This window comes from Carcharhinus amblyrhynchos, chromosome 30, assembly GCF_965287045.1.
Source record: "Carcharhinus amblyrhynchos chromosome 30, sCarAmb.v2.hapA, whole genome shotgun sequence".
Taxonomy (NCBI): Eukaryota; Metazoa; Chordata; class Chondrichthyes; order Carcharhiniformes; family Carcharhinidae; genus Carcharhinus; species Carcharhinus amblyrhynchos.
The window spans coordinates 23,218,989-24,343,410 of NC_137353.1; the positions used below are offsets into that span (position 1 = coordinate 23,218,989).

Here is a 1,124,422-nt window from a genome sequence, read left to right on the forward strand (position 1 = left end):
TCCGTCACTGGGAAACGTGTTCTCAAAGAACAATAATGGGAGTCCTAAAGCAACAGGACGCGATCTTCACTCGATGCAATTAAAAGACACATCAGTCGGCATTGTCTCATGCGCCTCTCCCGGAACAAGTTGATGCAAAAAAGTCTGCTGGTAAAATGCGCGTCTGAGGTGGTAACAGGAAGTGGCTCCAGCTCCGCCCACCCGAGTTGGTCATTATGGTCATCTCGAGTGTACTCTGGCTGCTCAGTAACCCTCGCCGTTAAACCACTTCATTAAGAATAAAAGGCAGTCAACCTTATCGGTCTTTGCTAAGATTTTGGAAGCCGGATCCTCCAGTGTCACCAACCCATCCCCCCCACCCCCCTCCCTCCCCCCCCCCCCACCCCACCAGCCCTGCATCCCCAATGGGACAGTGGCTTTACTTGAATGCCGACTGCAGCTCTTTGAAGGCCGCTTGCTTCTTCCGTTTCTGCTCAGCCTGTTTCTTCTTCTCCTCCTGCTCCTCCTTGATCTCCTGCTCGAATCGATTCGACTCATTAATGGCCATGAGCTGCGGAGGAAGCACACCTTTCGTCATCAGCTCGGAGTGCCATACCCGCGGCTGTCCGGCGTCACACCACAGCCGGCTGGTAGCGGAAGAAGCCCCCACGCTGATGGAAAACCTGGGCCCGGGCCCTTCAAACGATCCAACCGCATAAATAAACCAGCTATTTATAATAACCTGAAATCGACAGCATGGAATCAGGCCATTGGACCCACACAGCGGCAGGGGGGGGGAACTGGCTACAAAAGGAGGGGGATCACGTTGCAGTTAAACAGGGCACTGGCGAGACCACATCTGGAGTGGTGTGTACCGTACTGGTTACCTTATTTAAACAAAGATGTAAACGCATTGGAAGCAGCTCAGAGAAGGGTTCCAGCAGAGCGGTGAAGCCGATTGGTTGGTTGTTGGCGTGAAAATTTGTGTCTTTGGGCAAATCACCTTTTCCAGAAAGAGGATCTGACCAGGATTTTCACAGCTGATTTCAAGAAGAAATTGGATATATCTTTGACCAAGGGTCATCTGTCACACGTAGGCTTTGACCGAGGGTCATCTGTCACACGTAGGCTTTGACCAAGGGTCATCTGGACTCAGAAACGTCAGCTCTTTTCTCTCAGATGCTGCCAGACCTGCTGAGATTTTCCAGCATTTTTACTTTGGAATTAGCTCTTAGGGATCAAGGGATGTGGAAGGAACAGACGGGAATCAGGATATTGAATTCGATGATAAGCCATGATCAAAATGAATGATGGAGCAGGCTGGAAGGGCCTACTCCTACTTCCAGCTTCTATGTTTTAACATTTACCAGACCAATACCTGGAATGGACGGGTTGTCTTTGAGGGGAGGTTGGACAGGTGAGGGTTCTATCTGCTGGAGTTTCAAACAGTAAGAGGCCACTTGCTTGAAAATGCACAGTCCTGAGCGTTCTCGAGAGGGTGGACGTGGAGAAGAGGTTTCCCCTTGTGGGAGAATCTAGAACTGGGAGGGTGGAGGGTGGTCACTGTTTAAAAATAAGGGATCATTCATTTAGGACAGAGACGAGGAGAAATTCTTCCTCTCAGGGGGTTGAGTATCTTTGGAATGCTTTTCCTCAAAAGGCAGTGGGAACAAAGAGTGCTGGAGTATTTTTAAACCACAGATGGATAGCCTTTTGGTAAGCATTTGGGGGGTGGGGGTGAAAGGTTATTAGGAACAAACAGGAATGTTTGGAGTTGAGGTTACCATCAGATCAGCCCTGGTTGCACTGAATGGCAGAGCCAGGCTCGAGGGGCCGAATGGCCTACTCGTACCCTCCTAGTCTTTTGTAAAGATGAGGGAAAAAGGATAGAAGGATGTACAGATAGGATGAGATGACGTTGGTGGAGGGAAGGATTGTGTGGAGCAGATAAAGACAAGCATTGGCCAGCTGGGCCGAATGGCCTGTTTCCTGTGCTGTAAATGCAATTCCATACCAGCGCTGAAATTGACACAAGCGATTAAAGTTGCTGCAGTGCTTACTTTGGCTTCGAAGAAGGTTTTGGCTCCTTTTACTCCCTCCGTGGAGACATCGATCTCAGATAACTGGGCCAGAACGTGCAAACCACTGTCTTCGGCCAACTCCCCCGCGGCTGCTTTCCGGAAAATCAGCAGGAACTGGAGGAGAGGAAGGGGGAAAACGGGGATTCAGTGTCTGGGAGCAGTGGGCAGAGAGTTGCAGTTAGGGCTGAATGGACACCGGGACAACATCCAGCCTAGTGTTTACTGGGAGGTCACAGTGAGTGAGAGACAGTGGCTCAGTGGGATTGTCACTAGACCGGCAATCCAGAGACTCAGGGTAAAGACCCGGGTTCAAACCTAACCCACCGTGGCAGAAATTAGAATTCAGTTTCAAAAAAAAAATACTGTAAGTAATTGTCGATTATCAGAACAACTCATCTGGGTCACATGTGACTCCAGTTCCACAGAAATGCGGTTGGCTCTAAAAATAGCCCAGCAAGTCATGTGGGTGGTATGGTGACACAGTGGTTAACACTGCTGTCTCATAGCACCAAGGACCCGAGTTCAATTCCGACCTTGAGTGACTGTCTGTGTGGAGTTTGCACATTCTCCTTGTGTCTGTGTGGGTTTCCTCCGGGTGCTCCTGTTACCCCCCCACAGTCCAAAAGATGTGCGGGTTAGGTGCATTGGCCATGTTAAATTGTCCCTTAGTGTCCCAAAATATACGGGTTCAGGGATTAGCCTGCTAAATACATGAGGTTATGTGGTATGTCTGGGTAAGAGATAGTACAGTCCTGATGGGCCAATTAGCCGCCTCCTGCACTGTTCTAAGATTCTAAGTCAAGAGATAATCAGTTTATACGTTAGTTTTCAGTGAATAAGCCAATGCCATTTAAAGTTAAAGTTTATGCATTAGTGTCACAAGTAGGCTTACAGTAACACTGCAATGAAGTTACTGTGAAAATCCCCCAGTCGCCACACTCCTGTTTGGGTACACTGAGGGAGAATTTAGCATGGTCAATGCACCCCTAACCAGCACGTCTTTCGGACTGTGGGAGGAAACTGGAGCACCCGGAGGAAACCCAAGCAGACACGAGGAGAATGTGCGGACCATGTGCAGACAGAGACCCAAGCTGGGAATTGAACCTGGGTCCCTGGCGCTGTGAGGCAGCAATGCTAACCACTGTGCCACCATGCCTCCCTTTTAATAATGAGGAGAGCTTCACTCGAATTCTCTCCTGTGTTGTTGTACTCCGACCTCCCCTTCTGGATGAAGTTACTGGATTACGACTGGAATATTTCTTGATGCAGCAACACCCGGAACAGGTCACTGACCCCTCCGTGAAGAGCTTCAACTCAACTCGTCAGGTAATTCCCGATCAGATATTATTTACGACGCTAAATTCGAATCACTGGGTCATTTTTCAATTTGTGCTTTTTTTAAAAAATAAAGCACGAACTGTGTTAAACTAAGATGTTAAACTTTGGAGCAAGGCTAGTGCAGTATGCAAAGTGACCAGGAGAGGGTGACAGCAGCACAGTAACTATCCGGGGTCTTTCCCTCTCCTTCTCCAGGAACTCCTTCCTGCCTTTGCAGGAATCCCTGTTGGGTTTGGTTTTAGGGATACAGCTCAACTGCTGCACCCATGGTCAGGATCTGCCCACGGGAATAGACAGTGACCATTTATTTCCACCTGTAACACAGCTGAACGGAAGCTCGGGTTGCGGGGGGGGGTGGGGGGGAGCGCAGAGCTGGGGAGAAGGGACATGGTTACGATGATAATGTCGCACACACCTTCTGTCACCAACATTTAAAACGATTCTGTTTCAGGCCAGAATGTGCTGCCAGGAATCAAAGATGAGTTTACTGAACAGATTGTTCCGGTAACGTTGCCATCGCAAAACAGGTCACCATCCCAGAGCACCCTGCCGAACAGCACGGTGGGTGTACCTACACCACGTGGACTGTGGGAACACAGCCTGGGGGCCTTCTCGTGGGCAATTTGGGAAGAGCCATAAGTGCCGACCTATAGCCGGGGGGAACAAGGAAAAGCACCCAGCGCAGCGCTCGGAACCCACGACCAAATCCCCGATCTTTACAACTCACTCGCATTCTTACTCACCGGGGTCTGTGCATCAGACTGACCGACCCAGTAACCGGGGTCTGTGCATCACACTGACCGACCCAGTAACCGGGGTCTGTACATCACACTGACCAACCCAGTCACCGGGGTCAGTACATCACACTGACCAACCCAGTAACCGGGGTCTGTACATCACACTGACCAACCCAGTAACCGGGGTCTGTACATCACACTGACCAACCCAGTAACCGGGGTCGGTGCATCACACTGACCAACCCAGTAACCGGGGTCTGTGCATCACACTGACCGACCCAGTAACCGGGGTCTGTGCATCAGACTGACCAACCTAGTAACCGGGGTCAGTGCATCACACTGACCAACCTAGTAACCGGGGTCTGTACATCACACTGACCGACCCAGTAACCGGGGTCTGTGCATCACACTGACCAACCCAGTAACCGGGGTCTGTGCATCACACTGACCAACCCAGTAACCGGGGTCTGTGCATCACACTGACCGACCCAGTATCCGGGGTCGGTGCATCACACTGACCAACCCAGTAACCGGGGTCTGTGCATCAGACTGACCAACCCAGTAACCGGGGTCTGTGCATCACACTGACCAACCCAGTAACCGGGGTCTGTGCATCACACTGACCAACCCAGTAACCGGGGTCGGTGCATCACACTGACCAACCCAGTAACCGGGGTCTGTGCATCAGACTGACCAACCCAGTAACCGGGGTCTGTGCATCACACTGACCAACCCAGTAACCGGGGTCTGTGCATCACACTGACCAACCCAGTAACCGGGGTCTGTGCATCACACTGACCAACCCAGTAACCGGGGTCTGTGCATCACACTGACCAACCCAGTAACCGGGGTCTGTGCATCAGACTGACCAACCCAGTAACCGGGGTCTGTACATCACACTGACCAACCCAGTAACCGGGGTCTGTACACCACACTGACCAACCCAGTAACCGGGGTCTGTGCATCACACTGACCAACCCAGTAACCGGGGTCTGTACATCACACTGACCAACCCAGTAACCAGGGTCTGTGCATCACACTGACCAACCCAGTAACCGGGGTCTGTGCATCACACTGACCAACCCAGTAACCGGGGTCTGTACATCACACTGACCAACCCAGTAACCGGGGTCTGTGCATCACACTGACCAACCCAGTAACCGGGGTCTGTGCATCACACTGACCAACCCAGTAACCGGGGTCTGTGCATCACACTGACCAACCCAGTAACCGGGGTCTGTGCATCACACTGACCAACCCAGTAACCGGGGTCTGTGCATCAGACTGACCAACCCAGTAACCGGGGTCTGTGCATCACACTGACCAACCCAGTAACCGGGGTCTGTGCATCACACTGACCAACCCAGTAACCGGGGTCTGTGCATCACACTGACCAACCCAGTAACCGGGGTCTGTACATCAGACTGACCAACACAGTAACCGGGGTCTGTGCATCACACTGACCAACACAGTAACCGGGGTCTGTACATCAGACTGACCAACACAGTAACCGGGGTCTGTACATCAGACTGACCAACCCAGTAACCGGGATCTGTACATCAGACTGACCAACCCAGTAACCGGGGTCTGTGCATCACACTGACCAACACAGTAACCGGGGTCTGTACATCAGACTGACCAACACAGTAACCGGGGTCTGTACATCAGACTGACCAACCCAGTAACCGGGGTCTGTGCATCACACTGACCAACCCAGTAACCGGGGTCTGTGCATCACACTGACCAACCCAGTAACCGGGGTCAGTACATCACACTGACCAACCCAGTAACCGGGGTCTGTACATCACACTGACCAACCCAGTAACCGGGGTCTGTGCATCACACTGACCAACCCAGTAACCGGGGTCTGTACATCACACTGACCAACCCAGTAACCGGGGTCGGTGCATCAGACTGACCAACCCAGTAACCGGGGTCTGTACATCACACTGACCAACCCAGTAACCGGGGTCTGTGCATCACACTGACCAACCCAGTAACCGGGGTCAGTACATCACACTGACCAACCCAGTAACCGGGGTCTGTACATCACACTGACCAACCCAGTAACCGGGGTCTGTGCATCACACTGACCAACCCAGTAACCGGGGTCAGTACATCACACTGACCAACCCAGTAACCGGGGTCTGTACATCACACTGACCAACCCAGTAACCGGGGTCTGTGCATCACACTGACCAACCCAGTAACCGGGGTCTGTACATCACACTGACCAACCCAGTAACCGGGGTCGGTGCATCAGACTGACCAACCTAGTAACCGGGGTCGGTACATCACACTGACCGACCCAGTAACCGGGGTCTGTACATCACACTGACCAACCCAGTAACCGGGGTCTGTGCATCAGACTGACCAACCCAGTAACCGGGGTCTGTACATCACACTGACCAACACAGTAACCGGGGTCTGTACATCAGACTGACCAACCCAGTAACCGGGGTCGGTGCATCACACTGACCAACACAGTAACCGGGGTCTGTGCATCACACTGACCAACCCAGTAACCGGGGTCTGTGCATCACACTGACCAACCCAGTAACCGGGGTCTGTGCATCACACTGACCAACCCAGTAACCGGGGTCTGTGCATCACACTGACCAACCCAGTAACCGGGGTCTGTGCATCACACTGACCAACCCAGTAACCGGGGTCAGTACATCACACTGACCAACCCAGTAACCGGGGTCTGTGCATCACACTGACCAACCCAGTAACCGGGGTCTGTGCATCACACTGACCAACCCAGTAACCGGGGTCTGTGCATCACACTGACCAACCCAGTAACCGGGGTCTGTACATCACACTGACCAACCCAGTAACCGGGGTCGGTGCATCAGACTGACCAACCTAGTAACCGGGGTCGGTACATCACACTGACCGACCCAGTAACCGGGGTCTGTACATCACACTGACCAACCCAGTAACCGGGGTCTGTGCATCAGACTGACCAACCCAGTAACCGGGGTCTGTGCATCACACTGACCAACCCAGTAACCGGGGTCTGTACATCACACTGACCAACCCAGTAACCGGGGTCGGTGCATCACACTGACCAACCCAGTAACCGGGGTCTGTGCATCACACTGACCAACCCAGTAACCGGGGTCTCTGCATCAGACTGACCAACCCAGTAACCGGGGTCTGTGCATCAGACTGACCAACCCAGTAACCGGGGTCTGTACATCACACTGACCAACCCAGTAACCGGGGTCTGTGCATCACACTGACCAACCCAGTAACCGGGGTCTGTACATCACACTGACCAACCCAGTAACCGGGGTCTGTACATCACACTGACCAACCCAGTAACCGGGGTCTGTGCATCACACTGACCGACCCAGTAACCGGGGTCTGTACATCACACTGACCAACCCAGTAACCGGGGTCTGTACATCAGACTGACCAACCCAGTAACCGGGGTCTGTGCATCACACTGACCAACCCAGTAACCGGGGTCTGTACATCAGACTGACCAACCCAGTAACCGGGGTCGGTGCAGCACACTAACTAACCCAGGACTACTGCTGGTTGCTGGTTAGTCCTGGTTAGTTGAAGCTGGTTGGGTGGGCTGTAAAGCTGGAAGTCAGTCAGCCGAGGCAGTGTTCTTGTTGAATGTCTGATATTTGCTGTGAGCCTGTCCCTGAGTGAACCCTCACCAACCCCAAACCCCCACCAATCCCCAAACCCACCTCTCGGAAACTCAGCTTTCCATCAAAGTCCTCGTCCACCTCCTTGATCATGTTCTTCAGTCCCAGGTGAGTCTGTGGAGCTTCCAGCTTCTCCATCATTAGTTTCAGTTCCATCAGGTCGATGAATCCGTCTTTCCCAGCATCGTACCTGCCAGGGATACAGACAAAGCTCGTCACAAAGACCGGAGGCAGAGCGGGAAGAGGGGGACGGGGAAGGGGCAGGTGGAGCTGGGAGGGACGGGGGAGGGGCAGGGTCAGGGAAGGGGGATCTGGAGGGACGGGGGAGGGAGAGGTGGAGCTGGGGAGATGAACAAAGAACAAAATCAGCCTGGGAAACAGGCCCTTCGGCCCAACGAGCCCATGCTGCCATCTCAACACCACCTCTCTACCCATGACCCCTATCTAATGTTTTATGGCCATCCAGATGGGGGAGGGGGAGGTGGCGGGGATGGGAAAGGGGGAGCTGGGGGGACTGGGAAGGGGGAGGTGGAGCTGGGGGGAAGGGGAAGGGGCAGGGGCAGGTGCGGGGGGAGGTGTTGTTGTGGTGGGAGAGGGGGTGGGGGGAGGGGGAAATGGGGGAAGGGAGGGAGGTGTGGTGGGGGGAGGGGTAACAGAGCGATGAGGGTGGGGCTGTCTCTCTCATTCAGTATAATTTTCTGGGAGTTTCACATGGAATCTTACAGCACAGGAAGAGGCCATTCGGCCCCTCTGATTTATCTGGATGTTTATGCTGTACGTGAGCCTCTCCCCGCCCTCCTTCACCTCGGCTGGTTAACCAAGCTTTGATATCTTTCTCTGTCACGTCTGCCCACATTCCCCTGAAATGTATCTGTGGCATTCCCCTCGGACATTCCCTGGGGGAACCAGCTCCACGCTCTCATCACTCCATTGGGAGGGAAGTTTCTCCTGAATCCCCTGTGGATTTATTAACCATTATCATCTATCGATGGCCCCAGTATGGGCTCGAAGTTAATCCCTTCAGTAACGATGGGCTGCAGACGTCAGCAGGAACACAGAGGGGATTTATTAACAAGGACTGTACAGAGACTGGCAAAGCGGCCGGATATCCCTCCAAGAGTCGCCTTCAGACTGTCTTCTGCCTGGGGGAGGACTCCACCCCCCCAGGGGAGATCACCCACTCTCAGCCCCAACTGGTCCCCAGAGCCAGGTGACCCTCTTCTGCTGTGCTGCCCTTAAAGGGGCAGTCACCGCCCCTTCACCATAGTAAACACCCCGATTAGCTCCAGTTTGTGTGTGCGGAACCCCGGCCTGTTCACTGTACACTTATTGCATCTGCCTGCACCCCGCCTTGGAGTTGGAAAGCGGCTGCAAAGTGAATGCAGTCAACTCTGAATGGCTGATATCTCTAAGCAGCTTCATGTTTCTCCCCCTCCCAGCTGGGGCAGTTACAAGGGGTCAGCCGCCTTCTGGTACACAGACACATATACACACATGCTCATGTGTACATACGCCACGGCTAGGCGCGCACGCTCCACGGGTATGTGCATGATGGGTACACGTGCGGACATACCATGGATGCACGCGCACACAGACTTTGATACCTTCCCAAGTCAGGGAGAAGTGTCTAGCCCTCGTCTCTGGGTAGCTCCCTCTATCACATTCCAGGACACAGTCTGCTTACCAGTCCAGGCACGTCTCTGCTAATTCCCTCACTCTGCGTCACCACAGTTTCCTGAGCTAATCTCAGCCAAATGCATTGAAACTGACCGGCACCCTGCTTTGCAGCGTCTGCACAAGGAACAGCTCAGAACAAAACCTCACACACTCAACCAACAAACACATCCGCATTCTGCAGGAGGCAGTTCAGGGGCTTGTTAGAGGATCAGAAACTATTCCGCTGGAATTCCATCAACTCAGGAGTAAAATGAGGAAAAGGGACAATTCCAGACTCTTCCTTGTGAGGGAGGGAAGGGGCGAGGGGTTTGATTTGATTTATTATTGTCACGTATTAACACACAGTGAAAAGTATTGTTTCTTGCGCGCTATACAGATAAAACATACTGTTCATAGAGAGGGAAAGGAGAGATTGCAGAATGTAGTGTTACAGTCACAGCTAGGGTGTAGAGAAAGATCAACTTACTGCAAGGTAGATCCGTTCAAAAGTCTGACAGCAGCAGGGAAGAAGCTGTTCTTGAGTCGGTCGGTACGTGACCTCAGAATTTGTATCCCTTTCCCAACGGAAGAAGGTGGAAGAGAGAACGTCCGGGGTGCGTGGGGTCCTTAATTATTCTGGCTGCTTTGCCGAGGCAGCGGGAAGTGTAGACAGAGTCAATGGATGGGGGGCTGGTTTGTGCGATGGACTGGGCTACATTCACAACCTTTTGTAATTCTTGGACAGAGAACTGGGATTCATACCAAGCTGTGATACAACCGGAAAGAATGCTTTCTATGATGCATCTGTAAAAATCAGAGACCCATAGCTGAAATGTCAAATTTCCTTAGTCTTCTGAGAAAGTGCTGGGCTTTCTTAACTATAGTGTCGGCATGGGTGGACCAGGACGGGGGAGGGACGGGGGCCAGGGAGGGAAGAAGGGGAGGGAAGGGCCAAGGGAGGGAGTGAGGGAGGGAAAGAGGAGAAAAGGCAGAGTGAGGTATTGATACAAACATCTGTGATGTAATCTGATTCTCGCTGACAGTCTCTGGGACACTTTTACAAATATTCCATCATGGGTTTAATAACGCATACCACTGGTGTCCCAGGAGACAGAGGCTGGAGGAATCGTCAGCTTCAGAGCAGCAGGGAGCATGTTGAGTAATAAGAATTAATGAGTAACCAATGGTAATTGGGACTCACTCAATGTCAACAGGCAGAGTCTCCAACATGACTCCAAAGCACCGACTCATACCATCAGCTGCTCCAATGAACCACGGACTTGGGGGGGGTGGGGGGAAGCGGCCACAGGTTATCGAACAGGTGCCCCATCCTGGGGGTGTCAAAGGATAGGTGACCAGAGGGTGGGGTGTGAAGGGGGTCAGTTATACACATGTGGTACAGACCATCTCCACCACAGAACGATAGGAGAACCGATGGGGGGCAGGAAAGGAGGGGGGGGTGGCGGCAGGGATTATCCATGAGACAGAGAGACAAAGGAAGGGGGGCTATCAGTGACGCAGAGGCATAACCAGCTTCCTTGGCAGGTTAAAGTTCCCTGTCCTATCCCTCCCTCTCTCAGTTATTTTTCTTGGTAGTCATGGTCTATACGTCAATTTTCCTCGCTGTTCTAGCAAGCTCACACTAGGACGAATGCCAGTACCTTGCCCAATCACATATTAACCCAAAGAGTAAATGGTGAGCAGTCTACTCACTCATGAGAGGAACCACTTCCCATCTCAATCCAATCCAGTGACATTGCCTGCCACGCTCATTCCCAATTTTCCAATTGCCCCTCTGACCTGTGGCCCAGACTTTTCACCTCTGACCCACCATGATGGCAACAGCGTCAACCCCCTCAAGTCATCTCTCCACTGGGCTGTGTGCTGGCTCTGCACGTTCGGGCCTAGACGGGGCTGATTCTCCCTGATCTACTCCGAGGGGAAGCCTATCTGGGGCCTCAGTAAGGATCACAGTTAGGGGTCCTGGGATCAGACAGTGTGTCAGCACTGTTGCTTTGGACACGGGGCCCACTGATTCAGGCTTTTCACACAGAATTCCTGCCAGGGAAGTTAAAATTAAACATTTTTAAAAAAATGTTGGTGTGGGGAGCTAAAGTTGAAGTGGAAGTGTTGCAAGATGAAAAGAGGAAGGAGGGTGAAATCATCTTTTGCAAGGTTCCTCTTGCTCAGATGGACATTGGGTGATGTTAGTTCCTCATGGGGCGTGCTGGGCTTTGTCCTTTGTGAGGACTGGGTGTGGGGAGGCAGTGACAGTCAGTGAATGATGGTCAGTGTTGGGATAGTCACAGTTATTGTGGTGCCTTTTCTGGTAAACGAGCTTTCCCTCTCCTTGGATAACCAAACCAGCGAGAGGCAGTGGACTTTTGCACTAAGGGAAGCATCACTTTGTGTGAGCTTTCTCCCTCCAATCCAGACAGTGTTGACACTCACGGGGGGCGGGAGGGGGGAGGGTGGAAGGACTTCTCAGAGACCTCCAAGACCTCGCCCATTCTTCGTCTGGAGAAGGGACGGGGTGTCCATTTCCACGGACGCCCGATTGGTGATGGGAAACAATCTCTGGTCTGCTCACTGCACCGTGACCCCGGCTGTAACCAGCCCTGGTTTATGGAGTGGATGGAGCTAGGCTGTGATTCTCCCCACGGTTGAACAGACTTTACTCTGTAAATTACTCTGCAGGCTCATGTGCGTTGATAACTGGCCATACAGGACAACAGCGAGCTGCAGGGCCGCCCGCCCCACAGACAGAGGTTTGCCCCTCCTCTGCACTGGGAATGCTGGGTTTCTCAGCCATGTGTAAGTGGGGAGTGGGAATGAGAAACCCAGGATCTCAAACAATGACGAGACAGAGTACAGGAATGAGATAGAGAATCTGGTGAACTGCTGCGGCAACAGTAATCTCTCCTTCAATGTCAACAAAACAAAGGAGATTGTCATCGACTTAAGGTGGCGTAAAGGAGAATATGCCTCTGTCCACATCAATAGGGACGAAGTAGGAATGGCCGAGAGGTTCAAGTTTTTAGGTGTCCAGGTCACCAACCCGTCCTGGTCCCCCCCATGCTGACATTATAGTTAAGCAAGTCCACCAATGTCTCGGCTTTCTCAGAAGAAATTTGGCACATCGGCTATGACTCTCATCATCTTTTACACGTACACCATAGAAAGCATTCTTTCCGGTTGTATCGCAGCTTGGTATGGCACCTACTCTGCCCAAGACTGCAAGGAACTACACAAGGGTTATGAAGTAGCCCAGCCCATCACACAAACCAGCCTCACATCCATTGACTCTGTCTACACTTCCCGCTGCCTTGGAAAAGCAGCCAGCATAATTAAGGACCCACGTACCCCGGACATTCTCTCTTCCACCTTCCCCTGTTGGGAAAAAGATGCAAAAGTCTGAGGTCACGTACCAACCGACTCAATAATAGCTTCTTCCCTGCTGCTGTCAGGTTTTTGAATGGACCTACCTTGCAGTAAGTTGATCTTTCTCTACACCCTGGCTATGACTGTAACACTACATTCTGCACCTTCTCCTTTCCTTCTCTATGAACTGTATGCTTTGTCTGTATAGCGCGCAAGAAACAATACTTCTCACTGTGTGTTAATACATGTGACAATAATAAATCAAATCAAAAGGAATGATGGCTGATGGAGTGTGAGATCAGGCAGGATGGCTGGGAGAGGAGGGGCCAGAACCTCGCCTCAAACTCTGGACTTTCAATATCTGGCTGCGGAACTGCTGACTAACTCTCTTCAGTTACAGCTGCAGCTTTTAATACTTCACCACATCCTCGTGTGCACACACACTCTCCTTCTCACTAAGCCGCTTCCCCCTCTGCAGTGAGGGAGTGGATGGACAGATGGACTGAGACGTGCCATTTGTTGCGTCTTTCCTTTAGCTCTGTGGGAGGAGGGATTCGGGTTGAGGAGGATGGAGGGGTATTTCTCTGGGGGCTATCCATATGGGGAAGGAGGGAGGTGTCACACTGAAGGGCGTCACCCTGTGTTAAAACAAGTGAGATAGGCCCCTCTCTCTCTCTTACATCTCAGCCACGAACCACCAGCGGTCTTAGACGCTGACCTACTCTCGAAGCCCCAGGAGTTGTTATAAATAACAGGGCGAGTCGAGGGGAGTTTATTTTAAAATGCCTGTCGCTTTCTGCCTGTACTCAATGATCTTTTTCTTCTCTGCTCTCACTCCTTAACTGGATCTCCAGCCGGGAGGCAAACTCGGACCGTCCCAACTCACTGCAAACCCGACCTGCCAAAGAGAGCAGGGAAGCGGTCAGTCTCTCCAACCCCAATTCCCGAAATTCCAGCGTCCTCGTGGCCAGGTGCACAGGTCACCCTCTGACACTGAATCAGATCGAGCAGGATGCACCCAGCCCTGTTTCTGCTTTCTGCAGGACTCCCCAGCTCGCATGGCCCCCCAGAACCCCAGGTAGAGAATCAGACATAGAATCTCTACAGGGCAGAAGCAGGCCATTCGGCCCACCGACTCTGTACTGACTACAATACCGACCACAGGCTCTATTCCCACACATTCACCCTGCTAACCCCCCTGACACTAAGGGGCAATTTAGTATGGCCAATCCACCTAACCAGCACGTCTTGCAGACAGTGGGAGGAAACCGGAGCACCCAGGGGAAACCCACACAGACACTGGGAGAACATGCAAACTCCACACAGATAGTGACCTGAGGCCAGAATTGAACCTGGTTCCCTGGCACAGTGAGGCAGCAGTGCTAACCACTGTGCCACCATGCTGCCTTTACATTACATTCTCAGAAGTTACATTCTCAGCTGCCTTTGGCTTGTCAATCCTTTTTTTTTTATAAACACGTACCTTACTTAAAAGTTCAAAGTGAGATTCATTCTCGTGTCATTGCAAAAGGAGTGAAACATAAATAAATATAAAATAAATACGCATTAATTTTCCCAGTCTTGGGTCAATATTATCTTCTCAGTTCTAACTGGATCTCCTCAAGTTCTGGGCAGGGCATCCGCAATTATATCCGATTTTCCGGCAACGTGGGGGATCTTTAGGTGGTGTAGTTCAAGAAACAAACTCCCATTGAGTAACCCGGCATTCCACGTCTTAATCCTTTCCGCAAAAGTTATTGTGTTGTGGTCAGTGTAGATTGAACATAATAAGAACATAAGAAATAGGAGCAGGAGTAGGCCATCTAGCCCTTCGAGCCTGCCCCGCCATTCAATAAGATCATGGCTGATCTGTTGTGGCTCAGTTCCACTTTCCCGCCCTCTCCCCATAACCCTTAATCCCCTCTCTTATCAAGAACCCATCAACCCGCTTCTTAAAAATATTTAGCGAGGCAGCCTCCACCACTTCAACGGGCAGAGAATTCCAGAGATTCACCACCCTTTGAGTGAAGAAGTTCCTCCTCAACTCTGTTCTAAACCGCCTCCCCTTTATCTTGAGGCTGTGCCCCCTAGTCCTACTGTCTTTTTTGAGCGGGAAGAGTCTCTCCACCTCTATCCTATCCATCCCATTCATCATCTTATACGTCTCAATGAGATCTCCCCTCATTCTTCTAAACTCTAACGAGTACAAGCCTAGTTTATTCAGCCTCTCCTCATAGCTCAATCCCCTCAACTCCGGTATCAGCCTAGTAAACCTCCTCTGCACTCCCTCCAGGGCCAAAATATCCTGGCGCAGGTGCGGCGCCCAAAACTGCACACAGTACTCCAGCTGCGGCCTCACCAATGCCCTATACAGCTGCAGCAAGACCTCCCTACTTTTATATTCAATCCCCCTCGCTATGAAGGCCAGCATCCCATTCGCCTTCCTGACCACCTGCTGCACCTGCAAGCTGGGTTTTTGCGACTCATGCACAAGGACCCCGAGGTCCCTCTGCACCGTCGCCTGCTGCAGTTTTTCGCCACGTAAGTAATAGTCCTTCCTACCATTCTTCCTACCAAAGTGGACCACCTCACACTTGCCAACATTAAATTCCATTTGCCATTTCCTGGCCCATTCGCCCAGCCTATCTAGATCCTTCTGCAGACTCTCCACACCCTCCGCACAATTTGCCTTTCCCCCAATCTTGGTGTCATCAGCAAATTTCGACACCCTGCACTCGGTTCCCTCCTCCAGATCATCTATATAAATGGTAAATAGCTGAGGCCCCAGCACCGACCCCTGGGGCACCCCACTAGTCACCAACCGCCAATCCGAATAGCACCCATTGACCCCCACTCTCTGCCTCCTATTTGACAACCATTGAGGTTAATGAATGATCCGAATGAATGTCAAGAAACCAGCCCTCGCCCCACTCCACATAAGCCTAGATGGGAGAATGAGCGGACTGTTCAATGACATGAGGCATCACAGATCCTGTCTTGTTTGGTGCACACAGGCAGGTTCCATCATGAGGGGGCAGTCACAGGATGACAGTCAATGTCAAGGGATTAGCAGGGTAAATGGATGGCGTTATGGGGATAGGATCTGGGTGGGATTGTGGTTGGTGCAGATTCAATGGGCCAAATGGCCTCCTCTGCACTGTAGATTCTATGTTTCTTATAATTCAGTGACTGTCTGGAAAGTTTGTGTGTGGGTGCTCTCAGTCCCAAGAAAGACTATAGAAAGTTGCATCTGAAGAGAAACCTCTGACAGAGATTCTTCATAGGAAGAGATCAATAGAAAAGCTAAACTGTAATCTCCTGTGGAGACAATGGAGGTGGATTACCATCTCAACAGAACCCATCTCCTGAGAGTTATATGCCAGACTGTGGCCAGGACATGAGTTGAAAGAAAGACATGTTTGTGTTTTTACCTTTCCAGGAATACCAATTGCAGTCATGATCTGTATGTACTAGTCTGGTATTCTAGTTCTATTGTGCTAATGTGCGTTGCGAAGATCAAAGCTGAAGAACATTCACTAGGCATCCCTGCATTTTCAGGTAAAAACTTCCTCTCTGATTCCTAGAAGCAAGTCACGAGTCAGCAAAACCATAGTCAAAAAGGAAACAGTCAACTCCTTTCAGCTAAAATGCAAAACTGAGAATCTCCAAAGCTGCTTGAGTCAGCGCTACTGGAATCACCCAACTTAACAGCTGCAACGTTTCACCATCTTCCGCTCACAGACAAATCAAAGACTGATTCATACATTCCTTTAAACTTTTATTTTAGGACTCCTCAAATTTTATTGTGTGTGTGCACGTGTGTGCATGTTTTATTATTCTTCTCCTGTTTTAGTAACTAATAAACTCACTCATTCTTTAACTTAAGAAAGTCTGGTCAAATAGTCACTTTTAAAAACACAAATACACTTGGACTGGGAAAAGGCATCCACAAGGGAAGGGGTCCTTTCCAAATTAACCTCATTGTGACTAACCGAGGGAGTTGAGTGAAGAAGGGAAGCCAGTTCATTTCTCCTCATAACCAGACCCCCAGTACTGCTGAACCCCCAACCCGCTCCTCCCTTGCTCCTCTAATCAGTGAGCGGCCACTGGTTGGATGTGCTGAGACAGCCAGGGTTGGTGGAGAACGAGTGGATGAAACAGCCCAGGCTGTGGACACCGGCCTGTTAGCTGGGCTTTCAGAGCAGCTTCTTGACCTCCAGGGTTAAAATTAGCACCGTCAACAAAACAGAGACTGACTGATGTGAACAGCCCCGGCTCACGCCCAACCAAACACTGAGGTTCTGACTGTGTCTTGCTCTCACCAGGTGTTCTGGTTGGTTTCCAATTTCATTTTTAATCTGGATTGTACCTCCCACCACCACCACCACCACACACGGTGATAGCAAGTCACAGGCAGGACTGAGATTTATTTAACAACTGACCCTGGGACGGCGGGGGGTGGCGGGTAAGCACTGCTGAAAAGAGTCAAAGTTCTACTCCGAAACACTACTTGTAATCCCCATGGTTACAAGGAGATCGAAACTGGGGAGTAAATATTCAGGGGCATATGACTGTTAGTAAGGACAGGCAGGAAGGAAAGGGCGGTGGGATAGCTTTGTTAGTGCGAGATGGAATAAGGACAATAGCAAGAAAAGATCTTGGTTCAGAAGACGTAGATGGGTGGAGTAAGAAACAACAAGGGGAAAATGATGGTGGGATTAATCAATAAGCTCTTACAGCAGGTACAGTGCAGGACGGAGAGTAAATCAGGCAATAATGAGGGCATGTGAAAAGGGCAGCACATGAACCATGGGTGACTTTAATCTTCATGTGGATTGGGAAGCCATGAGGAAGAATTCAAAGTGTATTCAGGACAGTTTCCTAGAGCAACCTGGGGCGGCACAGTGGTTAGCACTGCTGCCTCATAGCGCCAGGGACCCGGGTTCAATTCCAGCCTCGGGTCACTGTCTGTGTGGAGTTTGCACATTCTCCCCGTGTCTGCGTGGGTTTCCTCCGGGTGCTCTGGTTTCCTTTCTCAGTCCAAAGATGTGCAGGTTAGATTGATTGGCCGTGCTAAATTGACCCTAGTGTCAGGGGGATTAGTGGGTAAATACGTGGGGTTACGGGAATAGGGTCTGGGTGGGATGTGGTCAGTGCAGACTCGATGGGCCAAACAGCCTCCTTCTGCACTGTAGGGTTTCAATGATTCTGTGAATATGTTGTGGATCCAACCAGGAGTCAGGCTATTTTGGATCTGGTAATGTGTAATGAGGCAGGTTTAATAAACAATCTCAGAGTAAAAGACCCCCTAGGAAATAGTGACCATAACATGGTAAAATTTAATATTCAGTTTGAAAGTCTGAAACAAGAGTGAGCAACAAGTGTGCTAAATTTAAATTAGGGTAATTACAAAGGAATGAGGGCAAAGTCGGCTGGTATGGACTGGGAAGGAGATTAGCAGAAAAGATTGTTAGTCAGCAATCAGAGATGTTTATGAAAATAGCCTCACAACAAAGGCACATCAAAGTGAGAAAGCAGGATTCTATGAAGGGGTAAATCAACCAAGGTTAACCAAGGGAGTTAAGAATATTAAACTGGAAGAAAAATCATACAACGTGACAAAGATTAGTGGTAAACCAGGATTGGGAACGTCTTAAAAACCAACAAAAGCTGACCAAAAAAGTAACAAAGAGGAAGAGGATAAGCTCAGAGGGTAACTATCAAGTAATATAAAAACAGACAGTAAGAGCTTCTTTAAAAATATAAAAAGGAAGAGAGAGACCAAAGTGAACATAGGCCCTTCGAGAATGAGACTGGGGAAATAATAATGCGGAACCAGAGTTAAATAAATATTTATGGTCGATCTTTAAGGTGGAAGACACTAATAACATTCCAAATACTAAATAATCAAGGGGCAAAAGGTGGGGGAGGGGAGAATAAATACAGTAACTATCACTAGAGAAAAAAGTACGAGGGAAACTAACAGGCTCAAGGCTGGTAAGTCCCTTCAACCTGATGGGTTGCATTCCAAGATATTAAAGGAAACAGCTAGAGATAGTGGATGCACTGGTAGTAATCTTCCAAGAATCCTTAAACATTGGCAGTTTTCCAATCCTCTGGGACCTTGCCAATGTAAATAAATAACACCCAGAAAGCTGCAGCACAGAGGGAAATGGGGATCCTTGTGCATAAATCACAAAAAGCTAACATGCAAATTCAGCAGGTTATAGGGCAGGCAAAAGTAGTGTTGACCTTTATTTCAAAGGGATAAAAATCAAAATAGTGACGCCTTGCTAAAATTTTACAAAGAACTAGTTAGACCATACTTGGAATATTGTGAACAGTTTTGGTCCCCTTATCTAAGGAAAGATGTATTGGTATTGGAAGCAGTTCAGAGAAGTTTCACTTGGTTGATTCCGGGTATGGAAGGATTTTCTAATGGGGCGAGGCGGAGCAGTTTGGATCTCATTGGAGTTTGGAAGAATGGGAGGCGATCTTATCGAGATGTATTGGATTCTCAGGGCCTTGGCAGGGAAGATGCTGAGAGGCCGTTTGTCCTTATGGGAGGGTCTAGGACCAGAGGGCATCATTTCAGAGTAAGGGAGCGTCTGTTTCATTGAGTCATACAGCACAGAAGAGACCATTCGGCCCATCAAGTCTGAACTGACATGCAAGGAACACCTAATCCCATTTACCAGCACTTGGCCCATAGCTCTGAATCTCATGATGCACCAAGTGCTCATCCAGGTACTTTTTAAAGGATGTGACGCAACCCGTCCCCCTCCCAGCCAGCGCATTCCGGACCGTCACCACCCACTGGATAAAGACGTTTTTCCTACATTCTCGTTTCCCCCCCCCCCCGCCCCACAAACCTAAGCAGGTTTAAGACAGAGGTGAGAAGGAACTTCTTCTCTCAGAAGGTAATAGATCTGTGGAATTCTTTACCACAGAGGCTGAGTCGTTAAATATGTTCAAGGCTGAGAATGGATAGATTTTCAATCGGTAAGGGAATCAAAAGTTATGGGGATAAGGCAGGAAAGTGGAGTTCAGGATTACATCAGATGAGTCATGATCTCACTGAACGGCGGAGTAAACTCGATGGGCCAAATGGCCTCCTTCTTCTCTCATCTTATGGATTTGAGACGGAGAGAGAAAAACAGGTGAACAGAGAAAGAAAAAGAGTGAGAGAAGAGGGGCAAGAACAGGAGAGTGAACGGGACAGTAAAGTTTTCGTTGAGGCCAGGATTAGGCTCCACTGTGATGCCCTTGTGGTGGAACAGCTGGCAGACTCTCACTGTGTGGGCTGACGTGGTAAGAATGGCCATGCGACTGAGGTAGCAGACTGTACTCTCAGTGTGATCCCCGTTAGAGCTGGCACGGTAGCGGGGGAGGGAGGGGGGATTGGAATCTGCTATCTTTGCTGGGCAAAGAGGTCACAAAAAAGTAACTCAGCAACTTCTCAACAACTTAACAAGTTCCTGACAAAACACCTCGACTTGCAGCAATCGCCTGGAGACCATTTTTAAGGATTCTGTTCCTCAATGGTCCCATGAACCTCCCCAGTGCCTGACGCCTAGACTGTTAATTGTTACAGAGTGGTGGAAGCACTGGCACTCCATGGATAACTAATTACTCATGTCACAGAACACTACCCTGCAGAAGAGGCCTTTCGGCCCATTGAGTCCATACTGACCATTGAAAGGCCCTGACTTGCCTACCTAATCCCACTTGCCAGCACTTGGCCCATAGCCCTGAATGTTATGGTGTGCCGAGTGCTCATCCAGGTACTTTTTAAAGGGTGTGAGGCATCCTGTCTGCACCACCCTCCCTGGCAGCGCATTCCAGACCATCACCACCCTCTGGGTAAAACTTTTTTCCTCAATTCCCCCTCCCCCCTCCTCCAAACCACCCAGCGCATGTAAAAATCTTGAAATTGCCTCCCTAACAGCACTGTGGGTGTACGTACACAGGGTCTGCAGTGGTTCAAAAGACAGCTCACGTTCTCAAAGGCAATAAGGAATGGGATATAAATGCTAGCCTAAAAAGAATTTAAAAAACCTAGAGACTGGCTAATAGCAGTGGTGGGTTTTTGGGTTGAGGGTTTTACATCTATAATGTTGTCTGATATGTTCCTTCAGCAGCTGGCTGTTCAGAGGTGAGCTGGCACGGTGGCACAATGGTTAGCACTGCTGTCTCACAGTGCCAGGGACCTAGGTTCGATTCCCGGTTTGGGACACCATCTGTGCGGAATCTGCACATTCTCCCTGTGTCTGCATGGGTTTCCTGTGGGTGCACTGGTTTCCTCCCACACTCTAAAGATGTGCAGATTAGGTGGATTGGCCATGCTAAATTGACCCTTAGTAACAAGAGGGGGACTAGCTAAGGTAAACGCTTGAGGGTATGCCCTGGGTGGGATTGTGGTTGGTGCAGACTTGATGGGCCAAATGGCCTCCTTCTGCACTGTAGGATTCTATGTTCACCGGGAGCCCCGTGCATCTCTGCTGACTGCAGCTCACACAAAGAGGTACATACGAGCCATGGATGATCCACCTCACTCTCAGAGGAGGGAACAAAACCAAAATGCCATCCCAATTTATCCTGTTTGATTTCATTACGGGGTTAAATCCTAGCCCAGGGGTAGTGAAGCTGGCCCCATATCCAGCCTCATCTCTCAGCCAATTCAAATTTAATTTGCATCAATCAAAATGCAAATGAGGTGAACGAGAATCTCAGAGTCAGCGCATTAGCGCTGGAGCGGAAACTCAAATACACATGAGGTAATACTCTCTGATACATTTCAACATCGTCACTCCCAAATCCAGCTGGGAATGGAGTCTGAGAAACTGCTATTCACCAATCCCCACTGCTTGCGACATTGCAATTAGAAGCAGCAGCAGTCCTTCAAGCCTGCTCCGCCATTCAATCAGATCTTGGCTGATCTCTCCCTGATCTCAAATCCACCTTCCCGCCTGTTCCCCATATCACTTTAACCTGTTTTTATTAGAAATATATCTATTTTCTTTTTGAAACCATTCAATGATTTAGACTCCACTGCGCTACGGGGCACTGAGTTCCATAAATTCACCACCCTCTACAAGCAGAAGTTTCCCCTCATCTTAAATCCATCGCCTCCCAACCTATACCTGTGACCTCTTGTTCTAGAAGAGGACTCTGTAGACAACTTCCCGAGCGCCAAGGTACTGCCCCTTTACTCCAATGGGTTTGATTTTGCCAAGTCTATTCTGGGGTACGTTAGCTGAAGGCCCATAAACACACCCACAACGGTAGAATTCTCGAAACCCTCTCTCTTCAGCAGAGAACTCAGTCATCTTTTCAAATACAATTTACGCAGAATCAAGGAATCCCTACAGTGCAGGAGGAGGCCATTCGGCCCATTGAGTCTGCACTGACCACAATGCCACCTAGGCCCTATCCCCATAAACACATGCATTTACCTTGCTAATCCCCCTGACACTAAGGGGTAATTTAGCATGGCCAATCCACCTAACCCGCACCTGGAAGAAACCCATGCAGACACGGGGAGAAAGTGCAAATCCCACACAGACAGTCACCCAAGCCTGGAATTGAATCTGGCTCCCCGGCGCTGAGAGGCAGCAGTGCTAACTACTGCGTCACCCCAAGTCTGTGCTGGCTTTGATTTATTACCCCCATTCCCTCCTAATGCCAATCCACCTCTACAAGCTTTCCCTACCAGGATGGACATCAGGCTGACACCTGTTTGCTGCCTCCGTTCACCAATGCCCCCACCTCACCCACCCCTCTTTAAACAACGAGGATGTAATATTTATAATCATCCCCAGATCTAGAATAAGTTCTGAGGATTACAGTCACCGCAATTTCAACCCTTTTGTCTATTGGTTACCCTGCGATGCATTCCATCGAAAGCAGGGACTTCCCGACACCAAGGACAAACAGGTTTCTAAGTACGTTGCTTTATAAAAGTCTATTTTGGTTAAGTCACAGTTAGAGTACAGGCCTGTCCACCAGATTGCAACACCCAACGCCAAAACAGGTTCACAAGCAGAACGGAAATTTCTTCGCTTCTCAAGAAAAGTGAAGAAATCTGAGGCTCCTTTGGCTAAGAAAGAGAAGACTAGGAGACGACCTGACAGAACTATGAAGTAGTTTGATAGGGTAAATGTAGAGGAGATATTGTCATTTGACGCTGGGGGAGGGGGTTAATGTACAAAAACAGGGCCATGAGAATCAGCTAGTCACCAATAAATCCAATCGGCATTTCAGGAGAAACTTCTTCTGAGGATGGCGAGAAAGTGGAATTCGCTACCACAACGAATCACAGAATCCCTACAGTGCAGAAAGAGGCCATTCAGCCCATCAAGTCTGCACCGAGGCCCTATTCCTGTAACCCCATATACTTACCCTACCAGTCTCCCTGACATTAAAGGGGCAATTTAAATTGCCCTGAGTGCCATGGGGTTACTAGGGTAAACAAGTAGGATTATGGGGCCAGGGCCTGAGTGGGATTGTAGTTGGTGCAGACATGATGGGCCAAATGGCCTCCTTCTGCACTGCAGAGATTTTGTGATTCTGTGAATTTAGCATGACCAATCCACCGAACCCGCACACCTCTGCAGTGAGGGACGAAATCCACGCAGACACGGGGAGAATATGCAATCTCCAGAAAAACAGTGACCAAAGCTGGAATTGAACCTGGGTCCCTGGCATTGTGAGGCAGCAGTGCTAACCACCGTGCTGCCCAAGGTTGAGATTAATAGCATTGATACATTTAAGGGAAAGCTGGTAACTATAAGGGGCAAAGGAGTAGAAGGAAATGCGATACGGTTCGCTAGTTGGATGGGAGGAGGCTCATGGGCAGCATGAAGACCAGATGGGCTGAATGGCCCATGCTGTGGATTTGCACACAATGCTGGAAAGCAACACTCTAAGAAGACCAAAGGTTACTTGAAACTATGGCTACACCCAGTAATCAAACAACTCATTTGCAAATATTTAACTCAGTCCTGACACACGCTCCTTTCATATCGCAGGCTTAGGGAGCTTTCTGGAGACAGGAATTCAAGGTCTGGGAATCTGATACATGTGTCAACGTGCAAAGGGATGGTGGACTGGCACTGATTGCAAAATGCAGCAAGACTGAACTGAGATCCAAAGCGCAACTCTGCTTGCTGTGGAAGAAGCTCCCACACTGGCTCAGTTGACCGGTGCTCTCTCCAGCAGACCCGGCTTTAATCCCTGCTGTGTGCGCTCCACTTTCGACCTGGTGTATTCCATCGTGGCAGCGATACTCCTGCAATCTCCATGCTGCACTTAATCGGAAAGTTACTGGCTCTTTCCCCTAGTCCACTGACATCAGAATGGAATTAAAACTCACACCTCCCAGCGCAGCCTCTTAAAATATTTATGGGATCAAGAGAAATCAGAATGCATAGCCTCTTAAAGAAAGGGGTTGATACATTCTCAAACAGCACTCACAGTTCTAGATTGGACTCCTATCTTTGTAGAGGGATGGGGCGTTCTAGTTAGTGCCCTTGTTCTAAGTCAGCCACCTCTGCTGGAAAAGCAGAAGACTGCAACAAGACAGCAGCAAACTCGGCGATGCCCTCTGTAGTCAAATATCTCACTGTTTAGAATTGCAAATGTGGATGAGAAACTGCAGAAAAGTTCCTGGAACCTGTAACCCAAGCAACAGTTGAAAAAAAAAGGGCAGAGCACAAAAAAAAGAGGAATTTTTTTTTTCAAAAGCACACAATGTTGAAAGAGAGTGTTAAATGTGAAAAAGAAACCTTCCCCAAGATCACACACACAGGGGGCTGGGTAAGAGTGGTGCGTAATGTTTCTGCCTGGCACTGAGACACACATGTAGCAAGGTGGTGGCAGGATCGAAATGTTGGCTCATTATGTGTTGACGAGGGGGGTGGGGGGAGGGTTAATCAGACTGCAAAAATACTCACTCGACACAAGTCCATTTCCCTCAGACTCGGCCTGGCCCAAGAGCAGGAAGTGGGAGTTTGAGTTCAAACTCCACAATAATCTCACACAGGCTGCCGATGTATTTAACTCTTAGTAGCTGCGCACCTGGGCGTGAGAGGGGGCCCTCACACACACTCTTGCGCGCTATTCAGCCAAAGCATACTATTCATAGAGAGGAAAAGGAGAGAGTGCAGAATCTAGTGTTACAGTCTATAGCTAGGGTGTAGAGAAAGATCAACTTAATGCAAGGTAGATCCATTCAAAAATATGACAGCAGCCGGGAAGAAGCTGTTTGAGTCGATTGGTACGTGACCTCAGACTTTTGTACCTTTTCCCCGAAGGAAGAGGAGAGGATGTCCAGGGTATGTGGGGCCCTTAATTATGCTGGCTGCTTTGCCAAGGCAGCGGGAAGTGTAGACAGAGTCGATGGGTGGGAGGCTGGTTTGCGTGATGAATTGAGCTACATTCACTTTGTAGAGTGAGAAAGAATGCACGTGTGCACGCGTACAAACCAGGCAGCGTTACAGCGCTGGGGATGGAATCCTGCAATGGTGACAGCACGGTGATGGCCATTCAGCCCGCCCCACCCATACTGGCTCTTTGGAAGAGCGACTCAGCCTATCCTCTTACACCACGCTTTCCTCATAATCCAGCGCACTCCCTCTCTTCAGATAACAATCCCATTCTCATTCAATAGCCGGGATTGAATCCACCTCAATCATTAAACATTCCCCAGTGTGTCTGTGCAGGCAGCAATGTGGAGCTGCACAAAGACAGGTTGAGGCAGCGTCTCTATCTGAGTCACAACTCGTTCTGCTCCCTGTTCCAGTGCTGTGTGAGATCTGGAGGCAGCCACTCAGTACACTGTCCAAAACTGCTCTCTCTGTATGAAACACTGAGCGATGGTGTAGCAATCAGGGAAAATAGATTAGTGAGAGAGAGAGGAATCAAAGGATACATCGATGGGGTAAATGAAGAGGAGGTAGGGGCCACAGGGCTGAATGACTCAATCTGTGTAATTATGTAACAGACTGGATAATGTGTCACGAAGAGGAAACTCTCATCCTCCCCTGAACGTGTGGAATCTGAATAATCTACAGGATCCATCTAATGCTTACACGTAGAAATACACAAACACACATACACATATGCTTGTATGTGCACAAATACACAGACATACACGTGCCGGTTCAAATATACCCATAAACACCCCTACATACACACACATAGCCCCAAACACATGTGCCTCCCTCCCATGTACCACAACATACACATATGCACACATGCATATGTGTATACCAGTTGAAACAAAACATATCCATGCGCACACACAGCCAAAACACATTGCTCACATACACATGGAGCACCCCATGTACCCCAACACACATACAAATGTGCCCTGCACACATGTACCCACCCTGCACACCTGTGCATACCCCCCACAACTCCACACCACCCCCACACACAAATACCCTCTTGTACACAGACACACTCACACTCTCCTACACATGCACACCCTCCTACACACGTGACCTCCTACACAAACAAGCACGCATGCATGTGTGCACACCCTTTTCACTGAAATCACTGGACTGCAACCAAGAGTGGAAAACAACTAATTTCCTTCCCCCCAGCCTGACGTTGAGTGTAAAATTCCCTAAAATTCACAGACGTGTTTAATGGTGAACACAACCATGAAATGCTGGTGAATCTGTCAAACATTCACTGTTGTGACTTTTACACCACTTTATTCATGACCTCCCACCACACACAGAAGACAGTCGACGCTTCATCCGTGCGGACTGGAATTCAACCGTGAAAGTCGGAATAATTCACAAATTCAACTCAGACCCAGCAATTGTGTGAAAGTAGCAGGCATCACTGGGTTAAAATGGAGAGCTTTGCGCTTGTTTCCAAGTGCCGTGTCTGTCTTACACCCATCACCCTGTGCCCACAGCTGTAGTGCAGTTGCCACGCTGTTCTCTCAGGCGCCCACCTCTCTCCTTATCCTGCAGCAACCGGCTCCAGACTCAAGAAACATCCCTTCCCCTTTGGACCACATCTCCTCTCCAATCCTAGACTTGTTCTGAAATGGTTGCCAGGATTAAAGTTTAAGTGAAATGTGAACCTCCCAACAAGTTCAGACTGCAAACTGTTCAAACCATCCAACCCTTAATACCAAGCAACAGTGGGGGAGGGGGTGTTTTGTTTATCACACAGCGCATTCAGCACATGTTTAAAGCTGTATCGGGTATGATAGATGGGAAGGGTTCCAAAGGAACAGGTTGACACATGTGTCCCTACAGGAACAGGCCTGAAGCTATTAAGCTGCCTTCTGTGCAGATACACCAGAAATAAAGCAAAACCCTCCCACCCAGCTACACAAACCTGGAACCAACTTCCCTGAGTAATTGGGGGCCGAGGAGGACAACTTTGAAGAAGATTTATTTAACAGACCAGCTGCTTTAACTCAAGCTGCAAAATAATTATGTTCTTACAACTGGGAGGAGGGGAATCTCCCGTCCTTTAAAGCTGCGCAATATTTGTGCAAAATATACATTTTAATCAGCACTTTAAACAATCTGCAGCAGTCTTAAAGCCGCTTCCTCCCTCCCAAGTTGAATCTGACATACTAAACTGTTCCCTTTATATTGTGGTTCATACTTCAGGCCCTACACAGTAAGGGAGGCATCACTATCCACTGCTAGTGATCCACATCCTGTCCCTCCACTGACTGACTATTGGGGGCAACACAGTGGCACAGTGGTTAGCACCACTGCCTCACAGCGCCAGGGACCTGGGTTCGATTCCCGGCATGGGTCACTCTCTGTGTGGAGTTTGCACATTCTCCCTGTGTCTGTGTGAGTTTCCTCCCACAGTCCAAAGATGCGCGGGTTAGGTGGATTAGCCGTGCTAAATTGTCCCTTAGTGTTGGGGAATTAGCTAGGGTAAATGCATGGGGTTATGGGAATCGGGCCTGGGTGGGCTTGCGGTCAGTGCAGACTCGATGGGCCGAATGGTCTCCTTCTGCACTGTAGGATTCTAAATACTGTCCAGACAAGGTAACACCCACACCTCTCTAAACAGAGTTTCATTATGACATGGAAAGGAGGCTGTTCAGCTCTTTGAACCCATCCACTCAGTCCCATTTCTCCTGCTTTATTCCGCACTCCGATGACCTTATCTCCCTCAAGTGCCTATCCGATTTCCTTTCATCCTCAACATTCGGATAAGATGACCGGTGTCGCAGTTTATCATCTCATTTTGAAATGACAGCAACACGGCACTCACACAGTGCTGCCCTGAACTGCCAGCCTGGGGATCACACACTCAACTCTGACCCACAACCTTCCAGATCAGAAACAGGAGCTGAGGCTGCTCCGTGTCGGAAACTCTTTCATGACCTCTGTTACTTGCAAGTTCCAGTAACAAATCTGACTTGCTTCACCCAAGAGTGACACAACTCAAGACACTCCCTCTGGGCACAGCCCGCTTACGAAAGGGCAGAATCCAGAACCACACTCTCAGTCCAAGTGATCATGGTGGGGATAAATTGGGTCAGTGATTAAAATTAAAGCTATCTACAAACACAAACTGGAATGTGGGCAGTGTGTTTCTGTGCGGCAGGACTGGAGCAGCCCCCAGAAGCAAACTGTTCTTTTCTGAAGAATGTGACGGAGCAGTAAATGAACGGCAATGTGCTGTTAATTACACGATGGAGACCTGTTCAGCACTAGGGCCCAGCAGAAGTCAGGGCTGCGCAGGTTAAAGAAGAGTTTTTCACCGATCCGCAAGCCTCCCGGTGCCCAGGAGAGGATCCTGGAGGTCCTGTGATCTGTGCCAGCTCTTTGTACAGCACCGGCTGGTTTACTAACCGGTTTCTGTGAATGAACACTAATAAACAGATTTGTGAATGATAGTGTCAGGTACAACACACTGCTCCATTCATAAATACTGCAGGTCCCAGAAGGGGGTAATATATATGAGAGCATTCCTGGGAGTGTTTACAGTGACAGGAGCTACAGATTACAGGGGAGGATACCCCACAAAATCCACATCACCTGGGGGGGGGTATAAAACCCCACCTTATAATTAATGGGAGCCAATATTTGCAGGAGGGGATCCCAGGATTCTCTATTATAGGCTGATTGTCCAAATGTAATCATGTTTAAGGATGGAGGATTCCCTGGCTCAGTGATGGGGGCAAGGGGGGAAATTCCCTGGATCAGTGGGGAGGCAGGAAGAATTGCTGGATTCCCTGGATCAGTGGCGGGGGGGGGAGATTCCATGGGTCACTGATAGAATGGGGGGAATCCCTGGGTCAGTGGAGAGGGGATTCCATGGGTCAGTGATGGGAAGGGGGAATCCCTGAGTCAGTGATGGAGGGATTGGGGGGGAATCCCTGGGTCAGTGATGGAGGGATAGGAGGTGGGGAATCCCTGGATCAGAGGGATAGGAGGGAGGGAATCCCTGGGTCAGTGATGGAGGGATGGGAGGGGGGAGTCCCTGGATCAGAGGGATAGGAGGGAGGGAATCCCTGGGTGAGTGATAGAGTGATGGGAGCGGGGAATCCCTGGATCAGAGGGATAGGAGGGGGGGAATCCCTGGATCAGTGATGGAGGGATGGGGGGGGAATCCCTGGTGTTGCCCCGCCGGCTCTCTGCCCCCCGCCCCGGGCTGACTCACCGGCGGAACATGCCCTCCATGTCTCGGATCTGCTTGCGGGAGAACTCCTTGAACTCGGTGTAGGGGTTGAAGACCCGCAGGCTGGGCTGCTGCGGCTCGCTGGAACCGTCATTGAGCTCCCCGCGGCGGAGCAGCTTGGCCGAGAGCTCACTGTCCGCCGCTGCGGTCACCGGCTTCTCCTCAGCCCCATGCTCACTGCCGGTGCCCGACACGGCCTCCACGCCCGCCGGACCATCCTCGATGTTCAGCCGCCGCTGCAGCTTCACGGCTAATTCATCCGAAGCCATCCCTGAGACAGGAGCCGCTCCGCTCGCCAACCGCCAGGAGACTGACTAAACCTGGCACCGGCAGCCCGCCCCGGACACTAGCCCCGCCCCAAACTCTATCCCCGCCCACAGCCACACCCCCAAACCCCGCCCACATCCCCGCCCTAAACCCTAACCCCGCCCCAAACTCTGCCCACAGCCCTGCCCCAAACTCTAACCTCCCTCATAGACCCGCCCCTAAACCCTGCTCATAGACCCGCCCAGAGACTGACTGAGCCCGGCACGGGGACCCGCCCCAGACACTAGCCGCGCCCCAAACCCCGCCCATAGCCCCGCCCCAAACCCGGCTTATAGCCCCACCCCAGACACTATCCCCGCCCACCGATCCTAACACCGCCCATCGGCCTGAGCCCTGCCCGGCGATCGACTGAGCCCGGCATCGGGTTGCCCCGCCCCTTATACTAGCCCCGCCCCAAACCCCAACCCCGCCCATAGTCCCGCTCCCAAAACGCAACCCCATCAAGAGCCCAGAGGCTGACTGAGCCCGGCACCGGGAGCCAATCATTTCCCAGATTATAGCCACGCCCATAACCCCACCCACTTGCCCTAAGCTCCGCCCACTGACTCTAACCCCACCCTGCCACTGGAGACTGACGGAGGCCCAGCCCCCATCGTAACTCCGCCCACATCGAAACCCCGCCCCGGGAGTAAGCCCGGGAGCAGGTCCGCCTGGGAGCGAGACCTGTGGGGTGGCGCTGTAAGTTGGCACTGCTGCCTCACAGCACCAGGGACCCGGGTTCGATTCTGGGCTCAGGTCGCTGTCTGTGTGTAATTTGTACAGTAAAAAGTCTGACTTCTTACTGTGTTTACCCCAGTCCAACGCTGGCACATCCACATCATGACTACTATCGACAGTGTATAATTTGCACATCCTTCCCGTGTCTGCGTGGGTTTTCTCCAGGTGCTGCGGTTTCCTCTCACAGATGTGCGGTTTAGGTTGATTGGCCATGCTGGATTGCCCCTTAGTGTCAGGGGGATTAGCTAGGGTAAACATCTGAGGTTACAGAGCTTGTCTACCACATAATGCCAGACCAGGATATAAACCCCCAGCACTGCCCCTGTCTCAGGCACTGCAAGCAAACACTGGGATAAAGGGCTGTTTCGAATTGTACCCCACACCCAGAAATGATTGACTATCTAACATGGTGGCAGCATAATACACATGAATAAAAACTACTCCCCTGCTACTGAGGATGAGTGGGACCATCCACTGGGGGAAGGGTGTGGGAGTGCCCCACCCTGAGGGGCAGAGCAAGCTGCCCCAGCCCCTCTCATATACTCAGTGTTGCCAATAGCCTGGTGCAATTATTGAGGGGGCAGTTTGTAGTGTTACAGTTATAGCAAGACCCAGCTTAATGCAAGGTAGGTCCATTCAGAAGTCTGATGGCAGCAGGCAAGAGCTGTTTTTGATTCAGCTGATATGTAACCTCAGACTTTTGTACCTTTTTCTCCAATGGAAGAGAGAATGTCCGGGGTGTGTGGGGTGCTTAATTATGCTGGCTGCTTTTCCGAGGCAGTGGAAAGTGTAGACAGAGTCAATGGATGTGAGGCTGGTTTGCATGATGGATTGGGCTATGTTCACGACTTTTTGTCGTTCCTTGTGGTCTTGGGCAGAACAGGAGCGAAGCTGTGATACAAACAAAAAGAATGCTTTCTATGGTGCATCTGTTAAAAGTGTTAAAAGTCATAGCAGACGTGCTAAAATTAGTCTTCTAAGAAAGTAGAGGCGTTGGTGGACTTCTTTAGCTATAGTGTCAGCATGGGGAGGCTAGGACAGGTCATGGATTATCTGGACACCTAAAAATCTAAAGCTTTTGACTCTTTCTACTCTGTCCCCATTGATGTAGACAGGGGCATGTTCTCCTTTATGCTTACTGAAAGCAATGACAGGCTCTTTTGTTTGGTTGACATTGAGGGAGAGATTATTGTTGCTGTACCAGTTCACCAGATTCTCTATCTCATTCCTGTACTCTGTCCTGTCATTGTTTGAGATCTGACTCACTACGGTGTTGTTGTCAGCAAACTTGAAAATTGAATTGGAGGGGAATTTGGCCACATAGTTATTGGTGTATAAGGATATAGTAAGGGGCTGAGGACACAGCCTTGTGGGGCACTGGTGTTGAGGATGATCATGGAGGAGGTATTATTGCCTGTTCTTACTGATTGTGGTCTGTGAGATGGGAAGTTCAGGATCCAGTCGCGGAGTTTGGAGATGTGTTTCGTGGGAATAATAATATTGAAGGCTGAGCAGTAGTCAATAAATAGGAGTCTGATAAATAGGTATCCTTGTTATCTATACTGTTACTAAGGTATCCTTGTTATTGGTGTTGTGAGACTTCTTACTGTGGAGAGAGAAACAGAGTTAACTGGTGAGGGTGAGGGCCCAACAACAGAAATCTCTGTTAACCTCGAGCATGAATTTCAAGTGTTGTCGAGCGAGGGTGTAAAATCCCACCCCACATTTCACATCCAGTGTGATTCAATAGCAGATGTTCAACTTCTGTGATCATCGATGGGGTTAAATGTGGAAGCACCCACCCTTGAGCATCACCTAGCCCAGCGTCAGTCCCTGTACAAACATTGGGAGGAGATAGACGCTGGGGAGGACTGGGGTTTGCTTTTGGGATTCTCCGGGACAAAGGTAGAAGGGACGGAGAGAAATGAGCCAGGAAGTTGGGAGTCTTGGATTTTCAGATTGGGAACAGCAGCGATCAGGATGATGATCTTAAATGCTGACCTTTCCTTTACTTGTGGGTTGGATTTGCCCAAGGCAGCCAATGCTGGGAGTCTAAAGCCATGATGTGGAGATGCCGGCATTGGACTGGGGTAAACACAGTAAGAAGTCTCACAACACCAGGTTAAAGTCCAACAGGTTTATCTGGTGCGTTTGCTACCAAAAGAACCTATTGGACTTTAACCTGGTGTTGTGAGACTTCTTACTGAGTCTAAAGCCACCCAAAACTGCAGTCAGGGACCTGAGGCTGGTCTCTTTATTTGTGTGTGCAAATGGCGATGCCTGCTTCAGAAGTGGCTAAAGGGACACTTGTTTGTCCTTAAACGGTTTGGCGGACAGTGTATCTCATTGCCTCCTAGTCTGTCATTATAGCACCTGATAAACATTGTTTAATGGTCAGACTGAACAAGAAGCTGCAGGAATTGTGATGTCCCTTGAAGAACAGCACATCCTGTCCCTCGAGACCAACAAGTAAGCCATGAATGGTCAACATGCTGCCACTGTTGGTATTGGGTGGCACAGTGGTTAGCACTGCTGCCTCACAGCGCCAGAGACCCGGGTTTGATTCCCAGCTTGGGTCACTGTCCATGCGGTGTCTGAACATTCTCCCTGTACCTGTGTAGGTTTCCTCCGGGTGCTCCAGTTTCCTCTCACAGTCCGAAGGTTAGGTGCTTTGGCCATGCTACATTCTCCCTCCGTGTATCCAAACAGGTGCTGGAGCGTGGCGACTAGGAGATTTTCACAGCAACTTCATTGCAGTGTTAACGTTAGCTTACTTGTGACACTAATAAATAAAAAAAATTATTACTTGAACAGCAGGTGGGGCATTCACTGTGCGGTAAAGCTGAAACCCTGATATGTTAGCTCTCGGTATTCCAGGGGGAGAAGGCCTGGGTAAGACACTCTGTTAGAGAGTTGGTGCAGACGCGATGGGCCAAATGGTTTCTTCTGCACGGTAGGGACTCTATGAGTCCTGCTGCTTTGTGGAGTTTGCACATTCTCCCTGTTTCTGCATGGGTTTCCTCTGGGTGCACCACTTTCCTCCCACTGTCCAAAGACGTGCAGGTTAGGTGGATTAACCATGCTAAATTGCCCCTTAGTGTCAGGGGGATTAGCAGGATAAATATGTGGGGATACGGGAATAGGGTCTGGGTGGGATTGTGGTTGGTGCAGACTCAATGGGGTGGGAATTCTATGATTCCTTAAAACTGAAAACTGCACCAAATGATCCATAAATGAAAAATCCCCTTTAAACTTAAACACACTCTTTTCAAAATCACTCCAAATCATTTAGTTGTAAAGATTAAAAAATTATTCCCACCATTCTTTTAAAGTTTATTTATTAAAGCTTATTTACCTAACCAGCTGGTCTTTCAGAATGTGGGAGGAAACCGGAGCACCCGGAGGAAACCCACGCAGACACGGGGAGGACGTGTAAACTCCACACAGACAGTGACCCAAGCCGGGGATTGAAACCGGGTCCCTGGCGCTGTGAGGCAGCAGAGCTAACCACTGTGCCACCCCTGGGCACACATCAGCATGGCTGATTTACCATCATGGAATATATTGCCCCACTCCCATCATACGCAGTAGGCTGCAACTCAAAAGTGTGCCCTCCACCTGTGGTGCTGGTACAGTAAGAAGTCTCACAACACCAGGTTTAAGTCCAACCAGTTTATTTGATAGTAATCCCACAAGCTTTCGGAAACGATGCTCCTTCAACAGGTGTGTGGAAGATTCTGATCGGGAAAGGCATATAAAGACACACACAGTTTACAGATTACTGATTAGAATGCAAGTCTTTGCAGCTAACCTGCATTCTAATCAGTATTCTGTAAACTGCATGTGTCTTTATTGCCTTTCTCTGATCAGAATCTTCCACACACCTGACGAAGGAACACCGTTTCCAAAAGCTTGTGCGTTTACTATCAAATAAACCAGTTGGACTTTAACCTGGTGTTGTGAGACCTCTTACTGCGTTTACCCCAGTCCAACGCCAGCATCTCCACATCAGGCCGGCACAACCCAGATTCTGATCCAAAGTAGCAGATCTTTTGATACTGAATATAGCACCTCTCTTAAACTGGGCAGCTCTGGGGAAATAGCTCCACTTCAAAGAGCAACCCTGAAACCACCAAATCAATCAGAAGTGCACTATGGGGAACAGTATCCTGTTATTAATGCATGTGCTGGAATTGGGACAGTGCGTGCTTTCAGATGGAGAAGAGTTCTCCATGGCTATCGCAAATATTGTGTTATTAAGAACATACTTTCACCATTAAAGGTCTGTAAGAATAGACAGACACCAACTGCAGAGGGCAAAGTGTCAATCATTACCAGCAGATAATGGGACCAAACAGGAAAGAAAGAGTGCTGAACTTTAACACATTTACTGATAAAGGCCACCCAGCACTTAATCAGGACACCGATCCATTAAATGGTGCACTCTGCTAATACAGGAAACACTGAGGAACACAACAGGAATAAAGAAGATTTCTGGAAAGTGTGGGAACTGGGGCTGAATGCGAAGGAAACAAAGCACCCAGCAAACTGAACGAGGATAGAATTCACATCACTGAAAGACAAAGCCCCTAATATGGAAGACAAACCCTGCCTAACATCGAAAAATACTGTGGAAGCCATCAGGATTGGTGTCCGTGCACCATCAATAGCACCATTCCAATTTAAACAAAGAACTTCCTGCTACTTAGCAAAGGGATAGGCTTCCACATAATGAATGTTGTCCAGTTGAGACGTTGGAATCCTCTCTGAATATGAGTCTGGGTTGAGGGCCAAGATCTGTTGTGTGGGACAATGAGCTTGAGAAGAGGAAGGATAAATAAGAGTGGAGCGGTTAACAGCAACCCCGGGACACAGGGCCAAGTCATACAATCACAGAATCCCTGCAGCACAGAAGGAGGCCATTCGGCTCATCAAGTCTGCACCGGCCACAATCTCACCTAGCTCCTACTCCCATAACCTCTAGCTAGTCTCCCTAACACACAGGGGCAATTAATCAAGGCCAATCCACCTAACCTGAACATCTTTGTACTATGGGAGGAAACCAGAGCACCCGGAGGAAATCCACGCAGACACGGGGAGAATGTGCAGACTCCACACAGAGAGTGACCCAAGCAGGGAATCAAACCCGGGTCCTTGGCACTGTGAGACCACAATGCTAACCACTGTGCCACTGTGCCCCCTAGTCTGATTGTACTGAGCAGTTCCACACCAGTTCCAAACAGGGTGATCCCTTACACTGGCCCGTCATAGAGATCTTGGCTTCCTCCTTTCCCCCATACAATGGTGCTCTTTCAATGGTTGGGAATGTTCTCTGTTGGTTTCAGTGCCACTATACAGGATTCACTTATCTAATCATTGATTTAATCGATTAATCAGTGCCTCCTTACTCCTTATGACTACCCTTACTGACCTTGCCACCTAGGTAAGCTTAGCCACTGACTCTCTATCCTGCTCACCGTCCCCCACCGCCCCTCCTCCCCACCTATTCCCCCCCACCTCCACCATCCCCGCCCCCCCCCCCCCCCCCCCCCGCCACAACCCTTTGAACAAGTCAGTAATCAACAAATCCTGGTGGAGGACGTGGAGTAGTGGTATTGTCACTGGTCTAGTAATCCAGAGACCCAGGGCAATGCTCTGGGGATCTGGGTTCAAATCCCTCTTATACAGTCTCCTTGTGTCTGTCAGGACAGTCTCTCACTGTCTGACTGTAGAGTCTCCTGTTGTCTGACGGTATAGTGTCCTCGGCACAGTAGTTAGCACAGCTGCCTCACAGCGCCACGGACGCTGGTTTGATTCACGGCTCGGGTTGCTGCCTGTGTGCAGTCTGTATGTTCTCCCCATGTCTGCATGGGTTTCCTCTGAGTGCTCGGGTTTCCTCCCACAGTCTGAAAGACGTGCTGTTAGATGCATTGGCCATGTTAAATTCTCCCTCAGTGTACCCGAACAGGTGCTGGAGTGTGGCGACTAAGGGATTTTCACAGTAAATGTAAAATCTACTTGTGACTAATAAATAAACTTTAACTTTTCTACTGCCACAGAAAATCTGACCCATTTGTATGTGACCACAATCTAAATATAATTGCAGTGATAAAGACCAAACGACTATGCAAAGACATTTTCTGCCTGGGTCTCAATTCTCTGATAAAAATAAACTAATTTGCAAATGACTGCACTGCAGAACAGTGAATCATTTGTTCAGCAATGTGCTGAATCGGTAAGTTTAATTGTTGCTTTCCCTGGCTGTAAAGTCGCTGTGCTGTTTAAATGATTCCTGAAATAAACAGCATCATCCTAAGCTGTGTATTCCAGGAGCTGCCTGATTTGCTGATGTCAGGTGGACTGTTGCTGGGACGCTGAAGTTGGTGTCCAGGATAGAACAAAGGGAATCTCTCTCTCCCGCTGAGAAAGGCATGAGTGGATGTGGGATTAGGCTGGGGTCAGATGTGATGCTTCTTGGAGCCCGTCAACATTGACTGTTGTACCAGCCAGAAATGGCACTTGGGTCAAGTGCCAAAGCTCATACTGGTGGAATTGTAACCCAACATCAACACGGTAGAAGAAGGTGGATAAACTGAGACAAAATAAATTTAGGAGGCATCAGTTACATCAAAACAGCAGGTAAGTATCCACATGATGTACTGGGTTGTTGGTATGTGTAAGGACTTTTGTTTTATTCATTCGTGGGTCATGGGTGTCGCTGGCTGGCCAGCATTTATTACCCATCCCTAGTTGCCCTTAGAGGGCAGTTGAGAGTCTACCACATTGCTGTGGCTCTGGAGTCACATATAAAACCAGACCAGGTAAGGACGGCAGATTTCCTTCTCTAAAGGGCCTTGGTGACCCAGGTGAGTTTTTTGACAATCGACAATGGTTTCTCGGTCATCAGCAGATTCTTAATTCCAGATATTTTTATTAAATTCAAATTCCACCATCTGCTGTGGCGAGATTCGAACCTAGGTCCTCAAATGCTGTCAGACCTGCTGAGATTTTCCAGCATTTTCTGTTTTTGTTCCCCAGATGGGTTTCAGGATTAATAGTCTAACGATAATACCACTGAGCCATAATTTCATAAGATATAGGAGCAGATTTAGGCTATTCGGCCCATCGAGTCCACTCCGCCATTCGATTATGGCTGATATGCTCCCCATCCCTATTTTCCTGCCTTCTCCTCATAACCCTTCAACCCATTACCAATTAAAAATCTAACTCCTCCTTAAACTTACTCAATGTCCCAGCATCCACCGCACTTTGGGGTAGCGAATTCCACAGATTCACAACCCTTTGGGGAAGTAGTTTCTCTTCAACTCTGCTTTAAATTTGTTGCCCCCTTATTCTAAGACCATGACCTCTAAAATGTCCACCAGTGGAAACATACTCTCAGCGTCTATTTTATCCAGACCTTTTTATCATCTCATATATCTCAATTTGATCTCCCCTCATTCTTCTAAATTCCAGAACGGCCTAAATCGTTCACTCTTCAAATAACAAACCCCTCATCTCTGGAATCAATCGAGTGAACCTCCTCTAAACCGCCTCCAATGCTGCTTCATCTTTCCTCAAATAAAGGGACCAAAACTGTGCACAATACTCCAGGACAATTTAGTCCAATGGTAGTGACACCTGTATAAAAATGCCCACTGTTTGCCAATCAAGGGCCTGGTGTCTTGAAGCAGAGCCCATGTGCCCAGTGTGCTGGTCACTGACACCACCAGGGGGTCATTTTAACCTAACCAGTCCCAATGGGGCACAGATAGAATCAGGTAGGGTGTTCATTTTACACTCCACCCAACATTATCCTGCACTGACTTCAAATCAGAGTCTTATTGTACAGGATGATAACTGGGATATGGATGTTTTCTGGTACCTGTTCCACACCACTTCAGATTTAGATTACCCTGTCACTTTGAAGATACCACACACACATTTTTATTTTTAAACATGGCACACATCTCAATCTCATTGTTATGCAATGTGTAGCACAGAACCAGACCATATTCTTCTATTCCTTTCTCACTTATTCACTTTCCCTATAAAATGTAACTGTGCTCTATACCTCAGCCACTTCCTGTGATAGCAAATGCAACATTCTCACTGCCCCCTCAGTGAGGAAGTTTCTCCTGAAATGAGAATTGGATTTATTGATGACCAGCTGATTTTTATGGTCTTACTTTTGTACATTCACTCCGTCCCCAGACCACAACACCAAGTGTGAGTATCTTCTCTGTTCCTATCAAATTGTGCATGGTAACACAGTGGTTAGCGCTGCTGCCTCACAGTGCCAGGGACCTGGGTTCGATTCCAGCCTTGGGTGACTGTCTGTACAGAGTCTGCACATTCTCCCCATGTCTGCGTGGGTTTCCTCTGGGTGCTTTGGTTTCCTCCCACTGTCCAAAGATGTGCAGGGAGGTGGGCTGTCCATGCTAAATTTCCCCTTACTGCCTAAAGATGTGTGGGTTAGGGTGACTAGTGGGGTAATCCCATGGGGTTATGGGGTAAGTCTGGCTAAGATTTGGTGCAGACTCGATGGGCTAAACGGCCTCCTTCTACACTATAGGGATTCTATGATTCTAATCAAAGTTTAAAGTTTATTTATAAGTCTCACAAGTAGGCTTACGGTAACACTGCAATGAAGTTACTGTGAAAATTGCCACACTCTGGCACCTGTTCGGATACACTGAGGAAGAACTTAGCACGATCAATCCATCTAACCAGCACATCTTTCGGATTGTGGGAGGAAGCCGGCGCACCCAGAGGAAACCCACATAGACATGGGGAGAATGTGCAAACTCCACACGGACAGTCATCCTAGTCTGGAACTGAACCCGGGTCCCTGGCGCTGTGAGACAGCAGTGCTAACCAGCAGTTAATCGCTGGGTTAATCTTGTGGGCTTTTCTAAGAAAGCATCTTCAGATACTGACCCTGATAACCTCTCAGCTTTCCTCTCAGGCTTGTGAATATGTTTCCTTCTCCTGTCTCCTCTTTATGAGGCCACACCTGCTCACGATGCTCACTAAGTGTGGACAGAGTGTTAGCTAAGCAGGTTGTAATGATGTCCAGTACACAGAGACCGAGGCAATGTTACCGGGAAATAAAAATTCCCTCTGGGGCAGATTTTTGTTTGAAGAGGTTTACTGATGCTGCGGGTGATTGAGTTCTTGATAACTGTTGAAGTAATGCTCACAGGCTTGGTGACTCAGAGCTTGACGGGAAGAGACCAGTTGATCCTCCTCCCTCTTGCTCTGTTGCCCATATAAGGCCAGTCAGGAGAGCTTTCCTCTGGATTCTTGTGCTGGCTCACGTTCAAAAGAAAAAAAAGCACTGGAGGAGAAAATTGTATCACTTCCTGGGCAGTTGAGTTCAGCCTAGTCCAGGAACTCGATGCTGCTGTGGACAGCCGCACAGCAATAAGCAGGGAATCTTTAGTCTGCTCAGTAAAAGTAGCTTTAGAATATTGCTCAGAGGTGCCCTGTTGAACACAAACACTGTAAACCCTGCTGTGTGTGCCAGCTGCATGGTCCCAGAGGCAGGTTTTGGCAGATATATCAAATTCTGGCACTGATACGCACTCCAAAAAGTGGGAAGCAGCCACGTATCTGGGGTTGTCGGGGGGTGGGGAAGCAGCCATGTATCCAGGATTGTCGGGGGGGGGGTGGGGGGGTGGTTAAAGTGACTTTCCACAGTGCTGACCATCCGAAAGACATGCTAGTTGCATTAGCTGTGCTAAATTCTCCAAACAGGCGCTGGAGTGTGGCGACTAGGGATTCTCAGAGTAACTTCACTGCAGCGTTAATGTAAACCTACCTGTGACTAATAAATACACTTTAACTTTTAATTGTTTATACCAAAATTTCCGTGATTCCACGGGCCTTCCGCCAAAGTTATAGCAAATGAGTTGGTGAGGGAGTACGAACCCTGGTTGCACCTGACCAAGTCAGTAGGGCCGGCACGATGGCACAGTGGTCAGCACTGCTACCTCACAGCTTCAGGGAGCCAGGTTCGATTCTCGACTTGGGTCACTGTGAGGAGTCTGCACCTTGTCCCCCGTGTCTGCGTGGGTTTCCTCTGGTGCAAAAGGTTCCTCCCACAGTCCGAAAGACATGCTGGTTAGGTGCATTGGCCATGCTAAATTCTCCCTCAGTGTACCCAAACAGGTCCTGTAGTGTGGGAACTAGGGGATTTTCATCGTAACTTCATTGCAGTGTTAATGTAAGCTTACCTGTGATACTAATAAAGTTATGGCAAATGAGATAGCGAAGGAATACAAACCATAGCTGTAGCTGACCAAGTCAGTTTGACAGGGGCCCTTCCTGGTTTGATCACTCACCCGATGGTGTTTTTCGAGTTAGGAAGGTGGCAGGGTAACATTTCACTGGACCATTGACTGAGGCTTCAATGAAAATATATACTTCAGCAACAAACATCACATCAAGCTTTACAATATTCCTTTGTAACCCTTTTTGCCCTCAGTACCCATGGAAGATTAAGCTTTCTCCAAAGACTGCAGAAGAATTCTCCAGTTGGCACCCGTCAGACAGAGCAATGCTTTAAATAATTGTCTCCTGAATTTTAAAACTTACTGAAACAAAAATGTATTCCTTTCTCAGAGTTGCAAAGCCAATGTGCAGAGTGGGCAGGGCTAGCCCTTAATTCAAAAGAGAAAATGCTGGAAAATCTCAGCAGGTCTGGCAGCGTCTGTAAGGAGAGAAAGGAGCTGATGTTTCAAGTCCAGACGACCCTTTGTCAAAGCTCAAAGGCACAGAAAGTGGGAGATATTTATACTGCAGGGTGAGGGAATGAAAGATGAGTTATGGCCACAAAACCAAGGGGAAAGGCTTAGGGGTGCTAATGGCAGCAATAACTTCTCCTTTAACTCATCCCACTTTCTCCAAATCAAAGGTATAGCAATGGGCACCCGGCTGTGAGAAATCCAAGTACATAAAACATAACAGGAACACTCAGCAAGTGACAGCTTTATTTAATGAAAACAAATCATAGGAATATATAAGAAAAATCAACATAATCAACAGTGGCTCAGCCTATAAGTAGGTCTTGCATAAGGATACAGTGGCTGGTATTATCATCTCCACAGGGCAAGGTACAGGTAGTGGGGAGGTTACAGGATTACAGGGTTCAAGGAAAGACTGTGCAAACTGTGCATTTCTAAAATCCATACTGGACAATTTTCATATCCCTCAATCTTTTGGTGTGTAGATAGCAGCTCATTGGTATTTCTGATTGATCTCATGATCAGCGTAGCAGACATTGTCACTCCAGCAGCACTGTTCACCTCCCATCTCTCCCTGAGGAATATTAAAGACCCCGGTCTTTTCCACATTTGTCAGGCCTGAGGAAATCGGACATCAATCTCGCAGGGCGCAATGTGTGTTACCATGGTGATGTTGCACAAAATGGAGGACAGGCGAGGGTGGAATCGGGAAACATCACTCGTGGTTGCCAGGATCAGCACGTTGATGTAAGGGATAAGGGAAGACCAAGAAGGGGGAGGATAATTGATTGTAAGAAATTTAAGATGAACTATTTAAAGCCAACCAGTGACCCAAACCCTTTGTCCTGTTGTAAAAACCTGGGTAAAAATACATGAGGGAGAATATTCCAAGGGCTCCTCCAGTTCAAAGTATTAGGAAAACAGTCCATTTAACCGCCTTAGCAATTTCAGAAGAACATAAGAACCAGGAGTAGGAGTAGGCCATCTGGTCCCTCGAGTCTGCTCCACCATTCAATAAGATCATGGCTGATCTTTTTGTGGACTCAGCTCCACTTACCCGCCCGCTCACCATAACCCTTAATTCCTTTACTGTTCAAAAATGTATCTATCCTTGCCTTAAAAATAATCAGTGAGGTAGCCTCAACTGCTTCACTGGGCAGGGAACTCCACAGATTCACAACCCTTTGGGTGAAGAGGTTCCTCCTCAACTCAGTCTCATTTCACCAATGTTTTAGCTATAAATCGGGGGACCCCTTGCATCTTTACTTCAGAGTACAGCAGCTACAAGTATTGCTCACTGTCCCGTCATCCACTGGATGTCTCAGTATTGTCACAGTCACCTTGGTCTTGGGAAGTGGGGGGCAAAATCCCCTCTCCCGATCGCTCTCCACTGACTCCTGTTGGGAGATGCACGTGTGTAGGCATCAGGATGGAGGCAGCTTGGGGCAGGATAGCCCACCTGGCAATCGTCTATCTTGGTTCATGCACTGGGATTGGCACAGAAAGGCTCCTGATGCCTGTGTGTGTGTGTGTGTGTGTGTGTGTTTGTTGTGGGGGGCTGGGGGGGTGATGGGTAGTATCATACACTCTCGTCCCACATGGAGCTGGGGATGGGGGTGAATGAAATGGAAAAGCTTTGAGCCAAATGCAGCTAAACTGCTTTGCAAACCGCAATGGTTGGCAGGAGGCACCCTATACCGGAAAAGACTATCACTCCAGGCTAACCTCCTAGAAACTGCAAAACGTTCCTTGACAAGCAGTGTTGACATTCAATTTACGCCGCTTGTAAAAATAGTCAGAACCAAATCACTTTGACGAGAGACAGGGTGTCATAAACCCACTGTTCAGCTTTCATACTTTCAGAGTCTGGTGTTTATGGCTAATTATGTGAATGATTCAATAACTCAGTCTGTCTGTAATGAGGTACTTGTTAATAATATCTGATGATTATTTAATGGTGCGATTGCAGCATGCTGTTGTAATTAAGAGGCAGTGCTTTGACAATCCGAACAGGCAGATAACGGAACACAAGAGTAACAAAGATCCCAGCTAGGGGAGGCACAGTGACACAGTGGTTAGCACTGTTGCCTCCTGGTGCCAGGGGTTCGATTCCTGGCTCAGGTCACTGTTTGTATGGAGTTTGCAACGTTCTCACCGTGTCTGTGTGGGTTTCCTCCGGGTGCTCCGGTTTCCTCCCACACTCCAAAGATGTGCTTGTTAGGTTGATTGGCCATGATGTGGGGATGCCGGCGTTGGACTGGGGTAGGCACAGGAACCAGTCTCACAACACCAGGTTAAAGTCCAATAGGTATTTATTTGGTAGCAGGAACTTTCGGAGCGCTGCTCCTTCATCAGGTGACTGCCTTAGTGTCAGAGGGATTAGCAGAGGGAATATGTGGGGCTATGGGGATAGGGGCTGGATGGGATTGTAGTCAATGCAGACTCGATGGGCTGAATGGCCTCCTTCTGCACTGCAGATATTCTATGATTCTAGTTAAAGACACAAATCTAGTTTGTAAGAGTCACCCTGTCATTATGGCGGAAATCAATTCAAATTTTGTTGACGTGCAGATTTCCAAGAATCCCCTTAGGCAGGGGATTGAAATTGATCGAGTCTGCACTGACACACTAAACACCTGAACTCCCACCTAATCCCATCTACCAGCCCATCGCTCTGAATGATACGAAGTGCCAAATGCTCATCCAAGTACTTTTCAAAGGATGTGAGGCATCCCGCCTCCACAACCCTCCCAGGCAGCACATCCCACCCACTGGGTAAAAAACATTTTCCTCACACCCTCCCTAAACCTCCCTGTCCCTCACTTTGAACCTATGTCCCCTCGTGACTGACCCTTCAACTAAGGGGGACAGGTGCTCCTTATCCACTCTGCCCATGTCTCTCATAGTCTTGTACACCTCAATTTACATGGCTAGTCTAGGGTGGTGTTTTGTGTGGCAGAGTGGTAAAGGTTTAGTCAAAGGTGCAGCAGCCCATAAGAGAATTAATGGGGACTTTGAAAAGGGAGGCAAGAGCACAGTGATTGGCCTGACCATGAGGGAACGCAGAGAGAAGTTGACTCTGCCTCATTGCATTCGAGCAAGCTGTTTGAGGTTTTTCTTTACAAAAGTGCGGAGGTGCGTAAGTTCTTGTTATTTCACTTTCCCCTTTTTTCTGCAACATCTTTGAAAACAAGTCAGCAGGCTCAGAAATGGAACAAAACTGGGAGTGAGGAACACGCAGGAACAGGCTCAGAAATGGAACAAAACTGGGAGTGAGGAACACACAGGAACAGGGTCAGCAATGGAACAAAACTGGGAGTGAGGAACACACAGGAACAGGGTCAGCAATGGAACAAAACTGGGAGTGAGGAACATTCAGGAACAGGCTCAGAAATGGAACAAAACTGGGAGTGAGGAACATTCAGGAACAGGGTCAGTAATGGAACAAAACTGGGAGTGAGGAACATTCAGGAACAGGGTCAGTAATGGAACAAAACTGGGAGTGAGGAACACACAAAAACAGGGTCAGTAATGGAACAAAACTGGGAGTGAGAAACACACAGGAACAGGGTCAGCAATGGAACAAAACTGGGAGTGAGAAACACACAAAAACAGGGTCAGTAATGGAACAAAACTGGGAGTGAGGAACACACAGGAACAGGGTCAGCAATGGAACAAAACTGGGAGTGAGGAACACACAGGAACAGGGTCAGCAGTGGAACAAAACTGGGAGTGAGGAACATGCTGAGTTCATAAATATTTCAGCGGACTGGGGTCCTGGAAGCAGGAGCAGAGATAAAAATACAACTCTGATGGCTGGAAATCTGAAATAAAAACAGAAAGCCCACAGCAGGCCTGCCAGCATCGGGGAAGAGAAAAAACACACTCGCATTTTGAGTTTTTAGAACCCTCATCATTTCTCCTCTGCCCAATACAACAACATGGGTGGAATTCTCCCAAAAAAATTCCAAGTGTCAAATTCGCATAAAAACTGGAATAAATCCCACTGCTTTTTTCAGTGGGAGTTTAGAGAAGAATCGCCCACACGCTGCACTGCAGAGTGCAGTAGCACGATTCTCATTAAAAATCAGGGAGTGAGGCCTATTCCCGCTGGAGGCCAGCAGCATAGCGCTGAGTGGGCCACTGCGCATGCGCTGATCTGTCAGCGCCGAGATTAATGCATGTGCTGCTGGGCCTCCTGATCGCTGGCCAGCCTGACCACTGGCTGTGCAACACCCCTACCCCCAGCCCAATCGTTGGCCTCCCAGATGTGTCCGAGCCAGCCTCGATACTCCCCCTCCGGGCTGCCTCGATCTCTGTGCCCGCCCCCACCCACCTCTGGCAGTCCTGATCTCCCCGCCTCGCCCCACTGCCAGCACTGACCCTCCCCCTCAACCCGACTCCAGCTGTCAGTCAGACCCACCCCTCCACCCGATTACTGGCCTCCCTCCCTTTGTCACCGCTGAGTGCAGAGTGGGACCATGCTCACTGCAGCTGATCTCACTCCAGAGGCCCTGCCCCTCTTAGGTTTTGCCCATGTTGGGCCATGCCCCCTTGGCACTATCTGATGCCTGGTAGGCAGTGCCAAGTTGCCTTCTTGGGCATTGACACTTTGACCCTTGGGCAGTGCCAGGGTGCCAGGCTGGCACTGCTCAGGGAGCACATCTCCTTATCCCGACCTCCTGGGGAGGCTCCATGCTCACCCATTACTCCAGCAGGATCGGGCCGCCAGTTCCCCGCTACTGGGGAGTTATTGTAAACCCTGGTGGAGTGAAACACTCAGGAAGGAGACTCCAGCAGATCTAGAGACTTCAGTCGCTCATGATATTGAAATTAGATTAAAATCAGCATCTCCATAATTTATTCAGCTTTGTGCCAGTTTCTGGTGCGGAACTGACGGTGCTGTAAATCTATGGGCCGGAGATGCACAGAGGCCGTGGGGCCCAGTGGGAAGCTCACTACACGGCCTCCACTTGTATCTCCAGCCCATTGTGCTACTAATGCAGTGCAGTGCCTGGGAGCACCACCCCTATAACTTTCCTTTACTTTGCATCTTTAATTGTTTTTATTCTTATACGGGAAGTGGGCGTCGCTGGCTGGGCCAGCAGTCATTGCCCATCCCTAATTGCCCCACGAAAGAATAGCTTGCCTGGCCATTTCAGAGGGAACTTAAGATTCAACCACATTGTTGTGGCTCTGGAGTCACATGTAGGCCAGACCGGGTAAGGATGGCAGATTTCCTTTCCTAAAGGACACTAGTGAACCAGATGGGTTTTTCCGACAATTGACAATGGTTTCCTGGTTATTTTAGTTCCTGACTTTTATTGGAGTCAAACTTCACCATCTGCCATGATGGGATTTGAACCTGGGTCCCCAGGGCATGATCCTGGGTTATCATGGCAACACCACTATGCCACTGCCTCACAATTGAGTGTCACAGAAGCCTAATCGAGCAAAAACCAACTCTGAATCAAAGGGAGACTGAGGATGAGGACAGAGTTTTCGAATAGTCAGATTGGAGGTGATTAATGAGGGTCACAGCAGAAGATGGGTTGAGGTGCAGTGGGGGCAGGGGATGGTTCAGAGTTGGATGTGCGGAGTCTTTGTGATGGAGGAAAAAAACTGGGAATAAAGAAAAAATACCAGGAGTCAGAAGGAGACTTAATGCATCGCGTCTCCTCCACCTAACAACAATGCTGTGGAGATGCCAGCGTTGGACTGGGGTGGGCACAATAGGAAATCTCTCAATACCTGGTTAAAGTCCAATAGGTTTATTTGGAATCACAAGCTTTCAGAGTGCTACTCCTTCATCAGGTGAGCCACTCGACGAAGGAGCAGCACTCCGAAAGCTCGTGATTCCAAATAAACCTGTTGGCATCTAACAACAAGTTGCATTGATATAGCACCTTTGACATAGTAACACATTGCGAGACACTTCACATTGGCACGAGCGTCAGACAAATATTTGACACTTAAGGTGATGTCTGGACAGGTGACCAGGAGTTTGGACAAAGGGAGTAGATTTTAAGGAGCGGCTGAGAGAGAGAGAGGTTGACAGGTCACTGGGTGAGAATTGCATGGCCGCCAGTGTTGCAGACATTACAATCAGCCCGTTTTAGTTGGTTTTTTTACCCCTGTCTGTCGATCCCATTCTTTAAAGAGCAGCTTGTTGACTTCCCTGAAAAATATAATAGAGAATTGAAGTTTGCTAACCTGTCTCTCCTTTACAGTCATGCATTTGTGAACATTTTACCCCTTCTCAAAAAGAAACTCTTCCCAGAGGATTAGACCCAACATTTTTACTGTTCTTAAATGTTACACAAGAAAATACCAGCAGGTTCCCAGGGTGTTGCTCAGGCCACATCAGCAGGGTATGCAGTTTTGTAAAGGAGTGAATGTGACACTGATGAGCATTGATAACGTCATATACACTATTGCTTAAAACCTTGGCCTCGCGCACGGCTGGGACTCCCTGGTGTCACTGCAATGAATGGAGTTTTGCCTGAACATCAAGTTTTCCATTCATAGAATCATGGAATCCCAACAGGGCAGAAACAGGCATTGAGTCTGCACTGACTCTCCGACAGAGCATCTCACCCCAGGTCCCATCCCTGTAACCCCAGGTATCTAACTGGCTAATCCCCCTAACATGGAACACCAAGGAGCAATTTAGCATGACCAATCAACCCAACCCGCCCATCTTTCAGACTGTGGGAGGAAACCAGAGCACCCGGAGGAAACCAATGCAGACACGGGGAGAACATGCAAACTCCACACAGACAGTGACCCAAGGCTGGAATTGAATCTGGGTCTCTGGCGCTGTGAGGCATCAGTGCCAACCACTGTGCCAGCGTGCTGCCCCTGGGGCTAGACAGCGGAGGGAGTGAGTATAGACAAGATCAAAGAATCCCGCCCTAGTCCTCCAGGTGTTCCGGTTTCCTCCCACAGTCCAAAGATGTATGGATTAGCTTGATTGGCCTCGATAAATTGACCCTAATGTCAAGGGGTTAGCACGTACGTAGGTTATAGGAATAGGGCCTGGGTGGGATTGTGGTCGGTGCAGACTCAATGGGCTGAATGGCCTCTTTCAACACTGGAGGGGTTAGATGGTGATCAAGCCCAATCCATCACGCAACCCAGCCTCCCATCCATTGACTCTGTTTACACTTCCCACTGCCTTGGCAAAGCAGCCAGAATAATTAAGGACCCCGCGCACCCCGGACATTCTCTCTTCCACCTTCTTCCATCGGGAAAAAGATACATGATTCTGTATTATCCTTTCATTAAAGGGAAGCGGTATGCAATGTGGCCCAATCCCTGAAGACAATAAAATCTTATTTCTTTAAATCAATATGACCTTTGGTCGATGAGGAGGTAATTTCTCTGATCTCCGTACTGAGCTCAGTTAGATATCTTTTATTGCTGTTCTATTTCCAGCAATGATTTATTAACCTTCCTTTTAATCATACTTTATTCATTCCTTTAAGTAAGTGGTGCAATCCCTGAATCTTACCTCAATTTTTCATCCACTTCCCCCTTCTCCCTCCTCCCTCTTCCAGCTCCTTTTGCTTGCGTTTCCCTCAGAGGCTTTGCTTCTTTTCAAAGTTAATCATAACTTCTGTTTTTTATCTTGTAAGCGGAAGGACATTCTTGCCTCAGTTTTAACCCCTCCCTCCCTGGACAGGCATGACATGGGATTATCGATGAGAATCATGTGAGAAAAAGGCCGGAGCAACGTCATATGAAAATCAAATCCCCTGGGGAGTCTTTGGACCTCCCCAGCAACCCCCACCCCCCCCTCGATCATGAGAGACAATTGCCAACGTGAGATTAGATGTATTCCGAGAGGTCGCTCCACCCTCCAGCCATTAGTCCTTGTGCCGCATGGCCTTCCTATGCCAAGGGGAAAGCAAAAAGGATCCAATTCCCAGAGTCACGGGCTGGAATATTACCATCAGGATTTTCCCTTCCCGCTGCAGCGAACGGGGATTTGGCTGGGCGCCAAATTTTCCAACCTCGCCACAGCGGGAACCTGGCGTGAACGGCCAGTAAGATCGCACCCACAGAATCCTACAGTGCAGAAGGAGGCCATTCGGCCCATCAACTCTGCACCAAAACCCTCACAGAGTATCTTACCCAGGCCTTCTCCTCTGCCCTATCCTTGTAACCCCCACACATTTATCACTGCTAATCCATATAACTTACAGATCTTGGGAGATTATTGGCCCATTTTACCAAGGCCAGTCCACCTACACTACACACCCTTGGACAACTGGATGACGTTTGCCTGTCAATTGAACATACTTTCTCCCGCCATTTTTTCAATATTTTTATATCTGGTAAAAGGCAATGTGAAAGGAAATGATAGAAACACCACCGTTTTTAAATTTCCCATTGCTATTTCTCCAGCATTGCCCAGGGCAATGTCCTGAAGATTCCTCTTCAACACTCCAGGCCAATCCTAAAGGATTGGCAAACCTATCGTGAGAAAATTTGTAGCCCAACACACCCCCACCCCAATTGGCAACTGCAAATGCACTGGAACGTCCTCCTCTCACTGACTGCTGTGGATCATTACCACAGATCCTGCCCGTCACTTATTCTATATCTCCTCTCTGGTGCAGCTTGTGGATCAGCTGACTGGCTGTTGGACAAGTCCCCAGGGAGTTTAATTTAAACAAAGACCTGCTCCGAGTGCCAGTACCAACTAGATTACCCCCAACATCCTTCCCACACCTCCAGTAAAAATCCAGGCCTTTGTCATTCGTCCATTTAGTAGGCCCGAAAACTGCGTAGATATCTTGCTTTTGTAAGTGAACCAAACAGTAAGAAAGGCCAAACATGCTCTCTCACACAAACACCCACTCACCCCAGTCTCTTCCTCTGATCTCAGTCTTTTCCTATCCATCATACTTTGGAAGTTTACAGAGTGGGCAGCACAGTGGCACAGTGGTTAGCACTGCTGCCTCACAGCCCAGGGACCCGGGTTCGATTCCTGGCTTTCTGATTCACTGTCTGTGCAGAGTCTGCACGTTCTCCCCGTGTCTGTGTGGGTTTCCTCTGGGTGCTCTGGTTTCATCCCACAGTCCAAAGATGTGCGGGTTAGGTTGATTGGCCATGTAAATGATTGTGGGGATGGGGTCTGGGTGGGATTGTTGAGGGTCGAATGGCCTCTTTCTGCACTGCAGGGATTCTACTCTATGATTCAACCAGGCATCAATGTTGACAATATGAGTGACTGATTCTTAAGGAAGAGCTCATTCAAAGATCCTCAAGTGTCCAAGTTTTGTGATCAATCCGGTTTCCTCCCACAGTTTGAAAGATGCGCTGATTAGGTGCTTTGGCCGTGCTAAATTCTCCCTCAGTGTATCCAAACGGGTGCCAGAGTGTGGCGACTAAGAATTTTCACAGTAACTTCACTGCAGTGTTAATGTAAGCCTACTTGTGACACTAATAAATAAACATTAAACTTAGAATGGAAGAGCTGTAAGAACTAACACTCACTCACATGATCCCACAAAGTGAGCTCTCCATCAGGCTGTTGAATGTTTACAAAGGCAGCTTCCATTATTAATGTGGATATTACAATTAATGGTGAAAAATGTTGTAAAGAAGGTGTGCGAGATTAACTGTGGCTATTACCATATTCTTGATAACAGGATAGAAAGGGATGTACTTAAAGCAATGAGTAATCCTGAATTTATTGTGCTTTCTATTGTGGAGTCACTCGAGTTGACAGTGTTATGAAATTGCATTAAGATGCAGTCAGTAATCCAGAGGCATTTCAGCACTAACTAACCTCACTGAGGTTGCTCCTACAGGCCTCCCCCCCTCCAGAACATCGCTGGTGCTCTGATGCTGCTGAACTTTTCCCCTCTCACACAGGATACCCAGCTGTGGGCTGTCCTCGAACTAAATCCTCAGCCCCTGTCATTCCTCTCAATTTGATGTGTCTGAGGCCCTGATGTGGGCAGGTTCTTGTGGTGCTTTCTGATATTAAGACAATAAATGACATTACAAAGCACGTTTAATTGACTGTGAAGTGGTTCAGGATAACTGTGATTAAACCACTCACCCACTTCATGACAAGAATCAACTTCACCCTTCTACCAAAATATGTCTGGCCCCCGTTGTGTATCAAAACGTAAAGACATCAGGGGAAGGGAGGAGATGGTGAACTCAGTATGAATCATAGAATCCCTACAGTGCAGAAGGCGGCCATTGGCTCATCGAGTCTGTACCGACCACAATCTGACCCAAGCCCTATTCCTGTAACCCACATATTTATCCTAGCAAATCCCCCTGACTCAAAGAGGCAATTTTGCATGGCCAATCCACTCAACCTGCACATCTTTGGAGCGTGGGAGGGAACTTGAGCACCCAGAGGAAACCCACGCAGACACGGGGAGAACATGCAAACTCCATACAGACAGTGACTGAAGCTAGAATTGAGCTCAGGTCCCTGGTGCTGTTAGGCAGCAGTGCTAACCATTGCGCCATCGTGCTGTCCATGGGAGAAAGATGGCAAAATCACTAATGGGAGGAGATGGTGAGCTCCACCACTCCACATTGTCCAGGGTTTTAAAGTAAATTTATTAGTCACAAATAAGGGTTACATTAACACTGCAACGAGGTTACTGTGAAATTCCCCTTACTGCTGGGAACTGGGCTGCTCATTGTTCAATGGACGCATTGTCCTGGTCACTGTGTTTTGGGAGTTGTAAATACACTCAGAGGAATTTCCCCTTTCTTTCATAAAACATTCACAATTTCCCAAGAAATTCTGACCAGCAGAAAACCCCATGACCATGCCCATGATATTATTATGACTGGCAATCAACAAATCTTACCCCACACGCCTGGGATGGTTAGGGGGTTTTAGAATTAATATTCTAATTTGAAAATTGAGATCCCTGGGTTTTAATTACAGGCCAAGAAACATAATCTGCTATTGATTCATTTGAAATACTGTCAGAAATATTTGTCGGCAGTATTTTTTCCTCTCTCTTTTTGAGGGAGGGGCCTTCATTTCAGGCCTGAGTTTTTGCTGAATTTGCCCCTGAGGTATTCCAGCAACTGTGCTGCTCCTCTCTCATCACCCTCAAAGATGGAAAGGCATCAGACAGGATGCAGAAAAGTTTTATTGAGGTGGCACAGTGGTACAGTGATGAGCACTGTGGAACACCCCTACAAAACTTCTCTTAATCTTCATCCACCTGAATGGGAACAACTCGAGCTCCTGCAATAACTTGAGGTTCCTTATCTCCGGAATGGTTAAAATCATAGAATCCCTACAGTGCAGAAGGAGGTCATTCGGCCCATCGAGTCTGCACCGACCACAGTTCATTGAGGCGGCATGGTGGCGCAGTGGTTAGCACTGCTGCCTCACAGCGCCAGGGAGCTGGGTCCGGTTCCCAGCTTGGGTGACTGTGTGGAGTCTGCACATTGTCCCCCTGTCTGCATGGGTTTCCTCTGGTTTTCTTCCACATTCCAAAGAGGTGTGGCTTCGGTGGATTGGCCGTGCTAAATTGTCCCTTAGTGTTAGGAGGGACTAGCTAGGGTAAATACTTGCGGTTGTGGGGATAGGGCCTGGGTGGAATTGTGTTCGGTGCAGACTCAATGGACCAAATGGGCCTCCTTCTGCACTATAGGATTCTGTGATTCTAACCATTCCGGAAATAAGGAGCCTCAAGTTCTTGTAGAAGATAGAGTCGTTCTCTTTCAGGTGGATGAAGATTAAGAGGAATTTTTGTAGGGGTGTTCAAAATCATGAGTGGATGAGGAAGGAGTGTTTCTATTGGTAGAAGGATGGAGAACCAGAGGATGGACTAAATTACTGACTGATAAAAATAACAAAATTACTTATGATGATTAGCAAAAGAAAAATGGTGACATGAGGGAACTCTTTTTAATTCTGGAAGTCTTCAAGAGTTGGACCTCGCTGCCTGAGAGTGTGGTGCAGGCAGATTCAATCACGGCTTTCTAAATAGGATGATACCATTAGCTAAAAATTTGTAAAAGTTTGCAAGGCTGCAGGCCAGGATGGGAGAGTGAGACGAGGTGAGTTGCTCTTGCAGGGAGCTGACATGGACCGGATGGGCAGTATGGCCTCCTTCTGTACTGTAACTGTTCTATGATTAAGTGTCTGCCTTCCACATTTCCCTCCTCACGGAAATGTGATGAGGTCAGGAATTCAGGAAGAAATCCAAAGTCCTTCCCCATATTTCGAGGTTTATAAAATCACGAGGGGGCATAGGTAAGGTGAATAGCCAAGGTCTTTTCCCCAGGGTAGGGGAGTCTGAAACTAGAGGGCATAGGGTTAAGGTGAGAGGGAGAAGATTTAAAAGGGACCTGAGGGACTACTTTTTCACACAGAGGGTGGTGCGTATATGGAATGAGTTGCCAGAGGAGGTGGTAGAGGCAGAGACAATTACAACATTTGCAAGATATTTAGACAGGTACATATTTAAAGTTTATTTATTATTGTCAGATGTAAGCTTACATTAACACTGCAGTGAAAATCTCCTAGTCGCCACATATCGGTGCCTGTTGGGTACTCTGAGGGAGGATTTAGCCCAGCCAATAGCACATCTTTCAGACTGTGGAAGGAAACCGGTGCATCCGGAGGAAACCCACGCAGACATGGGGAGAACATGCAGACTCTACGCAGACAGGGACCCAAGCCGGGAACTGAACCTGGGTCCCCTACAGAGTGAGGCAGCAGTGCTAACCACTGGGCCACCCTGTATGGGAAAGATTTAGAGGGAAACGGGCCAAACACAGGCAAGCGGAACTAATTCAGTTTAAGAAACCTGGTTGGCATGAACGAGTTGGGCTGAAGGGCCTGTTTCTGTGCTGTATATCTCCATTTCTATCAAACAGCATAGTGTACATATCAGAGGAACTCGCCCTACCAACCAACATTTCATCATTTATTCTCCACAAACCAATGAATAAAAGCTATTGGATGTCAGTAATGAGTCTGTGCCAGAATAATTCGATTGTGTTCTGTGCGTTGTGAGCTCTGTCAGTCCAGATCCCTGATCCTAATCAGTGTTCTGTGAAGTCTACAAACAAAAGTTTGCTTTATTTATTCGAGACTTGCTCTAATGACACATCCGGAACCTTCTGTCTCCAACTTGAAATGTCACTTGATGCAAGCTGGTAGTGACTTATCCTGCAAGCAGGGACGTGATAAATCAACTTGGTCAATGGACCATTCTAACTCTCCCCCAATGTCCCCCTCAGCCTACATCCCTGCTCCCCTCCCCTGACAGCCCACCCTCAACCTCTGATCCCAGTTTGAACAGAGATACACATAACTAATTCTGGTTTTTGGGCTGTCTGTCTGGAGAGCAACGTGTGTTTGCACTGACTGGTGACTAAATTACTGACTGAAAAAAAATGATGTGGAGATGCTGGCGTTGGACTGGGGTAAACACAGTAAGAAGTCTCACAACACCAGGTTAAAGTCCAACAGGTTTATTTGGTAGTAAACACCACTAGCTTTCGGGATTTGCCCCTTCGTCAGGTGAGTGGGGAGTTCAGATCACAAACAGAGCATATAAAGGCACACACAGAATACTGATTAGAACATGAGTCCTTACAGCTAATCAAGTCTTAAAGGTGCAGACATTGTGGTATCTTGTCTGCTTTCTTGCATCTTTGTAAATTACACAATGTCTGCATCTTTAAGACTTGATTAGCTGTAAAGACTCACATTCTAATCAGTATTCTGTGTGTGCCTTTATATGCTCTGTTTGTGATCAGAACTCCCCACCCACCTGACGAAGGGGCAGAGCCCCGAAAGCTAGTGGTGTTTACTACCAAATAAACCTGTTGGACTTTAACCTAACCTGGTGTTGTGACACTTCTTACTTTGAAAAAAATGAGGCAGGGCTGCAATGGGCAATCCACCTGGCAACATAAATACAGGCACTTTTATACTAGTGTTTATGTTATTGGAGGGCAGCATTGACTGCAGATCTGTGGAGACCCTTTCCCCCCTTTTTAACATCCATTCGAGTGCTGCTGGCCCCTGTTGGAGAGCTAGCAGGTGTCAGGCCCCTGCTACAACAGACACAGGGAAATATCAGGTTATTCTGAATCCCATCTCCTTTCTACAATAGTGAGACATTGAGGATGGAAAAGCAGCAGTCGTTTCAAAATAGTTAAAATATCCTATCATTTGAATGAGGAAACTCTGTGTAAAAGCGCTTGACGTTACAACAGTGATTGACTTGAAAAAGTGCTTCATTGGCTGTAAAGTATGTTCTGATATCATGAAAGGCACGACTTTCCTCTTAAAAATAATTAATATGCAACGAGAAACTCTGGGGATATGGGGTTTCGCAAAACGGGAATGGATTCCCCAGGGTGTGGTGCACGTGTATGTGTGTGTGTGTATGTGTGTGTGTGTGTGGTGGTGGAGGGGAGGGTGGCATGTGTGGCAGGTGGTATCTGTATGAGGTATGTGTGGTATGTAGTTATGTGTGGCATGTATGACATGTGATGTGTGTGGCATGTGGTGTGTTTGTGTGTGTGTGTGCATGTGGTATGTGCGTGCGTGCTGTGTGTGGCATGTAGTATGTGCGGTGTATTTGTGTGTGGTGTATGTGCATGTGGGGTATGTGTGGTGTGTTTGCGTGGGGCATGTGTGGTGTGTCTGGAGCTTCAGCATATCCTGGGCTGATTGGTCCTTCACTTCCTGGGCAGTTGCCTCTGCTTCATCTCCTGGCAAAGAATGAGGCTCTGTGTTATAAAGTATTGACAGCGAGCTGTAGGATCACCAAACTGGACCCTCATTTTAAACGGCTTACTCTTACAGGTAAACAAGCCAAATACTAAAAAACAGAGTGTAGGAAGAATTGTACCTGAGCTATATTAAGACTTTTAAAAAAATATACTTCAGATGATGATCCAGTCCCATCTCCTCTCCTGAAGATGTTCCCTCTTACTGATATACAGTTTGGGAGTGCAGCAACCCACTCAACAGTTCATCCAGACGGTCATTATTTGAATAGAGATGATGGGTGTTGCTGAGCTATTTGACCGTGAGGGGACAGCTCAATACTGTTCTTCCCTAATGTCCATGGGATAGCAACTGGGAGTGGGAAATTGGAATGGCTTTCCTTCCACAGACAATTCCATCATTCTTATCTTTTCAGGAAGATAAATTTGAGTTTGGAAGGTGGAAATTTTTAAATGTAAGATAAAGGGAAAAGTATCTCCTTACGTCTGTGCGGGTTTCCTCCGGGTGTTCCGGTTTCCAACGACGTATGTATTAGGCTGACTAGTCATGCCCTTAGTGTCCTAAGATACATAGGTCAGGGGAATGAGTGAGGTAAATATGTGGGGTCACAGAGATAGGGCCTGGGTGGGATTGTTGTTAGTGCAGGCTCAATGGGCTGAATGGCCTTCTTCTGCACAACGGAAAGAAATCTCACAACATCAGCTTAAAGTCCAACAAGTTTATTTGTAGCAAAAGCCCCAAGCTTTCGGAACACGCTGTTCCTTCATCAGGTGGCTGGGAGTTCAGAATTAATATTTTCGAAATATGGTGCTGTTAGTAGTACTTTTTAAAATTCATTCATGGGATGTGGGTGTTGCTGGCTGGGCCAGCATTTATTGCCCATTCCTAGTTGCCCTTGAACTGACTGGCTTGCTAGGCCATTTCTAAGGGCAGGTGAGAGTCAACCACATTGCTGTGGCTCTGGAGTCACATATAGGCCAGACCAGGTAAGGACAGCAGACTTCCTTCCTTACAGGATATTAGTGAACCAGATGGGTTTTTCTGACAATCGACAATGGTTCCAGAGTCATCTGGAGATGATTAATTAAGAATTTTTTTATTGAATTCAAATTCCACCACCTGCCGTGCTGGGATTCGAACCTGGGTCCCCAGAATATTAGCTGAGTTTCCGAATTAGTAGTCTAGCACTGGCCTAGTGGTATTATTGCTAGGTTAGTAATCCAGTTAAATTTCTGTTTAAAATGTGAAATCTTATCATTCTTTCAGTTGATAATTAGGAGCTTGAATTTCTGTGTAGTGGTGGTGGTGAGGTGTGGGTGTGGGGCAGGCAGGTGCCTGTGAGAGGAAATACAGTAAAACAAAGGGGAAAAAGGTACAAGTAATAGAGCAAGGCAGCAACTTGGGTAATGAGAACCTGAGTGTGACAGGAAGGTATGGAACATACAATCATAAGTGTACATATAAGGCTTGAGGTTGCAAAAATGGTTCAAAAAAAGCGATTAAGGCCATGTATCCAAATGCACACAGCATTTGTAACAAAAGGAATGAATTGTAAACCCAGGTAATGATAAATATATATGACCTGATAGGCATTACAGTAATGTAGTTGAAAAGTGACCAGGCTGGGTTCAAGGTGTTGAAGAGTATTTGGTATATCGGAATGACAGGAGGCCAGGAAAAGCTGGCAGGATCGCTCTGTTGCTTAATGATGAGACATGACCTTAGCTTGAAAGAATACTGTGGCGAGTAACTCACCTCCTGACTCCCAAAGCCTGTCCACCATCGGCAAGGCATGAGTCAGGAGTGTGGTGGAATACTCCCCACTTGCCTGGATGGGGTTCAGCTCCAACAACACTGAAGAAGCTCGTCACCATCCAGGACGAAGCACCCACTTGATTGGCACCACATCTACAAACATCCATTCCCTCCACAACCGATGCTCAGTAGCAGCCATGTGTACTAACGACAAGATGCACTGCAGTAATTCACCAAAGATCCTTAGACAGCACCTCCCAAACCCACCACCACTTCCATCTAGAAGGCCATGGGCAGCAAATACAAGGGAACACCACCACTGCAAGTTCCCCTCCAAGCCACTCATCATCCTGACTTGGAAATATATCACCGTTCCTTCGCAGGCGCTGGGTTATAATCACTAGCTGAGGCCCCAGCACCGATCCCTATGGCACTCCACTTGTCACAGCTTGCCAACTTAAAAATGACCCATTTATCCCGACTCTCTGCATTTTGTCAGCTAACACATTCTCATTGCTAATATGTTACCCCTACCCATCAGCTCTTACTTTGTCTAATAACCTTTGATGTAACACCTTGTTAAATGCCTTTGGAAAATCCAAGTACAACTCATCTACAGATTCTCCTTTAACCAGCTACATGTCATTCCTTTACGAATTCTAATAAATTAGGAAAACATGAATTCCCTTTCACAAAACCATGTTGACTCAGCCTGATCCCATTAAGATTTTCTACGTATCATACTATAACCTCCTTAACATTGGATTTTAGCAATGTCCCTATTACAGATTTTGAACTAACTGGCATACAGTTCCCTGCTTTCTATCTGCCTCTTCTCTGGAATAAAGGCATAAAATTTGCTATTTTCCAATCTGCTGGAGCCTCCCAGAAGCTAAGAGATTCTGGAAGATTATAACCCACCTTTACAGATACACCATGGAAAGCATTCTTTCTGGTTGTATCACAGCTTGGTATGGCTCCTGCTCTGCCCAAGACTGCAACAAAATACAAAAGGGTCGTGAATGTAGCTCAGTCCATCACACAAACCAGCCTCCCATCCGTTGGCTTTGTCTACACTTCCCGCTGCCTCGTCAAAGCAGCCAGCATAATTAAGGACCCCACGTACCCTGAGCAGTCTCTCTTCCATCTTCTTCTGTCAAAAAAAAATACAAAAGTCATGTACGAACTGACTCAAGAACAGCTTCTTCCCTGCTGCCATCAAACTTTTGAATGGACCTACCTCGCATTAACTTGATCTTTCTCTATACCCTAGGTATGACTGTAACACTACTGTCTGCATTGTCTCATTTCCTTCTCTATGAACAGTATGCTTTGTCTGTATGGCATGCAAGAAACAATACTTTTCACTGTGTACTAACACATGTGACAATAATAAATCAAATCAAAATCAGACTGAATACTATCTCGGCACTCACTTCCTTTATAAGACCCTAGGATACATGTCCTTTACCTCAGTGACGATGATTGTCTTAAGTTCCTCCCTCCTATTCATCTCTTGATCCTCAACTATCTATGAGACGCTTTCTAAGTCTTCTACCATGAAGACAGACACAAGATATATGTCCAACACTTCCACTACTTCTTTATTTTCCATTATCAATTCCCCAGTCACACTCACTTTAGCTACTGTTTTCCTATTCAAATACTTGTAGGATCTGTTTTTATATTTCTAATCAGCTTTCACTCATTCTTATTTCTTCCCCTTTATTATTTTTTAATCATTTTTTACTGCTTCTTAAAATCTGTCCAATCTTCTGACCTATCTCTCATCTTTGCAGATGTGTACAGTGTTTCAACTTGATAACCATCTTAACTTCCTTATTTAGCTACAGATGACACATCCTTCTTGCTGATAGATAGTAAACACTTCCATAAAGGTCTGCGTCTGCATCTTTACTGTCCTACATTTTAACCTAGTTTCCCAGTTCACTTTAGCCAACCCCTCCCTCAGACACAGATAATTCCTTTTATTTAGGTTTAAAACAATAGTCTTGGGGGAAATTTTCCCGTCCCATCCACACGGAATCAGAGCCCGGTCGGAAAATCCCACCCTTAGACTCAAAATTCTTCATGGTGAACATGAAATTCTATTATATTTTGAATATTATTGTGAAGACTTTAAGCCTCAGAGGGTCCCTTACTCTGAGGTTATTGATTAATCTTGTCTCATTGCACATTAACAGGTCTAGAATAATTTGCTCCCTGGTTGGCACTAGTACGTACTGTTCTAAGAAATTGTCCTAGATACGCTCATTTTCCAGGCTATTTGCTATTTGCAGGTTATTTGCTAACCTGATTCACTCAGTCAATACCTTTCATACATGTCCCGATTATTGCTGCTTGTATATTCTGTCTAGCAGTGTAACTATTGTTAGGGGTCTATAAACTATTTCTGTAAGTGACTTCTTATCTGTCCTATTTGGGAGGTGTTGGACTGAATCATAGAATCGCAGAACCCTACAGTGCAGAAAGAGGCCCTTTGGCCCATCGAGTCTGGACTGAACACAATCCCACCCAGGCCCTACCCCCATATCCCTACATATTATACTCACTAATCCCTCTAACCTCCGCTAGCCTGGACACTAAAGGGCAATTTCTTTAGCTTGGCCAATCAACCTAACGCGCACATCTTTGGACCGTGGGAGGAAACCGGAGTACCCAGAGGAAACCCACGCAGACACAGGGAGAATGTGCAAACTCCACACAGACAGTGACCCCAGCCGAGAATTGAACCCAGGACACTGGAGCTGTGAAGCAGCAGCGCTACCCACTCTGCTACTGTGCCGCCCATAGTGGCATTACCACTAGGTTATTGATTTAGAAACTCAGCTAATGTTTTGGGGAGCCGGGTTTAAATCCCACCATGGCAGATGATGGAATTTGAATTCAATAAGAAATATCTGGAATTAAGAATCTACTGATGACCATGAAACCATTGTCAACTTTGTAAAAACCCATTGGGTTCATTAATGTCCTTTAGGGAAAGAAATCTGCTGTCCTTACCTGGCCTGGCCGACATGTGACTCAGAGCCACAGCAATGTGGTTGACTCTCAGCTGCCCTCTGAAAAGGGTAACTAGGGATGGGCAATAAATGCTCGCCAACCAGCGATGCCCATGTCTCACAAATGAATTAAAAAATTAATTTGGAGGAGGGGGACAGGATTTTGATCCAGCAACAGTGAAGGGACAGCTGATATATTTCTAAGTCAGGACAGTAAGTGCCTTGGAGGAGAACATGCAGAAGATGGTGTTCCCATGTATCTGCTCCTCTTTCCTTCTGGGTGGGAGAGGTTGTAGGTTTGAAAGATGTTGTTCAAGGAGTTTTGGTGAGTTCCTGCAGAACATTTTGTAGATGGTACACATTGTGGATGGGGTGCTAATCAAGTGGATTGCATTGTCCTTGATGGCTTTGAGCTTCTTAAGTGCTGTTGGGTCTGTAGTCATCCAGTCAGGTGGGGAGTGTTCCATCACACCTTTGATTTGTGCCATGTAGATATTTTGGGGAGTCAGGAAGTGAGTTACTCGCTGTAGAATTCCCCATCTCTGACCTTCACGTGGAGCCACAGTATTTACGTGGCTGGTTCCAGTTCAGTTTCTGGTCAATGTTAACCTACACTATGTTGATTCAGGGATGTTAGTAACATTGAATGTCATGGGGAAATGGTTACAATGTCTCTTGTTGGAGATGTTTATTGCCAGGCACTTGTGAGGTATGAATGTTAATTGCCATACATCTGCCCAAAGCTGAATATTAACCAGGTCTTGCTGCATATGGACCGAGACTGCTTCAGATCTGAGGAATAATGAATGGTGCTGAACATTGTGCACTCTACCCTGAGGAATTCCTGCAGGAATGTCCTGGGACTGAGATTATCTACTTTAAACAACCACCTTCCTTTGTTCTAATTCTGACCCTAACCAGCGGAGTGACTCCCCCAACCCAACCGATTTCCACTAGCTTCAGTTTTGCCAGGGCTCCTTGATGCCACACTTGGTCGAATGCTGCCTTGATGTCACTCTCACCTCATCTTGTGACCACAGTTCTTTTGCCCATGTTTGGGCTAAGGCTGGAATGAGGTTAGGAGCTGAGTGGCCCTGGTGGAACCCAAATTGAACATAACTGAGAAGGTTATTGCTGAGCAAGTGCCATTTCTATAGCACTGTCAACAACAGATCAGCCATGGTCTTATTGAATGGCGGGGCAGGCTCGAAGGGCTAGTTGGCCTACTCCTGCTCCTATTTCTTATGTTCTTAACACATTCCATTAACTTGCTGCTGAGTAGACTGATGAATCATCCTGTCAGTGGTTATGGCTGAAGGCTGACAATGCTTCAGCCCTGCCTGTCACACTGATGGTGCTGGGCTCCCCTGTTACCAAGGAAGGGGATATTTATGGTGTCTCCTCCTCCAGTGAATTGTTTAATTATCAACAACCATTTACAACAGGATGTGGCAGGACTGCAGAGCTTAGAGCTGATCTGTTGGTTATGGAAGCGCTTCACTCTATCTACTGCACACTGCTTCCTCTGTTTGGCGTGGAAGTGATCCGTGTTGCAGCTTCACCAGGTTGATGCCTCATTTTTAGGCATGGCCTCCTGTATTCTTTATTGAACTAGGGATGACGTAATGCATCTGAGACAGGTGAGGATGAGGTCAACCATGTTTTGCCCTCTTGTTGGTTCCCTCACGACCTGCCAAAAACCCGGTCTAGCAGCTATGTCCTTGGATTATTAATCCAATGGTATTACCCATATGCTACTGCCTCCCCTAAAGCTATCACACCATCTTTTCCCAGCTTTCTGACTGTTGAAATGTTAACCACTCTTGAATATTCAGGTCCAACCCTTGGTCACTTTGGGAAGCATGTCACTGCAATGGCCAACAAATCAGACGTCTATATTTCTAGCTATTCATCCATTTTGTTACAGATGTAGCACACATTTAGAGACAACCTTTAACTAGTTGTTACCGTTTGCAATTTCTGCCTTTATCTGCTGGTGCACTTTTAGGTTTGTACGTTCTACGCCTTCCTTGCCACGCTCCGATTCTCACAATGCAAATCGCTATTGTGCCCTCTTACCTTATCACATCTCCTCTAACATGATCCACAAACAGCTCCCCCCCTCCCCCCCGTTTCCCACCTCCTGCCACTCTCAATAATGACTTTTCTGTCCCCCCCTCTGCATTTTGTTTTAAAACCAGCTAGCTATTCATTCTGCTACTTGTCCTTGACTACATTCTCTGACCTTAATCACTGGTCTCTTATGTGTTTTGAAAACCTAGATAAATTATATCTGTTGCATTACCCTTGTCTACTCTCCTTTCCTCATCAAAAATTTCAATACGAACAATTAAGCAAGGTTGTTCCTTTTAAAATCCGTGCTGAGTATTCACCAATAGAATTTTTGGTTTCTAGACTTTCTTCTATTCTCTCCTTTAGTGGAGATTCCATTATTTCTCCTGTCACCAACGTGAAGTCTACAATTCCATGGACATATTCTATGTCCTTTCTTAAATATAGGAATGACATTCGCTGTTGGCCAACCAGCTGGCACTACACCATTCTCTGATGAGATATTTGATTTGATTTATTATTGTCACATATATTGTGATACAGTGAAAAGTATTGTTTCCTGCGCACTATTCAGACAAAACATACCGTTCATAGAGTACACTGGGTAGAAGGAAAGGAGAAGGTACAGAATGTAATGTTACAGTCATAGAATCATCCAAATAGAAGGCCATTCAGCCCATCGAACCTGCACCAACAACAATCCCACCCAGGGCCCTGTACCTGTACCTCTACCTCATATTTACCCTGCTAATCCTCCTGACTCTAAGGGGCAATTTAGCGTGGCCAATCAGCCTAACCTGCACATCTTTGGACTGTGGGAGGAAACGGGAGCACCCGAAGGAAACCCATGCAGACACTAGGGTGTAGAGAAAGATCATCTGAATATAAGGTAGGTCCATTCAAAAGTCTAATGGCAGCCAGGAAGAAGCTGTTCTTGACTCGGTTGGTACGTGATATTAAATATGTATAGCAATTACTCTGCCCCTTTTTCCCTTCATACTTTTAAAATAGATGGATGTAATGTGTCTCGATCAGGTGCTTTATCTTCTCTAAGCTCATTTAGTTTATTTAATATTTTACCTTCTTTAAATTTTAAATGCAGTTATCTCATTGCTAATGTTATCATCTGATGTCATGTCTGCAAGTCCTGTTTCCACGCTAATGAAATAATGAAAGGGCCAGATAGTGTGCACACAGACCAATTATTTCAGCTAAATAAATTAGGGAGGGCCCGAGGTCATATTTTCAAATGTGTGTGGGTGGAACTAGCTGAGATATTAGGGCTGGTTTTACTTCACACAGAGAAGGCTTAACCTGTTGAACTGAAGGTGAGATTCTCTGAACCTCTCCAAGTTAAGAGATCACAGAATCCCCAAAGTGCAGAAGGAGGCCATTCGGCCCATTGAGTCTGTACTGACTACAACCCCACACAGGCCCTATTCCCACATATTTATCCTGCTGGTCCCCCTGACACTAAGGATCAACTTAGCATGGCCAATCAACCTAAGCCACACATCTTTGGACTGTGGGAGGAAACCGGAGCCTCCAGAGTAAACCCACGCAGACACGGGAAGAATGTGCAAACTCCACACAGTGACCCGAGGCCAGAACTGAACCTGGGTCTCTGGCACTGTGAGGAAGCAGTGCTAACCACTGTGCCACCCTGACTTTATGTATAAGATTTGAGTATAGGAATAGGGATATTTTACTGTAATTGTACAGGGGATTGGCGAAGCCACACTCGGAGTATTGTGTGAAGGTTTGGCGTCTTATCTGAGGGAGAATGTCCTTGCTATAGAGGGAGTGCAGTGAAGGTTTACCAGGCTGATTCCTGGGATGGCAGGTCTGTCACATGACGAGAGACTAAGTCAGTTAGGATTATATTCACTGGACTTTAGAAGAGTGAGGGGGTTCGCATAGAAACTTATAAAATTCTAACAGGATTAAACAGGGTAGATTCAGACAGATCATTCCCAATGGTGGGGGAGTCCAGAACTAGGGGTCATTGTTTGAGGATAAACCTTTTAGAACTGAGGTGAGGAGAAATTTCTTCACCCAGAGGGTGCTGAATGCATGGAATTCACTACCATAGAAAGTAGTTGAGGCCAAAAACACTGTGATTTTAAGAAGAAATTAGATATAGTTCTTGGGATTAAAGGGATCAAGGAGGAAGGGGGGGATCAGAATATTGAATTTGATGATTAGTCACGATCAAAATGAATGGTGGAGCAGGTTCGAAGGGCTGAACAGCCTGCTCCTTCTTCTAGGTTCTATGTTTGTGTGTGTCTGGATGGGGTGGAGATCACCTCGTACAAGAGATAGGTTGTCTTACCAGGGTTAATATATTCTCCTGTTCGAGTTTTGATTGCCTAAGGGGATCAAGGAGCAATGTTCAATTTTCTTGTCCTACTAATTGGCGTGAGATTTTAATCTGTTCTTTGTATCTCCTAGGAGATGACGTGGTTCCGGGTGGAAGGAGAGTGGCTGGATTGCGATGCAGAAGCTGTCACGATTGTGTAGAGCAGACTGGGTGGACCAGTCAGTCATTTCCTGGTCATTTCAGTCCCTCTCCCTGGCAATGGCACGTCGGTGCCATGTTACAAACCAAGGAGCTAACTAACTGGTTACTAACCGAGGCTGGTATCTGGGATAGAACCCAGTGTTCACCAGGCGTGCTGCCAGCTCAGTCTGTCACCTCCCTCATTCCACAGGCAGACATTTGTGTGTGTGGCAATGTCTCCATCGAGCTCAGTGACCCAGCTACATTCATCCCACTCAGTTTGCATCCTACATTGCAATTGTTTCTTGATCTAATCTTGCCATTTCCTGTCAGGCTGCCACACTTTACAAGACACAGAAATTTCCAGAACAAAGCTCTTACTCCGCAATGAGTAATTAAACACCAGAGCTAGCACGGGGTGAGGAGGGGACATTCAACCCATTATTACTCTCAGATTTACACTCCGCTAACTGACATGCAACTGTATTTTGTCAATGTCACCGTGACTCTGCTTAGCACATTATTACAGACATTTGCCTTCCTTTGTGTTAAGAAGAGCGGTTTGGAGTTGTAACTAGCTCATATTTCATTTCATACAACGCAGGAATCATAGAATCCTACAGAGCAGGAGGAGGCCATTCTGCCCATCGAGTCTGCACTGACCACAATCTCACCCAAGCCCTATCCCCATAACCCCCGTGCATTTACCCTCGCTAGTCTCCCTGACACTAAGGGGCAATTTAGCATGGCCAATCCATTTAAATTGCACATCTTTGGACAGATGGAGGCCATTTGTGCCATCTTGCCTTTGCCAGTTCTTTGTAACAGCTGCTCAGTTAATCCCAATCACCTTTCCTTCCCCACGGTCCTGACAGGTTTTGCATATCAGATGTGAAAATTACGATTGAATCTGCTCCCACCACCTGACAGGGAAACACCCCACCCAGCCAGGGTTCCTCCTCAATCCAATGACCCCTGAATTCCCTTTTTATATTTAAAGAGCTCCCAGTGCTAATAGCACATATAGGATCGCTTTTGTAGGATATGGTCAGCACTACTGCCTCACAGCGCCAGCGACCCGGGTTCGATTCCCAGCCCCAGGTCACTGTCTGTATGGAGTTTGCACATCCCCCCGTGTCTGCGTGGGTTTCCTCCGGGTGCTCCGGTTTCTTCCCACAGTCTGAAAGACGTGCTGGTTTGGATGCATTGGCAGTGCTAAATTCTCCCTCAGTGTACCTGAACAGGTGCTGGAGTGTGGCGACTAGGGGATTTTCACAGTAATTTCATTGCAGTGTTAATGTAAGCCTACTTGTGACACTGATAAATAAACGTAAAACTTAAGATGGCTTCTTGGGGTACCAGAGGGTGAGTAGTGACCATAGAACCTGAACCCCAGTGTGAATCAGCACTTTGACAGAGGGGGAGGTGGTGGGGGTGGGATGGGTGGAATTGTCCCAGTTAATGTCCCCAGGCTAATTGGGGGTGCCGTTCAGATCAGTTGTGAGTCCGGGTCAACACTCCCCATCCTGATCTCAGCTTCTCTCAACACTCCCCATCCAATGAGACTAATGGAACACTCTTCAAACACTGGGTGGGAGATGCTCATTCACGTTTACTGGCAAAAAACTTGTTGGATACAAAGAATTGGATTTCATTTTGTGTTTGCTTTATGGAGATGGAACATCCCATCAATAGATGGCCAGAGGTCATTTCTCCTACTCTCCAGTAGGGGGCCCTTTGGCTTCCTGTTTAGGCTGTGGCCATGTTCCTTTGCGTGTACACACGCAGAAGACTCTCGGCGTTGTTGGTGGGGAACTGTTAATGCCATTCCTCATCATTGATGTTCCTCATTGTATCTGTCACAAGATGGCTGACATTATCCTCCCATTGCTAATGATCCTGAAGGCTGACCTCTGACCTCAGGATTCACAATAGAAATCAGATGGTGACCAAATAATCGGGATCAATTTGGGAATTCACTGAGGGTGCAGACACTGAGATCGAGAGCGAATACCTGGGGATAGAGTCAGTAACACAGGTTGCTGCCACTGAGCCTGATGCAGCTGGATTAACGCGAGCTGTGATAACAAAGAAAATGCTCAAATCATCCCATCAATTCAAGCGTACTTGTTCATTCAGCTCCTTGACATTATTGGGCTCATTAATTCCTCTCAGCCAAGGCCTTGTGTTACTGCTTATAGCTCAGTCAGTGATTAATGGACACAGTAACTCCTCCAGTTTACCTCAAGGAGATTATGATTGCTAAACATGTTGTTAGGAACGTAGAAAAACTACAGCACAACACAGGCCCTTCGGCCCACAAAGTTGTGCCGATCATGTCCCTAACCTTAGACATTACTAGGCTTACCTACAACCCTCTACCTTACTAAGTTCCATGTACTTATTGAAAAGTCTCTTAACAGACCCTATTGAATCTGCCTCCTCCACCGTTGCCAGCAGCCCATTCCACACACCCCCCACTCTCTGAGTGAAAAACTTACCCCTGACATCTCCTCTGTACCTACTTGCCAAACCTGTGTCCTCTTGTGGCAACCATTTCAGCCCTGGGAAAAAGCCTCTGGTTGTCCACTCGATCAACACCTCTCAACATCTTACACACCTCCATCAGATCACCCCTTATCCCTCATCTTCACTGTTCTCTTTTAAACACATCCTGCTGGATTTTCCCCACGCTCCCCTGGTGGCGGGGATGGGGGTGGCCCACAATTGGTCAGTGGCGGGATCTTCTGGTCCCACTGCTGTCAACAAGGGAGTCCCGGTGTACGTATCCGCCCCTAACCCGGGGAGCCTGCGGCAGAGGCTCACCGTCAGCGACACAGGAAGATCCCACAGGCTGACATTATTGAAATGTTGATTACGGTAAGGTGAGGGGAGGGGGGGGATTGAACTTTACACCTCAGGCACACAGGGCCGGATTTTCCGGCCACGCTCACCCCAAGGTAGGAAAATCCCACTGGAAGTCAATGGACCTTTGCATGGTCCGTGTCCCACCCATTACGATTCCCGTGGCGGGAGTGACGGGAAAATTACGCCCCTAGTGGCCGCATCAAGGCCTCCAAGGGAATGTATAGCACAGTTAAATGGAGAGAATAACTCCCTCTACTGTGCTCCCAAAAATGTCCCCAAACTTTTGATCTCAGTTACTGGATAAAGGAAGAACCTTTAAACTCATTTTATGTGGGATTCCCAACAAACTGAAGCGAGAAGAGAAACGAAAACAGAAAGTGCCGGAAATACTCAGCAGGTCAGTGGAGAGAGAAACAGAGTTAATGTCTTGTGTACAACTCTTCTTCAGGGCTGAGGAAAAGGAGAACAATTCTTCCAGTCTAAACTTCCTTTCCATCTGGATTCTGGGGAAGACTTTAAAAAGAACCTTAAACCTCATACAGGTTCTCATTTTGTTGTTAGATGCAGAAGATTACACATAGACATTAAAGCCCGCTGTGGGCTCCAGTTCAAGGAGCCTGCTTACCAGGGAGTTCTGGAGGTTGACGAGTTGGGTGGTGGTGTCACACAGCTCCTGGCCCTGCTTCCTCAACTCTCGCTTCAGACTTTCAATCTCATAATCCTTCTTCTTCAGCTTCTCCAGAATCACCTTCTTCCGAGCCTCAGTCTGCAGCCAGAACGGAAACAAAGTCTGAAGCAGGCTCCCCGGGTTAGGTGCGTGCCCTGCTCCCCTGCAAGCCAGAGTGGCGTGCAGCTGGGCGATTCCGGTTAGGAATGGCCTCAGTCACCTGCGACAGGGAAGCAGTCCCGAACTGGCCCCCAAGCCCTTCAGGTGATGCTGCCACAGAGCTGTTCCTGGTCTAGGCCACAATCCAGGGAGCTCTGCTTGGATAGTGCAGACACTCCTAGAATCATAGGATCCCTACAGTGCAGGAGCAGGCCATTCAGCCCATTGAGTCTGCACCGACCCTCCAACAGAGTATCCCACCCAGGCCTATCCCTGGAACCCCACATATTTACCCCGCTAATCCCCCTGACCTACACACGTTTGGATACTAAGGACAATTCAGCATGGCCATTCCACCTAACTTGCACATCTTTGGACTCCTCTATGTGTTTGGATGGCACAGAGGTTAGCACTGCGGCCTCACAGTGCCAGGAATCCATTTTTTCCACTGCCTACAAGGCATTAGTAATTGTGTGGGATTGGGGGCAGTTTAGTCCTACGGCTCAATACCGACTGAGAATTTGATTGAGACAATCCAACCTCATTTCACACAGAGCCCGTTCCAACCACGAAGCAGATACGTTCAACCTGTCAGGCTGACCTGGATTTGAAGCCACATTTCAACAGGATTGAATTAACTGCATCTCCCAGTCGCATTTTGACAAACGTATGAACCAGTTTCTCCCTGCCCAGCAAATTATGCGCGGCACGGTAGCACAGTGGCTAGCACTGCTGCCCAAATGTCTATGTGGAGTTTGCACGTTCTCCCCGTGTCTGCGTGGGTTTCCTCTGGGTGCTCCGGTTTCCTCTCACAGCCCAAAGATGTGCAGGTTAGGCTGACTGACCATGCTAAATTATCCCAGGGGGACTAACAGGGTGGATAAGTGGGGATGTGGGGATAGGGCCTGGGTGGGATTGTGGTCCATGCAGATTTGATGGGCTGAATGGCCTCCTTCTGTATTTCTGCAGAGGTTCTATGAATTCAGTAAGCAGACGCTCCAATTTGTCACTCAACCCCCACAAACATCACCACCCATCCCCCACTCTCCCAGATATCGCCCCCTCTCCCCAGCCTTTCCGGGCACGAGGCTGATTTCGCTGGTGAAACTGGGACTGGCAGGAGGACAGAAACCGGGCGCGAACCCAGTTTCTCGCCTCTCGCACTATTGTTAGGGGTGTGGCGAGCCGGTAAGATCACACTGACTGTTTTACCCGGGGGTGGTGGGGGGGGGGGGGGGGGGGCCATCCCACTGTTTCTCTTGCTGGGGTGGTGGTGGAGGGCTGGAATCCTCAGCCAGACATACAGACATGCACACAGCCTGGTGGACGTACCTTGCCGTGAACGTCCTCTTTCACACAGCTATGAGACGGGGATTTGGCGGATCTTCTATCAAACGGTTCCAGGTGAAAGGTCTGTATCAAAGCAGGAGAAATATGGTCAGTCGGATAGAGTCTCCCAGCCAGGGCACAATCTGCAATCTGGTTTATACACTGCGCTGATTTTCCCAAAATGAATATTTGCTTGAACTCCTGCTCAAATTCATTAGCATATTGCCGAAAGGTAAAATCTTTCATTCAGCGCTGCGGTTTGCTGTGTTGTTTATTTACTTTGCATGAAGAAATATTCCTTCATTTATTTAACCAGGCAAAACCTCATTGGTACAGATTCAGATGGGTTTAATCACAAACAGATAAGCACTTACATTGTGTGTCTCACAGCAGTTACTGTGAGTAATCTGATGTTAAATAATTCAAAATCACTGTAAAAAAGCTGTCCAAAAGCGAGTTATATTGGTGTACAGTCACGGGTTTCCTTTAGATTTAATATTTACGAGTCTTTCAGGAGCCTCCCTGGAGGCTCTGTAAATGGATATAATTGGTAACATCGAAGCATAGAAGATAGGAGCAGGCGGAGGCCATTCAGCCCTTTGAGTCTGTTCCACCATCATGATCATGGCTGATCATCCAACACAATAGGCTAATCCTGCTCTCTCCCCATTTGATCCCATTTTCCCCAAGTGCTATGTCCAGCCACCTCTTGAATATATTTAATGTTTTGGCATCAACTACTTCCTGTGGTAATGAAATCCACAGGCTCACCACTTTCTGGGTGAAGAAATGTCTCCTCATCTCCGTCCTCAGACTGTGACCCCTGGTTCAGGACTCCCCCACCATCGGGAACATCCTCCCTGCACCGACCCTGTCCAGTCCTGTTAGAATTTTATAAGTCTCTCTGAAATCCCCCCCCCGCCCCCCAATGAACTCCAGCGAAAACAATCCTAATCTAGTCAACCTCTCCTCATATATCAGTCCTGCCAACCCTGGAATCAGCCTGGTAAACCTTCACTGCACTCCCTCGAGAGCAAGAACGTCCTTTCTCAGAAAGAGAGACCAAAACTGCTCACAACATTCTTACAATAAAACTCATTATGGTTAAAAGTCAGTGGGTGGGATTCTCCGACTTCCCAGCTATGTGTTTCCTGGCGGGCAGTGGGATTCTCCAGTCCTGCTGCTGTCAGTGGAAATTCCCGTTGATGTCACCCCACGCCGGTGGGTAACCCGTGGACAGGGGGGCGCACTGCTGGCGGGACTGGAGAATCCTGCCGGCGGGAACAGCTGGAGAATTCCAGCCTACATCTATAGTTTTGGGACTAGCTTCCACTGCAATGTTTCTGACAGTGGTACAAAACCTTGAGGATATTTTATTTGCATTGAATACAATTTGCATTTAAAATTCCACAATCTTTTGATCTGTTTTGGATGACTTCAGGTGAACTGCACTGAAAACACAACAAATACCTGGTCAGAGCTCTCCCGCACCGTGTGCCCGATAGAGTGTTTGTGTGTTTTTATGTGTATTTGCTATCTGTATGTGTTCAGTATGTGTGTTTTGTGTGCCTGTACATACATGGCACATTATTTTGTACGTCTAATAATGTGTTCAGTGTGTATGTTTTGTGGCCTGTGCATGTTTAGTATGCATGCGGGTGTTTTGGATATCTGTACAATCATTATAGTTGTTGCAAACAGGCTTACATTAACGCTGCAATAAAGTTACTGTGAAAATCCCCTAGTCGCCACACTCCTGTTCGGGTACACTGAGGGAGAATTTAGCACGGCCAATGCACCTAACCTGCACGTCTTTCAGACTGTGGGAGGAAACCGGAGCACCTGGAGGAAACCCATGCAGACATGGGGAGAATGTGCAGACTCCGCTCAAGACAGTGACCCAAGCCGGGAATCGAACCTGGGTCCCTGGCGCCGTGAGGCAGCAGCACTAACCACCGTGCCATCCAATGTGTGTATTGTGTGTGTGTGCTCTTGCGTGTTTAGGGTGCACGTTCAGTGTACGGATGTCGGTATGTAGTCAGTGTGTTATTTACAGGATCAGAACTCAGTGGAATTCTGCCCTCACTCATTTACCTGCACCAGTCCCTTCCAGTAAATGTCTCGGGGAGGAATCGGGAGGTACCCCGGCTTTCAGCCACTGAGGTTAGTGCTAGGCAGGCGGGCTGTCTGACTCTCTGGCCAGAATCTCGACAGATACTGGCGATTGAACCTGGACTGGTCACTTTTCCGCTCTGTATAGTTTAAGACTAATCCATCTGCTGCACTGGACGGCTGAATAACTTAAGGAACAAGTTTGGCATGATGTGCCTGTGAGCTACATTTCTCGGAGATATGATATTCTGAAATTTCTTCATAATTTCAATACATTTCAGAGATAAATGCACTCCCAAGGTCACCGCCTGCAGTTACAAAGCTCAGCTAGGAGCAAACAGCTGCTCCTTTTGTACAGCGAGGTCTCAGCTCCAGCCCCCACACTCAACAAAACAGCCAAACACAAGGTGCCATCCTCCACACAGGGAGCTAGTTCAGGGAGTACAATGACCAGAGTTGATGAAGGGATTAAAAAAAAGTCACCCACGGACCCAAGCGCCATATCCACCAATCAGGAACTCCTGCCAGAAAGAGGCAACCAACTGCGACGCCTCGCGTGGTTGAATAGCTTGCCAACACCCCCACCTCGTGTGAAGAAAGACCGCTTGGCCTTGAACCCACACCACAGTGAGAGACAGCACCCTCAAGACCCTGTCCAAAACAATAATGGATGCTCCTGGCTCAGCAATGTACGGCAGGACAGTGAGAGTTAGTCTCTGTTACTAGGTAATGAGTGGCTGTACAATATTATCCGTCAATGGCAACTTAATGACTTCAGTTTTAGTCATTATTCATGACCATGATTTTTAATGCCGGGAAACTCCAAATAAAGGGGTGAAGTGTGTTAATGAGGGGTCTGACAATAACCAAGGCTCCCTCGAAATGTTGAGATTTACCAGAAGGATTCCAGGGATGAAGGGTTACTGTTACATGGATAGACTGGAGAACCTGGGACTATCCTTCTTCAAGGAAAAAAAACCAAGAGGTGATTTGACTGAGATGTTAAAAATCATGACAGGATTGAATAAACTATTTTCAGGGTTGATAACCTGGTGCCACAGGTTTGAAATACTTGGCAAGAGAGGACAGGAGGGAAAACCAGTGGTTAAGATTGGGAATATGTAGATTGATGGCAAGATCAAGTGTGGGATCAAACCCGAGATCAGATGCAATGCCTGTTCCTGTCGGATTGGGTCTGGTTTGTCTCTCTTGTGGGGACAGTGAATTGGACTCAATTTGAATTGGTTTTTTTGTAGCAAGCAGGGAGATGGATTCGAGACTCAGCCTGTCCACTCTGCGCTCTGCCTTTGTAACTCTGAGAAAGGAACACAATCTACAAAAAAAGATTCAAATGCAACCTTCAAAAAGATAACTGAATAAATGATGAAAAGGGACAAGAATGCAAGTAGGGATATTAACTGCTTTGCTCTGCGAAGGAGCTGGTGCAAACCTGACGGGCAGAATGGCCTCCTTATTTGCTGCACTATTCTATGCTTCGAAGAATTGTAATCTCGATGCGTTCTTCTTCTGGGTGCAGGTGACAGTGTTGATCTGGGACAGGACCTGAGGATCCCCTGGCCCAGCTGGTGCAGATCTCATTAGCTGTTGCCCACGGCTCCTCAGGGCGTTCGGGGGTCGCTGCTTACAGCAGATGGAGTAATGTTCTGTACAAGGGGTTACAACAAGGCTCAGTCTCCTCACACTGCCTCTCAAGAGGGAACTCTGCTAACCACCCTCACTAATCAGGCAGTTAAAAGAACTTTCCCCGATCCTTCATGCCCAATCTGCTATTTATAAAGAAGAATATCGCGGCCCCATTTCCTGGTTTATACGCCTGAGCTAAATTCTGGCCTGTGTGACTGTCTGCTTCAACTTACCGAGACTAAAAGATCGAGTATTTTGTTAAAGTACTTCGGATGGGAACCTAATACAAACCTGACAACTAATGCACTGGAAAACAGCACAGAGAGCATGTAACACTCACAGGTCTGAGGCGAGAACACTTACAGTTCCATCCAGCAGCGCAGGGTGAATGACAGACATCACTTTAAATTTTCAAAAATCTCCGGCAAAAACCCCAGGAGAAACAGATCAAATATTTCATCAAATTCCCCCATGTGGAGACCTCTGAATATTTAATGGAAAAATGAGGTGTAGATTTATGCAACAGGCCTATAACTGCTGGGATGAGGATTGAGACAGTTTCCCCTCATTTTACAATGCACCCCTTTAGATAGCAGATGGAGGATCGATTGGAAAGTAACCGCAGATTGGAAACTCTTGAAATAAAAGCAGGACACGTCGGAACGCGTACAGTTCATAGGGTCGGTTCCTATTGGGGAGGTGTGGAGACGTTCTGGGGATGTGACCCCTTTCTACAGAACTGACAGTGATGGCAGAGTTCTGTTCCGACAATATATTCACTTGTCTTCTCCTGAGCTCACCCGAGACCTCTCGTTGAGGTGGGATATCAGCCTGTATGGTGGAAGGCTTTCGAGAGGAGGGATGGTGGGATTGTCACTGGCCAAGCAACCGAGATACCTGAGTTCGAATCCCACCACAGAAGGTGGTGAAATTTGAATTCAATAAAAATCTGGAATGAAAAAGTTGAAGGATGACAATAAACCACTGCCAGGGTTGTCGTAAAAATCCATCTGGTTTACTAACATTCTCAGGAAATCTGCTGTCCTTACTTGCCATCGTTATGACTCCCGACCATAGCAACGTGGCTGACTGCTAACAGCCCTCTGAAATGGTCAAGATAGCCACTCTGTCCAAGGGCAGTTAGCGATGGGTAATAAATACTGACCCAGCCAATGACACTACATCACATGGCTGAATTTAGAAAATGTCAATGTGTTTGACTCTTAAATGCCTCCTGAAATGGCCAAGCAAACCACTCAGTTCAAGAGCAGGTAGAGATGGGCAAGAAATGTTGGCTTTGCCAGCGATGCCCACATCCCATGAATGAATTTAAAAAATCTGCCCCATTCCTCATTTTTTATGAACTCAGTTGCCCATTTCCTAGCTTGCAGGTCAACCTATTTATCAATCCAAAGGTTGGCTTATCAGCCCAAAGATATATGGATGAGGCTGATTGACCATGCTAAGTTGACCCTAGTGTCAGGGGATTAGTAGGGTAAATATGTGGGGTGACGGGGATAAAGCCTGGGAAGGATTGTGGTTGGTGCAGACTCGATGGGCTGAATGGCCTCCTTCTGCACTGTAGGGATTCTATGAATCACCCCTGTGCTCACTGTCCCTCATTGGCTTCCTGACCAGCAATGCTTTAGTCCAAATGTTCTCATCGTGATTTCAGATCCCTCAGTGGCCTTCGTTTCTCCCCATCTCTGTAATCTCCTCCGGCTAAATTCTCCCTCAGTCTACCCCAACAGATGCCAGAGTGTGGCGACTAGGGGATTTTCACAATAACTTCATTGTAGTGTAAATGTAAGCCTACTTGTGACACTAATAAATAAACATTAAAACAGTCCAAGATATCCACACTCTTCCAATTTTCACCTTTGGGATATCCCTGACTTTTTACCGTTCTGCCATTAGCAGCTATGTCTTCAGATATCAAGGCTTTGAATCTCTGGAATTCTTTTCCCAAACATCTCTACTTTACACACCTCCTTTAGGATGTTTTTTTAAAAGTTTTCTCTTTGACCAAGATTTTCATTATCTCTCCTAATAGCTGATCAATGCAGTCATTTTGTCTGATAATCTCAGGGTGACTAAAATTGCTCCAGGGATGTTAGCTGTTGTGATAGACACCGGGGCCAAGTTCTTCTGGATGTGATGTTGAGAATCCTGTGGTAACTCCAGTGGAAAGACTTGGATAGAATCCCTACAGGGCAGAAGGAGGCCATTCAGCCCATCAAGCTTGCACCAACAACAACCCCACTCAGACCCTATCCCATAACCTCACACATTTACCCTGCTAATCTCCCTGACATTAAGGGGCAATTCAACATGGCCAATCAACCTAATCTGCACATCTTTGGACTGGGACTGAAGGTGGGACTTGGCCAGGTACCATTCATTAGATAAGACCATAAGGTATAGGAGCAGAATTAGGCCATTCGGCCCATCGAGTATGTTCTGCCATTCAGTCATGGCTGATATGATTTTCATCCCCATTCTCCTGCCTTCTCCCAGTAAGCCTTGATCCCCCTATTGATCAAGAACCTATCTATCTCTATCTTAAATACACTCAGTGACCTGGTCTCCACAGCCCTCTGTGGCAATGAGTTCCACAGATTCACCCCCTCTGGCTGAAGAAATCCCTCCTCACCTCAGTTCTAAAAGAGTGTCCCTTCACTCTGAGGCTGTGCCCTTGGATCCTACTCTCTCCCACCAGTGGAAACATCTCTCCATGTCCACTCTATCCAGGCCTCTCAGTATTCTGTAAGTTTCATTAGATCCCCCTTCATGCTTCTGAAGTCTATCGAGCATAAACTCCTCAGCCGCTCCTCATATGACCAACCCATCACTCCAGGGATCATTCTTGTGAACCTCCTCTGGACCCTTTCCAAGGCCAGCACATCCTTCCTTAGAAATGGGGCCCAAAACTGCTCACAATACTCCAAATGGGGTTTGACCAGAGCCTTAAACAGCCTCAGAAGTACATCCCTGCTCTTGTATTCTAGCCCTCTGTGGCTAACATTGCCTTTGCCTTCCTGACTGCCGACTGAACCCGCACGTTAACATTAAGAGAATTCTGAACCAGGACTCCCAAGTCCCTTTGTATTTCAGGTTTCCGAAGGGAAGATTGAGCAGGGAAATCCATCAGCCTTAGCAGAGGAATCAGGGCCATATGGATATTGCTATAAGTTCATAAGTTCATATAGGTGCAGAAGTAGACCATTCAGCCCATCAAGTCCATTTGGTCATGGCTGATATGTTCCTCATCTCCATTTCCTTGCCTTCTCCCCATAACCCTTCAACCCATTACCAATTAAAAATTGGTCTAACTCCTCCTTAAATTTACTCACTGTCCCCGCATCCACCGCACTTTGGGAGAGCGGATTCCACAGATTCACAACCCTTTGGGGGAAGTAGTTTCTCCTCAACTCTGTTTTAAATTTGCTACCCCTTATCCTAAGGCTATGACCTCCCACCCTGGAGTGCCCCACAAGAGGAAACATCCGCTCCATGTCTAGTTTCTCTATACCTTTTACCATCTTGGGGCGGCACAGTAGCACAGTGGTTAGCACTGCTGCTTCACAGCTCCAGGGTCCTGGGTTCGATTCCCGGCTCGGGTCACTGTCTGTGTGGAGTTTGCACATTCCTCCTCGTGTCTGTGTGGGTTTCCTCCAGGTGCTCTGGTTTCCTCCCACAGTCCAAAGATGTGCGGGTTAGGTTGATTGGCCATGCTAAGAAATTGCCCCTTAGTATCTAGGGATGCGTAGGTTAGAGAGATTAGTGGGTATAGTATATGGGGTAGGGCCTGGGTGGGATTGTGTTTGGTGCTGACTCAATGGGCCGAAGAGCCTCTTTCTGCACTGTAGGCTTCTATGATCTTGTACACCTCAATCTGATCTCCCCTCATTCTTCTAAATTCCACAGGGTGTAGGCCTAATCTGTTCAATCCCTCATCATACGACAAACCTCTTATCAGTCTAGTGAGCTGCTGTTTATTAGTGTCCAACAGCCTGGGACTCCTGGCGTATTGTGTGAGAGACGGGGGCCTAAAGGCAGCAGTGCTGAGCCGTTTGTGGGCAGGTTGCGTGGGTGCCATTGGCTCAGTCATGGTGAGTCCTCAAGAAGGTTGCTGGTGAATCAGGGACTCACATCCTGAAGGGTTGTGAATCACTGCGTGGGCCGCATTTGTTCTAACTCTGCTTGGTTTCCTTCACTATTGATTTGGAAACCTCCCAGGTTTATTACTAAGCCGAGAGTACATAAACTCAAGCTAAAGTAAACAGGTCTTCAGTCCCCAGGGTCAACGGGGATTTTATTTTAGCTGCAGTTACTTTAATGAGAGAGCTTTGCGATGGGCCTCCAGGGGCTAGTATTGTTGGTCTAATTTAATCTTTCTTGTTGATAAAATAAAATACAACACTTGGAAGAAGCAAAAGAAATGATCCCGTGAGCAGCCCTCAGCTGGCTGTGGGAGGGGGAGGGGATGTTAGGCATTGCCACAGTGTGATAAATCAGATTGGTCACAAAACTGGGACACTTGTGGATCTTTGATTGGACTCTTCCTTCAGCTCAGTCACTCTGATTGTCAACATTGATGTCTGGCTGAATTATAGAACAGAATCCCTACAGCGCAGAAAGAAGCCATTCCACCCATTGGGCCTACGCCAGCCACAATCCCACCCAGGCCCCATCCCCACAACCTTATGGATTTACACCACTAACCTACACATCTTAGGATGCTTATCATGACCAATCCACCTAACCTGCACGTCTTTGGACTGTGGGAGGAAACTGGAGCACCCGGAGGAAACCCACACAGATATGGGGTGAACGTGCAAACTCCAAACAGTGACCCAAGCCAGGAATCGAACCTGAGACCCTGGCACTGGTAGGCAACAGTACTAATCACTGTGCCACCATGCCACCCCACTGTTAACTGTTGTGCCACCATGATGTCTATGCTACAGCATAGACTGCCTTGCCACGGTTTGCCTGGACTTGCAAAATCTCACTAACTGTCCTGTTTGGAGATAATACACATCTCTTTAACCTGTGCTTAACCCTCTCTCCACTCACATTGTCTGTACCTTTAAGACTTGATTATCAGTAATGACTCACATTCCAATCATTATTTTGTAAATTAAGTTTGTGTCTTTACATACCCTAATTGTGAACAGAACTCCCCACTCACCTGACGAAGGGGCAGCGCTCTGAAAGCTCGTGGCATTTGTTACCAAATAAACCTGTTGGGCTTTAACCTGGTGTTGGGAGACTTCTTACTGTGTTTACCCCAGTCCAACACCGGCATCTCCACACCATGCACAGGCTGGAGCAGAGTTCCAGGTTTTAATTCCATGGTGTGTGTTGTGTGAGCTGGTGTCACGAGGAGCTTCAGTTTGAACTGGCACCCGTTGGACTAGGGAGAAACTGTGCGGACAGGGCGGCTCTTTGCCGTTCTGCTTCTCATGTTTGAAAAGTGCAACAAAACTGAGGGTCCAGCCTCATAGACAAGGCTGGGCTTCCCTCTGGTGGGAGAGGGGGGCAGAAAACAGAAGCCGGACTGTTTCCAGGTCTCAAAACTGCCCCCGCTCCCTGGGCTGGGGGAGGAGTGGGGTGGTGGGGGAACGGTCACTGGGATTTTCACCGAGGCACCTCTTTAAATGGCATGGAGACAGATTCCCCGCCGAATGAAGGGCGCTGGATTCTCTTTCACGAGCAGGATGCAGGGACGGTCTGTAGAGCTACAGGGAGTACTGTCCCCCCACCCCCTTCCGCCCCTGACCTGCTGCTGGTTGCCCCCCGCCTGGTTAAATTTCCCCTGCTCTTTCAGAGGACTCAAGACAACAAAGCTCTGATCGGGACTAATCTGCTACCTGCCGCCTTGGAGCAGGGAACCTTGCCCGCCCTGCACCCGCCTTGGCACCCACCTTGGCACTGGCAATGAGGTTAGGAAATTTGCACCAATATTTTGTCAAACCTCATCCGATTCCTGCCCCGGCTCCCAGTTGCCATTTAAAACGTGAATTTATGTTGTATCTTTCACAATCTCGGGATGTCCCAGTGCACTTTACAGCTTACAAAGTCCTCCTGACGTTTCACTCCTGCTGTGGGAGTGTCTGTGGGGTTCGTATCCCAAGAAGTGGCAGCACCTTCAGGATAGACGGGAGAAAATTGGAACTAAATTTCTCTGTGCTCTGGGGGTGGGGGGGCGGGGGGTGTTGAGGTGGGGGGGGGGGGGGGGGGGGGCTGTTGGGGTGGGTGGGGGAGGGGTGGGGGGAGGTTGGAGTCACGGTTTAGGCCGAAAGTGGGTATTCACCTTATCCTTAGAGACTGGGAGGTTGAAGGTGAGAGTGAAAGGGTGTGATCTTACCGTCCGTTCACACCACGCTCTCGCTGCGGTGAGGCTGGAGAATTTTGCAGCCGCCAAATCTCCGTTCACTGCAGCAGGATGGGAAAATCCTGCCGGCGTCAACGGTGGTAAGATTCAAAGAGAAAGTGCGTGCAGCATGATGGTGAGAATGGAGAGGAGAGAAATCAGAATTCTGATGGGGTTCTAACCTTAGAGGCCAAACCTCCTTTTCTAGTTCAAATGCTTGACTATCCTGCTGCCCATCTGCTGCTTTTAGCACAGAGGAAATTCTCTCCCTGAAAAGCGGGCAGTGCGTTGACAGCCCAGTCACACATTGCCATGGTTGCTGGGTGGCTGGGGCCTACTCTGAGATCTCTTACCTTGTGCTGCTTAATGGCTTTGTTCAGTCTCTTCTCCTGGTCAAGGCACGACTGCATTCGCTCCATGGACTCACGGATCAGGTTGTTCTCCTCACTCTGCCTCAACAGCTGCTCCTGTAAGCTCTCCATGTCGACTTGCTGTTTGTGTAGCGTGATCTGTGATTGTCTGCACACAGCAATTTGACAGGAGAGATTTGATTTATTATTGTCACATGTATTGGTATACAGTGAAAAATATTATTTCTTGCGCACTATACAGACAAAGCATACTGTTCATAGAGAAGGAAAGGAGAGGGTGCAGAATGCAGTGTTACAGTCACAGCTAGGGTGTAGAGAAAGATCAACTTAGTGCGAGGTAGATCCATTCAAAAGTCTGACAGCAGCAGGGAAGAAGCTGTTCTTGAGTCGGTCGGTACGTGACCTCAGACTTTTGTATCTTTTCCCCAAAGGGAAAAGGTGGAAGAGAGAATGTCCGGGGTGCGAGGGGTCCTTAATTATTCTGGCTGTTTTGCCGAGGCAGCAGGAAGTGTAGACAGAGTCAGTGGATGGGAGGCTGGTTTGTGTGATGGACTGGGTTTCATTCATGATCCTTTGTAGTTCTGTAGTTTTTGGAAACTAAAGGCACCTGAAATGGTGAGCGTTCAAAGCAGTTTCTGCTGCTGTTTGGGGACAGTTTTCCTTCATTTCCAATTGAGTAACACAGGTGTAGGATGAAGACATTCTCCTTCACCCAATACATCCACAGGTTGAGAAAGGGAGAGGATTTTTAAGAAGTTATTCTGGGATGAGGACGTTGCTGTCTGGGATAGCATTTATTGTAAGAAGTCTCACAACACCAGGTTAAAGTCTAACAGGTTTATTTGGTAGCAAAACCCACTAGCTTTCAGAGCTCTCCTGACCCACCTGATGAAGGAGCGGTGCTCTGAAAGCTAGTGGCTTTTGCTACCAAATAAACCTGTTGGACTTTAACCTGGTGTTGTGAGACTTCTTACTGTGTTTACCCCAGTCCAGCGCTGGCATCTCCACATCATGGAAAACATTTATTGCCCATCCCTGAGTGCCCTTGAACTGAGTGGTTTCCGCGGCCATTTTAGAGGGTTTATTTATTTTATTTATCTATTACTATCGCAAGTAGACTTGTACTCACACTGCAATGAAGTTACTGTGAAAATCCCCTAGTTGCCACACTCCGATGCCTGTTTGGGTTACACTGAGGGAGAATTTAGCACGGCCAATGCACCTAACCAGCACGTCTTTCAGTCTGAGGGAGGAAACCGGAGCAGCCAGAGGAAACCCACACAGACACGGGGAGAATGTGCAGACTCCGCACAGACAGTGACCCAAGGCTGGGAATTGAACCGGGGTCCCTGGCGCTGTGAGGCAGCAGTGCTAACCCACTGTGCCGCTGCGCCACCCAGTTTGGTTGTCTAAAGCCACAGGATGGCGTGCAGTACAGAAGAGAAGGTATTCTCCTGGATTCTCCCACCTACCTGAGCTGTTGCAAGTCCTTCTTGTATCCCGCCAGCAACTCATCTTTCCTCTCCAGCTGGCTCTTCAGCTGAGTGACCCGGCTGTTCAGCAGTTCCGTGTTCCTCTGCCGCGCTTTCCCCAGCCTCTCCCTCTCGTCCCGCGGAACGTGTTTCAGTGAGAGCGACCCCGAAAGCTCCTTCACTTCCAGCAGGCTGGAAAGAGCCTTCACCAGGTCCAGATACTGCACAGGCAGGTAACAGGACAGTCAGGAATGGTGAAGCTGGAGATCTGGCTGCCTAGGTACACAAATCGCTAAAACCAGCACATTGGTTCAGGAAGTGGTCGATACGGATAACTGGGCTTTGCTCTTGACCTGAAGGGTCTGGAATACAAAGGGGAGGAAGTGAGGCTTTTTTGTATAGGGCTTGGCCACAAGGATAAAATGGCCTTGGTGGATGGACACCAAAGGGTTCAGTTATGGGGAGGTTCGATAAACACCGCTCAGGGCAGCATGATGGCACAGTGGTTAGCACTTACAGTGCCCGGACCTGGGTTCAGTTCCCAGCTGGTGTCAATATCTATGCAGAATTTGCATGTTCTCCCTGTGTCTGCGTGGGTTTCCCCCAGGTCCTCCCTCAGACTGAAAGACGTGCTGGTTAGGTGCATTGGCCATGCTAAATTCTCCCTCAGTGTATCTGAGCAGGCGCCGGAGTGTGGCAACTAGGGGATTTTCACAGTAACTTCAATGCAGTGTGAATGCAAGCCCACCTGTGACAGTAATAGATAAATAAAATAAATCGACCCTCTGAAATGGCCAATCAGTTCAAGGGCATTCAGGATGGGCAGTAAATGTCAATCCAAACAGGCACTAGGGTGTGGCGACTAGGGGACCTTTACAGTAACTTCACTGCAGTGTTAATGTAAGCCTACTTATGACACTAAATAGACTTTAGACTTTGTATTCCCATTGGATTTTAATGATTGACGGGTGAGAAATGGAGAGGGGATTTGACAGGCTAAATCGAGAGAAGCTATTTCCTCAGGTGGAGAATCTAGGACAGGGTAGCACAAACTTAACATTAGAACTAGGTCATTCAGGAGACCAATCAGGAAGCATTTTGTCACACAAAAATCTCCTTCATTGAAATGACCCCAATTGAACTTGAGATTTTTGTTCGAAGGATATTATCAAAGTTGAATAAATGGGGTTGAGCTTCAGATCAGCCAGGTTCGAATAGAATGGCACACCAAGCTCAAAAGGGGCTGAATGGCCTCCTGCTGTTCCTAGTCACCATCTGAACACTACCTTCCCAGTATAGAGCTATGACCAACCTGAGAGAGACAAATACAACTAACTGGGGCAAAGATTCCAGGGAATCCATCAATCAATTCATGTGGGGCTGGGATCAAAGGAAAAGCTTCCAATGGGAAACAACTGAGCAATAAAAGTAAATTAAAGTTTATTATTGTCACAAGTAAGCTTACATTAACACTGCAATGAAGTTACTGTGAAAATCCCCTAGTCACCACACCCCAGAGCCTGCTTGGATACACTGAGGGAGAATTTAGCACAGCCAATGCACCTAACCTACACGTCCTTCAGACTGTGGGAGGAAACCGGAGCACCCTGAGGAAACCCACGCAGACACAGGGAGAACGTGCAGACTCCGCACAGACAGTGACCCCAAGCTGGGAATTGAACCCGGATCCCTGGCGCTGTGAGGCAGGGTTGAATAGTGGGAATTGTATAGACATTTTGGGGTTTTGTTTGACTATCTGTGTAGATCACAAAGAAATCACAGGAAATTTTTCCTCGAATATTGTCAGGAAAAGGCCTATTGTGGGATAGAAAGGGGCCGGGGGAATTAGTGAAAAGCCTTTTCCAATTCAAGTGGGAATTGTTTTGAAGTTCAAAAAGAATTCTAATGGTGTTTTCTTAGCCATTGTAATGTCGTATAAATTCTAGGAGATTAGCGATGATATTTTGTGGAGAATTGTTGTGTGAATGTGGGAGCTTTGTAGTTACTTGCTGGGCGTTGGCTCTGATGAGGGGTATGGACTTTTTGTGTAGTATCCTTTTTGGCCAAGTGTTGACAATCTTGGCTAATACCATGACACCACAAGGGGGTGAGGCAAAGAGTCAGGGCCTAGGAACGACCTCAGTCTATTGGAGGGTTGGACCCATGCTGCTGCTGCGATTCTACACCACAATCTAGCCAACTATCGCCCCACCCCTCCCACAAACCCCCCACACACCACCACTGTATTAATCCGAGCAGTAATAAATCATGATCACTGCCAAGTTCTGAAGAGTAAATATTAAAACTTTCTTGGGGCCTACGTACCGTCCTCTCGCTGAGGTCCAGGGCCTCGGACATTTCCAACTGTGCCGTCCTATCAATCGAGGCTTCGGAAATGGCCATAGAGTCATCCATTGGCCTCTACAATGGAAAAAATAGGTTAACACAACAGAGCAGTTATACAGAACTTAAAGCACAGAAACAGGCCATTCAGCCCATTGGTCTACAGAGACGTTTATTATTTCATAGAATCCCTACAGTGCAGAAAGAGGCCATTCAGCCCTCCGAGCATACATTAACCACAATTCTACCCAGGCCCTATCCCCGAATATTTACCCTAGCTAGCGCCCCTGACACTAAGGGGCAACTTAGCATGGCCAATCCACCTAACCTGCACATCTTTGGGCTGTGGGAGGAAACCCACGCAGACACGGGGAGAATGTACAGACTCCACACAGTCAGTGACCCAAGCCGGGAATCGAACCTGGGCCCCTGGCATTGTGAGGCAGCCGTGCCAACCACTGTGCCACAATGCTGCCCTTATCATTCAGACACGCTTCCTCCTATCTTACTTCCCTCAACTCGATCAGCATATCCTTCTATTCCCTTCTCCCTCGTGTGCTGACCTGGCTTCCCCTCATTTGCATATCTTATTTGCCTCAGTTGCTCAGTGTGGTCGCGAGTTCCACACTCTCGGGATAAAGAGAGCTTCTTGTTGGAGTTATTACCGACGGCCTTGCGTTTGTGGCCTGTAATGTCTGCAAGGACAGCATGGGGAATCTCACTGATGTCAAGTGCCTCCATTTTGGAAATGACCATCATCACTGACTGACCGTCTAAACTTGGGTGAAAAGTGGCCACTTGGGGATACTGGGGGTGGGGAGTGGTGGTGCAGATGCCTGTGGAACTTTCCAGAAGGGCAGGACGGCGGATGGAGGAAGAGATCGGAATAAAAATATATTGTGACGCTGTGGTGAGGGAGATTCACAAAAGCCAACTTAACGTAGACTCGGCCTTCTGAGCTCAGATTAGTAACAGATTAGTAAAGGTGTCAGGGGTACCCTTATCCTGAAATTACTGGAAAGCCTTCTGAGGGCCCGAGTAATCCGAGGGCTGAGCCAGGTCTCCCAGCGACACAACCGTCGCTGTCGGAACGTACACAAATTATTCAACACGAAGAAAGTGGAGGCTCTTAGAAAAACTAAAAACGGTTGGAAATACTCGGCAGAGCGAACCCAGCCTGAATTTCTCTTTCCCCAGACAGAAATGTGGGACAGACAGACTATGTGGGGTTACGGGGATAGGTGCTGCGTGGGATTCTGGCCGGTGCAGACCCGATGGGCTGAATGGTCTCTGTTCTGTAGGGATTCAATGATTCAGTCGCTGACCAGCCAGTTGAGCATTTCCGGCATTTTCTTTTTGCTTTTATTTCTGATTTCCGGCATCCGCAGCGTTTGGCTTTTTGTGCTGGAGGCTGTAATGTGGGTGTGTGAGTGACACTCAATCAAGCATTTACAACGTAAGCTAAAGGGTACAATTTGAAGAGGGTTGGAGTAACAGAGAGACCTGGGGGCAAACATTTTTTTTTGACAAGTCGGTAAGGCAGTCAACATCGCACAGAGGCAATGTGTAAAATTCTTCAAAGAAATCTGCTGGAGTGTCCCCTGCCTCCCCGAGTGTGCAGTGACTGCTGTTAGAGCGTTTGATACAACGGACATCTCCTCCCTCTTTACCTCTGTCCATGATGAGGGTCTGTTTATTGACTGAGAGGCCTTACGACCCTTTCCTCTCACCACCACCCCCCCCCCCCCCCCCCCCCCCACCCCCCCCCCCACCCACCCCACACCCCCCACCCCCCCCACCCCACCACCCCCCCACCCCCCCCCCACCCCCCACCCGCCCCCCCCACCCGCCCCCCCCCCCCCACCCCCCCCACCCCACCCCCCCCCCACCCCCCACCCCCCACCCGCCCCCCCCCCCCCCCACCCCCCTTTCCGTTCAGCAGCCTGGAAGCCGCAGCGACGCAGCGTAGGCCTCGGATTTGAAGCATAAAGTCAACTCCGCACTCCTGACAAAGCTGCACTTTGTTCTGTTCTCGGCCCAGGTCAGTAAGCACAGCCGTCACTGGAGTTCATACACTGAAGGAATCATAGGGATGGCAAAGATCATCAGTTTGCGCTTGGGTTGCAAACTCTGAATGGATGCTTTTCTGCAGGTTTAATTACGAACTCTCAACGTTCACTGGCTAGGATCATAGGAGGCCATTCGGCCCATTGAGTCTGCACTGATGACAATCCCACCCAAGCCCTATCCCCATAATCCCTCGGATTCACTTTGCTAATCCCTCCGAACTAAGCATCTTGGGACACTCAGGGTCGATTTAGCATGGCCAATCAACCTAACCCGCACATCTTTGGACTGTGGGAAGAAATTGGAGAACCCAGAGGAAACCCACGCGGACACGAGGAGAATGCGCAAGCTCCACACAAACAGTGACTGCCAAGTTGGGAATTGAACCCAGGCCCCTGGTGCTGAGAGGCAGCAGTGCTAATTATTATGCCACCATGCTTCTCTTAGCACTGCTGCCTCACAGTGCCAGGGGCCTGGGTTCAATTCCAGACTTGGGTCACTGTCTGTATGAATTTTGCATGTTCTCCCCATGTCTGCATGGGTTTCCTTCGGGTGCTCCAATTTCTTCCCACGGTCCAAAGATGTACGGGTTAGGTGGATTGGTTATACTAAATCAACCCTGAGTGTTCCAGGATGCTTAGTTTAGAGGAATAGTGTTGGGGGGTTAGCAGGGTGAATATGCAGAGTTATGGGGATAAATCCTGGGTGGGGATAGTTGCTGGTGCAGACTCGATGGGCCAAAAGGCCTCCTTCTGCACTGCAGGAATTCTCAGTGTGCTGCCCTGATTGGTTGCTCAATCCGTCTGTCTGCACGGAGCCCACCTTCCCACACACTTGCTTGTGCCTGCATACCATTATAATGTAAAGGTGTTTGGCAGAGCAAGTGTTAATGTAGAATTGGAGAATGGCACTGCCCACGGTATGCTGTATAGAGTCACATGGTAATAGACTGAAGAGAACAGTCTAGAAGGAAGCTGCGTAGGAGCATGCATACATGCATGGCAGTAACTGGGATCTGTACATAGTTAAGGAATGCGTCCAAACAGTCTCAAGATTTTATCAGTGAAACACCAAGCAAACCGATAACACAGCACATGCCAATTGTAAAGTGAGACTGGTCTCCTTTACCGATTGGGTAATTCTTGATTGTCAGCCAGGCAGCCTTTGTTGCCACCCCGCCCGTTTCCAAGCAATAAACACAAATGTTTAAAGAAAATTTTAAGAAACACAATATTTAAAAAATGTCCCTGTGAATTGTGTGCTGGCTTGCTTTTAGTAGAGTCACAGAATGGTTACAGCACAGAAAGAGGCCATTCAGCCTATCGTGTCTGTACTGGCTCTCTCTATGAGTTACTCACCTTGTCCTGTGTTCCCCCCACCCTGTGTCCGCCGTAGCGCAAATATCGTTTCTTCAAATAATGATCCCATTCTCTTTTGAAAGCAATGATGAGGACATTGACCAGAAACTGAACTGGATTAGCCAGGTAGATACAGCAGCTTCAAGGATAGGTCAGGGGCCAGGAATACTGTGGTGAGTAACTCATCTCCTGACTCCCCAAACCCTGTCCACCATCTACAAGGCCCAAGTCAGGAAGTGATGGAAAACTCCCCACTTGCCTGGATGGGAGCAGCTCCAACAACACTCAAGGAACTTGACACCATCCAGGGCAAAGCAGCCCACTTGATAGGCACCATATCCACTCCCTTCACCACTGATGCTCGGTGGTGTACGATCACCACTGTTAGTACAGTGGTTCTATCTACACGATACACTGCAGGAATTCACCAAACATCCTTAGACAGCACCTTCCAAACTCATGATTACTACCATCGAGAAAGACAAGGGTAGCAGATACATGGGAACGCCACCACCTGCAAGTTCCCCTCTAAGTTTTGCATGTTTATTGATGCCTTTTCTTTTAGTTCACAGGTGATTCGGTCCGCCTTGTTGACCAACAAGGGGCATACACGCGGTGGGTCGTGCGATGGCTGCTCTTGGATGTTGCTTCAAGAGTTGCCTAGTGCTTCACGTCGTTAGTGTACGCTTAAACTGGACCATCTGACGGGCAACAAGACAGCTCAGTGACTATCACTGTCTGCTGTGCAGGTACATGGATTTGGGCCGGTGTCTGTGGGAGTTCGCACATTCTCCCCGTGATTGCATGGGTTCTCTCCAGGTTCTCCGGTTTGCTCCCACATCCCAAAAACGTGCTCTTAGGCTGATTGGTGTAACAAATTGTCCCTAAATTAGTCTTCCCTCAGTCTTCCCCAGTAGGTGTAGACAAAGGTCATGGGTAGAGGAGGGCACTCATAACTTTAAAATGGCGGCGCGGGCTTGTTGGGCCGAAGGGCCTGTTTCCCGTGCTGTTTTGTTCTTTGTAAGCCACTCACTATCCTGACTTGGAAACATATCGGACGTTCCTTTACTGTCACTGGGTCAAAATCCTGGAATTCTCTCCCTAACAGCACTGTGCGTGTACCTATACCTCAGGGACCGCAGCGTTTCAAGAAGGCAGCCCACCACCACCTACACAAGGGCAGTTAGAGATGGGTAATAAATGCTGGTCTAGCCAGGGACACCCACATCCTGTAAGCAAACTTTTAGAAAGTGAAAATCCCCGGGGCCTGAGTAATATACACTGTGATGGCTTGCTCAACAGAGCATCAGGAAGATAGCTAATTAACTAGGATTTGACCCTGCTAATGTGAAAATAAATCTCTGTAAATTTATTAACTTTGACACTTTGTGTAATCCCCTTAATCTTTTAATCCTATTCTTCGTCCGATACAGATGAATCCCCCCCAGTTCTGATTCCAGATTTAAAATTAATATTTAGCTGAGTTTTTAATTACATGTAACCTAATATTTTCCTAAATGTAAAACATAGGATTATAACATCAGCCCTGTGGATTTGGGTATATTGTTATGTATCAGTGTGACTGCAAATGTATAACCATCATCAGAGTTCTCAATCTCCTGACATCTGCCCTATCACCACTTTGTAAATCCTGCCCCCTGGTGGTCATGTGGTGATCAGCAACATGGTGAAACCAGGCCACCAAATCAAGCAGGGTTACATTAACACTGCAATGAAGTTACTGTGAAAATCCCCTAGTCGCCACACTCCGGCACCTGTTCGGGTACACTGAGGGAGAATTTGGCATGGTCAATGCGCCTAACGGACTGTGGGAGGAAACCAGAGCACCCAGAGGAAACCCACGCAAACACGGGAAGAATGTGCAGACTCCGCATGGACAGCCACCCAAGCCGGGAATCGAACCCGGATCCTTGGTGCTGTGAGGCAGCAGTACTAACCCACTGTGCCACCATGCCGTCCATGTCACTGTGCCAACCCAAGGGAGTGATGGAAACAATTCAGCACCAGCGAGGTACAAGAAGATTGCAATAGGCAAAGTCAAAAAGGGGGACTGCTGCCAGTTGTAACGAGGCTCAGGAATGCTGGGTAACAGCAACCAAAATCCTGAGCTCTATTTTGACCCAAAGATGGTTAGGAGAGGTGATGGCCTAGTGGTATTATCATCATACTATTAATCCAAAAACTCAGCGAACGTTCTGGGGACCCAGGTTCAAATCCCGCCGCGGCAGATAGTGGAATTTGAACTCAATAAAAAATATCTGGAATTGAGAATCTACTGATGACCATGAAATCATTGTCGGAAAAACCCATCTGGTTTACTAATGTCCTTATGGGAAGGAAATCTGCCGTCCTTACCCGGTCTGGCCTACATGTGACTCCAGAGCCACAGCAATGTGGTTGACCCTCAACTGCCCTCCAAAGGCAACTAGGGATGGGCAATAAATGCTGGCCAGCCAGTGATGAATGAAAAAGAAATTACATCATGCCTCTCATTAAATATCTGAATCCACCAGTAGGCAGTCACTTCAGCCTGCGTGTTGAGCGAATGGCTGTCGAATCCATTCGGATAGTGTCGGGTGGGGGAACTCTGTGTAGTGAGCAGAGAGTTTCACAGTGAGCGCTGTATCTCCCTTAGATCACTGCATAAATGTCAACCTTTGAAAGCTTAAAAAAGCAGGGGTCAACCCTGCGCAGACTGTAGAATGGGCGACACTGGTTTTAGTACGTATGGTCATCCATCTTGAAATGTGACAATGAATGCCCATGATTCGAATATGATACTTTTTAATCGAATGAATTTATACCACAAAGATACCTTTAACCACAATCGGAGCCTTTTAGAAACCATCAAATTTACTTGCTGGAATCCTCCCACCACGGAATCAGAGCGGGCGAGAGGCGGACAACAGAAACGTCTGCTGATCTTGGGCACGAATTTCCAGTCTCGCCCAAGCGAGGCTGTAAAATCCCATCCACAGTCTTCAGCATCTGAAGCAACATCAAATTCATTGCGAGTTCCTCTGGCTATGGTATCATCGTAAGGATCCCAAGCTGGAGCAGGTTTGGGGATTCTGGTTACAGAATCATCCCTTCACAACAATCATCGTCCTCTCCATCCACCTCACCGGATATTCCACATTTTCTGAATGATCTGATGACAGTTTGTGCTGCGTTAATAACAGCTGGAGAGAAGCTGTGGAAAGTACAGTTGTCCTCAGTGCCCTTGGACGAGCAAAGTAAATTTGCTCGGATCCTCTCCCTTGAGAGTGACCAGAATGGGAACAGACAGCGGGTGAGGGCCAAGTCTAACTGTGACCAAATATCCTGTCAGCATTCACTGTCAAGTACAGGAAAAATGATGACTTTTTGAAAAAAATCCTTTCATGGGATGTGAGCGTCACGGAAAAGACCAGCATTTGTTGCCCATCTCTAATTACCCTTGTACTGAGTGGCTCGCTCCACCATTTCAGAGGGCAATTAAGAGCCAACTACATTGCCTTGGATCTGGAGTCACAGGTCCGCCAGACCAGGTCAGATTTCCTCCCCTAAAAGATGTTTTTTTTCAAACAATTGATGACAGTTTTTATAGTCACTATTACTGAGACGGGCTTTATAATTCCAGATTTGTGATTTCACCAGTTGCTCTGGTGGGATTTGAATCCGTCTCCCCAAGGTATTAACCTGGGCCTCTCGGTGACTGGTCCAGTGCCATAATCGCAACTCCCCCCTGTCCTCCACTTGGAGAGGACATACTGGGGGTGGAGTGGGGGGGCAGTGAAAGAGACACATTCCCAAACCCAATCCCTGTGACAGCACTTCCGGAGTCTCCACAAGCGGTAGCAGAGGGTGAGGAAAGGAAGTATCCAAGGTCAGAAAAATAACTTTCCAATCATTCCCAATTTTCAACCAATTTTTAAGAAATAAAACGTTTGCTTGAAGATTGAAATAAATAGGGAAAATGAGGTCCATTAATATCAGAAAAGGTCATACAAGGGCAGCACACTGGCACAGCAATTGGCAATGCTGCCTCACAGTGCCAGGGACCCAGGTTCGATTCCCAGCTTGGGTCATTGTCTGTGCGGAGTCTGCACATTCTCCCCGTGTCTGAGTGGGTTTCCTCCCATACTCCAAAGATCTGCAGGTTATGTGGATTGGCCATGCTAAATTGTCCCTTTGTGTCCAAAGATGTGTAGATTAGTGGGGTAAATATGTGGGGTTTTTTTCATCATTCGTGGGACATGGGTGTCGCTGGCTGGCCAGCATTTATTGCCCATCCCTGGTTGCCCTTGAGAAGAAGGTGGTGGTGAGCTGCTTTCTTGAATCGCTGCAGGCCATGTTTTGTGAGTTGACTCACAATGCCGTTAGAGAGGGAATTCCAGGATTTTGACCCAGCGACAGTGAAGGGACAGTGATATATTTCCAAGTCAGGATGGTGAATGGCTTGGAGGGTAACTGACAAGTGGTGGTGTTCCCATGTATCTGCTGCCCTTGTCCTCCTAGATGGAAGTGGTGGTGGGTTTGGAAGGTGCTGTCCAAGGATCTTTTGGTGAATTGCTGCAGAGCATCTTGTAGATAGTACACACTGCTGCTACTGAGCGTCGGTGCTGGAGGGATTGAATGTTTGTAGATGTGGTGTCAGTCAAGCGGGCTGCTTTATCTTGGATGGTGTCAAGCTTCTTGAGCCTTATTGGAGCGGCACCGATCCCCAGGCAAGTGGGGAGTATTCCATCACATTCCTGACCTGTGCCTTATAGATGGTGGATAGGCTTTGGGTACTCAGGAGGTGAGTTACTCCCTTCACGATTCTAGCCTCTGATCTGCTCTTGCAGCCACTGTGTTTATGTGGCGAATCCAGTTGAGTTTCCAGTCAATGGTAACCCCAGGGATGTTGTCAATAGGGATTCAGTGATAGTTACACCATTGAATGTGAAGGGGCAGTGGTTAGAGTGTCTCTTATTGCTGATGGTCAGTGCCTGACATTTGTGTGGTGCCAATGTTACTTACCACTTGTCAGCCCAAGCCTGGATATTGTCCCGATCTTGTTGCATTTGAACATGGGCCGTTATGGGGATAGCGCCTGGTAAGACACCCTCTCAGACAGTCAGTGCAGACTTGATGAGTTGAATGGCCTCTGCCTGCACTGTCGGGATTTTATGATTAACATTTCAGCTGTAGATCAGGTTCTGGTGAAGATCCATGGCTAAAATGTTATTCAAAGCATTTGCTTTTCAAAGGCTTTATGGTTTACAGCACTGGCATCCTGTCAGCACTGATTTAAGTTCCCTTCTGCTACCTTTGCAGTTCCCTTTGCTGCGGCTAAGCATCTCTGTAAGAAAAATCAATGAGTTAAATAAATGACTGGTATTTCTAATGCAAAGTTAATGAGGGCTTTTGAATGAACAGCCTGGGACACAGGTGAGGTCCATGGCATTCATTCAGTGTGGCAAACTGCAAATGTTTACAGGCATTACCAGTTTAACTGTGTCACTGTGCTGGGAGGAGCTGGGGAAGGTTCCATCACCTCTGAGGACTCGCTGGGTCTTCAGGTCCATGAATTCCTTCTTCAGGACGGTCAGGTGCTGTGAGGCACTCTCCTGACTGACTCCTGCCAAGACCATAAAACATCAATAGAAATCCAAAGCTGCAACAAAAAGCTTTTCACACCTGCCCTTCCCAGTCCGCAATGAAACCGCAGGTTAAGAATCCAAACAGGCCAGAGGTGCTGGTAGAGGCAGGGACAATTACAACATTTAAAATCGGACATGTACGTGGATAGGAAAGGTCGAGAGGAGATCTGGGCCAAACACAGGCAAACGAGTCCAGTTCAGTTCAGGAAACCTGGACGAGTTGGACCAAAGGGACGGCACAGTGGTTAGCGCTGCTGCCTCACAGCGCCAGGGACCTGGGTTCGATTCCCAGCCTTGGGTCACTGTCTGTGTGGAGTATGCACATTCTCCTCGTGTCTGCGTGGGTTTCCTCTGGGCACTCCGGTTCCTTCCCACACTCTAAAGACGTGCTGGTCAGGTTGACTGGCCATGATAAATTGCCCCTTAGTGCTCCAAAAGTCGTGCAGTTTGGGTGGATTAACGGGATAAAATACGCGAGGTTAGCGGGTAGGGCCTGAGTGAGAAACTGAGGAAGAGAAAGAAAAGACGGTGAGAAATTCCCATTCCGTCATAAATTCTGCAAATTGATACACATCGAGCTGCAGCTTCTTCATGTTTTGTGCCTCTGAGGTTTGGGATTTAAAAACTCATCATTTTCCAAATAAATTACTGGATCAGAATTTCAATTCAAGACTTATGACGCCATCTGTTGAAAATAAACAGATTCACTCTTGGTGATGCTAAAGATTTATCCAGTGACTGACTGTGTGTGTGTGTGTGTGTGTGTGTGTGTGTGTGTGTGTGTGTGTGGGCGGAGGGGGGGTGGTGGTGGCAGCATGGGGTGTTGTTGGGGATGGAGAGGAGAGAGGGGTAGTGGGGGGCTCAGGCCTGGTCACTGAACTCTCCCAAGTTTAGCTGACATCAGCCTAGGAGCAGTCAGTAAACAGGGCCTATACTTGGCACCTCTGGGCTAGAGAGGGGTTCTGAATGAGAGAGAGGGGCGCGGGAACGCGGGGTGGGGGGGGGCACGGGAACGCGGGGCGGGGCGCGGGAACGCAGGGAGGGGCGCGGGAATGTGGGAAGAGGTGTGGGAATGTGGGATAATGTGCAGGAATGTGGGATAAGGTGAGGGAATGGGGGAAGGGATGCAGGAATGTGGAGAAGGCTGTGGGAATGTGGGGAGGGGTGGAATAGTGGGTGAGGAATGAGGGAGGAGCTTTGTGAATGTGGGAGGTGTTATGGGAAAGGGGGAGCTGGTGCGGGAATGGGAGTTGGGATGAGGAATGTGGGGTGGGGGGAATGGGGAGGGGGAGAGGGAGGAATGGGGAGTGGGAATGAGGAATGGGTCGTGGGAATGTGGGAGGGTTGCAGGAATGGGAGACCACGTTTGCGGGAATCTGGGAGGGGGTTCAGGAATGATGGAGTGGGTGCGGGAAAGGAGGAGCGGGGATAGAAAAGGGCGGGGGGATTCTGGAAAAGGGGAGTGGGGGTGGGAAAGGGGGAGCGGGGTGGGAAAGGGGGAGGGGATTTGGGAAAGGGGGAGCGAGGGTGGGAAAGGGATAGGGGGTTTGGGAATGTGGGAGGGGTGTGGGACTGTGAGATGGGCACAAATCAATCAGGATTTCCCCTCTTGGTTTTGGAAACAGCTGCGTGGTGAGTGAATGAGCTCAACTGTGAAGCTCCCCAAGGTTGAATAGAGTCACAATCTAAACTCATATAAAAATACAGGGCAGCTGAGTGAGGTGAGAGAGGGCAGTCAGAATTCTAGTCCAGGGTGCAGCAAGTGCAGAGGAGCGCAAAATAAAACCGGTGTCTGGGAAAAACACATCCTCTCAGAGAGGGGGACATCAGTCCAGCAGACAGCCTCAGGAAAAGAGGGAGCAGTTTAGCAATGACTCGGGGGGTTTCACTCCAACAGCAGCAAGCGGGTTAGAGTTGGCACTGATTGGGTTGTGTGGCAGTGCGGCTCAGCAGGCAGTGTGAACTCTGCTAACTCACCGCCAGGGTAATAACACAAGGCCCAGCCATACTGACAGACCCAGGGGGCCTGGGTGAACAGTGAGCCGGCTGAAGGAATCCCACAGAGACAGGTGTCGGGACTTGTTTGAAAGGATTGGGAGTCATAGATTGTGGAAAGTTGGGAATCGTCTTATTAATAAACATTTGTAAGAGGGCTTCCCTCGCTCAGGATGATTCACAGGCTCCTGAAGGTGTGATTCTAAAGCAAATTATTGCCTGTTCTTCCAAAGTGATTAATGCAGGACAGGTACAGCACGGGGTTAGATACAGAGTAAAGCTCCCTCTATACTGTCCCCCATCAAACACTCCCAGGACAGGTACAGCACGGGGTTAGATACAGAGTAAAGCTCCCTCTATACTGTCCCCCATCAAACACTCCCAGGACAGGTACAGCACGGGGTTAGATACAGAGTAAAGCTCCCTCTACACTGTCCCCATCAAACACTCCCAGGACAGGTACAGCACGGGGTTAGATACAGAGTGAATCTCCCTCTACACTGTCCCCCCATCAAACACTCCCAGGACAGGTACAGCATGGGGTTAAACACAGAATGAAGCTCCCTCTACACTATCCCCCATCAAACACTCCCAGGACAAGGACAGCACGGGGTTAGATACAGAGTATAACTCCCTCTATACTGTCCCCATCAAACACTCCCAGGATAGGGACAGCACGGGGTTAGATACAGAGTAAAGCTCCCTTTATACTATCCCCATCAAACACTCCCAGGACAGGTACAGTACAGGGTTAGATACAGAGTAAAACTCCCTCTACACTGTCCCCATCAAACACTCCCAGGACAGGTACAGCACAGGGTTAGATACAGAGTAAAACTCCCTCTACACTGTCCCCATCAAACACTCCCAGGACAGGTACAGCACAGGGTTAGATACAGAGTAAAACTCCCTCTACACTGTCCCCATCAAACACTCCCAGGACAGGTACAGCACAGGGTTAGATACAGAGTAAAACTCCCTCTACACTGTCCCCATCAAACACTCCCAGGACAGGTACAGCATGGGGTTAGATACAGAGTAAAGCTCCCTCTACACTGTCCCCATCAAACACTCCCAGGACAGGTACAGCACGGGGTTAGATACAGAGTAAAGCTCCCTCTACACTAACCCCCATCAAACACTCCCAGGACAGGTACAGCACGGGGTTAGATACAGAGTAAAGCTCCCTCTACACTGTCCCCATCAAACACTCCCAGGACAGGTACAGCACGGGGTTAGATACAGAGTAAAACTCCCTCTACACTGTCCCCATCAAAATACTGTAAGAGGTCTCACGACAAGGTAGGTGGGAGTCCTGACAAAGGAACAGCCAGTTCCGAAAGCTAGTTTCCTACAAATAAACCTGTTGGACTTTAACCTGGTGTTGTGAGACTTCTTATTGTGTTTACCCCAGTCCAACGCTGGCATCTCCACATCATGTCCATCAAACACTCCCAGGACAGGTACAGCACGGGGTTAGATACGGAATAAAGCTCCCTCTACACTGTCCTATCAAACACTCCCAGCACAGATACAGCACAGCTTAGAAACAGAGTAAAGCTCCCTCTACACTGTCCCCATCAAACACTCCCAGGACAGGTACAGCACGGGGTTAGATACAGAGTAAAGCTCCCTGTACACTGTCCCCCATCATACTCTCCCAGGACAGGTATAACACGGGGTTAGATACAGAGTAAAGCTCCCTTTACACTGCCTCTATCACACACTCCTAGGACAGGTACAACATGGGGTTAGATACACAATAAAGCTCCCTCTACACTGTCCCCATCAACACTCCCAGGACAGGTACAGCACGGGGTTAGATACAGAGTAAAGCTCCCTCTACACTGTCCCCATCAAACACTCCCAGCACTGGGACAGCATGGGGTTAGATACAGAGTAAAGCTCCCTCTACACTGTCCCCATCAAACACTCCCAGGTCAGGTACAGCACGCGGTTAGATACAGAGTAAAGCTCCCTCTACACTGTCCCCATCAAACACTCCCAGGACAGGGACAGCACGGGGTTAGATACAGAGTAAAGCTCCCTCTATACTGTCCCCATCAAACACTCCCAGGACAGGTACAGCACGGGGTTAGATACAGAATAAATCTCCCTCTACACTGTCCCCCATCAAACACTCCCAGGACAGGTACAGCACGGGGTTAGATACAGAGTAAAGCTCCCTCTACACTGTCCCCATCAAACACTCCCAGGACAGGGACAGCACGGGGTTAGATACAGAATAAATCTCCCTCTACACTGTCCCCCATCAAACACTCCCAGGACAGGTACAGCACGGGGTTAGATACAGAGTAAAGCTCCCTCTACACTGTCCCCATCAAACACTCCCAGGACAGGTACAGCACGGGGTTAGATACAGAGTAAAGCTCCCTCTACACTGTCCCCATCAAACACTCCCAGGACAGGTACAGCACGGGGTTAGATACAGAATAAATCTCCCTCTACACTGTCCCCCATCAAACACTCCCAGGACAGGTACAGCACGGGGTTAGATACAGAGTAAAGCTCCCTCTACACTAACCCCCATCAAACACTCCCAGGACAGGTACAGCACGGGGTTAGATACAGAATAAATCTCCCTCTACACTGTCCCCATCAAACACTCCCAGGACAGGGACAGCACGGGGTTAGATACAGAATAAATCTCCCTCTACACTGTCCCCCATCAAACACTCCCAGGACAGGTACAGCACGGGGTTAGATACAGAGTAAAGCTCCCTCTACACTGTCCCCATCAAACACTCCCAGGACAGGGACAGCACGGGGTTAGATACAGAATAAATCTCCCTCTACACTGTCCCCCCATCAAACACTCCCAGGACAGGTACAGCACGGGGTTAGATACAGAGTAAAGCTCCCTCTACACTGTCCCCATCAAACACTCCCAGGACAGGTACAGCATTTCAACAAGCTGATTGACTGTGAAACACTTTGGTGTGTGCTGAAGCTGTGAAAGGTGGTGTATAAATACAAATCCTTCTTTCCTTCGCTGGGCTGGGCTGAATTCGGGTAAGCAGTGAAAGGGAGAGACAGGCAAATTCAGTTTCCCAAATCTCTGGGAGGCTGGTTCTGGTGGTGCTAAAGGATGGGATACTCGAGGAATCAGCTGCACAGGAGGAAAGGACGGTCTGTCTTCTGACTCAAGAGGAGATTGTGTGGTATGGGGAGACCTGGGGGAATATGAGGTGGGATGCGGAGGAGCAGTAACTGCAGGGGCGTTGGAGGTGATAGTTACTGTACTGCTGGGTGATATTTGCTGACAAGTGCCGAGGAAGGGACAAGACGCTTTCGAGAAACTGACGGGGCCTTACTAGGAGTGCAAGTCCTTTCCAATGCCTTGATCCTGTCTCGTAACTCAGCCAGTGCTTCACGCTGTCGCTGGATAATCTCCTCGTGTCGGTGACCTTTGCACTGTGTCGCGAGCATCACCACCTCAGGGCTGACCTTATCCTGCAATGATATATTTGGACAAGAAACATTAACACTTGAGCCTGTGCAGTGAATCGTGAGAGTTAGTGATGTAGCAGTAATACCCTAAAGGCCAAAGGATGAGGATGTACCACATGGGAAGAGGATTTCACTCTTCCTCAGCATCCTGACTTCATTCCATTTACTCTGGAGGATTAGGGAAGTGTTGGGCAGGATGATTGAACCAACAGAGGAGACCAGTGTAGATAACGGAAACTCAAATCGCTGAAATTGCAATTTGTCTTTGCAAAATGGTGTAAAACTCACATTTTCACAAGCAGCACCTTTTCTTTTAAGTTTATTTATTAAGTAATAATAACAAATAATTATTACAATTAATTAATTAATTAATTATTATTAATAAGCAAGTAGGCTTACATTAACACTGCAATGAAGTTACTGTGAAAATCCTCTAGTCGCCACACTCCTGTTTGGGTACACTGAGGGAGAATTTAGCACGGCCAATGCACCTAACCAGCACATCTTTCGGACTGTGGGAGGAACTCAGAGCACCCGGAGGAAACCCACGCAGACTCTGGGGGGGAACCTGCAAACTCTGCATAGTGAGCCGAGCTGGGAATTGAACCCAGTCCCTGGCGCTGTGCCAATGTGCTTGAAGGCAGGGTTGGGTGGGCTGTGGTGGAATTGAACCAGGATTCCCACTCTTGATTTGCAATCCCAACGGGAATGGATCATGCGGAGCAGAAACACCAGCACAGGAAGGGTGGGCCAAATGGCCTGAGTCTGTGCTGGAGGGCCCTACCAAATATCCACATGGGGACATGAGGTGAAGGTCAGGTGCGCACCCCCCCTCCCCACACCCACCACCAAACCTGGTCAAAAAGCTGGCCAACACTCACTAGATGTGAGTTCGCTAATTGAGTCATAAAACCTCACACCAGGAAACACGGTGTCACAGTGGGTTGGCACTGCTGCCTCACAGCTCCCGGAACCCGGGTTCAATTCCCAGCTTGGATCACCATCTGTGTGGAGTTTGCACGTTCTCCCCGTTTTTGTGTGGGTTTCCTCCGGGTGCTCCAGTTTCCTCCCACAGTCCAAGGATTAGCTGGTTTGGCCGTGGTAAATTGCCCCTTAGTGTCGGGGGGGCTAGCAGGGTAACTGTGTAGGGTTACAGGGATAGGGCCTGAGTGGGATCGTTGTCGGGGCAGAATCGATGGGCCAAATGGCCTCCTTCTGTAATTCTACGATTTAGGAAAAAGCAGAAACATTGCAAAATTAATTTACAAATATTGTCGAGTTGAGAGAAAGCAAGAGAGAAAGATTCCCAACTCTTAAGCTGATGGTGTTACAGGAACAGTGAGGTTTAATGGGATCACAAATCTTTCCTGGGTGACAGAACTCTGCGTTTTTACACAGCTTTCAACACTGTCCCCAGCCAGACAATAAAACACTCTCAACACCTTCCTCTCCCGGGGGGGGTGGGGGGGTGTGTGTGTGTGACGGGTGACGCTATCGCTCCAAGCAGCACTGCTCACAGGTCTTTCAGGAGCTTAATTCACCAAATCCTTTACACGTTCAATCACACATTGGAAGCGGGGAGGGTGGGGGGGGAGGTGTTAAAAAAAAGGCTACCGCGATTAACAAGGATGGGAAAGCAACTTAAATAGACGAAGGCAGGGTTAAGGCAAGGAGTGAGGCATGCCATTAATAACAGTGGCAGCACCACAGATCCAGCAGGGCCCCGCAGCACCAATCTCAAAGCAACCAGTCAGCCACTTCACAGAGTCAAAAGGCTGTAATCTAATAGAGCAGGAAGGAGTCTTTCTTCCCTGTCTGCTAATCTCGGTCTTTATACAGGCTCTTCAATACAATTAGTGCTTCCGCAGCACCCACTCCCCCACCCCCCAACCCCTTGCTGTCACACCACCCCAACCGAACTGGTGAATCGGTTCAATTCTTTGGGTAAGGGAGGACTAGGTGAAGGGCACTGGGGGAGTGGGCCTCCCCGTTTCGCTGTTCACCGTGGTACATAGACTCTCCGTCACTAATCCGCGGAGGCTCTCTGACCCTCCCCGGCAGTGCGGGATGCATTACTGCGCCGCGGAGTTGGAAAGCCTGTTCCTCGGTTCTCTCAGGGCCTGACTGAACTTGTATGAGCCTCACGCTCAGGCCCTGACACCGCTGAGTGATTACTCAGCACCACTTGCAGAAGGTGATTAATTCTCTTGGCACCGCAAGGCTTTTTTTTTTCCCTTTTCCACCTCGTGCGCTGTCACATATCATCAGGTTGGCACTTTAATTTCAGTGATGGAGTACCTGCCAGCGGCACAGAGAGGGAGAGTTCAGAAAGGAAATAAACTCCAACGGGTAACATTCACTCTCTCCAATCCTGAAACCTTTCCCTTCTCTCTCCACCCTCCCCCCCCACCTTGCCCTTGTTGGGTCAGGCAGCAAACCTGAACAAAAACATGCATTTATTTCAAGGTTTTAATGTAGGTTCAAAGAATCCCTACAGTGCAGAAGGAGGCCATTTGGCCCATCGAGTCTGCATCAACCACAATCCCACCCAGGTCCCACTCCCGCAACCCCACATATTTACCCTGCTAATCCCCCTGACACTAGGATCAATTCAACATGGCCAATCCACCTAACCTGCACATCTTTGGATTGTGGGAGGAAACCCACACAGACATGGGGAGAATGAGCAAACCCCACACAGACAGTGGCCCAAGGGACCCTGGAGCTGTGAGGATGCAGTGCTAAGCACTGTGCTACCCAAATATTTAGGTGTTCAACAAAAACTCGATCAAAGAAGTAAGTTGTTGAAGAGGGTTTTAAAGGGCTTAGGAAAGAGAATCATTCATGTTTCTACAGTTCCCACAGGCCACGGTAACCATTAACCTCATACTCCAAAGGTTTTGCCTAATTGTCATTGACTCATCCAGAAGGAACACAGCCCCTGTCACAGGGGTCTTCTCCAACCCCCTCCCAAAGTCCCTCCATTGGCGCAGCTACCCCTGACTCAACTCCCTCTTTTAAGCTCAAATGTTGTCCATCCCTTCACTCTCTATAAAGCCCAACTCTGTCCAATGTGATGAGGGAGACGGAAATAGGAGGCAGTAGTGCGGAGCAGGCTGACAGAAGCCTGGCAATAGAGAGGCAGCTTGGGAGAAACTGGGCTAATGAGGCAGGAAGAGGTGGGACATTATTGTGGCTCAGGGCACGTCAAGATGCTGCACACACAAAGACCTGTTTCATAGCAAAGAGCTGAGTGTTATGTGGGTAAATATGGTGGGCAGGAAGACCATGAGATGGTGAGTCTGTGAAAGGCCGTGGGATATTGTGATGACATGAGAGAAATCCAGCCTCTGTTTGGATTGTGGTGTTGAATGGATCCAAAGGAAATTCTTTGTGGTTGAGTGGCTTGTGGCCACTGCCTCAGAGCAGAAGCTCTGGGTTCAAGTCTCAATCTGTGACTTGTCAGTCGCGGAAGGATTGCTCAAACTGCAGTTCATACAGAGTGAGGATTAGTTCCCTGAATCCTTCACACTATTCCCCAAATGGGAACAAGGTGAGTGCAGATACACAATCAAACATTGGACCCAAGCAAGATCCTTCTGGTGTGAGTTAACAAGTGATACTGGTATTAGTTACATTGATATAAACAGGACGGCACGGTGGCACAGTGGTTAGCACTGCTGCCTCACAGTGCTAGAGACCTGGATTCGATTCCCAGCTTGGGTCACTGTCTGTGTGGACTCTGCACGCTCCCCCCATGTCTGCGTGGGCTTTCTCCAAGTGCTCTGGTTTCCTTGCACAGTCCAAAGACATGCGGGTTAGGTGGATTGGCCGTGCTAAATTGCCCCTTAGTGTCAGGGGGATTAGCTAGGGTAAATGCATGGGGCTATGGGGATAGGACCTGGGTGGGATTGTGGTTGGTGCAGACGCGATGGGCCAAATGGCCTCATTCTGCACTGTAGGGATTCTATGAAACTGGGTGCTGTGGTGATAAAAACAGCTGTTAGGCATTAATAGAATCAGGATATTTTCAGGAAATGAAGTGTAGATTCTACGAATTAAGTTGCTGGGAATTAAATGTAGACTCCAGGGGTTAAGGGCTTTTACCAATAGTGGAGAACTTTGGGAACAAGGTGAAAGGTCAAAGTTCAGTGAATGTCAGCAGTTAAACCACTGCAGTAGGGCAAGGAAGAACTATCAGTCATATTTAAGACCAGTCTCATGCCCATTTCAGGCTGCATTTTTGGCTTTTTCTAACATGGTGGATGGAGTAGTTTTGGCAGGAACTTCCTGCTGGCTCTGTTGGAGATTTAGGAGGAGGTACACAACAGAAACAACACCTTCTATTTATAAAAGCACCAAGAACTTCATAAAAAGGCTCAAGGCGCTTCGCAGGAATATTCTGAAAAACATATCATCGAGTCACAGATGGTCGAAAGCTTGGTATTTAATGAGGATTGTCTAAAAGGAGGAAAGTGGGTGAGACAGAGAGATAAAGGGAAGATCATTCCAGGATTCAGGTCCAGACAACTGAAGATGTGGCCATTAATGGACAAGTGATTAAACCTGGGATGCTCAGGAGGCCAGAATTAGTGGGAGGGACAGATATCTCAGAGGGTTTATGGGGCTGGAGGAGTTCACAGAGATCGAATCCCTACAGTGCAGAAGGAAGCTCTTCGACCCACCAAATCTGCACCGTCAGCAATCCCACCCAAGCCCTATTCTTGTAACCCCACGTAATCCACCTGACACTAAGGGGCAATCCCACCCAGACCTGTTACCCATAACCCCAAGTATTTACCCCGCTAACCCCCGAACCTACACATCCTGGCACACTAAGGGGCAGTTTAGCCAATCAACCTAACCCGCACATCTTTGGAGCGTGGGAGGAAACCGGAGTACCCGGAGGAAATCCATGCAGACACGGGGAGCAAGTGTAAACTCCAAACAGACGGGGTGGCACGGTGCCACAGTCGGGGCTGCACAGTGGCAGTGGTGAGCACTGCTGCTTCACAGCGCCAAGGTCCCAAGTTCGATTCCCAGCTTGGGAATGTTCTCCCCGTGTCTACGTGTGTTTCCTCCGGGTGTTCCTGTTTCCCCGCACAGTCCGAAAGACGTGCGGGTTAGGTGCATTGACCTGAACAGGTGCTGGAGTGTGACGACTAGGGGAATTTCACAGTAACTTCATTGCAGTGATCATTTAAGCCTTACTTGTGACCCTAATAAATAAACTTTAAGACAGTGACCCGAGGCTGGAATTGAACCCAGGTCCCTGGCGCTGTGAGGCAGCCATGCTAACCGCTGTGCCACTACGCCAGCCCAATTGGGAGTGGGCGAGGCCAAAGAGGGATTTGAAAAAAGGGTGAGAATTTTAAAGCTGTCTAACTGGGAGCCAGTGTAGGTCGGCGAGTGGGGTGGAAAGGGGAACGTGAGTTAGTGTGAGTGGATACAAGGAGAACATCTCCTCCTGTTGGGGAAGAGCTTAACCAAACACCACCAATATAAGACAGTCACCAAGAAAAGTAATAAGGAATTCAGGAGAAACTTCTCCATCTAAAGAGCGTAAGAATATAGAACCTGTTCACAGGCAGCGGTTGAAGCAAACAGAGTAGATTCATTGAAGGGTGAACAAGTACAAGGTAGATTATAATGGTAGATTTAGATGAGAAACAATGGGAGGATGGAGTGGAACATAGACACTGGTACGGACTGGTTGGATTGATTGCCCCATGTCTATATGTCCAATGTAATGTCATTTGACCCTTAGTTAGCTTATTTCAGCCACTTGTGGCTGCTAACACTGGCTTCAGTGCTCCCCGATATTGGATGGCAAACCAGCCAGAGCTGCTGTCTTAGAATGACAGAATCCTACACTGCACAAGAAGGCCATCTGGCCCATCGAGTCTGCACCGAAAACAATCCCACCCAGGTCCCATCCCCATAATCCCGCCTATTTACCCTCCAAGTCCCTCTGACACTAAGGGGCAATTTAGCTTGGCCAATCCATCTAACCCATACATCGTTGGGACTCTGGGAGGAAACTGGAACACTCCGGAGGAAACCCACGCAGACACGGGGAGAAAGTGCAGACTCTGCACAGTCAGTCACCTGAGGATGGAATCAAACCTGGGTCCCTGGTCCTGTGAGGCAGCAGTGCTAATCACTGTGATGCCCTGTCCGTGATCACAAACTCATAATTCCCACCAGAAATCCCACCTGGGCAGATGACGGATGGGGATAGGATCAGGATGAGCTGCCGTACGAGCTCCTGTTCAGCAGTCCATGAAACCGGACTGCCCAGGCTCGCGTTCAAAGAACAAATAGTTGGATGAAGAGGATGTTTTGGTGACTGTACGTCTGAGCTGCAGCAGGGAGCCAATGGCTTCAGCACGTAAAGGGATTAAACTGGGGCCAGAGCTGCGATGATGTTGAGGGGATGGAGGATTGGCTTTGGTTACCCAGTGCTAATGTCAAACTCTCCGCGATCTGCCACAGTGCAGTTTGAATAAACCCTCCTTCTGTTGTGGACTGATTCCTGGGATGGTAGGATTGTTGTACCAGGAGAGATTGGGGTCTGGTATTCACTGGAGTTTAGAAGAACAAGAGGGGGTCTCACTGAAACATATAAAATTCGGACAGGGCTGGACAGACTGGATACAGGGATGAGGTTTCCCTTGGAATGGAGTGGTCTAGACAAGAGGTCTCAGGATCTGGGCTTTAGGACTGAGATAAAGAGAAATTTCTTCACTGAGTTGTGAACTTGTGGAATTCTCTACCACAGAAAGGCCAAATCACTGAGTGTATTTAAGAAAGAAACAGGTAGCTTTGGAGACACTAAGAACGTTAAGGAGTATGCTCCTGCTCTCTCCCCATAGTGTTCAGATAGAGGATCAGTCACGATCTCATTGAATGGTGGAGCCGGCTCGTTTTAAAGTTTATTTATTATTATTGGGTGTGTTATGTATCAGTGGGACTCAAAATGTGTAACATCAGAGTTCTCAACCACTTGACATCTGCCCTGTCGCCACTTTGTAAATCCTGCCCCCGGTGGTCATGTGGTGATCAGCGACATGGCGAGACCAGGCCACCAAATCAGGTTTATTTATCAGTGTCACAAGTAGGCTTACATTAACACTGCAATGAAGTCACTGTGAAAATTCCCTAGTCGCCACACTCCGGCGCCTGTTCAGGTACACTGAGGGAGAATTTAACATGGCCAATCACCAAACCAGCACAACTTTGGACTGTGGGAGGAAACTGGAGCACCTGGAGGAAACCCACACAGACACGAAGAGAATGTGCAGACTCCAGACAGACAGTGACCCAAGACTGGAATTGAACTGGGTCCCTGGTGCTGTGGGGCAGCAGTGCTAACCACTGTGCCAACTGGTGGTGGGCCAAATGTCCTACCCCTGCTCCTATTTTCTAAGTGCCCGTCAAGCATTCCTTGGCCCAGTGTGACACATGTTTGAAGCAGGTGGACATGCTTTTAGACAGACTGTCAAGCAGTCCATGGTCTGATACAGCATGGGGTCTGAGAGAGTGCAATGCTCCCTCTACTCTGTCCATCAAGGTGTCCAAGGTCTGGTACAGCACAGCTTCGATGTAGAGATATGCTCCCTTTCCGGGGTTCCTGGGTCAGGTAATGGAACAAGTTAGAAAGATCTCTTTACTGTGATCCAAGTATATGCCTCTGCTCCATCATGCACCAGGGTGACAGTTACCCTTTTCCATTCCTCTTGTGATCCTGTGACGGGAGTGATATTCTAATCGAAGGCCACTGGAGCCAGAGACTCTGTGATAAATCAGACAGAGCCAACTCAAACCTGCTTTACGCAAGACATGTAAAAGCAGCAGAAAAGGGCAACAAGGTATTTTAATTCAGAACCAGGAATCAAATCGGCGCCTCAGAAGACTGAGGAGATTAATCTGAGCATATTTCTCCCCTCAGGCAGATCATGATGGGCGAGTCAATTTTGCAAAAGACGTAATAAAGACCTCAGCGAGAGCGCGTGAGCCTCGCTTGGATGATTTCCTGCTGTTACATTAATGATAGTGTCTAGACTGATACATCGATGGAAGCAAGCCGGAATACGAAAGCATGAAGCCCATACTGGGACGCTGAGCTTAGGCCAACAATAACAGTCAAATCCTCCCCCCTCTGGTTTAACAACAGCAGAGGGTTCAAGCAGATTGTAAACTGCAAGCAAAACCTTGCAGACGGGAAATCTGAAATAGAAACACTCGACCTGTCCAGATATCTCCATATGTGACTGGAGAAGGTCAGGATGTTCTGTGGTATCATGGAGAGGTCAAAGGGCGGTCTTCGCCAGACCCGACACTGCGGTGGGCATCATCTCAGGCGCGCCTGGAAAATTTGAACAGCGGTTCTATCCTGCCTGTGACAATGATCCCTGTCAGCGTTGGGGTTGGAAAATAATTGTCCAATATTTCACGTTAACTCTTGCCCTCTTCGCAGATGCCACCTGCCTGACTGGCCAACTTTTTCCAGAGTTCTCCATCTTTATTTCTGCCCAGGTGTGCGGCCTGTCTGCCTCCATCCTGCAATAAGGCCCCAAGGAGCGGGATTTTCAGACCCGCCATGATCGGGAATGGAGGCGGACGGGGCCTGGAAAATCTGGCACTGGCCAGCGTGCCAGTTTCTTGGCCTTATTCCCAACAACGGGCACCTTTATTGAGGCGGAGTGGAGTGCAGGCTGTCAGGCCCTTCTTGTCGGCCTGGGTGCCAGGCCAGTGAGGCTGGCTGCTGAATCTGCTTCCTGCACTTAAAGGCTAAGAAAGGTCGGTGAGCAGACGCCTCCATGTTGAAACACCCTCTGAGTTCCTTGCCATTTACTGCAGTCTCCTGCTCCTCTCACACAGGAAGGCCTCAGCCACAGGGAACCTGTCTCTACGGCAACTTGTGCCCATCTGAAAATCCTATCGGGCTAAAGAGATCTGCGGCGGGGGGGAAGGGGGATCAGGATATTGAACTTGATGATCAGCCATGATCAAAATGGATGGCAGAGAAGACTCGAAGGGCTGAATGGCCCATTCCAGCTTCTAGTTTCTAAGTTTTTGAGGTAGAGGAGTATCGCCAGGCGATCCCTCCATCACGGATAAGCTTGGTAACCATTTTCCAGTTGAGCCCTTGGGATCTACAATCAGACGGCACATGGCACAAGTGGTTAGCACTGCTGCCTCACAGCGCCAGGGGCCCCGGTTCGATTCCCAGCTTGGGTCACTGTCTGTGTGGATTCTCCCTGTGTCTGCGTGGGTTTCCTCCGGGTACTCCAGTTTCCTCCCACAGTCCAAAGATGTGCAGGTTAGGTAGATTAGCCATGATAAATTGCCGTTTAATGTTAGGGGGAATTAGCTAGGGTTGTGGGGATAGGGGCTGGGTGGGATTGTGGTCGGCACAGACTGGATGGGCCAAATGGTCTCCTTCTGCACTGTAGGGATTCTGTGATAAAAGAAGCTCCCCCCCACCCCCCGAAGGCCTTTTCCCTAACTGAGGGACGCTGAGGACAATTGTTCCCCAAGGCAGAATAGCACAGGAATGTGCACTGACAGCATGGGGCTCCAATCACATCAAAATTACTATTGACATGTCGACATTGTGTGGAACGGAATATCCGTCTCTCCGCTGTGGTTAACTCGGCACAGATTGGGAATCAAAGCAGAAGGTTAATAGATTTGGAGTTGAAACATCAAGCATTCTGTCCGGAGCAATCAGCAAGAGTGTATGTATGAAGTATAGGTTAACACAAGACAAATGGAGCCAATTATAATGAGGTTGGATAATATGTTAATAATTCTTTGTTCATGACCTATATCCGCATTGCGATGCACCTTGCGTTAGTCTCAAAGCAGAACAAATGACACCTATAGCCAAGAGGACTGAACAGTTTGGGCACATGTAGACAAATCTGGGGAGTGTGCCAACCAATATGAAAATATTGCAGCAGTGGGTAATGTTTCATGTGGTTAGAAATGCAATCCCATTAACTTTGAGCTGCATCAATGTACCACAGTTTCGGTTTGTCATGAAAAGGTCACGCAGTCTCATTTCAAAATTAATATGTCCCACTGCTCCTGTTTAAATCAGGCAAATTTAAGATCAATGTTTACGCAAGTGTTACCACTGCCTCACAGAAAAAATATCCATTCCTGAAAGGGGGAATGGAATGTTTGTGATCCCCGTAAGAGAGAGGCGGGTATCCTTGGGGAGACCCGCTTGCAAGATGTCAGGTGATTGGTTCAGGTACTAGAAGTTCATAGGTCAAAGGCTAAGTGTCAGTGCATTGATGATGGAAGAAAGATGGCAGCTGTTCCTGGCCATTCCTTTGACTGTTGTCTCTTTCCCTCCTTAAATAGAAAGATAGGTCCCATCATGGGCGACACAGTGGCACAGTGCCTAGCACTGCTGTCTCACAGTGCCAAGGACCCCAGTTCAATTCCCAGCTGGGGCCAGTGTGTGTGTGGAGTTTGCACATTCTCCCCGTGTCTGAGTGGGTTTCCTCCGGGTGCTCCAGTTTCCTCCCACAATCCAAAGATGTGCGGTTTAGGTGGATTGGTCATGCTAAATTGCCCCTTAGTGTCAGGGGAACTAGCTAGGGTAAATACGTGGAGTTATGGGGATAGGGCCTGGGTGGGATTGTGGTTGGTGCAGACTTGATGGGCCAAATGGCCTTCTTCTGCACTGTAGAGATTCTATAGATAAAAGATGCCATGCTGTGCTTGATTGGAAAACCTAGGCCAAGGAAAGACACCATGGCGCAGAAATGTGGGTGTGCCCATTTTAGAGCAAGCAACTGCATTCCCTATGCCAGGCCTGAGGACCCCCAGATATTGGGAACAGGGGCTCACTATAATGGAACCCACCCCTAATGAGTTGGACAATATCGAGCTGGTGCTGTGGTCAGGAGCTGGGTGAGAACGCTGAGGGGATTGAGGATTAAATATGGGATCTGGGGGAGCAGAAGTGCTTGGGTTGCAATGAATTGCTCACCGCTATGTTGCAGCTGATCACAGATTGCCTGGGGGACAAATCCCTCCTGAACCTCAAATCATGACAACCCCTACTATTTGAACATGCAAAGAGTTGAGTTCAGGTGTGGGTGAAGGACAACTCATTTGTCCTTACCCAAAATGGGCATTCCCAGCCGGAAATAGTGACAAACCTTCTGTCCGCCATATTGGATCCCTAGTAGCCTGAGCGTCACCTCATAAACGGACGCTATACGGGCCAAATTCTAGGTCTAGATTTGAAAACAAAATAGAGAATGGGAAGTTAGGTGACGCACATCTTGGATATTAAAAGCCGAGTGGGTCCCAAAGGAAGGAAAGATTGAAGGAGGTCGGGAATTCTGGAATTCCATGGCTTTGAAGCCCTGGTCAAGAATCCATCTTAAGAAATAACACCCAGAAAGAATATACAGATTGTAATCTAAATTCAGAGAATATTGTCCATTGAAGGCATCACTTGTTTCATATTCTCTAAGGGGGAAATGGTGGGGTAACAGTAAGACCGCAATCCAGAGACCCCGGCTAATGTGTGGGTTCAAATCCCAACACGGCAGCTGGTGGAATTGAAAAGATATTCTCTGTAATCATGACTCAGAAACCACTGTTGATTGTCGGAGATACCCATCTGGTTTGCTAATGTCCCTTTAGGGAAGGAAATCTGCCGTCCTTACCCGGTCTGGCCTACATGTGACTCCAGAGCCACAGCAACACGGTTGGCCCTTAACTGCCCTCTGAAATGTTGTGACAAGCCACTCAGTTCAAGGGCAATTAAGGATGAGCAACAGATATTGACCTTGCCAGCGACACCCACGTCTCAAGAAAGAATTTTTTAAAAGTTACTATAACTGTTGGCTCACAAGATGCAGGTGAATGAATTGGTCTTCCTGCTCTCTGGTAACCATCAACTTTGCACCCCTGAATATAGTTAGAGGTATAGGTAAAAAAAAACAAGGGCAGCACAGTGGCACAGTGGTTAGCACTGCTGCCTCACAGCACTAGGGACCTGGGTTCGATTCCCAGTTTGGGGAATCTGTCTGTGTGGAGTTTGCACGTTCTCCCCATGTCTGCGTGGGTTTCCTCTGGGTACTTCAGTTTCCTCCCTCAGTCCAAAGATGTGCAAGTTTGGTGGCTTGACCATGCTAAGTTGCCCCTTATGTCCCAAGGTTGCACGTTAGAAGGATTAACCACGATAAATGTGTGGGGTTACAGGGAAAGGGCATGGGTAAAGATGCCCTGTCGGACAGTCTGTGCAGACTCGATGGGCCAAATGGCCTCCTCCTACGCTGCAGGGATCCTACGACATGCCAATCTCAGTTTTAGATCTTAGATTTATTTTTGACCTACACCGCCTAGACCCTCATCCCCTAAACAAAAGGATACTGACAAACTGGGACCACAGTCCCTCTACTGCTGTGAGGACTCTGTGGCTGGAATTGTACCGTCCCATCCGCCACGGGAAGCCGGGTGGACCATGGGTTGACCCGGGGCGGGATTTTCTGGTTTGGGGGCGAGCAAGGCTGAGAGATACAGCCCTCTAGCTCAGTTCAGCCAACCTTTACTCGCAGAGACAGTGAGCGTCAGGGGATTGTCCGATTATAATCCTGTCCTGACCAAACACGATTCTGTAACACCCACCGTGGCCACTAAATAGCGATCAGGAGCAGGAACCCTGGTCGCATTTTTCCTTTTCTTCCTCCTTAGCCCAGGGCACTGAGGCCAATCATGTTGACAGCCTGAGCTCAGCTAATGCAGCACAGGTTTGACACTCTCCCGGGCTAATGGAGCGGTTACGAACCGCACAGTTATCGCCCACAGTTCTGTTGGTGGCGCACCCCAGGAGGGAAAATAATCAGTAAAACGGGGAAACAAGAATACTGGCGTGAACTGTTTTTTTTTAACCATGTGGGGAGCCAGAAAGTTTCAGGTTCAAGTTCCACTCCAGAACTTGAACACAAACCCAGGCGGACGTGTCGGCGCTCCACTGAGGGAGTGCTGCACTGTCAGAGGTGGCGCCTCTCTTTGCCAGTTGGAAGAGCTTGATTCTAAAGGGCAGGGAAGTTCAGCGCAATGTCCCGGAAAATATTAATCCCTCAAACAACATCACTATTTATCTGAATGTTTATTCCGCTGCTGTTTGTGGGAGTTTGCTGTGTGGAAACTTCCTATCATGTTTCTGGAATTATTCTTCAAAAATACTGCATTGGTTATCAAGCGAGGGGGTGGTGGGGGTGGGGGTGCGGTTGTTGACCATTGGCCATTCACAGGGTTGTCTAATTCCACTGATATCCGTCCACTTGGTTTATTTCCTGCTGGTGTGACTAAAGTGACTTGTACGTAAAAGCAAGAGCAACTGAAGTGAGGTGCGTGCTGATGGCGGACAACATTGACCGTGAGAGCCGTCACTCCCTCTGTCTCCAATCAAAGTATAAATCATTTCGTTTTTACAATTTGATGTTGATGGCAGTTCTATTAATATAGAAATGATTCCGTATTTTCTATAACTTGCCATGAAATATTCGATGTGTATTAGAATCATCGAATCCCTACAGCGCAGGAGGAGGCCATTCCGCCCATCAAGTCTGCGCCGACCACAATCCCACCCAAGCCCTATCCCCATGCATTTACCCTAGCTAGTCCCCCTGACACAAAGGGGTAGTATAGCACGGCCAATCCACCTACCCTGCATATCTTTGGAGTGTAAGAGGAAACCGGAGCATCCACAGGAAACCCACGCAGATACGGGGAGAACATGCAGACTCCCCACAGATAGTGAATTAGATGGGAATCGAACCCGTGTCCCTGGCGCTGTGAGGCAGCAGTGCTAACCACTGTGCCACCGTGCCACCCTATTAAATGTAGTTAATCTTATTCATTAATATACAAGTGATTAAGCATTTTGTATAACTTGTTATGAAATATTTGGCAGGTATTAAATGTATTTAATCTTATTCATGGGGTCACGGTTAGTGAACAAGCCCAGTTTCAATCTTGTGGTTCACTAAGATGAAGGAGGACCACTCATGCAACCCACTCACTAGCCTAGGTTGTTCATCACTGCTGTAAAGTTGACCATCACTGCTGTAAGCTAGTGAAAGGTGCTATATAAATGCAGGTCACACTTTTCATTAACCTTGTTATCCCTGATCTGCTCCAGGTCAGAATTGCTCTACAAATATTTACAGACCCTCCCACCTTCAAGCTCAGTCAGTGCACAGGGTGAAGGAGCGAGGGTGGGAGCAGACACCCAGATCCTCGTGTCAATTTGAAGAACAAAACGTTCTCAGGGAAAGCACATGTTTTAAATTACCACAAGTATTCCAAGGATATTTTCCCCAGCGACTTTTCACCAAATTAAATTTTAATAGGGTCCTTAAAAGACAAGAGGCAGGTTGATAGAGAGAGAGACTGACTGCTGGAAAGCCTCAGATACTGAAATGTCAACATCTGAAAAGTGAAGAGAGGCCCGAGACCAGGCTTGTCCAGTCTTATTCCCATTTTTCCCCCACCCAAAGGGCCGATGAGGAAATTTTGGAAAGATAAGGTTTGGCACAATAATTAAACCAGAATTTCAACAAAAAAGAGCAACGCAAACAAAAGAAACAGCTTGCTGAGTGCAAATAAAGCAATAAATTGACAATTAACAAGAGTAGTTCATAAAGAAGACAATGGGTGGCCTGTGTGTGTGTATGTGTCTGTGTGGCTATGTGTGTCCATGTGTGTGTGTCCGTATCTGTGTGTGTGTATCCGTGTGTGCCCATCCGTGTGTGCCCGTGTCCGTCCGTGTGTTTGTATGTGTGTCCGTGTGTGCCCGTGTCCATGCGTGTGTGTGTATGTGTGTGTGTATCCGTGTGTGCCTGTGTCCATGTCCGTCCGTGTGTGTGTGTGTGTGTGTGTGTGTGTGTGTGTGTCCGTGTCCGTGTGTCCATGTCCATGTGTGTCTGTGTGCCCATGTGTGTGTCATTCGCAGGGTCAGGTTGCTCACTCACTTGCTGTGACTGAGAGTACGTGTCAGTGCTTTGGGGATTAGCACGGAGAGGTGGGAGGGACATGGACACACATTCTATCTCTCTCCCTCCCTCCCTCCCACACACTCACTCCCACACTTTCCCATGCACACACTCCCACTCTCTCTCCCACACAATCACTCTCACTCCCTCCCATGGTAACCAACCCTGTTGATAATGGTTAGCTTGGATTACTGGTGAGAAGGTGAGTGATTTCCCAATGGCCACACAAACAATACCTCAGTGTGCACAGAGTGCCGCTGTTTCTGGCTGTCCTGTTCACTGAGTTCATGCCGTAGTTTCTCACACTCGATCGCCTTCTCCTTCCTCGCCACTTTCTGCTGTTCCAGCTTCTCCTTACAGGCCCTGAAAATGATTGTGGAACACTGAGAAATTAGGAATCTGAGCAGGAAGATTGGGGAAATGTCTCAAGCCAGAGTGACGAGTCTCATAGGGACAGAGGAACTAGGAGCAGGAGTTGGTGAATCCAGCCCTTTGAGCCTGCTCCGCCCTTCAATCAGATTGTGGCTGATCTCTCCCTGGTCTCAAATCCACCTCCCTCCCTGTCCCCCTTTAACCCATTTTTAATATTAGAAATACGTCTATCTCCTTATTGAAACCATTCAATGATTCAGAATCCACCGCACTATGGGGAGGCGAGTTCCACAAATTCACCCCCCGAGAGAAGTAGTTCCTCTTCATCTCAGTTTAAAATCTAGCGCCTCTCAACCTATACCTGTGACCTCTTATTTTAAGATTGCCCCACAAGGGGAAACATTTGGTCCACATTTACTCTAACAATCCCTTTTAATATTTTATATACCTCAATCAGATCCCCCTCATCCTTCTAAACTCCAGCAAAGTACAAACCCAAACTGTTTAATCTCTCCTCTATAAATCTAAATTTATCTACCCACACTGGAATCTAATCCCACCAAACTTCCAAACACAGATCGATTCCAGGGATGAAAGGGTTGATGTTTGAGGAGAGATTAAACAGTTTGGGTTTGTACTCGCTGGAGTTTAGAAGGATGAGGGGGATCTGACTGAGGTATATAAAATACTAAAATAAGCAGCTCCTGAAATACTATTTGGCATCAGTGCGAGGGAGCTTCAGAAACACAGATAGTGTGATGTTCACTCTCCAATGGGTGACAGGAGATGGGTGAGTTGGTGGCCTAGTGGTATTGCCGCCGGACTGCTAACCCAGAGCTAAAACTCTGGGGACCCGGGTTTGAATCCCACCACAGCAGGTGGTGAAATTTGGACCCAATAAAAATCTGGATTTGGTCATTGTCACTTGTCCCTTTAGGGAAAGAAACCTGCCTCGGAAAGTAGTTGAGATCAAAACGTGGTGTGACTTCAAGAAGAAATTAGATATAGCTCTTGGGGCTCAAGGGATATGGAGGGGAAGGCGGGATCAAGATATTGAATTTGATGATCAGCCATGGTCAAAATGATTGGTGGAGCAGGCTGGAAGGGCCGAATGGCCTCCTTCGGCCTCTATTTTCGACGTTTCTATCCTAACCTAAGTCTGGCCTACAAGAGACTCCAAATCCACAGCAATGTGGTTGACTCTTAAATGCCCTCTGAAATGGCCAACCACTGGGTTCAAGGGCAATTAGGGACGGGCAATGTGCCCAGCCATCCCATGAATGGGTCACTCTCTGGTGGAGGGAGAATGGGAGATGATGTAACATTCACGTTCCAATGAATTTTGGGAACGTCACAGGATAACTCCAGGAAAATGATTAAATTGAGACCAATGAGGAGTCAGAGGCTCCTGTCTGCCTCCTGATTGGATATCAAAGAATATCAGACTCCGGTCCGTCATTGGCTGATCTGTAAAATTTGGAGATAATGCCAGGCACCAGCCAATCACCCGTAAAGGTGCTCACAGTAAGTTGGACAATAAGCTGGTTTCTATACCGGAGTGTTACGATGATGGAATGGACAATGTGTTATTCTGTTGCTAGGCAGGGCTGTGTAGAACCTGGTCTGTCCTCTCGAGGCCTGAGCCCCATTGACTTGGCAACCGCATCCTAAATCATTTAGGGAATAATTACTCATCTTTGAAGCTCCTTCTTAAGGTCAGCAAACTAACCTTGTATCCTTGAGTAAAACTGCTCTGTAATCAAGTGTTACAGCCGTTTATATAAATATATCTGTTAAACTCAACCTCACACTCTTCTAATTGTCAGCGAAGACTCTTAACTCTTGGCAACTTTTTTGCAGTTTGTGTAGTTCCCACACTCTGTTACTAACACCTCCATCTCTGCTTTCCACACATTCAGTCCAGCCAAAAGAGTAGCTGAATCATCCCAGTCACACTTGTAACACAGGCCGAGAAATCCCAGTGAATGAACCTATCATTGTAGAAGGCAGCTCCCAGATTGCCTGGAGGCTAAAACTCTACATAAGAAATAGGAGCAGGAGTAGGCCATCTAGCCCTTTGAGCCTGCCCCACCATTCAGTAAGATCATGGCTGATCTGATAGTGGTTTAGTTCCACTTATCTACCTGCTCCCCATAACCCTTAATTCCCTTATTGGTCAAAAAGTGGTCACAGTGTCTCCGTGTGTCCTGGGTATGACTGAACTAAACGTGCCTGGGTTAAGCCTCGCTGCTGTGTGCAGGCTGATTCCTCTTCCTCCATCCACTTGCCCAAGGCTGCAGGAGCCTGGTCTGATCCAATCAAGAACCATTTTCAGAAGAGTTCTCTAGACTCACCCGGGCTGTGTTATTCCCTAACCATTGAAGCCACACCAGATACCCTCTAATGCTGTCTCACATTAACCAAAATTAACTCATTACATGAGGCTGAATCTGAGACCTCCCTTGGCCTCAGTACCACACTGAGCAGTGTATTTACCAACTGCGCGGTGGCACAGTGGGTAACACTGCTGTCTCACAGTGCCAGAGACTTGGGATCGATTCCCTGTGTGGAGACTGCACGTTCTCTCCATATCTGCATGGGTTTCCTCCCACAGTCTGAAAGACGTGCTGGTTAGATACACTGGCTGTGCTAAATTCTCCCTCAGTGTACCCGAACAGGTGCCGGAGTGTGGCGACTAGGGGATTTTCACAGTAACTTCATTGCAGTGTTAATCCTACGTGTGACACTAAACTAAACTGAACGAAGAATATTAACCGAGATAAACCCATTACACTGAATCTGGGACCTCCCTTGGCCTCAGTACCATTCTGAACATACAGAAATCGCACAATGTTCAGTGCCCTGCCACCTCCCAAATGGATGGTGGCCAGTCCTGGAGCTGCCCACTCAACCGAGGGCATGCAGTCTCTCTCTGCCACCAGCTACAGAGCCAAGCTCTCTGCGGAACTCCCCCTGTGTTGGAGGCTCACGCACCTCAGCTCTGCCTTTCTGTCTTGGAGTTCCGCGCTCTTCATATCCACCAGCTGAGACATCTTGGCCAGCCGTTGGTGCAGAGTGTTCAGCTCCAGCGCCTGACTCTTCACCAAGGCTCGGTTCTGCTCCAGCGCTGCTTTCTGTTTCTCACTCAGCTCACCTGTGTACAGACACAAGTTATTGAGCTGATATTTAGTGAATCAAATTGTTGGGGGGGGGGGGGGGGTGGAGGAGTGGGGGGGAGAAGACGTTAATGTAAAAGTTTCTGTGAGATTAGACTGTTACTGTGTACCCAGTGTTAGTCTTGGCTCAGTGAGTAGCAATCTCGTTCCTGGATCAGCAAGTTTTTGCTTCATAGAATCAGAGAGTGCCCATCCAGTCTGCACCAACAATGTCTACCACTAAAGCCACATTTTCCGACACTTGCCCCATATCCTTGAATGTTGTGATGTTGCAACTGCTCATCCAAATATTTTTTAAAGACTATAAGGCTTCCAGACTCCACTGTCTTCCCAGGCATTCCAGATTCCCAGCACTCTCTGAGTGAAAAACTTCTTTCCCAAATCCCCTCCTGCCTCTTACCCTTAAACTCTGCCCCCTCGTGATTGATCCCCCCCAACCAAGGGGAACAGCTACTCGGACAGGGTGAATAGGGAGTAGCTGGTCCCCTATACCCCTCATAATCTTACACACCTCACTCATGTCCCCTCTCAGCCTTCTCTGCTCTAGAGAAAACAATCCCCGCTATCCAGCCTCTCCTCATAGCTCAAATGTTCCATCCCAGGTAACATCCTGGTGAATTTCCTCTGTACTCCCTCTCGTGCTAGCTCATCCTTCCTACAGTGAGGTGACCGGGACATTACCTTCATGCTCTTATATGTCTCATATGCTTATTCACCTGCTCTGCTGCCATCAGGGATCTGTGAATAGTTAGAGACATTGATATGATGCAAAGCTGGGCCAAAAAGTGGCAGATGGAGTTTAACCCTGATAAGCGTGAGGTGATTCATTTTGGTAGGGCAAACTTGAATGCAGATTACAGGGTCAGTGCCAGGGTTCTGAGGAGTGTGGAGGAACAGAGAGGTCTTGGGGTTCATATCCATAGATCTCTGAAGGTTGCCACTCAAGTGGATAGAGCTGTGAAGAAGGCTTATAGTGTGTTAGCGTTTACTAAGAGGGGGTTTGAGTTTTGGAGCCGTGGGGTTATGCTGCAACTGTACAGGACCTTGGTGAGACCACATTTGGAATATTGTGTGCAGTTCTGGTCACCTCACTAAGAAGGATGTGGAAGCATTGGAGAGAGTGCAGAGGAGATTTACCAGGACGCTGCCTGGTTTGGAGGGTAGGTCTTATGAGGAAAGGTTAAGGAATCTGGGGCTTTTCTCTTTAGAGCAGAGGAGGATGAGAGGCGACTTAATAGAAGTTTATAAGATGGTGAGGGGAATAGATAGAGTGGACGTTCAGAGACTATTTCCTGAGGTGGACGTAGCTGTTACTAGGGGGCATGACTATAAGGTTCATGATGGGAGATATAGGAGAGATGTCCCATGTAGGTTCTTTACTCAGAGAGTGGTTGGGGTGTGGAATACACTGCTGGCTGTGATAGTGGAGTTGGACACTTCAGGAACTTTCAAGTGGTTATTGGACAGGCACATGGAGCTCACCAGAATGATAGGGAGTGGGATAGCTTGATCTTGGGTTCGGACATAGCTCGGCACAACATTGAGGGCTGAAGGGCCTGTACTGTGCTGTACTGTTCTATGTTCTGATTACTCCTCTGAGCTTCCCAGTGTCCTGTATTCATTAAATATTCCCTCTTCTTGTTTCTTTTTCCAAAGTGCATCATCTTGCAGGTCCCACTTCGGAGGGCGGAGCCCATAATCCAGGCTGACACTCCCTTGCACTACCGAGGGAGTGCTGCACCATCAGAGGTGCTGAGGTTTGATGAGGCGTTAAACCCATGAGTGGTTAGGGAGGTGCTGTGTTGTCATCTGTGCTGACTTTCCAAGGCCCCACCTTCCCTGTCAGGATGGCGTAAAACATCCCATGGCATAATTATAAGGAGCAGGTGAGTTGTCTCCAGTCTCGAGGGGAGGCAACAGCCTAATGGTATTATTATTAATCCAGAAACTCAGTTAATGTTCTGGGGACCCAGGTTCGAATCCCGCCACAGCAGAAAGTGGAATCTGAATTCAATAAAAAATATCTGGAATTAAGAATCTACTGATGACTCTGAAACCATTGTCGATTGTCGGAAAAACCCACCTGGTTTACTAATGTCCTTTAGTGAAGGAACTCTGCCACCCTTACCCGGTCTGGCCTACATGTGACTCCAGAGCCACAGCAATGTGGGTGTCTCTCAACTGCCCTCCAAGGGAAACTGGGGATGGGCAATAAATGTTGGCCAGCCAGCGACGCCCATGTCCCATGAATGAATAAAGAAGTAGTCTCCGAGCCAAATCCTTAACCAACACGCCCAAGACAGATTACCCAGCCTTCATTACATCTGTATTTCTGGGACCTTGCTGTGGGCAAATTGGTTCAATCTTTCATGGGAGCCGTACTCACGGGAGCGTTTGAGGCCTGGAGGGAGGACAGATGAAGAAAAAGAGATTGGCAGAAAAGAAGCTCTTGTATGTAAGTAGTCTGCGTACCCCACAGTTATACACAACATTGTAGGTGTTGGATCCTGTGCTCATCTGTCTGCAGGCTATATTCACAGTGACTCACACACTGCCATCAGATTGATTTGTGCCACAGTATTCATGGATGTCTCAGATATTTGCTCTGCATCTTCTCAAAACATAAAGCACGTCACCAAATAGCCACGGCAAATATGAATTTAAACAGAGCAAAGGCTTGGAGCTAAACCTCAACGTTAAAATTGGGACTAAAGAGAGGGAGCCACTGGAACTCAATAGTCAAAGACTTGAAGCATTTTAAACACATTTCATTATGTCAAAGATAAGGTTTGGGTTATAAATAATCTATTTTTTTCTGAAATAGAAACAGAAATTTCAAGAAATTTGCAGATATGTCGGCAGCTGGGAGAGAGAGAAATAAAACACAGAATGGAAAAAGTGCAGAAAAGGGTCAAAAAAGGACGGGGAGAGAGACTATTGGAGAGGGAGACATGCCGAGAGAGAGAGAGACACACAGACAGAAAGAGACAGAGACAGAAAGAGAAAAGAAAGAGAGAGAAATAGAGATTCAGAGGAAGGAAGGAAGAGACAGAGCAACTGAAAGAGAAAGACAGAGAGAGAGAGAGTGATAGAGAGAGAAAGAGATGAAGAAATGCACAGAGAGACTGAGCAAAAGAGAGAGAGTGACAGTGACAGGGAGAAAGAGAGGGTGAGACAGAGAGAGACACACAAATTGAGAGACTGGAAAACAGAGAAAGAGAGAGACACACATAGAAAGAGAGAGTGAAAGAGGTGGGGAAGATAACGAGAAAAAAAGAAAGAGAAAGGCAGAGAGAAAGACAGGCAGAGAGAAAGGCAGGCAGAGAGAAAGGCAGGCAGAGAGAAAGGCAGGCAGAGAGAAAGACAGGCAGAGAGAAAGACAGGCAGAGAGAAAGACAGGCAGAGAGAAAGACAGGCAGAGAGAAAGACAGGCAGAGAGAAAGGCAGAGAGAAAGACAGGCAGGGAGAAAGACAGGCAGGGAGAAAGACAGGCAGAGAGAAAGACAGGCAGAGAGAAAGACAGGCAGAGAGAAAGACAGGCAGAGAGAAAGACAGGCAGAGAGAAAGGCAGGCAGAGAGAAAGGCAGGCAGAGAGAAAGGCAGGCAGAGAGAAAGGCAGGCAGAGAGAAAGGCAGGCAGAGAGAAAGGCAGAGAGAAAGACAGGCAGAGAGAAAGGCAGAGAGAAAGACAGGCAGAGAGAAAGACAGAGAGAAAGACAGAGAGAAAGACAGAGAGAAAGACAGAGAGAAAGACAGGCAGAGAGAAAGACAGGCAGAGAGAAAGACAGGCAGAGAGAAAGACAGGCAGAGGAGGTGAAACAGAAAGTGAGAGACAGAGAGCGAGAGAATGAGAGGGAGAGAGACGGAGAGAGTGAGATTACCAAGGAGAGTTCTTTTTTGATTCTTCCTCTATGAGGTTTTAAAACCCATTCTCAGGACAGGGGTGTTGCTGGTAAGATTGGCCCACCCTCGTTGTGCAGGGGAAGGTGAGTCTCCTCGCGCTGCTGCAGTCCACACGGTGACGCTGGTCTCACAGTGATGTTCAGTCGGATCTCCCCGGATCGTGACTCAGAGCAATGAAGGAAGTACAGTCTCTATGTCTCCAAGGAGAGATGGTGTGTCAGCAGGACAGCGAGTATATGAAACATTGTCAATACCACTGCTTTGCCCTGAATGGCATTGAACTCCCCGAGTGTTGTAGGAGCAGCACTCCTACAGACAAGTACTGTATCCCACTCCTGACTTGTGCGTTGTAGTTAGTGGAAAGGCTGGGGGTGTTGGTAGTGAACCTCTCACCACAGGATGCCCAGTCTCTGACCTGTAACCATGGCATTTATGTGACTGGACCAGTTAGGTTTCTGGTGACCCCCAGGATATTAATGCTGGAGGGTTTACTAAAGATAATGTCACAAAGGGATGGTTAGGCTCTCTCTTATTGAAGAGGGTGATTGTCTGGTGCCTACATGTGTGGTACAAACATTACTTACAAAAGGAAAACGTTGCAGATGTTGGAAATCTGTAAGAACTCTGCCAGTCAGGCTTGGTGAGTTCCAGTAGCTGACTCAAGGGGCTGAATGGCCTTCTCCTATCCCTATGACTCTGTTCCTATGAGTGTGGCCAGAGTGAAGCAACATCAAGCAGCCTCTCGTCATACAGTCAGTGCAGCATAGGAAGAGGCAATACACAAACGGACAGTGGAAACCATTCTTCCCAGTGGGAACCTACCTGCCAGGTCTGACATCCTGGCGTTTGCTCCAGCCAGATCCCTTCTCAATCCCAGGATAACATCTTGCTGCGACAGAACTTGTATCCGAGTCTCCGCTAATTCCTTCCTGTGGGATAGAAACCAGAAAGCTTGTGATCCAAGTGGAAGATTGAAACTGAGCTGACTCCAAATAGAAACTAATCTGAGCTCTCGTCAACGCCGGCTTCACTTTGAAATGAAACTTCCAAATGCTGTAAACATGGTGTGTTTACCGCCAATCACCACAAAGCCTGAAGCAGCAGCAGCGCCGTGTGTGGCAATACCTGTGGGGATGATTCTTATTCCAGCTAATGTTGCTGGATAGCAGAGACTGTACAGATACAGGGGTCAGCTCACCCACACACCAGCTCACCCACACACCAGCTCACCCACACACCAGCTCGCCCAGACACCCACACACCAGCTCACCCACACACCAGCTCGCCCACACACCAGCTCGCCCACACACCAGCTCGCCCACACACCAGCTCGCCCACACACCAGCTCGCCCACACACCAGCTTGCCCACACACCAGCTCGCCCACACACCAGCTCACACATTGAGTTCACTTGTACAGACCGAGAGTCTGAGTAGAACTGAAATGATGTCGTGGGGGATGCAGGTTACAGTTATAATCGATCTCTGGCCAGAACCTCTTCTTATAGGTAAAGATGACCTTCCGTTTACCATCAGCTGTTTAAATTTAAACCCAGTGCTGCTTTTTCCCTCAGGAAAACTGAGTGAAGGAATTGAAAACAAACACACATCCAGAACTCACAGAGCTCTGGGGTAATGAAGAGGTAAACATCATCACTAATCTGGGGAAAAACCGAACAAAAATATCTTCATTCAGAACTAGTCATCCTGAACACCTCAATCTGGACCCAGTCCCTGGACACTTTATTATCTTATCCCCATAACCCCACATATTTCCACTGCTATGGGGGCAGCACAGTGCTTATCACTGCTGCCTCACCACACCAGGGATCTGGGTTCAATTCCAGCCTTGGGACTCTGTGTGGAGTTTGCACATTTTCCCCGTGTCTGCGTGGGTTTCCTCTGGGTCCTCCGGTTTCCTCCCACACTCCAAAGATGTGCGGGTTAGATGGATTGGCCATGCTAAACTACCCTAGTTTTATGGGGATCAGCAGGGTAAATATGTGGGGTTACGGGAATAGGGCCTGGGTGGGATTGTGGTCGGTGCTGATTCGATGGGCCGAGTGGCTTCCTTCAGCACTGTAGGGATTCAGTGATTCTTCTATTATAATCCCCTGACAGTAAGGGGTAATTTAGCATAGCCAGTCAACCTAACCCACACAGGCTGTGGGAGGAAACCGGAGCACCCGGAGGAAACCCACGCAGACATGGGGAGAACGTGCAGACTCTGCAGAGACAGTAACCCAAGTCGGGAATTGAACTCGGGTCACTGGCGCAGTGAGGCAGCCCTTCAACTGTTCCACCGCTGTTCCACTGGGGAATATCTAGAGAGGATTCCTTGAAATGTGACCAGTACGGTAAACACAGCGAACGTTCCTATTCTTCACTGAGGAAAGAGCTTCTGCCGAAGATGTTCCAATATTTCAACTTAGCTTCAGGAAGTCAGGGTTAAGCATACATCCAGGGAGCACCAACACGGATTGGTGCCAATCCCAATTACTGAGCAATAAACAGTCACGTTGGATAGAGAAGTGGTGTCCATGCCAAGCCTTACAGTGCTGTCCCCTTCACCTTCCCCCACCCAAACTAATATACTCTGGGAACTAGCTGAAGGAACAAGCTGTGTCTGTGTTTCCTCCCTTTGTTCTGCTCTCATGTTCTATCTGAAGGAAATAATCAAACCGGTTTGTTGAGGTTTTGTTGTGTACTGAGTTATACAGGGTTGAGATTGAAACCTCACCTCGCAAATCGTGTGTAATTATTAAATGGTTTCCTTCTGCACGTACTGGAGGATATCATATGATCCAGTCGCGGCCCATGCCAGCAGCCGGCCTCCCTCTTCCGCTGGTTGTAAGCAGATTGGTGACAGCGATACAGCAAGCGGGTTTGTTCCCACTGACACCTGGAACCCTCTGTGTACCAAGGCCCTGGTGTCACAGTGAGGTACAGCACAGCTGAGATGTAAAGCAAAGCTCACTGTCTCTCTCTCTCTCTCACTCAAACAAAAACAAAATTCTGGTAATCTGAAACAAAAACAGGAAATGCTGGAAATACTCAGCGAGTCAGGCAGCATTATTGGGGAAAAACACTTCTGGACTCAATATTGAGTTCAACATCTTTAGATCATAATCTCTGCCTCCAGCTGGTTGTAGTGTTGTGTTATGTTTTAACCGGCTTGTTTCTTTCTCTCTGTCCCTTCACGTTGCATCCAGTTGGCTGCTAACGCCTCACCTGGGCACGACCATTGTCTCTTTACCACAGGGAGGTTCCCTCCCTATGGGCGGCACAGTGGGTTAGCACTGCTGCCTCACAGCACCAGGATCGGAGTTCAATTCTGGCCTTGGATCATTAACTGTATGGAGTTTGCACATTTTCCCCATGTCTGTGTGGGTTTCCTGTGGGTGCTCCGGTTTCCTCCCACACCCCGAAAATGTGCCTGTTAGGATTGCCCCTAGGCTCAGTGGAATTGGCAGGGTAAATGTGTGGGGTTATGGAAATAGGGCCTGGGTGGGATTGTGGTCGGTACAGACTCAATGGGCTGAATGGCCTCCTTTCGCACTGTAGGGATTCTACAATTCTGTAATTCACAGCATTTATTCACCTCAACTGTTTCACCCTGAAATCTTTTGCTGTTTAATCTCTCCTTCCCTCCACACAATCACAAGCCCCCGTTCCGTTCTCCTGCCCCGGTTCCCTTGCACTGGCTTAAAAATTCCACCATTTCCACCTCAGCTATTTCTGTCCGTGGTGTCTCTAACTACCTGCCACGCTGCTGTAAGGTCAAGGAATCGGAAACACGGGGCGCAAGTTTACCAAAAACATTCTGAGTGCCGAATGAGTGAGAAAACAGCTCCCTCCCTCCCTGGTTACCACACCTGCAGAGCTCCTATTCCCTCCCCCGTCATAGCTCCCCCACCCCACCACAATAAGCTCCCCACCCACCCCCCCCATCCACACCCTTGACACTATCCCAGCACAGTTATGATGCCCAGTGGGCAGTGCCAGGGTGCCCAGTGGGCACTGCTTGAATGAAACTGCCCAGCCCTGCCTCCGACCACCTTTTGGCTTCAATGGCCTTCAATTCCTCCCTGCGAGGCCACCACGCCTGGTCTCCCACTGGATGTTAGTGTCCGGGAGTCGCTAATGACCTTCCGAGAACAAAGCCAAGTTCACCAGCAAAACAGGGCCCGGCACGATGGGGGAAAGGTGAGAGACCGGGTATGTTTCTCATTTTTCGCCTCTCACCCCACCTCACCTCTCCGAAAGCTGGGCAGGACGAGGTTATAAGAAAGTGCCTATTAACTTTGTTTCTTTCCACATGTCACTGCCTGACTTTCTTTTAACCCCACTCCCACCAAGAAAGACTTTGCATTTATATAGCACCCTTCACAACCAGAGGATGTCCCAATCCATATGGTCAATGAGGTACTTGTGGTCTGGTCACTGTTACAGTGAAGCAAGTGCAGGAGTCACTTTGTGCAGAGTTAGGTCCCACAAACAGCAATGAGCTAATGGCCTTAAATCCGGTTTAATGGTGTCGACTGAAGGATATGTATTGTCCAGGACAACAGGGCAGAATTCCCCTACTTATCCTCAAAATATGGCCATGGGATCTTTGATGCTGAGCCAAGAGGTTAGACAGGGCCCAGGGTTATACCTCTCACCCAAAGGACTCAGACGTTAATATAGTCACAGAGATTTACAGCACAGAAAGAGGCCATTCGGCCCACTGTGTCAGAGTCTATTCTAATCCCAATTTCCAGCTATGGCATTTCAAGTGCTCATTTAAATGCTCCTTGAATGTTGTGAGTGTTCCCTGCTAGGTCAAGCACATCGTGTTTTGATTCGGAATAAAGCTCTCGCTCCATTGCCCAGTCTAAAGTTCTCTCTCTGACTCCCTGCCCTCCTCTCTTTGTTCCCAAGGGCAAGTCCTGGCTTGTTTCAGGAACAGATTTGTCAGGCCTGAGCCCCGCAGCTTGGTCAACACCTGCCAGTGCTAACCCCACTTTTCCTTCTTGGGTACCGATTCCTGAACTGCGTGGGCTGTTTCCGGTGCTTTCTGTTTTGTCCACATCTTAGGAGAAGGTTGTGCCTCTGATTTTACAGTGGTCACCATGGCGAGACCATCAGCACTCGCCATCATTACAGTCAACTGCGGCACAGTGGTTAGCACTGCTGCCAGGGAGCCGGGTTCGATCCCCAGCTCGGGTCACTGTCTGTGTGGAGTTTGCACATTCTCCCCATGTCTGCGTGGGTTTCCTCCGGGTGCTCCAGTTTCCTCCCACAGTTCAAAGGTGAGAGAGTTAGGTTGATTAGCTGTGCTAAATTGCCCCTTACTGTCAGGGGGATTAACAGGGTAAATATGTGGGGTAGGGCCTGTGTGGGATCGTGGTTAGTGCAAACTCAATGGGCCGAATGGCCTCCTTCTGCACTATAGGATTCTATGAACCCAAACTGACCGCAACATCTGGAGTCTGCAAATGCACAGGGAAATCCAGACGTTGCTATCAGTGATTCCCTGCTCCCTCACAGGGTCTGTGGGTTGGTGTTCCTGCAGAAGTAATTAATTGGATATCACTGAATTGACAAGAATCTTTCCTCTTACATTGTAATCTTATAGTGAAAAATTCCCCAGAAATGTTAAATCCTGGTTAATGAGATGGAACTATTCTTAAAATACCTGCTCTGGAAACCAATTTTAAATCAGTGCAATGTTAAAATTTTCCATTCTGATAAAAGTGACAAGTTTTATTCGTACAATACATTTTCTTTCTAAAAGTGTCGTTTATGTTTCAGTTTTTAATGTGCATGTCCCAATCAATTATTTTGATCACTAGAAATTTTCATTCGGCGACACGGTGACACGGTGGTTAGCATTGCTATCTCACAGCTCCAGGGATCCAGATTTGATTCCTGGCTTGGGTCACTGTGTGTGTGGAGTCTGCACCGTTCTCCCTGTGCCTGTGTGGGTTTCCTCCGGGTCCTCCGGTTTCCTCCCACAGTCCGAAAGACGTCCTGGTCAGGTGCATTGGCCAGACTAAATTCTCCTTTAGTATCGGGGGGATTAGCAGTGTAAATAGATAGGGTCACGGGAATAAGGCCTGGGTGGGATTGATGTCAATGCAGATCTGATGGGCTGAATGGCCTCTTTCTGCACTTTCTAAAAGTGAAGAATAATCAGTGCGTTTTACTTCCTGCTTGGCTGTCTATGAGAATGTTTCAAGGTGATTGGTTGCTTGCTCTGCTTGATGACATCATTGTTGCTGGAGTTCCCCTGGACTTGGCAGAAGAGTCAAACTGATGACTGGTAAGGGGGAGACCCATAGCACAGAGATGGCTGGAGGTTTGTGAACAGCTACCCCTGCCAGGCCAGCCGCAAGTGCCATTGCTTTACCACTGACCTCAGAGGCTATCAGGATAGAGAAAGATTGGGAGGAACGTGGCCACTTGTTCAAACCCTAAGAGATTACAATTCAAATTTAACCATTTACCATGGTGGGATTCGAACCTGGAACCCCAAAGTAGTGCTTTACGCTTGTGGTTTGCCAGTTCAGTGACCTATACCACCAGGCCACAGAGGAATCATACCCGTCCCCCCACCCCCCGCCTCCCCCCACCCCACCCCCACAATATTGTCCTGCTCTCTCTCCCCTCTATCATTCCCCAGCTGCTGTGAGTTGTATCACGCTGCAGCACTGCCCCCCAGTGGCACACTGTCAGCTTGCGCTCCCAACAAGGTGAAAGCACTTCAAAACAGTAAAGATTATTTATTAGTGTCACAAGTAAGCTTACATTAACGCTGCAATGAAGTTACTGTGAAAATCCCCTAGTCGCCACGCTCCAGCACCAGTTTGGATACACTGAGGGAGAATTTAGCACGGCCAATGCACCCTAACCAGCACGTCTTTCAGTCTGTGGGAGGAAACCGGAGCACGCGGAGGAAACCCACACAGACACGGGGAGAACATGCAGACCCTGCACAGACAGTGACCCAAGCTGGGAATCGAACCTGACTGCCTGGTGCTGTGAGGCAGCAGTGCTAGGCGCATCTCACCCTTCAACAGCACTTGAGGAGCTGACACCAATTGTCAGCGTTGGTCAGGTGAACGGGTCAGTTGTAATGTGTAACCATTTAGTTTTATTATTTTAAATACCCGTCCGCCATTTGATTTTGGTGATCAACAAGAAACCTCTAACCGTTTTGCAAGGCACACAACGTCATTTAATGGGGGGGCAGTGCCCCACCCCTGAACCCCCGGGGGCCAACTCTGACTGGATTTAACCTGGTAAGGTACTCACTGGAGCAAGGCACAGGCCTCTTCCTGGGCGCCTGTGTCAGGCACGATGGGCACTGCCACCGGTGCTGGGGCTGGAACAGGCGGCCTGGCATCACGATTCCTTTCCTGCTCTTCCAGCTTCTTCTTGGCCTCTGCAAACAGGAAGACCAGAGAACGGCACCGTCAGCAGAGACTGCTTCCCGTGCCACCCACCCCGACCTCTTACCCCGGCCCCTCACCGCCCCCCCCCCAATTCCACAGCACCGCTGCTCTAGTCCAGTGTTCTCTGGGTCCGGGGCAATGGGCTCTGTGTGCTCGAGAGGCTGGAGTTTTATTCAGGAGAAATTAGCTGTGATTGCAGCGTAGACCCTTACGTCCATTGCCAAGAGGCAGCTGGACCTGTTCCTGGCTCTGACAAAGATCACACCACATCAAAAGGTAAAGGGATGAACAGTTAATCATGTTCCATTAGACATAGGAGCAGAATTAGACCATTCGGCCCATCGAGTCTGCTCTTCCATTCAACCAATGGCTGATATTTTTCTCATCCCCATTCTCCTGCCTTTTCCCCATAACCCCTGATTCCTTTATTAATCAAGAACCTATCTATCTCTGTCTTAAAGACACTCAATGACCCGGCCTCCACAGCTTTCTGCGGCAAAGAGTTCCACAGATTCACCACTGTCTGGCTGAAGAAATTCCTCCTCATCTCTGTTTTAAAGGATCGTCCCTTTATCCTGAAGTTGTGCCCTCTGGTTCCAGTTTTTCCCACTGCTTGACTGGTCACCTGATTGTCAGAGAGATTTCCGGCGTATCGTTTCCTCATCAATCCTGCACTTTTAGCTTCTCAGAGGAGATTACACTGGCTGTTGGACGTTGGAGGGGAGGGGGGCCATGGGGGCAAAGTGTCTGGTCAGGCATTGGTGTGGAGAAGGCCCAATGGATCAGCAAGTCTTTTCTTGCCCATTATGGTCATCCGGTCACTGTGCTACCTCTGCTGCTGGAACCCTCGTTCTTGCCTCAGTGACTTGGCCATTCCAATTCACTCCCGGCTGGACTCTGGCCCGAGGTCATCCTCCTTTACTGCCCATCTCCTAACCGGCAGAGCCTCATTCACCCATCATCCCTGCCCTCACCACCTCACCCTGCTGCTTCAGCTTCCTTACTTTTAAAATACTCCTCCTTATTTTCAAATCCCGCAAACGGCCTTCCCCCCTGCCCCTCCAGCTCTGTAACCCTCTCTGTGTCCCTCCATGTCTGGCCCCTTAAACATCCCTGATTTTACCCCTGAAGGGTGGCACACTGGTTAGCATTGCTGCCTCACAGCGCCGGGTACCCAGGTTCAATTCCCAGCCTCAGGTCACTGTCCATCTGTGCGGAGTCTGCACATTCTCCCCATGTCTGCATGGGTTTCCTCCCACAGTCCAAAAGATGTGCGGGTTAGGTGGATTGGCCATGCTAAATACGTGAGGTTCCGGGGATAGGGCGGGGGACGGGGCCTGGATAAGATACGCTGTTAGAGCGTCAGTGTGGACTCAATGGGCCGAATGGCCTCTTCTGCACTGTAGGGATTCTAAGATGGGGTGGCAATGCCTCACCTTGTCAGGTGGGATCTTGTTTGTCTGCCTTGTAGGGACCATGAATTGGATTCTATTGGGTTTTGGGAGCAAGTAAGGAATGGATTTGGGTTTGACTTAAAGCTGTACCTGACTATCCAATCCAGCAACTTTCCCGGTGACCTAGGGTCCACTTTCTGTCTACTTGGAAGATTTTTGCTATTTTGTTCCCTAAACTCAAACCCACTTTGGGCTGCTGATGTTTCCATCCCTTCATCCTGAAATAATATCCGTTAATCACTCTTCCCTTGCCGGAATCTTGCTGCCGTTTACACCGGTGGGAGTTTATGTTGTAATAATGCAATCCCACCACGGGATTCCCAGAGGCGACGGGTGCGTCCAGCAGGGAAGCTCGTTAATGATGATGGGTCAGTAAGATCCCATCGTCAACAAGTGGCTGACCCCCGCACACCCGCCCCCCGCCCCCCCCACTGCTGCCAAACACACCCCGGAGAGGGAAAAATATCCCACCCTGTCCATCTGCCCTGTAGGAACTCCCTACAGCGCCTTCCCACAACGTATATTTATAATACCACCACCACATTTCCATCACTATTTATTGTATCTCATCAATGTGATGCTTTCTCACTCTGATTCTGAGGATCAAAGTAGAATCATAGATTCCTACAGTGCAGAATGAGGCCATTTGGCCCATCGAGACTGTACCGACCACAATCTTACCCAGGCCCTATCCCCACAACCCCATGCATTGACCTTAGCCAACCCCCTGACACCAAGGGGCAACTTAGCCTGGCCAATCCATCTAACCCGCACACGTTTCAGACAGTGGGAGGAAACCGGAGCACCCGGAGAAAACCCACGCAGACACAGAGAGAACGTGTAAACTCCTCACAGACAGTGACCCAAGCCCGGAATCGAACCCGGGTCCCTGGCGCTGTGAGCCAGCAGTGCTAACCACTATGCTGTAGTCAACGGGGTAAATTTTGCCCCACTCGCTGTGGGGATTGTTGTGGATGGGGCAGAAACATTGATAGACAATTTAAAGGTCCATCAACCTCGGCTGGGAATTTCCAGAATCAGGGCTGGAAAACCCTCCCAGTATCAGCTGTGTAAATACCCCTCCCCCGACAGTCCCGTGTAAATACCCCTCCCCCAACAGTCCCGTGTAAATACCCCTCCCCCGACAGTCCCGTGTAAATACCCCTCCCCAGACAGTCCCGTGTAAATACCCCTCCCCCGACAGTCCCGTGTAAATACCCCTCCCCCGACAGTCCTGTGTAAATACCCCTCCCCCGACAGTCCTGTGTAAATACCCCTCCCCCGACAGTCCTGTGTAAATACCCCTCCCCCGACAGTCCTGTGTAAATACCCCTCCCCCGATAGTCCTGTGTAAATACCCCTCCCCCGACAGTCCTGTGTAAATACCCCTCCCCCGACAGTCCTGTGTAAATACCCCTCCCCCGACAGTCCTGTGTAAATACCCCTCCCCCAATAGTCCTGTGTAAATACCCCTCCCCAGACAGTCCTGTGTAAATACCCCTCCCCAGACAGTCCTGTGTAAATACCCCTCCCCAGACAGTCCCGTGTAAATACCCCTCCCCAGACAGTCCCGTGTAAATACCCCTCCCCAGACAGTCCTGTGTAAATACCCCTCCCCAGACAGTCCTGTGTAAATACCCCTCCCCCGACAGTCCCGTGTAAATACCCCTCCCCGGACAGTCCTGTGTAAATACCCCTCCCCAGACAGTCCTGTGTAAATACCCCTCCCCAGACAGTCCTGTGTAAATACCCCTCCCCAGACAGTCCCGTGTAAATACCCCTCCCCAGACAGTCCTGTGTAAATACCCCTCCCCAGACAGTCCTGTGTAAATACCCCTCCCCAGACAGTCCTGTGTAAATACCCCTCCCCAGACAGTCCTGTGTAAATACCCCTCCCCAGACAGTCCTGTGTAAATACCCCTCCCCCGACAGTCCTGTGTAAATACCCCTCCCCAGACAGTCCTGTGTGAGATACAGTACAATTACCCCTCAGTTTGTGGGACAGGACGCCTCTGTCCTCCTCGGCCTTCTGCTGTTGCTTGGTAACGGTGAGCAGCCTCTCCTCCAGCGCCACGATGGTCCGTGAGTGCTGCCGGATCTGTTCCTTGAACTCGGCCAGCTCGTCCTGGTGACCGCGCCGCTCGCGGTCAATCTGCTGGCCGAGGTCCGCAGCCTCGGCTTCCTGCCGTTTCTGCTGGGCTGCCAGCTCCTCCTGCAGGTCACCCTGGGAAACAGCAAGGAGACAGAGATATTCCAGACGGCTGGAGGAAGGGTAGAGAGAGGCCCACCCGTCTGTAGTACCAGAGAATCGTCAGTTCACTGGAGACCTTCCAGGACAGTCTCTCCCCCCCCACCGGCTTCAAGAACTGCAGCCCTGTCAGAATCACAGAATCCCTACAGTGTAGGAGGAGGCCATTTGGCCCATCGAATCCACACCGACCACAATCCCACCCTATTCCCGTAACCCCACACATTTACCCTGCTAATCCCCCGACACTAGGGTCAATTCATCATGGCCAATCCACCTAACCCGGAACATCTTTGGAGGGAACCGGAACACCCGGAGGAAACCCACACAGACACGGGGAGAATGTGCAGACTCCAAACAGACAGTGACCCAAGCCGGGAATCGAACCCGGGTCCCTGGTGCTGTGAGGCAGCAGTGCTAACCCACTGTGCCGCCCTGCTGAGTGGAACTATCCCTCTGTTTCAGTGAGTCCAGCACTCAGTAAGCTGAAGATTGGGAAGCATGTTTCCTCTTTCTCTACCATTCCTCAGAGAGCAAAGACGAGTCTCACCCCCCCCACCCTGTCATGGATTGGGAATGCCAAACTGCAGTGTTCAATGGTTTGATTGTTCTGTGTTCGATTATGAGAGTCTGGTTACTATTGATGCTCACAGTGCTTGATTGGTTAGGCCTGGGTGTGGACTCAGAATAAAAAGCGAATGATAAGAAGAGCTGTAGCACGGGACAGACATTTAAAACACTGTAAATAAAACCAGTTACACACATCAATACTACTGTCATCCCAGCGTAGCCCCAAGATAGAAAATATACAAAATAAACAACCCAGCACTTCAAAAAGGAGAATGTGGTGAATGAAGGGAAATCTCCGTCACAAAAATAAATGCCGATGAGGACAATGATTTGGTTCCAGAAAAACTGGACCCTCCTCCCAATTCCAGCATCAAACCATTTCTTAAATCATTCCAGGATTTCGCCCTCTACTCCAAGGCCCAAGGACACAGGGATTGCTTTCTGTTGGAAGACACATTTCCCCAATCAAATTCTGAGCCTTCCTTCTGGTAGTTTGAACCTGTGGCCCCCATGTCTATCTTACTGGTGTGGTTAGCTTCAGAGTGTCTTCCTGATTTAACCTGTTATTTATTACTCAGTGACAGCACCATGGACAATAACATACCTCAACTTTCCTCACTTCATCCAGTGCTTGTGACATCTTGCCCAGCTGCAGTTTCAGAGTCTCCACCTCCTGACATTTCACCTTTGCACTCTGTGATCAAAGATAGAGTGGACAGGTCGCATCACCGAGGGTAACCATAGAATTCATACAATCTCTACAGTACAGAAAGAGGCCATTCGGCCCATCGAGTCTGCACCGACCACAATCCCACCCAGGCCCCATCCCCGTAACGCCCTGTATTTGCCCTGCTAATCCCCCGACACTAAGGGACAATTCATCATGGCCAATCAACCTAACCCACGCATCTTTGAACTGAGAGAGGAAACCGGAGCACCCGAAGGAAACCCACGCAAACATGGGGAGAATGGTTGTGGGGAGTCTGCACAGTCACCCGAGGCCGGAATCGAACCTGAGTCCCTGGCATCATGAGGCAGCAGTGCTAACCACTGTGCCACCTCATAATCACAGGCTCTCTGGAGTTTGGTGGTTTTGGGCATGGGAGGGCGAGACCCCACAGGCTCCTCTCCGAAGGACTCCAAGATTTAGGGTACAACCCCATACGCTGTTGCCAGGCTGTAACCTCGGCTCCCATTGCACTGGTGCTGGCCAGGTTCCCATGCAGTTCACCCCCACGCGTTGCTGTCACTCACCTCACTCAGCTCCGTGAGACGGAGCTCGGATTCCTCACGCCTCCTCTTCTCCTCCTCCACCATTTTCATTCCCCTCTCTTTCTCCGTGGCGACCGCCTCAGCCAGCTGCTGTGGGGACACAGTACCGCACGTTAACCTCCCACACTTGTTACCCCTGCGCACTTTCCCAACACCTCTCACACCAACAGCTTCCGCCCGAGGCTCGATTCAGGCCTGAACTTTGGATTTGCCATCCCGGCCTACAGGGATCCCTGGGCCGTGAGCCTGGCCTGGGCACAACCCCCAGTGCCCCCCCACTCCCAGCCGCTGTTCACTCAGAGCTGCGGCGGGTGTGATTCCCATTGAACGATCTGGTGTCCGTTTAATTTTAATTTAGGTTTAATATCGCCACATAAACACAGTGGCTACAGGAGTAGGTCAGAGATTGGAAAGCCTGTGGCGAGTAACTCACCTCCTGACTCCCCAAACCCTGTCCACCGTCCCTAAGGCACAAGCCAGGAGTGTGATGGAATATTCCCCACTTGCCTGGATGGGAGCAGCTCCAATAACACTCAAGGAACTTGACACCATCCAGGACAATGCAGCCCCACTTGATTGGCACCACATCTACAAACATTCATCCCTCCACCACTGCCACTCAGCAGGAGCAGTGTGTACTATCTACAAGATGCACTGCAGCAACTCACCAAAGATCCTTAGACAGCACCTTCCAATCCCACGACCACTTCCATCTTGAAGGACAAGGGCAGCAGATACCTGGGTACACCACTACCTGCAAGTTCCCCTCTAAGCCACTCACCATCCTGATTTGAAAATAAATCGCTGTTCCGTCGCTGTCACTGGGTCAAAATCCTGGAACTCTCTCCCTAACAGCACCCCCACAACAAATCGACTGCAACGGTTCAAGAACCTGACTGACATGGAGCTAAGACTTCACTATATTTCTATATAATGTATATTTCAAAATGGCTACATGCAGAAAATTTAACAACTGGATAATAACCTCGGAAAGTTAGCATTCTGTCTGCCTGTAAACCCGAACAAATGGAACGTTTTGGCAATATCAGAGAAGCTGAAGCTTTGTTATCTCTGAAGCGACACTAACACAGAGCAAGTTCAAGGGAAATTCTACATCCACCCAGTGACACTTTGGAATTCTCATACCATCACCTACAAGACTGATCCATCCCTATGTGCCTTTCCTCATTGTGGCAGTTACCTCGATTGGTAAAGTCAATTATCCAGCATCAGTCTTCAACCTACCGCCCTTTATGAATGAGTGTACAACAGAAATTGGACTACCCCAAAACTGGGGGGGGCTGCTGGCTGGCTGGGAAATAAACCGCTGCATATAAAGGGGGAAATCAAAGCATCTTTCTGCAACTTATGGATGGGGATGAGATGAGAAAGCAGGACTGCTTAAACTAGATCCCCTCCTGTCCCTAACAGCCATCCTCCGAAGCATAGTTACGGACAGGCAATGAATGCTAGACTAGCCAGCCAAATCTAAAATCCCAAATTAAAACCAAAACAATGTAAAAACAGGACTGAACAGGAACCATCAGAATCTAATCTTGGAAGTATGTGGACCCACTCCAGTGAGAAGTCTCACAACACCAGGTTAAAGTCCAACCAGTTTATTTGATAGTGAACTCACAAGCTTTCGGAAACAAGCTTGTGGGTTTACTATCAGATAAACTGGTTGGATTTTAACCTGGTGTTGAGAGACTTCTTACTGTGTTTACCCCAGTCCAACACCAGCATCTCCACATCATGACCCACTCCAGGACAGTGAATTCAAGTCAGGCTGGGGACTGCTTACCCGCTCGTGCTGTTCCTGAATCTCCGCCTGTGACCGTCTCATCTCCTCTGCCATCTGTCGCTCACACTCCGCCTTTAGCTGCTTCAGCTGCTCCTGTCTCTCGCTATCCCGGGAGCTCTGCACTCCATCCATCTGTTCCTGGGGGGGATACATTAACCTGTTAGGTTGCAAAGGGGGTTAGAATCGGGGCTGCAGGTTGCCAAACCCTGGGCTGTGCTAGAGATTCCAGGGTGTTAACAATGATTCTCCAGGATACAACTGCAAACAGCCCTGGAGAAAAATATTCCCAGGGGAATGTTGAGAAAGAAACGCCTGTTTCATCAGAAACATTCTCTATAAAGATTGGGGGGGGTCGAGGCACGGGCTTTTTGACTGGGTGGGGCAGCAGGAGGTCATGTGACTGAAACCCCAGGAATATGTCTGAGCTGAGGTGTGACGTCCAGTCAAGGCCGAACTTTACCTCATGTTCCTGAGGAGACAGGACCTGGGAAGGTCACTGGTCCGTGTCCCTGAGCGATATCCCAAAGCAATTGTGTGGGTGTGTGTATTGAGTTGGGGCATGTGTGTATTGGTGTGGGGTGTACATATTGGGTTGGGGGGTGTGTATTGGGTTGGGGGGGTGTGTATCGGTTTGGGGTGCGTGTATCGGTTTGGGACGCATGTGTCGGGTTGGGGTGTCTATATCGTTTTGGGGTGTGTATTGGTTTGGGGCATGTGTATCGTTTTGGGGTGTGTATAGGTTCCTGGTAGTGAATATGGGTGCGTTACCAGTTGCTGCCCAGGAGTTCACCAATTCTAGAATGTTCTCATTGTACCTGCAATGTCTTCATCTGTTCCTCTGCCGTGTGAAGCTTTCTCTGCAGCAGCTGAAAAACTCCAATGACTCCTGCACAGAAACAGAATGGGACCGGCTGACATTGCCTGCAAATGCTTTTCATCTTCCAGCATATCAGATCCCAGATTAGCCACAGGGCAGACGCTCCCTTTGGATCGTCCCAACAACATACCTCAGCCCTAGTCTCCGCGAAGAACATCCTCTCCCACTCTTTGCAATGACCATCTCCAACACAAGAGAATCTAACCATCTCCCCTCGACATTCAATGGCATTACCATGGCTGAATCCCCATGAAGACAATAAGTTCCCAATATTCTCAGTGGTTTTCAGAAAGGGTTGAATGGGAAGGGGGGGGTGTGTGTGTGCAACTCCGCTGGGGTTAGCACAGTTCATTTACTAATGTGTCCAAACAAGCTTTTAATCTAATAAATGAGCCCAATGAATTCCCACAAGCCTTGCTGAGTCCCGCAGGAGAATGTATTTCCTCCAGAGGTTCTGCCCTTCCAGAGGTTGTCCTGTGCTGAGGGAGCCGGTACCCAGGCGGAGAGTGGGGGGGGGGGGGGAAACGGGAGCCTGTGTTTCAATATAAAGCCCCAGAGTTGAAAAGCCAGTGTCAGACACCCTGTGATACCCAAAGGTACCCCCCTCTGCCCCACCCCACCCCTGAAGGTTCCAGTGTTAGTCACCTCCTTCACAGCTTGACGTATCTATCCCAGCATCCAACAGGCTCTGCTCCGACTGCTGTTGCCACGACAACGAGCTGCTCAAAATGCCAGTGATGACTTTCTGCACCCAAAGGAGGGTCTGATCGACGGAGAGCTCTCGTAACGTCGCCAGCTCTTCCTTCACGCGGTTCCCAAAGTCAGTCTGTAGTCGGGCCTGGTGATAAACACAGTTAACAGCCTGCGTTAGATACTGCAGTTCTCATCACCCTGTCAGCACAACTCCCATCTCCACGGCTCCTAGAAACAGCTCAGGTGGAAACATGAAGGGAATGTGTCCCGGACAGACAGTCCGACACTCCATGGGTTTCAGGCTGTTCAGCTGAAGGATGCTGCTGTGACATTACTGACCAGACAAACCATACAGGTGAGAACATACTGACCCTCCCTCACCGAGCTGCAGTCACTACTCCCTCACCAGCTCCAGCTCCAGATAATCTCCCACCCCAATCCTCCTGTTCCACCACCCCTACCACCGAGAAAGACAAGGACAGCAGGTACACAGAGACAGGACCACTTTCCAAATGTTCCCTCCAAATCACACAGCAACTATGTCACCGTTCCTTCCTTGTCGCTGGGTCACGGTGGCACAGTGGGTTAGCACTGCTGCCTCACAGCGCTAGGGACCCGGGTTCGATTCTCGGCTTGAGTTACTGTCTGTGTGGGGTCTGCACATTCTCCCCGTGTCTGCGTGGGTTTCCTCCGGGTGCTCCGGTTTCCTCCCTCAGTCTGAAATGTGTGCTGGTTAAGTGCATTGGCCGTACTAAATTGCTTCTTAGTGTCGGGGGATTAGTGGAGTAAATATGTGGGGTTTCAGGGATAGGGTGGGATTGTTGTTGGTGTAGACTCAATGGGCCGAATAGCCTCCTTCCGCACTGTAGGGATTCTACGATTCTGTGAACTGTACAGATCAGAAAAAGCAGGTTCAACTCTGGGCAGTGCTGATACAGCTGGGGGTAGCAGTGAAGGAGCTAAAGCTGGCTGAGTGATAAACCAGCCTGAGGGCTATTGGCAGGGTGGACATGGAGAGGATGTCTCCTCATGTGGGAGAAGATAGAATGTGGGGCCACGGTTTGGAAATATTTAAAATGGAGACGAGGCAATATTCTTTCTCTCGGAGGGTTGGGAGTCTCTGGAAGCAGAGAATTTGAATATTTCTAAGGCAGAGAGGGATAGATTCTTGATAAGCCCAGGGGGCGATAGGTGATGGGGTGGGCGGGATACAGATTTGAGTTTACCATCAGATCAGCCATGATCTTATTAAATAGCGGAGCAGGATTGAGGGGCCAGGCGGTCCATTCCTGCACCTTGTTCACGTGTCAGGGTCTTTCTCAGTCTCCAGGGGCAACAGAGAGAAACGGTTATCTTTAGTGGGGGAGCCCAGAACACGGGGATACCACTTTAATACTGGAACTAGGCTGTTCAGAGGAGATGTTTCTTTGTACGAAGCATTGTGGAAATCTCCCCGGTTAGGGAAGGAGTGGGGCAGGAGGAGCAGAGCGAAAATCTCACAACTGAGTTGGTGTTGGGGAAGAGTAATGAGAGCGGAATCACGGAGGGTGAGTCGAGATACAGCCGCAACCATACCCCTGGAGAGTCACTATTGTATCTGCTCCTATTGTATTCCTTGGAACGTAGGAGGGGTGATCTTACTGAGGTGTATAAAATGATGAGGGGCAGAGATAGCATGAACACACACTGCCTCTTTCCCAGGGAAGGGGAACTGAAAACCGGAGGGTGTAGGTTTAAGGTGAGAGGAGAAAGGTTTAAGAGGGACCTGAGGGGCAGCCTCGTCACACACAGGGTGGTGGGTATATGGAATGACAATGTGGTTGAGACACACACAACAGCAACATTTAAAAAGCATTTGAATAAGTTCACGGATGGGAAGATGATTAGAGGGGGATGGGCAAAACGTGAGCAATTAGGACTAGCTGGGAGGACACCATGGCCAGCATAGGCTGGTTGGGCCGAAGGGCCTGTTTCTGTGCTATGTTGCTCTGCGACTCTACTTTGAGCTGCTGTTACCTCAGTCTCTTCCAGCGCCCTCCTCAGCCTCTCCGTGTTGGTGAATCGTTCCTCCTCTTCCGAGACTTTCAAATCCAGCGCCTCCTGCAGTTTCTCCTTTAACTCTGCCCGCTCGTCGATAATAAGCTTCATCTGTTCAATCACCTGTCAATGTGTAACCCAGACAAGGAGATTCAGTGAGAGCTGTCACTGTCAAAGGCCAGACATAGTACAGGCTGGAGAGAGACATGGAAAGGTGTGTCCATACCTCGCTGGCCCACACTGTGGAGTTGCTTTAGTAACTGTGCTTCAGAAGCTTACAGACCAGACAGCCCAAGCTCTGAGACTTAGCCAAACTCAGCTGCGATAACAGGCCTCAGCACCCAGGAATCAAACAATCTCTCCAGTAACTCACTGCTGGAAATGTGTGTTTGGCAGAGAACGTGTGTCTGTGTGCGTACACGTGTGTGTGCGTATACGTGTGTGCGTACACATTTGTGTATGTGTGTGCATGTGTATGTGTGTGTGTACACGTGTGTGTATACATGTGTGTGTGTGTGTGTGCGCATGCGCAGTGAGTGGCACGATAGTACAGTGGTTAGCACTGCTGCCTCACAGCGCCAGGGCCCTGGGTTCAATTCCCGGGTTGGATCACTGTCTGTGTGGAGTTTGCATGTTCTCCCCATGTCTGCGTGGGCTCCTCCGGGTGCTCCAGTTTCCTCCCACAGTCTGAAAGACGTGCTGGTTGCATTGACCATGCTAAATTCTCCCTCAGTGTACCCGAACAGGCGCCGGAGTGTGGCAACTAGGGGATTTTCACAGTAACTTCATTGCAGTGTTAATGTAAGCCTACTTGTGACACTAATGAATAAACTTTAAAAGAAACAGGAAGGGGGGAAAACATAGCAAAGGAACAGAGAGATGGAAACAAGGGTTGCCAAGAGAACATGACACAGCAACGCTGTCACACCAGCCACCGGAACAGGCATCCGGGAAACTGGAACTATACATACACAAATCAATGAAGGCACTGGACAGGTCGAGAAAGAGCAGTTCGAAAAAGCTTAAGGGATCCATAGCCTTATGAGACAAGGCAGAAGGGCAAGGTAGTTATGATGAACCTGTATATAAAACATTGTTTTGGCCTCAGCTGGAGCATTGGGCCCAGTTCTGGGCACTTTAGGAAGGAACAGGAAAGATCCATGAGAATGTTTCCAGGGATGAGGAACTTCAGTTCCACCGATAGATCAGAGTAGCTGCGGTTATTCTCCTTGAAGGTGAGAAAGTCAAGAGAGGTGTTCAGAACCACAAGGAGTCTGGGTAGACAGAGAGAAACCCTCCCCATTGGTGGAAGGGTTAAGAACCAGAGGACGATGACTTAGGATGGTTGGCACAAGAAGCAACAGTGACACGAGGTTCTTTTTACTGCAGCGAGTGGTTAGGATCTGGAATGTACTGTCTGAGAGTGCGGTGGAGACAGATTCACACAGCGAGTGGTTAGGATCTGGAATGTACTGTCAGAGTGTGGTGGAGACAGATTCACACAGCGAGTGGTTAGGATCTGGAATGTACTGTCTGAGAGTGCGGTGGAGACAGATTCACACAGCGAGTGGTTATGATCTGGAGTGTACTGTCTGAGAGTGTGGTGGAGACAGATTCACACAGCGAGTGGTTAGGATCTGGAATGTACTGTCTGAGAGTGCGGTGGAGACAGATTCACACAGCGAGTGGTTAGGATCTGGAATGTACTGTCTGAGAGTGTGGTGGAGACAGATTCACACAGCGAGTGGTTAGGATCTGGAATGTACTGTCTGAGAGTGCGGTGGAGACAAATTCACACAGCGAGTGGTTAGGATCTGGAATGTACTGTCTGAGAGTGTGGTGGAGACAGATTCACACAACGAGTGGTTAGGATCTGGAATGCACTGTCTGAGAGTGTGGTGGAGTAGATTTAATTGTGGCTTTCAATGGGGGATTGGATCATTAGCTGAAGAGCAAACATTTGGAGGATTATGGGGAAAAGGCTGGGGAGTGACACTCAGAGAATTGCTCTTGCAGAGAGTCAGCATGGACAGAATGGGATGAATGGCCTCCTGTGCTGTAACCATTCTATGTTCAAAACTGTTTACATATTTTCTGCTTCTTAAATCAACAGGAGCTAAAGCACGGTAGCACAGTAGTTAGCGCTACTGCCTCACAGTGCCAGGGATCTGGGTTCAATTCCCAGCTTGGTCACTGTCTGGTGGAGTTGGCAATGTTTTCCCCGTGTCTGCATGGGTTTCTTCCTACAGTCCAAAGATGTGCAGGTTAGGTGGATTGGCTGTGCTAAGTTGCCCCTTAGTGTCAGGGGAATTAGCAGGGCAAATGCAAGGGGGTTATGGGGATAGGACCTGAGTGGGATTGTGGTTTGTGCAGACACAATGGGCCGAATGGCCTCCTTCTGCACTGTAGGGATTCTATGATTCTATAAATATATACCTAATTATTTTTCTCAAACATTTCAAAAGACTTCACATACGATGAGTTACTTTAAAGTGCAGTGACTTTTATTGTGCAGTCTCCTTGCAATCTCAGATATCCATGACACTTGGTATGTTCCCAGATTTACGGGTCTTTAAATTGTAGAATGTAAAAAGTACAATTTCCTTATCATTAACCAATTACTGGCAACATATATCAGCAGCTCAGTACAGTAAATGAAGTGTGCCTCACATTCCTTACACTGACTTAGTGAAGCAACCTGGGGATTATTCAGTTTGTGAGAAAGTTTTATTTATTTAATGTCACAAGTAGGCTTACATTAACACAGCAATGAAGTTACTGTGAAAATCCCCTAGTTGCCACACTCCAGCGCCTGTTAGTGTACATTGAGGGTGAGTTTAGTATGGCCAATGCACCTAACCCACACATCTTTTGGACTGTGCGTGGAAACCGGAGCACCCGGAGGAAACCCACGCAGACATGGGGAGAATGTGCAAACTCCGCACAGACAGTGACCCAAGCCGGGAATTGAACCCAGGTCCCTGGCACTGTGAGGCAGCAGTGCTAACCACTGTGCTACCCTGCTCCAGGTAGTATTTTTATTTCAATTTCTTTGCGAATTTTTCATTTTGCGCCTTCTTTAAAAATGTCCACATTCACCCCCTCTTCTCCTGAAGGTGCTGATTCTGGTTGGGACAACTCCTCACCCTAGTCACTGCATCACTGAGAGCACTGACAAGCTCGGAAACTCCGGAGAACATCACAGCAAAGCCCTGATAACATTCCGGATTTCCAAATAGGATTCATAGTGTACAACGGAATAGAATCCCTACAGTGCAAAAGGAGGCCATTGGACCCATCAAGCCTGCACCAACACCAATCCCACCCAGGCTCTATTCCCATAAACCCATCCATCTGCCCCTCTAGCCCCCTGACACTAAGGGGCAATTTAATGTGACTAATCCAACTAGTTCGTGCATCTTTGGAATGTGGGAGGAAAGTGCAGCATCCAGAGGGAGTTCTTTCACAGTAACTTCATTGCAGTGTTAATGTAAGCCTACCTGTGGCGCTAATAAATAGACTTTAAAATGCAGACACGGGGAGAACATGCAGACAGCACACAGACAGCAACCCGAGGCTGGAATTGACCTAAGGACCCTGGCGCTATGAGGTACCAATGCTAACCACTGTGCTGCCCATGGGCAAAGCTCAGAAAGGAAGGCTTTTATTGCCAGAACACCCTTCCTGATGTCAGGAGAATCCAAAGCATCCAAAGATTGAGGACAATCCAAAGATTGTGGACCAAGTTGAGGAGGAACTTCTTCACACAAAGGGTTGTGAATCTGTGGAATTCCCTACCCAGTGAAGCAGTTGAAGCTACCTCATTGAATGTTTCTAAGGCAAGGATAGATACATTTTTGAACAGTAAAGGAATTGAGGGTTATGGTAAGCGGGTGGGTAAGTGGAGCTGAGTCCACGAAACGATCAGCCATGATCTTATTGAATGGCAGAGCAGGCTCGAGGGGCCAGATGGCCTACTCCTGCTCCTATTTCTTATGATCTGGCCCTTTGTACAGCACTCAGCTGTTGCTAGAATAACAGGAACCCACCTGCTCATCTGAAAGGGCCTCCTTGGGACAATGTACTCCTGGGGCAGAGTACGTCGTCTGTGTTATCCGACTTCGGAACCGTTCGAGCTGTACAAGTGTAACAGGATGTTTTAGGATGAAGTTGGAAGACATTGATCATGACATCATCACAGCTGAATTTCCAAACAGATCTCTCTCTGACACGAGCACATTCTTCAATAAAACACAACCGAAAGCTCTCCTTCAAATCTTCTTATTTCCGGTGGTAGCTTTGAGTTAGAAGATCACAGACCAGACCACACTATCTGTGCTCACACTGCTGTGACCCACTGGGAGTGCTGCATTGTTGGAGGTGCCATCCTACAACTGAAGCATCAAACTGAGCTCCCTGTCTCCTGTAAAATGGTGTCTCACGTGCACATTAACGATACACAGCAATCATAGAACACTACAGTGCAGAAAGAGGCACTTCGGCCCATCGAGTCTGCACCAACCACACCCAGGCCCTATCCCTATAACCCCATGCATTTACCCTAATTAGCCCCCTTGACAAAAAGGGGCAATTTAGCATGGCCAATCCGCCTAACCCACACATCTTGGGAGGAAACCAGAGCACTTGAAGGAAACCCATGTAGACACGGGGAGAATGTACAAATTCCACACAGACAGTGACCCAAGCCTGGAACTGATGTCCAAAGATGTGTGGGTTGGGTTGATTGGCCATGCTAAGAAATTGCCCCTTAGTGTCCAGGGATGTGTAGGTTAGGGGGATTAGTGGGTGTAATATGAAGGGATATGGGGGTAGGGCCTGGGTGGGATTGTGTTCAGTGCAGACACGATGGGCCGAAGGGCCTCTTTCTGCACTGTAGGGTTCTAAGATATCTCTGAACCAGGGTCCCTGGTGTGGTGAGGCAGCAGTGCTAACCACTGTGCTCACCACGGGATACTGCTATGTAGACCCACTCCCTCGGCTAAAGGAATTACATGCAACATAGGATATATGGCACAGATACAGGCCTTTCGGCCCATCCAGTCTGTACTGGTGTTTACGCTCCACACGAACCTCCTCCCCTCATTCCTGATTTAAATCTCCCATCCTAACTCTCTATTCCCCTTCACCCTCGTTCACCAGTCTAGCTTCCCTGAAATGGGTCGACATGATTCACTTCACACTCGCTGTGGGGGGGGAGAGCGAGTCCCACACTCTCAGCATTGTTTGGGAGAAGAAGTTTCTCCTGAACTCCCCATTGGAATTCTGGGTGACCACCTCGTACAGGGGGCCTCTAGGTATTCTCTTCCCCACAAGAGGCTGCAAAACACTCAGCAATCTCAGGAGGCGTCATGTAAATGCAGACCTGCTTTCCCAATGGCGTGGCTGATTGGGTGATATCGGCCAGTCACACGCCAGGTTTGATCACATGACTTCATTCATAAAGGTAACAGGAAGTCGATGGAGACTGACCTGGGTTGATAACTGTCTGGTAGCCAAGGTCCCACTACACTCCCATGAGTCTTGCTGATGTATATTGGCCAATAAGGGAACAGATGGCCCTTTCTACGAGGGTGACACTGGTAGGAGCTCATGGAGACAACGCAACAACACCCTGGGGGTTAGTATCTCATTTGAAGTTGGCACCACCAACAATGCAACACTACCTCAGTACCGCGCGGCACATTTGACTATGTGCTCAAGCTCTAAGGCGTACAAAAAGTGATAACAGCACCTTGCATTTGTATAGCACCTGAAATGTGGTAAAGCACACCTCAAACCTCTTCACAGGAACATTCTCAAACCAAACTGGGTATCGTGTGGAACAAAAGGGCGCTGAAAGAAGCAGGTGATAAGGAGCATCTGAAAGGAAACAGAATCGAGCAGAGGAGAGTAGGGGAAACGATTCCAGGGTTAGGACTTGGAGGCCTGGTCACCAACGGTGCAGCAACGAAAATCAGGAATACTGAGAAAATCAGCTCAGAACCAGGGGAGTCCAGATATCTGGGAGGATGGTTGGGATGTTTCACTATGTCGAGAGTGCTATATAAATGCAAGCTGCTGTCTATAGGGCTGGGGTGGGTTACAGAAACCGGGCGCACTGAGGCCGTGAGAGGGTCTGAACACAAAGGGTGAGAATTTTAAGGTCAAGGAATTGCTGGAGCAGGAGCCCAGGCAGGTCAGGGGGCACAGGGGGCACAGCTAAGCCAGTGCAGGTTCAGCAGGCACGGGGGGCACAGGGGGTGCAGCAGGCACGGGGGCACAGGTTTCTGTGCTGGGTTAGGGTACAGGCAGAAGTTTGACTGTCAAAGTTTATGAAAGGCGTGAAGGTTGACCACACGAGCAGAAAATGACAGTGATTCAGTCAAGGGAGCTGATCATTCAACACATTTGGGACACAGTGCTTCTTCTGAGCCAGAACCACCAGCTGAGGTAAGTTGGCGCAATGGTGGCACGCAGCACCCCGTCAGCCATTGGCTAATTGTACAGCGTGACTCTCGAAGCCTCTCTCGCTCGGGCCTTTCCCAGTTGCTGGTCCAGTTCCGTGTAAGCTAGCTGTGAATCTGAGCTTGCAAGTCTCGGTCTAAACCCGGCAGTTTTCTCTCTAACCTTGGCTTGGGCCTGCTCCAGATCTACCCTCACCAGCCGCTCCCTTCGGCCCATCTCCTGGAGCAGCAGCCTGGTCCTCTCCAACTCATCCTGGAGCTGCTCTTGGGCCTGGAAACAAAACCAACAGCAACTGAGTAATAAGAACAGAGACGGCTGGATCAACTCAACAGGTCAGGGAGCATCTGTGGTGAAAGAAAAGGAGTTAATGTTTTGAGTGGAATTGTGGAACACAGAACAGCACGGGAACAGGCCCTTCGGCCCACAATGTTGTGCCGAACATGACACCAAATTAAACTAATCCCTTCCGCCTGCCCGTGGTTAAATAACCATAGAATCTACAGTACAAAAATAGGCCATTTGGCCCATCGAGCCTCCACCGACAACAATCCCACCCAGACCTATCCCCGTAACCCCATATATTTACCCTCCTAATACCCCTGACACGAAGGGTAATTTAGCATGGCCAATCAACCTAACCTGTGCATCTTTGGAGCGTAGGAGGAAACTGGAGAACCCGGAGGAAACCCACGCAGACACAGGAAGAACGCGCGCAAACACACGGACAGTGATCTGAGGCTGGAGTCGAACCTGGGTCCCTGTCGCTGTGAGACAGCAGTGCCAACCACTGTGCTGCCCTTTCCCTCTATTCCTTGCAAACTCATGTGCTAATCTAAAAGCCCTTTAATGCCCCTATTGTATCACCCTTGGCAGCGTGTTCAGACACCTGACCATGAACCGCAATGAGGTGGCTGCTTCCGGTCTTGTCAGTTAAGGAATGTTGGCCAGGACACTGGGAGGACTTGCTGTTCTTCTTCAAATGCTGTCACGGGCTCATTAATACCCATCTGGGCCACCAGAACAGGTAGCCAGGAACCTGGTGCAACCTCACACCCAGCAGACAGCACAGGCCGTACGATAAAGGAGCAGAATTAGGCCATTCAGCCCATCGAGTCTGCTCCCCTATTCAATTATAGGTGGTAAGTTTCCCAATCCCATTCTCCCACATTTCCCTGTAATCTTTGACCCCCTTACCAATCAAGATCCCATCTATCTCTGTCTTAAATACACTCAATGACCTGGCCGCCACAGTCTTTTGTGGCAACGAATTCCACACATTCACCACCCTCTGGCTGAAGAAATTCCTCTCCTCTCAATTCTAAAGGGTCGTCCCTTTACTCTGACGCTGTGCCCTCAGATCCTAGTCTCTCCGACTAATGGAAACCCCTTTCCCACTTCCACTCTATCCAGGCCTTTCAGTATTCTGTAAGTTTCAATGAGATTCGCCCCTCCTCCTTCTAAACTCCATTGAGTACACAGCCAGAATCCTCAGAAACTCCTCATAAATCAAGCCTTTCATTCCCGGGGATCATTCTGGAAGTGTCAGCCTGGACCGTGTGATCAAATCCTGGAACAGAGCTGGAAGCTGTCAACTAGATTTAGATGAGGACAATGGAATTTGCAAAGAGAACCTGTGGGAATAGGATGAGGGAATTGGAGTGGGGAGAAGGGTGGGCTTCAGAGGGAGGGGTAACATACCAGTTTCAATGGCAGCATTGGGATTTAGGGAGACTGAGCTTTAGAGACAGGTTTGAATGCCGTAGGGAGAGGATTAACAGGACGGTTGGGTTATTGGATGGAGAATATCTGTAAGTGGAAAGGCCTTCTACACATCTTCACCTCTTTCATTCTTCTGATGTACAGACTCATAGAGGCTGAGATTTTGGATACAATGACTGCACTGAGGGATAGCTGCCGTTAACTCTTCCCATTTATTATTAACTCATTATCTCAGCCTTCATCCGATTCCAATTGTATTTAATCTGTTTATTCCCCAGTGGAAAGCCAACGTTCTGATCATTAGAAACAACATGTACAGTTCCCACTCTACCGCCAGCTTATCTGTGACTTATTTCACCAGTTATTGTGAGGTATCTTGTGGGGAAGTGCACTGGGCCACATTCACACATTTCTTCAAGATCCAAGTTCCTCCAATCACTTTATATTCTCTGAAAATATTGCCCGAGGAAGTCCGACGTTCCACTGCTGGGCTGTGCTGAGTTGAGTGATTGAGGCCACGCCAACATCTACAAGTGCCTTCAGAGCAATGCAGAGGGAAGGAAATTGGTGAAGATGTCCGCTACAGACTGCTGTCCCATAGCTCTGGAAAGTACAGGTGTGTGTGTGTGCGTGTGCGTGCGTGCATGCATGCGTGTTTCTGCGTGTGTGTGTGTGTGTGTGTGTGTGTGTCTACGTTGTGATGTTAGTGTACCTTTAAGAGTTTGTTTTAATTCATGCTCACAGCCTTAGGTGATGCCATTGTTCCGAGGGGAGAGGATGGAATCTATCTCAAAGTCATTCACTGTTCTGGCTCACACTTGGAGAATGGCCATTTGGGTGTTAGGTTTTGGAGAGAAACCAATACCTCTGGACCCGGCTTCCAGCAAGAGGCAGCATCTTTAGGGGAAGATACGGAATAAACCCAAGTCAGTGCTGCTTACCCGCTTCTCCTCACAGACGCTGCTCTTCAGGACATGCTGCTGACTGCGGAGTTGCTTGACCTCTGACTCCAGCTCCTTCAGCCGTCCCTCCAGTTGTTTTGCCTTCTGACACAAACATAGACGTGATGTTAATTTTCCCTCCTCCACCAATATTCTCCCATCCTTAATTAATTCTGTAGAATATCAGAAAACAGAGGCTGAGTGAAGGCCGTGTATCTCTTCAAAGAACTAAGAACTGTACAGCACAGGAACAGGCCCTTCGGCCCTGCAAGTCTCTACCTCCCACGTTGCCCTATCTAGACCAACTGCCTGTCCATTTCTCTATTCCCTATCCGTCCATGTGTCTGTCCAGTAAGTCTTAAATGTTGCTAAAGTACCTGCCTCAACCACCTCACTTGGCAGTGCACTCCAGGCCCCCCAGTGTGTAAAAACTTCCCCCTCCCCCCCACAGATGTCCACCGAACCTTTGCCCCCTGTAATTGTCATTTCTGCCCTGGGAAAACGCTTCCAACTGTTCACCCCTCATAATTTTATACATTTCTATCAGGTCGCCCCTCAGCCCCCATCTTTCCAGTGAGAACAATCCCAGTTTATTTAATCTTTCCTCACAGCTAATAGCCTCTATACCAGGCAACATCCTGCTATCTTCTGCACTCCCTCCACGTCCTCCATGGTAGGGTGGTGACCAGAATTGGACACGGTGTTCCTGGTGTTTTATATAACTGTAATAATATAATTTGCCAACTCGATGCTCCATCCGATGAAAACAACATTGCCATTTGCTTTCTTCACCACCGGTGTTGCCATTTTTAAGGATCTGTGGACCTGAACTCCCAGATCTCTCTGTGTGTCTATGCTCCTGATGGTTCATACCATTTATTTTTTAAGCTCCCACCTGAATTGGATCTACCAAAATACATCACCTCATATTTGTCTGGATTAAATTCTATCTACCATTTCTTCACCCAATTTTCCAGCCTATCTACATCCTGCTGTATTCTCCGACCATCTTCATCACTATCCACAGCTCCAGCAACCTTAGTATCACCCGCAAACTTGCTAATCAGACCAGTTACGTTTTCTTCCAAGTTATTTATATATATATTACAGACAGCAGAGGTGCCAGCACTGATCCCCACCGAACACCACTAGTTACAGACCTCCATTCAGAAAAAGCACTCTTCCACTGCTACCCTCTGTCTTCTATGGCCAAGGTAAGAAGTCTCACAACACCAGGTTTAAGTCCAACAGGTTTATTTGGAATTATGTGCTTTTGGAGCACTGCTCCTTCATCAGGTGAGTGCCATGGTCATGATTTCTATGGCCAAGTCAGTTCTGAATCCATCTAGCGAGTTCACCCCTGATCCCATGTGATTTAACCTTATGCACCAGCCTGCCAGGAGGGACCTTGTCAAAGGCTTTACTAAAGTCCAGGTAGACAACATCCACAGCCCTTCCCTCGTCAATCATTTTTGTCACCTCCTCACGAAACTCAGTTAAATTAGTGAGACATGACAGCAGTGAGACCAGAAGATCCCAAGGCTCACGAACAGTGTGCCACCTCTCACCACTGAGAGAAATACTGAGGGGAGGCCAGAGAATCTCAGCCAGGATCAACTGTAGGCCATTCGGCCCACTGGGCCTGCTTTGCCATTCAAACAGTTCCTGACTGATCACCTACCCCACTATCTCCATCCATATGATGTCATTCATATCCAGAAATTTCAATGATTGAGATGTCATTCACGGGAGATTCACTAGTCGCTGAGTGAAGAAATTCCTCCTCATCTCCGTCTTAAAGGGACAGCCCCTTAATCTGAGATTCTTTCCCCTGAGGCTCTGGACCCACCTGTTAGGGGGGGAAGCATCTTCTCCACATCTACCCTGTCATGTCCTGTAAGGAGTTTTAATGAGATCACCTCTCAATCTATGAAACTCTAGAGAACACAGTCTCAGCTTCCTCAGCCTCTCCAGGAATGAGCAAATGAAGGTTAAAAAACTCCCATGAGTTGGTGGTACACGTTCCATGCTTCACTCACATGTCTGTGGGTCACCAGTTCCTTCTCTTTGACAATGAGCTCCTGCTGCTGATCCCGGGTTTCTCTCATTCTAGAAAACTGAACCAGGAAGGATTTGAATTAGATACTCAATGCAAAAGGATTTATTTAAAATTTATTTTATGGGACATAGGCATCATTGGCTAGACCAACATTTATTACCCATCCCCAATTGCCCTTGAGAAGGCAGTGGTGAGCTGCCTTCTCAAACTTGTACAATCCCTGAGTTGTAGGTATACCCATAGTGCTGTTAGGGAAGGAGTTCCAGGATTTTGACCCAGTGACAGTGAAGGAATGGCCGATATATTTCCAATTCAGGGTGGGCAAGCGGCTTGGATGGAAACCTCCGGGTGGTGGTGTTCCCAGGTATGTGCTGCCCTTGTTCTTCTGGATGGTAATGGTTGTGGGTTCGGAAGTGTCATGGTGACGTCCTGCAGTGCATCTTGTAGACGGTACACACGGCTGCCACTGTTTGTCAGTGGTGGAGAGAATGAATGGTTGTAGGAGGGGTCCCAATCAAGTGGGCTGCTTTATCCTGGATGGCGTTGAGTTTCTTGAGTGTTGTTGGAGCTGCACCCATCCAGGCAAGTATTCCATCACACTCCTGACTTGTGCTTTGTAGATGGTGGACAGACTTTGGGATTTGGGAGGTGAGTTACTAATCACAGCATTCCTCACCTCTGACCTGCTCTGGTAGCCACAGTGTTAATATAGCTCGTCCAGAAGATCCCAGTTCAGTTTCTGGTCAATAATAACCCCCAAGATGTTGATAGTGGGGGATTCAATGGTAATGGCAAGAGGCTCTTGTGGGAGATGGTCATTGATTGGTGCTTGTGTGGCGTAAATGGTACTTTTAATAATTCAGGGTCACATTCTCGAGGGAAAACAGATTCAAACATTCAGGCTTGTGCTGAGAATGCCAGTGATCTCCCAATGGCCAAACTCGTTTATCCAGTGACTCAGCCACAGAGGACAAGATGGATCACATTCAATGGTGGGTCTGAGCTGAATTCACTGATCACAGTGGGGGAAGCAACAGAGGAGCGAGAATTGGCCTCAGTGCCTCTGCTTTGAGGAGCGAGAATTGGCCTTGGCGCCTCTGCTTTGAGGAGCGAGAATTGGCCTCGGCGCCTCTGCTTTGATGAGCGAGAATCGGCCTCAGTGCCTCTGCTTTGATGAGCAAGAATCGGCCTCAGTGCCTCTGCTTTGAGGAGCGAGAGTTGGCCTCGGTGCCTCTGCTTTGAGGAGCGAGAATTGGCCTCAGTGCCTCTGGTTTGAGGAGCGAGAATTGGCCTCAGCGCCTCTGGTTTGAAGAGCGAGAATTGGCCTCAGTGCCTCTGGTTTGAGGAGCGAGAATTGGCCTCAGCGCCTCTGGTTTGAGGAGCGAGAATTGGCCTCAGCGCCTCTGGTTTGAAGAGCGAGAATTGGCCTCAGTGCCTCTGGTTTGAGGAGCGAGAATTGGCCTCAGCGCCTCTGGTTTGAGGAGCGAGAATTGGCCTCGGTGCCTCTGCTTTGATGAGCGAGAATCGGCCTCAGTGCCTCTGCTTTGATGAGCGAGAATCGGCCTCGGTGCCTCTGGTTTGATGAGCAAGAATCGGCCTCGGTGCCTCTGCTTTGAGGAGTGAGAGTTGGCCTCGGTGCCTCTGCTTTGATGAGCGAGAATCGGCCTCGGTGCCTCTGGTTTGATGAGCAAGAATCGGCCTCGGTGCCTCTGGTTTGCTTTACAGAAGATCATTAGGAATAGGAGGAGGAGTGTGGGCTCTCAAGCCTGCTCTGCCACTCAGTAAAGTTATGGCCATTCTTCTGCTTCAAGCGACTTCACCATTTAAATTCAGATCCCCTTTCCTTCCCTGGGCTGAAAGATGGCAGATGGAGTTTAATGCAGACAAATGTGAGGTGATGCAATTTGGAAGGTCTACTGCAGAGGGAAAGTATACAGTAAATGGTAGAGCCCTTAGAAACGTGAGCATACAGAGGGATCTAGGCATGCAGATCCATAATTCTCTCAAGGTGGCAACTCCAGTGGACAAGATGGTCAGGAAGGCGTAAAGCATGTTGGCCTTCATCGGTCGGGGCATTGGGTATAGGAATTGGAAAATCATGTTGCAGCTGTATAGGACTTTGGTTAGGCCACATTTGGACTATTGTGTCTGATTCTGATCACCACACTACTGGAAGGATGTTGATGCATTGGAAAGGGTGCAGAAGAGATTTACCAGGATGTTGCCTGGTCTGAAGGATGTGAACTATGAAGAAAAGTTGAACTAAGTTGGATTGTTTTCATTGGAGGATGAGGGGGACCTGATAGAGGTTTACAAGGTTATGACAGACTTGGATAGAATAGGTAGTCAGGGTCTTTTTCCCAGGGCAAAGGGTCAGTTACTGGGGGCATAGGTTGAAGGTGAGAAGAGGAAAGTTTAAGAGATGTAAGGGACAAGTTTTTCACACAGAGGGTGGTGAATGCCTGAAACGCGCTGCCAGAGGAGGTGGTGGAAGCAGATTCTATAACAATGTTCAAGAGGCTTCTGGATAGATACATGGATAGGCAGGGAATAGAGGGATATGTAGAGACAAGAAAATAATAGATTAGAGAGGCATCTGTGTCGGCACAGCCTTGGTGGGCCGAAGGGCCTGTTCTTTATCCATTATTTCTTCTCCAGGGCCTACCTTGGCTGACATGGCTGCCAACTGAACATCCTTGTCTCGGATTTCTTTCCTCAGTCTCTCTTCCTCAGCTTTTACCCGCAGTATTTGCTGGTCTTTGGCAGTGATCTCACGCTGTAAGCTGGCCACCAGCCCTGTCCAAGGATCAGCAGAACAAGGGTCAGGACAGAATTTTCTCCCCAGTGTGCCTGTGACTAATGCCTCTCTGTCCCAGGCCGAGTGAGGCCTCCTTGGCCTCCAGTGGAAACCATGGCAATGGGTTATTAAAAGGAGCTGCTCAGATCTTCCTCCCCTCAGTCAGTCCAAAGCTGTGGGTCCTCTTTAGGATGTTAATGTTGGGTTCAGATGGTATGGGTGGGGCCTGTCTGCAGCCTGGGAGGGAACCGGCAGTGAGCTCCCCGTCAGGGTCAGCCCCATGTGAAAGCTTAGCCCTTCCTCGCTGTGATCTCAACCTCCCCCTCCTCCCCTACCCCCACGCCCCCTCACCCAACAATCCCAATCACTGGAACCCCCCCCGCGGCCAATCCAGCTGCTGTCAGTGATTGGATGGGTTACAGGCCCCACATTTCCTGTGCTTGCTACCCAACCCACAGCTGGAGTGGACGGGAAGCAGCCCTGTGGCACTAAACTGCCCCCCTGGCACTGACCCACCGTCTCCCCTCCTCGGCACTGGCCCACCACCTACCCACACTCCAGTCCCGGCACTGACCATCTCCTCCAACACCCATCCACCCCTGCAATGACCCATCCCATTACTCCACCCCTGCAATGACCCACCACCTCAGCGCTGACTCCCCTCCCACCCCAGCATTGACCCACTCCCCATTCCCTTCCCTTCCCAGCACTGATCCACCCCAATACTCCTCTACCCTCTCCCCTCCCCGCCAGCACTGACCCACCCCAATAACTGCCCCAGGACTGGCCCACCCCTTTAACCCCCCACTTCCCCCTGCCACACCCCCCCAGCAGCTACCCACCCCACTAACCCCCGCTCCCCAGCACTGGGCTGGCGTATGTCCCTCTCTGTCCTGATCTGAGTGTTGGTGTACAGTATTGCCCTCTTACCTGTGATAATATTATTGTCCTTCTTCAGCTTTTCAATTTCACTTTTCAGTTTAGTGATCTCCAGATCTCTCTCGGTCAGCGAATGCCGCATCACCTCACTGGAGCCCTTCTGAAGCTTGGCAATCTTTAACCACAGAGGAAACGGGATTATTCAGCACGTTATAACAGCACCCAGCCTCACACGGCACGGTTTCAAATTCAGCTCACAACCAAATCATCAAGACCGAGCGGAGCTGGACTTACACACTGTGCCTGGGGACAGGCCCTGATCAACGCTGGAGGGAGGCAGTGGGGGTGCCCTGTGTGAGTGGGGCCTTTTCCTGTGAGACAGGCACCTGTATAGAGTCTGAGAGTGGGGTCAGCACCTCACAGTCTGATCCCCTGCTCCAGGTGTACTCAGTAAGAAGTCTGACAACACCAGGTTTATTTGACCAATTTATTGATAGTAAACTCACAAGCTTTCGGGGTTTGCCCCTTTGTCAGGTGAATGGAGAGTTCTGGCCTCAGACAGCGCGTATAACAGCACACACAGTTTACAGATTACTGATTAGAATGCGAGTCTTTACACCTAACCTGCTATTCAAGTCTTAAAGGTGCCTGGGGTTGTCAGACTCCTTACTGTGTTTACCCCAGTCCAACGCCGGCATCTCCACATCACGGCCAGTTATACCCTCCAGACCATATCACCAAATAAAATAAAGCTGGTTATTTTCCAAGGGCCGTTTGGGGGAACTTGTGTAGATTGCCTGCAGCATTTCAGATACAGCTTATAAAAAGCGCTCAGAAATAAGGCTATTCCTGGGCACGGCGATATGCGAGTTGTTTAAACGAGACCCACATTTTCCATGTTAGTGTGAAATTCAGAGTTGGGTTTCCTGGCTATAGCTCTCTCTCTCTCTCTCTCTCTGATTGTTCCTCCATCCCTCTTTCTCGCTCTCTCCTCCTCTGTGTCTCTCATTATGATTGCGGGCGGCACGGTGGTTAGCACGGCTGCCTCACAGCGCCGGGGACCTGGGTTCGATTCCCGGCTTGGGTCTGTGTGAAGATTGCACGTTCTCTGCGCGGGTTTCCTCCGGTTTTCCCCCACACTCCAAAGATGTGCAGGATTTTTTCAGTCTCGGGGCGAGCGCAGCTAGAAAATCTCCAGCGTATCCACGTTGTCATGGGCTGTGGGAGGAGTTGGCCGTTTTGGGGCCTGTTCTATGAGGGTGTGTGTCGAGCCTGCAAATGTTTTCTGCTTCGAGATATCAATACTGCAGTAATGCTGGTATTCTTGATTAATGAATATCCCGTAGATAATATATTACTGAAACAGTTTGATCTGAAAATATAATCACGGCTGGGTGTAGAAGCTGTGGGCAATTTGCCTGCGATAATATTTTAAGTATAACATATGCGTAGTTATGCTCCAGTTGGACAGTGGGTATAAAACTGCGGCTGAAAGCAGATTCAGTTTCAGTTCTGTTTTAGTATTACTTGGTCCCTGGGGGTGTGACTGGGAGTAGGTGGGTGGCGGTGGCCCTTTCGTCATACCCCGACTGCCGCCAGCTGCTCAAATGTTACCAACTCGGCGCCAGAATTATTCGCAGGCCGGAAAGATGTTATTTAATTTCGAAGCAAACTCCAGAAAATGCCCGTGGTGCTGTGACTAGGGGTAAAAAGTACTCTATACTATCATTCACTTTCAGAGAAGGTTCACTGGGCCAACTCCGAGGGTGAGGGATTTGCCTTGTGAGGAAAGGTTGGGCCTAAACTCAATGGCAATGAGTGAGAGCGCAGGACCCCACACAGTGCAAACTCGCCCCCTTCTGCACGCCAGATACAATTGCTGGTCTGAGCAGAGCTCACCTTGAGCTGCTCAAACAATGGACCAAACTATTGCCAAGCACCTGATTTCCATCCAGTGACCACAGTGAGGTATGATTTTGAAGTATAATGCGGAAAAACCTGAGTTTGTCCACTTAGGCAGGAAGAATTGAAGAGTAGACTCATTTATACAGAACATGTCTGCAGGACTCTGCGATACAGAGGGATATGAGTATCATAGAATCTCTGCAGTGCAGAAGGAGGCCATTCAGCCCATCGAGTCTGCACAGACCACAATCCCACCCTTTCCCTGTAACCCCACATATTTATCCTGCCAAACCCCGACGCTAAGGGTCAATTTAACATGGCTAATCCATCCAACCCGCATATCTTTGGACTGTGGGAGGAAACGGAGCACCTGGAGGAAACCCACACTGACATGGGGAGAATGTGCAAACTCTGCACAGACCTGGTACACAAATCACACAAAGTTACAATGCAGGTACAACAAGCGATTAGGAAGGCAAATGGAATGTTGGTCTTTATTGCAAGTGGGGTCAAGTATAAAAGTGAGGAAGCCTTGCTACAGCTGCAAAGGACATTAATGAGTCCATGTACAGTTTTGGTCACCTTATTTACTTCCAATGGAAGGGCTTGCAATGCTGTTCGAATTACCAATTGCATTGGAAGCCATTCAGAGAAGGTTCACTGAGCTGATTCCGAGGATGAGGGGTTTGCCTTGTGAGGAAAGGTTGGGCCTAAACTCAATGGACTTTAGTGGAACGAGTCATCAAAGATTCTGTAGGAGCTTGTTAGGGTAGAGGCTCACAGGATGTTTACCTTCGTGGTGGAACCTGGAACTAGGGGACAGTGTTTCAAAATAACAGGTCTTCCAATTAAGTTGGAGATGAGGAGGAAATTTCTCCCTCAGAGGAAGTGTTTGGAATTCTCTTCCCGAGGGAGCAGGGAAAGGCAAGTCATATTTTGAAGGCTGCGTTAGACTGATTTTCGAGAGGCAAAGAGGTCAAGTGTTAAGGGGGAGGGGAAGTGGAGTTAAGGCCCCAGTCAGATCAGCCACGATCTTATTGAATACAGGCTCGAGGGGCAGAATGGCCTGCCCTGCTTATTGAATACAGGCTCGAGGGGCAGAATGGCCTGCCCTGCTACGGAAAGGGCATTTGTGGCAGAATTGGAGGCGGCATTGCAAATTACTAATATTTCAAAAACTGGAAACAGACTGGAAACTGTCAATCTCAACGTGAGCACCGAATCTGAATATTTTGCTCTGAGTTGTTCCCAGATGCTGCTCCTGATCCCCAGAGGGTGAACTGAGGTCACCGCAGGAATTTAAACATCTCCATGTGAACAAGTCAAATGAATTTGGTGTCAAAACCAATCTCTGGATAATGTTAAGTACACCCACTGTTCCAAAGCACCAGCGATGGCAATTTTAGCACGCACAGCAGCAAGCTCACATTTCACTCGGGTTCACTCGCAATGCAGCACACAAAAGGGCAGGGAGATGGTCAGAACACAGCAAGTGTTGTACCTCATCTTTCAGCTTTTCAATCTGCTCCTGTTTGGCCTCAATATCGCCGCCTAATGTGACCAACTGCTGTGTGATTTCCTCATCGGTCTGACTGGGGTTCACCTGGTCTAGCTGTTGTCTCAAGGCAGTAACCTCAGTGCGCAGGTTGGCAACGATGGTGTCCTTACGCTTGGACTCGCTTTCAAAGGCAACGAGGCGGCTGATTTCGTCTCCCATCCTGAGGATTTGATGTTCCTGCAATGGACAACACAGTTTGCACAAACGTAACCCACTGAAAGTAATCCATTGCTTCACTTTGGCTGCACTTCAACCCAAGGCTGGTCTGCCCCTAGTCTGTGCCATGCTCGCTGCCAGGTATCTCCAACACAATCGAGGCCTTTCGTACCTGGTGGGCACCGCAGTGGCACAACGATTAGCACTGTTGACTCACAGCGTCAGGGACCTGGGTTCCATTCCCGGCTTGGGTCACTGTCTGTGTGGAGCCTGCACGTTCTCCCCGTGTCTGTGTGGGTTTCCTCCAGATGCTCTGGTTTCCCCCTACACTCCAAAGAAGTACAGATTAGGTGGATTGGCCATGCTAAGTTGCCCCTTCGTGTTAAGGTGTATAAATTAGGAGGATTAGTGGGGTAAGTACGTGGGGGTTATAGGGGTAGGGCTTGAGTAAGATGCTCTTTCAGAGAGTCATGATAGGATGTGCCAATCATGATGCCCTAACTAAACTAAAACTATACACACTTATGGAGTCCAAATCCTTCCATTCCCTTCCTATTCATGTATTCATCTAGTTGCCCCTTAAATACCACTATCATACCTGCTCCCACCATCTCCCCAGGCAACGCGTTCCAACCATTCACCACCCTCCGTGTAGAACACTTGCCTCGCACATCTCCTCTAAACTTTTCCCCTGACACATCTCACCTTCTCATGCAAGAGCATTTCCAGAGTCGGAGGCACAGTGGTCGGAAAGGCGTTCCCCACAGACCGCCCCGGGGTATTAATCCAGCCTCCTGTTAACGAGAGAGTCAGAACATCACTGGCGTCCCCACAATGACCAGCAGTGTTTTACCCTGCTCCTTACTCACACAGCTGTCACACATTGCTGCATAGCACAGAGGAAAGCGAGGATGCCAGGCACAGCGGGAGAACAGAGAGGTTGTGGTGGGAAAACAAGGGAAAAGCTGTTGTAGAAGGATTAAGAACACAGAGGAAGGTGGAAAGGAGGGAAGGCGTTCAGCTGTCATGCCTCTTACGTTGAATACAAGATTTGGCAAAACAGTTACAGCTATATAAAACCTTGATTAGGCTGCATTTGGAGTATTGCATGCAATTCCGGTCACCACACTATCGGAAGAATGTGGAAGCTTTGGAGAGAGTGCAAGGAAGGTTCACCAGGATAATGACTGGTCTCGAGAGTGTTGACTATGAGGAGGTTGAATAAACTTGGATTGTTTTCACTGGAAAGACGGAGGCCGAGGGGAGACCTGACTGAGGCCTACAAAATGATGAGAGGCATAGACGAGGGTGGATAGTCAGAGGCCTTTTCCCCAGGGTGAAAGTGTCAATTACAAAGGGAGCACAGGTTCAAGGTGAGGGGGAAAAGTTTAAGGGAGATGTGTGGGAAAAGTTTCTCATGCAGAGAGTGGTGGAACGTGCTACCAGAGGAGGAACAGGCACATTTAAGAGGCATCTGGATGGCTACATGAACAGGGAAGGAATAGAGGGATACAGAGAGTTAGGGCAGAAGGTTTTTATTTTAGTTTAGTTAGGGCATCATGATAAGCACAGGCTTGGAGGGCCGAAGGGCCTGTTCCTGTGCTCTACTTTTCTTCTTTGCCTGATGAGTGGTTGTCAATGGAGGTGTGAGAGGCACGGGTAGGTCGGGTGTCACATTATCAATGGGGTTCAGTGTACAGGATGTGCAAAGTGCGAGGGATGTGTAGAATGCCAGTGTCTGAGGGGAGGGGGGGGTTCCGTTCAATAGGGAGAATGAGGTATCTATTGGCCCAATGGAAGCAACTCAAGCTCACTCCAGGACTTGATACACAGTCAAGGTGGACACTGTAGGGAAGTGCTGAGGGACTGATGCATGTTCTGAGCTGCCCTCACTCCTACATGCTGAGATCCTGGGCTTGCTCTGGTCGCATTAAAGGAGACAGAGTTCTCCCACCTCAGCTAACGTGCCGCCATCAGTGAACATTACCAAAACAAATGCTTATTCATCTCTGGGGAATGTGGAATTAAGAATTCCAGATTTGTACACTGCAGTGTATAAAACAGATGTTATGCTCTTCCATACAGTTCACAATAACTGGAGTAATTCCAGTGGAGGGGCTAGTACCAGCATGATGGCTGAATGCCTCTTTCCGTGCCATGGTGTTTGTGTTGAGGATATTTTGAATTTTAATGTAACCTACTTGCATTTGTACACCCCCTGATAATAACACCTGCTGAAAGCTCTCAAAACTTTTAGCAATTGTGCTGCTGTGCGGGGAAATCCAGCGCTCGGTTTTGAAAATTCTTTCATGGGACACAACCGTCTCTGGTAAAGATGGCATTTTCTGCCCACCCTGAATTTCCCTTGAATGGAATGGCTTCTTTGGTGACCGTAGAGGGAACTTGCTGTGGTTCTGGAGTCACACGTAGGCCAGGCCAGTTACAGGTGGCGGTGGTATGTTGGTATTGTCACTGGACTGGTTTCCTCCCACAGTCGGAAAGACGTCCTGGTTAGGTGCATTGGCAATGCTAAATTCTCCCTCAGTGTACCCACAGGAGTGTGGCAACTAGGGGATTTTCACAGTAACTTCATTGCAGTGTTAATGTAAGCCTACTTGTGACACTAATAAATAAACTTTAAAGAAGCTTTACTTTTAAAGAGTTTCTCTCTCCACAGACGTTGCTAGGCCTTTCTTTCACACATTCGTGGGACATGGGCATTGCTGATTGGCCAGCATTTATTGCCCATCCCTAGTTGCCCTTGAACTGAGTGGCTTGCTAGGCCATTTCACAGGGCAGTTGAGAGTCAACCACATTGCTGTAGGTCTGGAGTCTCCTGTAGGCCAGACTTGGTAAGGATGGCAGATTTCCTTCCCTAAAGGAACCAGATGCGTTTCTCTGACAATTGACAATGGTTCCATGGTCATCAGTAGATTCTTAATTCCAGATTTTTTTTTACTGAATTCAAATTCCACCCTCTGCCACGGTGGGATTCGAACCGGGGTCCCCAGAACATTAGCTGCGTTTCTGTATTAATACTCAGACAACAACACCACTGGGCCATTGCCTCCACCTGGATTTCATAGAATCCCTACAAAGCTGAAGGAGGCCATTCAGTCCATCAAGTCTGCATCGAACACAATCCCAGCCAGACCCTATCCCCATAACCCTACTTATTTACCCTGACACTAAGGATCAATTTAGTCTGGCCAATCAATTTATCTTTGGACTGTGGGAGGAAACCGGAGCACCTGGAGGAAACCCACATCGACACGGGGAGAACATGCAAACTCCACACAGATAGTGATCCGAGGCTGGAATTGAACCCGGGTCCCTGGCGCTGTGAGGCAGCAGTGCTAACCACTGTGCCACCCATTCAGCAGTTTCAGTTTTTATTTCAGATTTCCTGCATCTGCAGTATTTTGGCGCCTGTACCTCGTCTGACAGCAGGGGGGCTGGTGCTGGTGTCAGCAGAGCAGCCGCCCGTCACCCGTCTGCTGCCCGCGCTCGCTGCCCGCTTTCTCAGAGGTGGGTGAGGAACCGTGGCGCTGCCTCCTTGGATCCATCCGTTTGGCGCACTGGCGGAGCTCTGCGCGGACAGCGCAGGAAGCTGGGAGGCTGCCACGGGGCAAGAGTAGGGCCTGGAGTCCTCGATGAGCTGGAGGTGCCCAGGCCACGCTGATCGCTGGGTGACTGGAGGGCAGAACACCTGGGGTGGGGTGGGGAAAGGAGGAAGAAATCAATGTTCAGACTGGCAAATCCTTATCAGAATATACAAACAGCGTTGGTAACACGTCCCTCAATATGTCTAAGCAAGCTTGAGCAGCTATTAACAAAGCCATTAGGTTAGCTCAGTTGGCTGGTGAGTTGGTTCGTGATGCAGGGCAAGGCCAACAGCGCAGGTTCGATTCCTGCACTGGTTGAGGTTATTCATGACCTTCTTAACCTTGCCCCTAGCCTGGCATGAGGGATCCTCGGGTTCTATCACCACCAGTCAGCTCTGCCGCTTAAAGGGCAGGGCGGCCTATGGTCATCTGGAACTATGGCCACTTCACCTTCAAAACCAATGAGATGTGTGCACTCAACACTAGGGTATAAATCAGAGCGGAGTGCCCTTGTCAGGAGAACCTGGAATCGTGTGCCCGAGTGCGGTTACTGAGTCACAAAGGAATATTCCCGTGTTGTAGGAAGGGTGGAGAAGAGGGTTCAATTAGAACAACCCCACCCTGCCCCCGATCCCCATAACCCCAGAGTTAACGTTTCAGGTCTTTGAGTCATTACTGGAGAAGACAGCCAAGTTTATGATATCACCTCAGAACCTGGAAGTGTTAGAAATGAAAGAGGTGCAGTGCAGGTGAAACGGGAGAGAGTGGGGTGAAGAACCAAGGGGAGGTCTGTGTTCAGTTCGTAGGCAGGAGGGAGTCAGTGACAAAAGGTCAAAATAATGCTCATTTTGAGTTTTGCAACAAACCAAGTTGATCTTTCTCGACACCCCAGCTATGAATTGAACTCTACATTCTGCACTCTCTCCTTTCCTTCTTTATGAACATTATGCTTTGTCTGTATAGCACGCAAAGGAACAATACTTTTCACTGTATGCTAATACATGTGACCAATAATAAATCAAATCTCAAAGTCCTGTCCGTTAAGGTGAGCTTGCCTGCAAAAACTACCAGAAACATAGCTGGGGTGGCACTGTGGCACATTGGTTAGCATTGCTGCCTCGCAACGCCAGGGACCCGGGTTCAATTCCAGCCTCGGGTCGCTGTCTGTGTGGACCTTGCACATTCTCCCCGTGTCTGCGTGGGTTTCCTCCGGTTTCCTCCCACAGTCCAAAGATGTGTGGGTTTGGTGCATTGGCCATGCTAAATTGCCACTTAGTGTCCCAGGATGTGGAGATTAGGGGGATTAGCAGGTGGAGTTAAATGTGTGGAGATATGGGAATAGGGCCCGGGTTGGGTTATTGTCAGTGCAGACTCGATGGGCTGAACGGCCTCTTTCTGCACTGTAGGGATTCTATGCTTCGGAGACAGGAGCGTTACCCATGGCACCATGGCTGGCACCCCGTGTGAGCCACTCCCTCAGAGGAACAGCCAAGCTGCTGTCCCATAAACCCTATGCCTGCTTCCTGGCGTCCCACTCACCGAAGGAACGGTCTCCACCACCAGCTCGTAAGTGTCACCCCCGACCCCAAACCGCAACACGTCTCCAGGCGCCAGCCGCACCGCGGCGTTCTGGATTCGGCAATCGTTGACAAAAGTTCCCTCGGAGGAGTTCAGGTCCTGGAGGACAAAACAGTTCTCCGAGTCGCTGAGCTCGATTAGGGCGTGGTGACCCCCGATGCCTCCATTCTGAAAGAGAAACATTCAAGGATAAGGTGCATTGAGGGTAAATGTCTTTCACATCAGAAGCAACACAGGAAATAGGAGCCAGAGAGGCCATTTGGCCCTTCAAGCCTGCTCACCAAGTTTGGGACCTTGCCACAGAGTTTGGGAGGGTTGGGGGGTGGGTGGGGGAGGGTTGGGGGGTGGGTGGGGGAGGGTTGGGGGGTGGGTGGGGGAGGGTTGGGGGGGCGGGGGGGGTGACAGTGAAAGTGGCGATGGCTGGAACCAAAGCCATTGTTGGAGGAGGAGGGAGAAGACCAGAGTCATTGTGGCCACAACTCTCCAGGTACAAAAGACAGCTTTTGGGTGGCACAGTGGTTAGCTCTGCTGTTTCACAGCGCCAGGGACCCGGGTTCAACTCCAGCCTCGGGTGGAGTCTGTATATTCTCCCCGTGTCGGTGTGGGTTTCCTCCGGGTGCTCCGATTTCCTCCCACATTCTAAAGATGTGTGGGTTAGGTGGATTGATCTTACTCAATTGCCCCTTAGTGTCGGGGGATTATTGGGGTAAATATGTGGGATAAAGCCTGGTTGGGATTGTTGTCAGTGGAGATTTGATGGGCTGAATGGCCTCCTTCTGTACTGTGGAATTCTATGACAGCCTCATTCACTGCTGTGATAGAAAGAAGCTGCAGAATGGATGGAAAACAATGACTGTCCTGCCTCGTGAAGTGAATCAGCGGGAACAACGGCATTATTCTCAACCCCAACACTCCTACCGCTCCCTCCAAACTGTATCCACCCTAATCGGCTAAAGATCAAATAGTGGGAGGCTTAAAAGTTCCTTTGTGTTTGGCCAATTTGTTAAAGAGTGTGCAGTTCTGGTCATCCCATTACAGGGAGGCTGGGGCTGCAGGCGAGGGGCTGCAGGGGAGGGGCTGCAGGCGAGGGTCACCAGCCTGATGCTTGGGCTGGAGTCTCTGAGCCAGGAGGAGAGTTTGGGTGGACTGGGGCTGTCTTCCCTGGAGCAGTGAAGATGGAGAGGGGATCTGATAGAGGTGTGTAAGATCATGAGGGGCATGGATAGGAAGGCACATTTTCCATTAATAGAGGGGTCAATAACCAGGGGGCATGGATCTAAGGTAGAAGGGGAGTTGAGGAGAAACTTTTTCACCCAGAGGGTGGTGGGAGTGTGGAACTCACTGCCTGTAAGTGTGGTTGAGTCAGAAACTCTCATAATATTTAAAATGTATTTAGATACTCGCTTGTGCTGCCGTAACTTCCAAGGCTATGGGCCAAGCATTGAAAAATGGGATTAGATCTTTGTTGGCCAGCATGGACATGGTGGACCGAATGGCCTCCTTCTGTGAATCTAGGTCAACAGCATGAAGCCCCATCACCTCAATTCCCATCCCAGGTGCTACCTGGGTCACTGGTTACCAGCTCAGCATCAATTGCCCCACCCAGCTATTCGCCCCTCAGAGCCATCACACAGTGTGTCGGTGCCCACCGCTCCTCACCTGCAGACACAGGTCAGACTCCTCAAGACGTCCGATGGTCGTTGTCTTGCTTTTAAGTATGTAGATCCCATTGGGGCTTCTTAGATAACCCTTCATGCTGCTTCCCAGCCACTGGGAATGAATTGGGAGACTTTCAACTGTCCAGTTCCAAAGCAAACAGCAGGGTGAGGTAGTGGAGAGTTACATGGGGCAGCCAGAGAAACCCTCTGAAAAGACCAGGCCCCTGCTATTCTATTTAAAATAAACCGGAAGGCACATCATCTTCTCAGGGTGCTGAAAGATGGCGATAAATGCCACCTCATCAAAACCACCAACAACCTACAAACACAAACAGAATCGGTACGAGTTACATTTTTCTTTTGGACAAATTAAACATCACCAGCTTCCTCTCAGCATTTCACCTTCCCCGTGCTGGTGGGGGGGGAGGCGGCAGGAGGTAAGGGGTGATTTGCCCCTGTGAGGCTGTCTGATTCTTCATGTCTGAGTCCAGACAGTGAGGCTCAGGATATCCAACTGTGGAAGGCATCGCGGCTAGTCCCAACCTGTCCACCAGGCTGACTGGAAAATCAGAACAGCCCTGGTTGATTCAATATGATGTGGATGTGCCGGCGTTGGACTGGCGTAAACACAGTAAAAAGTCTGACACCAGGTTTCAGGTTGGACTAAAACCTGGTGTTGTCAGACTTTTTACTGATTCAATATGCCCACTCCCCTGCCACCCCCCCCACCCCACACTCCACTCACACTCAGTCTACCCCCCCCCACACTCACTCCACCCACCCCGTCCCACACTCACTCCACCCCCCCCACGCTCACTCCACCCCCCCCCCCCACGCTCACTCCACCTCCCCCCCCCCACGCTCACTCCACCTCCCCCCCCCCCACGCTCACTCCACCTCCCCCCCCCCCACGCTCACTCCACCTCCCCCCCCCCCACGCTCACTCCACCTCCCCCCCCCCCACGCTCACTCCACCTCCCCCCCCCCCCACGCTCACTCCACCTCCCCCCCCCCCACGCTCACTCCACCTGCCCCCCCCCCCCGCTCACTCCACCTGCCCCCCCCCCCCCGCTCACTCCACCTGCCCCCCCCCCCCGCTCACTCCACCTGCCCCCCCCACGCTCACTCCACCTCCCCCCCCCCCCCCGCTCACTCCACCTCCCCCCCCCCCCGCTCACTCCACCTCCTCCCCCCCCCCCACGCTCACTCCACCTCCCCCCCCCCCACGCTCACTCCACCTCCCCCCCCCCCCCACGCTCACTCCACCTCCCCCCCCCCCCCACGCTCACTCCACCTCCCCCCCCCACGCTCACTCCAGTCTCAAACTCACTCCACCTACTCACCCCGTCCCACACCCCACTCCCTCTCACTCACTCACTCCGCCGCACCCTCTCTCTGTCCCCCGGGTGTACGGGGATTCTCTCCCGGGGATCCCGCACTCTCTGGCCGGCTCCCAGTCCCCGGGCGGCCGCTTCTCCCCGGCTCTGCCGGGCTGTGTGTGTGTATCAGCTCCATGGAAACAACAACTCCACCCCCAGACACAGAGAGAGAGAGAGAGAAACAGAGAGGGGTGCAGGGGGAGAGTGGGGGAGAGGAAGGGAATTGAATGGTAAAATAGATAGAGAGCAAGAGGACCAGGAAAGGAGAGAGAGAGATGGAGAGAACATGAAATGGAGAGAGAAATGGAATAAAAAGGGAAAGGAATGAAAGGAAAGAAACAGAAAGGGAAGAATTGAAGAAAGTACAGAGTAATGAAGACCTCTCAATTTACCACAGAGTCCATACTGTTAGTAACCTCACCATTTAATACCCTGTTAGCACACATACCCAACATACTAATCACACTCGACTCCAGCCATTCCCTACTGGAAGCTGATGTATTCGAGTAGAATAGACCCATAGATCACACTGTCCATCAGGAAATTATTAATTGCCCCCATGCTCCAAGACTGGGTGATGTAGGAAAGAAGGATGTCGCATTTATCCAGGACTGGAATACTAGTTCTTATAAAGTGGATTTGAGGCTGAGGTGGGATGGGTTATTGTATTGAATAGCGGAGCAGGTTCAAGGAGCTGAATGGCCTAGTCCTGCTCCCAGTTCTGATGGTCTCTCCTTTTTTACCTGCCAGATGGAAGGAGATGACAGGGGGCAGCCAAGGGAGGCCTGGCAAAGAGATTGAAGGAGGAGCCTTTAAATTAGATCTAGAGTTTAGAACCACAAGCTCACTGATTGGAAAGGGGCTTGACTGGGCAGATATGGTCAACATGTTCTCCCTGACTCGAGAACATGTGGACACAGTCTAAGGATAAGGGGCTGATTCTATAGGATTGAGAAGAAGGGATATTCCCTCCCTGGATGGGTTGCGAACCTTTGGAATTCTCTAACCCAGAAACTTGTGAATCCGCCATCATTGGATATGTTTCAGGCTGAAAGAGGCAGTTTTGCGGCCATGGTGGGGTGGGGTGGGGTGGGGTGGGGTGGGGTGGGGTGGGGTGGGGTGGGGTGGGGTGGGGTGGGGTGGGGTGGGGTGGGGTGGGGTGGGGTGGGGTGGGGTGGGGTGGGGTGGGGTGGGGTGGGGTGGGGTGGGGCGGGGTGGGGCGGGGCGGGGCGGGGGCCGATGGCCAAGTGGTATTATTGCTAGGCGATTAATCCAGAAACTCTGCTCATGTTCTGGGGACCTGGGTTCAAATCCCACCATAGCAGAGGGTGGAATTTGAATTCAATGAAAAAAAATCTGGAATTAAGAATCTACCGATGACCATGAAACCATTGTCAATTGTCAGAAAAACCCATCCGGTTCATTGATGTCCTTTAGGGAAGGAAATCTGCCATCCTTACCTGGTCTGGCCAACATGTGACTCCAGAGCCACATGTGCTTGACTCTCAACTGCCCTCCAAGGTCAATTAGGGATGTGCAATAAATGCTGGCCCAGCCAGCGATACCCATGTCCCATGAATGAATTTTGAAAAATTTCAGGGAATCGGGAGATTATGGGGATTGGGAAGGAAAATGGGACAGATCCGCCATGATCAAATTGAATGGTGGAGCAGGCTTGAGGGGCCGAATGGCCTCTTCCCATTCCGAGTGCTGCTTCCTGGAGGAGAGCAGAATCTAACCTCCAGACATAGCAAACAGCAGAGATTTTCAGCAGTGGAAAAGCTGGCAGCACAGTGGTTAGCACTGCTGCCTCACAGCTCCAGGGACCTGGGTTTGATTCCTGGCTTCAGTCACTATCTGATCTGAGTCTGCACGTTCTCTCTGGGTTTCCTCCGGGTGCTCCGGTTTCCTGCCACAGCCCAAAGATGTGCGGGTTAGGTGGATTGGCCGTGCTAATTTGACATTGAGTCTCATGGAGATTAGCAGGGTAAATGTGTGGTGTTACAGGGACGGAGTCTGGGTGAGGTTCATAGAATCCCTACAATGCAATTTGGCCCATTGAGTCTTCATTGACCACAATTCTCCCCAGGCCCTGAATTGTTGTCAGTACAGGCTCGATGGGCCAAAGGGCCTCCTTTTGCACTGCAGAGATTCTCTGATTCTGTAAAGTGGGGGTAGAGGGAGAAGATGAATTGAAATGGTTTTTGTCATGGAGATTGTGTGTGGTTAGAAGCTTATCTCTCGTCTGAATGATGGTAAATATTGCAACACCAGATGTGCAATCCAGCCATTTGTTTTTACTGTCTGCAGTTAACCAACACACATTCAGTATGTGCCTTCTCTTTGGCTGCTTTCCTGGCTCCTCTCAGCATAATCCCCTCCAATCTGTCCTCCACTTAGACACAATCCTCTTGGGTCTGCTTTCTCAATAATCCAGATCCACACACGGTAATCCCTTCAGTCACAATATATTCCCCTCATTCAGACACTTAATGAGAATCCTTTAGGCCCAATCACTCACAGCTACTTTTGGATCTGCTTTCTCAATGAGAGTGATTTGATTTATTACTGTCACGTGTATTGGAATACAGTGAGAAGTAGTGTTTCTTGTGCTATACAGATAATACACAACACTCACAGGGGAGGAGAGGGTGCAGAATATAGATTGCCGTTACAGAGAGGGTGAAGAGAAAGATCAATTTAATATGTGACAGGTCCATTTAAAAATCTGAAGGCAGCAGGGAAGAAGGTATTCCTGAGTTGGTTGGTACGTGATCTCAGACTTTTGTATCTTTTTCCCAACGGATGAAAGTGGAAGAGAGAACGGTCCGGGGTGTGTGGGGTCCTTGATTATAACGGCTCCTTTTCCAAGGCAGCGGGAAGTGTGGACAGAGTTAATGAATGGGAGGCTAGTTTGTGAGACGGACTGGGCTACATTCACAACCCTTTATGATTTCTTGTGATCTTTGGCAGATTCCTGAGACTGATTCAATAAATGGAAACCCCGGTCAGACCACCTTCAAGACGAGACCTCCCTTTCCCACATCACCCACAGGAGAACCCTCAGCAATTCTGAATATGATCCCCCTCCAAACTGTTCCGTCCTGAGACCCCCCCCCCCCCCTCAGGTTCACTCAAAGAACTTCTCAGACCCAAAAACCACAGTTTCGGATTGTTTGTTTTTAAAGAAAACATTGACAGAGATAGCTTTCTAATAACACGATTTGAGCAGAAACTTGTCTCCGGAGGATTTGTTTCCTGAGGCAGTTACATGGTAAATGAACCCTCTGTAGCTAGACAAGATATATTTAAAATAGAATCATTAGAGGAGATCTACTGATTATCATCCTCTGTAGTTGACGGCTAACTCAACCATTTCCTTGCTTGCACTTAAAGTGAGAGGGGAAGAGTTCAAAGGGGATGTGAGGGGCAAGGTTTTTTTAAACAGAGTGTGGGAGGATCTGGAACACACTGCCAGAGTTGGTTCTGCAGGCAGATACAATAGGGGTGTTTAAGGGACATGTGAATATACAAGGGATAGAGGAATGTGGACCTAGGACAGGCAGAAGGGATTAGTTTAATTTGGCTTTGACAAAGGGTCATCTGGACTCGAAACGTCAGCTCCTTTCTCTCCTTACAGATGCTGCCCGACCTGTTGAGATTTTCCAGCTTTTTCCCCCTTTTGAGTTCAGATTCCAGCAGTATTATCCATAGTTTAATTTGCCATCATGATCAGCACAACAGTGTGGGCCGAAGGGCCTGTTCTGAGTTCTATTTTTAACCACCTTTTCCACAATTCCACCACCAAACCAATCTTTCCCCTTGCCTTCTGTTCAACATTCCAAAGTGACCATTCCCACCACACCTCCACCCGGTCCACTGCTCCATCATCTCGCACGCTCTGGCATAGTGGCACAATGGTCAGCACTGCTGCCTCACAGCGACAGGGGACATGGGGACAATTCCCGGGTCCCTGAAGGGAGGGAGGTTATAAATGTTGGCATCTCCTGTGCTTGCACAGACAGGTGCTGTATGAAGAGGAGGGGTGTTGAAGAAGGGAGTGAGGGTATCGTGAAGGGAACTATCCCTTAGGCCTGGTAAGGTGCTCTTGGAGAGTCAGTGCAGACTCGATGGGCTGAACGGCCTCCTTCTGCATTTCATGGAACAGAGTGGCAATGGGAAGATTAGACCAGTTAATGAAAACATTGGCGTAGCTTTCAGTTAACGTACAGGGACTATAAGCACTGGAATTCTGAAATAAATTTACATCATGCTTGACAATAGTAAAGAGAAAGCATTTTTAATATGAGGCTCCGCTACATTTAGAAGCGCAACTTGTCACTCCTCCAATTTTTATCCGATGAGTGTATAGGAAGTAAATCATCCTTTGCAGTAGCTAGCTTTTGCCATTAGATGCCAGTGTCCCAGCTGTAAAAGATACTGCAGTCTAACCTCCAGAGAAAGGAGAGAACGAGGGCATAACATCATCCTATAGATCACTTACCCTGTGTCTCGGGAACCTGGCTTCAAATCTTGACCAGGTAGCAGTTTTTGAAAGTCATTTGTTGTGCGCAAACTGTTTTGATACATTGACCTCTCAGTGGGGTGTGAGAGACTGACCCCCACCCCGACACAGAACAACGAGCAATGCTTGTTCTGTGTCAATGCTTAGAACGCAGTAAGAAGTCTCACAACACTAAGTTAAAGCCCAGCAGGTTTATTTGGTAGTAAACGCCACTAGCTTTCGGAAAGCTGTTTGGAACAGTGTTCCGAAAGCTAATGGTGTTTACTACCAAATAAACCTGTTGGACTTTAACCTGGTGTTGTGAGACTTCTCACTGTGTTTACCCCAATCCAACGCTTGCATCTCCACACCAATGCTTAGAATCATGGAACGCTCACAAACAGCATTTTCTATTTGTTTTTATTAAATGAATAAATATAACAAGGACTAAAAGAAACTGAATATTCCCCCTCCCCCCTATGCAGTTATTTTAGAACATTCAATTCACCCCTGCTTGGTCAAAGAGTTTGATACAGAACATAAACCCTACTTCACACTGAAAACCGCGTGGTTAACCGCTTTACCATCCTCTAGTTGCCGTGTGGTCCGATCGAATTGGATCGCTAAGAGTCAAGACGCCACACTGTGTAACTGGTGAGAAACAAGGAGTCTTCCATTCAAAGAATCAACTCCCCATTGGTGCAGAACGGAGACTTCTTCCTAAGAAAGGGTGGTGGTGGGGGTGGAAGAGGGGGGGGCCACGCTGCTGGCAACCTGCGACAACTTTGGACTTGAGAGGCCAGAGAGGTAGGGGATATGTGTGGGTGTGGGGGTGTCCCTCTCTGACTTGTGGCAATGGACATCTTGCAGTGACCTCTAGAGTGGGTGTGCCAGAATTTTACCACCCTACCCGCCATGGCAATCAGAGCAGGCGAGGGGCGGACCAAGGGGAGGTCCTTTGACCTGGGGTGGGATTTTACAGTTTCGGGACGAGCGAGGCTGTAAAATCCCACCCGGACGGACAGTGACTGGTGCCACTTGCCAGCTGACTATACCCTGGTGAGTAGCAGCCAGCCTGGGTTCTGATCTGGGAGGATGCCAAGAGGCAGCTTGTCTCAAAGATGAAGCCCCTCGGCCCAACACTTCCCGAATTCCCAATCCACTTCCAAACCAACAGATTCCTGAAGTTACCAATTCCCAGAGAGACAGAATATTTTAAAAACATACGAATAAATATGAAATCTTTATATCGTAGTCCAGTTAAGTCCATGATTCAGCACAAAAGGTAAATTAAAAATGTAAGGATTCTCAAAGACTGACAAATCTGAGAACATGAAAGGTGAGGGGAGTGTCTTCAGTATTAAACCATCGGTGGGTTTTAACATCTGTGACATAGATCATTGAAACATAGCATCTCCACAGTGCAGGAGGCCATTCAGCCCATTGAGTCTGCACCCACTACAATCCCCCCCATGCCCTATCTCCACAACCCCATGTATTTACCCTAGCTAGTCCCCCCCCGACACTAAGGGGCAATTTAGCATGGCCAATTAACCTAACCTGCACATCTTTGGACTGTGGGAGGAAACTGGAGCACCCAGAAGAAGCCCACGCAGACATGGGGAGAACATGCAGTCTCCACACAGACAGTGACCCAGGCTGGGAATCGAACCCCAGTCCCTGGCACTGTGAGGCAGCGATGCTAACCACTGTGCCACCATGAAGCCAACAGATGGAGGTGGGAAACGGGTGAGTAAAATGCAACCATGGGAACTGTGAATCTACCATACTTGGAGAAAAAAAACTAGCACAATTCTGGAATCTGTCCTTCCAGAGATGAACTGGACTCTGTCGTGAGCAAACATTTAGGGACAGTATGGTCCAACCAGATGTGTCAACTGATGGGATTTTCCCCCAAGTGCATCAATATTAATGTGTTAAAACTTTAAGTGGGTGTTCAGAGTCCCTGTGTGTAGTACAAAGCCATTGTGTCCACAAGGTGAAGGACTACACTGGCCTGTGCTGTAGTGATTGGGTGGGTGGTTGGCTTCATTGGAATTTGATAGGATGGGAATAGGGCAAAAACTATTAACTGCTGGTGAATAAATCAAAATTGCAACACAGTCACTTCCACGATTCCTCAGTCTCCGGAAACACAAGGGCAAACAGAAATAAAAAATATTCATAAAAACAACCAAACCAAATTTGCCTCGTCCTTTCTCCACAGCGTGTAAACTATCAGAAAATTATTAGTGCTCGGAAGGGGAGCATAGACAGACAACAATCCTATGTTAGTGCTGTGCAGGTCACCCACACATTATCACCTTTTTCACCCAGATTTCATTTTGTCATATGGAATGTGCAAAGTTCACGAGATTAACAGGCTCTTTATTGCAATTTTTAAACATTTTGCAGTGGTAGAATTGTTCTGTTATCCACCTTCCCCATTCTGCTGCCCACTGGCAATAGAAACCTTACACTGCAGGAGGCATTTGGCCCACTGAGTCTGCACTGACAATAATCCCACCCAGGCCCTAACCCTGTAACCCCACATATTTACCCTGCTAATCCCTCTAACCCACGCACCTGAAGACACTAAGGGGGCAAGTTAGCATGGCCAATCCACTTAACCCGCACATCTTCGGAGTGTGGGAGGAAACCCATGCAGACATGGGGAGAACGTGCAAACTCCACACAGTCACCCGGGGCCAGGTCTCTGTAGCTGAGAGACAGCAGTGCTAACCGTTGTGTCGTTGTGGTTAGGAAAATGAGACGCAGTGGAAAATGGTACATGACGCGCAGACAATCCCCGTTCCCCAACAATGTCAAGATATCACTTCTGTCTGTCCTCTTCCGCAAAATTTTGTTAAAAACTCTACTCGCTATGGCAGTGCCAGCTTGGCGTTTTGCTATGGCAGAAAAGGGGCAACGCCCTCTGGGGGAAAACATTGATCTGTTAAATAAATTCACAATCTGGCCTCAGTAACGAGACCACTAATTTGGAGAATGAAGAGGGAAAACAAGACAAGACATTTGTCTGTTTCTCACCTGGAGGACTCTCACCCAGTGCTGGGTCACTCACTAATGAAGTGATTCCGTGGTTCTACTCAAGTGGAAACATTGGTCGAGTTTTTATATTGGTGGTGACAGGAAGTTCAAGATAAGCGATGGGCTCATTTACAGGTTTACAGGACAGAGATTATTGCTGCCAAGGTTTTATTGATTATATATTCAAGTGCACCAATCCCTTTCTGAAATGGTTTTAACACGTAACCACCTTTGGACCAAACCTATCCCTTTGTAATGTGTGTGTGTATAAAAAAAACAACTCATTTCACAAGAGGTAGAAATTTTTAAATAAAGATTTCCCTCCTCACTGGATTCCGGTTGGATTGGAAACTGGTACAGAAGCCAAAAAAAAAATCACCCTTAACATCCCTGTGGAGTGCGTTAGAAACCAACACAGCCAAAAGGTACCACTGGCACAAACCATTATCCTCCTCTCCAGTGGGCACCAAATCTTCATGGGGTACTGTTCCCATGGAGCCAGGGTGTGTGGGGTGGGGGTGAGGATGAGGATGAGGATGAGGATGAGGATGATGAGGATGAGGTTCTGCAGTACCTCAGCCAAGTGACTGCCTTCAAGTTCTTATTTGGAAACGTGGTGGCACCATTGCCTCCTCCAAAATGTCCCACACCCAGGTTATGCTGTCCACGAGGGCAGTGGGACATAAACAGGGGCAGTAATGAAGAGTGATTCATCCACCCATTGGACCCATTAGTTTCAGATGCCAGTGACCAACACACTGACCGCAGCAGAGAAATGGGTGGATTATCCCAGAGGAATTGTAAACTGCAGCAGTAACTCCAGGAGCCAGTACGTAGGGCAAGTGTTCACATAACTGTAAAAAAAGAAACCATGCACACAGGTCAGAGCCATCAGATCCTCGGAGAGGCAGAGAGGAGGAGACTGTCGATAACTTCTTCCCCTCTGGCGGCCATTTTGACACGGACGCCAACTCAGGATGGCTTCAGGTTCTCAAAGCTTTTCTCCACTTTGTCCTCGTACTGTGGGGGAGGGGTCAGCGGCTCCAGGTTCACCACGGTACTGTTCAGGTTATTCAGACGCAGTCTAAAGTTTTTGAGGTGCGACTTGTCCGACAGGATCCGCCGAATCCTTTTCGAACTGAACCGCCGGCCCGGGCGGGGAGAGGGCTGTTCGTTGACCGTCTGCGCGCCCGTGTCTGGCGCCACGCCAACCTCGACCAGTGACTCGTAGGACGGGAGAGAGGCCATGTTCTGGTCCCCCTGATTGGGCCCCGGATCTTCTGCTGGTTGGATGAAATCTCCTTGCATGACCTCATCATAGCTCGGCACGGCCAAACGCTCGCTGTTGTCGGCACCGCTGCAAAAAAAGATAAATAAAAAGGAGAAATGAACATTGCAAAGTGATTGTCTGGAACAGGGGCGGCCCAGCGGTTAGCACTGCTGCCTCACAGTGCCAGGGACCTGGGTTCGATTCCCAGCTCGGGTCACTGTCTGTCTGCGTGGAGTCTGCACGTTCTCCCCATGTCTGCGTGGGTTTCCTCTGGGTCCTCCTGTTTCCTCCCACAATCCAAAAAGGGCATTGGATAGGCATATGGATAACACTGGAATAGTTTAGGTTAGAGGGTCATTAGATTGGTTCCACTGGTCGGCACAACATCGAGGGCTGAAGGGCCTGTACTGCGCTGTGATGACCTATAAAAGGTGTGTGGGTTAGGTTGATTGGCCATGCTGAATTGCCCCTTGGTGTCAGGGAGATTAGAAGGGTAAACGTGTGGAGTTTTGGGGATAAGGCCTGGATGGGATTGTTGTTGGTGCAGACTTGATGGGCCAAATGGCCTCCTTCTTCTCTATAGGGATTCTATGAAGTGTGCGCAAACTACAGGAAGTGGTTATGTACCAGCGTAAGCCCATTATATCTTGATGTTTTTTAATCTACTGGTTTGTGCCAGAGAATTTGAATGTTAATTGCTGTACAATCAGTGGATATCTTCAGTTGCCCAAACTCATGAATAACCTCCCTACGCATTCCTCCACTTCTACCATTTTTGACCAAACCTTTGGTCATCACACCCAATATCTCGTTATAAAACTCAGAACCACGCTGAGCCGCATCCCGTCCCTATGGCGCTCCAAGATGTTTCCTTGTGTTAAAAGACGCGAAAGAAATGTAAACACAAGTTGTTGTTGTGCACATCCTAAGCCACAGGCCCCAAGATGGATGAACTAACGAACTGCAATTTGCGATGGAGGCAGATTGAAGGGAAGAGAAGATTTTAAGCCGTGAACGACCCCAACTCGTACAACAAGGAGATCCGACACACCTGTGCTGTGGCTACACAACTCCTTCTGCTTAGCTAACAAAATGGACCAACACAGCTGTCGTTCCCACGACAACACCGTATTTAATTCCTGCCCAGTTTGTCTCTCCTGAAGGTGCGATCACAAATGCAATATTCCTCCAGTACCTTCCTGTGTGTTAACCCAGACTGCAGGGCTCCAGCTGACTATTCGACCATAGAGCTCGCACCATAGAATTCCTACATTGCAGGAGGCGGCCACTCGGCCCATCAAGTCTGTACCAACTCTCCGACAGAGCATCCTAACCCTAAGCCAATCCGAGCCCTATCCCTGTAGCCCCATGTATGTCTCCTGCTAATCCCCCTAACCCACTAACAGGCGGCACGGTGGTTGGCACTGCTGCCTCTCAAGGCCAGAGATCTAGGTTCGATTCCTGGGTTGGGTCACCGTGTGGAGTCTCCCCACGTCTGTGTGGGTTTCCTTCGGGTGCTCCGATTTCCTCCCACAGACTGAAAGACGTGCTGGTTAGGGTGCATTGGCCGTGCTAAATTCTTCCTCAGCGTACCCAAGCGGGCACCACAGTGTGGCGACTTGGAGATTTTCACAGCAACTTCATTGCAGTGTTAATGCAAACCTAATCGTGACACGGAAATAAACTTTACTTTTAAAGAGTTCTGTAGAAGGATCATTTAGATCCAAAACACTGTGACACGAATAAATAATTAAAAATTAAAATTTGCAACACTAAGGGGCATGATCAATGCACCTAACCTTCACATCCTTGGAGTGCAGGAGGAAACTGGAGCACCCGGAGACAACCCACGCAGACATGGGGAGAATGTGCAAACTCCACACAGACAGTGACCCAAGCCGAGAATTGAACCTGGGTCCCTGGCACTGAGAGGCAGCAGTGTGAACCACTGTGCCACCCACATCATGATGCTGCAGTTTCCAGATAGAGGCCTTTCCTTTGGATTTGTGGAACATTTCATGAAAATATAGTTAATAATTCAATAAATCTCCTTAGAGTGCTTTTGAAAAACAGATTCAATATGGAGCCTTCAGATCGTTGTGGAAGGAAAGTAGGTCCAGAAACAAGCCAGAGTTTCCTACTCTTCAAATCGTGCCATAGCAGAGCACATTCGATGGGCTGAATGGCCTGCTTCCGCTCCTATTCTTACAGATCTTTTGCTGTCGAGGGGTCTTGGCTGAATGTTTGAAAGTGGGCGAGAGCGAGGAAAAAAAATCTGCAACTGGCTCAACAAAACATGTCTGTGAGGCATGGTGGCACAGTGGTTAGCATTGCTGCCTCAGTGCCAGGGATCTGGGTTCAATTCCAGCCTCGGGTCACTGTCTGTGCATGTTCTCCCCATGTCTGCATGGGTTTCCTCCCACAATCCAAAGACGTGTTGACTAGGTTGATAAATTGCCCCTTAGTAGCAGGGGACTAACAGGGTAAATATTGTGGGGTTGCAGGAATAGGGCCTGGGTGGGGATTGTGGGTGTAGCTCAATGGGCTGAATGGCCTTTTTCTGCACTGTCGGTTAGGTGGCTTGGCCATGCTAAAACTTGCCCCTTTTTTGAAAAGGTGTGTAGGTTAGGAGATTAGCCTTGGTTTTACAGGGTTAGGGTTGAGGGGTGGGTCTGGGCAATGTACGCTTTGGAGAGTCCGTGCAGACTTGATGGGCTGAATGGCCTCCTTCTGTACTGTGGGGATTCTCTGATGCTATTTGTACCCTGGGCACTGGGTGTGAAGAACAAAAAAAGGTAAAATTTCAAGGCCTCAACTCAAGCGTAGAGAATTGGACCTCAAGATGTAAATGATTCCCACCAAGGCCTAAAAGGGTGCTCGTAAACCTGGGGCCAACTTCAGGAAGTTGGTGCTTGTAGGCAGGAACATGAATGAGGATAGATCCAGGATCAAAACTAGTGAAATATTTAAATGAGGGAGGTGATAAAAATCAGTGCAAGAGGAAGGCAGCAATGCCCAATGACTCAGTAACAGCACCTGCACTAGAGGCAGCCAGACTGAGGTAATCCCAGATCCCATCCTTCATCTCTGGTCAGATTAATCCGGGTTTCACCTAGTCCAGGGGTCTGTAATCACAGAGACCCTGTCACAGTAGGAAACATCAGAGCCACACTCCACTGTAAACCCTTCCTCAGTTACTGGTCAAAGTGCAGCCACAACTGACAGGACTTGATTAGTCAGATCTCACTCACAGGCACAGTGCTGCCGTCAGCGTGCGGACAATCCAGCATGGGCCTGTGGAAACACAGTAAGAAGTCTCACAACACCGAGTTAAAGTCCAACAGGTTTATTTGATAGTAAACCCACAAGCTTTCAGGGTCTCCGTCAGGTTGAGTGGAGAGTTCTGGCCTCTGACAGAGCATATATAGCACACACGTGTGCGGAACTTGGCTATCAGTCTCTGCTCAGTGACTCTGCGCTGTTGTGTGTCGTGAAGGCACACGAGGACGGTCTCAACCGGGATCTAGGGATCATGTCACACTGTCTGTAACCCCCATGACTTGCCTGGGCTCGCAAAATCTCACTGTCCTGTCTGGAGACAATACACATCTCTTTAACCTAATACTATCTCCACTCACACTGTCTGCATCTTTAAGACTTGAATAGCAGGTTAAGTGTAAAGACTCGCATTCTAATCAGTAATCTGTAAACTGTGTGTGCTTTATATGCTCTGTCAGAGGCCAGAACTCTCCATTCACCTGATGAAGGGACAAACCCTGAAAGCTTGTGGGTTTACTATCAAATAAACCTGTTGGACTTTAACCTGGTGTTGAGAGACTTCTTACTGTGTTTACCCCAGTCCAACACCGGCATCTCCACATCGTGACTACCAGAAACGCAGAGCAGACAAGACCCAGAGGAACAGGTGTGCCAACATGCCCTTACTTAGGATGGGCATGAGAGCATCTTTACCCTGGAAGTTCCCTCATGGTGGCACAGTGGTTAGCATTGCCGCCTCAGTGCCAGGACCCTGGTTCAATTCCAGCCTAGGGCGACAGTGTGGGATCATCACGTTCTCCCTGTGTCTGCGTGAATTTCCTCTGGGTGCTCCAGTTTCCTCCCACAGCCTAAAGATACGTAGGTTAGGCGGATTGGCCATGCTAAATTGCCCTTAGGTGTCCAAAAGATGTGGTTAGGTGGATTGGCCGCCCTAACTGGGGTTACAGGGATGGGGCAGTTTGGTGGGCCTGGGTAAGATGCTCTATCGGAGAATCAGTGCTGACTTGATGGGCCAAATGGCCTCCTCCTGAATCCTGTAGGAATTCTACAGTACTATCCCATCCTTTACACGCAAACTCAGATGATTAGCAAGTGGCTATTAGACAAAGGTGGGGGGGGGGCATCAAGGCCAACCAGGTGCCACCCCCACCCAGCTTCTTTAAGCAAAGACTTTCAGCAGGGGGCACAAGGTGCCAACCATGAACGGTGGCCTTTTGGACAGGAGACGAGATCCACCTGATGACAGATCACGGGTTGAGTCTGGGAGTTGCTAATCTGTGGGTTCTTTAAACATATAATCCAACCACACCAGCCTCACAATCAAAACATCTGGCATGGAGCGGGCTCGGAATCACACGTACGGACACGTCACGGGACACACAGACTGCTCTTTCCAGCCACAGATTTTGAACTGACCATCTCCCTGCCTTACGGAGGTGGTGGGGAGGAAGGGAGCCCGGAGCAGATGGGAACAGCACAGCGCAGCTCGATGCTGCAAACTCCACAGAGAGAAGAAGCCTTTCTGCAGAGGCCCGCCTGCTGATGGGGTGGGGGGGGGGATTTAAATTTGATTCATAAATCCAGATTAAAACACAGTCTCATTCATAAATCACAGAACTACAGGATCGCTGTAACAATCAATCTGGTGCAGTGATGTCCTTCCCAGGAGGGAATCTGCCATCTTTAAATCAGGTCCAACCTACACGTGACCCCCAAACTCGCAGCAATGTGACTCTCCGAAATGGCAAACCACTCAGTCATGTCAAACTGCCTCAGGGAGAAACTAAATTTATCACCAGGTTTGTACCCGCGCCCCACACACGGACTGCAGCCGTTCACCACCATCTTCCCAAGGGCAATAAACACTGACCTAGCCAGCCACACTCATATTCCGAGGAGGAACTGAAAACAAGATGGCTCCCTCGTGAAATGTCTCCGGCTATTTTCGCACATTAACAGGCACTACATAAATGCAGGTCATGGGTTTTAGGTGCAATGTCCAGGAGCAGGACCCCTGCCTTCCCCAGCCCAGTGGAACGGAATCGGGACAGACCAGGAAGCAAGGTGGGAGGTTCCCAGTGTGTGTGTGATGGAGCTTCAGGATCAGGTAGTGAAAGGTGGAAAACTGACTTATCCCCACAAGTGGTTTCTCACACAAATGACTGCAGTGACCGGGGGGTTCGAGAAACAAAACGGTCACCGGCATCGTCAACATTTTGCTTCACGTCGGCCAAGCATTGGTTGTAACCGTGGTAACACTTAATTGGCCTCCTTCGCTGGTCTAATTTATTGGGCCCGGCCATTTCCAAGCCTCCGTTCTAGTTCTTCCCCAACCCCACCACACGAGGAGGTCCAACGGGAAGGTACAGAGTCACACAGGTCGATATCGAATTAACCAAATTCACTTACAGCATTACAGCTAGGCCAAAGGCCCTGAGGCAGGCCGAGGAGGAGAGTCAGGGAAAGAGACTGCACTTGCTCCTGATCATTACAGAGCAGTTACTGCCAGAACGGTGTGTACACGGACACTAGGCTGGAGGAGCACAGGCTGAGACAGCAAGGCCCCAACTGGAGGGTTAACTGGGTCGCAGTCTAACTAATAACCTGTTAGTCACAACACGAGTGTAAGTAGAACGTGACTCCAGCAAGAGGCAGAACATTGAGGATATTGGTGACACAGTGGTTAGCGCTGCAGCCTCACAGCACCAGGGACCTGGGTTCGATTCCCAGCCTGGGTCACTGTCTGTGCTGAGTCTGCACATTCTCCCCGTGTCTGCGTGGGTTTCCTCCCACAGTCCTAAACACATGCTGGTTAGGTGCACTGGCCATGCTAAATTCTCCCTCAGTGTACCTGAACAAGCGTCCTTTGTGAGGACTAGGGAATTTTCACAGTAACTTCATTGCAGTGTTAATCTGCATCATCATAACATTAGTGTCACAAGTGGGCTTACATTAATGCTGCAATGAAGTTACTGTGAAAATCCCCTAGTTGCCACACTCTGGCGCCTGTTCAGGTACACTGGGGGCGAATTTAGCATGGCCAATCCACCTAACCAGCACATCTTACAGACTGTGGGAAGAAACCCACGTAGACACGGGGAGAATGTGCAGACTCTGCATAGACAGGCCGGGAATTGAACCCGGGTCCCTGGTGCTGAGAGGCAGCAGTGCTAACCCACTGTGCCAGCGTGCTGTCTGTAAGCCTACTTGTGACACTTATGAGTAAACGTTCGATGGGATTCCTGGAGGTGTTACTGGGGCGGGTAGTTGGAGGGGCAGGAGGGCCCCCGGCAAGAGAGCAGGACATTGAGGTGGGGAGGGGTGGATAAAGAGAGTGCACGACGGACCTGCTGGGTAACATTGTCGGCTCGTACTGAATGTTCGGCACTTCCTCCTGAGCTCTGCGCCTCCTCTTTTCACGGACGCTCAGACAGATGGACAGCAGCAGCAGGGTGACTCCGCCAGCGCACAGTATGTAGGACACCTGGGATACTTTGGTCTTCGATTCTTCGGCAGCCGGGGAGCTGCTGTTCCCGCCCTGAGTGGCACTGTCCTTCCCGAATCCGGGCACCACGCTCCAAACCATCATGATGATGCCCAGGGCGAGCATGCCAACCCCCAACGCAGTGAGGGCATATTGAGAACCGCTGGAATTTTCAGAGGCCATGGACGCACATCCACCGTTAGACCTTGGGCTCCGAAATCTCCTCGGATCATGCGTCCACCATCCCTGAACTGAAGAACTGCAGCCCTCACAACTTGAACCTGCAAAAAGACACCAAAGATTAGAAAACAGACACAAAGGGTTATGAATAATGAATAACACTTTTCAGAGGACACCCCGAACAGCTCCACTGTCTATACTGTGAATGGCAGAACCCTTGGGAAGATTAGCATAGGGATAGGGGTGTGCAGGTCCACAGTTCCCAAAGAAAGTGGCAATAATAGTGGTCAAGGTCGGCTGGGGCACTGAAAAGAAGAGTTGGCAAATCATGAACAGAAAAATCTCAGCAGGTCTGACATCTGTGGAGAGATCAGAGCCAATATTTCAAATCTAGATAACCGAGTCAGAGCAGCTCCGATGGAGGGTCATCAAGACTCAAAACATTGGCTCTGTTCTCTCTCCACAGATGTCAGACTTGCTGAGATTTTCCAGCATTTTTCTCTTTCTTTTGTTTCAGATTCCAGCATCTACAATATTTTGTGTTTATCTAGTTGGCAAATCTTGCTGCAGCTAAACAAAGCCTTGGTTAGGTCACATTTGGAGTATTGCGTACAGTTCTGGTCACCACACTACCAGAAGGATGTAGAAGCTCTGGAGAGTGTGCTGGGAAGGTTCACTGGGATGCTGACTGAGGAGAGGTTGAATAAACCAGGGATTTTTTTCCCCCACTGGAAAGATGGAGGCTGAGGGAAGGTATAGACAGGATGGATAGTCAGAGGCTTTTTCCCACGGTGTAAGTGTCAATTAAAGGGGACACAGGTTCAAGGGTGAGAGGGGGAGAAGTTTGAAGGGAGATGTGCAGGGGAAGTTGCTCCGCAGAGTGTGGTGGGACATGCTGCCAGAGGAGGTGGTGGAAGCAGACACATTAGCAACATTTAAGGGGCACCTGGATGGGTGCACGAACAGGGAGGGAAGAGAGGGATAGGGACTGAGTAAGGACAGAAGGTTTTTTTTTTAAAAGTTTAATTAGGGCATCATGATCGGCACGGGCTTGGAGGGCCTGTTCCTGAGCTGTACTGTTTAGTTCTACCTCTCTGCGCTGGAATCCCTCCGAGAGAATTTCAGCACTGAACTGTCAGAATGATTAAAGATGAACAAGGGCGAGAGAGGAATGCAAATCAAAACATGAAGAATTCCCTGCATTTTTTCCCAATCAGTGATGTGGGATTATTTAGCTGTCAGGTAAGTGGGTTGTGCAGGCTTTCCTGTGAGGGAGAGCACTGCCACTGTGCTGCATGATGTGGGTATGCCGGCGTTGGACTGGCGTAAACACAGTAAAAAGTCTGACAACACCAGGTTTTAGTCCAACCTATTTATTTGATAATATACTCACAAGCTTTCGAGGGACACCCTCTTCATCAGGTGAACCCTCTTCGTTCACCTGACGAAGAGGGTGTCCCTCGAAAGCTTGTGAGTATATTATCAAATAAATAGGTTGGACTAAAACCTGGTGTTGTCAGACTTTGTACTGTGCTGCATTACAGGAGTGGGACTTGGACGAGTGTGACACACAGCCAACCCAGCGACAAATACTGAAGGCTCAGCTAAAATAGTCTCAACTTTATCGATAAGAATTGGACTGGCTGCAAGTCCGGAAAATGTTACCCTAACTGATCACAACAAATCCAAAAACATACTGCAATCAGCCCAACGATCCTTTAATTTATCTTCATTTAATCCAGGAGTATTTTGGATACCAATATTAGCAAGGAATTAAAGAGCGGCACGGTGGTTAGCACTGCTGCCTCATGGCAATTCCCAGCTTGGGTTACCATGTGTGGAGTCTGCACATTCTCCCTGTGTCTGCGTGGGTTTCCTCCCACACTCCAAAGATGTGCAGGTTAGGTGGATTGGCCATGATAAATTGAACCCTGTGCCGGGGGATTAGCAGGGTAAATAAGGGTTACAGGAATGGGGACTGGGTGGGATTGTGGTTAGTGCAGACTCAATGGGCTGAATGGCCTCGTTCTGTACTGTAGGGATTCTATGATATATTGTGTACTTGTAATCAAGTCCTTTCTGGTCATCTTATTCAATTGAGATGGAAAGTTTTATCATCTTTGCATCCCATCAGTTTTCATAGCCTCCCCTCGACACCTTCAGTACCATTTCTCAGCTGAGGCAACAGCTTGCATTTATATAGCGCCTTTCGCGCATCAACACGTTCCAAGGTGCTTCCCATGGAAGGTCATCAGACAAAAATCGACAGAGCTGGAAGCTGACAACATTGGGACAGGTGGTTAGAGGCAACTGGTTGTTAATGGAGGAGTGGGAGAGGCAGAGGGGGGGTTTGGGTGGGGGGGTATAAATCAGAGTTGATGAACTGTTAGAATCATTGGAAGGAGGCCACTCGTGAATAAATACTGTTGCACGAGCAACCTTGCTGATCCCAATCCTCCCCGCACCGTTTTTATCTAATTCCTTTATTAAAGAGAATTAACAGTCAACCTAGATTCCGCTGGGAATTCTGTATCCCAATCACCTTCTTAACAAAAGAGAAAGGTTTCCTTTAATCTGCCCTTTGTTACTGTCTTGCGAACCAGCAGAAATCAGTCCACCATTTTTTAAACTTTAAAAGCCCTTAATCGGGTGAGCCACCTTTAATTCTATAGATCACATCAATAACGTCTCTGCTTCGAGCTGTGATTCCCCCCATACTTGGGTACCTGCCTCTCAATCACAGACAGGAGGGCTTGAATTTTACCATCCCGCCTGCCACAGGGTTCGGAGTGGGCGACCATGGGAGGGTCTGTTGACCTCGGACAGGATTTTACGGTTTCGCGACGATCGAGGCTGGAAAATCCCGGCCCACGGGGAGTCTTTTTACTTAAATCTCGGAGGCTGGAGTAACCGTCATGAGTTTGTTTCTGCACAAGTGTTTTGTCTGTTGGGGGATGTTTGAATAACCTTTCCTCAAAGCACGGTTAACGTGAAAACTGAAACTCGACCCACAGAATCACCTGCTGCTAACAGGCCAGCTGACTCCAAACATTAATGTTTAGTGACATTTTTCAACGATTGGAGTACACATTACAAAGCACCTCGTCCTGAGAGTCAGAGATTTACAGCATGGAAATAGGCCCTTTACCCCAACTTGTCCAATTCTTAACCGATAGTCCCAAATGCCCACTGTACCAATCTTACCCATGTAACTTTTAAAAAGACAAAATTGTACCTGCCTCTACTAATGCCTCTGGCAGCTCATTCCAGACACTCATCATCCTCTGAACCTTTTTGTATCTCTCCCCTCTCACCTTAAATCTATGCCCTCTAGTTTTAGACTCCCCTACCTTTGGGAAAAGATGTTGACTATCTACCTTATCTGCACCCCTCATTATTTTATAACCTTCATAAGGTCACTCCTCAGCCTTCTACGCTCCAAAGAAAAAAGTCCCAGTCGATCCAGCTTTTTCTTATAACTCAAACCATCAAGTCCCATTAGTATCCTAGTAAATCTCTTCTGAACTCTTTCCAGTTTAATAATATCCTTTCTATAATAGGGTGACCAGAACTGTACACAGTATTCCCAGTATATCCTTGATCTTGAATCACTTCCGGTTTGGCTGATCTGGCATTCGAATCCCAATGGTTTAGAAAAGTGGCAGTGGTATCTATTCAGCGTTGGAACATGGGAACTGGCTGCCCACTCGATCTACCCCCAAACCTGAGCAGACAACTCCTCCAGAATAGTCTTCCAGGGAATCAGCAGAGTGGTTAGCACTGGTTCAATTCCAGCCTTGGGTCAGTGTGCAGTCTGCACATTCTCCTCGTATCTGCGTGGGATTCCTCCAGTTGCCTCCCACACCCAAGTTGTGCAGGGTTAGGTGAATTGGCCATGCTAGATTGATCCTTGTGTGAGGGGATTATGGGAATAGATCCTGGGTGGGATTGCGGTTGGTGTAGATAGACTCGATGGGCCGAATGGCTTCCTTTTGCACTGAGGATTCTATGATTTTATGAAATCACAAGTTTGGGGCAGATCTATATTCTGGAAGCCTGACACAAGGATAAAAACGTCTAGAAGGATACAGTACAGGTGGTAGCCATTCAGCCCTTTATCCTGTGTTGGGTTATTGATCAACCTATCCAGTTAATCCAATTCCCCTTTTAAGTTTATTTATTAATGTCGCAAGGAGGCTTACATTAACACTGCAATGAAGTTATACTCCAGCAGCTGCTTGGGTACACTGAGGGAGAACTTAGCATGGCCAATGCACCTAACCAGCACATCTTTCTGTGGGAGGAAACCGGAGCACCCGGAGGAAACCCACGCAGACATGGGGAGAACGTGCAGACTCCGCACAGATAGTGACCTAAGCCAGGAATCGAACCCAGGTCCCTGGCGCTGTGGAGGCAGCAGTGCTAACCATGGCTGCCAGAAAGACTGTTCCCAAAACACGGGATTTTCTTCCCCCGTAAGTGTTGGGGAGATGGTGGCAAAGTGATATTTTCACTGGACTAGTAATCCAGAGGCCTCAGGTAATGCTTAAAGGACCTGGATTCAAATCCCAGCACAGGAGATGGCGAAATATGAATTCAACAATAACCTGGAATTAAAAGTCTAATGATGTCCATTCTCGTAAAACCCATCTGGTTCACTAATGTCCTTTAGGGAAGGAAATTAGCCACCCTTACCTGGTCTGGCCTACATGTGACTTCAGAGCCTCAGCAATGTGGTTGACTCAACTGCCCCCTTAGTTTGAGGACAATTAGGGATGAGAAATAGGATGTTGGCCCAGCCAGCAATGCCCACGTTCCAGAAATCTTTTGAACGTTACTATAAGTGTGTTCTCTGGACTGTTAGGCAGAGTATTTCTGTTTACAACTCACTAAACTAACATGGGAAAGGATTTTTTAAATATCGTGTTGTGTTTCCCCTGGTTTTTAAAATATAAATCTTTTGCTACAAGTACTGATGTCAGCGTGCTGGGGCAGAGCAGGGGGGGATCCTACTAAACCAAAGTAATAAAGACATGTTAAAAAAAAAGAAAATAAGTTTCAATAAAAGACTAAAAGCTATCTTTACCTCACAGGGTGGTCTCCAATAGTGAGAAGGGGGTGCGGGGACTATACACTGTTCTTGACCAGAAGGAGTGAGTTCCAGTGGGCAGGGAGGGTACACAGGGAAAGCTGGCACCGTGCCTCCTCTCCACACTGGAGTGGTGCCAGCAATGCTACATTTGTCTGTGGGACTGGAGCCGTCACTGGTCACCCCCAGGGATGCGGAGCTTAAAGAGGCGCTACTGCACTGGAGAGAGACATGGGCACGTGACTTCCTCAGAATGGCCACCTCCGGCCCACGGATAGACCTTCCTCACTCAGGCTGGGTGAGGCAGGAGCAGCAAAGTGTGGCATTGGCAAGGAGTAACGGGGGCACAGAGGAAAGGAATGCACAAAGAGGCAGCACAGTGGTTAGCACTGCTGCCTCACAGCACCAGAAAACCAGGTTCGATTCTCGGCTTGGCTCACTGTCTGTGCAAAGTCAGCTTGTTCTCCCCGTGGGTTTCCTCCGGGTGCTCCGGTTTCCTCCCACAGTCTGAAAGATGTGCTGGTTAGGTGTATTGGCCATGCTAAATTCTCCCTCAGTCTATCTCAACAGGCACCGGAGTGTAATGACTAGGGGATTTCCACAGTTACTTTATTGCAGTGTTAATGTAAATCTACTTGTGACACTAATAAATAAACTATAAAACCTTTATTTTAAAATGGCTGTAATGGAAGCAGGAGAGTGGGAGTTCAGTCTGGATGTTTACATAGTTACTCTGGAGTTGGCAGTGAACGTCTTTTCCTTTAACTCTTTCAGGAGTAACTGTCAGGGTAAAATTGGCAGACCCATCTGAAGATCACCATTTAAGTAGTTTCTGTTGGATGCTTCCCAGCCCAGTGCAACTGCCTAGGGAAAGTTAGCACTTCCCGGGTAAATCCTTATTGGGGAACTTCCCAAGGGATTCCCCAGTGCATCACTGGGGTAACCCTCCCAAATCTGATGCTAGGAAGTTGAGGCAAGGACTCGCACCCACCCCTTTCCTCAATCACATGTGCCAACATCTCCCCCTCCATCCCACCCAGTCTGTACAAGAGACTTCCCCACACCATTCCTTCCCCCTCAACCCAATTTCAACCAATGAGATGGTTGGTGGACTGGAACAGCCCACACAAACCAGCGTCCCATCCATTGGCTCCGTCTACACTTCCCACAGCCTCAGCGAAGCAGTCAGCACAACGAAGGGCCCCGGACATTCTCTCTCCCACCGGGAAAAGGGTACAAAAGTCTGAGGTCACATACCAACCGACTCAAGAACAGCTTCTTCCCTGTTGCTGTCAGACTTTAAAATGGATCTACCTGGCATTAAGTTGATCTTTCTCTACATCCTAGCTATGACTGTAACACTACATTCTGCACTGTCTCATTTCCTTCTCTATGAGCAGTATGCTTTGTCTGTATAGTGCACAAGAAGCAATACTTTTCACTACATTAAAACATGTGGCAACAATAAGTCAAATCAGTCCGTCTCAAAATCATATTTGTGGTTTCCATTCAATTGTAGAAATATTTTCTCTAATTGTACCATATTTAAGCTGCAGCTTAAAGCTAAAAGGACAGATCCAGCACTGGGGGAGCTTTCATACAAAGCATTGCAGATGTATCGACCACTGGCCTCTATTCAGCTGCTTCACTCTGCCAACAAAGTTCACTTTTCCTAACCCAGAGCTCATTCACTCACAAGAGGGCCAGGGAATTTCATCAGGATTCCATCAGAAACGCTCAAGGATTCCAAACAGCAAGTTACTTTTCTATTCTCTTCCTGCTGAATGTATAACTGCGTTCTGAAGCATACAGTGTTAGCTAACAGAAACCAGTTTACATCTCACACACACAAACCCACTAACTCTCCAGGATACTGAAAGCGATGGCAGGAGAAATAGCAAAAGCACTGATGGTAATTTGTCAAAATTTGCCGGACTCTGGGGTGGTTCCTGCAGATTGGAAAACAGCGAATGTGAAGCCACTGTTTAAAAAAAAAAAGGAGGTAGACAAAAGGCAGATAACGGTAGTACATTTTCTGTAGTAAGGGAAGTGCTTAAATCTATCAAGGAAGAAATAGGTGAGACATCCGGATGTAAATTGACCCATTGGGAAGACGCAGCATGGGTTCTTGGTTGACTAATTTGGTGGAATTCTTTGAGAACATTACACGTGCAGTGGAGAATGGGGAACCTGTGGGTGTGGTGTATCTGGATTTCCAGAAGGCATTTGACAAGATACCGCACCAAAAACTGCTACATAAAGATAAAAGGTGCACGGTGTTACAGGTAATGGATTAGCATGGATAAAGGATTGGTTAATTAACAAAAAGTAAAGAGTGGGGGTAAATGGGCGTTTTTCTGGTTGGCAAGTCAGTGACTATTGGTGTGCCTCAGGGATCAGTGTTGGGATTACAATTGTTTACAATTTACATAGATAATTTGGAGTTGGGGACCAAGAGTAGGTGTCAGAATTCGCAGATGACACTAAGATGGGTGGCAGAGCAAAAAAATATGCAGAGAATGCTGAAAGTCTGCAAAGAGATATAGGCCGTCTTAGTGAGTAGACAAGGGTCTGGCAGATGGAGTACAATGTTGGTAAATGTGAGGTCATCCATTTTGGTAGGAACAACAACGGACTGTTATTTCAATGGTAAAAAATTGCAGCATGCTGCTGTGCAGAGGGACCTGGTTGTCCTTGTGTAGGAATCTCAAGGAATTGATTTGTAGGTACAGCAGGTAATTAAAAAGGCAAATGGAATTCTGTCCTTCATTGCTAGAGGGATGGAGTTTAAAAACAGCGAGGTTACGCTGCAGCTGGATAAGGTGGTGAGGCCACACCTAGAGCTCTGTGTACAGTTTTAGTCTCCTTGAGAAAGAATCTACTGGCACTGAAGGGGGTGCAGAGGAGATTCACTAGGTTGATTCCGGAGTTGAGAGGGTTGGCTTATGAGGAGAGGCTGAGTAGACTGGAGCTATACTCATTGGAATTCAGAAGAATGAGTGGAGATCTTAAAGAAAGATATAAGATTACGAAGAGAATAGATAAGATAGAAGCAGGGAAGTTGAATTAGGGGGCAAAGCCTCAAAATAAGGGGAAGCAGATTTAGGACTGAGTTAAGGAGGAACTTCTTCACACAAAGGGTTGTGAATCTGTGGAATTCCCTGCCCAGAGAATGTTTTTAAGACAAGGATAGATAAATTTCTGAACAGTAAAGGAATTAAGGGTTATGGTGAGTGGGTGGGTAAGTGGAGCTGAGTCCACGAAAAGATCAGCCATAATCTTATTGAATGGTGGAGCAGGCCCAAGGGGCCAGATGGCCTACTCCTTGTTCTTATATTCTTATGAGCGTGTAACTGCTTTCTGAAGCACAGTGTTAGCTAACAGAAACCAGTTTACATCTCACACGCACAAACCCACTAACTCTCTTTCTTCAATTGTTACTGTACCCAAAAAACACACCTCGAACTTTCACAACAGCGCTACACAAAGTAGTGACCAATGTCTTCAGCACACGAATAATCACAATACCAGAAGCAGAAAGTCAAACACTAACACAAAATCAGACAAACAACAGAGAAAAAGACTCAGCAGGTCAGGCAGCATCTGTGGAGAGATGCTCTCGAACATCCTCGTCCATTTCGCACGACAGCTGTTGTGAGCAGCATTTGTAAATAGCTTTATTGTTAGAAACAGGAGATTGCTCATTGACCAGGGAGTCTTCATGGTGGGAACCAGGTGACAATCTTTCACCAACGTAACCGATGTCCGACAAGGTGAAACTAACTGTTGGCTGCAAATGTTATACACCCAGTGCCCGCAACATAGAGGTGTTTGGCAGGACAATGGCTAACACAGGATTAGAGAATACCACCCACGGTATGATGTACAGAGTCACATGGTAATAGACTGAGAACAGTCTTGAAGGCACACTATGCATGGCAGTATAAAGATTACCAATAAATACTTTAAACATCTCAATGAGACACCAAACAAGCCCAAACCGTGTGGCCAAAGGTGCCTTAGGCTCACTCTCAAGAGACTGCATTATGTTACAGTGCCCAGTGAGGTTGTAGTTGCACTGTCACTATAGTGTCTGGTATTATGTCAGGAAATTATATGTGGTTTCTCCATGTTTTATTCAGATTATGGATGAGGCACATAGCTGCGGTATTGTAGAAGGAGTTTTACGTAACTAATGCTGTACCTATGGGACAGACTAGAGGAACTTTAATTTGTATTATAGACCCACCTAGATGCTTTCCCTCTACCTAAACTCATCAGTTCTCTTCAATCACATACCCACCTCGCTTTCTTTGCTCTGTCAGATCTACATTCCTCTAAAGATGACCACGTACCATAAACAAGGAGGTCATTCCGAGTTACTTTTATTTACATTTTCTTTAGCTCATAAGCCACGAGCTCTAACTGTGTCTTCAGTACACGGAGATCTACAATCCAACAACATTACTGGTCGCATAAAGGACATTAAAGCCCCAGCACCAAGCTTCCATTCCCCCCACCCCCCTCAGCACCGATTTCACCCCTCGGTTGTTTTCTCAGCCGGTGTGAGACATGCCATCCATTTTAAGTGTCCTGCGTTTACAGTGCAAACTTTCAGCAATTCTAATGTTCACCATATAACTTCAAAGTTCCCAGTTTCACAGCCCCCTGGTGACTGCAGGTCCAGTCAGTGGGGTGAGGGACAGGGAGGAGATTTACGAGGAGGACTGAACAAAATCAGGCCTATCAGTTGGGTCAAACGACGCTTCGAGTTCAGAAGCGGCTGCAGCCTTTGGAACTAGGCCGATCAGCTCCATCATGCGGTCAGGCCACACGTGCTAAAGGGCCGGAGGCTCCAACAGCTAAAGAGGAAGAAAAGTTGAAGAGACACAGACTTCAGAGCAACACTTACAAAGTCGAGATTAAATCCATAACAATCCAAAATAACTTGAACGCAATTCTCTCCACATCCCAGCATGGGCTAAACAGCAAACACACAAGACATCAAACTTGATGAGGCATGAATAATATCGCTGCCTGTGGGGAAGGAGAAACCGTGAGAGAGAAACCAGCCCATTTTAAACTGCACATATTAGCTTCTGTGACAAGTCTGAGATTCCGCTCTCGATCTCCTTTCTCCTCCACCCCCGTCTCAACTGCCCTCAGGGGTTCCCAGGGAACGAGAATGATCGAGCTAATATAATCCTGCTGTTTAAGCTCAAACAAGTTTGAGAAGGCGAACCGTTCAAGATGTTGCCTGATGGGAGGCGGGGTGCGCACTCAGCCCCTCCGGCAAAGATTTCAAGCCCAGACTAACACCGCAAGCCAGCTGAAAGATAAAACAGCGTCTGACAGGAATACCTTTCCTAATCCTGCCAGCACTCAGGACGATTTTAATTATAGATCGAGAGTGTGCTCACTCTCTCTCTCTCCGACTTAATTGCCACAATTATGATCTTCAGAAAGAAAAGGCAAGATCAGAGCAGCTGATAGAAGGTGAAACAGAATCCGCAGACACCCAATTCTGAAACACTCTTTAATGGGGTGTGGGTATCGCTGGCAAGGCCAACATTTATTGCCCATCCCCAAGTGGGTCTGAACACACACGTAGGCCAGACCAGGTGAGAACAACAGATTGCCTTCCCTAAAAAGGGCATTAGTGATCCAGATGAATTTTTACACCAATCATTAGACTTTTAATGCCAAACTTCTATCGAAATTCAAATTCCAGCATCTGCCGTGATGGGATTCGAACCCAGGTTCCCAGAGTTCCCTGGGCCTCTGGATTACTAGCCCTACCACTCCACCACTGCCTCCCCTTGGGGAGAGAAGGCAAATCAACAGCTTTAATAAAAAGGGAAAGCAAAACACTGCAGACACGGACCTCTCGAGGGGCCACTGACTTGGAAAGTTAAACATTCCTTTATCCACGGGTGCTGCCAGACCCACAGTTCCCAGCATTCTCAGCTTTTAATTTGGCTTCAACATGGTGGCATTGGTGACCACTGGATTCAGGTACACAGGTCACTAAGTGGCCACTACGTAAGCTCGCCAGACTGGCTATGGCAGATAGGCATCTTCAAGCAACTTCCCCGAGTGAATTCAGTAAGTTTACTGTGGTTACTGCTGATCAGAAAGGCCCAAGGCCTAACACACCCTAAATCAGATATAAAATCCACAAACTGCTTCTGCCCACCACACCATGAAAAATCTCTCCCACACAATCAAAATAGAAACCATCACTGGACTGCTTGGTGTCTAATGCATCACGGACATTTACAGAGTGAATTTACAGGTTTGTTCCAGTTACGCCATTTCTTGTTGACAAGAGTGCAGACAAAGAATTTATAGCTATTGGCTCCGTAGCTTAAGCGGTTAGAGCACTGGCTTTGTTCAATTCTCGCTACAGCCTGTAGTTAACATTTTGGGCAGCAGGGTGGCACAGTGGGACCAGGGTTCGATTCCCGGCTTGGGTCACTGTCTGTGCAGAGTCTGCACATTCTCGTAGTGTCTGCGTAGGTTTCCTCCAGGTGCTCCGGTTTCCTCCCACAGTCTAAAGATGTACGGGTTAGGTGGATTGGCCATGTTAAATTCTCCCTTAGCGTCAGGGAGATTAGCAGTGTAAATATGTGGCGTTACAGAAATAGGAAATTGTTGGTGCAGCTCGATGGGCCGAATGGCCTCCTTCTGCACCGTAGGGATTCTATGGCATCGGCCATCGTCTCTTGACTGAATCAAACTATTCACAAAGTTGAGCATCTTGATCATCTCGTTTCCAGCCTCCTACCCTCTTTGTAAAACCTCAGTTTTCACCTTCACGTCACCCATCTCCATCATACTGCAGCCCATTCACTGCCAAAACCAGCTCTTATGTCTTTGCCACACGGAGATTAGATTTATTGTCACGTGTATTAACAGTGAAAAATATTGTTTCTTGCGCGCTATATAAAGCATACATACCATAGAGAAGGAAAGGAGAGCGTAATGTTACAGTCATAGCCAGGACGTAGAGAAAGATCAACTTAATGCAAGGTAAGTCCATTCAAGAGTCTGATGGCAGCAGGGAAGAAACTGTTCTCGAGTCGGTTGATATGTGAGCTCGGACTTTTGTATCTCCTTCCCGATGGAAGGTGGTGGAAGGGAGAATGTCCGGGGTGCGTGGGGTCCTTAATCATGCTGGCTGCTTTATCACTTCCGAGGCAGCAGCAAGTGTAGACAGAGTCAATGGATGGGAGGTTGGTTTGAGTGATGGATGGAGCAGTGTTCATGACCTGTTGTAGTTCCTTGCAGTCTTGAGTAGAGCAGGAGCTGTGATGCACCATACAACCAGAAAGAATGCTTTGTATCTGTAAGTTGGTGACAGTTGTAGCCGACATGCAAAATTTCCTTAGTCTTCTGATAAAGTAAACGCGTTGGTGGGCTTTCTTAACTATTGTGTTGGCATGGTGGGGTGGGGGGGTGGTGGCCTAGTGATATTATCACCACACTATTAATCCAGCAACTCAGCTGACGTTTTGGGGGCTCCTGTTTCCTGCCATGGTAGAAGGTGGAATTTGAATTGTATAAAAATATTTGGAATTAAGAATCTACTGGTGACCATGAAATCATTGTCAGAAAAACCTATCTGGGTCACTGATGTCCTTTAGGGAAGGAAATCTGCCGTCCTTACCTGGTCTGGCCTACATGTGAGTCCATCAATGTCGCTGACTCTCAACTGCCCTCTGAAATGGCCTAGCAAGCTGCTCAATTAAGGATGGGCAATAAATGCCGGCCCAGCCAGCGACACTCATATCCCACAAATGAATTAAAATTTAACCCACCATCATCAGCACCAGCCGTGTCACCTCATTTCTCTCAATTTCACACACACAACCTCTTGTGTACAGTAGAGGCCTGGTACAGATACACATTGTTATTGCTATTGACAATTGGCGAGATTTCACTGAGTTGATCGCAGTCATTATTTACCATTGGCAGGAGTCAGAAGGTAATTCAGGGATAAGGGCACATTCTCTCCCTCTCTCATTAGCTCCTGTACCGAGTGCACACATTCTAACTCTTTCCACAAGCTGGGAGAAGGAAAGCTTCACCCCAAGCCCCACGATGAAGCAGAGGACTTTGTTCACAGTGTCCCAGGAGTTATACGTCCTTTATATTTAACAGGAAAAGGTGGAGATATAAAATCTGGATAAGGTCTTACTGGTGTATTCCGGAATACAGTTGGCCTCTATAGATCACTGTTCTCAATAATTATCCTGACCTAACACACGCTGGCCCAATTTCACATCATTCAATTCGAACCAGCTCCCCCAGAAAAAAGGTCCAAGTCTGGTTGAGCCATTGTTCAGAATCTCATTCAGTGGGTCATTGATCCGGTCCCAGGCTAATTATTTCTTTGCCACTTTTGCGAAGACAGCATTGTTGTCAAATTCAATGTTTTTTAGGCTCGTGTCTAATTGCCCTCGAAAGGGTGATGGTGAGCTGCCTTTTTGAACCCTGACAGTGCTTTGCCACAAAGGGTACACCCACTGTTTCTCTCTCCTTCCTTTCTCCCTCCCTCCGTAGCACTTCAAAACATACAAGTGGCTTTTCTGGGCCATTAAAGAGTCATCCTCATTGCTGTGCGTCTGGAGTTACAGGTAAAGTGGACCAGGCAAGGGCAGCGGATTTCCAGCGAGGTGGCACAGTAGCTAGCATCGCCACCTCTCAGTGCCAGGGACCCGGGTTCAATTCCAGCCTCGGGTAACTATCTGCACGGTGTCTGCATTGGTTTCCTCCCACACACCAAAGACGTGGAGGTTAGGCTTATTGACCATGCTAAAAATTGTCCTTCAGTGTCGGGCAGATTAGTAGGCTAAATGTGTGGAGCTAGGGGAGGTTGTGTGGGTGGGATTGTTGTCAGTGCCGACTCGAAGGGTTTTTCTAACAATCGACAATGGTCTCGTGGTCATTAGTAGATTCTGCTGCCTCACAGCGCCAGGGATTCGGATGTAATCCTGGCTTGGGTCACTGTCTGCGTGGAGTTTGCACATTCTCCCCGTGTCGGCACGGGTTTCCTCCCACAGTGAGAAAGACGCGCTGGTTAGGTGGATTGGCTATGCTAAATTCTCCCTCGGTGTACCCGAACAGGCACCGGAGTGTGATGTCTAGGGGAGCTTCACAGTAACTCCACTGCAGTGTTAACGTTAGCCTACTTGTGACTAATTTTAAATTCCAGATATTTTCATTGAATTCAAATTCCACCATCTGCTGGGGCGGGATTCGAACCCAGGTCCCCAGAACATGAGCTGAGTTTTTGGATGAATGGTCCAGTGATAACACCACTAGGCTGTTGCCTCTCTTCCTCCAGAGGCAGTGAAAGCAGAATATTTTGAAGGCAGAACTGGATAAGTTCTAGATAAAACAGAGGGGTGTAAGATTATCTGGGAGGGGGAGTCGGGAATGTAGAGTGAAGATTACAATCAGATCAGCAAAAGATCTTATTGAATAGTGGAGCAGGCTCAAGGGGCTGGATGGCTTACTCTGGCTCCTAATTTGTACGTCGTCTAGCTGCTATTTGAACGTGAGGGACAAGGTTTTATTTTCTTACAAAGAATGGAATGTATTGCCACGAGGTGGTGCAGATCGATCTGATAGGGATGTTTAAGAGGCTTTTAGATTAGCACATGAGTATGCAAGGAATAAAGGGATATGGACCAAGGGTAGGCAGAAGGGATTAGTTTAATTTGGTGTTATGTTCAGTACAACATTGTGGGCCGAAGGGCCTGTTCCTGTGCTGTTCTGTGAGCAAGCGGGCAGTAAAACACAGCATGGATCTCGGTGAAGATACTCTAAGATTTTGCAAACAACATTTTACCTATTCCCTCCTTGGGAAGTATTCCAATTTTGCTGGTCCAAGAATCAAAAGAAAAATATGTGTCACTGATCGAGCGAGAAGATAATTGCTTTTATTCCAAAACTGGATGCCTGACAATTAAATATCACGGAGCAATCTGTGTGGCGGGGAACAGCCTCTTTTCATCAGGAGAAGCATGTGAACATTGTAAAACAGTGAGGAGCTTTAAAACAGGAGCCAGTGATCTGCCACCTCAGCTCTTCTCCAAGCAAGAGCTGACAGAATATTAAATCTTCCATTAATTTAGTGTTTGGGATCGTGCTGCTTTCTGTGGCTCCCATTTCATGGCAGCTGTTACATGTACGCTCTGCCAGGGCAGCGTCTGCCAGCTTTTTCTAGATGCTGAGAAGTCGGGTCTTTGCTTCAAACCACGCAGGCTCCTGCTCTGCGATCTCCAGGGTTAGCTTCCAGGAAGGGTGCAAACGTGGCCCGTGTGAGAGGACTCCCACCTCTGAAGATATCAACTTCTGCTCAGCAAACCGCTCTTGGGCAGCAAGAGGGTGGGTATAAGGTACAAACCAACATCTCATCCCCGGCAGCAGCAGGCTTGAGACATGACCTTGACGTGTACAATGATGTGGAGATGCCGGCGTTGGATTGGCCTGGGCACAGTAAGAAGTCTCAACACTAGGCTGAAGTCCAACAGGTTTATTTGGAATCACGAGTTTTCCAAGTGCTGCTCCTTCATCAGGTCCGCCACTCATGAATGAAAAGAGCAAATAGTGGTGCCCATTAAGTTCCAGGCTGGTGGAGCAACAACCAGGCGATGCCCAGTGCCAACCAACTGGCCCCAAAGAGGGAAGAACTAATAAAAGCACGTCCAAATTCGGAAAGTGCAAGGTAAATGCAAATTTAAGTGGTAAATGCGGGGTCACTTTTAACATTGAAGAAAATCTTGGACGGGTACATGGACGAGAGGGGTGTGGAGGGATATGGTCCAAGTGCAGGTCGGTGGGACTAGGCAAAAAAATGGATCGGCACAGACAAGGAGGGCCAAAAGGCCTGTTTCTGAGCTGTAATTTTCTATGGTTCTATGGTAAACAGGAAGATACTAAAGGGGGAAGTTGAGGGGTCAATGACCAGGGTAAGGGGTAGGAGATTTGAGGAACCATTTCCCACCCAGAGGGTGGTGGGGATCTGGAACACTGCCTGAAAGGGTGGTGGTGGTGGTGGGTTGGTAATGTGGCCCCTGTAAGGGGGTCTCACTGGGGGGAGGGGGCACATGATCGGGCTGGACCCAATGGAGTGGCAGCATGGGAAGCCAGGCCGATCGGGCGTAAGGGTGTATGTATATCCTGCGACTGGGATTGGAGTAGAGGGTAGTTGGTGTATTCAATTCTGTCAGATCCTTGCGTCTATATATCCCTCTATCATTGGTGATAAACCTTTTAAACAACCATCAGCCACCTCCAGTTATTATAGGTGGGAACCCTCAACAACACTTGATGGACACTTCCAATGATATCGCATACAAGGCTGGAGACCGTGCTGGGAAATGGGATTAGAATAGTTAGATGTTGATGGCTGGTACAGGCATGATGGGCCAAAGGGTCACTTGTGGCTGTAAAACAATCATTCCAAAAAAAATTATCCAGCCAAAACACTGCAGTGCCCACTGAGTGTGTAGGTCAATTTTTCATACCAGTGGGAAATGTGTAATTTAGAGACAATCTCGAGGTGAACATGTTAATGAGCAGCACAGAGCATGTTGGGTATATTCAGCAGATCAGAGGCACAGGAAGAGGCCATTCAGCCCCTCGAGTCTGCTCAGGATTCAATTCAGTCAGGCGCAGGTGTTTATTTGCCAGCCCCACAGATGCTGCCTAACCCGAACATTTCCAACCTCCAGCTTTTCGCTTGTACAATTTCAATTAGCCACGAGCAGACAGCGGGCCAGGGTGGGCTGACCTACTGAATGTAATGCTGACTTTAAACATTTAAAAATTATTTATTTAGGTTTGCATTACAAATAAAACCCCCAGACTCTCGAAGATTTGACCTTGGCTATCACATTATGAAGAGATCTCAGCAACGTCACAAATTAAAACCTCAGCCAGCTAGTGCCGTCACCAGCTCAGTGATCCACAGGGAGAGGGGGTGGGAGCTGGTCACTGCTAACCAGTCCCATGGTATTCCATTCTTCCGGAACAGTCTCCAAGCAGAATCCACATTAATTACGCACGGCAAATATCAGGGAGCAGCGAAGAAAAAAGTCAACATCTTGCTTCAGGCAGGCGCAATGAATAATTAATCACACTAAAATCAACAAACGTGTGCAATTCAAACCTCCAAACTGTTAAATCTGGAATCAATTACTCACTGGGTGAAACCTGCCCTCACGCACGGATGTCTTTAGCTTCTGAGAAACACCCAGTTCTCCTCTTCCCTCTGGTCCTCTTGCAAATCATAGAATCTCTACAGTGCAGAAGGAGGCCACTCAGCCCATCGAGTCTGTACCGACCACAATCTCAGCCAGGCCCCATTCCCGTAATTCCACATACTTACCCTGCTAATCCCCCCGACACGAGGGTCAATTCAGCATGGCCAATCCACCTAACCTGCACGTCTTTCAGACTGTGAGATCAGGACTCCCCACTCACCTGATGAAGGAGCGGTGCTCCGAAAGCTAGTGGCGTTTACTACCAAATAAACCTGTTGGACTTTAACCTGGTGTTAGATCATAGAACCGTACAGTGCAGAAAGAGGCCCTTCAGCCCATTGAATCTGCACCGAACACAATCCCACCCAGGCCCTACCCCCATATCCCTACATATTACACCCACTAATCCCTCTAACTACACATCCCTGGACACTAAGGGGCAATTTCTTAGCATGGCCAATCAACCTAACCCACACATCTTTGGACTGTGGGAGGAAACCAGAGTACCCGGAGGAAACCCACACAGACACGAGAAGAATGTGCAAACTCCACACAGTGTTCCAAGGCTTCTTACTGTGTTTATCCCAGTCCAATGCTGGCATCTCCAAATCATGGTTACGATTATTCCCCAGACTTCAAATTTTTAAATTACTAAAGACTTTTAGAAGAATGGTGCTAGGTAGCTGGCAGAGGGAAGTTAAGCACCATGGACTAGGAGAAGCTCCAGATGAAGGCAAGGTACTTAGCAACAGGGTCAAAATGGCTCCACATTTCTGTAGATCATTGACCACTGAAACCCTACAGCGCGGGAGGTGGCCATTTGGCCCATGGAGTCTGCACTGACTCTCCGACAGAGCATCTTATACCTCCCCCACCCTATCCCTGCAACCCACACATTTAGAATGGCTAATCCACTGAATCTACACATCTTTGGAAACTAAGGGGCAATTTCAGCATGGCCAATCTACCTAACCTGCACATCTTTAGACTCTGGGAGAAAACCCACGCAGACACGAGGTGAATGTGTAGACTCTGCACAGCCATTCAAGTTTAGAATCAAACCTGAGTCCCTGGCGCTGAGAGGCAGCAGTGCTAAACACTGTCACTTTGTTGAAAACATTTCTTGGCTTGAGCACATTCCAGAATTTTCTAGCCTCCACCCAGTTTTTTCTGCTTTACAATTTAGGTTTCTATTGAAACAGGAGCACGGGTGACTTTTAAATGAAACTTGCAGTCTCAGAATGCTGTTCTCCTCCCCGATTACAATTCCTGGATTGTACACATCTGGTGATGGTGGGGTCCAACAGACAGATGGTTAATGGGGGTAAGGCTGGCATTCTCCGCTGCCCACATCGGCTACTCAGGGGACCCCAGAAAAGGCAAAGCCTTGGACGTGTACACAATTCGTATCCCCGACTGTGAAACACACCCTACAATGTGACCGAGCAGAACACAAGGGCTGTGATATCTTGGGGTGAGGGGGCAGCTTAAGCACAAACACCAGGACGGATCCGCTGGGCCACGTGGCTGGTTTCTGCGCTAAATACTTTGTGATGAACTTTCCAACAGGTGCTCTGGAAATCCAGATTTGTCTTTCTCAAATCGTACAAAACCTGCATTTGAGTAGCTGCTCGTTACACCTCAGCACGTGGACAGAATTACAAAGTCACTGACGAGTAAATAAAGCAGCCAGTTTGCACACAGAACTCGCCGAGATCAACAGGCAGACGTCCTGATTTTGGTGGCATTGGTTTGAGAGAGGATGTTTTCCAGAACACAAGACTTGCTCCCCCACGTGCCTCACTGGCACAGCGGTTAACACTGCTGCTTCTCAGTACCAGGGCCTTGGGTTCAATTCCCGGCCTTGGGTCACTGTCTGTGCAGAGTCTGCACGTTCTCCCAGTGTCTGCGTGGGTTTCCTCCGGGTGCTCCTGTTTCTTCCCACAGTCTGAAAGACATGCTGGTTAGGTGAATTGGCCGTGCTGAATTCTCCCTCATGATATCCGAGCAGGCAGAGTGTGTGGCGACTGGGGGATTTTCACAGCAACTTCATTGCAGCGTTAATTAAGCCTACATGTGACACTCATAAAATAAACTTTAAAACATCCATCTGAACCAATGGAAAGTGACAGAGGAGGGCTTGAGCTGAACTAAAAGCCGCTGCCTCAACACTGAGCCCCTTCAATGCAGACTGGCAGGTCCAGATACTGGGAGTGGGGCTGAACTCAGAGTGGAGGTGATGGTGTGGCCTCTGACCAAAGCTGCCATCTCCTCCCTCCGGGGGGGGGAATGAACTCTCGTTCCTCCTCCTACATTAGTTCCAGTATCTGGCCCACCTTTAGCAATAATTAAAACACGTTTTCAAAAAATATATCACTCAGTCTTTAAAGTAACACCTTTGGATACAAAGCAATCCTGTCAGCACTTCAAGAGGGTGCTCGCCACTTTAAAATAAATGGGTTTATATTTCCATTAATAACAAGTGCACTGAGTCACTCACTCTGATATCACATCGTGATAAAGGCCAGGGAGACTTCAGTCACCATTTTATCTTCTCTGATACTGTTGATGGAAACTGCCCATTCCTACATCCCGTGCGTCATCAGCTGCCTTTGTCAGTTTACATTTCAGGATGAAATATACAAACCCATTAATAAAAATGGGAAAGCACGATAGGAGAGAGGAATCGGCCCAGTTCCTGCGACCATTCAACATTGTCTGCTGAAAGGTACTAACTCCCACGTGGGGGAGGCAAACACAGATGCCCAGTATCAGAGAGCTCAAAACCCAGCACTTAACACTCAGGTTCGACTGAACGCGTGAACAACTGACGGGATAGCAATTCAGGAATGGGCACAGTACTTAGAACTGCTGCCTCAAAACGCCAGGGACTGGGTTCGATTCCTAGCTTGGGTCACTAAAAAAAAATGCTTAGTCACAATTATACTTACATCAACACTGCCATAAAGTTACTGTGAAAATCCCCTAGTTGCCACACTCTGGCATCTGTTCGGGTTCACCGAGGGAGAATTTAGCATGGCCAATGCACCCTAACCAGCACGTCTTTCAAACTGTGGGAGGAAACCCACGCAGACATGGGGAGAATGTGGCAGATGCCACACAGAGATAGGGCAGCAGTGGCTAGCTCTGCTGCCTCACAGCACCAGGGACCTGGGCTCGATTCCTGGCTTGAATCACTGTCTATATGGAGTCTGCACATTCTCCCCATGTTTGGGTGGGTTTCCTCCAAATGCTCCGGTTTCCTCCCAGAAGACACGCTGGTTAGGGTGCATTGGCCATGCTAAATTCTCCCTTAGTGTACCCGAACAGGCGCTGGAGTGTGGTGACCAGGGAATTTTCACAGTAACTTCACTGCAGTGTTAATGTAAAACTACATGTGACACTAATAAACTTTAGGGTGGTGCTCAGTGCTCCCAAGCTGTGATTCTTAGTCCTGAACCAGTAACTCACACTGACAACGCGTGCTGGATTCAGGTGGCAGTCATGATGTAGAGATGCCGGCGTTGGACTGGGGTAAACACAGTAAGAAGCCTCACAACACCAGGTGGCCTTCACGACACACAGCAGCACAGACTGATAGCCAAGTTCTGCACACATGAGGACAGCCTCAACCGGGATCTGGGGTTCATGTTGCTCTATCTGTAACCCCCATGACTTGCCTGGGCTTGTAAAATCTCACTGTCCTGTCTGGAGAAATACACATCTCTTTAACCTATACTAACGCTATCTCCACTCACATCGTCTGCATCTTTAAGACTTGAGTAGCAGGTTAGCTGCAGAGACTTGCATTCTAATCAGTATTCTGTAAACTGTGTGTGTCTTTCTCGGATCAGAACCTTCCACCGTTTGACGAAGGAACACCGTTTCCGAAAGCTTGTGGGTTACTATCAAATAAACTGGTTGGATTTAAACCTGGTGTTGTGAGACTTCAAATGGCTACAGAGATTGAGTCTGGCCTGACTTGTGTTCAAGCAATAAACCAAGACCAACGAATAGGGGAAATTACAATCCCAATGATTTACAGGGATATGGAAACATCAAATCTCTCAGTCAGCAGAGATTAGGCGCTGATTGCACTGGACAACTGCAGTGACGCACATAGAATCTTATACCTCCCACTGAAGATTCTAGTTAAGGCAGGAAATTTAGTTTGCAGGAATACACTAGTTATGCTGCAAACACCCCTCCTGTACATTTCACTGTACACAGATTAAACTGTGCAGTGTAACTGGTTAGTGTTAAATATGCAAACATTTAGCCTACATCAGCGATGTTAAATCGCACAATAACAGGGCGTGGGGAGAGATAGTTCTATGTAAAGACTCCATAAGACCATTTTATAAGTAGTTGGCATAAAGTTCAGTGATAGAGTTTGCTAACAGCAATATCTGCACGTCCCCCGTCCATGGCTTAAGACCAAAGGCAACAAACTGATGGTGGCCATGAGGGGATTCGAACCCACACCTCCCACTGAACAAGAGAACCTGCAAGGACAGCAGAGGGAAATCTTTAACTGAACTCCAGAAAAAAAGAAGAGGAGACAGGAGAAGAAAGTCCTCTCTTTACCAGAGTGCTTCAACCATGTGAAAGGCCAGGTTTCAGCCAGGAAGCAACAGAAGGAACAGCTTCAGGATTAGCAGAGAAATCCAACAAGGTGCAGGTTAGGACCCTGCTCTATGTGATGGGCAGTAGAGCAGATGACAATATGCAGGCAGGGCATGAATGAAGAGATGGCCACGTAAAGATATCAAAGCCTTTGATACTTGTTTCAAAGTTTGGAAAAACATTACACACAGTAAATTTTGCACCATGTTCTCTGAATTAAATATGGAACCCTGAAAGATAAATTAATTAATAAAATAATTGTATTACTATCAGAGAGACTGCAGCGAATTAAAAATGATACTTCCTCATTTGGTAGAACTGCAAAGGGGAATTCTTCGGATGCCGATTTCCCTAACCTTTCGCAAGCACTGGGACTTTCTAAACGAGAAGGAAGGAAGTTCACATTGAGACCTCCCCCCCCCGCCCCCCCCCCCCGCCCCCGCCCCCCCGCCCCCCCCCCACCAATCCCCCCAAAAACAGGGTCACACCCTGGCTCCAAATATCAACAATGTAGATTTCACCTCCTCAACTTGTCTGTGCCACAGCCGTACCTCTGCTTCCACACACTACTGGCCCTGATACACCCTTGAAGTTATAATTACGCAGAGAAACCACTTCAATGGCTGTCTTTGGTTGCCAAGAATCCCCAGGTGATTATGCAGCAAGAGGTTTCTGCTTGTGCGGTCACCAGTGAATAGTCTTGAAATCATCTGGTGCAGTTTTGCAAGACCCACAGAGGGTTTTGAGCACTCATTCAGTCTCCCAACTCTTCAACCTCTTCCCATAACTGTCATCAGTGTGGGAATGCCTCCACCGCATCCACTGCAGCAGTTCGCCACCCCAGTCCCACCTTGCCAATACTTAAGAACTTTCCTTCTGTTAAACTGCAATGTATGGCAATAAGTCAGATAGAGAACAAAATCTTCACAACACAGTCAGAAAAACTCCAAATACTTGGAGGGAGGGGAACAAGATATAGAATTCGGAATGGGGTGGGGGTGAATAGTGACGACACTAGGTTTACCACAGAACTCCTGTGAATCTGAGCAGGAACTAGGACCCCGTGGGAATATTGTTCCTAAAGAATGAAAGACATAGGACCACCAGTAGTGGCAGGGAGTCAGAGAGAAGCCACACTGCAAGGGGGGGAGAGAACCCAACCAAGACGTTAGGGGACAATTTGTGCCAAATTCTTGATCACCTTGGCTGTTTAGTATTTCAAGATGGGGTCAAGTGTCAATGCCGACCCAGCCTGCATTTGGTGCTGGACACCATCTTGGTAAAGGAGTTGAAGCCGATGTGATCACCCACTCAGCAGATTGAAATGTCCAGCTGTTGGAGAGAGGGACACGATGCCCCCACTCCCCAAACAGGGCACCCATCCTCCTCTGGACTCCCTCCAGCAGGGCCTCCCAGTGCCACATTCAAGCAGCTGTACAGCCTTCAGTCCCCGAGCAAACTGCAGGCCAGTTATAGCACTTCACACCATCAGTGGAAGTGATCGGTGAGGCAACACGGTGGCACAGTGGGTTAGCACTGCTGCCTCACAGCGCCAGGGACCTGGGTTCAATTCCCAGCTTGGGTCACTGTCTGTGTGGAGTTTGCACATTCTCCCCATGTCTGTGTGGGTTTCCTCTGATATCCAAAGAAATGTATATTAGATGGATTGGCCATGCTAAATTGCCCCTTAGTGTCGGGGGACTAGCTAGGGTAAATGTATGGTTGTGGGGAAAGAGCCTGGTTGGGATGGTGGTCGGTACCGATTCAATGGGCCGAATGGCCTCCTTCTGCACTGTAGGGATTTTATGATTACGAGAAGTTTGCATATATTACTCCACAAAATTAAAAATGGTGTCTAACCAGTAGTTTGCGTGCCAGAGTCCCAGGTTTCCGGATTAAATGATAACAATCAGCACAGAGGATTTTGCATCAAGTTTGGACTTTTAAAAAGGCACACAGTGTCAGACCAACATACAATAAACCCCTGTTCTCCACCTTAGTCTTAAAAAGACACACACAGGAGGAACACAAGGGACAGGTAATGATGACGCAGATTTGTGAGGCTCCTTTAAATGTACCAAAAGCAAAAAGGTGTTTCAAGGAGCTGAAATAAATAAAATGATCAGCACAGGTATTGTGGGAAGTGACCAGAAGCATTAAGGAACAAGGGTATGTCAGAGCCACCAATGGTGCCACATTTACAATTTGAGATGCTCAGCAGGGCAGGTTTAGAGATGTGTAGATAGTCAAAGAATGCTACAGCGCAGAAGGCCATTCGGCCCATCAAGTCTGCACCAACAATAATCCCACCCAAGCCCCATTCCCGCAATGCCTCATATTTACTTTGCTAATCTCCCTGACACTCTGGGTAATTTAGCATGGCCAATCAACCTAACCCACACATCTTTGGAGTGGCGGGGGCGGGGGGAACTGGAGCACCCGGAGACAACCCATGCAGACAGGGGGAGAATGTGCAAACTCTACACAGACAGTGGCCCAAGGCCAGAATTGAACACAGACCCCTGGCGCCAAGAGGCAGCAGTGCTAACCACTGTGCTCGGGAGGAAATTGTGGAGATGGGAGGGGTGAGGCCATGGGACGACTTTGAAAACAAGGTTGAGATTTTAAAAACAAGAGGCAGTGCTTAACCAGCAACCAGCACAGGCCATCAAGCACAGAGAGAGAATTGGAACTTGGTGACTGGCTTGACACCAAAGGTTACAAATAGTCTGCTTTAGGGTTAGAGAGAGTGATGGGGTTTGCAGCAGGGGAGGCAATGGCCTAGTGGTATTAATTGCTAGACTATCAATCCAGAAACTCAGCTGACGTTCTGGGGACCTAGGTTCGAATCCCGCCACAGCAGATGGTGGAATTTGAATTCAATGAAAACAAATCTGGAATTAAGAATCTACTGATGATCATGAAACCATTGTTAATTGTCAGAGAGGCAGAGGCATCTGCCTGTATAAAAGAAGAGGAAATATCAAAGTCAACGGACTCGGTGAAGTGTAAAGTTTGAAGAAGGAGATATATTATTTTAAAGGGGGAAAAAAATCAGGAAAGTAAAAAAGTTTAAAAACAGATTGCGAGCCAACTGACTGAGAAAGAAACATTCAGCGAGTGATAAACATCGAGGCAGAGGAAGTGAGGCAACAGCCTCAGGCCGTTTGCAGTTAAATTCTGCGATGAACCTTACTGACTGTAATTTCCCCCAGAAATAACAATTCATGTTGTTGCATAAGAACCAGAAGCAGGAGTGGGCCCTTCAGCCCCTCGATCCTGCTCCGCCATTCAATAAGTTCATGGCTGATCTCTTCGTGGACTCAGCTCCACTTACCCACCCGCTCACCATAACCCTTAATTCCTTCACTGTTCAAAAATGTATCTATCCTTGCCTTAAAAACATTTAATGAGGGAGCCTCAACTGCTTCACCAGGCAGGCAATTCCACAGATTCACAACCCTTTGGGTGAAGAAGTTCTTCCTAAAAGTTAAAGTTTATTTATTTGTCACAAGTAGGCTTGCATTAACACTGCAGTGAAGTTAGCGTGAAAATCCCCTAGTCACCACATTCCGGCACCCATCCGGGTACATGGAGGGAGAATTTAGCATGGCCAATCCACCTAACCAGCACATCTTTGGACAGTGGGAGGAAACCAGAGCACCCGGAGAAAATCCAAGCAGACACAGGGAAAACGTACAAACTCCACACAGACAGTGACCCAAGCCGGGAAGCGAACCTAGGTCCCTGGTGCTGCGAGGCAGCAGTGCTAACCACTGTGCCAACCCATCCTTACATGGTCTGGCCTGCATATGACTCCAGACACACACTGAAGTTACAAATTCCATTGCTAGGATAAACTATTCCTCCTTCACCTTTAGGCAGGACACAAACTACAAAAATACTTGGATGCACCTAAATCTACACACTAGTATCAGAGCGACTTTAATCGCCAGCCAGTGGAGAACATAAGAGATGTAATAATTGTCAGGGTGATGAGAGGGGTGGTGAGCTGCATTGATCACAGAATATAACCGGGTGTGTGTGACAGAGTTGCTTAGCTCAGCACACAAGAAACCCGTTGACAATGGTGCAGATGGATTGTGCTCAGCCAGCCTTGCTTTTACATCTGTTCCTGGCCGCTTGATAAATCAAGGCAACTGGAGACGTGGTCACCGTAGTGACCAACATGCAGCACCATCGATGTACTACACAGCCGTGCTGCAATGCTGTCCACAAGGGGGATGCCATTTCCTCAAGGGAAGCTTTCCATTTCACATTTGAAGATGGATGGTTGGAGTTGGACATTCTCCCTCAACCTCATGTGGACGCCAACCCACACGCTCCGCTCGCCTGTGCGCTGATGCATTGACCGGGATGTGGCCTCTGCTGTGCAGCCACAGGCAAGATTCAATATGTGGACGGCCCGACTAGAGAGAGGGCAAAACTTGACCTCCTCTTGGGAAATAAGGAGGTGACAGAAGTGTTAGTGAGGGATCACTTTGGGACCAGTGACCATAATTCTATTAGTTTTAAGATAGCTATGGAGAATGATGGGTCTGTCCCAAAAGTTAAAATTCTCAATTGGGGCAAGGCTAATTTTGGTGGTATCAGGCAGGAACTTCCAACAGTTAATTGAGGGAGTTTGTGGGAAGGCAAAGGGACATCTGGTAAGAGGCAGTTTTCAGAAGTGTGGTAACCAGGGTGCAGGGTAAACACATTCCTCAGAGTGAAGGGCAAGGCTGGCAGAAGTCAGGAACCCTGGATGACTCGGGATAGAGGCCCTGGTCAAAAAGAAGAGAGGCACATGACGTGCATAGGCAGCTGGGATCAAGTGAATCTCTTGGAGTATAGGGGATGTAGGAGTAGAGCTAAGAGAGAAATCAGGAGGGCAAAAAGGGGACATGAAATTGTTTTGGCAGATAAGGCAAAAGGAGAATCCAAAGGGTGTCTACAAATACATAAAGGTCAAAAGCATAACAAGGGAGAGAGTAGGGCCTCTTAAGGATCAATGAGGTCATTTATGTGCGGATCCACAAGAGATGCAAGATCCTAAATAAATACTGTTGAGAAAAGCATAGATGTTAGGGAATTTGGGGAAATAATTATTGATGTCTTGAGGAGTGTACATATTATAGAGAAAGAGGTGCTGGAAGTCATAAAGTGCATCAAGGTAGATAAATCCCTGGGACCCGATGAGGTATATCCCAGGACATTGTGGGAGGCTAGGGAGGAAATGGCAGGTCCCATAGCCAAGATATTTGAATCATCGATAGTCACGGGTGAGTTACCTGAAGATTGGAGAATGGCAAATGTTGTGCCTTTGTTTAAAAAGGGCTGCAGGGAAAAGCCTGGGAACTACAGGCCAGTGAGGCTCATATCTGTGGTGGGTAAATTGTCGGAAGGTATTTTGAGAGACAGGATCTACAGGCATTTAGAGATGCAAGGACTGATTAGGGACAGTCAGCATGGGTTTGAGAGTGGAAAATCATGTCTCAAATTTGATTGAGTTATTTGAAGGGGTAACTAAGAAGGTAGATGAGGGCAGTGCAGTTGATGTTGTCTACATGGACTTTAGCAAGGCCTTTGACAAGGTACCGCATGGTAGATTGTTGCATAAAGTTAAATCTCACAGATCCAGAGTGAGGTATCTAAATGGAAACAAATTGGCTTCTTGACAGAGGGTGGTTGTAGAGAGTTGTTTTTCAAACTAGAGGCCTGTGATCAGCAGTATGCCTCAGGGATCAGTGCTGGGTCCACTGTTACTTGTCATTTATATTAATAATTTGGATGAGAATATAGGGGGCATGGTTAGTAAGTTTGCAGATGACACCAAGATTGATGGCATAGCAGACAGTGAAGAAAGTTATCTCCAATTGCAACAGGATCTTGATCAATTAGGCCAGTGGGCTGACAAATGGCAGATGGAGTTTAATTTAGACAAATGCGAGGTAATCTATTTTGGTAGATTGAACCAGGGCAGGATTTACTCAGTTAATGGCAGGGCATTGGGCAGAGTTACAGAAGAGATCCAGGGGCACATGTTCATAGCTCCTTGAAAGTGGAGTCACAGATGGACGGAGTGGTGAAGAAGGCATTTGGCATGCTTGGTTTCATCAGTCAGAACACTGAATACAGGAGTTGGGACGTCTTGTTAAAGTTGTACAAGATATTGGTAAGGCCACAGTTGGAATACTGTGCGCAATTCAGGTCACCCTATTATAGAAAGGTATATAAACTAGAAAGAGTGCTGAAAAGATTTGCTAGGATGCTACTGGGACTTGATGGATTGAGTTATAAGGAGAGGCTGAATAGACTGGGACTTCTTTCTCTGGAGCGTAGGAAGCTGAGGGGTGACCTTATAGAGGTCTATAAAATAATGAGGGGCATAGACAATGTAGATAGTCAATATCTCTTCCCAAAGGTAGGGGAGTCTAAAACTAGAGGGCATAGGTTTAAGTGAGAGGGGAGAGATACAGAGGGGCAATTTTTTCACAGAGGATGGTGAGTGTCTGGAACAAGCTGCCAGATACAGAGGCTGGTACAATGTTATCTTTTAAAAAGCATTTAGATAGTTACATGGGTAAGATGGGTATAGACGGATATGGACCAAATTTGGGCAATTGGGATTAGTTTAGGGGTTTAAAACAAGGGCCACATGGACAAGTTGGGCCAAAGGGCCTGTTTCCATGCTGGAAATCTCTATGACTCTAAGAGCTGCACAGATGTAAAGAACCAAACGCAGTCATAATCTAACTCCTACAGAATGAATTGCCCCGAAACAACTCTCACCTGTCCATTAACCAATCTTCCAGCAGAGCTAATACACAACACCCCCTATCACATTACTAAATTTTAATTAAACAAGATGGCGGTAATGATGCCTTACCCAACATTTTGAAAATCCAGGTATCCTATATTTACTGGCTCCTCCACCTTCACCCTCAGAAACGTCTAGTAAATTTGTCAAACCAGGCCTCTCCTTTCATCAACTCACGTTGACTTTGTCAGATCTGCTACGATTTCCTAAGTGCGCTAAGACTTCCTTAGTCATAGATTTCAACAGCTCTGTGATGGCGGACGTCAGGCAGACTGACCTGTCATTCACATTTCCTCTCTCCCTCCCTTCTCATTGGTGTTCAAGGAAATTTTGGAAAATGAGTCTATCCATCACCTAAGCAACTACCTTTAAGAATCCAAGGGTGTAGAGGGTCAGGTCCTGGGAATTCCAATAGTTATTAGCCCCCTAATCACCTGCTAATCCTAGTATGTAATTTATGCCCAAAACTGTAAAAAAACAGACAAAATATTTGTCTAGTGTCTTTATTTCCTCGTTTCCTGTGATAATTTCTTTTGTCTCTGCCTTCAATGTTTAACTTAGCTACTCCCCTCATTTTTATATTCTTGGAAAGTGGCTGGAAAAATGGTAACCGTGGCTCACACACCCAGCAGGGAGGAAGGTTCAGTAAAACACAATCTGCACTAGTGGCCTGTATAGCTGATCTGAAAAGCTTGCATGCAGATGTCCAACGATGTGCGGGTTAGGTTGATTGGCTGTGCTAAATTACCACCTAGTGTCAGGGGATTAGCAGGGTAAATATGCAGGGTTACGGAGCTAGGGCTTGGGTGGGATTGTTGTTGGTGCAGACTTAATGGGCCGAATGGCCTCCTTCAGGGGTTCTGAGATGAGGAAGAGGCAGTGTGAGTGTGCGATTCAGGCCCAAGGGAGAATGACATACTCCGCAGTTGGACAGCCTTGCGTGTAAATAAGTATTGGTCCTATGGGTAAGGAATGAAAGAAAGCATCTAGACCATAGAACCCTGACTGTGGGGGTTAGCCCATCGAGCCTGTACTGACAACAATCCCACCCAGGTCTTAACCCCATAACCTCACATATTTACCCTAGCTAGTCTCCCAACACCAACAGGCAATTTAGCATGGGAATCAACCTAATCTACACATCTTTTGGAGTGTGGGAGAAAACGCAGACACGGGGAGAACGTGCAAACTCCACACAGGCCACAGGCCGGAACTGAACCCCAGGTCCTCGGCGCTGAGGCAGCAATGCCACCCCTAACTCAGTCCTGAAATCAATCCCTTCCGGAGAGGGAGGGAGATGAAAATTAAACGTTAGAAACAAGCAGCTGACATGGAGATTGGCTCCATGCCATCTTAAACTTTACTCCAAGTCTAAGACAAGCTCAAAGTCCTGGCAGTGCTTTCAGGTTTCGAACAAAAGGAAAATAAGGGGAAAAAAAAACACAGCAGGTGTCCCATCGCCAGAGCGCAGCAAGCTCCGGCCTGCCTCACATTATACCCAACAACTGGGAACAAACATTTGCATTTTAATGGAAGCACATCTCCGCTGCCTCACGCACTTCACATACAGATGAAGCACTTTTCAATGTGGCAAATGCTGCAGCCAATTCACACACATTAAACCGGCAATAAAGTGAATTAAAGTGCTGCCTCGTACCATCAATGCTGATCAGAGCAACATTTGTGGGTAAATCACTGGATTGTGTCGCTCTCTCCCAAATCAGTGTCCACCTCCACTGCAGCTCAATGTACAAAACCGCTCTCAAACACTGAACCAGCTCTTCTTAAAGTCACAGATTACATCCTGTGTGATGGAGATAAACCATCCCTCTTCACCGGTCTGTAGTCTTGGGTACGACTGATCCTCACTCCTCCTCATTCAAAGTTAAAGTTAATTTATGAGTCACGAGTAGGTTTATATTAACACTGCAATGAAGTTACTGTGAAAATCCCCTAGTTGCCACATTCCAGCACAGGGAGAATTTAGCACAGCCATTGCATCTAACCAGCATGTCTTTGGACTGTGGGAAGAAACCAGAGCGCCTGGAGGGAACCCATGCAGACATGGGGCGAATGTGCAGACTCCACAGAGAGTGACCCAAGCCAGGAATCGAACCCGGGTCCCTGGTGCTGTGAGGCAGCAGTGCTAACCACTGTGCCACCCTATCAATGGAACTAGCCTTGCCTGTTCTATCCAGTCATAGCAAATAAAACCAGCCATGGTTTCTCATCACACACTGGCCCTGGGGCCAGCCCCTCCGCCCGGGGGTCCACCCGGGGGCCAGCCCCAATTACTCACTGACTTTCAGCAACATTATCTGAAAATACCATCATCAGATTTTGCATGTATCCATGGCTTTGCCTCTCCCCGCAATCCTTATCAGCCTGCGTCTGATTTTTTCACACCACTTGTCTGATCTCCAGTACAGAAGCAACAATAGTTTTCTAACTAACGTTGGGAAGACTCTCTAAAATCCTAAGATCCCCGGTCACTGACTTCATCCCTCTTGTTATGTATGGCATCTATGGAGCAATGGCACCTCGAGAAGCACAAGGTAGGCTTGGGAACAGGAACACAGAGCTCTTTATTGTAGGTGTGCTCTGTTCCACAGTCAGATCCCAGACTGCACAACCAGGTCCCACACTAGGAGGAGTTAATCGCCCAGGGGTCGTCTGACCCACACTCCCCGACATACATCACACCTTTCATTGGCTGAACCGGACCATTCAGTCTGGACATCCTATATAAGGAGCAATTTAACACGGCCAATCACCTGACCAACACGTCTTAGGCATGGGAGGAAATTGGAGCATCCGGAGGAAATGCACGCAGTCCCGGGGAGAGTACACAAACTCCACACCGACAAGCTGGAAATCAAACCTGGGTCCCTGGCGCTGTGAGGCAGCAGCGTTAACCACTGCACCAGGAGAAGTTCATGCAAAGACCAATTAGCGTGCAGAATTTGCTTCCTCAGACAGCAGTGGAAGCTGGTTCATAGACAGACTCAAATATATTCAGAGTGAAGGGTTTGTGCTGGGGGTGTGGGTTGCTGCTTAAAGTCCCAAGTTTCTATTTTCCTGCTCCTATTGCAGGTAGTGAGAGACTCCTGCTCTATGTGATGGAAAGAAACTGGAGCCCATCACCACCCATAGCTCCAAGCAACACGCACGTAAGCATGTCCTGCCTGGGCAGAGCAGGCTCCAGGCTATAACATGTAAGCAAGTATGTATCACCTGGGTGGGGCAGGGGTTGGCCAGCTGGCTAGATGACCAGTGTGAATCAGATTAGTGCCAATAGCATGGGGTTCGATCCTGTCTGGATTTGGGGTCTGTCCCCTTGCCCTGTCTGTGATGGCGATCGGGGCACAGTGGGCCTGAGCTGTCTTTGAACAGAGGGCTGGAGAAGGAGAAAGCACCCCCCACAATGGGTACACTGCCACAGAGTCCAGTTTCCCGACTCAATAACCTCAGGCTTGGATCCCTCGTCCATCCCTGGGCTGCGAAGGATTGCTTACAAGTCACACCCGCTGACAAGATTAGCTTTGGCACTGACAGGGTCAAAGATGTTAAAAATAAAACACTGTTCGAGACTGAATCCCGTCACTATATTTGGGTCATCGCCAAAAAGCAGGTACATCACATCCGCAGCAGCGAGGAACCTGCTGGTGTCACTTCAATAACCGGGTCACCCTGCAGTTATTCAGGTAGCACCATGGGATCTTTCCTATCCGTTGAACCAACAGGCGACACCAGCATTTAATAGCTCATCTGGAGATACTCCCCTGGGTACGGCACCAGTGAGACAACCTTAATAACAAGAGTGGAGTTTAACCCCACAAATCCAGCACATTAACCAGTTCCTTATTCCTTCAGCCAGTCCTGGAAACACATATAACGGGTTACATAGAATATACAGCACAGAAACAGGCCAATTGGTTTCACTGGTCTGTAGCTGGTGTTTTACGTTCCATGTGTGTGTGGGAGAACATCTGTTAGGAGAGATTAAACAGTTTGGGTTATATTCGCTGGAGTTTAGAAGGATGAGGGGAATCTGATCGAGGTATATAACATTTTAAAAAAGGGGTTGTTAGAGTAAATGTAGACCAAATGTTTTCCCTGTGGGGCAGTCTAGAACAAGAGGTCACAGGTATGGGTTGAGAGGCAGTAGATTTAACACTGAGACAAGGAAGAACTACTTCTCAGAGGGGGGGTGAATTTGTGGAACTCGCTGCCCCATAGTGCTGTGGAGTCTGAATGGTTTCAATAAGGAGATAGATATATTTCTAAGAAGAAAAAATGGATAAAAGGATGGGGAGATGGATCTGAGGCCAGGGAGAGGTCACCATGATCTGACTGAATTGCGGAGCAGGCTCGAAGGGCTGAATTTGCCAACTTCTGCTCCTAACTCCTACGTTCAGGGAGAGCAGGAATCCGTGCATCTGCCCGGCCACCGCACAGCCCATCACTTCACACAGAGGGTACCCACCATTGTGTTATGTTGCACTCTCGCTGGGCTAAAGAGGATAGACTCAGGACTGATCTGACAGCTCAATAATCAGGCCATTTGTCAGTCATAAGCAGCAGAATTGCATTCAACTGTAATCCGTAACCTCGAGGTCATTCTAATACCATCAAACCCAGGGAGCCAATTCTGGTGGAGTGGGGGAGTGGAGAAAACGTGCCCGGAGAGATTTGTTGACCCAGACAGTAGTGAATCTGTGAAATTCACTACCACAGAAAGTAGGCAAGGCCAAAAAAAAGGAGAGATTTCAAGAATTAGATATAGCACTTGGGGCTAAAGGGATCAAAAATGAATAATGGAGCAGACTCAAAGGGCCAAATGGCCTAATCCTGCTTCTAGTTTCGACGTTGCTTCCACCATTCAGTTAGAAGTGGGATGTTCGCTGGTGTTGAACACTGTGCAATCATTTAACAGTGACTCAGTCCATGTCCACATGCAGCAAGGCTTTAGACTGGTGTGTGCAGCAGATGTTATTTACCATGAAAGTGCCAAACAATGGTCACCTCATGGGAGGAAATCTGACCCCCTCACCTCAGCATTCAACAATGCCATTACTGAAACTTCCTGACTTCAATATCCTGGGGGTGCCATTGACCAGTAACCTAACTGGACTGCTGTCATAAATACTAATGATTAGAAGGGAACTCAGAACTAATTTATCTCCAGACTCCCCAAAGCCTGTCCACTGTCTATGAGGCACAAGCCAGGAGTGTGAGGGAACACTTTCCTCTTGTCTGTAGCTCCAACGACACCATCCAGGACAAAGCAGCAAGACGCCACGCAGCAACTTGCCAAAGCGCCTTCTAAACCCTGTGACCATTTGTAAGGGCAGCAGAGTGGACTAATTCTCCTCCTGTGTCTTATGGGTGCAGCAAAACTGCACCACCTGAAAGTTCCTCTCCTATTCACTCACCATTCTGACTTGGAAATATAATTGCTGTTCCTTCCGTGTTGCTGGGGCCAAAATGCTAGAGCTCCCTCCCTAACAGCACTGTGGGTGTACCTACACCATGTGGGCTGCAGCGGCTCAAGTCAGCACACTGCCCCCTTCTCAAGGGCAACTGGGGATAGACAATAAACAGTGGCTTTGGCAGCAAGGTCCACATTCAATGAATTATTTAACAAGTGGAGTCTCACAATAAGAGCATGAGTAATCACCCAGCCATTTCCTCTTCCATATCTACTTCTGCACAGCAGCAGCCGATGGATAAAGACATCTAAGAATTAACATACAAACTGGAGACTCGGATATCTCGTGCCCCCAAACGGAATCAGTTAAAACCTTTGACAAAAATAAAACTGGATTACTTCAGCAACATAAGCAGGGGACAGCCAAGCAGAAATTAAACCAACATTAGCAAGGCGCCTGCATTGCATCCCTTACTGCAGAGCCTGAAACACAGTGAAACAGAACACCAGCTTAGCAATTGGGACGGGGGAGTGACTCTGCCATTGTTACATTGTTCAGACTCTAAAGGCAAATATCACCCAAATTACCCACTGGGTTTTTTTCCCGACATTCCTGCTCAACAAACTGGAGGCGGGGGGGGGGGGGTGCGGACAGAGAGAGCGAGAGAGAGAGAAGGTGCAAAAAAATATAAGCACCCCCCCCCACCACCAAAATAAACCACCCAACACAATAAAAGGTCAAACAGATCCAAAACCGACACTTGATGCACTCAGTTCCAATTCCAGGCTTTCATTTTAACTTCTTCCCCCTCCCACCCCATTCAGAGAAAGAAAACTATCCAGCCCTTCTGTGGTAGCTCTCCAAAACAGCTAATCAAAGAGCTGAGTTCAAAGGCGTCACCCGAGAGGTAACTGACAAATCAAAGTTTAACAAGAAAGCAAATCAACAATGGGTTTTAGATTTATGCAAGGACAGAGAAGAACTCCAGAGATTTGAGTCTTCAGAGAACAGAGGCAAGAGGAGACAACATTATCATAAAATCTCTACAGCGCAGAAGAAGCCATTCAGCCCATTGAGTGCGTACTGACTCAGTAATTCTCTCCCCCATCCTATCCCCATAATCCCACACACATTTCCCATGGCGAGTCCATCTAACCTACACATCGTGGGAGGAAACCCACACAGGCACAGTGAGAACGTACAAACTCCACACAGACAATGACCCAAGGCTGGAATTGAACCCAGGTCTCTGGTGCTGCGAGGCAGCAGTGTTAACCACTGTGCCACCCTGCTGCCCATATCCAACACCGGGGGAGAGGGGAGGGGGTGTAAAATAGCACATTGAGCTCCACCCTGCACAGTGTGGGTGCGGAGGGTACAAGGAACCTCCCCCCCCCCCCGGGGACACAGCTCAGCACAGGGGAGGCCAGTGTGGCATAGGGTACAAGGGGCTCCTAGTGACACAGCTCAGTGCAGAGGGTGTGTGGGGGTGTGGAGGGTACAAGGAGCTCTTAGGGACACAGCTCAGTGCAGAGGAGTGAGTGTAAATGTGGAGGGTACAAGGAGCTCAATGAACTCAGGTGAGAGTGAGACACTCCTAGTATCGCCAGCCGCCCAGCCCCTATTGCGACAACCCCAAGTAACCGCACAGAAAATAAGTTGAGACATCCGGATGGGTGATGTAACCCTTTCCTACCTCACCGAAACTCCAGTGAAACAAAAACCTTTTGTTTTTAAGAGAAGTGTAAACTTACACTAAGGGCTGAAACTAACCCGTCCTTGAAACTTACAACAGGATTGGAGAGCTGTTTCTAAATCCTCCCCCATTAACCTTCCCCATTAACCTTCCAAGTTGGAAGAAGTTTGAAAAGTTGGGGAAACTTTTTTTTTGTCCCAAGTTTTGCACTTTGTCCTGGGCTCTGGCTCCAATCCTCACTCACCTTTCAGTCCCACGGTACTGAAACAGGTTCCATATTCACCCTCTCCCCTCCGTCTCTTCCCCTTCCCGATTCCAGCACAAAAATTCCCTTCTCTATCTGCTCTTGATCAGGAGAGTCTGATAGCTCCACCTTCCCGCAGGGTCCTAACACCCGCCCCCGCCTCGCACACACCTCCCCCCGGAGGCGGGACTCCCTCCCTCCCTCCTGCTGGAACGCGCACCAGGATCTGAAACCAGGACAGAGGCAATTCGAAACTCAGCGCAGTCCACACTTTCCCTTTTACACAGCATGTGGGCATCACTTGTTTTGATTTATTAGTGTCACATAGAAGATAGGAGCAGGAACAGGCCATTCGGCCCTTCGAGCTTGCTCTGCCATTCATGGCTGATCATCCAACAATAGCCTAATCCTGCTTTCTCCCCATAAACTTTAATCCCATTCACTCCAAGTGCTATATCCAGCCACCTCTTGAATATATTCAATGTTTTGGCATCAACTATTTCCTGTGATAATGAATTCCACAGGCTCACTGGGTGAAGAAATGTCTCCTCACTTCCATCCTAAATGGTCTACCCTGAATCCTCAGACTGGGACCCCTGGTTCTGGACTCCCCCACCATCGGGAACATCCTCCCTGCATCTTCCCTGTCTAGTCCTGTTAGAATTTTATAAGTCTCTACGAGATTCCACCCCCCCCCCATTCACCTGAACTCCAGCGAAAACAATCCTTAGTCTATCCCTCCTCATACATCAGTCCCACCATCCCTGGAATCAGCCTGGTAAACATTCACTGCATCCCTCGAGAGCAAGAAAACCCTTCCTCAGAAAAGGAAACCAAAACTGCACACAATACTCTAGGTGTGGCCTCACCAAGACCATGTATAATTACAACACACCCTTGCTCCTAAACTCGAAACCTCTCGCAACAAAGGCCAACATACCATTTGCCTTCTTTACCGCCTGCTGTACCTGCATGCATATCTTCGGTAACTGGTGCACAAGGACACCCAGGTCCCACTGCACACTCCCCTCTCCCAATTTACAGCTATTCAGATAGTAATCTGCCCTCTTGTTTTGCTTCCAAATTGAATAACTTCACACTTAACCAAATTATATACTGCATCTGCCATTGATTTGCCCATTCACCCAACCTGTCCAGATCATTCTGAAGGCTCGCTGCATCCTCATCACAGTTCACCCTCCCACCCAACTTGGTATCATCTGCAAACTTTGAGATGTTACATTTTGTTCCCTCAATCCAAGTCATTAATATATATTGTGAATAGCCAGGGTTCCAGCACCGATCCCTCTGGCACCCCACTAGTTACTGCCTGCCAATTTGAAAAGGACCCAATAATTCCTACTCTTTGTTTCCTCTCTGCCAACCAGTTTTCTACCCATCTCAGAACACTTCCCTCAATCCCATGTGCTTTAATCTTGCACAATAATCTCTTGTGCGGGACTTACAATTACACGGGTAAAATGGGTATAGAGGGATATGGGCCAAATGCGGGCAATTGGGACTAGCTTAGGAGGTTAATAAAAAAGGCGGCATGGACAAGTTGGGCCGAAGGGCCTGTTTCCGTGCTGTAAATCTCTATGACTCTATAACTCACCAAGGCTCCTTAGGCAGCACCTTCCAAACCGACAGCCTCTACCGTCAAGCAGGACAAGGGCAGCAAACACATAGGAACAGCACCTCCTGGAGATTCCCCCACTCAAGTCACACAGCACCCTTCACTGTCGCTGAATCAATATCCTGGAACTCCTTCCCTAACAGCACTGTGGGTGTACCTACACCACATGGACTGCAGGAGTTTAAGAAGGCAGCTCACCACCACTGCCTTTTCAAGGGCAATTAGGAATGGATAATAAATGCGACACCCACACAGAATCCCTACAGTGCAGAAGGAGGCCATTTGGCCCATCAATACTACACAGACTCTCTGAAAGGGCATCTTAACCAGGCCTTCCTCCCTGCCTTATCCCCATAACCCCATACATTGACCACGGTCAGTCCCCTAACCTATGCATCTTGGGACTCTAAGGAGCAATTTAGCACAGCCAATTCACCTAAGCTGCACATCTTTGGACTGTGGGAGGAAACCAGAGCACCCAGAGGGCACAGGGAGAGCACCCCTGCAGACACGGGGAGAATGTGCAAACTCTGCAGAGACAGTGACCCGAGGCTGGGATTGAACCTGGGTCCCTGGCACTGTGAGGCAGCAGTGCTAACCCACTGTGCCACCATACCGTCCATCCCATAAATTAAATACTTTTTAAAAGACAAAATTGTACCCCCCTCTACCACTACCTCTGTCAGTTTGTTCCAGACACTCACCACCCTCTGTGTGAAAGAATTGCCCCTCTGGACCCTTTTGTATCTCTCCCCTCTCACCTTAAACCTATGCCCTCTCGTTTTAGACTCCCCTACCTTTGGGAAAAGATATTGACTATCTACTTTGTCTATGCCCCTCATTATTTTATAAACTCTATAAGATCACCCCTCAGCCCTCTACGCTCCAAAGAAAAAAGTCCCAGTCTATCCAGCCTCTCCTTATAACTCAAACTATCAAGTCCCAGTAGCATCCTAGTAAATCTCTTCTGCGCTCAAGTTTAATAGGGTGACCAGAATTGCACACAGTATTCCAAGTGTGGCCTTACCAATGTCTTGTACAACTTCAACAAGACGTCCCAACTCCTGTATTCAGTGTTCTGACCAATGAAACCAAGCATGCTGAACACCTTCTTCACCACTCTGTCCACCTGTGATTCCACTTTCAAGGAGCTCTGAACATGTACCTCTAGATCTGTTGTGTATCTTGTAGATGGCACAGTTGAGTTTGTAACCAAGAAGAAAGAGTGTAGAGAACATCATATAACTTCCACTGTTCTAAGAGACACGTACTGTCACTTCCCCTTACCATGTGCTAGATTTGATGATGGGTTTGACTTGGTGGAAATCAGTGCCTTGAGTGGTACTGAGGCTTACAACCCAGGAAAGGAAAAAGAAAAACATGAATTTGTGTAATGCTTTTCACTCTAATTGGATATCCCAAAACAATCTTCAATGGTTGTATCACAGCTTGATTTGGCTCCTACTCTGCCCAAGACTGCAGGAAACTACAAAAGATTGTGAATATAGCCCAGTCCATCACACAAACCAGCCTTCCATCCATTGACTCTGTCTATACTTCCTGCTGCCTTGGAAAAGCAGCCAGCATAATCAAGAACCCCACAAACGCCTGACATTCTCTTCCATCTTCTTCCATCGGGAAAAAGATACAAAAGTCTGAAGTCACATATCAACCGACTCAAGAACAGCTTCTTCCCTGCTGCTGTCAGACTTTTGAATGGACCTACCTTGCATTAAGTTGATCTTTCTCTACACCCTAACTATGACTGCAGCACTACATTCTGCACCCTCTCCTTTCCTTCTCTATGAACAATAAATTTTGAATGTATAACACGCAGAAAACAATGCTTTTTCACTGTATGCTAATACATGAGAATAATCAAATCAAAACTCTGCACAGACAGTGACCCGAGGCTGGAATTGAACCTGGGTCCCTGGTGCTGTGAGGTAGCAGTGCTAACCCACTGTGCCACCGATCCCATAAATTAACTTTTAGAAAGACTGCACAATTGCCGGAATTCTTCTACTTGCCTGTCACAGGAATGGGAGAAGGCGAAGGGCGGAAAATGAAAGGTCCATAGACCTCGAGCGGGATTTTCAAGTTTCGGTTCGGGTGAGGCTGGAAAATCCTAGTATGTTGAAATAAATTGTTTTCAAACCTGCGATGACATCTCCCATTGTGAAAGAGAACTCTTGATAAATAATCACTAAACAATAATCAATGTCCCTTCCCTATTTGGCTGATAACTTGATCTAATCTCGTAACAAACGTTAAAAACTTCTAGTGCAAGCTGTCCAATGCCACAAGAGCATTTGTCCGGAACATTTTGTGTTGCAGTAACCATCAGGGACATTCTTAAACAAAAAATTAAAACAATAACCTTTTATAGCGGTGTTTTCAATGGAGAAAACAAGGTCCCAGGATGGACACAAAAATAGATGCTGAGCTAAAGGAAGAGGTGTGTTTCCTCCGGGTGTTCTGGTTTCCTCCCACAGTCCAAAGATGTGTGGGTTAGGGGAATTGGCCATGCTCACCTGCCCCTTAATGTCAGGGGGATTAGCAGGTAAATACATGGGGTTATGGGGATAGGCCCAAGGTGGGATTGTTGTCAGTGCAGACTCAATGGGCCGAATGGCCTCCATCTGCACTGTAGGGATTGTATGATTTTAAGAGGGCTGAGCTTAGTTAAAGGTTGGTGTTTGGAGGTGTGAATAGAGGAGGCAAGAGGAGGTAAATGGGATTTAGGGAGGAGGAATTGAAAAGTATGGGGTCCCGATAGCTGAAGGCTTTTGAATGGACCTACTTTATATTACACACCCTAGCTGTGACTGTAACACTATATTCTGCGCCCTCTCCGTCCATTTTCCCCTATGTTCTCTATGAATGGTATGTTTCTGTCTGTATACTTTTCATTGTATTCCAATACATGTGAGAATAATAAATCAAATCAAATCAAAAATCCTTGATGGTGGAGCATGAGGAAGGGGCAGAGCTACAAGTGGCCAGAGTCAAAGATGAGTTTTGGGCAGTTGAAGTGCTGGTGGAAAATCAGAGTGAGAGATGAAATCATCCAAGGATTTAAACACACAGATAAGGAACTTAATACTGAGGCATTTGGGAGACCAGGAGCTCATGTAGATCCCTGAGTGTTAGGTGAGTGGTACTTGGAGCAGGGAGGTTAGACACGGCAGAACGGGGATGAGCTAAGTTTACAGAGTCTGGAGGCTGGGTGATTGCGCCGGGGGAGAGTTGGAACAGTCAAGTCTGACGGTGACAAAAATAAGGTACGGATGTGCTTTTCCAATGAGGCTGAGATGTGCCAGGGCTGGAACAGGCAGTCTTTGTGCTGGGAGCAGTTCTAGGGTTGGAAGCTCAGCTTCACATTGACTAGGTTGTCGCTCGCTGTTGTGAAGTCTGGTTCAACCCAGGCTTGGTGGAGAAGTAGAGACGGTGAGTACAGTGTTTTAAAGTTTATTTATTAGTGTCACAAGTAGGCTTACATTAACACTGCAATGAAGTTACTGTGAAAACTCCCCAGTCGTCACACTCCAGTGCCTGTTCAGGTACACAAAGGGAGAATTTAACACAGCCAATGTACCTAACCAGCACGTTCTTTCAGACTGTGGGAGCACCCAGAGGAAACTCACGCAGACACGGGGAGAACATGCAGACTCCACACAGACAGTGACCCAAGGCCAGTATTGAACCTGGGTCCCCGGTGCTGTAGGGCAGCAGTGCTAACTATTGTGCCACCGTGTGGATTTGCTAGCGAAGGACTGCAGATGGATGAATTTCCAACATTTAACTGGAGGACATTGCGACCCACTCAAGGTTAAATGCCTGGACAACGCAAATGTAGTGGATAAGTTGAGAGAGGTAGTGGAGGTGGGTGTTGTCAATGAATGGCCTTCAAGGGGATGCAGAGGAGATTTATCAGAATGATTCCAGGGATGAGGGGATTTAGCCACAAGATTAGGCTGGAGAAGTAGAATAAGAAAATGCTGGATAAACTCAGTATGTCCGGAACTTCTGTGGAGAAAAAGTCTGTGGAGTCTAGACATTTCAATTAAACTTGAAGCATTAACTCTGTTCCTTGGTACAGATATTCCAGACCCGCTGAGCTTTTCCAGCTTTCTCCATTTTTATTTCAGATTTCCAGCATCTGCAGTATTTTGCTTTTTATTAGGTTGGAGAAGTTGGTGTTATTCTCCTCGGTGCAAAGGAAGTTGATGGAAGCTTACAAGATAAATATTATGCCATTAGCCAATGATCTAAGGGCTAGAGACACAAATGGAAGGATTGGGCAAGAGATACAGGCGGATGTGGAAGACTGAATCACTGTACAGGGAGCTGGTATGGATTGGATGGGCTGAATGGTCGCCTCCTCTGGCACAATAATTCTGTACGTGGAAGTCGGTCCCATAACTTCAGATGATGTTGTCACAATAGTAGTATGTCGATGAGGGGGGGACCCCAAGGATAGGTCTTGAGGGGCCCCATAGGTAGCATGGTGGCACAGTGGTTAGCACTGCCACCTCAGGGACCTGGCTTCAAATCTGGCTTCAAGCCACTGTTTATGTGGAGTTCACACATTCTCCCCGTGTCTGCGTGGGTTTCCTCTGGGTGCCCCGGTTTCCTCCCACACTCCAAAGCTGTGCGGGTTAGGTGGATTGGCCATGCTAAATTGCCCCTTAGTGTCAGGGGGACTAGCAAGGTAAATATGTGGGGTTACGGGGAGAATTTGCAAACTCCACACAGACAATGACCCGAGGCCGGAATTGAATCTGGGTCCCTGGTGCTGTGAGGCAGCAGTGCTAACCACTGCGCCACGTGCCACCCTCGCTCTCCTCCATTTCCCTCAATCACCTCCCCCCCTACACCATCATCCCCCAACACTTACCTAACAGCTGGGGATCAGACCCTCAGGGTCAACCCAATGGTAATCCACCTGCTTTGGACAGTAAATCCAGCTCCAGGCTGTAGATGAGGTCCCAGTTACCTCGGCCTCACTTGGTGAATTTGCTGCAGGCTCCCCCCCACCCCCAAATGAAAATTGAGAGTAATGAGACTAACACAATTCAGGATTGTTGTATTTATATATCTTTTATTTACATGAAGTCCTGCACATGTATCAAAGTATTGAATGCACATTAGAATAGTTAGGTCAGAACATTTCATCAATAGACCAGCACCACTGAATTCCTTCATTTGCTCCACCAGTGCCATAAACCTCAGCAAATACCAGCTAACCAATGTTCTCTTTAACCCTTTTCTCCCTACTCCTGACGTGTTTCGGTTTCCCAGGGCAGCGGATGCCCTCCAACACCTCGCCCGCCTACCCAGCCACTCGAGTGAAGGTGGGTAGGTTACTCAGTTGCACTGTGCTAATACAGCTGGGCCCAGCACTTTCTCTGCCCCATATCTCCATGCAAGCACGTTGCAGCGGAGGCTAATGGATAGTGACTTTCCTCCCGCTCTATCCAAGAGTACTGAGGCCAACTGGAACTGCTTTAGCCGAGACCCACGGAGCGCTGACTGGGAACGAGTGCCAGGGTGTACCAGTCTGCACTGCCGAATGTTAACAGAACCATTTGGGGGGGTGGGGAGCGACACCTTTCATTTATTTGGAATGTGAATTGTGTGTGTTCTTCAACCAGGGAAACGAAAACCTTTTCTTCACAATTGTACCGAGCCTGCCCACCTCCCTGATGAAGTAAAGTGTGCATTAGAATAGATACTGGATTGTTTGCAGCCTACTCCTGCTTCTACTTTCTATGTTTGCTCTTCCCCCGTTAGCTTTCCAGGTTAGGATGATCCAGGGTTCAGGGAAAGCCCATCCACAGGGTCAAGGGTGGGAGTGATGTGGCAAAGAGCTAATATCCAATGGAGTGGCTTTGAGGGGCTGAACGGTCTCCTCCTGTTGCAACAACTGCTCTGGCAGCCGAGTGTAGCAATTCTGTGCGTCAGATCATGAAGAGTTTTGGCAAATTCAATGAGTTGGCAACTTCTGTAGCCAGATCTCCAGAGGAGGAAATGTTCAGGATCGTTCGCAAGGGCTGAATAAAGTCACCTTGTGGGGGGCAACTGGATTTCTACTTTCATTTAACCCTTTGCAATCCCAACCGTTTATAATCACAGCAGCTGTTAAAGTACAATCTAATTCTCATTGCTTTGAGTTATGTGGTGTTTTTTAGCCAGTGTTTTGTTTTGGTATTTTTTGATACTTTAATTCTAATCAAAAAAGCCAATTCAAATTCACTCCAATCGAGGTCCCTGCGTGAGGGAAAACAAGATCCCAGCTGACAGGTCGAGGATTGCACCCCATCCTGGACTCGATCAGACAAGATCCCAGCTGACAGGACGAGGATTGCACCCCATCCTGGACTCGATCAGACAAGATCCCAGCTGACAGGACGAGGATTGCACCCCATCCTGGACTCGATCAGACAAGATCCCAGCTGACAGGACGAGGATTGCACCCCATCCTGGACTCGATCAAACAAGATCCCAGCTGACAGGTCGAGGATTGCACCCCATCCTGGACTCAATCTGAGCTTTACCTTAGCCAAGATGGCTTTAAAAAGCAGGATCAGCTCAAACCTCGATTTAACCTCCCTGATACCCTAACTTGGGCAAACCACCATTGCAGGTGTCAGCAAGTCCCTCCTGCCCTCTTTCCCACTCCTTACAGTGCAATGGGCTATCCTCGTCCCCTGCCTGGTTTCACCCCCTGCCAGGTTAGTTTGAGGAGTTTGTGCTTTCGTTTAGTTTTTATTTCAGTAAGACCGCAGTGACCTCGAAAGTCGGTCTGAATGTAAACCCACTCCAGCCCACTGCGACCAGAGCAGACCTGTTTCCTCCAGCAACTTGAAAAGGGAAAACCCTCTGCTGGACCAGTGCCTCTCGCCAGCCAGCGCTCCACCTCCGCAGCTTAGCACCAACCACACAGGAAGTTTGGGCATCACAAGTTTATGTTGATTTATTAGTGCCTTTAACACTGCAATGAAGTTACTGTGAAAATCCCCAAGTTGCCACGCTCCAGCATCTGTGTGGGTACTGAGGTGGAATTTAGCATGGTCACGTCTTTTGGACTGTGGAAGGAAGCCGGAGCACCCGGAGGAAACCCACACAGACATGGGGAGAATGTGTAGGTTCTGCACAGACAGTGACCCAAGCCAGGAATTTAACCTGGGTCTCAGGCATCGTGAGGCAGCCGTGCTGACCACTGTGCCACCCACATGACATGGCTGTTGCTGTGAGTTATGTGTGGGGCTGCTGACACTCTCCTGGAATCTCCAGGAATGAAAGATTGTTGTTAAGGCGTGGAACAAGACCATTCGGCCCATCGTGCCAGTGCTGGTTCTCTGGATGAGCAGTGCGTTCATTCCTCCGCTAATCTCTGCACCAATCAAAAATCAGACAGGCTCTTATTAAAAAATATCTTTGAACTCGTTCGTTTACTAATTATAAACTGTTTGATACGGGGAGAGAATTTCTGCTTTGATTGGCTGACAGGTCATCCAAGTGCGGCAACAAAAAGAACTCCCTGCTTTCTAATTGGCGGAGAGGCAGTGAGGATGGGCAGGTTGGGTGAGGGTAGTTGTGTGGTGACACACCTGCAGAAATATGTCCGGGGGGCACGGTGACACAGTGGTTAGCACTGCTGCCTCACAGCTTATGGACCCGGGTTTGATTCCCTGTCACTGTCTGTGCAGAGCCTGCACATTCTCCCCGTGTCTGCCTGGGTTTCCTCCAGGTGCTCTGGTTTCTTCCCATAGTCCGAAAGACGTGCTGGTTAGGTGCATTGGCCGTACTAAATTCTCCCTCGGTGTACCCGAACAGGCGCCGGAGCGTGGCGACTCGGGGATTTTCACTGTAACTTCATTGCAGTGTTAATGTAAACCGACTTGTGACAATAACAAATAAACCTTAAGCTGGCAGCCAGAGTGACACTGAGGAGACCCAAGAGCAGTGTGAATGTTTAAAAAGGGAAGGATTCTATCTCTGTTGGCCATCTCTGTGAGACAGTGAGATTCCGACCCCCCACCCCCCACCATCACAAAGTTCCTTCCATGATAATTAGCAGCAAAGGATTAGAGGGGAAAAAAAACAGCAAAGGCAAAAACACTGGAAAGCAAGATCTCTGTCAAACATTCAAAATAATACAAGTAAAAATAATACAAAAAACTTTGTGAGTACGTTTAAAATTAAAAAAAAAGCATTGCCTTTTTCTATTCAACAAATATTCACAGAATACAAAATAAAATCAGTACAGTTAGTTTAACATTCTCCGGAAGGTTAGAAACAGCTCGCATCATGTCCTGGTGATAGAAGGGAAGAGTGTTGGACTTGGCTGCCGCACTTCACCAAAGAGTCCAAACACTGTCAGATTCGACAGTCTAGTCGTGCCCCCATGAGTTGTTCTGATTTGGAATGTCTGATCTAGAACAGCAACTTAACCATATACCTGATAGGGAGGGGAGGCAAGCTGCAGAGCTCCTGGAGAAAGACCAGGACAATGGGACATGGCTCACTCAGTCACCCTAGACATAATGGGCCGAATGGCCTCCTTGTCTGTTGAACCACTCTATGGAATATGAGCTGCCATCAATGCATTAGGAGAACTTAGATCTTTCCCTGATTAGCGTGTACAACGGTGTATCACTGGTCAGAAAACGCAACCTGTTCCAGAAGATAGAACTCGCTTTGATGCCCTAATCCTTTTCGGAACCTACTGCTCTCTGTAACCAGAAAAATGCAAGCAACAAAGCAAACTGAATACATTCAAAAATTCAAACATTCAAAGTGGGTGACACGGTGGCACAGTGGTTAGCACCGCTGCCTCACAGAGCCAGGGATCCGGATTCGATTCCGGTCACTGTCTGTGTGGAGTCTGCAAGTTCTCCCTGTGTCTGCGTGGGTTTCCTCCGGGTGCTCCGGTTGCCTCCCAAAGGTATGTGGGTTAGGTTGATTGGCTATGCTCGATGGATTGACCATGCTAAATTGCCCCTTAGTGTCCCAAGATGTGCCGGTTAGGCGCATTGGTTATGCTAAATTGTCCCTCAGTGTCCAAAGAATTGTAGGTTTGGGGGATTAGCCATGGTAAATGCGTGGGGTGATGGGGACAGGGCAGTGGGGTAGGCCTGGGTGGGGTGATCTGCTGGAGAGTTGGTGCAGATTTGATGGGCCGAATGGCCTCCATCTGCAGTGCTGGGGTTCTATGAAACAGCTCAAATATAGTGTGGCTATTATTCTTCACACAAACCTCTTTACCCATATTGCTCTGAGCACCTACTGGGAGTAATTCTCACTGTGTTCCATTACGTCAAATGGATGATGGCAAATTGCCATGGGTATCGAGGGCAATGTAACATCCCAACTGACGCTGGGTTGGTTGAGTTCAACAAAAACAGCACACAGCGTTTGATCCTAGGGCTGCTCTGTATCGCTCAGTTTACCCCTTAGCAAAGTGGAGGTTAGTTACTGTGTCCAATACAGTTCAAGGCTCCATCTTTAAGCTGTCCAAGCCAATAGCCCAAGTGGGCACATGTCTCACTTTGTGGCAGACTGGGTTCCAATCATGTCTGTGTGTTAACACTTGGCATACGGTGGTCCCATTAATGCTTAAGTTCAACTTGTTGAACTTGAGTGGTTTAAGTCAGTCACTACTGTGTTTCCCTGGATGCACTGCTCATACCTCCCCACCCCACAACATGGATGTGCCAGGTTCTCTATTCTCTGCTCTGGTTCTGGAGTGGCTCATTGCTCCAAGCAAGGGGAGCAAGTTGCAAGTGGCCTTTCTCAGCCCCAGCCCTGGGAGGCCACATTACAGCAATGAAAGCCATGACCCCAGCCTTAGTGTGGCCTCCCAGGTCAGCCAGCTGGGCAACCCTCAGAGCTGGTGTGCAGACACACCCTCTGTTAGCCATGGAGTGGCATTGGGGCAACTCTTGAATAACCTGCATCAATCCAAAGGCAGGAATCCTGCCCCTTGGCAGCGATAATATTGACATTTGAAAACATATCGGGAGGCTTAACTGGAATATCTGGCAAGAATAAAACTCTCTCATGAAAAAAGGAGGAAATGCAGTGAAGTAAATTGAAGTTCCTCAGGATTTCCTTTCCTGTTTAACTTTCCTATTGAATTTTGTGGATGGTGAGTAGTAAACAGTGGCACAGTGGTTCGCACTGCTGCCTCACAGCACCAGGGACCTGGATTCGATTCCTGGCTTGGGTCACTGTCTGTGTGGAGTTTGCGCATTCTCCCCATGTCTGCGTGGGTTTCCTCCAGCTTCCTCCCACAGTCCCAATCATGGGCAGGGTAGGTGGATTGGCCATGTTAAATTGCCCCTTATTGTCCCAAGATGTGTAGGTTAGGGGGATTAGTTTAGTAAATATGTGGGATTACAGGAATAGGGGCTGGGTGGGATGCTCTATTGAAGAGTTGGTGTAGGCTTGATGGGCCAAATGGCCTCCTTCTGTACTGTATGGATTGTATGAAATCAGAGTCTTTGTTGGTTGTGTGGTACAGTACTCCGGAGATAGCAGAATGTTATGCCTGACTCTGGGATAAAGCTATTGCAAGATCCCAACAACGACCCCAGATCCCCTGCGGATAGCAGATTTAACTCTGATTTTTAAAATTCATTTGTGGGACATGGGCGTCGCTAGCTGGACAGCATTTATTGCCCATCCCTAGTTGCCCTTGAGCTGAGTGGTTTTCAGAGAGCAGTTGAGAGTCAACCACATTGCGGTGGCTCTGAGTCACATGTAGGCCAAACCAGGTAAGAGCGGCAGATTTCTTCCCTAAAGGACATTCGTAAATGAGGTGGGTTTTTCTGACGATTGACAACGGTTTTATGGTCATCAGTAGATTCTTAATTCCAGATATTTTTTATTGAATTCAAATTCCACCCTCTGCCATGGTGGGATTTGAACCTGGGTTCCCAGAATATTAGCTGAGTTTTGGGATTAATAATCTGGTGATAATACCACTAGACCATCTTAAGGGAACACAATTAGGAGGACAGTTAGCTCACCTCCATCTAAATGAAAAAGGTTAAAGTTTGATGGACGATTGTTAGAGTGAGGTCAATGTGCACTTCCTGCTTCTGCTACATTCAGTTGGACCCATTCGCGATAAAGATCTCCTACATTAGCCGGTTTCTGAATGGGGTCAATCCTGAGGCACAGTGAACCAATGGTGACCCAGGTCATCCTATAATAAGGGGCAGCCAAGATGTCAACTATCACCAGCCTTCCCAAAATGGCTGCCTTTCCCAATTGGAGACAACAGTGATCGATGTTAAAAAAAAGAGTTAACCTCCTTCCACTCGGTTGAAAAGTCCTCTGTTTTCCTTCCGCTGCTCTGAAAGTTCGTCCGTTCAGTCTCTCCTGCTACCCCCCCCCGTGCCCAGCTCTGTCCTATACGCTGGTAACTGCTATCCCGGTAAAGGTGTGGAGAGAACTGCATGCTGGTCCGGACAGTGCCTCCTGGGAGTCTCCCCGTGGGCACGGGGAGTGGGTCTCCTGGAAAGCGAGATCTTTTCCGCCAAATGCCTTCACTGATTCCATTGGTCCCTGGGTGTAAGATGTAAAGAAAAAGAATTTGTGTTTATACAGCGTCATTGCACACGGCTCAGAAATCTCCATCAGTTCCTCATCTAACATTGGTTTGAGGCACAGTACTGATGCTGGGGGCGGGGAAATGTGGCAGCCATCTTGTATGCAACAATGTCCCACAAACAGGATTGAGTCAATAGCAGGGTCGTTTTTTGAGGGAGGAATATGAAGACCAGCAGAAATCTTGGCTAACATTAATGGAAAGTTGGGAAGGTTGGGAGGATGCCTGTTCATCTGTAAAACCTGTCTACTCCTCGCATTGAAAATGAAAATAATGCTCCAAGATTGATGGCAAGGCCTAACATTTATCCCTTCCACCTATCACCAAAACACACAAACTATTGTTATCTTGCGTGTCACATGCTGAATCGTCACTGATGTCTCTTCGAGCTCTGTGCTTCTCTGGCTTTCTACCTCTATTTACCCGTCATCTCCAGTCTCGCAGTGTATCTATCAGCCTGTTTATCTGTCTACCCACAGATCAGGCAGTCTGTAAGGATGCATTATTGTTGAAGTTCTTTCAGTGTTGGGTCTCAGTTCCTGCCGACCATGTGGTTTTATCGGCCATTTGGTTGGCCCAAACCTTCCAACCAGACTAAAACACTCAACTGTGTATTAGACAGGTCCTCCTCCACCACCGACTGTGTCGTTCTCCCCCCACCAACTGTGTATCACTCCCCCTGCGCATTCATTACCCCCTCCCCCAGGCTGTGCATTACATCCCCTCCTCCTGACTGCATTACACCCCCTCCCCCGACTGCATTAACCCCCTCCCCCGACCGCATTACCCCCTCTCCCTGACTGCATTACCCCCCTCCCCTTGACTGCATTACCCTGCCTCCCCCTGACTGTATTACCCTCTCCCCCTGACCGCATTACCCCCTGACTGTATTACACCTCTTCCCCCACTCCCACCCCCACCGCACAGGTTGGATTTTTTTTGCCTGTGTTACTGGAATCCCTCTCTACACAACACTAAATGCGCATTCCTTCAGTCTCCTTCCCTAACCAACAACAGCACTGCTTAAAGTTTATTTACTGGTGTCACAAGTATGTACACATTAACACTGCAAAGAAGTCACTGTGAAAATCTCCTCATTGTACATTCATATAGCACCTTTATTATAGAAACATAGAATCCCTACAGTGCAGGACGAGGCCACTTGGCCCATCAAGTCTGCATTGACAACAATCCTGCCCAGGCCCTATTTCCATAACTCCACATAGTTATCCCGCTAATCTTTCTAACCGACGCATCCTGGGACACTAAAGGGCAATTTAGCGTAGCCAATTAACCTAACCTTCACATCTTTCAGACTGTGGGAGGAAACCCACGCAGACACGGGGAGAGTGTGCAGGCTCTGCACGGACAGAGACCCAAGCCAGGAATTGAATCCGCGTCCCTGGCGCTGTGAGGCAGCACTGTTAACCACTGTGTTACTGTGCCACCCTATGTTATTTAATATAGTAAAATGTCCCAGTGGCACTTTCAGACCAAATTCGACACTGAGCTGTGTTTTTAGATAAGGGCGACCAGGAACCTGGTCACGGGGTAATGACAAAGACATCTATGTCAGGCTCCTATTTATTGACGACAGCTTAGCCTTCAACACCATTCCTATGAAACTCATCTCCAAACTTGGTGGCCTGGGCCTCGGCACCTCCCTCTGCAACTGGACCCTGAACTTCCTAACTCACAGACCACAGTCAGTAAGGGTAGGCAACAACACCTCCTCCACAATCATCCTCAACACCGGTGCCCCACAAGGCTGTGTCCTCAGCCACCTATTCCTACACTCCTTATACACCTATGACTGCGTGGCCAAATTCCCCTCCAACTCCATTTTCAAGTTTGCTGATGACACCACTGTAATGGGTCGGATCTCAAACAATGATGAGACAGAGTACAGGAATGACAGAGAGAATCTGATGAACTGGTGCAGTGAAAATAATCTCTCCCTCAAAATCAACAAAACAAAGGAGATTGTCATCAACTTCAGGAAGCATGGAGGAGAACATGCCCCTGTCTACATCAGTGCTGATGAAGTCGAAAGGGTTGAGAGCTTCAAGCTTTTAGGTGTCCAGATCACCAACAACCTGTCCTGGTCCCCCCATGCTGACACTATAGGTAAGAAAGCTCGCCTACGCCTTTACTTTCCCAGAGGTCTAAGGAAATTTGGCATGTCAGCTATGACTCTCACCAACTTTTACAGATGCACCATAGAAAGCATTCTTTCTGGTTGTATCATAGCTTGGTATGTCTCCTGCTCTGCCCAAGACCACAAGGAACTACAAAAGGTTACGAATGTAATCCAATCCATCACGCAAACCAGTCTCCCATCCATTCTGTCCATTCTTCCCGCTGCATTGGAAAAGCAGCCAGCATAATTAAGGACCCCACGCTCCCCAGACATTCTCTCTTCCACCTTCTTCCATTGGGAAAAAGATACAAAAGTTTGAGGTCACATACCAACTGACTCAAGAACAGCTTCTTCCCTGCTGCTGTCAGACTTTTGAATGGACTTAACTTGCATTAAGTTGATCTTTCTCTACACCCTAGCTATGACTGTAACACTACATGCTGCACGCTTTCCTTCCCTATGAACGGTATGCTTTGTCTGTATAGCACGCAAGAAACAATACTTTTCACTGTATACTAATACATGTGACAATAATAAATCAAATCAAAATTAAGGAACATTTTAAAGGAGAAGGGAGAGGTTTGGGTGGATATTCCTGAAGGTAGGGCCTAGGCAGCTGAAGGCCTGGTGGGCACAAGCAATGAACGTGGGGGATGGACAAGAGGCTAGAACAAAGGACAGAGAAAATGACAGCACAGGAACTGGCCCTTCGGCCCTCCAAGCCTGCACCGACCATTCTGCCCGTCTGAATTAAAACTCCCTATCCTTCTGGAGACCATATTCCAAAGAAAATGACAGCAGAGGAACAGGCCAATTGGCGGAGCGGAGACTGGGATTTGAGTGAGTGGGTGGTGTTCCGTGGTGGGCACAGGCCAGCCTAACTGGCAGGGTCGCACCCCGCACAGATTTTGTGGACAGGATCAGCTGGGCCCCAATAGTCAAATACCCTGGCACTACTCACTGTTTAGGCTCACAAATGAAGAATGGCCACCTCGGTGAGGTACCAGAGAGTGCCCGACACCAATGGAATTCTACACCAGTACCAATCAGTGCCTTCAGGAGAAGGGGGGGGGAGAAGGGGTGCCAAAAGTTAATGCATCAGAAATGAACTTATTTACATCTATTGTCCTCAATGAGTAACAAAAATAAGTTGCAAAAACAATCCATGAGGCTGTGCCATTCTGCTGTGTATTTGGTGATTTTTAGGTTGAAGAAGGGGGCTGCTCAGCCCTAGCCTCACTATACTCACCCTTCCTGTTCTGTATTTTCTGCTGGTTTCATCCTCTGTGTTTCCCAGAATATTCTCCCCAGTGTGATTATGTCCCAGTGAGCCCTGTGGTATATAACATAGCTGCCCCAATCTCTCACCTTCCTGCATCAAGCAACGCCTGCAAATGAGAAATAGGTCATTTTAATGGGGCTCATACTGTGATCGAGCTAGTTTGTTACCACGTGGGTCTCACACAGGCCCCACTGCCCAGCCATGCTGGCCTCCCACCACGGAACAGGCCCATCACCAACACTGGGATCACCTGATCTCAGGAACACCTCCCCTAAACTCGCAATTCATGGAATCCCTACAGTGCAGAAGGGGGCCACTCGGCCCAGGAAATCCGCACAGCACTGCACCACAATCCCATCCAGACCCCATGGCTGCAACCCCACATATTCAGCTTGTTAATCTTCCTGACACTAAGGGGCAATTTAGCATGGCCAATCAACCTAATTCACAGATCTTTGGACTGTGGGAGGAAATGGGAGCACCCAGAGGAAACCCATGCAGACACAGGGGGAATGTGCAAATTCCATGCAGACAGTGACCCGAGGCTGGAATTGAACCCAGGTTCCTGGCGTTGTGAGGCAGCAGTGCTAACCACCGTGCCACCATGCCACCCTCAAATCATGAGTCATGCACAAGGGCAACTGACACATGGGAATATTCCCTCACTTCCAAGGTTCTTCTCCAAGCTACACGCCATCCTGACTTAGAACTCTGTTGCTATTGTTGCCTGACGTGGAGATGCTGGCGTTGGACTGGGATGAACACAATAAGAAGTCTCACAACACCAGGCTGAAGTCCAAAGGTTTATTTGGTAGCAAAATCCACAAGCTTTCGGAGCACTGCCCCTTCGTCAGGTGAGTGGGAGTTCTGTTCACAAACAGGGCATATAAAGACACAAACTCAATTTACAAAATAATGGTTGGAATGCGAGTCTTTACAGGTAATCAAGTCTTAAAGGTAAAGACAATATGAGTGGAGAGAGCATTAAGCACAGGTTAAAGAGATGGGTATTGTCTCCAGACAAAAAGTGAGATTTTGCAAGCCCAGGCAAGTTGTGGGGATTACAGATAGTGTGCCATGAACCCAAGATCCCGGTTGAGGCTGTCCCCATGTGTGCCAAACTTGGCTATCAGACTCTGCACAGTGACTCTGCGCTGTTGTGTGTTGTGAAGGCGGCCTTGGAGAACGCTTACCTGAAGATCAGAGGCCCAATGCCCATCACCGCTGAAGTGTTCGCCAACAGAAAGGGAACACTCCTGCCTGGTAATTGTCGAGTGGTGTTCATTCATCCGTTGTCATAGCATCTGCATGGTCTCCCCAATGTACCAAGCCTCCGGACATCCTTTCCTGCAGTGTATCAGATAGACAACGTTGGCTGAGTTTCAAGAGTATGTACCGTGTACCTGGTGGATGGTGTTCTCACGTGAGATGATGGCATCTGTGTTGATGATCTGGCACGTCTTGCAGAGGCTACTGTGGAAGGGTTGTGTGGTGTCATAGTCACTCTTCTCCTGAAGGTTGGGTAGTTTGTTGCGAACAATGATCTGTTTGAGGTTGTGCGGTTATTTGAAGGCAAGAAGTAGGGGTGTGGGGATGGCCTTGGCGAGATGTTCGTCTTCATCAATGATATGTTGAAGGCTCCTGAGAAGATGTCGTAGCTTCTCCGCTCTGGGGACGTACTGGACAACAAAGGGTACTCTGTCCGCCGTGTCCTGTGTTTGTCTTCTGAGGAGGTCAGTGCAGGTTTTCGCTGTGACGCGTCGGAACTGTCGATCAATGAATTGAGCGCCATATCCTGATCTTATGAGGGCATCTTTCAGCGTCTGGAGGTGTCTGTTACAATCCTCCTCATCTGAGCAGATCCTGTGTGTACGGAGGGCTTGTCCATAGGGGAAGGCTTCTTTAACATGTTTAGGATGGAAGCTGGAGAAGTGGAGCATCGTGAGGTTATCCGTGGATTTCAACTGATGCTATACACTAGATACATCGATGACATTTTCTTCCTTTGGACTCATGGTGAACAATCACTGAAACAACTATATGGTGACATCAACAAGTTCCATCCCACCATCAGACTCACTGCGGACTACTCTCTGGGATCGGTTGCATTCTTGGACACTTGCATCTCCATCAAGGACAGTCACCTCAGCACATCACTGTATCGCAAGCCCATGGACAGCCTCAACTGGGATCTTGGGTTCATGTCACACTATCTGTAACCCCCATGTCTTGCCTGGGCTCGCAAAATCTCACTATGTCCTGGTTAGAGACAATACACATCTCTTTAACCTGTGCTTAACCCTCTCTCTGCTCACATTGTCTGTACCTTTAAGACTTGATTACCTGTAAAGACTTGCATTCCAATCATTATTTTGTAAATTGAGTTTGTGTCTTTATATGCCCTGCTTGTGAACAGAACTCCCACTCACCTGACGAAAGAGCAGCGCTCTGAAAGCTTGTGGCTTTTGCTACCAAATAAACCTGTTGGACTTTAACCTGGTGTTGTTAGACTTCTTGCTATTGTTGCAACCAGGGATCAACATAAATACTGACCTTTCTAGTAATGCCTATATCTAATGAATTCTAAACATTCTTCAAGTGCTTCACATAACTGCTGTGTTGTAGGCTAACATGACAGCTGCGCCCACACAAACAGGATTTTTTTTTCATTGGATGTGGGCATCACGGGCTGGATCAGAATTTAACTGCTCTTGAGCTGAGTGGCTTGCTAGACCACTTAAGAGTCAACAGTGGCTCTGGAGTCACATGTAGAGGCCAGACCAGGAAAAGACGGCAGATTTCCTTCTCTGAAGGACATTAGTGAACCGGATTTTTTTTTAAATACAAAAAAATCGACAATATTTTCATGGTCATCAGTAGACTTTTAATTTCATGATTTTTACTGAATTCAGATTACTCTATCTGCCATGGTGGGATTCGAATCTGAACCCTCAGAATATTACCACCACTAAGCCATCATTTACTAACAATGGAATGAGATGAGTGACCAGTTAATCTGCTTTTGCTGGTATTAAAGTAATGTAATAAAAGTCTTAAAATCTGATTGAAATCTTCTCAGGATCTCCTGTGGCATCATTCAAGGTGTTTTATAAGGAAGCCGGGTCACTGAGTGTCTTTAAGACAGAGATAGGTTCTTGATCAAGAAGGGAATCAAGGATTATGGGGAGAAGGCAGGAGAATGGGGATGAGAATCATATCAGCCATGATCAAATGGCGGAGCAGATTTGATGGGCCGAATGACCTAATTCTGCACCTATATCTTATGGTCTTATAATTGGACACAGGGGTATTGAAGAGTACAGTTTTGTACTGTTGGAATATGCCCTGGATTGACATTGCTTAGCTCATTTCACACAGGACTCTAACAAACAACTTGCAATTTATATGGTGCATTTTAACAGAGCAAAACATCCCAAAGCCTAACCAGGCAAACATATTTCCAGCCCTGCTTGCCCCAGGGGTTACTGGCCACTGAAGTTACCACCACACCATCATCTCTCCAAAGTATGAAGCATTATGCTTCTGCTCAGAGGCATAGCCTGCAGTGAATTGGAGGAAATTTGCTTATAGGTCCATCCTGAGGTCAGTTAGAAGAGACCATTTTCTTAGTGGGCTGAAACCAACAGGAAATGACCAGGTGTGTTGCCTGTTTTGATTGGGCTGTGCTGTCAGGATGCTGAAATCGGAGACACTCATGACTCTGAGTGGGGTACATCACTCCTAAATGGCCTTTTTAATGTTAGCCTAGTGCACCCCAAAAGAATGCCCCCCCCAGCCCTGGTACAGCACCCTCCACTGCATCAGTGTGCCAACTTTACCACTTCTCATGCCAACCTTAAATCAATCTGAAATAGAATCTTAGAATCCCTACAGTGCAGAAGGAGGCCTTTCGAATCTGCCCCGACAACAATCCCACCCACGCCCTATTCCCGTAACCACACGTTTTAACCTAGTTCCCCTGTCACTAATGGGCAATTTAGCCTGAAACCAAATTAAAAGCAAATTTAGTGAGGTTAACCCAGAGTTGAGGGCCCAGGCAGCTGAAGGCATGAAGGTAGGAATTTAGGAATGTGTCAGAGGCCATAATTGGTGCAGCTGGAGTGTGGGCAGAGGTTACAGATGGGTCCAAAAAAAGGGTGAGAATTTTAAAATTGAGGTGGTGTCTGACTGGGAGCCAAAGTGGGTTAGCCAATGCAGGATGGGATGCAGGGGGGATGTGAGGGGGAATTAGGAGATGGAGTCTTGACGTATCAAAGGCCTGGATGAGGCTGAGAGGCTGAGGCCAGGGATAAGGCTACAGAGCTGGAGGTGGTGAGTCCTGGTGGTGTGGGAAGCTCAGTTCAGGATCTAAGAGAGCGGCAAGGTCCAGGGAGGGGGAGAGAAGAGGAGACGAGGGAGCAGAGGGAGTGGCAAAAGTTCAAAGAGCACGTTGCAAAGCCTTTATATATAAATATTAACTTTTAGGAGGCTCTTGGCCCTGGTAACCCCGCGCTGTTAATGATTTTTACTCACACTGAGGCCTGATATCTGTGACAATGATTAACTTGGCAATAACCAAGGCGGGAGATCAGGCCATCAGCAGCAGTAGACACTCCACCTATCAGTGACTTTGAACATTGAAGCCTTATTCCCGGTTAATTATAAGCTTCCTAAGAGACAGAATGCACACAACACCCAAAAAGAAAAGTCTGAATGGTGCACTGTGTGATAGAATAGTACCGACTTGAGACGAGAGTGGGATGCAGTGAGTGCTGCAGGTACCTGGGCCCCGTGGTAACCAGGGGCCCTCTGAGGAAATGGCTGTGCTCCCATTGAGTAATGAGTAACCTGTTTGAAAATCAATAAGCCCTGCTCACTGCCCCTGCCTCTCAGGGTTGTCCCGGAATGCAACAGATCCAGTTCCATTTGAAGATTAATCTCCCAGACGCACCCCGGGAGAAAAATCACTGAGGCATTAAAACAATAAAGGCAAATGGGCAACACAGTGGTTTGCACTGCTGCCTCACTGCGCCAGGGACCTGGTTCGATTCCCGGCTTGGTTCACTGTCTGTATGGAGTCTGTATGTTCTCCCCATGTCTGTGTGGGTTTCCACAGTCTGAAAGACATGCTGGTTAGGTGTATCGGCCGTGCTAAATTCTCCCTCAGTGTGCCTGAACAGGCGCCGGAGTGTGGCGACTAGAGGATTTTCATTGCAGTGTTAATGTGAGCCTTGTGACACTGATAAATAAAGAAAGCATCGCTTTCAACTCCATTGAACATTTTTCATTGAATCTCTACATTCGGCCCATTGAGGCTGTACCGACAACAAACCCACCCACACTCTATCCCCATCACCACATACATTTACCCTGCTCATCCCCCTGACACTAAGGGGCAATTTAGCACGGCCAATACACCTAACCTTGGTTGCTGAAATATTGGAAATGGGTTTAGAAGGTTTTTCGACTGTGCCAGGCCCATGCAGACATGCAAATCCTTGCAAATACATCCCAATTTCCGAGTAAACTTAAGGTTCTGGCGACAGATCTCTCAAGTCTCAGGATTTGTTTCCTCAGATTTGCATGATTTACATGAAGCGTCTGATCCCACACATCTCTCAGTCCATCCATAATGAAAGGGAGTGGGTGAGTGGGGTCTGTCCCCTCACCGTGCCTACCCCACTCCCCCAGGGAAGTAGACCAAATAATATTCAGGGTGTTCAGCCAACCAAATGAGGAGCTCCACAATCAAACATGGCGGCTGTTTTCCTGCTGGCTTTGCCCCCTCACTGGAAGTCAGGTTGGTGCGTTACCAATGGCCAATTTGCCTCACCCAAACAGCGATGGCTGTCCAAAAGGGAAGATCGGCTCCCACGGGCTGTTTTCGATTCCTCCCTCTCTGTCCACACATTGCAATTCTTAAAGGGGCAGTGCACCACCCTGTGGTCAAGAGGAATTACGAGGCAGTAATGCGAAGCCACTGAAATGACTTCTAAGATTTTGCCTCTTGACCGATTGTTGTTGTTAGCACTGCTGCCTCACAGTGCCAGGGACCCGAGTTCGATTCCCGGCTTGGGTTACCGTCTGTGTGGAGTTTGTACATCCTCCCCGTGTCTGTGTGGGTTTCCTCTGGGTGCTCTGGTTTCCTCCCACAGTCCGAAAGACATGCTGGTTAGGGTGCATTGGCCATGTTAAATTCTCCCTCAGTGTACCCGAACAGGTGCCAGAGTGTGGCGACTAGAGGATTTTCACAGTAGTTTCATTGTAGTGTTATGTAAGTCTACTTGTGACACTAATAAATAAATATTAAACTTTAGGTGGTGGGATTGGCATTACTGCCAATAAGCATGGCATCTCCAGGAATATATCCAATTGGCATTAGCAACCCACCTGCCTTTGGACCAAGTTTGTTGGCTCACTCTGGGAGGTTAATCAGTATTAAGGAGCTGACTCCAAAATGTCAGGAAGATGTGGAAAAAGAGACTAATGGACGGGCTACTGGAATAATTTATATAATCCTATAGTGCCGGTCTATCAAGTCTGCACCGACCACAATCCCACTCTGCTCCTATCCCCATAACTCCATGGATTTACCCCAGCTGGTCCCCTGACACTAAGGGGCAATTTAGCATGGCCACTCACCCTAACCTGCACGTCTTTGGAGTGTGGGAGGAAACCGGAGCACCCGGAGGAAACCCACCGCAGACACGGGGAGAACGTGCAAACTCTACCCAAGCCGGGAATTGACCTTGGGTCCCTGGTGCTGTGAGGCAGCACTACTCAAAGTTAGTATTTATCATGAAAATCGTGTCAAAGTATGACCACCCACCCTGCTCCGAAACAGGCCCAGGGCCGCGTACACCAGTAACTGTTACACGTGTAGTTAGCCAAACAAAAGATGCACCAATCTCTTGAGCTGCGTGTGGTGCAATCTGCATCAACATGGAGAAAAACACACATAAAGCAGGATTTGACAGCCAGCAATGTGATAACCATCAAGTCATCCACTTGGGTGTTTCTGAGGGATGAATGCTGGCCAGGGAGACAGCACGCCTCAGATTCTGGGATTCTTCTGTTTGATTTTCAAAGGCTCCCCCGTTTCTTGTTGATGTCTTGCAATTTCTTTTTCATTCATTCATGGGACATGAGTGCCGCTGACTGAGCCAGCACTTACTGCCCATCCCTAGGTGCCCTTGAACTGAGTGGCTTGCTAGGCCATTTCACAGGGCAGTTGAGAGTCAACCACCATGATGGTGAAGGAATGACAGGATGACCAGGGCTGCTGTTTCTCCAACATGAGTGTTTGCTTGGCAGGATTCCTACTGCTGAGTAATAAGATTGTCGGACCCTGAATCCCACATAACACCTCAGGCACACAGCCTGAGGCCTACCACACTCCAGCACCATGTTAAGGTTGTACCACACTGGAAAGGGAAACTGTCTTTGGGAACAGACTTTAATCCCAGGGCCCCCTCCTCCCAGGAGCTCCCCCATTGGCACTATTTAAAGAGAAGGAACTTCTCCTGCTGTCTTAGTAACATTCCTTCCTCAGCCAATCACTGGTGATTTATTCTTACTGGCCATTTCAGGGGCACAGCTGCTTCAAGATGGCTGACAATTAGGACCACCACACTTCCAAAGTAATTCATTGCTTTTTAATAAAGAAAGTCTTAGAATGTGCATGTTGCTGGCTAGATCAGCATTTATTTCCCCTTACTAATTGCCCTGGAGAAGGTGAGCTAGTTTCTTGAACTGCAGCAGTCCATGTCGTGTTGGTATATCCACTGTACTGTTGGGGTGGGATTTGCAGGATTTTGACCTGGTGACAGTGAAGGAACGGCGACCTATTTCCAGGTAGGGATGGTGTGAGACTTGGAGGGGAACTTCCAAGTGGTGGTGTTTCACTGTGGAATTCTCTACTGCAGAGAGCAGCTGAGGCTAAAACATTATATATATGTTCTCAAGAAGGAGTTAGATACAGTTCTTGGGGTGGAGGGGATCAAAGGATATGGAGGGAGTTCTTCCAGCAGTAAGGATACTTCAGTTGAAGGCAATAAAATAACTAATTTCTTAAAGATAATCAAAGAAAAAGATTTAATAAAGAAACTTAATTGCACCAACACTTGGGACCATGCCCTAGGCCACACAAGCTTCCCACAATTCCCAGCTGTTTTCTATTCATATCGGGTGAGCTGACCCTCAGAGCATGTTGACATTGGTTATATTATAACAGGAGGAAGGTGGGAACAGGTTACTGAGTTGAATGATCAGCCATGATCATAATGAATGGTGGAGCAGGCTCAGAATGCCTGTCCCCATACGTCTATGTGTCTGCTGCCCCTGTTCTTCTAGATGGTCGTAAAGTTTAAGATTTATTTGTTACTGTCACAAGTAGGCTTACATTAACACTGTAATGAAGTTACGGTGAAAATCCCCTAGTCGCCACACTCTGGCGCCTGTTTGGGTAACACTGAGGGAGAATTTAGCACAGCCAGTGCACCCTAACCAGAAAATCGCTCGGACTGTGGGAGGAAACTGGAGCACCCGGAGGAAAGCCAACACAGACACGAGGAGAACGTGCAGACTCTGCACAGACAGCGACCCGAGTCGGGAACCAAACCTGGCTTTGACAAAGGGCCACCTGGACTCTAAAGGTCAGGTCTTCTCTCTCTTTACAGATGCTGACAGAGCTGCTGAGATTTTCCAGCCTTTTCTCTTGTGGTTTTAGATTCCAGCATCCGCAGTAATTTCTGTTGAAGCTGGGTCCCTGTGGCAGTGAGGCAGCTGTGCTAAGCACCATGCCGAGGATACCAGCTGGGAAGGTGCTGTGGAAGGCTCAGGCTCTGGTGAGTTGCTGCTGTGCACCTCGCAGACGGCACTTGTAGACATTGACTCTGTGAGGGGTTTTTGAAACGTTTTACTGCAAGAAGCTGTTCCATGAATACAAATATTATTCATCGATTCACTTCAAATTTTGCCTTGCAGTGTTTCCAAATCCTGTCTCTGTGGGCACAAAGACAAAAACGCTCTTAATTCCCTCACATCAGCATCAAAATATTCGGTAAACTTTCAGATTGGAATCTGTTTTCTGCTGCGCTGGACTTAGCAGCGAGTTTACGCAGCAGCAGGTACTCTGGCTATTTTGAACACCACTAACCAATAGCTTTAAGGGATGAGTAAGTGGTAGCACCAAGGATCTCATTAGGCTGGGGCAGGAACCTAATTAGAAAGAAGATAACGAGCCAACGAGAAACAACACAACAGGCCACCATCGGAGCAGGGGAAGCTGCCGAGAGGTGGATGAAGGAGGCACAGCAGCATGAAAACATAACACTTCATTAAAAACACGGCTCGGTCAGCTCTGTCCCAGGCAGCTCCGAGGGAAGGACAAGATAATGACGAGGCAGAGTGTGGCGTGCATTAAGTAGCCGGCTGATATTGTGAAAGGAATCACAGGCCCAGGCGATTACAGTGCCATGGGTGTACGCTGCGTCAATAAAATCAAACCCCGTGTTTGAATGGGAAACAACAGACTGAAGAATTTCCACCAATGAAATAAGATGAAAGGCTCGGGGAGGAACATCACGTTGAAGTCTTCATGTCATGTCAACTTCATTGCTCAGGTTTAGAGCAAACGGCAATGGGTACTAATCTGTGAGCTTGGAGACTCAGCAAATCAATAAAGTCTTGTCAATTAACAACATCTCCGTGCCTTGGTTTCGGTTTCAACAAGAGGCAGGGATCCTGTTCACGATAAGATGCTTAGACTCATCCGGCACGGAGGAGGCCGTTCGGCCCATCGTGCCTGTGCACACTTACTGTAAAGACTGGCAGATAGCCAGCTCCCTCTCTCTCTTGTGGAGCTCCCTTGTGAGGGTGATCTGCCAATAATTTACTGACACCATGGTGGAGATTTTCAATAGCAAGAAGCCTCACCATACCAGGTTAGCGTCCAACCGGTTTATTTGATAGTAATCCCACAAGCTTTCGGAAACAGTGTTCCTTCGTCAGGTGTGTGAATCTGATTCCGAAAGCTTTGTGGGATTACTATCAAATAAACCGGTTGGCCTTTAACCTGGTGGTGTGAGACTTCTTACGGTGTTTATCCCAGCCCAACACCGGCATCCCCACATCGGAGGTTTTCAAAGCAGCTCCAATGATAAGTGAAGGCTGTCTATTTTCTAAAGTAAATGCAGGGTCAGAAGGAATAGGAGCAGGGGGAGGCCATACAAGTCCCCCGAGCTGCTCTAGCAAAGAAAATGACAGCACAGGAACAGGACCTTTGGCCCTCCAAGCCTGCACTGACCATGCTGCCCGACTGAATTAAAACCCCCTACCCTTCCAGGGACCATATCCCTCTATCCCCATCCTCTTCATGCATTTGTCCAGATGCCACTTAAAACTTACCATTTAACTTTGACCTTCCTCTGCCTGATCCCTATGTCCCTCGATTCTCCTACACTCCAAACATTTAGCGATTTACCTACTGAATATGAGCGAGCCTCTTTGGAATAGAGACTGCAGAAGATTCATGACCCTCTGATTGAAGAAATATCTTCTCATCTCAGTCCTGAAACGATTTCTCTGAATTTGAGACTGTCCAACCACAGGATAGCCTTGCAGTATTTACCCCGGCAAACCTCATTAGGATTCAGCTCTGACAAAGGGCCATCCAGACTCGCAACGTTGGCTCCCTTCTCTCTCCACAGATGCCGTCAGACCTGCTTGAGTTTTTGCAGCATTCTTCTGTTGCTGTGTTGTTCGGATTTTACATGTTTTAGGAGATCAACTCTCATTCCTCTACCCTCCAACCAGAGAGATGACCCATTCTATCAATCATTCCACCAACCGCACCATCTCGGTCATTGAAGGGACACTGAGTATTAAAGAGAAACACAAGGCAGACAATCATACAGATTGGGCCCCTCAACTCTGCTCCATCACTCAATAAGATCATGGCTGATCTGATTGTAACTTCAAACCTCACATTCCTGCTGATACCTGATAACCTTTCACCCCCTCATTAATCAAGAATCTATCTAGTCTGCCTCAGAAATATTCAATGACTCTGCTTCCCCTGTCCTTTGAGGAAGAATCTCAGAGACCAGTGCATAACTCACCAGGAAGCACTCTGCAGCTAAATGCCTGCTCCGGAGTTCAGGAATTTGTGTAGAAATCCATAAATGTGTTTCAATCCTGTTTTCATACCGACTGGGATTTGAGTAAGTGCATCGCGCCTCTTGAAACACTTCTTTGACTCACTTTCTGATAGTGAGGGGAATCAGAGTGTGGCGGTGAGGAGACAATCCTTCCCCACACTCACACTCCAATATCTTTATAATAGAGGCTGCCCCTCGCCGTACTGTCCCTCGCCGTACTGTCCCTCGCCGTACTGTCCCTCGCCGTGCTGCCCCTCGCCGTGCTGTCCCTCGCCGTGCTGTCCCTCGCCGTGCTGTCCCTCATCGTACTGTCCCTCACCGTGCTGTCCCTCACCATGCTTTCCCTCATCGTACTGTCCCTCGCCGTACTGTCCCTCGCCGTGCTGTCCCTCGCCGTGCTGCCCCTCGCCGTGCTGTCCCTCGCCGTGCTGTCCCTCGCCGTGCTGTCCCTCGCCGTGCTGTCCCTCGCCGTACTGTCCCTCGCCGTACTGCCCCTCGCCGTACTGCCCCTCGCCGTACTGTCCCTCGCCGTGCTGTCCCTCACCGTACTGCCCCTCGCCGTACTGTCCCTCGCCGTGCTGTCCCTCGCCGTACTGTCCCTCGCCGTACTGTCCCTCGCCGTACTGCCCCTCGCCGTACTGCCCCTCGCCGTACTGTCCCTCGCCGTGCTGTCCCTCGCCGTACTGCCCCTCGCCGTACTGCCCCTCGCCGTGCTGTCCCTCGCCGTGCTGTCCCTCGCCGTGCTGTCCCTCGCCGTGCTGCCCCTCGCCGTGCTGCCCCTCGCCGTACTGCCCCTCGCCGTACTGTCCCTCGCCGTGCTGCCCCTCGCCGTACTGCCCCTCGCCGTACTGTCCCTCGCCGTGCTGTCCCTCGCCGTGCTATCCCTCGCCGTACTGCCCCTCGCCGTGCTGCCCCTCGCCGTACTGTCCCTCGCCGTGCTGTCCCTCGCCGTACTGTCCCTCGCCGTACTGTCCCTCGCCGTGCTGTCCCTCGCCGTGCTGTCCCTCACCATGCTTTCCCTCGCCGTACTGTCCCTCACCGTACTGCCCCTCGCCGTACTGTCCCTCACCGTACTGTCCCTCGCCGTACTGTCCCTCGCCGTGCTGCCCCTCGCCGTGCTGTCCCTCGCCGTACTGCCCCTCGCCGTACTGTCCCTCGCCGTGCTGCCCCTCGCCGTGCTGTCCCTCGCCGTACTGTCCCTCATCGTACTGCCCCTCGCCGTACTGTCCCTCGCCGTGCTGCCCCTCGCCGTGCTGTCCCTCATCGTACTGCCCCTCGCCGTACTGTCCCTCGCCGTGCTGCCCCTCGCCGTGCTGTCCCTCATCGTACTGCCCCTCGCCGTACTGCCCCTCGCCGTACTGTCCCTCGCCGTGCTGCCCCTCGCCGTGCTGCCCCTCATCGTGCTGTCCCTCGCCGTGCTGCCCCTCGCCGTGCTGTCCCTCGCCGTGCTGTCCCTCGCCGTGCTGTCCCTCGCCGTGCTGTCCCTCGCCGTGCTGTCCCTCGCCGTACTGTCCCTCGCCGTGCTGTCCCTCGCCGTACTGTCCCTCGCCGTACTGTCCCTCGCCGTACTGCCCCTCGCCGTACTGTCCCTCGCCGTACTGCCCCTCGCCGTACTGTCCCTCGCCGTACTGCCCCTCGCCGTACTGTCCCTCACTGTGCTGTCCCTCATTGTACCATCAATGTGGGCAGTCCCTCAGCACCAGACAGTGACGGTAACAGACACTCCTAAAGCACAGGGATGCTGAAACCAACCTGGTTATTAACTCTCCGAGAATGGCCAGGAGTCTCCTAGAATTAAAGATTAACCTCCTGCAGTGATCCGCCAAGGAAAAACACAGCATTAAAAGCAATGTTTTTAAAGGTTTCTTTGAATGCTTTTTTCATTAATTAGAAAGATATTGGAAAATGGGAAAGGTTGTTTGACTCACTCGGTGGTGATGGCAAGAGCTCATGTGACAGAACCTCCAGGAATCTATCTGTCCAATACCAAACCCAACAGCAGTGTTTGCCCCAACACCCACCCCCCACACCCCTATCCCCCCAGCCTCCCCCACACACCCCCACCCCATGCCCCACCCTCCCACCCCCCACCATCCCCACCCACCCCCATTCCCCAGCCCTCCCCACACACCCCCACCCCATGCCTCACACTCCCACCAAATCTCCATCCCCACACACACCCCCACTTCCTACACCCCCACACACTCTACCCCCACCCCCAATACAAACCTCACCCACACACACCTCCACACACACACGCCCACCCCATGCCCCACACTCCCACCCATCCCGCCATTCCCCCCCCATCCCTATTCCCCCAGCCTCCCTCACACACGCCCACCCCATGCCCCACAGTCCCACCCATTCCCCCATCCCCAGCCACCCCTATCCCCAGCCCTCCACACACACCCCCACCCCATGCCCCACACTCCCACCAAACCCCCACCCTCACACACATCCCCACTCCCACCCCCTACACACACCACCCCCACACCACACTCCCACTCATTCCCCCCACCCCACCCACCCCTATCCCCCCAGCCCTCCCCAAACATCCCCATGCCATGTCCCACTCCCACACCAGACCCCCATTCCCACAGACACCCCAATCCCCTACACAAACCCTAGCCACACACACCCACACACACATCCCCACTCCTTGCCCCACATTCCTACCAAACCCCCTTCCCCACACACACCCTATCCCCACCCCCTACACACACCCCACTCCTGTCCCCTACACACATCCCACCCACACACCCCCCCACATACACCCCCACCTCATGCCCCATACTTCCACCAACACCTCCCCACTCCCACACACACCACAACCCCACACTCCCCACCTCCCACACACACTCATCCCCTTCACCCCATCCCACACAAACTCGATCCCCACCCTCCATACACACCCCAAACCCCCACTCCCTACACCCCCCCACACACACACCCCGACACACATCCCCACTCTCGACACACACACACCCAACCCCCGCACACTCACACCCATCCCATCACCCTCTCCCCCCACACTTCTCCCACCCCCCAATTTGCCCTGCCACCATCCCCCAACAGCTCCCCACCATCCCTCACTATATCCCACTAAATCCCCTCCACACCCCCCCCGACCCCCTATACCCCCACAACATGTCACTCACTCAATTCACATCATTGTAAAGTCTTGCCAACACGCATGGTGGTTAGTTCTGCTGCCTCACTGCGCCAGGGACCTGGGTTTGATTCTCTCTGGGATCACTGTGTGGGGTCTGCATGTTCTCCCTGTGTCTGCGTTGGTTTTCTCTGGGTGATCTGGATTCCTCCCACAGTCCGAAAAGACATGCTGGTTAGGGTGCATTGGCCATGCTACATTCTTGCTCGGTGTACCCGAACAGGTGCCGGAGTGCGGCGACTAGAGGAATTTCACAGTAACTTCATTGCAGTGTTAATGTAAGCCTTACTTGTGACACTAATAAATAAAAATAAAACTATTCCCCACTCTCACTGCCCAAAAAAATCCTTCTTTTTCTTTTGGCTTTCCAAAAATAAAAGCCTCGGCATGCCACCAATTCCTGCCATGTGCCAAGGACTGGATTTAGAAAGTCTGAGCTCACTCTGCTGCTGGAACAAATCTCCAAAAACTCTGCCAATAAATAAACTCAGTAAACAATTATGATGTCAGCCAGAGCCATTGACAACTTGAAGCTGGTAAAAATCCTGCGGTGATTTTCTCGCCTTTTGTGGTCACACAATGCCCTTCGGAGTGTCTAAGGACTCTGGGTCCGTACTCGATGGAGCTTAGAAGGATGAGGGGTGGGGGAACCCATTGAAACTTACAGAATAATGAAGGGCCTGGATAGAGTGGATGTGGGGAAGATGTTCCCATTAGTCGGAGAGGCTAGGATCCGAGGACACAGCCTCAGAGTAAAGGGACAACCCTTTAGAACAGAAATGAGATTAATTTCTTCAACCAGAGGGTGGTGAATGTGTGGAATTCATTGCCACAGAAGGCTGTGAAAGCCAGGTCACTGAGTGTATTTAAGACAGAGATAGCTGGGTTCTTGATTGGTAAGGAGATCAAAGGTTATGGGGAAAGGCGAGAGAGTGGGGTTGAGAAACTTATCAATCATGATCGAATGGCAGAACTGACTCAATGGGTCAAATAGCCTAATTCTGCTCCTTTGTCTTATAAGTTTAAGTTTATTTATTAGTGTCACAAGTTGGCTTACATTAACATTGCAATGAAGTTACTGTGAAAATCCTCTAGTGACCACACTCCGGCACCTGTTTCCCTCCGGGTACACTTAGGGTACACTGCATGGCCAATGCACCTAACTAGCTTGTCTTTTGGACTGTGGGAGGAACCCGGAGCACTCGGAGGAAACCCACACAGACACGGAGAGAGAGCGCAGATTCTGCACAGACAGTGACCCAAGCCGGGAATCGAACCCGGGTCCCTGGCGCTGTGAGGCAGTAGTGCTAACCCACTGTGCCACCATTATGGCTGGACCAGTCGGCCTCATTATTGCTGAGTGAAATCATGCTGGTTGTCAGCAATGAAGAGGTGTGAATCTTTTTCTGGTTGTGGCGGAGTGATTGCGGGAAACAATTTATGTTGCCTCCCTTTCAACTCCTCAGCTGCTGCGTGCTGTTCTGCTCCGATATCTTAGGGTCTTATTCAGAAAGGACCAGCATGGAACTGAGGGAAAAGACAAAGCGATTGAGACAGGCAGCCCTGGGACTCTGACTCACAAACTCCCAACGGGGAACAAAGAAAATAACTTTGACGTGGGAATAATTCTTTTTATATCAGCCATTAGCTGAATAGGTTCAGGGTTGAGTTAGATATGATTTTTCACCAGCAAGGGAAGCAGACAGGAAAGCAGAGTTGAGATCACAATCAAATCAGCTATGATCCTATAGGAGCCAGCTTGAGGGGCCGAAAAGCCTCCTCCTCCTTGAATTCTTTTGTGTTCTTGTGTAGCTCAGTGAGGAGTAAACCAGTGAGGGGCAATGCAGGCTAGTGGGAAGGGCGGCACAGTGGGTTAGCACTGCTGCCTCACAGCACCAGGGACCCGGGTTCAATTCCCAGCTTGGGTCACTGCCTGTATGGAGTATGCACATTCTCTCTCTGTCTGTGTGGGTTTCCTCCGGGTGTTCCAGTTTCCTCCCACAGTCCAAAAGACATGCTGGTTAGGGTGCATTATCTGTGCAAAATTCTCCCTCAGTGTACCTGAACAGGCAGCGGAGTGTGGCAACTAGGGGATTTTCACAGTAACTTCATTGCAGTGTTAATGTAAGCCTACTTGTATCACTGATAAATAAAAAACTGGTCTGTGTCTCCCCCCATTCCCTGTTGTTTCGCAGTCCGCTGTAGATCAAGGCAGCAGGAAATGTTTAATGAAGTGATGGTGCCACTGTGTGGCAGCATTGTTCCAGAAGTTCCTCGGGAGCTGTAAAGTAGAACAACCCGATCTCTCTCTGACGCTGACTCTGGCTCTCATTGGAACTTTTACCTGCAGTGCAGTGGTAATTAAGCACCTTATGTTTCCAGTGAGATTGTAGAACACTCAGGACGATAAAGCCATCTTACTGAACGAGTTGAGAACCTGAACAGCAATTAAAACACCACAAATGCCCCGTGCCTTTACAGGAACGGCACTCCCTGCTACACAGAACCAACACGTCTGGGCAATAATTGAAGATTTTACTGGCTTTACTGTTAAATTCTTTTCCTGGAAATCTATTTCCCCACCTGGTGTACATACAGAAAATGGATCAGGAGGAGCTGGATTCTTGCCGTTGTTCAAACTGAAAACTGCAATTGTTCAACTTAGAAAGTACAGCATCCAGGCGCATCCTCCTATTCCACCGCTGCTTCTCGTTTCTGCCAACAATGTCCAAATTGTTACTCCACCTTTCCCACCTCCAGCCCCCAACCCACTGATGTGGTGGCACAGTGGTTAGCACTGCTGCCTCACAGCGCCAGGGATCTGGGTTCAATTCCCCGCTTGGGTCATTGTCTGTGCGGAGTCTGCACATTCTCCCTGTGTCTGCATGGGTTTCTTTCAGATGTTCCAGTTTCCTCCCACAGTTCAAAGATGTGCGGGTTAGGTTGATTGGCCATGCTAAATTGCGTCTTGGTGTCAGGGGGATTAGCAGAGTAAATACTTGGGGTTATGGGGATAGGGCCTGGGTGGGATTGCAGACGCGATGGGCTGAATGGCTGCCTCCTTCACATTAGGGATTCTAATAATTCTACAAATTCACCTGACAAAGGAGTAGCGCTCCGAAAGCTTGAGATTTCAAATAAACCTGTTGCACTATAACCTGATGACCTGTGAGCTCTCTTGTCCACCTCAGTCCAACACCGGCATCTCCACATCCTGATTCTATGATTTCACTCCCTCTGATGAATTCATTTAAACTCAGATCCCCCTCCATCCAATATCAAACAATCTCTGTGCCCCAATCTTTCCTTTGACCTTTCCCCTTTCAGCCTGGCCTTCTTCCCCCTCACCCTTATCCTGCCCGGACACATAACCTCGTGTTCTGTTTGCCATTCTCCTGATCCCTTTCTCCTGGTTAATGCCAAGTTTTGTTTCCTACCTCACCCCCGAGGTAGAATTCCAACACCTTTTCTTCTCAGCCTTGTTCTCCTTTTCCCGATCCGTTACCCATTTTTCCCGACCCCTTTCGCCTCCCCTATCCCCCTATCACTGCCATCCATTTCCCTCAAGCCCACTCCCTCCTCCCTGATGCCGTGAAAGGACGGGATCCCACTGTTCAATGTTGTGGGTGATAATTCCTGCTCTTGTGAGAGATCCTGCCTGTGGTATAGGATCCCCGGATTCACGGAGTGAGGGGCCAAGCCCAGGCTGATTTCAGTCACCATCATCCAACAGTGACTGATCTTCCAAAATACTGCCACATGGTCTATATGGATATCATCATATGATGTGGCACAGTGGCACAGTGGGTTAACACTGCTGCCTCACAGTGCCAGGGATCCAGGTTCGATTCCTGGCTTGGGTCACTGTCTGTGTGGTGTTTGCACATTCTCCCCGTGTCTGCATGGGTTTTCTCTGAGTGCTCCGGTTTCCTCCCACAGTTCAAAAGACGTGCTGATTAGGTGCATTGGCCGGGCTAAATTCTCCCTCAGTGTACCCGAACAGGCATCAGAGTATGGTAACTTCATTGCAGGGTAAATGTAAACCTACTTGTGACACTAATAAATAAACTTTAAAACACTGTACTCACCGTCTCTACTTCTCAACCAAGCCTGGGTTGAACCAGACTTCACAACAGCGAGCAACAACCTAGTCAATGTGAAGCTGAGCTCCCAACACAAAGACTGCCTGTTCCAGCCCTGGCACATCTCAGCCTCATTGGAAAAGCACATTCGTGCCTTATTTTTGTCACCGTCAAACTTGACTGTTCCAATTCTCCCCCACCCCAATCTCCCAGCCTCCAGACTCTATAAACTTAGCTCTGTAATCTCCGTTCTGCTGTCTAACTATCCTGCACCAAGTACAAGCGTGGCAACTAGGGGATTTTCGCAGTAAATTCATTGCAGTGTTAATGTAAGTCTACTTGTGACACTGATAAATAAACATAGACTTAAAATTTAAACGTGAAATCTGGCCAATGGTGAGGAGTAGTAGGCAGTGCACCCATTCAGAGAAACAAAGAGGATAGGAGCAGGAGGAGGGCAAATGGCCCTTCGAACCTGCTCTACCATTCACTACGACCATGGCTGATCATCCAACTCAATAGCCTAATCCTGCTTCTTCCCCATAACCTTTGATCCTATTTGCCCCAAGTGCGATATCCAGCCACCTCTTGAATACATTCCCATAAAGCTCACACGCATTGCCAACCAAATAGCTATTGGTTCCCTCTTGATCAGGCCCCACTCCTCCTGCCCCTCCCTCTATCTGTGCCAGATATCCCCAACTAGTTTCTGCTGAGCTGAAAGTTTGATTGATAACTAATTTGTAAAATCCTGGTGACTGCACAGTACAAAAGTAGATTTAATTTGTTCTTTGTTTTTGATCACTGGCACAATGTCAAACTTTATAGACCCAAAAAAAATCATCAAATCAATTTTGAGGCTGCAGTCACAGAGGGTTTATATACTCGTAAATGGACCAATTTATCTCTGTCTGTCTCCATTCCCCTTCACTGGATATACTCCGAGTGAACAACAGACTGCTTTAAAGTCCAATTCCATTCCTTGATATATTCTGAGATGTTTCGCTATCTTGTCTCCGTTCACACTCTGCAGTTCTGCTGTGTTACATAGACTGCTACTGGTCAGGCTGTATTAATGGATATTAGGTATGTAATGTCCTAACTATGCTCGGGGCTGTGGGTTTTACCCAGAGAGAAAAGACTTTGTTTGCACACCTAAATTCAAGCAACGCACAATAGGTTTTATTGAAAGAGATGTCCTCTGTGCTGCACAGTGTACACAAGATCAAAGAACAGAACAGCACAGGAGAGGCCCTTCAGCCCATCAAGTCTGTGCCAACACAGATGCCTCTCTAATCTATTATTTTCTTGTCTCTACATATCCCTCTATTCCCTGCCTATCCATGTATCTATCTAGAAGCCTCTTGAACGTTGTTATAGAATCTGCTTCCACCACCTCCTCCGGCACCGCGTTTCAGGCATTAACCACCCTCTGGGTGAAAAACTTGCCCCTTACATCTCTTTTAAACTTTCCCCCTCTCACTTTCAACCTATGCCCCCAATAATTGACTCTTCGACCCTGGGAAAAAGACTCTGACATATCCAAGCCTGTCATAATCTTGTAAACCTCTATCAGGTAACCCCTCATCCTCCCATGCTCCAATGAAAATAATGCAAGTTTGTTCAACCTTTTTTCATAGTTCAACTGAAAGTAAAGCAAACACCCTAATGACATCACCATCAAATCATGTGATCAGCTCTTAAAGTAATCTGCAACCCTTTTAAATATATAACAAGGTACATAAGAACATAAGAACATAAGAAATAAGAGCAGGAGTAGGCCATCTGGCCCTTCGAGCCTGCCCCGCCATTCAATAAGATCATGGCTGATCTGCCGTGGCTCAGTTCCACATTCCCGCCCTCTCTCCATAACCCTTAATCCCCTCTCTTATCAAAAACCCATCAACCCGCGTCTTAAAAATATTTAGCGAGGCAGCCTCCACCACTTCAACGGGCAGAGAATTCCAGAGATTCACCACCCTTTGAGTGAAGAAATTCTTCCTCAACTCCGTTCTAAACCGCCTCCCCTTTATCTTGAGGCTGTGCCCCCTAGCCCTACTGTCCTTTCTGAGCAGGAAGAGTCTCCCCACCTCTATCCTATCCATCCCATTCATCATCTTATACATCTCAATGAGATCTCCCCTCATTCTTCTAAACTCTAACGAGTACAAGCCTAGTTTATTCAGCCTCTCCTCATAGCTCAACCCCCTCAACTCCGGTATCAGCCTAGTAAACCTCCTCTGCACTCCCTCCAAGGCCAAAATATCCTTGCGTAAGTACGGCCCCAAAACTGCACACAGTACTCCAGCTGCGGCCTCACCAATGCCCTATACAGCTGCAGCAAGACCTCCCTACTTTTATATTCAATCCCCTTCGCTATGAAGGCCAGCATCCCATTTGCCTTCCTGACCACCTGCTGCACCTGCAAGCTGGGTTTTTGCGACTCATGCACAAGGACCCCGAGGTCCCTCTGCACCGTCGCCTGCTGCAGTTTTTCGCCATGTAAGTAATAATCCTTCCTACCATTATTCCTACCAAAGTGGACCACCTCGCACTTGCCAACATTAAATTCCATTTGCCATTTCCTGGCCCATTCGCCCAGCCTATCTAGATCCTTCTGTAGACTCTCCACACCCTCCGCACAATTTGCCGTTCCACCAATCTTGGTGTCATCAGCAAATTTCGACACCATACACTCGGTTCCCTCCTCCAGATCATCTATATAAATGGTAAATAGCTGAGGCCCCAGCACTGACCCCTGGGGCACTCCACTAGTCACCAACCGCCAATCCGAATAGCACCCATTGACCCCCACTCTCTGCCTCCTATTTGACAACCAATCCTCTATCCACGCTAACACCCTACCCCCAACTCCATGTCACTGGTCTATAGTTCCCTGTTTTCTCTCTACCTCCCTTTTTGAATAGCGGGTTTACATTAGCTACTCTCCAAACTGTAGGAACTATTCCAGAGTCTAAAAAATTTTGGAAAATAACAACCAATGGATAAACGAAGAACGATCTACTATTTCCAGAACCATTTCCTTAAGTTACTCTTAAGGATGAAGATTATCAGGCACGGGAGATTTATCCACCTTCAATCCCATCAATTTTCCCAAAACCATTTCTCTACTAATGCTGATTTCCTTCAGCTCCTCACTAAAACATGCTAGGCAAAATATAATTATTTTTAAATTTAAATTTAGTTATAAGTCATGCATCAGTGGTGACAGTACACCATGGGCTTTTCTCTGGTTATGGATATAAAATGTTCATGATGTGGATGTGCCGGCGTTGGACTGGGGTAAACACAGTCAAAAGTCTGACAACACCAGGTTTTAGTCCAACCGATTTATTTGATAGTAAACTCACAAGCTTTCGAGGGGACTCCCTCTTCGTCAGGTGAATGGAGAGTTCTGGCCTCGGACAGAGCATATAAAGCACAGACAGTTTAGAGATTACTGATTAGAATGCAAATCTTTACACCTAACCTGCTGTTCAAGTCCTAAAGTGGCCGACAATGTGTGGAAGGAGCACTGATCACAGGTTAAAGAGATGTGTATTGTCTCCAGACAGTACAGTAAGTGAGGTTTTGCAAACCCAGGCAAGTCACGGGGGTTACAGATAGTGCGACATGAACCCAAGATCAGCTGTGAAATTTGAGAGGGTCTTCAACCAATAATCCTGGCACAATTTCGTTTTTCTTTAGTAAATTAGAGTTAAATTTGCATTGCTTATCAGATCCTCAGGGAAGAGAACCATATTGCTTGTTCTCCACATCTTTAAAGTCTGAGAAACCATGAGCAACCAGTGATAACATAATCATGGTTTCAGTTTTACTCTTTGCAGATTGCAAACATTCTAAAAGGAGTCTTGTTATGATTCTGATATGTGGAAGGACTGGTCTGAGAATTTCTTTCTGTCTTTTGTGGTTATCCAGTAAAACAAAATAGCAGTATATTTTTTAAGACTTCCTCCTAGTCATATTGTAATTCAGGCATAAATATTTGGAAAAGTAAGGAAATTGCGAGGCATCTTGAAGGGAATTGCTTGATAGAGCAGACGCAGCACGGTTTCATCAAAGGGAAGTCGTGTCTGACAAATTTACTGGAGTTCTATGAGAATGTGTCTAGGGCGGTGGATAGAGGAGAGCCAGTGGATGTGGTCTTTCTAGATTTTCAGAAGGCGTTTGACAAAGTACCTCACAAGAGGTTATTGCAGAAGGTCGAGGGACATGGAGTTGGGGGTAGGGTGTTAGCGTGGATAGAGGATTGGTTGTCAAATAGGAGGCAGAGAGTGGGGGTCAACGGGTGGTATTCGGATTGGCGGATGGTGACTAGTGGAGTGCCCCAGGGGTCGGTGCCGGGGCCTCAGCTTTTTACCATTTATATAGATGATCTGGAGGAGGGAACCGAGTGTAGGGTGTCGAAATTTGCTGATGACACCAAGATTGGGGAACGGCAAATTGTGCAGAGGGTGTGGAGAGTCTGCAGAAGGATCTAGATAGGCTGGGCGAATGGGCCAGGAAATGGCAAATGGAATTTAATGTTGGCAAGTGTGAGGTGGTCCATTTTGGTAGGAATAATGGTAGGAAGGACTATTACTTACGGGGCGAAAAACTGCAGCAGGCGACGGTGCAGAGGGACCTCGGGGTCCTTGTGCATGAGTCGCAAAAACCCAGCTTGCAGGTGCAGCAGGTGGTCAGGAAGGCGAATGGGATGCTGGCCTTCATAGCGAGGGGGATTGAATATAAAAGTAGGGAGGTCTTGCTGCGGCTGTATAGGGCATTGGTGAGGCCGCAGCTGGAGTACTGTGTGCAGTTTTGGGCGCCGCACCTGCGCAAAGATATTTTGGCCTTGGAGGGAGTGCAGAGGTTTACTAGGCTGATACCGGAGTTGAGGGGGTTGAGCTATGAGGAGAGGCTGAATAAACTGGGCTTGTACTCGTTAGAGTTTAGAAGAATGAGGGGAGATCTCATTGAGACGTATAAGATGATGAATGGGATGGATAGGATAGAGGTGGAAAGACTCTTCCCGCTCAAAAAAGACAGTAGGACTAGGGGGCACAGCCTCAAGATAAAAGGGGGGTGGTTTAGAACGGAGTTGAGGAGGAACTTCTTCACTCAAAGGGTGGTGAATCTCTGGAATTCTCTGCCCGTTGAAGTGGTGGAGGCTGCCTCGCTAAGTATTTTTAAGACGCGAGTTGATGGGTTTTTGATAAGAGAGGGGATTAAGGGTTATGGGGAGAGGGCGGGAAAGTGGAACTGAGCAGCGACAGATCAGCCATGATCTTATTGAATGGCGGGGCAGGCTCGAAGGGCTAGATGGCCTACTCCTGCTCCTATTTCTTATGTTCTTATGTTCCCTCAGCACGTCAGGTACATTATTCATGTCTTCCTTCGTGAAGACTGAATCAAAGTACAAGTTTAATTTCTCAGCCGTTTCTTTATTCCCCATTATGAATTCTCCCATTTCTGACTGGGGCCTACATTTATTTTTTGTCAATCTTTTTCTCTTTACATATCTCTAGAAACTTTCGTAGTCAGTTTTTATGTTCCCCACCATCTTTTTTTCATACTGTATTTTTCCCTTCTTAATCAATCCCTTGGTCTTCCTTTGCTGAATCTTAAACTGCTCACAATCCTCAGGCCTATTGCTTTTTCTTGCCAATTTGTATGCTTCTTTCTTGAATCAGATATTATCTCTAATTTCCCTTGTAAGCCATGGGTCTGACCACAATTCCCTTACCACTCTAGCACCAAACAGGAATAAACAACTTCACTTATTTGTTCTTTAAATGCCTGCCAGTGCCTGTCCACTGCCTTTCCTTTCAGTAACGTTTGCTAGTCCATCATGGTCAATTCATGCCTCATACCATCATAGTTCCTTTATTGATATTCAGGACCCTGGTCTCAGAATCAACTACATCATTATCCATCTTGACAAAGAATTCTATCATGTTATGGTCACTCATCCCCAAGGGTTCTCTCGCAACTAGATTGCCAACTAACCCTTTCTCATTGCACAACACCCAGTGCAAGCTGGCCTGTTCCCTTGTTGGTTCCTCAATGTATTGCTCCAGAAAACCATTCCGTATACACTCCAGAAATTCCTCCTCCATCGCACTGTGACTAATTTGATTCTCCCAATCTATATGCAGATTAAAAGTCACCCATAGTCACAGATGTTCCTTTAACACATACCTCTCTGATTTCCTGTCTAATGCTTTTCCCAACATTACCATTACAGTTTGGTGGTCTGTACACCACCCCCACCCATGTTTTTTGGCCCATGTTGTTTTTTAACTTGATCCATACTAATTCCACATCAATGATGCTAATATCTTTCCTCAATATCGTATCAACATCATCTTTAATCAACAATGCAACTCCAATATCTTTTCCTTTCTGTCTGTCCCTCCTAAACACTGAATAGCCTCAATGTTTAGTTCGCATCCTTGTTTACCATGGAGCCACGTCTCCGTAATGCCAACATTATCATATCCCTTTATACCTATCTGTGCAACTAATTCATCCGTTTTGTTTCGAATGCTCCAAGCATTCAGGCACAAAAACATAAGGTGGGCACTTTCAACATTTCTTTTCCCTTTCCTACTATTTTTTACTCAGTCCTTATCTGACGCTGACCCTTGATTTCTCAGCCTATCACTTCCCTTATTCTCCTTCCTGTCTTTTCTACTTGTTCTCAATTCCCCCTGCTCTGAATTCTTGCAAAGGTTCCCATCCCCCTGCCATATTAGTTTAAACCCTCCTCAACCACTCGAACAAGTAACCCCCCCCCCCACCAAGGATATCAGTCCTGATCCTGCCCAAGTGTAATCCATCCAGTTTGTACAGGTCCCACCTTCCTCAGAACCGATCCCAATGTCCTAAGAATGTGAAACCCTTCCCCTGACACCATCCTTTCAGCCACGTATTCATTCTATGTATCCTGCTGTTTCTAGTCTGACTAGCACATGGGTGGGTGAATCCCACTCGACAGCGGCCAACGGGAAACATTCCCGATGTCCACTGGTGTGGGTACTCAGTCCCATTTCAGAAGATTCATGACCTTTATATTTATTGCCCCAGGTTCTGCCCTCACCTACAAGCGGAAACATCGTCTCTATGCCTGTCCCTAACAAACTCTTTCATATTCCTAAAAAAAAATCTATCAATTCATCTCTCAGTCTTCCCTTTCTCAAAAGAAATCACAGCATGTTCAATCTTTCCTGACTGATATAACCTCACTGTTCTGGTAAATCTATTTTGTACTTTTTCTCCAATGCCTCTGTACCGTCTCGTCATCGGGAAATCAGAATTGCTCATGTGTGGACTAAACAAGTCCCTGTAATAACTCCTAAAGAACTAAGAACAGTACAGCACAGGAACAGGCCCTTCGGTCCTCCAAGCCCGTGCCAATCATGATGCCTTAATTAAACCAAAAAAAAAACCTTCTGTCCTTACTCCGTCCCTATCCCTCTATTCCCTCCCTATTCATGCACCTATCCAGGTGCCTCTTAAATGTTGCTAATGTGCCTGCTTCCACCAGCTCCTCTGACAGCGCGTTCCAGGCACCCACCACTTCCTGCATGAAAAACTTCCCCCGCACATCTCCCCTAAACTTTCCCCCTCTCACCTTGAGCCTTTGTAATTGACGCTTCCACCCTAGAAAAAAACCTCTGACTATCCATCCTGTTTATGCCTTTCATCATTTTGTAGATGTCTATCAGGTCTCCCCTCAGCTCCATTTTTCCAGTGAAAACAATCCTGGTTTATTCAATTTCTTCATAATCCAACACCCTCAAAACCAGGCAACATCCTGCTGAACCTTCTTTATATTCATGCCAAAGCTTCCAGGTCCTTCTGGTAGTGTGGTGACCAGAACTGTACGTAATGCGGCCTCACCAAGGTTTTATACAGCTGCAACATGACTTCCCAACTCTTGTGCTCAGTGTCCCGGCTGACGAAGGCAAGCATGCCATGTGCATTCTTAAACACCTTGGCAACCTGTGCTGCCACTTTTAGGAAACTGTGGACTTGCACGCCCAGATCCCTCTGTATGTTAATTTTCCTAAGGGTTCTGCTACTTACAGTATGATTCACACCTAAATTTGATCCTCCAAAATGCATCACCCCGCAGATAGCAGATTAAACTCCATCTGCCACTTCTGTGCCCATGTCTCCAATCTGTCTATATCCTTTTGTATGTTCTGACAATCCCCGGTACTATCAGTAACTTCACCAAATCTTTGCATCATCCGCAAACTTACTAATCAGATCCCTTACGCTTTCCTCCAGATCGCTTATGTATACTACAAACAACAGAGGTCCCAGCTCTGATCCTTGTGGAACACTGCGAGCTACAGATCTCCATTCCGAACAAGCCAGTTCTATATCCATCTCTGTTTTTCAATTCTATCTTTCTAGGTGCAAACTGGTATTTTTGCTTCTTTTATCATCTCGCTAACCTTCATCATTGTGAAGATTTTGGGGCAGAAACAGTTTTAGCCAGAGACGTTTAACATTAAGATTGCATAAGCTGCTCAACTTCATTATCTCCTCCTAGCAGACTCCCTCTGCTGGTACATGTGTGTACAGTAGTCTCATGTGGACAAAATGCACAAAATAATTTTCAATACATCATGGTCAGTTTAAAGTGGCCTGTGAATCTATATCTCCAGATGTCTTTGTCCTTCTGCCCTTTTTAGACAGTTATTTTCCAAGGTGTGTTTGACCTCTTTATTCTTCCTACCAAAATATACCCACCTCACACTCATCTACAATGAAGTTCAGTTATCAAATATACCCTCATTCACCCTCAAATAACTTGAATATTTATCATCCTCTGGGTTATAGTGGATTGTTGAGCTGAATATATGCAATTGTCTGGACCACACACACAAACATCATCCAAAGCAGCACCATTACTTGGGTCAGGCAGGTCAAGGTGTGGCTTCAGGATCACAAACACCCATGTTTTCACAAAGGGTGCTAAAATGTGGTTCCCCCTCTGGCCATTAATCAGGATTTGAAATCATACAATATATATATAGCTCAATGATAAATTTTCAGCAGGGAATGTGCACTGGAATGTTGTAAGGATGTGTAGGGCGCTAGATTAATGCAAATGTTAGCCCCCGGTAAAGGCGGATCTGAAACCCCAAACCACATGAACAACTGACACACTCGGCTCCACACCGGATCTGGGTAGAGTGGGTGATGGAGCCAAAAACTATGGAATTCTTTCTGTGCCTGATGTTGGGGAGATTGTGGTACCATCACTCCGGACGATTGAACTGGGGCTACACTCTCTTCCACACTGGCTGACTGTAAAATAAATCGTCACTGGGCCTATTGCACAGCTCCAGGCAAGAGTTCAATGAACAATCCTCTCAGGCAGTTGAGGCTCGAGGGTTGAAGTTATTAAACATTGACCCTGAGCTTCTGCAGTGCCTGGAAGTCAGCAGTCTTTCCAGTGCAGTGTGAGGCCTATGTTGTAGCCAATGTGCCATTAATACCCAGGCTCTCTACCGTTCGACAGAATCAGGACACACATAGCCCAGCCCCAAGTCTACTTCACAACAGGCTCCTGGCACTAAACTGTCCACAACTCAGCACTGATTAGCACTAAACCGCCAGCCACACTGGAAGACACAGAGGGAGCAGGGCAGGGCGTGCTTTAGTTTACAACGAACCTGTTCTTCGCTTAACCCGAGATGCAGGGCACTGGGTCCCACTCGAGCAAGGCCATAAAATCCCACCCTAAGGGCCAATTTAGCACGGCTAATTAAACCTAACCCGCACATTTTTGGAGCGTGGGAGATAACTGGAACACCCGGAGGAAACCCATGCAGACACGGGGAGAACTTGCAGACTCCACACTGACAGTGACACAGGGCCGGAATTGAACCTGGACCCTTGGGAGCTGTGAGGCAACAGTGCTAACCACTGTGCCACCGTGCTGCACATTTACCCACCCCACCTGTCACTGTGTGCTCTCCCTGAATAGGGTTGACAGTTTTATACAAATGGGAGGACATCCTTTTTGTGCAGTTGTTCTCTGTCTGTTTGGCTGTTCAATCTCAGAGTTAGTAGGCAGGGAGTATTGTCTGCCAAGGCTGGATTGAAACTGGAGTTGGAAGGGTGAAATCCATTGCCATATCTAACCCTCAATGTCCTTTTATCCCCATGTGATATGTGGTGAGCTTATATTAGTGTTAGAATTAGTCTAGCCTTGGCACTGGTCGAACGGAAATGGGAGGGGGACATCCATGAGTTCCAAAGTTTTCCTCAATGTTGGAATTTTCAAATGTTTGAGGCCTGATTTTGAGAACAGGGTGGGTGAGGAGCAGACATACCGCTCTCTCTCGGAGAATGTTTCTATGTAGGGAAACGGGAAAGGAAAGGTTCTACTCTGCAGTGCAGTACTGAGGGGAGAGAATTTACACCGAGACCTGGCCTGGGAAAGACCCTACAGCACTATTTCGAAGAAATGGAAGGGGGAAGATATCCCCGTTGTCCTGCCCAACCTTTCTCACTCAATCAGCGTGACAAAAAAAGGTTGAATGGATCATTACCACACTGCTGTTTGTGGGATCTTGCTGTGCACAAATTGGCTGTTGTGTTTGCTATATAACAACAGTGACTGTACTTCTGAAGCATTTCACTCTCTGTAAAGCTCCGAGACAAGTCCAGTATTAGTGAACGGCGTTATGCAAATGCATATCCTCCTTATTTTAAAATTAGTAGATGAAGGAAATGGAAAATAATCGGTTAGGAAGGCGGAATGATGTGGAAATGCTGGCGTTGATTCGCAAACACGGCATATATAGACAAAGACACAATTGAAAGATAATGGTGCAATTATTAATGCGAGTCTTTTCAGATAGTCAAGTCTTTACAGATACAGACAGCGCGAGTGGAGAGAGGGAAAGACTCACATTCCAAATATTATATTGCAATTGTGTTTTTGTCTATATATTTGTGAAACTTACCTCTCCACCCACCTGATGAAGGGGCAGTGCTCCGAAAGCTCGTGTTTCCAATTAAACCTGTTGGACTTTAACCTAGTGTTGTGAGACTTCTTACTGTGCCCAGGAAGGAGGAAGGCGTTGAGACCTAATACGTTTTAAACAAGGGGGGAACGAATGTACAGATACTAATTGTAAAGACGAGGTTGTGTTGTGCCTCACTCTGTATACTTAACCAGTAAGTGGGACAGTCTGCCAGAGAGCACAGATGCATGAAATACTCAGTGAGACATCCCACCGACATCTGCTGCTTCACCTGCTCTCCCCACTGGACACCCCGGTTAGCAGCCCGACACTAACCAATCCTACCTGGCCGGATTGACGATCAGGTTTAGCTCCTCAAAGAGATGCCGCCTGATAATGTGCTTGTTGCTGGGGATTCCGAGGGCCGTTGCCATGGCTTCCGAGTTAAAGGTGGGCTCAAGGACTAGCACTGCTCCGTGGATGCCGCTGTTCAGGAGGTTGTCTGCGTATTCCTGAATAGGAGAGAAACAAGGCCCAGGCTTTGATCAGCAAACACCGTGACAACTGCCCCCTCCCCCTGCCATCCCTACCCCGTCACACTGAACACCATGATTACTGTCCCCGCCCCCCGGACACAGCGTGCACCGTGACAACTGCCCCCCGGACACAACGTGCACTGTGACAACTGCCCCCCGGACACAACGTGCACCGTGACAACTGCCCCCCCGGACACAGTGTGCACCGTGACAACTGCCCCCCCGGACACAGTGTGCACTGTGACAACTGCCCCCCGGACACAGCGTGCACCGTGACAACTGCCCCCCGGACACAATGTGCACCGTGACAACTGCCCCCCGGACACAACGTGCACTGTGACAACTGCCCCCCCCCGGACACAGCGTGCACTGTGACAACTGCCCCCCGGACACAGCATGCACCGTGACAACTGCCCCCCGGACACAACGTGCACTGTGACAACTGCCCCCCCCCCGGACACAGCGTGCACCGTGACAACTGCCCCCCGGACACAGCGTGCACTGTGACAACTGCCCCCCGGACACAACGTGCACTGTGACAACTGCCCCCCCCCGGACACAGCGTGCACTGTGACAACTGCCCCCCGGACACAGCGTGCACCGTGACAACTGCCCCCCGGACACAGCGTGCACCGTGACAACTGCCCCCCGGACACAACGTGCACCGTGACAACTGCCCCCCGGACACAGTGTGCACTGTGACAACTGCCCCCCGGACACAGCGTGCACTGTGACAACTGCCCCCCGGACACAGCGTGCACCGTGACAACTGCCCCCCGGACACAGCGTGCACTGTGACAACTGCCCCCCGGACACAGTGTGCACCGTGACAACTGCCCCCCGGACACAGCGTGCACTGTGACAACTGCCCCCCGGACACAGCGTGCACCGTGACAACTGCCCCCCCCCCGGACACAGCGTGCACTGTGACAACTGCCCCCCGGACACAGTGTGCACTGTGACAACTGTCCCCTCTGCGCCCCCCCCACCCCCCCCAACCGACACAGCGTGCGCTGCCCCAATCACAACGAGCACTGTGAAAACAGAAAGCCTGAGGCCTACATGTCAGCTCCTGCCACCCTGACGATAGTCAATACTCAGAGAGGCTGTTCAGGGGAGGGGGGTGGAGGGGGTGATATGTGGGGGGGGGGGGGGGGGTGGGGGCCATCCATTTCCTGAGGAGAGGCAGGCTGGAGGAAAGGGTTTAGGCCTCAGAGATAGCTTGCCAATTTGCAGCCGCCCATGCTCTCAGGCTGTGGGAGGGCAGCGCCAGTCGCAGAGCCAGCAGAGATTTAGGATGTGGCATCTGTTTGCTTCCTCAATGTCTGTCGACTTAGTTTCAGCGTGTCTGAATTCACACCAGAGCGGGGAGCACATTAGCCGGACTTGTTAAGGAGCACTGCGCTGTCACAAACGTCATCCTTCTAACGTGACAAAGACCATTTGAAGGCTTTGCGAGCAGTCGGTGTTGGGGAGATCGCCCCGGCGCTCTGTGGAGGGGAGCAGGGATTCTCCGCACGCCCCTGTCCAAACGTTGCTCCCTCAACCAAGGCCATCCCAATCTTTTAGCGAACAATAAAATGCTGCATCTTGAAAACAGGGACCGGAAATGCGAGTCTGATCTGTCACCACCCATCGAGGGAAAAGCTAGGTTAGCATCGGAGGCCGGTCAGCGGTTCTCAGGAGGGATCACACCCTGAGGCGTGAACCCTCCTCACTCGCTCCCGCACACGTTTCTGACACAGACTCACCAATCCCTGTCCTGAGCTAATGCTCACCCTCGGGTGCTGGCATTGACCCACTGGCACTGCCCAGGATTGGTGTCCAGTCGGATGGCCAGAGTCAAAAATGGCACCAGGGTCAAAGTGATGTCACCTGACCACAACCCCATGCCCCCCCCCAGATTGGTACAGAGGTCTGTGGCTCGGGCCTGTTTGTGGTGGTCTGTGGCCAACAGGGCTCCCAAGTCTGCCTGAGAATTGGAAGGGGGCCAAAGTCATTGGAAATCGCAACTATCCCCTGGCGTTCCCCTCCCCTTACCCTCGGAGAGATGTTAACACAAAATAGCAGGAACTAGATGTGGTGCAGGCTGATTCAGCAATACCCCCCCCCCACCCCCACCCCCACCACTCCCCTCCCCCACTACCCCTTACACCAGCCACTCGGGCTCTGAATCCTGGAGGGTGGGGGCGGGCTGGGGGTCACCTACCTTCAGATCGATCTCCCTCACCCACTTGATGACCCTCTGATTGGTCCAAACCAATGGATCAACGTTGTGATTTTCGCACCATGCTCTTCTTTCGTGTAAAATCTGTAAAAAAAAACACACGAGATAAATTTTAAAAAGTGTCTTCCGTTTCCCAAGGCAACATTCGAGCGAAGGTGGGGCCAGGCCCAGTGGGGAGGGTCGCCAACTCTCCAGGGTGATCCTGGGGCCTCCCAGAATTGAAGGTTAATGGCGTGGAAACGGCTGGAGTTAACCATCAGGCAAAGCACGGGGCATGATGTGTACGCGTTTTAAAATAAATTTATAGAATCATAAAAACTCTACAGCGCAGAAGGAGGCCATTCGGCCCATCAAGTCTGCTCCAATAACAATCCCACCCAGGTCCTATCTCCATAACCCCACATATTTACCCTCAAACCTACACATCTTGGGAACCTAAGGAATAATTTAGCACGGCCAATCCACCTAACCCGCACTTCTTTGGAATATGGGAGGAAGCACCAAGAGGAAACCCACGCAGACACGGGGAGAATGTGCAGGCTCTGCACAGACAGTGACACAAGCCGGGAATTGAACCCAGATCTCCTGAGACATTTTCACCTTTTAGTCATGGGCAATAATGGAGACAGTGAAACTACTGTTTGACCAACAGTCAGGAACCGTCCAATCAGATAATGAAGGACCTTCAAGCTATTGAAGAGTGGCGTCATGGAGATGGACTGTGGGGTAACCAATGGCAGAAGAGTACGGGGGTGGGGCACTTTCAGGCTCCGAGTAACTATTATAGACCCTGATTAATCATTACAGGCCCTGATTAACTATTAAAGGTCCTGACTAACTATTACAGGTCCCGGTTAACAATTACAGCCCCTAATTAACCATTACATAAGAACATAAGAAATAGGAGCAGGTGACCAACCCCATCCCTCCCGAACAGGTCCCACCTACCCCAATACTGGTGCCAATGCCCCATAAATTCAAACCCATTCCTCCCACACCAATCCCTGAGCCACCCATTCACTTCCTTAATCCTGTCAACCCTACGCCCATCTGCACACGGTTCAGGCAGTAGCCCAGAGATAACCACCTTGTCGGTTCTACTTTTTAATTCCATTCCAAGCTTTTCATACTCCCTCCCCAGATCCTCAGTCTGCATTTTGCTTACGTCACCGGCACCCACATTACAGGTTCTGATTAACCATTACAGGTCTTGATTAATCATTGCAAACACCGGTTAACTATTACAGACTCTGATGAACTATTATGGGTCCTGATTAATAATTACAGGCCCTGATTAACCATTACAGTCCCTAATTAACTATTAGCGGCCCATTCCCCCACCCATCAATTCTTTGGCAATCTATTGAGGTGTTTAAAATGATTGAAGAAGTGGGCCCATCGAGAGGGTGGGGGGGGTCTTAACCTTCCAAAAGATATTGAAGTGATATTGAACCAGGCGGATTCGAAGCAAAACCTGATCTAATTAAATGCTGGAATCAGGTCGAGTGGCCTGTTCCAAACCCTGTATTCCAATCGTTGTCATTGGAAACGGAGACAGAGAGTAAGAAACACGGGCCCAGCATCCTCAAGCACGACTAACATTTCAGGTAGAGAGATTATGGTGACAAATTGAGAATCAAGTTGTTAAATTGCCCCTTAGTGTCCAAAGATGTGCGGGGTAGGTGGATTGGCCAAGCTACATTCATAGAATTCACAGAATCCCGACAGTGCAGAAGGAGGCCATTCAGCCCATCGAGTCTGCACTGACAACAATCCCAGCCCAGACCCTATTGCCACAGCTCCACACACACATTTACCCCACTAATCCCTCTCATCTACACATCCCAGGACACTAAGGGTCAACTTAACATGACCAATCTACCTAAACCATGCCCCTTTGGACTGTGGGAGGAAACCGGAGTATCCAGAGGAAACCCACGCAGACACTGGGAGAACGTGCAGACCCCAAGCCGTGAATCGAACCCAGGTCCCTGGCGCTGTGAAGCAGCAGTGCTAACCACTGTGCCACCGTGCTGCCCAAACTGTCAGGGATATTAGCAGGGGTAAATGCATGGGGTTGCGGGGATAAGGCCTGGGTGGAATTGTGGTCGGTGCAAACGGCCTCCTTCTGCACTGTGGGGCTTCTATGATTCTCTAAATAAAAGCTGCTGAGGAAGTCTCCTCTGAATTCGAAATGTATTACCTCCTGCACACCAGTCGTCAGTTTATGTATCAAACAAGAACACAGAAAGAGCAGGAAGTCACCCATAACAAGAGCAGTACATTGAGAAATGAGTTCACTTGTGAGACAATGGAGCTATTTCTCTTCATTACAGCTCGACAAACTATTCTAATATTCAGAGCACGGGGTGCAAAGAGCTCGGGCTAGTTTAATCCAAGGTAGAATTACTGAGCTTTATCTTTTCCAGGGATTGCTTAAGTGCTCCCTTGTTCAAAGCGAAACACTCTCACTTCGACAGCGCTTTCATTCAGTGCTGCTCATAGATAATCATTCATTTGTATTGGCCACTGTGCACCCACTGCTCAGAGCAGCCTGTCTATCTCCCGCCCCCACCCTCACTCCCCCTCCCAGCTTTCTTCATCTCGCCAGGATCATCCGTCTCTCGAGCAACTCAAAAAGACTCAACTCCCTCTCTTAAATCAAACAGGATCATTGTCAGACAGACACAAAGGCTTCGGCTCACTCTGACAGGGGAGGGAGTGCAGTTTCCAACGGGCGAACAAAAAAATAGCAGAGTGTTGCTTCCGGCTCCATAAACAGAGGCTGGAATATTTCGGCCGTTCGTGCCGGCGGGATTTCCCCATCCCGCCGCAATGGACGGAGATTTGGATTGTCACCGAATTCTGCATCTTTGCTGCAGCAGGAGCGAACGGGTAGTAAGATCATACCCAGACGGTGGAATTTTATCGGCAAGCCCGCCCTAGGCCACCGGTAACTCACCCTCTCTACCTCACGGTACAGCCGCACCGCTCCCTGGCGCCAGCTGCTGTGCAGTGTAACTCCAAACAATAACACTAACGATATTGCACAGAACACAGCCACCATCGATCAGGGTTTTATCCAAGTTGATCTAGGCTGGCACTGTGGGACGTGACGGAGCAGCTGAAGGATTCAAAACAGCCACAAGGTTTGTAAATCACCGTGGCACAGTGGGTTAGCACTGCTGCCTCACAGCGCCAGGGACCCGGGTTCGATGGGTCACTGTCTGTGTGGAGTCTGCACGTTATCCCCGTGTCTGCGTGGGTTTCCTCCAGGTGCTCCAGTTTCCTCCCACAGTCTGAAAGACGTGCTGGTTAGGGTGCATTGGCCGTGCTAAATTCTCCCTCAGTGAACCCGAACAGGCACCGGAGTGGGGTTACTAGGGGATTTTCACAGTAACTTCATTGCAGTGTTGATGTAAGCCTACTTGTGACATTAATAAATAAACTTTAACACACACACACACACACACACACACACACACACACACACACACACACACACACACACCCATATGCACACACACCCACACACCCACACACACCCCATATGCACACACACACACACACACACACACACACACACACACACACACACACACACACACACACACACACACCCATATGTGCATACATACACACACATATACACACATTCATACACACACACCTCCATATGCGCATACATACACACATACACACACATATACACACACATTCATACACACACACCTCCATATGCGCATACATACACACATACACACACATATACACACACATTCATACACACACACCTCCATATGCGCATACATACACACATACACACACATATACACACACATTCATACACACACACACCCATACGCACACACACACCCATATGCACACACACACACACACACACACACACACACACACACACACACACACACACACACCCGTATACACACACACACACATACATACACACACGTGTCACCTCTCTGTCGAAGTCCCATTGCCGGAACAGCTCGATGGCGAGTAGCAGGCTGATTTGGTGAAATTTCTTGGAGACGTTCAGGTACTTCTCCAGATCCCGCTTGGTCAGTGAGTTCAGCACTCGGCCGTCGACCAGGTGGTTGTGGAAGGCCTGTGAGTACTGCAGGAGGCCCACGTCATTCAGCCACGCCTTGGCGACCCAATGATGGTCCAGTTCTGAGGCCTTGGACAAGCTGGAGAGATAATAACTGGTTCAGACAGAAATACTATCAGCTTTGCTGCAATCACCCGGTGTGGAGTTAGATTGACATTGACTCAGCAACGTGAACAGGTTAGGGCAAAAAATAAAGCTCAGTGAGGTGTAACCAGCCTTCTGATTGGTTGCCTCCAATAGAGAATATAGGTCAAAGGTCATCAGTGTTTCCCACAATGCATTTCATGTGCTGTACAGGCAATGAAACATAGAAAATAGGAGCAGGAGTAGGCCATTCAGCCCTTTGAGCCTGCTCTGCCATTCAACATGTCCACTACGACTCTCACCAACTTTTACAGATGCGCCACAGAAAGCATCCCTTCCAGATGTATCACAGCTCGGTATGTCTCCTGCTTTGCTCAAGACCGCAAAGAACTACAAAAGGTTGTGAATGTAGCCCAATCCATCACACAAACCAGCCTCCCATCCATTGACTCTGTCTATACTTCCCGCTGCCTCGGCAAAGCAGTCAGCATAATTAAGGACCTCACGCACCCCGGACATTCTCTCTTCCGCTTTCTTCCATTGGAAAAAGGATACAAAAGTCTGAGGTCACGTACCAACCCACTCAAGAACAGCTTCTTCCCAGCTGCTGTCAGACTTTTGAATGGACTTACCTTGCAGTAAGTTGATCTTTCTCTACACCCTGGCTATGACTGTAACACTACATTCTGCACCTTCTCCTTTCCTTCTCTGTGAACAGTATGCTCTGTCTGTATAGTGCGCAAGAAACAATACTTTTCACTGTATATAATAATACATGTGACAATAATAAATCAAATCAAAAATGACTGGCACAGAGACATGGGATTAAAGTAGAAGCTGGGGATATCAGAAACAGATTTTAAAAATTACCTTAGAAAGATGTGACATTTGTGATTATGGAGAAATTTGACATTCTACAAGCATGAAGTTAGCTGGCTGGGGCCAGAGAGGTTTTTGCAGCAATATTTATGAACTGAATATACTATTAAAATCTGAATTACACAGTTTTCAACAAGGTGTACCTTTCACAAGGATTCTGGTGGTGAGACAGATCGTGGAAACGAACAAGTTATTGTCAGTATGGCGATAACTATTTGATTGGACTCTGAGAGGAACACCACAAATACATCATACAAATAAACATTGAATCACTGATGGAATTTGCACGTTTTACTGCCTGTTTTTGGACCTGGGAAGGTGCTGTCAGTGATGGAGGGATAATGACGCTGACAGTCGCACTGCCATTATCACAAACTCTCAGTCTTTAATTCAAAATGTAGGAATTAAATTTGTGATTGTCCACATTGAGCCAGTTTGGGCTGTTCTTCCCAGAGCCCTGCCATATCTGAATTCCCAGCCTGTGTGTGAGAGGCTGCTGGTCTCTGCTCACCCTTTCCCATTCTCAGCTTCTCGGTAATCCTCGATGGCCAGCCGTAGTTTTCGCCGGTGCATCGAGCTATTTACTCCCAAGCCCAACTCCAAATCGTCATCGTTCAGGCTTAACAAGACCTGGGACAGAAACAGGAACAGTCAGAACTGATACATGCACCAGGGATTTCACTGGAATACAGTGATCTCTGCACTGGAATACACATTGATCTCTGCACCGGAATACACACTGATCCCTGCACTGAAATACAGTGATCTCTGCACTGGAACATACACTGATCTCTGCACTGGAATACACATTGATCTCTGCACCGGAATACACACTGATCCCAGCACTGGAATACAGTGATCTCTGCACTGGAACATACACTGATCTCTGCACTGGAATACAGTGATCTCTGCACTGGAATATACACTGATCTCTGCACTGGAACATACACTGATCCCTGCACTGGAATACAGTGATCTCTGCACTGGAACATACACTGATCTCTGCACTGGAATGCAGTGATCTCTGCACTGGAACATACACTGATCTCTGCACCGGAACACACACTGATCTCTGCACTGGAACATACACTGATCTCTGCATTGGAATACAGTGATCTCTGCACTGGAACATACACTGATCTCTGCACTGGAATACAGTGATCTCCGCACTGGAACACACACACTGATCTCTGCACTGGAACACACACTGATCTCTGCTCTGATCTCTGCACTGGAACATACACTGATCTCTGCACTGGAACATACACTGATCTCTGCACTGGAACACACACTGATCTCTGCACTGGAACATACACTGATCCCTGCACTGGAATACAGTGATCTCTGCACTGGAACATACACTGATCTCTGCACTGGAATACAGTGATCTCTGCACTAGAACATACATTGATCCCTGCACTGGAACACACACTGATCTCTGCACTGGAACATACAGTGATTCCTGCACTGGAACACACACTGATCCCTGCACTGGAACATACACTGGTCTCTGCACTGGAATATACACTGATCCCTGCACTGGAATACACACTGTTCCCTGCAATGGAATACACACTGATCCCTGCACTGGAACATACACAGATCTCTGCACTGGAATACAGTGATCTCTGCTATGGAACACACACTGATCTCTGCACTGGAACACACGCTGATCCCTGCACTGGAACACATGTTCATCTCCGCACTGAAACACACACTAATATCCGCACTGGAGCCAAGGGGGACATCTCAGGTTAAGATGGGGCAAAGTTATTATCTAATGAAGTAATGAATTTAAATGGACCGATAGAAACTAAAACTCACCACACCGCCATGGGGGATTTGAAATTCCTGATTATCCATTAATTTATATTACCCAGAATTTATATTACCTCAGCAAGGAACTGTTATTGCAGCAGGAATGAGAGCCATGAAGCATCAGACTCTGTGAGAGAGAGGCAGGAGTGCAGTGATTGGGCTGTGGGAGTGCAGTGACCGGGCTGTGGGAGTGCAGTGACCAGTGCAGTGACCGGGCTGTAGGAGTGCAGTGACCGGGCTGTAGGAGTGCAGTGACCGGGCTGTAGGAGTGCAGTGACCGGGCTGTGGGGGTGCAGTGACCGGGCTGTGGGGGTGCAGTGACCGGGCTGTGGGGGTGCAGTGACCGGGCTGTGGGGGTGCAGTGACCGGGTTGTGGGGGTGCAGTGACCGGGCTGTGGGAGTGCAGTGACCGGGCTGTGGGAGTGCAGTGACCGGGCTGTAGGAGTGCAGTGACCGGGCTGTAGGAGTGCAGTGACCGGGCTGTGGGAGTGCAGTGACCGGGTTGTGGGAGTGCAGTGACCGGGTTGTGGGAGTGCAGTGACCGGGCTGTGGGAGTGCAGTGACCGGGCTGTGGGAGTGCAGTGACCGGGCTGTAGGAGTGCAGTGACCGGGCTGTAGGAGTGCAGTGACCGGGCTGTGGGAGTGCAGTGACCGGGCTGTGGGGGTGCAGTGACCGGGCTGTGGGAGTGCAGTGACCGGGCTGTGGGAGTGCAGTGACCAGGCTGTAGGAGTGCAGTGACCGGGCTGTGGGAGTGCAGTGACCGGGCTGTGGGGGTGCAGTGACCGGGCTGTGGGAGTGCAGTGACCGGGCTGTGGGAGTGCAGTGACCGGGCTGTGGGAGTGCAGTGACCGGGTTGTGGGAGTGCAGTGACCGGGCTGTGGGAGTGCAGTGACCGGGTTGTGGGAGTGCAGTGACCGGGCTGTGGGAGTGCAGTGACCGGGCTGTGGGGGTGCAGTGACCGGGCTGTGGGGGTGCAGTGACCGGGCTGTGGGGGTGCAGTGACCGGGTTGTGGGGGTGCAGTGACCGGGCTGTGGGGGTGCAGTGACCGGGCTGTGGGGGTGCAGTGACCGGGCTGTGGGGGTGCAGTGACCGGGCTGTGGGAGTGCAGTGACCGGGTTGTGGGGGTGCAGTGACCGGGCTGTGGGGGTGCAGTGACCGGGCTGTGGGAGTGCAGTGACCGGGCTGTGGGAGTGCAGTGACCGGGCTGTGGGAGTGCAGTGACCGGGCTGTGGGAGTGCAGTGACCGGGCTGTGGGGGTGCAGTGACCGGGCTGTGGGAGTGCAGTGACCGGGCTGTGGGAGTGCAGTGACTGGGTTGTGGGAGTGCAGTGACCGGGCTGTGGGAGTGCAGTGACCGGGCTGTGGGAGTGCAGTGACCGGGCTGTGGGGGTGCAGTGACCGGGCTGTGGGGGTGCAGTGACCGGGCTGTGGGAGTGCAGTGACCAGTGCAGTGACCGGGCTGTGGGGGTGCAGTGACCGGGCTGTGGGGGTGCAGTGACCGGGCTGTGGGGGTGCAGTGACCGGGCTGTGGGAGTGCAGTGACTGGGTTGTGGGGGTGCAGTGACCGGGCTGTGGGGGTGCAGTGACCAGGCTGTGGGGGTGCAGTGACCGGGCTGTGGGGGTGCTGTGTCTGGTTGTGGGGGTGCAGTGACCGGGATGTGGGGGTGCAGTGTCTGGTTGTGGGGGTGCAGTGACCGGCAGTTGAAGTGCTGCTCCTCTCCACCAGGTGTCTCAATAGCTCCAGATGTTGTGGTCAGTAACAGGGACTGGATAACCTCTGGATTTTAGATTCAATACACAACAACCTGAACCAATCGATTTGATCCTCAGGATAATGTTATCCAGCTGCCCCTTTTACAGAGTCCGATCCCACTCCCCGGTTCCCTCCCGCTCTCCACAGGTCAGTATTCCCCGCGGTGGGGACAGCTTGCCATTGGCCTCCGGTGGGATTTTCCAGCTGCGCCTTTAACACAGCTCGTCTGTCCCGCTGTCGGGGAGTTGGCTTTGGTGGGACTGGAATATTGAACCACTGGGAAGGGCTGGAGAATCCTGACCGCAGATTGTGCCAGGGCTATGGTTCCACACGATTGCCATTAATCTCCCAAGTGGATGGATGTGAACACAATGGAATGGTGACGGTACCGGAGGAGGCTGTTCGGCCCATCGAATCTAAGCTGACTCTTTGTTGAGCAAGCCCGTCAGTCACATCCCCATAGCCCTCTGAATGGTTAGTTCCCTCCATCCAATTTCCCCTTTCTCTAACATCTTCAATCTGTTTCACACCAGCCCCTGGCACCCTCCCACCCCCGGCACCCCCCTTGTCATGCCCCCCTGCTTATGGACCCCCTCTCACCGCACCCCTCCCACCTTCCCGCATCCCTACTCCCCTCCACACACACACACACACACACACACACACACAGACGCACATGCGCGCACACACACAGACACACACACACAGACACACGCACACACACACACACACACAGACGCACATGCGCGCACACACACAGACACACACACACAGACACACGCACACACACACACACACACAGACGCACATGCGCGCACACACACAGACACACACACACACACATACATACACACACACAGACACATACACACACACAGACAGACACCTACACACACATATACACACACACACACACACACACAGACGCACATGCGCACACACACACAGACACACACACACATACAGACACACACACACATACATACACACACACACACACACACACAGACACACACACAGACGCACATGCGCGCACACACACAGACACACACACACACACATACATACACACACACACACACAGACGCACATGCGCACACACACACAGACACACACACACATACAGACACACACACACATACACACACGCAGACAGACGCCCACACACACATATACACACACACAGACACACACCCACACATACAGACACACACATACAGACACACACACACATACAGACACACACACACAGACAGACACCTACACACACATACAGACACACACATACATACACACACACAGACAGACACCTACACACACATACAGACACACACATACATACACACACACAGACAGACACCTACACACACATACAGACACACACATACATACACACACACATAGACACACACACACACACACACACACAGACACACACACACACACGCACAGACACACGCACAGACACACGCGCACACACACACACATACACATACAGACACACACACACACCCTACACCATCAGTTGATGGGAGCAGCTGCTGCACTTTGCCAGCTCACACCCTGGGTTCGATGGTTTGAACAGGTTAAGGAGGTTGTGGTTTAAATGGTCGTCCACAGCCTGGTCTGGAACTGGGCCAACCATTCCCTGGGTTTTAAACATTAAACCTTTGCAACTGAGAGGCAAGAGACAGCAGTGACAAGAGAGGGAGCACTCACCCACTCACCCACTCACCCACTCACCCACTCACCCACTCACCCACTCACCCACTCACCCACCCTGACTACCCCACAGCACAGTGTAGGACGGAGAGAGGAAGTAATCACTGACCCTCAAACTCTCCCCCCCACCTTTCGTTCAGACTGCAGCCTTTATCTCTGGTAACTCAGGGTGAATCACAGCCCTGAGAATCAAAGAGGATAAAATATATCAGCTTCACACAAAGCCTGTTAATTGTACTAATGTTCACATTCCTGACTGTGTTTACATTTTATGTTAATTTATCAGTGTCACAGGCAGGCTAACATTAACACTGCAATGAAGTTACTGTGAAAATCCCCTAGTTGCCACATTCCAGTGCCTGTTCGGGTACACCGAGGGAGAATTTAGCATGGCCAATGCACCCTAACCAGCACGTCTTTCGGACTGTGGGAGGGAACCGGAACACCCGGACAAAACCCACGCAGACACGGAGAGAACATGCAGACTCCACACAGAGAGTGACCTGAGGCAGGAATCGAACCCGGGTCCCTGGCGCTGTGAGGCAGCAGTGCTAACCCACTGTGCCACCATGTGCCACTGCGCTATAGTCCACGTCTCCCCGAAATGCTTGACTCCTCCCTCTGTGGGCCAGGCCTGTCCCCATTCTCTGCAGCAGGGTAACCAGCAATTTATTCCAAGATTTGTGACAGATCCTGCTGACCGGAATATCCGAGCGATTCTCCCTCAGCGTTGGCCAGAGTGGAAAAGCCAGATAAATCAAAATAGAAGCAAGTGTGGGCAATCAGAGGCTGAGGAATACACTGCGATTGGAACAGATTCCTGAAGCATATACACTGGGGAGGATCATAATCCCAGTTATATGGTAAATATTCCGGCACTGATTCCGATTTTGTGCCCAGTGTCAATAGGCGAGTGATTAATGAGGCAGGCAATAGGATCATGGGTATTCAAATTGCCACGGCAACGGGACAATACAGCTTCAAACATAGCGCGGCCTAAGCTGACGGCCCAGCCCTTTTCAGGTAAGGTAGGCCCATCCCCAACGCCTCTGAGTCCTCAGGCGATGGCCACAGGCAACATCAGAAAACCCAGGCCTCGTTCCTGCCGACCCTTTACCAGGCCCTTCACCCATCCGCTAGAGACTGGGAAATGGAAGAAAGGGAAGTGGGAAGCAGAGGTCACAGAAATAATGGAGGATCTGAACTAGGTTTGGCTTTCAGCTAACCCGCTCCCCCCCTCCCCCCAACATCTGGAATGACAAATAATCCCTGGGAGGCAATGGGCCCCTTTATTAAAACACGGCCAAGTTTCAAAGACACACATGATCCTGATTTAACTACAGGTGGGGTAGGCCGTCTGGATAATGCAGGACTGTCAATCCTGGCAGAACACACACAGCCCTGCCCCCAGCTGTCAACCGTTCCAGATGTTGGGCCTCCACTGGTCTACGTTCCACACACCTATTGGAACGCTCTGGTCACGATGAACCCAAACATACGCGGGGTAATGGCGATGGGGCCTGGGTGAGATGTTCTGACAGAAGGTCGCAACAGACTTATGGGCTGAATGGCCTCCTTCTGCACTGCAGGAATTCTATGATTCTTCATTAGGACACACTGGGTTTGGATGTGGGGGGGCGGGGGTGTGGTGGTGGTGGTGGTGGTGGCGTTGGTGGTGGGGATTTCTGCCCGATTGACAGATACTCATATTCTTACCCTTCCACTTTTCACATTCTCCGTACAGGACTTGATATACATTGGCATTGCCATGACGACCTCCAGCCAGGCCTGCACGGTACCAGCTTTCCACTGGGACATGGGCATCGTCCTTGCAATCTCCACCTGCTGTAACCTGTCGAGCTGTTCGTCCCCCTCCGACAAGCTGAGGCTCAGGTGTGTGGGGCTGGACAGACTGTCAGAATCTGTAGGGAATCAAGAGCATTCATGTCAGAAACATCACATTTTCCTGTGTGTGATCCTTCTTGCTGCAAAACACAGTTCGTTTCTTTTCCTTTCCGGTTGTCAGGTGACAAACCAAGCAGAGGTTCACTGGTACAGGAGTAGGCCATTCGGCCCCGCGGGCCTGTTGACTCTTTCATTTAGATTAATTCTCACCAATACCTCAGCTCGCTACACTCACCGTGCTCCGAATCCCTTGATAACTTTACCTGATAAAGACATCTGCTGATCGGATCCATGGAGGTTTCAGTTCAGCTGCAGGATTCGCAGCCTCTCCGCAGACAGAGTTCTGGATTCCCGAATGATGTCGGTGTGACTCTCCGTATCCTCGCACAGATATATTCAAATTGGAATATTAACACTGATACTGAGGGGAGTGGGATATTAACACTGATACTGAGGGGAGTGGGATATTAACACTGATACTGAGGGGAGTGGGATATTAACACTGACACTGAGGGGAGTGGGATATTAACACTGATACTGAGGGGAGTGGGATATTAACACTGATACTGAGGGGAGTGGGATATTAACACTGACACTGAGGGGAGTGGGATATTAACACTGATACTGAGGGGAGTGGGATATTAACACTGATACTGAGGGGGGTGGGATATTAACACTGACACTGAGGGGAGTGGGATATTAACACTGATACTGAGGGGAGTGGGATATTAACACTGATACTGAGGGGAGTGGGATATTAACACTGATACTGAGGGGAGTGGGATATTAACACTGATACTGAGGGGAGTGGGATATTAACACTGATACTGAGGGGAGTGGGATATTAACACTGACACTGAGGGGAGTGGGATATTAACACTGATACTGAGGGGAGTGGGATATTAACAATGACACTGAGGGGAGTGGGATATTAACACTGATACTGAGGGGAGTGGGATATTAACACTGATACTGAGGGGAGTGGGATATTAACACTGATACTGAGGGGAGTGGGATATTAACACTGATACTGAGGGGAGTGGGATATTAACACTGATACTGAGGGGAGTGGGATATTAACACTGACACTGAGGGGAGTGGGATATTAACACTGATACTGAGGGGAGTGGGATATTAACACTGATACTGAGGGGGGTGGGATATTAACACTGATACTGAGGGGAGTGGGATATTAACACTGATACTGAGGGGAGTGGGATATTAACACTGATACTGAGGGGAGTGGGATATTAACACTGATACTGAGGGGAGTGGGATATTAACACTGATACTGAGGGGAGTGGGATATTAACACTGACACTGAGGGGAGTGGGATATTAACACTGATACTGAGGGGAGTGGGATATTAACACTGACACTGAGGGGAGTGGGATATTAACACTGATACTGAGGGGAGTGGGATATTAACACTGATACTGAGGGGGGTGGGATATTAACACTGACACTGAGGGGAGTGGGATATTAACACTGATACTGAGGGGAGTGGGATATTAACACTGATACTGAGGGGAGTGGGATATTAACACTGATACTGAGGGGAGTGGGATATTAACACTGATACTGAGGGGAGTGGGATATTAACACTGATACTGAGGGGAGTGGGATATTAACACTGACACTGAGGGGAGTGGGATATTAACACTGATACTGAGGGGAGTGGGATATTAACAATGACACTGAGGGGAGTGGGATATTAACACTGATACTGAGGGGAGTGGGATATTAACACTGATACTGAGGGGAGTGGGATATTAACACTGATACTGAGGGGAGTGGGATATTAACACTGATACTGAGGGGAGTGGGATATTAACACTGACACTGAGGGGAGTGGGATATTAACACTGATACTGAGGGGAGTGGGATATTAACAATGACACTGAGGGGAGTGGGATATTAACACTGATACTGAGGGGAGTGGGATATTAACACTGATACTGAGGGGAGTGGGATATTAACACTGATACTGAGGGGAGTGGGATATTAACACTGATACTGAAGGGGGTGGGATATTAACACTGACACTGAGGGGAGTGGGATATTAACACTGATACTGAGGGGAGTGGGATATTAACACTGATACTGAGGGGGGTGGGATATTAACACTGACACTGAGGGGAGTGGGATATTAACACTGATACTGAGGGGGGTGGGATATTAACACTGACACTGAGGGGGGTGGGATATTAACACTGACACTGAGGGGAGTGGGATATTAACACTGATACTGAGGGGAGTGGGATATTAACACTGACACTGAGGGGAGTGGGATATTAACACTGATACTGAGGGGAGTGGGATATTAACACTGACACTGAGAGGAGTGGGATATTAACACTGACACTGAGGGGAGTGGGATATTAACACGGATACTGAGGGGAGTGGGATATTAACACTGATACTGAGGGGAGTGGGATATTAACACTGATACTGAGGGGAGTGGGATATTAACACTGATACTGAGGGGAGTGGGATATTAACACTGACACTGAGGGGAGTGGGATATTAACACTGATACTGAGGGGAGTGGGATATTAACACTGATACTGAGGGGGGTGGGATATTAACACTGACACTGAGGGGAGTGGGATATTAACACTGATACTGAGGGGAGTGGGATATTAACACTGATACTGAGGGGAGTGGGATATTAACACTGATACTGAGGGGAGTGGGATATTAACACTGATACTGAGGGGAGTGGGATATTAACACTGATACTGAGGGGAGTGGGATATTAACACTGACACTGAGGGGAGTGGGATATTAACACTGATACTGAGGGGAGTGGGATATTAACAATGACACTGAGGGGAGTGGGATATTAACACTGATACTGAGGGGAGTGGGATATTAACACTGATACTGAGGGGAGTGGGATATTAACACTGATACTGAGGGGAGTGGGATATTAACACTGATACTGAGGGGAGTGGGATATTAACACTGACACTGAGGGGAGTGGGATATTAACACTGATACTGAGGGGAGTGGGATATTAACAATGACACTGAGGGGAGTGGGATATTAACACTGATACTGAGGGGAGTGGGATATTAACACTGATACTGAGGGGAGTGGGATATTAACACTGATACTGAGGGGAGTGGGATATTAACACTGATACTGAAGGGGGTGGGATATTAACACTGACACTGAGGGGAGTGGGATATTAACACTGATACTGAGGGGAGTGGGATATTAACACTGATACTGAGGGGGGTGGGATATTAACACTGACACTGAGGGGAGTGGGATATTAACACTGATACTGAGGGGGGTGGGATATTAACACTGACACTGAGGGGGGTGGGATATTAACACTGACACTGAGGGGAGTGGGATATTAACACTGATACTGAGGGGAGTGGGATATTAACACTGACACTGAGGGGAGTGGGATATTAACACTGATACTGAGGGGAGTGGGATATTAACACTGACACTGAGAGGAGTGGGATATTAACACTGACACTGAGGGGAGTGGGATATTAACACGGATACTGAGGGGAGTGGGATATTAACACTGATACTGAGGGGAGTGGGATATTAACACTGACACTGAGGGGAGTGGGATATTAACACTGATACTGAGGGGGGTGGGATATTAACACTGATACTGAGGGGAGTGGGATATTAACACTGACACTGAGGGGAGTGGGATATTAACACTGATACTGAGGGGAGTGGGATATTAACACTGATACTGAGGGGAGTGGGCTATTAACACTGATACTGAGGGGGGTGGGATATTAACACTGATACTGAGGGGAGTGGGATATTAACACTGACACTGAGGGGGGTGGGATATTAACACTGATACTGAGGGGAGTGGGATATTAACACTGATACTGAGGGGAGTGGGATATTAACACTGATACTGAGGGGAGTGGGATATTAACACTGATACTGAGGGGAGTGGGATATTAACACTGATACTGAGGGGGGTGGGATATTAACAGGGATATTGAGGGGAGTGGGATATTAACACTGATACTGAGGGGAGTGGGATATTAACACTGATACTGAGGGGAGTGGGATATTAACACTGATACTGAGGGGAGTGGGATATTAACACTGATACTGAGGGGAGTGGGATATTAACACTGATACTGAGGGGAGTGGGATATTAACACTGATACTGAGGGGAGTGGGATATTAACACTGATACTGAGGGGAGTGGGATATTAACACTGATACTGAGGGGAGTGGGATATTAACACTGATACTGAGCGGAGTGGGATATTAACACTGACATTGAGGGGAGTGGGATATTAACACTGACACTGAGGGGAGTGGGATATTAACACTGATACTGAGGGGAGTGGGATATTAACACTGATACTGAGGGGAGTGGGATATTAACACTGACACTGAGGGGAGTGGGATATTAACACTGATACTGAGGGGAGTGGGATATTAACACTGATACTGAGGGGAGTGGGATATTAACACTGACACTGAGGGGAGTGGGATATTAACACTGATACTGAGGGGAGTGGGATATTAACACTGATACTGAGGGGAGTGGGATATTAACACTGACACTGAGGGGAGTGGGATATTAACACTGATACTGAGGGGAGTGGGATATTAACACTGACACTGAGGGGAGTGGGATATTAACACTGACACTGAGGGGAGTGGGATATTAACACTGACACTGAGGGGAGTGGGATATTAACACTGATACTGAGGGGAGTGGGATATTAACACTGATACTGAGGGGAGTGGGATATTAACACTGATACTGCGGGGAGTGGGATATTAACAGGGATATTGAGGAGAGTGGGATATTAACAATATTATAAAGTGGGTATGGCTTCAATGAATAGACGTGATTGGGCACTATTTTGTGGTGTCACGTTGTCCCAATATGCTTTATAGCCAGTGATGAATTCTTTTAGGCTTGGCATCCTTGTAATGCAGGAATTACATCAGCAATGTGTACACAGCAAGCTGCCACTGCCAGCAATGTGTACACAGCAAGCTGCCACTGCCAGTAATGTGTACACAGCAAGCTGCCGCTGCCAGCAATGTGTACACAGCAAGCTGCCGCTGCCAGCAATGTGTACACAGCAAGCTGCCACTGCCAGTAATGTGTACACAGCAAGCTGCCGCTGCCAGCAATGTGTACACAGCAAGCTGCCGCTGCCAGCAATGTGTACACAGCAAGCTGCCACTGCCAGTAATGTGTACACAGCAAGCTGCCGCTGCCAGCAATGTGTACACAGCAAGCTGCCGCTGCCAGCAATGTGTACACAGCAAGCTGCCGCTGCCAGCAATGTGTACACAGCAAGATGTCACTGCCAGTAATGTGTACACAGCAAGCTGCCACTGCCAGCAATGTGTACACAGCAAGCTGCCGCTGCCAGCAATGTGTATACAGCAAGCTGCCGCTACCAGCAATGTGTACACAGCAAGCTGCCGCTGCCAGCAATGTGTATACAGCAAGCTGCCGCTGCCAGCAATGTGTATACAGCAAGCTGCCGCTGCCAGCAATGTGTACACAGCAAGCTGCCGCTGCCAGCAATGTGTACACAGCAAGCTGCCGCTGCCAGCAATGTGTACACAGCAAGATGTCACTGCCAGTAATGTGTACACAGCAAGCTGCCACTGCCAGCAATGTGTACACAGCAAGCTGCCGCTGCCAGCAATGTGTACACAGCAAGCTGCCGCTACCAGTAATGTGTACACAGCAAACTGCCGCTGCCAGCAATGTGTACACAGCAAGCTGCCACTGCCATTAATGTGTACACAGCAACTGCTGCTGCCAGTAATGTGTACACACAAGTTGGTAGTCATGATGTGAAGATGCTGGCATTGTACTGGGGTAAATGCAGTAAGAATTCTCACAACACCAGGTTAAAGTCCAGGGGCAGCGCTCCAAAAGCTAGTGGCGTTTGCTACCAGGTAAACCTGTTGGACTTTAACCTGGTGTTATGAGACTTCTGTGTACTCACAAGCTGCCAGCAATATGTACACAGCAACTGCCGCTGTCAGAATGTGTACACATCAACTGCCGCTGCCACAATGTGTACACAGCAACTGCCGCTGCCAGAATGTGTACACATCAACTGCCGCTGCCAGAATGTGTACACAGTAACTGCCGCTGCCAGCCAATATTCTAACCATCTGACGAGAGGTTGTGTGATGATGTGGATTGAAGGCTAGATATTGGTTAGGACATTAGGTGAGCACTCTTCAACCTGATCCTGTGGCATCTCTCCGCAGATTCAGCCTGTCCTTCTCAAGCTATCCTCAGCATTTAGTTCCCAGCTGTCGTGTTTTGGGATGGAGTATTTCAGATATGAAGAGAGGTTGGATAAGCTTGGGTTGTTTTCATTGGAGCAGAGAAGACTGAGGGGCGACCGGATCGAGGTGAACAAGATTATGAGAGACAAGGACGGAGTGGATAGGCAGGAGCTGTTCCCCTCAGCTGAAGGGTCAGTATGAGGGGACATCGCTTCAAGGTGAGGGGCTGGAGGTTTCGAGGGGATGTAAGGGAAAACCTTTTTACCCAGAGGGTGGTGACTGGGAGGGTGGTGGGGGTGGGTTGCCTCACATCCTTTGAAAAGTACCTGGATGAGCACTCGGCACGTCATAACATTCAGGGCTATGGGACCAAGTGCTGGATGAGGTGGGAGGTCAGGTTTTTTGTGTGTTGGTGCTGACTCAATGGGCCGAAGGGCCTCTTCCATGCTGTGTGATTCTATGATGTCCTCAATGATGTTGGGTGCCAAGGTCTCCATGAGGCAGGAAGCCATCACCTCCTGAGGGGATGCAGGGAGCCGTGACCCTTGCAGCTTCTGCTCTGCCCCTTACCACCTGGTCTTGCAAGAGGGAGCGCAGAATATCAGTGATTGCGATGCCCACTGTCTGGGTGGCGTGTCTGCCCACTGCTGAAGGTGTGTGGAAATAGTGTGAGGCTGGCAGCATGGGTAGGTGTGTGTGAGGGTGAGATGGAGTCTTTGGACGTTAGAGCTCAATCCTGAGGGATTGTTGGTGAGTGAGTGATGAGGGTTGTGCAGTGTGTTTAGCAGCAAGGAATGGTGGGCAGAGGATGGCATCGGGAAGATGTATTCACTAACCTTGGCCAGCAGCACGAGGTCATTGGACTTCTTGCTGCCAGAACCTCAGATCCAGATGCCAGGAATTGAACCTCTTGGAACCTTCTCCCCATCCCTCTGTCATACAGTCATACTCATTGAGGTTTACATCATGGCCCAACTTGTCCATGCAGCTCTTTTTTTTTAATCCCCTAAACTAATCCCAATTGCCCACATTTGTCCCATATCCCTCCATACCCATGTCACTATCTAAATGCTATTTAAAAGATAAAATTGTAGCTGCCTCTATTACTACCTCTGGCAGCTTGTTCCAGACACTCACCACCCTCTGTGTGAAAAAATTGCCCCTCTGGACACTTTTGTATCTCTCCCCTCTTACTTACACCTATGCCCTCTAGTTTTAGACTCCCTTACCTTTGGGAAAAGATACTGATTATCCACCTTGTCTATGCCCCTCATTATTTTCTAGACCTCTATAAGGTCACCCCTCAGCTTCCTACGCCCCAGAGAAAAATGTCCCAGTCTATTCAACCTCTCCTTATAACTCAATCCATCAAGTCCTGGTAGCATCCTAATAAATCTTTTCTGCAGTCTTCCTAGTTTAATAATATCCTTTCTATAATAGGGTGACCAGAACTGTACACAGTATTCCAAGTGTGGCCTTACCAATGTCTTGTACAACTTCAACAAGACGTCCCAACTCCTGTATTCAATGTTCAGGCTGATGAAACCAAGCACGCTGACTACCTTCTTCACCACTCTGTCCACCTGTGACTCCACTTTCAAGGAGCTATGAACATGTGCCCCTAGATCTCTTTGTTCTGTAACCCTCCCCAACGCCCTACCATTAACTGAGTAAATCCTGCCCTGGTTCAATCTACCAAAATGCATCACCTCACATTTGTCTAAATTAAACTCCATCTGGCATTCGTCAGCTCACTGGCCCAATTGATCAAGATCCCGCTGTAATTGGAGATAACTTTCTTCACTGTTTGCTATGCCATCAATCTTGGTGTCATCTGCAAACTTACTAACCATGACCCCTATATTCTCATCCAAATCATTAATATAAATGACAAATAACAGTGGACCCAGCACTGATCCCTGAGGCACACCGTTGGTCACAGTTTGAGAAACAACTCTCTACAACCACACTCTGGCTTTTGTCAAGAAGCCAATTTTGTATCCATTTAGATACTTCACCCTGGATCCCATGAGAATTAACTTTATGCAACAACCCACCATGCGGTACCTTGTCAAAGGCAAGGGTGACCTTGGGATCAGGGTGCCTCTGCTCCTCTCCATCTGCACCATGAAGATTGCGGTACAATCTTCCCTGTTTGATATTGCAGCAATAGTATTCAGCATCTTATAACTCAGTACAGCGCCCTTTCCAGAGGGACAGACTGTCTTTAAAAAGGGGAAGCTGCCCGCAGAACTTTCTATTCACACGACACAGTCAACCAGATAAGAAGGTATCTTTCACTTGGCGTTCTACCCCTACCTTGAAGTTCACAGGCAAGTCACAAATCATCACATCTGCGCGCTTGGATAACACTGCTGGCATATTTTTTCCTTCAGGGTTGCATTTTTGTGGAGTCAGGGTGACTCCAAAAAGCATTAAACATGCTGGATTTGGATAATATTTTCGCCAGCAGGGTAAGGGGGATGGAAAACAAATGCACTGGCTTGTTTAATAATGAGTGCTGGTTTAAAAACAGGTTCCATTTCGGTTGTTCCAAGGAACTTAAACTGCAGGCCAGGAGTCGAAAATCATCGAAGAGATGCAACCAATCTTACAGGGTGGATAAGGTCTATTTAAGTGTCATAATTCAAAGTTATTTAAATTCCCTGCCCTTTATTAACTAAAAGAACAGGCAGCATTTGTCAATTCGACTAAAAGAAATGCACATTGTTGGGGTAGTTTGATTAACAGGCCATCTGGTTCAACTTAGAAAAAGACATTTCAGTTGCAAAAGACTTCATTGTTGATATTTCCCTAGTGATTTTATTAGAGCTGAGCCCATTTTATGAATGCTTGCCTGGCTTCCAAATTGTCCAAAACTTCTTATCCCAGCAAAGAGGCTGAGGTTGCATTTCGATTGACAGTTTTAGGGGGCTATTGAAGGATTAGCTGCCTTTGATGTGATTACTGAATAGAAGCTGGTTTATTTTTGTAATGCATTAACCATTTGAGTGGATTTCTCATACAGGTTTGCCTGTATGAGAATTTCATTTCTGCGTGTATGAGTGAGAACTATATTAGCTAGTTAGAAGTTAATTATTTTAAATCTCCACATAGCTCCTGAGATGTGCCCATAGTGGACACTGAGTGAGTGGCTAAGGAGCTGGTGGGGGGGGTGGTTATGAGGTGGCGTGAGGAGCATTGGAGTGTTGTGAGATGGTGAGGAGGTATTTGAATGGGTGGGGTGTGAAGGGTCAGGGTCTTTGATAAAACTAAGGCTGTTTGCATTCAGATTATAGCCCCTGTTCAGGGAGACGCTGAGCAATGAGATCTTATTAGTGTGTGCCGTTATCACACAGCAACACTGCTCATGTCACATGTTAATTAAGAACTGAAAATACCACTTAACAGCATTCTAAAAATATATTATTCATATTTTAATTAAGTTCTTGATTTAAATCCACATCCCAGCCAAGAAAGCCTCAGCAGATCACCCTGAGTCTGTGCTGCAGAAACAGACATCAGATGCTATCCATCAAGCTAATCTTTCTCCTTCTGTACCAAAACGCCAATCAGAAAATTCTTACAGGAAAAGGCCATTCAGCCCATTGAGTGACTTTCCAGCACAGCATCCCACTCAGACCATAACCCAACATATTCACCCTACTCATACCTGCCCCCCACAAAGTGGGATACTGAGGGGCAATTTGGCATGGCCAATTCACCTAACCTGGACATAGAATCCTTACAGCACAGAAGGAGCCTAAACCAACAACTATCCCACTCAGGCCCTACCCTCTTAACCCCATGTATTTACGCTGCTAACACCGCCCCCCCCCGCCCCCCCCACCCCCCAACACCAAGGGGCAATTTAGCCAATCCACCTGTTTAGAGTCTGGGAGGAAACTGGAGCACCCGGAGGAAACCCATGCGGATACAGGGAGAACATGCAAACTCCGCACAGACAGTGACTCAAGGCCGGAATCGAACCCGGGACCCTGGCGCTGTGAGACAGCAGTGCTAACCACTCCATCACCGAGCAGTCCACGGCTTTTCCCAAAAGCAGCTCAGGTCCATTTTATATCTGCCGAATATTTAATTTAATTTCTGGGTTCCATTCAATACATTTCTATTCTAAACATTGAACACCAGTATCTGGCCCTGAGCTCTGGTTTATTAGATTCACTCTGAATGTCATGCTAATTATTGGGAGTGTGTTTGGATGGATTGGATTACAAAGCAGCCAATTGGAAAGCCCAGCTTGGAGGGAGCATGTGTGTGGGTGTGTTTCCACATGCATGTCTGCCTACGTATGTGTGTGTGTGCATTTACACGTGTATGTATGCCTATGTTTGCATCTGTCTGTGTATGTATGTTGAAGCGTGTATGTGTGTGTGTCTGTGCATGTATTCCACCTGTCAATATGTGTAGGTGGGTTTATGTCAATGCGTGTGTATCTGTGCATGTATTCATGTGTCTGTGTGTGCGTGTCTCTATGTATCTGTCTGTGTCTGTCTGTCTGTCTGTGTCTGTCCATGTGTGTCTGTCTGTAAGTGTCCATTTATAGCTATCTGTCTACGTCTGTCTGTCTGTGTGTGTCTGTCTGTGAGTGTCTGTCTATGTGTGTGTCTGTCTGTGTGTGCCTGTCTGTGAGTGGCTGTCTATGTGTGTCTGTCTGTATGTGTCAGTGTGTGTGTCTGTCTGTGTGTATCTGTCTGTTTGTGTGTGTGCCTGTGTGTGTATGTGCATGTGTACGTGTATGTGTGTATATCTGTCTGTGTGCATCTGTCTATGTGTGTGACTGTGTGTGTCTGTAGGTGTGTCAGTGTCTGTCTGTCTGTTTGTGTCTGTCTGTCTGTGTGTGTGTCTGTGTGTGTCCTGTTTGTGTGTGTGTGTGTGTTTGTGTCTGTGTATGTCTGTCTGTGTGCATCTGTCTGTGTGTGTGACTGTGTGTGTCTGTGGGTGTGTCAGTGTGTGTCTGTCTGTTTGTCTGTGTCTGTGTGTGCGTGTGTGTGTGCGTGCGTGTGAGTGTGTGTCAGTGTGTGTGTGTGAGTGAGTGTGTGTGTGTGTGTGTGTGAGTGTGTGTGTGTGTGAGTGAGTGAGTGTGTGTGTGTGTGAGTGAGTGTGTGTGTGAGTGTGTGTGTGTGAGTGTGTGTGTGTGTGAGTGAGTGAGTGTGTGTGTGAGTGAGTGTGTGTGTGTGTGAGTGAGTGTGTGTGTGTGTGAGTGAGTGTGTGTTTGTGTGTGTGTGTGTTGATCAGGTCGCTGTGACTGTGATGTCTTCCAGCAACAAACGGCTTGCCGATGGTTTTGAAATAAAATGGAGTTTGGGACAGGTTACAGAAGCCAATCAGCAGCAGTCGATCTGTACACTGGGCGATAGAGGCTTACACCATCAGAGGACGAGGGACATAAAGCACAGAGACTTCTCAAATCCTGCTTTAATGCTGAGGTTACAATGTCAGTGAGAATACCAGCACTTATTGATGGTATGTGAGAATCACACGAGTGGGATCTGACTACAAATTCTATTCACTGCCAGTGAGTACAAGTTGGGTTTTATATCCACGCTGCTTGTGAAACAGATATAAGTCATCAGGATCAGAGTGGGCCAGGGGAGAGAGAGCAGCAGCAATAGCAGTCAGGAAGCAGGGAGGATTAATATCTTTCACAATTACAGAGCGATGAATTCAGAGGACAGATTTGGCATGAGGCTGGGGGGTTTTCTGTCACAGAACAGTGCCCTTCCGAAGCGTCTGCTGACAATCCACACTCACAATCAGACACATCCCCGACACACAGTCACACTGCTCATAATCAGACACATCCCCGACACACAGTCACACTGCTCACAATCAGACACATCCCCGACACACAGTCACACTGCTCACAATCAGACACATCCCCAACACACAGTCACACTGCTCACAATCAGACACATCTCTGACACACAGTCACACTGCTCACAATCAGACACAACTCTGACACACAGTCACACTGCTCACAATCAGATACATCCCCGACACACAGTCACACTGCTCACAATCAGACACATCTCTGACACAGAGTCACACTGCTCACAATCAGACACATCTCTGACACAGAGTCACACTGCTCACAATCAGACACATCTCTAACACACAGTCACACTGCTCACAATCAGATACATCCCCGACACACAGTCACACTGCTCACAATCAGACACATCTCTGACACACAGTCACACTGCTCACAATCAGATACATCCCCGACACACAGTCACACTGCTCACAATCAGACACAACTCTGACACACAGTCACACTGCTCACAATCAGATACATCCCCGACACACAGTCACACTGCTCACAATCAGACACATCTCTGACACAGAGTCACACTGCTCACAATCGGACACATCTCTGACACAGAGTCACACTGCTCACAATCAGACACATCTCTGATACACAGTCACACTGCTCACAATCAGATACATCCCCGACACACAGTCACACTGCTCACAATCAGACACATCTCTGACACACGTCACACTGCTCACAATCAGGCACATCCCTGACACAGAGTCACACTGCTCACAATCAGACACATCTCTGACACACAGTCACACTGCTCACAATCAGACACATCTCTAACACACAGTCACACTGCTCACAATCAGACACATCTCTGACACACAGTCACACTGCTCACAATCAGGCACATCCCTGACACAGAGTCACACTGCTCACAATCAGACACATCCCCGACACAGTCACACTGCTCACAATCAGACACATCTCTGACACACAGTCACACTGCTCACAATCAGACACATCTCTGACACACAGTCACACTGCTCACAATCAGGCACATCCCTGACACACAGTCACACTGCTCAGACAGAGTTTCAGGAATATAATTAAGAGCCTCAGGGTTGTCAACAATACATCACTGTACAAGTTTTTAAAATAGGTTTATCCAAGACTGAATTAATTTGTATTTCTCAGCTGTGACAGTCATTTTATCTAATGCTTAGGGGAAAATATATTATTAAAGAATATTATTTTTTGCTGCTTGTATCAGGATGTTCCAGACTGTCAGAAACACAACTACTATGTGGGAGCACAGTTTGTTGAGGTTAGTCAGCACATGTTCTACCCAGATACAAAATAGCTTGGACGACTGTGTGTTTAGAACTCATCTCTGTGGCGAAAGCTTCTCATCTCCAAGGACACATCCAAGAGCTTTGTCCTCGTCTGAGAGCTTTCTTGAGCAAGATGCAGCACAACCCCAGCGAGGGAAGGAAGCAGTGCTGGATCTGCTTTTAAGGAACTGAGTGGAGAAAGTGAGGTGTGGTTGAGTGGTGGGGGGAGCATTTGGGAAACAGTGATCACAATATAATTAATTGTGGGGAAAAGGACAAGCAGCATTCAAATGTGAAAATACCCAACCAGTGAAGGGATAATTCCTGAGAGTTGGAAAGGGGTTTTGGCCTGGGGAAAATTTAAAAGACAAAGCATGTTTGACTAAACTGACTGGTTGTTTGATGAAGTGACAAGAGAGGGTTGATGAGGATAATACAGTTGATTTTGAATGTACAAACTTACAAAAGTTTTAGAAAAGGTACCATGTATTATTCTTGTCAACAAAATTGAAGCCATTATGAGTTAAGAGGTAGTGTTGCAGGAATAAGAAATTAATTAAATAAGGAGCACAAGAGCAGGAGATCACAAGAAATAGGAGAAGGGTTGGTTACTCCATATTGCCCATCGAGCCTGCTCTGCCGTTCAATATGATCATGGCTGATCTTCTTCCTTGCTGTCCCCATATCCCTTCATTCCTGAGAGACCCAAAGCAGACAGAAAGCAGGTTATTCATGAACTGCCTTTGTTTGCACAAGAGGGAAATATGCAAGGTGTTTCTTATGCAAGGTGTTTCTCAGTTGTCAGTGTTGGGACCACACTCATTTAGATGGATATTCTGCATTGGGCGACACGGTGGCACAGTGGTTAGCACTGCTGCCTCACAGCGCCAGGATCCCGGGTTCAGTTCCGGCCTCGGATCACTGTCTGTGTGGAGTCTGCACATTCTCCCTGTGTCTGCGTGGGTTTCCTTTGGGTGCTCCGGTTTCCTCTCATAGTCCTAAGATGTGAGGGTTAGTTAGGTTGATTGGCCATGATAAATTGCCCTTAGTGTCAGGGGGATTGGTGTGGTAAGTATGTGGGGTTATGGGGTAGGGCCTGGGTGGGATTGTGGTTGGTGCAGACTCGATGGGTCAAATGGCCTCCTTCTGCACTGTAGGGATTCTATGATTCTATTAAATCCATCGAATCCCAACAATACAGAAGGAGGCCATTTGGCCCATCGAGTCTGCACCGACTCTCTCACAGAGCATCTGCCCCAGACCTTTTCTTCAACCCTATCCCTGTAACCCCATACACGGGTAATCCATCTAACGTACACATCCTAGGACACTAAGGGGCAATTTAACATGGCCAATCCACCTAACCTGCACATCTTTGGATTGTGGGAGGAAACCGGAGCACCCGGAGGAAACTCACGCAGACACAAAGTGAACTCCACACAGACAGTGAATTGAATCTGGGTCCCTGGTGCTGCGAGGCAGTCGTGCTAATCACTGTGCCACTGTGTCACCTTTATATGCTTTCATTTCCCTGTTTGCAGTTAGCACAGAACTCAGAGAAGCAGCAAACAGGGAGGGCAACAATAACAGACCTCAGGAGGATACAGCCAGGCTGGTGAATTAGGCAAAGAGATGGTAGACGAAATTTAGTGGACAATAAGGTGGAGGGGTTAAATTTTGGTGGGCGGAATTAGCAGAGACAATGTAAACCAAATGGTACGATCTAAGAGCGGGTGCAAGCACTGAACGATCTAAGGGTGTATTTGATTAGGTTGTTCGAAGATGGTGAGACAAGTCAAGACGGATGTGAAGAACATCCATGGAAAGTCTGGCTCGATAACAGAGTAAGAAGTCTCACAACACCAGATTTTGCCTGGGCTTGCAAAATCTTACTAACTGTGGGGGGAGACAATGCACATCTCTTTAACCTGTGCTTGGCCCTCTCTCCACTCACATTATTACAGATAATGTGATTACCTGTAAAGACTCGCATTCCAATCTTGTAAATTGAGTTTGTGTCTATATATGCCCCGTTTGTGAACACAACTCTCACTCACCTGATGAAGGGGCAGTGCTCCGAAAGCTTGTGCTGCCAATTAAACCCGTTGGACTTTAACCCGGTGTTGTGAGACTGGTTACTGTGCTTACCCCCAGTCCAACACTGGCATCTCCACATTCTTAATAATAGAGGCACAGGGAACTACAGCAGGGAAGTTACGCCGAACCTAATTAAAGCACTGGTTAGGCCCAGGCTGGGGCAAGAGGGGCAATTCTGGGCATCATATTTCAGGAAGGGTCTTAGAGAGGGTGCAAATTTACTAGAATGGTACCAGGGATGGGGAGGGGGCTTGAGTTTTGTGCAGAGGCCGGAGGAGCTGGTATTGACTCCTCTAAGCAGAGAGGGTCAAAGGGAGATTTGACAGAGGTCAAAATTATGAAGAGCTTTGCTAGAATAAATCAGATCAAATTGGCAGAAAGGCACAGATTTTAACTGACAAGAGAATCAGAGGCCATATAAATATAAATGTTTTTGTACACAGCAATCGTTACGATCTGGAATACACTGCCAGGACGGATGGTGCAATCTGAGTTAAGAACCACTATCAGAAGGGAGCTGGATAAAGGTTTGAAGGGGGATAATGGTCAAGGACGTGGTGACGGAACGGTGGGAGGGGATGCAAATAATTGGATGGATCTTTCAGCCAGCACAGGCACAATGGGCCGAATGGTCTGCTCTCTGATTCGAGTGCTGAGCCCAATGACGCGCTCTGAACACGAACCTTGCCCGAGGTGAGAAACTCAGCGCTGAAGCTCGGGCCTTCTGGTCCATGTTGTTCAGAGTTACCACCAAACGATGCATTCACTCAACTGAGCCATTACCACGGAGCTGTCTCAGTTTTGGATAAAAGCAGGAGAGTGGGACTAATTTGATAGCTTCAACAACACTCAAGAAGCTCGACGCCATCCAGGACAAAGCAGTTCACTTCACCTATACCCCTCCGAGCACCTTAAACATTCAATCCCTTCACCACTGACACACAGTGGCAGCAGTGTGCCCCATTTACACTGCAGAAACTCAACAAGACTCCTTTGACCATACCTTCCAAGCTCAAGACCTCTTCTGCCTGGAAGGCCAAGGGCAGCAGGCACATGGGGACACCACCAACTCTGTGTGTGTGTGTGTGTGTGTGTGTGTGTGTGTGTGTGGGGGGGGGGGGGGGGGGGGTGCTCCCCCTCGAAGCCACACACCATCCTGATTTGGAAATATATCGCCATTCCTTCAGTGTCACAGGGTCAAAATCCTGGAACTCCCTCCCTAACAGCACTATGGGTGTACCTACACCACAGGGACAGCAGTGGTTTAAGAAGGCAGCTCATCATCGGGTTAGTGCTGCTGCCTCGCAGCACTGGGAACTTGGGTTCAATTCCCAGCTTGCGTCACTGTCTCTGGACATTCTCCCCATGTCTGCGTGGGTTTCCTCCGGGTGCTCCGGTTTCCCCCCCACAGTCCGGGGGCCGTGCTGGTTAGGTGCATTGGCCATGCTAAATTCTTCCTCCGCGTACCCGAACAGACGCCAGAGTGTGGCGGCCGGGGGATTTTCACATTAACTTCATTGCAGTGTTAATATAAGCCTGTTTGTGACACTGATAAATAAACTTAAATAAACACCTTCTCAAGGACAATTCAGGATGGGCAACACATGAGCCCACACGAAAGGATAACAAAGTACAGGTGACGCAGGCACAATGGGCTGAGTGGCCTCCTTCAATACTGCATCATCCTATTCTGTGATATATTCTATCTCCTGCTGCTGTTTTGTGGAGCCCAGACCTGGGAAAGTTTTGAGATAAATCACCGGTTGTGAAGCTGCTGGAATGAAGTCCACAGTAATTCACTGGGACAGTGTAACAGCAGCCCAGGCTGAGCTGGGAGATATAGAGTCACAGACGTTTACAGCATGGAAACTGGCCCTTCGGCCCTACTTGTCCATGCTGCCCTCTTTTTTTAAAACCCCTAAGCTAATCCCAATTGCCTGCATTTGGCCCATATCCCTCTGTACCCATCGTATCAGGCTACGCAGTGCCTCATTTACACAACAGCTCAGTATGTTGCAGGGCAATCCACACTTACAGATACAACATGCAGCCCCCGGCTACACCTTCTATTCTTGAACATCCCGAGTGATTTACTCCCCGTGTAATGACAGCAGTCTTTAAAGGGTTCTGTCACTAATTGCAGGCAGAAAGTGTGACGAACATGCCGCAGCCAGGGGAACATTGTCATCCTCTCCCGGTGCAATCCGGGAGCTATAATGATACAAGCAGCAAGGTCCGTCTCATTCTGAGGAATGTCAGATGCTGGGTAGAGCCAGGCCTATGATAGGGAGCTTTCTCCCTCGGTAACCTCGCCTTGCAGGGTTAATCCTGACCCTGCCAGGCTCTCTCTTTAGCACACAGCCCCAGCCTGTGTTTCGAGCTCCTCTGACACTGTGCTCACGCTGAGTTACAGCAGAGCCCTGGACCGCGCTGCCACCCTGAGCAACACTCCCAACAGTGAGACATCCTCACCTTGCTCTGAAAGGCTGTGAACACAGGAAATGTTACCCCGTCACCATGGGAACAACCGGCCTTCCTCTGGGGACCAAACTGATCATAAGTGGGAAGACTTTTAAAAAAAAAACTTGCTCTTTAAATGATTCATAGACTCCCTATAATGCAGAAGGAAGCCATTCGGCCCATCGAGTTTGAACCAACCACAATTCCACCCCCACCCCCCAGGCTCTATCTCTGCATATATTTACCCTAGCTAATCCCCCTGACACTAAGGGACAATTTAGATGGCCAGTCCACCTAACCCACACATTTTTGGAGTTGTGGGAGGAAAATGGATTCCCAACTGGAGCATCAGCGGGGTGCGGTGGCACAGTGGTTAGCACTGCTGCCTCACAGTGCCAGGGACCTGGGTTCAATTCCAGTCTTGGGTCACTGTCTATGTGGAGTTTTTATGTTCTCCCAATGTCTGCGTGGGTTTCCTCCGGGTGCTTCAGTTTCCTCCCACACTCCAAAGATGTGCAGGTTAGGTGGATTGGCTGTGCTAAATTGGCCCTTAGTGTCATGGGATATGTAGGTTAGAGGGATTAACAAGGTAAATACATGCAGTTACACGGATAGGGCCTGGATGGGATTGTTGTCAATGCAGAGTTGATGGGCCAAATGGCCTCCTTCTATACTGTAGGGATTCTACGATTCACCCGGAGAAAACCCACGCAGACACAGGAAGAATGTGCAAACTCCGCACAGTCAGTGACCCAAGTCGGGAAATGAACCCGGGTCCCTGGTGCTGTGAGGTAACAGTGCTAACTCACTGTGCCACTATGCCACACCATAATTCTGGGTGGAGATGATTACCATTCCTATTAGTGTTCCCACTGTCAGTTTTTAACCCTGCTTCATTTTTCTGCTGGAGGTGCGGATCCTGGGCTCAAACACACACAGCTTCACAGTAACTGCTCATCACCTCTCCCACCCCCTCCACTCACTCATGAAGGAGGAGTTTTCATGTGAGTCTGGTCACATTGCCTCCATCTAATCTTGTCATAGAATCCCTATAGCACAGAAGGAGGCCATTCAGCCCTTCGCGTCTGCACCGACTCTTCAAGAGAACATCCCATCCAGGCCCTATCCCTGTATCACCACATATTTACCCTGCTAATCCCCCCCTAATCTACACATCTTTGGACACTAAGGGCATGGCTAATCAACCTAACCCTCATATCTTTGGACTGTGGAGGAAACTGGAGCACCTGGAGGAAACCCATGCAGACATGGGGAGAATGTGCAAACCCCCCCCCCCGGACAGTGACCCAAGGCCAGAATTGAACCCGGGTCCCTGGCGCTCAGAGGCAGCAGTGCTAACCATTGTGCCAACCGTGCCACCCCATTCACACAGACCCACAACGTGCACTGGCACCAACTGGAGTGTCTGATTTTCTCAGGGGCAGGAGGAGGCTCTGTGGCGCAGTGGGTAGTGCCTGGGGTTTGAGTCCCACCTCAGGACTTGAAGACCAAGGAAGGTGAGTGTCAACCTGTAAAATTTTTCCAAATGTGCCAATAGGTGGGGGGAGACTCCAGGTGGCCGTGTTTGATGCAGGATGGCGCCCCTCAAGCCTCTGGCAACAGACTGGTGACCTGTTCCAGGATAAAAGAACCTCACTATGGGAACAGATGAAAGTCTGCCTTGTGCATCACAGGGTGGGGAAAGGAAGCATCAACCTCAGGGGCAGAGTCTGAGGCCAGTATTCTCTGGCCTTTCACATCCTACCCCCCACTGTCAGCAAAGACGGAGAAAATTGGCACCCAATAAAATCTCCGTTTACTGCAGCGGGACTGGAGAATCCTGCTGGCCGGAGATTCCTGACCCAAATGTGCCACTCCGATTGCTACCAAGGTGGGATTAGCCAGCTCGGAACAGACCCACACCGTCGCACCTCTTCATCTTCGTAACAACACTGGCTGCTAAAAAACCTCCTCGACCCATTGAGGCAGCACTCAGCTTGCCTGAGAATGCCATGGACTCAAGCCCATCCGTGGAGTTGAGTGTACAATTCAGGTTGGTGCTCCAGTGCCACACTGGGGCAGCACTGCACTGCCAGAGGTGCCATCTTTCAGATGAGACCTTTCTGTTGGTTGCAATGGATATTAAAGGTACAATCCCAAGAGTGGGGAGCAACCCCAATTTCCTGGGAAAAATTCCTCCCTCCACCTACATGTTGGAAAAACAATCAATCATCCATCATCTTTGGTTTTGAGGAACGTTGGTTTTCCCCCAATGGCTCCATGTTGGTTCCCTCAATCATGGCGGCCGTGTTGAAGTCGATCATTTGATGAGACACACAGAGGATGCTAGGAAGACAATCAGTAAAAGTAAGTTCTTTTCCACTCTCTCTCTCTCTCTCTCTGGGAAAGCTTTAATTCTCTGGATAATGTTTTGAAGTAGAGCATTCTTTCGTTGAAAAAAATTCCTAATTGGACCCATCTTTGTGAAGAAAACACTCCAACACGAGGAGACAAGTTCTTTCACAGCACACAACTTCCTCGGATGATTGGGCCATGTGTGGGAGGAAGCTGTTGAAAGGTGCAAGCTATTAATACTTCTCAATCCTGCTCTCACAGGTTAGATTCCTCTCCCTTGTCATCTTCCAGAGATTTCTAAAACACATTGAGGGGACGCTGAATCTATCGCTTGGTCAGGGCACCTTTTGAGAACCAGATTCGATTCCGACCAAGTCCAACAGGAGAAAAGTGCTTCTGTCCCTCCTGACTAACCAACCGGTTGCCCAGGGGTCTGAATTGCTCTGTGTTTGCTGATCCTTCCTCACTCTGGGAGCCCTGTGTGTGAGGGAGGAGCGTAAAGGGGGTTAGCTCAATATCGAGAGTGAAGGCACTGTGGCGCAGTGGTTAGCACTGCTGCCTCGCAGCGCCAGGAACACAGGTTCAATTCCGGCTTCAGATCAGTGTCTGTGTGGAGTTTGCACATTCTCCCTGTGTCTGCGTGGGTTTTCTCTGGGTGCTCTGGTTTCCTCCCACAGTCCAAAGATGTGCAGATTAGGTTGATAGGCTGCGCTAAATTGCCTCTTAGTGACAGGGGGACTAGCTAGTGTAAATACATGGGGTTACGGGGATAGGGCCTGGGTGGGATTGTGGTCAGTGCAGACTTGATGGGCTGAATGGCCTCCTTCTGTACCTTAGTGATTCTATGATTGAAAGGTTGAGGCGAGGGCTTTGAACCTGTGGCTCCCTCATTGTTTTACACTAATGTATTGTGTTCGTTGTTGACTTAACACATTATTCAAGTTGCAAAAACCAATTAAAAAGAACACTTTCTGTAAGGGCAAATTCAAATGTTGACACAAAAGATGGCAGCTGAACAATGGCCAAATCTTCAAAGAAAAAGTACTGCAGAAAATGTCAGGGTCTATTCCCTCGAAGGGAAAAGGTAGGACAAATAAGCCTGGAGAACCCTGGCTGATGAGAGAGAGGTGAAGGTGAAAAGGAAGAAGTGTTCGTATGACAAATGTCAGGGAGAATTGGCTGAATATAGAAGGAGCAATGGGGAGACAGTGAAAAGCTAACAAGGAAAGCAAAAAGGGAGCATGAAAAGAGACCGGCAGCTAACATAAAAGGGAATCCCAAGATCTTCTATAAACATGTAAATAATACAACGATGGTAAAAGAAAGAGTGAGGCCAATTAGGGATAAAATATGAGACTTCCATATGGATGTGGGAGAAATGGCAGAGCTATTAAATGAGTATTTTGCAGCTGTCTTTACAAAGGAAGAGGATGCCACCCAGGCCCAGGTGTCAGAGGATGGAACCTGGTACACTTCAAACCAAGAGAAAATCTCAGCAGGTCTGGCAGCATCTGTAAGGGGAGAAAGGAGTTGCATTTCGAGTTCAGGTGACCCTCTGTCACAAGATCAGAAGTGGGGATGTTCGCCGATGATTACACAATGTTCAGCACCATTCGCGACTCCTCAGATATTGAAGCAGTCCATGTTCAAATGCAAAAAGATCTGGACAATATCCAGGCTTGGGCTGACAAGTGGTAAGTAACATTGGCACCACACAAATGCCAGGCACTGACCATCACCAATAAGAGACATTCTAACCACCGCCCCTTGACATTCAATGGTGTAACCATCACTGAATCCCGCCACACAGTGGCAGCACAGTGGTTAGCACTGCTGCCTCAAAGCGCCAGGGACTTGGGTTCAATTCCCAGCTTGGGTCACTGTCTGTGCAGAGTTTACATGTTCTCCCTGTGTCTGCGTGGGTTTCCTCTTGGTGCTCTGGTTTCCTCCCACAGTCCGAAAGATGTGCTGGTTAGGTGCATTGGCTGTGTAAATTCTCCCCCAGTGTACCCAACCAGGCGCTGGAGTGTGGCAACTCAGGGATTTTCACAGTAGCTTCATTGTTTACACTGTTAATATACGTCTACTTATGACACTAATAAATAAACTTATACTGTCAACATCCTTGGGGTTACCATTGACCAGGAACTCAACTGGACTCACCACATAAACACAGTGGCTACGAGAGCAGGTCAGAGATGAGGAATACTGCAGCGAGTAACTCACCTCCCGACTCCCCGGGGCCACACACTGGCCACCAGTCATTACTTACAATGAATCAGATGATTCATTTTATAATAACAGGGGCAAAGCATTTGAAGCACTCTGCTATTAATATGTGCATTTCACACACTGTCATACTACAAGATATCTAGTTTTGTCCTCCCTGACACTCGGTTGGCACGAAGCCAACTGCAATCTGAAGACAAACAAAGTGGATTGACTGAGACTGTCTGTTAGAGAAGATCTGATTAAAAAGAAATTAACTTAAAGAACAAAAGTGTATGCCGTTAATCCTAACTGTAATTTCTAAGCCTTCCTGGGTCAGACCGAGATTACTTCTTCTTAAACACATCCCCAGATCAATTAAAGGGTCGGCTGGTATTTTTTTTCTGGTAACTCTACCATAGCAGAATCTGCATGTGTGATAGTGTGATATCACAGAATCCCTACAGTGCAGAAAGAGGCCATTCGGCCCATCACATCTACATCAACAACACTCCCACCCAGGATCTATCCCCATAACCCCATATATTTCCCCCACTGATCCCTCTAACTTACGCATCCCGGGTTACTAAGGGACAATTTAGAAATCATAGCATCCTATGGTGCAGAAAGAGGCCATTCAGCCCATCAAGTCTGCCCCAACCACAATCCCACCCAGGCCCTATCCCCATATTCTGACATATTTACCGACTAATCCCTCTAACTTATACATCCTGGGACACTAAGGGCAATTTAGAATGGCCAATCAACCTAGCCCGCACATCTTTGGACTGTGGGAGGAAACCAGAGCACCCAGAGGAAATCTATGCAGACATGGGGAGAACATGCAAACCCCACACAGACAGTGACCCAAGCCAGGAATCAAAACCGGGTCCCTGGGCACTGTGAAGCAGCAATGCGAACCACTGTGCTACCATGCTGCCCGATTTAACCTGGCCAATGCACCTAACCTGCACATCTTTGGATTGTGGGAGGAAACCAGAGCACCCGGAAGAAACCCACGCAGACACGAGGAGAACATGCAAACTCTACGCAGACAGTGACCCAAGCCAGGAATTGAACCCGGGTCCCTGGGCGCTATGAGGCAGCAGTGCTACCAACGACACCACTCCGTAAATTCAAATTCCGCCATCTGCCGTGGCAGGATTCAAACCTGGGTCGCCAGAACATTAGCTGAGTTTTTGGATTAATAGTCTAGCGATAACGCCACTAGGCCATCCCCTCCCTAGGGTGAATCTCAGAGTTTTTGTTGGAGTTTACCATGTTGGTAGATGTGAGTGTACAGGGATGAAGGGTGTGTCATGTCCAGGTAGTGTGTGCTCCCTGTATAATCCCTAATGCATTACTGGACATTGTCTCTTTGGGTCTTCTCAATTCAGCTGTCCCAGGGATGTGGCAGATGTGATGATTCAAACCACATTCCAAACAAGCCTGGCTGACACATTTCTGAGAAAAATATTCTGCAGCTGTACTGACAAGTGCGATTGACTTCACAGCATGGGATTAAACAATGTGACAGTGCATTAAGGACAGCAATAACAGACATCTTTTCATCGAAAAGATGGTCAACATCGGGAAAGAAACTGGCTGAGCTTGTTGTATTGGGTCACCTAGTGGACAGAGCCTGAAACTACAGCGTGACTGTTGACATGGCAAACTTGAATGGCATGTCATAATTTACAATTGTATCTCTGGGCAGAATTTTCCCTTCAGGGAGTGAAGTCTGAAGGCGGGTGGGTTCTGCAGGTGCGCTTCCCGCTGGGTGGCTTGGCAGGAAATCACCTGATATCCCACTTAAGAGTTGATTATTCCTGCACTGGTGAGTTTCGCTCTGAATCATGTGGTGGGTTGGGAGTTGATTCATCCACCGCACCGTCACCTAAGCACAATATTTAAACACGACCCTCACTAACTCCCTCCAGCCCAGCTTTCAGGAGACCTGTGGAACTGGCTGCTGCAAAGCCACTCTTGGGTTCAACAATGACTGCTGGCAGGCTCTCACGATGGTGTGCAGTAGCTCATGGACACTCCTTACCCCAGGGAGAGTCTGGCCCTCAGCCCAGCCCAGGGAGGGCTCGGCACACACAGTAAGCTTGCGTACTTCCCAACCTCTCCTCCATCTCAGCGCACTCCATTCACTCATCTTCACCCAGGCCCAGCTCGCACACAATAAGAGGGCAAGATCCGAGAGGAGGGGAGTGAGGGAAGAAATTGCAGAGGGAAGAAATTGGGGGAGGATGCCGTTAGAGTGACACAGGGAAGGGCAGGAACTGTCTGTGGGGACAGAGCCTGTGGGAAAGGGATCAGACTTGTCCAGCAAACTGGGTAAGCCCTCCACCCTGCCATTCTGAGTGAGAGCCTTGCAAAGTTGTACTCAGTCTGTTCCCATACTGAATCTAACCGCCCTGCCTTCCAGGCACCGCAGATTCACACTCTGGAACATCCAGTAAAAGCCTCAGCCCTCAGGCCGCCTCATTGAGGAAAACCTCCACGCATGCATTCACCTGCATCCTCCACCAGCTCAGAGGCACTCACTCCGGTGGGCCCTCGTCGTAGAGGGGACTGGGGGCCACTTTCCGGCGGACCACCTCACAGGCACGGCTCCAGAGCAGCCAGAGGCAGTGACAGCCCAGGTCTGTCCAGAGGCCTGCCAGAAATCAGGAACATGCTGATCCGAATCTGATTCTGAGCCTCTGGAAACGACCATGTCAACTAAGCTGGAGACGCAGTGACGGGCGGGGGAAAGTCAGAGTGGTGACAGACGGAGGAGGTTGATGTCGTGGCTCCAACATGTGAGCACCTCGCGGTCTCCGTGGGAAGGCCATGGCGACTGCATCCAGCAGATCTTTCTGGAATTACGCTTGGATCTGAGCTCCATCGCTATCGGCATTGGTGGGAATCAACACTGACTGCCCTACAGAGCCCTCCTCTCCTCGAGGGCTCAGGCAGGGCCCCTCAGACACCCACAGGGAGGAGATGGACACTCCAGGGACCATCCATCCAGGGGATTATGACAGTGTCCAGCTGATCCCAATCTCTTCCAACTGTCACCCCATCACCTCCAGGAAAGGGCAATTCTCTACCACAGAAAGCTGTTGGGGCCAGTTTGTTAAACATGTTCAAGAGGGAACTGGACATGGCCCTTGTGGCTAAAGGGATCAAGGAGTATGGAGAGAAAGTAGGGCTAGGACACTGAAAGTGTATGATCAGGCATGATCATATTGAATGGTGGTGCAGGCTCAAGGGGCTGAATGACCTACTCCTGCAACACCACACCCAACATACCATCAACGTTAAAAACCTCACCCACCATCAGCCTGCCATGAAAGTGGGGATGGGGAAATTCCTCAGGATTTCCGATTTCTGGCCTCTCTTGGAATTTTCTGGCACCACCTGGAATCATAGACTTCCTACAGTGCATAAGGAGGCCACTCAGCCCATTGAGTCTGCACTGACCACAATCCCACCCAGGCCATGTCCCCTTAAGCCCATGTATTTAGCCTCTGATGCTAAGGTGCAGTTTAATCTAACCAGCACATCTTTGGACTGTGGGAGGAAACCAGAGCACCTGGGAGAAACCCCCACAGACACGGGGAGAACATGCAAACTCCACACAGTGACCAGAGGCTGGAGTTGAACCTGGGTCCTAGGCGCTGTCAGACAGCAGTGCTAACCACGGTGCCACCGCACCGACCACCTAACCCGTAGCAAAACCCACCATGAGCTGGAAGGGAAACTTCCACCCTATCACTCAGATTAAAACATGACCTACGGACATGGGAACAGGGCCTAGGGTTTGTGGTCCGGACCTGTTATCCGTAATGCAAGACTGTTTAACAGAGGTGAGCAGGCAGACGGAAAGTGTATCGTCTCCCTCTGCTTGTCCTCAGTCCTGTTTCAGAATTTTTGGTCACTACCTTCTGCTGGCCGATCCAGGTCATTCCAGATTGTATCCAAGGTAAACAAATGAATGGCTGCTGAAGCTTGTAGCCATGGTGATTGGAGGGAGATCGTAACTGAAGGCAGGGTTTTGGCGAGTGGGAGTGATTGACTTAGTTTCGACTTCCTCAGAAACTTTTAGCACAAGTGGCTGTGTGGCACCTCCCTACACCTAAAACCCAGCATCAGCTGAAACGGTGCCATTGTCTCCTCAATCTGCCTCCTTCTGCACCCAGGGAGCAGGAACTGCGCTGATCCTCAGACTGATCCCATCCTGTGGGACACCACATCTGTTTGACCATAAAATGCTCAGCACTGAGGCTTTATGTGAAGGCTGGGTGTCCAGTCAGGGCCCTGGGGATATCCATCACTGCCAGACATCTGCTAACCAAATGCTCTGGAGCTGTGGTGTGTGGGAGTGCGGCAATAGGATTGGCTGTTAGTGGGCAATAATCCCCATTGAAGTCTCATGCTCATTAAACACTCTTCACATTTCTGAAGGAATGTGGCAAAACATTCTTAGGAGGGCGAGTGCCAAAACTGGCTCCACTTATCCCACTTCATTGCAGAATGGAGACCTGCAGATAATTAGAAAGGATAAGGACAGAACACACACTCAGGATGTTCTGAAGCCTTTCCTAGCCAACAGGTTACTGTTCTTAGGTAGGGGCAGCCCAGGTGCGCACAGCAAGATCCCACAAGCAGCAATGAAATGGGTGACCAATTAATCTGCCTTGGTGCTCCTGGCGAAGGCAGGGATGTTGGCCTACTCAATCTTGTTTCCAGCTGCATTATAAAATCATTTCCAATCACCTGGTAAGTAGGCGGGACCTTCGTTTAATATCCCATACGGAAAATGGGACCTCCAGGAAGGCGGGACTCGCTCATCTCATGGACCATGAAGCCTCACTAGGAGGACAAGGAACAAGGAGGACCTCTCTAGCTCAAGGCAAATTCTCCTCCAGCTCCTTCCAGTCTCACGCCAATCTTTCGTAAACACACTCCTGACTGGGCCTCGGTACAGTTGAACTTGCTCCAGTTTGCAGGAGTTGTTTGGATGGAGGAAATGTCCGCAGTGAGTTCCCTGATCGCAGGCAAGCTCCTTTAGATGGAAATCAAACACTAAGGGCTAGTTCCTGCTCTACTGGTATTAACCCCACGGTGGCTTGGGAGGGGTAATTTTATAATCCCGTTCAAGCAAGGCCATCAAATCCCACCCACTCTCTTCCATGTTCTTCTGTCGGGAAAAGGGTACAAAAGACTTGAGATTAGATGGCATCAGACTCAAGAACAGCTTCTTCCTTGCTGCAGACTTTTGATTAGATTTACCATATATTAAGCTGATCTTTCTTTAACTGTAACACTATATTCTGCAAACTCTCCTTTCCTTCTCCTCTATATACTCTATGAATGGTATGCTCTGTATAGTGCACAAGAAACAATACTTTTCATTATATCCAAACACATGTGACAATAATAAGTCAAATTAAATCAAGCCCTTGTGACGCCCCCCCACTCCCCATCACTCACCTGTGCCCAAGCTCCCCCTCGATCTGGGGACTCGGGTGGTTGCAGTACCAGCGACTGTCACCCCTTCCCTGCTGGCGCTGATGGGCACATAAGAGCCGCCAGTCAATAGGAGGCTGGCAGCTCTCCGTAGGCGGGACCTTTGCCCACCAGAGTCCTTGATGCCTGGGAAAGGCCAGCTGTTGCCCAGTTAGGTGCCTGATTGGCACAAAGGGCCATTCAGCCCATCAAGCCAGTCAATCAGATCAGGGCTGACCATGTACCTCAATGCCACTTTATTCGCCTTCTTGAAATGAGGCGAGTCTCGGCAGCTCTCTACCTGGTGGCCGAGACTCTCACCCACTCCACAAGATTCTGCCCATTGCTCTGGGTGTGTAGCCATTCGTAAGAATGGTCATCAACATGCAACTGAAATATTAACTCTGTTTCTCCCTCCACATACGCTGCCAGACCTGCTGAGTATTGTCTCTTTTTATCTCAGATTTCCAGCATCTGCAGTAATCACCCTGGGTATTGTCTTCTTAGCTGCTGGAAGTTATGGACTCCTTCATGGGATACGGTTCACAGGGCCCACCAGCCTTTCAGTAACTCACTCAAATAATCATCCTTGAGAAATGAATCTGGACAGCGAGTGGTAGCAGAATATTTTACCACGAGCAAATCACAATTGCATCTCAACTTTGGGCAGAATCAGGGTTAATTGAGAGGTTGGCCTGAAGTTGGGAAGGTGAGCTTGTTTTAGGAAGGGAAGGGGGCATATCCTTACTGCAAGTGGGTGGGCAAGCCTTCAGAATAATGTCAGATCCCTATAAGGGCGGGACGGTGGCACAGTGGTTAGCACTGCTGCCTCAAAGCACCATGGACATGGGTTCAATTCCAGCTTTGGGTGTCAGTCTGTTTGGAGTTTGCATGTTCTCCCCGTCTCTGTGTAGGTTTCCTCCGGTTTCCTCTCACAGTCCAAGTTAGCTGGATTGGCCATGCTAATTTGCCCCTTACTGTCAGGGGGATTAGTGGGGTTAAGGGGATAGGGCCTGGTGGAAATGTTGTCGATGGGTCGAATGGCTGCCTTCTGTATTGTATGGATCCTAAAATTCTATAAACAGGTGTGCAGCCATTTAGACAACTCGGTAATCAGTTAGCAAGAATATTGGAAATTTCCTGTTCAAATGATTGCTGACACAAACATGAGGATTTTGCGGGATGTTGGTTAATACATTTCAGGAATGTACACCACCTCCAGTTCAAGAGGAAAGCCAATGGTCTTTCTGACAATGGCACCAGCCACTGATTAGTCTGTTGAGATTAATTTCATATCCTCCCTCTCTCTCCACGGTGCCTGTTTCCACCCAGTATCTTACCAAAGGCAGAACTGGGAGTCGGAGCTCAAGCCTTGGAGAAATTGTGGGCATATACCTGTACCCAACCGCGCCATGCCAAGGTATCTTGATACCGTGACAGAGTCTGTGCCAATGCCAGACTGCAAACACTTACCCCAAGATATAAACAGTGAAGCATTTGGGATTTAGTTTCTATCCACTGATAAACGTTCACTGACTTACCTCCTCTGGTGAATAGCTGGAGAGAAAGTTCCCCTTCCACAAGGTTTTAGTCCAGGCAATGAGCAAAAGCCATTGAAATTGGAGGGGGTCTGTAACAGAGGTTTGGCTGTAAACCAATAGGGAGGATGGGGGAACCTCCAGTTGCTCACTAACCTTCCAGTTGGTGCAGAGATGACCACATCTTCAGCGGGTTGCAGCCACTGGAATTTAGACCAACTCCGTTCAAAGATGTGCCACATACCGAATATTCAAACATTTACATAATAGTGGTGTCAGTTGTCTGCACTGATTCAGTGGGAGGGAGGAGCAGTCCCACATGGAAATATGTGCCTCTTCCCAATCTTCATTTATTAGTGTCACAAGTTGGCTTACATTAACAGTGCAATGAAGTTATTGTGAAAATCTCCGAGTCGCCACACTCTGGCACCTGTTCAGTACACTGAGGGAGAATTTAGCATGGCCAATTCACCTAGACAACACGTCTTTCAGACTGTGGGAGGAAACACATGCAGACACAGGGAGAACGTGCAGACTCCACACAGACAGTAACCCATGCCGGGAATTGAACCCGGGTCCCTGGCGCAGAGAGGCAGCAGTGCTAACCACTGGGCCACCGTCCTGCGTTTCAGCAACCTTCTGGTAAGGTAACTGAAAAGCAGAATGCCGGGTTTTGTGGAGCGACACTGTCAGGTAAGAATGTGGCACACGGAGTTTGTGATAGCTGCTAACTTTGAAGAAGGTGAAAGTGAACAAAAAATTAAATTTTTGCCATTTTTCCCCCCTTTCCCTGAAGTTACTGACACGCTTGCTGCCTACAGTCACTTGGGTGCTGGTTACATTCAGTACTTTACCCAGGCAATCACATTTGAGGTGTGAACCACATGAGTTCAATATCGCTAAAAAAATGTAGAAGCTGCAAAAAAAAATTTTTTTGGTAAGACCAGAACTAAGAGGGTACAACTAGGAGAAAGAACTAGAACAAAGAAAGTAGACAGGCTGAGCACGTTTTCACTAGAAAAATGGACAGAGTTGACCTGATACAGGATATCATTCATGTATGTAAGAAGCTAGCTCAATGTACGAAGGAGAAAGCAATTGGGGGATATGTTGAGATGAAGATTGGATGAAGCTTGTACAGAGCACAAAGACTGGCACTGTCCTGTCGGACTGTATACTCTGTATAATGTGATGCAGTAGAATGAGTGCCAGGCAGCAAGGGGTCCACAGACAATATAACCTTATCCTTGGTCAACCTATTGAAGACTCACAATAGCAATCAGGAATAAAAACCCTGGTTGGTTTTGCCAGGATAGCCACACTGATGGCAACAGCATTGCCAGCTTCAGCTCACACCTGTTAACCCAATACAAACTGGGAGGGGGAGTGTCGGGCATGACTCTGCAATGCGATGGATAAACAGATGGAACCAACTTAGCAGCCTTTTCATGAAGAAACAAGATTCCTGTTCCCTATAAGTGGCTAAAATGCTCTACCTTAAGGATCCCAGAGAGAAGAATCTGATCCTCGTCTGGGCAGTCAGCATGGACCTCTCGACAACCAGTTCCATGGTTGTGGGGTGACGGTTAGTTCAGTTGGCTGGATGGCTGGTGTTGTGATGCAGAGCAACACCAATAGCGTGGGTTCAACTCCCACACCGGCTGAGGTTATTCATGAGGGTCTCGCCTTCTCAACCTTGCTCCTTGCCTGATATGTGGTGATCCTCGGATTAAATCACTGCCAGTCAGCCAACCCTCAGTGGGGAGACCTCTGGTCATCTGGGACTATGACAACTTTAACATTCCTTGAAGGGATAAGAGGTCTGACAATGCAAACTGTCTTTCTTCCTGCTGTTGATTGGAGAATGACGCACAGGATGTGCACAAATGGGGCAGCATGGTGGCACAGTGGTTAGCACTGCTGCCTCACACGCCAGGGACCCAGGTTCGATTCCAGCCTTGGCTCACTGTCTGTGTGGAGTTTACACATTCTTCCTGTGTCTGCATGGGTTTCTTCCAGGCGCTCCGGTTTCCTCCCACAGTCCAAAGATGCGCGGATTAGGTGGATTGGCCATGCAAAATTGCCCCTTGCTGTCAGGGGGACTAGCTGGGGTAAATGCATGGGGTTGTGGGGATAGGGCTTGGGTGCGATTGTGGTCAGTGCAGACTAGATGGGCCGAATGGCCTCCTTCTGCACTGTAGGATTCTATGAAAAGGTTGAACCGATGCGGTGGGGACAGAAAGAGGAGGCAACTTAAGATCATTTAACCAAGGATTATCGAAACGAGTGTCAGCCATAGATTATGGAACACTATTACATTCGTCACCTTTGTCACTGTGCTTGTAAATTGTACAGGTGCATTTCCGACTCAGCAGAGAGGCAGACTCACCCAACCATCCACTCGGAATAGCCTTTCCCTCGGGGAGAGCTAACATGACAGTTCTCCCAGTGCATGCAGACCTCAGGAAGGGTTAATGTCAATGAGTTATGACACATTGGGAGGGGGGAGTGGAAAGGTTTTTATAGACACACGCACAATTCAGTCAGAGCTGGACACATAGTGAACACAACACAACACAATGGAATTAAGAAGACGGACATTATGAAATGGTTAGGAATGTATTTTTCCTTTTGCAAAAAAAGCTGATCATTTCGACAAGAATGAATTGTCAGAATTTTCCATCAATCAATTCCTCCTTTATTGATTTTTTTTTAATAATAAGTCACAATTTTCAGATGGAAGTTTTTAAAATGTTTTAAGAAATCTGCAAACATAACAGCTGCATTATTGAGCGTTCAGGCTCGACTGTATGAGAAACGTTTGACCGTTGACTTGCATCTCAACTATCTGCTCATGTCTGCAGCTACAAGATCCCCACAACAATGTGTAACTATCCCTATACATCATTTGTTTATAATTAGCCTTAGGCCGGGTGGAACCAGGACTTTACCAGGGGCTGAAACTATGTTTTGTGGTTGGTTGGGTCAGATACATACATTTGGAGGTGTGCCAAAGTTATTGGGGGTTAATCTTCAGAAACTATGCTTGGTCATACTGGCCTTTGTGGATGGGGGCGGCGAGGCTGGCAGTGGAAGTTTTTGCTGCATGCAAGTTAAGACAGTTCTCGTTAGAAAGGTCAAACTGTCCTTTGGTAACACAATGGTTAGCACTGCTGCCTCACAGCGCCAGGGACCTGGGTTCAAATCCCGGCTTGGATCACTGTGGAGTTTGCACACTCTCCCCGTGTCTGCGTGGGTTTCCTCTGGATGCTCCGGTTTGCTCCCATGCTCCAAAAGGCGTGCAGATTAGGTGCATTGGCTGTGCCAAATTCTCCCTCAGTGTGCCCGAACAGGCGCTAGAGTGTGGAGTAGGGGATTTCCACAGTAACTTCATTGCAGTGTTAATTTAAGTCTAACTGTGACACTAATAAATCAACTTAAAACTTAAACAATGATTTAACATGGTGAAAGTTTGGGAAGTCCATGTTTGCGAAGTACGTTTTATTTCTGTGGCAGCAACTAGAAACTACAGAGTTAGATTCTTACTGACTTCAAACCAACCCAAAACAAAGTCGCACCCAAATCCTGAATGGATCCTCAACTCACAGTGGAGTTTCTGATGTTGAGTGTAGACTGAATCGCTGAAACAGGGTCTGAGGAACACTGAATGGTGAAGAAATGCTCGCTGATTAAGGATTAGTTTGTCTCCCCCTCTCGATACTTCTCTCTCCCACTTCTTGCCAGATCTCTCCCATCTCTTTCACATGGGATTTAGGCTACAAACCTCTTTGACTATTGGTCTAATTAAGCTGTTGCCCAACCAGTTAGGAGGGGATTCTGAACTTTTCAACAGGGGCAAAAGTCATCTGTGTAAGCTCTTTGCTTTGCTCAGAGGCTCTGTGGCCTGGTTCACCTGCTCTATTTGCACTCACCTATTGTTGTAGCTGATGTGCCGGGGGAGAGGGAGAGGGATGGGGGAAGGGTGTCTCTGTGATTAACTTCATAGCTGCACAGGGTTATAGTGTATAACTTCCACACAGGATTCTAGGACCAGAAAAGGTTTGGCAGGACACCTGGATCTGGCAGGAAAACAAATAATGTCTCTCTCAAACATCTATTTGATTCTCCCATTAATGTTTCCACCCCATTTGTCTCCACAATCACCCTGGGAAACCTGCGTACCCAGCAGGCGCCTAAGCTGCAAAAACGTGTCGGCTTGAGTCTTCTGCTCAGGACGCAATCCAGGACCTGTCTCAAACAGTCAGGGAGACTTGTCCAATTATTTCCACACCTCCGCTCTTGCCACCACCCCACCCCTGAAAAGGATACATTAAACTCGCTTTGAAAGTTACTGTAGAATCTGCCACCATCGCCATTTCAGGCAGCTCCTTCCATGTGAATTAGACAGACTGATGTGTCAGTGTAGTGCTGTACTGTTCAGAGATATAATCCTTTGGGTGGGATGGAGTTGCATCTTCTTGTTTCACGAGATCAGCCATGATCTTATTGAATGGCGGGGCAGGCTCGAAGGGCTAGATGGCCTACTCCTGCTCCTATTTCTTATGTTCTTATGTTCTTATGAGATCCCGGGGCATTTTTCCAAGTAGGAACAGTGAGTATCCCTGGCCGACTTCTGATCATTCATTCCACTTGCTGTTTGTGGGATCTTGCTGTACATGGCAGCCTGCTGCATTGATCTACAGACGCGACTGCCCTTCATAGCGATCCATTTGATGTGAAGTAATTTGGGACGTCCTGAGGAGATACTCGGTGCACGATCTTTCTTTACATTTCACAGGGAAGGTGTCTCCGCAGGGGAAGGACGTGTACATCACGGCAGCAAAACAGGGTGGGCTGTTTGCTCTGGAGGTGCAAACACAGAGGGTGGGGGTGACCCCACTGTGACAGTGCTGTCAAAGACACTGACCCACAAACTTGGGGTTCCCGTCCACAGGTCAGCAGCGCCATTGGGAAGCTGGTGGCTGCTGCTGGGATTGCACCCACCTGAGGCCCAGGATCGCAGAGGGACGTGGGCCACACCTGAGGATGGCAAGAAGGGGATTGGCAACAAGGGCAGAGGGGGTAAGTTAAAGTTAATTTATTAGTGTCACAAGTAGGCTGACATTAACACTGCAATGAAGTTACTGTGAAAATCTCCTGGTCGCCACACTCTGGCGGCTGTTCGGGTACACCGAGGGAGAATTTAGCACAGCCAATGCACCTAACCAGCACATCTTTTGGACTGTAGGAGGAAACTGGAGCATCCGGAGGAAACCCAGGCAGACGCGGGGAGAATGTGCAAACTCCACACAGGCAGTGATCCAAGCCGGGAATCGAACCCAGCTCCTTGGCGCTGTGAAGCAGCAGTGCTAACCACTGCGTGGGTAACTCGCAATGGGTACTGCTCCTGGGAGCCCACAGAAAGGATGTCCTACCTGTAGATAAACACCTCAAACAAAATAAATTGGGTCTACCTGGACTACCCTGGTGCCTGAACAACCTCTCCATTAAAACCTATCACCCCGTTATAATTCAGAACTGATCCCATTGTGACCCCATCTAATTTACTTGCTTTCCTCGGTTCTGAATCTGCCCCGCTGTGAGGTGGATTCATAAAGACTTGGGAACCTGGGCAGCCTCCCCCCTCCACTGGCCTTGAAAGACAGTGGCCTGGAGAGAAAACGAGAAGACATGAGCCAGCATGAGCAGCGCACTCATGGGAAAGGAACTGATCTGCTTCTCTGCAAAATCACAGACCTTTCAAATAGTATAGCCCCAGTGGCAATATCTCTGGACGTGCTATTCTGGGCTGTTTGCATGCAATATTCATATCGGATTATGATGCTGGGAGAATCATCAAGAAACAGAAATCTTATGTTTTCAAAAAAGTTGGAATGGGGTGATGTTAAAGAACATACAGGCACTGCCGCAGAGGTGACATGATAAGCCTTGCTATCCAATGATACGGACATTGAATATCTGCAATTGGAACGGCTGCATTCACAAGAACAAGCATCAGTTTCGCTCTGATGAGTAGAAAATCCTTTGAAAACTCCCCAGCTCCACCTCCCCCGGCCCTCTGGGGCTCCACAAACAATCATCTTCACCAATGTTTAAAGGGTCAAATACTTTCATAGATTGAAGGGTTCAGGATTTAACAGAGTTTTTATATGTGGCGCGCACTGGTGGGAGATCTAACATGTTATCTCCCACTCAATATCTCAAAGGCCTGTGCTACATTTTTAATGAAAGTGGAAATCGCTCCCATGAATAAGCTTAGCAGAGCTCGGGAACATTGCTCCGGAGGCTTGGAATGGAGACAGCGTGCTATCGGAACACACTGTTAATTAGTACAAATGTTCAAATCAGACATAACAGCTAGCGATTATAATGCTGGGCCTCAGCGGCCAGCTTTAAGCAAACATACAGATGAAAGAACTCGAAACAAGCCACTGCCTTAGACATCGGGCAGTACGGCAACACTTGTCTGCAATTTGTGCTGACAGTCTACAAGAGCTTTCCTGCTTTAAACCTTCACCACTCTCAATTGTCAAAAGGAGAGGTTTCTAAAGCTTTAAACACAGGGGCATGTCTAATAAATGAGCCATTCCAGACATATCAAGAGCATCAAAAAGAAGGGACTTGTGTTGACATAGCACCTCATCACCTCTCACCAATATCTCCAAGCCTTTCATAACCAATGAATCACTTTTGAGGTGGAGACATTGTTGTTGTGTGAATGCAGCAGACATTTTACGCATAAAATGCATAAAAGGGCGGCGCAGTGGCACAGTGGTTAGCACTGCTGCCTCGCAGCGCCAGGGACCCGGGTTCAATTCCAGCCTCGGGTCACTGTCTGTGTGGAGTTTGCACTCCCCCTCCTCCCGTCTGCATGGGTTTCCTCTGGGTGCTCCAGTTTCCTCCCACACTTCAAAGATGTGCGGGTTAGGTGGATTGGCCATGCTAAATGGCCCCTTAATGTCAGGGGGATAAGCAGGGTAAATATGTGGGGTTACGAGGTTAGAGCCTGGGTGGGGTTGTTGTCGGTGCAGGCTCGATGGGCCGAATGGCCTCTTTTTGCATTGTAGGCATTCTGTAATCTCTATGATAAAATTTCACAAACAGCAAGGGTAATAAGAAGACCGGTAGATTTGCTTTTGGCAATGTTGGTCAAAAGAGTAAATGTTGAAGAGGGAAATCTTTTTCAGGAAACCAAGAGAGCTTCCTGCTCTTCTTTAGCGAGTACCACACTGACCTTTAACCTCCACCTGACCAGCAGGTCATTGAGGTGGTGCCTCGCTTTAACCCATCGCCCTTCAGAAGTCAGCAGTGCAGTTCAACGTCAGCTTAGATTTTATGCCTATGTCCTGTAGCAAGATTCTAACCCTTGCGGTTCAGTAGCCAGTGTCAGCCACTGAATCACGTCGAGGCCTAAACATTGGCCCAGGCTTTTGGGCTCTTGATGATTCAGATGTGAGTGTCTTCAAAAACAGTGCCAATAAAAGTAAAAGTAAACCGCACTGTTGTGATATTCGAGTGGCAGAATGTGCTGCAAGAGCGATTGCTAATTCTGTTTGAGGTGGTGGTAGTGGGGGGGGGCCGTTTGCCAGACGGTCAAATGGACCCCACTCCACTCGAAGGTCTAATCCTCCAACTGAAAGGGAACTCTCGGATAAGTGGTTTCTGGGAGACAAATTAGGAACTGGGAAACTAATGGGTACTTCAACCAGCAGCAATTATCGGAATAGCTACACAGTTATATCCGAGAGTGCATTGTAGAGGTCTCTAATGCAGATTGGGGCAGCACAGTTCAATGTGAGAGATTGCCTATGTTGACTGCTGTGAGTGTGGGTGTTAGGGAGCAGCAGACTGAAGCAACAGAGAGAATGGAATACCAGATCACAGCCAAAGGAAATCAGAATGGAAGAGACTGATAAAGGAGCGCAATCATAGAATTAGAGGCTGGACATTGAGAAGCAAATGCAGAACGCACCTTCTCACAGAAATCTGGAACACCCGTCCTCAGAAAGCTGAGGTTGCAAGGACAGTTGAAGCTTCAAGACGATATTGGTCTGTGAGGGAAGGGAAGTTGGCACCAAGCTGGGCAGCACGTTGGCACAGTGGTTAGCACCGCTGCCTCACAGCACCAGGGAACTGAGTTCAATTCCCAGCTTGGGTCTATGCGGAGTCTGCGCGTTGCCACCTCCCCCCGACCCCATGTCTGAGTGTGTTCCCCACAGTCTGAAAGATGTGCTGGTTAGATGCATTGGCCATGCTAAATTCTTCCTCTGCGTACCTGAACAGGAGTGTGGCGCCTAGGGGATTTTCACAGTAAATTCATTGCAGTGTTAATGTAAGCCTACTTGTGACACTCATAAATAAACTTTAAACTGTAGTCAGAGTGCTGATCAGCCGTGATCTAACCGAATGGTGGAAAAGGCTCAACAAACTGTATGGGCCACTCCTGGTTTAATATTCCCATTATAATTCACAGTTCTTGTTAACTTACAATGCATGTTAAACAGCTGCACTGTCTCCCCTCCCTCATCTTAATCCTGCTCAGTTTCTGGCTTCATAACCCTAATTTACAAAGAATGATGTTATTGAGATTCTTCTCAGTGAATGTCTCTGAAACCTCGCCCGTGCAAACCTTCATCCAGGTTAAGGGTTGAAGGAAACATACACCCACCCAAATCCCCAGAATCAAGGGCCACAAATGAGTCAGCACCTATTTGAATGTACACCTCATTCCATTCAACAAGGTCTTAGCAGTGAGAACTTAGAGCACAAGTAAAAGGTGAGTCCCTGCGACTGCAGACCGGCCTTATAAGGTCCCTTTAGAAGGATGGGGCAAACCTGTCCTTGCCGCTATCCACTCATGGGTATTTGCTCAGGATCTAGCAAGTTCCACTTACGATCTGCCGGAAATCATGAGGAATCTATCTCCGTGGTTTTCTTACAATGGGAAAAGTTACGGTTCATTGTTGCTGCGGTAAGTGAGATTGGAGAATAAACTCCCTGTCTGCCTCACAAAGCCTGGTTTCAAAAAGAAATCTGGAATTAGATGACCCTGAAACCACCGTCAATTGTCATGAAAACCCATCTGGTTCACTAATGTCCCCTTTAGGGAAGGAAATCTGCCGTCCATATCTGGCCTGGCCTAAATGTGACTCCAGGCCCACTGCAATGTGGTTTACTCTTAACTGAAATGGCCAAGCAAGCCACTCAGTTCAAGGGAAATTAGGGAAGGGTAACAAATGCTGGTCCAGCCAGCCATACCCACATAACATGAAAGAATATAAAAAAAATTGGTGGAATTTTCTGTTGCAGCATTTGGACACACTTATTGTACGAATGTGTAACTTACTTGCACAAAACTCCTCTCTCACAGTAAGTTAACACAGCCACTAACCAACTTGGAAGCTCTGAATGATTTCAATAGACTCTGAACAGGGAGTTTGGGGGGGAAGGGGAGGAGGAGGAGGGGAGAGAGAAAGAGAGGAAATAATATTAGGCAAGATTTCTGCTCCTGATCACTATCCAGCAATCTGTGATTGTGTGGACAATGGGTGAGGACAAGACCAGAATCAGCAGTGACGCTCCGCCTTAAGGTACACAATGTCAATTTAGGCAAGATGCCAGAGGGTGCTGGTGCTTTGGGAACTGGGCCCAAGATTCATCAGCCCCTTTGTAGCATTATAGAATGTTCTGGCAGAGAAACAAACCACAGGGCTCAGAAAATCTATCCTAGTGTCTTCCTCCACATGGTTTCTCAGACTAATCCTCATTCCCGCTTGCTCTGCATACCCTGTTTCTCTTTTTCAACATGTATATCTTTTAAATGGACTTTGGTTGGACAGCAGTTCACGGTGGAGAATGCCATTTTCCAACTACCACCCTGTGGGGGTAAGTGAGGGGGTGGGGATGCTGTTCTAATCTCTTCTTAGATTATTTTCACTACGTAGTCTCACCACACCAGGTTAAAGCCCAACAGGTTTATTTGGTAGCACGAGCTTTTGCAGCGTTGCCCCTTCATCAGGTGACCAAGTGGTTTACCAAACAAACCTGTTGGACTTTAACCTGTGGTGTTGTGAGGCTACTTACTGTGCCCAACCCCAGCCCAATGCCGACATCTCACAGATTATTTTCAGGATTATTTTAAACGTGAGCCTTCTGGTTTCTAGTTTGCCAATTTTATCGCTGGTTACTTCATCACGACTCTTTCATTTCTCCTGAGGCCCTTTATAGGGCCGCCCCATAACCAGCTTGGCCTCAGCGGGAGGGAGAATCCCTAAATTTCTCCAGAAGACAAAGTTGCACAAAGTAAATAACACCTGAAGCCAGACACTTTCCTGTTTCAGCCTGTGAGCCGCTCTGTCACAGTGACTTACACCTCAATAGAGGAAACCACAGAGAGAAGGTGCCATTTATTTTAAAATAGGTTTTATTTTAATTTGCTTGCAATTGAAGCCCACCGCTGAGTTTTTGGTAGCATTCACAGTGTGGGGATAAAACAATTTGACTCTAAACTTGCCCAGCATAAATCTTCTATTTAGTTTCTTAAATAAATCCATTTTCTTTCCGTATCGGTAGCATTATTTTACCTAATTTACAAAAGAAAAACCAAAAGAGGCCCCGAGAGAATGGGAATGCTTTTAAAAAGATGTCAAGCTTGCAAGTCATTTCAGACCCCAGTTCGCTGCCTCACATCACACCCAGGCACTGGGCTCAGAGAAATCTGCACAGTGCTTCCGATGGGTTTTGGGTTAATGTGTGATCACTTTACTCCCAAGCGATTTTTCCTTTTGAGTTGCTTGACCAGAGAACGGGGGGGAGGGTCAAACTTTTGGTGGCCGAGAGGGAACCATCTCAATATATTAATGCACTTCACCTTATGAGAGTGGAGATGGGTAACTCCATATCCCCTTCAGTCTCTGTCCAGTCTCTCTCAGAACTGGGGCAGGAGACCACTCCCCTTTACATGGAGCATGTGAACTGACCCTTCTTCCCACAACCCATGAGGCCGGAAACCTTTCTTTCCCACCTGACAATCCATGGGGGGGATGGGGTGGGGGCGGAGGGGGTGAGGGTCTCGTCCCTCCCCAGATTTTCTCAACTTCCCATGGTTGAGGGAATGACCGCCTTGAGCTGAACCCAGGCCTCTCGAGGCAGAGCAGAGTTGAAAGTAACTTGCAAGTTTGGCAACATCTCAACAGGAATAAAAACCGTCTCCTTAGAAAATAAAACACAAGACTTACAAAAAAAAATGTCCAACATCCCATACGGGTTCAGCCTGCAGCTGCTCTTCCAACATGAAGAGATGTCACCAGCTCTCCAATTCTGACAGCTCCCTTTGCAAAGCAAGATGGGGGGCTGTGTTTCAACAGCTCCCCATATGATGGTGGTGTGTTAGTTTGACATTACTCGCAGTTTGACAATCTTTCAAAGAGACCGTATCCCTTGGCTTGGCCTATAGACGTGGAATATTTGGAACAGGTTTTCCACAGCAATATGGACCTGTATTTCAACATCTAGATGCTCACAGATTTTTTAAAAAAGATCTCGAATGTATTCATTTTTACCCTTGAACGATTTGGATTATGGAAGGGTTTAAGTGGTCGATGGTTGCTCTGCAGTGCATTGAGAACAGACAGCAGTGACAGGTGCAGACGTCTGTCTCACTGTTACCAGTGCCTTGGCCCATTCCTTCCAGCTTGGCAGATTGGAAAGCTCCCTTTTCACAGATTATCCACAAACAACAAAACACCCAGGGCTACACTGTTCATAGAAACCCTACAGTGCAGAAGGAGGCCATTTGGCCCATCGAGCTTGCACCAACAATCCCACTCAGGCCCTGTTACCCCACGTATTTACCCTGCTGGTTCCCCTGACATTAAAGGGCAATTTAGCATGGCCAATCAACCTAACCTGTTAGACGGTACATGTACGTAGCAAGAAATTTGGAAGCAAATTTTCGAATGTGTCCAATCTCCCAATGAGTTATGAACAGATCTGAGTGACTGTTGATTCACTGCAAGCTGCTGTGATAACTAGGCGATTATCGATCTCTTTATAAATGTAGAGGGGACAGTGTGATGGTGGCTCCAGTATTTAACCCTGATCAGGACTATATAGCTCTTACGATAACATTAGATTTCAAAGGGAGACAGATTAAGCAAATGCACATTCAATCATATAATTCTCCTCACAATGAGTTCCTCACCTTGGTCCTGTCACTGTGTGGGGACATACTAAGTGGAGTTTAGTGACTTGCCCACAGTGAGGGCATCACTTTGGGTCTCAAATATGTACCTTGCAGAAGCACTAGGTGACAGCTGTGAGGATCAGTGCTCAGTGTCTGAGGAAGTCTTGTTTAACATGATTGGGGGCGGAGGATTTGTTATAAAAAGAACTTTCCTGCGCCCCAAATGGACCGTGTTGCATTTCATCATAAAACACAAAGGGTGGAATTTTACAGACCCGTCACAGCCGGGGCAGGGTCCAGGAAAAGCGGCAACCATTCAGAGAGCCGTTGACTTTGGTGGGCAGGACTGAAAAATCCCACTAGCTGGAGGGGCTGTAAAAGCCCAGAGTATCTTTCAATGCCAGCTCAAGAAATCAAGACAAATGTAGGATTCCCAGGAGTGTTGTGTCTCAATATCGAGTGGGCTACAACGCAAATTCCAACATTGAACTGGAACGGAAACTGAAGTGGCAAACTATTTGTGGGAAGAAGGTTTTAGGCGGGATGTCCAATACTTGGGGCAAACGGGATCAAAGTTTGTGGGGCAAATGCAGGATTAGGCTATTGAGTTGGATGATCAGCCATGATCGTAATGAATAGCGGAGCAGGCTCGAAGGGCCGAATGGCCTCCTCCCGCTCCTACCATCTATGTTTCTATCTTAACACTGCCAACCAGTAGAAATGGCAATTGGTACACACCAGTCATCCCACATAAATCCTGGGATCCCATCATAACTGTTAGTGCCTTAACCCTGGAATTCCTCAGCCCCTGACCCCCTCCAAGAAACACCGATAAAGGACATTCTGCTGATGGTTTAGGGAACAGAAGTGTGTTAGATGCTAAGCTGACTGGAGTTTCTTTGCAGTGAGGTCTCTGAAATCTGTGTGCAACAGTCTCGCACTGTGACAAGGGCTCACGGTCACCACTCCCCTGAGTCTAAATCCTGAGGAGAGTCTACACCACTCCTGATTCCCCGTAAGTTTACAGTTGCTTTCTTCGAATCAATTGGTAGCCACTAAAGATCTGACGTGGCTGTAGACCACAAAGCTAGGACAAGGTCTCTTTAAGGGAACCATCTCATTAATCTACACAGTGTATGCTCAGCCAATGAATGGGATGGGTCAAAGGTACATTCAACACACAAGTGGCTCATTGTATGATTTGAAAGCTGAGCTTGGGGCGTACGGAGGTGGAGGGGGGTGGTTAAGGAGGTGGAGATCTTGAGCATGCCCAGTTGAAATGAGGAGGTTCTGTCAAATTGTCAAACTCATGGAACACAACACACACACACACACACACACACACACACACTGGGACATGGGACTAACAAACAGGAGAAAATACCTTACAAAGAAGCACAAAGTGCATGATTGCAGTTATTTACAATTACAGTACACAGCTGTCCTTCAGGGTTCCAGTCTCAGTAAGATTAAAACACAGCCGTGACCCTTCACAGGTGACATTATCCACACAGATTTATATATATATCTATGTATATATATATATGTATATATATACACATTAATTACAGAGTGCACTGGACCAGCCCCAGGGCTCACATATTTCTTAAGTTTAAAAACAGAAAGATCTACACATACACACACACAAACACGCACACGCACACACACAAACACGGTCCTGCACACACACACACACACGCCCCCAACAAGCACGCACAGGCATACAAACACGTGAGTATGCATACGCGCACACGCACACACACGCAAAGGTTGTGAATGGATGGCTGTTTATCACCAATCTGCATCTTCCTCTACGTAATAATCTGTAGATGTACCATCAAACAGGCCGGGATCCAGAGATTTCCGTTGCTTGCCCCTGGCAAATACCCGCGAAATGGAGCCAAACACCAGCTTCTCTTTCTTCTTCTTCCTCTTTTGTTCTTCTAGGTCTTCGAGAGACTGGATAATTAAAACAGAAACGTTCACTTGTTGCTTTTTATTTTCCGGCTTTTGGGTATGGGGAGACAAAAAAAGGGCAAAACTTCCTCTCCTCCACCCTCCCCCTGCAGGTGGGGTTTTAATTGCCCGTGGGACTGCAGTCAAGTTAGCATGTGTCAGGGGGCTCTTAAACCAAGGCAACCAAACCCATTTCTGTCCATGCCCAATGTCCATAAGGGCTCACTGGTGATCAGGAAGGGGAAGCTGATAATGTTCCTGAGATAAGGGATAAGGCCCAACATTACACCCTCTACAACGCTACCCTGGCTGCAAGTGTAGGAATATACTGCAATTGTACAGGGCATTGGTGAGGCCACACCTGGAGTACTGTGGGCAGTTTTGGTGTCCTGAGGAAGGATGTCCTTGCTATAGAGGGAGTGCAGCAAAGGTTTACCTGGCCGATTCCTGGGATGGCAAGTCTGTCATATGAAGACAGACTATGCCAGAATTGTATTCGCTGGAACTTAGAAGAGTGAGAGGGGATCTCATAGAAACTTATAAAGTTCTAACAGGATCTGGCAGGGTAGACTCAGAAAGAATGTTCCCAATGGTGAGGGGAGTCCAGAACTAAGGAGGTCATAGCTCGAGGATAAACAGTAAACCTTTTAGGACTGAGATGAGGAAAACTTTTTTTCACCCAGAGGGTGATGAATGTGTGGAATTCACTACCACAGAACGCAGTTCAGGGCAAAACATCGTCTGATTTCAAGAAGAATTAGATACAACTCATGGGGCTGAAGGAGCCAAGGGATATGGGGAGGGTGGGGGAGGATCAGGATATTGAATCCGATGATCAGCCACAAGCAAAATTATTGGCCGAACAGCCTCAAAGGGCCGACTGGCCTACTCCTGCTTCTAGTTTCTGTGGGTAGCTGATCTGGCACAGGCCAGGGATTGAATCTGATAGTTTCCTGGTCTGGGCAGCTTGAGCTCCTTTTCACAGCTAGCAACAAAAGAGCTGTGGGTAGGGTGCACTACTGCTCAAGAGTGGGTAGACTTGTTGGGGGTGGGGGATACTCTGATGACTGACTAGTCCCACTCTACAATCCTACAAAAACCCACACTAGCAGCAAAGAATTAAAGAGCATTAAAAACCTGCCAGGGAGTGAGAGAGACAACTTTTGCAAGAACATGTTCGAATTTGCCCAAACTGACGGTACGAACGTGAGGAAGAGGTTAACTTAAGCAGCAGAAATTTCTCCCTTCATCACTCCTCAATAAACAGAAAGGTGGTTTTTAATTTCTTTTCCCTCTTTATAAGCGGTGGTGTATTTTCCAACCCCTCAGTTTTGGCGTGATCCAATTTTCTATTAGTAACCCCGCAGCAAACTTGAGATAGGATAAACTCAGAGGGTTAGTTTATTTACACACACTCAAAGTGTCGCAGGAGGGTTGTAACATCACCTCCTTTGCATTCATTCAGTAAAAAAGGGATAGAGGGAAACGTTTACAGTGCAGAGATCACAGGACAACATAATTATTATTTCATGAGGATTCAAACTATAAAATCAAATTCCATTGAGGCATTCCTTCACAGAGAACAGTGGGCTGAAAATCAATGCTGTATAATTCACTTTTCCGGTAGGGTTGACTTCATACGATACATACAAATGAATCAATTTTGTAGGCAGGTTCCAGCCTAAGCAATGCAAATGGGGTCAGGGGATGAATCTGGACAAAGCCCCTTTTCTGTGAGGTTGCTTGTAAAAGTTAAAGTTTATTTATTAGTCAAAAGTAGGCTTGCATTAACACTGCAATGAAGTTACTGTGAAAATCCCCCTAGTCGCCACATTCCGCCACCCATTCGGGAACACTGAGGGAGAATTTAGCACGACCAATGCATCTAACCAGCACGTCTTTCGGACTGTGAGAGGAAACCCACATTGACATGGGGAGAATGTGCAGACTCTGCACAGACAGTGATTCAAGCCAGGAATTGAACCCAGGCCTCTGGAGCTGTAAGGCAGCAGTGCTAACCACTGTGCCACCTGTAGGATGGTAAACAGCAGATTGAGATGTTGCAGTACAGAATCACACAGTGTAGAAGAGGCCCTTCGGCCCATCGAGTCTGCACTGACACATGAGAAACACCTGACCTACCTACTTTAATCCAACTTAACAGCACTTGGCCTATATCCTTGAATGTTATGATGTGCCAAGTGCTCATCCAGGTACTTTTTAAAGGATGTGAGGTAATCTGCCTCTACCACCCTCCCAGGCAGCACATTCCAGACTGTCAGCATCCTCTGGGTAAAAAAGCTTTTCCTCATATCCCCCCTAAACCTCCTGCCCCTCACCTTGAATTTGTATCCCCTTGTGACTGATGGGGAACAGCTGCTCCCTATGTCCCCTGTCCATGCCCTGCATAATCCTGTACACCTCAATCAGGTCACCCCTCGGTCTTCTCTGCTCCAAAGAAACCAACCCAAGCCTATCCAACTTTCCTTCATAACTTAAACGTTCCACCCCAGGCAATATCCTGGTGAATCTCCTCTGCACGCCCCCCCGCCAGTCCAATCACATCATTCCTATAATGAGGCGACCAGAACAGCACACAGCGCTCCAGACGTGACCTCACCAAACTTCTATAACATTCTGTAAGATTTCTGCCAGCAATACTTCAGGCAATTCCTTAAACTTTCACATTCCTGGTCTAAGAACTTGCTTAGCTTTAGGCTCTTTGACCATGTGGGGCATCTCTCTCATGATCTCCTTTCCTGCTCTGGGACTTCTCAGGTCCCTGTTTAATTCTGGGGTGGTCCAAATGTCTATTTTAAATTCTATTGGCCATTTCTAACTTCACTGGCCTGGCTTCACTGTATTTGAGCAGCTCTTACTCAATGTTATTTCATCCTGTAGGGCCCCTGTGTGCGCCCCAGCTTCCTCCTCTCCTGTGGATTTCTGTTGATTGACATTAGCCTCTTTTCCCCCTTGGCTAACACCTTGCTGCCACGGGTGCAGACACAGAGGGCCCGAAGGTTGATTTCCACTTTGTGGAAGAACATACTAGGAGTAGCAGCAGACCATTCGGCCCATTGGATCTGTTCTGCTTCCAGTCTGATTGTGGTCTTAGCTCCACTTTCCCTCCTGCCTGCTCCACCAAAATCCTCAACTCCCTTGTCGATTTTTTAAAAATCTAATTCAACCATCCAAACCTCGAATATTCATATTCAATGGCCCAGCCTTTAGTGCCCTCTGGAGAAGAGAAGTCCAATCACTAACTGTCCTGTGACTGTATAAGAAGAGTCAGACACCCTATTTTACACCATTCCCCCATTTTTATCTCCATGACATCACCTAGAAAGGCAGCAACAGGTCCATTATCGCCCATTTTACTCTTTTGTCCAATGCCAAAAGCGACCTCCTTTGTGTCAGGAAGCCGGAACTAATAACCATGGTGCTTAAACCAGAAACCTGTTGGCGCTGGTGAGGTCACACCTGGAGTACTGTGTACAGTTTTGTTCTCCTTACTTGAGAAAGGATATACTGGCAATGGAGGGGGTGCAGAGGAGATTCACTAGGTTGATTCTGGAGTTGAGGTGGTTAGCTTATGTGGGGAGACTGAGTAGACTGGGGCTACACTCATTGGAATTCAGAAGAATGAGGGGAGATCTCACAGAAACATATAAGATTAAGAAGGGAATAGATAAGATAGAATCAGGGAAGTTGTTTCCACTGGTAGGTGAAACTAAAACTAGAGGGCACGGCCTCCAAGTAAAGGGGGAGCAGGTTTAGGACTAAGTTGAGGAGAAACTTCTTCACCCAAAGGGTTGTGAATCTGTGGAATTCCTGCCTAGTGAAGCAGTTAAGGCTACCTCATTGAATGTTTTTACGGCAAGGATAGATACATTTTTGAACAATAAAAGAATTAAGGGCTGTGAGATCAGCCATGATCTTATTGAATAGCGGAGCAGTCTCAAGGGGCCAGATGGCCTACTGCTGCTCCTAGTTCTAATGTTCTTTAACCTAGTGCTGTGAGATTTCTTACTGTGCCCACCCCTGTCCAATGCCATCTCCACATCATGGCTACAATCAGATTGAATGGCAGAACAGGCCCGACGGGCCGAATGGTCTGCTACTACTCCTATTATGTTCTTCCGCAATGTGGGAATCTATCTTGGGATCCCTCCATAGCACCTATCTAGATTGTGCCCAGCCTCGTTTCAGGGGCCTGTTGAAATTGCCACTGAAATACCAGCAACAGGAATCAACTTCCTCCTTGGAAACGATTAGGCTGGCAGCAAGATGTTAGCCAGCGGAGGTAAAAAGGTCAACGTCAGCCAGCAGAAGTCCAGAGGCGAGCAGGGAGCTGGGGCACGCACATAAACGCACAGGGACCCATAAACATTGAGCAAGAGCTGCTGCCTTCCCTAAGTTTCAGAGTGTGAACCTTCAGGACCTCGGGGGCGAGCAGAGTGAGCTGACACTGCCAGTGAGGTATCTATCGAAACACACACAGCTCCCAACTTTCCTTCACTTATTATACAACTGGGAGTGTGGTGAATTGGGTGCCCTGATACCTTTGCCGCGGGTTACCGTACACGTGGTCAGAGAGTTACCCAATTACTGAATGTAGAACAGGTCATGACCCCATAAAATGTTTCTTACATTACAGAGTGAGTGTGTCCGGTGACGCGGTGAGTTGATGTCGCTTGGTGTGGACGACCTTTCACCCTCAAGCACCGAGGCGTCTGAGATGATGGACGGTTGCCTTGAGTGACAAGGACTGACTCGCACTCCTGTGTAAAGATCAAGCATAACGGTTGACCATTGTGTAACTTCTCACCTCCAAACTCAATTGAACTGAAGTCATATTGGCCTGCTTTTCCTCAGCTGAAGACAGCTGGACATCAATACGGTTTGACAATGGGAGGGAAGCTTCAGGTCAAAGGGTGGAGAAATTTTTTAAAGAAACCAGAACAAAAAGGAACTGCCCCGACCCTGGACCACTCCGTTGGTTGAGGAGATAAACGTACCCAAGTGCTGCAGCACCAAGAGAAAGTCCCCATGTTCAAACCCCATCTAGTGTTTAATTAACTGATCACTCTTGGGGAGGCAATGAAACTCTACAGCTGTACCTGAACTTCTCTAGTTTTAGTTTACCTCTGATCATTGTCATTGCACCGAGGAGGACAGGATCAGACTTGGTTCTAACCTGGCAACACGCACTACTCCAGTAACCACTCCCAGCAGTGGCTAAAGCTCCTTCTGTACCGGCTTTCCATGCACTGCCCGTTTAGCTCTGGAGTGGAAGTTACAGAGTAAAGCAGCCTGACACTGTTGAACAATAACTCTAGACTCAATGGCACCTTGGTGCAGAATGTGGCAATTCCCTTTATTAGACCAACTACTCACTGCCCGTAAGAATGAGTCTCCAGTCAGTGATGAATTTGAACAATATTGTGTTGTGGGCTCACACGCAGCAGGTAGGTCTGTCTCAGTATATTGCACACAAGACCTTTAACATCATAATGCAAAGCCTGCTTAGTAAATTTAAAGGAACAATCTTCTCAGACATCAAATTTACTCATTAATTGTTCGACATTCATTGCATTTGTCATCGAGTCATTTACTGCATGGAAGGAGGTCATTTTGGCCAGTTGTGTATGTTCATATATTCAGAATGATTTCACACCAGGTTCATCATCATTCACGGTATTCCTCCATCTGTTTCAACCCTTTGAGATCACGGCAGACTGCGAGCCTCCAATATCTTACAACACAATACAAAAGGAATGAGGTGTATCCCGGTAAGAGTTACTGGAATCTAATTGTGGGGTTTCAACAAGTAACAATTAAGTGCGGGGCTGACTTGCAGCTTGTTTTTGGGATCCCAGTTCATGTGTCTTCACTTGCTGAGGAAAATCAGTGTCCTCTCGGAGCTGCGACCCCCACGTCCACTCCCACATGTCTGTCTGAAGACTGGGTTTCAGCCTTAGTATCAGCCATAGTCAAAATGACTGGCGGAGCAGGCTCAAAGGGCTGAATGGCCTACTCCTGCTTCTAGTTTCTATGTTCTTCTCTCTCTCTCTCTATATATATATAACAATCTAAATGCTTCAGAATGGCTTCTGGAAATCAAATAAACCAACAGGTATCGTCAGACATGTTTTGGGTGCAGATTCAGGGTTATCACTCGAAAAACGAGGACTGGTTCCATACAGAAGGTTCTTAGTACATGGAACGTGTCACCACAGGTGAGGTAAGCTTTGATGTCAATCAAAAGGAAAGTGGGCAAGTATCTGAAAAGGAAGGATATGGCGAATGACAGGAATATGGTATTGGAATAGACTACTTTAACCTAATAGACTACTATGGGCAGCACCGTGGCACAGTGGTTAACACTGCTGCTCTCATAGTGCCAGGGCCTGGGTTTGATTCCCAGCTTGGGTCATTGTCTATGTGGAGTCTACACATTCTCCCCGTATCTGTGCGGGTTTCCTCCGGGCGTTCCAGTTTCCTCCCGCAGTCTAAAAATGTGCAGGTTAGGTGGACTGGCCATGCAAATTTGCCCCTTAGTGTTAGCTAGGATAAATGCATGGCTTATGGGAAAAGGGCCTGGATGGGATTATGGTCAGTATGGACTTGATGGGCCAAATGGCCTCCTTCTGCACTGTAAGATTCTATGATTTAGTTGAAGAGCTAGTCCTAGCAAGGAACAATACACCAAATAGTTTTATTCTGTGCTGTAAATGCTATAGTTAGTTAGATGAAAGGTAGATCTGGAAAGGTCCAAAATATGTTGGAAGGGAATCACTGATTTTCTGGGTGAAGCAATCACTGTTATTCCATCAAATTTAAACACCACAAGAGAACATAACTGACAAACATGAAGATTCCTCAACCTCTGACTTCTTACCTTGCCTATCTACCGAGTGGTGATGCGCATGATACAACGTCTGCTGGCTCTGCCGGATCGCGGCAGTGAGCGGGAGGTCCGTCTGCGTCACCCACTCCTGGTTCCCGTTCAACATACTCTCGCTCGGCATCGCCAGTGAGTGTCTCTTGGGGACGTCCTTGGTCAGCGTGGCTAAGGACTGCTTGGCCTGCAAGAAAAACAGGAGCTGGATGAAACCCTGGGAACGGCCAGGCAAGCCTGCGTGGTCTGAAACGGGACCTCTGTACGGGACGGACAACTACAACGAGGGAAAGCGTGCAGGACTCCCAACTCCATCTACAGCACAATCACCAATAAAGGTTAAATGTGTTTCAAACCAAGTCATTCAGCAAGGTCCTTACACCTCCTATAGTTACCGAGAAACTCATGCAAGACTGCATGCATTCACAAAAAACACACAATACCACCTCTGATCAGGAGTCGATCGCTCTGAAATGTCAGTACTGTAGCTGGAGGGCCTAATGGAGAGCATTGGCATCACACTTATGTGGCTTCCCATTTGAGGTCTGAAGTTGACAATCCAATTTGATGGTTACCATTGCAAGCTGAGGCAGCTTCCCCAGGAGGGTTAAGCAAAGTGTAAGGTTTCCCTATTGCCCAGGGAATTCAGGGTGGAGAAAGATGGACATTTCATGGGGTTGTAAACTCTAACCAGAATACTCATGGATGAGTTTCTGGAGCAAGCTGCCAGAGGTAGTAGTAGAGGCAGATACAATTTTGTCTTTTAAAAATCATTTAGATAGTTACATGCGTAAGATGAATATGGAGGCATTTGGTTCAAATGCTGGCAATTGGGACTATCTGAAGGGTTTAAAAATATGGGTGGCATGGATAAGTTGGGCCGAAGGGCCTGTTACTATGCTGTAAACCTCTATGACTCTACGATGGGAGAGCAAGAGAGAACTCTGCTGGACAGGTCATCTTAGTCAGCTAAGCCTTGTTGGCAAGAAAAAACAATCGTCGGGAGGGTGGAAGTTGAATAGAAATTATTTCAACACCCCAATGGGTCCCCTGTCCAATCTGACTGGCCTCAGTGGGAGAGGTGTGGAAAAGAGTCCCCTGTTTCCGATCATTATCCAATGGTTTCCAGCTGGAAAGCCAACGTGTGCGTGGCTGTTTGGTGAAGGCAAGTTTGATCATAGAATCCCTACAGTACAGAAGGAGGCCATTTGGCCCATTGAGTCTGTACCAATCACTATCCCACCCAGGCCCTATTCCCGCAACCCCACACATTTACCCTGCCAATCCCCCTGATACTAGGGTCAATTTAGCATGGCCAATCCACCTAATCTGCACATCTTTGGACTATGGGAGGAAACCTGAGCACCCGGAGGAAACCCATGTAGACGCAGGGAGAAAGTGCAAACTCCACACAGAGAATGACCCGAGGCTGGTATTGAACTCGGGTCCCTGGCGCTATGAGGCAGCAATGCTAACCACTGTGCCACCATGTCACCCCTAAGTTTGGTCTTGGTGCTGATATCACTCAATAACTGCAGGACCTGGGCTATGAGGTTGGCACATCAGGCATGGATATTTGACTAAGGATTTAGATGGTGACTGGTACTTTTGGAATTGCATCCCGGCATCTTTAAGAAGGAGAGCTGGGAACAGTGGGAGGGGAAAGAAAATGACAACTTTCAGCTCGAAGAGTAATTTCTCTGGTTGGCTGGTCCTGTGACGAGTTCTGCTACGGATAAAAAAAAAGTCTGCTTGACTTACAATTCATAAAACTGTCTGAAAATTGTAAAGTCAATCGGACCAGACTCAGCACAAGGCAGTGGGTAAAGAAAGCAGTCAGGTCAGAGTTGTCCCTTTAAGCGGCCAACAGTTGGACACTGCTTTGTTTTATAACCATTAGAGGCAAGCGTTTTTGAATCTTCCCACTCAAAGTGATTAAATGCCACTTGAAAAAGAAATCCAAAGCATTATCTGCAATGGAGCAGGCAGCACCTTGGGAACATCACCAATGGGCCAGAGAAAGAAAGAGAATGAAAATATAAATGTACATAAAGAAAGCATTTTGTCATATTTGAAGCAGGGATTTCACATTTGAAGGGGCTGAAGATTGATGCATAAAAGCTCTTGGCTTCTTTCCCAACCAGTGGGACACACACCTTGCCTATCATTGTACTGGACCTCTTGAGCACCAGCCATTGAGCACTCTAGCTGGCAGAATGGGGACTGAAGGGAGATGGTCACTGGCCGCAGGCATTAATCTGCAGGAGATGGAGTGTACCCCTGCCCCCACCCCCACCCCCCCGTTTTCTCAACACTCCAAATCCGCACAGCCTGCTGCATAGCGCCGACCAGTCCACATTACTGACCATTTCACAGACTCCAAAAGCCAGAGGTGAAGGCAAACTAGACTACCACCACATTTAAACGTCACTACAGCATCTGGGAGGTTGGCAGCCATTTTGTGTATGTGCGTGGTTGACTTTGCATTTCCTGTTTTGTAGGCAGAACCGTTGGTTTGTACTGATCAGTTTGTACCGATCCTCGCCCTGCCTAGTTACTGTCAGCCCAACACCGCAGCACACTTTGAAGTATTGGTATGCAGGACGTTGAGGGTGCTTAAAGAAACGGTACCTCCTCCACAGGGTGCCGATACCCAACACACACACACTCTCACGTTCACCTTGGACGTCATCAGCTTTACTTTAAAACTTTGCAAACTGGCCTGAAACTCAAATCTAGCACTGGGCCGCCCGCGTGGGTTAAGCACCAGATCGCTGTAAAACTAGAAAAATAGCAGGTAAGCAGTTATTTACACATGGCTGCATCTGAAAAGGTTGGGTGGCGTGGCTAGCTCTGTTGGGATCCCCAGTCAGTGGGTAGGCAGGTCTACTACCTCTGTCTTTTACTGGTCGTGGTGGGAGGGGAATTACCCAAATCTATAACATTCAATCCCCCCAAACAATCCAGCAAGTGTATCAAGCAGTGCAGCATCACGACAGATAATCAGAGTGCCTCGGCGCGGAGTCTCATTGGAGTCTTGCCTTTCCAGTTTGTGCTTTCTCTCTCTCTCGGAGTTGCATCTTGTTCCTCGTTGCTCCACTACAAGATGCAGCCCGATGGATATCCAGTGACAGACTGTATATACCGGAGCCTCCATTATCTACACTACAATCACCCATCAAAGATCGTGTGGGACAGATCGATGCTGGAAATGTTGCCTCACAGCCCAGCTTAGTCAGTTCGCCGTTCACCACCTCTCAGCAAATAGCTTCTTTTGTTATTCAAAATGCAGAGACAGCGGTTACTTCTGTGTGCAGAGCTTTGTTATATCATACATGTAACCACTCGGGGATTTGTAATTATCTAATTACCCATTGGGGAGGCGGGGGTGGGGGGGGGGGGGGGGGGGGGCAATCCATTATAGGTGATAATGGAAGTTCCAGCAGATTTTTCTCATCCAAAGTGACCTGTGGAGTCCACACCACATGCAGAGAATATCATAAGTGATTCATTATATTTTAGAAATCCTTGTGAAAAGGCTTGACAATATAATTATTGAAATGGGAACTGGTGTCAACATTCTGAGTGATGCCAGGCACCATCTGATTCCTTCTTTACAATATATTCCTGTTATTGCAGAAGAAAGATACATGTTGTTGGAGGTTTTTTTGTTTTGCACCCATCAGGACAGACGCAAGAATTCCAAATTTCAAAGGGAGGAGCAATTTATGCTGCAGGAGGAAAAGGTGCCGATTGGTTGGCAAGTTGACTCTGATAGGTCAAGGTGTTGTCATGGAGAATGCACCAGAGAACTACTGTCCTCCATGTTTCGGTTTAATTCAAAAAAAAGTGAAATGCCTGGACATGTTCCTCTTGCTTGCTACATATATAGCATAAGTCGACTTGCCAATCGAGCAACACTCTTTTCTCGTGCAGTATAAATTGTTATTCCCTTTGAACTTTGGTATTCTTGGCTGGAATTCTCCCCAAAAAATTTGAAGTGTCGAATTTGTGTGAAAATTGGAATAATTGTCGCTGGTATTTTCAGTGGGAATTCAGAGAAGAATCTCCCACATTCTGCACTGCAGAGGTCACTAGCATGAATATCATTAAAAACCAGGGGGTTTTTCTGCTGGACAGGCTGAAATCAGTGCTCAGCAGCCACTGCGCATGTGTTGATCTGTCAGCACTGAGATTGGCATATGCGCAGTGGTTTCGCCAGCCAGCCTCCCGATTGCTGGCCAGCTCTTTGACCCCTAAAGCACTGACCCTCGGCGCCCCCCCCCCCCCAACACCATGGCCCGATCGCTGCCCCCCTCCCCAGTCATTCCCTGCCTGCCCCAATCTCCAGCCTCCCCCCCCCAATTCACCCCCACCCACAGTCTCGACCCCACCCCACTCTACAGTGCTGATTACCCCAGCAGGTTGACCCCCCCCTCTTCTCCCCCCCAGCTCCCACCTTCCCCTACTGATCTTGCCTGCAGAGGGGCAGCAGATCCTCCCAACTGATCACCCCCATCAGGCCCCACCCCATAGGCCCTGCCCAAGGGGCAAAGTACCAATGCCCATGCCAAAGTGCCCCCTGAGCATGGACACTTTGCTCCTTGCCAGGGGCACAGGCTGTCACTGCCAGGGTGCCAATGCCTAGGGGCACCTCACCCGCTGCCTGACCCTCTGCGGAGCCCCGATTGCTCCCCACTACACTGCAGCGGGGTCGGGCTGCTAATTCCCCATTAGCGGGGAGCGATTGTAAACCCCGCTGCAGTGAACCACTCCTGGCCAAGGGGGTGGGTGGGGGGATTGGTGGTGGGGTGGACAGGTAGTGGGCCTGGAGGCTTCAGTCCCAGGCCGCTAATTGCATTTTAAATATATGAAAATAACAATGTTAATGATGGATCTTCTTCGGTCGTATCTGGAAAGTTACTGGCTCGTCAGGATTTGAACCCGGGACCTCTCACATTTTAATGCTAGCGCCCTAAGCAAGAATCATACCCCTGGACCAACGAGCCACCCACGGTTTGAGTCTGATGCCTCCCCGCCAATTTCTGGCATGGAGCAGATGCTGTGGGAAGACACTATTGGAGCGGGAACGCATGCCCGAATCCCACACATTGGCCGCTGCGAGATTCTCCCAGCCCACTGCACTAAAAAGTTAGTGCAGTGGGATAGGAGGATCATTCCCCTTGTGCTTGTTCTGATGAGTAGAAGGTGGAAAGATTCAACAGCATATCTCTTTTCCTGCATGACTCAAGGAATGTCCTACCAAGTAATTAGATATTCCTGTTAGACGATTGGACGTTATACTGCATAAAATGGTCTAATGATTCTCATGTCTCAAATCCTCATGAGGATTCAGGGTATATTGCTAGGTGGCAGACAGAAGCCCTTGCTGGCGTGGTGGAAGTAGCATTGGAAATTTGAGCTGGGTAATGGAGGCGTCATTTACAAAACCTTCTGATGAGGGATGAAACGAAGATACCGTTTGTGACAGGACAGAAATATACATGTATCAACCAACCTTCCTAGGAAGATGGGATAGCAAAGAACAGAAAAGGAGCTTCAAGCTGCAGTCTTTTTTATTAAAAGTGCTTTGTGTTTTGGTGAATGCTGGTAGTACCAAGGTGATGTATGGATTTTGGGTTGCATTGGCTACCTCAGGCTCCATAAAGTTGAGGGACTCAATGGGCAGGATTTTCCAGCCATGCTTGACCCAAAGCCAGAAAACCCCACCCAACATCAAAGGACATTTGCATGGTCCACGTCCCACCCACTACGATTCCCGTGGCAGATGGGACAGGAAAATTCTGTCCAATGTATCAAAAGCAGTCTGTGAAAAATGCACAAATCTAGATTTAGATTTTGAGTCCTTTATTCCCTATTCAGTGAGTTCCCAACTTGATGTCCTATTAAGAGCAGGTGAAAAGGTGGCCCTCAAAGGCAATAATCTCCGAATTACTACCTGAGCTACAAGCAAGTTAGTATAGGGTGAACATGATTAGAGTTAAATGCGTGGCTTAATCAGATGGGTGTGGGAGAAACGGGCTACGATTCATAGGTCATTGGCATCAGTACTGGGGAAGTGGAAGCTGTACTGTTGGGATGGTCTTCACTTGAACAGTGCTGGGACTCCTGTTCTGGTGAGTCACATAATGCGAATGGTAGAGAGAGCTTTAAACTAAATAGTGGAGGCAGGGGATCAAATCTGGGAAGATGTGATACATTAAGTAGAGAGGACAAAGCAGGAGAGCAGGGTAGCAGTAAGAGAGATGGTGATTAGAGTGTGGCAGAAAAGGACAGAGTGTAGAAACCTATGAGTGCATCAGCAGAAAAGACAAAATAGCAAAAAGACAGAACTAAAGGCTCTGTACCTGAATGCACATAGCACTTGTATCAACACAGATGAATTGACAGCACAGATGCCAATAAATATATATGATCTGATAGCCATTACAGAGACATAGCCACAGGAGGACAAAAACTGGGACCAGAATGTTCAGCAATACATGATATGTAAGAAGGCCGGGAAGCTAGGAAAGGTGAAGGATTAGTGCTGTTATTAAGGACGACATTGGCCAAAAGAGAGAGATGACCTTAGTCCTGGAGATTAAAATGCCGGATCAGTTTGTGCAGAGGTGAGAAATAGTAAAGTAAGAAGTAACTTGTGGCGGTGGTTTATATGGTGGCACAGTAGATAACACTGCTGCCTCACAGTGCCAAGGACTCGGGTTCAATTCTGGCCTCAGGTGACTGTCTGTGTGGAGTTTGCACCTTTTCCCCGTATCTGTATGAGTTTCATCCAGGTGGTCCGGTTTCTACTCACAGTCCGAAAGATGTGCTGGTTAGGCGCATCAATCATGCAAAATTTTCCCTGTGTACCCGAACAGGCTATGGAGTGTGACGACTAGGGAATTTTCACAGTAACTTCACTGCAGTGTTAATGTACACCTACTTGTGACATTAATAAATAAACTTTAAAACTTTAGATTGATTGGCCATGCTAAATTGCCTTTTAGCGTTAGGGGATTAGTAGGGTAAATATGTGAGGTTATGGGGATGGGGCCTGGGTGGGCTTGTTGTCAATGCAGGCATGATGGGTCAAATGGCCTCTTTCTGCACCACTGGGATTAGAGACCCCATGCTGTAAGGTGGGATATACAGGAAGGAATAATGGGAGCTGTGATAAAGGAAAGGCAATAATTATGGGTGATTTTAACTTACATGTACATTGGACAAATCAGACTGCCAAAGATAGACTGGGAAATGAGTACATAGAGTGCTTTTGGAACAGTTTCTTGGAACAGTATGTCTTTGCACCAACGGGCAGGCTATACCTGATCTCGGAATGTGCACTATAACAGGATTAATTAATGACTCCGCTGTCCCCTCCCTATAGATAACAGTGGTCATAATATGACTGAATGAGGAAGAGAGGAATAGATCTATGACTAGTATTTCAAACTTAAATAAGGGCGATTATAAGGCATGAAAACAGACCTGGCTAAAGTGAATTGGGAAATTAGGTTAAGGGATAGGTCAGTAGAGATGCAGTGACAGACATTAAAGGAATAATTTCAGAATATTCAGAAAAAGATACATTCTCGTGAGAAAGAAAGACTCGAAGGAAAGGACACACCATCTGTGGCTCACTAAAAAAGTTAATGATGATATCAAATTAAAAGCAAAAAATGCATAATTCCACAGAGATGAGTGGCAGATCAGAAGTTTGAACAGAATATAAATAACACCAAAGAATGACTACAAGACTAATAAGGAGGGAGAAAAATAGAGTATGAGAGAAGGCTAGCTAGAAGTATTAAAACAGACAGTAGAAGTCTCCAATAGTATTAAAGAGTAAGTAAAGTGAACTAGTTCTCTACAGAATGAAAATGGAGAATTAATAATTGAAAATAAGGAAACGGCAGACAAACTGAATAGATACTTTACTGATCATTCTGCAGAGAATCCAAATAACATCCCAGGAAAAACTGTGAATTTGGGGATGAAAGGAAGGGAGGAATTAAAAAACAATTATCATCATCAGGAAAAGGTATTGAGAAAATTATTAGAAATAAAAGCCGAGAAGTCCCCAGATCCTGATGGGCTTCATCCTCGGATCTTAAAAGAAGTGGTTGCTGAGAAAGTGGATGCACTGGTTTTAATTTTCCAAAATTCCGCAGATTCTGAAAAAGTTCCATCAGATTGGGGAATAAGAAATGTGACTCGTCTATCCAAGAAATGAGGGAGACAGAAAGCAGGAAACCACTGGCCATTTAAGTTTCACGTTGAAAGTCTGCAAAGGGATACAGACAGTCTAAGTGAGTGGGCAAGGGTCTGGCAGATGGAGTTCAATGTTGGTGAATGTGAGGTCATCCATTTTGGTAGGAACAAAATGGACTATTATTTAAATGGTAAAAAAATTGCAGCATATGCTGTGCAGAGGGACCTGAGTATCCTTGTGCAGGAATCTCAAAGAGGTGTTTTGCAGGAGCAGTAGGTAATTAAGAAGGCAAATGGAATTTTGTCCTTTATTGCTACAGGGATGGAGTTTAAAAATAGCGAGGTTATGTTGCAGCTGTATAAAGGTGCTAGTGAGGCCACACCTGAAGTATTGCGTACAGTTTTGGTCTCCTTGCTTGAGAAAGGATATACTGGCTTTGGAGGGGGTGCAGAGGAGATTCACTAGGTTGATTCCAGAGTTGAGAGGGTTGGCTTATGAGGACAGATTGAGTAGACTGGGGCTATACTCATTGGAATTCAGAAGAATGAGGGAAGATCTTATGGAAACATATAAGATTATGAAGGGAATAGATAAGATAGAAACAGGGAAGCTGTTTTCACTGGCAGGTGGCATAGCCTCAAAATAAGGAGAAGCAGATTTAGGACCAAGTTGAGGAGGAATTTCTTCACACAAAGGGTTGTGAATCTGTGGAATTCCCTGCCCAGTGAAGCAGTTGAGGCTACCTCATTAAATGTTTTTAAGACAAGGATAGATAAATTTTTTAACAGTAAAGAAATTAAGGGTTATGGTGAGCGGGTGGGTAAGTGGAGCTGAGTCCACGAAAAGATCAACCATGATCTTATTAAATGGCGGATTAGGCTCGAGGGGCCAGATGGCCTACTCCTACTCCTAATTCTTATGTTTTTATCTGTCACAGGCAAAATGCTGGAACGTATTATCAAAGGTTACTATGCAAAGTAGGAGCTCATGGTACAGGGGGGTTGAAATAGGAGCTTGTGATGTAAATTGGATCGAAAATTGATTAGCTAACAGGAAACAGAGTAGGCATAAATGGGTCATTTTCAGGTTGGCAAGATGTGATGAGGGGAGTGCCACTGGGGCCTCAACTACTTACAGTTTATATCAATGACTTGGATGAAGGATGGAATCTGCTGATGATACATAGAAACATAGAAAATAGGAGCAGAAATAGGCCATTTGGCCCTTTGAGCTTGCTCCACCATTCAATATGTTCATGGCTGACCATCTATCTCAACACCACATTCCCGCACTCTCCCCATATCCCATATTTAGAAACTTATCTATTCCCTTCTTAAATATATTCAGTGACTTGGCCTTCTGTGGGAGAGAATTCTATGGAATTCTCTCTAAGTTTCTCCTTATCTCAGTCCTAAATGACTTAACCTTATATCCTGGGACTATGATCCCTCGTTCCAGAGCCCCAGCCAGAAGAAACATCCAGTCTGTCCAGCCCTGTCAGAATTTTATACGTTTCAATTAGATCCCCTGAATACAGGACCAGTCGCCCCAAACTCTCCTGCAATGTCAATCCTGCCATCCCAGGTGTCAGTCTGGTGAAACTTTGCTGCATCCTCTCTACAGCAAATATATCTTTTATTAGTAGAGGAGACCAAAAATGCACACAATACTCTCGATGTGGTGGCACCAAGGCCCTGTGCAGCTGCAGTAAGCATCCTCCTGTATTCAAATCCTCTTGCAATGAAAGCCAACTATCATTTACCTTCCTAACTGCTTGTTGCACTGCGTGTTTCCTTTCAGTGGCTGGTGTACCAAAGAGAACCGTGCCCTTTGTATGTTGACATTTCCCAAATCTATCACTGCTGAAACAATTCTCTGCCACCCGTTGTTCTGTCCGAGGTGGATAACCTCCCCATTGTACTGCATCGGCCATACTCGCTTAACTTGTCTAAAACACCTTGAAGTCTCTTAACGTCCTCCTCACCACTCACATTCCCACCAAGTTTCGCGTTGTCAGCACACTTGGAAATATTATTTTTGGTTTTCCCCCCTTACCAAATACGAAGATAGATGGGAGAGTAAGTTGTGAAGGAGTCTACAAAGGGACATCCATGGGGTGAGTGAGTGGACAAATAATTGGCAGTTGGAGTGTAACATGGGAAAGCGTGAACTTGTCCACTTTGACAGGGTGAATAGAAAGGCAGCAAATTATTTAAATAGGGAGAGATTGCAGGACCCTGTGGGGCAGAGGGGTCCGGGCGGCCTGGTACAGGAATCACAGAAGGTTAATACGCAAGTGCAGCAAGATGATTAGGGAGACAGATGGAATGTTGGGTTTTTTTGCAAAGGAAAATGGAATATAAAAGTAGGGATGAAAACAAAATGCGCTGGAAATCTGAAACAAAAAACAGAAAATGTTGGAATAACTCAGCAGGTCTGGCAGCATCTATGCAGAGAGCTCTGAAGAATAATCACATTGACTCGAAAGATGTGCGGTTTAGGTGGATTGGCCATGCTAAATTGCCCCTTAGTGTCACAGCGACTAGCTAGAGTAAATGCATGGGGTTATGGGGATAGGGCATGGGTGGGATTGTGGTCAGTGCAGGCTCGATGGGCCAAATGGCCTCCTTCTGCACTTTATTATTCTATGATTCTATTAGTTTTATTTCTGAACACAGATGCTGCCAGACCTGCTGAGATTTTCCAACATTTTCTGTCTTTATTGTAAAAGCTGGGATGTTTTGCTCGAGTTGATGGGACAACATCAAGGGTACCGTGGACACTTTTGTTCTCCTTATTTAAGAAAGGACATGAATGTTTTGGAAGTAGCTCAGAGAAAATTAATTTGTTTGATTCCTGAGATGGTGGGGTTGAGGGGTTATCTAGCAAGGAAAGATCGGACAGGTTGGGCCTTGTCTACTGGAGTTCAGAAGAACGAGAGGATGGTGACCTTATTGATATGTGCAAAAGATCCCGAGGGGACCTCATGGAGTGAATGCTGAGGGGATGTTTCCCTTCTGTGTGAGAAACTAGAACTAGGGGGACAAAAATTTGGAAACACAAGAAGGAATTTCTTTCTCTTGGGGTTGCGAATCTTTGGAACTCTCTTCCCCAGAGAGCGGTGGAGGCAGGCAGGGTCACTGAATATTTTTAACGCAGAGATAGATGGATTCTTGGCCAAAGGAGTGAAGGGATAGCAGGGGGTGGGTGGAAAGGGGCTTCAGGCCACAACCAACTCAGCCATGATTGTACTGAATGGTGGAGCAGGCTCCAGGGGCCAAATGGCCTACTGCCACTCCTCGTTCATGTGTTTGTATGTAATTGTTGATGAAAGCCAGAAGGACTCGAGACACAAGCAAGCAGATTTACCTAGTGGCACTGCCATCCATCTCCAGATAGCCAAAGGAGAAAGGTATTGTGTACAATGTGGGAGGACAAAGGGGAGAGAAACATGGGGCAGGGGGTAGAATGAAAGATGAAATGGTGAGGAAAGAAGGAACCTTAGACAGAATGCAGTGAGTTGTGATGATGTGGGATGTATCTGGTCGTTGTAGTTGGGCACATCTGAGTGTCAGAGTGACAGGTAAGAGGTACGTCAGAGCGTCGCTTCAGGCTGATGCTCAGCTGTCTGCTGTGTGGATGTTTTACGTCGATGTTAACAAGAGGTTCACTTTGTGTGTGGGTTAATGAGTGACTTGCTATCTGACACCAGGCGTGGCCAAGGGATCCTCCCTTCAGGGCAATGAACATTTCAGGACACTTGCACAGTGTTTTTAACTCCTTTCCGATCGTGTATCAAAACCATTTTACAGATGTCACTGCGATTTTCACTTAACAGTGGCTGAGTAACGTTTTCAGCTTATGTGTACTGTGAAAATCACCCAGTGCTTAAAGGGGGTGTTTCGTGGCATTTATAACTGCGCCCCTCCCCTGCCCCAACCCCATGATGAAGTACTGATTGGGGGTGGGGGAAGAAATGTGTCACTGGGCTAGGATCTGTGGGAGCTCAATATTGGTTGGTTAAACTGCGTCCTTTTTCTCTGAGAGTTCGAGTATTAGCAAGGACAGGTGTCTAAACTAACACATTTATACAATCCACAACTCTCCCTGGAACAAAACAGAATTAAGTTAAGCATCTCGGTTGGGTGTTGTTGAGTGAGCGACTGAAAACTAATCAATCAACCCAGGCATGCTTTAATCGATAGATTCACCTACATGAAGGGTGAATGAAGAACATCTAAAAACGCTCAGCCTGTTTGTTAACCTCAAACACCATTCTCGCCACCTGATAACTCTTGGGAGAGGGAGACAAAACAGAAAGGGTGGGGGGGCAAAGCACTGAGGAGTCTGGAAAATTCTCCCCCTTGGCCCCCGTTAGGGAATGGAGGTAACTCCAGGAGGCCATGCTCGGTCCTAATGTATCACAAGGCAAAGGGTTGTCAAAACATGGTTGTTCTGGAGGTTCAACCACCAAAGAGGTGTTTGATGGCATGGTGGGGTGGAGGCGAAGGTGAGAGGGTAAATGTGAGAGATAATGACAGTATTTGAAAAAGGGAATAAAGGGGAAGATGAGGCAGGCGTAACAAATATGAGGCAAGGTCCCCGTCGCCACTGGGTTGGGAATTTCACTGACAAACTGAGTGCAAGGTTCTGAGAGAGTGAGCGACATGAAACAGATGATATGAAAAAGGGGCAGACGGGAGCAATGAGAGTGGCAGCTAATCCACCAGCACCTGATTCTGACGGGTCGCATCCCTCAAACATTCAGCAGCCGGCAATACTTGCAGGTGAGCTCCCTTCTCTAATGGGTTTTGATATTCCCCCCACCCTCCGTTTCGTTCTCCCTCACGTGGTCTGCCATTTGCAACCACGAAAGGCAGGACCCTGATCCACTCCCAAAGTCGGAAGGCTGTGAGTTCAATCACTGTTCCTGGACTTCAGTGCAGCAGTGAGGGGTTATATAGAGACCATGGCTGCATCCTGTGGCGACTTTGGAGGATTCTAAAAATCTTTGCAGGACAGGTGGGCCCATGGCGTGTTGGGTGCTGGGGCCAGCAAGGTGCAGGCATGTGTGGGCAGCTTGCAGCAGGCACGTGCAGGAGTGTGACATGAACATGTGTGTAGGGGTGTGTGCTGTGCCAGTCCACAGGGTGGGCATGCGTGCATGCAGGATGTACACATGCACAGGGTGTGCCACTTGCAAGCGTGCGCAGGTTGGTGTGTCGCTTGCGCAGGTTGGTGTGTCGCGTGCGCATGTTGGTGTGTCGCGTGCGCAGGTTGGTGTGTCGCGTGCGCAGGTTGGTGTGCTGCTTGCGCAGGTTGGTGTGTCACGAGCGCAGGTTGGTGTGCTGCTTGCGCAGGTTGGCGTGTCGCAAGCGCAGGTTGGTGTGTCGCAAACGGGGGGGGGGGTGGTATATCTTGTGTGCACTGGGGTATGATGCGCATGTGCACAGGGTCAGTCTTGTGCATCAGTGCAAAGGGTGTGTCATGTGCGCAGGTGTGGGTTGTGTTGTGTTCACGTGTAAATGCACGGTGTTTCATGTGTGCGGGGTGCCTATGTGTGCAGTATTTGTGTGTGCAACCGTGTGTGTCAGGACAGGAGAGGGAAGAATGCCTGAATCCAGAATTAGGATTAATTGTGACACCCATCATAGATAAATACTCTGCTGACAATTGATTATCCCGGCTGAGTGGTATTGTAGGGTATAGCACTTGTTCTTTTACAGATACAATCATTGTGTAATTCTTACAGAGGTAATTAAAGGCCATCTGCAGAGAAGCAGAGGTGCTCTGTACAAATTCACGCACACCACAATCCCCAGAACAGCCAGCACTGAAATATCCCACAGATGGTACACAAGATTACGCAAAGCTCTGAGGACAGATACTGAGACGTCTTTTTATAGACAGCTTTTAAGGTGACTTTAAAAATTAATTTTACTGGATGTGATGTGGACATTCATTGCTGGCAAGGCCAGAATTCATTGCCCATCTCTGGCTGTGCTTGAGAAGGTGCTGGTGATCCACTGCAGTCAAAGAGGTGTAGATACATCCACAGTGCAGTTAGGGACAGTGTGCCAGGATTCTGGAAGTAGAGTGAGGAGTGTGTGAAGGGAGCTCTGACAGTGCGGAGAATGATTGCTGTAGGACTGCAGCACTGCCTTTAGCGGAGTGAGGGGGCAAGAGGAAATGCACAGCTGCCCAGAGTTGGGAGAGGAGAGCAGGGAAACAAGGGTGGGGAAGGTTCAACTGATGAGGCATTAGCCCTACCACACACTCCCGCTACGCAAAACCCACCCCAGAGCAGCGTGCGCTGTGCAGGAAATCTTGATGTCAGCCAGGGGGTTAGTAACAGGATACAAACGTGCGCACCAGCTCAAGAGCTATGCCAGAGTTAAAGTGGCCTTAGGTGATCGATTGGTGCCAACTGTACAACAGAACACCATTTAAATACACATAGTGCGTGATATATTTTCTCAGTGCACGTCTTACCGCCAGCACCCGAGGAAAGGGCTCCTTCTCAGCTGAACGATCGAAAATGCGATATTCCATTTTCTGGCCCATACGGTTCATTATCTGGGGAGATAGCATGTCAAATAGAATGACCTACTGTGTTCTGCCCTACACGACTTTTGACCTGACCTGCCCTCAGTTTCTTGCAGGCTAATTCCTGCCTTACCAGTAGGTGGCGGAGTTGGACCAGGAGGGCAACATATATTCCAGGAGGTGGGTACAAGCTGAGGACCAAAATGAAGCAAAGGAAGAAAAGAATAAAAGGGAAGATGGAAGTCAGCGTGTCACGAAAACCATTTTAGACACAAGAGAAGGAGGTGAAAATAATCAAGAGCATGCACTGGAAAGGGATGTAACAGAGGACATGGGTGCGGCCTGCAAATATTAGCAAGTCTTAGCAGCAGAATGGAGTGGTGAAATTCCTGAACTTCCTGCAGCCCAGGTGAAGGGACCTCTAATCTCCAGAAGGAGCTTTTGCCTCTGTCCGTTAGCCAGGTCTTACTGAAGTGCCGATCTGAACCACCGATGCAGCTGTGTGGAAGGAACAAATCTGGAACTGAAGTCAAAGCCTATCTATCCGAGCAGCAGTGTGGCTCAGGCTGCAGTCTAGGCATTGGGGCTGCCTAGACCTGGAAACCAGTTTTAACAGGTGAATACTCAGCATACCTGCGCTGCTTTACTGTTAATGTCAACATAAACCTGCTGAAAACGCTCAGTAAGGGATGTCTGGACACTGACACCCAATTGTACAAAATGCTGGCCCCGTCTCCACGGGGAGACAAGGCACCTGCTGCACCACCGGGGTCACAAACTGCGCTGCACAGTAAACTCCCCTCGTGCTAAACCTGGAATTGAAAGCTAGGCCTCAGCAATAGTGAGAATTGTCAACAATTGTCGTAAAAGCCCCCCTGGGAAGAAGGACTCAGCCCTCACCTCCTGGCAACGTGTTATTTCCATATAACCTTAGTACAGCATTCGGGAGTTGCGTTAGTACGTGCCGAGCAACTGATCACAATTCATATCGCACCTTCACAGCTGGCCCTCTTTAAAGTGAGCCGCTTGCCTGGGATCTCAGGACTTCTTGCAAGGGAGCAATGCTTCACAGATCAAGACATTAGAACTTCCCGAGGGACCATAGGCCTTCCACACTGACACAGATCCAATAGGAAGAGGTTGCAGAGAACCAATGCACAGCTCGATCCAGTGGGTTATCTGTTTACAGAGCTTTGGGCCTACCTCCTCACATGACACCTTCACACTTCATAGCAGTGTGTATCCCAGAGCCAGCGCAGTACCGACCCACTGCCTTAACCACTCACCCCCTCTACCTATCAGTGCACAGTGGCAGTATCCACCATCTACCAGGTACCGTGCAGCTGACCATGAAACTTCCTTCAACTGCATTTTCCAAACCCACCACCTCTGCTACCTACAAGGACAACAGACGGATGGAAAAACCACGAGCCACAAAATGCATTTTCTCCTCCAAGTCACACAATGTTCCGACTTGGAACAGTGTCATCGTTCACTGTCTCTGGGTCAAAATCCTACAACGTCTTATCCTAATAACACTGTGGATGGGCCTACACAGATTCCAGTGCTTCAAGAAAAGGTAGTTCAAAGGTAATTAGGGATGGGGAATAAATGCTGGCCTTGCCAGCCAAAAATACACAAAACAAACTCTTGATGCACAATGCACAGTGATGACACACTTTCCAACACATTCTACCTGCTATACATTGAAACCTGTTTTGTATATATCAGTGCGAACAGCACCATCGTGCTCCAGGTTACTGTCTGCTCTACAGTTTACGCCTCTCCCCTTTCTCTCCTTTTCTAGCTCGTGAACTGCATAGGCAGCCGGTCTCTGCAGAAAGCTCATCCAATGGTAACTCTCAAATATGGGAACTGGATCAAGGGAAAGCTTGAGAGTATTTGAGGAAAGAGTAGGAGAGTGGGACCAGTGGGCTAGCTCCATACCAAGGAGTTGACACAGGGGCAGCGGGCTGAATGGCCTCCTTCTGTGCAGCATCATTCGCAATGTCCTTTTTTTTTAAATGAGAAAATTATTATTGTGAAAAACTGAACAGTGAGGTCAGTCCTATGATCATCCAATAGGCAATCAGGAGGTGAAAGGTTGGGGGGGGGCGGGGGGCGGTAGTTGCTGGATTGTGAAGGAGAATTGTAAACCTGTTCTCAATTTCTTTATCAGGGTCGTTTTGCAAAGGGGTTCCCTCTCCAGCCCCTTCTATAAAGAGGTGAAGACGAGAACCAATGTGTGGCGGCACAATTCTCTACCCATTGAAGTGGTGGAGGCTACCTTGTTGAATATATTTAAGTCACGGGTAGATAGATTTCTGATAGACAGGGGAATTAAGGGTTATGGGGAGAAAGCGGGAAAGTGGAACTGATCCACTTTAGATCAACTATGATCTTATTGAATGGCGGGGCAGGCTCGAAGGGCTAGATGGCCTACTCCTGCTCCTATTTCTTATGTTCTTATGTTCACAATGGCACAGGAGTTAGCACTGCTGCTTCACAGCGCCAGGGACCCAGATTCAATTCTCGGCTTGGGTGACTGTCTGTGTCGAGTTTGGATGTTCTCCCTGTGTCTGTATGGGTTTTCTCCCAGTGCTCCCGTTTCCTCCCACAGTCTGAAGGATGTGCTGGTTAGTAGGTGCATTGGCCATGCTAAATTCTCCCTTAGTGTACCCGAACAGGCGCTGGACTGTGGCGACTAGGGGCTTTTCACAGTAACTTCATTGCAGTGTTAATGTAAGCCTTACTTGTGACACTAATGAATAAAGTTTAAACAAGGAGTCCTCTCCTCCCCTTTCCAATTTTATATCCATCTCCTTAAAGAGCTCAGCATCGCCATCTATTTGGTGATCATCGCTGTCTGATTCTGCGGGGAACTCTATGTTTATTTCCTGTAACTAAACCTTTGCCAGCTTGAGGTTAACAGGAAGGAATTGGGACAGCACCATTCGCAGCAGATATATCCGATAAATCCAGGATTCCCTTTGGTTGCTTCTGAATGTGAGTGAGTCCTCTTCTCCAAGCTCCTCCTGCAGGAAAGTCAGCAGCCCAGACTGAAGAGGGACGGGGAATCTCAAAGTTAGTCGACTTGTGTGTGTGTATGGGGGGGTGTGTGTGTGGGGGGTGTGCGTGTGTGTGGGGGTGTGTGCGTGTGTGGGGGTGTGTGCGTGTGTGTGTGGGGGGTGTGTGTGTGTGGGGGGTGTGTGTGTGTCTGGGGCGTGTGTGTGTCTATGTGTGTGCGGTGTGTGTGTGTGCGCGTGTGTGGGGTGTATGTCTGTGTCTATGTGTGTGTGTGTGGGGTGTGTGTGTGGGGTGTGTGTGTGGGGTGTGTGTGTGTCTGTGTCTATGTGTGTGTGTGGGGTGTGTGCGCGTGTGGGGTGTGTCTGTGTGTGCGTGTGGGGTGTGTCTGTGTATGCGTTCTCTACGTCACCAACAACAATATGACACACACAGAGGGTTAAAGAAAAACACACGAGTAACAATGTAGACAAATGCAGAAGGGGAGAAGAGGTGCCTTGAGGGCAACCTATCGCCATATTGTCTCCCTAACTGACTGTCAATTGCTGGACTGTAACTGGCTGCTCGCAGGTCCATTACAATGACTTAACAGAATAAAATGATAACAAGAGTCCATGCAGTGCAGCTTGTGCATGTACTAACTGAGATGAGGGCCAATGCAGTCCCTGGCTGTTAGTCACAAAGTGCTCCATTCCCCAGTGAGGCCACGTCGAGATCATTGGGAAATGGAAGGCACTCACACAATGACAATGGGTAACCTGCTGTTTATCTCCCTATTGGTCCATCTGGCCACAGGGCTCCCTGTGAGTTCAAGGACAAAGTCAGTGAGATGCTGCGTCCGATATAGAACTGGGTGTTCCTGTCACTTACCATGGCCAACTCTGCCTCCAGCTCCTTAATCCTGTTCTCTTTCAGGTCCAGCTGTGAGCGGAGGGCAGTCACATGATCGGTAGCCTCTTTGGCTTGTCTGCGCAGATCCCATTTCTCTCGCTCCAGCGACTCTTTCTCCTTTGCCAAGACCTTCACTGCATCTTCGCTCTCCTGTAAAGGATGGGAATGGAGTCTGCATTTTTAGCCAGGCAACTGAAAAGCACAGTGGGAGGTCTGAACCACGCATAAACTTTACACCATTATTAAAACCCACAGGGCCTCACCTTCCACTTACACATATTGGAAAATGACTCCGAAAGTTTTTGAGGCCTTGCAAAGGAACATTTAGCCTCAATAGTTCTTTCATCATAGAATCTTAGAATCCTGCAGTGCAGAAGGAGGCCATTCGGTCCATTAAGTCTGCACCGACCATAATCCTACCCAGGCCCTATCCCCATGATCCCACATATTCACTCTTGCTAATCTGCCAGAAGCTAAGGGGCAATTTCCCATGGCCAATCCACCTAACCCGCACATCTCTGGACTGTGGGAGGAAACTGGAGCACCTGGAGACAACCCACGCAGACACAGGGAGAATGTGCAAACTCCACACAGACAGTGACCCGAGGCCAGAATTGAACGCGGATCCCTGCACTGTGAGGCAGCAGTGCTAACCACTGTGCTACCGTGCCACCTTCTTCCATTAGAAGGAGAGAGGGGGGTGGCCGCAAAGCAGGGACAGGCGGGCAGGGGACAGGGGTGTGCAAGGCAAGGGGAGGATGGGGGCGAAGAGCGAGACAGATGCAGGATGAACAGAGAGGATTAAAAAGTAATAAAGAGAGAAGGGAAGGGAACGCTGGGTTTGTGCAGTTCAGCTGCAAGGTCACACAATCAATTTTAAAAACAGCAACTCCAAAATTTGGAACGCAGGCCTTGAGGTCGAATTACCCGATGACCCATTAAAAACAGAGCTTAGTTTAGATAAACTGACTTTGTGACCAAAAGAGCGGCTGCCAATCACTTCTCTCCACCTTGGGCAAGATGAGGCACCAATTTGTCTCAAAACTCCAGCCATCTTTGGTTGTAGAGAACAAGACAGAGAGGGAGAGTGAGAGAGGGAGAGAGTGTGGGGGATGGACAGAGAGAGAGAGAGGTGGGCACAGAAAGAGAGATAGGCAGAGACAGAGAGAGATGGGCAGAGAGAGAGATGGGCAGAGAGAGAGAGAGATGGGCAGAGAGAGAGAAAAGTGGGCAGAGGGAGAAAGCGAGGGAGAAAAAGAGAGCACTTGCAAGCAACTCTAACGTATTTTCAGCAAGGGAAGAGAGAGCAGATGGGTAGGGCGAGGTGTACAGAAGCGAGGCAGACAGAGAGGAGAAAAGAGAAAGTGGAGGACTGTCGATACACAAGCTGCATTGACATCAGTTCTAGAATGCAACATTTAAGCTTGGGCTTCTTGACAGTGATGTCCCAGTGTCTGCTTTTTGGTGTAAAACTATTATTGATGTCAGAGGAGATTTAATGATTGCCACAGTCAACTCTGGTTTTCAGCGATTCCAGCCATCACTTAACAAGGCAACTTCTAAAGACTGCTTTCTTTTTAATGTCCTGAAACAGAATGAAATCTCTCTCTTATCAAAGTGAGGGACGTTAATATCAGGAACAGCACATTTTTCAATACATGTAACCAATCAGTGTTAAGTACTTCCAGGTGAGAGGCAACATGGATTAGAACTCTCTCATTAATATGGAATCACAGAATCTCTACACAGTAGGAGGTGGCCTTTCGGCCCATCAAGTCTGCACCAACTCTCCGAAAGAGCATCTTACTGAGACCCACAACCCTCCACCCTATCCCCGTAACCCCGCGTGCATCCACCATGGCTAATCCACCTAACCTACACATCTCTGGACACCAAGGGGCAACTTAGCATGGCCAATCCATTCAACCTGCACATACTTGTGGGAGGAAACCGGAGCACCTGGAGGAAACCCCTACACACAAGGAGAACATGCAAACTCCACACAGACAGTTACCCAAGGCTGGAATTGAACCCAGGTCCCTGGCGCTGTGAGGCAGCAGTGCTCACCAATGTGCCACTATGCCATGCCATCATCTCCAACCTCAGAAGAGTGCTTTCTGAGCCATTAGGACCACAACATTCTCCAGCCACCTCTCTTCAATCGGCACCAATTGCTGCTAAACCATGGAAGGGTTCTGAGCTGCAGATCCCACACTCACTAGAAACATTACAGAAGCTGTCTCAAAACTGTATTACCAGTGAGAGGGGATTTTTACTCTGGGCTGCATTTGAGGTGAGGTGACTGCCAATGTGGCATTAACCCAATGTGGCAGCAGCTTCCCCTCCCCACACCTCTCTGATGAACAATACGCCCTTAAACCTGCAGAGCAACAAACCACACAGTGAAACAAACAGGGCATCCATAACTAGCATTTACCCAAGAACAGCCATGCAGGAATCATAAAGGAATCACACTGTACAACTAACATCTATGCTCAATGAATAAAAATTTGAGAAGACATTGTTGAGAACCTTCATTTGCCCTGATGAAATGTTAACCAGTCTTTGCCCCGAATCGACTATGTACTTCCAGCATCCTCCGTTCTTACTTACCTTTCTGTGTTGTTCATAATTCCTTATGAAATCACGTAGCTGCTCCTCCCTGCTCTCGAGTGTCGCGTACAGCTGCTGCATTTGGTTTACCAGGTCGGCCTTCTCTGCTTTTAACCGTTTGCGATCTGTCTTCATGGCTATTTTGGAGAGAAAAAGGAGACAGTGTGACCGGTGTGTGACCAACATACAAGCGCAATGACTGGCCTAGTCTGCTGGGAACACTGAGGGCCCACTCGCTGACAGAGGCCTAGAAGAGCAGGCTGCTTGTTCAGTCAGGCCTCAGTGTGCAAGTGAGGAGAAAGAATATGAACAAGGAGAACAGAAAGGGTAGTGAAAAGCGTCAAGGCAGTGCAAGGGCTGGCAGGTTCTGATGGGGAATGCTTGATTTACAACCTGCCCAATTTCACACTGCATTGACTTCAATGGGGCCTACATTTGGGGTGAGCTGCATATCTGGTGTGTAGCCCAAACCGCTGCAACCTCACCGAGCCGATAGATTTCGAGCTGGACTAGATTCATGCAAACATATAAGTGTGTGTACATACACAAGCAGAAATGTGTTCACCGGCACTGTAACACTTGAACTGCAGCATATGTACAGCCACTGAGATGTACATCACAGGAAGCCAACATTCAGCCCCTCCTGATTGTGCCAGCACTCTGCCAGAGCAATTCAGAACACAATCTGTTTCTCTGCTCTCTTCCCACAGCTCTGAATGTTTTCTCTGCCTCATAATTAATTATCTTTTTCCTTTAAATATTGTAAGTACCTCCACAGGCAACCCTCAGTGTGGGAGTACTTTCAAACTATTGTTTGGATTGGATTGGACGATTGGAAAGGGTGTTTTGGGAACTCATCCCCCAAATTTAAGCAGCTTGAGAAGAATAAAAATTGATGGGAATGGGCATTTAATTTGACATTTGGCCTTGCGGCTTGATGGTATGTACCAGTGCGGCCGTCAAAGAAGAACAGCTTAGATAGTCTTTCTTTTGAAGTTTATTTATTAGTATCACAAGTACATCTGGAGTGTGTTAGGTCCTTGATTGTACTGGCTGCTTTTCTGAGACAGCAGGACATGTAGACGGAGTCAATGGATGGGAGGCTGGTTTGTGTGATGGCCTGGGCTACATTCACGACCTTTTGTAGTTTCTTGTGCTATTGGGCAGAGCAGGAGCCATACCAAGCTGTGATACAACCAGAAAGGATGCTTTCTATGGTGCATCTGTAAAAACTGGTGAGAGTTATGGTGGACATGCCAAATTTCCTTAGCCTCCTTAACCATCCCCATTGATGTAGACAGGGGCATGTCCTCCACTACACTTCCTGAAATCGATGACTGTTTCCTTTGTTTCATTGACATTGAGGGAGAGATTATCGTCACTGCACCAGTTCATCAGATTCTCCATCTCTTTCTTGTACTGCATCTCAACAAGTGATACTGTCCAGACAGATAAAACAAGACAACCAGCAAGAACTCCTCTGATCAACTTTGAATAGTACCATAGGATGTTTTACATCAACTTCGTAGAATCCCTACAGTGCAGAGGAGGCCATCTGGCCCACTGAGTCTGCACCGCCAACAATCCCAATTCCCGTAACCCCACATATTTACCCTGACACTAAGGGACAATTTAGCATGGCCAATCAACCTAACCTGAACATCTTATTTTTTATTTTATTTATTTATCTGCGTCACAAGTAGACTTACATTAACACTGCAATGGAGTTACTATGAAAATCCCTTGGTCACCACACTCCACCGCCTGTTCAGGTACACTGAGGGAAAAGTTTGCATGATTGATGAACCTAACCAGCAAATCTTTTGGACAGTGGGAGTAAACTGGAGCACCCGGAGGAAACCCAAGCAGACATGGGGAGAACGTGCAGATTCCGCACAGACAGTGACCCAAGCCGGGAATCAAACCCGGGTTCCTGGTGCTGTGAGGCAGCAGTGCTTGATCCCTTATTTACCCTCAACTACTTCTTCCATCAAAAAAAAACCCTCCCCAGCCCCCGAATCACTATCAGCCATGTTGCGCCAAGTTAGGATCTACCCCTTCTCATGAAATAGTTGAATCAAGATTGTGTGCGCAGCCTCCCTTTTCACTGCTCGAGTTGGTGGCCCCTGGTTACAGACTGCGTGCTTATGTCAAACACATCACTCGAGCGTTCAGTCCATCCTGAGTCTCGGGCTCCTCCGGCCTATTAAAACTAATCACACGTTCAAGGCATATGGTTTCCTGTATACAAGGTGATTCAAAACAGATGAGGGTGTAAGTGAGACTGGCTGTAGGTTGGGGATGCAGGAAGGGGAGGAAATGCAAGAGAGATGGTGCTTTGCACACTTCAAAGGCAAGCAGAGACTCGGGCAAAGTCTAGCTGCGGAATCCCTGCACGTGTGATCCGACACTGAGCATGAAAAGTTAACACATCACCACCAACCCCCCCCCCCCCCCCCCCCCCGACCCCCCCCCCCCCCCCCCCCCCCAACCCCATTCCTCCCGCCAGCCCCCAGGACACTGGTAATTGCTGGGTAGAGGGAGCAAAGCTGACAGATTGGCAGGTTGGGTCGACTCACTCAGGCAACGGCTTCCCACTTAGAATTCAGAGGGCACTGCAGCATAATCTAAGGCCTGTCTCAAGGTCACCAACCATCTCTGCTCCACATCAGAGGCAAACTTCAGAATGACAGGGGAATCCCAGTGGGACTCTGCCAATCACCACTAGGGCGAGGTGAGGAGGGGGGTGGTGCGGGGGGGAGACATGTTTGCGTGGCAGCTTTCCCACAAGGGAGAATTTTCCATTTTGATTTTGATTTTACGGTGCTCTTACTGGGCACTTCTATTATATTTTTTTAAAAAATGGCCCAGCGAAATCGAGACAGAAAGCCCCCCCCCTTCCCCTCCTGCCCACTCCCCCCAGCCCTACTCCCAGTCCAGTCACTGTATGGTGCACTCTCATCTGTGCTTTCCTTGTTGCTGCTGCTCTTAGGCCAGACCAGAGACGCTTGATCCCCATCAGTACAAAAGGCGGCGACTCTCCAGTCTGTGATCTCAGGGTTATGATGTGGATATGCCGGCGTTGGACTGGGGTAAACCCAGTAAAAAGTCCAATTTAAATCGGTTGGACTGAAACCTGGTGTTGTCAGATTTTTTACTATCCCAGGGTTAACCAGAGGCTTGGCAGCTCCCCAGCCCAGGAAAACATCTGTATCCAGAGATCAGATCGTTACTATTCAAAGTTTCTGACTCCAAACTGGCTGCCCAGTGTCTGTCAGGAACAGCCCTGCAGCCAATATAAAAACAGCTCATTCACTCTGTTGGGTGACAGCAGAAAAGAGAAAAGTAGGCCAGACTTCAGCCAAGTCAATTTTGTGTATCCACAAAATTCAGCCCTTCACACTGCTCCATCACCAGTCACTGTAACACTGGGATACAGGATAGATTGGCACACACCTGTATCCACCGCCCTGTACCCCAGTGTTATACTGTGACAGACCTGTATCCACCACCCTGTACCCCAGTGTTATACTATGACAGACCTGTATCCACCACCCTGTACCCCAGTGTTATACTATGACAGACCTGTATCCACCACCCTCTACCCCAGTGTTAAACTATGACAGACCTGTATCCACTGCCCTGTACCCCAGTGTTATACTGTGACAGACCTGTACCCACTGCCCTGTACCCCAGTGTTATACTGTGACAGACCTGTACCCACTGCCCTGTACCCCAGTGTTATACTGTGACAGACCTGTATCCACTGCCCTGTACCCCAGTGTTATTCAATGACACACCTGTATCTATCACCCTGTAGCCCAGTGTTATACAGTGACAGACCTGTAACCGCTGCCCTGTACCCCAGTATCATGCAGTGACAAACCTCTATCCACCACCCTGCACCCCATTGTGATAGTGACAAACCTGTATCCAACACTCTGTACCCCAGTATTATAGTGACAGACCTGTATTCACTGCCTCGTACCCCGGTGTTATTCAGTAACACACCTGTATCTATCACCCTGTACCCCAGTGTTATACAGTGACAGACCTCTATCCACCACCCTGTACCCCAGTGTTATATAGTGACAGACTGTATCCACGTTACTGTACCTGAGTATTATGACCCAGTGTTATTCAGTTACAGACCTGCATCCACTGCCCTGTGCCCCAGTGCTATAGTGACAGACCTGAATCTGCCACCCTGTATCCCAGTGTTATTCAGTGACAGAACTGTGTCCACCACCCTCTACCTCAGTGTTGTACAAGTGACAGATCTCTATTCACCACCCTATACTCCAGTGTTACACACTGAAAGATTACGTACCCACTAATATTTCACTGTAATGGTATTCAGTTGAAAATGCTCTGTTCAGACGTGGCCCAAGTTTGAGAGAGTACAAAAGGGCTAATATTAGAATCTGTGCTCCCTATCGAAGAGCTGTACACCCAGAGCACTGGGATCGCCAGTTGGGAATTGCACTGGCGAAGTCAATGTGTCCTGCACGATTTCTGCACAAGAAGAAAGGGATGAAAAATGTTGTGGAATGCTCTAACCTCTAGGCCGAGTACACATTCCTGCTCTTATGAAGCTCCACATGAGTTCAAAGCTACAAAACCTGGCTCTAATATACAGCAGCCCCGATAGGAGATTGTCACAGCTCAGAGCAACATGGAAATTCCACTCAGCGACCATTACTCAGATTCCAGGGATGTTGGCCCGTACATTCTTCTTATCCTCTCTGCTACAAAGAACAAAGAGCAGTACAGCACAGGAACAAGCCCTTCAGTCCTCCAAGCCTGCACCCATCATGTTGTCCTATCTAGACCTGCTGCTTACATCCGTCTATTCCCCATTTGTTCCTATGCCTATCAAGATAAGTCTACCTCATTTCCTGGAGTGGCGGACCAAACCTTATTGTCTCCTGGTGCCACGAATATCAATTCCACTATCCAGAGCACCAGGATGGCGTGTGTCTGTCTCTCTCACTCAGTTTCATATTTCTGGAGCTTTGCCATGAGAGACTAATGGGATCACGCAGGCTCATCACTTCATTCTCTGTGTTCCCAAGTAGCACCTTTATATCACTGCTCTCCTACCCTATACCTGTTAATATACTAGGAACACTGCATTGAGAAAGGTCCTAAATATGGTGTCCAACCTCACAAAGAACAGCTTAATTAAACAATACCACGCACTGGAACCAATTTCAAAACCGTCCCGATATTGGTTTGATAATTGGTGGCGCTGGGTAGGGATCCACTGCTGCTCAAGGAATGTTTTTGATTTTTCAATATTGACAATTTTTGACATAGATCAGTCACCCACACACACATAGCCCACCAGGCAACAGGGCTCGCACACACATAGCCCACCAGGCAACAGAGCTCACACACACATAGCCCACCAGGCAACAGGGCTGACACACACATAGCCCACCAGGCAACAGAGCTCACACACACATAGCCCACCAGGCAACAGGGCTGACACACACATAGCCCACCAGGCAACAGAGCTCTCACACACATAGCCCACCAGGGGACAGAGCTCATACACACATAGCCCACCAGGCGACAGGGCTCTCACATACACATAGCCCACCAGGCAACAGGGCTCACACACACATAGCCCACCAGGCAACAGAGCTCACACACACATAGCCCACCAGGCAACAGAGCTCACACACACATAGCCCACCAGGCAAACAGGGCTCACACACACATAGCCCACCAGGGGACAGAGCTCAAACACACATAGCCCACCAGGGACAGGGCTCACACACACATAGCCCACCAGGGGACAGAGCTCAAACACACATAGCCCACCAGCGACAGGGCTCACAGACACATAGCCCACCAGGCGACAGGGCTCTCACATACACATAGCCCACCAGGCAACAGGGCTCACACACATAGCCCACCAGGCAACAGAGCTCACACACACATAGCCCACCAGGCAACAGGGCTCACACACACATAGCCCACCAGGGGACAGAGCTCATACACACATAGCCCACCAGGCGACAGGGCTCTCACATACACATAGCCCACCAGGCAACAGGGCTCACACACACATAGCCCACCAGGCAACAGAGCTCACACACACATAGCCCACCAGGCAACAGAGCTCACACACACATAGCCCACCAGGCAAACAGGGCTCACACACACATAGCCCACCAGGGGACAGAGCTCAAACACACATAGCCCACCAGGGACAGGGCTCACACACACATAGCCCACCAGGGGACAGAGCTCAAACACACATAGCCCACCAGCGACAGGGCTCACAGACACATAGCCCACCAGGCGACAGGGCTCTCACATACACATAGCCCACCAGGCAACAGGGCTCACACACACATAGCCCACCAGGCAACAGAGCTCACACACACATAGCCCACCAGGCAACAGGGCTCACACACACATAGCCCACCAGGGGACAGAGCTCAAACACACATAGCCCACCAGCGACAGGGCTCACACACACACCTGGCCCACCAGGGGACAGAGCTCCTCAGCAAATCACCCCTTTCACCACTCTCTCCCACCCAAAACAGGCGTGCTGTTTGAATGAAGACCACATTGTTGACTAATGGCTAAGATCAGGTATCAGATCAAGCCCAAGATGGGGGTGCAATGCGTTTTCTTGTCACCTTGGATCTTGTTTGTCTCTCTTGTGGGAGCTGTGAATTTGATTCAATTTGAATTTTGTTTTTGGAGCAAGCAAGGAATGGGTTTGGGTTTGCCCAGTGCATGCTGCGCATTGGCTATATAACTTTTAAGAATGGAATGAAAATTTTTAAAAAATCATTGATATCCCTTCTGAAAATAACACTGTGATTAAAGCAAATAAAGGCATCTGTATTTCATTGAAGGGTCCTAAGGGATTTATACAATCATTTACTTTGAACTGCATCAAATGGTGAAATTTAGCTGCCATTTTGTAGGGAAATAGATAACCAGCTTCAAAATTAAGGAGCAACGTTGGTCAAATGCTGATAGTGCCGGGTTCAATTCCTGGCTTGGGTCACTGTCTGTCTGGAGTCTGCACTTCTCCCCGTGTCTGTGTGGGTTTCCTCCCAAAGTCCAAAGACATGCGAGTTCGGTGGATTGGCCGTGCTAAATTGCTCCTTAGTGTCACGGGGAATAGCTAGGGTAAATGCATGGGGTTGTAGGGATGGGGTCTAGGTGGGATTGTAGTCGGTGCAGATTTGATGGGCTGAATGGCCTCCTTCTGCACTGTAGGGATTGTACGATTCTAAATAGCCAGAAAAGCACATAGCTCTGTGGACAGTTCAATGGCATCTTTAACAAGAACCAGAGCAGAAATACAGGGCTTGGGTTTAAATTACAAGCAAAGCATAAATATTGAATATGTTAGGCCATGGAATGTAACAATGCGGCGCACATACAAAGGAGCGTGTTTTATGTGCTATGGCAATGATCATCCTTTTGAACTCAGCTGCTCCTTGTGGTATGTAGCAATCAGCACTGCGCCCAGGAACTGTCGCTGAGGGGCTTTGTCTGGGAAAGTTGCTGCAGGCTGTGGCTATGGGTTCCTGTTATGGTGAAACTATCGGCGCCTGTATCCAGAGTGAGCAGGGCTAGGCTGAATGAAGAGCAGGTATTCACGTCTCAGGGAACTCACTGGTCAGGTCCAAGTCATCTGGGGCCTGGGCTGACAAAATCTTTGTGAGCAGCTCAAAGTCACTTCTACGCCAATGAGAGTGGGCCCAATGGTGTCTCACCGTGAGGGAGGGTGTGCTAGTGTCCCATTATTAAAGATGGAGCATAGGAGCAGGCCATTCAGCCCCTCAGGTCAACCAGACATGGCTGATCATCTACTTCAATGCCTTTCCTGTGCTATCCCTTAGAATCTGGAAAGCTATTGATCTCTGTCCTGAGCATACTTGATGCCTGAGCTTCCACAGACTAAGGATTCACAACCCTCAGAGTGAAGAAATGCCTCACCTCGGTCCTAAATGGCCTATCCTTCATTCTGTGTCTCCTGGTTCGAGACCAACCTCCGCAGCCATGGGAAATATTCTTTCCAAATTTACTCTCTCTAGCACTTTAAGAATTATGCAAAGTTTCAACAAGGCCACTTTTCATTTTTCTAACCTCTAGAGGATACTCACTATCTCCTCACAGGACTATCCTGCCATCTCAGGAACCAGTCTGGAGAACCTCTCCTGCACTCCCGCTATGGCCAGTATATCCTTTCTTAGGCAAGGGGACCAAAACGTATACAAAACTCCAGGTGTGGTCAAACCAAGGGTTTAAACAATTGAAGCAAGACATTTTTACACCTGAATCTTGGGGAACTCTCTTCCTCAAAAGGCAGTGGAAGCAGTTTGTGAATTTTTTTAAAGATAGAGGCAGATATATTCTTGATAAGCAAGAGGGTGAAAGGTTATTGGCGGTAGGTGGGAATGTGGAGTTCAGGTTACAATCACATCAGCCACGATGTTACTGAAAGACGGAACTGGCTTAAAAGGCCAAGTAGCCTCCTCCTGCTCCTAATTCATACACTCAAATTCTCTTTGTGATGAAGACCAACATATCATTTGCCTTCCTAATTGCCTGCTGCACCTACATGTTAACTTTAAGTGACCTATGAACAAGATCACCCAGATCCCTTTGTTCATCAACACTTCCCAACCTCTTGCCATTTAAGAAAGACATTGTAAAGTTTATTTATTTGTCACAAGTAAGGCTTACATTAACACTGCAATGAAGTTGCTGTGAAATTCCCCCAGTCGCCATGCTTTGGCACCTGTTCAGGTCAATGCACCCAACCAGCTCGTCTTTCAGACTGTGGGAGGAGTTCCCGGAGGAAACCCACACAGGCACGGGGAGAATGTACAAACTCCACACAGACAGTGACCCAAGCCAGGAATCAAGCCCAGGTCCCTGGAGCTGTGAGGCAGCAGTGCTAACCACTGTGCTGTGGTGCCGTCCCCGTGCCACTGTGCCACACCAGTACTACAGTTTTGGTTTCCTTATCTGAGGAAGGGTATACTTAACTTGGAGAGAGTGCAATAGGGATCACCAGACTGGAATGGCAGGGTTGTCTTATGAGGAGAGATTGAATAAACTGGGCCTTTATTCTCTTGGGTATCAAAGAATGACAGGTGATCTCACTGAAACTTGCAAACTTCTTACAGGGCATGATATGGTAGATGTGGGTAGGATGCTTCCCCCAGTCTGGGACCAGGGAACACAATCTCAGAATAAGGGGTATGCCACTTAAGACAGAGATAAGGAAGAATTTCTTCTCTCAGAGGGTGGTGAGTCTTTGAAATTCTCCACCCTAGAGAGCTGTGGAAACACAATCATCAAGTATTTTCCAGTTAGAAATCAACAGGTTTTTGGATACTAATGACATCATTGGATTCGAGGATAGTGGGGAAAAATGGTATGGAGATGGATGATCAGTTTTGAATGGTGGAGCAGGCCCGATGGGCCAAATGGCCTACTGCTGCTTCTATGTTCCTCTGTCACAGCCTGCCAATCTGAGAACAATGTGGAGATGCCGGCGTCGGACTGGGGTAAACACAGTAAGAAGCCTCACAACACCAGGTTAAAGTCCAACAAGTTTATTCGATAGTAAACCCACTAGCTTTCAGGGTTTGCCCCTTCATCAGGTGAGTGGGGAGAACTCTCCACTCCTGGTGATCTGAGAACGAACCAGTGAGTCCTTTGCTGTCGAAAGGGAATGTGGGGTTGGTCTGTAGTTTATTGTCCAGAACGGGTATTTGTGTCTCGCCATCAAAGATGAGAGTATGAATCTGGCATTGTGGAGGAGAGGGTGTGTGGGTTTCTCACTATCCTAAGGCCAGCTGGTGCCTCCCAATGTTGATGCTGATACACAAAGTCACTGCTCATACATCTGATCGAGATGAATGATCCAATCACTGAGTCACACAGACAGGACTCCCTCCCTCTGACGAACGGGATTCTTGAGGCTTCAGAGCGACAAAGGAGGCAAAGGTCTTGGCTTTGATTAGGCAGTCCTTCCCTGCAGCTTCTGTCTACAATGTGTAGGGCTCCTTGCTTGGACAGGTCAAGCTGAAATCTTTCATTTCACTTACTCCATATTGCCAAGGTGACACATCTGAGAGCAGCTATCAATCATTCTGCAAATCTGCAATCACACAGAACGGTATTGACCTGACACCAGGAATCTCATTAAATGATATTCGAACATGTCCAAGATATTAGCGACTCCTGATGCGTCAATCACTGACCATTAATAATCTAACCTTTCCAGCCTACCTTCAATTATTGACAGTGGCTAACATTTGGCTGAGCCTCTGAAACTTATTTCCTGATACCACCCCTGACCCTTGGTTGTCTAATTCTGTTCGTTACATAAAATTGAATCTGGCCACAAGTACACGAGGCAATGCGCAAGCTCTGCACCATTCACAATCCCACCCAGCTCCTATCCCTGTAGTCCCAGGTATCCTGTTACAATGTTACACTAGTTTGGGGGCTTGACTGTTTCAATGCATTGCAAGCCTGCTTATCCACACCAGTCAAACGCGCATACTCACTACCTGAAGGTCCCAGTAGTTTATCAAACATACTTTCCAATAAAAAATAAACAAAAACCCTCCAGACAGTGATCCAGTGATTCGTAGGCCTATGCTTTCAACTGAAGGAATAGAAGGAACGTCAGTGATCTCCACTCACTCACACGCTCAAGAGGCTTGGTTAAAGGAGGCCAATTCAGAAATTGGAGGGCTGATTTACCAGTGGCACAGCGGTGAGCACTGCTGCCTCACAGCCCCAGGGGCTGGGTTCAATTCCCACCTTGGGTGACTGTCTGTGTGGAGTTTGCACATACTCCCCACGTCTGCGTGGGTTTCCTCCAATTTCCTCCCACACTCCAAAGATGTGTGAGTTAGATTGACTGGCCATGCTAAATTGCCCCTTAGCATCAGGGGGACTAGCAAGGTAAATATGTGGGGTTATGGAGATAGGGCCTGGGTGGGATTGTTGTCGGTGCAGTCTCAATGGGCCGAATGGCTTTCTTCTGCACTGTAGGAATTCTATGGTTCTTCTATGATTCCATGGTGAAAATTCAGGTCTATATGCTTCAGGCTGCGACAATGACTTTTTGACAATGACCTTCATTGAGTGTTCTGAACAGTTATAGAATCCCTACAGTGCAGGAGCAGGCTATTTGGCCCATTGAGTCTGCACCGATCACAATCCCACCCAGCTCCTATCCCTGTAGTCCCAGGTATCCTGTTACAATGTTACACTAGTTTGGGGGCTTGACTTTTTTAATGCATTGCAAGCCAGCTTATCCACATCAGTCAAACACGCATACTCACTACCTGAAGGTCCCAGTAGTTTATCAAAACATACTTTCCAATAAAAAATAAACAAAAACCCTCCAGACAGTGATCCGAAAGCTCAGGTAGGAAAAGGATGGGTAGTTCATCATATCAAATCCAATCTCAGTGGATAACAATCCACTCCAGAATCACCTTTAGACTCTCACCACCTTCTCTTTGTTGCTATCTAGATCTTTACTTCCTCCCATTTGCCACATGTCCCAGTTATCAATGAGCTCAGGGAAAACTAAATTATCCGAAGAACTTTTAATATTCATGTCTCAAAAGGTGAAGCGGCACGGTGGCACAGCGGTTAGCACAGCTGGTTCACAGCACCAGGGACCCAGGTTCAATTCCGGTCTCGGGTGACTGTCTGTGTGGGGTTTGCACGTCCTCCTAGTGGCCTCATGGTGCCTAGAACGTGAAGAGATTGCTGGGCTGAGGCTGAGGCTGATGGGGTGGCACATTGGTTAGCGCTGCTGCCTCTCAGTGTGGGGGAACCCAGGTTCGATTCCCAACTTGAGTCACTATCTGTATGGAATCTGCATGTTCTCCACGTGTCTGCATGGGTTTCCTCCCACAGTCCAAAAGACGTGCTGGTTAGGTGCATTGGCTATGCTAAATTCTCCCTCAATATATCCAAACAGGTGCCGGAGTGGCGACAAGGGGATTTTCACAGTAAATTCATTGCAATGTTAATGCAAGCCTAGTTGTGACAATAATAAATAAACTTAAACAGAAGGGTGAGTTACCAACAACACTTCAAAGGGTTTTTCTCCCATTTTGCTAGCTTATTTTTCATCCTGCATCTTCTGCTGGTCCTGTGTTCTTTTGACTTGTTGTTGGGCTCCAATGTCTTCGGTGCCTAGGATGCTGCAATAACTTGGCCAATTTTTGAGGTGGGGAAAAAATTGCTGCCATTGGATCATGAGGCAAAATCTTCCTGGCAGAACAAATTTGATGGTTTTCATGCATGCACTTGCCAACGTGGAACCACTGAACCGTCAACAGGAGCAGGTTTGCTGGCCAACTTGTTCTTCTCCCCGGCCCAAGTATGTTGGGCCAATAACACTGTTCCAACTAATGCCACGGCGGAGACAAGTTAACTGGGCACAGGGTCAGGACAGAACATACAACCTTCAAGCTTCGATGAGTCAGTATTACACCAGACAATATCGCCCTGAATAGATCCTCTAAATAGCTTTCAGTTGTGTTCCAAATCAATCAAACAATCAAGGCTGGAATGTTTACATTTTGGGTGCAGCAGAAACAAAGTGAGTTTTAAAAAGCACTGGAGATGTTAACCCACAAACCTGAGGGACAAATCCCTTCCCCTTGAGTAATTTTGTTTCCTTCACTCACACCTGCAAGAACTAACTTATGTCAGACGACAGACGGTGTTCCCGCAGTTCATCCCAGTACTTACCCACCTGAGTGGGAGATGAGCAAGTGTTGCAGACTATTAACTCATGAAGCTGCACGGTGGCACAGCGGTTAGCACAGCTGGTTCACAGCACCAGGGACCCAGGTTCAATTCCGGTCTCGGGTGACTGTCTGTGTGGGGTTTGCACATCCTCCCAGTGGGTTTTGTTCGGGTGCTCCGGTTTCCTCCCACTGTCCAGAGGTGTGCAGGTTTGGTTGATTGACCAGGCTAAATTGCCCCTTAGTGTCAAAGGGATTCATAGGGCAAATAGTTGAGGGGTTAGGGCCTTGGTGGGATTGTTGTTGGTGCAGGCTTGATGGGCTGAATGGCCTCCTTTCTGCACTGTAGGGATTCTATGAAGCTGAGCCCAATGTAGCGGTCTTCTTGCTACTGTCGCCCCACATTTTTCAACCAGCTGAGATTAGCTGATACGGCATGAATGGGCCTTAGAACCTGGGACATTCCTGGATGGTTAAATTCCATAGCCAATATAAATCACCTGGATTAATTGCCTGCGGGGATGCAGGGAGAATGTCCCCCTCTTCCTTATCTCTGCCTAACCCAGGGGATTACACAGCTAACATGAGGTACACCAAGATATGGCGCAGCAGGCACCATGAGTGTGGGGCGTGCTTGACTGATCGAATGGCAATTTCCCTGCCCATCATTTTTGTATGTTCTCAGTGTGGCCCACTCCCACAGAGGGCAGCTGAAAATAATATTCCTCTCTTGGCCAACATCATAAAAGACATTTTTCCCTTGCTCCCTTATTTGTGGAATGGCCGAGATAACCAACAGTCATTGTCCCTCAGAATAACTCATGCCAAGTATTTTGCAGACATTTTGATGGGACAAGGAGCTGAAACGCAAGAACTCCTCATGCCCTTACACTAAATTAAATTGCTTCATAGGACACAGTCTCAGTTACTGCACTGCTAGTGGAGATAGACATCAGCTCTTTATTTATCATGAATAATTCTGCCCACGGATCTCAGGGGTAGACCGATTTGTCCTCGCCGTGGCTGAATTTCATTATCAAAACAGACATTAAATAGTGCAATCTGTGAAAATGTATTTTTCTTATGAAATTTTTATATGATAAGATTCCCATTCCATGCTACACTGTGGGACCCCATTAGAGCGAGTCAGCCCTGAGTAGGTTAAAATCTGCCCATTATTTTAATACATGTGTACACTGCTCAGCGCATCATTCAGAAACTAGGATCTTCATAAATATTCAAACTGATGAATCTAAATGATACATGAATAATTTTTTGCTAGTCTCTTGGGTGCTAGATGTCACAGTGATGCGGGATTAACACTCGGGGTGTCAGCTGCGTAACACTCATAGCTGTTCCCAAAATGATCTCCCTCCCATCCCGACGCTTGCCTGTGGGTGCCTTACCCAAGTAACCCCCACACTTGGTCTGAACCGAGGCAATGAGTGGGGGCAGGCTATTCAGCCATGGAATGCATCACACCCCCAGCCGATCAGCAGTCAGGCCGTGCTATAGGTCAGCTGTGCCAATGAGCTTCACTGGAGATGGAGATGAAGGTGGAGTTCCAGGCTATGTTTAGCTGCTGAAAATCAGGATAACTCTTCCCAAGTAGAATAACGTTTCAATGCCGTTCCGCCGGACGCCATTCCCACCATTTCTATCTCCCAGAAGATCAGTGTGCTTCAGTTCCCACCTTGATGGTGCCCTTCCCGTCGAGGATTAGCTCCATGTTAGCCACTTTCCACCACTCCCACTTTTTTAAAAAAAACACCCTGTCGAGATAAAGGAAATGGTGTGTGATTCGACTGGCCACCTCGGCTTCCTTCTGACTTCCTCACGGTTGCTTTATCCAAAACTTATGTTTCTTTTTGCACTATCCTCAGCAGAAACGAAACCTCTGAGGCGAGGAGTTTGCTCACGCAGCACAGAGAATGCAAAAAGAGATAATGTACTTTCTGACAGGGTTTGGTGAAATCGAGTGGGAGGAGGTTGGACTGGAGTGTAGCCATCAGCACAGCTCGTAGAATAGAATAGAATAGAGTCCCGACAGTACAGGAGGTCATTCAGCCCATCAAGTCTGTACCAACTCTCAGAAGGATCATATTATCCAGGCTCTATTCTCGTAACCTCACGTATTTGCTCGGTTATCCCGCTAACCTGAACATCTTTGGACACTAAGGGGCAATTTACCATGGCCAATCCACCGAATCTGCTCATTTTTTGAACTGTGGGAGGAAACTGGTGCACCTGGAGGAAACTCACGCAGATGGGGAAAACTTGCAGACTCTACACAGACGGTCACCTGAGACTGGAATTGAACCCGGGTCCCTGGCGCCGTGAGATAGTAGTGCTAACCACTGTGCCACCCAACCAATTCACGTGGGTTGAATGGTTTGTTTCTGCAATGTAAATATCATGATGAGCTAGGGTTAAGATTCTCTGAGCCAAAAACCAGCTCCCTACCACATGGCATCAAATATACTCTTCGCCAGGTTCCCCCATGCAGAGGCCCAGCAGTCTGTCCCTGCTGGTGTACACTCTCCTCAAGGGAGGGTGGTTTGGATATCAATCTCACAGAATTTGTCAGCTTTTTGGTTCCTCCTGGCCTCCTGTGCCAAATCCTCCAGCAGACCGGGGTACTGGAAAATTGGAACCAAATCACAGCTGGTGCGGCTACCTGGCAGCGAGCTCAGTGATCCTAACACTTTCCCGCTTCCCTGCTGCTCCCGCATGCGGCCTGCTGCTGCAAGCCTCAGCCAGAAAAAAGGCTCGGCGCAGGCAGCTCGAGATCCATCCTGCAATCTAGTACAATCTTGGGAATCCGCGGGACCCAACAGCTTTCAGTCCTCGATGTACGGGTGAAGTGTGCAGAGGAGAAGGGAGCCAGCTTTGCTGTCTAGCCTATGCAAGGGTGACTGGTCTGAGATGTTACAACTCAACCGCACTTAGTCCCTCTGGCAAACAAAAGCAAAATACTGCAGTGCTGGAAATATGAAATTAAAAATAGAACTTGCTGGATAAATTCAGCAGGTTTGGCAGCATCTGTGAAGAGAAACAGAGTTAACGTTTTGGATCTGAACGATTCTTCCAGACTAGTTTTGCTGAAAGTCAGGATGACTCACCCCAACTCTTAAATATTTTGATTTGATTTATTATTGTTACCTATATTGGGATACAGGTATTGTTTCTCACCCACAATACAGACAAAGCATACTATTCACAGAATACATAAGGGGGTAGGAAAGGAGAGGGTGCAAAATGTCGTGTTATAGTCACAGCTAGACTGTAGAGAAAGATCAGCTTTATATTTAACAGGTGGATGCCAATCATTAGAAGGATTATTTAGATCTGAAACATAAACTCTCTTTCTCTCTCCACAGGTGTTGCCAGGCCTGCTGAGTTTATCCAGCACTTTCTGTTTTTATCTTAGTTTTTCTGGGTTAAGGAGAAGTTTTTTTTTAAAAAGCAGTTGGTAGTCCCACTCTTTATCCAGTGGCCTCTGCAGGAAACTGTTAAGTGCAGGCTTAGCTGTGATGCTCTCCATGGTCAAATAGCTAACTGATACAGTCTGTAGGTAGAGGCATGGGTCAGAGAGCTTGGAACGTACTGAGCTGTAGATTATCAGAGGGGCGGCACAGTGGCACAGTGCTGCTTCACAGTGCCACGGACTCAGGGTCAATTCCCAGCTTGGGTCACTGTCTGTGTGGAACATAAGAACATAAGAAATAGGAGCAGGAGTAGGCCATCTAGCCCTTCGAGCCTGCCCCGCCATTCAATAAGATCATGGCTGACCTGTCGTGGCTCAGTTCCACTTTCCCGCCCTCTCCCCATAACCCTTAATCCCCTCGCTTATCAAAAACCCATCAACCCGCGTCTTAAAAATATTTAGCAGTCTGCACATTGTTCCTGTGTTCGCACGTGTTTCCCCTGGATGCTCCAGTTTCCTCCCACAGTCCAAAAATTGTGCTGGTTGGGTGGATTGGCCAAGCTAAATTCTCCCTCAGTGTACCCGAACAGGCGCCGGAGTGTGGCGATTAGGGGATTTTCACAGTAACTTCACTGCAATGTTAATGTAAGCCTAGTTGCGACATTAATAAATAAACTTTAACTTTAAACTTTAATTAAAACAGCATTGTTGGAAGGGGTACAACTGTGACTGTCTTATAACATGGCTGGCCAAATCATTATAGATTATGCAGAGATTTCCTCCTCCGCTCCCCTCCTGCACCCACATTCCTGTTCCCTTCCTAAAGTCTGCAGGACAGTGGTAGAAAAATGGCAACAAAGAAAAAAGTGAAAAGCCCAACAGAATAATTCATTTGTTGGCCTTCTGCTGAAGGAAGGGAGGGAGGAAAGGGCTGTGCGTTGCTCACATTTAAGCAATGTTTCCAGACACAGGTTTTTAGCCGTTTTAACCTTCTCCTTCCTTCCTTTTTCCGATCACAGTTAAGATTCTGTCCTGGTTCCTTCCTCTGATGTTCCTTTGGAATATTTATTACTTTGCTCTTCAGCCCATTAAAATGTGTGCGGCGCTGGAACCAATTCCGAGCACACTTTAAAATGTCACTTGTCTCACCAATTGACGTGGGGGTGGGGCTGGGGAGCGGGAGGACAAGGACTGAACTTTTTTGACCCAAAAGGTTTAAATTCCACACGAGTTTAAACAGAATTAGCATTTAAACCTCACTTTGCAACGTAAAGCAAATAAGAAGCCCGGGTCTTGGCCTATCAGCATTGTGCGAACACATTAAAATAAATCCTTCAAGATGTGAAATAACTGGATGAAAGGTTTTCTAATTCAATTCCACTTGACTAATTATAAACAGAACGTGCAGGTCGCCCAGGCTCATGTTTGCTGTGTTAGTTCAGAGCAGTGGTAACCAAGGAAACGCCGGAGAATCCATGAGGATAAGTGTTGTTGTCTGACCTTTGCCACCTCTGCCAATAAAGGCTGTTGAAAGTCAAAGGTTGCAAATTTGACTCGCTGTGTTTCCTGATCCGCGACGTCACTGATTCAGACCCAGTTTGACTTTCCCTAAACCAGCCCTTGCCCCGAGGGGATGCCAGTTTCTTCCAAGTCTAAATTCGGACGGGGAGGAGTGGTGAGGGGACATGGGTCAAGACTCAGGGATTGCTTTGATGACAATGAAGATTCACAACAAGCCTCAATCACTTCAATAATTAATGCCTCCCACATCACAAGCATGGCAGTGTGCATAGAACGCTGACCTTCATTTTTTAAAAAAAACACTCTGGCTGTCTGATTTACCTCATTTCTGGTTACCAGTGCGAATCCAAAATCTAACATAACCTCTCAAATTTCTACTCTAGCTCCAGACATAACCGTACCGTCACGTCAAGATGTCCTGTATTTTGAGGGGATGTGGCATGGGTGGAGGGTGGGCGGGGGGGGTGGTGCAATAGTGCTTAAGGGGAGGGCGGGAGAGGATTGGCAGAAATAAGCAACCATCTCAAAAAGACCAAAGAATACTCCACTCAGGGAAGCAAGGGGCTGTGCATGTGGTTTAATGATAATCCTCCTGCAATCTGCCTGGGCAATGTTGGGAGCGCAAATCAAAACAAAATGACAACAGCGTTAGACAAGAAAGCGCCAAGTGTATTGCAAAATAAAAATCACCACCCTCCCACCCATTAACTCATATTAAAGCTCTCTTTGTTCAAACAAAAGTAATTGATTTAAACCGGGATGTAAATTCTTTAAATTGATGGGCTCTGGTCATCTTTGGCAAGATGAGCATTTGTTGCCCACCCCCAATAACCCTTAACGCAGTGGCGAACTGCCTTCTTGAGCCACTGCAGTCCATGTGGGTATAGGAAGAGCCACAGAGCTTTACGGAGGAAGTTTCAATGTTTTTGACCCAGTGACGGTGAAGGAACAGTGAGATGGTTCCAAGCCAGGATGCCGTGCGGCTTGGAGGGGAACTTGCGGGTGGTCAGGCACCTGCCACCCTTGTTCTTCCAGTTTGGAAGAGGGTTTGGAAAGAGCTGGTGAAGAAACCTCTATGAACTGCTGCAGTGCAACTTGTACACAAAGCAGCCACGGAGCACCGGTGACGGAGGCCGTGATTTTTTTTAAGCTGGTGGATGGGATGCACAATCAAGTGGGCTGCTTTGACCCAGGCAGGACACTGATTGATAGCTATGATTCTGTGTACAGGACTATATCAAGTCACTTGATTAGTCAATTGGACAGCTTTTTCAATTTTGGCACGCGTGCGGTGGACAGAAGATCGACTGGGCGGGCTGGCTGTGTCTTTGTCCTGTCCATGCCTCACTGGATACCAGGTGATCCGTCCAGTTTTATTCTCATTATATTCTCCTGTGTGGGGTTTGGTACAACGGAGTGACTGATTAGACCATTTCCAAGAATCATTGAAGGAAGCACATTGCTGCAAGCCTGGAGTCACATTGAGCCAGGCTGGGTAAGGACGGCAGATTTTTATCCCCCTCCAACAAAGTACATTAGCAAACCAGAGGGGTTTTTACAGGAGCTGCTTAGTTTTTAATTGCCACCATTACCAATACTAATTTGCACACCGGTTAACAAAGTTTTGCCAGGTTGAGCGCTCAGGTTCAGTTTGCGGCCTATATGTGCATCAATATGGTAATCCTCGGCACTTCTGCCTTTTTCACACCGCTGACACCATCTCTTACGTTTCTGCATTTTCACTGGCCTTCATTCAAATCAAAAATGGACACCTTATCCTCGAGTCCTGTGTTGGTGAGGAAATGCTAATCAAGGTTAAAGAATTAGAGGCTTTGAACTTCAGCAGAAGGCTGGGAAGAGGCGAGCTTTGATCTCAAATGAGATTAAAAATCCGCCCCTTTAGGGCAGCGTTTCAAATACTGTCCCTTTTGTTGGAACCTGAGAAAAGAAGCTGTTTGTCTGCGACCAAACAAGAATTCTCAATGCGTCGCTTGACCTGCCTTTCTGACGTGACAAGTGTTCTGTTCAGTTGATTCGCTGATGGACAACAGTTCCAAAAGAGCGGCCTGACAAGGCAAACATTTCATGCTACATCTGGTAAGCCGCAGCCCGAGTCCAAGCAGCAGGAGGCTGAGGGGAGCCAGCTGTCATCTCATCTGGAATGAGCCCGTCAGTGTGACAGAGGCACTCAGGTCAATGTTAGAGCCTTCGAGGGTCTTCAGGGGTGCCGAGGCACTGTCGCATGACAGTAACCGCAGATGCACGCGACGGGGGCACAGCTTGCGGCCGTCACTGCCTTTTTCTGCGCTTCAACACACTGCGGCAAACATACAATAACCTGCTTCCTGCAAATTTACTCTGCCGTTTGGCACAGGTCTTTGCTGCGCTGAGAATTGCAGTCTCCAATGTAACCAATTTAATTCTTATGTTTATACAATGACAGATGTAGATGATTATTTTTCTCCCCCTTGTGTGGGACCTTTGTGCTAATCAAAACGAGGTATGTAAGTTTTAGGAAATTAGAACATGTCTTTTTTTTTGGTACAAGCAGCAGCACGAAACATCCCAAGTGATGCCCAATCAGCAGAATTAATATGTGAATTGTCCCCTTTGTTTGCCGCACTGGTGTTCCCTGTGGCTTTAGCCCTCTATATATTACAGATCTGTACAGTCTGAGATCCTGTGCTGCAAGGTAAATGAGGTGGCCTCAGCTCCGGCATCCTTGCCAAAAGCCTCTGGCAGAGGCAACAAATGCCGACTCCAGGGGTAGGGGCTGCCATTTTGCCTGCTTTCCAGCAGGTAAAGCCCTCAGCCCACCCACGCAGACTGGCAAGACAGCTCGTTACCTGACAAAGCATCACTTTTAAACAACCAGACTGCTGTCTACACCCTCAACTCAAAAGAATTAAAAGGTGGAATCCAAATAGTGCAGATCCACCATGCGTCACTGCTCTTACTTCAATGCTCCCTGAAAAACCGCCTTCAGTACATTTTATCCATAAGGAAGATGATCCATTTTATTCTTTGATGATTTGCTTTTACTTCCTAAAGTCCATTAACTACCGTGGGGCGGCACAGAAGCACAGTGGTTAGCACTGCCACTTCACAGCTCCAGGGACCCGGGTTTGATTCCCGGTTTGGGTCATTGCCTATGTGGAGCTTGCACATTCTTCTCGTGTCTACATGGGTTTCCTCCGGCTGCTCTGGTTTCCTCCCACAGTCTAAAGATCTGCGGGTTAAGTGGATTGGCCATGCTGAAATTGCCCCTTAGTGTCCTGAGATGCATGTGTTAGAGGGATTAGCGGGTAAAATATGTAGGGATATAGGGGGGTAGGTCCTTGGTGGGATTGTGCTTAGTGCAGACTTGATGGGCCGAATGGCCTCTTTCTGCACTGTAGGCTTCTATGATTCTATGAACTCCCAAATTATACATGACCTTCCATATTCTATCTCAATCCACTGTTGTTAACACTATTCTTAACATGGTGGCTTCCTTGGTGACCTCACTGCCTGCATTAGGGGCCTGGACTGTTGCACTTGGGCACTTTTGGAGATCATCTATTATTGCCCCATACATCTCCAAAGGCACTAATAGGGTCTGAGACGGTGCACCCACAGGTTAACATTACACGGCCTCCCACCGCAGTTAAGTTTTTACTCCTTACATTTCCGTCTGCACTGTAGCCGATCGCGCACTTCTGATTCTTTGCCAATTAGTCCAAGGATTCCTCAGGGCTCAATCCCCTCCTCCATTTTGTTTGTCCTCTCGCTCTTCAGCCAATCCTACTCAAGACTTCGATAATGATCCCACTTGTCATGCATCAACTTGCTGCCAATTTCAAGCCTTCCACATCAATTAGTTGCTCCCAGACATGGATGCACTAGCAGGCATTCCCTTTGCAATTCAGCCCAGCTTGGAAAATGTACAGAGGCCATACACAGAAAGGATAAGAGGCCGAAGAGGGAAGAGAAGGACGAGGAGTATTGGGGAGGAAGGGATCTCAGCAAGAGGCCATATCGCCCAGAGCGTTCAGGGAGGTATTCTCAGTGAGGAATGAGTGAGGTGTCAGTGCCTTAGTAAGGGTCTCCCTGCTGGTGGCAATGAGGTGACTGTGATGATGAATTTTTACGCATTTGGCTCCTCCCAGGCTGGAATTGGGAATATTAGCAACATTTGAGTTGCACTGTTGTGTAATGGAGGGAGGGCAGTGAAGCTCTCTATTCAAAGAGAGTTGCTGCATTTTAATCTCTCTAGTGAGAGTCAGGCAGATACAGTGAGAACGTGGCTTTGCTAAGATTCCACAGCGCAGGGTATCAGTGATTCCACCCACATCACTTAGTGGGTGCCTCATGTCAGATTTGCCCTACACTGGGAACAGTGGGATTCCACTCCCTGAGCCTCCAGCCGGTGTGTAATCAGGGTAATTGTGCAGTGCGATATGGCAAGTGAAGATTTATTCAATAGCCTTGACCATTCATGATAAATCACCAAACTTCTTGAGGCATTCCATCCAGGTCCTCGAGGTTTGACTTCTGGCATTGGCCTCTACAGCGATCTGCTCCCTTTGTCGTTTGAACGGGTATCTGGGGAACATCCTTCCTCCTGGAAATACCCGACATCTCTCCTATTCCTACCTCCTCCACCAAAGTCCCCACTACAGCATCCAAAAACCTTGCAGCCCCCTCTCTCCCATATTGTCCCATTCCTCACTCTTCCCCAGGTCAGATATTCTGCAGCTGCGATTCCTTGCATTTGCTCCAGGAATAATTCAGCTGGAGAGGTTCAGGCTAGTTTCAAGTGGCATGTCCAGCCAATGGACAATGGCGTTAATGCTGGCTCAACAAGAGACAATTCAATGAGCATCAAGTTGAGATGCTGCCTGCATTGCAATGAGCAGGAATGGGTTAATTGCACATTGTGATCTTCACAATGAACACTGTCTGCTTTAACTCCAACAACGTCCCTCAAAAATCCAACCAAGAATTTCAAACTCTTCCAATTGAAGATTACATCTTTACTTCTCCATCTACTGATAGGACAGTAAGAAATAGGAGCAGAAGCAGCCCATCAAGTCTGTTCCACCATTCAATAAGATAATGACTGATCTGATGTGATAATCCTCAACTCCACTTTCCTGCCTTAACCCCATTACCCGCGATTCCCTCATGGATGGCCTCACATTTCCTATTTCTTTTAACTTCCAATGGAATTCCTATATTGTGGATTATAAAGCACAAGCACGTCCAAAAATTGAAACATCTTCCTACACTTAAGAGTCGCTCCAGCCCTTCCTATCCATGGATTACTCCTCTTAATCCTCTCTACACTCTTCAAGTGGCTCTGAAGACCCTCCACCCATTCTCCTGGGTATCCTTTATGAAACCCCTCCTTCACACTCCTGAGTAAGATATAGAAAGAAAGCTGGTCACTGCTAACAGAAAGCTCTCTGACCTCCACCTTCCATCTCTTCCCTAACACACCCTTGCTGGTTTCTCTGATATCAGTACCAGTGCACTAAATACTCCTCTACATTACTAAAAGCAAAATAGTGCAGATGCTGGAAATCTGATTAAAAACAGAAAATGCTGGAAAAGCTCTGCAGGCAGAGAGAGAAAAACAAAGCTAGCGTTTCAGGTCCGTATGATGCTTCTTCAGAGCACCTCTAAACTTTCTTCTTTTGTCTCTCCTAAGCTATAAATACATCAGACTACAAATGCTTCCCTGGATCCTCACCGTGTTATTACCAAGACACTGTTTCCTTCTGTAAATTGTGCTTCCTCAGGGTCTCAACTTTGTATTTTTTCCACAAGCACCATGTTAGGTGTATTGGGGCAAAACCGCTTTAAAGGATCTGGGATGTGCATGAGCTGGTTGGGAACCCCCACGCCCTGAGTGGGCAGTCAACGTTTAGAGTGTGGAGCGAGTAGGCTGAATAAAGACCTGAGTTCCCTGATACCTAGTTGTGGAGTAGTTCTTGAGAAGACGCCTCAGTACTCAGAGATTTAACACACCAGGCCTTCGAAATGTGAGCTGGGCATCATGTAACCCCTACTTCCTGATCTACCTCATCGTCTCTACAATTCCTTTTGACCCTCACTGTGTCCTGCCATGGTTTTTGTTTGCCCTGTTGAAGTTCACATTACAGACCTAACTCTGTGGTCCAATGCTCCACACAGAGGCGTCGTAGTCAGGAGGGTCCACAGGTCCGAGTTAGGGCTACAACACTGCAGCCTTGATCCTTTCATCCACTCTTGCCAAGAGAAACAAAACAGAAAGGTTCACAGAAGTGCTGACTGTACCAGTGTTGACTGGCAATAGGGAGGCCAGGAAGGTTGTGTGAGAGAGAGCTCGGAGGTCAGGCATGAGGGAGGGATCATGGAATGAACTGGAACATACTTGTACATATGTGCGAAACAGGGAAAACTAACTGCAACACAGAATACAATTCAGCGTGAAAAGTGAGACATTAGCAGCTGCGTTCTGAACAGTTTCTTGTGTAATCTTCCATTTATACCAAGCATACTGTCAGAAATTAAAGGAGGCATTGAAACCCAGTGAATGATACTGGTATCAGTCAGTGTAAGTGGAGGAAGCTGCAGACAACTGCAGCGTAGACACTGCTCTCAAAGACTGCAGCCAGCCGGTGCAGCAACTAAAATCATTAGGTAGGGAGGGTTACCACTTTGCCCGCTCCTTATCCAATCTGTCCTGTGTTAAGCGGTCCAACCAGAGTTGTGGAAATGGCATCTAATATTTGCATTTTAAAATATTTATCCACTTTTACCACTTGCTGCCAACTCTCTCAATATGGAGTGGTTATAAGACACAGGAGTAGAATTAGGCCTCTTGGCCCATTGAGTCTACTCCACCATTCAATGTGGCTGATATTTTTCTCATCCCCATTCTTCTGCCTTTTCCCCATAACCCCTGACCCCCTTATTAACCAAGAACCTATCTATCTCTGTCTTAAAGACACTCAATGACCTGGCCTCCACAGCCTTCTGTGGCAAAGAGTTCCATAGGTTCACCACTCTCTGACTGAAGAAATTGCTCCTCATCTCTGTTTTAAAGGATCATCCCTTTAGCCTGAGGTTGTGCCCTCTGGTTCTAGTTTTTCCTACTAAAGTTAAAAGTTAAGGTTTATTTATCAGTCACAATTAAGGCTTACATTTACACTGCAATGAAGTTACTGTGAAAATCCCCGAGTCGCCACAATCCGGCAGCTGTTCAGGTCATTGCACCTGACCAGCACTTCTTTCAGATGTGGGAGGAAACTGGAGCACCCGGAGGAAACCCATGCAGACATGGGGAGGATGTGCAAACTCCACACAGACAGTGACCCAAGGCCGGAATCGAACCAGGGTCGCTGGCACTGTGAGACAGCAGTGCTAACCACTGTGCCACCATGCCGCCTCAGTGAAAACATTCTCTCCACGTCCACTCTACCCAGACCTTGCAGTATCCTGTAAGATCCCCCCTCATCCTTTTATTAGTGATTGAAAACTTCACAATGGCTGTTGCATTAAACAATCTCAACCATACAGCACCATTACCGCATAAAACTGTCCCAAAGCACAATCTGGACGTGTAATGAACAACATGGACACCAAGCCAAACAAAGGGATAGGGCGGGATTTTCCGGCTGGGTTCATCCCAAAACCAGAAAATCCCGCCCGAGATCAATGGACCTTTGCATTGTGGAGCAGGACTTTCTACTGCCTATTCCATACTGTTTTTGATGAGGGTGTATCATGGGAGACCAGCCAAGAGAGCACTGGTCATGGAGCTGATGAAGGCATGAACAGGGAATCAGGCCACGATCCCAATCCACAGCGCTAGTCTTTTTCCAGTGTTGGAACGGACAGGACAGCCCAAGGCATCCACAAGTCACTGTAGTGTCGGGTCTGTGTCATGACCAGCAACAGCCTCTATAATGCCTTAGCTCCTGATTATTGGTCACAGATGTTCCTATTGAGTAATTGGTGATACGGATTAAATTACTCGTTAGAGCCGATTACTCAGACCCAGTGCATCTCATTTACCAAAAAAAAGGATTTGTACAAATGGCTCTGTAGCTGGGTTTAGTTGCCTTCTTAATCCGATTTGAGTTTTTAGTACAACTGCAGATTTTGGACTGCTAAGTAACTTGAATAAATGCAACACATGGTATGGCATCAGGTCAGCTCCCTAGCTCGATTCTCAGTCTGCGTCAATCAATTTGGGCAGATTTTGTGTTTGCAATTGCAATCCAGTCACCCCAAACCCTCAGTGTCCTCAATATCTAGCTTCCTCCAACTCAGTATCTACCCCGGCCACAGCATTACAAAGTTGTGATTGCCATCATGTTGCAAAATCCCTCCTTATTCTGTTTGGTGTTTCTTCAGCCTTTGGCACAGATGAGCACATCACCATCACTGCCCCCCCCCCCCCTCCCAACTCCCCCACCACTCCAATGTCCCTCCTCTGCTGTTAAGCCCTGTGGCCTGCCCCAACTTGGTTCCATTCATTTCCAACTGCAGCTACAGAATCTGCAGCAATGACTGCTCTTCCTGCCTCCTGCTGAACCATGGGTCTATCACTGGTCCCCTTCCTTGTCTCCATCTACGTGCTGTCCTGGAGGAATACCATTCACATACATGCGATCAGCTTCTATATGCACACTGACAACACCTAGCTAGCTCTGCCTCAGTTGTCAGGCCGTTTGTCCGACATCCAATCTTGGAGGAGCCGCAGTTTCCTCCAGTGGAGGACTGGAAGGATTAAAGCCTTCCTTGTAACCCCTTGGTAAAAGCATTGCTGCCTTGCCACCTATACCATCCCCCTCCACAGCCCCTATTCAGAAGTAGGCAGGCAGTTTCTCCACTCGCTCCGGCTCCTACCTCAGCCCATCTGTTATTGAAACCCTCTTCTTATAAAAAAATGAATTCATGGGATGCAGTAAGGCTAGTGTTTATGCCAATCCCTAATTGCCCTTGAGAAAGTGGTGCTGAGCCACTGTCTTGAACCAATGTAGTCCGTATGCCAAGGATGCTCCAACAGTGCCGTCAGGGAGCGACTTCCAGATATGATTCAGTGACAATGGAGGAATGATTGTATGTTCCAGGCCTGGATGGGTGTGCACCAGCACGCTCAGTTACTCCAACCTTCTCCTGATCAACCTCCCATCCTCCATCAACACCAACTCATCCACATGTTTACCGTCTGTCTCCTCACCTGCACCAAGCCCCATTCACCCAATCAGCCCTCGAATACAGTGGCTATCAAAGTAATGCCTCAAATTTAAAATTCGTCCTGTTCCCTGCCAACACAAGATGCTGCGAATACCCATCTGTGCACGTGCACCTGTCCACGCATGCACAGACAATACAAGACCTCACTAACCAGAGACACAGTGCTGGTAAAAGCTGTCTTTTTTTTCCCATGCTGTGATAGAGGGGAGGGAAATATTTAAACAGAGAAACTTTGTTTTTCCTGCCTGATTACATGGTCACAGAGTAAAAGAAAAACCCTGAATACACAGGCTGTATATATAACTGCTGTGGCACACCTGTTGTGTTAAATCAAATTGGAGATTGAGGGGAAAGTGGTACATGTGTCTAGTTTCTGGCTTACATTTAATTTTGTGTATCAACTTCTTTTGGGGCTACTTATTTTGGTTCAAGTGCATGCATTTTCTTTATTTTGGGAAGGCGGTTTAACTTCTTTTTGGTTTTGATTCTGATCTCTGTCACTGCCAGTCATGGAGTAAAGTGGTACAACTGCACATGTACCGTACTAGCAGCAAACATAAACCTTTCACATTCTCATATTTAAATACCATTAAAGCCTCACCCCTCCAAATCACTCATCCCCAAACTATATATCCCACCAAACTCTGCATCGACCACAATCCCACTCAGGCCCTATCCCCATAACCCCATATATTTACCCTCCTAATCCCCCTGACACTAAGGAGCAATTATCATGGCCAATCAACCTAACCTGCACGTCTTTGGACTGTGGAAGGAAACCAGAGCATCCGGAGGAAACCCAAGCAGACACAGGGAGAATGTGCAGAATCCGCATGGTCAGTGACCCGAGGCCAGAACTGAACCTGGGTCCCTGGCGCTGTGAAGCAGCAGTGCCATCCTAAATCCTTTAGCCTTTCCAGCTGTTGCTCATCTGCAAAACCTGTCTCTGCTTTTCGTCAGCCCTCCTGATATCAACTCCTTTTGCTTGGCATTCGTTTTTTTATTATACCCCTTGCGCCTTTGTGTGCCAGCCATGGCTCAGTTGGCAGCACTCTTACCTCTGTGCGTCACAAGGTTGTGGGTTTAAGATTTGACACAAAAAGCAAGGCTGACATCCCAGTGCGGCACTGAAGGAATGCTGCACTGCCAAAGGTGCTCATCTTTTGGATAAGACATTAAACCAAGGTCCCCTCTGTCTTCTCAGGTGGATGTAAAATATCCCCTGGCCCTACTTTGAGGGCAGGCTGGGGAGTTATGCCTGGTGTTACAATTTATCCCTCAATCTACATCACACAAACAAATTGCCTGGTTATTATTATCGGAGCTTGCTGTGAGCAAATTGACTGCTGTGTTTCCTATATTACAACAGTGACTACACGACAAAAGTGTTGCATTGCTGTGAAAAGTGCTTCAGGATGTCCAGTGGTGATGAAAGATGCTATATAAATGTTGCATGTGTGAATCGTACATACTGCTTTTATGTTAAAGACAAAATATAAATGAGCACTACTACTGCTGTTGATAATGCATGTGCACGCGTGGCTGTAAATGGTTTTGGCCTCAAGTGGTGAGGCCATCACAAACAAATAGCTGGACGACGAACCTATTGTATAGACCAAGACATGAAAAATGTCCTCATTGCAGCAAGTGCCAGCGTTATGGACAAGGGGCGAAGCAGGGAGATTGGATCAGAAAAAAAGTGCTTTTAAAAATAAATAGCACTCCAACATCTTGGGGTGGGTCACTCGATACTCAAATAGATCTGGGCAAACTCAGCATTGAGTTTAAAATTCATTTGATAGATTTGGATCAATAGGAGTGATGACTGGAACGCAATGCCGCTGTGTAACCATTCAAAAACACACAGCATGGAGCAGAGGCAGAGAAACAATGTCTGTTCCCTGACACTAATGGGCTGTGGAGTCGTTAGGGGGGAAAATCTCAACTAATTATACATCCTATCTACCAGATCCAATTATAGATAGACGGTCTCCATAATAGAGCACAAGTGAAGCTGTGGTTGAATCTCTAAATGGACTGTACAGTGGTTGGAAAGTGGCCTGGTAATTACATAGTCCATTGATCAAACCAAATTATAAAATGGATAAAGAATTAATCAGACAAGATAATCAGGACACTGGCTCATTTCATTTCATGTTAGTTGTGTTATGGATTTGAACTGTGGAGGTCACATTCCTCCAATGACACTGAAATAAAATCATTACATGGCAGGCCATAGGTTCGAACCATGAAGCAAGAGCATTTCCCTTCGATGTTTTCCAGGTAGCAACTGTCTCATCTAATGTTTGGGGCCAGCTTAAGAAGCTGTAGCTCGCGGATCCCTCAGAGAGCCTCAATGGCTGCCACCTGCTAAAGCACGTGACGGGCCCTTTGATATTCAAGCATTAATTTATAATGGGGACATGTTGGACATCTCAAATCTGGTTTGACATTTTCTGCTTTAAAAAAAACACTTCAATCTTCTAACCTGCACAAAGATCGTCCCTGCTAGCTTGCTGTGTGTGGCATCAGTGATAAGGGTTGCCCTGTGCATCAAAGGGTTCCAGTGAAGTGTATCCAGGTGGCATCCTGGGCTTGGACACCTCTGGAGCAGTTCCAGTCTTTCGTTCTTTTTAACAATGCCACTGAGGGCAGCTCCTCTTCAAATATGTCAAGGAGAGAGTGAGCTTACAGATCCTGCTACTCTTTGTTTCAGTGTGCAAAAGGAAAGTACTTTGAACAATTACTATTCTGTCCTTCACCACCCAGTCACTACAATCCTACCCCCACCAATCCGCATTGTTGCGATGGTCCATCACCCTTTTTTCAATGGCTCCTGCACAAGCCTTCTTCCTTCGATGCCACAAATTTTCAGCCTAACACCGTAACCGGAGTGCCATCACTGCGAGGGATATAACGATTCAAGAAAAAGACCCAAGACCAAATTTCTTGGGTAACTAACTACAGGAACAACACACATTTGAGTGTCTTTAATGTAATAAAACATCCCATTTCATAGGAGAGCAATTGGTCAAACTTTGACACACAGGAATGGGCGTATGGTTGCCAACCTCCCCAGGACTGTCCTGGACTACATTTCTCGTAAGAATGGGGTTATGGTGGGGGCGTGAGCCTAGGTAAGATGCTCTGTCAGAGAGTTGGTGCAGACTCAATGGGCTGAATGGCCTCTTCTGCACTGTGAGGATTCAGTGATTCTCATAAGCTTCTGCCTGAAAGCCTCATCACAATTTGGCCCCTTTAAATTATCACACGCTGCAAGAAGGCACTTAAAAACAAGTTTTGATTTTCTTCCAATGCTTTCAGCTATTGGGCATTATTTTTAATGTGAAAAACTGGTTGTTTTAGACCAGGTGAGCTAGTAGGAGGCAGGTCAAGTGTCAAAATCTTCTGGAACGTAATGAACCAGAATTAGCATTCTAAATGGACAATCAACACAACACATCAGAGAATAAATAACACAAAAAGATAAGCAGATTCCGGTGTCTGTTCTTATGGTATAAAATATGCGGATTAAATGGATTGGCCACGCTAAATTGCCCCTTGGTGTCCCAAGATGTGTAGGTTCAACAGACTAGCTATGAGAAATGTGTGGGGTTATGATGGGGGAGTGGGCTGGGTAACTGTCAGAGAGTCGGTGCAGACTCAATGGGCTGAATGGTCTCTTCTGCACTGTGAGGATTCAGTGATTCTATCAGAAATTCAAAAGGGAAAAACTGTGGAGGTCACACATTTAAGCGAGCTTAGTGGTTTGATTAAGGAAGGATTCTGCTTTTCAAAGCTTCAATCTAACATTTCCCAAGTTGGGATGCTTGGTGTCTGGTCGAGTACGGAGGTACTTTTTCCAAATGGTGCTCCTGTGGGAAACACATTCGCCTGCTGGGATGATGCCAGATGCTGTCACTGTCGCAGCTGTACAGAACGGGTACAATTCATAGTGAGTGACGAAGCAGCTCCATGAGGCAAGCGTGGTCATTCAGAAAGAGACAGCAGCAGGATGATTGAATTGGACAGGAATTCAAATGCTGCAATCTGGCCTCGGTTGGGAATCTGAGTAATTCCTGATTGAAGCGCCCAGGCTGTTGGCAAAGCAGACACATCAGGGCTGAGCTCAGAATCGTGTTAATTCCTCACAGCGGACATGGATTGATGAGTATCCCACATTTCACAAAACTGCCACGCTCTGCATCACTTTTAACCCCTTCTTGACACAGGTGCTATTGTTGATGAAATAAATCTACGCACTGGCAGCCAATGTCCCCCCTAAGGCAGAAGTCACACTCCAGGGACTTGCCAACATAAATTAACGTACAATTAAACAAAATTTGGATGCAATACCGAAGGGAGTGTTGAACTGTTAGAGGTGACATCTTTTCTCTCAAGTGGAGCAGCACAGCGGCACAGTGGTTAGCACGACTACTTCACAACGCCAGGGACCCGGGTTCAGCTCCCAGCTTGGGTCACTTAATGTGAGAAGTTTGCATGTTCTCCCCATGCCTGCATGGGTTTCCCCCAGTTACTCCAGTTTCATCCCACAGTCTGAAAGATGTGCTGGTTAGGTGGACTGGCCATACTAAATTCACCTTCAGTGTACCCAAACAGGAGCCACCGGAGTGTGGTGACGAGGGGATTTTCACAGTAACTTCAGTGCGGCGTTAATGTAAGCCTACTAGTCACACTAATAAATGAATAAAATAAAAAAAAGATGTTTAGGTTAAGTTGATTGGCCATGCTAAATTGACTCTTAGTGTCAGGGGGATTAGCAGGGTAAATATGTGGGATTATGGGGATAGGGCTTGGGTGGGATTGTGGTCGGAGCAGACCCGATAGGCCAAATGGCCTCCGCCTGACCTGGAGGAATTCTACGATTCTATGAAGTTGATGTAAAACATCCCTTGGTGCTGTTTAATGTTGCGCAGAGGAGTTCTTGCTGGTCTCCTTGTTTTATCCCTCTGGACAGCATCACATTGATGAGATGGATACAGGAAAGAGATGGAGAATCTGGTGAATTGGTGCGATGACAATAACCTCTCCCCCAATGCGAGTAGAATGAAGGAAGTAGTCAACAACTTTTGGAAGCGTAGTGGAGGACATGCCTCTGTTTACATCAATGGGGATGGTTAAGGAGACTAAGGAAATTCGGCATGTCCACTATGGCTCTCACCAATTTTTACAGATGCACCATAGAAAGCATCCTTTCTGGTTGTATCACAGTTTGGTATGGCTCCTGCTCTGCCTAAGACTGCAAAAAACTACAAAGAGTTGTGAATGTAGCCCAGTCCCATCAATTAAACCAGTTTCCCATCCATTGACTCCATCTACACTTCCCACTGCCTCAGTAAAACAGCCAGCATATTTAAGGACCCCATGCACCCCACACATTCTCTCTTCCACCTTCTTCCGTTGGAAAAAAGATACAAAAGTCTGAGGACACGTAACAATCGACTCAAGAACAGCTTCTTCCCTGCTGCCATCAGACTTTTTAATGGACAAAATTTATGTTAAGCTGATCTTTCTCCACACCCTAGCTATGACTGTAACATTACATCCTGCACCCTCTCCTTTCTTTCTCCCCTCTGTACTCTATGAGCGGTATGCTTTGTCTGCAATAGCACGCAAGAAACAATATTTTTCACCGCATCCCAATAGATGTGACAATAATAAATCAAATCAAATTACCGTTTGCAAACTGTGTGCTATGTTTTATAGGTCACTACATTGTACTTCAGAGATATAAAGTACAACACAGTCTGTAAAGAATTTGGACATCCTGATGACACGAAAGGTGCTGTAGGAATGCAAGTCTTGTGTTCTATTAGGACAGGAAGGCTTGAAGAGCTGGTCATAGGTTACTGTAGGAACACCCATCGCGATGAAGCAAGGAAATAGTTAAAAGTCAGCATGCAATCTATCAATGTAAACACTCTTTGGCCTGTTTTTAAAGGTTTGGAGCTACCTGTTGCTGCCACAATGCAGCTTTAACAGTGTATGCTTGGAGTAGGTTATAATTGTTCATTTTGAATGCTGCTGTTGCACCATTACTGAGGCACCACAAACCTCCTAGGTTGCTATGGATACCACTCAGCTCAAGGTAAATGCTGCTGTGTTTTGAATAGTTCCAGAGTAATCATTTACTGCATACATTTTTCAAATTAGGAACAGGTTACAAGGACTTATTTTCTGTTTCCCACAGTGTCCTTGACCTCAAGTGTTCTTCAGCAGCTAAACCAAGGCCTGTGTGAATGATGGGGGAGGGGGTTGAAGTTTGCAGCTCCCTTCTTGAGCCTGTGCTGAGGGAGCGGCTCTCAGCTGCGGTGGCAATTGACAATCCGGGGAAAAAGATCAGGCGAGTTCCTGTTCCTGACTGCTGTTCATTGATTCCTGGGGGAGAGTGTACACGCGGTGATTCCTGGGGGAAGACAGTGTACACGCGGTGATTCCTGGGGGAAGACAGTGTACACGCGGTGATTCCTGGGGGAAGACAGTGTACACGCGGTGATTCCTGGGGGAAGACAGTGGACACGCGGTGATTCCTGGGGGAAGACAGTGTACACGCGGTGATTCCTGGGGGAAGACAGTGTACACGCGGTGATTCCTGGGGGAAGACAGTGTACACGCGGTGATTCCTGGGGGAAGACAGTGTACACGCGGTGATTCCTGGGGGAAGACAGTGTACACGCGGTGATTCCTGGGGGAAGACAGTGTACACGCGGTGATTCCTGGGGGAAGACAGTGTACACGCAGTGATTCCTGGGGGAGAGTGTACACGCAGTGATTCCTGGGGGAGAGTGTACACGCAGTGATTCCTGGGGGAAGACAGTGTACACGCAGTGATTCCTGGGGGAAGACAGTGTACACGCAGTGATTCCTGGGGGAAGACAGTGTACACGCAGTGATTCCTGGGGGAGAGTGTACACGCAGTGATTCCTGGGGGAGAGTGTACACGCAGTGATTCCTGGGGGAAGACAGTGTACACGCAGTGATTCCTGGGGGAGAGTGTACACGCAGTGATTCCTGGGGGAGAGTGTACACGCAGTGATTCCTGGGGGAGAGTGTACACGCAGTGATTCCTGGGGGAGAGTGTACACGCAGTGATTCCTGGGGGAGAGTGTACACGCAGTGATTCCTGGGGGAGAGTGTACACGCAGTGATTCCTGGGGGAGAGTGTACACGCAGTGATTCCTGGGGGAAGACAGTGTACACGCAGTGATTCCTGGGGGAGAGTGTACACGCAGTGATTCCTGGGGAAGAGCGTGCACACGGCAATTCCTACAGGAGAGAGTGTGCATACGGCGATTCCTGGGGGAAGAGGGTACACGTGTGCAGGAGAGTGTACATGTGGTGATCTCTGGGTGGGGGTGGGGGGGGGGGGGGTGATGATGATGATGACGATGACGACAACAGACAGGATTGGGTTTAGACATGACGCCCTTTGTTAGAATAGCCTGAGTAATGCCCGCAAGAGCGGAAGATAAACCTCTCTGGGTCACATATGGTGTAGCAGAGTGGAAATGCAACATCAGAAAGGGAAGAGAGCAAGGAAATGAAAAGGATAGTAAACATAGCGAGTGTTGACTATTCCACCCCAGTGGCAGCTGATTACGAGGAGTTAGTAAGTTGCACAGGACGCTGGGAGCATGTCCTTAGCAGCATTGTACGGATACAAAACTGGACCCTGAAGAAAACGGCCAGAGGTGTTTGAGGCTGTTGTTGCAGCCGTTATTCTGACAATCAGCTGGACATGAAGGATGACGATTGAAAGGTGTGAAAGGGACCTTGAACCAACACGGGAAATGATGAAGTTGATTATGTTAACAGCACGGTGATGGATTAGTGGCCGAGTCATTCAGGGGTGACAGGGAAAATGCTGGTGCTGTTTCTGTCTGGAAAAATTTAAAAACGAAGCCAGCAAACAAAGTGATTGAATAAAGGTGATGAAGCAGGCGGGGGGGGCGGGCGGGCAGCGGTAGCGCATCCTGTTACCTCTGCTTTATCCTCTTGCTGATGCCCTTGATATGGGGCCTCAGGCCTTCACTGCAATAAAGATGCTGCAGAATTACGACAAGGTAATGCAATTTTTTTTACATCTCACTATACTGTCTGCAGGCAGTCTTTGCTCACGTTCTGTGGATTGATTTGTATAATAAGTGGCTTCCATTAATCATCTCAGTCAACACAGCAACATTGATTTCACTCAAGGCTTCCTGGTCACAGAGTTGGAGAACAGTGAATAGACTATAAAAGCTCTCTTTTTCCAGCCGTCACTCAGGTTTTCAGCAGCTTTTGTACCAATTGTTTTTGCTGCTTATTTTTCCTCTGAAGCTCCATTAACACCAACAAGAGGATTCCCAATGGGAATCTCCAGGATTATTATAGGGTAAACTATTAGTTTCTATTGGTCAGTGAGATGGTTACAGAGGGCATGTGGTGTGACAATGGATATTAGAACAGTGGTTTTTAGTGGTGACATTGGCTGCCCTTGAACTCAAGGCAACTTCTGACCGATATGTGGCATCAAGAAGCCCTAACAAAACTGGAGTCAATGGGAATCAGGAGGTATACCCTAAGCTGGTTGGAGTCATACCTAACGCAAAGAATGATAGTTGTGATTGTTGGAGACTTATCATCTCAGTTCCAGGAGATCACTGCAGGAGTTCCTCAGGTTAGTGTCCTAGGCCCAACCAGCTTCAGCTGCTTTACCAACAACCTTCCTTCCGTCATGAGGTCAGACATGGAGATGTTCACTGATAATTGCATAATGTTCGTTACCATTTGCAACTCCTGAAGCAGCCCACGTCCAAATCATATCCAGGCTTGGACTGACAAGTAGCGTGTAACATTCACACCACACAGTGCCAGGCAATGACAATCTCCAACAAACGAGAATCTAACTACCGTCCCATGGAATTCAATAGCATTACCCATCAATGAATCCTCCATAATCAACATCCCGGTGTTACCATTGACCAGAAACTGAACTTGATTAGCCATTTAAATATTGTGGCTTCAAGTGGTGGTCAGAAGCTGGGTACCCAGCTGGGTACATATCTGCTCATTCCTTAAAATCTGTCCACCATTTACAAGGCACAAGTCATGAGTATAATGGAATACTTTCCACTTGCCTGGATGGGTGCAGCTCCAACAACATTCAAGAAGGTCGGCACCATCCAGGACAAAGCAGCCCACTTGATTGGCAGCCCATCCACAAACATTCACTCTCTCTACCACCAATGCACAGTGGCAGCAGTACGTACCATCTACAAGATGTACTACAGGAACCTACCAAGGCTCCTTGGACGACACCTTGCAAACCCACAACTGCCACCATCTAGAAGGATAAGGGCAGCAGACACAGGGGAACACAACCATCTGAAAGTGCCCTCTCCAGGCTGCTCATCATACTGACTTGGAAATATATCACCATTACTTCACTGTTGCAGGGTGAAAATCCTGGAATACCTGTCCTAACAGCACCATGAGTGTACCTACACCACTGGGACTGCAGCGGTTCAAGAAGGCAGCTCACCACCACCTTTTGAGGGCAATCAGGGATGGGCAGTGAACGCTGGCCTGGCCAGCACTGTCCACATCCCATGAATGAACTTTAAAAATCTGGAATTCTGTGCTCCAAATCGCCATTCAATTGTTTTATAAAGAAATTATGCTATTGCTTGAGAGAGAGAAATATTCAGCAGTTTGTGGAGTGTAAAGGGAAATGGCTGATGTGAAGAGAAACACTGGCACCAACTTGATGGGCCGAATGGTCGGTTTCTGCACTGGAAAACCGTGACACCCATTTTCCAGAAGAGAGGATATACTGGAGTTAGCAGCGGCAGCTCAGATTGGCTACTTCCTCTCCAGCTGACTGGCATTGTGTCTTCAACTGTTCGCCCAGCACAAACCAAGGATACAACAGGGAACCTTTCACGTCTGTATGTCTCAGTACAAAACTCAATGGCATACTTACTGACCTGGGGCAGGCGATTGTTACAAATAGCAACTCATGTCATATCATTAGATAATTATGGATGAGGATGGCAATGAGGGGATTTTTCACAGTAACTTCATTGCAATGTTAATGCAAGCCTACTTGTGGCACTAATAAATAAACTTTAAAAAAGAAAGTTAATCTGCCCATCTTAATACAATCACGCTCAAGTCTCCCCTGCCCACTGCAGAATTCAAATGATTCCAGGGATTGTACTATAGCACTGTTCTTGGAAATCCATGTCATACACTGATTGTTCTTTGGGGTGATCTTGATTTTGGAGATTAATGGACAATATCAATTCAACTGTCCTTTATACCTTTCTCCTGATTTTCAGTGATTGGTAATAGATTTTAATGACATCAAGGGGTATGGGGAGAAAGCAGGAATATGGCATTAAGACAGAGGATAAGCCATGATTATATTGAATAGCATAGCAGGCATGAAGGGCCAAATAGCCTTCTCCAGCTCCTTGTTTCTTTGTTGTGTCACTGAGCATCACCCAGTTTATATCATCACCATGTTAAAACTACAGTTTTCACATGAAGGAACTTTTCTTGACATCATAATCTCAGTTTAATTTTCACTTCACCGAATGTGTTATTTAGACATACTCCTGCAATTTAATTTAATATATTCCATATATAACATAGTTAAAGCAAGCGAAAAAGTGAACAGCTCTATAGACACCCATGTCAAAGGCTGAAAAGCCCAAGTTTTCCCAGTCTTTCCTCTGAAATTCAGTCCTTTGACATTGGGGAATCTGCCACATGGCTCTTCACTGCACAATCTCCAGTTCACAAACGTCTCCCTTATGTTTGGGAACTTCAAAGGACACAACACTTGAGATGTGGTTTGACCACGGCACCATACTGATTGAACACAACTTCCTCTGACTTGCAGTCTTCTATCTTAGCCAAATGGTTCATTGTTCTGACCAACCACACGTTTCTTTATAAATCATTCTGCAGATGCAGTCTCAACATTAAGCCCAGGCCACTCCCGCCCCCTCCACCTCCGACTCAGTACTTCCCCACATCCACTACTGATTACCGCTAGTGAATACCCTGTTCTTTTCTACCCCTCAACCAATTTCTAAATCATTCTCACTTACCACAAATCCCCACAAGCTTCAAGTTTAACTAATAGCCTTTCAGGTGGAACTTTAGCTTTGAAAGTTAAAGTATGTATACCACAGTCTACTTGGGTTGCCACTTCCCAAAAGAAGGAATTAAGGATGTTGATCAGCCTGGATCTTCCTCTTCTGAATACAGCTGAACTGGATTAATCCAGACTCGAAACGTTGGCTCTATTCTCTCTCCATAGATCCTGCCAGACCTGCTGAGATTTTCCAGTATTTTATGTTTTTGAATTAGACTATTGTTGTATTGATAAACCTCAAATTTACCCCGATAATCAATTTTCCACACTGAACACAAAGACCTGGGGCGGAATTCTCCAGCCACGCTGGTCTAAAACCCGGAAATTCCCACTCGACCGTCAATGGCATTTCACGTTCTCCGCAACCCGCCCGCTAAATTTCCAGTGGCAGGTGGGATGGGAGAATGTGTCTTTATGTGTCAATAGTTGGCTGTGTTGATTTTGATAGATTTTTCTCTGGTTTTATTACAGACATTGCCCTTTTTTCAGATGGATCGTGTGTGTGAGGGTATTGAAGTAATACCCGTGTTGTTGAGATAAACAGTTCACTGGAGGTTAATTACTGTTGACGCTGATGCTAGTTCAGCTCCACCTCCAGAATGTGAAAGTCTACTAAGGTTAATCAATCTACCCCAAACAGCATTACTGGAAGGTGCCACATATGACCCAGGATCTCACCATGCTGTGTGACACAGGGCAGTGCCCACCGGGGTAACAAAAATAGAACATTTTTTACATCAGCAAAGTTCCTTTTCCTCCTTTAACATTTCTATTTGAACCTCCTCAAAAGGATTAATAGCCACAGACCAGCACCTGACGGGTGTGTGCTGGTGCAGGGGGATGTGGGCCGCAGTCACTCGACGTCCCTGGCTAGGGACGGCTCCTGCGTCACTCTGCTGGGATATCCCAGGGCAAAACCTCATCAAGATGTTTTAAATAATGCTAAGATTAATATTGTCTACATATTGGAGATCATGATAGGAATGAAATTTAGATCAAAAGTGAGTTGACCTCAGCTGGGGAGACGCATTTGTCCTCAGTGCCCTGTTTGAAGTTGGGTGGGGAGGCGGGGAGTAATCAGATTTTCCAGCCCTAAATGAGCTCTTCTGAAAAATGCGCGTGTGTGGAAGACAGAATTGAGTTGGCAACTTTTACAGACGCACCACAGACAGCATTCCTTCTGGTTGTATCGCAGCTTGGTATGGTTCCTGCTCTGCCCAAGACCATAAGGATCTACAATGGGTAGTGAACGTAGCCCAGTCCATCACGCAAACCTACCTCCCAACCACTGACTCTGTCTACACTCCCCACTACCTTGGAAAAGTAGCCAGCATAATTAAGGACCCCACACACCCTGGACATTCTCTCTTCCACCTTCCAATGGGAAAAAGATACAAAAGTCTGAGGTCACGTACCAGCCGACTCAAGAACAGCTTCTTCCCTGCTGCCATCAGGCTTTTGAATGGATCTAAGTTGACCTTTCTCTACACCCTAGCTATGACTGTAATACTACATTCTGCACGCTCTCCTTTCCTTCTCTATGAATGGTATGCTTTCTCTGTATAGTGCACAAGAAACAATACTTTTCACTGTATGTTAATACATGTGATAATAATAAAGCAAATCAAATATAATGTTCCCCTCTGGATGAATACCCCATTGATATCCACCTATAAAGAATGGCTATCTGGGGGAAGTAGCTGGCGAGCTGTGGAACTCTATTCAGCATGCAGCACTGCCTTCAGATGCAGACAGTCACTAGTTAGTGGCAAAAATATAGGGAAAGACTATGACCAGGAAAGGATATTTGTAGGATCACACATCCCTACAACTTACTGTTAATTATGGCTAGCTACTTATATTTTGTAAATGAAAACAAATACATTCACAGACTCATGGGATCAATTTGTTTTTAAAGTCTTGCATTGATTATGTGAGATGTTAAAACACTTCAGTAAACCCAGCTGTCAGCCAAGAGCTTACTGGGTGACAGGGAATGAGCCCAGGCTTCTTGATCCACTGTCACTCCTGCGACTTTCCATGGCAGGGTGCGAACTGGAAGTCGTCAAAGGAAACTAAGATCATGCTGCAAAGCATTGAGCGTACCCAGAACCTCAGACAGATTCAGCACTGAGTCAGAGACTGTGGCATGCAGAAGGACTGGGGCAACTGACTCCCAAACACAGAGTTGCACATAACCGTGAGATGAAAGGAAATTACTGCGGATGCAATAACGAAAACAGAAAATGCTAGAAAATTGTGGTGCATCTGGCAGCATCTGTGGAGCAGGAACAGAGCTCTGACCAAGAGTCATCCTGACTCCAAACGTTGGCTCTATTCTCTCCTCACAGATTTACAGAAAGCAGAGCAGGTACTAAGTGAATCGTTAGTTTTCACTCCCGTGTCAAAGGTTATTGCGGTCGAAGTGTTTGGAGCAACTCTGCTCCCCTTCAACATGCACAAAGCTTTTCACTTATACCAATTCCTAGCACCAGGTCAAATCAGATGAGGGAGGGGGGTGGGGGGGGGGGGTGCGGGGATTGACCTGCTGAGATTTTCCCAGCATTCGGTTTTTGTTGCACCTAACCAGTTGGGTTCTGATCTCTCCTCCGGCCCCACAACCCTCTGAGATATTTGGTTTCTTGGATGTCACCAGTTTTAATCCCTGCGCTGGTGGCCATCCCCTCCATTGCCTAGGCCCCAAGCTCTGGAATTCCCTCTCTACACCACTCCACCTCTCTTTCACCCTTTGAGACACTTCTCAAAACCTACTGCCTTAATCAAGCTTTTGGTCATCTGACCCAAAATGTCCCCATGTATCTCAGTGTTATAGTTTGTTTTATAATACTGCTGTGAAGTGCCTTGGGACGTTTTATCACAGTAAAGGTGCCACTGGTTTTCTCCTTTCCTCCCCTGAAGGCACTGACTCTTGCTGGTTTATTACTCTGGTGACTTCATTACGTGTGAGCCTTGCCCATGAGCGTCAGTCAACTATTTAACTTTATGGGCGCAACGGTGGCACAATGGTTAGCACTACTGCCTCAGAGCTCCACGGACCCGTTATCCATTCCTGGCTTCGGTCACTGTCTGTGCAGAGTCTGCACATTCTCCCTGTGCCTGCGTGGGTTTCCTCCAGGTGCTCCAGTTTCCTCCCACAGTACAAAAGACGTGCTGATTAGGGTGCATTAGCCATGCTAAATTCTCCCCCAGTGTACCTGAACAGGCGCCAGAGTGTGGCGACTAGGGGATTTTGACTGCAGTGTTCACGTAAGCCTAACTGTGACACTAATAAATAAAAATAATTGGGGCTGAGAGAAGGGGGGGGAGTATCACAGCCAAGCCAGATTAAGCTCATACACCTTTTTGAAAGTGCATGCATCCTCTGTCCAACTACTGCCTGATGAAAAGTCCCACTCTGCAAGCCATGCTATTTCGACTGAAGTGCACGATTTCAGTCCAAGTTATTGCAGAGAACTCTCTAACACTCTGCTGCTGGACATCCAGTTCTGCCCTGTTGGATGTTGCATTGTTCCAGCCTGTTTCCTCTGCTCAGGAAAAATTCAGCTCCTCACTAAATTCACAAACCGAGCTGTTGGATGAATATTTGTGTTAATCTGACTATCCCGCCCAAGTGCCAGGAATGTGTCCTTGAAGTTGCAAGTGCCATCAAACTGGATTTCCCTGCTGTTAGCTTCCTTTGAACCTTTTCTTTCGCCATAAAAAGAAAATAAATGAGGAGATTGTCTCATTAAGTACAAACATCATTGGAGATTAAAGGAGAAGATGGCTCTCAGGAGAAGTACTTCAAGGTTATTCCCCCCTTACCCTCCCACACTGTTGAGATTTTGCTGCCTTGTGCAGACAGAGCACCAAAAAAAAACTTGAAGGACAGTTGGCAACAGAGCCACCTTTTGTGCCTGTTACCATGTTTCAAAACTAATTCACCAACCTTTTCTCTCTTTTTCTAAAGGCGCTAACTCTTGCTGGGGTAGAGAGTTCCATGGGCAATCAATACTCATGGTGCTCTTTAGGTGAGAACTTGACAGGGGAGTGGGTATGATGTTGAACAATGGAAGCAATGAGGCTTAACCATTCAATTTTTTTTTAATCCAATGCCTATATATAGGCATATACACAAACACATGTACAAACAATGATATTAATTTGTGGACATATACACAAAATACATACATACACAAGAAGCTACAAAAGGTCGTGAATAAAGCCCAGTTCATCACATAAACCAGCTTCCCATCCACTGACATACACTTCCCACTGCCTCGGAAAAGCAGCCAGCATAATTACAGACCTCATGCATCCCGAACGTTCTCTCTTCCACCTTCTTCCGTTGGGGAAAAAATACAAAAGTCTGAGGTCACGTACCAACTGACTCAAGAACAGCTTCTTCCCTGCTGCTCTCAGATTTTTGAATGGACTTACCTTGCACTGAGTTGATCTTTTGCTACACCCCAGTTATGACCATAACACTACATTCTGCACTCTCCTTTCCTTCTCTATGAACAGTGTGCTTTGTCTGTATAGCGCACAAGAAACAATACTTTTCACTGCATACTAAAGCATGCGAGAATAAAAATCAAATCAAATCAAACCAATGTACACAAAACAATATTGCTATATGGACATATACACAAACCCATATGCACACTCACATATATACACTTACTTTCCTGCAATTATCTGACTACTCCGATTGACTTTTCCTCCTACTTGCACAGTTGCTTTTTAAAGTTTATTTATTAGTCACAAGTAAGGCTTACATCAACACTGCAATGAAGTTACTATGAAATTCCCCTAGTCACCACAGTCTGGCACCTGTTCCGGCCAATGGACCTAACCAGCATGTTTTTCAGACTGTGGGAGGAAACCCACGCGGACATGGGGAGAACGTGTAAACTCCACACAGACAGTGACCCAAGCCGGGAATCGAACCCGGGTCCCTGGTGCTGTGAAGCAGTAGTGCTAACCACTGTGCCACCCCTGCTGTGCTCAGTTTTACTGACCCAGTTAAGATTTGCTATTACATCACTAGCTGGAGGAGTAACTCGAGGCTTTCTTGGGCTGCACTTCTCACCAGGCACCACACATTAACTGAGGGGACTCCAGGAGCCATGGCGACAATACAAGAAGGTGGATTCCCTTCACAATTCTTTGGTTGTTCTGCTCCTTGGGACAAGGGGCATTGATGGTGGAAGGTCACATTCGCCTGCAACTGCTCTCAGAAAAACCTCCCACTGCGATGACAGTAAACAAAAGGCCAGTGTGGATCAGTGAAATGATAGGCAAACATTTGGACAATTAGAAATCCCTCAAGTGACAAGGTTATTGGCTCCTAATAATACGACTACAGACTGAAAAATGCTGAAACTAAGAGACACATTTCCATTTGTAAAGAATCACAGAAATGTGGAGTTACCACAAAATAGTTAGAGAATATTTTTTACCTTGAAAAGTTGCAAATTCATTCATTAAAGTTAGTGTTTTCAGTTCAAGGCAAAACAAGTGTAAGTGGGTGTTCTAGTCTGGCTCAAAACTGCAAGGCACACATTCCCCTTTGCTCATACATTGAGTCATAGTGGTTTACAGCAAGGAAACATTGCTATGTCCTCTTCTGATCCCTGGCTGGGTGGCCATTCGAACTTGGGGAGTGCATTACAATCAAGCTGGATTCCCACATGTGCAGACACTGGAAAGTAACCTGGAGAATGAACCCCAAAACACGATCCTCTCTCTAAGGACATTAAAGTTTAACAATAGTGCTCTGACCACACTCCTGGTTCAGATCAGCTAATTCTGCACAAACGGGGAATCAAACCTGGGACTGTAGAAAGATTACCGCCAATGGTTTGCTGAACTGGAAGTTGGAAGCCAGGTACACACTTAGTGGGAGTTCATTGTTCAAATATTACACTGTGAAGCTTAGCTGTTCCACTCACCTTGTAGGGCCTCTTTGGCTCGGGAAAGCTCGGTCTCCTTCTGAGCAAGCTGCACTTTCAGCTCGGTCACTGACAGGATCTCAGCCGATTTCCCCGCGTTCGAATCCTCCAGCTCCTTTGTCAGCATTTCCTTCATCTGCCTCAGCCACTGCACCTCCTCTTGTAGTTGAGAAACCTCCTCACGTAGAAGCACTGTCAACAAACCAAATACAACACCTCAGTATCAGAATGATAGCTCTGGATATGACAAAATGAGGGCAATATATTGAATAAGGATCCACATGACCACCTCTAAAGCTTTCCAACATGTGCGAGACCAGGAGGAATGCAGGAAATTCACGTGAAGGAGTTGGAGCAGTGCTGATAGCACATCACTAATTTCAGATATACAACACGCCCCGAGCCGCAGCTTAGGTACAGAATTGTTGGGCGAACATTTGTTTTATATAACAGTGAGCACTGGCTGGTGATTGGCATCACAGCCAAGTCAGATTCCAGTTTCTTCCTCATTGGGTCCAGACTCCTTTGGCTGGCCTCCTCCCACTTGCTATTCACCCACCCACTCTCTGCATCCTAACTCACACAAGTCTTGTTCAACTACAACATTGCTGGCATACGCTTGTTCCGGTGAGCCATGCCTCCCTCTTAAAATTCTCATTCTTGTGTTCCAATCCCATTGTACCCTCCCCCCTCCCTATAACCTCCTTCTATCCCACTGCTCCCAAAAAATCTTTGCACTCCTCTAATTACAGCTTTCTGGACATCTCTAAATTCCTTTGCTCCCCCATTGGCAGCCTCTCTTTATTTTATTTCTCCTCCTTTAAGCCTCTCCCTATCTTGCACGTTTCACCTTTAGTATTCCACCGAGTGCATTATTTACATTGATATCTTCTCCTCTCATTCACCTCCTTTTGTGGGTAAGGAATAAGAGATTTGTTCCACGGAGGCTTAACTTTGGGGATTTTTTCTGCACCAGTTCAGGTCTTGGGTGCTTCAGCAACCAAAACTGAACACAGAGACGCTGAGGACGGCACGGTGGCACAGTGGTTAGCACTGCTGCCTCACAGCGCCAGGGACCCAGGTTCGATTCTGGCCTTGGGTGACTGTCTGTGCAGAGTCTGCACGTTCTCCCCGTGTTTGCGTGGGGTTCCTCCGGGTGTTCTGGTTTCCTCCCACAGTCCAGAAGAGGTACTGGTTAGGTGCACTGGCCATGCTAAATTCTCCCTCGGTGTACCTGAACACGCACCGGAGTGTGGCAACTAAGGGATTTTTGCAGTAACTTCATTGCAGTGTTAATGTAAACTACTTGTGACTAATAATAGTAAGTCTAAATGAGTGGGCGAGGGTCTGGCAGATGGAGTACAATGTTGGTAAATAAGGCGACAAATGCAATTTTGTCCTCCATTGCTAGAGGGGTGGAGTTTAAAAATAGCGAGATTATGTTGCAGCTGTATAAGGTGCTGATGAGGCTATATCTGTACAGTTTTGGTCTCCTTACTTGAGAAAGGATATACTGGAACTGGAGGGGGTGCAGAGGAGATTCACTAGGTTGATTCCAGAGTTGAGAGGGTTGGCTTATGAGGACAGACTGAGTAGACTGGGGCTACACTCATTGGAATTCATTGGAAGAATGACGGGAGATTTTATAGAAACATATAAGATTATGAAGGGAATAAATCAGGCAGAAGCAGGGAAGTTGTTTCCACAGGCAGGTGAAACTAGAACTAGGGGGCATTGTCTCAAAATAAGAGGAAGCAGATTTAGGACTGAGTTGAGGAGGAACTTCTTCACACAAAGGGTTGTGAATTTGTGGAATTCCCTACCCAGTGAAGCAGTTGAGGCTACCTCATTAAATGTTTTTAAGGCAAGGATAGATTAATTCCTTTACTGTTCAAAAATTTAAGGTTATGGTGAGCGGGTGGGTAAGTGGAGCTGAGTCCACAAAAAGATCAGCCATGATCTTATTGAATGACAGAGCAGGCTCAAGGGGCCAGATGGCCTACTCCTGCTCCTATTTCTTATGTTCTTACAAACTTTAAAAAAGATGTGCCAAGCTACCAGATGGGTTTGTTGTCAGTGCAGGCTCGATGGGCCGAATGGCCTCCTTCAACACTGTCGGCATTCTATGATTCTATGTGCCAGGTTTGGCCGGCAGGAAGTTCCTAAAATCCATTAGGGATCACTGGTAAGGTGCATTGGTTGTGCTAGCAGCAGGTAGTCCCAGCTCAGAACACTGAACTCCCCTCCCCTGCACAGAGACAAGGGAAATGAAAACGGAAAGAGGTGTTATCAGGAGAGACACAGCAAAGTGTTGTGATCTGAAAAGTAGATTCCACAGTCACTTCCAAAAGGGAACTGGGAAGAACACTTGCACAGGAAAGACTTGCAGGGCAATAGGGAAGCAGCGGGGTCAACTAGATAGCTTCTTTAAAGAGTTTGCACAGTGCTATGGGCAGCTGAACTGATCCTGCCATTAAGCGCAATGACACATTTGAAACGATCCCCACAATGGGGGGCACGGTGGCACAGTGATTAGAACTACTGCCTCACAGCACCAAGGACCCGGGTTCAATTCCAGCCTTGGGTGACTGTCTGTGTGGAGTTTGCACGTTCTCTCTGTTCTGTGTGGGTTTCTTCCGGATACTCTAGTTTCCTCCCACACTCCAAAGATTTGTAAGTCAGGTGGATCGGCCTTGGTAAATTCTCCTTTAATGCCCCAAGATGTGTAGGGTAGGGGGGATGTTAGCAGGGTAAATACAGGGATAGGGCCTAAGTGCTCTGTTGGAGAGTTGGTGCAGACTCGAAGGGCCGAATGGCCTCTTTCTGCACTGCAGGGATTGTATAATTCTACCTCCAGGAGAGGAAGACAAAGGGGAAACTGAGAGAAGGGAGAATATCCCTAGTCTGGTGTCATCCATTGTTTTCACTCTTACCAAGTGTCTGCTTTCCTCCCCCACTTGAGTGCAGCCAGTGGAACCTCATTTAATTGGCAGTTTTGCGTGTTTGAGCGTTGACAGGATATATAAAGTGACTGCTGCAGTTCCCTACAACAGAACGTCAGTTACTGCTTGTCAAGCTGCACCACCGTGCGAGACATTCTGAGAGCCTTTAACAATAACACAAGGCATTATATCAATGCAAGTGTTGGTATATTAAAACCTTTTGAGTGTTAAAGACAATTCTGTAAATTTCCAATTAAAGGGCAAAGCCAGATGAGAGGGAAGAGAAGAAAATCAAAGGCCCAACTCCCTCCAGTAGGATTGGATGATGCATTGTCAGCAAATTGATGGGAGCGGCTGATGAAGTGAAGTCAAGCATCATGGTTAACATTCCCGCTCCATCAAGGTCTCATCCTGCCCCAATCACTGGATCAAATCAGTGTAATAGCTGGGAAATGTCCAGTCGGAAGAAGACATAGAATTTCATCAATTTTACATTAGCTGGGAGAAGCAAAGAGCCATTCAACAAAATCTACATCTTTAAAAATCAACCCTTTACCCACTCCCAAAGCCAGAATCAAGAACTGGGGTCTACCCTCCTTCCCCAACCTACGATCTGTCAGTGCAACGCTGCCCGGGAGTTTCCAAAAGAAATCCATCAGACAGTTAAGCTAAGAAGCAAAATGTGGCTCAATACCAAACCAGAATTACTCAACTAAACCCCGTGGCTTCAATAAAGCATCCTTCTGTTTGATCTCCTATTGATATCGATGTTTGCACCAGCTGCCGACAAAGACCCAGAGTTCGATCTGAAATTTAAACGATAGCACTGGATTACCCTCAATTATAGCTGTGGGAAATCACAGCTGTCCTGTTTGAAATGGAAGCAAAGATGGGGAGTGCAAGGCACAGGGGTCAAGGGAATCTTCAGCAAGTGAAAAAAAAGACTTATTTTAGGGCTTTGGCAGTGGACTGTTAAACACGCAACTGCCTGCCAAAGATTCACTCGTAACCAGGCTCCATTCATCCGCAGTCACTCAATGGGTGGCACTCTTGCCTCTCGAGTCAGAGGTTCATGGATTCAAGTCCCACCCCATCGACTTGAACACCTAATCTCAGCAACAGTGCAGTACTGAGGGAGTGCTGCTCCATCAGCGATGCAATCTTCTCCGCCCCCGTCTCTTGGCCAATGTTTACTCCTGAAGCAATATGACGACCTGGTCATTATCACATTACTGTGCACAAAATGGCTGCTACACTTCATTCATAAAAGACACTGCAACTTGGCTTATCCTAATATCAAATATATTATCCCAATACGTGTAAAAGCAAGCCTTTCAAACCTGCCAAAAGGTCGGATCTGCAGTGCTGAAACAAGAATTATTTTTGCTAAACAAATAAGCAAGGGAGTAACAAACAGAAAATGGTGGAAACACTCAACAAGTCTGGCAGCAGCTATGGAGAGAGAACCAGCATTCATCTTTCAGGTCGATAACCCGGTCGCCAGAACTGAAAAACTTTACTGACGTGACTGTTTTTAATTGCTGGCAAGTACAGAGTGAAGGTCTGTGATTGGATGGAAGGCCAAAGAGCAATCAAACAATGAAAGGAATGATGGTGCAAGACAAAAAAACTGGGTGCTCCGGTTTCCTTCCACAGTCCAAAGATATGCGGGTTAGGTTGATTGGCCATGCTAAACAACTGCCCCTTAGTGTCCAGGGATGCGTAGGTTAGAAGGATTAGTGGGAATAATATGTAGGGATATGGGGATAGGGCCTGGGTGCGATTGTATTCGGTGCAGATTCGATGGGCTGAAGGGCCTCTTTCTGCACTGTAGGGTTCTATGAATTCTAAGAAAAGTTGATGGTACATAAGAACACAACAAGTTGGAGTAGGAGTAGATCACGTAGCCATGTTAAATTGGCCCTTGGCCCATTGAGGCTGCTCCACCATTCAATACATTCATAGCTGGTCTTAGGCTTCAACTCCCCATTTTGCTTAAATCCTTCCCCCAAGATACCAACAATCTGTCTGTCCCAGCCTTAAGTGTTTCCAACGATGGAACATCCACAGCCCTCTGGGCCAGAGAATTGTAAAGGTTTGCCACTCTTGGTAGCGGGATAAATAACGATACAAAAGAAAGCGATGAGCTGAATTCTGCCCAGCACCTGCTGCCCAAAAAAACAAAAGGGGGCAGACGTTATGATCTGAAATTGTTGAATTCTACGTTGATCCCAGAAGATTAGAAACAATCTACTCGAAAGATGAGGTGTTTATTCGACTTCTTCTGAGTTTGATTAGGAGAGAGCAGGAGGTTGAAGGTAGAAAGGTCAAAGTGGGAGTGGGGACAACTTTAGTTAAATATTTGCTGCTGATGTCAGGGAGGCAAGAGACTGTAAAGTCACTTCAGTCACACAGGTCGTACCTGTGCCAAGATCAGGGCTGCAAGACTACAGAGGTGGCTCTACCTTGCCTGTTCAGGGCATGAGCAGGCAATCTGTACAGGTGCCCACCCTGTTCTGCTGCCAGTAACAGCAGAGGTATTTGCGGGAAGGTAGTTGGATAAAGAGCAATAGTTGTGTCAAGTTAAGTACCTGTCTGTTTAGGCTGTGGTCACGGGAGAGCAGTGATCAACCTGAGGCTCACAACCTGGGCATGGCACTCTCGCCTTCTCCTTCACTGGGACGCTCATTCCTGATTGTCTCTCTCCCTGGACACAGAGACTCACAGACAGTACATGTCCACAACACAAGAACCTAACCTGTACGTCCATGGCTAATGCCATGATAGCAGCATGACATTGCATGTGTGTGTGTGTACGAGTGTGTGTGTGCGCATGTGTGCATGCAAGGAGATTTTAATCTAACCCATTAAGTGGCAAATAGGTTGGTTCAAGGCAGATACCTAATTTACAGACCACTAAAGTCTATGGAGAATACGATCAAGCAGTGTGGGCATTTGACTCACACTGCTGAGGTGGTCAAGTTAAAATCAAGGTCCATTGTGTTTAACAGTGAACGAAAGGTGGTATTTTTTGTGGCAGGGGCTCACAAAACCAAGGAAACCCAGGGGGCTGGGCAAGGAGAAACAGGGCTGTGTGTCTCACGTCAATAACCATTCATCTGGGCAAAAAGGCTTCTTTAATTTCTCCTCTCGCACTGTGACCCAGTGTGATATTCCACAATCAAAAAGGGTGGGTAGATAAATTCTAATCCTCTGCAAATATTTGGCTTTGAATGTCCATGGGGAGCTCGATTTTGCTGAAAGGTTTTCCCAAGTAATCACATTTAATGTAAAGTGACACCCACGCATTCATGTTGAGAGAGCCTGCCATGTAAAGGTGAAGTGATGGCTATCACATTTCCTTCAATTCTGCTCCTGCGATTTGCGCTCTAGAAACTTTGAATAATCAAACAAGAAATTACACATCCCTGCAAATCGGCCGAGTGCTGATGTTAAAGCTTAGCTCAGTGGTAGCAATTTCTGTATTAGAATGCTACAGATTCAATGATTTAATCATAAAATCTAGCCTGACACAGCATTAAAGGGAAACTTCCATTTACTAAGGCAGTGATGCTTTGCATGATGTGCTATGCTTCGACTGCCCTATTAATTGGCTCTTCCTATGCACAAAATGAATGCTGTGTTTGTCTACATAATCATTGCACCTGGAGGTAGCACATTGTACGTAAAATGTTCTGAATTTTTTAAAAATCAGAGATAAGATGCTTTCCAAGTCTGCTTTTTGTTGACTGCAAAACACAACCAAAATAAAATCACAGAACCCCTACAGCGCAGAAGAGGCCATTCGACCCATCGATCCTCTGACAGAGAATTCTCTTTTACCCAGGCCCTATCCCCGTAACCAATTCCCATGGCCGATTCCATCTAACCTACACATCTTGGGACTCTAAGGGACAATTTATCATGGTCAATCCACCTAACCCGCACACCTGTGGACTGTGGGAGGAAACCAGGGCACCCGAAAGAAACACACACACAGACATGGGGAGAACATGCAAACTCCACACAGACAGACACCCGAGGTTGGAATTGAACCCGGGTCCCTGGAGCTATGAGGCAGCAGTGCTAACCACTATGCCACCGTGCTGCCCCGATAGAAACTATCAGTCTAATTTTCTGTTTAAATTTCCAGTCTCCTGTCCTGGCCACAAAACCCAGATTTGCGCTGAAGTACAGTTAGCTCTCCAGACCATCTACCGCTGCTCCCTCACCAAATCCAAGGCATTGCTTTTCATGTCAATCTGATCAAACGATTTTGATCTTCCATTTAACTATAAAGGTATCACAACCCCATCAGATGTTGTTTCAAGGTCTATGGGATAGGGGGCAAGAAGAAGCATTTATGTTCCTTACCACTTGGTGTACTCCACCGGGAGGTTTGTGGGACATATTTAGCCTGCTGGTTGAGGACAGGGTGGAGAACAGGGGCTATCCATTGTGAGGACTTTGAGAATGAAGACTCCCTCTACCTGTGTAATGCAGAAAGGTCATTGTGCTTAGGGAGGGCAAAGAATTGCCAAAACTAACATGAGTGTCTGAAGACTGGTGAATAAGGACCATGCTGTGAACTAATCCAACTAGGTCCCTTTCACTGGCCATATCCTCACCCCTCATCCTCGGCACATCCAATACATCAGCAGTCTGGACAGGACAGAGAACAAATAGAATTGCAACAGGATCTGGCATTGGTGGTCAATGTTCGGTCCTTGGTAGTTAAGACTACAACGTAAGTGGTTGCATAGAATCCCTAAAGTGCAGAAGGAAGCCACTCGGCCCATCATACCTGCACCGACAACAATTCCACTGAGGTTCTATTCCTGTAACTCCATGTATTTATCCTGGTAATCCCCCTGACACTAAGGGGCAATTTAGCATGGCCAATTAACCTAGCCCACACATCTTTGGAGTTTGGGAGGAAACCCGAGCACCTGGAGGAAACCCATGCAGACACGGGGAGAATGTGCAAGTTCCAATCAGACAGTCACCCAAGCCTGGAATTGAACCCGGGTCCCTGGCGCTGTGAGGCAGCAGTGCTAACCAATGTATCACCGTGCTGCCCCAGGTCACCTGTGCGAAGGACACAAGTTAAGCACCACCAACCATATAATTTGGAAGTGAGAGGAAGGTTCTTTACACAGAGAGTTGTGGGGGTATGGAACGCGCTACCGAGTAGGGTGGTGGAGGCAGGAACGTTGGACTCGTTTAAGGTTCAGTTAGATAGACACATGAGTGAAACGAGGATGGAGGGTTATGGTAGGGGCTATTAAATAAGGTTAGAACCTCGGGAGACACCGGAAAAGCAGTCTTGTAAGATTAATGTTTTTGTCTTTTTATTCCGCAGGTGGAGGTCCACGTCGTGTCAAACGAGGGGCATGCACACGGTGGGTCGTGCATGGGCTGCTCTTGGAAGTTCCGGGAGTGGCCTAGTACTTCGTGTCGGTGTGTGTGCTTGATCCTGGACCGGTAGACGGGCGCCGCAACAGCTCGGTGACTAGTACTGCTGGCTGTGCAGATACATGGATTTGGGCCTGTGTCTGTGGGAGTTTGCGCATTCTTCCTGTGGTTGCGTGGGTTTCCTCCGGGCACTCCGGTTTCCTCCCACACCCCAAAGATGTGCTCTTAGGCTGATTGGTTTTACCAAATTGACACTATTCTCCCCTGAATCTGGCTAAGTTAGGGGTTCCATTCGTAGACATGCAAGGTAGAATAGGTGTAGGGTGATGCGGCGGCACGGGCTCGTTGGGCCGAAGGGCCTGTTTCCCGTGCTGGGTTGTTCTTTGTTCTAACCATGGTCACTAGCTCCAGGCAGGTTAACACACGAGGAGATTCCCAGCCATCTGCCACCTGGTTCATTCTGACGTTCCAGATGTGGACACCTTTAATCTGTCACAACCAGAATACCTGGCACATCAGAATCCTAACCGAGACTTCCTAAGAAGCTTAGTCAAAACGCTAACCTAGCTGCTAATAAGAGTGAGAAAATGGAAGTCGTTAATATCAGCAGAGAAAAAGTACTGGAGAAACTCAAAGATCTAAAATACCTAGGGACCTGATGGCCTACATCCTAGGATTCTAAAAGAGATTGCTGCAGAGATAGTGAATGTGCTGACTCTGATTTGCCAAATTCCCTAGATTCTCAAATATTCCCAGCAGATTTCAAGTTAGCAAATGCAGTACCCCTATTCAAAGAAGGACGGTGAGAGACCTCATTCAAACGGATGTAAATTTTTGCAATTCTCAACTCCTGAGGTTTGGAGATGCTCCATCAACTATACTGATACTTTCCCCCATTGTACAGTTGACACAGGTTGAAATGCACCCCCCCCGTTCCCTCATGTTGTGTTAGTGAGTGCTATGCTCATGCATAGACACACTAGAAGTCTGTCGATATGCACAATCTTCTTGGAGATTCTGTCCACTTGGAGCCGGCTCCACTTGGAGCCTTCTCTCCTGGATAGAGGCAAGGCCAAAGCCTGCAGAGCTGAACCTGACACAGGTTCCAGCCAAAGCCTTCTGTTTAATTAAGTCACAAGCTTTGCTGCCCATGGCCCAATCTTCAACCCTTTAAGGTAGTGCTTCTCAAACATTTTGTCCTACACCACTTAGGTGAGGCAAAAGGCCTCACAGACCACCTACCAGTCCACAAAAAAAAGAATCAGATTTGATAGGAATTTACAGAAAATCTAAATATTTTGCTGTTTTTTCATTAAATAAAATAAATCAATGAATTTCTTTCTTAAATATCGAGAGTAAATTATTAGAACAATGAACAGTACTGCACAGGAACTGGCTCTTCGGCCCACCAAGTCTATCCAGCACAGATGTCACTCCAATCTAATATTTTCTTGCCTCTACATGATTGATACCTTCTATTCCCTGCCTATTCATGTATCTATCCAGATGCCTAGAATCTGCTTCCACCACCTCCTCCAGCAGCACATTCCAAGCCTTCATCACCCTCTGTGTGAAAAACTTACATCTCTTTTAAACTTTCCCCCTCTTGTTCACAACCCATGACCCTGAGTAATTGACCCTTCGACCATGGGAAAAAGACTCTGACTATCCATTCTATCCAAGCCTGTCGTAATCTTGTAAACCTCTATCAGGTCCCCCCTTAATCTCCGACGCTGCAATGAAAACAATCCAAGTTTGTTCAACCTTTCTTCATAGTCCACATCCTTCAAACCAGGCAACATCCTGGTAAATGTCTTCTGCACCCTTTCCAATGTATCAACAGCCTTCCCATAGCGTGGAAACCAGAATTACACACAATTCTCCAAATGGGGCCTAACCATGTCATTTTACAGCTGCAATTCCTATACTCAATGCTCCGACCAATGAAGGCCAGCATGCCATACACCTTCTTGACCATCTTGTCCACTGGAGTTGCCACCTTCAGGGAACTCTGGATCTGCATGCCTAGATCCCTCTGTATGCTAATATTTCTAAGGACTTTACCATTTACTGTATATTTACTTCTGCAGTATTAATTCACATTGTTAATGGCTACCAGTGCTGCATATATGGAAGCTGGTCTGCACGTATAACGCTACAGGACTGGAGGGGATGAGGGTCCTGGCTTGTTCTCTACTGTGGCACTGTGCTTTATTGACATATATTTTGGACCAGCCAGCAGATCCTCCTGGACACCCTGAGATCTGCAGACCACATGTTGAAATCCACTGCTTTAGGAGATCATTACCATGTTTATGAACAGTACAAGGGAGGGGGATTCTGACAGCACGGAGCCACACTGAAAACTTGGAACCTTTTTGTCGGAATAGTTGACCACCATGCCGGAGGGAGCTCTTCTCCAGCTGAGCCACTTGGGATCAGCTGAGAGGTTTAGTTGAACAATGTCGGCCCACGACAGGAGCGACTACTGGGAAAACGTTCAACAATCGTTCTACCGAGAAACTTAACCCAGCACACAGGACTTATTTTATGAATTAGTACTGTTAGAAACCTTTGCACGGCAGACGTCGCACAGGGAACGTGGGTGGTGACCCTGCATGATGTTTCTGCCCTTCGTGGACATGGTGTGAAGCCCACTGAGAGCCATCTTAGGTTCCTGCTAACAGAACCCCATCATGTGAAACTGCACTGCATAGGAAAATTCATCAAATCTACTTGTACTGTTATGAGGGTAATATTTTGTGCTTAAAAAAAATGAATTGTTGCATACATAAAAGTGAACGAGGAAATGACCTGGTATAGTCCCAGCCATTATTGATGCAGAGCCAATCGTCTGCCTTCTTGTTCTTGATGGTTCTGCACTCTTTTACACAACAGTTTTGCAAGGATTGAAAGGGCCACAACACAATGACCAGACACACAAATCGAAATAACCTTGTGTGTAGTCGCACACCCAGCAATGGCACAAGAGTTCAAGGTACATCTAGTAACAGGCACATCAACCCAGTTCAACAAACAAGTGAAACTTTCTGCAGCTTGTATCAAGTTAACCCTTGAAAGGGATGAATTTGTATGCGACAACATAGCATTCCCGCACTCTGAAACAAACTGCAGGCAGTTCTCATGTGTTCATTAGACAGGCTTGGCTGTCTATGTCAACATACAGAATCATTGCATCCCTAAAGGATTCCATTCAGCCTTTTGAGTCCACACTGGCGACAATCCTACCCAGGTCCTAGCCCTGTAAGCACACATATTTACCCAGCTAATCCTCCTGATATTAAAGGGCGATTTAGCATGGTCAATCAACCTAACCTGCACACCTTTGGGATGTGGAGAGGAAAACCACGCAGATGTGGGGAGAACGTGCAAATTCCACACAGTCACCCAAGGCTGGAATTGAACCCGGGTCCCTAGATCTGTGAGGCAGCGGTGCTGACCACTATGCCACCGAGCCATAGCATAGGATGCTTTCAAAAAATAGCATTCAACTCTTGCGTTGTCTTCCACATACATTTAAAAATACACAAGATGTTGTTTCAAAAGTAGTTCCCTTTTATCCATAAGGCACTCCCAAGTTAATAACATCCTCCATTCTTGTGTGTTCCTGGGGAAGTTCCACAGCTACAGTTACTAACCACACCACCCACTCCCCACCAGCCACCCCCCCTCCCCCAACATGTACCTCACGTGTCAGTATCAGGGGGATATTTAACCACAGATGGCATCACAGCTGAGAGCAAGCCTGCTCCCCAAATTCATCACACACTTTTCTCTAGGGGGGAAAGGTAACCAGATTGCGATCAGAATAATACCAAGGCTAAAAAGGTCAAATCACAAGGACACGTTGCATAGTTTGATTTCCCTTGAGTATAGGAAATGGGGGGAAGAGGATCTAATTGAAGAGTTTAGGATGATAAAAGGCGTTGTTGATAGGATCGATACAGAGAAATTATTTACAGTCCGGAACAAGGGGGAATAACCTTAAAATTTGAACCAAGCTATTCAGAAGTGATGTCAGGAAGCACTTCACACAAAGTGTGGTCACCCTTTGGTTACTCCTTTTTTATTATTTATTCATGTCACAAATAGGCTTACATTAACACTGCAATGAAGTTACTGTGAGAATCCCCTAGTCACCACACTCTGGCACCTGTTCGGGTTACACTGAGGGAGAATTTAGCACGGCCAATGCACCCTAATCAGCACATCTTTCAGACTGTGGGAGGAAACCGGAGTACCCAGAGGAAACCCACGCAGACACGGGGAGAATGTACAGACTCCGCACAGACGGTGGCCCAAGCTGGGAATCAAACCCTGGTCCCTGACGCTGTGAGGCAGCAATGGCTTGGGCACTAGAGGGGAAGGGAGGTTAACTTTTAAAAAAAATCGTTGAGCAGGATTGTTGAATAAAGATTTCTATTTATAGTGCTTCTGTCTCAGAGTTTTGAAATAGCAAGGCTTGCAAATGGAAACCTCAAAGTGTTTTCTACCTTCCTGAGCAAGCAAGGCAGGTAAATGGAGTTAAGCTACAAGTCAGCTCTGAATTGGAGAGGAGGGGGAAACAGGTTAGAGGGGCTGAATGGTTTTCTCCTAATTTTAGACAAGAGGAACCCTGGCAGATTCGTCCCTCCATAATGGTTTCAATGAGGAGCTTGCTGAGATGGTGTTGTTGAGGGAAGCAGCCAGCAAGTAAAGAAATCAAATGAGTTTCCCCACAGTGAGTGGGGAAGGAGGGGGTGGCAGGGGGACAGAGATTGAAGGGGGAGTGAGAGATTGAGGAGGGGGGAAGGGACAGATTGAGGAGGGGGGAGGGAGAGATGGAGGGGGGAGAAGGGGGAGGAAGAGATTGAGGGGGGAGGAAGAGATTGAGGGGGGAGAAGGGGGAGGAAGAGATTGAGGGGGGAGGAAGAGATTGAGGGGGGAGAAGGGGGAGGAAGAGATTGAGGGGGGAGAAGGGGATGGAGAGATTGAGGGGGGAGAAGGGGGAGGAAGAGATTGAGGGGGGAGAAGGGGATGGAAGAGATTGAGGGGGGAGAAGGGGATGGAAGAGATTGAGGGGGGAGAAGGGGATGGAAGAGATTGAGGGGGGAGAAGGGGATGGAAGAGATTGAGGGGGGAGAAGGGGATGGAAGAGATTGAGGGGGGAGAAGGGGATGGAAGAGATTGAGGGGGGAGAAGGGGATGGAAGAGATTGAGGGGGGAGAAGGGGATGGAAGAGATTGAGGGGGGAGAAGGGGATGGAAGAGATTGAGGGGGGAGAAGGGGATGGAAGAGATTGAGGGGGGAGAAGGGGATGGAAGAGATTGAGGGGGGAGAAGGGGATGGAAGAGATTGAGGGGGGAGAAGGGGATGGAAGAGATTGAGGGGGGAGAAGGGGATGGAAGAGATTGAGGGGGGAGAAGGGGATGGAAGAGATTGAGGGGGGAGAAGGGGATGGAAGAGATTGAGGGGGGAGAAGGGGATGGAAGAGATTGAGGGGGGAGAAGGGGATGGAAGAGATTGAGGGGGGAGAAGGGGATGGAGAGATTGAGGGGGGAGAAGGGGATGGAGAGATTGAGGGGGGAGAAGGGGATGGAGAGATTGAGGGGGGAGAAGGGGATGGAGAGATTGAGGGGGGAGAAGGGGATGGAGAGATTGAGGGGGGAGAAGGGGATGGAGAGATTGAGGGGGGAGAAGGGGATGGAGAGATTGAGGGGGGAGAAGGGGATGGAGAGATTGAGGGGGGAGAAGGGGATGGAGAGATTGAGGGGGGAGAAGGGGATGGAGAGATTGAGGGGGGAGAAGGGGATGGAGAGATTGAGGGGGGAGAAGGGGATGGAGAGATTGAGGGGGGAGAAGGGGATGGAGAGATTGAGGGGGGAGAAGGGGATGGAGAGATTGAGGGGGGAGAAGGGGATGGAGAGATTGAGGGGGGAGAAGGGGATGGAGAGATTGAGGGGGGAGAAGGGGATGGAGAGATTGAGGGGGGAGAAGGGGATGGAGAGATTGAGGGGGGAGAAGGGGATGGAGAGATTGAGGGGGGAGAAGGGGATGGAGAGATTGAGGGGGGAGAAGGGGATGGAGAGATTGAGGGGGGAGAAGGGGATGGAGAGATTGAGGGGGGAGAAGGGGATGGAGAGATTGAGGGGGGAGAAGGGGATGGAGAGATTGAGGGGGGAGAAGGGGATGGAGAGATTGAGGGGGGAGAAGGGGATGGAGAGATTGAGGGGGGAGAAGGGGATGGAGAGATTGAGGGGGGAGAAGGGGATGGAGAGATTGAGGGGGGAGAAGGGGATGGAGAGATTGAGGGGGGAGAAGGGGATGGAGAGATTGAGGGGGGAGAAGGGGATGGAGAGATTGAGGGGGGAGAAGGGGATGGAGAGATTGAGGGGGGAGAAGGGGATGGAGAGATTGAGGGGGGAGAAGGGGATGGAGAGATTGAGGGGGGAGAAGGGGATGGAGAGATTGAGGGGAGGGGGGGAGGGAGAGATTAAGAACAGAGGGATTGAGGAGGGGGAGAGGGAAAGGGAAAGGTGAAGTCACTTGAGGCCGGCTGCCCAGAGTCAGAGAGAGAGTGAAGGGGGCGGGAGGCACAGGCTGACAGCCAGCAGCTAGGCCCGGTTGCCATGCTAACGCCTGGGCCGGTGGCTGCAACCTGCTCCTCTGACTGACTGACACACAAGCTACAAACACCCTGCACCCAACAATCATAAGCAAGGCAAGCTGGAACAGAAAACAACCCGAACAAAGCTGCACTTACAGTCTTCCCTGTCTGATTTCATGGTGAGTATGTTGTCTCTGCCGCTCCTGCTGCTGCCTCTCTCAGTCTCTGTCTGCTCCTCCCAGCTCAGCAGGGCTGAACTTTACCTGTGCTGCCAGGAATTTGACCCCCTGGCAGCTTCTGCTCGCGCTGTCTCTCTCTCTCTCTCTTTACTCCAGCATGATGTCATGAGAGGCGGTGAAAAGTTTGACACTGAGAGATTTTTCTTGTCTCTCAGCACCACTTGGTCTAATGTTACACACCAGGGCTGAAGTCTCTGAACTGGCTGCAGCTGGCACCTCAAGGGATTTTAACCCCCTCCCCTCATTCAAGAGCTCCTTTTTTATATATAGTGCTGGTAATTGGATCCCACAACCTTGTCTCTTTGTCTCAGGTTCCAGGCCACTCTTCACCCAGGTGATCTTAATCTTTATTTCTCACAAGGAGCTCTAACTCTCACATACCAGCCAACAGGGTCCACATTCACAGGTGCCACTTACCATTCTCAGCACAGTTACCCGGCGCTTTTTAAGCCCAGTCTCTCAGAGGGCTAAGCTGCTTTATAAGTCTTCTGTCTGTGTTTAAATTTGGTTTGGCACACTCAATTTCAGCATAAAAGTGACTTAAGGTTTATTCATTAGTGACACAAGTAGGCTTACATTCACATTGCAATGAAGTTCCTGTGAAAATCCCCTAGTCTCCATACTCCGGCGCCTGTTCGGGTACACCGAGGGAGAATTTAGCATGGCCAACGCACCTAATCAGCACGTCTTTTGGAATGTGGGAGAAAACCGGAACACCCATAGGACACCCACGCAGATATGGGGACAACGTGCAGAATCGGCACAGACAGCGACCCAAGTCGGGAATCAAACTCTGGTCCCTGGCGTTGTGAGGCAGCAGTGCTGCCCAACTTTACTGAGGATGCTGGAATCAGAAACGGAAAATGAAAAATAATGGAAATCCTCAACAGATCTGACGGCAACTGTGGACAGAGAATAGAGCTAATGTTACTCGTAATGTTGGCTCTATTCTCTCCCCACAGATGCTGTCAGATCTGCTGAGATTTTTCAGCATTCCCTGTTTTTATTGTCAATAATTCCAACAGCAGGTTCATGGTCCTAGCTTTCAGTGGAACTGGCAGAGGTAAACACTGGTAGGTAGCCTGCTGACACCAGGGTCCGGTAATCTTTGTCGACGCAAGAAAGAACTTGTATTTGTACAGCACCTTTCACAACCCTGATGTCCCAAATTGTTTTAGGACAATTAAATATTTTTGAAATGTAATCTCTGTTGTAATGTCAGCCAATTTATGCACACCAATGCCCCACAAACAGCAGTAACCAGATAACCTGCATTTTTAAGTAATGTTGGTTGAGGGATTTTACTTAGCAAGTGGTTAATACCTGGAATGCACCATCTGAGAGTGTTCAATCCAGGCCTCCAGAAGGGAATTGGATGATTATCTTAGAATCACAGAATGGTTGCTGCACAGAAGGTTTGCCTAGTGCTGTCTTTACTGCTTCTCTGAAGGAGCAATTCACCTCACATCGCTCCAGTGTCTTTCCCGGGTGGCCCAATAATTTTCTTTCTTTATTCAGAAAATAATCCAACTCCCTTAAAAAGCCTCAATTGACCCTGCTTCCACCCCACACTCTGCAGGTTCCATACCCTAACCACTCACAGTGTGAAAAGGTTTTCCCTCATGTCTCCATTGCTTCCTTTGGCAACTACCTTAAATCGCTGCCCTCTGGTTCTTAGGCCTTCCACCAATTGAAGCAATTTCTCCCCTAATCTAGACCCCTTATGATTTCGAATACCTTTATCAAATCTCTCAACCTTCTCTTCCCCAAAGAGAACAGGCCCAACTTTCAATGTAACTGAAAGTTTCTCTTTCCTGAATATATTCTAATCATAGAATCCCTACAGTACAGCGGTGACCCATTGAGTCTGTCCTGACCACATCCCACCCAGGCCCTTTTCCAGTAACCCCACACATTTACCCTGCTGAACTCCCTGACACAGAGCGGCAATTTAGCATGGCCAATCAACCTAACCCACACGTCTTTGGACTGTGGAAGGAAACTGGAGCACCCGGAGGATACCCATGCAGACATGGGGAGAATGTGCAGACTCCACACAAACAACGACCTGAGGTTGGAATTGAACTCACGTCTCTCGTGCTGTGAGGCAGCAGTGCTAGCCATCATGCCATCTCGTATCTGGACTCTCAGTATGGTCTTCATATCCTTCCTGAGGTACAGTGCCCAGAACTAGAGGCAATACTCCAGATGAGGCTGAAGAGAAGAAAATTGTGGGGCAACATGGAGATGAAAGGCAAGGGAGTGGGACCAGGTGAGTTGTTATTGCAGAGGGACAGCACATACATTGTGGACCAAATAGCCTCCTTCTGCACTGTAACCATTCTATTGTTCCATAAATGTTAATCAGGATCCTGGACAGAACTCCCCTACTCTACTTTGAATAGTGCCACAAGACATTTATGTTCATCTGAGAGGGTAGACGGGGCCTCAGTTTAAGGTCCCACCTTGATTTGATTTGATTTATTATTGTCACATGTATTGGTATACCTTGAAAAGTATTGTTTCTTGCGCGCTATACAGACAAAGTACACTGTTCCCAGAAAGGAAAGGAGAAAGTACAGAATGTAGTGTTCCAGTCATAGCTAGGGTGTAGTGAAGGATCCATTCTTAGATCCATTTAAAAGTCGGACAACAGCAGGGAAGAAGCTGTTCATGAGTCGGTTGGTACATGGCCTCAAACGTTTGTATTTTTTTCCTGACGGCAGAAAGTGGAAGAGAGAATGTCCGGGGTGTGTGGGGTCCTTAATTATGCTGGCTGCTTTTCTGAGGCAGCGGGAAGTGTAGACAGAGTCAATGGATGGGAGGCTGGTTTGAGTGATGGATTGTGCTAGATTCACGATCTTTAGTAGTTTCTTGCAATCTTGGGCAGAGCAGGAGTCATACCAAGCTGTGATATAATCAGAAAGAATGTTTTCTATGGTACATCTGTGAAAGTTAGTAAGTGTTGTAACAGACACACTAAATTTCTTTAATCTTTTGATAAAGTAGAGGCGTTGGTGGGTTTTTTAAACTATAGCTTTGACATGGGGGGAACCAGGACAGGCTGTTGGTGATCTGGACACCTAAAAACATGAAGCTCTTGACCATTTCTACTTCATCTACTTCCATTGATGTGGACAGGGGCATGGTGACTAGTGGGGTGCCCCAGGGGTCGGTGCTGGGGCCTCAGCTATTTACCATTTATATAGATGATCTGGAGGAGGGAACCGAGTGCAGGGTGTCGAAATTTGCTGATGACACCAAGATTGGGGGAAAGGCAAATTGTGCGGAGGGTGTGGAGAGTCTGCAGAAGGATCTAGATAGGCTGGGCGAATGGGCCAGGAAATGGCAAATGGAATTTAATGTTGGCAAGTGTGAGGTGGTCCACTTTGGTAGGAAGAATGGTAGGAAGGACTATTACTTACGTGGCGAAAAACTGCAGCAGGCGACGGTGCAGAAGGACCTCGGGGTCCTTGTGCATGAGTCGCAAAAACCCAGCTTGCAGGTGCAGCAGGTGGTCAGGAAGGCGAATGGGATGCTGGCCTTCATAGCGAGGGGGATTGAATATAAAAGTAGGGAGGTCTTGCTGCAGCTGTAGTACTGTGTGCAGTTTTGGGCGCCGCACCTGTGCAAGGATATTTTGGCCCTGGAGGGAGTGCAGAGGAGGTTTACTAGGCTGATACCGGAGTTGAGGGGGTTGAGCTATGAGGAGAGGCTGAATAAACTAGGCTTGTACTCGCTAGAGTTTAGAAGAATGAGGGGAGATCTCATTGAGACGTGTAAGATGATGAATGGGATGGATAGGATAGAGGTGGAGAGACTCTTCCCGCTCAAAAAAGACAGTAGGACTAGGGGGCACAGCCTCAAGATAAAGGGGAGGCGGTTTAGAACGGAGTTGAGGAGGAACTTCTTCACTCAAAGGGTGGTGAATCTCTGGAATTCTCTGCCCGTTGAAGTGGTGGAGGCTGCCTCGCTAAATATTTTTAAGAAGCGGGTTGATGGGTTTTTGATAAGAGAGGGGATTAAGGGTTATGGGGAGAGGGCGGGAAAGTGGAACTGAGCCACAACAGATCAGCCATGATCTTATTGAATGGCGGGGCAGGCTCGAAGGGCTAGATGGCCTACTCCTGCTCCTATTTCTTATGTTCTTATGTTCTCCTTTACGCTTCCTTGAAGTCGATGACTATCTCCTTCATTTTGTTGACATTGCGGGAGAGATTATTGTTGTCACATCAGTTCATCAGATTCTCTATCTCATTCCTGTACTCTGTCTCGTGATTGTTTGAGATCCGACCCACTATGGTGGTGTCGTTAGCAAACTTGAAAATCGAGTTGGAGGGGAATTTGGCCACGCAGTCATAGGGGCTGAAATTTACTTTCTAACATGAAGTCAGTTCCTCACTCAGAGAGCTGCTTGGCTGCAAGTCTGAGATATCCCGGAAATCCCAATATTCAGGGAATTCCAACAGTGCATCAAACTGGCTAAGGGGTTAATTTGAGTGTATCAATGTGAGGACATGCAAAGTTTTCTTCATGTATTTTCACATTTGTGGACTGGTCATTTCAAAATATACCCATAAATCTTAAGACCACAAGACGTAGGGGCAGAACTGAGTCTGCTCCACCGTTCAATGAATTCATGACTGATCTGATAGGATAATGCTCAACTCCACTTTCCTGTCTTATCCCCATAATCCTGGATTCCGTAACTGATTAAAAATCTGTCTATCTCAGCCTTGAACACATATGATGACCCAGCCTCTATAGCCCTCTGCGAAAAAGAATTCCACAGATTCACTACCCTCTGAATTTTCACACTAACTTTAAAGTTTTAAAGTTTATTTATTGTGGTCACAAGTAGGCTTACACTAACACTGCAATGAAGTTACTGTAAAAATCCCCTAGTTGCCACACTGTTCGGGTACACTGAGGGAGAATTTAGCACGGCCAATTCATCTAACCAGGGAACCGGAGCATCCAGAGGAAACCGATGCAGGCACAGGGAGAATGTGCAAACTCCACACGGACAGTGACCCAAGCTGGGAATCAAACCTGGGTCCTTGGCGTTGTGAGGCAGAAGTGCTAATCACTGTGTAAGCCTACCTGTGACACTAATAAATAAATTTTAAACTCAGAGAAGAAATTCCTCTTCATTTCTGTCTTAAAGGGTGAGCCATTATTCTAAGATTATGCCCTCTGTTCCCACAAGGGGAAACGTTTGCCGGGATTCTCTGGCTTCCCCGCAGCACTTTTCTCTGCGGATGGGATTTCCCTTTGATTCCACCCCAAACCTTCTGGAAAAATGTGGTGGGGTGTGCCGTTCCTCAGACCAGAAGAGCCCGCCAACATGGAGAGCCAGAAGATCTCGCCCAATCTCTCAATATCTATACTATAAAGATGCCTGAGAATCCTCTCTGTCTCAATAAGGTCACCTCTCATTCTTCTAAACTCCAATGGGTACAGACCCAACCTCCTCAACCTCTCCTCATAAGAAAATCCCTCCATACCCAGGATCAACACAGTGAACCTTCTGTGCCAGTATGTTTTTCCTTAGATAAGGGGACCAAAACTGATCACAATATTCCAGGTGTGGTGTAACTAGGTGCCTCATGTATTTTTAACAAGACTTCCCTATTTGTATACTGCATTCCCTTTGAAATAATTTCATTTGCAATCCCTATTCATAGTCAAAGATTATTCAATTTGTGTTTGAACTTGAAATACGATTGCCATTTGATTATTTACAACATCATGCTACTGACTGCCCATTGTTGCCAAAGACTACAATACACAGAAAATCAGAGGCTAGGAATAAAAGGATTAGTCTGGCTTGGGGGAAGGGAGAGCCGGACATTGGGTGGGTGTGATCGAGGGTCAATTCTGGCCTTGGGTGGTGTGGTGTTCTCCCCGTGTTTGCGAGGGTTTCCTCCCACATTCCAAAGATGTGCAGGTTAGGTGAATTGGCCGTGCTAAATTGCCCCTTAGCTTCCAAAGGGCGGTTAGCCATAGTAGTTGTGTGGGGTTACAGAGATAGGGCCTGGGTAAGATGCTCTGTTGGAGAGTCAGTGCAACCCTGATGGGCTGAACAGCCTCCTGCACTGTAGGCATTCCCTAATTGAAATCCTGGCCAATGAATGGCGTTGGTTTCTCATTCCCAGATTGCAGGAACTATGCCCGTATTTCATTCTCCCCCCACCCCCACCATGACCACGATTGCAAGACGGACACAACTGCAGCCCTGTGGAGGGGGTTAACCCCAATAGCCTGGCAGCTGTGGCTTAAGTTTTTAAAGTTTTAATGTTTGTGATTAGAACTCCCACTCACCTGACGAAGGGGCAGCCAGCACTCCGAAAGCTAGTGGCTTTTGCTACCAAATAATCCTGTTGGACTTTAACCTGGTGCTGAGAGGCTAAGAAGCCTGTGTTTACCCCAATCCAACGACGACATCTCCACATCATGCTTAAGTTTTTAAAGCAGCTTCAGAGAATGCCTCCATTTTCAGGGACCTTCTCTCTTTCCTACCTACATCAGTGGCTTCCACCTCTGATCTGTCACTGCTGGAATGGAGTGTTACTGGCCCTGCAGCCACGGAGATGGTGTAACCCTGGACACTAACCGGCCTGCTGGGCTGGGGGTGGTCAGGGGTAGGGAACACACCCGATGTCGGGCTCCCAACCCCAGAGCAAAAACGCAACCCTAGAATTTCTGAAACGTGAAGCACTTCTGAGAACGGAAAATGCTTTGACAGGCAAAGAGTTCCATTCCCCCCGTGGCTGAAGGAGCAATAATTATTAAAAAGCACAAGCGGGGTGGGGTGGGCAGGCAAATGACCCCATGGTAAGTAAGAGCGAATGAGACAATTCCACTGACTCCACCTGCTCCTGTTGTTTTAAATAATCCCATGGTAAGTAGCCACTGCGAGGGTAAAACAGCGGGCAGGACCCGCAGTGTGGGCCTCGACACCCTCGCAGTTACAGGCACCCCTGCGGGCTTGCAGCAACGACGGGGGAAACAGAGTCCCACAACTGAGTGCTGAGCTCCTGAGATTTCTGGAAGAAGCAGGTTACAGGGAGGAGGCACAGTGCCAGCGGGTAGTACACAGTTTCAGGAGGAAGCTACACAGTTTAAGTCATTTGATACATCTTGCTGTCATAGTGTGGAGCAACAAGTTACTGCGTAAAATCAGAAGCCAAAACCACAAAAGGGGAGAGAGAGAGAAAGAGAGATATAACCTTTTAAATACTGGCTTGGCTCTACAGAGTTTATGGCTGGAATTCTCTGGTCTCACAAGTCCTGCCACTGCTGCCAGCGAGATTGGAGAATTTGGCCCTCGGCCGAATTCCATTCACTGCAGCAGGACTGGAGAATCCCAGCTGCCAGCGAGAATGGAGGAGTTGGCACTCGGCTAATTTCCATTCACTGCAGCAGGACTGGAGAATCCCAGCTGCCAGCGAGAATGGAGAAGTTGGCACTCTGTTAAATTCCATTCAGTGCAGCGGGACTGGAGAATCCCAGCTGCCAGTGAGAATGGAGAAGTTGGCACGGCTAAATTCCATTCAGTGCAGCGGGGCTGGAGAATCCCAGCTGCCAGCAAAAATTGAAAATTTGGCGCTTGGCCTAAATTCCATTCACTGCAGCAGGACTGGAGAATCCCAGCTGCCAGCGAGAATGGAGAATTTGACGCTCGGCCTAAACTCCATTTACTGCAACAGGGCTGGAGAATCCCAGCCACGGGCACTGTCGCTGAGTCATTCCCAGCAGCACTATGGGTGGCCCTGATGGGCCGCAACGGTTCAAGGCTCACCACCATCCACCCGAGGACAATTAGGGATGGACAAGAAAGTTTGACCTTTACAGCAATGGTCCACATCCCATAAAAGAAGAAAACTAAATCTGCTGAAACATTCCAAGCAGTAACGTAATAAAGCGACGTCAGCTCCCTTATCTGTCGACCAGAATTATCTTAAAGTATAATGGGGAGATTCCATAAGATGTCTTGCACCATCGAGAAATACCACAAAGCAAAATGGAAGCTGTGTTTCCTCATCCCATTTTAAAATTGAATACAAATTGTCTGCTGTAAAGGAACCATGCTGATCGATGTGGAATCCATAACAATGAGCGAGATTTGCAATATTCCCAACATTTGGGCCATTGAAAGGTCTGGTTTAAAAGGCAAAATATTATGGATACTGCAAATCTGAAATAAAACAGAGAATGCTGGATAGACTCAGCAGGTCCGGCAGCGTCTGTGGAGAGAGAATCAGAGATAACGTTTTGCGTCTAAATGACCCTGTGACAGAACTTTCCAGAAGGGGTCATTTCGACCTGAAACGCTAATTTATCCAGCATTTTCTGTTTTCATTTCAGGTGTAATAGGTTATTGGGCTGGTGTGAGGCTGAGAAGAGCTTCCACCATTCTGGACGGAGATCCCAACTCAGGGACTGTTGTTGGAAATCTGAACTATAGACGTACATCACTGAATCATGCAAATGTGCAAAAAGATGTCTCGTCCTAATGTCCTGAAGGTAATACATTACAGGAATGTGATTTTAATCCCTTTACAGACTTATATCATCGTGATCACATCGTGCACAGAGTAGGAGAATAATTTCCAGCTCTGGGTGTGCTGCTCCAAACATGCTATAATCACAAGATTCAGATGACTGTGGACTCCATTTGCTCTTGTCCTTTTGCTCTTGATTGACATGTTACAACTTCAGTTATAAAGACAACTTGGTGAGGTTAGGACTGTTTTCACTGGAGAAGAGGAGACCGAGAGGAGATCTGATAGAGGGAACACCACCACCCGGAAGTTTCCCTCCAACCCGCTCACCATGCCGAACGGCGATTTCTTTCCAAGTCAGGATGGTTTGAGCATCCCTCTCCTTTGCTGTACCACTGATGACAGTTTCTATAGCTCTCTACGCCATAAACTCAAAGCTCCTTCAACAGCACTATCCAAACCCATCGTTCTCTACCACCAAGAAGGACAAGGGCAGCAGATACTTGGGAACACCACCGCCTGCAAGTTTCCCTCCAAGTCACTCACCAACCTGACTTGGAAAAATATCAACATTCCTTTCAGTGTCCCTGGGTCAAAATCGTAACTCCCTAACAGCGCTGTGGGTGCACCTACAGCATGTGAACTGCAGCGAGTTCAAGAAGGCAGCTCACTACCACCTTCTGGAGGGTAACTAGGGATCGGCAATAAATGGTGTTCTAGCCAGCAACGCCCAGATCCCAGAATAAGAGGAATGCAGTTCTCTCCGAGGGGGTTGTAGGGCTGGAGGATGTTACAGATAGCAATGCCCACATCCCATGAATGAATAAAATAAAAATCCATCCTTAATCCTTTCTCCTTCTTATTTAAGATGCTCCTTAAACCTCTCTTCTTTGGTCAAGTTTTTGGCCAGGATTTTCCAGTCCCGGGGTGGGGGGCTTCATCATGTGTGGGGTAGAGCCCACTGCTAGTGGGACCAGACAATCCCACCCTTAATGTCTCTTGTGGCATTGTGTCAATTTTTTTGTCTGATTATGCTTTTCTGAAACATCTTAAGATATTTTGCTACACTAAAAGATGTTGCACAGAAGCAAGTCATAGAATCCCTACAGTACAGAAGGGGGCTATTTGACCCATCGAGTCTGCACCAATGACAATCTCACCCAGTGTCTGTCTGAGGCCAGAACTCTCCATTCACCTGACGAAGGGGCTAACCCCGAAAGCTTGTGAGTATATTATCAAATAAATAGGTTGGACTAAAACCTGGTGTTGTCAGACTTTTCACAATCTCACCCAGGCCCTTTCCCGTAACCTCACGTATTTACCTTGATAATCTCCCTGACACTAAGGGACAAGGTAGCATGGCCAATTCACCGAATTCGCACATCTTTGGAGCGTGGGAGGAATCTGGAGCACCCGGAGGAAACTCAGACGGGCACGGGGAGAGCGCGCAGACTTCACAGAGACAATGATCCAAGGCTGGAACTGAACCTGGGTCCCTGGCGCTGTGAGGAGTGTGTGCTTATCCCATTGGCCGTGGAACTCGACCACAGTCTGAGCCAGCACCTCGGGAGACAGAGGAACACAATTTAGTGGAACTGAACGTAAGGCTGCTGCAAGACCGCGTTTCAAAAGCCACAGTTAAGTTTGGATGAATGGAGTGAAATGTGCTTGGGGCCAAAGAAAGAGTATCTCTTTAAATATTCTAAACAATGTGGGACTGGTTTGTTTGAACTGTTATGTGTGAGGCTTATGCAATTCCTTTAATGAGTCACAAAAGGACAGAGAGTAAAAAAAATACAAATGCTGATGACTTGGATTGGAATATGAAATGCTGGGTGGAGAAGGCGGGGTGGGGGAGGGAGGAAAAGACTTGCACTCATCCAGCACTTCATCTCGTCTGTCAGGAATGTCTCAAAGCACTTCACACGTATAAACTATTTTGAATTGAGTAATAACTATTGTGGTAGCTTTTGACCTTGCGTAATTAGTTTAAAATAGGTGATAATCTGGAGAGATCTAAAATGTTTCCTAACTCACTGCAGAATCACAGAATCTCTACAGAAGGAGGCCATTTGGCCCATCGAGTCACCCAGAGTATCTCATCCAGGCCTATCCCCATAACCCCACACATTTACCATGGCTAATCCACCTAATCTACACACGTTTAGACAAAGAGGCAATTTAGCTCAGCCAATCCACCTAACCCGCACATCTTTGGAGTGTGGGAGGAAACCGGAAGAAACCCAAGCAGACACGGGGAAAATGTGCAAACTCCACACAGACAGTGACCCAAGCCGGGAATCGAACCCAGGTCCCTGGCGCTGTGAGGCAGCAGTGCTAAGCACTGTGCCACTGTGGAAGGATAATTCAGATAACTCTCTCTCTGCAGTTGCTGCCAGACTTGCTGAGCTTATCCAACATTTTATTCCTGCCCTCACTCCTTTTTACACTGTTGTACAAAGCGAGGATTTATCCCACTGGGCAGGGAAACCCAACAGCCATTCTACACACTGTAACATCCCACAAGCAAATCAAAATAGCCAACTCATCTGTTTTTGACATAACCAAGCCAAATGCTGACCAGTACAGCAGGCAAACTCCCTGTTTTTTGGTACTTTTCACCCAATAAGAAGTCTCACAACACCAGGTTAGAGTCCAACCAGTTTATTTGGTAGTAATCCCACAAGCTTTCAGAAACGGTGTTCCTTTGTCAGGTGTGTGGAAGGTTAATTACCTTCCAGTTGTGAGACTTCTTACTGTGTTTACCCCAGTCCAACACCGGCATCTCTACACCATGACTTTTCACCCAAGGCAGTGTACCAAACTGTACTGAAGCATACTGCACCTAACCAGAGAACAGTCATTGCTCACTGCCACTGGACTCACCAAGATTACTGACACAGACATTCCTCAATATGTCTTGGCCACAGAAGAAAAATCCCCGTGTGATTGGGGTGCGAGAGAGCTTGTTACAATTGAGACGGAAGCTTTGAGGGAACAAAACTGACATTCCATGGATAGGATAACGAGTTGATGAGTGACCAATCGTACATTTAAAACCATTAAAGAAAACTAAATTACCATCCGTCATTCCTCAGTCTTGAGCAATGAATTTCAGCCCAGAGCCAGGTTTACCTGCGAACTCCGAGAGTACACTGCCTCAGCACTATTTGCCCCATATTCACAGACGACTCCCTTACTCAAACATTCCTACAGGTTTCTCTTACTTTGACCAGGTTGTTTGTGATGTAAGACAGTGCAGCCAGCTGCGCAGTGAGTGAAGGCTCCAGCCATTCTGGTTACAATTACACAGGGCAGGAGTCCAGCTCTCTCAGCCGAACCAAGGTAGCACTGGGCCAGCCAAGAGTGCAAGCCAAAGAGTGAAACATTGTGAATGCTGGAAATTGGGATTGGGGAATGACGGAACACAATCAGCAGGTCACGCAGTGCCCATGCACTGATAAGCGGTACATAATGACAACTGGAAGGACAGTTGCTGACCCTATGGGTATTGAGTGGGGGTGTGTGTATAGGAGTTTGTGTGTGGGTGTGTGTATGTATGTAGGGGTGTGTGTGTCTATGGGTGTGATTGAGGGTATAGGGGTTTGTGTGTGGGTGTATGTGTGGAGGTGTGTGTTTGTGAATAGAAGGGCACATGGGCGTAGGAATGTGTGTGCATGTATAGCAGTGTGGGTGGTGACTGCATCTGCAGGGGTGTGTATAGGGACCTGTGTGTGTGTGTGTGTGTGTGTGTGGAGGGGGGGGGGGGGTGGGTGGGTGGGGGTGTGTGTGTGGGGGTGTGTGTGTGTGTGTAGGGACGTGTGTGTGTGTAGGGGTGTGCGCATGGTCTGTGTGCGAAGTGTGTGATGCGTGTGTAGGGATGTGCACATGCAGGTGTGTGTGTGGTGTGCGTATATGTGTGGGGTGGGTGGTCACCAGCAGTAACATTTTATGGCCAGCATTTATTGCCCATTCCTTTTTGCTCTTGTTCAGAGGGCAGCTGAGAGTCGATCACATTGCTGTGTCTCTGGGGTCACATGCAGGCTAGACCAGGTAAGGATGGCAGATTTCCTTCCCTAAAGGACATGAGTGAACCAGATGGTTTTTCCGATAATTGAGAAAGGTTTCATGATCATCAGTAGGTTCTTAATTCTAGACATTTTTTATTGAATTCAAATTCCACTATCTGCCATGGCAGGATTCGATTCCAAGTCCCCAGAACATCAGCTAAGTCTTCTGCATTCATAGTCTAGCGATAATACCACTAGGTCATCGCCTCCCTTTGTTGCAGGGGATTGCAGTCAGAGTTACTGGAGAGCAGATTGAGGAACACTAAGGAATTCTCCTGATGTCTTGGCCAACACTCCTCCCTCAGGCAGTCTGGCCAAGTAACTGACTAAACTGGTTTCTCATCTCCTTGCTGCACAGTGACACAGTGGTTAGCACTGCTGCCCACAGTGCTACGGTGCTGCATTTGATTCCCGTGCTTGGGTCATTGTTTGTATGGGGTTTGCATGTTATGCCGGGTGCTCTGGTTTCCAGTCCAAAGATGTGTAGGTTAGGTGCATTGGCCATGCTCAATTGCCCCTTAGTGTCCCGGGATACATAGGTTGAGAGGGATTAGTGGTGTAAAAGTGTGGAGTTGCAGGAATGGGAACTATTTGGAATGTGGACGGAGAAGACCCGATGGGCCGAATGGCTTCCTTCTGCACTATATGGTTTCTATGATTTTATGGTTCTGCGAAACCAATGTTCACAAAATGGCTGCTGCTTCACCGACACAGTCAAAACGCCCTTCAAAGCATTATATTCTATGCAGAAACATTATGCTACTCCTTATGAGCGATATGACAAGTTGCTACGGTCACAAACGTCCTTCGGCATGTACAGTTTGCTGCTTTTGAATCTGCTACTGTGGCAGGTCAGAGACTTGAGGAACTTAATGATTGACCTACTTCCACTGGAATACGAATGCTGCGGGAAAGAAGCACTCGGATTACAAGGGGCGGTCTGTGGGAGATTCAGGAGCAGCTGTGGAGTTGATGTTAATAGCACTGACTGTTCGCCAAGTGGGATCAGTGTGTCAGGAGTCAGAGTGAAAGCACCTTCAAACACAAAGAGTGTCTCACACATTAAAAGGGCCAACTGAACTGCAGAACAGGCTGGAGTGGCTGGATTGCCTCCTCCAGTCCCTTTGTCCCCCAAGACCTCGAATCTCTGAAAGCTTTGACAGTTTTGCTACAAACACACCAGAGCAGAAGCAATATGCCAGCTCCCCACAGATCATTAAGTGCGTGCTTTGCTGTGAGGTAGGAGTGGCCCATTAAGGAACATCTTTTGCATGCAAGGTAACCTATGACAACATAACGTGGGCGTGAGATAGTAGCACATCTATTTTACATATCCCACAAGAGGACAGATTATACTCTCGTGAGTCATTGTCTTGTGTGAGGTCTGGGCGTCACCTTTTTGCAATGATGATGCTTACATTCAAAGTGAATGTTTACAGCCAAATGTTTTTAAAGAGGGGAAGCTAAAAGATAAAGCTTTTAATTATTAAAACATACCAGCTCCATTCCAGCTGATCCCTGCACTTAATGGAAAACTCATCACAATCATTCTTTCCCAGGGTATCTATTCAATGGAACTCCTATCCCTCCTCCACCTCGCCCGCCTCCCCCCCCAACCCTCGCCACCCCCTCAATCTTTCCTCTCTACTACAACCTGCTTTCAAAACCAAAGATTGCAGTCAGCTAACCATTGCTTGGTGGTTTATCCTGATTTTTCACTTCCCCTTTAACCTTGGTAATGTCCAGATATTACGGACTTTAGCTGTTGCAATGGGAATCTCAACTGGCCCCTTTAAAAGCAGGGGCTAGAGGGGCATTGGTGGCAAGCTCAGGATTGGCAGTAGGAATATGGGAGAGGGGGCCATTATCCTGTGAGATAACTGTGAGCCCCTCGTCCCCATGTCGAGGTGGGGGAGATGGTGGTCTAGTGGGAATGCCACTGGACAAGTAATCCAGAGTTCAAATCCCACCCTGGAAACTGGTGGAATTTAAATTCAATTAATAAAGTCTGAAATTGAAACCTAGTTTCTGTAATGATGACCATGAAACTATCATCAATTGTTGTAAAATTCCATTGCTTCAATAATGTCCTTCAAGGGAGGAAATCTGCTGTCCTTACCCAGTCTGGCTTACCAGTGACTCCAGAGACATAGCAATTGGTTGACTCTTAAATGCCCTTTGAAATGGCCTAGCAAGCCATTTGGTTCAAGGGATGAGCAACAAATGCTGGCCTTGCCATCGACGCCCACATCCCATATAAGAATATAAAAAAATCTGTCCTTCCCTCTACAATTATTTATGGAGTTGATCAACTTACACTGCCTATTCAGAAAGAATGTTCCAGATCCTAAGTCAGGAAAGATATATTGGCACTGGGGGCAGTCCAGAGAAGGTTCACAAGGTTGATCCCATACATGGAGGGATTTTCATACGAGGTTGAGTAGTCTGGGCTTGTGCTCACTGGAGCTTTGAAGAATGAGAGGCAACCTTATTGAGACATAGAATCCTACAATGCAGAAGGAGGCCATTTAGCCCATCGAATCAGCACTGACCACAATCCCACACAGGCCCTATCCCCATAACCCCATGCATTTACCGTAGCTAGTCCCCCTGACACCATGGGGCAATTTAGCATGGCCAATCCACCTAACCTGCACATCTTTGGACTGTGGGAGGAAACCAGAGCGTCGGGAGGAAACGCATGCAGACAAGGGGAGAACGTGCAAACTCCACACAGACAGTGACCCAAGCCAGGAATCAAACCCAGGTCCCTGGCACTGTGAAGCAAATGTACTAACCACTGTGCCACCATGATGCCCAACATCAATCCTCAACATTCGATTGAACGCAGCATTAAATCCTGAGATCAGATTGAGAAGCCTTGGTTGGGGTGACAATAGGATTTTTGGAGGATGGTATTGGGAAAACGTGAAATGTGGTCAGGAGCCCGATTTCTGCCCCAAATCCTTTTTGAGTTAAAATGTCCCTCAGGCGCTGCTGCTGCAGATGCCATGGGGTTTCTGAGCAAAGTTTTATTCTACTCACGTATAGATTTGTGTTAGTGGGAGAAAAAAAGAATGAATGAAAAGCTTTCCTCAAAGAATGATCTCCAGAGACCAAACATTCCAAATGAAATTCTCTCCAATAAAACTGAATTACAGCCTCTCGCCAGCAATAGTCAGGTAGCTATCAGCTCAAAACTGATCGAGGGATGCAAAGTTCAAGTCAGTTGATCTCAATTAATGAGTCACAAGCTGAAAAGCACTGGCAGAATGGCCTGTGTTTTTCTTCTTTCTCTTCCATCTTCTCCTTTTCTAATAGTTATGTACAGATGCAGGATGTCTTTCAAACCATCTGGTCCACGCTCACACAGAGACCCATGATTGTCCCTTGACATTCAAGTATATTAACACCACTGAATCCCCTGCTGTCAACATCCTAGGCGTTACCATTGACCAGAAACTGAATTGGACCAGCCACTGTGGCTTCAAGAGCAGGTCAGAGGCTAGGAACCCTGTGGTGAGTAACTCATTTCATGACTCCCCAAAGTCTATCCACAATCCACAAGGCATGAATCAGGAATGTGATGGAGTACTCTCCATTTGTCTGGATGAGTGCAGCTCCAACAAATCCCCAAGAAGCTTGGCACCATCCAGGACAAAGCAGCCCACTTGATTGTTACCTCTTCCACTCTCCACCATTGATGCACAGTGACAGCAGTGTGTACCATCTACAAGATGTACTGCAGCTACTCACCAAGGCTCCTTAGGCAGCATCTTCCAAACTCATGACCTTTACCAACTAGAAGGACAAGGACAGCAGGTACAAGAATGTATAGACCTAAACTGCTCAATTTCAATCCTTCCCCTCTTTCACTCTCTCTCTCTGAGACCCTCTGTTATCCATTTTCCACCATTCCCCCTCTCTCCCTCTTCATTGTCTACATCCCTCTCCCACCGCAGGCCCCATTCATTTCCTTTATTCCTCCACTCTTCACCTAGTCTAATGAACCCCCATACCCTCCCCCCCGCCCCGCCCCGCCGTGACAGCAGATGGTCTTGCACCTCCATGTTTAAATATGCAGGAGATTGATTAGTGTTAATGAAACATCTTTGCTGTTGGGTAGCCAACACCATTGTAGGGAGTACACAACAGCACAAGGGATAGAAACAGGAGGAGGGCACCAGGCCCATCAAACCTGCCCTGTCATTCAATACAATCATGGCTAAGCTAAGCCAGACTCAGCTGCTTTCCTGTTCCATTTCCCCATAGCCCTCTCTATTCCTTGATCCATCAAATATTTATCCACCTGCACTTTAAATACTTGTAATAATCCAACCTTCACTACTGATTGGGGCAGAGAATTCCAGAGATTCACTATCCTCTGCGAGAAGAAAGTTCTATGCATTTCAGTTTTAAACACCTTTATCTTGTAGCTATGTCTCCTTGTTTGAGACTCTCCCATTACTGAAGACATCTTACCATTAACCCTGTCAAGCCCTCTCAGGATTTTGTAAGTTTGAATAAGGTCAACCCTCACTCTTCTAAACTCCGAGGAATACAGACCCAAACTATTTAGCCTCTATTATAGGACAACCCTCTCTCATCCCAGGAATTAGCCTGGTGAATCACCTCTGGACTGCCTCCAATGTTACAATAGCCTTTTTAAGCTAAGGGGACCACAACTGTATACAATATCCCAGGCCTCACCAACATCCTGTACAATTGCAACAAAACCTCCCGTGTTTTAAACTCCGACTCCTTTGCATTAAAGGCCAAAATGCCATTTCCTACCTAATTACTTGCTGGACCTGCTTGCTAGGTTTTAGTGATTCATGCAGTAAACCACACAGATTCCTGTGTACTTCATTTACCTGCAGCCTCTCTCTATTTAGATAATCTGCCTTTTGATACTTCCTACCAAAGTGGATGACCTCACACTTTCCAACATTAAACTCCATTTGCCAGAATTTTGCCCAGTCACTCAATCTATCTACATCCTGTTGCAGAATCACAATAACTTCATCACAACCAGTCCTTCCACCTATTTCCATATCATCAGCAAATCTGGAAATCTTACATTCTGTTCCTTCCTCCAGGTCATTAGTGTAAATACTGTAAGGGGGCATTGGGACTATTCCAATCTTTACAGTGGTTTCTGTGAAGCCTGTTCACAGGTGGGTGCTCAGAGGGTATGGATGTTAATAGATGCTTGCAGGAAGGCTGTCAATATCGATAAGAATGTGTTGGTATGGTGGCACAGTGGTTAGCACTACTGCCTCGCAGCGCCAGAGACCCGGGTTGAATTCCGTCCTTGGGTTACTGTCTGTGTGGAGTTCACACATTCTCCCCGCGTCTGGGTGGGTTTCCTCCGGGTGCCCCGGTTTCCTCCCACAGTCCAAAGCTGTGCGGGTTAGATGGATTGGCCAACAGCCACAAGATAAAGGGGGGGCGGTTTAGAACGGAGTTGAGGAAGAACTTCTTCACCCAAAGGGTGGTGAATCTCTGGAATTCTCTGCCTGTTGAAGTGGTGGAGGCTGCCTCGCTAAATATTTTTAAGATGCGGGTTGATGGGTTTTTGATAAGAGACGGGATTAAGGGTTATGGGGAGAGGGCAGGAATGTAGAGCTGAGCCACGACAGATCAGCCATGATCTTATTGAATGGCGGGGCAGGCTCGAAGGGCTAGATGGCCTACTCCTGCTCCTATTTCTTATGTTCTTAAATTGCCCCTTTGCGTCAGGGGGAATTAGCAGGGTTAATACGTGGGGTTACATGGATAGGGCCAGGGTGGAATTGTGGTCGGTGCAGCCTTGATGGGCTGAATGTCCTCTTTCTGCACTGTAAGGATTCTATGATATTGGAAGGGGACCTTGGGAGAGTGTGGACCTGCAGAGAATGCTTGAAAAGATTCTGCAGCGAGACTGTCACATTGTCGTCATGGTGACTCATGCAGATAGGATTAGCAAACAAGATTACTTCACCCACAAACTGGGAAAGGTAAAGCCTCCCCAATTCCTCTGTGGTCTTGGCATTCCTCTTTTCCAGTGTGGCGTGGGTTACGAAATATTTGAACAAGGGACTGTGGGAACAACAATGCAGACTTTCATCTGTGGCCTGGTCTCAAAGGCCCTCTCTGTGCGAGGGCCGGCACAGAAAGCGCACTGTTTAATGAACAAGTCTATTACTGTGTTGAAAACAGCAGCCAATGCCAGCGTTCAGCCTTGCATTGCAAACAGTCCTAATCAGTAACCTCACCATAAACCAACAGAGCAACAAAGGCACCACCAGGAACACAATTATTAAACCACAGACACATCACAAAACTACAAACCCATTGGAGGGCAAGTGAATGCTTCACCCAGTTTGAACGTGGAAGCAGGCACTGTGAGGGCCAATGGGATCGCTAGCATGTCCCTGAATCCTGTTTACATTTGAATGAGAGACACAGGAAATAACATGACACTAATTGGAGATTGGATTGCCTAACCGTCAGGGTTTAGCCTGGACTCTCAGAATCAAAGATTAATCTCCAGGATTTAGGGCAGCACGGTGGTTAGCACTGCTGCCTCACAGCGTCAGGGACCCAGGGTCAATTTCAGTCTTGGGTAACCGTGCTGAGTCTGCACATGCTCCCCATGACTGCGTGGGTTTCCTCCAGGGTGCTCCGGTTTCCTCCCACACTCCAAAGGTGTGCAGGTCAGGTGGTTTGGCCATGCTAAATTGCCCTTTAAGTGTCCAAAGGTGTGTCAGTTAGGGGAATTTGTGGGGTAAACATATGGGGTTATGGGAATGGGGTCAGGGTGGGATACTCAGAGCAGAGTCAGTGCAGACTCGATGGGCCAAATGGCTTGCTTCTGCACTCGAGGCATTCTATGATTCTGCCGTGTGCAATCCTAGAGAAAGAAAACGGAGATATTAAAAAGCATTGTGCTTTTTAAAATCAATTTCTTTGAAAATTTCTCTATCAGATGTATTGAAAGTGTTGGGGGGGGGGATGGCAGGTAATGCTGTTCAACTAACATCAAGCATCATCCAATTGGATAATGAATCTTTTTGCTTTCCGATTGGTGTAGGAAGGCAGTGTGTCACACGGTTGGATGTGTTGGCCGAGTAACAGCTGAAGTGGGGGGGCAGACAGCACCCTGTCACTGAGACAGTGGACAGTGCACCTTGCTATTCTGTGTTGCCCCTTTTGTGCTGAGAGGTTTGCACCAACTGGTTTCTCTCAGTGCCTGGCTCAGGGATATCTATACACCCGTGTCCTTCCGCAATCACCCCCATCATAGACCCATCCAGTAACTCCTTTAGAAACAACACACCGCATATTTGAATGATAGAATCGTCATGGCGATATCCAATGTCCGCAACGTGTTAACATCATGATGTCATTGTACAGAAATATCTGAATACAAACATCGACATCCACGCATTGTCATGAGTACCCACACACTCACTCATAAGCACACCCATGCACACACACATATGCACACACAGATGTGCATGAACACACACGCACACACACTCTCTCTGACTGATCTAATTGGAGGACACTTGCAACCTAGTAATCCGTACCACCAGCTCTCTGCCGTAAATTTCATAGGAATTGGGAATCAGGATATTTTAGGATGGTAGGGTTTCCTTTCCCTGCAGAGGTTGGCTGTTCTGGGAGAGGAGGCTGAGAGCGTGCAATATGAAGAGGGCTGCTGACAGAGCTGCACTCCCTCCCATCTCGCCACTGAGGCCTGAACAGGGTTCAGCGTCGAACCTCCCCTCTGCCCTCCCCTGGACTTCTTCCGCCAGCCTGAAAAATAGAGGCTGGGCAGGAAATGGCCCTTAAATGGTCAACAATTGGACATAAGGAGCTCAGCAGAGGCAAGGGTGAGCAGGCCAGCCTAGGTCCCACCTGTCCAACCGTAAAATAGCAGAAAGAGAGGTCAGGGCGGCCTGGCAGGTAGGCCCTCCAAGAAACGTTATAGTCGCCACCACCCTCACAGACCCCCCCACTTACCCCTCACCCACAAACCTGCCGGCAGGAAAATGTTAAGTTCCGCCCGCAATTTAGCTTCATCAACCAGCTGAAACACACTTAAACATGTTCAGCCAATTTCCTTTCAACTTTGAACTGGGCAGGATCAGTCAGTATCACCTGAATTTCCAGAGTCTTCTCCTGTTTTCTGTCTCTCCATCGTTGGGGTTTATTTTTGGAGTTTAAGGAGTCTTCCTTTGGGTCCAGGAGCTCAGGACGCCTGAGGGCTGCAGGTATTTTCATTGCCCCCACCACCCCCTCACCCTGGCTCCTCCAGCAAACTTACTAACAACTTCAACATGAAGAGTTTCCAGGAATTAAAAAATATCCGCAGAGCTTTGCCAATGACTCACAGTCCAAAGATGTGCAAGTTAGGTGGACCAGCCATGGTAAATGTGTGGGCTTACAGGGATAGGGCGGAGGAGAGAGCCGGATGTCTGTCAGATAGTTGATGCAGACTAGATGGGCCAAATGGCCTCTCCTGCACTAGAGAGATTCTATGATTCTTTGGTTCGTTTTTAGGCTCGGTTGTACCCCAGGAGTTGATGTGGGGGTGTTGAAATCGAGGGCAGATGATTCTCTGGCTCTGCAGCCTGGTTTAAATGGGGGGTTGGGGTTGGAGGCAGTGAAATCCTCACCTCAGAAAGGCTGGGACCAAATTACAATACGCTGGAAATGACAAGTTGCTCTGTGATTCCCTGACCATTGACCTGGCTCAGTGCCAAATCGTCATGACGCCCAGAGATAATGGGAAGCCTAGGTTGCTAGGCCTTGAGCTGTACGCACGAGGAATTTTAAAGGTCATTGCATGTAAATCCATCGAACTACTTTTGCACCAATTTTACTGCAACATTTTTGTTCTTTCTTGCTGCGGTTTAACTGCTCTGTGGCTGCTTCTTTTATCTTTCAGCTTTGTCTCCGCTTTGAAAGGCATTCCCAAAGTTTTGGGGGAAGTGGAGGTGGTGCTAGGATGTGACAGGGACTATTCGTGCCTGCCTGCTGGTATTTGCATCTGCTCACAGAGGTGTACCGCATACCTTGCTTTGCCATATGATCGGTATCCGGAAGGCTCCTATTCCCAGGGAGGCTTTATTAACAGGCTCAATGGCATTGCCACACTGCTGTTAGTGGGAGCTTACTGTGCACAAACTGGCTGCTGCATTTCCTACATTGGAAAAGTGGTTACAATTGGCTGCAGAGTCCTTCGGTATGTCCTGAGCTTCCAAAGGTGCTATCATAGAGTAGAATCATAGAATCCTACAGCACAGAAGGAGGCCATTCGGCCCATTGTGTCTGCACCAACTATAATCCCACCCAAGTAACCCCATGCATTTACCCTAGTTAATCCCCCCTTACACTAAAGGGCAATTTGACATGGCCAATCCACCTAACCCGCACATCTTTGGATTGTGGGACGAAACCAGAGCACTGGAGAAAACCCATGCAGACACAGGGAGAATGTGCAAACTCCATACAGACAGTGGCCCAAGATCGGAATGAACCTAGGTCCTTGACGCTGTGAGGCAGCAGTGCTAACCACTGTGCCACCCACCAATAGAAATGCAATGCTTGCTTCATGTAGTGTTACAGATGGGTCACACCAATGCCTGATTATCCACATAGCTCTTTAAACGTGTCGCACTCAGTGGCAGCATCGGAGTGGTACAGATGAAGAGAACCAATGCCAGAGTGACTAACACACGTTCTCCCTCCCATCAGTTCTGATGAAGAGCCAAAAGGACTTGAATTATTAACTCTGTTTCTCTCTCCTTCCAGATGCTGCCAGATCTGCTGAGTTTTTCCAGCATTTTCTGTTCTTGTTTCAGATTCCAGCATCCGCAGTGTTTTGCTTACAGTGTAGAAGTGAGCCATTCGGCCCATCAAGTCTGCGCTGGCTCTCCAGCAGAGTTCAGGCCCACCTCCCAACTATCTCCATAACGCTGGAGATAGATTTACACCACTAATCCTATACATCTTGGAATATTAAGGGGCAATTGAGCATGGTCAATCCATCTAACCTGCACATCTTTGGACTGTGGGAGGAAACCGGTTCACCCGGAGGAAACCCACTCAGACACTGGGAGAATGTGCAGACGCCACACAGACAGTGACCCAAGCTGGGAATCGAATCCGGGTCCCTGGAGCTGTGAGGCAGCAATGCTGACCACTGTGCTGCCCCTAGAGACCAACCTGACCAGGTTAGGTATCAGAATAACTTCCCTAAAAGACTTAAGCGAACCAGATGGGTTTTTATGACAATCAACAATGGTTTCATGGCCATCATTTGATTATTGAATTCAAATTTCCCTCTCTGTCATGGTGGGATTTGAACCCAGTCCCCAGAACATTGCCCTGTGTCAGTAGATTAATAGTCTAGTGACAATACCACTACACCATCGTCTCCCCCTAAATGCTTATCTAGCAAGCACTTGTCAAGCAGCTTAGGGAGTTATGAGGCTCAGTCTATAGTCTGTACTGAACCGGGACACCAGTTGATTCATTAACATTGGTGTCAATGCCCCTCACTTAGGGAGAATTAGCTGAGCTTCTGTGCATCCACCAAGAGTCAACAACTTCTAATGAAGCAAGAAGAGAGCGAATAAAGGATACTACAAGAGAAAAAGACATAAGAAATATAAACATGAACAAACGCTATTCAATAAAACTGTGACTGATCATCAACCTCAACTTCACTTCTTCTCCAGTCCCCACATCTCAGAGCCCAAGAATCTCTCAATCCCAGTCTTAAATATACTCAATGGCCAAACATCCAACAGCCCTTTGGGGTAGAAAATTACAAAGACTCACAAACCTCTGAGCAAAGAAATTTCTCTTCATCCCAGTCCAAAATGGTCACTCCCTTATTCTGAGACAATGATGCCTGGTCCTCCGTGCTCTCATTCCACGTACTCCCCGCATTGGAGATCTCTACTGCCTCCCAAAGATACACAAGGCAAACACACCTGGCCGTCCCATCGTATCGGGCAATGGAACTCTGTGTGAGAACCTCTCCGGCTACGTCGAGGGCATCCTGAAACCCATTGTACAAAGAACCCCCAGCTTTTGTCGCGACACTACGGACTTCCTGCTGAAACTCAGCACACACGGAGCAGTTGAACCAGGGACACTCCTCGTCACAATGGATGTCTCAGCGCTCTACACCAACATCCCCCACAACGATGGCATTGCTGCGACTGCCTCAGTACTCAATGCTGACAACTGCCAGTTTCCAGATGCAATTTTACAACTCATCCGCTTTATCCTGGACCACAATGTCTTCACCTTCAACAACCAGTTTTTCATCCAGACACATGGAACAGCCATGGGGACCAAATTTGCACCTCAATATGCCAACATCTTCATGCACAGGTTCGAACAAGACTTCTTCACTGCACAGAATCTTCAACCGATGCTGTACACTAGATACATCGATGACATTTTCTTCCTTTGGCCTCATGGTGAACAATCACTGAAACAACTATATGATGATATCAACAAATTCCAGCCCACCATCAGACTCACCGTGGACTATTCCCCAGAATCAGTTGCATTCTTGGACACACGCATCTCCATTAAGGACGGTCACCTCAGCACCTCACTGTACCGCAAGCCCACAGACAATCTCATAATGCTCCACTTCTCCAGTTTCCACCCTAAACATGTTAAAGAAGCTATTCCCTACGGACAAGCCCTCCGTATACACAGGATTTGCTCAGATGAGGAGGATCGTGACAGACACCTCCAGACCCTGAAAGATGCCCTCATAAGAACAGGATATGGTGCTCGACTCATAGATCGGCAGTTCCGATGCGCCACAGCGAAAAACCGCACCAATCTCCTCAGAAGGCAAACACAGGACACAGTGGACAGAGTACCCTTCGTCGTCCAGTACTTCCCCGGAGCGGAGAAGCTACGACATCTTCTCCGGAGTCTTCAACATATCATTGATGAAGACGAACATCTCACCAGGGCTATCCCCACACCCCCACTTCTTGCTTTCAGACAACCACACAACCTCAAACAGACCATTGTTCGCAGCAAACTACCCAGCCTTCAGGAGAACAGTGACCACAATACCACACAACCCTGCCACAGCAACCTCTGCAAGACATGCCGGATCATCGACATGGATACCATCATCACACGTGAGAATACTGTCCACCAGGTACATGGTAAATACTCTTGCAACTCGGCCAACATTGTCTACCTGATACGTTGCAAGAAAGGATGTCCCGAAGCATGGTACATTGGGGAGACCATGCAGACGCTACGACAACGGATGAATGAACATCGCTCGACAGTCACCAGGCAAGACTGTTCCCTTCCTGTTGGCGAACACTTCAGTGGTCACGGGCATTCAGCCTCTGACCTTCAGGTAAGCATTCTCCAAGGCGGCCTTCACGACGCACGACAGCGCAGAGTCGCTGAACAGAGACTGATAGCCAAGTTCCGCACACATGAGGACGGTCTCAACAGGGATCTTGGGTTCATGTCGCACTATCTGTAACCCCGTGACTTGCCTGGGTTTGCAAAACCTCACTTACTGTACTGTCTGGAGACAATACACATCTCTTTAAACTGTGATCAGTGCTCCTTCCACTCACATTATCAGCCACTTCAGGTCTTGAACAGCAGGTTAGGTGTAAAGATTCGCATTCTAATCAGTAATCTCTAAACTGTCTGTGCTTTATATGCTCTGTCTGAGGCCAGAACTCTCCATTCACCTGACGAAGAGGGTGTCCCTCGAAAGCTTGTGAGTATATTATCAAATAAATAGGTTGGACTAAAACCTGGTGTTGTCAGACTTTTTACTGTGTTTACGCCAGTCCAACGCCGGCATACCCACATCTTGATGGTCCAGCCAGGGGAAAACAGCCCCATAACATCTACCCTACTTCGATCTCTTAGAATCTTACAAATTCCAATGGGATCACCTCTCATTCTTCTAATCACTGCAAATTGTACAGGGCGTTGGTGAGGCCACACCTGGAGTATTGTGTGCAATTTTGGTGTCCTTATCTGAAGAAGGATGCCCTCGCGATAGAAGGAGTACAGTAAAGGTTTACCAGGCTCATTCCTGGGATGGCAGGTCTATCATAGGAGGAGAGACTAAGTTGGTTGGGATTACATGCACTGGAGTTTAGAGGAGTGAGGGGGATCTCATAGAAACTTATAAAATTCTAAGGGTTAGAAAAGGTGGATTCAGAAAGAATGTTCCAAAAGGTGGGATGTCCAGAACTAGGGGTCATAGTTTGAGGATAAGGGGTAAATCTTTTAGAACTGAGGTGAAGATAAATGTAAAGAAAAGTTTATTTATCAGTGTCACAAGTAGCCTTACATTAACACTGCAATGAGGTTACTGTGAAAATCCCCTAGTTGCTACACTCTGGTGCCTGTTCGGGTACATTGAGGGAAAATGTAGCATAGCCAATGCACTTAACCAGGCTGTGGGAGGAAACTGGAGCACCTGGAGGAAGCCCAAGGAGACATGGGGAGAACATGCAGACTCCACACAGACAGTGACCCAAGCCAGGAATCAAACCTGGATCCCTGGTGCTGAGGCAGCAGTGCTAACCACTGTGCCACCATAAATTTCTTCACCCAGAGGGTGGTGAATGTGTGGAATTCACCACAGAGTGTAGTTGGAGGCCAAAACGTTGTCTGATTTCAAGAAGAAATTAGATATAGCTCTAGGGGCTAAAGGGATCAAGGGACGAGGGGGGGAGGGGAGGTCAGGATAATGAATTTGATGATCAGCCATGATCATAATGAATGGTGGAGCAGGCTCGAATGGCCTACTCCTGCTTCTAGCTTCTATGTAACGATGTTTCAGAGATGATAGGCGCATTCTATTTAATCTCTCTTCATAGATAACCCTCTCTGTCCAGGAATCAATCTAGTTAACAACTGTCGTACTAAATTAGCACAAATCTTTAATATATTCGATATAACTCATTATTATCATCCTGAATCTGGATCGGTGGGACAACAGCTCCAAAATGGCGGTGCATTTTGTGAAGACCCATCGGCACATCTTGTTAATCACTGTCGAGTTAAGAGTTGATCTCTCCAATTCTCTTTCTAATTCAGTCACCCAGAGTTTGATGTGCCAGTGGCCGTACTGTGGAGCTCAGAATGCTGAGTGACTAAATGTTCAAGGCTCTTTTGCTGACACAGTCAAAAGGATTCAAATGCACCTGAACAGTGCTGGGAGGCTGCCAGTTGGCATCCGAGGCTTTCTGATTCTGATTTTGTGCTGTGAGAGCTTTCTGGAATGCTACTCAGCTAGAAGAATCAGTTCCCTCTTCACAGCAGAAAGGGTCTAGTAAAAACTGTGCATCAATAACTCCATTAGACAGACAGCTTCAGCCAGGAGGTGACCTTCAGTCCATCCAACCAACCTATCCACAATTTTCCCTTGGCAAATTTCCAGAATGGTTCTTGTCAACCAATCTTTTAGAACTTCTCTAAACGAGGATTTCTCGTTCCATTCTCAGGCTGATAATCTATCGTTCACCACTCTGTTAGTAAAAATCACCGTCCTGCATTTTCTAGTCCTATCATTGATCTCCATTTCAAACCATGACACCTTAGGGCGGTACGGTGTTTAGCACTGCTGTCTCATAGCGCCACGGATCTGGGTTCGATTCCAGCCTTGGGTGACTGTCTATGTGGAATCTGCATGTTCTCACCGTGTCTGCGTGGGTTTCCTCGGGGTGCTCCGGTTTCCTCCCATAGTCTGAAAGAAGGGCTGGTTAGGTGCATTGGCTGTGCTAAATTCTCCCTCGGTGTACCCAAACAGGCGCCGGAATGTGGCAACTAGGGGATTTTCACAGTAGCTTCATTGCAGTGTTAACATAAGCCTACTTGTGACTAATAAATAAACTTTAAACTTGTACTTAAATTCTGTGCTCAGAAAAAAGCTTATGGGCGGCACGGTAGCACAGTGGTTAGCACTGCTGCCTCGCAGTGCCAGGGACCCAGGTTCAATTCCAGCCTCGGGTCACTGTCTGATGGAGTTTGCACATTCTCCCCGTGTCTGCGTGGGTTTCCTCCAGATGCTCCAGCTTCTTCCCCGTGTGGGTTCGGTGAATTGGCTATGCTAAATTTCCCCATAGTGTCAGGGGGACTATCAGGGTAAATACATCGGAATAGAGCTTGGGTGGGATTATTGTTGGTGTAGGCTTGATGGACCGAATGGCCCCCTCCGCACAGTAGGGATTCTATGAGTCTTGTTTGCATCTAATTTGTCCAATGCTTGTAGAATTTCTTGATGTCCGTTAATTCAGAGAAGTGCAAAGACATCTGAAGGACGCAGAAACACCGCGTTAGATATTTCCTGACCCATTTTGCCAACTAAAATCTTTTCCTTCCGATGGTTTGCCCTTGTCCCCTTGCAATCTTTTCAGAGCCTGGCCAAGGCTCCAGTGTTTTACTTCAGGCAGCAGTCTGCAGCCAGGCGGAGGGGCTGATTTCATGCCTGCCAGCGGTGATGTGATTGCCACTGTCTCACCGTGAGGTGTGAGTGTCTGTGTCGGAGTTTCAGCCTCGTGGCCTGCTCGCCAGCCAGCAGCACAAGTTGAATCTGCAGTGCCACTGAGCCTCAGCCTGTGCCGCAGGGTTGTAGGAAATGTGATTCTGCCTGATAAATTCCCTCACAGCACCCATCCACGAGCAGTTTCAGCCTGGATTACTCAGTATTCCTGGGAAAACGTGTGCTTGTGTAGACATGTATGTATATGGGTTTCAGAGCGCATCTGCAAGCAAAACAGATTTAGCACATACGTACGTGTGAATGCAAATGTGAGTGTGCATCTGAGTGTGTGTGCATGCATATATAACCATAAGTTTTTTTCAAATTGTTCCTTTCTCAAGAGTTACAAAGCCAATGTCCAGATTGGATCCATCTCCTTGCTTGCTCCAAAAACCAGTTCAAATTCAAATTCAATCCAAATCACAGTGTCCACAAGAGAGGCAAACAAGATCCAAGCTGACAAGAGAAAACATTACACCTGATCTTGGGTATGATCCCAAGAGCTCGAGAAGTGAGAGTTGGTTGGGGGCAGGATTTTGACCTCAGTGTGATATTTTGTTAGTTTTAAAAGCTTATTGGGTCTCAGAGTTTCAGAATTTCCTTTCAGTCGAGGTACAGGTTGGTTCTTGGTGCTGGTGCTCCAGCACAAGTCACCACTTCTGTGCAAGGAAATGAGAATTTGGGTAAAAAGGGCAGTGGGTGATGTACACTGGGGTTAATATTGAGGGTCTGCTCGTGTGGAATGAGGTAATAGAAAAGGAATTATAATATTGCTGTGCCAGGTTCCTGCCTCTCTCCATGTGGGAGTGAATCCTACAGAATTAGCCCATCTCTCCCTGTTGGGGTGGCTGCCGTGGTATCACTTGTAAAGGTTGAGGCAGGTTTAGACCATAAGTGTTGGAGTAGAAGTAGATTCAGCCCATTGAGTTTGCTCCACTATTCAATGAGATCATGACTGATCTGATATGAAAATCGTCAAATCTACTTTCCAATCTTATCCCCATAACCCTCGATTCCCTTACTGATTAAAAATCTATCTGTCTCAGCCTGGATCATAGTTAATGACTCAGCCTCTGCAGTTCATACTCCCTGTGCTGGGCCCAATCCCTTGTGTTGCTGTGCCCCCCGTCTCCAGTCTCCTCTGTCTCTGCAGTCTTCCACTTTCACTCCTTGCTCACAGAAAAAAACCTTTTCAAAATGGCTAACCGATGTTCTATCTCGATCAAACTTGGAGATCCAATGAAGGCACTGAAAAGGAGCGATGGAGCAGGGAGGCTCCACTTTGGAGGAATTCCAGATTCGCCAGGACCAATGAGGAACGAATTCATTACAACTCTGTTAGGTCGCTCTCATTCTGTACACGTTGAACCCCAATTAATTCTCACCCCTATCTCTGAGCTCATTGGTGTAGGCACATCAACCCAACCAGAAGCTAACAAATGGCCATCAGCTGTTGAGGCTGCTGGCAATACTTATCCACATGAGTATTTTCGGCCAATAAGAATGACAGAACGCAATATCAAGGTCACATGATTCGTGTTGGATGGTGAAATTGATGGAGAGTGACATTGGAATGGGTGGTTCAAACTGACCAATCTGATTGTTGGAAAGTGACACAATATTGGCGAGTGAGTTTATTGGAACACAGAGGCATGGTCATGTGATTCCAATTGGAAAATAAGCAGCGTCTAAACCTCAGCAATTTAAAAAAATTAATGGCCAGATTATATCAAAATACAATTCAAACGTGATTCTAAAATTACCTGTTGGATACACAACTGGTAATGGAGTCAACAGCTTCCATTTAAAATAAGGGGGCATCTATTGAAGATGGGGTGAGAAGATTTTTTTTCTCCCAGAGGGTTGTGACCCTTTGGAACTCTCTGCCCCAGACAGCAGTGGAGGCAGGGTCATTGAATATTTAGACATATTTAAATTCTTGACCAACAAGGGAGTCAAAGGTCAGTGGAGGTGGGCAGAATGCGGAGTTGAGGCCAGCCGTGATCTTGTGGAATGGTGGAGCATTCCCGAGGGGCCGAATGGCCTGCTCCTGGTTCGTATGTTCCCATTTGCGTTTGTTACTCCTCTTCATTTCTGAACGGCGGTCCTTGGCAACGCAAAATGCCCCCAGCACTGAAGCCAAACAAGGGCTGTACCAGGGAGAGATGAACAGAACCTCAGTGACAGAATGGTCTGTAATCACCATTCTGCTGCAGTCCCATATTGACAGCACAATGCAGCGGAGATAAGTGGCCAATTCATCCTGAACCTGACTCCGATTTGACACGTGGGATTTTGTAGGATTCTATCTCATAACTCTTCTCTGATCATGCAGCACATGGTGCACAGTGCAAACTGCAAATTGCATAGGAGGGGGAGGACAGAGACTAGTGTATGCATGGAATCAGCATCCTGAACAGAATGGTGACTCAATTCTTAATTTAAGGATTACTCTCCCCATATGCTGGGGATTCCTCAGAAGACACCTCAATAGGTTACTGTCTATTCCCCCGTACCCACTGCCGCACCCCTACAGGGACTGACTCTGCCCCTGGTCATTTTTAGTTTTGATTTATTTATCAGTGTCACAAATAGGCTTAAATTAACACTGCAATGAAGTTACTGTGAAAATCCTTTAGTCACCACACTCCAGCGCCTGTTCGGGTACACTGGGGGAGAATTTAGCATGGCCAATGCACCTAACCAATATGTCTTTCGGACTGTGGGAGGAAACCGGAACACCCAGAGGAAACCCATGCAGACATGGGGAGAATGTGCAAATTCCACACAGACAGTGACCCATGACAGGAATCGAATCTTTCCTTCTCAATCTCTCTCTTTCTCTCTGTTTCTCCATCTTTTCTCCCCACCTCTCTCCCTCTCTGTTTTAATAGCTGTAAAGCTGGATTGTTAACAATGTGGGAAAACAGTGGGTTGGGTCCAGCTGAGGCGTAAACATTTTGAAATTGTCAAGCAAAATCCCAAACTGATCACCTCCAGAGTCAACTCCTCAGCTGGACCCAACCCACCATTTCCCCACATTGTTAACCATCCTGCTTCACAGCTATTAAAACAAAGAGGGAGAGAGAGAGAGAGAGAGAGAAAGAGGTGGGGAGAAGAGATGGAGAAAGAGAGAGAAAGAAAGAGACTGAGAAGGAAAGGCTGGCCGAGCAAGAAAGAGAAAGCGAGAGGGGAGAAATGGGAAAGAGGAAAGAGAAGAAAGGGTGGAGGGAGAGAAAGAGAAAGAGAGAGAAAGAAAGAGAGAGATTGAGAAAGAAAGACTGGCAGAACAAAAAAGAGAAAGCAAGAAGGAAGAAACGAAAAAGAGGAGAGAGGACGGAAGGAGAAAGAGAGCGAAAGAGCGAGGGAACAGAGAGAGTAGAAGGAGGGAGGAGAGAGGGAGACAGCAGAGAGAGAGGCAGGATAAAAGAGGAGAGGGCCAAGAGAGGGTGGTGAGAGTGAGAAGAGAGAGTGATAGATGGTGATCCAGTGAACATGAGGTTAATTCCCGTCTGCCCTGTCCCGATTTCAGTACCAGCTCTGGAAAGACAAATGGACTGTTATTTTTTTAAACAACCCTCCACCAGCAAATCACGGTGTTTTACAATGATTCCAATTTATTGCGAGTGTGAGATTACGCTCTTTGAATATTGCATTCTCTTTGAATTCTCACATTAAACAGAATTCAGACAGACTAATGGGATAGATTTCTCTGACAAGCTTCCCTCTGATGTCTCCTAATTGGTTAAAGTGTGGAGTTAAATGTACCAAGCTGTTTGGGTGGCAAGTTCAGCCTTTCATACTGAGCAATAGAAAATAACCTGCAGACCATCTCACCCACAACACTGATTGTAACCCTCGGGCCCTCTGGAACACAGCCTCAGGGACCCATGTTAGCTTCCAAAGCACATGTCATGCTCCCAAAGCTCAGGAGCTGGGTTCCTGGCTGATTTTCCTCTCCGTCATATCTCCGGAGTTCAGACCAGTTGGGGGCTGTTGCTCTTTCTGACTCGTCCCACCAGGAGACAACTTTCCTCATGGAAACTGTGGCATACCTCCGACTTGCGTTTGGAGCAGCACAGGGCAAGGGGCATGGCGGGGCAGTCTTTTGCTTGCCCTTGCCTCCCTGTGCCTCTGGTATATCACACCGTGGGGTTTCGCAATTAGCCCGGCTCTCTTGGTGCTCAGCAAATCACCTTAAGCAACGGGTCCTCAATTGCACTGCTCAGTGGTATGTGTTCAAATCCCCTTTGGATGAGAGACTGGGAAACAAACTGCTGACACAGTGACAGTGGTTTTAGCACTGCTGCCTCTCAGCGCTAGGGGCCCGGGTTCAATTCCAGCCTCAGGTCACTGTCTGTGTGGAGTTTGCGCATTCTCCCTGTGTCTGCGTGGGTTTCCTCCAGGTGCTCCGGTTTCCTCCCACAGTCCAAAGATGTGCGGGTTAGGTTGATTGGCCATGTTAAATTGCCTCTTAGTGTCAGGAGGAATAGCAGGGTAAATAAGTGGGGTTACGGGGATAGGGTCCGGATGGGATTGTTGTGGGTGCAGGCTCGATGGGCCGGACAGCCTGTTTCTGCACTGTCAGCAGTCTATGATTCTATTCCATGAGGTCGCTGGGTTTTGAAAAATAAAACACACATTCCTCATCTTGCCTCTGGTTCTCTTGCCCAAGATCTGCAATCGGTGTCCTTCCAATACCGGCTCTCTGGCCGGTGGGAACAGTTTCCCCCTCTTCTCGCTCGAGAGGGATATTTCTGGAAGGCCCTCTGTCCTGAGTTGGGAGTTCCTCAACCTGGAGGAACCACCTCAGCTTCCCGAAGAGCCAGTCTCTGCGGAGAGAGCAGCTGAGGAGAGCAGCTTTCCAATCTCCCTTCCATGTCGTGCTCGTAGATCAAGAGGATTTACTGGCAGCATTGTGGACCGGGGAAGGGAGGGTCTGCAGTTTCCATAGCAACACACTCTGCCTGCTCAGAAAGACAGTGGAAGATGGAGAGGCTCTCTGCAGGCTGGGTTTGACAATCAAAAGCCAGGGGTGGGGGAGGGAGGGGGGGAGGCAAAGAGAAATCCCGGCCTGCGTGTGCAGAGAGCACTTGATGTTAGAATTAGGGATGATGAGATTGTTACCCATTACAGTGCTGTTCTTCAGTGCCACCCTCACCCCACAAACCAAACCACAGGAAAGCTTAAAAACTCTTCTCCCCCACAAGAATCTCTGTGGATGTTGAATCAATCGGATCTTTCAAAGCTCAGAGCGAAGGAATTTTTATATTAAAGAGGTCTTAAAGTTTATTTATTAGTGTCACACCTAGGCGTACGTTAATCCAGCAATGAAATTACTCTGAAAATTCCCTAGTTGCCACACTCTGGTGCCAGTTTGGGCACATTGAGGAAGAATTTAGCATGACCAACGCATCTAAGCAGCACGTCTTTCGGGCTGTGGGAGGAAACTCACGCAGACACGGGGAGAATGTGCAGAGGCCACACAGACAGTGACCCAAGCCAGGAATCAAACCCGGGTCCCTGCCACTTTGAGGCAGGAGTGCTAACCACTGTGCCACCATGCCGCCCACTTGTGAGATGTGGAGCAACAGCAGGATCATAAACAGGCACAGAAATAGGTCATTCGGCCAAACGAACCCTTGCCAGCCTCACTCGAACCTCCTGTCAACTCTTCTCATCCAAATTTACTATCGTAACCCTCTATTTCCCCCCTGCCACTTCTGTTGGCTAGTTCCCCCCTTGACTGCATTCATAGTTTTTCCATCAACCATTCCCTGTGGGAGCGAGTTCCACATTCCCAGCCCTGCTTGGGTAAAGATGATTCTCCCACGGTCCCAGCTGCGACCCACGATACAGGTCAGGCAAGGTCTCACCAAGTGGAGGGGCAGGTTTGGTGAAGTCAATGACTTGGTTCTGTTCCCTGTTGATGGGCTGAATGGCCTGTAGCTACGTTGGGAGATGATTCGGTGGGAGGTGGGCATTTCGGTGGGTTGTTAGAATGTCTCCAAACGTGAGGAAGGGAGAAAATCTCGACTGACAGTACAGAGGCGACTCAGGAAGCATTGGCAAATGTACAGCAGATTAGTCAGCATTGCTGATGAACATGTTATAACACGCCTGATCTCTTCACAGCTGCTGACTGACCTGTGCTTTATTACCTCGTATTTGGCGTTTGCTGCTTTTCATTAACATAGGATCAAACGCGGGAATGAAGCAGGGACAGTAGGGGGAGGGCTGAATATTGCAATTGAGCATAACATTAATTTAAAAAAACACAAAGCATGTTATGAGGCAAAAATAGAGTGGTTCTGATGTGTTTGTTACGCTGATAACAAAGCTATGCTATGCCTCCTTATAGATCAGGAAAAACATTGGATTCAGTTTTCATAGAATCCCTACAGTGCAGAAGAGGCCATTCTGCCCATCGAGTCTTTACTCACTCTCTGAATATCTTACCCAGGCCCTCTCCTGCACCCTGTCTCCATAACGCCACACATTTACCATGGCTAATCCATCTAATCTAACATCTTTGAATGCTAAGGGGCAATTTAGCATTAAGGAGCAATTTAGCACAGCCAATGTACCTAATGCACACACCTTTGGACTGTGGGAGAAAACCGGAGCACCCGGAGGAAACCCACGCAGACACGGGGACAATGTGCAAACTCTGCACAGATAGTGACCCATATGTGGAATTGAACCTGGGTTCCTGGCGCTGTGAGGCAGCAGTGCTAGCCACGGTGCCACCATGCACCCCACAACACTTAAATCCCATTTGCTGCTTTTCCCTGTCCATCACCAGGATTGAGTCTCTAGAGGTGGAAGTTTCCTGTCCCGTCTGCCATGGGACTCGTTTAATTGTAAAAACTGGTGTGGCATGGACAAGTTGGGCCGAAGGGCCTCTTTCCATGCTGTAAACCTCTATGGAGTCATAGTCATGGAGCCATCGTGTCTACAGTGCAGAGAAGGCCATTCAGCCCTCAGGGCTGCACTGATGCTGCTGTTTGTGCCAGGTAGCTCCAGGACGCCAGTGGTTGCTCTGCGGGTTGCAGCAGGCAATGATGAATTGCCCATCTGCAGGCTCAGGACATCTCCATGTAGAGATGTGTTGCACGTGGCACAGTGCACTGCGGCATCAGCTGAGCTCAGTCCTTCACTGCTCCAAATGTAACCTAGTGGGGCTGCCCCTGCCTGCACTGAGGCAAACCAGCAGGCGGCAAACAGAAAGATATGGATTTGCATTTATATGGTGCCTTTCGCAATCACTGGGCACCTCAAAACGCTCATGTGTGAAATCAGGAAAAGGATCACACAATAAACGTGAAAATAGTTGTCAGAATGTTACACGCTAGATAGCACAAGAGAAAATGACATTGAGCGATGCTGATAGTCCGAAAGCACTGCTGTTATTTCAGTACATTCACCGCAGGGACTTTACAGAATGACCTCCCTGTGTTTTCACTGCAGTAAAATCCTGTGCAACACCTGGGCTGTCAGGTGGTGGAGTCGGTCAGAACTGGAATCTGAGCGACTCCTCTCCCAGCTCAGCCCGGACAGTGCGAGTGTGAGTGGGGCAGCTACACAGGGGAGCACAGAGGCTGCTATGGATTATAGCTCATATAGCGACTGCCTCCCACACTCCCGGAGGTGGAGACAGCGTTGTTATGTAGCAAAAATATTAAGCAGCATGTACCATAGCACACTATGCAACACATGCCACACACACATGCACACACACGTGCGCGCACACACCTGCGCGCAGCACACCCGTGTGCACACACGTGCGCGCACACCCGTGTGCACACACGTGCACGCACACCTGTGTGCACACACGTGCGCGCACACCCACCCGTGTACACGTGTGTGCGCACACACCCGTGTACACATATGTGTGCGCGCACACACCTGTGTACACATACGTGCACACAAACCCATGTACACACTCGCACACACACCTTTATATACACACATTTATGTACACATGCATCCACACACACCCATGTATACACACACACACATCCGTGGACACACACACATGCACCCAGGTACACACCCATGTATACACACATACACACGTGTACACACACCCGTGTACACACACATGCACATACGCCCACATACATACACATGCATACCTGTGTACACACACACGCACATACACACACCAGCCACCCCCTGCACTAGGCTGTTTCTCAAGAGCCATCACTGGCACAGCACCCTGGGGCAGCAAGGCCCTTAAAGGCAAATACTTTCATGTTGCCATCTTGTCCTGTGGGTGAGGTGCCCTGCAATCAAACCCTAAATCTGTCTGTTGCCCAGCCCAGCTTTCCCACAGAGAAAACTGCTCCTCCGCCGCATCGCACGTGTTGCAATGCTGCAGTCCTGCTCCTGCACTGTGTTGTACATGCTGCAATGTTGCAACGCTGCTCCTGTGCTGTGTGGTACATGCTGCAGTGCTGCTCCTGCGCTTTGTTGTACATGCTGCAATGCTGCTCCTGCACTATGCCGTACGTGTTACATTGCTACTCCTGCGCAGTGTCCTACATACTGCAATGTTGCAGCGCCATTCCCACACTGTCGTACATGCTGCAAAACTGCAGTGTTGCCCTTACATTATGTCATACATGCTGCAGCGCTCTTCTGCGCTGTGTCATATGTGCTGCAGTGCTGTTCTTGTGCTGTGTGATTCATGCCTCAATGCTGCTGCCTGGTACATTGACTACCTGTGAAGCAGGTGAATTCTGTTGCATTTTGCAGAATAGAACACACAGAGAACCTCAACAAGTTCACTGCAAATTCTGAGCCGGCACCCTGGAATTTCGAATATAAGTGTGTAAATGTCCAGAAGGGGGAGTCATGTCACAGAGGTCGCCGATTTAGTAAATTCCCCACCGACACGGGGCAATAAACTAGGACATGTGCTGTCTAAGGGGGAAGAGAATAAAGACAGATAGCGTCAAAGAAATGGTTTCTCTTCAGATTTATTCACGCCTAGTTGGGGAGTGGCAGACACGTACAATGGCATGGGGAATGTAGAGCCAGCTTAAGTCTCTGTGACCTCCTAAACCAGCGCTGCAGGAAAGCCAATTAGTAAAAGCCAGTTTACCTGCCTGGCATCTCCTGTACTGCAAGCGCACAAGGTAATGAGCTGCTGCCATCTCTGGAACCACCTAATGAGGGGAGATTTGCAGTCGGCACCGGGGCCAATAATCCTGCCTGATGGCAAATTTAAACCCGCCATCAGGGGCCCAGGTCTCCATGGGCATCCGGTTATTAGGTTGCCTGCACGAGCCAGTGACTGTGACTCCCCAATCACATGTACCATCACGAAAAGAAACACTTGCAATACATACCAAAATAGTTGTCAGCGATGATACACGCTAGATAGCACAAGAGTAAATGACATTGAACGATAATGAAAGTCCTAAAACACTGCTGTTATTTCAGTACATAAGCCGCAGGGAGAATTCTGGATCTATCTCCCCGAGCTTTAGCTGCAGTCGAGTGCTGTATCTGGGCTGTCATGTGCCACAGCCGGCAAGAACTGAATTTAAACTGCTTCTTCCCAGACAGTGCGAGGGCGAGTGGGACAGCAGGGTACTGAGGCTAAAACATGTTGCACACAGCGGTGTTCCCTGGTTACAGCTCATGTAGTATGGTCCCGCACACACCCAAACATATTCCCCCGCGCTCACTCACTCAAACTCTCACTCACTCAGTATTTCACCCCCATTTTCTTCCTTACTTCTTCACCCCCCCCAATGCCTCACACTCAATCTCCCTGTCATTTTATTCATTTAATTACACTTTCCCCCAATCTCACTGAACTCCCCCTCCCTCTCTCTCGCATTGCAACTTCTGTTCCATATTCACTCTGTCATTCAGTCTGGCTTTCTCTTTTGCACTTTGGTGCTCAGTTGGAGGCAAGCTCGCGCAGACAGGCGTTAACTGGCTGTCTCAGCATTCACCCACCCCGCCCCCACCACCGCCTTGAAATTGAGGAGAGGATGATCTGTATCTTTGAATCATACAACGCAAAAGAGGCCCTTCAGCCCATCGAGTCTGCACCAACACGTGTGAAACACCTGCACTCCCACCCAGTCCCATCTACCAGCACTTGGCCCGTAGCCCTGAATGTTATGACGTGCCAAGTTCTCCTCCAGGTACTTTTTAAAGGATGTGAAGCATCCTGTCTCCACCCCACCTCCCGGGCAGCACATTCCAGACCGTCACCACCCTCTAGGTAAAGATATTTTTCCTCACATCCCCCCTAAACCTACCATCCCTCACCTTGAAGCAATGTCCCCTTCTGACTGACTTTCAACCAAGGGGAACAGTTGCTCCTTCTCCACTCTGTCCATGTCTCTCATTATCTTGTTCACCTCGCTCAGGTCACCCCTCAACCTTCTCTGCTCCAATGAAAACAACCCAAGTCTCTCCAACCTCTCTCCATAACTTAGATCCTGGAAGGAGAGGCGAATTGGACACTAACCTCATGTTGTGCAGCAATATACTCTTACCTGACATAGAATCGCCACAGTGCAGAATGAGGCCATTTGGCCCATCGAGTCTGCACTGACCACAATCCCACTCATGCCCTACGCCATTTCGTCGACTTATTTACCGTGCTAACCCCCTGACACTGAGGCTAATGCTCACATCTTTGGACTGTGGGAGGAAACCGGAGCACCTGAAGGAACCCCACACAGACACGCGGAGAATGTGCAGACTCCACATGCAGTGGCCCAAGCCAGGAATTGAACCCAGGTCCCTGGTGTGTGAGTCTGCAATGCTAACCATTGTGTCACCATGGCACCCTCAATTCCACCTAATTCCACTCTCTCTTTAGTCCTTTCATGCTGTGGAACCTTGGACACAAAGCCCCTGCACTCAGTCAGCAGAGTATTAGCAGTCTAACAATCCTTCACCCTTCTTTCCACAAGGTACTGCATCAGTAGCAGTCTCAAACACAGAGATCTGTATCTCCCCCAATCAGTAACGCTTCAGCAGCACTGCTCCATGGAGGAGCTTGATAGGCCGTGACAGCTGTGAGTGACGCAGGAATGTAACCATCACCAGCTCCCAATCCCTTCATGCTTACAGAAAGCTTCAGCGAGGCATGGCTGGGTGGAGCTGGCATGTCGACTTACCCAGAGGGCACGTTTTGTGCTGTGTATAAACGATCTGTCATTTCACTTTCACAGCTTTCTCCACAGGAACAACAGACGGAAGCAGGGGCGGTGAGATGGGAGCTGATAATGCCTCACGTGCCTCGAAGCTGATATGGACGGGAGTCCATGCTGCCACCCAACCTGTACCGTATGTCACTGCTCCAGCTCGCTGTCACCAGCGAGAATCCAACCAGCCGTGCTTATTTCCAAAACTTAATGTTTATATCTTAATTACCAGCCATGTGCAGCTCACCATCCTATACGATCAACCTGTACCTGAAACTATTAACCAAACTTAAAGGACCTCCACTATACAGTCTCCAAGACAACCGCTTCTCATCTCATCCATACAACCCAGACCAGCCTCCCATCCATTGACTCTGTCTACACTTCCCGCTGCCTCGGAAAAGCAGTCAGCACAATCAAGGACCCCACGTACCCCGGACATTCTCTCTTCCACCTTCTTCCATTGGGAAAAGTCTGAAGTCATATCAACCGACTCAAGAACAGCTTCTTCCCTGCTGCCATCAGACTTCCGAATGGACTTACCTCGCGTTAAGCTGATCTGTCTCTCCACTCCCGGTGGAATTCTCCAGCCGCGCTCGCCTGAAAACGAGAGACTCCCGCTCGACTTCATGGACCTTCACATGGTCCGTCTTCCGCCCACTGGAATTCCAGTGGCGGGCAGGATGGGAGAACTCCAGCCCCAATCTGTGACTGTAACACTACATTCTGCACCCTGTCCTTTCCCTCTTTCCCATGTACTCTATGAACGGTATGCCTTGCCTGTATGGTGTGCAAGAAACAATACTTTTAATTGTATCCCAATACATGCAAGAATAATAAATCAAATCAAAACTACCAGAATCACTGATAGAATTACCCATATAATTACTGCTGCTATTACAATTACAGCAACAACTTTTATTTACAAAGCTCCGTAAACACTCAATGGAACATCTCTAGACATAGAATCAAAGAATCCTACAGTGTACAAGAGACCCTTCAGCCCATCTGCACCAATGCCTGACCTGGTCACCAAATCCCACTTGCCAGCACTTGACCCATATCCTTGAATCTCATCCAGGTACTTTACAAAGGATGTGAGGCTTCCCGCCTCCACCACCACCCAGGCAGCGTATTCCAGACCGTCACCACCCTCTGGGTCAAAAGTTTTTTTCCTTAAATCCCCCCTAAACCTCCCACCTCTCACTTTTAACTTGTGTCCCCTGGTAACTGACCCTTCAGCTAAAGGGAACTGCTGCTCTCTGTCCACCCTGTCCACGCTCCTCATAATCTTGTACAGCTCAAGCAGGCTGTCGCTCAGACTTCCCTGCTCCAGAGAAATCTAGTCTATCCAACCTCTCTTTACAACTTAAATGTTCTGCCCCAGACAATGTCCTGGTGAACCACACGATGGTTTCAGAGACTCTTCTCATACATATCACCACAGCAACCCTGTTCTCCTCTGCTGGATTCCCCAGAGCTGTCACATTCCCTGTAGATGGTGGGGTTGGGTGGTGGGGGGGTTGGGGGTGGAGGAGAACAGGCTCTACGTTTTCACCCCTCTCAGAACTCAGCTTGACAGAGGAGAATCAGTTGGCGAGGGAGAACCAGCAACCCTTGATTGCTGCCAAGGGCTGTTTACGACCCGACAGGCGCTCTCAATCGGGAGATTAAGATTCCGCTCTGGCCTGACGTCTGTGTTGGAGCAGGGTTACTGAAGTGGTGGGCGCACACAGGGGTAACACTGGGGTAACAGCTCTCGGGCTGTGACAGCTGTGTTCCTCTTTGTTGTGACACTTCATGTCACTCAGTCGAAGGGCAGAAAGACTATCGGTTTGTTAGCACAACACGTTACTCAGCTGTTAGCCCCTGTTGAAATCTCCTCCACTCCAGCAAAGCTCAGACAGTATCTGTATCTGTACAACCTCCTAGAACCTCCTGAGATGTGACCATCCCAATCGTCTCCCCAACTCCTCCAACTGTCCCCAGCTGCTCGGGTTTTCTTGGCGGGGGTGGGGGGGAGAAGGAGGAGGAGGAGGAGGAGGAGGTGGAGATGTCAGATGGAACATGCGCTGTGAGCAGCCATTGAGAATTCAGTCAAGATGGTATTTCCTCCTCAGCAGGGACTGAGTTCTATGTGGTGCAGACAGCTAGGCTCTCTCACCTCTGGAACAGAATGGGCCCCTTCTGGTGGGAAATGGCCTGACATCAGGAAAGGTAGAAGAATCATAGAGTCCTACAGTGCAGAAGGAGGTCATTTGGCCCATCGTGTCTGCACTGACCACAAACCCATCCAGGCCCTATCCCCACAACCATCAACATTTACCCTAGCTCGACCCTCTGATACAAAGGGGCAATTCAGCATGACCAATCCACCTAACCCACACATCTTTCAGACTGTGGGAGGAAATTGGAGCACCCGGAGGAAACCCACGCAGACACGGGGAGAACATGCAAACTCCACACAGACAGTGACCCAAGGCACGAATCGAACCCGGGTCCGTGGCGCTATGAGGCAGTAGTGCTAACCACTGTGCCAGCCATTGTGTGAGATGGTATCTGACAGTGTAAAAGGGTCATATTGGAAAATAATTCAGGAAGCAGTGGCTTGGGGCTATCAACCTTCCCGATTTAGAATCATAGAAATCCTATAGTGCAGAAAGAAGCCATCGGGCCCAGTGAGTCTGCACCGACCACAATCCCACCCAGGCCCTACTCACATATCCCTACATATTTACCCACTAATCCCTCTAACCGACACATCTCAGGACACTAGGGGCAATTTTAGCATGGCCAATCAACCTAACCCGCGCATCTTTGGACTGTGGGAGGAAACCAGAGCACCCGGAGGAAACCCATGCAGACACAAGGAGAATGTGCAAACTCCACATAGACAATGACCTAAGACAGGAATTGAACCCAGGTCCCTGGAGATGTGAAGCAGCAGTGCTAACCACTGCGCTACTGTACTTTCCGGAGTCTTCAGAAAGTAAAAACCAGGAAACTGCGAGCAATTCAGGAGACAAAACATCAGGAGATTAAATATGAAATCTTCTTATAAGATACGGTCATATCCTTAGAGCCTCTGGAAAGGACACTCAGTTCCACTTATCCTGCGCTGTGGTCACATCGCAACATGTGGACCGTACAATATCGTTTAAAGGAATTCAAGTGCTTCCTTGGAATCTGCACTGGAAAGTGGGCCAAAGCCCCAGCAATGTTTGTTATTCGACGGAAGTGAATGGTTGGCTCTTTCAAAACGCAGGAGCTGTTCTCTTGCAGTTCAATCTCCCAGCTGACACGAGTGATTTTAATTCTGATCATTGGATCTAAAAGCGGCACCTTGAATTGCTAGCGCGTGTAGACTGACAGAACACAAGAGAAGACCACACACGTTTTTACTGGCTGAAGTATTAAAGGAAATGCCTGCAAATAAAAACTGGACGTTTGCAGTCCAGCTCACTGTGTGTCTGAACTCATGACTTTCTGCAATGTGACCCCCCACCCCCACCCCCACCCAATTAAGCGCACTGGAGACCTCTTTATTCCAAAGTGGAGATCTGAACTCGCTGGATGCAGAAGGTATTTGTATCATTGACATACAACACTGGAATCAGGAACTTCTACCAGGCACTGGTTCATTCCAAAATTCCTGAAAAAGGAAGGGATATCTGGATGGTCTTTTTGGAAAAAGCTGTGTGCTGTTGTGTTGAGCAGCAACGCTGAATGCAAATGTGATCTTTAGTAATCTCTGCTGCTTTCTGGCCAAGGTCCAGGAGCTGCAGCAGCTCAGTTTAAAGTTTATTTATTAGTGTCACAAGTAGGTTTACATTAACATGGTAATGAAGTTACTGTGAAAATCCCCTAGTCGTCACACTCCAGCATCTGTTAGGGTACATGCTCCTAACCCACACGAAACCGGAGCACCCAGAGGAAACCCACGCAGATACAGGGAGAATGTGCAGACTCCACACAGACAGTGACCCAAGCCAGGAATTGAACCCAGGTCCCTGGCATTGTGAGGCAGCAGTGCTGCCTGACTTACTACATTCCACACCTCTAGTCATCCAGCAGAACTTTCCAGAATTGGGAGAACATGCAAACTTCACACAGACAGTCACCCGAGGCCGGAATTGAACCTGGGTCCCTGGCGCTGTGAAGCAGCAGTGCTAACCACTGTGCCACCATGCCCCCCCTGGTGATGTATGGAAAAAAATAGCTTCTTAAGGTGCATTTTCCAACCCTTGTACAGACTGACTCTACTTCCATTCTTTCTAGATATTCCACTTAGTATCTGACAGTATTTGGCTGCTTCTGCATTATATACCCTCCAATAAATTTATTACTTTTAGCTTGGGCGGTTTTGTTTGATGCTGTGATATTTTCTGTATTTTAAAGGTTGCAGGTTGTGATGGTGTGCAGTCCCACATGATCTCCAAAGTGCTGTACGCCACAATGAGGGGGTAATTGTTAATCAGGGGCAGGCTACTCCAAACCTGGCCTGGATAATAATCATTCTCCTACCTCAGTGATTTGATCAAAACAGCTTTCATCACCGTGAACACGCAACCTGATACTGGAACATGAATCGGGGGATCGGGGGGGGGGGAGGGGGGTGTGGGGTGGGGGTTGGGTGTGTGGTGGGTGGGGGCAGGCCCAAGGTCTCTCCCTCCCTTCCTATCTTGTACATGAGGCTCTGTAGCTGCCATTGCTGCTATGCCATCAGGGTTACCACACAAGCTATGCCCACCATGAGGGCAGGAGGGGTGGGGGATGAGGGGATGTGGAATGGGGGGGTGGGGCAAGGGGAGATGGGGGGCTGAGGGGAGGTGGGGGTGAGGGGTGGTTGGGGTGAAGAGAAATGGGTGGGGGAGAGAAGGGGAGGTGGATTGGGGAAGGTGTGGGGGGCAAGGGGAGGTGAGGCAAGGGGAGGTGGAGTAGGGGGCATGCGGGGGTGAGGGGAGGTGGGGTGGGAGGGTGAGAGGAGATGGGTGGAGGCAAGGACGTTCCAGACAGGCAGTCTGGAACAGTGCCCACTCTTCTGATCTGAATCAAGGTGTTAAGTGTTGGCAGGAAATTCAAACAGGTAGGGTCACGTCAGATGAGCCCATCCTTGTGTTTCCCATGCCCAGGACATACAGGCATTTCAGCAGAGGGAACTGGACGCTGACCACCTCCCCCACCCCACTCCCCTCCCCTCTCCCCAGCTAAGTTGCCTATCCCCTCGTCCCGAAGCAGAGAAACCCCATGAAAAATGGGTACGACAGTGTTGCGGCACTGGGCGTATAGTCCAACCGGGCCAGTAAAATTCTGGGCCGCACCAGGAAAGGTGACCGCAAAGGTTGCCACATTGTTGTAAAACTGTGCCAGCTGCGGTGCTGCTGGGGACCCTTTCCCCTTGGAGTCAGATTGTTGTGGGATAGCACAACTATCTAAGCTGACTCTCCAGTGCAGTACTGAGGGAGTGCGAAAGTGTCAGAGGTGCCAACTTTCTGATGAGGCTGCTCTCTTACGATGCTAGATGTGCAGGAGAACAGAGGAGCTTAAGGGGAGCTATCACCGGTGTCCTAACTAATCTGCACCTCTCAATCAAATTACTGAAACAGAGCATTTGGTCAATATCACATTGCTGTTTGTGGGAGCTTGCTGTGCACAAACTGGGATGTTTCCTGCATCACAGCAGTGTCTAAACTTCAAAAGTACTCCATTGGCTCTACATCAGCTTGGGATGTCCAGTGGTGGTGAAACGCTAATAGTACAAGTCCCTCTCATTTTTTTAAAACCCAACTGTTCCAAAGGAGGGAAGATCACACTCCTCATTGCGCTGCCCTAAGCCTAACTATGCAGCTGACTTAGCTTTGTGAGTGTTGTCCAAATCCAAAGGAATATACTATAAAACACTACCACCCCTCTGGAGATCAGTTCATCCAGACAAGAGGTTATACAGCAGGGCCCAGGCCCAGCCTCAGGTCCCAGGCTGAGGCCAGGTGTAGGCCACATGCCCAAGGTCCAGATATAGGCCACATGCCCAAGGCCCAGGTGTAGGCCACAAGTCCAAGGCCCAGGTGTGGGCCGCAGGCTCAAGGCCCAGGTGTGGGCCGCAGACTCAAGGCCCAGGTGTAGGCCTTAGGCCCAAGGCTTCAGCCTCCTGGCCTCTGACCCCATCGTCCTGTATCTTCCCCACTCAGCCACCTATTTGAGCAGTAAGCCTGATGTCAAGTTGTAAGGTTTATCATTAACTTTGTGCTTGACGTCGTCCATTTGCAGAGGCTTCTTTTCACAAGGGTCTGAAAAGGCTGCCTGAGTGAGCGAGATCAATCAGTCCTCCTTTCCACATGAGCGCCGTCACCTCTGTGCAGCTATCAGAATCTTCTATTTGACTGATGCCTGTGTACACTTCGGCAACCTACTCTTCCCGAAGCGGCCAGTGCAGCCAGCTCTTTTAATGAATAGCAACGTTCTGCGGGAAAGGTCACAAGTGGGTTGACCTTTCCAGCTGTGCCAAGCTCCTCACTGACTCCCCCAATCGACTGAAATGTGACAGAAGCGTGTTGGAGAACACACCAGGACAAAGATTACTCAGGGCTGGCCTGCTCACCTTGACAACTCTTGTCCCTAGGTGACGGCCTCGTGGTATTATCGTTGGACTATTAATCCAGAAACTCAACTAATGTTCTGGGGACCTGGGTTCGAATCCCACCACGGCAGGTGGTGTAATTTGAATTCAATAAAAAATATTTGGGATTAAAAATCTACTGAAACCATTGTCGGAAAAACCCATCTGGCTTCACTAACATCCTTTAGGGAAGGAAATCTGCCGTCCTTACCTGGTCCGCCTACTTGTGACTCCAGGGCCACAGCAAAGTGGTTGACTCTCAACTGTCCTCTGAACAAGGGCAACTAGGAATGGGCAATAAATGCTGGCCAGTCAGTGACACCCATGTCGCAAGAATGAATTAAAACAAAAGGCTGAAATACACTAGGTTCAGAAAGAAAGGTGATGTGTTCACCACTCACAATGCAGGGTACCCCAAAGCGCCTTACAGCCAATAGGTTCATTTGCAAAGTGTAGTCACTGTTGTAATGTAGCCAACACAGCAGCCAACTTAAACACAGCAACCTCTCACAAACAGCAAGGGGGTTTGAGGGATAAATACTGACCAGCGCATCGGGGATAGGTCCCCGTCGCTTTGTCAAAATCATTTCATAGGATCTTTAGAATAGAAGCAAAATACTGCAGTTGCTAGAAATCTGAAATTAAAAAAAAGCACTAGAAAGATCCAGCAGGTCTGGCAGCATCCGTGGAGAGAAACAGAGTTAAGGTTTTGAGTCTGCGTGACTCTTTAGAACTGAAGGGGGATAGAAATGTGATGGATTTTATAGCTAAAGCGAGGCTGGGGGAGATGAGGTCAGGGATAAGTGGAAGCCAAGGACAGATTGACTAGGATGTCATGGACAGATTACAAAAGGAGTGTTAATGGTACTGTTAAAGACTAAAGAAGGCGCTGATAGTGGCATAAAGGTAAGATAGCAGAATGTCTTAATATCAGGACGCGGTCATGGAATCTCTACAGTGCAGGAGGCGACCATTCAGCTCATCAAATCTGTGCCGACTCTCTAACAGGGCATTTTACCCATGCCCATCTTATCTCTGTAATCCCAATATTTACCCCACTAATCCCCCTAACCTACACATCCTGAGGCAATTTAGCTTAGCCAATCCACTTAATCTGTACACCTTTTGAAGCGTGGGAGGAAACCGGAACACCTGGAGGAAACCTGGAGCACGCAGACATAGGGAGAAGGTGCAGACTCCACAGAGACAGTCATCTGAGGCCGAACTGAACCCAGGTCCCTAGTGCTGTGAAGCAGCAGTGCTAACCACGGTGCCACCATGGTGTCGCCACCAGGGCTCTGTGAAAGCAAAAATAGGGGTGCTGTGGCGGAGGGGAAAAATATCAAAATGGAGGAGAAACTTCATAGTCGGAAGTCATTGAACTCAATGTTGAGTTGCGAGGGCTGTAACGCTCCTCTGTGGAAGGTGAGGTGCTGCTCCTTCAATTGGGCTTCATTAGAACACTGCAATTGTCCATGGATGGACATACACGTTTGAGAGCGAGATGGCGGGTTAAAATGGCCAGTGACAGGAAAGTCCACGTCCTGCCTGCAGACAGAGCGAAGGTGTCCCACAAAGCAAGCACCCAGACTACACTGAAGCCTCCAGATGTAGAGGAGACTGCACTGGGAGCCACGAATACAGGAGATCAAACTGGAGGAAGTTCAAGTGAAATGTTGCTTTACCTGAAAGGAGTGTTTGTGGCCTTGGACCGGGAGAGGGAAGGAGGGACAGGGGTCGCACCTTCTGCGATGGCATGGGGAGATGGTGTGGGAAGGGTATTGGGAGTTGGGCATGATGGAGGAGTGGATTAGAGTGTCACGGGGGAGTGGTCCCTGCTGATGGTAAGGGGCTTGAGGAGAAGATATGTTTGGTGGTGGCATCATAAGGAATTGGCAGAAATGGCGGAGGATGATCCTTTGCATGCTGAGGCTGGTGGGGTGCAGAGTGAGGGCAGTTTCTCCTGAGCTCCCACCTATTGCTACGAGTCTACCCCATTTCCAGCTATACATTCCATACATTTTTATCCCTCTTCAGCTCTCTGGAAGAGTCATACAGACTCATAACATCATTTGTTCCTCCACAGGTGCTGCCAGACCAGCATTTCCTGTTTTTATTCCAAAAGATGTTCACCTCATGGGGTAGATGGGGCCTCAATTTAAGGGGAGTACCTCAGACAGCAAAGCACTCTCTCAGTACTGCAGCCGTGTGTTAGCCCACACTTCTGCGACTGAGTCTCTGGAGGGGCAATGAATCCACAACTCTTGAGAGACTGCATCACAGTGAAAAAGATCAGCAACTATGTCCCATCACCATCAAATGTGGAACAGCCCCCATTCAAGCGATCGCTCGCAATCCAGGCTCGGCAGGTTGCTCTCAACCCACCCAACTCAGCTAATGATCTCTGAATTTGCTGGAGTTGGCCATCCCCTCATGGGACCCCACGACGTAGACCCCAACCCCCCCACACCCCATATTCTCAGCTCAAAACTAGTGAGTTGCAAGTGGAGGTGGAGAGTGAGCTGCTGTTACCACCAAGCAAACAGTCCAGCAACTGGTGATGATTCTGTACCCCATGGCATATGGCTCCTGCTCTGACCAAGAAACTACAAAGGGTTGTGAACAAAGCCCAGTCCATCACGCAAACCAGCCTCCCATCCATTAATAACCGGCCATGTGCAGAAGAATGCAGCTCATCATCCTGTACGACCAACTTGTACTTTAAACTATTAACCAAACTGGGAGAACTTGGGAGAAGGTTTCACTTTGAGTATATACTCTCCAAGACAAGACACTCTACAAGACAACCCCTTCTCATCTCATTCATACAACCCAAACCAGCCTTCCATCCACTGACTCTGTCTACACTTCCTGCTGCCTCGGCAAAGTAGCCAGCATAAATTAAGGACCCCACGCACCCCAGACATTCTCTCTTCCACCTTCTTCAATTGGGAAAAAGATGCAAAAGTCTGAGGTCACATACCAACCAACACAAGAACAGCTTATTCTCTGCTGCCATCAGTCTTTAGAATGGATCTATTGTATATTAAGTTAATCATTTTCTACACCCGAGCTATGACTGCAACACTATATTCTACACTGTCTTCTTTCCTTCTCTATGAATGGTATGCTTTGTCTGTATAGCGCACCAGAAACAATACTTTTCACTGTATGTTAATACATGTGACAATAATAAATCAAATCAAATTCTCTCCCTTGCCAGAAGTTGGTGGACAATTCCACAATAATAGCAAATACCGTGAGACAGCACATTCTACAGCATGAGTGTGGAAGGGCCATTATTCTCTATCTATCCCGTGCTATAGCTGACTAGGGAATGCGTGATGCTGACACGGGACGTGAACACTGGAAGAGACAGTGTTCTCCTCTCAGCACTGACATCCTTCACCTCCGACCAGCACGGAAAATTTAATTGAAAACTTCCCACGCGTAAAGTCATTCTCATGAGTCCCGCTAAACATTCTCACACCAAGATTCGAATCCACAGATGTTTAAGATTAAATTTCATGCTCTGCTTCCTGTGACACGACAGCTCGTTAATCCGTGTGTGAACAGTATCTCTCCGGCTGTAAATGAAGTCTTTATAAGGTTCCAAATCAGTAGATGCAGGCAAAGCAAAAACAAGAAACAAAGAAGGAGGGGAGAGGGAGGGAGGTGGTGAATGGGGAGCTGGTTTCCCCAGTGTGACTAGGAGCTGATCGAATCCTACAGTGCAGAAAGAGTCTGCACCGACTACAATCCCACCCAAACGCTATCCCCATAACCCTATGAATTTACCTTAGCTAGTCCCCTTGACACTAAGGGGCAATTTAGCATGGCCAATCCACCTAACCTGCACATCTTTGGACTGTGGGAGGAAACTGGAGCACGTGGAGGAAACCCACGCAGACATGGGGAGAATGTGCAAACTCCACCGACGCAGACAGTGACCCAAGCCGGGAATCGAACCTGGATCCCTGGCTCTGTGAGGCAGCAGTGCTAACCCATGTTACTGTATAAAGCCAAATGTACACTGAGTAACATCTACAGGCACGAGTGCTGATGAAGGAATCCTCTCCGAATGTTAGCCCTCTGTTGAATGGCCTGCTGTGCATTCATTGTCAACATTTATCTCTTCCGCATCTCTCGAACCTTCTCTCCTCCCCTCCCTGGTTCCTGCTGGGATCTCATTCCTGTGACCCCGTCTATCACCGCTACTTCACCAACCCCTCCAGCTCAATGGCCTTCTCTGCTCTCTCTCTGTCAGTCGCCTCCCTCAGCCCCGACAACCCTCAGAGAAGGCTGGGCAGGCGGTGACCTAGCACTGAACTAGACTAGGGTAACACTCTGAGGAACCGGGTTCAAATCCCACCAAGGCAGACGGTGAAAGCTGAATCCAATCAGAGCTGGAATTAGAAGTCTAATGATGACCATGAAACATGTTGTAAAAACTTATGAGTTCACTCATGCCCTTCAGGGAAGGAAATCTGCCATCTTTAAGGGGTGGCACAGTGGTTAGCACTGCTGCCTCACTGCGCCAGGGACCCAGGCTTGATTCCGGCCTAGGGTGATTGACCGTACAGTTTTTTGTTCTCCCAATTCCGGAAAGTTCTGCTGGATGGCCAGGGGTGTGGAACGTGGCTGCAGATCATTGGGAATTCTTTTTAAAAAAATGGAAAACCAGTGCAAATAGTCGTGATGGATTCTTCTGTTCTGAAGAGGGAGATTGTTTTTGTTTTGAGGGGGTGGAGAGTGCGTTGCTGCGGGGTCCCAGGTTTCACAATGACTGTCTTGAAGAACCACATGATTAAAACCCAGCACCAAGGCAGGGGGAAGAGGGGAGTTCTCACTGTAGGGTTTGTCTCACTGGGAGAGATGGGGAGAGGGGGGTGCCTCCTCAATCCATAGGCCCGTACATCCTGCATGAATCCTGGGAGGAGGGCCCTAGTGTAGCAAACAGTCCACAGCTTCTAGCACAAAGTGGAAATTTCTCCCTGATGGTAATCGAGTGGAAATTCTGGGATATTAAAGTGAACACACAGAGGCACACTGTTCAACCCTAGTGTGATCCATTCTGCAGACAATGGAAAACATGTCTCTGGAGCTCAAGGTAGCTTCTGGCTACTTGGTCAATAATCACTAATGAATATTGGAAATGTAATACAGTCTATCCAGCTCTAAAAATAAAGAACTGTCAAGTAGTGAAGGGGGACAATGTTAAATAAGAGAGCTAGATAACAAATTGCATCAAGTAGCCCCTGGGTGGCACAGTGGTTAACTCTGCTGCCTCACAGCACCAGGGACCCAGGTTCGATTCCCAGCCTTGGGTCACTGCCTGTGTGGAGTTTGCACATTCTCCCCGGTGGAATTTTACGGCCTCCCTCATCCCAGAACCGTAAAATCCCGCCTGAAGTCAATGAATCTTCCCATTGTCCACCTCTCGCCAGCTCCGCTTCCCCGTGGCAGGTGGGGCAGTAAAATTCCGGCCCTCAAATCTGGGTGGGTTTCCTCCGGGTGCTCCGGTTTCCTCCCACTATCCAAAGATGTGTAGGTTAGGTTGGTTGGCCGTGCTAAATTGCCACTTAGAGTCAGGGGTTAGTAGGATAGAATCATAGGATCATAGAACTCTACAGTGCAGAAAGAGGCCCTTCAGCCCATCGAGGCTGCACCGAACATAATCCCACCCAGGCCCTATCCCCATATCCCTACATATTATACCCACTAATCCCTCTAACCTACGCATCCCTGGACACTAAGGGGCAATTGCTTAGCATGGCCAATCAACCTAACCCGCACATCTTTGGACTGTGGGAGGAAACCAGAGTACCCGGAGGAAACCCATGCAGACAAGAGGAGAATGTGCAAACTCCACACAGGCAGTGACCTGAGCCGAGAATCAAACCCAGGACCCTGAAGCTGTGAAGCAGCAGTGCTAACCACTGTGCTACCATCCCGCCCAATACGTAAATACATGGGGAATAGAAACTGGGTGGGATTGTTGTTGGTGCAGACTCGATGGGCCCTATACCCTAGCCATGACTGTAACATTACATTTTGCACTCTCTCCTTTCCTTCTCTATGAACAGTATGTTTTGATTCTATAGCATTCAAGAAACAATACTTTTCATTGTATGTTAATACATGTGACAATAATAAATCAAGTCAAATCAAATGAAAAAGCTTGGGAGGAAACGCAGGGCCGATGATCTCGTTGATTTCATGAGCTGATGCGCAGACCATGGTTGGGAGTGAACTGGTGTCTCTTGCTCAATATTCACAATTCTCAGCGAATCACAGAATTCCTACAGTGCAGAAGGAAGCCATCCGGCTATCGAGTTTGCACCGACTGTCCAACAGAGCATTTTACCCAGGCCCTGTCCCATAACCCCACACATTTACCAAGGCTGATTCCCCTAACCTACACATCTTGGGTCACTAAGGGTCAATTTATCATGGCCAACCCACCTAACCTGCACATCTTTGGAGTGTGGGAGGAAACCGGAGCACCCGGAGGAAACCCACGCAGACACGGGAAGAACGGGCAAACTCCACACAGACAGTGACCCGAGGCCAGAATTGAATGCAGGTCCCGAGCGCGGTGAGGCAACGATGCTAACTGCTGTGTGTTAAACACTGGGGCCCAATATGGGGCTTGAACCCAGGACCTGAGATTAAGAGTCGCTACTGACCGAGCTGGCCACGGGTGCACTCACCCAACTAACCGTTTGTCAGCTGAGGCAATGGGTGTAAAGAGACTATTCAACTATGGAGGGGCATCACAACTGAGTGTGTACCAGTCCTTGCTCATAATAGACATGAGCACTGATTAGTGCTCAGGAGCAGGGAGCCTGTACGATCTGCCTCTCTCCTGCAGGGCTGTGGGTGGGGGGGGGGGGGGGGGGGGGGTGTCCTGAGCCCAACGTACCCCAATCACCACCTCAACAACAGCAGAGGGGATGGGGGGAGGATCACCATCCCACCGAGATCGGCCTGGAGTCGACAGATTAATCTCCCGCATACCACTGCGAGCAAGCAGGAAGAAAAACCGTTTGGGGATTTAAAATATAGTATGCCATTTTCATTTCATCTGAACATTTTCATTCTTCAGCTGGAAAAATATTGGAGACGGGAAAATTGGCTTTTTGACCGACAGTCGAGAATGATCCAACTGAGTTCACAAAGAGCCTGTTCGCTTCACTCTCGAAGACCACGTGTCACAAGGGTGACTGCGTGGGATGTCTGATGGTGGGGTGGGAGGGGGTTAGAAAGAGATACGTCCTTCAGGAATCCAACCAGCCAGAGCTGGAAAACCTAACCGAGGGCTGGGTAAATTGGCGAATTTATTTTGATCGATAGAGACAGTTCTTCTCACTGCTCTTCCAGCGGTCAATAGTCTGTAAAGCCGCAGATTGCAAAATCAATTCAGTGCAGCAATATCAACAGCAAGTCGCTCCACTCAGCCTACACCAGCTCCCTGGAGGACAGGCAGAGTGTGCATGTTGATCACTCTGATAGGATAGGAGGGGCCACTCCAGCCACGTCGGGCTTGGGGAGGGGGGGTGGCTGGGACCCAGGGACTGCCTTCAAACTTGGTTGTGGGGTAAGAATTGCCGATGGACACAAAATAAAATCAAATATCCAATCTGACCACCATTTCTGGGGCCCGTGTCCAAGAATTCCCATTGAGGAGCAAGAAATTGGGAAAGCTAATAGAATGTCATTGTTTATTGCGAGGGGAATTGAGTACAAAAGTATAGAGGTTACGCTTCAGTTGTACAGGGCATTGGTGAGACTGCACATGGCGTACTGAGTACAGATTTTGGTCATCTTATTGAAGGAAGACTGTAAATACGTTAGACGCAGTTCGGAGAAGGTTTACTAGACTAATCTCAGGAATAGGCAGGTTGTCTTAGGAGGAAAGGTTGGAGAGATTAGGCTTGCATCTGTCGGGGGTTTAGGGGGTGGCACGGTGGCAGAGAGGTTAGCACTGCTGCCTCACTGCACCAGGGATCCAGGTTTGATTCTGGCCTTGGGTGACCACCTGCGTAGGGTTTGCACGTTCTCCCAGTGTCTGTGTGGATTTCCTCTGGGTGCTCCAGTTTCCTCCCACAGTCCAAAGATGTGCAGGTTAGATTGATTGGCTATGCTAAATTGCCCGCCAGTGTCCCAAGGTGTGTAGGTTACATCATAGAATCATGGAATCCTAGAATCCCTGCAGTGCAGAGGGAGGCAATTCAGATCACTGAGACTGCACCGAGAACAATCCCAACAGGCCCTATCCCTATAATCTCACATATTTATTCCGCTAATCCCTCTAACCCACGCATCCCGGGATACTAAGGGGCAATTTAGCATGGCCAATACACCTAAACTGCACATCTTTGGACTGTGGGAGGAAACCGGAGCACCCGGAGGAAACCCATGCAGACACAGGGAGAGTGTACAGACTCCACACAGACAGTTACCCAATTGAACCCAGATCCCTAGAGTTGTGAGGCAGCAGTGGTGACCACCGTGCCACCATGTAGCCCCAAACCTGGCAGCTTCCTGTCGGCGAATTGAGCCCTGGTTGTCCACATGATAGGCAGGGATACTAACCACTATACTAACGAGGAAATGCATTGGATAGCTGGATCAGCCCTGGTAAATGTGTGGGGTAATGGGGATAAGGTGGGGGACAGGGCCTAGGTAAGATGCTCTGTCAGAGAGTTGGTACATACTCAATGGGCTGAATGATCCCTTCTGCACTATTGGGATTCTATGCTCCACCTGGGAAGTGTACTGCCTTTGTTATAGTAGGAGAGGGATATTAGACGGAGAACAAATTATATCCTATAATAAAAAGATTTTAGCAAACAGGAATGATACTAAATAAAGTAAATCTGGTCAACACAACGATAGTGCAGCGCTTTAGCTAGTTTTAAACAAAGATACCAAAATCTGAGATCACCTACCAACCGACTCAAGAACAGCTTCTTCCCTGCTGCCATCAGACTTTTGAATGGACCTACCATATATTAAGTTGATCTTTCTCTACGCCCTAGCTGACTCTAACATTACATTCTGCACTCTCTCCTTTCCTTCTCCCCCATTGCACTCCATGAACAGTATGCTTTGTATGGCGCGCAAGAGACAATACATTTCACTGTATCCCAATCCATGTGACAAGAATAAATCAGATCAAATCTGACATAACACAAGCTGAGGACTGAGGAACATCGGTGGCCTGAATTACTTCAGATGAGAGAGCTAATGGACCCATGAAGGTACCTGGGGAACCCAGGGTTGATTAGATCCATACAGAGGTAGGGCAGCAGAGCCCCAAAGCAAAACAATTAAAAACCTGATGCGGCAGCAGGTATATTAAAGTACAGGTATAAAATGATGTGAGGGACAGCCCCGTGCTGTGCAGAGACAGCGACAGAGTGTCGAGTGCACACATGACACTGTAATTTCACAAGCCACAAAGCGGTGAGGGAGCAATTAAGATGTCTGTCGAGTAGATTAAAGCAGCGTCTCAGGCATCAGTGTGTCGCTCTGCAGTTTTGCGGCGTGACTGTTGACGGTTGTGGGTGAAATCTAAGATAGTTTAAACAGGACGCCTCGAGACTGGATGAGCTGTAATCTTTTTTCTCTCTGTAATTGCACGCAAGAGTGTCGGGAGACAAAGCGCTGCCTTCAATCCCAAACGGCAAGACCCCAGAACATCACTCACTGAGCACGTGTCGTTATCTGTTTTAATTATGATATTAATCATTCGGTCATTACACTGCATTTCATAAAGCAGTGTATTACAAATGAATAAGCTATTGATTGTGGTGTTAATGGCACGCTCGCAATAACCTGGTAATTATGGACGCACCGTGGATTCATGACTAACTGCATTGCTGCTGTTCAGGCTCATTCATACATCTCAACTGGCCTCGCCATTCACTGCTAGCTCGCTCTGCTGTGGACGTGACTGACTGCACCTCAACCAGAATGAAAACCACCCCCCTCCCATGTCATTGCACCATCCACATTCACACACTATTGCCTGTCTCTGGGCAATGCATCGTATGGCCTGATACTGAGTAACAGAGCCCTAAAATCTCCTCAATTTGATCCCCGGGATAAATTGCTCCCCCCAACCCTCACATAGAAAGTGGGTTGGCCCATCGAACCTGCCCCGACAACATTCCCACCCAGGCTCTATCCCCATAACCACCCTGCTAGTCCCTCTGACACTAAGGGGCAATTTAGCTTGGCCAATCCATCTAGCCTTGCAGGCAAGGGGAGAATGTGCAAACTCCACACACACAGTGACCCAGGCCGGGAATTGAACCTGGGAACCTGACGCTTGTGGGGCAGCAGTGCTAACCACTGTGCCGCCCTGGGCAGTTGTCATCATCCCACGATTTACCTTAGTGTCACTGGGGAGGTGAATTAGCCGGGGTTTGATCCCAGTCAAGTGAGGACAGAATCATACTCAACTGTGACTGGTTGAGTAGCCTAGCTTGTCTGACAGTGCCTTCCGCACAGTGTGGGCCTTCGTTATATCAAACTATTAGGGTCAATGGCCAAATGCAATTCATAGAACATACACAGAACCCTTACTCGATGGGCTGAGCGGCCTCCTCCTGCACCGACTATCTAACGGAGCATTTTACCCAGGCCTTATCCCCGTAACTCTATGATTTACTTATCCCACTAATCCCCCTAACCTACACATCTTTGGACACTAAGGGGCAAATTAGCATGGTCAATCCACCTAGCGTGCACATCTTTGGAGTGTGGGAGGAAACTGGAGCACCTGGAGGAAACCCACGCAGACATGGGGAGAACGACCAAACTCTGGAATCAAACCCGTATCGTTGGCACTGTGCCACCATGCCACCCTCTAATTTATCAACGATCTCAGCTTAACTCTGCTCACCCTTGTATAGCCTTAGAACAGTCTGCCTACCTGCCTGTCCCCTTTGAGTAGGCGCCTCTCCATAACTCAGATATGGGATGTCTATACGACACAGCTTGACATGATTTACCTCATCGCACAGACAAAGGGCTTGTGCATTGCAAAACCCTGAATATAAAGCTCAGATGATGGATACAAGCGCGACACAACAACATAACACCTTTAATGCAATGGAATGCATCATCTGATAAAGTATGACCCTGAGCCACATCTCCGTTCAGCTGACCAAAAATCAGATTGGTAGGTTTGGAGTGGAAAGTAAGGCCAAGGAACAGGAAGGTGTAGGGCCTGTGGGCTCGACAACTGAAGGCACGGCCACCAATGGTAGGGCAATTATGTTTGGAAATCCACAGGAGACCAGAATAAGAGGAGCAGAGTTATCTTGGAGAGTGGTCAGGTTGGAGGAGATAGGGAGGGATAAAGATTTGAAAACAAGCTTGAGAATTTTAAAGTTAAAATGGGGCTCGACTGGGAGCCAATGAATAGTGTCACAGAGTTTAACAGCAAGAAAGAGGCCCCTCAGCCCATCATGTCTGTACCAGCCATCAAGCACCTATCTATTCTAATCCCATTTTCAAGCACTTGGTCCGTAGCCTTGTCGGTCCATCAGTGCAGGGGTTATAGGGGATTGGGACTTATGGTGAGTTATGATGATCTTGAGTTTACGGAGATTAGTGTCTGAAAGAGCAGTCAGGAACAATCAAGTGTCAGGGTAATGATCCCGGGAATGAGCTTAATGCATGAGGAGTGTCTGAGGACTCTGGCTCTGTACTCGATGGAGTTTAGAAGGATGAGACGGGGGTCTCATTGAAACTTACAGAATACTGAAAGGCCTGGATAGAGTGGATGTGGAGAAGATGTTCCCATTATTAGGAGAGACTAGAATCCGAGGGCACAGCCTCAGAGTAAAGGGTCTACCCGTTAGAACCGAGATGAGGAGGAATATCTTCGGCCAGAGGGTGGTGAATCTATGGAATTCATTGCCACAGAAGGCTGTGGAGGCCAGATCATTGAGTGCATTTAAGACAGAGATAGATCGGTTCTTGATTGGTAAGGGGATCAAAGGTTACGGGGAAAAGGTGGGAGAATGGGGATGAGAAACATATCAGCCATGATCGAATGGCACAGCAGACTCGATGGGTTGAATGGGCTATTCTGGTCCTATGTCTTATGGTCTAAGACATGGATGAGGGTTTCGGCAGAAGATGAGCTGGATAGGGGCAAAGTTGAACAACAATGGGTGTCTGCACTCAAGTGTATGATACACCACATGACCCAGCTAAGGAGCGCCTTAATGTCGCAGACCAATGGCCTAACTCACTGTTTTCTTTTCACTTATACATTGAATGTGTTGTGAAGTTGAGTTTGTGAAGTGTGGTCCCTTTAAATGCTGATTTTGAGTTCAGTTCCTGGATTTTAAAACATAGGTATACAGGGTACACAGACTGCAACATCTGTAGCTAAGACCAAAACATCAGGGTTGCCTTGGTAACAGGCTCCGTAAGTTTTTGCATTTTGACAGCCTATCGGTTTAAAGAAGACACTCAGCTGTCAGGGACCTATCAAATTTGAATTTGCTGTTGTTGACAATATCAGACCAATCCTGGTGCAGGAAAATTGTTAAGTCATCATAGCTATCAGGAGGAACTTAACTGCCTGCCTGCAATTAGTTAGTAGAGTGAGTTAGCTGAGTTGAGTTGAACAGGAAAACTGCCACTTCTCAACACCTAAAGAGGGAAACAGTGGTTCCCTGTCAGCTGAAAATATCTCTCAGGAGAACTCTCCATTTATCTAACAAAAGGGTATCATATCAGAAAGAGCTTATAGACAGCAGAATCAACAGAAGAACTCCAAAGGTTTTCCAAAAGCCACAAAACCTGGTTGTAAATTTTCTTTGAGAGTAAAAACTTTATTATTTTTTCGTCATTGAAAGAACCTTGTATTTATTTGAACAGTGTTCCAGTAGAACCTTACTTTAATTGATACATTACTTGTTTGGTTAAAGTTCCTGGTTGGTTAAATAAACAACTTGTTAATTATTCACTTAAAGTGGGTGTCAGGTCTTTCTGTTAATGAACTGCGAAACATTACTGAAGAACAGTTTGCACCTTCCCAAACACTTAACAGATTACGTAGTTCCCCTTTCATGTTGTACTCGCTAAAACTCGGAATGTTTGGGATTGTTATGAGGATATGAAAAGTTAGGCATCAGTACACCATTTTTCTTTCTCCTGGTCTGGGACAGATTAGAAAACTTCTACTTAAATAGCCCCTCATTTCTCCACAGAACAGCCAAGGCCAACCTTATCCAGCGGTAATTTGAGGAACACATTCACTACAGAGGAAGTTCCATTAGTTTTCCACAGCCATACACTACCTCCAAATTGCAATGAGATAGACTATTTTTGCTATGTATTAAGCCGTGCACCCCCCTCAGCACCTTGATTTAAACAGATTGTGGATGGATAGGACAGAGGACAGCAAAGAAAACTGGCCAACATCAATCAGCTATTTTAAAAGTCCAGAGCAGCTATTTTAAAAGTCCAGAGCTAATAAAATCCATTACAACAAGCTTAAATGTGTTCATGTTGGTTTCCCTGCAACGTGAGGGACTGATAGTTGCATCTGCACAGTCAGTTTCCATTTATCAAGACCATTGCCCAGTTGTCAGCTTTGTTTTAACCTGTTGTTCTGCATTTGCTAGTTTCCTTGGTTGGTAAGTGTGTGAGACGACTGTAAATGCTTTCTCAGTCTTTTGGCTCAGATCAAGCGTTAGTTGGATCTAGCCCAAGGTGGGGTGCAAAGCCTTTACTTATCAGCTTGGATCTGGTTTGTCTCTCTTGTGGGGACCCTGAATTGGATTCAATTTGAATTTGAATTGATTTTTGGAACAAGCAAGGAGATGGATTAAGAGCTTGCTGTTTGTAATATACACAAATGATTTGGAGGAAAATGTAACTGGTTTGATTAGTAGGTTTGCGAACGACACAAAGGTTGGTGGATTTGCGGATAGCGATGAGGACCAACAGAGGATACAGCAGGATGTAGATCAGTTGGAGACTTAGGCAGAGAGATGGCAGATGGAATTTAATCTGGACAAATGTGAGGTAATGCATTTTGGAAGGACTAATACAGATTGGAAATATACAGTAAATGGCAGAACCCTTAAGAGTATTGATAGGCAAAGGGATCTGGGTGTACAGGTACACAGGTCACTGAAACTGGCAACACAGGTAGAGAAGGTAGTCAAGAAGGGATACGGCATGCTTGCCTTCATCGGCCGGGCATTGAGTTTAAAAATTGGCAAGTCATGTTGCAGCTTTATAGAACCTTAGTGAGGCTGCACTTTGAATATAGTGTTCAATTCTGGTTGCCACACTATCAGAAGGATGTGGAGGCTTTGGAGCAGGTACAGAAAAGATTTACCAGCATGTTGCCTGGTATGGAGGGCATTAGTTATGAGGAGAGGTTGGAGAAACTTGGTTTGCTCTCATTGGAATGACAGAGGTTGAGGAGTGACCTGATAGAAGTCTACAAGATTATGAGAGGCATGGACAGAGTGGATCGTCAGAAGCTTTTGTCCCAGGATGGAAGAGTCAATTACTAGGGGGCACAGGTTTAAGGGGCAAGATTTAAAGGAGATGTATGAGACAGGGTTTTTTTTTACACAGAGCGTGGTGGGTGCCAGGAACTCACTGCTGGGGGAGTTAGTGGAAGCGGACACAATACTGAGTTTTAAGGGGCATCTTGACAAATACTTGAATAGGATGGGAATAGAGGGATATGGTCCCTGGAGGGATCGGGGTTATAGTTAAGTCAGGCAGCATAGTTGGCGCAGGTTTGGAGGGCCGAAGGGCCTGTTCTTGTGCTGAAATTTTCTTTGTTCTCGCCTTTCCCACTCTGAACATCAGCTTTGTAACTTTAAGAATGGAGTAATAAAATGCCTTAAACGAACTGAACTTTGAACCCCTAGAAGAGTGTTTCCCAACCAGTGTGCTATGTTCCATGAAGACTCCATCCCCAATGTGCCAAGAAGAAAGATCCAACATGAATCAAAACCAATCTCCAGCTCTCTGGTTGCCATCTCCAAGACCTGTGAACCTTGGGCTTCCCGCACATTGCCGGTACGGAATGAGCCGCCTGTGCGCGGTTTAGATTCTTTACATTGGTGAGGCCCGTGCACATGGCCAACAGGACTTGGTGCTGAAGACTGTGTGTCTGCACAAAAAGCAGGAACTTGAAAAGGGCGCAAAAACCTTGGGAGAAGCAAGAGAGAGGTTAAAAAGAAACAGGAGAGAGAGCACAGGGAGATGTTAAAAATGAAGTTCTCAGAGAGGGAAGAAGACAGAGAAAATAGGAGGTGTGCATCAACATTTCTTTTACAGTATAAAGTTGTGCCACGACATATAAAAGGTTGGGAACCTCTGCCCTAGACCCTGGTGTTGTCAGACTTTTTACTGTGTTTAGACCAACAACCTCAGAGTCTTGACATCAGCACCAAGGATGGCTGGACAATTTTGTTTTTTGAAACCATTTACCATGGTGGGGTTTAAGTCAGTGACCCCAGGGCACCACCCAGGTTTGTGGTTTACCAGTTCAGTCACCTATACCTCTCGGCCACAGATTTGCTTCAGAACTCAAATTTAACCTTCTGCTGTGACGAGATTCGAACCTGAAACCCCAGAGCATTGCTTGAGGTTGGTGGACAAGAGCTGATGCAAAGGGGTATAGTAGCAAGCTCACTGTGATCTCTGGAAATATCTTTCCTAACACCACACTCGCTAAGTTGTTAAAGATAGTCGGCGAGAAGACGAAGAGGACAGAATCCTCCTAGTCCTTCACTACTCGGAATGGCAATGCAGGTGGAGAAGGTAGTCAAGAAGGCATGTGGCATGCTTGCTTTCATCGGCTGGGACACTGAGTTTAAAAATTAGCAGGTCATGTTGACGCTTTATAAAACCTTAGCAAGGCTGCACTTGGAATAAAGTATTCAATTCTGGTCGCCATGCTATCAGGAGGATGTGGAGACTTTGGTACAGAAAAGATTTACCAGGATGTTGCCTGGTGTGGAGGGCATTAGCTATGAGGAGAGGTTGGAGAAACTTGGTTTGTTCTCATTGGAGCAACAGAGATTGAGGGGAGACCTGATAGAAGTCCACAAGATTATGAGAAGCATGGACAGGATGGATATTCAGAAGCTTTTTTCCCCAGTCAATTTCTAGGGGGTATAGGTTTAAGGACCGAGGGGCAAGGTTTGAAGGAGAGTGGTGGGTGCCTGGAACTCATTGCCAGGGGAGGTAGTGGCAGTGGATAGGGTAGTGACTTTTAAGGGGCATCTTGACAAGTACATGAATGAGAAGGGAATAGAAGAATATGATTCCCGGAAGCTTACGGGATTTTAAAATAAGTCAGGCAGCATGGTCGGTGCAGGCCTGGAGGGCCGAAGGGCCTGTTCCTGTGCTGTAATTTTCTTTGTTCTTTGTACTCAGCCGCAGGAGGAGCCATGGTTGAGTCATCAATATGGCATAGAAAAAGGTGGTATCGTCCATTCAGAATCAAGAGCATCTTACACTGGGACATCGTTCTTACTGCAGGTTGAGGTTCAGCGGTGTAGGGGGAGTTTTACTTTATGAAGAAGACAATGTTGTGTGTGACCTGGGAGAGCTTTGATGGACGAATGTTGAGGGAGACTTATCCTGTATCTACCCTGTGTGACCTTTGTGACCTGGGAGGTTGCTTCAGTCAATGAGCTTAAGGTTAGTGTTGAAGGGGAACAGTGGGACCTAACATCCTCTCATTGAACCCGCAGTCTCACTTTCTCCCCTGCCTCTGATACCTAACACACCAAATAGGATACAACTGATCACTCAACCCAAAGCAACTCTGCATTTCTCATGGGGAATGGGCGGCTGGATCATTTCCTGGGCTCGACTAGCCTGTAATAACACGATGGAGATACAGGCCAAAGTCTTCTGGCCATTCCTACCGATGGGATCTACCAGTCCCGACAACAGCAACATAGGCACCATGGTGGCACAGTGGTGCCAGGTTCAATTCCGGCCTCGGGTCACTGTTTGTGTGGAGTTTGCACATTCTCCCCATGCCTGCGTGGGTTTCCTCCGGTTTCTCTCCACAGCCCCAAGATGTGCAGGTTAGGGGGATTGGCTATGCTAAATTGCCTCTTAGTGTCCAAAGATGTGTACGTTGGGTGGATTAATGTGGGGTTACAGGGATAAGGTGTGGGTGGGATTGTTATCAATGCAGCCGCAATGGGTTGAATGGCCTTCTTCTGCACTGTAGGATTCTATGATTTCCCTGCGGGCTGCGCAGCAGCAAAGGGTGTGAAGAATGGGAAACCCGTCCACAGCATTGGGACTGGAAGATCGCACTGTCGGCTACTGTCACAAAACATGACAATCCCACCCAACAGCATCAGCACAAACCTGAGTGTACAACAAGGCACAACACACACCAAATAGAAATAACATGAAGATAAACTGCTTTGATCCAGTCATTCCCCGCACAACCCCCACCCCCACAACTACCCCCACCCCCCATCGCCCCAAAGGTGCTTAAACCCATAGTGGAATATGGTAGAAAATGTCCTCCTTCATGTTGCCAGCCCACAGTGAAGGGCTGCAGGCTATTGAGCTGCACAGGCATCACCTGTACTTGACCCTGTTTTAACACAATGTCCAGGATGGTGATCAGAGACAGGAAAGCACATGCATTACCACCAACCAGCACCCCCATCCATTGACTCTGTCGACACTTCCTGCTGCCTTGGCAAAGCAGCCAGCATAATTAAGGACCCCACGCATCCCAGGCATTTTCTCTTCCAGCCGGAAAAAGATACAAAAGTCTGAGATCACATACCAACTGACTCAAGAACGGCTTCTTCCACGTTCTCATCAGACTTTCGGATGGACCTACCTCTAAGTTAATCTTTCTCTACACCCTAGCTATGACTGTAACACTGTATTCTGCACTCTCTCCTTTCCTTCTCTATGAACGGTATGCTTTGTCCGTATAGCGCTCAAGAAACAATACTTTTCACTGTATGTTAATACATGTGACAATAATAAATCAAATCAAATCAATCAAACCCTTACACAACCCTCCCCACATCTAACTCCCTCAACCCCTGCCTCCTGAACCCAGGGGCACCGAGGCCAAATGTAACAATGCTGTGCCAGGGGGACAGAGCTCACCCATTCTCGATCGAGGTGCAAAAAAAAGGGGTTGGAACAATTATTCCACAAAAAAACAGCAACGTCCCCCTGAACAAAAGGTTGGGACGACAGCGCAGTGACTGAGGAGATAATGGAATAACATCCTTCGTGTCAGAAGGAAGATACAGAATGGAAACAATCTTCCCCTAACGTGAAGCTCTATTTATTAGCACAAGTAATTAAAAAACATTGTCTCCTCCTGGAATTCAGAGTCAGTGAAACGCCAGGGATTAATCAAAATCCTGGTATGAATCACTGCGCTATTCACCAATCAGAGAGATAATTAGGGTTTGACATTTCAGCAGGAACCCATGAGAATCACTGACGCACTCACACAGCCCAACAGTCAGGAGTAGGGGGGGGAATCGATAGGGTGATTTATCAGCTTCTCCAAGGAATAAAGGAGATGCTGTACCCCTGCCGTGCCGACTGATTGTTAACTCTTGCAGAGAGACGCGCATCAGAAACAAATCCAAGGTGGGAAAAACGCTGGCTTCAGAAGGATGAGGAGGGAGAGTTCATTTGTGAGATTTTTGCATTCTTAAATGTTCCTTGTCGCAGGCGTAACATTACCAGCTCTGAACAGTACTGTGAAATCATTGTGGTCCTTTCCATTCTTGTCTATGTAGATATCAAATAATAAAGCATCTACAATATGCACTGATAGAGAGACCTTTACTGTCACAAGCCCACCCAAGATTCTTAACAGGACCACTAGCAAACTGTGGAGCAGACTACAACTGGGCAGCGCAGTTTAAGAATAAGAGGTGTCCCTTTGAAGACCAAGATGAGGAGATTTTTTTTCAGTTAGTCTTTAGAATTCTGTTCCCCAGAAAGCAATGGCGGCACAGTGGTACAGTGGTTAGCACTGCTGCCTCACAGCGCCAAGGAGCCGGGTTCAATTCCCAGCTGGGGTCACTGTCTGTGCGGAGTCTGCATGTTCTCCTTGTGTCTGTGTGGGTTTCCTCTGGGTGCTCCAGTTTCCTCCCACAATCCGAAAGATGGGCTGGTTAGGTGCATTGGCCGTGATAAATTGCCCCTTAGTGTCAGGGGGATTATATATGGGGATAGGATGGGATTGTTGTCGGTGCAGGCTCGATGGGCTGAATGGCCTCATCTGCACTGACAGATTCTACAATCATTGACCTTAGTCAAGGCAAAGCCACACACGTTTTTAAAAGACAAAACAGTTGAGGATTGGCAAGCGGGCATGGGGAAGAAGGAGTTGAGGATTAAGCAGGTGCTGGGGTGGGTGGGCAGGGGGGAGCCGAGATCAGAGCCAGGTCAGCCATGATCTCATTGAATGGCAGAGCAGGCTCGATGGGCCGAATGGCCTTCTCCTGCTCCTCAATCCGATGTTCCAGTGTAAACTTTGACAATAAGCCATGTAAGTGATGACCAAAAGCTTGTCCGAAGAGCGAGGTTTTAAAGGCCCTCTTAAAGGAGGAAAGAGAGACAGAGTGGTTCTCGGAGGGAATTCCAGAATTTAGGGCCAAGTCATTAAACAAAAAGGGAAAAAATATACGATTTATCAAGGCTGAAAACAACCAGTTTGCAGTTTACAAACCACCTGACAGAGCGTTCGACTTTGCTCTGGGACCTAACCTTCTGTCTAATTGCAACACTCGAGTCTTTGCAATTCTCAGCCAGGCTACAATCCCTTCGATCCAAACCAGCATCATTGTCTTACTGCCCTCTCTGTAGTATAGAAGCAGAAAATATCACAGTGCAGACACACAAGGGCGGGATTGTCTGATCCTGTCCCTTCCCACCCCACTACCAGCGAGGATGGAGAATTTGGCATTCAGCCGAAACTCCGTTCACTGCAGCGCAACTGCAGAATCCCAGCCGCAGGCGAGGCCAGAGGTTTCCAGCCGAGATATTTGGTCTATTGAGCCAGCACCACTATTTTCCCCCACAGGTACCGCTGTGCATTCCCGCTCTCCCGACATCCCTGAATATTCCTTTTTCCTCGGAGTTGAGTACTGATAGTAATCAATCCGATGGAGATGGGGAGGGACATTTGGTGAAACTTACAACAGACAGCCCAACTTACAGCAAAGCAAATCTATTTTCTCTGAAAACAGAATCTCTCCAGTGAACAGTCACCGAGGTCAAAGCCACAGCAGAAGGAAAGCGAGATTGTTCCACCTGCAGAATGCAGTGAGTGCAGGGTAGTTACATATTTTCACGTAAGTGTGGGAAATCAATTGGAATCATTTAGCCCAGTCAGCCAGGATCACGGATGGGGATTTATCCAATCCTTTCCAATCTGGCCAAGAGTTGTATTCCCACTAGAAGCCTTCTTTATTCAATCTAATTTTTAAAAAACAACTTTGCAGTTTGGAAATTAGCTCCAAGCTGCTCCTGTTCCATATTTGTAGCCTTGCTGGAGGCACAACAGAAACAGAAACATAAAAAATGAAAGCAGAAGGCCATTCGACACAGTGGCACAGTGGTTAGTACTGCTGCCTCACAGTACCAGGGACCCGGGTTCGATTCCCAGCTCGGGTCACTGTCTGTGTGGAGTTTGCACACTCTCCGTGTCTGCATGGGTTTCATCTGGGTGCTCTGGTTTCCTCCCACAGTCCGAAAGACGTGCTGGTTAGGTGCACTGGCCATGCTAAATTCTCCCTTAGTGTACCTGAACAGGCGCTGGACTGTGGCGACTGGGGGAATTTCACAGTAACTTCATTGCAGTGTTAATGTAAGCCTTACTTGTGACTAATAAACAAACTTTAAACTTTAACAGGAAAGGGGATGGAGGAGAGAGAGAGAGAGAAAGCAGGAGAGAAAAGCAAGAGCAGAGAGACAGAGACACAAAGAAAAATGTGAGGGAGAAAGACAGAGAGAGGGAAAAGAAAGGATGAGAGAGAGGATGAGAGTAAGAGAATTCACTGACATTGGGAACTCAGAGAGATGATCGGGAGCGAAGAATCTACAACGTGAGCCAGAAAGAATAGAAGAGAGGCGCAGATGGAGAGAGTGACAGCCCCTCAGGCTCGGTGCTTGAAGTCCAGTTGAATATGAATAATTTTGACTTGAAGTTGGGCTATGGCTTTAATGCTGTAATATTGACAGCCGCTGTAACAGCCAAGCTCCTGAGAAGCTGACGGATTTCTAGCTGCGCTGGATATGAAATGGACGGCACCGAGGAGATTGAAGGCATTGATTTCCACAACACACTCGCAGGCAGTGATATGCAAACTGCAGCTCTTAAAAGAACAACACATCAATTATTGGAATGAAAGAACATCAGGCGCATCGCACGCTGACACAGACACACTACGCTCTTCAAGCTGTGCACCACTCTGTGTTCCCACCACCAACCAACTAACTGGTCCCAGAGGCAGGCTCCCACGCTGCTGGAGAAAAGACACACCAAGAATGAAAGCTGCCGCTCCATTTATTTATCCCTCACCAAAGCTGTTCTTAAAGCCAAATCAATGCCTTTGGTGGGGGTTGGGGGAGATAAACTCAGGGTAAAGCTCCAGGAGATTATGGGGGTGGGGTCAAGCTATTGAGTTCGATGATCAGCCATGATCATAATGAATGGCAGAGCAGGTTCGAAGGGCCGAATGGCCTACTCCCGCTTCTAGTTTCTATGCTGAGTTGGCACACTTGGAGGACAGGGAGGAGTCAAAACTTGATTGGACGAAAAGGCACGCATTTATATGGCGCCTTTCACAACCATGGCACTGTTTTCCAACCAATGGAATAGTCTGGAAGTAAAGTAAAGTGGTATATTTATTAGGCACAAGTAGGTTTACATTAACACTGCAATGAAGTTACTGTGAAAATGCCCTAGTCGCCACACTTTGGCTCTTTGGGTACACTGAGGGAGAATTTAGCATGGCCAGTGCACCTAACCAGCACGTCTTTCAGACTGTGGAAGGAAACTGGAGCACCCAGAGGAAACCCACGCAGACACGGGGAGAACGTGCAAACTTCACACAGACAGTGACGCAAGGTCAGAATCGAACCTGGTTCGCTGGTGCTGTGAAGCAGCAGTGCTAACCACCGTACCACTGCGCTGTCCCAAGTGTCAATGTAATTTCCATTTCTGACCCAGCGTCCCTGACAGTGAAAATGTGGCAACGACAGGATTGGATGCAGCTGTGATGCTTCCCATAGTTGAACATCCTGCTGATATTTTGCTGTTCTGGGATAGGTACAGCAGGAAACTAAACCCGAGTGAGTAATCCACAGGAGAGTAAGTGGGAGGGAACGGGGTTACAGTCTTCTCAGGGCAGAAGGATAGATAAGGAAGGAGAACAGTTTTGTGTGATCCAATGCTGCTAGCTCCCGCTGGGGGAGCATCAGTGGAGTGGGGAAGGTATCTACAGTGTCTCAACTGCGGAACAGAACGTGATGGGTTCAAGTTCCCGTCCAGAAGCCTGGGCATATATTGTATACTAACACTCCAGCACATCATAGAATCATTCAGCGCAGAAGAGGCCTCTGGCCTATAGATTCCCACTAACACATTAAAAATAAGTGAACTCCGATCTAATCCCATCCGCCAGCACTTGGCCCATAGCCCTGAATGTCATGGTGCACCAAGAGCTCATCCAGGTACTTTTTAAAGGATTTGAGACATCCCACCTCTACCACTCTCCCAGACAGCGCATTCCAGGCTGTCACCAGCCTCTGGGTAAAAAGGTTTCTCCCCACATTCCCCCTAAACCTTCTGTCCCTCACCTTGAACTCCTGTCCCCTCGTGACTGACCTCTCCCTGACCCAGGGATCTAGAGCTCACAGTCACCCTACAGGGGGCGGAACTGAGCATCTTCCTGGTCTGAATGACCAACTGCTATCTTCAATGCTGCATCATCAGGGGGCTTTTTCATATGCTATAGTTAAGAAAGCCCACCAACACCTCTACTTTCTCAGGAGGCTAAGCAAGTTCAGCATGTCCACTACAACTCTCACCAATTTTTACAGATGCACCATAGAAAGCATCCTTTCCGGATGTATCACAGCTTGGAATGGCTTCTGCTCTGCCCAAGACCGCAAGAAACTACAAAGGATTGTGAATGTAGCCCAATCCATCACGCAAACAAGCCTCCCATCCATTGACTCCGTCTACAGTTCCCGCTGCCTCGAAATGCAGCCAGCATAATCAAGGACCCCACGCACCCCAGACATTCTCTCTTCCGCCTTCCTGTGTCAGGAAAAAGATACCAAAGTCTGAGATCACGTACCAAACAACTCAAGAACAGCTTCTTCCCTGCTGCCATCAGACTTTTGAATGAACCTACCTTATATTAAACTGATCTTTCTCTACACCCTATCTGTGACTGTAAGGCTACATTCTGCATCGTCTGCTTTCCTTCTCCACTATGTGCTCTCCGAACGATATGTTTTGTCTGTATAACATGCAAGAAATAACACTTTTCCCAATATATGTGACAATAATAAATCAACTCAAATCAAATGATAGAATTAGCTGCACTGCTAACATTGGACTGGATATGAAGAATAATCTGGATTTCTCCATGGAAATGGACTGAGGATCAGTCATTCTGATTGGAGCTGGATCATGATGTTCACTCAATGAAAATCTACTGTTTCATCTTCAAGAGAGATTTTTGATTTGACAGATGAATGGAATGACTCAGGTGCATACAGCAGGTGTGCACACACTGCTTCCCTGTCTCTTTAACTCAATGCTGCCATACAAACACTGGAGTCTTTAAGCATTGCTGACAATTTTACCACAAAAGGGCTTTTGCAAATGTCCAGGTTGAGCTGAGAAAAGGGGGGGAGTATTTCATGATAACTTTCCCGTGGCTCTGTGAGTACACAGTGGAAGCGAGCTGTGGGTGCTCCCATTAAAAATGTCGGTCTTGGCGGGGATTCTTCTTGTTGGGGCAGTTCGAGCACCAGAGCTTGTGCCTGTCCCTTTAAATCTGCCCTTCCCCAGCTCACTTCCTGGGTGGGACATCTTTGCAGCTGCACCGACCATCCAACCAAGATTCCCACCTCCCAGGAAGCAATTCCGAGCGATGGAACAGGGGATCTGGGGGAAGCCAGAAGCAGCCCAGAGAGGGCATCAAAGTTCCCAGTGGAGGCTGTGGTCACAAGGGCTTCTTCTGCTTTATGTTTGGTTCAAACTGGAAGCAGAGAATTACCGAGAATCGCTGCTGTGCAGAAAGAGGCTGTTCAGCCCATCGAGTCTGCACCAGCAACAATCCCACCCACATCCTATCCTCATAACCCCACGTATTTACACTGCCAGTCCCCTGACACTAAGGGGCAATTCAGCATGGTCAATCCACCTAACCCGCAGACCTTTGGACTGTGGGAGGAAATCGGAGCAACCATGTAGACATGGAAAGAACATGCAATTTCCACACGGACAGTGACCCAAGCCAGGAATTGAACCTGGGTCCCTGGCGCTGTGAGGTACAGTGCTAACCACTGTGCCACCACCCTGCCCCAAATTGAACCTGGGTCCCTGGTGCTGTGAGGCAGCAGCACTAACCACTGACTGTCTCTTCTTCGGTCAAGAACTTAAAACTCGAAATGCTATTTCTATTTCTCTCTCCACCAATGCCTTCCATTCCTGCAGAGTTTTTTCCAGTATTCTCTGTTTTTATTTCAGATCTTCAGCAGCTGCAGTATTTTGCTTTTATTACAGTCCTGAACCTGCCCTCCATCGACACTCTGGGGAGAGGGGCGGGTGTCGGCTGGTAATAACAAAGATAAAACTGGTGGGAACAAGCCCAAACATCCCGAATGGGTTTTGGAGAGTCCTGACGGGAAACCGGATGCCAACCAGATCCAAGCAGTGATCCCACCTCCAGAACACGGAATTGGGAATGCCAAATAACTGACTGTACCTGTCACTTGTTGCTGCAGCTCCTCAGGTCGAACGTCAGAATCATCTGCAACAGAAAAATAAAACTATTAATAATGTTCAACAAAACAAACACCTGAACGAATACACACACAGGCAGGTGCACCTGCATAAACACAAGCCCCTGTACACACACACACAAGCTCGTGCACGCATGCAAGCACGCACACACACGGGCACATGCAGACAGATATACACACAGGCACACACGTGCACACATTCAAGCATATACACAAACACAAGGACTCATTGTTAGGAAGTGCTGCTTGTGCTTCATATGGCAAATATACTACCGGGTACACCTCTAGGTAGAATAAATAGTAAAATCAACAGGCCATCTGGTCTAACCTGTCCAAGCCAGTTACAGACCAGATCATTCCCACGTTCAACTCTGAGATTATGCTCATTGGCTATTCCTGTTCCATGTGCTGGTCACTGGGCTTCATTCGGGTTGGGAGGGGGTAACACTTTGACAGGTCCCTTATAGAGTGCTGTTTTATTCAGTGCCAGCAGACATCTCAAGCCCTGGACTTTAACCAAGCTCTAATCTCCAGTGTCTGGGGTACTCACTGCGCTGGCCCTCTGAAGGAGCTTCCCCTTACTGCAATTGTCCACACTCTCTCCACATCTCATTTCAAATGCTTCACCTTCAAAGGTTTCATCTGCTGTAATTTCCTTCTGAAAAGCAATCAAGGATTCAGCTTCTACTGCAGCTTCTGAGAAACATTCCAATTCCACACAACCATCTGTGTAACTAAACAAATCCTCTTCTTTTTCCGAAGCTCTTCAAGATTAAAAATGTTTATTGGATTAGGGGGAACATTGGCACACAAAATTGGAGTCTCACACACCACACTGAATCAGGGTAAAGGGTCAGATATAAGACAGAAAGAGAAAGGGCGACATTGTACCCTCATCACAGTGTCCAAGTGAGCCATGAAGGGCCAAGTTGCCAAGAGGCAGGGCGGCACAGTGGTTAGCACTGCTGCCTCACAGCACCAGGGACCTGGGTTTGATTCCCAGCTTGAGTCGCTGTCTGTGTGGAGTTTGCACATTCTCCCCGTGTCTGCGTGGCTTTCCTCCGAGTGCTCTGGTTTCCTCCCACAGTCCGAAACTGTAAATAGTGCATAAGGTTAACCATTTGTTCGAAGAGTGAACTTGGGACAAGACATAGAGCAAAGGGTTAACTCTAGTAATAGTTACAGAGCAAGTGTGTAAGGAGCTATGTCATCGTGATGTCACTCACTGAGAGACGGGGCGGGGGTGACACAGTGGTTAGCAAGGGGCCCGGGATCGATTCCTGGATTGGGTCACTGTCTGTGTGCAGTTTGCATGTTCTCCCCGTGTCTGTGTGGGTTTCCCCTGGGTGCTCCGGTTTCCTCCCACAGTCTGTGTTAGGAATGGGTTAACTGCAACCTTCCACTTTAGATCTAATTTGTATGTTAATTGTTTAATAGTACTCACTGGAATATATAAAGGGGTTACAGGTGGCACTGGGTGTTGGGTGTGTGTACGTGGAGTTGTAAAAGAGAATAAAGTGAGTCTGTGAAATAGGACTTGCGTCATCTTTAATTACTGGACTGCAACTGAGAGGCTTAACACTCCAAAGATGTGTAGATTAGATGGATTGGCCATGTCAAATTGCCCCTTAGTGTTCTGGGATGTGCAGATTAGGTGGAATAGTGGCATAAATACATGGGGTTAGGGTGATAGGGCCTAGATAAAATGTTCTTTTGGAGAGAGTCAGTGCAGACTTGATGGGCCAAATGGCCTGCTTCTGCATCGTAGGGAGTCCATGATTCTATAAGAGTAGCTCCAGCGAGGTCTGGGTCTTATTTAACCTTTGGAAATAGAATATAAATAAATATGCTTTCAACAAAAGCCCATTGCCTCCAGCAAGGTCTCTTCAGGAGTGAGAAGCTATCAAATCCAGAGATTAAACCAAAATAACTGACACATGCCATAGTTCTGAAGGATAGCCAGCTCCTTCCACATTACCGACAAGTTACTCCATAAAGGCAGCCATTTGCAGAATTGACAAATGATACATTCCAATGGAAAGGTTCTTACAGTTCAAGGGTTTTTCAAATCAAGACGTTTTTTTCTTAATAAATAGAAGTGCACTACAAAAGCTTACTGCTGTACAAAAATCTGGCTTTGTGCTTTTCAGTTACCAACAGAAACTTGGCCTTTTCTTTTTGTAGCTATCTGTTAACTTGCGGTGCTGACGTCTGGTAACTCTCTAAGCTGGACAGAAGTGATTTACACGTGGGATTGGCCGATTTTCTTGAAGCGTGGTTATCTTGTTTGAAGGGAGGCCCTCACACGGATTACAGTTTGCAGACTGACCTATTCCACACTGCGCTGAGCTGCCAGCAGACAGCCTACTCCCCTCAGGCTCAGCTCAGAACCTCGTGGTAGGCCCCGTTGCCATGGCAAAGGGCACTGCGGAAACCCTTCACCACATCTTCCAAGAGGAGAGGGTGAGCACAGAGGCCGTGATGGATAATGCCCAGTTATTGCAAAATTACCTCAGAAATAAAACCACCACATCAATCCGTGTGCACCCCGGGGTGATTCAGATAGTTGGCGATCACCTTTACTGGAAATGCCTGGTGCCAGAGGTTCTGCCCCTTCTACCAGCGCTAATGGGGCTTTATTTACTTGATCTGGGAGCACTGGCTCCAACCCAGAAGTAAAAGCTCGTTGCCTTTAACTGCAGGTTCCAGAATGTCAGACTACCACTGGCAGCAGAACTGGATGACAGCCATTAAACAGTTACAAAGTCAATTCAGTCACAGTGGGTGCCTCTGCAAACAGCTGTACTTGTGTAGGTTTCCTCTGGGGGGCTCCGGTTTCCTCCCACAGTCTGAAAGATGTGTAGGTTAGGGGGATTGGCCATGGTAAATTGTCCCTTAGTGTCCCGAGATGTGTAGGTTAGGGGGATTGGCCATGGTAAATTGTCCCTTAGTGTCCTGAGATGTGTAGGTTAGGGGGATTGGCCATGGTAAATTGTCCCTTAGTGTCCTGAGATGTGTAGGTTAGGGGGATTGGCCATGGTAAATTGTCCCTTAGTGTCTTGAGATGTATAGGTTAGGGGGGTTGGCCATGGTATATGTGTGGGGTTGAGGGGATAGGGTGGGAAGGAGGGCCTGGATGGGAGAGTTGGTGCAGACTCAATGGGCCAACCGGCCTCTAATTGCACTGTGGTGATTCTATGGAAGAGGAGGTGGTTAAAATTGGCTGTCCACTCTGCCCCTCTAGGTCAGTGAGGCCCAGGGAACTGGGGAAGCATCAAAATCCACCTGCTCAAACGGCTTTCCATTCTCCATTTACCGACACGGTTTTATTTTAATTTTTTCCACCATTTCCCTCCCACTCCCCACAATTTCTCCAGCAAACCCTAACTTGCTGGTAGCCAAGTAGCCAATCGAAAGTAAAAGATGGCCGGCTATTTGGCTGCAGGGGCCATCACTGCCTCACACGAACTCCACATGCAAACCCATTCTAAACTGGGATCGCTCAATCGTAATCAGGAACTGGCATCCTGGTTAACTTTCCTCATCCTTGGCCCGCCGATGGAAAGGGCAGTTAAAGCTCCCTGGACCTCATCAATATCTAGTGACCAAAAGCTTGAACCTTCTCCCAGCTGCACACTGGAAGGCCCATTTCCTCACTGAGATACCCGGGCCATTATAATGAACTGTCTATTTTCCAGCTCCCCTGCTCAGCAGCCAACCAGCGATGCCCCCGTCTCACGCTCCCACACTCTTTGGAGCGTGGGAGGAAACCGAAGCATCGGGCGGAAACCCACGCAGACACAGGGAGAACGTGCAAACTCCACACAGACAGAGATCCATGCCAGGAATCAAACCCGGGTCCCTGGAACTGTGAGGCAGCAGCGCTAACCACTCTGCCGCCTGGAAAGACATGCTGCTTAGGTACATTGAGGGAGAATTTAGCACGGCCAATGTACCCGAATTGGCGCTGGAGTGTGGCGACTAGAGGGGTTTTCACAGTAACTTCATGGCTGTGTTAATGTAAGCCTATTTGTGACAATAATAAATAAACATTAAAACTAAAAAAAAACTTGGGTATTATTGCTGTCTCGCAGGAATGAATGCTATGGTGGGAGGGGGTTTGCATGTTGCGGGGTGGGTTGCCAGAGGGTGAAAATTCAGCCCATGGAGTGAGACGGTTCTTAGTAAATCCCCCCTCCCACCCAGCCTGCCGGGCCCATCCTGGTTACCCCTGGGATGGTGAGGAGGGAGCTGCCGTGTCTGCTCAGCTGCACTGGGGCCAGCAGCTGTCTGCCTGAAAGCTGGTTCACACGCCAGCCTGGCAATTACTACTCCCCCCGCAGATTCCTTCCCGTCTACTCAATAATGCATGTGTCCTTGGGCGCTACATTTTGTCAGTAATAGCCAGAAATTAGTCAAACGTAGTCGCATGAAAACGCCACCCTCACTAATATTTCTCCTTCCAGCCATGAAGCCGCTTGTCAGAATGTAGCGGGGGGGCCACCCACACCTCGCCTTCTGCTGGTCCTGACCACTGGCATACAAGTCAATTAGAGTCTTTCACAGGGACACCTTGGCTGAAATGTGCACACTTCCAGCGAGGTTTGTGTCCAGATCGGGAAAGGAGTGGATGGAATAACCGTGTTCGGTCTCAATCACTCGCAGCTCAGAGAGACAGGAGGTCGGGTAGAGTGAGGCTCCGGCCTACCCACTGCTCTCTGGTCAGGCTCGGCACAGGGTGCGCGCCTGGCTCTCAGTCCAGGATCATGCCCACCCGTGCCCCCTCTCCGCCCCATGGCTGGGTCATGTGGGACTGGGGGAAAGACACCAAATCTCCGTGGGGGTAGCAGGTCGCTGTTCCAAGAACAGTAAATCTCTAATGCCAACTTCCTGCCCTTAAGGGGCAGAGAGGAGAGCCGGGAACTGCACAATCCCTCTCGTAACCATACTTATAAAATGGTTTTTATCTGCGGGGGTGGATGGGTTCCGGCACCGCTGTTCTCCTCAATTCCCCAGTGGGGCTCACACTCTCCTCAGGGAATCAGTACGCTTCATATGGAAACACCAGAGGGAAAAATCACCTCAGCTGTTTCTGAGACCACACTGCCAGTGCCAGTGCCAATGCCAATGCGGGGGGTGGGGTGTGAGCTGCCAGTGCAGGAAGATGTGAGCTGCCAGTGTGGGGAGATGTGAGCTGCCAGTGCAGGGAGTGAGCTGCCAGTGTGGGGAGATGTGAGCTGCCAGTGCGGCGTATGAGCTGCCAGTATGGGGAGAGGTGAGCTGCCAGTGCACGGTGTGAGCTGCCAGTGCGGGAAGAGTTGAGCTACCAGTGCGGGGTGTGAGCTACCAGCGTAGAGAGGTGTGGACAGGCAGAGCAGGGAGCCCTGGCCCTCAGGAGGGTGTGACTGAACGATACTGCACATACAGACTGACCTCTCTGGAGCCCAGGTCTGCAGCCTGTCCATTAAGGACAGAATTCACAGGGCAGCCTGACAACTCTAACACTCGACAAGGCCCTAACAGTACACCTGTACTGATCTCAGGAGAATACAGGCTGGCATTACTGTTTTCTAGTCAGAGTTATTGCGGAAAACAGAGACTTGTTTCCTCTTGGTGCTCATCAAGACAAACACAAGAATACCAAATTTCCAACAAACAACTTCTACTGCAGGAGAAAAGGGCACGGATTGGTTGGCAAGTCAACACTGATTAGCTGTGGTGTTGACATGGAGAAAGTATTGCAGAACAGGCTCAACATGACTTCCACGAACAACTTCCTGTCTTTGTTTTAAAACATCTCCCTTATTCTCTCAGCTGCCCAGGTCACTCAGATCAAGAGAGTTATTTTGCTAATAATTGGACACCTCTGACCCTCTGGCTATCTATCTGTATTGAAGTGACCAATGTTTCCACTAAACTCTTTAAGGACTCGTCCATCAAGCATCCATCTTGGCTGGATTTGAGATGAGAGAACATTCCGGTGGCCTCGAGTACTCCCTTTAAACAGTTTGCTTCAGTCAAAGCCCTGCACAAGCTTGAGTTGTGATCTATGCTGAGTTGAGCTCTGTCAGGGTAACGATGGGGAGTTCCAGCTGTCCTCAGCACCCTGGGGCTGGGGAGGAGATGACATTAACCAACACTCCAGCTCCTGGTCATATTTAAATGTCTGGAACAAGTGCAGGTGTTGAATGAAAGGTAGAATTTGTTCAGCTGCAATGCCCCTCATAGTTGAATAGCCAACCAATAGTCATCACCTAGACTCGTATGCGAAAAAAATGCTTGGTTGTGTGGCTTTCAGAGTCAGGATTCAGAGAACTGGGGAGAAAGTGGGGTTAAAAAAGGTATTTATAGGAACGTGGAAGCATTCACTCCCCCACTAATTCCCACAACAAGTACTCCTCAGCAAACCTAATCTAATGATACGGAAAGGCCTCCGTATCCAGTCCAGGCAAAGTCTCGGAGTGGGGGGGGTACAGGGGTTAGCACTGCTGCCTCACAGTTTCCTCCGGGTGCTCCGGTTTGCTCCCACACTCCAAAGATGCGCAGGTTAGATGGACTGGCCATGCTAAATTGCCCCTTAGTGTCCAAAAATGTTAGGTTAGGGGGATTGGCGGTGTAACAGGGATTGGTGGGGTTATAGGGACAGGGCCTGAGTGGGATGCTGTGTTTGCAAATCAGCGCAGAGTCGATGAGCCGAATAGCCTCCTCCCACACTGTCGGGATTCTATGATTCTCTGACTGGGCGACACATACAGCCAACATCATATTTTCACTCTGAAACTACATCAGGTAGTGAACCCTCTCAGGACTTGTGACTAACTCTGAAGTTTGAGGTGAAGTGTCAGTATCATAGTAAAACACACTGACATGGAGAAACAGGAGCTGGTGCTCCAAGCTCATTACCGGCTGTTTTGTTTTCCTTGACGAATGATTGCCGAATGAAAGACGCTTGCTACAATTTTCACAAGTCTGTAGCAAGTATTTTCCAGAGTTCAGCACCCCAGCCACTCGCTGTAAATGGACCTATTGCCCCCTCGGATCTGGAGAGTTCCTTTCCTGTCTAAAACCTCGTTAAATGATCACGGCAGAGCACGTTACAAAGAGCCTTTTGTCGTGTCGCCCTGCGTGCTCTGCTGTCTTTACAAAAGACAGCGTTCTAGTGAGGTGAGGCATGATTATAGACCAGGAAAACCCCTTTGTTTACGTGAAATTAATGAATGCACAAAACACATTGTTCTACTGAGTTCATTCTGTTTCTTACTGCCTTTTAAAACAAAAGAAAACAACCAAATAATTTTAAAATGCCCCTGCCCACAGCCATGGTAAAGCTCACTCTGAGGGTAGTGTTCAACTTCCGCTGCATGTACTCACCTCAAAGAGAGAGAGAGAGGGAGAGGGAGGGAGAAAAGAGAGAAAGAGAAAAGAGAGAGTGAGAAGGAGCAAGAGAAACAGAAAGGAAGGAGGGAGAGAAAAAAAGAGGTGGAGTAAAGGAGAAAGAAAGGAGAGAGAGAGAGAGAAAAGAGAGAAAGGAAGGACAGAGAGAGAAGAGAAAGAGAGAGGGAGCAAGGGAAAGGAGAGAGAGAAAGAAAGAGAGCAGAAAGAAAAAGAGAGAGAAGGGGAACAAGAGAGAGTGAAAGGAGACAGAGAGAGAAAAAGGAGAGAGAAAAAAGAGAAAGGAAGGACAGAGAGAAAAGAGAAAGAGAAAGGGAGCAAGAGAAAGAGAGCAGAAAGAAAGAGAGAGAGAAAGAAAAAGAGAAGGGAAGCAAGAGAGAAAGGAGACAGAGAGAGAGAAAGGAGACAGAGGAAACAGAGAAAGAAAAGAGAGGAAAGAAAGAAAAACAAAAGAGAAAGAAACAGAGAGAGAAAGGGAGAGAAAGAGAGAGAGACAAAGATAAAAAAAAGAGAAAAGAAAAGAGAAAGGAAGAGAGAGAAAGAGGAAAAAATATTGCAAGTGAGAATGATCTCTGAACCCTCCCTCAATCAGATATCCTGGATTTGGCCCGTCAAGTCAATTAAAAGTTGAAAGTCCCCAGAGTGCGCGAGTGCCCAGGACTGACGCTGTCCCTTTAACTGATTTGTTTAGATATTATAGAGCAGAATCCAGTGGGTCAGCCAATCTCTCTGGAATCTGTGCAATTGGATGTCCGTTCCGTTAGGATTTGCTGCTTTGTCTTCTGCCCCTTCCCCGTATCCGCTGATTAAGAAGGGACATTGGCACAGGTGCCCAGTGCAGCTTACATTTCCTGTTTGGCTGAGGCAGTGCCCCGGGGCACTGAGGGAGAAACACCAAGGCTCAGGTGGATCTGAGAGCCAGCACCCTCCATCCAACATACACTGTTAGCACTGAGGGAGGAGCCGCTAACCTGAGGCTGTGTGAAGGGGGAGAAGCAATGGCAGATTATTAATTCATGGTCGACTACACGGCGAGGGTGTGGAGTGGAACACGGGCGTTTGGATACTTGACCCTGTGATTTCTCCCCCCCACCCCACAGGGAAATGTGCAGAGAATTACCACAATGCCAACCGTGCCTCGCCTCACTCACAAGGCCGTGTTAATTAAGCGTAAATCAAAAATTACACAAACATTAAGGTGGCTGCAAGTCAGGGAAGCATGAGCGACACAGCAGAACAAAGCCCTGTCATTTTAAACTCAATCTAACCTTGTCTGGCCCCCCAGGATTGCGAGGTGGAGAGATGAGGAGCTGGTGAAGCATGCGCAGAATTTATATCCATTCGGACAAGAGTTTAATTGAGCTGGGTGCACGGGAGACCATTCTGGGTTGGCAGGACAGGTGGCAGGGGCTGTCAGTGTTCCAGTCACCCTCTACCCACAGCAAACAGCTTCCTAGGCTAAGCTTCAGATACTGAGGCTGCAGTGAAGAGCGGGTGGAGAGGGAGGCAGCAAATGAGAGAGACAGAGAACAAGGGATGAAAAAAAATGCAGATTTCTCCTCTTACAGAGCGCAATCATTTGATTCCTTAATGGCCCTATTTGTAAATCCAGCAGAGTGGAGCTAGCTTTGATGAATAGACAGACGCAGCTCCAGGCCTTTCACTGCTCTTGGCTTCGAGAACAAACTCAAATCAGGTCAAATCCCCACCACACAGAACACAGAGCACATCAGTCAGAGCTGGTAACAGCATCAGCAGGGACAGGGACAATAACTGTGACCATGGCTCAGACTGTATCTGTACTGGCTGTAGCTACACTCAGGTTCCAACTCTAACTGTTGCCGTGACTGTCACCATGACAGTCGCTGTGACTGTCACCGTGACTGTTGCTGTGACTCGGGCTGTGACTATCACCATGACTGTCGCCATGACTGTCACTGTGACTGTCGCTGTGACTGTTTTAAGTGTTGCTGTGAGTTAAACCGTGGATTTGACTGGGATTGTAATTTCAGCTCTGACTTTTTCCCATCCCTTTCCCGATTTGACACGGCCGAATATTCAAACCGACTCCGGGATAACTCCGCGCAGCTCCTTCCTCTTCAGCTTTCTTTCTCACTTGCCTCAGATTTGGCTTCCCGTGCCTCTGCATGGAGTTGTCTCATTTGTCCACAAGATTCCTGCCAGGTGTACCTCAGGCTTCGGCCTGCGATTCCTGATCCTCTCCGGCCCCATGCTGCAGCACCAGCCGGGATTCAAATCAGTAGTCAGGCCGCTGACACCCAACCTCACCTTAGCAAATCCTCTATGGATTGTCGGCTGCTATAAACCAGGGGAAAGTAATCCCGGACTGCGCCCTGCAACACTGCCTGAGCTCCTGCAGGGCGGTGGCTACACAGCAGCACAGGAAGAGACTAGGCCGTGAGCCTGCCATCCTGCTCAAGAACTGATGCTGAGAAGAGGGGGGTGGGTTAAAATCAGGGAGGTGGGGAGGAAATGCAAATGTTTCATGAAGAGAAACCTTGTTTGGAGATTGTTTAACTTTCTCCATGGCGGAATAATCCACCAATCGCGGACTGGCCACTTGGAGACAGCACCGACTCCCGTGGAGCCTGTGGCGAGACAGACGGCAAGAGTTTTAGAGTCACGGGGAGGAATTTTCACCTTCCCCTTGCCACGGGAATCACAGTGGGCCGGACACAGACCAGGTAGAAGGATGGTTGACCTCGAGCGGGATTTTCCGGTTTTGGGGCGAGCATGGCCGGATAATCCCGCCCTTACAGTCATTGAGCTTTAACAGCAGAGAGAGAGGCCCTTCGGCTCATCGTGTCTGTGTCCCGCGGGGGATCAATGCCCACTGTACGATGCCACGGATCAGTGGCTTCAGGTAGATAGAAAATTAGCGTGATATATTTTTTAACAGACACTGGAGAATCAAGAGCTTTACTCTAACAGGTTCATTAGTGTCTAATTCGATAGGTTCTGCAGGCAAGGAAAGGTGATTCTTGCTTGGCAGGTGCCAAGTGCTGGCGCTAATATCTCATTAGGTGTCTGACGATTTACAGAGTCTCTGAAAGGTGCAGTGCGGGGAACCTGCTTTTCCACACACCTGCTGCTTCAGGCATTCAGTATCCAGTGACAGGACTCCACCTGCTCCGTATCACACCCTCCAGGACTCTGACAGGGTTTGCTCCAGTTTAAATCCAGCTCCTCCTCAGTTTCTGCAACAAACTACTTCCCTTCCATATTTACCGAGGGACACAAGGCTCAGCTGCCCTTAGTGGGTCAGATGCAGCAACCTGGGTGTGGTAACGCTCTTTCCCTCCCTCCCTCCCTCCAGAGCTCCCAGACCAGGGGCAGTGCCGGGGAACATGAGCAAATCAAAAATAAAAGCAGGAAATTTCCATAAGTTCTGGCAGCAAGTGTGGAGATAGGAAGAGTTAACGCTTCGAGTCTCTACCACTCTCCTCCAGGGCTCTGAAAACTCACAATGTTAACTCTTATTTCTCTCGCCACAGGCGCTGCCCAGACCTGTAGGGTTTTTCCAGCATTTTCTGTTTTTATTTCTGATTTCCCGCGCCCGCAGTATTTTGCTTTTGTGATATGAACATACATTTCAATACATATTCCTAACCTGGATTTGGTACAGGAGGCAGCATTCCAATGCTTGCAGATGCCTCAAAGCTTAAGTTTATTTATTTGTGTCACAATTACATTAACACTGCGATGAAGTTACTGTGAAAATCCCCCACTCGCCACACTCTGGCGCTTGTTTGGGTACACTGAGGGAGAATTTAGCACGGCCAATGCACCTAACCATCACATCTTTTTGGACTGTGGGAGGAAACTGGAGCACCTGGAGGAAACCCACGCAGGCACAGGGAGAGTGTGCGGACACCACACTCCAAGCCAGGAATCGAACCTAGCTCTCTGGCGCTGAGAGGCAGCAGTGCTAACCACTGTGCAGCCCTCTTGTCACATTCTTACCCCAGTCACTCAGCCTATATCCCTCTGCATTCTCCTGCTGACTTTTCCACTTAACTCTGCAGGGGTCAACAAACCAGGACACATTAGGCCGAGTTCTCTGCTGATTATGCTTTATCTTGGTGTTAATGGTGTGGAGTAAAGACAACAGGAGAAGAGAAGTGCAGGAATAGGACATTCGGCCCTTCGCACCTGCTCTGCTATCCAATGTGACCGTGGCTGATCTTCCAACTCAATCGCATCCTCTGCACTGCCCTCACATCCCTTAATCCCCTCAGTATCCAAAGCGCCATCATCCTCTGTCTTCAAGCCACTCACTGATGGTACACTCAGTCTGGGAGCTGAGTGCCATCCTGCGGGGGCAGGGGTGGATCTGCCTGCACTCCCTGACAGATGAGGAATGTTCCTGCACCATCCTGTTGGCAGGAACACTGCCGAGCTTTTCCTTACAACAGAAGTCCAGGGCCTACGTCGAATGCTGTCACCTCACCCTCACCACCACCACCCCCCCCCCCCCCCCCCCCCAACCCCACACCACACACACGTTTGCAGTTCTTGGCTCTGCCACATGCCATCTGTGAGCCCGGAAGTGGGTTGGAAATGAGATGCTTTTCCTCCGACATCTGCTTCCGAGCTGGAGATCCTAACACGGTGGGTTGTGGAACACTTGCGATGGTGTAATTATAGAGCTTGGAGCTGAAATATTCATGTAGAAGTGACACAGTGAGGCCGCAAAATGATACAGGAGTAATTGCTAACCAAGCCTGAGGATCCTTAAGTGCTTTTATTTAAATAACAAAAAAAAACTTCTGAAAGTGATGTGCGAGAGAGTTCACCTTCGGAGAATGAAGCAAGTGAGGCGCAGAACAGGGAAACAATTGCATTTATAGAGTATGTTGGAATTTTGGATGTGAAGGGTTATGTGCCCATCCGCAACCTGCTGTGCTTTCAATTCATTCACTTAAAATGGGCCATCTCCTTGTCCACCCTCAGTTTAAGTCTAAATTTATTTACTTGTGTCACAAGTAGGCTTAAATTAACACTGCAATGAAGTTACTGTGAACATCACTCAGAGGCTGGTGGGTGCGTGGAATCGGCTGCCGTCAGTGGTGGTGGAGGCAGATTTGATAGGGTCTTTTAAGAGACTTCTGGATGGGTACATGGGACTTAACAGGATTGATGGTTATAGGTAAGCCTAGTAGGTAGAGATATGATCGGCGCAACTTGTGGGCCAAAGGGCCTGTTTGTGCTGTAGCTTTTCTACGTTCAATGTTCTATCCCCTAGTCGCCACAGTCCTGTTCGGGTACACTGAGTGAGAATTTAGCACGGCCAATGCATCTAACCAGCACGCCTTTCAGACTGAGAGGAAACCGGAGCACTCAAGAGGACGCAGGCATGGGGATAACATGCAAACTCCACACAGACACTGACCCAAGCCAGGAATTGAACCCAGGTCCCTGGCGCCATGGGGCAGCTGTGCTAACCGCTGTTCCAATGTGCCCTCCCCCAGTGCATATCATGATATGTCTAGGGTCTTTTTTTTATTCAGTGATGGGACATGGGTATCACTGGCTGGCCAGCATTTATCGCCTATCCCTAGTTGCCCTTAGAGGACAATTCAGAGTCGACCACGTTGCTGTGGCTCTGGAATCACACATAGGCCAGACCAGGTAAGGACAGCAGATTTCTCTCCCTAAAGGGTATTAATGAACCCACTGGGTTTTTCCGACAATTGGCAATGGTTTCAACATCATCAGTAGATTCTTAATTCCACCTAGTGTTACTAATACTCATTGCCCAGAGCTCTCCAATAGTTGAAACGTTAAATGCCTGGATTCTGTTGTGTGCTGAGGGCGGCATGGTGGCCTAGTGGTTAGCACTGCTGCCTCACAGCGCCAGGGACCAGGGTTCAATTCCCAGCTTAGATCACTGTCTGTGCGTGTCTGCACAATCTCCCTGTGTCTGCGTGGGTTTCCTCCAGATGCTCCAGTTTCCTCCCACACTCCGAAAGACATGCTGGTTAGGATGCAATGACTGTGCTAAATTCTCCATCAGTGTACCCAAACAGGCGCCACAGTGTGGCGACTAGGGATTTTAACAGTAACTTCATTGTAAGCAACTTGTGACACTAACAAAATAAACTGAAGAAAAATTGAGCTATTTTTAAAAAGTTTCATTTTCTTTGATCATTTTCATTGATTGTTTATTTTAAAAAATATTGGGAATGAGTGAAAAAAGTGCTATTTGACCAGGTGGGGCGATTGAACATGGGTGTAACGTGATGAAATCTCCAGGAATATGTCTGTCCAGAGTGGGTAAGTGGGAAATTATTACCCAACAGACATATGAATAGTGTTCAGTGAACTGGGGTTTTTAATTGTCTGGCTCACAGATGTACACAATTAGAAACCACAATCTCTTTCTCATCTGCGACCTCTCATTTGTCACTCTCACCCAGCTGAATGCTCCACTGCCTTGCTGGGTTTTACCAGGCCAGATACAGAGGCTTGGGGGAGCAGAAAAAAGAGTGACCCTTACTCTGCTGTGTGTCCCTTCCGGGGACAATCACCACATCCCTCACACTTTTAAGTCCTTGATACAATCTTCACTAACTAACTCACTTGGCGCTAAATGTTAACGGAACATTATGTACGTGAGTTGGACAATTATAAATTGAATCTTTGGCGGGGGGGATTCCCAGTTCTTGTAAAGTGGCGTAATTCTGAAGTCTGAGTTACTTCTACACGACCAACATTAACAGGTATTGCAATAATGGGTATCTCCTCTGGCACAGGCAGTTCATTGCTATTTATAATTTCATAAGATATAAGATCAGAATTAGGCCATTTGGCCCATCGAGTCCGCTCCGCCATTCAGTCATGGCTGATATGCTCCTCATCCCCATTTTCCTGCCTTCTCCCCATAACCCTTCAACCCATTACCAATTAAAAATCTGTCTAACTCCACCTTAAATTTACTCACTGTCCCAGCATCCACTGCACTTTAGGGTAGTGAATTCCACAGATTCACAACCCTTTGGGAGAAGTAGTTTCTCCTCAACTCTGCTTTAAATTTGCTACCCCTTATCCTAAGGCTATGACCTCTCGTCCTAGGATGCCCCACAGGAGGAAGCATCCGCTCCACATCTTCTTTATCCATACCCTTTATCACCTTGTGTAGCTCAACTTGTTCTCCCCTCACTCTTCTAAATTCCTGACAGTATCGGCCTAAACTGTTCAATCTCTCTTCAAACAACAAACCCCTCATCTCTGGAATCAGTCTATTGAACTTTTGTTTCCACAGAGACATCAGTTATGCCTAGAACAGGTTAATCAGGTACTTTGGCGCATACGGTTTCAAAAACATTTCTTCACTGCAACACTGACTGCTGGACAGTCTCTCTACTCCTCAAATGATCCTTATATTTAAGAATGATCCATCCCTCAATATCTGTTTTGGTATGACAGGGATCTGTCCAGTCTTAGGATTCCAGGGAATTACTTGATCCACAACTGAATTTCCAAGTTGTGTGATTTAATATGACTCTTTTTTAATGCTACAATGATGAAGGCTCATTGATAAAATCTTGAGGTTTGTGTGTTAAAACATTAACACTTTTACTGGCAGGCTTTAACTATCTACAGTTCCAATTGTGGTTTTGCATGGAACTGTTCCATGTAGGCTTGCTGCTTAACAAGTTATGTTCCAGTCTGTTCTCTCAGTGTGTGACTACATATTTCATTCCGTGGGTGGTGCCACTCTAGTGGTACGTTGACCCTTGCTCTGCCTTGTGACTCACATTATACGGCGCATATTTATTTAGTTTTTATTTATTTGTCACAAGTATGCTTACATTCACACTGCAATGAAGTTACTGTGAAAATCCCCGAGTCACCACACTCTAGCACCTGTTCGGGTACATTGAGGGAGAATTTAGCATGGCCAACGCACCTAACTTGCACAACTGCAGAGGAAACCTCAGCACTCAGTGGAAACCCACACGGAGAATGTGCAGACTCCACACAGACAGTGACCCAAGCCAGGAATCGAACCCAGGTCCCTGGTATTGTGAGGCAGTAACGCTGATCATTGTGCCACCGTGCCGCTACATATCATCACAATACAACACAGTCTGATGTCTTGACACTTCTTTGACAATTTCAGTCTATCACGTGTAAAGGAACGGTTGGGGTTCTCTGTTCCTGGTACTTGGACCACATGAAAAAATTTCTTCTCTTTCCAACATTTCAATTCAGCATCTTTTTCACCGACCATTTGTTCACATTGCTTCTTGTGGCTTTTCTGTTAGTGTAACCATTTCGGCAATCCTGTTCGGACACGTTGCGGGAATTATCTCGTCCCACCCGCCATGGGGATCGTAGCGTGATGGTTGGGATGGAAGACCACACTAGGGTCCACTGACCTTGGGCAGACTTCTCTGGGTTTGGGGTGAGCGTGGCCAGAGTATCTCACCCGCAATCTCAGTCTATTTCTGTCTGAATTGCTGATTCTGCTGTCAATTTCATTGTTTTTACCTCTTCAGTTAATTTCTCATTACCCAGCTTCCTTCCGCAAGTTTTGATTCTTCTGATTCAGTTCTTCAATGAACTTGTTCCTATCTTCTGGCTGTTCTTCATGGAGTTCAGCTCGTTATCCATTATCTTATTAATTTCTTCTTCTTAACTCTTCTTAAATTTTGGAATTTTTTCAACTTCTTTATTCTCCAAGTTTGCTGTCAGTCAGTTCATCTTGTTGTTTTAATGTCTTCTTTAGAGCTTTAATTCTTTTTGCTGATTCCTCTTTATATTCAATATTTCCTCTCCTTTTGCAGTCTTTAATTTCTGCATTTTTTTCTGCGGTGAATCCATCATGTTCTTGCTGGACACACACGTTTCACAAATGGAATCTTCATTTCTACCTGTCTTCAGCTAAACCCTTTGGCTTCTCTGTTGGCTGGGTGTGTCTCTGACAAAGTGTTGACTTGTTTCCATTCTGCAATTCTCTCACTGCCTTTGTGGACCTCCTTTTGGGGTCTTTCGTTGCCCACTTTCCGTGATCTTCTTTTGCCTCCTCTTTAAAGTCTTGGCCGCCTACGAATCTTTTCTGAGAATTGCCCTCCATCTGGAGTCTGTCTTTTGCTGTCTTTTTGGGGCATTCAATTGCCTCCTTTCTGAGCTCTTTGTTGCCCCACCCTTGAGGTCTTCATTGGTCCTCTGATTTCTTCATTGTCTCCTCTGAGATCTTCCCTTGCCTCCTCCTTGGGGTCTTCATTGCTTATGGACCTTTGTTTTAAAGATACTTTGTTTTAAAGAGTTCCCGATACTCTAATTTTCCTGGCCATAACCATTTGTTCTTTCTTGCGGTTGCTGCTTTAACAGCATTGCATTACTTTAAGGATATTACCTCTTTAAGGATATTACCTCTTTAAAGGTATTACCTCTTTAAGACAGTTATCCTGTTTCACTCAGCTGTCAGCTTTCTCTCTGTGTCCTTCCTGCACTTTAGTAGTTTTGGGGCAAACCTAATTTCTTTTTCATGAATTTTTAAAACTTCCACTTCTACTGAAGGAAGGTCATCTCAGCGATCTCTGGCATTTTGTTTGTTGCTTGCTGCTTGGAGAGCACTTTTATTTCTTCTTGTTATTTATCTTTTAACGTCCTGGTTTTTGTATACTTCATTCGCACTCCAGGTCCAATGGTGGTGTTGTTTTTAAAACTTGTTAACTTGTCTTCTTTTTTAAGAAGGTGGAAATCCCCGAGTCACCGCCCTCCGGTCTCAGTGTGTATCTTCTCCCCCTCCTCTGACCTGGGCTTTCTTTGATCAGTGACATGGGATCTTTCACCCGAGTGTAGAATCTTGTCTGAAAGCTGTGCCCGGAGCTCTGGAGCTGGGGCTGGAACTCACCGCAAGCGGCATCAACCGAGCCACAGCTGAGCCATGAACAGGGCATGAGAGCTGTACCCAAGTGTCAAACGGAGAGGCAAATAAGGTCCAATTAGCTGGAGGGGGAGAACAGGCACCCTGCCCCCCCCCCCCCCCCCACCACCCCCCAACCCCCACCCCCACCCCCACCCCATGGCTTCAACAGAAATCAGAAATGAATCCTAAAAAGTCACCTCATTGAATCCGGTGATGTGACAATTACTCGTTTCAGATTACCATCGAGGCAGACAGTCCTTGGTAGGGTAGGTAGCAGAGTGCTGTGGGCCCATAACTCAGAATACAGCCATGTTTCTGAGGTTGCCACACTGCAGAGGGGTCTGCCATCCATTAGTGTCCCTTGGATTCTATCCCCTATCCTTGGGTCTGAAAGGCCTGTGGCTCTGTGTGATAACGCTTTGCACCTTCTACCTCTTTGAGGCTAAATGCTACATTGCAACAATTCCATGTGACCACACTGACTGCACCAGTTTCTGATCAGAATGAGGCAGCCTCTTTCCAAGGCCAGTCCAATAGTATTTATTAGCCTGTGCAAACAAGTGAACCTTAGGTAGGAGAATTATTCAAACACATATAAATTCTAACCATTGCTCTGCTATTGATCAGAGTTCCAATAAATCCCACACAGCTTCTAACCGTCACAACAGTTAACCAAGGCTAAAGGGTCTCATGGCCAAACAAGCACGGGGCAAACACCCCAGACAGAAAGCAAAACAGCTATTGCAATAACCCAGCACCTTAACACCTCCTTAGGATGCTCCAAAACACTTTGAAAGCAATTACTTAGCCTTGAAGTGTAAATATTGTTATGGAGATAAAAGTGGCATCAAAACAAGAGCTCATAAACACAATCTGCAGTATCAGCATCTCAGCGATTTCTTTGTGGGTGAGGTGGGATGTGAGAGAGAGAGACAGAGAGAGAGAGTGTTTGTGTGAGAGAGAGAGAGAGTGTTTGTGTGAGAGAGACAGAAAGAGAGTGTGTGAAAGAGAATGTATGAGAAAGGAGAGTGTGTGAGAGAGTGTGTGTGAGAGAGAGAGAGAGTGAGTGTGTGTGTGTGTGTGTGAGTGAGAGAGAGAGAGAGGAGAGTGTGTGTGTGTGTATGGGAGACAGAGTGTGTGTGTGGGAGAGAGTGTGTGTGTGTGTGTGTGGGAGAGAGTGTGTGTGTGTGTGTGTGTGGGAGAGAGTGTGTGGGAGAGAGTGTGTGTGTGTGTGTGGGAGAGTGTGTGTGGGAGAGAGAGCGTGTGCGTGTGGGAGAGAGAGAGTGTGCGTGAGAGAGAGAGAGTGTGCGTGAGAGAGAGAGAGTGTGCGTGAGAGAGAGAGTGTGCGTGAGAGAGAGAGAGTGTGCGTGAGAGAGAGAGAGTGTGCGTGAGAGAGAGAGAGTGTGCGTGAGAGAGAGAGAGTGTGCGTGAGAGAGAGAGAGTGTGCGTGAGAGAGAGTGTGCGTGAGAGAGAGTGTGCGTGAGAGAGAGACAGTGTGCGTGAGAGAGAGACAGTGTGCGTGAGAGAGAGACAGTGTGCGTGAGAGAGAGACAGTGTGCGTGAGAGAGAGACAGTGTGCGTGAGAGAGAGACAGTGTGCGTGAGAGAGAGAGAGTGTGCGTGAGAGAGAGCGTGCGTGAGAGAGTGTGCGTGTGAGAGTGTGCGTGAGAGAAGAGGGTGTGTGTGTGTGAGAGTGTATGTCAGAGGGTATGTGTGTGACAGCTTGTGTGAGAGAGTGTGTGTGTGGGAGAGAGTGAGTATGTGAGAGTGTGTGTGAGAGAGAGAAAAGAGAGTGTGTATGTGAGAAGAGAGAGTGTGTGAGTGTATGTCAGAGAGTATGTGTGAGAGAGAGTATGTGTGTGAGAGCATGTGTGAGAGTGTGTGTGTGTGTGTGCGCGCACACACGCGCATGAGAGAGAGTGTGTGAGTGTATGTCAGAGAGTATGTGTGAGAGAGAGTATATGTGTGAGAGCATGTGTGAGTGTGTGTGTGTGTGTGTGCGCACACGCACGAGAGAGAGTGTGTGAGAGAGAGGAGAAACAAACTGTATGTGTGTGTGTGTGTGTTTGTGTGTAAATGTGGGGAGCAGATTGAGGAAGGCGTGTTGATTGACAGAGGATTGTTGGGAGGGATGCTGACAGACACTGCCCGCTGTAAGATATTAAAGCTGGGCCTGTCTCCTCCTCTGGTTGTGGCGGTACATATTAACCATCCCATGGCACTGTTTGAAATCGGGTCCAGCGCTGTCTCCCGGTGCCCTGTTCAGTCTTCCTTCAGTGTGTGCAGTTCACTGCCGGGTGCAGGGTGTTACTGCTGTGGAATGGCCACTGGGTTCACCTCTGTAATAACACACACCGCACCAACAAGCTATTCACTCTGTGGAGATCCCAATTGACCAAGTGAAATATAAATGGTAACAATTCTCTTGATCGAACACACAGATGCCAGGGTAGGGGGGGGGTGTGGAATGGTGCCATGTTTGGAAATTTCCTGTAATCGCTTAGAGCTGGCTTCCCCAACCTGTGGCCAATGCCTCTCCTGATTTTCAGTAACAGCCCTCAGGAGATTGGCGTTTCAGTGGTAGAATTCTTGCCTACCATGTGGGAGACCCAGGTTCAATTCCCAGCCAATGTAAAGCCCCTTCTTTGGGCGGCGCAACAGCTTTGAACTCTCTCCTCCATTTTGATATTTTTCCCCTACCACCTCCCCCACAAGACTTGTTTATTTTCACAGAGCATTAGTAGTGAGCCGGCGGCACAGTGGTGAGCACTGCTGCCTCACAGAGCCAGGGACCTGAGTTCAATTCCAGCCTCGGGTGACTGTCTGTGCTGAGTCTGCACGTTCTCCCCGTGTCTGCGTAGGTTTCCTCCGGGTGCTCCGGTTTCCTCCCACAGTCCGAAAGATGTGCTGGTCAGGTAGATTGGCCATGCTAAGTTGCCTTGAGATGTGTGGGTTAAGGGGATTAACAGGGTAAGCGTGTGGGGTTATGGAGACGGGGTGGGCATGGGTAAGATGCTCTGTTAGAGAGTCAGTGCAGGCTTGATGGGCCGAATGGCCTTCTTCTACACTGTAGGGATTCTATGAAGTGGAAAGCGTGGCTGGAGGAGGAGCTTGAAGTGTATGCTGACAGTCTGTTTTTGGAAGGGGTGATGGTGGGGCAATGCAGGCGTTTCAGTAAGGGTAACTTTCAAAACATTGCCCGTCATGGGACGTGGGATAAAAGGGGATTGCTAACGTTCAATGGAAGCTTTAAGAACCGTTACGTGGGTGACACCAAATACCACATTCCAAAGGCAAGATGAGACAAGAGCCAATTGATCACCTGTTAGAGGTGGGGGGCAGTGGGTGCAATTATATTGCGCCGAATCTGAATAACCAGATACTGGATTGGGTAGACCAACATTGCCAGTCGAGTACGCGAGGCATTGGCTGCTGGAAAGAGCAGGTGACTCAATGTTGGATCACACTTTGAAAATCGCAGCTGCATTGGGAGCAGCAGGTGGGACAATTTCTCAGCATTAAACTAGCTCCCACGCAACACAACATGGGTCATAGAATCACAGAGTTTTACAGCACCGAAAGAGGCCCTTCAGCCCATCATGTCTGCACTGGCCATTAAACACCTGTCCATTCTAATCCCAATTTCCAGCACTTGGTCCGTAGCTGTGGCATTGCAAGTGCTCATCTAAATACTCCTTCAATGTTGTGAGGGTTCCCGCCTCCACCACCCTTTCAGGCAGTGAGTTCTGGATTCTCACCACCCTCTGGGTGAAATTTCCTCAAATCCCCCCCTACCCCTTCCCGTAAATCTAAGCCTCTTGGTTATTGATCCCTCTACTGATCTACCCCTATCCATCTCCCTCATAATTTTGTACACCTCGATCAGGTTCCCCCTCAGCCTTCTCTCCTCCAAGGAAAACAACACCAGCCTAACGAGCCTCCCTTCATACTGGAACGCTCCAGCCCAGGCAACATTTACTCTGCACCCAGTGCAATCACATCCTTCCTGTAGAGTGATGACCAGAACAGCACACAGTACTCTAGCTGTGGCCTAACGTGCATTTTATACAGCTCCATTATAACCTCTCTGCTCTTACATTCTGCATATTGGTTAATAAAAGTGAGGACCCCATATGCTTTCCTAACCACCTGATCGACCAGTCCTGCAGCCTTCAGAGATCTTTGGACATCCGCCCTCTGGTCCTCTGTACTTCCTAGTGTCCTACCATTCATTGTGTAAAAGACTGAGGTAAACCAAGAGGCAGAACGGAATCCAGGTCTCTGTAAAATGTGAGCAAGACTATTTCAGATGTGACAACGTGGGGCACAAATGAAAAAAATGACTGCTGCTCGGCCAAGGGAATGGTACGTGGAAACGGATGGGGTGGTGGAGACCAAGGAGTGCAGGGGTAAAGCTAAACAGAGAGCAAAGCGCAGCAATTCACAGACAGGAGAGAGGAACGTCGCAGCACCGTGAGACAAAGCTGCAGAGAGTGAGCACAGGAACTGCAATCCTGGAGACATGTTTTCTGTCAACACAAGCTAGCGTGAGAAAGTTGCAATGATGCAGGAAGAGTGACGGCAATGTCACCGACAGAGCGCTGTGGGAGGAACGGAAGACAAAGAGGGCGACGTGCGCATCTCAAAAATGTGTCAAAAAACTCACACATCTCAACATCCACTTCAAACTGTCAGATGGTTCAACGAGACGTGAAAGCCGGGGATGGGAATGTAGAGGCAGAGCTTGTAGTGATTGTGGAGAATGGTGCGCAATATCGCCCCAGCCTCGCAGGGTGGGGGAGGGGCTGCTACACATCAGCGAATTCTGTGATCACATCTGAGGTGTAGAGAGGAGTTTGGGTCATGGAATTGGGACGTTGCACCATCGACAAGTAAGATTAGCCATTGAGGAGAACGTGGAGCCCGTGTCTCAGCCTGAATACAGAACGCCTTCTAGCCCGAGATGAACTGGTCAGCCAAGACATCATGGAGTCCGGCGACCGGACCCTGCTGCCATCACGCGGAGAGCAAACGGTGATTGCAGCGTCTATGCTGATATGTGACAGGTGAGGGAAGCAGGAGCAGCGAGGGAAGCAATTGTGAGGGAACTGCACCCAATTTCCACTGCGGACAAAATCTACCAAGGGTTGTCAATCAGCAAGGTATTTTCCAAAGTGGGATACCACCACCCGTAGCTTCACTCCAAATCGAGGAAGGTGACAACTTTGGTCATTCATGATGACGTTCACTGTCACACGGGATTTAGCAACATGAAATCCATAAGGGACCCCAGGAACTGCCAATATCTCGGATTTTTTAAAATTCATTTGTGGGACATGAGTGTCACTGGCTGTCCAGCATTTATTGCCCATCCTTACTTGCCTGAAGGCAGTTGAGAGTCAACCACATTGCTGTGACTCTGGGGTCACATGCAGACCAGACCAGGTAAGGTCAGCAGATTTCCTTCCTTAAAGGACATTAGTGAACCAGATAGGTTTTTCTGACAATTGACAATGATTTCATGGTCATCAGTAGATTCTTAATTCCAGATATTGCTTATTGAATTCAAATCTCACCATCTGCCATGGTGGGATTTGAACCTGGGTCCCCAGAACATTGGCTGAATTTCTGGATTAATAGTCTAGCAATAATATCACCAGGCCATTGCCTCCTCTCAATGGTATCACTATTCATGGAGCCAATCGAGAGGGACAGAGCGAGAGGCAGAGATTAGTACTGGCTGCTTGCAGTCAGCAGGACTTGGGATAAATGCAGACAAGTGCTTCCTGGGTGTGACAGAGCTAAATGTTCTCGGGACAGAAGCTCACGAGTGGTGGACCCAATCCAGCCAAAGACAAGATAGAAGCAACAGCAGACACAACAAATCAACCACAAAATGACAGCAAAGTGAGATGTGCTCTGGGGCTTGTGAACTACTGTGTGAGACATATCCCTGACTGAACCATAGAAGTTGACCAGAAAGAATGAACAGTTGGGATTGGATGAAGAACTTTGAAAGACAGCTTGATTGGTTGAAACCTGGGATACTCTAATCCCATAGATCTGACCATAGAAAGCATCCTTTCCGGTTGTATCACAGCTTGGTAAGGCTCCTGCTCTGCCCAAGTCTGTAAGAAACTACAAAGGTTTGTAAATGTAGCCCAGTCCATCACGCAAACCAGCCTTACACCCACTGATTCTGTCTATACTTCCTGCTGCCTCAGAAAAGCAGCCAGCATTATCAAAGACCAATCGCACCCCAGACATTCTCTCTTCCAACTTCTTCCACTGGGGGAAAAAGATACAAAAGTCTGAGGTCACGTACCAACCGACTCAAGAACAGCTTCTTCCCTGCTGCTGTCAGACTTTTGAATGGACCTATCTCGCATTAAGTTGATCTTTCTCTGCACCCTAGCTATGACTGTAACACTGCATTCTGCACCCTCTCCTTTCCTTCTCTATGAACAATATGCTTTGTATAACACCCAAGAAACAATACTTTTCACTGTCTACTAGTACATATGACAATAATAAATCAAAATAAATCAAAATGTAATACAAAAGTCACAGCTGATGCTAGTTCTGTGAGAAGCAGCATTGGTGCACATGTACACTGAGGACCTACATGTTGGCTAATAAATGGCAAGGACCTATATGCCTTCCTAATCATCTGATCTATCTGTTCTTTGAACATGTACCCCAACGTTCCTGTGAGAGTGAGGAGGTCTCTGACAGATGTGGCAAGGATATATATTCAGACAGAGAAAGATGTCTATGTTAAAATCACTGTCTACACATTGAGGAAAGAATGAATCTGAAACCAGGCTTTTCCTTAATCTAGGTTTATTCCAAAGACTACACAGTTAAGGTATAGATCCCTCCTGTTTCCTTCCCCCCCATCCCTCGTTCTCAGTGTGAACCAGTTCTTATTCACATGCAATCATTCCCCAGTCGGTGGAAGCTGCTCTCAATTACAAACTTAAAAGCAGGTATTCCAGTGTAACACGATTCCAACATTAACACAGGATTGGTGCAGGTATGAAAGATCCTGTGCATCCTTGTTTGGTATTGAGTTTGAATTAGTGACAGGTCACAAGCCATCAGTAATGATTTATTTTCCCAGATCCTAACCGTTCTCCCAAATCGAAAGATGGGCTTTGGATCTGGTGTTGTACAAGTCCACAATGGGTCCAGTTGCTGGAGAGACGGGCATCACTGGCCCACTGTCACGACAACCAAGAGAGGATCAAACACACAGACCCTCACTAGAGAAGGACTCATCGGTGTGCTGTGTGGCAGCTCACGTTACCTCCACAGCAATAACAACTTGAGAGATTGAATGGGAGTCAGACAAAGATCCAGAATTGAATGACATCAGGTTGGAAACTGGGAGAGTTGCCAGTTCTGGACGCACGTCCAGAAATGTGATGAACCGTACACCACTGGGAAGTGTGTTCCGAGAGGCGGCCACAAAAGCTTTGGCCTGAGACTCGTTGATGTTAGCTCACGGGGGTCACTTGGGAGAGGTTACTGCGAAGCAAAACTTATGAAGCAAAGCGTGGTGGCCAAGGATCTGGAGCAGTTTGTCAAAACGTGTCATGGTTGTCAACTTGTCAGCAGACCCAATCCATCAGGTGCAGTCCACAACATATTATTACTGGCTGGACCATGGGGCGATGTCGCAGTTGACTTCTTAGGCTTACTGCTACACCCCTCATAGTCCAGCACACAAGTGGTGATTGATTACTAAAGCTATTACAATGAGTATTTTGTGATCAAGTCCACTGAAGAAGAGGCTGCTATCCGGATGCCAAATACGCAGCACAATGTCAGAGGTGAAGGGTACCTGTGTTGATCAGAGATAGATAGGTTCTTGATTGGTAAGGAGATCAAAGGTTGCAGGGAAAAGGTGGGAGAATGAGGTTGAGAAACATATTAGCCATGATTGCATGGCAGAGCAGATTTGATGGGCCAATCGGCTTAATTCTGCTCCGATATTTGATGGTCTTATGATCAGGGGGTTCCGGATTATGCTGCTGAGGTAAAGGTTGATGCAGACCACAAATTGAGGAGCTTGACAGTCTGTAGTGATGCCAGATGATGGAACTACTGCCAAGACAGGAGAGTCTGATTAGGATGGACTCACTGTTTTACCTCAAACCATACACAGTCATTGCCAAGAAAGGAAACAGTGTGACGGTGCAGTCACCAGGAACATAAGAAATAGGAGCAGGAGTAGGCCATCCAGCCCTTCGAGCCTGCCCCGAAGAGCACCGTACAATTGAAATTCTTCACGTGTCAGGACCAGCAGCTGATGAACCAGATGTTGGGGCTGAGGGGAAGCTGACGTCCCACAAACCAGATGTCCGAGCCAGGGACAGCAGCTTGCTATCTAACTAGAGGGGAAATAAATCTGTTCCCAAGGTTGGGGGAGGGCAACAGAATGTGCACAATTATTAATAGTGGTTAGCACAGCTGCCTCACAGCACCAGGAACCCAGGTTCAATTCCTGGCTTGGGTCACTGTCTGTGTATAGTCTGCACATTCTCCCCATGTCTGCATGGGTTTCCAGCAGGTGCTCTGGTTTCCTCCCACAATCCAAAGGTGTGCAGGTTAGGTGCACTGGCCGTGCTAAATTGCCCCTTGGTGTATAGGTTAGGGGAATTAACAGTGTAAACATATGGGGTAACAGGGATAGGGCTCAGTTGGAGAGTCGGTACAGACTCGATGGGCCAAATGGCCTCCTTCTGCACTTCAAAATTCTATGAATTGGAATTCAGTTTGGGGGCAACGATTTATGATTGTAAATTGAAAAAGATCAAACCTTGGAGGCAGATAGAGCATGTGCGGAGACGGGAAGGTTTGTGTGTTCCAATAATGTTCAAAACAAAGAGTGTGTACGCTGGATACTGCCCTTGTGATGTTAGAGTTCCCTGTTTGTGATGTTCGCTGCTATAGGAGGAAGCAGGTAGAGTGGATCATGAGGTGCATCACTTACAGAGCAATGATCAGCACGCGGGACGCCACAGTTACACTGAAAGGCAAGCCTGAAGTTCAGTTTAAGCTGGTTGAGGAAACAGGAGAATAACAATTCCAGAAAGTGAAAAAAAGAACAGGAAGTGTCCGGAATTGTGATGCACTGAACACGCTAATTCGCTATCAGAGAATTAGGAAAATAATGACTTGTTAAGCCTGTTGTAACATCTGTCTGTTTAGTAAGGGATGGAGTCAAAGCTAAACCGAGTAGGAAGTGATGAAGGAATATTTAAATTGCATGTAAATTTAATTTTCAAATTTGGAATAGTGTGGTCGAGGTTTGACCTAAGCGTTGTTGTTAGATTCTGAGAATGCACACCATTGTTTAGAAGAAGGAGGAAAGAAAACACAAGCAAAATAAAAGGTAATATTGCTCGGTTTGGTAGAGGAGAAGATGGTGTGGAGATGCCCGTGTTGGACTGGGGTAAACACAGTAAGAAGTCTCAACACCAGGTTAAAGTCCAACAGGTTTTTTGGGAATCATGAGCTTTCAAAGCACTCCTTCACTCACTTGATGAAGAAACAGCGCTCCGAAAGGACTTCAACCTGATATTGAAAAGAGGACGTGTTTGAATGTTTGGGTTGGCTCGTATCGTGCATACTAATGAATGTCAACTGAAGTCAGATAGCACATGATTGGATAGTAGCCAAAATGGTGGATTAAAGGACAGTTAAATCTGTGACTTCAGATGTTGCAATGAGAATTTAAGAGTACGGGAGCAGAATAAGTCATTCAGCCCTGGCATCACTATTCAATATGATCATGACTGATCTGATAGTCCAATCCCACCTTCCCGCTCGGCCCCCATATCCCAGGCGCAGTAACCTTATTAATCATTTTCTCAGAGGGTGATTGGTATTTGCAGAACAAGGTAGGATCCTGATCAACACAAAATCCAGGATCCTTTACAATTCCAGAGAATGCTGGAAGATCTCAGCGGGTCTGGCAGCATCTGCGGTGAGAGAATACAGCTAGCATTCCAAAAGGGTCATCCAGCCTTGAAATGTTGGCTCTATTCTCTCTCCACAGATACTGTCAGATCTGCTGAGGTTTTCCAGCATTTTCTGTTTTGGCAGGATTTGCCTTCTTTGCCGCCTGCTGCATCTGCTTACTTTCAGCGACAGGTGTACAAGGCGTTTCAGATTCCAGCCTCCACAGTATTTCGCTTTTATCCTGTACAGTTCCCCCGTCTCAACCTTTCCCCAAGTTGCAGGAATTTACTCATCTAAGCCTGCTTCACATGATCATTGAGGCATGTGGGGGTGGGGGTGGGGAAATTGAGAGAGAGAGAGAGATGGCCCAACTGTTACACGAACCAACCGATTTCTGTTGTTAATCAGAATGTAGGTAAGGGATTGATTCCAGGTGACAAAGATAGGGAGACATCACAGTCTAGGCCAGCTCAATCCTGTTGGTATTCCACATCCATACACACACAGGGATACTGAGGTAACTACTAGGAACTTTTCCATCATTCTCTTCAACACTCCTGCTTTGATGACCCCTCTACCTCCCTCTTCCAGATCTCTGCAATGTTGAAGGGCACGAGCACTCTGGGACTCCATGTGCCACACTGCTCCACCCAGAAGACTCCCTATTCACAGGAACCTTTCAGCTTCATCAGCCAGTCGGTCAGTGCCCTGCCACCAACGCCATTCTCCGTGTGGGAGCTCATCAAATACCCTCATAAAATCCAAGCACAACACATCTATTAAATCCCACATGTCAAATGTCACTGGTGCAGATAAACAATCTGCAGGCGTGTGGATGGACACTAACTGCTCCCAGTCAACCCAACGGAATCTGGGGAATTCATTGCCACAGAAGGCTGGAGGTCAGATCACTGAGTGTATTTAGGACAGAGATAGATAGGTCCTTGATTGGCAAGGGGATCAAAGGTTTTGGGAAAAAGCGGGAGAATGGAGTTGAGAAATTTATCAGTCATGATTGGGATGATGGAGCAGACCTGATGGGCCAAATGGCCTAATTTCTGCTCCTATATCCAATCAAATGTATCTCCAGTTATCAGAATTTTAATTCTTTCAGTAAAAGCTCAGGGGAATGCAGCATGTTTACCAATCTAATTGCTACAAATTTATCCTGTCCACGTTCAATATTTTCATTTTGATGCCAATTAAAGTCAGACAGCGAATGATTAACCTCTAACTGGGGTGAAGAATCATCAATTGGTTACTTGTGAAAGCCCAGGTGAAAGCGGACTTTAGAATTCAGGGGATCTAACTCTTTGGCCCACCCAACTCGAATTCCCCTGGAGGTTCTGAAGACCTGAAGCCCTGCGATGGTCAGTTGGTCTAAGAGACGTTTCTCAGCAAAGCCACAGCAGATACAGCTTGGCCAGGGACCTACCTGGGGGAAATCTCAGAATTCTCTATCCCAGAGCGGTGTGGATGCTCCATCACTGAAAGTATCGGAGGCTGGGATAATTGGTACCTCAGGAATATAGGGAATGGGCAGTACGGTGATCCTGCTCTGCTTCACAGCGCCAGGGGTCTAAGATTCCTCAAGTCTTGGGTCACTGTGCGGGTTCTACACATTCTCCCCGTGTCTGCGTGGGTTTCCTCCTACCGTCCAAAGGTGTGCAGATTAGGTGGATTGGCCAGGTTAAATTGCTCCTTAGTATCGAAAGATGTGTCAGTTAGGGGGATTAGCAGGGTAAATGCGTGGGGTTACTGGGATAGGACGGGGGTGCCTCTGGATAAGATGCTCTGTCAGAGAGTCAATGCAGACTCGATGAGACAAATTCTATGATCCGCCATGATTGCGCTGACTGGTTAGCCTGCTGAGGGGTCAACTGGTCTATTCCTGCTTCTAGCTCTTTTACTCTTATGAAACAGAGCCATATAAACCGGGAAGGTACCAGATTTGATTCCTGGCCCAGGCTGGGATATACCGTCTCAGAGAGATTGCTAAAACTGGTCTCCCAGCCAACTGGGCCAAGATTCCCTTTGGGCCCTCAGGGGAAAGTTAAACACATGTAGATGTCAACTAAGAGCAGGTTCGGGCTGTGGTCCAGAGCTCTGTATTGGTCACTGGCTCCACTCAGAAATGAAGGACGTTTGGGCAATGTCTATGGATTGCAACCCAGCAAAAGTTTGCATCTTTAGATAGAGATGATGGACGGGAAGGTGGGAGGAATTGGGAGACAAACATTAAAAAAAAGCCCAATCTTTTGAAAAACTTGTGCTTAAACCCTTCCCTACCACAGATACTCATAGCTGTGACTACAAGGACTATGGACAGGAAGGTCACCCACTGCATCTTCCTTGTGTTCTATTCATTCCAAACATTGGGGGAAAAAAAAGGGAGCATTTAATGAAGCGTTGTGCTGTCAGTCAACTTCCTTTCTTCTTGAAGCAAGTTAAGAGTTGAATATTAAGGATGCATGCCTGCTTATCAAAATACTCTGAATGATGAATGAGCCCTTTATGCAAGCCACAATGGAATCATTTGCAAACCCTTCACACATCACCAATATTAAAATGGGAAGTTATATTTCATTAGTTGCAATGCAGCGGAGTCATTAAAATTCATGCAGGAATTATATACATAAAATCGCAATAAACTGCCATCATTTACTCCGGGGACCGATGTGCCCTCATGCAAGCTAAATAGATTTTCTTTGGCAAACCGAGCTTTGTGTTTACATCATCGAAACTCAATGGTGCAACAGCATCGAGGAACGAAAGGTTTTCAGATGGAGCAGAGTCCTCCAGAGGCTCAGCTCCGGAACAGAAACATTTACATAGCGCCTTTCACATTCTCCAGATGTTAGATAAGAGTTTGGCAACCCTCCACTGTTGAGAGTGTTGTTGACGGTGTTTGTGTGGATAAATACAGCAAAGCAAAATATCAATAATTACTTAATGTTCAGCACCACTCTTGACTCCTTAGATACTGACACAGTCCATGTCCATATGCAGCAAGAACACAAGCAACAGAAGCAAGAGGAGGCCATTCGGTCCTTCAAGCCTTCCCTGCTATTCAATACGATCATGGCTGATCTATGCCGGCCTCACCTTCTTTCCTGTGCCATTTCCCATTGCCCTCTATTCCTCAATCTAGCAAATATTTATCCACCTCCACTTTAAATACTTCTAATGATCCAGCCTCCACTGCCCATCTTGGGGTAGAGAATTCTAGAGATATGCAGCAAGACCTGGACAAACTTCAGGCCTGGGCTGGCAAGTAACAAGTAACAATCATGCCAGGCAGTGACCACCTCCAAAAACCAAGAATCTAACCATTGCCCCTTGACATTCAACGGCATTACTATCACTGAATCCCCCCACTGAATCCCTGGACGGCACGGTGGCACAGTGGTTAACACTGCTGCCTCACAGCACCAGGGACCTGGGTTCAATTCCCAGCTTGGGTCACTGTGCGGAGTCTGCACGTTCTCCCAGTGTCTGCATGGGTTTCCTTCGGGTGCTCCAGTTTCCTCCCATAGTCCGAAAGACGTGCTGGTTAGGTACATCAGCCTAAATTCTCCCTCAGTGTACCCGAACAGGTGCCGGAGTGTGGCAACTAGGGGATTTTCACAGCAATTTCATTGCAGTGTTAATGTAAGCCTGCCTGTGACAATAATACGTAAATTAAAGATTAATTAACAACATCCTGCTCCATTGATAAGGAACTGGACTCACCATTTAAATACTGTGGCTATGAGAGCAGGACGGAGGCTAGCAATCCTGTGGTGAATAACTCACCTCCTGTCTTCCTGTAGCCTTCCTGCCTTCTACAAGTCTAAAACTAAGTGGCATAGTTTAAAATAAGAAATCTCCCTTTAAAACAAAGACGAGGAGAATTTTCTTTTCTCTAAAGGCAGTTGTTGTGTGAAATGTTTTTTGTTAGCAGGCGCAACAATCTAACAGTCCCTCACCAGCGATAACAATAGCCTGTCTGGGAACTCCACTTCCCAGTCCCAATCCACAAAGCCTCACTATTTCATAATAAGGTGTGTGTATTTTTTCTATCTGTCCAGCAATGTACAGCTCGTGTCCCACTCGGAGGCTGCTTCACACCGTTCCCATTTTGTGTCGACATAAAGAACATATTCCAAATTAGTGAACGTTTGACAAAGGGGTGTCAATAATAATCACCAGCAGGGAGGCTGCAAAACCCAAATGGAGTGATGGTTACTTCCAGCGTGGGTGTGTTTCCAACACTTTATTTAAAATTTAAAATGACATTTATTGTTAAAGTTGCTGTATTCTTTCCTCCTTTCCCGAAAGTGCCTGGTTACAATTCTCAGGCCACTGGCCATCCTTGGATATCACTCAGTGCCCACTGTCCATTGAGTCATAGAGGTTTACAGCATGGAAACAGGCCCTTCAGCCCAACTTCTCCATGCCACCCTTTTTTTTTAAATCACTAAGTTAGTCCCAATTGCCCACACTTGGCCCATATCCCTCTATACCCATCTTACCATGGAACTGTCTAAATGCTTTTTAAAAGACAAAATAGTACCTGCCTCTACTACTACCTCTGCAGCTTGTTCCAGACACTCCCTAACCTCTGTGTGAAAACATTGTCCCTCTAGACCCTTTTGTATCTCTCCCCTCTCACCTTAAACCTATGCCCTCTGGTTTTAGACTCCCCTACGTTTGGGGGAAGATGTTGCCTTTTGACCTTATCTATGCCACTCATTATTTTATAGACCACTATAAGATTACTCCTAAACCTCCTACGCTCCAGGGAAAAATGTCCCAGTCTATTCAGCCTCTCCTTATAACTCAAACCATCAAGTCCCGGTAGCATCCTAGTTAATCTTTACTGCGCTCTTTCTAGTTTAGTTGGGAATCTAGATGAACTATGGGCAACCTGTGGCCTGGGGGCCACGTGTGGCCTATCTGGGTTCTGAGTGCGGCCTATGAGACATTTTGTTGACCACTGCCCAAGCGCAGGGTTGCCACATTCCACTGATATCCGTCCCTGTAGTATTTTTCCTGCCAATGTGACTAAAGTGATACACATTGAGATGTGTGTTGATTGGTGACTGTGAGAGTCGTGTACTCCCTCTGTGTCCAAAGTGTAAATATTCATTTTGTTTTTGAAGCTGATGGTAGTTTTATGAATGTATAAAAGATAAAAGCATTTTCTATTACTTGTTATGAAATATTCAGCGGGTATTAATCATAGAATCCCGACAGTGCAGAAGGCGGCCATTTGGCCCACCCAGGTCCTTTCCCCATAACCTCATGTATTTACCCTAGCTAGTCCCCTTGACGCTAGTGGACAATTTAACACGGCCAAACCACCTAACCCACACATTTTAGGACGTATTTAATCTTACTCATGGGGTCATGGTTAGTGGACAAGCCTGATTTTAATCTTGTGGCCCACTGAGATGAAGGAGGGCCACTCATGCGACCAACTCACTAGCCTAGGCTGCCCACCCACTGATCGAGTCCAAAGATGTGTAGGTTCGATGGATTGGCTATGCTAAATATATGGGGTTAGGGGGATGGAGGGGGGGTGGTGGGGATCCTGGGTAAGGTACAGGCTCAATGGGCCAAATAGCCTGTTTTTACACTGTCGGGGTTCTATTGTTCCAGTCAGTTTTTTTTTGTGTTTTTCTACTATGTTACAGATGATCCTGCCCTCCGCTGATATCCACAAGTAAGCTTTCCAGCAAATCCCTGGCTAATGATCAACAGCAGGGACCCTGGCCGGTGTGGCTTCCTTCTCCCCACTCCCCAGCTCAGTGGCAACAAAAGTAAATACCACCTTAGCTGGGATTAGATTCAGCACAAGGCCAGTGGCGTTAATGCAGGAAAGGCTCAGTTCTGGAAGCTCCATTTATTATTGATTCTTCTGTTGTGTGTCAGAGAGAATATCAGGGCGCCAGCCTCCTCATTTCCAAAAGGGGCACGTCTATTGCAAATTGCACAACTGAACACACTTCCTCAGCTACTGAGCGGATCGAGTAAATAATACATCAACCAGGAGCTCGAACATGGGGCAATTCCACACCCTCAGCCATTGAAGATAAATAAGGCAGAGGAAGGCCATTCACCCCGTTGTGTTTTGGGCTGGCTCTCTTGCCGACACTCTGCATCGCCCTGGATCCTGGGTTGCTGCCACAGCACACTGCTCAGATTTAGGGCTCATCCACCTATTGTAAAAAGCTCCCACCTCCGGTTTCCAAACTTCCGGGTGCACAGAATTCGAGCAGCGCAAAAGGAGGAAGTGAGGAATACAGCCAAGGAATTGGAGTGAGACACCCAGTGTTCAGTTCTGGTGCCTCATCCACAAGTTACACTTTGCGAAGCTCAGATCTACAAGGCCAGACTTTTCCCTGTGATTGGATTAGCAAGCTGTACAAGGGGCGGCATGGTAGCACTGTGGTTAGCACTGCTGCTTCACAGCTCCAGGGACCTGGGTCCGATTCTCGGCTTGGGTCACTGTCTGTGTGGAGTTTGCACATTCTCCTCATGTCTGCGTGGATTTCCTCCGGGTGCTCTGGTTTCCTCCCACAGTCCAAAATTGTGCGGGTTAGGCTGATTGGCCATGCTAAAATTGTCCCTTAATGTTCTAAGATGCATAGATTAGTGGGATTAGTGGATAAGATATGGGGGTAAGGTCTGGGTGGGATTGTGGCCGGTGCAGACTTGATGGGCCGAAGGGCCTCTTTCTGCACTGTAGGGTTCTATGATTCAAGAATGACACGGAATTACAGAGGGAAGGAGATAACCAGGCTGATCCCAGCCTTTTGGAAGTGCAACTTTAAAAGGTAGCATTCACCGTCCTCAAAAATAAAAAGACCTTTCAGTGGAGACCTTATCAAACAGACTTAACAAGCTTGAAAGAATCAGCCCAGGAGCAAGACTTTCCTGTACACCAGGCAGTGAAGCAGGAGTTCACAAGGTCAGGCTTTTGAAGAGAAGGTTTAGAACTAACATTGGGTAACATTCACAGACACGCATTAGTTAGCCTGGCCTGCCAGGAAGGGACATCGAAGCCACGACACCGTCTCAACCTTTCACAGCTTCTGAAACAGGGGGATGAGGGCATTGTTATTCTAGAGAGAGGAGATCTCCACGAGATCTCTCACGAGACCTTCTTCAATCAGCCAGCTCTCTTTGTGAGCCAAATGTTCCAATTCAAAAAGTATTAACCAGATCCATACACGAAAACCCTTGTGAGGATGCAGAATGAGGAGATTTATTTGCCAGACTGGTTCCAGGGATGAGGGAATTTTCCAACAAGATTAGTTTGGAGAAGCTGTCCAGAAGGAAAAATAAACAGTAAAAATGGAGAAATAAGAATACTGATCTGAACTGGTTTTTTCCCTATTGTGAGGGGTTCTTACCCCAGGAGCAAAGGAACTTGAGAAGCCATTTGTTCAAGGGGTCCTTTCATCGAGGGGCACAAAGTTATGACAGATTTAGAAAAGTTGATAAAGAAAAGCTGTTCCCATTGGCTGCTGGTGCAGAGACAAAGGGGGCATAGAATTTTAGATGAGAGATAAGGGGTTGGTTTGTGAGGGAGGGTGGGGTTTGCAGTGAGGAAACATGAAGAAGAATGTTTTTACGCAATGAGTAGTAATGACACGGAGTTTGCTGCCTGTGAGGGTGGTGGATGCGGAAAACATGGAATAATTTCAAAAGAAGATTGGATAGGGACTTGGGAAAATAAAGCTAGAGGGACACAACAGGGGGAATGTGACTAGCTGGACAGCTCGCCAGAAAGTCAGCATGGGCTCTGTGCCATTATAACTCCATTGTTAATCTCACCAACTTTTACAGATGCACCAAAGAAAACATCCTTTCTGGATGTACCACAGTTTGGTATGGCTCCTGCTCTACCCAAGAACACAAGAAACTACAAAGGATCATGAACGTAGCCCAGTCCATCACGCAAACTAGCCCCCCATCCATTAACTCTGTCTACTCTTCCCACTGCCTTGGGAAAGTAGCCAGCATAATCAAGGACCTCACGCACCCCATACTCTCTTCCACCTCCTTCCAAAGATACAAAAGGCGGTGGTGTAGTGGTATTGTCGCTGGACTAGTAATCCAGAGACTCTTGGATCCTAGGTTCAAACCTCACCATTGCAGATAGTGATACTTGAATTCGATAAAAATTTGGATCTGTCTACTAATGGCCATGAAATCATTGTCGACTGCCGTAAAAACACATCTGGTTCACCAATGTCTTTAGGGAAGGAAATCTGCCATCCTTACCTGGTCTGGCCTACATGTGAATCCAGAGCCACAGCAATGTGGTTGACTCTCAACTGCTCTTGGGCAACTAGGGATGGGCAATACATGATGGCCAGCCAGCGATGCTCACATCCCATGAACAAATAAAAAATGGTCTGAAAACATGTACAAACCGACTCAAGAACAGCTTCTTCCCTGCTGCCATCAGACTTTTGAATGGACCTACCCTTTATATTAAGCTGATCTTTCTCTATACCCTAGCTATGACTGTAACAGCACATTCTGCACCCTCTCCTTTCCTTCTCCCCATGTACCCTATAAATGGTATGCTTTGTCTGTATAGCACGCAAGAAACAATACTTTTAGCTGTATTCCAATATATGCGACATTAATAAATCAAACTAAAAACAAGGCGAAAAGGCAATTCCTCAGAGCTTAGAATCTCATGGAGAAAAAGGCACAAACTAACCCAAAACTTGAAAGGGAGGCAAGTGAAAAAAGTAGGACTTGGTATAAGAAAGAAAATCACAACTATGTCAGACGGTGAAAGGGTGAAAAAGAGATTGGAAGAGATAAATGGAAATATGAAATTGTGGATAACCACAAAAAGGAAATCCTGTAGAAAGGGTTGTTGTAAGCATATTATATCTGGAAGGAGGGCTGGAGAGAAGGTGGGACCCCTTTCACAATGACAGTGAACAGTGGCTGTGAAGGTGTGTGGCAGAGACATTAAATACACATTCCGCATCGCCAATGATGGTGGAAGTGAGAATGTGGGTGTAGCAGAGAACACTGATGGAGATAGCGGCAGAAACACAACTGGCTCCGTAAAGATTAGCAGAACCCAACATTAAATAAATCACTGTTTACTGGAATGGCACGAAAGCCAGGCTTCTAAAAAGAGATTCAGAAAGCCGGAACAGGGGCTTTGATTTTTCAATACTCCTTAGACATGCAAATGACATCCTTGGGAGAGGAGACAAAGTAATACTTGTTTAAAAAGAGAGGGTAAAGTGGGCAATTATGGATGAGAGAGTAAAATGGGTATCTTGTATATGGATTTGCAAAGGTGTTTGATAAGGTGTCGCACATGAGATTTCTTACAAATATTAGAGGAGTATGCTATAAATAAGGATGCTGTATTATGGATAAAATGTTGGTTGATGCAAAGGTTTTAGGTTAATAGATGTCGGGTGCAATCTTCCAGCTCTTTACATCAGTGGGATCTTCTGCTCTTACCAAAGACACACCTCCGTCACGAATATCCCAGCAAAATGGGGTGGAATCAGTGAGAAATTCCATTAACAGCAACGGGAGCAGGAGGTCCAGGGACCAGACAATGGTGTGCCACCTCCTGCCACCAAGAAAAGCAGTAAAAAGTCTGACAACACCAGGTTTTAGTCCAACCTATTTATTTGATAATATACTCGCAAGCTTTCGAGGGGTTACCCTCTTCGTCAGGTCTGACGAAGAGGGTAACCCCTCGAAAGCTTGCGAGTATATTATCAAATAAATAGGTTGGACTAAAACCTGGTGTTGTCAGACTTTTTACTGTGTTTACGCCAGTCCAACGCCGGCATACCCACATCATGACCAAGAAAAGCACCATGGGGAGGCCAGAGAGTCTTGGCGGTTGTTTCGGCAACAGAGGATTAGACGTAGTGTACTCACTCCCTTGCGCGTATTTATGATTCTGGTTTGGGCCGCATGATGTCTAAATCTGGCAATGACCATAAAATAAGAACCACTGCAGGATGAGGTGGGGAGGTTATCAGGATGAGATTTACAAACATGGAATTTACAGTCCCACCCGAGATGGGGCCCCAAGGCGGGCGGGGACGTAAAATTTGGCAAAGCAGCAAAATGTCCATTGACTTCCAGCAGGAAAATCCCAAGGATTGGGAGTGTTCACTAAAGCGAAGTTACTCAAGGTTATGAAAAAGGCTTACTGGAAGCTTAACCGGACCCCCGAGCAGAATTTTACCGGCATGTCTGCCTGAGGTTCGTATGATCCTGCCCGAGGCAAATATTGGAACGCCGTTCTCCGAGCCTTGTCCACTCCTGGAATTGGGGCAGGCGTGCCAGTAAAATTCCGGCTCCTACATCAACAGCGTGGCTGGGAAAACAGAGCAGCTTCAGCAGCAGTGGCTCAGCTGGTTCCATCAATCCTCTCCGCCATCATCTCGGCACATCCAAGAACGTGGCGGAATTCTTGCCACGCTCCTGAACGGGTACAGCTGCAATAAAGACTCAAGAAGCCCTTTACTCTTTCACTGGGTTGGCCTCTGTGCCACTGGACTCAATAGTGACCCACTGTCAGTGCACTGTGGCTTCAGTGTACACTATCTACAGGATGCACTGCTCTCCAAGCTTAATTCAACAGCACCTTCCAGATCCATGACCTCCTGTCGCCAAGATGGTAAGGGCAAATAGAATCATCATTGCCTCCCTTCATAGAATCATAGAAACCCTACAGTGCAGAAAGAGGCCTTTTGGCCCATCGAGTCTCTGAACCGACCAAAATCCCAACAAGGCTCTACCCATATATTCCTATATATTTACCCACTAATCCCTCTAACCTACACATTTCAAGACACTAAAGGACAATTTTAGCATGGCCAATCAACCTAATCCGCACATCTTTGGACTGTGGGAGGAAACCGGAGCACCCGGAGGAAACCCACGCAGACACGAGGAGAATGTGCAAACTCCACACAGACAGTGATCCGAGGCAGGAATCAAATCCGGGTCCCTGGAGCTGTGAAACAGCAATGCTAACCACTGTGCTACCATGCCGCCTGTCTATGTCCTAAGTCACACACATGTCAACCTGACCAGGACATGTACCTGGATATGTTGCTGCTCCTCCATCCTTACAGAGTCAGAATCCTGGAACTCTCCACTCAACACCATCAGCACAGGAACTGCAGCAGTTAAAGTAGATCCAAAATCACCTTACTGGAACGATGTGGAATGGGAAGTAAATATAGTCTTTGCAGCATCACTTACACCCTCGAGTGAACAAAAAGATCTTGAGTTTCAAGTATAGAATTCCTTATTAGTGAGCGCAGGTGAATAAAACCAGCTAGTCTGGATTTATCAATAGTGCTGTCAAGTACTACAGTAAAGAGGTTCAACAATGCAATGGACAGGACATACATGTGGGATTCATTACAAAAAGGGCATGAAATCGATTGAGTCCGAAGATGTGTGTATTAGGTGGATTGGCCATGCTAAATTGCCCCTTAGTGAAAAGGGGACTCAGTTCAGTTCAGTTCAGTTTCTGGTCAATGTTAACCCCAGGATAGTGATAGTGGGGGGGATTTAGCCATGGTATTACCATTGAATGCCATGGGGCAATATTGAAATCCTCTCTTGTTGGTGATGGTCGTTGCATGGCACGTATGTTACATGTGACTTGTCAGCCCAAACCTGGATATTGTCCACATTTTTCCACAATTGGACATGGACAGTTTCAATATCTGAAGAGTTGTGAATGATGCTGGATCAGGGAGGATCCAGGTTCAACTGTGTGTAGCACGGTGGCACAGCGGTTAGCGCTGCTGCCTCATAGGTTTCGATTCCCGATTTGAGTGACTGTCTGTGTGGGGTTTGCACATTCTCGCCATGTCTGCCTGGGATTCCTCTGGATGCTCTGGTTTCCTCCCACAGTCCAAAGATGTGCAGGTTAAGTGGACTGACCATGTTAAGTTGCCCCTTAGTGTCCAAAGATGTGTCAGTTAGAGGGATTAGCCATGCTAAATACATGGGCTTACAAGGTAAGGAGCTGGGTGGAATGCTCTGTTGGAGAGTCGGTGCGGACACACAATGTGTTGAACAGCCTGCTCCTGCACGGTAGGGATTCGATTACTCAGCGGTATTGCCCCATGACTAACTGCGTTACTCCTGAATAAACCAGCAACAGAAATAGCAAATGAAAGCCAGAGTAGTTCCCAAACAGGGGGTAGTGGAAATTGGGAACACTACCCCCAGAAAGCTATTGAGGCAGGGTGCAGAGGATTGTTGAAAGTTGTGATTTTTTTGTTAGCGGCAGACAGTAAGAAAAACAGAATGAAGGCAGGTCGGCTGTAGTTGATCTGCTTGGTGGAACAGGCACAAGGAGTCGTGTCAGAGAGCACGAGCAGCAGCCACATGGAGCTGCCAGTAACTATGGCCAGTGGTTTATTGCCCCTCCTGTCCAGTGGGATATTATTGTCCCACCAAAGGAAATGGCAATTTTAACCGCCCACCACATCCACTGGGAGGAGAGACATGCTGTGGTGGGGCTGTAAAATCCTGGCCTATATGTAGCTCCCATTTGGCAAGGAAAACCTTTGGGTCATTGGGAGGAATGGGTTATGGCAGCGGTAAAAGCTAAATACGGAGGAGATCTGCAATTTAAGGGAAAGCGAATGCTGGAAAACCTCAGCCAGTCTGGCAGCATCTGGCAGAGAGAGAAGCAGAGTCAATATTTCGAGTCCAATATTGCCGTTCGGCAAGAAAGTCAATATTGGACTAATGGTCAATACTACCATTAACTCTACCTCTCTCTCCAAAGATGCCGCCAGCATCCCACAGGGGTTTTCCAGCACTTTATGTTTTATTATGGAAATGGTAGATTATTTTTCCAATGTGTAACAACGCAAACTACAAATTTTGTCAGATATTTATTAATGAGGAAAAACTGTACAGAATCCAGCAGCCTCGCCGCTGCCTTGAAGAAACAGACAATCCTTACTGCACCCCCCGGTTCACTACTACTATGACACGTCTTCAGACCGTCTCCTACCCAGGAGAGCTCCACCCCCTGGGGTGATTACCCACTTTTATGCTAATTGGTCCCTCAAGCCAGGTGACCCCTTTCTGCTGGGCGCACAATCCTCACACAATGTGAACACCAGACTAACTGGCCATTAAACATCATCAGAAAGCCTGGTAAAGGTGATGTCCCTGCCACTCCTGGTGCTGCTGATGTTGGGGAAAAGCAGTGAGTCTCAGCGGCTCTCTGCAGCGACTGCAGGTCCAGCGCCAGTCCGCTGCTATTCACCACTGTGCTGCAATCCCCAACCAAGACCCTGACTCCCTCTGTATCTTCCTCAAACACACACAAACAAAACATAAATATACATGCACACACACACACAAAATATAAATATACATGCACACACACAACATAAATACATGCACACACACACACACAACATAAGTACACACAAACACACACACATGCGCACAAGGCATAAATACACACATACATACATTCAAATATACACATACATGCAAAACCACAAATAATTACATGCACACACAACATAAATATACACACACATGCGTACACAACCACATACAAGCACACATACACACACTTCACTTCCCATCTCAGTGACAGTCAAAATCAGCAGACGGTTCTAATCAAGACTGAGCTGATTGCCTAATTACAATATAAACGAAGAATTAAAAATATTAACAAAATTAAATAATTTATTACACTGGTTGCAATTTACAGAGTCACAGGAGAGATGGTGGCATCGTGGTAAGGTCACTGGATGAGTAATCCAGAGGTCCAGGTTAATGCTTTGAGGATTCAAGTTCAATGAATAAGTCTGGAATATAACACTAATCTCAGTCACGGTGACCATGAAACCATCATTGATGGTTGTAAACCCAGCTGGTTCACTAATGTCCTTTAGGGAAGGAAATCTGCCGTCCTTACCCGGTCTGACCTACATGTGACTCCACAGCTACCGCACTGTGGTTCGCAATGTGGTTGACTCTTAAATGCCCTCAGGGATGGGCAATAAATGCTGGCCCAGCCAGCGACACTTTTTCTAACTGAATTCACTTTTTAAAGTGAATTTAAAAAAACTAGTGTTGGGTGATAAATGTCAGTCTTGTCAGTGATGCCCGCATCCCATGAAAGATTATTAAAAATTCGGTTCAAGTATAGTACACACTGCGTAGAGAACCAGAACCATAATTGTTCAGTGCAGTATTGTATAGAATGCAGCTGCATCCTGCACAGTATTGTACAATACTATGTACATATACTAAGGCACAGGACGACACACAATACCACAGATCAACAAACAGTAACTAAGGGTAACAAATATAACCAGATAAGCTCAGCTCCTGGCTGGGGTGGTCTCTGCCCCTGAGCCGATCGGACAATTCAGGACCTTGGATTCCTGACTGGACAGCATGGTGGCACAGTGGTTAGCACTGCTGCTTCACAGTGCCAGGAACCTGGGTTTGATTCCCGGCTTGGGTCACTGTCTGTGATGAGTCTGCATGTTCTCCCTGTGTCTGTGTGGGTTTCCTCCAGGTGCTCCAGTTTGCTCCCACAAAGGTGTGCGGGTTAGGTCAATCGGTCATGCTACATTGCCCCTTACTGTCAGGGGGACTAGCAGGGTAAATATTTGGGATTGCGGGGATAGGGCCTGGATGGGGTTGTCAGTGCAGACTCGATGGGCTGAATGACCTATTTTTGCACTGTAGGGATCTTATGAATGGTGCTCTGATAGGGCAGATGATAACAGTCCATAAGGCAGTGTTTAGTATGGAGTTATAAAGCTGGGGATTTTTGCTCCTCAGCACTATTCCAATGAACCAATTATTTAATTATCTATTTTGTTGCCGCTGCTAAATGCGGGATAAAGTGAGGGCTTGATTCAGTTAGTGGTGACATAGTCCATAGTTGAATAGTGTGAAGCTACTCGCACATAATATCCACTCTAGCAAAACAGGGAATGGGGAGCACGGAATGGAAGGGGATCCCAGTTAGTGTTGCAGAAAGGAAAAGGGGGAGGTGGTGGGACAGAAAGGGAAGGGGTGGGGGGGGGGGCGGAATTGCTGGCAGGGTGTGGTGAGGTGAGGTAAGAGGAGAGGCTAACAAGAGGGGCCAGGATGGAGGAACATTGGCAGGAGTTACGAATGGAATGGGGCGGTACGTCTATAATTTATGATGCAATGAATGGGCAGCACAGTGGTGGGCGGCATGGTGGCACAGTGACTAGCACTGCTGCTTCACAGCCCCAAGGACCCGGGTTCAATTCTGGCCTCGGGTCACTGTCTGTCTGGAGTTTGCACATTCTCCCCACGTCTGCATGGGCTCCCTCTCAGTTTCCTCCCACAGTCCAAAGTTGTGCGGGTTAGGTTGATTGGCTGTGCTAAATTAGCCCTCATGTCAGGAAAATTAGCAGGGGGTCACAGGAACAGGGCATAGGTGGGATTGTGATCGGTGCAGACTCGATGGGCTGAATGGCCTCCTTCTGCACTGTAGGGATTCTATGAATTGCAACCATCCTGTTATCAGTGGTTTTACAGCATTGCCCAAAAGGGTTTGTTCTCTCCATATCTTCACACATAATATTTTTCTGTTTGGGGAACTGTTGGGAGGATTAGTAGGTCGATTGTCGACCTGTTAGAACTATGTTACAAACACTTCTTCCACAGTCAGCGAATCCTGGAGTGGGACTCGAACCTGGAGTTTCTGATCCAGAGCCAGGGGCATTACCCACTGCACCACAAGATCTCCTGCCTGGAAGCAGATTCAATTGTAATTTCCAGAATGTTATGAGATAAATACTTAACAGAGAAACAGTTGATAAGCTAGAAGGAAAAGACAGGGGTGTGGGAATAATAAAGGGCTGGCATGAGCATGATGGGTCAAATGGCCTCGTTTCTGCTGTAACAATCAACAATGCTATGTTGTGAGCTCACCTCCTGACTCCCCAAAGCCCAAGAGCACAAATCAGGAGCGTGATGCAATACTCTCCACTTGCCTGGATGGGTGCAGCTCCAATACTCAAACTTGACACCATCCAGGTCAAAGCAGCCCACTTGATTGGCACCACATGTATAAACATCCACTCCCTCCACCACCGACAAACAGTGGCAACCGTACGTACCACCTACAAGATGCACTGCAGCAGCTCACCAAGGTTCTTTAGTAAGCACCTTCCAAGCCTATGACAGCTACTATCTAGAAGGGCAAGAGCAGCAGATATATAGAAACACCAGCACCTAGAGGTTCCCCTCCAAGGCGGCCTTCACAACACATGACAGCGCAGAGTGGCTGAACAGAGACTGGTAGTCAAGTTCCACACACGAGGAAGACCTCAACTGGCATCTTGGGTTCAAGTCACACTGTTTGTAACCCCCATGACTTGCCTGGGCTTGCAACATCTCACTTACTGTCCTGTCTGGAGACAATGCACCTCCATTTATTGCCCCGTGGTTGGTTTTTGCAACAAAAGATAAAAACAGCCAACTAACAGCGGCAGCCGGAACAACGCAGAGGGGCGGAAGGGTCAGGAATACTTCATCTACTTAGCATCATTTAGTAAATGTTGCACTGTGCGGGGTCCTGGATGACATTTCTGAAATCAGTCGGGTGAATTCAAGGTGAGTCAGGGTTCGGAGGGGCAGAGTGCGACAGGATCTGAGCTGCAGCACAATGAGAAATCCAGACTGGAAGTTTATTGACCCATGGATTAGCGCAAATGGGATTTGAAAGAACACATTGCACTTCAGTGAAGTTAGTGAGGCAAAAGCTACGTGCCCAGCTCCTGCCAGCCAACCCTTAATGGAGGAAGCAGCTGCCGTTAATCGGAGACCACTGAGCAGTTAAGCAGCATGGATAAGACTGGCTCGTGTCAGCAGAGAACCGCACTCCTTCAGGGAAGGATAGTCTCCACCGCTTAAAGAAATGAGAGTGCAGGAGTTTGTGGGCTGGTACTGTACCCACCCAGGCAGCAGCGGAAGGACTGACGGATGGTGCCCTTACGCTCTACATCTCACACACAGCTCTCTCCCCGTCCACCTCTCACCATATCCACAAATACTTAGGTCCGTTCTCTTCACATGGGTCTAACAGGTTGCCGCGCAGAACCAGAATTCAATGGAGACCGAGCCTGTGTAACCTAAAATGCTGCTCCGCACGGGTCAATATAACCACAGAGCTTACAAACAAGTGTTCAAACAAGCTGTCTAGATCACCAACAATCTGTCCTGGCGCCCCCACCATGCCAACACTATAGTTAAGAAAGCCCACCAACACCTCTACTTTCTCGGAAGACTAAAGATATTTGGCATGTCCGCTACGACTCTCACTAATTTTTACAGATGCACCATAGAAAGCATTCTTTCTGGCTGTATCACAGCTTGATATGGCTCCTGCTCCGACCAAGACCACAAGAAACTACAAAGGGTTGTGAACGTAGCCCAGACCATTTCGCAAACATCCATTGGCTCCGTCTACACTTCCTGGTGCCTCGGAAAAGCAATCAGCATAATCAAGGACCCCACACACTCTGGTCATTCTCTCTTCCACCTTCTTCCATCAGAAAAAGGATACAAAAGTCTGAGGTCACATACCAACCAACTCAAGAACAGCTTCTTCCCTGCTGCTGTCAAGACTTTTCAATGGACCTACCTTATATTAATCTGATCTTTCTACAGCCTGTGACAGCAACACTATATTCTGCATCCTCTCCTTTCCTTCTATGTACTCCATGAAGGGTATGCACAAGAAACAATACTTTTCATTGAATGTTAATACATGTGACAATAATAAAGCAAATCAAACAGTGGTGACTTAGCACTCATGTCTGGGCTAGTCAGAACACTAATATCGAGAAGACAGAAGAGATGAATATATAATTTCAGCAGCTGGGAAAAGTTAACGGAAGAAAAAATACTATTTCTTTACCTGGTTAAGAACATGGTGCCTCGAATTTGTTGCCGTGGGAGGTAGTGGAAGCAGATACAATAGTGACTTTTAAGGGGCGTCTGGACAAATACATGAGTAGAATGGGAATAGAGGGATACAGTCTCCAGAAGGGTAGAGAGTTTTAGTTCAGATGGGCAGCATGACCAATGCAGGCTTGGAGGGCCGAAGGGCCTGTTCCTGTGCTGTAATTTTCTTTGTTAACAAGCTTGATGTCAATAGCGATTCTGAGGAAAGAGTTAGCGCCAGCTCCAGGCAGGAACCAGTACTAAGAGATGGTGAGGCAATATTCACTTCAGTCTGCTGTGAACCCTACATTCACAACAAAGTCACAGAAATGAGAATGTCTGTGAATGGCTACATGAGAAAGTTCTTTCCCCTGAATCAATCTTAATTAACCCGGATTTACTGAGCGCCCCGCTGACCATCCTGCTGTGTGATCACTCGCACTGAGATTACTGGGCCAATGCTCTGGGTAGCTTCAAACACACTCGGTAACGTCTGCCAAAGGCAGCACTTCAACAGAATCCTAAAGCTCCAGAGGTCTGTCAGCTTTCCCTTTGGAATCTCTGCTATTCCCCATTCCAGTCCTCACCAGCGTCCACACGTCCTCACTCTTTCCAACTGCAGCCAATGGGAAGTTATGGACCATAGAAATATAGAATCCCCACCATGCAAAAATAGGCCATTCGGCCCACCGAGTCTGCACTGACTTTCCGCAAAGAGTATCTTACCCAGGCCCTCTCCCTCACTCTATTGTTGTAACTCCCAACATTTACCATGGTCAATCCACCTAACCCGCACATCTTTGGACTGTGGGTGGAAACCGGAGCACCCGGAGCAAACCCATGCAGACACGGGGAGAATGTGCAAACACCACATAGGATGCTGTTGAACCTTTCATGCCCTCAATTACAGAGGCCAACCCATGTTAGGGTACAGGTCAGCAGTCACCTGTCACACTTCAGGAACCTCGCAAACCTGGATATCTTTCCCCACGCTTGAGTCCAGCATGTCTGTGAACTATTCAACCACAGGCAGCATAGCAAAGGCCTAGTGGTATTATGACTGGACTATTAATCCAGAAACTCAACTAATGTTCTGGGGAACAGGGTTCGAATCCTGCCACGACAGATGGTGGAATTTGAATTCAATTTTTAAGATATAAGAATCTACTGATGACCGGGGAACCATTGTCGATTGTCGGAAAAACCCATCTGGTTCACTGGTGTCCTTTAGGGAAGGAAATCAGCCATCCTTACCCAGTCTGGCCTACATGAAACTCCAGGGCCACAGCAATGTGGCTGATTTTTAACTACCCTCTTAACAAGGGATGGGCAATAATTGCTGGCCAGCCAGCAATGCCCGTGTCCCACGAATGAATAACAAAAATGGGTTACTCTGCGCTGAATAGGAATGCTGGCTTGCATCTGGTCCGTAAGGTAACCCAGACAGGCAGCAACGCACTCACCGACCGAACCACTGGAGCCTTCCTCAGGTGCCTATGGGTAATCACTACAGGGTGGGACTGAGGCTCAGCATTCAACAACCCGCACATGAATGCACACAGACCGTGGATACAATTGACAGCATAACTGGAATCTGGGAATGTCTGATGGGTCAGCTGTTACAGGGAAGACTGGGCCAGAGGCTGACCGGGGGGACTGTTTACAAGGAGCCATTTAGCTGCATCATACATTAGCAGCTTGGCAGAACGGTGAGCTAACGGAGTGTACACAGCATGCAATACCAGAAGGGTGTGGGTAGTCAGAGACAAAAGTACAGAAACTGCAGGGCACAAAATCAAAAACAGAACAGTAATTTTTATATTAAACCACTCTGGTTAACTCAGATTTGTAGGTGCCCATGAAATAAATGTTGGGGCTCCACCCTTTTATTATGGAATAGACAGTTTAGATTAAAGACTGCTGCAAACTCCAGACTGTTTGCAATATCTGTTTTTATTTGATCTCGAGCTGTCACTACTTCTCTGCCAAATATTGCCGTAATATTGCCTTGTCATCACCTCAACCCCACCCGCTAAGGGTGGCACAGTGGTTAGCACTGCTGACTCACAGCGTCAGGGACCCGGGTTCGATTCCCAGCTTGGGTCACTGTCTGTGTGGAGTCTGCACGTTCTCCCCATGTCTGCGTGGGTTTCCTCCGGGTGCTCCGGTTTCTTCCCACAGTCCGAAAGATGTGCTGGTTAGGTGCACTGGCCATGCTAAATTCTCCCTCGATGTATCTGAACAGGCGCCACAGTGTGGTGACTACGGGATTTTCACAGTAATTTCATTGCAGTGTTAATGTAAGCTTACTTGTGACACTAATAAATAAATTAAACTTAAAGCAAAATCAGCTGGTTTCTAGGGCTTCAGGGTGAGGGTGGTTTAAGAGAAGAGGTTATGTTGGGTGGGGGGGGTGGGAGTTTCTCACCGCGCTCTCCCCAAAGTTGGAAAATCCCACCCGAGTTCAATGGACCTTTGCATGTTCCATGTCCCGCCGGCGACAATTCCCGTGGTGGGCGAGATGGGGAAATTTGGCCAAGCGCTTTCTTTAAATGTTCCTCTCAGCGCCATCTTCAAGATAAGCAAATACGGAACACTTGCCTCGTGGGGAAAGTTATCCCAGGGTCTGGATTTATCGAGTGGAACTCAGGGCAAACCAATAGTTGTAAACCAATCATAAATGGGGGCCTGAATGAGGGTTTAGGCCTCCGGTTTACATTTCGGGCCTAGTGCCCGACACAGCCACAGACTTGAGGTGCTCACCAATGCCTCTACTTTCTCAGAAGTCTAAGGAAATTTGGTGTGTTAGCTACAACTCTCACCAATTTTTACACATGCACAGTAGACAGTATTCTTTCTGGCTGTATCACAGTTTGATATGGCTCCTGCTCTGACCAAGACTGGAAGGAAACATAAAGAATTCTGAATGTAGCCCAGTCCATCACTCAAACCAGCCTCCTATCCACTGACTCTGTCTACACTTCTTGCTGCCTCGGAGCAGCCAGCATAATTAAGGGCCCCATACATCCCGGACAGACTCTCTTCCACCTTCTTCCTTTGGAAAAAAGGTACAAAAGTCTGAGGTCACGTACCAACCGACTCAAGAACAGCTTCTTCTCTGCTGCTGTCAGACTTTTGAACGGACCTACCTTATATAAAGCTGACCTTTCTCTAGTTGTGACTGTAACACCACGGCCAGAATTTTACTGCCCAGCTTGCCACGGGCATCGGAGTGGGCGAGGGGCAAACCATGGAAAGGTCCGTTGACCTCTGGCAGGATTTTATAGTTTCAAGACGGGCAAAACTCCAAAGTCCCACCCTACATTATCTCCTTTCCTCCTCCCCGTATCCTATGAACGGTATGGTTTGTCCGTATAGCGTGCAAGAGACAATACTTTTCACTGTATGCTAATACATGTGATAATAATCAAGTCAAATTGGGTTTGATTTGTCTTCATTGGTGAAATTGTCAAAGGAAACATGAAGGAAAAGGTTTCTCTAAACGTAATGAGTGGTGACCGGGAATACTGGCCGGAATTCTCCCATCCCACCCGCCATTGGAATTTTAGTGGGTGGGTTGCGGACAATGTGAAGCCCCATTGACAGGTGGACGTGAAATTCCAGCTTTTAGACCAGCGCAGCCGGAGAATTCCGCCCACCCTGTCGGAAAGCGCGGGGGAGACAGGTTCAACTGTGGCTTTCAAAAGAGAATTGGATAATTATCTGGGCCGGGGCTGAGAGAGAAAGCAGCCAGGGTTCTCGCTGCCTCTCACCAGGCACTGATCTCTGTTATAAACTCCATGTGTGTGGGAGCAGCAGGCGAAGACAGAATCTGATTCTATCCCGACAGTCCCTGTCCCGTGGCAACTGAATCATTGCAAATATACCGGCTGGTTAGGCGAGGAATCCTGAAGGCTGACAGTGTCCGTGAAACATTATCCTCAGGGAAAGAGGTGAGAAATCAAAGGAAAAGCAAACACAAGAAAAACCCTGAAGCCGCACACCTAGCAATCCCAATGGATCGCTTCAGATTGGAATGTTACCTAGCCGGGCGGTATTAAATATTCAGGAACACTGTGTTTTGATATGAATTGATCAGTGTTACCGTTCCATTGGGGCTAGCTGTCTCAGTGTTTCCATCTCCGACAGTCCTGGAGCCTGCTAATGAAGGCTGCTTCAAGCTTAACAACAGATGCTATACAGTGATCAGGAGCAGGAAACCTGGCAGATTCTCTCCCCCCGCACGCCCAGATCCAGGGCCATGGACACCAATTGCTCCCCAGGGGTGGGTGTGAAGACAGCTGCTCCACACCTTGGTGTGCAGGGCACTATATCAACATTTGCGGATGACACAAAACTTGAGAGTATTGCAAACTGCGTTGAAGGGCGGCGTCTAACACAGACAGACTGGGTGGAAAGTGACAGCTGCAGAGAACTGTGAAGTGATCCATTTCCATCAGATGAAAGAGGCAATAAAATAAAAAGTTTTTAGAGTTTAATTATTAGTGTCACAAGTAGGCTTACATTTACACTGCAATGAAGTGACTGTGAAAATCCCCTAGTCGCCACACTCCTGTTCGGGTACAGTGAGGGAGAATTTGCCATGGCCAATACACCTAACCAGCACGTCTTTTGGACTGTAGCAGGAAAGCGGAGCACCCGGAGGAAACCCACGCAGACATGGGGAGAACGTGCAGACTCCGCACAGACAGTGACCCAAGCTAGGAATCGAACCTAGGTCCCTGGTGAGGCAGCAGTGCTAACCGCTGAAGAGTATAATTTGACAGAGGGGTGACGTAAGGGGGCAAAAGTACACAAATCATTAATGGCAGCAAAGCAAGGTAATAAAGCATTCAGGATCCTGGGCTTTATAAATAGGGACACTGAGGGGAGGCAGTGGTGTAGTGGTACTGTCGCTGGACTTGTAATCCAGACAGCCAGAGAAAGATCTGGGAGCCCAGGTTCAAATCCCACCACGGGATTGAATTCAATAAAAATCTGGAATTAAGAATCTACTGATGACCAAGAAGCCATTACTGATTGTTGTAAAATCCCATCTGGTTCACTAATATTCTTTAGGGAAGGAAATCTGTCATCCTTACCTGGTCTGGCCTACGTGACTCCAGAGCCACAGCAATGTGGTTGACTCTTAAGTGCCCTTTGAAGTGGCTGAACAAGTCACTCAGTTCAACTGCAATCAGAGTTGGCCAATAAATGCCGGCCCAGCCAGCAACACCCACATTCCATGAGTGAAAAAAAGCATCATAAATCTGTATGAAATACTAGATCATCCAGAGCTAAGTTTAAAGTTATTAGTGTCACAAGTAGGCTTACATTAACACTGCAATGAAGTTACTGTGAAACTCCTCTAGTCACCATACTCCAGCATCTGTTTGGGTACTGTGAGGGAGAATTTAGCACGGCCAATTCAGCTAACCAGCACAACTTTCGAACTGTGGGAGGAAACCCACAAAGACACAGGGACAACGTGCAGACTCCACACAGACAGTAAGCCAAGCCAGGAATCGAACCCAGGTCCCTGGGCCTGTGAGGCAGCAGTGCTAACCACTGTGCCACCGTGCCTTGCTGATGTACAACCTCGCTCCATTAGAAACTTCCTTTTTAAAAACTTGCAAGCTCCGGAGGAAAACATCATTAGACGCTGTATAAAATGTTGGCTGTGCGTCACTGGGGAAAGGAAGAGCATTGTTGGCAGTGAAAGGGTTAACAGCCAGGCTTAATGCTGCGCAGTGGGATGCTGCAAGTGACTGAAGGAGGTAATTGAGTAAAGTGCTTCTGTGAGTAATGGAGCTCCAGAAATCTCTGAGCTTTGGCAGAATTTGAGAGTTGAATTTCTGTCTTAATATCATTGCCCGTGACATCTCGAGTGCCAGTCACATTTCAATTCAAATGTGAATAGGTTACACTTCCAAAGTTACAGCTTCTGACACCCTTCTAATCTTGCTTCCTTCATTGGTTCCCCTTGCACTCTCCACTTCGATACTTTCATCAAAGGTCTATTAGGGGGAGGCGATGGCCTAGTAGTATTATCAGTAGACTATTAATCCAGAAACTCAGCTAATGTTCTGGGGACCCGGTTTCGAATCCCACCATGGCAGAGGGTGGAATTTGAATTCAATAAAAAATAAGGTGGAATTAAGAATCTACTGATGACTATGAAACCATTGTTGGAAAAGCCCATCCAGTTCACTGATGTCCTTAGGGAATGAAATGTGTCATCCTTACCTGGTCTGTGACTCCAGAGCCACAGCAATGTGGTTGACTCTCAACTGCCCTCCAAGGGCAAGTAGGGATGGGCAATAATTGCTCGTCAGCCAGCAATGCTCATGTCCAACGAATGAAAAAAAAATCCAAAATGGGGGGGGGGGGGGGTTGGGTGGGGTGCTGGGGGGGGGGGGGGGGTGGGAGGTTGGGGTGGGGTGGAGGTGTGGGGGGTGGTTGGGTGGGGGGGTGGTTGAGTGGGGGGGGGGAGTTGGGGGGGGAGTTGGGGGGGGGGGGTTGGGGGTTGGTTGGTGGGGGTGGGGGTGGGGGTTGGGGGGGTGGTTGGTGGGGTTGGGGTGGGGGTTGGGGGGTGGTTGGGTGGGGGTTGGTTGGGGGTTGGGGGGTGGTTGGGGGTTGGGGTGGTGGTGGGTTGGGGGTTGGGGGGGTGGGGGTGGTGGTTGGGTGGGGGTTGGGGGGGGGTTGGGTGGGGTGGGGTGGGGGTGGGGGTGGGGGTGGGGGTGTGGGTTGGGGGGGTGGTTGGTTGGGTGGGGCGGTTGTGGGGGTGGGTATACCTAGGGGGCTGCAGGGTGGCCACAATAAGTTGCTGAGTAGGCACAGAGTTGCAAGTGGGCACACATCAGCCTCAGGTAAGTCAAGGATATTGCCCAATTTCCATCCGTATCTTCCTATGTTTTTAAAAATTTGTTCGTGGGATGTGTGGATGTCACTGGCTAGGCCAGCAGTCATTGCCCATCTCTAATTGCCCTTGAGGAGGCAGTGGTGAGCTGACCTCTTGAACCGCTGCAGCCTCTGTGACGTGGATGCACCCACAGTGCTGTTAGAGAGAGCGTTCCAGGATTTTGACCCAGTGACAGTGAAGGAATGGCCAATATATTTCCAAGTCAGATTGGTGTACGATTTGGAGGGGAATCTCCAGGTGGTGGTATTCTCAGGCATCTGCTGTCCGTGTCCTTCTAGATGGTAGAGAATCATGGATTTGGAAGGTGCTGCCTAAGGAGTCTCGATGAGTACCTGCTGTATATCTTGTAGATGGCACACATGGTTGCCACTGTGCATTGGTGACAGAGGGAGTGAATGTTTGTGGAAGGAATGCCAACTATTTTGTCTGTAACCAAAACCAGATAAGCTAAATCAAATAAACTGAGTGACCATGTAAAAGGGGCAGTCTCTTAAAGGGCAGGCTGCTTTGTCCTGGATGGTGTCGAGCTTCTTGAGTGTTGTTGGAGCTGCACCCAACCAGGCAAGTGAAGGGTATTCCATCACACTCCTGACTTGTACCTTGTAGAGGGTGGACAGGCTTTAGGGAGTCAGGAGGTGAGTTACTTGCCACAGATCTCCCAGCCTCTGACCTGGTCTTGTAGCCACGGTAGGTATATGGCTAGTTTAATTCAGTTTCTGGTCAATGGTAGCCCCCAGGATGTTGTAGACACGAGATGGAGACAGAAGGGTCTCCACTATGAGACAACAGGAGACAACTCCTGTTGTCTTCATTCTCCGGATTCACTTGGAAGTAGCAGTTTTGTACTATAGAATGACCACAAAGCAGCAGAACAAACAGAGAAAACACAGGAGAAAATAAACTACTATGAAAGAAAATCTGTTTTCAGTCAGGGCTCTGCAGTAGCATAGTTCCTTAACACAGAAAAGGAACACAGTAAAAGGGAGATATGATTAAGATGAGCTTGGAGTTAATTGCAAGTACTATCTGCCAGGTGTTACTGTAATACCGCTTTTGTGTTACACAGAAAGCGTACAGCCTAAAATAAATAATAAATCACAGACCAGGCAGTGTAGAGAGATGAACAGACACCCTTCAGTGAATTACCAGCCAGTAATCAAATTCAACAATTGAGATGATGTGATGAAGCCTGACATCTGATCCTCTCATTAAATTACAATCTTATACTCACTGATATCATTTATAATAGTTAATGTTTCTTAAAGCCACGTGCCTGCTTCTGCGGTAATGGATTTGTCTGCCGCGTGTGCTCAGAATGATAACAATTGATCTGGTCAGTCAAGCCGCAAGCACAGGAAGCCGTCCCCGATTTTAAAACCAAACCACCGGGAAAGCCACCCATAACGGAATGGCGGGCATTTTCCCTTCACACAGCCAGGCCCCTAGATCCCCATGAGTTCGGCGCAAGAGTCAATGCTTAGCAAGTCTTGAGTAGCGCGTAGCTGATCTACTGGAGTTTACTGTGATAGAGCTTGGCAGCACCCGTGTTTCCACCCTGCCCACTGGGGCCCAGGCTTGGCTATCTGGAGCCAAGTGAAAGTAGTCCCCCATGACGGCATTTGAGAGTCAACCACATTGCTGTGGCTCTGGAGTCACATGTAGGCCAGACCAGGTAAGAATGGTAGATTTCCTTCCCTAAAAGGATACTAACGAACCAGGTAGGTTCTTATGACAATCGACAATGGTTCCAATATCACTATTAAATTTTTAATTCCAGATTCTTTTTAACTTGAATACAAATTTCATCACCTGCTGTGATGGGATTCTAAACTGAGCATTATCCTGGGTCTCTGGATTGTTAGGCCATCATGCCAGTGCTTATCCAGACAGGCCTACCCCGTTGCGGGGGGACCAGCGAATCAGGTTGGCTGATTGGTCATCAGCAATGCTCTAAAAAGATGGCACCAAACCTCAATGTCTCTGCATTACCCTGAGTGAGATGGTGCCCAGCAGCGTTGAGGAATAGGGTACCCTTTACAACATTACTGAACCCAATTCAGAGAGTTCAGAAAATGGGAACTGGACGCTGTTTGATCACAAGGTCCACAAGCTGCCAGGTTCCATCCTGTTGTCTGAGGAGAGTTAGGAATCCGGGAGTAAACAGGCCTTCCGAGCAGTTTATATTCAGCTGAACAAAACACCCACTGCTCAATCGACCAAACTGATGGGTAAGTGTGCGGAACAGGTCCAACAGTTACATTTCACCAGAGAAGGCCACAATGTGGCTCACGGTGATTGGTAAGTTTCCATCAATCCCTAATTCCCTGTTCTTTCATCTTAATACTTTTCATCAAATCGAAACCCTTCTTAAATGATAGGGCTCATTCAGCAACTTGATAGTCATATAAAATTAATACAATCACTGCAGATGCTGGAATCTGAAACAAAAACACAAAAATGCTGGAAGATCTCAGCAGGTCTGACAGTGTCTGTGGAAAGAGAATGGAGCCAATGTTTCGAGTCTGGGTGACCCTTCGTCAGAGCTCTGATGAAGGGTCATCTAGATTTGAAATGTTGCCTCTATTCTCTCTCCACAGATGCTGTCAGGCCTGCTGAGATCTTCCAGCATTTTTGTGGTGTTGAATTTGGTATCACGTATTCCACAGCCTAACATCAGCACGCAGAAAACACACTGGCCGGGATTTTACTGGCATGCCCGCCCTCATTCTGGGGGTGGGCAAGGCTCGGACAAGCACATTCTCTGTTAGCCTCAGGCGGAGTCGTACGATGGGTGGACGTGCCAGTAAAATTCCACCCGTTTTCTATCTTCCTCCTTTAAACAGAGATAAACCCCATTGAAGGAGGCCATTCAGCCCATGCTTCTGGGCTCCACCATCTCTTGCCATAATCCTGCATTTCCTCAGCTTAAACTCTCCCCTTAGTCCCTTTAGCGAGTGCAATCGCTTCTACCTCAGGCACTTCCTCACAATTCTCAGTGTAAATACGTTTCTCCTAACCTCTTTTTCATTCTGCGTCCATTTTAAACGAACGAGTCTTTGTCACTATCTCCTTGACTCATTCTTCCTGGTCTAGCTATTAATTTTACAAACTCCTATCTGATGGTCTCTGATAAGGAAGCTGTTCTGCTTCAGTGGAAACAGCCAATCTCTCGAGTCTCCTATCATTTCTCACACCTGGTATCATCCTGATAAACCTATACTGCACCCTCAATGGCTTCAAAATTCTTGCTGTAACAAGGTACTTAAAGCTGCATTCAGGATTCTAGCGGTGGTCTAATTATTGCCAGATGTAAGCTTACTTTACCTCTTCATTCACGTACTTCCCTTTTTTATAGCTTTAGTTATCTGCATTCATACCTTCCAGTAATTCTCTGCTTTTTTTTCCCAGCAGATCTTCCTGTCCTTCCTCGCCCTTCAGAATCCTTATCTTGTGACCCTCCCTTTCCGACCCAGGTTTGATTCCCGGCTTGGGTCACTGTCTGTGCGGAGTCTCTCTGTGGGTTTCTCCGGGTGCTCTGGTTTCCTCCCACAGTCTGAAAGACGTGCTGGTTAGGTGGACTGGCCGTTTTAAATTCTCCCTCAGTGTACCTGAACAGACGCCGGAGTGTGGCAACTTGGGGATTTTCACGGTAACTTCATTGCAGTGTTAATGTAAGCCTACTTGTGACACTAATAAATAAATATAAAATATCCCCTGGTACTACTAATTTGAGTTCATAAAATCATAGAATCCCAACAATGCAGAAGGAGGCCATTCGGCCCATCGAGGCTGCACCGACAACACTCCCACCCAGGCCCTATCCCCATAACCCCATGTACTTACCTTGCTAGTCCCCCTGACACTAAGCGGCAATTTAGCAAGGCCAATGTACATCTTTAGAGTGTGGGAGGAAACCCACGCAGACACGGGGATAACGTGCAAACTCCACACAGGCAGTGACCTGAGGCCGGAATTGAACCTGGGTCCCTGGCGTTGAGAGGCAGCGGTACTAACCGTCGTGCCAAATAGTCCTATTATTTCTTTTCCCAGAACCAATTCTAGTTATCTAACAATTGTTTCACATCATTCTCTAGCATAGCTACATTCTCAAATCCACCATCACTTATGTGTTAAATATTTAACATATTCCCACTGTACCGCCAGCCATTAAAATTAGCTTTCTTCTTCATTCCTGAGTGAGTGATCCTACCAGCCCCAACTTTTCAAATGCTTACACTTATTTCCTTTTACATTATCATTTGGCCTTTCTTAAATCCCTTCTAACCTGCCCTTCCACCTCTCATTCTGCACTATGCCTTTTGTATTCCTTGAGATTTATATTATTATTGATAGATCTGGGTTTGTCGGCTCTCTTAAGCTGTAGTTCAGCTTAATCTCTTTCAGGCAGAATTTGGCTTTGTGGCAAATCACCAGGAACACAGCCTTTGGGTGACTCTGTGCATTCTCCCCACGCATGCACTGGTTTCCTTCGTGTGCTCCGGTTTCCTCCTACACTACCAAGATGTGCGGGTTAGGTGGATTGGCCAGATTAAACTGCCGCTCAGTGTCGGGGGATTAGCGGGGTAAATACATGGGGTTACTGGGATAGGGCCTTGTTGTTGGTGCAGGCTCGATGGGCTGAATGGCCTCCTTCTGCTCGGTAGGGATTCTACGATATTGTGAATTCAGGTTAAAAAAAGTTACCCAATAACTCTTGAGAAGGAATTCAGAGAGGGGATAACAATTCTTTAGTTCCCTCGCCTACGCAAGTATTCTATCCTGTATAATGCTAACATGATTCTTTATGGGGTGAATTCTCAGAGGGTCAAGTGACCCATCTGGCCAATTGGAACAGAATCCTGAACCCTGCAGTTACCAGTCTAGAATAGTGGGATACCAGAGCCTTTTACCACTCCCTGTAAATAATCATTTCCCTGTAAGAAACCGTTTATTAATTAATCTACTTAGTGGTTGCCTGTCTTTGAAGATGCCACGCCTATGTTTGAAGGATAGTGTCTTTGACATTACCTCAGAGGAATACATCTTCATTCTACTCAATCCATCTTACAATTTAATAATTCCCCGGTGCTGATCCATTATCTCATTTGCTAACCTTTCTGCTTTGACTGAATGGTTCCCTTCCCAAGGCCAGCAGGCTTATCTTTGGCCCCTTCCACATGTTCTAACACACACTGCACCCTACTCTGTTGGGCTCTGATCCCCGGGTGTTCCTCTCGCCTGTTGACTCGTGCCAACATTCATTTCCCAAACTGAACAATGGCTCTTTCCTCCTTGACTTGAAAAATACCAATGCTGTCTAAAGACAGAAGAAGGCATTTGTATAGCGCCTCTCGTGATGTGCTAATACAACTTGCAGCCCAATGATGCACTTCAGAAGTGAACTTAGCAAACACAGCATTTGATTTGCACACAGCAAGTTCCAACAAATAGAAATGATAGGTGGAATTTTCCCATCCCGCCCACCATGGGAATTGTAGCGGGTGAGATATGGACCATACAGATATCTGTGGACCTCAGGTGGGATTTTCCAGTCTTGGGGCAAGTGTGCCTGGAAAATCCCACCCGAAGTTTGTGTTTTATTTTGTCCCAAAGCGGGCACCTCGAACAATGGAACTGTACTGAAGTCCCTGCCTGAACAGTATTTTCCACCTCGACAACAGCTTAGTTTATTTTATTAGTGTCACAAGTAGGCTTACATTAACACTGCAATGAAGTTACTGTGAAAATCCCCTCATCGCCACACTCTGGCGCCTGTTCGGGTACACTGAGGTAGAAAAGCTAGTCCATCACACAAACCAGACTCCCGTCCATTGACTCTGTCTACACTTTCCTGCTGCCTCGGCAGAGCAGCCACCATAATTAAGGACCCCGTGCACCCCTGACATTCTCTCTTCCACCTTCTTCCATCGGGAAAAGGATACAAAACTCTGAGAACATGTACCAGCCGACTCAAGAACAGCTTCTTCCCTGCTGCTATCAGTCTTTTGAATGGACCTATCTTGCACTGAGTTGATCTTTCTCTGCACCCTAGCTATGACTGTAACACTACATTCTGCACCCTCTCCTTTCCTTGTTTTGAATGCTATGCTTTGTCTGTATAGCACGCAAGAAACAATATGTTTTACTGCATACTAATACATGCCACAATAATAATTCAAATCAGAAGTGCATCGGACTAGCATGTCTTTCGGACTGTGGGAGGAAACCGGAGCATCCGGAGGAAACCCATGCAGACACAGGGAGAACATGCAAACTACGCACAGACAGTTTACATAAACCTAACAGCACCGTGGACGTACCTACACTACACAAACTGCAGCGGCTCAAGAAAACAGCTGTTACCACCTTCTCGAGAGTAATTAGGACGGGCAATAAATGCTAGCGAAGTGGCATCCCATGAATATACTGAAAAGAAATAGCTGCGACGTCACCCCAGGCCTTTGCTATTAACGCTCCTAATTCTCTAATTGGGTTTGGAGTGCTTTGTGCAATTATTTACATACCATTCCAGCCTCACTCTGAGATTTTGGAACATTGACCTTTTATTTTGACATTTTGTTATCTCCTGTTCCAGTATTACCAATCACAATTTCAAAGACTCTTTACCCCTCTCTCTTTAGATAATATTTTCTCACGATTTACTGCAGCTAAGCCTCCAGATTCCATTCCAAAAGCTTTCCTTCAAAAAATATCCTGCTCTGCCTTCTAATCCTGTGTTTATGGCCCTTGTTACAGAGTCACTGATTAGTGGAAATAATCTGTTCTATTTACGCTCTCAAAATTTCAAAAACGCCTTTTTGATCCCAGCTTAATCTTCGCTGAGCCAGTTAACACAAGTCTAGATTTTCCGAATCTCTCACTGCAGCTGTAGGCAAACCCAACAGACGCAGGATCAGTGGGAACTGATGGGTTGGAGCTGGGAGGGTGGGCAATGGATCATTTAACCCTTTCTCCGCCCCGCCTATGTATCCCCCCATGAATTACCCCTTCCTGAAAAACTGCAGCCCAGAAGGAGACCATTCGGCCCATCGGGTCTATGTCAGCTCTTCTGAAGGGCAATCCAGTTAATCGTGCACGCATCTCCTTCCCCGTGTCCCCCCAACTCTTTCCTCCTTCAAGTCTTTATCCATTGTCCTTCTGAAGACTCCTCCTGACTCCATGATCACCACCCCTTCAGGCTGTGCGTTGGCAAATCCTAACTGCGCTTCCCCCACCCTCCCAACCACCCATCGTCCCTCCACCCCACAGGGGCACTTTGAACCTCACTATTCAGGCAGGGTTCCCATCGCTCCTCCCTCCTCGCCACCAAGAATAGACAAGTCTGAATGCCTAGACCCATAGCTTCCTGCCTAGGTGTCAGTTCGACAGGAGTAATAGAATGCAGAAAGAGGCCCTTTGGCCCATCGTGCCTGCGCAGGCCATCAAGCACCTGTCTATTCAAATCCCATCTTCCAGCATTTGATCTGTAGCCTTGCATGCTACCTCGTTTCATGTGCTCATCTAAATGCTTTTTAAACGTTGTGAGTGTTCCTGCCTCTACCACCCTTTAGGTGACAACCTTCCTTTCACAGTTTAGCAATGGGACATCCTTGCAGTGCTTAATTTTTCTGTGTCTGATTATGTGAGCCTAATAACAGAGTGGCACAGTGGTTAGCACTGCTGCCTCACGGCTCCAAGGACCTGGGTTCTATTCCCAGCTTGGGTCGCTGTCTGTGTGGAGTTTGCATGTTCTCCCCATGTCTGCTCGGGTTTCCTCCCATAGTCCAAAGATGTACAGGTTAGGTTGATTGGCCATGCTAAAAATTGCCCTTAGTGCCCTGAGATGCGTAGGTTAGAGGATTTAGTGGGTAAATGTGTACGGATATAGGGGTAGGGCTTGGGTGGGATTGTGGTCGGTGCAGACTCAATGGGCCAATTGGCCTCTTTCTGTACTGTAGAGTTTCTATGATCTATGCTGTTCATGCTTGACTGGTTCAGCCTGGGTGTGGACTCAGAGCGAAGTAAACTAACAGACATTTTGTTAATAGAGATATTTTAAAACTCTGGTAAATAAATGTGCTGTGCATTTAGAATCTAGTGGCACCACTGCGATGCTCTGAGAAATATAAAATATACATCCAATATAATGTTGTTATCTCATTTTCCCTTAACCTGCTCCAAGGACATCAGGCAAGCGATCTCTGGGACATCTCTCTGCGGCTCTTCATGTGTAAACTGAGGTAGGAAGATCTACAATTGCATTCTAATCTGTCAGTGGATCTCAGAAAGGACCGGCAGAAATGTACCGAGTGACATAGTACACTCTCTTGTCTCCAAGTCGTTTCGCTTCTATCCTGTCACATTCCCCAACGCCTTGGGTACCGCCAACCCTCCCCCACAAAATATGGGTCGGCGTATGAAAATGAGATACAAATCAGCCAACCACCTCCTGCGATGTATCCCCACTATTTTTATTTCTTTGATGCAGGGCTACCTCAGGTATCCGCTGTTTCCCGAATGTCAATGGAGACGCTACAGCTTTTCACTATTGTGTCTGGTCCTCTTATCTGTTGACAGTGCATTGGGCTGGTATTGGATGGCGAGGGGGTACTGCTATATTTTTCTATTTTAAGAAGCAGTATCGAGGTTGCAAGCAGCGTGGCGACAGAAAGACTTAGTCCGTGTTTACACCAAGCTAGTCAACCAAGGAGGGCATTGTTGCCAAACTCAGTAACATTACATTTAAAAGCGTCACAGTATCCTGTATGAACTGATGAAGGACAGAAGGAATCAGTGAAGGGAATTTCAGAGTGACTGTTACTGTCTTGACTGAGATCAGCCCCCTCAGTGTCAGACAGAAGTTAGGCCTGTGGCCTTCCCTGGCCTGTAAAACTCTCCGTCACTTAGCATCTGAAGCAGCAGAACAAGCAGAGATTGTGATGACAAAACCAACTCCCAACGCTGTAACCCACAGCCAGCGATCCAGCCCTGAAATCGGCAGCACAAATCTACACAGGAGGCAGAGATTTGTAAATGTTTGACAAGCTGCAACCTCTCTTCAGATGACCGCATCAGTGTTTCATGGACAATAGCTCACTTTTGTCCACCACTCCGCAAAACGTGATGGAAAACACTCTTTTAGGTGTTCAGAGGAAAGGGACAATGGAGAAGCACTAAAATGCATCAAGCAGGGGTGCAAGGTATCTGAACCTGCAACAGAGACCATCCGGGAGACAATGTGGAGATTGGGGAGTCAAGCAATACACTAAAAATCCACATCGCCTGGCAGAACTAAAGGTGGCAGGCAGACAAAATAACAGATGGCATCTGGGTATTGTAGACATGACCAAGGTGTTACTTTGGGGAATGTAGTGGGAATATTTGACTCATGTTCCATTACCCTGAGGCCAACACTGCCGAGCACCCAGACACGCGAAATGACGCCAGGCTCCAAGATCAGCATCACGTCTAACAGACATTTGGAATTGCACAAGGTCCCAATTTGAGGAGGAGACAGACGAGTGGAGCTGGCTGTTTCAGCCACAAGCTTTTGGATGACTGCCGGAATTCTGCCACCTCGCCTGCTCGAGGCTCATAAGATCCTGCCCAAGGCTAACGGAGAATGTCGTTCTGCGAGCCTCAGTAAAATTCCAGCTGACATCTCCAAGATGGAGATAGTGAGGGGGCAGGGTCTGGGATGGAGTGCTGGGTTACACTGGAGGTGACAGAGTGGAGAGAGAAGGAGAATCTTTGCCAGCTTGTGAAGCTGAAGACTCGCTGGAGACAGGAGGATGTGAACTACATCATCAGTGAAGGATGGGGAAAATCAGCTCGTGACAACCTGTGGCTCCCACTTCACACTGCTGTCCAACTGTAATCAAACTGCAATGCGCAGCATGCAATGTGCTGCCTGGAACAGGGTACTGGGAGGAGACTCAATCACATTCTTCAGAAAGGGAATGTGAGCTCCACTCAAAAAGGAAAAAATCTAAGTAGCAGGGCCTTGGGGAAAGAGGCGGCGAGAGGGACTATTTCAGCAGCTCTTTCAAAGAGCTAGGAAGGGCAGGGTGGGCCCAATGGCCTGCTTGTCTGCTGTACGATCCCTCTGGGGGTAATTTTAACCTATCATGGCGGACAGAAAACCCATTAGGTTGGGTGAAAAATCCAGTTTAACACCGCTTCCCCACCTGATAACTCGCCATTTAACTTCAATGTGCAGGACACTCAGATACTGTGCAAAGGCCACCTCACACCTGATCCCATTGGTCTCTGTACCAGTGGCTTGGGTTAAAATTGCTTTGCCACCATCCCCCCCCCCGCCCGTCTCACCATCCTCCTGCCCGCACCCCCCATCCCACCATCCCCCTGCCTGCCCCACACACGTGTGGGGCCTGAAACTGGGGCTGCTTCTCAGATACGTAAATAGTTCTGACCTTCAGACCAACAGCAGCCCCACCTTGAACTCAGCAAGCGGTCGCTGTGCCGCTGGTAAATCCGCGGACACAATGGCTGGATGTTGCACAGGCTGCTGGCTAACCCAGTGGAACCATTTCCAATCCTCCCAACAATACAGCCACCTGCGAGGCCGTCAACAGAACTCGTCAAACCAAAAAGGGATTTTAGTCCTGGAAATTTGAGACCCTCTAATTTGAAAATAAAGCATTTTCAAAAGAAGCTACAATTAAGGCTCCCTTCGCATTGTTGACTCTGGAGCCAGGATTGACGCAATTTCTCCCACACAAATTTTAAACAGAGCAGAGCAACGGAAGACACAAAATGGCCATCGGTTCCAAGTTCCCTGAAATAAACACCGTTCTAAAGTTTAAAATTTATCTGAGTCACAAGTAGGTTTACATTAACGCTGCAATGAAGTTACTGCAAAAATCCCCTAGTTGTCACACTCCAGCGCCTGTTCGGGTACACTGAGGGAGAATTTAGCTTGGCCAATGCACCTAACCAGCACGTCTTCCAGACTGTGGGAGGAAACTGCAGCATCCGGAGGAAACCCATGCAGACATGGGGAGAACGTGCAGATTTCACACAGACAGTGACTCAAGCCAGGAATCGAACCCAGGTCCCTGGTGCTGTGAGGCAGCAGTGCTAACCACTGTGTCACCTAAAGGCGGGGAGTGCAGAATCAGTGACAACTATATAGAACAGTACAGCACAGTACAGGCCTGATCACCTTGGAATAGGTACCAGTGCAATGCGTTACAACGATGGGAGGCAGTTACATTACTGTGACGGGAGGTAGCTCGGATGCATTGTGGGCAGTGATCCAACACGGTGCGACGCAGTGGACGGGAGGTGGGGGGGGGGGAATGGGATAACAGGGACTGGCATTTCAGCCCCTCAAGGATGTTTAATCAATTAGATCAGGGTTAATCTTTAATTACAGAAGGTCTGCACTGAGGATGTGTTTGGATAATGACACATCATTCCGATGGTTGCGTGTGAGCCGGAGAGGGCACACCCATCGCAGGAGGGACGCACCAGGCAGCAGGGAAATGATCAATTGGAGGCCCACGGTCTCCAAATGAGACATCGGTTCTGTGTCTTCTCATTTGCAGCCACAACTGCCCGTGAACTAATGTTCAGCTCACGGTGGCTTGACGACATCACTGGGCCCCACTCCTAATTGTTTCTGAGGCAACTTCAGTCTGCATGGCGTGTTAATATTCACATCGCACCGGACAGGCTAGAACCCTTCACTCAGGGTGGGTTGAACTGAATTAAGGAGTGAATGTGGCGCAGATGTTTCATGGAGGAGAGACAGAACATCACTCGGAGGTCAAAGCTCCGTAATTACACAGCAAATCCTGCCATCCTCTGGACTAATATCTCGATGGGATGCCCAGGAGGATTCAGATTGGCACAAAGTTTAGCTGCGTCTACTTTTCCCACAATGCTCCTGCGCATACTTTAGAATCATAAAACCTTCAAGGTGCAGAAAAAAGGCCATTCGGCCCATCGAGTATGTACTGACAACAATCCCACCCAGGCTCTATCCCTGAAATGCCCCTAACCCCAAGTATTTGCCCTGCTAACCACCCCACCTCCCTACATTACGGGACAATTTAGCACGGCCAATCCACCTAACCCGCACACCTTTCGGCAGAAGATTAGTGAATGAAGATTGTGGATCAGAGATTCCATGCAGCACGAGGGTTGCCCGCCCCTCCAAGATTGGCCTGGTGTCTCCAGGGATGGAAGAACAGTTTGCCTTGTGCGCCTCTGGAGAGGAATCAATGGGGCATTCGTGAAAAGATTCGTATGAAGAGTCACGTAGGCTCGAAACATTAACGCTGTTTTTCTCTCTCCTCAGAAGCTGTCAGACCTGCTGAGTTTTGCCAGCATTTTCTGTTTTCATTTTATATTGTTTAAAAAGCTGCTTTTCTTTTTGCCATTTACTCTTAACATTAAAAATGAGGGAAAGGGGCTGACTGGCTGACATCAAACAACATTCAGTTGGATAATCAGTCTTTTTGTTTTCCGATTGGTATAGGAAGGCAGCGTGTCACACAGACAGAACGTCGGAAAACTACAGCACAAACAGGCCCTTCGGCCCACAAGTTGCGCCGATGATATCCATATCATATCCATCTCACAGTTGAATGTACCGGCCGACTAACAGCTAGAGAGTGAGGGGCAAGGAATGGGGTGAAAGCTCCAGGAGTAGATTTAATCACAGGAAGGCCCCAGGCTTGTCCCTGCTGTCTTCCAGGTTCTCTGCTAGAGCAAGACTTGGGCACCAGCAGGCTAGAAAGAGTGGGGGGCGGGGGAAAGAGAGTCAGACAGGGTCCCCAGACCTGACTGAGACCCAGTAAAGACACCGCAATTGAACAGCTAGCCGCCTCTCGCTGTTCAGCCTCACAGTTGAGCAGCTACATCCCAGCAAGAGGCAGGATCTTCAGCAGAAGAGAGCAGAGGGCCAAATGGAAGCAGGAAATGGATTACGCCTCGAAGCCTGAGGCCTGGCCCACATTACCTCCAGCCTTCCATCACAACATGATCTGGCCACAATCAGATCAGCCATGATCTTGTCGAATGGCCTAGCAGGCTCGAGGGGCCGACTGGCCTACTCCTGCTCCTATTCTGTACTCTGAGTGAGCAGCAGTTTAACGGCAAGGCTTCGAGGTTGGCATGACAAGGGTTTTGGACAGCAATACTGCAAAACTCAGGTAGGATCAAATCTACAGTATCATCAACAAGAGCCTCACAAACTAGCCTCCGATCAGAGGAACACCGAGATTTTCATTCCTTATACCTTATGAGCGTCAGTCAGATTGTCAAACACCTGCTGACTTGTTCCACGAATGACAGATCATACAGCAGAAGAACACTCACCCCGTGCGAGCAAGGGCCTGAAACAAAGCTTAGCTTGATCACATCCAACAAACAGCCCTTTCTAAAAGGCCGCCAACTCCTGCAGCCTCTGCAGAAATTCCTGGAATCCTGCTCAAAATGCCAAACCTTCCATGCTCCTTCAGAAAATTCCTGGTGTTCTTTGGTCCTTCCCTGGAGGACAAAGAGTGCACGCCCTTTCCCAAACACCAACTCCTGATTCTACCATCTGCAAGTTCCCTGCTACCATAGAATCCCTACAGTGCAGAAGGAGGCCATTTGGCCCATCGAGTCTGCACTGACCACAATCCCACCCAGGTCCTATTCCTGCAACCCCACATATTTATCCTGTTTACCTCCCTAACACTAAGGGGCAATTTAGCATGGCCAATCAACCTAACCTGCACATCCTTGGACTGTGGGAGGAAACCAGAACACCCGGAGGAAACCCATGCAGACGTTCTCCCCATGTCTGCATGGGTTTCCTCCGGGTGCTCCAGTTCCCTCCCACAGCTCAAAGATGTGCAGGTTAGGTTGACTGGCCATGCTGAATTGCCGTTAGTGTCAGGGGAACTAGCAGACAAAATATGTGGGGTTACGGGAATAGGGCCTGGGTAGGATTGTGGTCGGCACAAAACTCGATGGGCTGCACTGCAGGGATGCTATGATTCTATGATGTTGGTAGCCGTGTCACTCCCTTCAGTCACGCTAACCTATCTTGCTGAACATGCGCCCATCTTTCACATCCAAATCTCATTATCAAACCGGATGGGCAAGGGCAGCGGGAAGGCCTCAATCTTGCCTAGACTCCCACAGCCAAATTTCCAACAACACCCATCAACTCCCCCGGTCCCCCCTGGACCACCACCCCATTACCAAACACCTAGTCATCATCTCCAGGATCAATATTGACTTTCTACTTTCCTTTGCTACCCCCCCAACATCCCTGGCATCAAACCCCTCCTCCACCCCCACCAATGCCATCCAGGCTCCACTCGGGGAGTTTCCACCTCTCGACAATCCTGTAACAGGGTCCTCACAGAACAAACAGTCATTGACTGATTTGTGTCCCTAACTAGCTGACTGACCTGACAATTTCCAATTTTACTTCATGGGCTTCCAGCCTCTGTGCAATTTAGTAATATTGCTCATGTGTAACTGTCTACAAACTGTTTATTCAGCAGGTAAGTAACAAAATCGCCATAGTCCCAAATGACTTTTGAGGGAGAGAGCTGATTTAGCTTGAGGATTACCATACCTCAGGCGAGGGACAAGGTTGAGAAGGCAAAGCCTACATGAATAACATCAGCCAATATGGGAATTGAACCTGCGCTGTTGGCATCACACTGCAGCATGAACCAACTGAGCCAAACCAATCCCCTAGGTAAGGAATACTCACTGCATAGCAGTACAGAGACTGTGTATTCAGCAGGTTAAGGAATACTCATTGTGTAACTGTACACAGACATTGTTATTCAGCTAGGTAAGGATCACTCACTGTGTAACTGTACAGAGATTGTGTATTCAGCAGAGTAAGGATCATTCACTGCACAACTGTATACAGACTGTTTATTCAGCAGGGTAAAGTATACTCACTGTGTAACTGTACAGAGATCGTATATTCAGCTAGGTAAGGTACACACTGTAACTGTTTTGTTCAGCATGTTATTAATTGTAATTATAGATATGGTACTTATTCAGCAGGGTAATATTGATGGTTCCACACAGCATTGCTAGGGGTTATTCTCTGTGTAACAGCACTGTGATCCCATTGATTAAGCAGATTGGGGAGAGTGTTAAAAAAATCCTCAAATCTTCAAATAAGTCAGCATCTATTTCAGTGCTAGCTGAATCATCGTCTTGTAACTAATAGTGTGATTATACAGCAGCAAGATCACATTTGAACGATCACACTTTTTTTAACCAGAGGTACATTGAAATGTACATCCAGTCACAGGGTAAATTATAACATACTTTCACAGACGCAATCATCGATGGTGTAAAATTGCTTTTCAGGAACACTTTGCTAACTGCCCCAGCCTCCCAAAACAGACACAACTATGTGAGGTCCCGGTCTGTACTCTTCAACAAGAACTCTCTCAATGCAAAGGAATGCATGGTTTATGAAATAAGATCACCAACATTCGGGGTCAGTAACAGCTGGGGAGCCCGAGTCCAGATAATCTGAGCACGCTGAGGGAGACTTGTTGATACCATACACATGGCTCTTGACCTCAAGAAGCTGACATTATTGACGAATGCCCCTTCTCCGCAACAGGACCTGCCAACCTTGCCAGCTACCATTGGGTTGAGCCAAGCAAGCTGGATTCCTGCCCTTTTGGTTTTGGGAATTGCGAACCATGTCCCTCCAAGAGCTTCAGCCAAAGCACTGGTACCTAGATGGCTGTGGGTCTACACTTGAACACTGCTCCCTGCTCCCCGCTCCCCGCCTCCACCGCCCACCAACTCCAGACTCCGAGAACATTGCCCAGAAGGAACACTTGCAACTGTCAGTTTAGCTCAGTGAGTGGCTGAGTTATCTGAATCAGACAATCGTAGCTTCAAGTCTTACTGTAGGAACTGAATGAATAGCGTGGGCTGACACTCGGATGTAGCACTGGGGAAGGTGGAGGAGCGACAAGCCTGTCTCCATCGATAAGACAAAAATAAAGATGTGCTGGCCATACAGCTCATTGCTATTTGCTGCAGCATTGTTGGGAAGAGCTTTTCAAAGGAATTAATTGTATGTGGCAGCTTTTGAAGGATGCAATTAGGCGCTACATCAATGCGAGTGCTTCTCATCATCACTGAAATCAGAGACTGTGCGAGGCCGACCTTTGAGTTCCTGGAAAGACTGTTGTCCATAATGTGTTGTTGGTGTACTCCTGATGTGGAGATGTCAGCGTTGGGCTGGGGTGGGCAAAGTAAGAAGTCTCACCACACCAGGTTAAAGTCCAACAGATTTATTTGGAACCATGAGCTTTCGGAGCACTGCTCCCTCGTCAGGCGCTCTGAAAGCTCGTGATTCCAAATAAACCTGTTGGATTTTAACCTGGTGTTCTGAGACTTCTTTGGTATTGCGACCAATAGGACTTGCATTAGATCACCGTCAAGTTGTAAGTTCAACGTTGTGATTTTCTTGTGCCCCCCTTACTTCATCCCCCCACCCCTCCTTAACTTGTTCCCATCAACACTGACAGATTTGTGGCTGCTGGAATTTTTCCACTCAAAACGCTTTCTCCAGACACCACTCTAGTTCAGAACAGTTGGCTCTAGAACCTTAAACCCTGGGCATGTGCTTATAGTTTATTTATTATTGTCACAAGTAGGCTTACATTAACACTGCAATGAAGTTACTGTGAAAATCCCCTAATCGCCATACTCCAGCACCTGTTCAGGTACACTGAGGGAGAATTTAGCATGGCCAGAGCGCCCAACCAGCACGTCTTTTGGACTGTGGGAGGAAACCGGAGCACCTGGAGGAAACCCAAGCAGACAATGTGCAAACTCTGCACAGACAATGACCCAAGCCAGGAATCAAACCTGGTTCCATGACACTGTGAGGCAACTGTACCACCCTACTGGGTCAGATTATCACAAGGACTCTGGTTTACTTTAAATGAAAAGTGGGTGCTGAGATATAAAATATCTCAAGAGCTACGCAGAGATGACATTAGTATCAGTGCGTGTAACAGGTTTGTTTTATACTTTGCTTTGAAATGTCTGCTTCATGCTTACAGCTCCAGTTTTTAGCCGCTCCTACAGTTTGTTCACCTTTCTGAGTCTGCACCCAGGCTTAACTAATCAAGCACAGTGAGCATCACTAGTAAACAGACCTGCATAATCAAACAATTGAACATTACAGGCACAAGCACCTCTTAGCTCAACACTGTGCATCAGGAGGGAGTGGGTGGGCATAATTCCAGTGTTCACAAACTGCCTGAACTGCAGGAATGGTTGACATGGTGAAATGAGGCAAGACACAATATAATGTGTAGATAATTGAGGATTAAAGTTATTCCAAAGTCTCCTTGTACATAGTAGCAGGGGTGGACGGTGGCTCAGTGGTTAGTACTGCTGCCTCACAGTGCAGGTTCGATTCCCAGCTTGGGTCACTGTCTGTGTGGAGTCTGCACATTCTCCCCGTGTCTGCATGGGTTTCCTCCGGGTGCTCCGGTTTCCTCCCACACTCCAAAGGTGTGCAGGTTAGGTGGATTGCCCCTTAGTGTCAGGGGGATTAGCAGGGTAAATACGTGGAGTTACGAGGATAGGATCTGAGTGCAGGCTCCATAGGACAAATGTCCTCCTTTTGCACTGTAGGGATTCTATGATTTACACAGAAAAAGGGGCTGAACAAAGCAGGCATAACTGATTGGGGTATTAAACAAACCCTCATTTCACTTTCGAATTGTGGGACATCTACTTATCGGAAGACACCAGTGAAGGACAGAGTACAGACCCATTTAAAAATACCACATCTGAGTAAGCAGCACTCGGGAATGCTGTCTGGACTGGAAGGGAATGACAATGGAATCCCAGTCCCCTAATGTCCCTCTGCACACTGGAATTTGTAATTTGTGACTTCCTTTTTCCGAACACTTTCCCACAAAAAAAAGGGAAGGGAGGAGGAGGAGTTAAGAGACTCAGAGCAGTAGTAAGTGCATACCACAAGGTAATGATATCCACCCACCCCCCTCCCGCACCAACAGCTCACTCCCACACCTCATTAATGACTGCAGTGTCCATTGCAGAAAGCAAACTAAACCCACAGCAACACCAGAGAGAGACAAAAAACACACACACACACACACATACACACACACGCCAATTGGATTCCAGCATCCACTGGGCACTATTCCAAATGGCACTTTCCAACTGCTCCAAACCATTCCATAGGATTTCCTTTCAAAATCCTAGGAGATTCCAGGAACATTTTTTTTTACGCATACGAGAATGAGGATATCCTCTCTGATATTCTGTGCGGGGGGGCGGGGGGGGGGGAGACAGTGAAGATGTAAATATACAAGCCACCATCATCCTTTAATTCCACATTTAATCAGCTCCTCTGTTTTTTAACACTTTCAGGGTCAAATACATCCACAACAGGGAAAAGCCTCCCGGCACCAGACTGAATATATCAGCAATCCCTGATAATCACTACAATATTGTCCGAGAGCGCTGCATCAGAAGCTGGGGTTCACACACAAGGGGTTCAGCACCCAAGAGGTTAATTCTGATGATACTAGTCAACAGGGTGAAAACATTCAAATATTGCCCCCTGCAGTGCATTGCCCCAGATCCCTCCCAGCACATTGCTCCAGACCCCCCCCCCCCCCGCAGCACGTTCCCCAAACCCCCCCCCCCGCATGTTGCCCCATCTCCAGTCACACCACAAGCACAGATTCTTCAGTAGACACTGAATTCAGTCCCAGCTCCAGGGTTCCAGACGGAGCTCAACCTTCCTCAGCCTCTCCTCACTCGAACCCACCACACCGGTTACTTCCTCACTCATTTCTCTTCTACTTTTCCTCCACATCTTCCCTTTCCTGATATTAGTCTCCAGCTTTCCCCCCATTTGTCCCTCACTTCCTTCCCCCATGCCCCCAGTTTACCCCTCCCCTCACCCCATCGCCCCTTCAGCTCCCCAACTCACCCTCAATCCCAACTCCCCCTCAGCCCCCAGCTCCCCTCACCTTCCCCTCACTTCACTCCCCCCAGCTTCCCCCTTACCCCCAGTTTACCCCTCCCCTTATTGCCCCTCCGCCCCCTCATCCTCAGCTCTCTAACTCCCCCCTCACCTCCACAGCTCCCCCATCCCCAGTTTACTCCTCCCCTCACCCCATCACCCCCTCAGCTCCCCAGCTTACCCCTCCCCTCACCTCCTCAGAAACCCCTCCTCATCCCAACTTCCCCCTCTCCCTTCAGCCCTCTACTCCCCCTCCTCTCCCCCCTCACGGTTAATTCTCAGTTTCTCCTCTGCTTGTCCCAGTGTCTCTTCCTGCAACTAAATTCTCCTGAATTTAGTCTCATTCCCCTGCCCCCTCACATCCTTCCTCTCAGCCCCCCCTCCCTCATTCCCCCTCTCTCCCCCATCCACTCTCTCATTCGTCCTCTCTCATTCTCTGTCTCATTCCCTCTGTCACACACATAGATTCCCCCTCTCTCTCCCATTCACTGTCATTTCTCTCCCCCCTCACAGACATTCTCCCTCTCTCCCCCATCCACTCATTCTCCCTCGCTCACACACAACCACATATCCCCTCTCTCTCCCCATCCTCTTTCTCACTCCCCCTCTCTCTGTCCCCTAGTCACTCTCTCATTCCCCCTCTCTCTCTCCCCCAGCCACTCTCTCATTCCCCCTCTCTCTGTCCCCTAGTCACTCTCTCATTCCCCCTCTCTCTCTCCCCCAGCCACTCTCTCATTCCCCCTCTCTCTGTCCCCTAGTCACTCTCTCATTCCCCCCCTCTCTCTCCCCCAGCCACTCTTTCATACCCTCTCTCTCTCTCTCTCCCCAGCCACTCTCTCATTCCCTCTCTCTCTCTCCCCCAGCCACTCTCTCATTCCCTCTCTCTCTCTCTCCCCCAGCCACTCTCTCATTCCCTCTCTCTCTCTCTCCCCCAGCCACTCTCTCATTCCCTCTCTCTCTCTCTCTCCCCCAGCCACTCTCTCATTCCCTCTCTCTCTCCCCCAGCCACTCTCTCATTCCCTCTCTCTCTCTCTCTCCCCCAGCCACTCTCTCATTCCCTCTCTCTCTCCCCCAGCCACTCTCTCATTCCCTCTCTCTCTCTCCCCCAGCCACTCTCTCATTCCCTCTTTCTCTCTCTCTCCCCCAGCCACTCTCTCATTCCCTCTCTCTCTCTCCCCCCAGCCACTCTCTCATTCCCTCTCTCCTCTCTCTCCCCAGCCACTCTCTCATTCCCTCTCCTCTCTCCCCCCAGCCACTCTCTCTTTCCCTCTCTCTCTCTCCCCCAGCCACTCTCTCATTCCCTCTCTCTCTCCCCCAGCCACTCTCTCATTCCCCCTCTCTCTCTCTCTCCCCCCAGCCACTCTCTCATTCCCCCCCTCTCTCTCTCTCTCCCCAGCCACTCTCTCATTCCCCCCCTCCTCTCTCTCTCTCCCCCAGCCACTCTCTCATTCCCCCTCTCTCTCTCTCTCTCCCCCAGCCACTCTCTCATTCCCTCTCTCTCTCTCTCTCCCCCACACCTCTCTCATTCCCCTCTCTCTCTCTCCCCCAGCCACTCTCTCATTCCCTCTCTCTCTCTCCCCCAGCCACTCTCTCATTCCCCCTCTCTCTCTCTCTCCCCCCAGCCACTCTCTCATTCCCCCCCTCTCTCTCTCTCCCCCAGCCACTCTCTCATTCCCCCCCCCTCTCTCTCTCTCCCCCAGCCACTCTCTCATTCCCTCTCTCTCTCTCCCCCAGCCACTCTCTCATTCCCTCTCTCTCTCTCTCCCCCAGCCACTCTCTCATTCCCTCTCTCTCTCTCCCCCAGCCACTCTCTCATTCCCTCTCTCTCTCTCTCCCCCAGCCACTCTCTCATTCCCTCTCTCTCTCTCCCCCAGCCACTCTCTCATTCCCTCTCTCTCTCCCCCAGCCACTCTCTCATTCCCTCTCTCTCTCTCCCCCAGCCACTCTCTCATTCTCTCTCTCTTCTCTCCCCCAGCCACTCTCTCATTCCCTCTCTCTCTCTCTCTCCCCCAGCCACTCTCTCATTCCCTCTCTCTCTCCCCCAGCCACTCTCTCTTTCCCTCTCTCTCTTTCTCCCCCAGCCGCTCTTCATTCCCACTCTCTCTCTCTCTCCCCCAGCCACTCTCTCATTCCCTCTCTCTCTCTCTCCCCCAGCCACTCTCTCATTCCCCCTCTCTCTCTCTCCCCAGCCACTCTCTCATTCCCTCTCTCTCTCTCATTCCCTCTCTCTCTCTCTCCCCAGCCACACTCTCATTCCCTCTCTCTCTCTCATTCCCTCTCTCTCTCTCTCCCCCAGCCACTCTCTCATTCCCTCTCTCTCTCTCTCATTCCCTCTCTCTCTCTCCCCCCCAGCCACTCTCTCATTCCCTCACACACACTCCCCCTCTCTCTCTCTCACACACACACAGACAGTACCCCCCTCCCCCGCCAGCCCGGTACCTGTGCTGTGTTGCTGCAGTGTATTCTCCATGGCGGGGCTGTCTCCGCTAAGCTGGCTCAGTCTGCGGCTGGTAGCGCTCAGTTCTGCCCTCAGGCTGCTCACTTGGCGGCTGGCCGCCTGCACAGCCCCATCGATCCGGCCGCCCAGCTGCTTATTCTCGTCCATGGTGTTCAGGATCTTGGCCTGTGGAGAAGGACATGCTGGTCAGGGACAGAGCTCACAGGGACTGGGGGTGCCATGCACAGGCTGCCCGGTACAGCTACTCTCTCCCTCCCTCTCACACTCTCTCCATCCAGACTCAGACTGCTGCTGCTGCTGCTGGAGACACGCCAGCCTCTTTAAATGGACACTACCAACCCCAGCCAGGGAAAGCCAGTGCTTACAAACCCCCTCAGACCCCCTCCCCAGCCTGGCCGAGCTCCCCACACACTCAATCAAACCATCCTGTGCCCCCCACTCTCAGCAGGGATCCAGCCTCCCCTCTAACACTCTCACCTTGCCCCTGCTGTCTCTGGTACTCTCTCTGCCTCTCCCCCTGCCTCTTGCCTGTATAGCATTGTCTATCTGCTCTAACCCAGCCTCAGCACCTTCCACTCTCTCTCTTTCTCTGCTTCATCTGCCTCTCAGCTCACTGCTCCCCCTCTCAACTGACAGAGACTGGGGGCTCTGTGTACACTCTGCCCGCCCAGCTGCTCCTGCTTCTTCCCCACACACACACTCCCTCTCTATCACTCTCCTCCCCTCTGTCTCTCTCTCTCTCTCCCCTCTGTCTCTCTCTCTCTCTCCCCCTCTGTCTCTCTCTCCCCTCCTCTGTCTCTCTCTCTCTCTCCCTGTCTCTCTCTCTCCCCCTCTGTCTGTGTGTGTCTCTCTCTCCCCCTCTGTCTGTGTGTGTCTCTCTCTCCCCCTCTGTCTGTGTGTGTCTCTCTCTCCCCCTCTGTCTGTGTGTGTCTCTCTCTCCCCCTCTGTCTGTATGTGTCTCTCTCTCCCCCTCTGTGTGTCTCTCTCTCTCCCCCTCTGTCTGTCTGTCTGTCTGTCTCTCTCTCTCCCCCCCACCCCCCATCTCTCTCTCCCCCCCACCCCCCATCTCTCTCTCCCCCTCTGTCTCTCTCTCTCTCCCCCTCTGTCTCTCTCTCTCTCTCCCCCTCTCCCCCTCTGTCTGTCTCTCTCTCTCTCCCCCCACCCCCCATCTCTCTCTCTCCCCCAACCCCCCCATCTCTCTCTCTCTCCCCCCCACCCCCCATCTCTCTCTCTCTCCCCCCACCCCCCCATCTCTCTCTCTCCCCCCCACCCCCCATCTCTCTCTCTCCCTCTCTCCCCCTCCGTCTCCCTCTCTCCCCATCTGTCTCCCTCTCTCCCCCACTGTCTCCCTCTCTCCCCCACTGTCTCCCTCTCTCCCCCACTGTCTCCCTCTCTCTCCCCCCATCTTTCTCTCTCTCTCTCTCTCTCTCTCCCCCTGTCTCTCTCTCTCTCCCCCTCTGTCTCTCTCTCTCTCTCCCCCTCTGTCTCTCTCTCTCTCTCCCCCTCTGTCTCTCTCTCTCTCTCCCTCTCTGTCTCTATCTCCCCCCTCTGTCTCTGTCTCTCTCTCTCCCCCTCTCTGTTTCTCTCTCTCTCCCCCTCTGTCTCTGTTTCTCTCTCTCTCCCCCTCTGTCTCTGTTTCTCTCTCTCTCCCCTCTGTCTCTGTCTCTCTCTCTCTCCCCCTCTGTCTCTCTCTCTCTCCCCCTCTGTCTCTGTCTCTCTCTGCCCCGTCTCTCTCTCTCTCTCTCCCCCTCTGTCTCTCTTTCTCCCCCCCTCTGTCTCTCTCTCTCTCTCTCTATCCCCCCCGTCTCTCTCTCTCTCCCCCTCTGTCTCTCTCTGCCCCCTGTCTCTCTCTCTCTCTCTACCCTCTCCCCCTCTGTCTCTCTCTCTCCCCCTCTGTCTCTCTCTCTCTCTCTACCCTCTGTCTCTCTCTCTCTCTCCCCCCTCTGTCTCTCTCTCTCTCTCCCTCTGTCTCTCTCTCTCTCTGCCCCCCTGTCTCTCTCTCTCTCCCCGTCTCTCTCTCTCCCCCCGTCTCTCTCTCTCCCCCCTGTCTCTCTCTCCCCCTCTGTCTGTCTCTCCCTCCCCCTCTGTCTCTCTCTCCCTCCCCCTCTGTCTCTCTCCCTCCCCTCTGTCTCTCTCCCTCCCCCTCTGTCTCTCTCTCTCTCTCCCCCCCCTCTCTCTCTCTCCCCCCCCCTCTCTCTCTCTCCCCCCCCTCTCTCTCTCTCCCCCCCTCTGTCTCTCTCTCTCTCTCTCTCCCCCTCTGTCTCTCTCTCTCTCCCCCCTCTGTCTCTCTCTCTCTCCCCCCTCTGTCTCTCTCTCTCTCCCCCCCTCTCTCCTCTCTCTCTCTCTCCCCCCCCTCTCTCTCTCTCTTCCCCCCCCCTCTGTCTCTCTCTCTCTCTCTCTCCCCCCCCCGTCTCTCTCTCTCTCCCCCCCTCTGTCTCTCTCTCTCTCCCCCCTCTGTCTCTCTCTCTCTCCCCCCCTCTGTCTCTCTCTCTCTCCCCCCCTCTGTCTCTCTCTCACTCCCCCCCTCTGTCTCTCTCTCTCTCCCCCCCCGTCTCTCTCTCTCTCTCTCCCCCCCCCCCGTCTCTCTCTCTCTCTCCCTCCCTCTGTCTCTCTCTCTCTCCCCCCCTCTGTCTCTCTCTCTCTCCCCCCCCCTGTCTCTCTCTCTCTCCCCCGTCTCTCTCTCTCTCTCCCCCCCGTCTCTCTCTCTCTCCTCCCCTCTGTCTCTCTCTCTCTCCCCCCCTCTGTCTCTCTCTCTCTCTCTCCCCCTCTGTCTCTCTCTCTCTCTCCCCCTCTGTCTCTCTCTCTCTCTCCCCCTCTGTCTGTCTCTCTCTGTCTCTCTTTCTCTCTGTCTCTTTCTCTCCCTGTCTCTCTCACTCCCTCTGTCGCTCACTCTCTCTCTGTCTCGCCCTCTCTCTCCCCCTGACTCTCTCCTTGTCTCTCTCTCCTTGTCTGTCTGTCTCTCTCTCTCCCTCCCCCGTCTCTCTCCCTCTCTCTGTCTGTCGCTCTCTCTCTCTCTCTGTCTGTCTCACCCTCTCTCTCTCTCTCTGTCTGTCTGTCTCTCTGTCTCACTCTCTCTCTCTCTCTCCCCACAGATGAATGTCCCCAGTGAAGCAGTGCACCCTCAGCTGGCCGCAGTATGTCAGACAGGAACACTCTGCAGCCCCATTCTCCACCTGCCTTTCACTGCCATCAGCTCTGTTCCTCGCCTCTCCCGCTCCTTACCACACCCCCTCACTCTCTCTCTGTTTCTGCTTTTTGGGAGTTGAAATGTTTGTTTGGGTTGTTGACAGGAAGTCAGATTTTCCCTGTTTCTCGGAGAGCTCTGCATTACTGGCAAAGGTACACTCACTCTGTCCCAGTAACCCCCAACCCCACTGGGGCACTCTGGACTGTGGGGGGCAAATGAATGGGGGGAATGAATGAATGGGGGGAATGAAGAGCAGAGTGGGTGAAGGGGGAATCAAAGGGACAGGGGGATGTGGAGTAGGGAATGGAGGGGGGAAGGAGAGGGAGATGAGGAGAGGGAGGGGGAAGGAGAGGAAGAGGAGGGACAAAGACACAGGAGGGAGGGGTGGAGTGGCTGCCAGTAGTTAATGCCTCACTGGCAGCAGAGTGAATTGACCAAAGCCCTCATGCCTGGAGGTAGGGTTGTCTCCCTCAGCCTGTCCATCTTCAGGTCAGAGTTCAGGGAGGGTTACTGGGTAGAGGAGATTACAAGTGGATGCATGATGGGAGGGGACTGGCTGTGATGTTCCCCAGAGTCCGAGATTCAGACATAGAGAAGAAACAAATGAATGGGGTATAAGTGGGTGGGAGCCACAGTTACACGGAGCTCTGCAGGTTACAAGGAGCATCATAGGTTTCACAGAATGCTGCAGGGACCAGGGGGTTGCAGCACTCAGGGGGTGAAGCAGGGACCATGAAGTAAAGCAGGGACCAGGGGGCGGTGCAGGGACCAGGGGGTGAAGCAGGAAGCAAGGACCAGGGGGCGATGCAGGGACCAGGGGGCGATGCACGGACCAGGGGCGGCGCAGGGACACAGGGGGCGGCGCAGGGACACAGGGGGTGAAGCAGGAAGCAAGGACCAGGGGGCGATGCAGGGACCAGGGGGCGATGCAGGGACCAGGGGGCAGTGCAGGCCGTGATGTGGAGATGCCAGGTAAACACAGTAAGAAGTCTCACAACACCAGGCTGAAATCCAACAGGTTTATTTTGTAGCAAATGCCACAAGCTTTCGGAGCGCTGCTCCTTCATCAGGTGAGTGGGATTTCAGTTCACAAACAGGGCATATAAAGACGCAAACTCAGTTTACAAAATAATGGTTGGAATGCAAGTCTTTACAGGTAATCAAGTCTTAAAGGTACAGACAATGTGAGCGGAGAGCACGGGTTAAAGAAATGTGTATTGTCTCCAGCCAGGACAGTTACTGAAATTTTGCAAGCCCAGGCAAGTCATGGGGGTTACAGATAGTGTGAAATGAACCCAAGATCTCAGTTGAGGCTGTCTTCATGTGTGGAACTTGGCTATCAGACTCTGCTCAGTGACTCTGCGCTGTCATATGTTGTGAAGGCTGCCTTGGAGAACGCTTACCCGAAGATCAGAAGCCCAATGCCCGTCACCGCTGAAGTGTTACCCAACAGGCAGAGAACACTCTTGCCTGGTGATTGTCGAGCAGTGTTCATTCATCCATTGTCGTAGCATCTGCATGGTCTCCCCAGTATACCATGCCTCGGGACATCCTTTCTGCAGCGTATCAGATAGACAACATTGGCTGAGTTGCAAGAGTATGTACCGTGTGGCTGATTTGCAAGAGTGTGTACCGTGTACCTGGTGGATGGTGTTCTCACCTGAGATGATGGCATCTGTTTCGATGATCTGGCACGTCTTGCAGAGGTTGCTGTGACAGGGTTGTGTGGTTTCTTGGACACGGGACATGGCAACATGGCGAGTACCCTTCGTCGTCCAGTACTTCCCCGGAGCGGAGAAGCCACAACATCTTCTCCAGAGCCTTCAACATGTCATCAATGAAGATGAACATCTTGCCAAGGCCATCCCCATACCCCCAACTCTTGTCTTCAAACAACCACACAACCTCAAACAAATCATTGTCTGCAGCAAACTACCCAGCCTTCAGGAGAACAGTGACCACAACACCACACAACCCTGAACAGCAACCTCTGCAAGACGCGCCGGATCGTTGACATGGATGCCATCATCTCACATGAGAACACCATCCAGCAGTTATACAGTACGTACACTTGCAATTTGCCCAACGTAGTCTACCTGATACGCTGCAGGAAAGGATGTCCCAAGGCATGGTACATTGGGGAGACCATGCAGACGCTACGGCAATGGATGAATGAACACCGCTCGACAATCACCAGGCAAGAGTGTTCTCTTCCTGTTGAGGAACACTTCAGTGGTCACAGGCATTCGGCCTCTGATCTTAGTGTGAGCATTCTCCAAGGCGGCCTTCATGATACACAACAATGTAGAGTCGCTGAGCAGAGACTGATAGTCAAGTTCTGCACACACGAGGATGGCCTCAACCGGGATCTTGAGTTCACGTCACACTATCTGTGACCCCCACGACTTGCCTGGGCTTGCAAAACCTCGCTGACTGTCTTGGCTGGAGACAATACACACTTCTTTAACCTGTGCTTAACCCTCTCTCCACTCACATTGTTTGTACCTTTAAGACTTGATTACCTGTAAAGACTCGCATTCCAACCATTATTTTGTAAATTGAGTTTGTGTCATTATATGCCCTGTTTGTGAACAGAACTCCGACTCACGTGACGAAGGGGCAGTGGTCCGAAAGCTTGTGGCTTGCGCTACCAAATAAACCTGTTGGACTTTAACCTGGTGCTGTGAGACTTCTCACTGTGATATCAGGGGATGATCAGCTTCTGTACCTGCAGGCTCTCTGTGATACTGTAGAACCCCTCACTCTGCTCCAATAGCTGTCCATCATTGATCAGCCGAGTGGGATTGCACACCCTCATTATTTCCCTCTTTGTCTAATCAGAACTGAAGGATCACTATCAATGGATCCCTATCCCAATTCCACTCTGGATTTAGCCATGGCTCAGTCAGTAACTCTCACGTCCCTGAATCAGAAAGTTCCGGGTTCAAGTCTCTAGCATCTGAGTACACCAGTGAGATGCTGAGGGAGTACCACACTGTCAGACCCGCTGACAGATAGATAGCAGTATTGTACCAATATCGCATTTTGTCATGTTCAATTATATTTTTTTCTTTACTGCTAAAACTAATTAGCATTCCTGTCACTCTGTTCCTCCATATTTTATAAAGGAAAAGTAAAAGTGAGGGGCACAATCTTGCTGGCCGTTCCCGCTAAAGTGGGGTCAGAGAATTTACCCCCAGCCAACTGCAGGATGGGAAAATCCTGTGAGGTGGGGGGAATGGCCGTAACATTCTAGCCACGGTTCCATTTTGGGATCTTGCTGTCCAGTTATAACATTGACTGGGATCATATCATTTCTCTGTAAAGTGCTTTTGATGTCTGGTGGTTGTGGGAAGCATTTTTGCCGGAACCCAGCACCCTACTGGCTAGGGAATCGGAGCGGGAGAGGAACCACCAACGGAAATGTCCATTTACCTCAGGGGGAGCGGGATTTCCAGTCTCGCTCAAGCGAGGCTGTAAAATCCGGCTCCACATCAATGCAGCAACTCCTGTCAGTCCCACAAGGATCTACCTTAGTTTCCAATCTGTTTCTCATCTGCATCATACCCCTTGGAGACATCAATTTCCACACTGTCACCATCCTCTCCCCCTTGCGTCTTGCTTCCCCCTTGTTCTCCCTTGCCACTCGCTCTCCCTCGACACACTCTCCCCCTCTCCATTTGCTCCCCCTCACCACTAGCCCTCCCTCGCCACTCGCCCTCTCTTGCCACTCACTCTCCCCCTCGCCACTCGCCCTCTCTTGCCACTCACTCTCCCCCTTGCCACTCGCCCTCTCTCGCCACTCACTCTCCCCCTCGCCACTCACTCTCCCCCTCGCCACTCGCCCTCTCTCGCCACTCACTCTCCCCCTCGCCACTCACTCTCCCCCTTGCCACTCGCCCTCTCTCGCCACTCACTCTCCCCCTCGCCACTCGCCCTCCCCCTCACCACTAGCCCCCCCTCGCCACTCGCCCTCTCTCGCCACTCACTCTCCCCCGCACCACTTGCCCTCCCTCGCCACCCTCTCCCCTTTGTCACTCGCTCCCTCGTTCTCCCTCACCACTCACTCTCCCGTCCTCGGAATTGACAGACTGCTTGTCCGACAGCAGCAGAAATTTCCACCAATTAAACATTGGAAAGAGTGAAGCCATTGGCTGGGATCTCCCTGTTCCGCCAAAGTCAATGGCCAGTAGTTTTGTCCATCAGCTGTGCCACTGGGGAACCAGCCACGGAAAGGGGGTCAACTTCGACAGGACTAGAGGATACCTCGGCAGGAAGGGCTGGAAATCCCACCCATTGTCTCTAAACCCCGTTAACCTCTCCCTCATCTCCCACTCCATTCCTCTTGCTTGCTCAGACAGACTGTGCGGAGCCACGTCTGACCCACAGACCAGCTTCCCTACATGTTGTTATGTCCACCATCAGCACTGTCTGACTCCAGTCGTGCCTCAGCTCTTCCACTGCGGAAGCCCTCACTGCCTCAAGTCTTTGTTAATTCTAGGCTTGACTATCTTGCACGGCCTCCCACATTCGGCCCTCAGGGTCATCCAGAACCTCTGCTGCCCCTTCTCTTCACTTTCACCAAATTCCTTTCACCCGATGCCCCCATGCTCGCTGACCCACACTGCCTCCAGCCTCAGCCATGCCCTGATTTTGGAAATCCTCATCCTGGTTTACAATTCCCTCCAAGGCCTGGCCCCTCTCTCTCTCTGTCATCTCCTTCAGCCTTGCAACTTGGAGGACTCCTCGATTCCTGATCCCAGAACCACCTCCAAATTGAAGCCTTCCACCATTAGTGCGAACACCTTCAGCTGTCAGGGCCTACAACTCAGGAGTTCCCTCCTTAAACCTCTCTGTCTCTCCCTCTCTTTCTTTAAGAGGTTGCTTAAAATCTCCTTTTAGGCCAAAATTTGGTCATCTGCCCAGGATTAGGTTACTGTTGGGTCAGTTTGAGCTGCCACTAGTCCACCATTGGATGGAAAAGCTAGCAAGGGAGCCATTTTAGAGGCACGGCAATGGGAGAACCATGTTAGGGGGTGCTTTAATGGGGGGCGTCTTGGTGTTATAGAAACATAGACATAGAACATTACAGCACAGCACAGGCCCTTCGGCCCTTGATGTTGTGCCGAGCCATGTCCAAACCCAAGATCAAGCTATCCCACTCCCTATCATTCTGGTGAGCTCCATGTGCTTATCCAATAACCATTTGAAAGTTCCTAAAGTGTCCGACTCCACAATCACAGCAGGCAGTACATTCCACACCCCAACCACTCTCTGAGTAAAAAACCTACCTTGGACATCTCTCCTATATCTCCCACCATGAACCTTATAGTTATGTCCCCTAGTAACAGCTACATCCACCCGAGGAAGTAGTCTCTGCACGTCCACTCTATCTATTCCCCTCACCATCTTATAAACTTCTATTAAGTCGCCTCTCATCCTCCTCCGCTCTAAAGAGTAAAGCCCCAGCTCCCTCAACCTTTCCTCATAAGACCTACCCTCCAAACCAGGCAGCGTCCTGCACATCCTTGTTATAGTGAGATGACCAGAACTGCACACAATATTCCAAACGTGGTCTTACCAAGATCCTGTATAGTTGCAGCATAAACCCTCGGCTCTTAAACTCAAACCCCCTGTTATATTGAGCGGCGGCGTGAAGTGGCAGCCATTGTCAGAGTGAGTGTTGGTTACATGTTGTTTATTTATTAATGATGTCACAAGTAGGCTTACATTAACACTGCAATGAAGTTACTGTGAAAATCCCCACACTCCAGCACCTGTTTGGGTACACTGAGGGAGAACGCAGTTAACCAGCAAATCATAGAAACGAGAAGCAGGAGTAGGCCATTCAGCCCTTAAAGGCCGCTCCGCCATTCATTTTGAACATGGCTGATCATCCAATTCAATATTTTGGTACCCCTTCCACCGCCCAACAACCCTTGATCCTTTTAATCCCAAGAGCTATCTCTAACTTCTTGAAATCAGACTATGTTTTAGCCTCAACCACAACCTTTCAGGCTGTGGGAGGAAACCCACACAGACATGCGGGAGAACATGCACAGACAAGACAGTGACTCAAACCAGGAATCGAACCCGGGTCCCTGGCACTGTGAGGCAGCAGTGCTCACCACTGTGCCACCGTGCCGCCCCCTAAAACAAAGGTGGAAAGCACTGCCTGAAAGTAGCACAGGAGAGTGTCTACAGTTGGCCAGGGAAATATTGGGGTTTGGAAGCTGGTCAAAATATTTCCTTGTGAGTTGGGGGTGTAATCCAGGTGCTACAGGGCATTCAGAGCCCATGGGATTCAAAGTCAGACTGGGGCTGTGTGGTTTGAGTGAGGGTGAAAACAGCCCCTGTCACCGGGAAACATTTGCCCATCGGTTATAGGGATAGCAGCTGCTAATTTCTCCCTAATTAAACACGGGGAGAGTGAAGGTGAAAGGCCGAGGCCCATTGTGAGGAACACCACTGGGAATCACAAAATGATAAAAGGAGACAGTGAAACCAATAGAGAGGGAGCTGACATTTACTCAACGCTTTTCACAACCTGATGTAGTTCCAAAGCGTTTCACAGGCAATTAGAGAGGTTTGGAGTGGAGTTGCTGTTTTATCAGTAAACAGAGCGGATCATTTACACAATTCAACTTTCCAGAAAATAAAGCAAATCACGTAAACAATCATTATGTCTCTTTTTGCACTGATAGAGCAGTAACAAAAATACCCACCGCAGTGTCAGTGAGACAGCGTGAATATTTACACACTGCAGTGTCAGTGACTCAGTGTGAATATTTACACGCCGCAGTATCAGTGACTCAGTGTGAATATTTACACACTGCAGTGTCAGTGACTCAGTGTGAATATTTACACACCGCAGTGTCAGTGACACAGTGTGAATATTTACACACCGCAGTGTCAGTGACACAGTGTGAATATTTACACACCGCAGTGTCAGTGACACAGTGTGAATATTTACACACCGCAGTGACAGAGACACAGTGTGAATATTTACACACCACAGTGTCAGTGACTCAGTGTGAATATTTACACACCGTAGTGTCAGAGACACAGTGTGAATATTTACACACCGTACTGTCAGTGACACAGTGTGAATATTTACACACCGCAGTGTCAGTGACTCAGTGTGAATATTTACACACCGCAGTGTCAGTGACACAGTGTGAATATTTACACACCGCAGTGTCAGTGTGAATATTTACACACCGTAGTGACAGAGACACAGTGTGAATATTTACACACCGCAGTGTCAGTGACACAGTGTGAATATTTACACACCGCAGTGTCAGTGACACAGTGTGAATATTTACACACCGCAGTGTCAGTGACACAGTGTGAATATTTACACACCGCAGTGTCAGTGTGAATATTTACACACCACGGTGTCAGTGACACAGTGTGAATATTTACACACCGCAGTGTCAGTGACACAGTGTGAATATTTACACACCGCAGTGTCAGTGACTCAGTGTGAATATTTACACACCGCAGTGTCAGTGACACAGTGTGAATATTTACACACCATAGTGTCAGTGACACAGTGTGAATATTTACACACCGCAGTGTCAGTGACACACTGTGAATATTTACACACCGCAGTGTCAGTGACACAGTGTGAATATTTACACACCATACTGTCAGTGACACAGTGTGAATATTTACACACCGCAGTGTCAGTGACACAGTGTGAATATTTACACACCGCAGTGTCAGTGACTCAGTGTGAATATTTACACACTGCAGTGTCAGTGACACAGTGTGAATATTTACACACCACGGTGTCAGTGACACAGTGTGAATATTTACACACCGTAGTGTCAGAGACACAGTGTGAATATTTACACACCGCAGTGTCAGAGACACAGTGTGAATATTTACACACCGCAGTGTCAGTGACTCAGTGTGAATATTTACACACCGTAGTGACAGAGACACAGTGTGAATATTTACACACCGCAGTGTCAGAGACACAGTGTGAATATTTACACACCGCAGTGTCAGTGACTCAGTGTGAATATTTACACACTGCAGTGTCAGTGACACAGTGTGAATATTTACACACCACGGTGTCAGTGACACAGTGTGAATATTTACACACCGTAGTGTCAGAGACACAGTGTGAATATTTACACACCGCAGTGTCAGAGACACAGTGTGAATATTTACACACCGTAGTGTCAGTGACATAGTGTGAATATTTACACACCGTAGTGACAGTGACACAGTGTGAATATTTACACACCGCAGTGTCAGTGACTCAGTGTGAATATTTACACACTGCAGTGTCAGTGACACAGTGTGAATATTTACACACCACGGTGTCAGTGACACAGTGTGAATATTTACACACCACGGTGTCAGTGACACAGTATGAATATTTACACACCATAGTGTCAGAGACACAGTGTGAATATTTACACACCGCAGTGTCAGAGACACAGTGTGAATATTTACACACCGCAGTGTCAGTGACACAGTGTGAATATTTACACACCACGGTGTCAGTGACACAGTGTGAATATTTACACACCACGGTGTCAGTGACACAGTGTGAATATTTACACACCGCAGTGTCAGTGTGAATATTTACACACCGCAGTGTCAATGACACAGTGTGAATATTTACACACCGCAGTGTCAGTGACTCAGTGTGAATATTTACACACTGCAGTGTCAGTGACACAGTGTGAATATTTACACACCACGGTGTCAGTGACACAGTGTGAATATTTACACACCGTAGTGTCAGAGACACAGTGTGAATATTTACACACCGCAGTGTCAGAGACACAGTGTGAATATTTACACACCGCAGTGTCAGTGACTCAGTGTGAATATTTACACACCGTAGTGACAGAGACACAGTGTGAATATTTACACACCGCAGTGTCAGAGACACAGTGTGAATATTTACACACCGCAGTGTCAGTGACACAGTGTGAATATTTGCACACCGCAGTGTCAGTGACACAGTGTGAATATTTACACACCGCAGTGTCAGAGACACAGTGTGAATATTTACACACCGCAGTGTCAGTGACACAGTGTGAATATTTACACACCGCAGTGTGAATATTTACACACCATAGTGTCAGAGACACAGTGTGAATATTTACACACCATAGTGTCAGTGACACAGTGTGAATATTTACACACCGTAGTGTCAGTGACACACTGTGAATATTTACACACCGTAGTGTCAGTGGCACAGTGTGAATATTTACACACCGTAGTGTCAGTGGCACAGTGTGAATATTTACACACCGTAGTGTCAGAGACACAGTGTGAATATTTACACACCGCAGTGTCTGTGACACAGTGTGAATATTTACACACCGCAGTGTCAGTGACACAGTGTGAATATTTACACACCGCAGTGTCAGTGACACAGTATGAATATTTACACACCGCAGTGTCAATGACACAGTGTGAATATTTACACACCGCAGTGTCAGTGACACAGTGTGAATATTTACACACCGCAGTGTCAGTGTGAATATTTACACACCGCAGTGTCAGTGACACAGTATGAATATTTACACTCCGCAGTGTCAATGACACAGTGTGAATATTTACACACCGCAGTGTCAGTGACACAGTGTGAATATTTACACACCGCAGTGTCAGTGACACAGTGTGAATATTTACACACCACGGTGTCAGTGACACAGTGTGAATATTTACACACCGCAGTGTCAGTGACACAGTGTGAATATTTACACACCGCAGTGTCAGTGACACAGTGTGAATATTTACACACCGCAGTGTCAGTGACACAGTGTGAATATATACACACCGCAGTGTCAGTGTGAATATTTACACACCGCAGTGTCAGTGACACAGTGTGAATATTTACACACCGCAGTGTCAGTGTGAATATTTACACACCACAGTGTCAGTGACACAGTGTGAATATTTACACACCGCAGTGTCAGTGTGAATATTTACACACCGCAGTGTCAGTGACACAGTGTGAATATTTACACACTGCAGTGTCAGAGGCACAGTGTGAATATTTACACACCGCAGTGTCAGAGACACAGTGTGAATATTTACACACCGCAGTGTCAGTGTGAATATTTACACACCACAGTGTCAGTGACACAGTGTGAATATTTACACACCGCAGTGTCAGTGTGAATATTTACACACCGCAGTGTCAATGACACAGTGTGAATATTTACACACCGCAGTGTCAATGACACAGTGTGAATATTTACACACCGCAGTGTCAGTGTGAATATTTACACACCACAGTGTCAGTGACACAGTGTGAATATTTACACACCGCAGTGTCAGTGTGAATATTTACACACAGCAGTGTCAGTGACTCAGTGTGAATATCTACACACCGCAGTGTCAGTGACACAGTGTGAATATTTACACACCGCAGTGTCAATGACACAGTGTGAATATTTACACACCACAGTGTCAGTGACACAGTGTGAATATTTACACACTGCAGTGTCAGTGACACAGTATGAATATTTACACACCGTAGTGTCAATGACACAGTGTGAATATTTACACACCGCAGTGTCAATGACACAGTGTGAATATTTACACACCGCAGTGTCAATGACACAGTGTGAATATTTACACACCACGGTGTCAGTGACACAGTGTGAATATTTACACACCGCAGTGTCAGTGACACAGTGTGAATATTTACACACCGCAGTGTCAGTGACTCAGTGTGAATATTTACACATGTGAATATTTACACACCGCAGTGTCAGTGACACAGTGTGAATATTTACACACCGCAGTGTCAGTGACTCAGTGTGAATATTTACACATGTGAATATTTACACACCGCAGTGTCAGTGACACAGTGTGAATATTTACACACCGCAGTGTCAGTGACACAGTGTGAATATTTACACATGTGAATATTTACACACCGCAGTGTCAGTGTGAATATTTACACACCGCAGTGTCAGTGACACAGTGTGAATATTTACACACCGCAGTGTCAGTGACTCAGTGTGAATATTTACACATGTGAATATTTACACACCGCAGTGTCAGTGTGAATATTTACACACCGCAGTGTCAGTGTGAATATTTACACACCGCAGTGTCAGTGACACAGCGTGAATATTTACACACCGCAGTGTCAGAGACACAGCGTGAATATTTACACACCGTAGTGTCAGTGACACAGTGTGAATATTTACACACCGCAGTGTCAGTGACACAGTGTGAATATTTACACACCGCAGTGTCAGAGACACAGTGTGAATATTTACACACCGCAGTGTCAGTGACTCAGTGTGAATATTTACACACCGCAGTGTCAGAGACACAGTGTGAATATTTACACACCGCAGTGTCAGTGACTCAGTGTGAATATTTATACACCACAGTGTCAGAGACACAGTGTGAATATTTACACACCGCAGTGTCAGAGACACAGTGTGAATATTTACACACCGCAGTGTCAGAGACACAGTGTGAATATTTACACACCGCAGTGTCAGAGACACAGTGTGAATATTTACACACCGCAGTGTCAGTGTGAATATTTACACACTGCAGTGTCAGTGACACAGTGTGAATATTTACACACCGCAGTGTCTGTGACACAGTGTGAATATTTACACACCGCAGTGTCAGAGACACAGCGTGAATATTTACACACCGTAGTGTCAGTGACACAGTGTGAATATTTACACACCGTAGTGTCAGTGACACAGTGTGAATATTTACACACCGTAGTGACAGAGACACAGTGTGAATATTTACACACCGTAGTGACAGAGACACAGTGTGAATATTTACACACCGCAGTGTCAGAGACACAGTGTGAATATTTACACACCGCAGTGTCTGTGACACAGTGTGAATATTACACACCACAGTGTCAGAGACACAGTGTGAATATTTACCCACCGCAGTGTCAGTGTGAATATTTACACACTGCAGTGTCAGTGACACAGTGTGAATATTTACACACCGCAGTGTCAGAGACACAGTATGAATATTTACACACCGCAGTGTCAGTGACACAGTGTGAATATTTACACACCGCAGTGTCAGTGACACAGTGTGAATATTTACACACCGCAGTGTCAGAGACACAGCGTGAATATTTACACACCGTAGTGTCAGTGACACAGTGTGAATATGTACACACCGCAGTGTCAGTGACACAGTGTGAATATTTACACACCGCAGTGTCAGAGACACAGTATGAATATTTACACACCGCAGTGTCAGTGACTCAGTGTGAATATTTACACACCGCAGTGTCTGTGACACAGTGTGAATATTACACACCACAGTGTCAGAGACACAGTGTGAATATTTACACACCGCAGTGTCAGTGTGAATATTTACACACCGCAGTGTCAGTGACACAGTGTGAATATTTACACACCGCAGTGTCAGTGACACAGTGTGAATATTTACACGCCGCAGTGTCAGTGTGAATATTTACACACTGCAGTGTCAGAGACACAGCGTGAATATTTACACACCGTAGTGTCAGTGACACAGTGTGAATATTTACACACCGCAGTGTCAGTGACACAGTGTGAATATTTACACACCGCAGTGTCAGAGACACAGTGTGAATATTTACACACCGCAGTGTCAGTGACTCAGTGTGAATATTTACACACCGCAGTGTCTGTGACACAGTGTGAATATTACACACCACAGTGTCAGAGACACAGTGTGAATATTTACACACCGCAGTGTCAGTGTGAATATTTACACACCGCAGTGTCAGTGACACAGTGTGAATATTTACACACCGCAGTGTCAGAGGCACAGTATGAATATTTACACACCGCAGTGTCTGTGACACAGTGTGAATATCTACACACCGTAGTGACAGAGACACAGTGTGAATATTTACACACCACAGTGTCAGTGACACAGTGTGAATATTTACACACCGCAGTGTCAGTGTGAATATTTACACACCGCAGTGTCAGTGACACAGTGTGAATATTTACACGCCGCAGTGTCAGTGACACAGTGTGAATATTTACACACCGCAGTGTCAGTGTGAATATTTACACACCGCAGTGTCAGTGACACAGTGTGAATATTTACACACCGCAGTGTCAGGGACACAGTGTGAATATTTACACACCGCAGTGTCAGTGACACAGTGTGAATATTTACACACCGCAGTGTCAGTGACACAGTGTGAATATTTACACACCGCAGTGTCAGTGTGAATATTTACACACCGCAGTGTCAGAGACACAGTGTGAATATTTACACACCGCAGTGTCAGAGACACAGTGTGAATATTTACACACCGCAGTGTCAGTGACACAGTATGAATATTTACACACCGCAGTGTCAGAGACACAGTGTGAATATTTACACACCGCAGTGTCAGAGACACAGTGTGAATATTTACACACCGCAGTGTCAGAGACACAGTGTGAATATTTACACACCGCAGTGTCAGAGACACAGTGTGGATATTTACACACCGCAGTGTCAGTGTGAATATTTACACACCGCAGTGTCAGTGACACAGTGTGAATATTTACACACCGCAGTGTCAGTGACTCAGTGTGAATATTTACACACCGCAGTGTCAGTGACACAGTGTGAATATTTACACACCGCAGTGTCAGTGACACAGTGCGAGTGACACAGTGTGAATATTTACACGCCGCAGTGTCAGTGACACAGTGCGAGTGACACAGTGTGAATATTTACACGCCGCAGTGTCAGTGACACAGTGCGAGTGACACAGTGTGAATATTTACACACTGCAGTGTCAGTGACACAGTGTGAATATTTACACACCGCAGTGTCAGTGTGAATATTTACACACCGCAGTGTCAGTGACACAGTGTGAATATTTACACACCGCAGTGTCAGTGACACAGTGTGAATATTTACACACCGCAGTGTCAGTGACACAGTGCGAGTGACACAGTGTGAATATTTACACACTGCAGTGTCAGTGACACAGTGCGAGTGACACAGTGTGAATATTTACACACTGCAGTGTCAGTGACACAGTGCGAGTGACACAGTGCGAATATTTACACACTGCAGTGTCAGTGTGAATATTTTACAGACATCCTGTTTTCTACGGCTGTGGGAATTGTCAATAGTGCCACCTTTAGGGAATTGTTTTACCTGAGGTTTTTAATTTGATATTTATAACCTGCTGTCGGTTCAGTATTCGTTTATTCACTGTGTCCTGACAAGTTACAGACCAGTGATTGATTGCAATGCCATTCAGGTTTTGGTCGTTTAGTTCCATGTGCCTGGCATTGAGAGCACTGGGGAACATACAGCGAGGGCTCAGTTACCCAGCCAACAGCTGCCTTTGTCGCTGGGTACTGAGAGCTGGTCGCTGCTGTATGAGAGCCTCCTCCTCCCCTGGTACAGACATGTACAGTTCACAAATCATAAACATATATCAAAATCTTTAAGATTCTGATGGGGATTGGCAAGGTGGGTGGATGTGGAGAGAATGTTGCCTCTGCATCAAATCATAAAATGTTCACAGTGCAGGAAGAGGCTATTCGGCCCAACCAGTCTGCACCCGCTCCCTGACAGAGCACCTTACCCAGGCCCACCTTCCCATCCTTTCTTGTTACAATAGTAAGCATTCTTTCTGGTTGTATCACAGCTTGGTATGGCTCCTGCTCTGCCCAAGACTGCAAAAAACTACAAAAGGTTGTGAATGTAGCCCAACCCATCACTCAAACCAGCCTCCCATCCATTGACTCTGCTTACACTTCCCGTTGCCTCGGCAAAGTAGCCAGCATAATTAAGGACCCCACACACCCCGGACATTCTCTGTTCCACCTTCTTCCGTCGGGAAAAAGATACAAAAGTCTGAGGTCACGTACCAACCGACTCAAGAATAGCTTCTTCCCTGCTGCTGTCAGACTTTTGAATGGACCTACCTTGCATTAAGTTGATCTTTCGCTACACCCTAGCTATGACTGTAACACTACATTCTGCGCTGTTTCCTTTCCTTCTCTATGAATGATACGCTTTATATAGCTTGCAAGAACCAACACTTTTCACTATGTTAATACATGTGACAATAATAAATCAAATCAAATCAAATCCACATAGTTACCATGCTAATCCCCCTAACTACATATCTTTGGACACTAAGGGGCAATTTACCATGGCCAATTCACCTAACCCGCACATCTTTGGAGTGTGGGAGGAAACCCATGCAGACATGTGGAGAATGTGCAAACTCCACGCAGACAGTGACTCAAGCCGGGTACCTGGTGCTGTGAGGCAGCAGTGCTAACCACCGTGCTACCGTGCCAGAGAAATTAGAACTAGGGGGTCACTGTTTAAAAATAAGAGATCGCTCACTTAAGACAGAGACGAGGAGAAATCTTTTCTCTCAGAGGGTGGTGAGTCTTTGGTATTCTCTCCCCCAAAAGGCAGTGGAAGCAGAGTCTTTAAATCTTTTTTAAGGCAGAGCTGGACAGATTCTTCACGACCTGGGAGTGAAAGTTTATTGGGGGTGATCAGGAATGTGGGGCTGAGGTTACGATTATATCAATTGTGGTCTTATAGAATGGAGGAGAGGGGTTGAGTGGCCTTGTCTAACCACACCCAGGTTTAAGTCCAACTGATTTATTTGACAGTAAACTCACAAGCTTTCAAGGTTTCCCTCTTCGTCAGGTGAATTAAGAGTCCTGGCCTCAGACAGAGCATATCACAGCGCAGTTTACAGATTACTGATTAGAACACACATCTTTATTTACACCTAACCTGCTAGGGTTAGGTGTAAAGATTCGCATTCTAATTAGTAATCTGTAAACTGTCTGTGCTGTGATATGCTCTATCTGAGGCCAGAACTCTTCATTCACCTGGCGAAGAGGGAAACCTTGAAAGCTTGTGAGTTTACTATCAAATAAATTGGTCAGACTTAAAGCTGGTGTTGTCAGGCTTCTTACTGTGTTTACCCCAGTCCAACGCCGGCATCTCCACATCATGGCCTTGTCTTGCTCAGGGTTCGTGTGTTTCTCTGTGTTAGGCCAGTGGAAGGCTGCGATTTGCCTGCATCAAAGTGGCCATTGGAATGTTGCAAATCCCTGTTCTCATTACAGCTGTCTCTGGCCTTTGACAAGGTGCCGCATAGGAGACTGTTAAATAAGTTAAATGCTTATGGTGTTAAGGGTAAGATCCTGGCATGGATAGAGGATTGACTGACTGGCAGAAGGCAGAGTGGGGATAAAGGGATCTTTTCAGGATGGCAGCCGGTGACTAGTGGTGTGCCTCAGGGCTCAGAGCTGGGACCACAACTTTTCACAATACACATTAACGAATTGGGAGAAGGGACTGAAGGGACTGTTGTTAAATTTACAGATGATACAAAGATAGGTAGAGGGACAGGTGGTATTGAGGAAGCAGGAGGGGCTGCAGAAGGACTTGGGCAGGCTAGGAGAGTGGGCAAAGAAGTGGCAGATGGAAGACAATGTGGAAAAGTATGAGGTTACGCACTCTGGAAGGATGAATAGAGGCATAGACGATTTTCTAAATGGGAAAATGCTTAGGAAATCAGAAAGACAAAGTGACTTGGGAGTCATTTTCAAAATTCTCTTAAGGTTAACGTGCAGGTTCAGTCGGCAGTTAGGAAGGCAAATGCAATGTTGGCATTCATGTCGAGAGGGCTAGAATACAAGAGCAGGGATGTAATTCTGAGGCTGTTTAAGGCTCTGGTCAGATCCCATTTGGAGTATTGTGAGCAGTTTTGGGCCCCATTTCTAAGGAAGGATGTGCTGACCTTGGAAAGGGTCCAGAGGAGGTTGACAAGAATGATGCCTGGAATGAAGAACTTGTTGTATGAGGAACGTTTGCAGACTCTGGGTCTGTACTCATTGGAGTTTAGAAAAATGAGGGGGATCTTATTGAAACTTAGAGGATACTGCGAGGCCTGGATAGATTGGATGTGGAGAGGATGTTTCCACTAATGGGAAAAACTAGAACCAGAGGGCACAACCTCAGGTTAAAGGGACGATCCTTTAAAACAGAGATGAGGAGGAATTTCTTCAGCTAGAAGGTGATGAATCTGTGGAACTCTTTGCCACAGAAGGCTGTGGAGGCCGGGTCATTGAGTGTCTTTAAGACAGAGATAGATAGGTTCTTGATTAATAAGGGGATCAGAACATAAGAACATAAGAAATAGGAGCAGGAGTAGGCCATCCAGCCCTTCGAGCCTGCCCCGCCATTCAATAAGATCATGGCTGATCTGTCGCTGCTCAGTTCCACTTTCCCGCCCTCTCCCCATAACCCTTAATCCCCTCTCCTATCAAAAACCCATCAACCCGCGTCTTAAAAATATTTAGCGAGGCAGCCTCCACCACTTCAACGGGCAGAGAATTCCAGAGATTCACCACCCTTTGAGTGAAGAAGTTCCTCCTCAACTCCGTTCTAAACCGCCCCCCTTTTATCTTGAGTTTTATCAGGAGTTACGACGAAAAGGCAGGAGAATGGGGATGAGAAAAATATCAGCTACGATTGAACAGTGGAGCAGACTCGATGGGCCGAGTGGCCTAATTCTGCTCTTATGTCTTATAGTCTTATGGTCTTATGGACAACCTTCAGTCTCCTCCTAATCCTGCTAGTGTGCCCGGCTTGTTTGCTGGACGGTGTATCTGGATATTTGAAATAAACACAAAATACTGCTTTGCTGGAATCTGAAACAAAAGCAGAAAAATGCTGGAAAATCTCAGCAAGTCTGACAATGTCTGTGGAGAGAGAATAGAACCAACGACTTGAGGCTAGATGACCCTTTGTCAGAGCTCTGACAAAGGGTCAATTAGAATTGAAACGTTGGCTTTATTCTCTCTCTACAGATGCTGTCAGACCTGCTAAGATTTTCCAGCGTTTTTCTGCTGATGTCAGTGGGGTTAGCAGCTGGATATTAGAACTGGCCCAGTAGCCTGGCCCGGGAGATTAGACCTGTGCCCCTGGATGTCCAGTGATTCCTGAAGGCCGATACGCAGGCTCATGCACAATGAAGGGGAGGCACCCGGGGAGTTAATCCTCATCACGAGGCAGCTCGTGGAGGAAGATTGTGGAGGCTGCAACACGGAACTTCCAAATGCAAATCAAAATGGCTTTGGGTAAGTTGAAGTTTGGCTTTGCCAAAGGTTGGAATTGCAATCCGAGATCCGGCAATCCGATTGGATATTTTGAAAGCGATGGGGCTCAGTTGCGAGTCACAGGCGGAGACACTGTTGGACGTGGTGCCAGATAGCACCATCTGCTCTGTTACATTCTAACAAACCCGCACCACATATCAAACTCCTCTTGGAGCCCTTGGCCAGCTGTTAATGTGGTGATTGCGACACCATGTCACGAGGTTCCTCCCCCACTGCTTTGCTCAATACTGTGGGCTCTTGCTGAAGGCACGGGGAGCTGGCCAAGTCAATGTTGGCCCAGTCCCTGACCTATTTGTCACAGCAGAGAAAAGAAACCGTCTGTGTGTGGGGACTTAGTGCTTGGATCAAACTTGTATTTGTCTTGCTTCTTTGCCCTCCCAGGCGGGACTGTGCGACACAGAATCCTGGCTGAAAAACCAGTTGTTAACTGTACCATGGCGCAAACTCTGACTGCAGCATTAACAATGCATCTTTGTGTTTAGCTACTCCACGGTGGCCTGGCTTCACTTTTGTCTGTCCTCATCCATTATCCTTTCAAAATTGTCTCAGACACAGCGTCACACTTCCATTCCTCTGCAGCCTCACCCAGCCCAGCATCTCAGCTCACTCCCTGTCCTCCTGTCTGCCTTCCTCTCTGCATCCCTGTCTGTACCCTTGTCTGTGCCCTTGTCTGCGCCCCTCCTGCCTGTGTTCCTGCCTCCACTCTTGTCTGCTCTCCTGTCTGTTCATCGATAGCTCTATTCCAATGACACAGCCTTCCTGGAATTATCCCGCAACCCCTATGAACAGGGTCCAAGCCAGTAGGTGAAACTGAAACCAAAACTCAGACCTTTTCTTTACTGAGAGACTTTATTGACTTGTTCTGTCTCCTTCCACTCAGTCCAGGGCCCCAATTATCCCCTATTTCTGTGTGTTCAAAGACAATTAATGTCGATCACTTGTTTTTATACAGTTCGGGGGCATCACTGGCTGGGCCAGCATTTATTGCCCAGCCCTAACAACGCTCAAGAAGCTCGACACCATCGAGGACAAAGCAGCCCGCTTGATTGGCACATTTACAAACATCCACTCCCTCCAGCAGGAGCAGTGTGTACTGTCTACAAGATGCACTGCAGCGATTCACCAAAGATCCTTAGGCAGCACCTTCCAAATGCACGACCACTTCCATCTGGAAGGACATAGGCCGCAGATACATGGCAACACTGTTCCCCGCGCCCCCTCCCCCTCCCCCCCACCCCTCCCCAAGCCGCTCACGATCCTGACTTGAAAACAGATCTCTGTTCCTTCGCAGTCACTGGGTCAAAATCCTGGAATTCCCTCCCTAATGGCATTGTGGATCAGCCCACAGCACTTGGACTGCAGAGATTCAAGAAGGCAGCCCACCACCACCTTCTCAAGGGCAACTAGGGATGAGCAATAAATGCTGGCCAGCCAGCGATGCCCATGTCCCAGGAATGAATACAAAACACTGCCCTCCATTTCAGAGGGCGGTTGAGAGTCAACCACATTGCTGTGGCTCTGGAGTCACATGTAGGCCAGACCAGGTAAGGACAGCAGATTTCCTTCTCTAAAGGACGTTAATGAACCAGATGGGTTTTTGATAATGGTTTCATGGTCATTTTTAGGCTTTTTAATTCCAGATTTTTATCGCCGTGATGGGATTTGAGACTAGTTCCCCAGAGCTTGCTCAGGATCTCTGGATTATTAGTCCAGTGACAATACCACTTTACCACTGCCTCCCTTAACATCACCTGAACCATGAAATATCACCAGCTTCTCTTAACCTTAACCATGCAATTGATGTTAACCTACTTTAACAACTTAGCAAATGTGAGATTAACAACCCTCACCTCACTTTATCATCCCATCTTCAAGACGCATCTCTGAATCAAACGCTTTGACCTCATCTTCAGTCGCCTCCTCCAACTATTTCCACCTGCTCTGCCCAAGACCGCAAGAAACTACAAAGGGTCATGAACAAAGCCCAGTCCAGCACACAAACCAGCTTCCCATCCATTGTCTCTGTCTATACTTCCCGCTGTCTCAGAAAAGTAGCCAGCATAATTAAGGACCCCATGTACCCTGGACATTCTCTCTTCCACCTTCTCCCGTCAGGAAAAAGATACAAAAGTCTGAGATCATGTACCAACCGACTCAAGAACAGCTTCTTCCCTGCTGCTGTCAGTCTTTTGAATGGAGCTATCTCATATTAAGTTGATCTTTCTCTACACCCTAGCTATAGACTGTAACACTACATTCCGCACCCTCTCCTTTCCTTCTCTATGAATGGTATGCTTTGTCTGCATGGCGTGCAAGAAACAATACTTCTTACTGTATGTTGATACATGTGACAATAGTAAATCAAATCAAAAAATCAAACTTTCCCTATTAGTTCCTTCCCTTCCTGTGAAACTCATTAAGATGTTTCCTAATGTTCATGCTGTTCCATAAGTGAACACTTCAGAGGCTGTTATCCAAGGAGCCTGTTAGAACAAATCTGTCTCGAAAAGAAAATATGCAGAAGATCCTAAGAATAACAACTTAGTGTGTATAGCGATTGCTGACAATATGCTCCCATTAATTGGCACCCAACCCCAGTCAGAGGCTTTGTTTGAAGATATCTTTCTGAATGGAGTATTGTGTGGGTGGCACAATAGCACAGTGGTTAGCACTGCTGCTTCATAGCGCCAGAGACCCACGTTCGATTCCCAGCTTGGGTCACTGTCTGTGTGGAGTTTGCACATTCTCCCCAAGTCTATGTGGGTTTCCTTTGGGTGCTCCAGTTTCTTCCCACAGTTTGAAAGACGTGCTGGTTAGGTGCGCTCGATGTACCTGAACAGGTGCCAGAGTGTGGCAACTAGGGGAATTTCACAGTAACTTCATTGCAGTGTTAAGGTGAGCATTACTTGTGACACGAATAAATGAACTTGAATTCGAGCCAGTGGAGTTTCTCTATCTGAATGTGTGTGTACCGAACTCCACTACATCAAAATTCCTAGGTGCGGCAAGACAGAAACAACCTATAAACCCCAATGACTTAGGGAATAAAAATATGCCGCAAGAAAAAATCTTGCACTTATCTACGCACTGCTCAAAGTGCTTTACCTCCAAGGCGATTTTTTTAAAGTGTAGTTACTGGTGTAATATAGGAAATGCGGCAGGCACTCTGTGCACAGCAAGCGCCCACAAACAGCAATATGATCAGCTAATACTCTGGGGACCTGGAAGGGTGCAAACACCAGGCGAGCCTCCTATTCCTGATCCATAGCCCACCTGACCATGTTGGATGATACTCTTTATAGGAGTTGGATGATGCCCTTCAGAGTTAAATAGTTGGTGGGCTGGTTGAAATCTTTAACAGGAGCTTCTAGTGGGCGGCATGCCAGCACAGTGGTTAGCACGGCTGCCTCACAGCGCCAGGGACCTGGGTTCAATTCCAGCCTCAGTCACTGTCCATGTGGAGTCTGCACCAGGTTCTCCGGTTTCTTCCCACAGTCCAAAGATGCGCAGGTTAGGCTGACTGGCCATAATAACTGCCCTTAGTGTCAGAGGAATTGGCAGGGTACATATGTGAGGTTATGGGAATAGGGCCTGGGTGGGATTACGCTCAGTACAGGCTCGATGGCTGAATGGCCTCCCTCTGTACTGTAGGGATTCTATGATTGCAGGCAAACCAAACCAGGTAAATCCGCTTGGTCCATGGAGGTGTCGGGGTCTCTACATCAGCTCATCTTATCCATGCCAGCCCAAGGATACCCAGGTGCTAATCCCACTTTCCCATCCAAAACCAGTGGTGCAGGAATGGCGTGGGAATTGCATCCTCTGCTTGTAGATCTTCAGCAGCGTGGGATGCTGTCCTTTTATTGTTCATTTATGGGATGTGGGCGTCGCTGGCCAGGCCAACATTTATTGCCCTTCCCTAATTGCCCAAGAGAGGCTGCAGTCCCTGAGATGTGTAGGTACACCCACAGTGCTGTTAGGGAGGGATTTCCAGGATCGTCCCTTCCTTTATTTATTCATTCACGGGGTATGGACGTCACTGGCAAGGCCAGCAATTGTTGCCCATCCCCAATTGCCCCGGAACTGAGTGGTTTGCTGGGCCACTGGGACACTGCTGTGGGTCTGGAGTCACAGTTAGGCCAGACCAGGTAGGGATAATAGGATTCCTTGATTAAAGGGCATTATTGAACCAGATAAGTTTTGACAACAATCAATGGTAGTTTAATGGTCACCAAGACTGGCTTAATATTCCAGATTTCTTTTAAATGAATTGAATTTAAATTCCACCCAGCTGCCATGGCAGGATTTGAACCTGTGTCCCAGGAGTATTAGCCTGGATCTCTGGATTACAGTGACGGTATCAGCACACCAACACCTCCCCCCGATCATGTCCTGCAACTAGAAATGTCCTAACTGTGTCACGGGTTGTGGGTTTTAAACAAAAGAAAAAGTTATTTGCACGCCTAGGGCCTGATTTTACCATCGTGTCGCACCTGTTTTCAGGCAGGAAAACTGAGTGAAGTCGGGCGTGAGGCGAGTAGCGCGTTCCACGCCCGCCTCCGTGTCCGTTCCCCCTGACTGAAAATGGAGGTGTTTGGGACTTGACGGCAATTTAAATGCATTTAAATTGAATTAATGAGCTGGACGCCCAACTTTACCGGCACTTCCCCCTTTACCACAGCGTTCGCTCGTCCAGAATCAGCGTGAAAAAGACATGGTCCCACAAAGATCCGATTCGGGTGCTCCAGAGGTAAGTTCAGAACTTCTGGCTGCTCTCTGACTCAGATTGGAGCGTGGGAGGGAGGGGGTGAGGTGGGTCAGATCGCTCTCTTGGTGGGGGGGGGGGGGGGGGGGGGGGCGGGGTGCAGATCAGAAGGCCCTCTGGTTGGGGGGTAGGTGGCTTAGATGGCTGTCTGGTGGGTGGGTGGGAGGCAGGTCGGATCATTCTCTGATAGAGGGGGGCAGAGAGGGATGGGGGGGGTGGGAGGGGTCCGCTGCCACTGTGTGTGTGATCGGTGGGGAGAAAGGGGGCAGTTATGTGGTGGTGGGGGGGGGATATGGGGATCAGTTATGTGGTGGGGGTGGGGGGATACGGGGATCAGTTATGTTGTGGGGGTGAGATAATGTCTGTGGGGGCCAGGGGGAGGCATTATCCGTCCCGGGAGCGATGTGGCAGGGGAGTGTTTTGCTATTTTTGTTACTGCACATGCAGCTGCAGCGTTTCGGGCACAATAATCACTGCCCACAGGCTTGTGCAGCGCGATTTGGAATCACTGATATTTTTTCAGGCAGGGTGTGTATTGGGGGCACTGGAGAGCGGGTCTGAAAGTCAGATCTGAAACACTCCCAAATTCAAGTCTGCCCAGCACTTAGAATCAAACTGGTAAAATAGGGCCCTTAGATTCAAAATAACAAGACCAGGTTTATTCTTGGAGCTGTTGCCTGTACAGGATACAAACTGAAACTAAAACAGCAGCCAATGCCACACCCTAATAACATCACTATCAAATCATGTGACTGGCTCTTAAAGCAATCATGCAACCATTTAAATACATAACACAATAATACTATTTTAATACTGAAGGTAAAACTCAGGACCCCACTAAAAAAAAGATGAGAAGCCAATGTAATTTGAGAATGACTGGTTAATTTTTTTTTAGACGCTTGTAGATTATAGGAAGAAGTGACAACATTGGGAGTCCAGGAAATGATGGCTGAGGGAGATGGTGAAGGCGAAGAGTGAAGTGGGGGGGGTGGTGGGTGAACATACAGGAAGTGAATATGAGGGAGACAGGACAGGTCATCAGAACGTCACCAAACTGGTGTGGAAAATAATCAGCAATGCTGATGGATTGCTGGTCTTTCGATTTAGAGAATACAAGGGGTAGAAGTCGTGCTTCAGCGAGTCTAAATCCAAGTCACACCACTCCTGTGGGCAGAATTCTGTGAACCATGCATTTTGAAGTGAATACTAGCCTTGAGGTATTTTGTGCAGGTTTACAAGAACATAGGAATATAGAAACTAGAAGCAGGAATAGGGCATTCGGCCCTTCGAGCCTGCTTAGTCATCCATTTAGATCATGGCTGATCATCAAATTCAACATCCCGATCCCCCTTCCCTACATATCCCTTGATCCCTTTAGCCCCAAGAATTATCTCTAATTTCTTCTTGAAATCACACAATGTTTTGGCCTCAACTGCATTCTGTGGCAGTGAATTCCACACATTCGCCACCCTCTGGGTGAAGAAATTGCTCCTCACTTCAGTCCTAAAAAAGCTTTACTCCTTATCCGCAAACTATGACCCCTACTTCTAGATAGCTTCAAGATCGGTAACATTCTTTCTGAACCTACCCTGTCTAACCCTGGTAGAAATTTCTAAGTTCCTGTAAGATCCCTTATGAGATTCCAGGACTCCAAGGTTAAGCTAGAGGTGACATCTCTTAAACTAGGACTGTATTCCTTGGGATTTGAAAGATTGGAGGGTGACTTGGTCAAAGTTTTGAAGACATTAAGGACTTGGTCGATTGAGAGAAACGATTTCTGCTGGTTGGGGACTGCAGAACCAGGCAACACAGTCTGAAAATCAGGAGTGAAATTGGGAAACATTTCTACATGCTGAAATGTGATCAAAGCTTGGAACTGTCTTGGGCAAGTGGCAATTGGCCAATGGCTGTCTGAATATGTCAGGAAAGGGTTAACTGGCCTCTTCCTGTTTCCACTTTCCCCACTGACGACTGTGGTAGGTGAGGATGTGAAGACTGAGGAAGGCAAGATGTTCCAAAGTGCTGAGAAAAGCATGGAGTTAGCCCAGGTGACAGCATAACAAGTCTGTATCTCCGCACTCTGGGTGTGTGGGAAAGAAATTGTTTGAGTTGAGCTGTGCACTTAAGACTGAGAAATACAGGAGGAGGCAATGGCTCAGTGGCATTATCGCTAGATATTAATCCAGAAACCCAACTAATGTTCTGGGGACCCGGGTTCGAATCCTGCCATGGCAGGTGGTGGAATTTGAATCCAAATAAAAAAATCTAGAATTAAGAATCTACTGATGACCATGAAATCATTGTCAATTGTCAGAGAAACCCATCTGGTTCAGTAATATCCTTTAGGGAAGGAAATCTGCCGTCCTTGCCCAGTCTGGCCTACATGTGACTCCAGAGCCACAGCAATGTGGTTGACTCTCAACTGCCCTCTGAAATAGCAAGCCACTCATTTCAAGGGCAACCAGGGATGGGCAATAAATGCTGGCTAGCCAATGACACCATGAATAAAAGAATGTAGAAATTTCAGGGGATAGCTGACCAGCATTAATAAAACAGAGGGAGACAACGTGGAAAAGACTGGCAAGTGAGAGAGAAAGGAAATGGAATCTGGAGGAAGGAACGGCTGTGTTATCAACTCTACCTGATCAATGAGTTTGCTCATTTCACTCACAAAGCTGTTGTGTGAAGCTGGAGAATTAGTCGCCAACCCTGCTCATAATTACATGTTAACTAAAAGAGTTTCCACCTCCACATTTCTGCTAACACCTTATCTTCCCTTTGTCCCACTCTGCATTGCTCCCACTGTCACTCGTGTCCACCCTGATTGGTTCTGTTGGATTTCCTTGTCAATTTTTTTTTGTCAAAAGTGGGGATCATTTCCAGAAATGACTTGTCTAACGGCCAAGGAGTTGGTTCTTTGGCAATCCCTTCACAATTCGGCACATTATCACCCAGCTGAATGAAACGACAAACAGCGAGGGGTCCACAGATGTATCCTTGGTCTCACCGTGAACTGTCAAGGTTCTCCTTCTGTTTCCACACAAGGCCCAGACTCAGCACTTTACTGGATAAAACCCACGGCGTTTGGTTGCAATCCACACCAGCTCGACATTTTGCACAAGGACTTTCGAAACAGAGTCTTTTTAGGAATAGTGGAAATTTGCTTAAATTATTCCAGCAAAAGTGAACTGGGGGTTTTGAAACAAGACCCCAGCTTGTTTCACTGAGAATCTCGGTCAAAGGAGCAGAGCCAAGACTGCAGCGAGGCTGGAAACACAGGTGATAAGATGAGGAAGAAATGGGCCAACTAATGGCCCCAGTGGCCAGATGACAGGATCAAAGAATAAGATTTCAAATACCATACTCCACAGCTGAGACAGGCAAATGATGAGATCTGGGGGCCTACACAACAGAGTCGTGAACATCCACAGCTGGAGGCCACAAGATTGCTGGACTGCAGTCACCTCCAAATCCCTGCCCACTTTTCCAGAAACTCCCAAGTTTCAATCCCTCCCAGCACATCACTTCTCCTGCCACCAAGCCAAAATGGTGTTGTCTAAAGCCACACACGGCATCCCAAGTGATGGCGACAAAGGCAGACAGTCCCATCTCCATGTCCTTCTTGACCTGTCTGTGGCCTTTGGCAAGGTAGCTCACACACCAACATTCTCCAATGACTGGAATTCCTGCCCAAAATCTCTCACAGATAGTAGGCCTCTTTGTCATCCTCTAAAACTCCTTGAAAGCCACCTGACATCCAAATGTTTGGTCATCCGTCCTCGTAGCTCCTTCTGTGACCCGGTGTCAAATTCAGTTCCCGTGAGGCAACTTGGGAAGTTTTACATGTCAAAGGCACTATGCAGTTGCAAGTTGTTGCTGCTGTTGTTGTAGTGTTCCCCTCCCGTCCGGAACCTCAGCTGGGTTGGCAATGACAAAAGAAAAATTCCCTTTCGGAAGAAACATCCTCACTGTCAGAAAAATGTGCATTGAATATCAATGGGTTCGGCAATCTTGAACTCTGCGACTCTTAGCGGGGAGGCGATGGCCTAGTGATATTATCGCTATTAATCCAGAAACTCAGCTAATGTTCTGGGGACCCAGGTTCGAATCCCACCACGGCAGATGGTGGAATTTGAATTCAATAAAAAATATCTGGATTTAAGAATCTACCTATGACTATTATTGGAAAAATCCACGTGGTTCACTAATGTCCTTTACGGGAGGGAGTCTGCCGTTCTTACCCGGTCTGGCCTACGTGTGACTCCAGATCTACAGCAGTGTGGTTGACTCTCAACTGCCCTCTAAAATGGCCTAGTAAGCCACTCAGTTCAAGGGCAACTAAGGATGGGCAATAAATGCTGGCCAGCCAGCGATGCCCATGTCCCACGAATGAATGAAAGAATTAGTCCAACAGCCAATAACTCAAGATGCTACTGAAGTGTTTGCTTGGTGCAGCCCAATAATAAGTCAAGTTTATCATACTCTGCTGTGTGATCTACTTTGCCGATTGATAAATCACCTCCTGCTCCTCAATAAGCTGCTGTGTTTTATGCACTGGTGTCCTACTCTCTCATGAACCAAATACACTTCAGTGGAGAGAAAGGCCTATCTGCACCCTGACAGAATGGATTAAGAATGCTAGAATTTTCCACTAATCCATTCCAAAGATGTGTAGGTTAGGTGCATTGGCCATGCTAAATTGCCCCTTAGTGTCCCAGGATGTGTAAGGTTAGAGGGATTAGCGGCATAAATATGTGAAGTTACAGGGATAGGGCAAAGGATGGCTCGGCGTTACAGTGGGTTAGCACTGCTGCCTCACAGAGCCAAAGATCTGGGTTCAATTCCTGGCTTGGGTCACTGTCTGTGTGGAGTTTGCATGTTCTCCCCGTGTCTGCGTTGGTTTCCTCCGGGTGCTCCGGTTTCCTCACACAGTCCGAAAGCTGCGCGGGTTAGGTGAATTGGCCATGCTAAATTCTCTTCCAGTGTACCCGAACAGGCGCTGGAGTGTGGCGACTAGGAGATTTTCACAGTAACTTCATTGCAGCATTAATGTTAGCCTACTTGTGACACCAATAAATAAAACATCTTAACCAAGCCGGCTCTGCGTATTATCCTGCAACCCCACGTGATCACCCTTAAACTGAGTGGTTTGCTTGGCCATTTCAGAGGGCAGTTAAGAGCCAACCACATTGCTGTGGGTCTGGAGTCACATGCAGGCCAGACTGGGTAAAGACGGCAAATTTCCTTCCCTAAAGAACAATAGTGAACCCCAGGTGGGACAATAGGTTCACAATCAGCGTTGCTGAGACTAGCTTTTAATTGCAGATTTCATTAATTGAATTTAAACTCTGATAGCTGCCGAGGTGGGATTTGAATCTGTGTCGCCCAGAGCAGTAGCCCAGGGCCTCTGGATTGGGGACAGCACTGTTCTACCACCATCTCCCTGATACAGAGGGGGAAAAAATACACCTTGTCCCCGTAACCTACGTACTTACCCCACTTGGGTTAGTGGGGTAAATATGTGGGTTACGGGGATAGGGCCTCGGTGGGATGCCCTGTCAGAGATTCGGTGCAGACTCGATGGGCTGAATGGTCTTCTTCTGCACTGTAGGGATTCTGTGATTAAGAAAGATTAAGATGAGTAAGAACTGGGTTTTGGAATCTACTCATCAATTATTATAATGCTACTCTTTGAATTTTAGCAACTTATAAACAGGACACTCAATGCCGTACGTTGAGAGATACGGGACCTCATTGAAAAACAAAAAATAGCTGCAACTTCTTCCAAACCAAAGCAAAGCAACTCCCCACAGCGTGCAGGATAGCAGAACAGGGTGGTCAAATCTTACCTATGGAGTTGGGGTTAATTGAAGTTGATGGGAGGGGGCCTCATGTGGAGCATTAACATAGGCACAGCAGGCCAGCAAGCCTGGATTCCCCAGTGAGAGTTAGTATGGAGATCAAATGGGCTGAATGGCCTGTTTCTGAGCAGTCAGCTCTGTGCAATTCACATTTTAATCAGGATTTCAGTTTTGTTCGACACTTTAAGCAAAATGTATCATCATTCCAGTGCCAATCCTCTTATTCCAAAGCTCTGGCGACCCCGATATGCACGGAAACAAAACCAGTTCGCGTAATCACAGCTTTCTCCCAGAAAATGGCAACTGCACCGGTTTGGCAGGAAGTCCATCTTCTTGCAGGGCTACGATTGGGAATGTTCTAGAAAGTGCCTTTGAGGGAAATCATTGTTTCAAAAGCTGCATTTGAGCAGGTTTTGTGATATCACAGAATTATTACAATGCCGAAGGAGGCCGTTTAGCCCATCATATCTGTGCTAGGCTGCAGACTGAGCAATTTATACTAAGTGTCAATATCCCACTTTCTTGCCATGACTCTGCACGTCATTCCTTTTCAAATAACATTCTGATTCCCTTCAGAATTCTTTGTTTGCTTCCGTCACGCTCTCAGGCATTGTGTTTCAGATAACCACTTGTTGTGTGAACACGTTTTCTCCTCATAATGCAAAGTATTTTAAGTCCTCTCGTTCTCAGTCCTATCACAAGCGACAACCGTTTCTCCCTATCTACTTTGTCCAGACTCCTCATGATCTTGATCATCTCTGACTAATCTCCTATCAGCCTTCTTTTCTCCAAGGAAACAGCTCTAACTTCTCCAATTTGTCTTCATAAGTGAAGTTCCTCGTCCCTGGAATCATTCTCCTGCATTGTTCCTGCACCCTCTCCAATGCCTTCATATCCTTAGTAAAGTGCAACAACCCAGAACTGGATGCAGTCCTCCAGCTGAGTCCAAACCAGTGTCATATACAACTTCAACATGACCTCCTTGTATTCAACGCTCCTACTAATATGGCCCAGGATACTGCATGCTTCATGAACTTCTCTCTCCATCTGTCCCACCACCTTCAATGATTTATACACATCTACACTCAGATCCCTCTGCTGCGTCAGAATTACACCCTCTGTCTCTCCAGGTCCTTCCTACCAAACCGAATCACTTCCGGTTTCTCCATTTTGAACTTCACCTTCATGAGTTACATATTTCTTTAAGAATAAATTCACCTGCAGTGAAAATAGAATCCATACAGTGCAGAAGGAGGCCATTCGGCCCATCGAGCCTGCACCGACAACAATCCCACCCGCTCCACTCCCCTGGGTTTTTAATAAGATTCACGACCGGCATCTCTGCAGTGCACAGAGTGCGGAGGTTCGGGTGAGAAGCTGAACTGACAAAACAGTTGGGATCTAGGACAGTTCTCCCACCAATTCAGTGCTTTTGGGAGAATCACGGCCAGCAGTACTTCCTCAATCAAAGTAGATGCAAGAAAATAGCCGATTTCCATTACTGATCCCTTGGTGGTCGCATACCAAAGATGGCAAAGTGGTGGATACCATCACTCCTGATCAGTTTTTTTTATTCATTTGTGGGACATGGGCGTCGTTGGCTGGGCCAGCATTTATTGCCCATTGCTAGTTGCTGTTTGAGGGCAGTTGAGAGTCAACCACATTGCTGTGGCTCTGGAGTCACATGCAGGCCAGACCGGGTAAGGATGGCAGATTTCCTTCCCTAAACCAGATGGGTTTTTCTGGCAATCGACAATGGTTTCCTGGTCATCAGTACATTTTTAATTCCAGATTTTTTTTCCTCACTGAATGTAAATGCCATCATCTGCTGTGGCGGGATTCGAACCCGGGTCCCCAGAACGTGAGCTGAATTTTTGGGCTAATTGACTAGTGATAATACTACTCAGCCATCGCCTCCCTCAATGAAAAGTCGATTGCCAAGTTAGTGACTGATTCTCAATGCAGAGCAAGTTGACTCTGTCAGACATAGGTGACCCCAGCATCTCCATGGACCAAGCGGATTTACCTGCTGTGGCCTTGCCTGGAAGCTCCTAGTAAAGATTTCAACCAGCCCAACAGCTGTTTAACTCTGGAGGGCATCATCCAATTCCTACAAACGCCAAGGGTACTGTCCAACATGGTTGGGTGGACTATGTGTTAGGAGTGGGGAGTTGGCCTGGTGTTTGTCCCTCGGTGGGGCTAGTTGTAACGCAGCATTGTACACAGGGAGCAGGCCTGTGCTCTGCCTAGGTCATTGTGCTATTGTCCGGAGGGAGCACGGGGCTGGATGGGACAGCTCCCATCAGTTATCACACGTGGATGGGTCATGAATTCTGAGCTGGAGGGTGAGGGACGGGGGATGCTGGTGAGAGCAGTCAGCCTCGATTCAGGCTGGAGCTCAGGATAAAAGCATGAGGAGAAGTGTGGAAGAGCGCTGCAATATAAATAGCCATTGATTGCAGGTTCCGATCTCAATGCTATGATTAAGTATTATTTTAAACCACTTGATCTTTGTTTTCTGCTCGACATTAGCTGAGTTTCTCGCTTAAGCTGTTGCCTTGCAACCCTTCCCAGCTGCCAAAGCTGTTCAAATTATATCAGACTTCACCTCGAGACTCTGCTGCTCAAACAATGATACAACACTGCTCACCATTTTGCATCTCTTGTACATCAAAAAGTTTATTTATTAGTGTCACAAGTAGGCTTACATTAACACTGCAATGAAGTTACTGTGAAAATCCCCTCGTCGCCACACTCCGGCGCCTGTTCGGGTACACTGAGGGAGAATTTAACACGGCCATTGCACCTAACCAGCACGTTTTTCAGGCTGTGGGAGGAAACCAGAGCACCCGGAGGAAACCCATGCAGACAATGTGCGAACTCCACAGTGACCCAAGCCAGGAATTGAACCCGGGTCCCTGGCGCTGTGAGGCAGCAGTGCTAACCACTGTGCCACCATGAATGTGAAGGGAAAATCAGCTGAGATGCAGAAACCATTGTTCGCCTCAGGCAATTTTCCAAACCATCTTCATCATCCCCTTCCTCTTCCAAAGTCACCGGCCATCGCTGGAATACCCGTTGCCACGGCTGCACCTTCACCTCGGTGACTGCAGTTTCCATCGATGTATTAAATAATAAAATGCCCCAAAGACATCTCAGAGGAATTGGAACATGACAAAGAAAGTAAATGAGAAGCCTCGTGATGAGGTATTCAGGAAACGGACACAACAGCTGGTCAAAGAGGTCAATTTTTAAGGAGGTCCTTAAAGATAGAGAGAGAGAGATAAAGAGAGAGAGAGAGGGTGGGGGGGGAGAGAAAGAGAGAGAGAGAGAGAGAACTGGGGAGTGCCAGGAGAGCGGTTTCCAAATGGGGGAGCTCTAGGAAAGAAACAGAGGGATGCAGAGTTCCAGTCGGGTACTACCCTGGCTGGATGAGGGATCGGAGTGAGGGAGGGAGCCATGGGGGGATTTGAACACATGATGAAGATTTTCGATAAAAGGATTTAAATTCGCCAGCTACTGCAGAGTGTAGAGTGAGCTACTGCACATGTGCAAACCTCTGATGCTACACATTCGCATTTGCTACAGTAGAGGTCTGATAGATAGAAAGACAGCTGTCAGGCCCCTGCTGCTGCAGGCAACCACAATAGAATTCCCCCTGCAATCACGGGGGCCTGCGACCAATCATGAATCCCATTATGCATAGTGATCTATCTCCCACTGCTCCAGCCGATTACAGCCCTCTCCCCCTCAATCCAATTGCATCTGCAGCGCATGCAGCGACCCCAATGTCCTCCCCGATCCGGCTGCCCCCTTCAAACCCTGCCCCTTCAGGTTCCATCCCTGGCACCACCACATAGGCCCTGTCCCCACTGGGCATTGCTCCAGTGCCAGGCTGGCAGTGCCAAGGGAGTATGCCCCAGGGGTGTACTCCCTTGCCCTCAGACTCTATGGGGGGGCCCTCAATGGCCTCCAGTTCTACCAGTGAGGCCAACAAACTGCTCATGTGGAGCAGATGTTTTCCTCGCAGATGTTTTCCTCTCCCAGCAAGGCCACAAAGGCAAGCGAGCCCGGAGATTGAGCGCCGGGATGGCTAAACAGATGCAAATAAGCATTGAAATAAATGTGAATAAATTATTCAGCCTTTCACCCATTTCCAGCTCTTGTGAAATCTCTTGATGGGCGCAAGTGCTCCGAGTGAGAGTCAGTCCCAATTCTGGACTGCTGGTCTGAGCAAATATTAGCAGCTTTCGGATTGGCCACGGGACCCCCTGGACCAAGGAGGGAGAACGGTTCAGGGCACCCACAGCTGTGACCCCCGCCCCCCACTGCTGGAAAGTGGAGGCGATGGCCCAGTGGTATTATCGCCAGACTCTTAATCCAGAAACCCAGCTAATGTTCTGGGGACCCCGAGTTCGAATCCCATCGCACAGCAGCTGGTGGAATCGGAATTCAATTTTAAAAAATCTAGAATTAAGAATCTACTGATGACCACAAAACCATTGTCGATCGTTGGAAAAACCCATCTGCGTTCACTAACGTCCTTCAGGGAATGAAACCTGCTGACCTTACCCAGCCTGGTCTACCTGTGACTCCAGGGCCACAGCGATGTGGTTGACTCTCGACTGCCCCCTGAACAACGGCAGCTAGGGAGGGGCAATAAAGTGCTGGCCAGCCAGCGATGCCCATAGCCCAAGAATGAATAAAAGAAAATGACCTGATGCTCAGTTTCTCAGACTGAACACAGCCATTCGACTGAGCATTGTCGATCCCAGTGAGAATCAGCACCTTCTGGGCAGAACGATGGAAAATTGGAGGGGAATTTGACAAATGGAAGCACTCAAATGAGAAAAGAAGAGAACGTCTCGTTAAAATTGCTCTAGGTGCTGACAGCCGATCACTGAGTGTTGCTTTGGTGACAACCCCACCTCCAGTTTAGTGTGTAACAAAAAGACATTAATCCCACTTCAAAGCAAGGTTTAAAAGAAATAATCTGTGGCTGCTGTTCTCTGTGGCCCCGCAGTCTCCGATCAATCTCTATCACAGCTGCTTTGCAGCAAACAGCTGGCAGATGATGGTAAGCAGGAATCTTACATGGAGTTTACCACAACAAATTAAATGTACCGTTCAGCAGCCGGTGTAAACACTCAGTCACGCAACCCTCTACAGAATGACCTCCTCCTCCTCGGCAGGGCAATAGAAGGATCAGTACAGTTCACTTCAACATCAGCCACGGCCCCCTTCCGTAAACCATCCCCCCAAAGAGAGACATTGGCCAGGTACTGCTTCTGCTCAAAACACTCCCTCCCACACCACTCTGCCTCCTTCACTGAGTGTGAGGTTTGGATCAGGCTAGCTTGCGATGCCCTCCACAGTCAAATAGCCTCCTGCCTAGCCTCATGCATAAATGACTACTCAAGTGAGGTACAAGACTGTCCATGAAACTACACCTTAGCAGATTAGAAGTTGCCAGTGAGGGTGGGAGAAGATTAGACAGCTACGTTGGGCTTTAATTCATCCCTAAGGATTGTAGAATCTTAGACTCGATTGTTAAAATCCATGGTCACAAACCATTCATTATTGACTGTAAAAATGTGCAACATATATGTACATACACACATGCGCATGCACACACAAACACATACATGCATTCACGAACATGTAAAAACACAGAAATTTATGCACACACAAACACATACACAAATGCACATGCACGCAAAAACACATGCATACAGGCACACACACAAATGCACATGCATGTAAAACACATGCATACATACATACACGTTCACACAACACACACTCATGCACACACACAAATGCACATACACATAAAACACACAAGCATACATGCACACACGCAAACTCACGTACACGCAAAACACACACGCATACATGCACACACAAATGCACACATACACTCACACACAAACACATTCACACACATGCATACACAAAGAAACACACAAGCAAACACACACATTCAGACTAAACAAAAACCTTATTGATTGGATCTGGGCCAACAAACACAATATTTGCTGGCGAGTTTGCTACTGATTTGATCAGTACGCGGCACCCTAGCTGAAAATTCATTACAGAACAGGTTACACTGAGCTCAATTCGCAATTCCCTGTGGACTGTACCAGACCAGTTTACTGAGTGTAGCATTAGCCTGTGTAATCATGACTGATTATATACAGATAGCTCCAATCTTTACCTGCCTGCTGCATACTGATTCAAATCAAATACAAGCTGAGAGGAACTGCTTTAAGTGGCTCAAGTAACTTTTGTTGTTGTTGTACATACTGTGCCTGCATCTGTCCCTTTTATATTGACGACAGGAGAGAAATGGGACTTATTTGTATGTTCTGGACTCGCAAACAAACAGTGGAGGTTGTGTACGAAAGTTGCACTGACACCTAGGGCGGGATTTTATGGCCTCGCTCAGGCGGGACTGGAAATTCTTGCCCAAGGTCAATGGATTTCCATTGTCGGACTCTCGCCCGTGGCGGGCGAGGTGGTCGAGTAAGTAAGATACTATAATGAACAGGACTGTCCTCTGTGTCTCCCACACACTCGGATCCTCTGTGCCTGAACTGCTTTCCGTGCTGCCGGAATGGATTGAAGCCTGATCATCACAGCTACTGCACTCAGTCTCCATACAAAGGTCCTTTCACCTCGAGTGGGATTTTCCAGCTTTGGGGATGAGTGTGGCCAAAAAATCCCACCCACAGTATTTAGCTATTTGAATCTATGATGATTTGATTTGATTTATTATTGTTACATGTATTGGGATATAGAGTAAAGTATTGTTTCTTGCGCGCTGTACGGACAGAACATACCGTTCATAGAGTAAATAGGGGAGAAGGAAAGGAGAGGGTTGAGAATGTAGTGTTACAGTTACAGCTAGGGTGTAGAGAAAGATCAACTTAATATAAGGTCGGACCATTCAAAAATCTGACAGCAGCAGGGAAGAAGCTGCTCTTGAGATGATACGAGGTCTAATACAGGCCAATCCTGGAAGAGTGGCAACCCCAATTTCAAGATCAAGAACCATCACTGAATCCAAAGCAAATCGCACACTGACCCTTTCTGAAAGATTTTCCTCACACTTAGACCTGAAAAGGATTTGTCAATCAATTGTAAACAGTAACAGCAACAAATAGAATTTGTATAGTACCTTTATCATAGAAAAAGAAATGACAAAGATTTTGATTTGATTTTGATTTGATTTATTATTGTCATATGTACTGGTATACAATGAAAAGTATTGTTTCTTGTGTGCTAGACAGACAAAGCATACCATTCATAGAGAAGGAGAGAGTGCAGAATGTAATGTTAGTCTATAGCTAGGGTGGAGAGAAAGATCAACTTAATGCAAGTTAGGTCCATTCAAAAGTCTGATAGCAGCAGGGAAGAAGCTGTTCTTGAGTTGGCTGGTACGTGACCTCAAACTTTTGTATCTTTTTCCCAAAGAAAGGAGATGGAAGAGAAAATGTCTGGGGTGTGTGGGGTCCTTGATTATGCTGGCTGCTTTTCTGAGGTAGCGGGATGTGTAAACAGAGTCAGTGAATGGGAGACTGGTTTACGTGATGAAGTCTCTTGCAGTGAATCTTGGAGGCCGTATGACTTTTTATCCAATAGGATAGGAGAGAATGCAGCTTAAGGAGAGTGCAGGCTTTAAAACCAGTTTTTGTCTGGGTTGGTTAAATGTGGCCTTGATGCCAAGGGCAGTCACTCTTAACTCACCTCTGGAGTTCAGCTCTTTTGTCCATGTTTGAACCAAGGCCGTAATGAGATCAGGAGCTGAGTGACTGAGCAGATTATTGCTGGATCAGCAGTGATTGTATTGAACGGTGGGGCAGCCTGGAAGGGCCTAGTGGCCCACTCCTACTTCTGTTGCTTGTGTTCTTGTGTGCTGTGTAAGAGCTGCTTAACGTCACTGTCAATGAGCTTCCCATCATTTTATTGGTGATGAAGGGTGGATGGATGATGCTACTTGGCTGGGTTGGATTTGTCCTGCTTTTCTCAACAAGATGTGGAGATGCCGGCATTGAACTGGGGCAAACACATTAAGAAGTCTCACAACACCAGGTTAAAGGCTTATTTGGTTTTAAACCCCCCCCTTCCCCCCCGCCCCCCCCGCCCCAACCCTCACCCCCTCCATGCTGCTTCTTCCCTATTGGACTAGACCCCACTTGCCAAATAGGGCAGTTCATGTTAAATGAGGTCCATGGAGACATTTATTGATGATCACCCATGGCCATCGTAACATCAGCAATGTGGAAAATTGACAAAGTATGACTTGTCTGGGAAACACAGTAAGAAGTCTCACAACACCAGTTAAAATCCAACAAGTTTATAAAATAAAATCCACAATGCTGATGTTACGATGGTCACGAGTGACCATCAATAAATGTCTCCGTGGACCTCGTTTAACATGAACTGCCCTTTTTGGCAAGTGGGGTCTTGTCCAATAGGGAAGGAGCAGCATGGAGTAGGGAGGGGGGGGGGGTCTAAAACCAGCTGGCTCCACTCAGGCCTGATGTGGAGATGCTGGCGTTGGACTGGGGTAAACACAGTAAGAAGTCTCACAATACCACGTTAAAGTCGAGACTTCTTACTGTGTTTACCCCAGTCCAACGCCGGCATCTCCACATCATGACTACTATCGACACCGTAAACTGCCGGCTCCAAGAATCTCCAAGAAGATCACGCATATCGACACCTATTGGACTTTAACTTGGTGTTGTGAGACTTCTTACTGTGTTCACTCAGACCGGCAGTCGATAGACTCGGCACTGACCAACACTCTGCAGCCATCGAATACCGTTCCTGTATCGCTGTAAACGAATGGGTGATTAGTGATGGAAGACTGGCCTTGGTAAGGTTATCACAGCTGGGTAGATGTCAGAGATGTGACAGTACAGGAACAGTTGGGCAAGTCCTGGAGCCCTGGTCTTCAATACCATTACTGGGGTGTTGTCAGGGCCTGTAGCCTTTACAGTATCCAGCGCCTTCAGCCAATATATCAGCTGGACTGAATCAAATTGGATTCTATGATGGCCATGACCTCAGTAGGAGACCAGGATGAATCATCCACTTACATTCCTGGCTAAAGATGGCTGTAGATGCTTCAGCCTTCTTTTCTATATGAATATGCTGGGGTCCCTCATTATTGTGCCGTATTACATAGTTGCATAGTATTTATTGCCCCCAACTGGCCTAGGCCAGGACTTATGCTCCACATGAGCCCCCTCCCACCTTTCTTCAGCCCCAGTGATATATTCTTCTGTTGCCATCTCCCTCATGTGTTTATCCAGCTTCCCCTGAACTGTTTTTCACTTAAGCCAGCCATTCCCTGTGGTAGCAATCCTCACCACTCCGTGGGTAAAGAGTTCTCAATTGTATTAGTGACTATCTTACACTGATCTACATTACAGTAGTCTAAAAATAAAGTTTATTTATTAATTGATGTCACTGTCAACCAGCTTCCCACCATTTTATTGGTGATGAAGGGTGGATGGATGTTGCTACTTGGTTGGGTTGGATTTGTCCTGCTTTTTCCAGGCAAGTCATTATTTGCCAATTTTTCACATTGCTGATGTTACGATGGCCATGGGGGAATCATCAATAAATGTCCCCGTGGACCTCGTTTAATATGAACTGTCCTATTAGGCATGCGATCTCGTCCAATAGGGAAGGAGCAGCATGGGTGGGGGGGGGGGGGGGGGGGGGGTGGTGGTGGTTTAAAACCAGCTGGCTTCACTCAGGCCCATAGAAAGCAAACGGCCTGGATGGAGTACCAGACGAGCACTCAGCTCTTGTGCTGATCAGTTGGCGAGATATTCACAGACATCTTCAGCCTCTCTTTACAATAACCTGAGGTCCCTATCGGCTTCAAGAAGACAACCATCATCCCGGTACTTAAGAAAACCAAGCAGCGTGTCTTAATGACTATGGGCCAGTGTCCCTGACATCCATCATTATGAAGTGCTTCGAAAGGTTAGTTATGGCATGAATCAATTCCAGCCTCCCAGACTACCTGGATCCACTAGAGTTTGCCTACCGCCGCAACAGGTCCACAGCAGACACCATTTCCCTGGCCCTGCACTCAATCCTGGGATGCCTAGATAACAAGGACACCTATGTCAGACTCCTATTTATTGACTACATCTCATCCTTCAACATCATTATTCCCATGAAAATCATCTCCAAACTCCGTGGCCTGGGCCTCGGCACCTCTCTCTGTGACTGGAACCTGGACTTCCTAACTCACAGACCACAATCAGTAAGGGTAGGCAACAACACCTCCTCCACAATCATCCTCAACACCGGTGCCCCACAAGGCTTTGTCCTCAGTCCCCTACTACACTCCTTATACACCTATGACTGTGTGGCCAAATTCCCTTCCAATTCGATTTTCAAGTTTGCTGATGACACCACCGTAGCGAATCGGATCTTGAACAATGACGAGGCAGAGTACAGGAATCAGATAAAAAATCTGAGGAACTAGTGCGGCAACAATAATCTCTCCCCCAATGTCAACAAAATGAAAAAGATTGTCATCGACGTCGTGAAGCAAAAAGGAGAACATGCCCCTGTCTACATTAAGTAGATATGGTTGAGAACATCAAGATTTTAGGTGTCCAGATCACCAACAATCTGTCCTGGTTCCCCCCATGCTGACATTATAATTAAGAAAGCCCACCAACGCCTCCACTTTCTCAGAAGACTAAGGAAATTTGTCATGTCAGCTACGACTCTCACCAACTTTTCCAGATGTACCATAGAAAGCATTCTTTCTGGTTGTATCACAGCTTGGTATGGCTCCTGTTCTGTCCAAGACTGCAAGGAACTGCAAAAGGTCGCGAACGTAGCCCAATCCATCATGCAAATTAGCCTCCCATCCGTTGACTCTGTCCACACTTCCCACTGCCTCGACAAAGCAGCCAGCATAATTCAGGGCCCTGGACTTTCTCCCTTCCCCTTCTTCCTTTGGGAAAAAGATACAAAAGCCTGAGGTCACGTACCAACCGACTCAAGAACAGCTTCTTCCCTGCTGCTGTCAGACTTTTGAATGGACTTGCCTTGCATTAAGTTGATCTTTCTCTACATCTTAGCTATGACTATAACACTACATTCTGCACACTCTTGTTTCCTTCTCTATGAACGGTACGCTTTCTCTATATAGTGCGCAAGAAACAATACTTTTCACTGTACGTTAATGTGTGACATTAATAAATCAAATTGTCACAAGTAAGACCTACATTAACACTGCAATGAAGTTACTGTGAAATTCCCCTAGCTGCCACACTTCAGTGCCTGTTCAGGTCAATGTAGGTTGTTAAGAAGGCGTACGGTGTCTTGGCGTTTATTGGTAGGGGGATTGAATTTAGGAGTCGCAGTGTAATGTTGCAACTGTACACTACTCTAGTGCGGCCGCACTTGGAGTACTGTGTGCAGTTCTGGTCCCCGCATTACAAGAAGGATGTGGAGGCGTTGGAGAGGGTGCAGAGGAGGTTTACTAGGATGGTGCCTGGTATGGTGGGGAGGTCCTATGAGGAGAGACTGAGGGATTTAGGGTTGTTTTCGTTGGAAAGAAGGCGGCTAAGAGGGGATCTTATTGAAACATATAAGATGATTAGAGGTTTAGATAGGGTGGATAGTGATAGCCTTTTTCCTCGGATGGAGAAAGCTAGCACGAGGGGGCATGGCTTTAAATTAAGGGGGGGTAGCTACAGGACGGATGTCAGGGGTAGGTTCTTTACCCAGCGGGTGGTGAAGGATTGGAATGCCCTGCCTGCTGCAGTTGTAAATGTGTCTAGTTTGGGGGCGTTTAAGAGATCTCTGGATAGGTTTATGGACGAAAAGGGATTGGTATAGGCTAGTGGGTCATTGTTTTTGTAACTGGTCGGCGCAACATCGTGGGCCGAAGGGCCTGTTCTGCGCTGTAATGTTCTATGTTCTATGTTCTATGTTCTATGTACTTAACCAGAATGTCTTTCAGACAGTGGGAGGGAACTGGAGCACCTGGAGGAAACCCATGCTGACACAGGGAGACCATGCAGACTCTGCACAGACAGTGACCTGAGGCCAGAATTCAACCCGGGTCCCTGACGCTGTGAGGCAGCAGTGCTAACCACTGTTCCACTGCGCCATTGTCTACACTAAATTACTCCACAAGGATATTAACTACCCTTGTAGCCATCTCGCTCGCAAGTGGAAACAACTTTCCAATTTCGACCCTCTCAAACCCTTCTCTAACCTCAAAGGATGCCATTGGGGCACTCCACCATTTTGTCCTCCCAAGAGAAAATGTGCCCAGCATTCTAGATCGAGAGATATCTCCTGAGCTTCCCACAAAGTGTTTGCTGACTGATTGTGTGTGCTTAAACCCTTTGGGACCTCATTCAGAATGTCACAGATGTAGACATGGCGAGGGAGATGATAAAATCCATTTATCTGCAAATCAGAAATTGAGATGCAATCCTCGAGTACTCACTTATTTGGAATATTTGTGTTGTCATGGTGACGCTTTTGCCAGACAATCTTACCCTCGCCTGAGGAGATTTTGAAGTGCTGCCGTCAACCTTTTTGTTTTGCCCTCCGCGCTCCTGAAGGTGCTGACTCGATTTCACTTGTTTACAGTGCCACAGGGTATGGCTGCTCCAGCAGTCATTCTTCAGGTGTGGGCCTAGACTACCGACAGAGTACCTGAACCTCGCCCAATATCTACACATCCCGCCCACCAACGACCTCCCCTCCCCCTGATCCCCCACCCCCACCCCTCTCCCAGGTGTCAGATGAAGATGACATGGTTGAAGCACAGACTGGTGAGTCATGGCTACCTCGGCAAGGTGGGAGGAGAGCGGCGGGGAACTTTACTCTCGCCCGTGTAGAGATCTTCGATGGAGCTGCGGAAGAAAAGCAATTGCCAACTGAGTGACAGCAGCCTGACCATTCTGCCCATCTGCTTCTGGTGTAGAAGGCTGAATGCCACAATTTTCTAGGAACTGAACATAAGAACTAGGAGCAGGAGTAGGTCATCTGGCCCCTCGAGCCTGCTCCACCATTCAATAAGATTATGGCTGATCTTTTCGTGGACTCAGCTCCACTTACCCACCCACTCACCCTTAATTCCTTTACTGTTCAAAGATTTATCTATCCTTGCCTTAAAAACATTCAATGAGGGAGCCTCAACTGCTTCACTGGGCAGGGAATTCCACAGATTCACAACCCTTTGTGTGAAGAAGTTCCTCCTCAACACAGTCCTTAATGTGCTTCTCCTTATTTTGAGGCTATGCCCCCCTAGTTCTAGTTTCACCTGCCTGTGGAAACTACCTCCCTGCTTCTACCTTATCTATTCCCTTCATAACCTTATATATTTATTTAAGATCCCCCCTCATTCTTCTGAATTCCAATGAGTGTACTTCCAGTCTACTCAGTCTCTCCTCATAAGCCAACCCTCTCAACTCTGGAATCAACCTAGTGAATCTCCTCTGCACCCCCTCCAGTTCCAGTACATCCTTTCTCAAATAAGAGCTGGAGGTGCAGTCAAGGGAAGCTGGAAAGAAGTTGCATTTATATAGCACCTTGTACAACCCCAGGACATCCCAAAGCGTTACAGCCAATGAAGTACTTTTGAAATATAGTCACTGTTGTAGGAAAGACAGCAGCCAATTATACGCACAGCAAGGTCCCACAAACAGCAATGTGATAATGAGCAGAAAATCTTTTTTTGTGATGTTGGATGAGTGATAATGATTGGGCAGGACAGTTTTCCTGCTCTTTCTTTGAATACCGCCACGCGATCTTTTACATCCATGAGAGGGCAAACAAGGTCTTGGTTTGGCATCCCATCAGAACACCAGCAACTCCGACAGCGCAGCCTTCCCTCAGTAGTGCACAAGTGCACTGGTGCAGCACAGTGGCACAGAGGTTAGCACTGCTGCCTCACAGCGCCAGGGACCCAGGTTCAATTCCCGACTGGGCTAACGTCTGTGCAGAGACTGCACATTCTCTGCACGTCTGCGTGGGTTTTCTCCAGGAACTCCACTTTCCTCCCACAGCCTGAAAGACGTGCTGGTTAGATGCATTGGCCATGCTAAATTCTCCCTCAATGTACTCAAACAGACGCAGGAACGTGGCAACTAGGGGATTTTTGCAGTAACTTCATTGTAGTGTCAACATAATCCTACTTGTGACACTAATAAATAAACTTTAAACATTGGAGTGTCAGCCTAGATCGCTTCCTCAAGTCATCTCACGACAGCAACCACTGAGCCATGGCAGCGATCTAATATCAGACACAAGTTGAGGCTTTCCATGTGAGGTGCCTCCTTGTGGCTCGGAGGGTTTTCTCAGTGAGTTTTTGGGGGTCATGTGTTAATGGTACGTCAATGCAGGAGGAGGGCTTTAATTGGGATTTTTGTTTGAGCACCTTAAAGGAGACACAATGTTTGGGGCCTGGTGGCCTCAGAGAGGGAGGACATGGTGTGCACAGGCACGTTTCAGAGCTTCCATAACTGCTGGGGGTTGGGGTGATCACCAGCCCATGAAAATGACATTTTGATTTAATTAGTTAAATTTCCTTTAGACATTTTGTTTTAGTTACAGTGTCCCACCAGAGTCTGTCTCTCCCTCTCATTTGTGCTTGATTTCATTAAAAAAACAAGAGTATAAAGAGACGATCCCTCTTCTGTTAATTCAATGTTTGTTTATTTTGTTGATGACAATGAGGATGGGGAGACACCTACTAAAACCAGGGGGGGGTCTGGATTAGGAGGATATGTTTGTAATGTTTCACCCTGTAAGTAAATAGAAGATTGAGTAAACAGCGGCTCCAGCACCAACTAGCTTTCATAATCACTACAGTGCAGAAGGAGGCCATTCGGTCCATCAAGTCTGCACCGACTCCCTGACGCAGCATTCCACCCAGACTATCCCCATAGCCCCATGTATTTAATCCCCCTAACCTACACATCTTTGGATACTGAAGGAGAATTTAGCATGGCCAACACATCCTAACCTACACATCCTGGGTCACTGAGGGGCAACTTAGCATGGCCAATCTGCCTAACCTGCACATCTTTGGACTGTGGGAGGAAACCCACACAAACACAAGGAGAATTTCCTTAGTCTTCTGAGAAAGTAGAGGCATTAGTGAGCTTTCTTAATTGTGGCAATTTACATGCTGTAGACAGCTGCCCCGCCGAGCTGGGTTGAAGGGCGTTGTGTCGAAAGCTTCACCCTTTAGTGACCTCCACATCTGTAGAAGAGCCATATCCTTTCCAGATGTGGTCTGCAACTCCTCTTGCACGTGATTGTACTGGGGTGACAAGCCAGTCTCGTGAAGCAGAGATGGCCAACAAGACATCTCCAAGCCTACAGAATATGGGTCCTGCAGTAGGGTCGTGGTGAGGTCATGACCCCTTTGGGGTTTATTTACTGTTCCGTCACAAGCTTGCTGTTCCCAGCATCCTGGGGAAGGTCCAAGGGAATTCTTACCCGGAGCATCGCGCAGCTGTTTAACTTACAGAAGTCATGATGACACACAACAGGTCAACTGGAATAACTTCCTTATTCCTGCTAAACCTCTGGCCTCCAGGAATGATGGAGAACAATTTCTAGACCTTTTTGGCAGTGAGGCAAATCGTAGAAAATATTAAGCTATCAGCCAGGTCAGCAAAGGGAATTTTTGAGAGTGTAATTTTGAGAGTGAAAAAGGGAAACTTTTAATAGCAGCCTGAGCTATGAGGCTGTCTTCAGACCTGCCTGGAGACTGAATTTGTGAGCTCAGTGTCAGGAGCTGCTCAACGCTGTGGTGCTCTGTATGAAAAGCTACCTGTTGATGGGGCATTGCTGTTTCCAGGATAGGACTCAGTCTGTTCAGCAGGAGGCATTCCAGGAATGTATTTGCTATTGAGGGCAGGGCGATATCGGAGTATGCTGTTGAGTGACTTCCCTAACTTGGCAAGACCTTGGATTGGCGCCAGATGTTTAAACGTTGCCCGCTCTGTGGTAACCCAAGCCATCCACTCCCTTCCCTGTGATCCAACGTTCTTCCGGAAGCCCTGGCTAATCACCTTGACTCTTGGTGTTCTGCCTGGCTGTGGCTGTACTGGAAGGACAGGCACCCGCGTTCCAGCATTGCCAAGCAACCTAGGCCACAGGTGAGTACCGCGGAGTGGGTGGGTTTGATGGGATGTGGGGTCACGGAACGAGGGATGCAGGCATTTGGTTCCCAGCCACGTTTCCCTTCCCCCCACCCCCCTGCCACCCCACCACCCGCCCACCTCACCACATCCCCCTTTCTAAAGTCCAGTTCCTCAATCCGGCACTAAGTTTCTTTGAATAAGGGACCTTTCCCTACCCGGGGAGGTGACACCCTGGCTGCACAGTGTTATCTGGTATTCATTCTGCATGGTAATAGGCTGCCAGGGATCTCGGGTGAGGCCCTAACATGGTTATTAATTGTCCACCTATGGGCTTCAATTGGTGACGGGACTGGAAGATTGACCATTGGCCTTCCCTTCCCAGAACTTAATTCTGGCAGCGACGGGAACGTGGTGCGGTTCTGGTATTCCCCCATCCTGCCCTCTCTGCCTCCAGTTTTAACATTTGTTTATTAGCATCACAAGTAGGCTTACATTAACACCGCAATGAATCTACAGTGAAAATCCCCTAGCTGTCACACTCCGACACCAGTTCGATTACATTGAGGGAGATTTTAGCACGGTCAATGCACCTAGACAGACTGTGGGAGGAAACTGGAGCACCTGGATGAAACCCACACAGACACTGGGAGAACGCGCAAACTCCACACAGTGACCCATGTCAGGACTCGAACCGAAGTCTCTGGCGATGTGAGACAGCAGTGCTAACAGCAGTGCCGCCCTCCAGCAGATTCCAGCCATTAACTCTTCTTCTCCTACAGCCTGACCTGCTGAGTTTTTTCTAGCATTTCCTGATTTTATTCATTTCCATGCTGTTTTGCTTTTATATTGCTAACCGCAACCTGGTAACTGACCCGGGCGGTGAAGTCCCAGGTTTCGCCCTTCGAAACATGGGAAGCTGCAGCCACTGGCTGCACAAGTGGAAAGTGAGGAACAGCTCAGATTGTGACGGTGGCCATCATAGTCAGACCAATCGCCTGTCTACTGAACCTCTATCCTCAGAGATCCATTCCAGGTGACATCGCAACCATGCACGCAGCGTCAGCAGAAAACATTGAACGGATTGTTAACCTTAATGTGAACTATAATTGTTTCCCCAGCCGTGGGAATAAGAGAACAATCCCCTTTTTAAGAAGCCTACTTGATTAGGCCGGATCCCTGAATTCCCAGTGTGCCTTGTTTGAAGCAATGAAATTCAGTGAGAGACTTCAATGCTTAAATATCTGTTTAAATGAGGCTTGCCTGAAGTGCTTGCTTCCCTGTAATCACATGTCAGAAAATGTTATGGGCCCCAGCCTCCCACTAGCAATCTCCAAGTCACATTCAGTGCCTTGTTAAATTTAAATTCAAAACCTGTCTTAGCTCAAACAAAAATCCATTTTCCCTCTTACTTCAGAGTCTCATGATGTTGAACTGTAATTAATTATTAACGCCTGGAAGGGATTTTTGCCAGGAGCTGATCAAACATTAGGACCATAGTCCCAGATATCCAGTTCCTGGAAGCTCACCCTCTGCTACTTTAGCAGAGCAGGTGCTAGAGGCGGATACCACATTTGGACAGGTACATGGATGGGAAAGGTTTAGAGGGATATGGGCCAAACACAGGCAAATGGAACTAGTTCAGCTTAGGAAACCTGGTCGGCATGGACGAGTTGGGCCGAAGGATCTGTTTCCATGCTGTATATCTCTCTGTGACTCTATGGGCGCCATTTTATGGCCTTGCTTGTCCCGTAACTGTAAAATCCCGCCTGAGGTCAATGGACCTTCTTACTGTCCACTCCTCACCCGCTCCGATTCCCCTGGCAGGTGGGATGGTAACATTCCAGCCCGTGACATCCAAAGATGTGGGGGTTAGGTGGACTGGCCATGCTAAGATTGCCCATTAGTAGTCAGGGGGACTTGCTAGGCTAAATGCGTGGGGCCTGGGTGGGATTGTGGTTGGTTCAGACCCGATGGACCGAATGGCCTCCTTCTGGACTGTAGGATTCTATGATTCGATGACTCGATGACTCTTGTCTGTTTTAAGACTTGACAAAAGGGCCCCCATGGTTTTGAAGATCATCCACAAACGGCGCTCCCAATGGGATGGGAACTCTTGAGATGCGTTGAGTTAGACCCCGCTGTAATTTTCCCAATGTCCTCTGCAAGGCGCACGTCTTCCCCCTCAGCGCTGCCGCACACGCTCAAACCTGACGAGTGACGTGCACCTTGAAACGAGTCCCTCGGGTAACATAACCCTAGATTGTGTTTTCTAATGTGATTGCTTGCTAATGGAACGGTGACCAGGACAATTCCATGAACCACTCCAGCTAATTAACCACTTAAAACCGGAGTGTTAAAAGCTCGGCTTATCAAATTTCCAGCGTTAACGCAGAGAAGGCCAGGCAGATCGGACTGATAATGAAAGGCCATCGATCCAAAATGTTAACTCCATTTCTCTCTCCACAGATGCGGCTGTATCAGGTGAACAAGGAAACTGTTAGGGGATCAAAAGAGAAGTCTGACGAGTTGCTGGTTTACAGCCATCAATTAATTAGAGTGGGTGCAGATGTAGTGAGTTTAAAGTTTATTTACTAGTGTCACAAGTAGGCTTACATTAACACTGTGATGTGAAAATCCTCTAGTCGCCACACTCCGGCACCTGTTCGGGTACACTGAGGGAGAATTTAGCGCGGCCAATGCATCTAACCAGCAGGTCTATCAGATTGTGGGGGAAAACCGGAGCATCTGGAGGAAACCCACAGAGACATGAAGAGAATGTGCAGACTGCACACAGACAGTGACCCAAACAGGAATTGACCCCAAGTCCCTGGCACTGTGAGGCAGCAGTGCTGACCACTGTGCCACCGTGCCACATAGAGAGGATGAAATGGAGGAAGATTTCATATTTCAAATCAACACTTCAAGATTAGACGCCACATTTCCCGGGCACAGTACAAGGTAGCAGGAGTTGGTGCACAGTAGTGTTCCTTCCCTGATATCCAAGTTACAGGTGCAGAGTAAATCTCCAATGATGTCTTGCAGAGTAAAGCACCATCAAGCACTCCCTATGCTACGGCACAACTTCGATGCAGAGTAACGCTCCCTCTCCACTGACTCTTCAAGGTGCCCATCTCAGAGAATCCACAACACCACACATCTAACTATGCTCATCAGAGGGGGAAACAATGGCTTGGTGGTATTATTACTGGACCAGGAATCCGGAGATCCAGGATAATTCTGTGGGGGCTTGGGTTTGATCCCACCACAGCAGATGGTGAAATTTGAATTCAGTAACAATATAGAATTAAAAGTGTAAAAATGACCATGAAATGATTGTTGTAAAAACCCATCTGGTTCACCTTTTGGGAAGGCAATCTGCCATCCTTTCCTGGTCTGGCCTACACGTGACTCCAGAGTCACAGCAATGTGGTTGCCTCTTAAATGCCCTCAGAGATGGGTCGCCCAGCCAGCCATGGATGAATAAATTCGAATCCTCTCTCAGTGAGGAAGACAAGGGGTAATCTGGTAGGAAAGAAACTCATATTGTGCTGGTATCTTGCGGGATCTTGTTTTAAAGCATCAACCATTGCAGGAAGGATGCAAGTAAGACTCAGGCAGTCAACCTTGCTCTGTGCCGGGCACGGAGACTGGAGTTTCCCAACCCTGGATGGTCTGAATCTCCTTCCTTTAACACTGGTGGTTCCTGGGTGGATTTGTGGATCTTTTATGTTAATTGGGCCTCCTTTGATGTGGAGCTGCAGTCAGTGCGAGAGGAGAATTTAGGAAAATTAGTCTGCCAGCAGGGAGTCCACAATCTACATTCGGCAATGACTGGGAATTATAATGGGACAATAAATACCACCCTATGACTCCAGCAAATTATAGCTACAGTTTTCAGAGCAGCACAGACGAGTCAGACAGCCTGATTGATGTGTTTATTCATGACAGAGACCCTGGTTACGCACTAATAGAGGGGGTAGGAAGTTCTGTTCAGTGAAAACTGATGTTTGGTGCAATGACAGGAACAGGAAGATGGCAGCTGTCAAACAGTTGGCCGCCTACACAAGTGCAGTGGGTAATTCTACAGGATCCAGAGGTTTGCAGTCATAGTCTAGGCCTGTGGGTTCCCAATCTTTATTATCGCATGGCACGGCTCCATACTGTAAAAAACTGGAACACACTTCCTCTTTTCTCGATCTTCTTTCCTTACTGGAAGCTTTGATTTTAACTTTTCTCTGTCCATTTTTTTTTAACTTCTCCCCATCACTGTTGCTTCTCCCAGAGTTTCCCCCCGCCTCCCCTTTTTGAGTTTTCGCTTTTTGTGCAGACATGTGGGAGACATTTGGGGTGGCATGGTAGCACAGTGGTCAGCACTGCTGCTTCACAGCTCCAGGGACCTGGGTTCAATTCCCAGCTCGGGTCACTGTCTGCGTGGAGTTTGCACATTCTCCTCATGTCTGTGTGCGTTTCCTCCGGGCGCTCCAGTTTCCTCCCACAGTCCAAAGATGTGCGTGATTAGGTTGATTGGCCATGTTAAAATTGCTCCTTAGTGTCCTAAGGTGCTTAGGTTAGAGGGATTAGTGGGTAATAATATGTAGGGATACAGGGGGTAGGGCCTGGGTGGGATTGTGTTCGGTGCAGACTCGATGGGCCGAAGGGCCTCTTTCTGCACAGTAGGGTTCTATGATCTTTATCTTCAGCTCCAAGACTTGCTGGTCACATGCATGGGCCTGGCCAACATAAAACATCAAAACGGTGCACTTGTGGCTCTTTCCCCGCCGGTGACCCAAGATTCGTTGGGTCGTGAAGATACCAAATACAGATCTGAAGACAAGGTTAGTTTTAGTTTAATTGCATGAATTTAGAACCTTTTTTTGTGGGCGGCGCGGTGGCTAACTGTGTTAGTTCACCAGTCTGCTAACAGAATTCAAATTCCCACCCAAATGCCACGGTGGGATTTGAACCTGTGTCCCCAAAACATTCGTCTGGGTTCTGGATTTCCAGTCCAGCGACATTACCACTACACCACCTCCAAGGCGACCAGGGGAGGGCAATAAATGGCAACCTCACCCACACGCTGAGAACTCATTTTAACAAATCAGCAAGTGTCTTGGGACATGGAAGATGCTATATAAATGCAAATTATGGTTGTTGATGTGGCCATTTGCCTCCAGTGATGACACGGTTTGGTCCCTTTGCCAACAGACAGCGACTAGCCCCAAATATATATCATCCTTATCTATAGATAGTGCCCTATTTATATTAAAGCACTGAGACAACACTAAGTGAATCGAAGAGTAACATTGTGCATAGTCATTGCAATTTGTAATGTTATCACCCGGATGCTCTCTTTCCTCCTCCAGCAACCCTGTAATCACCCCCCTCCCACCACGACCTCCCCATTTCTCCTGCTGGACCAGTCCCTGACTATTTACTGAGCAGTGAGTGAGAGAGAGAGACCAGGAGCTAGGAAGAAGCATAAGGCTGTAGATAGTTTAGAGACTAATACTCCAAAGCTGCTACACGGATACAGGTACAACCATGAATGTTTTATATCTGATTATGAAAGTCAGTATGTTGGCACAAATGATTAAACTTGTTGAAATACATTGTAACATTGTGTTCAGTCTACCATAGGCAATTTCCAGGACTTAGCACTGTTGGTGGGATTCAATCCCCCCCACAGTTGTAATGATTCTTGGTCAGAGTCTGTTTGAAGTCCTGCATTCACAGCGTGGAGCACCAACCTCAGGCTTGCAGGAGGAATGGGCCAAGCTTAGAATCCTTACAGTACAGGCCTTCAGCCCATTGAGTCTGCACCGACACTTGAACAGAGCATCTTACCCAGGTTCTATCCCTGTAACCTCACATACTTACCCTGCTAATTCTCCTATCTTGAGGCACTAAGGGGCACTTTAGCATGGCCAATCTATCTAACCTGCACATCTTTGGAGTGCGGGAGCAAACCGGAGCACCCAGAGGAAACCCACGCAAAAACAGTGAGAACGTGCAGATTCCACGCTGTCACCCAGGGTCGGAATTGAACCTGGGTTGCTGGAGCTGTGAGGCAGCAGTGCTAACCGCTGTGCCACCATGCTGCCTTAGCAGAATTATACTGGAACTTCAAGTGTTAAACAATGAGGACTCGTTACAATGAACTTGGTTTTATTTTCATTTAAATTTATAAGATTAAGGGCGCGATTTCATTGGGGTGTTTAATATGATTAAGCGATTCGATAGCTTAGATACAGAGAAACTATTTCTACTGCGGATGGTGGAGAGAGGGTGAGGGAGAGGAAGTGGTGCATAAGAATAGAGGCACAATCTTAAAATGTGAGCGAGGTTGTACAGGAGTGAAATTAGGCAGCACATTTCCATATATGAAGGATGGAAATGTAATCCTCTCAATCTGGAAGACTGTCGATGTTAGCTCGGTTGAAAATTGTAAGTCAGAGATTGACAGGTTTTTATGAAGCATGTTTATGAATTTTCAAAGGATTTGCTGACAGGGTTAGTTGGCGGTGGGTGGTGGAGACTTGTCTACGTAAACGGATTAGGAGCAGGAGGAGGCCACCCGGCCCATCAAGCCTGCTCTGCCATCCGATAAGATCCTGGCTGATCTGACTGTGACCTCAACTCTACATTCTGGGCCATCCCCAATAACCTTTCACCCAGAGATTAGACATGACATTGACAAGTTGGGCCAAATGATTTCCTTCCATGCTGCAGTGTAGACTCTGTGTATCTCTCTCTCTCTCTCGAGATATTTAATCAAAGATGGGTGAATAAAGGTGTAGTAGTATTGCCACTGGACCAGTAATCCAATGGTCTGTGGATCTGGGTTTGAATCCCACCAAGGCAGATGACATTTGAATTCCATAAATTAATGTTACGGAACTAAAAGTCTAATGATGACCATGAAACCATTATCAATTGTGGTCAAATCACCAGAATGATAGGGAGTGGGATAGCTTGATCTAGGGTTTGGACACAACATTGATGGCCGAAGGGCCTGTACTGTGCTGGACTGTTTTATGTCGATGTTTCTATATCTGGTTCACTAATGTCCTTCAGGGAAGGAAATCTACCATCCTCACCTGGTCTGGCCTACATGTGACTCCAGAGCCACAGCAATGTGGTTGACTTTTAACTGCCCTCTGAAAGCCACTCAGTTTAAGGGCAGTAAGTGCTGGCCAGACAGCAATGCCCACATTCCCTGAATGAATTTAAAAACAAATAAAGTTATAGATCACTGTTTGAAAGATGGGGTAGTATGGAATTGGGTGAATGGTCGCCTCCTGTTCCCATAGTGCTTTGGACAGAATGTGCTTTCCAGGACTGTAGCTAAGTGGCAGGTACGTGTTATTGGTACCCCCACTTCACCCTGATCCCACCTTCACCCACTGAGCGCACACCTCGCACCCGTTTTCCCAAGGGGGAGGGGAGGGGCTTAGATATTTACCGAGAGCACGAACTTTGGCTGATTTTAAATTCTTCTCTGTGTCAGGTCATTGAAGCCAGTTGCAGCATTCTTACCCTCACTGACATGGCTGAGATCAGCAGATTCACCCGAATCTCAGATCTCCTGACCACACCAGGGCTGGAATTCTCCGGCCTCCACCCCTCCTCCCGACAGGATCTTCCAGACCCGCCATAGTAAACGGAACTTTGACTGCTCACCCAGTCCATCCGCCACAGGGAAGGGATGGAAAATCCTATCCTAGGTCTCGCTTTTCACAGAATCATCACATTTACGCGCACACCCATTTCATAGCAGTTCCTTTAAGTGGCGTTACGATCTCTAGCTCGATAGCCACGTGGTAAAGGCGACATGCTGTATTCCAACAATCCTCAGTGCAGTGAATTCCCCCCTTTTTATTCAACTGAAAGTGAACCGCAGTAAAGAGGAACCGGGGCAGACACACTAAAACTCTGGGGCAGAGGGAGTTTATAAAGATGGGTGGGGGGGGAGCTGGGGGGTCAGTTCCACCCGAACATTACGCAACTGGGGTTTCAGGCCTTTCCCTGTTCAAGTGGCCGCATTGAAGGACAAGTCTCCAATTCACAACACCTTCCGTGCTGGCATCGCAGTGGGCACAGATGGAAACTGGATGCCAATTGCATTCTCAATCCAATTATAGATACCCTGGGGCCCAACTCTTGACAGTGCAGACATCTCCACACAGGAGCTGTTTAGCAGATGGCTGTGAGAGGGCGAGAGCTCTACACCAGTGCTCAGATTGCTAAGCAACAACTTGATCCGACCCATTTCGACTGGCGCCTCCCGTCAAAGGAAGAGGCTTGCTCGCAGCTCGGTTGTAAGTAAACTGCATTCATGTGGGGTCAGAGACTTCCCAGAGAACCTACAATGAATGATTCATTTTGAGTGTGATGGAGCTTAATGCAGCACCCAGCGACGCACAGAGAGACAGGCAGCTATCTGCTTTATAGTCAGTTTTTGCAAAGGAAATGAGGAAAACTCCCCTGCTCGTTGAACAATGTCATGGAAATTTCCAGACACTTCCACATTGTCAAGTGGTCAGTAAAAGGAGCAGGAGCTCTTTTTACTATTCATCTGTGGAACACAGGCGTTGCTGGCTGGCCAGCATTTATTGCCTATCCCTAGTTGCCCAAGGGCTGTTTGGAGTCAACCACATGGCTCTGGATTCATATGTAGGCCAGACCAGGTAAGGATGGCAGATTTCCTTCCCTAAAGGACATTAGTGAACCAGATGGATTTTTCCAACAATCAACAATAGTTTCATGGTAACCCTACTTGTGACACTAATAAATAAACTTGATAGACTCTGTGGCACTAATTGAGAATGAGCTAGGGGTCCTCTGGACATCCTGGCCAACATTCCTCCCTAAACTAATAAAAGCAATGAACAGTTCAACTGGTCATTCAACTTTGTGCTTGGTGCTTGAGAGATCCTGCTATTAACCACCTGATACAATAAAATCTCTACTAACTGGTGCTGCCAGTTAATGAAAAACGCTGGTTAATAAAGAGTTCCATTTACTAATGTAATACAGATACATGAATTACAGGTTACGGACCTCTTATCTGGTATCCCAAAATCCAGAAAAACCTGAAAACCAGCTATATTCAAAGCTGGCACAATGGGTGGTAATTTGAATAAAGGCCCTTTCTCCTTTATTTTTCATACTTCAGTTTATGTATTACAAGTTATTTTGTTATTATTATTTTATTTTTTTTCCTATGTTCTAAGTCATCCTAGGCTCAGGTCCCAAAATCCATTAAATCCCCAAACTGGCTCTCTCCCGGTCTCAAACTTCCTGGATACGGGACCCGGCACATTTGAGAAGTAAGGAACAGTATTCTTTTCACTTCTAACCTTCAATAGTATCTTAAAATATGAAGTAGAAAATAATACATAAAAAAGGAATGGGTTTCAGATCACTTCAGGATTGTTTCTGTGAGACAATTCGCATTAGGAGAACATCAGAAATGTGGAGAATTTTGGTTAATGGATGCCGGATAACACACAGTTTAATGTTCTGACAAAGAGCCAAAAGACTCAAAACATTAATTTTGCTTTCTTCCCCTACAGATGCTGCCAGACCTGCTGAGCTTTTCCAGCATCCTCTGTTCTTGTTTACTATTGATCCATAGATTTCCTACAGTGCAGAAGTAGGCCATTTAGCCCATCGAGTCTGCACTGACTCCCAAAAGAGCGTCTCTACCAGGCCCAGCCCTTGCCCTATCCCCATAATCCCACATATTTACATAAGAAACATAACATAAGAAATAGGAGCAGGAGTAGGCCATCTAGCCCTTCGAGCCTGCCCCGCCATTCAATAAGATCATGGCTGATCTGTCGTGGCTCAGTTCCACTTTCCCGCCCTCTCCCCATAACCCTTAATCCCCTCTCTTATCAAAAACCCATCAACCCGCGTCTTAAAAATATTTAGCGAGGCAGCCTCCACCACTTCAACGGGCAGAGAATTCCAGAGATTCACCACCCTTTGAGTGAAGAAGTTCCTCCTCAACTCCGTTCTAAACCGCCCCCCCTTTATCTTGAGGCTGTGCCCCCTAGTCCTACTGTCTTTTTTGAGCGGGAAGAGTCTCTCCACCTCTATCCTATCCATCCTATTCATCATCTTATACGTCTCAATGAGATCTCCCCTCATTCTTCTAAACTCTAACGAGTACAAGCCTAGTTTATTCAGCCTCTCCTCATAGCTCAACCCCCTCAACTCCGGTATCAGCCTAGTAAACCTCCTCTGCACTCCCTCCAAGGCCAAAATATCTTTGCGCAGGTGCGGCACCCAAAACTGCACACAGTACTCCAGCTGCGGCCTCACCAATGCCCTATACAGCTGCAGCAAGACCTCCCTACTTTTATATTCAATCCCCCTCGCTATGAAGGCCAGCATCCCATTCGCCTTCCTGACCACCTGCTGCACCTGCAAGCTGGGTTTTTGCGACTCATGCACAAGGACCCCGAGGTCCCTCTGCACCGTCGCCTGCTGCAGTTTTTCGCCACGTAAGTAATAGTCCTTCCTACCATTCTTCCTACCAAAGTGGACCACCTCACACTTGCCAACATTAAATTCCATTTGCCATTTCCTGGCCCATTCGCCCAGCCTATCTAGATCCTTCTGCAGACTCTCCACACCCTCCGCACAATTTGCCGTTCCCCCAATCTTGGTGTCATCAGCAAATTTCGACACCCTACACTCGGTTCCCTCCTCCAGATCATCTATATAAATGGTAAAAAGCTGAGGCCCCAGCACCGACCCCTGGGGCACTCCACTAGTCACCATCCGCCAATCCGAATACCTAACATAACATCTTTGAACTCTAAGGGGTAATTTAGCATGGCCAATCCACCTAATCTACATATCTTTGGACTACGGAGGAACCCAGAGCACCCAGAAGAAACCCATGCAGACATGGGAAGAATGTGCCAACTCCGTACAGTCACCTGAGGCCGGAAATGAACCAGGGTCCCTGGTGCTGTGCGGCAGCAGCGCTAACCACTGTGCTGCAGCAAATTTTTACCTAGAAAGCAGTGCTGAATATAAGTTAAAGTAATTAACTGGGTGCGATGCTACATTTTTGAGGGCCAGAATGGTAGCACAGTGGTTAGCACTGCTGCCTCACAGCGCCAGGGGCCTGGGTTTGAATCCTGGCTTGGGTCACTGCCTGTGTGGAGTTTGCATCTTCTCCCTGTGTCTGCATGGGTTTCCTCCGGTGCTACAGTTTCCTCCCATAGTCTAAAGATGTGTGGTTAGATGGACTGGCCATGCTAAATTGCCCATTAGCGTCAGGGGGGGCTAGCTACGGTAAATGCATGGGATTACAGGGGGTGGAGCCTGGGTGGGATTGTGGTTGGTGCAGACTCAATGGGCTGCATGGCCTCTGTAGGATTCTATGATTCTAAGAAACCCACAGGGAGAACGTGCAGACTCAGCACCGATGGTGACCCGAGGCCGGAATCGAACCTGGGTCCTTGGCGCTGTGAGGCAGCAGTGCTAACCACTGTGCCGCAGCAAACGTTTGTCTAGAAAGCAGTGTTGTGTATATGTTAAAGTAATTAACTGGGTGTGATGCTACATTTTTGAGGGATATGTGCTAAAGTGCAGTGTGCTTTTTCTTTGAAGTGGTTTCCTGCGCTTCCCACAGGGAAGGTGCAGCATTTGACCCAGCATCTTAAACTGTGTATTGTGTCTTTGCCCCTTCATTCTATTGTTATAAATTAATTCTGTATAGTGATGTTGATCTTCCACATGCCTCTCTCTCGCCGGCTAAGTGACAGGAGAAAGAAAAATGCAAGGCGCTCACACATGGGTGATGAGCAGAATGACACTGATATGAATGATTGCTTCTCCATATCTATTCATTATCGGCAGCAGCCCAAACCTGGATTGCTGAGGCCTCCGAGATACTCAGGTAAATACCAGCCGCCTCAGCTAAAATAAGCAACGGTTATTACAGTTATTGAACTCAAAATTACTCCCTTTCAGAGCACGACAGACAGGAAAATTACCGGGGAATTACTTGAGGAGCTCAAAGCTGACAGTAAGTTACAGAGCTCCGAATTTGCCTTCAATTCTGTCGCTGGACGGGGCCCGTGAATGATTAGCGGAATCAGAATTTCTGGTTTTTACAAGTTCCTGTGATGCGTAGATTACCCAAGGTCATTGCTACCTCCTCGACAAGGTAGCTGTGCACTGGCCAGTTCCTCAGATTTCCCTTCACCTTAGACTCTAATGAGTGTTATTGGTCCAAACATAAACAAAAGAGCCACACTTTTGTACACAATTTGTATAAAAATTGTGTACCGTTTTCCCATTGTACCCACCTCAAGAGGGGAGGTGTGTACAATGGGAAAATATTAGCCTCATGCTCTTGGGGCTTTGTTGAAGCTAAAGCACATTCTTAAGTTACAATGGGGAGGATCTTGCTCAGCGCCTAACCTGATCTGGGAACATTTGATTGAGGGAAGGGGACATAATTCTGTTTGTAACCAATGCTGTACTTGACCCAGCAATTACTGACATTTTCCTGCAGGTTTGAGACCAATGAGTGAGGAGAAAGATTTGATTTGATTTATTATTGTCACATGTATTAGTACACACTGAAAAGTATTGTTTCTTGCGCTGCTGTATAGCCAAAGCATACCGTTCAAAGAGAAGGAAAGGAAAGGGTGTAGAATATAGTATTACAGTCATACTTAGGGTGTAGAGAAAGATCAACTTAATGATCTTTAAGATAGGTCCATTCAAAGTCTGGCAGCAGCAGGGAAGAAACTGTTATTTGGTTGGTACTTGACCTCAGATTTCTGTATCTTTTTCCCGAAGGTGGAAGAGACAATGTCCAGGGTGCATGCGGTCTTTAATTAATGCTGGCTGCTTTACCGAGGCAGCGGGAAGTGTAGAGAGAGTCAATGGATGGGAGGCAGGTTTGCATGATGGGTTGGGCTACATTCATGACTTTTTGTAGTTTCTTGCACAGATAAACAAATGACCAGGCGGTGTAGACAAAATACACCTGCACATCTCCAGTGGCTCCTCTGGGTCAGAGGGAAACTTCCTGAGGGGTGGGGTTTATTCCTGATGTGGGTGTTGCACATTGTGGTGTCTGTCTCTTTAAGATAATACAGCAGAAGTGCATCACCTGACTTGGGGGTCCAATGGGAACTGAGAGTGAGTGATCACCCCAGAGGATGGAGTCATCTTTCAGGCAGAATCACCACGCAGCCATTGCAAAGAACGAAGAATAACACAACACAGGAAAGAGGCCCTTCAGCCCACCAAGCCTGGACTGGTACGCGATTCCTATTCCTCTGATCGCCTCCCGTTCGTGTCTCTATCAAGATACACCTTGAATGTTGCTAATGTGCCTGCTTCCACCATCTCCACTGGCAGTGCGTTCCAGGCACCCACCACCCTTTGTGTGAAAAACCTCCCCTCCATGTCTCCCTAAGGTTTACCACCTTTCACCTTAAAACTGTGCCCTCATGTAGTTGATTTTTCTAACCTGGGAAAAAGTCTCTGACTGTCCACCCTATCTATGCCTCTCCTAATTTTGTCAGGTTGCCATTCAGCCTCTGTCTTTCCAGTGAAAACAACCCGAGTTTAACCAACCTCTCCTCATACCTAAAACCCTCCAGACCAGGCAACATCCTGGTAAACCTTCTTCGCACTCTTTCCAAAACATGTAAAGACCGGAGCTCTGCTCCAAGGCTGCAAACATCCTGTACCTAAGTTTCTCTTATTAATTAGTGCCTTGTGTTCTAACAAAATCTGAGATCTCTCAACAATGCCATAACAGCCATAACATATCATACATTTTGTGATTCTTTGCCAGGACAGACAACTAACTGGAGTCTCTGCTTTCAGACGTCAAAACTCCCCACCTGTTCATTAAAGTGTTCTTAGTGGAATTGGGAAAGCTGTGTTCTGCACTGCCATCTCCTCAATTTTAAAACAAATCACTAATGGATTTATTTAAGATGCTTGCCTGGGTTACTGAGTAAACATCTCATTGCGTCTGACGGCCTCAATGGAGAACGGTTTCTGAAAACCCAGTCACAGTTTCAGATCATGTGGTGGCGCAGTGGTTGGCACTGCCGCTTCACAGTGCCAGGGACCCGGATTCAATTCGCGGCTTGGGTCAGTGTGGAGTTTGCACATTCTCCCCACGTCTGGGTGGGTTTCCTCCGGGTGCTCCGGTTTCCTCTCTCAGTCCGACAGATGCACTGGTTAGGAGCATTGGCCATGCTAAATTCTCCCTCAGTGTACCTGAACAGGTGCTGGAGTGTGGCGATTAGGGGATTTTGACAGTAACTGCATTGCAGTGTGAATGTAAGCCTACTTGTGACCAATAAATAAACTTAGATCAAATTAAACCCTTGAACTGCAATCAGTTGTTATGGTTCCCGGTGAAAACGCACAGAAACGTTTTCCAGATGAGGTAATCCCTGATCATTTTCAGGGTTGATCATACAAACTGAAAGGGTTACAGTGCAATAGTTCATCAAGTGGAGTAGTTTAATATTGACTTCAATGATTAGTAATTGTCCGCAATATGCTCTGCGTTGTCCTGGACACCTTTCTACATTTACTTTTCCTCCATCATGTTGCTTGCTCCTCGAGGAAGCTGCTTGCACAGATTTACAAATTTCTCACCATCAATAACTTTTCCAAAGGCCATTCACTCAGTGGGCATCCTGAGATGATTCCTGGGGTGAAGGGGTAAGCCTTATGGGCCTGGGCCTCCATTCATTGGAGTTTAGAAGAATGACAGGTGATGTTATTGACGCATAGAAGATTCTGAGGGGGTTTGAAGTGCTGAGAGAATGGGCAGGATTTTCTGACTCTTCCCACAGATGGGATCGCCTATAGAATCTCTAAAGTGCAGAAAGAGGCCATTCGGCCCATTGAGTCTGCACTGACTCTATGAGTGGGCACCCCACCCAGACCCTCCATAATTGCACACATTTACCATGACCAATCCACCTAACCCGCACATCTTCAGACTGTGGGGGGAAACCGGAGCACCCGGAGGAAACACATGCAGACACGGGGAAAATGTGCAAATTCCACGCAGACAGTGACCTGAGGCCGGAATTGAACTGGGTCCCTGGTGCTGTGAGGCAGCAGTACTAACCATTGTGCCACCGTACCACTCTTGTTCCAGCAGTCAAATTGGTTGCAGCTTGGCTGGCCCAGCCCCTGTCTACTTTGGCATTCTTTACCCTGTTCCACTGCAGACACACCATGAATTGATGTTAGCCTGATATAAATTGCATGGAGGGATATTACTCTTCACCTTATCTATGCATCACAGTGCTCATTCCCATGCGCACACCTACATACGCAGTTTACACATACACACCTGAATTCTAAAGCAGAGTTATGTGCCAGGTCTCACACTGTATTTGCAGTATGTAGATAGGACCCCCCCCATGGACCTCTGTGGGGATGAAAGCTACTTACCTTGCTGGAAAGCTGCAGGTCATTGAACCTTTTCTTGCACTGAATCCAGGATCTCTTGTTGTGGGACCCACAGCAGAGACTTGAAGCTGAGTTTTGTCTGTGATGGCTGGAGGGTGGCATGGCCTGCGGGGTACATCACTGCTCTCCTCTCCTGAACACCTTTGACCAATATTTGCAGGTCCTGACCAATGAAGCACAGGCTAGCTGGACCCTTCCCGTCCCTTGTATCTCTTCCTTGTGACTTTCCTCAATGTAAGACGCAAAGAGTTGTGAGCCAATCAGCTGAAAAGTAGGAAGAATATAGGGCAGCATGGTGGCACAGTGGTTAGCACTGATGCTTCACAGCTCCAGGGACATGGGTTTGATTCCTGGCTCGGGTCATTGTCTGTGTGGAGTTTGCACATTCTCCTCGTGTCTGCGTGGGTATTCCTCCGGGTACTCCAGTTTGCTCCCACAGTCCAAAGATGTGCAGGTTAGGTTGATTGGCCATGCTAAAATTACCCATTAGTGTCCTGAGATGCGTAGGTTAGAGGAATTAATGGGTAAATATGTAGGGATAGCGGGGTAGGAACTGGGTGGGATTATGGACGGTGCACACTCGATGGGCTAAATGGCCTCTTTCTCTACTGTAGGGTTTCTATGATTCTATGAATGCATTGACAATTGTAATGAGGCCAAGGGAATTCTCAGAGCTCAGGTTTCGATTTCTACACCAGGTTAAGTTTGCTGATGACTTCCAGCATTAAACCTACCAAAGTTACTGGGTTGGGAGAAGGGCGCCTAACTTAAAAGCAGTAGGTTAGAGACCCGGACACGATTCCGAAGAGGAGTCATTTTTGAAGCATTAAGGTGGGGGATTCTCTTGGGCCCTTTTCACAGAGGGAGGCGATGCACCATTCAATGTTGCCTGAGGGTTTGGTCTCACTGCTGGTAGTGTGATTTCCCACTGACCCACTGCACCACAGGCTGCTGGGAAATCCGCCATGAACATAGAACATTACAGCGCAGTACAGGCCCTTCGGCCCTCAATGTTGTGCTGATTTGTGAAACCAATCTAAAGTCCATTTAACCTACACTATTCCAATATCATCCATACGTTTATCGAATGATCATTTAAATGCCCTTAATGTTGCCGAATCCACTACTGTTGCAGGCAGGGCATTCCACGCTCTTGCTATTCTCAATGGGGGTGCTCCATTGGTGGGGCCAGTAGATCCCCCCAACATGAAAGCCAGAGAATTCCTTCCTAAATCTGTTTCTCCACTAATGATGCCTGATTGGCTGAGTTTTTCAAATTTTATTTCTAATCTTCAGCATCCACAATATTTTGCTATTAAATTCTTCTTCAACTCCTTGATTATTACTATCACATCGATATGTTTATATATATTATATATAGTTTTCGTATATATATATATTTTTTACATAGGTGAAACCAGAATATAGCTTAATTGCTAGCCCTTACGTTTTTTGATTTGATTTGATTTATTATTGTTGCGTGTATTAGTATGCAGTGAAAAGTATAGGCAACTCATTCTGTTTATTAAGAAGGAAAGGAGACAATGCGGAATGTAGTGTTACAGTCATAGCTAGGGTGTAGAGAAAGATCAACTTAATGCAAGGTAAGTCCATTCAAAAGTCTGACGGCGGCATGGAAGAAGCTGTTCTTGAGTTGGTTGGTGCGTGACCTCAGAATTTGGTATCTTTTTCCGACGGAGAAAGGTGGAAGAGAGAATGTCTGGGGTGCGTGGGGTCCTTAATAACGCTGGCTGCTTTTTCAAGGCAGCATGAAGTGTAGAGTGAGTCAATAGAGGCTGGTTTGTGTGATGAACTGGGCTATGTTCACAATCCTTTGTAGCTTCCTGCAGTCTTGGGCAGAGCAGGAGTCATACCCAGCTGTGATACAACCAGAAAGAATGTTTTCTATGGTGCGTCTGTAAAAACTGTTGAGAGCTGTAGTAGACATGCCGAATTTCCTTCATCTTCTGAGAAAGAAGAGGCGTTGGTGGGCTTCCGTTAACTGTAGCGTCAGCGTGGAGGGACCAGGAGAGGTTGTGGGTGATCTGAGTATCTAGAAACTTGAAGCTCTCGACCATTTTCACTTCATCACCTTTGATGTAGACAGGGGCATGTTCTCCACTACGCTTCCTGAAGTCGATGACTTTCTCCTTTGTTTTGCTGATATTGAGGGACAGATTATTGTTGCCGCACCAGTTCACCAGATTCTCTATCTCTTTCCCGCACTCCGTTGCATCATTGCTTGTGATCTGATCCACTATGTTGGTGTCATCAGCAAATTTAAACATCCTTGAGCAATGGTGCTCCTCACCCTATTCAATTGTCAAAAACAACTTTTTTGTGGGTTGGAGTTGTTTTGAATTGTTGGATTATTTGGAGAATATAAGGTACATTAAAACAGCCAGCATTAAATTGCTTTAATGTACATTACATTCTCCAAATCATCCTCTTTCCAGAAGGGCAGGAGGTCTTTTTGCTGAACATTTTTAACCGTGGCATCCATGACTCTGCAACCCATCTCACTTTAGTTGACTGACAGGCCCTGACTGGGCCTCGTTTGTGCAGAGCTGGCATCAAATATAAAATCACCAGGAGAAAAAATGAAGGTTCATTGTAGAGCAGTCGCTAACTGACTGCTAACTGTGTGCTGTTCACACTGTTTATTGTCATCTAACTCGATTGGTGATGAGTTAATTCAGAAGACGTGAGAAGCTGTGATCTTCCCGCTGTAGGGAAATCTTTCAAGCACTAACTGCAATGGGCTTTCCATCTTTTTCTGATCCTTATTCAAAGGAACCTCAGAAACAAGCAGAACTCCTCAGTGAATTCTTCGATAATGCTACTCAACATATTTATAGAGGGTTTGAGAGGCAAGATTAACAGCGCTGCCGTTTTGATTGGCTCAGAGTAAGCTGCGACCTGCACTCAATCAGACACATGCAGACAGGTCCTCATCTCCTCAGATCTCACATTGGGCGATACATCTGCTTTTAGATAGCAAGCTTTGATGTCTATCGTCAATATAAATGAGCCATCATGCCAGACAGGCACCTTTCAACCTTTTACTTATATTAAAGGCATTTTTCTATTAACACTGGGAAAGCTCTGAGACCTTCAGTCTCTGGATGTCACTCAGCTTGCCCCACGCTGGTGCGTGCTTGTTTGTGTGTGTGTGTGTGTGTGTGTGTGTGTGTGTGTGTGTGTGTGTGTGTGTGTGTGTGTGTGTGTGTGTGTGTGTGGTATTTTACCATTTCAGCTGACTGCTATCTCTTGGTGGGGGAGTCAAGGAAATAAATAGGAATTAATGTTTCTCTAGTGGAAGCTTGATATGCAATGACAACTGTGGGGTAGCATGGTGGCACAGTGGTTAGCACTGTTGCCTCACAGCGCCAGGAACTGGGTTCAATTCCCAGCTTGGGTCACAGTCTGCGGAGTCTGCATGTTCTCCCCATGTCTGCCTGGGCTTTGTCCAGTTTGTTCCCATAGTCTGGCTGGTTAGATGCACTGGTTGTGCTAAATTCTCCCTCAGTGTACGCAAACAGACGCCAGAGTGTGGCAAGTGGGGAGTTTTCACAGTAACTTCATTGTGTAATTGTTTAATGTAAGACTACTTGTGACTGATAAATAAACTTTACTTTTTACTTTTGCTTCACTTTACCTTACCTCTTTGGCTGTATCATTTTCTCTTGAATTGAACTGAGGAGGCAATGGCATGGTGCTAGCATCACTAAATTGGTAATCCTGGGTTCCAGTGTTCAAATCCCACCATAGCAGATGGTGAAATTTGATTTTGATAAGGAAATTGCCCATCTGGTTCACTATCCTTTAGGAAATCTGCCGTCCTTATCTGGTCTGGCCTACATGTGACTGCAAACCCAATGAATCTTAATTACCCTTGGTTGATGGGCAGTCAATGCTGGTCCACCCAGTGACACCGATACCCCATGAACAAATAGGAAATATAAGAATTAAGGATGATACCACCAACAAAGTTGCATTCACTTTTTTGATTGTGCCTTCAAGTTTTTAGGTGTCCAGATCACCAACAACCTGTCCTGGGCCCCCCATGCCGACACTGTATTAAGAAAGCCCACCAATGCCTCTACCTTCTCAGAAGACTAAGGGAATTTGGCACGTTAGCTACAACTCTCACCATTTTATACAGATGTGCCATAGAAAACATGCTTTTTGGTTGCATCACAGCTTGATATGGCTACAGCTCTGTCCAAGGCTGCAAGAAACTACAAAAAGTTGTGTATGTAGCCCAGCCCATTACGCAAACCAGCCTCCCATCCATTGACTCTGTCCACACTGCCTGCTGCTTCGGCAAAGCAGACAACATAACCAAGGACCCCACGCACCCTGGACATTCAGATACAAAAGACTGAGGTCATTTACCAACTGACTCAAGAACAGCTTCTTCCCTGCTGCTGTCAGACTTTAGAATGGACCTACCTCGTGCTAAGTTGATCTTTCTCTACACCCTATCTATGACTGTAACATTACATTCTATACTCTTTCATTTCCTTCTCTATGAATGGTATGCTTTGTCTGTATAGTGTGCAAGAATACCTTTCACTGTATATGTTAATACATGTGACAATAATAAATCAAATCAAAATCTTTGTCTTTTCTTTTTCTATGTTGAAAGTGCTATACAGATTCTATTTGTTGCTGTTATTGTTTAGAATTGATTGGCAAATCCTTTTCAGATCTGAGTGTGAGGAAAATCTTCCAAAAAGGGTCAGTTCGCAATTTGCTTCGGATTCAGTGGTGGTTCCTGGTCTTGAAATTGGGGTTGCCGCAGCTCCAGTATTGGCCTGTGTTAGACCTTGTATCTTATGAAGAGGGACTGGAGTCAGACACAGGACATTTAATTAAGATTAGTGTATGTAGACTATGTGCAATCTATACAAAGTGGGTTACTGAGTAGGCACATGAGGGGTGGCACAGTGGTTAGCACTGCTACCTAACAGCATTAGGGACACGGGTTCGATTCCAGCCTCGGGTCACTGTCTATATGGAGTCTGCATGTTAGCCCCATGTCTGCATGGGTTTCCACCTGGCTTCCTCCCACAGTCCAAAGATGTGCTGCTTAGGTGGATTGACCAGGCTAAATGTATGGATCATGGGGATGGGGCAGTGGATAAAGTGTAAGATACTCTGTCAGAGTTTCTTCTGCACTGTAGGGATTCAATGAGATTAAACAATCCTCACCTACTTCCACACCTGCAAGTGCGACATTTATAGCGTTATGGAATCTTCCAGCATCGAAGGAGATCTGCATCGTTAGTGCTATCAGAAAACTAGGTCATGGATAGAACAGACTGTCATTGTTGGGAATGCAAGAGCACAGGAACAGGAGGAGGCCATTCGGCCCCTAGGGTCTGTTCCATCATTCAATGAGAACATGACTGATTGGTGACCTAAATCCATATACCCATCTTTGCCCCATATCCCTTAATATCCTGGGGTAATCTATCAACATCAGATTTGAAACGAGCAAATGACCAAATATCAATTGCTGTTTTCTAAGAGTTCCAAATATTTACCACCCGTTGTGTAACCTGGTCTCTCATTTCACTCTGAAAAGACTTGGTTCTGATTTGTAGACCCAAGCTGGGAATTAAATCCAGTGAGGCAACGGTGCTAACCGCTGTGCTGCCCCAAAATTACATTGCATATTACGCTTCCGTTATAGAAACATTAATTCCTATTTATTCCCTTGCTCCCTCCACAAGTGATAGCTGTCAGCTGAAATGGTAAAATACCACACACACACACACACACACACACACACACACACACACACACACACACACACACACACACACACACACACACACACACACACACACACACACAAGCATCTTCTGGTTCTAGACTTCCAACAGTGGAAACTGTTTCTCTCGAACGGAATGTTGGTCACCCTTAATATTTCGAAACTTTCCTTAAAATGTTGTATAATCATCTCAATTTCACAGAATCCAATCTGAGTTTGTTTATTGCTCCTCTCTCTTTTGAGTCCAGTTGTTATTCTATTAAGCCCATGCTGCACATCGATAAAAGCTAAGGTGTGGGGCCCATATTGTTCACAGTACCCCAGCCATGGGTGAACCAAGTCTTTATCCAAAGGGGTGTATACCCAATGGGGATGTTTGGCATTGATGGGGTGGTATATGGTGATCTGGTGAATGGGGTAGAATGGCTTTGATGGGATAATCTCCACTGGTATTCTTAGAATCATACAAGGAGGCCATTTGGCCCATCGAGTCTGCACCGACCACAATCTCACACAGGCCCTATCCCCAAAACCCCACTCACTTACCCTAGCTAATTCCCCTGACAATAAGGAGCAATTTAACATGGCCAATCCACCTAACCCACATATCTTTGGACTGTGGGAGGAAACCGGTGCATCCGGAGGAAACCCATGCAGACACGGGGAGAATATGCAAACTCCTTTCAGACAGTGACCCAAGCCAGGAATCGAACCCAGGTCCCTGGCGCTGTGAGGCAGCAGTGCTAACCACTGTGCCACCGTGCCATCCTGTTACTATGGTGCCAACACAACAGGTCAGATACACAGGTGGCTCAGATGCTAAATGCCCTGGCTAGTATTTAGCTGAATAAAGGTTCTGGGTTGGCGCTCAGTCTGACTGAGCTAGCTGACCAAAATGAGGGTGAGGGTAGGGCTGAAACAATTATTTTAAAATTTCTGGGCTGGGTCCATGAGAAACCTCCAACATCCAGCATGTGGGTGTTGAGTCAGGATGGGTAGTGACCAGCCCCCATGGGGTGTGTGTGTGTGTGTGTGTGTGTGTGTGTGTGTGTGTGTGTGTGAGCTCACCCAGTGACAGACAGGGGGAGTGTTCGGTGCTCAAGAAGCAAAAACTGGTAGAAATGTAGAATTAGTAGTAGGCCATTTGGCCCTTCCGGCCTGCTCCACCATTCATTTTGATCATGGCTGATCATTGAATTCAATATCCCTTGATCCCTTTAGCCTCCAGAGCTATATTTCTTCTTGAAGTCACACAACTGTTTGACCTCAGCTACTTTCTGTGACAGTGAATTCCACACATTCACCACTCTCTGGGTGAAGACATTTCTATTCATCTCAGTTTTAAAAGATTTACGCCTTATCCTCTAGTTCTGGATTCCCCCCATCATTGGGAACATTCTTTCTGAATCTACTCTGTCTGATCCTGTTAGAATTTTATAAGTTTCTATGAGATTCCCCTCTCACTCTTCTAAACGCCAGTGAATATAAACCTACCTACTTAGTCTCTCCTCATAAGACAGACCTGCCATCCCAGGTACCAGCCTGGTAAATCTTCACTGCACTCTCTCTCCAGAAAGGACATCCTTCCTCAGATAAGGACACCAAAACTGCATACAGTACTCCAGGAATGGTCTCACCAACGCCCTGTACAATTGCAGCAAAACACCCCTATTCTTATAAGGGGACGTGCAGGGTAAATATGTGAGGTTATGGGGATAAGGCCTGGTTGGGATTGTGGGTTGGTGCAGACTTGATGGGCTGAATGGCCTCCTTCTCCTTTCAATGATACTCAAATCCTCTCGCTATGAAGACCAACATACTATTTGTCTTCTTTACTGCTTATTGTACCTGTGCGATGCACAAGGAACACCAAGGTCTTGCTGAGAATCCACCTCTCTCAATTTACATTCATGCAAATAATAACCTGTCTTCCTATTATTGCTGTTGCTGAGAGTGATCTGCTCCCTGACAGTACTAGGGCAGCACTTGTTGAGGCATTACCAGCAGCAATGGCCCTTGATGAAACTTGAGGAGAAAGGGGTCAGACATCATGAGGGTTTCAATGATAGTGAGTAAGGTAGATGAGAATGCTGATGCAAGGTGCCTCGCAGGTAAAGCATTAGTAAATCAGTGCAAAATATAGTGAGAATAGTGACAATCCAAACAGACGGGAATTGCAGCACTAATGGAAAAAGATGAGATTGAGAAGCAATTTAACATAATAAACCTAATACGAAGCGATGAAACAGAACAGCTTGTGATATGGGAAAGGCACATAAGCAATAGAGCAGAAGGTAAATATCAATTCCTCTTCTATTCTCCGAGTGCTGAAGGCTAATAAATGATGTGGGGAGGAAAATGTCAGCCATTAAGCACAAGACATTAATAATCACTGCATGCGGGAGAAAACCAGCAATAGCTGGTCCTGGCTGCACTCATTCCTACTCCATCCGTTTGCTGTTGTTGTGAGGAATGTTCCGGCATTGTGGAATATTTACAGAGAAGGCCGTGTGTGCAAGGCTGCCTCATTAATCTGATCTAGTCTGTGCCTCTCTCCTGCTGTAGATGATCACAACATTCTAACAAAGCATTGTAGAGACAATAGCGGGACTAGCTGGACAGGATCCATTCAGTATTCAACACCTTTTGAGGCTTTCTCAGACAATGGGAGTGATGAATTGTTCTACATTACAGAGACAGATTTCTTCCTCGCAATTTTTCATCACTGCACCTCCCTCACCCCTTCCCTTCTCTCACCCCCTACTCTTCCCCATCCCTTCCCCTCCCTTATCCCCTTCCCATCCCCTCACCCCTTCCCCTCCTCTTATCCCCTTCCACCCCCCTCAACCCTTCCCCACCTCTTCCCCTTCCATATCCCTCCCCCTCCCTCACCCCTTCCCCTCTCCCACCCCCAACCCTTTCCCATCCCTTACTTGCTTCCCATCCCCTCTCCCCTCACCCCTCCCCCTCCCCCTCCCCTTCCCCTTCCCCTTCCACATCCCTTCCCCTCCCCCACTCCCAACCCTTCCCCATCCCTCACCCCTTCCCCTCCCCTCCCCCCTCCCCCTCCCTCACCCCTCCCCCTCCCCTTACCCCCCCCACCAAATCCCCCATCCACTTATGGTACATTTCCAAAGATCTCATGGAAATTCTGGTGCATTGTCTAAAGTGGTCCTTGAACCTTTCTGGACAAAGAATTGATAAGCTATGGGTAGCACTACAGATTCGTTTGCTCCTGTCTCTAGCCCACATACACACACACACAAATGCAAAGGGTGGGTTTTCCAGGCCTGACAGCCACTGGAATTGTTGCGGGCGGACTGGAATATTTAACAGACCGGCAAAAGGCCCATTGACTTTGGGCCAGTCCCATGGCAGGCGGGACTGGTCATTGCCACCCAGATTGCCAATTAAGAAGTTCACAGATTTGCAGTCAGGAATGGAAACTTGTTTTTTTTGTTTCCTCTTGACCTGGTCCAGGGATATTAACACTAATTATAGTTCCCCTGGCATTCACTGGCAATACCATCATCAACATCCTGGGAGTCACCATTAACCTGGAGCTTAACTGAAACAGCCATGTCAACACTACAAAGACATGGACAGGTCACGATGGAAGTCCATCATCTACAGTCCAAAGATGTGTGGGTAAGGTTGATTGGCCACGTTAACATTGCCCCTTTGTGCTCTGAGATGTGTAGGTTAGAGGGATCAGTGGCTAAATATGTAGGGGTGGAGCCTGGGTGGGATTGTGGTCGGTGCAGACTCGATGGGCCAACTGGCCTCTTTCTGCACTGTAGGGGTTCTATGATTTCTATGACAAGGGAAATGTTAGGAGTGTGACGGAATATTCCCCACTTGCCTTAAAGAGTGCACCTCCAAAAACACTCAAGAAGCTCAACACTACCCAGGATAAAATAGATCCTTGAACATTCACTCCTCCAGCGCCAACGCACAGTGGCATCCATGTGTACCACCTACAAGATGCACTGCAGCAACTTGCCAAGGCTCTTTAAACAGCACTTTCCGAACTCACAACCTCTACCACCTAGAAGGACAAGGGCCGCAGACACACGGAACACTACCACTTGGGGATGGTGATATTTCCTGACTTGGAAATACATCGCTGTTCCTTCACTGTCACTGAGTCAAATTCCTGGAACTTGCTCCCTAACAGCACGGTGAGTGTACCTACACCACGCGGACTGCAGCAGTACAAGAAGACGGCTCACTATCACCTACTCGAGGGCAATTAAGGATGGGATACAAATACTAGGCTTGTCCCATGAATAAAAAAAATCTCACTTTTGAGCAGGGGAGAGCTGACTGTTGGTGATTTAATCCGAGGATCACCACACCTCAGGCGAGAGGCAAGGTTGAGAAAGCAATAAGGTTGAAAGAGTGCAGAGAAGGTTTACAAGGATGTTGCCGGGACTTGAGAAACTGAGTTACAGAAAAAGGTTGAATAGGTTAGGACTTTATTCCCTGGAGCAAAGAAGAATGAGGGGAGATTTAATAGAGTTGTATAAAATTATGATGGGTATAGATAGAGTGAATGCAAGCAGGCTTTTTCCACTGAGGCTAGGGGAGAAAAAAACTGGAGGACATGGGTTAAGGGTGAAGGGGGAAAAGTTTAAAGGGAATATTGGGGGTGGTGGTGTTCTTCACACAGAGAGTGGTGGGAGTGTGCAATGAGCTGCCAGATGAAGTGGTAAGTGAGGGCTCACTTTTAACATTTAAGAAAAATTTGGACAGGTACATGGATGAGAGGGGTGTGGAGGGATATGGCCCAGGTGCGAGTCAGTGAGACCAGGCAGAAAAATGGTTTGGCACAGCCTAGAAGGGCCAAAAGGCTTGTTTCTATGCCGTAATGTTCTATGGTTCTTTGGCAGGGTCTTCACGAGCAACCTCAGCTGGTACAGGAATTGAACACACATTGTTGGCACCATTTTGCATCTCAAACCAGCCATCCAGCTAACTGAGCTAACTAATGAATTGATTTAAAAAAATGTACAAGTGCCCCATCTGCTTAACTGACAGATCGGTGAGTTCATTAGTGGCCAAAAATCAAATGTTTGATGCTCTTGGATCATGAGGGGTAATTCTCCATAGGGCACCAGGCTCCCTGGAGATCGACATCAGGCTCACTGGAGACCTATGTCAGGATCCTTGGAGACCTACATCAGGATCCCTGGAGACCTACATCAGGATCCCTGGAGACCTATGTCAGGTCTGTACATGTACGAGTACAACTTCTCAAATTAAAATGCAGTTTTTTTAGAATGACAAAAGGGTTTGATCTACTGGGATTCAGTACAGTGGGAGAGAATGGAAAGGGTTTGGCCTACTGGGATTCTGTACAATGGGAGAGAATGGAAAGAATTTGGTACGTTGGGGTTCTGTACAATGGGAGAATGGAAAGGGTTTGGTCTACTGGAATTCTGTACAATGAGAGGGAATGGAAAGGGTTTGAGGCTCTGTATAATGGGAGAGAATGAGATGGGAGTTTAGTATATAAGACAAGTCAGGATTTTTGCTTGCTTCTGGTATCAGGTATGTATTTATCAGACCTGACTGTTAGAGGACTGTGGGTGTCTATATAACTACAAACACAAAATCAGAGAAAGAATTAAGTTGGCAGTAAATTACATATGCATGAGCCATAGGGTTGTCAGCGTCGAACACGAAACCTAGGCAATTATTGTACCAACAATGAAATCCAAACACACCAATACTTCACTAAATCACTGCTCATTGCGTCAGATAGCTTTGATGAGACGATTGCCATCAATTGAGAAAAGCAAAACTGAATGGGGCTGAGGTGCAAAATAAAGGCAGGAAAGAGAGTTGGATCAGAGCTGATAGTCTCATGTTTGCTTTGTCACAGACTAAACTTCTTGGAAACTGCAAAATCATGAGCCACGGAGTAATTGGAAGAGGGGTTAGTATGGGGGGAATAAAACTAAAATTGGACCTTTTACTTTTCATTTAAGTGATCAGTCACAAACGGGGCATACTTTTTAAAATAGAGACTGTCTTGACTGGCTTTACAAAATGGTCCTTGGCAGGTGGCAGCTCTAAATTTATGGGCCTAATGGCCTCCTCCTGCACTATAGCGATACTATGATTCTATACAGGGATAGGACGGGGGACCTGGGTATGATACTCTGTCAGAGAGTCAGTGCAGACTCGATGGGCCTAATGGCCTCCTTCTGCACTTTCGGGATACTATAATTCTATACAGGGATAGGACAGGGGGCCTGGGTATGATACTCTGTCAAAGAGTCAGTGCAGACTCGATGGGCCTAATGGCCTCCTTCTGCACTTTCAGGATTCTATGATTCAATGGTGTCCTCAATCTCATTCCAACTGGTAGCTCTGATCAACCAGACATTCCTCATTCCTCCATTGTTGAAGCTTGAAGGTTTATCCTAGGAAATTTAAAGTTCCCATTGTTGCCCTATTCTCCAATCATCCCATAAGACCATAAGATATAGGAGCAGAATTAGGCCATTTGGCCCATTGAGCCTGATCCGACATTTAATCATGGCTGATAAGTTTCTCAACCCCATTCTTCTGCCTTTTCCCCAAAACCTTTGAGCTCTTTACTAATCGAGACCCTATCTATCTCTGTCTCAAATAACTTAATGACCTGGCCTCCACAGCCTTCTGTGGCAACGAATCCCACAGATTTACCATCTGTGAAGAGACTCCTCCTCATCTCGGTTCTAAAGGGCCATCCCTTTACTCCCTTTCTAAAGGACCATCCCTATACTGTGCCCTCCCCCCATCCCCAACTCCCTCTCTGTCCACTCTCTTTGGATCCGGCTCGTTGTTCGGAACAGGGAGTTTCACCAGCATTAACAAATTTGTCTTCTTCAGCTTCAACCACATTCGGTGAAATTTCTAGCCTGATTCCAGTCCAGTTTAATCTGAATCCAAATCAACCTCTGCATGGTCCATTAACCCATCCCCTGTCCAAATCCAGAGCTTCTGTACTGTTGCAATGTTAGATTTTACGACACCATACTGATGGAATCAGATCCATTTCTCTCCAATTTACGGGCACTTAATCCTGATAAATAATGTTCTGATCTTTATTCTGATCAATTGCTGGCTTGCTGTCATCAACATCACAATTATTCAGTGTTTCTAAGCAGATGTCTCCAGTGTTTCTCTGACACTTGCCCGATAATTCCCCATCTCTCGGTGGTAAGCTCTCCTGCACAGCGAGACCATTTTCCGAGCTGATCTGCAAAATGCTGAAAGTGAATGACTGGATAAACAGCCTTAAGGAATGATCAGGCAATGGCAAATAGCAGCCCAGCCCATCCTGCAGCGCACATACCCAATGCACCATAAAAACACCAATGATCATATATACACTGAGATATACACCCTCACTGATATACATACTCAGTGAGCCATGAGCCATATACTAATCCACACAGAGTCATGTATACACAGTCATTTGACAGTATGCAACGGGCCTGATGTTACCATTTCCGTTCTAAGTGCTGAATCTGGGTGCAATTCATATCCCACTTGGAAATCGGCTTTCAGGCGCCCCCATATGCACTCAGCCTGCAAAAAAAAATCAGGGCTCCCATTCGCGCTGTGGGTGAGGCTTAGCGCGCCCGTAACGATTGGACCTCTGAACTGCACACGTGCAGTTAGAAAAAAATTGGAAAAAGCACGCCCATGTCAGATCGTTCCCGAGCCACAGAAAGAAGGAGTGAAAAGCAGGAGCGATGAACCCCACAGACATCACTGTCCCCCTTATCCACCCACCTCCCCGACGACCCAGACTGATTGTGACTGCCTGTCCGTCTCCCCATCGATTGCCTACAGAGTGGCAACGGAACCCCCTGACCTACCCTCCACCCCCCCACCAGAAATCTAACTGTTCCCCCCACCCCCCCCCCCCACAACCAGTGAGCAATTGGGCCTCCCCCCCTCCCCACCAGAGAATAATCTGGCCTCACCCCTTCCACCCCGCCCCCCAGAGGGGCATCTGGCCCACCTCCTCCCAGACACCAATTGGCTGTCCCCTCCACCCACAACCAGACAACAATCAGCCCTCTCCCCACCACCAGGCACTGATCTGGCCTCACTCCCCTCCCTCCCCAACCACCTTTCTCCTACCCCCTACCACCGATCTGAGTCAGAGAGCCACTGGAAGCTCTGAACTCGTCTCTTCAGCAGCTGGAACGCCCGATTCAGCACATCCATTTTGGCGCGATTCCAGATCAGTGAACTTGGTGGTAAAGGGGGAAATGCTGATAGAGTTGAGCGGGCAGTCCATTAATTCAATTGAAATGCACGCAAATACATTTAAATTGCCGTTGCGCCCATTTCGGGCTCGAAGCGGATTGCCACCATTCCCTGGTTTCAGTAAAGTGGTCATCTGTGCGGGGGAGATCGCATTAATGGCCTCACACCTGACTTTACCACATTTTCGCGCCCGATGCAATGGTAAAATAGGGCCCACCGTGAGTGGTTAGGTACATTGACCCAAACAGGCACAGGAGTGTGGCGACTAGGGGAATTTCACAGTAACTTCATTGCAGTGTTAAAGTAAGCCTTACTTGTGACTAATAAATATACTTTAACTTTTGCTGAAGAAGGTTACATGCTGTTGAAGCTTTTCATCTGGTACTCATCAGGACAGCTTTGCAAGAACATCAAATCTCAAAGGGAGCCTCAAAGTGTGAGAAGAGGCTACTGATTGGTTGGCAAGTGGACTTTAATTGGGAGATTGCCATGGTGAATGCAGCACAGAGCAGTGAACTGCCCAGCTTTATTCGAAGAACTGTAGAGCACAAGAATAGGCCATTCGGACCATCAGGCCTGTGCCAACACATGTCACCTTTCCAAACTAATTGACATGACAATTTTGCCTCTGTGGTCCATATCTCTCTATCCCCTGCCTATTCATGTATCTGTCAAGATGCCTCTTAAGCATTATTATTGTATCTGCTTCTACCATCTCCTCTGGCAGCACATTCCAGGCACTTATCACCCTCTGTTTAAAGAACTTGCCTCTCCCATCTCCTTTAAAGTTTCCCTCTTTAGTCTTAAACTTGTGTCCCCTAATAATTGACATTTCTACCCTGGGAAATTCAAACTGGACTGGTCGACTCTGATCGGTCATTGTCCTGGGGCATGAACTAGGGAATGGCTGTTTGCCCCAAGTTTTTGTTTAGTTCAGAAAAATGCAGAGTGTGGACATGTTCCTTGTGTCTTCAAAGGATGTGTGTCAATATATGTAGCTTCTAGAACATACCGTGAACCTTTAAAATCAAGTTGATTGTCAGTGTAATTCTTAGCACATTTGATTTGGTTTATTACTGTCTCATGTATTAACATATAGTGAAAAGTATTTTGTCTTGCGTGCTATACAAAGCATACCATTCATAGGGAAGGAAACAAGAGAGTGCAGAATGTAGTTTTACAGTCAAAGCTAGGGTGTAGAGAAAGACCAACTTAATGCAAGGTAGGTCCATTCAAAAGTCTGACGGCAGCAAGGAACAACATGCAGACTCCGCACAGACTATGACCCAAGATGGGAATCAAACCCAGGTCCGTGGCACTGTGAGACAGCAGTGCTAACCATCGTGCCACCGTGCTACCCTAAAAGCAAAACAACCAGTAAATAGAATGAGCTCTGCCCACTGCCAGGCCACCCTGTACCCGGGGTGAGAGGTCTTCCAGTGGAAACCTGCACTGGGTTTGCAGATTGAACAGGCAATGGGCACAATGGACCAAAAAAAAACCCTGTTTCTGTCAATTTGTTTTTAAGAATTTGTACCAATCCTTTCAACACCAATCCTAGTTAACTCCCCAACTCTGTTACATTTCACAGTGAAATATTTCAGGTATAGAGCAGCACGCCGCCTAGATTGGCTGGCTGTACGAACTATTTCCAGGATAATGTGTGAGTTCGAGGGAGAAAGAGCCAGGAAGACTTCTATTTATATTATCCATTATCGCGTTGTTAAAATATCTAAGAGCGCCTCTGCTTAATGAATTCAAGAAAGAAAATGAAGAGTTTGAATTTGCATCATTAACACCCTCTTGCCCTCACAATTGCTTCACAGCTAATTAACAACTTGGTTTTGGAAGTGTAGTTGCCATGGTAATGTGCAGAAACAGAGCAATCAATTTGCTCACAGTAAGGTCTCACAGACAGCAACAAGACATGTGAACAGATAATCTGTTATCCTTGGTGGTGTTGCGTCAGGTGTAAAAGCTTTCCAGGACATTGCAAGAGCGTTTTTGCTCATATATACATTGTAGTATTGGAATATTTAGTCCCACCTGAGACTTCAGTCACGCACCTCATCCAGAATTAATGTTTGGTGAGGCTTATGCAGCTGTCATAGGGAAGGGAGGGGTAAACACTGAAAGAAGAATAATGGTGGATGGTAACCAAGCGTCAGGTTAGTAGGTGAGGAGAAGATAAATGATAATGGGATGAACAGGCAGGGTCAGTCTAACGGCTATCAGAGATTAGTAAAGGAGGTCAAAATGTATGAGAAGTGTAGTGCACAAGAACATCCTGCAAGGGAAAGACAAACCAGCCAGATATATTCAAAAACCCCGGAACCTAAATGCACACAGTCTTCGGAATAAGGTCAACGAGATGATGGCACAAATTGAAACAAATAGGTATGATTTGGTGGGATTTACTGAAACATGGTTACAGGAAGACCAGGACTGGGAGTTTAATATCCGAGGGTACTCAGTATTCCGGAAAGATAGACAGAATGAAACAGGAAGGGGAGTTGTTTCATTGATTAAAGACAATACCAAGGCTGTATTAACAAATGATGTTGGCACTAAGGGCCAACATGTTGAATCGATCTGGGTAGAAGTAAAAATACAAAGGAAGAAACATCTTGGTGGGGGTAATTTACAGGCCCCTGAGCAATACTTCCAAAGTGGAGCATAGTATAAACCAAGAAATAATGAGGGATGGTGAGGAGGGCACAGCAGTAATCATGGGTAATTTTAACATGCACATTGACTGGATTAATCAAATTGGCAAAGGTAGCCTCGAGGGAGATTTCACAGAGTGTATGAGGGATTTTTTCTTCGAGCAATATGTTATGGAACCAACCAGGATGCAGGCTATTTTAGGTTTAGCACTATTTAATGAAGAAGGGCTGATAAATAGTCTTGTCATTAAAGATACTCTTGGAAAGAGTGATCACAGTATGCTAGAATTTCAGATTCAGATTGAGTGAGAGTAGACTAGAGTTTTAGTGTCCGGCAGAGGTAATTATACAGGCCTGTGGAAAGAGTTGGCCCAAGTGAACTGGGCACAGATAATCGAGGTCAGGACAGTTAAGGAACAATGGCGGATGCTCAGGGAGATATTGAACACCTTTCAATTAATCCCGAGAGGAAGAGGAATTGTAAAAGGAAGAAAAACTTTGTGTGGCTAGACAAGGAAGTTGAAGAGGACATAAAGGCAAGAACTAGGACATAGAAAACTGCAAAAGCTGGTGGTAAGCTGTAGGATTGGGAGAACTTTAAGATTCTGCAAGAGGCCACTAGAAATAAAATCAAAAGAGCAAAGATGAACTACAAAGGGAAACTAGCAGAGTATGTAAACCAAGATTCCAGAAGCTTCTATAAGTATATAAAGAGGTCGAGAATAGCTAAAGTAAATGTTAACCCTTTAGAGGACAATACTGGTGAGGTATTAAAGGGGGACAGAGAGGTGGTGTAGACACTAAACCAATATTCTGCCTCTGTCTCACAGCAGTGAACAATGAAGATTTTCCACAAACTGTTGTTAATGCAGAGGAACTTGCTGCAGTAACCATCATCAGGGAGAGGATATTGATGGAATTAAAGGCAGATAAGTCTCTGGGACCTGATAGCCTGCACCCTAGCTATTAAAGGAGGTGATGGCAAGCAGAGAAAGTGGAAGCATTGGTTGTGATATTTCAAAATTCCTTGGATTCTGGTAAGGTCCTGGAGATTGGAAACACGCTAATGTGACACCTCGATTCAAGAAGGGAGAGAGGCAAGAAGTAGGAAATTATAGGCTGGTTGGCTTAACCTCTGTGGTGGGGAAGTTGCTGGAATCAATCATTGAAAAATTGCCCCTTAGTGTCCTGAGATGCGTAGGTTAGAGGGATTAGTGGGTAAAATATGTAGGGATATGGGGGTAGGGCCTGGGTGGGATTCTAGTCAGTGCGGACTCAATGGGCCAAATGCCTCTCTCTGTACTGTAGGGTTTCTATGATCTATTCTATGATCTAAGAGGATGACTTGAGCATTTGGAAAGACAAAGCTCAATCCACCAGTGTCAGCATGATTTTATGAAGGGAAAGTCATGCTTGACAAACTTGCCTGAGTTCTTTGAGGACATAACCAGCAAGATGGATAATGGGGAACCTGTGGATGTGGTATATCTGGTCTTCCAGATGGTGTTTGACAAGGTTCCTCATAAAAGACTGATCCAGAAGATGAGATTGCAGGGGATTTGGTGTAGAGTACAAGATTGGATTGAGGATTGGCTAACTGACAGAAAGGTCGGGATACATGGGTCCTTCTCTGGCTGGTGAAACGTAACTAGCAGGGTGCCACAGGGGTCAGTCCTCGAATCTCAACTGTTTACTATCTATACCAATGACCTGCAAACAGGGACAGAGTGTAAGATAGCAGAATTTGTGGATTATACTAAAATAGGTGGGAAATGAAGAGGGCATAAAGATTTTATAGAAGTGAAATAGGTGGTAGTATGAAGTGAAGAGGACATAAAGATTTTATAGACAGATATAGATAGGCTAGGAGAATGGGCCAAAATTTGGCAGGTGGAGTTTACTGTGGATAAGTGTGAGGCTACCCATTTTGGCAAGAAAAATGCAAAGGCAAATTATTACCTAAATGGAAAGCAGATTCAAAATGCATCTGGGCAGAGGGACCTGGGTGTCTGTGTTCATGAATCGCAGAAAGTCAGTATGCAGGTACAGCACAAAATAAAAAAAGTAAATGGGATGTTGGCGTTACTGCAAAGGGACTAGGGTATAAACATAGAGGAGTATTGTTGAATTATATAGGGTGTTGGTGAAACCACATCTGGAATATTGTGTCCAATTTGGTCTCCTTATTTGAGGAAGGATGTGGTGGGACTGGAGGCAGTTCAGAGGAGGTTCACCAGATTGATTCTGGGGATGAAAGGGTTGAGGTATGAGGAGATATTAAACAGTTTGGGTTTATGCTCACTGGAGTTTAGAAGGACAAGGGGGATCTGATCGAGGTATATCAAATTTTTAAAAGGGATTGATAAAGTAAATGTAGACCAACTGTTTCCTCTTATGGGGCAACAGGTATAGGTTGAGAGGTGGTACATTTAAGACTCAGATGAGGAGGAAAGTTCTCACAGACGTGATGAATTTGTGGAACTTGCCGTCCCATAGCGTGGTGGAATCTGAATTGTTGAATGGTTTCAAGAAGGAGATGAATACATTCCTAATAAAAAAAAGGAAAAAGGGGATATGGGGAAAAGGTGGGGAGATGGATTTGAGCCCAGGGAGAGATCAGCTATGATCTGACTGAATGGTGGACAGGCTCGAAGGGCTGAATTGGCCTACTGCTGCTCCTAATTCCTATGTTCCCATGCCCTTCATGTATAGCAAAATGCCGCAAATAACCACTTTCCTCAACTCCTTCATTGCTGCTCAGTGAGCAGCCTGCTTGTCCGATGTCCAGGATTGGGTGAGCGGAATGTCCTTCAGTTAATACTGGGAAGACCAAGGATATTGGCTGGAATTTTCCAGCTGTGGGATTCTCCAGTCCCCCTGCAGTGAATAGAGATCTGACTGAGCGCCAAATTCACCATTCTCGCTGGCGGCGGTGGGCTGAGAATGGCTGGAAAGTTCCCGTCATTGCCATGTTCCCGCCAAAACGGACTCCAATGATGTCACTGACTCCATCCCTCTCTTGGCAACAGTTTGAGATTAAACCAGGCCATGCGTAACACCGATTTTATTTTTGATTATAAAACCAGCCTTCAACCATATATCCGCATTAAATCCACCTATATTGATGTAAAATCACCAAATTCCACCCCTGCCAACACCCATCTGATTTGATTTGTTACATGTATTGGGACACAGTGAAAAGTATTGTTTCTTGAGCGCTATACAGAGAAAGCATACTGTTCATAGAGTACATAAGGGAGAAGGGCCGGATGGCCTCCTTCTCCAATGCAGGGATTCTATGATTCAAGAAGCTTGACACTATCCAGGACAAAGCAGTCTGCTTGATTGGGACCCCAACCAATGCCTTAAACATCCACTCCCTCCACCACCAATGCACAGTGGCAGCATTGTATACCATCTACAAAATATAGCAACTCAACGAAGCTCCTTTGACAGCACCTTTCAAACATGTGACCTCTACCGCCTAACAGGACAAGGGCGCTTGACAAATGGAAACACTGCCAATTCCCTCCAAGCCACACACCGTCCAGAATTGGAAATGTGTTGCATTTTCTTCACTGTCGCTGGGTCAAAATCCTGGAACTCCTTCCCTAACAGCACCGTGGGTGTACCTACACCACAGGGGACTGCAGCGGTTCAAGAAGGCAGCTCGCTGCCACCTTCTCAAGGGCAATTAGGGATGGGCAATAAATGCTGGCCTGGCCAGCAACACCCACACCCCATGAACGAATACATTGGAAAAATCCCCACTCTTCTTTGAGTAGAGCCACTGGGTGGTTCCACCCGATCTAATCAACTTCACAGGATAATGTATACATGTTAGACAAAGGTAATCAAGCACAGAATGGAGATACATTCACTGTCCCCTTGGTCAATATTGCTTAGTAACAAAGAAGCCAAAGCTCCTTGGTCCCAGTAAGAAGTCTAACAACACCAGGATAAAGTCCAACAGGTTTATTTGGAATCATGAGCTTTTTGAGCACTGCTCCGAAATTTTTTACAGGTTTATAGGGTGGCACGGTAGCACAGTGGTTAGCACTGCTGCTTCACAGCTCCAGGGTACTGGGTTCAATTCCTGGCTCGGGTCACTGTCTATGCGGAGTTTGCACATTCTCCTCGTGTCTGTGTGGGTTTCCTCCAGGTGCTCCGGTTTCCTCCCACAGTCCAAAGATGTACGGGTTAGGTTAATTGGCCATGCTAAGAAATTGCCCCTTAGTGTCTAGGGATGTGTAGTTAGAGGGATTAGTGGGTATAATATGTAGGGATATGGGGATAGGGCCTGGGTGGGATTGTGTTCGGTGCAGACTCGATGGGCCGAAGGGCCTCTTTCTGCACTGTAGGGTTCTATGATGCTATGCTCCTTCACCTGATGAGGGAGCGGCATTCCGAAAGCTCATGATTCCATATAAACCTGCTGAAATTTAACCTGGTGTTGCGATGCTTGTCACTGTGCCCACCCCAGTCCAACACTGGCATCTCCACCTCATTTATCCCTGGCGACCATAGGCAGAAGCCTCTCTTTCTAACATTAAAGCATTCAGTAGCTAACTAGCCCAGATGAAAACTCAAGGGGTCACTCTCTCTTTCACGCTGAAGGGGCAATGGTCATAAAGAGCTTCAAGGGAGTTAGCAAATTTAATTTCCTCTCCCCACCCGCCCAATCATTAAATTAACTCGATTCCCCGCTGCTGCCTCTTTGCAAAAATATTGCGTGAATTAAACACTCCCTGAATGTGAGGGATCAGCAACCCTCGTCAGCAACAAAAAATAAAATGACCAGGTTCGTTAAGGCGGCGAATTGGGAACATTTACTCTGGGGTTGTTACCGATTGCTGGAGAGGCACACACTGGGAGCCTGCAGCACTCACACGGCGCTTAAACAAATATAAATGAATCTTTTCTAATGAGAATGCTGTGAGATAATAAGCATTGAAGACATGATTACTGCCGTTAATTAAACCACCATAAATAAAAACCCTAGGATTTATAAAGTGCTTCTCACAGTAATACCTAACACAGCACTTCACACACTTGCTATCTTGAGCCACAGTCCTGGTATTAACGTAGCCAAACGCAGCAACAGTCATTTTCCACCAGTAAGATGGCGGGGATGAAAATAACCCCCAGGTTAGGTAGTCTGTGGCGTGTTGGCATTCTCCCCTCACCCTCCAGGCGGAATCTTCCACTCCTGCCCACCCACCCGGACACCAGAAACTCCCGCCTGGGGTCAATGGGCCTTTCACTGGTCCATTAACTTATCCGCCCCGCCCGCCACAGGAATCGACGTGGAAAATTTACCCCTCTGTCTCAAAAATCTTATAAGTTGAGACAGGGGCAGAAAATGCTGGATAAACTCAGCAGATCTGGCAGTGTCTGTGGAGAGAGACACAGGGTTATTGGACAGGATTTTATGACCTTGCTGGGACGAGGCTTGTGAAATCCTGCCTGAGGCCAGTGGAGAATTATGTTCTGTGAGCCTCACCCATCCCCATTCCCTCCCCTACCTCTCCTTTTCCCTCCTTTCCCTACCCTCCATCCCTTCCCCTCCCCTTCTCCTCCTTCCCCCCTCTCTCCCCCTCCTTCCCTTCCCCCTCCCTCCCCTGCCACTCCCCATTCCCTCCCCTCCCCATTCCCTCCCCTCCCCTTCTCCTCCTTCCCCCCTCTCTCCCCCTCCTTCCCTTCCCCCTCCCTCCCTTCCCACTCCCCATTCCCTCCCCTCCCCTTCTCCTCCTTCCCCCCTCTCTCCCCCTCCTTCCCTTCCCCCTCCTTCCCCTCCCACTCCCCATTCACTCCCCTCCCCAATGGATGCTTGGCTCATTGAAGTGGTTCTCAGAGATTTTTGTATCGGTTTAATTTACCATCATGTGGCCAATGGGCTTTGTGGGGGCTGAGGTACATCATCACTTCCCAGAAATAATATTTTGGTTCAGTTAGTTAAATTTCCTTTGAGATTTTGTTTTAGTTACAGTGCCCGGTCAAGAGAGAGTTTCTGCTGTTGTGGGGGTAATGGGGGCAGGTCAAATCAGCAGTAATTTGTCACAACTCACAGGATATCTCTTCCATGCCAGATATAGAGAAGTTGTACACTGATTAATAACAGCCTTTACATTAACCTTGCCATCACTTTGCCAACTCTGGTTCTGTGGTGGGTTAATCAGTAGCCAAGTGGTGCACGGCACTCTCTGCAACATTGATGAGCCTTAGAGAATAGAGGGTCCCAGGGTCAGATCTCGGTCTGTACAGAATTAGCTCATCTTAGAGCAGCAGTTGAGAATGCTATTCTTGAATCAGAAAACTTTACTATGCAGATACAGCAAGTGATTTGGAAGCCAATGGGATGTTGTTCAATGCAAGGGGAATGGAATGTAAAAATAGAGAAGATTTGCTCCAACTGTATAGGGCAGTGGTGAGACTACATCTGGACTACAGTGTACAGCTTTGGTCTCCTTACTTAAGAAGGGGTATTGGGAGCAGTGCAGGGAAGGTTCATTCAACTTATTCATGGAATGTGTATAGTTACCACTTCAATGAGTGAAGCATCCATTGGGGAGGGGAGGGGAGGAAATGGGGAGTGGGAGGGGAGGGAGGGGGAAGGGAAGGAGGGGGAGAGAGGGGAGAAGGAGGAGAAGGGATGGAGGGTAGGGAAAGGAGGGAAAAGGAGAGGTAGGGGAGGGAATGGGGATGGGTGAGGCTTACAGAACATAATTCTCCACTGGCCTCAGGCGGGATTTCACAAGCCTCGTCCCAGCAAGGTCATAAAATCCTGTCCGTTAACTCTGTGTCTCTCTCCACAGACACTGCCAGATCTGCTGAGTTTATCCAGCATTTTCTGTCCCTGTCTCAATTTAAGATTTTTGAGACAGAGGGGTAAATTTTCCACGTCGATTCCTGTGGTGGGCGGGAAGGTTGAACCTGTACCCATCGGAGTGAGGGAGAATGAAAGGTGATCTAATTGAAATATATAAGATCCTGAAGGAATTTGACAGAGTGGATTCTGAATGGATGTTTCTCTTTGTGGGAGAGACTAGAACAAGGGAGACTCCATTTTAATAGGCAGGGGGATTAAGGGTTATGGGGAGAGGGTGGGAAGGTGTAACTGAGCCACGACAGATCAGCCATGATCTTATTGAATGGCGGGGCAGGCTCGAGGGGCTAGATGGCCTACTCCTGCTCCTATTTCTTTCTAGATAGATTCTAGACTGACACAGGAAAGTGGAGTTGAGGCCACATTCAGATCAGCCATGGTCTTATTGAATAGCAAAGCAGGCTCGAGGTGCTGAATGCCCACTCCTGTTCCTCATTTGTATGTTTGAAAGCAAGAATCTATCTAATCATAGAATTACTACAGTGCAGAAGGAGGCCATTCAGATCATCTTTATTCAGGCCCATCCTTCCACCTTATCCCCATAACCCCATGCATTTACCATGAATAATCCCCCAAAATCAGCAAAACTTGTCAGGCAGCAGTGCTAACCACCGTTCTGGTCCCCAGTCAGTGTTCCCACTTATGGTTTGATTTGGTTGACTATGAGCAGGCTATGGTAAAGAACAGACAGTTCCCTCTGGAGTGAGAAATGGCACAGATATGCACTTACAGCCCTGTGACACGCAGGGGTGGTGGCTGGGGTCAGGTGGGGGTGAGGCTTGTATTTCAGAAATGAGATCTTGTGGCGCAGTGGGTTAGTGTCTCTGCCTCTGAGCCAGCAGCTCTGGGTTCGAGTCCCAACCCTGGACTTGATGGCCAAAGAAGGTACATTCATAATGCGGTTAAACAGGGCAAGTGTCAACCTGTAAACTCCTTCCAAACACACCAATGGCTGATGGTAAGGGTAGGAGAGACTCCTGGTCAGCCATACTTGATGTAGAGTTGTCCCTCTCAAGGTAGGGTGCTTGCGAATTACAAGTTAGCCAGGAAGGACCTAAAGAGAGAGCGAAGAAGAGCCAGGAGGGGATATGAGAAGTCTTTGGCAGGTAGGATGAAGGAAAACCCTAAAGCTTTCCATAGGTACGTCAGGAATAAAAGAATGACTAAGGTAAGATTACGGTCAGTACTGGGAAGTTGTGCATGGAGTCCGAAGAGATAGGAGAGACGCTAAATGAATATTTTTCGTCAGCATTCACACAGGAAAAACACAATGTTGTTGAGAATACTGAGATACAGGCTATTAGACCAGACAGGAATGAGGTTCATAAGGAGAAGGTGTTAGCAATTTTGGAAAGTGTGAAATAGATAAGTCCCCTGGGCCGAATTGGATTTATCCTAGGATTCTCTGGGAGGCGAGGGAGGAGATTGCAGAGCCTTTGGCTTTGATTTTATGTCATCATTGTCTACAGAAATAGTGCCAGAAGACTGGAGGATAACAAATGTTGTCCCCTTGTTCAAAAAGGGGAGCAGAGACAACCCTGGTAATTATAGACCAGTGAGCCTCACTTCTTTTGTGGATAAAGTTTTGGAAAGGATGATAAGAGATAGGATTTATAATCATCTAGAAAGGAATAATTTGATGAGGGATAGTCAACACGGTTTTGTGAAGGTTAGGTCGTGCCTCACAAACCTTATTGAGTTCTTTAAGAAGGTGACCAAAGAGGTGGATGAGGATAAAGCAGTTGATGTTGTGTACATGGATTTCAGTAAAGCGTTTGATAAGGTTCCCCATGGTAAGCTATTGCAGAAGATACGGAGGCATGGGATTGAGGGTGATTTAACAGTTTGGATCAGAAATTGGCTAGCTGCAAGAAGACAGAGGGTGGTGGTTGATGGGAAATGTTCATCCTGGAGTTCAGTTACTAGTGGTGTACCGCAAGGATCTGTTTTGGGGCCTCTGCTGTTTGTCATTTTTATAAATGACCTGGATGAGGGTGTAGGAAGATGGGTTAGTAAATTTGCAGATGACACTAAAGTCAGAGGAGTTGTCGACAGTGCGGATGGATGTTGCAGGTTACAGAGGGACATAGGTAAGCTGCAGAGCTGGGTTGAGAGGTGGCAAACGGAGTTTAATGTGGAAAAGTTGAGGTGATTCACTTTGGAAGGAGTAACAGGAATACAGAGTACTGTGGTAATGGTAAGTTACTTGATAGTGTGATTGAGCAGAAAGATCTTGGTGTCCATGTGAATAGATCCCTGAAAGTTGACATCCAGGTTGATGGGGTTGTTAAGAAGGCGTCTAGCTTTTATTGGTAGAGGGATTGAGTTTCAGAGCCATGAGGTCATCTGTACAAAACTCTGGTGCGGCCGCACTTGGAGTATTGTGTACAGTTCTGGTTGCCACACTATAGGAAGGATGTGGAAGCTTTGGAAAGAGTGCAGAGGAGATTTACCAGGATGTTGCCTGGTATGTTGGGAAGACTGAGTTATGAGAAAAGACTGAGGGAGTTGAGGCTGTTTTTGTTAGAGAGAAGAAGGTTAACAGGTGACTTAATAGAGGTATATAAAATGATCAGAGGATTAGATAGGGTGGACGGTGTGAACCTTTTTCCTTGGATGGAGGTGGCGAGCACTCGGGGACATAGCTTTAAATTGAGGGGTGATAGATATAGGACAGTTGTCAGAGGGAAGTTCTTTACTCAGAGAATAGCAAGAGTGTGGAATGCCCTGCCTGTATCAATAGTGGACTCGCCAACATTAAGGGCATTTAAATGGTCATTGGATAAACATATGGATGATATTGGAATAGTATAGGTTAGATGGGCTTTAGATTGGTTTCACAGGTCGAAGCAACATCAAGGGCCGAAGGGCCTGCACTGCGCTGTAATGTTCTATGTTCTACAAGCCATATGTGCCTTAGTGCATCACTAAGTGTAGGAAGGGAATTGGAATTTGAAAAAATAGCCCAATGTCAAAGAATGGCCGCTTGTTGAGTTAGCAGCCGGAGTCCAGAGAAATTGGAGCCCACTATTAGTAATGTGGTTGACTCTCAACTGCCCTCCAAGGGCAACTAGGGATGGGCAATAAGCGCTGGCCCAGCCCATGCCTCATGAATGAATTGTTTTAAAAGCCAGTGGCTAAAAGAAGGGTGGATGCAGGGGAGGGGTAGCGAGAAACAAGCATTGTTAAAATAACCCTCCCGATAAAAATGTATGTCCAAATTGGTGTTAAATTTCTTATAATTGCACACAGCAGTGTGACAGATCTCCCCAGCTTCATAATCATCTGTCCACTGGCCTGACACTGACAACACATCAGTGTACCTTTCACATGTCAGCCTCTCGCTGCGTGTCCGTGACACAAGTCTACACAGAGATCAGGTTTGTGTAATGCGTATTGATTTATTTATATTGAGGGACCGCAGGCACACGCGAGACGCGGCAGCGAATCTTAATGGGGCTCTGGGGGCCTGCGGGCAGCAAAGCGTTGCAGCAGACGAAGACGAAGAGATAAAAGGAGCGCTTTATCAGGACATATTGAATGATATTCACACAAATATCAGGAGAGAACAGAAATTAATATGTTCAACCTCAACAAAGCAGACAAATTATTCGTAATGAGCTGCTGCGAATTTCTCACAACTATTTGCCCAAAGGTTTATTAGGCAGAGTTTTTCTTTTTAAATAACGGTTTCTAATGAAATCGGACACAGCATCCAAAAGCCATGTCGAGACGTGACGTCAGAATTTCAGTGCCCAGGTCACCCGCTGGTTGAGAGGAATCCAGTTAAGTTGCCAGTCTTTTAGGGAACTCTTCATTCTCCAGTTGCCCCTCCCCCCCAACCCCCTTAAAATCACCATCGAGCATCTCCCACAGCAAAGAGAGTGTCACAACTCTCAACAACTCACAGCACGCTGGTCATCTGCACAAGGTTTCGCAGGTGACTGCTGTCCTGCGCCCTCCATCATGTTCACACTCACCGACACACATACACACACACAAACACACACAACCAGACATAAACACACTCAAACATACACAAACACAGACACACCACACACACAAACACAGACACACAAAAACATACACAAACATATATACACAAACACACATGCAAATAGAGACACACAGACACACACACACAACACACATACACAGATACAGACACACACACATACAAAGATACAGACACATGCACAAACATACACAGACACACACACACGCACATCTTTTCCCAAAGGTAGGAGAGTCTAAAACTAGTGGGCATTGGTTTAAGGTGGGAGGGGTCCAGAGGGGCAATTTTTTCACACAGAGGGTGGCGAGTGTCTGGAACGAGCTGCCAGAGGTAGTCGTAGAGGCGGGTACAAATTAGTCTTTTAAAAAACATTTAGACAATTACATGGTTAAGATGGGTACAGAGGGATATGGGCTAAATCCGGGCAATTGGGAGTAGCTTAGTGAAAAAAACTGGGCAGCATGGACAAGTTGGGCCGAAGGGCCTGTTTCCATGCTGTAAATCTCTATGACTCTATCACACACACACACTCACACTCACATAGAGGGCCACTGAGGCTGACTGTCACGCCTGCTGCTCTATCAACTACCACAGCATAACGAGCAATCAGAGAATGTCTCTCTCCTTATGGCTCATTGGTAAGAGACATGTGTGATCGTGTGGTTCAATGCATCGAGCTGAATAGCAGAGTCCTCGCTCCCTCAATCCAACTTTATTCCACACTTGACTGCTTCAGTGAAGGCAGCACTATCCTAGCAAATGATGGATCACACTGCTGACATACACACAACAGCAGCCCATAATCCATGGCTTGTCAAGCAACCATAAATCCTGATTAGCACAGAACAATATGCAAACCTCCTGCATCCGGCTGGAGAATGGAGTCAGACCCTCACCCTGCACTCAAATAAGCCACTCGGAATTACACACACTCTCCACTAAAGCACCAAGGAACCTTGTTAGAATTCAGATAATCAGTGAAGAGTACAACACTGGAGCCCAGTCGACGCAATAAAAGCTTCTGTTTATGGAGACACACATCGTATTCTGCATCTGCAAATAACAACCCCTCCTCCTGTCCGCTGCTATATTCCTGAGTCCCAGACGAGTCCCCAGATTAATATAAAATCATACAATCCCTACAGTGCAGAAGGAGGCCATTTGGCCCATCGAGCCTGCACCGACAACAATCCCACCAAGACCCTATTCCCATAAACGCACATATTTACCCGGCTAATCCCCTGACACTAAACGAGAATTTAGCATGGTCAATCCACCTAACCCGCACATCTTTGGTCTGTGGGGAGAAACTGGAGCACAGGGAGGAAACCCACGCAGACACAGGGAGAACATGCAAACTCCACACAGACAGTGACCCAAGGCTGGAATTGAACCTGGGCCCCTGGCTCTGTGAGGCAGTAGTGCTAACCGCTGTGTCGCCCCAACAGAAAGCACTGGAAAAGCCCAGCAGGTCTGGCAGTTTCAGGCACAGCTAACAATTCAAATCCAATATTCTCTGACCCTGCAGAGACTTTCCGGAATGTTCTGTTTCTGTTGTTGCAGCATCTACCATATTTTGCTTTTGCTCCTCAGTTTAAAAAAAAATTTACTGTCACAAGTAGGCTTACATTAACAGTGCAATGAAGTTACTGTGAAAATCCTCTAGTCGCCACACTCCGGCGCCTGTTCAGATACACTGAGGGAGAATTTAGCATGGCCAATGCATCTAACCAGCACATCTTTCAGACTGTGGGAGGAAACCAGAGCACCCGGAGGAAACCCACGCAGACATGGGGAGAACGTGCAGACTCCGCACAGACAGTGACCCAAGCCAGGAATTGAACCCGGGTCCCTGGTGCTGTGAGGCAGCAGTGCGAACTACTGTGCCACCGTGACGCCCCAGTTAAAATCCACCACCGGATTACAATTAACACCCAATAATAAATGATTAAAACACTGATCACTCAATCTTATGATGGGGTTGGAAGGTATGATGGGTTAATACATTATCCTTTTATCTCAGGAAATGTCAGTACAGATGGATAGGCCGGCTGCGGGAACCCATCCTGAAATGAGTTTAGGCAGTCTCAGTCCAGTGCTCCTGGTATGAGGGCACAGTAAGCTGCCACTAATTGCCCATCTCAAACAGGCAAACGACAGAATGGTAGGAGTGGCACATGAGAAACTGCCACTCTGGGGTACCAGGGGGATTTCTGTTCCCTCCAGTTTAGTCCATGTAAATCCCATCAGCAAAGCAGCAACAAATAAATCTCACTGGCAGCAACAACACTGATGCTGGGCAATTCTACTTCCAGTGCAGTGAATCCGGAGCCAAACACTTAGAGAAAACTCTGCAAACTGATGTGCCTGCCTTGTATTCTGCAGCAATACCCACAGGCACTGTTTCTGTTGTCTGATGTCTCAGTTGGAATGCAGTGGACACAGCTCTACGGGAAAGATGTGGAGGATATGGGGAGAATACAGAAAAGATTCACTGGAATTGTTCCAGCGACGAGGAACTTCAATCACGCAGATCGATTACAAGGAGCTGGAGTTGTATTTTCTATTCATTCGTGGGATATGGGCGTCACTGGCTGTCCAGCATTTATTGCCCATCTCTAGTTGCCCGAGGGCAGTTGGGAGTCAACCACATTGCTGTGGCTCTGGAGTCACATGTAGGCCAGACCAGGTAAGGATGGCAGATTTCCTTCTCTAAAGGATATTAGCGAACCAGATGGGCTTTTCCAACAATCAGCAATGGTTTCATGGTCATCAATCCTTAATTCCAGATATTTTTATTGAATTCAAATTCCACCATCTCCTGTTGCAGGATTTGAATCCGAGTCTCCAGAACATTAGGTGAGTTTCTGGATTAACAGTCTAACGATTATACAACTAGGCCATCACCTCCCTTAGCGAAGGGGAGTGCGAGGGAAGATTCTGTTTGTGGCATTTACAAATCATGAAGAAGCCTTGACAGAGTGGATCAAGAGAGAGTGTTCCCTTTGGGGGATGAGTCAGGACTCAGGGATTGTTGATTTAAGGTGATAGGCAAAAGGACTAAAGGCAACATGTGAACAAACATTCTTACCCAGTGAGTGATTATAGAGACAAAGGGCAGGACTCTCCAGCTGCACTCACCCCAAGACCAGAAAATCCCGCCTGAGATCAATGGGTCTTTGCATGGTCCATGTCCCGCCCACTATGATTCCCAAGGAGGGTGGGATGGGAAACTTTCGCTTGTAGAATCTCTGCACTGCAGAAAGAGACCCTTCAGCCCATCAGTGCCGGTCATTAAACATCTACCTATTCTAATCCCATTTTCCAACACTGTGAGGCAGCACTGCTAACCACTGCCCCCTGCCCCGGGAATAGGAGAAGCACCTGAAGGGAAAGGAACTGCAGGTGTCCAGAGAAAGGTTGGGGGAGTAGGTCTAACCAAATTGTTCTTTCAGGGAGCTGGCATGGGTTCAAGTAGCTGAATAGCCTCCTCCTGTACTGTAACCATACAATGATTCTATACAATAAAAGGTGGTTATTTACTTCACTATGTAAAGAGGCTGTCAGTACTGGTGGGGCTCTGTATACTTCACATCTGTGGCTCACACACGTGACCCAGGTATACGCAAAGCCCACATCTGAAAATATGACAGAAAGCTTCTAGCCAAATGTTAGCAACCTGTACGTACTCTGTAATGATGGGAGATATTCCAGCCTTGTATCCAGCTGCCCACATACAAAACTCACTGAGTAACCTTTGTGAAAGCCTCCAAAATGAGGCCCTTGAGTTTTATTGTTCAGTTTCTCTGTTGTCATTAAGCCAGGCAAAGGCCAGAGTCAACAAAACACCTCATCAAATCTCTCTCTGTGTGCCGTGTAAAGGTTAGAAATGATGGAGTTCATTAGGCTGCATCTTAACGGTGAATTAGCTGTCGGGAAAGGCTATTTACACAAGGAGTCATCACTCCTCAGGCCTGGCCCTGCACAGAGACATCCAAATTGAGCCTAGTAACTGAAATACACATCCCACCAATCAGTGAGTTAGATGCCTTCATTATTTCCTGCTTGTTAGCTAATGCTTACTAACTGGAACTAGAAACAGCATAAGCAAAATGTGAATGGAATAAGGTCCATTTCAGAGAATACTCCCAGACTGATTTAATTTGATTTGATTTGATTTATTATTGTCGCATGCATTGGGATACACTGAAAAGTGGTGTTTCTTGCACTATACAGACAAAACATACCGTTCATAGAGCACATAGGGGAGAAGGAAAGGAGAGAGTGCAGAATGTAATGTTACAGCTATAGCTAGGGTGTAGAGAAAGATCAACTTTATATAAGGTAGGTCCATTCAGAAATCTGATGGCAGCAGGGAAGAAGCTGTTCTTGAGTTGGTTGTTATTCCTGTAACCCTACATATTTATCCCACCAGTCGCTTAACCTACTAAGGGGCAATTTAACATGGCCAATCTGCAAACCTTTGCAGTGTGGGAGGAAACTGGAGCACCCAGAGTAAACCCACACAGTCACAGGAAGAACATGCAAACTCCACATGGACAGTTACCCAAGGCAGGAATTGAACCCGGGTCCCAGGCACCGTGAAGCAGCATTGCTAACCACTGTACCACCGTACTACCACTTATTGTACTAGGAATGTGGGTTATATTAAAACTCTTGAGTTAGAAGTGTGGTGGGGTATATCATAGAATTCCTACAGTGCAGGAAGAGGCCATTTAGCCCATCGTTTTATTTATTATTGTCACAAGTAGGCTTACATTAACACTGCAATAAAGTTACTGTGAAAATCCTCCAGTCGCCACACTCTGGCACCTGTTCAGGTACACTGAGGGAGAATTTAGTGTGGCCAATGCACCTAACCAACACATCGTTCAGACAGTGGGAGGAAACAACAAGACCCGGAGGAAACCCACACAGACATGGGGAGAGTGTGCAAACACCACACAGGCAGTGACCCAAGCCGGGAATCAAACCCGGGTCCCTGATGCTGTGAAGCAGCAGTGCTAACCATTGTGCCACTGTCCCGCTCCTCAATCCTACACCAACAGCAATCCCACCCAGGCCCTATCCCCATAATCCCATGCATTTACCCTAGCTAGTCCCCCTAACACTAAGGGACAATTTAGCATGGCCAATCCACCTAATCTGCACATCTTTGGATGTGCATATTAGTGCTTTATGGTCAACATGTGAAACATATCAACACTTTATCTTTAGGGGTGTAGGATATATCACTGTGTTGTTGTTAAGGCTGTGTGTATCAGTTTACTATTGTTAGGGTTGTTGAATATACGGACTGGGGGAGGTGAGGGGTATTTCAGCCTGTCATTGTTAGCGACACAGGGTACATTGTGGCATTGTCGGGACTGACTAGTAAATGGTATTTCATGGAAAATATGAGCTGTGGTGATTGTAGGAGCGTCTGAAGTGGTTCTCTGAGTGATGAAGCCTTCTGATTAATGGTGAGTGCTGAGCTGAGAGGTGGTTACAATGACCATGATAAAGAGTTTCAGCGTGTCTCATTAAATCTAGAATATGTAATCTGCACTGGGAACCATTTCAGATAACAGGAATAATGGTTGCTGTCACAGCAGAACTGCTCTGTGATTCTTCCTCACTTATTCTGGTGAGTCTTGCCAAAACCAAGAACCATAGCAATTGACAGCCGCTGCCGGCCAATCATGGTCCAGCTTCCTGGTCAAAGATATTTGAGCAGAAGAGCAGCAGCGAGGCACTCACAGAGAGACTGGAATGTCAATACGGCAGTAACAAATTTACACAGTCCTCACTGAATAATGAAACATCTTAGACTCCAATGTGAGCGGCACAATGGCACAGTGGTTAGCACTGCTGCCTCGCAGCACCACAGACCTGGGTTCCATTCGTGGCTTAGGCCACTGTCAGTGTGGTCTCTGCACGTTCTCCCCGTGTCTGCATGGGTTTCCTCCGGTTTACTCCCACAGTCTGAAAGATGTGCTGATTAGGTGCATTGACCCGAACAGGCGCCGGAGTGCGGTGACTAGGAGAATTTCACAGTAACTTCATTGCCTTACTTCTGACCAATTAATAAATAATGTCCCCAAAGGAGAGGGGTGATAAGGAATGTAAGGATTGGCCAACGTACAGGTTAACAATAAAGGCAAAATAACAGAATCTGAAACAAAAGTAGGAAATGCTGGAAAACCTCAGCAGGTCTGACAGCATCTGTGTAGAGAGAATAGACCCAACGTTTAAAACCACCTTGACAAAGAGTAATCCTGACTCAAAACATTGGCTCTATTCTCTCTCCACAGATGCTGCTGAGATTTTCCAGCATTTTCTGTTTTTGTTACTGGTTAAAGAGGTTGGTTTGTAGAATAATGTTGAGAAGGCAAAGTGACTGAGATAATGCTCTGGAGGGCAGCATTATAGTCACTGGAGCAGGCAAGACAGTGCACAAGCAAGAACGTACCCGCGCTCTCCTCACAGGACAAGCCCAGGCCAAGGCTCAATACAATGATGAACACTCTCGTTCCCAAAGGAACTTATTTCTTTCGTTTCCCTGAGAATTTTATGCATTGAGCAACCGAGCTGAAGGATTGAGGTCTACACTGCTGGATACCACCATAGTTCACAGTAGGAGGGAAATAGCATTGCTAAATTTGTGGGATCACAGTTGGAAATCAAGAGTGATGGAGGAAAGAAATTTGACTCCTTTGAGAGAAAATAAGTTTTAAGCTACAGTTGTGTGTGCTCCAACGTCAGGTGAGAACGGAACCCCTATTTGTTGATAGTGTGACAACAATGGCCTAGTGGTATTATCACTGGAGTATTAATCCAGAAACTCAACTAATGTTCCGGGGACCCAGGTTCAAATCCTGCCATGGCAGAAGTTGAATTCAACAAACAATATCTGGAGTTAAGAATCTACTGATGACCGTGAAACCATTATCGATTGTCGGAAAAACCCATCTGGTTCACTGATGTCCTTTAGGGAAGGAAATCTGCCATCCTTACCTGGTCTGGCCTACATATGACTCCAGAGCCACAGCAAGTTGACTCTTAACCGCCCTCTGAACAATATAGGGATAGGCAATAAATGCTGGCCAGCCAGCGACGCCTATGTCCCACAAATAATAAAAAAACAGTTTCTCCCTCAGTGGGAAGTGATGCACAAAAGGAAGTGAGGGGAATAAACTGAAGTGCCAATAATGTAAATCTATCCCTGACTCACACTCCCGATGGATTATGGAATCACCCTGCTGAAAAACTGAGTCATGTTCAGGAGAGTTCCTCCCACCAGAGTGGCCTGTGAATTCCCAAGGAAAGAAATCACCTCCAGGAGGGAGAAGAATTGATAAATTTTGTTTTTCACAAAAGGCGCTTCTTCCCCAGAAATGAGGATGGATTTTGTCAGTGTGGTTGTTAAGGTGAGCCCAATCTGTTTATGATGTCCAAGTGAACAGAATGGCATTTCACAGGCTGAAGTTCAGATGAGGCAGAACTGTAAGGATCTGAGACAGCAGGGAGGGGGGGAGGGGGGAGAGATTGACTCATCTGGGCCTGAAGGACATCTTAGTGCCAGAGGACAAGTGCCAGGAATGTATTTTGAGGCTTTATAAAGCTCTAGTCAGACCACATTTGGAGTATTGTGAGCAATTTTGGGCCCCGTTTCTGAGGAGGGATGTGCTAGGCCTTGGAAAGGGTCCAGAGGAGGTTCACAAGAATGATCCCCGGAATGAAAAGCCTGATGTATGAGGAGTGTCTGAGGACTCTGGGTCTGTACTCGATGGAGTTTAGAAAGATAGGGGTGGGGAATGGTCTCATTGAAACTTACAGAATACTGAAAGGCCTGAATAGAATGGACGTGAGAGGATGTTTCCATTTATAGGGGAGACTAGAATTCAAGGGCACGGCCTTAGAATAAAGGGACAATCATTTAGAACCGTGATGAGGAGGAATTTCTTCAGCCAGAGGGTGGTGAATCTGTGGAATTCAGTGCCACAGAAGGCTGTGGAGGCCAGGTCATTGAGTGTATTTTAGACAGAGATAGATGTGTTCTTAATTGGTAAAGAGGTCAAAGATTATGGGGAAAAGGCGGGAAAATGGGGTTCAGAAACTTATCAGCCATGATTGAATGGCGGAACAGACCTGATGGGCCGAGTGGTCCAATTCTGCTCCTGTGTCTTATGGGCCCTTTGTTTGACCACCCAATATTGCCTGAAGTGATACTTTGACAAGAAGAACAAAGATGTTGGAAGCATGTAGTTGTTAATAGGAGGCTGAAAAAGCAGAAGATTCTCAGCTGAAGTTTTATTTTGACAAGGATGTGAACATTTTGATTTCAGTTCTCAGGACGGATATTTCAGAGGCTCCATCGAGGCCCCTGTCACTGGGAAGATGGTTTGTTTTTGATAAAACCTCATAAACATGACTCCAGTAGGCATTTGTGAAATTATTCATGTTTCCTTTCTGCTCTTCTTTGCAGTATGTGCTTAGACTCATAACGGCTTGAATAAAGGTCACCCACTGCAACACTACTTAATGTGAATAGATTCCCAAGTTAAACAGGATTTGAATTCCGCACTGGAGGTGCCTTTTGTTCCAAATCCAAACTGCCCATCATCCCCTCCACATTATTGGTCACCTGGCCACTTATTGCTGAGTTTGTGACACTTTCTGCATTTAACCGTGGCAAGACGTTCCTGATTTCACCAACAACACGCCATTATTTTGTTTGTGGTTAATGAACGCCTCTGCACTTGTTCACTAACGAGAACAATGTTAGCACTTGGCAAATTACCAAGCTGATTCCATTAACTTTCTGATTGCCGCAGTCTTTGGCAGGTCCCTAAGTACAGCTGGATGGGCATTTAGCAACATGCTAAAGTATCATCAGGATATGGTTCAGTATCCAGGCAACATCGTAGCTGGGCGAGGTACTTTGTACCCGGCCGCTGCTGGTTTAAATCCTGCAGGCATTCTGGGGCTGGGCCTGAATGCCATCATTTCTTGGTCAGAGCTGAAGGTGTGCAAAATGCAGAAGGATAATCTTCTCCGCTTTGCTTCACAAGTGGGAAGCTCCTCCTCTTTGCTGTGGAAGGCCGCAGCGAGCCTGTAGCAACACAACTTTTCATTCTCCAGTTGCAATCTGGGCAGCACCGCCATGGAAAGACATTTACCATTCCTTCAATTCAACCATCACTCTGACCTGGACAAGTCTGACGCCAATTGACTTGTGCCTCAAAATACAGCTGGCCAACCACCCATTGACTCTGTCTACACTTCCTTGGTTTGGCTCCTGCTCTGACCAAGACTGCAAGAAACTACAAAGGATTATGAATGTAGCCCAGTCCATCACTCAAACCAGCCTCCCATCCATCGACTCTGTCTACACTGCCTGCTGCCTTGGCAAAGCAGTCAGCATCATTAAGGACCCCACACAGCCTGGACATTTTTTCTTCCACCTTCTTCCGTTGGGAAGTCTGAGATTACGTTATCAACCGGCTCAAGAACAGCTTCTTTCCTGTTGCCATCAGACCTTTGAATGGACCTACCTTATATTAAGCTGTTCTTTCTCCACACCCTAGCTATGACATTCTGCACCCTGTCCTTTCCTTTTCCCCTATATACTCTATGAACGGTATGTTTTGTCTGTATAGCATGCAAGAAACAATACTTTTCACTGTAACCCAATATATGTGACAATAATAAATCAATAAACTGTCTGATACATTTACATGTATTTAACACCATTAATAAAAAGAACATGGCAAGGTACTTTGCCAGTAGGTGTAAGGAAGCTAGAACTGGGCCGGAGAGGGACAGATTAGCAAGGGCGAATACAGACTTGGGTAAATACATGGAGCTTTGGGAACTGTCTTTTTAAAATGGGAAGGCAGTGAAAGGAGTGAGAAGTGGATGGGCTGGTGAGGGGTGGATGTGGAATTGATAGTTGGTTCCAGGCAGCTATAGAGTCTGCCATTAGCAATGGTACAAAGTGGCTAGACATATAAAGACCATGGTCAGAAGTATTTGTGAGGGAGATTGAGAGTTGGGTGGGATTAGAAAAATAGGTTGACAAGATCCCAAGCAGAGGCTAAAACATGTAACTTGAAAGGATTTCTATTTGCCACAAGCAGGCAGTTCCGGTTTTATAGCTCAGTCACCCATTAACGAAGCTACCTGATTTTAACCTCCATCGCAACCAAGGTCAATGGGGGGGAAACAAGACTTGTAGTTGTACAGGTTTACCAGGCTGATTCCGAGGATGGTACGACTGATGTATGAGAAGATATTGACTAGGTTAGGATAGTTTTCACTGGAGTTCAGATGAATGAGGGGGGAATCTCATATAGACTTATTAGAAAATTCTAACAGGGCCAGACAGGATAGATGCAGCGAGGATATTCCTGATGGTGGGGGAGTTCAGAACTAGGGGGTCACAGTCTGAGGATTTGGGGTAGACCATTCAGGACGGAGATGAGGAGACATGTCTTCACCCGAAGAGTGGTGAGCCTGTGGAATTCATTACCACAGGAAGTAGTTGATGCCAAAACATTGAATGTTTTCAAGATACAGTACTTGGGGCAAATGGGATCAAAGGTTATGAGGAGAAATCAGGATTAGGCTATTGTGTTGGATGATCAGCTATGATCGTGATAATGGTGGAGCAGACTCAAAGGGCTGAATGGCCTCCTCCTGCTCCTATCTTCTATGTTTCTATAATACTTTGTATAATACTGGTCATCTCAAATCCTTTTACAGCCCATGTAATACGGAAGTGTAGTCACTGTTGTTATGTAGGAAACACAGCAGCCAATTTATACACAGCAAGCTCCCACAAACAGAAAGATGATCAGGACTAGATTATCCATGATGTTGAGTATGCGATAGATATTGGCCAGGACACAGGGAATAACTCACCCATTCACCCAAAACAGTGCCATGGGATTCTTTACATCCGCTTGAGCAGACAGAGTACGCTTCAGATTCACAATTCATCCAAATGATAGGACCTCCAACAATGCAGCACTCCCACAGTACTGCACTGGAGAGTTGACCTTGATTTTTGTGCTGGAGGTGGGAGCTCGAACCTGGAACCTCATGAGTCAGAAATGAGAGTACTAGTAACTGAGATACAGCTGACACGGGAAGCATTGCAAACTTTAGTGCAACAAGGACATTTTCCAAGAGGGAGAATAAAACGGGGTAGCACGGTGGCACAATGGTTAGCACTGCTGCCTCACAATGCCAGGGATCCGGGTTCAATTCCAACCTTGAGTGACTGTCTGTGTGGAGTTTGCACATCCTCCCAGCATCTGTGTGAGTTTCCTCTGAGTGCTCTGGTTTCCTCCCACAGTCCAAAGATGTGCAGGTTAGGTTGACTGGCCATGCTAAGTTGTCCCTTAGTGTCAAGAAGATTAATAGTGTAAATATGTGGGGTTACAGGAATAGGACATGGGTGGGATTGCCGTTGGTCCAAGCTCAGTGGGCCGAATGGCCTCTTTCTGCACTATAGGGATTCTATGATTCTAAGAATTGGTGATGGAGAGAACCGGGGAGTAGATGGGAGGGCTTTTCTTGACTTCTAACTCCCTCCCTTTCTCTCCTGTGGGTGTCTGAGGCTTGTGTTGCCCCAGGGGAAGTCAGGCAGCCCAGAGCGACGTGGAAAATCTTGGGTGGTCACTCCCCAATTTCCGACGTACCCTGGCAGGGGGCAAAGAATGGGCCCCAGTCCACCCTCCCATTGTTGGCTGCCCGCCTGTACTTTGACTTCAGATCTTGCAGTAGGCGTATTCTGCACCATCAAACAAACTTTACTCAGGGCCCAGTTGTCCCAGACTGCTCCCCCATCCCAGAGTGCCAAGTCCACTGCTTGATGCACAGCCTGAAGACATCGGGAAGAGTAAAGAATTGTTTCTGCTGGATGTCCCCTGGGATGTTGTTGCCAACAGCTGGTGAACACAAACAGACATCTCGTATTAGACTAACAAACAGCTCCGAGCCTCTTTGGTATTCCTCAGATTAGCTCTGCTGTCACTGATGACACAGTGCACGCCAGCCGAGCACCCATCAACACCAGGACTGGCATCCGGGTAATGACGAAATGACTGAGCACAAGTTAAGCTCCAGAAACCTTCAACCCAAGCCCATCGTGGGGAAGGGGGAGGATTCACTTTGGGGCATCGTGCTCCCCTCTCCACCGTGTACCCCACCATCACCATTTTTAAAGTTAAAGTTTATTTATTAGTGTCACGTATAGGCTTAGATTAACACCGCAATGCAGTTACTGTGAAAATCCCCAAGTCGCCACACTCCGATGCCTTTTCGGGTTCACTGAGGGAGAATTTAGCACGGCCAATGCACCCTAACCAGCACGTCTTTCGGACAGTAGGAGGAAACCAGAGCATCCGGGGGAAACCCACGCAGACACGAGGAGACTCCTCACAGACAGTGACCCAAGCCAGGAATTGAACCCGGGTTCTTGGTGTCTTGAGGCAGCAGTACTAACCACTTTAATGCCACACATTTGGAACAGTCAGGTGCAGCTGCCTCAGGTAGGCCCAGGCCTCTTTAACCGTCAACAATGACTCATTGGGAGAACTCTCTGAATCACAAGGTTCTGGATTTAACTCCCACTCCATACCCTAGATTCATAGAATCCCTACAGTGCAAGAGGAGGCCACTTGGCCCATCAAGCCTGCACCGATAACAATCTCACTCAGGCCCTATTCCCGTAACCCCACGTATTTACCCTTCTAATCCCCCTGACACTAAGGGGCAATTTAGCAAGGCCAATCCACCTAATCCGCACATCTTTCAGACTGTGGGAGGAAACCGGAGCACTTGGAGGAAACCCATGCAGACATGGGGAGAATGTGCAAACTCCACACAGACAGTGACCCAAGCTGGGAATTGAACCCAGGTCCCGCTGTGAGGCAGCTGTGCTAACCACTGTGCTGGCCACACTTGAGCACATAATCTAAACTGAAACTCCACTGCAGTACTGAGCGAGTGCTGCACTGTCAGAGGTGCTGCTTTTCAGCTGACACATTCAAACAAGGCCCCTGTCTGTTGCCTTAGGGAGGATGTACAAGATCTCTTGGCACCATTCCAAAGAAGAATAGACGGGTTAGTCCCAGTGTCTTGGCCAATGTTTGTCCCTCAATAAACATCACAAAGACAGATTGTCTGGGAGTTGCTGTTTGCGGGAACTTGCTATGCACAACTTGGCTGCTGCATTCCTATCATACAACAGTTGCTGCAATGTGCTCATTGGCTGCAATGTGCTCTGAGATGCCCTGAGCTTGTGAAAGGCACTTTGTAAATGCAAGTTATTTTTTAATATGCAAACATCAGGATCTTATGATACAATTTGGCCTTTAACTCAATTCCATCTGGGCAGTCAGCCACAATGCCAGAATTGCTTGAGGAAATCCGAGGGGAAAGGTGCAGCGAAGCCAGTTTAAGCCCAGGAAGGAAGGACAGTTTAAAGCTTTATTCAGGTTATCTTGGGGGATGGGAGGACATGTGCTGGGCTCACAAGGAAACCAACCAGATCTAGGGCAGCACAGAACCAGGGACCTGGGTTTGATTCTGGCCTCAGGTCACTGTGTGGGGTTTTCACATTCTCCCTGTGTCTGTGTGGGTTTCCTCCGGTGCCTCAGTTTCCTCCCACAGTCCAAAGACGTGCAGGTTAGGTTGATCAGCCATGCCAAATTGACCCTGATGTCAGGGGATTAGCAGGGTAAATATGTGGGGTTAAGGGAATAGGGCCTGGGTGGGATTATGATCGGTGCAGACTCGATGGGCTAAATGGGTTCCTCCTGCACTGTAGGAATTCTATGATCTGGCAGCCCTGAATTCTACCAGGGACTGCCGATAAGAAACAAGGTTCTTGACTGAGCTTTTATCTCTAACAGGGTTTTGAAACCAGTTGGAACATTAAAGTCAACATGGACCAATGGAATGAACTGGCAGCCATCTTGGAATGGGCTGGGCGGCATCCTGGCCCCTGTGAGCTGGTGGCCGTCTTGGAAGGCTTGGTGGCCTTCTTCAAATAGTCTGGCAGCCATCCTGATCCTTATGGGCTGGTGGTCATCTTGGAATAGACTGGCTGTCATCTTGGAATGGACTGGCGGCCATATTGGAATGGTCTGACGGCCATCTTGGCCCTCCTGGCCCAGCAGCACGGATATCAGGGGATCCATTTTGTAAACAAGCAGTCCAGTCTGCAACGTCTGCAACATTCCCACTGTACGAAATAGGAGCGGAAGTCGGCCAAACCTGCTGAACCTGCTCCACCATTTAAAGAGGTCATGGCTGATCCTTGATCTTAACTCCACTTTCCTGCCCTATCCCTATGTCACTTGATCACCCAGGATTACAAAAATCCACTGACCTCAGCATTGAATATATGGAATGGCTGACCATCCCCAGCCTCTCCGAGGTAAAGAATTCCAAAGATTCACAGCGCTCTGAGTGAAGACTTCCTCATCTTAGTCCTGAGTGGTCTCCCCCCTGATCCTGGGATTATGATGTGGAGATGCCAGTGTTGGACTGGGGTAAGCACTGTAAGAAGTCTCACAACACCAGGTTTGAGTTGGACTTTAACCTGGGATTATGACCAAAGGACTCTCCCATCGGTGTCGACACTGTCAAAGCCTCCCAGAATCTTAGCTGCTGCGACCAGTCTTGTGTCTAAACTTGGCAGAATGTTCCAGAAGCTCTCTCTCACTCTCTCTCACACACACACGCACACTCCATCTCAAAATCACAGACTAAATTAGAAGGCGGTTGTTCAGTAATAAATGAGAGGTGGCACAGTGTTCGGTAGTGTGGGCTGATTAATAGTGAGTCTCTGGTGCCATCGCAGTTATGGAAGAGGCCAAGCCTATGAATAATTATTCTTCCTGGGAACTGTTTATCGTGAATATGTTAATTCAGCAGCTCGCCAGTAATGGAGTGATGAATCTGTTTGGAAACTTGAGGGAATCAATCTGACGATTGCTTTAATTGAAACACGGTCCCCTCTCCCTCAGGCAAAGCGGGAAGGAATGAGTCGAAAGTCTACTCCGGGGAGGGAACTGGATATTTAGGTTCTGGCACCCAAGTATTTCAGATTGATTAAATGCATAGACCCAGAAGATTCAACCCCCCAGCCTGAACTAACTTGAGTGAAGGTAACAGTCCCATTCATCCATTGCCAATTCTTGCTGACCTGCACCTTAGCCTGGCTACACTCTTTGATTTTAAACTTCTCATATTGTTTCTTCATCCATTTGTGGGATATGGCTGTCGCTGGCTAGGCCAGCACTCATTGCCCATCCCGAATTGCCCTTGAGAAGCTGGTGGTGAGCCACCTTCTTGAATCGCTGATGCAACTCGCTTGGTCATTTCATGTCTCGCTTGGTCATTTCAGGGGGCAGCTGAGAGTCAACCACATTGCTGTGGCTCTGGAGTCAATATGTAGTCATGATGTGGAGATGCCAGCGTTGGACTGGGGTAAACACAGTAAGAAATCTGACAACACCAGGTTGACGAAAGGAGAAACCCCGAAAGCTTGTGAGTTTACTATCAAATAAATCGGTTGGATTTAACCTGATGTTGTCAGATTTCTTACTGCCAATATGTAAGCCAGACCAGGTCAAGACGGCAGATTTCCTTCCCTAAAGGAGATTAGTGAACCAGCTAGGTTTTTCTGACAGTCAACGGTGGTTTCATTGTCATCAGTAGATTCTTAATTTCAGATTTTTTTTAACCAAATTTAATCCCGTAACGGGATTCAAACCCAGTATTCCCAGAACATTAGCTGAGTTTCTGGGATAATAGTCTCGTGATAATACCACTAGGCAATCACCTCCCCCATCCTTCCATAGCCTTGTTCCTCACCAGCTCCAATCCCATTGCCCTCCACCATCCCTGCACTCCTCCAAATCTGCTCTCTTAAGCTCTCCCAATTTGCGGGTCTGGGCCTGGATTCCTCCCTCAGGTGCCTCTGCCTCTCCACCTCCCTTTAAGGATACACCTAAAAAAACCAACTCTTTGGTCTGTTCACCTTAGGGGTCAAAGTTTATTTGACAATGCTCCTGTGAAGATGCTACAGCAAGGCAGGTTGTTGTACAGAGGTTGCTGGCTCTGCTTTGGCAGGCCACTTACCTAATTATCCCACATCTATAAATCGTGTCAGTGGCTATTTGGCCATGCAGGGCATCGCAGTCTATCCTAATCCTGACACCTACAGGCATCTCTTGATGGGTGACACTGGGACTGCGAGCAGGAGCGGCAACCCAAGCTGAATTATTCTCGCTTTTCTTGAGGGTAATTACGGAGGCAATCACTTCATTCCCCGCGCTACCCCAGCTCTGATCGGCTAAACTGAAGAGTCACAGTCCTGAGGAGAATGGGCCAGGGCAAAATCTGAAACAGTTGTGATGCTCCCAGAGTCAAATAGCTCACTCACACTTACTAGGCCTGATCACGAAGGACTAAATACACAGGCTAGCTGGAATATCTGGAACGGTACCCGAGCATTTCCTTTTACTCATTTATGGGAACTGGGCATTGCTGCATTTATTACTGTAAGTGCTGGAATATCTGGGTGCCCTTTAGGAGGATCTGTGTGGAACTGGTGTTGCCAGCTCCCTGAGGCTTCTCATGTGATGGTGCCTGTAGATTTGTTTTACTCTAAGTGCCGGAATATCTGGTGAGAACAGCTGACAGTGCAGCTGGGGTGCTGCACGCTGGTTTTCCTGGCACCTTAAGAGTCAATTTTGTATGATTCCGTAGAAACCAATGCCATCTTTACACTGCTCCGAGGAAAAGTCAAATTAATGTTTCGAGTCTATAGATTTCCCACCGTGCAGATGGAGGCCGTTCAGCCCTTCACATCCACACTCAGAAAAAGCATCTTACCCAGGCACAACCCCATTCACTTAACCCCACACGTTTAGCATGGCTGATCCACCTAACCTGCACATCTTTCAGATCATGAGAGGAAACCGGAGCACCCGGAGGAAACCCATGCAGACACGGGGAGAACGTGCAAACTCCACACAGACAGTGACCCAAGCCGAGAATTGAACCCAGGTCCCTAGTGCTGTGAGGCAGCAGAGCTAACCACTGTGCCACCGTGCTGACCAAAGGGTCCTTTGATTCTACATCAGAACATGCTGAATGTTTGTCTTTCAGACTGAAAGACATGCATTTATATAACACCTCTCATCAGCTCTGGAGGTCCCACAGGACCACAGAACCAATGAAATGCTTTTTGAAGGGTAGGCTCTGTTGTTGTGTAGGAAAGACAGCAGCCAATTCATAAACAGCAGGATTCCACAGGCAGTGTGTAATAATGTTCAGATATTCTCTGTTCTTGTAATGTTTGACAAATAGATTGAACACTGGATAAACTTCCTTCAACCTCCCTTCCAATTCCAAATAACGATGAAACTATTAATCTTCTCCCCCCCGCCTTCACAATACCGCTGGTGTTGTACACTAGGAACCATGATTTCATCACCTCAGTTTTCACTTAAAAAAATCCATGGTTAAAAGTCTATTGTTTACAGAGACTGTAAAGTACACAGAAAGATTCCAGAGTTCTGCAAATCTACTGGTGTCACATCAACACTCACTCAAAACACCTTTAACACCTTTGGCAGTATTTAGACTGACAACTGAGAGAGGGCTGGGTCTACTGAGAGGGAGAGGGTTCATTCTGCAAGGTGGGGGGAAGGGCGGGGACAGGGTGGGAGGGAGGGCGGGAGATGGGGGACAGTAAGTGCTCATCGCTCTGTATCGGATTCAGTTCAACAGCTTTACACCAGGAATCCCACCACGACAGGATGGTAGAATTTGAATTCAGTAAAAAAATCTGGAATTAAGAATCTACTGATGACCATGAAACCATTGTCGATTGTCAGAAAAAACCTATCTGGTTCATTAATGTCCCTTTAGGGAGGGAAATCTGCTGTCCTAATCTGGTCTGGCCTATATGTGACTCCAAAGTCACAGCAATGTGGTCGACTCTCAGCTGCCCTCTGAAATGGCTGAGCAAGCCACTCAGTTTAAGGACAACCAGGGATGGGCAATAACAGAACAGCACAGGAAACAGGCCCTTCAGTCCTCCAAAATATGTGGCGGCCCAGCCAGTGACGCACATGTCCCATGAATGAATAAAAGAAAGAGTGAACCAGCAATCCCACCACACCAGTCAGTAACCACACTCACTCAGGTACTATTGGACTTGCGCCTTTTAACATTCTTACAGGAGTGCCCTGGGGCTTAAAGTGGTCCAATCGATCCACAGCCACCAAAGGATTGTGGAGCGTCATGGGGCAGCCCCTCTACTGAAGATGTTAACTTATTGTCAGAGTGAGTATAACAGTCATCACAGCCAACTCACCAGACACACTGCCCGGCGCTCACACCCACCCGGCATGAAGCCTGCACACCTGCAAGACTCATGGAACATCTACCAAGAGTGGGAGCTCAGGCTGATTCCTCCCCTTCTTAAGCTAGGGGGCTTTGTCAAATTGGAGCACTGTGTTCTAGTTTAGATCAACTAACTCGGCCCTGTGTGCTACTTTTCAAAAATGTAGAGAACTTCTCACGGGCGGCACGGTGGCACAATGGTTAGCACTGCTGCCTCACAGTGCCAGGGACTCGGATTCAATTCCCGGCCTCGGGTCACTGTCTGTGCGGAATCTGCACGTTCTCCCAGTATCCATGCAGGTTTCCTCTGGATGCTCCGGTTTCAGTCCAAAGATGTGCGGGTTAGGTGGATTGTCCATGCTCTATTGTCCCTTAATGTTGGGGGATTAGCAGAGTAAATATGTGGGGTTATGGGAATAGGGCCTGGGTGGGATTTTGGGTTGGTGCAGACTCGATGGGCCGAATGGCCTCCTTTTGCACTGTAGGGATTCAAGGAATCCTAAGCTTCCTGATCTACAAAGCCAACAGAAGGACAGCTTTATTCACTGTTCAGCTGGAAGACTGACATGCACCAAGGACCCTTCACTCCAAATTAAACTTCTGGACAATCCACACAGATAGATTCTCTGTTTGCTCAGCGTGTACAGTGCTCACTCTCTTGTCCAATTTAAAAAGTGCAGAGACTTGAAGATCCGAGGACCTCAGGGTACACAGCGTGGGTGCTGGAGTTTAATGTGCTGAATGTTAACATACCCTGTTAACTAGACACAAGAGCAGTCGTTTGCACTTACATAACCCCTGTAAATTGGTAACATGTCCCAAGGTGTTTGACAAGAATGTAGTCAGACTGGGCTTTTTTTATTCATTCGTGGGACATGAGTGTCGCTGGCTAGCCAGCATTTATTACTCATGCCCAGTTGCCCTTGAGAAGGTGGTGGTGAGGCGCCTTCTTGAATCACTGCAATCCATGTTCTGTGGGTTGACCCACAATGCTGTAAGGGAGGGAATTCCAGGATTTTGACCCAGCGACTGTGAAGGATGTATTTCCAAGTCAGGATGGTGAGTGGCTTGGAGGGGAACTTGCAGGTGGTGGTGTTCCCGTGTATCTGCTGCCCTTGTCCTCCTAGATGGAAGAGGCTGTGGGTTTGGAAGATGCTGTCTAAAGATCTCTGGTGAATTGCTGCAGTGCATCTTGTAGATAGTACACACTGCTGCTACTGAGCGTCGGTGGTGGAGGGAGTGGATGTTTGTGGATGTGGTTTTAATCAAGCAACTTTGTCCTGGGTGGTGTCAAGCTTCTTGAGTGTTTGTTGGAGCTGCACCCACCCAGGCAAGTTGGGAATGAACATTTAGTGACATAAAAAGACAAGTGATAAAAATGATTGTCAAAGGGATAGGTTTAAAAAAAAATAAGAAAGTGAAGGGGAGGAATGGTTTAGGGAGGAAAATCTGGATCTAGGGCTGAGGGCACAGCCATCGATGGTAAAGGTCCATGATCCGCAAGAGGCCAGTTTGAAGAGAGAAAGGATTGTAGGACTGGAAGGTAAGGGAAATAGGGAAGGATAAAAACTTGGAGGGATTTGGACAAGGATGAGAATTCTAAACATCGAGGTTCAGCAAACACCTGGTTCTTGGGTGAACAAGATGGAAATCTGGATCTTCTGCAATCTGTATGGCATTGCTCAATTCTACCATCGGGAAGCTGCTTCCTGTGGTTTTAACCAGGCCTGGTAAATGAAATCTTTACAGTGAGGCCACAGAATGCTAATTAATATCCAGTGTATTTGCTTCCGGGGTGTATCTACAATACTAAAGGTATTGTTCAAATTATTGGGCTGCTTCCAACATACGCAGCTGGCGTGCATACATACACCTTAGCGCTGGAGTAAAAGGATCAGGTTTCCTTTGAGGCTCCTGTTGCACTTTGAACTCTGGATGTATTAGCCACTGAGATTATTTAAAGGGGAATCAGCCCCACTAGAGTTTATTTCCATCAGTAAAAGCAGGCGAGACGAGCTGGCATTCTAGTATGTCGGCTACCCTCAGTTAAGCCTGAAAATAACAAGGGTATAGTCGGTTTCTTTTCAGGCTGAACTGTTGGTCATTGCTTGTCAGGGGGACCTCAGGTCAGCCCCTCGATACTGCTGGCAGTGCGAACAGCGTGGGCAATGGACACTGCCAGTTCTGGCATCTGGCCATCATTGCCAGTGCAGAGAGCTGTCGCTGGGGCAGGAAGAGTTGGCAGTGGGTAATGCCACTGTGACTGCTTTCTCAGCTAATCCCAAAGTGACTGCAGTCAGTCAGGAGACCGGAGCCACGGCTGGTCTGGTACAGCCAACACGAGAAAGAAAGAAACATTACAATGAATACTGGGTGCAGAAATGGTCCAAAGTCGGTGTTTATGGTCCACATGAGACAACCTCCCAATCTTCTTCATCTCATCCTAACAACATAGCCTTCTTTGGACTTAGAATCCCTACAGTGCAGGAGGAGGCCATTCGGCCCAACCGGTTTGCACCAACTATCTCTGACAGCGTACCTTACCCAGGCCCTATCTCCCACCTTATCCCTGTAAGCCCATACATTTACCATGGCTAATTCATCTAACCTGCACATCTCTCTCAGCTACTCATAGAATCCGTGCAGTACAAAAGGAGGCCATTCAGCCCATCGATACTGGACCAACAACAATCCCACCCTATCCCCATAACCCCATGTATTTACTCTGTTGGTCCCCTGACACTAAGGGGTAATTTTTTAGCACGGCCAATCCACCTAACATCTTTGAACTGAGAGAGAAACCGGAGCACCTGGAGGAACCCCATGCAGACGTGGGGAGAATGTGCAGACCCAAGCCGGGAATCGAACTTAGATCCCTGGCACAGTGAGACAGCAGTGTTAACCACTGTGCCACCCCTAAACACATCCTTCCTATCCAACTCAAGGATATGTGGATGTGGCTCCCACATTCTAACACTGCACCTGGCTCCCTATCCAACAAACTCAGCTTGCAGATATTTATAGACACCGTCAGCCTCCAATCACAGCCACTCACTCTGCCTCCCTAATGAAGGTTTAAGATATATCAGTGAGAAGCTATCCATCAACAGCACTGATATCGCTCTGATCGACTTCCCTCGTGTCTGTTCTGCTTTTTCCTTCAGTGTCACACATCAAGATCGTTTCAGCTACACGGCACAGTGCCTGGTGTAGTCATGAATCGCACAGAGGGAATCTCAGGTCAGAGGTGTACTAGACTAGCACTAACAGGAAGGCAAGACAGGGAGAAAAGGAATCAGTCGGGTATTCCACACCGCACACCCCCCTCCATCCCATTCCCCTCCACGCACCCACTATGATAGTATACAGCAAGGAAGCAACCAGTTATGATAAAAGTGATGGCACAGTGGTATTAAAGTTTTTTTTATTGATTACAAGCAGGCTTACATTAACACTGCAATGAAGTTACTGTGAAAATCCCCTAGTAGCCACACCCTGGCACCTGTTCAGCTACACTGAGGGAGAATTTAGCACGGCCAGTGCACCTAGCCAGCACGTCTTTCAGACTGTGGGAGGAAACCGGAGCACCTGGAGGACACCCACACAGATACAGGGAGAACATGCAGACTCCACACAGACAGTGACCCAAGCCGGGAATGGGACCTCAGTCCCTGACTCTGTGAGGCAGCAGTGCTAATCACTGTGTCAACATACTATTAATCCAGAAACTAATGTTCTGGGGACCTGGTTTCAAATCCTGCCACGGCAGGTGGCAGCATTTGAGTTCAATATAAAAAATCTGGGATTAAGAATCTACTGATGACCATGTGGCCATTGTTGATTGTTGAGAAAACCCATCTGGTTCACCAATGTCCTTTAGGGAAGGAAATCTGCCACCCTCACCTGGTCTGGCCTACACATGACTCCAGAGCCAGAGCAATGTGGTTGATTCTCAACTGCCCTCAGGCAACTAGGGATGGGCAATAAATGCTGGCCAGCCAGCGACGCTCATGTCCCACAAATGAATTTTAAAAATTACTGCGGATGCTGGAATCTGAAACAAAAACGGAAAATGCTGTAAAATCGCAGCAGGTCTCGCAGCGTCTGCGGAGAGAGGATAGAACCAACATTTCAAGTCTGGATTTTGAGTTTCGGACCTGCTGAGATTTTCTGGCATTTTATATTTTTGAACTAGTGGTGAATCCTTTCACAGTTGAATACTGGTTGGGCTCACAGAGCACTGGTACACGCTATTAAAAAGGCAGCCAATGTACCCTGTAGAGTTCAAGGGTAGAACTGGCAAGAGCAGGGACACAGAGCTGGAGAAACAGGGGGAATATAATGCAGGAGGAATTAATCCACATGTTTAAAATGTCCCAGCTCTGAAATCGCTATTGGTCAGGTGCAGGGAAGAATGCGCAACAAGGGGAGGTCATGTCTGACAAATCTGTTAGAGTTCTTTGAGGAGGTAACAAGGAAGTTAGATAAAGGAGAACCAGTGGATGTGATTTATTTAGAGTTCCAGAAGGCCTTTGACAAGGTTACTGGATAGGCACATGGAACACACCAGAACGATAGGGAATGGGATAGCTTGATCTTGGGTTTGGACATAGCTCGGCACAACATTGAGGGCCAAAGGGCCTGTACTGTGCTGTACTGTTCTATGTTTCTATGTCAATGACAAGGTGCCACATAGGAAACTGTTAAATAAGTTAAGTGCCCATGGTGTTAAGGGTAAGATCCTGGCATGGATAAAGGATTGGCTGACTGGCAGAAGACAGAGAGTGGGGACAAAGGGGTCTTTGAGAAAGCAGGGGGGCTGCAGAAGAACTTGCACAGGCTAGGAGAGTGGGTAAAGAAGTGGCAGATGGAATATAATGTGGAAAAGTGTAAGGTTATGCACTTTGGAAGGAGCAATGGAGGCATAGACTATTTTCTAAATGGGAAAATGTTGGGAAATCAGAAACACAAAGGGATTTGGTAGTCCTTGTTCAAGATTCCCTTAAGGTTAATGTGCAGGTTCAGTTGCTAATTAGGAAGGCAAATGCAATGTTAGCATTCATGATGCAAGGGCTAGAATACAAGAGCAGGGATGTACCTCTGAGGCTGTATAAGGCTCTAGTCAGACCCCATTTGGAGTACTGTAAGCAGTTTTGGGCTCTGTATCTAAGGGTGGGTCCAGAGGAGGTCCACAAGAATGATCCTGGGAATGAAGAGCTTGTCACATGAGGAACAGTTGAGAGCTCCGAGTCTGTACTTGTTGGAGTTTAGAAGGATGAGGGGGGATCTTATTGAAACTTACAGGACACTGCGAGGCCCGGATAGAGTGGACATGGAGAGGATGTTTCCACTAATAGGAAAAACTAGAACCAGAGGGCACAACCTCAGGCTAAAGGGCCAATCTTTTAAAACAGAGATGAGGAGGAATTTCTTCAGCCAGAGAGTGGTGAATCTGTGGAACTCTTTGCCGCAAAAGGCTGTGGAGGCCTTAAATAATTAATAAGGGGATGAGAGTTATGGGGAAAAGGCAGGAGAATGGGGATCAGAAAAATATCAGCCATGATTGAATGGCAGAGTCGATGGGCCGAGTGGCCTGATTCTGCTCCTATGTCTTGTGGTCTAACATGGCATTCCTTAAATCTACTGTTTTCCCATGAGTATGCTAACATCAAAACAGGGTACAGAGGAATGTTCCAGAAATACATCATGGGTCTGTCATGGCAGTGTGGTCGCCTTTTTGGTGGTAGAAGTTGAGACAATGAAAAAAAATCACACTGAACAGCTGATCCTCAAACTCATGCTGTAAATTGCAATCCTGACAGGTCAAAGCTTTGAAATATGCTGGCAGCCAACAAAATAGACCAAGTGTGACAGATTCAATTTAACCTGAGAACAAGAGATCAAACAGATCCAGTCGAGGCTATGTTTGGGGAAAGGCTGCAACAACAGGTCATTCTATTGTTTAAACGTGGAAACCTGTGTTGAGATCCCTGGTGGACAGCATCATTGGAAAAGACTCGCCGAATAAAGAGTGCATGAGGGAATAGGCTGGGCCTTTTAAAAGCCCGCAGTCTGTGTGAGGCTGAATGTGCTCCATAGAAGAATGAGTTCGAATATAACACCAAGGCATATTATTAAACTTGACACCATAATGACGCAGTGAGGGGGGAGGACTTATGTTTAGGTTTTAGCCTGAAGGAATAGAAAAGGAAAGTTCTGGGCACTGAACAGGACAGATTCACAAGGATACCAAATCTCAAGAGCACCAAATACCAAAGACTCGGACAGACCAAAAATCAGTTTTATGCCAACGGAAATTTCCTGTGGGATTTTCTGCTGGTGCCCAACATGGCAGATCAGGAAACCCACTGGTGGCTGGTGCGATACTGATTTGCATTCCACTATTCGGCCTGATTCAACATGCTGGTCCAGATCACATCTGGAACAATGTGGTGTGCAGAAGTCAGGACTTGCCTGAAGCGTGCCAGGGGTGGCCTCTGGAGTTCGGGATGGAGGCTCCAGAGACCCTGGGCACTGGAACACCAGAGCAATGGATGGAGGGGAGTATCGATCAGTTGGATCTCCAGGCTTCAGCGTCTTTGAGGAGGCCCATCTTCCTGCCTCGGCGTGTTCCCGGTGATCTATCTATTTCAGGAGGTCCGTCTTCTCTCTTCAATGAAGGGTCAGTGACGTTGGGCGCCTTTTCAAGATGGTGCCCAGAGATGATGGATGATGTGTATAATCAAAGCCTCCCCGCTGCGGGTTATGGTGCTAAACCCCAGGGAGCATAATTAATGAGGTTGGGGGTGGGAAGATATGACATGGTTCCTGTTGGTCTCTGCAGCAGGAAGCACTCCAACCTCCCCAACAAAACCCCCCCCCCACCGTCCCCCACCACAGAACCTAGTCTGAGATGGGAGAATTCCACCTGATGTTTTTTCATTCATCAAAAGGAGGAAAAGAAAAATAATTTTGGAAGGGGCTCTGATTTCTCTCTCTCTCAGTCAGTTGTTCTGGGCGACAACAGTCTGGAGGATGGGTCATTCCGGAGGAGAGGTAGAACATGAGAGGGTTCCTCCAACATTGTAACACACAGCCAGAATTCTCCTTTCCATATGTATCCCACATTCCTCAATAAACAATCAGGATTTAGCTTCCCATGGCAGCCAGGAACGTGGTCAAGCACCTTAGAAGTTGGCAATAATTGCTTCCTGCTGTAGCAATGCCCCCTCTGCACGCCGCTTTTGGAGAATGTGCTCTTTGTAGTCAGTGTAATTGGAGATGATCGGGAGGTGGGGTGGGGGGGGAGCGGTCTATAGGGGCATTAAACAAAACTGCTCATCTGGCTCCTGCAGCCTGGCTTCTGTTTAGCGATCACACGGTTAGAAAACCATTTTCGGATGTTAGTCACAGACAGACAAGGCTTCCCCTGCTGCCTGTGTATGCTCACAAGACAAATGAGGCCTTTGGCAGACAGAAACATTAAGCCTGGCTTTGATCAGAGCTGCACCAGGCCTCTGAGGGTGGAGAGAGCTGTTTTGTTCTCAGTTAAATACCAGCCTGAGCAGCAATCACTGGAATGCTTGAGGGTGGCAGGAGAATCTTGTGCTGGGGAAGGAAGTGCAGGCACCTAACAGCTGGACTATCTGTCCATCCGAGTGGCAGTGCAGATTGCCATCCCACCTGGCTGCACTGGCTCGACCTTGTCTGAGCTTTTGTTAAACAAAGGCTTTAACCTCACTGGGCTGGGCAAGGGGTGAGATCGAGAGCATGTGTGAGAGTGTGTTTGTGAGTGAGTGAGGAGTGAGTGTGTATGTATGTGTGTGTGTGTGTTTTTGTGAGTGCGTGAGTGTGCGCATTTGTCTGTGTGTGTGCGCACGTGTGTTTGTCTGCATGCGTGATTGTATGTGCGTGCGGGGGCGGATGTTTGCCTGTGTGTGTGGATGCGTTGGTTGGTGGGAATGCTCAGAATGTGGTGAAGGGGATTGATGACCTGTGGGCCCACACTGCCACTTGGGATTGTGATACTGAGGCCACAGTGGAGACCTGACCCAAACCCGGTCAGGAAGAGCAGCTTAATCTTGCTGGTTATTGAATGTAGTCAGGAAAGATTGGTCATTAGCCGTGGTCCTCAAGGGACTGTGGATATCACTCTAATTGGCTACATAGCTCGAGGGACACCACTTCACATCAAGCACGGGACAGGAGCCAAGCCTACCTTCAATTCCCAGTCTGTTCGGAACCACAGTCTAGCCATCTTACCAACTGAGATAATTGGCTCGCTTCAGCAAAGATAGGGAGTGAGAAGGAGGAGGGAGCTAGGCAGTATCAATCCAAGAAACAGGTACAGACCTGGAAAGGGACAATTTACTTGATGGTTCAAAGACAAAGTTTTGTTAATCCAAATAAGGAACAACAGAGCTGCTATTCAAGATGTTGAATGGGATGGATAGGATAGAGGTGGAGAGGCTCTTCCCGCTCAGAAAGGACAGTAGGACTAGAGGGCACAGCCTCAAGATAAAGGGGGGGCGGTTTAGAACGGAGTTGAGGAGGAACTTCTTCACTCAAAGGGTGGTGAATCTCTGGAATTCTCTGCCCGTTGAAGTGGTGGAGGCTGCCTCGCTCAATATTTTTAAGACGCGGGTTGATAGGTTTTTGATAGGCAAGGGGATTAAGGGTTATGGGGAGAGGGCAGGAGTGTGGAACTGAGCCACGACAGATCAGCCACGATCTTATTGAATGGCGAGGCAGGCTCGAGGGGCTAGACAGCCTACTCCCGCTCTTATTTCTTATGTTCTTATTACACTCCTGGGTGTCCCAAATAATAGGGAGGAGGTGGAGAAATAAGTTTCAAAAAGATGCAAGAGTTGTAATGTCCTGATAATTGGGGACTTCAATTATCCAAATATAAACTGCGAAAACAACAATATTCAGGACAAATAAAGGGAGCAATTCCTAAAATGTGGGCGAGAAATCTTTCCTTATCAGTTTGCTTTCCAGCCCGATCACAAGGGAAGTAATGCTGGATCGTGATCCTGGCTGATAATTTCACTCAAAGTCAACTGGAGGTCTGACTGATGTCTGAGCTTACAGTCAGTTAGCTCAGCAATGAGCAGGGGGTGAACCTTCCACCTTCCCACAACACACTGGGTGGTAGTCATCAACCAAACCGTCCAGGATACGATGACTTTGAAAGTTGAGCAGACCGGATGGGCAAGAGGGCTTTGTCTTGGCTTTTTAGTTCGAGAATTCATGACGTCACACATCCACAATCAAGGCTTCGAAACAGAGGTTGGGTGTCTGAGATTGAAGTGCGTTGTTCTTGGTCTCAATTTCAGCCTTGGCTCCATTTCTGATCGAGGCCTGAGGTCAAGTTAGCTGAACCGGACTCAACTTAAAAGAAAACTAGCCAGACAACTCAGGAACCAGCACGGTGGCATAGTGGTTAGCACTGCTGCCTCACAGTGCCAGGGACCTGGGTTCAATCCTAGCCTTGGGTTACTCTGTGTGAAGTTTGTATATTCTCCCCGTGTCTGCATGGTTTTCTCTGGGTGCTCCAGTTTCCTCCAACAGTCCAAAGATGTGCAGATTAGGTGGATTGACCTTGCTAAACTGCCCCTTAGTGTCCCAAATGTCCAAGTTAAGTGGATTGACATGCTAAACTGCCCCTTAGTGTCCCAAGATGTGTGGGGTAGGAGGATTAGCCGTGATAAATAAGCAGGGTTATGAGGATAGGATGGGGGTTGGGCCCGTGTGAGATGCTTTTTTTGGAAAGTCGGTGCAGATCTGATGGGCTGAATGGCCTCCTTCTGCATTGAAGGGATTCTATCAAGAGAGCAACTGTGACATTATTCAACGTTGACCAGGTTGTCCTGGTGTCTTGACCAATCTTCCTCCCTCAGCCAATATCACAGTCATAGAGTGATTGAGGTTTACAGCGTGGAAACAGGCCCTTCGGCCCAACTTATCCATGCTGCCCTTATGTTTTTAAACCACTAAGCTAGTCCCAATTGCCTGTGTTTGGCCCATATCCCTCTATACCATCTTACCTATGTAAATGTTTAAACGCTTTTTGAAAGACAAAATTGTGCCTATGTCTACTACTACCTCTGGCAGTTCATTCCAGACACTCACTACCTGTGTGTGAAAAAATTGCCCCTCTGGACCCTTTTGTATTTCTCCTCTCTCACTTTAAACCTATGCCCTCTAATTTTAGACTCTTCTACCTTTGGGAAAAGATATTGACTATCTAGCTGATCTATGCCCTTCATTATTTTCTAGACTTCTATAAGGTCACACCTCAGCCTTCTACACTCCAGAGAAAAATGTCCCAGTCTATCCAGCCTCTCCTTATAACTTAATCCATAAAGTCCTGGTAGCATCCTAGTAAATCTCTTCTGCACTCTTTCTAGTTTAATAATATCCTTTTTATAATAGGGTGACCAGAACTGCACATAGTATTCCAAGTGTGGCTTTATCAATGTTGTGTATAACTTCAACAAAACGTCCCAACTCCTGTATTCAATGTTCTGACCAATGAAACCAAGCATGCTTTCTTCACCACTCTGTCCACCTGTGGCTCCACTTTCAAGGAGCTATGAACACGTGACCCTAGATCTGTTTGTTCTATAATTCACCCCAGCGCCCTACCATTAACTGAGTAAGTCCTGTCCTGGTTCGATCAACCAAAATACATCACCGTGCAATTATCTAAGTTAAACTCCATCTGCCATTCATCAGCCCACTGGTCCAATTGATCAAGATCCTGTTGCAATCCAAAATAACCTTCTTCACTGTCCACTAAGCCACCAATCTTGGTGTCATCTGCAAACTTGCTAACCGTGCCTCCTTTACTCTCATCCAAATCATTAATATAAATGACAAATAAGTTCTTTCTTCTCATTAATTATTTGTGGGACTGTGGCATGTACAAGGTAGTTATAATGTTTTTCCACATAACAAGAGGTCAAAAATTTTTTTTCGTTCAATCGTGGGACACGGGCATCGCTGGCTGGCCAGCATTTATTACCCATCCCTAGTTGAGAGTCAACCACATTGCTGTGGCTTTGAAGTCACATGTAGGCCAGACCGGGAAAGAACAGCAGATTTCCTTCCCTAAAGGACATTGCTGAACCAGATGGGTTTTTCTGACAATCGACAATGGTTTCGTGGTCAGCAGTAGATTTTTAAGTCCAGACTTTTTTTTATTGAATTCAAATTCTACCATCTGCTGCGGCAGGCTTCAAACCTGAGTCCCCAAAACATTAGCTGTGTTTCCTGGATTAATAGTCTAGCAATAATACCACCGGGCCATTGCCTCCCCATACAATTCCGTGTGTGTGATTCATTCTGGGTTTTCCCAGCCTGGGATACCAGTCTTCTGAACCTTGATGCAGGTTGTTATACACCTACAAAGATAAATGGGTTAATTATACGGGTTTCTTCATCACAACAGCCCTTCCATGTTAATTCTGACAAGCGGTTGGTACGTGCACCATGAGTTAGGATGAAATATCTTGTAAACGTCACATCATTGCCATATCCCAGAGTGATTCAATGAAATATTTTCAAATCACGCAGCTATTGGTTTGTTGAAGACGAAATCTGATTCCTTTCCCAATGAGATGAACATCCAGATAATCTACATTTGAGGGTGTTAGCTGAGGGTTAAAAGTTGCCCAGAATGTACAAGGAGAGCTCCCCATCTCTTTTTGGGCAGCACGGTGGCACCATGGGTTAGTACTGCTCCCTCACAGCGCCAGGGACCCGGGTTCGATTCCTGACTTGGGTCACTGTCTGTGCAGAGTCTGCACGTCCTCCCCATGTCTGCAAGGGTTTCCTCCAGTTCCCTCCCACAGTCTGAAAGATGTGCTGGTTAGGTGCATTGGCCGTACTAAATTCTCCCTCAGTGTACCCGAACAGGCGCCAGAGTGTGGCGACTAGGGGATTTTCACAGTAACTTCATTGCAATGTCAATGTAAGCCTAATTGTGACACTGAAACGTTCTTCGAATCTTTGAATACCCTCTGGTACAATCTTTTTTTCCATATAACCCTATTAATTACACACAAGGATTGATGAAACAATAATGCACTTTCTTTATTTGAACACAGGACTATCTACAGATAAACAGATCTACAGATTTACTGGGAGACTAAGTATGATCTCTAGCCTGCTGTTTGCTGTGCGATGTTCTGTTATGCAAGGGATAGAGGGCTATGGACCTAGAGTAGGCAGAAGGGATTAGTTTAATTTGGTGTTATATTCGGGCCTGTTCCTGTGCTGTGCTGTTCTACATTCAATGACTACAGTTCACGGAGCCAATACATCACATCCTGTCAAGGCATGTAAAGATTGACAGCGGTTTGTTTAAGATACGCCCCCTTAAAGGTACATTTCATCCTATCACAACCTCCACCTGACAGTTCAATGTCTAATTTGGAAGACGGTACCCAGGACAATGGAGTACATCGTCAGCACCACACTGGTGCGTTTGCCTAGGTTACACACTCAAGAAGCTATGGTCAGGACTGTGACCATTAAACCAAGCTAACTTTGTACTCTCTCTCAACCTGCTAAGACCGATAAAGAGGGTTCTTCTACCCCATCCCAGCATCTAACGTGAAACAAACTAAGCTGATTGATGAAGTTTCACGGTTGTATTTGGGGGTATAAATCTCGATCTGTACATTTGAAATCTGTAGGTTGCTGGCGAAAGAAAAATGAAGTTTTCCTTTCAAATTCTCCTTCCACATTGATTAAATATATTCTCCAAAGCGTTCGCCATGAAGGTCAAGTTAAGAAAAAATGAATTGAAGCAATGTTTCTGGCCTGCCCTGACCAACTAAATGATTCATATCGCTGGCTGATGCAATTCAGCCTTTTGTTTTATTGATGCGGAAGCATTTTTCTCTGCTTTCTATCTGTTCTGAACTTCTTTCATACTCTCAAATATCGGGGAAATGACACACACAATGTGGCCAACTGTGCCCTGCTGCAGAAGAAACCCTATTAGCTTCAGAACCTCACGTCAGCAGACATTAAGAGCAGTGCTGGCTACTCTATTAAGCCAGAAGTTGCATTTATCCTCAAGGTTAGGCAACATAGGATGCATTTGATGACATTTCGATGCCTTCCTTAGGGCACGGATGGCAGGGAGTGGCATAGCTTGCCAACGGGGATATACACTGTCAACCATCCTTGCGGTCACCATTGACCAGAAACTCACGCCACAGTGATCACCTTCGGTGATGCCCGAATGAAAGGACTGACGTATGAGGAGCATTTGAGGACTCTGGATCTGTACCCAATGGAGTTCAGAAGGATGAGAAGAGGGGATCTCATTGAAACTTATAGAATACTGAAAGGCCTGGATAGAGAGGACCTGGGGAAGATGTTCCCAGTGGTAGGAGAGACTAGGACCCGAGGGCACGGCCTCAGGTCCTTCAGGACCGAGATGAGGTGTAATTTATTCAGCCAGAGGGTGGTGAATCTGTGGAACTCATTGCCACAGAAGGCTGTGGAGGCCAGGTCACTGCATGTATTTAAGACAGAGATAGATAGGGTCTTGAGGGGATCAAAGATTATGGGTAAAGGCAGAAGAATGGGGATGAGAAACTTACCAGCTATGATCGAATGGCGGAGCAGACTCGATGGGCCAGATGGCCTAATTCTGCTCCTATACTTTATGGTTTTATGGACACATAAACACAGCAGCTACAAGAGTAGGTCAGAGGCTCGGAATACTGCAGCGAGTAACTCTCCTCCTGACTCCCCAGACCCTTTCCACCTTCTGCAAGGCACAAGTCAGGAGTATGATGGAATATCCACTTGCCTGGATGGGCGCAGCTCCCAATACTCAAGAAACTCAACACCATTCAGGACAAGGCGGCCCATTTCCCTTCCACAAATATCCACTCCCTCCACCACCGACGCACATTAGCAGCAGTGTGTACTATCTACAAGATGCACTGCAGCAATTCACCAAAGATCCTTAGACATTACCTTCCAAACCCACGACCATTTCTATCTAGAAGGACAAGAGCAGCAGATACATGGGAACACCACCATCTGCAAGTTCCCCTTCAAGCCGCTCACATCAGGATTTGTAAATATATCACCATTCCTTCACAGTCACTGGGTCAAAATCCTGATATTCCCTCCCTAATGGCATTGTGGGTCAACCCACAGCACGTGGACTGCAGCGATTCAAGAAGGCAGCTCACCACCACCTTCTCAAGGGCAACTAGGGATGGGCAATAAATGCTGGCCTAGCCAGCGATGCCCATGTCCCATAAATGAATAAAAAAGCACCAGCTGGATTGTACCAACACTCTGGAACAGGCAGGGAAGTGTAGGAGCCTGTAAAATGGTAAAGTGGGGTAGTACACATTGTCTTCCCGCCACCATGCCATCTTGTCAGCCTGGAGGAGATGGCAAATAGCGGCCATTTGGACCGCTGAAGTGGCCAATTAAGGAAACTTCCTATAGGCACTGACATTTTAGCAGCGGTAGCTAACTCTCTGCGAGAAAATCACGACATAAATCTTGCGCTTTTCAGACAGCTCATGGTGGGGGGCGCTCCACTTGGGCACTCTGGACCACGCCCACAGTGGCACTGGTGCCTCATGCCCTCATCAACCTGCCTTGACAGGGCCCTGTCTGACTAGCTCTGCACCTGCAGACCCCACTCACCTGGTTGTGAGGGGGCCTTCCATCCAGTGGCATTCTCTTCTCTGAGGCACAGTCCCCATCCTAGCCAGCACTCCCAGTGGCGCTGTTGGGTCTGCTGAGCTACTGGCCTTCTGATTGGCTCCTAGGTGGAGCCAAGTGGCTCCAGGAGACGCCAAAGTGAAGTTCCTGGCCAGTCGGTGGCCCTGGAAACAGAATTCAGCTCCAAATTCTACCTCACAGTACTTATGCACACGCATACATGTTGGACATTGCCTCAGGCCATAGCATCCAGATCCTTCCAAAAACAAATTTATCATTTTCACATCGACCATCCCACCCAGAAGTCCATCCCATAAACAAATTATTATTTCCAAGAAGAGCTCTTCATCATTGCTGAATATGTTAATTTGAACCAATATTCTTCTTGATTTATCTCCATGGGCCATCTTGAAATAGTCTCCTAGATTTGTTGATCCTATAGTATTTACTTTCTTGACGCCCCCCCCCACCTCCAGCCCCCGCCTCTGTCTAGAGTTTCCTCATTACTTGGACCCTCCAACATTGAGGGATTGGTATTGTGACTCCAAGGGCTCAAATCTCCCAACCCGCCCACTATGGGAATTGTAGAAACATAAAAACATAGCAGAAGGAGGCAGCCATTTGGCCCTTCAAGCCAGTTCTACCATTCATTTCAATCATGGCTGATCATCGAATTCAATATCCTGATGCCCCTCTTCCCCCCATATCCCTAGATCCCTTTAGCCCCAAGAGCTAAATCTAATTTCTTCTTGAAATCAGGCAATGTTCAGGCCTCAACTGCATTCTGTGGTCGTGAATTCCACACATTCATCACCCTCTGGGTTTCTTCTCTCCTCAGTTCTCATCTATCCTTTCACTACTCTCTGAAGGAAGTTTCTTGAAACATATTAACATTTTTTGCTGGATCAAACCATAATCCTATACCGATCAGTACATTTATAAGTTTCTTAAAGTACTAATTCAGATTCTTCAGCCATTTGTAACGGGTGAGACACGCATCATGCAAAGGTTCGTTGACCTCGGGCAGGATTTTCCAGTCTTGAGGTGAGTGCAGCTGGAAACTCCCACCCTCAATGTCTACCTCTGATCAGGACTAAAAGTGATACTGGAGGTCCATCTGGCCAGAGAAGTGTAGGACCTCAGCAGAAGATGGTGCAGGTTATAATCTACCAGTAATAACTTCATCACTTCATCATTCTACCTGCTTTGCCATGAGCTACTCTGCAGTGATTGGACCTGTTTCTATTTTCCTCGTTGCTCCTCAACATCACCCTCACATTTTTTTGTCTCAACTGCAAGCAACCAGGGGGTAAAGAGCAATAAAAAATAATTGTTCTGTACCTGTACATCCAAGAGCAAGTGTCTCATTAAGTTTAACGATTTCTTCAGAGTGTCCTGCTCCTCAGGCAGTGAATCATCGCTTGGTCTGTCTGCCATCGCTGGCTTGTTGGCGATGAAATATGTGATCTGATCATTTAAAGTATCCAGAGACTGTACAGCTGGGGAAAGAAGGCAAGCACTGGTAACTAATAACGCCATTTACCCCTCACTTATAACATTTTGTGTAAACACTTCAGTAAAACAAAGGAGATAGTAATTGACTTCAGGAAGCATAGTGTAGAACATGCCCCAGTCTACATCAACGGGGACGGAGTGGAAATGGTCAAGAGCTTTAAGTTTTTTAGACTAACAATCTGTCCTGGTCCCTCTGTGCCACTGCTATAGTTGAGAAAGCCCACCAACGCCTCTATTTCTCAGGACACCTGAAGGCCTACACACGCTTGGTTGTGAATGTCCTCACCTCCACCCTTGGTGATCAAATCCAATTCTCTTCCCTCACCTAGGCAGACTTTTGGTTGTTTCCATAGTTAGGTATTCCTAGAACAGGTCACTAATCTTCATCAGAGGGGTTCCATTCCGCATCAAACATAGTTGACTAGGAGTCTCTCCCTCTCTCACCGCCAGCCATTGGTATGTTTAAAGGGTTTTACAGGTTGACACTCAACCTGTTTGATTGTATTATCAACACAAAGTGGAGTTTATTTATTAGTGTCCTGAGTAGGCTTACATTAACACTGCAATGAAGTTACTGTGAGAATCCCCTAGTCACCACACTCCGGTGCCTGTTCGGGTACACTGAAGGAGAATTTAGCATGGCCAATGCACCTAACCAGCATGTTTTTCAGACTGTGGGAGGAAACCAGAGCATCTGGAGGAAACCCACATAGACACGGGGAGAACATGCAAACTCCACACTGACAGTGAATCATAGAATCATAGAACTCTACAGTGCAGAAAGAGGCCCTTCAGCCCATCGAGTCTGCGCCAAACACAATCCCACCCAGGCCCTACCCCCATATCCCTACATATTACACCCACTAATCCCTCTAACTACACATTCCTGGACACTAAGGGGCAATTTCTTAGCATGGCCAATCAACCTAACCCACACATCTTTGGACTGTGGGAGGAAACCGGAGTACCCGGAGGAAACCCACGCAGACACGAGGAGAATATGCAAACTCCACACAGACAGTGACCCGAGCAGAGAATCGAACCCAGGACCCTGGAGCTGTGAAGCAGCAGTGCTAACCACTGTGCTACCATGCTGCACAGTGACCCAAGCTGGGAACTGAACCCAGGTCCCTGGTGCTGTGAGGCAGCAGTGCTAACTACTGTGCCACAATGTTCCTTGACCATCAAGTCCTGGGATGGGACTCAAATCCAGAGCTACTGGGTGACAAGACTTCCCCTGGTGGTTAAGCTACTAGCAGATTGCTGTTGGTTTTCTCACGCACTTGCTCGAGGACCAAGGGGCTTTGCTCTGCCCCTGACCATTCACCCTTCATGGGGCCAAGACAGGAGGGCCAAGTTCTGCTGAAAGTGGGGTAGCTCTGACCATCCAGCGGAATACAAATCCAGCTGAAATATAACCTGATGTTTAATACATTGAGTAGAGGCATTTGTGGGTCTGCATCATATGAAAACTCCAGGCACTTAGAACATGTCAAAGAAACAGTAAGTGGAAAGCTGCGCAAAAACTCAAATTAATAGATGTTTTCTTTCATGACTTGAGGCTGAAGGAGCAGTACTTATAAATTTGACATCAAAACAAAGCAACCCAACTAATAATTCATTCCATGAATTAATCACTTTCTAATGTTGCGTTGTAATTTTCTATTCACAAGTTATTTTGCCCCTCTTACCAGTCCAAAAACACTGTTGCCTATGGCCTAACTCTCATCAAGAGGTGTTTAACCAGTACCTGCATTTGCTGAGTGAGTGATCCTGGCTATGCTTCGCCCTTTTGCTTCAGTCTATGCAAAGACTTCATTTTAAGATATTTTTGACTATGCACAATTACATTTAAATGGTAGACTGTAGGGGTTAAGCTGAACAATTGTAGCTGGCTTGACTACATGTAGAATCAGAAGGCATGATGAGATAGATAAAAATTGACTGCATTCCTGAAGGGTACACAATGCAGGCAAACAACAGTTTTCCATAACAGCAGCTGCAAGAATTGTTTTTTTAAAGATGAAGACAGCACGCAAAAAAAACTTTTCAAATATTAAGATAAGGGTTGAAATATATTTTGATTTTATAGTGAGTGAGTTCAGTTCAGCTCTTAAATTCCACTCATTTCAGTACACATGTTTCTTGTAGAGGGCCTGCCTGAGAAGCCAGTCTCCAAGTTCGCTTTTTTGATTCTGTCATGTTAATTCTTTAAGTTCTTTTCAATAAAGGAAAACCATTCTAAAACTCATGCCACAGCCATCCTCTCCACTCTTCAAATGGACGAACGGACCTAGCACTGGTTCCTGATCTGGCAACGCCTCAAGATTAAATTTTTCATCACTTGAATCTCTCCCTGTCCTTGTTCCTCTCTATTGCTGTAAGCTCCCCCTCACCCTTCAATCTTCCGAGATCTCAGGGCTCCTCCAGTTCTGGCCTTTGCGCACCACCCCCCCAACCAATTTTCATCACTCTGCCATTGGCAGTTAAACATCCAACTGCCAGAGACCCTAAACTCAGGGTCTCTAGGGATGGGCAATAAATACTGGCTAGCCGACAATGCCCATCTCCCACAAATGAATTTTAAAAAGTCTCTCTTTCTACCTCATGCTCCTTAAAACCTTGCATTTTGGCCGTGCTTTTTGGCCATCTGTTCTAATATCTCCTTGTAAGGCTTGTGTCAAATTTCATTTCATACTGCTCCTATGAGGCGTCTTGGGATGTTTCATTGATAAAGGTGCTATATAAATGCAAGTTGTTTTTGGTGTTGAAAGTGGAAACTGTTTCACATGCAAAAATGGCCCGTTTTTAATCCAAGATTATCAAAATATTTCCCTAAATCTCTTCCACATTGCCAAGAACACCAAATTGGAAGATCCTCGGCTTGATCCTGACTCCACTTGTTCAGCTGATCCAATCCCTATGATTTCAATACAACAACTTCTGCATCACTGTGCCCGAGGGATATTCAGCTAGGGTGGGTCTCACTCCTACTCAATTCCTGCTGGTGTTTGTATCTTTGCGTCCACTGACCAGTGGACATCAGGTAGACGCAGGATGAGGCTCAGCTATGAAAACATCCTCTGACACTCACTTTCACAATTCACAGATGGAGAATGGTCGAGCTACAGGAATGTAGTGTAGGGTGGCACGTTGGCATGGTGGTTAGCACTGCTGCTTCACACCACCAGGGACCCAGGTCCAATTCCAGAACTGTCTGTGGAGTTTGTACGTTCTCCCTGTGTCTGTGTGGGTTTCTTCCAGGTGCTCCAGTTTCCTCCCACAGTCCAAAGATGTGCGGGTTAGGTTGATTAGCCATGGTAAATTGACTCTAGTGTCAGGTAACTAACAGGGTAAATATATGGGATTATGGAAATAGGGCCTAGATGAGATTGTGTTCAATGCGGACTCAATGGGCCAAATTGCCTCCTTCTGTACCGTAGGGATTCTCTGGATAATGGCATACAGTCTTAAGAATCATAGAATCCCTACTGTGCAGAAGGAGGCCATTCAATCTGTTGAGTCAGCACTGACTCTCTCTGACAGTATCTTACCCAGGTCCTTTCCCCAGCCCTATCCCCATAACCCCATATATTCACCATGGCTAATCCATCTAACCTACACATCTTGGGACACTAAGGGACAACTTAGCACAGCCAATCCAACTAACTCGAGAGACTGACAGTTCATGGTGACATAAGAAAGTTACTTCAATAAAGTCTGGTCACTTGCAGGTCAGCACTGTGTACAGTCTAATGTGGCACATTACAAAAAGGATGCAAAGGCACTGGAGAGGTGCAGTGAAGATTTACAAGGATGATACCAGAAATGTTTGCATATCCAGATCGGAAACGGATTGAGAGGCTGAGGGCTCTTTTCTCTAGAGAGAAGAAGGCAGAGTGGTGACCTTATAAAGGTCTTTAAAATTCTGAAAGGTTTTGATGGAATGGATACAGAGAGGATGTTCCTCTCATGGGAAAGATCAGAACTAGAGACTGTCACTAAAAGATAGTCACCAAGAAATCCAGTCAGGAATTCAGAATAAACTCCTTTTACCCAGAGAATAAAGAGAATGTGGGGTTTGTTACAACAGGGAACGGTTGAAGTGAATCACACAAATTAAGGGGCAGCTAGGCAAATGGATAAGGCAGGGGGATGGGTGGGTTACGAAGAGAGATTTAGATGTAGACAGATGGGAGGAGGTTTGAGTGGAAAATAGATGCCCGCATTGATTAGTTGGGCTGAATGGCCTGTTCCTGAGCCCTATATCCTTTGTGGTGAAAGTCATGGGTTATCAAGCCCTCTGTGATTCTGCGCAGTAGGTGGTTGATGGTATGGCACAGTGGCATGGCAGCACAGTGGTTAACACTTCTGCCTCACAGTGCCAGGGACCCGGGTTTGATTCCAGCCACGGGTCACTGTCCATGTGGAATTTGTACGTACTCCCCATGTCTGTGTGGGTTTCCTGCAGGTGCTCCGGTTTCCTCCCACGCTCCAAAGATGTGCAGGTTAGGTGGATTGACCATGCTAAATTGACTCTAGTGTCCCAAGATGTGTAGGTTAGATAGATTAGCCATGGTAAGTGTGTGGGGTTACAGGAATAGGACAGTGAAGACGGCCTGGGTAATATACTCTGGTGCAGACTCGATGGCCCAATGACCTCTTCTTGCACTGTTGGGATTCTATGATTCCACGGGTGGAATTTTCAGCAGCGCTCGCTCCAAAACCACAAATTTCCACCTGAGATCAACAGATTTTCCGTGGTCCACACCCCTGCCTACTACAATTCCCGTGGCAAGCGGGACAGGAAAATTCCCCTCTGTGACTCTTAATGTCTTCCCAGATGGCCTTGCAAACACTCAAAAAACATTCCCGAAGGAACGAACAGATCGGAATGAGTGACCGAACATCGAAGCCAGAGTGTGGGCAGTGCTGATGAAACCGCACCCCAGTCACCAGAGAAAAACACTTCTGCAGATAAACATTTCCCTGTAGCGTTCATGTCGAGGGGGCGAGAATACAAGAGCAGGGATGTACTGCTGAGGCTGTATAAGGCTCTGAGCAGTTTGGGGCTCCATACCTAAGGAAGGATGTGGTGGTATTGGAGAGAGTCCAGAGGAGGTTCACAAGAATGATCCCTGGAATTAAGGGTTTGTCATATGAAGAGCGGTTGAGGACTCTGGGTCTGTACTTGATGGAGGTTGAGAAGGCTGAGCAGTGATCTAACTGAAACTTAGAAGCAGACATGATGGGCCAAATGGCCTAATTCTGCTCCTGTGAATTACAAGAGCAGAATTAATTTGTGGAATGATTGGTTGGTTGGGTTTGCATTTGGGGTTAAATTTATAGGCAATGTTCTGCAAATTCCCCAGCCTCAAAACAGGAAGGAAAACATCTCCTTAAAGTTCGTGCCGTATTGACAGGACGGTGAAACAATTAAACTAGCTGGAGTTTGCTCGTGGCAAGGACTGTCAATATCAGTTTTATTTCTGGCGCTGTTTCCTTTTTTTGCTGATCCAGGGGAATGAAACTCGACCTTCATCCAGTGTCAGTGCCGAACAATCCCAGCTCACAACGCTGCTCGCTTCTACCCAATCGCCAGGCATTTCCACAACGTCACCGGGACTTCACTGCTTCTGCACCAATAACAGGCCAAATCACAGGCAGTTTTAGCTTGTGTACCAGTGTCCGAAAGAACGTCAAGGAAAACTGGGTAGGGGACACATTTTCATATTCCTCTGCTCCGAAAGATGATGCTGTGCAGTGCTGGGATTTTATTTTTACTAACCATAAGGATTTTGCTGCCTCATAGTTCATGGGATGTAACGGGCGCACTGTGCATACACACTAATGTCACAAGCAGGCTTAAATTAACACTGCAATGAAGTCACTGTGAAAATCCCCTAGTCGCCACACTCTGGCACCTGTTCGGGTACAAACGAGGGAGAATTTAGCACGGCCAATGCATCTAACCAGCACGTCTTTCAAACTGTGGGAGGGAACTGGAGCACCTGGAGGAAACCCACACAGACACAGGGAGAATGTGCAAACTCCGCACACAGTGACCCAAGCTGAGAATTCAACCTGGGTCCCTGGCGCTGTGAGGCAGCAGTGCTGACCACTGTGCCACCGTGCCACTCCATTCAGTGGAGCTTATGATCAGGAGTAGGCCATTTGGCCTTCATGCCTGTTCTGCCAGTCAGTCAGATCTGTATTCCTTCACACATTTCCTTAACACGGATCTATGAATCTATTTTGAAATTTTTAATTGAATGCCAATCTTTTGTGGGAGAAAGTGCCAGAAAACCTCTGCCGTTTGTGTGAAGAAGTGCTGACCAGCATTGCCCCTGAACAAACTGGTTTTAATTTTAAGGTTCTTCCTGTACCTGATAGAAAAAAGTTTCCATTGGCCCCATCAGCTTCTTGATAGTGGTGTGTGCAGATACTGTTCGCAAACCTTTATCCAGTTGGCCAATGTACATTCACTCCTAAGAGGCTGAAAGTGGTTTGATGTGCTTGTGGTATCATGGTGTCCCTACGCACAATCTAATTCCTGTCGCTGTGTGGAAGCTGAGGTGATGGTAAGTGACTTGCCCACTGTGGGCAGCTGAGTCTTGGTGCGATGAGGATTAGGATGATTTACTGGGCCATGTGTGTGAGCATGAGCATGAGTGCATGCGTGAGCGTTTATGTGTAAGCATGAGTGTGTTTATGTGCGTGAGTGTGAGCACGTGAACGTGTGTGTTTATGTGCGTGAACGTGTGCGTCCGGATGGCTGACTTGCTTCCCATCTGTCATTGTCAACTGCCTCCCCTTTGACCCCTTGCTCCGAATGTACTTTGGCCCCAAAGAACTCCTAGTAACTATATCAAATGTAACTAAATTTCTAGATGTCCAGAACACCAACAACTTGTCCTGGTCCCTCCACGCCAACGCTTTAGTTAAGGAAGCTCACCAACACCTCTACGTTCTCGGCAGGCTAAGGAAATTTGGCATATCTGCTACGACTCGCACCAAGTTTTGCAGTTGCACCATAGAAAGCATCCTTTCTGGATATATCACAGGTTGGTATGGCTCTTGATCTGCCCAAGACTGCAAGAAACTCCAAAGGGTTGTGAACATAGCTCTATCCATCACTCAAACCAGCCTCCACTTCCCACTGCCTTGGAAAAGCAGCCAGCATAATCAAGGACCCCTGCCCCCCACACACACTCAGGCATTCTCTGTTCCACCTTCTTCCATCAGGAAAAAGAGATAAAAGTCTGGGGTCACGTACCAACCGACTCAAGAACAGCTTCTTCCCTGCTGCTGTCAGACCTTTGAATGGATTTACCTTGCATTAAGCTGATCTTTCTCTACACCCTAGCTATGACTGCAACACTACATCCTGCACCTGCTCCTTTCCTTCTCTCCTATGTACTTTATGAGCAGTATGCTTTGTCTGTATAATGTGCAAGAAACAATACTTTTCACTGTATCCCAATATATGTGACAATAATAAATGAAATTAAATCAGGAGTCGACACTGAAGGGCAGAAAACAAGCACCCAGATAAAGGAAGTCCCCCTCTCTCTAATAACACTAGCAATAATGCCAAGAATAAATCCAGATACACAAAATCAACCCATAAAACAGCACAGTTATTAAATGGAATTGTGTTTTAAAAGGTCTACTAAATGAAATGAACTCAGCTGTGTAGTAAAGCTATTGCCAGAGTCACGGGGGACCCTAAGCATCAGTGCAATAAGAATTTAGTTGATAATATAGTGGCACTGGAGGGAACAAAACCACAATGTTTTCTGGATTAGCTTCTTAGGGTGAGCATTTTTGAATATTTATATTAATTACAATTTCGATTTCCCAGGAAAAGCGGCCTTAATTGGTCAGCGAAAGCAAGCGAATGATTGCAAACAGGTCTTGGGAGTAAATGGGCAGCCAGCAGTCAAGTCTCAGGGTGTTTGGACACGGAATAACAATGAGGGAGAGCCACAAGTCTGTACTGGAATGAAAAATTTTTTCAAAACATTGCGCATTAACACATCAGAGTTGGAAAAATCCACTTTTGGCATTTCCTTGATGCTGAACCATACACACCAGATGGTAATCAAAAGGGAATATGCCTTTTAATCTCCTTTTCCTAATTTCATGGACAATCTTAAGATGTTACATTTTATTGTCTGTGATCACTTATATCTGTGAGTGTGTGTGCGTGTGTGTCAGCGTATGCGTGTGTCAGCATATGCACGTGTCAGCGTATGCATGTGTGCGTACAATTGTGCGTGTGTGTACGATCGTACGTGTGTATGTGTGATTGTGTGTGAGCGTATGTGTGTGTGTGATTGTGTGTGAGCGTATGTGTGTGTGTGATTGTGTGTGAGCGTATGTGCGTGTGTGATTGTGTGTGAGCGTATGTGCGTGTGAGATTGTGTGTGAGCGTATGTGCGTGTGTGATTGTGTGTGAGTGTATGTGCGTGTGTGATTGTGTGTGAGCGTATGTGTGTGTGTGATTGTGTGTGAGCGTATGTGCGTGTGTGATTGTGTGTGAGCGTATGTGCGTGTGAGATTGTGTGTGAGCGTATGTGCGTGTGAGATTGTGTGTGAGCGTATGTGCGTGTGTGATTGTGTGTGAGCGTATGTGCGTGTGTGTGATTGTTTGTGAGAGTATGTGCGATTGTGAGCGTATGTGCGTGTGTGTGATTGTGTGTGAGCGTATGTGCGTGTGTGTGATTGTGTGTGAGCGTATGTGCGTGTGTGTGATTGTGTGTGAGCGTGTGTGTGTGTGTGTGTGTGTGTGTGAGCGCGAGCGTGTGAGCATATGTGTGTGATTGTGTGTGCTTTAATTCTTACCCTAGGAGCGAATGAGCTAATTTTAGAGAATCCAGTAGCAAGCCTGTTCTATTTTAAAACGAAGAAGGTTAGTTTATTTTTTCACACCATTGCCTTGGAGATTGGAGATTGCTCACTCACTGACTCGCTCACTCATTTGCTCTCTTACTCATTCGCTCACTCACCGAGTTGCTCATTACTCACTCACTGACTCACTTACTCACTCACTCATTCTCTCACTCCCTCTCACTCACACTCACTGACTCTCTCAGACTCTAACTCCCTCAATACTCAGGACAGATGAAGGTAAAACAATATCAGTAAAAAAGGAATGGATCTCAGGCAGGGTTTTCCAGCTCCTCCTGCCAATGGGATCTTCCAGCCCCACTGAAACTGACCCTTCGAAGTAAGTTCCCAAGTAGCGGGATGGACGAACCACATTGGCTTTGGCAGGACTGGTCAATCCTGTCAGTGGCCAATGGCTTGCCAAATCTGTCATGGAAAAAGCTGCCAACTGAAGGGTCTGCCCCATTTGATTGGCACCAAATTTACAAACACCCACTCCCTCCAGCATCAACCCTCAGTAGCAGCAGTGTGTATTATCTACGAGATACACTGCAGCAATTCACCAAAAATCCTTAGACAGCACCTTCCAAACCCACCACCACTTCCATCTAGAAGGACGAGGGCAGCAGTTCCCCTTCAAACCACTCACCATCCAGACTTGGAAATATATCACCGTTCCTTCAGAGTCACTGGATCAAAATCCTGGAATTCCCTCCCTCACGGCATTGTGGGTCAACCCACAACACATGGGCTGCAGCGATTCAAGAAGACAGCTCACCACCACCTTCACAAGGGCGACTAGGGATGGGCAATAAACGCTGGCCTAGCCAGCGATGTCCATGTCCTACGAATGAATAAAAAAAAGTTGCGATGGCTTCAGCAGTCAACCTGAGGGAGAGTGTTTGTCTCAGGCAGATTGGAATTGAAGATGGAGCCAAGAGGGGAGAGGGCTCTTTATTTCTCTTTCAAGGAACTTCAGTGTTGTTAAACATATATTTAACCAAGTTTTGTGCAAGAAGGACCGTGACGTGGGCCTTGTGAACTGAAGCACTGGGAAACTCTTTATTACAGGTGTGCACTCTCCCACAGTCAAATCCCAGGTGGCTTAACTGGGAGGAGCTAACTACACCCCAGGAATCACATGACCCACACTCTTAAAGGGACATTACACACCCCAAACCCCCAACATACAGGCATCACAAGTGTGACCCTCTTTTTTTAAAGCCTGGTTAACTACTGTATTTTGATGTCTGTGTTAGTTGTTCCCTCTCTCCTGATGTGATGAGGTTCTGCTGGGGTGGGGGTGGGGGTGGGGGTGGGGGTGGGGGTGGTTGTCACAGTTTGCCATATTTTTAACAGGGAGTTCAGATAGCCACTGCATCATTTGGCCCTGTAACAAAATGCCAAGTCAACTTCCAAATAAGGTACACTGGTAATTTTTAATTATGGGTCTGAATCCTCCACTTGCATGCCATGATGAATTTTCACACCTTAAATTTTCTTATCAGTCACTGCCTCTGTGTGTGAGAATCTATGGTATCCATTTACATTTGATTTGATTTATTATTGTCACATGTACTGGGATACAGTGAAAAGTATTGTTTCTTGCGTGCTATACAGACAAAGCATACCATTCATTGAGTACATAGGGGAGAAAGAAAGAAGAGAGTGCAGGATAGACTGTTACAGTCATAGCTAGGGTGTAGAGAAAGATCAACTTAATACACAGTAGATCCATTCAAAAGTCTGACAGCAGCAGGGAAGAAGCTATTCTTGAACTGGTTGCTACGTGGCCTCAGACTTTTGTATCTTTTTCCTGATGGAAGAAGGTGGAAGAGAGAATGTTGTGGGTGCATGAGGTCTTTGATTATGCTGGCTGCTTTTCCAAGGCAGCAGGAAGTGTAGGCAGAGTCGATGGATGGGAGGCTAGTTTGCGTGATGGACTGGGCTTCGTTCACAACTCTTTGTAATTTCTTGTGGTCTTGGGCAGAGCAGGAGCCATACCAAGCAGTGATATATCCAGGAAGGATGCTTTCTATGGTGCATCTGTAAAAGTTGGTGAGAGTCGTAGCTGACGTGCCAAATTTCCTTAGTCTCCCAAGAAAGTAGAGGTGTTGGTGGGCTTTCTTAACTATAGCGGCAGTGTGGAGTGACCAGGACAGGTTGTTGGTGATCTGAACATCTAGAAATTTGAGTTACATTGATATAGTTACTGTTCTTGAGTTGGTTGGTACATGATCTCAGGCTTTTGCATGTTTTTTGTCAATGGAAGAAGGTGGAAGAATGTCCGGGGTGCGTGGGATCCCTAATTATGCTGGTTGCTTTTCCAAAGCAGCAGAAAATGTAGACAGAGTCAATGGATGGGAGGCTCGTGATGGACTGGGCTTTATTCACATCATTTGTAGTTCCTTGCATTCCTGGTCGAAACAGGAGCCAAACCAAGTTGCTGGCACTAATTGAATTCCAAACACTTTTATGTCTGTGAGTGCATCCTTTTGTCTCCTTTTGAGACAAAAGAACAAGTGGTTGAAATACACAAGGGAAGTCATGTGATCTCAGAGCCCATTTTGAATTAGTTCACTTTTAAAATCGCAACCTTTGAAATACAGTTCTCACGGTTTACAATACTGTCTGACCCGATTACACATTCCTGGATAGTGTACTGACTGACATTGCTGAACACCTATGCTCCTCTGGTCTGAACATCCAGGACTCCACGCTCATCCCGGACATTCTCTCTTCCACCTTCTTCAATCGGGAAAAAGACAAATGTCTGAGGTCACGTCCCAACCGACTCAAAAACAGCTTCTTCCCTGCTGCCTTCAGATTTCTGAATGGATCTACCTCACATTAAGATGACCTTTCTCTACACCCTGGCTATGACTGTAACACTATGTTCTGCACTCTCTCCTTTCCTTCTCCCCCTATGTACTCTAGGAACGGTATGTTCTGTTTGTACAGCGTGCAAGAAACAATATTTTTCACTGTATCCCAATACATGTGACAATAATAAATCAAGTCAAATTTCTTTGTCTCAAACACTGGCAGAAGTGAATTGGGGATATGAGTACCAATCTGCATATTTGGCATTGACCCTGGCAAATCCTGCTTGAGAACAGATGGTCTGATAAGCTTGTGCGACACCTCTAACCCGAAAGGACACAGGCTTAGAGGAGGAAAAAGCTTGGATATTCTTGGGAAGTCTGCCAAGGTAAAGCTTGTTAATCTTTTCCTAGAACAAGCTCAAAAACGAAGTATGCACATCATGTACTTTTTGACCTTTTGCAAGTTGAAATGGGTCATCCCAGTTCTTGGCTTTGTCCGGAGTTTCAATATTGCTCAGGGCTTTCTCATCAACTTTGCAGAGTTGGTCTATTTTCACTAAGCATTTTTCTCTCTTTCATGGAGCGAGATGCTGTGCTCCTTTGCAGACTGTGGCTTTTTACTGTATTCTAAGATTAGGAGAACATTCTTATGTCTACTTCGTGTTTAGATTTACCAGCCCCTGGTCACATCCTGCTAGATTCGAAAAATAAACAGAGGTGTATTTTTACATAATCTGTTTTTCTTCTTGCCTGCGTCAAACATTGTAACTGAACCATCCCTCTGATCATGCTTGTTGCTAAATAGATTTTGCATCCACCAAAGTCTTTGTGAATTAGGGGAAGAGTTAACCATCGTGTTGGGCTTGGGTCAGGTTCCACCTTAAGGAATTAGAGTGAATCCACTTCCTGATCTTGCTCAAAGGGAAGGAATCACTGATGGAGACACAGCACAAGATGCAGAGGAGACTAAGGCAAGTTAGTCTCCAACACCCATTTTTGATGCGACCACCCCAGCACCACTTTTTCCAGTGTCTTTCCCAGCTGACAGATTGCAGAGGGTCAAATATGTTCTGAGTACTGCCAACTATTGTAGGGACACTGTCAAAGGTCACACCTCCCAACCTGTGACCTCCAGCAGCTGGGTCAAAGGGCAGCAGGAGCCTGGGAACACCAAAGATCCCCTCAAGGTGACATACCCGTGCCATCTTGGACATATAAAAGTAAAGTTTATTTATTAGTCACAAGTAGGCTCACATTCATACTGCAATTAAGTTAAATATTATCATCTTTCCCTTACCATCATTGGGTCAAAGTTCTAGGAAGCTCCACAGAATGGTATTGTGAGAGTACCGTTACCACAAGGACTGCAGCAGTTCCACAAGACGGCTGGTCACCACCATTTCTAAGAATGGGGCCTTGCCATCAATGTCCGTGTCCCAAGGATGAATAAGTGGGGAATGAGAGAATGAATGCCCTCCTCTTAACAACTTCCACTTATATCAGTGTCAAAGACCTGCCTACCCTCCTCCCCCATCTGTATTGACTAAGCTCCAGGTGCTTATCTATAATGTTTCAGAGCACTTTATAATGATTGGGTTTTCTTTATAAAAAAAATTCTTATAATTAAGCCCAACTGCATGGTGCATGATTATTTACTTACATACCAGCTTGACACAGGTTGGACGCTCCAATCTCACTCTAAACTTTCAACGTTGGGGCACAGCGTCCCAACTGATAAAATGAGCTGAAGTTCAGGTTTTATATTTTCAAGTGTATTAATTCAGTGTATTAAACTTTTAAGTTGGGTGGGTGGCACAGTGGTATGGTGGTTAGCATTGCTGCCTTACAGTGCCAGGGACCTGGGTTCGATTCCCAGCTTGGGTCACTGTCTGTCTGGAGTCTGCACATTCTCCCCGTGTTTGCGAGGGTTTCCTGTGAATGCTCTGGTTTCCTCCCACAGTCCGGGAAACATGCTAGCATTGGCCGTGCTAAATTCTCCCTCAGTGTACCTGAACAGGTGCCAGAGTGTGGCGACTAGGGGATTTTCACAGTAACTTCATTGCAGTGTTAATGCAAGATTACTTGAGACACTCATAAATAAACTTTAACAATGACATTTGTAATTTAGCACGAATTCTCCATAGTGTCCCGGATAGCATTCATCCATTGCAAAGAGGTTACCTGGTGGTTATCACATTACTGCTTGGGGATTGCTGTGTGCAAATTGGCTCACAACTGCGGCAGCACTTCAAAGGTCCTTCGTTGACTGTAAAGCACTTTGTGATGTCTGTCCTGCGGTTGTAAAAGGCACTATAGAAATGCAAGGTTTTTCTTTAAAAGCAGAACTCTCTCACCAGCTGAACTTTAAGTCAAACACTGCTCGCAATAAGGGCCTGTTCTCCAATTACATATTGTTGCTCCTGAAGAAGTGACTCAATTTCTTGCTATGTGAGCAAGTGCCCCAGACATTATCGCTCTAGAACCTTCTGTGGATGTGTTATCCAGGGTTTTCTGCTCTCATTTGACCCCAGGTGGATTTGACATTGGGAGTGAAAATTAGGCCAAAATTGATGTAAAAGCAGGAAGCGATCATCCTCTGCCTCCCATCAGGGTGGGAGGAAAGGGAAGGGGGGAGCGGCATTGCAGGCAAATCCAAACAGCAGTATATCAAGGGTGCCTACTGATGTGGGGCCACGGGCTTCTTCGAAAGGCCGCACGGAGGGGAGTCTGGCGCATGGTCTTCAGTACGGATGCGGGGGGGGGGTGAAATTCATCATGGACTGAAGGTGCCACGCAATCACGGGGTGTGGCGAATGGAGGCGGGGTGCTGACAAGAGCAAAGGTAATGGAAAAGCTTGTCAAAGGTGTGCACCTTGCTGCAGCTGAGACCATTAGACTTGAGCTCAATTGACTGGCTCAGAGTCAGGCTAGTCACACAGTTGTGCCCATTCAAAGAGTACTTAAACGTGTGAGTGTCGCTGATTGCTTCTCAGAATTTAACCCCGAGCACAGTGACTTCCTAATTCAATGAATGGCTGCACCATTGCCTGACTGGGCAAGTGACAATATGCCCTGGGATCGTGCTCCTAATCCTGGGCAATGTGTGCTGAACTGCCGATCGACAAGTATCACCAGGGGCCAGGCTGAACGCAAGACCAGGGAATGAACCTTGGGACAATGCCCGTGTCTGAGATGAGATCTCAGGATGCAGTAGAGCGGGCAAAGCTGTCACCGTACGGTAATGTGGTAAGGGTGGGCGGGGGTGGCATGGGGTCTTGCCCAACCAATGTGTGAACAATGGAGTGGCCATCAATGTTGTGGCCAGGACGTAAGTCAATGGGCTCAGTGGCAGCTGCAGATGATGAATGGACAGAGAGTTGTCCTTAGCAGACAGATGTTAACCATGTCTCCCTCTTGACTAACATCTGTGTCCACACTGTGTAACTACAATTTCTTGACATTTTTAACTCTGGCACTACTCCAGGTACATCTCCAAGAGAAGGGTCCCTGCTGACTGCTATGCCTTGTTATCCATAATGATCTTGATATGCATCTTCTGGAGGGCGTGCATGTGGCCGAGGGGAGAGTGCTGATCTTATTTGAGGGTCCTGCTGTGTGCAGTGTCACCTTTCTGGGCCTGTGAAGCTGAAGGTATCGCAGGAAGAAGGGATTCGGATGGTCTGGACACTCGGAGTCCCTTGGTTGACTGGCTCTGGGGTAGCACCAGCTGATCCACCTCCCTGTGGATGCCCAAAGCTATCTCCTCAAGAGGGAGGGTGGATAGAGTGAGCTCAAGAAGGCTTGTCCACCGCCTGACGTTCTCACTGATGGATGTCAGCAAATGCCTCAGCCATTGTGTAGAGCTCCCAAAGCAGTGCAGGAGAGATGTCCCGGACCAAGATCTCCACACTGCTCACCCCCACCTCCCCCCCCACCGATGTTGACCTCAGGATGTTGGCCTGTTGGTGCCATTACCTCGGTCTGAAGGCAGGCGGACTCCTCCATTGTGCCCTGCAATCTGAGAAATGCAGCGGGCATTCCCTCACTGAGCCCATTGACCCATGGCCTGGCCACAACATTGATGGGCATCCCTTTGTTCAGATGGGCAAGCCCCCACGCCAGTCCCGCCCACCCGACACCAAGTGACCGGGTGGTGGCTGGATGTCTGCTGTGCTTCTCAGGTTGAAAGGCACGACAGAGGAATCTGTCTGCCTTCAGACCAAGGTGATAACACCAACAGAAATGTGGCAGACATCCTTTCTGGAATGATCAGCCTGATGTTGGTTGTTTGCCCACAGCGTGGGTACAGCACATCACACTGAGCCTCCACTGCATCTGGCTGGCACTCAATCGCTAAACTTGGGTGCAGACTGTTCCTGTCTCTGGCAGCTATCACTTCCCAATGAACACTGGTGTGTGCCAGCTGTGTCCAGGCTGGACACCATGGTGTCCAGGGATGGCTATTAAAAATGGTGCCCAGATCATTGGAGTGCTGAGGCAATGGTGGGACAGGAGAATCACAGGCTGCCCCCGCCAGTGATACAGCACAGGACCTGTGCCCGCAAATGTTTTTCACTAAGTGCCACACAATACACAACTCAAATCTTTGGGGCGGCACATTGGTTAGCACTGCTGCCTCACAGCGCCAGGGACCTGGGTTCGATCCCGGCTTGGGTCACTGTCTGTGTGGACTTTGCACATACTCCTTGTGTCTGCGTGGGTTTCATCCAGGTGCTCCGGTTTCCTTCCACAGTCCAAAGATGTGTGGGTTAGGTACATTGGCCATGCTGAATTGCCCTTGGTGTCCCACGATGTGTAGGTTAGGGGGGTAAATATGTGGGATTATGGAGATAGCCTTGGGTGGGATTGTTGTCAGTGCAGACTCAATGGGCCGAATGGTCTCCTTCTGCACTCTAGGGATTCTATGGTTTTTATACAGTGGAAATGAGCTGCCATTGCCTTCGCTAAACACTGTTTCTGGCTCTGGCAGCCACTCTGCTAAACACCGCCTTAAATCGAACATTGCCGACTTCTGAGACAACTCTACCCCTTGTGTACCAGCAGCGTGCGTCCACAGCTTGACATTTTTATAAACCATGGACCAACACAGGAGATTTAATATTGTACCACTGGGAAGCTAAACTTGGTCAGATTTGTAGGTTACATCTGCACATCTTCATTCTATAAATATCCGCATCGCTTGTGAGAGAGAAATTGGGCTCCTAACATTCCGAGAATGCAGCAAATACCAACCTCATTAGACAACAAGCCTTTGTACCGCGAGTGTTCACATCTCTTCTCAATAATTTCACACCAGGTGTGAACGTCACTACACCAGAAACTCGAGGGAGAAACCTTCTCCACTGAGTGCTGAGATGGGGGAATCTCTGATATATATCAGGATGATGGAGCCTCTGTTTCTCATTTATTCATTCACAGGGTGCTGGCATCACTGGCTAGGGCAGTGAGGGAGATGGTGGCAGACTGGTAATGTTACTGTTCTAGTAACCGTTCCAGCTAATGCTCCAGGGATAGAGGTTCAAATCCCACCATGGCAGGCGGTGCAATTTAATTTAAATCCAATTCATTAAATCTGGAATTGAAAACTAATAATAGTGAACTGTGGTCGATTGGTGTAAAAACCCTGTCTGGTTCAGCCATGACCTTTAGGGAAGGAAATCTGCCATCCTTACTTGATCTGGCCTACATTGGATGGCACAGTGCCTCATGGCACCAGGGACCCGGGTTCAATTCCCGGCTTGGATCACTGTCTGTGTCTTGCACATTCTCCCCATGTCTGCGTGGGTTTCCTCTGGGTGCTCCGGTTTCCTCCCACAGTCCAAAGATGTGCAGGGGTTTAGGTGGATTGGCCGTGCTAAATTGCCCCTTAGTGTCAGGGGGACTAGCTAGGGTAAACGCATGGAAATAGGGGCCTGGGTGACTGGGATTGTAGTTGGTGCAGACTTGATGGGCCAAATGGCCTTCGTCTGCACTGTGGGGATTCTATGATTCTACATTTGACTCCAGAGCCACAGCAATGTGGTTTAATCTTGACTGCTCTCTGAAATGGCAAGTCACTCAGTTCAAGGGCAATTAGGGATGGGTAATAAATGTTGGCCTTGTCAGTGATGCCCACATCCCATGAAAAAAAAACTTTGAAAAATCACTATATTAGTTGTAAGCACCCACAACATTGGAGCCTGTACTGAGCATCCACTGGGATAGGAACACTGGTAGCTCCAACAGACATTGTCTGTCCCTTGAATGGGTGCTGTACCTCCAGACGTGTGCTAGAAGTGTCCCATCTGCTCCCTTTCTTATTCTTATTTCAGCCTCACTCTCACTCTGGAATCAGAAGGTCGTGGGTTCAAACCCCACTCCGGAGACCCAAGTACAAAATCGAGGCGGACAGTTACACTGCAATGCTGAGGGAGTGCTGCATTGTCTGAAGTCCGCCCTTCAGACATAGACTTTAATCTGCACTTACAGGCGAATGTGAATGCGATAATGGCACTACAGCTGGTACGGGGATTGAACCCTCGCTGTTGGCATCGCTCCGTGTCACAAAGCAGCCGTCCAGCCATCTGGGCTAAACCCGGCCTGCTGGTCCGCATCTTACTGCTGGCTTGGCTCGAAGTGACTGCCGTGTTTCTGTCCTTTCGAACATTTCGAAACAACAGTTTGTGTTTGTATAGCCCTGTTGTCATGGGGAGACTTCCCAAAAAGCTTCAAAATCAAATCAATTGGGCACCAAGTTGAATAAAGAGATCATATAACAGCTTAACGAGCATCTTTAAAAAGGAGGGAGAGAGATGGAGGACAGCTGAGGTTGTGAAGAGTGCGATATAAATGCAAGCTCTTCCATTTGACCCCGACACACTGTTCTGACAGTTCAGAAAAAAATTCCCATTCTCATTCCAGTGTTCTGGAAACCATCTCATCGCAACCTACAATCGTAGAATCCCTACAATGCAGAAGGAGACAATTCGGCCCATTGAGTCTGCACCGACAATAATCCCACCCAGGTCTTATCCCTGTAACCCCATATATTTACCCTGCATTATGATCCCTCTAACCTACGCATCCCGGAGCACTGAGAGGAAACTTAGCTTGGCTAACCCCCACATCTTTGGAATGTGGGAGGAAACCGGAGCACACCCACACAGACAACGTGCAAACTCCGCTCAGTCAGGAATCGAACCCAGGTCCCTGGAGCTGTGAGGCAGCAATGCCAACCCACTGTGCCACCGTGCCACCCTTAAACAGCATCTCCGTTTCATGTGCTGTTGCGGTTGCTGCAACAGTTCAAAGCAAATTAATTGACTGTCAAAAATGTTTCAAGATATCCAGAGAACACAAGTTGCCAGAAAAATGCCAGTTTTCTCCTAAGGGGGTTGCGGGGGTGGGGGGATAATTGAACCTGGGAGGGTCCAGGAGACTCTCTATCAGGGCAAAAGGAGGTCCAAGCAGGAACAAGAGAGAGAGAGGAGGTAAGAAAAGCATTTGTTATCATGCGTTGAGTTTATCCGCAGAGCCCATTTATTCTTCAGTATCTTGCAGGAATTCCTCTCAAGCACTTTGGGGAATTTGGATACAGATGTTTTCCATTGTGCTTCGCTTGTTGGGTTTGAGCAACACGGATCGGAAATGTACAGCACGCAACAGCTGTTTACAGAGACAGCCCCGAGAGCTGGTTGCCATGCCGACAAACTGCAGGACATTAAAGGGGCTGTGTCATCCTGCAAAATTAATTGGCCTGTTTGTAAACACCATGTAACTGCCATGGGGATATATCAACTCCGCGACAGCCATCAATACTAAATAGGACACGACTAAGCAGGGTAACAGATCCTTCAAAATGAGGAACACATGCACCACATCTGACTGCTCTACTAACACAAACATAATTTAGGTTTATTCAAGATTTAGCTCATCATTTCTAATAGCTCTGTCAAACGGTACACACTTAGAATCAGAGAATACAACCATAAAATCCCTACCGTGTAGATCGCTCTACTCTCCTCCTTTTCAAACACCCACCTGGAGACACCAATCTTCCCAACTCACCTCCCGTTTTCCTCCTGCTTGCTTTCCAATGGTGGCCATTCCCACCACAATGTTGGCTTTGCCAAACAAACCCTCAACAATCAGATCCAAGACCAGAATTTTCCAGAAGAGAGGAAGTTTAGTGCAGGCAGACACAGCGCTGCACCCCCATCCCCATCCCAGGTGCGAGCAGCATGGTGGCACAGTGGGTTAGCACCGCTGCCTCCTAGCGCCAGGGACCCGGTTCAATTCCCCGGCTTGGGTCACTGTCTGAGCGGAGTCTGCACCTTCTCCCTGTGTCTGCGTGGGTTTCCTCCCGGCGTTCTGGTTTCCTCCCACACTTCAAAAGACGTGCTGGTTAGGTGCATTGGCCATGTTAAATTCTCCCTCAGTGTACCCGAACAGGCGCCGGAGTGTGGCGACTAGGGGATTTTCACAGTAACTTCATTGCAATGTTAATGCAGGCTTACTTGTGACTAATAAATAAACATTAAACTCAGCAGTTGCCATTTTGCTGAGCTAAACCGACAAAGACAGCTGGTTCACTAATATCCCTTAGGGAAGGAAATCTGCCATCCTTACCCGGTCTGGCATACATGACTCCAGAGCCACAGCGATGTGATCAACTCTCAACTGCCCCCCAAGGGCAACTTTGGATGGGCAATAAATGTTGGCCAGCCAGCGACACCCGTATTCTACGAAGGCATAAAAAAGCCAGTTGAGGAGGGTGGCTTTGCCTCGGTGGTCCTGACAGCTCGGCAGCCCTGCCATTAGAGGGGGCCATCACTGAAGCTGCAGAAGGAAGAGGGTCCTTCCATGAAGCACTCTCGAAGACTGGGCAGAGTTTAATTTTACCGCGCCAAGGCCCAGGACAGCAGGCCCCGGTGAGCAGGGGCGATTGAGCCCCCAGCGGTGGTGCCAGAGCAACGGGCAGTGTGGGTGGCTTTTGCCAGCAGGGTGCCCCACTGTGGGCCATGGAGTGGCTTTAAAGGAAGGTGCACCACCTCCCCCCTCACCCTCCACCTCAGGAACCTGTTGGGAGGCTGCCAGAATTTGGCAGTGGCCATCTCCCACAGCAGTAACATGCTGGCAGGGGCAGGGAGTGCCCGATTGTTTTACTTGGCCGTCTGCGGTAATTCCCATCCTTCAGAATATCCTAAGATGGCGGGGAGACATTGAGCTGCCATTTTATGAGGCCTCTCTCCTCTCTCCAGAGGGCTGGTAAATTCCAGCTCAAAGTGTTGCCAAGGAGATGGTTTCATGGATGTCGAGAGCCAATCTCTGTCTCCTGAACCAGAGACTCTCTTAGAACCCACAGTGTAGGAAGAGGCCATTCGGCCCATCGAGTCTGCACCAACAATAGTCCCACCCAGATCCTACTCCTGTAAACCCACATATTTACCCTCCTAATCCCCTTCATCTGAGAGTTTTGATACTGAACGCTGCCAGACCTTTCAATCCTGCAAAATATGCATTCTTCAGCCTGGATCTGCCCCCCCCACCCCCCCGTTCAATAACCAAACTCAAAAACTATTGAGGGGAAGAAAGCAAATTACTGCGGATGCTGGAATCTGAAACAAAAACAGAAAATGCTGGAAAGTCTCAGCAGGTCTGATGGCATCTGTGGAGACAAAATAGAGCCAACATTTCGAGTCTGGATGACCCTTCTTCAGAGCTCTGCCAGCCTCCCCACCCCCACCCCTTCCTATTTAGGGGAGTCACTGGACAGCAGTTGGAGCCTTAGCTGATTCCACCCTCCCCCCACCCCTTGTCTATGGGAACTGAGCATGGTCAGAAGTCTCGCAACACCAGGTTAAAGTCCAACAGGTTATTTGGAATCAATAGCTTTCGGGGCGCTGCCCCTTCATCCGGTGACTCACCCTGATGAAGGGCCAGTGCTCCGAAAGCTCGTGATTCCAAATAAACCTGTTGGACTTTAACCTGGTGCTGTGAGACTTCTTACTGTGCCCACCCCACTCCAACGCCGGCATCTCCACATTATGGGAACTGAGGACAACCACAGTGCCCAGCTGCTACGGTGGCTAAAACGGACTGAGAGAACAGATTTGGCAGTGGGTTCCGAAGCCTCCATGTGGGGGGAGGTTATGGTTCAGTAAGCCGACATTGAAATAGCTGAAGGATGGTAAACTTTGCCAGTTCCTATCACAGGAAAGGAAGAATTTGAGGTGAGAATTGTTGAGAATCTGAACCTCGCTCATAGGAGACAGGCAGTACCCATGATGCTCTTTTGAATTGACGTTCTTATTTATCTCCTCCACAGTGTTTAATCGCTGTGAACCACACATCTGATAATCTTTTGTGAAATTCTGGGCTTTCACCGCTAACCATTTGTGACAATCCTTTTCTCGTTGGGGACAAAACATTGAACTTTCAACAACAAAATGTAATGAAACACGACACCTAAAATCCATCGTGAATTAAAACATTGTTGGTCAAACATTAGGGTAGATGCTGTCGATTTGATATCTCATTACGTCCTGCCCATTAGATTAATATCTGTTTGAAGTGTAGCATCTTCGCAGGAGACGCCACTGGCAGTGGGATAATGTGAGGTGGAAGCATCCTGACGGGCAAATGTGCAAGTGACGGACGGAGGGGAAATGGCAAACAGCAGGGAGGTCCACCTCTGCTAAACTGTGCTTGGATGAAAAGAGGGAGGGAAAGAGTGAAATAGGGAGGGAAGGAGCAAAAAAAGGACAGGAAGAGGGAAAGGGGGAGGGATGGAAGAACAGAAAGAGGGAGGAAAGGACAGAAAAAGAGAGGGAAGGATGGAATCATTGAATCTACAGTGCAGAAGGAGGCCTTTTGGCTCATCGAGCCTGCACTGACAAAAATGCCACCCAGGTCCTTTCCCCGTAATCCCACATATTTACCCTCCTAATCCCCCTGACATTAGGGGCAATTTATCGTGGCCAATCAACCTAACCTGCACATTTTTGAACTGGAATTAAGGAGGGAAGAATGGAAAGAGGAGGGAAAGTGCGAGAGGGAAGGAGGGAGGGACAGACAGAAAGGACAGGAAGGGGGAAAGAGGAGGGAAAGAGGCAGAGAAGCAGGGAATAGAAGAGTGAGGAATGGAAGGAGGGAAAGAGGGAAGGATGGACCCATCAATGAATAATGCCATTCGAGATGTGACTGCCATCAATACAATTAATGAGGTCCTGGGATGCCATGCATTATAGTTAAGAATGATTTTAATTTTTATGGTTCATTGGTGAGGTCGGGTTTGCAAGATTTAAGCAGCATTTCTGACCTAGAATCAAATTCCAAACATTCCCCCCCACTGTGACCCCATTCAAATGTTTAAAAATTGGTGCAACTCTTGAGCCACAGGGGAGGGGGTTAGGGATGTGGTGGGGGTGGGGCGGCAAGTGTTGAGTTGGGGAGGGGAGTGGTTGAGACGGGAGGTGTTGAATGGGGAGGGGGAGAGTTGTTAAGTGAGGGAGGGGGAGTGGTTGAGAGACAGAGGGGAAGTGGGGGAGGGGAGTTGTTGAGTAGGAAAGGGGAGAGTGTTTGTGTCGGGGAGGGGGGTTGTTGAGTGGAGGAGAGGGGAGCTGTTGAATGGGGCGGGGGGGTGGTTGAGTGGGGGAGGGGGAGTGGTTGAGTGGGGGAGGGGGAGTGGTTGAGTGGGGGAGGGGGAGTGGTTGAGTAGTGGACGAGGGAGTGGTTGAGTGGGGAAGGGGGAGTGGTTGAGTAGGGTAGGGGGAGCGGTTTAGTGGGGGTGGGGGGAGTTGAGTGGGGGAGGGTGTGTGGTTGAGTTGGGGAGAGAGTGTGGTTGATTGGGGGAGGGTGTGTGGTTGAGTGGGGGAGGGGGAGTGGTTGAGCGGGGGAGAGAATGTGGTTGAGTGGGGGAGGGGGGAGCAGTTGAGTGGGGGAGGGGGAGCGGTTGAGTGGGGAGGGGGAGTGGTTGAGTGGGGGAGGGGGAGCGGTTGAGTGGGGGAGAGGGGAGCGGTTGAGTGGGGGAGGGGGAGCAGTTGAGTGGGGGAGGGGGAGTGGTTGAGTGGGGGAGGGGGAGCGGTTGAGTGGGGGAGGGGGAGTGGTTGAGCGGGGGAGAGAATGTGGTTGAGTGGGGGAGGGGGGAGCAGTTGAGTGGGGGAGGGGGAGCGGTTGAGTGGGGGAGGGGGAGTGGTTGAGTGGGGGAGGGGGAGCGGTTGAGTGGGGGAGAGGGGAGCGGTTGAGTGGGGGAGGGGGAGCAGTTGAGTGGGGGAGGGGGAGTGGTTGAGTGGGGGAGGGGGAGCGGTTGAGTGGGGGAGGGGGAGTGGTTGAGGGGGAGTGGTTGAGTGGGGGAGGGGGAGTGGTTGAGTGGGGGAGGGGGAGCGGTTGAGTGGGGGAGGGGGAGTGGTTGAGTGGGGAGGGGAGTGGTTGAGTGGGGGGAGTTGTTGAGTGGGGGTGGGGCGTGTTGTTGAGTGGGGGAAGGTGTGGTTGAGTGGGGAGGGGGAGTGGTTGAGTGGGGGAGGGGGAGTGGTTGAGCGGGAGAGAGAATGTGGTTGAGTGGGGGAGGGGGTGTGGTTAAGTGGGGGAGGGGGAGCAGTTGAGTGGGGGAGGGTGAGCGGTTCAGTGGGTGAGGGGGAGTGGTTGAGTGGGGGAGGGGGAGCGGTTGAGTGGGGGAGGGGGAGCGGTTGAGTGGGGGGTGCTGTTGAGTGGGGGAGGGGGAGTGGTTGAGTGGGGGAGGGGGAGCGGTTGAGTGGGGGAGGGGGAGTGGTTGAGTGGGGGAGGGGGAGCGGTTGAGTGGGGGGTGTTGTTGAGTGGGGGAGGGGGAGCGGTTGAGTGGGGGAGGGGGGAGCGGTTGAGTGGGGGAGGGGGAGCGGTTGAGTGGGGGAGGGGGAGTGGTTGAGTGGGGGAGGGGGAGTGGTTGAGTGGGGGAGGGGGAGTGGTTGAGTGGAGAAGGGGGAATGGTTGAGTGGGGGAGGGGGTGTGGTTGAGTGGGGAGGGGGGAGTGGTTGAGTGGGGGAGGGGGAATGGTTGAGTGGGGGAGGGGGAGCGGTTGAGTGGGGGAGGGGGTGTGGTTGAGTGGGGGAGGGGGAGTGGTTGAGTGGGGGAGGGGGAGCGGTTGAGTGGGGGAGGGGGAGTGGTTAGTGGGAGTGGTTGAGTGGGGGAGGGGGAGTGGTTGAGTGGGGGAGGGGGGAGTGGTTGAGTGGGGGAGGGGGGTGTGGTTGAGTGGGGGAGGGGGGAGTGGTTGAGTGGGGGAGGGGGAGCGGTTGAGTGGGGGAGGGGGAGTGGTTGAGTGGGGGAGGGGGGAGTAGTTGAGTGGGGGAGGGGGAGTGGTTGAGTGGGGGAGGGGGAGTGGTTGAGTGGGGGAGGGGGTGTGGTTGAGTGGGGGAGGGGGAGCGGTTGAGTGGGGGAGGGGGGAGTAGTTGAGTGGGGGAGGGGGAGCAGTTGAGTGGGGGAGGGGGAGTGGTTGAGTGGGGGAGGGGGAGTGGTTGAGTGGGGGAGGGGGTGTGGTTGAGTGGGGGAGGGGGAGCGGTTGAGTGGGGGAGGGGGTGTGGTTGAGTGGGGGAGGGGTGTGGTTGAGTGGGGGAGGGGGGAGTGGTTGAGTGGGGGAGGGGGAGTGGTTGAGTGGGGGAGGGGGAGTGGTTGAGTGGGGGAGGGGGAGTGGTTGAGTGGGGGAGGGGGTGTGGTTGAGTGGGGGAGGGGGGAGTGGTTGAGTGGGGGAGGGGGTGAATTGTTGAGGGGAGGGATCCAATGGTTTTGTCTGCAACTATTCAGAAAATTCTGAGAGGGTCTCAGGGCGAAGATGAATTGTGCTGTGTGTTATGTATTTAAGGGATTCTCGACGTCCATCCCAGGAATGTCCCACCATAGTCTTCAGCAGTCTCAAAGCTCATGAGTCACGGTCAGAGAAGCCCTGACATAAGTAATATTTAAAACAAACCCTACTGGCAATCTTAACTTCACCCGTCCTCAAGCTGCAAGGATCTGTTGTTTGTGTCAGATGCCTTGTCGCTATATGAGCTCCAGTGAACATTTTCCACCAATAACAGCTCCTTCCCCCCCTCCTCCCTGTTGTATTTTTAAGATCTTCCTGTTCTGCTGAACTCTCTGGTTTCTGTCAGATTTCCGGTCAGTCTAAGGATAACTCTCGGCTATTTTTGTTTCTATCCAAACATTCCCAACGTGCTTTGGATTCCAGAATAGCAAAAAAACAAATAACAAAATAAAAAGCCCTACTCCGAGTTGGGAGAAGGAAAATTAAATGTTATATGTGGAGAAAGAAAATGCAAAAGTATTTGGTCTCTTGAGCGGTCTTTCACTCACACCAGATGAAAAAGTCACCCTGTGTGGCTGCAAGATAGGACCCATAAGACATAGAAGCAGAAGTAGGCCATTCAGACCATTGAGTCCGCTCCGTCATTCAGTGGGATCATCACTGAAATGATAATCCTCAAATCTACTTTCCCGCCTTACCCCATAACCCTGGATCCCCTTACCAATTAACAATCTATCTTAGCCTTGAACAGACTTAACGACTCAATCTCTACAGCCCTCTGAGGTAGAGAATTCTGCAGATTCACTATCCTCTGAGAAAGAAATTCCTCCTCATTGGTGTCTGAAATGGGCAATGAAGGGGAGAGGGGGATACACCAGAGGAAGTCAGAGGAATGGAGAGTTCCAGGAGGTGCTGGGTTGCAGGGAATCCCATGGGAACGCCATGGAGGAGTTGAAATACAGGGTCACGTTAAACATGAGGAGGCGGGAAACAGGAGCTAATGTGGATTAATGAAGGAGAAGTACAACATTGAGACAATCAGCCATGATCACAGTGAATGGCAGAGCAGGTTTGAAGGGCTGAATGGCCTCCTCCTGCTCCTATTTTCTCTTCCTATGTTTCCTGGGATAGTTCCCAAGAAAGGGGGTTCAGCAAAGGATAAAAACAAATTATTGCGGATGCTGGAATCTGAAACCAAAAGAGAAAATGCTGGAAAATCTCAGCAGGTCTGTTAGCATCTGTAAGGAGAGAAAAGAGCTGACGTTTCGAGTCCAGATGACCCTTTGTCAAAGCTAAAAGGCGTAGAAAGTGGGAGATATTTATACTGCAGGGGGAGGGAATGAAAGAAGAGTTATAGCCATGGAAACAAGGGAAAAGGCTGCTAATGGCAGCCCACAGTGAGAATAAAAGGTGTAAATGGCCTAACGGCAGAGAAGCTGAAATCAGAGGGAAAACTGTGACAGATTTGGGAGGGCGGGGGGATGGGTAGGAGAGAGATCAAATGGAGAAAGAGGGGAAGCAAAGGGGGCAAAAAGATAAGGAAAAGGGCATTAAATGGGGGTAGAGAGTGGGGGGTGGGAATGAAAAATAAAGAAAAACAATAAAGAAATGAAAGGTAGAGAACAATTAATGAAGGAGAGAATTGGTGAGTAGGACTTTGGGGGCAGTCTAGGATGTGGAGGTCAGGAAGAGCTGGTGCTCCCAGAGTGTGCAGGATAGGGGTGCACTTGAGCAGTTTAGTTTGGGCATGACAAAAGCACAAGTGAGACTTTCAATCAGTGATGTGTGGGGGGCTGAGGCAGGAAGGGAAGGGGGCAACGTTACAGAGTTGGCCTCTGCGGTGGCGATGATGTAGGGTTGGAAACTCAACTCTGAATGAAGTGGGACAGCGAGATCGCAAACAATCTGGTTCAGTCTATCAGCAGGATGGAGGTGACACAATGGCCCAGTGATATGATCACTAGACTATTAATCCAGAATCTGAGCTAATGTTCTGGGGATCCATGTTCGAATCCCACCACAGCAGATGGTGGAATTTGAATTCAATAAAATTAATTTCTGGAATCAAGTGTCTACTGATGACCATGAAACTATTGTTGATTGCCGGGAAAATCCGACAATCTGGTTCACTAATGTGATTAGGGAAGGGAATCTGCTGTTCTTACCTGGTTTGGCCTACATATGACTCCAGAGACACGGCAATGTGGTTGACTCTCAACTACCTACCAAGGGCAACCAGGCAATAAATGCTGGCTAGCCAGTGACGCTCATGTCCCATGAATAAATAAAAAAAAGTAGCAAGGAAGTGGGGATTGAAGAGAATGTTTTCAGTCCTCCCAAGAGAAAATGATAGAGGGAAGGAGGCATTGGTGGAGCGAAGAGAAAATGGAGAGACGAACAGAGCAAGTATGTGGAGATTTACCTCATGTCTGCAGATGGTGCAGCTATGGGTGAGAAAAAGAGAATTACAAGCTTTAGAGAATGGTGCAGCCTCTGTCAAAGGTTTTAGGGAGCTGGAGGACAGAAAGTGCACCATGGGCCAGCCACAGGGAAACATTGGGATGTGGAAGAGTTCAGAATTGGCTTTCAATGGCCTCCTCCAGGCTGGGAGGTCAACCAGGGAGGATCATGGGGGAGTTGTGGTTGCTCTTGGAAAGAGTCTGCCACGGGTATCTCAATGGGCCCACAAGGGAACATCAAGAGGTGCACAGGATGGCTCTGAGCTCATGCAAGGATGAGGGAAGACTTGGATGGAGACAGCAGAGTCGGAAGACCATCAGAGCATAAGACCATAAGACACAGGAGCAGAATTAGGCCACTCAGCCCATCGAGTCTGCTCCACCATTCAATCATGGCTGATATTTTTCTCATCCCCATTATCCTGCCTTTTCCACAAAATCCCTGTTCCCCTTATTGATCAAGAACCTATCTATCTCTGTCTAATGACCTGGCCTCCACAGCCTTCTGCGGCAATGAGTTTCACAGATTCACCAATCTGAAGAAAGTCCTCCACATCTCTGTTTTAAAGGATCATCCCTTTAGCCTGAGATTGTGCCCTCTGGTTCTAGTTTTTCCTACAAGTGGAAACATCCTCTCCATGTCCACTCTATCCAGGCCTCCCAGTATCCTATAAGCTTCAATAAGATCCCCCTCATCCTCCTAAACTCCAAAAAGTACAGACTCAGATCCTCAACCGTTCCACATACGACAAACCCTTCATTCTAGGGATCATTCTTGTGAACTATGGGGGTCTCTTTCCAAGGCCAGCACATCCTTCCTTAGAAATGGGGTCCAAAACTGTTCACAATACCCCAAATGCGGTCTGACCAGAACCTTAAACAGTCTCAGAATTACATCCCTGCTCTTGTATTCTCGCCCTCTCAACATGAATGCTAACGTTGCATTTGCCTTCCTAACTGCTGACTGAACGTGCACATTAACCTTAAGAGAATTTTGAACAAGGACTTGAACAATGGAAGGCAGCAGAGTAGTGATGGGCTGAGGTCAGATTCGAGGGTCAATGAATGCATTGTGGTGGGTGGAAGGAATAGTGTGGCTGGTTGACAGAAAGAAGAGGCATATAAATAGAAAGTGGAGGGGGGGTGCGGGGGGAGGTAGTGTAAGAGAAATGAAATGAACTTGTGCGCGTTAACACTGTGTTATAGAGACATGCTTCATGTTTGGTCATATATGTTCTCACAAATCTCCAAGCGGCATTGTGCTCACTGCAGATTTTTTTTTTAATGTACCAAATTGAGGACATAATCGCAGTTACTGGGGAAGTGCTCGTCAAAACTCAGAAAGCTATAAAATGAATCTTGAAATGGTTGTGTTAAACCCATAATTAGGTTGGAAGGCATTGTAAAATAGTTCTGTGGGGAATAGTAGAGAGAAAATTATGCAAATATAGAGCTCACACGACTTAATGACATCTCACTTGATCGATGGATGCTCTCTTCCCCCCAATTTTCTTCACCTGTCTCCTGAGATTGTTGACTCGTGCCGGGAGCTCTCGGTGGCCCTCCGAAGCCAAATGATGACTATTATTCACCAGTGAGCCAGAGCTGCAGGTATCCAACTGACTGCTCATAACGGAAACCAAATCTGTTCCAATCCAAGCTGTACAATCACACACACACACACACAAAATGCAGCAGGAGTCACCGGTTAGTGATCAGGAGCAGGAAGACTATCCGATTGGGAATCGGTTTAGTGAGCTATGGCTCAGTTGGTAGCCTTGCAAATACAAATCTAGACCAATACCCTAACACAATCGCAGAATCCTTACAGTGCAGAAAGGGGCCATTCAGCCCATCGAGCCTGCACCAACAATAATCCCAGCCAGGCCCTATCCCCCTAACCCCTTCTGTTTACCCTGCTAATCCCCCTGACCTGGCCAATCAACCTAATTTGCACATCTTTGGACTGTGGGAAGAAACCAGAGCACCCGGAGGAAACACACACAGATACAGGGAGGACATGCAGGCTCCACACAGACAGTGACCCAAGCTGGGAATTGAACCCGGGTCCCTGGCACTGTGAGGCAGCTGTGTTAACCACTGTGCCACCATTCGCGGAGTGCTGCACTGTCAGAGCTACCTTCAAACGAAGGCCCCATCTGCTCACTCAGGTGGACTAATAGATTCCAGTACACTATTTTGAACAAGAGGCAGGGAGCTACCCCGCAGTGGCTGGGCCAACATTTAATCTTCAACCATCATCGTGAAAACAGATAATCTACTAATTGGCACGTTACTGGCTGTGGGAGTTTGCTGTGCGCAAATTCATAGAATCATACAATCCCTACAGTACAGAAGGAAGCCATTGGGGCCATCATCTATAATTGACTACAATCCCACCCAGGCCATATCCCCGTAACCGCAGTGCTAATCCACCTGGCACTAAGGGTCAATTTAGCATGGCCAATCCACACATCTTTGGATTGTGGGAGGAAACTGGAGCACCCAGAGGAAACCCACGCAGACACGGGGAGAACATGCAAAACTCCACACAGACAGTGACCCAACCTGGGAATTGAACCTGGGTCCCTGGCACTATGAGGCAGCAGTGCTAACCACTGTGCCACCATGCCACTCTATTGGCTGTTGGTTTACAACTCCAACAGTTAAAAAGGAATCCATTGGTTGTAAAGTGCCCTGGGGTTTCCAGTGGATGTGAGAGGTGTGGCATAAATGCAAATCTTCCTTTCTTGGTTCTGAAATCTCGGATGGCTATCGAGGATGGGACAGAAGGGAAGTGGCCGAGATGCACTTTAAGGTTAAAACCTTGGGCTGCGAAGCACTTCCCACCAGGCTTTCACTCCGAACTTTTCCTGGACGATTCCGCTGGGAGTCTAATCCAGTGGCCACTGCGGAAGCTTCAGCCCAAGCAACTTGTTTGTAAAACAAGCCCGAGGCTTTGACGAACCTTGGATGCTCCCCGTCAATGTTTGCAGACGCTGAAGGAAACTCGTCTGGATTTTCCTACCCTGCTTCCTATGACAGGAAACCTGTACTTTGGGAAAGGGAGCAGCGATTGGATGGAACGCCACCAAAATGGGAAAGAATGCGAGGTGGAATTGAGAGGGCAAGTGGTTAGCGACAGTGTAACAGTGATGAAGCAGGAACTCGCAAGGTGCTTGGCTGGATACCCAAGTCAATAGTTGCTGCACCAAGTGTACACAATCAGGAAAAAGAGAAAGAGCTAATATTCAGCGAGTAAGCATTGCCAAATTATTTGTCAATAATCTAGGCTGACTTTTACCTCATGTCTACACAGGTCACAAGGCCAAGCTGCTCTTTCTATACTCAAGAGGCAATAGGGGTGACCTGGTGGTTAGCACTGCTGCCTCACAGTGCCAGGGACCCAGGTTGAATTCCAGCCTCAGGTCACTGTCTGTGTGGAGTTTGCAAGTTCTTACCCCGTGTCTGCATGGGTTTCCTCCGGGTGCTCCGGTTTCCTCTCACAGTCCAAAGGTGTGTGGGTTAGGTTGATTGGCCAGGCTAAATTGAGCCTAGTGTCAGGGGGTTAGCAGGGTAAATATGTCGGGTGATGGGAATATGGCCTGCGTGCGATTGTGGTCAATCAGACTTGATGGGCCGAATGGCCTCCTTCTACACTGTAGGGATTCTATGACGAACCACTACTCTCAGTGAGATCAGCACAGACAAGAAAAAGGGGCCTAGGACTGACTGCTTTGTGTACTTTAGTCTCAAACTGCCACTACGAATTGATGAGTGTACACACACACACACACACACACACACACACACACACACACACACACACACACACACACACACACACACACACACTCTCTCACACAGGATTGAATTTTACTGAGCCCAGGGTATTCCAGTCCATCCTGCCAGTGGGATCTTCTAGTCCCGCTGCAGCTGACCTCTCGCGGCGGGTTCCCCAGCAGTGAGACGGGTGAACCATATAAAACGCCATAGCCTTCAGCAGAACTGGAAAACCTCATTGGTGGCAATGGCAAGCTACTCTGTCGGAAAACATCACAGGGTACTAAAGAAGGCGACCGTGGAAACACTGGATGCATCAATTCCCACCTTCCAAAATTCCATAGATTCTGGAACAGTCCTGGCAGATTGGAGGGTGTGCCCCCATTATTTAAAAAAACAGGGAGGGAGGAAACAGGGAATTATAGACCGGTTAGCTAATATCAGTAATAGGGAAAATGCTCGAGTCTGTTATAAAGGATGTGAAAACAGGGCACTTAGAAAATATCAACAGGATTAGACAAAGTCAACACAGATTTGTGAAAAGGAAATCCTCTTTGACAAACGTATTGGAGTTTTTTGATGAGACAGCCAGCAGAATCGATCAGGGTGAATTTGTATTTCCAGAAAGCTTTTGAGAAAATCCTGCATAAGAGGTTAATGTGCACAATTAAAGCGCATGGGATTGGGTTAATATATTGGCATGGATTGAGATTTGGCTAGCAGACGGGAAACAGAGAGTAGGAATAAATGGGTCCTTTTCAGAGCAGCAGGCACTGACTAGTGGGCTCCCGCAGTGATCAGTGCTTGAGCGCCAGCTATTCATAATACACATCAATGATTTAGATGAGGGAACCAAATGTAATATTTCCAAGTTTGGTGATGACACAAAATTTGGTGCGAATGTGAGTGATTGAGGAGAATGTTAAAAGGCTTCAAGGTGATTGAGACAAGTTAAGTGAATGGCAAATACATGGCAGCTGGAGCATAAGATATATAAAGTAGCACAGTGGCTAGCACTGCTGCCTCACAACGCCAGGATCCTGGGTTCGATTCCTGGCTTAGGTCACTGTCGGTGTAGAGTCTGCATGTTTTCCCCATGTCCGGATGGGTTTCCTCTGGGTGCTCTGGTTTCTTTCTGCAGTCTGAAAGACGTGCTGGTTAGGTGCATTGGCCATGCTAAATCCTCCCTCAGTGTACCTGAACAGGCACCAGAGTATGGTGACTGGGGGATTTTCACAGTAACTACAATGCAGTGTTAATGTGATTCTAACAAAAATAATAAAAAAGTGCAGTAATCCACTTTAGACAGAGAAATAGAATGGCAGAGTATTGTTTAAATGGTGATGGGTTGAGAAATGTTGATGTTCAGAGGGAGCTGGGGGTCCTTGAATACCAGTCACTGAAAGCAAGCATGCAGATGCAGCAAGCAGTTAGGAAGGCAAATATTATATTGACTTCCATTGCAAGAAGACAAGTGCAGGAGGAAGGATATCTTATGCAGCTGTACTGGGCCTTGGTGAGATCACTTCCAGAGAATAGTGTAGAGATTTTGTCCCCTTAGCCAAGGAAGGAAATACCTTCCACTGACTGAGTGCAGCAAAGTTTCACCAGATTGATTCCTGGGATGGCAGGGTTGTCATTGGAGCAGAGTTTGGGCCGACTGGGCCTGGATTCACTGGAATTTAGAAGAATGAGAGGGGGTCTCATTGAAACATATAAAATTCTGGTAGAGCTTGACTGACTACATGCAGAGATATAGTTTCCTTTGGTTGGGGGCGGTGGCGGGGGAGGGAACGGCGACATGGGGGGCAATTCTAGAACAAGGTGTCACATTCTCAGGATGTGGAATCGGCTATTTAGAACTGAGATGAGGAGAAATTTCTTCACTCAGAGGGTGGTGAACCAATGGAATTCTCTACCACAGAAAGCCAAGGAGGCCAAGTCACTGAATGTATTTAAGAAGGAAGGAGATAGATTTCGACACTCTAAAGTGAGCGGTGGCACAGTGGTTAGCACTGTTGCCTCACAGTGCCAGGGACCTGAGTTCAATTCCAGCCTTGGATCATTGTCTGTGTGGAGTCTGTACATTCTCCCCTTGTCTGCATGGGTTTTCTCCGCGTGCTCTAGTTTCCTCCTACACTCCAAAGACGTGTGAGTTAGGTTGATTGGCCATGCTAAATTGCACCTTTGTGTCAGGGGATAAGTCGGGTAAATACATGGCATTATGGGAATAGGGCCTGGATGGCATTGTTGTTGGTACAGGCTCAATGGGCTGAATGGCCTCCTTCTGCACTTTAGGGATTCTATAATTCTATGAAGTCCACGCATTTACCATGGCTAACGCCACTAACCTATACACCTTGGGACACTAAGGGGCAGCTTAGCATGGCCAATCCACCTAACCTGCATAACTTTGGACTGTGGGGGGAAACCCACGCAGACACGGGGAGAACGTGCAAACTTCACACAGACAGTGACCCAAGCCTGGAATTGAACCTGGGTCCCTGGCACTGTGTGGCAGCAGTGCTAACCAACGTGCCACTGTGCCACCCAGTATGTAGCATGATGAGGCATATTAGACTTGGTATGTTTGGAGTGAGTTAGCTCTGATGGTGTGCCACGTCCTGTACCATCTGTGCCTCATTTACTCCCGAGCATTACTACTGCTCAGATAATACTGAGGAAAGAAAACAAACAGAAGGTTGAAATTTTCCAGCCAGCGTATGTTGGAAATGTGAACGACATTCTGTCAGTGAGTTGATCAGTCTGCGTTCCTTGGGCTGCTACTTGTAAACACACTCCAGTTTTCTCCCTCTTGATTTACAACACCATCAGGACTGTACGATTGAGTTATTGCTTTGCAACTTACTGCCAGACATCCATTATCCTGCCAGCTCTGTCCCAGTATTCAGTGTCTCATGTAGATATGAAATAAAGGCAAAATTCGATATAAATTGCAGGGTTCAGCAAGATCCAATCAACTAAACGATTCCCCAATCATTGCGCCTGGATGCATAGACCTATATATGATATACCAATAAGATGCATCTATATATGGTATACAATACCCTAAATAGTGAGAAATGGTGTTTGCAAATGTGCTAAATTAGTGAAGTTATGATGAATTTTCCCTGCTGGCGGGATTCTCCAGTCCCACTGCAGTGAACAGAGATTTGGCTGAGTGCTAAATCCTCACTTGCAGCAGCAGAGCGCAAACTGTCAGAAACTTCCCACCAATATTATTATTTTTTAAGCAGTAACTTGATGGGAATGTTAAGCAATGAGCTAAATTAAATAGCACACCGGGGACAGGTAACTTATCCCTTGGGTGTATTGTGGACCCATCACCTCAGCTATTTCCCATTGTTACCCCTGTGACTGACTTGTGCCCAACAGTGCTTTACCTGGGGGCCAAATGTCCTCTGCAGATTCTAGTCATAGCTGCAGAGACAGAATCTAGAATCCCTGGTTTAGTTGATGGTTAGCACTGCTGCCTCACACAGCCAGGGACTTGGGTTCAATTTTGGCTTCGGATGACTGTGTAGAATTTGCACATTTTCCCCATGTCTGCGTGGGTTTCCTCTGGGTGCTCCGGTTTCCTCCCACAGTCCAAATATGTGTGGGTTGGGTTAATTGGCCATGCTAAGCTGCCCTTAGTGTCAGGGGGTAAATATATGGGATTGCGGGGATAGGGGCTGGGTGAGATTGTTGTCGGTGCAGCCTCAAAGGGCTAAATAGCCTCTTTCTGCACGGTAGTAATTCTATGATTCTATTCATCTCCAAATCACAAGTTTCTGGGTTCAAGTCTCACTAGCATAAAAATCTTAGCTGGCGTTCCCATGCCTTACAGAGGGTGTGCTGGGCTACCTTTTGGCTGAGCTGCCCTATCTGCCTGCTTGGGTGCATGTCAAAGATCACAAGGCACTATTTCGAAGGACAGGTATGGGAGTTATTCTGTGTATGATGGGCCAATATTTATCCTGATTATATCGCTCATCACAAAGATAGATTGTCTTGTCATTGTCACATTGTTGTATGTGCAAGTTTGCTGAGTACAAACCGGCTGTCATGTCTTATGTTGCAGCAGTGACAATATTAAAAAGAAAAGTACTTCATTAGCTGGGAAGCACTTTGAGATGTGTGGTGGGTGGGGGGCAGGGGCGGTGGGGGAGGGTAATGTCTACATCACCAGGTATGTAGGGTCGAGAGCTTCAAGTTTTTAGGTGTCCAGATCACCAACAACCTGTCCTGGTCCCCCCATGGGGACACTATAGTTAAGAAAGTCCATCAATGCCTCTACTTTCTCAGAAGACTAAGGAAATTTGGTATGTCAGCTACGACTCTCACCAGCTTTTACAGATGCACCATAGAAAGCATTCTTTCTGGTTGTATCACAGCTTGGTATGGCTCCTGCTCTGCCCAAGACCACAAGAAACTACAAAAGGTCATGAATATAGCCCAGTCCATCACGCAAACCAGCCTCCCATCCATTGACTCTGTCTACACTTCCCGCTGCCTCAGCAAAGCAGCCAGCATAATTAAGGACCCCATGCACTCTGGACATTCTCTCTTCCACCTTCTTCCTTCAGGAAAACGATGCAAAAGTTTGAGGTCACATACCAACCGACTCAAGAACAATTTCTTCCCTGCTGCTGTCAGACTTTTGAATGGACTGACCTTGCATTAAGTTGATAAGTTGATCTTTCTCAACACCCTAGCAATGACTGTAACACTACATTCTGCATTCTCTCCTTTCCTTCTTTATGAACGTTATGCTTTGCCTGTATAGCATGCAAGAAACAATACTTTTCACTGTATGTTAATACTTGTGACAATAACAAATCAAATCAAATCAAAGAGAGTCGCTATATAAATGCAAGTCTTCTTTTAAATGCAACAGTGCATTTTTTGTCTTCCACTGTTCAAAAAGGAGTATATGTGAAGACTTGATACCCCACTGTTATGCTGCTCCTCCAGGCAGCACCATAGACTCTCAGCACTGAGAACAGCAGTAGTGTTGGCTGCTATAATGAGAATCCCCCCCCACCCCACCCCACTCCTCCTGGTGTGCAAATGAATTAAAAACATTCAATCCCAGAGGTGTGAGGGGAAACTGCCATGGCAAACACTCTGTACCTAGCTTACTGGCTGGTTACTTGACATCTCACCCTGGGGTCACCTGATCCTCATTTTAAACAGTTTGATTATTTTCAAGATAAATCTGACTTTGTCTCAATGATGAAATGTTAATTGTACAGAACCAGCTCCAGGACAAATAGGTAAACATTGCAACACCTTCTAAATGTCTCTCCGAGGTAGACCTGATTCCACACTGATGAACTTTTTACTTTTGTTTATTTACTCACAGTATGTGGGCATGTATTATTGTCCATCCCTAATCGCCCTTAAAATAGCATCATAGAGGTTTACAGCATGGAAACAGGCCCTTCGGCCCAACTTGTCCATGCTGACCTTTTTTTTAAACCCCTAAACTAATCCCATTTGCCTGCATTTGGCCCATGTCCCTCTATACCCATCTTACCCATGTAACTATCTAAATGCTTTTTAAAAGACAAAATTGTACCTGCCTCTCTGACTACCTCTGGCCACCACCACCCTCTGTGTGAAAAAATTGCCCCTCTGGACCCTTTTGTGTCTCTCCCTTCTCACCTTAAATCTATGCCCTCTAGTTTTAGACTCCCCTACTTTTGGGAAAAGATATTGACTATCTAGCTGATATTGACTATCTAGCCCCACATTATTTTATAGACCTCTATAAGATCACTGCTCACTCAGCCTCCTATGCTCCATAGAAAAAACTCCCAGTCTATCCAGTTTCTCCCTGTAACCCAAACCATCAAGTCCTGGTAATATCCTAGTAAATCTTTTCTGCACTCTTTCTAGTTTGATAATATCCTCTCTAAAATAGGGTGACCAGAACTGCACACAGTATTCCAAGTGTGGCCTTACCAACGTCTTGTACAACTTCAACAAGAGGTATTTCATTTCAAAAAGTCATTCAGTTCCAAAAGCAAATTTGCTTGTCAATTCCAAAAGCAAATTGGGTGGCACAGTGGTTAGCACTGCTGCCCCACAGCACCAGGGACCCGGGTTCAATTCCGGCCTTAGGTCACTGTCTATGTGGAATTTGCACATTCTCCCTATGTCTGCATGAGTTTCCTCTGGGTGCTCCAGTTTCTTCCCACAGTCCAAAGCAATGTAGGTTAAGTGAGTTGGCAATGCTAAATTGCCCCTTCGTGTCCAAAAGATGTGTAGGTTAGGGGTTTGTGTGGGGATAGGTCCTGGATAAGGTACTCTGTTGGAAGGTTGGTGCAGACTCAATGGAGCAAACTGTAGGGGTTCTATAATTCCATAACTCAAACAGGGGTTGGTTTTGTGTTTGAAAATGCATTGATTACCTCGGTAACTAGGGGATCATCTCAGTAACTTGGGGAACTGGGTGACAGAATGAATTAGATAGTGCCTTTTGTTTTCGTGTCCAAATGCAACCCAGATTAATGGGATGAAAGTCTTTCTTGCTGATGACAGGAGTCCTATTTGAAATGAGTTTGGGCAGGCTTGATCCATTCCCTTCTCAGCACTTTGAGAGGGAATAATCCCAGTTTCTCCATTCTCTGTAAATATATCTGAATTCCCTCAATTCTGCCATTATTCCAGTGATCTCCCTCTTCAAGTCCTTGTTGTTTCTCTTCCTGCACCTAGTGGTGCACAAGGCAGATTTCACCTGTTTCCACAAGTGAGGTTTTTCCTGGAACAGGTCGCTAGTGTCACCAGAGACTTACAGCTTGAGAGGCGCTCCACATCCAATGTGGCTGGCCAACAGTCTCACCCACTCTTACCATTAGCCATTGGAAGGATTCGCAGGTTGACACTCAATTTACAAACGCACCTCCCATGGCCATCAAGTGCTGGGGTGGGACTCGAACCCAGGACTCCTGGCTGAGAGGCAGGGGCACTAACCCACTGCGCCACAAGACCTCCACAATCCAGTCCCTAGTGTGCATCACCCTATAGCATGAAATTTGTACTGACTGCATCGGCATGATAGACTGAATGACTTTTTTTGAGATAGAGCAAATGAGAGGGGATAACTAATAAGGGCAGCACGATGGCACAGTGGTTAGCACTGCTGCCTCACAGTGCCAGGGGCCCGGGTTCGATTCCTGGCTTGGGTCACTGTCTGTGTGGAGTTTGCACTTTCTCCCCGTGTTTGTGTGGGTTTCCTCCGGGTGCTCCAGTTTCCTCCCACGTTCTGAAAGACATGCTGGTTAGGTACATTGAACCGATCAGGTGCCAGAGTAGGGGATTTTCACAGTAACTTCACTGCACTGTTAATGTAAGCCTTACTTGTGACGAATAAATAAACTTTCACTGTTACTGTGGGCAATAGGGAGAATAGTCACATTGGTGCAGGAAGCTTGGCTCAGGGTTAGCCTCACTCTGTATCTGGTTATGCTCTGCATGGTATAAGAGAACACAGCATCAGGTTCATGAGCTTCCATCTCCAGCACACACATCCTTCACCTCAATGATCACAGAAATGAGAACATGAAATAAAGCCTTAATGACCAACAACACAGCCGCATTGCAAAATGCAGAAGGAAATACTGGGAAATGGTTTGTTTCAAAATCAGTTTTTTTTTGTTGTGGAACATAAATGTTATACATTTCTGGACAATTCATTTAGAAACCAGCCTGGGCTGTGCAAAAACCAATGATCATAAAATACACAGCAGAGAAGGACTCTATTCAGCCAGCTTGGATTGGTGCATGGCCAGTTTGTTAGATTGTCCAATTAAATAATACTGGTTTGTCATTGCAGAGTTTGAATACAAACTCCTTGAGTGAGGTTTTCCGAAATATTATCAAAGGCTAATTAATGGCAGGCAGGTGTAAAATGGTGTTGGATCCACCAAAAGCAATGGCTGGGACTTTAACAAATAACCCTCCAGGATCAGCTCCCAGGACCTATTGCTGGTGGGGCAGCTTCTGATCTCCATGTCCCGCCCACAACTTACACAGCCAAGGGTCAGGGCGCCATTTTGAAAGGCTGCCCCAGCACAGAGGGAGCAAAGCCGTTCACTGCGGACACCCTGCGGCATTGCCAGGGCACCACACACTGGGCAACAGCGGTCAGGCAGTGCCGGGTGGCAGTGTCCCCCCGGATGGTGCTCAGCCAGTTCCTAGGTGTGACCTCTCCCTAGTGAATGCTGCACTCTGCTCCCCTTGGGATGTCTGCTCACCAGGGGCAGACCTTAGACATCAGTCGTGACCGGGCTGAGGCAGGGTGGGTGGGGAGGAGGAGTGGTGGTGGGGAGGGGTGGTGAGGAATGATTAGGCGTCAGGGCCTGTATTGAAATGATGTTCCCGAAGCTCTGTCACTGCCGAGGTCAGGGCGAATCGTGTCACACACTTACGCCGATGCAAAATGCAACTTTGTCATTCTCGCAGTATTTTCTGCTCCTGCTCCTGGCGGTACAGTGTGCACAATGGTTAGCACTGCTGCCTCACAGTGCCAGGTAAGAACATAAGAACATAAGAACATAAGAAATAGGAGCAGAAGTAGGCCATCTGGCCCTTCGAGCCTGCCCCGCCATTCAATAAGATCATGGCTGATCTGTCGTGGCTCAGTTCCACTTTCCCGCCCTCTCCCCATAACCCTTAATCCCTTCTCTTATCAAAAACCCATCAACCCGCTTCTTAAAAATATTTAGCGAGGCAGCCTCCACCACTTCAACGGGCAGAGAATTCCAGAGATTCACCACCCTTTGAGTGAAGAAGTTCCTCCTCAACTCCGTTCTGAACCGCCCCCCCTTTATCTTGAGGCTGTGCCCCCTAGTCCTACTGTCTTTTTTGAGCGGGAAGAGTCTTTCCACCTCTATCCTATCCATCCCATTCATCATCTTATACGTCTCAATGAGATCTCCCCTCATTCTTCTAAACTCTAACGAGTACAAGCCTAGTTTATTCAGCCTCTCCTCATAGCTCAACCCCCTCAACTCCGGTATCAGCCTAGTAAACCTCCTCTGCACTCCCTCCAAGGCCAAAATATCCTTGCGCAGGTGCGGCGCCCAAAACTGCACACAGTACTCCAGCTGCGGCCTCACCAATGCCCTATACAGCTGCAGCAAGACCTCCCTACTTTTATATTCAATCCCCCTCGCTATGAAGGCCAGCATCCCATTCGCCTTCCTGACCACCTGCTGCACCTGCAGGCTGGGTTTTTGCGACTCATGCACAAGGACCCCGAGGTCCCTCTGCACCGTCGCCTGCTGCAGTTTTTCGCCACGTAAGTAATAGTCCTTCCTACCATTCTTCCTACCAAAGTGGACCACCTCACACTTGCCAACATTAAATTCCATTTGCCATTTCCTGGCCCATTCGCCCAGCCTATCTAGATCCTTCTGCAGACTCTCCACACCCTCCGCACAATTTGCCTTTCCCCCAATCTTGGTGTCATCAGCAAATTTCGACACCCTACACTCGGTTCCCTCCTCCAGATCATCTATATAAATGGTAAATAGCTGAGGCCCCAGCACCGACCCCTGGGGCACCCCACTAGTCACCAACCGCCAATCCGAATAGCACCCATTGACCCCCACTCTCTGCCTCCTATTTGACAACCAATCCTCTATCCACGCTAACACCCTACCCCCAACTCCATGTCCTCTGACCTTCTGCAGTAACCTCTTGTGAGGTACCTTATCAAACGCCTTCTGAAAATCCAGAAAGACCACATCCACCGGCTCTCCTCTATCCACCGCCCTAGACACATCCTCATAGAACTCCAGTAAATTTGTCAGACACGACCCGGGTTCGATTTCCCGGCTTAGGTCACTGTCTGTATGGAGTTTGCACATTCTCCCCGTGTCTGCATGGGTTTCCTCCGGGTGCTCCGGTTTCCTCCCACAGTCTGAAAGATGTGCTGGTTAGGTTCATTGGCCATGCTAAATTCTCCCTCGGTGTATCTGAACAGGCATCAGAGTGTAGCAACCAGGTGATTTTCACAGTAACTTCATTGCAGTGTTAATGTTAGCTTACTTGTGACACTAATAAATTAACTTTGTCTGCGCTAGAAGGCACAGAAAATTTCAGGCCCAGAGATTGGGAGTTCTGAGTTTGTGGTGAATAAACAGACAGAATCATTAGGGAGGAGACAAATTTTTCTGAATCATTTCTGAATTGCAAACCTTTTGCAGAATGGGATAATCCAGGTTTGTGTCTGCATCTCCCAATACTAATATTGCACTGCGCAGATTCCGATTCCAGTTCGCCTCAATTCCTAGTGTATGCTCCTTGTCCATTGTTATTTGCTTCCAATCCCATTCTGCTCTCAACAATTATTACAGGTGCACTACAGAAAGCATCCTTTCCAGACGTATCACAGCTTGGTATAGCTCCTGCTCCGGCCAAGACCGCAAGAAATTACAAAGGGTAGTAAATGTAGCCCAGTTCATTACGCAAACCAGCCTCCCCCCCACTGACTCTGTCTATACGCCCACTGCCTCAGGAAAAGCAGCCAGCATAATCAAGGACCCCATGCACCTTGGACATACCCTCTTCCACCTTCTTCCACTGGGAAAAAGATCCAAAAATCTGTGATCGTGTACCAACTGACGAGAGAATAGCTTCTTCCCTGCTGTCATCAGACTTTTGAATGGACCTACCTTATATTAAGCTGATCTTTCTCTACACCCTAGCTATGACTGCAACACTACATTCTGCACCCTCTCCTTTCCTTCTCCCTTATGTGCTCTATGAACGGTATACTTTGCCTGTGTAGAACACAAGAAATATTACTTTTCACTGTATCCCAGTACATGTGACAATAATAAATCAAATTAAATTTTCCCACTTTGTCCCACTTATAGTTTTCTCCCCTTATTTGAACGGGGTGAATAGTTCTTCCTCCAAAAGAGAGAACGCTGGAAAATCTCAGCAGGTCTGGCAGCATCTCTAAGGAGAGAAAAGAGCTGACATTTCGAGTCCTGATAATTGGGTGTGCGGATACAGTTCCATTTCCCATAACAGCTTTCCATTACCTTGCCCATGCAGCATCTTCGAAGCACAAGCCCAGGAAGAAACTGCCAGCTCTCTTCCCTAGAGGCCAACAATGACTTTGGCCAAACCATCGTATTATGGGTGTTCCATTATGTGTCAACGGAGAGCAATCAGGAGCAGGAAGCCTGGAGTTGGATGGGGGAATGGTTTTCTCCCAGATCACCTCCGGTAGCACCAAGCCGAGTGGTGTACGCCTCTCACTTGGGGTGGCATTTTATGGCCTTGCTTGTCCCTAAACTGTTGAATTCTGCCCAAGGTCAACAGACCTTTCCATGGTCCACCCCTTGCCCACTCCGATTCCCGTGATGGGCAGGATGGTAAAATTCCAGCCCTGATCTTTTTTGGTTCGACACCCACTGCAAGAGGCGGCAGGGTGGCACAGTGGTTAGCACTGCTGTCTCACAGCACCAGGGACCTGAGTTCGATTCCTGGCTTGGGTCATTGTCTGTGCGGAGTCTGTGCATTCTCCTCGTATCTGCGTGGGTTTCCTCCCACAGTCCAAAGATATGCAGGTTGGATGGGTTGGCCGTGGTAAATTGCCCCTCAGTGTCAGGAGGACTAGCTAGGGTAAATACATGGGGCTATGGGGATAGGGTTGATGCAGAGTCAATGGGTCAAATAGCCTCCATCTGCACTGTAGGTTCTATGAGGCAGTGTACCCATATGACAGAGTTGGGAAGAGAGACAAACATATTACATTACCAGATGAAACAAAATTGCACATTTTTTTTGCCATGTATCTGTTACTTCAATGTTGAATCACGTTTGTTACCCTCGGAGGAATTCAGAACTGCTGGCAAAGCCATTACACACAAACAGGATTTAATTTGCTACACATCACTGAGCAAAGCTGCGCCATTTGGAGAGGCTGACGATGACTCATAATGTGACTTTAATGAGTGGTTTTGGAGGAGGAGCAGGCTGCTGGCACCTGCTTACCTGCCCCTCGGAGGAGCCGCTCAACGCTTCATCTGTATGATGGCACGGACATCAGTTGGCGCGCTGGTGAAACCGTCTGCTGTGGCTTTCGCTGCCGTGCTTGGAATTCATGTCTTACACCACTCGAAAGGAAAATGATCGGTGCCCTTCACTCAGATCCTGAAAGCACTTTGCCCATCGAACATTGGGATTCCCTTTGCACGCTATTAGTAGGATCTGGGGACAACCCTTTAGAACCCAAGATGAGGAAGAATTTCTGCAGCCAGAGGGTGGGGAATTCATTGCCACAGCGGAGGCCAGGTCAATGAATGTCTTTAAGACAGAGATAGATAGGTTCTTGATTGATAAGGGGATCAAAAGTTATGGGGAAAAGACGGATGAATAGGGTTAAGAAAGCAACTCATCCAAGCCAAATCTCAGGCCTTTTGCCCCCTGACATGGGACATTTTTTCCCTGTAGATAATTAGCGGATTGTTTTTATTTTGAAAACTAGGATTGAAGCTGCTTTCGCAATGCTCTCAGGCAGGTGTGTCCCATATTCTGACCACTCGCAGTTCACAAAAGGTTTTCCTCATGCCTCCATTGTTCCTTTCACTAATCACCTTCAATCACTTGGTTAACAGCCAGAAAATCACAGATTGCATGGTGCGCTTTCTCAAACTGTGCTTCCTGCTCAGTGTGCCAGAGTCAGTTTGACCGTCACTCTTGAATATTTCAGATCAGGTTTCAATTCACAGAGGGGCTGAGGCCTCCTCGCTCTCTGAACAGAGCAAACTCATAGTCAAGTTTTTATAAAACTCTCCACTGTTTCCAATCAGAAAAAACATGCACCGTTAAGACATGAAGCGCTAACCCCAACTTGTGTTTGGAAGGTGTGTGCATATATACTGCAACAGGCTGTCCAGACCTGCCTCCTTGCCGTTGATAATGACCACCGTCATGTCCTCCCTCTATAGGGCAAGGTAAATGATAGCAGAATGTGAATGGTGCTGATGTGTAAGAAACCATCAAGGAGCAATGCCCTTCACAGTGTTCCAACCGACAGCTCTGTTCCTCATCACCACGGGGCACTCGACACAGAGAACAAAGAACAAAGAAAATTACAGCACAGGAGCAGGCCCTTCAGCCCGCCAAGCCTGCACCGACCATGCTGCCTGACTGAACTAAAATGCCAACCCTTCCAGGGACCATATCTCTCTATTCCCATCCTATTCATGAAAGAGGTTGTAGAACCTCAGGGAGGAAAGCTGCAACACACGACATGTTCCTCTGTGTGTCCTGTACTTCCTTGAACAGGCCACTTCTTTGCTATGGCTTGGTGTTGACAGTCTTCTGCTGCCTCATTATAGTGACCATGAAGGTAATCAGTGGGCGATAGTTGTCCATCAGCTGTGGTTAATTAAGGCATGAACAGTGCACCTAAACAGAGCCATTTACTGAAACCACAAGTGATTGAGTTTGGAGATACATGCATGTAGTCTTTCACTCTGCAAATAACTGCATTTTTTTCTTATTCATTCCTACGGGATGTGGGCATCGCTGGCTGAGCCAGCATTTATGGTCAATCCCTAATGCCCCTCCAAGTCAGAGGGCATTTGAGAGTCAATCACATTGCTGTGGCTCTGGAGTCACATGTAGACTAGGTAGGGATGGCAGATTTCCTTCCCTAAAGTGCATTAGTGAACCAGATAGGTTTTTCCAACTATTGGCAATGGTTTCATGGTCATCAGTAGACATTTAATTCCAAATTTTATTTAATTGAAACTCCACCATCTGCCATGGGTGGGATTCAAACCCAAGTCCCCAGAGCATTACCCTGGGTCTGTGGATTATGAATCCAGTGACAATACTACTACACCACCATCTTTACTGACTGAGTAAAGATTGACCCCCAGTACTAACCATTATTAATCAATAGGTTATAGCAATATAGGAATGAGGAGCAAGAGTCGGCAAATTCAGCCCATCGGGCCTGCTCTGCCATTCAATCAGACTGTGGCTGATCTCTCCCTGGTCTCAAATCCACCTCCCCGCCTGTTCTCCATAACCCCCTTTTTTAAAATCAGAAATTTATCCATCTCCTTCTTGAAACCATTCAATGATTCAGACTCCACTGCGCATTGGGGCAGCGAGTTCCACAAATTCACCACCCTCGGCGAGAAGTAGTTCCTCCTCATCCCAGTTTTAAATCTACCGCCTCTCAACCCATACCTGTGACCTCTTGTTCTAGATTGCCCCACGTGAGAAACATATTGGGCGAGATTCTCCAGCCTCCCAGCTGCGTGTTTCCTGCCAGTGGGAGGTGGCATGTTGCTTGCTAGCAGTAGGATTCTCCAGTCCCGCCGCTGTCAATGGGAATTCCCATTGCTGTCACTGTACGCCAGCAGGAAATAGGCGGGGCTGAGGTGCGCTGCCAGTGGGACTTGGTCGATCTTTACTCTCTCAATCCCTTTTAGTATTTTATCTACCTCAATCAGACCTCCTTATCTGGAATTTCATAGAATGCTTACAGTGCAGAAAGAGGCCATTCAGCCCCTCGAGTCTGAACTGACAACAATCTCACACAGGCCCTATCCCTGTAACCCCACATATTTACTTTGCTAATCTCTCCTGACAGTAAGGGCCAATTTATCATGGCCAATCAGCCTAACCAACACATTTTTGGAGGGTGGGAGGAGACTGGAATACCTGGAGGAAACCCACGCAGACACAGGGGGAGAATGTGCAAACTCCACACCCAAAGCTGGAATTGAACCTGGATCCCTGGCGCTGCGAGGCAGCAATGCTAGTAGTAGTACGTGTTGACCTGTTGACTGTGGAGGGCAATGATCCTGCATTCATCTAAAATCTACACGGGATTTTCAGGGCGAATGTTAACGGTGAGAGAATCCGAGGCATTTTTCTCCTCCTTAGACCAGAACCAATTCCAGTACCAAACTTACTAGTTGACTCAACGCAGTCCTAGAATTAAATCTGGCGCCTTCTGGTCTGTATGACTTAGTGCCAAATTGGGTGGTATTAGATACTTGGCAGACTTTGGACATCAAGCTAGGTCAAGGTGTTTCTCTGCACATTGATGTACAGAGTTATACTGCATTATGACAGGTCTGTGAAGTACAGTACTTGATCAGATCACTACACGTTGAAAAGGCTGACACTTCTTTTCACTGATCCAGTAATGCTCAAATCCCTGATTCTCCATGTAATATTATCGGATGGATTCACACCGGAGCATAATCAAAATCACATTCTTTGCTGCTGTGCCTTCCCTCGAAGGCTGAAGGGGATCAGTGCAAGGCAGAAATTAAAAAATAGAATCTCATCATTCTTGTATTATGAGCTTCTCTGTTAACTTTATAGAATGGGGGCAGCATGGTGGCACAGTGGTTAGCACTGCTGCCTCACAGCGCTGGGGACCCAAGTTCCATTCGCGGCTTGGGTGACTGTGTGCACATTCTCCCCGTGTCTGTGGGTTTTCTCTGGGTGCTCCTGTTTCCTCCCACAGTCTGAAAGATGTGCGGGTTAGGTGGATTGGCTAAATTTCCCCTTTCGTGTCATGTTCTAGGCTCAGCCATCTGGGACCTGATTGGTCAGGACCAATCCTTCCAGACATACCTCCATTGTTCGTGAGTTCAGCAATCATTCTGTTCCCCTGTGTCGGGAGGACTAACTAGGGTAAATGCATGGGAGTAATGGGGATAGAGCCTGGATTGGACTGTGATCGGTGCAGACTTGATGGGCCGAATGGCCTCCTTCTGCATGGTGGGATTCTATGAATTCAATAACATGGTTGCCTTTGCCGGTTGCTGGAAGAGATGGCCTCGTTTAGATGCTAGCAAAAAATGTCTTGTGCAGGATGGTCTCAGTGTTGTTGGGAGGGGAGGAGAGGAGGGGGGTAGTGGGACACAAGTGCCAAATCCATCCAGCCCTGAGTCAGCAATGGGGGACCATTATGCTGGCTAGATCCAGCAGCTTTGATGACAACCCCAAATCCATCCTGATAGCAGCGGTGCCCCAAGCTCAGTGCTCCCCTAGCAACAACCTGATAAGCAGTGAGCACCCCCTCTGTGGAATCTAGTCTAGCTTGCAAGTCAGGTTCACTCCTTCACTCGCCATCCCACAGGCCCAAATTAACCCGCATTTCCCTTCGGTAGAAAATCAGCTTGTACGTAAGGAATCTCATTATGCGTCATCACTAACCCTTCACTGTGAACCCTATTTACTTATGTTTGTTTCTTTGAATGAAAAAGATAGTTCCTGGTGTGCCAGAATCAAAGCAGCGTTGCCATAGAAACTGGAAGGTGCTTAGTAAAGAAAGCATGTTCTAGGCACAGCCATCTGGGACCTGATTGGTCAGGCCCAATCCTTCCAGACATACCTCCATTGTTCGTGAATTCAGTAATCATTCTGTTTCTCTCCCTCTCCCTGATATTTGCTCTTGTGTAGATGAGTGCCAGATACATGCCCAGAGAAAGGCCCGGGCACCCGAGAGGATGGTTAAAATATTTCAATCCAAGGTGGAAAAAACACTTCGCTGAGAATGTCAGAAACCACAGAAAATAAAACTGGACAAAATAAATTTATAATTCCTCATTCCATCTCCTTCACTTTGAGGAGAGGCACTGGCACAAGTGGTATTGTCGCTAGTCTAATGATCCAGAGCAAGAATGGGACTCAGGTTCAAGTCCCACTACAGCAGATGGTGAAATTTGAATTTAGTAAAAAAATCTGGAATTAAAAGCCTAATGATGACCATGAAATCACTGTCGAAAAACCCATCTGGTTCACTAATTTCTTTTAGAGAAGGAAACCTGATGTCCTTACCTTCTAGAACAGAAGTTTGTCATGTAATTCAATTTTAGTTTCACTTCTGCTGTTAAGCAGAGCACGCACACACAGCTCTGCAGCTCCAAGTCTTCCAGCTTTATACCTACATCTATCTGTTCTCATTTGTCTAGAATTAAGTAATGAATCCACAATGGCCGTAACTTTACAGGCCTGTCCGCCTCAGGAATCGGAGCAGGCCAGGGGAAGATCATCACAAAAACAGAAAATGCTGGAAAATCTCAGTATGTCTGACAACATCTGTGGAGAGAGAATAGAACCAATGTTTCAGTCTGAATGCCCTTTCGTCAAGCCTCATCAGAGAAGGATCATCCAGACTCAAAACATTGGCTCTATTCTCTCTCCACAGATGCTGTCAGACCTGCTGAGGTTTTCCATCATTTTCTGTTTTTGTTTCAGATTCCAGCATCCGCAGTATTTTGCTTTTACATTACCATGGAAATGTCCGTTAACCTCGAGCAGAATTTTAGGGTTTCAGGCTGTAAAATCCCACCCAGCGTGTTTACTGAAGCTCTTTTGAATGTTGGTGATTTTTATATCATTGTGACCCCCAGACCATCTGCAAGATGCACTGCAGCAACTCACTGTGATGACTGCAACGAGGTCCATCAATTGGACCTGCTGGAGTATGAGCTCCTTAATTGAGGCCTCCCAGCAAGGAGTGCCATCTACAGGTCCCAGGCAGCGGGCGATCGAAGGGGGTCTTCCAACCTGATTGTCTGCCCCTTTACCACAGCTATATTCGCGGCTGGGTGCCCCAGGAAAGGGAGCATGCGGTGTCCGAGAGCATCACTGATGCAGAGACTGGGGTGTATTATTGACCCCTTTAATCACATTTTAATTTGATGTTTTAAGTTTCCTTTCCACTTTGTGTTTTGTTTCGGGCTGTTCCCCTCCTTTTAGGGAGCTGCCACTTCTGAGTTGTCCCTCAGTTAAGTTGATTTGGCTCATTTGGTTGGACACTAAAAGATGTCCTTAACTGAGGCTTGTTAAGGCTGCCCAGTCAGGGAGCTAGCTCTACAGAGACATGTAATATGGAGCGTCTGGGTCACTGGCACTCCAGATGAATACTCTGTGCTCAAAAGTACTTGTATCAATATTGCAAACCATTGGAAATAAATCAGCTTTGGTGAAGGGACACCACCTCTTGGAAAGTTATCTCCCTCACAAAGTCTTCTTCCAATGGCACATTTCAAATATTTACCATTTAGAAGGACAATGGCAGCAGGTGCATGGGAACTCTGCCTCCTGCGGTTTCCTTGAAGTCACACTCCATGGTGGGTGGTGGGTCGGGGTGGGTGGTTAGATCCTTCATCATCGAGATTCAAAAATCCTGGAACCCACTCCCTAACAGTGCCGTGGGTGTACCTACACCACACGGGCTGCAGAGGGGTGAAGGGCGCACATCAGCACCTTCGTCAAGGACGATAAACATGGGTCCAGCCAGCAATGTCCACACCCAATGACGGAGTGGGAAAAAGGAATAAACCTCACAGCATCTCCAGTTACAACAGCTTCATCAGTTTTATTCATCTGTCAGGTGTATTGTAAGAGGAGGAATGAATTTCCTGAGGGAGCAAGGTAATCCTGACTGATAGAAAACATCTGTAACAGGCCCCAGAGCACCATGAGAGTGGACAGAAAACTAATGGAATAGTTCAGATCAACGGTTGTTGTGACACAAGAACACGCACTGTCTCCTGATTTATTTAATCTAATACAGGAAGCATTCATAGCGGGGTGCCACTGAAAAGATCATGTGAGGAGGTAAGGGGTCTCCTTATGTGGCAAGATTTTAAACAATCTCCGATTTGCTTAGGATAACAACCTTCTGGCAAGATCTAAAATTGATCTGCATAAACTAGCTAATATACGTGTCTGTCTGTCTGTTTGTGTGTGCGCATGCGTGTGTCTGTTTGTGTGTGTGCCGGTTTCTCTGTGTGTGTGTATACGTTTCTGTATGTGTGTGTGTGTGTGTGTGTGTGTGCGTGTGTCTGTTTCTCTGTGTGTGTGTGCATCTGTTTCTGTGTGTGTGTGTGTGTATGTGTTTGTGTGTGTGTGTGTGTGTGTGTGTGTGTGTCTGTGTGTATATTTCTGTGTGCATGTGTTTGTCTGTTTCTGTGTGAGTGTGAGTGTGTGTGTGTCTGCTTCTGTGTGTGTGTCTGTGTCTGTCTATATGTTTCCGTGTGTGTGTGTGTGTGTGTGTGTGTGTTTCTGTGTGTGTGGGTGGAGAGCGGAGCATTTGGATTGCAGTTGAACACAAAGATCGTAGAATCATAATCCCAACAGTGCTGAACAGGCCATTCAGCCCATCAAGATTGCACCGACTCTCACAGAGAATTTTACACAGGGCCTTTTCCCCCACCCTATCTCCATGATCCCACATATTTCCCATGTTAATCCATCTAACTTATACATTTCGGGACATTATGGGGCAGTTTAGCATGTCCACCTATTCTGCACATCTTTGGAGCGTGGGAGGAAACTGAAGCACCCGGAGGAAACACACATGGAGACGTGTAAACTCCACACAGACAGTGACCCGAGGCTGGAATCGATCCAGGTCCCTGGCACTGTGAGGCAGTGGTGCTAACCACTATGCCATCGTACCATCCAAATGATGACAAAGGTCACATCATTTGGGAAGCACTAGGAAGATAAATGCGTATTATAGTTGGTGGGATTGCATTAAGAATGATGGAAAGATTTGTATAACTTAGTGTGTTGGTCTCAGAGCCATGAAGGCGACATCAAAAGGAGCATTAGATTCAAGTTCACCATTCCATGACATATCCTTTCAGTTTTAGCATCTATATCAAATCTGCTTTAATCCTCTCTGCTCTGAAACATTTTGATAAAGTAGATGAGTTCCTAGACATTATAAATAGAGTTATAAAGTACGAAAACTAGAAAGTTAAGTTAAACCGATACCACATGCTAACTTGGCTCAAACGGGCCCTAATTTTAGAGTCATAGAGTTTTACAGCTCTGAAAGAGACCCTTCAGCCTGTCATGTCAGTGCTGGCCATCAATTTTAAGTTTGTTTATTAGTGTCACAAACAGGCTTATATTAATAGTGCAATGAAGTTACTGTGAAAATCCCCTAGTAGCCACACTCCAGTTCCAGTTCGGGTACACTGAGGGAGAATTTAGCACGAGAATGCACCTAACCAGTATGTCTTTTGGACTGTGGGAGGAAACCGGGGCACCCAGAGGAAACCCGTGCAGACACAGGGAGAACGTGCAGATTCTGCACAGACAGTGACCCAAGGCCGGAATTGAACCTGGGTCCCTATGAGGCAGCAGTGCTAACCACTGTGCCACCGCGCCGCCCAGCACCTATCTATTCAAATCCCATTTTCCAGCACTTGGTCCAGAGCCGTATATGCTATGGTTTTCAAATGCTTATCTAAATGCTTCTTGAATGTTGTGAAGATTCCCACCTCTCCTACCCTCTCAGGCAGTGAGTCCCAGATTCCAGCCTCCCTCTGGGTGCGGGAAAGTTTTTCCTCAAATCCGCTTGAAATCTCCTGATCCTTACCGTAAATCTATGCCTCCTGGTTCTGACCCCTCTAGTAGGGGGAACAGTTTCCTCCTATCCACCCTCTCTGTGTCCCTCATAGTTTTATGCAGAGAGAAAGGATGTGAAAGGTTTGGAGGGGATACAGGAGATTTACTGGAGTGGTTCCAGGGCAGGGAATTACAGTTACCAGGGTAAACTAGAGAAGCTACGAGGGTTGCTCACCTCGGAGCGGGGAATGCTAAAAGAAGATTTGATCGGTGTGTTTAAAATCATGATGGGTTTAAATAAAGTAAAAGGAGATATTCCCTCTGGGCTGGGAATCAGTGTTCAGGAATATATCCACGTCCTGAACCTGGTCTGGGCAGAGTGCGGGGGTTGGGGGTAAGCTTCCAACATGAATTTCCTTGGATAGGCCAATTAATGATCAAGAGTTTGGGTTTGTTACCAGCCCTTGAACCAATTGTGGCCAATCAGAGGCCTCTGCAGGCCACAATGGAGGGTAAGTCAGAAAGAGAGCGCTTTCAAAATGGAGGCGCCCACGTTCCAACTTTTTCAAAACAAACTAAAACAAATAGACACATGCAAAGGATGGCACAGAGGCCGGACAGAACTGGGAAAGGGTATGCCAGCTGGTAGGGCTATTGATTTTCAACTCCTGCCTCCACGCCACCACCCCCTGCCCCCTCCCCCAACTGTCATTCCCAACCCTGGCAGGGACTCAAAACCCTGCCCAGTTGCTAAGAGGCCACAATGGAAAATGGAGTCAGCAAAAGAAGCGGAGGAAACATGAGGAATGTGTTTAAATGCAGCAAGTGGTTAGAATTTGTAATGCACAGCCTAGCAGTGCAGTGAGTACACATTCAAACCTAACTTTCAGAAAGGAATTGGATAAATATCTAATTGACAATGATGAGGACAGTGATAACAATGTGTATAGGAGAATCTTATAGCACAGAAGGCCATTCAGCCCATTTGATCTGTGCTAGCTTTTTTAAAGAGTTAATTAGTTTGAAAAACAATATCGGCCCTCCTCACAGTCCTGTAACCTTTCTCTCTTCAAGTATTCAGTCCATTCTTGTGTTTTTTTTTATGTCTGACTAACAATAATCTGTAGGCCCTGGATTTGATATGAACTAAACTAACATTGATGTAAGAGAGTGTTCCACACACCCAGTGAAGAAGAGTTCCCAAATCTCTCTCTCTACCAGCCTGGCCTGATTTTAGGTTATAAATGCCAGTCTTGAGACATGGGCATCGCTGGCTGGGCCAGCATTTATGGCCCATCCCTAACTGCCCTTCAACTGAGGCAATTAAGAGTCAGCCATGTTGTTGTGGGTTTGGAGTCGCATGTAGGCCAGAACGTCCCCAGTTGGACATTACAACAATTCCAGTAGATTTAATAACCATATTTTGATGGTGCCAGCCCTTAGATTAGCAAATGCAACATGTGTTAATCTGATCTGACCTTGAGGTCACTCATCCGTAGCTTTAGGCACTGCACTACACAATTAATTTTCAACACAGGTCTGGAAAAATACAGGATCAACAGGAGGTTTTTTAAATTCATTCTTGGTACATGGCTGGCCAGCATTTATTGCCATCCCTCGGAGGGCAGTTGAGAGTCAACCACATTGCTATGGCTCTGGAGTCACATGTAGCCTCGACTAGGTAAGGACGGCTGATGTCCTTTCCCTATCGACAATGGTTTCAGGATCATAGTAGATTCTTCATTTCAGATTTTTTTAAATCGAATTCAAATTCCACCATCTGCCGTGGAGGGATTCAAACCTGGGTTCCCCAGAACATTTGTTTCTAGATTAATGGTCTAGCAACAATACCACTAGGCCATCGCCTCCCTGGAAATGATGGCTCATCGTCAGCCTCACCAGGAAAGGGGGTGCTCTGATGTAGGTAAGAGGATGCCTCAAGGTGGAGGTGCCCACTGAGGAATTATAAGAGTGTCAGAAACAACTGTGGCCGGACTATCAGTGTGGATGGGAAACCCCTCCAGGGCTTGGCCCTGTGGCTGTAGCTCAGGCCCACTGACATATCCAGAGATCCAGCGGTGGGGCATTTAAAACATTAAGGGGCAAATTTTGCCGGTTCTGCCCGCCGCGGGAATCGTAGCAGATGAGGGGCAGACCATGGAAATGTCTGCCCCTCTGTTGACCTCGGGTGGGATTTTCCAATTTCGGGATGAAAATCCCACCCTTAGAATCTGCCTCCAGGGATATCACGACTGGCGTCTGAGTTTTAGATACAGATTGAGCCCAACATCAGGGCTCCGATTAATGATCTGATCAAAGCCCAGCCCACTGTGTACACTTTCATCTATTATCCTGCACACTTTCATTACAATAAGTTTGTAAAGAGCTTTTACAGGAGATGATATGCTTAATTTGCGATATCCATCAAGAACAGATAAAAGTAGACAATGTACAGATTACTGCCCACACTCTGCTGACTCATTCATTCATTAAATCAAACTGAACTGAAAACACTTAATAACATCATTTACACAAATGTTTGAACTCGGCAGTCGATTGATTCCTTTTAATGAGCTTGGTTGCCAACCTGGATAAATTGGTCAATATTTTTCTTGCAACAAGGGTTTTATATTAATTGTAATGTGCAGAGGGGAAGACCCATTGGCATTTTACAAGACAGAGGAAGGAACTTGCTTGTTAAGGTTCTGAACCGTGTAAGTGAGCAGGGAAGGTTTGCTCCACTGAGTCCTATACGGTGGGAATGAATGGACCACCCCCTGTGGCCATTGGCCCCAGAGATAACCTGTTCCCGGACACTTAGTTTGCGTTCTGTCAGGGCCACTCAGGTCATTACAGCCTTGGTTCAAACATGAACTAAAGAGCTGATCTCCAGAGGTGAGAGTGATTCCCCTTGACCTCAAGGCACTCTTGTCCAAGAGTGGCATCAAGGAGCCCGAACAAAACTGGAGTCAATGGGATTCAGAGCAAAACTCTCCGTTGGTTGGAGTCATAACATGCATAAAAGATGATGATTGTGGTGGTTGGAATTAAATGATCTCAAATCCAGAACAACATTGCAGGTGTTCCTCGGGGAAGTGTCCTAGGTCCAAACATCTTCAGCTACTTCATCAGCAACCTTCCTTCCATCATCAGGTTAAAGCTATAAGGCATATAACTATAAGGTTCATGGTGGGAGATATAGGAGGGATGTCTTTACTCAGAGAGTGTTTGGGGTGTGGAATGCACTGCCTGCTGTGGAGTCGGACACTTTAGGAACTTTCAAGTGGTTATTGGATAGGCACATGGAGCACACCAGAATGATAGGGAGTGGGATAGCTTGATCTTGGGTTCAGACATAGCTTGGCACAACATCGAGGGCCGAAGGGCCTATACTCTGCTGTACTGTTCTATGTTCTATGTAAAAGTACGGATGTTCACAGATGACTGCATAATGTTCAGCACCACTTGTGGCTGCTCAGATACTGAAGCAGTTCATATCCGAATGCAGCAAGACCTGGACAATATACAAGCTTGGCCGGACAAGTAGCAAAGAAGATTCATGCTACACAAGTGCCGGGCAATGACTATCTCCAATAGGAGAGGATCTAACCATCGCTCCTTGATATTCAATATCATTACTACTGTTGAATCCCCAACCATCAACATCCTGGGACTCACCATTGACCAGAAACTGAACTGGCCTAACCATGTAAATACTGTGGCTACCACAGCAGGTCAAAGGCTGGGAATCCTGAGGTGAGTAACTCATCTGCTGACTCCCAAAGCCAACCCACAATCTACAAGGCACAAGTCAGGAGTGTGACGCAATACTCCCCAATTGCTTGGGTGAGTGCAACTTCAATAACACTCAAGAAACTCAACACCGTCCAGGACAAAGCAGCCCATTTGATTGCTAACCCTTTCACAAACATTCAATCCCTCCACCACTGACACACGGTACCGGCACTATGTACCATCTACAAGACGCACTGCAGGTTCTCACCAAGGCTCCTTAGACTGCACCTTCCAAACCCATTACCACCACCATCTGGAAGAACAACAGCAACTGATACATGGGAACACCACCATCTGGAGGTTCCCCTCCAAGCCATTCTGATTCGGAAATATATCGCTATTCCTTCAATGTCACTGGGTCAAAATCCTGGAACTCCTTCCTTAACAGCACTGTGGGTATACCTATACTTTAAAGACTGCAGTGCTTCAAGAAGGCAGTTTGCCACCTGAAGGAAACTGGGGATTGGCAATAAGTCTAGACAGTGATGCCCAGATCCATAAACTTAATTTTTAAAAATAGTGCCCTTAGTGTTGGTCTGAGGAATCGGACGATCTCCTACGGAACTGCTTAGAGGCAGTAGACTGGTCAGTATTAAAAATTCTGCAACCAACCTGAGGAGTGCAACACTACAGTAACTGACTTCATTAGTGTGAAGAAGACTGTGTGCCAAAGAAGCAAACCCATGTGTTTCCCAACCGGAAAGCTTGGATGTAGAGGGATATCCACTGCTCGCTGAAGTCCAGGTCTGAGGCGTTCAAGTCAGGTGACTCTGACTTACACAAAAAGCCAGATATGATCTGTGGGGATCCATCAAAGATGCCAAAAGACAGTACCAGACCAAACTAGAGTTCCAGGCTAGCCACAGAGAGTCCCACTGACTATGGCAAGATTTGCAAGCCGTAACAGGTTACAAGATGAAAGCATGTAAGATCGCTGGCACTAATGCACCCCTCCCTGATAAGCTCAACGCATTCTATGCCCGTTTTGAGCAAGAGGTCAGCAAGAGCACCCTGGAAGCCTCGGACGAACCTGAATCCGAGGTTACAATTGCAGACGTTAGAGCAGCCTTATTAAAAGTTAATCCACAGAAAGCACCTGGCCTGGATGTGGTACCCGGATGAGCACTCAGACCACCTGGCTGGGGTATTCAGACTGCTTCAATCTCTCTTTGTACCAATCTGAGATCACTATCTGCTTCAAGAAAATGACTATCATCCCGATACCAAAGAAAAGCCAGGCAGTGTGCCTTAATGATAATTGTCCGGTGGCTCTGACACCCATCATTATGTGGTGCTTTGGAAAGGTAGTCATGGCACAAATCCCCCAGATTGCCTGGATCCACAATAGTTCACCTACTGCCGCAACAGGTTCACAGCAGACATCATCTCCCTGGCCCTGCACTCAACACTGGAACATCTAGATAACAAGGACACCAATGTCAGACTCCTATTTATTGACTACAGCTCAGCCTTCAACATCATTATTCTTACGAAATTCATCTCCAAAATCCGTGGCCTGGGGCTGGGCTCCTTTCTGTGTCTGGATCCTGAGCTTTCTAACCCAATCAGTAAGGATAGGCAACAACACCTCCTCCATGATCATGCCCCACAAGGCTGTGTCCTCAGCCCCTTGCTATATCCTTATACACAAATAAATGTGTGGCCAAACATTTCAAGTTTGCTGATGACATACCTTAGTGGGTTGGATCTCAAACAATGACAAGACAGAGTACAGGAAAGAGATAGAGACTCTGGTGAACTGGTGCAATGACAATAATATCTCTCTCGATGTCAACAAAATGAAGAATATAGTCATTGACTTCATGAAGTGTAGAGGGGAACATGCCCCTGTCTACATCAATGGGGACAAAGTAGAAAGGGTTGAGAACTTCAAGTTTATAGATGTCCAGATCACCAACAATCTGTCCTGGTCCCCCCATGCTGATGCTACAGTTAAGAAAGCCCACCAAAGCCTCTACTTTCTCAGGAGTAAGGAAATTTGATATGTCCACAATGACTCTCACTAACTTTTACAGATGCACCATAGAAAGCATTCTTTCTGGTTGTATCACAGCTTGGTATGGCTCCTGCTCTGCCCAAGACCGCAAGGAACTACAAAGGGTTCCTTTGAACGAAACCCAAACCATCACATAACCCAGCCGTCCACCCATTGACTCTGTCAACACTTTCCGCTATCTCAGAAAAGCAGCCAGCCTAATCAAGGACCCCACTCACCCTGGACACAATCTCTTCCACCTTCTTTCATCAGGAAAAAAGTACAGAAGTCTGAGGACACATACCAACTAACTCAAGAACAACTTCTTCCCTGCAGCAATCAGACTTTTGAGTGGACTTACCTTGCATTAAGTTGATCCTTCTCTACACCCTAGCTATGACATGCTACATTCTGCACCCTCTTGTTTCCTTCTCTACATACTGTACGCTTTGTCTGTATAGTGCATAAGAAACAATGCTTTTCACTGTATACAAATACATGTAACAATAATAAATCAAATCATATCAAATTATAAATCGTCTGTCCCATTGAAAGGATGGTTAGTATGAAGAACTGACATGTTCCGTCAGCATTTTTGAGGGCTGGAGATAAAGGCAAATCCAGGGTCCTAATTCATTTATTATATATTCATACTAAATATATTTTGAATAATCTCAGTGATCTTCCCTCTATTACTTTACTGAATCCACTTGTCCAAATATTTCTCCAGTTAAAAAGTTCATTCTTGTTCCCGGCTTGAAATTTACCTCTTTCTGCCGCTCTTTAGAGTTGCAATATAAAATACAGAAGGCCGTTCAGCCCAGAACGTCTGTAATGGCTCTTGGAAAGAGCTATCCATTTGGGCCCACTTCCCCTGTTCTTTCTTCATGGTCGTGCAAATTTGACTTCAATATATTCCACATCCCTTTTGAAACTTACTATTGAAACTGCAGCCACTTCAGGCAGAGCATTCCACAGCATCACAACTGGCTGTGTACAAACATTTCTGCCACATTTCACAACTAGATCTTATTTATCGATATCACTGAATATATCAAAGGCTTCAAATAAGTTCCTCATGTCAGGCAGTTAAGCTTGACTTTCTCTGATCGCTTGCTATAGCTCAATCTCTTTGGCTGGAGACCAGTTTGGTTGAACTTTTCTGACTTCTTTTCAATTCCAGTGTATGACATTAGTGTACCTTTAAGAGATTTTTTTTTTAAATCATGATCTCTGCAGCTCACAGCCTTAATGATGTCATTGGTGGGAGGAAAAAAGAACTGTGAGGAGCTCAGGTGACAAGAGCTGTTTTTAGTTTGGCTTTGGCTGCAGCGTTAGAAGCATTGCTGAAATGAGTCTCTATCTCTTTCTGTTTTTATTTTTAAAGTTTTACTAGTTAGCTGAAAACACATCTTGTTTATCATCCTGCAGTAAAGAATCTGTGCTTTGGTGTTTTGATGGCTACAGGCAGCTCTGAGTTTTCAAGATCATTTGAAATCAGCATTCCACTCAGGGAACTGGATTCCAGTGTCATGTGAGCTTTAGTGTGTGCAGTGATAAATCTGTTTAAAGCGTTTTGTTTATTGGATTTTGGTTTTAATTAGAACATCATCAGAGATACTCATTAAGAGTTATACATTATAGTGGTTGTTTCTTGTTTGTAATTGATAAAAGTTCTTGCTAATTTTCTTACTATACATGTTAACTATATTCTTAAATAAAATTTGTTTAAGAAAAGCTCCCTAGTGGGTCATTTGAATCATACCTGAAGTGAAACATTTCATGCTTATTTTAACCAAATTCAAGATGCAAAAATGTATGATTCAGGTGGAGTTCGTAAAACACTTTGAAGTTTCTAACCTACACCATATCAAGTGTCTGATTATGTCTTATAATGGCCATTATTGAGTCACCCTCTATCAACAACCTGGGGGTTACCATTGATCAGAAACTGAACCGGACCAGTCATATAAATACTGTGGCTACAAGAGTAAGTATGAAACTCAGAATCCTATAGCAAGTTACTCATCTCCTAACTGCTGAAAGCCTGTACACCATCTACAAGGCAGCTCTGCACTGGAAAACTCTCCACTTGTCTGGATGAGTGCAGCTAAACAACGCTCAAGAAGTGTATCCCTATCCAGGGCAAAGCAACCCGCTTGATTGGCACTCCATCCACAAACACTGACACCCACCACCACTGGCACACAGTGGTAGCAATGTGTACCATCCACAAGATGCACTGCAGAAACTCACCCAGGCTCCTTAGGCAGCAGCTTCCAAACCCATGATCATTTACATCTGGAAATACCACCACCTGGAAAGGCCCCTCCAAGTCACTCACCATCTGACTTGGAAATATATCACTGTTCCTTCACTATGGCTGGGGCAAAATCCCTCCCTAACAGCACTGTGGGTGAACACAGAATCACTACAGTCGCAGAAAGATGCCATTTGGCCTGTCGAGTCAGCACCAACTCTCCAAAAAGAGCATTTTCCCCAAGCCCAAACCCAACCCTATCCCCACAACCCTGTGCTTTCAACATGGCTAATCCACCTAATCTGCTTATCTTTGGACACTAAGGAGCAATTTAGCATGGCCAAACCACCTGCATGGCCAATCCAAACTGACCTGCACATCTCTGGAGTGTGGGAGGAAACCGAAGAACCCAAAGGAAAGCCATGCAGACACAGGTAGAACACATAGTGGCAATTTACCAAAATACGCTGGACTCTGGAGTGGTTCCCGCAGATTGGAAAACAGCAAATGTGATGCCACTGTTTAAAAAAGGAGGTAGACAAAAGGCAGATAACTATAAGCCGGTTAGTTTAACTTCTGTAGTAGGGAAAATACTTGAATCTATCATTAAGAAAGAAATAGAAAGACATCTGGATATAAATTGTCCCATTGGTAAGACGCAGCATGGGTTCATGAAGTGAAGGTCATGTTTGACTAATTTGGTGGAATTGTTCGAGAACATTACGTGTGCAGTGGAGAATGGGGAACCTGTGGGTGTGGTGTATGTGGATTTTCAGAAGGCATTTGATAAGATACAGCACCAAAAACTGCTACATAAGATAAAGGTGCACGGTGTTACGGATAATGTATAAGCATGGATAGAGGATTGGTTAACTAACAGAAAGCAAAGAGTAGGGGTAAATGGGTGTTTTGTGGTTGGCGATCAGTGACTAGTGGTGTGCCTTAGGGATCAGCGTTGGGATCACAATTATTTACAATTTATATAGATAATTTGGAGCTGGGGACCAAGTGTAGTGTGTCAAAATTCGCAGATAGGTGGCAAAGCAAAGTGTGCAGAGGATGCTGAAAGTCTGCAAAGGGATATAGACAGTCTAAGTGAGTGGGTGAGAGTCTGGCAGATGGAATACAATGTTGATAAATGTGAGGTCATCCATTTTGGTAGGAGTAACAGAAACATGGACTATTATTTAAATGGTAAAAACTGCAACATGCTGCTATGCAGAGAGACCTGGATGTCTTTGTGCAGGAATCTTAAGGGGTTGGTTTGCAGGTGCAGCAGGTACTTAAGAAGGCAAATGGAATTTTGTCCTTCATTGCTAGAGGGATGGAGTTTAAAAACAGCACCATTATTTCACAGCTGTATAAGGTGCTGGTGAGGCCACACCTGGAGTAGTGCACCTCCTCACTTGAGAAAGTATATACTGGCGCTGGAGGGGGTGCAGAGGAGATTCACTAGATTGATTCCAGAGTTGAGAGGTTTGGCTTATGAGGAAAGATTGACTAGACTGGGGCTACACTCATTGGAATTCAGAAGAATAAGTGGAGATCTTATAGAAACATTTAAGATTGTGAAGGGAATAGATAAGATAGAAGCAGGGAAGTTGCTTCCACTGGCAGGTGAAACTAGAACTAGGGGGCATTGTCTCAAAATAAGGGGAAGCAGATTTAGCACTGAGTTGAGGAGGAACTTCTTCATATAAAGGGTTGTGAATCTGTGGAATTCCCTGCCCAGTGGATGATTTTAAGGCAAGGATAGATAAAGTTTTGAACAGTAAAGGAACTAAAGGTTATGGTGAGTGGGTGGGTAAGTGCAGCTGAGTCCACAAAAAGATCAGCCACGATTTTATTGAATGGCGGAGCAAGCTCGAGGGCCAGATGGCCTACTCCTGCTCCTAGTTCTTATGTTCTTACGCAGACTCCACACAGACAGTAACCCAAGCCGGGAATTGAACCTGGGTCCTGGGGCTGTGAGGCAGCAATACTACCTCTGTGCCAGAGGTTCAAGGTAGCAGCTGACGACCATCTTCTGAAGAGCAATTAGGGAGAGGCAAATAAATGCTGGTCTAGCCAGCAATGCCCACATCCCGTGAATGAATTTAAAAAAAAGAATTCCAAACACATTGATCCGAGGTTACTCTGGAAACAACATACAGAATAAAGAAACATGGTTCAGGGCTCGTGGAAGACTGTCAGGCTGTTAATTAGCCTGAGATTTTTTCCACCATTCTCCATGTGGAGATCTGAAAAACACGCCAGAGGGCTTTTCCATCACCTCCTGGCACAGGCAGGAACCTTTCAAGGTTCATGTGCTACACGTTTTTCTCTCCCCGCACCAGAATCTTCAATGTTAAGCCCGACGTGATATAACACACGGTGCAAATGAACTCTTGTTCACAACACTACATTACATGACATCTGCCAGACTGTAACTGCATCCGATCAGGGAGCTTTTGTTGCTGTGTATACGGAACGTTACTTCCAAGCCTCAGTAATCGCTGTAGAACTGATAGGGTTGTTCTATTCCCCTGCACTGGCATTACTTACTCGTCCTAATAAGCACAAAGTGTGCCAAAAAATATTTAACATCGTCAAGATGGAATTCTTCAAGCCATGGTAGGAATAGAATAAAGAACTTACCAACCACTGATTCATTGGAAGCAGTGTACTGGGTAAGCATCGTGTTAATTTACCGTGTAATCTCCTAATGTCAGAGGCTGAACTTCATGATCTCCGTATTTCATTCTAATAATGAACGTCAGTGTAAGAGACCAGGCTGAAGCATTCGCAACCACCTTCAGCCAGGATGTGGAGTTGCCCGCAGTGGACTGGGGTGGGCACAGTAAGTAGTCTCACAACACCAGGTTAAAGTCCAACAGATTTATTTGGTAGCACAAGCTTTCGGAGCATTGCCCCTTCATCAGGTGAGCTGCTACCAAATAAACCTGTTGGACTTTAACCTGGTACCTTCAGCCAGCGGAGCTGGATAAACTCACCCTGACCTCCTCTTGAGGTCTGCACCATCTTGGGAGGCAGTTCTTCAGCCAATCCAATTCACTCCTCGGGGCATCAAGAGTCAGATCAATGCACTGGATACAACGAAGGCAATAGGTCTGATGACAGCCTCATGATCCAGCAGCAGTGCACTCCTGGCCATGTTGTACCAATACAGCGACAACATTGGACTCTTACACTAGAGAACACAGTGGAATTATGTCCGAGAAAAGCAGCACAAATCGAATCCTGCCAATTAGCATCCCCCCCACCCCGCCATCATTTTATTCCCAATAATCAGCAAAAGGAGGGGTTGGTGGGGACATCAATAACACCGCTTTCCAAGTGACACTTATTCAGAAATACCATGCTCACCGGGGCTCAGTTTGTGTTTTGCAAGGAGCGCTCAGCTCCTGCCCTTATTCTGGATGATACAAATGGATGGATGGGTTTTGGGGCTTCAGCACCACTTAAATTTAACTGCACCGGCCATATTATTACAAGAGCAGGTCAGAGGCTGGCAATTCAACAGTGAGTAACTAAACTCCTGTGTTGTCCACCATCTGCAAGGCACAAGTCAGGAGTGTGATGGAATACTCCGCACTTGCCTGGATGAGTGCAGCTGGTGCTATGAGGCAGCGGTGCTAACCACTATGCCACCCCTTTGGTCAATTCTTGGAATGTCTCTTGTCCCTCACTCTGATTGTCAGAATTTGTGGGAGTTGTGACACATGAAAGGTGAACAGAATGGATTCTGCTTATTTATGAGGTAGATGCTGATGTTGCAATGGATCAGGCTGTCATGTGCTCAGTACTCTGGCAGCAGGCAGGCAGCCCCCAGGAGGAATGTGCCTTCCCTTAAACCCACTGCGAATCCTGTAAATAACTTGTTTTGAAGCAAATACTCTGATAGGCCAACAGCTTGTCCTTGTTAAAATCCAGACTTCGAACAAATGGGAGAGATAATAATTCAGAGATTCTTTGCAGAAGGAGAGCTTCTTAAATTCAGACCTTGTTTCCTCGAATGAAGATGAAGTTCTCAGGAAGTAAAGAATTGTGAGGAAGAGGAGGAGAAGATGGGTAAGATCTGGCTCAGGGTTTGGAGCCAAGTTTTGCTGTTCCTCCTATTGTCCTGTTGACTGATAACGAGCATCAGTGGGCAGGCACTGATGCAGAGAGCCTCCATGTGTACTCTTGAAAGCCAGGCTTCCCCCTTGTTGCCCTCTCAATAATCAATTCACCTCACACTGCAGATTCCTCCAATCTTGCTGTTAGCACACCCAATGAGAATTGTTCCTGCCAGGAGCACCAGTGTGGGTGAAGCAAGGTGTACGCCTGGATCCTCCAGAAAGGCGGAGAGAGAGGATGAGGGTGAGAGAGGGAGCCAGGGCAAGAGAGGGGGTGGAGGGGGCAAGGGTGAGAGAGGGGTTGACGGGGTGAGGTCTAGAGACAGAGGGGGCGAGGGTGTGAGGATGAAAGAAGGTGAGAGACAGAGGTGAGGGGGGGTGAGGTCGAGAGATGGTGAGAAAGAGGGTGGGGCGAGGGTAAGAGAGGGGGTGAGGGTGTGAGACGAGAGAGGGTGGGGGGGGGGGGGGTGAGTGGATGAGACCGAGAGTCAACAAGAGAGAGGGTGGGGGGTGAAGGTGAGAAAAGGGTTGAGGGTGAAAGAGGGAATGAGGGTGAGAGAGGGGCGAGGGCGAGAGAGGGGCTGAGGGCGAGAGAGAGGGTGAGGGCGAGAGAGGGGGTGAGGGCGAGAGAGAGGGTGAGGGCGAGAGAGGGAGTGAGGGCGAGAGAGGGGGTGAGGGCGAGAGAGGGGGTGAGGGCGAGAGAGGGGGTGAGGGCGAGAGAGGGGGTGAGGGCGAGAGAGGGGGTGAGAGGGGGTGAGGGCGAGAGAGGGGGTGAGGGCGAGAGAGGGGGTGAGGGCGAGAGAGGGAGACAGAGGAAATGAGGGCAAGAGAGGGGTGAGAGAGAGATAGAGGGTGAGGACAAGACAGGGGTGAGCGAGAGACAGGGAGGGTAAGAGAACGTGAAAGTAGAGAGCAGAAGAGAGAGAGCACAGGAGAATAAAGGGGGTTGACATGGAAAGACAGAAGCAGAGTGGGAGAGAGAAAAGGAAGGAGGGAGTGAAACAGAGGGAGAGAAGAGGAGAGAGGGAGTGACAAGATAAGGTAGAGAGTGCAAGGAAGGAGAGGGGAGTGAAAAAGAGGAGGAAAAAGGGAGCGGGAATGAAAAAGAGAGAGGAGGAAAGACAGAAAGCAGTGCTGCGATATACAGGACACAATCATAGAATCCCTACAGTGCAGATGGAGGCCATTTGGCCCATTGAGCCTACACTTACAACAATCCCACCAAGGCCCTATCCATGCATCTCCACTCATTAACCCACTAGTCCTCCTGACACTAAGGGGCCAATTTTAGCGTGGCCAATCCACCTAACCCACACATCTTTGTTCAACACTGACACCTTGTTTTCGATAAGTGTCACCTGCCAGAATGATATTAATCACCAATAATTGCTTTGTGATCAGAGGAGAGCAACAAGCAATTTAAGCAGCCCATTTATTGGTTTCGATCCAACGATAATGTTGTGACAGAGAGGACAAGTGGCTGAGGATTCGGGACAGCAAGAGAAAAGTTTAAAAAGTTAGGTTTTGCATCAATCCCAGTGATATTGTCTCAGGGTCAGGGCCACCCAATGTCCAGGTCTGGCAGCCGCTGGACAGTAATCAGGAGCAGGGCTGCTAGTTGGTTAGTGGTTGCATTGAGCCCAATTCTAACATCCTGGCGTTTGGTTACCCTGGCTGGAACCCTTGGTCTCCTTCCTGGTGCCGTGCCAGATGGAGCGTGACTGATCCTCAGTGTTTCACTGCGGGTGGGATACACAGGGAATCAAATCCCATTGGGCTGCTCATGTGTCATTGCCACCTCTACATCATTCCAGTACAGTGGACAGAGTGAGGTTGGGGAGTCTCTCAATCCCACCTTCAACAACTCTCTGACCTGCTCCTCACACCTTGCTCAGCTTAATCATGTGCACAGCACCATCTTGTGGAGAAGGCCTACAAGGCCGTTGTCCCCAAACTAGCCGTTCATTTGGAGGAACGAGCAATTCACATTGATGTATTGTGTCCCTTTAATGAGAAAGCATCACAAAGAGTTTCACAGTGACAAGTAAAATGGACGCTGAGTCTGAGAAGGGGAAATTGTGGGAAAAACCATGACTGTAAACTTGGCAAAAGTAGTGGCTTCGCACCAACAACAACTATTTATTTAACACAATGTCCCAAGGCACATTCCAGAATAACACAAAATAAAACATCAAGCCATGGAAGAAGATACGAGATTAGATGACCAAAGGCTGAGTCAAAGCGATAAGATTTAAGAAGTGTCAGAGAAACATAGAAAATAGGAGCAGGAATATTGGGTAGCGCAGTGGTTAGCACTGCTGCCTCACAGCGCAAGGCACCCGGGTTCAATTCCCGACTTGGGTAACTGTGTGTGTGGAGTTTTCACGTTGTCCCCATATCTGTGTGGGTTTGCTCCGGTTTCCTCCTACAGTCCAAAGGTGTGCATGTTAGGCCATGTTAAATTAACCCTTATTGCCAGGGGGACTAGCAGGGTAAATAAGTGGGGTTACAGTGATAGGGTCTGAGTGGGATTGTGGTTGTGGGCCAAATGGTCTCCTTCTACACTGTAGAGATTCTATGTTCAGAGTAGGCCATTCAGCCCTTCAAGCTTGCTCTGCCATTCAATATGGTCATGCTGATTCTTGTAGGCAAATTTTACTGTCCCGCCTATGTTGGAAATCAGAGCGGGCGAGGGTTGCACCATGGACAGGACTATTGACCTGGGACAGGAATTTTGAGTTTCAGGGCAGTGAGGCCAGAGAATTCCACCCTTGATCTCAATGTCTCACATTAATGGAGGAAAACAGGTTAAAGAGGCTGATAGGTGTAGGGAGAGAATTCCAGAGCTCATGTTTAGATCTTACCAGCGAGGAAGCGATGGCCTATTGGTATAATCAACAGTCTATTAATCCAGAAACTCAGCTAATGTCCTGGTGACTCAGGTTCAAATCCTGCCACGGCAGAAGGTGGAATTTGAATCCAATTTTTTAAAAATCTGGAATTAAGAACCTACTGATGACCATGAAACCACTGTCAATTGTCAGAGAAACCCATCTGGTTCACTGATGTCCTTTAGGGAAGGAAATTTGCCACCCCTACCTGGTCTGCTTTACATGTGAGTCCAGAGCCACAGAAATTGACGCTCAACAGCCCTTGGGTAATTAGGGATGGAAAATGCATGCTGGCTGAGCCAGCAATGCTTGTGTCCCGCGAATGAATAAAAATAAGGCCCAGTTATCTAAGTGGAGAATTAAAATCGAGAATGCACAAGACCATAAGACATAGGAGCAGAATTAGGTCACTCGGCCCATCGAGTCTGCGCTGCCATTCAATCATGGCTGATATTTTTCTCATCGCCATTCTCCTGCCTTCTCTTCATAACACCTGATCCCCTCATTAATCAAGAACCTATCTACCTCTGCCTTAAAGACACTCAATGACCTGGCTTCCACAACCTTCTGCGGCAAAGAGTTCCACAGATTCACCACTCTCTGGCTGAAGATATTCCTCCATATCTCTGTTTTAAATCTATCTACCCTCTAAAATAATACATTACAATGCTTCAGTGTTATTCCTTTGATACTTCACCAACCACTGATCTCCATTTCTAAGCTCACTGGAGTATGTGGGGTAAATGGGAGGTCAAATCAGAGTTTGGGATATTACAGATACATCCAAGGCATCTACTGGTCTCATTAGCATTTTTACACCCCACTGTGTTTTAATTTTGTTAACACTTTAACAAATGACGTATTTGCAGAGATAATGGCATGTAAATGCATGCTAAATGAAGAAGTTAACAAACTCATTGGGGATGGACAAACATCTGTGACAAAATTAATGTGTGTTCTCATCCGGAAATACCTACAAAAATATTAGACTATCACAAAGCTGTCAACTCAAACTAAACAGGTGTGTATTAATACAAATTACACTGTAACATTGATAAACCCCACATCCCTCACTGTAACACTGATATACCCCACACCCCTCACTGTAACATTGATAAACTCCACATCCCTCACTGTAACACCGATATACCCCACACCCCTCACTGTAACACTGATAAACCCCACACCCATTACTGTAACACAGATATACCCCACACCCATCACTGTAACACTGATATACCCCACACCCCTCACTGTAACTCTGATATACCCCACACCCCTCTCTGTTACACTGATATACCCCACACCCCTCACTGTAACACTGATAAACCCCACACCCATCACTGTAACACTGATATACCCCATACCCCTCACTGTAACACTGATATACCCCACACCCCTCACTGTAACACTGATAAACCCCCCACCCCTCACTGTAACACTGATATACCCCACACCCCTCAATGTAACACTGATAAACCCCACACCCCTCACTGTAACACTGATAAACCCCACACCCCTCACTGTAACACTGATATAGCCCACACCCCTCACTGTAACACTGATAAACCCCACACCCCTCACTGTAACACTGATATAGCCCACACCCCTCACTGTAACACTGATATAGCCCACACCCCTCACTGTAACACTGATATACCTCACACCCCTCACTGTAACACTGATATAAGCGACACCCCTCACTTTTCCCCTGTACTGGCTGGTATCTCACCGAAGTTGGGTGGGCAGCCATGTTCTGCCCACATACTGTTTGCACCCAGTTGTGGGCAACTATACATGGAAATATTTTCCATCTCTTCATGAATGTAAAGCCTCCACAGAGGATTTCAGTCCCTTGATTCAGCAGTAAGTTTAAAGTTTATTTATTAGTGTCACAAGCAGGCTTACATTAACATTGCAATGAAGTTACTGTGAAAATCCCCAGTCTCCACACTCCAGCGGGTCCCCTGTTCGGGTAGATTGAGGGAGAATTTAGCACAGCCAATGCACCTAACCAGCATGTCTTTCAGACTGTGGGAGGAAACCAGAGCACCTGGAGGAAACCCCACGCGGACATGGGGAGAATGTGCAGACTCCGCACAGACAGTGACACAAGCCTGGAATTGAACCCGGGTCCCTGGCCCCTCGAGGCAGCAGTGCCAACCACTGTGGCATTGTGCCACCATGTGGCGTGATGTCACAAATGGATGAAAAATGCTCAACAAAGGGGATATAGATTTCTATTCCTATGCCAATGAAAAGTCACTTACCTGGTATACCTCAGACGGTGCTCCACTTGCTGAGGTTTACCAGCATTTCCTCTTGGACGAATTTATTGGAAATCTATGAGGATGTGACTAGTGCGGTAGACAGAGGGGAACCGGTGGATGTGGTGTTTTTAGATTTCCAAAAGGCGTTTGATAAGGTGCCTCATACAAGGTTGCTACAGAAGGTTAGGGTGCACGGAGTTGGGGGTAAGGTGTTAGAGTGGATAGGGGATTGGTTGTCTAATGGGAGGCAGAGAGTTGGTATCAATGGGTGCTATTCTGATTGGCGGTTGGTAACTAGTGGAGTGCTGCAGGGGTAGGTGCTGGGGCCTCAGCTATTTACCATTTATATAGATGATCTGGAGGAGGGGGCTGAGTGTAGGATGACGAAATTTGCTGATGACACGAAGATGAGTGGAAAAGCAAATTGCGTGGAGGGTGTGGAAAGTCTGCAGAGGGATCTGGATAGGCTGAGCGAGTGGGCAAGGACCTGACAGATGGAGTATAATGTTGGCCAGTGTGAGGTTATCCACTTTGGCAGAAATAATAGTAGGAGAGATTATTATTTAAAAGGCGAAAAGCTGCAGCATGCTACTGTGCAGAGGGACCTGGGGGTCCTTGTGCACGAGTTGCAAAAACCCAGTCTGCATGTGCAGCAGGTGATCAAGAAGGCAAATGGAATGTTGGCCTTTATAGCAAGGGGGTTAGAATATAAAAGTAGGGAGGTCTTGCTGCAACTGTACAGGGTACTGGTGAGGCCGCAGCTGGAGTACTGTGTGCAGTTTTGGTTGCCGCGCTTGCGGAAGGATATATTGGCCTTGGAGGGAGTGTAGAGGAGGTTCACTAGGCTGACATCGGAGATGAGGGGGTTGGACTATGAAGAGAGACTAAATAGACTGGATCTGTACTCGGAGTTTAGAAGGATGAGGGGAGATCTTATAGATACGTATAAGATAATGAAGGGGATGGATAGCGTAGCGGTAGAGAGATTCTTTCCGCTTAGAAAGGATAGCAGACTAGAGGGCACAGCCTCAAGATAAGGGGGAGGCAGTTTTGATCAGAGTTGAGCAGGAACTTCTTTACTCAAAGGGTGGTGAATCTCTCGAATTCTCTGACTGTTGAAGTGGTGAAGGTTACCTCGCTAAATATATTTAAGTCACGGGTGGATAGGTTTTTGATAGACAAGGGAATTAAGGGTTATGGGGAGAAAGCGGGAAAGTGGAACTGATCCACCCCAGATCAGCCATGATCTTATTGAATGGCGGGGCAGGCTCAAAGGGCTAGATGGCCTACTCCTGCTCCTATTTCTTATGTTCTTATGTAATACCACATTCTGCACTTTCCCTTTTCCTTCCCTATGTATGGTATGTTTTGTCTGTATAGCATGCAAGAAACAATACTTTTCACTGTATCCTAATAGATGTGACAATAATAAATCAAATCAAACCTTGGGTGAGAAGAGTGGAGAGAATTGGGAAACTTACTCAGATGGAATGTGAGCACTGGAACAGGACATAGCCATTCATCCTCATGAGCCTGCTCCACCATTCAATAAGATCACGACTGATTGGGGAGAGGTTGAAAGGTAAAGGGGAGGGGTCAAATGTAAAGGGGAGAGGTCAAAGGTAAAGGGGAGAGGTCAAAGGTAAAGGGGAGAGGTCAAAAAGTAAAGGGGAGGGGTCAAATGTAAAGGGGAGAGATTGAAAACTGAAGAGGAGAGGTCAAAAGGTAAAGAGGAAAGCTCAAAAAAGAGGAGGGATCAAAAGGTGAAGTGATTAGACACAGTCACAGAAACCAAAGGATGTTGTTGCTGGAAATAATCCTGCTTCGATGGTCAGAATCCCACAGGCTGTCAGCCAGGAGTTGCTGTCCATGGCCAAGAGATTTTAAAAAATGGCAATCATTTTAAAATTCACTCAGGGATGTTCAATCAGAGCTACATGTCAGAAAGATGATAATAGGCTGTTAGAAACATAAGACAACAGATAATTCCACTCCAATTTAACATGGGTGGCATTTGATTGACAACCATGTATAAACTAGGAATAAATAACAAGCTGCATTGTTTGATGAGATACACGGCATAACAGGGGCCATGTTCTTGCCTCAGATCACTGCAACAATTCGAGAGAACGGGTTGATAACATACATTTGCTAAAGGATGGTCTCCAGTCCTGATGAAAGCGCTTTATCTGAATGCACGAAGCATTCGGAATAAAGTGGATGAGCTGGTGGCGCAGATCGACACAAATGGATACGATCTGGTGGCCATTACAGAGACGTGGCTGCAAGGTGACAGGGACTGGGAGATGAATGTACAGGGCTATCAAGTGTTTAGGAAGGATAGGCAGGAGGAAAGAGGGGGTGGCGTAGCTCTGCTGATTAAGGACAGCATCAAGGTGGTAGCAAGGGATGATATCGGAGCCAAAGAGCAGAAAGTGGAATCGTTGTGGGTGGAGATTAGGAACAGCAAAGGGAGGAAGACGCTGGTGGGTGTCGTCTATAGGCCCCCGAATAATGATCTGGAGGTGGGGCGGGCTGTTAACGCGCAAATAAGTGCGGCGTGCAGGAATGGGACGGCAGTAGTTATGGGGGATTTCAATCTGCATATTGATTGGTCGACCCATGTTGGACGAGGTGGGCTCGAGGAGGAGTTCTTGGAATGCTGCCGGGATAGTTTCCTGGAACAGTGTGTGTTGGAGCCGACGAGGGAGCGAGCTATCTTGGATCTGGTGCTATGTAATGAGGCGGGTAGAATTAGGGACCTTGAGGTGAAGGATCCTCTTGGAGAGAGTGATCATTGTATGGTGGAGTTTCTGTTGCAGATGGAGGAGGAGAAAGTGGGTTCCCGGACACGTGTCCTTTGTTTGAATAGAGGGGAGTATGGTAGGATGAGAGAAGAATTGGCGAATGTGGACTGGGGGAGCGCGTTGGAAGGTAGGTCTGCTGAGGAGCAGTGGAGGATCTTTAAGGAGATCTTTCTTGGTGCTCAGCAGAAATTTATTCCGATGGTTAAAAAGGACAGTAGGAAGAGAGGTAATAAGCCGTGGATAACGAAGGAGGTGAAGGAAAGTGTTAAATTAAAAGCGGAGGAATTTAGAGTAGCTAAGAGCAGTGGGCGAGAAGAGGATTGGGAAAGGTTTAAATGTCAACAAAGATTGACAAAAAAGTTGATAAAGGAGGGTAGAAGAAGCTATGAAGCTGGGCTAGCGCTTAATATAAAAAAGGATAGCAAGAGTTTTTATAAATATATAAAAAGGAAGAGGCTGGCTAGGGTGAACGTTGGTCCTTTAGAGGATGAGAAAGGGGAACTAGTGGTAGGGGATGGGGATATGGCTAAGGTCTTGAATAACTTTTTTGTTTCTGTCTTCACGGAGGAGGACGTGAATAATTTGCCGGGTGTTAGCGATGGAAAGGTGGTAGGACTGGAGGGTCTTAATGACATTACTGTTACTAGAGAGGTGGTGCGCGACAGACTGGAGGGGCTGATTGTGGACAAGTCCCCAGGACCGGATGGAACGCATCCGAGGGTTCTGAAAGAAATGGCGGAGGTGATAGTGGATGCCTTGGTGGTTATTTTCCAGACGTCGCTGGATTCCGGGGAAGTGCCAGAGGATTGGAAAACGGCTAATGTTACGCCGTTGTTTAAGAAGGGTGCCAGGCAAAAGGCGGGGAATTACAGGCCGGTTAGTTTAACGTCTGTGGTAGGTAAAATGTTAGAATCCGTCATTAAGGAGGAAATTGCGAGGCATCTTGAAGGGAATTGCTTGATAGGGCAGACGCAACACGGTTTCATTAAAGGGAAGTCGTGTCTGACAAATTTACTGGAGTTCTATGAGGATGTGTCTAGGGCGGTGGATAGAGGAGAGCCGGTGGATGTGGTCTTTCTGGATTTTCAGAAGGCGTTTGATAAGGTACCTCACAAGAGGTTACTGCAGAAGGTCAGAGGACATGGAGTTGGGGGTAGGGTGTTAGCGTGGATAGAGGATTGGTTGTCAAATAGGAGGCAGAGAGTGGGGGTCAATGGGTGCTATTCGGATTGGCGGTTGGTGACTAGTGGGGTGCCCCAGGGGTCGGTGCTGGGGCCTCAGCTATTTACCATTTATATAGATGATCTGGAGGAGGGAACCGAGTGTAGGGTGTCGAAATTTGCTGATGACACCAAGATTGGGGGAAAGGCAAATTGTGCGGAGGGTGTGGAGAGTCTGCAGAAGGATCTAGATAGGCTGGGCGAATGGGCCAGGAAATGGCAAATGGAATTTAATGTTGGCAAGTGTGAGGTGGTCCACTTTGGTAGGAAGAATGGTAGGAAGGACTATTACTTACGTGGCGAAAAACTGCAGCAGGCGACGGTGCAGAGGGACCTCGGGGTCCTTGTGCATGAGTCGCAAAAACCCAGCCTGCAAGTGCAGCAGGTGGTCAGGAAGGCGAATGGGATGCTGGCCTTCATAGCGAGGGGGATTGAATATAAAAGTAGGGAGGTCTTGCTGCAGCTGTATAGGGCATTGGTGAGGCCGCAGCTGGAGTACTGTGTGCAGTTTTGGGCGCCGCACCTGCGCAAGGATATTTTGGCCCTGGAGGGAGTGCAGAGGAGGTTTACTAGGCTGATACCGGAGTTGAGGGGGTTGAGCTATGAGGAGAGGCTGAATAAACTAGGCTTGTACTCGTTAGAGTTTAGAAGAATGAGGGGAGATCTCATTGAGACGTATAAGATGATGAATGGGATGGATAGGATAGAGGTGGAAAGACTCTTCCCGCTCAAAAAAGACAGTAGGACTAGGGGGCACAGCCTCAAGATAAAGGGGGGGCGGTTCAGAACGGAGTTGAGGAGGAACTTCTTCACTCAAAGGGTGGTGAATCTCTGGAATTCTCTGCCCGTTGAAGTGGTGGAGGCTGCCTCGCTAAATATTTTTAAGAAGCGGGTTGATGGGTTTTTGATAAGAGAGGGGATTAAGGGTTATGGGGAGAGGGCGGGAAAGTGGAACTGAGCCACGACAGATCAGCCATGATCTTATTGAATGGCGGGGCAGGCTCGAAGGGCCAGATGGCCTACTCCTGCTCCTATTTCTTATGTTCTTATGTTCTTATGTTTACCCATAATAGACAAAAAATGAAGAGGGAAGTAGCAAGAACTGAACACCAACCAGCAATAACGTAACCACCACTTGCTACACCAACAATCTGTGCTCCTCATTGTGCAAGAATATTTCGGAGTACTTTGTGAAGGAGAGGAGGTGAAACTTGAGCAGGAAGACAGAAAACATGTTTTTTTTTGGAGATGGGTAGACTGAGGGAATAAGAATTGGGTTTTTATCAGGCAAAGTGGTTTGGGGAAAGGACTTGGGGCAGGCACATTTTGATTTTTGATGGGCGCATGAACGGGAGGCAAACAGGGGGATAAAAACCGCATGTGGGCAGAAAGTACTGGATCTAAATAAGGATTAGGAATCAGCGCAGGCTTGCTGGGCCGAAGCGCCCTTTCTAGTGCTGTATTGTTCTTTGTTCTTTGATTCCAGAGGACAAAGGCACTAATTAAATCATCGTCACAGATGGAATGGAAAAAGATGGGGAAATGGACTGTAACGCAAACCAGCCTCCCATCCATTGTCTCCGTCTACACATCCCACTGCCTCGGAAAAGTAGCCAGCATAATTAAGGACCCCATGCACCCCGGACATTCTCTCTTCCATCTTCTTCCTTTGAGAAAAAGATACAAAAGTCTGAGGCCATGAATCAACCGACTTGAACACCTTCTTCCCTGCTGCTGTCAGACTTTTAAATGGACCTACCTTGCATTAAGTTAATCTTTCTCTACACCCCAACTATGACTGTAACACTACATTCTGCACTGTCTCCTTTCCTTCTCTATGAACGGTATGCTTTGTGTGTATAGCACGCAAGAAACAAAACTTTTCTCTGTATGTCCATACATGTAACAAAAATAAATAAATCAAATCAAATCGGATGTTGAAGTCCATTACCAATGGTGGCACCTCAGTGCGGTCATGAGGGAAAGCCAAATTGTCAGAGATGTCATCTCTGGATGGAAGTTTTTTTTTATTCATTTGTGGGATATGCGCTTCGCTGACTGGCCAGCATTTATTGCCCATCCCTAGTTGCCCTTGAGAAGGTGATGGTGAGCTGTCTTCTTAAATCGCTGCAGTCCACGTGACCCACAATGCCGCGAGGGAGGGAATTCCAGGATTTTGACCCAGTGGGTTTGAAGTAACAGCAATATATTTCCAAATCAGGATGGTGAGTGGCTTGGAAGGGAATTTGCAGGTGGTGGTGTTCCCATGTATTTGCAGTTCTTGTCCTTCTAGATAGAAGTTGTTGTGGATTTGGAAGGTGATGTATAATGATCTTTGGTGAGGTTTGGTGAAGGATCTTAATTGTTGGCATTGGACTGGGGTAAACTCAGTAAGAAGTCTCACAACACCAGGTTAAAGTCCAACAGGTTTATTTGGTAACAAACACCACTAGCTTTCAGGTGAGTGACGAAGGAGCAGCTCTCCAAAAGCTAGTGAAGGATCTTAAACCAGAGTCCTATTTACCCGTTTATAGACTTTATAGACAGTCCTCTGATTCTGAGAAGATTAGCTTTTCCAGTATCCCAGCCAACACTTAATCTGGAACCATCAGTAAAACAGTTTCACTGACCATTTAACTAATTGCTGTTTGTATACAAAGAGATTGTTGGATTTCGCTACAACATAGCAGGGAGTGTAATTCCAAAAGTACTTCAGTAACTGTGAGGTGCGTCTGCACATCTGGAAGTTGAGAAAGGTGCTATATAAATGCAAACATTTTCTTTCCAGACAGGCAACAAAAGGACTTTCTGTACCTACGAGGAGCAGGAATTTCCTTCGTCAAGGCTTTGTTTAATAAAGTCTAGACTGTTGGTAGGGGTTTTCAGGATCCCTGATCTTACAGAATCTCCCACAGTGATTGTCCAACATTTGGATTCCAGTCCGCTCTCAGTAAACCACCCACTGGAACTGTCAGCACACTGCTCACATCATCAGAGAGCCAAGAGGAATCCATCTCTCAGGAAACTTGGGAGAATTTCCAAAAATCAGTCTTTGAAAGGAGTTGAAACCCACAATGCTTCCCTTATTAGTGAAGGACATTGAGTTTGCATCAAGTGAAGGATCCATTATGCTGCACAGAGAGGAATGTAAAGACATTGACTAACCAATCCCAATGGTAATTGTAAAAACTATCCAAAATGCACTCCGACATGGAGTGTAATGCCGTAGCTGAGTCCATTCCGAATCCTTTATTAGCACACCAGGCAGCTACTCAGCTGCAGCAGTCTTACCCCAAGATCTGAAGGCTGTAGATTCAAGTCCCAGTTTGGGACTTGAACACAAAATCTAGGTTGATACTTTACAATATAGGTGATCAGGATAAGCGTGGGTCACAAGCATGGGGAGGCATGGTGGCAGAGTACCACTGCCTCACAACGCTAGGGATCCGGTTCATTTCCGGTTTTGGGTGATTGTCTGTGTGGAGTCTGCACATTCATAAAATCATAGAGTCATAGAATCCCTACAGCGCAGAAGGATTTGACCCATCAAGTCTGCACTGACCACAATCCCACCCAGGCCCCATTCCCACATTCCCTATGCATTTACCTAACTAGTCCCCTAACACCAAGGGGCAATTTAGCATGGCTAATCCACCTACCCACACATCTTTGGACTCCCTGTGTCTGTGTGGGTTTCCTCTGGGTGTCCTGGTCTCCTCCCACAGATGCGCAGGTTAGGTAGATTAACCATGCTAAATTGCCCCTTGGTGTCCCGAGATGTATGGGTTAGAGGGATTAGCTATGGTAAATGAGTGGGACTATGGGAATAAGGCAGGGCAGAAGTCCTGGGAAAGATACCCACAGACTCAGTGCAGACTCAAATGGACTGAATGGACTTTCCTTCACTATAGGGATTCTATGATTCCTTCGACACTTCGAGCCTGCTCTTCCAATCAATATGATCAACATCTCTTTCCCACACTATCCCCATATCCTAATTCTTGAACGATCTTTCCATCTTTATCTTGAATGGACTCAGTGAGTGAGCATTCAGAACTCCCTGCGCTCGAGAATTCTACAGCAGGATGGAAACAATGTGGCAATTTTAGCAGCGCCATCGTTCGATTGAGGCATTAAGGGGAGGCCCTATCTGTCCATTCAGTTGGATGTTAATCATCCAGTAGAAGATCTTGAAAGAGGGCTGGAAGTGAATATGACTCCCCAAGGCACCATCACCGAGAACAGGAAGATTGCTCCTTCATCTATTTTCAGAAGGTGACTGACTCAGAGCAACTGAACGCCAAAATGAATTCATTAGATGAAGTGTTTCTTAACATGAAAAAGCTTTGGTTTATAGAGTAGAATCCTCAGGGATAGCATTGAGGAAATCATCGCACCATATAAACACGTGTAGGATGGTGTAGCACGGACTGGGGACACAAAGCATTCCAGAGAGTTTCCTGTTTAACACTTTTGAGTTTGTTCTCTCCTTTGATTTCCTTTTCTCTGGAGAAGTCCATGTCAGTTTTTCTCTGGGTCCTGGTCTGGGTAAATGCTCTGCCTGTAATGACTCGAATCTGCACTGACAACAATCCCATCCAGACTCCATCCCCACAACCCCATGCATTTACCCCCGACACCAAGGCGCAATTTAACATGGTTAATCCACATGACTGCACACCTTTGGACTTCCTGTGTCTGTGTGGGTTTCCTCCGGGTGCTCCAGTTTCGTCCCACAGTCCAAAGATGTGCAGGTTAGGAAGACTGACCATGCTAAATTACTGCTTAGTGTCCCAAGATGTATAGGTTAGACGGATTAGCCATGGTAAATGTATGGAGTTATGGGGATAGAGGGAGGTTTCAGGTCATTGGACATGTGCCAGAGGCTTAAAGCTCAGGCCAGGCACATTGGTTGAAAAAAGCAGAGGATGATTAGAGACACGGAGGAAATCACCACCTGATTCCTATCCAGACGATCCCAAAAGGCAGAGGAACATTCTGGCAGGGCTGAGTGAGTTAGGTCCACTTCTTCCGGCCATTTCTCAAAATGGGCATGAAGCCGGGAACAGAAGGTGGATCAGCTGGGAATGCCTTTGCCCAAATCACTGTGGCTGCCAGGGGCAACCCACCCACGAATGATTGTTAACGGTGGCACAGTGGTTAACACTGTTGCCTCACAGCTCCAGGGTCCCGGGTTCGATTCTCAGCTTGGGTCATTGTCTGTAAGGAATCTACACATTCTCCCTGTGTCTGTGTGGGTTTCCTCTGGGTGCTCTGGTTTCCTCCCACAGTCCGAAAGATGCGCTGGTTAGATGCATTGGCCATGCTAAATTCTCCCTCAGTGTAGCTGAACAGGTGCCAGGCACAGGGGAATTTTCATAGTAACTTCATAACAGTGTTAATGTAAGCCTACTACTGACAATGAGTAAATAAGTAAAAATAACCTGTTCAACCAATTGTCGTAAAAACCCATTTGGTTCACTAATGTTCTTTAGGGAAGGAAATCTGCTGTCCTTACCCAGTCTGGCCTATATGTGACTTCGGAGCCACAGCAATGTTGTTGACACTCAACTGCCCTCTGAAACGGAGGGCAATTAGGGATGGGCAATGAATGCTGGCCCAGCCAGTGACGCCCACATGCCATCAATGAGTACAAAAAAAGGCACTCAGTTTGTTAAGGCCTGTTGACAGAGGCAGATTGGGATTGTCCTCAAGATCCTCACAGGCAGCCTGAGGCCAACAGAGATTTCCGTGTTGGGAACCTTGCCCACCCCACAATCCGGCAGTCAAGGGACAGGTTAACTGCCTTATGGGCAGCCTCCGGATAAAAGACTGGGGATTGGTGGGTCAACAGTCCAGAGAGACTTAAGCAACCCCCCCTACCTTCCCCTCCACTCCCCCAGTGACCTGATGCAGAGGATGTAAAGGGGGCTCTCCCCCTCATCAATGTTTGCCTGGCTGCAAAAGCTATTGTTTAATCTTAAAACATCAAAGGGTAGGAGAGAGGATACCTCCTTCTTTGTGGCACCCCCTCTCTCACTTACCAGCTACAACATCCTGCAGCTGCTGTGGGAGGGCGTCCAGTTGGCAAGAACCTTCCTGTCATCTTTAATTAGAATCACTACAGTGCACAAAGAGGCCATTCAGCCCATCAAACCAGCACCAAGCACAATCCAAAGATGTGCGGGTTAGGTGGGTTGGCCATGCTAAATTGCCCCTTAGTGTCAGGGGGACTATTAGGGTAATTGCATGAGGTTATGGGAATAGGGCCTGGGTGGGATTGTGGTTGGTGCTGACTCAATGGGCCAAAAGGCCTCCTTCTGCACTGCTGGGATTCTATGATTCTACTAATCCCACACAAACCCCATCCCCGTAACCCCACATATTTACCCTGCTAATCACCGTAACACAAAGGGGCAACTTAGCATGACCAATCCACCTAACCCGCACAACTTTGGATTGTGGGAGGAAACCGGAGCACGCGGAGGAAACCCACACGGCCATGGGGAGGACATGCAGACTCCACGATGTCACCCGAGGCTGGAATCGAAGCTGGATCCCTGGTGCTGTGAGGCAGCAGTGCTAACCCACTGTGCCACCGTGTCGCCCTTGTCTCCTAATTGGCCAAAGTGGAGACAGTCGCAATGAGTGATGGTTTCCCACATAGTGCAGGCTTCTGACCTCCATTTGAGCCTCGGTGATGTTCCGAAGCCCATAGGGAAAATCCAGCTCCGGTGTCTATTCTCGGATGAGGTTATCTGGTGCTGCCGACGGGTATGAAGCTAAACTTTCCTGGAGGAATGGAAACTGAGCACCATGGGTCTCCCAACACATTTTCTCCATCTAATGTCAGGGAAATAAACAGGAAGTCTGGTCGTATCCTGTCGAAATTGCCCACTTTATCCTTCTTCCTCAAATCCGCGTCCCTGTTCTAGACATGGCCCCAAAAAAGTCTCTTTTTAAATGACGGAACCTCTTCATAAACCTCTCCCTGCCTTTTGAAACAGTGAAATGTCCCAATTCTTGAGATTTTCTTCTGTGTTGGGTCGACAGCTTGGGTGTTATAGTCATAAACTCTCTGTAGGCAAGTCATTGTAGTCTTACTGGTTCTTACACAAACGTACTAACTTACGCCAGCGGAGTCTTCCGGTCCCACTGACAGCGTGCCCCCGCCTCGGATTTTCTGCAGTTCCTGCAGTGTGTTCAATGGGAAATTCCACTGACAATGGTGGGATCAGAAGATCCCGTTCCCAGCAAACTGCGTACCACCTCCTGCTGTCAGAAACCCACCGCAAAGGGGGACGAACCTCCTGCCTCATGGCAACAATGGGTAATCTCATTCTTTATTGGAAAATGAGAGGATTTCAGGAGTGTACCTCATACACGTGGGACCTGCTGACCAGACTGTTCCAGACACTACGGGCGAGATCATAAAATCCCACCCGAGGCCAATGCAGGTTTGTGTTCCGGAATCGGGCAGGCGAGGTGGTAGAGTTTCAGCCGATATCACATGTTAACTTTGGATCACGTCCTTGGAATGATGTCCAGCGAACTATATCCACGCTCAGTAGTCTGTTAATCAGTGTGTCAAGCTACATAAACCTCAAAGCAATGTCACAACGGTTACACACAGAATTACCCCATCAAATGCAACTTTCTGCTCCAATACAACACGGTAGAAAGGGTTGTGTTAATATCTTTGCTGAATCCAAAGACAGGAGCAGAGCTTGTGGATGGAGGGTGGTTGGTGACTGAATTGGGAGACAGAATGTGGCTGGGTGTCTCAGTAGCATCCTTGCCTCAGAGTCGTAAAGGTTCCAGGTCAAGTCACACCCTGAGCACAAAGATCTAGGCTACCGTTCGATTGCAATGCTGAGGGATTTTGGCACGGTCAATGACACTGCCTTTCAAATGTGACTACGAACTGCATGTCTCATTAGAAAGGCACTATCTTGAAGAAGACAGTGGAGTCCCAGCTGAGGTTAATTTCTCAAATTTGATTTTGATTTATTATTGTCACATGTATTAGCAGACAGTGAAAAGTATTGTTTTTCGCATGCTATACAGACAAAGCATACAGTTCATAGAGAAGAAAACGAGAGAGTGCAGAATGTAGTGTTACAGTCATAGCTAGGGTGTAGAGAAAGATCAACTTAATACGAGGTAGGTCCATTCAAAAGTCTGATGGCAGCAGGGAAGCAACTGTTCTTGACCTGGTTGGTACGTGACCTCAGATTTTTGTATCTTTTTCCCGATGGAGGAAGATGGAAGAGAGAATGTCCAGGGTGCGTGAAGTCCTTAATTATGCTGGCTGCTTTGCCGAGGCAGTGGAAAGTGTAGACAGAGTCAATGGATGAGAGGCTGGTTTGCATGATGGACTGGGCTACATTTACAAAGAATGTGATCACAAAAACAGATTAACTGCTGGTTATTTTATGGCTGATGGTGGGAGATTGCTGTGTGCAAACTGGTGCTGCGATTGGTACGTTATTACAGTGCGATGTGTTGCGAGCCAAATCATCTCGGTTTGATTAGTCATGCGACGTGTAGTGACGTCAGAGACATTCAGCGGGGCAGGTTCCCTCTTCTTTTTATTCATTTGTAGCACATGGACGTTGCTGGCTGGGCCATCCCTAGTTGCCCCAGGGCAGTTGAGAGTCAACCACTTTGCTGTGGCTCTGGTGTCACATGTAAACCAGACTCTCTTCCATCCTGTACTGTAAGCAAGCAACACCTAATAAAGCTCGACTAATGGTTAAGTAATCCATCATGTGGCAAGCTTTTCATCCTTCTATCTCATTTTCCAAATTAATATAACAGAGTCACATCAGAAAATACTCAATTGGCTGTAAAGCGCGTTAAGATATACAGTGCTGTCATCAATCGAGGGTCACTCCATATGGCTCGAATCAACAAGCTTTATTGCCAAATATAGAATAGCCCATGCAACAAAGTCAGGCCACGTTACAATGTGACTGCTCTACTCAGCTCCCTGGTTCCAACCCCGAGTCCCTCCTCAACGCGGGGTCCGCATCCTCCTGCAGATTGGCTCAGCTTCCAGACGGGATGATCCATAGGGTCCTCGTTGTTCATGTGGCCCTCAGGATACACCCCCACCTCCTCAAAGGACCATGCCACTAAAAGTGCCACATTTGAAAAGTGCTATATGAATGCTAGTCTTTCTTTCTTCCTCCTTCTGTCCCTAATTTCATCCCGTATAAATAAAAATGCTGTCCCAAGGTAAAAAAAAGGTTTTTAAAGTTTATTTCTTGGTCACAAGTAAGACTTACTGCAATGAAATTACTGTGAAATTCCTCTAGTCGCCACACTCCAGCGCTTATTCAGATAAATGCGCCTAACCAGCACGTCTTTCGGACTGTGGGGGGAAACTGGAGCACCGGAGGAAACCTAAGCAGACACAGAGAGAACATGCAGACTCTGCACAGACAGTGACTCAAGGCCAGTATTGAACCCAGGTCTCTGGCACTGTGAGGCAGCAGTGCTAACCACTGTGCCACCACACCATCACAAAGCCCATCATTAGACAGAGAAATCAGCTTCCTCTCTACTGAGCTTTCCTTCGTGTCCAATGACTCAGTAACTTTGGGCACAGGAACAAGTAAATCTTCTCCATGATATTTGGGGCAGAGGTTAGAAACTAAATTCAACAGCAAAACACTGAAGGAGCTGGGGAGGAGGAGGATGGAACATGGGAAAGATTCACCATTCCAGCAGGAACTGGAGGAGGGAATAATAGTCTTTCAACAGATGACCAACTAGCAAGATAGGAAGTGAAAAATATAACTGGAACAGAATGAGTCACGGTGACACACACACACACACACCCACACACACTCACGCGCACACACACATACACACACACTCATACACACACATACACACACACTCACACGCACTCTCACACACACATTCCCTCACACACACATTCTTTCACTCACACACACTCTCACACACACATTCCCTCACTCACACACACTCTCACACACACATTCTCTCACTCACACTCTCACACACACATTCTCTCACTCACACTCACACACACATTCTCTCAATCACACTCACACATTCTCACTCACACTCACACATTCTCACTCACACTCACACATTCTCTCACACACACACTCTCACATTTTCTCACACACTCTCTCACACACACACGCTCTCTCACACACACTTTCTCACTCTCACTCACACACACACACTCTCTCGCACACTCTTTTACACACACTCTCTCACGCACACTCTCACAGATACTTTCTCACACACACACACTCTCACACTCTCTCTCACACTCTCACACACACTTTCTCACACACACACTCTCTCACACACACACTCTCTCACAGACACTTTCTCGCCTGTACTCGATTCCGAAATAACGTTGTGTTTTTGAAGAAGGCAGGAGTTTGGAATGGCTGGACACATGCGGTCTGTGGAACACTCTAGCCAGCCCAAATGAATCTTGGGCAAGGATCAAAGTAATTATAGTTCGGTGAACATTATGTGCTGCTCACAATCTGGTACAAACACAGAATAAATCAATTCAGGAACCTGAGACTGAGATTCAGATTAAGGTATTGCACAAACAACGGAAGAGCGGGGAGAGCTTAATCCCTTTTGATCAAACTGGGCAGGTATACGGATGATTTACAGGAATATAAATGGCCAGTTCACTCTCCCTTTTCACTGAATCCTCATGTGGTAAAACCAAGGTTCATCTACATGCTGAATTGAAAATGGCATTTAGATTGGGAACAGCTGCAGCGTCCTGAGCTGATAGAGGATCATAGAAACATTACAGCGCAGAAGGAGGCCATTCGACCCATCGAGTCTGCACTGACTACAATCCCACCCAGGCCTTCTCCCTGTAGCCCCATGCATTTACCCTGTTAATTTACCTGAGGGGCAATTTAGCACAGTAAAAGAACCCAACTCAAACATCTTTAATGGCATCAATATTTCCTGACTAATTCTCAATCCTGGCTTTTCCCCCAGCACCAGTCTCTAGTGGCTGCACCAAGAGGCCATTCTTCCTGTGCAAGATTATACATTGAATATTAAAGCATGGAGGACACTCTAGCTGAGTGCAACTTGCGCTCAGCCAATATCCACCCAGATCACTGACAGAGATCAGAGTGTCTGCTTTCCCCATCCCTTCCCTGTAGCATGAGGTTGATGCAGTTCCTTGGCTGTAGGCTCAGTGCAGATCCTCAAAGCTGGGCTCTAGTCCACACGGTCCAATAGCACAGCCAGCCCAAAATCAAAATGAATAACTGCTGAACTATCCGTCCAAGAATTTGGTAAAATAAGAGTGACCAGTGTCGTCCCCAGGTTCCCTCGTGCGGTGCAATTATATCACAGGGTTGGAACTGAGCAGATATCATGGTATTTCAAAGCTGAAAGCTCCTCCTGAACATTGGGATGCTGCAGTGTTACATCAGCAATTCCCATGTGGAAAAGATCAGTCATTTATTAGTATTAGTGCCCAGAGTTAATATCCTCTATTACAACCAGATGAGGAGGAGTGAAATAACTCCCTCGTTCTCCACTTCCCCATTTGACCATAACAGATTTTTTTAAGAGAGAGACAGAGATATAGAGAGAGAGAAAGAGAGAGAGACACGGAGAGAAAGAGAGAGAGATGCAGAGAGACAGACATAGACACACACAGAGAAATACAGAGAGACACAGAGCGAGAAAAACACACAAAGAGAAACACAGAGAGACACAGAAAGTGAGACACACAAAGAGAAAGTGAGAGAGAGACTCAGAGAGACAGGCATAGAAACACAGAGACACAGAGAGACAGAGAGAGACACACACAAAGAGAAACACAGAGAGACATAGAGAGACAGAGAGAGAGAGAGAGACAGACATAGAGAGACGCACACAGAGAAACACAGAGAGACAGAGAGAGAGAGAGAGACAGACATAGAGAGACGCACACAGAGAAACACAGAGAGACAGAGACAGAGAGACACACACAAAGAAAAGGAGAGATGCAGAGAGACAGACATAGTGACACACACACAGAGAAACACAGAGACGGACACAGAGAGAGACATGCAAAGAGAAACGCAAAGAGATGGAGAGAGAGACACACAGACAGAAAGACAGACACACAGAGACAGACATAGAGAGACACACACAGAGAAACATAGAGATACAGAGAGACACACACACACAGACAGAGAGAGAGAGCTGCAGAGAGACAAACAGAGACAGAGACACAGGCAGACAGAAAGATACAGAGAGAGAGACAGAGACAGAGACACAAAGAAAGACAGAGGAAGAGATACAGAAACAGAGAGAGATGCAGAGACAGACACAGAGAAACGCAGAGATAGACACACACACAGAGAAACAGAGAGACACAGAGAGAGAGAGGAAAGAGAGACACAGAGAGAGGGAGAGAGACAGACAGAGTGAGAGATACAGAGTGAGAGACATGGAAAAAGAGACACAGAGAGAAACACACACACACACACACACACACACCGAGAGAATGAAAGCTGCTCCAATGTTCTGTTTCAGCATGGTAAATGTCCTTTTCACTTCTTCCCTCTCTCCTGCTTTGACAGAGGTTCCCTTGAAATACCTTGCTGGTTGTAAATTCCAGCGGGCTTGATTAGTTCATGCCTGCTGCAGTTATAGTTTCAGAATAGGTAATTGCATTGATCTGTGAAACATTTGCAAAGTCACAGTGAGTGTGAATAGTCTGGAGATGTGGTCGTCTGTGCAACTCGCTCTGCCCAGGGCTGTTTCTTTTAAACAAAAGAGAGTTGTCTGTATAACGTTCCAGTTTAAAATCCAACCAAAAGATCAGAAACCCATAATCTTCAAAACAAAATCCTTGTGACGCCTATTGTTCACATGTATTAACTTGTTGTCTAACAAGTATTAAAATATGTTGAATGTATTGAATGAATGACAATGTATTTGCTTGCAGACTGATTTTATTTAGGCAAAATATTGCACTCCCTCACAATGTTCACCTATGATGTGGAGATGCCGGCGTTGGACTGGGGTGGGCACAGTAAGGAGTCTCACAACATCAGGCTAAAGTCCAACAGGTTTATTTGGGATCACGAGCTTGCGGAATGCTGCTCCCTCGTCAGGAAAGCTCGTGCTACTAAATAAACCTGTTGGACGTTAACTTGGTGTTGTGAGACTTCTTAATGTTCACTTACACCTCAACGTTTGGGGGGTGAGAGTGCAGAAAGTATTGCTGCTGCCTGGTCAAAGGTTGTGTGCGTCTCCAGCATAATTCCCAAGACAGACTTCCTTCCATCCATATGGGACTAATTTGGATCACACACAGTTACTGGATGTTAATTACCCTTCTTCATGTCAATAAATTATTCCTGAGCTAAAAATCTGTTTGAGGTTCAAGCCAGTCCTGAATCACCACCACCTCCTCACCCACCACCCACCTCCCCCCAGCTGGGAATCTGCTCTGTCATGTTGAAGGCAACATCCACCCCCATCAATCCCACTGCCACTTCTCCGGGGGGGGTAACCTCCCGAACCAAATTCACCCCAAACTATTTACTGAGTACAGTTAGATCTCTCCGAAACTGTGCCAAGTTCAGCTTCAAAAGCTGCAGTAACCTTGTCACATCCTGCCAGCTGTACAGCATCTTCCAGATATTGCCAGCCTGACCCCTTTTCCATTTTGTTTATGGCTATCCTCATAACTGCCAAAGATTATAATTGTTTGTCAAAGTGAGAAGCGCATCCCAAAATAGAAGCAGAAGATTCCAGAAACACGCCAGGAGGTCAGGCAGTCTGAGAGGAAAAAACAAGATGGGTTAATGGTTTGGGATATTTAATCTAAATTCCTCTCAATGGCTGGAGTATGATAGAAGGATACCGTTCAAGAGGAGGCCATTCAGCCCACAATGCCTGTGCAAGCTCTTTTCAATATATTATGCATTCAGCATTTTAGACACCACCTTCCAAACCCATGACCTCCATGTGACTCCAGAGCCACATCCCTCAGGCAACTAGGGATGGGCAATAAATGCTGGCCAGCCAGTGATGCCCGTGTCCCAGGAATCAAAAAAAGGAGCTCTTTTATCTGGATCTGTTCCTACTGCAACTGGGGAGCTTGGAACCACTTTATTAAATCTTGGCATCTTTTGTGCCATCCTAGACATGTTGCAACTGAATGCTTGAGAATTACAGAGAGCTCTGAAGGTGGGCTGGTAGATCTTTATTTCTATCGCTCAGTGAATGGACCGAAATGCAAAACAAGCTACCATCTTTCTACCATTCATTTTACACCAGCAGGGACAGGGCTGCAATACAAGGAGGTCCACAAGAGGATGATGACTTGCATTCATGTAGCATCTTTCAGAACCACCAGGCACCTCAAAGCACTTTACTTATGAACAAAGAGCAGGAGAGGGCCATTCAGCCCTTTGAGCCTGCTCTGCCATTCAATAAATTCATGGCTGACCTGATAGTAACCTCAGTTCTGTAACCTGTCTACTCCCGATAACTACCATCACCCCCATGGTTACCAAGAATCCATCCACTTCTGCCTTAAAAACATCTCTGCATCCATCACCTTTTCATGAATAGAGTTCCAAAGAATCACAGCCCTCAGAAAAAAATTTCTCCTTATCTCCACTTTAAATGGGTGACCTCTTATTTTTAAAGTGTTTTAAAGTTTATTTATTAGTGTCACAAGTAGGCTTACATTAACACTGCAATGAAGTTACTGTGAAAATCCCCTAGTTGCCACTCTCAGGCGCCTGTTCGGGTACACTAAGGGAGAATTTAGCACGGCCACCGCACCCAACCAGCATATCTTTTGGACTCTGAGTGACTCCCTAGTTCTAGATTCTCCCACAAGGGGAAACATCCTCTCGACGTCCACCCCTCAGGATCTTTCATGTTTCAACTTACTTCCATGGCTAACACGAGGGGACATAGCTTTAAATTAAGGGGTGGTAATTATAGGGTGGATGTCAGAGGTAGGTTCTTTACTCAGAGGGTAGTAAGGGCGTGGAATGCCCTGCCTGCAGCAGTTGTGGACTCGCCAACTTTAAGGGCATTCAAATGGTCAGTGGATAGGCATATGGATAACATTGGAATAGTTGAGGTTAGCGGTTCATTAGATTGGTTCCACTGGTCAGCGCAACATCAAGCGCCGAAGGGCCTGTACTGCAGTGTAATGTTCTATGTTCTACAATCAATTAAGTACTTTTGAAGTGTAGTCACTATTGTAATGTGGGAAACGCAGCAACCAATTGGCACACAGCAAGCTCCCACCATCAGAAACACAATAACAGCATGATATTCTGTTTTTGTGATAATGTCAGCTGGGGGTGAATATTGGCCAAGACACTAGGGATATCTCCCCTGCTCTGCTTTGAAATAGCACCAAGGAATCTTTTCCAGTTTTGACCTCCCATCCAAAAAGCAGCACAGCTGACAGTGCAGCGCCCCCTAGATTTCTCTGTTCCAGAGTGGGACTTGACTTCAGGACCTTGTGTCCCAGGAAGCGAGAATGCTATCAGTGGAGACACGGTGAGCACTTAACTCACAAAACTCCACTGTAAAAATATACTGTCTAACCCACTCCGCTCTGCTCCTGGAGATCCTGGGTACAATCTCTCTAGCTGAAAGGTTGTGGCAACATCGAAGCCCGGGGAGTGAGTGAGAGCAGAATGTTCAATTCATGAAGGTCATCACAGACGAGCACAATCCCATTAAAACAGTGTTTACAGGAGAGGGAAGCTGAAGCTGCCTATTGCATCCTCAGGAGCAGCAGTGGCACAGAAACATAGAAAATAGAAGCAGGAGTAGACCAAGCTGCCAGAGGTAGTAGTCGAGGCGGGTGCAATTTTATCTTTTAAAAAGCATTTAGACAGTTACATGGGTACTTTGGGTGTAGAGGGATATGGGCCAAATGCGGGCAATTAGGATTAGCTTAGGGGTTTTAGAAAAAAGGGCAGCATGGACAAATTGGGCCGAAGGGCCTGTTTCCATGTTGTAAACCTCTATGACTCTATGACCATTCGGTCCCTCAAGCCTGCTCTGCCGTTCATGATGACCGTGTCTGGTCAAACAACTCAATAGCCTGTTCCTGTTTTTCTCCCATATCATTCGATTCCCCTTAGCCCCAAGAGCTAGGGAATCCCTACAGTGCAGAAGGAGGCCGTTCAGCCCATCAAGCCTTCACTGACAACAATCCCACCAGGTCCTAACCCATAAGCTCACGTATTTACCCTGCTAATCCCCCTGAACTAAGGAACAATTTAGTATGACCAGTCCACCTAATCTGCACATGATTGGAGTGTGGGAGGAAACTGGAACACCCGGAGGAAACCCACGCAGGCACAGGGAGAACATGCAAACTCCACACAGACAGTGACCCGAGGTTGGAATTGAACCCGGGTCCCTGGCGCTGTGTGGCAGTTAACCACCATTCTAGTCTAGTGAAACATCACAAGATGCTTCAGTTGCTTGGCACCCCTCCATTGCCTCTCCTCCAAAATAGCATAGAAATAAAGGGGAATTCCATTTGACTTCCAGTCACAGCAATATAAAATCTCCCAGCCAACATTCTTGACTCAAGACGTGCAAACATAACCCATGTAAAAGCAGCCAAAAATGACCCGTAATAAAAAGCTTCAGATTGAGTTAAAATGTCAGAGTCCTGTAAATTCCGTGCCAAATACAGGCAGCTAATTCTAGGCGGGAGGTCCAGTCATGAGGCCAGGAGAAAACAGCCCTGTAACATTTGACATTATCACCATCTGTTCAGTAGGTTAGGCATGCCTATTCTATCTCGTTAGTTTTGTATGGCTCATTTGTAAAAATCATCAACTGAAGTTACTTTAAATACACAGTTAAGACTTGTACACAAGAACATATTTTTAAAGTTGAAGTTTATTTATTAGTGCCACAAGTAGGCTTACATTAACACTGCAATAAAGTTACTGTAAAAAAAATCCCCTAGTTGTCTCATTCCAGCCCCTGTTCAGGTACGCTCGAGGAGAATTTAGCACGGCCAATGCCCCTAACCAGCACATCCTTCGGACTGTAGGAGGAAACCAGACCACCTGGAGGAAACCCATGTAGACAAGGGGAGAATGTGCAAACTCCACACAGACAGTGACCCAAACTGGGAATCGAACCCAGGTCCCGTGAAGCAGCAGCAGCGCTGACCATTGTGCCGCTGTGCCTGAACAATGGCTCATTTGCCTGGCACAAGAGCAGGGCCAGTCCCTAACTCTGTGCTGGGACCTTTCCCTCTTTGCATAAACCATCCAAATCCCTTAATTAATTTCGACCTGTTAACCACTCCTGAGTAACTATCCCTCTCTGTATAAACCTCTCTAATAGATTCAGCCTGGAACTCACCCTGTTAATTATGAATGGTGGGCATTAGGTGAGATACTTAGCAGTAATCCAGTCAGGATCAGCCCCAGGTTAAGAATCAGCTCCTTCAGAACAGCAGTGGAGGAAAGAGAGAGAGTGCTTTGGAAAATTGCAAGGTGCAATGAAATGCTGTGGCAATCTCTTACTTGACGCACTGAATGATGGACCTATTAATGTCACTTGCTGTAAACGGTTTTTCAAGAACTGCATTGCTTACAATGGTGGGACAGTCAATCGATGGGTCAGCTTATTGCCTGCGACATGAACAAAAAGTGCAGGGACTATTAAAAATCTTAAACGCTGTGTTACATATACAAACACATACACACATGCACAAACTCTACATATATATGTATACATATTCTCTTTTGCAGTAGTGTTTAATGGGTCTCCTCAGGAAACTGGCATGACTGCTCACCCCATGACCCCCCAACCAACACCCCCCCACAACCCGTCACCTACCACCCCCTCCCCACACATCCCCCCTTTGCAGGAGCAAAGGTTAGTCCACTTCAACACAGTAATAAATAAGATGGGTTCTTTCAGTCTGACATTTTGTGTGGTTAAAAAGCCGCTGTGGTTTGAGAAGGAACATGAGAGGTCGGCTCCCCCAGGAGAACGGGATTAATAATTTAACCTCCGTCAAGGTTTTTGTTTTTAAGAGGCAAGCAATCAATTTGTCCAAAACGGTCTTGGAAACTCCTGGAACAAGTGCAAACACTCAACCATGGAGATCTGCACTATGTTTCTTGTACCTGAGTGGAAGGTGAATTATTTTAGGTGGAGGAAAGGCGCTTAACATTGAAAAGGGAACTTTGGCATCATCATATTTTCCAAATTCTCTGAAGGGGAAGAGGTCACACAGAGCAGGAAAGCCCCTGGTTTAATCCTGGATGTGTTGAATGTGCTAATCTCTGACTGGACAGTGGTGTCAGGGCAATCATTCTCAGTGGTACTGGGCAATGGAAGAAGTCCAGTGATAATGCTTGGGACATTGGGTGAAGGCTGCATGGAGGATTCCAGGTTAGGCCCCACCCAATGGTATGGGCTGCACGATGGCACAGTCATTAGCACTGCTCTCTCACAGTGCCAGGGACCCGGGTTCAATTCCCAGCTTAGGTGACTGTCTGTGTTGAGTCTGCACATTCTCCACATGTCGGTCTGGGTTTCCCTCCGGGTTCTCCGGTTTCTCCCCACAATCCAAAGATATGTGGGTTAGGCGGATTAGCCATGCTAAATTGTCCATTAGTGTCAGAGGGACTAGCTAAAATAAATACATGGGGTTATGGAGATAGGGCCTGGGTGGGATTGTGTTTGGTACAGACTCAACAGGCCGAATGGCCTCCTACTACACTGTATGATTCTATGATTCTAAGGAGAATAGTGGTCCAGCAAGCTGGAGGCTGCTAGCACTTCAGGGAAAGTTATCACCTTCACAAGGAAAAACTAAGTGAAGAAAGCAAAAGCTAAATAGTAACATTAATATCCTAAAGACACTCTACACACTGAGAGGCTGTTCAATGATCTGGCTGGGAGGCAAAACCAGGAATGGTCCCCTCTTTCCACCCTCCCTACCCTCTTTCACCCTTCCCCACCCTCTTTCACCCTTCCCTACCCTCTTTCACCCTTCCCCACTCTCTTTCACCCTCTTTCATCCTTCCCCACCCTCTTTCACCCTTCTTCACTCTTCCCCATTTTCTTTCACCCTCTTTTACCCTTCCCCACCCTCTCTCAACCTCTTTCACCCTTCCCCACACTCTTTCACCCTCTTTCACTCTTCCCCACCCTATTCCACCTTCTTTCACCCTTCTCCACCCTCTTTCACCCTTCACCACCCTCTTTCACAGGAAGCTCGGTTTCCCCCTGTGATATCTCCCAGGACTGGCATGGGGAATCACTGACTGACCTCCCTGTGGGACACTTAGAATACGAGCTTCCTGCAGATTGGGAGAATAATTCTCCTACACTGGTTGGCACTCATATACCAAGGCCTGTATAAAGCAGGACCCTGAGTGGGCCTATTATCATACTGTCCTGGTTGGGACGTGTTGGGTTCACTACAGGCTTGCGGTTTTACGTTATCTTATTTTGTGTAATAAAGCACTATTCCTTTACAGCCAACTCCTGGAGTTATTAAACCCCCAAGTATGCAGCAGTGATGAGCAACATTGCCTGTCACATTTCACTTAGACACTTGGCAAGCCCCAAGGAGTTCCCTATCTTGGCTGGGCTGCCAGACTTAGGACTTGGTGCTAAATTAAAGGTTGAGTTCTTCTCGCATGACATAAGGACAGGATAAATCAGGATGTGGGAGGATTGATCAGAATGCTTGCTCTTTGTATGTGTATAAACCTATGCTGATTGTCTACACATAGACCATAGTTGTTCCAATGATAATTAGCCTGTGTTCCATGTGGTGGAAAAAATGGTTACTGCCTTAATACTTTACTCATGGAGGGATAGTATAGAGGCCAAATGACTATGGCAAGCCAAAGTACCAACAGTGCGCAAAAGCATTTCTCCAAACATCCTCCTTTCTATAAAAACACATTGTATGCAATATCATTTGCTGTTGCAAGTTCCCACATGCACAGTCAATAAAGAATGGAATCAGTCAGAATTCTCTGGCCATTCACACCGGCGGGATCTTCCAGTCCCACTGACAGCACACACCTGCTGTGGGCTTACCAGCGGCATGGGGTGGAATCAATGGGAAATTTCATTGACAGCGGTGGGAGCAGAAGATTCTGCCACCGGCTAGTGGTACACTCCCCGTCACCAGAAAACATGTGGCTGGGAGACCATGTCTGAACAGAACACTATTCACTTTTGTCTGTCTCATTTCTGTGTTTCCCTATGCATGCATTGCATAAATATGTAATTTTAAGTATTCAGTCTTTTACTGGTACACATGCAAATTGTTTGTTTGGTGTCTATTTGATCCTGGGGAGAGGGTGTGAGTTCTTCTTTATTCATTGGTGGGATACGGACGTTGCTGGCTGGCCAGCATTTATTGCCCATCCCTAGTTGCCCTTGGAGGGCATTTGAGAGTCAACCACATTGCTGTGGCATGTGTAGGCCTGACCGGGTAAGGGTGGCAGATTTCCTTCCCTAAAGGACATTAGTGAACCAGGGTTTTCTGACAATTGACAATGGTTTCTGCAGTCGAGAGAATGGGATCGCTCCTTCGCAAAGCCTGTCCCATTTTAAAGCAGTCTCGCACAGGTTTTGTGTAACCTCATCTTTGTTTCTTTCCTCCAATGCTCTGGTGGCGAAGGGGCCACGGTGAAGTGACAGATGGAGGTGACCACCAGAGGTTGGAGTCACAACATTGAACATAGGTAACCCTTGGACTGATGGCCACTCGATTCTGTACCCAAGATAGCAGAGGAGTTCAGCACCATCCAGGGTGAGTGGGCAGCTGTCTTTAGAACAAAAGTGCCCACCCTTTATGCGAGAGGGAGCTGGGAAAGGCACTCCAAACAGTGCCCGTCCTACAAGCATCTGGCTACTTTACTGCACCTACCACACCATCCAATCTGTGGCTGAATATCATCAAAATCAGAAATAAAAATTATTTATGATTGGAGTTTGGAATGTCTGGACTACACTGGACAGAAAGAATACAAGATCTGAAAGGAGAACAGCTCTTATACCCGAAGAATTAACACGCTTCTGCATCGAAGTGAGACAAGGCTTGCTGAAGAAGGCTCACTAAAGGAAGATGGCGGTGGCTACACTTTTTTTTGGAAGGGAGAAATGGAGAATGAGAATAGGAGGTGTAGGATTTGTGATTGGATTGTTTCCGATGCAAGATGTGGATACATTCTCTGTCGGGATCAGCGAGTGCCTTGTGAAGTTGCATTTTATGCACGATCAGACACGCCGGTTAATCATTGTCAGCTCCTGCAAACTGCCCTAACCACATGAAAGAACTGTTCCACCAGGATCTGGATCCACTCAGTAAGTCCATATCTGTCAATGATAAACTCACAGTTCTGGGAGACTTCAATGCCGGTGTGGGGAAAGTCTAGGATAACTGGGAAGCAGTTCTGGGCGATCACAGAGTTGGAAAGCTTAGGAGCAATGGCCTGTTCCTCCTCAACAAATGTGCTGAAGATAATCTTCACATTCGCCAACACAATGTTCAGGCAAGCTGATAAACAAGGATTATTTGGTTGTATCCAAGGTCAAAACAATTGCATGTGATTGACCACATTATTGTGCATTCAGATTGTATAAATTACCATTGAACCTTGAGGTGCAGAATGCTGGACAGATAACGGACTGATCAGAGCAATTCTCAATTTACAAACTGCTCCAATCAACACAAGTGGCCAATAGTCATCAGAGCGTCTTTCAATGTGGCTAAACCGCTCACTACAACCAGTTCCTACTTGATCAGAAACCCAAAGCTAGTTTGAGGCTGCATTCAGAAGCGGAACCAATTTGAAGGCATGTAGGGCGGGATTTTCCAACCTCATTCGCCCCGGAACCGGAAAATCCCCAGATCAATGGACCTTTCCATAGTCGCCCACTCCGATTCCCGTGGCAGGCAGGTTGAGAAAATTTGCCCCGTTGTCACTGCTCTTGAATGGAAGATGTGAGGGCATCAGGATTGGTTCAATGAAAATGACAAAATCAACTCCCAAATCCTGCAGGCCAAAGACAGAGCAGAAAAGGAGTGGCAGAACACTCCAACTCCACCTGCAAAAGAGAGCCGGAAGTTCAGAGAGCGCTGTGTGTGACGACGGACAGATGGTGGGGCAGGAACGCTGAAGAACTATATGCAGACTGCCACAACTCAGAACGTTCCTTCAGTTCGATCAAATCTGTATCGGGACCTTCAAGGACCCATGCTCTCTGCCAATGATCAAACATCTACCATCAACCCACCACCCTCAGTCCTTGGCAAGCTTGGCTTCCCCCCTCCTTCTGTTTCTTGAGATCAAGAAAGCCATTAGGCAGATGAACTCAGGTAAGGCTTCATGAAAAGCTGGAATCCCAGTCGATATTTTCAGAGTGATGGGCCCTGACCTGGTCTTCCAGGATACCCTCTGATGCATTCCAAATGAAGAAAAGAGGCCAAATGACTTTCGCGATGCCATGATTGTTGTTCCCAACAAAAATAAATTCAGCCAAATCAGAGTGTGGTAACTATCGGGGTAACTCACTTCTGTCCATAGCAGGAAAGATCTTTACTCATATTATCCTGAGGTTCAGCACAGCCTTCATCCTGGTTGCACAAACAGTGGATATGATGCTCACCGTCAGACAAAGAAACATAGAAACTAGAAGCAGGAGTAGGCCATTCAGCCCTTCGAGCCTGCTCCGCCATTCATTTTGAACATGGCTGATCATCAAATTTAATATCCTGATGCCACCTTCCCCTCATATCCCTTGACTCCTTTAGCTCCAAGAACTATATCTAATTTCTTCTTGAAATTACACAATGTTTTCACCTCAGGTACTCTCTGTGGTAGTGAATTCCATATATTCTCCACTCTCTGGGTGAAGAAATTTCTCCTCACCTCAGTTCTAAAAGATTTACCTCTTATCCTTAAACTATGACCCCTAGTCTGGACTCCCCCACAATTGGGAACATTCTTTCTGAATCTACCCCGTCTAACCCTGTTAAAATTTCATAAGTTTCTATGAGATCCCCTCTCACTCTTCTATAACTCTCATGAATGCAATCTTAACCGACATAGTCTCTCCTCATATGACAGACCTGCCATCCCAGGAATCAGCCTAGTAAACCTTTACTGTACTCCCTCTGCAGCAAGGACATCCTTTCCCAGAGATGGATATCAAAACTGCGCACAATACTCCAGGTGTGGCCTGGAAGAAATGTCTGAAGTGGAACTTGGCCCTTTACTTCATTCTATTAACCTTGGAAAGAGTTCTAACGTGGCCCTCTGAACAATCCTAGAATGGCGTGTTTTCCCAAAAAATGAGTCAGGATCATTCAACAAATCCGTAATGGAATGACAGGCCAGGTCCTTTTAAATAGCAACTCAACAACTTTCTTGAATGGAGTGAAGGGGGTCTTCACTCCAGCACCAGGCTTCTTTAATTTTTCAATCTTAGTTCTTTCCTTGTTCATTCCCGTACGCTCCCGGATCTCAAAGCAGGAAGTGTATTTCCAATATTGTCCTGACAGCTCACTTTTTGATCTAAAACGGCTCAGTACAGAAACCAAAACTCAGAAACTCATCCAGGAAATCCTTTTAGCCGAAGACTGTGTCTTAATGATTCACAAAAGTCATGATGGATGGACTTTCAGAAGCTTCACAGCTATTTGGATTGACCATCACTGTTGGTCCTATATCAGCCTTCGCCAAACTCCAGTGTTGTTCAACCAAACATCTCCACCGATGATACATAGCTGCAGAAGGTTGATAGCTTCAAATATCCTGGAACCATTATCTCCAACGATGTTTGCTTGATAATGTAATATTAGCTAGGATCAGCAAAGCGAGGTGCTTGGAAACATTAGATTGTCCGTTAAATCAAGAAATGCAACACCCTTGTTATTACATCCCTCCTTTATGGGCTTTATCCCACAAACGCATAAGGCACTTGGAACAATTTCACATGCACACTCTTCTCTCCATCTTCTACATCTTCTAGGAAAACCACATCACTAACTTCAAAATCTTAGACCGAGCCCAGACAGCAAATAACATAAAATCATACAATCAGTGCACAAGAGGCCCTTCGGCCCATCGAATCTGCGCTGACATGCGAAAAACACTTGAACTTCTATCTAATCCCAGAATTTTACTCATAGCCTTGAATGTTATGACATGCCAAATGCTCATCCAGGTTCTTTTTAAAGGATGTGAGGCAACCCGCCTCTACCACCCCCAAGACAGCGCATTCCAGACCATCACCACCCTCTGGGTAAAAAGGTTTTTCCTCAAATCCCTTCTAAACCTCCTGCCTCTCACCTTGAACCCAAATTCCCTTGTGACTGACCCTTCAACTAAAGGGAACAGCTGTTCCTTATCCCCTCTGGCCTTGTCTCTCATAATCTTGTTCACCTCGATCAGGTCGCCCCTCAGTCTTTGCTCCAGAGAAAACAACCCAAGCCTATCCAACCTCTCTTTAATGTTTCTGACAGCCCAACTGAGCTGAGTGGGGCATGGAATTGGAATGGGGGGACCATCACATTTCAAGACAGCTGCTGAATGGAGAGCTAGCCTCTGGCAAAAGAAACCAAGGTCAGCCAGACAAGCGCTGCAAAGACCTGCATAAGGGAAACTTGAAGTGGTGCGACATCAAAGCTTCATGAACTAGAAGAATCAGCGTGTGAAGGAATTCAATGGAGAACCCGACCCATTGAGCCTCTGCCACTTTTGAAAGAGATCAACATCAATGTCCTATTTCTGCCTGTGAATGATGTCACAGAGCAACATCTGTCCATGTCACAACATCTGTCCATGCCACAATGTAAGAGTTTCAATGCCCCAGCTGTTTACAACTCTGTGCATCCAGACCGGGAAAATATAATCATCTCCATCTTCTTCAAACTCAAAGACAACCATTATCTTGTCTTTCAGGCTGGGACTCTCCTTGAAAGATTCTGTGTTGGTCTCACTACTTCACAATGATCTTCACCTGTTAGATTCCTGAGAACTGTATAAACATCTTTGTAACAAGGTCTGTTCAGCTGTCAATAGCTTGGCATTATGCAAAACACACGGATGATTAGCAACGTCCCAGCTTTTTGACTTGTTTCAACTGAAATGAGGGGATGTTGCTCAGTATCTACTATCTGGAACTTTGGATCATTTTTCTTCCCATTGCTTAGATGGCCCTGTTGGGGTGAGCATTCTTTTGCTTCAAACTTACATCGACAGCTTCATTTTTGGGTCACCATGGGCAACAACTTCACACAGGTCAGCAAGGCCCATGATGTTGCTCCATGTGTCTTGCTGTAATCTCACATTCACTTGATACACTCCATCTGCAATCACCATTCCAATCATCACAAACCACTTTTTTCTCTTGAGATTTGATGGGATCAAACTGTTCTAGGGCATAGAGTGATTCTTTATTGTCCAACATTGCTCCAACAACCATCATTACAGACTTGCCTTTCCTCTTCCCAGCAAAACATCTGCATGCAGAATAATTCAGTTTCAGTTTCTTGCAACTGGAGCACTGTTTTCCCTGCACTTGACATGCTTCCTTTCCTTTTGTGAGGTGTCCCTTGAGGTGTCCCTTGCAATATTTATGACCAGTATGATCTTTCCGCTGGCCCTTTTGTAAATAGTCTTGTGCTTGGAACGCCTCTCGGGAGAGTGCAAAGCGCCCTTAGTTAAGCTGCTCAACACATAAGATTCAGCTAGATGTCTCAGTTCAGTCACTGATCAGCATTCTCCCCATCTTCCTGAGTTCTGGTGTTGAACACACAGCATTCATAAACAACATCAGCAGAGGGTTCAAAAGGCTTTTCTTCAGAATGAGACAAGACTGGCTTCTTCTGCTCCTCTCTGAAGGCTAGTGTACAATACTGGTAATAATACTATTTACCCAGCAGATTTTCAGTTCTTATTTGCTCAGTTTTCTTGTTTGACTTTGTGGCAATTTCCTAGTTCTGCCATTGAGATGGGAAGCACTTCCAATTTATTCTCAAATCTGCTTTCACCTCCACAGGAGCCAATACTGGAATATTCAAAGGCAGACTTACTCACCTGGCGGTCTACGTCCCGTACAAAGTTACAGACTGAAGTCTTAAGTACTCTGAGTTGTTTCTCACATCAGCTGACTCTCTTAGCCACACAATTTTAGCTGCAAGCTCCTGAAGCCACGTTCCCAAGTGGTGAGTAAAATGGATGCTCCTTAACCCTTTAGTCACAAAAGAATGACAATGGAGATCACATGACTATGGCAAGCCACAACAGCCAATAGTCAACCAAGCACAAACTGTGTTTCTCCAAACAGCCTGGGCATGCACATGAAAATTGGTCAATTGGGGAGTCGAGAGAGTGTTATGGAACTGCTTATTAGAGAAACATTCAGCGTCTTAGAAGGTCAGCCATTTGTTCATTTTTAAACTGGACTTTGAAGTGTCTGGAAATTTCTAAATGGAAAACCAAATCCCCAAAGATCCACCATCACATTGTGTGGTGCAGTTAATAATTAGGTTTTTCCAACAGCAGCAAAACAGACATGAACTACAATAGGGCGGCATGGTGGCACAGTGGTTAGCACTGCTGCCTCACAGTTCCAGGGATCTGGGTTCAATTCCTGTCTGTGCGGAGTTTGCACATTCTCCCTGTATCTGCGTGGGTTTCCCCACGGGTGCTCCAGTTTCCTCCCACACTTCAAAGCTGCGCAGGCTAGGTGGATTGGCCATGCTCAGTTGCCCCTTGGTATCATGGGGATTAGCAGGGTAAATATGTGGGGTTATGGGGATAGAGCCAGAGTGGGATTGTTGTCAGTGCAGGCTTGATTGGCCTCCTTTTGCACTGTAGATTATATCTCTGTCGCACCATAGTTGTGTCCCGGGCAAAAGATAACAATCCTAACTTCACGTTCTTCACCAATACACCCATATATGTCTCCTTTATATCCAGCCTGTCTACTCACACATGCACAGTAAATCGAGGAGGTCAGTGTGTTTTATCACTAAATCCTGATTTGCTCGCTATCAGGTTTACTGAGTGTTCGAATCAGGGGGCGGGGGGGTGGGTTCCTGAAGTGACAGACCGTACTTTGGCAACCTGAATGGCTAATTATTTTGATTTCTGTCCGTCTCTCCGTGATTCATCTTGACAGCTCACTCAATATCCTCGTCTGCGCGATGCACTCAATTAACCCAGCAAACATGCCGGCCAAGCAACCACCTTAATCAATGGCTCCACTTCCTGGGGTTCGGAAGGTCAGTGAGGGGAAACATGATTGCCATCTGCCAGAGCTTCGGTTACGCCGATTAGGTTCGAGCGCCCACCCCCTCACAGTCCGTCTCCTCCGCAGAAGAATTCAGTCGACCGCAGGTTGCCCCCGAAGACTGCGGAGCATCCGCATGGATTTGCATCCCATCCATTCAGAGACATCGAGAACACGTTTAATTGAACCACCCCCAACGGCAGGCACCAGAGAGACAGGCTCACAGAAAATGCTGGACTGCGGTCCTCATTTAAAAACAAAATATAGCATATCTCAGGGCCCCGCAGAAACAGGAACAAACAGATCTGCTGCTGGATTAAGGCTTGCGTAGCAGATTAAGCCAAGGGTATTGCTTCTTAATTAAAGTTCAGCAGAGAACGAGAGTTGGAATTAGATTTGAAGCAGGAGGAGACATATTGAACATATATATAGGAAATGTAAATGCCTTCAGTCCAAAGAAGAGAAGTAAACACTATTTTGAATTAAACAGAGTTCAGACACAGGACAGACTATTAATTACAGGAAGGCATGCTTTAAAATCATTTGATTTTTTTTAAAGGAATTCAAAAATAGTGCATTGAAGATAAACAGATGAATCAGTCTTACAAATCCCATCAAGTTTAACAAGAATGATTATCACTTCTTTGAAATGTGGGGTGAGCCGGGGAAATGAGTCAGATGCACATAAGAGATTCCACCTCAGAAAAACACCACCTATTGCTGCAGTATAAATAGACAAGACCTCCCCTTAGCAGGAAATTGACCAGAGTTAGATTCTGAGATTGTGAAGTGGAACAAAGTGGCCTGTGTGGAAAGTATTACAGCCCCGGGTCAAGACAGGTTATTCCTTCCACTTTAACAGTTGTCCGCTGCAGTTGACGTGGAACCCAACGTTCTCCTGCTTCAACAGAATAGGTTCTCTTCCCCAGAGGGCATGAGTTGGATTGTTTTGGCGACAGTCCCATTTACCAATTACAGATGATCCCCATTTCCTCCTCCCACTCTCAGGGGCTTGGGCCTTTGCCTTTTATTGATTGCCCAAAACAAAACACCAAATGGAAGTCTGTCCCCCAACACAATGGCTGACCTGGGGAGGTGACGGAGGTCAGGAAGCGGAATCCTGAGTTTGCTTTCAAATCAAGGACGCAGTAACACTTACTCAAGTCACTCAATCAACCTTTCATTAACAAGCTGCTGAATCGAGAGAAATTTCCTTCACAATAATGAATTCCTCTCGACAATAAAGAGAATTTCTGACATTCTTTATTCTCCAGTGCTTGCTCTTGACTACAAAAAAACGCATCAAATCAAATGAAGGGGCCATTTTGGAAAGTGAAACCAGTCATGGAGTCAGGCAATAGCTGACTGGGTTAGCAATAAACGTAACTAACTGTCCTCGGATATTAATGGTGATACCATTTGAAAAAAGATCACTGAATCTATTATTTTTTCAGAGAGTGTCAAGAGCCCCTCAATGAGTGGGCAACTCACCGGTAAACCCAATCCACTCAGGGAAACTCACCACCATGTAAATAAAACATAGAATTCCATAGCTACCCTCTGTAGAACCACCCAATCCACCTCATTCTCCAATATTAATGGCAGATTTCTACAATATTGATATTCTAGAACGATTGGCCATAGATTTAGGCTAAGGGGTGGCAGATTTAAAACTGAAATGAGGAGGAATGACTTCACTTGGTGGGCTGTGAATCTCTGGAATTCTTTACCCCAGAGTGCAGTGGACACCAGAACACCAACAAATTTAAGGAGATGGAGATGTTTTTGATGAGTAGTGGGATGAAGGGTTAAGGGGAACAGGCAGGAAGATGGAGAAAGGATAAGCTATGACCATATTGAATGGTGGAGCAGGCTTGAGAGGCTGAATTGCCCACTCCTGCTTCTAGTTCTTCTGTTAATATCCCATGTTGACATGAAAACTGATCAAAAACAAATCCAAATCTATACCCCCTAATCTTCTCAGCATTTTTTCTTACAGCGTGCAAAGAATCATCGAATCCTGACAGTGCAGGAGGAGGCCACTCGGCCCATTGCATCTACACATTCCGACCACAGTCTTACTCAGGCCCTATTACCATAAACCCACATATTCACCCTGCTAAAGTCCCTGACACTAAGGGTCAATTTAACATGGCCAATTAACCTAACCTGCACATCTTTGAAGTGTGGGAGGAAACTCGAACACCCGGAGGAAACCCACGCAGAGATGGGGAGAACATGCAGACTCTGCACAGTGACCCAAGCCGTGAATTGAACCTGGTTCCCTGGTGCTGTGAGGCAGCAGGGCTAACCATTGTGCCACCATGACATTAACATGCAACCTGTAACTCCTTTACTGCGATTAACACTGAAATCTGACCATGGAGAGAATTCGCCAGCCATGATTATACAAGCTAATTATTGCACTAATTGCTCAGTTGCTGCATTGTGAAGGTGATGGAGAGGGGAGAGGAAGATACTGCCTTGATATTTCAAATTCCCTCAACAACAATTTGTTTTTAGATTGGAAATAGGTCTGAACTCCCACCAGGTATCTCCCAGCCTCAGGATTGAACATCTGACTGGGTTACGGTTACCGGAGGATAAGCAGAGAGATATTAACACTGTGTAGCCCATTCCATCTTATAAATAATTAAATCCTATCTGTTCATCAGAAAATCAGGAATGATGAAAATTGTTGTGTCCTTTTCCGATAGAATTGATACTTGGGCCTTGTCAAAGAGGCTCAAAACATGGCCACAGTTCTGAAAATGATCAACACTAAACACTAACAGTAATTGAAAGGATGCATGGAGCAAATCCATATTGCCGCGATCATCACAGGTTTACAAACCATTGTTTGCAGACATGTATGGGCGGCACAGGGGCAGAGCAGTTAGCACTGCTGCCTCACAGCGACAGGGACCCAGGTTCGATTCCTGGCTTGGATCCCTGTCTGTGCAGTGTCTGCATGTTCTTCCCACGTCTGCGTGGGTTTCCTCTGGGTGCTCCAGTTTCAAAGAACGAAAAAAATTACAGCACAGGAACAGGCCCTTCGGCCCTCCAAGCCTGCACTGACCCATGCTGCCTGACTGAACTAAAACCCCCTACCCTTCCGGGGAGTTGGAAGAGAATTACTTCATCCTCTGATTAGGCACCTTACAGCCCTCAGAACTCAACAATGACTTCAACAACTTGAGCCTCTGACCTTTCTCCTCCATCTTTATCTGTTTTTGAGGCAAAAATCTTTTTCTTGGTTCTTAGGCAAAAACCATCCCTCTCCCTCCATCACTGGGCCATCTGTCACTTATTCTGAAGCTTTGCTACATTTTTGTTGCAATCTTTCCCAGCTCTCACTAATCACTGTTCCAGCTCTTCCACCCTGTCTTATACAGAATCACAATTTTCCCCCTCTTTGGTTCTGAGGAAGGGTCATGAGGACTCAGAACGTTAACTCGGTTTTCTCTCTACAGATGCCAGAGCTGTTGAGATTTTCCAGTTTTCTGTTTTTGTTGCTTTTAATAAATTTGTGCTGATTGTCCTAGATTACCAATAATATATACTGGCTACTTCTAGCTCCCTGGAATAACTTGCGTACACGAGGGAGGCAAAAAAATTGTTATCTGCTCTCTGACTTTCTTCTGAAGAGTTATCAGGTAACTTTCCTAACTTGAGTTCGTAAAATCATAGAATCCCAACAGTGCAGAAAGAGGCCATTTGGCCCATTGAGCTTGCACCGACAACAATCCCTTCCAGGCCCTATCCCCGTAACCCTACGCATTCACCTCTCCCACAGTCTGAAAGATGTGCTGGTTAGTTTAATATTAGTGTCATAAATAGGCTTCCATAAACACTGCAATAAAGTTACTGTGGAAATCCCCTAGTCGCCACACTCCGGTGCCTGTTTGGGTACACTGAGGGAGAATTTAGCATGGTCAATGCACCTAATCATCTCGTCTTTCAGACTGTGGGAGGAAACTAAAGCACCTGGAGGAAACCCACGCAGACAAGGGGAGAATGTGCAGTCTCTGCACAGTGACCCAAGCTGGGAATCGAACCCGGATCCCGGGTGCTGTGAGATGGCAGTGCTAACTGCTGTGCCACCGCACTGCCCCACTTATGACACAAATAAATAATAGGGAGCTCCTTAAGGGTATTCCAGGAATAGGGCATTTCTGGAGATTTTTCTTCCTCCTAAGTTAGTAGCATTTCCATTGCTGCACACTGATATCTGACAGCGATACTACCTTTTAGATGAGGAAAAAGGAACAATCCTGTAAAATGTGGAAACACAGGGTACCAGTAAAACATTCTGAAGTGGTCTTGGATACTTGGGTATTTCTTCAATTCATTCACTGAATGTGTGCGTCATGGGCTCGGCCAGCGTTTGTTGCCCATCACTAATTTCTTTGAAGTGAGTGGTAACTTTGGAAATGAGGGCATTTCAGAGTCAATCATAATGCTGTGGGTCTGGAGTCACATGTAGGCCAGACCAAGCAACGAAAGCAGATTTCTTTCCCTAAAGAGACATTAGTGAACTAGATGGGCTTTTACGACCATCGGCAATGGTTTCATGGTCATCAGTAGATTCTTAAAAATTCCAGATTTTTTTCTATTGAGTTCAAAATCCACCACTGCCATGTTGGGATTTGAACCCAGGTCTCAGAGCGTAATGCAGGCTCTCTGGGTTAATGACAATACCAATGAACCATCGCCTCCAGTCAAAGAATCAAAGGATCCCTATAGAGCAGAAGGAGGCCATTCGGCCCATCAAGTCTGCACCCACAGAGCATCTTACCCATGCCCTATTCATGTAAACCCCCCCACCACCCCCCCCCACCCTGGCTAGTCCGGGGGCATTCGGGGCAATTCAGCATGGCCAATCCACCCAGCCTGCACATCCTTGGGCTGACCAACCTTACCATTTTTTACTGGGATTTGAAGGCTTTGGAGTGCTTTTTTCTTCTGGGTCAGGGGGCTGTCTGTCCTCTTGAAGTGGACATAGAGGACCCTGTAACACTATTTTGAAATGAGCAGGGGCATTCTGCTTGGTATTTTGACCAATCCCTTGTCGTTCATCCAAACTCCGAAAGACAATTTATTTGGTCACTCCATTGTGAGCCAATTGGGCCACTGCGTTTCCTACCTGACCACCATGACTGCATGTCATTGGCTGAAAAGACTTCCTGAGTTTGTGAAAAGTGTTAGATAAATGCAAAGTTCTTTCTTTTTTAGATGAAAACATTCAAGGTAATGACAATCTAATTCCCTTTGCACAGCCAAAGCACTCTTTCTGAAATGAATTTATTTATCATGGGTCCCTGGAAACCACTGAATAAATGCAAAGTTCTGATCTGCTCTGACAGCAGACGCGTTTTACAACTGACAGGCTCTTTTAACTCTCCAACAACTATCAGCTGAATTAGATTCCCCTCTTTAAATTATTCCCAAGAGTCCATTATTGTAAATGAAAACTCTTTCAGAGCTGTTTTTAATACATTTGATGCTCTTAAATGGCTGTATAGGTTTGTTACTGCTGAGTTCTGTTCTAGGCAACCTGTGCCTTAGGTCGGGTACAACATGTTCAATCTGTAATGGCCTGGGACAATAGGTAAATGGGTTAGCAGCAGCACTTTCATTCCCATGTGGCAGCCTCTTAGGTCATTGTCGAACCATTTCTCTTGGCAGTTTGCCCTCAGTGATGGTATTGCCACAGCCTTCCCCTCTTTGGGACAGGGCAATGAGGCAGATCCCAACTCTATCTCAGCTTGTACAGGAATTGAACCCCCTGCCGTTGCAATTATTCTGAATTGACTATGTTCACTTAGCCAATTGACAATCCCCCCTCCCTAGCAGGTCCGAAAGATGTCCTGGATAGGTGCATTGGCCATACTAAATTCCCCCTCGGTGTACCCAAACAGACGCCAAAGTGTGGCCACGAGGGAATTTTCACAGTAACTTCATTGCACCGTTAATGTCAGCCTGTTTGTGACATTAATAAATAAACTTTAACTTGAAACTTTAAAACGTAAAGGGCTGTCTAAATGTGCTCTTTATTTGACAAACAAGAAAATCCTGTCTCAGATAAGTGGGCAGCACAGTGGCACAGTGGTTAGCACTGCTGCCTCACAGTGTCAGAGACCAAGGATTAAGTTGTGGCCTTGGGTCACTGTCTGTGTGGAGTTTGCACATTCTCCTCATGGCTGCGTGTTTCTTTTGGGCGTTCCGGTTTCTTCCCACAGTCCAAAGATGTGCGGGTTAGGTGAATTGGTTGTGCTACTTTGCCCCTTGGTGTCCCAAGATTAGCTATAAGAAATGCCCCTTAGTGTCTAAAGGTGAAATAAGTCCTCCAAGGCCACTGTCCTTTTACCCAAATGTAGATTTATTTACACAATAAGCAGCACTCAGACAGGCGCTTCCTTGTAATGAGTATAAAGCTGGAGTACCTGTAACTAACACTCTACATTAAAGTTAAAGTTTAGTTATTAGTCACAAGTAAGGCTTACATTAACACTGCAATGAAGTCACTGTGAAATTCCCCTAGTCGCCACACTCCAGCACCTGTTTGAGTCAGTACACAGGCAGCACTCCCTGACTGGATAAGCCATTATTGCTTTACTCAGGGAACTCATATTCTAAGAAGGGCCCATCATTCCACATTGTGGGCCTTGTTAAAGTCATTACAAAATGTGTGTAGGATAGGTTGATTAGCCATGGTAAATGAGTGGGATTATGGTGATAGGATAGGGAGGTGGTTGGAGCTGGATAAATGCTCTTTCGGAGGGTTGGTGGGCCGAATATCCTCTTTCTGCACGGTAAGGATTCTATGGACCTCGTGCATCTCCATGTAAAGATCCCTGATCCCACTCCAATCCATAGCACTTTCCAGGAGAGATGATTAAAAACCCAGGTCAATTTGTAAGGCAGTGGAAAACAAACAAATAAAATTCCTCTCTGAGCCGTGAGCTAAGCAAAATGATCCCAAATGATCACTCTAGCCCTGAACTTCTTGCAGTCACAGCTTTATACAAAGATCACCTCCATCCCAGTTAGGAACAAGTCTGGCTTTTGCTTGAAGGAATTCAGTGAATCTGTCTCCGCCAAGCAAAATGGCATCCTGTTCCAGAGGTTCCTTATTCTCTGGGAAACAAACCACATCCTAACCTTAATCTGGCCGTGTTCCACTTGTAACTGTGATCCCTGGCCATCTCTCCTCCTGGTACAATGTCCCAGGAGGGCCATGGACTTCCATTGGATTTTCCATGATGATGCTTGGCAAAGTACTTCATTGACTTCTGAAGTTTGACTGACCTGGAAACGTTCCCACTCTTACTGTCCGATTCATAGGCCTATGATCAGCCTATTTGACTATGTTATGAATGCACCTTCAGTGGCCATCAAGTTCGAGACTGGGACTCTAACTCTGATCAAGAGTCACTGCCACCGTACCACACAACCTCCTTACGGTTATCTGTGGCCTATTCAGCTGAAACAAATGGCCAATTCCCTGAAGGGTTGTAAGGAAGAGACATATTGTTTCTCTCTCCACAGATGCTGCCAGGCCTGAGTTTTTTTCCAGAAATTTTTGTTTTTATCCCTGAAGGATGTTTGTAAATTCACCCTGACCACACACATAACTCTGCACCGTTCCAAATTAAACATCATGAGCCCAATCCTCCGATTGCAACAAGGTCCACCTAAAGTGATCAAGGATCATTTAGAATCCCAACATTCACATCTAAAACAATGATCCTTGTGGACACTACAGGTGACCAGTCTCTGAACAGATCCAAATCTCTGTCCAACTAATATCTGCCTATGACTTTTCAGCCAGTTCTCAATCCAAGACAATGTATTACCATTAAAAACTGTGACTTGGATCTTGCACAGAAACTTCTATGTCTTACCTTGCCAAAGGCTTTTTGGAAGTAGATGATTGGTAGAACCATAGAAATGATACAGAATAGCGTTGGGGAGGGGTCATTCAGCCCATCTTGTCCATGCTGACCCAAAGGCACCCAGATGCCCTTTCTAATCACATCTTCCTGCACACCGCCCAATGCCCTGCAACTTACAGCACTTAAAGTGCAGCTCCAGCTACTTTTAAAACTAGTTTAGGGTCTCTGCCTCTACCCTCAACTCAGGAAGCGAATTCTAGACACGCACCACCTTCTGCATAAAAAGGCTTTTCCTCCTGTCCCCTCTAATCCTTCTGCTACTTAGCTTGAATCATGGTTTTTGAACTCTCTGCCAAGGGAAACAGATTCCTTTGTCTACTCTCTCCCTAGCCCTCACACTTGTGTATACCTCAGCCTTCTCTGTTCCAAGGAAAACAACCCCAACCTCTCCAATCTCTCTTTGTGGCTACAATTCTCCATCTCTGGCAACGTTCTAGTAAATCTTCTCTGTACTCTGTCATAGCAACTTAGATCAATACTTCCCTCATCCACCACCTTGGGCTTCTTTGAAAGATATAATCTAATTTGTATATTTGCTGAAAAAAGAGACATGCTCACAAAGCTTTTTATAGAGTCATAGAGGTTTACAGCAAGGAAACAGGCCCTTCGGCCCAATTTGTCCAAGCTGCTCTTATTTCAAAATCCCTAAGCTAGTCTGAATTACAAAGAACAAAGAACAACCCAGCAATTGCCCGCATTTGGCCCATATCCCTCCATACCCACCTTACCCATGTAACTGTCTAAACACTTTTTAAAAGACAAAATTGTACTCTCCTCTACTACTATCTCTGGCAGCTTGTTCCAGCCACACACCACCCTCTGTGTGAAAGAATTGCCCCTCTGGATACTTTTGTATCTCTCCCCTCTTACCTTAAACTTATGCCCTCTAGTTTTACACTCCCCTATCTTTGGGAAAAGATATCGACTATCTAGCTGATCTATGCCCCTCATTATTTTATAGACCTCTATAAGATCCCCCCTCAGCCTTCTACGCTCCAGAGAAAAAAGTCCCGGTCTATCCAGCCTCTCTTTTTAACTCAAACAATCAAGTCCTGGTAGCATCCTAGTAAATCTCTTCTGCACTCTTTCTAGTTTGCACTTGCACATATCAGGATAGCTCTAACAACAACTTATATTCCATGAACAGAGAATGCTGATTGGTTAGAAGTGGGCTCTAATTGGAAGAGGCATTGCCATTGAGAATGCAGCAGGGAACAGTTACTGCCAAGCTTTCGTTCAAATTCAAACATTGGCAGTACCTATTCCCTGTTGCATTTTCCATGGTAATGCCTCGACCAATCAGAGTCCACTCGCCAACCAACTAGCACTCTCTTTTTGTGCAGTGCTTACCATTGGTAATTTCTTGTGAGCTTTCCTGACGAGTGCAAGATGAAAAACTTTGACAGCATGTCGCTTTTTTCAGTAATACTCACATTCCATACAACCAAACACCTATATTCTAAGTTGTAAGACATAGTCACCTTTTACTGAAATGATGTTGGTGTACCTAATATGTCTTTCCACAATATCATGTATTACGTGCCTGTTCATTCCTCTAAGCATCCTTCCTATTATTAATGTCAAACTCGTGTTGCTATTGTTACTCAGGCCCAACTCTCCTTGCTTAAACATTGGAGCTACATTCATGTTCTTCTGGTCATAAGAACATAAGAACATAAGAAATAGGAGCAGGAGTAGGCCAACTAGCCCTTCGAGCCTGCCCCGCCATTCAATAAGATCATGGCTGATCTGTCGTGGCTCAGTTCCACATTCCTGCCCTCTCCCCATAACCCTTAATCCCCTCTCTTATCAAAAACCCATCAACCCGCGTCTTAAAAATATTTAGCGAGGTAGCCTCCACCACTTCAACGGGCAGAGAATTCCAGAGATTCACCACCCTTTGAGTGAAGAAGTTCCTCCTCAACTCTGTTCTAAACCGCCCCCCCTTTATCTTGAGGCTGTGCCCCCTAGTCCTGCTATCCTTTCTGAGCGGGAAGAGTCTCTCCACCTCTATCCTATCCATCCCATTCATCATCTTATACGTCTCAATGAGATCTCCCCTCATTCTTCTAAACTCTAACGAGTACAAGCCTAATTTAGTCAGCCTCTTCTCATAGCTCAACCCCCTCAACTCCAGCATCAGCCTAGTAAACCTCCTCTGCACTCCCTCCAAGGCCAAAATATCCTTGCGTAAGTACGGCGCCCAAAACTGCACACAGTACTCCAGCTGCGGCCTCACCAATGCCCTATACAGCCGCAGCAAGACCTCCCTACTTTTATATTCCATCCCCCTCGCTATGAAGGCCAGCATCCCATTCGCCTTCCTGACCACCTGCTGCACCTGCAGGCTGGGTTTTTGCGACACATGCACAAGGACCCCGAGGTCCCTCTGCACCGTCGCCTGCTGCAGTTTTTCTCCACGTAAGTAATAATCCTTCCTACCATTATTCCTACCAAAGTGGATCACCTCGCACTTGCCAACATTAAATTCCATTTGCCATTTCCTGGCCCATTCGCCCAGCCTATCTAGATCCTTCTGTAGACTCTCCACACCCTCCGCACAACTTGCCTTTCCCCCAATTTTGGTGTCATCAGCAAATTTTGACACCCTACACTCGGTTCCCTCCTCCAGATCATCTATATAAATGGTAAATAGCTGAGGCCCCAGCACCGACCCCTGGGGCACTCCACTAGTCACCATCCGCCAATCCGAATAGCACCCATTGACCCCCGCTCTCTGCCTCCTATTTGACAACCAGTCCTCTATCCACACTAACACTCTACCCCCAACTCCATGCCCCCTGACCTTCTGCAATAACCTCTTGTGAGGTACCTTGTCAAACGCCTTCTGAAAATCAAGAAAGACCACATCCACCGGCTCTCCTCTATCCACCGCCCTAGACACATCTTCATAGAACTCCAGTAAATTTGTCAGACACGACTTTCCTTTAACGAAACCGTGCTGTGTCTGCTCTATCAAGCAGTTCCCCTCAAGATGCCTCGCTATTTCCTCCTTGATGACAGATTCTAACATTTTACCTACAACAGACGTTAAACTAACAGGCCTATAATTCCCCGCCTTTTGCCTGGCACCCTTCTTAAACAACGGCGTAACATTAGCCGTTTTCCAATCTTCCGGCACTTCCCCGGAATCCAGCGACGTCTGGAAAATAACCACCAAGGCATCCACTATCACCTCCGCCATTTCTTTCAGGACCCTCGGATGCATTCCATCCGGTCCTGGGGACTTGTCCACAATCAGCCCCTCCAGTCTGTCAAGCATCACCTCTCTAGTAACAGTAATGTCATCGAGACCCTCCAGTCCTATCACCTTTACATCTCTAACATCCGGCAAATTATTCACGTCCTCCTCCGTAAAGACCGAAACAAAAAAGTTATTCAGGACCTCAGCCATATCCCCATCCCCTACCACTAAGTCCCCCTTCTCATCCTCTAAGGGACCAACGTTCTTGGTCATTGGGAGTAAACACTCAAGGGTGAGAGCCATTTCACATGGGCTTGCATGCATGGGTCCTATCCCCCAAGGACAACCTTTCATATCATTTCTGCACTGGGTGGGAATCTTCCAGAATTGTTGACTCAAAATGTTAGCTCTATTCTCTCTCTTCAGGAGAACAGTGACCATGACACTACACAACCCTGCCACAACAACCTCCGCAAGACATGCCAGATCATCGATACGGATTCCATCATCTCACCTGAGAACACCATCCACAGATACACAGTATATTCTCTTGCAACTCCGCCAATGTTGTCTACCTGATACACTGCAGGAAAGGATGTCCCGAGGCATGGTACATTGAGGAGACCATGCAGACGCTACGACAACAGATGAATGAACACCACTCAACAACAACCAGGCAAGAGTGTTCTCCTCCCATTGGTGAACACTTCAGCGGTCACAAGCATTTGGCCTCTGATCTTCGGGTAAGCATTCTCCAAAGCGGCCTTCACGACACACAACAGCACAGAGTTGCTGAGCAGAAACTGATAGCCAAGTTCCGCACACATGAGGACGGCCTCAACCGGAATCTTGGGTTCATGTCACACTATCCGTAATCCCCATGACTTGCCTGGGCTTGCAAAATCTCACTTACTGTCCTGGCTGGAGACAATACATATTTCTTTAACCTGTGCTTAACCCTCTCTCCACTCACATTGTCTGTACCTTTAAGACTTGATTAACTGTAAAGACTCTCATTCCATTATTTTGTGAATTGATTTTGTGCCTTTATATGCCCTGTTTGTGAACAGAACTCCCACTTAACCTGATGAAGGAGCAGCACTCCAAAAGCTAGTGGATTTTACTACCAAATGAATCTGTTGGACTTTAACCTGGTGTTGTGAGACTTCTTACTCTATTCTCTCTCCACAGATGCCATAGATCTGGTGAGCTTTTGCATCATTTTCTGTTCTTGTTTCAGATTCCAGCATTTGTAGTATTTTGCCTTTATTCCAGACTGGTCTCCCATGCACTTCTGCTGGTCATGTGGGAGAAACACTTGTTGCAGGGACACTTCATACCCATGTAGCACTTCACACGATGCCCCAGTTGTTGAGGTTTGCAACCAAACCCTATTATCTGAATCCTGTCGGGATCCTTGCTACATGGACAATCCGCTTCCTTACCAATTGTGAGGATAGGGACCAAGGAAAATCACTTGGAAACTCTTGAGTCCCAGAAAGCAACTGGGAGACAGAAGAAGAAAATACAATGGGGGGAGAGAGAGAAAAATATGACCTGGGAGGAGGAGAAAGAAAGAGTGAGAAGCACAACAGCAGAAGGGAGGCAGAGAGAGAGGAGAGAAACAGAAACTGAGGGAAAGAGAGAGAAAAATAAAACTTAAGCAGAAAACATGGGCTTAGGAAGAGTGAGGGAGTTATTCCACACTGGCCGCCTTTGTGCATTGTTGGATATAATTTGTTTTATTATGAGAGTCAGACAGCTTTGGTGGTTCTGACTGAGAGTCACTGACCTTAGTGTCCCAAGATTTGTAGGTTAGATGGATTAGCCACAATAAACGTGCAGGATTATAGGGAGGCAGCACAGTGGCATGATGGTTAGCACTGCTGCCTCACAGTACCAGAGTCTTGGGTTCAATTCCTGGCTTGGGTCACTTTCTGTGCAGAGTCTGCACATTCTCCCCATGTCTGCATGGGTTTCCTCTGGGTGCTCTGGTTTCCTCTCAGAGTCCAAAGACGTGCAAGTTAGGTGAATTGATGGTGCTAAATTCTCCCTCAGTATACCCGAACAAATGCTGGAGTGTGGTGACTTTCATAGTAGCATCATTGCAGTGTTAATAGGGTAGGGGAGAGGGCCTTGGTAAGATACTCTGTTAGTCAGTGTAGACTCAATGGGCTGAGTGGTCTCTCCTCTACTGCAGAGATTCTATGATTCTACCTGAAGTTAGAATTCAGTGATGGGGTGCAGGAGTCAGTGAACTGAGTTTAGTTTTGATCTTGTAACTTGCAGTGCATTGTAAAAAAAAAATAAAATTTTATGACAACCTTCGACCAAAATTATTTAGAAATCAATAGTGTTTTTGTTCAGTCAGGGGTACTTACTGAATGTTCCTCAATGTGGTTGGTCACAGGAGCAATTTTATTTTGCAAATTCTATATTCTTAAATCTTTCAATTCCCTTGGGTTATTTTTCGATTGATAAATTATATATGTATAAATTCTTAGTGTAGTTATTAGTAATTGTTACTTAGTTAATAAAGTGACTAATGCAATTGCAGCAGTGCTGTGCCTATTATAATAGCAGCAGAACCAAGCAGGGGAGGCAGTGGTGTGATGGTATTGTCACTGGACTAGTAACCCAGAGAACCACTGCAATGGTGTGGAGACTCAGGTTCATAATCCCACCTCAGCAGATGGTAAAATTTGAATCTAATAAAAAAATTAAAAGATGATTATGAAACCATTATTGATTGTGGTTAAAAACCCATCTCGTTTACTAATGTCATCTAGGGAAGGAAATCTGCCAGTCTGGCCTATATATGACTCCAGATTAAGATCTTAATGATTAAAGGTTGATTCTTAATTGCTTTCAGGTGAGCAATAAATGCAGTTCAGAGATGCCCAATTCCCATGAATGAATACAAAAAAGCTCTGAGCTTAGTCTATGACCAGCAAATGGGCTGTCGGGGTGCGTGATCCCACATTCCTAGCCTCCACCAATTGCCATCCATGGGTAGCTATCACCTAGCCCAACTATCTTCAGGTTCTTAATTCCATCAGGGTTAGAATTCCAACTCTGAACATTTGTTTTTTGCCAGCTAACCCCCTGTGTTACACTGATGTGCAGTCCCAGGTTGATGTGTGGCTAATGAAATGTAGAAGCAGGGACGTCATCATTGAGCGGGGCATTAAAAAACTTTGCTTTGGGCTTATTAAAGGTGTGGATTTAGATAGTTTCCACAGCAAGCAGTGAGGAGGTGCAGGAAGAAGTGGCACTCCTGCAGAAATGATCACCATATCCTCAAGGCCCAGGGTCAAGCAGCATGGAAAGAACCTACACATCTGGGCTAAGCCAGCAGTGGTAACAAGGAGGGATATGACATAGAAGCTGAACAGATGTTAAGTGTTGAGGTGGAAGAAGAGTGTCCAATGCACTGCCGCACCCAATCTCTGCCTTTTAGACTGTGCGGAGTCTGCATGTTCTCCTCGTGTCTGCGTGCGTTTCCTCCAGGAGCTCCAGTTCCCTCCCACAGTCTGAAAGACGTGCTGGTTAGGTGGATTAGCTGTGCTAAATTCTCCCTCAGTGTATCCAAACAGACACTGGAGTGTAGCAACTAGGGGATTTTCACAGTAACTTCATTGCAGTGTTAATGTAAGGCTACTTGAGACACTCATAAATAAATTTTAACAATGACATTTATAATTTAGCATGATTTCTGCATTCTTGAAATGAGTAGCCTGCCATTACCAGAAAATCCAGGATATACAAATTATTATTGGAAAGCCTGAGGCGTACTCTTCCAGATCACCTTCAGTCACATTATTTAACCCTTGCCCTTCCTCCAGTTAGGATCTGAACCCCATTTTAGAAAGACCAGGAGGAACATTCCTCTACTCTGTGCAGAGTATTAATGCTTTTGTACATGTGCGTCATAATATGAAGGCTGCTGCTTCGACATTCTGCACTAATTCCCAATCTTAATTCTAACCTAGATAATAAGTTCTCAGTGGCGGAACTTAATTACCCTTCACTTAATGCAATCAAATCATAAACAAAATCAAAGTTAGCAGAAGCAGAGACAAAAGTCAGTAACATTGAACAATACAGTGTATAATAAAACTGCACAGAATCAATCTTATCCGACAATAAGAAAAAGCACTCCATCAGGTTAGAGTAGATCACGTTAAAGGAGTCAGTATTTGCCAAATAAAATTATTTAGGATTCTATATCATTGTTTGTTGTCCTGTGAAAGCCTTGGAGATGGTATTGATTTGCAGTTCTCATGGAAACCCCTCCTCTCTCTCTCTCTCTCCCCCCCCCCCCGGGATGGTGGACCACTTGGAGAATTTCATAGAATCATAGAATCCCTGCACTGCAGAAGGAGGCCTTTCGGTCCATTGAGCTTGCACTGACCACAATCCCACCCACGCCCTATCCCCGTAACCCCACATATTTACCCTAGCTAATCCTCCTGACACTAAGGGTCAATTTATCATGGCCAATCAACCTAACCTACACATCTTTGGAGGGTGAGAGGAAACCGAAGTACCTGGAGGAAACCCACGCAGACACAGGGAGAATATGCAAATCCGCACAGACAGTGACATGAGGCCGGAATTGAACCCGGGTCCCTGGCGCTGTGAGGTAGCAGTGCTAACGGCCGTGCCACCACAGCCAATTTGGTTGACTGTTGTCCAGTGTTCTCACATCACCTTCCCCCTTCTAGCAGCCCTGTTCCATTCGTTTGTAGATTGAATGTTTACTCTTTCCAGAATGAGAAAGCTGAGGGGTGCCCCAGTTGGGGGTCTATAAAATTACAAAGGGGTTTCATAGGGAACACATTGAGAAATGCCACCTCATGGGAGGGCACCTTAAGGGGAATGATAAATAGAAAATAAAAGCAGGAGTAGGCTATTTAGCCCTTCAACCCTGCTCCACCATTCATTATGATCATGGCTGATCATCCAACTCAACAGCATGATCCCACATATCCTTTGATCCCCTTCACCCCAAGATCTATATCTAACACTTTCTTGAAAACATACAGGGCGGGATTTTCTGGCCTTGCTCTTCCCAAAGCTGGAAAATCCCGGCCGGACCTTTGCATGGTCCACCCCTCGCCTGCTATGATTCCCGTGCCAGGCAAGATTGGAAAATTCCCTCCGCAATGTTTTAATGCTTTCTGTGGAAGTGAATTCCACTGGGTTACCTGTACATAAGAGAATATAAGAGAATCACCAGTAAGTGAAAGGCAGGATTCATGAGTAACTCTGTTAGCCAGGGAGGGATTAGAATGTGGAAACTGCTATCGCGCAGCACAGAGGTGAATAACACAGACACAGTTAAGGGTGATTCTGAATAAATGCGTGAAGGAGAAAGGAGCACAAGGATTCACTGATAGGGTTGGAAGAAGTAAAGCTGAAGGAGGCTCATGTGAAACACAAATACAGACACAGACGAGCTCGGCTGAATACCCTGTATGTTCTGTGTGCTTAATTCCATACAATTAGCTGTCCCGGTGACTGACCACAGGGTCGGCTCTCTCTTTGGGACACTGATCTCACCAACGTTGTCGTCATTCTCTGGGTTGTGTCCAGGGATACACCCATATTTCAAAACATCCTTCAGTCCCATTTGGAACCAGCTGACCATTACGACAGCGATAAAGAGAAAATATGCAGATACCAAGACGGTTCAACATCAAAGTACGGGACGAATTTGGTGCCGGGATTTCTCAATTCTGACAAAGGAACTCCACCCCAAACTGGAATCAATTTTCCCTTTCAGACCTGCCTTCGAATTTACAGCACCTCCTATTTTTAAATTCAGCCACACATGTTGGCGCAGAGATTATTGGATCAGTTTGTCCCTCAGAGAGTGAGGCAGATTTGGCTTTGCCCCACACCTTTTAGATTGCATCACTGAATGTCCAGAAATGAATTGGGTTCATGGTGTTATCAACTCGGAGTTTATCGAAGCACTAACAACGGCAGACGCTGTGGATCTCTGGGCTATTGTGAACCTGAAGAGTTCATCTTATGGATGGACCATCCCAATCAACTGCCCTTAGTTTTTTTTAAACTTTATTTATTAGTCACAAGTAGGCTTATATTAACACTGCAGTGAAGTTACTGTGAAAAATCTCCTAGTTGCCAATCTCTGGTGCCTGTTCGGGTGCACTGAGGGAGAATTTAGCATGGCCAACGCACCTAACCAGCACACCTTTCAGACTGAGAGAGGGAACTGCAGAATCCAGAGGAAGCCCACACAGACACGGGGAGAACATGCAAACTCCACACAGACAGTGACCCAAGCCAAGAATCAAACCCGGGTCCCTGGTGCTGTGAGGCAGCAGTGCTAACCACTGTGCCACCTCACAATGTTCCAAGCAGCGATAAAATTAGCCCCAAGGAACCCCATGGTAGAAAATGGTCTGGGCAATATGTTACCATCCACCCATTCTGCTCCTCACCCAATATTCACCCCCTGCAGCTTTAACTGAACGGAATTATGTGGGCGACACAATTCCACCTCCTTATTACAGAAGATGAATTTCTACCTTCACTTCTCCTCACCTCACCTCTACCACCCCACCGAAGCCCCCCTTGACTAAGTTGTGACAAACCCGCTTGGTACAGGTTCTTCACTGAAGGGCATTCATTGCATTATCTTTCATGGTTAAAACTGGGCTTTATTGGAAACAGGGAGCATGGATTCTCTCAGAACATTTGCTTGGGAGTTGGAGATTGGAAAATGACAGGTCTACTGACCAATATTTCAGTATGTACTGGCAAAAGAGGACATGTTCCTGTGTTCTAAACTTCTAAAGATCAGCTGATGAGTTGGAGTTTTACACTCATCATCTGAAAACCTCAAAAACTGTGGAATTCAGCCCCTTCCTCAGTCTTACCTTCTCCTTACCGCACCCAGCACTCCCTCGCCCTGCCCTTCAGTCTATAATCATTTAAAACACAATCTTAGTCTCACTTAACTACTGTGGTTTATTTCACCTTATTTCATCTCCCTCCGACTCTGTTCCAATCCAGTGCTGCCCTGCACTTTGGGCCTTGGCTGTGTCACCACTATTTACTTATTAATTAAAAACTAACTGTACAGGAACCATTGATATGGTGAAACAGAGCAATCAGTTAACAAAAAGAATTGTTTATTCAGGCCTGTATTGCTTTCACTCCCCAATTCCTCCCCATCAGACAGTGACATGACACTAAAACAAAAAATGCTGGAAAATCTCAGCAGGTCTGGCAGCACTGAGAAAATAGAGCCAACATTTCACACCCTTTGTCAGAGCTAAAAGCAAAGAGAATAGGGTGAGATTTGTATTGTGAGGTTAAGGGAGGTGTTGGGGGGGCTATAAAATGATAGGAATGGCACAGACTAAGGGAATGTAAATGGTGGTGATAAAGGTTGCGAATTATGCTAAGAGCATCCATTAACTAACATGACAATGTTTCTGTTGCAGTTCTGAAAGGGTTGAGCCATAGGTCTTGAGTTAAGTTCTGGGTGCTTTTCAGGGTTTCATCTCATGTTCAGTGCAAACTTGACTTGTTTATCAAGTGGAACTTGGCTGTTCCGTGCGCAGCATGGTTACTGAGTAACTAGTGTTCTTGCACCATGTACCAACCAGTCCTTTACAGTGAGTAAATGAATGTTGTTATTTGGTAAGCGAATGTTTGGGGGAGGGGAGCACTGAACTCTACTGCCTGCACCATCGTCAGTGCAGTCGGTGACTGAAGTAAGCAATACCAATACTTACAGCGATAGTTTTTGTTAGTGCCTGAGGCTAGGCTTCCATCTTCAAAATGTCATTCTCCCAGTGTAGTACAAAAGGTGATTTGATTTGAACTTTTACAGAGATGTCACAGGAGAATGCAGCTCATGCCAGTCTTGTGCAGTGGAATGCAATCCATTCTCAGCATCCCAGCACCTTTCAGACGTGGCAGGATCAGGAAATTTGCTGTTTTTAGCTGTTTTTTTAAATCCATTTGTAGGACGTGGGCGTCACTGGCTGGCCAGCATTTAATGCTCATCACTAGACGCCTTTGAAGGGCAGTCCTGGAATCATATGTAGGCCAAACAAGATCAGAACGGCAAATTTCCTCTCCGAAAGGACATTAGTGAACCAGATAGGTTTCCCGACAGCAATGGTTCCATGGTCATCAGTAGATTCTTAATTCCACATTTTTTTTATTGAATTCAAATTCCACCATCTGCCATGGCGGGATTTGAACCCATGTCCCCAAAACATTAGCTGAACATCTAGTTTAATAATCTAGTGATAATACCACTAGGCCATCGCCACCCCAGAATTCTGACGTACATATTAAGCATTTATCAATCACTGTCAATTCTTGTGTATCCCACTGGCTGAAATCCATAAAAAGGGAGTGTCTGCTTTGTGTTCAGTGCTACCCTCTCAGCAATTTTCTCGTTCGGACGTGGGGCAGTAAATCCCCTTCCCAATCCATGGATAAACCAGTATCAGAGGTCACCATCGCAGACATCAAAACAACCTTCTTGAAAATCAACCCACGGAAAGCGCCTGGCTCGGATGGGGTACCCAGACGAGCACTCAGATCTTGCACAAATTAGCCAGCAGGGGTATTCACAGATATCTTCAATCTCTCTTTACACCAATCTGAGGTCACTATCTGCTTCAAGAAGATGACTATCATCCTGCCACCAAAGAAAAGCCAGGCAGTGTGCCTTAATGACTATTGTCCAGTGGCTCTGACATCTATCATTATGAAATGTTTCAAAAGGTTAGTCATGGCACAAAGCAATTCTGGCCTCCCAGATTGCCTGGATCCACTACAGTTCATCCTATCATCGCAACAGGTCTACAGCAGATGCCATCTCCCTGGCCCTGCACTCAACCCTGGAACACCTAGATATAACAAAGACAGCAATGTCAGCCTTCTATATATTGACTACAGCTCAGCCTTCAACATCATTATTCCCACGAAATTCACCTCCGAACTCTGTGACTTGGGCCTCGGCACCTCCCTCTGCAATTGGATCTGAGACTTCCTAATCCACAGACCACAATCACTAAGGGTAGGCAACAACACCTCCTCCACAATCATCTTCAACATCTGTGCCCCACAAGGCTGTGTTCTCAGCCCCTTACTATACCCCTTATACACCTATGACTGAGCAGGAAAATCCCCTTCAAGTTGATTTTCAATTTTGCTGACGACACCACCGTAGTGGGTCGGATATCAAACAATGATGAGACAGAGTACAGGAATGAAATACAGAATCTGGTGAACTGGTGCAATGACAATAATCTGTCCCTCAACAAAATGAAAGAGATTGTCATTGACTTCAGGAAACGTTGTGGAGGACATGCCTCTGTCTACATCAACAGGAATGAAGTGAAAATGGTTGACAGCTTCAAATTTCTAGGTGTCCAGATCACCAACAACCTGTCCTGGTCCTTCCAATCCTACATCACAGTTAAGGAAGGCCACCAACGCGTCTACTTTCTCAGGAGGCTAAGGAAATTTGAGATGTCTGCTATGACTCTCACAAATTTTTACAGATGCACCATAGGAAGCATTCTTCTGGTTGTATCACAGCTTGGTATGGCTCCTGCTCTGTCCAAGACCACAAGAAACTACAAAGGGTTGTGAATCATGCAAATCAACCTCCCATCCACTGACTCAGTCTACACTTACTGCTACCATTGAAAAGCAGCCAGCATAATCAAGGACCCCACTCACTCCAGACTTACTCTCTTCTACCTTCTTCCATTGGAAAAAAAGATATAAAAGTCTGAGGACACACACCAACTGACTCAAAAAAGGCTTTTTCCCTGCTGCTATCAGATTTGTGAATGGACCTAACTCACATTAAGTTGATCTTTCCCTACACCCCAGCTATGACTGTAACACTACATCCTGTACTGTCACTTCCCTTCGCTATATATGGTATGCTTTATCTGCATAGCACGTAAGAAACAACACTTCTCACCATATACTGATACGTGCGATAATAATAAATCAAATCAAATCAAAAACTCAAATCAATCCCAAACAGTGAATCCTGTTTATCCACCAATGCCGCTGTTATCCTGCCTCTGGGTTTCATGACTGCTCTGGCAGGCTGTGTTCCTATCCCACTCCGCTGAAACACTTAGATCCCCGGGTGAATTCCAACCAATTCTTAGTGGCTCCCATCCTGTTCTGGATGGGGGGGAGAGTGTTTCTGACTCTGCCCAGCACCCCCTTCAGAGATACCCTCCATGCCAAAATCTATCCCAAACGTGAGACCACAAGCAATAATCCCCAGATGGACCACACACATTAGTGACAACCTGCAAACATCCCTTCCATTCCCAATTCTCTTCTTCCCAATCCCCTGGGCAACAACATCCTCACTTCAAAGATGCTATATAAATATAGGAAACATCCCAAGGTGCTGCTTTGGAGCACTATAAAGCAAAGTGTGATACTGAACCATACAAAGATATATTAGGGCAGATGACCAAAAACATGGTCAAAGTGGTAAGGTTTCAGACACATCTTAAAGAAGGAAAGTGAGGCGGTGAGGTGTAGGGAGGGAATTCCAGAGCTTGTGGCCTTGGCAACTGAAAGCACGGCTGCCAATGGTGGAGCGATTATAATTTGGAATGGACAAGAGGCCAGAATTAGAGGAGCACAGATATCTCGGAGGTTTGTAGGGGTTGAGGGCATTATAGGGATAGGGAGGAGCAAAGGCCATACCTCGGACAGATATGGGTTCACAGCCCAAGCACGGCACAGGACAGGAAAGGGGTGAAACCCCTGACACAGGCTGGAGGAAGCCACATCAGATTAAAGAACGCTGGTAGTATCGAGGGCTGCTGCTGTTTGGAAACAGAAGAAGGATTATCGAAAGACAGAAGGAAGCATCATGTGAAACCATCAAAATAGACGCAGTTGACTTGCAAGATGCAGCTGGTGATTTCAGGCACATTAACTATCCATCTGTTTACGGCAGAGAGAATAGAAATCAGGTCCTATCTGCTCCTAATGAACAATTCCCCTCCCTTCACCATCAAATACTAATGCCCTTGTACATTCATTGATTTTCCCTAAAGGTGCCTTTATTTCATTGTGGGTTGATTATGAGCATTTATAGACAGTCCCTTAAGTATCAGTAGCGGACCATGTTGCAATTAGGCAGCAGTTAAAATGCAGACAGTAATAAAAGAATCCGTTTGTAGATTGAAACAGCACCTGCTGCATGTTAAGTTATTCCAAATCTTAAAGCAATCCCTTTATCATTTAAAGCTTGGAGTTTAAATTAACCTGAATGTTGGAACATCACAATACCTGGAGTAAAATAACACAGGTCTGATGCAGGTAAACAATAAACTTTTCATGAGGTATTGTAGATTACCCAAAACCCACAAAGGGTTAGGAGATCGAGGAACTACGATGGTCATGGAATCCTTTTAGTGCAGAAGGAGGTCATTCAGCCCATCATGTCTGCTTTGACCCTCTGACACAGCATCTTACTCAGGTTCACACACACACACACACACCCCACACCCCCCCCATCTCTGTAACTCCACACACTTCCCTACACATTTTGGGACACTAAGGGGCAATTTAGCATGGCTAATTCACCTGACTTGCATATCTTTGGAGTGTCAGAGGAAACCGGAGCACTCGGAGGAAACCCACGCAGACATGGGGAGAAGGTGCAGACTTGACGCAGACAGTCACTCGAAGCCGGGATTGAACCCGGGTCCCTGGCGCGGCGAGGCAGCAGTGCTAACCACTATGCCACCGTGCCACTTTAATATCCTCATGTCTCTTGTATTGTGCATTCCCTACATGTTGTTGAACTATTCCACTATGGAGAGACAACAGAGCTAACATTTATGATCATACGTCAGCGTTGACAAAGGAAAATAGAATCCCTACAGTACAGGGAGAGGCCATTCAGCCCATTGAATCTGCACCACAATTCCACTTAGGAACTACCCCCATATCTCTACATATTTACCCGCTAATCCCTCTAACCTATGCATCTCAGGACACTAAGAGGAATTTTAGCATGGCCAATCAACCTAACCCACACGTCTTTGGACTGTGGGAGGAAACAGGAGCACCCAGGGGAAACCCACGCAGACAGGGGGAGAATGTGACCCGACAGTGACCTGAGCTGGGAACTGAACCCATGTCCCTGGAGCTGTGAAGCAGCTGCTAACCACTGTGCTACCGTGCCACCCCAGACTCAGAACATTGGCTCTATTCTCTCTCCACAGACGCTGTCAGATTTTCCAGCATTGTCTGTTTTTGTTTCAAGTTCCAGCGTCTGCAGTATTTGATGCTATTATGGAAGCCATTGAGGATAAGTCTGATACTGTCTGTATTTGCTGGGACCTAGGTAGCAACCTGGGCAGGGCTTGGCCAAAGCTTTTCCCCATTTTCTTCACTGAGACCCCAGTTTAGCCATATTTTAGCTGGGATTGAGAAAGTAAACATAAGGATTCAACTAGGGTTTGCAAGTTGAGAGAGGTGGAGCATTGACAAATAGCTGCTGTGGGTGGGTGCATGAGGAAATGGGATGCAAGGTAAGATGTGTCATGTGTGATCTGTACTGCGCAAGGGTCAATTCAGGGTTGCAACTATTTCCAGTTGGAAGATTTGTAGGAACTAATGGCCCAGACGCCAAAGTGGCTTGGAGTGCTGCAGAAGTGTGGGCCATATATATTTGCTATCAGACCAAAGACTTCTTGTGAGGCAAACTCAACACAGAGTCCAGGTCCCCTGTGTATGCACGCCTGTCTGTGGTCATGGCTCAGCAATCACGGGGAGCTCCACAGGCCAAACAACAGAGACAACTGATGATAATTACTGTCGACCCACTGCCAAGCAGGGGAAATGTGTGAGGTTATGGGAATAGGGCCGGGGTGGGATCGTGGTCGGTACAGGCATGATGGGCTGAATGGCCTCGTTCTGTACTGTAGGGACTCTATGATAGCGTGGGAAGACTGACAGATTTTGATTAGGGATGAATGTCAAGGGATATGGGACAGCAGTGAGGTACAGTCAGAGCTGCCATGTTCTAAATGAATGATGGCTTACACTCATAGAACCCCTACTGTACAGAAGGAGGCCATTCAGCCCATCATGTCTGTACTGACCACAATACCACCCAGGCCCTATTCCCGTAACCCCACACATTTACCCTGCTAATCTCTCTGCCACTAGGGGTCAATTTAGCAATCCACCTAATCCGCACATCTTCAGACTGTGGGAGGAAACCAGAACACCCGGAAGAAACCCATGCAGACATGGGGAGAATGTGCAGTCTCCACGCAGACAGTGATCCAAGGCCGGAATTGAATCCTGGTCCCTGGCGCTGTGGGGCAGCAGTGCTAACCACTGCGCCACCCACGCTGTGCTCCCTCCTGCTATGTTTTGGTGTCTGTATTCCACCCATGAGGATCCAACCCCAGAACAAGATGGCTAAAAAAACAAACACAAACACAATCTCTAGAAATCACGATGAGTATATCAAGAGTTTAATTTCTATAAAACCCAAAGACAAAATGGAGGAATGAACTGACCTGCCTGCATGATCTCACACTGATGCCCAAAGACCTGCGTGAAGGTAGTGCTGTTCTCCCCTGGGCTCATCGTTGTCGACATGTCCATGGCTTGTGGATCTTAATCATGCACTGTGCCTCACGTCCTGGTTCCCAAGCCTCCTGTGTGGCCAGCCTCGCAATCCCACGACACAGGCTCCCAAAGTTTCCTGGCTGAAGTTGCGACCCCAGGAAGGAGGAATTCAAAGCAATTGATGAGTGGAGTTAAAGCTAACAGGCACTGATTGATTCCTTAACACTACAAAGCCTGTCTTTACAGCTCTCCCCCCCCCTCTCTCTCTCTGCTCTCAGGCTGTCAAGCAGCAATCATCCAGTACTATACAATTGCTCTGAAGTGCGACACACTCTATTTTCCAAACCTGCCCTCTCAGTAATAATATTTCTAACGTTTCTGTAGCCAGTCCTCACAGATGGATCTCCCCTCGCTGTTCTGCTGTCAACAGTCAGTAGCTGCTCTGTGATCCTTCACCAGAAACCAGAGATTTGCCCTTCAGCTTCCTTAGTCGGTGTGTGTGGACTGGCCTTGGCAGCGATTTCCAGATTAGCTCACAGCTGAAAGGCTCTTCTTAAGGAGGGAGAGAGCGACAGAGAATGTGGGGCCACCTAGTTAAACTGCCTGCTTCTCACAGTGACAGCACCCCACTGCAAAGGCTGTCACTGAAAACCGAGAATAGACAGAGAGGTGGAAACTCAGTCTGGAGCTGAAGCCACAGTACAAGGATCACAGCACTGTCCCTCTACTTCACAATCATTAATTAAGGCTGAGGATTGGATGCTGAGGACAGTCAAGGGGATTAAAGCCACTACAATTTCCAAACCTCCCCAAAGCTACAAAGTGCCTGTTGATTTTGGGTTGAAAATGAGAGAAAGAAATCAGCAGTAACCCCTTCACTGCTGGGAAACATTCCCTTCTACTGCTCGAAGCTTTTTAAAATGTGCACTTTGTTGTTTTGCATTGGATTAATCTCATTATATTTTTGGCGCCACTTTGTCCTTCCCCCTGCCCTCCCCCACCCCACCACCAAGCCCCCAAATGTTAAAGATTTGTAAAATTCTGAAAGCAAGTAGTTATTTCTGGGACATTGGGACCAGATCCAGAGAAGATGGGATCTCTACAATGTCTATACCTGAATAGGACCAGGACAAATGTCCATGCATGGAGATTTGCTAGTGTTGGATGGGGGGTGTGCAGGCGGGGTGTGGGGAGCGGGGGGTTGTATTTTAAACTGGATTAGCAAGGGATTGGGAACCTGAGGGCAAATTCAGACCGGACAAATTCAGAGGGAACAGGAGACAGAAAATTAGAGAGTGACTCTGCATGGCAGAGTAAGCAAAGGTTAAAAGGTCTACAGTAGCATAATTTGGCAGCACAGTAGCATAATGGTTAGTGCCAGAGACCCGGGTTCAATTCCCGGCCTTGGGTCACTGTCTTTGCGGAGTTAGCATGTTCTCCCGGTGTCTGCATGGGTTTCCTCCAGGTGCTCCAGTTTCCTCCCACAGTCCAAAAGATGTGCAGTTTAGGTGGATTTGCATTTATTAATGGGGGGTTTGAGTTTAAGAGCCATGGGGTTATGCTGCAACTATACAGGACCTTGGTGAGACCACATTTGGAATTTTGTGTGCAGTTTTGCTCACCTCACTGTAAGAAGGATGTGGAAGCATTGGAGAGAATGCAGAGGAGATTTACCAGGACGCTGCCTGGTTTGGAGAGTAGGTCTTATGAGGAAAGGTTGAGGGAGCTGGGGCTTTTCTCTTTGGAGCAGAGGAGGATGAGAGGTGACTTAATAGAAGTTTATAAGATGATGAGGGAGATAGATAGAGTGGACGTGCAGAGACTATTTCCTCAGGTGGATGTAGCTGTTACTAGGGGGCATAACTATAAGGTTCACAGTGGGAAATATAGGAGGGATGTCCGAGGTAGATTCTTCACTGAGAGAGTTGTTGGGGTGTGGAAAGCTCTGCCTGCTGTGATAGTGGAGTCGGAGACTTTAGGAACTTTCAAGTGGTTATTGGATAGGAACACGGAGCACTTCTGAACGATAGGGGGGTGGGATAGCTTGATCTTGGGTTCGGACCGAGGGCCGGAGGGCCTGCATTGTGCTGTACTGTTCTATGTTATATTAGCCATGATAAATTGCCCCTTGTGTCCAAGGATGTGTAGGTTAGGGGGATTACTTGGGTAAATGTGTGGGGTTATGAGGTAAGGGCAGGGGGTGGGCCTGGGTAAGGTACTATGTCAGAGAGTCAGTGCAGGCTCAATGGGCTGAATGGCCTCCTTGCACACTGTAAGAGTTCTATGATTCTAAAATGCACTTAAATCCAGGGAATATTGCAAACAAAGCCAGAGAGCTGAGGACACAGACTGGAAGATGGCAGCATGATACCATCACGATAATGAAACATGGCTTCGGCAGCAGTGAAAATGGCAGATTAACAACCCTGGATATAGAGTTTTCAGGCAGGATAGAGAAGGGAAGTAAAAGTGGGGGATGTAGCATTATTGATTGATATATTGGGATGATATACTAAACGTGGCCAGATGTACTGAGCTCAGAAATAAAAAGGAACACTACTAGGAGTTAACTACATTTGCCTAAATGCTGAGAGAGAGAGATCAGTGAGCAATTTCTTTCTAGTTCATTCGTGGGACATAGGCATCACTGGCTGGCCAGCATTTATTGCCCATCCCTAGTTGCCTGAGGGCAGTTAAGACTCAACCACGTTGCTGTGGCTCTGGAATCCTAGGTAGCCCAGATCAGGTAAGAACGGCAGATTTCCTTCCCTGAAGAACATTAGTGAACCAGATGGGGAAATATGTGGGGAAACTTCTGAGGGCAAAAACAGTCGGACAATAACAGTTGGGTACTTCAACTACTCTTAATATCAACAGGGACTGTCTGAAAGGCACAGAGAGCACAGCATTTTTGAATTGCGTTCAAGAGAACTTTTCTAGCTTGCAAACCCAAATCTAGATTTCTGCCAAAATTCCCCGACCGTGCCTGTGGCTGGGATTTTCCAGTCCTGCTGCTGTGAATGGAGTTTTGGCTGAATGCCAAATTCTTTGTTCTCACTGGCAGCTGTGTGGGAAAACAAGAGCAGAGAAAATACCGCCCCACATCTTAGGAAGTGAAGCTAGGCATGTGGATGACGTATGAATGGCTGACTATTTCGGAGATAGCTAGTGACATAATACAATTAGGTTTAGCGTCATTATGGACCAGGATAAAGATGGAACCAGAATGAAAGTTCTGAGTTGGGGAAAGACACATGTTACAGCGCTGTGAGGTGATGTGGTGAAAGTGGACTCAAGATACAGATACTCAAAGGGTCAATGCGAAGTATCCCAGAACAAGATTCTGTGGGCACAATGTAGACATTTCCCCACAAAGGAAAAGGACAGTTCTGTCAAATCTGGAAGCCCTTGTTTATCCAGAAGCATACAGGGTAAGATAAATCAGGAAAAGAAAGTTTATGACAGTCATAGAACCATAGAATCCCTACAGTGTAGAAGGAGGCCATTTGGCCCATTGAGTCTGCACTGACCATAATCCCACCAAACCCTATCCCCATAACCCCATGTATTTATCCTAGCTAGTCCCCCTGACACTAAGGGTAATTTAGCATGACCAATCAATATAACTAGCACATCTTTGATTGTGGGAGGAAACTGGAGCACCCGGAGGAAACCCACACAGACACAGGAAGAACGTGCAAACTCCACACAGACAGTGACCCAAGCTCGGAATTGAACCCGGTCCCCTGGTGCTGTGAGGCAGCAGTGCTAAACACTGTGCCGCTGTGTCAGAAAATCATTTAATTCTGTAGAAAGCCTAGAATATAGAAAGTAAAGGGGGAAGTATAAAGCGTAATTAGGAAAGCAAAGAAAAAGTTTTGGCAGGTCAAATAAAAGCAACCAAAGATGTTTTACCAATACATTAAGAGCAAGAGGATAACTAAGTAAAGGGTAGGGCCTCTGAGAGATGTACATCATTACTTATCCATTAATGCTGAAGGTGTGGGCAGGGTTCTCAATGAGCACTTTGTCTTCACTAATGAGAGGGATGAATCAGACATTCTAGTTAAAGAGGAATGTGAAATATTTAATACAATAAGCTTGGTGAGAGAGGAAGTACTGGAAGAACTGTCTCCTTGAAGATGGACAGATCATGAGGGCCAGATTAATGTATCACAAGCTGTTGAAGGAAGCCAGGGAGGAAATAGCGGATGCTCAAAGGATTATTTTCCAGTCCTCACAAGATACAGGTGAGGTACCAGAGGATTAGAGGTCCGTGAATGTGGTATCATTATTTTAAAAAGGTAAAAGGTATAGACCAAAATCTGACTTTAGTGGTGGGCAAATTATTGGAAACAATTCTGAGAAGCAGGATAAACTCACTTAGAAAGGCACAGATGGATCCAGGATAGTCAGCATGGTTTTGTCAGGGAAGGTTCAGGTCTTACTAATTTAATCCATTTTTTGAAGAAGCAACAAGGAGGATTGATCAGGGTAATAGAGTAGATATTGTCTACGTGGATTTTAGAAAAGTACTTGATAAGGTAGTCTGGTCAGAAAAATGAAATCCTGTGGGGTACAAGGGAAGGTAGTGAGTTGAATCCAAAATTCACTCAGTGACAGAAAGCTAAAGTAATGGTTTTTGTGAACAGTTTCCAGTGGCATTCCACAGGGCTGAGTGTTGGAACCCTTGCTGCTTGTTGTGTATATTAATTATTGCAGATGACAAATAAAAGTTGATCGTGAAGCTATGGACTCCAGAATTTTATCAATGGTTTGGTTGAGTGGACAGAGACGTAGCAAATGAAATTCAATCTAGAAAAGTGAGGTAATGCATTTGGGGAGGTCAAACAGAGCAAGGGAACACTCAATAAATGGGAAGATATTGGGAGAGGTAGAGGAAGTGAGAAACCTTGGTGTGCTTGTCCACAGGTCCCAGAAGGTGGCAGGACAGGTGGACAAGGTGGTCAAGAAAGCAAATGGAATGCTTTCCTTTATTGGGTGAGGTATTGAATACAAAAACAGGGACACAATGATGGAAGTGTATAAATTTCTGGTTAGGCCACAATTGGAATTTTGTGTGCAATACTAGGGGTCACAGTCTAAGAATAAGGGGTAAGCCATTGAGGACTGAGATGAGGAAGAATTTCTTTACTCAAGGAGTTGTGAACCTGTGGAATTCTCTCCCACAGAAAGCTGTTGGGGCCAGTTCGTTAGACATGTTCAAGAGGGAGTTGGACGTGGCCCTTGTGACTAAAGGGATCAAAGGGAATGGAGAGAAACCAGAAGCAGGATACTGAAAGTGCATGATCAGCCATGATCATATTGAATGCTGGTACAGGTTCCAAGGGCTGAATGCCCTACTCCTGCACCTATTTTCTATATTTCTGTTACAGGAAGGACATAATTGCTGTGGGGAGAATGCAAAGAAGAATCACAAAAATGTTGTCAGGGCTTGAAAATTGCGGCTATGATATAAAATTGGATAGGACAGGGCACATAGAATTATCACAGAATCCCTACTGTACAGAAGGAGGCTATTTGCCATATCCAGTCTGTACTGACCACACCCCACCCAGACCCTATTCCCCTAACCCCACCTATTTACCCTATTAATCCTCTGGCACTAGGATTAATTTAGCATGGCCAATCCAGCTAACCTGCACATCTTTGGACTGTGGGAGGAAACTAGAGCACCCAGAAGAAACCCACGCTGACACGGGGAGAACGTGCAGGCTTCACACAGGCAAGTCCGGGATTGAACCTGGCTCCCTGGCGTTGTGAGGCAGAACTGCTAACCACTGTGTCACCGTGCCACCCTAACTGTTCTTTTCTTTAGAACAAAGGAGAATCTAATTGAGGTGGATGGAATTATGAGAGGCCCGGAATGAACAGGGATAACCTTGTTTCCCCCGAACTGAGGGGTCAATTATCAGGGGGCACAGATTTAAGGGGATTGATAGAAAAAGTAGAGGGGACATGAGGAGGAATTTCTTCACCCAGAAGGGTGTTTGGAAGTTGCTGCCTGGTTTGATCATGGAGGCAGAAACTCCCAACTTATTTACCTGGATCTGCACCTAAAGTGTTGTCGCCTGCAAGGCTGCAGACTGGATGCTGGAAGGTGGGTTTAGAATGGATGGCTAGTTTCCCAGCCAGCGCAGACATGATGGGCCAAATGGCCTCTCTTTCTCTGTGGTTTCTATGGTTTCTATGATGGCAAGTCTCCCCGCAGCCCGTGCCCCCGTCCCAGCAGTTCACTGCAGTGCTGCCTGCTGTTCCTGTGAAGATGATTATGAAATGTTAGATATTCTGTCTGGCTTCATGCCGTAAGTGTGACAATTTGTTCTCACTGACTCTACAGCAAGTGGGATTAACGCTTTTAAAAACACGTTAACTGTGTTCTTATTTACGCATCTGTGCTCTGAATTTCAAACTGAATTTGCCTGCAATATGTTTCAGATGGTTATGGTTTCTATTGGTTTTGAAGTGCTTTTGGGACTGCCTGAGGGTGTGAAATGCCTAATAAATATTTACATGTTCCTTCTTTCACAATAATCCGGAGGGTCATTAATTATCAGAGAAAACAGCGTTAATTGTACTCCAGTCTTCTTCTGATTATACCACAGCTATCAAATCCAGAGCATTATCACTCTGAAAGCGTCATACAGCTTTTAATTTAGTCTCTGATGGGATGTGGGTTGCTTTGTTGCCATCCCTAGTTGTCCTTCAACTGAGCGGTGTGCTGGGTCATGTCAGAGGGCATTTAAGAGTCAACCACATTGCTTTGGGCCTGGAGTCACATGTAGGCCAGACCAGGTAAGGACGGCAGATTTCCTTCCCTAAACCAGGTGGGGTTTTTAACAACATTTGGTGACAATTTGGTGGTCACCATTACTGGCGGATTTCATTCCCGATAGAAACCAGAACTCTGTGCTTCTACTGGGGAGAAAGCAGGATTAGGCAATTGAGTTGGATGACCAGCCATGATGCAATGAATGGCAGAGCAGGCTCAAAGGGCCAAATGGCCTTCTCCTGCTCCTATCTTCTATGTTTCTGTGGTTTTTTTTACAATAATCAACAATGGCTTTATGGTTGTCATTAGATTTTGAATTCCAGATTTGTATTGAGTTCAAATTTCACCATCTGCCATGGTGGGATTTGAACCTGGCTCTACAGAGCATTACCCTAGCTCTCTAGACTAGTCCACAAGATGTGAACTTGTCCACTTTGGTAGGCAGAATAAAAAAGTAGCATACTATTTGAATGGAGAGAGAATGTAGAACTCTGGTGAATTTAAGTCTATTTATTAGTGTCACAAGTAGGCTTACATTAACACTGCAATGATGTTACTGTGAAAATCCACCAGTTGCCACACTCGGATGCCTGTTTGGGTACACTGAGGGAGAATTTAGCATGGCAAATCCATCTAACTAGAACATCTTTCAGACTGTAGGAGGAAATCAGAACACCTGGAGGAAACCTATGCAGGGAGAACATGCAGACTCTGCACAGACAGTGACCCAAGCCAGGAATCGAACCCGGGTCCTGGGCACTGTGAGGCAGCAGTGCCAACCACTGTGCCGCTAGTACAGAGAGATCTGGGTGTTCTGGTACGAGAATCAGAAAAGGTTAGTATGCAGGCACAGCAAGATGACTAGAAAGACAAATGGAGTGTTGTTGTTTATAGCAAAGGAAAATTGAATATAAAAGTAAGGACATTTTGTTAGAGTTGGTGAGACCACATCTGGACTACTGTATACAGTCTTGATCTTATTTAGGAAAGGAGATAAATACAGAAGAAGCGGTTCAGAGAATGTTCACTCAAACTGATTCCAGGGATGAAGGGGGTTATTTTGTGAGGAAAGCTTGAACAGGCTGGGCTATATCCATTAGACTTTGGAAGAATGAAAGGTGACCTTATTGAAACATATAAGCTCTTGACAGTGTGAACGCTGAAAGAATGTTTCCCCTTGTGTGAGAAGCCAGAACATGCAGACACAGTCTCCCATTAAATGGATATGAGGAGAATCTCTTTCCCCTCGAAGGGTTGTGAGCTTGCGGATTCTCTTCCTCAGACAATGGCAGAAGCTGAGTCATTGAATATCTTGAAGGCACGTTCTTCAAAAGGCTGGAGAAGATTGCAGAGGGACCACTGAAAATTCCACTGAGATTTCAGAATTAAGGTAAAGTTGCCATAGTCCCAGATGACCATAGGCTGCTCTCTCCTTTGATTTAACCTGAGGATCACCACAGCTCAGGCGAGGGGTAGAGTTGAGGAGGCGGGGCCTTTGTGTGTAACTTCAGCCAGGACAGGAACTGAACCAAAGATATAGTTCATCAACCAAAGATGCGGTTCAGTGGATTGGCCATGTTAAATTGCTACTTAGTGTCAGGGGGACTAGCAGGGTAAATATGTGGGGTTACGGGGATAGGGTCTGGACGCGATTGTTGTTGGTGCAGGTTCAATGCTTCCTTCTGCACTGTAGGGATTCTATGATTCTAACCCACATTGTTGGCGTCGCTCTGCATCAAAAATGAAGCCTGCGTATGATGGGGGTCAGGAAACATGTTCACCATCTAATTAAGTTCCAACGTGCAAATCCGACATGGATGCAATAATTAGTAACCCCTCGCTCACAATTTGCTATAGCTCACTGATCGAAGACTGGCTTGTCTTCTAAGGTGGAGTGGATCTTCGCTTTGAAGGACACTCATTAGAGATGATCAGAGCTCAGATTAAAACTGTACGGCAAAGGTTCTGACTGGAGATCTCAGGACAGCAGCTAGGAAATGGAAGAGAAGTTAAGAGATAGCCACATATCTGGTTAAAGAAACACATTTTCCAGAGATTAGAGCAAAATACCGAGTGCAGATGTTGGAAATCTGAAATAATAATGCTGGATAAACTCAGCAGGCCTGGAAACATCTGTGGAGAGAGAAATAGAGTTAAATGTTTCAAGCCCAAATGACCTGTGTATCCAGCATTTTCTGTTTTTATTTTGGATTTGCAAGGGGAGTGGGAACGGCTTCCCAATGTGTAGAGTCAAAGTAATTAAAGTTCTAATATTGACCGACAGTTAGAAAACGGTGGCACTGTGGTTAGCACTGCTGCCTCACAGCGCCAGAGACCCGGGTTCAATTCCGGCTTTGGGTGACTGTCTGTGTGGAGTTTGCACATTCTCCCCATGTCTGCGTGGGTTTCCCCTGGGTGCTCTCCTGTTTCCTCCCACAGTCCGAAGATTTGCTGGTTAGGTGGATTGACCCAAACAGGCGCTGAGTGTGGCGACTAGGGGAATTTCACAGTAACTTCATTGCAGTGTTAATGTAAGCCTTACTTGTGACACTAATAAACAAACTTTAAAAAAAACTTTAAAATGGAAGGGTGCACGCTCTTTAAAGAGAAGATTGCAACAGTGAAAATTGCACTGAGATTTAAGAATACAAGGTCAATAAAGCCTACATATAGTCAGTGTGCAGATGGAAGAGAGACCCAACCTATAGTAACACTGCAATCATTTCCTCCACTCTACTGCTATTTCGGAAGGTAGGACAGAGAGTGGAAGAAGGGTGTTAATCCTTTGGAGAACTGGTCCCACACAATTTTGGTGTTCTCCGTTTTTTTGATAATTAATTTGGCAATGAATCACATTTATTAAGATTTAAACAGTTACCATAACAAAGTATGCTTAAGTAATTAGCTCAGTGTGTGCAGGCTTTAATCATTGAGGGTACATTGGGAAAGGCCAGCAGAATGGACACAGTCAATGCTGTGATCAAGGTTAGTCAGCAGAGCAGAGTGAAACTGTGGTAGTGAGTCCCTATTAGAGGTGAAATTTGTGGATTTATGGAAAATAGGTGGGAAAGCAGGAGGATATAAAGATCTTACTGATGGATATAGGCAAGACAGGAGAATCGGCCATAATTTGGTAGTTGGAGTTTGATGTGCAAATGTGAGGTTATCCATTCTGGTAAGAAAAATAGAAAATATAAAAATATTATCTAAATGGAAAGCAGATTCAAAATGCATCCAGGCAGAGGGATCTGGGTGTCTGTGTACGTGAATTGCAGAAAGTCGATATGCAGGTGCAGCATATGATAAAAAAGGCAAATGAAATGTTGGCAGTTATTGCAAAAGGACAGAAGTATAAAAGTAGAGGAGCATTGTTGCAATTGTATAGGGTGCTGGTGAAACCACATCTGGAATATTGTGTCCAATTTGGTCTCCTTATTTGAGGAAGGATGTTGTGGGACTGGAGGCAGTTCAGAGAAAGTTCATCAGGTTGATTCTGGGGATGAAAGGGTTGAGGTATGAGAAGAGATTAAACAGCTTGGGTTTGTACTTGCTGGAGTTTAGGAGGATGCGAGGGGATCTGATCAAGGTATATAAAATACTAAAAGGGATTGTTAGAATAAATGTAGACCAAATGTTTCCTCTTATAGGGCAATCTAGAACTACCTGACAAGTTAGGACAAAATCTTTTTATTGTGTGGATGTCACTTTGAAAGAAATGTGTACAAATTTCAAAACAGGCCTTGCAAAGAACAACAGCTCAAGGCTAGTTTTTTGCACAAATTCTGTGAAATGGTAAACCTCTTTGAAAATTAAAGAAGGGATTCGACAATAGAATTTTTCTAATTTTGACTGCATCACAGACAATGTACTTTTTTATCAGATGGATATATGTGGGCGGCACAGCAACACAGTGGTTAGCACTGCTGCCTCACAACGCTAGGGACCAGGGTTCAATTTCGGCCTTGGATCACTGTCTGTGTGGAGTTTGCACGTTCTCCCGTGTCTGCGTGGGTTTCTTCTGGGTGCTCCCAGTTTCCTCCCACACTCCAAAGGTGTGCAGGTCAGGTGGATTGGCCATGTTAAATTGCTCCTTAGTGTCAGGGGGACGAGCAGGGTAGATGCATGGGTTGACAGGCATAGAGAATAGGTGGGATTGTTGCCAGTGCAGCTTGATGGGCTGAACGGCCTCCTTCTGCACTGTAGGAATTTTATGATTCTAAGAGGTCACGGGTATGGGTTGAGAGGCAGTAGATTTAAGAAGTAAAATGAGGAGGAACTACTTCTCGCAGAGGGGGTGAATTTGTGGAACTCGCTGCCCCATAGCGCAATGGAGTCTGAATCAATGAATGGTTTCAAGAAGGAGATGGATATATTTCTAATAGAAAAGTGGATATGGGGAACAGATAGGGAAGTGGATTTGAGACCAGGGTGAGATCAGCCATGATCTGATTGAATGGTGGAGCAAGCTTGAAGGGCTGAATTTGCCTACTTCTGCTCCTATATTCCCATAGTCTTAAGTGCAGGGCTATAATAACTCCAGAAATCAGCTGCGAAGGAACAATGTTTTTAATGCACAAAATGGAAATAAACAATAACCGCAAGCATGTGGTAAACACAACAGCTCTCAGGGTCTTCCTTTATACAGGGGTCAGTATACGAGTTTCACCTGGCTGGCTAATTACCAATCCCCAGGGAGCTTATGTTCAACGAGCACAACTAGCTGGGCAATTAGTGATTCCCCATGCAGGTCATGGGGGTTATCACATGGGCTAAACAGTACTTGGCCTGGCACTAAAGGAAAAGATTCTGGCTCCAGTGCTCTACTTAATGTAATTCCAAAGAAGAATCAGATGTAAACAGGTTGAATAATATTAAGGTGGGCAAACCATCGCAGTGGTGGTTAATGGTCATCTGCTCAAAATGGAGGTAGATACATGAGTCTCCATTACAATACTGGGAGAACAAACTTATTGATACCGGCAGCGAGCAACAACCCCTGAGATTAAAACAGCACTATAACCAGGCCGGCAATATATACGGGAGAAGCTATACAGATTTTGGGAACAACATCAGCACCTGTAACTTACAGACAGCAGTCTGCCCAAATACCTTTAATTGGAGTTGAGGCCTAAGGGTCAGGCTTGATGGGACGAGATTGACTTCAGGAAATAAAATAGAATTGGGTAGAAATGTTCAAAATGAACGAAGGGGACCCACACAACATCCTCGGGAAATACCAGGAGGTGTTTCAAGAAGAACTAGACAAAATACAAAGCTTGAAAGACAAACATTTTACAGAGCAAGGCCCGTGCCTTATTCACCAAATGAGAAGATAGAGACTGAATTTAGATGGTTAGAAGATTTGGGGGCATTATCAGGTCTGGGTAATTTACAGAGTGGGCCGCTCCCATTGTGCCAGTAATTAAGCATAATAACAGCGTACAAATATGTGGGGACTATAAATTAACTGTGAATCAGGTGGCAAAATTGGACAGATATCCCATGCCTAAAATAGAGGACGTATGCCAAGCTACCTGCAGGGCTAACTCACACTAAGTTTTTTCACTATTAACAAACATAAGGCCTATACCAGTCCACCAGACTGCCATTTGAGGTATTATCAGCTTATGCAATGGAGAGCTGGTGACACAATTTGCCCAAGACAGCTGTTTGCCTGGATGATGTTCTGATCATGGGAGCCACAGAAGAGGAACACCTAACCAGGCTAGAGGAGGCTTTAAAAAGGTTCCAGAAAGCTGGTGTAAGATTAAAGGGAGAGAAAGACACCTATAAATGGTGACTTATCACCAGACTATTAATCCAGAAACTCAGCTAATGTTCTGGGGACTGGGGTTTGAATCTCGCCATGGCAGATGGTGGAATTTGAATTCAATAAAAAAATCTAGAATTAAGAATCTACTGATGACTATGAAACCATTGTCATTGTCGGAAAAACCTATCTGGTTCACTAATATCGTTTAGGGAAGGAAATCTGCCATCCTTACCTGGTCTGGCCTACATGTGACTCCAGAGCCATAGCAATGTGGTTGACTCTCAACTGACCTTGAGCTACTAGGGATGGGCAATATGTCCCATGAATGAATAAAAAGAAAATTGGGGGTTTTGAGTAGATGCACAAGGATTGCACCCAATGGAAGAGAAAGTTAGGGCCATTGAAGAAACATCAGCCCCAAAGAATGTGTCAGAGTTAAAATCTTTTCTTGGAATGGTAAATTATTACAGAAGGTTTGTTCCAAACTTGTCTAGATATTGGCACCTTTACATGATTACTGAAAAAAAAACACCAGGGGTAGTACTGGAAGATACAGCAAAAGAAAACCTTCAGATAAGTGAAACAATTCCTGCAGTCATCTTGCCTTTTAAGTCCATTTCGACCCTTCAAAAGAAATCATTCTCACTTGTGTTGCATCTCCTTATGGAATTGGAGCTATTTTTGAAGGAAGGGTTAGAAAGACACATCGGCTTTGCTTCAAAGGCCCTAACTGCAGGAAAGACTTCCTCACACATCGAGAAAGAGGAGTCGGCCGTCATCATTGGTAGAATTTCTTTACACCAATGTGTTTATGGACGGCATTTTACCCTAATTACTGATCATAAACCCCTGCTGGGCTTATTAAGAGAAGATAAAGTAATCCCTCCAATAGCATCTGCTGGGATACCACGTTGGACTTTATTAATGTCCACTACGAATATACTTTCCCACACAGTCTGAGGACAATATATCAAATGCAGACCCCTTGAGCTGTCTCCCACTATTGGAGAGTACGCCACCCTTGCTAGTGCCAGAAGAAATCATCCTTGCCTTGAATTTCCTCGACACACCAGCTATGAGGTTGCAACAGATCAAATATCGGACTCAGAAGGATCCAATATTGTCCAGAGTTAAGCATATGGTTCTTCCTGGCTGGCATTATGATAGAATGTCTGTACAACTAAAACCTTGTCAAATAAGCAAGAATGGATTGAACTGCAAAGGTGGCATCCTTCTGTGGTCGTTCCAATGCCTGGCAGGAAGTTATTAGTGGAAGAGCTACACAGCATCCATCTAAGGATGTCTGAGATGAAAATGTTGGCTTGCAGCTATGTCTGTTGCCTCGAGTTAGGTACAGACATAGCAAATATGGTTAAACATTGCAACCAATGTCAAGTACAACAAAAGCTACCATCAATAGCCGTTGGGGAGCGGCCAGTGGGTGAGACTCCATGATGATTTTGTAGGCTATTCTTGGTCACAACATTCCCATTCATAGCAGACGCACATTCAAAGTGGCTAGACATCTATAATTTGAAATCCATAACTTTTTGTTTTGCAACAGTAGAACAGTTAGGACAAACATTCACCACCCATGGTTTGTCAGAGGCGATGGTTTCAGACAACGGGACAGTATTTACCAGCGAGTTCTACCATTTCATATTATCAAATGGCATTAAGATCATACTTTAAACCCTCCTCAAATGTGCTGGCTGACAGGGCTTTGCAAACTTTTAAAGCAGCCATGGATAAGCAACCATCAGCATCCAAACTGAGTGCATTTTCTTAATACCTATAGAACGACACCCCACATGACCACCGGAGTAACTTCTGCCAAGTTGGTCAGTGTATTCAAACAAAGTTGGACCTGGTGTTTCTAAACTTGGTGGGGATGGTGGAGGCAAAGCAAAGTGTGCAAAGAAACATCATGATTCAACAAGATCTGACAGAGCATTCAAAGTGGATTATCCCTGGTAAATGCTAAAAATTTTGGGACGGTTCAGAATTGGGCCCCAGGCGTTATGGTGACTAGGACAAGCCCGGTATTGTATGAAATACAAGTTCAAGGTAAAATATTGAAGATCACTTGAAAAGAAGGGAGTTACATAGAGAACCAGTGAGAGGTCCGCTCCGAGCATGCTCGCCCGTGAAGCTGTTGTAGTCGAAAACAGTACGGAAACAAGTTAGCCTGGAGGAAGGGTCAAGTCAGACATCCAGCTTGTGAAGGTGCCTCAGTGCTGATCACTTCTCTGGTTCCCATTGGAACATAATCTCTGGAAGTCAAACCAAATCTATCTCTGCCATTGAGGCACTTCCTGTTGAGCTGTGTCACTCCCAGAGAGAGGGGAAATCCCCTGACAGACTGACTTTCATAATGAAATGTGTTGAAGAAAATTTATACTGTTACATTGTAAATGGTTTCACTTTTGTTGGTATGTGTTAATGATGGACTTAAAGGGGGAGGGATGTAGTAATGAGCCCCTTTAAGGGCTTGATTTGATTTATAACTGTTGCATGTATTAGTATACATTGAAGAGCATCGTTTCTTGCGCCCTATACAGACACAGCATACCGTTCATAGAGGAGGAAACGAAAGTGCAGAATGTAGTGTTACATTCCAGATTTTGTAGGGTCATGTGATCCTTTCGGCCAATTGGGCTAAAGCATGTAAATCCTGAGGCTGAGTGCAGGCTCTCTCAGGCAGTCAGGAGTCTGGGGTCGAAGTACTCAGTAGCATCTTTCTCACTCGAATTATTTTGTATGCAGTTATTCCTGTTAATAAATAATTCATTAGTTACCCCACTCGGAGATTGCCACTCTTTCCAAGATATTACAGAAACCATTAGGTTTCAAATTATAGCCAGCATGGAATGTTATAGGGAACCGTTAGCTGGCTGCTGGCAATAGCAAATGGTTCGGGGAAAATCTCACCGTTGCAAGTACGACAGGGATGAAAATGTCAGAACACTCAGTTACTATCGCACCTGGCAGCCCTACCTCCATCTCCACGCAGAGAACTGAGAACATGTCTACAGCTCACCAAGGACAAGACTGGAGGAGGATTGCACATTGTCAGGAAATGGCCCTCTTTATCAGCCACATCTCAATGGAATGTCACAACCACACTTGTGACATCATAAACATTGCTGAAGGTTTAATTAGTGGCAGCATGGTGACACAATGGTTAGGGCAGCACAATGGCACAGTGATTAGCACTGCTGTCTCACAGCGCCAGCGACCTAGGTTCAATTCCAGCCTCGGGTCACTGTTTGTGTGGAGTTTGCACATTCTCAGAGAGAATGCGTGGGTTTCCTCCGGGTGCCCCAATTTCCTCCCACAGTCCAAAGATTTGCGGGTTAGGTGGATTGGCCGTGCTAAATTACCCCTTGGTGTCAGGAGGACCAGCAGGGTAAATACATGGGATCAAGGGAATAGGGCCTGGGTGGGATAGTGGTGAGTGCAGACCTGATGGGTTGAATGGCCTCCTTTTGCATTGTATAATTTCAGCACCCTATTCTGTATCCACAAGACAGCTAGTGAGACACCCTCAGGCTTGTGGTTCTAACTTTTGCCAAGGTTTCTCCTCATTAAGGACCTTGTGATAATATCTGTGCTAATTGGAAGGAATGAATCATTTTGTTAGGGAAAGGGGGAAACTAATATGATCGATTATCAAAACCTAATATTAAAATGCCTAAAGATGTTTAATAGGATCGATTATCAAAACCTAATATAACATCTTTAATTCTTGCACTTATGTAGCGTCTTTAACTGATTAAAATGCCTAAAGGTGCTGGGTCAACTCAGGGCAGAAAAATAAATTCAGTTTAGTTTAACATCCCAATTCTTTTTGTACTTTTAATTGCTGCTAAAACATTAGAGACCTCAGAAAATGCAAGGTACAGAATGCTTAGAAAAAGCCTGGCCCTCTGTAGATTACTGGAACTAATCTTCACCATGGTAACATGGGGTAAAGGATCCTCGTGGCCTTGGGAAAAGAGACGGTATTGGGCTAGTTCAACAGAACTGACACTTTGCATCCTTTGCTACACTTTGCACGTTTGGTGTAAATCCCCAGGAACGATGGAGGGCTATTTGGATGCAGAATGAACCCTAAGCTTGCTGGTGAAAATGGCGATGTAGATTAAGTCACGATCATTGCCAAGTGTGTGCAACTGCAGATGTTCTAACCGCACATCTATACAATCCCTTACAAACGATCAAGGAGGCTACAATGGATGGAACAGAATGCGAGGGTGAACCACTCTCCTCAGAGTTTCTGTGGATTCAGACGGCCTTGCACTTACATACATGCATGGTTTGGAGTTCCTGCAGCCAAAAGTAAGTGCAAGGCCATCTGAATCCACAGAAACTCTGAGGAGAGTGGTTCACCCTCGCATTCTGTTGGACATACATACATGCATGGTTTGGAGTTCCTGCAGCCAAAAGTATGCCCAAAGAATGGACTTCTGAATGCCAGATTTCACCAACACAATTGGTTCAGTTCGGCAGTTGGATTGGGGGTTTCCTCCAGGTTGAATCCAATCCAACTGCCGAACACTGGTAAGTACAAGGTTGGGGGCAAGACAGGCCAGTGTTCGGCAGTTGGATTGGGGGTTTCCTCCAGGTTGAACTGAACCAACTGTGTTGGTGAAATCTGGCATTCAGAAGTCCATTCTTTGGACTTGGTAAGTAATGGTTAATGCTGGTTAACCATATGAGTTGAGTTGAAGGGAGAAAGCTTCTTCTCCCTTCTCAAAGCTTCTTGAGTTTGGCACCTGCATTGGCCCTGGCATAAAACCTTTGGCCAGTCTTGCCCCCAACCTTGTACAACCTTGTACTTACCAAGGTTGGGGGCAAGAAGAAGCTTTCTCCCTTCAACGCAACTCAATATTTAACCAGCATTAACCATAGGAATTTACAGCTGGAAATCAGTTAGCAGCAAACGGAAATAAATTTGCATTTATTGGCAATATAGATCTGAAAACCGTAGGGCACATGAATGATTCCAATTAGCATGCATTTTTCCATATATGGAATTAATGGCTGTTCCCCACGACCATATATGAAAGTATTAAATGGATTCCATCCCCCCCATATGGGTATTAAACAATTCCATATATGGAATTAATGATCCCCTCCACCCTGTTCCATATATGGAAGTATTATTCCTTCAATTCCATATATGGACGTTCTATGTTCCAAATTTCAAACCATATTTGGAAATTGTAGGCGATATTCATTTGGTAATGTCGGAACGTCCTGTTCCTTAACGTTCCCATAAAAGGCTATAAGTTGGCCGCGATAGGCCTTTTGGTCAAATTCACCAGCCATGGACTTATATATGGAATTTCATATCCAAATATGGCAAAGTCCAAAGGCTTTCTCCTTAAAGTTTCAGAAACCTGTTGCCATAAAAATCAGTTAAGTAGTTGTCAGACAGCTTAGACTTATTAATAAGTTTTTGCCACTTATTCCACTTAATGGCGGTGCTTATTCCACTGTGAGAAAGGCTTTCTCCTTAAAGTTTCAGAAACCTGTTGCCATAAAAATCATAGTTAAGTAGTCGTCAGACAGCTTAGACATCAAAGTTTTTGCCAAGAGAGGTATCCATTTTTGCAGAATGTTCACACCCTAATATCATCAAAGTGTATCAGGTCATAGAGATCTGATTTTGCTTCCTCCATTATAAATAAGGTATGTTCACGAGAGTCAACCAAGTCATTGAATCAAAAGCATTTGTCTGAAGCGGTCGCCCGAATGTATTTTAAACAGATTGCCCAGGCTTTGGAATATTGTCATGCTCATCACATTGCACATCGTGATATTAAGTGTGAAAACATCTTAATAGTCAACAATATCCCAAAGATATCCAATGAAAAGACTTTTTGGCTTAGCAACTTGCATGAAGGGATCAAAGTCAGTGATCTTTGGGATATTGTTGACTATTAAGATGTTTTCACACTTAATATCACGATGTGCAATGTGATGAGCATGACAATATTCCAAAGCCTGGGCAATGTTTAAAATACATTCAGGCGACCGCTTCAGACAAATGATCTTGAGAGTCAACCAAGTCATTGAATCAAGTGAACATACCTTATTTATAATGGAGGAAGCAAAATCAGATCTCTATGACCTGATACACTTTGATGATATTAGGGTGTGAACATTCTGCAAAAATGGATACCTCTCTTGGCAAAAACTTAGTTAAGTAGTCGTCAGACAGCTTAGACTGCAAAGTCGTCAGACTACTTGGCAAAAACTTAAGTCTAAGCTGTCTGACGACAACTTAACTAAGTTTTTGCCAAGTAGTCTAACGACTACTTAACTATCATGCAAGTTGCTAAGCCAGACAGTTGCCCTTGTTCAACCTTTTGTGGATCTCCGGCGTATGCGGCGCCAGAGGTTCTCGGTGACTAATGGTGACTAAAGGGGTTGTATTTGTCACCATTGAGAACCTCTGGCGCTGCATACGGCAGAGATCCACAAAAGGTTGAACAAGGGCAAAATGACACCCAGGCTCCAGATGTCTGCTTTAAAGGGGTTGTATTTAAGCAGACATCTGGAGCCTGGGTATCGTCCTCTATGTCATGGTAACAGGCTGCATGCCCTTCGATGATAGCGACCTTTCAAAGCCGAAGGAGCTACAGACACAATCTATACAATTTCCCCCATCCCCTTCCCTGAGTGAGTGCTGTCAAAATCTTATTAATGTCATGTTGGAGAAAGATCCAATGAAAAGAGTTAGTATTAATCATATTCTGGAGCATGGATGGCTTGAAGAATCAAATTAAATATTAATATCAACTTTAAAATATTAAAAAAGGTTGTCCTCCAGAGCGGAGGACAAGACCTTTTGTCGATTTTCAGCTTGGCCTTGCCATATATGGAATATCCATATATGGAAAGACCTGCCACCTTTCCATGGAATGTATGGTCGACGGCTAATTCCATAGCATGGATTGTCCATATGCTTCTTCCATAAATAAATGTTTCTTCCATAAATGGTCCCATTTGAAAAATCATACTATCCAATTAGGGCCCAATGTTGAGATATATGGACAATCCATATCTCAACATTGGGCCCTAATTGGATAGTATGATTTTTCAAATGGGACCATTTATGGAAGAAACATTTTCAGATAAATTCCTTATCAATAGGGCATTGGAGTCTGATATATATAGCAATGTCTCAATTCAATCTAGGCGTCAAAATGGTTTTCAGACCCTGGGGCTTTAGCCAAGATTACCATTAAGCCCCAGGGTCTGAAAACCATTTTGACGCCTAGATTGAATTGAGACATTGCTAATCATTTGGTGGAATCTGTTTTTACTAATCAGATTCCACCAATCCATATTAGCCACGGCACCGTCAGTCTGATTAGCCTAATCGTAGCACCGACGGTGCCGTGGCTAATATGGATTGGTGGAATCTGATTAGTAAAAACAGATTCCACCAAATGATTAGCAATGTCTCAATTCAATCTAGGCGTCAAAAAGGACCAAAAGCCACGGCACCGTCTATTTAGGCTAATCATAGACGGTGCTATGATTAGGCTAATCAGACTGTCTATGATTAGCCTAAATAGACGGTGCCGTGGCTTTTGGTCCTTACTGGGAACTTCCACAGAGTTATCAATGCCACATCTGTTTCCACAATCAGGCCTAATTTGAGCCCATTTTTGTTAATGAAGGCCTGATTGTGGAATCTGGTCATTGGGAACTTCCACAGAAAGATATCAATGCTTCCACGGCCGTGGAAGCATTGATATCTTTCCGTGGGTTTGGAAGCACTTTTCCAATATGGATTAATCCCAAGCATGATTTTGTCGATTTTCAGCTGCCAGACCATAGACCCACTGGAAATAGCATGACAATCAACATTGGGCCCTATTATAGAGGTTTGGACCCTAATATAGATTGGTTGTTTAAGATTACAGTTAAGCCCCAGGGTCTGAAAACCATTTTGATTGAACTGAGACATTACTATATATATCAGACATCAATAGGGCAAGGAATTTATCTGAAAATGTTTCTTCCATAAATGGTCCCATTTGAAAAGGTTGTCCAAACCAACCAAATTATTCAAACATACCAATATTATCTATTATAGTTTTGCACCATCATTATAGGCTAGCTTGCCTCAAAACCACCAGGTAGGGCAATCATTGGTACAAACAACAGGTTGGATATTTTTTACTGAATTTATTTGCAGATTTACAGGAGTTCTGCAAAACCAAAAAGTTAATAGGGATCAGCCAGCATCTTAGTGAGTGCCAGAAACAAGAATAGGGTTGGATATTGTGAAATTCCCTTTCAAAATTATATGGAAAGCCCAGCAACCAATCTATATTAGGGTCCAAACCTCTGGGCCTTATTGTACAGGTTCCCTTTGGGCCCTATTATAAAGGGAATTTGGTGCTTGGTCTTCCAATATGGATTAATCCATAACTGGATACTTTCATGCTTGGGATGTAGCACCAAATTCCCTTTCCATATAATTTTGGAATTTGGTGCTAGGTCTTCATACCAATCATGAAAATATCCAGTAATGGATTAATCCATATTGGAAGACCTAGCACCAAATTCCCTTTCAAAATTATATGGAAAGCCCAGCAACCAATCTATGTTAGACCCACTGGAGATAGCATGACAATCAACATGGGCCCTATTATAGAGGTTTGGACCCTATGGACTGGCAGCTGAAAATTGACAAAAAAAGCATCCTTCAAGCAGCTGGAGGACGACCTCTTTTAATATTTTAAAGGATATTAATATTTTTGATTCTTCAAGCCATCTATGGAAGATTTCTTCCATATATGAATCAGCCCCTGTAACTCAACATTCAATGATGATGGATCAGTATATGATCAGTATATGAATGATTGATAGGTCTATCAAGCCTTTCTAGGTTGTTGGATCCATACTCAACCTTTTTTAAATGGGACCATTTATTTTCAGATAAATTCCTTTCCAATACCCATTATTATCCGCATGGAATGCCCTATTGATGTCTGATATATATAGCAATGTCTCAGTTCAATCTAGGATCAATCTATGGATTGATTTTTCAAGACATGGGCTGGAATGGTTTTTTGAGGCAGCCTTTTTTCAAGGAAATTTCTGTAGGAGTGCCAGAAACAAGAATTTCTGTAGAAGCCATTTCCTTATGTGGATTAATCCATAATTGGATATTTTCATGCTTGGGATGGATGAAAAGTGCTTCCATAAGAACATAAGAAATAGGAGCAGGAGTAGGCCATCTAGCCCTTCGAGCCTGCCCCGCCATTCAATAAGATCATGGCTGATCTGTCGTGGCTCAGTTCCACATTCCCGCCTTCTCCCCATAACCCTTAATCCCCTCTCTTAACAAAAACCCATCAACCCGCGTCTTAAAAATATTTAGTGAGGTAGCCTCCACCACTTCAACGGGCAGAGAATTCCAGAGATTCACCACCCTTTGAGTGACGAAGTTCCTCCTCAACTCTGTTCTAAACTGCCCCCCCTTTATCTTGAGGCTGTGCCCCCTAGTCCTACTATCCTTTCTGAGCGGGAAGAGTCTCTCCACCTCTATCCTATCCATCCCATTCATCATCTTATACGTCTCAATGAGATCTCCCCTCATTCTTCTAAACTCTAACGAGTACAAGCCTAGTTTATTCAGCCTCTCCTCATAGCTCAACCCCCTCAACTCCGGCATCAGCCTAGTAAACCTCCTCTGCATTCCCTCCAAGGCCAAAATATCCTTGCGTAAGTACAGCGCCCAAAACTGCACACAGTACTCCAGCTGCGGCCTCACCAATGCCCTATACAGCCGCAGCAAGACCTCCCTACTTTTATATTCAATCCCCCTCGCTATGAAGGCCAGCATCCCATTTGCCTTTCTGACCACCTGCTGCACCTGCAAGCTGTGTTTTTGCGACTCATGCACAAGGACCCCGAGGTCCCTCTGCACCGTCGCCTGCTGCAGTTTTTTGCCACGTAAGTAATAATCCTTCCTACCATTATTCCTACCAAAGTGGACCACCTCGCACTTGCCAACATTAAATTCCATTTGCCATTTCCTGGCCCATTCGCCCAGCCTATCTAGATCCTTCTGTAGACTCTCCACACCCTCCACACAATTTGCCGTTCCACCAATCTTGGTGTCATCAGCAAATTTCGACACCCTACACTCGGTTCCCTCCTCCAGATCATCTATATAAATGGTAAATAGCTGAGGCCCCAGCACCGACCCCTGGGGCACTCCACTAGTCACCATCCACCAATCCGAATAGCACCCATTGACCCCCACTCTCTGCCTCCTATTTGACAACCAATCCCCTATCCACGCTAACACCCTACCCCCAACTCCATGTCCCCTGACCTTCTGCAATAACCTCTTGTGAGGTACCTTGTCAAACGCCTTCTGAAAATACAAGCCATGGCTTTTGATCCTTATTGGGAACTTCCACGGCAAGATATCAACGCCACATCTGATCCCACAATCAGGGAGGCCTTCATTGACTTAATTTGAGCCCATTTTTTAGTCTTTAGGCTAATCATAGGATCATAGCCATGGTAGTCCAATATGGATTGGTGGAATTTGTTTAAGATTACAGTTAAGCCCCAGGGTCTGAAAACCATTTTGATTGAACTGAGACATTGCTATATATATCAGACATATATCAGACATGCGGATAATAATGGGTATTGGAAAGGAATTTATCTGAAAATGTTTCTTCCATAAATGGTCCCATTTGAAAAGGTTGTCCAAACCAACCAAATTATTCAACCATACCAATATTATCTATTATAGTTTTGCACCATCATTATAGGCTAGCTTGCTTCAAAACCACCAGGTAGGGCAATCATTGGTATAGGTTGGATATTTTTTACTGAATTTATTTGCAGATTTTGGTTTTGCAGAACTCCTGTACAAGTTAAAAGGGATCAGCCAGCATCTTAGTGAGTGCCAGAAACAAGAATAGGGTTGGATATTGTGAAGAACGATGGCTGGAACGTAACATGATTCCACTGTTGCTGTGGTGACAACTTTTCCCAGTAAGCCACCAAAGGGCAAGATGCCAGCATGGAAAGGAGCTCCAATCATTTTGATGCTTTTAACCAGATATGCAAATAGTCTTAACCATAGGCTGTTAACCTGCACAAAGTACTGATTCAGTAGGCTGGGGGCTCAAGGCCACCATCGCACAAGATCGAACTGCTGACAGCACCACACAGTCAGCCCAGGTTGACTGATCTCCAGTCTGCAGGCAATAAAATATTTCATGCCCTTTTCTTGAAAAGGGAAGGTCTCTCCCATCCTGATCTCATATTTATTTTACTAAGCAAGAGGTTTAGCATTATTGGCTAGATGACCACTGAGGGAGTTCCTAATTATCAAATCACATTTAATATTATAAATCAATTCCAGGTTTAGACTATGGAATGCAAAACAATTAACATCGCCAAGTAGAAATTAGAAATGGCTAATTATTATTAATTAACTCTGCTTTGCAATACATGCCACTGGGGTTGACTAAGAATCCCTGTTTGGAAGTAGCAGGGATTCAAATTTGCATAAAATTGTTAACAATGACACTATCAGCCAATTTGAGTGAGTTTGCATGAAATTCCTCTAAAATTACTGCCTTAAAATATGGCAGAGAAATGGTTATTCTGTGGTAGAATCATTTGGATACTAGGAGCAAAAAACTCCAGTTCGGATGCACTTGACCCTGACTGCTGTTCAAACATTGGAATCATCCAAACTGAAACTTTGTTTGGATTAATTTTGTTTTAAAGATTCAGTTCACTGAACCGTTGCAAAAAGACAGCTCACGCCACCACCTGAAGGGCAGTTAGGAATGGGCAATAAATGCTGGTCCACTGATTGTGGGAGCTTGCTGTGCACAAATTGACTGTAGTGTTTCCTACTTCATGGCAGTAGCTAGTCTTCAAAGTTGCTTCATTGACTGAAATGGGATGTCCTGAAATGCAAGTCAATCTTCTTTTGCTGCTGCCCCCACAGTGAAGTAAGAACTCCATCTGAAGCTTGCAGCCTGCATGTTTTCACAAGAGCGGGGAGCTTACTTAGCAACCTGACAATTACCCTCATTTATTAATGTTGTGTTATTTTCCTTAGGATAGACTTCCTGACATAATCTGAAGCAAGGTCAGTCTCCTTCCCTTTTGGAGCGGAGAGAATATGGGCATTGCTGACAAGCCAGTGAGGGATGTGGGGTCCAGCAGTTATACATATACATCTCTTGTTTAAGGGTATCAAGTCCATTGTGATGGTATTCAGGAGCTGATATCAGGGTTATATCTACCACTGCAATGAAACCTTTTGACAAAGATTATCTCAAAGTCATAGGCCCAAATTCTGAAACCAGAAGAGAAAATGCTGGAAAATCTCAGCAGGTCCAGCAGCATCTGTAAGGAGAGAAGAGCTGACGTTTCGAGTCCCGTTGACCCTTTGTCAAAGCCCGAATCCTGAGATTGTCTCTTTGTTGGTAGTATTTTAATGATTGGTTTTTACATGGTGTTTCTGCTCTGAGCTTTGTTAATCATATTCATTAAATCTGTTTTCTAAATTGTTGCTTGGCTTCTTAATTAGAAAGCATGGAAGACCCAGATTATGGACTTTACGCTGTAATTGTATTAATTATTCTTTGATGAGAGCAGCTAAATTTCTAAACCCCTTTCGGGCACGTGCTTTCTTTAAATGTAAAATGAAGAACGCTTCAGAGCTCTCAGCTAGAAGGAGCTGGTCTTTAATTGTCATCAGAGTGAAAATAATTATAATTATTCAACCATACCATCTATTATAGTTTTGCACCATCATTATAGGCTAGCTTGCCTCAAAACCACCAGGTAGGGCAAACATTGGTACAAACAACAGGTTGGATATTTTGTACTGAATTTATTTGCAGATTTTGGTTCTGCAGAACTCCTGTAAAAGTTAAAAGGGATCAGCCAGCATCTTAGTGAGTGCCAGAAACAAGAATAGGGTTGGATATTGTGAAGAACGATGGCTGGAACGTAACATAATTGTCTTCAGAGTGAAAATAGTCTCCAATCACAAATACCCCATTAGAGCTTCCATTCTACAAACTGACTGCGAGTTCCTCCCAATTCCAAAGCACATTTTAATCTGCCTGAAATCTCAGTGAGTAACTTCACAACACTGAGATGAGGTCATTGATATTTACAGTGAGGGAGCCTCATCTCAGTGTTGTGAAGTTACTCACTGAGATTTCAGGCAGATTAAAATGTGCTTTGGAATTGGGAGGAACTCGCGGTCAGTTTGTAGAATGGAAGCTCTAACGGGGTATTTGTGATTGGAGACGATCAATGACCGGAGTGGGCTGTGAATGAAGGCTCCTTTTTCCAAACTGTGGACTATATTCATACCAATTAACACAGTGGGCTCCTTAATTGGGAAAAAGGTGGGAAAAAGGAGGCGGGTTTGCTCCCGGGACCTGTACCCACCCCCTGGAGGGGCACTTTTTTTTTCAATGGGGACTTATTTGGGATGTAGAGAAGCTCCCAAGTGAAGCTGAAGTGTGAGGCTCCCAAAGGCCTTTTGGCTTGAGGAGCAGAAGTTGGGAAAACTTGAGATGGCCTGGAATGGCATTGGGAAACAGGCACATTAATTTATGCTGGAATTTTCAGGCTCTGGCCATCTCTGTCCAGTGCTTCACAGAGCCTGAAAATTTAGCACAAAGTCTGAGATTGATAAGTAGTTTTATGTTATGTGAATAACGTGTGATACATACTCCCCAACACTACCTGATATTCTCCCCACTCTCCCCAACATCTCTCTCATCTTGATGTGAGATGCCGGCATTGGACTGGGGTAAACATAGTAAGACATCTCACAACACCAGGTTAAAGTCCAACAGATTTATTTGGTAACAAACACCACTAGCTTTTGGAGTGCTGCTCCTTCATCAGGTGAGTGGGGAGTTCTAATCACAAACAGGGCATATAAAGGCACACACTCAGTTTACAGAATACTGATTAGAATGTGAGTCTTTACAACTAGTCAAGTCTTAAAGATGCAGACAATGTGAGTGGAGATAGCATTAAGCATAGGTTAAAGAGATGTATATTGTCTCCAGACAGGACAGTGTGAGATGTTGCAAGCCCAGGCAAGTCATGGGGGTTACAAATAGTGTGACGTGAATCCAAGATCCCGGTTGAGCCGTCCTCATGTGTGCGGAATTTGGCTATCAGTCTTTGCTCAGCGACTCTGCGCTGTTGTGTGCCGTGAAAGCCGTCTTGGAGAACGTTTACCCAAAGATCAGAGGCCAAATGCCCATGATTTCTCAGACATTCCCCTACACCTTGCTACCCCCCTTACACTCCATGACATTCCCTACACTTTAATATTCCCCTACCTTCCCTGCACTCTGATACTTCCATACACTCCCTGAGCTTCCCCTCACTCCCTGATGCTCCCTTACACTCCCAGATATTTACTCCTAGTGGCATGCCCATATCAAGCTGTAACAGTGTGTCTGTTCACTGACAATCACAAAAGTTCATAAGCAGTCAAGGTCCAGGTCTTTGCACATGGCTCTCCCAAACAACTAACAAAGGTCAGGACCTAGTCTCCTCCATGTCTGACTGGCTAAATGCCAACAGTGCACCCTGCCAGTATTTCTATGGAACAATGTGGATCATCTGTCACAAGCACAAATACTGACTTTCTTTGGAAGTAAATGCTTACTTTGCACTTCTGGATTCTGAGATTGAATCCACGGACCCGTGAGGGTCTGTTGAGAGTTTTGAGAGAGTGCAAAATCTCAAAAGAATATATGTGCTCATGACAGATGATCCACATTGTTCCATAGAAATACTGGCAGGGTATGTGCAAAGACCTGGACCTTGACTGCCTATGAACTTTTGTGATTGTCAGTGAACAGACACACTGTTATAGCTTGATATTGGCATGCCACTAGGAGAAAGTATCTGGGAGTGTTCAGAATCAAGACGTGCTCTCTCTCCCAGTTCCACTCTCCCGCCCCGCTCCCGTTCTCTCCCCCTAATCCTGCTCTGTCCCCTACTCCCGCTCTCTCCCCCTGATCCCGCTCTCTCCCCTGCTCCCATTCTCTCTCCCTGCTCCCGCTCCCTCCCCCTGCTCCTGCTCCCACTCTCTCCCCCTGCTCCCACTCTCTCCCCAATTCTTTCTTCATTTTCTGGTCTCTAGCCAAGTACTGTTGGACTAGGCAATGAGAAATTGGGACAGCCATCTCTCTGATATCTGTAACTAAATATTTGTTAGATTAAAAGTGTAATTAAAACTCTCTTTATGGGCAGCATTTTGGTTTATAATTTAGATTGGGGAGGGGAATTGGAGGTGGCGGTGATTACTAATTTAGTTGAAAAGAGTCCTTTGTTTAAAAAGCCTTGAAAACCACTGTGTAATTCTGTGGGCCAAGATAAACTTTCACCTTCAGAAATCCTTTCACAGACAACTGTCTGATCATCATTGATAATTTTCTATTGTCTGGCTTTGTATGGCCTTGGGAGTTAACCCCTTACACGCTCATTCTAAACACACAAGAATACAAATAACATTGCAGACAGGCAAAATTCCATTTTGCACATCTTCACCCTCTAATCCTGATGGGTGGCTCCTCATCCAGTAGCCCAAGGCATTATTCCGGTAGGGGGGAGGATGCAAAGAAATATGGCTAAGTTGAAATGTCTAATACTGGAGGACATGCACTTAAGGTGAGAGGAGGCGAGTTCAAAGGAGATGTGAGAGGCAAATTTTTTATTTTACACAGAAAGTGGTAGGTGTCTGGAAGGTGCTGCCAAGGGTGATGGTGCAGGCAGACAAGATAGGGGTGTTTAAGGGGCTTTTAGATAAGCACATGGATATGCAAGGTGTATGGCGATATGGACCAAGGGCAGACAGAAGGAAGTAGTTGAATCTGATGTCATGTTTGGCACAATATTGTGGGCTGAAGGGCCTGTTCCTGTGATGTGCTGTTCTATGTTTTTAAGGTGCACATTACTTTGCCGTTAGTAACTACGATGTTCTAGATCAACATTAGAGATACGAAGAGAAAATTCCCAGAGTTTTCCCTATTTTTTTTCCTGGGAGTGAAAGTTGCTGGTAGTTGGGGCAGCAGTTGCATGGGTTGGTGAGTGGGTGGGACAGTGAGAGTCCTGCATTCCCAATGGTCTTCCTTCACTTTATCTGGACGTAGAAGGAAACACCCCCTCAGGAGCTGCCCTGTATCAGTTACACTTGGCAATGGTGTGCGATACTTTCTCGGTGCCACAGCCACTGAATCAGATCGAAGTGTCGAGCTAACTCCCTATTGGCAGGAGCTTCTAGTTGTTGGGCGCCACACTGATAACAGGAGGAAATGAATGATTTCAGGCAGACAGACGGACCCTTTTTAAACATTTACTCACTGGACTTCAAAGATAATCCCTTTGGCCTCTGGTAACATCTAATATTTGTCAGGGCACAGCAAAAATAACCCAGGGTTAGAATTTTCCATACTCTATTTTTTCTCTCTCCCACTTGTTTTCCTTTAAGTTTCTCATCCCTCCCCCTCTCCTGAAGGCATTCACTTCCTGGCTGGGATATCATCCCACTCTATGTTGGCTAACTATTCATCGTTCATTCATTGACGTTGATGACAGATAACAGTGAAGCCCAAACCAATTTCATCCGACATTCATAGGCCATAGAATCCCTGCAGTGTAGAAGAGGGCCATTCAGCCCATCGAGTCTGCATCGACTCTCCGAAAGAGCATCTCACACAATCCCACGCTCCCACCCTATCACCGTAATCCCATGCATTTACCATGGCTGATCCATCTAACCTCCATATCTTTGGACACTAAGGGGTAATTTAGCACGGCCAATTCACCTAACCTGCACACCTTTGGATTGTGGGTGGAACAGGAGCACCCGGTGGAAACCCACGCAGAGAATGGGCAAACTCCACACTGTCACCCGAGGTCAGAATCGAACTTGGGCCCCTGGTGCTGCGAGGCAGCAGTGCTAACCACTGTGCCACCATGCTGCCCAGTCACTGCACAGCATAGTGGGGTGGGGTGGGGTGGGCACACAAGGAACGGCTGGTCGTCAATTTAAAACTGTTCCAATGAGTGAATAATTTGTCACTCAGAGAGAGTTGTTTGAATATAAAAGTGCTTCAGAGGTGCTGTTGATGCATCAGCCTAACCTTTAAAGGAAGATTGGATTTATATTTGAAGCAGAAAGGATGTCACGAGCTCTAGCAGTATTTAGCACTGTGCACACACACATACTGAGCTGGATTATCTCCTGATCTGTGGTTTGTAGTTTGAATGAGGCAATGCTACCTCTTTGCTTTGCAATTCAGATTTTCCAAGAACAGTTCTGTCAGTGCCTGGCTGGCGGCTCAGACCAGTTCCCACCATCACAGAATGTAACTAATCGCTTAAAGCACAAACCGTATATCACAGCAACTTTTGCTTCACTAAAATATGCTTTATTCATAAAATGTGTGAAAGTACATTACTGCTCAAGTTTGGCTAAGTGTAAAGTCCAGTACAGACCAAATACGTCCTGCCAGCTGCCTCACACACACTGCCCTCACTATCCCTCAGTTATCATGCCTTAAGAGGACACTGCTTTGCTGTCACCCTCTGCAGTACGGCTGACCAGTACTGCCATCAGGGGTATTTACAGGTCGACAATTAACCTTCTGTGGCCCTCCTGAAGTGGGACTCGATCCTGGAGTTTTTGGCTCAGGGGTAGGGATGGTACCCACTGTGCCAAAAGGCATTCACCATTACCTTTACACTACATGTCAAAGAAGTGCCCCTCTCCATTCAGGCCAAGGGTCTTTACGGTGTTTCCAGCCTCTTGGTGTACCGTGATGCAAGGACTTTAGACAGTGGCCTATGCCCTTTGAACCTCTGTAGCGGCTGCTCCAAGCTTTAACCGATTGCTCATTCCTAGAGCGATTCCTGGAATCCTAGACCAATGAATGTGCCAGTCACCTGGTAACTCTGTGCACTGGAAGGCTATCAATGATTGGGCAGCAGGAAGAACGTCTTTCGCCGAGTCGATGGTCCTCCGGCAGCCATTGCGTTTACCTCGCTGTGCTTCCCTAGGAACAGTCTGCAGAGCACAGGGCTGCTCCAGATGAACTGTGACAAACATCCCATCGTTTCTTTCCAGACATGCTTTCGGATGAGATGATAAAGGGTGGAAAGAGACTTGTGTGATGCAACTATTGGTCTGATGGTCTGAACGGCCTGCTTCTGTGCTGCAACAGCCACTCCATTCCTTCTTCTGTGCTAAAATAGCTATTTAGAGCCAGGGAAGCTGTTAGTATGCTAAGCCCTCTAATCCCACAGAATGTCTATACATGGGACGTCAAGCAAGGATATAATTCCCCAACTATTTCCCAACAATCACAAATGGCTTGGATATAGAATAAGATATAGAATAAGAAGTCATATCATATCACAAGTCACACACCTGACGAAGGAACACTGTTTCCAAAAGCTTGTGGGATTACTATCAAATAAACTGGTTGGACTTTAACCTGGTGTTGTGAGACTCCTTACTGACTTTATGATTGAGCATCTTACCCAGACCCACCCCTTTATAACAGTGCATCTTACCATGACTAATCTAACTAATCTGCACATCTTAGGACACTAAAGGGCAATTTAGCATGGCCAATCTTTGGACCGTGGGAGGAAACCAGAGCGCCCGGAAGAAACCCGCACAGATACGGGGAGAATGTGCAAACTCCACACACAGACAGTGACCCAAGCCGGGAATTGAACCCGAGTCCCTGGAGCTGTGAGGCAGCAGTGCTAACCCATTGTGCCGGCCTGGTATGAACTTTCCACACACCTGACGAAGGAACACCATTTCTGAAAGCTTGTGGGATTACAATCAAATAAAACTTTGGTTGGATTTAAACCTGGTGTTGTGAGACTTCTTACTTGTATGAACCCTCCGTACAGTGAGGGGCAGTTGCCAGCTCCTTTGGTCTCTAGCCCCTCTCTGGGCTACACTCCAGGTTCACTCCCCTCGGGCTCCACATTAACTGCCACTGGGGGCGGGGCGGGGAAGGCACGTGGCCACAGTACGCATGCGCGTTGCGCAATCGCAAAACAAACCTGACATCAATCACATTGCGCCTGCACAAGAGTGCCGTCATCAATGCGCTTGCGCAGGAGTACCGGCATCATACTGTGCATGCGCAGAAGTGCCACTTCGCCAGCACATCCCGATGACGGCTCTCTGCGGCTGCTGGACGTCAATGAACGGAATCGTTTTATTTTAAAATCTCCCTCACTGCTTTCAGTGAACGCCTCGGAGACTGAAGGCAAATCCGGAGCTCTCCTGAGCATTCCGGGAGGGCTTGGCAGCCCTCAGTGAAAGGTCAGAGTCCTGTCTTTGTGAAAGTTTCTCCCTCCCGCGCCACAGGAGCGACACCTGCTGCTGACAGCGTGAAGCTGCACCTGCAAACTCAGCTCCTCCAAGCTGCAGCTGCCAGTGTACCCGACACCCCTTCGCCCAGCTCCATTCACCCGGCACCCCTTCGCCCAGCTCCATTCACCCGGCACCCCTTCGCCCAGCTCCATTCACCCGGCACCCCTTCGCCCAGCTCCATTCACCCGGCACCCCTTCGCCCATCACGTCTTTTCACCCCTCGCCCCAGCTCCCAGTCACCCATCGCTCCAAGTGCTTCCCGGCCTACCTTGTGCCACCCAGTAGAACAAAGTGGCTTTTCATGTGGAGGATCGGGTAACATTTTGATAAACTAGGCTTAGATAATTGGGTATATTAAAATAAAGTTAGAGGCAGCATGGTGCCAGGAACTCGGGTTTGATTCCCAGCTTGGGTCACTGTCTGTGCGGAGTCTGCACGTTCTCCCCGTGTCTGTGTGGTTTTCCTCCGGGTGCTCTGGTTTCCTCCCATGGTCCGGAAGACTGGTTAGGTGCATTGGCTATGCTAAATTCTCCCTCGTACAGGCACCAGAGTGTAGTGACTTGGGGATTTTCACAGTAACTTCATTATAATGTTAATGTAAGCTTATTTGTGACACTAATAGACTAAACTAGTTCATCAAATTACTACCTGATTCTGCACATGAAAAGCCACAAGAGTTCATAACTGTTCTTGCTTAAAATGGGACAGTGGCCTGGTGTGTTGAGAGAACAGCAACTTAATTGTGCATTAATTGTGTGACTGGAATCCTTCGTACCCACAATTTCCAATCTGAGTGCTTCTATAAAAGAGTAACAAGGGAGGATGTAATTTAGACTCCTCTGCAGCAACAATTGCCCCTTAACTGATCTACAGTTTGCCCATTTGCAGCATTTAGCCTCTTCCTGACCACCTAATGATTCTAGTTACTGCACTTTTGTGACTTCAAAGTAAAAAAAAATGCACCTTATCTGACTAATAAATTGCCTTAGAAAGCAGAACATTGTCTGATTTACTGGGTACATACTAATTTAGAATCAAAATCTTTATTGTCTTAGACTGAAGACTTCATTATCTGCAGAAGAATTTAAAAAGGTCTCTTTTGGTTTTATTTGATTGACCTTGGCAACTCAGGGATTTACCAGCAACTGCCAATCCGGGGCTAAACCTCCTTGAAATGACAAAAAGTAGGCTTTAATTAGCCTTAGGATACGTCTGGCCACTATAATTATTGTGGCCTTAAAGCAGCTGGTCATGATAAACCTGTTCTTGTCACTTATCAGGAAAGGGTTAACAATTCCCATTTTCAATTATGTAACCCATTCTGCATTACATAGTTTTAGAACTGTTATCTTCACACCACAACCCATGGGCAACATGGTGGCACAGAGGTTAGCGTTACTGCCTCACAGTGCCAGGGATCCCAGTTCAATTTTAGCTTTGGGTAACTATGTGGAGTTTACATATTCTCTCAGTGTCTGCGTGGGTTTCCTCTGGGTGCTCTGATTTCCTCCCATAGTCCAAAAATGTACAAGTTAGACTATGCTAAATTGACTCTTAGCGCCAGGGGATTGACAGGACAAATAAGTGGAGTTATGAGGATAGTGTCTGGGTGGGATTGTTGTCGGTGCAGACTCAATGGACCAAATGGCCGCCTTCTACACCGTAGGGATTCTCTTCTATGATTCTAACCAATGCTATGAGAGGTATGTCAGCTTTGCATTAAAACAACTGTTTTTGTACTTGTCAAGGTGAAGTAACTTTTCCTTATTACCCCTGATTTAATAAGTGGATCAGGGATTATGGGGAAAAGACAGGAGAATGGGGATGAGAAAAATATCAGCTGTGATTGAATGGTGGAGCAGACTCGAGAGGCCAAGTGGCCTAATTCTGATCCTACCTCTTATATGATTTGCCTGGTACACTATTTCAGACTATGGTAGAACATTTACATCTGATGGGAGAGCCAGGGTTAATTATCTTTGAAACTGTGCTGGGAGAGTCAGGTAGCCACTTCTCATTTCCTTCCAGCATCACTGCTGTTTTTTTGGAAGGCTGCAAAGTTGACCAGGTAGAGTCACAGAACAGCAGGTGCAAAATAGGATTCCAGAAAGGTAACTGATTTGAAGGCAGGCAAGAGAGGAAAGACAAGTGGGAAGGCCAGGGAATCTACTAAATTTTAATTGTTAATAACTTTGAGGTTTCATCTCTTCTGAAAAAATGTTTCCATTAGGAGAGACTAGGATCTGAGGACACAGCCTCAGAGTAAAGGGACGACCCTTTAGAACCGAATGAGGAGGAATTTCTTCAGCCAGGTGATGAATCTGTGGAATTCGTTGCCACAGAAAGCTGTGGAGGCCAGGTCATTGGGTATATTTAAGATAGAGATGGATAGGTTCTTGATTGGTAAGGGGGTCAAAGGTTACAGGGAAAAGACAGGAGAATGTGGTTCAGAAAATAATCAAAAGTGGAGAGGACTCTGGGCTGAATGGCCTAATTCTGCTCTTTTATTTTGTGGTCTAAAACATAAAGATTGTGCCCCTTAAAGACCGCTAACCTCAAAGTCCAGTCAGGAAAATATTTTTATATCAAGTGCTAGGAGGCTAGATATAGGTAAATGAGAAGCTGGACATTATTCAGCATCATATTTCTTAGCTTAGACTCAGTATTTTCACATTGACAGCAGCTAAATAGAAGACATACTTACTCATCATGCTACTCCAGATGCACACTTTCTTTGGACCTTCTGACATCTGGCCACCAGGGCCCTGGGGAGTGTTGTCAAACAGAGAGACACAGGGGTACATGGTTCCTTGGAAGTAATGTCATAGGTAGGGTGGTGAAGGCAGCATCTGGCATGCTTGCCTTCCTCAGTCAGAGCACTGAGTACAGGAATTGGGATGTTGTGTCACAACTGTACAAGACATTGGTATACAACATTTAAAAGACATTTGGACAGATACATGGGGATAGGAATGGTTTAGAGGGATTTGGGACAAATGCAGGCAAATGAGACTAGTTCAGTTGAGGAAACATGATTGGTATGGACAAGTTGAGCCATAAGGCCTGTTCCCTTGCTGTGTATCTCAATGACCTTCCTTCCCTTCATTGCATAATTGTGGTATCTTTCATCCAATATACCTCTCGCCTTTGGAATAAGCTCTCCTCTTACCAGCACATTCCCTGGCAGTGAACTGGAAGCATGTTTTTGTTAAGAGTGTTGCGAGATGGTGGGAGGAAGGAAAGTAGCGGGAGTATTTTTCTATGCCTGTCGGGATGCTCAACCTCCAGATTTTCCCCCCTGTAGCGAGGGGAACTGAAGCAATTGTAATGCACCAGCCTTTTCCCTGGCTGAAAGCAGAATCCATCTTGGGCCTAAAGGGCTCAGCTGTACGCTGAAGTATCTTTATACACTGATTCACCAGATATGGGACAAGATCAATATGATTTTTCCTTTCCCACGCGGCGTTCAACTGTGGCTCAAAAAACACACATAGCTCTTAAAGCTACATGGAAATACAAATGCTTGAACAGTCGGTACGAGTACTTTCCAGATACTCAAAATAAAACAAAAATTATTATGCATAATAATAAAGTCAAAACAGATTAAGAGTATTATTAGACATATCTGCTGAAAAACATTCCCCAAAATATTTTTAAACATGCAGCCAACATCCTGCCATTGATGCATTATGTTCCTGCAGAATTAGTAAGTAGGACATATTTGTTGTAGATTAAAGGGTCATCAGCAGTTACACCACAAAGGGGAACTCTACAAAGTACAAACTTGCATTTAAAAGCAGTTTTTACATCTTGTGCCAAGATTTACAATCAATGGATTGTGGTTAGACTAGTGTGGCAGCTAAGAAAGAACTCACAAAACACATGACCAAACAATCCAACTGCTTTCTTTGGACAGAAATGTCTTAGGGAATAGTATCAGCCTGATACTGAAAGAATACACTGCTCAGCTTCTCAAAGTGCTCCTGGATTATTCCAAGCTCACCAGAGCTGGAAGACGTGGCCTTAATGAATCATCCAAAAGTGTGAGAAATGAAACCATCACAGTGGAATTTATAAGAAAGATTAGAATCTGGGACAGGCACAGTAAGAAGTCTCGACACCAGGTTAAAGTCCAACAGTTTTATTTGGCATCATAAGCTTACGGAGCGTTGCTCCTTCAGGCGAGTGGTCTGGGACAGAGGAAAGGGAGCAGTGGGTTCTTTCCAGATAGAATAGCGAGATGAAATCCGACATCCATACTTATATAGTGATCATCTGAGAAACAGGAATTACAGTTTACATTTTGTCTGCTCTGATGAATTTATACTCAAACCTCTCAGTAGCACCTACATTTAATGCAGTTGCAAAAATCATACAAAGCGTGTTGACATCAGGAGCAGAATGTCAAAAATGTAATTCAATATAGTTTTTGTAAATCTCTCCAAATGCAATTAATTTTTTTACTTATTTCCCCCTTCTATTTCCAAATCGAATGTACAAGCAAAGGGTCTCCTCAGAGCTCCTTGGCAATACTGTTAAATCATCAATGGGATGATTTGGGACTAGGCAGAAAAATGGTTCAGCACAGCCAAGAAGGGCCAAAAGGCCTGTTTCTGTGCTGTAATGTTCTATGGTTTTATAGGTGCAGGTCAGTGGGACTAGGCAGAAAAATCATTCGGCACAGCCAAGAAGGGCCAAAAGGCCTGTTTCTGTGCTGTAATGCTTCTAATGCTGGAATTGGGTGTTGTATAGCATCTATGGACCATTCACATCATTTGAGTGGTGTGGCCGGAAGAGTTATTCAATGGTTTCAGGCTACCTCTAGCCGATCTTTAAAAAAACTATTGTTTCTTTGTTCAAAATCACACCATTATATGGTTTTTCACAATCCTGTCCCATTTGAGGAATGTACCACTATTCAGTCTTATGGCCCATGCATGCCCTTCACAATTGTCTAGCCATAACACACATACACACCCTCCACCCCACCTCCCACTACAGCACCAGGCTTCTCTAACCAATAGCAAAATCCTTGCACAGCCCATTTTAAGAGTTATTTAGTGTTTTGTTACATCACAAAAGTATATTTCCATATTTAAGACAGAGCAAATGAAGCCAGTTTCAGTTCTCAGTGGGTCAGAAAGAATGAAAACTCCTGATAACTTCTGCAGGCAGCTTCAGAAAGCATATGACAATAGGCTTCTGGCTGGAAACACTGTACACAGCAATACATTGGTGAAGACAACCACCATCAGACTGGATTTTGCAGTGAACTATGGCTATTATTGGCTCAATTAGTATCTGTCTTAGAGTTAGCAACTTGTGGGCTTGAGCCCTGTGACTACGAAGTATCTGCCACTATCAACCTATAGGCAGTGATAATTCCATAGAATTTGCCACAAACTCCACCTGAAGTGATCCCATAATCTGAATTCATTGTGCTTTCCAGCCCGAGTGCTGCATTGTCAGATGTGACAAGCACCAGAACGAGACACTAAGCTTTGTTCTGTCAATGCCTGTGGTTCAGAGGTGCATGTAACGATTCCCTTGTTTGGAGAGGAATAGGGAGTTTCCTGATCAAAATCTTCCCTTAACCAACACGACAAAATCAGATCAATAATACATCTCTGCTGTTAGTGGAACTTTACTGGATGCAAAATTGCTGCTGGATTTGCCTAAAAGGTGCAACACATCAAATTAATTCACTGTACCTGGAGCATTTCCAAGCTATAACAGAAAAGAAATCTATGAGCATGATTCTCTCTCAAAAGACTGAGAATCCTCCATTAATTTCAAACTGATGGAAGTTATGAATTTTTTTTAAAGTTATTTATTAGTGCCACAAGTAGGCTTACATTAACACTGCAATGAAGTTACTGTGCAAATCTAGTTGTTACACTCTGGTGTCTGGGTACACTGAGGAGAATTTAGCATGGCCAATGCACCTAACCAACACGTCTTTCGGACTGTGGGAGGAAACCAGACCACACAGAGGAAACCCACACAGATGGGGGCGAACGTACAGACTCCATACAGACAGTGACTCAAGCCGGGAATCGAATCCGGGTCCCTGACGCTGTGAGGCAGTCAAACCCACTGCAACCTTCTGCTGCCAAGAATACTTTGTGGCACTATTCATCAACAGTTGATTCATAAATAGCTTCTACTGAAATTCCTGCCAACTCACTGATTTGATTGTATTGATTTGTATCTTTTTTAAGATTGCGTGCTGACTTGAGGAATTTAATGCACAGTGTTCAATTATTGAACATTGCTCTTCTTGGTCTTCCTCCAATTTATTTTTCATTTAGAACATAAGTGGAAGCAAGACCAGGCCATTAGGCTGTCCGAGCCTGCTCTGCCATTCAAAAGGATCATAGCTGATTTGCTACCTCAACTACCTTTGTCACTACAATCCCTTGATCCCCTTAGTATCCAATAATCTGTCAATTTCTGACCTGAATATATTTCAAGAACCACAGCTCTCTAGTGTAGAAAATTCCAACGATCCACAATCTATTTAGTGAAGAGATTTCTCATCTCAATTCAAAAAAGGCTGACCCTTTAAGGCAACGATCAAGCCTCCACAGAGGGAACAGCCTCCTAGCATCTGTGAGGCCACCTAAGAATTTGTAGGTAACATCTCATTTTTCCAAATTCTTGGACATATTAACCTAATCTACTCAATCCCTCCTCATGGGGACAATCCTCTCATCCCAGAATCAGTCTAGTGAAACAAAAACAGAAAAATGCTGGAAAATCTCAGTAGATTTGACATCTGTGGAGAGATGACAAACGGTCATCTAGACTTGAAACACTGGCTCTATTCTATCTCCACAGATGTTGTCAGATCTGCTGAGATTGTCCAGCATTTTTGTTTTTCTTTCAGCTTCCGGCATTGCAATATTTTGCATTTATATCACTCTAATGAACCCTTGTGCCATTGCCGCCAAAACAAGTTTTATCCTTCCTTGGGTAAAGAAACTAAAATTGTACACAGTACTCCAGCTGTGGTCTTACCAATTTATTTTACAATAGTGATAAGATTTTTTTTATTCCAATGCATTTTTAATGAGTTTGCTTTCCTAACTGCTTGCTGTATTTGCTAACTTTGATTCATGTACAAAATCCTTCTGAATATCAACATCTCCCAATCATTCACCATTTAAAAAAGAATTCACTTTTCTATTTTCCCTTCCAATGTGGGTAACTTGACATTTCCCCATATTATTCCATTTGTCATGATCCTGCACACTCTCATAACCTGCTGATATTCAACTTCAGCCTCTTTGTACTCGTGACATCGCTTACTTTCCCTCCCAACTTTGTGTCTTCAGTAAACTTGGATACATTACACTCCACTCATCTAAGTCATTGATTTAGATTGTAAATAGCTGAGGCCCAAATCACAGATCCTTGCAATACTCCACTGGTTAGAGCCTCCCAACCTGAAAAATAACCCACAAAGTCCAACTTTTCTGTCTTTTAAGCAATCCTCAATTCGTGATCACGGGGCAGGGGCAGGGCCAGGTCAAGGTGGGGAAAGCAGGTGAGGAATCCTGCGTGGGTGGTGAGCTCCCCTGGGGGTTGTCTCATGCAGGGCTCAGTCTGGGTCTTTTAAATTGTCACGCTCATGTTAGAAATGCTATAGTTGTTCTAACTCTTTCAGAATAACTGACAAGTTAACTATTTAAATCGTTTTGCCTAATGATTCCCAACTCAGCTCAATTGTCCAAGGAAAGTTAACCCTTCTGGACAATTGCTGAGTAAATCTTTACGTGAGAAACTTGAGAGAGGGATTCCACGGCACATCTTTGGGATATTCCACTCCCTATCCAACATTTGGGAGTCAGGAAGTTACATACAGATCAACTTTCACACTTCACTAAGGCTACGGGAGGAAATACCAGCATACAACTTTCTAGATGTTTTTGATGTGTTTATAAAGTCTCATAATATTACAATGGGCTGCACCATTATAAAACAATCTTCAAACGTTCTGTAAACACTGCGATGTGCGCCATTCACAATGCTTTCCAGCTCATTTCCCACAGGGATTGAAACTATGACAGTGCAATTTCATTACCATTCCATGAGCAATGCAATCCTTCCAAGGCATTCCACTTTTTCCATTTGCTGGCTTTAGACTGTTCATTAATCTGCCCTTTTCAATAAAAAAAAATCCAAAAGCTCAGCATTGGATTGGTGGGATGAACCCAAGGGACGATTGCAATGAGGAAAGCAGTTGGGAATCTCACTGCTTTTTAAAATTATTATTCATTTGTGGGACATGGGTGTCATTGGCTGTAATTGCCTAGTTGCCCTTGTTCAGGGGGCAGTTGAGAGTCAATTATATTGCTGTGGCTCTGGAGGCACATGCAAGCCAGACCAGGTAAGGGCAGAAGATTCCCTTCCTTAAAGGACATTAGTGAATCAGTTTGGTTTTTCCAACAATTGGCAATAGTTTCATGGTCATCAGTAAATTTTTTTTTAAATTCCAGATTTTTTTTATTGAATTCAAATTCCACCATTTGCCGTGGTGGGATTCAAACCCAGCTCCCCAGAACATTAGCTGAGTTTCTGGATTAATAGTCTAGTGATAAAACGATTAGGCCATCAACCCCCCTCCCCCCACCACAGGTGCCAAAGATTTCCACAAAAATAAATAAATGTTCCTTAATGTTTGCACCACCCCAATTCAGAGATTTTAGACCTTTTTTTGAAAAAAGCAACAGGATTAAAATACTGAAGACTAGTTTTGAGCTGTTGTTGCCAGCCAGTCTAAAGCCAGCAAACAGAATAAGTGGAATACCTTGGAAGGATAATATTGCTCATGGATTGGAAATGAGTACCATGAGGCAATAATGGGTGACCAGACATTGGCAAGTGACTTGGGAGAATGCAACATGAGTATAATATTTTTCTAAGCCAAACATTAACGTAAGGGACATTTATTTCCTTCTGCTGAAATCTTGGAATCATTTTATCTTTTGACTAATTAAATATTTACAGAAAACTGCATTGATTTTGTGGACTAAGTCCATATCTTCTTGGAAAAGAAAAAAATAGATGGGAAAATCCCAAATACTTAGTAAACAAGTGGTCCCTTGACATGGCTAAGAAGGGATAGGTTACATATTGAGCAGAATTAGGTTCCAGTAATGCAGATTCACCCCCCCCCAACCTCCCAATCTGTTGGGGGAACCAGTGGGAGCACCCAGGGGAAGGCCTAATGCAATTTATAGTGCATTCAGGTACTTAACTAGGCAGCACTGGATCTCCTAGGCAGTCAAAAATGTCAGAGGGCTGAAATCTCAACCCCACAAGGGAGCAGTGTTGGTCCTGGAAATGCTCTGAGGCTTCCCTGCAGGATTAAAGCTGGATCCCTGGAAACAGGTGAATGGGGTTCATTGGAGAGGATGGGGGAAAATGATGTGGAGGGTAGATCAGAGCCAAGGGCAGGGGGATGACTTTTAATGGCTACTCCCCTTCCCAATTTCAGATCAGGTACTGAATGCCCATCAATGAGTGGACACCTAGGAGGCTACAAGCAAACTGGGCAGCTTTCAGGAGCCAGAGGACACTCACTTGAATCCTTGTGCGACCACTAACTTCCAGTGAGCTTAGAGATAATTGGCTGTAAGTGCTCACTTATGAACTTAATTCCACGTCCAGCCCTTGCCACCCTGACTTAATTGAGAATGGTTTTCAAATTACGTGCAAGTTTGTACATAATATAAACTTATTTACGAATGGCAGGAGGAATGACAGGGAAGAATTCAAAGCAATTTGAGGCCAAGTTTCCTTTAGTTATGTCAGCACATTCAAGATGAATTGGCTGAACCAGTACATGGAATTGGGGATCAAACACAAGTTATGCCCAAAAATGCTTAAATTTGCATTTTCCTCAGTCTTTTACACTGGGTGGGGTTCAAGATCCAATTCACAATTAGGTGTCAACTGCAAAACTGGCCACTCCTCTAGCCAAAATGACGAGATTCCACTGAATATACTCTTAGGTGCACGAGCACCAGTCATCTTTTGAAGTTTTTTTTAAAAAAACCTGACTACTGTACACCAATGAAATTATTTAATAATTCAGGTAACTCATAGGCAGAGAAGTGAACACCTTTACTAAAAAAGGTTTTAAACCCATTTTCAGCATTGGGAAAAATTCCACCAGGTTACTATACAGTACATTTTAATGGGGAAAAACTATTTTGTTCCATTACACTGTCCAATTGTGCCAGATGAGATTTCATGTTATTATGCAAATCAATTTAGTGGAAATTTGCACAAAAGTAACTGAATCAAGAGCACTTGGGATGAAATTTCCCTATTGTGTCCAAACCAGAAACTCTACCCTCTACTTTTACTGTGACTTTTGTCACTCAATATATTGTTTTCTGATACTGGGGTAGCCCACTGCCACTGACAGAGCTCCAATTGTGTTCCCCATCTTCACTGCGTACTTATTAATTGTTCTCCTGATGGGAAAATGAATAGAATCAAAGCATAGTCAACTCAGGAAAGGGCACCATTCATTCCCCCACTCCCATCATATCTCTCTGCCTATTTCAGAGATGCACTGGGGAAGAACTGGTGCAGATAGTGAATGAAGGCCAAAGAGAATATATATGTTCAATATAGTGTGCTCTTTAAGAAAACACAGGAAAAGGAGTGGCACACAAGCTTCTTAGAACTATCCCATCTTTTCGCTGAATCTGTGCCTCCACTGCATTTTCCTGCCTCAAGTCCTAACCACTTACTGATCTCAACTTGAAAATTTTAAGTCTCTAAGAACTGCAACTTTTTGGAGCAGCAGGTTCCAGATTTCCACTTGGATGTGTGAAGAAAGTGCTTTCCTGATTTAACTTCTAAATGGCCACATTGAAATTTTAAGATTCCAAGGCCGTATAAAACTGAATGGAGAACTGTTGATGGGGCATGATGCTTTGTACAACTGAAGCATCACATCCTCACTTTCAAAATTTAATCCCCTCAAGATAAAGACCAACATTCAGATAGCCATTTGATGACTCTTTGTAGTTGTGCACCAGTGTGTTCTTCCACAGCTCCCGGTCTGTCACCATTGAGAAAGGATTCAGATTTTTCTTTTCTACGATCTCAGACTTTCCCAAATTGATCTTCATCTACCATTACTTTGCCAATTCACTTGATCTCGTCTCGCTTGCAATTCCTGTTTCCATCCGCACTTACTATACCAAGCAGTGGCGTCTGCAATCTTAAACAGACATCTCTACTCCCTTAGGTGAATCATTAATATAGTTATGGTGAAAAACTTCAGGTCCCAGTACAGACCCCTGGGGAAAACCATGTGTCATACCCCACGAATCAGAATAAGCCTTTTATTCCTAGCTCAAAATAAATATTAATCTTAGGCTTGAACATGTCAATTAACCCAACATCTCAGGAAGATTTTCCACATCGTCCATGGCATTTTGTGGCAGTGGATGCCACTTTCCAGCAGGATCCTCCGTTTCCACCTCTGAAGACAGGGTTTCCTGTTTGCATCCTCTGCCACTGGCAGGAATGGAAGATCTCTGCGGTGGGATAAACTAGAAAATATCCCATCCCTAGTCATTTGGGGAGGCTTCTAGATTTGCACTACCCTTGTGCAAAGAGGAAGCACTCAAGAAATATGAAGACAATAGAGCAACAACAATCTGGTTACAGAAACATTCTACACATTTATTCTCACAGCCCAAATTAAAATAAACCAAAACAAAAGAAAATTAACAATGCAATGAAGGAATCACATACATCAGACAGTGTCGCCTGAAAACACAATTTAAATAATTTTAAATATATCCTATGTTATTTAATTACTACAAACACATCATACAATTTTTATTTCAACAAAGTCCCCACAAAAAGAAACATAAAACAGGAATGGTTTTGAGAGTGGGAGAGCTAAAGTGGCGTGGACTTCGCAAAAGAAGTTGATTACAAATTTATTTTTTTTTAAAGAGGTAGATCACTTTTAAGTTAAGAACAGAAATGGGTTGTGTGAAAAATAGCATCTCCCCACCCCCACCCACCCTCCCCCACTTCAAGTCTAAAATTCATCCAAAAAATTACAGTAGAAAGTGAAAAAGGGTGATGGGAGGAAGAGATGACTTCCTCAGAGATAAAGAGGAAAATAAAGATTTTCTGGGTGGGGGGCGAGGGTTGGGGAGGTGATTAAAGCAAAAGAAATTCTCTATTTAAAGTCCATGGGGGATAAAAAGAACTGCAGCAGTCTTTCTGGGCACGGGACCTGGTGAAGACCAGTTTGGTAGCAGTCCTGTGCAGTGCGTTCAGTCTGTTATTTGAGGTGCACCTGCTTTATACAAAAAGGGTATTGGAAAAATATGGTGGGAACAAGAACAAGGGAGGATTAGGTGCAGATTGCCTTGCACTAACATTCTCCCTTTAGATCTGCAACAGCAAAAATAATCAATCGTTATCAAACTGGATTTCCTTCCATCCCCTCCCCCTACTGCCCCCCTCTGCCCCCACCCCACCCTCCCTCCCTTCCCAAAAACAAAAACATTAGAAACAACAAATGGGACTGAATTTCAGGTCTGTTCTGTCCCTGCTATTTCAAAGGATACTTCTCAATGAAGACCCATACTTCCAATTGTTGCTTAGGTGACCATGCACAGCCTATGGCCTGATACTGTTTGTTTTAAACTTCCAAATTCACAAAGTGCATGCCAGATACTCTCAATTTTTGCCCCCCCCCCTCCAAGTCTCGCCATTTCCCATAATCCCAGACAGGCCGCACATTCACAAAGGACCCGGCGCTTAGACACACACTGTAGAAACACTTAAGCTTTCTGCTTGCAGATGTTTGCATCAGCTCACTGGAAGATCTCTATGAAGCAAATGACAGATCATCAGGTTTCTCAGGTGTCTTTCAATCCAGTCCGGCCAATTTCTTAGACCCATCCGAATGGCAGTCCAGACTCAATGTTTTATTGTCAGCTCAGTCCTGAAGAGAGAAACAAGGGCGTTACCTCACCATCTTCACTGCAGAAACCTGAAAATTAAGAGCAAAAATTACAGCTTTGTTTTCAGTTTTCACTAATTGTGCTGCTCAACAACCTCTTTACCATTTTCCACTATACCAATAAACACGATGATCTTTAAAGACTTTGTCACTGGTTGGCCTATTATTCTGTACGATGGGATCACGTCAAAAATCAGATCCTCTACTACTACATTATTAGAACTAGACTGAATGCCACATTGCTATATTCACTTCCTACCACCAGAGGCTCTCAGTGATCTAGTGAAAATAAGACTTCCCCAAACCCATCTGACAACTCAGTTAGCCTCCCACACCTTGAAGCAAGCAACAAAATTCTCTTGAGTTTTTGTTTCCTCAAGGGGTATTCTCTCTCTCCCCCACCCCCACATCGGAACCACAGGCGTATCGGTACTAATATAGTATCTAAAATGTAGTACCTATTGTATCTGGGATTGTTCTCCCTGGGAAGACAGAGGTTGTGGGGGGGTTGGGGGCGGGCGACCTGATAGAAGTTTATAAAATTATGAGGGCCATAGATAGGGTGAACAATTGGAAGCGTCTTCCCAGAGCAGAAATGACAATTACAAGGGGGAACAAGTTCAAGATAAGGAGGGAAAGGTTCAGTGGAGATGCGCAAGGGAAGTTTTTACACAGAAGTTGGTGAAGGCCTGGAATGCACTACCAAGTGAGATGGTTGAGGCAGTTACATTAGCCACATTAAAAGACTTATCTGGATAGACACATGAACATACGGAGAATAGAGGAATACAAGTGGTTGGTCTAGATAGGGCGTGATTGGCACAGGCTTGGAGAGCCTGTTCCTATGCTGCACTATTCTTTGTTCAAGGATGTAATTTACAATTCTCAGTCGCACTCTCTTTACAGATGTTATTGCAAGAATCGAGCTGTTAGGGGAGGGTGGGGTTGGGAAAATGAAATATTCTAACAATGCTTTTCAGAATCTTCTGTATGCAAATAAAGCAAAACCAGACAAGTTGATTGCATCCCATTTTTGGGCTTGACACCAGATAGTCTCAGATTTCTGGTTTCTGGCAATCCCTCAGAGTTGATGTTGATTTAGATTCTAGAGTATTTTGTTGTTCAGCATCTTGACTAATGCTACCAACTTCTCTCCATACTTTTCAACATTCCACTTCTTTTCAAACTACCTATTTTTAAAATAATGATGAACTCTCCTTTAATAAACATTTTCTGTTAGAAAATTTCACAGTATCCCAAGATGAAGCATTTCCCAACATTTCCTTTAAATCATAACTGATTATAATGAGCTTGTGTCCTGTTGTTACTGTCCTAGTAGCCATTGTTAACTTTATCATAGCCCTATTCTCCACAACTTGATTAACTAATGAAAAAAATTGCTTAACTCTCAAGTCTCAACATAACTACAAGCCCTCATCTCTAGCAGCATTGTGTCAAGTCTGTGCTCCAACTTTTCCACTGCTTATAATAGGGTGTCCCAAAACACCCCAACTGTGGCTTTGCTAAAGTCTCGCACAAGTTCAGTGCAGAAAATTATAGCCAAGCCTTTCTTCCCAATTTCTCTCAGGATCCAGAGGTATAAGCTATCATGTCAGTAACCTTCCTTGCTTTTTGTATCCTAGACCTGAAGGGGGAAGCTCTGGTCTGCTTTAAGCCTTTTTAAAAGATTTGTTCATGGCGTTTACTGCCTATAAATGGTATATCCCACATCTCTAATTACCAGTGTATCTGTGTACCAAAGTCCTTTTGTTCCTCTAATTAAAATAAAAGCAAGTTAAGACTGGTTTCTTCCCAACACATTCTCTTAATATTTTCTATTTAGATTGCAGATGTGGTTCCATCTGTCCACCCTATTAGTATGTCCTTCTGCAGTCTCTCACGATCTTCACAAGTTACTAACCTCTTACTTTAGATTAAATATTGATATTATCTCCCCCATTTCCTATCCATTCCAGATCATTTGTGAGATACCAATAAACGAGAATGCTTTATTTATCTTCAGCATTGCTTCAAAACAAAATTCTATAAAGGTGACCAAGTATGACTCGCCACGAGTCCATGCTGAAGAGCCCCAATTAGAAAATCTCACTCCTTTCTACAGCTTCTCAGTTCAACTAAGTACAAGTAATAATTTTCTCAGTTATCTAGGTCTTTATTTTAAAAAAACATGTGATGAGTATGTCACACAGTAGCAAGGAAAATTATAGCTAAAGCCTTTATTTCTTCTCCAGCTTCTCTCAGGATCCAGAGGTGTAAACCATTATGTCAGTAATTTGTTTCATTTCAGCTCAAATAATTTCTTTAGTACCATAGCATTTTGAACAATGACCGCCACTAACTTTTATTTGCCTGATTTGGTAGTTCTCAATGTGATCTTCATTTATGGACTACGTAAATGAAAATCGAGGCCAAACATTTATCCAGTTTGGCTACCGTTGTCTCAAACTCAGCTCCATATCTAACAGCCCTTTCCTGGTTTTGGCTATCTTCCTGCTAATAAATTATTGACAAAGGGCCTTTTTACTCCCTATGCTTCTTGCTCTATTTTCTCCAAAAATCCTTTTTATTGATCTTTAGAATTTTGTAGGTTAATATTTATCTTGACGTTGTCTAATATCTGCTCTGTAAATAAATTTTAAAAGTCGCTATAACTAAAAAGGTATATCTGAGTACATTAAAACCTTTTGACAATATTCACAGGGAATGTGTCAAAATAGTTTACTTTCTTTCAGGCAAGTGAACATGGTAAGTCAATTTAAAACTATTCTTCATTTGGAACACAACTTCACTACTGAAAATGGCATCTGCAGCCAAACTAATTTGTTCACAATTAAATTTTAAGGGCCTTGTTACGTTCAATATACAAAGAAAAACAACGAAGAACCCAAGAGTTTACCACATGTTTGAAGACATTGCTGCTGGTTTTAACAAGAGGCTGAAGTAGGTGCAGTACACATGCACAGTCAATCTCCAGATTTCAGCAAAACAAAATTAGAAACATTTATTTTTCCAATATTTACATTAAGGTACCTAAATTAATTGTTAATTATTTTGACAATTCTTTACACAATTCTCAAAGTTTGCAGCTTCACCCAAATTTAGCACGACTCTACTTCTCCCACCCCAACGTTCCAAATTCTCTAAAGCAACATGGCTGCACCTCTCAGTATATATTTCAGATGAAGAAGTGACCTTGTGTTGATTACTTAAACCAGTTCATGTGCAATCCTCCTGTAAATTAGACTGGAAGCAGTAAGATATGGAAGAAAAATAACCCCTCTTCCTAATATTAAATATTCCTTTCTTTATAAAGAAGCTTATGACTTAACTGTTGCAACAAGGAAGTTAGGGCAGACATGATTTGAATAGTTTGTCAACATTTTAAGAGGATTAGATGAGCTTTTATGATTTACCTGAAGATCCTCTGAAGATGATCCCTGGTTCTCCTGATCATCTTCCAACTCGCTATCGTTGCTGTCAGTGGCTGCAGGGGCCCCACTTCTGGTAACAGCACCTGCTCGAGTTTCCTTGGTTTTTCCCATGTACTTTTCTGATCTTTTTTGCTTCATTACATTTGTTTTCCTCTGCCAAACCACTTTCTTATTCTTCATTCGGAGGTACAGCCTCGGCGAATTCAAGCCAGATGACCGTTGCCTGGGATCAGATTTTAGCCTCTTGCCCTCTGCTGGTGACACTTTTGCTGATCTTATCGGACTCGTGGTTCTGGAAACAACAGGCGACGCGCTCGGCTTCTTTGATTTTACTGGAGGTACTGATCTCATTCGCTGCTGCAACCTTGGTGCTGAAGAAACAGACTCAGCTTGCAAGGGTCCCAACATTCTTCCTCTCCTTTTTCCCAAAAGAACGGGTGTACTTTGCAGCTTGATTTCAGTGTCGGCTGTCCTCCTGCGTTGGCCACCTCCCTTTTCACTGCTGGCAGGAGATTGGGAACTAGACCCTTTTGCAGGTGGGGATGCCGGTTTCTTGGGACAACTGTACGTAACATGTTTGTTCAGGCTGCCTAGGTAGGTGAATTCTTTCTCGCAGTAAGGACAATTGTGGCTTTCTGAGCTCCTGCTTTTCAATATAGCCTTCTCTTTGGCAGATGATCGGTTCTTCTGCGAGATTGCCTTCTGCACCAATTTGTTCTTTTTATTCTTCAGAGCATTCATTTTGATCTTACTCATTGTCACTTTTGGCTTTGTCTCAGTTTCAAAATTCAGCCTTTTTGGTTGCCCCATTCTCCGGATGGTGTTCTGCCTGACTGGCTCTGCAGCAATTGCCCCATTTTTCTTCCACACTTTCTTTTTCAGTGGGACTGCATTCTTCTTTGGGGTGTAGCGTTTCTTGTCACTGGCAGACGCACAAGCCAGTATATGCTTGTGCAGTGCTGGCATATTATCAAAGCTCTTGCCGCATTTTGTACAGTGGATGGCTGTGCTAAAGGTTTGAGGGATATTGTGTGTGGTAAAATTTACAGCCGTTTGCACTGTACTGGCAGAATTACGGTTATGATATTGAAATGGAGGCGGCTTAAAGCTAGGGTAGCGTTGATTGAGACCCATACGGACATCGGGGCCTTTCGGCTTTATCCCAGATGCCATTACCTTTATTGTAGTATACAGTTCCTCTGTTAAGTCATTAGAGTCGTCATCATCATCCTCCTCCTCCTCCTGAGGCGGCAATGTAGAACTTTCTCCTAGAGACTGTATTGGACAGTTGGTAGCTTTGTCTGGATCGGTGAAATTCTGCGGCCTCAGCATGCCATTTTCCAGCTCTATGTGTGTGCACTGATGGTCAGGATGCAAGTCACGCTGATGATGCTGTAAATTGCAAAGAAACGCAAATTCTTTCTTGCAGACCGAGCATACGAAAATCTTGCCCACCCCATGCAAAGATGACCGGTGCTCAGACAGCGCACTGGTCTCTTTGAAAAGCTGTACACAAAACTCACATTTGAAGGGCCATTCTTCGGCATGAATCAACAAATGCTGGGTAAGATCCTTGATGGAAAGGAAAGGAGTTTCACAGACGTTGCACTGAAAGCTCTTGCTGAATGTTGTTTCAGGTTTCTCCTCCTGTACTGGAGGCTCAGGATTTTCTGCACTTTCCTGATCATTAACAGAGCCTTCAATGAGCATGTCTTGGGGAGATTCCGGCTCAATTGTGGGTGGAAGAATGCTGTTAGTTTCTTGTTCGCTATCTGTGTCTGGATAGCCGTCATCTTTAATTTCTTCCTTAATGTTTATGCTAACTGGTGACAAAGCAGGAGTAACTGACTGTAAAACTTGGGTCACTGACTCTGGAAGGGGTGAAGGTACAGAGAGAACGGGAGGTGGGGGAGAAGGAGCAGGGGTTGTTACCAGAGTTGGGGCTGTGTCAGGAAGTTGTGATGCCTCCACCTCGAGACAAGGCTGAGGACTGCTGTCTGAATCTTGTTTATCAACCATCGTTAGATCTGTGCCATTGTATTCATTCATAAGTACCTTCTCTAACATAGAGGTTGTGGGTTTCTTCTTTTTAATGCTGCATGAGGCTGGAGTACCAACTGCCCCCATTTCCTCTTTGACTTCATTGTCACTGCACAATTTCTTATGCAAACTCAAGTCTAAGATAGCTACCCCAGGGCTTTCCAGTTCCATTTTAATATCAGGCTGTAGTTTGATGCCACTAGATAGATCCAGAGGCTGATGGGTGCAAGGAGGTCGGCTTGGTGCATATTCCTTGGAAGCTGTTATTTTGCACATTTCAAGGCTCATTGGACTGAGTGTTTCATCTCGGCTGGAGAGACTCCACGCAGGTGAACTGCTCTGACTTTCAATTTTTGGTGCTTTTAGTCCAGGTAAGCTTTCACTCCAAATGCGAAAGTCAGTGTCCTTTCCTGTGCTGCTCAGTGCTGGACTATGCTGTGGAGAGTTTGGCGGTGAACTTGTTCTCCTCTTGAATCGGCTAAATCCCATTGTCGTTGCCGTTGATGTTGAAGGACCAACTGAACTATCTGGAAACAAAGCTGGCCTGGACGAATTATTTTCCTGTATCTGAAGAAGCTGCTTAAGTTTTGAAGATAAGGTATTTTTCTCCTGATGTCCACTTAAACTGTTAGTCACCTGACCAGGAAGAGAGAGACCACAAAATGAGGAGACAACTGGTGGTGCAGTTTCAGCACCTAGCTCAGTTTTAGTCTTCGGAAATGGAGGAGGACTGGTGGTTCGCCTCCTTTTAGGACCTTTCAAATCACTATCCATTGGTTCCTTTAAAAGAGAGAGTGTTACTGGAACTTGTGTTGTCATTTTAAGGTTCTGAGGAGACTCATCAGTCACTGGATATAGCACTGAAGGCAATCCATATGGATTTGTGCAAGCAGTGTCAACCTCAATCACCTCACAATTGCTGGTGTTGTTGTTTGACTCAATTTTGCCATCAATATAGAAGTTCAAATTTTCAGAGATGTTACTGGAAACATCCATGATGAATGCCTGACAATCATCAGTCTCATCTTCCTCCTCCTCATCCTCTTCATCTTCAGTTTCTGTGCTTGCAATGTGAAGTCCAGCAGAAACCCGGATTTGATCAGATGATAAATCCTGCTCCTCTCCAGAGCCCTTACGTCGCATTCTAATGCCCTTAGCCAAGAGGTGACGTTCATGGATACGGCGTTGGTGTCGACGTAAGTTTGTGTAAGAACCAAAGGTTTTTTTGCACAGTTTGCATGGGTGCTGAATTTTTGATTCACAGCTCTTTATGAGAGAACTTTCTAGATTTGGGGCTGTTGCCACAGAATCAGTTTTCTTATAATTTTCTAGAGCTATAGGATTTTCTAGTCGAGTTGAAGAATTAACACTGATATCAATTGCTGCTTTATCAAAATCAAAATCATCCTTTTGGTGCTGTGCAGCTATGTGCATTTTCAAGGTAGGCTTTTTCTTAGGGCCAGCCTCATGGCGTCGTTCATGGCGCCTCATGTTGATGTGGGTGCCAAAGGCTTTACCGCAATACCTGCATTTAAAAGTGAATCCTTCTGTGGATATGTGGATATGTTGGTGACGTTCCAAACCCTGCTTTGTGGTAAACCTGCGTTCACAATTTTTACAGGGAAACATGTGGGTTTCTTCAATGTCTCCCATTCCATTCTGATCTCCTTTTGATTTCTGCTTTAGGGATTTAACAGAAATTTTCTTTCTGGGCAGACTCTCAATAGAGTTGCTTTCTTCAGGCATTGCTTCTGCCTCAAAAGACATTTGTGGATTCTTCAATTGAGGAAGAACCTTCTGTGTAACAATTCGATGTACCACTACTCTCTGTTCTGGCAAATGGGCTGGTAAGCCACAAGGTTCATCCTTCTCTGAAACTAATTAAAAGAATAAAATTATTACAAAGCAAGACTCATGTTATCACTTTAGCATGTATTATTTCCCTCTCTGCCCCGTTACATATGCAGTTAGCATTCAATTCTGGCAAAACTGAACAAAGAAAACTAGCCAATGTGATAAATTACATTTGAGAGCTGATAGGTAGAGTGATTTCTTCACTTGGGTGTTCACATTATCACAGGTATCTATGACACAGGCCCAATGGTCCAAGCCAGTTCTCTGCAAGAACAACTCTGCTGGCTCTCCCTCTCTCGCCATAGCCTTATAAATATTCTCTCCAAGTGTTTATCCAATTCCTTTTTAAATAGCCCTGATTGTGGTAAAGGCAGAAACATTCATGTTGTGCATTTCAGATACTCATCATTCACTGTGTAAAAACAATTTTCCTCATGTTGCCTTTCATTCTTTTGCCAATCACCTCAATGTCCTCTGGTACTTGACTGTTTTCTAATGAGAACATTTTCTCTCTCTATACTCTGTTTAGACTCAAGATTTTGAGCAGCTCTATCAAATCTCATTCAACCTTTTCCAAGGAGAACAATGTAGTTTCTCTGATCTATCCATCAAACTGAAGTTCCTCATCCCTACAGACATCCTCGCAAATCTTTTTTGCATCCTCTTTAATGACTTCACATCCTTCCTGAAATACGGTGCCTAGAATTTGACAAGTTTTATATAGGTTCATTAAATGTTGTTGCTTTTATATTCTACCCATCTATTTATAAAACCCATGATCTGGAATGCCCTTTTCCCACTTTTCCAACCTGCCCTGCTGCCTTCAATGATATGCACACATGTACCCCAGGTCTCAGTTCCTGTATCCCTTTAAAATTGTATTTTTCCTCTCAAGTTTTGTGTCATCTGTAAATTATGAAATTGCACCCTCCGCGCCCAAGTCTAGGTCATTAATATATATTATGTCAAGAAAAGCAGTACTCCTAGTACCAGCCCCTGGGAAACACTTTTTCCAATACTCAAAAACAACTGGTCACTTTCGAGAGAACCTTTCAAAATTAGGCACCACTTGTGAGCAACAAGAGGGTGGAAACATATAGAAAAATGCTGGGACTGAAGAGATGCAGCAGGGTGGAGACAAAATAATTGATGCAAATACTGTCATGATAATTTCAGGAAATTATGGAAGCATAATTTCTGTGCTATCCCCAAGTGAACTTTAATTATAGTAATGCATCCTAATCACTAGACATGTCCGTAGTATGTACCCAGTGGAGGAGAGAGAGAAAAAAAACAAATGGATTGCACGAGAGGGTGAGTAGGGAGGAAAAAAAAATGAGAGCAGTATAATGTGAAAAAAACTTGTATTCCTTTCTTTAAAGCATCCCACAGCTACACTTATGGATCTTCATAGTTAACCCAACAGTCTCAAATTTCTTCTGTGTTCAAACCGACTTATCCATAACAGATCAAGTTTTTCTTCCTGACAATGAATCAAATCTTATTTTTGGATCAGAGAATTAATTTCCCACAATTTTCAACTTGTATTAATCTAAGAGAATGTGTGGAAGAGAACTCATCTGCCCTGAACACCACTTCAAAAACAAAGTTAAGTAAACGGGACACAAATTAGCAAAAGGCATATTCGGAACATATATCAGAAAATGCTCCTTCACACAAAGGCTGATCAATATCGGGGGGAATCTAGAGGCAGGGCTGTGCAGAAACACAAAAGGAGTTACAGGATATAATAGGGGCAATAAATGTTTGTGGAATGAGGGACAGACTAGATCAGCCAAATGTCCTTCTTGATCTATGTTAACCTCTAGATAATTAGGTGCCAGCAAATACGTAATTAATGAAAAGCGCATTTGGGTCAGATGTGAGAAAGAGAATTTCTACATATAATTATTCCAAACATTCAAAAATCCTAACAGAGTCACAGGCTTTGAGCTGTTCAATACAGAGTTAGATTGCGAGCTGATGATTTAGAACATTAAGAGGAGCTTTGATGGTCAAATGGCCTTCTCTCAGCCTTTCTTAATTTACTACAACTACTACAACTACTACAACCACCTAATTTAATTAATTATACTAATTTAGATTGGTAACCTCAGAACGCAGAGCATTGTTTTAGGACATGGTGGTTCTTTCCCAATTAATACATTATCTCATATTGTAAATCAGAGATCACAGCAAAGAATCATGATACTGCAATGAAGAATTTAATGATCATATTTATTCCTCTCGGTGTCTTAGCCCTTTTCCATACCCACAGGACTTGGTTGACTCTTGCAGAACTACAGCACACAAATCTGGTGTTGTAGACTGTTGAATGAAAAATATTTGACTTGGTTAACCAAATTGTTTTAGCCAAGCATGACCACTGTAAAGGAGCCCTGTTAATCGTTGCTTATTTTTGGACTTCAAAGGTGATCCAGGGTTGCACATCTGAAGCATTGGTTAACACTGCCAAGCTTTGTTTTGCCTTATAGATGTTACAAATTGGAAAACAAAGGAACGATGTGTTTATTCCATGAGTGATGTCCCAGAACTCATGAGCAAATAGGATCAGTATTGAGATAATCTTTCAGCCTTTGAAATCAGGCAGCAATTCTGGTGGGCAGAGAGAGGGGGGAAAAATATAACAGAAATATGTTTGGACTGAAAGCAACATAAAGAGTGGAGGCAAATGCACCAAATGAAATGCTGTCATGATGATTTCAGCACAGTGCTGTTCAACTAGGGATCACCCAGAGCTTCTGCTGCTGCAATTATTGTAACGCGATTTTATATTTTGTCATTCTAGGCTCCATATCTGGAATGAGTTAACACTACAGTGCAAGGGGCATAAGAACTGTTGCTGAAACTAGCAGTAAGAGTAATTTGAAACATTACTATTAGAGCACTGACTTGTGTGCAATTCTTCTCCAGCTTCATGGTTGCAATACATTAAAACTCATCTAGGAACAACACAGGGTGCCCACGTTGTCAGGTTTTACATGGTGTGTGTTAAGACCAGAAGAAATACCTCAATGTCGTGGTGACTTTCAACCTTTTGGCCAATTTGAGATCTAACCCAGATTCTGAGCAACGGAAAACACAAGTTGAAAGTAACAAATATATTTAAAATAAACAGATGGAAAAGAGAACCTGTAAAGCAGCCTACAATTCATTTGCTAACCCCCCACCCACGTGCCTTTGAATTACCAGGATCAATTCCACTGATCTTCCAATACATCTATCTGAGATTATGCAGCATTTCAGGTAAATATGATTCCCTTTCAAACACTACAGGACTACCTAATTACTTTAGGGCGTATAATGAGGAAGTGACTGGGTCACCGGAACAGTTATTGTGACATTATGAAGCAATTAATTTACTGCAAGTTAGAACCAATCCAAAAGCTTGCTCAAAGTATCAGCGTTTTGATTCATAAATACTACAACATATTTTAAACCTGTACCAAGACGACAAACTACATTATAGATAGCATAAACTTCAAAAATGTAATGTAAAAAAAGGATAGCCTCAACTTATGCTGACAATCTTAGAAGGGAAATAGGATAAAAGGTCCTAGGGTCTGTACTAAGTTAGCAGATGTCAGTTAAACCATCATTTGGACTCAAATTCCTAGGGTATGGAGGATTAAAAAAGTTAGCTGCAACTCTTGCTGCTGTTCTCTTTCCAGTGACTGCTAGTAAAATGTGTAGACACAGGGCAAGGACTCCATTAAACTTGTCTGCGATATCCTCCACAATCTAATAGACTGGTGACACTGACTACACATGCCATTTGAGAGTTACTGGATTGTTGCTGACATCAATGGAACCATACCCCAGTTAAGGCCTACTGCTTTCAGTACAACAAGGGAGGAAGTTAAAAATCTTGCCTTTTGTCATTGCACAATGCTTGCCAAATAAAATTGGGTAGAAGATAAACAGTGAAGTACGACTTGTTCTCAAACACTACTATTGTAATACCGTTTCTCTCAAATCTAACTGATCCTAATAGTCACGCCTGTTCTCAAAACTCATGACTGGTATTACTCAATCTATTTTCCAACAATTGCAGCGAAAATACTATGAACGAAGCGACAATTAATACTGCCCCAGTATGAGTAAAATGAAACTACTTTTCAGATACAAATAACCTGTAAAAGGAGTTAATCTAACAAGAGTTTACCTTTGCCCGATTGAACCAATAAGCAATCCAGATAAGTTAACAATCTTAACAAAAGGGTCAAAGGTCACCTTTGTGCTGCTCTAAAATTTAACACCTACTAAAAAGCAGACGTTTCAATTTATCTCGGGAATCAAAATCACTTTGTATCATTGAAATACGTGCCAGTGGCAAGGAAGTTTATTTTAATCCCACTTCTTTTTTTAAAACCCCATACAATACATATAAATACTTATCCAATTCCATTTTGAATCTTATAGTATCTGCTTCCAAATGCTAGTTGCAGGAAAGCAATCCATATTCTAACAACCTTCACTAATTATTTTTCTTATGATCTTCCAGTGTTAACCACTCTCTGACCTGGTTGCCAATTCACCAACCAATGAGGAGATTTTTCACCGTTTACTGCAACACATTTATAATTGAAAATCTCTAATTGTCTGCCACCGAACATGTCAGTCACTTTTTGCTGTACCCTTTTTCCAGAGCTCCAACTGAGGCCACTGCTTCATGCAATACTCCCAGCTAAGGTCTAAATAATGAATCAAACAAATTCAAAAATCAACCTCTTGCTTTTATACTCAACACACCTACATAGAGAAAAGTTCTACTTGCCTTTTTATGGCTTTTCTGTTTGCACCCCACCCAAGGTTCTGTGCATTTGTATCCCAAGATATTGTCATTCTTTCACACTCTTAAAATGTAGGGTGTGATCTAACGGGCCCATTAGTCATGGGCACAAATCCCATAGTGGCCATTAAATCACGTGAGCGGCCAAAAACAGGGCTCCCACTGGCAAAAGCTTGATTTCAGATGTTCCCTGCTCCCCATTGCCAGCAGCGATGTAATTAAATCCACTGGGACATGAACCCGATTTCCACTGAATTAAATAAATATTTTATAATTAATGGGCTTGTCAGTGGGTTTCTCTTATGTGTGGTGATGGGTTGGGGAGTGGGACTTGAGCGCAACTTTCAGATTGGGATAAAAGCAAATCATTACGGATGCTGGAATCTGAAACCAAGAGAGAAAATGCTGGAAAATTTCAGCAGGTCTGGCAGCATCTGTAAGGATTTGATTTGGTTTATTATTGTCACGGTATTAGCATACAGTGAAAAGTACTGTTTCTTGCATGCTATTCAGACAAAATATATCATTCATTGCGGAAACAAGAGTGCAGAATGTAGTATTACAGTCATAGCTAGGGCGTAGAGAAAGATCAGCTTAATACAAAGTATGTCCATTCATAAGTGTGACAGCAGCAGGGAAAAAGCTGTTCTTGACTTGGGTTGGTACTTATCTCAGACTTCTGTATTTTTTTCCCCCAACAGAAGAAGGTGGAAGAAAGAATATCTGGGGTACATGGGATTCTTAATTATGCTGGCTGCTTTGCCAAGGCAGCAGAAAGTATAGATGGAGTCAATGGATGGGAAGCTGGTTTGACAAAAGCTTTTGCCTTCGCTTTGACAAAGGATCATCTGGACTCGAAACATCAGCTCTTTTCTCTCTTTACAGATGCAGCCAGTCCTACTGAGATTTTCCAACACTTTTCTCTGTGTTTCAGATTGGGATGCCTTTTAAAAGGATCGTCCGAATCTCTGCCGATACATTTAGGCCCTGCACCCCTCAGCTGGCTATATGATCCTTGCAGGACTAAAAAATGTTGTTAACTCAGGCAAGAAAAAGCACCTGTGAAGCTGGCGAGTTTCACACAGCTTTTCCTTGCCTATTCCAGGCGATTTGGGAGAATTGCACCCATAGTTTCTTTGTCTACCCATTTTTCTTAAAAAAAACATATTTCACATTTCTCTTTACTGAATTACAGCTGTTGCCTGTCTACCAACAGCTACTCTGCCCACGTTCTCCTACAATTTTCTGTATTCTTTGCTATCAGGGGAAAATAATGAAAAAAAACAGTCCGGGTTCCTGCATCCAATCACCAAAAGCTGTGTGAAATTCATGGGTTTCAGAAACATCTTTTCTTATGTGAGTTAAAACACTCTGTGCAATTCCAAAAAGCTGGCAAAGATCACACAGGGAGGGGGGAGGGCCCTAAACACAATGGCAAAGTCAGGGTTATAAACGTTTAACGGTATAAATGTGTAGGGGTCCATTTTGGCAGGTCAAATGGGATGAAGGAGTATAATATCAAGGGTAAGAGTCTTAGCAGTGTAGAGGATCTGGGGGTCCAGGTCCATAGGACTCTTAAAATCGGCCTCGCAGGTAGAGGATGTGGTCAAGAAGGTGTATGGTGTACTGGCCTTCATCAATCGAGGGATTGAGTTCAGGAGTTGGGAGATGATGCTGCAGCTTTACAAGACCCTAGTCAGACTCCACTTGAAGTACTGTGCTCAGTTCTGGTCGCCTCATTACAAGAAGGATGTGGAAGCTATTGAAAGGGTGCAGAGGAGATTTACAAGGATGTTGCCTGGATTGGGTGACATGCCTTATGAGGATAGGTTGAGGGAGCTCTGTCTTTTCTCCCTGGAGAGATGAAGGATGAGAGGTGACCTGATAGAGGTTTATAAGATTTGAGAGGGATAGATCGGGTGGATTTTCAGAGGCTATTTCCCAGGGCTGAAATGGTCGCTACGAGACGACACAGGTTTAAAGGTGCTGGGAAGTAGATGCAGAGGAGATTTCACTCAGAAGGTGGTGGGTGCGTGGAATCGGCTGCCGTCGGTGGTGGTGGAGGCAAATTCGCTAGGGTCTTTTAAAGAGACTTCTGGATGAGTACATGGGACTTAATAGGATTAAGAGTTATGGGTAGGCCTAGTAGGGAGGGATATGATCAGTGCAACTTGTGGGCCAAAGTTTTTCTATGTCCTATGTTCATAGATTGGGGCACCATTTTTAAAGGGCACCTCAACCTGAAAGCTGCCCCTCACTGAAAGATCACAGAATCATAAAATGATTCAGTTCAGGAAGCTGTGAGTTGGCCCATTGTGCCTGTGCCAGTTATTTAAAAGGAGCTATATAGTTAATCCTAATCCCCTTCTTTTTCCCCCATAGACGTAAAATTTATTTCCCTTCAAGCATTTATCCAAATTTCTTTTGAAAGTCAGTAATTTGCTTCCACCTCCTTTTCAAGCAGCACATTCCAGATCATAACAATGGAGTGTGAAACAAATTGTTTCTTGTGTCACCTCTTTTTTTGGCCAATCATGTGGTTATCGACCTTCCTTTACTGAAAAACTGTTCCTCCTTATTAATTCATCAAAACCATTCTTGACTTTGAATATCTCTATCAATCTCTTCAAACACATTTCTCTAAAAACAACTTTTTTAGTCTTTCTGCAGCACAGTGGTTAGCACTGCTGCCTCCCAGTGGCAGGGACCTGGGTTCAATTCCAGCCTCAAGTAACTGCCTGTGTGAAATCTGCACACTCACTATATCTGCGTGAGTTTCCTCTGGTTTCCTCCCAAAATATGCAAGTTAGGTGGATTGGCCACACTAAATTGTCCCTTAGTGTCAGAGGGACTAACAGGGGATGAAGATTGTCGTCAGTGCAGGCTCGATGGACTGAATGGCTTCCTTCTGCACTGTCGGGATTCTATAAAAACTTTATCCTTAGTACGATTCTAATAAATTCTTTCCATATTCTCTCGAAGACCATGCTGATGTTCCAGTTTACGTATGGAGCCCAGAACTAAGAACATAAGAACATAAGAAATAGGAGCAGGAGTAGGCCATCTAGCCCTTCGAGCCTGCCCCGCCATTCAATAAGATCATGGCTGATCTGTCGCTGCTCAGTTCCACTTTCCCGCTTTCTCCCCATAACCCTTAATCCCCTCTCTTATCAAAAACCCATCAACCCGCGTCTTAAAAATATTTAGTGAGGCAGCCTCCACCACTTCAACGGGCAGAGAATTCCAGAGATTCACCACCCTTTGAGTGAAGAAGTTCCTCCTCAACTCCGTTCTAAACCACCCCCCTTTTATCTTGAGGCTGTGCCCCCTAGTCCTACTGTCCTTTTTTGAGCGGGAAGAGTCTCTCCACCTCTATCCTATCCATCCCATTCATCATCTTATACGTCTCAATGAGATCTCCCCTCATTCTTCTAAACTCTAACAAGTACAACCCAGTTTATTCAGCCTCTATGCATCCTCAGATCTCCAGGTTCCTGCACCCACTTTAAAATTGTACAATTTAGTTTTTATAGCCTCTTCTCAGTCATCCTACATATGACTTCACGCTATGTTAAATTTCATCTTGTGGATGTCTATGGCCACCATAAATCTATTATTATCGTCCTCGCTGTTTACTATATCTCCTGCTGGAAAGCGTACGAGGGTGCTGAACGAAGTATGAATTGGGGCCAGCACTGACATCTGCTATGGTCAAAAAATCTGCCCACACTCACTCAACTCTTGTACGAAGAATGCCAATTGAGCATGCTATCAGATGGGTAATGCAGCAAGATTTTCAGCACGGTATGTGGAGAAAGAGAAAAAGAAAAACATCTCTACATCATTTTGCTTACCCCCTGTGTTTTCTCTGTCCAGTATTGCCACAATATCAGAAGCAGCTTTGGTCTTTCTTTGTTTGAATCCTTCTTCACTTAGAAATTTCTGTCGTCGAACTTTCTTCCTTCCTAGAAGCACGATCGTAAAATGAAAAAAATCGTCAAGTATAAAGATTTGGAAATTAAGTTGCTGTGAATCAGATATTGGTGAGCACAAAGAAGGAGAAAGAAAGGAGAAGAGTTGTCCAGAGATTAAAAACAAAGCACTTAACTGCTACCTTTTGTTCTCCTTGTTTTGATCAGTCCTATAGGCCCCTCCACTCCTTCAAATTTTGACCAAGACCCTACTCATTTGAAGCATTAAGCCATCTTTCTGCAGCTAGCCAGTTAAGTTTAGTGTTTTCAACTTACCAAATATATTGTTTTGACTATTTCCACTGGTTGGGGGATCTAGGACTGGGGGCATCATCTAAAAACTAGAGGCTGACGTTTGAAAAGTGAAATTAAGAAACACAAAGGGTAGTAGGAGTTTGCAATTCTTCCACAATTGACAATTGATGTTAGGTACTGTAAATGTTTTTTCAACCTAAATTTTAAATCTGCGGTTGACAGATAGTTGCCCACCAAATGTATCAAAGAGCACAGGTAAAAGGCTCCCTATGGAATTGTGTCATAGATCAGTGCTGCCCTCACCAAATGGTAGCAAAATAGGCCTAATGAGCTAAATACTTACTCCAGTTCTTATGTTATTTTCAGCTCCTGCATTTTGGTGCCAGAGAATTCACTGCAGCAAAAGTGGCTAAAAATGCACTATGTAGAATTCAGCCACAGCTATTTTTAAGAGTCAAAATGACTCAGATCTTCTGGATACTAATTTTAAGAATTACATGGCAAAACGGTTTTAATGCGATTCGCTTATAAAATGATGAATGGAATTAGTGTTAAATACCTGCCAGCACAGCAGTGCCACAAATGGAGTGGCTTTACTCGAGCAGCATTCAAACTGAAGCTTTGTGAAGAGTCTTTTATGCTACTGAGTGAATCTGTTCCCTACCTCAATTCTAAAACAATATACTTTCAGAGCAGACTTGCGAAAACAACATGAACTACTCCACAACACTGATAATAAAATCAAAGACTTATTGTTATAGTCGTAAAAACCTTTTGCTCCTAAAATGCTGAAATATTCATGGGTTCAAAGTAATTGGAGTCAGTATTTCACCAATCATGGTCAACCAATTTCACCTCTACCAAATCACCTCTATTACTTCTTGTAGTGCAATTTTCTCTCAACACAATGACTCATTTGTGCATTAGGGCAGATGATAGCTTGCCTAAGTAGTCAGTCATCATTTGAACCTAATACAACACTCTTAACAGAATATTTGACTTGATGGTCTCATCTGATTTTACACTCACTTAACACGCATTTTAACTCGCACAGCAAAAATATGAATTGGAGCGAAGACCTTATATCTAATACATTTTGCACTACATCGTTACCCTCTCAGCTATCTAAGGAACACTCCATTGTAGAATCACTGACCATGGTCATTTGAAAGTAATACATAAAAACATCACCATAGACAATTTTCAATTTTCCTTTAAAAACCACAGCCAGTCAAAAACATGGTCAATGTGCTTTGTAAGTGAGGTGTGTGTATTTTCTTACCTTCCAGAGTTATGGTCTCTATTTAAATAATTCCAGCAGCAAACTTTTTTTTGCTAGTTTGAAAATGTTATTTATTACCCTACACTTGCTGCGGCGGTTTAACAATGTCTCACTCACATCAAGCAAACTATTTCTCACACAGTTACAAATAAAGTAAACAATGCAATTATAAAGCATAACTGCCCCAGTCTCTCATTTCTGGCAGGCCTGCAGTTTCCTAAATGAGTTAATGCTTTTAGTTGAAGTGAAGATCTTGTAAGCAGACATTTCTCAATAAGCTACAAGACTTATTGTGGCTGCATTTCCAGGAGTTTGGTTTGCAGACAAGCCTGAAATTGGAATAGGTTGATAAGAGTTCTTCTCCCATTTTCAAGGTATTTCGGTTTATGATCTTGGCTGCTTAATTTACTGCAGCTGCCTGTTTCTGCAGAACTGATTCTTGCTGTTTTAAAAACATGCAACAAACATGGCTGGATCATTCATATGACCTGTTATAAATCCAAAATCCTTTCCCAAATAAGATGGATTGTCAAATTGATAAAAATCCTAAATTTGTCAATGGACACTTTGAAATTTACCCAGCCTGTGTTTGAATGAGATACCATTATAAAACAATGGGAGGTTAGTTGGGGACCCATTCACACTTGTCTAACATATTGAATTTCAATGTGTCTTTTGTCCATGGTGAACAAAAAGATGGGTCTGCCAGCATTTGTAGTTCTTTCAAAGGAATGAGAGAATTTTCTGGATGGCTATGAATGTCTATATCTAATTGATAATACCTTGAGTGTTTCAGGTCCTCTAGTGTTGACCTTGCCAAAAGTCAAGTGTTAGCACAGTCATTTTAATAGTTGTTCAAAATTTTAATACATTGCCAGAAAGTTCATAACATAATGGAGCATGACAGCAGGCACAAAAATAACTGAAAATTAGCACCTGAATGGTCACTTAATAGGAACAGGAATGCAAAAGATTGAATGAAACTACTGAATCTAATTATTGAACTAAAACAAATTAAAACTCTCCACCAATTACTCTTGCTTCTTTTACCCATTTCCCCATGAATACAAGGACAGCATCCACCTCCTCAGGCAGTCTGCACAGTAGGTTCAACCACAAGAGGATGACAAATATATACTGCTTACACTATTTTGAGGAAACATGTATGGAAGCTGTTCCAATCAAGTACATTCTACAAGCAGTAGTTACACAGAGGAGAACAGGGCAAAAAATGCAAACAAAAAAGCATGAATCTGCAGGACAGCATGAACTAATCTTAAACATCAACTTCAGCTTGTCTCAATCCTGATAAATGAGCACAGATTTTCCTCAAAATGGCAAATAAAATGTTCAACAGGACAATGATTGGGAACACTTAATAATATAAAAATACAAAAACATTTTACTTCCATGTAATTGTGGATATATGAAATAGCCTCAACATTTAATTCTTTGACCAAGCTTTTGGTGACATGCCATAATACCAACTAATTGGCTTAGTGTCAAATTTTGTTTAAAGATGTTCCTGTGAAGCACCTTGGAAAGTTAAGATTTAAAAAGTGCTAGATAAATTCAAGTTGTTCTTGTGATCACTTGAGAAAAACAGACAAAAGGGGAATTACAGTTTCTGTTCTTCCAAATATGTAATGTCTCTGGAGAGCTTAATAGCAAGATGACAAGCTGGTGATTACAGGTAAGTCACAAGTCTCAAAATAACTGCATTAGCTGAAGTGCATTTGTTAAAACCTCGGAGTGCAATCGTATCAATTCATTGAAGTGACTGCATTGTAGTAAATCCTTCAGTAATTGTTCTCTATTGTTGATGCGTACATATCTCTTTTTAAAAAAAAGTAACACTATCAAGCCTCATCAGCTACAACTTTCAGTGATAGGAAATAGCTAGGAAATGGAACATTTCATATTAATGAAAAAAATGCAACCACAGTGAAGGTTTCACAAGTCTTGCTTCAAATCTGGTGCAATTTTATTAAATATTTTTAGTCATTTTGAAGACTATTTTAGGAAGGAAACCTTCCTAAATGGAAAAAGGAAACCTTCCTAAATGGGGTAATTCTTTCATCATTTTAAGTTTGGAATAAAAACAGAACTCAATTTCTTACAGTAACTGGATGAGGTAGCTCAGTTTGCATAGGGCAGTCAGGTCATCTGCAGAATTCCCACTTTCCCACAATGTCACTTCATGAAATTACCCCTGTACCTTGTACTGCCCCAGCAGGGTCTAACTATATTTAACGGTGCGAGTTAGATTGTGCAGTTTTACAAGCTGTATATTAGTAGATCTACTAACATCAGAGACACTTTCACAAAATACTTCTGTCTGAAAAGGCCAATTACACAGATAATATTTACAAAGTGATCACAGAGGATGATGGCTGGTGATGTCCTGCTGCAACGTCTAATGTTTATAAGATCTCTCTACCTGTGGGCAGTCATACAAATATAGGTTTGCATGACTGAGAACTCAAAAAGGTTATGGATAAAATGGCTGCTGCAGCAATCAACATCAAGTAAATTAGGAAGGGCAAACATGTAACCTCAAATATCCAAGACAAACTACAACTACTCATTAGTTCAATAAATGGAAAATGCACTACTTAAACCACTTGGGACTTGATAGCTCACAGGTCACTGCTTCATTAGTTAATATCAATTGGACAAATGCACTATCAATGGTTGTGGTGCCAATGTATCACTAGCAGGAGAAAAACATTACAGCTGGCGTTCCTACTAAAGACTGCAATTCAGAGATCTTGAAGTGTGTACGTGAAGATCAAATAATGACAAGATTAGATCAGCTCCCATCCGATTAACAACAGTTGACTAGCAATTATTGTTCAGACTTTTGTGAAGAATGGGGACTAGGTAAGGTAAAGCTAAGTTATGGTTATGTATACATCTGCATAAAGTTATGAATATTACAGAAAAGGAAGCATTACAGTTTCTACACTCTGGAATGAATTTCCATCGGATTCCTGAGGCTTGAAAGTGGCCGTCAGCCAAAAATCACCATCCAGCTGGGAATTTAGTCAACTTGCAGCTGTCGCTTGGGATTGTACACAGGGAAGCCCAAAGCTTCCTGACGAGGCTTGGAAGAGCACTCTGCTCCTTATGGCCACAAAGAACATAAAACAGACATTGTTTGGGCATCTTCTGGCTCAACTTCCTCATGAAAGGTTTCACTTTATGCCTAAAAGCACAGGACAAAACCATCATCATTCAAACACTAAAAATAGGAATTTAGTGAAACCTCTCTGTCAATAAGCAAACATTACAAGACTGAGCCATACTGACTCAGAAGGCCTCATGTTTGAACCCCAAACTCTGCAGAGTTAGCACTAATATTACACACTGCTTGGACTGTTGGGCTGGTAGCAGTTACCACTTCCAACCACCATCACTGTTGAAATATTTGCATGTTGGGTAGGACAGCATCGAACTGCAACGAACATCGTTCATTGTTTTTACACAAAGTACAGCTGCTTGCAAAAAGGGAATACTAGCAACAAGCGTCTTTTTCGAAGAGGGGGATGCCTAAAACTGTGATAATCAAATGGTCAAATCTTTCTTTTTACTACATTCTTACAAGTTACAAAGCCAATGTGCAGAATGGACTGGGCAAGTCCAAATCCTTTGTTTTGCTTGCTCCCAAGCCAATGCAAATTCAAACTGAATCCAACTGATTATTCCTACAAGAGAGACAAACAAGATCCAAGCCAGCAAGAGGTTTTGCACCTGATCTTGGGCTTGATCTTAGCCAAAAAGCTAAAAATTTATGAATCATATTTGAACGCTGAAAAAAGTGAAAGTGAAATTTTTTAGATTTAGCTGCGTCCCAATTAATGAACAATTTTATTCATAGAGCCAGTCTTCCAAAAAAGATTTAACAAGTTCATACCTTCCTTATGCAGCAGTATAACAATATCAACAAGTTGCATGACTTTTCTTGGCCATAGAGAGTAATTAGGTTACAGGTGCATGCATAATTGAATTGCCACATGAGCTAAACCCACCAATGTAATTTTCAGTTTGGTACAGACTAAAGTTCAATGTATTCTGTCTTAATCTCTTGCTGGTGAGATTACAAATTTGCTATGGGCTGAATTCCCAACATCAGTTCACATAGGACCCTTGCAGACAGGAACAACTTTCAACCCCTCCGCAGTCTCACACAGAAATGGTATGTTACTTAATTGCAAATTATTATGATTTTTTTTGATGTCATTAAACTGAAAAACAGGAATGCACAAGTTTCAGTAAACAATAGACCTAATAATGCAACAACCTGTAGGTTACTAAGAAATAGCTTGATAATTATAGACAAAGGGCGCACCCTATAATCTGTGCTCTCAAGCACAATCCTTCCAGCCTGTTGACTTTAAAATTGGCTTAAGGTATTTTTCCTTGGCAGCATACAAAAAACTCCTTGAGGAAAGGATAAGTTAGCATAGTACAATAAATACTACACTAGCAACTCAAGACATGCAAGTACAAATCCTGTCATAGCACATCATGGAATCAAATTCAGAAATATGGTAATTCATGACTTGCTGCTGTAAAAACTCAACTAGCTCATTCATATTTGTCCCAAAAGGAAATTCGGCACACATAACCAGCCTCATCTGCAAATGATTTCAATCACATACTATGTGATTAATCCTTAATGTCCACTGAATTGGTTTGTCAAACTGATCAATTCCAAATCAATCAGTTGTTCAAGCAAAAGGACCACCAGCTTGTGGGGCAAGTAATGATGGGCAATAAACATGGCCTGGGTGTCTGCCACACCTCATGAAGGTGAAATTTTAAAGAACAGCAGACTACAGGCAGATTGCTGTTCAACAGAAACATTTTAGCGAGGTATTAAACAGGCACGTACGCAATTTAATTTGTAATACATTCAGGCAAACCTTAATTTTTAAAATCACTCCACCGTTGGTGAACATGCCTTCAGCACTTTCTCTCATTCATGCACAGGGTGAAGGCTTCGTTGGCTAGGCCAGCATTTATACCCTGTCCCTAACTGTACTTGAAAAGGTAGTGTGAGCTGCTTTCTTGAATCACTGCAATCCATGTGGTGTAGATACCCTACAGTGCTGTTAGGGAGGGAGCTCCTGGACTTTGACGCAGAAACAGTGAAGGAATGGCAATATATTTCAAAATCAGGAGGGAGCTTCCACTTTCAAGGCTTTACATTCAGCAATTCTTCCCACCTTTAAGACATTCCTTAAAACCTATTTCTGTGGCTAAGATTTTGGTTAGCTGTTCTAATACCTCACATGGCTTGGTGTCAAATTTTGTTTAATAACACTCCTGTAAAGTGCCTTGGGATGTTTCACTACATTAAAGATGTTACAGAAAAGTAAGTTGTTGTGATTGTAGCCCATTACATAGAAAACTGTCCACGACCATAAGACATAGGAGCAGAATTAGGCCACTCAGCCCATCGAGTCTGCTCCGCCATTTAGTTATGGCTGATATTTTTCTCATCTCCTTTCTTCTGCCTTTTCCCCATAACCCTGATCCCTTTATTAATCAAGAACCTATCTACCTCTGCCATAAAGAGGCTCAATGACTCCTGTGGCAGTTCCACAGATTCACCATTCCCTGGCTGAAAGCTTAGCAATGGCAAGTCAAACTTTAGAAAATATTTTGTAATGCTCTCAGAAGACAGAATCTTAATAATAAAGACACTGTACAAGTTTGCCTTCCCTATACTAAGCATTTTTATAGCTATCAACTAAAGGATAACTTTAGATAGATGTACAAGTAAAGTTTCTCATTTAAAGTATAGTTGCCATCATCCCTGATGACCACAGGCTGCTATCCTCTTTGAGGGGGAGAACTGACTGGAGGTGAATTAACCTGAGGATCATCATACCTCAGGCAAAGTGTGAGGTTGAGAAGACGGGACCTTCATGAGTAACCTCAGCAGGAACCTGTGCTGTTGGTGTCACTCTGCATCACGAACCAGCTGTTCACCTTAACTAGTAAGCCCCATGCTATGCGTTTACCCACAAGTAAGCAGTCTCACAACACCAGGTTAAAATCCAACAGGCTTATTTGGCAGCAGCAGATTTTGGAGTCTCAGGCTCCATCATCAGGTGACACAAGGTCAGAGGATGACATGGTTTCTTCTTACAATGCTTTATCCTTTACCTCCCTCATTTTTTGGAGTCTGAATCTCTTTCACAAACATCAATACTTGAAAATGTACAGAGGAGGGTTAATTTTAAAGGCTACTTCAAAATCAAAAATTTAACACCCTCCTCCACTGTCTGGTGGGTAAAAATTGTTAGGTGTAGCATGAAACCTTCAGCTAGCTGCTTTTATGACAGACAACAATTCGCAGAGTTTAACTCTCTTTAGGTCACAGCTGTGGGTGTCTGCAAAATTCAATGTGCACATTAACAATTAGCCATTATTCCAGCTCACAATGTCTCTCTAGATGATGGGCTACTGGAATTGCCATCATTTCAGATTCACAAATCAAAATATGATGAATGCTGAAAATCTGAAATGGTAAATAGAAACTCTGGAAGTAGTCAACACATCCAGCAATACCTGTAGCGAAAGAGTTAATGTTTCACACTGATGACCTTTCGTCAGAACAGTTTTGTCAAAAGGTTACTGACGCCAACTTTGATCCTGGAAGATGGTTTGTGAAGGCTCGCAATGTAGAAACTACATGCTAGTCTGTACTTAAAAAAAAAGAAACCTCGTATATGTAATTATCATCTTTTTCAATCCTTCACAACATAGGAACCTAACAAATCAGTTCCAAGTTCAAGAATAAGGAGCCTGTGACTAGGAATCTAATGTCAGCCAAATCTAGACCATGACATTAACATGCAAACAGTGAAGGGCCATTTATTACAATGTATAAAATTCAGTAAAGTTGAAAGAGGAATCCAAAGCAAAGAGGATTAGGGGAGCAGAGAACATTATATTTCACCTGGAGGGAATTAAACTATTGCCCAGCCCTTGGGCTTTACAGTAGTAAGAAACTACTTACAGCATTGGACTTAATTTCACATGTACTAAAATGAAGGAGATTTTTGTTACCTGGGTGATAATCTGGGATGGAGGTCAACAGGTTTGTAAAAGGTGCGCAATCCATGTCACCAAATTATAGTCATGATGTGGGTATGCCGGCGTTGGACAGGCGTAAACACAGTAAAAAGTCTGACAACACCAGGTTTAAGTCCAACCGATTTATTTGATAATAGACTCACAAGCTTTCGGGGTTAGTCCCTTCGTCAGGTGAATGGAGAGTTCTGGCCTCAGACAGAGCATATAAAGCACAGACAGTTCACAGATTAGAATGCGAATCCTTACACCTAACCTGCTGTTCAAGACCTGAAGTGGCTGACAATGTGAGTGGAAGGAGCACTGATCACAGGTTAAAGAGATGTGTATTGTCTCCAGACAGTACAGTAAGTGAGGTTTTGCAAACCCAGGCAAGTCACGGGGGTTACAGATAGTGTGGCATGAACCCAAGATCCCTGCTGAGACCGTCCTCATGTGTGCGGAACTTGGCTATCAGTCTCTGTTCAGCGACTCTGCGCTGTCGTGTGTCGTGAAGGCCGCCTTGGAGAATGCTTACCCGAAGGTCAGAGGCTGAATGCCCGTGACCACTGAAGTGTTCGCCAACAGGAAGGGAACAGTCTTGCCTGGTGATTGTTGAGCGATGTTCATTCATCCGTTGTCGTACAGTCTGCATGGTCTCCCCAACGTACCATGCTTCGGGACATCCTTTCTTGCAACGTATCAGGTAGACAATGTTGGCCGAGTTGCAAGAGTATTTACCATGTACCTGGTGGATGGTATTCTCACGTGTGATGATGGTATCCATGTCGATGATCCGGCATGTCTTGCAGAGGTTGCTGTGGCAGGGTTGTGTGGTATTGTGGTCACTGTTCTCCTGAATACACATCTCTTTAACCTGTGATCAGTGCTCCTTCCACTCACATTGTCAGCCACTTCAGGTCTTGAACAGCAGGTCAGGTGTAAGGATTCGCATTCTAATCAGTAATCCCTAAACTGTCTGTGCTTTATATGCTCTGTCTGAGGCCACAACTTTCCATTCACCTGACGAAGGGATTAACCCCGAAAGCTTGTGAGTCTATTATCAAATAAATCGATTGGACTAAAACCTGGTGTTGTCAGACTTTTTACCAAATTATAGTCCAGATAGTGATGAGCCAAGTTGGGCTGAATAACTTTGATGTGCAGAAGATGCTGAATCAATCTTTATCATTTCCTAAATCACTGTCCGAGAACAGTGACTACAACTGGCTATTACACTATACATGTATTACACTTGTTGCATAAGGTTAAATCTCACGGGATCCAGGGGGAGGTATGTAAATGGATACAAAATTTGTCTGTGACCAGCGGTGTGCCTCAGGGATCAGTGCTGGACCCACAGTTGTCATTTATATTAATAATCTGGGTGAGAATATAGGGGGCATGATTAGGAAACTTGCAGATGACACCAAGATTGGTGGCATGGTGGACAGTGAAGGAAGTTATCTCCAATTGCAGAAGGATCTTGATCAATTGAGCCAGCGGGCTGACGAATGGCAGATGGAGTTTAATTTAGACAAATGTGAGGTAATGCATTTTGATAGATTGGACCAGGGCAGGACTTACTCAATTAATGGGAGGGTGCTGAGGAGAACAGAGATCTAGGGGTACATGTTCATAGCTCCTTGAAAGTGGAGTTGAGTCACAGGTTGACAGAGTGTTAAAGAAGGCAGCCCGCATGCTTGGTTTCATTGGTCAGAACATTGAATAAAAGGAGTTGGGACGTCTTGTTGAAGTTGTACAAGACATTGGTAAGGCCACACTTGGAATACTACGTGCAATTCTGGTCACCCTATTATAGAAAGGATATTATTAAACTAGAAACAGTGCAGAAAAGATTTACTAGGATGCTACCAGGACTTGATGGATTGAGTTATAAGAGCTGAATAGACTGGGACTTTTTTCTCTGGAGCATAGAAGGCTGAGGGGTGACCTACAGAGGTCTAAAAAATAATAAGGGGCATAGACAAAGTAGATAGTCAATATCTTTTCCCAAAGGTAGGGGAGTCTAAAACTGAGGGCATAGGTTTACGGTGAGAGGGGAGAGATACAGAAGTGTCCACAGGGGCAATTTTTTCACAGAGGATGGTGAGTGTCTGGAACAAGCTGCCAGAGGTAGTAGTAGAGGCGGATACAATTTTATCTTTTAAAAAGCATTTAGATAGTTACATGGGTTTGATGGATATAGAGGGATATGGGCCAAATACGGGCAATTGAGATTAGTTTAAGGGTTTTAAAAAAAAGGGCGACATGAACAAGTTGAGCCAAAGGGCCTGTTTCCATGCCGTAAACCTCTATGACGTGTGATCTCACTAATCCTTTAAAAATCAGTATTACTTCACAGGAGGGGCATTCTATGAACGATTTGTGTAACAATTTACAGGGTTACAACTAGGACTTTAGTAAGGTGTAACAATATATACAAGTAATTTCTGTATTACATCCAATTACGCTCATAACACCCAGGAGTACAATTATAGATGATCTTCTTCCCATTTTGGGTTGTGGCCACAGTGATCATTCTGACCTATACAAATCTGGGTGAAGTATTGTTTACAGGTCTGTCACTGCTGATGGGAATGATTGAAATCAATGTACTAGTATCATACAAGTGTCAACTCAAAATACTTTTTATGCAAGGTTAGTGCAAATTTTCCTAGGTCATACACACAAACAGAAGAAGGGATAATAAAAAATGCTGTGGATGTTGGAAATTGGAAATAAAAATAGAAAGTGCTAGAAAAATTCAACAGGTCTGGGGGCATCTGTGGAAAGAGAAACAGAGTTAGCATTAACAGAGTCCACATGGCTTCTTTAGTGTCTGAAGAATCCCATATTGCTAACTCTGATCTTTCCCTTTCCGATGGTTTCACAATTGTTTAAAATTTCTTAAATTCGCCATTAGAGGTCACCAATCTGAAAAGTTAACCATGTTTCTGCCCAATCTGCTGAGCATTGCCAGCATCTATTGAAGCAACATCTTGTTTACTCCACTGTCCAGATCAACAGGATTACCCTCATTTGGCACTATTCTGAAATCCAATTATAGCTAAAGCATCTTCAGCCATGGATTCTCTTCCCATCATGTTATCTCTGGAGTCCTTGAGGATGTGACCAGTGTCTCCTCCGAATCTGTAAATGGCCCTTTGAAGACATTATCCACGGAGATGGGATCAGTTTTCACATGTACACTGATAAAACCCAGCTTTACTTCTCCATCCATCTACCACCTGTGTTGTCAGACCAATGCCGAAAACCTGATCTCTAGTGAGCCACAAATAACTCCAGTTAAACAGTGGGAAGACTGAAGGTATTGTTAAATACCAGAAAGCCATTTAGGTGATAGGAGAATCCAAAGTTAGCCTTTAATTGATATAGATATATTCGCAGTGCAACATTATGGGTATATCAATGAATGACTCTTTATATGCCCTCAGGTAACCATCCAATTAACATCCTCCACCTGTAAGTGCTTAACTTCAGCTGGTACGATTGCCTTCAAACACTGCCTTACAAACTCCTTTCCTCACAATACTGAGTGTACCTTCACAATGCGGACACCGATGGTTCAAGATGTCAGCTCATCATAATCTTCTCAAGGACAGTTAGGGATAGGCAATAAATGCTTGCCAGGCCAATGATGCCCACATCCTGTGATTCTGGCCCTCTTTCCAACTGTCAAGGTAAAAGGGATTTTGCTATCTTGGCGTTCTATTCAACCCTAAGCTGAGCTTCCTACAGTGAAAATTCTCCAGCTTAAAAACAACCTATCGGCAAATTTGTAATATTGGCCTTTATCTCTGTCTCAGCCCATCTTCATCTTATGCCTCTGTCAGCACAGATTTAACTATTCCAATACCTTCTTGCTCATCCCCTGGCTGTGCCACTACTGTAAACTTCAACTTTTTCAGAACACAGTTGCCTTTATCTTATTCCAAATGTCAAAAACTATCCTAGTCTTTGATGACAGGCATTGATTCCCAGTCTGTTCACGCCTCCATTTTGATATTTCCATCCTCGTCTATAAAATCCTTCATGATCTTGTTCCATTTTATATTTGCAACTTCCTCCAACCCAACAACCCAAATTCTGTATCCTGCTAACTGCTTGTGCTTCCTCCTACCTTTCACCCACATTGATGGGCATACCCGTAGGTTCAGGATTCAGAATTCCACCCGCACATTCCTTTTTTCCACCATTAAGGCTCATATTCAACTCCATTTCTTTACTTTGATCAAACTTTTAATAATCCCACCTAATATCAGTTTTGCCTCAGCATCTGGTAAAGTAATTTGGGACTTTTTAAAAAATATTAAAACGCTGCATAAATTAAATTGCTATTGATGTTACGTGTCCAGATGTCATCACCACAATTACTTAACAGTTTTACAGAACAGAAGCAGGCCCTTTGGTCCAATACGTTTATAACAGTGTTTACACTCCAACCACAGCTCCTTATTTCATCTCATTTTCCTTATATACTTAAGTACTTTCTGCATAAATGTATCTATGCTAATCACCTCAACCACTTGACCTGGTAGTGTGTTGCATATTCTCACCAATAGGTAACAAAGTTCCTCCTGAAATCCTCATTTTATTTATTAGTTACCATTTTATAATTATGGCCCCTAGATGTGGATTGCCCTCAAGTGGAAACATTTTCTCCATGTCTTAAGTGGAACAAAGGTTACCCCAATTGAGGAATCACATGCAAGCAGGGAGTAAAGTGTTTTACCTGACTTCCTCTTTTTAAAAAAAACATTTTTCAATAACAACCTCAAACAGTTTGTTGTAATATTGTGCAAAACAGGCTCCAAGCCTTCGGCTATTCAAATGCGAGCCGGTAGTTATTGCTTTTAAACTTTTGCAATGGCAGCTTCACACATTCTTCGTTTACAATAAAATTGATACAGTAAGCAGTTTTGTCCAAATAACAAAAAGCACTTCCGTCTTTTTTTTTGTGTTTGGTTTCAATTTGCAAAATCTACGAATCACAAAGTTCCACTTATACAAATCTTTATTTCATTCCAACACTTTCTATAACAATCTAAATTTATACATGTGCATGCCTTGGTGAAGAGCAAAGCATATGATTCCACTGAAATAATTTCATAAGAACATAAGAAATAGGAGTAGGAGTAGGCCATCTAGCCCTTCGAGCCTGCCCCGCTATTCAATAAGATCATGGCTGATCTGTCGTGGCTCAGTTCCACATTCCCGCCCTCTCCCCATAACCCTTAATCCCCTTGCTTATCAAAAACCCATCAACCCGCGTCTTAAAAATATTTAGCGAGGCAGCCTCCACCACCTCAACGGGCAGAGAATTCCAGAGATTCACCACCCTTTGAGTGAAGAAGTTCCTCCTCAACTCCATTCTAAACCACCCCCCCTTTATCTTGAGGCTGTGCCCCCTAGTCCTACTGGCCTTTCTGAGCGAGGAGAGCCTCTCCACCCTCTATCCTATCCATCCCATTCATCATCTTATATGTCTCAATGAGATCTCCCCTCATTCTTCTAAACTCTAACGAGTACAAGTCTAGTTTATTCAGCCTCTCCTCATAGCTCAACCCCCGCAACTCCGGTATCAGCCTAGTAAACCTCCTCTGCACTCCCTCCAAGGCCAAAATATCCTTGCATAAGTGCGGCGACCAAAACTGCACACAGTACTCCAGCTGCGGCCTCACCAATGCCCTATACAGCTGCAGCAAGACCTCCCTACTTTTATATTCAATCCCCCTCGCGATGAAGGCCAGCATCCCATTCACCTTCCTGACCACCTGCTGCACCTGCAGGCTGGGTTTTTGCGACTCATGCACAAAGACCCCGAGGTCCCTCTGCACCGTCGCCTGCTGCAGTTTTTCGCCACATAAGTAATAGTCCTTCCTACCATTATTCCTACCAAAGTGGACCACCTCGCACTTGCCAACATTAAATTCCATTTGCCAGTTGCTGGCCCATTCGCCCAGCCTATCTAGATCCTTCTGCAGACTCTCCACACCCTCCGCACAATTTGCCGTTCCACCAATCTTGGTGTCATCAGCAAATTTCGACACCATACACTCGGTTCCCTCCTCCAGATCATCTATATAAATGGTAAATAGCTGAGGCCCCAGCACCGACCCCTGGGGCACTCCACTAGTCACCAACCGCCAATCCGAATAGCACCCATTAACCCCCACTCTCTGCCTCCTATTTGACAACCAATCCTCTATCCACGCTAACACCCTACCCCCAACTCCATGCCCCCTTACCTTCTGCAATAACCTCTTGTGAGGTACCTTGTCAAACGCCTTCTGAAAATCAAGAAAGGCCACATCCACCGGCTCTCCTTTTTCAACCCCCATAGACACATCGTCATAGAACTCCAATAAATTCGTCAGACACGACTTCCCCTTAACGAAACCGTGCTGCGTCTGCTGTATCAAGCAATTCCCCTCAAGATGCCTCGCTATTTCAAAGAGAGTCATAGAAGTTTACATCATTGGAAACAGGCCAATTTGTCCACACCGCCCAGTTTTCACCACTAAGCTTGTCCCAGTTGCCCACATCTGGCCCAAATCCCTCTATGTCCACCTTACCCATGGAACTGTAAGTGCTTTTTAAAAGTCAAACTTGTACCTGCCTCTCCTACTTTCTCTGGCAGCTCGTTTCAGGCACTCAGCACCCTCTCAGTGAAACAACTGCCCCTCTGGACCTTTTTGTATCTTTCCCCTCTCACCTTAAACCTCTGCCCTCTAATTTTAGACTCCCCTACCTTCAGGAAAACCTTTACCCATCAACACTATGGAAGTACCAGCAACGTAAGGATGCAGCACTTCAAGAAAGCCCACCACTGCTTTCTCAGAGAAACAAAGAATGGACAATAACCGTGCATCAACAAATACCAGAGAACAAAATGTTTAAAACTGGAAGCTGAAGAAAGTAGATAAGGGAAGCAGGGATTTTGCTGGTGTACAAATGCTAGCAATTTTTTTCCCCTCCAGTTATATATCATATTTGACAAGCCATATTCCCCCATATCACCCATAAATCGTCCTCCCTACCCTTCAAAGGGTTTGAAGAAAATTGTACAGTTGGCTTTATTTCTAGTCAAGTATTTATATTTAAAATAAAAATAATTTTAAGCAGTTATCCAATTGGAAATTTACACTTCATTGTCATCTATTACCACCACACATTTGTGACATAAATTGGAACATGAGAGTGAACACACACACGCACAATCATAATTTTAAGCTCCTTGCCTAGTACTTACAAGATTTGGCCTCTTCCTTGCAGACATCTCCTCAAATGACAGTTGACACCAAATTAATACATTGAAATCACAAGGACAAATCTACCTTCACCCACACCATGGTAAAAGCATACTGACAGTTTCAATGGGCATCTATTGCTATGCTAAACTGAGATTGATGGACTAGGAACCAAGTATAGGTCAACAAAAACAGGGACAATAGTGAGCACAACTTGGTGAGTGTTAGGATATGGACAGAGTTCTGGATCTGCTCAAGTTTACGGACAGTGGCAGACGGAAGTTAGCTTTCAGTGTATTAAAATAACTGAGCACCAAAGATCTGCAAATGTATAAACATTTTGCAAAAGGTAACCTATATCTGGAGTGATTTCAAGACAATCATCTTTGACAAATCAAATCAATATAACCACACTAATTATTTATGCTAGCCTAGATGTAGCTACATAGTTTATGTCTATATCCTCTAATGAAATTATCCTGTACAATTAATGTTCCATCTTAAATCAGTTTTTAAAATTTGCTGCCGATTTGAAATCTTATGTTGGCTAACAATTAGGTGTAATTTGTTTTACTGGACAGGTCAGAATTAAAAGAAGAAATTCAAGTGATCATTTAAATAGTTCACTGTTCAAGTATCCTTTGTGCTCTCATTCTGCAAGGTGAAAATTTGCATTTGATAAAACATTCCATTCAACAATCCTCCTCCCAAAACAAGGCACAGATTTTAAAGATTCCTTTAACCATGTTTGAAAATCCACAGCTTTACAAAAAAATGAACTTTTTGGGCAATGCACAACATACTTTAGTTTCAGCAGCTTTCACCTTGCCCTGGGGTCAGGAAAGATGAACAAATCCAATAATCAACTGACTGTACCTGCCTCAGAATAAGGCACTAAGGACATCAGTCATTAGGGTGCAATGACCAAACTTCCTTCATGATAACTGATTAGAAAAGTGATGTTTTTGGAGAAAAGGAGAACGCAAAATTCTAGACAACATCCTAATATTTCTATCGGACACCGATGAATTCCTCACAGCAACGTGAACATATCAAAACCATTTAAGATATAAGAAACGTTAAGCAGGTTGCAGCTATCCAGTTAGCAAACAAATCAGGTTTAGGCTTAATTTGGACTTGTGCGTTAAGAATAAGATGACTTCCAATTAAAAATTCTGTTCTAGTACATCTTAGATTTATACAAGAGTGTTCAATTACCAAATAGCATCTGACTCATTTTTCTGCCCCAATCTTAATCAGCTAGTGGGCATCTAAATCATAGGACTTGCAACCTTGAGGAATCTGCCAAAACATTAGTTTAACAATAGTAAAGTAACCTTCTGTAACTCAATACATTAACCATTACTTGACTGAGCACACTTGTGTTAGTCCTCATCCCAATGGCAAGGCTAACATGCTTTTTAAGGGACCCAAGGACTAGTTAGCAATAAAACGTCCTTGGTTGTGTTTGGACTATTTTGTGGAAGTAAAAATCTAAACTCCTACCAACTTCTCCACCCCAACTCAGCAGTAAAAGTAAAAGCAGCAGCAGAGAGATTGTTTTTTTTAATGCATTAAATGATGATAATTTAGAATGCGTTGCCAGAAAGAGTGTGCAAGTAGATTCAACAGTAGCTTTCAAAATGAAACTGAATACACATACAAGAGGAAAAGATATTAGAGTCAACAGAAGAGGAGGGAAGTGGAATTAATTGGATGGCTGATGAGGGATAGTCTAGCTTCCTCTGTACTGCCAGGCTCTATGCACAGCATAAGGCAGTAGTCGAGATTACCAAGTACAGCAAGGTTGGAATGAATATACTTATTACGAAGATGACACTTACCTAGACAGTTAAAACCAATCTTCGTGAAAGGAAGCCAACTTCAAGGCAGTTAATATTATCTCATCTATATATACACGTATGTGCATGCCCCCCTCCAGCATATACATAAACTACTCAGTCAGAAAATCTACTTGATGCTTTAAATAGTACCCTAATTATGCAAAAAAGTGTATTCCATAAGGAGATTTAATATCCTTTTAATATAGTGGAAAACTAGCTGCAGAACGGAACCTTCCTCTAATGCTGCTTTGCTCTTCCTCTCAAGCAGTCAATATGTTTTAACTTAAAGTTTGAAAAAGGAATTCCCATTTGTCACATAAAATGTTCGGTTTAATCTGGGATGGAGGGGAAAGAGAATGAATATGAATGTAAAGTTTAAATTTTATTTATTAGTGTCACAAGTAGGCTTACATGAACACTGCAATGAAGTTATTTTGAAAATCCCCTGGTCGCCAAACTCCGGCGCCTATTTGGGTACAACATAGACATAGAGTCCCTACAATGCAGGAGGCGGCTATTTGGCCCATTGAGTCTGCACAGACCACAATCCCACTCAAGTCCTATTCCTGTCCCCCCTCATATTTGCCCTGCTAATCCCCCAAACACTAGGGCCAATTTAACATGGCCAATGAACCTAACCCACACATCTTTGGACTGCGGGAGGAAACTGGAGCACCTGGAGGAAACCCATGCAGACACGGGAGAGAATGTGCAAACTCCCCAGAAATAGTAACCCAAGGAAAAAATTGAACCCAGGTCACTGGCGCTATGAGGTAGCAGTGCTAACCACTGTGCCATCACGCCGCTTGGGGAAGAATTTAGCATGGCCAATGCACCTAACCAGCACGTCTTTCAGACAATGCAAGGAAATGTATCATGGATTTACTTAACTGAATTTGCTGAAAGTCTTACAGCACGTAGAAGCTGTCTAAAATTTGAGAACACAAATATAAAACTCAATAACTTCCTCAACTCCAAGGAGCTCCCTGGAATCATTCAGAAAATACGCCACTGCTGATAATCTATTTACTTCCTACTAATAATCTAGCGTTTGTTCCTTTCTCTCCAAACCCCTCAACTTTCACTCTTCCTCTTCTGGAAGCTCTCTGAAGTGTTAACCTAAACTCAACTGTAGGACACACAAGTTCACTTTTGTGGTGGGTACATGTTGATAGGTTAGTTCAGAAGAATTACCTGTTTTTGTACAATTATGTATTTTAACAAATCAGAGGATTGCGGAGTCAAGCCACACCAACTTGAGATCTGAGCATATAATCTAGACCATCAGTTCAGTGCAGTGCTAAAAGGGGGTGTTTGGATAAAATTATAAACCAAGGTCCTATCTGCAATCACAGCTAGATGTTAATGATCCCATTACTCTACTCAAAGAGAGAGACAGAGGACTTCAGTTGTTATTTGGCCAAATATTTATCTCTCAATAGCACCAATTATCTTATTGCTGCTGTGGCACCTTGCTCCATGTAAACTGTTTTCCCCAAATAACAAAAGCAACTGCACTTCAGGAGTGATTTATAAAGGTTGCAAGTCTTTTGGGACCTCAAGAATTTGGAAAATGCCACATCAATGAAAGTTCCCTCACTTAAGCATTATTCTATTCCTTGCTCAAACCAGTCATTACCATTATTCAAAGCTCTGGATGCATCCTCCGTAATGCAGAACTTGAATCTGAGCAATATGGTTATATGGGAAAAAGGAATCATGCTGCCAATTTGCCTCTGGAGTCATTTGATTTTGCAGCATCCAGGCCCAACTAGGGAATTAACATGAATACACAATAAAAGATTGGCACATCAGTCAAGTGCTGTATTGTCAGAGATGCTGTCCTTTAAATGGGATGTTAAACTACGAGTTTGCTATCTATTTTGATGATAAAGATCCTTGGGCATTACACGTAACTGTAAATGTAGGAAATTCTCCTAGCATCCTGACCAACAATCTTCCTTCAGGTCACCATCACCACAAACAACAACTAGTTGATCACTTCACTGTTCATACTATTTCGCTCAGTGCAAAAATGGCTGCCATATTTATGTAAAATAAGTCACTGAAATTCAAAATAATCAACTGTATTTCAAGATCTAGCTGAAAGACATGATAAACTATATTAATGAGCCTTTGCATTATTGCAAACGTAAGTATATTACTATGCAATCTCTCTAATACTGGGGATCAGAGTGGAGTTTGATTTGCTAACAGCTTACTTTCATAAAACAATCAATTGTGGCACGTTCTATTTGCATGATGGGTTCAATTCAATAGTTTGTGGCAGTGTTACTATTTTAACAAAAAATCTGAATCTTTGACCTTTTAACAGTAAAATCACAATGGGAGACAATGGATGCAGTTATAAAATTTGGGAGGAGTAAAAAGATCATGCTGATTGTAAGCCAAGTTCAACAATCTCAACTGGGACAACAAAAGACACAACTGGCCTTGGTGTCCCTAGATTAGGAATGTGTGTTCACTGTCCACATTTATGCATTTGTCATAAAGAGTGAAAACCCAAGAATTCTGATCTAGAATTCCAACCTACTACAAAAAAATTATTGTACAAATTTCCAGCGTACCAAACCAGTTTCCAGGATCCAACAAGTAACAATGAGCTAGTACAACAAAGAATGCCGCTTTATAAAACAGTTTTAGTTTACTGTAGTCTCCATGGGTGACTAAAATGGCTTTGATATATTACATAAGTCAGCTACAAAAAGCAGATCCAAGCACAACATTCCTTGGCAAACTAGTTGTGCGTTTATCAGGATTCACAACACTTGGGAGTAAGATTCTTGCTGCAGCCATTTTTCTTTATAGAATTCCTACTTCCTGATAAGGGACAAAGAACAAGTTCTAAACTATGTCAACGTCCATATTTTCATTCAGTTAAGTTTTATTTAATTTGTTTTGCACAAGCATTTCTTTCCTACATGTACTGCTGATCACAGTACTTCAAAAAAATCTCTCGCAGTAATTGCATTATGGACCCTGAGGAGGACCTGGCTCAGTAACTTACTGTTTTTGCATTTTAAAAATAATAACGCTGCATTGATGATTTTTATTTTTGTTTGAAACAGCCTCACTGGGCTGCACTATTTTTAAATACTCAATATAGAGACAATTTTAAAGGGGTAAAAAGTTTCGTTACAGCTAACTGCAAATTTTCCGCCATCAGCCTTAATAAATTCAAAATTAACCCGAGTTGTCATTCTTTTGCACGCTGGTCAACTTCAATTTTGTTTTGTTCTCTCCCCACACCTCAAATCAAACAACTAAATTAACTATTGTTCTCCACTTTGAAAGAAAAATTTCAGAGTTTTATTGTTTGAAGGCTGAATCCAAAACAAAAATTCTTGCTGTGTCCTTTACTTTGCAGCCATTCTCTGAAGAAAAATATTTCTGAAGTATTTTGTTGACTGGAAAGGTGAAGAAGAATTATTGTACTGAAGGGAAGAGAAATAAAATCAATTATGGTTGGGTTTTGTAAGATTTTAGATACAGCCCGTGATGTTACTTTTCTATTGTGTTTCAAGATTGAGAGAGAAGAGACAAAGCAACATTTAGATTGGTGTAAAATGTTGGGAACAATCAACTTATTCAGTGAATTATTAAGCAGCTGCATCCATTTTGTAGGCCTCTGAAATTAGAAACTGCTTACATAACACAATTCACTAACACACTTCAATTTGCTTCTACACTTCCAACACTGTCTCCCACTAACAAAAACAACCATCTTTGTCTGAGTAAACATTTCTAAAAGTCACAATCACAACCCTCTCACCAGTTTCCAAATCCCCAAAGTGTTAAAAAAGTGAGCTTTCAGTTTTAGAAGCCAAGTCTAAAATTTTGTTTTAAAAAAAACGAAAGAGAAACAGTGGAGCTTTAAATTAGAAATGACTAGCGCAGTATTTCTGCATTTCAATGTTCTTCTACAACAGTGCCGGAGTCTGAAGCCTGGGAAGGTCATGCAGTCGCATTTCTCCAGCTGACGTTCCACTGCCACTCCTAAAGCACAACTGCAGTTTAACTGAGCTCACTTCATCCAGTCCTGCAGTACTTTCAAAACTCAAAAATATCCTTCTTTCTCCCCCCTCCCTAGATCACTCTGGAAAGTAAGTAGGAGGTACATTTTGTACTGTACTTGCCCCACCCAGTCACCAACCCAAAAGAACTATGAAGCCCTTACCTTTCCTGCCTCTGGGAGAGCTCCTCTTGTTCAGATTATTACTTCTCTCTTCCTCTAGAGCAGCTGCAATGTCTGGGTTGTCTTCCCCATTGTACCACACCAACAGTTCTTCCCCTGGCTGGATGGGCTACAGACAGGATAAAGAAAATTGCACCAATCAGTGCCAGGCTTGTAAAAAAAAAGCAGTCAAGGATCCTCGAAGTAGGCTCTGGGGCCTGGAGAGCTTAAAGACTGCTCTACGCTCGACTACAAAACTATTCCGTGACTGTGATATGATTACACTCCAACAGGAAGCACTCTTTGAACCAAACCTAATCTCAATACAACTGGGAAGTGGTTTCTTAACAAAACCACTGCATTAGCACAAGAGGGTGTAGAATGGTACTGAAGGTTCAGCAGAATACTGCAACCTCTGGTGGTTGGAGGGCTATATTACCATCAGATTAAGACAATTCATTGTGTTTTGACAGATCTCTCAAAATAAAGGAGAGCTCTACACCTTCAAAATAGGCCTACAATCTGTCTCGCTCTGATTATAAATTAGATGGCTAGTATTTATTTCCCAATGTATGCCAGAATTAAAAATGTTTTTTAAAAGAAGCCATGTCAGCTAAAAATACAACTCAATGTTTTTGTGTTGACTGCTTGCACTGCAGCAATTACTTCTGCAAAGCTATTTATTTTCTCAGTTCCTTGGCTTGATAAGCTGCAGTCTCAGGCACGGCCACCTTCCAATGTCTCTCTCAGGTAACCATAATGTGTGTTAGTCTTAACAGTGGAAACCATTGGGGTCAACAGCCTTCATAAGAGCAAACCAGGGCTGATGATGTCAATTGCCATGGTGCCACCATTACCCTGGCTGAGATGAAGTAATTTAACACAGACAGGATATTGAATTTGGAACTTCTGTGCAGTTTCATAACGTAATGGATAGACTCACTGTGTTGTGGACAATATATAATAGCGCCACTGTGCACCCCTTCATACCACCTGGTAAAACACATTGAAGGATTTTACACCAGGACACAAAAACATCAATTTTACATATCATCAGGTAAATATTAGATGTGTTTCATGTGAATTTAGCACAGACGGTTTAAATTGAGAATTTTCACTCTTCCCTCATCATCACATAGAGTCAAAGTTGGCCTTTCTTGATTTCTCTATGTTTCTGACAGATCCTATTCATCTATATCCACCACACTCCCCATACCCCCAGAACCACACTAGAGATTCACCCCACCAGCCTTCAGATGTAATGCTTCATCTCACGCCACTCCCAAGTGATGCCACCCACCAAATATATTTCTCTCCCCCCACCCCTTTTAGCATTCTGAAGACCCCTTCCCCTCGGTCATATCTAGTCCACATCAAGTCAGTCCCAACATCTCATCTCTTGTTCCTATAGCATCTTTCCATGCATGCCCTTTCATCTTACTTCTCACTTTATGAAGCTCCTTATTTTTTTTTAGCTAAAACTGAATTACTTGCTTTCAATTTAATGTGCTGTACTTGCTACTCACAATGTTGTCTTCTCTATATCAGAGAGGCCAAATGCAGACAGGGTGGCCAAAGTTGTGAAGTACCTCCATTCAGTTTTCTATTCTGCCCTTGGCATAAAAAATGTCTCAATGGCTCAATAAAAACTCAAGAAAGTCATCCTTTTACTCTGCACTTTATAGACTTCTGACTCAACACAGGTTTCAACAATTTCAGCATATACCCTCTGCTCATTTTTAAAAATTTTGGATTACAGTTGGTTGCAATAATTCTGCATTTTTCCATTAACATCTCTAAACACATCTTTTGTTTCTTAACTTGTCCCAACACCACACTCTTTTGCCTTGCACCATTGTCTGCTTTGTCACTTAATCTCACCTGTCTTCCACCATATCACAGGCCCTTTTGTTCTGTTCTTATTAGTTCTTTCATTGAACATGGGCTTCACTGACACAGCCAACATTCAATGCGCATCCCTAATTTCCCTTCGAGACAATCCCTGGTCCTGTGCTGCTTTAACACTTAAATGTTTTGAGTTCTGATGAAAGGCCATGACCGGAAATATTAATTTTGTTTCTCTCTCCACAGATACTGCAAGACCTGCTGGATATTTCCAGCATTTTCTTCTTTCACTTAAAAAAGTATTCCATCCACATCCCTTTTATTTCAGAATGTAAAGCAACATTTCACCTTTTTAGCACTAGCAGTACTTTTTAAAAAACAAAACATGCCAATCATGATCATTTACTTTTCTAATTATAAAGGAAGATTATGAGCAGTGACAATACAAAGAAACACTTACAATGGAATTTAAAAGTTATGCACTTTATGATTAAGCCCATCACAATTAATAGACAATGCAGCCATCGGCACTTACTGCGATTTGAACATTTCAATACAATAGTTGGAACAGTCAAGCTGGATTGAGAACTGGTTGGCAAGACACATGCAAAAATTAGTTAGATGGATTTGGATCCTTTTGGAGACCAGTCACCAGTGTTATATAAGGTGGCATTAGGGAGATGAAATGTGCCTACAATTGTAATGACTTGGCAACAATGCTCAATACAAGGATAAACTTCACAGTAGTTGTGAAGCTGGCAAAGATAGGAAACAAGTATTGCTTACTGGAGTTGTGTCAGATTGGGAAGACTCACTTCAGACTTATTATTGAGATAACAATTGATTCTATTTTACACAAATCATCCAAATCCAGAAATTCAAGTAGTCAAATTTGTACTTGATATCAAACTGAAAAGTGCAATGAAATTGTAAGAGTGGCCCAGAAACCAGAAGGAATTGGAAAAAAATATGTAAAAGTGGGCATCATAGTGACAAATCCATTTTTTTGCACCTAGGGTATGTTCGATGGTATGTGTACTACAGACAGCTGAACTGAGGAAGAACCAGGAGTGACTTGATACTAAAAATGCCCAATACACAGCAGCAAATCAGCAAGCTATAAGCCAAAACAGGAAAATACAGGTCAAAGCAAGGTATGATAACTTGCTGCTCTGGTAAAACTGCACATTTGAGTATTGCAATCAGTTCTAACCACTAGCAAATGCAGAGAAGAGCCACAAAGCTGATCATCTTTAGCGTCAATGGTCTGAGTTTTGAGAAAGGCTGAAGAAATCCGAGTGTTTCTACCTGGAAATGAGGCATCCAAGATATGTTCTTTGAGGTATACAAGGTAGCATGGTGGCCTAGTGCTTAGCACTGCTGTCAGACAGCGCCAGGGACCTGGGTTTGATTCCATTCTTGGTGACTGACTGTGTGGGTTTCCTCTGGGTGCTCCATTTCCTCCCACAGTCCAAAGATGTGCAAGTTAGGTGGATTGACCATGCTAAATTTCTCCTTAAATTTTCCAATGATGTGTAGGTTAGGTGGATATTTACAGAACTGGAAAAGTTAACAGTTAAATAATACCATGAGTGTAAAAGGGGACACAAGTTCAAACTAGTAAAAGGTAAATTCTTCTTTATATTTAACAAAAATTCCTGTCACTGGATAGGCCAGCATTTATTGCCCACCAATTGTCTACGACAATGGTGAGCTGCCATCAGTTCATGTGGTGTAGGTTCACCAACAGTGCATTAGGGAGGGAGTTCCAGAATTTTGACCCAACAGAGAACGAACAGCAAGCCAGGATGGTGTGTGACTTGGGAGAGAAACTCCTAGGTGCTGGTGTTCCCATGTGTCTGCTGTTTGCATCCTTCTGGATTATAGCAATTGTGGATTTGCAAGCCAAAAGAGAAAATGCTGGAAAACTTCAGCAGGTCTTGCAGCATCTGTAAGGAAAATAAAAGAGCTGATGTTTCAGGTCAATTGGATTTGCAAGTTGAAGCCTAATGTGTTTTGATGAGTTCTTGCAGTCATTTTACAGATGGTACACGCTGCTGCCACTGTTTGTCGATGTTGGAGGAAATGAACGTTTGTGGATGGGGTGCCAATCAAATGGGCTGCTGTGTCTTGGATAGTGGCAAATTTGTTGTTGTTGTTGGAGGAATTCTACTCATCTAGGCAAGTGGAGTTCATTCCCTCATACTCTGCCTCACCTTATAGATGGTGGACAGATCTTGGGGAGTCAGGTGGTGATTTACTCAGTGCAGGAGTCCAAGCCTCTGACTTGCTCTTGTAGCCACAATAATTTCATGGCCAGTCCTGTTTAGTTTCTGGTTGTTGATAGTGGAGGATTCAGCGATGGTAATAGCATTGAATGTCAAGGATGATGATTAGATTCTCTCTTGTTGGAGGTGGTCAATACCCAGCATTTGTGTGGCACGAATGTTACTTGTCAGCCCAAGCCTGGATATTGTCCAGGTCTTGCTGCATTTTCATGGACTTCTTCAATATCTGAGTCACCATGAATGATGCTGAACGTTGTGAAATCATCAGCAAACATTCCCACTTCTGACCTTAAGGTCATTGATGAAGCAGCGGAAGATGGTTGGGCCTAGCACGCTACCCTCAAGTAGTGATGTCCTGGAACAGAGTTAATTGACTGCCGACCACCAACCACCACAACCATCTTCCTTTGTGCCAGCATGACAATAACCAGCAGAGGGTTTTCCCAGATACCCACTGACTTCAGTTTTGCTAGGATTCCTTGATGCCACACACTGTCAAATGCTGTCTTGAAATCAAGGGCAATCACTCTCACTTCACCTCTGGAATTCAGAGTGTTGTAGAATATGGAATGGTTAGCATTTAGAATGAACTTCCAAATAAATTGGCGGAGGCATCTTTCTAGATGGCTGCATCAAGAGATTTGACTCACCTTCCCTCTCAACCTTGTAAAGTTGCCAGCAGTATCCGTTTTACAAACTTTTTCCAAGCCCGGGGCAAGTTTGCTGATGTCAATTAGATCTTAATTTGAGCAGCTATATTAGCACCAAAATTCAAAGAAGACACTTGACCTGATTTTGGGTAAATAGGTAGATGACATTTCTATCTAACTTCATAAACAAATAATGATCACTTCAGTATGATAATGGTGGGCTGTTGGCATTATTTTGTTTAAAATTCCTGTTATCAGTTACAGTACTAATTCAATTTTGTGGATTCTATAGATCCAGTAAGGATCATTATGGGAAGAAATCCCCAGCTGATCTTATATCTTGCCCTAGGTTAATGATGCCAATATCAGTATTGGCACACCATAGCCTAACTCAAGAAAGGGCAATGATCAAAACTTAGGAATTTCTTAGTGTGTATACTTCAATGCTGCATCACACAATACATTTCCAAATCACCTACTAAAAGATTCTACAGCATGTCGGTGAAATATTTACTAGCACTGACCCCCCCACCCCTCTGTAAAATGCTATTAGGCAAAACAGTACTTCATATTACATACATCAATCCCAATAGTCAAGAACAACAGCTTATTGTAGACAATCAAGCTGTTTTCTAATGAAGCTATGTCATACCAATAACTACAGACTTTATCAATTACAATTTCTGAGAGAATATCAGCAAGCAACCCGCACCATGCAAAACCATGTAAACAGAATTACTTATTCATTACGATGTTTGTGGTATTTTGTATTCATTTGTCTACATGGCAATAGTCCTTGCATTCAACCTACTTCATTCAAACGATCAAAAAATGAACAAGCATAATGATTAAAAAGAGAAAATACTCCACAGATCTGGCAGCATCAATGAAGAAACAAAGGTTAGCGTTTCAGTTCAATTACTTTCATCACACCTGGAAAAGAAGTTTCTAATCTTGAAAGTTACTACCGTAAAACATCAATTCTGTTTCATCTCTCCACAGATGCTGTTAGACAAATGTAATATCTCTAGCAATTGCAGTTATTTCACATTTTCAGTATGCATATATTTTGCTTTGTACAACATTTATCTTTCCAAAGTTGGGCTAGTCCAGAAACAGCACTGAGTTGTGTAACTCAGGGTGAAGTACTGGAGTTTGGGTTTCTATCAATGAGGAAGGGAAGGAGCAATTCAAACTGAAGAATTAAATGAACTCCAAAGAAAGCAATTTATACAAAGTTAAAGGCCACCAGCTCAAATGGCAAGATGGTTCCTCTAACAAGATAAAGATAAATGTCAAAACAGATTTGTTGATTTGCAGCATCTAATATTTATACTGTAAAATGCGGTACATGTAGCCATCATCATATATGTTTTACATCTTTCGGGGGAAGCAACATTTAGTTTCATTAAAACCGCAACATTAAAACTGGGTAACTAAAGATCTTTCTTGAGACTATCTTTGTTAATCTTTATAAAAAGCAAAGCATCTAATCTAGAATACTTCTCAAAAAAAAGAAACATTGAAAAAAAAAAGAACTGTTTGTACAGCAGATATGAAGCAAAGTACAAGTGTGACTGAAGAGTAGGATTTTAGGCCTAATGAGCATCACAACACACCTTATAGATTTTGACCTTTGCAAGAATTTAATACATGCAATAACCAGGACACCACATAACTGTGGGGTTTACCCTTATGTCTAAGTCTAATGGAGTATGTGAAACACATTTACATAGCATTCCTGTGAGGTTAAACATTTCAAGCTAATTAATGTTTTTTGTTTGTTAAGACATTTGGTTGGGAGCAGAAGAAAATTAGAAATGTAGCTTTTGAAATAAACACAACTATTCTGATATATTGAGGCAGAAAGCTGCAACTTCACGTAATAAAAATTGAATGAGAGGACCAGAGTAAAAGCAAGAAAGGACCTGTGGAAGAGCCACAACATGTGAATGAGGGGAAGTCAGTGTGCATATGGATTGATAGGATCGATAAACACAAAAGGGAGATGATGACTAATAATCAGAAGAGGAAGGACTTCTGCAGTAAAAGGTTACAATTCTTCCCAGCTGTAACACCACAGGAGATTAAGTACTGAAATACAAAAAATTCATCATGGTCAGGGTTCGCACTAAATTTTGTTTCCTTTTTAAATCATTTACTTCAGTTGGAAGATTGCTAAGAGGTGCCAACATTGATGGATGAATATGGCAAAAGGGACATAGAAACACAGCTTTGGAGAGGGAGCTTCTTACAAGTCAGTTTGGAAGGAGTCAAAGTGGGAAGAGTAGAAGTAATTGGCACTGCCCTCACAGAAATTCTGTACATCTGTCAAGTAATGCCACAACCATGAAAATCATTTGCAACAGGGAAGGCAGAGTTACAACTGGAGTTTTTTTTTGAAATACATAACAGGTTCATTAAGCACTTAAAACAGAAAAAAGACAGCTTTATTATTTAGGTGAAACTGCTTGCTCAGATTAGCATTTGGAACATAGCAGATCGCTCAGCATAACCATTAACCTATCTTATTCTTTCAGATGCTAAATGACCTCTGCATAGTTACATGTTTCTATCGTCTAGCAGTTTACCTTTTTCTAGGCAGAAAATTCTTCCCGAACGACTGCTTGAAATTGGTACTGAATGATATTCATCAAACGCTGAGATTTTTAGGAGATGCAGAGAGTAGAATGGCTGTGCAAACTGTAATAACCACAAAGGATATCCAGGACAGATTATGTTCAATCCTTTGTATTCAGACAAGGATTGTGTCAGTGGGAGGGTTAAGACTATAATTCTGTGATCTGTGCATTACATAGATGATACACATCAACATGTAATAGTTTGTGAAAACTATCCTATGGGATACAATCATCTGAACCAAAGAACACCACTAGTGGGAATATTATTGCACAGCATTTGTTGATGTGTATTCCAGTTAAACCATCCAGTTTCCCAGCTTTTTAACATTGCAGTGCTGTAGATTAGCTTACAGATAGTATGAAATAATGATCAAATGAGTCATCCATATAATGTGAAAATTATTCAGAAGAACTAAGCTGCATTTGACTTGAATGACCCATGTTATAATAGTTGCCCCTATGTCATCCTACTTCAGATTAGCTAACTCAGGAATACTGTACATCTGTAAAGTTATGCTGCAACCATGAAAATCTACGCACGTACAGCAAAAGTGAAGGCAGTTACTAGATTTTTCTGAAACACATACCAGGCTTTAAACAGAAAAAAGGCAATTTCAGGTGAAACCTTTGAAACTGCTTGCTCAGATTAGCATTTGAAACATAGCAAATTGCTCAGCATAACCATTAAATACAACCTTAATTCTTTCAGTTGCTAAATGACCTGCCATGTGGTTTAATCAGGTTTCTAATGAGTAATATTTTACCTTTCATTTTTTGGTAGACAGAAAACTCTTCCCAAATAACTACTTGAAGTTGAGACTGTAATTCCTAATTTATTTCATCCAGTGCCTTTATCTATTTGGCCTTTGGGGAGTTTCTATCCATTTAAAAACAAGAAAAATCTAAAGCATGAATTTTTAAAGATATGCTGCAAATGCTCATCATTATGCAGACACCAAACTGTACTTGCAACATGGTACATCTCCTGAACTGGGTTCTCAGAGACTACCCCAACTTCTTGGTGTGAACAGAGTTCAGGGTTAATGCACATAACACTCACTTTATGGGTGGCTGCAACAAAGTCCTACAAAGCAGATTTGTGCAAAAGAAGTATCACAATAAAATATACACAAAGATAGAGACCAAGAAAAAGTTTTTGGCCACCAACAATAGACACAAATTGATGACATCAAATCTATTTAACCTGGGTGTAAACATAAGGATGATAAATAAAAACTTCAGAAAACAAATAGTTTAAAAAACTTTATTGAGAAGTCACTGACATTTGCTTTCTTATCTGACTGGATACTGCAGATAATGTTTTTGGGACTTGCTGTATTGCTAAAGGGTTCACTATAAGTGGTACATGAGTTTCAAGGTTAGTACAGCAGCCATTGCTTTCAGCCTTCTTGGGAAGGCACTAGACTGCCAACCTGCTGGATTGCACCAGAGCCCTGGAAATAAGATTAATCTCCTGAACATTGCTGCAAGCAACCCAAGAAGGGTATTAAAAAAGTTGCATTATTTATAAATTCTTTGAATGTATGTTTATAAAGTTTTGGAGATTGGAAATAAAAACACTGATTGAGTGGGACATTTAAAATTATACAGTCACTTGATGAAACCTTCAGGAATATATCCAAGAGTTGGTGACTCAAAAAGTTCCAGAAAAACAAAATTAAATATGATTAAGCTAAACGATCCTTAGTTTCTTTCCAGTTGCATTTTAAAAACTCAGATGAAAGACTGAAAAGAAATGGAGAAAAAAAGTGTTACAGCTTTTTTGCCATACTGTTAAAGAACTGTAAATGATTTGAACTTTATGTTTAAGTGGGAAGTGGGAAAAGGAAAGAGAAAGAGAAAGACGACAGATGGGCATCGTGGAATATATTGGGGGAGAAAGAGATGAAATGAGATCAAAGCAGCCTTAAAGTTTTTTTGTTCTAGAGTTTGAGCAAGGGAGCCTTACTAGAAAACCTAATATTTGCTTTTATGCGTGAATGTGTGTGGCCAGAGTGCAACTTTATGAGAACTTGTACTAATCTTCACATCACAGGGATACGACTACCTTGAAGACTTTGTAGTAGATAGCCCTGTTGATCTCCAGAGGGAAGAGGTTCTGCTCATCGGAGGAGCGAGCCCAGTTCACGTACCGCAACCAGTTGCCTTTGCTTGGATCTGTGGCATCAATACACATCCACCCGAATTGGGGGAAATAAACCTGAAAGGAGAGAGTTGACCTTAGTTAGTGGTAAGTACTGAGCCAGTCCTCATCACCAATGTTTAGTAATCATCAACAAAACATTTGTTTTGTATTTTTTGGCGAGTGGGGTAGGAAATATTGGAAAGGAAAATGGAAAGTTTTACTTTATTTGGCAAACTGCTAAGCTCTATATGTGCTGCTTGTTACAACTGCATACTTACTATTTATTCTTTTAATTCTGTCCCTTAGGCACAGTGCAAAAAAAGTCAAGTTGGACCTATCTTCTCCCAAGTATTTGGGCCATCACTGTAATACACTAAATCATTTCAAATGTAAGATAATTTAGATAAAACTCCCATTTCCCTGCAAAAGATGGACTGACAACTAATGTAGAAGCTCACTAGCTTTGTGCATCTTCTCTCCCGGATGTGCTGACTCAGTGTGGAAAGCGGGGTAGCTGAAGAAAAATTGGAGAATGATGCATTCAATCCATAGTGCACAGAAGCTGTAGAAAACTTTTAATGTAGCACAATTCAGGGAAAGATTTACAGCAATCCTGCAAGTAGGCATCATCAATTCCATGCCAGTTTGGGACCAGGGAGAATGTCTTCTTGCATAGCAATATTATAGCTTTCATCTACTAATCGTGCCCAAACTTAATACAATAATATGTAGTATGTGAACCATAAAGCTCAACCAGATCCCACTCAGTGTGCACTTTACAAGGGGTTACTACTAGATTAGCACTTAATCACTAATACACAAACAAATAGGCTATGCATCCCTGAATTACAGATGTCTGCAAGACATGGACACTGGGGTCACATCAGTAATGAGGCATATCTGATGAGACATTATATACCTAGCTAAAGGTACAACTGTCTAACTATATAGACTCAAACCTCAATTAGAGAGAAAACAAAATAGAGAAAGTCAAAAGCTTCCAGGAAGGTAAAACTGGTGGGTGGAAAGATGAGAGAAGTTTTCTTGAAGATCTGAATTGACCATGTTTCAGTGCTAGTGGTCAGTCACTATATTTTGATGAAAGGAAATCACTCCCCCAGAGATCCGTGTACCATCATCTCATTTTTAACCTCAAGTTTGTAAAATGATTCTGTTTTCTTCTGTTGTGAACATGCAATTTCTACATAACAGGTTATCAGTACAGCTTTCATTTTTATTTTTAATTAGTTCTTAAAACCTGGATGAATTAAGGATGCATTTAATCAAGCAGCTTAAAGCACAGCCGTAAGAATAAGACAGTGACAATGAAAAATATCACTGTGCCAGTCACAAGTGTGACAACTTTGTCTTGTTGCTTTTCAAGCCAACACATTGTGGACAGTCAGTATGGAAAAAGAAAAACAAATCCAACCACCCACTGTCCATATTATTCACTCGGATAAAAATCCTACCCTGTGAAGTACAAGGTATATAAACCAGGACAATTCCAGGTGTAGTCCATAGTGCAGTTCAGATTAACTAATCTCAGCCAAGTTAACGACACAATCATTGCAGTAGAGACAGAGAAGGGAGTGGAGTTTACACAGTGGAGCAGAATAGAAGGTTGTACCCAAAAATGCCATGGACGCACCAAGATTGGTGGAATAGTGGATGAGGTGAAGGGCTCTTGCAGGCTGAAACGAGACATTGTTAGGATGCAGAGCTGGGCCGAAAAATGGCAGATGGAGTTTAACCCCGATAAGTGTGAGGTGATTCATTTTGGTAGGACAAACTTGAACGCAGATTACAAGGGTCAATGGCAGGGTTCTAAGGAATGTGGAGGAACAGAGAGATCTTGGGGTTCATATCCACAGATCTCTGAAGGTTGCCACTCAAGTGGACAGAGCTGTGAAGAAGGCTTATAGTGTGTTAGCGTTTATTAACAGGGGGTTTGAGAGCCATGAGGTTATGCTGCAACTATACCAGACATTGGAATATTGTGTTCCGTTCTGGTCACCTCATTATAAGAAGGATGTGGAAGCATTGGAGAGAGTGCAGAGGAGATTTACCAGGATGCTGCCTGGTTTGGAGGGTAGGTCTTATGAGGAAAGGTTGAGGGAGCTGGGGCTTTTCTCTTTGGAGCGGAGGAGGATGAGAGGCGACTTAATAGAGGTTTATAAGATGATGAGAGGGATTGATAGAGTGGATGTGCAGAGACTATTTCCTTGGGTGGATGAAGCTGTTACTAGGGAGCATAACTATAAGGGTTCATGGTGGGAGATATAGGAGGGATGTCCGAGGTAGATTCTTTACTTGGAGTGGTTGGGATGTGGAATAGACTGCATGCTGTGATAGTGGAGTCGGACACTTTAGGAACTTTCAAGTGGTTATTGGATAGGCACATGGAGAACACCAGAATGATAGGGAGGGGATAGCTTGATCTTGGGATTGGACATAGATTGGTGTAACATTGAGGACCAAAGGGCCTGAACTGTTCTGTAATGTTCTATGTTTCTATGCATGACAAAGGGAGTGTCAATGGCAGCATTAAAGACAAAAGAAGTTGTTGACAATGGCATAATGGTAAAATAGCAGAATATCTTAATAGGAAAACAAAGTCAGTGCTCAAAGACATAAAAATGACAGACGGTCCTTGGGAGAGGTTATGTGTTGGGACAAACATTAAAAGTGGTCAAGATGAAGAAAGTTCACTTCTGAGAATTGTCGAACTCAGTGCTGAGTCCAGACGACTAAGGTATCTAATTGGAAGAACAGTTTGCATTGGGTTTCACTGGAACATTGCAGCAGTGATGTGGATATGCCGGCGTTGGGCTGGGGTAAACACTGTAAAAAGTCTGACAACACCAGGTTTAAGTCCAACCGATTTATTTGATAGTAAACTCACAAGCTTTCGGGGTTTGTCCCTTTGTCAGGTGAATGGGGAGTTCTGGCCTCAGACAGAGCATATAAAGCACAGACAGTTTACAGATTACTGATTAGAATGTGAATCTTTACACCTAACCTGCTGTTCAAGTCCTAAAGTAGCCGGCAATGTGAGTGGAAGGAGCACTGATCACAGGTTAAAGAGATGTGTATTGTCTCCAGACAGTACAGTAAGTGAGGTTTTGCAAACCCAGGCAGGTCACAGTGCGACATGAACCCAAGATCCCTGTTGAGGCCGTCCTCGTGTGTGCGGAACTTGGCTATCAGTCTCTGCTCAGCGACTCTGCGCTGTTGTGTGTCGTGAAGGCCGTCTTGGAGAATGCTTACCCGAAGGTCAGAGGCTGAACGCCCGTGACCACTGAAGTGTTCGCCAACAGGAAGGGAACAGTCTTGCCTGGTGATTGTCGAGCGATGTTCATTCACCCGTTGTCGTAGTGTCTGCATGGTCTCCCCAATGTACCATGCTTCGGGACATCCAATATGTTGCAAGAAAGGATGTCCCGAAGCATGGTACACTGGGGAGACCATGCAGACACTACGACAACGGATGAATGAACATCGCTCGACAATCACAGGCAAGACTGTTCCCTTCCTGTTGGCGAATACTTCAGTGGTCACGGGCGTTCAGCCTCTGACTTTCGGGTAAGCATTCTCCAAGGCAGCCTTCACGACACACGACAGCACGGAGTCGCTGAGCAGACACTGATAGCCAAGTTCCGCACACACGAGGACGGCCTCAACAGGGATCTTGAGTTCATGTCACAGTATCTGTAACCCCCGTGACCTGCCTGGGTTTGCAAAACCTCACTTACTGTACTGTCTAGAGACAATACACATCTCTTTAACCTGTGATCAGTGCTCTTTCCACTCACATTGTCGGCCACTTTAGAACTTGAACAGTAGGTTAGGTGTAAAAATTCACATTCTAATCAGTAATCTGTAAACTGTCTGTGCTTTACATGCTCTGTCTGAGGCCAGAACTCTCCATTCACCTGACAAAGGGACAAACCCCAAAAGCTTGTGAGTTTACTATCAAATAAATCAGTTGGACTTAAACCTGGTGTTGTCAGACTTTTTACATTGCAGCAGGCCAAGGTTGGACATGTAAGCATGAGAGCAAGATGATGAGTTCCAATGGCAAGAAACAGGAAGATTGGAGTCTTGCTTGCAAACTGAGTGAGGGTGTCTCGTAAAGCAATCACCCAGACTGCATTTAGTCTCCCTGACGTAGAGGAGACTGCATTGCGAGCAGTGATTACAATAGACCAAACTGAAGGAACTGCAAGTGAAATACCGTTTCACTGGTTGGGACCTTGGACAATGAGGAGGGAGGAAGTGAAAAGGCACATGTCGCACCTTCAGGTGGTTGCATGGCAAGGTGCCATAGGAAGGAATGAAGGGTTGGGAGTGATGGAGGAGTGGACCAGGGTATCACAGATTGGCAAGGGGAAGATGTGTTTCGTGTTGACATCGTGGAGTTGGTGGAAATAGCAGAGGATGACCCTTTGAATGCAAAGACTAGTGGAGTGAAAACTGAAGACAAGGGTGACCCCATTATGGTTCTGTGAGAAGGGGAAGAAGAGGGTAGAGGTACAGGTGGTGGTCTGGACACAGGTGAGAGCTTTGACAACCACTGAAGAGGAACCGCTTAAGAAAAATGAAAGATAAGTCAAAAGTGCTGTTTTTGCAGGTGGCATCAGTGAAACAGATGCAACAGAGACATCTTTGTCAATCTCTCCTTGGCTCCCACCTATCTCTGAACTTCTTTCTGCTCCACTTTCTCCACCCCTCTCTAATTATATAATCCATCACATTTCTATATTCCTTCTCAGTTGTGAAGAGCCACATAGACTTGAAATATTAACTCAAGTTTATTTTTCCACAAATGCTTCCAGATCTATCGAGGTTCAGTATTTTCTGTTTTTATTTCAGAATTCCAGCATCTGCAATATTTTGCATAGGGGAGGCTACGGTGTAGTGGTATTATCGCTAGATTATTAATCCAGCCACTTAGCCAATATTCTGGGAACTGGATTCGAATCCCACCATGGCAGATGGTGGAATTTGAACTCAATAAAAATATCTGGAATTAAGAATCAACTGATAACCATGAAACCACTGTCGACTGAAAAAACCCATCTGGCTCGCTAATGTTCTTTAGAGAAGGAAATTAGCCATCCTTACTTGGTCTGGCCTACATGTGACATAGTAATGTGGCTGACTCTCAATTGTCCTCTGAAACGGCCTAACAAGCCACTCGGTTCAGGGGCAACTAGGAATGGGTAATAAATGCTGGCCCTGACAGTGATGTCATGAATGAAAAATGAATTGCTTTTAAGAAATTGGTGCATTTGGGGCAGGAGGAGGGAGGGGCATGCAGGGATGCGATGGTGATAGGAAAAAGAAAAAGGAAATATTCATATTGTTAATTGTCAGCTAGAAAAGTTTACTGCTGGAGTTTACTTGTGATAATCCGATAAGGACAGGACCGGATTTGGCTAGGATATCCTTCGCTTTTTTGCGACGAGAACCTGGACATGTGGAATGGGTCAACATGCTGGAGGATTGTTGACATCCACTGATTATATGAGTTAGCAATCTCGGGGGGAGAGGGAGGTTAAGAGAAATGGGTAAATGAAAAGAAAATAGATGCACTCAAGTTCACCATTACAATATTAAAAGAATTTTTACAAAAACAAAAATAATCTGAGTAGAGGTTTCAGTTAGTAACTATACAATAGGAAAATTCTACTTTCTTTCTCATCTGCACAAAAAAATTAATTCAGCAAGATATAGTACAAGCTAATTAAAATTAATTAAAAAGAGGTCACTTAGGAAATATATTTCTTCAAATCACACACTAGTTAACATATAAAATTCCTTGGTGATTTTTAATACCTTCTAAATGGATTAATAAGAGCATTAATCTAATTTTAAAACTTTTAAACAGATAAATTGCAGTAAAACTGCACAAATTAATTTTAACACAAACATGCTAACCAGAGTATTACCTAATAATACTAGACTCCTGACATTTGGGAAAGTGGTAGCAGATACCTGAGGCTGCCGAAGAGGCTTGGGGGGGGCGGGGGGGGGCGGTGAATTGCTTTTGCACTGAACAAGGGTGACTCTTGGTTGTTCAAAAAGGATGAGAGGCAACATGGTTTTGTGAAGGGGAGGTCGTGTCTCACTAACTTCATCGAGTTTTTCGAGGAAGTGACGAAGATGATTGATGAGGGTAGGGCAGTGAGTGTTGTCTACATGGACTTCAGTAAGGCCTTTGACAAGGACCCCAATTCTCCTGCTCTTTATATGGACACTAAACCTTTCTCTCCAACACTGTCATATCCCAGCAAGCCAGAATCAGTTCTAAATGCTCCAGATCTAAACCCACCTCCTGTCCCATTTCCGGATCTGTTGGACATCAAAACCCTCTTCCTCAGACCTTTATCTGTTCTTGATATACAATTGCTGCTGGTAAAGGCAACATTTATTGCCCTTAAGGCTATTAAAGATGGGTAATAATTGCAGGCCATGTTGGTGATGCTCAAATCCCACAAATGAATACAAAAGCACTGAGAAAGAAGGTCCCCAGATTCAACAGAAGAGATTTCTCTGACTCAGTGCTCTCTCCACTCATATTGTCTGTACTTTAAGATTTGATTACCTGTAAAGACTCGCATTCCAACCATTATTTTGTAAATTGAGTTTGTGTCTTTACATGTCCCGTTTGTGAACAGAATTCCCACTCACCTGATGAGGGAGCAGCGCTCTGAAAGCTTGTGGCTTGTGCTACCAAATAAACCTGTTGGACTTTAACCTGGTGTTGAGAGACTTCTTACTGTGCTTACACCAGTCCAATGCCGGCATCTCCACATCATTCAGTGCTCACAAACCACTAAACTACATTTCCCGTGCTACTCCAATTTGCCCGGACTCCAAGAACTGCCCCATCATTTACAATATATCTCTTTTCCTAAAGCTTCCAAACCTGGAGCCAATGAATTTGTCAAGTCCTCACTCTGCTCCCTTCCCAGCACTCCAAAGCCTAAGGCTGCCCCCTATGCAGATACATTGGGAGTTTCTAGTAATACTGCTGGATACAATACAACTGTAATCATGAGGAATACCAAAGGAAATCTAGTAGTTAAAAAAAAACTTGTTAATATTTTCAGATCACGGCATTGTAACATTTCAAAAAATTAAAAGTTATAGCACAGAGAGATTCTTGTGCATCACAATGGAACTGAAGTTTGAAATGCTTATGCAAGTGATTTCATTTGGGAGGATAGGGAGAGGAGGAAGTGGGGTAAATTAGTTTCTTGTGACATTAAATAGCAGCAGTTCCCATGATTGCTATTTCCAGCAAAATTGTAAACCATAAAATTTTGAACACATTAATTTAAAGAAAGCGAATGTAGGAAAAATTGTCATTAATGCTTAACAACCATAAAAAAATTCTCCTCTATCTGGAGTGCCAAGATTAAGGTATAAAAGTGAAATGAAAACACAGCATTTGACACATTATGTTTAATAGGTATAATCCACAATGTGGTTTACACCCTGGCGTTCAACCGTGTTAAGCATTGCTTTGTGTGGCTCAGGAGCCTCACTGAGAACAGAATAGGAGCAGGAATAAGCCATATGAACCCTCGAGTCAGCTACACCATTCAATCAGATTAAGGCTAATCTTTGATATCAACTCACTGAAATTTATGATTCTGAGGGGGCTTAAACAGAATATATGCTACGAGGTTGTTTCTATTGTATTTCTATGCCTGTTTTACACAAACTCATGAATCTCAACATCAAAAATGGCAAACTCAGTTTATTTAGAGATACACTACTTCAGCAACTATTAATCACAAGGACAACACAGCTACAATTCATACACACCACTAACTGCTGGTCACACGGCTGCTTTACATCCTAGTTACTTACTCCTTTGTATATTCCCTTAAAGAGATATCACAATGGTATCCATTGGTTGAAGATTCCGGAACTATGGGCACAGGCTCAGGGTAGGAGGTCAATTATTTAAGACTGTGATGATGAGGAACTGCTTCATCAAGAAGCTTAGAAAACTTTTCAATTCTCTTCTCCAGAGAGCTGTGGATGCTCAGTCGTTGACTGTACACTATTCATGTCTGAGATAGGCAAGTAAATGCTAGGATTCAATGGGAATTAGCGATATGGGAGAAGATAGAAATGGGGGTTGGACACATGAAGTCGAGATTAGTCATGGTCTTACTGAATGGTGCAGCAGGTATGAAAGGCAGTAAGGCTTATTCCTAGTTCTAGTTCTTAACTTTTCATTTTCTCAAAGCAAAGAAATTCCTCGTCATCCCAGTCCCAAATAGCAATCCCTCAGCTGACATGCTACAGCCAAAGAAAGCAGCCTGTCACCATCTACCATGTCAATTAGCCTGTGAATTTTATACTTTTTGATGAAGCCACTTCTTGTTCCTCTATATTCCAAGGAATACAGGGCCATTCTGCTCAATCTCTGTTCAAAGGACAAACCCATCATCACAGGAATTAATTGAATAACCTTTACTACATTGTGCACGCTTCAAGTAGAAACTTCCTTCGATAAAATTGGCCGTTATTTAATCAGTATTGCCTTTCAAAAGGGATGATGGCGCAAAGCAAAAAGACGTGCTGAGACAAAATAATGAATCAAAAAGGTGAGTTGAGAGCAACTGTACATGGCAATCACTGTAGGTACTAGCTGCACTAGCTGTCTGAGAAAATGTGAGTAGTCTGCCAGCTAATTTATAATGTAAATTAGGCTCAGTGACACCGCAGCCCTGAATTTCCTGGCTTCATGCCTTAATAATACCATGGATAAGTTAGAATGAGACTTAGGGAGTGTCATCGTTTCCTGGATCAGCTGAGACTGATGTAAGTGAAGAATTCTTCAGCCTAAGGACTGCTGAATGCTTGACTAGCAATTACTGCTGCTGGAAAAAGTTTCTGCTTACACTCCATTCATCTTGCTAATGGGAAATTTTGATATCCCCGCCTGGTCAAAGTGAGAGCTCCTCAGAGGCAGGAGGGACACATTACAGTGTCATGGAAAGAATGGAGGAAAAGGGAGTATGGTAATATGAACACAAATGTTTTAGATGTTTTAATATATCATGGAAATGTACAGCACAAAGGGGATATTTGGCCCAATGTATCCCTGCCAGACAACATGGAGCTATCTAACCTAATCCCATTTTCTGTCTCTTGGTCCTTAGCCTTGTAAATTACAGCATTTCAAGTGCTTATCTAAATAACTTTAAAATGCAATTAAGGTTTCTGTCTCAGTCTTACAGATAGTGAGTTCCAAACCCTCATCACCTCCTTGAAAAATAATATCTCTTCAACTCCCCTCCAATCCATTTGCAACTACGTTAAAGCTACATCTCCTGATTATTGATCTAGGGGAAACTGTACCTTTCTACTCACTCTCTAAAGTCCTTAATTTTATACAACGCAAATAAATCTCCCATCAGCTGCCTTCGTCCCAAAGAAAACACCCCCTCAGCCTATTCAATCTTTCCTCATAGTCAACATTTTCCAAGTCCTGGCAACATCCTCAGAAATCTCCTCTATATACTCTCTAGTGTATGACATCTTTCTTGTAATGCAGTATCTGGCACTGTATGAACTACTCTAGCTATGGCTAACTAGAGTTTCGTGCAGATAACTTCCCTGGCTCTTTTATTCTCTGTCTGGCTAATAAAGAAAAGTATCCCATATGCCTTCTTAATTACCTCATCTACCTACTCTACTACTTTGAGGATCTACAGACATGTATTCTTAGGTTCCTTTGCTCTTCTACACTTTTCCGTATCCAGCCATTAATTCTGTATTCAATTTTTTGCCTTGTTTGACCTCACCAAATACACTGAGGTCATACTTTTCTGTGATGAATTCTGATGTGAAAATGCCAGCGTTGGACTTGGGGTAGGCACAGTAAGAAATCTCAACACCAGGTTAAAGTCCAACAGGCTATTAAATAAACCTATTGGATTTTAACCTGTTGTCAGATTTCTTACTGTGATGAATTCTATTTGCCACATTTCTTCCCACTGACTAGTTCTTGATATTGTCCTAAAGTCTACAGCTTTCTCCCTCACTAAAACTCACATGGCCAATTTCTGTAACAGCTGCAAACTTTAACCATGCCCCGTGTTGAATTTTATTGATATACATCACAGAAAGCAAGAAATATGGTCCAAAGACCTGTGGAACACCAATGAACAACCTTCCAGATTACGTTCTGTTAATTACAGGCCAGTTAGTCTTACTTCGGTGATCTGAGAGTTAATGGAAAGGGTCCTGAGAGATAGGATTTATGACCATTTAGAAAGATGCAGTTTAATCCGGGATAGTCAGCACGGTTTCGTGAGGGGCAAGTCCTGCCTCACAAATTTGACTAAATTATTTGAGGAGGTAACTAAGTGTGTAGACAAAGGTAGAGCAGTTGATGTCGTACACATGGATTTTAGTAAGGTGTTTGATAAGGTTCCCCATGGTAGGCTCATGAAGATAAGGTGGTGTGGGATAGAAGGAAATTTGGCTGATTGAATAAGTAACTGGCTGTCTCATAGAAGAGAGAGGGTGGTGGTGGAAGGAAAATTTTCAGACTGGAGGCCAGTTACCAGCGGTGTACCACAGGGGTCAGTGCTGAGTCCTCTGCTATTTGTGATTCTTATCAATGACTTGGAAGAGTGGGTTAGTAAATTTGCTGATGACATCAAGACTGGTGGAGTAGTGGATGAGGTGGAGGGCTCTTGCAGACTGTAGAGAGACACTGATAGGATGCAGAGCTAGGCCGAAAAGTGACAGATGGCGTTTAACCCCGATAAGTGCGAGGTGATTCATTTTGGTAGGACAAACTTGAATGCGGAGTACAGGATCAATGGCAGGGTTCTGAAGAATGTGGAGGAACACAGAGATCTTGGGGTTCATATCAACAGATCTCTGAAGGTTGCTATTCAAGTGGATAGAGTTGTGAAGGCGGCTTATAGTATGTTAGTGTTTATTAACAGGGGCTTTGAGTTTAAGAGCCGTGGGGTTATGCTGCAACTATACTGGACATTGGTGAGACCACAGTTCTGATCACCTCACTATAAGAAGGATGTGGAAGCATTGGAGAGAGTGCAAAGGAGATTTACCAGGATGTTGCCTGGTTTGGAGGGTAGGTCTTATGAGGAAAGGTTGAGGGAGCTGGGGCTTTTCTCTTTAGAATGGAGGAGGATGAGAGGCGACTTAATACAGGTTTATAAGATGATGAGGGGGATTGATAGAGTGGATGTGCAAAGACTTTACCTTGGGTGGATGTAGCTGTTACTATGGAGTATAACTATAAAAGGTTCATGGTGGGAGATACAGGAGGGATGTCCGAGGTAGATTCTTCACTCAGTGGTTGGGGTGTGGAATAGACTGCCTGCTGTGACAGCGGAGTCCGACACTTTAAGAACTTTCAAGTGGTTATTGGATAGGCATATAGAGCACACCAGAATGATAGGGAGTGGGATAGCTTGATCTTGGGTTTGGACATAGCTCAACACAACAATCGAGGGCCAAAGGGCATGTACTGTGCTGTAGTGTTCTATGTTCTAGGTAAAAACGCCTGCAAAGATTATCCTGAGCTTCCTGTCCCTAAGCTAGTTTTGGATCCAACTTGCCAATTCCCCTTGGATTCCATGAGCTTTAACTGTTCTGATCAGTCTGCCATGTGGGACTTTGTCAAAAGTCTTTCTAAAATCCTTACAGATTACATTACCTTTGGTGACCCTTCTTGTTATTTTCTGAAAAAAATCCAATTGTTAGTCAGACAAACCTTCCCTCAACAAATCTGCCAACTGTCCTTGATTAATCTGTGCCTTCAAAAATTCTTGATCATCAATTTTTGAGTTGATTAAATTATACCTTTCCTCATCAATCCTCTTGTGCTGCAATTCCTGACAATGAACCTGCTCTTGTTATTCAAGAATGTTATTCATCAACGTAGATCCACTGTCATTCTGATACAAACCTTTCCTCATCACGGGATGCATGCTGATTGTCATCTGTAACGCACAAACCTGTATGGGACTTGGTTATGAATCCTCGCAGTTCCAAAGCTGGTGTCGGATTTGGTCTCAACAAGGACTAGTGCTTTAAATGTAGATTTGATTTATTATTGTCACGTATTGGAATACACTGAAAAGTATTGTTTCTTGTGTGCTCATACAGGCAAAAACATACTGCTCAGAGTACATAGGGGAGAAGGAAAGGGTGCAGAATATAGTGTTGCAGTTACAGATAGGGTGAAGAGAAAGATCAACTTAACATATTTTAGGTCCTTTCAAAAGTCTGATGGCAGCAAGGAAGAAGTTGTTCTTGAGTTGGTTGGTATATGTCCTCAGATTTTTGTATCTTTTTCCTGACAGAAGATGACGAAAGAGTATGTTTGGGGTGCGTGGGGTCCTTGATTATGCTGGCTGCTTTTCTGAGGCAGAGGGAAGTGTAGACAGAGTCAATGGATGGGTGGTTGGCTTGTGTGATGCACCCTGGGCTACATTCACAACTCATGGGTTTGGAACAAATTTGGAAGTTAGTGGTTAAGCAGATTTAACTTTAAAAATGGGAAATCTAATTTATATGATTTGCATTCTGAATACAACATTTTTGCATAGAGAATGAAGCAGCACCCATATTCTATTCTAATCATTACTCAAGACTGAAGCAGCATGCGAGTTAATTTGGAGCAGAAAATCTGGGTGTGCAATTACATTTATTATTCATTAAAGAATGATCAATCTTTCCATAGTGTCCTATTCTAGAAATACTAATTTAGTTACACAACATTTTCTAAAGATCTTAATATGTCACACACTTACTCCTCACCTACGAAGTGCCAAGTACAGTAAACGTTTCTGATTTAACATAGCTATGCAAACCAGGGATCAGGCTAGTCCAAATAGGTGTAGGTTAGATAGATTAGCCATGGTAAATACATGGCATTACAGAGATAGGGTAGGGTTGGGCCTGGGTAAGAGGCTCTTTGGTGAGTTGGTGCAGACTCAATGGGCCAAATCACCTCTGTCTGCACTGTAAGGATTCTGTGGTTCTAAAAAAAATTCTGTGGCTAGGTTGGACAACTGGCCCCCATGTAACCTGACTCTGGTGATAAGATTTTGTACTATCACCTGAAAAACTGATTCAATCTCAGTGAGAATCAACACGCTAGATAAGCCTATCATATACCACTGGTCATCAGCCAGCTGACCTTTACAAAATAATTCCGCATCGGAACACCAATTCATGACTCTGGAACTCATATGAGCCAATATTAATTTTCTGTGGTCCTCGTATACTATGTAACCTCTTTTTCTCTATCCCTCCCTTTTCTAGATGGTACAGAGTAGGAAATTGCAGACACATTTTTGCAGATTCTTTGAAGTAGTGCAATAAACTAATCGCAATTCTATATTGAATTTGCTGTGCGATTATGAGAATAAATCAGATCACACAAAAGCCCAGGGGTTGGGAAAGACACCACTGCTTATTCCAAAAAGAACAATTTAAAATACTTTCCAGTTGTTGGCAGGCGGTATAAAAGAAGAAAGATAGGTGCCCTTTGAACCAAAAGAAAATACAGAAATCCTTCAGCTCAACACTCTTATAAAAGAATTACACTCCGTGTACTTTCTATGTTTTATATGTCCATTTACAGAAGTCTTCATCCCAAGCAATCTTATTTGCATATTGTTTTAGAAAATCATAATCTAGTCCCAGTCATTGCAAGTATGCTGAGAAACAGTTTCAGACTGGAAACAGATGAGTACAAAAGCATTTGGTGCAACTAGAAATTACAACTCAAAGAGGTCATTTGGCCCTAGACTGATGAGTCTATGTTGGCAGTCTTTCTATACACAAGCAGTGACAAGTAGCATCATATCCAGAGATGTCACAGAGTGACTTCTTTTGAATTTGCATTTCAAAACATTGATTATATAATGTTTTGAAGTACCTGTCATAGGAACTAGTTCAACAACATTTTGGGAATGAAACTGGTCGAAGCCAACAGTGCAAAACAATTTTGGGGCGAAGGCAGATTTTTTTCATCATGCCTGATCTTCTTTCCACAGTAGCTCATAGAACAATCATTACTTTCAGTTGGTTTGAAATTTTAAATCTCAGCAACATTTTCCAAGTTGTTGAAAAAGTAAAAACTGGCAGTGTGAAAAATTGGCTGCTGATTTCCCAGAAGTCCATTTTGTGCTGGTGGTGTTGACTATCTTCGCCCCTTTTTTTGTAAGAATTCTTCATTATCATCACATGACAAAGTGAGCATGAGATTGTCCAGTTATCTTCTTGCTGAATTAAACATGCAAGCTTGCAGTCTTGCTGCAGTGAGATAGTTTTGAGGGGAGCTTAACTAGCATGGCTTTTATTTTTCCCCAGCCATACAGGGAGATCTAGTGAAGTCAGATCTAGCTTTTTTAGGCAAATCCCCCATTATTGCAAGGACAATATCCATAGCTGCTTAGGAGAGGGTAGTGGAGGTGCAGCAGAGGGATATAGCAGGAGGGATAAAGGCCATTCGTTACATTGCAAATTAAGTAAATATTGGGCAGAATTTTCAAATGATAGGTCCCCCCATTTCACCAAGATTGTGGTGGGTCAGGAACCAGATTACTGCTGGAATGCGCTTTCAAATGGTATTAGCATCCGACTTTTGAGTTTCCCAACCTGAGAGGAGAGGCACAATCTGTCAACAGAAGAAATTCTAATAAAGGGATCCTGGTATGAGTCAGAAAGACTGAACTGAATATTGATTCCAGAGATGACTGACACCTTGATGGCCATTGGCAATGCTTGCCCACCTGGTCCAGTTGGAAGGAAGTCTTGTAGAAGGAAGGTGCAGTTGTCAGCTTCTATGAAAGTCTGAAACTCCAGAGGCACTGGTACACACACACATGCAGAGTGGGCTGATTCTCTGCCTGTGAACCCTGTGTTGGGAAAAGAGTGTCACACATCCTTGGAGCAGAATCCCTGGTTATTTCCCTCTGCCCTGTGGAATGTCATGTGGCTGGGAAGGCAACTGGTGCTGCTGCTGCTGCTATTGCTCCTGCTGCTAATCCTCCTCTTCCTCAGTGAAGCATGTCATGGTGACAGCTGATAGCAGGGAAGTGCAAGGTGGTGAGTGAAGTGCAAGGCAGATGAACTCACTTCCAAGAAATTGGCAATCTGTCATGCAGTGACAGCAATTCAGAAGTGTGCGAGTATCAGCCTTTGACCTGGGCATGGTTAGAGCTTTTCCGTTTCACTGTTCAAAGCCTTCCTCAACTGACAGTTTTGCTAATGGAGAATAACCTGCTATGCACTTGCTTGGTTGGCCCTGGTGACTTGCTGACAGCTCAGGAAATGATACATTGGTCATTAAAAGTCAGAATGGTCAGTTAAACAACAGGTGATTGCCTATTTGCATATGACAGTTACTTGCCTGACAGTTCCAAGGGTGTGTTCAGTTCTAGTTCCACACTTGGGTAAAACCCAGAAATGAGCAGGAAGATGTCACAATCTCACCTTAATGCCACTTTAAAAAGAGATTTATCTCTTTCCACACACACACACACACACACACCAACCTCCTTTTGTTTGTTAAAATTCTGTTCATAGTATCACAAAACACTGAACCAAGTCACAGAAGCATGACGAATAGTGATCTGCCCCACATATATAAGAATGAAAATACTTGGTCATTTCAAGTATTCTTTTCTAGTTTTATACAAAATTACTGCACAGAAACTGGCTATTCAACCCAGCTGGACAATGCTGCTGCTTAAGCTCCACAAGTTTGCTCCCATCCTTCATTTAATGCTATCAGAATATCATTCTATTCTTTTCTCCCTCAACTGCTCATCAAGCTTATTTTTCAATACATTCAAATTATTTACCTATATTACACTTTTGGTAGCAAGTTTCATACTGCATTCACGTTTGATTAAGTTGCTAACTCCACCTTGTTTTTACAGCCCCAGTTTTAGACTTGCCCACAAGCAGAAATAGTTTCTACACCTGCCCTATCATAGACCTTTAAATTCTTAAAGGCACACCTCAAGTTTTATCCTTTCTAAAGGAAAGGAATCCAGCCTGTTCCCCCTCTCCTGTTTAGCATGATCTCTGTTTTAATATCAACTTTGAAAATCTTTGTTGCCCCTTTTTCAGTGCCTCTTTATCCTTTTTATAACATGCAAACCAGAATTCTATATCCAAAGACTCTCATTTATTTTCATTCCATTACTTCCTTAGTAAATGGTGGCAGTTTTGCATAGCAATCTTTTCTATTTCTGGGGCACAGGTTACTCCAAAATCCTGGCTGTGTAAAGAGTAACACCTCCACAGTAAAACTAAAAGCTCAATTTTTCTGATAGGTGTAGAAATTAACTACTTGAACAGCCAGTATTAAAACTTTTTAGCATATTTTCTTCAAGATGTTGACAGGGTTTTTGCAGTCAATAGCACAAGATTTCTACTCATAAAAGGAGCAGATAATAAATCAAACATAGACAAAAAGTAGAATAGTGAATGTTTCTCTTTCTATTAGCTGTACTTCCCTCAGTCTTCTGCCTTTGTATTTCAAATGCTTGCAATTAAAATTGTTGTATTTTCTGGTTTTAATTCTGCAGAGTTTCTAAAATGGTTTTCCAGATCCAAGAAAGAAATTCCAAGTGCTGATTGCTTTGCAAACTTCTGTGTCCTCTCCTCTTCTGAAAGCATTGTTTCTTACCAAAATAGCTTCATGCCATTTGACACCTTGTTCAACTAACACACGTGCACACACACACAAGCATATTTGTCAGCAGACTAACCTACCACAGGAGCATCAAAGGCAAGTCCATTTCTGCCCTCAGCTGACATTTGCATTCACACACAATCCAGCATGAGTCACTGGAGGGAAATTAGAAATAAGAAACCTGGTTGATTATTTTCCCATGCTAGCTTAGGGCACCAAAGTCCATTATTATACCCAAGCAACCCAGATGAGATGTACCAACTTTGCAGGTGAATTTGGATCTTCAGGTCTATATTGCTCAATATTACACATGTGGAATTTATTCTCAAAATGAGGCAAGTATGGAATCTAAAGGAGGATATTTCTTTGCAATCTTCATAAAGGGTTTTTTAAATGATAGGTTTGCCATTAGCTATTCTACTAGTTAGTCTACTTCAGAACCAATTATGAACATGTGGATCCATGAAATTAAGAAAAGTATACATTTAAAGCAAATACTCATTTCAATGTTCTTGATACCTACTAAATTAATTGGAATACATATAGATAAGACTTTGTATGACACAGATTTGACAGGTGTTTATTTAAATTGATTTTACCTAATTAGTGAGCTTTTACTAATCTTTAAACATAGTACACATTTTTCCCTTTGACAACAGCTTGTGTACCCAGCCCAAAGAGACCAAACATTGAGCCCAATATTCCTCTGATCATCATAGCTTCAGGGTAAGAGAACTTACAAAATAATACATTTAACACTGTATTTCACTTTAATGACATTTTTGGTCAGAAACTACTAGAACTAAAACACAAAGCAGCAAAAAAAAACATATTTGAATCTAATATATATAGTTACCAGTAGTACATATATAGCTGGAGGTCAGATTCTAGAATGCCAAAGCCCTCTATCAATAATATATACACACGAGGAAAACATCATGTGAAGTGAACAATCCTTGCTGTATGATATATCTGGAACAATTTGAAGCAAATTCCAGTTAAGATCTTCAAAAGTACACTTCTCAACAAATTTTAAAACGATTGAGCTAAAAGTGAAAGAGGTTGCCACTGACACCAAATGCAACAGGATTTTGCAACACTTGTGCACAATGACAAACTGCTATGGTGACTTAACTGCACAGTTCTATATAACTGAATACTATCTTACTTTATTGCAGGCAATTTAAATGGGAAGCACACAATACAGCAGAATATCATTCCACTTTGATTGTAATGAGATGTAATTGAGCTCAAGTTTCATCATTACTACATTTTTAAACTTTCAGAGATCTGTAATAGTGGTATGTCAACTTCAATTGTTGGTAGATGGTTCCACATTGTTGATTCAGTTCTTCAAACCTGAACTATTGCTGATAAACAGTATTTTGTTCTGTATCACTACTGTAGATACATTATTAGTTGTGGCAGTAATAAGGGGAAATTCACGATGATAAAATCAAGTGCCTCATACAACATTAAAAACTATTGGATTGTGCGACCTCCACTGTAGTAGTACCAATATTTTACACAAGTCCAATGTCAATGCAATCAGATTCTTTAATACTGCAGCCTATTTTTTAGCACTTCGATTAGTTAGTAATGGTCACTATAGAGAGCTCGTTGTGGACTATTCAAATTAGAAAGCTAGTCAACTATTCACGTATTTTTTGAATGCCGACAAATAAAGAATGGCCCAATAAAAATGGAATCCAATGACCCTTCCCCAAGTTGCTTCAGAAAAATCAACTATGTAGAACTTCAGAAAAGCATCTACAAAATTTCAACAGCATTTCTATTTCTTATAAACTACCAGCATGGTGGCACAGTGGTTAGCAATGCTGCCTCATAGTGCCAGAGACCCAGGTTCAATTCCTGGTTTGGGTGTGGAGTCTCCACCATCTCGTAGCGTGCAAGTCTGCACATTCTCTCAGTGTTTGCATGGGTTTCCTCCAGGTGTTCCAGTTTCCTCCCATAGTCCGGGAGACGTGTTGGTTAGGTGCATTGGCCATGTTCATCTAAGAATCTATCTACCTCTGAATATCTTTAAGGCAAAGACCCTGCTTCCACTGCTTTTTCAGGAACAGCATTCCAAAAGCTCACTACCCTGAGAGAAAAAGTTTCTCCTCATCTGTCTTCAATGGGCAATCCCTTATTTTGAAATCATGATCCCCTAATTCTACTTTCTTCCACAAGAGGGGACATCCTTTTCACACCCAATATTTTATATAAGACCAATGATATCAGATTCTTTAATATTTACAGCCTATTTTTTAACACTTTGACTAGTTAGTAACGGTCACTATACAAAGTCATCTGGTGTCATCAGCTGTTTTCTCTCCTTATAGACGCTGCCACATCTGTTCAAATTTTCCAGCATTTTCTCTTTTGGTTTTATTACTATGCTTGTGCACAACAATGACAAACTGCTATGGTTACGCAACTGTATTCAATTGATGTCCTTAGTGCCATTTATATCACAAACACACTGTGGACATTTAATGAGGTAACTCATTACTAGTGCAGGGATTTGAAAGCAAGTTTTCAGTAAATTCTATAAATAAAATAACACCTTGTCCACCAAGTAGTTCACAGTCTGAATGAGGTTAAATATATCTGCTTCTGGGGTTGCAATTGTCATTCTCTGAAGCACAATCACCACATGTTTTCAATTTATGAGAAAGGGTCCAAGGAATTAATGCTTTGTATGAAAAAAACTCCATGGGCTGTATTTTACTTCAAGTTTAACAAGATTTCCAGAGATCAAAACCTGTACTAGAGGAATCCAATATACTCACCTTGAATGATGAAAAGTGAAGCAAGTGTCTAGAATTAAAAGCAAACTTTATTCTTTTAAAAAAGGAACTACATATCTGAACATGAATCTTTGAAAACAAAGATAGAACATATTCAATATGCCACTTAACAGCAAATCACTCATTGCTAAGAGACTGATAAAATTGTTAATCCAAAAGGGGAAAGTAGGAAGCATGACACATGAAGTAGGTATTCAATTTAAAATGTAACTACAACTAAAATGAGTTACGGACCAGTTTTCTGGAATTCCTAATTATAATCCACTTGTGTGCAACACACCAGTCAAGTACTATCTTACCAATTTTATTTTCCTCAACACTAAAGTTACTGTCTCTTGAAGCTGCACGTTAGTTCAAATGAATGCTTTGGAGATGTTCTGAAAGACTAGGGGCGCAATCAGCAAGGCAAGGTGGTACAATTGAGTAGGAGGCCAAAAAACATCAAGTTCACACCTAGTTTTTCACCCCCCCCCCCCCCAAGATCTTACCAGCACTGTTTTGCCAGCGAAATTGGCTTTGTGCACAGAAAGGGCGTGGTCGATATGAATATTAATGACTTAATGAATCCCAGATGCTATTGTCCAGGCTCACTTATCTGTACTACCTCATCAGCCAAGGTTCTCCCCAAAAAGAATCATGTTTGGTCCCCACCAACAGGAACGAGCCATGATGGCCTCGCTGGGGGAATAAGAGGACATTGGCACCAGGTGATCAGGGAAAAGGCCAAGAAATGTCCACGAGGCAGTGCCAGCATGGCACCCTCAGTGTCCACAGGGCACCCTGTCACTGCCCTCCAGGCACCATTGTTCTGGCAAGGGAGTGCCAAGGGGGGTGGAGCCATGACTTTGGCAGGGGGGGGGTAGATTAGTGTAGACCTCTGCAGAGGTTGGGGGGGAAACTGCCAGGGTGGCAGGATAGTGGAACTCTGCCAGAGTGGGTAGGGGGCGGGGGGAGATTTGGCAAGGGAACTGTGCATGGTGGAGGGAGGGGGCAGGCAATCGGTGATTGTCTTATGTTCTGTGCAACCCCCACCCCCACCGGCTGGCGAGATTCGCATTCGGATGCTTTTTTGAACTAAGCGCCATAAGATTGCATTTTCACATTTTCCCAAAAATCAAGTCTGAAACTCTCCTCTTTTCTTGCTCACTTGGTACTGAGAATTTTTTCCTTAAAATTCCACCCTAGAATACTACTGTCTCAGACTTTATGTCCAATCAACAATTCCTCTCATTTATCTCAAAGAGGTAGGTTTAACAACAATGAGGCACCAGGGAGCGTACGTAATCAGAGGTAACTAATACAGCAATCGATCTGGCAGGGGTTTTTCCTGATGTTGGGGGAGTTCTATAGAAATCAGTGATGACAAAATACTTTACTGGTCCATATGAAAAGCCTGGAAGATCAGGACCATAGTAGAAGACCCAGTGAAAGTTCTGCAAGCTGTTGACATTGATCTTACCACTGACAATACTTTGCCATCAGAACTATTCCCAAGGAAGTTCTGTTTAGAGAGACCTGGTAGCTCATGTGGTACTTCCTCCACTATTATGTTATAACTTTGCCTCTAATATGTTATCACTGACCTGACAGTAGACCTTGAAAGTACATGAAATGCTGGCAACCTGTGCCCAATCTCTACACCAAGATAGACTTTGAATATTGAAAGATGTGCATTTCAGCCTTTTTTTGGTGGATGGGAATAATGTAATTTTCTATGGAATGAGCATTAAAGTCCAAAAGGAACAATAAAGAATGAGGTAATATCAGTTTGTGCAGAATGAGGAAGATGCTGGTATAAAATATTGTGACATGTTAATATACAAAGATCACTTCCAGAAATAAACAGAAATAAGGTAACTCAAAAAAGGGTGAAGTTAATGGATCCCGAGGGAGTGTTAGTGGAAATGCATCGAAAGATTTTATTCCATTAACAGTGCTGGATTTTATCACTGTATGAAAACATTAATAAATCCCAACCAAATTTCTCTTCTACTCCAAGGCGATGATATTTCTGTGAAAATTCAGAAGCCAACTCTTAGCCACAAAGTAAATTAATTGACTGATTATAATCCGACACACACAAAAACCTACAATATCCAAAGATGTGCTGATTAGGTTGATTGGCCATGCTAAGAAATTGCCCCTTAGTATCCAGGGATGTGTAGGTTAGAGGGATTAGTGGGTATAATATGTAGGGATATGGGGGTAGGGTCTGGGTGGGATTGTGTTCGGTGCAGACTCGATGGGCCAAAGGGCCTCTTTCTACGATTCTATGATGATTCTATGAAATCGCAAGACTTCTGACCACCCAGTGTATCACAGGGAATGTGAAACAGGGAGAGAGAGAAAGGAAGAGAGCAAACTAATAATGCATGGAGACTTATCCGATCTCTCCTTAAACTGCTGACTTTTGCTGCTAACTGCTAACTGGTCAAGTAATGGTTATCTTGCAGTACCTAATCTGGCGACTATTGTGTGTCTATCAAAACAAAAAGTGTTAGTTGGTCATTTGCCACTGATATGAAGCACAGTTAAGCCTGGTCTTATCTTCATTTTTCTACAAGGATCATTGGATAGTGATCAGGAGCTGATTTTCCATCTTTAGCCCAGGTTTAGGAAGGTTGATTTTACTGCCACCCAGCTGAGAGTTGTTAACTGTGCAAAGATCAGGAAAATGATGGGCTTTTACAATTTCAAATATTCTGGCACTGAGTTACACAGTTACTACAACAATATCTAATTTAAAATCACCTCTTTAGAGATTTTTAAAAACTAATTTAGAATTAGAAGTCAATTCATTTGAAACCAGCTTATAAAACCAGGGCTCTACATCAGTCACAAGAATATTTCTGCTACATTGTTCATGCAATAAAGACAAAACACAAGTAATGAAACCACTTTCATGTTTCCTTCTTACGCTTGGCCATTGAAAATTCCATAAATGGGGAAAAGTAGCAGACAATATATTGCAGAACATTCTGATTGAAGGACTTCCGCCTGAAACTTTAACTTGGTTTTACCCTTTCAGATGCTGGTGGACCTGTTGTGCATTTTGTGTTTAACTTTTTAATTACCAGACATTCTTGGCCATCTCCTTTAAAGCTGTTAAAACACCTTTGGTAGATTTCTTCTTCTTCCCCCACACCCGCCAGCACACCACCCCCCCACCCCAGAAGCAGAAGGAGACTTCTTTCAGACTGATAAGATTTCCAGAAAATAGCACCTGTCCAAGATTATTTCCAATTCTCATTCAAGTTAAACTTCAACAGCACTGCATATTGGGTTTTGAAAACATTAATGACATAATTTAAAATTGCAGATGAAACATGCTCTGGGCACCCAATACCAAAGAGGGATGAAGCACAATACAGTAGTTTAGTTGTCTGGAATTTCCTAGGTGTTGTACATTCTCCACATGAAATGTAAACGTTTCAATTGAATGCTGATATCCAGACTGCTTGGAATTAAAATCCTATCTTGTCCCTTGGAAGCTAATTAACAAAATACTTGTCAATCCAATTAGTTGTTGAGCAAAAAATTAGAAATGCTCAATTCCTCATCTATGTTGAGTTAGTTGACATCAGTTGGATGGCTAAAGAGGCATCAGCATCCAGGCTGTGAATGATGGGTATGAACCATCAGCTAGTATCGCTGTTCCTGATCACTATGCAGCAAGGATGGATGAGGTTTGGCCATGATGCTCTCCACAAGTAAATAGCTTCCCACCATGACAGTCAAGGCCACTCAAATAAGTGATAGTACAATATAATTACTGTAATCCAATAACACTATTGATTTCTAAAGGAGAGAAAGGGGGAAACTGGCAAGGAAATTAAGATGGAACACAAATGAATTTTTTTAAAGTGCTGTAAAAATACTGAGAATTTGGCATGATGAGAAACTGTGTTACCAAGAAAGGAAAGAAAAATATAATCACCCACAACTCACCTACTTCATACCTGCAGAACAATTTTGAAAGAATATCAATTTGACTCAATTCTGGAGCTCCAAGTGACAAGATTACCCTCAATCAATTTGGTTTCTACTTTTCAAAGCAGAAAGATAATTTTGTGTTGTGCAACCAGTTCAGAATCCCATTTTCACCTTGATAAAATGTTGTTATTTATTGTTCATACTCACAGGTAACAACCCTTTTTCGATAGGAGCTGCCTAATAGCACACTTCCTCAGCACTTGAACAACTACTACAAGAAGTACCTTCCAACAGCAAATAAGAAACTGGGCCTCTCTCTTTTTGCCAACTAGTTAGATATTTTGAAATAAAATCAATTAGGCATGAAAGCGAACTTAACCCAATGGGTTTAAAGCTCCCCACAACTCCCAAAGTATGCACATTACGAGGAAAAAGACTCCCCTATTTAAAGGCATTTAAAGGCACTTGAGCGAATGTGCACAAGAGTGCTCAAGAAAGAAGAGAAACAGGCAGGCAAAGTGCTATTTATTTTTAACCACTCAGGGTCCCATGTACCAGTAAATACGACTTCTTCCTTTGTACAAGCCATTGCATATGGATCACCATACCACAAAATGCACAATCTGTGATGTAGAATCACTTCCAGAATCTAGATGTGTTAGAGGGAAGCATTGGAAGAGAGAAAGAGGTGGGTGGAAACTTCTAAAAAGACCAGTGGCCATACCAAGCAAGGCCAGTAAACTCTTTTCTTTTCCACATACAGAGTGAATCTCTCATTCTTATCCCAACTACATTAAGCCAAATCTAAACCAGATTTTTCCCAGAGGTATGATGACCATTAAGTGTAATGGTACATTGACATCACCTAAACTGCTATTTTTTGATTAATCTCCTTTTCTCCTGTGTTCTTTTTAATTTTGGTGGTGCCCTTCAACATGAACCTTGCACAATACCGTGATCTGGGTTTGCCCCATTCATGTTCAATCATTTGAGACATACGGCAATCTAGTTAGAAAAAACATGTATACATTTGCTTAATTTCCATTATAGATTTATCCTTGAGAAACTGAGTTTGAGCTTTCATGTGTTCTCTTTTGAGTATAAAGTACCTGGTTTAGTTTCTCTTCTTGACCTGGCGGCTGACAAAAAAAGTATCAACAATTGACTAATTAACCCTCTTGGATCAAAAAGATCACATCCTACTTTGATCCTTTACCTTGACAATATTCCCACAGGCAAATCAATGAGCTTACCTGCTTCCAAAGTAAAATCTGCATGAAACCCTTTCAGATGGTTTAATATCTCTTACTATGGCTTGATGGTTTTAATTGCATGTACACAGGATACTTAATGAACATTACTGCAATGCAATAGATTTGTTAACAAGATGTAAAACTGAATGATGACCTTAGTAATTGTGATTTTCATTGTGCACATTGCTAAATGCATAATAACTACTTAAAGTTTTATTTTCCAGTAATGGATCAATTTTTATTTTTGGCTTTATTTAATCAAGTGTACATGTATCAATTACTTCCTACATATCGAATATTAAATTTAAAACTGTAGCAATATGGATACTGCAGAACAAATTTTAGATAGTTTTTTAAAAAAATAGATTGGAAGAAAATAAAGCAAGTCTTATTTAAAACACTCCTCCAATCTTTTATAAGTTACAACAACATTGGCATTTCTTTTGGGCTATTCCATAATACCAACGAATAATTCCCTTGCATCCCAGACCAGCTCAATTGGAAGTAACGTGAGGAAAGCTTACACTGTCCCAAGTAGCAATCTCAGAAAATGAAGCAGTTAACTGCACTTAATTAGCTGTCAGTTGTGGAAAGGACACTTCATTCAGAGTGTTCCCTTCAACAAAAAAAAAATCAGCGAACATTTTACTGGTGCACTGCGCCATCATCCTAAAACTCAGTAGAATGGAGAAAACCATTGTTTCAAGTGAGGTAGATCCTCTCATTTTCACTCTCAACCCCACAACAGATTTGAACGTAACCCCTTGTATGCAAGAGCACAGACCTCTCAAATGATATGGTCACAGGAATGAAGTGAGGTGGTTAATCATGGGTGCAATTCAGAGCAGGGGAGTGAGAAAGGAAAATTTGTACGAGATACCACCAAGAGGTTTAAACACTTCACTGTGATATTTGCTCTTCTGATCTATACCTTTTATGAACAATTGTTTTCTCTCCCTTCCTTTGCTAATTTTATGCCCACCCCTCCTGAAGTATAGTTCAGGATGTTGTCCTGTACTTTGGTCAGTCTTCATGCAGTCAGCCAGCACAATAAGCACCTGAAGATTATTCAACTCTTGTGGGAGAGGGGTACCTCAAGCTCTGCTGACCATGACACATACATACTTCCCAGCAGAGGTCCCTAGATAGCAATCAGTGGCAGAAAACTACCATAACACAGGGCACTGAGGCTGATTACATTACAAGCCAGAAATCACACTGGGAAGAATGTTTTATTTAAAAAAAATCCAAAGGCTTGCCAGTTTGATATCTATATTCTCAGCTTTAGCTTCAAATGAACTGCAGAAATATTTAAAACATTCTTGACATAATATAAGGTGAATGATGATAGATTACTTTCACACCATCTGTGTTTTCTCCTCCCACTTAAGTCAATTCAGTGTTTGAATACTCCTGGCAATGAATACTGGTTCACTAGACCAAGACCAGTGAACAATAACAGATTTGGGACTGGGGGTAGCGTTAACCCTCAAATGTACTGTTACTAAACACATTCAAAGTGCTTGCTACAGCTAAAAGTTTGAATGGATGAGAAGTAATGATCTGAAAAATCTGGTTCAATTTCAGATTACACAATTCTTCCAACTTGCTCAGGAGTTTCCCAGAATAAGAAATGAATTGCTCAGTTGCTGCAGCTAGCACCTGTAGATTTGTGTGTCATAAATTTTCTGCAGTAACCCCCCAAGATGTCACAAAATGTCACAGCAGAGAGCTTGTGTGCCAGATATAACAAGTTGATGGTCAGAGGCTCAGGGGTTTGGAGAATGCTCAGGGGTTAACGAAACTAAATAGGGGTCAGGGGAAGCACACACTGGGAAATGGTGTGGACACATATGGCCCATCATTTTCTGTAGAATCAGCAACAACAACGGCATAGGTGGGAGCAGTGCTGTGAGGTGAGCAGTCAGTACAGGGATGACTGAAAGTTGGGGACTTTGCATCGAGTAATAGTGAAATTGATTTCCACTGGAGGACAAATGAAAAACAAGGAGATGGAGACTGAGACTTCTCACTGGAAGAGCCAAGGAGGAAGGAGGATTCTTGAACTGATGGCTATTAGATGGCAAGATGTGTCATCACAAATGGCATTGACTGAAAAACCTGCATATTTTGCAGAGCAAGGGGATTCTGATTTTTGTTCCAAGATTGTATGGGATGGAGCAAGGGTTGGTTTTAGGATTACTACTAGCTGCAGGTAGGAAACTGGGGAATTAAACTTATTACCACCAAATGCATTTAGGCTTTCAGTTATACTATTTCTGTTGGTAATGAAGGAAAATCAGAATGTTACCAATATCAATGCAATTTTCGTGAGTTACTGGTGGATATAAAGTTTGTCCTACCTCAGCAAATCACTTCTACATCTTCGATTTCTCCTCTACAACAGTCAATATGCTTTCCTTCTCCCCTACTCGTAGTTAGGCTCCTGGTTTTTCAGAAGACCTCACCCAACAGTTGCTGGATTGAAATCATGAGTAAACATACTCAACTACTGGGGACTCAATTGTTGTAAAGTAAAATTAACAACATTTGCATAAAATTACAGGATTAAACATCACATGGTGAAACCTCCAGTAATGCCAGCCAGGGATATCAGCCCTGACCAATTACAAAAAACAAATTTTAATGTACTGAGGGGAAAAAAACCAAACATTAAAATACCGAGAGATACAGTAAATTTTATCATTGCTGTATATCCAATCCTTTAATGATCAATATTCAGTGGTCTCCACAAGGTATGAATTTCGAATGTCAAACAAAATCAGAATCAATTGTGACCCCACTAGAATATCCTCCTGACATGCACCATCTCATCTCATAGATGAAGAACAGCCACTTTGGTAAAATGACAAGAGCTGCCCGGTTCAATGGAACAATATCCCAACCACAGTCAATGACTTCAGTAGAGCGAAGGAAGTACGAAATCCCAGTACCCAAAGCTTTGACAAAGGGTCATCTGGACTTAAAACGCCAGCTCTTTCCTCTCCTTACAAATGTTGCCAGACCTGCTGAGATTTTCTGACATTTTCTCTTTCAGTCCCTCATTAGTCCTTGCGTCTCTAAATGCCTGTAGATTCTGTCTCTCAAAATACCTTCTAACAACTTACTCACTAGTCCGTAGTTCCCAGGCTTTTCTCTGCAGCCTTTCTTAAATAAAAAGGTACAACATTTGCCACCCTCTAATCTGTGACTATCAATGATTCAAATATCTCTGCTAGGGACCCACAATTTCCTCCCTAACATCCCCACAATGTCCTGGGATACACTTCATCAGGTCCCAGGGATTTATCTACTTTGATGCGCTTTAAGACTTCCAGCACCTCCTTCTCTCTTATATGTACACTCTCCTCAAGACGTCACTATTGATATCCCCGACTTCCCTAACATCCATGACTTCCTTAACTGTGAGCACTGATAAGAAATATTCATTTAGGATCTCACCCATTTCTTGTGGATCCGCACATAGAAGATTCTTTCCCTTGTTACTCTTTTGCCCTTTAATTTATGTATTTGTAGGAGCTCTTTGGATTCTCTTTTGCTTTGTCTGCCAAAACAATCCAGTGTCCCCCTTTTGCCCTCCTGATATTACCACATCACCTTTATCCCCAACTATTTCCCTTTCATCAATAGTCACAAATAATCCAGCATTATTAAAAACACATTGATATACAAAGAAAAACTTCCAGGCATCTGCCTCAATTTGTTTAAACAAATGGTAGATCATTTTAATGTTGTATCAAATGTACTGTAAATAGTATCACAAAGTTTGTTCAAATGTTTAATTTAGGTTTTGTACTTTCACTAAACATGCAGCATGCTGAAAATGATACAGACAGATAAACATCAGGATCAACTCAGTTAAGGCTTCAGACAAAAACACACCTCTTCTGTGATATAGCATAATGAGCATATGCATTGTTCCATAAGGTCAAAACAGCAACTATAATTTAAACATGAAATGCAGTGCAAAAAACAAACAGTTTTGTTTTATACAACATCAAAACTTTGGGAGACAAGAGAGTACCCAGCAAATGGAAGGATACTGATGAGTGCAAAGATGCAGAGAAATCTTGGAGCACGTGTTTTTAAAGGTAACAGGACAGGTGATAAGGTGGTTAAGAGGACAGATGGCATGGTTTCCTTCATTAGCTGAGGCACAGAATATAAACATTTGGTTTATAAAGATTATCATAGTCTGGGGCTGTATCTTGACATGCAAGTTAACTGAAAGGATTTTAGGCTAGTGTCTGTCTGACAGTAACTCTGCATGATTTAATTGTTCAATCAATGAGACTGTTACATTGTGTTACTGAAAGAGAGGCATTAGATATTTACAGAGTGTGAATTTAGAAACAGCGGTTATTGTCACCAATAAAACAACCCCAAGACTCCAAAAACTTAAAAGTTGTTATTGGTATCAGAGTTGAGGTGGAAACTGTCGTTTGTTTCTCAGTGGTGATCGGAGAACAGCTGACTAACATTCGATTTGGATTCAAGGCTTGTGTGTTTCCCACTGCCATGGGGAGGTGGTTAGGGGAAGCTATTTTGAGATCAAGTTTCAAGCATCTCTCTGAACTCAGGGAAAACCCAGAGACATCACATGAGGAGTTGCAGCTTTTGGTCTGCTGTAGATTGCAGCCAAAAGTTGGAGAGTAAAAAGACAGAGATGTTGGTCTGACCAGCACCTTAAGCAGAGAACATGCTGACTCTATTGTTCACCACATGGAAGACTTGAACTCAGTTTCAAGACCAGATTTGTGAGGAGTTATGATTTTTAGTTGTCATTAAAGTAGAAATGCTGACACTGTTTCGTAGTTTAAAGTGCAAGTTGCCTGAAAAATTAGTCATTGATACAGTAAAGGTTCCTTTACAAGACGAAATCTTGATGTGCCATCCTTTCAGCTAACTACTCAAAAGTTCAAATTGCTCTTCAAATTGTTATCAGTCTCTACAGAGACCCAAATAAGGGAGGTTATGTTAGAAAGGTATGTAACTCTTATTAGATTAGCTAGCTTGAGTACTTTGTAGGGTTATACTAAAGATATGATTGCATTTGAGAGTGTATAGAGATTTATGAGGGTGTTGCCAAGACTGGAAAATTTCAGCAATGAGGAAAGATTGAGATTGCTTTCCTTGAAACAGAAGAGGCTGAGGGTTGATTTAATTGAGATGTATAAAATTATGAGGGGCCTAGATTGGGTTAAAAGAAATGACCTATTTACTTTAGCAAAGGAGGCTAAAACCAGGGCACAGATTTAAAATTAGTTGGTAGAAGGATGAGAGAGAACATCAGGAAACATGTAAGAAGTTCTCATCACATTTAAAAAAGTATGTGGCTTTCACCCTGAAGAGCTATGACCTGCAAGGTTATGGACTTTGGCTGAAAAGATGGGTTTAGTTTGGGTAGCTCATCTTCGATCAGCATTTACACAATGGGCCATATGGCCTCCTTTTGTGTTGTAAATATTTTGTGATTTCTATGTTCCAGCTCATCAGATAGACAGATAGCCTAATGAGAATGAAGCAATTTATGACAGATTAATCTCTAGTGATTTATAGAAGAGCAAGTTAGTATTTTTCAAATAAAGTCACATTTTCACAAAAACAGAAAAAGTCCGAAAGCCTTTGTGCTTTTTTAAAAAAGATGGTGTATCAATTTTCGGATACAGATGACATCAGGGAAGAGAAGGAAATAAAATGAAGGTTGAAGCTTGTAATTCTAAAGTTAACCTTTGTTATTTCAGCAATAAAAAAGTTTTTTTTAGTAATCATATTTAATGTACATTCACTTTCTGAATGCGTCAAAAGGATATATATATTAAAGCATTTGTTCACAGAACTAGTTACGTCTTTTAAAAAACTCACTAACCATCTGGAATCCAGACAGACCTTACCTCCCACATATACACATTGTTCTTGACCTGGGATTTTTTCTTCTTTTCTCCAGAGAATGGCCCATATTTTCTGCCTTTCTGAATGGATCTTGTGGCCCACACTCCTGAAAAACAAAGTTTTAAGAAGTTAAGTGGCCAATGAAATTCAAGCGTTTATACTTCAGCTGCAAAAGTACTCACTGTTTTTGCAGTATTAGACAGTAATTGTGCATGGCGCTTTCCACATAGCATTTTTATTAATTACATCACACAGGACTGCTGGTCATTTGTCAAGTCTGATGTAATATTTGTAAATGGCTTTGCAAGTCAGCTTGGAGATGATGTGGATGGAAAGGTGGGGGGGAGGGGGGCGCGATGTGGGTGCAGGAGGTGATGTGAACAGTTAAGATATTTTTTCTGTTATCAATCTGAATATCATGCACTTCACGTACAGACGGAATGCTGACCTGAACTCTGCTCCTTCCAAAGCTGGGCCAAAGAAAGCGACAAAGGACCAAAGTCCAAATAACATGCACACAAACTGCACACTTCTCAAAAGATAAAATATAACTTTCAATAGTTGGTCACCTTTAAGCTTAAGAAACTGTCCACAGATACTCACCTAAGCGTTTTTCATCAACTGCCGACGGTTGTAAAGTCACCTCTTGAGGAAGTCCCTTCAACACACGTGGAGGTACATCAGATAACATCTCAATTTTAGGTACAGAAAACTGAACACTCTGCAAAGTAAGGGTTATAACAAAGATGATTTTATGAGATTGGCTATTATAAACCTATTTGCAAATAAAAGCAAGGATTTTGGAACCCGAGATTCACAATGCACTATTTGCAAAAGATTAGGTAATGCACTGGACAAAAAGCTTGGATCATGTAGCACCTTATTGGAAAATGTTCTTTGAATACAATGTGATTACTTTAAACTGCAGTCAATGAACTCAACCAGTGGTGGTGGGCAGGACAAACCCTTATTCACCTTTAGATAGTACCACTGACTGTTTAACACCCACAAGGAGACAGGGCATCTTGTGGATGTTATCATATCTCAAATGGGGAATTATGTGGCTCAATGGAACAGCATTATCTAGTGGATAAGTGAGCCAAGCAAGTTAGAAATGTTCTAGTCTCGGACTATAATTGTGGGTGAGTTACTTAATCTCAGTTCAGCCATCAGTACATCCCTGCATATTACTTCAATCTTTGGAGACCAGAAAATTTTAGCCATTAACCTGAAAACCTTGTTGGTAATGTGTCTGTGAAGACAGGATGAGATTTAGCTCCAAGAATTGTGAAGCGAAACAGCTCCTTGATATTTATCATTACATACAATTATGCTATTTGGATTGACGAAAGGCTGTGGACTTGAAACACTAACCCTATTTTTTCTTCTGCCTGACATGTTTATTTCAAACATTTTCTGTTCATATTTTGGATTTCCAGCATCCACAATATTCTGCTTTGTTTTTAAGAAAAACATTTGAAAATAGGAGGAAGATGGAGTATGAATTCATTAGAAATTACCTTCTCTGTTGCCAAGGTGGGAGATAATGCTTACAGCATTCTTGAAGATAATTGGAAACATGGGTACAACCCCATCTCAAACAATTGGGCTGAAATCTAGGATTTCTTCTAAAATGGATATTTGGGAAGGTGAACTACTGATACCATGGTTGGGAAACACTTTGTGGATTGTACCCAGCTGATCAGATACATCAGGAAGTGTTAAATCACACAAGAGATAAAAGCAATCATCATGTCATCCAATACATTTCTAAGCCATAAAAATAAAGAATTTAAAACAAGAGTTTGTAGTCAGGGAGAAAAGAGAAATACAGCCATCACAACCAATTTCCCCCTCCCCTACTTATTCTTTGTCTAAGGCACTTAATTTTGTTCCCTCTCAGCAGCATATGAAAGATAATAAATAATATTACAGAATCCACTGTACAATGAAAGGATTTGAATTGCATTTAAACTCACTTCCTCCATTGCAAACTGCAGGATCTCTTGTTAATAGGTATTCTCTTCTGATCGATCAGTCATTGGTTCACATCACTGAAAAACAAAGAGTGAAAACACGCCATAAAAGAAGCAATATTACAATTCTTGGAAGTACTTTTTTGCAATGGTAATTGGCACAAGAAATTGAATATTCTATATATCACAAGCTTGGGTCTCTTCCATTTCAGAAGAAAACTTTTCTTTCCAAAAATGTACTTCATAAAATTTGTATGCTAAATATTTGAACTGTTATTGAAAATGGAAAATAGATTCATTTCTTTCAATACAGTAGGAGACACTCAGATGTCTCACTACATTTATATTTACAGATCATACTTCATATAATCATTCCATGTCAAATGTACAATCTGATGAGTTTCACAGGCCATGTAGCCCCTTTGTATCTTATGATAGGAAGGCTTTACTTAAAACAGCAGCCTTTACCCCACCGAGCCTTTCAGCGACTGCCTTAAGCCTTATATATCCCTCACAGGGAATGTGCTCATTTACAACACTGTCGTCAACAGTTCTTTCCACTGGGGAACCAGCCATTTTGAATATACAAAAGAACATATTTATGTTTATTTGTTGTGTGCCCTTGGGAATAATCCCTAAAGCACACAATCTTGTATTATGGAGCTGTTCAGGATGAACCTCAACAAAAATCACTGTATCTCTTTCCAAACCTGCTTGGTAAAGACACACCCCAGAAGGAGTTGGGTGACAACCTCTTCCGTATTGCAACTATCTTAAAAAGGTAGCATGTAGAAGCAGTGAGACTCTGGAAATGCACGTAGCAGGGAACAGGTGGGCCCTTCCCACCACCAAATAAGCTACTTGGTGTTTGTTTGAAAATTCTGATCTGACAGAATCCACCATTTCTTTTTGCAATAGGGTCTCAAGGATGTTGTGTCTAGATCAGTACCTGATAAACCTGCAATCGAGGCAGGTGTGTGGCAAAGTCCAACTGACTGGAGCATTGCATGGTTACATGGTCAAACCCAACCCACATAGAATATTCACAACTCCTCAGACACAGAAGCTGTCCATGTCCAGCAGTTCCTGGATAACATCCCAGCTTGGGTTTTTTTAAAAATTCCTTCATAGGATGTAAGCATTACTAGCTAGGCCAAAATTTATTGCCTGTTTCTAATTGGCCTCATCACAGTGATGGCGACTGCCTCCTTGAATCCCTACAGTCCATATGGTAGGTTCACCCACAGTTATCAGGCAGGGAATGCCAGGATTTTGACTCGGTGAGAGTGAAGGAAGAATGATAAGATTTCCAAGTCAGGTTGGTGTGTCTTGACCAGTGATGTGGCTAGTACAGGAGTCTTCAATGCTGGCATCAAAATATTGTCAGGGCCCATAATTTTTGTAATATACAGTGCCATCAGCCTTTTTTGATGTCAAGTGGAATGAATCAAATTGGTTGAAGAATGGTTACTGTGATGTTGGGGATCTCAGGATCCCTCAAGATGCATCATCCACTCAGCATGAATGGCTGAACATGGTTGCAAATACTTCAGCCTTCTATTTTGCACTGATGTGCTGAACTCTGCCATCATTCAATATTTGAACTTTGCAGTGCCATCTCTTCCAGAGTATTAACCGTCCACCACCATTCACGACTGAATGTGGCAGGCTTGCAGAGCTTAGATCTGATCCATTGGTTGCAGAATTGCTTAACCAAGTTTACATGTTGCTTCAGCTTTTTGCTATGTTGTAGCTTCACCAGGTTGACATATTTTTAAGGATGTCTGGTGCTGCTCTTGGCATGCCATCCTGCATTCTTCATTGAACTGGGTTACTATTACCATCATGCCAGGGTATTAAAGTGATGAATACGCCAGGCCATGAGGTTACAGATTGTGGTTAAATGTACAATTCTGTTACTGCTGATGGGCCACAACGCTTCACGGTTACCCAATTTTGAGTTGCAACATCTGTCAAAATCTACCTAACTTAATATGGTGGTAGTGACATTCAACACAATAGTGGATATCTTCAATGTGAAGATGGAAATTCAACTTCACAATGGCTGTGTAATGGTCACTTCTACCAATATTGTCACGGACAGAGAAATTTACCACAGATAGATTGTTGAAGATAAGGTCAAGTCAGTTGTTTCCTCTTGTTAGTGCCCTCACCACCTGCCACAGACTCAGCCTATCAGCCATGACTTTTACAATTCAGGCAGCTTGGTCAGGAGTAGTTGTGTTACCAAACCATTCTTGGTGACGGACATTCAGGTACCCAGAATACGCCACCCAGAGTACATTCCATGCCCTTGACATTCTCAATGTTTCCTGCAAGTGTGTTCAGCATAGTGAATTACTGATACGTCAGCTTAGGGAAAGATGGTAGGTGGTAATCAGCAACAGGTTTCCTTACCCATTTTTGACTTTTGAACATTCCTTATCCATTTTTGAATTTTGGCACAAGTTCCCAGATGTTAGAGGAGAAGACTTTGTAGAATCAACAGCGTTGGGTTTGTCGTGGTTGTTTCTGCTCCCATGTCAACGCTAGATGGTCCAAAGAGTTTAATTCCTTTTAGACTTCATCGCAGTTTGATACAACATAGTGACTTGCAAGGCTATTTCAGTGGACAGTTAAGGATCAACGACATTGTTATGGTTCTGGATTCACATTGAGGCCAGACCAGATAAGGATGGCAGATTTCCTTCTAAAGGACATGAGTAAAGCAGGTAGGTTTTTACAACAATTGACAATGGTTTAATGGTCACCATTGCTAACGCTACTTTTAATTTCAGATTTTCATTAATTGAATTCCACTAATGGCTACGGTGGAATGTGAACCTATGTTCCCAGAGAATGGGCCTCTGGATTACTCATCCAATCTTATTTATTGCTACATTATTGTTTCTGTCTAAATTAAGTGGTGAGTAACACTTGTTTCAACAAGTGCCTGGCAATAACCATCTCCAATAAGACAAATCTAACCATTTCATCTTTACATTCAATGCCTTGGCAATTGCAAAATTTCTTTATCATCCACATTCTTGGGATTATCATTGACCAGAAATTTAACCATACCAGCCATTTAAAAATTGCGGTATAAAATCAGATCAAGGGCTGGGAACTCTGCAAACAACTCCCTTCCTGACTACCAAGGCCTGTACAATCTGCAGCTCCAACAACACTGAAGAAACTCCACCATCTAAGACAGCAGCTGCCCATCCCACTACTGATCAATAGTGACAGCAATGTCCACCATGATTGGCACCCATCTAGTGATAGCAGGTGTCCAGCACATACAAGATGTACAGTAGCAGCCTGTGAAGCTTCCTTCAACACTTTCCAAATCTGCACCTCTATATCTAGAAGGATAACAGCATCAGTTGCAGGAGAACACCACCACCTGCAAGCTCCCCTCCAAGGAGCACACCATCCTGATTTGGAACTATATCATGGTTCCTTCAATGCTGTTAGGTTAAAATCCTTGAACTCCCACCCAACATCACTGCAGGTGTAGCTACATGGACTTTTTAAGTTTTGGTCAATTAATTCAGAATTCATCATTCTTGAATTAAGATGCCCTTCAAAATCAAATAACAACTAGAATTTATATTATAGAATAACTGTTGTGTTTGGATAAATGATGGATGATATTATTAAACTGATAAGGACAGATACGACACTTGATCTTAGCCAAAAGGCCAAGAAGCGATGATATTGTTAAACAGCATCAAAATACAAATGTGATTTTTTGTCTTTTAAAAACTTCAGTATTGTACTTGGCATATAACTAGAGAATGCACATTATCAAGGAAGGTCATTGAAGTGGATGCCATAATTGGATTCAATTTCAGCACTTATCTGGAGAATGATGGAATTGAAACATACAATTAAAAGCATGGGACTGATCCAATTGAAGATGACAAGCCAAAATCCAAGGGGCCACGTGTTAAGTGCAAATAATAAATTCCTACTTTTGAAAGTTTTCCTTGACTTGTCTGGCCTTTTGACACAGTTGAGAACACCATTCCTTCGCCAATGCCTCTTCACTTAGGTCCAGCTTAGTGGGACTCACTTGGTTACATGGTTCAGTGTCAAATATTACCTTATAACATTTCTATGAAACACCTTGGGACATTTTATGTTAAAGCTACTACATAAATAAAAGTTTAGTTGGTGCTGTTGTCGAACGTATCATCCTACATTAAATGTTTTTCACAAGCTGGAGTGGCACTTTTGCACGTAAAATCTATGGAGGCTTGGTGGATTAAAATTCTGAAGTACTAATGTATAACCATTTTAAGTGAGACACTTGTCATGGTGCAAGACCTCACAATCCAGATTTTTACAGAATATATATAGTTGTCCTCACGACTAATTTCTATAATTTAAAAAAATTGGACAAAAGACCATTTAAAAATGGCTGAAGCTAGGTCTGTCTGAACAACAGAAGCTAATATGGCAGTACTGCAGAAACTTACTGTTATCTCTAAACAGGCACTAACAACCCATATGGGTTGCAGAGACCCAATTCAAAGGGAACTATTCAAAAACCATCTGCATTTCATAAGCCAGGTCTGGCTAACTGGTGCTGTGTCACCTGCTAATACAAATAACCCTGCAATCTCGCTTTCAGGATTTAATGGCTGGAGCATCAAACAATTTCAGAGGCCCAGTTGTCAAAGCCAGAGTGGAGAGATGGGAGTCATGCACAAACCCCTAGCTGGCAGAACCAGTAATATTGCCTGGCGGTACTGATAAAAATGTCAGTCCGCAATCTTTTCACCTAACCAGCAACAGCACAGTACAAGGGCTTTGCCTAGGTAGAATAATTGGCTCATTCTATACTGTTTCTATTAGATGTCCTAACTGATTCATCTGTGTACTTATCTCATTATAAAAGTCAACTTTACTGGAAAAGTGAATTACGCAGCATCAGTTTTCACCCTGTCGAAATCGGTGAAGGAATACCTACTGGAATTTGATTCTGAACACATGTGAAACAATAATTCTAGCTGCTGTGGGTCTTTGCCCACTAATTCCTTCTTTCTCCATACCTCTTTTACTGTCCAAGTACACAGGGGTTCCCCAACTGGCATTTTCAAGTTAATACAAATAAACTAACCCTCTGAATTCATCCTATCTCAAGTTTGTTACAGGATTATAAATAGAAAAGTGGATCAACCAAAAGTGAGGGGCTAGGAAGCACACCACCACTTATAAAAGGAGGACACCTTTCTGCTTAAAGACAGGTGGTGAGAAGAAAAAGTCCGGGCTATCAAAATTAACTCCTTTCCTGCCTTTAACAGATTTCAAAACAAGCAAAGTACTGTAGATCCGGAAATCTGGAGTAGGAATTCCACTGGGAATTGAAATGACAAGCCTTGACATTACTGCCCTTAGTCTCTTAACACTTAAGTGAAAGGAAAGGAACAGCATTGCATCTTCAATTCAATAAGGCAATTTAGAGGCATCAGGGTTCAACAATTTCAGGTCAAATAGCAGTTGTTACTAATGTTGGTAGCTGTTGCTTTTGCCATTTACAACTCCCCTGGACTCATCTTTTGTTACTTTATTCCATCATCATCTTCTTTTTCTTGCACCATCATACTTTTGTCATCAATCTCTCTTGCCTTTCCATTAAAGAACTTCTCCTGTTCTTTCCTCCTCTTCACCTCTTTTCATGCTGCTACTCACTTGAAGCCTATCACATCTCTAACCTTCTCCAGTTCTGACAATTTCTACCCAAAATGCTAACCATTTCTCCCTCCAGATTTGCTGCCTGATATGCAGAGTATTTCCAAGATTTTGTTTTAGTTACAGAAACCATTCTTTAGCTAAGTTTGCATTGGTAAGGAAAAATACTTTCCTTTACATAATGCCTTCCATGTCTTCAGGACATCCTGTTAGTGTTAATAGAGTACTTTTTTTTACTTTGCAAGAGCAGTGACTGTTACAAACCAAGAATAATGACAGGCAATTTGCTGACAGCAGACTCCCACAAACAGTGCGATAAAGATAAATCGATTTTAGTTATGTGTATTGAAAGACAAATATTGTTCAGAACACCAGGAGAATTGCCCTGCTTTTCTGTTAAAATGTCAGTCTGAGCATGCAGACAGGGCCTTTGTTTATTGCACTGAAGTGTTAGCCTAGATTCCAGGCTCAAAATCTCTGCAACTTGAATCTATACCATCTAACTCAGATAATCGGAGCAAAATGCAGCAGATGGGGAATCTGACAAAAACAAAATGCTGGAAAGACTCAGCAGATCGGGCAGCATTTGAGGAGAGAGAGAATCAGACTTAATGTTGAGTCCTTATGATTTTTTTCAAAATCATACGGCTTCTGAAAAGTTAACTCGCCACATACGCTGCCAGATCTTCTGATTCAGAGGCAGAAATGTTACTAAGTCATAGCTAACAGTTCTGGGATGAAGGCTTGTAGAGATTAGATTTGGGCCACATACAGAGAATGTAGGCAGGGGAATTGTTTCAACATTGGCAACTTGGGTGTCTTCCCCTCTGCATTCTGGTGTTGAGCATCAGCCGAGTTATCATTTGTACTGTTGGTATGACAGATGCATACGCCAGCTCCAGAACCTAAGACAACCATCTACCCTTGATGCTGGGTTCAAGCTTCAAGGTTCAGATAAGAAACAGTACCCAGACTTACATTCCCATTACTACAATAATTAACCTTGCCTTGTAACACTTTTATGTTGTCTGATGCTATGACTAACCCCCTGGGATTCCTGATGCTGTTAAACTGATTTCCAGATGGCTTGCTAGCAACGTCACAGAGCAGCACGAGTTGCAAATCTGCCTTGATACAACCATTTCCTTTTCCTACTTATTAAAGTCAATCCTTTATCATGGCTTTTAATCTTTGTTAACCTATGGGGACTAATCACAGAGACTTGCGCCTACATGGGGACAGAATGCATTGACCCCCTACCATTTGAAAGAGGTAGGGAAGTCTGCAAGAATAGTCAGAAACTCTCTTCTCCAATGACTGTGCAAAAATTAGTACCTGAAAGCAGAACACTGAGTTCTGGAATAGACTAGTGCTTTACCTTGGTCAAATTCAGTAAAACACTTTCTTTCTCCAGTTATATGGCATACGTTGTTGTTGTTGTTCCATATTATATCTATGATTCACTTCTTTGATGCATAGTCTGTGAAAATGAGCTTCAAAACTCCTGTTTTACACTTGACTCCAAGAAAAGCAGCACATAAGCAGAAAATGACCTCCACATTCAACATTTTATTGTCCAAGTGCATTCCTGTTCAAGTTGCTCATTTTCTGCATCTTCACCTTTGGCAAAAATGGCACATTGTCAGAATCAGAGTTAATCAGCTTTATCTCAGTTGAAGGTGGAAGTATTTCCACAAGCAGTGATGTAAAAAAGCTGCACATAATGTGGTGACATGCAGTTGTAGGGGCTGGTTCAGGTGGATGCACTGGTTTTTACCAGCTGTGAATGCCTAGTGCAGCAATATGCTAAGTGTTATAACAACATTCGAGATACTTCAAGCAGTTGAGCTGGCACAACTTGCATTTGTATAGTGCCTTTAACATAATAAAATGTTCCAAAGCACTCCACAGGGGGGTTATAAGACAAAATGTGACATATAACCTAATCATCGCATAAGATCTATGGGAGAAAACTGTTGTTGGCAGACCATTAATACAAACTATTTTGCAGAACCCCTCTTGTTTAGCCTCTACTAGCTTTTTTTTTAAGAGCAATCCATTTTTCAGTGCCTAAAGTCATAACTCACTTTACACAAAATAAAATCCATGCATCTGGCAATCACTGAAAGTTTTCTATTTATATAACCACATCTCTTAGAAACCTGACTGCACATGCATTTAATGAATGCCTTTGAAGTGCACTGAATTACGTCAATAATCATTAGTTATTTTGCACACAACAAGATCTCACAACCAGCAACAAGATGATGACTTGTTAATCAATTTTAGGTAATATTAGCTGAGGGAGCAATGTTGGTCAGGCCACTGCACACACTAATTCCAAAGTGCTATGGAATCTGCACTGTCCATCGGAACACTCATATAGACAAAGTCAGCATATTTCACTCCTTCAATGGTGAGATGGAGTATCAGTTAGATTATGTGCTAACATCCAGGAGTTCTGTTTGCTCCACAACTCACTGTGGAATATTTGAAGGAGTTCTGATAGCAAATTGTATTCAATATCTTTAACAGTATATTACAGGAGAATGGAAACTAAGAAAAAAAGATTTCCTTTTTGCAATTTTAAAGTGAAATATGATTCAATACTTGCTGCTTTCGATTGTTCTTTCCCTGTGCTCTATCAGAAATTAAAATATGGTAGTTAGTTTGGAAGTTTTCAGATTTTCTGAATATGAGAATTTAGAACTAGTTTTCCTACCAGTTAATATCCTTTAAGCCACTATACCTATTATATACAAAAATCTTACATTAATGTTTTCTGACCCCTTGTAGAAAAATGTAAACTAAGGTGACAGGAAAACAATCGCATCTGGCTCTGAAAAATACTTCCCTATTGCAGGATCAGACATATCCAGAACAGTGTTACATAAATGGAGGTTTGAGAGAATTAGTTAAGCGGACACTAGAGTGGACATGAGTTGGATCTAGTAAAAGATGCGGCACATCTGTTGTTTGCAAATTACAATTGCAAGGCGAAGGCTTCTCCAAAGAAAATAACAGTTCAGATTGAATTCTACTTGAATGCACATGCGAGGTTGATTACTGAGCTAACTAGTCACTGTGACCCACTGAGCTCTGCAAATCAGTCCGAGGCATTGGCAAGCCTGCTCAAATTACAAGATATATATTACTTTGATATACTTCACAAAAAAACTACTTAGAACCTAGTTATAAAAACTCACCAGGATGGCTACCAATTACTTTGACCAAGCTTTTATATTACAAGATTGCACTGCTACCAATTTAAGCGCAAAATACATTTTCCCCAAAAACAACCAAGCTTTTATTTTAAACAGATAGTTTAATAGAAAAAGATTTGTTTTTTTTTCTATGCCCCATATGCAGTTCCTATAAAATATTTTAAGTACACAGTGCTACTAAATGAACTGAAATGCAGAGTACATGGAGAATGCAAAAATGTGATGCATTATGATTTAAAAGCACAAGTAAAATACTATCAAACGTCAACATTGACTTCAGAAGTACAAGTATTTTCCTATCATTTTAATAGGCTGCCTCCAAACTTTACAAGTTTTACCTAAAGTGCAGTAGCTATTTGAAAATGCTGCCTTATAGCACGAGGCTTGCAGTAATCTTCAAAAAGATGAAAGAATAAAAGAGGTGAAGAGGCCAGCAGACAGATGTTGACCACTGATGTTAACCATTTAAAAGACCAGGGTAGAGGCCTCCCCTCAATGGCATGGTAAGTAGAGCACCACTCAATGTAGCGCTGAACTAGACAAATCATTAAAGGTCTGAATTTTCAACATTTGATTTGAACAGTTAGCCAGTGAATATCAGCCTGTCTATTAATGGGGCTCAGCTGTACCTTCAATCCTTTCCTCAGGCACAGTTGAATAGCCTGCCAATATCTCCGGTTCACATGGAAAGAATGACTGCTCAGAAAGGAAGTAGAGGGATATTAGCACCTAAATAAAGGCCCCATTTACAATTGAGCCATACAAACCATAAGGTTCCATCTTCAATTCCCGGTCTGTGCCGTTTCAGAATTGAAACATTCCAGGCTTCTAATCTAGGGGAGAAGAGCAAATTGGGAAAAATACACGTGCACATGGATTCTTATTTTTGATCACTATCCAGTTAAGCTCTGTTGAAGAATATGCACTTACGAAGTTACAAACATTCAAAGAAAGAAAGAAGGGCAAGTGAAGATCGGCTGTTCTCTCAAGTGCATCCCAAAAGGTGATCAAGGAATTATTCAATTATGGGGACAAAAACAGGACAATCAAACAAGATGCCCTCCTTCACTTTCACTAGTACAATGTTGCCAATGGTGGTGAAAAACTATTTGCATTCCAGTACACTATCCATTTCACCAAGAAGTTAATCCAATGCTAGTGACCCTGGGAAAGTGTACTACTGACAAAAAGCTGAAAGGAAGAGACCCAAAATAGCACACATTTTGTTTTTAAGAAAACATACTTAAGTTATATTTTTGATACTCAATTCTGAAGCACTAAAAAATACTTAACTGACTTTTATTTGATTTGACATTGCTCTATATTAACTGTTGCATCAACTCAGCTATCGCAAAGTGTTCATCCATTCCTTCGTACTTTTTACTGTATCAACACTCTAACATCCTATCTTCAATTACCGCAAGACTTGAATTTATCCAAAATGCTGGTATTTGTATACGAACTCACGCCAGGTCTCATTTCACCCATCAGCGACATGTATTGGCTCCCAGTCCCATGATGTTTCAATATTAAACTTCTCATCTTGGTTTTTAAATCCCTTTATGGCCTCACTCCTTCTTACCTGTGCAATATCCTTCAGTCCACAGCCTTCCAGGATCACTGTGCTCTTTTAATTTTGGCCTTTTATACAACCTGTGCTTCACCTGGGATGGACAGCACAGTGGTTAGCTGCTACCTCAAAGTACCAGGGACCCGAGTTTGATTCCCGGCTTGAGTCACTGTCTGTGCCTTCCCACGTTTGCATGGGGTTTTCTCCAGGTACTCTGGTTTCTTCCCGAAGAGACGTGCTGGTTAGGTGAATTGGCCATGCTAAATTTTCCCTCAATGCACCCGAACAGACTCTAGAGTGTGGCAACAAGGGGATTTTCACAGTAACTTCATTGTAGTGGTAATGTAAGCCTACTTGTGACACTAATAAATAAACTTTAAACCTGCCTGATCCCTAAACTCTTTGACCTCTGTAAAATTTGCCTTTTAGGCAATGATTCAGGTTACCTCTCCCAAAATTTCATGCTGTGACTTGGTGTTGATTTTATCTCATTTATCCTGTGAATTACCCTTGGATTTTTTTCCTACATCAATAATCCAGTATAAAAGTGAATTCTTGTTGTTGCATAACCAGCTTACAGAAAATGTTAACCCTGGAAGAGAAAAGAAGTGCAGAAACTTTCTCCCTGAGCCTATTCATCTGGCCATCAGCACCCTGGAAGCAAACTGGGAAAACTTGGGCACCAATACATCCTCAACCTGCCAGCTCTGGACCATGAAATTATTGTGTGCATTATCCAAATCTAAGCTGCAACTTTTAAAAAGTTAAAAATACAATAATGGGCCAAAATCTTCCTGTTTCTGGAAAGTCAGAGACCAGATATACAATTGAAGAAGCACATCAAGACCCTGTGTGTAGATCTACTTGTGAATTACCCAGGAGGTTTAAACTTCCAATGAGCAATTCCCCTGCTCCCCATGACCCTTGGCAAATGTCTCCAACTCTGAGCTAGAGTTGGAGACTTAGAACAGTTCCGTAATACTTACCTGGGTAGTTACCCAGGATGTGTTAGACAGATTAAAACCTCATGTAACACCTAGATTACTACGTAACTTTCCCCTCTCCTCCAACTAACCAACTTACTGAACTATCCATTCACTCGCCCATTCACAAGCATTCAAATTAGATATTTAAACTTGCAGCTAAAAAAACGTAAAGTTTATTTATGAGTCACAAGTACTCTTATTTTCACAATAACTTCATTACAGTATGAATGTCTTCTAGTCGACACACTCCAAGGCCTGTTTGGGTACACGGAGGGAGAATTTAGCATGGCCAATGCACCTAATCTGCACATCTTTGGGCTGTGGGAGGAAACTAGAGCACTTGGGGGAAACCCATGTAGACACAGGGAGAATGTGCAAACTCCACACAGAGTGACTCAAACCAGGAATCGAACCCTGCTCCCTGGCGCTGTGAGGCATCAGCGCTAACCACTGTGCCACCATGCTAGGGCTATAAAAAAGGGGCAATACCTGTATTCTCACAATTTTACCCTGTTTCAGAATTCTCAGATGGTTGCTGCATATTTCTGTGAAATGCAGGTTTGGAAAGACCCAATAGAAATGCACAGCAGCAGAGTTGGGGGAGCTTTCAAGCACAGTGGCAATACTATGATCATTGCTGGTCCACAGAACTTCCAGCGTTTTACAGTCAAAGGCAGGAATGCAGGTTCTCACCACTGATTGAACATTACATAAAACATAACAGATTTGCACCTTCATCATTAAAGCATGGGTTCCAAGAAAAATCTATTGGAGGCACAAGAAACTTGTGTGCCCCTTCCTTCTTCCGGCAGCGTGCTCAGAAGGATAGGATAGTGTTCAGCTTACAGGCACTCAAGTGGAGACCATTTCTCCTGATCCTTGCTTCAATTCAACAAGTAGTACTTTAAGTGAGCCTATTATTCCTTGGATATGACCCACACCAATTTTTTTTAAAAACCATTAGATAAGCACAAAAAATGAACTTCCTTTACACGTGAGAGAATCTGGGAATTCAATATACATTCAGTTGAACAACTGTGAACACTCAGCCAGCCATTTTACACTACTTGCTTTTTTTTAAAATAGGTGTCATTGACAATGGAATAGACTGCCCACAAAGCCATAAGTAACAATCACATTTTATTCCCAAACTACAATGACCAAATTACTCCCCCCCCCCCCCCTCAACAATGGTACTGCTTACTGTAATATTCTGTAAACCCAGATTTCAAGTGGAAACTTCTTAAAGACTGAATCGCTACAGCTGCACTAAATGTCAATTAAAAATACTGTACGCTTGGGGGCTGTCCCAGAGTACATCTGCTCAAGAGACTCTCAGAAAACAAGTGGCTCTTCTTCAGATTTCATTTCTACAGCAGACTGACCTCACACTCCTCACAGAGAAAATATAATTTTTAACTCCCTGGTTGCCGATTGATCCTTGTTCGTTTCAAACAAATCAAACCAACAGCCCTGCATTCTGGATTATATTTCTTTAAACTAAATTGAGTCAAAAAAAAATCATTTTCTCTTTCCAGAATGGAATAATGCAACAGTGAGAAGAATGTTTTCCTGATTGTTCACATTAAGGTGCTTCTAAGCTGCAAGTGAATTTCCATCGTCTTGTTCTTACAACAGAAAAAATTTAGTAGGTTTGAAAATAAGCAGAGATTTTTCTTTCCTACCAAGATACAATTTATCTGAATTAAGAATCATAATTTAATTGAATTAAGAACTTCAAAGACTTCGCCTCGCTTGTCAAGCGTAAAGGAGTACCTTTCGCCTGAAGAAACTGGCTAATGCTTGGCTATGGTCCCTTGGTGGCCACCAGCCTTAATATCTCAATGAAATGGCTACTATATAAGTGGACCAAGGCAGCAAAAATCAGATGCTTATTGGTGTGTATAATCATACAAAGGCAAAGGAGTAAGAAAAGACATGTCACAACACTGACCCTATTCAATATTCATTGAGTGGATGGTCTTAATGGCTTTGGACTAAAGAAATGTTTGATTGCAGCCTATCAAATACACAACAGTTAAGCAACAGGTGATGCCCAGTCAAGGTTAGAAGCCTGATGCCCATGTGCCACTGTGTTTATATATTGAAGTGAAAACAAAAACACATTTGCATGTGGAACATATGCAATGTTCCATCCACTGACAGAGTTTGAGTACTGTGAATGCATGAATGTGGACTACATTGACACCACAGCTTTGTTGTATCCATAGTGCTGGCATAGGCCATTTAATGTAAGGAGAGAGATGAGCCAAGGAACATGTCATAACATTTGATGCTGGGGTAAGCCTGCCTGAAAATCTGACACTGTTACACATAAGACAGTGTGCTAGCATTATTGGTAGTATATTTTAATTTAAATTGAATAGTAAGTCAAAGTAAATTTCAAGAATAAACTAAGCTTTTTTAAAAAAAATCAAGTAGTTTATTCAGTTTCAATTAAAGAAAAAAAAAATATACACCAGCATAATCAATCCACTTTAGATAATATATTTTGAGAACTATTCAAGAACAGAACTTTGGATTGGTCTCCAGATAGTTTACATTAAATGAGAAGGTACAGGTTAGTGTTCACCAATTTGAGGAACTTCTGCACCATCCTGGAAGGGTATAAGTGGGAAAGAGCAAGAAACATACTGGCTCAGTCCTGTACATGACCTTCCAGTTAGAGGGAGCTGAAGCTGATCAATTGCCCCATAAACATGGCTCAACAATATAAAAAAATGAAACTGTAATGAAATTAAGACAAAACTATGTGAAATTTTCACAACATTATACAAATTCATACCCAAAATGAAAGATACAAAACAAATTATTTGATTTTTTTGGAATTACTATGCCAAGAATAAAGTCCGATCATTTTCATGGGAGGGGTTAATTCATCCCACTGCTGCTTTCCATTCAAGTCAATCTCATTGTCTTTTAAACACAAGGGAAACAAACTGCCATATGTCACAGACGGGAAAACCGCAGGCAACTCAGAACTCTATCCAGAAGCCAGCAGGTGCTCACCCTTCCCCCTGACTATCCAGCAAACAGCAGGCTAGAGCCAGCTTACAAAAACACTACAAACAAATCCACTATTAATGACAAAAAAAAGCCTATTCCAGTAACCCTTGAATACACCAGGATTGCACACTCCACAGATTTCTAATTCAGAGCATACAGTTTATAAATGATGCAAGTCATTTTTAGTCATGCCACTGCCTTACTGCTAAATCCATGCATTAGCATTCATCAAAACTTATTTTTAAAAAGTTAAAGCATTAGAAGAGTTTCTATTAATATTAACGAACAGACTGGTTATGTTGTGATGATGCAGTAGTGAAAAAGTCACTTTATATATGGATGTTTTTAAAAAACAAGATTGCTTCACAGCAAAATCCTTATCCTGTCAGCTAACATCATACCACTCTTGGTTTAAATACAAACTTTAAATAAGTGAACAATTTACTTTTCAGCCCATGATGTACAGCAACACACAAAACACACAGGCCAGTTAGTTTAATGTCTGTTGTAGGTAAAATGTTAGAATCCGTGATCAAGGAGAAAATAGCGAGGCATCTTGAGGAGAACTGTTTGATAGAGCAGACGCAGCATGGTTTCGTTAAGGGGAAGTCGTGTCTGACAAATTTATTGGAGTTCTATGAGGATGTGCCTAGGGTGGTGGATAGAGGAGAGCCGGTGGATGTGGTGTTTCTTGATTTTCAGAAGGCGTTTGATAAGGTGCCTCACAAGAGGTTATTACAGAAGGTTAGGGGACATGGAGTTGCGGGTAGGGTGTTAGCGTGTATAGGGGATTGGCTGTCAAATAGGAGGCAGAGAGTGGGGGTCAATGGGTGCTATTCAGATTGGCGGTTGGTGACTAGTGGAGTGCCCCAGGGATCGGTGCTGGGGCCTCAGCTATTTACCATTTATATAGATGATCTGGAGGAGGGAACCGAGTGTATGGTGTCGAAATTTGCTGATGACACCAAGATTGGTGGAACTGCAAATTGTGCAGAGGGTGTGGAAAGTCTGCAGAAGGATCTAGATAGGCTGGGCGAATGGGCCAGGAACTGGCAAATGGAATTTAATGTTAGCAAGTGTGAAGTTGTCCACTTTGGTAGGAATAATGGTAGGAAGGACTATTACTTACTTGCAGGTGGTCAGGAAGGCAAATGGGATGCTGGCCTTTATAGCGAGGGGGACTGAATATAAAAGTAGGGAGGTCTTGCTGCAACTGTACAGGGCACTGGTGAGGCCGCAGCTGGAGTACTGCGTGCAGTTTTGGTCGCCGCACTTATGCAAGGATATTTTGGCCTTGGAGGGAGTGCAGAGGAGGTCTACTAGGCTGATACCGGAGTTAAGGGGGTTGAACTATGAGGAGAGGCTGAATAAACTAGGCTTGTACTTGTTAGGGTTTAGAAGAATGAGGGGAGATCTCATTGAGACATATAAGATGATGAATGGGATGGATAGGATAGAGGTGGAGAGGCTCTTCCCGCTCAGAAAGGACAGTAGGACTAGAGGGCACAGCCTCAAGATGGGGGGGGCGGTTTAGAACAGAGTTGAGGAGGAACTTCTTCACTCAAAGGGTGGTGAATCTCTGGAATTCTCTGCCCGTTGAAGTGGTGGAGGCTGCCTCGCTAAATATATTTAAGATGCGGGTTGATAGGTTTTTGATAGGCAAGGGGATTAAGGGGTATAGGGAGAGGGCGGGAAAGTGGAACTGAGCCACGACAGATCAGCCATGATCTTATTGAATGGCGGGGCAGGCTCGGAGGGCTAGATGGCCTACTCCTGCTCCTATTTCTTATGTTCTTAAATGGAAACTGAAAGTGATACAGAGAAAACCAATATTTAGAAGAAAACTCAACTCCTTCAGAGGGCTTGAGTGCAAAAGCATGGGAAGTTGTTGCTATCTTACAATGCTGTTTGAACTAATGTTTTTGTTGTTGCTACTATTATTGACAAAAGGAGATGAGGATGGAAGCAAAATAAATTCAGCTGGAATTCCATCTCACCCGGGTGGAATCAGGATAGTCTCTTGCACCAGATGTGAATGCCTTCAAGGATTTTCCAAATAGTCTAGGCTTTTATTACCTCAGTTTTAGTCTCTCAGGTGATTACATGAATTTCATGTGTTCCCTCTAAGCATGCAACAATTGTGAAGACACTACCTCGACTGCTCAAAAGCTATGCACTTTAAGATACCAGCCACACAAAAGATTTAGGCATAGAGCATGGTGAAATAAACATGTCATGCACAAAGAAAATTTAAAAGGGATCTTTGGTAGGAAGTGCATGATATTGTCATACACAATGCATTACAGTTGTATTGGAAAGGTCAGATACACTTTCCTACCCATCATTGTCATATGTTCATAAAATCTCCCTCCAAGAATGAATCAAAACATTTTTTGTACGCTCACGGAGAGTAAAGATTTTCAATTACAGGAGATCCAACCTTTGCACAAGGTAGATGCAATAACATTTGGAAACAGGGAGTCACCAAGTATCACAAGATCACATATAATCAAACCTTCAGGAATATGCCCCAACTACAGTTGACAACCAGGTGGATTTAAAAAGATGGTCCATGACATTATTTGAAAATTGGGGAAGTTTTGTGCTCAGACCAATATTTCATCCATGACCAACATAATTAATGACAGTAAGATATGTTTTTTAATCTCACTCGTGAAACTTTGTTATGTGCAAACTGGCTTACAGGTTTCCCTACTACATAACAGTGACTACAATTCACGTACACTTCACTGCTTGGAAGTGCTTTTGGAGTTCTGGTCATGAAAATCTTAACACAGCAGAGGTTACGTTTTCATTATTTGCACATAGCTGCCATTCACTCACCACATATAGACGAGCAGTTTCCCTTCATGAATGTGGCAAGCTGAAAACAACAGGGACATAGTGGAGCTTCTATCTCCATTTCCCCCTAGATTTGAACATTTGGGAGAAAATGGGAAGCATAAAACTTAATCTCCAGATTTACATATTAAAATGGGTATCAGAGAATTGCAAATTTTTGGAAATATAGTCCAGCAAGAGTCAGAAACTTCAATAAAAAAAGGGACATGAAAGGAGAGAAATTGGAGGAAATTAAAGCTGAAGTTTGGGTTGGAGTTCCTTCGAAATCTGTTGTGAAATTTACTTCCACATCTTCCTTTTCAGCAGAGTTAACTCTGGTTAAAAAAAAAGTCTCTGCAGTAGAGCTTGAGTAAATTGAAGTTCACACAGATCTAGCCAAGCATAAGGGTTGTCATCCGCAAACTGATGTCTACTGCTAACTTTAGTTGTAGTAGCAATTCGCCTAGGCAATAGTCCTCCACTCTTTTCTATACACCTCATGGTCTGGCACTTTCCTCTTCAGTTGCTCTTAGGGGCCTATCAGTTTCAATTTCCATGAGCAATAGAACGAAGGAAAATAAAACAGAAGGTGGTTTCTCATTGCCTTTTTCATGTGTGCTTAAAAGACAAGTCTTATTCCCAGAGGATCCTTCCACCTGTAAGCTGTTTTCCCCTGAGGTTCTAGAGTAATTCTAGTAAATAATTAGGAAGGCAAATGGAATGTTGCCCTTTATTGCAAGAGGAATGGAGTATAAAGGCAGATAACTTTTGCTACAATTGTCAACAGCGTAGGCACAATTGCATCAAGAGCACTGTGCAGTTTTGGTGTATCTACTTAAGGTTCAGTGGGCTGAACATTGGGCAGATTGCTCCAATACTCACTGGATTTCAGAAGAATGAGAGGTGGTTTATCGAAACATATTCTGAGTGAGATTGATGAGTAGATGCTGAGAGAACATTTCGCCTCATGAGGAAAGTTTACAACTAGAGCACAGTTCAAAAATAAGGGATCTTCCATTTAAGACAAAGAAAGAAAAAGAATTTTTATTCTTTTAAGAGGATGGTTTGTCTGTCAACCATTGACTATGGTTCACAATCCTTACCATAGGACATTCCTTGTGCCCGGTGCAATATGCGAGAGGGCAAGCAGAAATGACCATTCACTGAAGGCCCATGTTACCCTGTTACCCATTTGGGTAAGTACGAAATCACAAGCTGCGTTTCACATTTATGCCTAAACTAAATTTAGATGATGCTCTGGGCTACTGCAATTTGCATTTAACACTGGCCGAGGATTTACTGAACTGCTTCTGCATAATGACTGAAAAGATGAAAAAAAGTGAACAGCTTTAAAGTAAGCATTAAATCATGTTTTAGTTGTTTTAAGTTTAGCACAGCCAAGACACTATTACAGCTAAAAACTCTACACAGCTAAATATTCCAAGAACTTGGTGGGGGTGGGGGTGACGAGACATTGGTGATGGGCTTCCTCCAGCAAAATGCTTTGTTGGAAATACTGCTGACATATTTATGGACTGTTGTACTTTACTCCGACTCCCTATACTTTTTCCTGAAGATTTTGCAAGTGCTGAGGTACAGATCCACAGGAGCAGCTATGCTACAGTAATATGCTTTCAACATTTGTAATGTCAATCTAGGCAGATGGCCCAAAGCAATTTGTTCACAGGGTCATCACAATCAAACCCAATCTTTTTTGCAATTAATCCAGAAATCGAACTGTAAATATGGGGGATGACACAAAAAATTAAGTCTTTTTGTTTAAGAACAATGCAGATTGTGGGGCAATATGATAGAAATGTTTAAAATTACAGAAGTACAGGATAGAGTAGGCAGAAACTGACTGTTTTGAGTTGTTGAGTCCAAATTGGAGGCCCATCAATACAATTAAAATACACAAAACTTAGAGTGCAAAACAATTGAGAGGCAGTGAAAGTTACAACCCAGGGTTAGTTGTTGAGACAGGGACTAAAATCACCATTTATGATGTGATTGGATTGGTTATTTAAAGAACAAAAGACAAAGGGATATGGGAATGGGATGAATAAACATGATTTGACTATTTGCTTGAGTGAGGGTAAATAACAGCGTGGACTGTTTGGGCAAAATGACCTGCTTCCATTCTCTAAAAAGCATTTAATCAGTCGCACTCATTACAAAATATCTTTTGAAAACTAACAAAAACAGAATAAAGCCAATTTTCCCTCTCAGCAGTGAGGGCAACTGTACCATACCAACTACTTCCCTGATAAAAGTCAGCCAACTCAGCACAGTCCAGGAGTCAGACCAGGAACACTCTGGTCGATTACACTGTACTACATTACACGCAACATCTTTAATCCTTGAATAGAGGCGCTGTTGACTATCATATTTTCCCATTTTTATTGCCTTTAGCCGTCTGATTGTTTTATGAAAGAGGGATTCAGTCAAGGTACATATACTCTAACGGGTCATAAATATAGCTGACAAATATAATGGGGATGGAGCAAAATATTATCCACTCCCAGGTAATTAACTTTGGCAAAACACCACCCAAGTAACAGGATCACAGGAGCAATTTACCTGTCCTACTTGAACAAAACAGCTCACGATAAGAATTTTTAAAAATTTAATAATCTCCCTTAGAATGACAATCTTTTGTTGAAAACCATCATGTCATAGACTTATTTTGAAATTGACACCCAAGCCCATTTTTTCTGTGGGGGGCAGGGGAGAAGATTTTAAATATTTTACATTTTAAAATGTAGCATTTTAAAAACATATTTAATTGAAAAATTTGGGCTATACATCAATATGTGGAATCAAAGCTCCTGGGTTCTGCCAAATTTGAAATCGGGTATAAAGCTCCACTCCTGACTACTATCCATTAAACCTTCCTAGAAACGTTTAACGCAGCTATGGATTTGTTAGTTATGATGGCAAAATGGTTATGCTACTGGCCCAATGATCGAGAGAAAGAAGTTCACAATTCCACCAGGCAGCTGGAGAATTTAAATTCAGCTAACTAAATAAGTTTTGAATAAAAAGCTACCATCAGCCATAAAGATCATGAAATTATGAATCGTCATAAAACTCCAGCTGGTTCAAATATGTCCTTTAGAGGAAATCACTGTCCTTTGAGTCTGCTGTTGATTCTTAACTGCCCTCTAAAATGGTCTATCATGTCATTTGATTGTATGAGACAACTACAATAAAGGCTAAGAATAAAACCACCCACAACCAATCGAAGCCTCCCATCCACTGACTCTATCCATGCTTCCCACTGCCTCGGCAAAGCAGCCAGCATAATTAAGGACTTCAGGCACCCTGGACATTCTCTCTTCCACCACCTTCCATAGGGAAAAAGATACAAAAGTCTGAGGTCACGTACCAACTGACACAAGAACAGCTTCTTCCCTGCTGCCAGACTTTTGAATGGACCTACCTTGCATTAAGTTGATCTTGCTCTACACCCTAGCTATGGCTGTAACATGACATTCTGCACTCTTGTTTCCTTCTCTATGAACGGTGTGCTTTATCTGTATAGTGCACAAACAGCAATACTTCTCAGTGTATAATAATACATGTGACAATAATAAATCAAATCAAAATCTAATCCTAAGCACTGGAAACTCCAAAGCCACAACTGGTCCAATCAGCCCTGAAAGTCCTCAACATTTTGAATAGGAAACTGGTGGTGTTTGGGGATGGGAAGGGTGGGTCATGTGCCGAAATTGGGAAACCCAGGATATCTTCCAGCCAAAAATCCCAGATTCATCCACCACTATGCTTGGTTATGTCCTGCCCCACCTGAGGTGATATCAAGAAACAGCTGAAGGTACTGGATACTGCAAAAGTTGTGGGCCCTGACAATTTTTGGCAACAGACTTCCGCTCCAGAATTTGCTGCAACCCTAGCCAAGCTGTTCTAGTACAGTTACAACACTGGCATCTACCCGACAATGTGAAAAATTGCCCAGGTATGTCCTGTACACCAGAAACAAAACAAAAATCAAGCCTAGCCAATCACTACCCCATCATTCTACTCTCAATCAGCAGCAAAGTGATGGAAAGGGTTACCAACAGTGCCAACATGCACATACTCAGCAATAACTGCTCACAGATGCTCAGTTTGGGTACTGCCAAGGTCACTCAGCTCCTAATCTCATTACAGCCTTGATTCAAACATGGACAAAAGAAATGAATGCCAGAGGGGAGGTGAGAGTGATTACCCTTGACATCAAGGCAGTACTTAACTGAGTACGACATCGAGGAGCCCTGACAAAACTGAAGTCAATAGGAATCAGGGGAAAACTCTCTGCTGGTTGGAGTCATACCTGGCACAAAAAAAGATGGAAGTAAATCATCTCAGCTCCAGGACATCACTGCAGGATCTTCTAGGGCAGTGTTCTAGGCCCAACACCTTCAGCTACCTCAATGACCTCCCTTCTATCATAAAGGTCATAAATGGGAGACATTTGCAGATAACTACATAACATTCAGCACTATTCATAGCTGCTCAGATACAATTCATGTCCAAAATGCAGCAAGACCTGGACAATATCCAGGCTTGGGCTGTCAAGTGGCAAGTAACATCTGCACCACACAAGTGCCAGGCAATGACCATCCCCAACAAAAGAGAATCTAACTATTTCCCCATAACATTCAAATCACATTATCATTACTACACCCCTCACTATCAACAGCACAAGGGTTACCATTGACCAGAAATTGAACTGGTCTAGCCATATAAATATTGTGGTTACCAGAGTAGATCAAAGGCTATGAATCCTGCTGTAAATAACTCACCTCCCAACTCCCAAAGCCTGTCCATCTACAAGGCACAAGTCATGAGTGTAACAGAATATTCTCCACTTGCCTGGATGAGCGCAACTCTAACAACATTCTAAAAGCTTGACATCACCCAGGACAAAAGTAGCTGCTTGATTGCAACCCCTTTCATAACATTCAATCCCTTCACCACCAATGAACAGTGGCAGCTGTGTACAAGATGCGCTGCACAAATTCATCAAGGTTCTTTAAGCAGCATCTTCCAAACCCACCACCACTACCATCTAGAAGGACAAGAACAGCAGATGTCTGGGAACAGTACCACCTGGGAGGTTTCACTCCCATCATTCACAGTCCTAACTTGGAAATATATTGCTGTTCCTTTACTGTTGATGGGTCATAAAACTGGAATTCCCTCCCCAACAGCACAAGTGTGCTTATACCTCAAGCACTGCAGTGGTTCAAGAAGGCAGCTCACCACCACTTTCAAGGGCAAGTAGGGATGGGCAGTAATGGTGCCCCAAGCAGTGACACCCACAGCCTGTAAAATTATTTTCAAAAAACACCAGAGATGGCATAGTGGTACAATGTCAGAAGGTTGCAACTCTGGGAGTCCTAAACACTGACTTCAAGTCTCATACTATCAAGACAAACACACACAAGGAAACCTGCTGCTGATCACCATCTCATGTCCTCTCTCAGCCGATGAATCAGTACTGGTCCATGTTGAATAAAACTTGAACGCGGCACTAAGGGTACCAAGGGCACACAACAGATGAAAACTCTTCAGTGCCCATCAACAGTGGATTGTTAACACCACTGTTGACTTAGCTGGCCAAGTCCTGAAGAAAATACCTGCCCATCAAGGTCTATGACAGGTGGTGACAGAACAAGAACCAGCAAGGAAAAACCTACTTGATTTTGTCATGCAGTCATAGAAGTATACAGCACTCAAAAGCCTTTCAACCCATTGCATCTGCACTGTTCAAAGATAAACCATCCAACTGCTTCCCCAATTTTGTTTTCTTTAACATTATTTCATGGGGTGTGACCATCACTGGCAAAGCCAACTACTGGTGCTCATTCTTAATGCCCTTGAGCAGCGAGCTGCAGTTCATCTGGTGTAGGCTTTTATAAAGGAAGTTCTAGGATTTTGACCCAACAACAAATGACGGAACAGCAATATAGTTCCAAGTTTGGAGTGGAACTTGAAGGTGGTGGTGTTCCCATGTATCTGTTGCCTTGGTCCTAAGTGGTAGTGGACAGGAATTTAGAAGTTGCTGAAGTGCATCGGCTCTGATGGAGGGAGCAAACATTTAAGCTGGTTGTTGGGGTGCCAATCAGATGGGGTGCTTTGCCTGGGATGGTGTTGCTAGAGCTGACTCATCCAAGATATTCCATTACGCTCCTGACTTGTAGAGATGGTGGGCAGACTGGAGGAGAGTTCCACAGAATTCGCAGCCTTTGCTCTGGTAGTCACACTATTTATACATGGTTGGTCCATGATAATCTCCAGAATGTTGACAGCAGGAAATTCAACAATGGTAATGGAAAAAGATGGTGAGATTCTCTCGTATTGGAGATGGTCATTGCCTGGCATTTGTGTGCATGACTATCAGTTGCCAATCATCATCCAAGCCTAAAATGCTGTTCAGATCTTGCTGCATTTGGGCACGGACTGCTTCAGATCCAAGGAGTTGAGAGTGGTACTGAACACAGTAAATGTCTTCAAACACGCCCACTTCTGCCCTCTCAATTGGGAGGTCCTTGATGAAGCAACAAACATGATTGAGCCATGGACATTACTCTGAAGAGCTCCTGCAGTAATTTACTGATGCTAGGACAAGTGGATTCCAACAACCGCAATCCTCTGCACTCAGTACAGCTTCAACAAGTGCAGAGTTTTCTCCCCGACTCCGACTGACTTTAATTTTGTTAGGGCTTCTTAATGCCACACTCAGTCAAATGCTGCCTTAATATCATAGACAGTCCAATCTCATCTTCTTTGTATGCACATTTAGAACAAGGCAATGATGCTACTGAATGTCATGGGACAGTAGTTAGATTCTCTCTTTTTGGTGATGGTCATTGCCTGGCACTTGAGTGGTGTGAATATTGCTTGCTGCTTCTCAGCCCAAGCCTTGATATTGTACAGGCCTTGCTGTATTTGAATATAGGCTGCTTCAGTAGCTGAGTCATCAGGAATGGTGCTGAGCGTTGTGCAGTCATCAGTGAACATCCCCACTTCTGACCTGATGATGGAAGGAAGGTCATTGATGAAGCAGTTGATGATTGTTGGACACAGAATACTGCACTAATGAACTTCCACACGTGATGTCTTGGAACTGAAATGACTGACCACCAAGAACAACTACCATCTTTTATGCTAGATATGACTCCAACCAGCAGAAAGTTTTCCCATGCAATGCCCATTGGCTCAAGTTTTGCCAAGTCTCCTTGATATCATACACAGCCAAATGATGTCAAGGGCAGTTGCTCTGACCTCACCTCTGGAGGTCAGTTCTTTCACCCATCAAAATATCACCATTCCTTCATAGCTGTTGGCTACTTAATAGCACCATAGGTACACCTATATCCAGATGAATTGCAGTGGTTTAAGATGGCAGTTCAGCACTTTCTCAAAGCAATTAGTGATGGGCAACAAATGCTGGCCTTGCTCACAATATCTATATCACAAGAATTATTTTTAAACATTGTAGACAGACCTGATCCTACCAAAGTTCAATCACCCTGCCAATACTCATTGCCAGGATGCACAAAGAGTGCTTCATTGTTGAGAGAAGGTAAGGAAAGGTAACTGGTACCCATGGAATTATTCTTCAGCTTTCAGCAGAGGATGGTAAAATGACTGGAAGTAAATACAGATGATTGAGTATTCAAGTAGGAGATTGATACACCAATCTAAAATATATTTAGCCAATTAATTTTAAAAGCCAAAAGCATGACCTCAATTTCTATATTGGACCTAAACAAACTACTAATCAAAGTATACCTTACTGTGAAAGAAACTATGGCTAACCATGCAAAGTAGATATATACTATATTTTTTCACTGCACTATAAAACACAAATTAAAGCACTGGTACAGTATAACTCAATATAATCAAATACCAGATACTAGAAGAACAACATGTGAACACGCGATTCCAGTGAAATAAGACAGCCCCTCCCCAAAATGGTCTGGTCCTATGCATCACGAACAGATTCTTGGGATAGATAGATAAAGCTTCTTGGGAAAGATAGACAGATAGATAAAGCTTCTTGGGAAAGATAAAGCTTCTTGCTGTAACCACAGGATGATGTATATTTTAAATTAATTTTGTGGTTATATAATGCTATGATTTATGTTCACTACAGAACGGACATCAAATTCAAAAATGACATCTATTTCATCAACATGGGACTTAAAATAATTCTTATATTAAAACAATTAAACTTCCAAATGAAAGAAGGCATGAAACTTCTTCAAATTTTGCTACTGAATCACCAAAACACATCCAGCTCATTTTTAAAAATTTCAGTGTTCTCTTTGTTTGGGTACGGTTCAATAGACTCCATTCCACAAGCACAAAGTGAACTGTGCAAAACTGTCATGTTTATATATAGGCTGTGACAGTGAGCATTGCCAAACTATTTGAAAGGCTATCACCTTGCTGAGCTTATCCTGTCCTCATCCCCAGTAGGAGAGACTAGATAGCAATTAGGAGTGACAAACATGATTATTTTTCTTCCCTTAACTCAAAGATACTGAGGTCAATAGCACTGCTCAGACTGAGGCAAGCTAACAACATAAACAGGGGCATTTTGGTTTTGTGTAGCTCAGCTTCTCACTGGACAAACACACAAAGCCACTGGACAATTTGTGTAAAAAAAAAAATCACTTGACAGTGATTTGCACAGAATACAAGTTAAGAGTTTAGAAACAAAGCTGACAGCAAATATTCATCCTGAGCAGGCATCCTGTCCTAGTTAGCACAGGCAATGCCAAGCCTCGAGCAAAGTACAAATCTTTCTATGAAGCCTCAGCTTTATGCCACATAAAGACAGACAATGCAGTTTGCAATGACAGAAATGTAGCAAGCTTAAGTACCTGTAATTAGTTGGGAGACACACAACATTTTGTAGAAAATATATTGTAGGCAATCCTGTTATTTTGTACCTAAGAACACACAGTACGGTGCCATCCTATTCCGTATACAAAACCATTCTGTTTCTCCGTCTGCCCAGCTCATCAGGCTGCACAGGAAGTTTAACCACCTCCTTTGTTACAATGCAGACAGTTTAACCCTTTCATTGCCATCTTTGCATAATGAAACTTTTGAGTATTTTTAATATCATTTTTGATAAATGCAACAAGCAAAATAACTATCTCCCTCCACACCCATCCACACAGTATTATTTACTATATTGGGCAACAGTGCCTATATCACAAATGGGTCAAAATTTAAACTATTAATGCATGAATGTCCAACCTGCAGCTTTAATGTTATGCTTGGCCTATTAAACCTTCAGTCCAACTGACACTTAAGATTCCTTATTTGTATTTGGTAGGGTGTTGAGGTGAAGGAAAAAGCAGTTCCAAACAATAACAAATACCAAGATCTATTATCAGCAACCAGGATTTTCGTTTTATATGCTGCACCAAGGTTCCATGATACAAATTAATCAGACACAGGGATCCCGAGTTAATGTACACTGATTACATTGTGGTTGACATTTTAGTCGTTAAAATAAGGAACAAAAGTAAAGAAAAACTAAAGGATTTTCAGGAACTGATACGATCAGGAGAATCACAAATCAGGAGCTGGAGATGGTCAGCGTTGAGAAATGAGAGATAGAGATAGAATTGGAAAAATGTGCAGGTACTATGCTCTGTGATATAAACAATTCCCTGCTAAAACTAATTGACTAAGCAGCAATAGAAGAACTCCAAAGCAAAATAAAGAATCTGAGAGACCATAAATTTTAATATATAAAAGAAAGGCCCATCATATGTCTCCGGAACAAAGTTCTCGTCGACCTTCTGCTAAAATGCATTTCTGAAGTAGCTTAGAACAATTCATTTGTTCTCAGCCAGTTTTGGACTCAAAGATTTGGCAGTTCCAGAAAGATCCAATATCTATCCTGTGTTGCAGTAAAATTCAGATTGTTCTCAGCCTGCTCTTTTCATCCAGAAGAGATGCAAACCTTTCAAATTTTGAACCTTAGATGGGATGCCGAGAGGTAGCAAATTAACCCAAATTAGATGGTGGTGAGAGATGGTAAAGGAAGGTGCTGGTTCAGAAGAGCTTTTTCTGAAAGGAAACACATTCCATGCTTTGTCTTTGTATAATTGGAGAGGGAAATGGGTCAATGCAAACAAATTATTACAGGAAAAATAAATCTGATACATCTTGAACATAGCGGGTTCTGAAGATAATTTAGTGACAGGTGGAGTGGCTATATGGAAAATTTGAAAGTTCTCCATGACTGCAAATGATTCCATGTCATAGGTACAATTCTTTTTCTGAGAGAATATGGACCCTTTCAGAGGAACCAGAACTTCCCGGTATAGCAAAGCACTTGAACACATTAAAGAAGTGTTTAAATGCATCCGTAATGAATTAATGTTCACATGGTTTCAACTTCAGGCTGATGTGAATTCTGTACAGCATAAAATCAGGGATTACTACAACTGACTAAAGCAAAGTACAGAAGTCTCACACTTTGCTCCAGTCCAGTGTCATGTTTGATTACAAATTTAGATTCTGACTGCTGTAACATCAATTGCACCACTAGTGCTAAGAAAGATTATTTTGAAGTCATTCTGGAAACCTTCCTTGACACCACCCCTGAAGAAATGTGGAATGACTTGGAGGGAGCATGGTGCATGACTGGGGAGGGGGGGGGAAAGAGAACAGAAAGTGCTGTAAATACTCAGGTCAGGCCTCCTGTTGTTCCTATGTTACTCCGCAGTTGTAATAGTGTGACTATATCCTAAAATTCTTGAATGCAATTACAGTGCATTTTGATATAACAATACCTTGATATAACAAGTTGCACAAAAATGTGCCATTTTCACCATGTCAGAACGATGTTGTGCCACTTATAGAAACTGAACAAAAAGAGTGCACTGTACACGTACTGGAAATGTACCCATTTATTTTTGGAGATGCTAGGACTCCCACTTGCTGACCTTTATCAGACTACAGTGAACAAAATCAGCAAGTGCTTAAACCTCTCTAGTCAACCTTTTCGTTACAATTTCAAAAGTACTTGAAACTCATCCACTAAATGAAATTATATTTGTAGAAAATATGCAATATGCAAGATTCTTAAAGGCACCTGGCTGGAATATAACGTACTGACTTGATTGAAATTTCCGCTTGCAGAGTAGTTTCAGGGAGCTTTCCAATTCAGTCATCAAGAGTGGTTATCCTGTTGTATGTATTATGTAAAAAGATCATTCTTACCCTTGATAAAGTTTTTTATGCTGATTTTAATAAGTTGCTCATGTAACCTTAGTAAACTTGCTGAATTCATTAAGACCAGCAGCCAGGAACACCAGTTGTTTTTATTAAAACAGGTCCAAACAGAATCTGGCAAGGTTATTCATGGGTTCCATTAAACCAATACATTACTCCCTCAAATCAGCTATAATTGCAACATTTGCACACAGATCTCAGTATCACTCTAAAGTATAATACTCATCCCTGATACCGGTTGTTTAAATCTTAAAGGCAATTTAAGCAATTAAATCAATAAACATGTTTTTTTTTGTGGGCCAGCATCTGAAAAAAAGGGCCGTGGATTGTCTTAAAAAAAACAAACAAGTCACATGTCTTTCAAGATAGGGAACATGTCTCCTTCACCTTGTTTGTCCTCCATGTGCTGCTTGACCATACAAGACCACTAATTCTTAAAGTCCCTTAAAATGTCCTAGCAAATCAAATTGCAGCACAAACAATTGCTATTATTGCAGATAGGCAAAAAATGCAGCCTAATCAGTGCTGTCCATTATTTAAAAACAATTTTTAAAAATTAACTCAGCACAGACCAGCTATCAAACTGTACCTTTCTCATGTATATGGTTCAGATTATGCGCTGCCAGATTTTTCCTTCATGAAGTCTACTGTTTGATCACCAAGATCCAGACTGGTCACAAATCCCTCCAGGGACTCAATGAGGAATACACACATGGATACTCAGCAGTTAAACGTGAAGGTGCTCAATTCCTTCATCTTTTGAAGCAGCAGCAAAGGGCATCAATTGAGTTATTTTTAAAAGTACAGAAATGGTAGAGAATTCTCTCAGTTGAAACATTACATAACGAACAATTTCATCAATAGCCCACTGCCAAAGTAACAGACAATTATAACACTTCATTTAAGTATTGCAACGAGAAACCAAATAGACAAAATAGGAATGGGCAAAAATATTGCATCTGCTCTGCAAATAATCAATATTTAAAATCGTTACTGAAGCAGCACTAATAGCTAACTCTTGCAGCTCAAGTCTCACTGAGACTGCTACAATACCAGTGGAAATTAAAATACAGAAAATTCTAGAAACAAACAAGTTAGTAATTGCCTGTGGGGAGAACATCTGTAAGAAGTCTCACACCACCAGATTGAAGTCCAACAGGTTTATTTGGTAGCAAAAGCCACTAGCTTTTGGAGCGCTGCTCCTTTGTCACAAACAGGGCATATAAAGACAAACTCAATTTACAAAATAATGGTTGAGTGTGAGTCTTTACAGGTAAAGAAGTCTTAAAAAGGTACAGACAATCTGAGTGGAGAGAGCATTAAGCACAGGTTAAAGAGATGTGTATTGTCTCCAGACAAGACAGCTTGGAGAACACTTCTCTAAGGCAGCCTTCACAACACACAACAATGCAGAGAGTCACTGAGCAGAGACCGACAGCCAAGTTCCACACACATCAGGATGGCCTCAACCGGGATCTTGGGTTCGTGTCACACCATCTGTAACCCCCATGATTTGCCTGGGCTTGCAAAATCTCACTAACTGTCCTGGCTGGAGACAATACACATCTCTTTAACCTGTGCTTAACCCTCTCTCCACGCACATTGCCTGTACCTTTAAGACTTGATTACCTGTAAAGACTTGCATTCCAACTGTTATTTTGTAAATTGAGTTTGTATCTTTAGATGCCCTGTTTGTGAACTGAAATCCCACTCACCTGATGAAGAAACAGAGCTTTGAAAGCTAGTAGCTTGCATTACCAAACAAATCTGTTGGACTTTAACCTGGTGTTGTGAGATTTCTTATAGTGTTTACCCCAGTCCAACACCAGCATCTCCACATCATTAAAAAGCCACAGCCAGAGAAATCATGCAGGAGATTGCCTCTTGGTGGGACCAGAAAATCCAGCGGTGGGATGGAACAGAAAATTCGCTCAGACTTTTTTTTTATACATAAGAACATAAGAAATAGGAGCAGGAGTAGGCCATCTAGCCCTTCGAGCCTGCCCGGCCATTCAATAAGATCATGGCTGATCTGTCGTGGCTCAGTTCCACTTTCCTGCCCTCTTCCCATAACCCTTAATCCCCTTGCCTATCAAAAACCTATCAACCCGCGTCTTAAATATATTTAGCGAGGCAGCCTCCACCACTTCAACGGGCAGAGAATTCCAGAGATTCACCACCCTTTGAGTGAAGAAGTTCCTCCTCAACTCCGTTCTAAACCACCCCCCCCCCACTTTATCTTGAGGCTGTGCCCTCTAGTCCTACTGTCCTTTCTGAGCGGGAAGAGCCTCTCCACCTCTATCCTATCCATCCCATTCATCATCTTATATGTCTCAATGAGATCTCCCCTCATTCTTCTAAACTCTAACAAGTACAAGCCTAGTTTATTCGGCCTCTCCTCATAGTTCAACCCCCTCAACTCCGGTATCCGCTTAGTAAGCCTCCTCTGCACTCCCTCCAAGGCCAAAATATCCTTGCATAAGTGCGGCGACCAAAACTGCACACAGTACTCCAGCTGCAGCTTCACCAGTGCCTTGTACAGTTGCAGCAAGACCTCCCTACTTTTATATTCAGTCCCCCTCACTATGAAGGCCAGCATCCCATTCGCCTTCCTGACCACCTGCTGCACCTGCAGGCTGGGTTTTTGCGACTCATGCACAAGGACCCCGAGGTCCCTCTGCACCGTTGTGTGCTGCAGTTTTTCGCCATGTAAGTAATAGTCCTTCCTACCAAAGTGGACAACTTCACACTTGCCAACATTAAATTCCATTTGCCAGTTCCTGGCCCATTCGCCCAGCCTATCTAGATCCATCTGCAGACTCTCCACACCCTCCGCACAATTTGCCGTTCCACCAATCTTGGTGTCATCAGCAAATTTCGACACCATACACTCGGTTCCCTCCTCCAGATCATCTATATAAATGGTAAATAGCTGAGGCCCCAGCACCGACCCCTGGGGCACTCCACTAGTCACCAACCGCCAATCCGAATAGCACCCATTGACCCCCACTCTCTGCCTCCTATTTGACAGCCAATCCCCTATCCACGCTAACACCCTACCCCCAACTTCATGCCCCCTAACCTTCTGTAATAACCTCTTGTGCGGCACCTTGTCAAACGCCTTCTGAAAATCAAGAAGCACCACATCCACCGGCTCTCCTCTATCCACCGCCCTAGACACATCCTCATAGAACTCCAATAAATTTGTCAGACACGACTTCCCCTTAACAAAACCGTGCTGCGTCTGCTCTATCAAACAATTCTCCTCAAGATGCCTCGCTATTTTCTCCTTGATCATAGATTCTAACATTTTACCTACAACAGACGTTAAACTAACCGGCCTATAATTCCCTGCCTTTTGCCTGCCACCCTTCTTAAACAACGGCGTAACATTAGCCGTTTTCCAATCTTCCGGCACTTCCCCGGAATCCAGCGATGTTTGGAAAATAATCATCAAGGCATCCATTATCACCTCCGCCATTTCTTTCAGAACCCTCGGATGCATTCCATCCGGTCCTGGGGACTTGTCCACAATCAGTCCCTCCAGTTTGTCAAGCACTGCCTCTCTTGTAACAATAATGTCATTCAGGCCCTCCACTCCTACCTCCTCTCCATCGCTAACACCCGGCAAACTATTCACGTCCTCCTCCGTGAAGACCGAAACAAAAAAGTTATTCAAGGCCTCAGCCAGTTTGCTCCTACAGCTTTTGTATACCTCTTTCTAAGTTGACTATTCAAACTGACTTTTATAACATCTATTGTTTCACCGGATGTGGGTGTCACCGACAAAACTAGCATTGTTATTTATCTCTAATTGTCCTCGAAGTTAATGGCTTGCTTGGCCATTTGAGAGAAAATTAAGAGTCAACCATATTACTGGAGTCATATTTAGACCAGACCATGCAAGGGTGGCAGATTTCCTTCCATAAAAAAGGACATTAGCGAACCACTTGAGTTTTTACGACAATAGTCAACTGTCTCATGGTCACAATGACTGAGCTAGTTTTTAATTTCAGATTTTATTAATTGAATTTAACTTCCACCAGCTGCTATGGCGGAATTTGAATCTATGCTCCTGGATTTCTAGTCCAGTGACATTTTCACTCTCATTGTAGATTTTTTCCACTAGCCCCAAGCTAGCACAAATCTTCCAACTACTTCTTCATGAACTCAGAGGCTGATAGTTCAGTTTTAATCAGTAAACACTGATAAATTAAACAAAATAACCTTCTGATCAAGTCTTCCCCCTGAATCATTATCTCTTTGGCAGGGTGACATATGCTGGGATGATTCAAACAGAAATGCAAATTAATAACTTTATCTTCAACACAACTCTGATTTGACTATGCACACGAATAACTTATATTGATGATTGATTTTTATGACTCTTCCAGATTCCTTGGCTCCATTACAAGCTTAGAGGTAGACCATTCATTGTCCATGAGTTTTCACCATCACAATCTATTTTTTAAATGCAATAAATACAGGCTTGTTTGAGTTGTATTTACATCAAAGTTGCTGATCAGTTTCACAATCAAATAGCCCCATTTACCAAAAATTAGAACTTTAATTCCCAAAACTAAAAGTTACATACTAAAACAAAGAATTACATCTTTGCAGCAAAAAAAAATCACTGAATACATTACCTCCAGCATCCAACACAAACAGTTAGCCAGAGTAATTTGGAATGAATTTAGTTATGACATCACTGTAAGGATCCCATTCAGGAGCAGATTTGGGGGTTATACTTTCAGAGTCATCCCTTCACAACAACCATCTTCTTCTCCATCCACTGAATTAGATAATGTACTGATAACAGTTTATGTATTAACAGCATTCCACGATTTCATCAGGAAACCATACAAAAACATCGAGCAGGAAACCTGCATTGTTCCACTCTGAAGATTTCTTCTCCATCAACCATCTACCTATCCTGTTTGAACGCGACCCTTGAATGGTTTATTAGGACATACATCTGAAAAGGTTGAATTATGAACTTTAGCCTCCGGTATAACTGCAACACAAGTGTTATTTCTTTGTACGTACATCTTCATTAAATGGGGCTATGAACATCAGAGAATCACAGAATTGTTATGGCGTAGGAGTGGCTATTCGGCCCAATGTGACTGCACTAGCTCTCCAAATGAGCATTATGACGCAATGCCATTCTCTTGTCTTTTCCCCATACACTGGCACATTACTCAAGTAGAAACAATCAACCAACACCCTCTTAAATATCTCGATTAAACATTAATAAGCTGTATTCTTTACATGAACCGCCGGGATGCCTATTCCACACGTTGAAGGTGGAATTGGTTCAATAGTTTAACCACAGCTTCAACAAAGATTGATTATGCATTTAATAGGTGACAACAGCAACTTGCATTTATTTTCTCTGATAAAGGTACTAAGTACCATAACTACTACTGGTTTCTCTGAACATTCATTTATTCTAATACTTCATAAAATCAGACTGCAGCAGTCAGCGTCAGTGCTTTTCTCTGCAGGAGTAAGCTCATGAATGTGCTGAATCCCATTTGCTTTCCACATTCCTTTTTCTCTTCTCAAGCTATACTGAATTCTCTTAAGAATCTGCTTCAACAACCTTTTTTAAAAAAATTATTTGTCACAAGTAGGCTCACATTAATGCTGCAGTGAAGTTACTATAAAAATGCCCTAGTCGCCACACTCCAACGCTTGTTCAGGTACACAAAAGCAGAATCTTAACATGGCCAATGCACCTAACCAGCATATCTTTCTAACTGTGGGAGGAAACTGAAGCACCCAGAGGAAACCCATGCAACATGGAGAGAACTGCAGACTCCACAGACAGACCCAAGCTGTGAATCAAATCCAGGTCCCTGGCGCTGTGAAGCAGCTGTGCTAACCACTGTGCCACCGTACTGCCCAAGTGGCAAAGAATTCCATATTGTAATGACCCACTGTACAAAGATATTTTTCTAAAACAAATTTAAGATCATTACAATCTTACTAACAATGAAAACAATGTCACTATTTACCCTACCATAGCCCTTCATCCTAAATTCTTAAGTCTCCCTTTAAAATTGTAATGTCTGTGAGGTCTTAAGCCTACAGTACATCTTTTCCATTGCTCCTAGAACTTAAATGTAATGAGGTGTCCACAAGTGCACACAATTCTTCAACTGCAGTCTTAAGATTCAACATTAATCTTGTCAATTTAACTCAGGTATGCTCAATTCCAAATAAAAGTGCTCATAATTTAAAAAGTAATTTCATGTAGTTTTTTTTAAACAAGAACTGAAATAAGGGTAATTAACCCATGATTTCTTAGTTAGTTCAATTATTCTTTGAAAGGTGTCATGTAATTTGTCATTTTCCAGTCCTTTGGTGATATAATTTGGAAAATTATAGTCCAAGCATTTGTTGCTTTCTCCTTAGATTCCCTGAAGGTCTGGATGCAAGTCTTCAGGTTCTGCTATTTTGTCTAGCTTAAACTTTAATAACTGTTTGAATAATTTCTCTTTTGAAAAATAATCTCCAGTTACAGTTCTACACTGATTTCTGACAGGATCATAATAGCAATATCAGCTTCCTTTTTGAAAACTGAGACATAGTTCTCAAATAATACCTATGATATTGACGAGACAAGCCAGAAAAGGATCAGAAAAGCTAGGAAAATGTTTATCTGGAGTAAGGGGAATTATGAAGCCATCAGGCAGGAAATTAGAGGCATAAATTGGAAGGTGGTTTTCTTGGGGTGATGTACAGAAGTAATGAGGCAGATTTTCAAGGAATATTTGTCTGGAGTTCTGCACATCAACGTTCCGATGAGACAGGAAGTTTTGGTAGGTCACAGGAACCGTGGTACACGAAAGTTGCAATGAATTTAGTCAAGAAGGTTCAGGGAGCTAGGTAATGTTAGGGATCTAGAGGAGTATACGACTTGTAGGAAGGAACTTAAGGAAATTAGGAGAGCCAGAAGGGGTCATGAGAAGGCCTTGGCAGGTAAGATTAAGGAAAACCCCCAAGGCGTTCTACAAGTACGCGAAGAGCAAAAGGATAAGATGTGAAGGAATAAGACTTATCAAGTGTGACGCTAGGAAAGTTTGTATAGAACTGGTAGAAATAGCAGAGGTGCTCAATGAATACTTTACTTCAGTATTCACAGTGGAAAAGAGTGTTGGTGGTTGTAGTGCAGGCTTGCGATGGACTAAAAAACTTGAATATGTTGACATTAAGTAAAAGGATGCATTGGAGCTTTTGAAAAAGCAACAAGATAGATAAGTCACCAGGACCGGATGGGATGTACCCCAGTGGGAGGCAAGGGAAGAGATTGCAGAGCCTCTGATGATGATCTTTGTGTCACTGATGGAGACGGGAGAGGTTCGGGAGGGTTGGAGGATTACGGATGTGGTTCCTCTATTCAAGAGAGGGAGAAGATATAGCCCAGGAAATTATCGACCGGTGAGTCTAACCTCAGTGGTTGGTAAGTTGATGGAGAAGATCCTGACAGACAGGATTTATGAATATTTGGAGGAGGTATAGTATGATCAAAAATAGTCAGCATGGCTTTGTCAAAGGCAGATCGTGCCTTACGAGCCTGGTTGAGTCTTTTGAAGACGTGACTAAACACACTTACGAAGGAATAGCGGTAGATGTGGTTTATATGGACTTCAGCAAGATGGTCGATAAGGTCCCCCATGCAAGGCTTAATGAGAAAGTGAGGGGGCATAGGATCCAAAGGGACATTGCTTTGTGGATCCAGAACTGGCTTGCCCACAGAAGGCAGAGAGTGGTTGTAGATGGGTCTTTTTCTGCATGGAGTTCGGTCACCAGTGGAGTGTCCCAGGGATCTGTTCTGGGACCCTTGCTCTATGATTTTTATAAATGACCTGGACGAGGAAGTAAAGGGATGGGTTGGTAAGTTTGCCAATGACACAAAGGTTGGAGGTGTTGTGGATAGTTTGGAGGGATATCAGAAGTTGCAACGAGACAGTTAGGATACAAGACTGGGCAGAGAAGTGGCAGATGAACTTCAACCCGGACAAATGTGTGGTGGCTCATTTTGGCAGGTCAAATGGGACGATGGAATATAATATTAAGGGTAAGACTCTTAGCAGTGTGGAAGATCAGAAGGATTTTGGGGTCTGAGTTCATAGGACTCTCAAATCAGCTTGGTGAGTAGAGGATGTGGTTAAGGCTGCGTATGGTGTACTGGCCTTCATCAACTGAGGAATTGAGTTTAGGAGTTGGGAGATAATGCTGCAGCTGTATGAGACCTTGGTCAGACCCCACTTGGAGTACTGTGCTCAGTTCTGGTCGCCTCATTACAGGAAGGATGTGGAAGCCATAGAAAGGGTGCAGAGGAGATTTACAAGGATGCTGCCTGGATTAGGTGGCATGCCTTACGAGGATAGGTTGAGAGAGCTCGGTCTTAGAGAGATGAAAGATGAGAGGTGACCTGATAGAGGTGTATAAGATGTTGAGAGGTACTGATCGAGTGGATTCTCAGAGGCTTTTTCCCAGGGCTGAAATGGCTGCCACAAGAGGACACAGGTTTAGGGTGCTGGGGAGTAGGTACACGGGAGATGTCAGGGATAAGTTTTTCACTCGGAGGGTGGTGCATGCGTGAAATCGGCTGCCAGCGATGGTGGTGGAGACGGATTCGTTAGGATCTTTTAGGGGACTTTTGGATAAGTACATGCGACTTAGTAAGATAGAGAGTTATAGGTAAGCCTAGTAGATAGGGATATGTTCGGCACAACTTGTGGGCCGCATGGCCTGTTTGTGCTGTAGTTTTTATGTTCTATATTCTCTCACCCTCCATATCTTTGTAGCCCTCCCTTGCATTAATAGGGAGACTAACCATATTCCCCTCCCACCCAGTGACCATAGTTGTTAATTACACAGTTGTTCATTTTTTCTCATGTTGCCTTATTGCCAAATATAATCTTTATATTCAACATAGCTTTCATTTTGATCATCTGCTGTGATTACAAAATGCTGTCCAGTTACAAATTTGATTGTATTTTCCTCTAATACTCTTGCCTTCTCCTCACTGTGAATAATTTGATGTTAACATTACCCGTTTCCTGCATTGTGGTGCATGAGTCACAAGAAGTTAATATGTAGGTACAGCGAGTAATTAAGGCAGCTAATGGAAAGCTATCCTTTAGTACAAGAGGAATTGAACGTAAAAGGATGTTATACTTTAGTTATACAAGGCATTTGTGAGACATATCTTGAATATTGGTGCAGCTTTGGTCTCCTCATTTAAGCAAGGATGTTAGTGATTGGTGGTGGTTTACTAGATTCATTACTGGAACAAGTAAGTTGCTGTATTGGGAAAAGTTGGACTGAGCTCATTTTCACTGGAGTTTAGAAGAGCAAGGAGCAACTTAATCACAGAATAAAAAGATCCTGAATAGTCTTGACAAGATAGACGTGGAAAGGATGTTTCTGCTTGTGGGTGAGTCCAGAACGAGATAGACACATTATATAAATTAGGGGTCGTCCTTTTCAGACAGAAATGGAGAGAAACTTTTCCGGGTGTTGTGTGACTTTAGAACTTTCAAACTGAAGGTAGTGGAAGTGGGATCATTAAATATTTTTAAAGGCAGAAGTAGATTGATTCCCTTGCCTAGTTATCAGGGAAAGATGGGAATATAGAATTCTAAACACAAAAATTATTTATTTAATTAGTCATAAGAAGGCATACATTAATACTGCAATGAAGTTACTGTGAAAATCCCCCACACTCCAGCACCTATTCGGATAAACTGATGGAGAATTTAGCATGGCCAATGTGCCTAACCAGCACATCTTTCAGGCTGTGGGAGAAAACTCACGTGGACACAGGGAAAATGTACAGTCTCCACACAGTGACCCAAACCAGGAATCAAACCTAGAACACTGGCACTGTGGGGCAGCAATAGTTTAAACGCAGCTTCAACAAGCTTGATTATGCATTTAATAGCTGTTAACAGCAGCCTGCATTTACTTTTCTCTGTTAAAAGCACCATAAATACTTCTGGTCCCTTTGAACGTTTAATTACTCTAATACTTTACAGAATCAGACTGCGTCAGTGCTTTTCTCTATAGGAGTAACCTCATGAATGTGCTGAACGTTAACCACCCTGCCACTGTGCTGCCTGGTCAATCATGATCTTACTGAATGGCAGAGCAAGTTCAAGGGGGCAAATGGCCCCCTTGAACTTGTGTTTGTATAAATATTTCTCATTTTTGATCAATTCTATTTGCCAAAGGTTTCCTACTCTTCAATTCAGTGTCATAAGAGGAAAAAGACTTTTCAGCATGTAGTAATTCAGCCAAACACTAATTTCCCGTCACCAGCAGCTTTTATTGTGAGCCAAAGGAAAAAGCTGCTCCCGCGGTTTAAAGTCAGGTAGCCTTCACCTCAAGATCCACAGGTAAAGTTACAGGCTTAAAAGCCCCTGCTGGCTGCTCCTCATTGGGCAAGCTCTGCTCACTCTAAGACAGCTCCTACTCCATGAAGCCCATGGTTACATGTATTGATGATTCCCCCATGGCCTTCGTGGTTGTCATAATTTGCAGGCACGAAAACTTGGTAAAGTCGGGCACGAGGAGAGTAGTGCAATCCGTGTCTGCCTCTGCACCAGCTCCTCCTTTATCAAGGCCTGAAAATGGCTGCAATCAGGATCACGACTGAAACAGGCAACGGTCATTTAAATGCACTTGCCTGTATTTAAATTGACTTAATAGGCAGCATGCCCAACTTGACCAGCACTTCCCCTTTACCATTACGCTCGCCCATCCAGAATCAGAGGGAAACAATGTTCTCTACAAAGTTTGATTTGGGTGCTCCAGTTAGTGAGGAGATAGATGCTGAGCGTCCAATGGCTCTCTGCCTGAGATCATTTGGGGGAGGGAGGGCCCACAAATCCTCTGCCTAAAATAAGTGGGGGGTTCTGCTGCCATGCCACCTGAGGTCACTGGGGGGAGAAAAGAAGGGTCTGCTACATGCCACCTGAGGAGAGGGCGAGGGCAAAGGTGAGCCTGCAATCAGTCTGGGTAAGGGGGTCAATAATGTTGTGGGTGTGAGGTAATGTCTGGAGATAGTAAAAAGTCTCACAACACCAGGTTAAAAGGCCAACAGGTTTATTTGGTACCAAAGGCCACTAGCTTTCGGAGCACTGCTCCTTCATCAGGTAAGTGGGAGCTCTGTTCACAAACAGGGCATTTAAAGACAAACTCAATTTACAAAATAATGGTTGGAATGTGAGTCTTTACAAAAGTAATCAAGTCTTAAAAGGTACAGACAGTGTGAGTGGAAAGAGTGTTAAGAACAGCTTGAAGACGTGTATTGTCTCCAGACAGGACAGTTGGTGAGATTTTGCAGCCCAGGCAAATCCGGGGGGTTACAGATAGTGTGACATGAACCCAAGATCCCAGTTGAAGCCACCCTCACGCGTGCGGAACTTAGCTATCAGTCTCTGCTCAGCAACTCTGTGTTGTCATGTGTCGTGAAGGCCAGGGGAAGGCATTATCCAGCCCGGGAGTGATGTGGCAGGGGAGCAGCATTCTATCATTTTTTTTCTGTGCACGCAGAGGTGGAGGCGCCGATCAGAGCTGCAGGGTTTTGGGCACATTAAGCCCCACTTACAGGCTTGTGCAGCACGATTCGGAATCGCTGATATTTTTGCGGGCAGAGTGCGTATGGGACGCCTGAGAACGGGTTAAAAGTCGGATCTAAAGCACTCCCAGTTTTTAGTCTGCCCAGCACTTGGAATCAAAATGGTAAAATAGAGCCCATCAAGTCTATGCCATTTTTTTCCTTTCAGTCAAGTACATCTGACCTCAATTTTTATTTTCACATTCTTATTCTGAACTTACATTTGTGCATGGTATTCTTCGACTTTATGTAGCCTATTTACTCCATTTCATTCTCAGGACTAATTTCAGGTTATTTCTCCCCTGTTTTAGTTGAAATATAAAATCGACAGAGAAAGAGCCCTGCACACACTGCAAAAGATTTCTCATTTTCAACCACTTACCACAACCTATTTTTGAATAATTAAAATCACTTACACAATTGATACCATTATTAACATATTCCTTGAATTTGCATACAAAAACTTCATCCATAACATCATAACAGTTCCAGAAACAAATAATTTCAATTACATCCTGTTCTTCAACTGCTTTTTGGATAACTTTAAGTTCATGCACTTTACGGTTACGATGATATCACTTATTAATACCATTGTCACAACTGCTTTCTTCTTCCCTCTCTCTCCAGAATGTTTTCAACATGATATTTAAATTGCCAATCGTGGCTCATTTTAGTACTACTACAGTAATTATTTTCTAACTTAATCACTAGCTCTACAATTCATTCATGGGGTGCTGGCTCAGTGAGCATTTACCGCACATCAACTTCCCTCAAGAGTGTGGTGGTGAGCTGTCTTCTGGAACAGTTGCAATCCATGCTGTGCAAATATACTAACAGCACTGTCACCATCTTCAAGAGTCACTCACTCCACCACTGCTGTGCATACAAAATACATTGAAGGGGTCTTGGTGAATTCCTGCAACAGCACCCTCCAAACCCAGGCTGCATGTTGGCACAATAGTTAGCACTGCTGCATTAAAGAACCAGGAACTTAGGTTCACTTGGGTCACTGTCTGTGCAGAGTTTGCATGTTGTCCCCATGCCTGCATGGGTTTCCTTTGGGTCCTCTGGCTTCCTCCCACAGTCTGAAAAACGTGCTGTTAAGTGCATTGGCCGTGCTAAATTCTCCAGTGTACCCGAACAGGTGCCAGAGAGCAGCAACTTGGGGGTTTTCACAGTAACTGCATTGAAGTGTTAATGTAAGCCTACTTATGGCACTAATAAACTTTAAGCTTAAACAAATACCTGACCTCTCCCATCTTGAAGGGCAAGGGCAGCAGATGCATGGAAACACCTACAAATTCTCCAAGCCGCACACCATCCTGACCTGGAACTACATCACCGCTCCTTCATTTGTCATAATCCTTGAGCCCCCTGCCTAACAGCACCATTGGTGCACCTACACCACATGAACTGCAATGTTTCAAGAAAGCAGCTCATCACCACCTTCTTATAAGCAATTGGGGATGGGCCATAAAACATCTAGCCACTGATGCCCACATCCTTTTAAAGAATTAAAACAAAAGGGAGCTCCAGGATTTTGACCCACCAACAAATGAAGGAACACCAATATAGTCCCAAGTCAGGATGGTGCATCTGTTATTCTGGGTTTATCTCAGTATTCATTGGCTTCTTACTTTAGAATAGATCTTGTTGAAGGCAAGTCTTTTGTTCAAAAACATTTACATGCTAACTATTTACAAAAGGTAAAACAAGACCAAAACACAACTGGAGCAACTCGGAATTGCTTCACCCTCATCTGCTCTCAGTGAGTGATATCATTGTGACGTTGCAACTTACCCACATGCTCAGTCGCTATCATAGAGATATAGAAAATAGAGTAGGCCATTTGGCCCATCAAGTCTGCTCTGCCATTCAACGCGATCATGGCTGAGCTGCTATCTAATAGCATACTCCCACTGTCTTGATGTCTAGAAATCAACCTATTTCTTTCTTAAATATATTCAGTGACTTTTCCTCCATAGCCTTCTGTAGTAGAGAATTCCACATGTTCACCTAAAGAAGTTCCTCCTAATCTCTGTCCTAAATTGCATACCCCATATTCTGACACCGTGACCTTGTTGTAGACCACCATCCAAGGGGAACATTATCCGTATATTGAGTCTACCCAGCCCTACATTTCAGTAAGATCCCCTCTCATTCTCCTAAACTTCAGTGAACACGAGACCCAATCCAATCTCTCCTCATGCAATAATCCTGTCATCCCAGGAATCAGTCTGATGAACCTTTGCCACACCCCACTCATGGCAAGTACATCCTTTCTTAACTAAGGAGACCAAAATTGCACACAATACAAATGTGGTTTCACCAAGATCCTGTACAGCTGCAGTGTGACATCTTTGTTCCTGTGCTCAAATTCTCTCGCCTTCCTAACTGCTTGCTATACCTGCATGCGTCCTTTCAATAACTGACTTACTACACCATCTAGGTTCCTTTGTACATCAACATTTTTCAATTGATCATTTAAATAATACACTGCCCTTTTTCCAACTGCAGTGGGCAACTTCACATTTATCCACGTTAAACTCCATCTGTCACGTACTTGCTCAAATTGTCCAATAACCTCTTTATTTCCTTCTTGGCACTCACAATGCCACCTATTTTTGTATCACCTTGTGTGCCAACACTTCAGTTTACAATGTGTGGCTTGGAGGGGAACTTACAGATGGAATGTTCCCATACATCTGCTGTCCTTGCCCTTTTAAGTAGTAGTAATTGTTGGTTTGGAAAGTGATGTCAAAAGGAGCATCAGTGAATTTCTGCAGTGCATTTTGCAGATGGTATACACTGCTGCTCTTCCGTGTTAGTGGTGGAGGCTGTAAATGTTGAAGGTTAAATCAAACAGTCTACTTTGTCTTGCGTCAAAATTCTCAAATGCTGTTGGAGTTGCACTCATGATGTGGGTATGCCGGCGTTGGACTGGCGTAAACACAGTAAAAAGTCTGACAACACCAGGTTTTAGTCCAACCTATTTATTTGATAATAGACTCACTATTATCAAATAAATAGGTTGGACTAAAACCTGGTGTTGTCAGACTTTTTACGGAGTTGCACTCAAGCAGGCAAGTGGAGGATATTCCATCATACTCCCAACTTCTGCTTTGTAGATTGTGGACAGGCATTGGGAAGTGGAATCTCTGATCTGCTCTTTTAACCACAGTATTTATTTGACTGGCAATAGTAACCACAGGATGTTGATTATGAGGCGGGGGTGGGGGGGTGGTGTTCAGCAATTGTAATGCCACAAAATGTCAAGAAGTGACGGTTAGACTGTCCTGTTGGAAATGTTCATTACTTGGCACTCGTATGATGCAAATATTACCTGTCACTTTTGTCATTGGTCAGAACATTAAAATCAGAGTTGGGACATCTTGTTGAAGTTGTACAAGACCTTGGTAAGGCCACACTTGGAATACTATGTACAGTTCTAGTCACCCTATTGCAGAAAGCTCATTAAACTAGAAAGCATATTAAACTATAAAGACTGCACAAGAGATTTACTAAGATGCTACCGGGACTTGATGGTTTGAGTTATAAGGAGAGATAGACTAGGACTTTTCTCTCTGGAGCGTGGAAGGCCAAGGAGTGATCTTATAGAGGTCTACAAAATAACAAGAGATGTAGATTAGCTAGATAGTCAATATCTTTTCCCAAAGATAGGGGAGTCTAAAACTAGAGGGCACAGGTTTAAGGTGAAAGAGAGAGATACAAAAAGGTCCAGAGGAGCAATTTTTTCCACAAAGGATGGTGAGTGTCTGGAACAAGCTGCCACAGAGGTAAGAATAAAGACAGATACAATTTTGTCTTTCAAAAAGCGTTTAAACAATTGCATGGGTATAGAGGGATATGGGTCAAATGCAGGCAACCAGAACTAGCTTAGGAGTTTAAAAACAAAAGGCTGGCATGGACAAGTTGGGCCGAAGGGCCTGTTTCCATGCTGTAAACTCTATGACTTATCAGCCCAAGCCTGAAATGTTGCCCCGGTCTTGCAGCATATGGACTTTGGATAGCTTCAGTATCTGAAGGATCACGAATGGTGCTGAACGTTGCACAATTTCCACTTGTGACCTTATGGAGGGAAGGTCATTGATGAAGCAGCTAAAGATAGTTGGGCCTAGGACACTTTACTGAGGAAGCTCAGCAGTGAAGTCCTGGAACTGAGATGACTCCTGCAGTAATATACTGATCCTGAGATGAATGGCATCCAACAACCACAATTCTTTGCACTAGGTATGATTTCAAGCAATGCAGAGTTTTTTTCCCCCGATTTCCATGTTTCAGTTTTGCTAGGACTCCTTGATGCCACACCCAACCATGCTGCCTAGGTTTCATGGATAGTCACTCTCCCCTCATCTTGAGTTCAGCGCTTGTGCCCATGTTTGGACCAAGGCTGTAATAAAGTAAGGAGCTGAGTGCCCTTGGCAGAACCTACAAAAAGCATCAGCGAGCAGGTTATTGCTGAGTAAGTGCCACATGACAGCACCGTGAACAACATCGTCCATCACTTTACTAATCATTGATAGTAGTCTTGGATGTAATTTTCCACATTGCTGGGTAGACGTCAGTGCCATAGCTGTGGAGTGACTTGGCTAAGGGCACGGCTAGTTCTGGTGCACCAGCACTCCAATAGTACTACTGCTGGAATGTAGCCAGTGCCTATAGCCTTTGCAATGTCCAGTGGATGTCCCATGGTATCAAGTTGGGTGAATTGAATTGGCTGAAGGCTGACATCGTGATGCTGGGCACTCTGGAGAAGGCCAAGATGGATCAGTCACCATGCTTCTGACTGATAATGGTTTCAAATGCTTCAGCCTTACCTTTTGCAATGTTTGGCTGCTCCATCATGGAAGATAGAGATGTTTGTGAAGCTTGCTCTCCACAAATTGTCCACCTCAATATTTCTTGCAATTGGTGTTCAATATGGAGGATACATTAACTGAGGGGACAGGGGTGGCAGTGGCCATCAGCAAGAGGTTTCTTTGTCCATATTTGGCTGGATGCCATGAGACTTCATGGGGCCTGGAATCAATGTTGAGAAATTCCAGGGCAACTGCCTGACAACGATATACCACTATGCCGCCAGCTTTGATCAGTCTATCCTGCTGGTGGAACAGGCATAGATGCAGGAATGGCGATGGTGGTATCTGGACCTTGTACATTATGATTCAGGGATGGTGCCAGGCTGTTGCTTGACTGGTCTATGGGACAGCAATTTTAGCATAAGCCTCCACTGTTAGTAAAGAGGATTGGGTGCAGTTTCCCGTGTCTTGGTCGATGCCAGGTGGTCTCTGGGTGTCTATGTTCAGTGATATTACCACTATGCCACCATCTCCCCAAAATATTTAATTGTCTTGTGCATGAATATATTTTAGATTAATTCAGTATGGTATTTTTCATCATTTTACTTTCCAACGTAGATTGTTTTTAAACTATTTTCTTCTATTGAATCTTGTTTAATTTTTAAAATATTTCTACAACCTATCTTCTACATCTACAAAGGTTACCTTGCAAGCTACCCGTTTCCACTCTATTTTTGCCATCTTCCCGTCATTTAAGTTTTAAACCTCTCCATAATTGCAGATAATCTCCCTGCCAGAATAGAAATCACAGTTCTGCTTTGATATAGCCATCATTACAGATTTCTATTTTCCATAACTAGTTCCAATACCACAAGAATACGATTGTTTCTTCCAATTCTCTTCCTCTTGGTACAGTACCCTAAGAGGATGTTGGCGACCACACACTCCAATTGGATTGGCCCATGATTAAGCTTGGCAAAGTACTGCACTGATATGCCACTGCCTTCTGCAGCATGGCTGACCAGGAAATTCTCCTCCTCTTACGGCTTTCAGGTGTATTAGAAGGATTTAAACTACAGTGAGCGCACCTTCCACGGCGGAGCAAACTCGATGGGTCAAATGACCTGATTCTGCTCCTGTATCTTATGACCTTATGAACGTCAAGTCCAGAAGTGGGACTTGAACAGAGTTTCTGCCTAGAGACAGGGACACTACTACTGTACCACAAGATCTCCATATTCCTTCCATCAGCAACAAGTTAAAAAATTTTGGCTTTAAGTACTAAAACTTTGTATTTTGACTGAGAATGCTCCCGTGAGGTGACGTGAAACACTTCACTATATAAAAGGTGCTATATAAATACAAATTTTTGTTCACAGTGTTCAAGCAGTTCAAACTGAATACCTTTATTCCCCTTCTTAGCCAACGGGCTTAGATTAAACACATACCAGACATTATAGTTATTTGCAATATTTACAGATAATAACAAGGCTTCACACTGTAGCACCAACTTCTTTTAGATCCAAGGACAACAAGTTCTTCATTGGAGCAGTACCAAAAAACTGATTACTGTATGGATACAAGAAGTTATTTCATTACATTTTTACCATGCGCACAAGTGATGTTTTAAATTACTTGCCAAAAATAAGATATTAAAATGTATGATTCAGTTGAATCTCAGCACCACTGCAGAGCATAATGGCTGTACTTTCTCCTCATAGACCCACACCAGTGTACGCACACAGTTTTTAAATGTTGCACATTAGAAAGTGATACTGTAAACTACAAAATGCAAGGACTGAGAATTAATTTTCTACTTTGGGCACATACAATGGAGTATAGAAATACCCTTGTAATATATACAAGGAGTAAATTCAATCCAAATAACAGAAAAAGCTTGATAACTGGATTCAAATAAACAAAAAAAATGCTGAGCCTGAGCACTAGTTAGTGGTATAATAGTAATGTTTGCAGGTGTTGAAAATCTGAAGACAGAAAATGCTGGAAATACTTGGTAAGTCTGGCAGCATTTATGGAGAGAGAAACAGAGATAATGTTTCAAGTCTGTGACCCTTCATCAGAACAGTTCCACAACCCCCTGCATCAAAGTGCACCTTTGTGGAAGTTGGGGAGGTCAAGGTCAGGCTTACTCAATTACAAAACCCTGATGATTCAAGAGGCATGTAGCCTTGCACAAGGTTGAGATAGCAAAGGTCCGTCAGCACCTGTGCCATTCATAGCTCACCAGGAGTTCAGGGGAGAAGTGGTGAACATTAAAACAAAATATCGTTGCTGACGAAAGTATTTTCTTCAAGTAGGAAATATAGGCAAGGCTTAGTAAATTTAATCAAGGAATAAACTGTTTCCAAAGTCTGCCAAGACCTGTTCTGCTTAGTTTCTGCTCAATACCACTGTCTTCATCATTAGCAGTTAGGACAAAAAAAATGCAGCCAATGGGCATCTAAAAGTCAACATTTTGAGTCTGGGGACTTTTTAAAATCAGAATTGTTCCAACGAATAGTCCCCACCCTATCAATCTCCTTTAGATGCCGAGAAATCGACTGTGAATTTTCCACATATGCAGTTTTTCCTTTACTATGGGCAAACTTTTTGATTTAAAAATTAAAAAGGAAAGCAGAAGTTTATGGTAGAATTCTGAACCAATTAACCACAAGTCTTAAGAACCATTTTTTGTGGGGGCTGTTAGCAAACAAAGAAAATATCAGTACTTAATTTAAAACTAAGTTTTAATACTGTTACTAAAATAAACTACAATAGTGAATGTGGATATCATCATTGAACAAATTGGTTTGTAGCTGCTGACCCCAAGGAAGAGTAGGGGCAGGACGGATGTGTTAGAATTTATTTAGATTGTTTATCAACACCAGTCAAGGAGAGCATCGGTAAATTCAATCCTCGAGTTGATATTGCATCTCTGAATTATACCAATATCCTTTCGCTCAAACAAGTGAAATTAACATTGGTAGATAGGTGACAACAGCAAAATGATTATAGGTTAGCTCTCAGAGTAATACTTCGCTGAAGCCAGCTCTCATTTTTTGGTTGAATGGTTCTCAAACTCGGGCTTGCGCCCACCACAAGTCCCCAAATCAATCTCACTGAGTAACTGAAAGTATGTGGAAAAAAAGACCACCTCTATACCTCAATTTTCCCTACTTTTTGGTTTCCCTTTCTGTTAGTTTGTTTGTGTAACACTTTTCCTCTACATCCTACAATATTCAAGCCTTTTTGAAATAGATGGGAGTGAATGGTTATGGGCAACCGGCAGAAAAGTGGAGCCAAAGGCCACGATCAGATTAGCCATGATCTTATTAAATGGCAGAGAAGGGTCAAGGGGCTATATGGCCTTTTCCTGTCTTGTTTATTTTAATCCTTACCATATATTCACATATTGGAGATTTGAAGAAGAAAAAAGTTGCATAATTTGACTGAAAGCATGGTTGAACATGTGAGTTTTAAATCACCCTTTGACTAAGGAGTTATCAGCATTCTAGGAAAAAACAGGGCACAATGGCTGGAAATTGATAGTGCAGCAAAAACAGGAAGTGCACAGCCAGACACATACAGTAGATTCAGGTTGGAAGAATGGCTGTTGCATGCTGTATATAAAGTTGGAGAAGATGACAGAAGTAGAGTTGAGTGGAATGATGCCATGCAGTGATTTCTAAATGAAACCTAGATCTTTTAAAAGGTTATGCTAGTGGAAGCCAGAGGAAATGTGGATATTAGGTATGCAACGATTAGCAGGTCGGGTGGTGCCTACAAGACATGGGAAATCTCAAGCCTTCAGAGGTGACCACTAGATTAAACCAGCACAAATAGACTCAACTACTCTTCAGGAGTACCACACTTGCAAATACAGCAAGTCAACAAATAATGAGAATGAGAACATGTAATTCTTGATAATGGTTTAATTTTCAACTGAAGCACTGCTCCAGCAGCATCCTTTTATTTCTATGCAATTGAAAAAATTTATTTGGCTACTTCTATTTAATTAATTTTCCAGTAAAACTAAAGCAATTTAGAACAGTTAATCCTTTGTAAAAGGAAAATAAAATCACATTAACCATGCAGAGCATTACGGCCAATGTTCAATGTACTGCTTTGCAATTTTTTGTTTTAATCCCCTATAGACATAAAACAAAGACTATATGCCTATGTATGACTAGGCACTTTACTCCAGCTACAGCATGCTTTGACATCAAGAGGCATTACAACTGAACCATATCCTCTCTACTGGAGCTCTTTACACCCAAACTTACTACAGACTGATTAGGAACAGCGATCCTTGACACATTGTAAATTCCCATACAATAGCATGTGCTGTTTCAGAACCAAGTAGCTTTACACCCGTGAAAGTTGTTCAGGTCAAAATATATCACAACGTATGCCTTGTGTTGAAATACCCCAGGGGGGTTTTGCCAAGGAAGATACAGCTAAAAATAAAAATCTTAAAGAGCTTCAGTTTGTTCCTGTCATAGTGCAAAATTAATTTCACCAAAACCTGAACTTTAAAAAAAATCATCACATGGTATTCTTCCCCAGGAAAAGCCACAAAGGTTCAGTTGACTGATTCCTGGGAGGGGAGAACCTAAGTAAACTAGGCCTACATTCCCAAGAGTTTAAAATAATGAGGTTATCTTGTTGACAGGGTAGATTCTGGGGGGACATTGCCCCTGGCTGGGGAATCTAGAACTGGGGCCACAATTTCAAAATAAGTGCTCACCTAATTATGACTGAGGATAGGAAAAATTGCTTCACATAAAAGGGTTGTGAATCTTTGCAATTCCAGGGAGCAATGGAATCTCAGAGATTGATTATATTCAAGTCAGAGATCAAAAGATTTTTGGAATGATAAGGGAATCAAGGGATCTGGTTATAGTTCAGGAAGGTGGAATTGAGGTAGAAAATCAGCCACAATCTTGCTGAATAGCAAATCAAGCTCAAGAGGCTCACTGACCTACTCCTGCTCCCAATTCTTATTTGGGTATCTTATACTTATTATGAAGAACAGTACAAGTTAGAACATGAATCATAAATGGAGCAGCTTAATGTTAAGATGTCAATAAACACTTCCACTTTCTATTCCAGTCAAGTTCTGTAAAGAAATTCAATATTTTCGTCAGTGCATACTGATAATTAACTATACGCTAAGGGAAACTGCTACTTGTCCCAGCACACGTAAATGTGCACATTCCTAGACTGCTTTTACATCAGATTAGTAACCTTGATCGTGGCTGTGGCTTTAGAAGCACAGTACACCTAACTGGATATTAATATAGGCAAGAGCTGGTGCCACTAGCAGCAGTAACAACTTTCTGAAGAATCATAATACTTGACTTGAAGCATTAACTCTGTTTCACAGGTGCTACGAGAACTGCTGAGTATTTCCGGTCTGTTTTTATATTATAAAAGTGACTTTAAATTGTCACATCAAATTGTTCCTACCATTCCCAATAATAGGGAGAACTTGCAGCCAGTACATCATCCAAGCTCATATATAAAAGCAGCTCTGGTACAACCCAACATTATTGCTTTTCCAACTTAAAAAGTGAACACAGTAAGAACATTTCACTCACTGTTATGCTTCACTGAAATTCTGGAGATTATTGAAGAATATAAATTGGGAAACATTCTGGTGCAAGTACTCAAGTAATAGCCTTGCTGATTAACTTTTGTTGACCTTAGACCCAATGCTCTTGATCCCGAGCCCAGACTCTTGACAGTTTAGCAACTGACTATCAATGATTCCCTTAAAATAAGATCATGTGATTTTTGTAAGATACTGCACAAATTGAATTTACAAGGATCAATACTTCCTCTGTAAACAGTACAAATGAGAAGATTTCAACAGCAATTCCTGTGAATTTGGAACACAGGTACAAGAATAGGCCAACTAGTTCAAGTCTGTACAGTCATTCAGTGAAATAATGGTCAACCTATGGCCTAACTCCATATACTTGCTTTTGCCCCATTCCTACAATACTCCTAGTTAACAGAAATCTATCAACATCTGCCATTTGCAGAAGAGACAATTCCAAACTTCTTACTGTTCTTTGTGTGGAGAACTATTTCCTAACACTCACGAAAGGACAGACTCTAATTTTGGGCACTTCCCCGTGTGCGTCTCAAGCAGAGTAAGAAATCTCACGACACCAGGTTAAAGTCCAACAGGTTTACTTGTGAATTACGAGCTTTCAGAGCACTGCTCTTTTATCAGGTGAGTCTGAGTTCTCTCAGGGAGATCTAAGTGTACACATTTGGTGAAAGGCCATAAAAATGACTTGATCTGCTCAATCATTGCATAAAAAGGCAGACTGGTTCAAAAACGCAATAATCCAACACCTCTTGTGGTCACTGGGAACAAATTATCATGCCACCTTTACATATGGAAACATGCCTTAAAAATAACATGGAACTTCCAGATATCAAATGACTGAAGATCAGATTGCTCAGGTAGGTATTTTTGATCCGTGCTGAGTTAGTCAAGCACACCCAGGGTGGCGTAAAGTAAAAAGTAGGTACGTCACTCCTGAAGACCTATCAAAGGTCACACGTGAAAGAAAGTGTGGACAATTTGAAGACTGGCATAACCTGGTACCTATACACAATAAGTTTCATCATTTTTGGGAAAGGAAAATAATAAAACAGAAGGGAGGAATGTAAGAAACCCTTCACAAAAACCAACAGCTTTGGCAGTATTATTACAAATGAGTTTTTACAGAATGGTGTCTAATCACAGATGGAGTTCTGTTCATTGTTCCAGTTTCTACATTATGAAAAAGATGACCAGACATTAGAGACAGTTCAGCAGAGGGAAACAATTAATTGCTGGGATTAACCAACTCTTATATGAAGTGAGGGGAAAGTTTGCAACACAACAGAAAATCTAGGACCTGCTGGTAGTCAAGATGCTAAAGGGTATACAAACATCAAAATGTTTAATAGTCACAGATTTTATAGCGAGGATAGTGTCAAACTTAGGAAAAGGAGAAAGAAAAGACAATTTAGACCAGACAATAGCCTCAGTCAGTGGCCAGGGAATTGAGTTTGTGGCATGAAAACAAATGGCTTTGGTCTTCCCAATATTTAATTGGTCATCAAAAACTAGACTCAAGCAATCTGCATCGTCTACAATCACCTCCTCCTGTGCCTTTGACTCTTAAGTTTAACATCAAAACTACCCATAAGTTAACAGCAATAGAACTTACTGTTCAACAAACTTTCTGTTAACCCCTTCTATCTTAAATTATCCACACATATAATGGAAACCGCTTATGTAAACTTTTCATTCCTTATTTACAGCTTATAGCCAGTAAAGTTACTGAAAATGGACATCAACTGCTTCCATCATAAAGCTGGACATATTAAAAAAGGACTAAAGCCAAGGTTGAGGACTGAATTTGGATTGACATTCATCTATACATCCTGATTATCCAACATTATCTCTAATTCCACTTCACCTGAAAGACTAATTTGATAAAATCATACAAAGATCCCTGCAAAACAAAAGTCTCCAAGATCCTGAACTGTGACAAAGTGTGAGAAATAGTGTAATATAACATTTCCTAAACAATCAGGTGGGCCACAGGAGTCTTTTCAACCCTTTACTTTCCTATGTTTTTAAGAGGATAATGGAATGATGCAGCAAAATGGTTTCTGTTGGACATCCAAATGTCCTAAAGATTTTCAAATTTGTGGTCTGTTGTTTTTTGGAGGTTAGCAAGGAAGTGATTCTAAATCTTATCTCAGCCAGATATCCAAGATCTATTGAATGCAGATGGAGCACCTTTCTCCAAAGTTTCTACGGACTGAATTTTATGGCCCCTCTAGCTGGTGGAACTTTGCGGTCCTCTTGAAATTAATCCACTTTTGAATGGCTCACTGCATTTTCCAGCCCCGAGTCACTACAACAGAGTAATAAAACTCTGCACCATCATTTCAATGATTGGCAGTAAAGCCCACTGCTTTAAGACTTCACCTGTAGCTCACAGAAAAGTTCAAAGGCTATATATAAAGAAGATCCTCAAATGTAGCTCAGCGAAGATGACAGCGATGGGAAAAGACAGCAATGAATGAGCCAAAGTTTAATCTTGGGCAGGGAACTAATATTGGTGCTATGGCTTGCTCAACATTCCTAATTTAGGCAGTGTGGGTTAAATAGACAGGTGCTTGTTTTAATTATTCAATATCAAAATGTGAATATTAAGAGCAGGATTAGTTCAACTTGATATTTTTCAAAATTGTGTACTGCATGCCAGCATTTACATCACAGTTATGCAGAATTTACAGCACAAAACAGGCTATTAGGGTCAACAGGTACACACACACCTCCTGCCACCTAACTTCTAGCAATATATCCTGCTACTGCACTCCTCTTTATTCCTATGCTTATCTGGCTTCCTCTTAGACGCATCACATATTCACCTCACAGTAGTGAGTTCCCCACTAACCAATCTTTGGATAAAGTTGCTCCTGAATTCTTTATTGGATTGACTGATGACTCAAACTTATGACACCTAGTTTTGTAACCACCCAACCCAAGGCACATACCACCCCCTTCCCCTACCATGTTAAATACTCTTTTCTATATCTCACTTATCAAACTGCTTCATAATTTTAGAGATTCCCCTTCGCTTTTCTGAAGAATAGAGCCCTAAGCCTGTTCAACCTTTCCTAGTCGTTATTATCTCTTGGTTTTGGTATCTTCTTTGTAAGTCATGCTAGCACATGAAAAATAGCCATTTGATCAAGGTATTATAGGGCAATCACTGCCCTTGGACTGTTTCCAATAATGGAGTCACTACAACAAGGAATGAAAATTGAAGAATGGATAAAATCTCACTACTTTTAGATGGCTATTAATTTTGACTTACTATCACAAACTTGTCTGCTGATCCTGTGGTTGCTTTACAACTAAGCTGAATGCTGTGAATGGAGTTTTAATGTTGCCTTCATATTTTATATCCCTACATTATGATCATTCTTTTACACTAGCCAATAGAAAACATAATGACAGATAAAACGTGTATCAGATAGCCAACATCAGCTTTTTGAAGCATAAAGTGAAGCTGTAAACACAATAGAGACTACAAAAGTTACTCTGCAGGTAAATGAGACATACCATCCTTAAGTCAGTAGAGTTGACAAATTAAGAAATGAAACCATTAGTCAAGTAGCATCTTATTTCCAAAACAATTTTCACTACTAATTGTTGGTTAATTTGTTTCTTTGAAATTTCTCACACTTGCAGAGGTACTCACCTCCATTTTATTTAACTCATGACTCAAACTGGTTTCTTATAAAATGCATGCTGTTTACCAATATTAATAATTCTTAGCTTTTTTTCAACCTTTATGAAATCCTTGTTCAATGGATCTTGTCAATCAGCTGGTTTCTTAATAAGACAAAAGAAGTGCTCTCTGAATAAATAGTGGTCTTGTAATGTCATTGAGTAAAGAATACAACACAGGCAGCCTGGAGGGTACGGTACCTTCAACAGTGAGGTTGCAAAGTACTGACGTATTTGTGCACATGGTTCATTTCTGCTCCTCTCATATGAGCTTTCAGTTAAACCTGCTTTGTGATGTAACATACATGAAATTTAATTATTTAAATTGGTCTGACCTGTGATGTCACAAAGCTACTTTAACCGATTCTCATTAGAACACAAGAAATAGGAGATGGAGACCACACAGCCTATTGAGCCTACTCCATCATTCAACACAATCATGACTGATTTTGGGCTTCAACTCAATTTTCCCACCTGCTCCCCATCTCTTAATTCCTTAAGACACCAAAAAGCTGTCTATTCTGTCAATGTAGGTGCATCCACAACACTCTGGGGTTGAAAATTCCAAAGATTCATTACCCTTTGAGTGAAATATTTCCTTCACAGCATTCCCATATAATTAGCCTACTCATTCTGAGACTTGTGTCCCCCCACTCCATGTTTTACATTCCCCAACCAGTGGGAACAATCTGTTCACCCAATCAAGCCCTAAAAAGCATCATATCACTTGACTCCCGATACCAAATCAGTTTTTGTTTATTTACCATAGGAGGGCACCATGCCTCTGACTGGAAAAGTTAGAGCAAATTGACAGGATACTGCATCAAGGAGTGCTCTCTCCTATTATAGTACCCTCTTGTCCAAAATTATTCTTTAAAGCTATAATAAAGTACAGAAAAATGCAGAAAGGTGAAGTTTATCAGATCAAGCTTTTACACTGAATTTGAACTGGCCCTTTAAGTGAGGTATTAAATTGAGATCCTTACAGTAGCAGTGTACAGAGAAGATCCTCCTGTGATGATATTCAATATTGGGAAATCATATGTAATAAAATTATTAAGTGTTTTGAAGATGGAGCTTGCAGGATAGATAAGGTGAGGCAGTAGAGCAGTGGTATTGACTATTAATCCAGAGACCCAGGGCACTGCTGGTGACCCAGGTTCAAATCCCACCACGTCAGGTAATAAAATTTAAACTCAACAAAAATCTGGAACTAAAAGTCTAATGATGTTGATTGTTGTAAAACCACATCTGGTTCATTAATGTCCTTTATGGTGAGAAATCTGCCATCCTTATCCTGGCCTACATGTTACTCCAGATCCACAGCAACGTGGTTGACACTTAACTGCCTTCTGTAAAGGCCTTGCAATAAATGCTGGCCTAGCTAGCCAGCAACACCCATATCTCATGAATGAATAAAAAAAAAGTATACCTGAATTTTTAAAAGACAGTTGATAAAGCACATTAATAAGCAAGATAAGGGCATGAATTAGGGTTGATATATTAGCATGGATACAAGATTGGTTAACAAACACGAAACGAACTGGGGATAAGAGGCATTTTCAAGTTGGCAGCCTGTAGCTTGTGGATTACTACAAGAATCAGTGCTTGGGCCTTAGCTATTCAGTCTATATTAATGACTTAAAAGAAACAGAGTTGAATGACAATATAAAGCTAAGTGACATGAACTACAAGGATTACACACAAGAATCTGCAACAAGATATAGACAGGTAAGTAAATGGGCAACAAAGGTGGTAGGTGGAATCTAACGTAAAAAAAAACTTGCTACAATCGAACAGGGCTTTGTTGAGACCACATCTCGAATATGATTTGCAACTTTGATTTCCATATTTAAGAAAGGTGGTGGTAAAGCAAAAATAATCAGATTTGGTTCCTGGGATGAGTTGTCCTAAGAAGCTGGGTCAATTGGGCCTTTGCTCTTTGGAGCTGAGAGGATGGAAAAGTGGAGTTCAGAAGGTCAACACGTTGAGAATGGTAGAGCAGGCTCAAGGGGCTTGTGATCTACTCTTGCTTCTGCTTCTTATGTTTGCAAAAAAGCAAGTACTTTGCCTGGTTTATCAAACAAATGTATCAAAATATTTCAACTGTTACTTATCTCATTAATATTGAGAACTTGCAGTTTGCAAAATAGTGAACAGTATTGCAACGTCATACATTCTAAGTGAAAGACATAAAAAGGAGTATGTAGCTAATTTCTCCCCAGCCCATACCAACGATCCAAAGATTGAAGTAACTATGAAAGTAATAATCCACTGTCAACCATTGAATGCCACTATCTCAGCTATTACATTGGAGGCTGATTTGGATTTATGGCAAGATTTACAGCAAAGTCCATTTACTCAAAAAAAGCAAATAGACCATGTAAAAGAGCAGACTGCAGTAAATAGGCTATTTTAGCAACAAACAGTCTCCACGACCTAACCACAAAACTCACAGCAAAGTCTTCTGATAAAAGCAGAGATATTTCCTCACAAAAATGAACCAAATGAGAGTTAGCCATATAATGCAAATTAAAAATCAATCCAGGTTACTTAGTGTGATTGATCAGGATTAACTTAAATCATCGCTCTTCTGACCAAGAATAGCAGTATCACTAAATGCAGCCAATAATTATAGTAGAAGAGTTATTATAGAAATGACGCTAACTGGTGATGAAGTCATACCGGTGAAAACATGATTTGTTATACCACTTAACTTTTTATTGCCATTTGTAATGATCATCATAGAACAATTTGGGGAGAAAGCCTGGAACACACCATTATGATATTGCCAAAAATATCGCAGACTAAATATGTGCTATCTTAAGCAAATCATGCTGTCACTAACAAACAACCTAATAATGACATTTAAATCAACAATAATAGAGTCTGAAATTGCAACCAGCAACTAAGCAGCGAACAGCAATGCACATCACATAACGCATTATCAAATGATTTATTTCCCAAGGCATCACCTCTACTTGCAGCAAGCCTGCTTTCTGCTTTAATTCTTTCCAACTGGTAGGCATGACATTATGAATCTCATGGTCACTTGTGTTCTAATGTTTCTAAAGTAGACAGGGCACATCACACCCAATAAATCCCCTAGCACCTCATCTTTCATTTGTACGAATTATAACTCTCTCCACAGTATAGACTGGAGAACAGCCTCTTAAAATGCGAAAAGATCAGTTCATTGCTGATCAACTCACTGGGAAGCACATTACTCTCATTGTTGAACAATATGTTCAAAAACATATTCAAGATGAAGCTGTTAACCACTGGCACAGATCTCAACTTGGGCTCCAGCTTCTCCAAATTCAACCATTTCATTCCCTATCATCTTTCCACCTCTTAGTCAACTACACACATCCTCTCTCTCCTGACGCTGGTTGGCTTCTGATTCCATCAAGTCATTCTTCCACCACACTGCTTCACCTTACAAAATTGGAATCTTTTTTCCCTCACGTTTGTTCTCAGAACGTGAACGATACTGGCATTTATCGTCCATTACTAATTGCACTGAGAAGGTGGCTGCAGGCACAGTTTCACTTTATGGAGTTTCCAGAAAATTGAAGCAATGATGCTGGATTGGCGATATACGTTCAGCAGGGTAGTCCATAAGTTGGGGAAGAATTTGGCCATGCTGTCTCCAGACTTTGTTGTTTTTGACCTTCTTGGCAGTAGGCAATGTTAGCTTCGTAAGGTTCTACAATGCATCCGGTAGAAACAGTGCCTACAGCAGCACAATATGCTAGTGAAGGGGGGGTGAATGGAGTACTGTACCAAGGGTGCCAATCAACCCAACTGTGCTATCATGGATTATGTCAAATTTCTTTAATTCGCTGTTGATATATCTGCCCAAATGGGTGAAAGAATTCCACCAAACTCCTGACTGAACCTTATAATTGTGGATTGACTTTGTGATTAAGTGATTAGCCACTTGTCAAAAATATCCATCCTCTGGACTGCTCACAGAACTAGTGTTAATATGACTAGTCAAGTTAAGCTTTAGTCAGTTGTGACACACAATGTTAAAGTTTGTTTATTAGTGTCACAAGTAGGCTTACAATAACACTGCAACAACATCGCACTTACCTGATGAAGGAGCAGTGCTCCAAAAGCTTGTGATACCAAATAAATCTGTTGGACTTTAACCTGGTGTTGTGAGACTACTTACTGTGCCTATCCCAGTCTAGTGCCGGCAACTCCACATCACTAAAACGAAGTTAGTGAAAATCCTCTCGTTGCCACACTCCAGCGCTTGTTCAGATAAACAGAGGGAGAATTTAGCATGGCCAACGTACCTAACTAGCATGTCTTTTGGACTGAGGGAGGAAACTGGTGCATCCAGAGGAAACCTAAACCCATGCAGACACGAGGAGAACGTAGGCTCTGCACAGACAGTGACTCAAGCAGGGAACAGAATTCAGGTCCCTGGCGCTGTGAGGCAGCAGCACTAACCATCGTGCCACCAGAAAGTTGCAGACTTGGCAATGATACTGGTACTGAGAAGCAACAGAGAAATGTGTTAGTATTTTCTAGGTGTAGATGGCAATTGCTAGGCACTTGTATTACACAAGTATCAACAGTCGCCTTTCAGCCTAAATCTAGATTTTGTCTAACAGCTCCATTGGCTAGCAATGGATTGCCTTTTCATCTAGTAGCTGAGGATGGCACCCATTACCAAGGAATCAGCAGTACACAGCCACTTGTCACCCTGCCCACAAAGGTCCCCTTAAATAAAGCCATAAGATGTAGGAGCAGAAGTTGGCCATTTGGCCCATCAAGCCTGCTCCGCCATTCAATGAGATAATAATTGATCTGATGTGATAATCCTCAATTCCACTTTGCAGCCTTATTCCCATAACCCTTGATTCCCTTACTAATTAAAAGTCTGTCACTCTCAGATTTGATTTTACTTTGAAAAGGTACAGCGATCCCTTGTTTAACATTCTTCACATACTTTTTTTAAAAAGCAGCATGTTAAACAAGTATCATTTTCCCATATGATTCCATATAATAATGGTGGGTTATGTTCCTGACCTGTATTATGTTAAAAATCTATTGGCTGCCTTGAAAATAACTGGTCCAAAAATCCTCTTAACTTACCATTTTATTTACCTCCCGCTCACTGATTCCCGCCACCATTCCCCACTGCTTCATACTCCCGTGCTACCCCTCAGTTTACAATTTGCTATCTAATAAATAATTCCTCCGCTTGCCTACCCCACAACAGCTGATCTCGAACAATCTTGGTCTTCATCTAGTTTTCTAACAGCAGCAATGTCACTCTTTATTGTCACTGTTCTAAATGTGCATTCCATGCAACCTTTGTTCAGTTTATCTTGAAATCTGGACCCAGCAAATCATCACATTTCTTAGTCTCTTCAGCTCATCACCTCTTGCTATGAGTGAGGGCTTGGGAGAGTAGCAGTGAGTGAGATGGCAGTAAGGAAACAAAGAGGGTGTCAAGAGATGGGAGTAGCAATTGTTTAGAAAAGAACTGAGCATGTACAGGATACATCCAGGATTCTCGGCGCATACTCTACAACTGCGCTAAAATCAAAATGGGCAAGTCCCCTCATTTACAAATTGCACTAAAATGTCTTAAAAAAAAAGATGAAGGAAATATCTGTACATCAACAATGCATTTAATAATTACAACTTCATGAGTCTACTATTCCAGATGCTGATTAGATTGTGCTCTGATTGAATGCAAAAGCTAAGATCAATAGTTTTATTTGAACTAGTCCTTCAGTTTCACGAGCTGGACAGCAAGCAGTTATTTCACCAAACCACTTTAACGAAAGACATTAATGCAATATAAGTGAACCAACCATTGCTATTAAATAACAAATCTTCAATTATAACAATGAAATGCTTCCCTTTCTTTATGCTTTAAAAAAAATTGCACTTAAGGGAAACATTATATATGAGATTGGTGTAGCCCAGATATCACTGTCTCAATGAAATGTCAAGCACTAATTTTGCACCTTTAAGAGTAGAACTGTGGTCAGTGCTGCCCTGAAATATTTTTATTCCTTGGTTCCAGTGATACCATTTTATTCACCATCCTTCCTCCCATCTACATGGAAACAAGGCAGCGCTCCAAAAGCTAGAGGCATGTGCTACCAAATAAACCTGTTGGATTTTAACCTGGTGTTGTGAGACTTCTTATGGAATTCAAAATAGGCTTTAAAGCAGGGGTTTTAAATTATGAACTGTAACCTGCATACATATAGTTGTAGGGCCTGGCAATCTAGCCTAAACTCAGATAATTCTATTTGTATTTACATTGTGTACTTGCTAGCTTCTCCCATTTCAATTTCATGGATCTGATTTGCGTCTTTCCTACACTTGATGCATTATTGGTTGAACACCTGCTTAGTGATGCAGAACAATGCCAACAGTGTGGGTTAATTCCCATACCAGCTGAGGCTATTCATCTCAGACCCACCTTCTCAACTTTGCCCCTCACCTGAGGCGTGATGATCCTCAGGTTAAGTCACCACTTTACCTACCTTTTGCTTAATTGGTAGACAGACCCTCAATCTGAACATGATCAATTACTACCCGTCTGCTTTTTCAAAGAAAGTATGCAAAGATTCCTTGGTGAAATTGGAAGAGATATTTATCCCAATCCCTAGCTTAAATGTGTTCCTTAACACCAAGAAGAGATTAACTCGTCATTTACCCAATTGTTGTGGGCCCTTAGGTTGCAATGTTTCCCTACATAACAAGAATAATTACACTGATTGTGAATTTTTTTTTCCTTAACATCCTGTTGGATTTATTTTTACGTTTTAAAAGTTTTTAAAAGCTGCTAAATAAGTACAATTTCTTTCTTTACATCCTGTTGGATATAAAAGGTGCTACGCAGGAACAAGTTCTTTCAAATGTGACACAAGGCTCCCATGAAAATTCATGGAAACAAAATAAAAAGATGAGACATCCCTGCACCAAGGTGTGCATTAGCAGTTGATGTACTTTTCTCCATTTCATCTGCAAAGTGAGAGATATAATCATTTTGTCAGAATCGCAGTTCATCTTAACATATTGTTTCAGTCTAAAGTTTGCTCTCTAATAAATAATTCTTCCACCTGCCTGTCTCATCTGATTTTGAACAATTCCCCCATCACAATCTTGGTCTTCATCTAATTCATTAATAGCAGCACTGTCACTACTCTTTATTGTCACTGTTGTAGATGTGCATTCTACACAACCTTTGTTCAGTTTATGTTGAAATCTAGACCCAGCAAATTATCACTGGAATCGATTTTTTTTCCTTCTATATGTCAAGATTTTAAAACTCAAACTTGATGTCACCTAACCACTGTTATTCATTTGCCGACTTTGCATTCTCTTCTGTTATTCTCAACATGGACGGTATTCTGCACTAAGATGGTTTTCTATACTTCACAATAAAGAGTGTTAGATGGCAGGGGCTTGTTATACATTTTTGGGGCGAAGACCTTCATCCCACTCCCCCACACTTAAAAACCTCATTGTGCAATGTTTTGAGAACAGGTAATGATGAGATTCTGAAATTGTTATATTTAGTGGGATGCCTGTGCCATTGGCTCTTGCTGCAAAAGATCTTACACTGCTAGCAACAACCCCAAAGTAAAACATAGAGATTCACTGAAAGTCAGCTGTGGAAAGACTTCATTTAACAAGGCACTCTTGGCAACAGCCCATAGAGAATCCAGTAAAGTTACTTTGAGAATTGCCAACAGCTGAGCAAAACCCACACGCTGGGAGTCAACTAAACACAATATGAAAACAGATTTGGTTTATGTTTGTCTTTCCAAACAAGAGTTGTGCTTGGAGAAGAGGGTATGAGAACAGTAGGTCGAATTATTGATTTGGTAGGAACAGCTTGAGGTTGTCAATCATGAGGATTAGGCAAGAAGTATAACTGTACAGGATGAAAGCATACAGCCACGTGGAAACTTTCCAATAGTACACTGAAAGTTAAGCACAAAATGAGCCCAAAGACAATTACAAGATCTAAGATAGTAATCTGATATCAGAGTTTTCTGGTTCCATTGGAAGATATGGTGGCACAATGGTAAGCACTGCTGTCTCACAGTGACTCTGGTTCAAGTCCAGTCTTGAGTCACTGTGTGGAGTTTGAACATTCTCCCCATGTTTGCATGGGTCTCCTCCAGGGGCTCCAGTTTCCTCCACAGTCCAAAGATGAGTGGGTTAGGGTGATTTGCCATGCTAAATTGATCCTAGTGACAGGGGAACAAGGAGGGTAAATAAGTGGTGTTACAGGAGTTGGGCCTGGGTGGGCTTGTGGTCGGTGCAGACTTAATGGGCCGAATGGCCTCTTCTGCACTATAGGGATTCTATGATAAAGAAACAGGGACTTCAAATGGTGTGTATTTGACACGGGGTCTTGGACATGGGTTAATTGTCATAGTCATGTGGATGGGTACACGAATGAGGAGGGAATAGAGGGATACAGATCGAGTAAGAGCAAGAGTAGTTGTGGCATCATGACCGGCACAGACTTGGGAGGCTGTGCTGTACTTTCCTTTGTTATTTCTTAAATTATTGGGGATTTTCACATTAACTTCATTGCAGTGTTAGGGTAAGTCCATTTATAACACTAATAAATAAACTTTAAACTATTTGAATGGAAAAGAGCTGCCCAACAAATCTAGCTTTGCATAATTTATATGTATAACTCCTTTTCCTCAACCTTTAAATGATAATTACATTACGACTGACAGAAAATATGGCATTACAAAGCATCTATTTGGTGACAGGATAATCCAACAACTCACTAGCAATGCAGCTGCAAGTACCATTAGATCAGCCTCTTCACAAAATTTTGAATCTTGAGCCCACACCCTATTATTACTTACTGCATTTTGCATCTTATTGCCTGATAATTTTCCCTTTCCTCTGCTGAAAGTGCTACGGTTGCATGGTGCCAATTACATTCCAATAACCCATGCAGGAACCATTCTTAACGTCAACAAGGCCAAGAAGTATATTTGAAAATGTAAGGAGAGACTACAGTTTTCCTAGCCAAACATTCACGTGTGCATCAAGTATCTCTGCTTGTTTTTTGCCCTCCCTAGGCCAGGGGCAAAATGATCATTTTAGAAGAATGGAGAATAGGAGGAGTAGGTCATTTGGTCATGCTCTAGCCATGATCATAATGAATTGCAATCATTCAATTCAGTGAACTGTTCCTGCTTTAACCCCTTTGATCACTTTATGCCCAAGAGCTATATCTAACTCCTTCTTGAAAACATGCAACATTTTGACCTCACCTCTGTGGTAGAGAATACCACAGGTTCACCACTCTGGATGAAGAAATTTCTCATTTCTGTCCTAAATGGTTTACTCAATATCCTTGGTGTATGGCCCCTCGTTCTGGACTCCTCCCACTTTGGAAATATCCTTCCTGATCTACCTAGGTAGTCCTGTTAGTTTTACAGGTTTCTATGAGTTCCCCCTCCCCCCTTCTGAACGCCAGCAAACGTAATCCTAACCAACTCAATCTCTCCTCGTATCCGTCCCACGATCCCAGGAATCAGTCTAGTAAACGTTTGCTGCACTCCCTCCATAGCAAGAATATCTTTCCTCAGATAAGGAGGCCAAAACAATATTCCAGGTGCAGCCTAACCAAGGCCTTGTATAGTTGTAGCAAAACTTCCCTGCTCCTATACTAGAATCTTCTTTCTATTAAGGTCAACATACCATTTGCCTTCTTTACCAACTGCTGCATCTAGCAACAGTGATTAGCACTGCTGCCCCACAATGCCAGGGACCCGGGTTCAATTCCCCACCTGGGTCACCCTCTCCATGTCTGCGTGGGTTTCCTCCCACAGTTTGAAAGATGTGCTGGTTAGGTGATTAGGCCGTGCTAAATTCTCCTTCAGTATACCTGAACAGACGCCGGAGTGTAGCAATTAAGGGATTTTCATAGCAACTTCAGTGTAGCATTAACGTAAGCCTACTTTTGATTAATAAACTTTAACTTTAAACTTTTGGTGTACAGGACACCCAAGTCATTGCACAATCCTCTCTCAATTTATAGCCAGATAATAATCTGCCTTTGTTTTTGCAACAAGGTGAATAATCTCACATTCATCCACATTGTACTGCATTTGCCATGTGTTTGTCCACTCACTCAGCTCATCCAAATCATAATGAAGTATCCCTGCAACTTGCTCACAGCTCACCCTCCCATCCAGCTTTCTGTCATCTGCACATTTGGAGATATTATGTTTAATCCCTTCATCTAAATCACTAATATATATCATGAATAGCTGAGGTCCAAGCAGCAATCTATGCAGTGCCCGCTAGTTATTGCTTACCATTTGAAAAAAACCCATTTATTCCTACTCCATTTCCTGTCTGTCAACCAGTTTTCTATCCTTTTCAATACACTACCCCCAAATCTTTAACTTCACATACTAATTCAAATGTGGGACTTTGTCAAAAGCTCAAATAAATTACATCCACTGGCTCCCCCTTATCAACTCTCCTAGTTACATCCTCAAAGAATTTTAATTACCCCGAGGCAAAATATTAATATTGCAAAAATCTTCTAAGATTTGCCACTTAGATGTGCAATTTAAATACTCAAGTAGAAATACAACTGGAAATACCAGAAAGACATACTTCCAACGAAGTAACAATGCCAAATAATAGAATACACAGTTAATATACAAGATAAGCTTGTCATCAGAATACACTTTTCCCATCAAATCAAAAGGATAGCAATGGTTTCTTACCCTGTATTTTACTTTCCATGTTTTGCAAAACAGCACAAGGTTTTTTGTAAATCAATTCAAAACTCTCTCAAATTATCCACAACCTCATACCAAATTCACAGATTTTGAAATAAATTTTGCAGACTTCAAGAATAGATTAATTTCAAACTATTGTTTAGATAAAGGATTAAAAGTCTGAAAGTTATTACACATTAGCTTTACTTGAAAGACCCAAGAGTTGTTGAGCAGTGTTACGCGTGCAGATGTTTAGTGATATTACATAGGAGATGCGCACAGCATTAGGCCAATGCCAACATTTATGCTCCACTCAAATCTTTTCCCACACTTTCTAATCTAAGCGTATCTATCATAATCATATAAATCACTTAATTCTCCCTCATGTGTTTGCTTAGTTTCCCCTTAAAAGCATCTATACCATTTGCTTCAACCACTACCTGTAAGAGCTGGGTAGCATGTGGCACAGTGGCTAGCATCAGGACCCAGGTTCAATTCTGGCCTCAGGTCAGTGTATGTGTGGCATTTGCAGTTTCTCCCCATGTCTATGTGGGTTTCCGACAGTTTCCTCCCACAGTCCAAGATGTGTGGGTTAGGTTGATTGGCCATAGTAAATTGTCCCTTAGTGTCAGGGGGACCAGCAGGGTAAATAAGTGGGTTTATGGGGATAGGGCTTAGGTGGGGTTGTGGTTGGTGCAGGTGCATACTAGATAGACCAAATAGCCTCCTTATAAATTGTAGAGATTCTATGAATAGCGAGTTCTACATTCTTTCCACTGTTTGGATGAAAAGGTTTCTTCTGAATTCCCTATTGAATTTCTTGGTGACTATCCCATACTGATGTTTCTTTTAGTTATAATGATTTGCTGACTATAAGAGTTGCTTTATCCCTCAACAATGACAACAAATTTAGGGCACCCCTCAAAATGCCAAGAATTTTCATGAAGTAGAATAAAATCTTATTAATCAGGAGGGTCTAATAAAGCTATTCCTCTAACTGAGGTTTAATTTCTACTACTGATTGTAAAAAGCTTTCCGCCAGATCAAGAGTACAGAAAACGTTTTTTCTTGGAATTGCATTTTGCTGCAAGTGCCACATTTATCAACTACTAAACCACCCTTTACTCACAAAAAGCTAAATAGATAAATTGTATTAACGCATTACCAAGTCACCGGCTTCCAGACCGGAACACAAATGACACACTATTCCTCACAAAAAAAGCTTTGAATAGGTTTCAAATCAAATTGTACGGATATACGATCTACAATCAACTTCAACAAAATTAACACAAGACATAAAAAGATAACAAATATTTTAACAATTGAATGAAGGGGAAAAAGTGTAACAAATTATTGTGTCACTGTAGCACACCTTTCTCCACCGAATTATTCATTCACTGAAACAATACACAACTGCTTTCTCCCCCTCTTTGAACCTGAATAAAATCCCTCCTAATTTCGTCAAATTCACTTCAGAAAAACGACTAAATAAAATTGGAATCCGAAGAGGCCAATATGATGAGCATAATCGATTTAAATACCAGCCACCATCCCCCCCATTTCAATTTACCGTCAAAACGAAAAAAGATTTTCGTGTATTTTTTTATATAGGTGCTCCTTTCACGAGTAGGGTCAAATTTTTATTTGTTTGGTGGTGAAAACGGGAGAGAGTCCTAACTTTCGAAATCAGAGCAAGTTTTTGGTGTTGGGAAACGTTAAAACGAGAGAGGGTAGAATTGGCGAACATAAAATGTTATTGTTCGAACTGGAGGACAAAAGAGGGTATGTGAGTTTTTTTTAAAAAAAAGGTTTGTAAAGAGGAGAGTGTTCAATAAGAAGAGAGTTGTCGGTGATGCTGGGTTTACCTGTTGGGAGGCGGCTCCGGCTCCGGCTGCTCGAGGCTCTGATCCGGATCGGATCCGGATGGCTTGGCGCGCGGGGTGACCGTTGACTCTCCGGCTGGGGGGAGGAGGGGGCTCAGTTTTGAGGGAGTCGGAGCAAACCGGGTGGGGAGGGGGTGCGCAGGATGGAAGATGTGGATTTAATCCGCCCGGAAAGCCGCTGTCATTCTATGTCTGCCCCCCTCCCCCGGCGAAGTGGGGTGGGAGGTCTGTGTTGTGCGTGCGGCCAAACACACACTATCGAGGTGACAGGAGCTGAATCGCGACAGGATTCGGATTAATAGTGAGCGACGGCCCCAGGGAGTCAAAACCTGAGGTAAAGTGTGCGTGTATTTGTGTGCGTGTATGTTTTGTACGCGGCTGTTTGTGGAGAGGGGGGTGCACCCCCCCCAAAGATGGCGGCGGGACGGGAGGAGGCGGCGCCTTGATTGACTGACTCTCAGCCTCCCTCAGGCCCCGCGGCTGAGAGCGGCCACCTCACCACCAACCCTCTCTAACTCACCTGCCCCGATGGAGAGCAAACTACTTCCAGAGTAACCTATCAGTTAGGGGCACTGCCTTCATGGAAATTTGCCTGATAAACTTTCTTCTAAATATCGTGCCAGGACTGCTATGTGTGTCCCCCCCACCACCACCACATTAACCCCTTCTCTCCTGATTAGCTGACCATCCTGGGAGACTAATCCCAGCCTTGCCCCACATAATTCCCTTCCTCCCTTTTTCCATCTGAGTGTGTTGGCTGATTATTCGACCAAAGAAGCCATCACGTTCATGGACATCCACACCACCAACCTTCCCAAAACTGGGATATGGCCCAAACGCAGCCAAATGTGACTCGGAAACTTGATCGACATGGACGAGTTGAGCCGAAGGACATGTTTCCGTGCTGTATATCTCTATGACTGTTATGGTCATTCAAGTCCATTGAAGTATCCCTCCAATGTTCAGCTAACTTTGCACATGAGGCTAATTCAGTTTAAGAAACCTGGTCGGCATGGATGAGTTGGGCCAAATGGCCTGTTCCCATGCTGTATATCTCTATGATTCAATGGTCACTGAAGCCCATTGAAGTATCCCTCCAAAGTTTGGCTAACTCTGCGCGACCAGATAACATACCAGAGACCATCCTAAATTTTAAGGTTTCCCTCCCTCATCCCAGATAATCCTTCTTCCCACTGAGCTGCTGAACAAGAGTTGACTCTCTGATTGTGGGGGGAGGGGGCTCAGCTGCATTACCAACGAGTCATACAAAGATGCATTTGACCATTATTTATCTTGTTCTATTCTGTATTATAAATAAACTGTATATGGAGCACAAATTCTTTAAATGTCGTTTGTTTTATTGTTAATATTTTATGTCTTCATTGCAAAACTTTAATATCCTGATATACCTTGAAGGATTAATTATATAATTCCAGCTACTGTCGAAACAAAAATAAAATACACCTGAATGCTCCAGTCAGTCAGAGTGATCCTCGAGTGAAAACGTGTTTATTTGCACATTGTTATACTATTATTACTTCCTGTAATTGCTGGAGTAGCATCTCCATGTTCAAGGTACTTCAGGCGTTACTCTTGTCATACAAGTATGACAGGTATATTTGAATGTGTATGTTCGCCTCAGATTTAATTTTCAGAAAAGAACAAATCACAACGGAGCACATATGTTACATACCAGTCAATAGCAGGAATAGTCCAAATTAAAACTACTAATTGAACAACAATCAATGGTAATGACTCATTATAATAAAACATAGGTAGAGGAAATGTTGACAGTCGCTTCTATCATTTCTCCTCAGTAACTGATTACATGGAATTGAAAAATCAGGTCCTCTAACATAATTGCATTAAAAATTTGTATCATTCAGAAAATCATGAAATTACGCATATGGTTGCCTTTGTTTGAAATATGATAAAATCCCTGCAGTAGCGAAGGAGGCCATTTAGCCCATCAAGTCTACATCAACTTTCCAACATCAACCCACCCCGACCATACCCACGCAACCCCATGTATTTATCCTGCTAATTCCCCTGGCATTGAGGGGCAAATTAACATGGCCAATCAACCTAATCTGTACATCTTTGGAGTGTGGGAGGAAACCGGAACACACCGACACAGACACAGGGAGAATGTGCAAACTCCACATAGTCACCCAAGGCTGGAATTGAACCCAGGTTCCTGGCGCTGTGAGGCAGCAATGCTAACCACTGTGCCAGCTATTGCTAATAGATTTCCTTACCTCAGCAATAAGAAGCTGTGTCTCATTTACATATCTAGGAATTGTATTAATTGGACTCTAAAGACAATTATGTTGTGAGTTACATGAAAAGGTTCAAAGAAGTAGTAAACCATAACTGCTAAAGTAGATAAGCATGTTACTCTGTAATTACTGGACTAAATTTTCTGAATACAGTCAGGGCTATGTCTGTTTTGAGTGATACCTCATTTTGTAATGGATAAATGCATAACATTTAATGATTGACAGCAAGATGGACCATTCATAACATTCATAACTTGTTGTTTGTATGCTCTATTAACAATGGAAAAACCTCTAACCACACCAAAAGTCATTAGTAGAATGGGTGAATACTTTGAACACTTAACTGTGAAATGGTTTATTTCCTGTGCAAAATTAACAAAACAAAGCCTGAACTTACATAATTTTGAGGTAGCCGATAGGAAAAACAATGGGCTGAATTTCCTTATGGATTCTCTCCATCTATTACCTGCAAAAGATGTTGGAACAATCCATTTAAATGCAAAATCTTTAGAAGTAGCAGAGCATGAGAAGGACTCAAGAAATTTGCTCCAATGTAACTGATCATATGCATATTGTGTGAACAGATTAATTTATGTAACTGTAGTACATGAGGAAAATGCACTCAGTTTACTTTATAGTTTTTATTTGCATGCTGTGTATTTCAGACTTCTTCAAGTAAAGGTCAATTTATTGTTTGCCTAAGTTTGAAAATTTGTAACATAGGAACATGAGTTGATTATTCAGTTCCTTAAGCCTGTAAAACCATTTTTTAAATTTCATGTTAATCTGCACCTTAACTCCACCTACCAACCTTTTCTTCCTGTCAAGTTCCCTGACAGACATCTTCAATTTCTGGTCTTGAAATTTTCTTTCCACCCAGTATCCACAAGGTTTTGGAAGGAGGGTTCCTGATTTCAATCCTAACTGGCTTGAACTCTAACCCAATGCCCCCTTGGTCTGATTCCATCAGCAAAATAAATAGTTTAACTTTTTCTACCTTTATTGAATCTTTTTATCACTTTAGCACCTTGATTAAAGCATTTCTCAACTCAGAGAATACAAATCAAGTTTATACAAACTAGCCACACAATTTAACCCTTTAAACTCTTGCATCATTCTTGTAAATCTGCACTATACCTGCTAAAAGGCCAATATATTTTTTCTCAGGTCTAATGCATAACCCCTCAGATAAAGAAGTTATCCATGCCCAGAGACAGCAAGACCTAGGTAATATCAGGCTTGGGATGCTAAGTGGAAAGAAACATTTGTGCCACACAAGTGTAAGGCAATGACTGAAGGTGCGTAGACTTTTTCTTGTTACAGATATGGGCATTACCATCGCTGAATGCTATGCCATGTTCAGGTTTACCATATACCCAGTACCAGAAATCTTAACTGGATGAACCACATGACTGTGGCAACAACAGAAGATCAGAGGCTGGGTATTCTACAATGGATGACTCGTGGGCAGCATGGTGGCACAGTGGTTAGTACTGCTGCCTCACAGTGTCAGGGACCCGGGTTCAATTCCAGGCCTCAGGTCACTGTCTGCGTGGAGTCTACAAGTTCTCCCTGTGACTGCATGGGTTTCCTTCAGGTGCTCCAGTTTCCTCGCACACTCTAAAAACCGTGCTTAGGTGCTAAATTCTCCCTCAGTGCACCCAAACAGGTGCCGGAGTGTGGTGACTAGCGGATTTTTATTGTAGCTTCATTGCAGTGTTAATGAAGCCTACGTGTGACACTAATAAATAAACTTGAACTTAAACCCACCTACTCCCAAAACCTTTCCAACATCTACAAGTCACAAGTCAGAAGGGTAATGGAATACTCCTCACTTGTCCAAATGAGTGCAACTCCAATAACATCCAAGCTGAATACTACCTTGGATAAAACATGGTTGGCACCTCATCTATCACTTTAAGCATTCACGCACCAACGCACAGTTGCTGGAGTCTATACCATTAACAAGATGCACTGCAAAACATTGCTAAGTGTTCTTCAACAGGACCTCACAAAACCATGACTTCATTACCTAGAAGAGCAAGGCAGTGGGCACATAGAAATACCATCACCTCCAAGTCACACACTATTATGACTCGTAAATACATTGCTATCTCTTCATCATGATTGGCTCAAAATCCTGGAGCTCTCTACCAAATAGCACTGTGTCTACCTTTGACAAATGGATTGCAGCGACCAAGAAGGGAATTCACCACTATCTTCTTGTGGCCATTAAGCAATTGTCAATAAAAGATGGCCTTGCCAGTGATACATCCCAAAGATGAGTAAAGAAAAAAAAATGCCAAAACTGAATGCAGAACTTCAGATGGGGCTTAATCAGGGCTCATTACAATTAAAGCATCACTTTCTCACTTTTAGTTTGGCTTTGTAAAGTAAAGATTAGCTTTTTGTTGGTTGCTTTTTGTACCTGTATACCAGCTTTTAAATAATTAGATCCCATGCACACCTAAACGAAGTTTCTCGCCCACAGCTCCTATTCTCTCACCATTAAGAAGATGTTCCAATTTGTCTCCCTTGTATACAACGTGAATGACCATAGATATTCCAACATTGAATTCCATCTAAGATTCAGTTTTCCCTTCTAACTTCCTGTTTTTATCTACATGGTTTATTTTGCCTCCAAACTTGTCATATGGTTCTTTTGCGAACACAACCTTTTACATCATTTCAATCCAAGAACATTCCCTTTGTCCCTACTTTCTTTCCCCTACCACTCAACCAGTTATCAACTCATGTCATAAGGTTACTTCTGATTCTGTATCTAATAATGTATTGTGCAGAACTATGTCAAATGCCTACTGGACATCTATACAGACAAATGCTCGCAGACAACATGTGCCAGTGACCTAAAAAAACTTAACTAAGTCATATTGTGGCATTTTGCAAATGTCAACAAGGGAGTGATCAGAAAATGCTGAAGGACTTGTTCCCAAATACGCTTGCCTAATAGAGCTTCCTCTTGGCACTGAGCATGATTAAAAAAAATGAGCAGAGGCCATACCAAACAGAACAAGCTGCCAGACGAGCAAGAAGTGGAGAGGGATAGACTCAGAGGGTGCCCTGTCATCAGAGAGACTTTGTGACACCCTGGGTCCTTTTCTGTGTCTTAGTTTCCAGAGTCATTTTGGAAGCAGTCTGAGCTTCTACTCAGCATTCAGATGTTAGGTGGATCCTGATTTTATGTTTCATTCATTTTTGGGATGTGGGCATTGCTGGCTAGGCTAGTATTTATTGCCCTTTCCTAATTGCTCTTGAGAAGGTGGTAGTGAGGTACTTCCATGAACCACTGCAGTCTATGTGCTGTGGAATACTCTTCAGTTGACCAGATGAGTGCAACTCCTATAACATCCAAGCTCAACACTACCTTGGATAAAACAGTCTCAATGGCTGGCACCTCATCCATCACTTTAAGCATTCACACACCAGTGCACAGTTGCTGGAGTCTATACCACTTACAAGGTTCACTGCAAAACATTGCTAAGTGTTCTTCAACAGGACCTCACAAAGACATGATTTCCATCACCTAGAAGGGCACAGTGCTACTAGGGAGGCTGTTCCAGGATTTTGATTTAGTGATAGTGGAGGAATGGTGATATATTTATAAGTCAGGATGGTGAGTGGCTTTAAGTTTAAGTTTACTTGTTAGTGTCACAAGTAGGCTTATATTAACACTGCAATAAAATTACTCTGAAAATCCCCTAGTTGTCATACTCCGGCACCTGTTTGGGTACACAGAGAGAATTTAGCCTGGCCAGTGCACTTAATCAGCACGTCTTTTGGACTGTGGGAAAAACTGGTGCACTCGAAGGAAACCCATGTAGACATGGGGAGAACATGCAGACTCCACACAGACTGTGGTCAAGACTGGAATTGAACTCGGCTCTTTGGAGCTGTGTGCTGGTAACCCCATGTGCCTGCTTCCTTGTGCTTCTAGAGGTATTGGTCATGGGTTCAGAAGATGTTGTCTGAGGAGGCTTTATAAGTAGACAGTGCACACTGCTGCCACTGTGTGTTGGTGGTGGAGGGTGTACACCTTTGTGGATGTGGCGCCAATCAAGCAGGCTGTTTTGTCCTAGATGGTGTCAAGCTACTTGAATGTTGTTGGGGCTGCACTCATCCAGACAAGTATTCCTTCACACTTCTGACTTCTGACTTGTGCCTTGTAGATGGTGGTCACACTTTGAGGAATATCACCACAGGACATTTAGTTTTTTATCTGATTTTGTGGCCATGTTATTGATATGGCAAATACAGTTCAGTTTATGGTTCATGGTAGGGGATTCAACAATGTTAATGCCATTGAATGTCAAGGGTCAAAGAATAGATTCTGTCTTGTTGGAGATGGTCATTGCCTAGCACTTGTGTGCTGTGAATGTGGCTTGTGCTGCAAAAGGAAGACATCTGACATCAGACGCTGCAACATGGTACAAGTATGCTCAGGAAGTTGGCAACTACTTAAATGCTGGAAAGGGTGGGCTCCAAGCTTTGTGCAAATCCCTGTGCCAAGTTGGCACTGGCCTCATCCATATTCTTTGGCATTGAATGCAAGCTTTTGGCATGCTTCCTAATATACCAAGGATTTTGTTGTGTGTACCCATCATCCTTCATCTGTAGCTTGCCCTATCAAAGCCCTGCAATTCTTTGTTTCTTTGTGCGGCAGAACTCATGTGAGATTTCGCTCTCAGGTAAACTGGCAGTTGTTTTATGCTTACCCTTTACCTGGCTGCAGTGAACTTGTTACCACTGATGTCTTATCACTTGCAGATCCTGTCATTGTTCTACCCTCTAAAATATAGACAGTTTCTGAACTACCGGATGTTAGTGCAAAATTAAGTGATGTATGTCCAAATCATCATTGTCCTCTTGGTGTTTCTCCACTGCCTGACTAGATTGCAATTCTTGGGTATCTGAAAAGTAAATGACAAGTTGTGGTGAGGGGGGTGGAGGTGGGGTTTTGGGGATGTTGGAAGAGATTATGGTTTGTGAGAAGCAGGATTACATATGTGGATGCCATCCTGGGGATTACCATTGATCAGAAACTGAACTGGACTAGCCACATCAATACAATGGCTGTAAGAGGAGGTCAGAGGGTGCAAATTCTGTGATGAGTAGCCTCACCTCCTGACTCTGCAAAGCCTGTCCACCACCTACATGGAACGCTCCAAAAACACTTAAGAAGTTTGACACCTTCCAGGCCAAAGCAGCCCATTTGAGTGGCACCGCATCCACTAACGTGAACTCCCTCCACCACTGTGGTAAATTAACAGTAGCATGTACCATCTACAGAATGCATTGCAGGAAATTACCAAGCCTCTTTAGGCAGCACGTCTGGAACCCATAAACACTATCATCTAGGACAAGGGCAACAGATATATAGGAAAACCCCACCCTATAGGAGATTCCCCTCCAAACCACTCACCATCCTGACCTGGTATATTGCCATTCCTTCACTGTCACTGGGTTTAAATCCTGAAACTCCCATGCTAACAACACTGCAGATGTACCTACATCACATGGACTGCAGCAGTTCAAGAAGGCTGCTCACTACTACTTTCTGAAGGGCAACTAGGAATGGGCAAGAAATAGTGGCCTAGCCAGGAAGCCCACATCCTTTGAATGAATAAAAAGATCTTCAATTGTTTTAGTAACACCACCAATCATGATCTTTTTTTAAATCTTCTCAGGTTGTGGAAATGAGCCGCATTTATTGCCCATTGTAATTATCCTTCACTTACTTGAATACAACAGAATGCCTTGATAGCCCACTAAAGAGGGTGGTTAATAGTCAATCACATTGCTGTGTTCCAGAGACATGTATCGGTCCAGACCAGGTAAAGACAGATTTCCTTCCCAAAAGAACATTAGTGAACTTAGCGTTTTTAAAATCAACATTACTAATGCTAGCTTTTTAATTGAATGTAATTCCCTAATTGCCACGGTTGGATTTGGACTCTAGTCTCAGGATCATATTTGATTTGATTTATTATTGTCACTTGTACTGAGATACAGTGAGAAGTATTGCTTCTCGTACTATACTCCAGTAACATAACCGCTATTCTACTCTATCCTCAGTATTGACTGTTCCAATAGTGGACAGTACCATCCCCTCCTCCATGGTGTTAAGGCTTGCAAATACTCCTACTCCCCTCCTGTTAGTTTCTGCTGCTGTGTGCCACCTTGCCCTGCAAGAAAGAGAGAGGTAGGTTAGTGAGCATTATGGAATTTGGTTGGCTGATGTGGCCGTATTGGCTAAATAAGGTGGTAGTGCATGCAAGCTGTGAGATGTGGATATGAACCTTGCAGCAGTGCTAATTGTATGAGGGTGTGATGGAACATGTGAATGTTGGCTATGAGTCCTGATTGATTAAGATTGTTAGTAGCTGAGTGATGGAGTTCTGGTGAATTAAAGAATGGCTGAGGCTAATAATGCAGTTGGTAATGTATAGTATTTGAAGGTGCATTCATTAACCTTGATCACTAGGCCACAGAACCTCTTGCACCATTGCAGTTAGATCCTCAGGAATAGAAAATGCAGGCTTTGACCCCCTCATGTATTAGCTCCCACTGCCTTTTGATCGTGTTTCTGGGTGGTCTCCTGGATGCTTGCAAAATGAAAAACTAAATCCTTAACTTTCTTTCTTTTCTTCCCCGTCAGCCTTCAGTGATGTTTCTAGGATGTATTTCACAGGATCACATTGAAGCAATACAATATTAGCTGTAGCTCATCTGGTAACAACTTCATCCCTGGGCTGGAAATTGTGGATTCAAGAAACTGGAGCACGAAATATAGGCTGGCAGTCTAGTGCAATACTGAGAAAGTGCTATGTTGTCAGAGTGGCTACTTTTCAGCTGACATGTTAAATCAAGGCCCTTCTCCTCTCTCTCGTATTGATATGGCACTAATTTGAAGATCAGGAGAGTTATCCCCTGTATCCTGGCCAAAATTTATTCCTCAGTCAATATCAAACAGTGTTTGGTCGTTGTCAAATTGCTGTTTGTGGGTCTTTGCTGTTTGCAAATTGGCTGCTGCATTTCATACCAGACGTGAGACATATGGCTTATTTCTGCTCCTATGTCCCCTCAAGTCTATTCCGTCATTTAATAAGATCATGGCTGATCTTCAAATTCAACTCTGCGTTTCTGCTTAATCCCCATATCCTTTGATTCCTTTAAGAGTCCAATAATCTAACAATTTCAGCCTTGGATATACTGAGCAATAGAGCATCCATAATACTTTGGGTAGAGAATTCCAAAGATTCACAGCCCTTTGTTGTTTGTAACAGTCACTACGTTTCAAAAGTACATTACATTGGCTGTAAAGTGCTTTAGGATGTCCTGATGACATGAAGGTGCTCTGCAAATGGAAGTCATTCTTTTCTCCTGACAGCTGCCAGAGAATTGAAATGATGCTGTTTGAACAAATGTATTTTAAAAATCCATTTTGAGTGCTTTTTATTTAAGCCTGCATTTTGGTGGGAAATGAAAACATCTGGAATTCTATGTTTAAATTACCTGCATGAATCACAAGCATTAACAAAACCCTGCAATAACAGGACTTGTGAGTAATGATAACACTACAAACAAAATATTTCATCTAAGATTGATTTGATCACGTTGTAAAAAATGTACAATATTGTTGAATTGTCCAACATTATGCAATTGAAAATAAAGTTTGAAAGAATACATATCTTTTTCTTATTGATTAATGATTAAACAACTAGCAATGCTGCCAACATTTTCTTTCATTGCTAACATAGTTGATTAGTGCACCAGGGTGAAACTGAGCCATACCATCAGGGCAGGCCCTGGTTTTTTTTTTGATCCCATATCTGCACTGTTAGCAGATTTTGTTTGCAGCTGTACAATTGGTTTCAGCACCATTGGGCTAGAAGTGTTGAAATCAGCCATGGGCTCTGCCTCTGATCACTACTGAGTGACCCCTGCAGGAAAGCATGCTGTGAATATTGAGTGCAAATGAGATTATGCTCAACTGTGAAGATTGCTTCTACTTACTGCCCAAGCTCCTGTCTAAAGATATCCACTAAGGCAGGATAATCAAGGAAATCGGAAAAGAAAAGAATCTACCATCCACAATCTACCATCAATAGTGGAGAAAGTGAGAGAATTTGAGGAAATAGTGTTCACCCAAAGAGCACAGAATCCATGAGAAAGTCACTCATACCACACAAATCTAGAATTCTGCAAAGATGTTGATTTAATTTTCTTCAGAAGATATTTGATAAGCTTCCACACATGTAAAGGATATTTACTTTGAAGAGTGGCTGAGGCTACTTGTACACTGCTTCCAGGTAAAAGAGCGATTTACTTGTACTTTTTTAAATTTAGTACACCAGACTCACTGCTCACACTGTGGTCTCTATAGTGGGGAAGTCATAAAAGATTGGGGAATTGCTTTGCAGAACATCTCCATTCAGTCTGCAGACATGGCCTTGATCTTCTGGTTGTCATTTTAATTCTCCATTGCACTCCCATTCTGATCGTTCTGTCTCTTCTTCAACGAACCTCAATGTAAACTTAAGGAATAGCATTTCATATTTTGATTAGGCAACCTGCTTCCTTCCGGACTCAACAATGAGTTTAACAATTTCAAATCATAACCACTGTTCCCCTTTTTCTTTTCAAACAGCATCTGCTGGTAATGATTCTGCTATTGCCATTTGTATCTATTGAGCATTCCCAGTATTTTCCGTTTTTCAGATTTCCAGCATTTGCAGTAGTATGTTTTTGTATTAGTTCTTCTATACACATTATTCAGCTTCGCAATGTTCTTCCTCCAACGAGAGATCTAGGTTGAGGTATGGCCAAAGTTATCAATATTATAGAGGTATTGATCGTAGTGGATAGAGAAGTTGGGGAAGGCGGTTATGCTTTTGTAATGTGCTGCATTTTGTGTTAATGCCATTATTCAGATCTAATGGCAGCACAAAGCAAACTTGTCAAGTGGGAAGACCTAGTTTTCTTTGGTGTTGTTTGTGGCTGCGCATTGGTATTTGTCAGCACTAGTGTGGCATGAACATAATATGAAACAGGTGACGAGGGCATGCAGCGGAGCACATGCCTCCATCATGTTGTGTTAACTCAACATTTTTACAATTATGCCACTGTTTCTTGAGGCTTTTCTTTGCCTGGTTGATGCTCTGTAACTACAAAGCAGAAAAATATATTTTTCTACTAAGAGCTTCCATCTCACTGAGGACGTTTCAGGCCAACCCATATTCAGCAACCTGCTCTGGAAACTCTGCTCACGTTTTGATAGCTGTGACAAATTCCACTACAGCAGCTGAGAAAATCCACAATATTTTAAAACAACCCACAACATTCAAAAATAAAAAAAGGCAATCTGCCCTAAATCCCAATGTTAATGGATCCTTTGAAAATATTCCAGATCCAGATCTGCACCTTTCCAAAACGAATCAATTCTTCCTTGGGCCATACCCTACCTTGTACTAAGTTTCTCTAAAATCCATCCATTAATTTTTGAAATATAGTGCGTACAGACAAACAGACCAAGAAACAGGGTTGAAAGTATTACCCACATCCACTTTCAATGACAGAGGTATGTAGTCTTGATGTTTTTTAAACTATAGGATCACTAGGTCATAGCAGGAGACAGGGTAATCATACATGACTGAATGGAATGTGCATAATGTCCTTTCTCTCTTCAGACTTGTTGTCCTCAAAACACATCACTTGAATTCACCTTGACAAAAAATCTACACAAAACCCTTGTCCATACAAACAGAGACTTTTATGTGCGTATGTTAAAAAAAAATCCAAGCTTTTCTTTACACTAGATAACCAGGGAGTTTGCCACTCCCAAGATTGACGGCATAGAAAATTGGAAAAAAATGCCAGACCAGTGCAGACACAATGAGACCAATTGTTAAACCCACTGAGATGAATGGAACTGTGTTTATGTTTCTGGAGTGTAGCATGTAGAAATATGTTTCATTTTCCAAACCAAATCAGCATTTAATTGAAAATACATGAGATTTGACAGTTTTGAAAAACCCCAGCTGCTACGAGCAATTAATGGAAACACTAGTATGTTCTGATATGTTGAGTTCGGCCCTGTATGAATTCTGCTGACTTTGGTTGTCATATGCCCCCAGACATGCACATGGATTCCTCAGCCTCCATTCTGCACAGTGTAAGAAGCAAGAATGGAGAAATAGGCAGTAGTTATTTTACAAAGCAGCATTATACCCTTTAAAAATATATTTTCTTAAGCTTTCTTTCCCAACATCTTTGTGACTCCTGAGCTTGTAAGATCCATCAAAGTGAACTGTCTGCTCACAGTGGCCTTTAGTGTACTTTCTCCTTCACATCCTGATTATCCTTTCCTCTCTGTCACTGTTTGATCTACCATCAGACTTTCTGCTCTCCACTGTTAGCCATTTCTAGGACCAGTCTTGTCCCCTGATGCTGGAACCAGTCTGTGAGCGATACCATGGGAGATATCTATAGACATAGCAGACAGAAGGCTCAGACTGCTAACTTCAAATTCTTTATTCTGATCAAACACACCCAGGTCAGATTCTGTGTGGGTTAGGTGCCAAGTGAAAATCCCTCTTCATTGCCTCATCAAGCACTCTCAGATCAAGTACTAAATAGGTTAGATGTAATATAAAGGCCACACATAAAGAATGGTCAGTGGAGCTGGGTAGCAGAGGGCACCTGGTCCTTGATGAATCATACTCCAGCAAGGATCACCACCTTCAAAAGCAAAACAAAAGAAAATTGCAAGGAAAAATTAAATTTGCAAACACAGGGAATTTGCTTAGTATAATCCACTGGAGAATGGGTATCATTTGAACAACTGTGATTAGCAGCTGGAGCTATGATGAAGCCGGTGTTGAGTGATGCTAAGCACACAGCATCATGCTGACAGGCAGACAAAGTGCAGACATTGTATATGCACTAAACTAGTAGCCCTGCTCTCAGCAAATCCTCTATCAGGGCAGGTACAACATGGACTCTAGGAGGCATCTGACATTCTTAATTTGTTTGTGAGTTGTTCTGTTTGCTTACAGGAAATCAGGAGCAGAAGGTTGTCACAGTGTAGGTGCTGTCAACAGCCTGCCACCTGCCAGCCTTTACCTTGTTTTCTTTCTCCCTCAGCAGTTATATGCTCTCAATTCATTAATCGGTGACCAAACTGATAGGGGAATGGAAATGTTGCATACAGAGGATAACTATAAGATAATATATGGTGAGGAGGGCATAGTTGTGGAGAGGTTGAAAGAACTGATAACCTAATAATTGATAATGGACATGTGTTCCACCTAGGGTAAGATCTGGAAGTCTTACCAGATAATCCCTGGGAATGTGTTACACACAGGATAATAGCTGGGTACTTTCATGTTAAAAAATAGCTGCGTGCATAATGGTGGAGAAAAATACCTGAGGACTTGTTTACAGCAAACAAGTAGTAAGGAGCATATTTTACACAGGCTAATAATATGTTATGTAAAGGATAACAGATAGTTGGGAGCATGTTTTATGCAGATAAACAAATAGCTTGATGTGTGTTTTATTCAGGATAATAAATGGCTTGGAATGTGTTATATTCAGGAGAACAGAGAGTATTTTTATTGCATTCTTTCACAGAAAGCGGACATCACTAGCTAGGTCAGCATTTGTTGCCCATCACTAAAGATGGTGACAAGATGCCTTCTTGAACCATTACAGTCCATGTGGTGATGTTACACCCACAGTACTGTTAGGGAAGGCATTCCAGGATTTTGACGTAGCCACAGTGAAGGGTATATTCCAAGTCAGGATGATGTGTGACTCGGAGGGGAACTTGCAAGAAATGGTATTTCCATGCATCTGCTGCCCTTGTCCTTCTAGATGATAGTGATGGTGGGTTTATAAAGGTATTGTCCTGGAAGACATGATGAGCTGCTACAGTGTATCTTGTATATAGTACACACTGTGTGTCAATGATAGAGGAAACGTATATTTAAGGATGGAGGTTGGGCTGCCATAAACTGGACTGCTTTGTCCTGGGCGGTGTTGAGCTTCCTGAGTGTTGTTGGAACTGCATTTATTCAGTCAAGTGGAGAGTATTCCTCCACACTTTTGATTTGTGCCTTGTAGATGGTGGACAGTCAGGAGACGAGTTACTTTCTGCAGAATTCCCAACCTCTGGTCTGCTTTTGTAGCCATAGTATTTATATGACTGGTCCAGTTCATTTTCTGGTAAATCGTAAACATGATGTTGATTGTGGGGGATTCACCGGTAGTAATGCCTTTGAATGTCAAGGGGAGATGATTATATTCTGTCTTGTTGGAGGTGGTCATTGCCTGGAACCTGTCTGGTGCAAATGTTATTTATCGCATATTAACCTAAGCTTGAATGTTGTCCAAATCTAAATACATGCAGGGATGGACTGCTTCAGTATCTGAGGAGTCACACCTTGTGCAATCATCATTAATCCTTTCCATTTCTGACTGTATGATGGAAAGAAGGTCATTGGTGAGGCAGCTGAATAAGGTTGAGTCTAGGACATTACCCTGAGGAATTCCTGCAATGGTGTCCTGAGATGAGTACTCTCTAACAACCAAAACCATTTTCCTTTGTGCTAGATATGACTCCAACCAATGGAAAATTGTCCCCTTTTTCTCATCTGCTTCAGTTTTGCTGGGTTCCTTGATGCCGCTGTCAGTCAAATGCTTCCTTGAAATCAAAAGGTAGTCATGTTCATCTCACCTCTTGAGTTCAGTCTGTAATATATTCAAGATAACAGAGAGCTAGGTGTCTGATCTTGTTGATTACTGGAAATGTATTACCTTTCAAACAGGATAGTAACTAAAATGAGTACTGACAAACAAATTCCACACAAAACGTTAAGTATTCCTATCTTCAGAAGCTAAAAGTCTTACAGTGCATTTCTATTTTAGTTTTCATTCTAATATTTTTCTGACAGCTTCAGTTGTTATAATCTTGACTGTCAACTTTCATTAAGTGTGGAGATGCTGGCTTTCGACTGGGGTAAACACAATAAGAAGTCTCACAACACCAGGTTAAAATCCAACAGGTTTATTTGGTAGCAAAAGCCGCTAGCTTTCAGAGCACTGCTCCTTCATCAGGTAAAGTGGGAGTTCTGTTCTGAGGAACAGAAATTCTGAGGAACAGAACTCCCATCTACCCGATGAAGGAGCAGCGCTCCGAAAGCTAGTGGCTTTTGCTGCCAAATAAATCTATTGGACTTTAACCTTGTGTTGTGAGACTTCTTACCGAACTTTCATCAGCACATTCATCTGCCGCCTCCCCAACTAGTGTACAGTAATCACCAACCAAAATTATACATTTACAGTAGCTATGTCAACGTTTGTAAGGATACATTAAAGTACACCTGTTGTGCTGTTAAGTAACCACCTCTACTTTCACAGATCTACATCTCTGTCCTTTATTAAAAATCCTTTTGTGTCTCTGTAGTGCTGTACAGTTTTGATGTTACAGGTGCCCTTGGTCCCAAAACGCACATACACACATCTGGCCTGAATAACACTGGACAGCACGTTGGAGAAGTCATTGTGCCAGAATATGCAGTCAGTAGTGATGTCGGCCAATGGATAAAGCTGATTTGATGCTGGCACTGTCATTTTCAACCTCATTTAACAAACTAAACGTGCATTCAGCAGTCAGATGGATGGCCGTTTGTGCCATTTAAATGGATCAAGTTTGTTGCTGATAAATTTCTGAGTTTGTAGAAATGCTTGGTAGTTTGAAAAGTTGGGTTAAAGTGGTACTGCATGTGGAGAAGGCCTTGGCTTTGAATTTAAAGGTTCTCATCAGATCACGAGTGCTTGATTACCACCCCTCTTGGCATGCAGCGCAGCACTACTCACAAAGGAGAGCTTGCCCATTTAGAGTCTTATGGAAGTATTTCTCTTAACCTCCACCCAAGGCAGGAATAATATATGTCAATGCCATTTTTGAAAAAGACTTTACTCTATCCTTAAAGTTACAAAGCCAATGCTCAGATTGGACTGGGAAAATCCAAATCCATTCGTTGCTTGTTCCAAAAACCAAATTCAAGTTCCAGTTGAATCCAATTCAACATCCCCATAAGAGACTGACAAGACAAGGCATTACACCCCATCTTAGGCTTGATCTGACGCTTGTCTTAGCCAAAAGACTGAGAAATGGTAAACTTGTCAACTCCATTGTACAAAGGAGGTGCTCATCTAAATCTGTCACCTGTTGCAATTAGACCTGCAGCCCCAGAACAAGGCAAGGATGGCAGTACCAGGGATGTTGAGTGTGACGTGGCATTGAATTTTTTTTGCTGATTGCAGGTAAGATTGCGTGAGAGCCAAGAAATCAGGTTTGTATCCAATTTCTCGTCTCTCGCAATCCTACTGGACCCGAATATCCAGCAAGGTCAGCCTCATGCCGAAAATGGGTGCAAGGCTGAATAAATAATTCAAATTTAGTTTAAATTTGTTTTGCATTGAATTAATGGGCCTTGAATGTTATTATCTGGGCTCACTTGCCTTTGTGCTCTCACTGCAAGAGGTTCTCTCTGCCGCAAATCACAGCTGGTCTCCAGCAATAGGGAATGGAGGCCATTGAGACCTCCTGGAGAGTAATAGAACAAGAGGGGAGGTTGCCTCTTTGGCACTGCCAGCCTGGAACTGTCCACTAGGCATGGGGAATTATATGGGGGCAGGGCCTGAAGGTGCGAGGCCTACTTGCGGTGGGGGGGGAGGCAGACTGAGAGCAGCCGGTTGTTGACAGGGAAGGAGTCCCAATGCCACTCTGCATTAGGGATTGGTGGGGGAGGGAGGGGACAATCGGACGGGCCATGGGGGGGGGTTGGTTGGCCTGGCCACGGAGGGGGGTGCAGCTCAGGCCAGTGACTGGGGGGGCTTGGGAGTGGAGCACAATGCATTATGATCAGTGAAGAGAGGGAGAGATTGGTCAGGGCAGATGAGACGATCAGTCTGAGTGGGAATGGGGGTCACAATAGACCGTGGCTCCCACGGTAATGGGGTGGTGCTGTGCTTAGGTATAGAGGCTAGCTGACAGCAACAAAGGCTGAGTGACAGGCCTCTGTTGCTGGAGACCTGACCATGCGTAATGGAGCCCTCTGCTGCTCTCAGCCAGTGCTTGGGATATTTATGCCCTGCTCCTCCACTGTAGGGCAAGAAATTGTTTTGGGTTTTTTTTGTCTAACTGCATAAGATTTGGACTCACCCAAAACAATGGATTGGAAATTCTCCCATTTTCATGCTTGTGCTGAACTTAGAATTCTTCTTTTTAGTAAGAACGCTCCCTTTGTCAGGATTCTTGGTTGACCAATGTCTTTTAGAGAAGGAAATCTGCTCTCCTTACCCAATCTGACTTACTTGTGAATCCAGACCCACAGCATTATGGTCGACTCTTACTCCTCTTTGAAATGGCATAATAAGCCACTCAGTTTTCAAGAAGGTGGCTTATTATCTTCAAGGAAAATTAATGATGGGCAACAAATACTGGTGAATTAAGCCACAAAATTCCACAGATGTTAAACAAACAAAAATAAAAATAAATTCAAGGTCAAAAAGATAAAACCATTTACAATTCCGATCTTATACTCTAACATTTAGAGTTAATATGAATGTAAATTTACAGGCAAAAACATTTCAATTAACAGGCAAACTAATGGGACAGAACACACTAAATACATAGCAAATACAATCAAAACAGTTCCCACGGATTTCTCAGCAACCCATCCAGATGTCAGTAAACACCATTGGGGTAATTTTCCAGAGAAAAGCAAAGCGCCGAATGGGCGGGAAAATGGGAGATTTTCCTTAGTTGAATGAATTTCTGACACTTTATGCTTCACCAAGTCTGCCAGGGGATTCATGCCTGAAAGGTGGGGGTGGGGGGGGGGGAGATGAGGGAGGGTGGAGGACCTAATTCTGCCTGAGAGGCAGGCATCAGCATGCTGAGTGGGCCACTGCACATGTGTAGATCTTCCAGTAGATCAGCACATGTACACTGGCCCCACCCATCACCAGCCTCCCAATTGCAAGCTTTCCAATGTCTCCCCCAACCCCTCTCCCAACGGCCAGTGCAACCCTCTCTCCCCATGGCAAGCCCCAAATGCCACCCCCACATGGCCAGCCCAATTTCTCCTACCTGAGAAGTAACATCGAAGCTTGTTAATGTTTCCCACCCCATCGGGGGAGATTCCCACCAGTGGGCTTTAAAGCTGGTCCTCATCAACCCAGTGGGCAGTGCCAGGGTGCCACGTTGGCACTGCCCAAGGGCACCCCCACGTACCCCCAGCTTCCTGGGGGGCCTTAATAGCCTCTGCTTCCATCAGCAAGGCCATCATACCTGGTCCCTGTTGATGGGAACCTCCCTGGAAGGGTGGGAAACATTAGCGAACCTGAACGATATCATCCCAGGCTTGCTAATGATACGCTAATGAAGATTTACATATTGTAATTAGCCTTGTGCTGCTTCATGGCACCAAGGCTGATTACATCATAATAAATGGCCCAGGAAAGTGCCAATTGGCTAGACACCAGTCGTGAATCCTGCTACAGCTCTCCTGCTGGTATTTCCCGCTTCGCTATGCTATTCGAGCAATGCAGCAGACTGGGAAAAATCACACCTCCTGAGTCAACCAGCCACATTGAAACTCTGTTTCCTTCACTAGGGACTCCAAACTTTTCCCTTTCAAAAATCAAGCCTCTGAATTCCCTCAAAGCCACTCCAATTTGGACTATCTCGAGAACCGCACACTTCTCAGAATTTCAGTCTCATCTCCCGAGACTCTGTTTCTTTGGATTTCCAAGTCTGCACTTCAGCCTCAACATACTAATGCAATTTAGGCTCTTTAATAGCTAGTTACCTGACCTGGACTGGCATTGCCACTGGATGTCACCAAGTTCCAATCTCCCCAGCTGCACCAAGGTGCAAATGGCTCCCAGGGCTTCTTCTGAGCTCTATTCCTTTCCAGGATGGAGTTAGTGAACTTCTGCCAGCTCCTCAGTTCCCCAAGATGTTTCCTGTGCCCTAACTGCACAGAACTATCAGACAGCTCCTGATACTTCTTGTGAGTTTCAAATACAAACAGCCAGCTAACAGCAACACATTTGCTACCTGGAAACTGTTAACAGCAGCACGTTTTCAGTATGGTCTTTTCCCTGTTGCAGAATATTCACTTATCCAACAAACACACAAATAAATTGAAACCCCAGAACTTTCATTAGATCTACCATTTCCATGATGGGATAACTTTCCAGGGCTCACTGAATGCTTTTAAATTAATTGTAGCTTTAACTCCCCAAACAAAGGAACGCTCTAGGCTGCATTTCTTCGCAAGCAGTGTAAACACCTCGGGTCAGAATTTTTTGATCCCTCTCAGTGGTAGGTTGTTTCAGTCCCAAAGAAAGGACATTTGGATGGCCCACCATATCCACCCTGGCAGGACTTGCCATGGCGGGCTGGAAAATCAAGGCGTTTCTCTCCAACTCTCCAGTTAAGTAAGCCAACTCACAGTTTTATGATCTTATCCTTCTAGCTGTTAACCCTGTCAAATCAACATGGACCCAATCTTTTAACTGTTAAATCTTCAAGGTATTTAAGTTGCATTTATCCAATTTTCTACAGTTAACTTCATTCTCTCCAGAGCTAAAAATTACTTCTAAAATACTACCATGAACTAGGTATTTATAGTGCTTTCACTATCTGCTTGTAATCAGGACCAATTAGTGGGGTCCAGCAGGGGGGAATTAGAGAAGGAGGGCCACTTGACCTGGGCTTCAAATTCAAAGGGGGCCTCAAATTTTAGTCACTTGTTAATTTTTTGCCATTTATTACGTTTTGCAATTTGTTTTTAATGACAAAGCTTTGCTGTTCCATATTGTACTTCAGGCAGTGTTAATGCAGCCTATACTAGTGGCAAATGTCAGAGGGTGTAGGTAAGTGCATATGTCAAGCAGCAGAGCTAGCACATGGTTTGAAGAGGTCACCTTCCTCAAACAAATACATTCCACAAACTTTAAATTGGATTGCAAGCCAAATGAACTTCTTCAAAAAAAAAACTCAAACTTGAATTCTCTGAGGTGTTTCCTAATGTCACAATTGCATTGCATATTTCTATCAGTTTTCCTATACCAGTGGTTTCAGGTGAATGCACTTTCAATGAGTTGAAGCAGGCAAAGAACTGTCACGATTCAACTATGGGACAAGAGCATTTGACTGGTCTCGCCATGCGTAATATTAACTATTATTGTGCGAAAACTAGTGTTTCCTTGATAATTAGCACATTTGCACAGAAAAGGACTTGAAAAGTATTTGTTAAATTTAAAAATTTTAAATTATGTCACACTTCTTTTTGGTGCCCTATTTTGTCTTCATTTTTTAATTATGGCTAGGGGCCTCAAAAACTAGGGACTCCAGACCTCTGAGGGCCTGCTTGTAATAAATGGAATTGGAGCTCTAGACAACTCAGTTTTTATTAACTCTTTTTTTTAAACCATACTTGTAGAAGAAGGGAATATATTTTCAAAAAGTCAGGAATGAGTTCTCTATGGCCTTTGAATTCTGGATTGCTTCAGGAAGTCATGTTGTCTGTTTAATAGTGCATCCACAAAAGACAAGTCTCTTTTGCAGAATCTCTGCTGAATACGCAAGAGCTCAAAGACCAGCCTGAAGACTCAGTATAATCCATTAAAGGTGATGTCTTCAAAATCTTGATAAACAAATTACATTATCATACATAAAAAGATACTGTGGCTAAGAATATTTCAGGTTATCAAAGCATCCTGACTAAGTCTGTGGTTTGACAAACCCCGTAAGAGGAACAAGTAGTTTGCAAGTATTTCTCAATCGACAACCCAACCTGATTCAAAATAAATTATACTCCACTGGTATCTCAGGGAGGAGTCAGATTCTGTTTGAAATAGTCTTTGTTACTCGATATTTGGATCTTTTCACAATTTTCATCTCTCTCTACAAAAGTGCCATGAAGATTATCTACATTGCCTCAATGTACTTGATTTACTTTAAGTTTAAGGCCACCTACAATTGACACGATAAGTTCCGCGTTGAATTTCTAGTTGTCCCTGTAGTCTGATTGTCTTTCTTTGTCAATTTTGACCACTCTCCAATGAAGATCTTATGGATGTCCTCAATTTACTTGGAGACTGTGGAAAAAGTTACTCCTTTGTCACTGGGTGTTAACACAGGCCAAAACCATGCACATAAAAGAGTCAGTGTGACTGCAGAGTGCCACAAGTGTCCCCTCCAACCTCCAATCATTAAGACAAGGCTCTTTTTCTTAAGGGTAGCCTTTTTGCATCTTCCCTGTATGCTATACCCTAGATCGTTCCTAAGCAATTAGGGTAACTGAATTATCACTGATTATTGTTCATTTAACAAGTGTATTAATGTGTGGTATTTCTGAATTGGTGCCATGCTGTGTCAAACTTTTGCACTAATTATAACAACAGTAAATCTTAATTATCAGAGCAGAGACCCTTCAGTAAAAGTGACCTATGGAACCTTACAGCAATATCAGGGGCAAGGTGAGGGCTAAACAAAGGTTGCAAGCACTTAAGTATACCAGGCAAGTCACAATTGCAGTTATAGCTAAATTTGGAAAATAACTAATGTAACACATTTTATTCAAGAAAGGAGGGAGACAGAAAGCAGGAAAATACATGCCAGTTAATCTAACACCTGTCATTGGGAAATTGTTAGAATCCATTATTAAGGTGGTTATAGCAGGATACTTTAAATCATAATGTGATCAGGCAGAGTCAACATGACTTTGTGATGCGAAATCATGTTTAACTTATAGAGTTTTTTTGAGGAAGTAACAAGCGAAGTAGGTAAGGGAGAACCTTTAGATGTTGTGCACTTGGATTTCCAGAGGGCATTTTAATGTGTCATATATCAGGTTACTACACAAGATAAGATTACATAGTGTAGGGGTTAACATTTTAGCAAGGATCAGGAATTGGTTAGCTAACAGAAAGCAGAGAGTAGGGTCTTTATTGCATTGGCAAGCTGAAACAACTAGAGTTCCACAGGAATCATTGTTGCACCCTCAACTATTCATAATCTATGTCAATGATTTGGATTAGAGGACCAAATATATGGTAGCTAAATGTTCCGATGACACTAAGAAACGCAGGAAAGTAGAATGTCAGGAGAAAGGAAAGGGACATCGACTGGTTAAGTCAGTGGGCAAAATTTGGCAGATGGAGTATTATGTGGGAAAATATGAACTTGTCCACATTAGCAGGAAGACTAGAAAAGCAGTATATTATTTAAATAGAGATTTCAGAACTTGGTGGTACAGATGGATCTGGGTGTCCTGATATATGAATCACAAAAAGTTAGTATGCAGTTACAGCAAGTGATTAGGAAAGCAAATATCATGTTGGCATTTATTGCAAGGAGAATTAATTATAAAAGCAGGGAAGTTTTACTGCAGCAATACATGGCTTTGTACGGAGATCACATCTGGAGAACTGTGTACAATTTAGGTCTCCTTATTTTAAAAAAATATATAATTAGGTTAAAAGCAGTTTAGAGAAGGTTCACGCAAATCATTCATAGTATGATGGGTTTATCATATGAAGAAAGGTTAAACAGGTTGGGCCTATATCTATTGGGCTTTAGAAGAATGAGAGGTGATCTTATTGAAACATATAAAATCCTGAGTGGGTTTGGTAAGATAGATACTAGGAGAATGTGAAGAGACTAGAACAAGTGAACACAGGGGTCTACCATTTAAGACAAAGCTGAGGAGTATTTCTGTCTCTCAGGATCATTAATATATGAAGCTCTCTTCCCTAGAAAGCAGTGGAGGCTGTATCATTGGATTGATTCAAGGCAAAGTTAGACAGATTTCTGATAGACCAGGGAGTTAAGGGTTATGGAGGGCAGACAGCAAAGTGGAGATGAGACTAAAACCAAATCGGTCATGATCTTATTGAATGGCACAACAAGCTTGAAGGGCTGAATGGCCTACACCTGCTCCTGAGCTCATTTTTTTTTGCCCTTTCTTCAGATACCATGCCTTAAAATAGCAATGGTGACTAATAGACTTCTGTTGAATTATGCTTACCAAACTACTGCAGTGCTTTGCTGTTGCCTTCTGCAGTTTAACTAACCAGGAAACTCACCCACTCTTACTGCCTGCCATCAGGCACATCATCACCTCTTTGGCCACATTATAAATGCAACTTCCATAGGTATTAACTCCTGAAATGCAACTTGGACCCAGAGGTACCACTTCACCACAAGTCACAATTACACAAGCAAAACAGATTTGCACCTGGAATTCAACAAACAGCCATACCTTTTCAAAGATTTTCTACCCACCATCAGTTAAGGGAAAGCCAAGAGTGATCATTTGTATTTTATTTTCAGGCATCTATTGTTGAAGTCAACCTCTTTTACTGCAAGGATTTCCCCTTTCTCATCAATCAGGTCCCTAAAACTTATAATTGCAGAATAAATGTAGTTCTCTGCTTCAAGAATCCTACTAGCAGGGAGCAGATGGAACCTATTTCCTGTTAAAAGAGGTAGGTATGAAGTGTGCCATCCTGACTTTACAGTTGGTGTTGGGGAGGGAGAATGTTCACTGCAAGACTCCAAGTCATTAAAGTCTGCTCGTATACACTTCCTAGTAGTTGGAACAGCAGAGCTGGAGCCTGTTGCCTTCAAGTCCAGGGTGAACTGGAGGTTGAGAATTGGACATTAAACACTGTTGCCTCTTACCAAATCAGAATGGTTAGTGGCAGGAAGAAAGAAACTCCATTTTTAAAATATAGAATTATTACTGGAAAGGGTTCACTTCTCTCTGAATATTTTAACAGTGGTTCAGCAAAATATTGGGGACAAATAGCATTACTGAGTTTTGAAGACAGAGGCACCAATTCTACAGTAAAATACTAGAGATGTAAATAAATACTCAGTCCCCCAGAAAGTTACTGACAACACAGATCAGTTCAGGAAATCCAAAAGTAGTGATACCAAACACCCCCAGAAACTCAGAAACCTCACTATAAAATATTTATTTTAAAAGGAACCCTCCAGCTTTTGCTAAAACAACTGCGCACATTTACTGCTTCAGTAATATTCATACCATCACAAGTTGGGTGTGACTTTTTTTTCCTTTAAATTAATTTGTTGCAAAACAGCTTACTACCTGCTTGGTGCAGTTTCAATCCCTCCATGTTTTCACATCCCTCCATGTCATCCCCACCCCCTATCTCTGTAGGCTCCTCCGATTCAACAACTCTCCAAGATCAAGCATTTCAGATAGTAGATGTCCATCATTGACTGCTGCGCCTTTAGCTGCTTGAACTCTAAACTCTGGAATTCACGGCTTAAACCTCTTTTCCTGGTTCTCTCCATTTGACACAACTTGAAACCTACCGCTTTAACCCAAGCTTTTGGTGTCTTGTGTGGTTTCATATCAGGATTTTGTTTGTTGGTGCTGCTAAGAAGTTCCTTAGGACACTTTACTGCATTGCAGGCACAACATATATTAAACACTTGATGGCTATAAAAAAGACAAACCAAACACTTGGCTTTATTTCTAAAGAGATAGAATTGAAATGTTGGCAAGTTAAACTTGGTTAGATAACTCTAAAAGATACAGAGGCACTGGAGAGGGTGGATTTTGAAGACTTATACCAGAAATGTGTGGGTATACATATCGGGAAAGGGTTGACAGGGTCTCTTTTCTCTTGAGAAACAGAAGGTTAAGGAATGATCTAATAGAGTACCAGTATGTTTCAGCCGTTTACACCAATGAGACTTTCCAGTCCCATTGCACTGAACAGAGATTTGGCTGGGCACCTAATTCTCCAAACTCACACAGCAGGAGCATGGCACAAATGGTTCCTAAGATCATGCCCAAGGACTTCAAAATTATATGAGATTTTGATCAAGTGGATACAGAGCAAACGTTCTCTCTTATGGAAAAAAGCAAAACTGGAGGCCATCAATGTAAGATGGTCATCAAGACGTCCAGTAGGAAATTCAGAAGAAACATCTTTATCCAAACAGTGGTGTTACTGTAGAACTAGCAACCACATGGAGTAGTTGAAAGTATAGATACATTTAAAGGGAAGGTGGACAAGCAGATATGGGGGAAGGAAACGGGATGGATTTTCATGAGGATAGATGGGAGGAGGGTCGAGTCATGCATAAACATTGGCATAGACTGAATGGCTGAATGGCCTGATTCCATGCCATATATCCTAGGTAATCCTATGTGAGAGTAAGGAACAATCTGAAGTAGAAGTTCTAAATTGGAAGAAGTGTAACCTCAAATGTGAATCGAGCTAGGGTAAAGTGGAATCAAAGACTGACAGAAAAAAATGTAACAACATTAGGTATTTTTTAACAAGTAGATATTTCAGGTACAGGGCAAAAAAATAGGGGAATCAAAGATAGGGCTGTTTGTATGATGAAACAAAAGAGGGTGTATGGTGCATGTCCGGTTAATTCAAGCAAGAATCAGGCTGAATACAATAAGTTGAGGGGGAAATGAAGAGAAAATTTAGATTGGCAAAGTGCGAATATGAAAATTGAATGGCATTTAATTGTATAGGAAACAACAAAATCTTCCACCAGCATTTAAATAGTAAGACTTAGATGGATCCTAATTGGGGCAAAAAAGTTGATATATGTTTAGAGGTGCTGGCCAAAACTAGAAGAGTTAGTGAGTACTTTGTATCGGTGTTTGCTGAGGATATTGACAAAATATTGGGAGAAACAGACATGATAGAGATAATGGATAGGATGAACATGAAATGATGTGTGAGAGCAATGCGAGTCTATGAATATTAGTTATAAGGCATGCTTGATAGAAAACATTGGTAGGTGAGGAGTATTGGTGAATGGAGCAGCGTGAGGCTCATGGTTTATTTGTAACAGTATGACTTTTGTTAATGCCTTCACAGACATTGGCCACCAAATGAGGCCATTAAATTTCTTCACAAAATCACAGAAATTTGGCATGCCCACTATTACTCTCACCAACGTTTTCAGATGCACCATAGAAACATTCTTTCTTGTTTATCACGGCTTGGTATGGCTCCTGCTCTGTCCAAGCCGACAAGAAACTACAAAGGGTTGTGAACGAAGACCAGTCCAGCACGCAAACCAGCCTTCTATCCATTGACTCTGTCCATTCTTCCCGTTGCATCGGTAAAGCAGCCAGCATAATCAAGGACCTCACGCACCTCGGACAAACTCTTTTCCACATTCTTCCATCGGAAAAAGGTTCAAAAGTCTGAGCGTACGTACCAACCGACTCAAGAACAGCTTCTTCTCTGCTGTCATCAGACTTTTGAATGGACCTTCCTCGTCTTAAGTTGATCTTTCTCTGTACCCAGGCATGACTGTAATACTACATTCTGCACTGTCTCCTTTCCTTCTTTATGTACAGTAGCACAAGGAACAGTACTTTTCACTGTATACTAATACATGTGACAATAATAATTCACATCAAAATCAAAAATGTTGCACACAAATAGAGTTCATTTGACCCACTGTCTGCACCACCTCTCTGAATGAACAATTCACTTACTGCCATTCTCCCGCCTTCTCCCGTAATCCTGCGCATTCTTCCTTGTCTTATGGAAATCCCAATCTTTGTTTTTTTTAAAAAAATGGCCTTAATTAGCTGCACCATTACTTTTAGTAATTTGTGCTCCGTACCCTGAGATCCCTTGGCTCATCTAACCAGCAGATACCTTATTCCCCAAGGTATCCCCAGATACCTTATTCTCTCTAGGTACTCATAATTAACTAGATTGACAATAATTTGCTAATTTCACACCCATTCTGTAAGTTTATTAATGCTCTCTTGCATTTCATTGCAGTCTTCCCTGGTATTAATTATACATCTCATACATTTTTATGTGAAGATTTCATTAATTTTCCCACTACTAACATTAAACTAACTCAGTAGTTCCCTGATCTTGTTCTGTTTACCTATTACTATATAACAAAGCCCATGAGCTGTCTTCCAGTCTCTGGCACTATTACTTTGTTGAATGGATTTTGATATATCATGTATTAGTACCTCTGCAGACCTTTGGACTGTTTGCATTGCAGAAATGGCAATCTGTTCCCAGTGCCTGGGCAGGGTCCATATGAGGTCTCGGCCAACTGTGGGACGAGGATCTCCGGCCTCTTTCAGCAAGGCGTCCAGTTCTGCATCGTTGGAGCGTACTCTCTGCCTTGTTACACCGCTTGCACTCTACTTCCAGCTCGAAGACTCCTGAATCTGCTGCAGCCAGAATGCATCTTTTTAAGAGATACAATCTGGCTTTAAGTAGCACTGACTAGATTTAACTGGTCTTGCAGAATCCCAAGGCACGTGCTTAACACCCACTCAGAGATGCTTTTGGCATTGTGCCGCACATGACTATCATTTAAACAAAGTTTGCATGCTGCCTGCAGCGCAACAATCAGATGCAGTTTAATTGCACATTGTATTCTCCACCTCTGTTATTTTCACCTCATTCAATTTTCCCCATTTGTTGCAAATTCATTATTTGGCCTGTAGTCTGTGCTATTGCAGCATCAAACATATATCTACAAACAGTAAATCAAACTTATAAATCTACAAACAGCAGTTTTGAAACATTGTGAACATCAAGATTCTATCTTAGTTTGAAAATAAAGTAAAAGAAGCCAAAATTCCTTTTTAATCAAAATAAGAAAATCCTTTAATTGCAGGATTGCAATTCAGCAATCATATTTTCATAAATCAGTTTTCAAAGTTCCATATTTTCCTGATTTCATTACTGGGTTGCTAATTACAGAGAAGGATTTCCATTGTCTTGTTGTTCATTTAAACAGGTAATTCCAGACCCAGCTTGAAGTTCTTTCACTTCCGAAAATTCCCCAAGTTCAATTACAGGCCAGGCTAAATTAATTGGATCCAGCAGTTGGCCTCAATGCATGTGGGCCAAAGAGGACAATAAGCAACCCAGATTGCTGATCAATGCCCTGCCAGCAAGTTGCATGTTTGTATTGACAAACATGTTGGCACAGTGCTTAGCATTGCTGCCTCACAGGGACCTGGGTTCAATGCTGGCCTCGGGTGACTGTGTGGAGTCTGCACATTCTCTGCGTGGGTTTCCTCAGGGTGCTCCAGTTTCCTCCCACAGTCCAAAGGTGGATTGGTCATGCTAAATTGCCCCATATGTGGAGTTATGGGGAAAGGGCCCAGGTAGGATTGTGCAGTGAAGGATCAATGGGCTGAATGGCCTTCTCCTGCACTGTGGGGATTCTAAGTCCTTTTAATCAATGAATATCTGCATTAAGCCAATTCTGGCATGAGTCTAACAAGCACTGACATTCTTTTTCCAGTAGGGGGGTCTCTGGATACAGACAAGAAGCAGGACGCTCTCCCCACCCACCCTTAACAAGTTTTTTGTGTGGAAACCAATCCATACTTTAATGAGCACAGCAGCAATAAGAAAAAGAAAGGCCTGCATTTATATAGTGCCTCAGGATGACTTCCAAATGTCCCAGTGTGCTTTGCAGCCAATGAAGTGTTTTTGAAATGTAATCTTTTATTATGCAGGGGATGTGATAGGCAAGTTGAGCACGGCAAGTGTTCCATAACAATGTGACAATGATCAGGAGATTTGGTTTTAAGGATCTTACTCAAGGGGCTAATATAGGTCTGGACAGGAGGAAACTCTTCCCCCTCCTCTTCAGTTAACTCAGTACAGTCCAGGGATTGACACAGGGATCGGCCTGTACAGTGCAGTTTCACATCACGTAGCTGCTTATTGATCAGTATCAACATTTTCAGAAGCAGAGGATGGCAAGATGGAGTGACAGTGGGTGTTTAAGGAGTTTATTTTTAAAATGCACGTGTTTGGATACAGAATTAACTTTGACAAAGTTGGGTATAATTTATCAATATTTTCATTTCCACCTCCACAAACATTTCAACCTCTCCCTTCAATTCAAAAAAGGTCAGTTGAGGTGGATGTTCTCAAAGTGTCAGTTGTTATTAATGGCGCTCTTCCTGAATATTAACAGAAGTATTTACTGTGGTCAGGCTGTGGAAATGTATCTGGCGTGCCAACTGGTGCATTTCCCAGTCTTCAACATTCTTTATCATCACATGGCAGACCCAGACGATGTATTTCAGGAGATACAGCCAGGAGAAGGAAGATGAGTTTGGGGCATGTGTCTAATCACAAGTCAGGCAACTGAAGATTATGTCTGCCCCATCATTCTGATCTACATATCCCAACAGTTTAATAAAATGACAGAAATGATAATCCAGTACAGTACATTTTCCTTTAATCTCCCCCAACAGCTGAGTTGATTTTAGACATGTTCTCTCATTCAGTCCAGTTGATCTTAAAGTGGGGGTTATCTTCCAAATATCTTTGGAAAGTTAAATAGATAGATTCAACAATTTCAATTCTGATTCATCCCCAATACTCTGTTCAGACTCAATATTAATATCATCTTCCCTTGACAGATCGAATTCTTCTGTGAACCAAAACTTAGACATATGTTGAAGGAATTCATATACAATGGCTAAAGATTAAGTTGTTTTTAAAGTTCATTTATTAGTGTCACAAGTCAGCTTACATTGACAGTGCAATGAAACATAGAAGATAGAAGAAGGAGGAGGCCATTCAGTCCTTCAAGCCTACTCCGCCATTCATTATGATTATGTCTGATCATCCAACTCAATGGCCTAATCCTGCTCTTTCCCCATAACCTTTGATCCCATTCGTCCCAAGTGCTATATCCAACCACCTGTTGAATACATTCAATGATTTGACATTAACTACTTCCTGTGGGTAATGAATTCCACAGGCTCACCATTCTTTGAATGAAAAAATGTCTACTCACCTCCATCCTAAATGGTCTACCCTGAATCCTCAAACTGTGACCCCTGGTTCTGGATTCCCCCACCATTGAATATCCTCCCTGCATCAACCCTGTCTAGTCCTGTTGAATTTTATAAGTCTCAGTGAGATCCCCCCTCATTCATCTCAGGTCCAGCAAAGTCAATCCTAACTTAGTCAATCTCTCCTCATACATCAGTCCCACCATCTCCAGAATCAGCCGGCTAAACCCTTGAGAGCAAGAACATCCTTCCTCAGGAAAGAAGATAGTGTGAAAATTCCCTAGTCGCCACACTCTGGTGTCTGTTTGGGAACACTGAGGGAGAATTTAGCATGGCCAATGCACCAAGCATTTTTCGAGCGTGGGAGGAAACTGGAGCACCTGGAAGAAATCCATGCAGACACAAAGAGAATGTGTAGACTCCACACACAGTGACCCGAGGCTGGAATTGAACCTAGGTCCTTGGCACTGTAAGACAGCAGTGTTAACCACTATGCCACTGTGCTCTATGCTGCAATATGCATCAGGGGTAGTTTGGGTTGCCAGTCTCTCCAATAGATATTAAAATGTCATGTTGACAGACCATACATTTTTTTGAATGAATGACAGTTTATTGTAACACATTAATGCAGAAGTAAAATAATTCAGCAGATTAAAAGCAATGCAACCTTCACTAATATGCAAGACTTTTAACCAAAGTCAAAATGACATGGTACAATTTTAAATCTACCCAACTAGTCAAAACAAGGCACATATAATTGTACAGGTTACTTACCCACACTGGAGTCTCCAGGAGCTAACAATTGTCGATTTTAATCTGTTCAGCTAAGCAAGTGCAAAGCCGGTGGAATCTTTTTTGACATTTGCATGTTGTGTCCCAATGACTGCAATTTTAATTTGGTGGCCTGAACAGGAAGCTACAGTGATTTTCTCAGCTGGTGAAGGCAGTGAGAAAGAGGATCCCAAGCCAGCAGGTTCCAAAACAGGTTTATTCAGTTCTTAACCTTCCTTGTAGGAAGGAAAGCTTATGCTCCTCTGACAACACACTCTTCCTGATTGCGTGATGTGGAGTAGAAGGGTAACATAGAGTAAAGGGTCAATGTCAGAATTGCATGATACTGATGTACGGATGATGTAACATCATATGATTGAGTAACAGAGATCTGGAAGGAGGAGAACTTGCAACCTCGTGCAGAGTTCCCTATATGTACAAAGTAGCTCTAAATAATGAGTAATGGTTTTCACAAACTACAGTTTCAAGCAGCTTTTTTGGGAGAATAGACAAGGGCCAAAGATTTCTGTCTAGACCCTGAACAGAACAAAATATAGTGGCAGTGACAGCAAGTAAAAGACCCAGGGCGAACCAGCTACAGACCTGGCATGTCAAGAAATTTTTGAAAGAAGGACAAATTCAAGACTCACCAAAAAGTCAGAGGACAGCAGGTTCAAGCTGAGACACGGTTAGCAATGAGCACAGACCAGAATCAACAGGCAACACCAGTGAACCAGTAACAACTCCAGGATTCAGTAGAAACATGGAATCCACACTGCCACTCCTGGAACCATTTAGCAGCGCTGAAGGCTTGCAACAGGCCCAGATCTGGGACAAATAGTGAAAGAGGTTCACAAGATCTAGAACTGCTTTTGGCTTACACAAAAAGTTATGAAAGACCAGGTCAGTACGCAACTTTATGTTGTTGGATCTTTTGTTGATGACATGATAGTGAGACAGCGAGTTGATGAGATTTCAACTTCTTACGAAGAGGTTCTGCAAGCATTGATTCATATTTCAGTGTCCACATAAATTTAACTATAGAAAGGGAAAATTTAACAGGAAAGCAAAGACCAGACAAAATCATGGATTAATTCATCAATGATCTGCACAGAATGTGATCATGGGATCTTAATGGGATGAATTGATTCATGACAGAATTGCAGTAGGAGTCCTAGTTGAAGCTTTCTCAGATCCCTTATGTATAAGAGAGGATGTAACACTAGTTAAGGCAGTACAAATGGCAAGACAAACTGTGCTTACAAAACAAAATTAGGCATTTGTTTTCAGTGAAGGTGAGGCTTCATGGAAAGAATCAAGTGAGACAATCACTGGAATTCTACCACCCCGCTCACCATGGAATCAGAGCGGGTGAGGAGTGGACAATGGAAATATCCATTGACCACAGCAGGGAATTTCCAGTCTCACTCAAGCGAGGCAGTAAAATCCCATCCCATTTGTTTTGTAGCTATGAGAACCATAGCCTAAGCCCACCAAAACATGCCAACTGCTACATTGAAATAACATGGATGTGGTGGGAACGAATCACACAAGCAAGAATCATGTCCAGCAGGAAACAGAATGCCACAACTATGAGAAAAACAGGCCATATCAAAACTGCCCATTACTCAAAAGTGCTGACAACCTGTAAAAAGAGGTAGAAAATATTAAAACAGTGCCACATAGAGGAAGTGGAAAACCATTGAAAAAAATAAATAACCTTCAGAGGGGAGATAAATGATATTGGAGTATTAAATTCAAATGGATGGGCACCCCACAGACTTTAACTTAGACACATAAGCGGGAGTTTTTGTTTTATCAGACATAGTAAAATGGCTTAAGCAGATTACATTGCCGCCTTCATCTCCAAATTGTAGGGTTTTGGTGGGCCTACACTGAAAGTCAAAGACCAACTCATGACAAATTTAAAGTATAAAGATAGAGCAATCTTTGAAATTCTCCATGTCATTCAAAATCAAGAATACTCTCTACTGAGCTATCCATAGTGCCAACAATTAAACAGCTCACTGGAGGAAGAGGTTCCACAAGTAGCCCCATCATCAATGATGGGGGAGCCCAGCACATCACTGCAAAAAATAAGGCTGAGGCATTTGCTAAAATCATCATCCACAAGTGTCAAGTGGGAGATCCATCTTTGTCTCTTCCCGAGGTCCCCAGCGTCACAGATGCCAATCTATTCGATTCACTCTACATGATATCAAGAAATGACTGAAGGCATTGGATGCTGCAAAAGCTATGAACCTTGACAATATTCCAGCAACAGTACTGAAAATATCTGCCCCAGAACTTGCCACACCTCTAGCCAAGGTGTTGCAGTACAGCTACAACACTGACATCACCTGGCAATTGGAAAATTGCCCAGGTATATTCTGTACAAAAAAACTAGGACAACTCAAACCCAGTCAATTACTGCCATCAGTCTATTCTTGATCAGGAATGAAATGATGGAAGGGGTCATCAACAATTCAATCAAATGACACTTATTCAGCAATAACTTGCTCGCTGATACTCAGATGGGATTCCACCAAAGCCATTTACCTCCTCATTATAGATTTGGTTTAAACCTGGACAAAAGCGCTGAACTCCAGGGGTGAGGTGACAGTGACTGCTCTTTATATCAAGGCCACATTTGAATGGGTATGACATTAAGGTGCCCTAGCAAAACTGGAGTCAATGGGAATTGGGGGAAGGAAACGTTCTGCTGGTTGGAATCATACCTAGTGCAAAAAGAAGATGGTCATGGTCGGTGGAAGCCAGTTGTTTTAACTCCAGGAAATGATAGCAGGAATTCCTCATGGGAGTGTCCTAGGCCCAATCATCTTCCGCTGCTTTATCAGTGACCTTCTTTTCATCTTCATAAGGTCAAAAGGGGGGATGTTCGCTGATGATTGCACAATGTTCAGCACCATTCCCAACTCCTCAGATACTAAAACGTCCAAATCAAAATGCAGCAAGACCTGGGCTTCGGCTGACAAGTGGCAAGTAGCATTCATACCACACAATTCTCGGCAATGACCATCTCCAACATGAGAGAATCTAGCCATCATCTCTTGATCCTCGGTGGTATTGTCATCATTGAATCCCATACTATCAACATCATGGGCTTATCATTGACCAGAAATTAAACTGGACCAGCCGTATAAATAATGTGGCTATACAAACAGCTCAGATGCTAGGAATTCTGCAACAAATAACTCACCACCTGACTCCCCAATGCCAAGCTTCGTTTAAATATTCTGACTTAGGTGATTCCTATCAGGAGCTGATGGCAATGAGTGAAGGGATAGGGCATGTAGGTGGGAGAGATTCCCAGGCTAATTGTACCCAGAAGAGGGGAAGGGAATGCCAAGAGGAAGCTTTCAAAAATGTAATCCTACCCAACGTCTTCTGGCTAAATGCTGTTTGGAATGGAGAACTTGAAGACTGCACATTTCACATGTCTTCAAATTTAAATTATGATGGGGTCAAGTCACATCATCGAACTGCAATACTTCAATCTTTATGAGACCCTCACCTGCCTAATGCATTGTCTGTGGGAGCACACATGCTGTTATTTTGACCCCTCCACTGTCACCATTCCTGTTGGAAAAATGGGTTAAATTGAGTCACACTTTTGATTTGATTTATTATCACATGTATTAGTATACAGTGAAAAGCATTGTTTTTTGCACGCTAAACAGACAAAGCATACCATACGTAGAGAAAGAAAGGAGAGAGTGCAGATGTAGCGTAAGCATAACTTTCACAATTAGCAAATAACTTTTTGAAAATCTCTTGTTTTTTTCCACAATAGTCTGTTACTCAACTTTGATTACTTTTTTATTATCTGATGGTCTAGGTGGTCATCAAGTGACTGACTTGGTAAATGGAAGCCCCTCTCAAGCAATTGTTCACAAACTCAGGTTTGTGCCCAAGACTAAAGGAATTCACATTTGACATGTTAACTCCATCTTTCTTAACACCATTACCAAACAATCGTCTGCTATCAAATGTCACAGAGACCAGAGAGAATTACTGTCTGATGTAATGTCCCCAGACATTGTTACATATTCATTTTACCTACAGGTTCCCATAATAAAAGGACAAAAAAAATTCAAAATGGAAACCAATTTAAAAATCCCAGTGCCACAGCGTATATACAATTTAAATAAAAAGAAGTCAACAGAAATAATTGCAACATAATATAGGACAGAACCCCATCAGCACCTATAGGAGCATTTGATTTTGATGTGAGCAATATTTTCCTTCAGTGAATATTTTTATTTATTTGTTCATGGAATATGGGCATCACTAGCTGAACCAGCATTTATTGCCCTTGGGAAAGTGGTGATGAGCTGCCTTCTTGAACCTCTGTAGTCCACGTTTGATGTGACTGGGGAAACTAACTGGAACAAATTCCTGACTTGGACTTTGTCAGAGAGTCAAATTTCTACCTCCTAACATTGGCTTTACATGGCGAAAAACTGCAGCATGCGACGGTGCAGAGGGACCTCGGGGTCCTTGTGCATGAGTCGCAAAAACCCAGCCTGCAGGTGCAGCAGGTGGTCAGGAAGGCAAGTGGGATGCTGGCCTTCATAGCGAGGGGGATTGAATATAAAAGTAGGGAGGCCTTGTTGCAGCTGTATAGGGCGCTGGTGAGGCCGCAGCTGGAGTACTGTGTGCAGTTTTGGTTGCCGCACTTACGCAAGGATATTTTGGCCTTGGAGGGAGTGCAGAGGAGGTTTACTAGGCTGATACCGGAGTTGAGGGGGTTGAGCTATGAAGAGAGGCTGAATAAACTGGGCTTGTACTCGTTAGAGTTTAGAAGAATGAGGGGAGATCTCATTGAGACATATAAGATGATGAATGGGATGGATAGGATAGAGGTGGAGAGGCTCTTCCTGCTGAGAAAGGACAGTAGGACTAGAGGGCACAGCCTCAAGATAAAGGGGGGGCGGTTTAGAACGGAGTTGAGGAGGAACTTCTTCACTCAACGGGTGGTGAATCTCTGGAATTCTCTGCCCGTTGAAGTGGTGGAGGCTGCCTCGCTAAATATATTTAAGATGCGGGTTGATAGATTTTTGATAGGCAAGGGGATTAAGGGTTATGGGGAGAGGGCGGGAATGTGGAACTGAGACACGACAGATCAGCCATGATCTTATTGAATGGCGGGGCAGGCTCGAGGGGCTAGATGGCCTACTCCTGCTCCTATTTCTTATGTTCTTATGGCTTTGCATCGCCTCAATCACCCACTCCATTGTTGGATGCAGAGCCTTGAGCTGTTTCAGCTCCTATTGCTCACTCTGTTTAACTATCCCTCTTGTCTTCTTCAAGTATCTCCTCAAAAGCTTCCTCTGCTTTGGTCACCATTTTCACATTATAATTAGATACTTCTCAGCTCTGAAGTGTTTCAGAACATTTCATTATGTTAAAGCATCTATATATTTGCAAGTGTTCGTTGTAAATACAACCGTGAACAGTAGGTATTTCAAGATTCATCTCCGTTGTTTTTTTATGTGAACCCATCTGTTTTCTACCATTAGACCATTTGTTTTCCAGTGAAATATTTTGGGGCACTGATGTTGACATAGAATACAGGGCACTAAATATGCCATTTGGCCCAACCAGTCCATGCCAATTTTTTTTGATATCCATTCAAAGAATGTGGGCCAGGCCAACATTCACTGCCCATCCCTAATTGCCCTTGAGAAAATGGCATGAGCTGCTTTTTGAATTGCTGCAGTCCCAGTGGTAAATTCACAGTCCTGTTAAAGAGTGAGTTCCAAGATTTGGACCCAGCAACATTAAAGGAACAGTGATATAGTTTATGTCAGGATGGTGAGTGATTTTGGAGGGGAATTTCCAAGTGTTCCGAGGCATCTGCTGTCCTTCTCCTTCTAGATGGTAGTTGTCGTGGGTTTGGAAGGTGCTGTCTAAGGAACCTTGTTAAATTCCTGCAGTGCATCTTGTAGATGATACATACAGCTGCCACTGTATATTGATCATGGAGTGAGTGAATGTTTGTGGAAGAGATGCCAGTCAAGTGGACTGCTTTCTCCTGAATTTTCAAGCTTCTTTGGTATTGGAACTACACTCACCCGAGCAAGGGGAGAGTATTCCATCACACTCCTGACTTGTCCCTTGTAGATTGTGGCTTTTGGGAGTCAGGAGATCAAGTATTTGCCGCAGGATTTTCAGTCTCTGGTCTTCTCTTGTACCACAATGTTCATATGGCAAGTCTAGTTCAGTTTCCATTCCACTTGAAACCCCTTCCATCTTTCCTTATTTACATCTACCACATAAACCTTTTATACTCTTCTACTTTATATGCTTACCTAGCTTCCACTTAAATGCACTATGCTATTCATTTCAGCTACTTGCTGTGGTTGTGAATTCCACTTTCTTACCACTTTTTGGGTAAATAAGTTTCTTTAGAATTCCTATTGGTTTTCTTGATGACTGTCATCTTGATTACTTCTGGTTATGCCTTCCCCACAAGAGGAAACTCTCTGTACGCCCTCTATTAAAATCTTTCATCATCTTGAAGACCTATGCAAGATCATCCTTCAACCATCTTTTTTAAGAGTAAAGAGACCTATGCTGTCAATCCTTACTGATATATATATCTGTACCTTTTTGGTATCATCCTTGTAAATCTACTCTGCACCCTCTCTTTTCTGAAAAATGACAACTAAGTATGAGCTAATTATCCTTCCATTCCCATCCTATTTATGTATTTGTCTCGATGCCCCTTAAATGCTGCTTTCATACCTGCTCCCACCACCTCCCCAGGCAGCATATTCCAGACATTCACCACTCTCTATGTAAAAAACTTACCTCGCACATCTCCTCTAAATGTTTCCCCACACACCTTAGACCTGTGTCCCCTAGTATTTGATTTTTCTACCCTAGGAAAGAACATCTGACTATCCACTCTGTCCATGCCGCTCAATCTTGTAAACCTCAATCTCTGTCGATCCAGTGAGAACAAACCAGATTTATGTAACCTGTCCTCATAGCTAATACCTTCCAGACCAGGCAACATCCTGGTAAATCTCATATCCCTTTAGTCATTTACCTCTCTGAGATTTGCACCTTCCAAGTAATAAGTGACCTCCTTATTCTGCCTATCAAGATGCACTACCTCACATTTATCCCTGTTGAGTGTTTTCAATTCAGAGGAGATTCAGAATACCAACAGCAAAGCACATGCACAATGAACAAAAATTGTGTTTATGGCTTCACTTTCCAGCTATGACCCTTCTCTGATGTTGGGGAAAGGCAGGTACAGGCTCACAATGTGAAGACCACACTCCCAGCCTTTGGACATGGACTGAAAGTTCTTTGTTTTTTATTGGCTAGGAAAAGAGATGGTCCCTCTGGCAGTTTAAATCGTGACTCAATATGCCAGTGCTCTTCAACCAGAAGCAGGAAATAGTCAGAGACAGTAATATAACGTGAATGAGATATAATTCTTCCCAGACCATTCTCCTTTTGAGGCTGTCAGCACTTTATGTTTTGCTGCAAGAAATATCTAAGATCCCAATTTAGGCCCAGTTTAATAAAACAGTTCACAGTAGGAGCTACTTCAGGCTCATAAACTGCCCTGTGCTCCTGTTGATTCTCATGCTGAATTTGAAGCGGAAATGGTAGTCCCATGAACCAATAAACAAGTGGTGCCCTGAAATGCTGACATTAAGGGTAACTCATGGCAGTGAGCACACATATGCCTCTGCCATTCAGCATCAGTCTGACTCCGCACTTCTGATATGTTTTCATGATGTGAAGATGCCACCGTTGGACTGGGGTAGGCACAGTAAGAAGTCTCACAACATCAGGTTAAAGTCCAGCAGGTATTTGGTGGCACCAAATAAATCTGCTGTACTTTAACTTGGTGTTCTGAGACTTCTTACTGATATGTTTTCAGTTTGTAAAAATAAAATAATGCAACAAGGGTGCAGAACTCAAAAGCAGCTTAATTATTGTGGCTATATTCAGTGCTTTTGGAAAATGATTCCAGGTCTGGAAAATGCATGGAATTCAACTCTGACGCATTCTGCTTCTTCCTGAGTCAGAAGTTTGGGGTTGAAGTCAAACACACTGCGTTCCAGACAGGGAAGAGGAAAAGCCTTGAATATGGGTCTTTGTTTTCAGGCCCTTCTGCTATGCTGAAAGGGGGCTCCAGTTTTGGGTCTGCGCCTAAAACCACAGACGGATAACTGGCACACATAGGCAGTGCGATAATTTGTTTATTTTTACACTGACACTTCTATTCTGCAGTCGAACTAACTGACAATGGCATTATTCAGCTCAGGGGTGAGGCCACAGATCAGGTTTCATAGCAGAGGGAGCTTTAGCATCAGTTTCCAGATGTTCCTGCAAATTGTCATCTTGTGTGTGTGCCTGTAGTTAGTACTGTCTGGTATGAGGTTGGCTGGCTGGCTCAAGACACACACAGATAATTCTTCCAAGTTGTATCTGTGCTTGTCAACAGCTGGAATGTATGTGGATCTCTTGGGAAGGTTTTATATGTGTAACTGTACAATTCAGTAGCCCCTTACTATAACGGCCTCTCATATAAACAACTATAAATAGTTCCTTGTTGCAGTGATCCAATCTATTACAAAACATTCCTTGTGTGACAGAACCTTGTATATACTTAGCATCTTATTTTCAGAGAAATTACGGCACACAAAAATAATCTATCATGATTTTCTAGTTGGCTTCAGTTTCCCCATCAAGCAATCAAAAATTCCACTAACCAATATCTACTGTTCTTCCCTGTTCATTCACAGAATATGGAAGCCACTGGCAAAGCAGATATTTATTGGTATAATGGTGAGTCGAATTCTTGAACCCCTGCAGTCAATGTGGTGAAGGTGCTCTCACAATACTGTCAGGGACAAAGCTCCAGGACTTTAACCCAGCAACAGTGAAGGAACTGGGTAAAGTTCCAAGTCAGGATGGTGTGTGGCTTAGAGGGGAATTTGCAGTCGGTGCTCTTTCCATGCACCTGCTACCCTTCTTAGTACACATGTCGCAGGTTTGGGAAGTTCTGCCAAAGAAGCCTTGATGAGTTACTGCTGTCTATCTTATAGATGATATACACTGCATACTGCCACTGGGTGCCAGTAGTGGGAGGTGTGAATGTTTAAGGTAGCGCTTATGATGCCAATCAAGTAAGCTGCTTTGTTCTGGAAGGTGCTGATCTTTTCGATGATTATTGGCATTGCACTCATCCAAGCGAGTGAAGTATATTCTCTCACATTCATGATTGTGTCTTGTAGGTGGTGGAAAGGCTTTAGGGAGTCAATGGGCTAAATTTTGAGCCTGCATTAGCCATCAGCTATAGTAGCAGCACGGGCGCAAAATCCTGTGAGAGTCAGGAAATGTGATTTTCACCAACAAGATTGTTTTTTAAAGTTTATTTATTAGTCACAAGTAAGGCTTACATTAACACTTCAATGAAGTTACTGTGAAATTCCCGTTTCACAATTTTCCACATTCTTCGCCAGTGATGTAACGAGGTTCCCACCCAGGAAGGTCGGGAATCTCATTTAAATGCACTAACATATCATTAGCGACCCGTCTGAGACATTCCCCCACCTCACTGAAAATTCATTGTGTGACATCACACTGGTGTGATTTACAGTAACTGTATAAAAATAAAAACCTGGCGACCTCAAATCCAAAGAGGATATTGGAGGTGAATACTCAGTCATTATCAGCCTCTAGGAAGCCAGGGGGAACCAGATAGGATGTGCAGGACCCAGATAAGTGGAACTCGGGGCCAGGGCATGGGAGCATTTAGTCTCAACAATTCAGGTTGCGGGGGGGGCAGTGTTTGCTCATGGGCCTCAGCAGCCTTTCATTGATGTGAGCCACTTGGTCTCAAAGGGTCTGTAGGTTGCACTTCTCAGGTCTCTCTTGCTGGGCTTGTAGTGATATCTCTACTGAGGGATTGCCCTTCTCAAGTGGCAGTTGGAACATGAGTGAGAGTGGGTGAATCCACAGGGTCAGCACAGGGATGGGTGGTCATGCAGCCCGCTGAGACTCAAGAGTTGAAGTGCTTCTGTCAGGTGGTGTTGAGAGGGAGAACTGTGAAAAATTGGCCATTGTATGAAAAAGGAGGGAGTAAGGCTGATTAGAAAACTGCTCACATAGGGTAATGTATATGAGTGGATGCCCCAAATTCTGAGAGGGCTGTGGATTAGGGCATTGTATGAGTCCTCTTTGTTTACTTTCATCTTCTCTTCCGTACAGTGTGTGGTTTGAATCACAGAGTCAGTGGAGCTGGCAGTTCTATTGATTGTTGTCGTTCAGCAGCAGCAACACCAACATGCAGCTGCACATGGGCAGGTCCAACGCCCTGCAAAAGAGGGGAAGGCTACTGATGGAGGAAGTTCAAAGGAGACTGTACCCACCATTGATCTACCATCGGAGAGCATCCTACCTCCAGGTGTCAGAGGTACAGTGTTAAAGAAGGCTGTGCCTATTCTGAGAGATGGTGGGCAACCTATGCCAGGTGATGCAAGAGTTGGCACCACATGGACTGGTAGGTCATCCATTGCCTTTGGCCCTGAAAGTTACAGCCGCGCTGAACTTTTATGCCAACGGCACGGCTTGTTTCATGGCTACTTGGGTGACCTGTGTGTCATCTTCCAGTTAGCCACATAATTGCATAAAGTTTGTGAGGCTCACCTGTACATACTTTTCTCGCTGGAACCGACACTTTTAAAAAGTCAGAAAATTTTGCTCAGCAGGTGAGTTACCACAAATTTCCAAATCTCTGACTGCTTTGCTTCATGGTCATCAGTACTGATTCTAACATTTTATTCCATATATATTTAATTAACCAAGTTTAAATTTCCAGATGTTGTGTGAGATTTGTACTGGCTTTGATCATTAGTCCATACTTTGGGATTATTAGTCCAATAACCTAACCTCGATGCTGCTGTACCCCAATAAATACTCATGTGAACATTAGTAAAATAAATGTCACCCCTTTGGAAATGCTAGTAGCAGAAAACTGATTCAGTTTGGAAGTGTTAATAGGAAGGCTCTCCCCATTAGAAATGTTAACAGGAGATTTGTTTGAGGAAAGCAGCATTGATTATTATTCTATCCAGTTTTTCTTTTTCTCCCACCTCTGCTGAATGCATCAACTCTCTAACTAAGGTACAGTTCCAACAATGGTGGAACCTGTCCTCAGCTGGTATGTGCACACACACACACGCACACACATCTAGCAAGGGTTACTGGGAGGAATCACGTAAATGGGAAGGATTTTCCATTTAAAATGCATGGACTGGAGATAAGTGTTCTATCTCCAGCTGCTTTTTTTTCTGTAAATCTGGAAGTGCTAAGGCCAGCAGTAGTAACCTTGCCTCACTGCTGAAATCAGCTAAGAGTACATGTCAGGCCTTGAAACTGGAATCATCCTTGTATGTATCTCAGAGACAGGCTTCACTGAATGACCATTAGTTTTATTATTTAACCAATGTTCAGAAACAAATAAAGAACAAGGTGCATTTTGGTAACAATATCTTTAATTGGTAAAAACAAAAAAGCACACATTATAAAAACACTGTTTTGTTGAAGGTATCTTGTGTTATGGCAATTGTTTACAGAAGAATGGAAAGTTATTCTATTCAAACACTTGTAAATATCAGTGTCCCTTACACTTTCTAAAGCAGGGTTATGACTTTTCATGGAGTCCTGCAACAGAGTCAGTCATTTATAGATTCTGATTAATGGATAGGAATATTCACAGAGAGAAGACTAGTGACAATCCGCCACCCTGCTCGTTAACTGAAGGGTCTAAATTCTACACGTGTATGTGGAAACTGTTTCCCCCCCACCCCCAAGTGACATTTCCCACAAAAAAGGAACCTAGAAGAATCTCCAGTGTCTCCAGCCACTGAGAGCTTTAACCCAAGGCAGATAAAAGTGCTTAAAGACATACCCATTTGGTTCACTCTCTGCTCCGTGTGCTCCACACCAGGCGGAACATTTATCAACAGGGCCATCAGAGGATCTCCAGGCAGTTGACTAAAACCATTGGGATTAATTATTGTTCAGCAAGTTCTGGGAATCACAAGTCTGCTGTCATTTTGACAGCTTGCCACTGGAGAGTATTCTCATCTTCACTTCTCATCCAGTGACAGCATCAAACAGTCCCAGGAGATAAAGAATATGCCAGATGCTTTTCAGACTTCTGAATGGTCATCCAATAATTCCCCCCAGTGACCCAATCCCAGCAGAGCATTACAAGGGTCAGATGAAGATAGCAGCTCTTGTGGCCAATTTGATCCCATTCCTTTTATAATACAAATGCTATTCTTTCCCCAGCACAGCATCAAGCTGTTCCTTAAGTGTCCAATTCCATTGGAGTAGAGAGAATAAAGGTAATAGAAAAGAAGAAAAATATCTGGAGGAAAACTTTAAGTTCTTTGGTGAACAAAGCCCCCAATTATTCCATGTAAAATACATACAACTGGGCTTGTACTAAGTGACAATCCCCACCCTCTCTCCTCCATTCCTTCCACTCCAAACATAAAGTAAATGATTTCAGCCCTTCAAGAGCAAAGACAGATTTCAGCCAGCTCTCATAGTCAGACATTGTTGGATCCAAGAAAAGTTGGCAAAGTGCGACTCAAATTTTATTTCACTGACTCCAGTTGTCCTGATATAAATGACTTCATTCTCACTTCAGAACCACCAGATAGTCACCTCTGCTCATCTAAGCAGCTCAGGGCCTGTGAACATTTAGAAAGGATTGCATCAGAACAATATAACAATGCACAGTGTCAAATCTTTATCTGTATAGACCCTCGCTATACATAGGTTAATTGATACCATAATGTTCAACCGTATTAGTTCCACAGCACGTGAAAAGTTATGGGAGGTTGGAAGAAAGAAATAGCATTCATTGTACACTTGCACTCCTGATGGGAGGAGAGCATGCTATAAAAATCAATATGTTCTAAATTTTTCTTTAAGATTTTCCTTTTCTAAATTTTTCCTTACTGTTTCCTTCTCTTTAACCCTATCTTGATGGTGATCATTCTGGTGTACTGTTTCACAAGTGACAATGACCTCTATTAGTAGCTCATTTGTTGCTAAAACCTTCATTCATGCCTTTGTTACTTCTAAACATTACAACCCCAATGCACTCCTGGCGGGTCTCCGATTTTCTACTCTCTGTAAACTTGAGATAATCCAAATCTCAGCTGTCTTGACTCAGACCAAGTCCCATTCATTGTCATCCAGTTAACTCCCAGTTAGACAATATTTTGATTTTAAAGTTTGCATTGTTTTTAGATTCCTCCCCTATCTATGTAATTCCCGATAGATCTATAGATATCTGTGCTCCACCTTGAATGTAAATTTAGGCCAATCACAGTGGCTTCAATTTTCCTTTATTATGGAGCAAATCTATCATTTCACCTTCAGTGTCAATGAAAGACAGACTTTCATCTGTCTTTTCAGACACAGACTGTCCTTTTCTGCAGCTGCACACCCCCCAGAAACTCTTCTATTTCATTAATGTCACCGTGTTTGCTCCAGTCCCTCTATCTCTGACCTCTTGAGTATTCCTGATTTTAATTGCTCCACCACTGATGGCCACACCTTTAGTCACATAAACCCTAGGAAATTCTATCCCCACATCTCTCCACCTCTTTACTTCACTTTCCTCCTTTAAGACCTTTGTTAAACCCTACCTCTTAGTCAAAGCTCTTTGTCATCTGACCTAACATCTCTTTATGCGGTTCAGTATCATACGTTGTTTTATAGTTCTCCTATGAACGTTTTATTACATTAAAGATACCGTATAGGTAAAGGTGATTGTTGTTGGTTTCTCACCATGGTAGTCACTTCTCATGTGTGAGGCTGGACACTGGTTTGTAAGGGTGATATGGTTATTTGTGTCAGCATAAACAAACCTAATTCTTTCTTCATTCTAAATCCAGATGTGCATTTTCATACTGGGGATTGCTGGACAGCAATCAGCAATGGGAATCCAGTCAGTCAGTGCTGATGTTTGTGCTCCACTTGAGCCTTCTGTCATCTTTCCTGATCTAAATCTACCATCATAACTCTCTATTCCCCACTTTTTCATACATTTGTTAAATGCATCTGAACTATTCACTTCGACAACTTCCTGTGGTAGCAAGTACCACATTTTCACCATTATTTGGGTAAAGAAGTTTCTTTGGAATTTCCTAGAGGATTCCTTAGTGATTATCTTACATTGATGGCCTCCAATTATGCTCTTCTCCACAAGAGGAAACAATGGGTGGGATTTTATAGCCCCACCCGGGCAAGGCCAGAAATACTTGCCTGAGGTCATCGGAGATTTCTGTTGTCGGACCCAATTCTGTGGCTGGTGAGGAGGTAGAGGAGGTAGACTTCCAGCCATTCTCTCAGTATCCACTCTATCCAAATCTTTCATAATTTTAGGACATCCCCATCTTTTTGCAAGCCTGTTAATCCTTTCACCATTTCACTTTTACTTGACCACTTACTGCAATTCAGGGTCGCAGGGAGTGGGAGCCTATCCCAACAGGCACTGGTAACTAGGCAAGGTACATTCAGGACAGGACACCAGTTCATCACAGGGCACACACTCATATGCAAATTAGTGTGGCAAATCCACTTAACCTGCAAGTCTTTGGAGTGTGGGAGGAAACCACAGCACCCAGCGAGAATACACGCAGATGCAAATTATCTGAGTTGAACTTCCTATGCCAATTATTTTCCATTCTGTGGGCTTATCAGTGCTCTCCTGTAATTTGTTGCAGACTTCCTCAGTATTGACTTTATCCCTGCAATTGAGTGTCTTCTGCAAGTTTAGAAATTGTGGGAGCGATTCTCCCAAAAGCACTGAATTGGTGGGAAAGCTGTTCCAGAACGCGACTGTTCCGACAGTTCAGTTTCTCATTCGAATCTCCCCACTCTGCGCACTGCAGAGCTCCCAGTTGTGAATCTCAGTACAAATCCAGGGGGTGGAGCTTATTCGCGCCACAGTTTGACAGTCCTGGAACTCAGTGCATGCGCATTGGCCCCTATCTGTCAGTCTCCCTGTTTGCTGGCCAGCTCAATCTCTGGCCTGCCCGAGACCCTCACCGTGCTGTCCCTCTAGCACCCCCCATGGACCGATTGCGGCCCCCACAACAATTCCCTGGCCAGCTCTGACACAACCCCTGTCCCAGAGCGCCCCTGATGTCCAGCCCATTCCCCCCAGCAGTGGCGATCTCCCCACCCCACTTTATTCCGGCAGACATCCCGCCCCTGTTGATGCCCCTGGGGTCAGACTCCCCCAGGAGGCAGACCCCCACCCAGCAGACCAGCAGACTACCTGAATAAAGTACTCCTGGCGGGGTAGGAGATTCAATCGGGACCGGCAAGTTCCCGAAAATGACATTTATAATATATTTAAAATACATTAAAAAAGATCCAAATTACTTACCTGTCTTCCTGTTGGTTTTCAGCATGGTCTGGTCTCCAACTGTTCACCGGCTCAGGGAGATGCGCGTGTATTCCCAGCACATGTGCAAATCCCGGAACAAGACTGGCAAAGCACATCTACCACCCCGACCCACCAGAAAAGTTGCGGGTCAGGATGGGAGAATTGGACCCTGTATTTCTAAATGTTCTGTTGGGTCTGAATGTTTTGGCCCATTGGATCTAAGGTAGAGATCTTTTTGTACTTCTGGGCCAGCATTAAACAAACGTCACCAAACAATGATTTACTTACGAGTAACCACCGGACATTTTCTTAATGATGACAACAACAATCGTTAGGACGATAATCACTGCTACAATGGCACCAACTATTATCCCAATCAGGGTCAGCATTTCTAGGAAGTCCTTTCCTGGAAAGAAGACAAAGAAATGGTGTTCTTAGGTAAATTAAACTGTGGCTCATGTTTTCATCATGTTATATCTTGTGACTGAATTAGATGTGATCATTAATCTGTCCAAGGGTTTTCATTCCTATCTTGTGCTGACTCTTTTTTTTATTATTTTATTCATTCTTGCTGCTAGAGTATGTCTCCACAGGGACGTGCCATCCTCTGGTACCTCCCTCAAGCAGCCATTCTTCAAAGGCGCCCATAGTCAGAGTGTTGTTAGGCTTTTCCGCCATGTGTGGCAGTACTGTCAAACCTGATTCTACTCTTGGCCAATGTCCGCACACTCTCTGTCCAAAAGTGGTTGATGCATGGAGGTCAGGAGCAGGTATTCTGTCTGATATTTCCCTCCGTAACCTTCAATGGTTCTATATCCTATTGCATACCTTTTAACTTATGTCAAGGCTTCTGACTTAACGCCAAATGCATTAAAACGTTCTGTGCAAAATAAACCTCATCACACTTTCTCTCCATTCTTTGAGTCAGTCTATGCTCCTTTGTGACCGATTCACCAATTATTTACTGTCTACCTTTGTAAAACATTTTGAAAAATTAACCTTCTTTTGAATCCTCCTTTAACTTTCTGTTCCACTAAATAAAACATGTCTTGAACCTTTGTTCATAGTTCCAATCTCTCATTTATGGTATCATTGTAGTGAGATTGCAGTGTGGTCATACTACTTTTTATTTTTATATTCTGTACTTCTTATGAGAAAGACTAGCATTTCATTAACCTTTTTTTAAGCTGCCACGCTATATTATGCATTTCATTTGAGAAAAGTACCTTCGGCGTCATCAATGTCAGATATGCCATCTTCAGTTGAATTTGATTCTGTTGAAGTTGCAGTACTGGATTCATTGCTGTCTTCATCAGTATCAATCCTTTCGCTCCCAGGTACAGAGGTTACAGACAATGCAGAATCGTTTTTGTCTTCAGTTCCTCCTAATGTTACTAGTTCACCTTCATCTGAAATGTTATCTGCAACAGGAGGTAAAATATAGAAACCAGTTAGCCATTAGCGTGCTCCTTTCCCACTATTGTGCAATCAACCCTATCAAACACCCGACACATTTAATTTCTTTCACAACCTATATACACACGAGAAAAATATTGAGGATGCTGGAAATCTGAAATCAAACCAGAAAATTCTGGAAATATTCAGAAGGCCTGGCAGCATCTATGGAGAGAAAAACAGAGTTAATGGCCAAAATTCTCTGGTCTTGCACACCCTGTCACTCCTGTTAGGGAGAACGGAGATTTTGGCATTCAGCCAAGTCTCCATTCGTTGCAACTGAACTGGAGAATTTTGGAGAATTCCAACCAACATTTTAGTACTGATGAAAAATCATCAACCTGAAACATCAACTCTGATTCTCTCTCCACAGATGTTGCCAGGCCTGTTGAATACTTAAGTATTTTCTGTTTTTATTTCATTTACTGTTGACCCTATCAACTATTCAAACTCTTCCATTTACACTTCTTCCACCAGATACCCTACCAATTGCTCAACCTAATTAATTTAATCCTTTTCAACAGGCAATGTATGATCTACCTTGTTAATCACAAAACTACACACATTTGATCTTTTCCAATGATCATTGTTACAATTATGAGGTTTATACAGTTGTAATGTTGGCAGTGTGTCTCTAATTTAAGGTGAAGTGAAGGGGTCATGTGATCCTGTTCTGGAGTTTGTCTAAACAATAGGTTGTTCTAAATTAATGAAAGGCATAGTTATTTTGCTGGGAAGTAGGTCTAAGGGCTTCACACTTGCAGACAATGGCAGAAGCATTTGTGTTTACAATGGGGATTGTAAAATCTATCCTATCAAGTCTCGTACCCTGCTGATTTAATCTGATTCTACAACCCATGCATAGACTGTCCTATTAAATACCTGATATGTTCATTTAATCTCCTTGGATAGATAATATACATTCTACTTTATTCCATCCAGTTAATGTTTTGAAGGAGCCCTGTGCTCAAGATCCAAGAGAAATAACTTGGTATATTTACATCATCTGTAGCCCACAACTTTTAAAAGACTTGGCATGTCACTCCTGGATCCTCTTTTCAGTTCTTTTTTCTTATAATTTAGTGATTTCTTGTCTGAATTTTCATTAAAAAAGACATGTATAAAGTGGGAGCAATGGATTGATAAGCTTTCGAAGGTGGAATGTCCAAAAGCAATTGTATTACAGATATTTCACCTCTGTTATCTCTATAAAATGTTAGAATAATTTACTCCCACACACATTCAAATACCATTAAGATGTTCCCCAGTAATTGAGTAGCATTGTTTATGACACTTTTACTGCAAGTCGTCCATGAAGAGTCAATAATCATATCCAGATCTCTTTCCATTTCTTGGTTTGCGAAGAGATATCCTGTCCCTATTTTGGGTACTTCTTATTCCAATGTACATTGTCCTCTTCTATTTATGCAGATTCCCAGGGTTAAAGGTATATGCTGATAGCTGTTTCTGCTAACTGCAAATAATATGCAGTTATGGCATGAGTTACAAAAGAGTCACTGCAAATGTATTGCTCTTAAGAAATATTCTTGACATTTTCCATTTTAATTAGAGCTATGGCTTAATTTATAGCATTCATAACCTGAATTTTTATGGTGATGGAAGGCCTGGATGGCACCAGAGCCCCAAATCTGGAAGTCCTGCCTCCATAACTGGCATCCACCATTTTCACTAGGGGCATATGTTTCATGGAGGTAGCACATTTAAAAAACAGCTGTTTTCACTCAGAAGCAATTCAAACCGTGGTTTCTGAAACACAACTCATGGGATTTGTGAATTGAAGGAGAAGGTCTAAACCTATCGATGTTCCACAGAAAAGTCAGGTACTGGTTTTGGATTGTTAAGATTGGACATGAATATGCGTAAAACCTGGATAGGGTCTATTAAGTCATTTAAATCCTCTGCTCTTTAAATTTTGATAAGCAACCAGCTATGTTTCTCAGTGATAAAAAATTGGTGCTTGCAATTTCTATAGCTGTTTGTTGACATAAGCCTGATGGCTATCATTGTTGTATTAGCACCCATAACTTATCAGTTTCGTAGTTTGTAAGTTTATAGCTTGATTGACAGCTCTAAGTGGTTATTAAGGATACAGAGGGTATGAGGGCGAGAGATAGTGGAATGGAGCATCTGAGGGGCCTTAGGAATATGGGTTCATGGATTAGCATGAGTTGAAACTAGCATAGAGGCTATAAGTGGTCATGGAGGTGGGTGAGGGGGCAAAGTTTAAAATGGAAAATATGAGTGGCCAAAAGTTGGCATGGAGCATATTAGGGGCTGTTGGGGTAGATGTGGGACATGAGTTAGCATGGATGGCACATGGGCAGTGTGTGGGGAGTGAAGAGTGTGAGGGTCAGAGCTAGAGGGCCTTACTGTTTTTGTTATAGCTGAGGTGAAACACAGAGCAGCAATGGTGGCTTTGGCACATGGTAGTCTCTGTGGTTGACTCTCACTGTTTCCAGGGGTGATGGGCAATGCTTTTTAGCATTCAGCCTACTCCTAGACTAATTCCCATTCGGTCTATTCCCAGCATTCAGGGAAGTTTCTTTCAAGTTGGATTACAGCGTCAGAAAATTTTCCACATCTGCATACCTGATTAAGGAGTGAAAATTTGAGCACTTGTCTGCTAGCCAAAAGATTGTGGGTTGGAGCCCAACTTACAGAAACTTGAACAGAAAATCTAGGTCGGCATTTCAACTTAGTGCTGAAGGAGTGTTGTATTGTTGAAGGTGTTCTTTCTGATGTTACACTGAGACTCTGCCTATCCTCTCAAGTAAATGTAAAAGCTCTCATGGTATTATTCAGAGAAGGGCAGGGGAACTCCAGACATCATCCTGGCTAATATTTACCATTCAAAATCATTTAAAAAACACATAAGCCGGAATTTTCCGGCTGCGCTGGTCTAAAAGCTGGAAATTCCTGTCCGACTGTCAATGACTTTTCACATTCTCCACAACCTGCCCTCTAATTTCAAGTGGCAGGTGAGATGGGAGAATTCCAGCCATTAATTTGCTGTTGTTTGTGGGTGCTTGCTTTTACAACAGTGGCAACAATTCAAAAATACATCATTGGCTATAAAGCCCTTTGAGATGTCCATGTGATTGTGAAATGGCCTATTTAAATGCAAGTGCCTTTTTTTTGGTGTTCAATTTTGTTGGCTTGGCACTTTGGTCAGATACAGGCATGCAAGAAATCCTCCACACTGCTCAATGTTTGACTTTGTGTGGAAACCTGTGAATGAATGGGTATCTAATGCAGGTAAGGGAAAAAAAACAGTATTTGCTATTTTTGGCTCTCTGGGATATTTTCATAGGAATTTGGGGCTTCAGTTTTATTGAATTATATCCTGATACAGCCAATCCAAGACCAGCAGAGGAATTGAGCTAATCAATGGAACCTGTGATGAAGGATAGCCACCGAAGATGCAAAGGCATTGTTTCTTGCAGTTTAATATGGAACGGTAGCACCTGTGTCTTTGTTAAGTAGAGATATTGAAATATAGAATCATCGAATCCCTACAGTCCAGAAAGAGGCTATTTGGCCAATCGAGCCTGCAGTGACAATGAACTGATGGATGGCAGAACAGGCTCAAAGAGTTGAATGACCTCCTCCTGTTCTTATCTTTTTGACTTTTCAAGGAGATCAATAAAAAATTTAATTGCTGCAATATATATTTTGTGTTCAATACTATTAATTCAATAAACCTGCCTAGTGCTTTATAGCCATGAAATCTGACAAAGTGTTATTGTTCCGGCCTACTGAAGACAAGAAGATTAGAGGATGGTATGTGATATATCCCAGCAAGCCAAGGGCAGTAACAAGACATTTCTCTTTCACACTCGGTCTTGTTAAATTTACCTGGATATTGGACTAATGAACTCATGCATGGCTTAGAGAAGAAACAAAATCTGTCTACAGAAGAGGGAACAATTGAGCGTCCTAGGAACTATCTACTATACATAAACCCTAAACATACCAATCTATCAGTGATAAAACCAGTTCTGAGCTGTTTGTCAGAAATAAAGTTTCCTGGAAAAATAGTTTGCCAGGTCTCAGGGGATGGCTTCCTAGACAGTTTATTAAAAGGGAGTGGTGAAACTACTCCAACAAAGAGAAGACAAAAGGAGCAAATTGATTTAAAAAGGAAAGAAGAAAGGACCCATATTTCTGTAAAATATCATTAAAATTGTCGACTCAGTACACTTCAGGAAATATTTTTTATTTTTACACCAGCAGAACATGTTATGTGTACATTTTGGATAATGACTCTCCTGCAACTTGTTTGTCCAGAGGTTGCCATATCTCCAAGGTTACAAGACCTTCTCACACACCTTCTACCTGAGGTTTTGATGATGGCACTCTGGCAAGCAAACAGTATTTCTGCTAGTCATTTTGTCTCACTGCCAACAATGGCTGATCTGTTGAACACCAGAAGACAATTGTATGCGTATTGGCCTAGACAGACACTGAGGTGCCAGAATGAATTTTGGAATTGTGACTTTAAAAAAGCAGTATGTTCGCAAGCTTGTAGATTCAGCCCATTATAAACAAGATGATTTGCACTGCTCCAACAGCCCAAGGTAACTGCTACAGGATTACTTTAAGCAGTTCTTCAATATAAATAGACCATAAATCAGCAAAACACAAACAGGCCAGAGTCAGAGGTGAATACTTTGGATCAGAGAATAAAGGAGAGACAAACCAGACACAGACACAGGATTCCAACGATAAACCTTTTCCTAATCTGAGTACAAACTTTGGAACAAAACGTACTTTTCTGTGAGGAGTGTGAGGAAGAATCCATACTAAAAATGAAGAGAATAACAATATACTGAAAGCTTCGGCAGTAGAGAGTAAGACCTGAACTTTAGCTGCAATTAGGTTCATTCAGCTTGAAGCAATTTGTTCCTTTGTTCTAGATTCTGGCCTTTTGGTGTGCCTATCTTGATCTTTGTACTTCATTTTTGCTCAGGCTACAGTTGCTTTGGGAATAAGATTAAAAGTGAATTTTGTTTCGGTGAAGCATGCAACAGAATGAAACATTCTTTTCATAGTTGAGAAGTTTCCAGCTTGTCAGAACATAAAGAGATGGTGGAGGTAATGAGGGGTAATTCCATGATTTGCAACAGAATAGAGAAAGGAGAATATAGGAAGGGACGTGCATAATTTATACCAAGAGGGCACTACCTTCTTAATAATCCTCCACCCTTATCATCCTGCCATGCCTGTGGATGAGCAAAAATTTGCTGTCAATTCTACTTTTGAATCTTTGCATTCAGGCACCGTAAGACCATAAGATATAGGAGCAGAATTAGGCTATTCAGCCCATTAAGTCTGCTCTGCCATTTGATCATGGCTGATATGTTTCTCAAACCCATTCTTCCACCTTTCTCCATAACCTTTGATCCCTTTACCAATCAATAACCTATCTAACTTTGCCTTAGATACACTAATGACTTGATTTCCACAGCCTTCTGTAGCAATGAATTCCATAGATTCACCATCTGAAGAAATTCCTCCTCATCTCCGTTCTAAACGGTCATCCTTTTACTCTGAGGCAGTGCCCTCAGATCCTAGTCTCTCCTACTAATGGAACATCTTCTCCAAGTCCACTCTATCCAGGACTTTTTAAGTTTCAATGAGATTCGCCCCTCATCCTTCTAAACTTCATTGAGTCCTCAAATGCTCTTCACACGTCAAGCTTTTAATTCCCGGGATTATTCCAGTGAACTTCCTCTGGACCTTCTCCAAAGCCAGCACATAGTTCCTTAGTTATGGGGCCCAAAATTGCTCACAATATTCCAAATATGTTATGACCACAGTCCCATAAAGCCTCAGCAATATATCCCTGCTTTATCAATTTCAACAACTTAAAATGCTTCACATCTTAGGAACATCAACTGAATTTATGATAGAACCTATGTCAAAGTGACTGGCGCCCCCGAATCAGGATGCCAGCTCTTCTGTGTTTCCCATAATGAGGTGCAAAACTGTAACATTCTCTTGGTTAGCCTAGGTTCATAGTCCATAGAATCAAACCACCCCCCCTCCCCCCAATGAAAGTGCTAAACATTGAGAAACATTGGGAAGGAGTTGAATGCTGTGCTTCACACTCCAGCTTCAGAGTGGATGGTAGTGCCAGTTGGAATGCTGGACATGGTAGTGTGAGAATGAAAAATTAAGATGAATGTGATTTTCTTTTGGCAGTAGGTTTGTACAATATCATAATTGTACAGGCCAGAGAGGCTTTTCGGTTTAATCCATTGTCTGTTAGCCAAATTATTTGGTAACAGACAAAGTGACAGTGGACAGTACAATTAGCTTTACACTGGGGGAGGACAAGAAACCACCCTCTTTTGATTACTCTCTACATTCTGAAAGAACAAATCTATAGATTTTGCTTATGGACAAGGATTTGGCTTGGCTGAGATCCCTCCTGTGGCTAATAACAAGCCAGTGTACATGAACAAGGTTCACAAAATAAATAATGGCATTTTAGTGGATTAGCAACCAGTGTCCTGCATCTATGGATCCTGCATTTAACAATGAGACATATGGGCAAAGTGGGTAGCAAGCAACTGTTCTCCTTAGCTGAAGGGTCAATGGTGAGGGACAGGAGGTTTCGGGGAGATTTGAGGAATATAGTTTTCACCCAAAGGATGGTGGGAGTCTGGAATGTGGGAAACATCACAACCTATTAAAAAGTACATGGATGAACACCTGAAATGCCATAACATTCAAGGCTATCGGAAAAGTGCTGTAAAGTGGGATTGGTGTAGATTCAGAGTCGTTTGTCAGTTTAGACTCAATGGGCCAAAGGGCCTCTTCTGTACTGTATGACTCCACAGGCGAGAGCAAAAAATTGCTGATTGTCAAGGTTGGCAGGACATTGAGCCTTGGAAAATATCAGATACCAGCTCCAGTCTCTTTTCTATTTCTGACATTGCTACCCAGTGTGTATATGTGTTTCAATCAGAAGTAAGAACACTATTGATGTGTTTTGCTCCCAGCCTAGGGCCAACCTCCTGGCTGAGATCAACTAACTAAACACAGATTGAAACTCAAACTTGGGTCTATAGTTCTGTGCATACCCAGTAATTAACTGATCAGTGAGCATCAAGACACTCAACTGATAAATTAATTTTAACGGAGGAGTTGATGGCTGTCTATTCACATCTGTGTTTAGGTTAACATGTATATTTTACGATCTGTGTATCTATCTGCATTTTCTTCCTGTATGTTTGTGCATACATGATACATTTCTGTGTATTTGTACAACTGTCTGTATCTGGAAGAGCACTCTGAGGGAGCAAACAGAAAGTAGGAATCAGTTCCAAAGTAGCTCTGAGGTGATAAGTATATAAATATGGAAAATATTCCTTCAGTTAGCAGCAATGGAATAAATTAGCCAATTTGGGATCTGTTCCATTCATTCACATATTTACTTTCCTGATCAGTGATGTATGAAAGCAACATGAGATTATCCTTCTGATTATTGTTCCCATCAGTCCATGTGCTTAAATCTCACTGCTCCTCTTCCCAAAAGGCTGATAAAAAAACTTCCTGCGATGAGGAATGTGGAGATGGTGAGGGATGAATGGGAGATAACTAGGGAACATAACTCTACATCCAACCTTTATGCTTTAAAAAAATTCATTAAGGGGATGTGGGCATCATTGGCTCGCCAATATTAATTGTCTATCCCAATTGTAATGGTGAGCTTTTCTCAAACCATTACATTCCGTGTGGTGAAGGTATGCTCAAAGTGTTGCTTGCTGGGAGTTCCAGGAGTGTGACCCAGTGCCAAAGAAGGATTGGTGGCATGGCTCCAAGCAAGAATGGCATTTGACTTTGAGTAGAGCCCATGTGCCTGCTGCGCTTGTCGTGAGTTGCACAGGTGTCAGATGTGCGAGGCATTGCCAACAAAGTCTTGGCGAGATGGTTCAGTGCACCTTGTAGATGGCCCACACTGCAGCCACAGTGCACCCGTTGTGGAGGGTGTGAGACATGAGAGGCAAAATTTGTATCTTACTGTTTTAGATTTTTGGTAACATTCCCAGCTATCTTACATTCACCAGGCTGCATTTGTAATCAATTAAATGATCAGTCCTGACCTGTGCAGAAAACTGGCTTCTTAACCCTGCATAAGCAACCAATTGTGACTCAGGTTGGCTGGGACAGTGGGAATCTGAGTCCAGGGAGGGATCCCTGTGCAGAAGAAGGCCATTAGGCCCATCAAGTCTACACTGACTCTCCAGCAGGGCATCTTATCCAGGCCCAATCCCTGTAACCCCACGTATTTACCCTGCTAATCCCCTAATCTACACATCTTGGGATGTTAAGTGGCATTTTAGACAGTGGGAGGAAACCCGAGCATCCAGAGGAAATCCACACAGATACAGGGAGAACATGCAAACTCCACACAGTCAGCCAAGACTGAAATCGAACCCGGGTTCCTGGCGCTGTGAGGCAGCAGTGCTAATCACTGTGCCACTGTGCTGCCCACTTGCAGTGACAATTCCACTTTGTGCCTTTGCCTCACTCGTGTCCTCAGTGACCCGAGCTACACGCTCTGGAATTTCCTCCCTAAATTCCTCTAACTCCCCATCATCCCTCCTTTCTGTTCCTTTTTGATGGCCACTCTTTAACCAAGCTTTAATTCACCTCTTCTGAAGTCTTTTTTTTTGGCTCAGCTATTTCTTTTTTATCACATGAGTTTTGGGACATTTTGTTTGAGGTGCCTCTGTAAAGCATCTCAGCATATTTTTCCATGATAAAGGATAAATTCTTGATATAGTTTAGCCTTTAACCAGACTGAAATGTTCCTGAAAGTCAACTTGCTAAAGAAGTGGTGGTAAGATCACAATCCTCAGCCAACAATGGAAGCTCCCAGCAATGCAGTGGAAGCTCCCAGCAATAAAGTTACCACTCTAATACTTGACATTATCGTCACTCCAGCTTGCCTGAGAGGAAAACATTGTTGTATCAATGCAAAAGGAAAAATGAGAAAAAAACATTAGTCCATCATTTCTTAGGCATCCAGGCAACAATGAAACCTCATATACTATTAACTCACCCTCTAGCCACAATATTCCCCTGAGGAGGCTGAGAAAAAAACTTGTGACTGATTTAGGAAAAGTCCCAGAAAATGCTACTCCCATAGACAATTAATTAAAGTCAGAGGATATGACAGTGGCACTTAACTCCTCATTATCACAGCAATCTCTAACTGAAATGTTCTCTTCTCAACAGCTTATCAAATTCTTTTTTAATCAGTTATAGCAGCTATCTATCAATCATAATTTTAGGCAATTTGTTCCAAAGGCACAACATACAATGTCACTTATGTTACTTTATTCACTGATTCTCCCTTCTCCCTCCCCCTCCCCCAGTTTTCTCCCTTCCTATCCTGCAGGTGCTGACTCTTGTTATGGTGACATATTCCCTCTAATATTAGTCCCGGGAGTACCAAAAGGATATATAAAGAGAATAGAGCACAGAGCAATCAAAATAATTGAAGGGAGGGAGAGATTGGAATATGAGGAACAATTACACACTTTTGTCATGTTCTTGCTAGATCAATGGAGGTTGAAGAGGTGACACGGTTTCGTTTTTAACCTTCATAGAATTCTTACAGTGCAGAAGGAGGCCCATCGAGCCTGCATTGACAACAATCCCACCCAAGCCCAATCCCTGTGACCCCATGTATTTACTCTGCTAAACCCCCTAAGGGGCAATTTAGCATGGCCAATCCACCTAACCCACACATCACTGGAATTGAACCTAGGTCCCTGGCACTGTGAGGCAGCAGTGATTCTACAGAGACTACATCATGTGGACAATGACAGGCAGTTTAATCTTGTCCAGAATAATAGATTGAAAGGATTGGCCTGTGCTTGTAGGAGAAGAAATTCACAGTAATCTGTGAAAACATTTCAGTGAGCAAATGATAGATGTATGGAATTGGCTGTCTAGGGAGATGGTGAAAGCATAAGGTTTTGATTCATTCGAATGTAAATTAGACTTCTTTCAGAAAATAATATTTTGGGATGCAGAAGTAACTTGAAACCTGACATATGACAAGCTTAGTAATGTTAGTTTGCAAAGTTCTTCATGCACCATTGTTGGGTTTTTCTCTCCTTATGTTTGAGTCTCTTGTAGATTAATTGATGGAGATTGATTGCTATGACCAATCAACAAATCCATTATTGTTATATTGTTATATCAGGATAGCAGAAGGCAAGTTAGATAATCTTTGATTTTTCATCATCTTGCAGTTCCATGTTCTCAAGTGGTCTCTCTGTGCCATCCTAAACAAAACATTTTAAGAGTTTTAACTTGTGTCCCAAAACTGTCCATTAAAGCAGCAGAAAGTCAGCAGCGAGGATGCAAACTGTAAACTGACGTCAAGGATAAAATAACTCCATAAACTGCTCAGCCTTGTCCCTGTGGTTCATGATGTTATCTGGACTCCAGTGTTGGCGACAGCCTTGGAAACACTGTCTGCTTTGAATGTTAGACAAACTACAGCAGTAATCTCGAGGTGACAGTCTTGTTCTTAAACCCACAGCTACTTTATAATTCAGCTGTGAAACAACACAGAATATTAGGGAGAAATTTTATAGCTGGGGCAGGTTTGTGAATAGACTTAGGGAAAGTCATACAGATGCAGCTGGCGTGCACAGCTTTTGTAACATCTAATATTTTTGTTAGCGCGCTGCATTCTTTCTCAGGGACTTTGATCATTTCAGAAGTCTATGATATTTTGAGAAACATAAAGACGTATTACCATCTGCTCAAGTTCATGGTCAGGCTCAGGAATGTATTAAGTAACCAGTGTTATTGCTGATGTCGGGTCAAGCAAGTGCTGCACAAAGTGTACTGCCAGATGATGGTGAACTTTATCCATGTTCAGATCAACTCAAGGTTGGGGTTGCTGCCACCACTGTCAGGGCAGCCAGGTGGTATCACTTATTGTAAACAGTTTGATTACAAGCAGCTCAAAGAGCATGGTTAGTCTGTCAGAGTTTTAAAACTTCTTTTGAAATAGCAACTGTTTGATCGGGGAAGGCAGTGGCATAGTGGACTAGTAATTCAGAGACCCAGGGTAATGCTCTGGGGACCAGGGTTCAAATTCCACCATGGCAATGATGAAATTTGAATTTAATAAAAATGCAGAATTAAAAGTCTAAAGATGATCATGAAACCATTGTCAATTGTTGTAAAAACACATCTGGTTCACTAATGTCCTTTTGGGAAGGAAATCTGTCATCCTTACCTGCTCTGGCCTACATGTGACTCCAGAGCCACAGCAATGTAGTTGACTCTTAAATGTCCTCAGGGATGGGCAATAAATGTTGGCCCAGCTAGTGATGTCCATATGAATGAATATTAAAAAAATGTCTGTTCTTGGTGTCTCTTACACATTCTTAATAATAAATAGAAAAAAAAGACTTGCATTTGTATAGCACCTTTCAAGATGTCAGGATGGTTTAAAGAACTTCATTGTAATGTTTCAACTACCAATGGGCCCCACAAACAGCAACTTGATGAATGAACCTTAAACATGTGGTTAAGGAACGAATGCTGGCTGGGTTTCTGAGGAGAACTCCCCTGCTTTTCTTCAAACAAGTGCCACTTACATCCAGCTGAGAGGGCAGGCAGGCTCATTTGAAAGATGACACCTTTACTGGTAGCACTTTTTCAGTACTATGATGGCGTGTCAGTCTAGATATGCTCACCACATCCCCTCAGTCTCATCTCTCTCCAGAAACACATTCAATTGCCTCCTGGACTCAATCATTCTGGACGGAGGTTTCTCACTGTGCCAGTGGGATTTTCTGGTCATGCCGCAGTGAACAGAGAAATTTGAGCGCCAAATTCTCCATCCTTGCTAGCAGTGGCGGCGGGGCATGAATGTCCGGAAAATTCCAGCCTCTGTCTCTTCCAGTCATTTTCCCACTAAATAATTCCATGTTCCAGTATATGTTTAGGATAAAAATAACATTTTGTCTGACCTTAATTCTTACTCCTACTTTCCTACTATTACTTGTGCCCATGGAATGTGAACTTTTCAAACAGGAAGCAATCTCTTGGAATCAACATTGTGAATTTCCTTTAATGTCTCAAAATCTTTCGCATGAAGTTATATAGAGATACCTACATGGAAACAGTCCAACCAGGTCTATATTGGAGTTGATCCCTGTCCTACTGCTCCATTCTGCTCTCATATCCCTTCGTGCGACAACATTTTGTATAACCTATGCATAAATGTTAAATATTTGCTTTGGTCACTCTGTTGATGTGTTTTGCAATCTCACAAACCTGTGTAAAAAAAGATCCTACTTCCTCTCCAATATTTCTTTCATCTAATCTTGTTGCTATATCCAATTGTTCCACTCCCATCAATCATTGAATGATCTATCAATCATTGGGCTGGATGGACATGATGTGAGAGATGGGGATGGGGGGCAGGAGAGGAGAAGGGGTTGAGGTGGTGAAATGAGCAGAAATACCCACATAAGCTTCCTGATGTCGGGAAAACTGTACCCAGTTAGAGGGGGCTGGGAAGATCCTGATGTGGGAGTCTCACCCACCGATAGCAAGAAGACAATTATCCCTGAGCCGCCAGGATTTGATAGTAGCGCAGGAATTCTGCCAAACCCAGATGTCTTTCCCATTCTTCTCAAAGGCTGCACAGCAAACTGAAGATAGGATGAAATGGGGGTGTCCCTTGTTGACAAATATTCTGTGCCTGATCAAGACACCTGGTATGGGGAAGGGGGTGCACTGAAGGCCACTTCCCTGCCGTTTCTTCTGACTAGCACCACCCCACCCCACCACCTCCTCGCTGCGATCCCTCCCTGCGACCCCCATCCTGCCTTCACTCACTAATGTCTTGGGATTCAGTTTCAATCTTGGTCTGTGCCTCAGTGTGGTACCAGTCACAGCCATTGCTTCCGGTGGCATTGCCTTCAGTGAACCCACTCTCCAGGGTTGGAGGCCCAACATTAGCCAGTTAAGTGGCTGATGGACACTTAATAGCTTCAGGCCTCCCCCACTCAGAAGCAACACAGGGTTCGCAAATCAATGGGACAATCCACAAAACTGGAATCTCCCCTTTACCTCCCAAAGTTGGTGATTAAGTAGAATGTGCCTATGCTCTCAAGAGTTTGAAAAAATGAGAAGTGATCTCATTGAAACCTGTAAGATCCTGAGAAAGCTTGGCAGGTTAGATGTCGAGAAGTTGTTTCCCTTGTCTACAGAGTCTAGAGTTAAGGGGCATAGTCTCAGGATAAAACAACAGACTTTTAGGATCAAGTTAAAGTAATATTTTGTTATTTACAGCATTGTGCATCTTTAGCATTCGCAACCTCCTAGGCTGTGGGTGCCCATTTGTTGAGCATATTCAAGACTGAGCACAATAGACTATTTGGAGAATTGAGGGACATGAAGGTTAGGTGGGAAAGTGAATTTGAGATGGTGGATCAAACATGATTTAATTAAATGAAGGAACATTAAAGGGACCATTAGGCCAAGTCATGTTCCTATTTCTTATGCTCATTTGTCTTTCCTTATGTGTGAGCATGGAGAGTGAATCCCTGGAAGCTGTTTGATGATGGTGAGCATCCACCTGAGGCTGCCCTCACCTAACGATTAATGTGTGTGCCCTGGAAAGTAATCAGGAGCAGGGGCCCTGAATCCTTCCCACGAATCTGGAGCACTACTGCCACTCCAGGTGAGAGATTCAGCACAGAGCAGGAAATAAGACTTTGACTTCCTGGCCTTTGTGTTCCAGTTTCCATTGGAGCAGCCTTTAAAATTCTGTACTGAAACATCTGGAGGAGCTGCAAATGCTAACAGAACTATAAGCGCTTGGTTATAACAGAGGTGGATTAAATGGAGCAGGACCACTGTGTTGGAAGACCTCTCACTCAGCTCAGCCCTTTGCCACCAAAAAATACTTTGAAAATCAAAGTATCTCAATGTATGTAGCAGCAATCTGGCTTTGCAACAGCCAGCATATTATTTTAAAATTTCAAATGAAATATTTTGAAATATCATTTTAAAAAGACCCCCTGTTACCAGTGGAGGCTCTTAGGTCTTAGGTCTTAGCCGAGGTGGCGTTAGATGTTATTATAGGCCTTGCTGGCCCAGAGCATGAAAAGTGCCTGGATAACCGCGCATCACATCAGGCTTGCCTGTGTAGGCCTTCAAGGTGAAGTAAACCAGTCGACAGTGTGAATTCTTGGCATAGTTAGTTTTCAGTTTTTATTGTTAAATTCCCATTTCTTGCTCTTTATCCCTGTTCTTAGATAAAAGCGGAAAAATGCCAGGAATGCACTACAGTTTAGTCAGTGTCTGAAAAATAGGTAGTGGAGCTGGGGCCCTACATTAGAACAATTCTGAAAACAAGTCCTCAGCCAAAATGTTGGATTTGATTGTGAACTGACCCTCTGGCATTTGCTATTCTTAATTTTGGATTTCCAATACTCACAGTTTTACAATGTTAGGTGTTATTTTGACTAGCAGCAGCTGATGACAGGGACTCTCACCATGACAATACATAATGTGGGCGTGCTGCGTACAGTTCTCCCCCACAATGCTAAATTGCCCCTTAATATTCCCAGGATGCTTAGGTTAGAGGGATTAGTGGGGTAAATATGTGGGGTTATGGGGATATGGCGAGGTGGGATTGCTGTTGGTGCAAGACTCATAGAAACTCTACAGTGCAGAAGCAGGCCATTCAGCCCATTGAATCTGCAACTACCACAATCCTACCCAAGCCCTATTCCCATAACCCCTCATATTTACCCTCTAATCCCCCTGACACTATGGTTAATATAGCGTGGCCAACCAATCTAACCTGCATATCTTTGGACTGTGGGAGGAAACCGGAGTACCCAGAGGAAACCCACACAGACACAGGGAGAATGTGCAAACTCTGCACAGACAGTGACCCAGGCCAGGAATCGAACCTGGATCTCTGGCGTTGTGAAGCAGCAGTGCTAACTACTGTGGCACCCTACTGACCCAATGGGCCAAATGGCCTCCTTCTGCACTGTAGTGATTCCATGATTCTAACCAGAGGACAGAAGTGCCCAGGTCCAATTTTCTAAATATGCGTTGTTGGCGGGAAAGCTTCCCTATTTCCAGTGTGACACGAGAAGACTTTCTGCTCCTAGCTTTTCTGCCTTTAAGCTTTGTGGTATTCCGATGTTTTCTGCCTGGTGCACTCTCTGACCTATTAGTTGTCACAGGGAGAAACATCTTTTTGATTTTTGCCCGTATATGTGTGTCAATGAGAGAGCTAACTCAGCAGCAAGATTCTGTCTCATAATCTGATTAAAAAGGAGCTGTATTGAGGCCTGAGATAATTAGGCAAATACCTAACACATAAGACCCTTAGGCACTGAGCAAAATGAGCAACATTTCCCTCGCAACACTCAGCGACCTATCGGAGAAAGCTTAACCAAATCAGGAAAAAGTTTGGAGAGAAAAGGAGAAATGTGCCAAAAATCCCGGAATGGGGTGGAGAGAGAAGACATAAAAGGGAATGGAATGTTTAAAAAGTGTCCTGAGAGGATTGGAAAAAAGCAAGTTCAAATTTTTCTTGCATGTGATCTGAACTGTATGCACATTACAACGTAAATGCTGCCATTTAGGAACAGCCTCATGGTTCAGCGGTGAAAAAAGCCATTGTTTGTAGTACACAGCTGTAAAAAAACAAACATGCATGTACATAAATTAGGAGTAGGAATAGGCCACTTAGCCCCTCAAGCTTGTTCTGCCATTCAATTAGATTGTAGTTGATCTGGTTGTACCCTCAATACCACGTTCCTGCCTACCCTTAATAACCTTTTACCCTTTGTTGATCAAGAACCTATCTAACCCTGCCTTAGAAATATTCAAAGATCCTGCTTTCACTGTCCTTTGAGGAAGAGCGTTCCAGAGATTCAGGATCCTCTGAGAGAGAAAGATCACTCCTCACCTCCATTTTAAATGAGCAACCCCTTACTTTCAAACAGTGAGATTCTCTGACAAGAGGAAACATCCTCTTCACATTCACCCGGTCAATGTCCTTCAGGATCTTAAAAGTTTTGATTAAGTCACCTCTTACTTTTCTAAACTCTACAGGACATAAACCAAACTGTCCTAACCTTTCCTCGTTGCTGGTGTTATTCTAGTAAATCTTCTCTGAAATGTTTCTAATCTATTTGCATTTTTCTTTAAATAAGAAGACCAAAACTGTACACAATACTCCACATGTGGTCTCAGTAATGCCCTGTACAACTGAAGCATTACCTCTCTATTTTGCAATCAGTTGTCCTCACAATAAACAATAACATTCTATTAGTTTTCCTCATAACTTGCTGTATCTGCATACTAGCTTTTTGTGCTTCATGCACTGGGATATCCAGGTCCACAGAGCTCTGCAATCTCATATCATTTAGATAATAAGCTTCCTTTTTATTCTTCTTGCCAAAATGGACAATTTCATGTTTGCCCATATTATACTCCATCACCGGAATTTTACCGTCCCACCTGCCGTAGGAATCATAACGAGTAGGACACAGACCATGTAAAGGTTCGTTGACCTTGGGTGGGATTTTCTGGCTTTGGGACAGGAAAATCCTGTCCCATTTGTCAAATTTTTGCCTACTTACTTAACCTGTGTCCCTTTGTAACCTCCTCATATCCACTTCACAATTTACTTTTCTATGTGTCTTTAGCCATCAACAAATTTAGAATCATATCTTCAGTCCCTTCATCCAAGTCATTTATATAAATTGTAAAAAGTTGAGTCCCCAGCACTGATCACTGGGGCATACCACTCGTTACTTCCTGGCAACCAGAAAAAGATCCATTTATGCCAAATCTCTTTTCTGTTGGCAAGCCAGTCCTTAGTCTATGCCAACATGTTACCCTCTACACCATGAGCTTTTGTTTTCCGCAATAACCTTTGATGTGGCTCCTTATCAAATGCCTTCTGGAAATTTAAATACATCCAAAGCATCTCTACGGGTCAATTTCATTGAACCATTCTAACTGGCAAGAGAGCTTTCTGTAAAGTCAGTGTTACTGTGCATTTTTGGCAGCACTGTCTTGTTAGCCTACCACGGATTTTGCTGTCACACATGTATCTATAGGATTTGACTGGACAAAGAGAAGTGAATCCTGCTGGAACCCATCACTGACCAGCCATTATGTTGAAATGACATATAAGTATCCCTGTTTACACCCACACTGTGTTGAAATTGAGACAGATACCATCTCCTAACCCATTCTTCCTCCAAACTCCCCAAACTGTACTTCTGCAATCTGCAGGCTGTTAAAGCCTGAACATGCTGTTGGTTAACCACTGCAAGAACATTATCCTGTACTCCACTCCCTACAGTGCCACTGTAATTAAACACAAAGTGCTGTGACATCAAGGAGCTTTCAAAGCTCAAAATACATAAATAGCATGGTTTGCATTTTAAATATAGAGATCTGGAAACAAGTGGTACAAATGTGAATGATGCAGGCCATTGTAAACATACAAGTAAGCGCAGCATTCTTGCATTTTCAAAAATTTAGAGAGCTTTTATGTGCCTACACCATTGTGTGTGAATTATTCTTGTAATCTTGTAGCTTTGGTGTTACAAGCATCTTGTCCTTCATTCCTCACTGACACATTAGCTGCCACGGTGACACAGTGGTTAGCATGGCTGCCTCACAGCACCAGGGGCTTGGGTTCAATTCCCAGCTTGGATCACTCCCTGCGCCAAGACTGCATGTTCTCTTGTGTCTGCATGGGTTCCTCCGGGTGCTCTGGTTTCTTCCCACAGTCCAAAAGACGTGCTGGTTAGATGCATCGGCCATGCTAAATTTTCCCTCGGTATGCTAGGGGATTTTCACAGTAACTTCATCAGAATGTTAATGTAAGCTCACTTGTGACAAAAATAAATAAAGTTTAAAACAGTGAATCGGGGGGAAGGGAGCTGAGATGGGGGGTTATAGGAAATCAGATGTTTTTTCCTAGAAAATAGTGAACTTCCAAAGAATTGCTAATCGGGATAGCTCAGTGAGTATAGGCAAGATAAGCTGAACAGATTGGCAGGGTCTCAAGGCTGTAGATTTTGAATGCCAGAGGCTAGGACTCAGATCCTGTTTGAAACAAATCTCCTTTATGAGCACTAAATGTCAGTTTAACCGCCGCCTACAGCTGTTTATTTTTCCCTAAGAGTCATGGCACATCCTGAATCCAATCATCTCTCCCCTTTCTCCCCTACCAAGCATGTCTCTGAAATTCCAAGTTGTTTTTTAGATTCAACAAAGCCTGATCAATTTTAAACATGTTCCATAGAAAGAAAAGGAAGACTTCCATCCATACAGTGCTTTTCACGACCACCAGTGCCATGGGATATTTCAGATCCACTCAAGCAGGCCAATGGGGCCTTAGAATCTCACCCAAAAGACACTGTCCAGAAACCTCCGCCCTCGTCCACGGCTGCGATTCTCCGTTGCCGCTGCAGTATTCTTGCTGAGCAAATTTTCCATTCTCGCTGGCAGCCAGCGGTAGGGGAGGGGGGGAATGAATGAGATGGGAAAATCCCACCCAGTAGCTCTGACAGTGGACTGTCAGCCTTGATATTTTGTACTCAAACCCCTGGAGTAGGACCTGAAACTTTGTGATTCAGAGGTGGGTGTGTTACCAACTGAGCCACAGCTGACTCAAGAGTAAATGTTACTAAAGAGATGTAAAATATTGATGATTAGAGCTCCCTCAAAGACTTAGTGAATGAATAAATTGGCCACTGCAGCAAGGAGCACCCAGACAATAAGAAGGTTTTGCCCCTCACCTTGCAGAATCTTCATTAATCTCCAGGAGACTGCTGCAACAGAAAAATTGTAGAAGTTTTTTATCTTCCCATTTTCCCTGATCACTTTCAATTAATGGTTATCAAAAAAACTGGGTATGGGAGGGCAAGTTGTTTGAAGGGACAGAGAGATCAAAGATAGGAAGTCATATAATGAAGTTTTAAGTTTATTTATTAGTGTCACAAGTGGGCTTACATTAACACTGCAATGAAGTCACTGTGAAAATCCTTTAGTCACCCATTCAGATACACTGAGAATGAATTTAGCATGGCACCTAACCAGAACGTCTTTTGGACTGTGGGGGAAAACCAGAGTACCCGGAGGAAACCCATACAGATACAGGGAGAATGTGCAGACTCCACACAAATGGTGACACAAGCTGGGAATCGAACCCAGTTTCCTGATGCTGTGAGGCAGCAGTGCTAACCACTGTGCCACCCATGAAATCCCCTCAGGCATTATCACCAAGCCTAACCGCAAAGCAAAATACTTCGGATGCTGGAAATCGGAAACAAAAGCAGAAAAGATTGGAAATTCTGAGGAGATAGGAACACGAGATTTGGTAACCTTTCATTACTGGAACTAACAATAGGTTTGTTGACCTGAAAAGTTAACTGTTTCTCTAAACCTTCTACATTTCTTGCAAATCATACCTGTCCTCTCTACACATAATCCATTCACCCAGCTATCCAGCTCCACTATTTAACTCAGCCGTGCTGCCCTCCACAGGCATCCTCTCTATCGTCCTCTCTTCCCACACCCCCAGCACAGGAACAGCCTAATTCCATGTAGAATTTCAGGATCTTAGCTTGTGCCTGTACAACATCCAGTCATGTTCCCAACCACATGCCATCAAATCATTTTAAAAGTGGAGCTTATTATCTTTTGTAAACTGGTAGCTAATGGCTACTTGCCTGGCATGTCAGCTGTGGGGAGAGTGTTGAATATCACCATCTGATGCTGGCAATTAAGAAAAACAGACTTTAAAAAAATATCCCACTCCCTCCTATTTTCAGCTTCTCTGAAGTCCATGCAATATTAATACGTGTGTGTGTGTGTGTGTGTGTGTGTGTGTGTGTGTGTGTGTGTGTGTGTGTGTGTGTGTTGACAATGGAATGATACTGCACATCATATGGCCTGACTTGTGGGTGGCACGGTGGCACAGTGGTTAGCACTGCTGCCTCACAGAGCCAGGGACCTGGGTTCAATTCTGGCGTTGGGTCACTGTCTGTGTGGAGTCTGCACATTCTCCCTGTTTCTGCTCTGGTTTCCTCTCATGCTTCAAAGATGTGCGAGTTAATTGGCCATGCTAAATTGCTCCACAGTGTCAGGGGGATTAACTGGATAAATACTTGGGGTTATTGGGATACGGCCTGAGTAGGATTGCTGTCAGTACAGGCTTGATGGGCCAAATGGCCTCCTTCTGCACTGTAGGGATTCTATGATTCACTTTGAGGCCCTGAAGAAAGCAGGAGAGAGAGCTGGAGCATAGATAGAAGAGATTTGCTACACCAAATTCTGGGGGACCCTCAGTGCAGATGTGTATGGTATCAGCTCACACCACAAAGTGAGGATCACATCTGTGGCCTTCTTGTCACTGCCGCTATTTATTTATAGAAATATGTCAAAAATATATTTCACATGCGCATTAGAAGTTATCTCAGGAAGTATTTCAGGAGGCTGTTTGTTTATGGTTTAGAAATTATATTTGACGCTGATGTCTTTCCACTGAGGCATGTCTTCTTTCAGACAGAACTACATATGCTCCTTGAACACATTGGCAGTGTTAGCATTTATAAACAGATCATAGATGAGCCTCTCTCAAAGGGCCTGTATAAACAGAACTGTGTTGCTTCTGAAGGCTTTAGCAGCTAGATCCAAAGAACAGTTGGCACACACTAGAAGCTGAAGGCCAGAGGTTCACTGATGTTTGGGCCTTGAGTCTCTTTCATCATTACAGTGAACTAAACATCATCTGCTGCACTTTCAGAGGCTACTTGCCACTTTGCTGTGCTCCAGTTTGGAATGGCAGCCCCATCCTAGCGATGGAAAGGTAAGAGAACGAGAGGTGGAGTAGTAAGGGAGCAGTGGCTCCATATGAGATAGAATCATAGAATAGAATCACTACAGTACAGAAAGAGGCCATTCAGCCCATCGGGCCTGCACCAATAACAATCCCAGCCAGGCCCCATCCCTCTTACGCTCGTATTTACCCTGCTAATCCCCCTGACACAAAAAGGCAACTTATCATGAATTGCTAAATGGAAACCCATGCAGACATGGGGAGAATGTGCAAACTCCACACAGACGGTGACCTGAGGCTAGAATTGAACCCAAGTTTCTGGCACTGTTAGGCAGCAGTGCTAACAGCAGATTTTTAGAAAGGAAGCAGCATACAGTGGTCCCTTTAAGCATGACTGGTAAGGCCACATTTAGACGAAATAATCCTGAGCAAAGCTGCTGCTTGCTTTCCTCAGTACAGCCCATTTAACTTTAAATAGTTCCACATATGCCTGTTTGCGGTGACTGTCAGGACTGGCAGGAACTACCCTTTTACAATTATGGAGGTGCGCAAAATACAGACACACATTGGCTATGGGACAATATACCCCAAACTTGATGATATTTGCCTCTATTTTGTTGCAAGAAATCTGGATCTGCCATAAACAATAGTTTCCAAATTAGCTTCCCTTTCAGCGTCTCCTTAAAAGGGGGAAATATATTTCAGTTGTGCGTATTAGTTAATACTGTTACTGTTTGTCCAACTGCCAACTCAAAGTGATTAATCTTGAAAAAACTACTTCCAGGTAGTTCACTAAAGATACATGGAAAAGAGCATTCAGCTAATCAAACCCAACTCTTCCACACAAACTACGTACTACAGATGCAGGAAATCTAGTGCTATTATTGCTAGATTATTAATCCAGAAACTCAACTAATGCTCTGGGGACCTGAGTTCAAATCCCACCACAGCAGATGGTGGAATTTGAATTCAATAAAAAAAAATCTGAAATTAAGAATCTACTGATGACCATGAAACCATTGTTGATTGTTGGAAAAACTCATGTGGTTCACTAATGTCCTTTAAGGAAAAAATTCAGCCGTTGTTACCTGGTCTGGCTGACATGTGACCCTAGGGCATAGTTGATTCTCAACTGCCCTCTGAAATGGCAGAGCAAGCCACTCAGTTCAAGGGCAATTAGGGTTGGACAATAAATGCTGGCCCAGCCAGCAGCACCCATATCCCCATGAATGAATTTTTAAAAAGCCATCTATTATGACTCCACTGTTCACTCTATCCCGCTGCCCTCCATCCTCTCCAAATTCCATCTTTCCCCCATCCAACAGCACAGGAATAACCTCATCCTATGTAGAATTGCAGCACCTGTACCTGTACTGACAACATCCGATCACATTCCCAACTGCACACATTTTCAAATTCAAAATGAATTCATTGTTTGTTTGTAGACTGGCAGCAAAAGTGATTTTCCCATTGGTGCAAGGGGAAAACTGAGTCAGCAACATATGTGGCAGACAGCCCAAAACAGACTGAAAAGAAAATTCATCTTCTTCCACTTTATGCTCTCCTGAAGACAGTGCGAATTTTAGGGATTGAGCTGATAGGCACCAATACTTCATACAAATGATCATTATTATTGAATATTTCCTTGGTGTCACATTTTGTTTTATGATGCTCTTGTGAAGTGCCTTACATTAAATAGATTATATAAATACAAGCTGCTGTTGGTGTTATTGTTACAGACTGTTTGGAATTTGATACATTACTGCTTAACCTCGTTCTGTCCTCTCCCAATATCCACACACATTCAGTTTCCAGCATGTACATCCAGACTAGGATTGGACGTATGAATCTTGGCACATTTTTAACCTCGGGGGACTGAGGACAACTCAAGTCTCTGTTATCACACTGGCTGTTTGACTACATTGATACAAGAGCCTTCCTGTTTGTAAGGCTCATCTATGCTCTGGATAAACTCGCTGGGAGACAGGGTACATCCTTATTGCTTTTAAAATTTGCCAAATGGATGGATAGGAGCTGCTCATTTCTATGACATCAGAAGGCAGTGGTTAAGCCCTATGTGCACAGAAAGGGAGAATCATAGAATCTCTACAGTGTAGAAGGAGGCCATTTGGCCCATCAAGTACCGACAACAATCCCACCCAGATCCTATCCCTGTAAAAATATGTATTTACCCTCCTAATCCCTCTGACACTAAAGGACAATTTAGCATGGCCAATCAACCTAACCCACACATCTTTGGATTGTGGAAGGAAACTGGAGCACCCAGAGGAAACACACGCAGACACAGGGAGAACATGCAAACTCCACACAGACTGTTACCCAAGGCCAGAATTGAACCTGGATCCCTGGCGCTGTGAGGCAGCAGAGATATTGTGACACCGTGCTGCCCAGTGGATGGGTCCTGTCCATCATTTCAGATGGTTGGGAGAGAGATGGGATCATTTGGGTAAAGGAAGGCAGTAGACTCCAAGTGTGACAGGCTAATTCAGTTGAGCGGGATTATAGACATCTTTATTTACTGTGTTCATGGACTGAGATTGCCCATACTCATTCCTGTGAGTTGGTGAAGGGTACTCTCATCTATCACTTTGGGTTGAATTAGGATCCATGCTCAACAGTGAAATGCCAATGTCAACTCACTGTACTATCCTGCTATTTTCACTGATTGCCTTTATCTCATAAGAACATAAGAAATAGGAGCAGGAGTAGGCCATCTAGCCCTTCGAGCCTGTCCCGCCATTCAATAAGATCATGGCTGATCTGTCGTGGCTCAGTTCCACTTTCCCGCCCTCTCCCCATAACCCTTAATCCCCTCTCTTATCAAGAACCCATCAACCCACTTCTTAAAAATATTTAGCGAGGCAGCCTCCACCACTTCAACGGGCAGAGAATTCCAGAGATTCACCACCCTTTGAGTGAAGAAGTTCCTCCTCAACTCCGTTCCAAACCGCCTCCCCTTTATCTTGAGGCTGTGCCCCCTAGTCCTACTGTCTTTTTTGAGCGGGAAGAGTCTCTCCACCTCTATCCTATCCATCCCGTTCTTCCATCTGTATATTTTTATATGATAAATGCTGATAAAGGTAGGGAGCTGAGGCAATAGAGAAGGGGAGGAGAATGAGATAGGAAAGATGAGAGACTCTGGGTCTTAATTAATCTGTGGACATGTCAGAAACATTAGCTCAGGATAAAGAGAGTCTAATTAAGCAGCGGGAGAAACGGTGCCAAAGAGACAAAAGGTGGAAACACAAGAAGAGATTTACATTGTACCCAATTTGATATCCAGATTGGTATCTAGTTTGACATCTAGTTTCTTGTGTACGACCAACAGCAGCTGGTTTTCATCCACATAAGCAATAATGGGGCAAATTGAAAGGATTCTGCTCCCAATTCATTGGGGCAAATTTTACCATTGCGCCTGCCATGGGAATCAGAGCAGGCGAGGGGTGGACCTTGGAAAAGTCTGTTGACCTTGGGCAGGATTTTACGGATTCCAGATGAGCGAGGCCATAAAATCCTGCCCATTTTGTGGAATGTTCCAAAAATATGGCAAGTTCTGACTTAAAACAAGTGAGTTTCCCTCCAGAAACATAGCCAAGTTTTCTGTTGCGATCTTCTGACACTCAGGTTTTCACCATCACTCTGGCGGGCTTGATAGAGCTGACATGGCCGGCTACACAGAGATCAGGGTATCATAGAATTGTAAAGCAATACAGCATGCACGGAAACAGGTCTTTCAGCCCAACCAGTCCATGCCAATCATGGTGCCCTCCCAGCAAGTCCCAATTGCCTGTGCTTGGCCTATATCCCTCTAATCCTTTCCCATCCATATACTTATGCTTTTTAAATATTTTAAGGATGCCCTAATCAGCACATAAAAACTCCCTCAGTGGAGGAGGGATACTCCCCTGGAAGTGTCTCCTGGCAGTGCCTGCCTCAGTTCCTCCAGCAGTGTCCTCTTGGAATGCCAGGGGGTAATCTCCAGCCTTGGACCTCAACCCCAGGGCCATCAGACACCGGCGCACCCCTGCTGTGGTCCTCATTTTTGATTTTTTTCATTTTTGAAAACCAGTCGTAAATCGCACCAGCATGATGGCACACCGCCAGGGGGCAGGGGTCGGTCGCTTTGATGTAAAACCGTTTAATGATATTAAGATGTTATAAAAATCCACGAGATCACGTCATCGGCAGGAAGGCAGGGAAGATTGTGTTCTGAAATCTCGCCAGTACATGTCACGTTGTGGCCTCCCTTGCAAGAATTTGTGGTCTTAACGGGATTTACACCGATGGTGAATGAGACCATTAAATCCTACCCATTGTGTCATCAGAGTTACAGAATCACACACTGGTGAAACTTTCATGGAAAGGTAGCTTGTATAGTGAAACACATAAGCCCCATGGAATGGTGTACAGAACCAAAACTTTCATCCATCAGTTTGTATGGACAAGTTTAAATTATAAGTCCTGTTTTGCCCTTTATGGTTAATACAATTGTGTAAATCACAAGAGTCAAAGCTGAGGTAATAAAATAATGTTTGATTGAACCATAAGAAGGTTTCCCCTGAGCCAGAGAATGGAAAATTCAGCCTATGTTCCCATTGCTGCAGTGGCGTCCTTTGGAAGGCAAAGGATGTTGACTCTTTAGTGGGTTGTATTTCCATGGGTGCCAATCATCCTTCATCTCCTCACCCATTTGACCAATTTGGGTGATTATCTCAGGTGAGTCTGATCCTAACTTCGACAGGTAAATGTAGAATATCCCAAAGCATCTCAAGTGTCATTGAATACTTTTAGACTGCAATTATTGTTAAATAGGTAAATGCAGAAGCAAATTTGTACAAAGGAATTTCCTAAAAGGGCCAAATGAATTAAATGACTGGTTATCCATGTGAGCCTAAAACTGCCTCTTTCTCTGTAAACATGTTATGGGATCTGTTATATCCACTGGACCAAGCAGATAGGGCCTTAATTTAGCACCATCAACAATGTGGCACTCTCTCATTACAGTACCAAAGTGTCACTCTAGACTGTATGCTGAAATTCAGGAGTGGAGTTTGCACTCACAACTTTCAGAGATGAGAGGGCTACCAACTGCTCCAAGCTGTTATACATGGGTCTAAAGATTGTTTCGCATTTGCTGTTTGGATGATAACATCCCCAATATTGAAGACAGGAAATGTGTGCATGTTTGCAGGATTATGACATCTGCTGTATTGGATAAAGACAACCAGGGGCAACTTTTACTCATGCCTGAAACAAGGGTTGGGGCCTAACATCTTCTTGAACCACAGCATGGGCTCACTGGGCTCATTTTGAAACTGATTTGCCCTGAGGCAATAAATGACAACCCGAAGATGATGAGTAACTTATTTGAAAGTGGAGGACTGCACATTAAATAAATCAATTGCTCCTCCACTCCCATCACTCCTATTCCCAACTCCTTTTCCCTCTGCGACTGTTGTCGGCCCATGTCCCAATATCCGCTCTGCTACCTGATCCTGATGGCTCCTGGCCTAAACCTGAGCAATTCCTGACTCCCAAGGCATTCTTAAAACTCCAGTCTATGCCGTGACCCAAGTCCCTATCCCAAGCTTCAAGACCCTGATAAACCCTGATCCAAGCTTTGTTTCTTGACAATACTAACTTGAGAACCACACCCCAAATTTTGACTTATCCTCAAAAAGGGTTCTTCATGTTTCACCAAGAGCAATGAAGAAAGGTCTGAAGTCCGTGTTGTGGGAGCCTTGTGCTTCACTATTTAGATGTAGAGGGGCGAGGCTGCAAAATGCACACCATTGCAGCCCCAAACTTGTCACAGCCCAGTGTCTACTGCATACAGTTTGCCACAATATCGACTCCACTCCATCCATTTAATCTCCTAAAGAAAGGTTGTGTGTTATTTCTTCCTGGTTCCCAAAAGAATAAAGCAATCTGTGGAATATTCATCCATCCTCATGTTCATGACAATACTTGACAACCTCTCTAGCCCATTAACATGAAAGTCAGTAAGTCCCATTGGATCTTTATTCATGATTTTCTTTCTTTCTTTCTCTTCTCCTGAGGTGCTGGAAGACATGTAAGTATATCCTGTACAAGGAGCCATTCATGTGTGACTATTCCTCAGCACCCAAGCATGTGGACTATCCAGCAGGGGTGGAAATACTGATTGAATGCCAGGCAGAGCCAAAGAGACCTAAGTGTATTGGCCTTACTGACATCTCAATGAGGTCAGTGTGATGACCCTCATGATCGGTAAGGGGAATCAATAATTGACCTTCCAGTTGGGCCATTGAATACGATCTCCCTGGGGATTGGTAATTAGCCAGCCAGTTGGAGCTCATATACCATGTACAGAGCAAGACCTTGAGAGGGTGCATTAATCTTTAACAGTTGGAACCTGTTGTGTTCACCACAGGTTTATGGTTGTTGCTTATTTTCCTTTTGTGCAATAAAAGCACGGTTCCTTCGAAGCCGACTCCTGGAGTTACCATAGTCAGCAAATTCAACACAGCCACATGTCTGAAGCTAGGGCATTAGCTATCTGAATGATTCAGTTCCACACAATAGGGAACATTTTACAATTGCCCAGTCAACCATCAGGTGTGCATATAGCATTTTCTATTGCTATAATCAGTCAGTGTGAACATTGTTACCAGCCTGTTGGAAGTTTGTTCCACCTGTATTAGTGATGCAGCATCGGGACGGAGGGCTCATCAGAAACAGGACCCAGTCTTGGACAAAACCACTACAGTGTATATCTTGGAGTGGTTTCAAAACTGTAATTTAATCCCACTGTGTTTAACTTCAGTGAGATTTCAGTGAGGATACTGCCTTCTATCTATTTGCTGTCAGCTTATTCACTCAACAGTACAACTTCAGAAATCCTGAGAGTGGGATTTCTCACTCACCGAAAACTATTTTTCAACAAAGTGTATGCGCTCATCCAGTATTTGTTCAATCCTTATTTGGTTGTAAATGAATCATAAATAAAGACAATCAAGACTCCAGAAATGCCATGCAGAATATTTCAAACAGAATTAGACTGTTGGTTTTTAAAATAATGAAACTCTTCCCAATTTTCAAAACTAAAAGGTAACTTGTAAAAGGCTAAACATTTTCAAAGAAACTTTTCTCCTCCATCACATAAATCACGGTGTAATTTTGAAATATTTCAGCACTTTAACACCACTGTTTCTTCCTTATAAATGGCATCAGAAGTCTTTCACAAAACTAGTAAATATTAATACCCCATCCTTTCCCACCCATCCCCTTTTGCTCCACTGCCCCCTCCCCTCCCTACATACCTCACCCCTTCCAATTTGAAAGAATGATTTTTCTTACCTATTTGGGCTGAAATACAGAAGAACGCAGCCAGGGACAGGAGAACTAGGTATCTGAATCCCATCTTGTACATACTTATTTGTTTTCTGAGGATCTAATCTGTCTCTCTCAGCTTTAAAACTAAAACCCAGTGAGATCCAGTGGGCACTAAATCACTAAAAGCTAAATCGTCGAGCAAGCCTTTCAAGCAGACTTCAAGTTCAGCTTTGCAAGCTGTCTGGGAGAAAACAAGGAACAGCCCTGGCTTCCAGACTCCTATATATTTGGGTTGGAAGTTTTGCAGGAAAGGGTAGTGTGACGCCTCTTAGAGAAGTGGATTGGGTGTGGATCAGGAAGGGTGGGTGGCTGGGGAGGGTGGGGGTGGGCCTGGAGGCACAGTGGTGAGGAGAGGCGGGGGGAGTTTGAATGATGTCAGATTCAGGATAAGCTTGAGACTCATTTAGTCTGTGCCCACTTTAAACAGAGTGGGCTAGTGCCAGAAATCAAGATCTTTCATCTCAAAGGAATCCAGTTCTTTGAGATATATTTAGTGAGGAGTTCTGTGGGGGATGGCTGAGAAATTAATGGCTGTGTAATTTGTTGTTGGAGGAAGAATAACTGTAATGAAAGCATTTTTAAATTATTGATTTAAATTCCTTTAACTACCCCAAAATATTCCATACCTAATCACAAACTAAACAAACATTTGCTTCCTGTTTTATTAATGCTTTTCTCTAGCAATTACTCCCTCTAAAAGTTTCAACTCAGTTACTGCGTGCTCTCCTGAGTCTAGGCAAATTCTTTGACCATGGGGGCAGCTAAAGCCAAGTTTAATCCCTGACCTCAATGGATATTTTCTTTCTGGGGCAACTTTCCTGTCTTGTACATCCTTGTATGCATCAGTCCACAAGAGACTCATGAATTGGTAAAAGGGACAGCAACCCCAGGAGGGATATCTCCTTTCTTAATTGTGATGATATGAGGGAGTATATCATCATCTGTGGGATTTTAAAAGAATGGAATGGGAGCCAGGCATGTTCTCCATTGGAGAGTGTAGTTTTCTCCACGAGATTATTCCCAGATGTAAGATGGAAACATTACCCATTCTCTCCCCCTTTGCTCACTACCGACAATTCCAACAAGCTGGGAGCGGGGTGGAAAGGGGAAACTCTGACCTGAATCCAGTTTCATTAAGATATGTTTATGACATAACCCCACACCGTCTACCTTCTTTCTGATCTTTATTTCAGGTCCTTGCCATTATAAAGGAAATCCAGATGCCAATATAGAGGAGGTCCAGATGGAACTCACTCACAGCACGTTATAATTTACATTGTAAAGACGAGAGGAAGCACACCCAGGTGATGGATAACAATTATGCCCTTCAAGATAGCACACACATATCTGTCAACTTGAGTGAGGAATTGGCCTCACAGTGTCTGATTCAGTAAGGGGCTAGAGGCTGAGCAATGCTATCTGTTGTCAGGCCTCCTCCTGGTGAGATGGAGGATAGAATCATCAAACCCCTAGCGTGCCGGAGGAAGCCATTAGGCCATCTAGCCTGCACCGACCACAATCCCACCCAGGCCCTATCCCTGTAACCCCACATATTTACCCTACTAATCCTCTGATGTCAAGAGGCAATTTACCATGGCCAATCAACCTAACCTGCACATCTTTGGACTGTGGGAGGAAACTGGAGCACCCAGAGGAAACCCATGCTGATATGGGGAAAATGTTCAAACTCCACACAAACAGCCACCTAAGCTGGAATTGAACCTGGGTCCCTGGTGAGGTAGCAGTGCTAACTACTGTGCCACCATGCTGCCCATACGGCTGGCCAGCCAGTGACAGTAAAGGTCAGCTGCAGCCTCCAGCCTGCCTTCTAGGCCGTGTACCATGGAGTAACTCCAAGGGAATGCCTCTTCAAAACAATCTTGGGAAAGGCCACTTCCCCTTCAGCAGTGGGTAAACAAAGGGTTAGTCCTGAGTTCCTCCTTCATATGTCTGCGCATGTTGCCTTTCCTTTCTTCACCAGTCATTTCCTAATTCCATCCCCCCAATTCCCCCAGGCCAACCATTTTGAGAATGGTTATAAGTGTATTGATACTTTAAGCCAAGGGCTTTCAGAATTGTTGTCCCGCCAACTGTAACACATCATTCAATTGCCCCATCCCTTTAAATATAATTTTGAGGCTCCCTACCCCTATCCTAGTGTGCACAAGAATCTGGTAAAAAATTCTACAGATGATCTGGTTGAGAAAATTTGCTTGCTGACTCTTGAATTCACTGTATTCACTTAGATCCAATTTAGGGGATGAGCACTCAACAGCAGTCAATGCAGTTAGACAAGAAGCTGGCTGATTTCCCAACCCTTCAATCCAAGGAGACAAATCAGAGATTGAGGCCCACATCTTTGCCATGATGGAGAAGCTCTTCATCTTGGCAAATGTAGCAGAAATAGCTGAAATTCCAAAGGACCCCTCCTCTGCTGAACTTTTCATTTATGCAGGGACAGGAATGGAGCTGGATCAGTATTCATGCTAACACTGTTTACAGAGGCAGCTAGCCATTTAAAGCATCAGCTGCCTTCACTTAGGTGGGATTTTGGTAGGCCAAGAGTGTATTCAGATTAGACCAGGTAAGAACTGGCTGATCTAAACTTGGTGCATTTGTTTAGATATGTAAGGGGGTACATCTTTGGATATTATCCTGGGATACTTTTTTGGGAGGTAAAGTATCCTCTGGGATTGTTAAAAACAGACATGATTGTGCTTAAGAAGTGCGTAAACTCCATGGACCTACCAAAGCTGTCAAGTAACTGTCAAAGCTGTCAAGTAACTGTTAAGCTGACAAAAAATTATGGAAATGCATTGGAACTGTTAAAGTAACATAGAGGTGTCAATGCTGACAAAGAACTGCTAGGTTGTTGAAGAACTGTCCAAACTGTCAAAGAACTTTTTTAAAATTTGTTCGTCGGAGATGGACAACACTAGCTGGCCAGCATTTATTACCCATCCCTGGTTGCCCTTGAGAAGGTGGTGGTGAGCCTCCTTCTTGAAAGGCTGCAGTCCATGTGCTATGGGTTGACCCACAATGCCGTTAGGAAGAGAATGCCAGGATTTTGACCTAGCGATTACAAAGGAACAGCAATATACTTCTAAGTCAGGGTGGTGAGTGGATTCAAGGAGAACTTGCAGGTGGTAGTGTTCCCAAGTATCTGCTGCCCTTGTCCTTCTAGATGGAAGTGTCTATGGGTTTGGAAGATGAAAGCTGTCAAAAACTGTCAAACTGGCAAAAAAACTGTCAAGCTGTCAAAGACTTGTCTAATCTGCCAAAGAACTGTTAAAGCTGTCAGAGATGGTGGCATTGCGGCTTATTTGGTGCCATGGGGATTGGGTGGAGGGTATGAGATGGTATGGATGGGTCATGGGGAGTGTGTGGGGGGGTTGAGGGGACGCGAGGGGTAAGGGTCAGAGGGATGTTTTATATTTTAATCTTTTTTTTATTTTGGACTCAGAACGGAGCTCTGAGATAGGCGCTATCTGCCTTAACAGTCAGCAGCATCCTCATTTCTCTCCAGATCACTCATCCTAACTCCTATTCTAGTCCATCCTCACCCCCAGATTGAAAATCCAATGTCCAGTCTGCTATTGTACAAGGTTGGGTTCATGGAGCCAAGAATTCTCCCATCCCTGAGGATTCAACACAGAGAATGGAAATGTAGGTCTCAGTATTATAACCTTCTGTAGGAACAACTTCAGCTTGCCTTAGTAACTGAGCTTTAAGCTATCTGTTGCATTCCAGTGATGCGTAAGATATTTCAGTGTTCTTCACCAACATTTGTTTGCCCTCATCTTAGTTTGGCTCACTTACCTCTGATTCAGAAGGTTGTGAATTAATGGTTCATTCCCAAATTTCAGTGCGTAATCTAGACTAATACTCCAGCATAGCACCAAGACAGTGCAACATTGTTAGGAATGCTGTTCTTTGGATGGAATATTAAATTGAAGCCCCATATGCCTGTGCTGGTGGGTTGGTTAGATGCCAAGGATCTCAATCAATATTCAAAGAAACACAGGTAGTTCGCACAATATCCTCTGTCATCCAACCAACACAATTAACCAGCCATTCCTTGATGTTTAGATACTTGATGAGTAAAAAATGGCTGCTGCGGACAACATAATTCATTATATGTAAAGTGCTTTGAAACGTTTCTGGAAGATGTGATAAGGTACTTTATTGGTACTTCACTGGAGTTTTTGGAGTACCATGGAGTGACAGGAGTAATAACATCTTTAAAATTTGTTTAATGTGATTTCCATGAGCTGCTGCCAATAATTTTATTACTTCCTTCTTGGTATCCTCCAACATCTGTTCAGTTGGCCTGAATGCAGCATCATGCCACAGAGAGCAGTCCACACAAGCAAGAAATACATAATCGTTCCGTACACTGCACCGCCCCATTCGCCATTACCAACGCTCGATCAATAACTAGCTCAAGATCTATGCTAAGGAACAAAAACTTCAAACTTTGCAGCTCTGCACAACTGCCATCGTCAATAACAACCATTTCAACATCATTAACCACAGCAACTTGCATTGTGTAGTGCTCTTCATAGAGAAAAAACATCACAAGGCTCGTCCCATGGAGTAACCAGATACAGGGGCACTGAGCTAGAGAAGGGAATATTAATTGTGGGGTGACTAGAAATCTGGTCAGAATGACGGGTTTTAATGAGGCTCTTAAGTTTAGTTATTGGTGTCACAAGTAGGCTTACATTAACACTGCAACTAATTTACTGTGAAAAGCCCCTAGTCGCCATACTCCAGCACCTGTTCAGGTACTCTGAGAAAGAATTTAACATGGTCAATGCACCTAACCAGCATGCCTCTCAGACTGTGGGAGGAAACTGGATCACCCAGAAGAAACCCATGCAGACACAGGGAGAATGTGCAAACTCTGCACATACAGTGACCCATGCCGGGAATCAAACCCATGTCCCTGGCACTGCGAAGCAGCAGTGCTAACCACTGTGCCACCATGCCATCCCATGGAGGAGAGAGGGAGATGGAAAATGAATCTTACGGAGGGAATTGCAGGGGCCTAGCAGTTGAAGACAGTCTCACCAATGGTGGGGTGAAGGGAAGGATAATACACACAAGAGGCCATCGAGTCTGAGGCATTGGAGCATTTGACAGGAATGTGATTGTGGAGCTGTAAATAGTTAGAGAGCTATGGAAAGATGAGACCAGGAATGAAATATGAGTACTGAGCCAAACACAACAGAAAGATTCCAGGTTCAACAGCAGATGTTGATACATAGCATCTTTGGCATACTTTAGAAAGAAAGGAGGGAAAACTAGATTAAAAGATGAGTCCTTGTGTGCCTTAGGAGAGGGGACTGAAAGATGGGTTTTGAGATGATTGGCAAAAGGTTCAGAGCAGAGATTCAGAGAAGTGTTCGAGGGGGTGGGTCCAAAACAGCGAGGAGCACAGATTTCAACAATGGGATAAAAAGGGGATTGGATTGCAACAAAGGCCTCAGATGACAGTGGTTGATCTTAACATCAGTTGTGTTGACCAGTATAGAAAGCTAATGAGGTCAGGGAAAACAGGCCAAGGCAGTTTCCCCAGTGGCAGGCCAGCCATGCAAAACACTGTAGACATCCCATTAGCAGCCATTGGCAAGCTACCTCCACCTCTGGAAAACACACTGTGGGAGGGAGGGGGGGTGCTGCTGTGCAGGGGCTGCTGAGGGTGCCAGTGAATCCTACTCAATCAAGTGAGAAAATACAGAATGTCTTTAACTATTCAATATCAAAGTAGAGCAGGAAAAAGGTGCAAAGATACAAAAATGTGAACGTTAGTGGCCATGAGGCATGGGCCTACAGCACGAAAAGAGTCGGCAATTGTATAATCCTCACTGATTGAATAGTGATAGTCACTGATCAAGAACAATGACAACTTGCATTTATTTAATGCCTTTAATAAGGAAAGATTCAGGCCCATCAGTCAGATCACAATCTGGGAGGGTTCAATTAATTCCATCAGCAGTCACAGATACAGAGCAGAATCCATCTCCCTGATCATTGGGGTGGGAAGGGAAGAACATGTGCCCGTATATAGAAGAGTAATAAATGACTTCATTACAGAAGAAGCATCAAGAGTTGGAAAAGATCTTTCACTCATCCAAATACTGTCTAACCACCTCTGTTACGTTATCACAGTATGTAATTAGGAAGAGAAATGGAATGTTGGCATTTATTGCAAGGGGAATAGGATATAAAAGTAGGGAAGTTTATGCAGCTACACATGGCCTTGGTGAAACCACATCTAGAGCACTAGTCTATTTATTGAAAAAATATATAATTGCATTGGAAACAGTTTAGAGAATGTTTACTCGATTCATTCCTAGGATAATGACCCTTTCTTATGAAGGAAGGTTGAGCAGGTTGGGCCTATATTCATTGGTGTTTAGAAGAATGAAAGTGGATCTTATTGAAATATGTAAGATCCTGAGGCGATCTGACAGAGTAGATTAGCAGGAGGATGTTCCTACTTGTGGCGGAAACTAGAACCAGGGAAGAATCAGAGGTCTCCCTTTGAAAATAAAGATTTTGTTCTCTCAGAAGGTCATTTGTCTGTGGAATCCTTTTCCCCAGAAAAGCTGGACCATTGAGTTTATCTAAGGCTGACTTAGATCAATTTTGGGGGGGGGTTTTAAAAAATTCATTTGTGGGACATTGGTGTCACTGGCTGGCCAGCATTTATTACCCAAATCTAGATGCCCGAGGGCAATTGAGAGTTAACCACATTGTTGTGGCTTTGAAGTCATACGGGCCATCATTATGGGTGACAGACAGGAAAGTGGTGCTGTGAACACAGCCATACCAGCTGTGATCTTACTGAATGACAGAGCAACCTCGAGGAGCTGACCCCTGCTCCTAAGTCCTGTTACTTTAACTCTCCAAATGACTCTCCTAGTCTGTGAGTGGTAAGGTAGGTTTTCATTCCCCTGAATGCAGAAGATTAAGGTGGAGATCTGATAGAATTGTTTAACATAACAAAGGAATTGGTGGGTTAGACTGAGGCCAGAATTCTCTGGCCGTTCACACCCCACAGCCACTGCAAGTGAGGATGGAGAATTTGACGCTCGGCCAAATCTCCATTCCCTGCAGTGGGACCAGAGAATCCTGCTGGCATGAACATCTGGAGAATTCCAACCAGGGAGAAATAATTTCCTCAGTGGGAGAAATCAGAGTAACGGGGCATAGCGTTAGAATTTGAGTAAGGCTGCTCAGGGGTGAGGTCAAGTACCACTTCTTCATACAAAGGGTTGTGGAAATTTCAAATTATACCCCATAAAAAGTAGTTGACACCAGTTCCATTGAAAATTTTTAAAACTGACATTCTTTGTTAGCTAACAGTACCGAGGGATATAGAACCAAGACAGATAAGTGAGTTGAGATACAGATTAGCCATGGATGGTGGAACAGGCTCGGGGGGCTGAATGGCCATTCTCTGTCCCGTGTAATCTAACTGTCCACAGGCCATCTTTCTAGACCCATAACTCCACCATCGAAGTTCATTCCTCTAATGTTTTAACTGCTTAGAAGAAAACTCGACCTCCGAGTGTTCTAACTCTACCAGCCTAGCAATTATTATAATTAAAAACTCCAAAAGTCACTGCAGGATTAGAGAGCGAGTTATATTTGTGGATGGTTTCAAAAATTCTTTCGAAAATTTGAAGCTGGTGTTTGGAGATCATGAGATCAAAGAACGTATCTGTTTGCAATTTTGGACTGTGTTGAATTATCAGTGAAGTTCGCACTGTTGCGTGGCTGCTGCTACTTGGTCAAGCTGTCTCTATTCAGTATTGAGTACTGTGGTTACTGATGCTGAAGAGTGGCATAGTCAGTGTCTATTCAACTTGTGGATGTTGAGATGTTACCTAAAGTAATCCTCTCACCAGGAGAATTTGCCCAAACACACAAACAGATAAAGAATTCTGCTTCCAATATCTTTTTGATTCAATGGGGTGGCAGTCTCTCTCTCTCTCTCTCTCTCTCTCTCTCTCCCCTCCCCCCCCCCCCCCCACCCAACTGAATCATAAAGTTCTGGGTTTAAATCCTACTCCAGGAATCTGAGCTGAAAACTCTAGGTTGACAATCTAGTGACGCATTGATAAAGGACTTTGTTGCCGGAGGTACCATCTTTCAGATGAGATGTTAAACCAACATAAAAGAGCACAGAGTTGTACTTTGAAGGTGAGCTGGGAAATTCTCACTGATGTCTTGTCTGTATTTATTCATTTACTGGGTATGAGCATCGTTGGTTGGGACAGTATTTATTGTCCATCCCTAACTGCCCTCCATTTTAGAGGGCATTTTAGAGTCAACCACATTGCTGTGGCTCTGAAGTCACGTGTAGCCCAGACCAGGTAAGGATGGCAGATTTCCTTTCCTAAAGAACATTAGTAAACCACATGGGTTTTTTCAATGATCAACATGGTCATCAGTAAATTCTTAATTCCAGGTTTTTTTTATTGAATTCAAATTCTTCCATCTGCCATGGCAGGATTCGAACCTGGGTCCCCAGAACATTAGCTGAGTTATCTGCATTAATAATCTAGCGATAATATCACAAGGTCATTGCCTTCCCTTAATCACATCACAAATAAAGGTCACGGAATTGAAAGACAGACTTCAGCAAGTCATTAGTATCAGTTTCTCTGCTGAGAAACATTCTGAGTTGGTCTGTGCTGGGTACCTTCCCGTGGAATTATTGAAAGCTGATACTTAATGGTGAATTGTAGAGAGAACGCTACATAGCAGAAACCTCTTCCCTTTAATTCGCTGCTATAAATACACTTCAGAGATTCTATGCCAACTTGCAGCCCCCAACTGGTCATTAGGGCCAAGAATATTGATGTCTTAAAATAAAATGAGAGGAGTCAATGTAAGCAGGATGCGGAGCCAAGCCACAGATTACTAATGGCGTGGGTACTCATGGTGAATGATAAACAAACATAGGAATACATTTCCAACTGGTTTATGCGCTGCTAGTTATTCCATGATCCCCCCAGTGACATTCAGGACCATAATCAATCTCCATACTTCACCCGAGGGGCCATCCTCTCTGTGTGTGTTTAGAGAGGGAGTGCCAACAATTTATTCAGCGATGGGATGGGGGAATGTCACAGTCAAACTGATGTCTTCGTCACCTCCTACCATTATTCTCGACTTCCCAGCTGAATTGCCTGGAGCAGAAGAACCACATGGTTGATGTTTCCCTATCTTGAGGCCAAATGCAGCAGCCCAACCTCTGCCGGAACCTGTGATCCACACCATCCAAGGACTGGATTTTGGGACTTCCTGTTTTATATATATAAAACTTGGATTTGTACATGTAGGGCATAATTTCAAATTTGCAGATAATACTAAATTCAGAAATGTGGCAAACAAAGAGATGGACATGATAGGATTTCAGAAGGACAGGGACAGTCGGATCAAATGGGCATCAGATGAAATTTAGCAGTGACATATGAAATAATATGTTTTATTAGCAAGAATGAGAAGAGGCAACATGAGCTTAGAAATACAATTTGATAGCAGCAAAGGGAGATCTTGGCGGGGTCCATATGCAGATCTTAGAAGGTGGCAGCATAAGTTGTGAAGGCCGCTAGTAAACACACGGAATCCTTGGTTTGATTATCAGCAGAATAGAGTGGAGAATGGAGGAAGCTATCCTAGCTCTGTATCACATATTGGATTATTGGCCTGGTTATATTATCATCTTCAATTCTGAGCACCAATTCTGAGCACCATCCCTAAAATTCTACCTATGGGTAGAATTTTAGGGATGGTAAAAACCTGGTGCTTGCCATCCTGAAAGTTGGTGTGTAACGCATTATCCCTGACTCTCGGAAGTCCACTACCATTTAATACTCATTTGAGCAGTGATTGGTAATGGGCAGGATTTCTGCCCATCCTTGGAAGGTAGTCCTGCCCGTGAGAGATGTTGGCTAATCTTATTGGCTGACAGCTCTCCAACTCACCCTGGCACACAGTGGCAGTGGCCAGGAGAGCTACTGCAGCCCTTTGCCTGGAACTAAGTCCTGAGAAGGGGATGCTATTGTGGGTCTGGAGGCAGGGTGGAAGGGGGTGGGGGGGGGGATGATTGCAGCATCAGTAGTAGGCTTGGGGGGGACAGGGAGAGGCAGAACTCCAAGATTCAACAGGAGAGGCCACCTTCACTCCTACTTCCCACCTAAGATGACGAAATGTTTATTTCTCTATTTCTCATCCTACTCATAGGCTGGATGGTAAAAGACCCCTAAGTTATCGTTAAGTGGCCATTCAAGGGCCTTAATAAGTAAAAGGGTGGATTTCCCAACCAAGGCCCTGCCCACCCAAGTGTGAAATTAATCTGGGGTCAGGGTGGGCAGGATCCTGGGGAGGATTCTCATGCATACAATTTTACACTCCCCCACCCCACTGCCTCAGAATCTGCCCTGGGGCCAGCATAAATTTATGCCCCAGAGGAAAAACATCAAGGACTTGGAGTGGGTGCAAAAGGAGTCTATCAGCATGTTGCTGGGAATGTGGGCCTACAGTTAGAGAGACTGGAGACATTGGGACAGTTGTCCTGAGAGCACAGAAGGCTAAGGGAGATTGAACAAAGGTGTTCAAAACCATGAATAGTTTAGATAAAGTAAATAAACTAAAAAAAAGCCTTTTCTGTTGCTGGCCAGGGGATCAGTAATCAAAGATTTGAGTTGATTGGAAAAGAGGGAAGTAACACGGGGGAAGCATTTTTTTACCCAGTGAATTGTAAAGATCTGTGCTGCCTGAAAGAATGGTGGTCGCAGATCCTAGAGTAACTTCCCAAAGAGATTTGGATAAATGCTTGAAAAGAAAAATAATTGCAGTGCTATGGGGAGAGGGCACGGGAGTGGAATTAATTGGATAACTTTACCACAGAGCCAACAGAGCAGCGTCAAATGCTTCCCTTCCGGACTGTATCGTTCCATCATTCCACAAGTGGAGGGAAAACAAAATCATCAAAACTAATCCCACTTCACTCAGGCTCAGGCTCAAGGAGGTAATAGTCCAATATTATCACTAGACTATTAATCCAGAAACTCGGTGAATGTTCTGAGGACCCGGGTTTGAATCCTGCCACGGCAGATACTGGGATTTAAGTTCAATAAAAAATAAAGAATTTACTCATAACCATGAAACCAATGTCGGAAAAACCCATTCTGTTTACTAATGCCTTTTGGGGAAGGAAATCCCTTCAGTGCAGAAGAAGGCCATTCAGCCCATCAAGACTGCACTGACAACAATCCCACCCAGGCCCTATCCCCGAAACCCCACGTACTTACCCTGCTAATCACCCTGACACTAAGGGGCAATTTAGCATGGCCAATCAACTTAACCCGCACATCTGCAGACTATGGGAGGAAATCGGAGGAAACCCACACAGACACAGGGAGAAGGTGTAATCTCTGTGCAGACAGTCGCCTAAGGCCAGAATCGAACCTAGGTCCCTGTTGCTGTGAGGCAGCAGTGTTAACCACTGTAACCACCTACTGACCTTACCCGGTCTGGCCTACCTGTGACTCCACAGCCACAGCAATGCGGTTGACTCTCAGCTGCCCTCGAAAATGGCCCCATTCAGTTCAAGGGCACTTAGGAATGGGGCGATAAATGCTGGCTGGCCAGCGACACCCATGTCCCACGAATGAATAAAACAAAAATCCACAGAGTGCATTCAGCAAATGGCTGCCTGTACTGAAATAAATCAAAGCTTGTTTCTAAATTTGTGAGCTGGGATGATGTGCAGCTGGTTTCTATATATATTCCATTCAGTCAGTCTGCACCTATTCTTGCCAGACAAAAGGTTCTATTTCCCTTCATTCATGGCTCTGGGGACTGATGGTGGTGTAACGTTCATTTCTATTAATATTACAATTTCTGTATTGTGCAGTATGGAAAACCAGCATTCTGCCCCATCACCACCTCCTCCCCCTCCCCTTTGAGCTGTACTGTTCTTTGTAAACCTGCAAGGAGAAACCTTTTCACTCAGAGGGTGGTGAACCTGTGGAATTCTCTACCACAGAAGGCTGCAGAGGCCAAGTCACTGAAAGAAGGAAATAGATTTCTAGATGTTAAATGTGTCAAGGGGTAATGGGGAGACCATGTGTTGAGATGGACTGATAGAACATAGAACATAGAACATTACAGCGCAGAACAGGCCCTTCGGCCCACGATGTTGCGCCGACCAGTTAAAAAACAATGACCCTCTAACCTAAACCAATCCCTTTTCATCCATAAACCTATCCACGGATCTCTTAAGCGCCCCCAAACTAGGCGCATTTACAACTGCAGCAGGCAGGGCATTCCAATCCCTCACCACCCTCTGGGTAAAGAACCTACCCCTGACATCCGTCCTATAACTACCTCCCCTTAATTTAAAGCCATGCCCCCTCGTGCTAGCTTTCTCCATCCGAGGAAAAAGGCTATCACTATCCACCCTATCTAAACCTCTAATCATCTTATATGTTTCAATAAGATCCCCTCTTAGCCGCCTTCTTTCTAGCGAAAACAACCCCAAATCCCTCAGTCTCTCCTCATAGGACCTCCCCTCCATACCAGGCAACATCCTGGTAAACCTCCTCTGCACCCTCTCCAAAGCCTCCACATCCTTCCTGTAATGTGGGGACCAGAACTGCACACAATACTCCAAGTGCGGCCGCACCAGAGTTGTGTACAGTTGCAACATGACGCTGCGACTCCTAAATTCAATCCCCCTACCAATAAATGCCAAAACACCGTATGCCTTCTTAACAACCTTATCTACTTGATTCCCTACTTTCAGGGATCTATGTACACATACACCTAGATCCCTCTGTTCATCCACACTATTCAGAGTCCTCCCGTTAGCCCTATACTCGACACATCTGTTATTCCTACCAAAGTGAATTACCTCACACTTCTCCGCATTAAACTCCATCCGCCACCTCTTGGCCCAGCTCTGCAACCTGTCTAAGTCACCCTGCAAACTATGACACCCTTCCTCACAATCTACCACACCTCCGACTTTGGTGTCATCAGCAAATTTACTAATCCACCCAACTATACCCTCATCCAGATCATTAATAAAAATTACAAACAGCAGTGGCCCCAAAACAGATCCCTGAGGCACACCACTCGTAACTGAACTCCATGACGAATATTTACCATCAACCACCACCCTCTGTCTCCTACCTGCTAGCCAATTCCTGATCCAATTTCCTAGATTACCCTTAATTCCATACATCTGCATTTTCTGCAGAAGCCTACCATGGTGAACCTTATCAAACACCTTACTAAAATCCATATATACCACGTCAACTGCCTTTCCCCCATCCACCTCTTTGGAGCAACTCAAAGGCCTGAATGGCCTCTCCCTCCTGCTCCTGTTTTGTGTATTTCTATGCCTCAAGGTGTGTTTTATTAAAATAGCATCGGTCAGCTAACGAACCGTATCTATGGCAACACTGAATTTCAGCTCTTAGTAGTTGCTGGATGGGAATGAGGAAAAGGTGGAATCAGAAATATCCACAGCTGTTAGAAAACGTAACTGGGAATTTGCTCAGAGGTTTTTCCTGTTCCTCATTGTTACTGAGTCAGAAGTGCAAGGGCTGTGTGAGTTCAGAATCAGAGGACATCAGCTGTGATGTCCTCTCATTGATATGCCCCTTACTCTGACCCTTTAGGTCCAAATAGAGTGTGCTGGTCCCGGCCTCTGACACTGCCAGAAGCCAGCACTTCCCAAAGTGGGCAAGAGAATATAGAATCATAGAATCCCTACAGTGCAGAAGGAGGCCATTCAGCCTATTGAGTCTGCACTGACTGTTAAAAGATCATCCCACCCAGACCTATCCACATAACCCCACATATTTACTCCGCTAATCCCCATAACCTATACATCTTGATACATGAGGGAGCAATTTAGCATGGCCAATCCATCCAACTTATGCATTTTTGGAGAACATGGAAACTCCACATAGACAATGACCCAAGGCTGGAATTGAATCCAGGTCCCTAGCACTTTGAGGTAGCCGTGCTAACCACTGTGCCACCTCTTCCCACTTCAAGTCACTGTAACCATAAAAAAACGAATTTACATAGAAAATAGCAACAGGAGCAAACCATTCAACCCTTCAAATCTGTTCCACCATTTCATAGAATCATAGAATGCCTATAGTGCAGAAGGAAGTCATTCGGCCCATCGAGACTGCACCAACCCTCCAAACAGCATCTCACCCATAAAGAAAAAATAATTAACAGTTCCAACATACGGAGTTATGATCTGACAATCACAGAGCCTTGGGTCACAATGCGGAGTTTGAACATTCTTTTCATGTCTGCATGGGTTTCCTCCAGGTGCTCCGGTTTCCTCCAACAGTCCAAAGATGTGCAGGTTAGGTGCACTGGCCATGGTAAGTTGCCCCTAGTGTGTAGGTTAGATGGATTTGCTGAGATGGATGTTCTGGGTTGCATAGATGGGGCAGTGAGGTGGGCCTGGTCCTTGACATTGTGAGGCTGCAGTTCTAGGCACTGTGCTACCATATCGCCCTTCATCAGATCTGTATCTTAATTCCATTTGCCCATCTTGCTTCTGTGATATTTTTCAACACCTTTTTACCTAACAATGATCACAGAAACAGACTATTTGGACCAATTGGTTTACACAAACCTACTCTCATCTGACTTTGAGTTATCGACATATTGACTGGAACTCCATCGCCTCGCCCGCCATGGAATCGGCACGGGCGAGGGTCTGACAGCGGAAATCTCCATTGACCTCGGATGGGAATTTCCAATCTCACCCGAGCGAGGCCATAATATCCCACCCATCCTTCCTCCATCATGTACTTATCTAATTTCCCCTAAGTGCTTCTTTGCTATTCACCTCAGTTATTCAATGTGATAGTGAATGCCACATTCCAACCACTCCTCAAATAAAGAGTTTATTCCTGAATTCCTTACTGCGTTTATTTTATATTCCTGGCTCATAGTTCTGAACTCATCTACAAACTGTTAAAGGACCACATTCATAAGGAAAATATCTTGTAGTCGGGTCGGTCTCCAGAGGCTATGCTTTTCTACAAATACAGTACGGAAATGATAGCGCCAATAGGGAACACAGTGCTAGTACCAGATTCCCTGGGGATTACTGAGTGGAGTCAAAACATCGGTAAGAGACAGGAAACAAGAAAACAGACAGCAACATGTCACAGGACCTCTCAACACCACCACAGAGAGCACTATGAGGGCCGGTACAGTATAGGTTACACACACTGTGTAAGGCACTCTGCATAATGATTATCAAACACTCTACAGGTCAGACATCACAAGGGGTGGCTATAGGGGAAAGCTCCCTCTGCACTATCCCAGTGAAAATAAGATCCCAGTCATATTTCACCATCTGCAAATGAGTGCTCCAAGAGTAAATCTGGAATTAATAAGCAGGCCACTGTTACAGTGTAAGGAGTAATTATGCCACAGAATCAAAGAGGTCACGTCACTCAGCAGGTTTTGATGGGGCCCCCAGTTCATGCTTATTATCCGCCCCGGCACCCACGGCCTCGGCTAACTTCCATCTCATCTTGCTCAGAAGTCCTTTATTTCCACTCTTTGGCTACTAATCATTGTATAGATGGCCATGGGCATATTTTGAGAAATAAAAAAATTAAAGGAATGGCAGATTTCAACCTCTGCTACAATAACAGTAATCACAAACAGCAAATCTAAAATTGCTTTACAATCTAAATCCTCAATTTTAAACTGCCAAATCTTCACTGAGAACCAGAATGCAAAGCGTTAAAACCATGACCGTGTTCCTTACTTTCAAGTTCCACTGCTTTGCCATTTTAACTCCTGTGTTTCAGAAAGGGTGTGTGAAAAGGAAAAGGATTCATTCCGAACAAGAGTTAAATTCGACTCAGTGTCGGCCGGAAAATTCTCTGGCCGTTCATGCCAGTGGAATTCTCCAGTCCCGCTGGCAGTGCATTCCTGCCACGGGTTTCCAGCCAGCGTGGGGGTGACGTCAATGGGAATTCCCATTGACTGCAGTGGGACTGGAGAATCCCACCGCTAGCAAACAACACGCCACCTCCCACTGGCGGGACATGCGTGGGCGAACAATCTCACCCGTTAACTCTGTTTCACTCTCTACAAATGCTGCCAGACCTGCTGGGTATTTGCAGTATTCACTGTGTTAGCCCGTAAGGCTGTCTCACTCGACCACCTGCCAGCAGCCCCCCCCACCCCCGCAAGTCCATCCCCTCCTCTGCGTATTAGACCCTCCCAGGAATCTTGCATGTTTGCTAATGGTGGGTAGGGTTACATTGATCGTGACATTTCTCTGCAACCCAATCTGGTTTGAATGACATGAGTCTAATCAAAGCCAGGGACCACCAGGCTCAGGATTGAGAATGCCACTGGGATGCTGAAGCAGATGGGTCAACCGTCTGGCCAGGCTCTCATTAAGATGCTCCAGAAAAGTCTCGGCATTTCCTTGCACAGCCTCGGGTAACGGGATGTCTGTTTCTGGAGAAGGTGCAGCAACAACAATCCTCATTACAGGAAGAAGATGATGAAGAAGGCAAATTACTGATAGCAATTGGTGGGCCTCCACAACGCTGTGTAAGCACAAAATGTTCTGAGTGGACTAATTATGTCTGCACCAGCCTCGACTCTGCACTGCTGCTGCCAATGGCCTTTTCTGCCACATGCCTTCCAGAACTGATGGAAGGATAAGCCTTGCCTTGGTGCCTGCAGAAGGGCACACCTTCCACATGCCTTACTAGATTTGGATGTTGTAGTAAGTGTGTCAACAATTAGGGTTGTGCTTAGGACCTGTAAGCTTTGTTGACCTGTGAGGATTGCTTTGTAGATACCTTCACCTCTGAGTAGCTCTTTTATACCTTACATTTTGGGCTTGTCTAGCAGATATCTCTGGAACACTTCCATAGATGTGGATGTGATCACCAATGCAGCAATTCTGTCTGCTATTGATTTGATTTGATTTATTATTGTCATATGTATTGGTATACAGTGAAAAGTATTGTTTCTTGTGCGCTATACAGACAAAGCATACCGTTCATAGGATAGAAAAGGAGAGAGTGGAGAGTGTAGTGTTACAGTCATAGCTAGGGACTAGAGAAAGATCAACTTAGTGCGAATTAGGTCCATGCAAAAGTCTTACAGCAGCAGGGAAAAAGCTGTTCTTGTGTCAGATGTTACATGATCTCAGACTTTTGTATCTTTTTCCCAACGGAAGAAGGTGGAAGAGAGAATGTCCATGGTGCATGGGCTCCTTAATTATGCTGGCTGCTTTCCTGAGGCAACGGGAAGTGTAGACAATGTCAATGGATGGGAGGCTGGTTTGCATGATGAACTGGGCTACATTCACAACATTTTGTAATTTCTTGTGGTCTTGGGCAGAGCAGGAGCCATTCCAAGCTGTGATACAACCAGAAAGAATGCTTTCTGTGGTGCATCTGAAAAAGTTGGTGAGAGTCGTAGCTAGTTCTGCATCTGAAAAATCACAGAACATACCCTTTTCTCTGCATTGAAGTGACCTACAGACTCTTCAGGCCATTGTCAAAATAGTATGAATTCTAGTTGAACAATATAGGAGTTCAACCTGATTCTGATCAACTCCTTCATCCATATCTTTTGGGGATCCTTTAACTCTTCTTCTATGTTTGTACATTTGTTTAAACATTTTGAACTTGGATGTTGGGTCAGCTGAACCCCCATTCAAACTGAGGAATTTTCTGGCTATTCTGACAATATTTCTTTGACCTTCCATCTCCTATCGTACGTGGATGAGCGTCTCTGGAGCCACTTTCACACGCTTTACTGAAGCTACACCCATTATAATCCCAACATTCTCCGGCCTGGTTTTTATGACTTATTATGGTTTGCTTGATTCAATCTCACTTGCTGCTGATCCGGCCTACATCCTGACCTTTCCCAACTGAGCCAACCCAGAGCAGGTCCACTTGATCAGCTCTCCCACTCACTGAACTAATAGACTGCGCACTGCAGCCTCGCCATGATGGATTCATTTACTTACCAGCTTTTAATTTAAGACCTAACCTAGCATTGTGTCTTCAAAGATTGTCTGTGCAGTTGCCAACACTCTATGACTGTAACTGCTCTGCGGTTCCAGAGCATCAAGGGCCATCTCATGCCATGTCACCCAATTTAAAACTGTTCACCATGCCTGTATTTAATCTTGCTGCCTGGCTGACGCTATGTCATTTAGACAGAACCACTGTGGCACAACACGGTATGTGTTAATAATGATATAAATGCACCAATCATTCATAATAGATTGTGTCAACCTATTGCAGGCTCATTTATTAATTTTAGGGATCAAGAGATATGGTAGGAAGGGAAAATCAGGATATTGAATTCAATGATGAGCCATGATCAAAATGAATGGTAGAACTGGCTCAAAGGACCGAATGGCCTCCGCCTGCTTCTAGTTTCTACGTTTCTATGATAGACATGGACAGAAAGCTTGAGCATATCAGAGCAGCAGAGCCGGGTGTGCTATGTCATGCTCCAGGTCAAAGTGAAACTGACACTGGATCATATGACACACTTCCCTTAAAGTGATGGCACGCTACTAACCCGTAATAGGTCCATTACAACAGCATTGCCATCTTGAGAGAAGCTATTGCTTGCCACTCCCTCCTAGCCTGTGCCACTCCGAAGGGGATGGGACATGCCCTCTCTACAACCACTCATCCACAGAGAAACAGGCTGCAGAAGGTGACTGACACCTTGGAAGTCCCTGTCTATTCCATCCACCTCTTCAAGGTGGAGCTGAGAGTCTGCCTGGCAGTCACAGTACTTCACCAAAGCTGCAATGGCTGGTGACTCTTGCCGTGATGGTCTGAGTTTAGCATTCCAGGAAGTAGCCACCCTCTCCAGGGTGGATTATGGGGAGAAGTGAGGAAGGAGTTGTTGTATGTTCCATATCTCAGATCAATGCAGAAATGGCATTAATTTCTCTATGTGTAACAGGTTTTATCTGTGGTGTTTTAAAATTTCTGCTTCGACTTTGGCTTCTAACACTTTCCACAACACTGTTTACTTTTCTCTGAGTCCACAGCCAGGCTTAACCAATCACGCACAGTAAGCATCAACAGGCCCATATAATCAAACTCAGAACGCTACAGAAGATGGTGGGTGGAATTAGCAGTGGCATCTTCTCTTTCAAGCCCAGATTATCTCCCTTTCCCCTCTACTCAAACCTGACTCCTGCCTTGCTCCCAGCCTAGTTATGGCTGACATTTTCTTCCCCAGACTCAGTTCACGCTCCATCCTCTAACCCCAAAGCACCATGCCTGCTTTTTGTTCTCCAGTCTCCATTGCCATTCATAACCTCCTGCCCTTCTTGCCCCTTTAGTGCTGTTAATTTCTGTCCTGCAAGATTCACCGAGTTCCTCATTGCCATTCACTGCCCCAACAGGGAGGGACTCCTGTTCTCTCAAGAGTTTCCGTCTGTGGTATTCCATGGCTCGTAGTACTGCCGTTAGCAGTGTTGAGGAGAGAGCTGTCAAAGATCTGTCTATCAGCAGTGGGACTTTGCTGGAGCAGAAAAATGATGAGCTGTAGCAGTGTGAGTGGTGGGGGCAGGTGGGGATTGAGGGGTGAGGAGAGGGGGGTGGTGAAATATCACCAGCAAACATAATATGGAACAGTGATGATTCTGTGCCGATTAAGCTGTGATTTGTCCCCATGATTAAATTGTCTGCAGAAACTCACCATCTAGATAACAACCTGCATTCATACAGCACCTTTAACTCAATAAATGTCCCTAGATGCTTTACAGTAGCATGACTAAACAAACTTAACACTGAGCCGCATAAAGTGACATTATTAGGTCAGGGGACAGTTAGAGATAGGTTATAATGAGTGCCTTAAAGGAGTAGAGAGAAGCCAAGGTAGAAAAGGAAGTTTAGGGCCCTGGCAGCTGGTGACATGACCACCAAAGATGGAGCAATGAAAATCAGGGATGTGCAAGAAGCCACACTTGAAGGAGTGTGGAAATCTCTGATGGCTTTAGGGCTGGAGGTGTCAGTCTTAATGTGCTGTGACAGCTCTCTGCCACTCTCTGCTGGACATCTGAAAAATTACACTTGTTTGCTGCATCATCATACTTGGTCATCAGAAATATTCAAATTTCAAGGCAACTTCTAGGGTTAAATTTTTCAAATCCATCAACTGGGATCAATACCATTGTTCAAGACTGTGTCAAGTCTGTATTATCGCGGGTCTGAGGAGACATTGTAAAATTAAGGCCAATGTAAGCCTATATTATAAAACTCCTAAGGGAATAGGGGGCTGCTCGTTTATGTTGGATTTATTTTGGTGTAATGCATCCAAATTTGGCATAACCAGTGTGAATGGTTGTGGAATTTAAAGCGCAAATTATGTTCAGTGCCAATCCAGTTTTTACAAACTTTTGTGCTGGTTTAAAAAGCTTTGCACTTAAAAATGACAACTGGGATTCTCCCGGAAAAATTCTAAGTAAAAATTTGCATAAAAACTGGAGTAAAAGCTAGGGTCGGGGTCTATTCCCATTGGAGAGGCTGGCAGCATAGTGCTGAGTAACTACTGTGCCTGAGCCGAATTGTCAATGCCAACATCGGCACACGCACAGTGGCACCACATTGGCGGCTCCCGATCATTGGCCAACGGCGACACAGTGGTTAGCACTACTGCCTCACTGCGCCAGGGACCCAAACTCGATTCCCAGCTTGGGTCACTGTCTGTGTGGAGTCTGCACGTTCTCCTCATGTCTGTGTGGGTTTCCTCCGGGTGCTCTGGTTTCCTCCCACATTCTGAAAGACGTGCTGGTTAGGCACATTGACCTAAACAGGCACAGGAGTGTGGCGGCTAGGGGAATTTCACAATAACTTCATCGCAGTGTTAATGTAAGCCTTACTTGTGACTAATAAATAAACTTTACATTTTACTTTTAGCTTGATAGCTGGCCAGCACAGCAACACCCCACCCTCCTCCCCACCCCCTCCCATCGCTGGCTTGCAGATCCCCCACCCCATGATTGCTAGCCTTCCAGACATCTCTGGGCCAGACCCGATTCTGGCGCAGAGCTGATGTCACTGGAAATCCGAGTCCCATGGCGCCCAGCGGGAAGCCTGCTGAATGGGCTTCACTGTCGCCTGGCTTGGGAGAATCGTGCCCCCCCCCCCCCCCCCCCCAACTTACCCTCAGGGTGAATGATACGAGCTCCAGCTAATTACACTCATTTTCAGGGGCTGCCAGCTTCAGGCACAAGGATGCTAACGTACAGGGCAGAATCTTACTAAAAAGTAGCAGAGTGTTCGTTCCAGCGAAAAAAGTGGGAGTTTAGACAAACAGACTGGTTTTCTCTCCAGATCTTACCACGCTGGGCATCATCTAAAGAGGTGCAGCCTCACCATGCTGATAAAACCCGGCTGCACTGAGGTCAGGGTGCCAAGTTTAAAGGGTACCCCACCAGAACATGAACAAACTTCCCCACCACCACCCTCACAACCCCCAGCCCACCACAAAGGTTTCAGGGGTTCCCCACCATCCCTTCGCCCTTATCAAATCTGGCACTCACCCCTGACCCCCACAATTATACTCACCTTTATCCCCCGGAGAAGACCCCCCTGAGAGGTTCATGTCAAAGGTGAAGCTGTTGTAAACCTCACTGGTGTGACATCGTGTCAGTGCAGTTTGAATGTACAGTGTGGGGTCAATATATGGTGAAGGGTGGTTAATGACATGTAAATACATTAAAATGTACTTAAACCAGGTTCAGGCCCATTATGGATGTGACCCTGATTACATCACCAGCAAGGGATGGCGCAAATCAGAAGTCACGATCTCCCAGGGTTTTGCTGAATTTTGGGCCCTGCTGCTATCCTCATGGTAAAAAGTCTGACAACACCAGGTTTATCATGGCTGTCCTCATGGACAGTGTGTGTGGGCTCAAGATCACCCCCCATGTGCTGTTGAACTTATTTATTTTCAATTTACTAAGAAACTGACTATGATACCCCCAGTATAACTAGCAAATGGCTTCGTACAGTTTCTAAAAGTCATTTTCAATGGGTTAAAATTTCAAGTCTCCCAATGTGATGATAAAAAGTGGGTATTTTTTGTGCTTTATACATTCTATTATTCAAACTGCATCAAGTGATCACTCTTAATTCATTCAAAGGAAATGAGTGTTGCTGGTTAGGCCAGGATTCATCGCCCATTCCGGACTGCCTGTGAGAAGGTGGTGAGCTGCCTTCTTGAATACATCAATATATCTAGAAATAAATTTTGTGACAAAACTTTAAAAAGTTATGCTTTAAAATGCGGTCTGGCTGTGCTGTATGTATCTGCAGGTTCTTTAACCATGGGGACAATTCACAGAACCATCACCTTTCCACTGTACGTTTAAATGATGAATGGGATGGATAGCATAGAGGTGGAGAGACTCTTCCCGCTCAAAAAAGACAGTAGGACTAGGGGGCACAGCCTCAAGATAAAGGGGGGGGCGGTTTAGAACGGAGTTGAGGAGGAACTTCTTCACTCAAAGGGTGGTGAATATCTGGAATTCTCTGCCCGTTGAAGTGGTGGAGGCTGCCTCGCTAAATATTTTTAAGAAGCGGGTTGATGGGTTTTTGATAAGAGAGGGGATTAAGGGTTATGGGGAGAGGGCGGGAAAGTGGAACTGAGCCACGACAGATCAGCCATGATCTTATTGAATGGCGGGGCAGGCTCGAAGGGCCAGATGGCCTACTCCTGCTCCTATTTCTTACGTTCTTATGTTCGTTGGTGATATTCTACCCACTTCCTGCATCGCTGCAGCTCATTGTCTTCCTGCTCCTGCAGATTTTGCATTCAGTGAAATGCAAATAAGTTTACGCCAGAACTCTAGAAAGGAGATATACTTTTCAAAACTGGCACAGTCTGACCACCAGTTGTGTCTAAAGTGCTTGACACTAAATCCTCAATGGGAGCTATTACACTAATATCCTCAATGTAAATGCATGGAAACTTAGGAAATAGAAGCAGGAGAAGGCCATTCGGCCCTTCGGGCCTGCTCCTCCATTCATCTTGATCGTGGCTGATCATCAAATTTAATATCCTGATCCCCCTCTCCCTCTTATCCCTTTGATCTCTTTAGTCCCAAGAGCTATATGCAATTTCTTCTTGAAATCACAGTGTTTTTACCTTAGCTACTTTCTGTGGTGGTGAGTTCCACGCATTCACCACTCTCTGGGTGAAGAAATGTCTCTTCACCTCAGTCGTAAAAGGTTTACCCTTTATGCTCAAACCATGACCACTAGTTCTGGACTCCCCCACATCGCGAACCACTCTTTCTGAATCTATCCTGTCTAATCCTATTAGAATTTTATAAGTTTCTATGAGATCTCCTCTCTCTCTTCTAAACTTCAATTAATATAATCTGAACCGACTTAGTTTCTCCTCAGGTGACAGACTTACCATCCCAGGAATCAGCCTGGTAAACCTTCACTGTACTCCCTCTATAGCAAGGACATCCTTTCTCAGATAAGGACGTTGAAACAGCACGCAGTACTCCAGATGTGGCCTCACCAATACCCTGTACAATTGCAGATGTGAAGTATTTTACTTGCTCCAATTTTGCCTCACTGAATGGTATATTTTAAAATAATTTACACTTTCATTAGTCAGATTAACCGAAATTGCAACAAATACCTTAGAGAGAAAGATTTGCCTTCATATGGTGCCTCGTTATGTCTCTCATAAACTTCTTAAGGTTTTTCACCGTCAATGAACTGTAGCAAGTGTACAGACAATGGGCCGAATTTTACCAGCCCTTGTGGTTGAGGTCTGTACAATCCCACTCAAGGCCAGCAGAGAATGCCACTCACTGAGCCTCGCCCACCCCGAGGATCAGGGCATGCCAGTAAAATTCCAGCCATTGAGTTAACCCTTGAATACATGAATGACAGGTCCACAGAGTAAAAAAGGCTTTGCAAAAGTTATCGAGAAGTTTATTGCAAAGGTTAAAATTGAGTGTCGATAAGTAACACTATAATGTAATCCAAGTGCAAACAATGAGGCAGATTTTCATAAAAGAATATTATCATTGAGAGGTTAAACATCATGCTGAAGGCAAATTCCAGAGGCCGTAACTGATCCAGAGCATGAATGAACTGTTTTATGAAAGCAGGTTGAACCTGAGGAAAGAGAATCTTCCTTCATGTTAACATCACCCAAATCACAAACAGACAACTCTTACAGCATATCAGTGCCAAACTCAAATGTGTATTTGAAAGGTTAGCTTTCTCAGCCCGCTGTAACCCACGTTGCTGACTGTTATAATAAGTGGTGTGTGTGTTCATTGAATTTGTTGTGATAGAGAAAATTATGTTTCCAGTGCTTATGGAGGTCTAGATTCTGCTCGTTGATGGGCACGTCCGCCTGAGTTTCGTACGATCCCGCCTGAGGCCAACGGGGAATGCTGTTCTCCGAGCCTCATCCGCCTTCGGAATTGGGATGGGCGTGCCGGTAAATTCCGGCTGATACGTCTGCCATCTTTTTGGAGCTCTTGGGGAAAAAAATGATCATACAAATAATTGGGGCGGCACAGTGGTTAGCATTGCTACTTCACAGTGCCAGGGACCCAGGTTCAATTCCCAACTTGGATCTCTATCTGTGCTGTGTCTGCATGTTCTCCCTGTGTCTGCATGGGTTTCCTCTGGGTGCTCCAGTTTCCTCCCACAGTCCGAAAGACGTTCTGGTAGGTGCTTGGCAATGTTAAATTCTCCCTCAGTATTCCCAAACAGGAGCCGGAGTGTGGCGGCTAGGGGATTTTCACAGTAACTTCAACGCAGTGTTAATATAAGTCTACTTGTGACACTAATAAACTTTGAAAATATTCAATGCAATCATACCAATCTCTGGTAGTTTAACTAAACAACCAAGTCATTTAAAATAAATAGGCCATGGCCTGTTGTGAAGTAATGGGAAGAGAAAGCTGTTGCAAGTGGTTAAATATTCATACAGCAGCATCACCCGCAGTCATTTATACTGGTTTTATTGTAATTAGTAACATCAAACACAATCCTGCTAAACATAGTACAATTAAATTAATTAAAACACTTATCAATAACACACAAAATCATATCTTGAGCTGAGTTGAATGGGCCTCAATCAAGCTATTTTGTTCTGTGCTGATGAGTCAACTGTAGTTCAAATATTCTTAATCGACCCTTTTTATGGTCAACAGTTCACAAAATGAATTGGACATTATAGTTAAAGTCCTGATCCACAATGTTAAATCTTCTTCAGCTGTGTGATGTTTCGAGCGCATGTATGTTAGGTCATTACACCTATTCCAATTTCTTACAGGGCAAATGTTCTAGGAAGAAATTTTTTTTTACCATTTTTGCAGTCAATGCAAGGCAACAGTGAATTAGCTGTGGCTAAAACCTACCAACTTTCATTTAATTCCACTTTTTTTAACTCCAAGGCTGGTTCCTCTGGTCAGAGAGTCTGGAAGTAATGTCCATAGTCTCAGGATAAGGGCATGGCATTTTAGCACTGAGATGAGAAGAAAAAATTTCATCACTCAGGATCTTTGGAACTCTATAGCCGGAGGGCCTTGGATGCTCAGTCATTGAATATATTTTTGGATATTAAGGGTATCAAGAAACATAGGGATAGGGAAAAGAGGTTGAGTGAATGTCGAAGATCAGCCCTGTTCTTAATTAATGGTAGAGTAGGCTTAGGTGTTCTATGGCCTACGTGTGTGCCTATTTCTTCTGCTGTTATGTTCTCAGTGAGGTGATTTGTTATTGTTGGATAGTGAGAAGACTTTCCACTCCACTTATATGCACCGACCGACAGTGGGTGAGTCCTTGCTATGGGCATTAAGCGCTATAATTCATTGGGTATCACTGTTATATGTCTATGTTGGGAATTTACTGTGCATATTGCCCCATCTCCGAGTGTGGGTTATGTGACCCCGAGGTGGGACTAGCTCTTCTCAGGATGGACCCTGGCTAAGCAATCTAAGTCCTGACTGTGGGTCAGTGCATTCCTATATCAAAGTGTTCCCCAGTATTCAATTTAAGAAGCCTACTTTGCAGTTCTTTTGCATCTTACCTCAACAAGTACATCCATAATAATCATCATGAAGCAGGATGCAAACATGAGACACCCCCACAGGTTGGTAGAATGCATGCTCAATTTCCCTCCCAGCATTCAGATACTGATCTCAGCAGTGCGGAGATGCCAGCTGAAGACTTGGCTCTTCTCCAAGAGGAGAATAGGGCTTTGAGAGTTCCTCCTGAGGAGAGCCAAGGCCAGCTCCTACTAGCCAGTTTATTGGCTAAGAAAGGGCAAGAAGACCGCATTCCTGACTGCTACTGGAAGCCAAACTGAGGAAGAAAAGATTGAGGGACAGGGGTGATGTGGGCATGGTGGCACAGAAGTTAGCACTACTGCCTCACTGTGCCAGGGACCTAGGTTTGATTCTGGCCTTGGGTCATTGTCTGTGTGGAGTTTCCACATTCTCCCTGTATCTGCATGTGTTTCCTCCGGGTGCTCCAATTTCCGCCCATACTCCAAAGATGTGCGGGTTAGGTGGATTGACCATGCTAAGTTGCCCCTTAGTATCAGGGGGCTAGCAGGGTAAATACGTGCGGTTACAGGGATAGGATCTGGGTAGCATTGTTGTCAGTGCTGGCTCAATGGGCTGAATGGACTCCTTCTGCACTGTAGGGATTCTATGATTCTATGAGATTGGGGGTAATTAATTCAAATGTGACAATAATTTATGAGACCATGTTACCTGTTTAATGGGGCGGTATAGTGGGCTTGCTGTGGATTTGACCTGTGCTATACCTAATCTCAGAGCATGGTTACCGACTCTCCTGAATTGCCCTGGAGTCTCCAGAAATTAAAGATTAATCTTCAGGACGCTGCAGTGAGCAACCAGAGAAAGATCAGAGGAACTTGAAAATAAATTGCCGGATTTTTAAAAAAAAATGAACATTGTTTTATTAGTTATGAACATACTGGAGGTGGCAAAAACATGAGGTTTGGTTGACTATCAAGAACCATCCAATCAGCTGGCAGTGAGTCTGTTCACTGTCCAATTAATTTGGGAAGGTGATGTGTTCCAGGATTGGCTGTGTTGGGGGGGAATGTGGGGGCTTGGAGATGGGAGATGGGGGGTTGTCACATGGTGAAACCTTTATGAATGCACCTAGACAGATTAATATTGGTAACCAACACTAAACCTTAGGAAGTGTTCCAGTTTTTAGCATCGATGAGCACAGAATTATTGCCCTCAAATAAAAATACACTGTCACCTCCACTATTTTGAGGAACTCGATCCCAAAGGCAGATTTCGGGATTATTGTCTAATTATATTGGGCTTTGGATGACAGGGCTTTTGGCAGGAAATGGCTTTTAATTTTTGACCAACAATATCTGATTCACTTTGAAGAATGACAACTATATTTATGCATAACTATTGTGTCTTCAGCTATTTAAGTCTCTCATGTGTTGTAGCTACTATATAGTGCAACTGAAGGGAATCTGAATTGCAGGAATTGTTTATAAAAGGCCTACACAGACGCTGCAAATCGTTTTTAGCCAACACCCAGCCAGTTTTAGTATTGACATTTTCTTCTTGACTCGGGACAAGGGCTGTTCCAAAAGAGTTCAAATTGAAGACAGGATCCAGTCTATAATACCTTATTTGAGCTACTCTTGATCACTGAGTGCACCTAACTTTCTGGCCAAGGAACCCATGCGGTGAATACTTTGGGGAGGAGCAGCTGCAGGAATGCTCTATTCTTTTGCTTCCTTTCTACTATGTGAACTCAGATTGGATTATTAATTAATAAACAAAGGCAAGCTGAATTTATATTGCATCTAAAAAGTAGTAAAACCTCCTTGAGGTGCTTCATGGAAACACAATCAGGCAATCATTTTTTATTTTTTGGAAACTGGATGTCGCTGGCAAGGCCACAAACTGCTGCCCCTCCCTAATTGCCCAGTAATTCATTCTGCCAAGAGCTAACCACATTGCTGTCAATCTGGAGTCACATGGAGGCCAGACCAGGTAAGGATGGCAGATTTCCTTGCTTGGATGACCAAATTAATGGGATGTGTTTTTACGACAATCAATGCTCACCATTACTGAGACTAGTTTTCAATTCCAGATTTTATTAATTGAATTTAAATTACACCAGTGTAGTGGGACTTGAACTCGTGCACTGAGGGCATTAGCCTCAGCTTTAGGGTTATTAATCCAGTAATATTACCACTACACTACCATCTGCCCTTTACACCAATGGACAAAGGAGATATTAGGTAACTAAATGTTTGGTCCACTGAACAGCACAGTGGGTGTACCTATGCCACAGAGACGGCAGTAGTTCAAGAAGGCAGCTCACCACCGCCCTTCAAAGGGCAATTAGGGATGTGCAATAAATGCTGGCCTAGCCAGCAATGCCCGCATCCTATGAATGATTTTTAAAAAATATAATGATAGTCTTAAAGGAGAGGAAAAGGACAGAGAGGTTTCGGGAGGGAATTTCACAGCTTAGGATCCAGGTAGCTAAAAGCACTGCCACCAATGGTGGGATGAAGGACATAGCTTTCCATGTTGATGGACTGTGAGGTGCTTAACTATTGTTGGGGGATTGTGAGTTCTGATCATAAGTTTTCACAGACTAATAAACAAAATATAATCCAAGTAGCAGATTCAACCTTGGACTACAGCATCTACACTATAACAAGTGAGAGAGGGGGGAGTGGGGTGGAGAAGGTTTTAAATGGCCACATTCCAAGCTACAGATTCCATGCTACTTTTACCTACAGCTTAGAAAGATTGGTGACCTGAAGTCATTGAATACCACTAGGCCTCAGCCTGTGATCCCTGCTCCATGCAGACTTGGTTAATTTAAGCACACACTGCGATGAGAGCATTCTAGTTGCCCTGTATCCCTGGGATACTGAGGCTAAAAACATAAGCCCATGTACCCACTCTGATCGCCATTGACTGTTTACCCCAACAGCTGAGAGCATGTGAAGCTCAGGTGAGGGTAAAGCCTAGCTATGTTACCCGCATGATGAAGAGCCTGGTAACACTTAGCAACCAGGTTTACAGATGCAAATTGGCCACTTACAAGGACCATCACTTGAGAATGGGACTTTGCACAATGGTCCAAGGTAATCAAGCTGTTGTAAAATTGTTTGGTTCATTGCTAAGATGTCTTCAGGTTTGTATTGTTCACCATTTACTGGTAACATGTAACTATATAGAACATAGAACATAGAACATTACAGCGCGGAACAGGCCCTTCGGCCCACAATGTTGCGCCGACCAGTCTTATTTTTAAAAAAACATTGACCCACTAATCTAAACCAATCCCTTTTCGTCCATAAACCTATCCACCAATCTCTTAAACGCCCCCAAACTAGGCGCATTTACAACTGCAGCAGGCAGGGCATTCCAGTCCCTCACCACCCTCTGGGTAAAGAACCTGCCCCTGACATCCGTCCTATAACTACCCCCCCTTAATTTAAAGCCATGCCCCCTCGTGCTAGATTTCTCCATCCGAGGAAACAGGCTATCACCATCCACCCTATCTAAACCTCTAATCATCTTATATGTTTCTATAAGATCCCCTCTTAGCCGCCTTCTTTCCAGTGAAAACAACCCCAAATCCCTCAGTCTCTCCTCATAGGACCTCCCCTGCATACCAGGCAACATCCTGGTAAACCTCCTCTGCACCCTCTCCAAAGCCTCCACATCCTTACTGTAATGTGGGGACCAGAACTGCACACAGTACTCCAAGTGCGGCCGCACCAGAGTTGTGTACAGTTGCAACATGACGCTGCGACTCCTAAATTCAATCCCCCTACCAATAAACGCCAAGACACCGTACGCCTATATATTTCCAAAGTACTCCAAGCATGAGTGCTGTCTCCATGTCAGCTCCTTACAGACTCTTCTACAAACCACAAGACCATAAGACACAGGAACAGAAGTAGACCATTTGGTCCATTGAATCTGCTCTGCCATTGAATGACACCATAACTGATCTGATCTGACAATCCTCACCTCCACTTTTCCCATAACTCTCAGTTCCCTTACTGATCAAGCCTTGAACACACATAATGACCCAGCCTCTACAATCCTCAGGGTAGAGAAATCCATAGATTCACTCCCCTCTGAGAGAAGAAATTCCTCATTTCTGGCTTAAATGGGTAACCCCTTGCTCTGAGATTATGCCCTCTGGTCCTAGATTCTCCCACAAGGGGAAACAACCTCTCAGCAACTATTCTGTCAAGCCCCCTGAGAATCCGACACATCTCAGTTCGTTCATCTCTCGTTCTTCGTGAATACAGACCCAACCTACTCAGCCTCTCCCCATAAGAAAATCCTTCCAGACCCAGGATCCACCGAGTGAACCTTCTCTGGACTGCCACCAATGCCAGTACATCTTTCCTTAGATAAGGGGACCAAAACTGTTCTACCATCACTCTCCACATTACATCTGGGGAGTTTTGTTCTACAGTCCTACATTAACCCTTGCTGTCCCAAACACCTTTATATTACAATGGGAGGCCTACAGCCCCAGAAAGGCATATAAAACAAAGCCATCTTAGTGTTTACAAACCATCCTCTTTTTCAGAGGAATGGTTACTACATTGGAGGGAGCGGTGTGGGGTTGGTGGTTATTGTCCATTTCAGGTTCAATAGATGACCCAGGAAACCAATTGGGGAGCAGGGTAAGGGATCATCCTGGGCTCAGGCTGCTGTTCCAAAACCTCCTCAGGAGCTGACCTCAGCCATGAAGCTGCAAGCCTCTGGATAGCCTTTGCGTGTAAATAAACATGTTGGGGCTGCATGGTGGCAGAGTGGTTAGTATTGCTGAGCACCAGGGGTTGAGTTTAATTCCAGCCTTGGACCACTGTCTGTGTGGCATTTGCACGTTCTCCCCGTGTCTGTGTAAGTTTCCTCCAGGTGCTCCGGTTTCCTCCCACACTCCAAAGATGTGTGGGTTAGGTGGATTGATCATGGTAAAATGCCCCTTTATGTCCTAAAATGTGTAGGTTAGAGGGATTAATGAGGTAAATTCTTGGGTTACAAGGATAGGGCCTGGGTGCTCTGTTGAAGAGTCGGTGCAGATTTGATAGGCTGAATGGTCTCCTTCTGCACTGAAGGCATTCTAAGATTCTATTCTATATTGTTGTTTTTCCCTAACTGGTGAACAGCAATTATTACAGGGGGAAAAATATACAGGATACCACTGCCCAAGAAACCAGCATCCTAAGGGAGGAGAGAAACTGAGAAAATTGTGTTAAAAAAATTGCCTCCCAGATTTGTCAACGAGCGAATGCAAGATGCAGTTTGACACTGAGTTACGTAGACAAGTGTGGGCAGAGAGACCCAGCCACTGCTTTGCTGATTTGACTGATCTCAGCTGGGGTAAAAAGCAAAGTTGGTACAATCCATATCTTCTGTGCAGCATTTCCAAATGACATTGAGTTCTTTTTCATAGCAGTTGGCCTTTACATCAAAGTTTAACATATCTCTGAGCAGCATGTTTAGAAGTGAATAAACCGGAGAGATTACACTTTCAAACACCACTCCTACAGGCAATGAAGCTTAAAATATCCAAAGGACTTAGGGCTGGCATTTGGAAACTCAAGTTTAAATTTGTGAGCTTATCATTTAATTAATGGTGACTGGAATAGCTACAACATGTCTGTGAAACATAAACTTCCAGATAGAATTGCAACCAGTCCCAACTTTAACAATCCTGCCTCCTGGCTGAAATTTGGGAAAGGAGAAATGAAACCTGTTGCAGCTAACACTAAAGAAGGGAAGAATTTGCTTTGTCACCTTCCACAGGAGAGGTGATGGCCTAGTGGTATCATTGCTAGACTATTGATCCAGAAATTCAGCTAATTTCTGGGGACCTGGATTCGAATCCCACCATGACAGATGGTGGAATTTGAATTCAATTAAAAGAAAACTGATATTACAAATTTACGGATGACATTAAAACCATTGTCAATTGTCAGAAAAACCCATCTGGTTCACCTAATGCCCTTTAAGGAAGGAAATCTGCTGTCCTTACCTGTTCTGGCCTACATGTGACTCCAGAGCCACAGCAATGTGGTTCACTTTCAACTGCCCATGGGCAATAAATGCTGGTCAGCCAGTGACCCCCATGTTCCCCAAATGAAAAAAAAAGTCAGGATATCTGAAAGTTCTGGTCAGCTAATAAACTACTCGATGAAGTGCAATTGCTATTGCAATGTCAGAAATGCTGCAACCATTTATTTTCAGCCAAGAGATGATCAAACTCTCATCTAATCAAATATTCTAAAAGCATTTCATTTAAGACAGACAAAAGTTATTTAAGGGTGAAAATTACATAATTGACTTGTCTCCTTTTGAAATAGCCAATTTTGTGCACTGTGAGGTTCCGCCAACAGCACTGAGAAAATGAACAGATAATCTGTTCTCGGGATGTGATTGAGTGATAAACATTGACCAAGACACTGGTGAGAATTCATAGAATCCCCATAGTGCAGAAGAGGCCATGCAGCCCATTGAGTCTGCACAGACTCTCTGATCGAGTATCTGACCCAGCCCCTCTGCCCTGCCCTATCCCTGTAACCCCACACATTTACGTGGCTAATCCATCTAACCTACACATCTTGGGACACTAAGGGCCAACTTATCACATCCAATCCCCCTAACCCACACATCTTTGGACTGTGGGGGGAAAGTGGAGCACCCGGAGGAAACCCAAGCTGGGAGAGCAAGCAAACTCACACAGACAGCCACCCGAGGCCGGAATTGAACCGTAGCGGTGTGAGGAAGCAGTGCGAGCCACTGTGCCACTTTGCCTAAGCATTCCCCATGCTTTATTTCAAATTGTTTTGTGGGATCCTTTACATTTGCTCAACTGGGCAGACAATACCTCAGATTAATGTTGCATCCAAAAGACTACACCTCCAACAATGCAGCATTCACTCAGCACTGCACTGGAATGGGAACTTGGGTTTTAGTGCTCAAGACTCTGAACACTTAACTATGAACCCACAATTTCTGAACTAGAGATATGAGCGCTCCCCACTGAACCACGGTGGACAGTGAAAGTGTTGGAGGTAATGGTCAGACGTTCAAGTCAAAGATCTGTTCGTAGAACATAGGACCCTACAGTGCAGAAAGAGGCCCTTCAGCCCATCAAGTCTGCACCGAACACCATCCTACCCAGGCCCTACACCAATATCCCTACATATTATACCCACTAATCCCTCTAACCTACACACCACTGCACACTAAGGGGCAATTTCTTAGCATAGCCATCAACCTAACCTGCACATCTTTGGACTGTGGGAGGAAACCAGAGTACCCGGAGGAAACCCACACAGATACGAGGAGAATGTGCAAATTCCATACAGACAGTGACCCAAGCTGGGAATCGAACCTAGGACCCTGGAGCTGTGAAGCAGCAGTGCTAACCACTGTGCTACCGTGCCACCCAAGTTCATGTAACTTCTCCACTGTTTACATCCATTTATAGTCGTAGAGACATGACTGCACAGAAGGAGGCCATTCTGCCCAATGAGTCCGTGCCATCTTTGGATAGGGTAATCCAAAGCTTTCCCATTCCCCTGTTCTATCCAAGCAGCTCTGCAAATGTCTTTCCCCTCAGGTCCCCATCCAAATCACTTATGAAGCCATTAATTGTCTCCATCTCCATTAACCTTGTACGGGTAAGCTCCAGGTCATGACCACTCACTGAGTAAAATAACTATTCCTCATTTCCCCCATATCTCTTGCCCAAAACCTCAAATCTGTGTTCCCTAATCATGGTACCATCAATTAATGGGACCAACTTTTCTTTGTCCAACTTAGACCTCTCATGGTTTGGATACTTCTATCAAGTCTCGCCTCCTTTCCAAGGAAAATAATCCCAATTTCTCCAATCTAACCTTGTAGCTAAAATTCCTTTGTGGTTAATCTCCCTCCTCACTTTTACATCCTTCCTAAAGTGTGGTGACCAGAACAGGACGCGATAACTGAGGACTTTGAAATGAGATGGCACGGTGACACCGTGGTTAGTACTGCTGCCGCACAGCACTAAAGACTTGGGTTCAATTCACAGCTTCGGTAACTGTCTGCATGGAGTCTGCACGTGCTTCTCATGTCTGTGTGTGTTTCCTCCGGGTGCTCCAGTTTCCTCCCACAGTCTGAAAGACATGCTGGTTAGATGCAGTGACCATGCTAAATTCTCTCTCAGTGTACCCAAACAGGTGACAAGGGGATTTCATCGTAACTTCTTTGCAGCGTTAATGCAAGCCTATTTGTGACAAATATATAAACAACTTTGCCCAGTATTGGATTATCATCAAGACTTTCTGTGAAAAATGAACTCTAAGAAAGAAATAAAAGACTCGCATTTATATAACGCTTTTCATGACCACGGGATGTCTCCGTGTGCTTTGCAGCCAATTCAATACTTTTTGAAGCGCAGTCACTGTTGTAATATGGGAAATGTGGCATAAGAAATTACAAAGAGTCGTGAATGTAGCTCAGTCCATCACTCAAACCAGCTTCCCACCCATTGAGTCTGACTATGCTTCCTGCTGTATCAGAAAAGCAGCCAGCATAATTAAGGACGCCCACTCATCCCGGACATTCTCTCTCCCATCTTCTTCCATTTGGGAAAAACATGCCAAGGTCTGAGGACACGTATTAATCGACTCAAGAACAGCTTCTTCCCTGCTGCTATCAGAGTTTTGAATGGACCTACCTCACATTAAGTTGATCTTTCTTTACACCCTAGCTATGACTGTAACACTGCATTCTGCACTCTCTTTTCCTTCTCTATGAACGATATGCTTTGTCTGTATAGCGCGCAAGAAACAATACTTTTCACTGTATACTAATGCATGTGACAATAATAATCCAAATCAAACCAAAACAAATTTGCACACAGCAGACTCCCAAAAAACAGCAATGTGGTAATGACCAGATAATCTGCTTTTTGTGATGTTGATTTTTGGGTAAACATGTACCAGGATTTTGGGGATAACTTCTTCTAAATAATGCCGCAGGATCTTTTGCATCCATGCAGATATGCTTCGGTTTCACGTCTCATCCAAGCATTAGCACCCCGCGCTGTGCAGTGCTCCCTCAGTACTCGACTGGAGTGTCAGCCTTGATTTTTGTGCTCAAGCCCTGAAACAGGAGCTGAGCCCAGAGGTCCTGAGGCAAGTCTGCTCCCAACTGAGCTGACATTCTCAAACATAATCAGGCTGGGGATTGTGGTCAGTGCTCACTGCTGACCTCGAAGAAACCTACCCAGTGATCTCTCCTTTCCTGATGTCAGTTTAAATCTGGTGCCAATCTCCCAGCATCCAGCCACAGTGATGTCAGCATACAAGGTAAGCAGCCAATCACAATGATGTATTCTCACAGTCAGCAAACAAACAGGTAAAATCCACTGAATTCCTTCAATTTTAGTGTTTAAAGTATACAGAGAGTAAGATTGGGACATATACATGGGATCAAGGTAAACCCCAAAACAAACATTAACAAATATTGTTTTTAAACATGTAGAATGTCTCATCTTAATGAAAATGTTTGACATTAAACAAATGTAAAATTAATCTTTCTGGGCCAATGAGGTTGTTAGTCTTATTAAAATGTTAAAAACCTAGTAATATTTCAGTGAACAAGATGTAGCATTTTCAAGGGTTTTTACAGTGGTACTAAGAGTTTTAAGAGGGAAAGTTTTTGTCAGTTCAGTGATTTCTAACCGGCTGCAATTTGTTGGCGTTGTGTATCCAAGTTGTTCCTAGTTGGAACATGGGCACTTTAAGGGACCAATCACGTGATGTCTTGATGATGCCATTGACTGTTTGCGCGGGTAATCGGGCAATATATCCTCACAGCCTGTACAGTGAACACCTTTCCAACAAAGCTCCAATTGGTAACTTTGTGATCTGCAAACCTATCCTTTAAAAATGCCACCGTTGGGGTTCAACAATGCAAAGTGAAGAATCAGGGGCAACGGCTCCTGGATTTCGGTGTTTCTGTGCTAAGTTGTGCGGTGCTAACTCCTGAGGTTGCTGCCAGTTTCAGTGGAACAATAACAGAGAATGAAACAGTTTCGCCATCATTCCTACAGCAGAGTCAGGGCCATTAGTTAGGTTGGCACTAAGCTGAGATGTTAAATATAGATTGTAAGTGAAGGGGACAGCTAATGAAGATAAGGAGCTTCAGAGTTTTGAGATTTGGTCGGTGGGGCTCTGCATTGGAGCAGAAGGTATTGTACAGTAGCCACTGAGTCACAAGCCGACTAATAATGTCCCTTTGTTAATTTATGTTTTACAAAATTCATTGTGGAAACATGAAAAAATCAGGGAAACTAAGGGTGGGCAATGCAAGTGGCTTGTTAGTGTTACCTACATCCCAAGAACAATTTTTTAAAAACTGCATTGAAATGTATTTCTGAGTGTAGGGTCCATTCATTCCTTTGAATAGGTGAAGACAGGTCTGGGGTATGGAATTTAAATTAATTTATTTTATTGAACAGAACTTAAAATTAAATCATTGCAAAAGCGAAGAGAAAAGCTGGAGAGAGAGAGGGAGAGACTGGCTTTTTCTGCCAGCCCCCTGGACAGATCTCAGAAAAAAAAACACAGAATTCCAAAACAAAGCTGAACTGAGCTATCAGCATAGAGCTGAAACTACAATATATGTGATTTATTATCTTGTTGTCAAAATTGTTGGGCACATGTTTGTTCTAACTTGGAGAAACAGGCCTTGCAGATGTTGTTTATGAAAAACTCTGGCTTATGAAAAGCCTGCAGTCAATTTCTAGCTAACCCAGCTTGCCTTCTGAGTTTTAAAATGCAGTCAAGTTAAAGCTGAGTTAGTTAATTTTTAAGCTTAGCATTTCAATATAATTACATAGGCAGAAATATCTTAAAACGAAGTCTTTGCATAAATGAAGCAAACCATACCCAGGCTCAACACTGAGTCTCCAATTATGTTCTGTATGGCTGTGGGGTGTTGCCAGAGCTTTGATTCGTTGCTGGTCTCTTTTCTTCCTTGCCTGTCAAGAAAGAAAGATACGGGAATGTTTCGGAGGAGACTTCCTTCCAACAAGAGGAATGAGCCTGACCAAAATCAAACTTAGTGCCAGATGGGGCAGTATCTTGACCCTGCTTTGTGGACAGATCAGAAATAGTCCCACTCTTCTTCACTACTCCAGGCAGACAGACAGAGACTGGGATGAGAGACCATAAGAGCATATGACATAGGAGCAGAATTAGGCCAAGCAGCCCATCGAGTCTGCTCTGCATTCAATCGTGGCTGATATTTTTCTCATCCCCATTCTTCTGCCTTTTCCCCATAACCCTTGATCCCTTTATTAATCAAGAACCTATCTATCTCTGTCTTAAAAACACTCAATGTGATCACTTCTTAAGGCTTTTTAGGATAGAACACATCCAACTCAGAGCTGGCAGAGTAAAGTCAATGAATCAAATTGCCTATTTCTGCTCCTATGTCTTATGGTCTAACTGAATAGGTATCTCCTTGTTACTGCTAATGTTCTTTCAATATTCAGTTGTTTGGTCTGTTATGCTCTGCAGCTAAATTTAAAACAAAAACCGTGAAGTTAAGCGTTGAAAGAAAGCTGCCCATTAAACCTATTGATTAGTAATCATTTCAGATCTTTTCTTATTCCTCTCTATGTTTCTTCTTTCTCCCAATATTTTCTTCTTCTCTCTCTGTCTCGGCTGGACTATCACTGTGGTCACATGGGTCTCCTCCTGTCTTGTGAGTAGCAAAGCTTTGTGTATGGAGCTAGACAATGAGTGTTGGTGCTTGTTTCCTTGCGAGACACTCAACTTGCAGCAAGGATTACCACAGACTGAGAGGGAAATGACTCTTGGCCGATTTTCCTTCCTCTTTGATGCAAAGCGCTGAAGCTAATGACAGTGGCCCATTGTCCTGACTGAGATCAGGTCAATGAATGCAGACTATAAGAGTCAAACCCAAGACCTCACACCATGTTGGTCTTCATACTCTTGGGCGATCAGACTTCATCCAACATAAGCACAAGTGGACGATAATGAAAGGAGTGGAATATGTAGAGAATCCAAAGATGAAAGAGAAATAGTTAACAAGCAGTTCAAGAAAGCAGCCAACCACCACCGCCACCTTCTGAAGGACAATTAGGGATGGGATTAAGTGCTGGCCAAGTCCACATCCGGTAAATGAACAAAGAAAACACCTGTTTCGAATACATTCAGGGAAATAATGGCGACCATGCAGGTTCCTGTCTAATTTCACTGAAAGGCCAATGTGTACCGATTCACTCCTGAGACACAAGCAAAGAGACTGGGATGAGACACCATAAGAGCATAAGACATAGGAGCAGAATTAGGCCATTTGGCCCATCGAGTCTGCTCTGCCATTCAATCATGGCTGATATTTTTCTCCTTCCCATTTTCCTGCCTTTTCCCCATAACCCCTGATCCCCTTATTAATCAAGAACCTATCTATCTCTGTCTTAAAAACACTCAATGATCTGGCCTCCACAGCCTTCTCTGGTGAAGAGTTCCACAGATTTAGAAAGGGGGCACAGACAGAGGGAATGGGTAATGAATACAGGTATGAAACACTAACAGAATCATGACGTGACCATCATATCGTCTTAAGAACATAAGAACATAAGAAATAGGAGCAGGAGTAGGCCATCTAGCCCTTCGAGCCTGCCCCGCCATTCAATAAGATCATGGCTGATCTGTTGTGGTTCAGTTCCACTTTCCCGCCCTCTCCCCATAACCCTTAATCCCCTCTCTTATCAAGAACCCATCAACCCGCTTCTTAAAAATATTTAGCGAGGCAGCCTCCACCACTTCAACGGGCAGAGAATTCCAGAGATTCACCACCCTTTGAGTGAAGAAGTTCCTCCTCAACTCCGTTCTAAACCGCCTCCCCTTTATCTTGAGGCTGTGCCCCCTAGTCCTACTGTCCTTTTTTGAGCGGGAAGAGTCTCTCCACCTCTATCCTATCCATCCCATTCATCATCTTATACGTCTCAATGAGATCTCCCCTCATTCTTCTAAACTCTAACGAGTACAAGCCTAGTTTATTCAGCCTCTCCTCATAGCTCAATCCCCTCAACTCCGGTATCAGCCTAGTAAACCTCCTCTGCACTCCCTCCAGGGCCAAAATATCCTTGCGCAGGTGCGGCGCCCAAAACTGCACACAGTACTCCAGCTGCGGCCTCACCAATGCCCTATACAGCTGCAGCAAGACCTCCCTACTTTTATATTCAATCCCCCTCGCTATGAAGGCCAGCATCCCATTCGCCTTCCTGACCACCTGCTGCACCTGCAAGCTGGGTTTTTGCGACTCATGCACAAGGACCCCGAGGTCCCTCTGCACCGTCGCCTGCTGCAGTTTTTCGCCACGTAAGTAATAGTCCTTCCTACCATTCTTCCTACCAAAGTGGACCACCTCACACTTGCCAACATTAAATTCCATTTGCCATTTCCTGGCCCATTCGCCCAGCCTATCTAGATCCTTCTGCAGACTCTCCACACCCTCCGCACAATTTGCCTTTCCCCCAATCTTGGTGTCATCAGCAAATTTCGACACCCTGCACTCGGTTCCCTCCTCCAGATCATCTATATAAATGGTAAATAGCTGAGGCCCCAGCACCGACCCCTGGGGCACCCCACTAGTCACCAACCGCCAATCCGAATAGCACCCATTGACCCCCACTCTCTGCCTCCTATTTGACAACCAATCCTCTATCCACGCTAACACCCTACCCCCAACTCCATGTCCCCTGACCTTCTGCAATAACCTCTTGTGAGGTACCTTGTCAAACGCCTTCTGAAAATCCAGAAAGACCACATCCACCGGCTCTCCTCTATCCACTGCCCTAGACACATCCTCATAGAACTCCAGTAAATTTGTCAGACACGACTTCCCTTTAATGAAACCGTGTTGCGTCCGCCCTATCAAGCAATTCCCTTCAAGATGCCTCGCAATTTCCTCCTTAATGACGGATTCTAACATTTTACCTACCACAGACGTTAAACTAACCGGCCTATAATTCCCCGCCTTTTGCCTGGCACCCTTCTTAAACAACGGCGTAACATTAGCAGCTAATATTAAACCGTCACAGAGATGGTTTGCCAAAAGAAGCCATGCAGCCTTTGTGTTAGCAAGAAAACTGTGTCATGCCAGTCCCTGCATCTTCTCCCGCTATCAATCAAACCAAATGCCCTCTGACAATCGTGGGGATGGGTTTGTGATTAATTCTCTTTTTTTGCATCCATTACTGGAAAGTCTACTGATTGTGTCTGAATTTCCTACTGGATCCTTAAGTGATATTGGTATGTAGCTTGCTGAAGAGGTGCTGTGCTGTATGAAAGCTTGAGAGGGTAGTGAAAGGGGAACTCTCACAGCTCGGCTCTTCAGATGTAATTAGTTTCAGTCAGACTGTAAGATTCAGGCATGAAGGTCAGTGAGCTCCAGTCACTTGATACAAGTGCAATGTCACCTTAACAGTAACTCTGAGTGTGATTTCACTAAAAATATATCTGTTTTTCAACCCCCCAATTGTTCAGCTGATTCACACAAGTGTCTGGCTGTTCCCTGCTTCCTTCCAGATGGGAATTGATGCCTTCACCCTAAAGTGTGAAATATTGTTTAATCGGTGGCACAGTGGTTAGCACTGCTGCCTCACAGCGCCAGGGACCTGCATTCGATTCCCACTTTGGGTCTCTGTCTGTGTGGAGTTTGCATGTTCTCCTTGTGTCTGCATGGGTTTCCTCCTACAATCCAAAAATTGTGGGTTAAGTGGATTGGCCAGGCTAAATTGAGCCTTTGACTGGAAATGTCAGCTCTCTTCTCTCCTGACAGATGCTGCCAGACCTGCTGAGATTTTCTAGCATTTTCTCTTTTGCTTTCAGATTCCAGCATGTGCAGTAATTTGCTTTTATCTAAATTGACCCTAAGTATCAGGGAGACTAGCAGGGTAAATGCGTGGCGTTATGCAGAAAGGGTGGGATTGTTGTTGATGCAGGCTTGATGGGTCAAAGAGAGATACTCTCCCTCAGCAATGACAAGAAGGAACCTGCTGCTACTACAGAAAAGGCATGGCTGGATATGGCCAAGGTGATCAGCAGTGGCAGCATTGTGCCACACTCATGGATGTGGGTCAGGAAATGATTTAATGACCTAAGCAGTTCAGGAAAGGTAAGGGTGGTTGCACATTCTCCGATTGTGTACATCCATCCCCTTGTTGAACCTACTCCATCACATCACCGCTCACACCCTTGCCAACACCCATCTTTGTCCATCAATCCACCATTACCACTCAACCTGATCCATGTGCAATGCCATGCCTTTCGCATGTATTGCTTCTAATCAATGAACACATGCCATTGACTGTCACCTAGGTCTGTTCCTTTAACCTTTGCATGGCACAGAACTCTACAAAGAGGGAGTGAAATTGAGGTGAGCCTCTGTAGTTTTCCCAACTCACAACTTGTTGATCACTTGGACTGAGATGTAGAAGATATGAAAGTGGAGTGCTTCTGAGCCAAAAGAGTTTCAATATGGCTGGGATCCACTGTTTACATCATTTTTGTTTCCTGTTCTCCTGGCATTCCCCGTGGGGATCCCCTTACTATCATGGAGGTGGAGAAGCAGGATGGGCGGAAGAAGAGTGAACCTGGGGGGGGTCCAAACCGCCAGATATTACCCTCTTCCATAAAATACTAAGCGCAGGACAGATCATATGAAGGCCTTGGGTCAGAGTTGTGTATAAGATTACACCTCACCAAAGCTATAATTGCTCTGTCACTTAACATGACAGAATTTGAAGTCAAAGCCTCCTGCCTGCTCTGCTAAGGTACAGGTTCATTGCAGGCATGCTGGAGGGGGGGGGGGGGGGGATCTTTGTAATATCAGCAGTGTGGGCTGGTATTCATCAAGAGAATTATCTCTGGTATCTCAGCAAGGCAGGAATAAAAGGAAAAGCTTAATTAAAGTTGATTGACAGTGGGCGGCACAGTGATTAGCACTGCAGCCTTATAGCACCAGGGACCCAGGTTCAATTCTGGCTTTGGGTGACTGTGTAGAGTTTGTACATTCTCCCTGTGCCTGCATGAGTTTCCTCCGGGTGCTCCAGTTTCCTCTCATACTCCAAAGATGTGTAGGTTAGCACGTTAGATGTCGGTGGCACAGTGGTTAGGACTGCTATCTCCAAAGATAGTAAGAAGTCTCACAACACCAAGTTAAAGTCTCAACAGGTTTATTTGGTAGCAAAAGTGGCTTTTGCCACCAAATAAACCTGTTGAGACTTTAACCTGGTGTTGTGAAACTTCTTACTGTGTTTACCCCAGTCCAATGCCGGCATCTCCACGTCATGGTCTCCAAAGATATGCAGGTTAGGTAGATTGGCCATGCTAAATTGCTCTTAGGATCAGTGGGACTAGCTAGGTTAAATGCAAAGGGTTATGGGTATAAGGCCTGGGTGGGACTATGATTGGTGCAGAGTCGATGGACCAATTGGTCTCCTTCTGCACTATAGGATTCTATGTTTCTAAGGATTGGTCATGCTAAATTGCCCTTAGTGTCCAAAGATGTGCAGGTTAGCCATGGTTAGGGGATAGGGTGGAGAGAGGGTCTGTGTAAGACACACTGTCCGAAGTTAGTGCAGACTCGATGGGGCCAAATGGCCTCCTTCTGCACTGTAGGGTGTTAAAAAAATAACTCCTTTCTTCACTGCTTGCACTCTGGTCTAATAAGCCAATGCCGTAATGAGAGAGTGCTGTACTGTCAGAGGTGCCGTCTTTCGAATGAGATGTTACATTGAGACCCTGTGGATATAGTAGATTCCTGGATAAAGAGGAGGCATTGCCCTGGCCAGTATTTTTCATTTGTTTATTCATCTTATTGGAATTTATGGATTGGTATCTGTGCAGAATGATTGTCAACTTTGACAAATGACTACGTTCCAGAAAGTAAGGTGTGAAATGTCTTCAGAGGTTCTGGCCTTAAGAGCACAATTTGGATATTTCCTTTTTAACAGAAGACCAAACCTCTGGCATCCAAATATTATTTTGCATGAGGCTCATTGGGATCATTTCCCATTTTTGCCAACAACAAAAAAACCCACATCCTTTCAGACCTGGCCGAATGCAGAATTGAACCCAACTCTTGAATCTTTCAATCTAATCACTATTTCCCTTTTTTGAATTCATGCCCAGAGTGTAGAACACACCAGGACTTGATGGATAGAAGACAAATCAAATCAAGTGACATTGAGTTTGCATTTTAAGAACCTGTAGGTCAGGGCTTCCCAGATTCTGGGTCTTGACCCCCAGCAGGGTCACAGGTTGAGATTTTGAGGTTGTGAGCCCCAAAGTAGCAGGGGCTGCCTTGGGGTTTGGACTGAATTCTGACAGCAGTGGGGCCCCTTGACTTTTCAATGACCTGCTCTTTAAACCCAATCGCTGCTGCAAAAAAAGTCTATGTAAAGGTAGTTGCATATTTAATTTTGTTGGAACATTTCCTCAAGTCCCACAACTTATGATTCCTGTTCCCCCTCCTCCAGTCAAGCACTAAAGCCCTCCCCCCAACACTCAACCTTGGTTCAGCAACTGAAACTTCACCCCCTAACCCCACTCAATAGCTGAAGGCTCTAAAAGCTGTCTACTTCTGTCAACAGTTCTCATACCCACCAAGTGTTCACTCTGGGATCCTGAAGCCTGAAGTGGGATCATAGCAGGAAAGGCTTTGGGAAGCACAACTGTGGATGGTGTAAGCAACAGAAAACTGAGGGGCAGAAGGGTTTGAGGTCCTGGGAAAGACTGTCTTGGTGGGAGAAACTGGGCTTGGACAGTGATGCAAAATGGATGATAGCGAATGGGCTGCTCATTTTACATGGCATCTGATTCACTTTCCCTTTCCCTTTAGTGGAAAATAATGGAAAATAAAATTGGACAAGTTGGATTAGGATTCACTTTTGATTTCAGTGAGCAAGAAGATAGGAGAAAGAGTATATAGGATGGTGTATCTGGAATTCAGGAGGAACAGGGGACAAAGGTTCAGAGGAACATATATCATAGCAGCATTGAAAATACTGAGAGGGAAGATGTTAATTGAGAATGGGTTACCAGCCCTCATTCACACTCCGTGAGCAAGGTGCCTGTCCAAAACAACTATATAAGAGGGGATACAAAGAGCAAAGCAAATTACAGCACAGTAACAGGCCCTTTGGCCCTCCAAGTTTGCACTGTCCATGCTGCCTGACTTAACTAAAATCCCCTATGCTTCTGGGAACAATACCCTTCTATTCCCTTCGCATTCATGTACTTGACAAGATGCCCCTTAAAAGTCACTACTATATCTGCTTCCACTACCTCCGCCCAGCAACAAGTTCTAGGCACCCACCACTCTCTGTGTCTTGTACATCCCTTTTAAAACTTGCCCCTCGCACCTTAAATCTATGCCCCCTAGTCTTCCACCCTGGGAAAAGGCTTCTGACTATCCATTCTGTCCATGCCTCTCATAATCTTGTAGATTTCTATCAGGTCTCCTCTCAACTCCGTCACTCCAGTGAGAACAAACCAAGTTTCTCCAACCTCTCCTCATTGCTAATGCCCTCAATACCAGGCAACATCCTGGTCAATCTTTTCTGTACCCTCTCCAAAGCCTCCACATCCTTCTGGTAGTATGGCGACCAGAATTAAACACTATATTCCAAGTGTGGCCTCACTCAGGTTCTATAAAGTTGCAACATGACTTGCCAATTTTTAAACTCTATACCCTGGCCGATGAAGGCAAGCATGCCACATGCCGTCTTGACTACCTTCTCCACCTGGATTGCCACTTTCAGTGACCTGTGTACTGTACACCCACATCCCTTTGCCTATCAATACTCCAAAGGGTACTGCCATATACTGTATATTTCCATCTGTATTAGATCTTCCAAATTGCATTACCTCACATTTGTCCGGATTAAACGCCATCTGCCATCTCTCTGCCCAAGTCTCCAACCGATCTATATCCTGCTGTATCCTCTGATAGTCCTCATCACTATCCGCAAATCCACCAACCTTTGTGTCGTCCGCAAACTTGCTAATCAATCCAGTTACATTTTCCTCCAAATCATTTATATATATTACAAACAGCAAAGGTCCCAGCACTGATCCCTGAGGAACACCACTTGTCACAGCCCTCCATTCAGAAACACACCCTTCCACTGTTACCCTCTGTCTTCTTTGACTGAGTCAGTTTTGTTTCCACCTTGACAGCTCACCTCTGATCCCATACAACTTCACCTTCTGCACCAGTCTGCCATGAGGGACCTTGTCAAAGGCCTTACTGAAGTCCATGCAGGCAACATCCATTGCCCTACCCTCATCAATCATCTTTGTCACTTCCTCGAAAAACTCAATCAAGTTTGTGAGGCATGACCTCCCCTTCACAAATACCTGAATTTAGGATCCCTACAGTGCACAAGGAGACCATTCAACCCATCATGCTTGCACCAACTCTTACCCTATCTCCATAACCCCGCAAATCCCCCACACCTGCACATCCTGGGATTCTAAGGGGCAATTTAGCATGGCCCATCCACTTAACCTGCACATCTTTTCACTGTGGGAGGAAACCTCAGCAGACACAGGTAACACATGCAAACTCCACACAGACAACCTTCCAAGGCTGGAATTGAACCCGGGTCTCTGGCACTGTGAGACAGGATGCTAACCACTGCGCCACCATGCCATCCCATATAACATCATCAAGTAGCTCAAGAAGTAGGCCCCTTGAGCCTGTTCCACCATTAAACTTTGTAGTTTATTCTTATGAATGGATGTGGGTGTCACTGGTTGGGCCAGCATTTACTACCTAATTGTCTCCGCCTTTGATTCGCTTGCTATATCCATTTAAGATTAAGACATGTAGATCAGACCATGTAGGGACAGCAGATTTCCTTTTCTAAAGGACATCAGTGAACCAGATGGATTTTTCCTGACAATTAACAATGGTTTCATGATCATCCGTAAAATTTTAATTCCAGATTTTTATTGAATTCAAATTTCACCATCTGCCCTGGTGGAATTTGAACCCTGGTCCCAGGTATCTAGATCACTAGTTCAGTGACAATATCACTATGCCACTTCCACCCCCTATATTTCCAAGCACAGATTGAGGCTACCCAATGGCTGCTGTCAGTGTTTATTTTCAGAGGTCAGTGAACATAAGAACATAAGAAATAGGAGCAGGAGTAGGCCATCCAGCCCTTCGAGCCTGCCCCGCCATTCAATAAGATCATGGATGATCTGTCGCTGCTCAGTTCCACTTTCCCGCCCTCTCCCCATAACCCTTAATCCCCTCTCCTATCAAAAACCCATCAACCCGCGTCTTAAAAATATTTAGCGAGGCAGCCTCCACCACTTCAACGGGCAGAGAATTCCAGAGATTCACCACCCTTTGAGTGAAGAAGTTCCTCCTCAACTCCGTTCTAAACCGCCCCCCTTTTATCTTGAGGCTGTGCCCCCTAGTCCTATTGTCTTTTTTGAGCGTGAAGAGTCTTTCCACCTCTATCCTATCCATCCCATTCATCATCTTATACGTCTCAATGAGATCTCCTCTCATTCTTCTAAACTCTAACGAGTACAAGCCCAGTTTATTCAGCCTCTCCTCATAGCTCAACCCCCTCAACTCCGGTATCAGCTTAGTAAACCTCCTCTGCACTCCCTCCAAGGCCAAAATATCTTTGCGCAGGTGCGGCGCCCAAAAAAAAAGGGTCTCACAATGGGAAAAGTGGAGAGAAACCTGGGACAGCCAGGCCCAGACATTCCTTTTGGGACCATGAAGATCTATCTCAATCCTTCCGACCTACAAAATATACTCTCTTCCGCCTTCTTCCATTAGGAAAGATACAAGAATCTGAGGTCACGTACCAATTGACTCAAGAACAACTTCTTCCCTGCTGCTGTCAGACTTTTGAATGGATCTACCTCATACTAAGTTGATCTTTCTCTACACCCTAGCTATGGCTGTAACACTACATTCTGCACTCACTCCTTTCCCTCTTTATGAACGGTACGCTTCATCCGTATAGTGCACAAAAAACAACACTTTTCACTGTATACCAATACACATGACGATAATAAATCAAACCAAATTAATGCTTAGATTCAACCCTTTTCTTCCTGTGGGCTGAGGTTCGCTCAGCAGGGCAATCACACGGGGTACCAGCTTGGTCAGCAGTTAAAAATGCCATTGGAATCTACATGGCATCATAGGACCCTGACTTGCATACATTAATGAGGCTTGCACCTGATTCAAATGGACATCTCAGCTGTCTAACAAAGGGATCAGTGGTGTCAGATGAGAATGAAGCGGAGATAGTGGGTACCATTTTGGAGATGATTTTAATTGCTTGCCCTGCTGGGCAGAGTGGGTCAAAATATCTCTCATACAAAACCAGAAATGATCACAATACAGAGCAAAGAGGTGAGAGAGAGGGAAAGGGAGAGATACAGCGAGAGAAAAAGGGAGAAATTGCCATCAGACAATGTTTGTTTCAGAATCTTGTCCAGATATGTGATGAAGGGATTGAAGAGAATCTCACAACATTACTGAATATTTGGCCACCTGTTCCACAAAACCTTAAGTGTGGAGAACTTAGTCTTTACCTTGTTTGGTTTATAGCCATCTTATTCTGTAATCATCTTCTTTGTGCAAAATTCCTTACTTCTTACAGCTCAAAGATTTTCCCCTGACAATTTTAAAAACCTAGATCAGCTCGGCCAGAATCTTCCTTTCTAAATGAGAATAGATTTAACCCTTCAGCTGCTGAAGACTATTGGAGTCCACAGAAATGCACCTTCAGGAGAAAAATGGGAAACCAAGACACACAAAATCCAAACGAATAGACAGCCAGAATCACAAAGGCAGGGAGTGTGGAAAAAAAACAGACGTGATTTGATTTGATTTTATTGTCACATGTATTGGGATACAGTGAAAAGTGTTGTTTCTTGTGCACTATACAGACAAAACATACCTTTCATAGAGTACACAGGGGAGAAGGAAAATAGCGTTGAATATAGAATATAGTGTTGCAGCTACAGGTAAGGTGAAGTGAAAGATCAGCTAAATGTATTAGACACAGGTTAGCGCTGCTGCCTCAAAGCACCAGGGACCCGGGTTCAATTCCAGCCTCAGTTTACTGTCTGTGTGAAGTTTGCACATTCTCCCCATGTCTGCATGGGTTTCTCCAGGTGCTCCGGTTCCTCCCACAGTCTGAAAGACTGAGGGAGGAAGACTGCAGTTAGGTGCATTGGCCATGCTAAATTCTCCCTTTGTGTAGCCGAACAGGCACAGATTTTAGTGACTAGGGGATTTTCACAGTAACTTTGTTGCAATGTTAATGTAAGCCTACTTGTGACAATAATAAATAAACTAAAACTTAGATAGTTTAAAAGATTTAGAATACAGCTTTAGAAGCGCAGAACAGAAATGAAAGTTGA

The 1,124,422-nt window shown here is 45.9% G+C and overlaps 6 protein-coding genes, 1 long non-coding RNA gene and 1 pseudogene across 16 annotated transcripts; 1 reads left to right on the forward strand and 7 right to left on the reverse strand.

Moving 5' to 3' along the window:
* Positions 1-388: 388 nt before the first annotated feature.
* On the reverse strand, positions 389-29,838 carry efhd2 (EF-hand domain family, member D2). Its single transcript, XM_080215082.1, has 4 exons — positions 29,500-29,838; positions 7,846-7,993; positions 2,040-2,174; positions 389-550 (listed from the first exon to the last, which is right to left on the reverse strand). The coding sequence occupies exons 1-4, from the start codon at positions 29,784-29,786 to the stop codon at positions 419-421; spliced, it is 702 nt and encodes a 233-aa protein (XP_080071208.1). The 5' UTR covers positions 29,787-29,838; the 3' UTR covers positions 389-418.
* Positions 29,839-58,739: 28,901 nt separating this feature from the next.
* On the reverse strand, positions 58,740-166,983 carry fhad1 (forkhead-associated (FHA) phosphopeptide binding domain 1). The gene is made up of 31 exons (XM_080214937.1): positions 166,872-166,983; positions 165,495-165,812; positions 163,797-164,003; positions 162,088-162,361; positions 159,358-159,446; positions 158,440-158,673; positions 155,085-155,208; positions 154,023-154,153; positions 151,338-151,415; positions 149,299-149,403; positions 146,801-146,908; positions 144,223-144,309; positions 140,153-140,296; positions 138,089-138,281; positions 137,382-137,452; positions 136,567-136,704; positions 134,745-134,852; positions 134,095-134,184; positions 132,659-132,896; positions 129,079-129,208; positions 122,603-122,709; positions 117,697-117,856; positions 114,567-114,693; positions 99,160-99,298; positions 93,674-93,807; positions 84,739-84,834; positions 82,414-82,634; positions 80,924-81,089; positions 70,439-70,519; positions 68,906-69,046; positions 58,740-58,811 (listed from the first exon to the last, which is right to left on the reverse strand). Exons 2-31 carry the CDS (start codon positions 165,588-165,590, stop codon positions 58,740-58,742), a joined length of 4,089 nt encoding a protein of 1,362 aa, XP_080071063.1. The 5' UTR covers positions 165,591-165,812; positions 166,872-166,983.
* A 7,623-nt stretch (positions 166,984-174,606) lies between these two features.
* Positions 174,607-218,939, reverse strand: LOC145360179 (transmembrane protein 51-like). Its single transcript, XM_080215189.1, has 3 exons — positions 218,820-218,939; positions 182,321-182,738; positions 174,607-175,781 (listed from the first exon to the last, which is right to left on the reverse strand). Exons 2-3 carry the CDS (start codon positions 182,638-182,640, stop codon positions 175,397-175,399), a joined length of 705 nt encoding a protein of 234 aa, XP_080071315.1. The 5' UTR covers positions 182,641-182,738; positions 218,820-218,939; the 3' UTR covers positions 174,607-175,396.
* Positions 218,940-228,346: 9,407 nt separating this feature from the next.
* On the reverse strand, positions 228,347-838,853 carry kazna (kazrin, periplakin interacting protein a). 5 transcript variants are annotated; one of them, XM_080214942.1, is made up of 19 exons: positions 838,816-838,853; positions 807,232-807,423; positions 681,528-681,685; positions 555,793-555,976; positions 482,116-482,160; positions 395,947-396,138; positions 351,871-352,007; positions 349,237-349,407; positions 345,289-345,372; positions 330,579-330,765; positions 328,328-328,458; positions 323,557-323,680; positions 279,773-279,978; positions 273,274-273,392; positions 271,647-271,878; positions 267,650-267,751; positions 265,250-265,416; positions 235,468-235,606; positions 228,347-232,035 (listed from the first exon to the last, which is right to left on the reverse strand). In XM_080214942.1, the coding sequence occupies exons 2-19, from the start codon at positions 807,317-807,319 to the stop codon at positions 231,880-231,882; spliced, it is 2,622 nt and encodes an 873-aa protein (XP_080071068.1). In that variant the 5' UTR covers positions 807,320-807,423; positions 838,816-838,853; the 3' UTR covers positions 228,347-231,879. The 5 variants fall into 5 exon arrangements, with proteins under 5 accessions (XP_080071068.1, XP_080071069.1, XP_080071070.1 ...); XM_080214943.1 differs by lacking the exons at positions 345,289-345,372; positions 838,816-838,853 and having other exon boundaries at positions 807,232-807,930; XM_080214944.1 differs by lacking the exons at positions 681,528-681,685; positions 807,232-807,423; positions 838,816-838,853 and adding an exon at positions 556,289-556,457.
* Positions 838,854-851,848: 12,995 nt separating this feature from the next.
* LOC145360251 (PR domain zinc finger protein 2-like) lies at positions 851,849-1,030,683 on the reverse strand. Of its 5 annotated transcripts, none has more exons than XM_080215329.1 (9): positions 1,030,572-1,030,683; positions 932,578-932,652; positions 931,202-931,319; positions 930,601-930,704; positions 899,883-900,035; positions 890,393-890,519; positions 868,337-868,447; positions 855,758-859,692; positions 851,849-852,353 (listed from the first exon to the last, which is right to left on the reverse strand). In XM_080215329.1, exons 2-9 carry the CDS (start codon positions 932,584-932,586, stop codon positions 852,327-852,329), a joined length of 4,584 nt encoding a protein of 1,527 aa, XP_080071455.1. In that variant the 5' UTR covers positions 932,587-932,652; positions 1,030,572-1,030,683; the 3' UTR covers positions 851,849-852,326. The 5 variants fall into 5 exon arrangements, with proteins under 5 accessions (XP_080071455.1, XP_080071457.1, XP_080071454.1 ...); XM_080215331.1 differs by lacking the exon at positions 1,030,572-1,030,683 and adding an exon at positions 999,584-999,686 and having other exon boundaries at positions 851,849-852,305; XM_080215328.1 differs by lacking the exon at positions 1,030,572-1,030,683 and adding an exon at positions 999,584-999,686.
* Positions 936,149-936,290, reverse strand: LOC145360337 (U2 spliceosomal RNA; annotated as a pseudogene).
* On the forward strand, positions 999,820-1,009,544 carry LOC145360254 (uncharacterized). Its single transcript, XR_013889679.1, has 3 exons — positions 999,820-999,935; positions 1,003,048-1,003,178; positions 1,008,557-1,009,544. It is a non-coding gene; the product is annotated as an uncharacterized LOC145360254 (long non-coding RNA).
* An 11,422-nt stretch (positions 1,030,684-1,042,105) lies between the features above and the next one.
* On the reverse strand, positions 1,042,106-1,076,005 carry pdpn (podoplanin). Of its 2 annotated transcripts, XM_080215336.1 has the most exons (4): positions 1,075,760-1,076,002; positions 1,047,267-1,047,461; positions 1,046,329-1,046,446; positions 1,042,106-1,043,326 (listed from the first exon to the last, which is right to left on the reverse strand). In XM_080215336.1, the coding sequence occupies exons 1-4, from the start codon at positions 1,075,830-1,075,832 to the stop codon at positions 1,043,320-1,043,322; spliced, it is 393 nt and encodes a 130-aa protein (XP_080071462.1). In that variant the 5' UTR covers positions 1,075,833-1,076,002; the 3' UTR covers positions 1,042,106-1,043,319. The 2 variants fall into 2 exon arrangements, with proteins under 2 accessions (XP_080071462.1, XP_080071463.1); XM_080215337.1 differs by lacking the exon at positions 1,042,106-1,043,326 and having other exon boundaries at positions 1,046,325-1,046,446; positions 1,075,760-1,076,005.
* Between the last annotated feature and the right edge of the window lie 48,417 nt (positions 1,076,006-1,124,422).

Bases quoted from the DNA above. Each gene is read 5' to 3' on its own strand.
- efhd2 (XM_080215082.1), bottom strand. From the start codon at position 29,786: ATGGCTTCGGATGAATTAGCCGTGAAGCTGCAGCGGCGGCTGAACATC. The intron at 7,994-29,499 runs GTGAGTCAGCCC...TATCCCTGGCAG, and splicing joins ATGGAGGGCATGTTCCGCCG to GTACGATGCTGGGAAAGACG. The intron at 2,175-7,845 runs GTGGGTTTGGGG...CCTCTCCTCCAG, and splicing joins GAAAGCTGAGTTTCCGAGAG to TTCCTGCTGATTTTCCGGAA.
- fhad1 (XM_080214937.1), bottom strand. From the start codon at position 165,590: ATGAAGGGTTATCTAAGAAGCCCCAATGGGATCTACATACTTAAAAGC. The intron at 159,447-162,087 runs GTACAGGCGCCA...TCTCGTTAACAG, and splicing joins CCCCCCTGCTGTCAGACGAG to GAGGCTGGATTAATACCCCG. The intron at 129,209-132,658 runs GTAATTGTACTG...TCCTGTTTGCAG, and splicing joins CCTGTCCCACAAACTGAGGG to AGGCCAAGAAGAAGCTGGAA.
- LOC145360179 (XM_080215189.1), bottom strand. From the start codon at position 182,640: ATGGCCTCTGAAAATTCCAGCGGTTCTCAATATGCCCTCACTGCGTTG. The intron at 175,782-182,320 runs GTCCGTCGTGCA...CTTTTTTTGCAG, and splicing joins CCGACAATGTTACCCAGCAG to CGGTGCCGACAACAGCGAGC.
- kazna (XM_080214942.1), bottom strand. From the start codon at position 807,319: ATGGACATGTCGACAACGATGAGCCCAGGGGAGAACAGCACTACCTTC. The intron at 555,977-681,527 runs GTACAGAACAAT...CCTTCTCCACAG, and splicing joins ACTTGCTCTTGGATGTACAG to GCCAAGATCCTGAACACCAT. The intron at 345,373-349,236 runs GTAAGTGACAGG...CTATCTCCCCAG, and splicing joins TGGAGGCAGAGTTGGCCATG to ATAATGAACCGTATGGGCCA.
- LOC145360251 (XM_080215329.1), bottom strand. The intron at 930,705-931,201 runs GTGAGTATCTGT...TTTGTTTTTCAG, and splicing joins AGTTGATGAAAAACGCTTAG to GAGTGTGGGCCACAAGATCC. The intron at 852,354-855,757 runs GTAAATCATAAA...CTTAATTTTCAG, and splicing joins CATCTTCAGAGGATCTTCAG to GTTTCTGCAGTGAAGATGGT.
- pdpn (XM_080215336.1), bottom strand. From the start codon at position 1,075,832: ATGTACAAGATGGGATTCAGATACCTAGTTCTCCTGTCCCTGGCTGCG. The intron at 1,047,462-1,075,759 runs GTAAGAAAAATC...CTCCTGTTGCAG, and splicing joins CTGTATTTCAGCCCAAATAG to ATAACATTTCAGATGAAGGT. The intron at 1,046,447-1,047,266 runs GTACTTTTCTCA...TCTTCTTTCCAG, and splicing joins TGACATTGATGACGCCGAAG to GAAAGGACTTCCTAGAAATG.